The sequence below is a fragment of the Hypanus sabinus genome, chromosome X2 (genome assembly GCF_030144855.1).
Source record: "Hypanus sabinus isolate sHypSab1 chromosome X2, sHypSab1.hap1, whole genome shotgun sequence".
Lineage (NCBI taxonomy): Eukaryota > Metazoa > Chordata > Chondrichthyes > Myliobatiformes > Dasyatidae > Hypanus > Hypanus sabinus.
In genome coordinates, this window is record NC_082739.1 from 36,767,033 (window position 1) to 37,841,384 (window position 1,074,352).

Consider the following 1,074,352-nt stretch of genomic DNA (forward strand, 5'->3'; position numbering starts at 1 on the left):
ACCTGGATGTTGTCTGTCACCCTTGCCTGACCACAGCTTCTACACTATATCGTGGTGGAGGTAGAGAAGTCTTCAGACCCACACTGAGTGCTTAGGACCAGCTCCTTCCCACCCGCCATCCTATTTTTGAATAGTCCATGAGCTACCTCACAACTCCTCTTTTGCACTAATTAAATGTTAATTTATGTATTCATTTTTATGCCTTGCACTGTACTGCTGCTGCAAAACACCAGATCTCAAGTCACGTCAGTGATAATAATTTTGATTCATTGTAATATATGCATGTATCTAAGAAACCAATAACGTATTTTCATTCAATAAAATTTTCTAATTAATGGATTAACTTCAAAATATAAACAATTGGAATTTCTTGGCTGTATTTTAATTTCGCGACTGAAGCACATTTATTTATTAGCAACAACCAATCACTGCCTTAAGCACGGGGAACTAAGGAGAAAGATTTTTGTTGCAGCGAAACTCCACCCATCCTGAATTTGCACGGGTGGCTTTCATTGGCTCCTCGCTCCTCTTGCGTCAGCTGCAGCTGGGTCACATGGCCGTGGTGGCCGCTGATGACTCGCCCTGTCCAGAAACGGCATGTGATTAATCCATCTCAATGTTCACCTGATTAGTGCCGGAAACCGTGCTGTGTGAATTCGCCGTCGCGGTTGACTGTAATTATGCATTGTTTCTGTGTAATCTGTCACATAACCGGCACTGTATGGACACAGTATTATTTGTAAACCAGACTTGACTTCAATCACGGATACTGTGCCGGGGTGGAATTGTGACGAAAAGCCCGGAAAGCGCTTATTTTGGTGTGGGTTATTGTTGCCGAGTGTACCATGAGATCTACACTGCCTCCAGGGATCCGTTGTGTTCAGGCATTCAGCAGAGACAGCTGGTAAGCATCGTTTTATATGATCGGGTACCCTGGTGTCAGTATTCGGTTGGAAGATGTCGTGCTCTTTACCCCTCGCTTCCCGATGAAAACATAATCTACCCTTCGAGGGCAAGACGAAGTGGAGACTCCAGTCTTGCGGGTGTTGTCCTCGGCCTCTTTCTGGCTGTGATCCGTCTGCATCTAACCAGAGAGTTGTTTCTACGGCCTCCGCAGCGCAGCTGAGACGATCAAACAATGTTTTTCAATTTCGAACTGGTGGAGTTTCAAATATTTTGTACTTTGATCAACCTACTTCTAGATTCTTAACCGACGGTTTCTAGTCCTGCTTCCCATTTGACACTGTAGGAGGAAGCTCTGGAGTAACACCAGGACTAATAGTCCACTTTTCTTGCCGCTGGAAGTAACTGGCTTTGAACTTGCTGTTCTGTTACTTTAGTAACGAAAGCATTCAAGGTTCGGCATCGTGGAGTCAAGGCTGCTGACAATGTTGGAGGAGGCCTTGCGTGGCCCCTTTCCCACTCTCCTCCTCTCTTGTCTGCCTTGGCATAGAGATTTTTAAAAAATCATTAGATAAGCTCAGAATATTTTTTTATCTCAAGCTATTAAATGGAGGTGATTCATATTCCAACTGAACTGGGGTACAGAATGAAAAGGGGATTTGTGGGATCTATTCCAATAACAACTTGATGACTTGGTTATCAAATCTGGATAGAAACCAGTTAAAGATGGGACTGAGGCTCTACGAATAGGGAGATAATTTTTATTTAGTGTGGTGCCCCATTAAAAATGAGAGTAAGGAAAACAACCAGTATGGCCTGAAAGAAGGACTTGGGCATTTTAATAGATAATATGGCAAAACATTTCACTTTAGGTAGGTAGAAAAATGTTGTGCAAGAGTTCAAACTTGATGGGGATGTTATCTTGTCACTTTTCTTTCTGAACACCCTTTGATGTCCTTGATGAACACCCCGTCCTCTACCTCTTGGTTTCTCAACCATCCCTTCACCATCCCTACGTCCTCTTCACACTGGACTTCGAGGATAATTTTCCATTTTCCCTGTTGCTGAAAATAGACAAAAAGAGTGAAATTGGTGAACTACCTGATTAGTGTTCTGGGCTGAAATGTCTACTGAACTCGTTTCCATAGGGGCTGCCTAGTCCTGAGTTCCTCCAGCATTTTGTGTATGTTACTCAAGTTGTGGTCTACCACTTTTGTAGCTAATGTGTCTGCTGTCATAGAATCTGAACTGGCAGGCATTGGCCCATGCCTGTCCTGGCTATAGTTCAGAAGAATATGTAATCAATCCCAGTGTCTGTGCACTGCTGGTATCTCAACTGCTTAACCACTTCCTTTATGAAATGCTGTGGTATCCCGTCAACTCTTTTTGGTGGTGCGCACTGCATTTCACTTCTGATATTCCGATATAAGTTGCTGAATGTTCAGTGATGGGACATGAGTCCCTGTCGCAATCACAATTAGCTTCCTGTCGCTGTTAAATTGGCATTGGTATAAATCGGGGTTTAAGGTTGGAAATAAACCCTACCACACAGTTTGCCTCCTCTTGCTTTGCTGCAGTCAGGTGAGACCATGGTTCCAGATCCTGGTCTCAGAGGGAACTAAAGTCACCTGCCATAAATGTGTCCTAGGTTGCACCCCTGCTGTAGCTTCTGATTGGGGAATAGGTGAACCGCTGTTATTAGTCATTATGTAAAAGAGCTGAAACTGCAGTTATCACTGTATCACTTCTTACAAAAATAGAGTATTGTGCAAAAGTTTCAGGCGTGCATATACAGTATGGGGAACCCAAGACTTTTTTTTTGGCACAGTACTCTATTTGTCAATGTGGAGCAGAGAGTGAGTTTGTAAATCTGGCGGGAACAAAGGATGCTGGGAATGGCGAGGGAGGGCTGTGGGACTGGTGGCGGAGAAGGAGTGCCGGAGTCCAGAATAGAGACTTGTATCAGAATCATTGGGTTGTCACTTTGCTAATAACATCTTTGGCTTGTAAGCTAGTATTTATGGACAATGCAGCATCCTTAGTAGTAAACTAAGATGCAGAGTATCACTGGTTTTAAGGTTCCAGTAATCTGCCTTTGCCCCTTCTCCTGTCAGTAGAAATGGTTCCACTGGGCTTCGTAGCTAAGCCATATGAAGGCCAAGAGCCGGACTTGGTTGTCAGAGGCTATTTGAGGCACACACCATTGGGAGCATTTAATAGGTGGTGGGAGCTTGTCCCCACTACCCTCCCTCCCCAAATGTGGTTTCCCTTTGATAAACCCAAATTGATGCTGCTCAATTTATTAGTTTCTAATTTTATTAATATCACATCTTTCATCATAGACGACAGTGTTTTCTGAGCTTCTGTTGTCCAGCTGATGTGGACCTGGGATAGGCCAGCAAGATTGCCAGAGCTGCGTGTGCTCTGGTAGTGTCAAAATTCCTGAGATTTACACGTTTCTTTTGTGTTGAACAACATGGATTGATCTTAACTCTTCAGTTAGCTCTTTCTTTTCAGAAGGTCCTGAAGATTTGTATCGCTTTTCACAACTCTCTGCATCCCAGAGTATATTTCGTTGAAATACGTACTCATTTGTTGCATTCAGATTACTTTTTTGCACGCACATTGAAGCATGCAGTGAAATGTGTTTGCGTTATCAATCCGCACCGATCGAAGGATGTGCTGGGGGCAGCCTGCAAGTGTCATCACACACTCTGGTGTCAATGTAGCATGCCCACAATGTTCATCAGAGCAACACAAGCCCCAACAGCAACAGCTGAACAAGCCCCTTTTGTCCCTCTGTGACACACAGCCAGGTCTCCAATCCCAAGACAGGCTACCTCCAGTCCTTGGCCTAGACTTTCAGACTTAGGGCATCTGACCATGAGTGAAGTAATATAGAACTGTTCCAAGAATTAATAAACATTTGCATAGAGATGGGACGTTCAGTTCTTTGTGTCTCCTACCAATTATATGTTCTTCCTCACAGGCATTTGCAAATCGGGGAGTCAGTTAATGGGAGGGGATTGTGAAATCATGTCAGACAGTTGTAAGGAGTGTTTTGAAGATGATTGTAGCATAAGAAAGGGATTTAAGGAAAGAACTGTGTGTGTGGGTCTCTGTCTGTCTGTCTGTAGAGGCTGTCGGTCCCATTACCAGCAGTAGGAAGGATCGCTCAGAGCAGAGACAGAATTGTGAGCCCATTGAGTGTTTTTTTTTTAAACTTTGTGGAATTTACCTGCTTTTGATGAATTTTCTGTAAAAAAAAAATTATAAAAACTAAATTCAGTAGGAGAGGGCCTAACTCTGGTACTAAACCAAGTTCCCTTCATGTAACTTTGAAACAGTGCAGTTCCAGACTGGCTTCAACTTTGGGTCACCAGCACTGGCCAAAGGTTTTTAATCTGAAAGTTCAGTGTCAGTGAAATACAGAACACTACATTAGCACGTGGAGGGCGTCTCATCCTCTCCTAACTCTTCACATTCTTCCTACACTACATCTAAGATCTGAAAGAAAACATTAATTATATATATTTTGTACTTCAGTATATAATTAACAGGCTTGGAGCTGCATACCATATCTAAAAGACAATAATTACAATCAAATGTTTTTATTTAAAATATTGAGTAGCATTTAAAAAACCCTGCATGTCACAAATGGTAACCAGTTGTTAACTTTCTTGTTATGAAACAAAGTAATTTAATTGCCAAAGTATGTGTATGTCACCATATACAACCCTGAGATTCATTTTCTTGTGGGCATTCAAAGTAGAATGTAGAAATATAGCTGAATCCTTGACAAATCACACAGAAAGACTGACAAGCAACCAATGTACAAAAACAAATGAAGGAAATCAAAATAAATAGTATGAAATTGTAGAGCCCTTGAAAGAGAATCCATAGTTCGGTGTTGTGAGTGAGTGTAACCATGCTGGTTCAGGAGCCTGATGATTGAAAGGTAATCAGTGTTTCTAAACTTGGTGGCATGGGGCTTGTGGCTCCTGTACCTCCTTCCCAGAGGTAGCAAGCAGCAAGAAGAGAGCCTGGCCTGGATGGTGGGGGTCCTTGACAATGGATGCTGCTTTCCTGTGGCAGCACTCCTTGTAAATGTGCTCAATGGTGGGACGGGCTTTTCCTGGGCTGGGCTATATCCACTGAAGCAGTCACAGAAAAGACCAAAACAGTTACTGTAGAAAACTGCAGGTGCTTCATGTAGAGAATTAAAATGATCATGGGCCAGGCAGCATTTGTGGTGAGAGAAACAGGTGGTTGACACCACATGAGAACTGCAAAGAGTTAGAACAAAAACCCAGGTTTAAAGCTGCAGAGCTGATAACAGACTAAGTAAGAAATACAAGATTGGAATGGATGATCATTTAAAATTGTTGAATTCAGGATTGAATCTTAAAGGCTGTACTGTGGTTGGTTGAAGCTGAGCTGCTGTTCCTCCTGCTTCTTTTGAACTTCGGAATAGTACAGAAAGTCAGAGATGGAGGTCTCAGAAAGACAGCACTGAAGTATCTGAGAACGCAAAGCAATACTTGTTAGCTGAATGCAGGTGGTGCAAGAAATCTTCACCCTATCTGTTTATTTTCTTCATAATGGTGGAGGCATCTTCCTGAGCACCAAGTGCAGTGTATCAACAGGAGAGAAGCAATTGCATTACTGCCTCACTTGGATCCCTTAACAAGAGAAGGGAGGAAACATGCTGAGCTGCTGTATTTGGGAGAGGGGCACCTGTGCTGTGTTACATTCCTGCAGGAAAATTGTATTGAAATATTAACAAATTATGTTTTTAAGGTTTGGCCTGCTGACCTTTTAAACTTAGAAACATAGAAAACATACAGCACAATACAGGCCCTTCAGCCCACAAAGCTGTGCTGAACACGCCCCTACCTTAGAACTACCTAGGCTTACCCATTGCTCTCTATTTTTCTAAGCTCCATGTAGCCATCCAGGATCCTCTTAAAAGACCCTATCATTTCTGTCTCCACTGCTGCCGGCAGCCCATTCCACACATTCGCCACTCTGCGTGTTTTTTTAAAAAAAACACAACAACAAACAAACAACAACAACTTACCCCTGCCATCTCCTCTGTACCTACTTCCAAGCACCTTAAAACTATGCCCCCTCGTGCTAGCCATTTCAGCCCTGGGGAAAAGCCTCTGACTATCCACACGATCAATGCCTCTCATCATCTTATACACCTCTATCAGGTCACCTCTCATCCTCCGTCACTCCAAAAGAAAAGGCTGAGTTCATTCAACCTATTCTCATAAGGCATGCTCCCCAATCCAGGCAGCATCCTTGTAAATCTCCTCTGCACCCTTTCTATGGTTTCCATGTCCTTCCTATAGTAAGGCGACCAGAATTGAGCACAGTTACTCCAAGTGGGGCCTGACCAGGGGCCTATATTGCTGCAACATTACTTCTTGGCTCTTAAACTCAATCCCACGATTGATGAAGGCCAATACACCGTATGCTTTCTTAATCAGAGTCAACCTGCGTAGCAGCTTTGAGTATTGTATGGACTCTTAACCCAAGATCCCTCTGGTCCTCCACACTGCCAAGAGTCTTACCATTAATACTATATTCTGCTATCATATTTGACCTACCAAAATGAACCACCTCACACTTGTCTGGGTTGAACTCCATCTGCCACTTCTCAGCCCACTTTTGCATCCTATCAATGCCCCGCTGTAACTTCTGACTGCCCTCCACACTATCCACAACTCCTCCAACCTTTGTGTCATCAGCAAATTTACAAACCCATCCCTCCACTTCCTCATTCAGGTCATTTATAAAAATCTCAAAGAGAAAGGGTCCCAGAACAGATCCTTGAGGTCACTGGCCTCCATGCAGAATATGACCCATCTACAGCAACTCTTTGCCTTGTGTGGGCAAGCCAGTTCTAGATTCACAAAGCAATGTCCGCTTGGATCCCATGCCTACTTACTTTTGCAATAAGCCTTGCATGGGGTACCTTATCAAAAGCCTGGCTAAAATCCATATACACTACATCTACAGCTCTACCTTCATTAATGTGTTTAGTCACATCCTCAAAAAATTCAATCAGGCTTGTAAGGCACGGCCTGCCTTTGACAAAGCCATGCTGACTATTCCTAATCATATTATGCCTCTCCAAATGTTCATAAATCCTGCCTCTCAGGATTTTCTCCATCAACTTACCAACCACTGAAGTAAGACTGACTGGCCTATAATTTCCTGGGCTATCTCTACTCTCGTTCTTGAATAAGGTGACAACATCCACAACCTTCCAGTCCTCCAGAACCTCTCCCATCCTCAATGATGATGCAAAGATCATTGCCAGAGGCTCAGGAGTCTCCTTCCTCGCCTCCCACAGTAACCTGGGGTACATCCCGTCCGGTCCTGGTGACTTATCCAACTTGATGCTTTCCAAAAGCTCCAGCACATCCTCTTTCTTAATATCTACATTCTCAAGATTTTCAGTCCACTGCATGTCATCTCTACAATCGCCAAGATAATTTTCCATAATGAAAACATTGCTTCAGTATTCACTATGTACCTCCACTATTTCCTCCGGTTCTATACACACTTTTCCACTGTCACACTTGATAGGTCCTATTCTTTCACGTCTTATCTTCTTGCTCTTCACATACTTGTAGAATGCCTTGGGGTTTTCCTTAATCCTGCTCGCCAAGGCCTTCTCATGGCCCTTTCTGGCTCTCCTAATTTCATTCTTAAGCTCCTTCCTGCTAGCCTTATAATCTTCTAGATTCACATCATTGCCTAGTTTTTTTGAATATTGCGTAAGCTCTTTTTTTTTTGACTAGATCTACAACAGCCTCTGTCCTCCAAGGATTCTTGTACCCTACCATCATTTCCATGTCTCACTGGAATGTATCTACTCCGAACCCTATGCAAATATCCCATGAACATCTGCCACATTTCTTCAGTACGTTTCCCTGAGAACATCTGTTCCCAATTTATGCTTCCAAGTTCCTGCCTGATAGCCACATAGTTCCCCTTACTCCAATTAAACACTTCCCTAACTTGTCTGTTCCTATCCCTCTCCAATGCTTTGGTAAAGGAGACAAAATTGTTATCACTATCTCCAAAATGCTCTCCCATTGAGAGACCTGACACCTGACCAGATTCATTTCCCAATACCAGATCAAGTACAGCCTCTCTTCTTGTAGGCTGTCAAGAAACCTTCCTGAACACACCTAACAAACTCCACCCCATCTAAACCCCTCACTCTAAGAAGATACCAATCAATATTTGGGAAATTAAAATCTCCCATCACAACAACCCTGTTATTATTACTCCTTTCCAGAATCTGTCTCCCTGTCTGCTCCTCGATGTCCCTGTTATTGGGTGGTCTATAAAAACACCCAGTAGAGTTATTGACCCCCATCCCGTTCCTAACTTCCACCCACAGAGACTCCGTAGACAACCCCTCCATGACTTCCTCCTTTTCTGCAGCCATGACACTATCTCTGATCGACAGTGCCACACCCCCACCTCTTTTGCCTCCCTCCCTATCCTTTCTGAAACATCTAAAGCCTGGCAGTTGAAGTAGCCATTCCTGCCCCTGCACCATCCAAGTCTCTGTAATGGTCACAACATCGTAGCTCCAAGTGCTGATCCACGTTCTAAACTCATCTGCTTTATTCATAATACTCCTCACATTAAAATAGACACATCTCAAACCATCGGTCTGAGTGCGTCCCTTCTCTATCACCTGCCTATCCTCCCTTTTGCACTGTTTCCAAACTTTCTCTATTTGTGAGCCAACCTCCCTTTTTCCTCCATGTTGAGTTCCCACGCAGTCTTGCTGTGTCCAGCTGCACTTTGAACTGCATTTGGGTATTCTGCCTCTTGGAAAAAAAATCCTTGGAACTGAGTGCAGCATGTAGAGCAGTGGGAAGTGGGCCCCATTGTACATCTGCTAATTGCCACCTTAACAAATGTGAGTTTCTTTGGAAGGTCAATGATAGCACCTTCTGGAATAGCCAAAAGGTTGTGGATTCAACTTCTCCAGAAAATCTGGATTTCCCTTCAGGCATGCGAGTAGTACAAAAAGCTCTCTATATTATTCTTTTGAATAATGATTAAGAACTAAAATTTATAAAGAACACTTTTGCAGCAAGCAAGGACAAAGCTTGGTGTTGGATTTGAATCTTAAAGCTTCTTCAAATTATGGATGGTAGCAATTGCAACAAGGGTGTAGGGGAATGCTCCAGTTGCCTCAGTTTATATAATTTACCTTGGATGATGTTGGAACAATTTTCATTTATAGAGAACTATTATTCTATTATTTGGATAATAGAATGAGAGAGTTAAAGCACAGATCTGGCTGAACATAAAATCAAAAGTTTAAAATTAGACCATCACATACTTAGATAATATCCAGAAAGTTTTGGCTCTAAAACAGCCCTCGTACTTGAGTCAGAATGGTGTGAATACACTGTCCCACTCAATACATTAACTCAAGGTTAAATACAGCACCAGACTGAAGGAGTGCTGTATGCTGTCCTCCTAGTATCCCGGCCAAAATTTATCCTGCAACCAACATCATTGAAACACGCACTGTCACTTTTGTGTACAAGTGGGCCCCTGTGTAAACCATGAGATGAGCTGAAGGGCCAGGACATTTCAGAACACTGCACCGGATACTTTCCTAAGCAGAAGATAAAAATATGATAGTGTGATGCAAACTCTTTAATGACTAAATAAAATAAAAACTAATAAATACAACTAAAATCAAAGCTAGATTTTGTTGCTGTAATAGTCTGACGACGGGGAAGCACAGCGGAAGAGAATAAGCCACAGGCTAAGCCCACAAAACAAACCTGCCAAAACAAAAACACATAGCAGACATGTAGCCTGCATGCTGTGAACTGGGAGATTTCAAAACTTATGTGTGCATCCCAAAGCCAACACCATTTCAGCGATATTGTCCTTCAGCCTCAGACTTGGGGAACTGAGAATTAACACTTGAAATTAACAGTGCTGGGGAAGTGCAATTCTGTAAATTCTCTGTGGGATGGAGCAGGAAGAGCATTTACAGTTTCCTTTCTTATTCATTCCTCCAACATATTCTTACTCCTTTCTCTTATCTCAATTCCCACCTTCAATAGATTCTATTCTCTCTGCAAAAGTATCATCACTTCTCTTGCCAAACTTTAAAAGCATCCTTATAGATATTCGCATAGCAGGGGAATTAAGAATTACGGGGAAACAGCAGGTAGATGCAGCTGTATCCATAGCCAGATCAGCTGTGATCTTATTAAATGGTGGAACAGGCTCAATGGGCCAAATGGCCTACTCTTGTCCCTATTTCTTATGTTCTTATGTTTTCTTCAACACCAATATAGATCTTCACCCACATCAATTCTGCTTCCTTCCTGATGCTCGTAATGAGAAGAAGCTATGTCCCGAAATGTGAAGGTCTATAATGATGGGTGTTGCCTTTTTGAGGGTGTTGCCTTTTTGAGGCTGCTGCTTGAAGATGTCCTCAAAGGTGAAGAGAATTGTGTGTTTGATGGAACCGGCTGAGTCTACTACCCTCTAGCCTCTTGTGACTCTGTGCATTGGAGTCTCCATATGAGTCTGTGATGTAACCAGTCAGAATGCCCTTCACCATATACAATTTACGGGAGCTTTTGGTGCATACCATACCAAATCTCCTCAAATTCATTCGGAGTACAGCCATTGGCATGTCTTATTTGTGAGTGCATTGATGTATTGGGGCCAGAACAGATCCTTTGAGATGTTGACACCAGGAACTTAAAGCTGCTCACACATTCCACCTCCGACACTCTCAGTGAGGACTGGTGTGTATGTTCTCCTGACTTCTCCTTCCTGAAGTCCACAATCATTTCCTTAGTCTTGTGATGTTGAGTGTGAGGTCGCTGAGACACCACTCAACTAGCCGATAACTCTCTCTTTCCTGTATGCCTCCTTGAGGTTTTGAGTTCTGTATGTTCTATATTCCAAATCATAACGTTAATTTTCTTGTGTTCTTGTAGACGTGGGTATTTTTTAATTTTAGGGATAGTGCGATAACAGGCCCTTCTGGCTCAAAAAGGCTGCACTGCCCATTTATGCCTAGGTTGTCCAATTAACCTACAAAGCTGTATGTCTTTGGAATATGGGAGGGAACTAGAACACCCAGAGGACGTCCATGTGGTCCTGGGGAGAATGTACAAACTTCTTACAGACAGCGGCGGAATTGAACCTGGGCTGTGGGGCTGTAAGAGCATTACATTAACCACTGGGCTACCGTGGGTAGGTCAGTCGGTCAGTCATGATCACTTTGAAAGCTGAGGCAGATTTGATGGCTGCCTACTGCTTCTACGTTCTTGTGTTTGCAGTTGCAGTCCTTTTAAGGAAATGAGTACGTGCAGGGATTGGCCACACTTTCTCAAAGCCACTCTGCCTCTGCACAACTCCAGTGATGGAGGTTCAAACCTGACCCATCGGTGCTGTCTGCTTGGAGTTTACGTGTCCTCTCTGTGACCGTGTTGGTTTCTCCCACATTTTAAAGGCATGCAGTTTGGCAAATGAAGCACTGTAAGTTACCCATACAAGCAGGAAGATCAAGGGTGTGTGAGAATTGGTTGCAGGGATGTGAATGGGGAAGAAGTGAGGGCTGCCATAGAATTGATAGGCCGTGTGGCCTCTGTCAAATGAAGAACGTGTGATGCTGTTGTACTGTTAAACACCATCATAATTCTTGGAATAAATTCTTTTTCTGGTTGGTTGCCAGTGACTAATGGCGTTCTGTAGGGTCGGTGTTGGGAACACTTCACGTTATATTTCAATAATTTGGATGACAATTGATGACTTCATGGCCAAGTTTGCAGATATGGAGACGGGAGGAAGGGCAGGTAGTGCTGAAGAAGCAGGGAATCCGTAGAAGGACTTAGATTGGGATAATGGGCAAAGAAGTGGCAGATGGAATACAGTGTAGGGAAGTGTGTGGTCACACACTGTGGTAGAAGGAATAAAGGTGTAGATCATTTTCTAAATAGGGAGAAAATTCAAAAATCAGAGGTGCAAAGGGACTCGAGAGCCCTCATGCAGGATTCCCTAAAAGTTAACTTGCAGGTTGAGACGGTGGTGAGGAAGGCTTTTGCAGTGTTAACATTCACTTCGAGAGGATTAGAAGACAGGAACAAGGCTGTAATGCTGAGGCTTTGTAAGGTATTGGTCAGACAGCAGTTGGAGGATTCTGAGTAGTTTTGTGCCCCTTATTTAGAAAAGGTGTGCTGACATTGGACAGGGTCCAGAGGAAGTACACCACAATAATTCTGGGAATGAAAGGGTTAGCATACAAGGAGTGTTTGATGGCCCTGGGCCTGTACTCACACAAAGGCCTTGCTAGAGTGGATGTGGGGAGGATATTTCCTATAGTGGGTGAGGCTAGGACCAGAGGACACACTGTCCGATTCGAGGAACATCCATTTAGAACAGAGATGCAGAGGAATTTCTTTAGCTGGAGGATGGTGAATCTGTGAAATCCATTGCCGCAGATTGATGACAAGTCATTGGGTATGTTTAAAGTGGAGGTTGATCGATTCTTGATTAGTAAGGGCATCAAAGGTTACAGGGAGAAGGCAGGCGAATGGGGTTGAGGGGGATAATAAATCAGCCATGATAGAATAGCACAGCAGACTTGATGGGCTGAATGGCCTAATTCTGCTCCTATGTCTGATGCAAATTATATACTTGTTCTCCCTACCACCAGCCTTTCTGCATTTGCTCTGGGTGCATTTGTCCAGGTGTTCTGGGCCTGATCCAAAAGGTGCAGTGGTGTATTCCGAGGCCCCAAACATCCTTCTAGTCTTAGACAACTTTCTGCTGTATGAAAGTCTCCAGAAATGAATAGTTTATTTTTATTCAAATTGATTTAGTCAAATTAGTTGCTGTTGTTATGAAGGATGAACAACTCTGATGGGCAGAAGGGTGCAGAGTGGCCCATGCCCCCCCTTTTTTTTGGAGAATCGCAAATTGCTACTATTTCGATACTGCTAACAAGGAAGTAAGAGAGACAAAAGGAAATCTGCCAGGGCAGTTGTTATTGATAACAGCTCATGAAAGAGAATGAGAGAGAGCGACACAGCTATAAGGTACACAAGGTGGAACTCTCCTACTGACAAAAGAGAAGCTTTACTGCTATTGTCTTTTGGAGAAGGATTGTTTACTTGGTACTGTTCTATTCATTGAAACCCCTCAGGGGACAGCCAGAGTGGGCTGGTTTGATGGGTTAAGTCATTCATACCTGATTGACACCTGAGACCCTGTGAGTGGGGATAAAATTGAGGTCTGGGGTGAACCCCCTCAGACACACCAGGAGAAACACTAGTGAGCAGCGGAAACCCACGAGACAGTGTGGGACATCGGAGACCGAACGAAGGGTCGGTAAATTTTAACTCAGTGTTTATAGCGAGACTGGTGGGGGTGTGTGTGTGTGTCCACCCTTGCCTGGGTGACGAGTCCACCAGGGAAGAACGGCCTAGCTAAAGGGCGGAGGGGTCACACTTGAATGGCCACAACAACGACACATTGACGGTTCGAAATCGTAAAGGAAGGTTGGCAAAGACCATAGCTGTTACTGTTTGCACGCTGTCTTTCTCTAGTCTCTCTCTCTCCCCAACAATTGCAACACATCGACCGACAACTACCGCAGCCTGCATGAACTGAACTGAACTTTCTCTTTCCATCTGACAATTCATTATCCCCTAGACAACGATAGAGCTTGTTTTATTATTGATTATTATCATACCTGCACTTTTAGGTTTAGTATTGCTAACATGTATTATCTGTATATTTGCATTGATATTGATTTGTATATTTTTACTAATAAACACTGTTGAAAATAGTATCACCAGACTCCAACGGACACTTCTATCTTTGCTGGTAAGATACCCAGTTACGGGGTACATAACACTGTTTAGCATTAAATAAAAATATTTCATACTAATTTATATCGTAACATCTTTATTTATAAAGTAACTCAGCCACAATTTTGCACATACAAGCATAGCTATCCTATTTAAATAAATGAGATCATTGTTAATGTGTGCCCCTCCCTAACATTGAGCCCATAGACAGTTTGCACCTGGCCTCTCTCCACTACGTTGGTGCTTTGCTATTTGGTTGAATTGCCAAAATGAGGATCGGATGAGTCAGCATCTGACCTTGGGGCTGTCTTCATCCCACGCACATTGGGCACAAATTGATCTGGAGCCAACAGTTGTCTGCTGAGCTGCTGCCCTGGTAGGCTTGATTGGGCGCATAAATTCTTTTGGCCAAGATGGAATGGCCTTTGGCATATGAAAATTCAAGGAAAATGGAGATTGGCAAGATTGCTTCCCTGCTCTGTTTTATTGTCTTATATTTCAAGGAGTTTCAGTTTACCTGCACCTTATCACTTGAGGATATATCTAGTCTTGCAGCTGAAACATATCCTACTGTAAAGGCCTCCCATGGTTCAATTTCAGTTTTCCTTGTCAAGTTTTTCTTCCACTTTGTGGTGAAAGCTGTCTCATAACTTTGAAACTGATCTTTCTCCAATTGACGTTTAACCTGGTAGCCGTGTGTATTCTTTTCCTGTGCTGTTTTAAAACCTTTAAGATAGTATGATTGCAGTTTTCTAAACATTTCCCTTACTGATGATGCTTGCTGTTCATGACCTAGCCGATCAAGAAAGTTTTCCTGATCACAGATCCAACACCTCTCCTCCTCTTTGGCCCATAGGTTATTGCTATTCCAGCCAATATTTGTGTTGTGGAAGTTCCCCATTATCACCAATCCCCACACTCTGACATTTGCACATTTTATTTGCAAATTTGCACCTTGATATCTTTCCCACAAGTTGGTACCCCGAAGGACAGTCCTAGTAGTGAAACTGTACCTCTGTGCATGTCATTCTCAACGATTAGCAATTGAACTCCAGGTGAAGACTCCCCCACAGTTTGTTCATCGTTGTGTAAATGCTTAGCTGTCTGCTATGCTCATGATATTATGCCATCTGAATAAAGTAGTTTTAAGTTCATTGCTTGGCATTTTGAATCTAGACCCTTTTCTATTGCTTTGTTCCCTTTCTATCTTGCCAATCTGTTTTCATTTTTTTCCCTCTCTTGATATGACAGTACAGGGCCAAACTAGATGCATTTCCTCTTGGTGGTGGTAAGATTCTCTTGTTTAATAACTGCAAGGTGATTTTTCTGTTTTTTACTTACAAAATCCTCATTTATCATAATGCAAATAGTTTTTTTATTGAATTAGAGTTTTTTTCATGTGTATTTGCATAGATGGGGGGGGGGGGTCAGATGCAATTGCAACTCTTATTGGCTTCAGGAGTAGAGATGCTATGCATTGTGCTGATTCTATATGACCTGTAAGTACTTTTGACAGGAGTACAGAATGAAGCCAGTTTAGCATGTGAAGGAGGAGCAAATGATTTAGAAGGTGTTTGACGATCACCGATGAGTTCTATTTGCAGGATGTACTTATAAGGAATATTCAAGAAATTTTTTTGTGGACATCTATTTTCCTCCCCGCATTCTCCCCCCACCACCCAGGTAGCTGCTGCTTTTTTTTAAAAAGAGGAAAAAGTCAATATCTTTATTAATTGATGGTAGAAAATCGCTGCTTTTATTTTTGTCTAATACTACTAAGAAACAAAAATCCTGCCACAGATTGGTCTGAAGATTGTAGGGGATGCTGGGATCAGTCCCACTCTTGCCTTTTACGTTTTAGGTGGTGGCTGTACTAGGACTCTTCAGTAAGGCAGTCCATAAGATATAGGAGCAGAAGTAGGCCATTTGGCCCATCAAGTCTGCTCTGCCATTCAGTCATGGGCTGATCCAATTCTTCCAGTCATCCCCACTTCCCTGCTTTTACCCCATACCCTTTGATGCCCTGGCTAATCAAGAACCTATCTATCTCTGCCTTAAATGCACCCAATGACTTGGCCTCCACAGTCGCTCATGGCAACAAATTCCACAGATTTACCACCCTCTGACTAAGGTAATTTCTCAGCATCTCAGTTCTAAATGGATATCCTTCAATCCTGAAGTTGTGTCCTCTTGTCCTAGAATCCCCCACCATGGGAAGTCAGGTTTTGAAATCATGGAGAGATGCAACTTCCTGCCTCAGCAGTGTAGCCAAGCCAATATCTGAAAGTATATTATGATCAGAGGATCTCTCATGACATGGTTATTGTACTGGCTTAGTTTGTGTGTACTTGCGAGTTAAGTCCTGCATCACTCAAGGTTAAATAGCAGGGGGAAAAATAAACAAGAATCTATAAATCTATCTGTGTCATGTGAAGAAATAAAATCTTTAAGAGGCAATGTCAACAAGATGGAGGTGGGTGGATGTAAGCTGTGTTTGCTTCTACCGAGGTGTGGTATGCTTCTAGTCATCAGTTGCTGCCTGTGATCTTGTTCTTGGTCAGTGGAGTCATCGGACTGATTGTCGTGCGGTGTGACGTAGTTTGTGCTGAATTTCAAACAGAAACAATGACCGTCTGCCCATCTACTTTAACAGAAGGCTTTGCTAATATTTCACATACTATGAAAGGCACGTTTTACAGTGCGTTCATTGTAGGAAACATGAAATTATAATGTGAATGCTTAGTAAGAGCAGTACAAAGGCCCTAATAGTACGTGCAACTTCCAGCTCTCCATTGATACCCTTTGCATACACTTGGAGAGGTCGTCATCTAAATTTAGCACCTCTGATTTCTGGAATTAAGCTTGCAGCTTCTGACTCCAAGGCAAGGCTCCTAACACTCAAGTCATGGCCAGTGCAATTTTATAAAGGTATGATCTTCCCATGGTCTGAGTGTGGGTGACACCTGGCATGATGGTGGCTGTCAACTTGGTATGGAGGTGGTTTGGTCCTGTTCTGAGAGGGAGCAATGGGGTGGTGGAGGGCTTACCTGGTTCAGCTGGTTGTTCTGTGATGGAATTGTTGGAGTGGCCATTGTGTGAGTGGATCGTCTTAGAGTAGCCAGGCTTTATCTCAACAGGCACGGATGCAAACTTAGGTTTGAGAAGTTGGAGGCATAACAAGTGTAGGCAAGATGCTAGATCAGGTAGTGGAATGCTCCTTCTGTGAGATGTGGAATTTCAGGGTACCTGAAAAATGGTCTCCCTGATGACCATACCTGCAGCGAGCTTCAACTCCTGACTGATAAGGTCAAGGAAATGGAGCAGCTGGGATGCTGAAAGCTTCATCGATGACAATTTACTGAGGTGGTCACACCCAGAGTGCAGGCTTCAGATGTAGTAGATGGGTGCCCACCAGGGGAAGTGATCAGTCGGTGCAGGGTTCCCCTGTGGCCATTCCCCTCAGCAACAAGTATACCCCTTTGGATACTTCTGAGGGGGGTGGTGAGAGAGGGTGTTGGGGAAATGACCTATTGGCATAGCAGAAGCCAGGTGGTTGCACTGTGACCGGTTCTGAGGCTCAGCAGGGAAAGGCAAAGTCAGATCATTAGGGTTCAAATTCCACACTAATCACAAGAGTCCAAAACAAACCTTTGTTGCTAGAGCTGTGAGGTGGCAGTGCTAATTGTTGCGTCACTCTGCTGCCTTTTAGTAAGAAATTTTATTGATGGTTACCTATTGAAAAACAAAAGGGGAGTTGAGGGGAAGATAAGTTGGCCATGATTGAATGGCAGGGCAAACTATGGGCTGAATGCCTAATGATCTTATACTCACATTTTCTTTCAGGCAAAATACAGACATCCCCTCATTCTTCAAATTATCTTCCTTTCTAATTCTACCAATTAGTTTGTTAATTTTTTAAATCCTTTATTTATTTGATCCCTCCATAATGGGTGGAAAGGAAGGGTACTCCCTCCCCTCCCTCTACACCCCCTCCCAATTAGGCCTCTTGTAACTTCCCTGCATTTCACTTTAAGGCTTCCTTCTGCTATCTCTGTTCCAAAGGAAATTTAGAACCATAGAACATTACAGCACAGAAACAGGCCTTTTGGCCCTTCTTGGCTGTGCCGAACCATTTTTCTGCCTAGTCCCACCGACCTGCACCTGGCCCGGATCCCTCCATACACCTCTCATCCATGTACCTGTCCAAGTTTTTCAGTCTCATCCTGTTTCATCATGTCTGTGAGAATCATAAAAAGGCATGCAGAAATTGCTAGAAACACTCAGCAGGCTATGCATCATCTGCGAGGGAAAAGGCAGAATTATCCTTGACTGTTGTGATAAAAAGTCTTAATGGTGAAATATTACCCCATTTAATTCTAATTGTTTTTTATTTTCTATATTTGCACATCTTCTTTCCCTCAACTTGCACTAAAGTTGTTAATTTTATTTTGTCATACCAGTTTTGTAGCCTGGTGAGGGGGGGGGGGGGGAGAAAAAAAAACACACGCAGGACAATATACTTTTTTTGGGTCTTTAATTCGTTTATATATTTTAGATGTTTAATACAGAAAGAGGGTGTCAAAATAAAATGAATTTAAAAGAAACAGTTCCTGCTGTTACAATCTGTTTAATTTCAGTCCACACCCTTGTGTAGCAACAAGTTACGTATGCAGTATGAAAAATATAGAAAACCGATGTAGAGGCAATTCTATAAAAACATTACAAACAACATTAGAATCCCACCAACCTTGTACACATCAAAAATATGAATAAGTACATCACATCTTAACAAAGAGATACTCACTTTGGCACACGTGCTTAATTTCCAAACAATTATAGGCTAGACCCTGAAACGAGTTCTCCTTGCTCATGATACGCAAACAGAGATTAACACATTCGGTCGTCAATTCATGAGAAAACAGATCTCTACAAAGTGATTCAGATTACAAGTATGAAACAATAATTGTTTGCATAATTACTCACCTCCTTCAAGTCAGTATTTGGTAGATGCACCTTTGGCAGCAATTACAGCCTTGAGTCTGTGTGGATAGGTCTCTATCAGCTTTGCACATCTGGACAATGCAATTTTCCCCCTTTCTTCACAAAAGTGCTCGTTCTGTCAAATTGCATGTTCATGAGTGAACAGCCCTTTTCAAGTCCAACTACAAATTCTCAATTGGATTGAGGTCTGGACTCTGACTTGGCCACTCCAGGACATTAACTTCGTTGCTTTTAAGCCATTCCTGTGTAGCTTTGGCTTTATGCTTGGGGTCATGTCTTGCTGGAAAACAAATCTTCTCCCAAGTTACAGACTACATCATGCTTTCCTCCAGGATATCCCTGTATGTGTTTTTGATGATGTGTGGTGTTTGGCTTATGCCAAACATAGCTTTGTGACCATCAGAATAAATGTTCAATTTTGGTTTCATCAGACCATAGAACCTTCTTCAAGATGACATCATTGTCTCCGACATGCCTTCTGGCAAACTCTAGCTGAGATTTCATGTGAGTTTTTTGCAACAGTGGTTTTCTCTTTGCCACTCTCCCAGGAAGCTGTGACTGGTGAAGCACCCGGGGCAACAGTTGTTGTATGCGTGGTCTCTCCCATCTCAGCCACTGAAGCTTGTAACTCCTCCAGAGTTGTCATAGGTCTCTTGGTGGCCTCCCTCACTCATCCCCTTTTTACAGTCACTCAGTTTTTGAGGACAGCCTGCACTAAGCAGATTTACAGCTGTGCCATATCCTTTCTGTTTCTTGATGATTGAATTAACTGTAGTCCAAGGGATATTCAGTGACTTGGAAACTTTCTTGGATGTATCTCCTGACTTGTGCTTTTCAGTAACCTTTTCATGGAGTTCTTTTGTCTTCACGGTGTAGTTTTTGCCAGGAAACTGACTCACCAAAAGTTGGATCTTCCAGAAACAGGTGTATTTTCACTACAACCGTGATCTGCATTTAACTAATTATGTGACTTCTGAAATCAATTGGCTGCACCAGTGATGATTTGGTGTGTCATATTAAAGGGGGTGAGTATTTATGCAATCAATTATTTTGTGTTTTATATTTGTAATTAATTTAGATCACTTTGTGGAGATCACTTTGACATGTAAGAGTCTTTTTCTGCTGCTCAGAGTTAAAGCTAAATTTTGATTACTTTTTATAAAAGCATTGTAGATTATGTCCCATGTATAACTCGGGAATGCACATTAACTTGTAGTGCCAATGACTGGATTGGGATCTAGAAATGACTTGTAATCTCTCTTCTGGATAAACTGGCAGAATTTGGGGGTTTGTTCACATTTTTTATCTTTACTGAATTTAAACTAGACAACTTCTGTGATTTCCAGGAGACCAGATTGTACTCTGATAATGTAAAACAGTTCATTTACATTTAACACTGGCTTTCACCAATCTGGTTGTCCCTTTTTTTTCTTTTGCTGTTGTGGTTAATGTCACAATTGATTAGGTTGCATTAATTACTCCAAATACTTTCATAATGATTTCCTATTTACCAGGCGAGGCTGTCTCCTTCCTCTTTTTTTTGTCTGTTACAGTAAATTCCAAAATGTTGCTGACTTGAAATTAATATGACATCTGAATTGCACTGTATAAGGAACACTGATTATTTGTGCAAATTATTCCCATGACTCCCTTGTTTTATAGTGGAATTTTCATCAATGCCCTTTTGACGTTTTCAAGGGGGCATTTAAAAAAACCCTGTAATTGATGCGTTATTCACCGATTTGCCCTAACCTCAGGCAGTGTCTGTTCAGCAATAAGAAGTCTGCATCAGTGCTATCCTTGTGATCACAATTTTGCCTACACTTGTTATTCAGAGAGCAGAGGAACTGAAATTGAGAAGTGCCTCATTACAGCTGTCTGTACTGTTCTGGCTCTGGGAGCGTTGTCTTTATACGCAACATGGCAGCTGAGTTGCACATGTGGTTGAGGGTATCTGTTGTCTCCAGGGCCATATTCTGACTGTGACTATGAACTATTCAACATGTTCATCGTTCTTTATCATTTCAGACTTGGTCACAAACTTTTGTGGCTCTGTGCACAGCTGTACCAGGTCCTGGTGCTCTTCCAATCAATTATGATGTAACTTGCTTTCTGGTTCTGATTTTCGCAAATCCCTTTTTAATTTAAAAACTTTTTTGTAATTGATAAATGATCTCCCTTGAGTACTGTTTGTAGTGTTTTAAGAAGCTGATCTTAAAAAGACTTCCTAAAGCATGCAAGATAATAGTTAATTATCAACTCTTTGTGTTCCATTAACTTTTATCTATGAAGGTAGTTAAAACTGCCCAGTGCATTACTGGCACCAGCCATCAAGGACAATAGACAATAGGTGCAGGAGTAAGCCATTCAGCCCTTCTACCAGCACCGCCATTCACTGTGATCATGGCTGATCATACACAATCAGTACCCCGTTCCTGCCCTCTCCCCATATCCCTTGACCCCGCTATCTATAAGCGCTCTATCTAACTTTCTCTTGAATGCATCCAGAGACTTGGCCTCCACTGCCTTCTGAGGCAGAGCATTCCACATCCACCACTCTCTGGGTGAAAAAGTTTTTCCGCATCTCTGTTCTAAATGGCCTACCCCTTATTCTTACACTGTGGCCTCTAGTTCTGGACTCACCCATCAGTGGGAACATGCTTCCTGCCTCCAGCGTGTCCAATCCCTTAATAATCTTATATGTTTCAATCAGATCCCCTCTCATCCTTCTAAATTCCAGTGTATACAAGCTCAGTCGCTCCAATCTTTCAACATATGACAGTCCTGCCATTCCGGGAATTAACCTTGTGAACCTACGCTGCACTCACTCAATAGCAAGAATGTCCTTCCTCAAATTTGGATACCAAAACTGCACACAGTACTCCAGGTGGGGTCTCACCAGGGCCCTGTACAGCTGCAGAAGGACCTCTTTACTCCTATACTCAATTCCCCTTGTTATAAAAGCCAGCATGCCATTAGCTTTCTTCACTGCCTGCTGTACCCGCATGCTTGCTTTCATTGACTGATGTACAAGAACACCTAGATCTCGTTGTACTTCCCCTTTTCCTAACTTGACTCCATTTAGATAGTAATCTGCCTTCCTGTTCTTGCCACCAAAGTGGATAACCTCACATTTATCCACATTAAACTGTATCTGCCATACATTTGCCCACTCACCCAACCTGTCCAAGTCACCCTGCATTCTCATAACATCCTCCTGACATTTCACTGCCACCCAGCTTTGTGTCATCAGCAAATTTGCTAATGTTACTTTTAATCCCTTCATCTAAATCATTAATGTATATTGTAAACAGCTGCTGTCCCAGCACCAAACCTTGCGGTACCCCACTGGTCACAGCCTGCCATTCCAAAAGGGACCCGTTAATCACTACTCTTTGTTTCCTGTCAGTCAGCCAATTTTCAATCCATGTCAGTACATTGAACAGGTACGGGTACAGAATGCTAACATGAACAGGTACTTTGGATCTGTCTTCACTAGGAAGACACAAACAATCTCCCAGATGTAATAGTGGCCAAAAGAACTAGGGTAAAGGATGAACTGAAGGAAATTTATATTAGGCAAGAAACGGTGTTGGATAGACTAATAAGTCCCCGGGACCTGATCGTCTGCATCCCAGGGTTCTTAAAGAGGTGGCTCTAGAAATTGTGGACGCACTGGTAATCATTTTCCAATGTTCTATAGATTCAGGAACAGTCCCTGCTGGTTGGAGGGTGGCTAATGTTGTCCCACTTTTCAAGAAAGAAGGGAGAGAGAAAACAGGGAATTATAGACTGGTTAGCCTGATGTCAGTGGTGGGAAAGATGCTGAAGTCAATTATAAAAGAAGAAATTACGACGCGTTTGGATAGCAGTAGAAGGATCAGTCCGAGTCAGCATGGATTTATGAAGGGAAAATCATGCTTGATTAATCTTCTGGAGTTTTTTGAGGATGTAACTATGAAAATGGATAAGGGAGAGCCAGTGGATGTAGTGTACCTGGACTTCCAGAAAGCTTTTGATAAAGTCCCACAGAGGAGATTAGTGGGCAAAATTAGAGCACATGGTATTGGGGGCAGAGTACTGACATGGATTGGAAAAAAAAATCAAGGACATACAATTGCAAGAAAAATGCTTATGATCCATTGCAATTACCTGGTTTTCTGCATTGATTATTCATTGTTTGTCTATTATAGTGACTGAGATAAACATCAGACCATATTTTTGAGTAATTCATGCAGAAAACCAAGTAATTGCAGCTGGTTTACAAATTTTCTCTTGCAGCTGTGTGTATATATAGGGTAAGGTGCTGGAAAAAGGTCAGCAATATATGTTCATCTAATTCCTGTGCCACTGTGTTAAGACCATAGCCATAAGATGTAGGAGCAGAATTAGGCCATTTGGCCCATCCTCTCCACGTCCACTCTGTCCAGGCCTTTCAATATTCAGTGGGTTTCAATGAGATTCCACCCCTCCTCCCCCCATTCTTCTAACTCCAGTGAGTACAGGACCAGAGTCATCAAATGCTTCCCACATGTTAATCCTTTTGTTCCTGGAATCATTTTAGTGAACCTCCTCTGGACTCTCAGCAATATCAGCACATCCTTTCTAGGACGAGGGACCCAAAACTGCTCTCAGTACTCCAAGTGTGATCTGACCAATGCCTTATTGCCTTATACAGCCTTAGCATTACATCCTTGTTTTTTTTTATTCTAGTCCTCTCGAAATGAACGCTAACACTGCATTTGCCTTCCTTGCCATCAGCTCAACCTGCAAGTTAACCTGTAGTGAATCCTGCACAAGGACTCCCATGTCCCTTGGCACCTCTGGGTTTTGAATTTTCTACCCACTTAGAAAATAGTTTAAGCCTTTATTCCTTCTATCAACGCGCATGACCATACACTTTCCTACACTATATTTCATTTGCCACTTCTTTGCCCTTTCTCCCAATCTGTCCAAGTGCTTCTTTAGACTCCCTAAATCCTCAACACTACCTGCCCCTCCACCTATCTTTGTATCATCTGCAAACTTGGCCACAAAGCCATCAATTCTGTCAGCCAAATCATTGACATATATAAAAGAATTGGTCCCAACACTGACCCCCTTTATTCCCACTCTGCCTCCTGCTAGTCAGCAAAACTTCTATCTATGCAAGTATCTTTCTTGTAATATCTTGGGCTTTTATCTTGATAAGTAGCCTCATATGTGGCACCTTGTCAAATGCCTTCTGAAAATCCAAGTAAACAACATCTACTGACTCCTTTTTTCTATCTTATTATTTCCTCAAAGAACTCCCAACAAATTAGTCAGGCAAGATTTCTCCTTGAAGTAACTGTACCAACTCTGGCCTATTTTATCATGTGCCTTCAAATACCCCAGATGCTCATCCTCAATAATGGACTCCGACATCTTCCCAACCACTGAAGTTAGGCTAACTGGCCGATAATTTCCTTCCTTCTGTCCTCCTTTCCTTCTTAAAGTGTGGAGTGACATTTGCAATTATCCAGTCCTCTGGAACCATTCTGGAATCTATTGATTCTTGAAAGATCATTACCAATGCCTCCACAATCACTTCAGCCACCTCTTAGAGTACTCTGCAGTGTAGTCCACGAACTTCATATCTACCTTCAGACCTTTCAGCTTCCCAGACATCTCCTTAGTAAGAGCAACTGCACTCATTTCTGTAGGCTGATGCTCTAATTCTTGACATGCTGCTTGTGTCTTCTGCCGTGAAAACTGATGCAAAAACTTAAGTTCTTCTGCTGTTTCCTTGTCCCCCATTAGTACCTCTCTAGCATCATTTTCCAGTGGTTCAATATCCATTCTTTCCTCTCTTTTACTCTTTATATATGTGAAAAATCTTTTGATATCCTCTTTGATGTTATTAGCTAGTTACCTTCATATTGCATCTTTTCCTTCTTCATGGATATTTTTAGTTGCATTTTATTGGTTTTTAAAAGCTACCCAATCCTTCAACTTCCCACTGATTTGTGCTCTATTATACTTGCTTACTGCCTGCTACACCACTGGTGTTCAGGGGAGTAATAATGAACGCCCTCCATTTTCAGAAAACAGTCTAGGTCTTGGCAGTGTTCAGGGCTCCCTTCATCATGCTAGTAGCTTCCTCTTGGTTTTCACAACTGTTAGCCATGCAAATCCCGGGTGGAGACTCGAGAATACCGTCATGCATGGATGTAGAAGGATTCTTCATTGCTGTTTCTGTAACAGTTTTGTTTGTTCAGTCAGGATTGTTAATCCTGACCTGACCCCTGAACCTGCAGGGCCAGTGGATCACTTGGCCTCTACCCTTTGACCTGTTTGCCACAGATGACCCTACTAAGAGCCAAAGCATAAAGCTGTGACTCCAGCCAGCAGAGCTCTCTGGGTCATTGAGGCACATAAGCCTCCAAGCCATGAAAAAGTTCTGGTCCTCTAGGAGGTGCCATATTATATGCCTTCTCTTTTGTTTTTATGCTATCTTTGACTTCCCGTGTTAGCCATGTTGCCTCACCATCCCTTCAGTATACTCCTTCATCTTTAGAATGTATCTATCCTGTATCTTCTGGCTTGCCCACAGAAGTTCCAGCCATTGCCATTCTGTCACCCTTGCTAGTGTCACCTTCCAATCTACTTTGGCCAGCTCCTCTCTCGTGTCTCTGTAATTCCCTTTACTCCATTTGGAATGCTGATATATCTGACTTTATCTTCTCTCCCCCAAACTGCAAAGTGAATTCTATCGCATTATGATCACTGTATCCTCAGGATTCCTTTACCTTAAGCTCTCTAATCTGGTTCATTACACAACACTAAATCCAGAATTGCCTTTCGCCTGGTGGACTCGGCCACAAGCTGCTCTAAAAAGCCATCTCATAGGCATTCTACAGATTGCTTCACATGGAATCCTATACCATCCTGATTTTCCCCATCTACCTGCATATTAAAATCCCCCATGACTAACATGCCATTGCCCTTTTTACGTGCCATTTCTGTCTCCTGTTGTAACTTGTATCCCACATCCTGGTTACTGTTTGGAGGCTTGTATACACCTCCCATTTTATCTTTGCAGTTTCTTAGCTCTATCCAGAAGGATTCAACGTCTTCTGATCCTATGTCATCTCTCTCAAAGGGTTTGATTTCATTTTTTTTTACCAACTGAGCTACCCCACCCCCTCTACCTACCTGCCTGTCCTTTCGATATAATGTTCAGCCTTGGATGTTAAGCTCCCAACTGTGACTGTCTTTCTGCCATGACTCACTGATGCCCACAATGTCATACCTGTGAATCCCTAACTGTACTGAAAAATCACTTGCCTTATTCCTACCACTATCACGCTACTTGACTTTACCCTTCCCTGCTGAGCCTTAGAGCTCATCACAGTGCCACCAACCTGGCTGCTGCTGTTGTGCCCTGATAATTTCTCCCCCCCCCACCCAGCAGTATCCAAAGGGGTGTACTTGTCACTGAGGGGAATGACCTCAGGGGAGCCCTGCTCTGACAGATCATTCCCCTTACTTCTCCTGGTGGTCACCCATTTATGATCTGAAGCCTACACTCTGGGTGTGATCACCTCAGTAGAAGTCTCGTCTATGGGGTTTCCAGCCTCCTGGACGGTCCTGAGTGCATCCAGCTCCATCCTTGACCTTGCCAGTCAGGAGCTGAAGTTGGGTGCACTTACAACAGATATAACCGTCAGGGAGATTTGCGCCTTGGAAGGTTTCCAGGGCGCAGGCCTGGGCAGGGTTGTATGGGAGACCGGCAGTTGCCCATGCTGCAAGCCTTCCCCTCTCCACGCCACTGATGTTGTCCAAGGGAAGGGCGCTAGGACCCAAGTAGCTTGGCACTGGTTTTGTTGCAGAGCAATGTGTGGTTAAGTGCACAACACGCTGCCTCAGCTGAGGCTTGAACCAGTGACCTTCGGATCACTAGACTGGTGTCTTATCCACTAGGCCACGCGCCAGAAGCTTTAAGGGAGACTGTTAGGTACCCTGCAATCCCACATCTCATAGTAGGAGCATTTCTCTTCCTTAATTATCATCCTGCCTACATTCATTATACCTTTTGACTCTAACTTCTTCAGCTTAAGCTCTACAGTTAACCAAATGACCTCAAAAGACTCAGCACCTTTGGCCCCCACCTGCCAAGCCAAAGCCTGACCACTCTTAACACTGTTCTAGGTCCATTGAAGCAGTTCTCAAGGGAATTGGTTGTCACTTCCATCCAGTACCAGACCTCTGAAGGGTTTTGCGCAAATTTATAAAGGATGTGAATTTATAGGTTTGGAGCAAAACTTGGTTTTTCAGCCTTACCTTTCATGACAAAGTTGGTGAAAAAGACTAACATTGTATCCCTTGGAGCAAAGCTGAGACTTAAATGGAATTAACATTAGTTTTATACCTAAGGGTATTTAGTGGTAAGTTAATGTACCTGACTGTTGTTGTTTGACATAACAATGTGGAGTATGAGTTACTTGATGCAGCGTTTTCGGTTCCTATGTTGTTATGTTCTCTATTTATTTGTGGTTGCTAATGTCTAGACTTTCCCTAAATGAAGCCTGCAGTGGTGATTACTTGAGTGTAGGTGGTTGCATTTGTTTAAAGTTTTCTCCTCCATTTGCTTAGCAGTCAAATTCTGCCAAGTTATAAGTGAGAGATATTCTTCACTCTTTATCTCAGCTGACTCGTTTAGTTGGGTAGTTGGGGAGTTGGAGGCCGATGTGTGGTGTTATGAGGAATCAGACAGCTGCTGTGATTTGCTCCTTCCTGTGGATAAGATGGAATGCTTTATGCTTCTTAGCAAATTGAAACGGGGAGAAACTCAAAACATATCTCTGGATGTTTATCCAGTTTCTTTGAGAACAGTTTTACTGGATCTAAGATAAATGGAGACATGAGACCGCAGATGCTGGAATCACCTGAAGCAACAATAAGCTGCTGGAAAAGCGTGATGGGTCAGGCTGGATCTGAAAGAGGTGGTTGCTCTGCATCAGAAACCAGTATCTACAATCCCTTGTGTCTCTGGTAAATAGAGAAATGGAGCTCTGTCTTTAGGTGTGTATTTGGGTCATCCACTGAGCATTACACTAAGTTATAGATATAAGTATGCCGTTTCTAGGCTTATTACCCTTTGCTCTCCTTGCACCAATGTGTACCTATTTCAATGGAACTCCCAAAAACAGTGATCAAATATGGCACATGTTAATATGTTTGGATTTGGACACTGTAGCAGTACCCACCCCATCAGTCAGTGGTCAGTGGGCTTTGTCATTGCTCTGAGTCTGGGCGCCACGCATAGTCTTTTTGAATCTAATTTAAAAGCAGCCTTATCTCTTTCCAGGTACCGTGGCTTCATTCTGGTGCTGACCTTCCTATTTTATGCCAGTTACCACTTGTCTCGCAAGCCCATCAGCATAGTCAAGGTATGTAAATGATAAGGTGAGGGAAGAGGGCTATGAAAGAAATTGGGAGAAACACTTTGCCCATCAACAAAGCTTTGGACATTCAATAAAGCCACAACCAGTATAGAGACTGTGTAGCCTGTCCTTCTAGAATTAAGTCATGGTTTCCAGATACAGGGCCATTTAGTGCCCATGGTTGTACAGAGGAATAGTGGTTGAATTACTGGCTGAAGATCTGGAATTTTGATCTGAAGGTGAACAAGCCATACATCTGGGAAATATAAAATAATTATTCTACGAGGTGACCATGGAACTACTGATCTCCTTCAGGAGACCTATCATCCTTATGCAGTCAGGTCTATATCTCACTCCAGACCTTAAGCAATGTGGTTGACTTTTAACTGTCCTCTGAAGAAACCGAGTGAACTACTCTATTCAGGAGCAATCAGGAATGAACAATAAATGAAGGCCCAGCTAGTGATGAACATATTGCCTAAACGAGCATAAGAAAATATATGTTCTTTTACTCAAAATTGACAACCTTTGGAATTCTTGGAGGACAGTGGTTGCTTAAGGTAGGAATCAGATTTTTATGTGAATGTGCAAATTCTGATTTTCTCCAGCACTGTTTGATCCCATCTTGACTTCCTATATTTAAGTGTTTAATTCCCTTTTGCTTTAGTTGTTTTTTGAGTTATTTCCTAAATGAGATAATTACTTAATGAGCAGCTTGTTTGTGTTTCTTGGTTAATGCATAATGTGTGGCTGTCCTGTAGATTTGGGGATCACCACGGGTGATGTTGCAATGACTGAAGCCAGCCTTCAGTAAAAGGGCCTGTCACCAACAGTGAACTCCCATCATGAGTAGCTTATCCAGGGACAAGGCCTATCCACTTGAATGGGTTATTACAGCTGGTCCAAATGGAGCTGAACACCTGGGTTCACTGCTCTCAGGATGTGACCTCTGACCTTCTGGGCTGCAAAGCCATGAGTGTGAAGTTGAATAATAATGGCACATTCTTGAGTCCATGACCCACTGCGGAAACCACTTCCGGGGGTCATTTTTAGAATGAGACACTGGGCCCGCTTAGAGCAACATGATAAAAAGGTGGAGGAGCTTAGTAGGTCAGGCAGCATCTATGGAGGGAAATAGAGAGTCAATGTTTTGACTTGAGGTCTTTTATCAGGCCTGGACTTGGAGGCGTTCTTGAAGTTAGTTTTGAAAAAGGGGAGATCTTCAGGTGCCCTGGCCACAGTTTAACCTACAACCAATAATGACAAAGCAATCTATTTCAATGTTTTTGGGATAAAGGAGGTCTCTGTGTTGTAAGTACGAGATATTAATGAAGTAAAATCCTTGACTAACTCTCATAAGAAAATCCCAAAAGCATCAAATGATGTTGGACATATTGTCATTGTTGTTTGGCCTACTGATGGCTCTCAGACCATTCCCATCAATTCCAATTCTTCCCATCCCACCTTCTGCCAATTTCCTTTTACTCTACTCTCTCCTTCACACACTCCTTTCCCATTGTCCTGCTAATACAGATGGCCCATTAACCAATTTCAATAGGTTTCGATAGGTACACTTAATGTCAGAGAAACATATACAATATACATCCTGAAATTCTTTTTCTTTAGAACCCCAAAGACCCTCCCAATTCCCCCCTCCCCCACTGGCAAAAAGCATTGTCACCACCCCACCCAGCACGCAAGCACAGCAAAGCATCAGTAAAGACACAGACTTGCAGTACCCCAAAGGCTACTCGTTCACCCAGTAATTCGACATACCCCAGGCTCTCTCTCTCTCGCCCTAATAAGGGAAAAAGAGGTGTCCCCGTTTCACAGTGAGAGGGGAGACATAACAAACAACTCACTGATTTACAAAGTTAAAAGTCTGTTGCATCGTTTTTTCCGAGCTCTGCGCCCAGAGAGTCGGCACCATAAAGGCACAGCTCTCCGGACACACAACCCCCGGCAGCTAACCCACTGCTCCCGATGTTCCGTGTTCTCCCACGACACTTCAGTCAGGGGCACCGGCCTGAATCAGCCCATTTCCAGAGCCACGAAAATCCGGAACCCTGAAGGTGCACTCGCCATCCAGGCCGCGTCCTTGGGATATCAAAAAGCGGCCGGTCGTGAGGCCCTGAGAGCGGGTCCCATCCCCGTAAAGAAGTGAAACTCCAGATCAGGGTCTTCAAAAGAACCTTAACAAAGAGATATCAAAGATAGAAATAGAGCTGTTTCCAAAGATGCAAGCAAAGGAGTCACTGTTTAGCGCCATCTTGAATTTACTCCACCTCTCGAAATTATAAAGCCTTTAGGGAAATGGAAGGAAGCCAGAGCACCTAAGGGAAAGCTCAACACACGGTCACAGAGAGAACATGCAAATTCCACACAGAGAGCACCAGAGTCATAGTCATAGAAAAGTGCAGCACAGAAACTGGCCCTTCAGCCCATCGAACCATTTAAACTGCCTACTTCCATCGACCTGCACCCGACCATTGCCCTCCACACCTCTCCCATCTACAATATGCACCTATCTAAACTTCTCTTAAATGGTGGAATCGAGGATCACTTGCACTGGCAGCTCACTCCACACTCTCGAATCTCAGCGAAGAAGCTTCCCCTCATGTTCCCCTTAAATATTTCACCTTTCAGGAGGTCAGGGTTGAACCCAGATCTACTTGCTGTATCACTGGTGCCACCTCAAGCTTGTAAGCCACTAAGTGTATATAAATGGTCAGTGTTTTTCAGGTGATTCTGAGGGAGGGAGATAGGTCCACATGTTTTTGGTGAAGAAGAGTCTTTAGTTCCAGTGGGGTGTGTCTCCCCTCAGTCTTGATACATTTATCCTTGTGCATCCATTGAATAGATCTGGAAGCGCTTGATTCTTGGGGAGGTACAATTTCATTTAGAAGACATTTGGATAGGTACACAAATAGGAAATGTTTAGAAAGATGTGGGAAAATGGGACCAGCTCAGATGGGCATCTTGTTTGGCATGGACAAGTTGGGCTGAAGGGCCAGTTTCTGCGTTATGCCACTTTGACTCCATGAGCTGGATGTAATATCATCTCCTGCAGCATTCCCATATTTCAGTAACTGTATGCTGCCTGTCAGTTCCTCTGTGGTAATGAGTGGGATTGGTCTATGAATAATCTATGATGGCTTCCTTAATAAATGAGTAATAGCACATGTGGAGATTCATCAGTAAAGGAACAATGTGAGTGTGACAGCCAGGACAGATTCTGTAAGATATCTTCAACCAAGCTGGTGCTGAGTACTGTTGAATAATTGAGGTTGTCAGTACCACACAGTAAATACTGAGACTTTGTCTACTGAAAGAGATGTCAAATGGAGACCCAGGGTTCTCTCCCTCACTCAACACATAATCATTCCCCAACATTTAAGTTTTCTTTTTCTAGTTAAATATTCTGCTTATTGTCTCTTTTGTTGGTCGGCTTGTCCATGGAACTCTGGACATCCTTTGGCATTGAGGAGATCTGTGAGAAGTTGCCCTTCCGCACCACGTGTTTGCTTCGTGTGTAGATAGCCGACTCTGCAGCTCCCTTTGTCTCTTTCCGGACGCGGCAATAGAGTTTGATGGGTTGACAATTCACCGCTAACCTTGGTCTGCTGAGTCCTCCAAAGGCAGAGGAGGTGGAGTATGCTTTATGAATAACTCCCACCTCAAGCCAGTGTAAAACAGACTGGACAATCAGAGTGACGTAATCAACAGGCATGAAACAGCGTGTCCTGACACCTTCCCCATCATTTTGGGGGATTTTAACTAGGCCAGCTTGAAAAAAGTCTCTAAATAATTATTACCAACAAATTACTTGTGGTACCAGAGGAACCAACACACTGGAGCAGTCTTACACCACCATCAAGATCGCTTTCCATGCTATTCCATGCTCACGCTTCGGGAAGTCTGATCACCTGGCTGTACTACTCCCTGAGTATAGGCACAGACTGAAGACTGTAGTGCCAGTAGTGAGGACCAAGAAGGTATGGACAAGGGAGGTGCTGGAACACTTACAGGACTGCTTTGAATTGGTGGACTGGACTACATTCGGGGATTCGTCCTCAAGTCTGAATGAGTACACCACAGCTTTCATTGACATCATGAAAAAGCTGTGGGGATGAGTGTGTGCCCATGAGAGTATACCGTACGTACCCAAATCAAAAGCCAGGGCTGAACCAGGAGGCTCATAGTGTGCTGAGGGCTAGATCTGTGGCATTTAAGTCTGGTGACCCAGGACTATACAAGACCAGGAATGATTTACAGAGGGCTACCGCAAGAGCAAAGGAACAACATAGAATGAGGTTGGAGGCAGAATTGGATGCACATCATTTCTGGCAGGGTTTGCAGGCCGTTACTTCCTACAAAGTGAAACCGAACATCATGAATGGCCGTGATGCTTCACTCCCAGATAAGCTCAATACCTGTGCTCACTTTTTAAAGAAAAATAAAACTACAGCGACAGGGATCCCTGCAACTCTGCGATCTCTGTCTCGAAGGCTGACGTCAGACTGTCTTTCAAGAAGATGAATCCTCGCAATGCGACAGGCCTGATGAAGTACCTGGTAAGGCTCTGAAAACTTGTGCCAACCATTGGGGGTGCTCAAAGACATTTTCAATCTCTCATTGTTACAGTCAGAAATTCCCGCCAGTGCCCAAGAAGAGCAGAGTGACTGTCATCCAGTAAAACTCACATCTACGGTGATGAAGTGCTTTGAGAGGTTGGTTATGGCTAGAACCAACTCCTGTCTCAGCAAGAACCTGGACCCACTGCAGGTTGTCTATTGCCACAATAGGATACAGCGGATGTGACCCCATTGCATTGCATCTTCATGCAACTTTGGGTCACCTGGACAATACAAACACCTATGTCAGGATACTATTTATTGACTAAAGCTCAGTATTTAACCCAATCATTCCAACAGTTCTGATCAAAGAGCTCCAAAACCTGGTCCTCTATACCCCTCTCTGCAACTAGATTCTTGACTTCCTAACCGGGAGACCACAATCTGTGTGGACTGGAAACATCTCCACCTCACTGACAATCAACACTGACTCACCTCAGGGATGTGTGCTTAGCCAACTGCTCTACTCTGTGTACACTCATGATTGTGTGGCTAGGCACAGCTTAAATCCCATCTTTAAATTTGCTGATGACACAACTGTTAGAATCATAGAGAAGTACAGCACAGAAACAGGCCCTTCGGCCCATCTAGTCCATGCCAAAACCATTTAAGCAGCCTACTCCCATCGAGTAGGACCACAGCCCTCCATATCCCTACTATCCATGTACCTACCCAAACTTCTCTTCAATGTTGAAACTGAGCTCGCATGCATCACTTGTGCTGGCAGCTCATCCATACTCTCACCACCCTCTGAGTGAAGAAAATTTCCCTCAGTCTCCTTAAATTTCTTGCCTTTCATCCTTAAGCCATGCTTGTGGTTATAGTCCCACTCAACTTCATTGGGAAAAAGCATGCTTGCATTTACCCTATCTATACCCCTCATAATTTTGTATGCCTCTATCAAATCTCCCTTCAATCTTCTACGTTCTAAAGAATACCTTCCTAACCTATTCAATCTTTCCTTATAACTCAAGTCCTCCAGTCCTGGCAACATCCTTGTAAATTTTCATTGCGCTCTTTCAACCTTATTTATGTCTTCCCTGTAGGCAAGTGACCAAAATGGCACACAGTACTTCAAATTTGGCCTCACCAACATCAATTTCAATATAGGACCCCATCTCTTGTATGCAAGACATTAATTTCTGAAGGCCGATATGCCAGAAGCTTTCTTTACGATCCCATCTACCTGTGACGCTACTTTCAACAAATCCTGTACTTGTATTCCCAGATCCCTTTGCTCTACCACACTCCTTACCATTCACTGTGTATGACCTACTGAGTGCAGAGCCTCACTCTTGTCTGCATTAAATTCCATTTGCCTTGTTTCAAGCTGAAGCAGAACCCTCTGCAAGCCATGATAGCCTTCCTCACTGTCCACTGCACCCCCAAATCTGCTAATCTAGTTAACCACATTATCATCCAGGTCATTGATATAGATGACAAACAACAATGGACCCAGCACCGATCCCTGCGGCACTCCACCAGTCCACAGGCCTCCAGTCAGAGAGGCAGCCCTCTACAATCACTCTCTGGACTGGACATTGGCTTTGTGGAAGAAGCCAATTTACTGCCTCGTCTTGAATGCCGAGCGACTGAACCTCTTTGAGCAGCCTCCCATGTGGGACCTTGTCAACTACCTTGCCAAAGTCCTTGTAGACAACATCCACTGCCCTGCCTTTATCCACTTCCCTGGCAGTTTTCAGATGATGGCAAGAGGGCATGCAGGAGCATGATATGTCAGCTAGTTGAGTGGTGTCGCAGCAACGTCAGTAAGACCAAAGAACTGATTGTGGACTTCAGAAAGGGTAAGATGAGGGAACACATGCCAGTCCTCGGGGATCAGCAGTGGAAAGAGTGAGCAACTACAAGCTCTTGGGTGTCAACATCTCTGAAGATCTATCCTGAGCCCAACATATCGATGCAGCTACAAAGAAGGAAACAACAGCAGCTATATTTCACTAGGAGTTTGACGAGACTTGGTATGTCTTCAAAAACTCTCGTAAATTTCTACAGATGTATCTGTAGATACATTTAACATTTAACTGGCTGCATCACCATCTGGTATGGAGGGTGACTACTGCACAGGATCAAAAGAAGCTACAGAAAGTCGTGAACTCAGTCAACTATCATGGACACTGGCCTCTGGAGCATCTAGGACAACTTCACGGAGCGATTCCTCAAAAAGGTGACATCATTGTTTAGGACCCGCCCCCATACTCGGGACATGCCCTCTTTTCATTGCAGCTGTCAGGGAGGAGGTACAGGAGCCTGAAGGCACACACTCAGTGATTCAGGAACAGCTTCTTCCTCTCTGTCATCCGATTCCTAAATGGACATTAAACCCATGAACACTATCTCATTTTTTGGTTTTTTTTGTTCACTACTTATTTAATTTAACTTTTTATATACATTTACTCTAATTATTTTTTCTATCATTTTTCTGCTAACACATTTCACAACAAATACCAGTGATATTAAATCTGATTCTAACTATAATCTGAAGACTGACTCCTTTACTGCTAACTCCTTCCTCTTGTCTCTCTCATCTTTATTAGTGCTCTTACTGACACCTGCTGTTGCAACATCAGTGCTGCAGCTAAGCATCTGGTCGTATTAAATGATTTTTAGTATCTTGTACAGAACAGTAACCCACAGCAGGAGTGATTATAAAATTTTACACATATCTGTTTCCATGCGTTTTCCCACCTTGTGTTCCAAACAGAAATAAGCTGCTCTTTCATTAATACAATGATGAGGGGGGAATTTCATTGAAACCAATCAAGTATTGAAGGGTGTAGATCAGTGGTTCCCAATGTGGGGCAATTCGAGAATGAGTTATTAACAGTGAATTTTTTCTAGTAAGTCTGTGTGAGTATGAGTGTATGTGCGAGTTAATACATATGTGTATATACAGTATGCATACATAAAAATACTTGTGTGTATGTACATGTGTAATTGCGTATGTACTGTATACATAGTGTATCACCATCATTACAACCATCAAATGGCTTTCATAATTAAATTAACGAATTGACTGATGTAGGAAGGAACGAATGAACAAGTCCAAACGCGTAAGAAACTCGTCCGAGGTCACGCCAATGCTGCTTTTTGCAGTAGCTCTCGGTTCTTGGTGGTGTGAAGGTGTGTACATTGCGTCATCTCTTTTAAATGGTGTATCTGTCTTTGTATGCTGTAGAAACGAATCGGCATTGTTTTATTTATTTATTACTATTATTTTAATATCACAATTTTTTTTTACAATTTCTTAGTAATTTCTTCCTCTGATCTTTAACAGTCCTTTGGTTCTTTTATTTTTCTCTTTCATGAATGCCATGTTCTTTGGAAGCTTGTTTAAAACAAGCTAATGGTCTTTTAGGCTTCCTCCAGGTGAATAGGAGTTCACTTTTTGAATAATAAGTATTATATATCACCACAGGGGGCATCAGGATTTTAGAGGTGATTAGGTGGGGCATGGCCAAAATAAGGTTGGAAACCACTGGTGTAGATAGAGTGGACATGGAGATGATGTTTCGTATAGTAGGGAAGTGTAGGACTCGAGGACCCCAGCTCAGAATACAAGGGTGTCCCATTAGACCAGAGATGAGGAGGAATTTCTTTAGCAAAAGGGTGGTGAATATGTGGAATTCATTGCCACAGATAGCTGTGGAGGCCATTTCTTTGGGTACATTTAAAGTGGAGGTTGATAGTTTCTTGATTAGCAAGGGTGTCAACGGTAATAGGGAGAAAGCAGGAGAATGGTGTTGAGAGGGTTAATTAGCCTGATGTAATGGCAGAGTAGACTCGATGGGCTGAATGGCCCAATTTGCTCCTATGACTTCTGATCTAACAGGCTCTTATGCAGTCTTTGCAGCAGAGGTATTTACCAGGTCAGATGTCTTTTTGTTGATAGACTGACAAAGGAAGAGAATTAGGCCATTCAAATTCAAAGAATTTGTTCTTTCATTCAATCATAGACATTTTTTTTACCAATCCAATTGTCCTGCCTTATCCCATAACCCCTAACTTTCTTAACAATCAAGAACATATCAATCTCTACCTTATAGATTCCACTCCCCCCCCCCCCATCCCTGAAAAATTTAGGTTTCTATTGGGTAATTTCGACTGAGTAATGATGTAAAAGTGTCTAGACCCGCAATGAAGTGTGGAGTGGCGCAAAGTTGGTGTTATCCTCGTTATAGGACGTACTGAATGTTGTCAGAAGGATTATTATCCATTATCCTTGATCTTTCTTTTGCAAATCCTTTTTAAACTGCAGTAACCTGTAAGTGCTCATCAACGAATGGACAATTCAAAAGCTGGTAATGCTGTAAGAACTCAGCTGGTGGAGCAGTTCTGAGGAAAGTTCCAGCAAACAATTGGCTGGAGGATTTCAGCAGGCTGAGCAGCATCCGTGAAGGGTGGAGGAACTTGATGTCTCAGGTTGAAACCCTACACCGGGATGCTGTTGCTCAATCTGTTGAGTTCCGCCAGCAGATCTTGTTGCTCCAGATTCCAACATCTACAGGCTCTTGTGTCTCTCTGAGGAAGGGTTGCTTTCCACAGATGCTGCTTGACTGACTGAGTTCTTCCCGCATTTTGTGCTTTTGTTTCAGATTCCAGCTTTCGGTGTTGTGTCTTTTGTTTTAAATTCATGGAGAACTCTACCTGTCACTGATTTGGACATACTGAGCTTGGGCGGAGAAGCAATGCACGGGCAACCCTCTCTGATTCATATTCTTAGCACTAACAAAAATGTTGAATTGTTTTCCAGAGTGAACTCCACAAAAATTGTTCTACAATCGATGGCCATGGTAACAAAAGTCATCTCGACAACGATACATGGTGTGACTGGGCTCCATTTGGTGAGAGTCTCTTCATAAGGATTATGTGTCAGCAGGAACTATTTTATGTCATGGCATGATCTGAACTTCTGAGCACAACCACTATACTCTGGTTCTTGGCTGGATTTGTGCATCTGAATATCACTTTAGTGAAGTGCAAGTTGTTACTACTGAACTGTCAGGGTCTTTTCCACCCTTTCGATTACATAGTCATATTTGTCTTGGACTCTTGGGGACAAAGATGTCTCACCTTAATCTGTAGTGAACAGTAAATCTAGTTCAGAGTTTGGGGATGCGATGTGACTTGAACCTTCGGCTGGGAGTATGAATGCTGCTGCAGTTGGTGAGGGAGAGTCCTCACTGCTAAGGCCATGGCTGTGTTTGTGGTGGCAGTGCAGCAGATGCAGCTCTTGCCTGACTGAGTCACCTCTGGGAACTGAGCCAGGAAAGTGTTGCAACACTTACTGTGAATGTTTTGTAACCTATATTCTGCATCGCCCATTTTCTTTTAAAAAAAAAGGCCTGTTTGGAGTCAACGTATTGTGCTGACTTGCTCCTAGGAAATCGGCAGATGCTGGAAATTCAAGCATCACACACAAATTGCTGGTGGAACGCAGCGGGCCAGGCAGCATCTATAAGGAGAAGCACTGTCGACGTTTCGGGCCTGCCGCGTTCCACCAGCATTTTGTGCGTGTTTTTTGGGTTATGGTAATGGCTTTCATCTAAACATAACCTGATGTATAGTGCACTATATTGTGTAGAAGTGGGAAATCCAGCTAATTGTAATTATTGGTATGATTATTATTGTTCCAACAGAGGGGAGCTTTTTAGTCCATCTGGTCCCAATAAAGCAAACACTCCTGGACCAGTCCTCCTCATTTCCTCCAGTGTATCAACCCATTCTCTCCCTCGCACATCAACTCTACTCTTGATTCTTTTTGTCACTTATCTTCACTAAGGGATCATTTACCGCACATCATTGAAATGTGGGAGGAAGCCAAGCACCCCGAGGTACGGTGGGGGAACACATCCGTTCACGGAGAATGTGTTGGTTCTGCACAATCAATGGCAGAGGTGGGGATCGAACCCAGGTCTCTGGAACATCACTAACTGCTATGCAACTGTGACCCACCACTCCCCTGCCGAATATTGTTTTTTCCACAGCATCATGGAAAATTGTAGACCTCATGGTCCTATGTGATGAGGATCAGCCTAGAAACATAACATGGTTAATATTAAATGATTAATAAGTAGTACAGTCGATGCCTTGAAAGTTTGGGATTGGGCCAGAGGTGGTGATAGTTTTTTTCTCTCTCTCCCCCCCCACACACACACACAATCTATATGCTATCTTCAACCTTCTTGGTGATTAAGATGTTGTGTTTGGAAGGCAATAACTTGAAGCCTCATTATACCCATGGATGTTCATTTACTTCACATCTCTGTAACTATCTGCATGTTGTTTTTCAGATAAACCCAATTACAAGATGCTGTTTGGTGCACTGGATAACTCCTTCCTAATATCTTATGCCATTGGAATGTTTTTCAGGTGAGTGCGATAGAATTTCAAGCCAGTGTGTAATTATATGGTTTGGAGTGTAGCTCAATGGATTCCCCCCTCCCCACCCCCCAAAGGGAGGGCAGAGCAAAGCTTCCTCTGACTATTCTTCAGTCACGAAACTAACCTAATATTAAGCAACTCTGTAATGAACGAGACGAGTAGTTTATCATCCTCTTTTCCAGCCATCTTCCAACTGTCACTGAACAATGAGGCATTTTTGCCCTACGATACTGGCAAAATTATATTCTCTCCAAATAATTTTTGAGAAGTATAAATCATCCAAACCTAGTTTTTAATTAATATGAAAGTCCAGGAGGAAAGATTTGAACAATAAATGTGGAAGTTGTGTTGGCACAAGTGACGGAATCTGGGCAATTATGTTGGTCTATGACAGTATGATCATCACTGTTCATGTGACCCTGGTGATGGCGCATGCCCACTGCAAGCCATGGCTGATAATCTTGGCTCAAGGTTGACTGTTGCTTCCATAACTTCACCTGCTCAAGTGATGCTGGAATCCCACCCCAAGTCATCTTCACTGATGCATTCACTCAGAGTACCTGGCCAGGCCCTAAGGGCCCTTTAATTCTCCAATCATCATAATTTGTGATTTTTATTAATGGTTTAAAATCTAAGAAAACGTGGAAAAGAAAGCCATTAGTGGCGTTTATTTGAATAAAAATTTCAATCGCCAGTTCCATGTAGCTGAACTTTTATTTAATTACACCAACTAAATGATGCCCCATGTCCAGTAGCTGTACTTTATACACTGACGGGGTGTTACTTCTGCATTCTCCCCACACTCAAGGCAGATTTCTCTCTTTGCAGTGGTATGTTTGGGGAGCGTCTGCCTCTGCGCTATTACCTCACCGTTGGGATGTTGCTCAGTGGATTGTTCACTGCTCTCTTTGGATGTGGATTTTACTGGCAAATCCACAGCATCTGGTTCTACGTGTTTATGCAGGTCAGTGCAACTGTGTCGCCAGGAGCCTACTGACCAGCAAGGGCTCTCTCCGAGGACAGTGTAGACTGCAGATCCCCCAAGCATATGACCCTCGTTTTTTTTTTCCATCCTGCCCTGATATTTCCATTTAGTCAGCCATTTCAGATGCATGTTAAAATTATGACGGGCATATTTTACTTTGCAGAAGTTAGCATGCTGAATCAGTTGCTTGGTCAATTGCTTTTGAGTAGCAGGTTCCTATTTTGCTTGATGCAGTACCAACCAGATGGAACTTGTAACAAGTGCAATCACTCTGTACAGCTTGTTGAAGCAATCAGTACGTTGCCCTGCTGATGTACACAGTGAGGACTTAATTCCACCCAGTATTCGCCTTGCTTGTTTCCATTTGCACTTGAAGAATGCAGGGACACTCAGCCAGCGGGTCAGTTATTGGTAACCCAAGCAACGGGTCAAAAGTGGAGCAGACTCGATAGGCCAGAGTGGCCTGATTCTCCTCCTGTGGCTTGTAGTCGAAAGGGCGGGAGCTGAAAGGTCAGTTAGAAAAGAACTAGGTTCATAACTCTTCACAAACATCACAAAGCAGATCACCAGCTTTGGGGCTGTAGAGGTGAGGGAGGAATGAACTAGATGAGATGCTTCACTGCTTTCAAGTGTCGTCATAAAGCATGGAAATGAGCCATTCAGCCCACCATGTCCCTGCCAGCCAGTGAGCGCCAGTCTCCATTAATCTCCACTTGCCTCACAGTCATTACAACTTAAGTACCTTGTCTAGATACTTAAACACTTACCTGCTTCCTCCGCCCTTTCCAGCATACATTCTAGGTACCTCTCCATTCTCAGGCTGCATCACTGTCTGATGTGGGGGCTATTGCACAGGACCGAAATAAGTTCCAGAAAGTTGTAAACTTATTCAGTTTCATCATGGGTACGAGCCTCCATTGTATCCAGGACACTTCAGGGAGCGGTGCCTCAGAAAGGCGGCATCCATCATTAAGGACCTCCAGCACCCAGGACATGCCCTTTCCTCACTGTTACCATCAGGGAGGAGGTACAGGAGCCTGAAGGCACACACTCAGCGATTCAGGAACAGCTTCTTCCCCTCTGCCGTCTGATCCCTAAATGAACACTGAACCCATGAACACTACCTCACTTTTTTATATTATTTCTGTTTTTGCACTATTTTTAATTTAACTATTTAATATATATACTTGCTATAATTCATTTACAAACATTTGTATTTTTATATACTTGTCATGTAATGTACTGTTGCCGCTAAACTAACAAATTTCACGACATATGCCAGTTTTATTAATTCTGATTCTAAAAGATCCCTTGAGATCCACTCTAAATTACTTTCCTCCTTTCCATAAGTATGTCCTCTAGTTCTATGGAGGGCAAAGATCCCTGCATTTTCCCCTATTGTATATCTCTCATTACTTTATAATGCCCCTCAGTTAGGTCCTTCTTGGCCTCCTCTGCTCCCTGGAAGCAGATCCAGCCCCTCCAATGAACTGAAATGCTCATCTCCTCCCCACTCTGTCCAGTGCTACCACATCCTTTACGTTTGTTACAAGGAGCAACGAGAGCAAGTCACCTGTCCTGTTGGTATCCAGGAGTTGGTGCCTGATTTTTGGGAGAAATTTTACAAGAACATGAATGTGAAAGAGAAAACTGGGATAAAGTAGACTATTACACATGGCTGCTTGACCAAATATTCTAATGTTAGTGGCAGTGGAGTTTGTCTTTCAATGCGAGCTGTTTTTCTCCTCCTCCTTTATTCCCTCTTCTTCACACAAAGACAAGTGGCAACTTGGAGCTCTTGTTCCCAAAAGCCTGAGGTCAGTTTCAAGGCTGTTAGATGAGGACGTTGAGGGATACACGAGTTGGAACTGCTGTGATCGAAGTGTAGGCCTCAAGGCTGACTCTTACTGCCCTGTTCCCATTGGTCATCCTTTCACTGCTGGAACATCAGCCTGTAGAGTGCAGAATGAGCCGGCTGAAGGGCCTGTTTCTATGCTTGTATGACCAAACTTTCCTGACAACGTGTACAGACAGGTCAGCTCGCTGCCTCTGCCAGGAGCTGAACATGTTCAGTGCTGCAACTATTACCCCAGCTGCTAATTTTTTTTATATCAGTTTAAGTCTTAGGTGTGAGTCTCTTATTTCACTCATGTGCACCGTTCATTCATTTTTTCCACAGATTGCAAATGGCTTGGTACAGACCACAGGGTGGCCAGCTGTTGTCGCTTGCGTGGGTAACTGGTTTGGAAAAGGGAAGTACGTATTGTGTTTTGCTGACTCTCCACCCAAAAAAAACTTGCATGCTCGGGACTTTAATGTAAGAGGCCATTGACACAGTGTCATGTGTCAAGCTATCTTGTCACGTGAATTGGTTTTGTCAATAGATAATCCCCTTGAAAGAAGAAATGAAACATCTTTCTTGTGGTGAGTCAGCCCCTCGTCTTCCTGGGTCTTGTCCTTGTTACTTTAGGGTTGCTAAGGCCCAAATATATTTATTTCTATTCTTAGTAAATGTGCGTATTTGCTGGTAGCTTTGGAATTTACTAATTACCCCCATGACTTTGAGAAGTGCCAGTGAAACTTCTCCAGTATGGCCTCATGATTATTACAGAGACAGCGTAATCAGTTACATAACAATAGGCATGAGGTGAATATAGACCTATGAACAGCAAGCTTTTTCCACTAAAGTAAATGAATAAACCAGTGCCTTTCGAGAATAACCCTTTCAGTGCACTTACATGACCAACTTTTTAAAAACAACAAGCAAACCTGAACTGAAACTCTTAAATTACTATTGGTTTCTGACATCCCATTTTGCCAAACTGGAGGCATAATGGAAACTTTAAATTTAAAAAAAAATCAAAACTAAAACCCTGTGGATACTGGACATATAACATAAAATGCTGGGAAGACTCTGCAGGTAAGGCGGGATCTGTGGAAAGAGAATTGATGCTTCAGGTTGTGAGTTGTGACTGGTCAGGAAAGGTGGTGTGATGTAATGCATTCCAGCACAATCGTTAAAGAAAATAATTGGAATTTGGTGTGTTATTGTCTCACGTACCGAGGTGCAGTGAAAAGCTTGTCTTGCACGCCGTTCGTACAGATCAAATCGTTACTCACTGCATTGATCACTGATACACAATAAGGCATTAACAATGCAGAATAAAGTGCAACAGATATGGAGAAAATATATTGCCAGTAAACAATGAGCTGCAAGTTCATAATGACACTGTAGATTGTGAGATCAAGAGTCTTAACTTGCCGCACTAGGGAACAATTTAATCACCTTATAACAGTAGGTTAGAAGCTGTCCGTGAGTTGTGGTACGTGGTTTCAGGCTTTTGTGTCATCTGCCTGATGGAAGAGGGGAGAACAGAGGCTGTCTAAGATGAGTGGGCTCTTCGATTATACTGGCTGTGTTCCTGATGCAGCGAGAAGTATGGACAGAGTCCGTGGAGGGGAGGCTGTAATGCGCTGAACTGTGTCCGCAAATCTCTGCAATTCCTTGTGGTCACTTGCACGCTCTTCAAAAGCGAGATTTGCTGATCAATAGTGTTGCTGCTGCACAGCTTTCAGTCCAGACCACTGGTGCTATCTGTGTGGAGTTTGCACGTTCTCCCTGGGATTATATGTTCAGGCTTCCTGCTACATCCCAAAGACGTGCTGATTAATTGGTTACTATAAAGTACACCTAATGCAGGTGGAGGAGAATTGGGCAGGATTTGATGGGCATTTGGGAGAGAATAGATTACATTGGGGAATAGGATTGATGGCAGTGCTCCGAGCTGGCATAGACTTGATGAAGCAAAAGTCTTGCTTTCATGTCATAACAAACTGTGAGAAAATAAAATATGGGAAAGTGCAAGGAAGTGAGGCTAATTGACTCCTTCTGAAGAGATGACACATAAAGTGGGCTGAATGGCCTTCTCTACTGTGTAGAGTGCAAATAGTACAGTCTTAGTTTTGCTGTGAAACATGCATTATTTCAAATAATGTAATTGTAATTTTGCAAGAAAAATCACTCGAAGGAGCTGAAATTAATATGCTTTTCCTGACCATGTCACTTTTTCTTGGTTGAAAGACTTACTTGATTCATATCGTGGTCAAGCTTCCCAGAAATGGTCCCAGGTTTGATGCCGAGTGTTGCCTTGTTTCAGCAGTAATGGGTTCAAGGTTCAAAGTACATTTATTGTCAAAGTATGTATGCTGTATACAATCTTCTCCAGACAGTGACGAAACAAAGAGAACCATTCAAAAGGAAAATATCAACACCGCCACCCGTGCACAAAAAAAGCATGCAAACAGCAACAAGAACATCAAACCCCCCCACATGCAAAAAAAAATCACGCAAATGGCAATGAGAACATCGATTTCCCCCCCCCATGGACGGAAAACAAATCACACAAATGGCAATGAGACCATCGATATCCTCCCCATGCACAGAAAATAAATTGCACAAATGGCAATGAGAATATCAATTCCCCCCATGCGCAGAAAACAAATCGCACAATTGGCAATGAGAATATCAATTCCCCCCATGCGCAGAAAACAAATCGTGCAGATGGCAATGAGAATATCAATTCCCCCCCCCCCCATGCGCAGAAAACAAATCGTGCAAATGGCAATGAGAATATCAATTCCCCCCCCATGCGCAGAAAACAAATCGGGCAAGTGGCAATGAGAATATCAATTCCCCCCCCCCATGCGCAGAAAACAAATCGGGCAAGTGGCAATGAGAATATCAATTCCCCCCCCATGCGCAGAAAACAAATCGCACAAATGGCAATGAGAATATCAATTCCCCCCCATGCACAGAAAACAAATCGTGCAAATGGCAATGAGAATATCAATTCCCCCCCCATGCGCAGAAAACAAATCGCACAAATGGCAATGAGAATATCAATTCCCCCCCCCATGCGCAGAAAACAAATTGCACAAATGGCAATGAGAATATCAATTCCCCCCCCATGCGCAGAAAACAAATCGGGCAAGTGGCAATGAGAATATCAATTCCCCCCCCATGCGCAGAAAACAAATCGCACAAATGGCAATGAGAATATCAATTCCCCCCCATGCACAGAAAACAAATCGCACAATTGGCAATGAGAATATCAATTCCCCCCCATGCGCAGAAAACAAATCGCACAAATGGCAATGAGAATATCAATTCCCCCCCCATGCACAGAAAACAAATCGTGCAAATGGCAATGAGAATATCAATCCCCCCCCCATGCGCAGAAAACAAATCGCACAAATGGCAATGAGAATATCAATTCCCCCCCATGCACAGAAAACAAATCGCACAATTGGCAATGAGAATATCAATTCCCCCCCATGCGCAGAAAACAAATCGCACAAATGGCAATGAGAATATCAATTCCCCCCCCATGCGCAGAAAACAAATCGGGCAAGTGGCAATGAGAATATCAATTCCCCCCCCATGCGCAGAAAACAAATCGGGCAAGTGGCAATGAGAATATCAATTCCCCCCCCATGCGCAGAAAACAAATCGCACAAATGGCAATGAGAATATCAATTCCCCCCCATGCACAGAAAACAAATCGCACAATTGGCAATGAGAATATCAATTCCCCCCCATGCGCAGAAAACAAATCGCACAAATGGCAATGAGAATATCAATTCCCCCCCCATGCACAGAAAACAAATCGTGCAAATGGCAATGAGAATATCAATCCCCCCCCCCATGCGCAGAAAACAAATCGCACAAATGGCAACAAGAAAGAATGGGTGAAAACACAGACGATAAAAAGAAAATTGAAAGAGTCCAATTAAACTACTGTCCAATCCATAAGCTGCAGACACAGAACTTCAGTATCATCCTCTGACAGCATCGAAGGACAGAGAGAGAGAGCATTCGAATGCAGGGGCCTTCCCTCGAGAGCAGCAAGTGAGAGACGCACACACAGACTCCTTCCTCCGGCAACAGCAAGCAAGAGGCTGGTAGATGGTGCTGAACACTCGCTCGCTTCAGTGTTTCAACCTTCCTCGACTCTTTAATTGGCGAGATCAGCAAGAAATGGAGTTGATCATGGGCTTGTGCCCCATCTCGGAGCTTCTTGACCTCGAGGCTGCTTGCCCCCCGGAATCTTCTTGGAGACCGTAAAGCACCAGCTCTCTAAATTGGCCTGAGAACACACCACCAAACTGGAGATCACATGCTCTAATAGTACCAGAACCACATTGAAAGGAAAAAGACAAAAGAAGTGAAAGAAACAGTTTCGTGCACTGTCTGGAAGATGTTGTCCAAGGTCTCATTGTTCGCTGGCGCCATCTTGACCAGAAGATGGGGCCATTAAAGGTCTCTTTAATATCCAGTAAGGGAAGCAATTGGGCAAATTTTCCTACTGCTACTTTGAACTTGGCTGATCTTAGGAAAGTTTGTGAAGGTTTATCTATAAAATTGAGATTGGACTGGGACACCTTCCTGGAGGTTGTGCCACCTGTATGTGGGAGGCAGGAGGATCTGGATAAATGAACTCTGGCTGATTTATCCTCCCTCGGGTGAACATGGGGGTCTAGGTACCTTAACATCCAAATGTTGAATCTGTCACTCGGTGCGAAAAGAGATCAAGTTCTCACTTCAGGAAGCACGTCTCTTGGATCTGAGCAAACAAATCGCCCCTCGAAGCTCAATGAAATGACTTCACCTGGAGAGACGAGAGACTGCAGATGCTGAACTCAGCGGGGCAGGCTTTACCTGCCTGGTTCCATGTCTCTAGCAAATACCATCATCTCCTTTCAAGATTGTTCAACTGTCCTTGAATGCAGTAGCTTGTCTTTAGTAAGATGGGAAGAAAGTTGTCCAGCAAATAATTCCAGGCACAGCTTGCAATACTCAGTCAATAAAGGCAGGTAGATTCTGAACAAATCCACTCTCTGTTCAGGGTCTTGAGACAACAATCTGTCAGCATCTTTGTTAAATCCATTCTCATGATTTTACGAGTGTAATGTTATTTTTGCTTCCATTTAACTTGACAGGAGAGGTTTCATTATGGGAATCTGGAACTCTCACACATCAGTCGGTAATATTCTTGGCTCTTTGATTGCTGGAACCTTCGTGTCTTCTGCCTGGGGTTTATCATTCATAGTGCCTGGTGCCATTATTGCAGGAATGGGAATAATCTGCTTCCTCTTTCTTGTAGAGTGTAAGTATTGTGTTGATTTTGTACATCAAAGTAAATTTATTATTAAAGTATGTATATGTTACCATAAACAACCCTGAGATTTATTTTCTTGTGGGAAGACTCAATAAATCCAATGACTGTAATAGAAATAATGACAGACTGCACCAACAGTTTGGGCAACCATTGTGCAAAAGACAACAAACTGCAAGTACTAAAATAAAGGAAAAAAATAGATAAATAAGCAATAAATGTCATGAACATGAGATGAAGAGTCCTTGAAAGTGAGTCCGTGGGTTGTGGGAACATTTCAGTGATGGTGCAAGTGAAGTTATCTCCTGTGGCTCAGGAGCTTGATGGTTGAGCGGTGATAACTGTCCCCTAATCTGGTGGTGTGGGTCCACAGGTTCTGGTACCACCTTCCTGATGGCAGCAGCGAGCGGAGAGCATGGCCTGGATGGCGTTGGTCCCTGATGATGGGCACTGCTTTCCTGCGACAACACTTCAAACAACAAAAACAACTTTCTTTCATTTTAACTGCTTCACTTTCTTCATTCACACTTAGTTCACACCAGGCTGCCATTTTCTTACCCAACCACCCATGTGGGCATGCCCATAACTGGGAAAGTGAACATCCCAACTCATATATATCAAACAGTATATGTCCATTGGTTTAGATGCAATACTTTTACCTCTAGTTGCTGGGTCTAATAAATTTCTTAAAGATATCCTATACTCTCATCTGGTGCTTCCAGAGTACTAAAAAAAATATATATATATAGCAACTCAAATGTCCTTTAGGATATGGGAATTAGTTCTAACCAGTGATGTTAATACAGTTAAGGCACCAAATGCCTTCACTAAGTGCCTTCAGCAGAACAAGAGCTGGAGCCCCCCTTCTTTGTGAGACGGTCAATTGGTTATTCTTTGTTGTTGATCATAGAATGTGATGAATCTTCTGTGCTTGGACAAGTTCCTTGGTGCTGCTTATCTCTAGTCGAAGCCTCTTCTCTGTAACTGACTTGATGGATTTGATGGCATCTACCAAAGACTATTTTGTCTGTGACACAAATTATTTGTAGATAGTCCTCCTTTGGATCAGGGAAAAACTGAGAATAGAGAGTGGACAGAAAAAAACAGCATTGTCAATTCCTTCAGACATTGAGGGTTTCTTCTGCCAGCATACAACTCTTTGGATCCTTTTTGGTTGCCAGTAGAGAGGTGGAAATCTTCCCTCTTCTCCCATCGGTACAATAAAATGTCCCCCTTGTGTATCCCCATCAGGAAGGTTTCCAAGTGAGGCATCACTGAAGACAACTGGCCTCAGTGAGCCACCTTTTCCAAGCTGTCGGAACTTTGACTACTTTTTCTGACTGGATTTTGAGCACTATCTTGTTTGCCTCGTGTAAAATTTGTATTGTGGCACTTTTAGTGCTGGATGCCAAGTTGCAGGCAAATACTCTGATCAAGTACTCCACTCTGATCACATGACATTCTGAATCATGCCAGTAAGAAATGGCTGTATCCACTTGTGATGTCTTTCTACCTGTTTATGTTTTCCTTGACTCTTATACCAGTAGAGTGATGCATCTGCTAGACCATACACAAACTTTTTGAGTTGCCACAGTTTTCCTTCACTTTTGGCTTCAGGCAGGGGTTGAATGTAAATGTCACATGACAACTCCATTTCCTGTAAAAATGCTGATTTTTATGTCCATAAAATGCTTTTGACATATCACTGTGAGAAGTAGTTGGGGAGACTCTGATGCACAGGTTGGTGAGTCTTTTGGAGTTCTTTTGTGTTCAGTTCTTTGACAAACAGCACATTTCAATCTCTTGTAGAACTTGTTCAGTGGGTTTGTGCCAGGAAATGGCGCCCTCGCCTGGTCATTCTGGGTACTACGCTTGCCGTTCTTCGTTTCTGCTCAGTGAAATATGCCATTTCCTGACTTAAAATAAAGTATGGCTGTCTAGCTGTCTATCCTTTATGTCTAGACACACAGCATCCAACAATTTAAAAACTAATAGTTTTCAGGAAGTTCCATTTTGTATTTACACATGCAACTGTAGTTTTGTCCAAAATCAATAATATCAGCCATACTTATAGTACTCGTACAACAAGCTGGAGGAACTCAGCAGGTCGGACAGCATCCATGGAAATGAGCAGTCAACGTTTCAGGCTGAGCCCCTTCGTCAGGGCTGAAGAGGCCGGGGGCAGGGGCCCTATAAAGAAGGTGGGGGGAGGGTGGGAAGAAGGCTGGTGGGTGTCAGGTGAAAAACCAATCAGAGGAAAGATCACGAGGTGGGGGAGGGGAAGCAGGGAGGGGATAGGCTGGAAAGGTGAAGAAGGAATGTAAAAGGAAAGTACTATGGGTAGTAGAAGGAGGCAGAGTCATGAGAGAGGTGATAGGCAGCTGGAAGAGGAGGCAGAGTGAAAGTAGGATGGGGGAAGGGAGAGGGAGGGAATTACCGGAAGTTGGAGAATTTGATGTTCATACCAAGGGGCTGGAGGCTACCCAGACAGTATATGAGGTGTTGCTCCTCCAACCTGAGTTTGGCCTCATCATGGCAGTAGAGGAGGCCATGTATGGACATATCCGAATGGGAATGTGAAGCAGAGTTGAAGTGAGTGGCAACCAGGAGATCCTGTCTGTTGTGGCAAATGGAGCAGAGGTGCTCGACGAAGCGGTCGCCCAATCTGCGTCCCAGTTTCACTCTGCCTCCTCCTCCAGCTGCCTATCACCTCTCTCATGATTCGGTTTACTTCTACTACCCACAATGCTTTCCCCTTAGATTCCTTCTTCACCTCTCCAGCCTATCCCCTCCCTGCTTCCCCTCCCCCACCCCTTGATCTTTCCTCTGACTGGTTTTCCACCCTCCCCCCACCTTCTTTATAGGGCCCCTGCCCCTCCCTCTTCAGCCCTGACAAGGGGTCTCGGCCAGAATTGTTGACCGCTCGTTTCCACGGATGCTGCCCGACCTGCTGAGTTCCTCCAGCGTGTTGTACACGTTGCTTTGACCCCAGCATCTGCAGACTATCTTGTATTTATAGAACTATCTGAAAATTTTGTCAAAGTCTGAATATGCCTCATAAATCCAATTCTTTTTCCTTCAGGAAAAACTGAGTCAAGTGCATTTATTAGTGCATTCATATCATCTTCTTCGTTCAAGTCTTACACCAAAATTCTCATCGCAGTCTTGCTTGTTCTTCCTGAAAGTGATAGCACAACTGCAATGGCTTGCTTCTTCTCAAGCTCAGTAACCTGCCCATATTTCAATTCCATTTTTCCAGCTTTCGTAAGGCTTGCTCTTGCTGAATGTCAGCGAGATCCTATAATTGGAAACCATCCTCTGCTACCACAGATAACATTCAAACAACAAAAACAAGATTTTCTTTTCATTCTAACATCTTTACTTTATTCGTTCATATTTGGTACACCAAGCTGCCACTTTCTTACCCAACATTCCCCCAACTACCCTAGTGCACATGCCCATAACAAGGAAGTGAACATCCCAACTAAATGCTTGTGTAGCCCAAATGAACAGAACTCAATGCGTGTAGATGTGCTCAACGGTGGGGAGGGCTTTACCCCTGATGAACTGGGCTGTATCCACTATGTTTTGTTGGAATTTCTGTTCAAGGGCATTGCTGTTTATATACCAGGCTGCGATGCAGCCAGTCAATACACTTTCTACCACACATCTATAGAAGTTTGTCAAAGTTTCAGATGTCATGACAACTTTTTGCAAACTTCTAAGGAAGTAGAAGCACTCCTGTGCTTTGTTTGTAACTCCACTTACGTGCTGGGTCTAGGACAGGCCCTCCGAAATAACTACACCGAGGAATTTAAAGTTGCTGACCCTCTCCACCTCTGAACTGCCGATGAAGACTGGGTCATGGATCTCTGGTTTCCTCCTCAAAAGCAGAGCTTGCCTGCTTTGAATGGTATGCAGTGTTGGGGCCAAGAGATGCACATGGTGGGCACTTTGTGTCCAATAATTACCAGTGTTATGTGTATGCAGTGTCAATGATGTGTTATGGAATGATTATAGGCTTGTGCATAAAACTCTCCTTTCGCATCCCTGAGTCATTTGCCATTCTCTGGAGATGGGATTGGAGGGCTGGGGAATCAGAGCTTTATATGGTGTGGACTGTGTGCATCCAACTGGGTGGATCTGAATTGGTCCTGATAGTTGGGGTGCAGATAAATTTTCTTTGGGATGGTCGGGTAATTGTGGGATTGTCTCCCACCCTCCCTCCCCTCAACGTGTAAGTTGTGGGAAATGGTACGGCGAATCAGTGACAGCTCCCGTGCACTTTAGACGCGACCTGTTTGTGGCAGCTGTTATCGACACTCTTGGCATCTGCCTGGTAGAATTAGTTTGTTCAATTGCTGTTGTTGGGATGTGCCTGTTTGTTAAGTAAGAACATCAGAGTTGAAGGGCTTGAATCTGATAGGTGATGTTTAGTGTTTCTGAATTTAAGAAACTCTTAGATAGCATGTGGATGTAAGAAAGATGGAGGGTTATGTAGGAGGAGAGGGTTAGATTAATTTTAGAATAGGTTAAAAGGTTGACACAACAGCATAGACTGAAGGATCTTTCCTGTGCTGTACTGTTACATGTTCTTAACCTTGTTGTCTTCTTTACAGACCCTGAAGATGTGGGCTGCACTTCACCTCAACACCATGTAAGCAGATTGACCACCCTTAACAATTCTGAATTAACAAGCTAATGAAAATGGCTCACCCCCCCCCCCCCCCCACTGTACAATTCTGCCAGCGCCGCCATCACCTCCGCGGTGCAGCTCGTTCAGTTCGGGTGCTTTCTGTGCTGGAGAGGACAAGCATTACAACAACATGGGTTGGGAGTTAATTTTGGAGAAAGAGGGAAGTGTTTTTGCAGGATCCACGTGATCTCGGAGAATGTGCAAACTCCACACAGACAGGGACAGAGATGGGGGCGAGAGCTGTGTGTGAGGCAGCAACTCCTTTAATTGAGCTACTTGTGCTGCTCTAGAGATCTGAGACCCTGGGAATAAAGTCTGTATACACGCAGCAACGATTGAAACTTGGTAGCATTGCAGCAGGCATTGAACTGTCCACCACCACCTGTCCTGGGAGCTAATGTAAGGCAGCATTGGAGGGTCTAGAAGAACAAACTGCATTTTTGCCCCCTTGACCTGCATAAAAGCTAAAACCTTGCTGTACATCACAGGATCAGAGGGAGCAGGAGCCGTTGTTACGCCATGATAGCATGGATGAGATTTTCGCCAATCCCGCCAACGACGAGGGAAGTATCAATACCAGTGGCTCCACCACACAGCCCTCAGCAATCAGCTTCTTGGGAGCACTCAGAATACCTGTGAGTAACAAAGGCCCGGGTCGTCCTCAAATGTAATCACTTCCTGTCTTTAAGTGATGCTCGGAGCTGGAAGTAATGACACTTGTAGAATTGGCAAACTTTGGCTGAACAGTTATATCGAATCCAACAATTTTGACTGGCTCACTTCCTCTGTATTTTCTTGAATTCATCTGGTTGTGCACTGTTGCTCGATGTTTCTCTCTCCATCCCTTGATCTACTGGACGTTTGCTATGGCCCTGTATTTTTCACATCTTCACACTCCTTTTTATATTCTTGCTCCTTAACTGCCCCAGTAACCTGTGACCTGGACAGCTTGTCCCCACTGCAAACCTAGCTTCAGACGATCAGAAATAATCCCCATCCTGTCTTTCACTTTGTCCACCTTTGTGACAACTTGTTTCATTTTCTCCCAGTTCTGATAAAGGGTTTTTGAGCTGAAACGTTAACTGTTTCTCTTTTTAAGGATGTGATGTGTTTACATTTTATGTTCTTGTGAACCAGAACCATATTTATAACTAACTTCAATGTTAATTTGAAATCATTCAAGAATAGGAGTTAAATCACGTGAAGCAAAGGGAAAATTTAGTTCTTAAAGCATCTGTATTATGTAATTTTTTGAATTAATACGTAGATTGTTTCCCCCCAAAATGTAATTTTCTTGCGTAATTGAAGCTGCTTTTCCTGTTTGTACAGGGAGTGGTGGAGTTTTCACTTTGTTTACTCTTTGCCAAACTTGTCAGCTACACATTCCTCTTCTGGTTGCCACTCTATATATCATCTGTGGGTGAGTAGCTCCTGGCCTTTGTTTCGAGAAGTTTCCACAATGCTTACCAATGCAGAAATACAAAAGTGTTCCTGTAAGAAAGGGTAGAAATGGAAGGCCAAAAAATTTGGCAAATGTTAGAATTGCTGGTTGTTGTTGATGATTGGGGGTTGTAACAGCCACTGTCCCGGATGGTGGGCCATTTCCTACTCTTGGGTACAGTGATGGATTAGAGCCTGCTGACTGCAGACTCTTGGGTCTGTAGACAGCCACCAGTGAGCTGATGCACATTGTGGACCTGTGTGTTTCCACTGTGGAAGTTAGGAATGCATTGGAAGTGAGATGTGAAAGCATCTTACACGGTGACATCATGAGCACCTTACACACAACTACCAGGATCTTTCCTGCAAAAATTGGAGCACTGCTCCCACTTTCCCAGACTCTCTTCCAACTATTTCCTGATGTGAGCCATGGCTTCTCCATATCACTTTCCCAGCACTGTCAGGTTAAAGGTGAATGGGGCAAAGGCTGGACCAGCTGCTAAAGAAACACTCACTCTTGCTATTCTGTCCAGTGAGGCCAATTCAGACTTGGTCACAGGCACTCGTCATTCTGCAGAGCGACGGTGGATCCAAGCTGAAGACAATGGGAAGGCGTGTTGTTGAGAGTTGTTGTCACTCCTTGTATGTCTGCATCCTGCCTTGTCCAGCTCTAAATTTGATCAGGATATTTCCCATTTCCTAACCATCCCCTTATACTGCACTACTAATGGTGTGTGTAGAACATCTGTATCCAAATGTGGATTCTTTCTCCCACTGCATTTTGGAGCACACTTTCATTAAACATGTGCGATGTTCTGCCAAAGGGCTTCTGGTTCAAGCTGGCTTGGCAAGAGTCCATACTCTGTTCCACATGGAGGTGATTGAACGTACTACAGTAATCTCACTTGTCAGTTGGGTCTATCACCTTTCACAGCCTCTGGCTATCCTAGGCCTTTAAAGAATGCTGGCAGTTGAGGAAATGAGCAGATTGTAAAATAATGTAATTTTAGTTGTGGGATAAATGTTGGCCAAGACACAAGGAGAACTTCAAAGCAAAAAAATGTCAATTGTTTTTACACCTGTCTGTAAGTGCAAGAAAGCACTTTCTTTGCATCTCCTTGGAAAGAAAGTACTTCCATCCACACAGTGGCAATACCCTAGATCAGGGGTTCCCACACTTTTTTATGCCATGGACCCCTACCATTAACCAAGAGGTCTGCAGACCCTAGTTTGGGGACCCCTACCGTGGATTTTGAGCTTGTCTTCCTAGAGTAGGACATATTCTGTGAAGTGTCTGGTTGGTGAGGATGTAACCAACTGAGTCACTGCTCTCACTTCAGTCGGGTAGGAACGTGAGTGGAAGTTCTTGCTTTTATGCTTGCTGGGACTTTTACAGTCAGAGTTAATAAACATGCCTAATTATTTTCTTCATCTTTCAGCTCATTTGAATCCCAAAGCTGCTGGTGATCTCTCGACACTCTTTGATGTTGGTGGTATTATTGGTACGTTTGTAGACATGGATAATTTAAAACGAGGGATTTATTGACAATGTTGCATCAGCCAATGAGTTGCAAGTTGAGCCTGGTCTCTTAACTCTGCATAGCAACAGAGACAAGTTTACTTCAGATACAGACTATTGTGGACAAGAATCCATTCAAACATTTGGTTTGACAAAGTCATTGAAGATGAGAAGCAGGTGTACAGTGAAAGGCTTGTCTGAAAGTTTAGACAAGTGGGGATCAATGGGGCGGGACAAATGGACAAGGGAGTCGCGTAGGGAGCGATCCCTGTGGAAAGCAGAAAGGGCTATTTGGTGGTTGCCCCTCCCCACTCATCTCCCTCCTGACACTTATCTTACACCTCCTCCCTCACTACTATCCAGGGCCCTAAACAGTCCTTCCAAATGAGGCGACACTTCACCTGTGAGTCTGTGGATGTCATGTACTGTGTTCAGTGCTCCCAGTGTGGCCTCCTGTATATCAGTGAGACTGTTTCGCTGAACACCTACGCTCGGTCCGCCAGAACAAGCAGCATCTCCCAGTGGCCACACATTTTAATTCCATGTCCCATCCCCATTCTGATACGTCCATCCACGGCCTCCTCCACTGTTGTGATGCAGCCACACTTAGGTTGGAGGAACAACACCTTGTATTATGTCTGGGTAGCCTCCAACCTGATGGCACGAACATCGATTTCTCAAACTTTCAGTAATGTCCTTCTCCTCCGCCCCAACCATTCCCCATCCCCTTTTCCCTCTCTCACCTTATCTCCTTGCCTGCTCTTCACCTCCCTCTGGTGCTCCTCCCCGCTTTTCTTTCTTCCATGGCCTTCTGTCCTCACCTATTAGATTCCCCCTTCTCCAGCTCTGTATCTCTTGCCCCAATCAACTTCACAGCTTTTTACTTCATCCCTCCCCCTCCTGGTTTCACCTTTCACCTTGTGTTTCTCTTACCCCCGCCCCCCACCTTCTTACTCTGAATCTTCATCTTTTGTTTTCCTCCAGTCCTGCTGAAGGGTTTCGGCCCGAAACATCGACTGTCTTCCTTTTCCATGGATGCTGCCTGGCCTGCTGAGTTCCTCCAACATTTTGTGTGTGTTGCCAAGAGTACTTCGGGGCCAGATACAGAGAGAATTTGGGCAGATTAGGACTTTATTGCTTGGAGTGTAGGGGACTGATCTTATAGAAGTGTATAAAGTCGCGAGGGACGTAGATAAGGTCTTTTCCTGAGGAAATGGGAATCCAATTCTAGAAGACATAGAGTAGGTTTGAGTCTGAAGGATGTCCAGCTGTTTAGTCCTGAAGGGGGGAGGGATGCTGGTTGTTTACCTGTGCCTCTCATAATGTTATAAACTTCTATCGGATCTCCCCTCAGCCTCTGCTGCTCCAAAGAAAACAACCCAAGTTTGTCCAACCTCATAGTTCATGCCCTCGAATTCAGCAGTATCCTGGTAAATCTCTTCAACACCATCTCCAAAGCTGCCACATCCTTTCTATGAAGGGACAGCCAGAATTGAAAACAATACTCCAGATGCAGCCTTACCAGAGTTCCATAAAGCTGTAATATAACTTCCTGACTCTTGCCTCGATGCCTCAGTTTAAGAAAGGCAAGAATGTCGTACGCCTCCCTATCAACCTGTGCAGCCGTTTTCAGGAAGCTATGGACTCGGATTCCAAGCTCATTCTGCATATCATCACTGTGCACTGTCACCTTTACGATGGATCTCCCAAAGTGCAACACCTCACACTAGCCCAGATTAAACTCTATCTGCTGTTACTCTACTATCTGCAACCAATCTACATTCTGCATCCTTTTGCAATCTTCTACACTACCTATGATGCCACCAATGTCTGTATCATTAATGAACTCTCTAAATCGCCCATCCATATTTTCATCTTTGACATTTTTATGCATCACAAATAGCAGAGGTCCCAGTGTGGTTCCCTCCAGCCAGAATAAGTCCTATTGACCACTGCCTCTGTCTGCTATGGACAAGCAAATTCTGAATCCAGGTGATGGTCAAGTCACTGTGGATCCTACAAATTTACTCTACTGGATGAGACTACCACGAGAGACCTTGTCAAATGTCTTACTAGCATTTATGTAGACAACATCAATCACTTTTGTCATCTTGAAATAAAATGTGACTTGTCCCACTGTTTCTAATGAAGTTTCTAAAGAAGCCGTGCTTTTCACTAATCACTTCACCCTACGTGTTCTTACAAGTATTTATTTATTTATTGAGATGCAGTGCTGATGGAATCGGCCCCTTTGAGCCAAGGCGCCCAGCAACCCCTGTTTTAACCCTAGCCTGGTCACGGGACAATTTACAGTGACCAATTAACCTACTGGTACATCATTGGACTGTGGGAGAAAACTGGAGGAACTGGAGAAAACCCATGCATTCCACGTGGAGGTCGTACAGACTCCTTGCAGATGACATTGGAATTGAACTCTGACCTCCAACGCCCTGAGCTGTAATGGTGGTGTGAAACTGCTACGCTACTGTGGCGTCTAAAGTATCCCATATTCTCCCTCAAACGCAGGAACTTGGTAGTTTCTTTAGTATATTTCCAGAGCAGAGAGGATTGGACAATGTGTCCCTGGTGCTAATATCTCTACTTGTTAATGTGAAGCTTGCTCACTGTCTATCTCTGTCCATGAAGGTGGAATTCTGGCTGGAATCAGCTCCGATTACACTGGCGGGCGGGCCACTACGTGCTGGGTGATGTTGATCGTGGCTGCTCCTATGGTAAGACCAGATTTTGTTAGGAGGTCAGGAAGAAAGGGTAGAAAGTTTGTCAAAGCAGCCACTCTGCAAGAAATCCATTCTCTCCTACTTCTGTCCTTGACTGTGATTTGGAACCCACAACAATCTACCAAAGGCATTGCAAAAGTGCTTGTCCAATGTGTACGGAATTCAGGGTCATGGCAATAGATTTATGTCACTCGAAAGAAATTGGACCAATGTATCAAATGTGAGGTTATCTGAGGGAGGTGGCAAATAACATTGAATTCTCCTGAACCATGCTCTTTGGAGAAAGAAGTAGGTTAGGTTACGATCATTGTAAAAATAATCTGTGCTTGATGGTCTCATGAAGTTGTTGGGTCCATAGGCATGTGTCTATGTATCTTTCTGATTCACTGGAAAGGTTTTTGGTGAACTAGTTAAGTAATTATGAAGCCATCTTCATCTAGAAGAGGGTAGAGCAATGGCCCAACCCCTGAGGAAAGCCACAATAGCCTTGAATGTTCAAGATCAGATTTTTCAAAGTATGAACCAAACCATCAAATAAAGTTCTTTCTTTAATTGGCTGTGATGTCACAGTGCAAGTTTTAAAAAAAAACGCAATCAATAATTGAAATGCCAGGTACATTGTTCGTGTCCTGACCCTCAAGACTCCAAGTTGGTTTTGTAATTCGGGTCAATTCCTAATGTGGGAAGAGGACTAATCTAGAGTATCCACCCACCAGTGTCCCATCCTTGTCAATGGTAGTAGATTGTGTCAACAGCATAGCATTGGCTGCTGCTTAGGAGAAGGTTCTTCCCAAACATGGAAGCTTCAGTACTTAAGATTGTTTCAAAGCAGCCTAAAATATATACTGCAAATTTCCCAGTTGTCAAACTGTTGTTTTATTTTATACCAACAATATCAAAAGTGAGGAAGGCTATTATAAATGCACATTGAGGTAAATACTGAGTCAGAACAATTTTGCTGGTGGCATACGAATGGTAGAGTGCTGAAGTTAGTGTGGTCACCTCAGGGAGATTGAGGTCATAGAGGTTGTAGGGGTGAGGATTTTGGTGGTGGGCAGTGGGAGAGGTGAAGTTCTTCTGTCTTTATGCCCCTGGAAAGTACTGTTAACGTGCTGTTAAGCAAATCATAGAACTCAAGGATGTTTTGCATTCATTATAATGATTAAGGAGCAAGTTTGATATGTGCAGTGTCCTGGTGAATCCAAGAGTTTCAATTTCGATCCTGTCATCCTATGATTAAAAATACTTACTGATCAAGCAATCTCTTTACAGTGATGGTACTGATGTCTTTGTCTCCTTTCAGCTCTTCGTGTATAACTACATTGGGAAAAATGGACTTTCAATAATTATCGGTAAGTTAGCGGATAGGAAGAGCAAATTTTGGATCATATGATTTTCTTTTTTATTCTTTTGAGATTTGGTAATTTCCAAGAAATAAAGGCCCAGAAATTTGTGATGTCTAATCTAACTTCTATTTTATTCGGAGTTGACTATTGTGAAATTGGACCACAGTGCTGTTTGCTGCTCAGTGATGGTGAGGCATCTGTGTTGTAGAATTCTGTTGTGCCATGACCTACAACTTTTCAATTTGGTCATCGTGTGCACTTACTGATGTGTATAAAATGAGGCCACCTGAAACCATTATTGTGCCTAAAATTTCCTTCATACTTGTGGGACTCCACTCCAGGCTTTGTGTCCAGTGTAGCACCTGCCTGTGTATTTTCCTAAAACCAACAGCGTCTTACACAGTGTAAACTGCTTTACTCTTTTGTTTACTGACCATCACCAGAGGCCATCTATAAAAGATGATATTAAGGTACTGGGCAACATCTCTTTCCCAGCCCTCACACACTGTTTCCTTCCAATCCTTTCAAAGTAGCTTATTGATTGTGATGAATATCAGTGCTGACAGCACTGAGCTCAAGTCACACTGCAGAGCTCGGAGACTGAAACCTGTTGCTCTGCAAGAATGATCTGACTGTACCAAAATGATGTTGGTTGGTACGTTCCAAACTGCTGGCGCACATGGTGAGGGAGAGTGGTCCAGCTCCTGTGGACAGCAGCAGTTGTAAGAACCTGTTGCCAGGGCACACTGAGGGGCTGGCAGCCATTTATAAAGTCTTCTGACATTGATCGAGGGAAGAAAACCTGGTGTTGTGGTGATCTAATGTCAATCTTCTAAGCAAATTGAATGAGATGTCTTGTACTGCAAATGGTGCTGCTCCAGCTGATAACCCACTGCTGCCCTTCAATGATATTCTTTGAGACAGATGTTAAACTGGATCCCTGCCTTTAACATTAAATATATCATAACTTTTATTACTCCAGTATTTTCCCAATGTCCCACTTTGGATAAATGCAAGTTCGTCTGGTCTGTGCCACTATACCACAATGCTGCTTTACCTTGTACTGTTCGTGGCATTTCCAGCGTACACAAATTTGTGTGCTGCCATTTCTACACTACAAAGAGACACCAGTTCATTGGCTGTGAAGTGCATTTGGTTTGCCCAATGAAGATGCAACAATGCTCCTTACCTGTTTCACTTTTGTTTCTAAATTAAGTGATTATTTTCTCTCCCCAACAGGAATGCTGATCCTGTGTGGAGCTCTAGTGAACGGACCATACGCACTGATCACAACTGCAGTGGCAGCCGATCTGGTGAGGAGACCTTGTGAGATGCAGGGCTTGGGGAAGAGAGAGGGTCGCTGGTTTTTAATTTATTTTTATTATTTAGAGATATGGCATGACAACAGGCCCTTCCGTTGGAAGTAGTTGTGTACGAACAAAGTGATTATCGTAATATGTTGAACTGTGGTTGTGACCTTGTCTCTAGGGAACTCACAAATGTCTAAAAGGGAACGCTAAAGCATTATCGACTGTGACTGCAATCATCGATGGAACAGGCTCAATTGGTAAGTCAGTTGTTTCAATAGGTTTCAATAGGTATATTTAATGTCAGAGAAATGTATACAATATACATCCTGAAATTCTTTTTCTTCACAAACATCCACAAAAACAGAGGAGTGCCCCAAAGAATGAATGAGTTAAATGTTAGAACCCCAAAGCCCCCCCAGCTCCCCCTCCCACACATAAGCATCAGCAAGGCAACAATTCCCCCACCAGCAAAAAAAGCATCGTGCCCTCCCCCACCAAGCACTCAAGCATGCAGCAAAGCATCAATAAAGACACAGACTTGCAGTACCCCAAAAACTACTCGTTCACCTGGTAATTCGACATACCCCAGGCTCTCTCTCTCCCCCTAATAAGGGAAAAAGAGGTGTCCCTGTTTCACAGTGAGAGGGGACACATAACAAACAACTCACTGACTTAACGATGTTAAAAGTCTGTTGCACCACTTTTTCCAAGCTCTGCGCACAGAGAGTCGGCACCAAAAAGGTACAGCTCTCCGGACACACAACCCCCATCAGCTAACTCGCTGCTCCCGATGTTCCGAGTTCTCCTGCGATGCCTCAGTCGGGGGCACCGGCCTGGAATCAGCCCGTCTCCGGAGCCACGAAAATCCAGAACCCCGAAAGTGTGCTCGCCTTCCAGGCCGCGTCCTTGGGGTATCAAAAAGCGGCCGGTCGTGAGGCCCGGAGAGCGGGTCCCATTCGCACAAAGAACCAAAGTCAGAATGTAAATCCAGGTCAAGGTCTTCAACATAACCTTGAAAAGGAAAAAAGTGAATTATCAAAGATTGAAATAGAGCTGTTTCCAAAGATGCAAACAAAGGAGTCGCCGTTTAGTTGTTCACTAGTAATGGGGTTTACTTTTGTCCATCAGCATAATGAAGGACAACATTTTTGTTAATTACATAAACTAATTATTCCCTACAAGCCTTTAGACAGCTCTTGTTGACTGAGGGCACTTGCATTATCTCTCATGGTCAGAGATGTAGAAACAGATGGAGCATATTGAGATTAAGTTTTACATTTTATTTAAGCACATTTAGTGTGTAAATTGGTGGGAATTATTAATACTAAAAATGGAGAAAAAAAATCACTATCTACTTACCACTTACTGAAGGTGGATGAACCCATTCAAGGTGCTGTGTAAGCCATGTACGTCTGGTTCCTAATGCCTGTATGCCACCCTGACCCTGATTCCATGTGGTTAACATTACTAGGTCTGTGACAATAAACTGCCCAAGTCCTGTGAGCATCTGATTTGATAAGAAGTCCTGTCTGCTCTGACTGTTCATTCTTGCACTTGTCTTTTTTCCCTCAGGTGCTGCCTTGGGACCCCTGTTGGCAGGACTTCTCACTAACTGGAACAGTGTATTTTATATGTTGATTGCGTCTGATATCTTAGCCTGTCTGGTATGTCTATTTATTCAATCAAAATAAAGTTTACTTTGTCATTAAAGACAGAATACTGGACATTCTGCAGGTGAGACAGCATCTGGAGAGAGAAGCAGAGTTACTTTCTGATAAAGGATCTTTGATCCAAAGCATTAACTCTGTTCTCCTTTGCACAGATGCTACCTGGCCTAATTTTTAGCTTTTATTTCAGATTTCCAGCATCCTACAAGTTTTTTTGACTTTTTGTGTTGACACTATTAATAAATTGAGTGCGAACGCAAATTTATGTGGAGAGTCTGCAGAGCGATTTCAATAGGTTGAGTGGGTGAGGATGATCAACTTTGGAAGGGAAACTAGAAGATCAGGTTATTTAAATAGTGAAAGATCACAGCATGCTGTTGAGCAGAGGGATTTGGGAGTGCTCGTGTATGAGTCACAGAAGGTTGGTTTGCAGGTGCAACATGGTATCGATTAGGCAAATGCATTGTTGACTTCCATTGCTGGAGGGACTCAACTATACAGGGTATCAGTGTGGCCACACCCAGGGCACTGTTTGCAGTTCTGGTTTCCTTGCTTGAGGAAAGACGTACTGGCGTTAGAGGCTGTCGAGAAGGTTTGTCAGGTTGATTCCAGAGATGAGGGTGGTTAACCTATGAGGAGAGATTGAATAGCCTGGGACTATTTGCTGGAATTCAGAAGAATAAGAGGGGGTCTTATAAAAAGATTATAAAATTATGAAAGGGTTAAATAGGTTAGAGGCAGGGAAAGTTGTTTACACTGATAAGTGAGATAAGAACTAGGAGAGACAGCTGAAGATTTGGGGGAATGTATTGAGATGTGGAGAAAAGGCTTTTCCCAGAGAGTAATGTATCTGGAATTCTCTGCTTGGAAGCAGTAGAGGCTGCATCATTAAATATATTTAAAGCACAGTTCGGGAGATTTTTGCACTGTAGGAATTAAGAGTTATGGGGAAAGGCAGGTAGATGGAGACGAGTCCACGGCCAGATCAGCCATGATCTTATTGAATGATGGAGCAGACTCGATGGGCCAGATGGCCTACTCCTGCCCCTATTTCTTATGTTCTTATGTGTTTTTTTGCCGTACATACCTGAGTACGGCAATAGTTTATAGTGCCATTGATTGTGGCAGAACCTAGATATTGAATCATGGGGCATCGCAGAGGTTAAAGGTAGTAGTTGGGGCCTTATTCTGCTCAAAATTTGAGCAAACCACTTTATTAATCTGTCTGTTCAACTTTTTCTTTTCAGTTATTGACCAGATTAGTCTTCAAGGAGATTCGGGGCTGGTGTGGACATCTGCCAAGACCAAGAGGGTAAGAGAATGATGATACTAATTTAATTCTTATTGACCTTTGTGGTGAATTATAATGTGCATGTAATTTCATTGTACCTTGTGCAGTTTTATGTGATCGATTGCACTGTCTTCACGATCATAGACATTTCAAAGCATCAGTGCATTGAGTTAGAACAAGGGAAAAGCCACAACAGAATGCAGAATGATGTGTTACAGTTACAGAGAACAGTGCAATGCAAGCAGACAATTAATGTCCAAAAGCCGTAATGAAGTAGATTGAGAGATCGAGTTCAACTTTACCATACAAGAGGTCTGTTCAAGAGTCTTATAACAGTGGGATCGAAGCAGTCCTTGGTTATGAATAAAATGTATTCTGGGGGTGAATTCTGACCTCCAGTGTACTCTACCCTCTGTGTTGCAGTGCTTGGGTACCATGTCTTAAAGCCCCCTGAGGTGCAGAGCACGGCAGTCTGTGGTAGCTTCCAGAGAGCCGTCAGTGCGTTGCAGACCCTTGTCTCTAGCTCCCCCTGATGGCAGCAAGTGATACTGCTTCACTGGCATTTTTTTTTAAAGAGATCAGCACGGTAACGAGCCCTTTCGGCCTAACAAGCCTGTGCCACCCAAATACACACATGACCATTTAACCTACTAACCCATATGCCTTTGGAATGTGGCAGGAAACCCACGCGGTCACGGGTAGAACGCACAAACTCCTTTCAAAGAATGGCTGAATTGGACCCGGGTCAGTGGCATTGTAATAATGCTGCACTACCATGCCGCCCTGTAATCTGTGACAATAATAAAACAAGAAAAATAAAATATAAAAACAAAAACTAATAGAACTCATTACCACAGTGCAAGCTATTTTGCACCTCAACTCTTTTTCATCACTTAGCTTGATTAATATCTCAATACATTTACTCCTTGTTTGGGAAAATAAACCATCAAAGCTTGTCTGTATTTCACATCCACATCCCCTGTAGTACTTCACATGGAGACTCTGTGATACTTCAACCCTTGATGGCCTGTCTTTAATTATGGCCTCTTGTTTTACCACTCTTTTTTGCCCTGATCAAATAATTTTATGAATTAGCTCAATCTGTACAAATCATTAAAAATTTTTTTTAGCCCAATGCTCAGTCTATAAGCCATATACCCGAATAGTTGGATCCAATTCTCTTTTTAAAAGATGTTAATCTTTCTTCATTTTAGAAGTGGGCTGTAAGATTCTTTGTCCTTTAACCCTCTTTAGGGTTTCAGTTAAGGAAAACTTTAACACTGTAAGGTCAAGTATGCAACAAAGCAATATTAATAATGGTATTGGGGAAACAATATCTGGAGTTTAAGACGAGATCTTACCTGTAAACAATCTCATCAGCATAATTATTTCAGAAGTGCAGCTTTATTAAAAAAAAATTAAGATTGTGATTTTTTTTAATGGTAGCACACTATTTGATGGGTTCAGCTATTTGAGATTACTGCTTCTTTCTGGGAGATCTTTGGGTACACAGTGCCCTTTTACCCAGGCACGTAGGTGGTAAAACCCATTCTGTCGCGGTCTGCACACAGATTTGTGTTGGAATGTCTTCCTGCATATTTCCAGGCTAGCAAGATGCCAGAGACTTTGTGTACTGTATCCTAGGAAAGGTCAGCATTTTCCAGAGGGGATGGGAGAAGTGCTTTTAGAGAGGTTTTTTTTTAAAAGAAAAGGCGCGGCTTTGTGGGAAAGAGGAGAGATGTATACTTTCATCCAAAACTGCTGTACATTTGCCACTAATTCCTCACGAGTTTCATCCTCCTTTTGTGTTCCAGATTGAAAGAGATTTAACAGAGAAGATCATAAAAGAAACCTAGGAAATTCAAAGTGTCAATTAATTCTGGTTTTGGCTTCAAAGCTCGGTACCTGCTCTGTCAGTGTGTGGGAGTAAAGTATGAAGAAAGAGAAGAATAATAAGGTCTTTTTAATGTACTGTTTCCTTCAGAAAGACTGACAAAACGGTTTAAACTCAGACCTGTCTTTTATGAAACTGTCAGCTAAATTTTAACCACTTACTTTGATGATAGCCCTACTAATTTATGGTAAAACAGTTTTGGTTAAGGGAATTTTGGGAGCAGAGGTGGGTCTAATGTACTGTCTTTTAATAAAGTATCTGTACACTATTTGTATAATTTTGTTTCCAAGTGGAATATTTCTTTAAAAATTTGACTTAAAAAATCAAACATCAAGCATTTTTCCTTCCGTTTAGTTTTATCCATATTTATTTGGTTCTGTGTCTTGATCCTATTTAGTTGGATCTTGGGTAGCTGTCAAAAGGCACTTTACTTCATCTGTCTTCCTGTGTCTGTGTGTGTGGGATGCACAGGAGAAGGTGAAGGTCAGGTTATGAAAAGGCAGTGCAGTCACTCACTGTGCCATCTCCTGGTGGTTTATTTAAAAGTGTTTATTTAAAAGTGGGGGGGGGGGTGTGGGAAGGATCCTTCCGGGCTTCACTGTGGTGAAACAATTAATACTTCAATGTTCGTGCTGTGGACTTGGCATCCCTAGCCTGCCTTCAGCAATACCAGCAATATTTTTCTAATATTGGTCAACATGTGGTTTTTAAGAAGGTAACAAGCCTTGGAAGGGTCAATAAAAAAGCGGTTTTGAACCTTCCAATGCTGTGACGTGCTCACAAAGACCTTACAGTATTCTCGTAGTTTGATTTGAAACTTGGAGAGTCAAAACAGAACTCTGTCACATAGAGCAAGAAAACCCCAGGTCTGGGCTAATTTAGTTTGATCAGAATGGTTAATAGATTCATAGTGAATGGAAGGGGAGTGTCTGCAATGCTGCACGGGTTTACAGGAAAACCTTACTCCAGTAATACTGAGACATGGTGTTACCGCATCTGGAAGATTGTCTGCCACTTGTGTGATAGACAGAGTATGACAAAGATTCACCAGTTTGATTCCTGCGCTGCATGGTGTGGCTTGGAGATGAGAGGCTGAGGGGTTACTTTATAGAGGTATGTAACATAGGGGATTTAGAGAAGGTGGATGGTCTTTTTTTCAATCCCCAGGGTAGGAACATCTAAACTTCGGGAGAACAGGCTTGGGTTTAAAGTGAGAAGAGTGTCATTCAAGGTTTTAAGAAGCTTTGAAGTAGGCCATTTAGTTTGAATTGTTGATTATCTGATTAAACTTGGTAACTCTAAATTCTAGCTTTAAGTCAGTGTGGTATTTGCATTCAGATGTATCATTCCTCTGTGCGTTATTCTGACACACGGAAAACTCGCGCTCCAGTCTTGTTTTCTTTCAGAAGAGATCATTTTTACACAATTACTATTGTGGCCAATGGAAAGCAATAACCTTTTGTATTTCTTGTTTAAACATCTCAACCTCTGTAAACACAGTGTGCATCCCTGCTTAGGATCCAGTACAGAAACGGGCCCTTTGGCCCACTGAATCCAGACGGAATGTCATCAGCCCTTCTTGTAATAAACTAACCTTGATCAATGTTATCCTCGGCACATTTCCATCAACTTCCCCAGATTCTGCCCTTGAGTTCCTAAGGGATGTGGTAAGAATCAGGAGTAGCTGGAGCCACAGGGAAAACTTGCAAACTTCACACTGACAGCACCGAAGATCAGCATTGAACTTGGGTCACTGGGGCTGAAGAATTGGCTCTACTCGCTGCACCACTGCGCTGCTACAAACCTCTCGTTATCTACCCAGGCTGGTACACATAAACGTACGTTAGGAAGAAGACTAGGCCGTTCCAAAGACAGACCCCTCCTGAGTGAAAAACCTCCTACTTAAGTGGGTGCCCCTTTATTTGCAAGCAGTGACTCCTGGTTCCAGATACCTCCGGACATCACCCTGTCCTTTATCCTGCTCCTTGGAACAGATAAGTGCTCGCTGTGTTTATGGAGGCTGACTGTGTAAAATGCAATAAGAAGGCTTGGCTTTGGAGCCCGTCTGAATGCAGCAATTGACTGGTGCCCGCATCTCTAAATGTAAAGTATTAAACTAAAGCTTTCTGCCCTTTATGAAAACTTCAGTTGTGCAATTTCTCCCTTCCTTGGGGATGGAAAGAATGGATTTCTTTCACATTCTTTAGGTCTCTGTTTCACATTCTCAAAAGTAGCTCAGTGAGTTCTGGTAGGTTGAATCCAGCGGGTTTGATTTTTTGTCTTTGTGAGATGGCAGGGCGTTTTGTGAATTGACGCAGCACTGTGTGGTTTAAATGGTTTGGCATGGGTTAGGTGGGCTGAAGGGCTTGTTTCAGTGCTGTACTTTTTTGAGACTCTAAGTGTTAAGAACTTTGTCACCAACACTGATCCTTCACACTTTGCATCCTGTTCTTGATAACCTAGTGCTTGTTCTTCCATTCACATGTTTGGGGCCTGACAGGGTTCCTCTCTGCCTCTGACTCTCCAATTTTGTACTCCGTTCCATTCTTGCAGATGTGTGGTGGAGGGTGGAATGATTGACCAGGTGGTTGGCTTTTGCTAATAACCTTTAAAGATTGGATACAATTTCAAATTTTGTTTGAATGCTGGTTACCAACTCTGGTAGTCCTGTAGACTTTTCGGTCCCTCTCTCTTCAGCTACTCCTTAAAACTGCTTTCTCAGCAAACTGCCTTTTCCCCCTCTTCTAATCCCCTGCTGTCGGTATACTTCATAATGCATCTATCAAGTGCATTGGGACTCTAGCAACATGGCAACTTGCATATATAGTAAAGTACACCAAGTTTTTATTTGTTGAGGAGGTACTTGTCTGCAAGAACCACCTGCAATATACAGATGATGCTCTTTGTTCTCCAGCTTTCTTTCATAACCCGGCTGAATGCTCTCAGCATCACCATTATTAAATATAGCATAATGGTCTGTGAGCTACACAATGGCTGCATGGTGAAGGGCACTCGAAGTACAAAAGGGCAAGAAACACATAGTCAGCTGGAAGCAAAGCACAATCAAGGGGAATGCGCTCTGGCCAGGCCTTCTGTAATCTAGAATTTTCTATTTTACACCTGAAGTGAAGGGAAATGCGGTGTCTGAAAGGAAATCAAAGCCACAATGAGTGTTGTGTGGGAGGAGGCAGAATAACTTCACAATGGTTCACTGTGTTAAAATCGTGCTGTCCTGTTTCACATAATGGTGACAAGTTTGCGCCCAGCAAACTCATGTACACTTCCGTCCCCCATCAGGAATGCCTTGGGGCTCTCTGTTTCTTAAACAGATCTAATCACTTCCCCTCTTTCACCTGGTGGAACTTGTGCTTACCCAAATAAACTTCTCTTTTGATTCCTCCCACTTTTTACATATCAGAGTTGTGGCCATGGGCTCCAGATGCAACAGACTTTTCTTTAGCTATGCGGAGCAGTCTTTGTTCTGGACCTACCTTTGAAACCCGTCCACCTCTTTCTTCACTACTCGATGACTGCATTACCATGCAGAACTTGATAGCTTCATCAGCTACAAACTTCGTTCCCTGCTGTCATACCCAAACATCGCTCTCCCCTTTTTTGACCTGTCTCCATTTTGGCAGACAAACTATTCATTGACCCTTGCTACAAATCCAGTGACTCCCACAGCTATGTAGATCACACTTCCTCTGACCCCATCTCTTGTAAGGATACCGTCCTTTTCCACTACTTTGCCTCCACTGCATGTGTTCTTGAGATGGAATCTTCCACCCCAGGATGTCTGAGATGGCCTCCATTTTTTCCAGCAAAATAGATTCTGCCATCACTGTGGTCAATAGGACCCTCACCCTCATCTCTATTTCCTGCCCTTCTGTTCCCACCCGATAGTGCTTGCTTTTCACCCTGGTAGCCTTTACATCCGGCACACCATTCCTCTGCTTTTCAGCCAGCTACAGCGTGACCTCATCACCAGAGTTATCTTCCCCTTTCCATTCTGTTCTGCTTTCCACAGCGACCACACTCTGACTCCCACGTTTGTCCATCCCTCCCCTGTGCAGCACCTACCTCTCCATCTCCCCCCTTTGCCCACATCTAGAGATAATACTGTCCAGAGGTTTTACAAATCTCAAGAATGAGGTGCAAGACCTTGTGGTTATAGCTATTTTCTTGTATTTCATCATGGTCTGAGTCGGTAAACAAAAGGCAGAGAAGTTACAAACTACAGCAAGCTGTAACTGCAGCTGAAGAATCACAACGGACGTTTTCAGAACATTGGTCCCCTTCACCACCAGATTTCTGAATGGTCCATGAGCACAACCTCATTATTTGACTTTGGAACTCTATTATTTGCTTTGTAACTTATAGCAACTCTTTTGTGCTGCACTGCCACCACAAAGCAACAAATTGCCCAAATGTAACTCAGTGGCCACTTTATTAGATACCTCCAAATCAACTCGTGGTTATTTGAGTTATCATTCCACTGTCAAAGTCACATTTCTTCCCCATTCTGATGTTTGGTCTGAACAACAACTGAACCTCTTGGCCATGTCTGCATGCTTTTATGCATTGAGTTGCTGCCACATGATTGGCTGATTAGATATTTGTATTAATGAGTAGGTTTACCTAATAAAGTGGCCTCTGAGTGCATGCCAGTGATGATAAACCTGATTCAGATTCTGTACCTGGTTGTAACAAAGGGAAGTGAGCACATTTTCCATTCATGCTGCAAAGCGGTTTAGATCAGAAGCCAGTTTAGCAGGTACTGAGTGAATCATGCTTTAGCTTGGCAGACAACAAAACTACAGAAGTACAGAACCAAGTGTACTACAACTTGCTAAACAAGCAGTGATGATACAAACATGTATGTAAGCAAGCATAAAGAGGGCTAAATCTACAAGGAAAAATAGAATTAAAAACAATCTGGACCCTAATCCAATGGGACTTAAGTGGCCCTCCCAGGTGAGGCAGAGGCTCATGTGCATCTCCTCCAACCCTGTCTATCGCATTTGATGCTGCCTCCATTACATCTGAGACCAGTGCGGACAAGGTGACTGTCTTTCCAAGCACCGCTATGGTCACCTGAAGCTCCTGATTTTCAGCCATTTTAATTCTCTTTCTCATTCCCACAAAGTTCTTTATGTCCTCAGCTGCCAACACTGCCAAGATGAGGCCCAATACACCAAGAGGAACAGTATCTCAAATTCTGCCTGTTCTACAAGCCGAACAATGTATTCTCCATTTTGGGGTAAACCCCTCTTCATCTGTCCCTTTTATTCCTTCCTTATCTACTCAGCCCCCTTCACACATTTCTTTCTCTCCAAACCACTCAACAGCCCTCCATCTTCTAGTTTCTTTGCCCAACCAACCTCCTTTATTTGGTTCCTCTTTACCTTCCTCTCCTCTCAGTTTCCATCATCTGCAGCCCTTTGTTGCCTCCACCTATCTCCTCCCAGTCTCTATCTCCATTTCCACCTTTCCCTCTCCCACTTGACTCCATCTGCCAATTACCCCTTCCTCATTTGGATCCACCAGCACTTGCCTCCCCCCACCTTTATACTGACTATCACGCCTCTTTCAGTCCAAATGATAGGTCTCAACCTGAGATGTTGACAGCCCACTTCCTTTACAGATGCTGCCTGACCCGCTGAGTTCCCCCAGCAGTTCGTGTGAGGCTTCAGATTCCAGCATTTGCAGTCTCTTGTATCTCCTTGATAAAGCTTCATAACTGTTCAGTTGCATTAATGGGGAAAAAATATTAGCCAAAACATCAACGTGAATGCTCCTGTTGTGTGAAAAATCCAGATGAGTAATCTGTTGCTGTGTTGATCAAGGTTTTATCTTTTTTGTACATCTGGAGCAATTCACTACTGTTAGGAGCTGCAGAATGACAGGTGCCAATCCTAAAAGAGAGTGACATAATGCCAACATCTTTGAGGACTGGAGTGCTTTAATGTTATTTGACTTTTTGATGGGAGTGGTTTGCTTTGAAGAATTCTTTTTTCAGAAATCATTCTGCTTTGATCTCATCTGCACTCTGATGTCTTTTCCCAAATCCTGTTAGATTATTACGGCTTCAAAGAACAGGGACAGAAGTGGGCGAGTCAGCACATCTGCCGATTTGATTGATCAATTATATTAGGGCTGACCTGTACGTCAAATCCACTTAAAAACTTTAAATTCATGTCCTCTGACACCTTTATCCATAACATGGTGTAATACAGCATGGAAACAGGTCATTCAGCTTACTGACCAGTCGGCATCTATCTGCATTGATCCCATTTTTCAGCACTTTGCTTTGGGCCAATGTCTGCATATTGCAGGGTGCCCTAACATTGCCGACTCCTTCACATCCCTCTGCTAGCATTATCAGAAAATCATACAGCATCTTATTACTCTTATCCAAGTATTCTGATCTTTAAAAAGAATACATAGTTGTAATTTGTGCTTTCATGTGATAGGTACTCGCTGCTGACCTGAATGATAACACTCCAGAAACAGGCCATCCAAACTATTCAGATTGACAGCTTATCTTAACTATTCATTCTTCCCATGACTGACACACCATGGTTGGAAGTCTGACCCATCTGCAAGATGCATGCAGCAGCTTTCTGTTCTTTTCGCCACAGTGACACAGAGGTACAGCAAGTAGAGATGCTGGCTCTACCAGACCTGGGTTCAGTGCTGATCTTCAGTGTGTCTATGTGGCATTGTCACCTTCTCCTTGTTTTCTCCAGGTGCTCCGGTTTCCTCCCACATCCCAACAATGTGTGGATTGGTAGGTTAATTGGTCACTGTAAATTGCCCCTTTTAAAGGTGAGTGGTGGAATCTGGGCAAGTTGGTGGGAACGCAGAGAGAATAACAGTGGCTGGAATGCAGATGTTCAGGGTAGACTCTGTAGGCTGATGATTAAGCACTTACCTAAGAAGGAAAAGGACTACAAGCACATTGGAATACCTCAGCTCCAAGGCATGGCATCCTGAAATGGTAAAGTATTTTCCCATTTCTTCATAAAGGCTGAATCAAAATTCTGACATCTTACTTACAGGTACCTTTTCTCCTGACTACAGGGTGCAGTGCCTTGTGTAAGATCTACCAGGCCAATTTTCATATACTTCAATGCTCTTGAGTTGTAGAGCCTCCCGATGTTACCAGAGCAAATATTGATCTTCAGAGCACAGATCCCTCAATCTCACTTTGATATTCTCCCAGACCACAGGGAACACCACAGAATGTTGCATAATTTGATAGTTACATCAGATGGAAAATTACTATTAGGGGTCAGAAATTAGAGAATAACTTAACACTTATCCAGCAGTCAACGGATGCTGCCCGACCTGCTGAGTTCATCCAGCTTGTTTGTACGTCTTGATTTGACCACAGCATCTGCAGTGTACTTTGTGTTAACACTTATCCAGCCTTCCATTCCACGGTATTCTTGTACATCATAACGATTCTCCAATAATCCAACATCCTTGGGACATTGTGGTGCCAGACTGACAGATTTTCAACACTATTGGATATTACTCTTATTAATATCCAAATGCACTTACTTTTTTAAACATGTTACGAAGTAGTATATTCTCCAAAACTTCCTTAGATGTACCATGAAGAGCATTCTGACAGACTGCATCTCTGGTATGGGGGGATTACTGTACAGGACCGAAAGAAGCTGCAGAGGATTGTAAATCTAGTCAGCTCCATCTTGGGTACTAGCCTACAAAGTACCCAGGACATCTTCAGAGAGCGGTGTCTCAGAAAGGCAGCATCCGTTATTAAGGACCTCCAGCACCCAGGGCATGCCCTTTTCTCACTGTTACCATCAGGTAGGAGGTACAGATGCCTGAAGGCACACACTCAGTGATTCAGGAACAGCTTCTTCCCCTCTGCCATCTGATTCCTAAATGGACATTGAACCCGTGAACACTACCTCACTTTTAAAAAAATACATTATTTCTGTTTTTTTGCATGATTTTAATCTATTCAATATACCTGTACATATACTGTAAATTGATTTACTTATTTATTATTTCATTTTTCTCCTACGTTATGTATTGCGTAAGTTAACAAATTTCACGACACATGCCAGAGATAATAAACCTGATTCTGATCCTAAATTTTCCAATGAACCTGGTGAGTTAGAGAGTGGAAAATAATGCAAGTACTCCAGATCACAGGCATGAAAACCTCAATGATTGAGAAGCGTTTGATATCTCAGGACCTGTACTTGCTGGAGCCCAAAAGGATGAGTGGTCACCCCTCTGATATTGAAACCCTGGATAGAGTGGATGTAGGAGAGGATGGTTCCATTTGTAGCAGAGTCCAGGCTCTGAGTACAGCCTCAGAATAGAGAGCATACCTTTAAAACCGAGATGAGGAGGAATTTCCTCAGCCAGAGGGGAAGGCATCTATAGAATACGCTGCCATAGAAGAGAGTGAAGGCCAAGTCATTACATGTATTTAAGGTAGATATTGATTGGTAATGGAGTTATAGGTTACAGAGGTAATGGGATTGGAATTTACAAAAAAGTCATAATTGAATGGCAAAAGCTCAATTTGCCAAATGGCCTAATTATGCTCCTATATCATATGGTTTTGAACTCCTCTGATGTTCTGTCACCCAACCAGCTCAAATTTCAAGTTCAAGTTTAATTATCATTCAATCATGCATGAATACAGCCAAACGAAACAGTGTTCCTTCAGGGCTAAGGTGCAAAGCACAGTACCAACAGTCATATAGAACACAAGGGATATGTAGCACACATAATTATAATAGCAGTAAGCATACAGTCTCAGAAAGTATATGATATAGCCCCCTAAAGGCTTGGAGGTTGATGGTGACTGGGATGTTACTAGCACGAACAAGCCCGCAGCAGTCCGATCATTGTGCTGGTGTAGCCACAGATGGACGCAATCCAGCTCATCTTACACCAAGCAAGCATTGGAGGACAGCAAGGATAGCTGGTTCCAGCCCCCAGCCCTGGATGGACGGCTGGGTCCAGCCCCCACCCCAGGGTGGACACCCCTGCGCCACACTGCCTCCAGCGTCTCTTCCCCTGGGTGGCTGCAACAGCAACACCTTGGCACGAGGGCCTGGTCTGCGCAGCTCTCCCGCCATCGGTCTCGCCAATGAACCAGTGAACCAGACTTGCGGTATTCTACATTACCAATGTCCAAGATAATCTTTTGCACCCTACGTCACCTCTGATGCCTTCCTGTAGCAGGCAGCAATACAATCTGCTGCAAGTCCAGCTCCTCCACTATCAAGGAACTCGCTAGTGGAATAATATCCAGCAGTGTAGTGAAATCATAAAAAAACATAAAGGACGAACAATTACAGTACGCTCTTCATTGGACTCAGAGAGGCCGCCATCTTACTGGAACAATCACAATCTAGATTAACGGTAGAGACAAACGCTGATCTTTTGGGATTTCTGAACAATGAGATTTCAAATGACCAGAGTTCTAAGTGAACAAAGTAATTCTATAATTTGCTGCTGAAATGCATAATGGATGATGGATCATTAGTTTGAGGATTTGTCTACTTTACAGCATTTTGTTCTATAATCCAGTGAGTAATAGGTAGTGAGTAATATTCACTGAAACTAATCTCCTGACAAAGTCAAAGGCCAAATCAAAATTCTTGGGTTGAAAGCAGACTCTGTTTATACGTAGAACTTGTGCACAGAGACAACACTTGCCATTTATTTAGATCGCATGTTCATAGCAAAAGATGGGATGATAAACATGTCATTCTTTCTGTAATGCCGCAGATTCCCAAGTGGATTAATTAACAAGGCCAAGTAAGGAAATTTGCTGCAGTTAATTAAAATATCTATTTAAATGTGTTGCACCTCTGTGCTTAAGATCTCACGCAGGAAGGAACTCACAGTTCCATTAGACCATGGGGAAAATATCTGAATATATAAGCCATTCATTCAGCATTAAAACTGTGAATTGGCATTAGTTTCCGTGGAGATCAACATGTCAAAACACAGAATGCATCATAATCTAAATATAGAAAAATTCCATCTTCATCACTGAAAGTATTGGCTGGAGTGCTAGATGCCGACTCTTTCAATGTGACCTCAATAGATGAAGGACATTCAGAAATTAAATTGGATAATAATCAGCTGAATTTTTTCAGGCGTCTCTTCATGTTGCATTATGAAAACCAAGGTCACACGGATGTCGTATCAATAGGCTTACATTTCCTTGTTTTGCTCATTGAATCTGGAATGAGGTGACTGCAGAGGTAGTTTTTGGGAGTGGTGTGGGATCTTCCTTTGTTTCCAATTCAGACCCAGTACCTTGTTAGTAAATGTGCAGGAGTTTTCAGACAGCTGCCTGGTTGATTTCTTTGTCGACCATGGTCAAGGTGCCCAGGCGATTTAAAAAAAATATTTAGTCCTGCCATATGAGTGAGTATGTGGGCAAAATGCAAATCCCTCACAGAAGGTGGAGAGATCATTAAATGCTTCATGGATGCTGCCTGAACTATAGAATATTTCAGATTTACAGCATCTGCTTTTCAATTGCAGATCATTAGAATTTGGAGGAGCTTATGATCTTGCTAAACCTCGATACAACTCCATGGGCATCTTGCTATTACAATCCCAGTATGGAATTTTCTGATGGAATTGCGAGATTTCTGTCGAGAGCAGTGTTGTTCATCCTTCTCTTCCCAATCTAAGTAGCGAGATGCCTTGTAGCATTTATACAGGTCTATACTTCTCACTGCCTCAGTGAAGCAACCAGCATCATCGAAGACTTCACCCACCCCAGTTGTTCTCTCTTCTCTCCTCTTCCATCAGGCAAAATATACAAAATCTTGAAATCATGTACCACCAGGCTCAAGGACAGCTTCTATCCCGCTGTTACTAGACTAGTCCATAGTTCCCTCGTATGATAGTTTGTATTCTTGAAATCATAATCTCCCTCATCGTGATTTTGCATCTTATTGTTTACCTGCACTGCACTTTCTGTGTAGTTGTTACACTTTATTCTGCATTCTGTTATTGTTTTAACTTGTTCCACTTGAATACACTGTAATGATCTGATCTTCATGACTAGGCAAACAATAATAAACCAATTCCACTTCCTATTCCAACCAAAGTAGAGTTCAATGCCCACAAAATCACTTAACCAGAAAGATATTAGGATACACAAACCAGTGGGATGAACCCAATTGATGTCCCATGGGTACCACATGTTGAAGGTGAATTTTCACAAAATGTCAGTGAGTCTCAATATTGAGTATTACATTATATGTGGATTTTATCCTCTATCACAGAAAATACATCACAACCATGGTGGTTATCCAGCATTAATTCACAGGGTAGATGCGTAGGATGACCTGGAGGGAACTATAGCAGGAAGAGAGATGTGAGATCCAACAATTATTTCCACAAGTAAAGAAAAAATAAGAATGCAAAAGGAACACAAGAAAGAGTTTCGGGCCGAAATGTCGTCACTGCCTCCTCCCATAGATGCTGTCTGGCGTGCTGAGTTCTGCCAGCATTTTGTGTTTTTTTTTACAAGAAAATAGGAGCAGGATTAGGCCTCCAGGCCCTTCAAGCCTGATGGTCATCTTGTAATATTGCTCCTGGTTCAAGACCATGGATAGGTTATACATACTTTGATAGTAAGTATACTTGGAACTTGAAGACTCCCATACCAATGATATTGTCTCAGCAGTTACCATTCAGATTCAGATTATTGTCATTTAGAAACCACCAATGCAATGCAGTTAAAAAATGAGACAATGTTCCTCCAGAATGATATCACAAAAGCACATGACAAAACAGACTACGCCAGAAAATCCACATAACGTTTGGCAATCCCCAATCCAGAGTCTGGAGAGGCTGCTGTGTATTAATATCGCGCTACTGTCTTAGCGCGTTCCCCAGAAAGGAGCTCTAAATCCACCAGACAAACAAGACCAAAAACTAAAGCTACAAGACCTGCACAAAACCACTTAGTTACAACAGTGCAAACAATAGCATAATTGATAAAAGAACAGACTATGGGCACAGTAAAAATATTCCAAAGATGTTAAAGGACTATAAGTTCAAAAGAAATCACCGCACAGTTTCCACAAGTCCCCAGGGTCCCGACAGACTCGCCATCCCACGCTGGCGGCAGAAGGGAATACCCCTGCTATGGACTTTCACGGCGCCACCCGATTCAGCCTCGTAGACGCAGCACACAATGAAAGCTCCGTCGAATCCAGCCTCGCAGACGCAGCACACACCGAAAGTGAACTGACCGCAGCAGACTCCGAGTCCGTCAAACCTCCGAGCTGACGACCATCCCCTCTGGCACAGCTTCTCTGAGCACCATCCTCTGCCGAGCATATTGAGACGGCCCTGCCAATGGCCATCAGCAACCTGACCCCGAGGACTGGGGGCCTGTTCTTCCCAGCAGAGTCCCAGACCTCTCAGCAGCAGCAGCAATGAAGAAGGTCTTCCTGGAGATTTCCCAATGTTCCTCCGTGCTCCCACGTCCGTTTTCAATCGATTACGATTGTGCACGGCACCCTGCTTAACAAATAACAGATAATCAGCTCTGGAGTGGCCGCTGCAAGCTGCATCGTGCCGCCATGTTGGAAATCTTGCCTAGCCTTTTCAGAATTTTATATCTTTGAATAAGTTCGCCCCTCTTGAGTGGCAGGTGCCAGCCTCCATTAAGCCTACTCTACTGTGGTGGCATCTGTCGGTCTCAAGAGACCGTGGATCTGCGCCTGGAGTTTCCAGGGTGCAGGCCTGGGCAGGGTTGTATGGGAGACCGGCAGTTGCCCAAGCTGCAGGCTTTCTCCTCTCCACGCCACCGATGATGTCCAAGGGAAGGGCACTAGGACCCATGCAGCTTGGCACCGGTGTCATCGCAGAGCAATGTGTTGTTAAGTGCCTTGCTCAAGGACACAAACATGCTGCCTCAGCTGAGGCTCGAACCAATGACCTTCAGATCACTAGTCTGATGCCTTGCCCACTAGGCCTACACAATGATGGAACCACTATGACTAGATAATGCCTCCATCTACTTTCTTCAGCCCTACACTCTGAGTCATGGAAACAGGTTCTTCGTCCCATGATATCCATGCTGACCATCTGTCTGGTTCCACTTACAAACATTTGGTCTAGAGCAGGGCTTGCCAACAATTTTTATGCCATGGATCAATACCATTAAGCAAGGGGTCCATGGACCCCATGTTTGGAACCCCTGGTCTATGTGCTGGTGATTCCAGTGTTCATACTGATGCTTTTTGTATGTCTCTAAGGCTGTGCATTCCACGTTCCAACCACTCTCTGGGTGGAAAGATTTTTCCTCAGGTTGCCTCTAAATCCTTACCTCTTACCTTAAACCTATCTCTCCCAGTTTTACATACCTTTACTGTAGGGAAACATTTCCTATACTCTACGATTCCCTCCTCAGCCCTCTCCACTACAAGGAAAACAACCCAACCTATCAGGTATCTCCTCATAACTGAAAGGCTTCATCTCTAGGCAACATCATAGTGAATCACCTCTACATCCTCACCAATGCAATCATGTCCTTTCATAACGTGACTTTCTCCTGTTTGTAATCATGGATGTTTATGGCATTGGAACCCATCTGATAGTTCAAATCTATGCCAGCACCTAGAGCACTTCTTACAATCTCCTTCTCTGCATCACTGATCAGAGGGAAAAGTCTCTTTTCAACCTCCTATCTGTGGTAACAAAGTCAAGGATAATGTTAAAATTGAGAAGTAGGACATACAAGGCGGCAAGTGACCATACATGGGAGGCTGGTGGTAGCATTGCTGTGAAAGACTAAAACCCTCATAAGAAGTAAGACATTTGATTTTGAGATAACACTGGTGTGTAATATTAAAACAAGCTGTAAGGGTAAATAGGAAGGACACAGCTAAGGCAAGTGTGGGACATCTAGAGAACAAGGCTAGCGAATTACATTTGTAATATAAAAAATGCAATGGCAGGTGTGTTACATCAATTTTTTCCATCAGTTTTCATTGTGGAGGACACCACAAATATCCCACAGATAATAGATGGACAAATTTCAACTAAATTGGAGGAAGATACATGCCCTCTTCTCATTACTCCCTACTGGGAGGAGGTACAGGAGCCTGAAGACCCACACTCAACACTTTAGCAACAGCTTCTTCCCAGGCTCAGGGCCCTGGCCTCAGGCCTCGAGTTCTGGACTCCGAACTCCAGGCCTCACCAATGATGGACCCTAAGCACTCAGCTTCGCTGACTCATGTGGGTCACTAGCCCTCATGCCTCCTGCTGGCACGGAACCCCAATCCCCAAGTCTGCTGGTAACTCACTAATTGGCGGGCGGAGGTCACCAGCCGTCACCCTTGCTTGTCCATTGGTTCAACATCCAACCTTCATCCATGTCCATGTTGCTGGACTTTGAATACAGAGGGGAGGTTTAGACGATGACATGATCTCTAATTCCCCTCTCTGTCTCCAAAACCGTCCCTATGAACCTAAAAAAAAAGTCTGAAGCAACACACACAAAATGCAGAGAAACTCAGCAGGCCAGGCAGCATCTATGGAAATAAATAAGCAGTCGACATTTTGGACGAGACCTTTCTTCCTGAAAGATAGGCTGTTTATTCATTTCCGTTGATGCTGCCTGACCTACTGAGTTCCTCCAGCATTTTGTGTGTGTTGCTTTGGATTTCCGACATCTGCAGACTTTCTTGTGTTCATAATTTAAGTCTCAGTCACGGCCTTGACAGAGACTTCAGCCCGGCGCCATCTTGAAGTTGTTTCATGACATACATCAATGACAATAAATCTGATTCTGATTCATTGGATAAGCTATTAGATAACTTGCAAGGCTAAAGGCAGATAAACCTCCTGGACCAGATGACCCACACCTGTGGATTTTAACAGAAGTGGTTGCAGAGACCCATTGGTTAAAATTTTTCAAAACTAGTTAAAATCCAGGAGAGTATCTGATGATTGTGGACAGACAATCTGACTCACTTATTCAAAAATAGAAGGCAAAGTGCTACAGGCCAGATGGATCTATTACTGGCACCACTCTAGAATCAATTTTCAAAAAGGAAAAACTAATCCATTAGGAGAGCTGAATTTAATCATAGTCAAGGGTGTTTTATGAAAGGCATGTCATGTTTAACAAAATGTGCTCCAATTCTTTGAGGATGTGGCAGGGAGGGTTGGTCAAGGGGATCCTGTAGATGTACAATATTGAGATTAATGTTCCACATAAGAGGCTGGTGCACAAGAGCCCAAGTATTGGAGGAAGTAAGTTAGAATGGATGGCAAACTGGCTGACATGACAAAAACTGCGAGTTGGAAACAATACTTCCTTTTCTAACTGGGAGAATGTAACTAGTGGAGTAGCCCATGGATAGATTCTTGCCCTCATTTGTTTACTGTTGACACTAATGAACTGGAGGAGGGATCAAGGCACAGCACACAATTCCAAGTTTGTGAATGGTAAGGATATAGGTGGAAGGGCATATTGTGATGTAAACTTTGTGATTCTGAAACAGGATGGAGATTGAGTGACTGGGTGAAAACTTGGCAAATGCAGTTTAATGTGGGGAGGTGCGAGGTCATGGACTTTGGTCAAACGAATCAAAAGGCAGAATAATATGTAAATAAGTCTTCCAATGAGTGAAGTTTAGAGGGATCTGTGCGTTCTCGTGCATGAATTCTGTGAAAGTTAGCAGGCAGGTCCAACAAATAGTTAAGAAGTGAGACAGCATGTGGCCTTTATTTCAAAGGGATTAGAGTTATGAAATAGGGAGGATTTGTCACAATGGCACATGGTGTTGGTGAGGCACAGCTGGAAGTGTGCAGTTTTAATTCCCTCACTTAAATAAACTATAGCAGCATTGGAGGCTATCCAAAGAAGATTCACCAGGCTAATTCCTGAGATTAGTAGGTTGTCATACAACAGAGACCAGCAGTTTGGGTTTGTATTCCTTGGAGTTTAGAAGATGTCATCTTATTCAAAAATATAATCTCCTTTAAAGAGGCTTGACAGGATAGATGTTGGGATGTTTTTGCTGGAGAGACTGGTGTGAACTAAGGATGTATAACTACAAGATAAATGGCAGATAATGTTAAAATCAAGGTGTATAGAAATTTCTCCTCACAGATTGTTGAATCTCTGGAATTTTCTGCCCCAGGGGTGATGTAAGCCAGATCGTTTGATATATTTAAGGCAGAGATAGATAAGTAATATTTGAAAGATGGAAGGATAAGGGACCAATCAGAGAAGAGGGCTTGAAGATCAGTCATAATTATATTGAATGGCGGGACAGGTTCAAGAGGGCTAGTGACCTACTCCTGCTCGTATTTTCTACCATTTTATCTTCTCTTGTGAAAGTAATTGTTACACCTTACATCTCCCTTCATGCTATTGTTTCCTTCTCGACATCCTCTGGATCTACCCAGTGAACTGATGCTGAATAACCACAGTGGCGTTTATGTCCTTCCTGTAATCGGGAATACAAAGTACATTTAGCACTCATTACGGTGGAGTTAGAAAATCATTCAAAAGATCAAGGAATAAAGTGTTGTTGGGAACTGGTACTGAAGAGAAGTTAAGGCCAGCACAGATCAGCTATAATCATGTCGAATGATAGGGCAGGCTTGAGAGGTGCAGTTGCCTACGTCTGGGCCTACTTTCATATGTTCTCATGCTTGAGCAGACAGAAGTGACATTCAGACATAAATCTTCTAAATAGGTGTTTCTGTTGCCCAAAATTTGGAAGAGATATTGAGCACAGTGGCACATCTGGCTGTGCTGAAGCCGAATTTCTGACTGCTGGAAATGGACTGTCATGTTTTCCACTGCAGGGGCTCAAAAAACTTTTCAAGTGGTATGGAACTTATTACATCCTCCCTATTCTAAAATGTGGCATCTTCAACACTGCAACATCCCCTTTACACAGTGGATTGTGTGCTCTGCAGATTGAATTGAATCAACTTTTGATTCTGAGATGAAAGTGTTACCACAAGCCCCAGCTGATTCCATGGCCCTGCTGATAGTAAAATATTGTTTCATCTTTGTTGGTTTTCTTGCAGCAAAAATTACTCACATGGGTGGATGGCAAGTGTGAGGTAACAGAAATGTGAAATGTCCCACAGTTGAGTAACGTGTACACACAAGCTCGCAGGTACTGAATGGACATTCAAGGAGAAACTAACACAGAACAAATCACTAATTTAAACATCGGACAGAGGCAGAATAAAATCATCAAGAAAAGATCACATCAGAGGCTCAGTCCGTACTTTGTCATTAAACCCTTTGGCTTCAGAAATCCAGCTCCATTACCTCTTCTTCATAAAGTCCACCAATTTAGATAAGAATAGAACAAATCACTTCAGTCAAATAATGAGTGAGAAACTGCCCAAAATATCCTCTTAATTCCCTTCTAATTTAAATCAGCGTCTTTTGGATGACATTTCTTAATTTGGTTGTGTCTTAATGAGGCAAGTAATTAACTGAACCCCTGGTGATAGGAATTTCAAGATATGGTTAATGACTGTTTATGTAATCAGTTGGAATCACCTGGTTTGCCAAGGCAACAACACCCCGCTGGAGACAGATTGGTTAGTAGTGGACAAACATCTTCAGATCCCAGCTTTTCAGCCTTCTGCATTTCAGTCGCACCTGCTTGAGTTTCCTAGGTCACAGGAGGAGCTCTGATAGCTGAGAATCGCAGTCCCTGTCCCATTTCTGCCTCCTGTGTGGTACACTTTACATTATTAACCCGAGTCAACAGGAAATGGGATCAGCTTCCTCCTCTGCCTATGTACCAAAGATTATCTACTTGGAGAAAGACAATGTTTCACGGAAGGTAATATCTTCATTCTGTAACTTGTTATCTTTTCCTGCCCTCTTTTGAGAGTGATAATTGATACTGAGGCACAGTTCATTTACTTGTGATTTGCACTTGAGATTTGTTGAGGAGTGATTTCATACTGAGGGGTGATTTTATGTTAGAACATGATGCATATTTTTGTTAGATTCACAGTTAGGTGGTTTATATCAAGAACTAATTTGCACCGAGACATGAATCCCTAGTTTTGTTAAGACATGATTCACATTGTAAATATTGTGTACAATAATTGGACTGTTTTGTTTAGTGAATCTGCAAATTGTGCATGATATCACACAAATTATACCCACTTTTGACAATAAGTTGTAAATTTAATAATAAAAGATAAAGTATAATTTTAAGTAAACAGACAGGAATATGTTTTCTTGATTGAGGACTAATATGTGGGCAGTCCTGAGAACTCAAGGATGTTTTGTGTGTCTTGGATATTTCTGTCTCTGACTGTCTAAGTTCCAGTCCTGGGGACCCCATGCTGCAAGGGGGGTCATCTTTTAAGTGCTAGAAACAACATAGTCACAGTTTAAGATCAAAGCAGATGGCCCTCAGCAAGGTAGAAAGAAGCAGATAGTGAGGGATTCTCTGTGTGTGTATGAAAAAATTAGCTTTTAGTTTGGGCAGCTGTGATTTGGTTAGTGATGGGCCATGTAGACTTGAGCATTCTGTGGTACAGAAACTCAAAATGTTTCCTTCGATTTAAAAGTCAAGGGACTGACAGCTGTTTCTGCAGTTACTGACATGAATCTTGTGTGGTGTGCTGCCTCTGGTGCAAGGGTAAACGGTGTCCCCAACAGGTGCAAATGACAGGAATCAGCCAAAAGCCTAAAATAAACCAAAAGTGGTCCTGCAGCTGGAATTTCTGTAAGTAGGAGGAAGGTTCAAAGCAGGATTTCAGAGTTGGCCGTCTCTGGATTGTTCCCAGCATCACATGCTGGTTGGTTATGTGGGAGAGCATCGAATCAGGGAACTGCAGTATTGGTGAGCGCTCCACGTTCTCAACATTGAGAGTTGCTCTCGGGTAGATTCACTTCTTGGAAAGTGAACTGCAGCCAGATAGGGCTGAGATTCAGAGAAGAGGTTGTCAGAAGGTAGCAAAAAGCCCCATTAGAATGAAGGATATTCCAAGTGAGGGAAAAGTGCAGAGTAGACTCAGGTTCATTTGAACTCATATGCATTCGTAAATGAGGATGCAGATACTAGTTCTAACTGGGGGTTAAGATAAAATGAAAATAACAAAACCATAAAATGTAATGAAGGTATGAGTGGGAATTTGCTTTTAGTAGTGTAATCACAGACACTCTTACAGGTCTTGGAAAGGGCTGAAGGCACCAGTGGTTTGAATGGAGTTATGGACCAGAGGAAGAGCTATACTTAACTAAGTGATTATTGCTGATCATGGGATAAAAATAAAGGAATAAATCAAGTTATTTAGAAAGTAGAGATAGCCCAGGAAATTATAGACCAGTGGTTGGTAAGTTGATGGAGAAGATCCTGAGAGGCAGGATTTATGAACATTCGGAGAGGTATAATATGATTAGGAATAGTCAGCATGGCTTTGTCAAAGGCAGGTCATGCCTTACAAGCCTGATTGAATTTTTTGAGGACATTGATGAAGGTAGAGCTGTAGATGTAGTGTATATGGATTTTAGCCAGGCATTTGATAAGGTACCCCATGCCAGGCTTATTGAGAAAGTAAGGAGGCATGGGATCCAAGGGGACATTGCTTTGTGGATCCAGAACTGGCTTGCCCACAGAAGGCAAAGCGTGTTACAGACAGGTCATATTCTGCATGGTGGTCGGTCACCAGTGGAGTGCCTCAGGGATCTGTTCTGGGACCCCTACTCTTTGTGAATTTTATAAATGACCTGGATGATGGAGTGGAGGGATGGGTTAGTAAATTTGCTGATGACACTAAGGTTGGAGGTGTTGTGGATAGTGTGAAGGGCTGTCAGAGGTTACAGCGGGACATTGATAGAATGCAAAATTGGGCTGAGAAGTGGCAGATGGAGTTCAACCCAGATAAGTGTGAGGCGGTTCATTTTGGTAGGTCAAATATGATGACAGAATATAGTATTGATGGTAAGACTCTTGGCAGTGTGGAGGATCAGAGGGATCTTGGGGTCCAAGTCCATAGTACACTCAAAGCTGTGGCGCAGGTTGACTCTGTGGTTAAGAAAGCATACGGTGTGTTGGCCTTCATCAATCGTGGGATTGAGTTTAAGAGCTGAGAGGTAATGTTGCAGCAATATAGGCCCCTGGTCAGACACCACTTGGAGTACTGTGCTCAGTTCTGGTTGCCTCACTACAGGAAGGATGTGGAAACCATAGAAAGGGTGCAGAGGAGATTTACAAGGATGTTGCCTGGATTGGAGAGTGTGCCTTATGAGAATAGGTTGAGTGAACTCGGCCTTTTCTCCTTGGGGCAACGGAGGATGAGGGGTGATCTGACAGAGGTGTACAAGATGATGAGAGGCATTGATCGTGTGGATAGTCAGCGGCTTTTTCCCAGGGCTGAAATGGCTAACACGAGAGGGCACAGTTTTAAGGTGCTTGGAAGTAGGTACAGAGGAGATGTCAGGGGTAAATTTTTTATGCAGCGAGTGGTGAGTGCGTAGAGTAGGCTGCAACAATGGTGGTGGAGGCGGATACGATAGGGTCTTTTAAGAGACTCTTGGACAGGTACATGGAGCTCAGAAAAATAGAGGGCTCTGGGTAACCCCAGGTAATTTCTAAGGTAGGGACATGTTCGGCACAGCTTTGTGGACCAAGTGCCTGTATTGTGCTGTTGGTTTTCTATGTTTCTATATTATGCCAACAACAGTAATGGGAAATTCTGATATAAGACAAGAAGTGAGTGAAATTGCTGAAATACAGGACAACTTTCTTAATCAAAATATTATCAATCAAGCAAGAAAGGAGGCAGTGCTGGAGAATGTGGAACATACATTTCACTATTTGGGAAATAGTGATCAAAATATAATTTAGGTTCATAGCAGTTACAAAAAAGTCAAAGGCCAATTAAAGGTAACGGTAAGAGATAAATGATGTTGAATTGAAAATGTATTTGGTGCTACTGAAATAGAAGTAAATTCTCAGAGGTGTAAATGATTGATAAAAGATTCTTGTGGAGAAAATATTTAAGGCACAGATTAAACACATATACAATATAGACAATAGGTGCAGAAGTAGACCATTCGGCCCCTCGAGTCTGCATTCCAGAATATGTTCTAGAATTTTCCATATCAATTTTCTATTTAAGAAGAAACTTTGAAAGTGATGGACATGAAGAGAGCATCTATGGAATGTACAGTTATAGAGACATATGGCAGAAAACAGATCCACTCTGGCCCCTCGAGTCCATACTGACTAGCAGCTACCAATTACATTAATCCCCACATTCTCATCAACAACCCCAGATTTATCACCAACCTGCACGTCTTTGGAAAGTGGGATCTAATTGGAGCCATTAGAAAGAATGCACAAATTCCATAGACACTATCTGTGGTCAGGGTCTCTGGTCAGGCAGTGGTTCTTCTTGCTGTCCCATTAAATAGGAGTAAGAGTGAATCAAAGAACTAAGAGAGCAGTAGCTGAGTGGGTAGCAAATCAGTTAAGCAACAGAAAGTTGATAGACTGGGGAACAATTGGGGGCACGAGTAACCCACATCCTCTCACTCCACAACCAAGATCAGTGGCTTGTTTTTATTAATGCCTTTGATTTGGGGTATACAATGTATAATTTCCGGGTTTAAAAGTTGATATGAAGTTTATCAATGTAATATCATGTGAGGGATAGCCGCAGAGTTGGGAAGGTCGTAGACTGGTGAGGAGTGGCACGACGGACGGAATTCCACACAGAGCAGCTCTATGATAACTTTCAATATTTTCAGGTAATGTGACATGTGGAGATAAACTAACAGACATGTAGGATTTAGAACCAGGGTTCCCAACCTTTTTTGTGCCATGGACCAATACCCTTAAGCAAGGGGTCTGTGGACCTCAGGATATGTACCCCTGATTTAGACACTGCCAAAGTGGACGATGATAGTCATTGCAGGAAAGCATGATCTGTTGCATGTTCAAAGTTTAAAGTAAATTTATTATCAAAGTACATATTACAACCCTGAGATTCAGTTTCTTGCAGCACACTCAATAAGTCCATAATAGAAGAAAACACATAAGAGTCAATGAAAGACCCCACCAACTTGGGCATTCAACTAGTGGGCAAAAGGCAACTAACTATGCAAATACAAAATGAAAGAAATAATAAATAAATAAGCAATAAATATTGAGGACCTGAGATAAAGAGTCCTTAAAAGTGAGTCCATAGGTTGTGGGAAAATGTCAATGATGGGGCAAGTGCAGTTATCCCCTTCGGTTCAAAAGCCTGATGGCTGAGGGGTAATAACTGTTCCTGAACCTGGTGGTGTGAGTCCTGAGGCTCTATTTTGGAAGGGAGGTGGTGGAAACTAAATGGAACAATTTCTAAGGGATTCGGAGAGATGTGAGCTTTATCCAGATAACTAAAGGACAGCACAGCTGGGTAGCTAGTAAAGCCACCTCCTCTCAGTGTCAGCAACACATGTTCAATCCTGACCTCTGGTACTCTCTGCATGTGGGTTGTTTGTTCTCTGTGTGGCCACATGGGTTTTCCTGAGGTTCTCTGGTTTCCTCCCACAACCTAAAGACATACGGACTGGAACATAAATTGGCCAAAATACTGTAAATTGCTTTCGGAGTACATGTGAGTGCTAGATATTGGGTGGACTTGAGGGAAAAAATGGAGAGAATAAAATGCAATTAATGCTTGATGGTCTGTGGAACCTCAATGGGCTGAAGGGCCTATTTCGGTGTTATATGACTCTAATTCATGAAAGCATAAGGAATCTGAGTATAAAAGCAAGAAGCATCTGCTAAACCTTTACAAACCTCTGCTAGTTATGTTCATTCCCTGCCTATATAACTTAGGGAGTATATTCCAGTAGATTCAGAGGAAATTTATTGGAATGGCACCTGAGAAAAGGAACTCTAGAGGTGGGGGAAAAAAACACAGAAACTGGAATTTTCTCCATGAAGCAGAGATATATGATCAGAAGTTCCACAGATACGTTTAAAAGTATATGAAGAATTCAAAAAATAGGGGCAAACGGATTCCACTAGTAGGAGGGTCTATGAAGACAAGACATAAACTTAAGATACTTGCCTTAAGAACCAATATGGCAGATGAAGAGATTTTTTTAAAACAGTAAATTTGGACTTGCCAAAAATGGGCTGTAAGTAAATTGGGTAGATATAAAACACTTGGAAAAAAATTTACAGGGCCTCATGAATACTTATTCTGTTGGTCTTCTAGAACTAGAATGATGAAACATTTAGCTTTTTAAGCTGTATGATTCCATGATTGATTCTGAGTCATGAGTCATGTTAACATATAAGTCACCTAGAGGCAGGGTTCCATGAAGAGTTGTCCTCTAGTTGTTTGCCTGAGCGGATGTACTTTGAAAACTGCAGACAGGCAAAACTTCTAACATCTCTAACCTTGCAGCAGAATATAATTGAGAATGGTCCCACCTTCATCCAATGTCATTTCTGGAATGCGATCAAACAGCAGCCAATAGAAAGATGCAAGGAGGCATAGAACTAATTGTAGCATTATTCCTTTTGCCAATGTTTTAGTTGGCAAGGCCAAAGAATCAAACGGGGTCTCCTAAACCAGGGCTAAAAACATTAGTTTAACTCATAACCGTCAGGAGCCACTCAGTGTAAGACTGGCTTGGTATCAACTTAGTCAAAAAATTTGAGACTTATAATTAACTAATTTCCGGTAAATGAAAATTGAAAATACGCAAATGCTGGAAACTTGACACAAAAACAAAAAAGAAATTACCAGGAACACTCAAACACTCAACAGGTCAGATAGCACCCATGGAAATAGAATCCTCTGAAGGGTCTTCAACCTGAAACGTTAACTCTTTCTCTTTCCACAGGTGCTGCCCTGACCTGTTGAGCACTTCATTTTCTGTTTTTGTATTAAATATTAAATTCTACATTAAAATACGGAAAGGGATTTTATATATATATATACATACACACACATATACACTCTTTTACTTAAGAAAGAAAACAGAACATTCAGGGTAAGACTTGGTTAGGAGACTTAATGGTGATGACAACAGAATCTTGATTGATCTTTTCACTTTAATCATATCTTTAATAGGCTTTAAAAGGTTTATGCTGGACCATGTATTGATTTCTTTAAAGAATTAATATAAATATTTAATTCCTTCAGATTGATTTAATAAGATGTTGCGTAATATCATATTAAAGGCCAGACGTGGAGTCAGTGGGCAACAGCGACATGGATGGGAAACTCATTAAAAGGTACAAAATCAGGATTAGAGACAGCAATGAAAGAAACTAGGTTTCCACAAGAATCTGCGATGGGAACACGATTCACGTAGCTGTGTTAAACACAAGAATTTGAAATCAATATCAAAATCAGATGACATCAAACTGAGAACTAACAACAATGCGGAGGAGCTCTGGCAAAATACAAATGATGTATGAAAACTTTCAGATTGGATATGTAAATATTAGGTACATTTTGTACAAGGAATAGCTTACACACTGGAAAAACAGGAATCTACATGAGGTGGGGAGGGGTCAAAGGAATTCTGGGATATAGGTTCATCATTAAAACAAATTAGTGAGCTTTAAAATCCGCAAGCAAAGCACTAAGATACAAATCAGAGAAGATTTTTACCTGGTGTACAGCATTGATTGGCCCACGCTTACCTGCACTCAGTTCTTGTCTGCATGTTATAAAATTAATATATTTGCAAAATGGAATTCTCTGGACTCTGAATGAGACAGAGTGGTAGGTCTTTAAAATAATCTGAGGGAGCTTAATAGGGTTGGTATTGGGAAAAGTTGTACCCTCTTGTAGGGAACTCAGAGTAAAAGCCATGACTATAAAGTGGCCACATATGCAAGTAGAAGTCAGGGGAATCTTTTTATCTCAGTGTTCAGAATATGAAGTTTGCCATTGTGGGTAAATAAAAAGATATACAAAGCTACTGTAGCCATGGACTATTTAAAGTGCGGCAGGGTGGAGAGAGGTCCATATTGGGATGAATGATTACTTTCTGTCCTGTTATTAATGCTATGGAAGGGGTTAAAAATTTTAGCCACAAAGAGTTCGGTGATCCCCAGTGGAAGGTTCAAAGGTGAGCCATCTAATAATGAGGGAAGAGCTGCTCTCAGTCTCTGTATAGATCTCTCAGTTGTGCTTATGTTTATAGTGTGTTTCACCTACAGCAGTTTAACATCTTGCTTTGTTGATGAGTCTTATTGCGGATCACAAGCACAAGGTGCAGATGGCTGTATTTTTGCTTTAGTTTACCCATTTCTAGGAGAACTGGGTATTGCTGGCAAGAGCACATATTTTGCCCTTGAACGTGGTAGTGAGCTGGCACCTTGAACATTACCATCCTTCTGGTGATCCTTTGGTTCTGTGGATGTAAGTGTCCAGGGTTTTGATCTTGTGGCTATAAAATACCAGTGATATAATTGAAAGTCAGGAAACCTGCAGGTAGACTTGTTCCAATTGCACGTGCAATTCTTGCCCTTCCTAATGATAGAGGTCATGGGTTTGTGAGGTGCTGTTGAACTAGCCTAAGTGAGTGAATGTCGCGTGACATTTTGAAGATGGCACACACTGCAGCTGCCGTGTGGAAGGGACAAGTAATCAGGGTTGTTCATGCTGGGCCTATCTTGAGAAATACTTGATTCTCAATGCTCCTACCACCACACCCAGCAGTGCTTGCTATACTCCACCCATGGTGGTGATGGAGGCTGCTACAACAGGGACATTAAAGCGACACTTGGATAAGATGTAAGAGAAATGGAGGGTTATGGCTGTGTAGGAGGGAAAGGTGAGTGGAGTAGGGTTATATAGCTCAGCACAACAACATGGGCAGAAGGGCCACACTGTGCTGTACTGGTCCATGTTCAGTTGTGCCAAGATTCCTGAGTTTTTGGAGCTCTCATCCAGCTAAATAGAGCATGTTCCACCACACACTTTTAGTTGTCGGAAAGACTTTGGGGTGTCTCCAATGCCTGACCCGATCCCATACCCATGGTACTTGTGGTTGGTTCAGTGAAGATTCTGGTCAATGTGATTCCAGGGAGCTATCTCAATAACTGCATCTACTTTGTGCACCACGTGATGAAGCCAATGACTTGGCTGTTAACTGACTAGGTCAGATTTATTCAGGAGATTTGCTCCTACAGTGAAGATTATCGTTTGCTTTACTGACCAATATTAAATGGAATTAACTGAAACAGAGTGTCAGGATTAATCATCTGTGTGCAGAGTTAGCCAATTGCAATCATCTGTTGTGGAGTTTCTACAACTATCCTCATCTGCTGAGTTTAGAGTGTTGGGAAATCACTGGAGGCCAAGCCAGACATGCAAGCTTTCCTACATAAAGAGCAATACAGCACAAAAGCAGGCCATTTAGCCCGTGAAGTTCATGCTGACCATGATACCAAATTAAATTAACCCTATCTGCCTGCACAAGGTCTGTAATACTTCCATTCCATGTATATTCATGTGTTTGTCTAAATACCACTAGAATGCCTGATTCGACCACCAAACTGGGCAGCACATTCCAGGCACTTACCACTCTGTGTAAAATAGCTACATCCACACATTTACTTTCACCCTCTCACCTTAAATACCTGTCTTTAACATTAATATGCTGAGCAACAGATTCTGGCCATCCACCCTCTCAATCACATTCCAATTTTATAAACTATCAGGTATCAATTCAGATAAGACAATTCAAGTTTGCTCAACCTCTAGTTAGCTAGTCATCTCTAATCTATGCAGCATCCTGTTAAACCTCTTCTGCACCCTCTCCAAAGCCTCCACATCCTTCCTGTAATGGGGTGACCAGAGATTCACACAATATTCCAAATGCGACCTCAGCAAAGTTTTGTACAACTACAACATGACTTCTTGAATCCTGTACTCAATACCCCGACCGATGAAGGCACACTACCCTATCTGCTTGTGTCGTTGCTCTCAGAGAGCAGAGAACATGGATATCAAGACCCCTGCTGAGGCTTTTACTGCTTAGTTCCACAGATAACCACAAGTAGGAAGAAATATAATTACCCTTTGTCTCCAGGTTAAATTATGGAGTGAGTAGGAATAATATGGTTTTAGATTTGCTTCCCCCTAGCAACATAAGAACATAAGAACTTGCAGCGGGAGTTGGCCATCTGGCCCATTGAGCCTGCTCCACCACTCAATAAGATCATGGCTGATCTGGCTGTGGACTCATCTCCACCTACCTGCCTTTTCCCATAACCCTTAATTCCTGAGGAATGATCTGATGCACTTCTTTAAAATACTTACAAGGTTTTCTAATTTATCTGCAGAGATCTAGTCCTCTGCTGTGTAAATCAAGATTAAGATCTTTCTGCTTAACAAGATAACATCCTATGGTGTTATTGGAAAGATACTGGCATGGATAGCAAAGGGTAGCAGTGAATGGGTGTTTCTCAGACTGGCTGGAGGTGACTAGTGGGGTACCACAGGGCTCTGTATTGGGACCACAGCTCTTTACGATTTATGTCAATGATTTAGATGAGGGCATTGAAAACTATATCAGCAAGTTTGCTGACGATACTAAACTGGGTGGCAGTGTGACGTGCGAAGAGGACGTTAGGAGAATACAGGGAGACTTGGATAGGCTGAGTGAGTGGGCAGATACTTGGCAGATGTCATTCAATGTGAATAAATGTGAAGTTATCCACTTTGGAAGCTGGAACAAGAGGGCAGAGTATTGTCTGAACGGTGTCGAGTTAGGTAAGGGAGAAATGCAAAGAGACCTAGGAATCCTAGTTCACCAGTCAATGAAGGTGAATGAGCAAGTGCAACAGGCAGTGAAGAGGGCAAATGGAATGTTGGTCTTTATTACAAGGGGAATTGAATACAAGAGCAAGGATGTTCTTTTGCATTTGTACAGGGCCCTGGTGAGACCACACCTGGAATATTGTGTACAGTTTTGGTCTCCAGGTTTAAGGAAGGACATTCTGAGAATTGAGGAAGTGCAGCGTAGATTCACTAGGTTGATTCCTGGTTTGGCAGGGCTGTCTTACGCAGAGAGATTGGAGAGATTGGGCTTGTACACGCTGGAATTGAGGAGATTGAGAGGGGATCTGATTGAAACGTTTAAGATAATTAAAGGATTTGATAGGATTGAGGCAGGAAATATGTTCCAGATGTTGGGAGAGTCCAGTACCAGAGGGCATGGATTGAGAATAAGAGGTCAGTTATTTAAAACAGAGTTGAGGAAGAGCTTCTTCTCCCAGAGAGTTGTGGAGGTGTGGAATGCACTGCCTCGGAAGACGGTGGAGGCCAATTCTCTGGATGCTTTCAAGAAGGAGCTGGATAGATATCTGATGGATAGGGGAATCAAGGGATATGGGGACAAGGCAGGGACTGGGTATTGATAGTGAATGATCAGCCATGATCTCAGAATGGCGGTGCAGACTCGAGGGGCCGAATGGTCTACTTCTGCACCTATTGTCTATTGTCTATTGTCCATTGTCTATGGATAGAGGACTGGCTGACAGGCAGGAGGCAGTGAGTGGGAATAAAGGGGGGTCTTTTCTGGTTGGCTGTCAGTGACTAGTGGTGTTCCTCAGGGATCAGGATTGGGACCGCTACTTTTCACATTGTTTGTCAATGATTTGGATGATGGAATTGATGGCTTTGTGGCAAAGGTTGTGGATGATTTGAAGATAGGTGGAGGGGTAAGTAGTGCTGTGGAAGCAAAGTGATTATAGCAGGACTTAAACAAATTTGAAGAATGGGCAAAAAGTAGCAGGTGGAGTACAGTGTTGGGAAATGTATGATAATGTATTTTGGTAAAAGGAACAATAGTGCAGACTATTCTCTAAATGGAGAGAAAATTCAAACATCAGAGGTGCAGAGGGACTTAGGAGTCCTCGTGCAAGACTCCCAGAAGGTTTATTCACAAGTTAAGTCTATGGTAAAGAACGGAAATGCAATGTTGGCACATATTTCAAGGGGAATAGAATATAAAAATAAGGAGATAATGCTGAGGCTTTGTAAGACACTAGTCAGGCTGCACTTGGAGTGCAACAGATTTGGGCCCCATTTCTCAGAAAGGATGCGTTGTCATTGGAGAGAGTCCAGAGGAGGTTCATGAGGATGATTCCGGGAATGCAGAGGTTAACATATGAGGAGCGTTTGGCAGCTTTGAGCCTGTACTCACTGGAATTTAGAAGAATGCGGGGCAATATCATTGAAACCTACTGAGTGTGGAAAGGACTAAATAAGGTGGATGTGGAGAGGATGTTTCCTCCGGTGGGGGTGTCCAGAACCAGAGGGCACAGCCTCAACATTGAGGGGTGACCTTTTAGAACAGAAGTAAGGAGGATTTTTTTTTGAGCCAGAGAGTCGTGAATCTGTGGAATGCTCTGCCACAGACTGCGGTGGAGGCCAAGTCTGTGGGTATTTTAAGGTTTCCTGATCTGTCAGCGCATCAAAGGATATAGTGAGAGGGCAGGTGTATGGGGTTGAGTGGGACCCAGGATTAGCCATGATGAAAAGGAGGAATGGACTTAATGGGTTGAATCCTAATTCTGCTCCTATGTCTTATGGTCTAAGAAAAAAGTAAAATAAAATTAAAGCCAAGGCATGCAGGGGTGGAGTCTGGAAATCCCTACTCCTAAACATTGTGTATGGTTGGGCATTCGGAGCTTTGGAAGCCTAGATTATCGGTAGGCAAGATTATTGGGAATATGAACTAAATTAAGAAAATTTTACTGAAATAAGGAACAATCATGATCTACTTAAATAGCAAACAGATTCCAGTGGGTGAGCTATTTTTAATCATCCTATTCCAAGACACATAAAGCACCTAATCTTTCATAGATGCTGAAATTGCCAACTCAGCATGAACCTGTTCTCTTTTTCCATGTGATATCACACCGGGTGTGGTATTTACCTTTGAACCACATTGCCCATATTTTGTTTGAAAACTTACTTCATCCAGGACTGGGAGGGAGCTGATATTTTTCATCCTCATGAGCCCCTTGGTATTATTACTCAAAACCACAACTCCTTATGCAACATTGATGATATTCATATCTACTATACCACACCTCACACACAAAATGCTGGTGGAACGCAGCAGGCCAGGCAGCATCTATAGGGAGAAGCGCTGTCGACGTTTCGGGCTGAGACCCTTCGTCAGGACTAACTGAAAGGAAAGATAGTACGAGATTTGAAAGTAGGAGGGGGAGGGGAAAATGCGAAATGATAGAAGACCGGAGGGGGTGGGGTGAAGATGAGAGCCAGAAAGGTGATTGGCAAAAGGGATACAGAGCTGAAGAAGGGAAAGGATCATGGGACGGGAGGCCTAGGGAGAAAGAAAGGGGGAGCACCAGAGGGAGATGGAGAACAGGCAGAGTCATTGACTTCTCTAACTTCCGTTAATGCCCCTCCTCTTCTTACCCCATCCCTGATATATTTAGTTTTTTTCCCTTCTTTTTTTCTCTCCTTCTGCCCATCACTCTGCCTGTTCTCCATCTCCCTCTGGTGATTCCTCCCCCTTTCTTTCTCCTGAGGCCTCCCGTCCCATGATCCTTTCCCTTCTCCAGCTCTGTATCCCTTTTGCCAATCACTTTTCCGGCTCTCAGCGTCATCCCACCCCCTCCGGTCTTCTCATATCATTTTGCATTTCCCCCTCCCCCTCCTACTTTCAAATCTCTTACTATCTTTCCTTTCAGTTAGTCCTGACGAAGGGTCTCGGCCCAAAACATCGACAGTACTTCTTATAGATGCTGCCTGGCCTGCTGCGTTCCACCAGCATTTTGTGTGTTGTTTGAATTTCCAGCATCTGCAGATTTCCTCGTGTTTACTATACCACGATCGTTCTTTCAAATTTCCATTACCTATAAACTGTCTGCTTCCTCATCCAGCATCCAGTATCAGATGAAGAAAAATTTTATACTCCTAAACTACTACAAGTTCAAGTTTATTGTCATTTAACCATGTACAAGTATGTCTCCAAATGAAGTCACATCCTCCAGACCAAGGTGCACAACACACAGACAACACAAATATTACCACAAACAAATAAACAAATTTTAAGGTACACTTACAACACAAGCCAAAAAATAAACAGTATAACTCTACTGACGCTTCATATGTGATGAGATCTGGGTGGTGGCAGGGAGTTCAGTAGTCTTACTGCCCTGGGGGAAGAAGCTGGTTCCCATCCTAACCGTCCTTGTCCTAATGTTATGATACTGTTACCTGATGGTAGCAGGTCAAAGCGATTGTTGGAGGGATCATTGACAATGCTAAGGGCACAGCATATGCAGCGGTCCTGATAAATGTCTCTGTTCTTGGGGACCATGGCCCTAGTTTCCAGGGTGCAGGCCTGGGCAGGGTTGTATGGAAGACCGGCAGTTGTCCATGCTGCACGTTTCCCCTCTCCACGCCACAGATGTTGTCCAAGGGAAGGGCATTAGGACCCATACAGGTTGGCACTGGTGTCGTCACAGAGCAACGTGTGGTTAAGTGCCTTGCTCAAGGACACAACATACTGCCTTAGCTGAGGCTCGAACTACTGACCTTTAGATCACTAGACCAATGCCTTAACCACTTGGTTAAGTGGTTAATGCGCCAACACAATATATGATATTAAAGTTTGTATGGTATCAGTTTTGTGATACACCTTGGAATGTTTTGTTATATCAATGATATTTTATAAGTTCAATGATGATGAGGTGCAAAATACTTTTAATGTCCTGTGCTCTCTCATTTATTCTGTGACACTAACCCCACTATAATTCTACCCCTTGTTTGCAGGTGATGTTCAGCAGACACTGCAGGCCCAGTGACATTAAGGAGCTGCTGTGCACAACTGTTGGGTACACCAGGTTAGAGAAAAAGAAATCAACTATATTCTTTTTTTGGGAGAGAAATGTTTGCTTTACTATTTCTTAATTCATTTAAATGAAATTCTATTGTAATGAGAGCAGTATATGATTTAATTCTAAACAGGAGCCATTAATTAAATTTAATCTTCATAACTAAAATTTCTCAGTGAAAATTTAGCATTATCATGTTCCACACTTATAAGATGCAGTGAAACACTTTAGATCTTGAGTTAACTGGGATCCTGTACGTAAAGAGGAATTAATTTTCTTTTATGCAAAGCTTTCCCAACCTGTGGACATCCCCAATTGTTTTGTGCTGATGGAGTTTTCATGCGGCCACGGGAACCCCTCCAGAGGCTCGGGTTTCCTCTTGTATCCCAAAAGTGCACTGGGTGTTACATTAATTGTCTGCTCTGAATTGTTCCTGGCAAATGGGAGAACTCGAAAGTGTCAGAGGGGATGTAGGAAAACAAAATGGGTCAGAGTAAGATGGTTGGAATGATGGGTGCTTCATGGTTGGCATGAAGCTGATGGGCTGAAGGTCCTGTTTCTATGAGGCATATGTCTATGACTTTATTAAGTAGTTTTGAAGTGTCGCTACTGTTATAGAATTTTACCCTCCAGGTGCCTTTATCACTGACTAAAGCAAGATTTTATTTGCCTGTATGGTCAGGGTGGGGTGGAGACAGGAATGGCCCGTCCTATCCAATGGTCATTATGCATGGAGAGGATGCTTCATGAAAATTTTCATGTTTAACACATCCTTTGAAAAGTGACCAAGTTTAAGTTCCTACACATGATCCTATATACTGAAAATTCTTAATTTATGTGAAATCTGTTGAAGTTCACTGATCCGATTGAATGTGTGGAATCAAAGCAACAGGTTGGCCAGCCTGTACGTGGTCTGTTCATGAAGGCCTTGTCTTTCTTTATTCCATCTTCAGGGACACCTTGATTATGCTCATGGATCAAGATGATGCAATTATATCCATTGACCCAACTATGCCATCGAACACACCAAGGTATGATTTGCTTGGGTATGAACAGTTTAACACAGAGCGATACTGAAGCGGAGGAGTATCACATGGTAAAACTAGTACAGAGCAATTAATACTAGTACATTGATGGTCACTTGAATACAAAGGAACTCAACTACTGAGTTAATCTGAAACCTCACTCATTGATAGCAATTCCATATATGTCCAGAAATATGCAGCATGATTTTCAATGAAAGGAGGATATAGTGTAAGGATCTATGCATCTTTATGCAATCTCGTTTCCTTGAAGCAAGTGATGCCTTTATGTTGGAATAGTATCAAATACTTCAGAAGCATGGTAATTACAAAAAATGTACCAAATGTGTTCTAAATGTGAAAGCGTTTTATTAAAAATACTGTCTTTATATCAGCACCTACAACTGTACAGTGGAGAGTGAAACATTGGTTTCAAATCAATTCCTTTTTGTCAGATCTGGGTTAACTGTTTCCCCAAAATACAGCGTGACCTGATGATTATTTCCAGCATGTACTGTTTTTATTTCTAGCATCTACTTTTTTTTTTGCCTTCCAGCAGTGTTCTCTGAGCATTAAGCAGTCAGCTGTGTTGAGAGGATTGTGGGGGTTGTAAGAATTTTTTGACATTTCAGTTCAAAACCCTGCTTAATGTTTCTTGAACACTCATGGAGCAGTAAGTAAGAAGCCCAAGTAACGACAACTAAGCCAATCTAATAGATTTTACAGAGTCAAAATGGAGAAGAACCTTTTGCTGAAGAGTTTTTTTGAGAGTGCATTTAGAGAGCATATTCTGTACTTGAGGTCAATAATTATAGTAAGTAGCTCAGTTCTTGCTATAGATCTTTGTGCAATATTCTGACCACTTCCAGTTTCATTCCTCCTCTTTACTACTGCCTAACAAGGTCAATAATTTGCCTTCAATTCCAGAGTGAATTCTCTCATGAAACTTGGATTGCTATACATGACATTAATAGATATTTCCCTGTCTACTATTTTAATTACTTCGTTTGAGCTCAATTTGTTCTGTTAAATATGATGAAACCTTTAGATATTCATGTTGACTTTCCATAATCAGCAGATTTCTTTAAATGCTCGGTCATTCGTTTTTAATTAAACTTTCTAATAACCTTTTCACAGCAGGTGTCTATAATTCCCCCCTTCTCTATTTATCTACCTTCCATCACTTTTCTTAAAATACTGCATTTGCCATTTTATATTCTAATAAAAAGGAATAGTCCTTATGTCAGGAGCTTTAAAAGATTATGGCTAACTCATTTGCAATTTCCCTACCAAGTCCTTCTAAAGCCCTTGTGTATTTGTCAGTCTTAATTGCTAATATTTTTTTAACTAATATTGTTTGCTTATTTAGGTTAACTATTTAGTGAGGTCCAACTCTTGATTCAGGCATGTCAAGTACATTATCCTTTCTCTTCACAATGAAGACTTTTTATAGAAAAAAAACACGTCTCTTTTTAAATTATCTATATTATCTTTGACTGTCTTCAAATATAATTGTTTTTTCAAAAATCCTATTCCATTAACTTTGATTAACTCTTGCAAATTTGTGAGACAATAAATAAGTAGATGATTGATAAATCAGAAGTAGCCAGGGACAAAGTTGAATATGTTAATAAAAATGATCAAAAATGTACTTAATTTGAGTTAGTAGATTTTGGCATTCCTTTCCTTTCCTGAAGGGTCTGATGTGCTGAAGCATGGTCCTTAAGTGCCACCCTCTATTGGATACATCTGCTCACGCTCTGCACAGCAGGCTATTCAATCATAAGGGCAAATGCTGCAGGACACAATTGTAGTTCTGCTTGATATTTGTGCCTGTTCTTGCTAGTAGCAGGCTCCTGGCAATACTTTATCACAATGTCCAGGGTGGCAGATATTAAATGTTTGAATAAAATAGAGCTCAACATTCAGATCAACACATTGCAAAGGTTTTTAGATAAGCAGCCTAGAGTATATTTATTAGATAGCTTTAATATGAATCTTGGGCAGAATGAAGCGCAGTACAAGGTTGTTCTCTTAAGTTTAGAAGAAAGGATTATCCCTGACAGAGTTATACTTTATATCATGTACATTGATTTTTCTCTACATAAGAAATGTGAGTGTTTTATATTCTGGACTTCATCGTAGTGGCACTAATTTTCTGACAATTTATAGTAGTTTGTTTAGAGATTTGCTTATTATGGTCAGTTATTGGCTTACAGCAGCACTGTTTGAAGAAGGTGTGCACTGGTACTTTGCTTATCCCTCAGCAAGTGTTCCCAGGAATAAAAGCACTGATATACTCAGCATTTAAAATTGGTCTTTGTAGCAATATATACAGAGAGATGCATTACTGACAATACTGGTGGCCTGTGTACTGTGTTATGTTAGTTCTTGATAAAAGCCAAACCTAGTGTGGGTAAAACTAACATACATTGATTTACAGAACACCTCAATCATGGCTCCATGTGTGTGACCAGTTTGGGAATGTCACTTCAGGTTCTGGGTGAACCACCAGCATTGCACAATGAAAGAGCAGTCCTTTATTATGTACACACATAATAACACATCTTCGTCCTTCAAAGAAAAACCAAACACAAACCTATGTCCTTATAAACCTGCAAGGAACAATAAAGCTTTCCAACACAGATACTTACATTAGCTTCAATTATAATGAGTGAATTTAGTCCCTGATTCACTCATGAACTCTCAGTCAGTCTCTGAGGTTTGATGATCTGCTTTTGTTCTATTTGTTTCCATAGGTGCATTGCTTTCCTTTGCTGCATTAACTTATTATTATTTAATTATTGTTTTATATTGCTATATTTCTTCACTATTCTTGGTTGGTGCGGCTGTAATGAAACCCAATTTACCTCGGGATCAATAAAGTATGTCTGTCTGTCATTAATATCAGTGTCTTTCTGAGAACTCTGATCTATGTGTTCATTTCGTTCACCTCCTTGTGGCAAGATCCTATCTGTTTGTATCTGTTCTTGTTCTTGTTGTGTGACAGTAATTTGTTCCACATGCCTCATAATGGAGCCCTAGACTACATCCATGTGATTAGTGAGTCCTTGCCCAAATTCCAACTGAGTCTGCCTCAATTCACAGAGCTCCTTCTGAGAGTTGCATATCATAGTTAGCAACTTCTTCTGTTGGTTTGTGTTGAACTGTTGTTGTTGTTCTGATCTTTGGGTCTGTGTGGTCTCCCCATCTTCCTTGTTATTTTTCCTCTTCAACATTGGAGAGGATCATGGAGGTGGAAATATTTTTGATTTCCAGTCTTTAACTGGAAGTTGATCCGAGACAGATTTTGAACCAAAGCTGCATGATGTGGAAGCAAGACCGGCGACTTCTTCATCGTGATCTCTCCGTTCAGCCCTGGCGTCCAGACTGTCATGCTAGTCTGGATGACTATATGGTATGGATGTCTATGGAAGCAGGAGTTCTTGTGCTTTACTTACATAACCTCTTTGGAGCTCTCATGGATGCTGTTACAAGTTTTTCGAGTTAATCAGTTAAACATCCAAGCTCCTCGAAGACATCAGCGTACTCTTCCATGAGTGTTGTGTGGTCCTGTTTGGTCTGTGAAGCCACTGAAAACTTTTTCCACTAGTTGAGCTTTTTGCATGCACTCAGACCTAATATTGACTGTACTCTCTTATCTACAATCAGTAGCTGTACCTTTAGGTGCTGGTGCTGCCCCTGGTGCTTGAAAGTCACTATACAGTTTCCTTTTATTGAAACATACTCTCCAGTTTAGACCTCACATCAACTTCTAGCACTGTGTTTAAATGTTTGTTCTTGATAAAAGACAAACTTAGAGTGGGTAAAAGCAACACATATTTATTTACAGAATGCTCCAGCTCCACACAAGCAAGTGTGGCGAGTTCATCAATGTCACTTCCAGTTCCGGGTGAACAGCTATGCACACTGGGAGCTCTATTCTGTACACACATAATAACACTCCCTGCCCTCCTGTTGTTGCCTGCAGCCTGGTCTGAATCCAGCTGCAAATCATCCTATGGTTTAACCGCTGAGAGTTGGTGGTGGGTGAGCATCCCATCAGCCTCCCCCAGATTCTCCCACTCGGGCCAATCGACAGTGGCCAATTAACCCGAATTTCGGAGGACCCAAAGGAAACTCACATAGTCACAGGGTGAATGTGCATACTCCACATAAACAAGGCCTGAGGTTCCGATTTGAATTGAGCCTCTGGCGTTGTGAAGCAGTGGCTCCACTCGCTGTGCCACTGTTTCTCCCTCTCTATGTGAGCAAGCTCTCTGTCCCTGGGGGTGGAGGGGGGAGACTGCAGCTCCCAGCAAGTCCAACAGGAAGATGGGAAGCAGTGCAGAGCGTGGAGCAGGCACTGTTGGTCCCCTAGCGGTGCACGCGCTCCAGGGTATAGTCGTCATCCCCTCAACCTGGTGTTGAGTTTCTGCACTGCTCACCCTACACTAGCTCTGCTGGGATAGTTCATTGCTGGTGGAATGTAGAGCAACACGCAGCCCCAGCAAAGATCTTCTGTAAAGTGCAGTGTGAACATCCCTGTGAGGCTTGGACTGGAGGGCATGGAGTGCAATACCAAATCAGAGCCCTGCAGTGTAGCACTGATTCTGTACTGCAAAGACAGCACAGGTTAAATGTTCTATCTTCAATCTTTTTCCCTGATATTGGAAGCAATTACTATGTTGGTGTTTGTATTAGAATTGTCACATGTAAAGGGATAAAGTGAAAAGTATTTCTTGCATACTGTCCATATGTGTCTTTCAGACAATCACAACCCACCGCAATTCACCTACTGCCAAAATAGGTCAACAGCATATGGTCCTCCATGGTCCTACATTCATTTCAGGAGCATCTGGATAGTCAAGGCACCTAGATCAGACTATTGTCCTGTGATCAATGCTATAATTCCATGCAAACTTTATGAGTTTGTAACTTTATAAGTTATGAGTGACAACAGCTCACATGCTCTAAGCATCAGCAACCATGCCAGTTAGGAAACAATCAGTAGCACGTTACTCTCTAAAAAGAACAGAAAAATCCTTCCTATTCCAAACACGGGGAAGTCTAGAGATGCTGGAAATCCAAAGCAGCCCAGTTAAAACGCTGGAGGAACTCAGCAAGTCAGGCAGCATCAATGGAAAAGAATAGATAGTTGATGCTTCGGGCTGAGAAGGAAGGGGGAAAGATGCCTGAATAAAAAAAGTAGGGGGAAGGGAAACAGGCTAGCTGGAAGGTGATAGGTGAAGCCAGGTGGATGACAAACGTCAAAGGCTGGAGAGGAAGGAATCTGACAGGAGAGGAGAGTGGACCATAGGAAAAGGGAAGGAGGAGGGGTCCCATGAGGAGGTGATAGGCAGGAGAGAAGTGAAAGGTCAGAGTGGGGAATAGAGGAAGGGGAGGGTGGGGATGCGGGGTAGGAATGTGTTACCGGAAAGAGAAATTGATATTCATGCCATCAGGTTGAAAGGTACCCAAGTGGAATATCAGGTGTTGCTCCTCCATGCTGAGGGTGGCCTCATCTTGGCACAAGAGGAGGCCATCGACTGAAACATCGGAATAGAAATCGGAATTAAAATGCTTGGCCACCAGGAGTCCTGCTTGTGGCGGATGGTGTGGAGATGCTCGACGAAGCAAGTACCAGTTTACAATGGGTCTCACCAATGTCGAGGAGACCACTTCGGGAGCACTGGATACAGTAGATGACCCCAACAGATTCGCAGGTGAGGTGTTGCCTCACCTGGAAGGGCTATTTTGGGCCCTGAATGGAGATGAGGCCAGGTGCAGCACATAGGCCGCTTGCATGGATAAGTACCTGGAGGGAGATTACTGGGGAGGGACAAATGGACAAGGGAATCACGGAGAGAGCGACCCCTGTGGAAAACAGAGTTGAGAGGGGAAGGTAAAGTTATGTTTAGGGGTGGGATCCCTTTGGAGATGGCAGAAGTTATGGAGGCTAATGTGTTGGATACGGAGGCTGATGGGGTGGTAGGTAAGGACAAGAGGGACTCTATCACCATTACACAGTGTGACGATGGGGTGAGTGTGGATGTATTGGAAATACGAGTGAGAACAGCATCAATAGTCGAGGAAGGGAAATCCTGTTACTTAAAGAAGAACAACATTTCTGATGTCCTGAAATGAAAAGCTGCATTCTGGGAAGAGATGCAGTGGAGGCAAAGAAACTGAGAAAAAGGAATGGCATTTATACAGGAGATAGGGTGAGAAGATAGGTTGAGATAAGTATGAGAATAGGAATCCTTCTGATACCTTTTGGCTCCTGTCATTAGACTTTTAAAAAGTTATATTTTGATTACAGTACATGTTGGCTACTACAAACCTCATTTGTTCAAAGTTCATACTAAATTTATAATCAAAGTACATATACATCACCAAATAAAACTCTCCGATTCATATTCTTGTGGGCATACTCAATAAATATACAGAATAATAGCCATAACAGAATCAATGAAAGACCGCACAAACTTGAGCATTCAACCATAGTGCAGAAGACAACAAACTGTGCAAATACAAAAAGAAAGAAATAATAATAACAAATAAACAAGCAACTGATATTGAGAACATGAGGTGAAGAATCCTTGAAAGTGAGTTCATTGTTTGTGGGAACATTTCAATGATGGGCAAGTGAAGCAGTGTGTAGGTTATCAGGAGCTTGATGGTTGAGGTGCAATAACTGTTCCTGAAGCTGGTGGTGTGAGTCATGAGGCTCCTGTGCCGCCTTCCTGGTGGTAGCAGTGAGAAGTGAGCATGGCCTGGGTGGTGGCGGGGGGGGGGGGTGTTCCTGATGATGGATGCTGCTTTCCTGTGACAGCATTTCATGTAGATGTGCTCAGTGGTGAGGAGGGCTTTACCCATGATGGACTGGGCCGTATCCACTACATTTTGTAGGATTTCTGTTCCAGGGGATTGGTGTTTCCAGACCAGATGGTGATGCAACCTTCATAATTGTACTTGCATGCTGAGCCCACAACAGGTCCTCCAAAATGATAGCACTGAGGAATTTCAAGTTGCTAACTCTTTCCACCTCTGATGAGGATTGGCTCATGGAAACATAGAAAACGTACAGCATAATACATGCCCTTAGGCCCACAAAGCTGTGCCAAACATGTACTTTAGAAATTACCGAGGGTTACCTATAGCTCTCCAGTTTTTCTAAGCTTCATGTACCTATCCAGAAGTCTCTTAAAAGACCTCCACCACAGTCACCAGCAGCCCATTCCACACACTCTCAGCTCTCTGCATTTAAAAAAAAAATTACCCCTGATGTCCCCTCCGTACTTGCTTCCAAGCACCTTAAAATTGTGCCCTCTCATGTTAGCCATTCCAGCCCTGGGAAAAAGCCTCTGACTATCCACACAATTAATGCCTCTCATCATCTTATACACCTCTATCAGGTCACCTCTCATCCTACGTCACTCCAAGGAGAAAAGGCCAAGTTAATTTAACCTATTCTCATAAGACAATCCAGTCTAGTCAACATCCTTGTAAATCTTCTCTGCACTCTTTCTATAGTTTCCACATCCTTCCTGCAGTGAGGTGAACAGAACTGAGCACAGTACTCCAAGTGGGGTCTGACCAGGGTCCTATACAGCTGTAACATTACCTCTCAGCTCTTGAACTCAAACACCATATGCCTTTTTAACCACACTGTCAACATGTGTGGCAGCTTTGAGTGTTCTTTGGACACGGATCCCAAGATCCCTCTGATCCTCCACACTGCCAAGAGTCTTACCATTAATACTAAATTCTGTCATCATATTTGACCTACCAAAATGAACCACTTCATTCTTATCTGGGTTGAACTCCATCTGCCACTTCTCAGCCCAGTTTTGCATCCTATCATTGCCCTGCTGTAACCTCTGACAGCCCTCCACACTATCCACAACACCCCCAACCTTTGTGCCATCATCAAATTTACTAACCCATCCCTCCACTTCCTCAACCAGGTCATTCATAAAAATCACAAAGAGTAGGCATCCCAGAACAGATCCCTGAGGCACACCACTGGTCACCGACCTCCATGCAGAATATGACCCATCTACAACCACTCTTTGCCTTCTGTGGGCAAGCCAATTCTGGATCCAGAAAGCAATGTCCTCTTGGATCCCATGCTTCCTTACTTTCTCAATAAGCCTTGCATGGTGTATCTTATCAAATGCCTTGCTGAAATCCATATACACAAGACAAGTCACTTTTATTGTCATTTTGATCATAACTGCTGGTTATAACTGCTGCATAGTAAAAATGAGACATTTTTCAGGACCATGGTGTTACATGACACAATACAAAAAACTAAACAGAACTACGTAATAAAAACAACAACAACACAGAGAAAGCTACACTAGACTATAGACCTACACAGGACTGCATAAAGTGCACAAAAACAGAGCAGGCATTACAATAAATAATAAACAGGACAATAGGGCAAGGTGTCAGTCCAGGCTTCGGGTATTGAGGAGTCTGATAGCTTGGGGGAAGAAACTGTTACGTAGTCTGGTCGTGAGAGCCCGAATGCTTCGGAGTCTTTTCCCAGACGGCAGGAGGGAGATGAGATTGTATGAGTGGTGCGTGGGGTCCTTCATAACGCTGTTTGCTTTGTGGATGCAGTGTGTAGTGTAAATGTCCGTGATGGCAGGAAAAGAGACCCCGATGATCTTCTCAGCTGACCTCACTATCCGTTGCAGGGTCTTGTGATCCGAGATGGTGCAATTTCCGAACCGGGCAGTGATGCAGCTGCTCAGGATACTCTCAATACATTACATCTACTACTCTACCTTCATCAATGTGTTTAGTCACATCCTCAGAAAATTCAATCAGGCTTGTAAGGCACGGCCTACCTTTGACAAAACGATGCTGTCTATTCCTAATCATATTATGCCTTTCCAAATGTTCATAAATCCTGTTTCTCAGGATCTTCTCCATCGTGAGAAGATGGCGGTGTGACAGCAGGGCACAGTGGCCACTCCAGGAATGAATATCTGTTATCTGTAAGAAGGGGCCATGCACAATCCTGATTTGATGGAGATGGACGTGTGAAGCACGAAGGGACATCTGGTGGAACTTTTGAAATCCCTGTTTCGCTGCCGCTGCTACTGTGCAATTGGAAAATCTCCGGAGAGGAAGGCCCCGAATCCTCGGCTTTGCCTGTTGTTGGCGGCCGGGGCCGGGGTCGAAGCGCTCGGCAGAGATGGTGCTCGGTGCTCGGTGTCGGAGGGCTGGTCGGAGGCTCGAAGTTTTCGGATGAACTCGGAGTTGGCTGACGTCGGGTGCTTCCAGAGGCTGCATCGGGAAGTTTTGCCGCGTTGGAGGTTCATGGCAGGAAGGGTTTTTCTTCCTTCCGCCGTCTGTGTGAAATGATGGGCTATCGGAGACTTTGAGACTTTTTTTTACCGTGCCCATGGACTGCTCTTTATCAGATTACGGTATTGCTTTGCACTGTTGTAACCGTATGTTATAATTATGTGGTTTTTGTCGGTTAGTCTTGGTCTGTCTTGTGTTTGTGATATCATACTGGAGGAACATTGTATCATTTCTTAATGCATGCATTACTAAATGACAATAAACGAGGACTGAGTGTCCTCCTAATCTAATCTAATCTAATCAATTTACCAACCGCTGAAGTAAGACTCACTGGTCTATAATTTCCAGGGCTATCTCTACTCCCTTTCTTGAATAAGGGAACAACATTCTGCAACCCTCTAATCCTCTGGAACCTCTCCCGTCCCTATTGATGATGCAAAGATCATTGCCAGAGGCTCAACAATTGCCTCCCACAGTAGCCTGGGGTATATCTAGCCCGGTCCCGGTGACTTATCCAACTTGATGTGATGCACCATCAATAACTCACTCTGAGACGTAAGGCGAGATATCGGCTTTTATTGACTGAAGAAGGAACCAGCAGTGAGTGACCATCATATTACATCCTGGAGAATGAGGCAGAGGATCAGACCTCGATCGCCTTTATACAGGGGCCTGTGGGAGGAGCCACAGGAGCAGTCAGAAGGGGGCGTGTTCAGACAGGCACATAGTTCACCACATGATGCTTACCAAAAGCTCCAGCACATCCTCTTTCTTAATGTCTATATTCTCAAGCTTTTCAACCCACTGTAAGTCATCCCTACAATCGCCAAGATCCTTTTCCATAATGAATACTGAAGCAAAATATTCGAGTACCTTTGCTATTTCCTCCAGTTCCATACACACTTTTCCACTGTCACACTTGATTGGTTCTATTTTCTCATGTCTTGTTCTCTTGCTCTTCACATACTTGTAGAATGCCTTGGGGTTTTCCATAATCCTACTTGCCAAGGCCTTCTCATGGCCCCTTCTGGCTCTCCTAATTTCATTCTTAAGCTCCTTCCTGCTAGCCTTATAATTCCCTACATCTCTATCATTACCTCGCTTTTCAAACCTTTCGTAAGCTTTTCTTTTCTTCTGGTCTAGATTTTCAACAGCCTTTGTACACCAAACCAGGGGCTCATGGACCTCTGGTTTCCTCCTCCTGTAGCCAATAATAATCAGCTCCTTGGTCTTGCTGACTTTTTGTAAGAGGTTGTTGCTGAGCGACCAATCAAACAGATTTTGAATCTAACTGTTGGATATTAAGGGTGATTGCCTGTTTTGATGCAGTAAAGCACTTGTCATCAATATGAAATATTTTCATATTTCCTTTACAGTTCCAAATTCTTTACTTATAATGCTACCTCCCTATGTAAACATAACAGCTGTTTTTACCCACCCTCTAATGCTGTGTCACCATGGCAGTTTCAAGTTTGCATATACAACTTGAATCATAAATATTGCTCTGGGAATTTTAATGGAAGTTTTCAAATAGTTTATGACTTACACACAGTGGCCACTTTATTTGTTAGAGAAGGTACCTAATAAACTGGTCACTGAGTGTATGTTTGTGGTCTTCTACTACTGTAACCCATCCACTTCAAGGTTCGATCTGTTGTGCATTCAGAGACGCTCTTCCGCACATCATTATTGTAACCTGTGGTTATTTGATTCACAGTCACCTTCCTGTCAGCTTGAACCAGTCTGGCCATTCTCCTCTGACCGCTCTCATTTACAAGGCATTTTTGCTCACAGAACTGCTGCTCTCTGGATCTTTCTTGCTTTTTGCACCATTCTCTGTGAACTCTAGAGACTGTCATGTGGGAAAACCCCAGGAGCTCAGCAGTCTCTGAGATTCTCTGACCACCCCAACTGGCACCAACAATCATTCCACAGTCAAAGTCACTTAAACCAGATTTCTTCCCCGTTCTGATGCTTGGTCTGAACAACAACTGAACCTCTTGACCATGTCTGCGTGCTTTTATGCATTGAGTGCTGCCACACGATTGGCTGATTAGTTATTTGTATTAATGACCAGGTGTACAGATGTACCCAATAAAGTGGCCACTGAGTGTAGATTGGGGATCTGAATTTTGTTTGTATGATTTAATAAAATTCTCTGTATAATCCCTCAAGGAATTTAATCAGTTACTGTGAATTCATTTCGTAGTCATGTTAATGTTAAACTGGACAAGGATATTCAGCTGGTATTTATTCATTTAATTTATGTAAATTATGTCAGAGTTCTCTCAGTCTGATGCAAATTCATTGCTATCTCAGATTTTACTTATCTCTCTTTCTTTCTAGCTCTCCTTACAGAGTGGTTCCTCTCAGTGCTGGACAGCTTACAGGTATTGATCTTTAGCTGTGTTAATTGAAACCCCTGTTGGATAATGGAGCAGCTGATGGCAAGAAACAAGATTTATACATGTTCACCAGATCGGTTGTTAGATGAATTTGTTGCTGAATGAGGAGAGATTCAAGTGCCGAAACCAATTGTCTGTGGCCTTTAGAAGATCAAGGGGTCTTTTTGTTCCAATTAGACTGTATAAATGTTGTATCCTTCCTGTTACCTCATAGCTGAGGAGAATTTTCTTCAGGGGATTGCAAATCTTTGTAATTTTCCATTTTACAGAGGATGTGGGTACACTGTCGAAACTGAGTCTGACTGAATTGCATACCACATTCAAAAAAATAGGGATGAAGTGAATGAGTTTGAAGATGGAGCAGACTTGTGATTCAGAAAATATAATTTATTTGTGTATTATTGTGTTCTGTTCTTTCAAAGTATCAGTATGTTTCTTCATTACAATTATAAAGTAATCATATGTCTTGCTTTGAGGTAGGGCTTCCTTTTGTCTCTATCTAATCATGGGTTTGCAATTTATAAACATAAAATGGAGAGGAGTTGGTGTCCGTTGGCAGAGATTGTGGAATCTGGGGAAGCAGGAGCATCCTGTCGTCTTTAACACATCCTTTTATTTAAAAAAAAATATGTTCCAAAAATTTCCTCCAATTCAATTTGAGCAATGCCATGAGAACAGCTAATTTAGCAGGAAGTAAGGAAGTTATCTGATCCACAGGCCATTCACTTTGTAGACTGAACAGCTGGCGTGCTCTATGGCATGGTAGCTCGTCATTATAAGAGTAGTCAGTTCAGTCTCGGCTCAAACCTAAAAGAATGCGATTGTACAATCCCTGATCTGTCTGACAGTTTGTTGCACTTGGACTGTTTTCAAACTGTGCATATTTTTGGTCTCTTGACCTAAATACAAATCGGGTAGCACTGGAAGCGGTCTAAAAGAGATTCACCCAGCTACTTCATGGGATGAGAGGGTTGTCCTGTCGAGAGGCTAAACAGTTTGGATCTGGATTTGTTGGAGTTTAGAAGAAGGAGAGGTGCTCTTAATCAAACATAAACTTTAAGGAGGCTTGACAGGCTAGATGTTTTCAATAGTGGGACACTCCCAAACAAGCGGACATAGTTTAAATGACCCATCCCTTCTCTTGCAGTTGAAGTGTGTCAGAATTTCTTATATCAAAAGGTGGTGAATTTCAGATGTTCTCTGCTTTTGAGGGTAGTGGAGGCCAGATCATTAGATATATTTAAGTTGGAGATAGTTGAATAATTGAAAGATTGTGGAATTGCGGTTTGTAGGAAACTGAGATGAAAGACGAGCTGAGTCCTGAGGTAGATCAGCTATGATCGTATTTAATGGTGGAGCAGGCTTGAACAGCCTAATAGCTTACTCCTGCTCCTATATCCTTGTATTTTTCTAATTTTTAAACTAAGAGTTGGAAACGGGAAACCTTCCCACCAGCAGAGCATATATTTAAATTAAAAGCTCATTGCTTTACTTCGAGACAATGGATAATCATGCATGTTGTACAGGTGCTCTTTCAACATGAGGTTCAGTTTTTATTCAAACCTCAATGCTCAAAACCGCAGTGAGCAAAGCATTTCTAAATGGTTCTACTGCTTATTCCTTGCCAACTGTCAGTGACAAAAATCATTGCTTTTTGAACAAACACACGCAACTGGTGCTATTTAAAAGCTGTTTGATCTAAGCAAGGTGCACGCAACTGACACTGTCCCAAATAAACAAAGGGAATCTAGGCAGTTTTCTCCATTCAATTTTGTTCTTTAAGAGTTGTCCCAAATAAGTGGCTGCCCTGTTTAACTGATGGCCCAGTTAACCAGAATTCACCATATATGGTGAAGGAAAATCACTGTAGAGAAAGGACTGGGTGGATGGAGGCTGGAACTTGTTAGTTACTCTGGTTAAGAGCTAGCATGGACATACTGGGCCAAATGGTTTCCTTTGGTGTTGTAACCATTCAGTGATACCATGACTCAACTTATTTTCTGGAGTGTATTTGAACATTTTAGAAAGCCTGGCCGTTTATCCAGATTTGAAGAGTAATTGATCATAAGTTGATACTGACATGACAGCAGGTCTCAGGTGATGGTCATCTTCAGGCAGAGATAATTCCAGGATGAACCATTACTGAACAAGATCCCTCTACCAACAACCACACTCCAGTTCCATTGTTCATAATCTTCATTGTGAGACAAACTCAGGAACCCTTGGAAAGCAGATGTCACTAAAGATTTGACGGTGTTTCATGGCTTCTGGCTTATATCATTACTTTCTTTCTGCCTCTAGAAGAAGAAGACTTGCTACAGAATGTTCTGACCCAAGTTGCTGACCAGTTTTCAAGGTAATCTTTAAAATTTCAACTGCCTTCTCACGCTGCAGTTGCTGATTAATTCATATGGTTTCACTGACACTGATAGCCCTAGTGAATCTCACCTCAGAATCTCACCTGCTGAAGGATTTTGGCCCAAAATACCCTTTTCCCAGAGATGCTGCCTGGCCTTTTGAGTTCCTCCAGCATTTTGTGTGTGTTACTTGGATTTCCAGCATCTACAGATTTTCTCTTGTTTGTGAGTGACCATTCATGTATGAGCTGCAGAGTGATACTAGAAATCTATTCAACTGCAATGAAGCCTCTTCTTGCCCTTATGATGTCCAAGTTCATATTCAGCCAGGGTCAGTAAATGGAAATGGCTGTATGATTTCCCTTTCCATCCTAGTTTAAGGAACACTAAGGTTATGTAATGCATTTTATTGCACATCCACCATGTGTCTCCCAATCCATTCAGTGATCCATGTTAAAAGAAGAGACAAGACCCTCCACATAAAAAGTCACAACACCTTTCCCACTTGCAAATCCAAAATACAAGAGGAGTTTTGTGTGATGCACTGGAGCACCAGTGTTCTTTGTTGTGTTCTGTACACGTACACGTACCGTGGGTTACTCATAAAGACACATATTCTGGAAGAACATAACTAGGACTTTTATTTAACAGCAAACAGCAACCACGTTTAATGTACAAGCTTCTCGATCATTCTGTCCATTCTGCGCATGCTCTGAACTCTATCACATGACACATGATATCACCACATCTTCATTTCCTTAAAGAAAAACAATTATCAATATTAATCAAAACAAATGCATAATTTAATATGTCTCTATCAGTCTCTCTGGGGGTTTATGAACATGAGTAGACCTTCTAAGTGGTTCACACAGTTCTTGTGTTTCGTTGTTATTTTCATGTTTCATCTGGTTTGCATCAGTTAACTGAAACTCTGAAGTTGGCTCTTTCTTGAGGTCTTTGCGATTTCTTCTTAACACTGCTCCTTCTTCTGTTGGGACCATGTATGATCTCGGTTGTAGTTCTTCAGGTACTGTAGCTTTCATTCTGTCTTGTATCCTCACTTCATCTCCTTGGTGAGGTTCAGGTAATGGACAAGAACATCTGTCAAAGTATGTTTTCTGCTTTGCTTTGTGTTCATCTTTCCATCTTTTCATTTGTTCACCTTCCTCTGTTCTCAGGAGGCTCTCATCTATTGGCAGATTGGATCTCAAACGGCCTCCCATCAAGAGCTGAGCAGATGAAAATCCACATTCAAGTGGAGTACTGCGATAGGCTAACAAAGCTTTATAAAAAAACACCTCCTCTATCTTTTGCTTTGTGCATCAGTTTCTTGATAATTCCTACCGAATTCTCAACTAATCCATTGGACTGAGGGGAAAATGGACTTTTTGTTGTAAGAACAAAGCCCCATTCCTGAGCAAAATGTCTCATGCATTCATCATTGAATTGTGGACCATTGTCTGTGAAAACTTCATCAGGTACACCATGTCTGGAAAAAACTGATTTCATGCATGTAATTACATTCTCTGCTGTTGTTCTGCCCAAACCACACACTTCAGGGTACAAGGAGTAGTAATCTGTTATTAATAGATAATCTTTGTTGTTAGTTACATAAAGATCAACACCTACCTCTGATAGGGTCTCTGAGGACTAGGATGTGGATGAAGGGGCTCCTTAGGGTTGTTAGTTTGGTATTTAAGGAATATTTGACAAGAAGCCAGCAATTCTGCAATTTCTTGATTCATCCTGGCCAAAACATCACTTCCCGCGCCCTTCTCTTACATTGTTCAATACCTAGGTGGCCTTCATGAATTTTCCCAAGCACTTCTTTTCGGAGACTTTTAGGAGTCACAATTCTGCTACCTTTGTACAATATCCCATCCACAACAGAAAGTTCTGATCTGTGGTTCCAATATTCTTGTATTTCTAAGGTCCAGTCATGCTTATTATCTGGCCATCCATCCATCACCGCTTGTATTCCCTGACTGAGAATTCTGTCCTTCTCTGTCTCAAGACACAGCAGTTCCAACGTTTTGGGAGCAACAGGCAGAGTTTCTATGACCATATCAATAAATACCTGAACATCAATAACGTCCCTGTGACTGCCTTTTGTTATTGGATCCACAGCTCTAGAAAGTGTGTCAGCCGTGTACATGAATTTTCCAGGTGTGTATGACACATTCAATGCATATCTTTGCAATTTGATCATCATTTGCTGAATTTGCAAAGGACAGTCGCTTAAAGGTTTATTAAACAATGCAATCAAAGGCTTATAATTGGTTTCAACATCAATAGATAGCCCTGTCACAAACTGATGAAATTTCTCACAAGCAAATATAATACTGAGCAATTCTTTTTCCATTTGGGCATACCTTGGATCAGATAATGCAGGAGATGAATATGCCACTGGTAGCCATTCCTGATCATGTTTTTGGAGTAATACTGCCCCTAAGCCTGCTTGAGATGCATCACATGAGATTTTGATGGATCTCTCAGCATCATAGAATTTCAACACAGGTTCTTTGGTGAGCACTTTCTTGAGATTTTGCCATGGCTTCTCCTGTTCATGATTCCAGCTCCATTCATTTTTCTTTTCTGTTAGCTGCCTCAATGGAGCAAGCTGTTCTGAAAGATTGGGTATGAATTTTCCCATGTAGTTGACCATTCCCATGAACCTTTGAACATCCTTTTTACATTGTGGTCTTGGCATGTTCTCAATAGCAGAAACCTTCAATGGATCAGGACGCACACCCTCATTGCTGATGATATCACCCACAAAGTTAAGTTCAGTCAGTCCTAGCTGACATTTGTCATTATTCAACTTCAGATTTGCCTTGCGTGTTGCCTCTAAGAGTTGTCTAAGTCTGCTCTTGTTTAGATGATCCCCAAACAGTAATATCGTCCATGGAAGTATCCACACAATCAATGTGCTCATACAGCATGTGAATGGTTTGATGGAACACTTCAGGAGCTGATGCAATTCCAAATGGAAGCCTAAGAAAATGGTATCTGGCAAAACGAGTGTTAAAGGTACACAACATTGAACTTGGTTCATCTAGTTTAAGTTGCCAGAATCCAGAGGATGCATCTAATTTACTAAAGTACTTTGCATTAGCAAACTGTGACATAATTTCTTTATGAGTAAGCAATTTGAAATGCTCTCTTTTAATGGCTTTATTCAAGGCTCTCGGATCTAAAGAAATCCTCAGTTTTCCATTTTTCTTATCAACAATAACAAGCGAATTGACCCATTCAGTCAGTTCATCAATTTTTTGTATGACTCCTAACTGTTCCATTCTGTCAAGCTCTGTTTTCAGTTGATCACATAATGCAAAAGGTACTTTTCTACATGGATCTACCACGGGTGGCACTGTGTTGTCAATTTTAGTCGTGTGTTCTCCTGGAAGACAATCAAGCCCTTTGAACAAGTCCTCATACTCTTTCATCAAGTCACTGTATTCTGACTCTGTGTCACTATCCAAGACAAAAACTCTTTCACCAAATTCGGTCTGTCACAGGCAGATAGACCCAGTATTGACTGTACATTTTTTTGGCATGACCACAAATGAAAGCATGTGCACGATATTTTTGTGTGATACTTTTGCCACACATGTTCCTTTAACTGGAATGTCTGCACCTGAATACCCAGTCACTTGTATATTTGTCTGATGTAACTTTGGTCTTGGCTTTAATGTATTAAACTCAGATTCTGCAAGAACATTTACTTGTGTTCCAGTATCCAATTTAAACAGAATATTGTTTTGTTCACTTGCAATGGCATAGTCCAGTCATTCTTACTTTGTTTGTTTTCACAAAGCACATCTATGTAAAACTCCCCACGTTCATTTTCAAGCACTGCATTTACGTGTTTTATTTCCTTTCTACTTCTGCAACAGCGTGAAAAATGATTAATTTTACCACAGCTGTTGCACAGTTTCTGATACGCTGGGCACATTTTAGGTCAGTGCTGCCGCCCACAGCGATCACAAAGTTTTTTTTCTTTCAGATGACGTCTTGCTCTCTGTTGCTTTCATTGCCACTTCATTATTTTTTCTAATAGGTTTGCGCTTTACAGCTTCTACGCAGCTCTCAATAAAAAGCTCTTTAGCCTGTGACTTCACGGTTTGCAAAGCTTTGCAGAGAATCAAAGTTTTTCCCAAATTTACGTGACACGTGATATCACCACACAGGAGGCTCTCATAATTTACCATAGTTACTAATTGCTTTCTCTCTTACAGAATTTTCAAAGTCAATGACCTGAAAACTGAAATCTCAAGTAGACTGGCAGCTTTGGAGAAGAGAGTTGAATGTAAGATTCCACATATTTCTGAATAGAAAATGAAATGGTGGTGATAATGATGAACGTTATGGCAAAAAAATACTGTTCAATGTAAAGATTGGCACATACTTACAGCAGAAAAATTAGTGGTAGTCCAAAATTGTTAATATTTCCCTAGTCAGCCTATGGTATTGAAGTTAATTAACAAGCCACTTTTGCCATCCTGGATGAGGTCAGGACTACACATGTTTCATTAGAAAATTTCTTGAAGTTGGTCATGTAGCTGAGAAGGGCAAGAAGGACCAAATTGGTAATTGTTATATTGTTATATGTATTGAGATACAGTGGAAAAACTTTGTTTTGCACGCCATCTTTACAGATGATTCCAAAACTTTAGTACATTCAAATAGCGAAAGGGGAGAAGCAATAACATAATAGAGTGTTACAGTTACAGAAATAAGTGCAATGCAGTTGAATAGGCAAGGTAGAAAGGAATGATAAGCTAGATTGTGAAGCCCAAAGTTCATCTTTATTGTACAAAAGTCCCAATTCAATAGTCTTACAACAGTGGGGATAGGTGTTCTTGTGTTCTCAAGCTTTTGCATCATCTGCCAAAGGAAGGTGTGAGAGGAGAGAATGACCAGTGTGGGAGGGGTCTTGGTTTTGTCTGCTTTTCTGAGGCAGTGGGAAACTTTGATAAAGTTCAAGGAGGAAAGATTATATTTTGCAATGGACTGACCTGCGTCCACAGATGTTTGGAGATTCCCCATTTTAGGAAAAATAATGCTATATCAAACAGCCCAATTCGTGCTTGGGGAAACAGAATGATAGTTCAGAGAGCCTTGAAAAGGAGGGGTCAACTGTCAGCCTTGATTGGGATGCACTTGTAACACCTTCTATTTGCTGGACTCTGAACATCCTGAGGAACTCCATCTTCTTTTTCTAGGATTTTGCCTCAGTGAGGAATGTGCCATTCCATGGTGTTGCAGTGTGCAGTGTTGTGGATTTAGATTCAATGTTGAATGGTGAAGTAGACTACCAGCACATTACTGAATCATGCAGAGGAAGATCTTAGCTTTAATCCCTAGTCTATGAAGAATTAATTCATTTCTACTTCAGTATCTTAAAAGTGCTCCCTATGCCTATATCTCATTGTTGCATTTTGACCTGAGTATGAATGGAATTGCAGAAAGTACTTTGGCTGAAAAGTTCAGAATGTGTGGCACAGTGGAATAACTGGTAAAGCTGCTGCCTTTCAGCTTCAGTGACCCTGCTTCAAGATTGATAAATCCCCAGGGCCGGATATGATATACCCCAGGTTGTTGTGGGAATTGAGAGAAGAGATCGCTGGAGCATTAGCTATGACCTTTGAATCCTCTTTGCCTACAGGGGAGGTGCCGGAGGACTGGAAAATGGCAAATGTAGTTCCCTTGTTTAAAAAAGGTAATAGGGAGAAACCTGGGAATTATAGACCAGTGATTCTTACATCGGTGGTCTGCAAACTACTAGAAAGGATTCTTATGGAAGGATCTACAAGCATTTGGAGGAGTACAGTCTACTCATGGATAGTCAACATGGCTTTGTGAAGGGAAGATCGTGCCTCACGAGCCTGATTGAGTTTTTTGAAGAGGTAACAAAAGAAGTTGATGAGGGTAGGGCAGTGGATGTGGTCTACATGGACTTTAGCAAGGCATTTGACAAGGTCCCTCATGAGAGACTCATCCAGAAAGACATGAGGCATGGGATAAGTGGAACGTTGGCTGTTTGGATAAAAAATTGGCTTAAAGGAAGAAAGCAGAGGGTAGTTGTGGAAGGAAAGTATTCTGCCTGGAGGTAGGTGAAAAGTGGAGTGCTGCAGGGATCTGTCCTGGGACCCCTGCTATTTCTGATTTTTATAAATGACCTGGATGTAGAGGTGGAAGGATGGGTGAGTGAGTTTGCGGATGACACAAAGATTGGAGGAGTTGTGGATGGAACTGCAGGTTGTCGAAGGTTACAAGAGGATATAGACAGGCTGCAGAGCTGGGCATAAAAATGGCAGATGGAGTTCAATCCGGTTAAGTGTGAGGTGATGTATTTTGGAAGGACAAACCAGAAGACTGAGGACAGGATTAATGGTCAGTTACTAAAGAGTGTGGATAAACAAAGGGACCTTCGGGTTCAAATCCATATGTCCCTCAAGGTCACTGCACAAGTTGATAGGGTAGTTAAGAAGGCCTATAGGATGCTAGGCTTCATTAACAGGGGGATTGAGTTCAAGAGTAGAGAGGTCATGTTGCAACTCTACAAATCTCTGGTGAGACCGCACTTAGAGTATTGTGTTCAGTTCTGGTCACCTCATTATAGGAATGATGTGGACGCTATGGAGAGGGTGCAGAGGAGATTTATCAGGATGTTGCCTGGTTTGGAGATCAAGTCATATGAAGCAAGGTTAACAGAGCTGGGACTTTTCTCTTTGGAGTGTAGAAGAATGAGAGGGGACTTGATCGGGGTCTACAAGATTATGAGAGGCATAGATAGGGTGGATAGTCAGTACCTGTTTCCCAGGGCACCAATAGCAAACACTAGAGGGCATATGTACAAAATTAAGGGAGGGAAGTTTAGGTGAGTTTTTTTTTTACACAGAGGGTTGTGAGTGCCTAGAATGACTTGCCAGGGATGGTGGTGGAGGCTAAAACATTAAGGGTATTTAAGAGCCTCTTGGACAGGCACATGGATGAAAGAAAAATAGAGGGTTATGGGGTAGTGTGGGTTTAGTACTTTTTTAAGGATTATATGGGTTGGCACAACATGGAGGGCTGAAGGGCCTGTACTGTGCTGTAGTGTTCTATGGTTCTATGGTTCACTCCTGATCCTGGGTGCTGTCTGTGTGGAGTTTGCATGTTCCTGCTGTGACTAAGTGGGTTTTTTCCCCACTTCCTAAAAGTAAGCAGGTTGGTAATTTACTTGTCCATGATAAATTATTCTTGGTGTGGAAGGAAAAGTACAGGCATTGATAACTGACTGGCAGAAGGCAAAGAGTAGGAATAAAGGGGCCTTCTCTAATTGGCTGCTGGCGACTAGTGATGTTCTCCAGTGTGTGATGGGCATTCACTGTCCAGGGCCACGGGGTAGTTTTTTTTTTGCCAAGCTCAGCTTTCCAACACAGCAGTTGAAACTTCTAAAGATCAAAGAGCTGTTTTTGAGTAAGTTAAACTTCCAACCAAGATTCTTTGTTCATCTTCTTGTTGGAAACAGGAGCTGGTCTTCTGTTTTTACTGTAAATGGCAAGCAATAATCAGTCTGAAGTTAAAAGAACAGCTTTGGGCCCAGCAGTAGTGTAGCAGTTAGTGCAATGCTATTTGGGAGACAATAAAGGGGCCTGTTCTGGTTGGCTGCCAGTGACTAGTGGTGTTCTGCAGAGATCGGTATTGGGACCGCTTCTTTTCACATTACGTGTCAATAATTTGGATGATGGAATTGATGGCTTTGTGGCCAAGTTTGCAGATGATGCAAGATAGGTGGAGGGCAGGTAGAATTGTGGAAGCAGAGATTCAGCAGAAGTACCTAGACAGATTGGGAGAATGGGGAAAGAAGCGGCAGATGGAATATATTGTAGGGAGGTGTATAGTCATGCACTTTGGTAGAAGGAATAAAGGTGTAGACTATTTTCTCAACTGGGAGAAAATTCAAAAAATCTAAGTACAAGGGGACTTGAGAGTCCTTGTGCAGGATTCCCTGGAGGTTAATTTGCAGGTTGAGTCAGTGGTAAGAAACAGAGGATGATAGGTTCTTAATTAGTAAGTACATCAAAGGTTATGGGAAAAGGCTGGAAAATGGGGTTGAGAGGGATAATAAATCAGCCATGATGGAATGGCAGAGCAGACTCAATGGGTTGAATGGCCTGATTCTGTTCCTATGTCTTATGGTCTTATGGATTATAGTTGAAATCTGCAGCCATGGAAAGGTGGCATTCCCATTAGGCAGGTAATTGAGATCAATGTGCCCTGAAGGCCAGAATTAGGGCTGTGGTAAGAAGAAACTGGTGGGAGGTTGGTCTGCTGTGACCTCCTAGAATAACAATCTCCACTCATTTAAGCAATGTAGAAATAAATTTCATTTCCTCATAAGATGTGGCAGAGTGAGCTGCACACCAATATCAGGTTATAGGGAGGTTATAGCTGTCTTTCAATCGGGATTAATTTGTGGTTGTTATCAACAGTAGAAATGGCTTCATGTCGCAAGCTTGTGCAACATAGAACATGCAAGATGTCTCCCCATGTGCTGACTGTATTCCAAAGATTACATCCCTCAGCCCCCAACTACCATCTCCACCCAGTTGGTACTTGCAAGGCAGCAGAAATGTAGTTCTATAAGACCTCTGCCATTTTCCTCAAACATTCTGGTGCTTGTATGTTTTTTTTTTCAACTGCAGTGGTGTTCAGTGGCTGGGGTAGAGCAGAGCTGTGACCAGATGTAAGAGGCCAGGGAGTTAGGGCAACCCATGGCCTTCAGGATCCATCCCTCCAGCTGACCAAGCTATCTGGAAGTTTGGTGTCCTGAGAATGTTTGTCACAAATGTTGCTTGGAGATGTGGCATTTGATAGTGTTATTGCTGACTTCCCAAACATGTCTGGTGCTCATGCGTCCATAAAGGACCACCTTAATGGGAGCCCTTGTGAATACATGTGCACCAAGCATGCGTGGGAAGCCAGCCATGCTGGCAAATCCCACTGAATTCTCTGCGTCAACACTGAGGGGTGTGGCAGAAATCTGCTTCTGCTGACTGGAAAGATCCTGAGGTGAAGGTATTGAGTCAAGGTGGTCTTGACCACTGGCATGGAAATGTGATAGAAGGAGCATATTCTGTACCTCAGTGATAGCATCATTAATAAACCCAAGCATTGCTCTTTGAAAGGTTCCATAAAATGTGGTGTCTGAAGATACTAAGGGCAGACTGTCTGTCGATGGGCATATATCTGCCTCCTCAGCTGAGGCTCTTGACCCACCTTGCTGTGGCCAGTCATTGCTGTAACAATGCTTTCAGTAACTGTTCAGTGTGCTGTGACCCAGTTGAATGAGTAACTCAGCAGCTAAATGCTAGCTGTAATCACACACTCTGTAGACTTTGTAGAGTACTTGAACATCCTACAGTGAGTTCTGATGCTTCAAAGTTCCTTTAAGTAACAGAAAATGCAGCAAAGTAGTTGTAGTTGTACCATGATGGTAAATGAAGGTTGTAGGTAGGACCCAAAGGGTCCATTTCATACCAGTAAGGGCAGAACAAGGTGTCAAGTTCAATGTACATATGTCACCATTTACCACCCTAAGATTCATTCTCTTGCAGGTATTCACAGTATAAAGAAGCACTATTGATTCAATGAAAAACTGAAGAAAACAAAAATAACCAATGTGCAAAAGAGAGCAAATCCTGCAAATTCAAAAAGGGAGGAAAAAATAATAATTAATAAATACTGAGAATATGAGTTGTAGAATTCTTGAGAGCTTGCAGGATCAATTCAGTTTTGGAATGAGTGAAGTTCTCCACTCTGGTTCATGAGCCTGGTGGTTGAGGGGTAATACCTGTTCCTGAAGCTGATGGCATGTGACTTAAGGCTTCAGTACCTCCTTCCCAATGGCAAGAGAAGAGAAGAGAAGAGAGTATGTACTGGATGGTGAGGATCCTTGATGATGGATGCTGTTTTCATGCAACAGCACTCCTTGTAGATGTGCTCAATGGTGGAGAGACTTTACCTGTGATGTGCTGTGCTGTATCCACTACCTTTTGTAGGCTTTTCTGTTCAAGGGCATTGGTGTTTCCATACCAGGCTGTGATTCAATCAGTCAGTGTGCTCTGTACCGTGTATTTACAGAAGTTTGTTAAAGTTTTAGGTGGCATGTCATACCTTCACAAACTTCTAAGAATGTAGAGGCACCACGTGCCTTCGTTGTCATGGCACTTGCGTGCGCCCCGACAGATCGTCTGAAATGATAATACTGAGGAATTTAAAGTTATGGACCCTCTCCCCCTCTGATCTCCTGATGAGGACTGGCTCCTGGAGCTCCAGTTTCCTCCTCCTGTAGTCAATAATCAGCTCTTTGGTCTTTCTGACGCTGAGTGAGAGGTTGTTGTGGCACCACTCAGCTAGGTATTCATTCCCCTCCATTATGCTGACTCAGCACCACCTTTGATTTGGCCAACAACAGTGGTGTTCAGCAAATTTAAGTATGGCATTGGAGCTGAGCTTAGCCTCACAGTCATAAGTATAAAGCAGGTCGAGCAGGGGGCTAAGCACACACCCTTGTGGTGCACCTGTGCTGACGGTGATTGTGAAGATGTTGCTGCCAATCCAAACTGACTGGGGTCTGCAAGTGAGTGACATCGAGTGACCAGGGTTGTCATTAGACACACATCTGAACACTAATATCCACAAAATTGCCTGGTCCACTTTCCTGAATGGGCTTTATTTCATGTAGGAAAAATGATTAATGAAGTATTGGACCCATAGGCTTTATAAATAGAGAGTGCAAGAACAAGGCAGTCATGACAAACCTTTGTGATAGAAACATTAGATTGGCCACAAATGGAAGATCTTATCTGGGCACTGCACTTTGGAAAATAAGTGAAGGCTTTGAAAATAGCAAGATGAAAATCTAATTTTTTACAAATAGATTTATTTAGAACCTGGAATGTATTGCAGGTAATAGTGAAGGCAGATTCAATTGTGACATTCAAGAGAGCTGTGTAATTATCTTTTGGGAAAGAATCTGCAGGGTCTTGACGAGAGGGACAAGCTAGATCACTCTTGCATATGGTCACAACAGATTCAATGGGCTGAATAGTTTCCAGGGTTGTAACCATTCTATGAAACAATAACCAAGGTGATGTAACCTGGGAAAAATTGTTCAATTGCCTTTGAAATAAACAAGTGCTAAGGTAACCGATTTCTAGCCATGAGAGTGAAAGCTTTTTTTAGCAGGCTTTTCTCTCAATCTAAGACAGGCTGTGAAATTGTGACGCTGATCTGCATTAGCCAAATATAGTGGCCTGCTTGGTTGCTGTGGTTATCATAGTTGTTGGCCAAGCTATAATTTGCATCAAAATCCACAGGGCTACAAACAAAATGTAATTGCGCCAAACACTGCAACCACAGCTGTTTCATAAAACTCCTGCTTACATTGCTGCCAGATGGGAGAGTCACAAGAGTTTCGACTCAACTCAATAACATCCCTCTAAAGCATTTAGAAATCAGGTTAAGTAGAAAGGAAATCAAATCCAACTGTTGCATTCTGTCAATCACAGTCCTTTACTAGAAAGCTGGCTCTGGGTACATATTCTGCTTGTCCTCTTGACCCTGGCTCACATTCCAGACTAATGGTTGAGCCATGTACCAGACAACTGGATACTGGATTATTGGAGTTTACAGTAGATTATCTGTAATTACTCCTACCCACAGGGAGACTGGAGGTTGCTTGAGTCCAAAACAAGATACAATGTTGCTTCTGGATCTCCAAGGTTTTTCCACCTCCTCTGATGTCTTGCCTGCTAATTAAATTTGTATAAATACAGTACTGTTGTCTATACTCACAGTGCAAGGAAGATCTTTCCACTTGAAAATCAGAAAGACTGCAAACACTAGAAATCTGAAATAAAAACAGAAAATGCTGGAGAAACACAGCAGGTCATGCAGCATCAGTGGAGGGAGAAGCAATCTGAGACACCTCATCAGATTAATTGACTTACTTAACAGATTAACATTATATCAGCAGGACATAAACTTTTCCTTTAATCAAACAATCCATCGGTTTGTTCATGTAGTGGTGGTAATGCCCTATGTGTAACCTTTCTCCGCAGAATCATTGTAACTACTGCACCAACCTCACCACACCTGTTGGCATATAACCCTGAATCTTAGCAGGTCACTTTTAAGATATTCCATCGTGGACAGTCCCTTGATCTTGAAGACTAAGTTTTGGGCAGATCAGAAGATGTTTCAGTTTTCACTAGCCTTCTATAAAACCATAAAATATAGGAGCAGAACTGGGCCATCCACCCCATCAAGTCTGCTCCACCATTCCATCATGGCTGATTTATGATCCCTCTCAACCCCATTCTTCTACCTTCCCCTGTAACCTTTGACACCCTTACTAACCAAGAACCTATCAACCTCCGCTTTTAAGTACACCCAGTAATTTGACCCCCACAGCCACCTGTAGCAATGCATTACACAGATTCACCACCCTCTGACTAACGAAATTTCTCTGCTTTTCTGTTCTAAAAGGATGTCCTTGTAGCTGTGCCCTCTGGTCCTAGACTTCCCCATTAAAGGAACCCTCCTCTCCACATCCACCCCAGCTAGGCTTTTCAATATTCCATAGGTTTCACTGAGATCCCCAACAATGGTCAACGTCTGACTTTTTGTGCTTGTTTGGAACTCCCCACAAAGCACAGTACAAGGAACACAGTAGTTTGGGATGAGCCATGACAAATACCATTGTAACTCTTTACAGGTCATCTTAGAAATATTCCAATAGAGTTCATTGACAGTGTGAGACCCTTGACTGTGCATGAAGGATCAACAACAGTGAAGCAAGGTGTTGTTGCTTGTTTCTAAGTCCTGTTAATGAGGCATTCCATCTAATGATTTTACAGTCTGTTTGTATGGGAATCATCATTCTCATTATCTTTTGGGGCCTGGAGGACATGCCTTGTTGACCATTGGCTTGTGGTCAAAGGTGTTTCTCTGTACAAATCTTTCTACAAGAGACAGCTGTTATGACCAGGTTCAAGTGAATGGAACATTTTATGGCAATATTGCCAGGTCCATCCCTCAACACCAGTACAACACTCCAGTTGGTAGTGACACTTGATGCTTGCATATCCAGAGTCAATATGCACCTAGATCCAGCCACACATAGGATAAATCATGATGGGTGCAGTTTTCCCATCTTCCTCTGGAGGTTCATGAATGCTTCTACAAGTGTGAACCAGCTTTGGTCTCCAGTACATTGCAGGATCTAGGTATGGCCCCACATGCATCTCATGGAGTAACAACTAAAGCACCTCACTCCTGATGATCAGGGTCTTTCTTGCAATCGATAGGTAGCGCTGGTCCCACAATCTCAGATTCTGCTTCTCTTTGGCTATATTTGCCACCCAGTTCTCAGTGAAATCACTGGCCCTTCTGAACTCTATTCCTAGCACCTTTAGATGATCTAACATGATGGTGGAGACCAGCTGCCAAATAACAAGGCCTCACTTTCATTGTGATCCACTCTGGCCCCTGAGGGCATTTAAGATTGGTCAGAGGCGCACATCAGTCTGTGGGCAGATTTTGCGTCTGAGGAGGAGGCAACTACATCATCAATACATACTTCCCATTACATTGCTGGCATTTAGGAAGTCCTCCATCTCTGGCGGAGTTCAGGGCTTCCTTTCAGTAGCTTCCTCTCAGTTTTCACTACTGTCAGTCATTCAAGTCCTGGGTGGAGACTCAGGAATACCATTGCACTCAGATGCAGAAGGGTTCTTCACTGCTGTCTCTGCAATAATTTTGTTTTACCGTTCAGAGTTGTTAGCCCTGAGGTGAATCCCCAAACCTAGAGGACTGCTGGACCACTCTTACTCTGGCCTCTATCCTTTGACCTTTTTGACATGAGTGACCCTACTAAGAGCCAAAGCATAAAGCCCTGACAACAAGGTTGTGGTCCTCTTGGAAGATGTCATCAATAAACAGGATAAATTTGACCTGTGAGTCTCCATTTCCTGGAATTACTTCAAATGCCTGCATCCTTTCTGCTGAATTTGGCAAATGTGTTGATACTACATGTAACCAGGGCTTAGAAGAGAGAGCAGCCTCGCCTAATCAGATTTGAAAATATAAATTATATAATTACCACCCATTAATTAGGACTGTGCCACTAATATTTGCAGAGAACAATCAATTCTAATTGCAGATTTCCATCTCAGACCCCATTATGTGCAAATGGGATAGTTCATCAAAAACCATCTCATGGTCCAAGCCAATTAATAAAGTCTCCAACCCAATCCCCACTTGCCTACAAATCTACGCATAATTAACCATATCCCAAGCAGTGCAAGGCGATCAGAAACCTTCTCCACCTAGTATGGGACTAATCTGATCTGGGATCACCAGCTCCAGAGTACGTTTGACTCGCCAGTAATGTCCTTCTACCAAATTTTATAATCCACATTAAACAGAGAGACGACTTCTTCTTCCACTTCTCCTTTTAGGTGAGGGTAAAGATGCCTTTCCACCCATGGATTCTGGAGCACTGCCAGTTAGAAGTTTAGCTGTAGGTTCCTCAAGAAAGTTATGACATAGCTTAATTCAAAGATTCAAAGTACACTTATTATCAAAGTATCTATGCAGTTTACAACCATGAGGTTTGTCTTTCCGCAGACAGCCACAAAACTGAAAAAGAAAACCATGGAACCCATTCAAAGAAAAACATTGAACCCACAATGCGCAAAAAAAAGAACAAATTGCGCAAATGGCAAAAAAATGAGTGAAAAACACAGAATAGAAAACTCCAAACCACAAATTATTGAACCAGTCCAGGTATATTCAGCTCTGCTCAGTTCAATCTAGCACTGTGTTGTTCGCTAACTTTAGGCTGCAGAGCCAGTCTGCCCTGATCAAAATTGCACAAAATAGCAACAAAAAGGAGTGACCAGAAACCAGAAGCGCATCAAAACATGAATGAACTACAGAGTCCAATTGACAAACTGCATTGATTGAACTTTTCCCAAGACCCAGAACTGCGGCAGCATTGAGCAAGAGGGAGAGAGGGACCATTCAAGCTCAAGGACTTTCCTCTGGGTGCAGTGGATGAGAGGGAGAGAGAGAGAGAGAGACCATCACACACAGACTCCTTCCTCCAGCAGTAGTGAGCAGGAGGCTGAACACTCACTCGCCTTGATGAATTCAATCTTCCTCGATGGTTTAATCAGTGAGATCTGTGAGAAATGGAGTTGATCATAGGCTCACACCCCATCTCCAGGCTTCTTGGCTTCCAGGCCGCACACTTCGCTCGAAGCCTCACCAAACTCACTTGGAGATAGCAAAGTGCCAGATTGCTCAGTCGGCCTGAAAACACAGCAACAAAATGTAGATTAAAGGCTCCAAGTGCAGCAGAACCACATTTGAAAGAAAAAGAAGTGAAAGAAGTAATTTTGTGAACCATCTGAAGGATGTCGTTTTGTGTGCTGGCACCATCTTCTCCAGAAATAATCTGGAAAAATGTTTGGGTTCAAATATTTTGGCTGCACCTTTTAATATGCTAATTTTTACTTTCTTTTCGTTTCCAGTGGAAGGATTAAAGGTGGTAGAGATAGAGAAGTGTAAGAATGATTTGAAGACACTTAAGGATGAATTGTCTTTGGGAAACAGGTGAGAGACATCAATGATTGCATTCCAATTTATTCATCATCAGATTTCTGAATGGTCCATGAACATTGCCTCACTATTTTGCTGTCTTTTCGCGCTATTTATTTGTTTATTTATGTTTTTTATTGGGACTTAATTTTGAAGTATTGTACTGCACTGCTGCTGCAAAACAACATATTTAATGATATATGTCAATGATAATAAACCTAATTCTGATTCTGATTCTGAATGATTATTGGGGGGGGTGCAAAAACTAATTGCAGCAATGCTACAAAATGTGACAATGGGCTACAAATTAAACTTGCTCCAGAGAACTCCACAAACCATCTTCAGACACTGATGTGAGACCTTGCACATCCACCAATGAAATCCAAAGGATGAAACCCACACCAGTGCCGTGCTCCCACAGTACGATGTAGGAGTCTCAGTCTACAAGTTTCTGGAATGGGATTTGAATCTATAAACTCTGACTTGGAAAGAAGGATGCTTCCATCGAGCCAGAGTTAACAACACACTGTGGACCACAGCTGAGGTTTTCTAATTCTATTAAATTTTATTTCTGCCAGGTCAAACACACCTTGTAAGCATACATTCATGGAGGATCCTATAAAGTTGACACCACAACGAGATGTTCCAAGATATCCCAAGGTAATTGCCCAAATATAGTAAATCTACTGGGATTCTGCAGGCACAATATGATGAGACTGCTTGTAATGAATGCTACCCACTGAAACTATCGCTGTTAACCTTGGCTGATCAGAAGGAGAAGTGTAGCAAGAAATTTAAGAATGGACAGAAAAGACCGAATATAGGCACAAGAGGGTAGACGACAGAGTGGATTTACAGCGGGGAAAGAGGGAGCAAAGTGTATGAATCATTTTCTATGGAATGTGAAAGAGTGCATATCAGTCTTCTGTGTGGTTAATGCTTGTCTGCTTAGCTTGTTGACTTTCAGACTGCACAATATCGAAAACCTTTATCTCTGGGATACCAGTCCCCATCTCTACCCCTTCACTGAAGTTGACATTAGTTGAAACATGCTGAATTACCTATGTAGCTGGAACTTAACCAGCATAAGCCCCACAAGCTAAGGGTGCAACATTCTAAGGGGTTGCCCTATTTATGGGGCACAACGGCAGTGTAGCAGTTAGTGCAACGCTGTTGCAGCTCAGGCCCTTCTGGAGTTCGGAGTTCGGAGCTCAATTCCGGTGCCGTTCTGTAAGGACATCCTCCCCGTGGAATGCGTGGGTTTTCTCCGGATCCTCCCATTTCCTCCCACAGTCCAAATATGTACCAGGTAGGTTAATTGGCCCATTCTAAGTTGCCCCATAATTAGGCTAGGGTTAATCAGGATTTGTCAGGGTCACTGGGGTGGCATGATGCAAAGGGCTAGAAGTGCCTACTCTGCAATATATCACGAAATAAATAAATATTTCCAGAATTAAGTGGGAAGAATCCTACTGAGGAAATTGGGATTATTCCTTTGCAGTCGACGTAACCATCTTAGTGGTGTAGGAACTCATCGAAAGTCTATGGAGACTGCACTTTCAGGATGAGGAAGATGCATTAAAGAGGTCACATAAGGATGATTCATGGCAGGATATCATTATCTGCTTTTATTCCAGTGAGGAAGCTTTGAGCAGTGGCATTTGCTGGAATCACTGGCTTCCCACAAATGCTGACAGCCATCTGTTGTACTCGTGTGCTCGTGAGAGATCCACTTACTCTTTTGTCAGAACAAAACTTCAAGCTAATCAACATGCTAGACCATCAGCTGTTCATCATTGTCAATTCAATGGTTCCAGGCAGTACCCTTGATGCATTCATTCTTGGGTAGAGGTTGCTGCTGTACAGAGAGATAGACCCTAAGGAATGAGTTACCCTCTCTTCCCTGGCTTCTCCACTCTCACCACTACAAAGTCCTTCTACAATGGAAGTCACACGTACCAGAATGGTAATGGGGAATGTTGTTGGCAAGTTCGCTGTACAATTCTGAGATCTCCATCAGTCAGTGTCCACTCCTGTGTAACCCAAACAGGTGTGCAGATTTCAGCATTGCATGTTAACTGTGGCACAGACCAGCTAAATGCAGGAAGCATCATTTTATGGCACTGAGGCTCTCTCCTCAAGACCTGTGGAGAGAGTAGGGGGATGAGGAAGAGGGACACAGGAGGAGGAAGCCCTAAATGAGGACTCCTGGACCACCTGCCCCCAGGGGGACGCAGGAAGGCAACCAATGCAATAATGAAAATGGTGCACAAAGAGGCCTCTCAATGCTAGACTGAGAAGTAAGTCTCTATGTGGAGTGGGACAGTAACTTTAAATTCCTTGGCATTATCATATCAGAGGATCTGTCCTGGGACAAGTTTGTATGTGTCATCACAAAGAAGGCACAACAATGCCTCTACTTTCTTAAAAGTTTGTGTAGATTTGGCATGTCATCTAAAACATTGACAAACTTCTATAGATACACAGTGGACAGTATCCTAACTGGTTGCATCATAGGCTGGTATGGAAACACCAATGCTCAGGAATGGAAAATTCTACAGAAGGTGATGGATACAGCCCAGTCCATCACAGGCAAAGCCCTCACCATCCTTGAGCACATTTACAAGAAACACTGTCACAAAAAAACAGCATCAATCATCAATGACCCCCGCCATCCAGGCCATGCTCTCTTCTTGCAACTATTGGGCAAGAGGTACAGGAGCCTTGGGTCACACACCAAAGGTTCAGGAAGAGCTATTACCCTACAACCATCAGGCTCCTGAACCTATGTGGATAACATCATTTATCTCAATTCTGAACTGATTCCACAGTCAGTTCAAGAACCCAGCAACTCATGTTCTCAGTATGACCTATTATTTTATAATTATACAACTTGTCTTCTTTTGCGCATTTGGTTATTTGTCCGTCTTTATTCATGTCTAACTTTCATAAGTCCTATTGTATTTTTTCCTGTGAATGCCTGCAAGAAAATTAATCTCAACGTAGTATTTGGTGACATATGCGTACTTTGATAATAAATTTACTTTGACTTTGAATTTCAGTCTTAGTAACTCACCAAGATAAAGGAATTCCATACAATAAAAATACTTCCACAAGCACCTTTCTGCCAAATCAGTTAAAGTAATCACCCTCCCTCATCCTCCTTTTCCACCATTATGTACCAATCACGGAAGGACTGCATTATCCACTTACTGCAAAAGCTTTTGCAGAACCAGTTCCCTATAGACTAGAACCTAACAAATAGAGCAGGATGCTCCACAAAATTCTCCCTGACTGTTCCTCATTCCATGTCTATTCATTGTTTTATCTTTTAAGTTCATTGTACTGCTGGTCAACATTGATGTTTGGTAGGAAAAAGAGACCCATAAATGAATGAGGACATCCTGAAAAAGTTCACATTTTCAGTTACAGTACACAAGTCTCTTAATCAGCAATAAGATCAAACTTACTTGATTCCATTCATGGGTAATCTAAATCCAGGGATTAAGATGGATGTCGCCAGGACTTGAGTTATAGAGAGAGGTTGGGCAGGCTAGGTCTTTATTTCCTGGTGTGTAGAAGATGGGAGGAAATCTTATAGAGGTGTATAAAATCAAGAGGGGTACAGATAGTGGGAATGCAGGGTTGGGGAATCAAGAACTAGAGGGTATAGGTTTGAGGTGAGAGGGGCAAGATTTAATAGCAACTTGAGGGTCAACAATTTTTACACAAGGGGTGGTATGTATGTTGAATGATTTGCCAGAGGAGGTACAATAAAACTTTTAAAAGAGTTGGATAAGAAAGATTTTGAAAGAAGTGGCAATTCTGGGAGAATTAGTGGTAGGTCAAATGAATGGGAGCAATTTGGAAGCCAGCAAATGAGGATAAAGAGGAAAAATATTAAGGATTATACGAACAATAAACATAAAACCAGAAAAAGCTCCTTCAAGCATATAAAGAGAAACAGAGCAGGTGAGGTAAATATTGGTCTCTCATGAGGATGAGAATAGGGAATTAATATTGACAAATAAGGAACAGCAATGACATTAAACAAACAGCTTGTATTTTCCATCATATTAGAAAATACTAAAATAATTTTAATAATGGTAATAAATCAAGAAGGGATGGCAAAAGGGGAAAAATATTTACCAGAGAAGGAAAAAAATGGTCGGAAGGCTGACAAATAGCACAAGGCTGGACCTGGTGACTTGTATAATTTCACTTAACAGAATCAGTTGCAGAAGAGATGCATGCTTTGGCTGTGTGTGGAAAGTAAGGATTCTTGGATTTGTAGGAATCAGGTTGTAACTAGAGAGGAGCTGGCACTGTGGAGATTAGCAATCTATGCAGTGGTCAATTTATTAGGTACACCTGTACATCTGCTTATTAATGCAAATAACTAATCAGCCAATCATGTACCAGCAATTCAATGCATAAAAGCATGCAAACTTGGTCAAGAGTTGTTGTTCAGACCAAACATCAGAATGGTGAAGGAATGTGATCTAATTGACTTTGACTGTGGAATGATTGTTGGTGCCAGACGGGGTGGTTTGAGTATTTCAGAAACTGCTGATCTCCTGGGATTTTCATGCACAACAGTCTCTAGAGTTCACAGAGAATGGTGTGAAAAACAAAAAAAAAACACATCCAGCGAACAGCAGTTCCTGCCGCTGTCTGTAAGGAGTTTGTATGTTCTCCCCGTGACCATGTGGGTTTCCTCTGAATGCTCTGGTTTCTCCTACAGTCCAAAGGCATACTCATGGGTAGATTAGTTGGTCAATGGAAATTGTCCTGTGATTAGGCTAGGGTTAAATCAGGATTTGGTGGTGCGGCTTGAAGAGACTGTTCCAAGCTGTTAATTAATCAATCAATCAGTAAATAAATAAGTTCTGTGGGTGAAAATGCCTTGTTAATGAGAGACATCAAAGGAGAATGTTCAGACTGGTTCAAGCTGACAGGAAGGTGAAGGTCACTCAATTAACCACGCGTTACAACAGTGGTGTGCAGAAGAACATCTCTGAACGCACAACACATCGAACCTTGAAATGGATGGACTACCACAGCAGAAGACCATAAACGTACAGAAATATATTCAGTGACCACTTCACCTGATAACCGTCAAGTGTATATTAATAGCTTAGATGAAACAGCCAAGGGCATTGTGGTAAGATTTGGTGATCATACAAAAGTAGATGGGGAAACAAACTAAGGAAATAAAACTCCTCGGTCTGTGAACGAGGCAGATGGAATATCATACGGGGAAACATGAAATGACCACCTATGGTACGAAGATTGATAAAACATGAGAGAATGCAGAAATCCTTGGTACTGAAAGATCAGGGTGTCTTCATGCACAAAACATAAAGTTAGCATGTTGGTATAACAAATATTTAGGAAGACAAACAGATGTTTGCCACCATTGCAAAGAGAATGGAGTATCAAAGGAAAGAATACAACTGTACAAGATATGGTGTGATTGCACCTGAAGCACTGTGCACAGTTTTGCTACTTGCATTAGAAGTGGATTATTTTATTTTATTTATTTATTTAGCGATACACCACAGAGGAGGCCCTTCCGTCCCTTCGAGCTGCACCACCCCAGCAACCCCAATTTAACCTTAACCTATCATGGGGCAATTTACAATGGCCATTTAGCCTACCCGCTAGGTCTTTGGACTATGGGAGGAAACCTGAGCATCTGGGGAAAACCCAAGCATTCCATGGGGAGAACATAAAGAGACTCCTTACAGAGGACACCAGAACTGAACTCCAACCTTTGACGCCCGAGCTGTAATAGTTGAACTTAAGTTGAAGATGTTGCATTAGAAGTGGCTTGGAGAAATTTCACAGGGCTGATTTCTGAGGTGAAGGGGTTAGTTTAAAGGAATTCATTTGAGTTGAGAAGTATGAGGGGTGATCTTATAGAAACATTCAAGATTCTGAAGAGGCTTGATAAGGTAAATGTTTTCCCTTATAGGGGAATCTGGAACTAGAGGGCATGGCTCAAGATTAGGGACATGAATAAGGATGAATTCCTTCTCTGAGAGTCAGGAATCTTTGGAATTCTCTGCCAAGAGAACTGTTAATGCCAAATCATTGAATATATTATACAGGCTGAAACGGGCAACTTGTAAAAGAGATGAGGGCTGTGAGAAAAAGGCAGGAATTGAAGCTGAAACAAGACTGGATAATGTTGAATGATTATTTTGGACATGGTGGGAGAGAACTCTGCTCACAATAAAGTGACGTGTGTGGAGGCTGCATGTATCTGTCCCTGCTTGCGAAGGATAATCTCCCACACACCCTGTATCACTGATGTCTCATGGGCTTCTCCCTCTTGCTGGGCAGCAAGCTATTGGTGTGCTATGTGATGCACCATCAATAACTCACACTGAGACGTAAGGCGAGATATCGGCTTTTATTGACTGGAAGAAGGAACCAGGAGTGAGTGTCCATCATACTATGTCCTGGAGACTGAGGCCGAGCGTCAGGCCTCAGATCGCCTTTATACAGGGGCCTGTGGGAGGAGCCACAGGAGCAGTCAGCAAGGGGCATGTCCAGGCAGGCACATAGTTCACCACATTCACCCCCCCCTTAGTTTAAAAGAGTCCCCATGTGGCGAAGTTTCTTACAAGTCAAGTCTATCAGGTGGTCGAATCTGTCGCTGCGATCTACGTAGCACCGGCTGTGATGGCATGGATGCCGGCGACATTGGTGATTGCACAGGAGACGGAGGTTGCGCTTGTTCCTGTCCACTAGGCGCCGGTGATCCCTCGCGCATGTGCGAGGCGCCTGGTATAAATGCGTACGAAACGCCCGGTATACAAGTGTCGTGAGGAGTCTGTGTAGGGCCTGGTGAGCACGGTGTCACCTCAGGTGCAGGGTTCATAGTTACCGGAGAGCCTTCAGGGTAGTGGTCTGCTGCACCTGCGGGTGCCAGGTCGCGGATGGAGACCGTGTCCTCCCGCCCATCAGGCAAGACCACGTAAGCATACTGGGAGTTCGCATGTAGAAGGTGAACCCTCTCAACCAGCGGGGAGTATTTATTGCTCCTCTCATGTTTCCGGAGCAGCACTGGCCCCGGGGACGTCAGCCAAACTGGTAGGGTGGTCCCAGTGACAGACCTCCTGGGAAAAGAGAATAGGCGTTCGTGAGGGGTGGCATTGGTGGACGTACATAACAGAGAGCGGATAGAGTGCAGTGCCTCAGGGAGGACCTCCTGCCATCGAGAGACCGGCAACCCTTTTGACTTGAGGGCTAAAAGTGTGGTCTTCCACACTGTGGCATTCTCCCGCTCCACCTGGCCATTACCCAGGGGATTATAACTCGTGGACCGACTAGTAGCAATGCCCCTAGCTAGCAGGTACTGGTGCAGCTCGTCACTCATAAAGGAGGACCCTCTATCGCTGTGGATATAGCAGGGATACCCGAACAGAGTGAAGAGCTGGCGCAGGGCTTTTATGACAGACGTGGCAGTGGTGTCGGGGCAGGGGATGGCAAAGGGGAACCGTGAGTACTCGTCGATAACACTGAGAAAATAGACATTGCGGTCAGTGGAGGGAAGGGGGCCCTTAAAGTCAACACTCAGTCGTTCAAAAGGGCGGGTGGCCTTGACAAGTTGTGCCGTGTCAGGATGGTAGAAGTGCGGTTTGCACTCAGCGCAAATTTGGCAGTCCCTGGTCATCGTCCTGATGTCCTCCAGGGAGTATGGCAGGTTCCGAGCTTTCACAAAATGGTAAAATCGGGTGACCCCCGGATGGCAAAGTTGTGCATGAAGGGTGTACAGCTGGTCGAGCTGTGTGCTAGCACATGTTCCCCGGGATAGGGCATCAGGGGGCTCATTGAGTCTGCCAGGCCGGTACAGGATATCATAGGTGTAGGTGGAGAGTTCTATTCTCCACCGCAAAATCTTATCATTTTTGATCTTGCCCCGCTGTTGGTTGCTGAACAGGAACGCAACCGAGCGCTGGTCGGTCAGCAAGGTGAACCTTTTGCCAGCAAGATAGTGCCTCCAGTGCCTAACAGCCTCCACTATGGCCTGGGCTTCTTTCTCCACCGCGGAGTGCTGAATTTCGGAGCCTTGGAGGGTGCGAGAAAAGAATGCTACTGGTCTGCCTTCCTGATTGAGAGTAGCAGCCAGAGCAAAATCGGAGGCGTCACACTCCACTTGGAAGGGAGCGGTCTCGTCCACCGCATGCATCGTAGCTTTGGCAATGTCCTCTTTAATGCAGCTGAAGGCCGCGCAGGCCTCAGCAGAGAGGGGAAACGAGGTAGACTTGACCAGGGGGCGCGCCTTGTCTGTGTAATGGGGGACCCATTGGGCGTAATAGGGAAAAAAACCCAGGCACCGTCTGAGGGCTTTGAGGTTGGTGGGAAGAGGAAGTTCTAACAGGGGGCGCATACGGTCGGGATCAGGGCCAATAACCCCGTTTTCCACGACATAACCAAGTATAGCAAGGCGGGTGGTTCCAAACACACACTTGTCCCTGTTATAAGTAAGGTTCAGAGCTGCGGCCACTTGGAGAAATCGTTGGAGGTTGGCATTGTGATCTGGCCAGTCGTGACCACAGATGGTGATGTTATCCAGATAGGGAAATGTGGCCTTCAGTTGGTACTGGTCCACCATCCGGTCCATTTCCCTCTGGAAGACAGAGACACCATTCGTGACAGCGAAAGGGATGAGCAGGAAATGATAGAGCCGGCCGCCCGCCTCGAAGGTGGTGTAGGGGCGGTCCTCTGGGCAGATGGGGAGCTGGTGATAAGCGGATTTCAGATCTATTGTCGAGTACACCTTGTACTGAGCTATCTGGTTGACCATATCCGCGATGAGGGGTAGGGGGTACGCGTCAAGCTGAGTGAACCTATTAATGGTTTGACTATAGTCCACCACCATCCTATTTTTCTGCCCAGTCCGAACAACAACCACCTGGGCCCTCCAAGGGCTTGTGCTTGGCTCAATGATCCCCTCCCTGAGCAGCCGCTGCACCTCTGACTGAATGAAGGCCCTGTCCCCCGCGCTGTACCTCCTGCTTTTAGTTGCCACGGGCTTACAGTCAGGGGTCAGGTTGGCAAACAGCGGTGGGGGAGGGACCTTGAGAGTGGAGAGGCTGCAAGTGGTGTCAGTAGCACAGCTGGCGGCATGGTTCTGGATGGGATGTGTGTGCCCGTGTGTGTGTGTGGTCAGTAGCGGGGTATGTGAAGAAGTCCCACAAAACTGAGGATTCCTGACAGTGAGTGGTGGGAGGGGCCCGTCATATACCATAGTCACACTTTCGAGATGGCTCTGGAAGTCCAGCCCCAATAGCACAGGTGCGCACAGATTAGGCATGACCAACAGCTCAAAGTCCCGATATTCTGTGCCTTGCACCACCAAAGTCGCTACACAACCCGCCCGGATGTCTGCGGACTGCGACCCAGAAGCCAAATGGAACCTTCGACTTACCGGCCGCGTTGCAAGTCCGCAGCGTCGCACTGTGTCTGGGTGAATAAAACTCCCAGTGCTGCCCGTGTCAAACAGGCATCTCGTCCTGTGCCCCTCCACCCGGATGTCCATCATGGACCTTGCAAGCTGGTGTGGGGCGCTTTGATCGAGGGTTACAGTGGCCAGAGTTGAATCGCCGTCGGGGTACCCGGTCAGCATCGGAGGGTCGGGGGCGGGGCATGCTGACGTTGACAAAGATGGCCGCTCACATCCGGAGTACCCGGTAAGCATCGGAGGGTCGGGGGCGGGGCATGCTGACGTTGACAAAGATGGCCGCTCACATCCGGAGTACCCGGTAAGCATCGGAGGGTCGGGGGCGGGGCATGCTGACGTTGACAAAGATGGCCGCTCACAAACGGGGTACCCGGTCAGCATCAGAGGGTCGGGGGCGGGGCGAGCTGACGCCAACAAAGATGGCCGCCCACATCCGGGCATGCAAGATGGCGGCCCCCATGTTTCACCCGCAGCGCTGCACTCCGCTCGAGGTTGAGACTTACAGACCTTGGCGAAATGGCCCCGCTTTCCGCAGCTGGAGCAGGTCGCTTCTCGCGCTGGACAGCGTTGTCGAGGGTGCTTTTGTGGCCACAGAAATAACAAAGCACAGGCTTCCGACGGGCTGCCGCTGTGGTCGGGTTCGGGGAGCTCGTGGAATCGCGACTGGCAGCGGCATTGGCGAATTCGCTCCCGGGAGCCGGCGGTGGGGTCTGAGGTGTCCACGGAACCGGTGGGGAATCACGCGACTGGACAGCGTCAGCGTAGTGCAAAGCAGCTTCCAGAGCGTTGGCCGTCTCGATCGCCGAGCGTAAGGTAAGGTTGGCATTTTCCAGCAGTCGCTGGCGCATGTACACTGACCTCAGTCCTGTCACAAAAGCGTCTCGCACCAGCAGCTCCGCATGCTGTTCCGCCGTGAGCGTCTTGCAGTCACAAGCTCGGACGAGTGTCTGTAGTGCTCGGAGAAACTCAGCGCACGATTCTCCAGGCCGCTGTCGCCGGGTAGCTAAACGATGTCTTGCGTAGACGGTGTTCACCGGCCGCAGGTACTGTCTTTTGAGGGCGTCCAGTGCCCCATCGTAGGTCGGCAGGTCCCGGATAACGGAGTAAACTTTGGGGGTGACCCTCGAAAGTAGAATTTTGTGCATAACGGCAGGTTCAGTTGCACGAACCTCCTCCAAGTACGATTGGAAGCATGCAAACCAGTGTTCAAAAGCGAGAGCTGTGTCAAGGTCTTGAGGGTCCAAATCCAACCGTTCCGGACGCAAAACGGTTTCCATGTTTTAAAACTTCCAGTCAATAAAATTGATGCACCATCAATAACTCACACTGAGACGTAAGGCGAGATATCGGCTTTTATTGACTGGAAGAAGGAACCAGGAGAGAGTGTCCATCATACAATGTCCTGGAGACTGAGGCCGAGCGTCAGGCCTCAGATCGCCTTTATACAGGGGCCTGTGGGAGGAGCCACAGGAGCAGTCAGCAGGGGCATGTCCAGACAGGCAGTTCACCACACTATGTCTGTTTGTGTGGAATAGTGAGCTGCCCACATGCAGCATCCATTCGCTCCTGAAGCGGGGACGATCTGCTCATGAGCCGTATCCCTGTGGCCAGAGAAATCAAACCGTTGCTCCCTAAGAATCGCAGTCTGACACAGGGCATCCCTCTGCTTTGGACTACCTTGCAGCACCTCTCTGCTCTGTTAGAGAACAAAGTTGCACTGCTATAGAGCAACGATCAGATATCGAGCTGCATCAGGCAACAAACATTTGTCCTCAGAAAGTGTGACCTCTGTATCTGGCTTCAGTAAGCAGAGTGAGGAGGCTCCACACGACCTGTTGTACAAGCACAGAGGTGGATGCCTACATTCCTTGCTATCTCCTGCATTCCGTCCAACCTGGTTGACAGTGTACTTACCGTCTCCATTTGCATGTGTGTCTTGCTAAGATGGCACCTAATACTGACTCTCATGATTCATCCAAGCGAGTACGGATAGTTAGACTCTCCCTGTGGCAAACCACCACACGTGATTTCTAGTTGCCTGCCAGGCTGTCACCCACTGGTGATTGGTCAACCACCATGTGACCTGCCACTCTCCATAGTAACACCTTGGTCCTTCCTGTTTCCATCCCCTCAGCAGGAGGTGTGGGGCATCAGGCAAGGCAGCACAGGGATGGAGCAGCTGCCTCACAGTCCCAGCGAGCCAGTTTCAATCCTGACCTCCAGTGCTGAATGCATGGAGCATTCGTCATGGAACTATTTTGGGGTTTCTTCAGGTACTCGTTTCCTCCCAAGTATAGCTTAGCAGTGATTGGTAACTGTCCACAGTAAATTGCTTTCAGGTTGCAGGAGAGTGGTAGACCTGAGGAGGAAATTGATTGGAAAGAATAAAATGGGTTAGAACATAGAACAATACAGGCCATTCAGCCCACAATGTTGTGCCGACCCTTAAACCCTGCCTCCATATATCTGTCTAGTCACTCTTAAACTTCACTAGCGTATCTGCCTCCACCACTGACTCAGGCAGTGCATTCCACACACCAACCACTCTCTGAGTAAAAAACCTTCCTCTAATATCCCCCTTGAACTTCCCTCCCCTTACCTTAAAGCCATGTCCTCTTGTATTGAGCAGTGGTGCCCTGGGGAAGAGGCTCTGGCTGTCCACTCTATCTATTCCTCTTAATATCTTGTATACCTCTATCATGTCTCCTCTCCTCCTCCTTCTCTCCAGAGAGTAAAGCCCTAGCTCCCTTAATCTCTGATCATAATGCATACTCTCGAAACCTTAGAGCACAGTCAGTTTAAAAACAGCTCGTTGATGGTCACACTTGCTGGGCTGAAGAGCTCCATTTTGTATCTTTCTATAATAATGGCACTGACTTTCACTTTTCTCCTGCTTCTCCTTGTCTTTTCCCTTTCCTCTGGTCTTCACTCCTTCCACTCCAGAGTCCCCATTTATTCCTCACCTCCCTCCAGCATCCCCTCTGGCTCCTCCTGCCACATTTGCTTCGCCTTCACTACGTAGGAGGTTGTCTCCCTCCTCCAAAAATATTGTGCAAAGACAAAATCAAGGATATATATTGATGCACCAAATGTGCTAATGTCCAACTTCTAAGCATCAATCTCATGTTATTCTAAGGACATCAAATGTAATTGTGAAATGATATTCTTAGCAGATGAACATTCAAACCAATTTAAATTCAAGTTTCATCTTGGCAGCTCCTTCTATAAGATTATAAGAGGCAAAGATAGAGAAGACAACCAGCACTCTTTTCCCAGTGGTGAATGGAGGAAAGTGTAGGGGAGATGTTCAAGGTAGAGCAGTTGTGTTTGGAATGCAGAGTTTGTGTTTGTGCTGGCAGAGGCTAATGCATTAGGTACTTTTAAGAAATAGGCACTTGGATGAAAGAAAACTGGAGGGTTATGGTTTTATATAGGAGGGAAGGTTAGATTGATAGTGGAGTAGGTTAAAAAGTTGGCCCAACTTACTGGGGCAAAGGGGAGGGCAAATAAGCCTTGGAGATGAGGATGAGAGCTTCAGTGTTGTGAAGTTTCCACTTCAGGAAGAATAGAAAAGCAGATGATTATTTATAAGGGTTGAGTTTCTGAATGTGAGTGTTCACACAAATCTGGGTGTCCTTGTACGAAATGTACAGAAAGTTAATGTGTGGATATGGCAAATAAGTCGAAAGGCAAATGGGACATTGGCATTTATTACAAGGAGAATGAAATACAAATAGAGTTAGATTTTACTGTTATTGTACAGGGCCTTAGTCACACCATACCTAAGGTACCCTGCATCCAGCTTTAATATTCATATATTTAGCCTGAAAGGTTGAATAAGCTTGTTGTTGTTCTCTCGACAATATAGGAGGTTACAGGGAGACCTGATAGAGGTTTTTTAAATTATGTGATGCATAGCTAGGTTAGACAGTCAAAATCTTTTCTCAGGGGTAGAAATGTCAAACACCAAAAGACATGGTTTTATGACTAGAGGGGGAAGGTGTGGTAGGTGCCTGGAATAAGTTACTGGGAGAGTGGTGGAAGCAGGCAGTTTGGTGGAGATTAAAAAGCAAATATAGATAGACACATTGAAGGGAATAGAGGCATATGGATGATACAAGGAAAGATATTCAGTATAAAAAATTGGCATCAAGTTCTGTACGGTGTCATACCCCAAATGATCTGTCCATTGCTATACTATGCTATGTTCTAAATTTGAAACCAGCACTGAGATGGTTCAGTGAATTGATTCCAATGAGAAGGTTATCCTATGGTAGGTAGATAGTCAGATACAACAATATAAGGGCTTGACACAATCGATGCTGAGTGGATGCATCCTCTTGTGGGAGAGGGATGCAGATAGAACATGGTGAATAGTCTCCAGATAAGGAGATTGCCCCTTTTGGATTGAGATGAAAATAAATCAAATTTCTCAAAAGTTTGTGAAACATTTAATTTTCAATGCCATCTGTGAACATTGCATCACAAAGCAAACTTAATGCTGAGACAGAGTCTTAGAATTGAAGAATATAGGGATCAGGCAGGAAGGCAGAGATGTTGATTAGACTGAATGGTGGAGTAGACTTGTATGCCCTTCACTTGCTCCTATTTGGTTAGTTCTTAATGTTTCATTGATATCCCGCTGCCAATAGTTGTCAACTTCCTTGACAGCATTGTAGAAGTTAGAAATTTCTTTATCGTTCATTATACTGTTGGTGTATATTTGTGTGTTCTGACTTTCACAGTGACCTACTGCACAGAGTCATGAAGATCTGATGTTTTACTCAACTTCTTCAGCTCACTTAGCAATTGTGTTTAACCTGCATCCTCAGTTTTAGATTGGCCATGCAGTCTGGGATGACATAGAGTTGTAGAGCACTATAGCACAGAAACAAGCCATTTAGCCTAACTAGTCCTTGCAGAATTGTTATCCTGTCCAGTCCCATTGACCCACACTTGGACCATAGCCCTCCATACCCCTCCTATTCATGTACTTGCCCTCTTAAATGTTGCAATCAAACCCACATTCATCAATTCCCAAGGCAGCTTGTTCCATAGTCATACCACCCTCTTTCAATCTTTTTTACATCTTTCCTGTAGGTAGGTGACTAAAACTGCACACAATGTTCCAAATCTGGCTTCACAAAATGTCTTGTACATCTTCAACATAACATCCCAACCCCTGTACTCAATACTCTGATCTATGAAGGCCAATGTACCAAAAGCTCTCTTTATGACCCTATCTACCTGTGATACTACTTTCAAGGGACTATTGATCTATATTCCAAGATCCCTTTGTTTTACTGCACTCCTCAGTGCCCTACACTTTACTGTGTAAGACCTACCCTGGTTTGTCCTCCCAAAGTGCAGCACCTCACACTTGTCTGCATTAAATTCCATCTGCCATTTTTCAGCTCTTGCTTCCAGCTGGTCCAGGTCCCACCGCAAGATTTGATAGCCTTCCTCGCTGTTCACCACACCCCCAATATTAGTGTCATCCACTAATTTGTTGATCCAGTTTACCACATCATCATCCAGATCATTGATATAGATGACAAACAACAATGGACCCAGCACCGATCCCTGTGGCATTCCACTAGTCACAGGCCTCCAGTCAGACAGACAACCATCTACTACCACTCTCTGGCTTCTCCCACAAAGCCAATGTCTAATCCAATTTACTACCTCATCCTGAATGCCAAGTGAATGAACCTTGGGGCTTTGTCAAAGGCCTTGACAAGATCCACTACCTTGCCTTCATCAACTTTCCTGATAATCTTTTTGAAAAACCCTATAAGGTTGGTTCAACATGACCTAACATGCACAAAGCCATGTTGACTATCCCTGTCTATCCAAATACTTATATATCCTGTCCCTTAGAATACTTTCCAATAATTTACACACCAGTGACACCAGGCTCACCGGCCTATAATTTCCTGGATTATTCTTGAATAATAGAACAACAGTAGCTATCCTCCAGTCCTCTGGCACCTCACCTGTGGTTAAGAACATTTTAAATACCTCTGCCAGAGTCCCAGCAATTTCTGCACCAGCCTCCCACAAGGTTCGTGGGAATACCTTGTCAGGCGCTGGGGACTTACCCACCTTAATTTGCCTCAGGACAGCAAGCACGTCCTCTTCTGTAATCTGGATACCATCCATGACCTCACTACTGTTTTACCTTCGTTCTATAGACTCTCTGTACATTTCCCGAGTAAATACAGATACAAAAAAAATCTATTTAAGATTTCCTCCATTTCTTTTGGCTCTATGCATAGATGACCACACTGATCTTCAAGTGGACTAACTCTGTAATTTGCTATCTTTTTGCTCTTCATATATTTGTAGATGCCCTTGGATTTCCCTTCACCTTATCTGCTAGAGCCTTCTTTTAGCCCTCCTGATTTCCCTCGTGTTCTTTTACTCCCCAAGTGCTGCATTTATACCTTGCTGCCTATACCCATCATGTACCTTCTTCTTCTTAACCAGGGCTTCAATAACCCTTGAAAACCAAGGTTCCCTAAACCTGTTATCCTTGCCTTTTATTCTAACAGGAACATACAACCTCTGTATTCTCAATGTTTTACTTTTGAAGACTTACCGCTTACCCCAAGCATGCCTTTGCCAGAAAATGACTTTTTCCAGTTCACACCTGCCAGACTCCTTCAAATGCCATCAAAATTGGCCTTTCTCCAATTTGGAATGTCAACCCATGGACCTGTCCTATCCTTCTCCATAATTATCTTGAAATTAACGGCATTATGATTACTAAATCCAAAGTATTTCCTTACACACACTTCTGTCACCTGCCCTATCTTGTTCCTGAATAGGAGATGCCGTACCATACTCTTTCTGGTTGGGACCTCTATATATTGATTAAGGAAACTTTCCTGAACACGTGTGACTAGGGAGTCCCAGTCAACATGTGGTAAGTTAAAATAGCCTAATATCAGAACCTTATTTTTATTGCAACTGTCTGCTACCTTCCTATAAATTTGTTCCTCTAAATCCCACAAACTATTGGGTGGTCTATAATATAATCCCATTAACATGCTTATCCCTCAGTTCCACCCATCAAGCCTCAGTAGACAAGCTCTCCAGTTTGTCCTGACGGACCACCGCCATAACATTTTCCCTGACTAGTAATGCCACCCCCTCCATCTTTGATACCTCCCCCCCTCCATCATAAAACAACGGAACCCTGGAACCCTGAGTTGCCAGTCCTGCCTCTCCTGCAACCAAGTCTCATTAATGGTGACTAATGTCATAATTCCACGTGCTAATCCATGCTCTAAGCTCATCCGCCTTACAGTACATTACTCCTTCCATTAAGATAGATACAGCTCAAGGCATTATTCTTCCCATGCTCAACCTTTTGGTTCCTGTCTTTGTATGTGGTCTTAACATCATCTTTCCCCACAACCACTCCACTTTCTGCCCTGGCACTCCATTTCTCATCCCCTGCAACTCTAGTTTAACCCTCACCCCCTGGAGCAGCACTAGCAAACCTTCCCACAAGAATATTGATCCCCTGCAGTTCAGATGCGAACTGTCCCATCTGTACAGCTCCCACCTTCCCTGGAAGAGAGCCCAGTGATCTAAAAATCTGAAGCTCTCCCTCCTGCACCATCTCCTTAGTCATCTGTTAAACTGTGTTGTGTTCCTAAGAAAGGTATAAGAAAATATACTTGGAAACTACGTTCCCTCTAAGTTGCGCTCACATGCGTACGCACGTGTTTTTTAACCAGCGCACAAAAGGTTAGTTACCTAAAATAATGTAGTAATTAATAATTATACTTATTGAAAATAATCTTTTAGCTAAATGTTTCTGTTAACTAGTTAGTTGATTTTTCAAATACCAGAATGCACGTCACTAATTTACATCACCTCACCTTTCCTGTTCCGGTTTGTACAGCTGCATCACGGCGGCAGCCATCTTTGGGAGACGGTGTTCATATCATAAAGTTTACAAAGATCTGTTTCAAATCCTGTAGTTAGCTTACTAAGTTTTTTTTTTGAAGCGTCATTTGGCAAGTAAATTGCATTTGGACGGCAATAATAAAAAATTATGAAGCACTGATCACATACTTTGAAGAAGATCAGTCTAGACCCTGTGGCTAAATACTGTCACAAGAAATTGATAAACATCACATAAAAAGCAGTTTTGCAGGTTTTAAGTGATGTCTTTGATGAACTGGCTGCACTGTGCAAGATTCAGCAAAAGAGTGGCCAGACACCGATTCACTCACTTCATTTTGCGCGAGACAAGATAAGAAACCAGTATCTGGGAGATAATGTTTCGTGAAGTGACAAAGTTTAAGTTTTGCTAAGCCAACAACGTGAAGAAAACATCACAGTAGATACAAGTTCGCTGTTGACTTTTAAAAATAGTCTTTGTGTTCACTTAGAAGAAAGGTTTCCTGAAGATGAGGTACAAGAATGGTCAGCTTTAAATTTCTCCGCAATTGCAGATTGTGACTTCACATTTGGCAATAAACAAGTTAATGCCTTATGTCTAAAATATCATGATTTTCTAGCTGAAAATACTGTAATAGTTAGGCAGTTTAATGATTTCAAATTTTCCGTGCAAGAAAAAGTTAAATACAAACTGATTTCAAACTTTGCTCAAATAGTGGCATTTGTACTTCAAAATGAACAGTTTTGCGACCTTGCACAGTTGATGGACATTGAGGGAACCTTTCTTGCGTCTAGTGCGGACTGTGAGCGAGGTTTATGAATCAACTCAAAAACAAGCTGAGAAACTGTTAAGGTGAATGTCATTTGGATATGTTAATGAGAATCAAAAGCTATCAATTGGATGGAAGTTCTATTAGTCAAGATAGAGTTTACAAAGAATGGGTAAATGCCAAAGACAGGGGAGAGAAAAAATAACTGTGTGACTTAAATATGTATGATATTTTGTTGTTATTCTGTGCAGTTTTATGTCAAATATTTTGTAAACCTTCATAAACTGTGCCATGTGTGCATTCAGTGCGCACATACTTTTGTCACAGGAAAAAAATTTGCACAACATAAGGTTTTTGCATACACTGACTATTAAAAATTAGAGGGAACATTGCTCGGAAACTAAGAATTTTCTTGGGTTTTATATCAGCTTCAGGCAAAATTGCATGTTTTGTAGACAGGTGATTGAACAAACACCCAGATATCTACAGATTAATGTTAAGAGGGAATATTCAGAGAAGGGGAAAAGGTCATTAAATGGTGCAATGTCCAATCGACAGCCTGCATCATGGAAAATGTACTCCTTAAGTATGAATGTAATTTACTGTTTCCTCTTCATTTGTTCAATGATCCTTTCTTAGAAAAGTTTTTAACGTTTCTTATTCATTTGTGAACACATCTTACTAAAATTTATTTTTGATAATAATAACTTATTTATAGAGCACTTGTTATAGTTGAAATTGTTTTACAATCGGATAAAGTGTGAACATGAAAATAAAAAGACAACACGATATCAGTTAAGAGCAAGGTTAAATAATTAGGTATTAGGCTGTCAACTGAGTCTGCATCCCTTACAGTTTTAGCTACTGAATTTCACAGCTTAACAGCATATGGCTGACCTGCCAATTATCTTTTGTTTGAGATTGTTTAAATTTAAGAGACTGGCAGAAGAAGACCTGAGAACTCAAACAGTAATTATAAAATGAAAGCAATAATGAAGAAGTAAATTCTAATTGATATACTGATGGTGAACAGCTCAATTAAAGAGTAGAATTATTGCCACCCACTTTATTTGTGGTTTAGATTAAGGAGGTTTTTATTTATAGATCTGAAGAATGCTTATTGAGATGGTTATTATGTTAAAACCACATTGAAAATCAAATGCAAACAGTGTGTCATTCTGAATTGAAATTCAGCTTTTAATTGAATTCTGCATCTTTGTTAATACTTTGTCCAATAGAGCCATGGCTGCAGGAACATCTTTGTAAACTCTATGGCACAATAGAAGAGTTTATAATTGGAAAAAGGTCTGTAGGTGTCAAACATGGCAAAAGTCTCAATTGCACCTTCAGAATAAATGATCCAATCATTCTTTTATCAGAAAAGAAGATTGTTTGAAAAATTACTGTCCACATGATGGTATCAGTAAATCAGTCCGCCAATTTATGATTGTGTTCGTCTTTGACTAATTTTTTGTAGTTCATTTTGTGGTTTCTAAAGGAACAGAATAGTTGTAGTCTTTCAATTTTCACTATAATTTCTTCCTTTATTTGTAGACTTAAAAGTAATAACATCCTTAGCACCAGTTGGCCAGAATAGGATGCAGTATACTGGATAGGGAATTTGATGAATTCCCTATACAACAATAATGCAACCACCTTAGTCTCTATGTTTTTGTCTTTACTGTAAACCTCTGCTGATACTTCAAAGCCATTGATTTTGAATTATCTGGTAATTTTGTTTTAATATTAACCAACCCTTTGTTGTTTAATTCAAACTATTGAATAATTCTGTTCTTTAAATGCAAAAACATAATTCATTACTTTGTAGTTTGATCTAACACTTTACATACCTCTGACTGCAATCATCATTCGAAGTGTTCTGGCCAAGCAGTCCTCCTGACCATTCCTCTTTTCTCCCATCCCCCTACTCTCTACAGAATCAGAATCAGAATCAGACTTAAATCGCCAAGTACCTGTACACATACAAGGAATTTACTTCCGGCAGATGTTGTCTCTCTGCTCATAACAATAATAATGATAAATATAAATGAAAATATAGATTATACATACAAGTAGTGCAATCCAAGTAATAGTTAGCCAACAGTTAACCTGCAGTTAACTGTTCAGCAAAGTGACCGCAGTAGGGAAAAAACTTCTCCAGTGCCTATTAGTCTTAGTCTGGAGGGATCTGAAGTGCTTACAATACTCTTCTCACCCTGTCTCTTGGCTCCAGCGTAAAAAAAACACAGTTCTCCTCTGATGTGTCTGCAGTCGCTTTAATAACACTTGTGTTGCAGAAAGATCATGAAGAACATTTCATTGTTGCTGTACTTGTTACACTGAATCTTCACATTGCTTCCAATTTTATCTCCACTTACACAAAATCAGGGAAAGTGCCTTAGTGACATTTGTTTTTTGTTTGATTTTCCCCTACTTATTTTATCTAGTGAAGCAAAGTAGCCGAACACCAGAGTGAAGCTGCATTTGAGGAAGACAGGCCATAAAATGGACCAGTATCTAAGTTTCTGCCCTCCCATCATCTTCCTTTAGATAAGCACAATGTACTGAAGTTCTTCGCAAGCGTGCTGCTTTTGTTTAGAAAAAATTAGTCTCCAGTTTAGAACCAGCATAGAAGGAAACATATTGTGACGCTCTGGTGGGGGGGTGGTGGGGGTGACTGTGGTTGACACTCCTGCATTTCTAATGACCAACACTGTTTATCGTTCTTGTGTTAAAATGCTTTTGTGGGATTATGTTCATTTATCATTACATTTTAGCTTGGGTTATACAGTTATTCACTTGTGTATTTGTGGGTCACCCTGACTGTAACCAGGGTGTGTGATGGTCACCTCCCCCGTCTGATGAGACTGGTTGGGTTCTCTCTCTGGGTCATGGCACCCTCTCTGTTTTGGAGTTTATCACAATAAAACTGTTGTTAGTTTAAAGAGCGTCTTCATCTGTCATTATGGACCAAATGCTAGCCACAATATCTTTGTCTTCAGAGGTAACTGAGCTGCAAAAGTCTGAAAGCCGCAAGAGAAAATAGGATTATTTTTCTTTTATAGGATTTGTTTTCATGCTAGTTATTGTTTGGATCTAAATCATCTAATCCATCAGGCTTTGTATTGTTTCTCACACACCCTTCGTACAAAATAAGATGGAGACCCTGGCAACACACACAAAATGCTGGTGGAACGCAGCAGGCCAGACAGCATCTATAGGGAGAAGTACTGTCGATGTTTTGGGCCGAGACCCATTGTCAGGACTAACTGAAAGGAGAGATAGTAAGAGATTTGAAAGTAGCAGGGGGAGAGGAAAATGCAAAATGATAGGAGAAGACCAGAGGGGATGGGGTGAAGCTGAGAGCTGGAAAGGTGATTGGCAAAAGTGATACAGAGCTGGAGAAGGGCAAGGATCATGGGACAGGAGGCCTAGGGAGAAAGAAAGTGGGAGGAAGCACCAGAGGGAGATGGAAAACAGGCAAAGAGTGATGGGCAGAGAGAGACAAAAAAGGGAGGGGGGAAATAAATAAATCAAGGATGGGGTGTCCATTAGTAGGTAAATGGATGCACTGAGACTAATGAGAATTAAACTGAAGCTAGTTTTGCCTTTATGAGGGGTGATTGATAAGTTTGTGGCCTAGGGTAGAAGGAGTCAATTTTAGAAAACCTAGCACATTTATTTTTCCTACATTTATGCACAGTCCAGTGGTCGTGGAGCATACGGATCCCTTCTTTGTAGAAGTCGGTGTCTTGGACCTCCAGAAGTGGTCCACAGCGTGAGGTGATTGATAAGTTCGTGGCCTAAGGTAGAAGAAGATGAGTTATTAACTTCAAACATTCTGCATAACCACTCGAAGAGTTGACCTGCACGGACATGTAACGGTAGCTGTATAACTCATCTCCTTCTACAGTTTGTACTTTAGGCCACAAACTTTTCAATTACCCCTGCTGTGGACCACTTCTACAAAGAAGGGATCCATATGCTCCACGACTGCTAGACTAAGTGTGTACATGTAGGAAGGGACTATGTTGAAAAGTAAATGTGCTAGATTTTCTAAAATTGACTCCTTCTACTTTAGGCCATGAACTTATCAATCACCCCGCGTATAAAACTCTGCTTTTTCACTCTGTACCTGCCCTTCCCTCTGATTGAAACATGGCTCTTTGTGTGCTTGGTACCACACTTAGGTGTCCATCTGTAGACTTAGACACTGACTATCAGCAAGTTATTTTCAGCAGGCAAAAAGACGGTAAAAAGTCAACTTTAGTTTAATTCCTTGTCAGTCATTTATTTTGCTTGAAGGAAGTACCAACTGGCACTAATAGTTCACACCTAGAGCAACACAGAAGAGGTTAAATGAAGTATTTTAGAAATATTGACAAACTTGCAAGGTTAAGAAAGGATGAGATTACATAAGATTTCTCATACATTTTCACTGCAAACCTCTTTTTGATAATTCTGTTTCACCAAGGAGTTTAAGTAGAGGCCAGTGCTGTTTATAGTGGAAAACCAAAGTATTCAGCATTACATGCTTCCAGAGGATCAACCTAAATCAACAGCAATCAAACACTCTTCAATAATGGACTGCAATGCCCGACCCATCACCAGCATTTACAGCTAAAAGGTCAGAAAGTGCTCAGATCAGCAGAGTCTTCTGTCAAATTAGAATGGGAACCTAGTCTGCTAACTTCTTTGCAGGACATCATCTCACTCAGACTCACGAGCATGCTAAATTTAGTCTGACTTTCAAGTACAAGTGAGAGAATGGGAGGTGCCCTCTTTCAGCTATGATGTTAAGCAAAAGCCCTATATGCCCTCCGAGGTGGTTGTATAAACTTATAAAACACTATTTCGTGAGAAAAGCAAATATCTGCGGCATTTTGAGTCAAGTTTTTCCATCATATACTCATTATCAAACTGTTTTTGTGGGATCTTGAGTAACACACACGAAATGCTGAAGAAACTCAGCAGGTCAGGCCGTATTATGGAGAGGAATAAACAGTTAACATTTCAGGCCAAAATTCTTCATCAGGACCGGAAAGGAAGTGGGAAGAACTTTTGTGGGATTTTGAGGCTGTCATGTATTCTTCCATAAAGACCATGGCAGCACTTAAAAAGCACAGATAGGCTGCAAACAATTTGTATTTCCTGAAATGAGTGTAAAAGGTGCTAGATAAATCTATCATTATTTCTATCCCACACATAGCCAATATTTCTGATCTGCAAGACCACTAGCAAAGATTTCATGTTGCCCAGTGTAACAAAAACCACCACATCACAGATTCACTGTCAAATCACTTGCTTTGTCTTTTGAACAGTCACTGTTCATACTGCGACCAACCCATGGATTCTGATCACAAGCACCACTTAATTCAAATTGAAAATGGTTTGGCAAAATGTTAAGAGAAAGAAAGTTAAAGGCTCCCTTCACTGTAATTATTGCGGCTGTACTAAATCTTCAGCAGAACTTGTTATTCAGTTGCATTCTACTCTCTTTCCAAAGATCTGTATATTTTTCTTTCAAATATTTATGTGATTACATTTTGAATACAGGTTCTTAACTTGGACAAGAATATCTGTAGATGCTGGAAATCCAAGCAACACACACAAAACACTGAAGCATTTTGTGTGTGCTGTCTCAATTTACTTTCTCCACCCTTCTTAGCAAACACCATTATGTATTTAAAAAGTTATCCTCTTCAGTTAATCACCTTAAATCTGTATCCACTCTGGCTGCTGGCTATTCTGCCATGCATACATAGTCTCTTCTCTGTTTCAACATCTTCTTAGTGTTCTCTCTGAGATGCAGTGAACAAGCTGTTGAGATACAGACTTCCCATTTACTTAATGGGGAAGACCCAAACAGTGGATTTTAATCCAGAAAGCCAGTGTCATTTTCCAGACCGTCACTGCACATTTGAAATTGGGAGTCCATCTCAAATACTAGTATCTGAAACACAACACTGATCTGCCACCTTCAGCATGCTTGGCTGCACATCACACCGCACAGAATAGAGGCTTCTTTTGGCAGTGTGATATTTTATAAAAGAGTTACTCTGGAAGTGTACTGCACCTGGACAACACAAACACCTCGTTCATCGACTATAGCTCAGCATTTAATACCATTATTCCCACAATCTAGATTGAGAAGTTGCAGAACCTGGGCCTCTGTACCTCTCTCTGCAATTGGATCCTCGACTTCCTAACCGGAAGACCACAGTCTGTGCGGATTGGTGTTAATACATCTTCCTCCCTGATGATCAACACTAGCGCGCCTCAGGGTGTATGCTTAGCCCATACTCTACTCTCTATATACCCATGACTGTGTGGCTAGGCATAGCTCAAATACCATCTATAAATTTGCTGATGATACAACCATTGTTGGTAGAATCTCAGGTGGTGATGAGAGGGTGTACAGGAGTGAGATATGCCAACTAGTAGAGTGGTATCGCAGCAACGACCTGGCACTCAACGTCAGTAAAACAAAAGAGTTGATTGTGGACTTCAGGAAGTGTCAGACGAAGGAACACATACCAATCCTCATAGAGGGATCAGAAGTGGAGAGAGTGAGCAGCTTCAAGTTCCTGGGTGTCAAGATCTCTGAGGATCTAACCTGGTCCCAACATATCGATGCAGTTGTAAAGAAGGCAAGACAGTGGCTATACTTTATTAGGAGTTTGAAGAGATTTGGCATGTCAACAAATACACTCAAAAAACTTCTATAGTTGTACCGTGGAGAGCATTCTGACAGGCTGCATCAATGTGTGGTATGGGAGGGTGGGGGGGGGGGGGGGGTTGCTACTGCACAGGACCAAAAGAAGCTGCAGAAGGTTGTAAATCTAGTCAGCTCCATCTTGGGTACTGGCCTACAAAGTACCCAGGACATCTTTAGGGAGTGGCGTCTCAGAAAGGCAGCGTCCATCATTCAGGACCTCCAGCACCCAGGGCATGCCCTTTTCTCACTGTTACCATCAGGTAGGAGGTACAGAAGCCTGAAGGCACACACTCCTAAATGGACATTTAACCCTTGGACACTGCCTCACTTTTTTTTAATATACAATATTTCTGTTTTTTGCACATTTTTTATTCATTATACATATACAGTAATCGATTTATTTATTTAATTTTAAAAAATTTTATTTATTTTATTTTTCTTTCTTTTCTAGATTATGTATTGCATTGAACTGCTGCTGCTTAAGTTAACAGATTTCACGTCACACGCCAGTGATAATAAACCTGATTCTGATTCTGATGTGCTTATTTCACGAAGTGAGCTTCCTTCTACCTTGTAAGGCTGTGGAATGCTTATTCTGTACCTCAATTGCTTCTGAAAATGTTAAGTCCTAATTCATGCTAAACCCTGTATCCATTGATCTAATTTACTTCCCAGTTCTCCATTACATCAATTTCAACATTCTCAACATGATTTTCACACTCTTTTTCCCTGCTCGACTATTCTCCAAAAGCACAGCGTATTTAACAAATTAAAATGTTCCATGAAATTTCACAGCACTACAAGTTAAAACTTGACATAGGTCTTCAGAAGAAAATCTTATGAGCATGAGGTTTTTTGGGAGCATTTTCAAGAGGAGAGTGAGGTGGAGAGATTTAGGGAAGGAATTCAAGAACTTGGGCCTAGGTTGTTGTCGAGGAAAATAAAGGATGGTAAGAGGCCACATTCTGGTTTGCCAGCCTTGATATAGTTAGTGATTCACCATAAGATGTACCTCAGTTACTATTTTAACACCTGGACGTTCCATTCATAAGTTGGGCACACTGTATAATGCAATAGTTCTGTGTAATGTGGTGAATCATAGGTTGCGGGAGAAAGTGATTGCTGACCAAATATTGTTATAATGTCTGTTCTCTGTTTTGCCAGTATACGCTATCCCAGGAGACCATCGAAGCACTGAAGAAACCAACATTTGATGTCTGGCACTGGGAGTACAATGAGGTACCTTGAAGATAACTTACTGGCACAACCAGCCACCAATACGTAGCGGCAGATCACTGAGTTAAAATGAAACTTTTCAAAACTTTAGTTAGGTCACAGTAGGAGTATTGTTTGCAGTTCCAGTCATCACATTACAGGAGGGAGGTGGAAAGGGTGCAGAAGTGCTTATAAGGATGTTGCATGGATTAAAGAGCATTAGCTATAAAGAAAGATTGGACAAACTTAGATTGTGTCCTTTGGAGCATAAAAGGCTGAGGAGATCCTGATTGAAGTATATAAAATTGTGAGAGGTATAGATAGGTTAGACAGAGTATTTCTCCCAGGGTGGAAGTCATAAATACAAGAGGACATAACTTCAAGCAGAGAGGAGGCAAGTTTAAAGAACTTTTATAAAGCAAGCTTTCGTACACAGGTGTGGTAGGTGCCAGGAACACACTGACAGGAGAGATGTTGGAAGCAGGTCATGCAGCAGTGGCACATGAGTGGGCATGGAACGGAGGGGTATAAACCACAAGCACATAGAAAGGATTAGTTTAAATTTGGCATCATGGTTGGCAAGGAGATCATGGCCCACATTGTCTATTCTTGTTCTGATCACTTTATTGCCAAGACTGTTATCCCAAAGAAAAGACAGGTAAGAGAAGATTAAAAGCTGACGAATAATATTTTCTGGAGAATTTTCAGATACCATGTTTATATTGGGGAACAAAAATAATGCCAGCTTCTCGTGTTAAATTGCCCATTTTCTACAACAATTCAGTGATAATGATCATACTGATCAATGTATTTATATGTCATGAAGGTTATCTGGCCTAGTTAACCACATCTGTCCAGAATAACCACCTAGTTTCCTGACAGCTTCTTGCCTAATTCCACGGCATTCATTGCAAACTCTCTGCCTGGAATCATGCAATTGATAAGCTTATGTAACAAACAATCTGCTGAAGGAGCTGTATTTAACAGGTCAAGTAACATCAGAATGGGGTGGAGGGATGAGGGTTAGAGGGAAGAGAGGAACTGTCAATGTTTTGGGTTGAAACCCTGCATCAGGAACTGGAGTGGAGAGGGAAGATAGCCAATATAAAGAAAAAAGGGGGAGTGGAGAGACAGGGGCAGTGGGTGATTGATAATGGGTAAAGGATACAGGCAGATCAAGGAAAGGAGGAAGAGAGGTGACGTTGGGGGGCAGAGGTAGGAGGCTGATAGATGGAGGTGGATGAAAAAAGCCAGATGGAGCTGGGTAAATGTCGATAGTTCCTCTCCCGCCATAGATGCTGCTTGACCTGCAGAGTTCCTCCAGCAGAGTGTTTGTTGCTCCAGATTCCAGCAGCTGTAGTTTCTTGTTCCTCAACTGATACACTTATCTTTCACTTGCACCCAGTTGTCCTTCACATTTTGTTATTCTAAAGTCATTCTAAGCATTAAAATGGTCCATGATATTTGTAGTCTTGAAACTGTAATATGATATTTCAGATTGAAAAGCTCAAACCTATGTCATTTTATCATGAGCCTGGCAAATCTTATGAAGCTATGTGCTGCAGCATTGCTCTTTGTTACATTTTTCACTGCGATCATGGTACAAGGAAAGTTACTGCATAGAATAATAATAGAAACCATGGTAAATACACAGCAGGTCAGCAAGAACCTGTGGTGAGTGAAACAGAGTTAATTGTTCATATTGGTGATCTGTACGTAACTCTAATGGGTAAACAGTGTAGATGCTGGACATCTAAAATAACAACAGAAAATGCTGGAAATTTTCAACAGGCCCAGCTGCATCTGTGGGAAGAGTAACGGGGTGTTACATTTTCATGTCGAAAATAAACCGTGAAGTTCATCGAAATCGAAGTTCTGATTAAGAGTCTTCAATCCAAAATATCAACTCTAATGTGGACTGACCTATTGGGTATTTCCAATGTTTTCTGTAACTATACTAGGTCAGTCCTGACATCAGCGTGTCCACACTTGCCCTTTCAAAATGAAATGGAAAATAGCCAATAGTCAATAGCATTGACTGAGGAAATCAATTTTATTCCCTGGGCCAACTTTATTGCAACTAATCAGCAAAAAATGTTTAAAAGAAAGGAATTGAAACTTCTTTAATTGACACTTTGATTCTGGGTTGCCTGTATCAGCATCCTTGAGTGAAGATTGGTCCTTAAATTCTTGAAGTGCCAGAGCATGCTTGGAAGGTTGGCTACTCTGTTAGCGGTGAATGTCATCTCCATTACAACCTCTGCAACAGCACTGTCAGTCAGCTTCAGGGAACAAAGGTGGCTTTTCATGTTCCCATAGTTCTCCAGTAATAGAAGATGACCTCCAATAGCACCATTACTATTAGTAATGGTAAAGGATTGTTGGAGATATTGTAAATCACTTTTACATGATACTCCTTTGCTGGTTTAACCTTATTTTGAACGTCCCAGATGAAATATTAGGTTTGGGAATCCATATACACAGATATAACACATTACATGGGTCGCTCAGGTGTGTAGTAACTGTATTTCATGATCATTGGCAGATGCTCAGCTGTCTTGAGTATATGTACCATGACCTTGGACTGGTGGAAGAGTTCAACATGAATCCCATCATACTAAAACGTTGGCTGGTAAGTTTGCTGCTGTTAAGGCAGGGTTACTATTTATTGGTGCTTTTACAACATTACAGGTTTGGACAGACATGGAGCCAGAGATACATAAAGGCATCAGCATATCACAGATAAGCACTGTCTGCTTTAATTGCTATTTCCTGATGATGGAATGATGTAAGCAGGGCATGAGATTGTGCAGTTCATCTGGTCTGCCAGGAAGAAACTGATGGAGGAGATTCATACAGTTTGATGAAGATACAGTGCAGAACAAGCCTCTCCGGCCCTTCGAGCTGTGCTGTCTAGCAACTCCCCAATTAACCCTAGCCTAATTACAGGACAATTTACAATAACCAATTAACCTACTAAGCAGGATGGTTTTGGACTGTGGGAGGAAACTGCAGCTTCCAGAGTAAATCCACGCATTCCATGGGGAGGACATAAAGACTCCTCACTGATGATGTCAGAATTGAACTCTGAACTCCGATGCCCCGAGCTATGTTACCATCGTGCCCCTAACAGGTTTCAAATGGCACAACCCTCAACTGCATTGGGAAGAGCAGAAGGGAAAGGTGGAAAAAACTGAAAGCTTACCTAATGGAAATTCATTTTTTTTCCATAGCTTGGGTTAAATTCCATTCCAAACATTCAGCTGTCAGTATTGCATTGGCTTAGGTAAATGAAAGTATTGGAGTTAAAGCAGGTTCTGCCTACTGCAGAAAACACACCATCGTGCATGTTACAGAACACAGCATATAATTGGGGCAGCCTCTAACTACCCATCTGCAGAAGCTATTGCATTGAATCAGAATGAGACTCTGAATTGGGTTTATTATTAAATATGTTATTTGCAGTAGCACTGCAGTGCAAGGGAATAAAATTACTATCAACTACAAAATAAATAGTGTAAAAAAGGTAATAGTGAGGTAGAGTTCATGGACCACTGAGAAATCTGATGGGATGTGCCATACTAAAGGTTCTGTATGTGTAGACTCAACTGGAAGTAGTCAGCAGAGCAGTCAACACTTGTGGAGATAGAGATTAAAAAGATTCATGTTTTAAGCAATGACTTCATCAGGCTCCGAAAAAGTTAGAAATCTCATATGTTTTAAATTAAGGAGAAACAGAAGTCTTTAAGTGTTATGTTGGTTTATTTGATTGTAATATTTTGTTTCCTCCAATGTTGGACGTTTGTTGAGTCATTATCTTTGAGGAACTCTAAGACTCTATCCTTTAAGTTATTTAGGTATTCCATAATGTTCTATTACTGTAGCACAAGGAATGGCTTTCCTCCCCTCACATGAAATTGAGTTCAATAGCTCTGTATATAAACTTTAATTGTAGCCATTTCCACTTCAGTGAACATTTTCACCTACCTCCTGATTCCATTGGTTAACAAGAAACAAATCACACACAATTTATCAGTGTAGATATGGGTCAACTAAAGAGCTAATCAGGGGTCCATTATAGATCAGACATTGTTGGAGATAAAGAGTTCACATGAAGTTTATTACAGTCCATTACTTGACTGAGGATATTGATTAATCCTGCAGATTTTTCAAGGTTGCTGCCTTCATTGCTTCTTGCACATTTCATTACAGCTTCAAAGCCAATCTGTTGAAAAGCCCTGAATGTTACAAACAATTGCTCTTGTTGCGGAAGGAGACTCATAAACATAAGTGCAATGACAGACTGGATCATACCTTTATTTATAGGATGTATCTCAGAGAGCTCTCCTGAAGAAACTCATCCGACATTGATTTTATTTGTGGGTCACCTTGCATAGGTGGTCTACGTTTGAGTGGTCATGAGCAGAATTTGAATGCCTGCACACAGTTCGAGAATTTTCTCCAACCACAGGAGATACAACACCCGTCCCTTCACATCTTCCCTTCCCACCAAGAAAGTAATTAGACTTTCCAGCTGAAGCACTGTTTCACTTGCATTCTTCCAAACTAGTGGACTGCATTTACTGTTCACAATGTGGTCTCCTCTACGTTGCAGAAACCAAATTTTAAGAGTCACCCTAAGGTTTAAGTAATTCACTCTTTTTTCCCTCTACCAGAACCTGTCATCCATCTGTGATTTTGACTCATTTTTCTCTCTGTTAGTATAATCTGGCCTGCTGGGCACATTCCAAGTTGATATTAGCTATTCATAACCATGAGTTTATCTTTTACATTAACTCTAGTAGAGATTTTCTTTTTGTTCTATCTATTGCTCCCTGCTACTGCAAATAACTTTCTCTCTTTCCCTCTCAGACTTGAAACATTAATGCTCTTTCTCCTTCCTCCGATGCTTCCCAAACTGCGGAGTGTTTCCAGTATTTTTGGTTTTAAGTGGGCATGTGCAGATTTGATTTTCAAGGATGCCTCTGTAATGGCATAGCTGCATTGTTTCAGCTTTTGCTGAGTGACACCATGGAGTTTTAAGGAGATGTGGTCAGGAGCACTTCAGATGTCTGGGTGTGATGGAAGCACTGTCCCTTGTTTCCATGGCAGCAAATATGCATGAGATGTGTGTGGTGAACTACATAAACCTGTCTGGACATGCCCCTCTGCTGACTGCTCCTGTGGCTCCTCCCACAAACCCCTGTATAAAGGCGATTGGAGGCACTGCTCCTCCCTCAGTCTCCAGGATGTTGTGTGGTGGTCTCTTGCTGCTAATCGTGGTCTCTTACAGCTAATAAAAGCCTATCGTTCGCCTCCCGTCTCCGAGAGTTATTGATGGTGCATCAATTTTATTAGCTGCAATTTTAAAACATGGAGAGCATTTTACGACCAGATAAATTGGACTTGGATCCTCAATCTCCCGAAGCAGCCATTGCCTTTGAACTCTGGCTTGCATGCTTCCAATTGTACCTGGAATAGATTTGCGTGACTGAGCCTGCTATCATGCACAGAGTTCTCCTCTCCAGGGTCAGTCCGAGGGTATACTCCCTAATCGGGGACCTGCCGACCTATCAAGGGGCACTGGACGCCCTCAAAAGACAGTACCTGTGGCCGGTGAACACCGTCTATGCAAGATACCGCTTAGCGACGCGGCAACAGCGGGCCGGAGAGTCGAGCGGGGAGTTTGTCCGAGCCCTACAGACACTCGTGTGGGCCTGCAACTGCAGGGGACTGATGACAGAACAACATGCTGAGCTGCTGGTACGAGACACCTTCGTTACGGGGATCAGGTCAGTGTACGTGCGCCAGCGGCTGCTGGAAAACACCGATCTTACCTTACGCTCGGCGATCGAGCTGGCCGACACGCTGGAGGCTGCTCTGCACAATGCTGACGCTGTCCAGCTGCGCGATCTCCCGCCGGTCCCATGGACGCTGCAGACCCTGCCACCCGCCGGTGAATCGACCACAGCTGCTGCCACTCGCAAGTCTGTGAACTCCCCGCAACCCACCAGCGAATTGACCACGGTTGCTGCCAGTCGCAAGTCCGTGCAGTGTTACTTCTGCGGACTCGAAAAGCAACCCCGAAAACGCTGCCCGGCCCGAGAAGCTACCTGCTCCAGCTGTGGAAAGAAGGGCCACTTCGCCAAGGCCTGTAAGTCTAAACCACGAGCGGGGTTGAACAGTGCCGCGTGCAAGGCATGGGGGTCATCATCTTGGTCGCCACCACCTTGCTTGCCCGCCGCGTGCGAGGCATGAGGGCGGCCATCTTTGTTGGCGTCACCTCGCCCCGCCTCCGACCCACGGGTGCTTACCAGGCACCAAGACGGTGATTCAACTCTGGCCTCCGTAACCCTCGACCAAAGCGCCCCACACCAGCTTGCAAGGTCAATGATGGACATCCTGGTGGAGGGGCACAGGACTAGCTGCCTGTTTGACACGGGCAGCACTGAGAGTTTTATTGACCCGGACACGGTGCAACGCTGCGGACTCGAGACACGGCCGGTAAGCCAGAGGGTCACCATGGCTTCTGGATCGCATTCCACAGACATCCGGGTGGGTTGTGTAGCGACATTGGTGGTGCAGGGCACAGAATATCAGAACTTTGCGCTACTGCTCATGCCTCAACTATGTGCGCCTGTGCTATTGGGGCTGGACTTCCAGAGCCACCTGAAAAGTGTGACAATGGAGTATGACAGGCCCTTCCCACCAATCACTATCAGAAATCCTCAGTTTTGTGGGACTTCGCCATATACCCCACTACTGACCACACACACACACACCAACCCCCACATCCCACCCGGCACCATGCCAATAGCCGTGCTACTGACACCACTTGCAGCCTCTCCACCCTCAAGATCCCTCCCCCACTGCTGTTCACCAACCTGACCCCTGACTGTAAGCCTGTGGCAACTAAAAGCAGGAGGTACAGCGCGGGGGACAGGGCCTTCATTCAGTCAGAGGTGCAGTGGCTGCTCAGGGAGGGGATCATTGAGCCAAGCACAAGTCCTTGAAGGGCCCAGGTGGTTGTTGTTTGGACCGGGCAGAAAAATAGGATGGTCGTGGACTATAGCCAGACCAACAATAGGTTCATGCAGCTAGACGTGTACCCCCTACCCCGCATCGCGGATATGGTCAACCAGATAGCTCAGTACAAGGTGTACTCGACCATAGATCTGAAATCCGCTCCCCATCCGCCCGGAGGACCGCCCCAATGCATGTGGACGAGACCATTCCCTTCCAAGTAGAGAGTGACGACTCCGACTTCGCGCTGGCTGCTACCCTCAATCAGGCAGGCAGGCCAGTAGCATTCTTTTCTCGTACCCTTCAAGGCTCTGAAATTCGGCACTCCGCGGTGGAGAAAGAAGCCCAGGCCATAGTGGAAGCTATTACGCACTGGAGGAACTATCCCGCCGGCAAAAGGTTCACCTTGCTGACCGAGCAGCGCTCAGTTGCGTTCATGTTCAGCAACCAACAGCGGGGCAAAATCAAAAATGATAAAATTTTACGGTGGAGAATGGAACTTTCCATCTACAACTATGATATCCTGTACCGGCCTGGAAGGCTCAATGAGCCCCCTGATGCCCTATCCCGGGGAGCGTGTGCCAGCGCACAGCTCGACCAGCTATATGCCCACCATGCAGATCTTTGCCACCCAGGGGTCACCCGACTTTACCATTTCGTGAAAGCCCGGAACCTGCCTTACTCCCTTGAGGACATCAGGACGATGACCAGGGACTGCCAAGTCTGCGCTGAGTGCAAACCGCACTTCTACCATCCTGAAAAAGCACAACTTATCAAGGCCACCCGCCCCTTTGAGCGACTGAGTGTCGACTTTAAGGGCCCCCTTCCCTCCACCGACCGTAATATCTACTTTCTCAACATAATCGACGAGTACTCGCGGTTCCCCTTTGCTATCCCCTGCCCCGATACCACTGCCACGTCCGTCATAAAAGCCCTGCGCCAGCTCTTCACTCTGTTCGGATATCCCTGCTATATCCACGGTGATAGAGGGTCCTCGTTTATGAGTGACGAGCTGCGCCAGTACCTGCTGGCTAGGGGCATTGCTACTAGTAGGACCATGAGCTATAATCCCCGGAGGAATGGACAGGTGGAGAGGGAGAATGCCACTGTGTGGAAGGCCACACTCTTAGCCCTTAGGAAAAAAGGGATTGCCGGTCTCTCGCTGGCCAGAGGTCCTCCCCGAGGCACACCACTCCATCCGCTCCCTGTTATGCACGTCCACCAATGCCACCCCTCATGAGCGACTCTTTTCTTTTCCCAGGAAGTCTGCCACTGGGACCACCCTACCGGCTTGGCTGACGTCCCCGGGGCCAGTGCTGCTCTGGAAACATGTGAGGAGCAATAAATACTCCCCGCTGGTCGAGAGGGTTCACCTACTACATGCGAACCCCCAGTATGCCTATGTGGTCTTACCTGATGGGCGGGAGGACACGGTCTCCGTCCGCGACCTGGCGCCCACAGGAGCACCAGACCCCTACCCCGAACACTCCACGGTGACTATGAACCCCGTACCCACCAAGGTGTATACCCATAAGACACCGCGCACACCAAGCCCTACACAGACTCCTCACGACACTCCCATACCGGGCACCTCGCACACGCATGAGGGTTCCCTGACGCCTAGTGGGCTGACACCCCAAGTCAGGCCGGAACCAGCACAACCACCGTCACCTGTGCAATCACATCCGGTGCTACGTAGATCGCAGCGACTGATTCAACCGCCTGATAGACTTAACCTGTAAATATACTTGTAAGAAACTTCGCCCCATGGGGACTCTCTTTTAAAACAAGGGGCGGGGGGGGGAGGTGAATGTGGTGAACTACATATACCTGTCTGGACACGCCCCCCCCTCCCGCTGACTGCTCCTGGGGCTCCTCCCACAGACCCCTGTATAAAGGCGATTGGAGGCACTGCTCCCCCTTCAGTCTCCAGGATGTTGTGTGGTGGTCTCTTGCAGCTAATAAAAGCCTATCATTCGCCTCCTGTCTCTGAGAGTTATTGATGGTGCATCAATGTGTGAATTATTATATTTGTGCTGGCTCTCAGGTGTGCTCTGACAGTATGTACAGGAAGGGTTTCCCTTCCATAACATGGGGTGTAGTCCTTGTTAGAGTGTTTTTTGGGTTTAGGATACATACAGTTGAAGTCAGAAGTTTACATACACCTTAGCCAAAAACATTTAAACTCAGTTTTTCACAATTCCTGACATTTAATCTTAGAAAACATTCCCTGTCTTAGGTCAGTTAGGATCACTACTTTATTTTAAGAATGTGAAATGTCAGAATAATAATAGAAAGAATGATTTATTTCAGTTTTTATTTCTTTCAACACATTCCCAAAGGGTTAGAAGTTTACATACACTTTTGTTAGTATTTGGTAGCATTGCCTTTAAATTGTTTAACTTGGGTCAAATGTTTTGGGTAGCCTTCCACAAGCTTCTCACAATAAGTTGCTGGAATTTTATTCCATTCCTCCTGGTGTAACTGAGTCAGGTTTGTAGGCCTCCTTGCTTGAACACGCTTTTTCGGGTCTGCCCACAAATTTTCTATCGGATTGAGGTCAGGGCTTTGTAATGGCCACTTCAATACCTTGACTTTGTTGTCCTTAAGCAATTTTGCCACAACTTTGGAGGTATGCTTGGGGTCATTGTCCATTTGGAAGACCCATTTGCGACTGAGCTTTAACTTCCTGGCTGATGTCTTGAGATGTTGCTTCAATATATCCACATAATTTTCCTTCCTCATGATGCCATCTATTTTGTGAAGTGCACCAGTCGCTCCTGCAGCAAAGCACCCCCACAACATGATGCTGCCACCCCCATGCTTCATGGTTGGGATGGTGTTCTTCGGCTTGCAAGCTTCACCCTTTTTCCTCCAAACATAACAATGGTCATTATGGCCAAACAGTTCAATTTTTGTTTCATCGGACCAGGGGACATTTCTCCAAAAAGTAAGATCTTTGTTCCCATGTTCACTTGCAAACTGTAGTCTGGCTTTTTTATGGCGGTTTTGGAACAGTGGCTTCTTCCTTGCTGAGCAGCCTTTCAGGTTATGTCGATATAGGACTCGTTTTACTGTGGATATAGATACTTGTCTACCTGTTTCCTCCAGCATCTTCACAAGGTCCTTTGCTGTTGTTCTGGGATTGATTTGCACTTTCTGTGTCAAAGTACGTTCATCTCTAGGAGGCAGAATGCGCCTCCTTCCTGAGTGGTATGACGGCTGTGTGGTCCCATGGTGTTTATACTTGCGTACTATTGTTTGTACAGATGGGCGTGGTACCTTCAGGTGTTTGGAAATTGCTCCCAAGGATGAACCAGACTTGTGGAGGTCCACAATTTTTTTTTCTGAGGTCTTTTTTTTGTTTGATTTTGTTTGTAAACTTCTGACCCACTGGAATTGTGATATAGTCAATTAAAAGTGAAATAATCTGTCTGTAAACAATTGTTGGAAAAATTACTCATGTCATGCACAAAGTAGATGTCCTCAATGTCTTGCCAAAACTATAGTTTGCTAATACAAAATCTGTGGAGTGGTTAAACAAAGAGTCTTAATGATTTCAACCTAAGTGTATGTAAACTTCTGACCTCAACTGTACATTTAGCAATTGACTTTGACTACCAGTCTTCACATCTGAAAATGTATTGTGGATTTAATTTGGAGTGCAGCTCTGAACAATGGGTTCCTAAAAGCTGTGAATCCCAGTCCAGACAATGCTGGTTATAATTCATATGAATGTCTGTGGTGTGAAGGTTGTATGTAGCTTCAAAGAAAGCATTGTCCATACATTGTAAATACGGAGATGTCTTTTGATGTTTGACACATAAAGTATAGAGCCTCACGTTGGGTCAGCAGACCTTTCCACCAAAAGCATCTCCATGTGATGCCTGCCGTACCTTGTTTTGTCGAATAAAAAAACTGCTCTGTATCTACCAGTTATTTTCTCCAGTGACTTCATCCATGCAACAACAGTCCTCCTCCAGTACGCCCATTATTCCTCTCCTCCTCCTGCTGATATTCTGGTTCCCATTGCTCCTCTAGCTGGAGTCCCTTGAGCAAGGGTTCTGCTCTGAGTTGTGTTGGGGGCAGAAAGTGATCGAGGATAAAAAGCCAAGCAAATGGTACATGCTGGAAATCTGAAGTAAAAAAAAACAGAAAATACTGGGACTAGCAGATCAGGGATTTGAACAAAATACTGATAAAAATATGAAAGAACATTTTAAGGTGGCAAAGTGGCACAGATAGAAGAGTGGCTATATTATAGTGCGAGAGACTTGGGTTCTGTGAGGAGCTTGCACGTTCTCCTAGTAACTGTATGGTTTCCCCTGTGTGGTCCAGTTTCTTTCCACATTTGAGTGGCAGGTGAGTTGGTGGCTTGACTGGCTGTTGTAAATTAATTGCCCCTAGTATAGAGATGGGTGGAAGAATTGGGGGTGGGGAGGAGTGAATTTTTTAAAATGGGATGAATGTCTCTTTAGCTTAAATGGGTGTTTGATAATCAGTGTGGTCTTGGGCTGAAGGAGCTGTTTCCAAGCTGCATGACTTGATGGCTTGAGTGAGTACTAGAGGATGCGGTTGACTGCTGCAGGCAGTGCAATCTTATCTTCTATGCTAATGGCATCATGTGCGTGGCCTAAATTGTAGAGTTACTTGCTGCAACGCTAGATCACGGTTAATTATAGTTCCCCCAAGATACCCTTATAGGACTGTGGCACTCCTGAGAGATGATAAGTAAGATTAATTGCCTAAGAATGAAGGAGGTGTGTGAACTTCTTGGATAGCTGCCATTGGTCTCAAGAAAGATTTACTCATGGTAAACAATATCCTGTTAAAGGAGTTAAAGCTCTTCTGAATCACAAAGAGCTTCAATTCTGAAGGGGATATCCAAAATGTTAAATATGTGCATCAGGGATGGCCAACCTATGGCGCATTGGATGATTAGAAGTGGCGCAATGAACAGTGGGAAAATGAGTTCTTATTTATAGTGGGTCCATCGGGAAAACCGTTGTGCATTGTTCGTGAAAACACTTTCTCACATATTAGATGACATGATCTTAACAGACACTATAAAACACAACATCAGACTGAAATAGAAGGAAAACTGAAGCTAGTGCTTGGGTCTGAGTTACGGAAAGAATATGTGATTAAGAAAAAGGAAGAAATCAAAAGAAGACAAAATATATTTGTTAAAAGTCTCATTGCGGTAAGTAATGTTTATCTTGTTTTTATATTAAATCAATATATCATGTAAAATGCTAAATATGTCTATATTAACATATTTTTACAAGAATTGAATGGGGGTACAAGAGTTGTATGGCGCATCTGAACTCGTGCGTGAAAAAATTGATGCATGGAATGTAAAAGGTTGGCCACCCCTGTTATAGACCATGTGAAACTTCTGGAAGCCTGTAGAATAGAAGGAGCCACACAACTAGTCAGGATCATCATCTGTGCTGAAGGAAAATTGGAAGAAGCAAGCTGGAATGATGCAAACAGTAGGGAATTGAGTGTGACACTGACCTTGACCGACAGTTCATAGCATAGTGTGAATTGGAGGATTGTCCAAGGTGGATGTCTATATTCATGATAATTGCTTTAGTAAGCAACGTTTGGAGACGTTGCTCCTCAGAGGGGTTGAAGCAGGACGGTGTGTGGGATTCAGGATTGTGAATGTCAATATTTCCACACTTCTTCCCTCAGGGTTTCCAGCCTAGTCAGCAGCATCTCCAATACTTACCCTGCTGCCCAAAATCTTCCAGCTGAAGTGAAAGGAGCCTCAAGGTAGCACCTTGGAAAAGGTGTCTCAACTGCTTAAGTGCTAGTGTAGCTCAGTAGAATTACAGTATCTGTGCATAATAGGAGCAGGTTCCAGACTGAGTACTCAACTGCAGAGAATTCTGCTATGGACCGCATAAGATGGTAAGAATGGCTCTTTAAGTGATGAAGCTACAGACCGAGCTCACAGGCAGAGTGTGTTGAGTGTCCAACAACTAATGTTGCTCAGAATAATGTGACTATTTCACTTGAAAAGACCTAAATGAGAAATTACGTCATTAGCTGCGCTACCAAAACAAATGTAAAGTGTGATTTCCGAGAGGAAGAGCCCAGATGAATTCCTGGTGTGAAGTGAAATGACCCAGAAAATGCTGTTATTCCGTTGACTCTATTAACCATCGATTGGCATTCACAGAGTGCTAAAAGGAACAGTTGAGCAATTGAATTTCTTGGACATAATATTTTGAACAAGTGTACTTTTAGAATCATACTGTTTAAAATTCAGCCACTGTGCTTCTGTCTATTCTTTGTAAGAGCTCCCCTTTTAACCCTACCTCCTCATAGCTGATGATATAATCATAAGAAATAGGAATGGAAGAAGGCCATTCAAGAAGCCTATGCCACCATTTTGAATAAGATCATGGTTAATCCTACTTTCCTCGTCCATGTCCCATCCTCAATCCCCATTAACTTTAATTTCCTGACTCATTAAACACCTATCTTCCTCACTTGTGAATATATTCAAGGTTTTAACTTCCACAGCTTTCTCGGATAAGCAGGTCCAACAACCTAATAATCTTGTAAAGGAAGAAGTTCTTCCTCATGTCAGAATCAGAATCAGACTTAATATCACTGACATATGTCATGAAATATGTTGTTTTGCAGCAGCAGTACATTGCAATACATAATAAAAACTATAAATTACAATAAGATAATATAATATCATATAATATATAATTTAATTAAATTAAATAAGTAGTGCAACAAGAGAGCAAAAAAGAAACAAAAATAGTGAGGTAGTGTAATTGGTTTTGTTGTCCATTCAAAAACCTGATCGCAGAGGGGAAGAAGCTATTCCTAAAATGTTGAGTGTGTGTCTTCAAGCTCCTGTACCTCCTCCTTCATGGTAGCAATGAGAAGAGGGCTTTCCTGGGTGATGGAGGTCCTTAATGATGGATGCCATCTTTCTGAGGCATCGTCCTTTGAAAATGTCCTCAATGCTGGGGAGGCTAGTGCCCGTGATGGAGCTGGCTGAGTTTACAACACTCTGCAGCATTTTCCGATCCTGCGCAGTGGCCCCTCCATACCAGACGGTGATGCAACCAGTTAGAATGCTCTCCACCGTACATCTGTTTTCATGCTCAGAGTCTGCCCTCTGATCACAGCCCTGACAATCTTCCCTCTATTTCTGTCCTATTACCCTTGAAAAGTTCTGATTTGTTTATGACTCTCATTTGTAGTAATTGGGCCTATTGTGTGTTCTATATCCAGCTCAGCATTCAGGAGAACTACCGAAACAATCCATTCCACAACTTCCGGCATTGCTTCTGTGTAACGCAGATGATGTACGGTATGGTCCACCTGTGCGAGCTGCAGGTGAGTAGAGATCGACAACTAGTCTGCACTCTGGCATAACCACATCCACCATCTGAAATTTCTTCTTTATGGTCACATGCTGGAAAGAATAGATCTACAGCACTTTACATGTCTGCTTCAGATGTAAAGGAGAGATTTAGACCTACAGTAACTCGTGATACATCCCACTTCCTATTAAGAGGTTCAAATGGAGTACTGGAGCATGGTGAAATAAAACAAAAATAAGTTACAGACGCTAATAAACGCAATAAGAAATTCATAAAATCCTATTTACTCAATGAATGATTACAATGTGGAACTTGCTGCTTTAAGGAGTGGTTGAAAGGAATTCAAATTCATTTGGGGGGGGGGAATGGAAAACACGGTAATAGGAAGTAATGACAAGAAGGCTATTTTAGATTGGGTGTTGTGTAACAACCTAGATCTTATTAGGGAGCTTAACATAAAGGAACCCTTCAGAGACAGTGATCATAATATGATTGAATTCAAACTGCAGTTTGAGAGGGAGAAGGATACGTCACATGTATCTGTATTGCAATGGAGTACAGGGAATTACAGAGGCATGAGAGAGGAACTTGCCCAGGTGGATTGGAGGAGGATAGTGGCGAAGATGACGACAGAGCAGGAGGTGATTGAAGTTTCTGAGAATAGTTCACAAGGTGCAGGATAGATATATCCCACAGAAGAAGAATTTCTCACATGGCAGGGGTAGGCAACCATGGCTGACAAGGGAAATTAAGGACTGCGTAAAAGCCAAGGAAAGGTCATATAAGGTAGCAAAAGTGAGTGGGAAATTAGATGATTGGGCAGCTTTTAAAATCCAACAAAAGGCAACTAAAAGTGCTATAAGAAGAGAAAAGATTAAGTATGAGGGCAAACTAGCCAATAATATAAAGCAGGATACTAAAAGTTTTTTCAGTTATATAAAGAGTAAGAGGGAGGTGAGAGTTGATTTTGGACCACTGGAAAATGATGCCAGTGAGGTAGTAATGGGGGGCCGAGAAATGGCAGATGAACTTAATGGGTACTTTGTATCATTCTTCACTGTGGAAGATACCAACAGTGTGCCAGAGATCCGTGAGAGTCAAGGAGCAGAGGTGAGTGCCATTGCTATTACAAAGTGCTAGGCAAACTCAAAGGTCACCTGGACCAGATGGATTACATCCCAGAGTCCTGAGAGAGGTTGCTGAAGAGATAACAGATGCATTGGTCATGATCTTTCAAGAATCACTTGATTCTGGCATGGCCCAGGAGGACAGGATGATTGCAAATGTCACTCCACGCTTTAAGAAGGGAGGAAGGCAAAATAAAGGAAATTATAGGCCAGTTAGCCTAACCTCAGTGGTTGGAAATGTGTTGGAGTCTATTATTAAGGATGAGGTTTCAGAGTACTTGGAAACTAATGATAAAGTAAGTCAAAGTCAGCATGGTTTCTGTAAAGGGAAATCTTGCCGAACAAATCTGTTAGAGTTCTTTGAGGAAGCAACAAGCAGGATGGACAAAGGAGAGGCAGTGGATGTTATCTACTTGGATTTTTAGAAGGCATCTGATAAGGTGCCACACATGAGGCTACCTAACAAGATTAAATCCTATGGTGTTATTGGAAAGATACTGGCATGGATAGAGGAATGGCTGATAGGCATGAGGCAGTGAGTGGGAATAAAGGGGACCTTTCCTGGTTGGCTGCCAGTGACTAGTGGTGTTCCTCAGGGATCAGGATTGGGACCGCTACTTTTCACATTGTTTGTCAATGATTTAGATCATGGAGTTGATGGCTTTCTGGCAAAGTCTGCAGATGATACAAAGATAGGTGGAGGGGTAGGTAATACTGAGAAAGCAATGTGATTGCAGCAGGACTCACACAAATTGGTAGAATGGGCAAAAAGGTGGGAAATGTATGAAATTGCATTTTGGTAAAAGGAGCAATAGTGCAGACTATTATCTAAATGGGGAGAAAATTCAAACATTAGAGATGCAGAGGGACTTAGGAATCTTTGTGCAAACCCCCCAGAAGGTTAATTTACAGGTTGAGTCTGTGGTAACGAAGGCAAATGCAACATTGGCATTTATTTCAAGGGGAATAGAATATAAAAGCAAGGAGGTAATGCTGAGGCTTTATAGGACACTAGTCAGGCCACACTTGGAGTATAGTCAGGTTTTGGGCCCCATATCTCAAAAAGGATGTGTTGTCATTGGAGAGAGTCCAGAGGAGGCTCACAAGGATGATTTCTGAAATGGAGGGGTTAGAATATGAGGAGCGGTTGGCAGCTTTGGGCCTGTACTCACTGGAATTTAGAAGAATGTTGGGGGGGGGGGGGATCTCATTAGAACCTGCCATATGTTGAAAGGACTAGATAAGGTGGATGTGGAGAGGATGTTTCCTTTGGTAGGGGTATCCAGAACTGGAAGGCACAGCCTCAAAACTGAGGGGCGACCTTTCAGAACAGAGGGAATTTTTTTAGCCAGAGAGTAGTGAATCTGTGGAATGCACTGCCACACACTGAGCTGGAGGCCAAGTCCATGGGTATATCTAAGGGGAAAGTTGATAGTTTCCTGATTGGTCAGGGTGTCGAAGGATGTGGCAAGAAGGCTGGTGTATGGGGTTGACTGGGATCTGAGATCAGCCATGATGGAATGTTGAAGCAGACTCAATGGTCTTATGCTCTCAAGAAGGACCTATTGATAGATAGGTTAGATGCAGGAGGTTGGGAGATGGTTTGTGTGAGCCTTAAACTCCAACACATACCATTTCCTACAGAATTTGGAGTACTGCCTCAGCATTAAAGTTACCTACAAAAAAATAAATAATAAAATTCACGTGCACTATTTGAGCCAAACTTGTTTCTTCAATCTGATTCAACATTCCTTCAGTGAGAAGCAATGTCGCAACTTCTAGAAAATTGGGAGGAAAGGTTGCAAATTGTAGAAGTGGGAAAATTGGTATACAAAAACTGAAAATGACAGAACTTCTCAGCTGGTCAGTGAGCATCTCTGATAAGAGAAACAAAATTAAATCATAAACAAAAGAAAGTGTGCAGATGCTGGAAATCCAAAGCAACACACACAAGATGCTGGAGAAACTCAGCAGGTCAGTCAGCATCTATGGAAATGAATAAACAGTTGATGTTTCTGGCCGAGACCCTTCGTCAGGACAAAGTTAAATGTTACAGACATCGCTACAGACACTCTCCTGACTTGAAAGGGTTCCTGTATTTTCTCTTCTTATTCATAAGCTATAGAAACAGAAACAGCTAAACAGCCCAATGAGTCTGCATTGCAGCACAACCATGGCTGATTTATTTTCTCTCTCAACCCCATTCTCCCTGCCTTTTCCCCATTACCTTTGATGTGCTTACTAATCAAAAACCTATCAGCCTCCTCTTTAATTATACCCAATGACTTAGCCTCTGCAGACATTTGTGGCAATGAATACCGTGGAGTCTCCACCCTCTGGCTAAAGAAGTTCAGGACAAAGAGGATTACAGTGACATGTAAACTTTGGACTGTATCAATACTCAATTGGAAATGATAGCACTATGTAGTGGCCATCTTCATTTTTGGACAAAAGTTGAATTGGTATACTTATTCAGCCAGATCTATATTTTTGGAACCATATATTAATCTAATAACAAAGTATTGACTCATACATCATGAAGTGCTCTTTCAAACAAAATATTATTTTAATCCTTGTGTACCTTTCAAACAACAAAGTCTGATATTATGTTTTCCTGAGTCAATTATAGGTCTAACCAGTTGAAAATGATATTTATTTTTTTCCAGTTTATTTTTATAATGTATCAGACATAATGCATTTTGTTCTGACCGTAGAAAATCCATAGCCTGTCTGACCAGGCTTGACTATAGTGATACAAAGGGATTTTAACAGATATTAAAGGGAATTGCATTCAGAAACCCAATCATGGATGGAGCTTTTGATTTGCTATGCAGCTATGCCCACATGCATGGTGGCATGTTTACTCAATGGACTGTGCTTCCAAAGGTGCACTACTTCCATTACATTCATATTATCAGTGTTCTGAATGGACCTGCAATATAAATAACTCCATCTGTTTGTGGCATTTATTCTGCTGCCCTACTGAGTTTGGATAGAAGGTATCATCAGTCCCTGTGCCTTGCTGGAGCTGAATCTTGACTGCTGAAGGTTTCCTCAAGGGGAAATCTTGCCTGACAAATCTGTTAGAATTATTTGAGGAAATTACAAGCAGGATAGACAAAAGAGAGTCAGTAGATGTTGTTGACCAGGCTGCTTAACAAGATAAGAATCTATGGTATTACAGGAAAGATACTAGCATGGATAGAAGACTGGCTGACTGGCAGGAAGTAAGGAGTGGGAATAAAGGGGGCCTTTTCTGGTTGACTGCCTGTGGCTAATGGTGTTCCACATGGGTTGGTGTTGGGAGTGCTTCTTTTTATGTTATATGTCAATGATTTGGATGACAGAATTGATGGCTTTGTGGTTAAGTTTGTGAATGATATGAAAATAGGTGGAGGGGCAGGTAACGTTGAGGATGCAGGGAGTCTGCAGAAGGACTTGGGCAGTTTGAGAGAATGGGCATAGAAGTGGCAAATGGAATATAGTGTAGGGAAGTGTATAGTTAAACACTAACCTAGGAGAAAATACAGAAAACAGAGGTGCACAGGAAATTGGGAGTCCTCATAGGGGATTCCCTAAAGGTTAACTTGCAAGTTTAGTCAGTGGTAAGGAATGTATATGCAATGTTAACATTCATTTTGAGAGGACTAGAATATAAAAGCAAGGATGTAATGCTAAGGCTTTATTAGCTATTGGTCAAACCACACGTGTAGTATTGTGAGCAGTTTTGGGACCCTTATTTCAGAAAGGTTGTGCTGGCATTGGAGAAGGTCCAGAGGAAGTTCATGAGAATGATCCCAACAATGAAAGGGTTTATGCATCAGGAGAATTTGATGGCTCTGGGCTTGTACTCACTGGAGTTTATGGGGGGGGGGGTGGTCTCATTGAAACCTATTGAATATTGGAAGACCTAAATAAAGTGGATGTGGAAAGGATGTTTCCTGTAGTGGGGGAGTTCAGGACCAGAGGGGACAGCCTCAGAACAGAAGGATGGCCCCTTACAACAGAGATGAGAAGGAATGTCTTTAGCTAGAGGGTGGTGAATTTGTTGAACATTGTTACAGATGGCTGTGAAAGCCAAATCATTGGGTATATTTAAAGCAGAGGCTGACTGGTTATTGATCAATTAAGGCTAGGTTCTTGATCAGCAAGGACATCAATGGTTACAGGGAGCAGGCAGGAGAATGGGGTTTAGAGTGATAATAAATCAGCCGTGATGTAATGCTGGAGCAGACATGATGGGCCAAATGGCCTAATTCTGTTCCTACGTCATGTGGTCTTCCAATTTCCTATACTATCCAGTAACTGTGTTAACTTTGTTTTCACCACATGTGAACAGGAGAGGCTTACTCCGATAGATCTGGTGATTTTAATGACTGGAGCTATTTGTCATGACTTGGATCACCCTGGATATAACAATGCGTAAGTTTGAATGTCTTATGATTGTAAAATAACTATCTGTATCTACTGTTAAGCTGAATCATTAGGAATTTACTAAAGTAGAGGTATTAAACAACATAAATATTAGAAATGGAAGCAGATGGTTAGACAGCTCTTTGAATCTACTCCACCATTTGATAATATTGGAGTTAACTTTCTCACCTAATTCACAAAACCTTGTTTTTCTTCAAGCCCCAAAATCCATCAAACTCAGCCCTGAATATTCTGAATAACTGAGTACCCAGAGATGATTGGGGTACAGAATTCCAGGTTTACAATCCTTTGTTACAGGAGATGTCTCCCCATCTTAGCCTCAGGTCCTTAACCTTGATATTTTCATAGTCCTAGGCTTTACATGCTGAGAAAGCAGCCTCTCAGAATCTACCTTCTTAAGTTTCTAACTTTTAATACAAACTTTAATATCTTTATCCAAATTCCATGAATGTATGTCGATGTCTCTGCTCATAATTCAGCTTTCTCATCCCAGGAATCTGTTTCATGAACATTTATTCAAATTCTTCCAGCACAAATATATCCTTCCCTGGGTACAGACATTACTCCAATTGTGCCCATATCAAACTCTACATAACTGGTATGAGAAATCCTGCACAACTTTCAATCCCCTTTCAAAAAAGGTAAACATTGCATTGACCTTCTGTGATCAATGTATGACATGCTTAAATTCCTCTGTACCACAAAACTTAGTGTGTCACCTTTGAAGAAGTGTTCTACGCATACTGAAGTGAATAATCTTGCACATATTCACATTATTTTTCAGTTTTCACTTTCTTACCCAATCACTTATTTGGTCCAGATTTCTTAGTTGATGCAATCTTCTCATCTCTTTTTTTTTCGAGATAAAAGCATCATGATCAAACTTGGAAACTTTGGATATAGACATATAGTGTAATGACTGAGACCTGAGCATTGTTCACTACAGTATTAAACACTGCCTTCCTAACAATAAGACCATCACTCCTAGATTTTTTATCTTTAAATTAATTCTCAAGCAATGCCAAAATTACATACAATTTGATCTGTAACAACTTATCTTGTGGTAACTTATTGAATGCTTTCTGAAAATCTGCATGTACGACATGCAATCTGCATGTATACAATGCTAGTTATATCTTCAGATACCTCCAAAGGATCTGTCACATAGAGCATGTTCATTTTCTGTGAACAAGCAAATTCTATGAAAACGAACGTATCATATTATGATTTTACACATAAACAACTCTTTATATCACAGTTGCTGTGTGCTAAACAATGTCAAGCAATGAAATTACATTTAATTCCCAATGCATATACAACTGAGGAACAAAATTACTGCCAACAAAATATATAATATGGTCAAGTGGATACTAAAGTTACTATTAGATTAGAAGGCTTATAATATGGCTAAAAGAACAGTAAGCACAAGGAATGAAGGGTTTTAAATTTCATCAAAGAATGAGAAGTATATTAAGAAGAAAATAAAATGTGAGTAAACTAGCAATATAAGAACATTGTGAAAGCTTTCAATAACAGTAAAAAGGAGAAGATTATTAAAGTGTAGGTTGGTAGATTCAGAGGTAAGAAAAAATATTTAGTGAGGAAAAAGAAAATTAGAAGGAAGAAGATTGAATATTTAATGCTTTTCTTAACAATAAAAGGTGGAAAACATATTGGAAAGTTGACACACTATCAATAACTCCAAAAGACTGGAAGTAGAGTAAATACTGAAAGGCTTTTATTAGCAGTAAAATGGATCCGTGTCCATGCTGGATGACCGTCCTGGACTGTGGGAGGAGCAGTGACACCATCACCTTTATACAGGGGTCTGTGGGAGGAGCCACAGGAGCAGTCAGCAGAGGGGCGTGTCCAGACAGATATACATGGTGTACCACAAAAGTGAAATAAATTAAAATAATTTATATTACTAAAATATATACAGGGGAAGTATTAAAATTCAATACTTCCCTTGGATCTTGCAGAATATTTTTGTTTTAAAAGGGCAAATACAAACTACTTGAAGAACTTGTTGGCTGAAGCAGCATCTGTGGAGGGGATATGATACTCTATGTTTCTGGTTAAGATCCTGCATATGGATCTACAGTATGTCAGAAAATGTGAGAAATAGACACCTGAAGCAGGGTCTCGACCCAAAATGTCAACTCTCCCTCTGCCTCCATGGACGCTGCTTGACCTGCTGATTACCTCCAGCAGTTAGTTAATTAGTTAGTTAGTTAGTTACCTGTCTGTTTATTTACTTATTTAGCGATATAGCATGGAGCAGGCCCTTCCAGCCCTTCAAACAACACTAACCGGCAACCCCCAACAAACCTGATTAACCCTAACCTAATCATAGGACAATTTACAATGACCAGTTATCCTACCTGGTACGTCTTTGGAAACCAGAGGACCTGGAGAAAAACTTACGCATTCTACAGGGAGGACATACAGAGACTCCTAACATAATAGTGCCAGAATTGAACTTCGAACTCCGAAACGGCTGAGCTACAATTAATGACGAAACCTTGAGTGAGGTTGCTGTTTGTTTTCCAAATACTGTTTAGGTATCAGATCAATGCACGCACTGAGCTTGCAGTCCGATACAATGACATTTCCCCACTGGAGAATCATCACTGTGCCGTCGCCTTCCAGATTCTCGCTCAGCCAGAATGTAACATCTTCGCCAATGTGGATCCAGATGTCTTTAAACAGATCAGACAGGTATGTGGTCACAGTATTTAGGGATATATTGTAAATCCACTGCAGGATTGCAAGTGAATAAAGACAGAGGGTCACTTCTTCCAGATCTTTCTCATCAACTACAAGCTTTTAGATTTTGCTCTATGTGCACCAAATCCATTTTTTCCATAATGTCAATTATTCAGTCTGTTTCTCAGCATCATGACCTCTCCACTATAATACTCCACACATTCATTGTCTTTTAATCTAAGTTTATTTTCAGCAAAGTCTCAATAAGCATTCTAGTGGCCATTGGGATGGTTTAACATGCTGCTCTATTCTATTCCAGATTAAACCCAAGTCTGCTTTCATTTACTTTTGCAGTTACATCAATAACTTTTTCTATGATAGTTCAGCATAGTAACTCCACTTTTTTCAACAAGTATACTCTGCTTCAAAGCATTACTCAATTATTGTTGAAAAGTCAGCATGATTGTAATTTACAGTCTTCATGATTGTACATCAACATCAGTCTGTGTTGACCATTTACAACACTCCCATTTTTAAAATTTCCCCACATTCACATCACCTCCCTCAAGCTCCATCCATGATCCAAGCTCTCAAAAGGAGCAATTTACAGTGATCAATTACTCTATCACATGTCTTTGGGATGTGGGAGGAAACTGGAGCACCCGAGAAAGGCCATTTGGTCTGAGAAAGAATATACAGACACCATCTATTCAGCACGAGATTGAACTCAGACTAGCCTGACAGTATATTCAGCACCAGACTGTACCCAGACTAACTCTACTATGTATTCAGCACCAGACTGAACCCAGACTGGCCCTACTATATATTCAGCACCAGATTGATCCCGAACTAGCCCTACTAGCTGTACCAGTGTGCAGCTCGTCATTTTTCCTGGAGCGTCCTCATCTGCACAATGCATTATTCAGTTTCAGATCCAGTGTGATATGCTACAATGTGGTGTCATGGTCAGTTACTCTAGAATATGGTGTGCATTGAAGACTGGTAAAATGCAATATACCTTGGATGCATGTTACAAATCAGGTTGATATTAAACGGAAAAAATAGAGATTTACTTTACGATATCAATGAATCATAGAACAATACAGACCCTTTGGCCTACAATGTTGTGCTGACCTTTTAACCTCCTAGGATCCACCTAACCTCTCCCTCCCACATAGGTCTCCATTTCCCATACCATCACCCTTGGCAGGGAGTTCCATGCACCCGTCACTCTCTATGGTGAAAACACTACCTCTGACACCTCCCCATTCTTTCCTCCAATCTCTTAAAATTATGCCCCCTTTTATTTGCCATTTCTGTCCTGGGAAAAAGTCTCTGGCTGTCCATTCAATCTATGCCTCTTATCATCTTGTACTCTCACACTTCTTCGCTTTGAAAAGAAAAACCCTAGCTCGCTTTCTAACCCAGGCAGCATCCTAGTAAATCTCCTCTGCACCCTTTCTAGAGCTTCCACATCCTTCTTATAAAGAGATGATCAGAACTGAACACAATAATCCAAGTGTGGTCTAACCAGTTTTATACTGTTGAGCTGCAATATTACCTCATGGCTCTTGAATTCAATCCCCTGACTAATGAAGGTCAACAAACCATACGCCTTCCAAACCACCCCATCATCTTGCACAGCAACTTTGAGGAATCTGTGAACATGGACCTCAAGATCCCTTCGTTCCTCTACACTGCTAAGAAAAGGAAGGATCAAATCAGTTTATAGCCAGTGCGTGACTTTTGAAATGTAAGCATATTTTTAACAAATAGGGCAACTAACTTTCCACTTCAGGACCAGTGGATGAAGTGTTATTTTTAATGATGTTTATTTGTTACTTGTGGGTTCAATATTGATGAAGATTTTAAGAAGAACCTGAAATTTTCTTTAAAAAGACTTTCTCTTTAGTTGACTAGCCAACGGCACAGGACTTACTTTGGCATGTCTAAACAATCTTCTAGGGTTTTCGAGGAGGTTACCTGGAAAGCTCATGAAGGAAAGGCAATTGACGTTGTTTACATGGAATTTAGCAAGGTCTTTGACAAAGTCCATATGGGAGGTTTGTCAAGAAGGTTCATTCGCTTGGCATTCAAGATGAGGTAGTAAATTGAATAAGAAATTGGCTACGTGAGAGAAGCCAGAGAGTGTTAGGCGATGGTTGCCTCTCTGACTGGAGGCCTGTGACTGGTGGAGTGCCGCAGGGATTGGTGCTGGGTTCATTGTTGTTTGTCATATATATCAACAATCTGGGCTTGAGGACCTGAATTACAGGGAAAGGTTGAATATGTTAGGACTTTATTCCCTGGAGTGTAGGAAGATGAGGGTTGTTGCTATATGTTTTAGAAAGAAACAATCTGGTGGAGGAACACAATGGGTTATGCAGCATCCGTAGGAGGAAATGTCGATGTTTCAGATCAAAATCCTGCAGCAGGATCTGCAGAAGTATGAGAATAAGAAGGAACAGGTAAGCAAGCTCCATCAACCACAGCCACACTTCCTGAAAAAGGACAATTCAGAGGTCCAGGGATTGAAAGCTCCATTGATAATTCCTTTCCCTCCACAATCATTGCTTGATCTGTTGAGCTCCTCCAGCGAGTTGTTTGTTGCTCCAGATTACAGCATCTGCAGTCTCTTGTGTATCTCATTATATTTTTTGTTGAATTTAAAAGTGAATGAAGAAGCACTTTTTTTTCACACCCAAAACAGAAAAGTATAGAATTTATTACCTCAAAGTGATTTAGTTAATTGCATTAATTGCATATGTCAAGTTTATATAAATTGGCAAGATATTCTACTATCTCAAATGGACATATTAGATGGCCATAATAGTGACTATTTCAATTGTATATTTCACAGCACAGCAAATTTTAGAAGCACCCAAGGCTTTGCTAGTGAAAGATGCTGCATTTATCTGCAATCCAAAATATATCAACTGGGCCTCAGGGTTGGCTGGGGAGAGGGGCAGCGATGAGGACAGTAACTGGAGTACAAGGATATGGGCCTGAGGTCTGGTGCTAAGGAAGTGGTAAGGAGATGAATTCAGAAAGCATTAAGGATGAGATCACAGGCTGCAGGAGAGTGGCAGTGTGGGAAGAAGGAAGAGGAGTCAGAGGTAACACTAATGTGGTTGGATCTTCTCCTAGGAGAGAATAGAAATTCCAAGGATGATAGCAGGATTTCAGGAGCCAGGAGAGAGATCCTCACTGAAAATCCAGGCTGTGAAGATGTTTTCACTGAAGATTTAAGCCAGGAATGCTATTGCGTCTTGGGGCATTTGTCGGATCAGTGCCATAGGCCAGTTGGAGGGCAGAAGATGATATTAGTAGATTGGAGAGTTATCAAAGAGAAGCAGGACCACTGAAGAACACAGAATCTGGGGCTAGAACTCACAAAGTCAGAAGTGAGATTTGGGATGTAGGGATGGGAGTTGTCTCTCCTGGAACAACTTTGTCAAAATTGCAATGCTTTAAAAGGAAAGAATGAGTAGAATAACAGCATCCGTGTGTTACTGACCTGTAACTTAAGTCAGCTGTCTAAGTGGGCCTTATGTTGGGAAGAACTCAATCACCTTTCCTAACTTTATTGTGTTTCACTTTAAGACAGTCAATTTTCAATTGCATAATATAATAATAAAAGTAGTAATATATGAATGAATTTCTAGATTATGGAGCAACAAATAAATTGGAGGAGGAAGTCAGTAGCTTGACCTAATGGGTTCCTCCAGTAGACCGTTTGTTACTCCAGAGTTCAGCGTCTGCAGTCTATTATGTCTCCATTTTAATCAGTACTTTTTTCTTTGATCAGTTTATTGATGGATATGGATCAAAATCAGATATATTTGTGTGTACATGTGTAAACTGAGCTGTGATGCAGAATAGAATTATTCTAATTAAATGGCTGAACAGATTCAAGATATTGAGCATTTTATGTTCTTTCACACTGCTTCAAGGAATAGAATCTACTATAACAAATCTTTGATCACATGACCATAGATGAGGACGTTCATATTACTGTCTTCTAATATTCCCTGTTTATTCTTCTGTCATCCTTAAAGGGAATTATTACACTTATTCTAGCCACTGACATGGCTCGACATGGAGAGATACTGGACTCATTCAAACCAAAGGTTGATAATTTTGACTTCACAAATGAAGAACATAAAATGAGTGTAAGTAAACAATCATCAGAGTAAAGATTAGTCTTTTTAGCTTGTAATGTAGGCATTACTGGTGTAGAAATTTCTTCTTTTTACTGGTGCTAAAACAGTATGAGAGGCCACAACTTAAGGAAACCTCAATTGCGAACTTCTCAAATAAAGGCAAAGTGTGGTCACTTTCACCATGTACTTTTTATTCACCTGCTGCAAGGTCTCACTGAATTAATTGAGGATGTATTTTTAATTAGAAATTCTGTATCTCTGATGTGTGAAAAATAGTGGTCTAGAGAGAGTTGAATGTTGCGTTGAGGAGAAGACAACTGAAATCAAAGCTATATACAATACCAAATGTACAATTAAACTCATAGAAAACACGTCTTCTTTTCCCCAGCTGAAAATGCTCCTTATCAAATGCTGCGATATTTCCAATGAAGTGCGACCTACAGAGGTAGCAGATCCTTGGGTTGACTGTTTGCTTGAAGAGTACTTTACACAGGTGAAAGATGGAAAGTAACTGTTATCCTTTTGCAAAATGTGGAATTGTTTTCTTTTATTGAGAAATGGTTAACAGGTTCACAATGATGTAGAGGCGTGTTTGGCTAACAAGAGTGTGGTTATGGAGAAGGGAGCTGTATTCCCTACATAATCGCATTTTCAAAGCCCATTAAATTGTGTTTCAAGGAGGAAGCCCTCCATAACAGTCACAGGGCATCTGTTAATAGGCAAGGCGAAGGAGAACCCACTCACCTCAGTGAACTTCATCCTTTTAGTAGCTATCTCTTTTATTATAGTGTCTAGTTTCGTTTCAGCTTCCATGTTTTATTCTTTGCTACCACATCTGGCATATTGCTCCAAACACTTATCATGCTTCAAATACATTGGTTTATCTAATCAACAGTTTCTTAATTAATTTTACAGCATTGGCTATGTTGACTCAGTACCGCCTTGTAGCAAGTTCAAGGCCTAGCACTTGTGTTAAGTAGTAGTCTTATCATTTTCATTCAAATATTTTAGACATCTTTGCTGTTGGTAAAGCTAAAGACCATTTATTCTATAACTTTGTAAATTACATTCAGCTATCATCTTTGGGATATCTCTGGGATGGCACAACTTTTTGCAGTCTAACCTGCAGACTATTTTTCTGACACATATAATTTATAGAAAAAGGTGAAGCTTTTCTGATGTTTATCATCCATCCTAATCTCTTCATATGCTCCCTTTTCTAACGATGTTTCAATGTACCTTAACAACTTAAACAATGTTCTTCCTCTGTCACTGTTTTGGTGTAATGAGTTCCAATTACACAATTTCTCTATGTCTCCTCTAGGAATGTACTTTAGGCATCTTTCTCCAAAAATTGGTCAAAACATGTTTGTATTTTTTGAGTATTTTGAGATTTGGATTGGAGTATACAAAACTGCTATTTTGTGTTTGGTTTAAGTTCAGATTTGGCTCTGAATCCCAAATGCAGCTGGAATGAAGAGATGCGTCATCCTTATATTAATTTTATATCCTAAACTAAGATTCAAATTGTTTCATATTGAGATTGAAATTGAGGTTATGGGTTGAAACTTTTTTTGTTAAGATCATGATAAATCAAGGTTTAGTTGGTTCGAGGGTAGACACTTATAGCTTCATATTTAAAATGAACTACTTTAAAGCTTGTCTTGAGAATATGTTTCCTTAAGCAAAACTTAAATTCTTTCTAAAAGCTTATCTATAATATTGTTACTGATGGTCAATTGCAGAGTGACAGGGAGAAATCTGAAGGCCTCCCAGTAGCCCCATTCATGGACCGGGACAAGGTTACCAAGCCCACAGCCCAGATTGGTTTTATAAAGTTTGTTCTCATTCCAACATTTGAAACACTAATGAAGGTAAGTTAATTTGGCAAAAGGTTCCCCTAAATTGGCAATAGTAATCACAGGAAACATGGTCTAGAAATTAAATCAAATAGCTCAGTTTATTTCAGTGCTAAGTGATTGAAAATACACTTAATGTGAATTAAACCCAATAATACCCATTTCTGAGCTATTTTGCTTCACGCCAGAATTTGGCTGGCATTTCTTGTGCATCTGATACAGATACATCAAACTACATTGTTCCTATCACTGGCCGTTCCTGAGATAACTATGCTGTTGTAGCACTCTTCCTGTATTAGATATTCCCACCAAGGTTGGCATTTCACACATTGACTAAGAAATGCCCAGTAAGAATTTCTAGATATCATGATGGATCAACGGGGCAACTGTGTTCTAGATCAGCAGGTCAGATTAAAGCCTTGCTCCAGTCACAACCAAATAATCTATGGAGATACTGTATTTCAGATGTGATATTAAACAATAGTCATATTTATCCATATGGGGAGACATGGAAGATCACATATTCTTTTGCTACTTTGTCCTGTGTCAATCACCATGGACTCTTGCTGGGCCCTTTCTGTGCAAAGATGTCTGCTATGTTTGTTGGACGCAAACACGTGGAAACATGAAAATCAAAAACATAAACACGAGGAAATCAAAAACATGGCAGGTACTAGAAATCTAAAATATTAAAAAAAACAGAAAATGCTGGAAATAATCAGAAATGACAAAGGATTTTTGACTTAAACCATTAATTCTATTTCTCTTTCCACAAATGTGGCCTAACTTGCTGGATGTTTTCAGCATATTCTGTTTTTATTATACATAGGAAAATGCTGAATTTCTTTATAAATCTGAGTTTGTTTCCTTGCATGGTGGGGTGGAAGGTAAATTGCACTGTAGGAGCCATGCCTGCTTATAATTAGATTTGCTGCATATTTAGAGATGGCAATTACAAGCGTGTAACATAAGAGGGAAGCAAGAATACTTTCAAAAAGATATTTCTTTGGAAGTCAATAACTTAAATGTCTTTGTAATCATTAGTTGAAAATAACTGTGCAACCATGTTTGGTTATTACTGGGCCACCATACACACTTGTAATGTGAATTACAGTACAATACACTAATCGTTGTATATTTGCTGTTAGTTATTTCCACAAATTGAAGAAGCCACAGTACAACCACTGAGAGATTCCAGGGATCGCTATGAAGAGCTGAAGCAGATCGATGATGCCATGAATGAGGTAAATGGAATCAGGCAGCCAACTACAGTTAATGAAATACATTGCAATTTAAACTCCACCACTGACTTTTTCTTTATATTTCACTTGGGTAGTCTACCACCCAATGGCATGGACATTGTATTTCCCAATTTTAGGTAAAGCTCACCTCCTGTACCCCCTCCTTCCAATCCACCTCCTTTCTTTTTCTTTTTCTCTTTCCCCCACACCCCCTTCAGCCCCTATCGCCCATTTTCATCGCCCTCTCCCTCCTGGTTCCAAACAACCACTGTGTCCCCTCCCTCATCTGGTTTCATGTGCCCTTCATCTTTCCCTTAATGGTTCCCATTATCACTTTCTTCATGTATCAGATTCCAGCACTTGTAACCTCCTCACTCATCATTATCCAACCTCTGTCTCCACCTTCACCAATGCCCCCCCCCACCTGACTCCTTCTGCCTATTTTCTCCCCTTGTCAGCTTCCAGCTATCACAAACCAGCCTCTGTCTCCCAACTCCACCCATCTTCCTTTGCAGCCTGGCTCCTTCTTCTTAGAAAGAAATCAGGAGGGCTAAAAGAAGGAATGAGGTTGCTCTAGCAGACAGATAAGTCTTAAGAGCTTCTACAGATATGTTAAGAGCAAAAGGATTGCAAGGTCCACTGGAAGATCAGAATGGTAATCTATGCGTGGAGCCAAATGAGATGGGGAAGATATTAAATGGATTTTTTTCTCTGTATTTACTCAGGAGATGGACATACAGTCTATAGAAGTGAGACAAAGCAGCAGTGAGGTCATGCACCCTATACAGATTACAGAGGAGGAGATGTTTGCTACCTTGAGGCAAATTATAGAAATATAGAAAACATGCAGCACAATACATGCCAAACATGTCCCTACCTTAGAACTACCTAGGCTTTATCCATAGCCCTCTATTTTTCTAAGCTCCATGTACCTATCCAGGAGTCTCTTAAAAGACCCTATCGTTTCCGCTTCCACCACCACCACTCTCTGCGTAAAAAAACTTACCCCTGACATCTCCTCTGTACCTACTTCTGAGCACCTTAAAACTATGCCCTCTCGTGCTAGCGATTTCAGCCTTGGGGAAAAGCCTCTGACTATCCACACGATCGATGCCTCTCATTATCTTGTACACCTTTGTCAAGTCACCTCTCATCCTCTGTTGCTCCAATGAGAAAAGGCCAAGTTCACTCAACCTATTCTCATAAGGCATGCTCCCCATTCCAGGCAACATCCTTTTAAATTATGGTGGATGAATCCCCGGGGCCTGACAAGGGGTTCCCTTGGACACTATGGGAGGCAAGAACAGAAATTTCAGGGGCCCTAGCAGAGATATTTAAATCATCCTGAGCAGCAGGTGAGGCATTGGAGGAGAAGCTAATGTTGTTCCGCTGTTTAAGAAAGGTTCTAAGAATAAACCAGGAAATTATAGGCTAGTGAGTCTGACATCAGTAGTGGGAAAGTTATTGGAAGGTACTCTAAGGAACAGGGCATATGAGTATTTAGATAGGAGACTGATTAGGGTTAGTCAGCATGGCTTTGTGCATGGTAGATAATGTCTAACCAATCTTATAGAGTTTTTCGAAGAAGTTATCAGGAAAGTTGATGAAGACAAATCAGTGGATGTTGTCTACGTAGACTTTAGCAAGGTATTTGACAAGATCCCGCATGGGAGGCTGGTCAAAAAGGTTCAGTTGCTTTGCATTCAAGATGAGATAGTAAATTGGATTGGACATTGGCTTTGTGGGGAGAAGCCAGAAAGCGGTTGGCTCTTTGACTGGAGACCTTTGACTAGTGGAGTGTCGCAGGGATTGATGCTGGGTCCATTGTTATTTAACATCTATATCAATGATCTGGATGATAATGTGGTTAACTGGATCAGCAAATTTGCAGATGACACCAAGACTGGGGGTGTAGTGGACAGTGAGGAAAGCAATCAAAGCTTGCAGTGGGATCTAGACCAGCTGAGCTGGAAAAATGGCAGATGAAATTTAATGCAGACGAGTGTGAGGTGTTGCATTTTGGGAGGACCTACCAGGGTAGGTCTTACACAGAGAGAGGTAGGGCACCGAGGAGTGGTAGAACGAAGGGATCTGGGAATACATGTTTATCATTCATTGAAAGTGGCATCACTGGTAGATAGGGTTGTAAAGAAAGCTTTTGCAACACTACCTTTCATAGATCAAAATATTGAGTACAGGAGTTGGGATGTTATGTTGAAGTTGTATAAGATATTGGTGAGGCCTAGTTTGGAGCGTTGTGTCTAGTTTTGGTCAACTACCTATAGAAAAGCTGTAGATAAGGTTGAAAGAGTACTGAGAAAATTTACAAGGATGTTGCCGGGACTGGAGGACCTGAGTCATAAGGAAAGATTGAATAGGTTAGAACTATTCCCTAGAACGTAGAAGATTTAAAGGAGGTATACAAGATTATGAGGGATATGGATAGGGTAAGTGCAAGCAGGCATTTCCCACTGAGGTTGGGTGAGACTCCAACTAGAGGTCATGGGTTAGGGGTGAAAGGTGAAATGTTTAAGGGGAACATGAGGGAAAACTGAGGGTGGTGAGAGTGTGGAACAAGCTGCCAGCATAAGTGGTAGATGCAAATTCGATTTCAACATTTAAGAGAAGTTTTGTGTAGGTACATGGATGTTTCTATGCTGTAGTTTTCTATGACTCTATAAGAACAAAACAAAAATCTATTTAGCCACACCAGTTTGTTACATTTGGGTAGTACAGTGGCGCATCTGGGAGAGCTGCTGTGTCTTAGCTCCTTAGCTTCTGAGTTCAGTCCTGACCTCTCGTGTTGTCCTTGTGGAGTTTGCATGTTCTCTCTGTGACTGTATGGGTATCCTCACAGTGCTCCAGATTCCTCCCACATCCTAATCATTTATAGGTTGATAGGTTAGTTAATTGACCTCTGTAAATAGCCCCTTGTGTGTAGGTGAGTGGTAGAATGGGGTAAAGGAAAAGAAGGTGATTGCTGCAATTGTGGGAACAATTGATCTGAATGAAATTAGTGTAAGATTACAGTCAATGAATGTGTGATGGTTGCCATAAACTTGGTAGGCTGAAGGACCTGTTTCTATATTGTATTACTTTATGACTCTGATCTGTGACATAAAACCGTTAATACTGAAGGTTAGCAAAATCTATCAATTTTAAACTTAAACCAGCATCAATGGTTGTTTGCAGAGAAAGTTCCATATCAGCCTTTGCTAGCTCCTCACTCCACTTCGGAAAAAAAGAGCTCTCATTTTTGCATTGCATCCTCTTGTGTAAAGTACACCACAAAACAGAATTTGTATAATCTCTCCTTGTAATTTAGAGTTCAGGCATTAGAAACTTTATAGTAAATCTAAACTGCACTTCCTCCAAAGTGCCATATGACCTTCCTGGTGTGGGAATTCAAAAAAGCTCACAGGACTGCAGGTGTGAATTAACCAAACTGCTATTTGGCTGCAGCATATCTTTTACCTTTGTGTATTCTTGACTTTTAGATATTATTACAGTAGCTTTTTTGGTTATTTCCCCTACATATCCATGACATATGTTCATGTAAACTTAGGTGTCTGAAACTCCAGCTTCTAGGTTTTCACAATTTAAAAGATGCTCTGATCCAATCATTTTAGGTCCAAAGTGAATGAATTCATAGCGGTGTGCAGTAAAATTGATTTGTCATACTTTTGCTCATTATGTTAGTCCATTAGCGCCTGTTGCTAATTCCATTAATTACCTATACTGGTGCCTGCCTTGGTGTTAAACGTATTCAGAACTACCCTGCATTCACTGTCTAAGTTATTAATATGTCTATAATTGATACCACAAACTCAGATTCTACAGCATACCAGTAGCCACATCCGTGACTATTAGCTCATTAGCATATTTCAGGTTTTCACCCATTAGCCAGTTTTCTAACCAGCTTAATACTGTGCTTTTCATTCTGAAATTCAACTTCAGCCAACATTTTCTGGTGAGAGATTTCAGCAAATAACTTCCGGAAGTCTACAAAATAATATTCTATAAAGTCCCATCTCCCATTCCATTTGCTGCCACTTCAGAATGTTCACTTGGGTTTATCATGACCTCCTCTTCATGAATCCATAATAGCTTTCAGAAAATTTTAATGGTCAGCATCCCTAACCATAAATGCAAATAATGGTAAGTTCCTGGCTGCAGAATTATGGCTAAATTGTGTATAAGAACCTGTTCTTTCTCTCTCTCTCACTCACACACACGCGCACACACACACACGCGCACACACACACACGCGCACACACACACACGCGCACACACACACACACGCACACACACACACACGCACACACACACACACGCACACACACACACACGCACACACACACACACACACACACACACACACATACACCGCCTTCCTAAATAGAAAAGTGAGCTCCACTTTTCAAGTGAAAGGGAATAGTTTCAAATCAAGTCAAGTTGGGATGTTTCTAATCAGAGCATCTGAAACATTCTCATCTACTTCCTTTACAACCTTGGGACTTGGGTGATGTTATTTGCTTCAGTACTGATACATTACCTAAAACAATTCCATTATGTCCCTATCCTTGATTCAGTATCCAGTCTCCTGGGGTTTCCAGAAGTTTATCATTTTCCTTTGTTTAACTATTTATTACAATGTTTTAATGTTCAGTTTATTACATTCAAGTATTTGCATGCTAAATACTACAATAACTTATTAAAATTTAACCTTACAAGTTGCGGAAGAAAACAGAAAACATCCCTCTTGGCTGGAAGAAGAACTAATTTTCACAGTAAGTAGGTTTACTGTGTAGTCCTGCAGCAATAAAGAAAAACATGAGATGATATTAGTTTAAATGTTTCTGTTTCATTGTGGCAAATGAAACTATATTTGGCATCTACAATTGTTATAGAGCAGTCTCTAACAATTAATGGTATCATGGAACCAAGTAAGATGGATGAAGGATGAGTTCAGAAATAGTTGGTTAAATTGATTAGCACTACTGATGAGGGGTGAGATATAAACATAAGGAGAAATGGCTTGAGAAGTAAAAGTGTGAATTATTATTAATACCAACAAGATAATGAGCAGGATCACGTGGGGAGGTCAGATGGGTGGAATATCTGACCTTGTAATCTGCAGCTGGATTCAGGACTGGATTCACTGGTTGTTCCTAATTCTATTGAGATGAGGGGCCAGATACAATTTATAGTGTTAATATTTTAATAGAGCTATCCAATTATCCCCATATTTTGTAAATGGTGCTCTGGAGTGTACAGCCAACTTCACAAGTGTACAGTACACTTCACAAGTGTACAGCCAACTCCCTTAGGAAACTAGGAAAGGTACATATGTTTCATAAGGACTATCAGAGCAAGTACAACATCTTCCCATGACTCAGTTACTAAGTTTACAAAATGCACTTACTTCTAGTGTGATTTTGTGTAGTCAGGAAGGTTTTTGGTTCAATGTCCTGTTACTTAATCTTGCTTAGAATGTTGATAGTGAGTGCTACAATTGGCTTTAGTGTTCCTGCAGGGTGACAATAAATACATTAGCCTGAAGTCCTGATCAGGAACCAATTACTCTGCCGGGCATACTTGTTTTGAAGAATTGTTGGCCAGATTTGGCTATGACGCTCGCACAGATGAGTACTGAATGAGTACAGTGCTGAATTTACTGTGTGGAACCACAATTGGGACTAATCTATAGGCAACTTGCAGAAGCTGATCAGCACCCAGTGAACCAAGAAAAGAAAAATAATTCAGGTCCCTCAGCACAGGAAATTGTGGAGGGGGGGCATGGTAATTAAATGGAACTAATGGGCTTAATATTTGTTTCAATTATTGAAAACTAAATAGTATTTTTAAACTCTCTTTATTACAGGTTTACAACATATAATTACTGCTGTGGATCTAACAATTGACTTGACAACGTTGACTGCTGATAGTGTAACATCTATCATGTGAAGTGAATTCACACCAATCTGCCTTCAGCCTTCATAAACAGGCATTCAGAGATGAGTTCATCAGAGAGTTACTGATTTCAAATTCTTCCAGCAAACTGTCATTTATGTTTTCACTCTTTCAGACAAAAGTAAATATTTTGCACTGAATATTTTAGAGCTCTCGGCTTTGTAACCCTGCTGACTCTTCAGAGTCTGTTGCTCAATTTTTTTCTATCTTTTAACAATGATTTATGAAATTCATATTTATTAGTCATTTAAATTCAATGCCTTTGGAACAGTTTAATTTTAACACTGGTGCACAGGCCTTAAATGTTGGAGAAACCCAAATCAGCTTCTCCAGAAACTCCTGAATTAAATGTTTATAAGAAACATAGAATCTACTTGTTCCAGTCCCTTTTCCCAAATTCAACAAAGAACAACAGCATTATTCAAACTTCAGGTATATTCTTTTTGGTATCATATGGTAAACTTCCATTATATTTGCAAAGACACCCTTCTCATTTCTGAGACAGAATTATGGCGCAGTAAGTAATGAGTTTATTTTCTTTACCATTTGCATTGAAAACATCACACAGTAAAACTAATTGCTCAACTTCTAAACATTGCACTCACTAAACTAATTCTTTATTTACTGATAGTGCTCATAGTTTAAAGATTTATCACTATAAATTAAATTACTGATGATACATTTGGATCTGTTTTTATTTTACACATGACTGACAATTATTTACAAGACATAGTAATAACAGCTAATTCAATAAATTTGATGTAATTTTATTAAGTCTCTTGTTCTGAACACGGAGATCACTGTAACCCACACTGCACTTTCTGTTATAATCTACAATCTCAGTGTAATCAATTCTGTGCTGATACAAGATAACTATGACTAGCCTCTGTGTAGAGATGGAGACAGTAACAGCTATTCCACTCTATCACAACCAATTTTCTGTTCTATGTACAAATGTCAAGTGAGCATTGAGTTTAACTCAACTCATCTCCTGCTCCATTGGTCAAATTAAAAAATGGCACCATGAAATATCCATTAAAATGATGGCTTGATAAATGTCAGCCTCTTCAGAAGCTGAAGATAAATTGGGATTAAAGATATAATTAAGATGAGAGCTGGAATTTATCTAATGCAGTATGTTGAATAAGAAAGAATTTGAAGAAAGTGCCTCCTAATTTTAATATTCAATGTTTCAGATTAAAAACAGTGAAACCTGTAGAGTAACCCCAAAAATGTCAGCCTGATCTGGCATGGTTTTGCTTAATGCAGATTGGAGAGAGATTTTCACAATACAGAAAACTGGAAGCACCATAAGTTTGGCTCTCTGCCCTGGTTTCTGATCTGCACTCAGATCAGACTGTACATCATGAACAGAGATTTGTAATCCCAAATTTCCTGCTGTCCTTTTGCATTCTTTTACAATGTTTTTTTAACTGTTGATGATATTTTATTACAAAACACAGCCTTTTGAAATACTTTTCTTGAGGAAGGAACCTCTTCAATACACAATGGCTCCGAAAAGGCATAATGCTATAATTGTTCACAGTTACCAAGGAGATAGGTGTGATATACCTCAGCAATGATCAAACCAGATTTTCTGATTTAAACCTGCTGCAGGAAATCACAGAACCTCTACTCAGGAGGTCAAATATCCAGCCTTGAGAAACTCCAATTCTTGTTTGCTAATCTTTCTTTCTTTTTAAATCTTTTTATTAATTTTTAAACAAACATAAATGAAACATGCAGAGAGTTTGAGTAATTAATAGGTTAAGTATACATTCAGATAGATGATAATCCATATATAATAACCTCCCAAACTCATAGTAATTGCAAAAAAAGGAGTAAGTAAGAAAAAAAAATCCCCAAAAAAGAAAAGAAAAAAAAAACCTAACCAACATGGGCCATTGCATTATGTCAAATATACACAGTAGCATCAATAACTCCGAACCTCCATCCAAATAATTAAGGATAATAGAAGCAGGGTTTAGGAAAAGTCAGTTTAACTCATATGAAAATGTTGGATAAATGGTCTGCAAGTTTGTTCAAATTTAACTGAAGAATCTTCAGTTAACTTCTAATTTTTTCTAAGCTCAAACAAGAGATAGTTTGAGAAAACCACTGAAATATAGTTGGAGGATTAATTTCTTTCCAGTTCAATAGGATAGATCTTCTAGCCATTAATGTAACAAATGCAATCATCCGCCGAGCTGAGGGGGATAAACAAATATTATCCACCATTGGTAAACCAAAAATTGTAGTAATAGGATGCGGTTGCAATTTGATATTCAGAACTGTTGAAATAATACCAAAAATATCTTTCCAATAATTTTGCAAACAAGGACAAGACCAAAACATGTGGGTCAATGAAGCAACTTCAGAATGACATCTGTCACAGGTTGGATTAACATAAGAATAAAATCGAGCAAGTTTATCCTTGGACATGTGAGCCTTATGTACAACCTTAAATTGTATTAGGGCATGTTTGGCACAAATAGAAGAAGAATTGACTAATTGTAAAATTTTCTCCCACTGCTCAGTGAGTATAAGACAATGAAGTTCTTTTTCCCATTCCTTCTTAATTTTTTCTGATACCCCTGGCTGTATTTTCATGATCATGTTATAAATGGTGGCTACTAAACCCTTCTGGCAAGGATTCAGAGCTAAAATTTTTTCCGTAATGTCCATTGGACATAATTTCAGAAAAGACTGTAACATATTATTTAAGAAATTTCTAACTTGCAAATATCTAAAAAAATGAGTTTTAGGTAAATTATATTTATTAGATAGCTGTTCAAAGGACATAAAACTATTATCTAAAAATAGATTACGAAAACATATTTTACCCTTTGTTTTCCATAATACAAAGGCTTGACCCATAAAAGAGGGCCAAAAAAAAAGTTAGATATAATAGGGCTTGATAAGATAAACTTATTCAAGCCAAAACATTTATGAAATTGAAACCATATTCGCAATGTATGTTTAACTATAGGATTAGTTATTTGTTTATTCAATTTAGATAAAGAAAAAGGAAGAAGTGAAGATCCTAAAATTGAAAACAATGAGAAGTCTTGTACAGATTTACATTTCAAATTTACCCATTGTGGTATATTGCTATAATCGATTCTTGTGTCCAAAATATTAAATATCGTACATTAACTGCCCAATAGTAAAATCTCAGGTTTGGCAAAGCCAAACCACCCTCCTTCTTAGGCTTCTGTAAATATTTTTTGCTTAGTCGAGGATTTTTATTCTGCCACACATACGAAGATATTTTAGAGTCAATAATATCAACAAAAGATTTAGGAATAAAAATTAGTAATGCTTGGAATAAATATAAAATTTTGGGTAACACTATCATCTTAATAGCATTAATTCGACCAACCAATGACAAAGATAATGGGGACCACCTGGTAACAAGTTGCTTAATTTGGTCAATTAAAGGTAAAAAATTAACTTTAAGTAAATCCTTATGTTTCTTGGTCATTTTAATACCCAAATAAGTAAAATGATCTGTGACAACCTTTAATGGTAAGTGTTTATAAATTGGAACTTGCATATTTAATGAAAATAATTCACTCTTATTAAAATTCAGTTTGTAACCAGAAAAGCTACTAAACTGAGCAAGCAAGGAAGAAATAGCAGGAATAGATCTCTTAGGGTCAGATATGTATAGTAACAAATCATCAGCATATAATGATAACTTATAAGCCCCTTCCCCACCTAATACCTAAAATATTAGGTGATTCACAAATGGCAATAGCTAAAGGTTCCAGAACAATGCCAAATAGTAAAAGACTTAAAGGACAGCTTTGCCTCATACCACGGAATAACTGAAAAAAAGGAGAACTTTGATTATTGGTAAGAACCGAAGCCAAAGGTTTATAATATATTAATTTAATCCATGATATAAATTTCAAACTAAAATTAAAATTCTGCAAAGTATTAAATAAGTATGGCCATTCAACTCTATCAAATGCTTTTTCAGCATCTAAAGAAATGACACATTCTGGTATTTTGGATGAAGGAGTATAAATAATATTAATTAATTTTCTGATGTTAAAAGATGAATAACGATTTTAATAAATCCAGTCTGATCTTCAGAGATAATTCAAGATAATATATTTTCTAATCTAATGGCCAAAATTTTACTAAAAATCTTAAAGTCCATATTCAGCAAGGATATAGGCCAATAGGATGCACATTCAGTGGGGTCTTTACCTTTTTTAAGAATTAAAGAAATAGAGGCATCATAAAAAGATTGTGGCAATTTACCTACAGTTAACACATCTTTAAAAATTTTACAAAGCCAAGGAGAGAGCACAGAGGAAAAGGATTTTAAAAATTCTGCAGTATAACCATCCGGACCAGGGGCTTTACCTGAATTCATTGAAAAAATTGTCTCTTTTATTTCGGTTTCCATAATAGGTGCGTCTAGAAGTATACTATCTTCTGTTGTTAATTTTGGGATATTCAATTTTCTTAAAAGTTCATCCATTATAGAAGAATCCTCAACAAATTCTGATTGATATAAAGAATTATAAAAATCTTGAAAGGCTTTATTTATCTCTTTATGATCAATCGTCAAAGTGCCATCTCGTTTACGAATCTTAGTAATTTGTCGTTTAACCGAAGCAGTTTTCAATTGATTAGCCAATAATTTGCCAGATTTATCTCCATGTACATAAAACTGGGTTCTAGATTTAACTAACTGATTTTCAATTGAAGAGGAGAATAACAAACTATGCTCCATTTGAAGTTCAACTCTTTCTTTATAAAGTTCTTTGCTGGGGGTCACTGAATAAGTCTTATCAATTGCTTTAATTTTATCAACCAATGTTAATATTTCAGAATTTGTTTGTTTCCTAACTCCAGCAGAGTACAAAATAATCTGTCCACGAATAAATGCTTTAAAAGTGTCCCATAATGTTTCACTAGAGATCTGTTCTGTAAAATTTGTTGAGAAAAACAAATCAATTTGTTGTTTAATAAAATTAAGAAAGTCTGAGTCTTGCAATAAAATAGAGTTGAATCTCCAAGATTTAGCATTAGAAGATGAATCCATTGTCTTAATAGATAGCTTCAAAGGTGCATGATCAGAAATGGTAATGGAATCATATTTACAATCAATAACATCTGTAAGTAAACAATGATCAATAAAGAAGTAGTCAATTCTTGAATAATTATGATAAACATGAGAAAAGTATGAAAATTCTTTGTCATAGGGGTGTAAAAAACGCCAAATTTTGGGTTGTTTGCTAATCTTAGTTAAGTGCAAAGACTGGTGATGTGTTGGAGAAAATAGGACTGAACTAACTGATTGTTTCTGTTATTGCTCTAAAAATTCTTGCTGCCAGAAACTAGTTTCAATAAATTAGTAAACCAATTTGAAAAAACAGCATTTTTCTTGTCCATGGTCTTATTAAAAATATGCCATTATCAATTCTGTAGAAAGAAAGAAATATCATAAAGACACATAAGAGATTCTGCAGATGCTGAAATCCAGAACACACACAAAATGCTGGAGGAACTCAGCAAGTCAGGCAGCATCTATGGAAATGAATAGTCAACATTTTGGACTGAGACCCTTCTTTTTTGCTCCAAAAAGTAATATTGTACTCTTAAAATAATAATATCAAAAAGACTATCTTTATTTGTTGCATATACAGTTGAAGTCAGAAATTTACATACACAGGGTGAAGTTATTAAAACTCATTGTTTAACCACTCCACAGATTTCGTATGAGCAAACTATAGTTTTGGCAAGACGTTGAGGACATCTACTTTGTGCATGACACAAGTAGTTTTTCCAACAATTGTTTACAGACAGATTATTTCACTTTTAATTGACTATATCACAATTCCAGTGGGTCAGAGGTTTACAAACAAAATCAAAAGAATTCAGCCAAGATCTCAGAAAAAAAAATTGTGGATCTCCACAAGTCTGGTTCATCCTTGGGAGCAATTTCCAAATGCCTGAAGGTACCATGTTCATCTGTACAAACAGTAGAACACAAGTATAAACACCATGGGAACACGCAGCCGTTATACCGCTCAGGAAGAAGATGCATTCTGCCTCCTAGAGATGAACGTACTTTGGCGCAGAAAGTGCAAATCAATCCCAGAACAACAGGCAAAGGACCTTGTGAAGATGCTGGAGGAAACAGGTAGACAAGTATCTATATCCACAGTAAAACGAGTCCTATATCGACATAATCTGAAAGGCTGCTCAGCAAGGAAGAAGCCACTGTTCCAAAACCGCCATAAGAAGCCAGACTACAGTTTGCAAGTGCACATGGAGACAAAGATCTTACTTTTTGGAGAAATGTCCTCTGGTCCGATGAAACAAAAATTGAACTGTTTGGCCATAATGACCATTGTTATGTTTGGAGGAAAAAGGGTGAGGCTTGCAAGCCGAAGAACACCATCCCAACCATGAAGCATGGGGGTGGCAGCAACATGTTGTGGGGGTGCTTTGCTGCAGGAGCGACTGGTGCACTTCACAAAATAGATGGCATCATGAGGAAGGAAAATTATGTGGATATATTGAAGCAAAATCTCAAGACATCAGCCAGGAAGTTAAAGCTCAGTCGCAAATGGGTCCTCCAAATGGACAATGACCCCAAGCATACCTCCAAAGTTGTGGCAAAATTGCTTAAGGACAACAAAGTCAAGGTATTGGAGTGGCCATCACAAAGCCCTGACCTCAATCCGATAGAAAATTTGTGGGCAGACCCGAAAAAGCATGTGCAGGCAAGGAGGCCTACAAACCTGACTCAGTTACACCAGTTCTGTCTGGAGGAATGGAACAAAATTCCAGCAACTTATTGTGAGAAGCTTGTGGAAGGCTACCCAAAATGTTTGACCCAAGTTAAACAATTTAAAGGCAATGCTACCAACTACTAACAAAGTGTGTGTAAATTTCTAACCCACTGGGAATGTGATGAAAGAAATAAAAGCTGAAATAAATCATTCTTTCTACTATTATTCCAACATTTCACATTCTTAAAATAAAGTAGTGATCCTAACTGACCTAAGACAGGGAATGTTTTCTAGAATTAAATGTCAAGAATTGTGAAAAACTGAGTTTAAATGTATTTGGCTAAGGTGTATGTAAATTTCTGACTTCAACTGTACATTGAAACATACAGTGAAATGGGTTGTTTGATGGTGCTGGGCAGCCTGCAAGTGTGGCCACTGTTCCGATGCTAACAAAGAATGCCCACAACTCACTAACCCTAACTATACATCTTTGGAATGTGGGAGGAAACCTACTTGACCATGGAGAAAATGTACAAAGCTTTTTCAGACAGTGGTGGAATTGAACTCCAAATTTGCAGATGATGTTGTAAAGCGTTGTACTAACTACAATGCTACCATGCTGCCTCAAGTGGTAGGGGAGAAGGATATGAAATTGAATATAGCACTCTGTTAAATTTTGTGCTTCTGGGTATAAGGAATATTAAGATTTCAAAGCAGCATCATAATTGTGCCAAAAGGGAATGCTCTTAAAATGACAATTGGTACCTCATTCCATGATTCTGGATTTTGATTTCATTCCACTTGAGCATTTCCTAATAAAATAGTTAGAGTTGTTTAATAGATTGAACTTCTTGTTGATCAATAGTCTACCTTTTAAGTGTATGTCATTGTCTCTATCCTTAAGAACGTAAGAAATGAGAGTGGCAGTAGGCCACACTGCCCTGTCTTCATTGTTTGTTGTTCATAAAACCAGGCCTTAGTTTGGTCTCAGCTCAACTTTAATGCTGAACCTGTAACACTTAGATCACCGCAGTCAGAAAACCTCTACTTCTCAGCCTTGCATTTAATGGATCAGCATCTACAGTCATTGTGGATAAAAATTTCCAAATATTCACACAGTCTGAAATTGCCCATTTCAGACTTGTTGCTGAAACTCAGGCCTTAGTCCTAGATCCTTCACCAAATTAAACATCTTCACACCACCCCTCTACCTCCACAAGTGCTGCTTGACCTACTGAAGGAAGAGACAGAGACAAAACTCAGTTTAAGGCAGAGATACTTCATCAGGACTGAGAGCATAGAGAGAAGATAGCCAACATAAAGAGGTGAGGGGAAGGAGCTGAGGCAGGGGCTGACAGATTGAACCAGGTGAAGATGGAGATGATGGGCAAATGGAGACATTGTTAATCCATTTTATTTATCCTGAAATTTTGGAATCTATTTACTTTTTCTTTCAAAAACATTAAGAAGCCTGTTGAAAGCCAAAACAAATCAATTGCTGGAAATCTCAAATAAAAATGGTAAGTACGAGAATTACTGAGTGGATCAGGCAGAGAATTGATGTTTAAGGTTAATCACAACTGGGAAAAAAAGAAATTGAAGATGTTCTAAGTTACTGAGAAGGGCAAGGGACAGGGAAAACAAGGGGAATATCTGTGATGGGGTGGAGACAAGAAAGACAAGAATGATATGGTGCAGACTAAAGTGGGGTGAAGGGTTGATAACCACAGCTGATTGATGTACAGGGATGTAAGTAGAAGGTGGAGACATAAGAGAATGCAGATGCAGAGACTGGAGCAAAAACAAATTGTTGAAGGAACTCAATGGGTTCAGCAGCATTTGTCCTGGGACAAGAATTGTCGAGTCTTCTGGTCAAGACCTTACACCAGGACAAAGAGTGGAGAGGAAAGGTAGCCTGTATAAAGAGAGGAGGAAGACGGGTCACAAAGGGGCTCGTAGGTGATTGCTTGACTGAGGAGATGTAAAGAATGACAGACAGATGAAACCAGGTGGGAGGGTTAAATATTAAGAAGTCTTCTGAAAGGTAAGAAGAAACACAGACTGGAGATGTTAAATGATAGGAAATTCTAGAACTATCTATCCAATTTGAGAGAGAAAAATATTATAGATCAATTACCTTATATCAGAACTGGCCTGTTGTGACACAGAGAGGAAAGGCCTGTTTAATTCAGGGTTGATACCTAAGGGCTATAACATGTCTAGTTGGAAAATAAGATGCTATTCCTTGAGCTTATGTAGGGATTCAATGGAAGAGTGTAGGAGGCCAGTAACAGAGAAGTCAATATCGAAGCATAATGGGGAACTAAAATAATGAAGTTCAGGGTCGTACTTGTGAACTGAAAGAAAGTGATCATCCAATAAGCATTTGAGTTCTGCAGTTCAGCAGCAGATAATGCAGTACACTAAACTGAAATAAATGAATCACTGCTTTATCTTGGAGAAGTGCTTAGATCCCTAGATGATGGTAAAAATAACAGGTGAAAGGGCAGGTATTGGTTCTCTGGCACTTGAAAAAGATGGTGGCAGTTGCTGAAGATGAAAGAATGAACCAGGAAGACACAATCTCTTCATAGAGGTGAAGGGGAAGATGAGTATCATGATGGCATCATGTTACAGAGAATGATCCACTGAAATTGGAAACCAGTGGGGAGGATGGTGAAACTAATGATAACAGTGTTTGTTGTCTGGATGGGAGGAGGAGAGAGAACTAGAGCAGAGGTGCCAAAGACAAAACAGATACTGTTGAGAGCCCTGGTGAGTATTGTGAAGGAGAAAGGAAGACATCTTCCAGGTATTGGTGTAGACACTAGAACAGATGTGAGTGAGGCAGGAAAAATAAAACAGTGTTCTTCTGGAAAGTAGGATGGGAGGAGTTATCTGGAAAAGTCTGGTTACCAAGCTGTCTTCAAAATGGAAATAGAGATGTGAGGAAAGGAAAGGATGAACCACATTGAAGTGAGAAAGAATAAAAATTGGCAGCAGAAGGTGATAAAACTTTTGTATTCTGTACAAGTGAGGATGAAATGCTGACAGAGCCATCAATATAGATTGTAGTCCCAGGCTTTCCATATGCATAGAGGCAAAGAGCACAAAAGCAAGAAAATTATGGTAAACTTTTATAAACACTGGCTCAGCCACCTTTGGTATCTTGATCTAGGGACCACATTTCAGGAAAGGTGTAAAGGCATTAGGGAGGTGTTAGATTTTAATATTTTCCAAAAGTCACAGGTTACCTAAAAGGTCAATGAATAGAGTGATTTATTAGTTCACAAAGAAATGGTATTGCTGTAATTATCGCAGTATAATAATAGAAAACAGATGTATGAGCCCTACAGATGTTACAATTCTTTCACGGTGGATTGGTTAAGTAAGGAATAACAGTGTGGAATCTCAGCATCAGTCGAGGGTAAATAATACTCTTGTTCTTAGTCTCAATCTTAAACTAAACAAAGCACAGCCAAAACATGGCAAGGCTAACTTCAATTCCAGCTCAAAAAGCTGTGATAACTATCTTATTTTTGCCCCTTTTGCATTTAAAAAAACCCTATTTCAAGAGATTGGCTGATACTCTCAGTCCAATGTTATTTGAACCATCTCAGCCCATTTATGATCCAATCACAAACAGGATAGGTAATATTCTGATGTTACCTATCAAAGAGGTAATATAGTTTTGACTCTTCCTTATGATAAGTAGTCTTTATATATCCTATATAAACAACTTTCTCCTAATTCCACTCTAATGTCATCAATTCAATTAACTGCTCAAACTTCAACACAAAATACTTTCTCTTCTACTTACTTGCCTTCCACTGAATATGGGTATTTATATGATTTCTCCAGAAGAAGTGTACAAGGACAATCTGTACCTTTAGAGCTAACATTCAAGAATCCTTTCATCATCACTCTGCTTTTCTCCTCCTGTAATTTTATTATTGCATAATATATTAAATATTTTCCATCAACCTTTTTGAGTATACTGATAGCAATAAATCTATAAACTGACTGTCATCATACTCCAGGTGTTACCTTCAAAACCTAATACAGGGTGCAGAGATTTACTCAAATGATTCTGGGATGAGGGACATTAATTCTGTAGATAAATTGGAGAAGCTGGAATTGTTTGCCTTGAAGCAGGGAAGTAAGCGAGGGACCTCTGCAAATCATCTTCTACCCATTTGAAATGTCAGCTGAGACTGCAGTCGATATACACTCAGTGGCCATGTTATTAAGTACAGGAGGTACCTAATAAAATGGCCACTGAGTGTATGTTCGTGGTCTTCTGCTGCTGTAGCCCATCCACTTCAAGTTTCGACTTGTTGTGCGTTCAGAGATGCTCTGCTGCACACCACTGTTGTAACTCATGGTTATTTGAGTTACTGTCGCCTTCTTGTCAGCCTGAATCAATCTGATCATTCTTCACTGACTTCTCTCATTAACAAGGTGTTTTGCCCACAGAGCTGCCACTCACTGGATGTTTTCCCCACCATTCTCTGTAAACTTTTGAGACTGTAGTTTCTGAAAATCCCAGGGCATCAGCAGTTTCTAAGATACTCAAACCACCCCAGCTGGCACCAACAATAAATCCACAACCAACAACCAATCCACAATAAAAGTCACTTAATCACATTTCTTCCCCATTCTGATGTTTGGTCTGAACAACAACTGAACCTCTTGACCACATCTGTATGTTTTTATGCATTGAGTTTGCACAGGATTGACTTAGTTGCATTAATATTTGCATTGATGATCAAGTGTACAGGTGTACCTAATAAAGTGGCCACTGAGTGTATGTCCTCTGCCTATATTCTAAGTCCAGACTTTAAAACAGAAAGCCACAAAATCCTTCTAAATTTATATTGGAATAAAATCCAAATCAGCTGGTGTTACTTGTCTGTATAAACTGTAACTCATCTCTCTTAGGTGCCCAAACCCTGGATCAAAACATGGTTGAAAATAGACCACTGAACAGAAACAAAATCATTGGTCAATGACTTACCTAAAGACTCAGAATCTCATTTTCTTATCCAAGAAGTTACTCAATAAATAATTACATGTTGCAAAACAAGAATATGCCTTTAATTAGCACTATTTACAACCCAAGGATGTGTCAGTGCTTTACAGAACTATTGAAATGTCAGACAGTAGAGAAACACATTGACTAATTTGCATGCAATAAGATTCCATGACCCATAAGGTACAAAGCATCAAATAATTGTTTCTCTGAGTCACTTGAGAATTAATGACAGCAGTGTTTTCCTTAAAGTATTGCTATGGATTTAATGACTCACCAGGAAGTCAATACTTTCAGCAGGGCAGAATTATTCCCTCAGCAGTACATTGGAGAGTCTTCTCAGACTGAATTATTCAATTTGCAGTTCAGGACTCAAAATCATAAATCCTAGTCTCAAAGAAGAGAACATCACCATTATTTTAAGGTACCAAGTAACTAAGCATTCACTCAAACGCAGCCCAACATCCACCTACCTGTCCACCCCATTCACTCCAAATTTAAACATTCCTTCCATCTTGGATAGCTCATTCAATACCTCAACCTTTTTAGCAGTACCTTATCATTCCATGAATCACTCATCTGGTAAGACCATAAGATATAGGAGCAGAATTAGGCCATTAGGCCCTTCGAGTCGACTGTGCCATTTCATCATGGCTGATCTAATTTCCCTCTCAGCTCCAATCTCTTGTCTTCCCCCGTATCCCTTCATGCCTTGACTAATCAAGAATTTATCAACCTATGCCTTAAATATACCCAATGACTTGGCATCCACAGCCACCTGTGACAACAAATTCCATAGATTCACCACTCTCTGGTTAAAGAGATACCTCCTCATCTCCATTCTAAATGAATGTTCCTCTATTGTGAGGCTGTATACTCTGGTCTTAGACTCCCCTGTCATAGGAAAAATCCTCTTCACATCCACTGTATAAAGGACTTTCAACAATTGATATATTGTAATTCGGTCACCCCCTCATTCTTCTGAATTCCAGTGAGTACAGGCCCAGAGCTATCAAACACACATCATATGACAAGCATTTCAGTCCCAGAATCATTGTTGTGAACTTCCTTTGAACCCTCTCCAATGTCAACACACCCTTTCTTAGATAAAGGGCCCAAAAATATTCAGAATATTCCAAGTGAGGCCTCACCAGTACTTTATAAAATCTCAAAATTACATCCTTGCTTATATATTCTAGTCCTCTTGAAATGAATGCTAACATCGCATCTGCCTTCCTCGCCACCAATTCAACCTCCAAATTAACCTTTAGGGAATTCTGCACAAAGATTCCAAAGTCCCTTTGCACCTCAAATTCTTGAATTTTCACTCTATTTAGAAAATTGTCTAACCTTTTATTTCTTCTACCAGGATCCAGAATGCTTGGCCATACACTTCCTGACACTGTATTCCATCTGCCACTTCTTTGCCCATTCTCCTCTTCTGTCTAAGTCCTTCTGTAGCCTCTCTACTTCATCAAAACTACCTGCCCCACCACCTATCTTTGTATCATCTGTAACCTTTGCCACAGCCATTGATTCCATCATCTAAGTCTTTGACATATAACATAAAAAGATTTAGTCCCAACACAGACCCCTGTGGAACACTACTAGTCACTGACAGACAACCAGAAAAAGCTCCCTTTATTCTCATTCTTTGCTTCCTTCCAATCAGCTACTGCTTTATCCATGCTAGATTCTTTCCTGTAATACCATGGGCTCAGAGCTTGTTAAGCAGCCTCACGTGTACCATTTTGTCAAAGGCCTTCTAAAAATCCAAGTACACAACATCCACCGATTTTCCTTTGTCTATCTTACTTGCTGTTTCTTCAGAGAATTCCGACAGATTTGTCAGGCAAGATTTTTTCTTGAGGAAACCATGCAGACTACAGCCTATTTTATCATGTGCCTCCAAGTCCCGAAACCACATCCTTAACAATTGGCTCCAACATCTTCTCAACTACTGAGGTCAGGCTAACTGGCCTATAATTTCCTTTCTTCTGTCTCTCTCCCTTGTTGAAGAGTGTAGTGACATTTGCAATTTTCCAGTCCTCCAGAACCATGCCAGAATCAATGGATTCTTGAAAGAGCATTACTAATGCCTCCACAATCTCTTCAGCCACCTCTTACAGAACCCTGGGGTGTAGACCATTTGGCCCAGGTGAAGTATCTACCTTCAGAACTTTCACTTTCCCAAGAACCTTCATTCTAGTAATAGCAACTTCTGCCCCGACAGTCTCGAACTTCTGGCATACTGCTAGTGTCTTCCACAGTGAAGACTGATGCACAGTATTCCTTGTCCCCCATTACTACTTCTCCAGCATCTTTTTCCAGTGGTCTGATATGCACTCTCGCCTCTCTTTTACACTTTATGTATCTGAAGAAGCTTTTGGTATCCTCTTTAATATTATTGGCTAGCTTACCTTCGTATTCCATCTTTTCCTTCTTAATGACTTTTTTTTAAGTTGCCTGCTGTTGGTTTTTAAAAGCTTCCCAATCCTCTAACATCCCAATAATTTTTGCTCTATTTTATGCTCTCTCTTTGGCTTTTATGTTGGCTTTGACTTCTCTTGATAGCCACGGTTGTGTCATCTTGCCTTTAAAATCCTTCTTCTTTTTTGGGATGTATCTTATCTGTTTGCTTCCAGAAATTCCAGCCATTGCTGCTGTCTTGTCATCCCTGCCAATGTTCTTTTCCAATCATATTTTGGCTAACTCCTCTCTCAAGCCCCTTTACTTCACTGTAATACTGATACATCTTCTCAAATTGCAGTGTGAGTTCTATATTATGATCACTTACCCCTAAGGGTTCCTTTACCTTAAACTCTCTAACCAATTCTGGTTCAATGCACAACGCCCAGTCCAGAGTAGCTGATTCCCTAGTGAGCTCAACCGTGAGCTGCTCTAAAAAGCCATCTCGTAAGCATTCTGGAAATTACCCTTCTTGGGATCCAGCACCACCCTGATTTTCCCAATCTACCTGCATATTGAAATCCCCAAGACTATTGCAACATTGCCATTTTCTATTTCCCAGTGTAATTTGTAGACCACATCCTTTCTACCATTTGGGAGTCTGTATATAAATCCCATCAGGTTCTTTTCACCCTTGCGGTTCCTTAACTCAACCTACAACGATTCAACACCTTCCAACCCCTTGTCACCTCTTTGTAAGGATTTGATTTCAATTTTTACCAACAGAGCCATATCTGTCCTTTTGATTTAAAGTGTATGGTTGGATGTTAAGCTCCAAGCTATGATCTTCTTTCGGCCATGATTTAGTGATGCCCACAACATCATACATACCAATCTGTAACTGTGCTACAAATTCATCTACCGTATTCCTTATACTGTGTGCATTCAAATATAACACCTTCAGTCCATATTTATCCTCTTCAATTTTTGCAACTCATCCTGGTGATTGCAATTTTGCCCTATCATCAGCTTCTCCTTGCTAGCGGTCTCACTACACACTACCTCTGTTTGTAAACCAACTAACTCATCCTCAGCACTGTTACTCCGATTCCCATCCCCCTGCCAAATTAGTATAAACCCTCCCAAACAACTCTAGCAAACTTTCCCACGAGGATATTGGTTCCCCTCGGGTTCAGATGTAGCCCGTCCCTTTTGTACAGGTCGTACCTTCCCCAGTAGGTCTAAATGGTCCATAGATCTAAGCCCCTGCTCCAGTTCCACAGCCATGTATTTACCTGCCAAATCATCCTATTGTTACCTTCACTGGTGCGTGGTACAGGTAGCGCTCCAGAGATTACTACTCTGGAGGACCTGTTTCTCAGCTTTCTACCTAGCTCCCTAAAATCTCTCTTCAAGACTGCCTTACCTTTCTACCTATGTCATTGGTGCCAATATGTACCAAGACTTCTGATTGCTCGCTCTTCCCCCTTTAGAATGCCATGGACCTGATCTGAGACATCCCTGACCCTGGCACCTGGGAGGCAACATACGCATCCACAGAATCTCATCTCTGTTCCCCTGACTAAGGAATCCGTTATCACCACTGCATTCCTCTTCACCTCGCTTCTCTTCTGAGCCGCAGCACCAGACTCAGTGCCGGGTACCCAGTCACTGCAGCTCCCCTCCTGGTAGGTTGTCCCTCTCAAGAGTGGTATACTTAAATAGGTAAGCCTTACTCAGTCAGATGCTGGAATCTGGAGCAAAAGAACAAACCACTGGAGGAATTCAGGAGTAAAGTAGAATCTGTAGAGGCAATAGGATGATTGAGGATTTGGGTAGAGACCCTGCTTTAGGACTATGTTCTGACTTAATTTCTTAGTACCACAACCTAGCAACCACTCACCACAATTAAAAGATAATTACTTGTTCATTTAATCATTCATTTGACCACTTTCTACAGGACTACAGGAGGAATGGAGACAGACTAACCCCTACTGACATCAATGGATCTGGGGTTGAGAGGGTGAACAGCTTCGAGTTCCTCAGTATACACATCACCAAGGAAATCACGTGGTCCATACGTACCAGCTATGTGGTGAAAAAAAGCAAAACAGCCTCTTTCACCTCAGACGGTTGAAGAAGTTTGGTATGGGCCCCCAAATCCTAAGAACTTTCGACAGGGGCACAATTGAGAGCATCCTGACTGGCTGCATCACTGCCTGGTATGGGAACTGTACTTCCCTCAATCGCAGGATTCTGCAGAGAGTGGTGCGGACAGCCTAGCATGTCTGTGGATGTGAACTTCCCACTATTCAGAATCATTTGGGATCGAAGTCACCCCAACCACAAACTGATCCTGCTGCTACCATCCGGGAAATGGTTCCACAGCATAAAAACCAGGAACAACAGGCTCCAGGACAGCTTCTTCCACCAGGCCATCAGACTGATGAATTCATGATGATACAATTGTATTCCTATGTTATACTGACTGTCCTTTTGTACATACTATTTATTACCAATTACTATAAATTGCACATTGACGTAGACATAACATAAAGATTTTTTACTCCTCATGAAGGTGAAGGATGTAAGTAATAAAGTCAATTCAATTCAATTTCTTGTTGTCTCTCTTATACTATTAATTAGACACTGAACCTCTGTTGTAAAAGGTTTTATCCTTTGCCACTCCCCCACCCCATTTTATTTCACTTAAAAGTATTGACTTTTGCTGTAATAGAGTTCACCTTCTTTAGCTAGCCCAGTTTTGATAATATATGCCTTGCCATAACCATGTATTCAGGCCTTGAAATGTTGATGTAGAATTGGACTGCTGAAAGCATCGCAGCTAAACTGAACTTGTCATCACCGAATGCCCACACAAGCATAGTTTCAGCAGGGGTCTCTGATTAGTAATTTGGCACAGGAATTTCATACTGCTCAGAAGTACCAATGGCCATCCTGGTGCCCCAATTGCTCCCCTAGCTCTGTTCATTTTGGAATATTTCCTTTAAAGTTTCAAGTAAAACAGGCAATAACTCTAATCATGTTGTTTCTAAATTACCTGCATCCGGGAGCGATTTGCTTATTTTCCGCAGTAATATCACTAAAACGGTTAATGATGTGCAAGGAACACTACTGGGACATCTGTGGTAAATTACAGAATTATAGTTTCACTGGTCTTTTTCCATGGTACTTCATTCATAATGTGAAATCTCTTTGTCGGTGTAATAACTCTGAAAACATAATGGAATCGGAAATAAGGTAATCAAAGTGTTACCCTGTATACTATCCAGAGCTTAATTTGGAATAAAGTGGAAGATTTTTCAATGATGTTGACATTGAAGTGGATTAGATATAAAACTGAGGTTGAGCTCTAACATTTCTCTGCAGTATGATGAAATCAAAGTCCAATATCTCTGTAGACAAACTAGACAACTGACTTCTCATGTAAACACAATCCTTTCTTTGAAATGTGCTTTTATGTTACTAAGATTAATGAGATTTCCCAAACATCATGCTGGGAATTTTACATTCTATAGATGCATTTTCCAAATTGGCTTTCAGCCTCAGGTCTGGCCTGTAGAACTCCAGCATGTGACATTTTCAAATCTGCTTTTCCAAAGAAATAAATTTTATGGCAATCAGTTTCTTCATTCAGTGACTGCAAATGTAGAATAAAACCATAAGACATCGGAGCAAAATTAGTCCATTCAGCCCATCAAGTCTGCTCCACCATTTTATCGTGGCTGATCCATTTCCCTCTCAACCCCAAACGAATTGAGAACCTATCAAACCCCTCCTTAAATATACCCAATAACTTAACAATGAATTCCACAGATTTACCACTCCCTGGCTAAAGAAATTCCTCCTCTTATCCATTCTAAATGGATGTCCTTCTATTCTGAGGCTGTGCCCTCTGGGTCTAGACTACCCTACCATTGTGTCCTCTCCACAACCATTCTATTTAGACCTTTTAACATTCCACAGAGTTCAATGAGATAACCCCTCATTCTTCTAAATTCCAAGTACAGGCCCAGAACTATCAATCGCTCCTCATACGATAGCATTTTCATTCCCAGAATAAATTTTGTGAACCTCCTCTGAACCCTTCCCAATATCAACACATCCTTTCTTAAATAATACTCACAATACTCTAAGTGAAGCCTCACCAATGCCATATAAAGCCTCAGCATTACATCCTTGCTTTCATATTCAAGTCCTCACAAAATGAATCCTAACTTTGCATCTGCCTTCCTCACCACCAACTCAATCTGCAAATTAACCTTTAGGGAATCTTGCACACAAATGCCCAAGCCCCTTTGCACCTCAGAGTTTTGGATTTTTATCCTGTTTAGAAAATAGTCAATGCTTTTATTTCTTCTACCAAAGCATATGACTATACACTTCCGGACACAGTATTCCATCTGTCACAGCTATGCCCATTCTCCTAATTTGTCAAAATCCTTCTGCAGCCTGTCTTCTTACTCAACACTACCTGCCCCTCCCCCCACTTATCTTCGTATTGTCCACAAACATGACCGCAAAGCCAACATCCAAATCATTGACATACAATGTAAAAAGAAGCAGTCCCAACATAGACATCTGTGGAACACCACTGGTCACCGGCAGCTCACCAGAAAAGAAAGGCTCCCTTTATTCTCACTCTGACTCCTGCCAATCAGCCAATGCACTATCTATGTTGGTACCTTTCTTGTAATATCATGGGCTCTTATCTTGTTAAGCAATCTCATGTGCAGCACTTTGTCAAAAGCCTTCTGAAAATCCAAGTATACAACATCCACCGATTCTCCTTTGTATACCCTGCTTGTTATTTCCTCAAAGAATTCTAACAGATTTGTCAGGCAAGATTTTCCCTTAAGGAAACCATGCTGACTTTGTGTCAGGGCACTGGAGCAGGGATCCAATCACAGACCCAGTACTGTGCACACAGCGATATTAATTGAGTAACAAATCCCGAGGGGCAAACAAAGTTCACATCAAAGTTCAGGCAGAGATCAAAACATCCAGAGAAATCCAAAAACCAGAATCGGGAAACAGGCAGAGTCGATATTCAGATGGACAGAGTACAGACATGAATACTGGAAAGGCTCAGGAAAATTCACTGACACGATCTGGCAACAAACAGGTGAAAACACAGGACTGAAATACACTGAGCAATAAACAGAGAGGCAGGTGACAGGTGGAGCACAATGAGACAGAAGTGGCAGCAAAACAGGTAATAATGAGAAACAGGTGAGAGGCGGAGTACTCAGTAATACAGGGGCCGGAGTAGAGCAGGAGCGGGGACAGGACCACATGGGGCATGAAAACAAACAAGAACACATGGCAATACAAAACCACAGACTGACGGCTAGGGGGAAACACACAAAAAGACAAAGTTCAACTGGAGGTACTGACACTTTGGCCTATTTTATCATGTGCCTCCAAGTACCCCAAAATCACATCATTAACAATCAACTCCAACACCTTCCCAGCCACTGAAGTCAGGCTAACTGCCCTATAATTTCCGTTCTTCTCCCTTACTGAAGAGTGGAGTGGCATTTGCAATTTTCCTCCAGAACCATGCCAGAAACTTGTGATTCTTGAAAGATCATTACTAATGCTTCCACAATCTCTTCAGCCACTTCTTTCAGAACCCTGGTGCATAGTCCATCTTGTCCAAATGACATATCTACCTTCAGACCTTTCAGTTTCCCAAGCACCTTCTCACTTGTAATAGAAACTACACTCACTTCTGCCCCCTATGACTTTTGAACTCCTGGCATAATGCTAATGTCTTCCACAATGAAGACTGGTGCAAAATACATAAATTATTTGTCTGTCATTTCTTTGTCCCCCATTTCTACATTTTCCAGCAATCCAATATCCACTCTCGCCTCTCTTTTACTCTTTATACATCTGAAAGAACTTTTGAAATCCTCTTTGATAATTGTTGGTTATCTTAACTTCATATTTCATCTTTTTTCCCCTTTTAGCTTTTTCAGTTGCCTTCTGTTGGTTTCAAAAGTTTATGAATCCTCTAACCCTAATTTTTGCTATATTATATACCCTCTCTTTTGCTTTAATTTTGGCTTTGTCTTCCCTTGTCAGCCACAGTTGTGTCAGCCTGTCTTTAGAATACTTCTTCTTTGTGATGTATCTATCCTCTACCTTCTGAATTGCTCCTAGAAACTCCAGCCATTGCTGCTCTGCCATCATCCCTACTAGTGTCCCCTTTCAATCAACTTTGGCCAGCTCCTCTCTCATGCCTCCGTAATTCACTTAACTGCACTATAATACTGATACATCTGACTTTAGCTTCTCCCTCTCAAATTCCATGGTGTATTCTATCATATTATGATCACTGCCTCCTAAGGCTGCTCTCCCTCATCAAATCCAGTTCATTACACAACACCCAATGCTGACTAGCTGATCACCTGCTGCACTCAAACACAAGCCACTCTAAAAAGCAATCTTGTAGGCATTCTACAAATTCTCCCTTTTGGGATCAAGCACCAGCCTGATTTTCCCAATCTACCTACATATTGAAATCAAGCATGCCCTTTTGACATGCCTTTTCTATCTCCCATTGTAATTTGTAGCCCATATCCTGGCTATTGATTGGAGACTTGTATATGACTCCTGTCAGGGTCTTTTTACCCTTGCTGTTTCTTAGCTCCACCCACAAGGATTCTACATTTTCGTATCCTATGCCACCTCTTTCCAAGGATTTGATTTAATTTTTTTACCAACAGAGCCACCCCACCTTTTCGGCCTACTTGCTTGTTCTTTTGATACAATATGCATCCTTGGATGTTAAGCTCCCAACTATAATCTTCTTTCTGCCACGACTCAGTGATACCCACAAAGTCATACCTGCAGACTCTAACTGTGCTACAAGATCATCTAATTTATTCTTTACACTGCATGCATTCAACCATTCAACACCTTCAGTTCTGTATACAAGGATCTGAGCCAGCACGAAAAGAAAAGATTTGTTTTGTCAGTCTTTATAATTAACCAATTTGAAAATCTTATTACCTACTTTGAATTCCCATCAGGTTGTGGAGTAGAATATAAAAGCAAGGATGTAATGCGGAAACCTTATAAGGCATGAGTCTGACCACATTTGGAGTACTGTGAGCAGTTTTGGTCCGATATCTAGGAAATGATGTGCTGGCATTAAAGAGAGTCCAAAAGAGTGCAATGGGAATGATCCCAGCAATAAAAGCAGAATCAAGCATTTGATGGCTCTGGGCCTGCACTCACTGAAGTTTAGAAGCATCGGGGGAGGGAGTAATCTCATTGAAAACTAGCAAATATTGAAAGGCCTTGATAGAGTGGACATGGAGAGGATGTTGACAGTAGTGAGAGAATATAGGACCAGAGAGCACATACTCAGAATAGAAGGACGTCCCTTTAGAACAGAGAAGAAGAAGGAATGTCTTTAGCCAGAGAGTGTTAAATCTGTGGAATGCACTGCTACAGACGACTGTGGAGAACAAATCATTAGGTATAATGCAGAGGTTGATAGGCTCTTGATTAGGAAAGACATCAAAGTTTACAGGGAGAAGACAGGAGAGTGGGGTAAAGAGGGAAATTGATCAGCCATGATTGTATAGGGGAACAGACTTGATGGGCCAAATAGTACAATTGTGCTCCTACGTGTCTTATTGTGTTATGGTAATTAACGTACTTTGATGACAGACAGGTGGCTTCCCTATGGTAGAGAAAACAAATGCATCAAGTATTTTACAAAAATCAAAAGAGTTATCCAGTTATGATGGTCACAACACAGCAGTGCAAGGCATTCATATTCAAATGTTGAAGTTAGATACTGGTAATTCACATACCGAATAGAATGTACTAACTAGCTGTCATCATTAACTGCTCATTAATATACCAGCATTATCCCACAGCATCTTCTCCCAAATCAGGAAAAACGATTGACTGATAACATCTGCCCCTATTGCTGCAGGCATTTACTTAACAACTGACGTGCAAATTTGTGCTTAAAACAGAATATATCACAATTACAGTACTTAACAAAATCCCACAAATTATTATGTCGCATTTATTATTCCCTTCCCCGAGTGTTTTCTTTAACTGCACAATAGAAAAAAATACGTTTGAACAAAAGATGAAAAGTAATGCCTTTTTAATTGATGAATCCTACAATTATTTAGCAACCCTTGTTTCAGATTAGCTAGTTTATTTAAAACATAATGCTTGAAGCGAAATAGGACAAAGCTCTGCAGCAATTTTAGAATGAAGATGTAGTTTTGGAAAGCAGAGACCTTTGAGGATCTAGGACATGGGGTGTCGGTCTGGTTTGTAGCTTAGAGGTATAACATAAGGGTTCAGTCAGCAATTTAGTTCAAATGAGTTGCATTTGCTGGAGGATGAAAGCTGGATAGTTTATTAAAACAACAGTGAGAAAATAACAATGTCACCAGTAGTAGAATTGTAGGTGATATTAGATAGTGATGAACCAAAGAGGAGAGAATTGGTTAATGTTTCAGCCAATGGTGAAGGGTCAACAGTCGTCACTGATACCAAAGAAACCTGCTCACAGAGTCTCAGAGGTTCTGTGATGTGGAATTCCCTTTCCTTGACAGAATGTTTTACATTTGTATCTCATTCCTAAAATTTAAGTACAAAGGTTCAGTTGACTTTTCAGTACAGACATTTTGATTTGAAGAAAATCAAGTGAAATGACATTAGTGCAGGAAAGTGGTTCTAAAATAAAAGATCAGCTGTGATCTTGCTGAATGGTGAAGCAGATGGAAGGAACAAGTGGCCTACGCCTGCTTCTAACATTGCAGTGTAGAAATGAGTAAGTACCATATTGTTTCTGCTGTCCTCATAGATGGATACAAATAATCCCATGACAGTAGTTTGAGGATCATAATCAATATTTGTCCTTCAGTCAATATTATTGGAAATAAGTTACCTGTTAAGTTTTTGATTTGTTTCTAATCTTCCGGCTGATAACTATTCAGTTCCTAATTACAGAGTCATGTGCTTATTTGTGTTTTAATATTATCTTCCACCACCCCCAACACTCTACCGGTAGCCATCATCAGCCCTGCTCCAACCCCTTTCTCCCAACATACACATGAAATAATAACCAAAAGTTATTTCCAGTAACTGTAAGAGGAGGTCCCAGATCCCGGTCAATTTCTTTCCATATCTAAGCATTGGAAAGTTCAGTATGGCAGATTTGCTTGTTTCGCCTTCGGATAGTTTCTCACTTAATTACATATTGCTGCACTGTTGGCTGAAATGAGGAACTCAGGTCAGTTTTTGTGCTTTATTCAAAATTTAACTTTTCTCTATGAGCCTTTTTCACCATATGACGTGGAAAGGTTGCACGAACTTTGATCGATGTATTGTGGTTATAAATCATAAGCATACCAAACTAAAAAAAAATGCATTCAGCTTTGAAGAAGAACCCTCGACTTTAACTCTCTTTCTCCTTCCAATGTTGCTTGCTAACCTGCTGTTTCCAGCATTTTCTGCTCTTGTTTTGCATTCAGGCTAACTGTTCTGCATTGCGAATTATGTTTCATGTGATCCAGTTTCTTCTGCATTTCACCTCACTGTATCAGCATAACCTTCTGCTTTCTCCCCTTGTGTTTATTTAATTACCCTTTCTATCTTGCCATATATCATACAATGGTATGTTCTCAAAGTACATCACATCCAATAATTTACCTGATGTAGCTCGTTGTGGCAGCCAATTTGCTTTAATTAACCAATGTCATCACAGTTGCAAGCCGTCCTGAAAAGTAGTTCTTACATTAGATAGATCACCTATCACTTCTGAGTGTTCTGAACAGATTGTAACCTCAGCTAAAATAACACACTTTACTGAAAAAGAGATTTGTAATTGCATAATGCTTTCACATCCCAAATGCAGTCAGTGATACTTTTGAAATACGATCAAGGTTGAAGTGAAAGAAGCAAATAGGAGGTCAGGAAGCTATGACAGTACTGAGTAGGAAACTGGAAACATTGTGATGGAATCAAGATCAAATATTTTTTGTCTTTCAAGGGAATGGAGGTAGAGAACAAAGTAAGCTGGTTTGGGAAAGATGCAACTAAAGGGAGGATGGTAGGGGGGCATGGGGAATAGGAGTATGGTGTGTTTGAAAGCAAGAAATGATGGGGGACAGAGCTCCAAACATTAAAGACTAAAGGTGAATGAAAGATCATTGTGGAGTGGAGTAAATGAGAGGAACAGAGTTGAACACTTGATAATGTACATCCAAAGCAAATATAAACCCCTTTCAGCATATAATATTCCACAAGTTGCTCTGTTAAACAATCTGAGACACTGCCTTAAGGCTATACAAAGGAGCAGTGGCATTTTTAATGAGAGGTGATTCCCATAATGATACGATAAATCAGAACGAAAACTGTGTCTGTGAAAACTTCACAGCAGTACAAAGCTGATCCTTGCCCTCTTAGTGGCTTATAAAATATCTAACATACCCAATTAATGAAAACAGGAATTTTGAACAAATCTGAGAGACTGGGGACTAGAGGTTTATCACTCTAAAGCTACATTTAGAGCTCAGCAGAATCTTTTTATGTATTTTGCAGCTAATAACTGTACTACCTTGCCCAGAAGCAGGCAATCTAGCAAGTGGACACCATGGTTTCCAAGACCAAGACACCTTTCATATACAATACTGTTTTCTTTGTTTAGTAAAACTGTAATTTTCAAAAAAAATGTCTAATATCCATGTGCTTCAGCTGAAGTAAATGTAAATTATGTCATTGGGGTTTTGCCTTTAACCCAGATGGTGGTCCCATTGTAGTTCACAAGAATGAAAATACTTCATGAGTTGGAGGATAATAAACCTGCCAAAGGCAAAACTAAATGAGGTATGTTTCGAGAAAGCGCTTAAAAGTTGGGTTTAATTAGTAATAAGGAACGACGGACATTGACAGACCAACAGGAATTAAGATACTGAAAGTTCTGTCATCAGTTATGGAATAGAGAGAATGGGTGAAGAGTACAGACATTGAAAATCTGAAATAAAAACACAGGATGCTGGAAATTCTCAACAGGACAGGCATTATTTGTGGAAAGAAAAATAAAGTGACCTAGAGAAAATGGAGGTGCACAGAAGGCCAGAGCTCAAACAATTATGGGCATCAGAGGAGGGAGTCTTGGTAGCAAGGTGAGCAGGATTATCAGGTAATTAGTAGAAAAAGGACTTTAAAAATCAGAAAAATTAAATCAACAGTCAGTAAACAAAATAATGGGTAAAAGATACAGGATATGAAAATGTAAGGCTGAAAAGAAGGGTTCAATCTCACGTTGATGGGGCAATAGAATCACATCTACCAAAGGTTGTGCAGGTGCTGCTTAACTCGAGAATCTCTGTGGGATCAAGTCTGGTCAGTAGTTTCTTCCCCCAAAATACAGAGTTATAGCTTTAAGAGTAGCTAGCAATGATGCATGTTTTCTCTTGTAGTGAAAGCAAGAAGACAGGATCTGGAAAATTTAAAAGGAGTTAGGGATCTTGCACTTTTAAGGGAAATGGTTGCAGATAATTTGTGCAGCTTTGGCTCGGTTAAGTGTAGTCTAAATAGGTCTTATGGGATGGTCTGATGCTGCAGCAAAAGGAGGTGAGCACGGGGAACATGTCACGAGGAATTATTGAACTCTATTAATTAATCTTAAAGGAGAGGGGAATTGAACTGTCCTGACGAAGGGTCTCGGCCCGAAACGTCGACAGTGCTTCTTCTATAGATGCTGCCTGGCCTGCTGTGTTCCACCAGCATTTTGTGTGTGTTGTTGCAAGATCTCAAAGTCAGGATAGAACCCAGGTCTCTGATACTGCCATGGATCTGGTGTGCTCGATCTCTAGGCACTGGCTCTTCCAGCTGTGCCACAGTGCCACTTCTCCTGGCCCTTGCAAAGACCTTCAAGAAGGCATCAGAGAATCAGGGAAAATTACTTTCTTCTATTTCTACCACTTCACAGACATTCTAGTGTCTATATCTATATACACACAGTGGCCACGTTATTAGGTACGCTTATCTAAGCTAGTCATATTTGCCTGACGTTGACCCATTGATGCACCATCAATAACTCACTCTGAGACATAAAGGCAAGACATCAGCTTTTATTGACTGGAAGAAGGAACAAGCAGTGAGTGACCACCATACTACATCCTGGAGACTGAGAGGCCGGGCTCAGGCCTCAATCGCCTTTATACAGGGGTCTGTGGGAGGAGCCACAGGAGCAGTCAGCGGGGGGCGCGTCCAGACAGGTATATGTAGTTCACCACACCCATATCCTTCTAAACCTTTCCTACCCTTGCACCTGTCCAAGCATATTTTTAATACTGTAACCGTTCCTGCCTCTACCCGTTTCTCTGGCATCTCATTTATTTATTTATTTATTTATTTATTTATTTAATAAGGCACAGTGTGAAATAGGCCCTTTGATCCATGCTGCCCAGCAACCGTCAGTTTAACTCCAGCCTAATCATGGGACAATTTACAATGACCAATTAACCTCCTAACCAGTACATTTTTGGACTACAGGAGGAAACCACAGTGAGGACATATAGATGCTTTACAGATGATGTTGGAATTGAACTTCAAGCTGTAATACTGTCACGCTAACTGCTATGCTACCATAGCTTATTCCACATAGCAACCACCCTGCATGAAAAATTTGTCCATTTAAGTCTTTATGCTCTCAGTTTAAATCTACACCCTCCAGTTTTAGAGTCCTCTTTCTGGGGAAAGGCAGTGGCTATCTATTGCATTTATGCCTTTCATGATTTTACTTATATTTATAAGGTTACTTTCCAGCCTCCTTTGCTCCAGGGAAAACAGTTCCAGGCAATCAAATCTCTCCTTATAACTCAAGCCCTCCACACCAAGAAAGATCTTTGTGCAACACACACAAAATGCTAGAAGAACTTTGTAGGTCAGGCAGCATTTATGGAACTGAATAAACAGTCAATGTTTCAGGCCAAGACCCTATTTAACACATCTTTGTGCTTCTTTTCTGTATCTTCTCTAGCTTAAATGCATCGTCCTGTAGTATGGTCACCAGAACTGCACACAATACTCCAAGTGTGGGCAAACTAATATTCTGTACAACTGCAGCATGACGTCCCAGCTCTTTTACTCAATGCCACAGACAATCCTTATTCACCACCTTGTCTACCTGCATTGTCACTTTCAAAAAACTGTACACATGTACCCCTATGTGTCTCTGTTCAACAACATTCCCCAGGGCCTGCCATTTACCATGCATATCCTGCCCTGGTTTATCTTCAAAAAATGCGTCACCAGACTTGTCTGAATTAAATTCCATCTGCCATTCCTTCGTCCATTTAATTAATCTATATCCCATAAATTAGATTCTTCTAATGGCATGGCACTACCATTTTTGGAGTCATCTGCAAAGAGATGGGCTGAAAGGGCTTGGATCAATGCTGTATAGTTTGACAATTTTTAAAATTTTGTATCTATACTAAGCCACTGTTTATTTACCTGAAAGTTATGGGGAAATGGCATAATTAATATAAAGAATACCAATTCAACCACAGAATGAGCAGTGAGAGAGAAAAGGGCGCTTTGTTTCTCTTTCACTGGCATATAGAACCACAGAACATTACAGCACAGAAACAGGCCTTTTGGCCCTTCTTAGCTGTGCCAAACCATTTTCCTGCCTAGTCCCACTGACCTGCACCTGGCCCATATCCCTCCATACACCTCTCATCCATGTACCTGTCCAAGTTTTTCTTAAGTGTTAAAGTGAGCCTGCATTCACCACTTCAACTGGCAGCTCATTCCACACTCCCACTACTCTCTGTGTGAAGAAGCTCCCCCTAATGTTCCCTTTAATCTTTTCCCTTTTCACCCTTAACCCATGTCCTCTGATTTTTTTTCTCTCCTAGTCTCAGTGGAAAAAGCCTGCTTGCATTCACTCTATCTATACCCATCATCATTTTATATACCTCTATCAAATCTCCCCACATTCTTCTACGCTCCAGGGAATAAAGTCCTAACCTATTCAACCTTTCTCTGTAACTCAGTTTCTCAAGTCCCGGCAACATCCTTGTAAACCTTCTCTGCACTCTTTCAACCTTATTAATATCCTTCCTGTAATTAGGTGACCAAAACTGCACACAATACTCCAAATTCAGCCTCACCAATGTCTTATACAACCTCACCATAACATTTCAACACTTACACTCAATACTTTAATTTATAAAGGCCATTGTGCCAAAAGTTGTCTTTATGACCCTATCTACCTATGACGCTACTTTTAGGGAATTATATGTCATGAGATTTGTTGTTTTGTAGTAGCAGTATAGTGCAATACATAACAATTTATAAATTACAACAAGAAATATATATATATAAAATTAAGTAAAATAAGTAGTGCAAAATGAGGGGTAAAAATAATGAGAGAGTGGTCATTGGTTGGTTCATTGTCCATTCAGAAATCTGATGGCAGAGGAGAAGAAGCTGTTCCTAAAACATTGAGTGTGTGGCTTCAGGCTCCTATACCTCCTCCCTGATGGTAGCAATGAAAAGAGGGCATGCTCTGGGTGATGGGGGTCCTTAATGATGGATGCCACCTTTTTGAGGCATTGCCTTTTGAAGACATCCTCGATGCTGAGGAGGCTAGCGTTCATGATGGAGCTGACTAAGTTTGCAACTTCCTGCAACTTTTTCCGATCCTGCGCAGTGGCCCATCCATACCAGACGGTGGTGTAACCAGTTAGAATGCTCTCCATAGTACATCTGTAGAAATTTGCTGGAGTCTTTGGTGACATACCAAATGTCCTCAAACTCCTAATGAGATATAGCCCCTGTCATAGCTTCTTTGTAATTGTAACAGTATGTTGAGCCCAGGATAGATCTTCAGAAACATTGACACCCAGGAACTTGAAACTGCTCATCTTTTCCATTTCTGATCCCCCAATGAGGACTGGTGTGTGTTCCCTCAACTTCCCCTTCCTGAAGTCCACAATCAACTCTTTGCTCTTACTGACGTTGGGTTAAGGTTGTTGTTGTGACACCACTCATCTAGCTGATCTCACACCTGCACACCTCCTCATCACCATCTGTGATTCTGCCATCAAGAGTTGTATCAGTGCCAAACTTATATATGTCTTTTGAGCTATGCCTAGCTAGAAAGTTGAGAGTGTAAGAGAGGTTAGAGCAGTGGGCTATGCACGCAGCCACTAGGTGCACCAGGTGTTGATTGCCAGTGAGGAGGAGGTGTTATTTCCGATCTGCACTGACTGTGGTCATTCTATGAGAAAGTCAAAGATCCAATGCAGAGGGAGGTACAGAGGCCCAGGTTTTGAAGTTTGTTAATTAGTATTGGGGGTGTGATGGCGTTGAATGCTGAGCAGTAATGAATGAACAGCAGCCTGATGTAGGTATTGCTGTCGTCCAGGTAGTACAAGGCTGAGTAAAGAGCCAATGAGACTACATCCACTGCAGAACTATTGTGGCAGTAGGCAAATTGCAGTTGGTCCAGGAACTTGCCCAGGCAAGAGTTAATCCGAACCATGACCAACCTTTCAAAGCACTTCATCACTGTAGATGTGAGGATGATGGTCATAGAGGCAGCTCTCCCTGCTCTTCTTGTGCACTGGTATTATAACATTTTTGAAGCAGGTGGGAACCTCCAACTGCAGCAGTGAAATATTGGAGATGTCTTTGAGCACTTTCGCCAGAGTTCATCCTCTTGAAAGATGATCTGACTTTGGCCTCCAAAACAGAGATCGCAGGGCCACCAGATGCTTCAGGTATTTGCACAGTTGTAGTTTTATTCACCCTTTCAAAGCATGCATAGGTGTTCAGCTCATCTGGGAGTGAAGCTTAACAGACATTCATGATATCAAGTTTTGCCTTGTAGGAAGTAATGGCCTGAAAACCCTACCACAGCTGACTTGCATCTGATTTCATCCCTAACTTCAATCAGAATTGCTGTTTTGCCCTTAAAATAGCCTTCTGTAGGTCGTACCTGGACTTCCTGTATAGTTCTCATCACCAGCCTTGAGCGCCACTGATTTAGCACTCTACAGACTGAGAATTTCACAGTTCATCCACAGCTTTTGGTTTATGTACGTCCAGTATATTCTTGAAGGCACACATTCATCAACCAGGTCTTGATGAAGTCAATGACAACTGTGGCGTATTCATTCAGATTCAAAGATGAATCCCTGAATTTGTCCAGTCCACCAATTCAAAGCGGTCCTTTAAGCACTCCTATATCATTTAAAAGGCATTTTTGCCCACAGAACAGCTGCCCAATAAACACCTTTTGTTTTTTGCACCATCCTCTGTAAACTCCAGAGACTGTTGTGCATAAAATCCTAGGAGATCAGCAGTTTCTGAGATATTCAAATTGCCCTGTCTGGCACCAACAATTATTCCACAGTCTAAGTAATTCAGATCACATTTCTTCCCCATTCTGATGTTTAATCTGAATAACAACTGAACCCTTGACTATGCTTTTATGTTGTGAGTTGCTGTCACATGATTGGCTGATTAGATATTTGTATTAGCAAACAGGTGTACAGGAGTACCTAATAAAATGGCCACTGAGTGTATTTTAAGTATCAAAATCTAGTCTCTCAGGTGAGATACCAAACCAACATCCTGCTTGCTATGTCCAATGGATAAAGGATCCCATGGATGATATCAAAGAGCAAGCAAGATATCCATATTGTTCTGGTCAATATTTATTCTTCAACGAATATCACTAACAAAACTGTCATGAAAGCACTGCTATGTGGGGGAGCTTGCTGTGCACAAATTGACTACATAGCATGAGTTGGGACAACCAGTCATTGCCATAGGTGGCATATAATGCAAGCTTTATTTTTTTTTATTTACAAAACAGCTGCAATAGTATGCCATGACGTCTTGACCCTGTATTACCATTCAGTGCTCACAGATGACATTCTATCTCCTCAGTTTTCCTGCACTAACCCCTATATATAATGTCAGATCTCATTTACTTCCAGATAAAAAAAAGGTCAAGGATATTTAATGATGACATTTTAAATTAGATTGTGTTTGATCGTGTGAATCAAACTATGTCTTCTGGTTGGAGAATCAATAACTGGAGAGTATTAATTTAAAGGTGGCACTAAATGAGTGAGGAAAGGTTAGTACAGCTTTCTTTCTGCATAGTAGTCAGGAGCATGAAAACCTTGTCATGGGTACTAGTTGAGACAGAGAATATTGCATCTTTAAAAGGGAAAGTGTATAAATATTTAAAGCAATCCATAATAGAAGCTCAATGAAGAGACTGCTGGGCAGCAGAATTATATTTGGATTATTTAAACTAAGATTGACATAGATATGATGGGTTGAATGTCTTCATAAATGTTTCAGCAGATCATTTTTTATGATTTATCTTGAAATGTGATGCTTGTTGTTACACAGGCCAGAAGTTGCAACAGACATTCTGCAAACAAAATAATGCAAACAGGAATGTGATCACTGAATAGTATGCCTAGTTTTAATTACTCTCTCCACAGATACTGCCTGACACTTTAAGGATTTTCATCATTTTGTATTATATTTCAGATTTCTAATGTCTGCATTATTTGCTTTCAGTTTTATTGTACTGGATGCAGAAGTAACGTTGCCCATGACGTCATGAAAACATATTGTGCCTTGAAAAGTGTAAATGGCTTCCAGTTGATATCTCAGTAGATCAATGCACTTGATCTCTCATCTAAAGGATAGCACCAATGCTATATTTACTCAGATACCTTTGAGCATCAGCTTGAATGATAAAGTCTGGGCTTTTCTGACTCAAAACAGCCCTAAACACCAAGCAGAAGTGAAGAACCACAAGAAAGTAGGTGCAGGAGCAGGCCACCAGTCAGTACTTCTATGGCTGATGTGCTTCAGGCTTCAACTCTTCTTCAGTGACATTTCTATAGTGCCCATAAAAAAATATTCCCCCCCCCCACCCAGAAGTTTTCATGTTTTATTGTTCTACAACATTGAATCATGGTAGATTTAATTTGGCTTTTTTTGACACTGATCAATAGAAAAAGACGCTTTCGTGTTGAAGTAAAAACAGATGCAGTGAAGCATCCCCAGCATAATGCAGCCACCACCATACTTCATGGTACGGATGGTGTGCTTTCGATTATGTGCAGTGTTTGGCTTACACCAAACATAGCATTTAGTCTGACGGCCAAAAAGCTCAATTTTGGTTTCATCAGACCATAGAACCTTCTTCCAGCTGACTTCAGAGTCTCCCACATGCCTTCTGGCAAACTCTAGCTGAGATTTCATGTGAGTTTTTTGCAACAGTGGCTTTCTCTTTGCCACTCTCCCATAAAGCTGCGACTCATAAAGCACCCGGTCAACGGTTGTTTTATGTGCAGTCTCTTCCATCTCACCCACTGAAGTTTGTAACTGCTCCGAGTTGTCTCTCTCACTAGTCCCCTTAATCCACAGTCACTCAGTTTTTGAGGATGGCCTGTTTTAGGCAGATTTACAGCTATGTCATATTCTTTCCATTTCTTGATGATTGACTTAACCGTATTCCAAGGGATATTCAGTGACCTAGAAATTTTCTTGTATCCATCTCCTGACTTGTGCATTTCAATAACCTTTTTGTGAGGTTGCTTGGAGTGTTCTTTTGTCTTCATGGTGTCGTTTTTATCAGGATACTGACTCACCAAAAGTTGGATCTTCCAGAAACAGGTGTATCGATTGAGACACTTTGACTGCACACAGGTCTCCAAAACAGATCTCCATTTAACTAATTATGGGACTTCTAAAACCAATTGGCTACACCAGTGATGATTTGGTGTGTCATATCAAAGGGGGTGAATACTTAAGCAATCAATTATTTTGTGTTTTATATTTATAATTAATTTAGATCACTTTATCAAGATTGTACTTTGACACAAAAGTCTTTTCTGTAGATCAGTGTCAAAAAAGCCAAATTAAATCCACTATGAATCAATGTCGTAAAATAATAAAACATGAAAACTTCCAAAGGGGTGAATATTTTTTTACAGGCACTACTCCATCACCTCAATTCTCCACTTTCAAAAATTTATATACCTCCTTTTTATATATCTCCATTGATTTAGCCACCAGTCCTTCAGTCCACAGAATTCCAGAGAAGAAATTTTTATGTATCTCAAATTTAAATGGCTGCCTCCTTATCGTCTAATAATTACCCTTCCTTTGAGGCTTTCCACTGATGGAAACATCACAACATCTTCCTTGTCATGCCCCCTTAAGATCTTCTGTTTCAATGTCACCCTTTGTTCTAAACTGCAAAGAATATAGATCAAACCTTATATTTTGGTCATTGGTGATGGGACAACCCTCTCAACCTAGGAATTAGCCCAGTGTATCTTTTCTGGACTCCTCCAATCTAATACATTCTCTATGGGCAGCACAATGGCTCAGCAGAGCTTCTGCCTGACAGCTCTGACAATCCAGGCTCAATGCTGATCTCCAATGCTGTCTGTGTGGAGTATTCAGGTTTCCTTCAGGTGCTCCAGTTTCTTCCCACATCCCAAAGATGTCAATTAAGCTGCCAACATGCACAACTCTAAATTAATTGCTCCCCAGTGTGTGGGTGAGGGGTAGAATCTGGGGGGAGATGATGGAAATGTGAGGAGAATAAAATAAATGGGACTGTAGAATTGGTTTGAATGGATGGCTTATTGTTGGTGTGGATTACATGGGCAAAGGGCCTGTTTTCATGTTGTATTAGTTTATAAATAAGAGACCAGAACTGCAGTTTTCCAATTTTAGCTTCACCAACACTTGTTACAACTGAAAGATTATTTGTCTATTTTAAAACTCAAATCCCCTTGCAATAAAGGACTCATTTGTCTTCTTAATCACTTGCTGTACCTTAATCTTAACTTCTTATGTTTACTTGCACAAATTACTCCACTAATTTGCAACCTCTCTCCAGATAATAGTCTACCTTTTGATTCCTCGTATGAAAATGCATGGCCTTATACATTCTTATATGAAACTCCATTCAGTGCTTATTTTGCCTACTGTTGTAGAGTCCAAATATTCTCATCACAGCATTCCCTCCCACCTATTTCTGTGCTATCAGCTATCTTACACTCGGTGAGATTCACTCCTTCAATCCATTTAATTAGATCAGGGTTCATCTGTACTTTATTTCCATTTACACCTCTATTAATGTGTCAAAAAGGGGAAAATCTTGAAAATCTGAATTATGCACAGGAAACTTAGGCACTTTATTATGCATTTTAAAAGAAAACCTTAGAGACCAAGCAATATGTACATTATATTTAACATTGTGGGTTTTGATTGTTCCCTGTGTGCTTTAAGTTAGTTTGCTGTGCTCTGCAGAACATGAGGGAAAAGACATATCAGAGAAGAAAATTAATCATATAGGAAGAATACCTAATCACATATGGCAAAATAATTCTGTCCCATTTAGATTAAATTTAACTATAACTATTAAACAGAACTGCTATTGCGTGTGACATCACAACATATGCATTATATTTCTTTACCTTGATTTATCTTTATTCTTTCATGCTCCATTTACTTTATGGTTTTCATTTAGAAATTTGTTTCCATTCTTCCCATTTTTAGCTACAACTGCAAAATATTTTCTTGATAGTTCTTAATTTTGGTCTCTAGGTGGCATTGCAATGCCACCTAGTGTCACATTCTTCATCAAACATCAATGGGCTTACAGGGAATGGGAGCAGCAAATTCCTTGGAATTCAGGGGTGAGTGTCAGGCTCAGATGTGGAAGTTTAAACATTTTTTTATTTAAAAACTTCAAAATGCACTGATTTGTATGTGTTTTAATTTTTTTAACAAATATGTGTAAAGCTGTATGGAAAACAAATTCAATGCAGGTACTCAAATCCAAAACAAAAACAGAAATGCTGATAAAACTCAACCAGTCAAGCAGAATCTACAGAATCTATGGAAAGAAAAACTCAGAGTAGTTAAGGGTCATTGACCCAAAACATTAACTGATTTCTTTCCACACATGCTGCTTGGCTGCCTGAGTCCTTCTAGCATTTCTGCTTTGGCTACATAAAAGTGTACATTTACCAGAAAATGATCATTTATAGTAACTACAAAATAATATGCTTAAAATCTGAAAAAATATCAATGTATCCAAAATCATGTTAAATAATTAGCTGTGAAAAATCTTTTAAGATTGGGATGATTGGTGGGTTCCACAATGTTGTTGAACCAATCATTTCTTGCACAGCCCCCTTCGTTCATGGGAAACAACGTCCAGTAAAGCTACACATCTCGGCCCGAAACGTTGACTGCTCCTTTCAATGGATGCTGCCTGACCTGCTGAGTTCATCCAGCTTGTTTGTACATGTTGATTTGACCACAGCATCTGCAGTGTACTTGGTGTTTATTATCCAGTAAAGCTAGTTTGCTTCTCCCCATAGAAAGCAGAAATGAATTTTGTTTTTAATAGAATATGGAACAAGGCTGTTCATCCCAATCAGTTCACATGAGCCATTCCAATCCACTTGCATTTTCTACTTCATAGAATTCATGGTAACACGCCAATTGGCTCAATTCATCCATGCCAACCATTGGGAACCTTTCTGTATTAATTCCTACCACCAATCACTCTGCCCATAGTTCTCCATGCCTAAGCAATTCATGTGTTCATCTATATACTTAACTATTTTCAGCAACCCAACTCTCAAATGTTACAACAACCTGTGCTTCAATCAGACTCATAGAATCCCAACAGCGTAGATCTCCATTTTGTCTCTCAAAATTTATCTACCCCTAGTGCAACACCCTGATCTTAACATTCTAATCCGTGTTTTCAAGTAATTCCAGGCCTAATGCAATTTTGTCTATGTAATCTCTAATTCTACAACCATTTGTGGTATCTTGTTCTTGAATGGCAATAATTTTAACTATTCCGTCAGTAGCAGCCATGTCTTCAAGTTTATGAGTTCACTCATTAAACTTCTCTACCTCTTTACTTGTCTCTATGGTGCTTGTGAAATCTACCTCTAACCAAGCTTCTGGTCAATTACCACATGTTTTGGTGTCAATTGATTTTATTAACATATACCTGCAGAGCCTTGGGATATTTTACTATGTTAAGGACACCATTTAAAAGTACATAGCTCCTCTAGTGAAAAGAGTCTACTTCTGTTTAATCTGGTATGTTCAATTGTTATTTTAAACTAGCAGATAGCCCTTAACTATTATTTTACACAATTTTTTATTTTGTAGTTTATAATAATTTTATGTCTTAGCACTGTACTGCTGCCACAGACCACTACCTCTACTTAGGTACCAGTTGGCAAACAGAGAAAATCTGCCTTGTCTGCTCTATTGCCTCTGCATCAAGAGCTGTAGAAGCCAAAATTGCAAAATTTCTGTGGTTTTATATAGAAGCACTAAATTCAACCCTTAGGTAGACTTTCATAAGTAAATAAGAATCCAGCTGTGAGAAGGCAAGATGAGACACGAATATCTGTTTAATCTATCTCATATGTTCTGATATTTTATATGCAACTCCACATCTGTTTTGACCTACATATTAGGAATTAGTAGTGAAGGAAACAAAATATATCCCTCATTTCTCCAATATTCTTAAAGACTGAACAGAATGGTTTCTAGTCTGGTCTTCTGGTTCACCATTCCAGAGCTAAAAGAAAAATCTGCTAGAACGGCAACATCAGATCACTATTCACTGGCACTGGTTGAAAATGTATGTTAACCTTGGATAAAGTAAATGAGATTTGTCTATTTTACCCAAATACAGTTAGCAAGGATTGTTCAGAATCAAGTGTTTCAAGTGACCACTTGGTATGGAAGGACAATGACCACTCAGACTCTCCATGGATTTACAGAAGACAAAGAGGGGCAAAACTGATCATAAAATGTTTGTATATCCCAAAAATTACCTTATTTTGTGGTGACATTTCTATGAATTTATAGTTATTTTCTCCTAATTGATACATGTCTTCAATACTAATCCTTCTTTTACTGAAATGTTGCTCAATTCAATGAAAATCTTTTCACTTCCATTCGAACATAACAACAGACCCCTGGGAAATGGCAGAAAAATAAAAACAGGCAATTCATTTAGATTTTTTTTTGTTTAAAGAGGAGAATTTGACCTTTAAATTAATACTTATCTATTATTCCTCAGCAAATATTTCAATATCCACTCCATAGTTTTCATGGAAAGAAACTTCTAGTTAAGTTACAATACTTTCACGGATAGAGTTCAGGGACCTTCTGGATTGCTTGTCAGAAGCTTCGAAAGGGTTTTGAATCTCTCTGTTCCACAATGTAATGAGGAAATAGTAGAACCAAGCCCGCCAGAAATGCTACAATCAATAAACACAAGAGACAGTAGCGACCAATGAAGAAATTGTCGAAAATCTGCAAGATAAATGAAAAATAGTTACAACTTCTAGTAATTTCTCCCTCCAACTGAACAAGCAAGCAATTTGCTTATACTTTTAATGTAAAACAATTAAAGAGGAATAAGAGAATAGCCTTGGCAACTTCTTTGCCTCTCTTTCTGGGAAAACCTCAGCTACAACTAAGTGCCTCCCTCTATTAAGACCTATAGATTAGGAACTGAGCTTATGAACAAAATCAGATCTTGAATATAACATCTAATAATGCTCATTTGCATCAAACAATAAATAAATGCTGTAATAATATGAAGCCAAATACGAACTTTTCTTCAGATCATCAAGTATGTGATACAGCATGGTTCTGAGGTACTAAGAACAAAAGGCCAAGGTTTTGATTATCAGTCTATGCTGAGTTAGTTTATCTGAATTAAGATGAGTGAAGCATCAGTACAAACGGACTCAGTGCCCTAAACTAAAAACATAAGGATATCTTCAGATGCTGGAAATCTAAAGCAACACACACAAAATGCTGGAGGAACTCAGCAGACCAGGCAACATCAATGGAATAAAGAAAAACAGTTGACGTTTTGGGCCGAGACCATTCTTTAGGACAGGATCCTGATGAAGGGTCTCAGCCCAAAACGTCGACGATTTACTCTTTTCCATAGATGCTGCTTGGCCTCCTGAGTTCCTCCAGCAATTTGTGTGGTGCCCTAAACTAAAGATGGGAAAAAACACAGGACTCCCAGTCTTGAATGCTATCTGGTGATATCCTACTTTGCAGATGAAAAAAGGTGCCTGAAGTAATTTTATGCTGAGAAGAAACTATACCATAAGTGTAAAAAAAAGGGCATTTAATTAGGTTTCCACATTCCTGACAGTTAGAAAAGGACAGAATAACTTTCAGTGTCTTCATGATATAACAAAATTATGGACAGTCTTCAGACTACCTCGATACGGCATGGTTTTGTAAATTCCCTCCCCACTGAGTAGAAAGGAGAAAAATTATTTTAAGATCTATTGCACCTGAAGAAATCTTTTAATAGTAAATCTGACAGCAGCAAAATTAATAGGCACCCAATTAAAATAAATGTGTCAATACAGCTTAGTTATTTGGGTGCTGATATGCTTCTTATATGATATACAATAGATGTCTAATAAAGGTATTCTGCCCCCCAACCCTTTGTTCACATAAATGAGCATTACAACCAAGGATTTTGATCAATCTGAGAACTTTTATTTGCGAATCACATGTTGCTTTTATTTCCACAGTAGAGCCCAAAAATTCAGGGGAAATTGTAAAGCATAAAAAACAAAAAATTCAAAATCTAAGATGTCAGCAGTTCAAAAGTATTCATCCCCCATTACTCAGTACTTAGTTGAAACAACTCTCATCACTTTTACAGCCAGTAGTCTTTTAGAATAAGTCTCTATTAGCTTTGCACAATGTGATGGAGCAAAATTTGCCAGGTTAGTTGAAAAGTGGTGGTAGACAGCAATCTTGAAGTCTTGCCAGGGTCGTGTTAAGGTCAGGACTCTGACTGAGTCACTCTGGGACATCAATTTTCTTCATTTGAAGCCACTCTGGTGGTATGGTTTGGGTTGCTGTCCTGCTGAAAGACCAACTTCCTCCCCAGTTTAAGCTTTCGGGCAGAGGGTAGCAGGTTTTTAACCAGGAGATCTCTGCATTTAGCAATATTCACCTTCTCATCAATTCTGACCAGATTTCCAGTCCCTGCTACTGAAAAGCATCCCATAGCATGATGTTCCCTCTACCAAGCTTTACAGTAGGGATGGTGTTACCTGGCTGATGCACGGTGTTAGATTTACTCCACACGTACCGCTTGGTGTTAAAGCCAAAATTTCCAATTTAGTCTCATCCGACCACCAGACTTTCCACATCTTTACAGCATCTTCTAAGTGATGATTTGCAAAGTCATTACAGGCAAGGATATACTTCTTGCTTTAGCCAGGGCTTCTTCCTTGCCACTCTTCAAGATTGTGAAGTCATGAACCTCATCTCTAGCTGCAGCTCACTCAGAGTGGCCACTGGCTTCACAGTAGCCTCTCTTACAAATACCATTCTTCTCCAGTGACTAGGTTGGAGGGGTAGCCTGACGTAGGCAGTGTGGCTATGATTTCATATTTTTTTCCAATTTTTCATGATGGACTGCACTGAGCTCCAAGGTATGTTCAGTGCCTTTGAAATTATCTTGACCCTCCTCCAGATTTGTGCTTTTCTATTAGCAATTCCCTGATTTGCCTTGAATACTCTTTTGTCTTCATGTTGGTTTGGTCTGTTGAAAAACTACCATACTGTTGGACCTTACAGAGAGGGGGTATTTATTCTTATGAATTTATTGACAGCAGGTGATCCTCCAATTTTCTATATCAACAGATTGGGTGACTTAGTACTGTAATATACAGCATTGCACCTGAGGAAAGGTAGTGTAGAAATTACAAAGGGGATGAACACCTTTTCAGCCTCAGAATTTTGATTTTTAAATCTTAGTAAATTGTTGACAGGTTTTGGAATTTTTCTTTTGATTTGACATGATGCATATTGTTATGTACAGCAGCTCAAAAAATCTTTATTTTCAATTTAGAAAATGAATCAGTAAAATGTGAAAATAGTTCTGGGGGCTGAATACTCTTTAAGGCACTGTATATCCAAACATTTTTGCTAAGTCATCAAGTTGGAAAGATGTAACCTGGTTAATAATAATGTCTGCTCTAAGTAAGCAAAGCAAACCGCTTATGTACCAGTCTGCTATGTTGATTCGGTGCACACAAGTACTGTATCAGGAGCTCAAGCTTTATGCAATAACCATTCAAGGGTCCTTTAGTTGCCTTTTTGCTAGAAGTGCCACACGACAGAAAGAACGAGCTAGAACTACTACACGAATGACTATGAGGAGGAGAAGGGTTCTCAGAGGGAGGCAATATCCACCCAGGGTCTTCAAGGAGAATTCCTGCTTAACTGAGCAGGTGCTTATGTTTCAGTGAGGTTAATTCATTGAGAACTACCAAATACTTCAGCTGCAATTTTGATTGTAATCATGCGAACATTGGATTATAATGATTGTGATACCTCCCAGGTACAAGCAGAAGATAACTGCAGAACATGCCAGCCTGCAGTATCCTATTGCTTATTGTATAAGGGATGGGGGGGGGGGGGAGGGGACAGTGGGAAGGGTTTGATGGTCACACACATTTGTGTTCCAAGGAATCTAAATGCATGTCATTCACTATCCAGGCACTCACAGATGAAGGAAAGAAATAGTTCTGTTACAATCAGTGGGTTCCCCATAGTGCAGGGAGCTATTAATTGCAGTAAATGTCAGTATAGAGTTATATTACAATCAAAAGGAAGAGTACCCGCTCGCTGGGAAAATGGAGACGCCCCTTCTCTCTTTCCCTTATTAGGGAAAGAAAGAATGTGTGGTGAATCGAATGCTGGGTGAAATGCAAAGTCTTTGGGGTAACTGCAAGTCTGTGCCTTTGCTACTGCTTTGCTCAAGCTGAGTACTCGATGGCGGTGCTGATGCTTGCATTTTTTGCTGGTGGAGAGAGGGTGGATTGTTGCTCGTTGTCACTTATGTGCGGGAAGGAGGGGAGCTGGGGTCACTTTGGGGTTCTTACATTTACCTGTCATTCATTCTTTAGGGCACTTCTCTGTTTTCGTGGATGTTTGCGAAGAAAAAGCATTCAGGATGTACATTGAACATTATTCTCTCTGACATTAAATTGGGCCATTAAACCTCTGAACTCCTTCTATGACCAGATGGTATATGACCATATGAAGGGAAACATGCAGTTATTGCTCACTATTCTTGCAGCTGTCAGGATACCTTCATACTGTGGCAGTCTACATAGCACTCATTTACATGTGCATGTAGAGTCTGACCCTTACACTAAATAGCTGGAAAACATGTGTTCTCTGTACCTTGTCTCCACTACACAACACTTCCCAAAATATCAAATCCACGGTGAAACTAAAGAAAACATGGATCACATTCCACATTTCAGGAGCAACTGACCAGTGAAGATAAAGATCAATAACAAAGTTTCATCAATTATCATCTCCAGTAACCCAACACATTTGGCTAATGAAGGAAAATAGTATTTGAAGAACTCAAGGCAAAAGCTCACTGTCTACTAAACAGCAGGGATTTCTGCCCTTTTATAAGCTTCAAGGACATGTACTGACAACAACTTTAAGCATTACAGAAGTAACATACATGCTGCCTCTGCAAAATCTTCCAAATCCATTGGCAAAATGTCAATGTCAGTTTCTTTCCTCAGATTGATATCCCCAGCATCAAGGCCTTATTCATGCTTCGTAAGCTTGGGACTGGAACACATTGCCACATGCCAACACTGAATTCCTGAAACAACAGTCTAGCTCCATCACAACAAGAGGTTTCTTGGAGGACAGAGAAAGCTTTAAGAACATTGTTAAAGCCTCCTTGAAGCAGCCCTACTGACTCATGGGGAAACCCTGACCTACATCCACTTAAATGGACATGAGCATCCACGAAGCCACTAATCAATTTGAGACTATGGCATGAACAGTCAGATGTCATGCTTTAAAAAAAGACACCCCTACCTATTCACCAACCCTCCCCATCAAACACCAGCTGCATTACCAGTAGTTGTATTTGCACCTCCCTAAGGGCTCTTTCCCGAATTCAGAACCAAAAAACTGGGAGTTTATATAGAATTTAAAGAGGCTATAGGGTGATCAGGACTATCTTCGCACTATATAGCATTTGACTGTGCTGTTTAATTCACACAGACAAAAAAAAACAGATGTTACAATGATGCCATGTGCAATATGACAGAATGAACCATCAGTATGCTCTGCTGTGAAGGAACTGTGCAGTAATCAATAGATCAGGACTCTAGATTATTGACAGTGTGTTGTGCACACAACAAGTTAGCAACCATGAAGATTCTATCCTTGTCATCAGCTTAATGACAAGCTGCTTGCAAAGCCGGAAGAGGAGGATACATTCTGGATAGTCTTTGCCATCTTCTTGCTGCTGCCACCTGGCAGGAGATACAAAAGCTTGAAGTCCAACACAGCAAGTTCAAGAACAGCGGCCTTCCTTCAATCATCAGTTCTTGAACCAACCAGCACAATCCTAATCACTACTATTTTTAGCAATACCGTGACCACTTTGACCACCTGGCACTAAAATGAACTTTGCTTTTTTCCATAATAATTCGATTCTTTCTTGAAAAAGTTGTTTATAATTTACAAACTCCATTTCCAGAAAAGTTGGGATATTTTCCAAAATGCAATAAAAACTAAAATCTGTGATATGTTAATTCACGTGAACTTTTATTTAACTGACAAAAGTACAAAGAAAAGATTTTCAATAGTTTTACTGATCAACTTAATTGTATTTTGTAAATATACACAAATTTAGAATTTGATGGCTGCAACACACTCAACAAAAGTTGGGACAGAGGCATGTTTACCATTGGGTTACATCACCTTTCCTTTTAATAACACTTTTTAATCGTTTTGGAACTGAGGATACTAATTGTAGTAGATCTGCAATTGGAAATTTTGTCCATTCTTGCTTGATATAAGACTTCAGCTGCTCAAGTCCATGGTCTCCGTTGTCTGATTCTCCTCTTCATGATGCGCCATACATTTTCAATAGGAGATAGATCTGGACTGGCAGCAGGCCTGTCAAGCACACGCACTCTGTGTTTACAAAGCCACGCTGTTGTAGCTCGTGCAGAATGTGGTCTGGCATTGTCCTGCCGAAATAAGCGTGGACGTCCCGGGAAGAGACGTCGCCTTGATGGCAACATATGTCTCTCTAAAATCAAAAAATATGGCTCAGAGTCAATGGTACCTTCACATACATGCAACTCACCCATGCCGTGGGCACTGATACATCCCCATACCATCACGGATGCTGGCTTTTGCACCTTTCACTGATAACAATCAGGATGGTCGTTTTCATCTTTGGCACGGAGAACATGACGCCCATTTTTTCCGAAAACTAGCTGAAATGTGGACTCATCTGACCACAGCACATGGTTCCACAGTCTTTCGGTCCATCTGAGATGAGCTTGGGCCCAGATAACTCGCCAGCATTTCTGCATAGAATTGATGTATGGCTTCCTCCTTGCATAATACAGTTTCAAGTTGCATTTCTGGATGCAGCGACGGACTGTGTTAAGTGACAATGGTTTTCTGAAGTACTCCTGAGCTCTGGTGGCTATAATTGTCACAGTATCATCACGGTTTCTTAGGCAGTGCCACCTGAGGGGGCTTGAAGATCACGCACATTCAACAGTGGTTTCCGACCTTGCCCTTTACGCACTGAGATGTCTCTGAATTCTCTGAATCTTTTCACAATGTTATGTACTGTAGATGTTGAAAGACCTAAATTCTCTGCAATCTTGCTTTGGGAAATGTTCCTTTTGAACTAACAATTCTCTCACGAATTTTGGCACAAAGGGGTGAGCCATGACCCATCCTTGCTTGCAAAGACTGAGCCTTTGATGGACGCTACTTTTATACCCAGTCATGATACCTCACCTGCTACCAATTAGCCTGCTTAATGTGGAGTCTTCCAAACCACTGTTACTTGAACATTCTGTGCACTTCTCAATCTTAATTTAACTCTGTCCCAACTTTTGTTGAGTGTGTTGCAGCCATCAAATTCTAAATTTGTGTATATTTACAAAATACAATTAAGTTGGTCAGTAAAACTATTGAAAATCTTTTCTTTGTACTTTTGTTAGTTAAATAAAGGTTCACGTGAATTAACATATCACAGATTTTTGTTTTTATTGTATTTTGGAAAATATCCCAACTTTTCTGGAAATGGGATTTGTACATTTTTCTTGTGAATACTGTTTTGATGATGCTACGTACCTGTGATGCTACTGCAAGTAGGTTTTAATTAAACGTGTATACATGCAGTTGTGCATTTCACAATAAACTTGACTTTGACATTGTAATCAAGGTGTCTAAGGAAACTTTAAAAGATTTGTGTTATAAATAAACACAACTCTTTTTCTCCATTAATCAAGTCTCTATCATACCTTTCTCTAATTCCAGCTGTCATAGGTTGACAACAGTGCCAAATGCCAAACTAAATGTTGATCTAAATTTGATATACCAAATCAAGTTTATAAATCAAAGCACAATATGTACCACACAAATTTCCACTTATTGCCAGGCCGATGCAATTTTGAAAAATACTATCTTCACAAATTATACTGAAATTGATTAATGTAACTAGGCCTGCTGAAGGGTCTCGGCCTGAAACGTCGACTGTACTCTTTTCCATAGATGCTGCCTGGCCTGCTGAGTTCCTCCAGCATTTTGTGTGTGTTCCTTGAATTTCCAGCATCTCCAGAGTTACTCTTGAATGTAACTTAGCCAACAGCTTTAGACTTGCTTCTTTTGGGTGGTAGGTGGAATGAGCATACTCATTTGTTTACATCTATGAGCTACAGAATGGGCTCACATGTTGTAATCTGTTGGAACAATTTCCCTAACTTCAATGTTTCATTGTCAGGCACAATACTAGAGGACTACAATCAATCTGCTTACACTACGACAAAAAGACTAAGGAAGACCATAAACCCTTGTGTATTATAACCAGCAGTATAGAGAATGAAGGATCTTGGCCTGAAACGTTAACTGTTTATTCCTCTCCTGGTTTGCTGAATTCGTCCACCATTTTGTGTGTGTAGTACAGTAGTGCAGTTAGCACAGCCACTGAGTTCCAATAGTTCCAGCAAACTGGGTCAATTCTGAACTCTGGTTTCAATGGTGTAGAGTTTGCACTTCTTCCTGGGATCATGTGGATTTCCCCCGGGTGCTCTTGTCTTCCACAAACCAAAATTATACCGGTTAGGAGGCAAATTGGCCATTGTAAAAATGTCTGCAGTGTGTAGGTTAGTGGTTGAATCTGGAGGGAATTGAAGGAAATGTAGGAAATAGATTATAGAGAAAATTAATTGGGGAATAGGAATGGAAAGGCTTGTCAGACCAACTTGTCCTCCTCCTATGTCTTAAGAAAATATGGTAAAACATCACTTAAGGTGTGTAAAAACAGAGAATGAACATCTGCTGGAACAGACTGTGCAGATAGATGGTTGAGAGCAGGACGTGGCCTTCTTTAAAATGGAATAATGAATCTATATTTCAGAACAATGAGAACGAATAAGTGGATGAGCCTCAGTTATTCAGAAATATGACCAAATAGCAGTGAATTTACTTATCAGCATTTATATTTTGTGATACAAATTTACATACATCCTAAAAAACTTAACTGAATTTTATAAGAAATCATCAGCACCGAAGTGCCTGTACCATTTTGATCATATATCTTTCATATGATTGACAAGCACAGATTTCCATCAGCATTTACATGTGACTTAACAAAGTAAAATTAGTGCTATGCTTGCAATCTGATTTTAAAGAATGCTTTATCTGAAATTTCTAAGTAATGTTAACATGCAAATCTGCAGCTTCATGTGCGGTCTAAAATATTAATTAGATTTGAGAGCAAAACAGCCAAAAAGAGGCAGAGACAGAATGCTAACGAATGGTAATCATTGCCCCTCCAGGAGAGATTGGCTGTGTACTTTAGTGCAGCAATACAAGGAACTTGATTCACTACAAAGATGCTGAGAAAGAATAAACTCCACCTCAGCGGCAGAACAAAATCTCCTGTGGACTAGCAGGGTGCTCGTTTAACACACCTCATTCTTTAATGAGCCAATTAGTGGGGCCTGGTACTGTGAGCAGTACACAGAGCTTGGTCTATGTAATATTAATAGCTCATTGGTTCGTGAGCAGAGGTCTTGCCCTGTGCCCTGCTAATTGGTATCCTGGTAGTTATTATTTGATCATAGGTGGAAGTTAGCTGACGCTCACTGCAACATAGTTCCGTTTTAATGTCAGGTTTGTAAAATCTCACATCTGATCAGTTGGGGGTGGTGTTGCAGTCAGCTAGTGAACTGCATTAGCAAAACTAAATTATTCCCAAATTAGGGAGCTATTATTTTTAAGATCTTGTCTATCTATGTATGTCACACTGTCCATAACTCATTGCTTTTATTGGTGAACACAAATACCAAACAGGAACAATCAATGAGCAAAGAAAGCATGCACATTAGCTACAGCTAGCCCTAGGTGATGTATATATCTACATATTGCATTGTTGAAATCATCAATACCAATAACATGTCAGAAGATAGGTTTCAGTGCCTCCTCTGGGAAACAAACTACTAGTAATGTTTGTGAACTGAAACCACTGTAAGTACTAACTACAAAATAACTTTCAAAGCTGAAGTAACATAAATCTTTTGAAAAAAAAAGTCATTTTCAATTAATCCTCTACATTCTGGTTCTAAAGAACCACTAGCTAAAAATTATGACAAAAATACTTCAAGTAGTGGAGATTTACCCGCATGTAGCCTGGATTGAAGGACTTCTCTGGGGAGAGATTGGATAGGCTGGGCTTGCTTTCCCTAGAGCAAAGGAAGCTAAGGAGTGTCTTGATATAGAAGTACAGTGGACTCCCGTTAATTGGGCCATTGGTTGATTGGTGCAGCCACTTATTTGAGACAACTCTTAAAGAACAAAAACAAATTGAGGAAACAGTCGGGATTCCCTTCATTTATTTAGGATATTATACCGCTTAATTAGGGCAGGAGACTGTTGTCGAACATTTTCTAACTAGTGTCAATCACCCACACATTGTGTGGCCATGAGACATTACACCGAGCTTAGAGCAAACAGTTTTTAAATAGCACCACTTACATATTTGTGTTCAAAAAGCATTGATTTTTGTCACTGATAGTTGGAGAGTAATAAACAGGAAGATAATTTAAGAACTGTTTTTCCCACTGCAGTTTCAAGCATTCAGGCTTGGAGATGCCAGAAATGGCCAGGAGTGAAAATGAAGTGATTTCACTGCTTCAACAAGCTAAGAACTATGAAGAATTTGAAGGTATTGACAATCATCTTGAATGTTACAATGAAAATAAAGATTTGGAGGATGCAATAATCAAAAGCATTGTTACAAAGGTAGTCCATTATCTGCATTAGGTGTCTGTACTGAATCTGTCCATTTACGGTCAATCACAAGAACACATCAGCATACACTGAATGATTTCCTTTATCAATGACTATACATAGTTTTATAGTCCTGTATTGGTCGTGTTCTAACTTGTTCCGCACTTCATTTAAATACATAATTTGTTGCTCAGTTTGTCTTTGTTACATCTTTTTAATTATTTCCAAGAAACTTCGGCTAATTGGGGCAACCACTTAATTGGCCCAAAATGTACTAGTCCTGATGTGTTCCAATTAACCAAAATCCACTGTATATAAGATTATGATGGGCAATGATAGGGTAAATAGTTAAAATCTTTTTCCCATGGTGCGGGTATCAAAAACAAGAGGGCATGCAGTGGTTATAGGGAAAGTGGCAGAAATTTTAAAGAGGGTTAAGTTCTTTTTTACAGAGAGTGGTTGATATCTGGAACACACTACCAGAGGATGTAGTAGAGTCAGATACAATTACTATGCTTATGAGACATTCAGACAAGCACTTAAATAGGGAAGGCAAAGAATACAAACTTAATGTATGGAAATAGAATTAGAGTGGATGGACAAAAAGGTCAGCATGATGCAAGTCGTCAAAGGGCCTGTTTTTGTTCTTTACAATTGTGTCTCTGTGGCAGAGTTCCCAAAAAGTGAGAGCAGAAGCATAAATAAATAGAGATTGATTTGAATCTCCAAGGCAACTAGCTTTGTATTGGATTACAGAAATATGACTACCAAAAAGGTTTTTGGTACAACCACATTATTAGTCACATTCTGCATTTTTTAAAACACTCCTGGAAATGTGCCCACAAAAACTTGTTGATTCCACTGTCATCAACTTGAACAACTCTGGTGTTTCCCACCATAGCCTACGTAATTCTAAGATATCTTAGCTAGATTTCCTTTCAAAGGACAAGTGAACAAGTGGCATTTAGCTGACCATACTAGGTCAGATTTTTTCCAGGCTCTGTCACTCTGTTCCTTTTCAACACCAATGAACTCTACTCATCATGCAATCTAATCTTATGTTTCTAATTCTACCTTAGGTTTGTTAACCTCTTTGAAACCATACATCATCCTCATTCCTCTTCAGTGCAATTACAAATTCTTTGTAGTTAAATATTTAATCTTTGAATTAAACAAGTAAGTAACTTAATGGTTTAAGAAAACTCTAGATTCCTTCAGTTTCCTTATCTCTAGCATAATAACCACAACCTCTTAACTTCGATTTCTCAACCCTCATACTGGCTTTGGAGATGGTACAGAGGAGGTTCACCAGGTTGATTGCAGAGATGAGGGGTTAGCCTATGAAGACAGATTGAGTCACCTGGGATTATACTCTCTGGAATTGAAGAATGAGAGGGGATCTTATAGAAACATACAAAATTTTGAAAGGGATAGATAAGATAGAGGCAGGAAAGTTGTTTACACTAGTGAGTGATACCAGAACTAGTGGATGTAGGCCTCATGATTTGGGGGAATAGATTTAGGATAGAAATGAGGAGAAAATGCTTCTCCCAGAGAGTAGTGAATCTGTAAAATATTCTGCCCAGAGAAACACTACTTCTAGAAATATTACTCCTAAACTTTAAATACTTTATGTCCTGCTTTTCTGAATCTTAGGTATTTTGGAACCTTATATTTCCTACCATTTGTTTTTCTTCCCATGATATATTAAAAAAACAAGTGCGACATGACTTAAACTCTGCCTTTTCCCTTCTCTTTTTCATCTTTCTTTTATTGTGGCATTGGATTGGCCTAAGTTTCACTATTTTAGAAACTGAAAATCATCAGGGAAAAATACGGGACAATAAAATTCTGATCCTAATATGAAGCTCTAATATGCTGACATAATTTATAAATCAAAGATTAAAGGTCATATCAGCTCAGGTGACCTCAATAAGAGAGCCTTGATCCTTTGGCCAGAGGACTACATGGGGGCCAGAAACATCTCTCTGTAATTAAATGGATTGAGCGAAGGAGTGATATAGTGAAGGGAATTTATTTTACTGCTGGGGTTTATTTTGTTTTTTACTTTAAACCTTTGACTTATTCTTTTGGGAGTTTTCCTGGATTTATGCTGTAGGTACAGTACTTCATCTTTCACTGAAATCAATATATTGTGCACTGCATATGTGAAAAATGAGATTGCCTGAGGCTTGATAAAGTTCTGTTGCCTGCACACAGTTCATTGTTTTTAATAAAAGCACAGAGGAAGGTTATAAAACTACAGATACAAACACTGTTCTTACCACTTCGTCAGTCACTGGTTCAGGTGTTTCCTTGGCTCGAGGAAAAAAGATGAGGATCATGGTGATTATCAGTGCCAGGAAGAAAACCAATACAATCGAAAGCCAGCTGCGTAAAATAACATACAAGATACTTCTATTGATTCCATATTGCAGTACAGATGATATTGCAGAACACCTTATTTCAGAGGTTTCTCAACTACCTAGGAATGCAAGGTGCGTGGAAAACCAAAATTATTGAGCTGAAGATACATTTACTTCAAAGGTGGTCCTATGTTGATGTACTGAATCTTGATCATTGATGGAAATTTATCTATTTTAATCAAGTCAAGCTTATGTGTGTTTAGTTTTATTTTGTATGATTTCATGGTCCGTTCTCTAAAATCCTTCCAAACTCAGGCCTACTCTTGCTCAGTCTAGATGTTCATTATGCAGAAGCCCAATCCCTGCCCTGTTTTGTATGTTCTTTCTACTGCCTTGACTTACGCCATTCTGCTCTCACTGTGTTTCTTTAAAAGAAACTCAACTGCACTCGTATTCGCTACACACAATGATCAATGGTTTAACCCACTCCGATACATAAAGCACCATAATTAGATATAGCTAGATGTACCTAACAATTTATTATTAGTAAATAACAAAGCCTCATTTATACCATATATTAATACTTTATGCAATTATTGCTCCATTTGTATGGCAAAAATCTGTGTGTGTGTGTGTGTGTGTGTGTGTGTGTGTGTGTGTGTGTGTGTGTGTGTGTGTGTGTGTGTGTGTGTGTGTCTGTGTGTGTTCATACATGAAATAACAGATTAAAATAAAAGATTATTGTGAGCAATTTACCTCTTGAATACTGAATAGTGGTAAATGAATGAAATACAAGTACTTTAAAAGTACTCAGAGAGTATATTAAGGAGCTTTTAAATGAAATTAGCACAAACAGCCAAAACAGTGCTGTGTAGCCATGTTTAGTGCTAGTTAGCAACATTTAATGGCATGATCTATTATCTCCCATTCTCTATTTGTAATCTGTGGCCTGAATTCTCTCATCTTTACTATGCTCCTTGTTCAATGATGTGGTCTATTTACTCCCACTCTCTCTGCCCATTGTTCCATGACTAGATCCATTCACTTTTGCTTGCTGATTGTAACCTAAACACCTTTCAAGACCCTTTCACAAAAGAAAAATGAAAAAGAGATATCTGACTGAAGGAGAAATGATATTCTGTTTTCCTTTATGTTTCTATACAAGTTTAAAACAGAAATTTAAAACAAATGAGATTCAAGGTGATAAAAAATGATAGTCATTGGTCATTTAGAATGAAACTAGTTCAGTGTAAAATTTGGGACTTAGTCCATAGCCTCAGACTCCAACAGAAAAATTGTTTCAGGCATTCATCTCAAAAAATGAGTGGACTAAGTTTGATGCAATTGCACTCACCTGAGGGCAAGGTTCTAGAGTAATTATCCTGAGAAGGACAACACTTTAAATGAGTAATATCTTAGTTACCTGAAAGGTTTAAGTAGTGTACAGTGCCTTACCTGACCATGCCTCCTGACCGAGATAGCAGTTTACATATCAGAAAAGACAAAGCCCAAATAAAAGCAAGGATAATAATCCCTGGTCCTATCCCCATCTTGGCATCAGTTGTTGTAAAGATTGCTGCAAGTAGAGGAAATAGCATTAGCTTCAGAAAGAATTCAAAAATGGCAGTTGATAAGATTACAGCCCAGCATCACTATAATATTTATCCATCTTTTCAGAGGCTTCCTTTTTCCCCTCCATTATGTTTTAATTAAATAATCTCTCTCTTTTCCTCAAATTACTTTATGCAATTCACTATTACTTAACTAACACAGATCTAACAAACAATGTTGAGAAGGCTAGTGAGTGGTGTGCCAAACTAGCCAGGTATGTCTCCTCATCTTCCAGATGCTGTAAACAAACAGTTCACTCTGAAGGAAAATGTCTACAATAAGAATAAATTTGGCTACAAGGTTTTTACAGAAAATATATCTTGATCCTCATAAAAAAAACATGTATAATAAAATACTGATAATTCTGTACCCTTGATGGTGCCAGGCTAATATACTTTTTGGATTATTGAATATTAATATTAAAATTATTTATTTTTGAGATGCTCTACAGTGGTATAAATTTTCAAGTGAAACAGGTGACATTAAAAGGACGGTATTAAACAGAGCCCTGCTGAGTTTAACAAAAGTGTAGGAACTGGGCCCCAGTGGCTTTAGAAGGTACAAGAGAAACAGGTCTGCAGTGTGTTTAAAGGGAGCACAAGAGCTAAGACCTGAGTATGTTCAAATAAAGTACTGGAACCAAGGCCCCAGTGTGTTTAATGAGAGCATGTGACAGGACCCCAGGATGAATTTAAAGGGAGTGCAAGAAAGAGCACCCGATGAGCCAATTGCTGAATCATCAGTATTTCCAAACAAGATAACTGATTATTGGAGTTTTCCTGTACTTATAACCTGAAAAGTATTTGATTGTGTAAGTCTGCAAATGCAAGAGAAAAAAGTTTGATAGAAGAAATTACTACTTTGAAAATATGTAATTCAGTTTGACACATACAAGGCAGCAAAAATATAGAAACTTCAATCAAGAGACACTTTATGTTTGCAGAATAATTTCTGGCCTACTTACAAATTAATTAATTTAATGTGTTAGAAATTTTAAAAGCTTTTATTTGATACACTAATTCAATAAATTCTTCAACATGATAGAGAATGCATGAGTTGTTAATTGTAGAATCTTACAGCACAAGGTCATTCAACCCAATGCATTCACACTAATTAATCAGTCCTGTACTCATTTCCACATTTTATATGCTAAAGCTGCAAAATAATTCCATCCCACCCATTGCTATTAAGTAGGTTGAGACACTCAAAGCAGGAGATAAATGCATTTTCCAATCACCTGGCTGGGGTGTTTTGAACTAGGAGTTACAATCTCAAACTCAAATTAGCCATTTTGATGAGAAGAAATTGCTTCACCAAAAGGGGGGTGATTCTTTGGAATTCACTACCCAAACCAACTGTGGAGACTTAGTTGTTGAACATATTCAAAACAGAGACTAATTGATTTTTGGATAATAAGGAAATCAGAGGATATGGAATTAGTGAAGTAAAGTAGTAATGAGATGAAAGGTTGGACATAACCTTATTGAATGGTTATTATTATTACTGTCACATGTATCAAGGTACAGTGAAATCCTACACAGTGCACTGAACTAGAATCAGGTAAAACAGTAACAATGCAGAATAAAGTATAAAGGCTACCAAAAAATGTGCAGTCCAAGAAAACAATAAAATGCAAGATAAAACTCAAGGTAAACTGCAGGGCCAAGAGCCCATTTTATTCAAGAAATCCATTCAAGAATCTGAAAACAGTGCAGTCCTTGAGCTTAGTGAAACCTGCTTTCATGCGTTAACTACCTGATGGGAGAGTGGAGAAAAGTGAGTGTCTGGAATTGGTGGGGTCTTTCAAGCTAGCTGCTTTACTAAGGCGGCAAGAAGTAAAGACAAAGTCCATAGACAGCAGGCTGGTTCCGGTGAGCTGAACTGTTTCCACAACTCTCTTTTTCTAGCAGTCATGTGCAGAGTAGTTGCCATACCAAGCTGTGAGGTAGACAGACAGAATGCTTTCTATGGTGCATCAATAAAATTGGGAAGGGTCAACAGGGGCATGCCAAATTTTTTAGCATTCTTTAGTAGAGGCATTGGTGAACTTTCTTGGCTGTGACATCAATGTGATGCAATTTGAGAAGGAGAAGCTAAAGACAGATGCATTATAATTATGGTGGAGTAAAAGGAATTACAGAGGCATGAGAGAGGAGTTGGCCAAAATTGACTGAAAGGGGACACCTGCAGGGATGACGTCAACACAGCAATAGCTGGAGTTTCTGGAAGCAACTCAGAAGGCACGGGATAGATACATCCCAAAGAAGTAGTATTCTAAAGGCAGGGTGATGCAACCATGGCTGACAAGGGAAATCAAAGGCAACATAAAAGCCAAAGAGAAGACATATAATAAAGCAAAAATTACTGGGAAGTTGGAGGAATTGGAAACTTTTAAAAACCAACAGAAGGTAACTAAAAGATTATAAAGAAGGAAAAGATGGAATATGAAGCTAAGGTAACCAATAATATTAAAGAGATACCAAAAGTTTCCTTGGATAAATAAAGTGTAAAAGAGAGGCAAGAGCAGATAACAGAGTGCTGGAAAGTGATGCTGGATAAGTAGTAATGAGAGATAAGGAAATGGCAGAAGAACTGAATTAGTAGTTTGCATCAGTCTTCATTATGGAAGACACTAGCAGTATGCCAGAAGTTTGAGAGTGACAGGGGGCAGAATTAAGTAAAGTTACTATTACTAGGGAGAAGGAAACTTGGGAAACTGAAAGGTCTGAAGGTAGATAAGTCACTTGGGCCAAATGGTGTACACCCCGGAGTTCTGTAAGAGGTGGCTGAAGAGATTGTGGGGGCATTAGTGATGCTCTTTCAAGAATTAATTGATTCTAGCATGGTTCTGGAGGACTGGAAAATTGCAAATGTCACTGCAGTCTTCAAGAAGGGAGAGGGACAGAAAGAAAGGAAATTACAGGCCAGTTAGTCTGACCTGCGGCAGGGAAGATGTTGGCGTTGATTGTAAGGATGTGGTTTCAGGGTATTTGGAGGTACATGATAAATTAGGCCGGAGTCAGCATGGTTTCCTCATGGGAAAATCTTGCCTGACAAATCTTTTGGAATTCTTTGAAGAAACAGCAAGCAGGATAGACAAAGGAGAACCAGTGGATGTTGTGTATTTGGATTTTCAGAAGGCCTTTGACACATGAGGCCGCTTAATAAGCTATGAGCCCGTGGTATTACAGGAAAGATTCTAGCGTGGATAAAGCAGTGACTGATTGGCAGGAGGCAAAGAGTGGGAATAAAGGGAGCCTTTTCTGGCTGGCTGCCAGTGACTAGTGGTGTTCCACAGGGGTCTGTGTTGGGACTAAATCTTTTTACCTATATGCCAATAACTTGGATGACTTTGTGACAAAGTTTGCAGATGATACCAAGATAAGTGGAGGGGTAGGTCGTTTTGAGGAAGTACAGTGGCTACAGAAGGACTTAGACAGAATAGGAGAACGGACAAAGAAGTGGCTAGTGGAATACAGTGTCAGGAAGTGTATGGCCATGCATTCTGGTAGAAGAAATAAAAAGGCAGACTATTTTCTAAATGGAGAGAAAATTCAAAAATCTGAGGTGCAAAGGGACTTTTAAGTCCTTATGCAGGATTCTCTAAAGGTTATTTTTGCAGGTTGAGTTAGTGGTGAGGAAGGAAATGCAATGTTAGCATTCATTTTGAGAGGACTAGAATGTAAGGAAGTAATGTTGAGATTTTATAAGGCCCTGGTGAGGCCTCACTTGGAATATTATGAGCAGTTTTGTCCCTATGTCTAAGAAAGGATGTTCTAACATTGGAGAGGGTTCAAAGGAAGTTCACGAACATGATTCCGGGACTGAAAGGCTTATCATATGATGAGCTTTTGATGGCTCTGGGCCTCTTCTCACTGGAATTCAGAAGAATGGGGGGGGGGGGGGGGGGGTGACCAAATTGAAATCTATTGAATGTCGAAAGGCCTCAGTAGAGTGGATGTGGAGAGGATGTTTCTTATGGTGGGTGAGTCTAAGACCAGAGGACACAGCTTCAGAAGAGGAATGTCCATTTAGAATGGAGATGACGAGGAATTTCTTTAGCTTGTAGAACAGAATTTGGCCACATAGTCATGAGTGCACCGGGAGTAGAGTAGGGGGCTGAGGATGTAACCTTGTGGAACACCGGTGTTTAGAATAATCAGAAGTGTAATAAGATTCAGTACCAACACAGACCCCTGTGGAACACCACTAGTCACTGGCAACCAACCAGAAAAGGCTCCCTTTATTCCCACTCGTGCCTCCTGCCAATCAGCCACTGCTTTATCCATGCTAGAATCTTTCCTGTAATACCAAGGGCTCCTTACTGATGGCAGTCTATTGGTTAAGAAGTCAAGGATCCAGTTGCAGAGGGAAGCATTAACTCCCAAGAGTCCTGAGTTGCTGATGAATAGCAGAGCAGACAGAATTTATGTTCTTACATTTATTTTCTTAATTAGACGATATTTTGTAAGCCTTTTAAAGAGTAAATGTCTTTAAAATAAATGTCCTGGAGAGAGTAAAATGAATTATTTTACATAGTAATATCAAATGAAGTGAATGTGATGTATTTTGAAGTAATTTCTTATTTCACTTAAGTAAACAATGCTAGAACATAGGGGAAGACCCCATCTTTAAGATTCAGACTGTCATGACAATAATTTTTCTGTTTTAACTTTGTTTTATTTGATAAAGCTCTGTTTTATCACTCACTCAACTTAATTCTTAATTTTAACCTACCCACTTAATTCTTACCTAGCTACATCCTCGTCTCAATCTTCAGGAAAGTATATTTAGCCCCAATCATCTGCTTATTCTTGAAGATGCATAATACAATTTTAATGTGTTAAATTAACTGCAGTGAACAATCTGTCAGTTATGTACTCTACAGGCTTTCTTTAGGTACAAATAAGAAATAGCTGACCTGGTATTGCCTAATTACCATGTTTGAATTCCATCCCTAATAGCTTTCTCAAATCAATTCACCTTTTGGTTAGACAGCAAACTGCTACACTTATAGAAACAAGCTACTCTTGCCTTTTGGTATTTTAATTATATTTAATTATATTATTAAATATAATTAATATTATATTTTAATTCTAGGATTTATTCATAATTTTATTGTATTTACAATGGCTCCCTCAATATTTTTTCTTTCTCTTATCCTTAACTACAGAATTGTATTCATTAAGTTTAAAATTTTGATCCATCCCTTACATAGCTCAGGGTATCTCCTCTTTTAATTCACTGTCACGGTTTGACTCTTCAGTTACTACATATGCAATAGCTCAAAACTGCATTGGTTTTAATATTCGCATTTCAAGTTTCTCCGCCACCACTGAATCGGTTCTGCTCATATCAACATTATTTTATTATCGTTCTATTAGCTGCAATTCTCCTCACGGCTCCATCTCAGCCCCACAAGCTTCGCCAATTTATTTTGCATCACCAAATCTATTCTGAAGCTTTCCTATATGTCGGAGATGTAATACCATATTTTCGACAGACACAAGATAATGCAGGTACTGGAATCCGGAGCAATACATAAAATGCTGGAGGCAGTCACCAGGTCAGGCAGCATTTATGAAAGGAAATGGACAGTCGACATTTCGGGTCTATAGATGCTGCCTGAGCTGCTGAGTTCCTCCAGCGTTTTGTCAGATATAATATTTCAGGTCGATGATCCTTAATATATGGTACAGTAGTTTCTTTAAATTCTCCCACGCTCGTAGGAGCCAATATCAATAATACAGACGTGCCAGACTTGAACTACACACTGACATTCTCTCATTCCTCAATCCCTTCCAACGGGTCTGCTCACCTTTCCGTGAGGGAGAATGATGGCCCAGCGCCTCAGCCCTAGCAACGCGCTGCCGCACTTGTAAGTAAGCACTGCTACTATTGGTCAGGCCGGCACTACAAGCAATAGCAATCGCCGATACTGACGAGTTAAGGAAGCTCTTAGTAACGGTAGGAGTCTGAGCAACAGGAAAGGGAGCAGAAAGCTGATTGGGTTTGGAGCAAAGGATTGTGTCTGCTGTTGGAAGTTTTCTCTCAGGCGGGAAGCAGGATAGAAATGGCAGGTAGCGACGGAGGTGGTAGTGGGGGGGATAGTTCTATGGAGGAAGGCGAATGGAAGGTTTTTGGGAAACGGAAAAATAGTGGCTGATTGAGGATTGTAGTGGATTATCGTCCAGTGATAGAGGCAGTAGACATGATTTAAATTAAGGAAAAAAGAATTTAAGGTTTTGTTGACCTTTGAATTGTACTGTTTCTATCTAAATTTTAAGATGCAAGATTATGTTGATATAAGTCACAATTAGAAAATGGGTAATAGAGGAGGAGTGACTACTGTCAAAAATAGGATAGCACATAGAGTTTTGAAGTTTGGGGTTCTTTGAGTCAATTGTGGTTGAAATTTGGGAAAAGAACAGTATAGTACAGAATACATTTTTATAACCCTTTTGAAAGATTAACACTGGATACATTGGAAAGTGTGGGTGGAATTGGGGGAAAAATAAGATTGTGTGGGGATTTTAATGCTCATAGTACTATGTTGGGTTGTAGTGACACAAATATGAATGGGAGAGTAGAAGACTTTCTGAAAGAAAAAATGTGCTTGAATGATGGTAGGAATAACAGGATAGATATATTTAACATCACTATTTCTGCTATGGACCTTATGCTGTATCTGAGGATATAGCAAGTGTGTCTAACTGAGAAGTGTATAATGGTACACACAGTGGGGAGTGATCATTTCCCCATTATCTGTACAATGGGAGTAGGTGTGTATCAGAGGAAAGGTTCTCATGTCCCCTGATGGAATTTTTAAAAGGTAAATCGAGGATTTATGTGAAAGTAGATTTCCTGATCATTTGGTTTTGGAGGATATGGAGTTGAGTAATAATACTTTGTGCTCTGTTCTCAACTCAATAACTAAGGAATCAATTCCCCCAGATTGTTTGGAGATAATAAAAGGAAAACTGTACCCTACTGGACAGATGGTTTGTTAGAGAGCTGTGAAGGAGCAGAATAAAGCTTTTAGGAAAGTTAAGCAGTGTTACTCTAATTCATTTTTCATACAATATAAATGAGCTCAAGCTATAGTTAGAAAAGTAGTGAGAAGGGCAATGTAAATGTATTGGAGAACATACTGTGACAGCATTAGGAAAGAGATCCAGGTAAGGAAAGATTGGGGTATGACACAGAAAATAGAGGGAGTTAGAAAACTTGATGTATTACCATTTTTATATGGTGGGGAGAACGGTACAGTTACTGACTCTGAAAAGGCATATGACAGTGTACATAGTTCAGCCAATTTAAGTAAAGAAGAAAGGTCTTGCAGAGAAACAGTTCTGACAAGCAAACCTCAGATTGTTGAGAAAAAAATACACCCAGTTCCTGCTTGGATGTTGAATTTAGATTGAACTTAAAAAGCCTATTAATGCTGCTGGTCATATATCACCTGGGAAAGATGATATTTGTTATAATACATTTACACGGTTATCAGATTTGAAACTTGTGCTGGTTTTGAAATTCCTTAATACAGTATGGGTTGAAGGGTGACTTCCTGCTTCCTGGAAATTAGCAGTTGTTATCCCTATATTGAAACCTGATAAGGATCAATCAGATCCTTCCAGTTACAGACCTATATTGTTAACTTCTCCTGTATGTAAGATAATGCAATGAATGATTATAGCAAGGCGTTCTTATGTTGTGGAAAATTTGCTGTATACCAATCTGGATTTCACAGAGGGGTAATGTTAAGTTTGGAATTGGATATTTGTAAAGCTCAAGTTAATAAAGAATCAGCGGTAGCAGGTTTTTTTTGATGAAGAGAAAGCTTATGATATGTTATGGACACAAGGATTGCTGCTTAAACTGGAAAAGATGGGAATAGGTAGAATGTTCAATTGGATTCAAGATTTTTCTGTGATAGGAAGATACAAGTTAGAGTGGGAACAACATTCGTTGAGGAGTATGAGATAGAGAATGGGCCCACAGAGAAGTGTATGTAGCCTACTTCTGTTAAATATTAATGATATTTTCTTAAACGTTGGCTCAGTCATTTCCAAATCATTATATGCCGATGATAGTGCAGTGTGGAAGAGAGGCAGGAATATAAATAGGAAAATGCAGGCAGCTATTAATAGAGGAATGGGGACGTCAGTGTGGGTTTAAATTTTCTGTTGCAAAGACTCAAGTTATTTGCTTTTCTGAAAGGAATATTACGTCCACAGTTGATCTCAGGTTATATGGTAAAGCTCTTAAACAAGGGTCGGTGGTAAGGTTTCTAGGTATGTTGATGGACACAAGGCTAACATGGAGGTGCATGTGAATAAAATGCTAGAGAAGTGTAAAAATGCCCTTGGGGTTAGGGTCAGGTGCTGAGTTGGCACAGGAAGGTCAGCAATATATGCAAGGCAGATATAATGGCTTCTTACATATCTACACAGATGGTTCGAAGCTTCAGTGACAGGTCATTCAGGTTTTCCAAAGTTTCAGATGACTATTAGGAAAAGATTATCAAAGTATCAGTATTCACGTCTGAACTGGTTGCTATCATTTTAGCCTTGGCATGGGTTGAAGAAGTACTTTGGTGCTCTGAATTGTTCTCAGGTTTGACATCTAGTAAAACAGGTATTTCAAATTATAGACCTGACATTCTTCTTGAGGTTGGGCAACACCTGTTGAGGCTGCCGGGCCTCGCCGTGTGTCTGCATTTCATAGGGGTTCTTGCCCATTTTGGGGTTGAGGGAAACCAGGTGGCAGATATTCTTGCCAAGAGATCACTTAAAATTAAGGATATAAATGTAGTGCTGCCTTTGCATAATGGGGAGATGAAAGCCATCATTAAGAAGTCTGTTCAATCACTGTTACAACAAAGTTGGGATAAGGAAAAGAAAGGATGGTGTATATATATATATATATAATTCAGAGGATGATGGAAACTCAACTGGGAGATGGGCATAAAAGGAGGGAAGAAATTATACTTACACATTTATGTATTGGATATAGTATGTTGAATAATCCCTTGTTCAGAATTAATATGTATGATTTGGACATTTGTAGAGAGTGCACTTGTCATGAAATGATGCAGCATATATTGTTTGATTGTAATTCCTATGAGGTACAAAGGAAACATCTAATTGCTAAACTGAGATTTTTGGGACAGACCAGTTTAACATGGAAAGTTTGTTAGGATATCACTGTCATCATGATGTTTATAAATGCATATTTGACTTTCTGAAAAGCGTTAGACTTCCTGATATTATTTGAGCTGTTTTTTGGGATGAGGGCATTTAGTGGGTATACTTTATGCCTCTGCTCCACACTCCAACTCAGTAGGTGGCAGTAACATACGTTATGTTGGTCTGCAAACCACCATTAAAGTTTACAAGCAGAAAAAGAACAAGAGAGATGGCAGCAAAATGATGAATTGCTGAGTTCAATAGAATGACCTAACATGCAGTATATTCTCAGCTAATATCTATAATAATGTGATATGTCATGAATTAATATGTAGCAACTTAATTTTTAAACAGAAGCTTGGGCTCCAGGATGAATTGCTTCCATTTTTGAAGAATTTTGATTTGAAATGTCGACTTCAGATGTTCTGTCTCTACAGATGTTACCTGCCCCACTGAGTCACTCCAGCTGTTCTTTTTCTGCTCCACATTCTAGCATCTGCAGTGTCTTGTGTTTTCCTCTTATTTACAAACATGTAAGTTTAGAACTGATGGAGGGGTTAATGTGGGAATGGCAGACTCAGCCACAGTTGGACAGGGGGTACTAGGGGATGGGATAGACTGGTGGTGGATGGGTATGTAGTTAGTGAGTTGGTTGCTCCTTTTGACTTTCATGCTGGTCTGCACTTCCCAACACACATGGAGTGGAGGTCTGCAGATTCTTCACAAAAGCATTGAGTGGTCATTGGCCAGAGTTTCTCTGAGGAGAATAGAAATGCTGTATTGGATATGGAATCTTTTCCTTTGACTGCCTGCCAGTCTCTTCCCATTATGGAAGTTGGAATAGAATTTTTTTTCAGGATTCTGTTGTAAACATCCAAATGATATAGCCTTTCCACCAGTATCAACTAATGATAATAAGAGGGTTCTGTAATATTGGTGGTATCTTTGTCCTGCCTCCAAGTGCCTACTGCAGGTTATCCAAATCTCAACAACATAGGATCACTAATAGCATGATAGAACTTGAGTATTGAGGTAGCTTGAGGTCTCATTCTTCTATTATTTCCTTCCTCAGTCTTTAAAAGGCTATGCTGGTGTATTAAAGGTAAACCTCATCATCAGCACTTAGTTCGCAAAGAATGGCTCCTGAGATATACTATGTTGCAGAAAAGTTTCAAGGAAACATTTTAAGAAATAGAGTGAATAAGTATTTGGATAAATCTATAAGTAGATACATAATAAATTTTTGCAGTGTCTCATTTATTGTTGTCGGCAGTGTTGTACAACAGGGCAGGTTCATAAAGGCTATTGGCCCTGAGTGTAGTACTCAGGTGAGCATGCTTTATTGAAAAACCCAACACTGTATTGGAGACCAACGATGAACATGGGTAAATGCAAGCTACAATCATGCACTACAGTTCACTAGGCTTCTCTTGAACTGCTTTCTCCCAGTAGACGTTCCTCGTTAAATCTCAGGGTGGCTTCTGTCCACAGAGAGAGATGGGTGATTATGTTTGCACTGTGCAATAGGCTGCAAGAGAAATTCAAAGAAACACAAGTTTATTATCACTGACATATGTCATAAAATTTTGTCATTTTGTAGCAGTACTACATTGTAAGACAAAAATTGTTATAAGTTACAATATAAAAATAAATAGAGCAAATGAGGGATTGCAAGGTAGTATTCATGGGTTCATGGAATGTTCAGAAATCTGATGACAGAAGGAAAGAAGAGTTAAAATGTTGAGTATGCAACTTCAGGCTCCTGTCCTTCCTCCCTAATGAGAAGAGGCCATGTCCTGGATTGTGAGCGTCCTTTATAATGGATGATACCTTATTGAGGCACTGCTTTTTGAAGACGTCTTCAATAATGAGGAGACTAGCGTCTACATCAGGAGTTCCCAAATCTTTTTTTATGCCATGGACTGATACCATTAAGCAAGGGGTCTCTCTGGTCTGGTCTGGTCTGCAACCTTCTGCAGCCTCTTTCAGTCCTGGGCATTAGAGCCAGTCAGAATGCTCTCTGTGGTACATCTGTAGAAATTTACTAGTCTTTGGTTACATACCAAATTTCCTCAAATTCCTATGAAGTATAGCTACTGGTGTGACTTCTTTGTGATTGCATGAATGTGTTTGGCCCAGAATAGATTTTCTGAGATGTTGATGGCTAGGAACTTGTAACTGATCATCCTTTCTACCACTGACCCCTCAGTGAGGAATTGTGTGTTCTCCTGTCCTCCTCTTCCTGAAGTCTACAATCAAGTCCTTGGTCTTGCTGATATTGAGTGTAAGACTTAACCCACTGATCTATCTGTATTTTCCTCATCATCACTATCTGAGATTCTGACAACGGTCAGCAGCAACAGTGTTTCAGCTGTGCCTAACCATGCATCTTAAGTGCGGAGAGTAGAGCGCACATTCTTAAGATGCGGCTGATTTGTTTGTCGGTAAAGACCAGAATCAACTATCGTGCAAGGCCACCTTTGACCTTGCTGCTGACTTTGACTGGTTACCAGGAGAGAATGTAGAGCACCTTCCTCAGATTCTTCTGCTCACCAAAATTAAACATCACCTTCTGTTTGTTTCATGATGCCAAAAAAGTTACGGTCCTCAGCGTGGGTTCACAACACAGCCAATCTCAATGGATGACCTGGTATACAAACTGGATGCAAATACAGAATGTTCTAGTAATCAAACTGACATACATATCCAAAAACTGTATGCCAAACAATGTGAGCTGATATATAAACTCATGTTGTATAGGAAGAGACAATATAAAGAGCAATGGAGTATGTAGACTACGTACAAGCTTACGTAATTTTTAATATGGCCATTTCTAGCCATAGATTATAGCAAGTGACTTATGTACTGCATAAGCTTAAGGTGAAGTAATACATCAACTTAATATTACAGGATAACATATTCATGTTATTTAATACTGTCTATATCTACAGTGTATAGTAAAAATGTACAAGCAAACATTACTACAAACTTAAAATATATAGGGTGGCATATAGTGATAACATACAGTAAATTAATATACAGAATTATAATGTTTCTAAATGTGAAAATGCATTAAAATCCAAAGTTATTTACTACTGCATGTTGTAGAGAAGTTACTAGGAAACATTTTTTAAAAAGTGAAGCCACAGAAAATCTGGAGCAGAAAACAAACTGCTGGAGGAATTCAATGCAGCATTAAGTAGAATGAATGAGTACTTAGATAAGTAACAACTGGTTAGTGTGAGCTATCTTTTAAAGGGCAAGGGGATAGAAGAGAATGCAGATGCAGGAATCTGGAGCGACAAATAATCTTCAAAGTTCAAGTTCAAAGTAAATTTATTATCGAAGTTTGTATTTGTCACCATATACTACCTTGACATTCATTTTGTTGTAGGCTTCACAGTAAAACAAAGAAATGCTATAGAATCATTGAAAAATTACGCACAAAGACTGACAAACCAATGTGCAAAAGAAGGCAAGCTGACCCAATACAGAATAATAATAATAATAATATTGGTAGATAAATAATACTAAGAACATGAATTGTAGCGTCCTTGGAGGAACTCAGCAAATAGAGCAAAATCTGCGAGGGAAAGGAATTATCAACATTTTGAGTCAAAACCTAATGCCAGATTTTGACCTGAAATATTGACAATTCCTTTCCTCCGACAGATGCAGTTCATCCAGCTGAGTTCCTCAAGAAGATTGTCTGTTGCTGTTTAAATGGTAGGTCATGTGTGACTAAGCTAGCTGAGTATTCAGTGGAGGTAACTATACAAGTAGAAAAGATGTTACAAATATGGACTTCTAGAAGATATTTGATAAAATCCCATGCAAGATACTTAATTAAAATGAACGAACATTTAATTGGAAGTAATCTCTAATGAATAAGAAATTGTTTAGGAGGCTGAAGAGAGACAAAAAGGATATGTGCCTTATTTACAGGATTGACAAATTGTATCCCTCATGGGTCTATACTGGTGTTATTATAACTTTCGTATTATGTTTACAAATGATTTGGACAATAAAAAACTGTATTTCTAACTATTGTCATCTAGAAACTGGAATAGCGTAATTTGGATGTGTAAATCCAGAAATCATTAAAGAAAGCAAGTTGCCAGGTTAAAAACAAGGTTACTATTTATGTTACAGTCATTGGCATGCAAAGGTGTAGGAATAATATATGACAAAAAATACTTGATTTCTGTTTTTCTGCATGTTTGGAAGATCATAATGGTGTTGGAAGAAATGATTCATTAAAATTATACCAGATTTAAAAGAGCTAACTGATGAGGACAGGCTCCATAGACTATTCTTGTATTCCCCAGAGCATGAAAGGTTAGTGGGTGATCTAATTGAATTGAAATGATTAAACACATTGTATGAATAGACAGAAATTATTTTACCTTGTAAGTCAGTCCTGAATAATGTGCTATGGCCTTAAAATTAAAACAGGGCTAATCAGACATTATATATGGAAACTGTTCTTTAAACAATGGGTAGTAGATGTCTGGATAGCTCTTTCCCTCAGAGCTGTTGATGCTAAACCAATTGACAATTTTAAAAGTGAAATTAATGTTTTATTGGGTCCCTTTTTCCCATGATTAGTTAAATTATGCTGGAGACAGCCAATGATTCCCTTATGTTCCTATGTACAGTGTACTAAGACAAGCAGTGCCATAATAGATAACTGACACTAATGCATACATGCGAGGGGTGATTGATAAGTTCGTGGCCTAGGTTGAAGGAGTCAGTTTTAGAAAACCTAGCTCATTTACTTTTCAACATAGTCCCCTCCTACATTTACACATTTAGTCCAGCAGTTGTGGAGCATACGGATCTTGGACCTCCAGAAAGCGTCCACAGCGGGGCTGATTGATAAGTTCATGGCCTATGGAGATGAGTTATACAGCTCTCGTTACATGCACATGCAGTTCAACTCTTTGAGTGATTATGCAGAAAGTTTGAAGTTAATAACTCATCGGGGTGATTGATAAGTTCGTGGCCTAAGATTGAAGGAGATGAGTTATTCAAACTTTCTGCATAATTGCTCAAAGAGTTGAGCTGCATATACGTGTAACGAGAGCTGTATAACTCACCTTCTTCTACCTTAGGCCACGAACTTATCAATCACCCATCTGCAGACACTTTCTGGAGGTCCAAGATCCATATGCTCCACGACCGCTGGACTAAGTGTGTAAATGTAGGAGGGGACTTTGTTGAAAAATAAATGTGCTAGGTTTTCTAAAATTGTCTCCTTCTACCTTAGACCACAAACTTATTAATCACCCCTCGTATATACATGATGCACTAATTCTATAATCCTAATTTAGCTGCAAGATACTAATGTACAAAGTGACCTGATATACTCTATATGTAATGCTTTGTATATTTAAATTAGTAACCAAGTGTATACAATATTTCAAGGTAGTTGTAATAACATACTATGTTAAACTGCCAGTCACACCACGGTTTAAATGAACATTGGTTTTAATATTGTTGGAAAAAATGTAGTGTGCAATCCAAACATGATTTAACTAAATGCAAGTTGGATTGTTCATCATTTTGGGTGAAATTGCACCAATCACAAAATTGGGCAAGGAACTTCTCATCATCATCCATGTTATTTCAGTGGTAGGCAAATTATTGGAGAAGATTCTTAGAGGCAAGATTTATGAACATTTAGAGAAGCATAGTCTGATAAGGGATAGTCAGCATGACTTTGTGAGGGGTAGGTTGTGCCTCATGAGCCCGACTGAATTCTTTGAGAATGTGACAAAGCACATTGATGAAGGGAAAACAGTGTATGTGAATATGTATTTTGTAAGGTATTTGATAAGATTCCCCATGGTAGGCTCATTCAGAAAGTCAGGAGGCATGGAAAATCTCGCTCTGTGGATTCAGAATTAGCTTGCCCTTAGAAGACAGAGAATGGTTGTAGATGATGCATTTTCGGCTGGGAGGCTGGTGACCAGTGCTGTTCTGTGGGGATCTGTTCTGAGAACCCTGATCTTTATGATTTTGATAAATGACTTGGAAAAGGAAGTGGAAAGGTAATTAGTAAGTTTGCAGAAGGTATGAGGGTTGATGGAGTTCTGGATCATATAGGAGGTTGTTGTAGGTTACAAACAGATTTTGAAAAGACACAGACCTGAGCTGAGGAGTGGCAGACAGTTCAACTTGGTAAAGTGTGAAGTGATTAACTTTAGATGGTCAAATTTGAGGGCAAAATGCAGGGTTAATGGCAGGATTCTTAGCAGTGTGGAAGAACAGAGTGATTTTCTTGGTGTTTTCATTTCTCAAAGTTGCCATGCAAGTTGGTAGGGTTGTTAAAAAGGCATATGGTATGTTGGCTTTCATTGGTTGGGGGATTGATCAAGAGCCATGAGAAAATGTTGCAACTCTACTAAACCCTGGTTAGACCACACTTAGAGTAATATGCTCAGTTCTAGTAGCCTCATTATAGGAAAGAAACTGGAAGCTTTAGAGTGGATGCAGAGGAGATTTACCACGATACTGCCTAGATTAGAGAGCATGTCTTATGAGGATGGGTTAAGCGAGTAAGGGCTTTTCTCTTTGGAAGGAAGGAGGACGAGAGGTGATTGATGGAGGTCCACAAGATAACAAGAAGCATAGATTGAGTGAATCAAAAGAGATTATTTTCCCCAGGGGACAAATGGCTAATATGAAGGGGCAATATTTTAAAGAGATTGAAGGAAAGTATAAGGGGGATGTCAGAGGTAATTTGCTTACACATAGAGTAGTGGGTGTGTGGAAGGCCCTTCCATAGGTGGGGGTAGAGGCTGGTACATTAGGGACATTTAAGGAACTTAGATAGGCACTTTGATAATACAGAAATGAATGGCTATGTAGGAAGGAAGGGTTAGATTGATCTTGGAGTAGGTTAAACAGTTGGCACAACATCGTGGGTCGAAGGGCCAGTGCTGTAGTGTTCTACACTATCCAATCTGCACCTAATGACATGAATCAATGTGCAACGTATGGTTCAATACTTCCAGGTATAAGCTGGAGTTCCCACCCCACTTATAATAGTTACAATAAATCAAGAGCACAATGCCCCTCTTTCTTAATTTAGGATCCATTTTAAGGGTTATTCTACTTGCATCAGAACACTTCACAAAGCAGGTCCAAAGCTAAACACAGACTGTCCATATACTTATTTGCACAACCACTTTCTTCAGTTATAACACATCAGGAAATCAATCTCTGCTCCTTTTACTTAAATATCTTACTTCAGGCCAAGAGTGTATCGAAGCGCCAGGGCCAGGTCCTAGAGTGAGGAATGACCTGATGTTTTGATTATGTAAATGCTGAGCCGGATGGATTGAAAAGGTAGGGTGTCAGGAACTGAGGTGGGGGTGGGGGATACTGCTGGCTGCTCCACGATGTTTACTGTGCTCTGCACTGAGCTGAGGCTGTGGCCTGCTCTGGGCTTTGTCTCTGGGCTCCACTATGTTTATTCAGCTCTGTGCTGCAAAAGTTAGGGAAGTACACAGAAGAATTTTCAGTTCATGCCAATGAAGTGCACTCACAATCAGCCAAGAGTAAACTCATACGGAGTTTTGTGATATAGTTGAAGCCATTGAACCAACAGACTATTTTGAGATACACATTGTTGAAGTCTCCAGGGAAGAATGATGTTTAACTCTATTGAGGCCAGTCTGGTATGATCGTTCTATTTTCCTGCTTGAAAAATCACTTCCGAATGAGGCAAAATTTTTTGCTCAGGTTACTCTTAAACCTGGGCACAAGTGACGTTCTTAGATTAGGGGCAACATTGAGCGAGTTCTATTGTTCTGGTCATATGCTTTAACCTATCATAGGATTTTCTTTTTCACATTGTACCATTAAAATTCTCTGAAAAATCTCACCAAATAAGAGAGAATTCCTTGAAAACAATCAGTTGTGAATCAGAGATCATTCTGATGAAGATTTGATGAGCATTCATTCAAGACACAAGATTCAAAGATGAGAAAATCTGCATATGCTGGGCAATCCAAGCAACATGCACAAAATTCAAGATTGTTTAATGTCCTGATGAAGGTTCTTGGCCCAAAACATCAATGGTACTCCTTTTCTACAGATGCTGCCTGGCCTGCTGAGTTCCTCCAGCATTTTGTGTGTGTTGCTTGGATTTCCTGCATCTGTAGATTTTCTCTTGTTTGCTTAATGTAATTTCCTGTACATAAGTGTAAAGGAGAACAAAATAATTATTACTCTGGATCTGATGCAGCACAAAAAAAATACAAAAAACAATAATATTAAAGCATAGTAAATACATATGAATACATAGGATAGCTTATATGCATAGATTGATTGTCCATTAAGTGGCGCTAGGCACAAGAGTGTCTGTACATAAGGTGATTGACAGGAAATGATAAAGTAGTGGTGGTTGAGGCCGTAGAGGGATGGATTAGTAGGTGGAAGTGTTGATCAGCCTTACCGCTTGGGGAAAGTAACTGTTTGAGTCTGGTGGTCCTGGTGTGGATGCTATGCTATGCTATGCCTTCTCCCTGATGGGAGTGGGACAAACAGTCCATAAGCAATGTGGATGGGATCCCTCATGATATTATTGTCCCTTTTCTAACACCTTTCTATATATATGTCCTTGATGATGGATAGGCTGCTGCTGGTAATGCATTGAGCAGTTTTGACTACCTGTTGTAAAGCCTTCCAGTCCACTGCAGTGCACTTTCCATACCATACAGTAATTCAGCCTGTTAGGATGCTCTCTCCTGCACATCTGTAGAATGATGTGAGTATAGATGTGTATAATCCAGCTCTCTTCAGCCTCCTCAGAAAGTAGAGGTGTTGGTGAGCTTTCCTGACTGTGTAGGATGTGTTCTGAGACCATGAGAGGTTGTGAGATGTGCACTCCCAGAAGTTTGAAACTGCTCACAGTTTCTACTGCTGTGCTGCTGATGTAAAGTGGAGTGTGATTTCTGAAGTCGATGACCATCTCCTTTGTCTTGTTGACGTTGAGGAAGAGATTATTTACCTCGAGTTCTTCCACCTCCTCTCTGTAGGGCATCTCATCGTTGGTGATGAGCCCCACTACTGCCATGTCATTGGCGAACTTGACAATGTGACTACTCAGGTGTTTGGCTATGTAGTCATGTGAGAATGGAGTGTACAGCGATAGGTTCAGCACACAGCCTGGGGGGCACCCATGTTATGGATGATGGGAAGGGAGGAGAGGTTGTGCATCCTGACTATCTAAGGTCTTGACTAGGAAGTCCAACACAACGTTGCACAGTGGTGTATTTAGACCAAGGTGTAAGAGTTTGTTCACCAATGTCTGTAGGATAATAGTGTTAAATGCTGAACTGCAAACTGAAACAGCATTCTAACACATGTCCTTGCTCTCTAGGTGTGTCAGGGTTAATTTCATGACAAATATAGCATCAGCCTTACTTATTCATGACTGTGTAGTAGTATGGCAATCATTATTTGAGAACCATCTGTAAGCATCCAACTGGTTGACCTATAATGGCATAATCAGTACCTCTATTAAGCTACATTTTATTAGATAAGCAGCAATGCCAGCAGCTGCTAGACCATTGTGTCTTCTTTCTACACACTGGAAAAACCTATGGGATCAAAATGAAAACAAAGTTAAATTTTGGTTTTGCATTGAAAATTATTGATTATAAATTGGAATTGAATACATTTGTCTTTCTAGCATAGTTCCATTTTGATGGCCTTGTTATGTTGTGTTAGCATTCTGTTAAATGGAAGCTGTTCTTTTTTTCCTGTTGGGTGAAAGCATTCTGTTAAATGGAAATGGCTCTCTTTTCCTTTGAATCCACTCAGAATTCTTGATCAATGTGAAGGTTGCTCCAGATCAGGGGTTCCCAACCTGGGATCCATGGATGCTTGCTTAATGGTATTGGTCTATGGCATAAAAAAGGTTGGGAACCCCTGCTCTAGACAGTCTGATGTTATGCTGCTGCTCAGAGTTAATTAAAGGAGCTGTCTGGGTTGAATCAAAGTGAATCATGGTAAGAACATTGCCAGAGAGGGTGTGGTATGAAGTGAATTTGCTAGCTTTATGAGGGGGTGATAACTATATCCTGACCCTGCTCTCCAGGACTAGATAAACAACAAATTTCATAACATATGTCAGTGATAATAAACCTGATTCTGATGCTGGTGCATAGAGCTTTCAGACTAAACTGCATTACTATTGTTTCAATCTCTGGATTCAAAGCTAAGTCAGCTGATGGATCCTAAGTCATAAGCATTTTATTTCTGCCGTGTTCACTCCTCAGAATCAGATCTCTGTTCATTCAAAGGAGTACTCTGTTCACAGTGCATGGTCTGGAGGAGGTAGAGGGGAAGGTGTTGATGACTGAACTGGTTGTGTATCCCACCATTATACTCATCTAGTGTAGGAAAATCTGTTCATGTGAGCTGGTTGAAATGACAATAAAAGCGACTTGACTTGACTAGTTACTGGAAGATAGCAAAAAGTGAAGACAATTTGAAGGAGTAAATTAGAAGCTACAAAAATATTATGACAAATGGAGGTCTAAGGGCTAGATACACAAGTTTCTGTAGGAGAAACTAGAAATGAGTTGAGAATCTTTTCTAGGGATCTGCACAGATGGAGAAAAAGCTGGTATACTGGAGTGGGTGGATAGAATAGGTGGCAGAATGGGAATATGGGTGGAGAATAAGCAAATTATGGCTTTATCTATGATTGACATGGTGGCAGTGAGAGAATGGAGATGAATATAGTTTGGAGAGTTTATGTAGAAAGAGGGATTAAGAGTAAAGGGGCAGAAAATAGAGGAGAAGAGGCACTGAATTGAAATAGGGACTAAAATACGAAGATGAAAAATGAAGTTACTTCAAGCTTTGAGTTTATTACATGTACATCAAAGCATACTGTGAAATGTGTCATATGTTTAACATCATCTTAGTGATGCACCATCAATAACTCACACTGAGACGTAGGCGAGATATCGGCTTTTATTGACTGGAAGAAGGAACCAGGAGTGAGTGTCTATCATACAAGGTCTTGGAGACTGAGGCCGAGCTTCAGGCTGCAGGTCTCCTTTATACAGGGGCCTGTGGGAGGAGCCACAGGAGCAGTCAGCAGGGGCGTGTCCCGACAGGCACATAGTTCACCACATTCACCCCCCCTTCGTTTGAAAAAGTCCTCATGTAGCGAAGGTTCTTACAAGTCAAGCCGATCAGGCGGTCGAATCTGTCGCTGCGATCTACGTAGCACCGGCTGTGACCGCATAGGTGCCGGCAACATTGGCGATTGCACAGGGGATGGGGGTTGCGCGTGTTCTTGCCCACTAGGCGCCGGTGATCCCTCATGCATGTGCGAGGCGCCTGGTATAAATGCGTACGAAACGCCCGGTATACAAGTGTCGTGAGGAGTCTGTGTAGGGCCTGGTGAGCACAGTGTCAACTCTGGTGCAGGGTTCATAGTTACCGGAGAGCCTTCAGGGTAGTGGTCTGCTGCACCTGCGGGTGCCAGGTCGCGGATGGAGACCGTGTCCTCCCGCCCATCAGGCAAGACCACGTAAGCATATTGGGGGTTCGCATGGAGAAGGTGAACCCTCTCCACCAGCGGGGAGTATTTATTGCTCCTCACATGTTTCCGGAGCAGCACTGGCCCCGGGGACGTCAGCCAAACTGGTAGGGTGGTCCCAGTGACAGACTTCCTGGGAAAAGAGAATAGGCGTTCGTGAGGGGTGGCATTGGTGGACGTACATAACAGAGAGCGGATAGAGTGCAGTGCCTCAGGGAGGACCTCCTGCCATCGAGAGACTGGCAACCCTTTTGACTTGAGGGCTAAAAGTGTGGCCTTCCACACTGTGGCATTCTCCCGCTCCACCTGGCCATTACTCCGGGGATTATAACTCGTGGTCCGACTGGTAGCAATGCCCCTAGCTAGCAAGTACTGGCGCAGCTCCTCACTCATAAAGGAGGACCCTCTATCACTGTCGATATAGCAGGGATACCCGAACAGAGTGAAGAGCTGGCGCAGGGCTTTTATGACGGACGTGGCAGTGGTGTCGGGGCAGGGGATGGCAAAGGGGAACCGTGAGAACTCGTCAATAACACTGAGAAAATAGACATTGCGGTCAGTGGAGGGAAGGGGGCCCTTAAAGTCAACACTCAGGCGTTCAAAAGGGCGGGTGGCCTTGACAAGTTGTGCCGTGTCAGGACAGTAGAAGTGCGGTTTGCACTCGGCGCAAATTTGGCAGTCCCTGGTCATCGTCCTGATGTCCTCCAGGGAGTACGGCAGGTTCCGAGCTTTCACAAAATGGTAAAATCGGGTGACCCCCGGATGGCAAAGTTGTGCATGAAGGGCGTACAGCTGGTCGAGCTGTGTGCTAGCACATGTTCCCCGGGATAGGGCATCAGGGGGCTCATTGAGTCTGCCAGGCCGGTACAGGATATCATAGGTGTAGGTGGAGAGTTCTATCCTCCACCGCAAAATCTTATCATTTTTGATCTTGCCCCGCTGTTGGTTGCTGAACAGGAACGCAACCGAGCGCTGGTCGGTCAGCACGGTGAATCTTTTGCCAGCAAGATAGTGCCTCCAGTGCCTAACAGCCTCCACTATGGCCTGGGCTTCTTTCTCCACCGCGGAGTGCCGAATTTCAGAGCCTTGGAGGGTGCGAGAAAAGAATGCTACTGGTCTGCCTTCCTGATTAAGGGTAGCAGCCAGAGCGAAATCGGAGGCATCACACTCCACTTGGAAGGGAGCGGTCTCGTCCACTGCATGCATCGTAGCTTTGGCAATGTCCGCTTTAATGCAGTTGAAGGCCGCACAGGCCTCAGCAGAGAGGGGAAACGAGGTAGACTTGACCAGGGGGCGAGCCTTGTCTGCGTAATGGGGGACCCATTGGGCGTAATAGGAAAAAAAACCCAGGCACCGTCTGAGGGCCTTGAGAGTGGTGGGAAGAGGGAGCTCTAACAGGGGGCGCATACGTTCGGGATCAGGCCCAATAACCCCGTTTTCCACGACATACCCAAGTATAGCAAGGCGGGTGGTACCAAAAACACACTTGTCCCTGTTATAAGTAAGGTTCAGAGCTGCGGCCACTTGGAGAAACCGTTGGAGGTTGGCGTCGTGATCTGGCCTGTCGTGACCACAGATGGTGATGTTATCCAGATAGGGAAATGTGGCCTGCAGTTGGTACTGGTCCACCATCCGGTCCATTTCCCTCTGGAAGACAGAGACACCATTCGTGACACCGAAAGGGACGCGCAGGAAGTGATAGAGCCGGCCGCCCGCCTCGAAGGTGGTGTAGGGGCGGTCCTCTGGGCAGATGGGGAGCTGGTGATAAGCGGATTTCAGATCTATTGTCGAGTACACCTTGTACTGAGCTATCTGGTTGACCATACCCGCGATGCGGGGTAGGGGGTATGCGTCAAGCTGCGTAAACCTATTGATGGTTTGACTATAGTCCACCACCATCCTATCTTTCTGCCCAGTCCGAACAACAACTACCTGGGCCCTCCAAGGGCTTGTGCTCGGCTCAATGATCCCCTCCCTGAGCAGCCGCTGCACCTCCGACTGAATGAAGGCCCGGTCCCCCGCGCTGTACCTCCTGCTTTTGGTTGCCACAGGTTTACAGTCGGGGGTCAGGTTGGCGAACAGCGGTGGGGGAGGGATCTTGAGAGTGGAGAGGCTGCAAGTGTCAGTAGCGCCGCTGTCGGCCTGGTTCTGGATGGGATGTGTGTGCCCGCGTGTGTGTGTGTGGTCAGTAGCGGGGTATGTGAAGAAGTCCCACAAAACTGGTCATCTTAGATTTTATAATTACTTGCTGAGTAGAAAAATATCTTGGAAAGAGTATGAGGACTTTTCACGAGAGCTAAAAGGACTGAAAAAAATGTTAAATGCTTAAAGAAGCAGAAAGTGCCAGAGGAGCAAAGAAGTCAGCCGACTATGACTGGATGACAAGTGCAAAATGCACCTGAAGTGCACCGAATAATTATTCAGAATAAGCTCTCAATTTACTTATGAATGGGCAAACAGATGTGAGGTGGTCATAGGTCACCTAATGGCAGAATCCATGCAATAGGAAATGAGTCAGGTGAGACAAATTTGAGTGTAAACACAAGGAAATCTGCAGATGCTGGAAATTCAAGCAACACACACAAAACGTTGGTGGAATGCAGCAGGCCAGGCAGCATCTATAGGGAGAAGCACTGTCGAGGTTTCGGGCTGAGACCCTTCGTCAGGACGAAGGGTTGATTGTAAACTTGGTATCCTGTTTATTCTACGCTGTGGTTCCAAACTCTTATTTCAATACTAAATAATTGGCTACTTCCATCTCTGTAATAGTGATTACCCCAGTTCGACTGCTCCTTGGTCATTTCTAGACTCAACAGATTCCATTACCTTCTTGGCTGACTCCTGTTTACCAACCTCAACTTCAGCCAATTCAAAGTCCTTTATCATTATTCTTCAACAAGTTTCATTTGCCATTCATATTTAATCTTGATGACCTTCATTCATGTTTGCATTCAAAACATATTTAAAATTCTCAAGCTTGTTTTAAGCTCTTTGTGTTTTTACCACACATTATATCCTTTATATCAATTATATCCATTGCTATATTAACATACTGATTCCACTAATATTATGCATTGATAGATGTGTGGACATGTTATAGTACTTATTGCAGTACTGCAAGACATTGCCAAGGCCAGAAGCTAATCGAATTCATAAGAATGCCTGCTGCCAAAATATTGGCTGCATGAATAAACAGATGTAAATACACACAAGCATAATTATATACAAATGATATTGATACTAATATGATACAAATTATTGGCTGTGCTGATAATCTGGCTGTTCTGACAACATGGATTGTACAAATAATATGCCCACTACACTGACATTATAACTAAACTTACACTGATTTCTCTGACCCAGGTAACATCACCTAGAACAATGAGTCAAACTTTCTTATGTTCTTCAATGACAACCATTTTCCCTTCGCCAATGTTTGTAAGTCTGGTACTGTCAAAATCCTGGATTAACATTACCTTCCAATGCTTCAACAAGACTGAAAATTACTGTTAGTTCACAGCAGTATGTGTACTCCAGCTCCTGCTTCCCCACATAGTTGCTCAGTGCAACTGAACCCAACTATGCAGAACCATGCAGTTATGAGTTTCCAATGCCACATTTGATGCACCACTAAAACTGCTAATGTCTCCTTCCACAAATCTGCCAATCAATACCAATTCATAACCGCTTTGATCCTCATCTATGCCTTCCCTTTTAATTGATATGTAGTTGTGCACAGACACAACATCAATCCTTAAGTTCCTCACTGCACTGACTGCATTATATTCTGAAAGCATCAAAATGCTGATAATGGACAGATTGATTCTCCAGCTCCATTGATACATGAATAATGTGCAAGTAACTAATAAGACAAATTGGCGCTTTAATAAATGCTGATAAATTGATTTGCTGACTTTAAACTGGCTACATTAGTCTACTGTAATACAATAACTTACTAACCACATCATTACATTAGTAATATCCTAACCTTATTAACTGCTTCATCCATCATGGAAATGTGGGCCTTGATGGAGACATCAACATTTGCTGCCTATCCTTATTTGCCCTTGAGAAGATGGTAGTGATGCTAAGGTTCTTTCTTGAACAGTTACTGTCAGTTAGTTTGGGGCTGATCCAGCAGCAATGAAGGAAAGGCAATAAATTTCAAATCAGAATGATGTGTAAATTTGAAAGTCTTCTCATGTACATACCACACTTGTCATTCTTGGATATAGTTTCCAGGCTTAAAAATTACATTTAACAAAGGTTTGGGTGGTTACTGTTCTGTCTTGTGTGTGTGGTATTTGCTACAGTGGATGTTAAGTGCAGATGATGAAGTAGCAAACATCAGGGCTATTTCATTCTGGTGTTATTAAATTTCTTGAATGGTCTACTACTCTCACAGTGTATCTCTACACAGCTATGTCGCGAGTTAAACACCTTCTCAAAAATCGCCTGAGATGGAAGCTTTCTTCAGGGTTTGTAATGAGATCTTCCTTGTGAAACTGCAGAAAGTTAGGTTACATACATATTAGATTCAATACAGAATTGACATGCCCCTGAATATACTAATGCTGTCAATAATCTTCACAACCGGTGTTAACCAAAGTAATTCACAAATGCAACACTCCATAACTATGCCATGGAAATAAAAGCAAACTTGAAGCACAACAGTAAACTTTGACTTAACACTTCCTTCAAAAAAAAATCTATTATTTATAAATAAAGTGGATTCCAGTTAATTGGGCATCAATTAATCATGCAGCTGTTTATTTGAGACAACCCTTAAAGAACAAAAACTAATCAAGCAAAGAGCCGGGATTTCCTTCGTTTGTTTGGGACAGCTTTGCCACTTAATTGGGACAGGCAACAGTTGCTGAACAGTTTCTAACAAGCATTAGTCAAGTGCATTTACTTAGCGTGAACAATTTTTAAATAGCATCAATTGTATGTGTTTCTGTTCAATAAACAAGCGATTTTGTCACTTGGTGAGAAAGAAGCAGTAAGACAATTCACAACTGTTTTGCTCACTGTGGTTTCAAGCATTGAGGCTTAGAGATGTTGGAAATGACAGAGTGAAAAAGTAAACAACTTCACTACTTCAACAAGTTAGGAACTACAAATAATTTTAAGGTATCAACAATAATCTTGAATGTTACAATGAAAATGAAGATTTGGAGGATGTCATTGACAAAAGTATGAAGGCAGTCCATTATCTACACTAAGTGTCTGTGCTGAATTTGTTTATTTACAGTCAATCAAAAGAACATGGCAGCATACACTGGATGGATTCATCCATTGTTAACTATTAGGATCTAACACATAGCTTTATCATACTGTCGCATTATTGGTAGTGTTCTAATATGTTCTGTATTTAATTGAAATACATATTTTATTTACTCAGTTGAATGGTAGTTTGTCTTTTTATATCTCTTTAACTATTTCCATGAAACTTAAGGTAATTGGGGCAGCCTCTTAATTGGCCCAAAATGTACTGGTCCTGATGTGTTCCAATAAACCGCCATCCACTGTATTACCAAAAACTTAAGACTCACAGATATTGCTGCTTCAAGGGCTAATAAAGAGTAGATGAAGATGAATGTCTTCCCATCATGTGCTTCAAATCAAATCAAAATTAACTTGTGCAGGGAATGATATAAAAAGCACCTTTTGTATGAGAAGTGACATTCATACAAAATGTCAAACTTAGCTACTAAAACTAAAAGTCAAATAATTATTTCATTAAGTTTTTGGTAAAAGAAGGATAGTCTCAGAAACTGGTCTTGGAAACAGTCTTATTCTACAGTCTTTGACTGTTTTCACTTTGAAAATGCCGTCCTTGATGATATTTCTGGTGGAGTTTAGGAAGAAATGATGAGCTGGTTAACCATGAGGAGAGGATAAGCTGATCAGCTTGGAGCCCTCTTGTGGCATGATCAGCCAGGTTGAGGTCAGGAACATACTGTAGTTCCATTGGCTCTTCTGGGTTGATCGCCTGAAATGTTGGATCCTATTATGTACATAAGCATAGTTTCTCTTTGTTTCATTAAATATATAACTGAGCATAATCTTGCTGTTGATATGAACTTGATATCATCTAGTTCTTTGGTTATCATCTCTGCCATCTCAACTGCTAGAATAGCTGCACCAAGTTCAAGCCTTGGTATGATGAGTTCTGGTTTGCGAGCAAGCTTTACCTTGCCCAGGATGAATCCAGCTTCAATATATATCCAGCAGCATCTGTGACCTTCAGGTATACAACAGCAGCAATGGCTTTAGTTTTTGCATCACAATAGATGCGGACCTCTTTCTTTTGAGCTGTAGATAGTGGAATTGTTGTGTAAGTTCTTGGAAGCTTCAAGTCTTTAAGATCCTGAAGAGAATACCACTATGGCCACTGTTAATGTTTCTCTTTAGGGAATGGGACATCCCATCCATAAGTGTCTGAGTTCAACTCTCTTAGCATGAAGTGTCCTTCGATGCTGACAGGAGTAGCAAATCCAAGAAGGTCAAATGGGCTGTTGATAGTCAACAGCATGCCACGACACATAAAAGGTATTTCGGTATCAGTGACCTGGAAAATAGAGTGGCAGTTAATTAGCTCCATCCAAGGCCCAGACAGCACTGCATAGGAGGGTGGTCCTGACGAGGATCCAGATTCTGTAGACCTTTGGTCAGATCTTCAGATGGGAAATGTTGCATGTCCTCAGTACTGTTGGATGCGATCTTATGCAGTCTGTGATTAGACTACACCACCATGTAGTGTGCTGCTTTCAGTATGCTGACTGCTTCTTCTGCACGAAAAAATGATTTAAGATCATCGTCAACATAGAAAATGCTGATATTTGTGCAGTGTGAAATTACTTTTGCAACTCAAAAAAAAATGTAGCAGTCAAATCTGTATAGGACCAAGACAACTGTGAAAATATATCTGTAACCCTGAAGTCTATGAATTTGTAACTTTTGTAAAATATAATGGAGTCTATAAAATCTCAAGGTGCTTTTCAGGTATACGGGGAAAACTTACACAAGTCTATGCATTTTATGGGAGGAAGCTTTTTTATGACAAGCGATTTGTGGCTGGATGGGATGTTTTGATAACAGAGGAAACAGGATAGAGCTTCTAAAAGAACAAATGTGAGAACGAGGTAATGGAGCAATGTAATGTTATGGAACAGAGCAACTTAATTACTGTTCTGTTGTTAAAAGATATACAAAGTGCTTTGGTTGAAACATAAGATCAAAACTATTTTTCCAGACAAAACTTGACTGGAAATATACCTTCCCTTGCAAGTAAAATAATGAACACATTAATAATATGATCCACTCTGAATTTGTTGCAGTTAGTTTCTGTATAGTAAAAGGCCTAGCTGAATGGTACACAACACAACATTCAGACATGGGTTTATGTGAGAATTAGTATTGGGACCACTAAACAGCCATCTTCAATGAGAGAGAATCTATACACCATGACATTCAAGAGTTTCAGACATATGGGGACACAACCACCTGCAGGTTCCTTTCCAAGTTGTACAACATGCTGACTTGAAAAATAAACAGCTTGTTCTTTAGAAATGCCTTTGTCCAAATCCTTAAAGGTACTTGTGAATTCCATTGTGGAATACCTTCACCAGAAGGATTGCAACAGTTCAAGAAGGGGACTTAACTAAATCCTTTCAGGAACAATTAAGAATGGGCGATAAATGGTGTTCTTGACCAAGAAAGCTAATTCCTAAAAGAAAGAAAGTGTTTGTAGAGTTGGCAAAATTACATTACAATGTTTTCAATGCATGCCATTGTTTACAGAGCAATTTCGGAATATCTTAAGTACTATAAAAGTGTAAGTTCTTTCTATTTTTTAAAGATCTAGTAATCAGATAGTTGAAAGTTCAAACATTTTCAAAATTTCAGCTAATTAATTTAAACTGGTTTCCAGTGGCTTACTCTGTCTTAAATATTAAAACCCTTCACCATTATTACAATGAAGTTGCAATATATACCACCTAGAATATCTACCATGGAAACTTATCAAGTTAGCTGGCTCAACAATAATCAGAACCATGCACTTCTTGGGATTAGTCCTGCAGCCATTCCTGACCTTCACTAGTTGCCTACTGCTATCTCCATTGGTGTTCCATCTTCCTGCAAGAGAGAGGCAATATCTCTATAAGTGCTATGCAATTTGTATGAAGTGACAGCTCTAGTGGAATAGCTGACTGTATGCAAGCTGTGAGATTTGGGTGTGCAGCCTGTGACAATGCTAAATTTCTGAATGTAAGATGTACCTATAAATACAAGTGGACGTCAGCCAGTTAAAACAGCGAGAAGAGTTTAAAAGGAGACAATTATTCCTTCAGCAGTTTGATCAAGGCACGACTGCACAAACACGTGGATGTCAGACAGTTAGAACAGTGAGCAGAGTTTAAAAGGAGACAGCTTTATAGAGCGGCCGAAGAGTAGAAGGAGACAGTAGGAGGGCTTTGGCGATAATGCGTCCAGGCGAGATAAGTTGCCTCTATAGAATACAGACAGGAAGTATGTGTATGAGGCCAGTGTTCTGTGCTCAGTGTAAGATGTGGGAAGTCCTGAAGACTCCCGGCCTCCCGGACGGCCACATCTGCGCCAGGTGCGTTGAGCTGCAGCCTCTTAGGGACTGCATTAGGGAACTGGAGATGCAGCTTGATGACCTTTGTCTGGTCAGGGAGAGTGAGGAGGTGATAGAGAGGAGCTATAGGCAGGTAGTCATACCAGGGCCTCGGGAGACAGATAAGTCAGGAGAGGGAAGGGCAAGAGTCAGTTGCTAGAGAATACCCCTGTGGCTGTTCCCCTTAACAATAAGTACTCCTGTTTGAGTACTGTTGGGGGGACGGCATACCTGGGGGAAGCAACAGTAGCCACGCCTCATGCACAAAGTCTGGCCCTTTGGCTCAAAAGGGTAGAGAAAGGAAGATGATGGCAGCAGTGATAGGGGACTCTATAGTCAGGGGTCAGACAGGCGATTCTGTGGTTGCAGGAAAGGAACACAACTGGTTTTTACTCCTCATGTATATGAAGGATGTAAGTAATAAATTCAATTCAATTCATTCTCTTATCCTAGTCTATCTGGATTAAGTAGTCAAGATGACTGGAGATAGGTCAGGATGCAGTAGATGACCAGGGCAATCTATGAGTCTTGCTGTGCTCTTCACACTTCACAGTGCATGCTGGGAAATGCCTTCCTGCATGTTGAACCAGCTGGTGGTTCCCTCCATGCAGTCTGCCGAATCCAGTCTTCACATGCTTTGGGTAGACAAGCCTGAAGTTACCAAGGGTTCAAGAAAACCCTGACTGCTACTCTCACCTGGTTTGGCTGACCTGTCAAAGCCATTGCCCACAGTGTGGCCACTGTCACATGCAAACAGCTTACTTGGAGCCACAGGTGAGAGTTGAGTGCCAGGTGAGGACCAAAGGTGTAGCACCTACCTAGAAGGTACGACAAGTCTTAACACCAGAGGTGCTACCCCTCTCTGACACCCCATACACCCTGGATTGTGGCTAGGTATGTGATGAAGATGTCTTTGAACAGCCTTTGAAGGTATTGGTACTGTTGATAGGATGTGGCACTTGAAGGTGCATTCATTGTCCCTGATTATTGCCTGTGCAGTCACTAAACACTTACGCATGGTGTCCATTCTTAAGCAACACACAGCTGGAGGAACTTAGCTGGTCAAGCAGCATCTAAGGAGGGAAATAGATAGTTGTTATTCTGGGTCAAAATGCTTCCTCAGGACTGGAAAGAAAGAGAGGAGATAGCTGATATGAAAGGCTGGTGAGAGGGGGGTTGAGTGAGACCTGGTAGGTGATAGGTGAATCTGGGTGAAAGGGGGGGAAGGGAGAGAGGTGGGGGAGTGGGAGATTGGGAATGACATAATAAACTGGAAGCTGATTGGTGAATATGACAAAGGACTGAAGAAGATGAAATCCAATAGGAAAGGGCGGTGGAATGAAGGAGGTGAGGGGAATGTTACGGAAGACCGTGTGAGTAATGGGCAGATCAAAAGGATGTGGGAGGGAAAGAGAAGGGGTGCTTGGGCTAGTGGGATAAGGGAAAATAAAGGGGGGACAGAGGGCTTTGGTTACCAGAAGCTAGAGAAATTGATTTTCATACCATCAGTTTGGAGACTACCAAGTAGAATAGAAGGTGCTTGCAGGAGGGTGTGGCAGTGTGTGAATGGGAATTGGAGTTAAAATGGCTGGCAACTAGGAGATCCTGGCTGTTATAGCAAATGGAGCAAATGTGCTTGACAAACCTCTGTTGCATCTCATTGACGTAGGAGAGGCCACACTGGGAGCACCAGATGCAGTAAGTGACTCTGATGGATTCACAAGTGAAGAACTGCCTCACCTGGAAGGGGCCTTAGGACCCTGAATGGTGGTGAGAGAGGAAGTGTCATGGTGGTTGCGGTTGTGCATCCAATTCTTAACAGTTTCTGCCTTTGGCATTAGGCAATACAGCTATCTGGTCCCATTGCCCAGGGGTTTTTCTTGGCTCCCTGCGGAAAGAGCACTTTTTCCTTTTACTAATGCTTCCTACGTTATCTCATGTAAAATGGTACCTCTGAAAGTACAGAACTCCCTTGGTGCCATACTGATATATCTGTTTGCCTGGATTATGTACTTATGCCTTTGGATTCATAATCTTCTGATTGACATACATACGTGCTTTTGTTGAAGCATGGTAACACCTAAAGAAGGCATTTATCATTTAAGAAGTGCGAAAGTTGGCAGTTTTTTTATTGTACAATGAAGTGTTACTCAGGGAGTTGTATCTATTTTGAGTTCAGCACATTTTTTCAAACCTGCTTCTTTCAGGGAGAGACAACTTTGTCCATGATGTCCAAATAATCCTACATTTATTGTTTTTATACCAACCCACATTAACTGAACCATTTGGAAGGAAATTACCCAGGTCACTCAACAATTTCAGCTACTCTATGTCAACTGTTCTGGGATTAGTGATCCAGCAATGTAAACAAAGAATAGTTGCTTATTGTTCTTTAGGTTTTTACTGGGAACAAAGTAGTAGAATCAGGAAACGGAATGAATCTTAACCTCACAAATATCACAGAATGACAACAAATAGATCTGAAGAAATGTACACTTATCAGCGGCTCGTTAAAATAAATGTCAGAATTTCAACAATGTTTGTATTTCACAGGGAATAAATAGTTTTCAATGATGTCAAAATTTGTTGGGATCAAACAAGATTAATAAAATTACCACCTGTCAGTAATAATAAAATTAATTGGAACAGATGGGATAGAAAATTATAAGAAGCAACAAATGAATGAAATTTTATATTTCTGTGCCATTGGGTACATATTAATGTGACAGTGAGCTTTGACATCTGTTGATGCCATACATATACACATATGTACTGTATATGTAAATTTACATATTTATTTATTTATTTATTTATTCATTAAAATCGTTAATTCATCCATCCATCTATTTATTTGTTTATTTATGTATGTATTTCTTATTTGCCTAATTATCTACTTATTTATTGAAAAATTGCATATCTACAAGTCAGTCAGATGTCACAAATGGGTCCAATCTCCTAAGGGAGGATCCCACTGGGATTTTAATGGGACTGGGCAGTCAAGGAGATTCTGATCTGCTGTGACCCAGACTACACAACTACTCTAGGAGACCAGTGCTATTTGTACAATCAAGTCACACAAGGCAGCTGTCTGTTCCCCAAACACCGTAGTTAATTTTTGGAAGTCGGTTCCCTAGTATGCCAAGAACAGCAATGTTCTCCCAGTGGAGAGTAATTGTTTCCCAGCTGGTACCTTGGGTATTCTTTCAAATCTGCAGTATATTCCAGGGCAGTAGCACTGCTTTAATGGGATCAGCCTGAATCTCTACAGAAAAACAAAAGCTTTGAATAACTTCTATCTGTGCCTTCTTGGAAGCTGCAACAGGCTGGAAGTACAGTATAGCTGTGCAGTGTGTGCGTGGAGGCTGGGATAGTGGTGAATGCATGTGTGGGAGAAAGAATATGTTAACGGGTGAGAAAACAACTGAAAAACAAGTACATCTTTTTGAGCTTTCACCTTGACATTTTGTGAGTTTATGATACATCATTGCTGCTTTTGGCATTGGTCAATGCTCCTGGAGATTATGTATCTTGTGTGCCTCCTCCTTTCATCCCTTTCCAACTAATGTCCTTAAAAGTCCCATGGAATAAAGAGGGCCTTCCTCCAGTAATGAATTGAAATTGTTAATATTTCAAATAAATGGATAACCAAGAGTCTGTTCTGGATCTCCATCCTTTCTTTCCACCACCCCCTCAGAAACTTGGTGTACTGTGATAGGATTTTGTGCCAGCTGAGATTTTAAGTCCTGCACAGCAAATTTTGGCAGCTAAAAGAAATTAGTTTGGTCACAGTGATTGTAAATACAGCTTTCCTTATTGGATAGTGCTACCTCATGAAGAATTATGCACATTGTTACACCAGGGTCATGATTGAAAATTGCAGTCCTCATGCTACAAACTTGAAACAGCATAATGAACTTTTAGGCTGACATTATTTATTGGAAAGGCCAATAATGAAGGAAAAAACTTAAACCCAGCAAAGGCAAAATTCAATTTTTGAAACAAATGGTAGTGGGAATTTGCAATCTTCTTCTTGATAACTCCATGAACATAGTGAATATAGAGGTTGTGATTAAATTTGTGCATAAGTGATAAAAGGCATATTTGCTTGCATTCTTTGAAGATATACAGGGAAAGATGATCAAGGGGAACCTATAGATGTAATGTATTTAGAATTTCAAAAGGCATTTGACATAACAAGGGGCCACATAGGAGACTGCTGCATAAATTAAAACTGTATATCAGAAGTGTGTTAGCATGGACTGAAAACTGATTGTCACATTGAAAACAGAGATGGAATAAATGATTCTTTGCAAATTGTTTAGATGGAGGTTACTAGTGGAGTACAGTAGAAATTAGTTCTTGGTCTGTAATTGTTTACCATTTGCATCAAACAACTGGAGAAAAGAACAGTATGTAAGATTTTCAAAATTGCTCATTATACAAAAATAGGTAGAAGGGCAAGCTGTGACAAGGATAGAGATAGATTGAGTGTGCGAGCAAAAGACTGTCAAAAGTAATTTAGAGAGTAATTTAGGTCATGCAATTCTGAGAAATCAAAAGGAAGATTATTATCCAAATGGAAAGATTGAACTACAGAGGAATTTAGCTGTTCTCGTGCATAAATCGGAGAAAGCTAGAAGGCAGATCCAAAAAATAGTTAAGAAGGGAAATGTCATGTTGGCCTTGATTGCAAAGGGGTTGAAGTATAAATTATGGAGGTTTTGGTGCGTCTATATAGGATAGAGTAACATTAGAGGCAGTACAAAGTACAGACCAGATTATTTCCTGCTATGAGAAGATCCTCCTATTGAGAGAGACTAAACTGTTTGAGCCCGTTGGAGTTTAGAAGATTGAGGATTATATATATGCCTGACCTCATTCAAGCATATATGATGCTAAAAGGGTTTGACAGAATAGATATTAGGATAGTTTCATCAGCATTAAAGTTACAAATAAGGTGATGTAGCAACAAGTTAAGAACCTGGTTATTCAAAGTTGAGGTATATAAAAATTTGTTCCATCAGAGGGTGGTGAATCTCTGGAATTTTCTGCCCAGTCAGAATCAGGTTTAATATCACATACATATGTCATGAAATTTGTTGATTTGCGACAGCAGTACAGTGCAATATATAAAAAACTATAAATTAGAATAAGAAATATACTGTATGTGTAAAAATTATATTAAGCAGTTAGTGCAACAAGTGAGAAAACAGAATGAGGTAGTCTTCATGGGCTGGTTCATTGCCCTTCAGAAATCTGAAGGCAAAGAAGAAGAAGCTGCTCCTAAAATATTGAGTGTGTGTCTTCAGACTCATATACCTCCTCCCTGATGGTAGCAATGAGGAAAGGGCATGTCCTGGGTGATGAGAATCCTTAGTGGTGGAAGTCGCACTTTTGAGGCATCACCTTTTCAAGATGTCCTTGATGCTGGAAAGGCTAGTGCCCTTGCACTAACCCCTCCAGCAGAGATGCTGTCCATAGTACATCTGTAGAAATTTGCTAGAGTCTTTCATAACATACCAAATCTCCTCAAAATCCTAATGATATACAGCCCCTGCTATGCCTTCTTTGTAATTGCATGAACGTATTGGGCTCAGGATAGATCTTCAGAGACGTTGGCACCCAGGAACTTGAAACTGCTCACTGCTGATACCTTGATGAGGGCTAGTGTGTGTTCCCTTGACTTGCCCTTCTTGAAGTACACAATCAATGCCTTGGCTTTACTGATGTTGAGGTGGGTACTGAAAGCTGGGTAATTAGAAGCATTTAAAATGGAAGTGGGTAAATCTTCGATAGACCAAGGAATAGAGTCGTATGCAGAAATAGCATAGAGGAGTAACCATATTCTTATTAAATAGTGGGGCAGGAATGAAGGGACTGATGGCCTACTCCTGCTCCTGTTTTCTTGTGTGTTTTTGTGTAAAGGCAGGTTGATAGATTTGAGTTGCAGGGTTGATAGAATTGAGGTACAGTGAGGTGTTTAACTGGGTGGCAAACAAAGATTTAGAGGCTGAAAGGCCTATCTGTTCATGGTCCTGTCATCTGACTGCAACAGGCCACTTGGCATCTCTCTGAGATGGCCCAACTAGCTGTTCTATGGTAACCTAACAATCTTATTTGTGTAACTAAAGATGAGTAAAGAGTCCTGGCCTTGCTTGCAATCTTCACAAGTTGAGAATGAGCAATTTTTTGTGCACTTATGACATGGATTTTTTTTGCTAGCCAGCAGAAATTAGGGGCAGAGTTGAAATATATGCAACAGAATTGTCAAAATCCACAAATGTGGCACTTGGTATGAATAAGAGCCCATGGTATTACAAGAAAGATACGAGCATGGACAGAAGATTGACTGACTGGCAGAAGGCAAAGAGTAGGAATAAAAGGGGCATTTTCTGGTTGGTTGCCACAGGCTAGTAGTATTCTGCAGGAGTCAGTATTGGGGCAGCTATTTTTCACGTTCTATGTTAATGATCTGAATGATGGTATTGATGGCTTTGTGGCCAAGTTTGCAGATGGTGGTGCAGGTAGTGTTGAGGAAACAGGAAGTCTGCAGAATGACTTAGACAGATTTAAAAAGTGGGCAAAGAAGTGGCAGATGGAATATGGTGTAGAGAAGTTTATGGTCATGCACTTTGGAAGAAGGAATAAAAATATCAACAATTTTCTAAACAGAGTAAATTCAGAAATCAGAAATGTAAAGGGACTTGAGAATTCTAGTGCAGGAATCACTAAATATTAACTTGCAGGTTGAGTCAGTGGTAATATTAGCAGTCATTTTGTGAGGACTAGTGTATAAAGGCAAGGATATAGTGCTGAGACTTGATAAGGCATCGGTTCAACCACATTTGGGGTATTGTGAGCAGTTTTGGACCCGTATCTAAGAAAAGATGTGCAGGAATTGGAGAGGGTTCAGAGAGATATGGAGGGATTTCTTTCGCCAGAGGGTTGTGAATCTGTGGAATTCATTGCCACAGACGTTATGTACATCATTGGGTATATTTAAGGTGGAGGCTGATAGGTTCTTGATTAGTAAAGGTGACAAAGGTATGCGGAGAAGGCAGGAGGATGGGGTTGAGAGGGATAATAAATCAGCCATGATCAAATGGCAGAGCAAACTTGATGGGGCAAATGTTCTAATTCTGCTCCTATGTCTTATGTCTTAATCAGTAAGAGCGCAATAAGAATTACTCCTTCACCTATTTCTGTAATTTCATATTGATCATATTGCATAATATTTATCTTCCAGTTCAAGAATAAAAATTTTACGTGTTAAAAGTGCAATGGAAATTAAAAATTACAGGTTACTTGTTTATTACTATTTGTTTTTAATAAGCATTTATTATAATAACAGTGGAATATTGGACCAATATGGTGGATGTTTGTCATCTGTAACTGCTAAGTGATAGAAACATAGAACATGGAACATAGAAAGTGACAGCACGGTTGAGCCCCTTTGCCCCATGAAATTATGCTGATCTTTTAGTCTGCTATAAGATCAATATAACCCTTTGCTCCTGCATAAACCTCCCTTTTTCTATCATCCATGTGCCATGAGTCCAAGAGTTCCTTAAATGCCCTCATGTATCTGCCTCTGCCACCATTCTTGACCGAGCTTTCCATGCATCCACCACTCACTGTGTAAAGTGTTACCTCTGACATCCCCGCTATACTTTCCTCCAATCACCTTAAAATTATGCTCCCTTGTATTATCCATTTCTACCCTGGGGAAAATGTCTCTGGCTTACTCTACTTAATGCCTCTTATCACTTTGTACATCTCCATCAAGTCACCTCTTATCCTCCTTTGCTCATTTTAACATTTTAAAAAAATGTTTACAGTGCCCAGCAAATTGATTATTTTCTGAAGGGGGGGGGGGGGGTGGCAAAAGTTTGGTTATTAATCAAGACAGTTTCAAAAGATTGATTTCAATTATATTGACATTGTTTTTCTGAAAAAGCTGAACAGTAAATGTCCATTTTTAAGATTGCATTAGCTCTCAATTTTGCTATCCCTTGGCAATTTCTGGCCTTTCTTAGTTCTGGGGCAGGAGCTGATGCAATAATAAACCACAGTGGGTAAACACAGCCCAGTCCATCCCAGACTCATTACTTCCTTCTATTCAGTCAATATTCATGGTATGTTGCTTCAGGAAGTCTAATAGTATCATCAAGGATACTTGCTACCTTGGCCATTCCTTTTTTTTTCCTCTTCTACCTTCTGGGAGAAGATACAGGAGTTTGAAAGCCCAGATGTCCAGACTGAAGAATAGCTTCTTCCCACTGTTGTCAGGCCTCTGAAATAATCACCCCTTTCACATTCTCCTCCAGTTGGTGCTGCCATGATGTCAGTCCCTAATAATCTCTCTCAGTTATTGTCACTTTAGCATTTCTTTTGTACTTCTGCAGATTGTACAACTATTTTTGCAGAATTTTTCTGTATTTTGCACCGTTCTGTTATTGGTCTGTGTATTTATTATTACCATATATACTGTTTACTCTGCAAGCTTTACACAAGCAAGAAATTTCATTGCACCCCAGTGCATTTAACAATAAACTAAATGAAACTGAACATTTTGCCCTGTCAGAATTATTACATTAAATTGTAGAGCTTGCAACTAAGATGTGATATGCTTTTTTAATGAAGGGAATTTTATTTGTAAATTACCTACTTTTGGTTTGGTTTCCACAATAGCTGAAATTTTTTGATCAGAACTTTTGTCCTCTTGAACCCTAATACCGTATCTCCTCAAACTGTGACCTCTACCACCAAGAGCAGCAGATACATAAGAACACCAGCCAGCATTAGCAAGTTTCCCATCCAGTCATATGCCACTCAGACACACATTGCTACTCCATCACTGACACTAGGTCTAAATCTTGGAGGTCCCAACCTAGTACAAGTGAGAGTACCAACAGCAAAGGGACTGCACTATTTCATAACTGCAGCTCACCCCACCTTCTCAGAGACAATTAGGGATGGATAATGTATCCTTGCCTTATCAGAAACACAGGCATCCTAAACAAAAAGGAAAATAGACTACTTTTTTTTAAAAAACGTTATAATAAATTTCAAATTGGTAAAAATGTACCAAGTATATCATTAAAAATAAAAACTTTTAGAAGTAATGGTCTTCAGAGGCCAAAAAAAACTTATACCTACAGGATTCACTCCGCCCATCAATATATTCGAAATCAATCTTTGCAACACACACTAGCTCTTCTCAAAATCATAAAAGTGATGGATTGGTGAATACGTCTATAATTGGTTGATAGCCATCTCACACCTCTCTGTACTTAAAAACTAACTTTGTCTTCATTTATATAATCGGACTGTAACTCAGTTTTCAGTTTGATTGCTGTGCCAGATTTTTTTTTCTTGTAAGTTACTGATTATCTTTTGTTGATTCTCTACACTAACACATATGGAAGACTCGGCATCACAGCCATCTGTCTCAAAACTATGTCTAAACTAAGCCATCATGTTCCCAGATGTGCTGTTATTTTCAGTGGCTCAAAGTCAACAAATTCACTTAAGTTCCTGGAGAAATTTAGCGGCAACTTTCACAGATCAGTTCTTTGGCAGGTTGTTACAGAGCATCCACACCTGGTCTGCTGTAACTTTCCACTAAATGACAGACATCAAGTGCTAGGCTGGATTAACGTGTTGTGATCTGCAGTGGACACAGTGAATTTTTCCCATTTGTTGCATCTGAAATATTGGAAGGCAGCAGCACTGAACTGGAATTTAGAATTTAAAACCCTGGCAAAGTTCTGCTTGACAGGTAAAATGAACTGTGATTTTCCAGGTATATACACTACCCGATACAGGAATCATACTGGTCTAAATGAGCTGGATAAGTAACAGCAGTTTAATAGCCATATTGGGACTGGCGTGCAGACAATATGTAGTGATGAAAACATATCACACGAGTTGCGAATTGCAACAAGTTGCCAGATGATTTGCACTGCTCTGGAAAGAGAAAAGGCTGGAAACATTTAACAGATTTAGCAGTATCCATGAAAAGAGAAGCCAAATTAACATTTTAGATAGATGGCCATGCAGATGTGCCACTTTGCTGTTCGCCTTGCGAGAATGTGATTTTTCTATCAGCTGCCTCTGATGTTGAAGAAATTGCTGCATATGTGCTATTAAAGCAAATTAAGCTTACTTAATTAAGCTTGCTGTACAAAGTAATTGCTGATATTTAATAATATATGAATTATTTTAATGATGAGATTTATGTTGCTGCAATGCTACTTAATCTTGCAGTCCCAGAAAAATGAAACATTGAAAGTGTGGATTCTCAGTTTGTATGGTTGGAGATTCTTACTTGATGTTTTCAATTCCCTTTCTTCTTTCAATCCTATTACATCCTCTTCATGTTATTTGTTGTTCTATTACTAACTTCACTCTGACTCTATAATTCTCCATTGTTCTGTTTCTTTTTTCTCAAGTGTTAGAATGACTATAAACAAGACCAAATTTTACTTTGATTCCTGATGGACCTGAAGCTGAAGTTGTAGAGTCACACAGCATGGAACCAGGCCCTTCGGTCAACTCATCCATGCTAGCCAAGATTCCCATCTGCACTGTTCCGATTTGCCCAACTTTGGCCCATAACATTCCAAACCATTCCTACCTATGTACCTGCCATGTGCACGAGAAAATCTGCAGATGCTGGAAATCCAAGCAACACCCACAAAATGATGGAGGAACTCAGCAGGCTAGGCAGCGTCTATGGAAAAGAATAAACAGTCGATGTTTCAGGCCGAGACCCTTCATCAGGACTGGAAATATAGATGCAAAGTCAGCGTAAGAAGGTGGGGGGAAGGGGAGGTAGAAGTATAAGGTGGTAGGCAATAGGTGAAATTGGGAAAGTGGGGGAAGAGCTGGGACGTTAATTGGTGAAAGAGATAAAGGGCTGGAGAGGGCGGAATCTGTTAGGAGAGGACATTAGGCCATGAAAGAGAGGGCAGGGGGAGGAGCACCAGAGGGAGGTGATTGACAGGTAAAGAGAAAGATGAGAGGGGGAAGTGGGAATGGTGAAGGAGAGTGGGGATCGGGGGCAATTACCGGAAGTTCGAGAAATTGATGTTCATGCTATCAGGCTGGAGGCTGCCCAGATGGAATATAAAGTGTTGCTCCTCCAACCTGAGTGTAGCCTCATTGAGGCAGTAGAGGAGGCCATGGACTGACATGTCAGGATGGGAATGGGAAGGTGAAGTGAAATGGGTGGCCACCAGGAGGTCCCGCTTTTTCTGGCAGATGGTAGCTGTCCACCAGTAAAAGGTACCTGTCCACATACCTTTAATTGTTAATGTACACATCTTAAACACTTCATGTGACAGCTTATTCCATATGTTGGCTACTATTTGGCCCCTCAAGATCTAGTTAAATCTCACCTTGAATATATGCCATCTCCTTTTGATTCCTCAACCTTCTGAAAAAAGACTGTATGCATTGATGTTTTTCAGTGTTGTTCATGCTTTTGGACACCTCTATAAGATGACCCCTCATTTTTCAGTGCTGCAATGAAAAAAAGTTCCAAGTTGTCAACTTGTCACCATAAGTCTGTCCCTCGAGTCCTGGCAACATCTTCGTAAATCTTAGTTACAATGTTTCCAGCTTAGTTGCATCTTTCCTATGGAAGGATGATCAAAACTGAACATCATAATCATACTGCAGTCTCACCGATGTCTTGTGCAAGTGCAACATCCCAACCTCTGTACTTAGTGCTCTAAATGATGAAAGGCAGTGTGCCAGAAGCCTCCTTCACCATCTACAAGTTCTTTCAGAAAAGAAAGCTTCTTGAAGAAGGAGTTCTTCTTGCTCTAATACTTGGCATTTTAAACATTTTGTCAACTAACAATATGAGTTCTTCGATGACTGAAACACTTTCATGGCCTGTAAATAATTTTGGCAACAAACAAAATTCACAGGAAGTTGTCAAAGTCAGTAAGTCTACCTGGAAACCAATCAGCAGTTGTGTTAAATGAGTGCCCCATTTAGGAGCGTGAGTACGACGGTCAAGGAATCTTTTGGGGGAGTTCTGTATAAAATGTGAATCTCTTCAAGAAATTCTGAAATATTAAAAACATCAAACTGGATGTATCAATACCCTGCAAAAGTAGAAAATAAGATGAATGGTAGTGTCTTTATGTAGGTGTAATCCTATGTTGTTGCTTCACCAGGAGATGTCTAGCTCAAAGGTAAGAACATCTGAATATGCTTACATAATGCATATCTTGAGAGAGTAAAATATTATTATGAATAATCTACATTCACTACTTATTAATTCTGAAAGTTTCCCACTCCCCATACTCTGGCAATTAAAATCACTGATTTCATGAATTTCATTGGAGAGAGCTTTTTTCAGATAAATGCCAGCTGGATTGTGGTGCTTGGTACCTTCAGCCTCATTACTCTATTGTTATTAGTGGTGGACAATTAAGCAGCTAATGGGTGGAGGGAGCTCCACAAAAATCTCCACCCTCAGAGATGACAGGACATGCGAATGTTTATGATGAGGCTGGGTCCTTGAAACCAAGTTCAGCCCGAAGTGCTGGGTGGATGATTATTCCTGACTTCCTCCTGAGCCTGTCTTCAGGCAATTCAATTTACCCCGTGTGTGCTAAAGGAACTGCTGAGAGTACTTGATACAGCAAAGTCCTACAATGTTATTGTTTTATCTTATTCTACCTCAATGCTCTGTGTAATGATTTTATCCGTATAAACAGTATGTAAGACAAGCTTTTCACTCTATCATGATACATGTGACAATAATATACGTACCAGTACCAATGGCCATGAGACCAGACAAATCCTGGCTGTAGAGCCAAAGAATTAATTGGTATCACCTCTACATTTGTTTCCTGAACCAAAGCCTCGTGGCTACATTACATACCATTTCCGTAGGTACTGTAGTTATCCACTGAGTTTGCTCACAAATGAGTGGCCCCTATCACAAGAGCAATTCCATCACTTGCATGTTCCCTTTCAAGTCACACACCTCCCTGATTTAGAAGTTCATGCATTGCATCTGGATCTAAATCCTGGAACCTTCTATCCAATAGCATTTGAGAGAGGACCTTCGCCTGAAAGACATCAGGGGTTCAAGACCGTGATTTATCACCACCTTTCAAAAACAATTAAGGATGGGCGATAAATTCAAGTCATATCTCAGAAGAAGAACATTCTAGTACATTAAAGGCTGTAAAATGTACTCAGAAGCATTAGAGTTCTGAAGCAGGGTCTCATCCTGATGCATCAACAATCCCTCTTCCCCCTATAAATGTTGCTCATCCTGCTGAGTTCTTCAAATAGTTTGTTTTTTTTTGCTATTAAATGTACTCACAGCTGTAGAGTAGAGCAAAATGGCAAGATATTTTCACACCAGAGTAGCTCAAAACTGTAATCAAATAAATTGCTATATTTAAATATTAGTAGAAATAGATATGACAAAATATACTGTAACATACAATTGAAATAGATGCATAGGCATTGACCATTTATGATCTGGTGATAAGGCTGTAGGATAGATAAATATACAGGAACTCTGGTTGATTATCCTGTTGCCATCTCTGTCTTTCAGATATAATTCCTATTTCAGGTGCTCAAGGGTTAGCTTCAGGGAAGTCAGCTGGAACTGGTTTGCATTTCTGATATGCAAGGCAATAAATGAATGATGGCACAACCTGTATGAATATGAGCAGCCTGCAATATATCAGCAAGACTCAATAATATTTTATTCAGTATACATGTCAATGTGAACCAGAAACATTACAGAGTATTAATATAAGTGTTGAAACTACTGCCTAAGCTTTCATCCCATCATCAGGAAACTTCTAAGAAGCTGCATGTTTTCCCTTGCTGATCAAATACTCCATAGGCATTGGAATTCTTTTGCTTTTATATGAATATTATTTTCACAAATTTGAAAGGTAATCCATGTTTCTGTTTTATGTGATGTGCCTCAGATTGTAGTCCATTATCGTTTCACATTCACACTTTTAAAAGGTTAGTCTGTAGTATGGTTAGATTATACAGTTGCTGAGAATGTTTAGTTCCTTGAGGTAACCTATATCTGTAACAAGTCATAGGAAAGCTATTATTGCCTTCTGTACTTCCTTACCTACCTGCCATCAGAAAACAAGTCAAAAAAATAAGAATAAGATAATTGAGGTTCCATTATTTTTAATTGACCTTGACCCTTCTTAATATGTTTAAATATTGTCTTGAGGTAAAATGGTGAGTTTTATTGAACTAGGAAAGGAAAGGTACTCCTATGATATTACACTTATATGCACTTAGTGGCCACTTTGTTAGGTACACTTGTGCATCTGGTCATTAATGCAAATATCTAATCAGCCAATCATATGGCAGCAACTCAATGTATAAAAGCATGCAGACATGATCAAGAGGTTCAGTTGTTCAGACCAAACACCAGAATGGTGAAGAAATGTGATCTAAGTGACTTCAACTGTGGAATGATTGCTGGTGCCAGACAGGGTGGTTTGAGTATTTCAGAAACTGCTGATCTCCTGGGACTTTCACCCACAACAGTCTCTAGAATTTACAGAGAATGGTGCGAGAAACAAAAACCAAACAGGGAGCAGCAGTTTCTGTGGGCAAAAAAATGCCCTATTAATGAGAGAAGTCAGAGGAGAATGCGCAGATTGCTTCAGGCTGACAGGAAAGAGACAGTAACTCAAATAACCATGCGTTACAACAGTGGTGTGCAGAAGAACATTTCTGAATGCATGATACATCACACTTTGAAGTGGATGGGTGACGGCAGCAGAAGACCACAAACATACGCTCAGTGTGGACAGTGTAAATATTTTTCTTGAGCTTTTTCTATGAATACAATAATCAACATTGAGAAACACCAAGCTTACTTCATTACAGTATGTTTCAGGTGCTTTTGGTGTACTTTTAAAGGGAATGCAAAGTGACTCGGCAAAGTTAACAACCGAATTGGCTATTATTTGTACATTAGCTGCTGGAGAAATACTGACAGGACACTGGGAAGAGCTCTCTGCTGTTATTTTAATTTGTGCCCTGGGATCTTTAACTCTACCTGTGAGGGTAGGTATGGCCTGTGGTGAACTACATAAACCTGTCTGGACATGCCCCTGTGCTGACTGCTCCTGTGGCTCCTCCCACAGACCCCTGTATAAAGGCGATTGGAGGCACTGCTCCTCCCTCAGTCTCCGGGATATTGTGTGGTGGTCTCTTGCTGCTAATTGTGGTCTTTTGCAGCTAATAAAAGCCTATCGTTCGCCTCCCGTCTCCGAGAGTTATTGATGGTGCATCATGGCCTTAGTTTAACTTCTCATTCAGAAGATTCCATTACTGCAGCTGGAATGCCAAACGGGAATTTAGAGCTCAAGTCTTTGGAGATTAGATTGGTTGACTCAAAGGCAACAATGAACCAAGACTATATGTACTGTATGCTTCAATATCGTGCCTTCAATTTCTGAGTCAAAATTATTTAGGAGTATTTAATTTTATTTTTATTTAGAGATACCGTGTGAAACAGGCCCTTCCAGCCCATGCAGCAACCCATCTATTTTAACCCTAACCCAATCACTGGACAATTTACAATGACCAATTAACCTACTAACCAGTACGTCTTTGGACTGTGGGAGGAAACCTGAGCACCTGGAGGAATCTCATGCATACACAGGAAGGAACATACAAACTTGCTTACAGAGGACATTGGAATTGAACTCTGAACTCCGACACCCTGCTGTAATAGAGTCATGATAATGACTATGTTACTGTGGTGTCCAAATGGAAAGTATCAGATATACTTTAATTCCCATCCTATATTTACATTCAAAGGTTCAATTTAATGTCAGAGAAATATAAACAATTAACATCCTGAAATGCTTTTTCTTCACAGCCATCCACATACTGCTGTTCAGGAGGCTTTAAACTAATGTGGCAGGGGGATGGGAACAAGTGCAGAGAGACAGAGGGGTGTAAAATGAGGGTAGAAGCAAAAAGTAGTAAGGTGAAAAGTAAAAGTGGCAGGCAGGCAAATCCAGGGAAAAAAGCAAAAAGGGCCACTTTTCAACATAATTGTATAAGGGCTAAGAGTGTTGTGAAAACAAGCCTGAAGGCTTTGTGTGTCAATGCGAGGAGCATTCATAACAAGGTGGATGAACTGAATGTCCAGATAGTTATTAATGAATATGTTATAGTTGGGATCACAGAGACATGGCTCCAGGGTGACCAAGGATGGGAGCTCAACATCCAGGGATATTCAATATTCAGGAGGGATAGACAGGAAAGAAAAGGAGGTGGGGTAGCATTGCTGGTTAGAGAGGAGATTAATGCAATAGAAAGGAAGGACATTAGCCTGGAGGATGTGGAATCGATATGGGTAGAGCTGCATAACACTAAGGGGCAGAAAACGCTGGTGGGAGTTGTGTACAGGCCACCTAACAGTAGTAGTGAGGTTGGGGATGGCATTAAACAGGAAATTAGAAATGCGTGCAATAAAGGAACAGTAGTTATAATGGGTGACTTCAATCTACATATAGATTGGGTGAACCAAATTGGTAAGGGTACTGAGGAAGAGGATTTCTTGGAATGTATGCGGGATGGTTTTCTGAACCAACATGTCGAGGAACCAACTAGAGAGCTGGACATTTTAGATTGAGTATTGAGCAATGAGGAAGGGTTAGTTAGCAATCTTGTCGTGCGAGGCCCCTTGGGTAAGAGTGACCATAATATGGAGGAATTCTTCATTAAGATGGAGAGTGACATATGTAATTCAGAAACAAAGGTTCTGAACTTAAAGAAGGGTAACTTTGAAGGTATGAGACGTGAATTAGCTAAGACAGACTGGCAAATGATGCTTAAAGGGTTGACGGTGGATATGCAATGGCAAGCATTTAAAGATCGCATGGATGAACTACAACAATTGTTCATCCCAGTTTGGCAAAAGAATAAACCAGGGAAGGTAGTGCACCCATGGCTGACAAGGGAAATTAGGGATAGTATCAAGTCCAAAGAAGAAACATATAAATTAGCAAAAAAAAGCAGCACACCTGAGTACTGGGAGAAATTCAGAGACCAGCAGAGGAGGACAAAGGGCTTAATTAGGAAAGGGAAAAAAGATTATGAGAGAAAGCTGGCAGGGAACATGAAAACTGACTGTAAAAGCTTTTATAGATACGTGAAAAGAAAAAGATTGGTCAAGACAAAAGTAGGTCCCTTACAGTCAGAAACAGGTGAATTGATCATAGGGAACAAAGACATGACAGACCAATTGAATAACTACTTTGGTTCTGTCTTCACTAAGGAGGACATAAATAATCTTCCAGAAATAGTAAGGGACCGAGGGTCTAGTGAGATGGAGGAACTGAGGGAAATATATGTTAGTAGGGAAGTGGTGTTAGGTAAATTGAAGGGATTAAAGGCAGATAAATCCCCAGGGCCAGATGGTCTGCATCCCAGAGTGCTTAAGGAAGTAGCCCAAGAAATAGAGGATGCATTAGCGATAATTTTTCAAAACTCCTTAGATTTTGGATTAGTTCCTGAGGATTGGAGGGTGGCTAATGTAACCCCACTTTTTAAAAAAGGAGGGAGAGAGAAACCGGGGAAGTCTGACATCGGTGGTGGGAAAAATGCGAGAGTCGGTTATCAAAGATGTGATAATAGCACATTTGGAAAGAGGTGAAATCATTGGACAAAGTCAGCATGGATTTGTGAAAGGAAAATCATGTCTGACGAATCTTATAGAATTTTTTGAAGATGTAACTAGTAGAGTGGATAGGGGAGAGCCAGTGGATGTGGTATAATTAGATTTTCAAAAGGCTTTTGACAAGATCCCACACAGGAGATTAGTGTGCAGACTTAAAGCACATGGTATTGGGGGTATTGATGTGGATAGAGAATTGGTTGGCAGACAGGAAGCAAAGAGTGGGAGTAAATGGGACCTTTTCAGAATGGCAGGCAGTGACTAGTGGGGTACCACAAGGCTCAGTGCTGGGACCCCAGTTGTTTACAATATATATTAATGATTTAGATGAGGGAATTAAATGCATCATCTCCTAGTTTGCAGATGACACGAAGCTGGGCGGCGGTATTAGCTGTGAGAAGGATGCTAAGAGGATGCAGGTTGACTTGGATAGGTTAGGTGAATGGGCAAATTCATGGCAGGTGCAATTTAATGTGGATAAATGTGAGGTTATCCACTTTGGTTGCAAGAACAGGAAAACAGATTATTATCTGAACGGTGGCCAATTAGGAAAAGGGGAGATGCAACGAGACCTGGGTGTCATTGTACACCAGTCATTGAAGGTGGGCATGCAGGTACAGCAGGCGGTGGAAAAGGCAAATGGTATGTTGGCATTCATGGCAAAAGGATTTGAGTACAGGAGCAGGGAGGTTCTACTGCAGTTGTACAAGGCCTTGGTGAGACCACACCTAGAGTATTGTGTGCAGTTTTGGTCCCCTAATCTGAGGAAAGACATTCTTGCCATAGAGGGAGTACAGAGAAGGTTCACCAGATTGATTCCTGGGATGGCAGGACTTTCATATGAAGAAAGACTGGATTGACTAGGCTTATACTCACTGGAATTTAGAAGATTGAGGGGGTATCTTATTGAAACATATAAAATTCTAAAGGGATTGGACAGGCTAGATGCAGGAAGATTGTTTCCGATGTTGGGGAAGTCCAGAATGAGGGGTCACAGTTTAAGGATAAAGGGGAAGCCTTTTAGGACCGAGATGAGGAAAAACTTCTTCACACAGAGAGTGGTGAATCTGTGGAATTCTCTGCCACAGGAAACAGTTGAGGCTGGTTCATTGGCTATATTTAAGAGGTAGTTAGATATGGCCCTTGTGGCTAAAGGGATCAGGGGTATGGAGAGAGAGCAGGTACAGGGTTCTGAGTTGGATGATCAGCCATGATCATACTGAATGGCAGTGCAGGCTTGAAGGGCCAAAGGGCCTACTCCTGCACCTATTTTCTATGTTTCTATGTTTCTACAAACAGAGGAGTGCCTCAAAGAATGAACGACAGTTAAATGTTAGAACACCGAAGATCCCCCCGCTCCTCTCCCTCCCACACGTAAGCAGCAACAAGTAACAATCCCCCCTCTCCCCACCAGCAATAAAAAGCATCGGTACCCGCCACCAAGCACTCAAGCATGAGCAAAGCAATAGCAAAGACACAGATGTGCAGTTACCCCAAAGACTTCACATTTCACCTGGTATGCGACATACCACAAGCTTTCTCTCTCTCTCTCTCCCTCTCCCTTTCCCTCTCCCTCCCTCATAAGGGAGAAGGAGGTGTCTCTATTTTCCCAGCGAGTGGGGAGACATAACAAACAACTCGCTGGTTTACAATGTTAAAAGTCTGTTATGTTGCTTTTTTCAAGCTCTGTCCTGAAGATCTCAAAGTTCTCGGGTCTCCAGGCACAGAGCCATAGATATTTTGACTCCCACGACGACACACAGGTCTCCTGTCGAGACACCGACGCTCGATCCGCCCGTCTCCAGAGCCCTGAGATCCTAGGCTTCCAGATCCGAGCCGGACTCTTAGGCTGAGCCCTTGGCGTGCCAAATAACGGCCAATTATGAAACCCCATAAGTGGGTCCCATTCCCACAAAGAACCAAAGTCAGCGTGTAACTCCAGGTCAGGGTCTTAAAAAGAACCCTGAAAGGGAAAAATAGAGATACAAAAGATGGAATTAGAGCTGTTTCCGAAGATGCAAGCAAAGGAGTTGCCGTTTAGCACCATCATTACTCTGCTCCACCTCCAGAAGGATCTGATATCATCAACTGATATCCATTATCAAACCATTCTACCATCTGGGATTTGAACCTCTGTGCTCTGATCTCTGATGTGGGGGTCTTATGCCTCATCCTGTCAAAGGCCTTATATTGATACTGCCTTAAAAATAAGAATTAAATATATTTTATTTTCCTTGCGGTAAGGAAGATGGTTTGCACAATTAATTCCATTGAAGAGAGATTGTGATTACTGCTTCTTGCACTGAATACATTGTGACCAAAACAGGAATTACCATGTTCCAATTCATCTATGGCTGTTGTAGCCAAATTCCCATGAGTAGCTGTAAAGAATCAAATTGCTAAGTATAAATAGTTTGAAGCAAAATGTGTAAATGTATGCACAACCAGACTGACACTGAACCATTTTTTGGTCTATAATGATCTGATGGTACAAATTTTGGTAGTGCACCATATATACTAAAATGTTCCATGATAATTGGTCACCAAATTACAGGAAGGATATTAAAAAGGTTGAAAGAGTGCAGAGAAGGTTTACAAGGATGTTGCCGGGACTTGAGAAACTGAGTTACAGAGCAAGGTTGAATAGGTTAGGACTTTATTCCCTGGAGCGTAGAAGAATGTGGGGAGATTTGATAGAGGTATATAAAATTATGATGGGTGTAGATAGAGTGAATGCAAGTAGGCTTTTTCCACTGAGGTTAGGGGAGAAAAAAACCAGAGGACATGAGTTAAGGGTGAAGGGGAAAAGTTTAAAGGGAACATTGGGGGGGGGCTTCTTCACACAGAGAGTGGTGGGAGTGTGGAATGAGCTGCCAGATGAGGTGGTAAATGCGGGCTCACTTTTAACATTTAAGAAAACCTTGGACAGGTACATGGATGAGAGGTGTATGGAGGGATATGGTCCAGGTGCACGTCAGTGGGACTAGGTAGAAAAATGGTTCAGCAGAGCCAAGAAGGGCCAAAAGGCCAGTTTCTGTGTTGTAATGATCTCTGGTTCTATAACTTGCTAAAAATAACATAATGTGAACCAGAAGTATTGAAAATCCGAAGCTGAATCCGTTGTTGCCTGATGATTTGGATAATCTCAGTCAGGCTAAAAGAAGAAGTGGTATAGTTGGTTTCAGTCATTATGAGCTAGACAGGAGTCTGGGTACAGTTCTGATATCTAATTGCCATCCAGTGGCTCCTATAGATTTCAGGTGAGGATAAGAGCAAAATATTTTAATGACACATCCCCACCCCATGAAATATCTCCAAGTGATCAGCAATCTTAGCAAAGAAAGAGAGAAAAGAGAACATTTTTCTAATTTAAAACTTACTGATTTTATTTTACCTTTGCGCACCCTCATACTGGGAGAGTATTGCAGTAACAATGATGAAGTCTCTTGGATGAGGAATTCAGCCATGACTGTCTGCCCTCTTAAACACATAGCTGCTGTCTTATCACCATTGGCTCTTTAAGCAAATTACCTTGTTGGTATATTAACTGTTCTGCACTTCAGAAATATCATTGTAAATTTCTTTCTGATATTCCATGTGACAGGTGCAATATAAAGGCAAGTTTTTTTTTTCCGTTACAGTTGAGCTGTAACAAATAAATGGAAGAATTATACCATAAAAATGGGCAAACAACCAATTTTACAGAGCATTTGGAATAATGACGAATGAGCAAACAATAACAAGCATTACTTCTTCATCAGTTTACACACTGAGAGTTATTTTTAATGTTTACTGAGTGTTGATTGGACCACCTATGAAGTATTGCGTACAGCTCTAGCGCCCATGCTACATAAATGATATTGACAGACAAGAATGTTATCGGAACTGGAAAGAAATCAACGTTGGGTAAGATGAAGCAGACTGGGCTGCTCTCACTTACTGATCTGATGATAGTCCTTAAAATTATGAAAGGGTTCAACAGGTTGCTCACAGTGAAATTGTTTTCATTTGTGTTCTTGGGAGCTGAACAGAAGATAGCAACAAACAGATCAACAAAAAAAAAGTTTACACAGATGATTTCTGTAAATGGAGAGTGGTTAGACTGTGGAACCCAGTAAATTTGAATCAGAATCAGTGTTACTACCATTGACATATGTCGTGAAATTTGTTGTTCTGCAGCAGCAATGCAGTATAATATATATAACTTTAATATATGTGAATTACAATCAGAAATTTTTTTAAAAAGTGAAAAAACCATGAGTTCATGATCCATTCAGAAATCTGATGGTAGATGGGAAGAAGCTGTTCCTAAAACATTGAGTGTGGTTCTTCATGCTCCTGTACCTGCTCCCCGATGGTCGTAATGAGAAGAGGACACGTCCTGGATGGTGAGGGTACTTAATGATGGATATCTTATTGAGTCTTCAGCTTTTGAAGATATCCATAATACTGGGGAGGCTAGTGCCCATGATGGCGCTGGCCAAGTCTACAATCCTCTGCAGTTTTTCCAATCCTGTGCATTGGAGCCATCATACCACAGGAGGTATCATTGGCATTAAAAATAATTAGTGCAAATAGCAAGAATATTTAAAGGGGAAGATTGAGAAGAGGTAATTTGAGTGGGCATGACTGATAGTGCCTCTGCCTCAGTCCCTGGTTCCACCCAGACTCTGGGTACTATCTGTGCAGTGTTATCATGTTCTTCCTGTATCCGTGTGGGATTCTTGCAGATGTCCAGGCTTCCTTCACATGCTAAAGATGTATGTGTTAATAGGTCAAATGGCCACTGTAAATTGCCCCTACTCTGTAGATAATGACTGGTTGAACTCAGGCAACGGGACCATGCTGTATCTGTATATGGCTCTATGACTTCAGCTCATGTGGAGAATAGTACCAACAAAGCTGTGCTCTGTACTGTAAATCTGATAGCAGAGGGAAAGAAGACCACTCCCGCCACCTTCCTGGCCATACACTATTCTTATTGCTGCCATTAGGAAGGACCCACACCAACAGGTTCAGGATTTGTAATTACCCCTCAGACATCAGGATCTTGAACCAGAGGGGATAACTTATCTCAACATTGCACTGTTCCCACAACCTATGGACTCGCTTTCAAGGACTCTTCATCTCATGTTTATCCATTTATTATTATTATTTTGCTTGATTTTTTTTTGTTTGTATTTTCTGTGGATGCCCACTAGAAAATGAATCTGGTGGTTCTATATGGTGACATGTATGTACCCCGACCACTGTAGAAGGCATTTAGAGGAAAGTCAACAAGCACCTGCAGAGGTGGCTGGGAACCCCCCCCCCCCCCCCAAGTTTTTCTTCAGTGGGTCTTTACATAAGATCAGGCCAACTATAGCTCCAGTTGTCATCAGTAGTGGAGGAGTTTAAGGTGGCAAAATGTACAGTTGTGTAACACTGAGGGGCTCCGATGACAAGCTAATACAACAAGCAGGAGTCACAACAAGATGGGGCCGCAAGTGGGCTGCCAACTCAGCCATAGACCAGGCAGTGAGCTCCCTGCAATTGAGAGACATCATTGGCAACCCATGCCTTGACTTTGCACACTTCCAGTGATGGAAAGTGCATTTGCAAGAGATAGGCATGACATGGTCCAGGCAGAGGTATGGAATCATGAGGACGAAAGCTGGCTATCGAAGGCAGTGGAGTTGGGGGTCACAGGTCATTTGGATGAAATGGGATCTTCCCAAGGCCAAGATCACATGGGCAGAGCTTTGGAGACTGGAGCCCTTCCGTACTTCTTTCCTCCTGCGGTCCATGTACGGCATTCTCCCTACACCAACACACCCCGCACACATGGGAGCTGAGAGAGGACCCTAAATGCAAGCTTTGTGGTCAGCAGAGTTCACTGGCACACATACTATCAGGATGCAAAACAGCTTTAACACAAGGATGGTATAGGTGGCACCACGACAAGGTCCTGTTGCCCCTTGCTGAGACACTGGAGTGGGAGAGGGGTAAAAAGAGACCAGCTGGCAGAGAGGAAACAGGCCAGTCATTTCCATCAAGGAGAGGGGCCATGTCAGTCATATCAAAGAGGCCTAAATCCATTCTGGTGCAAACTCCAAACCATGGGAGACGAGGGTGGATGTGGGGAGGAAGCTGCAGTTCTCAGAGGTGGTGCAAACCCACACTTTGACCAAACTGTGGTCCACCAAAGACAAGAAAATCATCCTGGTGCAGCTCACAGTACCATGGGAGGAAGGAAGGATGCGGGGAGGCTCACAAGAGGAAGCCCCTGAGGTGCCAGTTCTTGGTCTAGGAGTGCAGGGAGAAATTACGGCAGACGTGGCTATTCCCCGTGGGGATGGACTGTAGAGAATTCCTGGCAAGGTCAGCATGGAGGTTACTGTCTGCACTGGGCCTTTGATGAAAAGAGCAGGAACCAAGCAGCTCACGGGGGTGGGGTGGGGGTGGGGGTTGGTGGGGAGGAAGCAGAAAGAGCCTCTTACTGGATATGGATCGGGTGAGAGGAGTTGAGCTGGAAGTCAGGAGCAGATGGGCAGTGACCTGGCCACCATTGCTGACCCAGCGACTGGAGAGTGTAGTGGTTAACAATCAAAACACTCTATGAAGGTTGGGCACCACCTGACAATATCTGCTCCTGGCCAAAGTTACTTCATCAGGTAACTGAAGAGAGCACCCCAGTGTATGATGCAAACTTAGAACAGTAAAGCTGTTTCTAAAATGTTGAGTGTGTGGCTTCACGCTCCTGTACCTTCTCCGTGATGGTAGCAATGAGAAGGGGGCATGTCCTGGGTAATGTGGGTTGTTAATAATGGATGCCACCATTTTGAGGCTTTGCCTTTTGAAAGTGTCCTGGAGGCTGAGGAGGTTAGTGCCCGTGATGGAGATGGCTGAGTTTGCAACCTTCTGCAGCTTTTTTTCCAATTCTGTGTGGTGGCCCCTCCATAAGTGATGGTGAAGCAACGGGAGTTAGAATGCTCTCCACAGTACATCAGTAGAAATTTGAAAGTGCCTTTGCTAACAAACCAAATGTCCCCAAACGCATAATAAATGTTAGCCTTCTTTGTAACAACATCAATATGTTGGGCTCAGAATAGATATTCAGAGATGTTGACACCAAGGAACTTGAAACTGCTCACCTTTTCCACTGCTAATTCCGCAATGAGGCTAGGTGTGTCTTCCCTTGACTTCCCCTTCCTGAAGTCCACAATCCATTCCTTTATCTTACTGACATTGAGTACAAGGTTGTTGTTGCAACACCGCTCAACCAGCGGATCTACCTTGCTCCTGTACGCCTTCTCGTCACCATCTGAGATTCTGCCAACAAAAGTTGTACCATCAACAAATTTATAGATGGCATTTGAGCTGTGCCTTGGTGCATAGTCAGAGAGTGTAGAGCAGTGGGGTAATCATACATCGTTGAGGTGCATCTGTTGAACTTGCCAGTAATGTCCAGATTCAGGAAAAAAATTATTAATTCAAATCGATTGGCGCAAGCAACATATGCTACATTTAGATAGACTTACACATAATTCACAGTATAAAAGCAGACCTAAGGTTTATGAAATTAAATAAAATATGATTGTAATTAGATAAAATTAAAGCTCATTTATGGTAATCAAATATTTAAACTAATTGAATGTATTAGCTTAAAACTGTGCAGGCCAAAAAATGTAAAATATTCATAACTGTCTGAAATGTGTGTATAACAGTTTAAAATTCAAAAACCAGTAATTATGATATCCTTATGATGGATGTAAGAGCTTAGCATTAGAATTAAGGAGTTTTCTTGACTTTTTCTCCTTATTTAGAAGCTTGTCTTAATGGTCAATATTGATATCCCCTCAGTTCTGATTATGTGATTTTTTTCTGCACTTTCTTCTCAAGGTTGCTTATAAAGTGCCTGGTCTCTCTCCAAAAGCTCACCAGGGTGGGAAGATGGTCATCAGGGGAGAATGTTCGTGATGGGATAAATACAAAGAGACTGGATGCACGTTCAGACTAAGAAAGGATGTGTTACTCATATCTGTTCTGTCCGTAGAGCTTATCAATTGAAGGAAATGATTGGAAACTGAAAAGGAGAGAGAAAGATTAACGGAAAGTTCTACAACAATCCGATACATAATAATACAGATGCTGGAAACCTGAAATAAGATAGAGGATGCAAGAAATATTTATCAGTTAGGCAGGAGCTGTGGACAGCAAACAGGAAGAAATAATATTACAAGTTGATGATCTTCCCTTAAAAGTGGCCAGTTCTTTCTAAGTTTTTAAGGTAGTCTGTTAATCATAAGTTGGAACAATTTGATACATACTGAGAAAAATGGTTTAACTACATAACTCCTCATAGGCTTGATTTTATTCTCACAAATCAATGAATATGTTGTAAAAAAAGATCACTCCCTACTTTTACATAGTTTTCTCCTTTCACTTGTTCTTTCTTTCCTCTCTTTTCTATAAGTGTATACCTCAGATAAATATTATGTGGAGATTTGTGGCATATATGACTATATGATATATATGTACAATATCTGAAATACATCTTATGGAAATGTTTGTTTGATGATGAACTTTAATAAAAAATAAATACAAAAGAAGGTAGTAAAATCCGATGTAACCTTGAGAAACAGTACCTCACCCTCTAATGCAGGGAAAGGCTGAATTCAACAATTTCACAAAACTAGACTTTCCAGATTATATCAGAACCAATCAGTTCCAGTTGAAGGTCATAATTTTTAATGGTAGCTTTGTTTTACACCTTGCCAGATGCTGTTTGGCCTGCTGAGTATTTAAAGCAGTCTCTTTAATTTCAGTTTTCCAGCATTTGCAATGGTTTTGGATTTACAACTGTGTCATTCTTCTCTTCTCCTTCACTTACCTGTTTTCATTACTTTCTTTGATTGTCGCCTCCTCATTCAGATCAGTCATCATTAACAAGTTTCACTATCCTTTTTCAACCAAAATCATTAACAATTTGTCATTACGTGTCTCGTCTCCTACCTTTCCCTGACATTCTCTTTGCTGACCCCATCCCTCTTCCTTCAATATAAGATATATTTGAATTCTAACTTCTCGTGGTTCTTGTGTTTTGCATGTCACAGATGTTGTTGCTTTGTTCAACATTCATATCATGTTTTTATTTCAGATTTCCAGCATGTTCTGATTTTGCTGAGGGACAGCTCAAGCTGGATATATTAAGAATCTCATGAACATTTTGACCAGCATTGTAGGGATGCAAAATCCTCTTTAATAGGCTGTTATCCTTCCTAGCATATGGAGAATGACTCTTGAGTTTGCCTACATCATTAGAAATTTGGTAGATTTGTTGGCAGTTAGGTCCAAGTCAGAAATTGTTCAACAGATGGAAATTTACTGGGGGGATTCCTAGAACTGACGCTTATAAAACAAAATAATCTGAAATATCTAATTGATTTTCTATACTTTCAGGCAGGTTTAAATTAAAAAATATATCCTTTCATTCCCGTTCGTGAAAGCTGGGGCCCTAAGTGCATTAACATGTCACAAATTCTTCAAAATTTCACAGTTATGAATATTAATTATTTAGAACGGAAGCTCTTGTGTGATGATTGAGTGACAGAGCTGTTACCCAATCATAGTAGATACCTGAGGAGGTGGGGTTAATTTGAACCAAAGGGTAGCCCGAGTGGCTGCACTGTGGGAAGCGGTGGGCTAGACGACATAATTGACCGTCCCCTTTCTCTGTCTCTTGGACACACCTCCTTCCACTGGAGGCGGTGCAAACCCCAAGACCGTCCAATCACCGTGCGACATTTCCTTCCCGCTCGTATTGGATGCTGAGCAGGTCGCCAATGAAGACAAAGAGGCGGGTTGAGGGGGAGAGTCCGGGGCGTGTTGACGTCATTAGGATGTATCGATGTGAGCGCGTGGCGGCGCCGCGGTGGTGTCAGTCTGATGAAGATTGGCATGAAGGTAAGCTGTCATTCACAGGGAGACAGAGTAACCGCGGTGCAACAGTGTATCACGGGGCAATACAGTGTAATCAGCGGCGCACACGGATACATTGCACACTGTGGCTGCAAATGCTGCTGCAGCCGCTTCGTTCAGTCAGTCATTGTCCCAACCGGAAGAAAAGACGCACGTTTAGATTGCTGTGTGTTTTGCTTCTCCCCTCTGCATTTTCCACCTCTCTTCTCTCCACCTCTTTTCCTTCCTCTCTCTCTCTTAGATTTTACAGCTGATGGGGGGTGGTTGTGGCGGAGAAAGTAGCTGCATTGTTAAGCGATGAGCGGGTAGCCGTTCTGTTTGCTTATGGAATCCCGTAGTTTTCCACATAGCTGTCTGACAATTGCATCGTCCTGGGCACTCAAATCTCAACTTCTAAACATTTTCTACTTTTTTTTGTAAACAGGGCAACTAATGGATGATATATTTTAAGGAATTTTCTGAGTGTATTTTGTAATGTTTTGATATAACTCGTTTTGTTTTGTAAGTCTTTCATAACAAATGCACTTTCTAGATGTTAAAAGCGAGGAGATTCATTTCCGCAACGAAGGAATAAGCTTCGATTTAGCCTCTGTTCGGTTTATTTCTTTACCGCCACCTCGACTCCTTTTTTTCTTTGATACAACTATTGACCTGATGTACTTTTCGTGTTTCTCCCACACCCCTCCCCCTCTTGTATCACGAAGAGCCTGGTACTAATTAAAAGGGACACTTGCTCAGTTACAGTTCATTTAATTTGTTATTGTCAGCGCTTAAAGTTCAGCTTTGCAAAATATTCTTTTCAAATGTAGTGTTCTAAGTACTTCTTAACAGACTTTGAGGCTGTGATATTTTGAACTATGCCGACAGTCCTCAGGTTTTGTATTCCTGGATTTTAAATGTTACCCTTTTTTTGTTTGTTGTGCTGGTAGATCAAGGGGGAAATTTAGTACATGCTACTTTTCGGCTATTTCATTTGTCTTTGGTGTTTCATTCAATCCATTAGTATAGTACGAATGTTGCGACGTTTTTTATGATCTCATATTTACTCCATTGTAATATTACTGAGGAAATCGAGAAGGAAAGGAAACATTTGGTTTCTCAGATATTTTGCATTATGGATAAAAGGAATGGTTTATTTTGGCTTGTATTCTATCGTTAAATTCATTTTAATTTGATGCACGGACTACATTTAAACCATCAATTGAGAGGCAAGAAACCCGATTTCGATCTTCTCGCGATTCTATGTACAAACCCCTTCGCAATTCGGTTTCCAAAATGTGCTCGTATCTTTAACACAGGCTTTTTTTTGGAGGAAAAAAACGTGCAGCCCTTTGCAATCAAGCGTATACTTTAATTTGCCAGAACGAGCTCCGGTTGTTGACTTAGATTCTTAACAATGTCTTCCCTTTAAGAATACAGCATATATCCTGTCACAGATGTGCTTCCAGGATCGCGTCTCCGATCAGTAGGGTTATGGAATTAACCGGCCAGTTGCGGCTGTGTCCACTACAGGCCAGTCCCAACAAATGCAGAACTAATTTCTTAAGAATTTTTATGTTGCTGTCAGGGTTATGCTGGGATTGCAATGATATCTATGGAATGGGAGTAAACGGGAGCGCCGTAGTGGAATTCTGTACAGGAATCAGGTATGGATTTGGGCAATTAAACTGTGTTCGGTTGATATTTAAAACAGAAGTACACGCTTTTTTCTTGCTCCTCTCGTGAGTTGTAAATTAAAATCCTGTCAGTGTGTTTGCGTTCCATTGAAGCAAGTTTGCTGTGCAATTCCACTTCTGTGTTTTGATGTTGCTAGGCATGTTTGTGCGATAATTCCAGCTGTGCTTCTGTCTGCCACTCTGATCCTGGGTCATCCCATGGCTCGGAATTTTTTTACGCGTAGGAATTAAGGAACTACAATCAAGAAAGAATGTATATTTCTACAAACGTTAACTCGGCACCGGCGATTAAATTAACTCAATTTATATTGAAACATCACCTAGAAGGAATTTGAGGGAATCAGTATTGCATTTAGATAAGGTGAATTAAAATTTCAACTTTGGCTTACAATTTTTTTTTGTTGTACAGTGAGACGCTTGTTCAGTTGGAATGCAAATCACTCTTTCTCATTTTGTCTGTCGATGTTTTGCGTCATTTTTTTAACGAACAATTTGTAATCAATTTTTCCCAGTGCGCTGGCCAGGACATCGTCAAGTTTGCAACTACTTCAAATCTGAAGAGCTTCTATATAAACTTCATGTTCTAATTTCTTCTCTATATTTTGTTTTGTGTTTATAGAAATTTGAGTGTTAAACCACCAGCTGAATTATTGAACTGTTTTAAATAAATATTAGGGGTAACGAAAGATGCACAACGTGAGAAAAATGTTATGTTTTGTCAGCCACTATCTTGAAAAGGATTTTAGCAATGAAAAGTAGAAATGGCGTGGCAAACGCCAAAAGGATGATTTAAAAAAAACAGAAGTTGCCTTTAAATATGTTTCATTTTGTTTTAAACGGCGTGGGAAGATTTTGAGTCTGGTTGTGAGGTAGGAGTGGATCTTTAAGAGAAGTTAATTAACCTAAAACATTGGAATGAATTGCAGAATCATTCTGTTAGTGTCCAATCCCATAATTCCTGTGCAGCTTATTCATGCCTTGACTGGAATAAATCTTTTCCACGTTTTGGAGATAATTGGAGCTTGTTTACTTCGTTTTTAAAAACAACACATTCTGAAGTAGTGAATGTTAATTGCACGATGCATTTAAGGAGAAACTGGATTAGAGTAAAAGGAAAATCATAGAACAGTGGGGTGAGGATGCTTCAAGGGAACGTAAACAGCAACTTCGACTTCTGTTTACATAGGCAGGACACCAGTACATGTTTTGCCCTGTGTGTAGCTCAGACTGACATGTTCTCTGCAGCTTTTTTTAAAACATGATAATTCAGTGATCATTTTCAATGGTAGTCGTTCAGGAGCTGTGACTAAGCTCTTTGATTGGCTGGATGATTTTCAATTTTGTATACTTTTTCAGGGAGAATGTTGTTGAAGTATCCGAGCACAAAGAACAGTGCAGGTCAAGCTGATGGTGCCTTATTTTTGAAGAGTTGGCGTGTACTGTGGTAGGGTTGAAAGCCTACCTGGGTTGAATTGCTCTTAGCTTTCAACGTGAACTAGATGAATATGGGGATACAGAGAGCATTCTGTGGTATTCCAAAGGTTATTTATTTAGAGATACAATACGGAACAGGCTCTTCCGGCCCAGTGACCCACATTGCCCAGCAACCCACCTATTTAACCCTAGTCTAATCACAGGAGAATTTACATTGACCAATTAACCTACCAACTGGCACATTTTTGGGAGCAACCAGAGGGAATCTGCGCGGTTGTGGGGAGACCATACCAACTGTGCAGGAATTGATCTCTGAACTCCGATGCCCTGAACTGTAATACACTACCGTGGCGCCTGTTATGCCTGAGGGTCCTGCTTAACGCCAGCTGTTCAGCAAAGTGCTGCTAGATATTTCTTAGTTTGCATACAACTTTTTCTCTTGTATCTTCCAAAGCGACATTTCAAAAAAGTCTTTTTATTTTTGTTCTGTATGGCATAATTTTTAAAAAAGCTAAGTTGCTGTACATCAGAAACTTTTTGAATTGTTAATTGTTTGTGAAGTTTTGGGGCTTGTTGGTAAATTTTGGCTTGGAGATTATGCTATATTTAACAAAAAGGTTCCATTTTCATTTTATTTCATACTATGGCTCCATTGTCTGTATTGACATATAATTCAGCTGGTTCCTGTCTCTCATCCATTCTCCCCTCTTCCCATGCCAAATCTTGTCTGGATAAATTTCAGCTCCCTTTTTATCCATCTTCCCTCTAAATCTTACGTATTATTGAATCTTCACTACTTGTCCTTGGGAATGCACTCCAGACCTTCATTGCTCACTGTGTAACATAATTTTTCCTCAAGTCACTTTTTTTTTTGGGTTGCTTGCCGTCTGCCTTCATTCAGTGCCCCTGCTTTTTGATCAGTGTGCCAAAGGAAAGAGTTTTTTAAATCTACCTTTTTCGTGTGCTTCATGATTTTCAATATCTCTTCTGAAGATATCAACCTGATGTTTGAAGTGCTGGTAAATACTTTGTCTCCATTCTTATCTATCACAGTGTTGTCACATAACTCAGTTCCTTCATCCCTCCAATCATTTTAGTAAATCTCTTTTACACTACCTCTTAAGACTTTATATCTTTCATCAAATGTGGCATCCAGACTGTGGACTATGCTGTGGACTCCATCCATGGCTATACTAAAGTTTCAAGGTTCAAGGTACACTTATTCTCGAAGTACGTATGCAGTATACAACTCTGAGATTCGTCTTCTCCAGATAGCCATGAAAAAAGACCATGGAAGCTGTTCAAATGAAAAGCATCAAGCCCCCATGCACAAGGAAAAAACAAATTGCGCAAATGGCAGCAAGAACATCAACCTCCCCACCATGTGCAAAAAAAATCGCACAAGCGGCAACAAGGACATAACATTCCCCCCCCCCCCCCCACCCCAGCGCAAAAAACAAATTGAGCATTTGGCAACAAGTTCATCAGAACTTTTTTGCTCTTGTATTTCTAAATCCCAGGTTCCCAAATGTTTTTTTGAACTGGCTGCTCTGGCTCTTTAATTGAACCATGATCTTTCTGTTCTTGTATCTTTTCAATATGTGACCTCCAACTTCTATTTCCTCTTATTCTTTACACCAAATATAACACCATGTATCCTGGCATTACATTTCATCTGCCTCTTATCTGCCCATTCCATCAGCCCGAGTACATCTTCTTTAAGTCTGTTACTATTCTCCACCTAATCCCTCGTGGCTCCAGGAGTGGGCCAACTGCAGATCTGGAGATTGTGTGCTGTAATCCAAATCCAAGTCATTAATATATGTGGAGACAAGCTGTGGTTCTGGTACCGATCCCCAATGGACGCTACATTCTTCTGTCCAAAGTAACTAAAACAACCTTTTTCTGCTACTATTATCAACTTCTTTGCCAAATTTCTATGACGTTTTGTGTTCATTGTAACTTGCTGCAGAGACTGGTTGTTCAGCCATGACTGATCTAGATACTGAGGCCATCATGTTAAATCAAAGAATTGCAGGTGTTGGATATTTGAAGTAAAAGTGTTCACAATGTTCAGCATAATCGTTAGGCCAGGCTGTGACTTTTAGAGAGGAAAAGGCAGTTAACATTTTTGATTCATCGGAATTGTACTTAACCCAATAAAGACCTGGACAATATAAAGAACAAGCCTTTTGTTTTTGTTCTGAAAATCCATTTAAGATGAAAAGGCACTTTCTGTGATAACCTATTCAAATCAGTTTTCTTTTAGAACATAAAAAGGGAATTTCCAGCTCAGAACATAAAAATTGTTCTGAGGTGGGAAATATGGACTAAAACAAATCCTGGAAATGCTCAGTAAGCCAGGCAGCATCTGTGGCTAGAGATATAGAATTAATATTTCAGGTTGATGACCTTTCATCAGTCTTGAAGCATTGTCTTTGGCACTTTCTCTTTCCACAGGTATGACCTGCCAAGTTGAGTGCTCATTGTTCTCTGTTTAATTATGTGAACTTGTAAACTTCACTGTTCTCCAGTATTCCTTTCCTTCTCTTTTCCAACCTCCTGCCCCCAAGCCTCTCCTACTCCTTGCAAATTTGTATTGAAACTGGGGTCTCTGTGCATCTGAAAAGCATTGTAAATTCATAATATGTTTAATATCATAGTTTGGGGAAGTAGAAAAAGATTGGAACACCTTAATTATCTGTATTTGTTATTTAAATAAACCAATAACACCTGATGTGGTTTCCAAATTCAAATTTGAGACAGTGCCACAGTTACACATTTTCAGAGAGCTGTGAACTTGCACCCCAGGGTCCCTGTGGACATACAGTTAGAGAGCAACACAGTGTGGAAACAGGCTCTCCAGCCCAACCTGTCAGTGCTGATGAAAGTGCTCACCAAGCGAGTCCCATTTACCTGTGTTTGGCCCACAACGCCCTAAATCTTTCCTATCCTTGGACCTGCCCAAAACACTTTAAAATATTTTTATTGTACTTCCTCTGGTAGCTTATTCCATATATACCCCTCAGGTCCATTTTTACATCTTCACCCATCCCACTTTAATCTAATTTTTGATTTGCTTTCTTCTGGGGAAGAAGAATATGTGGATTTGCCCTATCTCTGCCCGTTATGATTTTATACACCTCTTTGAGGTCACCACTCAGTCTCCTATACTGAAAGGGATAAAGTATTAGCCTGCCCAACCTCCCCCTTAAACTCAGGCTCTCAAACATCAAAGCTCCTAAGACTCCTGCTGTTTCCTGTATCCGCCTGGCCAGTACAGTATTAGACAATTGAAGCCCACACTCATCTCGATTAAATTCCACCTGCTGTCGCTCTGTGCAACTTTCCAGTTGTTCTACAGTACTGTGCAGAAGTCTTAGGCACATATCTATATTTAGGGTGCCTAAGACTTTTGCACATTACTATAGTAATTTTATATATTTCACTGTAGTGTTGACACAAGAAAAAAATTCTTGATGCGTGAGTGATGATAAACCTGATTCTGATATGGGTCTCTGTTGTTGTCTGAGATTGGGAAGGGGACAAGGAGAGGGGAATTATGGATGGGGGAAGGGAATGGGAAGCACCAGACAGACATTCTGTGATGATCAATAAACCTATTATTTGGAATCAAATGACCTTGCCTGGTATCTCAGGGCTGGGTGTGTCTGCACCCCTGCTGCTCTCATCCCTGGCTCTCCTCTGACACCTATCCCACACCTCTCTTGCAGTGCTACACCCTCGCCATTCCCAACATCCTTTGCTCCCACCAGATTTACACAGCTCGCTCTCTGCTCCATGTTGACAAGTACAGTACTGTGCGCATATATATATACTGTATATGCCTGTGCCTATACTTTTGCAGGGTACTGTATGTCACTCTGTATCCTTGGGCAAAATCCTCACTATCTCCACCAATCATGGTAGCATCAGCAATATATTCTGATGTTTCAGTTAACTGCATAAATATCCAGTATGTGAGAGCACCTTGGGATAACCATCCCATCCCTGTGTTCACCTCTCCAATGTCTTGCTCTGGTAGCTAGTCTTTATTTGAGCTTTGCTCTAGCGCATACTCTTAGAAAGCTGCACATTCAAATTCAGTCTTGTATTAATACCTTAATACCCTACCAAATGATGACACTGAAATAAAAAAAAATAGCAGAAATCACGCTAAATATTTCTCCATCCTTCCCAGAAGAAAGTTGACGACTTGTTTGTCTGTTCATGGTTCTGGGGGTCATCCTTGCATCACCTAGCTCACCCAGAACTGTTGCTAAACCTGAGCTCCCAGGTAGTCAGTGCTGTTAGCTTACATGATCCTATCTTTTACTTGTGTCTATAAACACTTATGGGAACTCCATTTGACTGAAGTGAGCTTGCTAATTTTTAAACATAGATCAGTATTCTTGTCTTAGTCTATTGCTCTACTCAAACTGAGGCTTAGTACATGTTCAACTGCCACAAGTTTGGTTCAACATCCAAAATAAATCAGAATGGGATCTGCATTTTGTGGTGAATGGAATCATAGAAATCGACAACATATTACAGGCCCCTCAGCCCACAATATTGTGCCCACCATGTCCTTTCCATTTCATTCAATTGACTGCAAGGTTTGGCACAAAATGGAACTTGCTCCACACCACCCCACCACACTCATCCCTCAAGATGCTTCCTTATAGTGTCAATTTTCTATTTTCTCTACCAAGACACCAGAGAAGATTTTCCCCTGGTAAGTAACAATCCGTAGTGGTCTAAAATTTGTTAAATTGTCATGAGGGAGAACACTTTTCAACTTGCATGATAACTGAATGCAGATAGCCAGAGAAACAATCCTCCCCATTAGTGTGGTAGACAGTTACAAAAAAAAGGAAATATTTCATAAAAGAGATAATTTCGGGATGAAATCTTCAGACAGAACATAACCCAATTTCTATATGCTAAATGTGATGCAGCATTTTTTTTTGGAGAAGTAAGTCGGAGGATCGGAATGGGAGTGTGGCGGGAGCCATTTTGATTTTTTCTTACTCTCATCGGAGTTAAGAGATGCGGGACTGCACAGGCGTGTGACGTCAGGCAGTGAAGCAGGGAAGATTTAAAAAGGACACAGCCTTATACAGCGGGCAGTGTCATTTGCGGTCAGCAGAGTGTAGGCTTAAGGGCTTTGGCTCAACGGGCCTAGGAGGAAGCAGGCGAGACAAGGTAGGTTTAGGTTTCAGTTTTTCCTGTTATTTGAGGAAAGGGGAAGTATGAGTGTGAGGGCAGCTTGTTGTTCTTGGTGTCGGATGTGGGAGGTCCTAGAGTCTCCTAGCCTCCCGGACATCCACATCTGCGCCAGGTGTGCCGAGCTGCAGATACCCTGAAGTGGGAGGGTGAGGAGTCAGAGGTCATGGTACATATAGGTACCAATGACATAGGTTGGAAAAGGGAAGAGGTCCTGAAAGGAGAATATAGGGAGTTAGGAAGGCAGTTGAGAAGAAGGACCACTAAGGTAGTAATCTTAGGATTACTGCCTGTGCCACGTGACAGTGAGAGTAGGAATGGAATGAGGTGGAGGATAAATGCATGGCTGAGGGATTGGAGCAGGGGGCAGGGGTTCAAGTTTCTGGATCATTGAGACCTCTTTTGGGGCAGGTGTGACCTGTACAAAAAGGATGGGTTATACTTGAATCCTAGGGGGACCAATATCCTGGCAGGAAGGTTTAATAGAGCTGTTAGGGAGGGTTTAAACTAATTTGACAGGGGGATGGGAACCAGAATGATGGAGTGGAGGAGAGGGAAAACAGAAATAGATCTAAAGGTAGTGAGCAGTAAGGATGTCAGGAAGGACAGGCAGGTGATGGAGCAAATTTTCAACCATTGGGATCAGTTGCAGTACAATCAATGCAAAAAGTACCAAATACTGGACTTAAGGTGTTATACTTAAATGCACGTAGCGTAAGGAATAAGGTGGATGATCTTGTTGTACAGTTACAGATTGGCAGGTATGATATTGTAGCCATCACTGAGACGTGGCTAAGTGATGCATGTCTCTGGGAGCTGAACGTCCAAGGATACACGGTGTATCGGAAGGATAGGCAGGTAGGTAGAGGGTGTGGCATGGCTTTATTGGTAAATGATATTAAATCATTAGAAAGAGTTGACATAGGATCGGAAGGTACAGAATCTTTATGGGTTGAGCTAAGAAATCGCAGGGGTAAAAGGACCCTGATGGCAGTTATCTACAGGCCTCCAAACAGCTGCAGTGATGTGGACTACAAATTACAACAGGAAATAGAAAAGGCTTGCGAGAAGGGCAGTGTTACGATAATTATAGGGGATTGTAGCATGTGAGTGGATTGGGAAAATCAGGTTGGCACTGGATCTCAAGAGAGAGAATTTGTAGAATGTCTACGAGATGGTTTTTTAGAACAGCTTGTTGTTGAGCCCATTGGGGGATTGGCTGTACTGGATTGGGTATTGCGTAATGAACCAGAGGTGATTAGAGAGATTGAGGTGAAGGAACCCTTAGGAGGCAGTGATCACAACATGATTGAGTTCACTGTGAAATTTGAGAAAGAGAAGCCAAAATCTGATGTGTCGGTATCTCAGTGGAGTAAAGGAAACTACAGTGGCATGAGAGAGGAACTGGCCAAGGTTGACTGGAAAGGGACACTAGCGGGAATGATGGCAGAGCAGCAGTGGCTGGAGTTTATGCGAGAAGTGAGGAAGGTGCAAGACAGATATATTCCAAAGAAGATGTTTTCAAATGGAAAAAGGATGCAACCGTGGCTGACAAGAGCAGTCAAAGCCAAAGTAAAAGCAAAGCAGAGGGCATACAAGGAAGCAAAAACTAGTGGGAAGACAGAGCATTTGGAAGTTTTTAAAAACTTACAAAAGGAAACTAAGATGGTCATTAAGAGGGAAAAGATGAACTATGAAAGGAAGCTAGCAAATAATATCAAAGGGGATACTAAAAGCTTTTTCAAGTATATAAAGAGTAAAAGACAGATGAGAGTAGATATAGGACTGATAGAAAATGATGCTGGAGAAATTGTAATGGGAGATAAGGAGATGGCGGAGGAACTGAATGAGTATTTTGCATCAGTCTTCACTGAGGAAGACATCAGCAATATACTGGACATTCAAGGGTGTCAGGGAAGAGAAATATGCGCAGTCACAATTACGCCAGAGAAACTACTCAGGAAGCTGAATAGTCTAAGGGTAGATAAATCTCCCGGACCAGATGGAATGCACCCTTGTGTTCTGAAGGAAGTAGCAGTGGAGATTGCAGAGGCATTAGCAATGATCTTTCAAAAGTTGATAGATTCTGGCCTGGTTCCGGAGGACTGGAAGATTGCAAATGTCACTCCACTATTTAAGAAGGGGGCAAGGAAGCAAAAAGGAAATTATAGACCTGTTAGCTTGACATTGGTGGTTGGGAAGTTGTTGGAGTCGATTGTCAAGGATGAGGTTACGGAGTACCTGGAGGCATATGACAAGATAGGCAGAACTCAGCATAGTTTCCTTAAAGGAAAATCCTGCCTGACAAACCAAGTGCAATTTTTTGAGGAAATTACAAGTAGGCCAGACAAGGGAGATGCAGTGGATGTTGTGTATTTGAATTTTCAGAAGGCTTTTGACAATGTGCCGCACATGAGGCTGCTAAACAAGATAAGAGCCCATGGAATTACGGGAAAGTTACATACGTGGATAGAGCATTGGTTGATAGGCAGGAAACCGAGAGTGGGAATAAAGGGATCCCATTCTGATTGGCTGCCGGTTACCAGTGGTGTTCCACAGGGGTCCGTGTTGGGGCCGCTTCTTCTTACGTTCTATATCAACTATTTGGATAATGGAATAGATGGCTTTGTGGCTAAGTTTGCTGATGATACAAAGATAGGTGGAGGGGCCGGTAGTGCTGAGAAAACAGAGAGTCTGCAGAAAGACTTGGATAGATTGGGGGAATGGGCAAAGAAGTGGCAAATGAATTACAATGTTGGAAAGTGTACGGTCATACACTTTGGTAGAAGAAATAAACGGGCAGACTATTATATAAATGGGGAGGGAATTCAAAGTTCTGAGATGCAACGGGACTTGGGAGTCCTCGTGCAGGATACCCTTAAGGTTAACCTCCAGTTTGTGTCAGTGGTGAAGAAGGCGAATGCAATGTTGGCATTCATTTCTAGAGGAATAGAGTATAGGAGCAGGGATGTGATGTTGAGGCTCTATAAGGCACTGGCAAGACATCACTTGGAATACTGTGTGCAGTTTTGGGCTCCTTATTTAAGAAAGGATGTGCTGACATTGGAGAGGGTTCAGAGAAGATTCACTAGAATGATTCCGGGAATGAGAGGGTTAACATATGAGGAATGTTTGACCGCTCTTGGACTGTACTCCTTGGAGTTTAGAAGAATGAGGGGGGACCTCATAGAAACATTCCGAATATTGAAAGGCATGGACAGAGTGGATGTGGCAAAGTTGTTTCCCATGGTGGGGGAGTCTAGTACGAGAGGACACGACTTGAGGATTGCAGGGCACCAATTCAGAACAGAGATGCGAAAAACAATTTTTAGCCAGAGGGTGGTGAATCTATGGAATTTGTTGCCACGAGCGGCAGTGGAGGCCAAGTCATTGGGTGTATTTAAGGCAGAGATTGATAGGTATCTGAGTAGTCAGGGCATCAAAGGTTATGGTGAGAAGGCGGGGGAATGGGACTAAAGGGGAGAATGGATCAGCTCATGATGAAATGGCAGAGCAGACTCAGTGGGCCGAGTGGCCGACTTCTGCTCCTTTGTCTTATGGCCTTACGTTTTAAAATTGTTTTTTGTTTGAATTTTTGTTTTCATTCCAATTTTCTACAATAATTTAATCTTTCCTGGCCTTCAATCCATATTAATCGGATGTTGCAGAATATTTTGTATTGCTTATGACATGTTGGTCTGTCTTTATGATAATATTATACTTTTATTATAATTACACTTTCATTTTTATGTTGCATTTTACAATGAAAACATTTCACAGCTTAATCAGGCAAAACTTGACACTGACCAAAGTTAGGATAGATGATCGGCTAGCTTTAAGCTGCATTCTAAGCGAAAGAGATTAAGTGCATCAAGAAATGAAATTCAGTTTGGGGCATGGGCAGCTAAAAGTGTGACTGTTCCTGTTGATGTGAGGCTGGGAGGTGGCATTGGCTGCTGTTGAAAGAATGATTCTTGATTATATGGTTGAAGGAGATTGCAGAAATGGGATTTATCATTATCTTAGTCTCAAAATTCAATGTAAATTTATTATTAAAGTGCATATGCTGTTTGTCACCATATACTACCCTGAGATTCCTTTTCTTGCAGGCTCTCACAGTAGAACAAAGAAAAACTATAGAATCAATGAAAACCTACACAAAACCAAAGACTGACAAACAACCAACCTGCAAAAGAAGACAAACTGCAAATGCAAAAAAAAACAAATACATAAATAAACAACAGTGAGAACAGGAGTTATAAAGTCAAGTCACTTTTATTGTCATTTCGACCATAACTGCTGGTACAGTACATAGTAAAAATGAGACAACGTTTTTCAGGACCATGGTGTTACATGACACAGTACAAAAACTAGACTGAGCTACGTAAAAAAAACTACACTAGACTACAGACCTACCCAGGACTGCATAAAGTGCACAAAACAGTGCAGGCATTACAATAAATGATAAACAAGACAATAAGGTAGCAAGGTGTCAGTCCAGGCTCTGGGAATTGAGGAGCCTGATAGCTTGGAGGAAGAAACTGTTACATAGTCTGGTCATGAGAACCCGAATTCTCCGGTGCCTTTTCCCAAACGGCAGGAGGGAGAAGAGTTTGTGTGAGGGGTGCGTGGGGTCTTTCATAATGCTGTTTCCTTTGCAGATGCAGCGTGTAGTGTAAATGTCAATGATGGCAGGAAGAGAGATCCCGATGATCTTCTTAGCTGACCTCATTATCCGCTGCAGGGTCTTGCGATCCAAGACGGTGCAATTCCCGAACCAGGCAGTGATGCAGCTGCTCAGGATGGTCTCAATACAACCCCTGTAGAATGTGATGAGGATGGGGGGTGGGAGATGGACTTTCCTCAGCCTTTGCAGAAAGTAGAGATGCTGCTGGGCTTTCTTTGCTGTGGAGCTGGTGTTGAGGGACCAGGTGAGATTCTCTGCTAGGTGAAAACCAAGAAATTTGGTGCTCTTAACGATCTCTACCGAGGAGCCGTCGATTTCAAGCCGTCCTTGAAAGTGAATCCATAGGTTGTTGAATCAGGTCAGTGAAGATATCCATACTGGTTCAGGTGTTAGATAGTTGAATGTTAATAACTGTTCCTGAACCTGGTGGTGTGGGACCTGAGGCTCCTGTACCTCCTTCCCGATGGCAGCAGTGAGAAAAGAGCACGGCCTGGCTGGTGGCGGTCCTTGATGATGGATGCTGCTTTCTTGTGGCATTGCACCTGCAGATGTGCTCAGTGGTGGGGTGTATCCAACACTTTTTGTAGTCTTTTCCGTTCTTAAGCATTGGTGTTTCCATACCAGTACATGATGCAACCAGTCACTGTGTATCTATAGAAGTTTGTCAAGGTTTTAGTTGACATGCTGATCTGTGCAAACTTCTGAGAATGTAGAGGTGCTGCTGTGCCTACTTTTCAGTAACATATACAGCATGTGCAGGTCCCATGACATATCTTGTGATAATGCCAAGGAATTTAAAGTTACTAACTCACTCCACTTCGGATCCTCTAATGACTCAAGGTTTCTTCCTTCTGTAGTCAATAATCACCTCTGGTTTTGCTGGTGTTGAGTGAGAAGTTGTTGTCGTGGCGCAATTCAACCACAATTTCTATGTGCCGATTTGTCATCACCTTTGATTTGGCCAACAACGGTGTCGTCAGCAAACTTACATTTGGCAGCGGAGCTGTGCTTAGCTGCTCAGTCAGAGGTATAAAGCTAATAGGGTAAGGTGCTAAGCATACAGCCCTGTGGTGCACCTGTGCTGACGGTGGTTAAGGAGGAGACGTTGCCAATCAGAACTGACTGGGAGATATCAAGTCTAGGTCTTGGGGCTTACTGATTAGAAAGGATGATAATATTAATTGCAGAGCTGTAGTCACTGAAGAGCATCCTGATGCACATATGCAGCTTTATTGTCCTGAGCTGAGCAAACAACCAATGAAATGGCATCTTGCTGTTGACCTGTTATGATGGTTTGCAAATTGGAGTGGATCCAAGTCACTCATTGGGCAGGAGTTGATGTGCTCCATAACCAACCTCTGAAAGCACTTCATCACAGTGGGTGTAAATGCTACTGGAAGATAGACATTGACGCAGTTTACCACACTCTTCTTGGGTACTATTATGAATGAAGCCTGCTCGAAGCAGGTACCTCTAATGCTGAAGCATGAGGTTAACAATATCACTAAACATTGCAGCCAGTTGATTAGCACAGGTCTTGGCCAGACACTTTCCATGGGTTCAACGAAGGATGCTCTTACGTCAACCTCAGAGACTGAAATCACAGGATAGTGAGAGGCTATGGGAGCTCATGGAGTTAGAAGTTTTCAAGTTCATATGCAATACTTCCCCCAATCTTTATTACTTTCAAGCCAATAAGAAATTACCTTTTGTTTTGTGGGAAAAAAGTTCATTGGAAAAATATTACCTATTTATTTTTCCTCTTTCCTTTTTCAGCTTTCGAGCCATAGAAAAACACAGCACAGAAACAGGCCCCTTTGGCCCATCTAGCTATGCTGAACCATTTAAACTACCTACTCCCATCGACCTGCACCGGGACCATAACCCTCCGTACCCTACCATCCATCTACCTGTCCAAACTTCTCTTGAGCATTGAAATTGAGCTCACATGCACCACTTGTGCAGGTAGCTCGTTCCACACTCTCACCACCCTCTTGAGTGAAGAGGTTTCCCCTCATATTCCCCTTAAACTTCTCACCTTTCACCCTTAACCCATGACATCTGGTTGTAGTCCCACCCAACTGCAGTGGAAAAAGCCTGCTTACATTTACCATATCTCGATCCCTCATAGTTTTGTATACCTCTATCAAATCTCTTCTCAATCTTTTACATTCTCAGGAATATAGTCCTAACCCTGTCTTTCCTTATAACTCAGATCCTCCAGACCTGGCAAGGTTAATTATTCCTTTTTAAGACCAAAGTTGTTTCTATCTCTCCAGCTGGAAGGAGAGGTCTCTGGGGGGACTTGAAAAATGTGGCAGCAGTTTCCAAACTTGACATTTCACTAAGAAACGGGGAATATAGGGTCCCTTCATGTTATTTGTGACCTTACTTGTAGAAATTGCAAACATATTTCAAAAACATTTTTCATAATAGTTATCAGAATAACAAAATGTTTCATGGTATTATTGATGAGATATACAGTATATTCCATTAAGTTAATTGTGGGTAACGCTGGGGAGAATATTTGAAGAAATGAAAGGATTATAGTCTGTAGAGCTATAGGAAAAACATCTCTGACTTGCAGACAAATCATCTTACAATTCTCAGGAATGGAACCCTTATGTAACCCAAGGACTGCCCGTACTGTCTCAATGGTGAGCAGCTGTGGAGCAGTAGGAGTTGAGTTTTCTTTTTGGGATGAATAGCAGTTCAGAATATTGAATGCAATTTTTGTTTTTGCCTAATAATATTTTTGGTTGGCATGCCTTCAAAGTATTTTCTCTTTGAGACTGATCTGTACTTTCAGCTGATTTATTACATGACATGTTCACATCAAGGCAGTCTTTCAGCCCACTCGGCTGAAGTATGTGCTGAGATCCCACAGCTTTTCCCCCATCACCTCATCTAATCTTTTCTATAAAGTGTTTATTGCTTTCACAACCTTCCTGTAAATCCATTCCCTTTGATGAGATATTTACAGATCCTCCTAACACTGGATTTTAAATTTACCTTTTTACCAGTTGAATCATTTGTCATGCCGTCATACAAGAAAGATTCCGTATCATTTGTTTTCTTTTGTTTTCCACATTGGTTTTACAGTCATTTTCTTTTAAGGAGGTAAGCTGAGATGTCTCCAGTGTTCACCCTGTTCAATCTTTTAAAACATTTTGAAGTAATAAGGTTAGTCTTAACTAACTGGAAAGTAAAGCTCTCTTGACACTTGCCTTATTGAGTGTAAGTTGTTCAAGATTAAAGCTTCAACATTGCTTCCGGTTCAGATACTAAAAAAAATTGTAAGATGAAGTTTTATATGGGTATTACCCACATAAATTCAGCCTTGATAGAGGACCTGTGATCATCAGTGTCCTTGTTCCACTTAGTACAGTAGCGATCTTTGTTGCCTGTCTGCTTGAGACTGTGAACTTCCTATTGTGAAGTGTATAGTTTTGCCTTATGGACCAGTAACGAGAATGCAATTATTTGAACCTTTTTTATGGGAGTTTTCATCCGTTCAGCTCGACCTGAGTTCTGTAGAGATCCCAGAGATGGAAGCGCCATCTTGAACCCACTTCACTCAGCAAAATAGTCATAATGCAAATATCGTACATGAATTAAAGACGTTTCTTTGTGCAGCGAGTTGGGAGTATAGTGGAAATACAATATGTATACTGTTTCGCAGTAAAACAAACGGAAGTGTACGGTATGCAGGCCATCCTTGGGTTAAGAACACTCTACTTTTAGACAGCGATGAGCTCCCACCATATTAAATTCAGAATTCTGACAGGCTTGCATATATTTGTTCTTCTGAATGGCAGAGCTAGTTTCTTCCCTCTCTCCACCTTTTGTAATTGTTCTTTATCATCAAACCTGTGTGGTTTTGACATCATTCAGTTCAATATTGTGGAGTTAAGGTGACCAAATCAAGTGATTTTGGTTTTGGGCCAACTCAAAACGGAACCTATTCATTATCTTGGACAGGCCAGTGTATGAATGCTGAAATAAAAGCCCTGGTTGTATTGGGGATCAAGTGCCATTTTTCAAGCACTTTTATTAAGTTTGAAGGAAAATAATTTGTTAAACGTGCACTGTCCTCTAGCACTGGGAGTTTTGCACTTGTTAGCAGTGCTCTCAGTGGCTGGGATATATCAGTCACGCCGCAAGTGTGAGGACTTGGTGTACTTCATGTCAAATAATGTGACCGGGCAACATGTACCCGTTCACTTACTCTCATTAAAACAGATAATTTTGCTGGTCCCATTTTGATTTGTTCATTTTTACTGTTAGTGTCTTGCATTGCAGCAGATTTCGGTTCCAAATTGTTGTCATCAGCTTTGGGCTATCCAGAGGTTCTGAAAAGCAGTGGGGAAATGCAAATTCCTTTTCTCTTTTTTTTGTATATAATGTATCATTGTGAAATGTTTTATTTGGGCAACGTCAATACTGACTGAGTGGCTTCAAGCACAGTGTGAGTTGTCAAACTTGAACAGAGATTGCGTACTGTAGATTTTGACCATTTGTAGATCTTTGTAAAATTGCTCTTCTGTTTCCTACATATGTACGTGTGTATTCTAACTTAATGCCAGGATTTAGTATTTTCAGCTATTGTTGGAATAAATTTATACTGTGTCTACATTATTTTGTTCAACTTATAAGCAGTACGTTTCTAGAGCTGAATTCATATCTGAATGTTGACTTTTGCTCCTCTTTCCTTCCCTTTAGCTGGCTTGGAAACAGCCTAGGAGGCCCGACCGAAATGTGTTTCATAATTTGTGTCCCGTTCATCTTTGTTTGCCACACTGGACATGGTGATCGATCATAGATGAGCAGCCTTTATAACCATATAACAATTACAGCACGGAAACAGGCCATCTTGGCCCTTCTAGTCCGTGCTGAACACTTACTCTCACCTAGTCCCACCGGCCCGCACTCAGCCACAACCCTCCATTCCTTTCCTGTCCATAAACCTATCCAATTTTACTTTAAATGACAATACCTAGCCTGCCTCTACCACTTCTACTGGAAGGTCGTTCCACACAGCTACCACTCTCTGAGTAAAGAAGTTCCCCCTCGTGTTACCCCTAAACTTTTGCCCCTTAACTCTCAGCTCATGTCCTCTTGTTTGAATCTCCCCTACTCTCAATGGAAAAGGCCTACCCATGTCAACTCTATCTATCCCCCTCATAATTTTAAATACCTCCATCAAGTCCCCCCTCAACCTCTACACTCCAAAGAATAAAGACCTAACTTGTTCAATCTTTCTCTGTAACTTAGGTGCTGAAACCCAAGTAACATTCTAGTAAATCTTCTCTGAACTCTCTCTATTTTGTTGACATCTTTCCTCTAATTCGGTGACCGGAACTGTACACAATACTCTAAATTCGGCCTTAGCAATGCTTTGTACAATTTTTACATTACATCCCAACTCCTATACTCAATGTTCTGATTTATAAAGGCTAGCATACCAAAAGCTTTCTTCACCACCCTATCCACATGAGATTCCACCTTCAGGGAACTATGCACCATTATTCCTAGATCACTCTGTTCTACTGCTTTCTTCAATGCCCTACCATTTACCATGTATGTCCTCTTCAGATTATTCCTACCAAAATATATCACCTCACACTTATCAGCATTAAACTCCATCTGCCATCATTCAGCCCACTCTTCTAACTGGCCTAAATCTCTCTGCAAGCTTTGAAAACCTACTGCATTATCCACAACGTCACCTACTTTGGGAGGCCTTTCATCCACTTGTTCCACATTTAATCATCATCTCCCTTGTTTTCAACGCAATGTGTGGCCATAGGTCCTTGGACACAAAGACAGGCTTGATCAGGAATGCTGAGTAATGGCTTTGACTTGAAAACAAGGTCTGCCATATTCCACAGAGCATGAGCCATGAGATGCCAGCAACAGTCCTTGCACATTTCTTTCACATACTTCCACAGTTCCTATAGAGTGGGCCACATAGCAGCTGGTGTGACTGAGAGAATGACAGGCAAATGGATTAATGCTGTGGGTATCTAAACTCTGGCTCATTACTATCATGTTTACTCGGTAAGCTTCATGCAGGCAAGGAATTTTGTTGTACCCTAGTGTATAAGACAATAACCAAATTTGAATCTGAATCTGCTCACCAACAATGGAAAGTTAAATAAGTCACCTATACAGAAGGAGCCAGATGCCTTCAATGCTGGGGAGATTTATAGGTAATACAGAGAAGAATGCCCTAATTTTCCAGTTAAAACCTGCTTCAGTGTTTGAGGCCTGCGCCTGTCCAGGGTTTTATAAATGCAATCAGATTTCCCAAGTGATATTTTTTTTAATGGTGTATGTGCTCAGTGGGTTCAGAATTTGGTACATTGAAGTAGCACTCTACAGGATCTGTACATTGAAGTGGCAGCAAGAATTTTGACCACAGTCTTTTGCTTCAGCTTGAGCATGGTTTAAATCCCAGTATTTGGGCAGCCTTGTTTCTGGGCTGACACTCAAGGAGTACTTCCTGATGGTAGTGACGCCTGCTCTAAGCCATCAATGCTGGCATTCAATTTGACTCTCTCAGATATCAAATGTGAGCTAATCCTTTCCTTGCCCTCACTCAGAAGCAAAGGCTTTCTGATGAGATTTTTCAAAAAGTCTGTTTTCCTTTCAATGCAGGTGATAGACGGAATTGCAAGACTTTTCTTTCTTTGCAAGTATCAGTTACTTTGTCCCAAGGAACTTTTTTTTTATTAGATGTTTGGAAATCTGTTCTTGAGGACTATCATTTACTGGCAAAATAGCACTGGGGAGTCAGTTCATCCTTCTGACTGCGTCTGAAATCTGTTGGAATTCAGTGCAGAGATGGACGGTCTTAGTTTTGTATTGATATGTTTTTTTGGCAAGCGTCTGCATTCCCCCAGATAAATATAGAATCTGATCCCAAGGCGAGTGCTTTAAACTCTGGGTTACTGACATACTGTATACTCTTATATTGTCTCCTCTTCTGAGTTACAGTTCAAAACTTTATTTGTCTTACTGAAATTACTGCAGATGGAAATGTTAAAAGTTACATCTGCTAATTATAATGCTTAAACAGTAGTGACAATTTTGGGGAAAAAAAATCAATTGTTTCTGCTTAAAAGAGGAAGGAGTTGCAAATTAATTAAAGCATGCAAAAATCAACGACCCCAACGTGAAATGCCATTTGCCACCACCACTCCTCCAGAATGCACCAAGTTCAATAAATCCGATATTTTTACATTTGGTTATTCTTTTATCTGCCTCGACAGGGCCATATACTGTCCAGGATGTTTTCTATCTGTTCCATTGTTGAAGGCTCATATCATTGTGTGTCAATCTGGATAATTTAGTTGCTACCCATCCTACAGAAATAATTCCTTGTAAGGTTGGTTCAATACATTCTCTAAAGTTTCAGTGCAGCTTTAATGTACGATGAAGGGAAGGTCCCGTAGTCTAAAGTAAAACTGATAGGTTATCTGTCGTATCTGCTATGATGACAGACTTGTGCAGTTCTTATGTGAACTACACAAAGAAATCTGTGCAAGTGAGTTTTTCAAAGTGGAAAAGCTGTTGCACTAGGGCATTTCCACTCTCTTGACCTCTGAAATCTGGGTTCATAAGAGTAGTCATCGCAACCGGAGTCTTTCTTGGTTGCAGTGGACAACCATAACTTCTGTGCCCTGTCATGCCTTTCCTAACCATGGAGCGTTACAGGACCGCCTTCCTTGCTGTTGGATATCACTGTTGACCTTGTCCATCCAGTCTGCTGGAGATGACTTTGCGTGCTAGGGTACAAGGCCTGCCAGTTACCCTAGCACGCAAGGTGTTTTAGGTCACCTGTCGAAGCGTTGCACTGGGGTGTGACCGCTGTCACATACAAGCAGCTACTTGGAGCCACGGGTGAGAGCTGAGTGTCTGGTGGGGACCAAAGGAGAGTGAGCTGCCCCAGAATGGACATGACAACACCTGCACCAGAGGTGCTACCACTCCCTGGATACCCCATATAAAAATGGTGGCTGATTAACTTGGTTGATCTTGACTGTGGTAGAGCTGATTTTCCACTGAAGGAACAGTCGAAATGTATAGGATATTTACTTCCAAATTTTGCTTGTTTTTGTGGGTGTGTGTGCGCGCGCATTATATACATATTTTGTTCCGTTGAAAAGAGATCAGCTTGGAGGAGAAGTGGAAGCTGGATTTGTTCAAGGTTATGTCTTTATCCAATCTTTCTTTAAATTTTCTAACTTCCATAAACTGTGCACAGGAGCTGCAGTAACTGAAGCCAGGCATTGACTACACATTTTTATCTCCTGACAGTGTTGTTTTCTTTAATAGTTGTGTGCTATGGGAGCTGGTTGGAACAGCAAAAGAATTGTGCTGTTTCCAGACTCAGCACGGCAAACCTAGACTTCTAACAGCTTGGAGGCACTGCTGGAGATGGAGAATGTTTGCTGGAATATCCACTGTCAAATTATTGATCCATGTGATGTGCAGATGTTCACCTTAAAGGTGTAACATTTAACAGTTTTCTACTCAGCAAGTCTTGATACAAAGCTTTTTTTTTGTTTGAGTATATCATATCAATTCTATTGCCTAAACACTTTATTTTTACAGAAAATCCACTTTCTCTTCTTTAAGGGCTGTTGAACATTATCTTTGTTAGGAGTTTGAGGAGATTTGCTATGTCACCAAAGACTCCAGCAAATTTCTATAGATGTACTGTGGAGGAGAACATTCTGACTAGTTGCATCACCATCTGGTTTGGGGGTGTGGGGGCCTACTATGCTGGATCAAAAATAAGCTGCAGGGAGTTGTAAAATTAGTCAGCCCCATCATGGGTACTAGCCTCTGTAGAATCCAGGACATCTTCAAAGAGCAATGCCTCAAAAAGGCAAAGTCCATCATTAAGGATCCCCATCACTCAGGACATGCCCTGTTCTCATTGCTACCATCAGGGAGGAGGTACAGAAGCCTGAAGGCACACACTCAACTATTCAAGAACAGCTTCTTTCCCTCTGCCATCCAATTTCTGAATGGACGCTGAAACCATGAACACTACTTCACTACTTTTTTAATTTCTAATTTTTGCACTACATATTTAATTTAACTTACACTTACTGTAATTTACAGTTTATTATGGATTGCAATGTACTGCTGCCGCATAAGAACAAATTTCATGACATATGCTGGTGATATTAAACCTGATTCTGATTCTAATTGTGATTTATTATCATATTTTACACAGTTTTCTGTATAAGATCTTTGTGGAGGGTGTTGTAACAATCAGTCAGGGATTCCTAAAGTGATTTGGAAGCCTTTTGAGAGAATAATTTTCAGGGCAATGGGTAAAGGGCAGGAAATGTGACAAGAATTGCTTCTGCTAGGGTCTGGTGTGCTCTAGATGGGCCAAGTAGTTCCTTCCTTTGTCTTAATTTTGTGAGAAGCCATACTATGGTAGCTAGTGACAATTGGATAACTTTTTTTCAGCCAGATCACCTGCTGGCTATATAAAATGGGTTTTCATTGACTCACTAGGATACCACTTGTTATTCTGCCACAAATTCAATAGCTTTCCTTCTTAAAACTGAAATAATATAAGCACATTGTTGAATGGCTATCATCTTTTCCAATGCATTCACCCTCATGCGTGAATCTCTTTAATTGGGTTTCTTTTCTTGTCACAACACTATCACGGATCACTGCATCAGTTTTCTTTTTCATCTGACCTGTTCACCATTTCTTAGAAGGGCTCCCTGTTCAAAGTTCAAAGTCAAGTTATTGTCAAAGAACATATATACACCATACACAACCCTGAGATTCATTTTCTTGTGGGCATACTCAATAAATCTTATCATAGAATAATAACCATAATAGAATCAATGAAAGACTGCACCAACTTCGGTGTTCGACCAGCGTGCAAAAGACAACAAACTGTAAATACAAAAAAGAAAGAAATACATAATAATACACAAATAAGCAATAAATATTGAGAACATGAAATGAAGAATTCTTGCAAGTGAGTCCATAGGTTGTGGGAACATTTAATGAAGGGGCAAGTGAAGCTGAGTGAAATTAGCCCTTTGGTTCAAGAACCTGATAGTTGAGGGGTAATAACTGAACCTAGTGGTGTGAGACTTGCGGCTTCTGTACCTTCTTCCTGATGGCAGTAGCACGAAGAGTGAATGACCCTGATGATGGATGCTGCTTTCCTGCGACAACGCTTCACCTGGACGTGCTCAGTAGTGGGGAAGGCTTTACCTGTGATGGACTGGGCCATATCCCTACTTTTCTGTAAGATTTTATGTTCAAGGACATTGGTGTTTCCATACCAGGCTGCAATGCAGCCAGTCAATATACTCTCCACCACACATCTATAGGAGTTTGTTAAAGTTTTAGATGTCATGCTGAATCTTCACAAACTCTTAAGAAAGTAGAGGTGCTGCTGTGCTTTCTTCATAATTGCGTTTACGTGCTGGGCCCAGGACAGGTCCTCCGAAATAATAACACTGAGGAGCTTAAAGTTGCTGACCCTCTCCACCTCTGATCCTCCGATGAGGACTGGCTCATGGACCTCCAATTTCTCCTCCTGAAGTCAATAATCAACTGCTTGGTCTTGCATTGAGTAAGAATTTGTTGTTATGGCACCACTCATCCAGATTTTCAATGTCCCTCCGACATGCTGGTTCATCACCACCTTTGATTTGGCCTATGACAGTGGTGTCATCAGCAAACTGGAATATGGCATTGGAGCTGTGCTTAGCCTTACAGTGATAAGTATAAAGCGAGTAGAGCAGGGGGCTAAGCACACAGCCTAGTGGTACACCTGTGCTGATGGTGATTGTGGAGGAGATGTTGCGAATCCAAACTGACTGGGGTCTGCAAGTGAAGAAATTGAGGATCCAATTGCACAAGGAGGTATTGAGGCCAATGCCTTGAAGCTATTGATTAGTTTTAAGGGGACGATGGTGTAGAATGCTGAGCTGCAGTCAATTAAAAGCATCCTGATGCATGCATGTTTGTTGAGCAGATGTTCCAGGGTTGAGTGAAGAGCCAATGAGATAACATCTGCTGAGGTCTTTTTGCTCTGGTAAGCAAATTAGAGTGGATCCAAATCGCTTCTCAGGCTAGAGATGATATGTTTCATCACCAGCCTCTCAATGTTGACTCCCACCCTGTGGTGCTTTCTCCATCAATAGTGCCTCTATATTCTTGTTGAATTAAAGCCAGATTCTAATGTTCCTCATGTGAAAAAGACCTGTGCTTTTTATAATCCCCAGGGTAGCAATGGCTAATATGAGAGGGCATAATTTTAAGGTGATTGGAGGAAAGTATCGGGTGCATGTCAGAGGCAGGTTTTTTGCACAGAGTGGTGGGTGTGTGGAACACATCGCCAGGGGTGCTAGTAGAGGCAGATACATCAAGGGCATGCAGGAAAAATCAAGGGCCAAGTGAGAGGGAAGTGTTGGATTGATGTTAACATAGAAACATAGAAAACTTATAGCACAATACAGGCCCTTTGGCCCATAACGCTGTGCCGAAAATGTACTTACTTTAGAAATTACCCAGGGTTACCCATAGCCCTATATTTTTCTAAGTTTCATGTACCTATCCAGGATTCTCTTAAAAGACCCTATTGTATCCACCTTCACCACCGTCACCGGCAGCCCATTCCATGCACTCACCACTCTGTGCTTAAAAATATTTACCCCGACATCTCTTCTGTACCTACTTCCAAGCACCATAAAACTGCCCTCTCGTGTTAGCCATTTCAGCCTTGGAAAAAAACCTCTGGCTATCCACACGATCAATGCCTCTCATCATCTTGTATACCTCTATTGGGTCACCATGCATCCTCCATCGGTCCAAGGAGAAAAGGCCGAGTTCACTCAACCTAATCTCATAAGGCGTGCTCCCCAATCCAGGCAACATCCTTGTAAATCTCCTCTGCACCCTTTCTATGGGTTAAAGTAGGTTTAAAAAAAAGTCAGCACAACATCATGGGCTGAAGGCCCCGGACTGTGTTGTATATTATGCATATCATTGCTTGCACTGCTTGTTCAGATTTTCTACAGAAATGGGTCAGGTTGGGTCAATGGGTCTTAGCATGCAACCTCTGTAAGTCCTTCTGAACCTTTGTTGCATGTTGAAGCAGATACTTCTGGGCTGAATATTCTTGATGAGATCCTCTATTCTGTTCCTTCTCTTGAAAGATATTTGCAGGCTGTTCTTCTCCCCTCCCCCGGCCCAAAGTAAAAACATGTTACATATGTACAGACGCTCATGAGTGAATTTTTGTCTGTAAATTGGAAACTACACAAAAAGTCACTCAGTATGGCACCATACCTCTGGAGAGGGATTTCCAACTTTTTTATGCCATGGGCCAATGGCATAAGCAAAGGGTCCGTGAACCCCAGGTTGGGAACTCCTGCTCTATAGTATTGCAATGAATGGCATCAAACTCCCAAGTAAAAACAATTTCTGAAAGCGATGGGAGAGAGAAATCTACTGGTACGGCTCACAGGAATAAGCATATATACGTCTGCTGGATTCTTGAATTTCATAATATACTGGGAGCTCGTTCGTATGTCAGCCGTTGGTAACCCATGAAGTCACTCATCCTTCATGCTCTAAACATCAGCCCTTCCAAATCCTTGTGTATGCACCTGCTGTACCATGTGGCTTGCACAACTGTCTGTGACGTTATCTGATGCCAAGGTTTTCATGATTTTGCTGTTCTTTTAATCCCTTATAATCTATAACCTTAACTAGCTCAAGAACATCTCTTGAATCCTTTGTCTACTAAGTAATTGTTCCTCTGGCTGTTCTGTTGTGCAACATCTCTCTTCCTACTTTGCTGTCTAGCATTAAGCTAGACCCAAAATCCTTCCACCTTTCAACTCTAAGTAACAAGCACAAACTGGAGGAACTAATCAGGCTAGGCAGCACCTGTGGAAAAGAGTACAATTGATGTTTCAAGTCGAGACCCGTCAGCTGCACCCACTTTGATTTACTTGGATTTCCAGCAGCTGCAGATTTTCTTATTTCTGATTGGTTCACCTTTCAACTTTGCCCACTTATTTTAAGCCCCTTCGATTTTGCTTCTAAATGGCATCTGCAAAGTCCTTTTGGACTTCTTTTTGTTTCCAGTGCAGTCACATAAATTAGCTAATGTAGGTCCATCCATTTTTTTTTCATTCAAATTGTCCCAATCAGCGATTACCCAGTTATTTCTGGAAGTTGAGTTGACTCTGGTTTTGTATCAACATGAACTGAAACACAGTTTTTCGCAGGCTGGTAGATCACACAAAATACCCTAAATTCCAAGTAGCCATTGTTCACATGTACCAAGTCTCAAAGGCAGTCTATTGCAGGAGAGACGGCAACTCAGTGTTACTTCTCCTTTCTAAGTGTACTTAAGCCACGTTCCCTGATGGTGCTTTCAGTACAGATTTAAATTCACAGGTTAAAGCCAGGCCAATGTCTCCCGTGTTTGGTGCAATTAAATTGCTTGAGTGGAGGGTAATTTCACTGGGAGAAGTTTTGTTTTCTCTGCTTTGGTTCAATTGGTTGGTGTATGGATTGCAAACAAAGGATTGTAGGTGTGAGCCCCATTCTAGAGATTTGCATCCATTAATCCAGTTTATCAGATAACTTACAGCTGCATAAAATTGTTGCTTTGTGGATAACTTGGGGAGCATTGCACTGTTGATGGTGTCATCTTTTGGACAAGGTTTTAAACTTACGGCTGTCCGAAGTAATTCTGAGTACTACTGCAAATAAAAGCAGGGATTTCTCTCTCATCCTGCACAAATCCCTCAATGTCTTAAAGAAGTAACCATTTGTTTGCTTCTGTTCTGGTTATGTACAAATTGATCTCAGAGTTTCTTGCATTATTACCATGAATATAGTTCTAAAGAACTTCACGACCTTTTTGGACATCTTGAGATTACAAAAGGTGCTGTATATAGTACTAGTATATGCAAGTTCCTTACTACAAGGTTGACCTATTCATGGTCCTTCAATTGAAGCAGGTGGGAATTTGTCATCTCTCTTGGGCATGCACACCTCTGCCTGCCCAAATTTCCTGCATTTCTGTGCTTAGGAGCCAAAGCCCAATGTTCAAGGGCAATTAAACTATCCAATGTTCATTCTAAGTGGATGTTGATAGTCAATGAGTTGCCATTTTCTGCCCCCTCATCTGTTGATGGATTATGTTTGCAGTTTTAAATTTTCATAGGTGGCCTCTGAGGAAGAAGTACAGGGTTTGAGGACCACACTCATTTATATGGTAAGACCATCAAATCTCCATGTGACGTCTTTGAAGATGATTATGGATGGCCCCTTAACCAGTTCAATCAAACAAGCCTTGGTCTTATTTATGGATTTCCCTCATTCAAAGTGTCAGCCTGATATGTTAACTTTTAAGCTCGGACTTGACTGCTGATTACCCCCTCGAGTCAGCCGTGGATTGATGTATGTAATGAATGCAGTCTGAAATTGTTAACCCATAAATCCATGAGTTCATAAGAACAGTCCTGTCAGTTACCTGATGAATTTGTGGAGAAAGATTTTTTTTGAACTGCAAATAAACTTTATATTTCTGAGAGAGCCTCTTCAGTGCTGTCCAGTCTGCTTTTATATATTCTTGGAGGTTTCATTCTGTGACCTTCCTGTAATGACCCCATCTAATCACGGAGACTTGCCCATCCACAGTACCCTGATAGCTGATGAACAAGTGTGGGGAAACATAATGATAATTAATACTATTAAAATGCCACTGTGATTCCTGATCGATTTGATCATACAGTCCTATGCAAAAGTCTTAGGCACATATGTAGCTGGAGTGCCTCAGACTCTTGCACAGTGCTTTAGTAATTTTATGTATCGCTCTCTACTGCTGCCACAAAAATAACAGATTTCATGACATATGTGAGTGATGATAAACCTGATTCTGATATGGGTCTGTATTGTGGACAGAGTGGGAAGGGGGCAGGGAGAGGGGAATCGTGGTTGGGAAAAGGGGAAGGAAGAGGGAAGCACCAGAGAGATATTCTGTAATGATCAATAAACCAATTGTTTGGAATCAAATGACCTTGCCTGGTGTCTCGGGACTAGGTGTGTCTACACCTGCGCCACCCTTCCCCCACCCTGGCACTCCTTCTCTGCTATCTGTCCCACACCCCTCATCATTCTCAACAGCCTTTGCTCCCACCAGATTTAAAAAACTCGCTCTCCCATCCATGTTGACAAATACCGTAGTCTGCAAAAGTCTTGGGCACTCTAGCTATATATATGTGTCTCAGACTTTTGCATAGTACTGTAGTAGTGCACTGCAGGCCAGTCTTTTATTCTGAGGGATCTTGTGACAATTCTGCAGACTTTAGAATTATCTGGATAATCTTGGGGGGTTGCCAATTTTCTTCTTCTCCCAACAAGATGCACCAACCCACATCGACGTTTGAAATTCCACATCAGGAAATGGAAGCTGCCACCTTTCCTCCAAAATTTGTGACCACAGATAAAATTGTGGGAATACACCAATCTGAATGAATGGGTTTCTGAAAAAGGCATTTTGTTAGCACATGGAAAGCGTTAAGTCTTTGCTGGTGTTTTTGCACAAAGGAACTCCAGTTCAAGAAACTTCAGACTTAGGCTCTTGTCTGTAATGATTTGAAGAGAGAAAGAGAAGGGAGAATTCTTCAGAGCATAGTGCATTTCTTTTCCTGAAGAGTGATGGTGAATGGCTGCTGGTTAAAAATAAAGTTGGCATTTAACTGATGTTCCAGATGATTAACAAGTGACATTGGCAAATAGGAAGGTGCATCATTTGGACATCATGCTGGAACACCAACTTCCAGTTCAGAAATGTGCAGTGAATTCTGTATTTCTACAGTAGTGATTGAAATATCATTTCATGGAATTATAACTCTGTCCCTTATTTATTGAGAGAAAAATAATTGTGTGAAACACTCTGTTTTTTGTTCTTCCTCCTTGTGTCTCTGAAACTTTCATATTTTTACCTGTGAGCTTATGTTTTTTTTTACCAGTTTGGTTATCCTAAAATGCAGTCCATTTTATCCATGGTTAACTAATGCTCTAAATATGGATGTAAGAACCTTGAGTTCACTTCGCCTGGTTTCTAAGACAATAGATGCTGAATTTTATAATGGCAACGATATTGTTTTGAATGCTTATTAAGGATTGGCTAAATATCTTTCTTGAAACATTGCCCAGTCTTCATATAAGTAACTGCAGTTCCCATTCTGTGCTTTAGAGGAGATCCCAAGGGAGTTAATCTACGCTATGTATTGGTGTTCCTTAGACTTGTAGAAAAGAATAAGCTTGCATTAATAAAAATATTCCAAACAGTCACTGTTGAGCTATTGGAAATGCATCAGCCAGTTTAACCACAAATGTGCTGATAATTAAATAATCTATTTTAGTTCTGTTGCTTGAGGGAGAATTATTGCCAGGAGACTCATTCTCTTCCTCGAGTTGAGCCCCGGGATGTTCTGCATCCACCTGAGGCAATCGATGTCCCTTCTGAAATACAGCACCTAACTCCATATCGTTATCTCTCATGCCACATTGGAATGCCAGCCTAGAACTTGGGCTCTCATCTCAAGCGAAGCTTGAAATCCTGACCTGCTGACTGGAAGGTAAAAGTGAGCTGCAACTGAAACTGCTCCTCAGGGTTACGCGCTGAACTTTTAAAAGTGCAATGAGGTTGCTGAAGGAAAAAAATCCATCTTTGAGATTCGTTAGTGATTGTTTCAGCAGGTGTGTGTGGGAGTAGATGGGAGAAGGATTAATATTTTCCCTTAGTCCCACTAGGTAAGAAATGCCATATTAGTTAGCGTTCAAATTCACATTTATTGTCATATCATACATGAGGTAGAAATGCCATGAGAATCTTATTATAGAAAACTTTTACAATATATACAGTAAATATATTGTAGTTTTGCACCCTTGGAAATTTCATGGCACTAAACACATGGTAAGTCTGTGATACAATCGTTTGTGCTGAGCTAGATAGTCTCTGCTGAGTTCATTGTTCTCTACCTTAAAACAGGACTCGTGTAAATAGTGGTTTGTCTAATGCCTTCCGTATTGGAGTAGCTCCTAGATGCTACAATAAGGGTGACACGGTGCTGGAATTCAGTTAGGACCTGTGGGGCCTTTTCCAGAGAGAGGGCTAGAGAAGCAAAAGACCAGAGAAAATAGGAGAGGGGTGTGAATACCACAATTGAGCACATCTACAGGGAACACTCAAAGGAAAGCAGCGTCCATCATCAAGTATCCTCACCACCCAGGTCATGCTCTCTTCTTGCTGAAGAAGCTATAGAAGCCTCAGGAGCCAGACCACCAGGTTCAGGAACAGTTATTACCCATCAACCATTAGGGTCTTAAACCAGAGGGGATAAGTTCACTCAACTTCACTTGCCTCATCACTGAAGTGTTCCCAAAACCTATGGACTCACTTTCGAGGACTCTTCATAATTATAGCTTATCTATTTATTATTATGATCATTATTTTTTTTCTTTTTGTATTTGCACAATTTATTGTCTTTTGCACGTTGGTTGTTTGTCCTGTTGGGTGCGGTCTTTTATTGATTCTGTTGTGTTTCTTGCATTTACTGTGAATGCCTGAAAGAAAATGAATCACAGGGTTGTATATGGCGACATATATGTACTTTGATATTAAGTTTACTTTGAACTTTGAATAACTGTCTGATTTTTGTGGTTGAAACTTTTGAAACATGCTAGATTTCATTGTTGTGGATTTAACATGATGCAACAAAGTTTTTTCACTGTTTGACTATCATAAACTACTTACCAATTTTGTTTTTGTCTTGCTTAAATCTCAGCATTTTGATGTCACTGAAGGTTTAACTTGAGCATGGCTGGAGCAGTTGTTGCCGTTTTTCATGAGCAAGTGTGTACGAAGGTTGCTTGGCCTCTCACAGACGAGGGGACTCGGGACAGTAAGTGAAGGGAGTGTAACTTTGATCACCAAGGGAAGTATCTTCAATATAGCTGCAACTGTTTGCCCTTGTTAAGTGTGCCTGTGGAAAGCTTGACAGGAATTTCAAGAGCTTTAGGTTAAACACTGTTAAAATTCGTGTGCTTTGTTTTAGAAAACTGGGAACGAACAACGACCTCTGGAGAAGGTCTTCAGTAACAGAAAATAACTCTCAATTGACCTCGGAATGTCTCAATTAACCTGTAATTGATCGTGGTATTAGTGGCTCTGGATGTTGTAGAATACGGCTATGTTTCACGTAACTGCATCGTTAGTAATAGGATAATGGAATGTGTTCTTCTTGATGATACACTATGATATAAAGTACCTATCTTTATTTTCCTACCAAGGCCAAGGAGATCTAGTATTACATTTACAAAGAACACTTCTATTTCTGGTACTGGAAGGAAATCAGCCCTCTGCAGTACTGCTCATGTTTCCACGCTAGGCAAAGAACCAGAAGAGAAATTCCCTTCTCCTCTACCTATTAGACTGCTTTAAATTGGATATCCATATCGACTCTCAAGAGTCCTCTCTTTAATATATAATTTAATTGACTTTCATTTTTCTGTCTTGCCTTGGCACACCTGTGCAATGCAAATTTTTCTATATATGTAATTTTAAATTCATAAACAATACCAATCGTAGTTGAGCAGACAAGGGAATTGCTAATGAGAAGTGGTCAAGATTCTAAGGCGATCACCAATGAAAATCCAGCACAAACATAATGAAAGCACTCGCTGAAACAGGTTTACTTCAGTAGATTTAATAAATGAAGAACAACGTTTTCCTATTTCAGGAGCCATTCAGAAATCATCGCTGTCTCTGAGCGTTTATTTTTCAAATGTTTTCTCTTCCAGATACTTTTAATAAAAATGCACAGATGAAGAACATTTTTCTAAAACAGGAAAAATAAATTAGTCCTTTTTAATTTTGCATGCTCCAACCCCAAGCCAAATCAGTTACCCATCTGAACATCAAACAGTTTAATGCTGATTGATGTTGTTTATTTAATAATTGTATTTTGCGGTCTTGATGGGATATTGTTCCACTTTAATTGCTGTATAATAGGTTCGACTTTACCTGGTGTAACTTCTCTATTCTTGTGTTCTTTGACTTGCAAACAGAAAATTGCCTCATCTTTGTTGTAGAGAGGCATTATGGGTTGTCCTCCGTACTTTCCCAAGGACCCACTTGCAATGTGAAACTGGGAAGATTTGATGTTTCATTCCTTTCTTTATTTGCGTAGAATGGGGTCTGGGCAGTGGACTTTATTGTCATATCGTGCCTTGTGTAACAACAATTCTCCCTCAAACAACATTCTAAAATACCTCATAATCATGTCCATGCTTTAGAAAACTTGCTCTGAGCAAATTGATGAACATATTTCCTACATTACAACGTTGTAACCTTTATTTTAGGAAGAAAGCTTATTGCTTTGGCTGCAAAGATCGCTGGAATATGCTGAGATTGCAAAAAGCCAGCAAAGTAAATGCAAAGATTGCTTGCTTATTTACTCCTTCTTTTGCCTCTTTTCAATTGGAATGAAAATTCATCATATTGTCCTCTGCTACATTCTCTCATGATCTATGAAGTGTTTTTGGGAGGAGGTAAAACAGTAGCTGCTGCATGTGAGAAGCATTTTTGGAAATAAATGGATTCTATTTCTGTTAAAACTTATGCATGGAAGTTACATAAGGGTTCCAGTCTATATTTTTACAAAGTAATAACAAAAACTTAACTACTGAGTTTGTAAATGAAGCATGGCAAATTAGCTTTGTGAAAAATATTCTTCAAAACAAAGTAATCAGGAGGATAATGCTTAAACGTTTTAGTCAAATTGGTTCATGTCTAAAGGGGTCCTTGGTTGCTTCGAGATGCAAAATTGATGTTTTCAGCCAGATTTCTGTTTTATTAAATTTGCAGATTATGGATTGGCCATTAAGGTAGAGATTAGGATCATTGACAGTGCGACAGAGACTACCGAGCAATCAGCAGGAGATAGAGGAATAGGTATGTAGGCAAATAGCAAAGTGATGCGATTAAAATAGAGTATCAGGGGAATTTCAGTCTCCCGAATAGTAACAGGGATTGCCTTAGTGTAAAAGGCTCAGAGGGGATGGAATTCAAGCTGTAGAAAGGCGTAGTATGTCGGTAGACCAATGAGGGAAGGAATGTCACTGAACCTTGTCTTGATGAATGTTGCTGGTCTGGTGGAGGGAGCGAGAGTACTTTGGAGATAGTGACTACAACTCTGTGCATTTCAAATCAGCTATAGTAATAGACAGAGTTAAACCAGAAATAAAGATCTCAAATCGGGGGAAGTGCAGACTGACGATATCTATCTGCAGCTGCACAATGAGAAGCATTTAATGGGTGAAAGCTAAGGGCAACAAGTACAGCATTCCCTAGATGTTGAGAACTGTTGAGGACTAAATAAAGATCGAAAAAAGAAGCAGTAACATGTATAGATAACTGGAGACAAGGGAGGCACCTCAGGAGTATATGAGGTCTCCCACATGGGAGCCTGGTCCAAAGGGTTAAGCACCATATGATCTAATACAATTGAAGAATTGAATTATTGGCTGACTGGTGGTGTTCCACAGTGACTGTTGCTGAGACCCTGACTGTAATGTATGAATGATTTGGAGGCAGGAGATATGATCAGTAAGTTTGCAGATGAGACTTGGGTTGGTGGAGTTATTGACAGAGTGGAGGGTCATCTTATGATGACATGGATGTGTTGGTGAGTGGGCTGAAAAACAGCAGATGGAGTTGAATATGAGGTGATGCATTTTGAGAGTATTAATGAGATTAAGGCGTACATCATGTATGATGATGTTATTGGGAATGTTGAGAAACAGGGACCTTGGCTTGTAAGTCTGACGATCCCGAATCAAAGAGCAAGGAGGTTGTGCTCCAAATTTATAAATCATTTCTCAGACTTCAGATGGACAATTTAAGCAATTTTGGTCACCACTATAGGAAAAATGTGATAGCTGTGGAGGGTGCCAAGAAAGTTCACCAAAATGTTGCTTAGGTTGGAACTTTTCAGTTATGAGGAGGACTGAAGGAACTAGGTCAATTCTCCATGAAGTAGAAGAGGCTATGTGGGAGTATAACTGAGGTATCAAAGGTTACAAAGAGAATGAGTAGTGTGGATTGAGGCAAATCATCCCCATTAGAGGTGAACAAAACTAGAGGACATAGATTTTGGATAAGGGGTAGAGACTTAGAGGAGAACTGAGGGGACCTCCTTGCACCAGGAAGTGGTAGGTGCCTGAAATGTGCTGTGAGAGCAATTGGCGGAAGCAGAATTACTGACAGCACTTAAGAAGGCTACTGGCTACGTTCTGCAAGTTGGATTTAATATGGACAGGTGCCCATCAGTTGGCATGGATGTGATGGACTGAATGGCCTGTTTCCATACTGTGTAACTCTATGATTCTAATTTAAGGTTGGTATTTGAGTGTGTATACATGTTTGGTTGGCATTTGAGTGGAAGCTTTTACTAAATGTTTTATTGTAAGATATACATTCAGTGGCCTTTTTATTCGGTACAGGAGTGGAACCCAGTGTGGCCGTTTGCTGCTGTAGCCCATCCAGTTTACGTTTCGATGTGTTGTGCGTTCAGAGATGCTCTTCTGCACGCCATTGTTGTAACTTGTGACTATTTGAGTTACTGTCACCTTCCTGTCAGCTTGAACATGTCTAGCCATTTTCCTCTGACCTCTCCCATTAACAAGGCATGTTTGCCCACAATCTGCTCACTGGATTTTTTTTGTTTTTCACACCATTCTCTATAAACTTTAGAGCAGGGGTTGGCAACGTTTACCACTGAAAGAGCCAATATGGACCCATTTCCCACAGAAAAGAAAACACTGGGAGCCACAAAACCCGTTTGACATTTAAAATGAAATAACACTGCATACAACGGTTTTTTTTTGCCTTTATGCTATGTATAAACAAACTTTTGAAATTGATGAACTCCTGCAGAGAAAACGAAATTACATTTCTGCATGCAACAAAAACATTTTGAACTCCGAAAAAAAGACGTTGGGTTGAAGGTTACTCCATAGTTAGCCTACCTTGGATCGAAGAATTAAAAGAAAGCGCGCACTGGCGGGTGTCAGGCATTGGCAGTGGTGATGTATATTAATAGCGATAAAAAACACGTTGTAGCGGTGTAGCGCTACACGCAGCGCTAAAATAAAGACACTGCAGTCAAAGGTAACTTTATTCGAACTAAACAGCCTTGATTTAAAGCCTCCCTCAATCCGTCCCCATGGGCGCGGATGCTCCAAAAGACACGTACTCACAAACCCCCGTAGGCTATCTCCCTTAGCCGGAACGGTGGCTAATTGTGAGCCGGTTCGGATGTGCCAGGAAATGGGGTCTCCACAACGTTTTTAGATTGTACAAGATCACCATAATCTTCAAATTTCGAATTACATTTCAAAAACTAACAAACCACGGGGAGCCGCATCACAGAGATGAAAGGAGTCGCATGCGGCTCCGGAGCCGCGGGTTGCCGACCCCTGCTCTAGAGAGTGTTATGCGTGAAAATCCCAGGAGATGAACAGTTTCTGAGATACTCAGACCGCCCCATCTGGCACCAACATTCATTCCACAGTCAAAATCACTTAGATCACATTTCTTATCCATCGTGATATTTGATCTGAACAACTGAACCTCTTGACCATGCCTGCATGCTTTAATATATCGAGTTGCTACCACATGATTGGCTGATTAATTATTTGCATTAATGAGCAGGTGTACCGAATAAAGTGGCCACTGAATATTTTGTGTGTTCCTAGATACTACTAAAAGTCTCATGCTCTGTCTGTCTGTTTGTTTGTGACCTCCAATCAGCGCAAACAATGCAGTAGAGCGGCACTTTTTTTGTCTAAATCGACTTAAAATGCGCTAACTTACAGAATGCAGGCAAAGTTTCAGGGTTATATATTCATATAAAATTGCTCATTCGCCAAAATCAAAAGCCCCGCTTTCACCCGAGAGCCGATCTGCCATCATGGAATTCGGGACATGACACCACGACACATGAGCACGGCCAGCCTCAGCAGTGACACCAAGTGGAGCAAAAGGGCAGGGCAGGGCAGCTCTATTTCAGTTCTCTCAAAGGGTGCCCCAACGGGTCACCCCGTCGTCTAGTGTTAAATAAATATGTTATTTATATATGTATATTTATATACATATATACACTTTGCTTCATGTGTTGGATTTCACTTAAACTTCATTTTCTTTTGAATTGTAGCTTGGGTTGAGGGATAAAGCAGGGATTGAATAAGCAGTTGGCCTCTTGTGTGAAACAACTGATGAAAGGGTGATGTTTTCTATTCTGTACAGGATACCTCTCAAGTCTCTGATTGGAGGATACGCGCCCGGTCCTGTTCTGAACATATATATCCTTTAGTAACATCTGTATAACTACATTAGATTGACCATTATTGCATTAATATCCAAGTTTCAGTGTGCTGGTTATCGTAAGTTTGCTTGTTCTTTGTGAAGTAGTGTCATTCGGTGCACAGGTGCTGCATTTCTAGTGGATGTACTGCCGTTTGCAACCATATAGTTTCCTCTTGTGAGAAGATCTGAAAACTAGTGGACACTATTTTAAAATAAGGGATCATCCATTTAAAATGGAGGAGGTGAGTTAGATAACTTTTCCTGAAAGGATAGTGGAGGAAGACTAAATATTTGTTTAGAGATATTTGGCAAAGAAGGATATAAAATATTGCCATTGGTGGATAGAAAATAAAGTTGAGGTTACAGTCAAAGATTATTCAAAGGCAGAACAAGCTAGAGAGGTTGTGGCCTACTACTTTTAATATGTATGTTCGACTAAAAGTTACTGCTTTGGTGATTGTCTGATCATATGACGGAGGTAAAAGAACAAGAAAACACTAATGTTAGAAAATACTGTGATAAGGAAGCCAGGGAAGAAATTGCTGGAGCCCTGGCAGAGATTTTCTTGCCTTCCTTAGCCATGGGTGATGTACCACAGGACTGGAGGATGGCTGTTCTTGTGGTTTTATTTAAAAGGGGCTGCAAGCACAACCCAAGAACTACAGGGCAATGAGTCTTGTGTGAATGGTGGGAAAGTTACTGGAGGGGATTCTGAAAGACAGGTTAAGTTTGGAAAGGCGAGAACTGGTTAGAGATGGTTAGCACAGCTTTGTGCGTGGGGAATCATCTCATGAATTTGATTCAGCTTCTTTGAAGTGATGATCAAGAGGATTGATAAGGGCAGATTAGTAGATGCTATCTACGTAGACTTTAGCCAGGCTTTTAACAAGATCCCGTGTGGTAGCCTGGTCAGGAAGAACGTATGGGATCCAGGGTGATTTTCCTGATTAAAGGCCTGTGACCAGTCATAAGCCGTAGGGATCAGTGCTTGATCCTTTGGTGTTTGTCCCAAATTAATAATTTCAATAAGAATATAGGTGGTGTGGTTCATAAGGTTGCAGATGACACCAAAATTGGTGGTGGGGTGGACAGTGAGGAAAGCTGTCTAACGTTACAACAGGATATTAATCATTTGGAAAAATGGGTGGAAGAATGCCAGATGAAATTTACTCAGACAAGTGTGAAGTAAACAATACACAATGAATGACAGGGCCCTGGGAGTGTTATTGAACAACAGGGAAGAAGGTGTGTATGCCATGCTTGCCCTCTTTGCTGTGACACTGAGAATGAGAGTTGGGATGTCATGTTACTGTTGTACAAGACATTGGCTAGGCTTGGAGTATTGTGTGCTGTTCTGGTTGCCTAGCTAGAGGAAGGAAGTCATTAAGCTGGAAAGGGTGCAAAAAGATTCATAAGGATGTCACTGTGACTGGAGGATTGAGTTATGAGCAGAGACTGGATGGATTTGGACTGTTTTCTCTGGAGCAAAAGTGGCTGAGGGGTGGCCTCACAGAGACTTATAAAATCATGAGTGACATAGATAGAGCAGGTAGTCAGTCTTTTCCCCAGGGTAGGGGAATCTAAAACTAGAGGACATAGGAGAGGGAAAGGATTTAGAAGGGATCTGAGGGAAAATGTTTCCACATAGTGTGGTGGGTATACGTAATGAGCTGTCGGAGGAAGTGCCAAAGGCAGGTACAATTACAGTGCTTAAGACTTCAACTCAAACAAATAACAAAAGTCACAGCACATAATTGCTTCAGAAGTCCCCGCAATTCAGGAAATAAACATGGAAGCTATTTGTCTTGAAGGCATCAATTACAGCTTGTGTTGCAAGAACATAGCTCTCTGTTTCTGAGGTGGTTGCAGGGCTATAAAAGGATAAATTGAGCAAGGTAGTCACCATTGACTGGATCATTTCCAAAAGTTCCCTGACAGGACCAGATCCTGCTCCTGTTCATATACAGAATTTTACCAGGTGTCATGCAAAGTTCATTTCCATTCTTGAATTTGGGAAGCCAGCAGAAGACACAGCTTTGGACTAATATCCCACTTGTGCCCCGCATATAAACTAAACGAGGGAGTGCTGCATGAGAGACCAGAGTGCATGAACAAACTAGCTTCTGAAGCAGAAGGTCAAGAGTTTCCAATATTGAAGCAGGTTTCCTGCTAAGATATACAACAGCAGCAACTTTCATGGATCCCGCAGCCTACATCACTGTGGCAAGGAGGCATGAGAAAGCTTCAAGAAGTCAATTTAATGTGTAGGCTGACAGTGTGTTGACAAAGTGGTCTTCCTCCAGTGCTATGTTTGCTCTTTTTATTTATGCAGTTGACATGCCATCAATCGTAACTGAAAAATTAGCCTCTACTTTCTACCTTTGCCCTAATGTCAGAACACTTCATAAAAACAGTGTGACCTCCAGGCCACACTGAAAGCCAAGGAAGTGTGGTGAGCCAGGCCAAAGTAGCAGCTATCATTGAAACTAAGGATCAAATGGATGAGAAGAACAAATGCAAGATCCTGAAAACTTACATTTTTTGCCATTCCAATGGAATTGCAGGTGATTTACTTCCACTGCACTTCAGGTGATGAAGCCAATGTGGGAGCCACTAACACTTTGACAGATGGGGAAGATGGTGACTGAACAGGTAAGCATGTGGGCAGTTTGTGAGGTGGTCCACTTTTTCTGATGGTTCTGCATGGCTGTTGTGTTCTCCCAGACTGAGAACTCCGGGACTCAAGACCGTTCAAGTACTCCATGTTCAGGCCCGAGATTCTCAGGAGTCGGTGGGGGAGATGCATTCCTTAAAGGAAACTTTGAGCATGTCCGTTGATCTTCTGTCAGCCTATAGGCATCTTAATCAGAGCTCTGTGTGAAGGATATGACCTGCCTTGTGCAGCAGATGAAGTGTAATAATGGCTGAAGGACTGTGTTAGCTTGGGAGAGGACATCAACATTGGCACTCTTGCTCTTCCGCTGAATTTGCAGGATTTTGCGAGACAGTGTTGGAGACACTTAAAAGTGATGAGATAAAAGTAGAAGCTTTCAGTTGAAAGAATAGATAGAGATAGATAGATACTTTATTCATCCCCAAGGGGAAATTCAACATTTTTCCAGTGTCCCATACACTTATTGTAGCAAAACTAATTACATACAGTATTTAACTCAGTATAAATATGATATGCATCTAAAATCACCCTCCCAAAAAGCATTAATAAATAGCTTTTAAAAAGTTCTTAAATAGTTTACTGAAGTGCATTGAGTGGTAACGTAAGCTCAGTCCTAACCCCGGCACTTTAACATGTCTTACCCCTGGTGGTCGAATTGTAGAGCCGAATGGCATTGGGGAGTAATGATCTCTTCATCCTGTCTGAGGAGCATTGCATTGACAGCAACCTGCCGCTGAAGCTGCTTCTCTGTCTCTGGATGGTGCTGTGCAGAGGATGTTCAGGGTTTTCCATGATTGACCGTAGCCTACTCAGCGCCCTCCTCTCTGCCACCGATGTCATACACTCCAGTTCTGTGCCCACGACAGAGCCCGCCTTCCTTACCAGCTTATTAAGATGTGAGGCGTCCCTCTTCTTAATGCTGCCTCCCCAGCACGCCACCACAAAGAAGAGGGCGCTCTCCACAACTGACCGATAGAACATCTTCAGCATCTCACAACAAACATTGAATGACGCCAGCCTTCTGAGGAAGTACAGTCGACTCTGTGCTTTCCTGCACAGGGCATCTGTGTTGGCAGTCCAGTCTAGCTTCTCGTCTAACTGCACTCCCAGATACTTGTAGGTCTTAACCTGCTCCACACATTCTCCATTAATGATCACTGGCTCCATATGAGGCTTAGGTCTCCTAAAGTCCACCACCATCTCCTTGGTCTTGGTGATATTGAGACGCAGGTAGTTTGAGTTGCACCATATCACAAAGTCCTGTATCAGTTTCCTATACTCTTCCTCCTGACCATTCCTGACACACCCCACTATGGCCGTGTCATCAGCGAACTTCTGCAAATGGCAGGACTCCGAGTTACATTGGAAGTCTGATGTGTACAGGGTGAACAGGACCGGAGAGAGCACGGTCCCCTGCGGCGAGAAACTACAGTGAGAAACTACTAAAGGTTGGCGTATAGAGACAACATATCAGAAGGGTACACATGCACATTTTGTACGGATGAGATTGATATTGTTGTTGTCACGAAGAAAATCTAAATAGGGTTGGAAAATGGTCCAGGCAGAGGATCAGGCATGATCATTCTGACATGCAAAGCATGCTTAATTACCAATTAAACTATTTAACTTTCTTGTGCTTCTAGTTCTTACGTCCCTGAATATAATTAACCAGCAAGACTAAAATCAAAGTAATTTGCAGGCTCTGTGCAAAAAATGATTTGGGTAGTGATTGAAAGAAAGGGATGTATTAAAGCATTGGCACAAATCTTGCCAAAATGGACGCCCCCAATTTTGGAGATTGCAAGGGGCTTGGCTTTTTATTTAATCAGTATGACAGGAGCAGGAGAATCATATTATCCAGTGAGACAGAAATATTTCCATGATAAGCTTCTGTTATGATGTATTGGAGTTACATTGGATTGCAGTCTCTCTTAAACAACATCTGAGGAATGAAAAAAAAACCTTATAAGCCAAAACAGAATGGATCAGCTAGTTGGCATCAACTGGGGATGTGATGCCAGAGTAAGCACAGAGACTCTCAAACTTATGAATTCAGCAACTGAGGACTGTGTGTCAATTTTAGCTCGATGTTCTTGTAAGCATGTTCTATACCCAGCTAAGTGATGCTTTGCAGGTAATCAGTGCTGGTCCATAAATGAGCAGTTCTACCATGACCTTCACTACGAATGAGACAAGAAGGTGTAATTCTTGGGAAATGTGACAGATTTTGAGCCAAATCTACCCCTGCCTTTGCCATTAGAGCTCGTTTCAGGTGGGCTCATCTTGGTACTGTTCACAGGTTGTTGACCAGAAGCCTTGGGCTGACAGACGTGGATGAGTAGTTGGAGAGAGACATCTATGAAAATGTTCAGTCACCAATCTGATGACAGAGCCTTTAGGTTTCATTCTCCTGCGGAGGGTTAGGTTACCATTAGCACGCTGGGATAATCCATGAAGATCCAACAGTTATGCATCTGTCGAAGTTGATGAGCAACACTAACTGCAAATGCAAAGCCATTCAAATAATCAATAGGCTTCAATAAGCACATTTAATGTCAGAGAAATGTGTACAATATATATCCTGAAATTCTTTTTCTTCACAGATATCCACAAAAACAGGGGTGCCCCAAAGAATGGATGACAGTTAAATGTTAGAACCCCAAAGCAAAACCCCAAAGTTAGAACCCCAAAGTTAGCAGCAGCAAAAGCAATGACCCCCCAACAGCAAAAAAACAATGGCATCCCCACCGAGCACTCGAGCATGCAGCAAAGCATCAATAAAAATACAGACTTGCAGTACTCCAAAGACTACTTGTTCGCCCGGTAATTCGACATACCACAGGGTCTCTCTCTCCCTAATAAGGGAAAAAGGGGTGTCCCCGTTTCACAGTGAGAGGGGGGACATAACAAAGCAACTCACTGATTTATGGTGTTAGAAGTCTGTTGCGTCGCTTTTTCCGAGCTCTGTGCCCAAAGAACTCAGGTCTCTGGGGGCACAGTCAGCAGCTAGCTCGCTTACGATCTTCCATGTATTCCCATGACACATCAGGCAGCAACACTGGCCTCGAATCAGCCCGTTCCCAGAGCCACAAAAATCCGGCACCCTGAAGGTGCGCTAGTCTTCCAGGCGGCGTCCTTGGCCGGTCGTGAGACCCTTAGAGCAGGTCCCATTTCTGCAAAGAACCGAAGTCAGTTTGTAACTCCAGGCCATGGTCTTCAAAAGAACCTTGAAAAGGGAAAAAAGAGACATCAAAGATGGAAATGGAGCTTTTTCTCAAGATGCAAGCAAATGAGTCGCCATTAGGCGCTATCGTCCTAAGCACTACACAATGGATAATTTCTATATTTGCTCTTAAATAGGAGATAACTTTTAAGAGTCGCTTGAGCTTCACTGTAGATGGGCTCTTAGCAGAAGAATTTGGATTGTTGGGTCTTTATGGATCAAGCAAATCATTGGATTTTCCTCAGGGCTTAGACACCTTGGCAGATCTGACTCACAAGCACTGCTGGGTTTGAAGTACTAACATTGACTAAGCAGGAACCATGTGGTAGCATAGAAATGGAAAAAGAGTGAGATGTGAGTCCTTGAGAACTGATCCCATTTCCCCCTGGAACGCTGCAGACATTTCATTGGTGATGGTTTTTGTTGTAGAAGCTAAGTTTATAATGCGGCTATTTGGGAACAGTGCTGAAAGAAACATTGGTGGCATGGACAAATGAGCTAAAAGGTATGTTTATTTACTCTATGACTCGAGGTGTATCGTTTGTAAAGTTGATTTTACTGCGAGTTGGTTTACGAACTCCTTGATCTGCAATGTTTTAATCTGCTCTGTTCAGTAGCCGTGTTTGAGAATTATTCAATGTGAGAGGAAAATAATTTAAAATGTTAATTCCACATTTTGTCTACTGGTTTAGGGTGGTTTCTACATTTGATGTGTGGTGCACGGTTCATGCCTATGGCTTAACTAGTTGTGTATGGTCCTCTAATTGTTAATAAGGTTGGCCAACTGCTCATTGATGCTTCTCAGCTTAATGTAATCATGGCAATGTCTGATACATCCAATTCAATAGAAGCTTAGAAATTGGATTTTTCCAACACTTTTTTTTGCACTAAATGGGTTTGCTGACACCAATCAAGTCTCAAATAAATGTACTCAATTTGTTGAAGGGAGGAAGTTCCGATCATTCCAGTTTTCTCCTATTTTCATGTTAGAAACCATGTCATGTGTTCGTGGAGAGCAGCTGCAGCCTGAGCTCATATGTCACTCTTTTTCTCCCCAGCATCCACTCAGGCGTGACATAGTCAGTGGAGTGGGGGGCATAGAGCACTGAGAAATAGAGGGAATTGGCGTGGGGCAGAGCAGAAGTGAGAGTGGGGGATGGAGAAAATCAAGGAAGGGAATGGTTTGGTAATAGGCTCCCCCTTCCCACATAATAGGGCCGCCTCAATGGACCCCGTGTTGTTGATAAGTCTGAAGTTTATGTTTCTTGCTTTGATGATGTTATCATGTGTGCAAAATATGACAGAAAAGAACATAATTATTAGTGCAAATAGCAACAGGAAGTGATTATTACAGTTTCCTGATGGCCCAGGAAATGGGCACAAACATCAAAACATGCTCCAAACCATTTTTATTCATAACCTATCCATAAAAATGGCACAAAATCTCATTAACTAATCCAGTTTCTTGTATGGTTTTCATTGCTTTCTTGAGCAGTGTTACGACTCGAGATGGTGCATGTTTTCCTTCAGTGCGGTGTTAATCTACGTTTCTATGTTAACTTGCACTGCACTCTCTCAAAGCTCACTTATTCAGCAAGCTGTGCAAAAGCTCTCAACGTACAGCTAATGCACTGCAGAGACTGTGTTTCTGAGAACTTGGCAAGAAAGAACACAAGGAATTTTTAGAATAGACATTTGGTTCGCATGTCATGAGCACTTAATGATTACATTCCATTGTTTTGCTTGTAAATAAATCGATACTGTGAATTTAATCTTTTTGAAGCAGTTTAACACTTTCCTCCATTCACATTGATGCACTGTGTTAGTGTGCATCCCACATGCTCCAGTAAGCAATTTTTGATGGTGGCTATATGTTAGACTGCAGGGATATTGATTTGGATGCAGCAGAGATTAACAGTTACAGTTATGTCACTTGTTGAAAACTTTCTGTAGTGACTATGGTTCAAGGAGGGACGCTGTTTATATCCTAATAAATTAGCAAATGCTCTGACCATACGGAGTGAAGAAGTAAGTTTTCAAATCCATCTTTGTCATGGTTTTTAGGCTACCAAATCAGTTTGTTGGGATTTTTCTCAGACCCAAGTGAGAAGCTGCAGTATTTCAAGGCAAATATTTGGATGGTTGTGTTCCTGCACTTCCAAATGTATTTCAGTGTTGTGACCCCAAAAGTATTGACCATTACCACCTGCTCTGATTAAAACGGGGACAACAAAAACATGCTTACTGCCTTATGTGAAGATTTAAAATTTCTGAATTCTTGCATTTTTGGATTTCGAAATCACTCAGATCTCCCTGTAAACTCCAAAACTCTTGGGGACGTCCATTTTGCTAAGATTTGTGTTAATACTTTGTGGCATCCCCCTGTTTGTGTCCATTATAACTGGACTTGTGTTTTGTAAGCTGTCTGGATTTTCATCTTCCAGGTCAGTTCTGTTGAGGAACACCAGAACTAGAGGCTGAGTGGTAATATTGTCAATAGGATGCTGACTCCTATCCTCTGCCTGGCCCATGTTCCCACCCTATCTCCATGTTTCTTGAAACCCCACCACTCTCATCCTTACAACTGAGCCTCCACACCCCTCTGATATGTTGCACTCCAGATACCTCTGTATCCCAGCATTAGCTGGTTTTCCACTATACTGTATTCAGAGTGGAGCAGCACAGCATGGGAATGGAGTCTGTGTTGATCATAGGGTAGTCCAAACTAATCCTATCTGCCTACAAATGGGCTATGCCTGTCATTCCCTACCTCTTCATGTGTTGAACTAAATGTCCCTTAAACATTGCTGTCATATCGTCTTCCATTACTTCCCCCGGCTACATATTCCAGGCATCTGCCACATTGTATGTGTGTGTAAAACAATAAATAAAATTATTTGTAAATCTCCTTTCTGCCTTAACCCCTCTTGCCTTTAACCTGGGACCTCTAGTAATTGAAATTTCCATCCTAGGAAAAACACTATTTAACCTGACTGCCACAAGAAAGCAACATCCATCAGCAACAAGCCCCGCCATCTTGGCCATGCTGCCTTTTCAGCTATTATCATCTGGCAGGAGGTTCAGAAGCCTTGGATCTCATACTACATGGTTCAGGAACAGTTATTACCCGACAACTAACTGTGTCCTAACCAAATTTTATACAACTGAAAAATAACTTATTGCTGTTTATGTTGCATGTTTATGATGTAAAGCTCACTGACCAATAATTTCCTGGTTTGTGTCCTAACGATTTTCTAAAACAGCAGAACAACATTGGCTATTCTCTGAAATTGAGTTCTTGTCTGTGGCTAAGGAGCCTACAAAGATCTCTGTCAAAGCCCCAGCATTCTTCTTTCTTACCTCTCAATAATATATTCCTATTAAACCATGGGGATTTATCCATCTTATTGTTCTTCAAGAGCCCTGACACCAACATCTTGATAGAAATGTACCCTAGAATACCAGCATACCCCTGTCTCACTATCCTCCATGTCCTTCTCGTTGCTGAGTACCAATTTGAGGTCCTCGTTTACCTCGCCCGTTCTGGTTCCAGGCGAAAGTTCCTTCCTTTTCACTTTAGTGGCGGCACCCTCTTCTGAGTCACCCACTTCTTTTCAATGTATGTATAACACACACGGGATTCTCCTTAATCATATTTGCCATATATATTTTATATTCTAGATCTTTTGATTTCCTGTTCATGTTTGTTCATACTTTCTTTATATTCCTGAGAGGCTCTGTTCAATTTCAACTTTCTAACCATGTATATACTTCCTTTTTTTTCCTTTTGACTACATTTGCAAGATCTCACATCATCTAAGGTTTCCAAACCTTGGCATCCTTTGTCTTTCTTCCTCACAAGAACACGTTGGTCCTGAATTCCGAGCAGCTGCCTGTTAAACAATTTCCACACACAATATCAGATAGGGTCTTCTCAGCTCTTGCCTGATAATAGCTTTTCTCCAATTTAGCATATTACCCCAAAGTCTAATGTAGTTCTATGTCCTTAACTATCTTAGAAATTGCAGAGTTAGGAACACTATTCCCAAAATGTTCTTCCACTGAACTACCAGTTACCTGATCGGGCTCATTTCTCAATATGAAGTCAAGAAACCCCCTTGGATGGACCTTACAAACTCTTATCTCATTTAAGCTTATTGCACTAAGGGAGATGCACTCAATATTGGGGATTTAAAAAAAAAACCCACTATAAACCCAGTCAAGAACAAACAAAAGAAAATCTGCAGATGCTGGAAATCTGAGCAACACACACAAAATGCTGGAGGAACTCTGCAGGTCAGGCAGCATCTATGGAAAAGAGAAAACAGTCAGCGTTTTGGGCTGAGACCCTTCAACAGGACTGGGGAAAAAAAAGATGAAGAGTAGATTTAAAAGGTGGGGGAGGTGAGAGAGAAACACAAGGTGATAGATGAAACCAGGATGGGGAGGGGTGAAGTAAAGAGCTGGGAAGTTGATTGGTGAAAGAGATACAGGGCTGGAGAAGGGGGAGTCTGATAGAAGAGGACAGAAGGCCATGGAAGAAAGGAAAGAGGGGGAGGAGCACCAGAGGGAGGTGAAGAGCAGGCAAGGAGATAAGGTGAGAGAGGGAAAAGGGGATGGGGAATGGTGAGGGGGGCATTACTGGAAGTTTGAGAAATTGATGTTTATGCCATCAGGTGGAATAAAAGGTGTTGTTCCTCCAACCTGAGTGTGGCCTCATCACGATAGTAGAGGAGGCCATGAATTAACATCGCAGAATGGGAAGTGGAATTAAAATATATACCCTGTTGCTTTTTATGTTTTTTTTCATAATCTGCTTACATATGTATTCCTTTATCTCTCACTGCCTATTAAGAGGTCTGTAGTATAATCCCATTACTGTGATTGCTCCTTTCATATTCTTGAGCTCCACCCATATTGCCTCACCGGATGAGCCCTCCAGGATGTCCAAAGTACCAATGACATTCTCTCTGATCAGTGGTACAGGCCCCCCTCCCCCTGCCACAGTTCTTGCATGTCCCTTTCAATCACATCTGTTTCACCTGAACCTCGGAATGTTGAGCTATCAGTTCTGCCCTTCTCATAACCAGATCTCTGTAATAGCTGTTTCCAATCAAAAGCTTTCATTTCTTCATATGCCTTCTTTTTATGAACTCACTTAATCTGCCTATTTCCCCCTCTACATTGCTCCCATGCTCCTCCCAGCCTGCTTCACCACCAATCTTTGCACTTGCCAGCAAACCTGAATATGTTTGTGGTTTTTCATCTATGTCATTAAATTGTGATTAGCTGGGGGCCCAATGCCAATACCTATGACACCCCACTAGTAAAGGTTTGCCAACTGGAAAATTGCTACAGCCCTCTCTGTTTCTACCCTTTAATTATTCCTCTCTCCATGGTAATATATTACCACGGGAGCTCCTGTGTGACATTTTTGTGGGTGCATTTTTAGAAGTCCAGATGTTGTGTATTCACTGGTTATCTGCCTGTGTTTCTTGCTGGCCACATCACTAAAAAATGTAGATTTATCAGACGTGATTTCATTTCATTGATCCATATTGACCTAAGGTCCTTGTCACCAGCATTTTCTGATAATGAACTGGTTTGTGGTTTAGTTTTTTTCTTGATCGGTGGTGTTCCAATTGACAGCTGCAAATCCATTGAGACTCTTGTTACACTCAGGAAATTTTGGAAGATCATCATTAATGCATTCGGCCTCCAAATCCATTTCTTTGAGAGGCTTGTGATGTCAACCTTCATGTTAAGGTGATTTGTATTTAGTTTCTTGAGTATGCTTTATCATTATCGATTACTTTTTAAGTTCATCATTTTCAGTCAACCCTTACTTGCTCCCAATTTCCAGAACAACCTGTGCCATGAAGAAAGATTTAAAAAAATGCTTAGCATCTCAAACTTTCATTCCTCACAATTGCTTCTGCCATTTGAAGACCAATATCTATCTTTACTGCTCCTTTTTATGTCAAACTGCCTTTCATCCATCTATCTTATAAGCCGTTTTGCATTCAGATAAAGCCATTTAATGTAATTTTACCTCGATTGACATTGTTTGCTGCAGCACAGTGTTAATTTAGTTTCCCCTCTTTATTTATCATTGTCCAAATTTCAAAAACAGCTTTTTAGTTTTTGTGCAGTTCAGCCACTTCTATTTACATCGATTCCACTCTTTAGTTCTCCAGGTGGACAACTCCTTTTATATTTTTTCTATTGTCCTAGTTAAATTTGCCATGGTTTAAGCCTCTTCATCATGCTCTCTTTGATCTGGTTTTAATTCTGTCACTCCTTCATATAAACCTCTCCTTTTTTTTAATCAAGCTCTTGACTCATGCTGTTTGCCCCAATTTCATGGACTGATGCATTTATCCCTGGCCCTTGTTCTCTGCTCTAAACATCTGAACTTGATTTTTTTTCAAATTGGTTGTGAAAATTTTTGATTAGAGATGTACTTTAAATACTTCTCTTTGCTTCCTTCACTACATAAATACACCTTTGCAGAATAATTGAGATTTTTTTATTTTGCTTAATTTTGCACACTTGATATTGAAGGATGTTCATTCACCATGCCAATTTGCTGTCAGTTTGCAAATTTGCTGCATGTAAATGAATGCCAAATTATCATAGAACAACAAGCAGCAGATTTTTTTGCTGTAAGTCGAATCGTTACTGAATTACTTAGATTGCAGTTGAAGAATACAGGCCCTTCTCAGGTTATGGCAATGTTCTGTTTCTGTGAACTGTCTGCAACCCACAACCCATCATTCTCAAGTCTTATGCATTCTGTAAGAAATTCTTGAGGAAGTGTCGATAAGTGGCATTATCGAGCTGTTTGCTAGCTGGAAACGTGGCCATCATCCAAGTGTCCCCACGGCAGAAGATGCCTGCAGCCCCACTGCAGATGGCAAATCCATCGAGTTGGTCTCCAAAGTGCTCATTCGCATGTAGTGTGCTGCACTTTGGGCATTGATTTGCTGGGGAGGACCTGTAACTGTTATTTTTGATAAGACTAAACCTGGTATTATGACCATGAAAGAAGCTTATCACCCACAGTGCCAGGGCTAAGTTTGAGCCACAAAGAGTCTATTCTGGTGAATCCTTTCATCACACGGGATATAATTGTCTCATGAAACTTCTGCAAAACTGGACGATAAGTTCAGAATTAGATGAGACATTGTTTCTTCTCTGCATATGTAAATGAATGCAAAATTATTCTGGAACAATATGCAACACTTATTTATTGCTGTAAGGCTAGTAGTTCCTTAAATACTTTTATTGCCATTTGAGGGGTTCAGGTCCTCCATTCCCGTGAGCCCTTCTTCACCTGAGGGCAGAGTTTGCATTTGATGCCATCACTAACCCTCTGAGGAGCAGGTGGAGCCTTAAAGAACTTGTTCTCCCTTGGCCACTTATCGACACTTCCTCAAGAATTTCTTACAGAATGCATAAGACTTGAGAATGATGGAGGGAAAGACGGGAAGAAATGCAGAAAGCTATTTTTGTGATTTAATAGAACAAGAACAGAAATTGCCAGAAATGCTGTGGAGGCAGGCAATGCTGCTGCAGAGAGAACCAGTCAATGTTTCAGGTTAATGATCTTGTATCGGAACTGGACTAGTGAGAAAGCAAGAGTGTTGTAAGTTGCAGAGAGAGGGGAGGTGTGAGGAGAATAAAGGAATGTCCATGGTAGGATGGAGATTAAGGTCATCCAGGTAATGAAATTGCTTCAGTGCTAGCAGTCAGAGAGGGAAATTGAAACAAAAGAATCTTTCTGGAAATCTGAAACAAAAAAGAAGCTGGAAGTACCCATCGTATCAGGAAGCTTCTCTGGAGAGTGGGGAAAATCGATGTTAATGTTGCAATTACTGGTGGTGCTGATATGAACAAGAACGGCTGGTGGAATTGTTAATTCAGTATCAAATTCCAGATGCTGTAGTGTTCCTGGATAGAAGGTGAGATGCTGGTCCCAGATTTGATACTGAAACCAAAGCCACAGAGGTCGATGTGGGACTGGAATAGAGAATTTAATTGAAAAGGAACTGGGGTGGTTGGAGTGTGAACTGAACAGAGTTACTCTGCAAAGTATTCACTGTGATAAATCAAGTAGAGCTGGTTTTCTATTACATTTTTATATGTTTTAATACTACATCCGTAAGTGGCTTGCTTTATTCACTCAACATTGCTGTTTTAGAGAAATTCGAATTTTCTTGAAGCGATGCCTCAAGAAGGTAGCCTCCATCATGAAAGGCCCTCCCATCGAGGACATGCCCTCATCTCATTACTGCCACCATTGAGGAGGTACAGGAGCCTTCAACATTTCAGAAACAGCTTCTTTAAGGACTAAGGTCCTTTAACATCTGCTGGACGATGCTGAGGATGTTCTATGAGGCTGTGGTGGCCAGTGCTATCATGTTTGCTGTTGTGTGCCGGGACATCAGGCTGAGGGTAGCAGACACCAACAGAATCAACTCATTGGTAAGGCCAGTGATGTTGTGGGGGGTGGAACTGGACTCGCTGATGGTGGTGTCTGAAAAGAGGATGCTGTCCAAGTTGCATGCCACCTTGGACAATGTCTCCCATCCACTCCATAATGTACTGGTTAGGCACAGGAGTACATTCAGCCAGAGACTCATTCCACCGAGCTGTAACACTGAGCGTCATAGGAAGTCATTCATGCCTGTGGCCATCAAACTTTACAACTCCTCCCTCAGAGTGTCAGACACCCTGAGCCAATAGGCTGGTCCTGGACTTATTTCCACTGGGAATGATTAGCTTATTATTATTTAATTATTTATTGTTTTATATTGCTATATTTCTTCACTATTCTTGGTTGGTGCGGCTGTAACGAAACCCAATTTCCCTCGGGATCGATAAAGTACGTCTGTCTGTCACCCTTTGCTGTCAGATTTCCAAACAATCTATGAACCCATGGGCACTACCTTTATTATTTTATTTTCTTTTTGCGCTACTCATTTTTAATATATTCTTATCATAATTTAAAGTACTTTTTATTTATTGCACTGTACTGCCGCTGCAAAACAACAAATTTCATGACATGCGTTCAAACCAACACGCACATAATCGTAGCGTAGTGGTTCGCACACACTTTCCGGTACCAGCGACCTGACTTCAGTTCCCATGGCTGCCTGTAAGGAGTTTGTATGTTCATCCCGTGATATAATTTGAGATAGTTTCTACATTATGTCCATGTAGACAATACTGCCTTGGCTGATACATGTTTCTAGATGGTTCAAAGTACTTTAGCATCCCCATATCTGTTATTAGCTGAATACATGGGGCCACGAAACAGGGAGCAGAGTACTTTTGATTCTGTTATATTATAACTGTGGCTTTTGGGAATTTACTTCATTTTGATGAAATAACTTAGGAAGTGGCTTTGGCTGGAACAAGTGCATATTTCCTGTTAATATTACTTTATTTGCCATCTGTTGACTATTCCCAGCTCTGGGTATATGGGAATATAAGAAGTTAATTTCTTTGATTTCATTGATGTGTCATAATGACTATTTCTAATAATCACTGATGATTAAATAATAATAACGTATATGCAAAGAGTCCTCTTGTCCGTCCCTTCGGAAGAAGATACAGAATTATGTGAACATGTACCATCAGGCTCGAGAACAGCTTTTGTCCCACTACTGGATGTACCTCTTGTGTGATAAGGCAGATTCTTGACCTCACAATCTACCTCATCATGGTCTTTGCTCATTATTGTACAGCTCCTAACTGTCCCACTTACCTTGAGTTCTATCAACACTAAAAAATCTGCAGATGCTGGAAATGCAGAACAACACACACACACACACAGAGCTCAGCAGCTCAGGCGGCGTCTATGGAAATGAATAAACAGTCAACGTTTCAGGATGAGACCCTTCTTCATGTTTGTCATGAAGAAGGGTCTTGGCCCGAAATGTCGACAGCGTTTTGTGTGTGTTTCTTCTGAATTTTATTATTCCTTTTCCCTTTACTACACCAATGTACTGATGTGACACAATGATCTGTTGTCTGTTTGGCATGCAACACCAAGTTTTTCATTGTACCTTGGTACAATAATAAACCAGTTGCCCGTAACTAAAATGACTTGTAAACCACTTTAAGTTGAAGCTGTATTTGGTCCAACACCTTGTTTTGTGATCACTTCCCAACCCCTAAGGATCTGGTTCAGCTTTTGCATCATTCCATCTGGGAACATCTTGCTTATCAGAAGAGGTAGTTGCAGTATCTATATTGGTTTTTGTTGATCAGGTGGAGATGCACAATTCTTCTGTAAAAGCAAAACAAGAAATAAGCTTAAGAATGTGTTTTGATAACTAGAGGGGTGACTGGCAGTGAACCACTGATTTTACAGGCAAAGCTGAGCTCACAATCTGGCCTGACCTACTGAGTATTTCCAGCATTTTGTTATTATTTTGCACTGACAAAGTTCCTAGTTAAATACTTGGAACACATTCAATTAGCAGATTCCAGCCTTTTGGCACTAGGTGTGTGCATTTGGCTTTAATGTCTATAGATCAGGAAGATTAAGCTCAAATCAAGTTTTCTTTTTGAAAAGCATCCAATAATCCCAGTGAAATATGCCTTTGAGGATAATTGGGGGAGTTGTCTAGTTTGTGATGCTATTCCCACAGTCAAATAGTTCTGATGCACACTTTATTGGAAACGGCTCGTGTGATGAGAGGACTGGGACAATTGTGCGACCATGTTTTATGATAGTCAAGGTCTGTCAGGAAGGAGGAGTTAGGAACAGTGACAGAATGCCTCAAATTCTTGATTTTGGTGTTAATCTCCATTGTCTGATGAAGTATCTCTTGTCTGGGGGGTAGTCCTAATATACAGTAACTCCTGGCAGCTGTACAGAAGGGACGAATGGATTTTTCTTGGGAAAGCTTCGTGCTTTATCAGCACAGTGCAGTCAGCAGAGCTGCTGGTCCGCCACCCCAGGGAACAAGGTTCAGTAGTGATCTCAGGGTCTGTCTGTATGAACTTTGATCCTATGGTGTTCCTCAGGTGTTCTGGTTTCTTCACTCATGCTGAAGATATGCAAGTTGTTGGGTTCACTGGCCACTGTAATGTACCCCTGGTATGCAGATGTATAAGTAGAAAGAACAGAAACACGGGATGAGTATAAATGGGTCCTTGATAATTATCTGGATTCAGTGGACGAAACAGCCTAATTTCGTGCTGCCTCATTCTGACTCATTGATTTAAAAACCTGAAATTGCATGATCTCCCAGTCGCGGATACTGCAGTTCTTGACTGTTCAATGTGAATTGTCTTGTGACATCTTCAAAGCCGGTCAACAACCAAACAAGTATTTGTGTACAAACTGTAATCCATAAGTTTTTTTTTAAAACACAGAGAATAGTAGGTGCCTGGAACGGGTTGCCGAGGCGAGTGAAAGGAGCAGAGATAGTGATTGCATTTAAGAGTCTGATAAATAGATCCATGAATATGCGGGGATGAATCATGCACAGGCTGAAGAAATTTAGTTTAATTTGGCATCGTGTTCAGTGCAAACTTTGTTGGCTAAAGGGGTCTGTTTCTTGTGCTGCTGTATTTTTTTTTTAAAAAATCATCACATTTGCAAGAGTTAATGTCTTATCCTAGGAATGAGTTGCCTATTAAAGTAGATCTGGTGTACCTCAGATTATAGCGTTATCAATTATCCTGCCTCAGGTTATAGTTTAAAGATACACCGACAATTGATAGCAGAAAACCCAACATACACTGATTCAGCCAAACTTAAATATGTAACAGTTGGGATTATTCAATTGATCATTCTACGGGGTATGTAAAAGTCAATTGTCTTGGCAGCAGAGCTGTGGTATTGGAAAGGATGGAGAGAGTTTGACTAGGATATAGTTGCACCTGTAGTTCCTGGCACATTCAGGAATACTGAAAACAAAAGAAAACTTGTAAAAGAACAAGAATAGCACATGCATGTAATTGGCTGTTCAATATTGTGTTTACCATGATTTCCTATTTTAGAAGAATACTGTCAAGTGTAAAGATACTTTTCTCATCTCTACCTCCCGGGTGCCAATTTTTTTTTACAAGATTTCTTGCACATTATTCAAACTTCAGCATCCCATGCGCAGAATATTTCCTCATGCATTTCCTCGCGGTTTCTTCCCTGCATTGCGTCCTACAGTTCTTTGCATCTGAACAAACCCGGCTCAAATGTTAACTGCTGCTTTCCCACAATAGCTATTTTGTGCTTTTTAAATACAGATTGTGTCAGGCTTTTGAGAGTGAGGAGACTGATGTTACTTTAGCTTTTTTCCCCCCCATCTTGCAGAGGATGTGGAATAGCAGGTAGGACAGTGTGGGTTAGTACTGAGTTGCAGCACACTGAATCATCTGTGACACTTTTACAATCTATAATTCTCTCATCTTTCTGCAGCGATTGCAAGGTCCATGAGTACCCACAAAGGGTATTCTTTTCTGATCATGAAGTTCCAGCAGGTTTTCATTCCAGTTTCCTCTTCTTGATGAGCTAGGATTCTTCCTTAATGGCTTCACCTCAGATACTATCTTGGCATTGAAGGAGAGGCTTGAGGGTTATCTGCCTTTTGCAGAAAAATAAAACAAGATCTTGTACACCATCTTGCTATTCAGGTAGAACACTGATTTGATAGATTTTGCTGACTGGACTAGTGCAAGTTGGATAGTAATTTTCCAATCAATGTGTGTCATTTTGAACCTTCTATTAACTTTCAGTGGCATTGATACTTCCTTCAGCAGTGTAGTATTGACAGAACCTCTTTAACCTAGTGTGTTGCATGTTGCGTACAGGTCAAGTTTTCAGATGGCAGTTTGTTACACTGGGTTATCTTTACTCAGTTGCCAAATTTTGTGGTTCTTTTGTTCGCACTTTGGAGAGAGAAGGAAATAAAACCTCAGTAGTGCAGTATTGTTGTGAGCAAGTTACTAGATTATTACTAGGGATAGGATGATCACACATTTCTAGGACAAGGATCTGGACCAAGAGATCAGCTTGGGTACAACATTAAGACTCCATATAAGCCTAAGGATTGTAAATCTATTTTTATGCTGCCAGACTCAATCCTTACCAAGAATCGACTCCTGGCCTTCGAATACAACACATGCCCAACTATCCAAATGCAAATATCCTCATCCTTTATGTCTCTGTCTCCAGTTTTTAAAACTTTGCCCCCAGCTCTTAAGTGTGAGCCTGTTGATTGATGCAGTGCTGGCAGCTGTGGGGCTAGTCTGGCATAACATGATACAATGCGAATCCATGGGCCTACAGTTTTGCTTTTGAAAAGCTGGCTCATAAAGTTGGATCACTTCAAACTCATAGCAGGTAATTAGGCACCACTACATAGATTTGTAGAGCAGGTCATGGCTAAAGAATCTAACTGGATTTTTTTAACTTAGTACTGAATGTGATGGACAAAGGAGTATATATAGATTTTAATTTTTGACTCCAAGAAGTGTTTAATAGGATGCCATATGAGACATTACGAAAATAAGGGTTTTTGTAATTGGAGGCCAAAAATGGTTTTGATCGGAATAGTTACGAGTTAAAAGATGGGATTTAATACTAAAGATGGATTCTGCTTTTGGCAGGATGTTTTCAGTTTTCTCTCTAATTATAAATTGGTTGAAGGAAAAGGCATCACAGTTGGCATGAGTAACTTGGGTCGTAACTTGTGCCACATAACTCTAAAACTAAATAAATACATGGGAACACAAAGTTGCCAAACAAATTAATATATCAAGTGCTTGAGCAAGACTGTAGCAAATTTCGATGCATGAAAATGTGAGAGTTTTCTTTTGTGTCTGAGAAGGACAGATTGGAATATTATTTAAATAGAAGGAACTAGAACGTAGAACTGTACAGCACATTACAGGCCATTCGGCCCACAATGTTTTGCCAACCCTCAAACCCTGTCTCCCATATAACCCCCCCACCTTAAATTCCTCCATATACCTGTCTAGTAGTCTCTTAAACTTCACTGGTGTGTCTGCCTCCACCACTGACTCAGGCAGTGCATTCCACGCACCAACAACTCTTGGAGTGAAAAACTTTCCTCTAATATCCCCCTTGAACTTCCCTCCCCTTACTTTAAAGCCATGTCCTCTTGTACTGAACAGTGGTGCCCTGGGGAAGAGGCGCTGGCTGTCCACTCTGTCCATTCCTCTTAATATCTTGTACACCTCTATCATGTCTCCTCTCATCCTCCTTCTCTCCAAAGAGTAAAGCCCTAACTCCCTTAATCTCTGATCATAATCCATACTCTCTAAACCAGGCAGCATCCTGGTAAATCTCCTCTGTACCCTTTCCAATGCTTCCACATCCTTCCTATAGTAAGGCGGCCAGAACTGGACACAGTACTCCAAGTGTGGCCTAACTAGAGTTTTATAGAGCTGCATCATTACATCGCGTCTCTTAAACTCTGTCCCTCGACTTATGAAAGCTAACACCCCATGAGCTTTCTTAACTACCCTATCTACCTGTGAGGCAACTTTCAGAGATCTGTGGACATGTATCCCCAGATCCCTCTGCTCCTCCACACTATCAAGTATTCTGCCATTTATTTCGTACTCTTGCCTTGGAGTTTGTCCTTCTAAAGTGTACCACCTCACACTTCTCCAGGTTGAACTCCATCTGCCACTTCTCAGCCCACTTCTGCATCCTATCAATGTCTCTCTGCAATCTTTGACAATCCTCTATACCATCTACAACACCACCAACCTTTGTGTCGTCTGCAAACTTGCCAACCCACCCTTCTACCCCCACATTCAGGTCGTTAATAAAAATCACAAAAAGTAGAGGTCCTAGAACCAATCCTTGTGGGACACCACTAGTCACAACCCTCCAATCTGAATGTACTCCCTCCACCACAACCCTCTGCTTTCTGCAGGCAAGCCAATTCTGAATCCACCTGGCCAAACTTCCCTGGATCCCATGCCTTCTGACTTTCTGAATAAGCTTACCGTGTGGAACCTTGTGAAATGCCTTACTAAAATCCATGTAGATCACTTCCACTGCACTACCCTCATCTATATGCCTGGTCACCTCCTCAAAGAACTCTATCAGGCTTGTTAGGCACGATCTGCCCTTCACAAAGCCATGCTGACTGTCCTTGATCAGACCATGATTCTCTAAATGCCCATAGATCTTGTCTCTAAGAATCTTTTCCAACAGCTTTCACACCACAGACGTAAGGCTCACTGGTCTGTAATTACCCAGACTATCCCTACTACCTTTTTTGAACAAAGGGACAACATTCACCTCCCTCCAATCCTCCGGTAACATTCCTGTGGACAACAAGGACATAAAGACATAAAGATGCTCTAACTAGTCAGGGGAAACTAGATTCACCAAATGCTGTTGGATGGGTAGTAAAATACTTAATGGAAAAATTAGCCTTCATTCTGAGAGGTTTAATGCAAAAGGATGGAAGTTTTCAAATTTGTATCAGTGATTCACTAATAGGCTCCATTTCTATTTTTGGTTTTTCACTTCTGGAAGAATATGTTGTTTGCTGAGGGGATGTGGAGATGATTTGCCAAAATGAAACAATGAAAAGGGATAATCAGAAGATCACAAAATGAGAAGATGAACATAGGATGGTTAGATGGTCACCTACTCTGCTGTTCAATAACATCATGGATTATATTTAGCAAAGCTATATGTTCCTGCACTTACCAATATCCCTGCACTTCCTTACTATCCAAAGATTAGCTTTATTTGTCAAATGTACATCAAAATTTTGAAACACATAGTGAAATGCATCATTTACGTCAATGACCAACACAGTCTGAGGATGCGCTGGGGGCAGACTGCAAGTGTCACCGTGCTTCCAGTGCCAACGTTACATGCACACAGCTTAGTAACCCTAACCTGTACATTTTTGAAATGACTGGGATCACTGGCACTAAACTGTTACACTAACCATTATGCTGTTATGCCACATACTAAAATGCTATTCAGCTCTGTTTTAAGTACAACAACGTCCACAGTCCTCTTGTGCAGAGAATTTAACAGAATTATTACCTCTTGAGAGAAGAAGTTTCTCCTCATCTCTATCTCATCTCATTTATGGCTGACTCCATATGTTGACATTGTGAAACCTGGTTCTAGCCACCCCAGCCTGGCGAAATGTCAGTTTTGCTATAACAGTGTCAGTGGCTCGTGTTCAATCCTGCTTCTATCTGTAGGGAGCTTGTATGTTCTTTCCATGACCGTGTGGGTTTCCTCTGGGTGCTCCAGTTACTGCCCACATCCAAAGATGTTCTGGTTAATTGTTCACAATGGAGTAATTGGCCAGATTGGATTTGTTGGTCCGTAAGGGTCTGGTTCTGTGCTGTAGCTCTAATAAATAAACCTTATATCAGCTGAGTCTGCTTAATCTCTCTTTATAGGACAAATCTACCTTTGAATCACTCTGATGGATCATTACTGCATTTCCTAACACAAGCATATCCTTTTTTTTAGGTAGCGAAACCAGACAATATTGCAAATTTGATCTCAGCAGGGCACTATATAATTGGAGCAAGATGCTTTTACTCTATTACTGCGAATTGGTTTGCCCAGTCTTTACATAGATTAAAATGCCCTGTGATTATTGTATTACCTTGATATACGTTCCTCTAATATCCTATTCCCTAAATCAGCATTACTGCTTGAGGCAGAGAGACAAATTCTTCCAATGTTTTCTGCACTTTGGCATTTCTTAGCTCCACCTAATCTAATTTTTATTACTTGTTTTTCTGAACTCCGATCAACTGCCTTTATTCCACTCATTGCCACCCTGCCGCATCTTCCATTTTGAATATCTTTCTGAAAATTAATTGCAGTGGAATATTTAATTTCCAACCCCGAGGGACAGCATATTAGCACAAACAATCTATTTGCCCTTCATAACTCTGGTGGTGTTTGAATGATATATCTAGTTACTAGGAGAACAGAGTGGCTTTCATTTGCTTAAATATGGAATTGAGATGTTTACAAAGATTATGAGGTTCTTTAAGACTTGAAGAGCTGATTGGGAATGCAGATTAAAGGCTTTACGAGATTGTCGGAAAACACTTCTTGACACAGAGGAGAGAACAACTTTGATTTGCTCCCTGATCGTTCTCTGTGGCAAAGTCTGTCAAAAGAGGATCCAGTTATAGGTAGATGTTGTATTTATGCGGTATTAAGGGCAAACCAGGTTAACGGATCACTCATAATCTGCTGCATGGCAGTGCAGGTGTAGGATTTCTTGCAAAATTGCCCAGTGTATCCACACTTTGACTGCAGTGGACAGAAAGTTTGGAAGCAAAAACTGGGCAATACATCATTTAAAACACACTACTGAGCCTGGAGCAGTTTGATGGACTATGCTTTTAATTGTATATTTAAAGTCATGCCTATTAGTCACATGCAAGGTGATACTTGTCTCAATCAAAATGGATTAATTTATTTTCTCCCTACCAATCGTGATCTACAGTTGTGAGAACTTAACAATGTGAAACTCTTGGCTCAGATTCTTGAATCAAATTAAATTATTCCACAATCAACACTGCTGGCAGTCACCTCTAATTTGTTCAGTTCATTAAGACTTTATTCTTGAGAGGACTTGGCTTAAATGTTGATATCTTGGTAGATGAGGAAGAGAGGTGATGCTTTTGTGGAATGCATGGAAGTATATAAAATGAGAAAGACACATTGATGTTTGGCCAATTGCGAATAAACTTTGATTATGAATATTATGAATTCCAAGTCCCCCTCTGCTATCAGATATAATATATGTGTGTGTGTCAGCGACTCGGGTTCAATTCCCACCAGGGGTTGTAAGGAGTTTGTACGTTCTCTCCATGACTGCATGTGTTTCCTCCAGGTGCTCTGACAGTCCAAAGATGTACCGGTTGGTAGGTTAATTGATCATTGTAAATTGTGCTGTGATTGGACTAGGGTTAAATTGGGGGTTGCTGAGTGGCTCGGCTCAAAGGGCTGAAAGGGCCTGTTCTGCACTGTATTTCAATAAATATAAATAACATATGTACGCATATGCTTGTATATGCATTTATTTGTGTATGTGTATATAAACATTATACGTAATGTGTATTGTAATTTACAATTTTTATTATTATGTATTGCAATGTACTGTTGCCGCAAAACAACAAATTTCTTGACATGCCGGCGATAATAAACCTGATTCTAATGACTACCTGAAGGGATCCAGCATTGAATATCTTTAATAGGCAGTCCTGTACAAAATAAAACCAATTTGGCTGTATTTGCCAGTTACTTAGGATTGATGGCAAAGTCAAGTTTATTGCCATGTGCACAAGTTCGTGTGCGCACAGCATTAATGAAGAACTTAGTTGCAGCATCATATAAGCAGCATTCATGAGGAAGACATAAATGAAACATACATTAAAGAAATGTTTGCAAGAGCACAATTGGAACAAAAGATAATAAAGTCTATTTTAGTGCAAGGTGATCAAAGAAGTTATAGTTAGAGTTCCTGAACTCTGTGCTGTGCCTGTTGGTGCAAAACTGAATGGTTGAATGAAGTTGCTGTTCGTGAGCAACACACACAGAACGCAGAGGAATTCAGCGAGTTAGACAGTATCTATTACTTACTTACTCCTGCTGCATTTAGGGCAGCAACGAAGGTTCTCCATCCCTGATGGTGTTCAGGGCTTCTTTCATCATGTCAGTAGCTTCCTCTCAGTTTTCACTACTGTCAGCCATGCAAGTACCTGGTTGGAGTCTCAGGAATACTGTCACACTTAGATGTAGAAGAACAGTCAGGGTTGTTAGCCCTGAGCTGAACCCCCGAACCTGGAGGATCGACTGTTAGTCGGGCCTCTGTTTGACATGAGTAATGCTTCCAAGAGCCAAAGCATAAGGCCTTGACTCCTGCCAACATAGCTCTCTGGGTCATTGGGGCACACAAGCCTCCAAACCACAAGGTTATCGTCCTCTTGGAGGAGACGGTATCTATGGAGGGGATTAAATTGTCGACATTTCAGGCCTATTGGGACTTCAGGCTTCTGTACCTCTTGCCCAATGGTAGATGCAAGAAGATAGCATGGTCCAGACAGTGAGGGTCTTTAATAATGGACGTTACCTTCTTGAGGCAGTGCCTCCTATCGGTACTACTGATGATGGGGGGAAGGATGTGTCTGTGATATATTGGATTGACTTTAACAAGGGAAATAAACCTTGTTCTCCCAAAGTTGAAATTGCACTGTTGGTCTAGAGTGGTAGATACTTTCATCTTCATTTAACCATGGTATTTAGCACACATGATTCATATTGTACCCTGGGTCCCTCTCGGCAGAATGGCCACCCTGAATGATGTCCTACTCCTCCTGTTCTCTTTAGGGAACAGTATATAAGAAAAGGATGGGCAAAAAATATGAAGTATATCAAGGTTACCCTCTTCCAAAGGCATTGCAGTCTGTATCCTTGGACCCCCCCCCCCATCCCCCAGCCATAATACTGGGAGTAATCTGGAGATAAAATGTCCACTCCCATGTTCATTGCTTCACTTCTTCTGTGTGGTACAAGTCTAGACCTTGGCCCTAAGTGGCCATGGGCTAGTCTTCTCTTACTGTATGGTTCAAATGAGGGATGCCTGAAGTTACAAGTAGTAATCTATTTGAATAGTCTGGTGAAGTCAAACTAATTTTTCAGGTTTCTGGTCTGATATAAAATTAATCAAAAAGAAGTAAAAGAGAAAATGCCAGACATACTCAGCAGATTAGGCAGCATCCATGAAGAGAGAAACAGAGTAAATATTTATGTTTGTTGTGGATCTCTTCTTGTGGAAAAACCTTTCTGCTCTGTGTTGTCGATGTGCTTTGCCTTCCAAGGGTGCATGAATTTTATTACAACAAGCAAATAATTGTGATGTTCTGTAATTCCAAATTTCAAGGCCAAGAACAAAAATGTCGACTCCCCATCACCTACATATGTTTGCATAAGATGATTAAAAGACAAACAGATAGCAGAGATTCTGAAAACAAATGTATTTTGGAGTTCCAAATTTTGCACTCAAGTTGTCTGTGAAACAGTTGCTCATTATTAGAAGCATTTGTGATGTGGTGCCCAGAGTAATCAGCAGTAGTTGTGATATAATTCTTCACCAATACAGCTGGTGCTGAGGGAAAAGTTTTGAGATCTGTCAGCTTGCATCTGCGCCAAGAATCCCTTTTTTTTAAATCAGCCTCATCTATGCAGAAATTGTTCCCTGGACTATCATTCCCTAAAGAGAGTGTCTTTTGTCTTTTGGAAGTGCCTGTGGGGAAGAGGGTGTCTGATGTCCAAAGCAGTGCATCTAATGGACATCTGTGGGGTGTGTGAAATTACAGGAAACAGCAAAGCTGCCGATTTATAAGGGTATCATTTTTAGGAAGCAGTAAACATATGTAGGTCGATCCTTATAGTACAATAGTTAAATCTTGTTCATGTGCAAGATTGGAGTGGCAGAGTTTGGGCTTTTCCTACTTCGCTGCCTTAAAGAGCAAAGAACTGATCCTTAACGCAAGCTCAGTATACAACTTCTGCCCCTTTCCCCACCTTGAAGGTCTTGACTGAGAGCAGTGCTTCATGAAGCAAAGCCAGTTCCCTTTTCAAAAAGAACATGATAAATTAAGCCGCTGAACTTCAATCTCTTGTGTGGGCAATGGATGTGGTTAAGCATCATTCGCAAAAGATGAAATGCCCCTGCACTGCCTGATGTGTCACCCTGTGCAGTGAAAAGCAGAGTTGGAACTACCAAGAAGGTCATAACTCAATGGTTATTAACGGTAAATGTCAAAAAGATGCAGAGGAGAGATGAGATTTATATGGGCATGGAACTGATCTGGAATGGATCATCCAAAAAGCTGGTGGAAGTTAAATAGCAGTTTTCAAAAAAGAGCTGAAGATGTAATTTAAAAGAAAACATTGATTAAGCTATGGAGAAAGTAGAGGAGTTAATTAAATAGCATTTGAAGAACGTTTGTGTCTCCAGTGCTGTATGAATTGAATTCACTCAGGTGGCAGTGACCAGAAATAAGTGGTAATGTCAGAAGCCTCAAGTACCATTGTGGATTTTGAATTAAAGTAGAAAACAAAACTGAATATGTTGGAAACCTGTGAAACAAAATACTGTGAACACTCATCAAGCCAGGCAGCATCTGTGGAGGGAGAAAGAATTAATATTTTGGATCGAAGACTGGCACTTATCTCAACTATAGTAACTCCCTGTCAGTAATGATTTAATTTCATTCTCTCAATTCCTTCATCTCTGTTATATTTGTTCTAGTGATGAGACTTTCCACAAGGGTGCCTTTGAGATCTTCCCCATCCTGAACCACAGCTTTCACATTATCATGGTTCACAGAGTTGCTGACTGCATCTCAATTATTTCCTGTGTTTCCTCTCCCATTTTCTCTTCTCCCGTGCAGACCAAGAATGCCATTCATCTGGTCTTCACCTTCCATTCACTGAGTCTGCATGTTCAGTGGGTCATGTTTGTTTTTACTCTCAGCTTCAACCAGTTAAACATTCCCCTCTTAGCACTTTGGAGGGGCCATTGCAATGTGCTGGTTGATTTTCTTCTGTCAAGCACAGCTGTCAGACATAGACTGTTTTGTCGAAAGATTTTGAGCACAGTGTGGTCGTGGTGCCTGTTCAGCAACTCCTGCATGTGAAGGTAACTGTGTGCCATTAAATGGAAGATGCACACTGACACAATAGGACTTATTTCCTCGCATAAGCCCCAGGTGAGTAGCAGACTGCTGCTGTTCTGTTGCTCATGACATCGAAGAGGCTATTTGGTCCCATTACCTCAGTCTCATTCCCCTACCTATTTCCCTTCAAATGCACATAAATTCCACTCCGACCCTTCTTTTACCCACCTATGTTTGGGGTTAACCTGCCAACCAGCATGTCTTTGGGATGTGGGATGAAATCCAAGGGAAATGGTGGAGGGAGCGGATGCAGTTGATGGAAGAATGTATAGATGGGACTGGAGATCAAGAATGAACCCAGCCTACTGGAACTATGAGGCAGCAATACTACCTGCTGCTTTTCTATCCCTGTCCTAAACTGTTAAATGAACATCAAATTGAACAGTTTAGGACAGGGATAGAAATGCAGCTCTTTGGGAGTTGTGGTCATTTGTATGAAATATGTCTGTTGCCTGCCTGGTCATTTATTGCTCTTGGGAAGTTGTAGAATTGCTGCAGTCTTTGTAATGAAGGTACTTTCCTCTGCTTTAGGTTTAAGGGCATTGGTGTTTCCATAGCGTGTTATGGAAACACTCATGCTCTTGAACAGAAAATCCTTCAAAAAGTAGTGAATACGGCCCAGTCCATCACAGGTAAAGCCCTCCGCACCTATTAAACACATTTACGTCATGCGTTGTCGCAGGAAAGCAGCATCCATCATCAGGGACCCCCACCACCCAGGTCGTGCTCTCTTCTCACTGCTGCCATCAGGAAGAAGGTACAGGAGCCTCAGGAATAACACCATTATATTCAGGAATAGTTATTATCCCTCTACCATCAGGCTCTTGAACCAAAGTGGATAGCTTCACTCGATTTCACTTGCAGCCTTCATTGAAATGTTCCCACAACCTCTGGATTCACTTTCAAGAACACTTCATCTCATGTACTTGATATTTATTGCTTATTTATTTATTATTATTATTTCTTTCTTTCTGTGTTTGTCGTTTGTATACTGATTGAACACCCATATTAGTGCGGTCTTTCATTCTGTTATGATTATTATTCAATCATGGATTTATTATGCCTACAAGAAACTAAATCTCAGGGTTGTATATGGTGACATATATTCTTTGAAATAAATTTATTTTGAACCTTACTTTGAATTTTGAAAGTATTTTATTTCAAAGAAACATTCTTGGAATTAAACCTGGAGAAGAAGAGTCTACAGTCATTATATCAATTTCCTTTCTTGGCAATGAATTAGCTCACATGTAGCCTCCTTGAGAAATGTTCTGAGTTGGGTTTCAAAAAGAGGCCTACATGTGACAGGATGTTTTTTGGATATGGACCATGTCTTCGTCCTCATGGCTGCTAAAATTGCATTTATATGTTTCTATTAAAATACGCAGATATCACAAGACCACGTCAGTGAAACATAATGAGGTAAAGCTTGTATTGCAGGAATGATGAGAGTCAGGGACCTTTTAAAGGAGTTCGTTCAGGGAAGAGGAAGATGCAAGGCTCATTAAGTTATGAAGGATGAGCTGATAGTTCTGATGTATGTAATACAGATTTTTAGTTGAACCAAAATTTACCCAGAGGGTTGTAAAGATGGAGAGTATTATTGATGTGAGGAGGATCCCTCCAGGAATTAAAAGGTGTAAATGTAATTGCTTTGGGGAACATAATACCATACAAACAGTTAATGAATGCAGTACATTAGCAGAAGTTTGTAGAAGATGGAGGTGCAGAGCCAGCCAGGAAAACTTTGGGAATGTGCCATTGCTCTGTCCAATCTGATTTTTGTTTTCTTCCTCAGCAAGGAATTTGGACTTGATTATTTAACCTCCCTTGTCCACATAGCCCAATTTCAAACTGGTATTACTAACTAATTCATGGAAAGATTTGTGTGTTTTGATTTGAATGTCGACTATTACAAGTGACTGTTTTGAGTTCTTTATTTGTTTTCTTTTTGGGATCTAGGTATTAGTGACAAGGCCCATATTTATTGTCCTCCCTATTTCCCCTTAAGGAAGGTGGTGATGCTCCTCATTCTTGAACTGGTGCATCCCTTCTGATGAAGGTATCCCACAACGTCAAGTAGTGAGTTTTAGAATTGAGACCCAACAGTGAAGGAATGGCATTGTACACCTAAGTCAGAATCGTGTGTTGTTTGGGGAGGAATCTGCTAGTGGTGGTGTTCCCATTGGCTGTTGTCCTTTCTATTCATTCTGATAGAGGTGACTGGTTTGGGCGATGTTCTTCAGGATAAATAGTTGCACTTCGTTTTGTAGATGGTACACTCTGTAGCCATAACAATGCAGTGGTAAGGGGAATTAATGTTTAATTTGTGGAGTAGGGTGTTGATCAAGTGAGCTACTATGTCCTGGATAGAGAGTGAACTCCACACTGATCCAGGCAAGTGGAGATGATAATGCCAGCACCTTTCTGACTTGAGTCCTGCCAGTTGTGCAAAAGCTTTGGAGTATCAGGAGCTGAATCAGACTCTGCAGACATCCAGTCACTGACCTCTTCTTGTACCATTTCGGTAACGACTTCAGTTGATTCTCTGGTCAATGATGGTGTCTAGGATCTCAGTGATGAATATCAAGGATAGATGGTTAGATTATCTCTTGTTGCAAATGACCCTTCACTTAGTATTTTTTTGGTACGACATTGCATGGTGGTTGCTACTCCATATGGGCTGGAATAGAAGGGCTCATTTTCTGAGGAATCCTGAAAGGAATTAACATTTTTTCCAATCAGAGTAAATACCTCCATTTCGGACATAATCTAAGGGCATTAATAAAGCTGCTGTAGAAAGTTACATCTAGGGCACTGTTCTGAGGAAGCCCTGGAATGCTCTCAATTGACCACAACCACCTTCCTTTCTGCAATGTATTGTTACAGTGTGTTTTAAGACTATGTTGTGCAGCAATGTCCACAAGCATTTTGTGTGTTAATGGCTCATGAAGTAGAAGATCTTAAGGCAACTGTTCTGATGTTCTATAATCAGTATACTCTTTGACCAATTCTGACCCACAGTCCCGCTAGTGAACCCAAATTCAGAACAAGTTTCCACCAATCAGAAACATTGATCTATAAGCTCCTGTTAACCAATCTTTATGTATCATTTCTCTCTGTAGACGTAAGATGCAAAAGAGGAACAATATTAGAGATATCCTAAAATTAGTTGCCTTTTAGCTCTTGAGCTTGTGATCATGTTGCTCTATGTTTCAACGTATACAATATACTGAACTGTTTGTTGCTTTTCACATGTATGTCAAACCAATACTGTTAAGTGGACATTTAAAGGATGAAAGAATGGCAGTGCAGAATGGAGCATTCTCAACATTATTAGGTGTTATTTTAACAATGGATTATAGTAATACTTACATTTTCCCTTTACTGATCTTCTCAAGAACTATGAACACTTGCAAAGATTTTATTTTAGGCATGTGCAGAAAGAGCACTTTGGCCTGTGCAATACAAGACTGGTGTGCAGGAAGTTAGAAGTTTGTTATTGCAGGTAGTGGTGCGAGCAATACAAGGCACCACCTAGTCACAAAATATATAGTATTGAATATCTTCCTGCATTTAAGTGGTAAGTCAAACCGTGGCCTTCCCCTACACTGTTTTGCCTCACTTAAACTCATCCACGCCCAGACTCCCATCATCTACTCAGCGCTCATCATCCCGATAAAGGGTCTCAACCAAAAAAGGCAACTCTTAATTTCCCACCATGGATGCTTCCTAACCTCTGCTGAGTTCCCTATTTTACGTGCGTTGCTCAAGATTTCCAGTTCTGCAGAACCTCTTGTGTCCTATCATTTACTTGCTCAGTTGGTTTTGTCGTTCTCTTATCAATATGCCTGGTATGGGTTTTCTTGCTGTCATTGGACTGATGGTGGGTACCATCTTAGTTAAACTGTAAAATGGCACCTTTGACAATGCTGCTGTCCATTGGTACCGCTCTTATATTTTTGACTCTGTTGTGTTGCTATCTGAGGCGAGTCTGCTGGTGAAGAGAGAACCATATATAATCCTAAACACATGGGCCTAGATGTTCTCACCATTATTCTCTAGGTCAGGGATTCCCAACATTTTTATACCAAGGACCCCCTACCATTGACCAAGGGGTCCGTGGACCCCAGGTTGAGACCCACTCTATCTCTTTAATGCAATTTCAAAATCGACTTCAAAAGAATTGTGACTTTAGTTTGGGTTAGTTTCAAAATAGCCCGTAGGCTCCTCTTAATGGTACTCTGGTTTGGTAACAGCTGGTGTTAGGAGTCATATTTCCTATCAAAATCTTTCTTCACGGCGCTGACCTTAAGTATATCCTAATGGGCTACACACCAGTATTGTCAGCACTCTTTAAGCCACTGGGGAGTTTTGATAAAGAATGAGCACACTCCATAGAGGAAGTAGGAAAGCATTTTTGAGCAGTATGTGGAGGAAGGGTGCTGCTGCTTGCAAGGGATTGCTAAGGAGGAGTTTTGACAGCGTAAGTGCCCTTCATGGATGCCTCCATTTTTGGGAGACCTGCAGAGAAGCAAAATCCTCCATCTGACATAGAACAGTACAGCACAGGAACAGGACTTTCAGTGTGAAAGAACCATTGACCAGAAGATGACAGTGCCATTTTGATTATTTTTACTATTGCAACTCAGCTGTGATCAGCAGAGATGTGGTAGCGTATAATCAGCAAGATCCTACAAATAGGTTGGCTGTGAGGTTTACCCTGACTTTAACTCTGAGAGCATGCAGGCACCTATGAATTGTAGAGGCAATTGAAAATTATTACAATGAGCAATGGATGGGCACTGACCCCCCCCCCCCCATAGAACTTGAGTGAGATATTTTTCAAAGTAAATTCATTATCATCGTATCTATATGCCACCATATTCTACCTCGAAATTCATTTTCTTGCAGGCATTCACAGTAGGATAAAGGAATACAATAGAATCAAAGAAGAACTACACACAAAGACAAACAGCCAACGGGCAAAAGAAGACAAACTATGCAAATACGATAATAAATGCAGTAAATAATACTGAGAACACTGAGCATCCTTGAAAGTTAGTCCATAGGATGTGGAGTATAAGTTCAGAGCTGAGCTGAGTGAAGCTATCCACTCTACATTCTTCTTGTTGTCGCCTCTTTTGTCAGATACCTTTCAAATACTTTCATTCTTTTCTGATCTGATGCTCTCATAGGGAATTTGTTGATGCTACCTGTGTCTGTGGTGATTGGGGTCCCAGCTTGGGTTGGTCTACTTGAGAGTAGTTTTGCAGGGGGTAGAGAGGACCCCGACTGCAAGGGGGCAATCACTCTTGCCCTCTAATGCCAAAAGCTCAAAGTGAAACATTATTAAAAGTTGGTTCTTCTGGGAGTGAATAACTTCAGCTATTCAGACCATGGTGGTGTAAAATGATGCCAGAAATTAACTTTGGACATTACTACGCTATCTATGTCACCTGAGTGTCCTGAAAGCAAGAAAAAATTGCTGGGGGCATTCAGATCTTGCGCTATGTCCAGACGCCATTGTAATTGAGGTTCATTCATCCAAAAACTGTTAGTAATATGATTTTATCTACATATTGCTGCTTATTTTCCTGTTGTTGTGACAACAAATTTCCTGACCAAACACTGGGGCATCACTGCTCCTCCGGAGCTCCAGCAACTTGGGTTCAGTCCTGACCTTGGAAAGCAATCTATCTCTGGAGCTTGTATTTTCTGTCTGTGGGTTGAGGTTTCCATTTCCTCCAAGGTAGCAAAGATAAGTAAATTGGATACTGTAAGTTACCCCTAGTGCAATAGGGTGTCAGGAAAATCAGGAATTGGAAGTGGGAATTGATGTGAACATGCAAGAGAATGGGTTAAAGGGAAGTCGGTGGGTGAATGGGACTCCTCAAAGAGCTGGTTTAATGGTCTCCTCCTTTGCTGTAAGAAATTACAAGCATCTGCATTGGTTGCACAGTGATCATGTTTCTGTACCACTCTCTAGAGGCCTGGACTATTTATCCAGAGTAAAGTTTAAGTCTAATACAAAAGGGAATTTGAGTCAAAGACACTGCAGATTTTTTCAGGATTTTATTTAATGGTGACCATGAAAGTATTGAATTTCTGTAAAAACTGCTCTGGTTCAGTAATATGCCTTGGGAAAGTAAATCTGCTGTGTTACTTTGGCCTCCCTGTGACTGCAGAGCCACCAATACTCTGAGTTACCCTCTAAAATAGTGCCTAGGTGTGGGGGAGGTGTGGTCCGTTATGAATGGTGTAGTTCACATCCCATGAATGAAAAAGAAGGGTGATCTGAATGTACAGAATTCGATAAAATATGTCAATGTTTTGTGAATTTCATGTCTTGAACATGAACAAAGTCACTGGGTTAATCAAGAGAGAAGCTGGGGAATATTTCTCTCAAAATCCAGAAGAGCTGGAGGTTACTTTCGTTCTCACACTCTCACACCATTTTTTTGGAATTATAATTTAAATTTCCCAGTGTGGAGACAAGATGCCACAGAGCCAAGGTTCATATGGGACTGAGTTGAAATCCTCTCTCTGGGTCTCTGTCATGGATTCGTGCTCATGCCTTAGAGGATAAAATGTCAATTGAAAATGATACTTAATGACCTGGCATGTCTTTTTGAAATGTCAGATCTCTATCTCTCTATTCAGGTGAATCATGGCATAATACAAGGGAGAGCATGGAGTTCTTGTGTGTTGGGCAATATTGCTCACCCAACAACTGCAGCTGAGTTCCTTTCCTAGTCATGAGAGAAGAGGAGATCTTCTATTGTGCATTTTGGCTGCTTATTCCCAGAGAGCATGGTGTTTAACTTTATTCTGTCCCTTCAGAACAACTTGCCTAAATTTTCTGATGTAATATGGTCCTCAAATTCATGTGTGAAAAACAAAACAATGGTATCTTAACTTTGAAGGTCACGCTTCCTTTCACGCTTCTGACTTGTATATTACTTACCCCTTCAGGGCACTGAATAAGGTAATTTCAGACAAAATGTCTGCCTCTTCTGATTACACTTCCTTTACCATCTATCTTAGATTATGAACTAAAGTGGGGAATTATGGACAGTGGAAAATCAAACTTTCCAGTGTGTCGATGAAGAAGAAGAAATGTATAGTGGTTAGCGTAATGCTTTCATAGTGGCAGTGACCTGGGTTCAATTCACCACTGTCGGTAAGGAGTTTGCATATTCTCCACATGCTGCATGGGCTTCCAAAGACATACAGGTTAGCTGGTTAATTGATCACATGGGTGCAATTGGGCAGCACAGGCTCATTGGGGCAGAAGGGCCTGTCACCATGCTATATCTCTAAATAAAAATAAATAAGTAAGTGTCCCCAACCTCTCATCAGAACAAGAAAATGCATCAAGGCTTGGAGAGAAGGATGAAAGACCAGAACAGTAACAATAATCTGCGATTGAACTGACTGAAAGGAACAATTAGATGATTTAAAGGATGAAGTTACAAAGTGAATGGAGCCATGGGGTGCCATGGTTGCTTAGCGGGTTAGTGTGACGGTATTACGGCTTGGGGTGTTGAGGAGCTCAGAGTTCAATTCTGGTACTGTCTGTAAGGACTTTGTATGTTATTCCTGTGACCGCATGGGTTTCCTCCCACGGTCCAAAGATGTTCTAGTTAGTAGGTTGATTGATCATTGTAAATTGTCCTGTGATCTGCGTTGCTCTGGGTTGCTGCGTTGTGTGCTCATTGGGCCGGAAGGGCCCACTCCACACTGTATCTCTCAGTAAATAGATCTTATCGGAGCAAAAAGGGAGGTTTGAAAAGAGCAACAAAACCATTATCTGAAATTGTTGGAAGTCTGAGTCCACAGTCAAGAGTTGAGGAAATGTTCCTCAAACTCAAGTTTCCTAGCAACAGTGCAGGAGGACACAAAATAGAGTTGCACAGTTAATGAAAATATAATGAACCATAAACGCTAGAGATCCTGTAGATGCTGGAAATCTTGAGTAACACACACAAAACGCTGGAGGAACTCAGCAGGTCAGGCAACATGGAGACCTTTCATCAGGGTCTCAGTCCAAAATGTTGACTGTGATGGAGTGGAGCCTTGAGGACAGAGTCAGATTTGAAGACTGGGTGGAGGTGTTCTGTAAAACTGTCTCTTAATCTGTCTGCCTTCCTCAATGCACTAAATGGAAGAAAATGAAGGGAAATTGTTTCACCCAGATCAGGTTTGGGACCCTGGATGATGAGAAGGAGGTAAAAAGGTAGGTGCTGTCAGTCTATCCCAGGGCAAACCAAATTGTACACTCAGTGGCCACTTTAAAAGGTACACCTGTACACTGTTTTAGGTTACCTATCTCGATGACTATCGTCCAGTAGCACTTACATCCACAGTGATGAAGCATTTTGAGAGGTTGGTGATGAAACACATCAACTCCTGCCTGAGAATCGACTTGGATCTACTCCAATATGCCTGCTGGCACAACCCATCCACACCAGATGCCATTTCATTGTCTCTTCACTCCACCTGGAACATCTGCTCAGCAAAGATGCACACATCAAGATGCTCTTTATTGACATATCGACGTAGCATTCAATGACATCATCCCTTCAAAACTAATCAATGAGCTTCAAGACCTTGGCCTCAATACCTTCTTGTGCAATTGGATCCTGGATTTCTTCACTTGTCAGTTCGGATTGATAACGGCATCTCCTCCATGTGATATCAATTAGCATAGGTGCACCCCAAGGGTGTGTGCTTAGCCACTTGTTTTAGTCACTACACCTATGACTGTGTGGCTACGTATAGTTCCAATGCGCATGGCCAAGTGGTTAAAGTGTCAGTCTGGTGATCTGAAGGTCGCTAGTTCGAGCCTCAGCTGAGGCAGTGTGTTGTGTCCTTGAGCAAGGCACTTAACCACACGTTGCTCTGCGATGGCACCGGTGCCAAGTTGTATGGGTCCTAATTCCCTTCCCTTGGACAACATCGGTGGCGTGGAGAGGGGAGACTTGCAGCATAGGCAACTGCCGGTCTCCCATACAACCCTGCCCAGGCCTCAGTCATCATCGAAAATCGATGGACAGACGAAGCAGATAGTTCCAATGCCATATTCAAATTTGTTGATGATGTCACTGTCATAGGCCGAGTCAAAGGTGGTGACGAATCAGTGTACAGGAGAGAGATTGAGACTGAGTGCTGCCCTAACTACTCAATGTCAGCAAGACCAAGGAGCTGGTTATTGACTTCAGGAGAGGGAAACCAGAAGTCCATGATCCAGTCCTCATTGGAGGATCAGAGCTGCAGAGGGTCAGCAAATTCCTCAGTGTTACCATCTTGGAGGACCTGTCCTGGGCCCGGCACCTAAATGCAATTACGAAGGAAGCATGACAGCGCCTCTACTTTCTTAGAAGTTTATGAAGCTTTGGCATGACATCTAAAACTTTGACAAACTTTATAAGTGTGTGGTGGAGAGTATATTGACTGGCTACATCACAGCTTGGTATGGAAACATTAATGCCCAGTGGATGGAGTCCAGTCCATTACGGGTAAAGCACTCCCCACCATTAAGTTAATCTACAGGGAATGTTGTTGCAGAAAAGCAGCATCCAGTATCAGGGACCCCCACCACTCAGGTCATGCTCTCTTCTCGCTGCTGCCACCAGGAAGAAGATACAGGAGTCTCAGAACTTACACTGCCAGGTTCAGGAATAGTTATTACCCCTCAACCATCAGGCTGTTGAATCAGAGAGAATATCTTCGTTCAACTTTTCCCATCACTGAACCTAGGGACTCACTTTCAAGGACTCTTCATCTCATGTCCTCGATGTTTATTGCTTATTTATTTTTTATTATTATTATTATTTTTTTATTTTGTATTTGCAATTTGTTGTGTTTTGCACACTAGTTGTCTGCCCTGTTGGTGCAGTCTTACTTTGACTCTGTTATGGTTATTGAATTTCGAGTATGCCTGCAAGAAAACTCATCTCAGGGTTGCATATGGTGACATATGTGCTTTGATAATAAACTTACTTTGAACGTTGAACAGCTTGTTAATACAAATATCAATCAGCCAATCATGTGACAGCAACTCAATGCATGAAAACATACAGACAGGGTCAAGAGGTTCAGTTGTTGTTCAGACCAAACATCAGAATGGGAAGAAATGTGATCTAAGTGACCTTGACCATGGAATGGTCATTGGTGCCAGATGGAGTGATTTGATTATCGAAACATCCAACAAGTGGCAGTTTGTGAGTGAAAACAGCTTGTTAATGAGAGAGGTCAGAGGAGAATGGCCAGGCTTGATTCAAGTTGACAGGAAGGTGACAGTAACTCAAATAACCCCATGTTACAACAGTGGTGTGGTGAAGAGCATCTCTGAACGCACAACACATCAAACCTTGAAGTGGGTGGGCTACAGCAGCAGAAAACAGTGAACATACACTCAGTGGCCACTTATTAGGTACAGGAGGTACCTAATAAAGTGCCATTATTTGATTCAACTTTTCTCTTTAGAAACTACTGCTTTTGCCTTAGCCTGTGCAGTTGCAACCCATTTATGTCCCCAGAATTGCCTGCTCGAGTAATTTTCTGTCTGTCCATTCTTTCTGTATCCTCCATAGACTGGCTCATCCAAAACCATTCTACCAATAACTGTTTGCCTATCATTTTGTTGAATAATATTAAATTCCAGACTCCATAGGTCAATTTCAATGGTAGCCATATAACATCCCAGCCACTCTGTTCCTCTTACTTTGTTATTGAAACTCCCTCTCTTTCTCTTCCCACCATTAGTAATGTCGAACACTGCTGGCACTAAGTCTCCCTTCCAAATCTCACCTCCTTGACAAAGCTTTCAGTCCCCGTTCCCAAGATACCCCTGTTGTTCCCTTGTTCTTGGAAAATGAAATGCCAGTTGAGAGCAGAGTAGTTGAGAAATGCTGGCAGCCCATCGTCATATTTTTAGTTACTGCTATCATAACAGTGTCTTCAAATAACGATAGAGTGAATGAGAAGACATGGCAATATTTCTGTAGTGGGCCTTTCTCGGTACGTACATCTTTCTGAAGTTTGAACTCTGAACCTTGAGGGGTGAGATGGAAGTCTTTTAATCAATTTCTGATGGTTCAAATCATATTGGAGATGTGAATTATTTCTAAAATCTTGAACAAGACAGTGGTGAATCTGTATAATTCGTTGCCACAGACGGCTGTGGAAGCTAAGTCATTGGGTATATTTAAATCAGAGATTGATAGGTTCTTGATTAGTAAGGGGGACAAAGGTTATGGGGAGAAGGCACGAGTATGGGATTGAGAAGGATAATAAATAGTCATGATGGAACAGCGGAGCTGACACTATGGGCTGAATCGCCTAATTCTGCTCCTGTGACTTATGGTCTTGTTCTTAAAAACATTAAAGCACCAGTTAAAAATATAACCTGTGTAACTCTCTCACTGGGCTCATTTACAATCTCGGCCCATTAACTAACTCTGCTAACAGCCACATGACTCAGCGGTGAAGAGGCCACCTTTCATAAACAACATATGTCTAGGGTCGGTATGATTTGGGGTTCAACCAAACAGGAATGTCATGATGTTCTGACTAAAGAAACCTTGATTTGAGTGAATGCTGTGTAAATAGTGCCCATACTCAATTATTGTTCAGCAAGAAATAACAGATCATAAAATCATAAAGTATATTTATCAATCTCAGCTTCATGAAACAGTTATTAAGAGAAAGAAAAGAAAGAAGAATAAAAAAGCAAAGGGCCCATTACAATTAAACCAGTCCAATGTGCACATAATCACTGGAGCTCATACTGGAGTATTTGGGGGTATATCTCTTGCTCACATGCTGGACCCATAGCACCTACCACATTCTGAACTTCCCTTCACGACCATCTTGAACAAACTGGCTCTCTCTCAGGAGGATTGGCCCTTCCTCCTTGGAGCCATTCATCTGCACAAGGCGCTTCTTCCATCGGGGACTCTCCTTCCAATGGCATTCTGCCGCTCTGCAGCTCCCGGCAAAAGACCCCAAACCAGACTGCTGTCCTTCAGAAAACTCTTCCCCCCACAGCGCACTAGAATGTTCTCTCACATCCCACAATCCTGATTGGTTGACTCACATTCCTTAGTTGGACAACATGGGTCCTTAGCTGAAGCCAAAACACACTTTCCAGCATGGTACGCTGCTTTTACAGAAAACTGCTAATACAAGCTGCTTCAGTCTTAACCAGGGCTTTGCAGTTACAATAAGCAGTATAAAGTGTACTGGTAAAACTTTGGCATTTCATTGTATGCAAATCTATTTTTAAGTGCCTCTCATAAGAATGAAAGGACAACATAATTAATAAATGGAATGGGATTGGGTGTCCAGTGAGGCTCCTTGGGATGTGTATATATCATTGAAATTCTGGAGGCAGTACCAGAGGGTAATCAAGAAATCTAATGGACTCCTGGTCTTCATATTTGGAAGGCTGGAGTACGTTATGTTGTATTCCAAACCCTGATTAAACCACATATGATGTGATATGGGTGCTATGAATAGCTCATTGGCACTTGCTAAATTGTGATTGGAACTCAGGTGATGAAAAATCTATTGCTACTGATGACTCTGGCCCCCACCTTTCCAACTGAACAGTCTGCCAACACTTGCACTTGAAAAATGACTCATTCAAACATACATAACTTCCTTTGGAAATAGTAATTTCTTTCACCTATGATAAACCTGCAGAGTAAAAAAAAACATTAATTCTTTTCTGTAGCCTGTTTTCAAGCAATAAAGGAAACCTGGTTTGCCTTTTGAGTCAAGTAGCAACAGTAAGACAGAACATTTGATTTACCTGAAGTGTTTTTAATTCCTTGCAATGACTATGCTGTAATCTGGAATGAGTAACACATTTCTAACATCATTAATCCTAGTCAGAAGCTAGGTTTTCAGGGAAACAGAATAGATAATTACCTGTGAATTCCCTTAATTGGTGCTTTATGAATATATTTTAAATTTTAGAAATGCAGGCGGAAGCTAATTGTAGTGAGAAAGACAATGAGTATACTCTGCAGTTTGGTTTTAGCCTGATATTGTTTTTGAAAGATACTCTGAATCCACCTCTGTCTGTTCTCTTTATGTTTAGTAAATGCATTTTAGCTATTATCAAATAAGGTTTTCAGCCTTGAGTTATGAGGTGAAGCTCTACTCCAGGCTCCCACATTTGTGTCTTCATTAACACAGCACATTTTCATTACTACATTGCAATGGATTCTGCCCCCCCCCCCCCCAGGTGATTCTTGGCATCTACATCTACCATGGTTGCTCTGAGAGTCTCGTGATGGCTTGCATAAACTCCCAGGCAACATTAGCCCACTCCAATTTTGCCTACCATCCAAATAGATCTACAATAGGTGCCATCTTCCTGGTTCTGCAATCATCCATGAAGCATCTGGACAGTAGAGACACCTACGTTAGGCTGTTGTTTAATGACTATAGCCCCGCCTTCAAGCAAACTCATCTCCAAGCTCCTGGAGCTGAGACTCAACAGCTCTCTTCCACCAGCATTTTGTGTGTGTTGTTTGGATTTCCAGCATCTGCAGATTTCCTCGTGTTAGCTCTCTTTGTGGCTGGATCCTTGGCTTCCTGACCAACAGACTGCAATCAGTGAGGGTAGTCAGCAATGCCTCCACTACGATCATTCTCAACACTGGTGCCTCAATAGGTTGCATTCTTAGCCCTCTCCCCTACCTTCTCTACACTCAGAATTGTGACCAGGTTTTCCTCTAACTCCATCTACAAGTTTGCAGATAATAGATAATAGTTTGTAGTGGGACGCATCACAGCTTGGTATGGCCGCTGCTCCGCCCATGGCTGCAAGAAGCTCCTCTCCACACATTCAGTGTACACTTCTCACTGCCTCAGTAAAGCAGCCAACACAATCATAGAGCCTCCATCCTAGGAATTCTTTCTTCTCCTTCCATCGAGCAGACGATACAAAAGCCTGAAAGTACATAGCACAGGCTCAAGGACAGCTTCTGTCCTGCTATTATAAGACTATTGAACAGTTCTCTGGTACGACAAAATGGACTCTTGACCTCACAATCTACCTCATTATGACTGTGTGCCTTAGATTTACAGGTACAGAGAAAGTGCACGCTGTACGACCTCAAAGCAAGTTGTATTGAATTGATCTGTATGGAAGGAATGCAAGACAGGTTTTTCACTGAATCTCAGGACAGTAACAATAATGAAACAATTTACCTCTTTTTGTGATGCACTGGTTTCTTAGGCAATGTATATCACATGCAGTGATGTAATCTCAGATTGTAAGATCATATCTCACATTGATTTAAGTTGCAAGTCGTATTTGATTACTTACTGTTCTGCTAAAAGTGACCATTGAGTGGGAGCAACTCAGTCAATGAGAACTCTTTTAGAACTCATTCACATGTTATTTGGTGCTATTTATGACAACGCTATTAATTTGATTCCGTAATAAAGTACAGGAATATAGAGCATCTCCTTGTTCTTTCCTCACTATATCTCAAGTTCGTCTATGTTTCCAACACATATTTTAATGTTTGTACACGTTTAATGCATTAGCAAGAGTTTTAATCTCAGAGAAAGGGGCAAATGGTTTACCCCAACCAAGATGTAGCAATCATAGATTTGAAATCTGGTTGCAACAACATTTTGGATTGAATGTTCGATATTTCCATTAGCCATTGCAGAAGTCCTTTCTGACCTTGCTATAATTTTATGGCTTACCTCTTTGGAAGAAAGTCTTTTCTACGATAGTATGCTTTAGCTTCTTAAACTTTGAAGAGGAAAAAGTTCACGGGGTGCCATGGTAGTGTGAAGCTATTGTAGCTTGGGGCATCAGACGTAGGAGTTCAATTCTGATGTCATCTGTAAGGAGTCTATATATCCTTCCCGTGGAGTGCATGGGTTTTCTCTGGGTCCTCAGGTTTCTTCCCACAGTCCAAAGGCGTTAGTAGGTTAATTGGTCATTGTAAATTGTCCCGTAATTAATTTAGGGTTAAATCGGGGGTTGCAGCTCGAAGGACCAGAGAGGCCTGTTCTGCACTATATTTCTAAATAAATAAATAACAATCTCACTTCTATTACCTTTTGATTCATCTTCATTTGCGCACAGTCAGTCCATATATTACGTCTAATCCAAAGATGGGTTACTGTGCACAGTTCTGCTCCATCACCAGTGCTCCTAATTTCACTTCTTTAACTGATTTCGACAAGTCAGCTTGAATCCTAAAATGCTTTCTCTAGAACATGTTACCTTCATGACATTACAATATTTCCTAGGTGGCCTGTACCTTAAATAAACTTGACATCACAAAAATTTTGGCTGGTTCCAAATCTATATGTTGTCATTTCCAAAATCAGAGTTATAATTAGGTTTATTATTGCTGATATGTTGTGAAATTTGTTGTTTTGTGGTGACAGTGCAGTACAAGACAAAAATTACTGTAAGTTACAATAAACAAATAATGCAAAAGAGGAATAGCGAGGTAGTATTTGTAGACCATTCAGAAATCTAATGTCAGAGGGAAAAAAGTTGTCCATAAAACCTGGAGTCCAGATCTTCAAGCTCCAATGCCATTTCCCTGATGACAGTAATGAGAAGACCATAAGACATAGGAGCAGAATTAAGCCATTCAGCCCATTGAGTCTGCTCCGCCATTCAACTGTGGTTGATTTATTTTCCCTCTCAACTCCATTCTCCTGCCTTCTCCCCATAACCTTCAATACCCTTGGTAATCAAGAATTTATCAGCCTTCTCTTTAAATACACCCAATGTCTTGGCCTCTACAGCCATCTGTGGCAACAAATTCCACAGAGTCATCATGCTACGGCTAAAGGAATTCCTCCTCATCTCTGTTCTAGAAGAGGGCATGTCCCAGATGGTGAGGGCTCTTGATGATGAATGTTGCCTTCTTGAGGCACTACTTTTTGAAGATGCCATCAATGGTGGGTAAGTTTCCACCTGTGATGGAGCTCGCTGAGTCTACAACCCTCTATAGTCTGTTTCAATCCTGCGCATTGCACTTCCATACGAGGAGGCGTCAAATCTCATTGGCAGTTGCTTTATTGTGCTTTAACGCGAGTATCACAGACTTACACTATCTGTTTCTTCATTACTTGATCTCCATTTGTAAATGCTGCTCTATTTAAATGACAAATCAAGGTTCTGGTTAGCCTTCTGAGGTTTAGATTTCATTTAGAGTCATTGAACACTGCAGCACAGAAGCAGGGCCTTCGGCCTATCTCGCCCATGCTGGGCTACTTATCTGCCTCGTCCTGGACCATAGCCCTCCATACCCTTCCCATTCATGTACCTATCCAAATGTCCCTAAAATATTGAAATTGAACTCACTTTCACCACTGGTAGCTCATTCCACACTCACCATCCTCTGAGTGAAGAAATTCCCCCTCGTGTTTCTTTTAGCATTTCACCATTCACAGTTAACCCAGTTACTAAATAGCTCTAGTATTTTCCAACCTCAGTGGTTCTTGCATTACCCTAAAGAAAAGCACTTCAGGATGTATATTGTATACATTTCTCTGATATTAAATTGTACCTTTGAACCCCTTATTATTTTGTATCCCTCTGTCAAATCTCCCCTCATTCTTCTATGCTCTAGGGAATAAAGTCCTAACCTATTCAACCTTTCCCTATGACTTGGGTACTCAAGTCCTGGCAACATCCTTGTAAATTTTCTTTGAACTCTTTTAATCTTTACCTATTTTTAAGAATTTACCTAAGAATACTTTGTTTTACTTCCCTGTCCGTTCCATTTGTCCCGTTGTTCATGGTTCTCTGCTCATGCATGCACTCATGAACACCTCCCTATCTAATTTGTATTAATGCAAAAGCACGTGGATATTCCTCCTGAATGACTATATTGTTTATATGCTGCATGGTTGCCTACTCAATAGGATGTTATAGGGGCAAGATGAAGGCATGTAAGAATCCAAGAACATAAGAAATAGATCTGGAGTAGTCCAGATAGGCACAGAAGTCTATTCATTAAGATCATTTACCTCAACATAGTTTTTCTGTAATATCCTGGCATCCCTTGAGTCTCTTAATAACTAGAAATCAACAAAGCTCTGTTTTGAATAAGCTGAATGATCAAGATACTACAATCCTCTGCAGTAAGCAATTCCAAAACTTTTCAAAAGCTCTCTCATTTTCCAAAACTTCCTAGAATACCAACTGAGTCAACTCAGTCTCTGATGCCAGCACGTGCAGTTTCTTGTGTCTTAACCCCATCTCTGATCTTTGGCTGTTTGGCCACAGCATTTCACTACCCAGTCCAGAGATCTGTCAACCTATGTCAGTTTTAGTTCAGTCATAATTGTATAACCATTGGTATTTGGGGAAGTTTTGGGGTTTCTTGCCAAGAATTCAAGCTTGACAGAGTTGGTTGAACTAGAAGTTATTTGGAAATAACACCCTAACTTTTCCGTCAGGTATTGTTTGGTATACGCGCACTTCACTGATTTCTATTGGCTCTTGATTAGCGACACCTTATGTTTATGGGTCCTGTGTTGGCTTTAACATCTATTGGTGGTCTTTCCATCCCTTATCTCTACATCTTCCTCCAATTTCATCCCTCCTATCTAATATTTCCCTGTCTGGCTTGGAGCCAATTTCCTTTTACCTATTTAGAGCTCTTTGAAGCCTTTAGTTACATTGCAGATATAAGTTGTATTTCTGCTGTTAGCAACTCTCATGAGCAACTGGTTAACTTGACCACCATGATACCTTGTATTTCCACAGATGTGTCAGCGGGGCGTTTGAAATTTTCCTGAAGACCTTACTTCACGGAGAAATCGCCATTGTAAGTAATGTTGAAAGTCTTGTGACACTTTGCTAGCGAGATGACTCCAGAAGCTTTGAAACATGTTGACTAAATGCAGAATTGTCAAGAGTATAGTTGCTAATTCTGGTTGGACTTGTACTTCAATGTTTTGGTACTTGACCTTCAGTCACTCTTGTGTTATTGGTTGCCTGGCATGTCCATCATCACAGTGCATGCCTTCCACTTTTATTTTCTTCCCTTGTTAATGTTTTCATAATTAAGGAACAAAATTCTTTAAGGAAGATGATGAAACACTTTTTAAAAGAAAATATTCTTTGATTCTAACTTGTTAATCTTTAATTCCTGGATACTATAGTACAGATACAGAGTGTTGGCAACCCTAGTTAGAGCTGAACATAGTTGAAGGTGATATTGGTAAAACCTGATTGACAGTGTGATTTGAATGAAAAAAAGACCAGTACAGGTATGTTGGATTTGGACATTCTCAACTGCCATTGTTTTCTTATTAATCATATTCATATGACCTAATTCTGATTTGTGTGAGGAGGATTACTAAGATCTTGCACCATTTGGATAGCCCGTTGAAAGCTTGTAATGAAATTGATTCTAGTGCATATTGCATGTCCTGGAGATGGCTGAGAATTTTTTCGAGGTTGGTGTATGATGTAGGCAAAGAAAATTAGTTCCTGCACTGATGGTGTGAGGCACTTGGTCAGTAGCTAGTTACCTGCACACGATTGGAGGGGAGCAGTCCAAGTGATTGTAACAATCAAAGTTCCCTCTAAATTTAATTTAGAGTGGCATGCACTGATCATTGCACTGAACAGGAAATTTTTACACAGCCTGAGAACTGCGCGGTAATTAAAATTTTTTTTTGTAATATGCACATCAAACAAACAAACCACGTTTCATGACACAATTAAATGATGTCAGGTAGTCAAAACAACTGACAAGCATAATGGCAAAAGTAAGATATTTTGACCGGATGGCTTCGGCGTTCAGTGGGCTGGTATCAGTGGAAGTGTACCAGTTCATAGAAATGGAGGGAGTTCGGATGGAAAAGCTTCATAAGATATTTTATTACACCCTCTCAGAAATCCCATTATGATAGTAACCTCCCTGTTTGCTGGAGAAATTGTGGATATTGAAATGCAAACCATTATCATATCTTCTGGGAATGCCCCGATATCAAAGGCTATTGGAGTGGGATACACAATGCCCTACAAGACATCTTTAAATGTGAAATACCCTTAGAAAGTAAGACCATATATTTTGGGTATATACCTCAAGAATGGTTGAAAAGAGATAAATATTTAATGAATATACTGGTTGCTGGTAAAAAGACTCTTACTAGGAAATGGTTATCACAGGAGAGCCCAACCTTAAATGCATGGATGGAAATTACAATGGAAATTTACAAAATGGAGAAGATAACAGCATCTGTTAATCATAAGTTGGAACAATTTGATTCATACTGGGAAAAGTGGTTTAACTACATAACACCTCATAGGCCTGATTTTATTCTCACAAATTAATAAGATCACTCCCTACTTGTACATAGTTTTCTCCTTTCGCTTGTTCTTTCTTTCCTCTCTTTTCTCTAAGTGTATACCTCAGATAAATATTATGTGGAGATTTGTGGCATATATGACTATATGATATATATGTACAATGTCTGAAATACATCTTATGGAAATGTTTCATGATGAACTTCAATAAAAAATAAATTACAAAAAAAAAGAGCTACCAATGTCCATTCTGTGTTTATTGTTACAATTCGTAACAAATGTTGTAACTTGCAACATTGACAATGTAAATAGGTTGATGCTCTAAATGTTTCAAAATAAAGGCTGTGGTATGTTTATCATTTAGAAAATTTATGGATTATATTTATTAACACATAATTACAGGGTATTTCACAATTATATTAACATAGCTTTTAAATTTATGTTAGCATAATTTCAAAGTTATATTAAGCATGATTTCAAAATTATTAGCATAATTTCAAAAATATATTAACATAATTTCAAAATTATATTAACATTATATAAAAGTAAATTCCAGTTGTGCAGCAACAAAGGCTATGTGTGCGGGAGTATTTCAGTTACTGCACGGTCATGCAGGTTAGAGGGAACACTGGTTACAACTGGGAAAAAAATAGATTTTGTATTTATGAAACAAGGCTACTTATCACAAGGATGATCTTCCTACTTTTTGGTTATAAGAAATGCTATAGCTGGACTTCTTTATTCAAAAGAAAAGCATATAATTACTTTTTTAGCAACACACAAAACGCTGGAGGAACCCAGCAGGCCAGGCAACATTGATGGAAAAAAGTACAGTCGACGCTCCAGGCCAAAACCCCCCCAGCAGGGCTCGAAGCGTCAACTGTACTTTTCTCCATGGGTGCTGCCTGGCTTGATGAGTTCCTCCAGCCTTTTGTGTGTGTTGGTTAGATTTCCAGCATCTGCAGATTTTCTCTTTGTTTGTGATTTAATTATTTTTTTAATTCCTTAAGCCAGTTTGAGGATCCTTGAAGTGTAATATTTCCAATGAAGCAACAGAAAGACATGACAATGCAAATAATCAGCAGGTAACTATAACTGAATCTGTTGGGACCAATACAACTGAGATACTGCTGTGAGGATAATTTATCAAAGTAAGGTCAAGCACTGCAGATGATAAGCACCTTTGCTTCAGTGGTAATTGGAGAAGTAATTGATATGAGACTGCTGTCAACAGAGAAGCTTTGGCCAATCAGTTTTGGTACCAGGCAGAAGACCAGAAGCAGTACAAGTGCCGATAATCGCCATTACTTGGAGTGACAGGTTAGCTGTAGGTATGGTCAGGGTCAGTTCAGCAGTCAGCAAGTGTATTACTACTTCCTGAGTAACCATCACAGGATCATGGCATTACTGCTGTATTACAGACATAGCAAAGGCAAGAAGTCAAAGAAATAGGATTGGGAGTTCTTGGGTTAGGTAGCAGGGTCTGCTGACTCTGAGTCAGAAAGTTAAACACTCCAATTTCTGCTCAGTGACATTGAAATACAATGTAGTACTAGATCATGCTCATTCAAGAAGTGTTGTCTGTAAGAATATAAGATGTAGGTGCAGAATTAGGCCATTTGTCCCATCACTTCAGCTCTGCAGTTCAGTAATGGTTGATTTATTTTCCCTCTCAACCCCATTCTCTTGCCTTCTCGGTAACCTATGACACCCTTACTAATCAGAAATCTATCAACCCACTAACTTAACCGCCACAGTTGTCTGTGAAAATGCATTCCACAGATTCATTGTCCTTTGGCTAAAGAACTTCCTCCTCATCTCTGGTCCTAAACTTTCCCATGATTGGAAGTATCCACTCCACGTCCACTCTATCCAGGCCTTTCGATATTTGATAGGTTTCAATGAGAACCCCCTCATTCTTTTAAACTCCAGTGAGTACAGGCCCAGAGCCAACAAATGCGCCTCATATGTTAACTCTTTCATTGCCAACTCATTCTTGTAAACCTCCCCTGGACCCTCTCCAATGTTGGCATATCCTTGTCTTCAAAAATGACCATATGATTTTGATAACACGAGTGAATCTGCAGATACTGGAAATAAATAAAAGCACAAAAGCACAAAAAACCCTTCATCAAGGGTTTCGGCCCGAAACGTCGTCACTACCTCCTCCCATAGATGCTGTCTGGCCTGCTGAGTTCTGCCAGCATTTTGTGTTTTTATATGATTTTGTTATACCAGTTAATATTTATTACAAAAGCTAATTCTCTGGTAGATGTCATACCACTGTGTACAGGTTGACCATTGGCCTATATTACTAGACCAGCCTGATTCTGATTTAGAATCAACCTGATTCCGATTCTGAAAGTCATAGGAAGCTTGTTTTGTTGCTGGATACAGGAATCAGGCATGAAACTCTTCATATGCAACAATGCAACAAGTGTGATACAGGATTCTCGAGAGGGAGGAACTCTTTATCACCATCACTGAGGTTTGCTGACTGGTGTGGTTTGCAGTTTAAAAAAAACAGGAGAGCAGCAGGTCAGATGTTTATTGATTAACATGTGTATCAGGATGACAGAAAGCTGTAAATGGAGTTCTAGAAGTGCAGTTTTGTTTCCTGTGAATTCATCTCCCTGCCTGAACCTGCTTTCATGGGTAAGTGGGACAAGACAATCCTGCAGCAAAAAATCCACCAAGTGCCAACCAGGGAGCATAAGTATAAATGGTAAATGTTTTTAGAAGGGCATAATGAAGAATACTGAAAAATATTAGGTGTAAACGGCAAAGTAAAACATCATCCAAAAAATTATGAGGTTTCAAAATATAGTGTGCGATTTAATGAATGAGTTGGGTAATTTAGCTCATCCAAGCTTGGCCTTGATCCTTCAGTTTCTTAACTGAAACAAAATTGCTTGTTTATTGGGGTTGGGGCTGTGTCACAGACCTCCTCTACCTCCTTTGATAAATATGTATCAGGGTGCTAATGCAGGTCTTTAAATCAGTGTAGTAACAGAGAGAATTCTGGATAGTTGGTCTGGAGATATGTGTTTGAGTTCCAACATAGCAACTCGGAAATTTAAATTGAAATAATTAAATAAGTCGGGAATGAAACAAAGGCTAATTTTGGTAAAATCAATTATGAAAGTGCAGTCATGGTTAAAAGCTCACCTGGTTCATTACTCTTGTAAGATTCTCGTAAATATTTACAGATATATTGTGAAGAACATTCTAACTGGTTGCATCACCGTCTGGTATGGAGGGGCCACTGCGCAGGATCGGAAAAAGCTGCAGAAGTTTATGAACTCAGCCAGCCCCATCTTGGGTTCTAACCTCCCCAGCATCCAGGACAGTTTCAAAAGGCGATGCTCAAAAAGGCAGCATCTGCCATAAAGGACCCCCATCGTCCAGAACATGCCCTCTTCTCATTGCTGCCATAAAGGGGATGGTACAGGACACACACTTAATATTTTAGGAACAGCTTCTTCCCCTCTTCCATTAGATTTCTGAATGGGCAATCAACTCATGATCACTACCTTACTATTTTATTCTCTTTTTGCACTACTTATTTAAGTTACTATATATATTTAGTTATTTTTATTATGTATTGCACTGTACTGATGCCACAAAACAGCAAGTTTCATGATGTACAGTATGCCAGTGATGTTAAAACTGATTCTGAAACTATTCTTCAAGGAAGGAAAACTCCAGACTTCAGAGCCACTGGTGTGGCTCACGCTCTGAACTGAGAATACAGATAGTGATGGACACTAAATTCTGGCATTGCCCATGAGTTCCAGGTCCAGTGAATGAAAGAAATGTAAATGGAGATACAGCTAATAATACCCTTGGAGCTAATTAGCTTCTTCACCTTTTGTAATTTAGCACACAACTGTGTGGTATCGGGGTCTAAACAGAGGAAGATTTAACTCTGCATTAATTTTCTTGAAAATGAGAAAAATATTTTAAAATGGATTTTCAATGTTCTTTTGTACTGGCTTTCTTTTAACTGTATGTTCTATCAAGCTCTGTCCAATTACCCTATCTAATTTATGCTGTGCACTAGTTGCTATTTTTTGCAGTTCTCTCATAGGGGAAGTGCTGTGCACACCCCCCCCCCCTCAGAAACCTTTAACTTAATAACAAAATTGTCACTACTGAGTTGAAAGGTTGATCTTGATCATTTCACTGAGTACTATTTGTGCTGGCAATTCACTGAGGACCCAGGTTATTGTTAAACTACCTTTCAGCCGGGGCGTTAAATTGAGGCCCCATTCTTCCTGTACATATATGGCTATATATATATATATATAAACAAGAAGAATGAATCTTATACTATATGTAAGATTCTGCAGCACTGTTACAGCAGAGCTCTCCCTGTTGTCCTGGCAAAAGTTTATTGTGCACCCTCCATCGTCAGGCCATCTGTTTCTTTGTAGAATGTGGGAACCAGCATTTCATGCATTACATCAGTGGATACATTTCAAAATGCTCTTCGCTCTCTGGGATGGTTCATTATTGCCTCTTCTCCAAATGAGTTGCTATTGAAGCCTTTCTTCCATAAGTGTGAAGCAGTGACATGAGCCCTGACATCCTATTCTGTATTTTGAGTTCTTCAAGTTGCGGGATGGTGTTACTAAATAATGGAACACATAACAGCCATGCAATTATCAAACCTTCACAGGCTTGACCGGTAACACCAATTGCTGTGATATTTTGTCCCTATAGCAATTGTCTCTGGGTAAAAATAAGAATAGGATGGTGTCCTGTCCAGTCCTGATGAAGGGTCTCAGCCTGAAACATAGACTGTGTATTTCCCTCCAGTCCCAGCCTGGCCCACTGAGCTTCTCCAGCATTTTGTGTGTTTTGCTCAGATTTCCAGCATCTGCAGAATCTTGTGTCTGGGATTATAATATTTCCAGGTTTTCCTTGTTGAGCAAAGGGCCATGATGTCTGGAACACAATCCCAGGAATTTGCACAAACCCTTTCAACCCATTTAGATGGTTCAAGTGAATGTCTTGCTTTGATATATGGACTAAAAGTGAAACGTTTTAACTTGCTTCACTCTCTGCTGTGGTGCTGGACTTTGGATATTCCTCTGTGCAGTTTTTGGGGTGACAATTTTCAGAAAGTAGAACAAAATAGAGACAACTCTATAGTACAACCTCTTCCATTTCCCCATTGGGCAGAAAGGTGTAGAATGGAGAAGTTAAATTTAAATAATATGCATGGCTCCAATTAGCTTTGTACATACCAAATGCAATAAATGTACAGGAAAGACAGAATTTTTTATTAAAATATTTTAGCCCAACTCCCTCAATGAAGCCACGGGTTTGATTTAAATTTAGTAGTTTTTGCACTTGGTTCCCTAACAGCTTCCCACTAGAAGCATCTGGTTCTAGCCTTGGAGTATTGCTTGTAGGAGCTAAATTATTATGAGATTAGTCATTTATTTCTGCTCTGATTTACATGGATTAACTCAGCCTCGGTACAGCAATCCCATGATCCCAAGTCTAATGCAGCAGTCTCTTGTGTTCCCCCATATCAAATTCTCCTGGCGAATCCAAAAACAACCGTCAGTTTTCCTTCATATTTTTCATTCGAGATGCAGGTTTTATGGAAATGGGTCACAAAGTTGCAGGGTTTAAAACCATTTAAAAAAAAATTATCCTCCCAGCCCCAAGTCCAAGGATGGTTGATGTCTTTGCGAAACCAAGTACCTCAGGCACAGAAATTTCGAATTGAAAATGTTGTAATTAGGCTAGGTAGCTAAAGTGGAATAAGCAAAACAATGAATATTTCAATTAAAAGCCCATTTGGCAAAGGCAATGTACATTGGGGAAGGGATGATGTGGAAGAGAAGGCCTGTGATTATGTAGGAGCAATTAAAAAGATGCTGGTACGTTGATGTGGAGCTAGTATTGTGATAGGTAAAGATACAAGACAATACAGACAATACAGGAGGAGCTGTAAATAGTAACATGGATTAATTACCAGCACCTGTTGCCCAAAGAAATGAGAATAGCGGCTAATGACAAACTCAGGATTGAGTCTAAAAGACTGAAGTGCCTAATATTAATATTCTGTTTGCATATTGATTTCAAAAATAGCTTTGTATCAAATACATTCCACAGAATAAATATTTTGGGCTTCATCATTGGTCTTCATTTCAGTGGTTTGCTTGAAGATTCAGGATTTAACAAGTACACTATTCACTTCAAAGCCGTGTACGTTATATTTAAGAATTATGAGACACAACAGCTTTCTAAAGGAATTATTAATTTCCAAGGAGCTGAAGTTGACTGGTTCATTTGTTTTGATTGAATTCTATAATTCTGGTTCATGTATTCTACCTTTTGCCTATGGCTGTTGCTTTGATGTATGAGTTCTTTAAACAAACCGTTCAGCTTGCACAAAGTGTTTAACTATTCAAATGAAATGGGATGCGTGTGGATCATCATTTGCCAGTGAAGTGACTTGCCTCAATGGATCATTTGTTAGACCTGGTCGACAATAATGCTAGTGCTACTGTTGATGAATTCCATCTCCACCAGTGCCACTGGGTCCTGCTGCTCTTCCTCCACTGCACCCCACCTTTCGCTTGCCTCTCATGCCAACCCCCATCTCTCGTCCTCCTCTTACTCTTCTGAACCCTCATTTTCCCATCTCCTCACCTCCACGAGCCTTCTGCTCTACTGTACTCCTTTGATCCTACACGAGAACCCAGCTCTAACCCTGGCAGTGTCGTCACCATTCCTTCTCTTGAGGCAGTACAGTCTGACGTCCGCATATGCTTCACCTTAGTCCCTGCACCCTCACCTCAGTATGTTCCAAGCCTGCCAAGGTGTTGACTCTTTGATGCAGTAAGTAAAATCTAGCTCAGATTCTAATGAGATGTTCCTCAAAGAGTATGATTCCTTGGTTTAATTTGGTTAATTCAGGCAATGGACAAAGACTCCTTGAATAGTCTATCTGGGGAGAAAATTGGGCATAAGAGAATGACATGGTCGTTTCTTCATTCTGTTAATCAACTATTTAGTAGCCTCCAAAGAAAATATCTCTGGAGACAAGTCTTGCCACTTTTATATGGACATTGGAAATTTTCCAGTGTGTTGCTGCTGGAGTTTTTTTTTGTTTGCCTGAATAAACAGAAACAGAAGCTTGCAGTCGAAGTCCAACTGACACTCAGTCTTCCCAAATGGATTTGGCTCGAATTTTTTGCAGATCAAATATTTCTAGTTTTACAATCAATGCAAATCATAAAGCAATAAATGCTGATAATTTGAAATAAAAGAGCAAGTGCTGTAAAAACTCAGTAGGTCAGACAACGTCGATGGAAATTAAATTTGCGTTCATGTTTCAGGTCCTATAAGAACCTTTTTTGTTACATTTGGAATGGCTGTTTTTCTTTATTTTTGTTCATTTTTGACCCCACGTTCCTGATAAAGGGAAGATATGGGACAGTAATCTATCTCTCTTCAGGAATGGAGTATTTGGACATCTGATCATCAGTCATATAAAGGCTCTGATATGGAGAATGGTTCCATGCTTGCGGACTGTCTATTAAAAGGATTTGTTTCCTATGTTACTGCAGTAAAAGTGATCATTGTTTTGAATGTGTAGGATTAGCTGTTTAACATTAACTACAGAACATTTTTAAGAAGATTTTTAAAAACTCTTAATAGTCTTATGTTAGATGTAGCATTTGCACGGGCAGTGACCACCTTCAACAAAAGAGTGTCTAACCACCAGTCCCTGACATTCAGTAACATTACCATTCCTTGCAGCCTCATCCACAATATTCTCAGACTCACTGTTGACCTGTGATCTCTTGCAGGAAGAAGGGCAAAGCTGTTTTTGTAGAATACTTCTGACCCATTTTCAAAGATTCAATATTACACACCGGGTGTGGAAAAATCAAACAAGGCACCAGGTGTTAGAGAACCCTACTACTGACAGCTTCTCCAAGCTGCTCACCATCCTGAGTTTTAAATATATTGCCAGCCCTTAATTGAGTTTAATTTAAATGGTGGATCTCTCTGAAATACTGAAATAGTAACCTTCATCAGAAGGACATGAGTGTGGCTCACAATGATAGATGATAAATCCTGGCCTTGTGGGTATCTGCAGGTGTCTAAAAGTGAAAAACTTGTTAAAATAATGCATTAGTCCTCTCTCCTGCAATGGCTCACACAACATGGTCACCACTGCCTTGACGACACTTCCTAGATTTTTGGGATTTCTGGAAGAATGTCTTGCATACAAAGATGGATTATAGAACTACTGGAATGAAAATACTGTGAGTAAAGAAATGATGGAAAAAACCCATTCAAAGAAAATAATTATTAACAACTGTGATGCTGCTAACTGGATTGTAGGGATATCTCATAGGGATTTATGGATGAACCTTCGGTCAATACTTTCAGTGTTAATGATACAGATCTTCTTTCGTTTGGTAGTAATTCTGTTAAGTGCCTTAGAACATTTTATTAATAGTTCCATACAAAGGCAAATTTTTTTTGTTGATAAATATGTTGGGGTGATGAGCACGGATTTGATTCATGTTCCTGTTTGGACTCTATATTCAAACAGCTGAAAGCAATCTTCATGTGTTAGTTAGGGGCCAAATATTTCTTGAAGACTTTTAGCTTCTGAGAACTGTATTTAGGGCAAGACCAATATTAAGCATCTTAACACCTTACAATGAGCAGAAATGAAGCCTGTGGTGAGAAAGGATGGTGATTAATGTCTTAGTCTACATCCCTCAGGGTTCATAGCAAGGTCACAAAGCTGTAGCCAATTCAAATGGATCTAGGCTGCTATCACAAGATTATTCATTCCAACAGGAAGTGTGCCACTTTGTAGTTGCTGAGCCCTCATTGTAGACTATTCAGTTTTCCATACTTGGTTTGTAGTATTGAATCTTTGAAAGTGGGTTAGAAGTGTTCGACAAAAATAATTTTAGTTCCGAATATTTCTGCAACTCAGATTATGGTTTAAAAGTTAGCTTTATTTGTCACATAGAACTTAGAACATTATAGCTCAAGTCATACCCTTTGGCCTGTGATGTTGTGCTGATCTTTTAACCTATTCCACGATCAATCTAACCTTTCTCTCCTGATTTTTCTATCATCCATGTACCGTCCATTGAGATATCAAACCATCCCGTGAAATGTGTTGGTTTAGCATCAAATCGGCGAGGATTGTGCTGGGCAGCCCACAAATATCACCATGCTTCTGGCACCAACATAGCATGCCCACAACTTACTAACCCTTTGAAACGTGAGAGGGGACCGGAGCGCCCGAAGGAAGCCCACATGGTCACGAAGAGAATGTACAAGCTCCTTGCAGGCAGCAGCTGGAATTAAATCATGACCGATGATTGCTGGTGCTGTAAAGTAATGTGCTAACCACTACATTACCATGCCACCCCTTAACCTGAACACCTTAAAAGATTTCAGTTTTTACTTAAGCCTCAAGTAATTTGATTAAAGTCTAAAATTTTAAAAGGCTGACAAGCTTAGATGAGGTCTAACTACTATATACTCAGCATCGTCTCAGAATAGCAGTTCTCCTGATTGGCAACTATTGTATCACCATAAACATTCACTCTTCCACCAACAATACGCCTTGTCTACAATGTGTACCATCGATTAAACGTATTGCAGTTAATCACCAAGGCTATCCTGATAGAGCCATCTCACTCTCAAAACTGATCTCAAAACATGATCTCATCACAAATGGCAGGTTCCCCTACAAGTCCAAAGCTTTGGGGAAAAGTATTGCCATTTCTGCTTTAAATCCAAGAATTCCCTACTTTCAGTCTTCGCCAGAAAGACTGCAGTATATTAATGTGATGGCTACCAAATACCTTCTCAAAGGTAGGTGAGAATGGACAAGAAATCCTGAGCTTGCCAGCATTTCCTCCATTCTAAATTGAGTAATGAAAGAAAATATTAGACCATTCTGAGATCTCAATGCCATGATCTACCAAATGACCATGAGGTATTTTGTGTACTTGCCTGTGACCAGAATATTGAAATGCTATACATAATCTGTTACATTGGCGTGTAGCTCTTTTGTCTTTGAAGCATGAGCTTGAATCTGTGCTGTGAAAGAAATTTGATGCAGTCTGGGCCTCATTCCCAGTGGATGTGATGACAGCAAGAAGCTATCTAGAGTTCAATATAATATTGGCACTTCGTGGTTGCCATGGCCACAAAGATGGGAGGTGTGGGAAATGGAATTGTCACTTCAATAAAAGGTGTTGTGAACTTGGAACAGAAATGAAGCTTTACCGTGCATATAAACTGCAATATCCAACCAAGTATATCATTTAAAAACAGCATTGCATGCAAGTATGCATGGTGCCTTGGGATATAAACGTTAAAAATAATCTGCAATAACCAAGTTTCTGTGTAAAAGCCAACATTTTGGAAACTGCTTGAACAGGTGGGAGACTGTTGCTTTGGCAGAGCTATCCACACATTTGCAATAATGTATTGTTGAAAATGGACACAAATATTTGGAGGTCATGCAGTGTTTTTAATACTACCTGAAAGCAACTTAATGTCTACCTCCTCTTCTTGCCTGTTGCCCTCTGTAGACTTGCTTGTCAGTTCACATCTCCATTGTGTGAGATTCCACCAGAGCATATCCAGTCACAGTTGAAAATTAAGAAACGAGGGCATCAGAAGGAATTATTAAGGTCACAGATTGTCTTTCCTTCCAGCTTCCAGAGGAACAGTATCTGGCATCCATTTGGCTTTTGCATGTGATGACATGGTTGAAAACTTGCTCACTCAAAAGTATTGGCTAAAATGAATCCTCCCTTTTAGCTATTGGCTGACCACACCAAAATCTATTCATGTTAAGTTTGGAAAATGGTCTTCCTCTCCTGTTGCTGGATTAGTTGTCATCTGATTGGTTTAAGGAGGCATCTGAGACATTAGAGAATGAACAGATTGTGATCAGGGTGGCTGGTGTATTTTGGACAGGGGGGTTGGGGAGGCTGACATCATTATTTTTTTTGAAGGACATTATGCCAACCAGCTGAAGGTATAAAGGGTTTGCTTCTCAGACCTCGTGGTGTCTTCATTAACTATGGACTTGCCATTTCGGAGCTGGCCTGGATGGAAGTTTGAGAGACCATGTCATGTGAGGAGTTGGTACAGGAAAAATTGATATGTTTGGACAGGAAACAAGAAAGGCAGGTTGGAAAGGGTTCTGTAAGGTGATGGACATACTGAAGAATGAATCTGTGTACATATGGTTTACCATTTGTCCATTCAGTTTTTGCAAGTAATGGAGCTTGTTAAATTGCTTGTACTGCTAGCTTTAGAGCAGAAACTGTGCAGTATATCAGGATTGTATATTGAATTTTTAAAAGAAATTTTGAATCTATCTAACACCTTACAAAACCTCTTGACTTGCTAAAGTGTCTGTATTATTTTTAATTATAGCCGTGCAACAAGGACTGTAATAAACAGTGGGAATAACCAAGGCCTACAAGCAGCAATGCCAGTGGTGTAGGGGCATCAGCACTGGACTTTTAAGGCGAATGGTCCCGGGTTCAGATCTGGCTTTCCATCCATGCTGGGTTGAGTGTCGAGCTCATAACCTGACTTTGTAAAAAACAGACAAATGCTATGGAAATGGCAAAGACTGCTGCCCAATGCACCGCAAGGCATGGAAAGGAACAACACCAACATAATTTCTTGGGCAACGCCAATGGGACCTTGTTTAACACCATTGTATAGCAATTCTAGTGTACCTTGGAGAGGCACAAAAGTGTGGGAAAACAATTGTCATTGTCATTGTTTCAACAACTCAAAGTTCATTGTCACTCAGTAAAGGTTAGTGGGGCCCTTGCAAACATTGGATAAGTACATTATTAAGCAGAGGATGTTATGGAGGCCCTAACATCAGTATTTTAATCCACTCCATCTGTAGCAGGGGTGGGTGGGGAGCAGACGGTGAGGGTCAGGATCTGGTGGCGTTTTGGAAGGTGATGTAGTGGGGCTTTGTGTGGCGACCCAAGAAATCAGACAGAAATTGTTTCTCACTCGTAGAGTCAAACATTTTTCAATTGCAAGGTGGAGGAAAAGAGAGTATTCTGCCATCAAATGTCCAAGTCTGCAAAATGGATTAAACAGCTTTCAACAGCATTGTTTAATGAAGATATCTCCATACTGACTGGCAGTCTGTGTCTCGGTTTAAACTGAAGATGTATAATACCTGGGGGAAAAGAGCGATCATCCCAGACCATAAAGTTCACTATCATGGGTATACATGTTTAACATTTGTAAATTCTAGAGCTTTGTGTTATTTCTGCTGAAGAATTTGGTTCAAAACTACTCAAAGTTGTACCACTCCTCAAGACATTGAGGAATGGTACAACTTGGGAGACAACACTGTGAATAGGGATTTCTGATTATTACTGTGATGTTATGATGTCCACAAATGAGGCTTTTATATGTGAGTTTCAGGCACTTTACAAGGAAAGAAATGGGCTTCCTTTTAACATTCAGCACTGTTACTATGACCAAATTCTAGATAAGGAATTCAACTGGACTAGCTGTAGTTGTTCTGAGTGTTACCATGACAATGCACAAGTCCGTGTTGGGATAGATCAATCCCAGTTTGCCTTGTTGGGTGCAACTACTCAAGGATTTCAACAGTCTGCCTGATTGACACTCCATTCACCAAGCTGCCTCTAAAGGTCTGCTAACTTCTAGCATCAAAACCTCATTTCCATCTATAATTTTGGGAACTTTGCTCGTATTTGCATCCACAATTTGGGCAGCTGCTTTTGTATGAATTGGCTGTCATTTGAAATGTCAATAAATGAGCAAGGAAACCACATGAATAAGTTTAGTGAGTTCTGACACTGAAGTCTTAATTTAGAGTTTATGTTAATACAGTGGATTTCGGTTAATTGGGACACATCGGAACCAGTACATTTTGGCTCAGTTAAGCGGTTGCCCCAATTAGCTGAAGTTTCATGGAAATAGTTAAAAAGGTATAAAAAAGACAAGCTACCGTTTAACAAGGAGTCCTCATGAAGAGTGTCAGCCTGAAATGTCAACTGTTTTCTATAGATACTGCCTGCCCTCTGAGCTCCGCCAGCTTTTGGAGTGTGGCGCTTTGGAATTCCAACACCTGCAGATATTCTCATGTTTGTGAAACTACCATTTAACTGAGTAACAAATTGTGCATTTAAATGAAATACAGAACAAATTAGAATGCTATCAACATTACTACAGTACTTTACAACTGTGAATTAATTCCTAATAGTTATCAACACGGAAATACATCCTGTGTATGCGGGAGCTGGAGTGTTCTTTTGATTAACTGTAAATGAACAAAATCAGCGCAGACACCCATTGTAGATAATGGACTAACTTCATACAATGGTATCGATGATTTCATCCTCCAAATCTTCATTTTCATTGTAACATTCAAGATGATTGTTGATACCTTCAAATTCCTAACTTGTTGATACCTTCAAATTCCTAACTTGTTGAAGTAGTGAAATTGTTTTATTTTCACTCCTGGTCATTTCTTGCATCTCCAAGCCTGAATGCTTGAAACTGCAGTGAACAAAACAATTCTGAATTGTCTTATGGCTTATTTATCAGTGACAAAAATCACTGCTTTTTGAACACAAGCACACACAACAAATGCTGTTTAAAAACTGTTCACTGTAAACAGGTGGTGATGTGGATACTATAGAGAGAGTGCAGAGGAGATTTACAAGGATGTTGCCTGGATTGGAGGGTGTATCTTATGAGAATAGGTTGAGTGTACTTGGCCTCTTCTCCTTGGAGTGATGGAGGATGAGCGGTGACTTGATCGAAGTGTATAAGATGATGATAGGCATTGATCGTGTGGATAGCCAGAGACTTTTTCCCAGGGTTGAAATGGCTGAAACGAAAGGGCATAATTTTAAGGTGCTTGGAAATAGGTACTGAGGGGATGTCAGGGGTAAGTGGCGGGTGCGTGGAATGCATTGCTGGCGGCAGTGGTGGAAGCGGATACAAGAGGGTCTTTTGAGAGCCTCTTAGATAGGTACGTGGAGCTTAGAAAAATAGAGGGCTATGCGCTGGGGAAATTCTAGGCAGTTTCTAGAGTAGGTTACATGGTCAGCACAACACTGTGGGCCAAAGGGCCTGTAATATGCAGTAAATTTCTATGTTCTATATTCTATGTTCTAAACATGGTGTAGTGCTTAACTACCACACAAATGCACGTGACCAACACTAGTTAGAAAATCTTCAGCAACAGTCTCCTGCCCCAGTTAGGTGGTATAGTGTCCCAAATAAACAAAGGGAATCCTGGCTAGTTTCTGGATTTGTTTTTGTTCTTTAAGGGATGGTTGTAGAAGCATCGAACACTACAGCACAGAAACAAGCCCTTTGGTCCAACTGGCCCATGCCAAACCATTAATTTACCCAGTACCATTGACCTACACCCATAAAATCATAATTGTCCCAAATAAGTGGCTGATCCGATTAACCTATGGCCCAATTAACTGGAATCCACTGTATTTCCCACTTTGAGTCTGTCTGAATGGGCTGTATCAAGTCTTGATCTTCATACCCTTTGTTTAAAAAATTCACTGGGTATCAATGTATTTTGTTCCAATGGCTTTGTCCGTGGGCCTTCACCAAATTGAAGTAATTTTGGATAATATTCTGCTCTCTGCTGCTATATTTCAGTTGGAACTCTTGAGTATTCATTTTAATGTATGGACTGCACAATGACATATACCTTGGTACTATCAGCTATTGATTCTTACAGTGCATTAAACTAGATAAACATTGACCAAACTGAAATGTAAACACTTAATGATGTGAGCATTTCCCAGTCTAAAGCATGAATTGTAGATTCAGCTATTACATCTTGGTTTTTCCTTTGTTCTCAGTAGAAAATGATACAGGTATTCATCATGTTAGGCAGCACCTGTATAGCAACAAGCAGAAATAATTTGTCAAGTCAATGACACTTGGCCTTGTGTAATCTTTATAATGCAGAAACAGTGCACGGGCATACTTATTTAGGTTGAGATGGCAAGTTACCCACTTTCAAGCATATCCATGAGCCAGTCATTCTAATATTCTCGCTGTTTCATGCACATCTCTCCAACAAATTTTAAAATTACATTTTCAGATATGGAATAATCTTTATACACCTTTGGAATTGGTTACTGCTGTCAGGAAATGTAGAGGAGGCTTTACCCAAGAGCAGGGTGGGGGAGACAATTTAGCAGTAAAACCATATTAATGAACTGCAAAATAACAAACCATGGGAGGTCACAAAACAAAAGAGAACAGATACTTAACCTGACAAGACAGCAAGGTAACTGAAGGCTAGGGTCAACTGATTGAGGCTGGCTGGTATGATGAACAAACAAGGGTTGTGGATGAGAGCTGGGTTGAAATAGGCTGCAGATGATGAGTTGGAAATGAGTGGCAGGTGGCTCCTCTTAGCTGGGTGGAGACTGGAAGGTGTCTGCCTATGCCAGCCTAACAGGACACCCCTTAGTGTTTCTCATCAGCTGAGGTCTCCATTCCTCCAAGGCCCATTTGATAGCAAGAAGCCCCTGTCTCTGCGGTAGAGGTTGGAGAAGCCCCTGAAGCGCAGTGGCTGTTAGAGGGAGCATAATCGGGGCCGGTCAATAACGGCCCACCCTTTCTCTGGGTCCATGGTTATGCCTTGGGTAAAAGGACGTAACCTAGAAAGGAAATGACTGGGGTGTGGAACTGGCATTTTTCTCACTTGCAGTACAGTTGGTTTTTAAGGAAACGCTGAAGAAATGAACAGATAACCAGATGTGTTCTTGAGGGTCCTTGGAGGAGATGAGGATGTCGTTGAGACAAATGAACACATACCTGTGTAGCATATCTCAGAAGATCTCGTTGATGAAGGCTTGGAAAATGGCTGGACTGTTGGAAAGTCTGAAAGGCATCACTATGTATTCATAGTGGCCAGAGGGTGTTATGAATGAATGTCGTCTTCCACTCATACCCCTGGCAATGAGGATCAGGCTGTACGTGCTCTGTAGATCCAGTTTGGTGCAGATTAGAGTGTTTTGAACACACTCTTCATCAAGGGGATGGAGTAGCAGTTTTTAATGGTGATTTTGTTAAGTCCATGGTGGTCAAAGCAGGGACCGACATTCTCATCTTTCCTTTTGACAAAGAACCCTGCAGTGGCTTGACTAAGATAGTCAAATGAAGCTGTGCTGTATCGCTTTGGCAATGTAGTTGTTCATGGCTTTGCTCTCAGGAGAGGGGAGGAGAACAGATGGCCTTGGAGAGGGTTAGTGCCCAGGAGGAGGTGGATCACACAGTGGTGTGGTCTGGGAGGCAGTAGAGTGCTGGCTTCTCTTTTGCTGAAATCAGTGGCTAAGTCATGGTATTCCTGTGATAGTTTGGTGAGGTCGAGGGTTTCCTCCATCGCCACGGATCTCTGGTGTGAAGCCAGCTGAGGTTTTAGGCAGGTAGTCCGGCAGGTGGGTCCCCAACTCAGCAGTAAACTGGATGACCAGGTGAAGTGAGGGTCGTGAGTGGAGAGCCAGGGGTGACCCAAGATGAGAGGAGTGTTGGGTGAGTCGATCAGGAGGAATTGGATGGACACGCGGTGGTCTCAGATGCTCATGTGCACAGGCTCTGTGTGCCCTCTAACCAACCCAGACCCCAGTGAACATCTGTCAATGGCCACGATGCAGTAGGGATGAGAAGTAGGCTCAGTATGGAGTCCAAGTTACACACACTAAGTCTGGTCCAGAAAGTTGCCTTTCTACAGGATCTTCCTGTGTGTGTAGAGCCATCAGGGTGTGGGGAGGTCAGAGACAGTGAGTGAATCTCTGGTGCTGGGAAGGGCTTACCAGACAGATGGCTTCTCGTCTCTACTGGGTGGTGCCGTTTCCTGGAAGGAGTGGGCATTTGTTGTGTGGATGATCAGTGACTCTGCAGAAAGTGCAAAAGTTGCCTCTCCACCAACACTCACACTCTTGGAGCGGGGATTAAGGGAGCTTCCCCTACCTGTATGAGTTCTGGACGTGTTAATGATGGGGTGCTGCATCCTGAAGTGGTTCTGGGAATGGAACTGGGGTTCTGGCTGAAGATCTGGAGGGCTGTTCCATGAGACAGTTGTCAATTCAGAAGTCTAAAGTGATGGGGCTTCTCCTGGGTAGACAACTCGGCTTTCAAGCACTCCAAGAGGTCATTCCAGCTGCACTCTACCACGAGGGTCCTGAATTCCACGGTGTAATCCAACACTCAGTATGAGCCTTGACGCAGGCGAACTGTCCCCATTCCACTTGCCAAATGGTCAAAAACTGGCGCATCTCAGGGGTGAATTCCTCATATTTATTGTAGATGGTGGTTTCAGTAGAGCTCAACCAGTCAGGAGAGAGATGAGGAGGGTGATCTTGGCTTGATCTGCAGAATACAGAGATGGCTGGAGCTCAAAGTGTAAGACGAACTAGGAGAGAAACTTAGGACATTCTGGCTGGAGATCTGTTGAAGCATTCCGACACGGGAATCTGGGACTCTGAGGGAGGAGGTTCACTGGCATGGGGTTGCTGTATCAAGACGGAGAGCTGGTTGAGAGTGTCGAACAGAGACCAATGATTTCCTGCTGCTTCAGGATCGTGTGCTGCTGTCAATGGATGCCATCCTATAGGCGAGTGTACTCTGCTGGGTCAGTCGTTGGTTCACTCATCCTGTCAGATAACGTTGGAGGAGGCTTAACCCAAAAGCAGAGCGGCGACGATTTAGCAGTAAACGACATTTTACTAATAAACTGCAAAATAACAATCCAGGAGTTGTTTTGCACAGAAAGAAAAACAGTAGAAGCAGATAGAGTAGAAATGCTTGAAAAGCATATACACAGATGCAAGAACAGGCAGCGAGTAGGATATGACCCTGGTGCAGGCATGTGGCTTCCATTGGCATCGTGGTCAGCACAGACATTGTGGGCTGAAGAGTCTATTCCTGTGGTGTTCTGTTCTATGTGCCAAGTGCTAAATAAATTTGCATTTGCCTAATGACTGAGATCAGTTAACTCGGTGCAGATAAGAAAAAATGTTCACTGTATAATTCATCTTGCCAGTTTTTTGTGCCTTTTCTGAAAATATACTGGGGAAGGATAAAATTACATTTTCTGCATTTCTGAAGCTGATTTATTTAAGGAGACATTTAACATTTTAAAAATGCAGTCACTTGTAGTCAGACTTCATATGTAAAACCTAAATGAGACTTGCTAAACAGCAAGAAAAGCTCTCTTGGGTACTCGTGACCCTAATCAGTTGCCGGATCAACTTTTTAATATCTTTTGAATGAAGTCATCAAATCCAGTTTTCATTAAAATTAGATGTTTCTGTGTGAATATTCCATCTGCAGGCTTGACTACTCCTATTTAAATGAATGCTAATATTGGGGGAAGTGACCCACTTTGTATTTATTGTTATTTTGTATTACAATAAAGTACTTGATTGTAAAGTTATAATTTTAAAGTCTGAAGTTTCATACTTGCTAATAACTGCCAGGATCTAATTAATGCAGGGTTCAGGGTTTTAGTACAGTTAATATGGAAATGAGAACTGTTTCAAATGTATAAAATTCTTACAGGGCGTCCGTCAGGAGAGCTGCAGAGTTGTTTTTTTGACACGTCTAGAACCAGTGGTCACAGTTTCAAAATAGGAGCCAGTTAATCGGGATAGAAATGAGAAGCAATTTCTTAATCTAGATGGTGGAATCCTTCGATTTTCATTGAAGCCGTAGTCACTAAATTTATTCAAGACAAAAACTGACAAATTTTCATACAAGAGACATTTTTCGGCATGGCATGAGAGCAGAAAAATGATGCTGAGGTGAAAGATCTGCATGATCTTATGGAATGGAGGTCTAGTAGAAGGGTCCAAATAAGTACAAGAAGTAGGAGACATAAGAAATTCTGCAAATACTGGAAATCTTTAGCAATGCTCTCTCTCCCTCTCCCTCTCCCTCTCCCTCTCCCTCTCCCTCTCCCTCTCCCTCTCCCTCTCCCTCTCCCTCTCCCTCTCCCTCTCCCTCTCCCTCTCCCTCTCCCTCTCCCTCTCCCTCCCCCTCTCCCTCTCCCTCTCCCTCCCCCTCCCCCTCCCCCTCCCCCTCCCCCTCCCCCTCTCCCCCCCTCCCCCTCCCCCTCTCCCTCTCCCTCTCCCTCTCCCTCCGTAGGTCATGCAGCATCAATGGAGGGGTATAGACAGTTGACGTTTCAGGCCGAGAGCCTTCATTTGGGACTCATTAAAGCTGGAGGGTATCAGCCCGAAACATCGACTGTTTATTTCCCCCCTTTGATGCTGTCTAGCCAGTTAAGTTCTTCCTGCATTTTGTGTGTGTTGCTATAAGAAACAGGACTCAGCCATTTGTCTGCAGGGTCATGAATGGTTTGTTACATTAACCCCACTTGCATTTAATCCCTAAAGTATTTCCTGAATTCTTCCACCTTTTTTGACTCTTCAGGCAACATTTAAACTGCCTTTGTGAACTTTCAACACCAACCTAGTTTCTGCCTTTTTTCCTGCATTTGTGAAGACCATGCTAAATCAGATACTAAGTAAAATCTACTACATGCTGTTTGTGTCATTGTTATCAAAGTTAGACTGAAGAAGAAGCTAAAACAGGCATTAAATTCAGCTGTTTCCTGTCTCTGTTTAGAAAAGAATAGATAACTAGATCACAGATGGAAAATCTTCCTATTTAGTAAATCTGAGAGTCTGCTCCCACACAATAGCCAATGAAAAGGATTTGATATGATGAGAGGATATTTATTCTTTGAATAATTTAATTTGGTGCTTTTTTTCCCCCCAAATTATATTTCACCAAGTCAATAATCCTCCTCATGAGGGAGTTTACTTCCAGATTTGGCACTTGAGCAGCAAGAGTACTGACTGAAGTGCTGGCCTTTGACCCTGGCCTGTACTAGCTTTATGGTCCCAGCCAGCAATGACACTTAGGATGATATCAATATTTTCAGTTATTTGGGAGGTTTGAGTGTGAGGGCAGCTTGTTGTTCTCGGTGTCGGATGTGGGAGATCCTGGAGTCTCCGAGCCTCCCGGACGTCCACATCTGCGCCAGGTGCGCCGAACTGCAGATCCTGAGGGACCGAGTTAGGGAACTGGAGCTGCAGCTCGATGACCTTCGCCTGGTCAGGGAGAGTGAGGAGATGATAGAGAGGAGTTACAGGCAGGTGGTCACTCTGGGACCACGGGAGGCAGATAGGTGGGTTACAGTCAGGAAGGGGAAGAGGCAGGTACTAGAGAGTACCCCAGTGGCTGTACCCCTTGACAATAAGTACTCATGTTTGAGTACTGTTGGGGGGGGACAGCCTACCTGGTGGGAGTGACAGTGGCCGAGCCTCCGGCACAGAGGACGGCCCTGTAGCTCAGAAGGGTAGGGTTAGAAGAAAGAGGTCCATAGTAATAGGGGACTCAATAGTCAGGGGCTCAGACAGGCGTTTCTGTGGAGGTGACCGGGAGTCCCGGATGGTAATTTGCCTCCCTGGTGCCAGGGTTCGGGACGTTTCTGATCGCGTCCAAGATATCCTGAAGTGGGAGGGTGAAGAGCCAGAGGTTGTGGTACATGTAGGTACCAATGACATAGGAAGGAAAGGGGAAGAGGTCCTGAAACGAGAGTATAGGGAGTTAGGAAGGCAGTTAAGAAGAAGGACCGCAAAGGTAGTAATCTCGGGATTACTGCCTGTGCCACGCGACAGTGAGAGTAGGAATAGAATTAGGTGGAGGATGAATGCGTGGCTGTGGGATTGGAGCAGGGGGCAGGGATTCAAGTTTCTGGATCATTGGGACCTCTTCTGGGGCAGGAGTGACCTGTTCAAGAAGGACGGGTTACACTTGAATCGTGGGGGGACCAATATCCTAGCGGGGAGGTTTGCTAGGGCTACAGGGCGGACTTTAAACTAGTAAGATGGGGGGGGGCGGGAGACTATTTGAGGAGACTATGGGAGAGGAGGTTAGTTCACCAGTGGAGCAAGTAAATAGACAGTGTGTGAGGGAGGAAAGGCAGGTGATGGAGAAGGGATGCGCTCAGCCCGAAGATGTAGGGGAGAAGAAAGAAAAGGATAATAAATTTGAATGCATTGTTAGGGATGGAAAGAGAGGAGGAGATGGAGAGTATCTTAAATGTATCTATTTTAATGCTAGGAGCATTGTGAGAAAGGTGGATGAGCTTAAAGCGTGGATTGATACCTGGAATTATGATGTTGTAGCTATTAGTGAAACATGGTTGCAGGAAGGGTGTGTTTGGCAACTAAATATTCCTGGATTTAGTTGCTTCAGGTGTGATAGAGTAGGAGGGGCCAGAGGAGGAGGTGTTGCATTGCTTGTCCGAGAAAATCTTACGGCGGTGCTTTGGAAGGATAGATTAGAGAGCTCCTCTGGGGAGGCCATTTGGGTGGAATTGAAGAATGGGAAAGGTGCAGTAACACTGATAGGAGTGTATTATAGGCCACCTAATGGGGCGCGTGAGTTGGAAGAGCAAATGTGTAAGGAGATAGCAGATATTTGTAGTAAACACAAGGTGGTGATTGTGGGAGATTTTAATTTTCCACATGTAGACTGGGAAGCTCATTCTGTAAAGGGGCTGGATGGTTTAGAGTTTGTGAAATGTGTGCAGGATAGTTTTTTGCAACAATACATAGAAGTACCGACTAGAGATGGGGCAGTGTTGGATCTCCTGTTAGGGAATGCGATAGGTCAGCTGACAGATGTATGTGTTGGGGAGCACTTCGGGTCCAGTGATCACAATACATTAGCTTCAATATAATTATGGAGAAGGACAGGACTGGACCTAGAGTTGAGATTTTTGATTGGAGAAAGGCTAACTTTGAGGGGATGCGAAGGGATTTAGAGAGAGTGGATTGGGTCAAGTTGTTTTATGGGAAGGATTTAATAGAGAAATGGAGGTCATTTAAGGGTGAAATTATGAGGGTACAGAATCTTTATGTTCCTGTTAGGATGAAAGGAAAGGTTAAAGGTTTGAGAGCACCATAGTTTTCAAGGGATATTAGAAATTTGGTTCAGAAAAAGAGGGATGTCTACAATAGATATTGGCAGCATGGAGTAAAGGAATTGCTCGAGGAATATAAAGAATGTAAAAGGAATCTTAAGAAAGAGATTAGAAAAGCTAAAAGAAGATACGAGGTTGGTTTGGCAAATAAGGTGAAAGTAAATCCGAAAGGTTTCTACAGTTATATTAAAAGCAAGAGGATAGTGAGGGATAAAATTGGCCCCTTAGAGAATCAGAGTGGTCAGCTATGTGTGGAACCGAAGGAGATGGGAGAGATTTTGAATGATTTCTTCTCTTCGGTATTCACTAAGGAGAAGGATATTGAATTGTCTAAGGTGTGGGGAAACAAGTAAGGAAGTTATGGAACCTATGACAATTAAAGAGGTGGAGGTACTGGCGCTTTTAAGAAATTTAAAAGTGGGTAAATCTCCGGGTCCTGACAGGATATTCCCCAGGACCTTGAGGGAAGTTTGTGTAGAAATAGCAGGAGCTCTGACGGAGATCTTTAATATGTCATTAGAAACGGGGATTGTGCCGGAGGATTGGCGTATTGCTCATGTGGTTCCATTGTTTAAAAAGGGTTCTAGAAGGAAGCCTAGCAATTATAGACCTGTCAGTTTGACATCAGTGGTGGGTAAATTAATGGAAAGTATTTTTAGAGATAGTATTTATAATTATCTGGATAGACGGGATCTGATTAGAAGTAGCCAGCATGGATTTGTGCGTGGAAGGTCATGTTTGACAAACCTTATTGAATTTTTTGAAGAAGTTACGAGGAATGTTGACGAGGGTAAGGCAGTGGATGTAGTCTATATGGACTTCAGCAAAGCCTTTGACAAAGTTCCACATGGAAGGTTGGTTAAGAAGGTTCAGTCGTTAGGTATTAATGCTGGAGTAATAAAATGGATTCAACAGTGGCTAGATGGGAGATGCCAGAGAGTAGTGGTGGATAATTGTTTATCGGGATGGAGGCCGGTGACTAGCGGGGTGCCTCAGGGATCTGTTTTGGGCCCAATGTTGTTTGTAATATGCATAAATGATCTGGATGATGGGGTGGTAAATTGGATTAGTAAGTATGCCGATGATACTAAGGTAGGAGGTGTTGTGGATAATGAGATGGATTTTCAAAGCTTGCAGGGAGATTTATGCCGGTTAGAAGAATGGGCTGAACGTTGGCAGATGGAGTTTAATGCTGAGAAGTGTGAGGTTCTACATTTTGGCAGGAATAATCCAAATAGAACATACAGAGTAAATGGTAGGGCATTGAGGAATGCAGAGGAACAGAGAGATCTAGGAATAACTGTGCATAGTTCCCTGAAAGTGGAGTCTCATGTAGATAGGGTGGTGAAGAGGGCTTTTGGAACGCTGGCCTTTATAAATCAAAGCATTGAGTACAGAAGTTGGGATGTAATGCTAAAGTTGTACAAGGCATTGGTAAGGCCAAATTTGGAATATTGTGTGCAGTTCTGGTCACCGAATTATAGGAAAGATATCAATAAATTAGAGAGAGTGCAGAGACGATTTACTAGGATGTTACCTGGGTTTCAGCAATTAAGTTACAGAGAAAGGTTGAACAAGTTAGGTCTCTATTCATTGGAGCGTAGAAGGTTGAGGGGGGATTTGATCGATGTATTTAAAATTTTGAGAGGGATAGATAGAGTTGACGTGAACAGGCTGTTTCCATTGAGAGTAGGGGAGATTCAAACTAGAGGACATGATTTGAGAGTTAGGGGGCAGAAGTTTAAGGGAAACACGAGGGGGTATTTCTTTACTCAAAGAGTGATAGCTGTGTGGAATGAGCTTCCTGTAGAAGTAGTAGAGGCCAGTTCAGTTGTGTCATTTAAGGTAAAATTGGATAGGTATATGGACAGGAAAGGAGTGGAGGGTTATGGGCTGAGTGCGGGTAGGTGGGACTAGGTCAGATTAAGGGTTCGGCACGGACTAGGAGGGCCAAGATGGCCTGTTTCCGTGCTGTGATTGTTATATGGTTATATGGTTAATACACTACACATACTGGAGAAACTATGGAAAGAGAAATAGTTAAAGTTTTTGGTCTGGGGCCCTTCATATAGCATTTGGCATAACCTCTTAATTGCTCTCTAGTGAGCCCTGGATGGAGTTCAGGGCAATCTAGAAATTGGACGTGACCTTCATCACAAGGAATAACTTGCCATCGCTGCTCAGTAACTTGGGTGTGAGAGGTTATTGGAGGACAGATCACCCCTTGAAAATCTGATACAGCTGCAATCTCCACCTCCAGCAGAAGCAAAATCTTTATGTCATTAGTTGCTGTGTTAAGTAGAAACTGAGCATAAAATGGAATGGGTAAACCGTAGCACAATTTCAGCACTTATTGTCACTTTATAGACACACATCCTTTTCTATATAGAAACAACTGGTGTACTGATCAGATATGAAGCATACAATCTCTGCTGGTTAAGAGCACTGAGATTGTGAGGTATGAGAGTCAAGGAAGTGTGTGTTTAATCCCTGCCGATTGGTTCCCAATTTTGTTTAGATTTACTAAGCCTCCCATCTGTGCTCAGTCCCTGAATACGTCTCTCTTTTTGACCCTAAAGGGATCGTCGAGTGAAAGCCAGATGTTGTTGAGTAATTGACGTTGCTGTCTGCCACTAACTCGATGGCTATTGGGTTTCTGACCACCTGTTGTATGTCTTCAGCTGTTGGCTTAAGCCGGCACTGACTGAGTTGGAACAAGAGACAGAGCTCTTGCATTAAAATGAAAACATTTGAATCTTGCTTCATTACATGTCCTTTTCTAAGTTGTGAGTTAATTAGATGGAGCCAGGGAATTCTGCCACGTGACACTTCAGGGATAAGCTTGTAAGCATTTTATTTGAAAAACTTTTAATTAACTTTCAGAACTTCAAACTAGTTTTTATTGGCTCATTTTGGTGAATTATTATTTACCCGGTTTATGTTTGGGACCCCCCCACCCCCAAGAAAAAAAAAATTGTTTTTAATTGTATAGTCACATCTTCATGTTTCTCTGTACAGAATAATTTCTTTTCTGGCTGTTCTGTCAGGGAGAGAAGCTCAAGGTAGGTGCGAGGTGTTTGTGTGAAGAAAGAAATAATAAAGGTGGTCACATCACGCCCCGGGATTATCATCAGGCATCCTGTTTAGGATCTTACCAGAATGGGCACTTTATTATAGAAGTGTTCAGAGTGCAGATAGAGGGGTGGACACAGACCAACAGTTCAAGGGATCTCCTCTTTCCTTATATGTACAAGGCTTCTTGGAACCAGGATTTCTAGCCAAGAAGAACTGTTAAGAGATCTAAAGGTTGGGGGTTGAGAGGAAACAGTTGATGATGTGGAGGCAGTGTTGGTAGGCAAACTAAATTTGAATATGTGGTGCAACAGATATTGGCTGATGTTAGTTTGAATCCAACCTGGAAGGATGAGAAGAAAATTGCCTCTACTGAAAGGATTCCTTGTGAAATATATTCTATTGGATTATCGATGTGGGAACTCCATCTAAAACCTCCTCATTCACAGCTCACCAGCAGTCTCACTGACAGCGTAGGAGATAGGAGAAAACGCCAGGGTTGGTCCTCCTGAAGTTAGTGCTGAGGTATCTGTTGAGAAGCATTCCATCCTTTGGATGTCTTCGGCAGGTTCTCGTGTTGTACGATAGAATTTGTGTTGATATTGCATCAATGTGCTCAAGGGATGTGGGTGCCAATGGCAAAGCCAGCATTCATTCTCCGCTCTGATTGTTTGTGAACCTGAGTCTTTGGCTAGTTTAGAGTTCTCACTGAGTACTTGAGCAACAGTGCAGCCGAGACCCAGGTTATGAACCTGACCTGTGGTGCTATCTGTGCAAAGTTTACATGCTCGCCCTGTGTCCGTGCATTTTTTCCTCTGGTTTCCTCCCACCTTGTAAAGATGTGTAGGTTGGCAGGTTATTTGGCTGCTGTAAACTGCCAAAGTGTGTAGTTGAGCGGTAGAATCTGAAGGGTGTTCGTGAAAATATGGGGAGAATACTCATGGGATTAATGTAGGATTTGTGTGAATTTGAGCGTGATTGATAGTGTAGACTTGATGGGCTGAAGGGCTTGCTTCCATGATGTTTGATTCTATTTTGTGGACGTTTGAGTTCACCATCTTTGTCGTCTGAAGGCACATAGACCAGGTTGAGTAACAACAGCAGTTTTCTTTCCCTAGCTAGGTTTTAAATAGCAATTCAGTAGTTTCATTGTCACTGTGACTAAAATTTCATTCTAGTCTATACAAGTAAGAACTAGTGGTTTTACTGCCTAATATACCTAATTAATTTTAAGTCAAGAGATCAACAGTACCTGCTTTTGCAGAGCATCAGACTTGCAGTAACCAATGGGATTTGATCTAAAAATCATACCACTTGGATGGTCCCAAAATCACAACAGGCATAGCACCAGCTTATGAAATAATAAAGCTCCAGCTCGGAAGGTCTGTGTATGTGGCATGCTCCTTCCTCCCTGTATTGCCACAATGTTGAAATGAAGCCTTACCTCAATGATTATGATTTTAATAAATTTTCCAGAATTTCAAAACTCCTACATTCCATTATTTTTCTGTGTTCCCATATTTGGATGGTTTATTGGCCTTTAAAGACAATATTTCATGCTCCTTCGCCATCATTTCTTGTTTCATTTAGGCCTCTGTTAGTCAATTTTCAATATTGACGCGTTGTACCATAAGATCTTATCCATCAATTAACTTTGACACCTTGAACATTCTGATTAAGTGAAGTCTCTTGCACAATGGACTGCAAGTTTGTAACATGTCATAAATAAATCTGTCGAAATTGTAGTGAATGTCATTTTGATTTTTACAATCTTTATTCCTTGGTTGTTTAATTTGGAAGTTGACTGTGGACTGTTGTGAATTTATAGATCTCCTGAACTGCATAAATACTGAAGTGGAGTGGTATGGTGAAATGGTAGCTTCAGAGACGTACAACCTTTACAGTTGTCTCTTTTATGGTGAGAATTGGGGAAGTTTTTTTTATATATTTAGCAAAATCCTGCATTTTTCCTTTTTATTTTTCTGATGGAGCTTAATTCTAATTATGTTGATTTGTTTTTTGTCCCTGTTTGAAATTTATTAAGCTGAATATTTTTTATTTATTGCCATTTTTGCTGGCTCTTGCCAGCTTTTCCAATTACTGCAGTATCTCCTTGTAATTGCTTCTGGTAATAGCTGTGAACAATTGCGCAAAATGAGCTGCCTGGATGGCTTGTGTGATTCACTTCATTAAAAGCTAATGTATTCTAACTTAAGCAGTCTGTGCTAGTCATGAGAAAAAGAACAAGTAAATGTTTTCTCCTTTAGCGTTTTGGTTTAAAATTAATTTTAATTCAGATTCTGATTTTTTTTGACACTACTGTGTTCTGTTTGAAACAGAGTAAGTATGGCCAAAATTATTTTTTAATCATAAATAGCACAATTAGGATTAAAACGTGGGAACCAGTTGTTATTGTACGACTTTACAGGATTATTTTTGTTGGATGCTCTCAGAGTGCCTCAGCTGTGAACCATGCCAGAGAGAAGAGGAAAGTCAACTGTAGGGTTTTGCCAATGGAATGATAAACCCTACCACTAGGGAGTGCATGGTTCTAGCCCCTTGACTGATCCTTGGATTCTCTCCTTCCCTCTTGAGTTGTGTATGAGTTGGGAAGCCAGTGGTACGGTGCAAGTGTCCACCTTTGGTCACCTAACACATCTGCAAATCATCCACTAAGTTGCCATGTTGCCAACTATTTGTGGTCTTATGCTGTAGTTAATTTGTACAAAACAGGTTTCGGGTCAACCATGAAATCTGATTAAAATCAGTACAGTGTCTGGCAGCTTGCATCCTATATGTTATCTATCTTTTAAAAAAATCTATAACCAGAACAAACCCTAGGACATATATCCAGCACACGCATTTTTGTCACCCAAGTTGCTTGCATATTTTGAAATATCATGAATTTGGATTTTGTGTTTCTAGAACTTCTGGGATAAACCCACATATGGCAGCTCCTTCATTTTAATGAATTGCTATAATGTCAGTTCTTTTGCTTCCTGGTTCCGAAAAACATTGTTTCATTTCTATATAAATTATATGGTTATATACAGTACGTTATATGCTGTATATAGTTAAATGACAATAAACTTGACTTGAGTACTGTAGTTTGAATCATTGTGTGTGTGTGTAATATAACTAAATAATTTTATTATTTTATTACAGTGATTGCAAATAAAGAAAATATATTTTTCGCCAACTCAAAAGCATTTGTTGGAAATGTACAGGAAGTTATATGATTGAGTGACAACGTCTTCAATTGCCTGGAACCTGTAAAGTACCCAAGTGTTTCTACACTCTGTTGCAAGGTCAGGCTGTCCTTTGAAAAGACTAGTAAACTTTATTTTCTTTTTTTCTCTCATACTCAATTGTGCCATAAGTGATATATCTTGAGTTTAGAATATTGACAAAAGCATCTCATCATACAGACAGGGAGGAATACCACTATTCCTGTACAAATCCTGTCAGGTAGCATTCCAGTTAGTTCCACGCTGCTGCTATTTCTTGTAGACTTCCAAGCTTGTCCTCTTCAGATATTTGACAGTATTTGAAAATTACCATTGTATCTTCTTACAATACCCTTTCTGGCAATAAATTCAATTGTATTTTATTGAATTCATTTCAACTTAAAGTTCTCATTTTTCTGCAATCTTTGTCAAAGCCCTTGTTGTCCCTGGAGCAGATATGATTGATCCCTACTTACCTAATTTCTGCAGGTAACTGGTCCCCCATCCATATTATAATTTCTAGTAATTCTCTTTTGTGCTCTTTCAAATGCCTTGATATCTTTCCTACAGTGTAGAGTTCAGAACTGAGTGCTCATTTGGGGTCTAACCTGTGAATTAATGAAGTTGCACAGCATTATTTTACCTTTGTACTCTTGATACTCCAGTATAATAATCCCAAGTAGTATCTTCAGCTTGTTCTAAAGTATATCTGAGCTACCAGGTCTCTTGAATTTTGCAGCCACTTAAAATTCTTTTTCTTCATTCTTCCCCCTTTATGCCTACTCTCCATTATGCCTTGTTAGTCATGAATCAGCCCTATTTTTGCAGAGCTTTATTCATCCATTTGCTATATTCTCAAATCTGTCTCTTCTGTAAATTTCAAAAGTATATCCTTTATATACAGAATCAGGACATTGGGCTATATCATATGAACAGTGATCTTTGCACCAGTGTCTGGGAAATCTACTTCTTTCTCCATTGCCCTACTTTCTTTTCCTTACCCATTTTTGTCTCAATTCTGCTGATCCTTCAATTCATCAGGTGTTGGATTTGCTAGTGTGTCAGTTACGTGGCACTTCACCAGAACACCATCTGAGAGTCAAGGTCGGCAGCCCGTGCAATAATGGGAGGAATTTGCAACTGAATTCTCTCCTGGTGTCATCCGACATCCTCGCCTCCAGAACGGGGAAAATGGACTCTGTAATTGGAAGTATGCCAGTTGTCTCTTTAACACAGCGGCAAGAGAACTGGGGCCGGTGAATGCAGGGCAAAGGACAGCCCAGCATGGTGCATGTCCAGTGGTGTGCATTCCTTCTCCATCCTTGTGGCATCTCATAACAATGTAGAGTTCCAGGGACAGTTGTCAAAGTTGAATATCCTTTCATTTGTGAGCGCTCTAAATGAATAAAGGTGAGTTTATGCCCCATCCAATTGGTGCCTTCGACAGAGGGAACTAATAGAGTCGGGGGGTGTAACCCTTGCTGATTCCTTTCATATCTGGTGAATCTGTCTTACCCCTACCACCATCTCAATGGTGTTAAGCCTGCTTGGAACGGGCTATAGCTTCAATTTGGGAGGACCTATAATAGTTTGATATCCTAACCCACCAAAATTCTATGCCAGATTAATTTCCTAAAAGGGCAGATTCATGGAAGTGAATCGACAAAAACAGAAGTTGGTTAGAACCTCTTCAAAATTATTATTCTCTGTGTTTGAGCTTATATGGTGAAGGTAAGCTTTTTCAATCTGGGAACCGTCAGCACTCACTGAGCCTGATCTTCTTGCCCTGTGGCAAAAATGACCGTAAGAATTATTATATGTTGATTTTGCTGTGGCGAGACTTGAAATTTTTAACATCCTGGAACACTGGAGTTAACTATGCTGTGGAACAGGAGAGTTGTGGCGGGTTCTTTCACGTCTGGTGCTACGTTTCAGTTAATTCTGTCCTGGAACTTAAAAGTGTTTCTGTTTCTTTGGGTTTGTTAAATAGTGATTGTGCGTTGTGCCAGGTGGCTGATGTGTTGTCCACAGAACTTGGTTGTAGAGGTGAAGGTGGCCAGCCCAGTGAATTATTCTGAGGCACGCTGTCGTCTCAGGAAACAGTCCATTTGCTATCCGCAATAGCGTCCTTCTGCACGCAGAAATATTAATAACTGCACTGGTATTTGCAAGATCTGTTTATATTCTTTTTTTTCTATCCCAACATTCACAGCAGTCCAGACTAGAAATTCAGCAGTGTACAACCAGCTGTTTAAACACTTAACTGGCCTCGTATTACTGTGGAGAAGTGTATTACCCATCATATTGGATTCAAGATGAATTGGCAGCAAAGGCACGTGTGTAACATTTAAAACCCAGAATAATTTGTGCAAGTTATGCCCGAGCATATCTTGTAGGTCCAGTTTTCAATGTCTCAGTCTTCTCATCTCACTGCAGGCTGAACTCACACAGCAGGCATGAAGGCATCTGAGCCTCCCTGATTAATAGGGCAACAGTGCAGTTCTGATGAAGGGCTCCATGCATATTATGCTTGATTTTCTCCCTCTTTCCCCTCACCTATGTAAGGTAAAGTGACGCCTTTGAGAAATCCACAGGGGATGTAGCTGCTGCACGGCGATAGAGCTTGGTGTGGTCAAGAGTAGAAACAAGAATGATATTTAGATGAGAAACTATATTCCTTCTTCAGTAATTCTGGACGTCCTTGTGCCACAGAAGGGAAAAAGCATGCATTTATGTAGTCATAAACTGCTGGAGGAACTTAGCAGGTCAGGCAGCAGCTATTTGTCAGGATGAGTCCTGATGAGGGGTCTTGGCCTGAAATATTGACTGCTTATTTCCCTCCATAGATACTGCCTGACCTACTGAGTTTCTCCAGCATTTTGTGTGTGTTGTTCAAGATCTCCAGCATCTGCAGAAACTCTTTTGTCTGCCTTCATATAGTGTATATATGTCTCTTTAAGGATATTCTATTATGGGTTAGTGACAATATAGGAAACAGCAACAAGCACCGTATGTCACAAGGCAATAGGTCTAACTCCATCTGCAAGCTTGCAAATGATACCACTGTGGTGAGACGTAAAATATGATGAGTGAGTCAGGAAGGAGATAGAGAGCTTAGTGACACAGTGTCAGGACAACAACATTTCCCTCAATGTCAGCAAAACAAGAGAGCTGGTCATTGACTTTAGGAAAGGGGGCAGTTTACAAACTCCTGTTTACGTTAATGGTGCAGAGGTCAAAGCGGTTGAGAGCTTCAAGTTCCCCTGACTGAACATCATCAATAGCCTGTCCTTGTCCAACCACGTTAACGCTGTGGCCACGAAAGCTCACCAATGTCTCTACTTCCTCAGGAGGTGACATGACCCTTTTGACTGACACCATATTTTTTAATCGATGCACAGAAAGTATCCATCACAGCTTGGTATGGCAACTGCTGGGCAAGAAATCGCAGCTCACCACATCACAGAAAGCAGCCTCCCCTCTGTAGGTTCAGTGTAAACTTCTCGCTGCCTCAGTGAAGCAGCCAGTGTAATCAAAGACCCCATTTACCCTGGACATTCATTCTTCTGTCCCTACCCCGCACCATTGGGTAGAAGATACAAAAGCCTGAAAGGACATACCACGAGGCTCAGGGACAGCTTCTGTCCTGCTGTTGAGCAGTTTCCTGGAATGATAAGATGGACTTTTGACTTCATAATCTGCCTTGTTGTGACCCCTGGCCGAGATTTATGTACAGTATATGAAATGAGCTGCCAGAGAGAGTGGCTGAGGCAGATACAGTATTTAACAGCATTCCAACGACATTTGGATAAGTACATAGTAACACACAAAATGCTGGAGGAAAACAGCAGGTCAGGCAGTATCGATATAAAGAATATGCAGGAATAAAGAATGGATGTTTCGGGCTGAGGCCCATCATGGTCCGCAGATGTTGTCCGACTTGCTGAATTCCTCTAGAATTTTGTGTGTAATTCTCTGGATTTCCAGCATCCGTAGAATCTCTTGTGTTTACGGGTTGTTATGATCCCAGCCCCCTCCTTTGTGAGAATCGCAAGAGCACCCGTCGAAAGGGGGGGGGGGTCAGTAGACCCAGTAGGAGAGAGAGAGAGAGAAATGTGCCAAATTGCAGGTCCCACCCGGGATACAGAATAAGATGCCAGCGACTATTGTCTCATGCAGACCACGTGAAAAGCCTTTGGGCAAGGTGGGCTGGTTGAGAGAGAGATTGCATCATCACAACCTGATTGACACCTGCGACCCCATGAGGAAGTATAAAGGAGAGTCTCAGGGGGACAGCCCCCTCAGACGCACCAAGAAGACACGAGAGAGTGATCCCGCAGCAGCGGGAAGCCATTCTGAAGGAAGCCACGTGCGTCAGATTCCGGGATTGGAATCTGTGGCTGGAATCATAGAAAACCGCTTTTAACTAACATCGGGGAGAGGAAACCAACGCTCCCCCGATTTCACGGAAGGTTCATCGAGACTCGGCAAGTTTTTTCTCTTCTCCCCCAATCTCTCTCTCTCGGTCGCCCCACGCAAAACCCAGCGATTTTCAAAGGGCTGAGGCCTGCAGACTTTCTGAGTGACTTTTATATTTCCAACGGACAATCTATTAACCCCTAGACACCAGCAAAGCTCACTTCTTAATGATGATTATTACTATACCCGTGCTTTAGATTGAGTGTTGACGATGTGCACTATCTGAATGTTTGTATTAACCCTACTTTTGTGTCCCTTTATCAATAAAAACGTTTGAAAATAGTGACATCAGACTTCAACGGACCTCTCCATCTTTGCTGGTAAGTTCTCCAGTTATGGGATACGTAACAGGGTAAATACAGAAATAGGAGGGGAAAAGGGCTGAACATGGGCAAATGAGGTGAGCTCAGCTATGCACATTGGTTGACATGGATGAATTGATCTGAAGGGCCTGTTTCCAAGGTGTGACTCTATCACTGAGTCCCCGGTTTGGTTTGAAGTGAGGCTTTTGATTCTGAGGCAAGAATATGGGCAGCAGTTAAAACTGGCTGCAGTGGGCAAACATCCCTCCCCCATCCCACCTCGGAAAGTAAACTTTAACCGGAAGCATGTTTTCTTTGTTATTGAAGGTTTAAAGTAGTGGGTGGGGTGTGCGAATAGTGATGCAATCATTCCAGTTCATGTTTTGGGGAGTGGAGCTGCAGTGTTGTGATAATATCTGGTACAATAACACTCGTCACACAGCCATTTACACAGTCAGATTAAATCCAAGCCGAGGAGGTAATTTCCATCAGATCAGAATTAAATGGCTCTGTGTAAACAGGTCTTTAGAGAGGCTGGGAGCTGTGTTGATTTGATAATGATTCTATTAAAAAGAGATGCTGTGGGCACTGGCAGTGGCACCTCACTGCTTTGCTATCCGAATGTAAACTTTTAAAGCGATTGGGAGGCTGCGGGAGGCAAAGATAATTGGCCAGGCATTTGATTGGGTGATTAGGCCTAGGCTATGGTGGTGATTCAATTTGCATTATTTATTCATATAGTGTCAAATCACTGCTTTTAGACACTATGCATTTTACATTAGTCGTATAATGAAGTGAAATTAAATGAAATGTATGCGTATATTTGAAATGTGTTAACATTTGAAGCATGAACACCATAATTACCAGTAGCATTTGTGCCTATGGAAAGCACATCTACTCATAATTCTGTCCTACAGGCACCCTTGGGGGTGGGTGTGGAGGTGGTTGGGGGAAGCAGTAGAGTTGATGTCAGGGAAGTGGGTGACAATGATGCTCTGGTACTAATCATTCTCCTCCTAACGGGGTGTCAACGGGTAGCAGTCTTGTCAAAGACACCCAGAATTTAAGCTTGCTTCTTGACCACTTTCTGTCCGCAAAGCAACACACAAAGGACTGGAGGACTTCAGCAGGTTAGGCAGATCTATGGGGGGAAATGAACAGTCGATATTTCAGGTCAAGGCCTTTCATTAGGACTGGAAAGAAGGAGGGAAGATAGCTGGTAGAAAAAGGGTGTGGGAGCAGGGGAAGTGGCAGAGCAAGGGCTGGTGGGTAATAGGTGGATTCAGGTGAGGTGGTTGATAGACAGTGACCATAGAATGAAGGGAAGGAGGTTACTGAGGAACCTGTGGGAGGAGTGTGTGGGTGACAATCAGATGGGGGGAAATAAAGGAAGGGAAAATAATGGGGATGCTGAGGGCCAGTGGGATCAGGGGGAAAGGGGAAGTAACAGAGGGGAATGGTTACTGAAAAGCAGAGAAATTAAAGTTCATGCCATCAGACTGGAGACTACCAGGGTGGAATATGAAGTGCTGTTTCCATAATCTTGACTTGGCAATAGAGGAGGCTGTGGGCAGACATGATGGTGTGGGAATGGGAAATGGAATTATGATGGCTGGCCACTGGATGATTCTGGCTGCTACTGTGGATGAAGGAAAGGTGCTTGACAAAGTAGTCCTCCAATTCTAAAAAAGTCTTGTATTCTCGGAGTTACTATACCTCGGGCATGACACAAAATGTACTTTCTGATTAGCTTGCTTGGGTAGGTGTTAAAGATCCAAATAAGATTATGGAGAGAAAAGAACTGCTGGCTTCCTGAAACTGCTAGTAGCCATTTAAATGTTCCTGTGTAATAAGGCAGCCACATTTCCTTGTACAACCTCCTGCTTTGACTACGTGGCAATTCTTATGTAAACACCAATATTATTTTTGACTTTAGGTCTTCCACATTACCTGGTTCTAGTTGGGTGGAGGATGGGAAGATGCATGGTAGATTGCTTTAAAATAGCATTGGCAAACTGCTTGTGTCCTGAGGAAGTGAAATGATGAGGTAGGGAAATATTGGCAGCTTGTCCATCTGAACTGTGAATTAGCAACAACCATTCTCCAGGAGGAATTCAGTAGGCAGAGCAGTATCTGTGGTGTGTGTGTGTGGGGGGGGGGGGGGGGTGAAGTGTTTACTGATGCTTTGACTCAAAACGGTAACAATTCCTCTTCTCCTCCCCCCCCCCCCCCCCCCCACACACTTCATGTCTGGCATGTCTGCTGGCTTTGTCCTATTCCATGTGTGACCACAGCTCAAGGGGGAATGTAGAAAGAGTAAAGTAAGAGGTGAGTGATAATATTCCTGTTTGGCTCCAATCTCTTTAAGATTGAACTCTGCTTTAGCCATTCCCAGCAAATGGAAAACGGAATCAAGAATCTCAGTTTCTGAATATTACACTGACATCGAGATCATAAGAATCCCAGTAGGAACACTGATGGTTGGGATCAAGACGACCAGTTCGGAATACTTTGCACACCGGCGCAACACTGGGAAGTGGTTGGATGTGGTAACTAACCCCAGCTGTGTGAAGAAGATGGGTACCATGGAAGATCCAGCTCAGCTTATCTCTTAAAATGAATCTTTAACCAGACTATAGTGGGGACTAGAGGCTAAAAGGATCAGAATAGTGTTCATGAGCAACGGTGGTGGTGGGGGGGGGGGTGCGCAGGTGTGTGTGTGTGCGCATGCAGCAGAACAGCCCCAGCAGATCTTGGTTTCTAATTACCTTGGACCATCTTGGCATTGGAGATGTTGCTCTGTCAAGACTACGTGGTAGCTGATATGTGATGACCACCCATTTTGATAGAAATTCTTGCATCATTACTCAGTAATGGAGAGTCACCCACAGCCCTGACGGTCTGCCAGAGAAGGGGGAGGTAATGAAGAGAGGAAACTTGGCTCAGAATTTTCCAACTGCGTGATAACTGTTTCTTATGAGGAAGAAGTGTTCTGTGATGGATGGAACATTGTGTCACCCAGCTGTGGAACAGGTAGCTTTCAGCTTGTGTCATTGTGACCTGTTCATCAGTGGCAGAGTTAAGAATGAAGCCTTACTCAGTATTCAGACTTGAGTCAGTCTTCTTGTTTGTTGTGGCCTGAAGAGTACACAAGACATCTGCTCCCCTCATTAGGTAAAAGACAACAGCATCAAAAAGACAAAGGAACACAGTGGGAATTACTACCTGCTGTAGGACAATTAACAGACTTGAAGGCCAGAATTTGTGAACATCTCAAGTAAGAATATTGTCCAGAAATCCATCTCTGGTTGAAAATGCTACTTTCTCCGTGTCATGTGACTGAGCTGCACTCCCTCGTTCTAAATTGAAGTATTTGGAAGGACATTTGACATGTCAATATGGTATTTGGCATCACTGGAGTGAATGGGGATAAATTTCAAACCATGGGAGGTAAAAGGACACAGGTTAGAAATACAAGAAAGTAAATTTTGATTGACACCATATAGCTACTGTACTCAAAAACAGTTATAGAGTTGTTGGGTACTACAGCACAGAAACAGGCCCTTTGGCCCATCAAGTCCATGCTGACCTGATCTTCTGCACAGTCCCATCTACTTCCACCTGGAAATTATTGGTTCAAACATCCATGTACCTATCCAAACTTCGCTTAAATGTTACATTTGAACCCACATTTACCACTTCCACTGTCAGCTTGTTTCACTCATACCATCCTGTGAGTGAAGAAGTTCCCCCTTAGATTCCCCTTAATATTTCACCTTTCACCTTAAACCTATGACCTCAATTCCAGTCTCACAGAATCTGAGGGGGGGCAGGGGAAGCCTGCATGTATCCATCCTATATATACCTCTCATTCTCGTGCACTCTGAGAAACAAAGTCCTAACCTATTCAATCATCTCTGCACTCTGCTTATTGATATCATTCCTGTGGGTAGTTGACCAGAATTGCACACAGTACTGCATATTTAGCCTCACCAATGTCTTGTAAAACTTCAACTCAACATTCCAGCTCCTGTACCTAATGCCCTGATTTATGAAGGCCAATGTACCTTAAGCTCTCTTCACGACTCCTTGTAATACCACTTACAAGGAATTATGGGTCTGTATTCGCAGGTCCCTTTTTCTACCACACACCTCAGAGCTCTATCAGTTTTAAGTACATTTGTAATCTGGGTAGTTTAATGGAAGGAAAATGCCCCCCATTTAAGCTTTGGGAGGCAATTATATTTACCATTCAAGTAAATTGCTAGTTTGGAGGGATGATGGCTAAGTGTTTTGTGAAATACTGTACACAGTTATTGGTCTTTTTATTTTAGGAAGAATATTAATGATTTGGAAGCAGTTCGGAGAGGATTTGCCAGATCAGTACCTGGAATGAGAAGTGTTGGAAGTGTTGGGGTGGTGACTGGATTGAAACATACAAGATCCCAAGAGGATCACGGAGGGTGAATGGTGAAACTAGGTTTTTCTTGTTACAATGTTCAACTATATCAATAACTTGAATTATATTTCACCTTTAAACTCAAAAAATGATTGCAAATTCTTTAAGTGAATATAGCTAATCAAGATTTAGCATGGAAATAAATAGCAGTGAGATGATGAAAGTACCCTAATGATTATTAAAATTCAGAGACATGGAAAGCATAGAGGTAGAACTGCTTAGGGAGAGAATTCTAGGTTGTGCTTTGGCAGCTGAAGTGGCAAAATGTTGGTCATTTGTGAAACGTGAAGAAGATACAGATGGTTTTGAAAGCTAAGAAGAGGTATTGTCACACACACAAAATGCTGAAGGAACTCAGCAGGCCAGGCAGCAACTAAGGAAAAGAGTAAACAGCTGACGTTTTGGGCTGAGGCCCTTCATCCTGATTCCAACTGATATTTAATATCAGTCAGGGAACTTCAGGAAGATTGCACTAAATTAAGTTTATTTAAGAACAATACTTGCAAGTCAATGTCCTGTGGGACAATTTCAGAGCTATCATGTTTACAGTTAGAAGTTTTGAGGGGGTGGAACCCAGTCATAACTATGTTGAAATAAGTTTAGGCCTTGCTGTGAAGGCCTCTGGGTGAGTGTGTTACATGTGTCAGTTGAAATAGCACAGTAACCTGATGTGTTAGATTGTATAAAACAAACTCGCTAAAACCTGATTAGTCATTTCAGTACTTTATGGAGGTGATTATGTTAATTGCAAATTGGCACCCGTTTTCCATGCTGTTTTTGGGAAAGCTGGAGGCTGCTTCCTGAAAACAGTGAATATGAAGAAGTTCAATGTTTACTAAGTACAATGGATTTTCAATCCCAGCTATTTTCCTCAAGTTTTGAAAAGAGCTAGAAAATGAAGATTTGAAGGCAAGATCTGTGATACCACTATCTCTCTTTGAAGTTGCACTCAGCTCCAGCTTACAGCCTGATATAAAATAAAGTGGATTCTGGTTAATTGGGCCATCGGTTAACTGGGCAGCCACTATTTGGGAAAACTCTTAAAGAACAAAAACTAAATTGAGAAAATAGCCGGGATTCCCTTTGTTTATTTGGGACACTATGCCACTTAGCTGGGGCAGGAGACTGTTGCCAAGCAGTTTTGAACCAGCTTCAATCATGTGCACTTTGTGTGGTCATTAGACACTACACTGTGCATAGAGTGAACGGTTTTTAAGTAGCATCAGTTCTTTGTGTTTGTGTTCAAAAAGCCGTGATTTTTGTCACTGATAGTTTGAGAGAAATAAGCAGTAAGAGAACTGTTTTGCTCACTGTGGGTTCAAGCATTCAACAAGTTGGGAAATACAAGGAATTGGAAGGTATCTGCAATCAACTTGAATGTTACAATGAAAATAAAGATTTGGAGGGCGCAATGTCGAAAGCCAGTCCATTATCTTCGCTGATTTTGTTCATTTATAGTTGTAACACTTACCCAACAGGGTGGTATATGTCTAGGGGAAAAGGAGATCCAGCCACACACCAACCCCACCTCCCGTACACACAGGTGCTGTGAGAATTGAGTTTATGCCTCGCACCCGCCCACAGTATCAAACCCACAACAAATACCGTTATGAAATACACTTTAAAGAGTTTACTAAAATTAAAAGAGTATTAGGCAATACAATATATATGCAAGGGAAAAAAACAAAAAGGTGCCAACTTATCAAAGTTCAGTCAGTTTAGTGCACATCGTTGGAGCTCAAACATCGAACCATTCGACCCATCGTCGCTTGCCTCCGACCTCCATGTCTTCGCTCCTAGGACCACGCCCGGTGGTCTTCCGAGCAGTGCAGTGCACGTCTTCCTCCCGCTCTCTCCCAAAAGCCCGCGAAAAACCCCTCCCCCAAGTTCCCAGCCTCACAAGACAAAATAACATTCCCCATTGGTTAACAAATGAATGCAATTACCATATCAACAAGTATAAAGCAAAACAACTGCGAGAGAAACACTTATCAAAGAAGCATTCCTACTCTTAACAAACCAAAAAAACCCTTTTTTGAGTAACATACACAGGACATTGTACACAGTCAATCAAGAGAACACGGCAGTGTACACTGGATGGATTCCACCTGTCCCTGCATGGAATCGTGTCTGCGGTTTCTGCCTAGCCATCTGAAATGAAGACTATTAATCCTGCTGTCCCAAAGCACCTTTGGACTCCAGCAGCGTGCCAATTGTAAGAGCAGCCATTATTGGAGTGGGGGACTGAGGCTTTGAGTCTCAAGTGAGAAGAGATAGAGGCCAAGGTCCACAATGCCATTTTGGACCAGCCAAAGGGTGTGAGTGGATTAGTTGAGGAGTCTTAAATTCTGAGGATTTGGCTCAAGAGGTTTTGGCAATGAAGCACAGTGAATAACAGGTAAGAAGGGCTAAGTTTTTTTTCATTTAGGAATTAGAAATTAACTAAAACTACACCAAGTTGCACTCAGACCCTGCTTAACACTGAGGATGCGTTTCTTGGAGGTGGAGAGCTATGCAGGGTCATTATAACGTAATGTAAATGGACATATGTGCCTGATTTTTAAAAAAATGAAACCTATATATGATATATTGTTTTATATATATACACACAGTAATTTGTGAAGTAACGAACACACAAATAGGCCTAACTTGTACATCAGTGGAGCAGCAACACATCACAGCAGCGGAGGGTAGCGGGTAGTGATTACATCTTAGAGGAGGGATCAGGCTGTGGGTCCTCCTCTAAATTTGACTTCTTCTTCGAGTAGGCATCAAGATTTGATTGCCTTTTCTTTAGTTTCCTCTCTTGGTACCAGTTCTTGGTAGCAGGAAATTATGCCGAGAACACATCTCTTTGTCTTATTGCTTTGCTCCCAGTCAGGCTCAATATCGATGAACTTGTCCATGATTTGTGTGATCATGGTGATGCTAGTGCTGAGGAATTTTGTGGTGAGGTTTCTTGCTCGTGTTTCCTCTTCTCTATCCGTGTCCACAGATTCACCCAGGATGCATTGCTCTGTCGATTCTTGAAGCTCTTCGTTATTAAGGCTCTTGCTGTCTGCATTAGCCATTTCACCCGAGATATGTATGCTCTGGAGGTTACTGGGCTGATAAATCTGTCAAACCAACCTCTGCTGGCTGTGAATGTTACCAACTTATCTTCTTCTTCTTGAATATGATTGAAGATGCTTCTTGTCTTTTCCATTATTATCAGCTGGCTTACATGTTTCGCTGTGTTTGGCCATCCACCCAAATATTTAGTCTATTTTCCATTTTTTCAAGCAATTGGCTCCTTGAACGAGTCACCTTCATTAATGATAACTTTGAGGAGCTTTTATCTTGTCTGCATTTTTGCTTATAATTGTTCTGATCGTCGATGTGGCCAATTTCAAAGAGATGCCAACATCAACCTGATGCTCAGCAGCTTCCAAATGCCGTATCACTTGCAGTCTCACATCCATGCTTTTCCTCGACATCTTAGATGTACTCCCTTCACTGGAAGTTTTCCAGACATTATGGATGAAAAAAATTGGAATAAATTGGCGAGGGAGCAAGAACGTTTACACACAAGGGTGAGCCAGAGCATGCAATAATACATGATTGGCTGTAAGTGGCTCAGAGCATATGTAAAGTGCTCTCATTGGCTGACAGAATGTTTACAGTAATGTTTATGCTCTTGAGAAGCTTTAAATGTTGTTTAGAATGAATTTTTCTCATTTAAAAACATTTCAATAAAAAAATTGAATAACCACATTGAAAGGAATCAGCACTATGAGGGGTGGTGTTATGTGGGGTCTGAGTGTACAACAAATAAAATAGTGATTCAGGATGAGGTGATGTGTTGTCACTGCATGATGTGGGAGCTGGTGGACGCATTGTGGTTCCTAGTAACCACATCTGCAGTAAGTGTCGGCTGCTCGAAGAACTAGGGATGAGAGTGGGGTCTGTGGGCAGCAACCAGACTGTGGCACTGTGGTTCAGGGAGCCATTCAAGAGGCGGGAGAGGGAGGTTCTAGGCATCTCATCTGATCAGCAGAGGAATTTGGAGCAGGCGGGGAAGGGTCCACTTATCTTGATCCATGTGGGTACCAACGGCAGAGGAAGAACAAGGAAAGATCTGCTGAGGGCTCTCTGCTGAGCTGAACGGCCTAATTCTACTCCTGTGTCTTATGGTCTTGTGGAATTGGAGCAGTTAGGGACTAAATTTAAACACAGAACCAAGAAGGTAATTGTTACCTGAGGAACATGCAAATTGGAACAGGGTTAATAAGATCAGAGAGTTAAATGCGTAGCTCAAAGGTTGTATGGGAGAATTGGTTTGTATTTGTGGAACAATGGCACCAGTTCTGAAGAAGGAGGGAGCGGCTCTGATGGGACAGGCTCCACCAAGGCCCTTAAAAATTAAATAACTAGAGCTGTGGATTGTCTTTAATAGTAGGGGTTGGTTCAACAGCTTGGAAAAGTATGAGTAAAGGAAAAGATAGTGCAAGAGAGTTTAAAGAAATCTCAAGAATAAAAAATACATGAATGCTAGAAAGGGATAAGAATTTAAGTTAGTGTAACAGGGAAACAAAATCGAAAAGGGTGGTGAATACAGGACTGAAGGTATTATATTTGAATGTGCACAGTATATGGAATAAGGTAGATGGTCTTGCAGCACAGTTAGAGATTACAGGCATGATATTGTGGGGATCACTGAATTGTGGCTGAAAGAAGATCATAGTTGGGAGCTTAACATCCAAGGATACACATTGTATTGAAAGGACAGGTAGTTAGGCAGAGGGGTGGGGTGGCTCTGTTGGCAAAAAGTGAAATCAAATCTTTAGAAAGAAGTGACGTAGGATATAGAATCCTTGTGGGTAGAGTTAAGAAATTGCAAGGGGCAAAATGCGCTGATGGGAGTTATTTATAAGCCTTTGAACAGTAGCCAGAATGTGTGGTACAAATTACGAGAGGCAGAAAGGGCAACGTTACAATAGTCATGGGGGATTTCAATATGTAGGGAGATTGGGAAATTCAGGTTGGTGCTGGATCCCAAGAGGGTGAATTTGTGGAATGCCTACAAGATGGTGTTTAAAACAGCTTGTGGTCGAGCCCACTTGGGAAAAGGCAATTCTGGATTGGGTGTTGTGTAATGAACCAGATTTGATTAGGGAGCTTTAATTTAAGGGAGCCCTTAGGAGGCAGTGATCTTAATATGATAGAATTTAACCTGCGAGGAAATTTGAGAAGGAGAAGTTAAAGTCAGATGTATTGGTATTACATTGCTGCAGAGGCATGAGAGAGAGGAGTTGTCCAAAGGTGATTGAAAGGGGGCACTAGTGGGGAAGCTGGCAGAGGCAATGGCTGGAGTTTCTGGAAGTAATTCGGAAAACACAGGATTGGTTCATCCCGAAGAAGAAGAGCATTCTAAAGGGAGGATGAGGCAACCATGGCTGACAGGTGTTACGAACCCCGTAACTGGGTCACTTACCAGCAAAGATCGAGAGGTCGGTTGAAGTCTGATGGTACTATTTTTTAAAAGTCTTTATTTATAAAGGGGCACAAAAATAAGATTAATACAGACATTCAGATAATATACGTTGTCAATACTCAATCTAAAAATGCAGGTATAATAATAATCATCAATTAAGCAATAGCTCTATCGTTTGTCTAGGGGATATTGTATTGTCCGATGGAAAGATAAAAGTCACTGTCCTTTCAAGCTGCAGCTCTTTGGGTTTAAGAGAGACGGTTTTAAACTTGCCCAGGACTTTTATGAGGCCAATCCATTGTGTGGGGGGAGTGGGTTCCCAGTTGTTAGTTCCAAGTCATTTTCCGTGTTACCAGCCACCAGCCCCCAGGCAAGGGAACCGAACGCACGTGGCTTCCTTCAAATGGCTTCCCGCTATTACGGGATCGCTAGCCTTTCTTCTGGTGCGTCTGAGGGGCTGTCCCTACAGCCCCTCTTTTATCTTAACTTGCAGGGTAGTAGATGTCAATCAGGTTGGGGTGATGCAATCTCTCTCTCAACCAGCCCACTTTGCATGAGGGCTTGCACGTAGCCTAGTCCCCAATTCACAAACGTGGTCTCCAGGAGACAATGGCCATGTCTCTCTCTCATTTCCTGGGTCTTCTGACTCAACCCAATAATGCTCTTGCTATTCTCCCAAAGGAGGGGGCTACCCCGCACCCTTCGGCCCCTCAGAGCTGTGGTACATTCATAACACAGGGAAGTCAAGGACAGCATAACTTTGAAAGACAAAACATAAAATATTGCAAAAATCAGTGGGAAGTTAGAAGATTGGGAAGCTTTTAAAAACCAACAGAAGGCAACTAAAAAGCAAGAAGGAGAGAAAAGATTAAATATGAAGGTTAAGCAAGCCAATAATATAAAAGAGGAAACTAGAAGTATTTTCACATATGTAATGAGTAAAAGAGAGGCAAGAGTGGATATCAGACCACTGAAAAGTGATGCTGGAGAGGTAGTAATGGGGGACAAAGAAATGATGAACAAATCGAATAAGCACTTTGCATTATTCTTCACTGTGGGAGACACTGGCAGTATGCCAGAAATTTGAGAGTTTCATGGGGCAGAAGTGAGTGTAGTCCCTACTGCTAAGGAGAAAGTGCTTGGGAGGCTGAGTGGTCTGAAGGACCAGAGGGACTACACCCCTCTGATGTAGCTGAACAGATTGTGGAGGCATTAGTAGTGATCTTTCAAGAATCACTAGATTCTGGAATGTTTCCAGAGGACTGGAAAATTGTAAATGTCACACCACCCTTTAAGAAGGGTGATTAAGAAGGAAATTATAGGCCTGTTAGCCTGACTTCAGTGGTTGGTAAGGTGTCCACTATTAACGATGAGGCCTTGCGATACTTGGATGCACATTATAAAGTACACCAAAGTCAGCATAGTTCCTTAAGGGGAAAATCTTGCCTGACAAATCTGTTGGAATTATTTAAGGAAGTAACAGGTAGGATAGACAAAGCAGAGTCAGTGGATGGTATTTACTTAGATTTTCAGAAGGTTTTTGACAAGGTTGCTCACAAGAGGCTGCTTAACAAGATAATGGTATTATGGGAAAGGTACTAGCATGGACAGAAGATTGGCCAGTGGGCCAGGTTCAATTCCTGCTCTGTTTGTAAGGAATTTGTATGTTCTCCCTGTGTCTGTGTGTGTTTTTTCCAGGTGCTCCGGTTTCCATCCACATTCCAAAGATGTACGGGATAGTAGCTTAACTGGTCACGTGGGTGTAGTTGGGTGGCACAGGCTCGTTGGGCTGGAAGGGCCTGTTACTGTGTTGTACCGCTAAAAATTAAAAGGGTTAACGAATGAAGGGCGTTTGATAGCTTTGGACCTGTGCTCACTGCTGTTTAGAAGAATGGGGGAATGGGAGGGCAGGGGGATCTCACTGAAACCTACCAAATATCGAAAGCCTAGAAAAAGTGGACATTGGGAATATGTTTTCAATAATGTGAGAGTCTCGGACCAGAGATGAGGTGAAATTTTTTTAATTTGAGAGTGATGAATCTGGAATTTATTGCCACAGATGGCTGTGGAGTCCAGATCATTGAACATATTTAAAGCAGAGGCTGATAGGTCCTTGATTAATCAGGACGTCATAGGTTACGGGGAGAAGGCAGGATGATGGGGTTAAAAGAGAATAAATCAGCCATGATAAAATGGCGGAAAGACTCGATGGGAAGATTGGCCTAATTCTGCTCCTTTCTTATGGTTTAAGTAGTTTGAAGACCAACTTGTAATCTTTAAAAAGTAAATAAAAAGTTATGCATGTTAAATTGAAGTGAAACAATAAACTTAACTTGCCTTTCCCCATTGCCTCTTTTATTGAGCCAATAAAATAAATAGGGTCTAACCTCAGCCAGGTAATTGTGAACTTTTGGATTTATTTGGCTCAGAGAACATTATTTTTATTTAACTCTCTCCAATATTTGATTGCTGCCAAAAGTGGGTTCTGCTTAATTTAAAAATGCAGTGAAAAGCGTTTCTGTTTGAATTTTCTTCTGACAAAGATCATTCTGGGGAGTTTTAAGGCTTGCTCAGTTATGCAGTTTATTCCCAACCAGAGTAACTCAAAGTAAATCCCTCACTTCAACGCCCTCGGGTCTAATGGAAACGTAAGTACAACAAACAGAACAAAACACATTCAATTTGCTCATGCAGTTTCTTCTTAAAGAAGTGCATATTCTGCAGTTATAGCGGCAGTAATTTCTTCTTGATGACTTGTTTTGATTGGATGTAAGAAAGAAAGTTGCTTTCAGATAGCTTGAACCAGGATTTGTTATAAATAATTATTGAATCAACAGCATGAACTGCAGTACATGCTCTATTTTGTGCAATATATCACAAAGGAGATCTGTGAGATTTTGTAAGCCCTGGGCATATTGTAGTTTGCACTGGAAGAGTGATTTGCATTTCTACATGCTAAATCCCACTTCTCTTGGGAAATTGCACTGCCAAAAACAGTGGCCTGGAATTGCTCTTGATAGGGAAGCTGTGCATGGTACCACAACTAATTTTGCGCATTGTATTGGTTGCCCCAAGCATCATGCAAGGCGGAACAGGCCCAACACCATGAACTTTGGGCTTTCCTCTGCAATTTGCTGATATTGTGGAAGGTGTAAACACAGAGAAATAACTGGCTGTGGGGAGTGTATGTCACAGGGATTGGGTGAGAAGAGGGGAGGAGGGCACAGGCACTAAGAGCAATTGCTGCACAAAGAACTTACCTGGATGGCGAGGGACCCTGGCAGTTGCCCAGGAAGTCCAGGTGCTCTTTTAAAATGCTAATGCAGACCTCTAACTTAGCACGCTGTGAGGCCCATGTCTGGTTGCAAGGCACAGGTTTGCTCTAGTATTGTTAAATGAGTGCTTTGTTCCCTTTTGACATCTCCATCTTTTGCTTCCTTCATCTAATTTCAGATATGTGCTGCCAGCACAGTCACCCAATCACACTGCACCTTTAACCTCCTCCCATTAAACTGACTGTTGCTTGTATTTCATTGGTCACTCAGGCTCTGTCAGTGATGGTTCTTAAAGGATTTGGGAAGATTCAAGATGGTTTGTTGTCATTCTTCAGTACACGAGTGTAAAGGAGAACAAAATAATTGTTACTGTGGATCTGAGGCAACGTTAAAAAACACAATACGCATAAAAATGCAAGAAATACAGAGGTAAAAGCAATCCTATAACACACAATGAACAAGTAACGATTGAGTGTGTCTGTACGTCCATAAGATTAGCTTATTTACAAGACTGATTGTCGGTACATTAAGTGACGCTACATGCAGGACTATCTAAGTATCTCTGACAGGAAATGATAAAGTGGCTGATGCGGATACTGGGGTGGTGGGGTGGGTTAATGGGTGGAGGTGTTGACCCAGCCTGATGGTTTGGGGGAAGTAACCGTTTTTGAGTCCGGTGATCCCGCTGTGGATGTTGCGTAGCCTGTTCCCTGATGGGAATGGGAAAAACACTCCACGAGCAGGGTGGGTGGGATCTTTCATGACATTACTGGCTTTTTTCCCTGACATCTTTCTGTATATCTGTCCTTGATGGGGGGATTGGCTGGCTAAAATCCTTCCTGCCCACCACAGTGCAGTCTCCATTGGCAGGTAAGTTTTGTTATCTGCCAATTTGCTGTTTCTTGCTCATTGTCTCCCAGTTTCCACCGTTAATAGAGAGCATAAATCAGGTTCCTCAATCTGGTGAGTAGTTTCCATGTTCACCAGATGCTGGGATTAGTAAGCGAGCAGTTGCCGTTTGCTTCCATTTATAACATATCTGATGGGAGCCAACAGCTACTAGATCTCCTGTTGTGCAGTACAGAATGAATTCCCCATCTGGCCTTTTTACCTGCAATGAGCAGTCACCTGGAATTCACTCTAATGTTTTTAAAGACTTGTTGAAATGTATCAATTGCCAGTAACTCCATCCATCATGCAGAGGTTACAGGTATTGTGTGTCAGTGGTGCTGTGCAAGAGTTCCAGATTTTCTGCACACTTTGAGCAGAAAGATTTTAATCTGTACTAGCTGACCTCCATTTTAAGACTCCATCCTTCCATTCTTTCATTCTCTGGTGGAGGAGATACACTGAGTGGTCTTATACTCAGTGTACCTCATTAACCTACGCATTAATGCAAGTATCTAATCAGTCCATCATGTGGCAGCAACTCAATGCATAAACGCATACAGACTTGTTCGAGAGTTCCAGTCGTTGCTCAGACCAAACATCAGAATGGGAGAGATATGTGATCTAAGTGATTCTGGCCGTGGAACGATTGTTGAAGTTCAAGTTTAATTGTCATTCAGCCATACATGAATACCCATGAATAAAGCCAAATGAAACAGCGTTCCTCCAGGGCCAAGGTGCAAGGTCGGCTGGTGGTGCAGTGAGATCAGCGCCGGGCTCCAGTGACAGGCCGCTCCTGAGCGCGCTCTCCATCCGTGCCGGGTTGATGTCGAGCTCGCAACTCAACCTCGTAAACAAAAACACTGCCACCTCCAGTTTAAATTCCCACGTGGAATATTGTGGAGGATCAAATACCCAAACACAGCACAGTGCCAACGGTCATACAGAGCACAAGGCACGTATAGCACATGCAAGATAGCAGTAAAATACAGTCACACAGAAAAATATATGCTCCAAGTCCCTGAGTCCATGGATGCTGCAGCACTGCCTCACCTCTCTGCCTCTGGCACCTCTCTCTTGGGCTGCTGCAAACAGGCAACAGTGCAGCTTGAAGCTAGTCCTTGCTATGACAGAGGCCACATAACTCCCCTGCCATCCCTCCCTGCCGTTCTCCATTAAAGCAGTGAATCAGACTTGTAGCATTCCTCATGATCAATGTCCAGTAGGGTCCTGCGATCGCAAGAAAAGCGACTAAGTCAATCACGGACTGTTGGACTGCACACTGCCTTCATGCATCGATTCCAGTGCAGCAACACATTCCACACGAAGTCCAGCTCCTTCTCCACCAACTGAAGTGACCAGCAATCGTAAAAAAATAAGTTTTTAAAAAAATACAATAACACCTTTTGTAGAAGCCACTGTGTTCGAGCAAGCTGACGTCTTACTGGATGCAAGTTGGGTGGTGTGAGTGATCTCCTGAGATTTTCATGCACAACTGTCCCTAGGGTTTACAGAGAATGGTGCAAAAAACAAAAAGCATCCAGTAAGTGGCAGTTCTGTGGGCAAAAATACCATGTTAATGAGAGAGGTCAGAGGAGAATGGCCAGACTGGTTCGAGCTGACAGGAAGGCAACAGTAACTCAAATATCCACACATTACAACAGTGGTGCGCGGAAAAGCATCCCTGAATGCACAACGCGTCGAAACTTGAAGTGGATGGGCTACAGCAGCAGAAGACCATGAACATACACTCAGTGGCCACTTTATTAGGTACAGGAGATACCTAATAAAGTGGCTACTGAGTGTAGTTTCTCTCAAAATACTCTTGCCAATTCATTCAGTGTTTTATGAAGGGGATTTTTCAAATTAGGTTAATTGTGAATAAAGCATCCAAGTAATGGGTGGGTAAAAAAAATATAATGGTCCATACCATCAATTCTCTTAGCATAGATTAAAGTATCAGAGTTGAATGTAACCTCTGCCAAGTTGCTGAATGTAATTTTTTGAAGAATTGACCATTGCCATCCCTGTGCAGTTTTGGTCGTTTTGCAATGTTTCTGTGGGAGTTACTTGTGCAAATGGTGAGACTCTTGACAGTGTGGAAGATCGGAGAGATCTTGGGGTCCATGTCTGTAGGACACTCAAAGCTGCTGCACAGGTTGACAGTGTTGTTAAGAAGGCATATGGTGTGTTGGCATCCATCAACTGTGGGATTGAGTTTAAGAGCCAAGAGGAAATGTTACAGCTAAAAAGACCTTGGTCAGATCTCCCTTGGAGTATTGTGTTCAGTTCTGGTCACCTCACTGCAGGAAGGATGTGGAAACTATAGAGAGAGTACAGAGGAAATTTACAAGGAATTTGCCTGGATTGGAGAGCATGCCTTATGAGAATAGGTTGAGTGAACTCAGCCTTTTCTCCTTGGAGCGACAGAGGATCAGAGGTGACCTGATAGAGGTGTATAAGATGGTGAGAGGCATTGATCGTGTGGATAGCCAGAGGCTTTTTCCCAGGGCTGAAATGGCGAACACGAGGGACTTAGTTTTAAGGTGCTTGGAAGTAGGTACAGAGGAGATGTCAGAGTTAAGTTTTTCACACAGAGAGTGATGGATGCGTGGAATGGGCTGCCGGCAACAGTGGTGGAGGTGGATACAATAGGGTCTTTTAAGAGTCTCTTCGATAGGTACATGGAGCTCAAAAAAAAAGAGGGAATTTTACGCAGTTTCTGGAGTAGGCTACATGGTCAGCACAACATTGTGGGTTGAAGGGCCTGTAATGTGCTATAGATTTCCATGTTTCTATGTTCTAAATTTGATGCCATGCCGATGTATGAAAGAGAGAATTTTATTCTTCTATAGCACCTACGGCTTTAGTATGGTCTTAAGTGTTTTTACAATCAGTTAAATGCTTTTGAAGTACAATAATTTTAGTAGTTTAGAAAATAAGATAGCCAATTGTGCATAGCCAGGTCCCATAAGCAGCAATGCGATTATGAGCAGATTATTTGCTTAATGATGATGTAAGGATAAACATTGGCTGGGACATTATTCTCGGAACGATGTCTTGGATTTTAAAAAAATATACAAAGCAGAAAAGGCTTTGGTCCTATATCACACATTAACTGGCAACTCTATAATAATTCAGCAAAATATTGTGATGTACCAGTAGCCTCGGTCTTCAGTTGAAGCCCCCCAGATTAAAAGATGATTCTTCTAATGTTCTAACTAAAGCTGATAGCTGTTGCATTCCATGGTGTTGTAGGTGATTCACTTTCTGTCTGTATCTTCTGGGGGTGGTGGGGGAAGAAATTGGTCTGAATTTCTGTTTCTACCTTCTGAGTATTAGCACACAATATGGATGTGTACAAAATGTACGCTTACTGGGAAGATCATTAAATTCTCGACCCCACCTTTTTAGTCAAGAAAGCACCACAGTGTCTCCACTTCCTGAGGAGATTGAGATAAGTGAGGCTCCCATCCTCCCACCTTCCCCCCCCCCCCACCCCCCCTCCATTCTGGCCAAGTTTTACAGGAACACATTCGAGAGTGTCCTGACCAGCTACATCACTGTCTGGTACCCGAACTGCAAGGCATCTGATTGCAAGACCCTGCAAAGGATTGTGAGGACTGCTGAGAGGATCATCAGGGTCTCTCTTCCATCCATCCAAGATATTTATCAGGAGTGTTGTAGGCTCTTGGCATTTTCAATGATCTCTCCCATCCATCCAACAATCTCTTTGATCCCCTACCATCAGGCAGGAGGTACCATCGCATTCAAACAAGGACTTTTAGGATGGGAAACAGCTTCTTCTCCAGGCTGTAAAACTACTGAACTCCCTGCCACCACCCAGGTCTCAAAACATATGAAGCTCCAGTAGCATATACTGTTTACTTTCCAAGTTGTATATGTACCTTATTATTTGTTAATTTATTTGTGGTAATATTACTTTACATGTTATGTATGTAAGTTACAGTATATGTACTGTGTGGTGCACCTTGTTCCAGAGGAATGTTGTCTCATTTGGTGGTTATACATATGTACAGTTAAATGGCAATAAACTGAACTTGAACTTGAACTTCTATCCTCGCACTTGCTCCAATCTACACCACCATCTCCTAAAGTCCAATCTTTTAACAGCCCACCCCATCCTTAGCATTTGGCTCTGATCTGACTAATTGTCCTCTCTCCCCAAGAACCTCTCACCTTACCAAAAGTGTGCCTGTCCCTTTATAATGGAATAGTATGGAAAATGGGCTGATTATGATCCAGTGACATGCCAGTGCCTTCTGCACTTCTGACTCTCTGAGCTTTTAAGCAGTGGGGTCATCCTCAAAACAGTTGTTGGCATGTCATGATGGATTTACTTGCCCTTGTAGGTGGTGAGGAATTTTTAGGCCACTGTATGTACAATAATGCCAAATAGTCCAGGTGTTAGGGAACTGAAGGAAAGAGTTGAGATGAAATTTCAGGTGGAGTGCTTGGGTTGTGTCTGCTATTGTAAAATTTCGATAATTCTAGAATAAATTACTTAATTCCAGGCTCTGGTTCTGATGTGATTCTGTTTATTGTATCAAGTGAGTATTTTCATTTTTAAAGAAAAAGAGTCTATTTATTAACAACATGGACCATTTTGAATTTGTAACTTTAAGCATTCTTTATTGGATGTCAGAATTGTGAACTACTGGACAACATGAGCCATTTTGAGTTCTGTAACTTTAAGTATTCTTTCATTGGACGTCAGAATTGTGAACTACTGTGCTGGACTAGGTCTGACTCTCATGGTTTTACTCACAGCTGTTCCCTTAAATTGGAGTAGCAGTTTACGAGGTTCTCACTTTAACAACTGCTGCATGGACCTCTGCAAACATTTGATATTCGGTGCAATTTGCTGTGTAGCAGCAGGTGCGAATAGCATAAGAAATATTGTGCTTGAGGTTATTTGCTGCTTCAGTAATGCCTGAAAAAGTCAATGTGATACCAGGAGTCCTTAGACCTCCCTCATCTCTTCAATCTCTGAACTGTGAAAGTTTTCCACTTCTGTTGTGTTTCAGTATAAACTACATCTTACCAAATCCAAACTTGGCACTTTTAGATTCCTATGTCTTAATATCATCTCCTTTCCCGCAGCTTTCACTTTTATTACTTTCTTACCAGATTTTTCATAATTTACTGTCAAATGGAAAATTTTCATTGTTCAGAGGCATGGCCGTACATTCACAATGCCCCACAAACAGCTTAGTAACCAAAACAGCAGACACAAAATGCTGGCGAAACTTAGCAGGTCTGGCAGCGTCTATGGAGATGAATAAACAGTTGACGTCTCGGGCCGAGACACTTCTTCAGGACTGGAAAGGAAGAGGGAAGAAGCTAGGGTGCAGAATTAATTCCAGTATGTGGGAAGACCCTTCCTTCCTAGTCCTGATGAAGGGTCTTGGCCTGAAACTTTGACTGTTTATTCATTTCCATAGACACTGCCTGATCTGCTGAGCTCTGAGAGAACTTTGTGTGTGTTGCTGTGGATTTCCAAAATCTTCAGAATCTCTTGTGTTTAATAACCAAGACCTGTTTTTGTTTGCTGGTTGAGAAAAAGACATTGGGATTAGGCTTCCTTTTCTTCCTCAATGTTGTCATGGTGGCTTTTAGATCCATCTAGAGTTAGAGAGTTCTTCAGCATAGAAACAGGCCCTTTGGCCCATTGTCTCTATGCTGACCATCATGCCTATCTATACTAATCCCACTTACCTGAATTAATTCTGCATCCTTCTATGCATTGCTTATCCAGTTGCTTGTCCAGATGCCACTTAAATGTTCTTGCTGTTACCTCAGCTCTTTAAAGACATAAGCTACTCTTTGTGTGGAAAAACTTACCCTTCAGAGTCCCTTTAAATCTTCTCCCTCTCACCCGTGCCTTCTAGTTTTAGATGCTCCTACCATGGAAGACAGATCTTTGCAATCTAACCTGTCTGTGCCTCTTGTAATTTTATATACCACTGTCATGTAACCTCTGTCTCTTTTGTTCTAGGGAAAACAGACCTTGCCTATCAAATCTCTCATTATAACTCAAAACCTCCGACCAAGGCAGGGCTCTTGTGATTCTTTTCTCCACCCTCTCCAGCGTAGTCACCTCTTTCCTGTTGTGTGGTGAACTGAACTGCGCACAGCACTTCAAATGAAGCCTAATCAATGCTTTGTATAAACAACATGACATTCTAAATCATCCTTCCAGCTATCCTTCTTTCCCTCCCTCCACCTTTTTATTCAGGCATCTTCCCCCTTCCTTTCCAGTCTTGATGAAGGGTCTTGGCCCAAAAGGTTGACTGTTCATTTCCTTGGATGCCCACTGACCTGCTGAATTCCTCTAGCATTTTGTGTGTGTTGCTCTGGATTTCCAGCATCTACAGATTTTCTTGTGTTTATTGTAAATTGTGTACTCAGTGCTTTGGCCAGTGAAGATAAATATGCCACATACTTTCTTCACCATCCTGTCAACCGGTGTTACTGCTTATATCTAAAAGGCCCTGCCATTCATTGTGCACGTCGTGCCTGGTTTAACTTCTCAAAGTTAACTCTATTGCACTTGCCTGAGTTAAATTCCATCTGCCATTGCGCTGCCCATGTTCCAAATTAATTTTAGACACCCCTCACTGTCCACCATGCCACTAATTTAGGTGCTATCTACAAACATGCCAACCATGCGACCTACACTCTTGCCTCAGTCAGTGATAGACATGGCGAACTACAGAGGACTCATTACTGATCTCAGTGGCACACGCCTGGTCACAGGCCACCAATCTGAAAGACAATCCTCCCCTACTAAGCTCTGCTTCCTACCACCAAGCCAATGTTGTATCCGTTTGGTTAGGTTGCCTGGGATTAGGTGTTCTAACCTTACAGGTCACTGTCAAAGACTTGGTCAAAGGCCTTGCTAAAATTCATGTACATAGACAATGTGAACCAGCCTACCCTTATGAATGTTCTTGGTCACCTCTTCAAAAAATAACTCGCCCAAATCCATAAGCCATGTTGGTTACCCCTAATCAGTCTTTCTAATTTCAAATAAATCTTGTTTCTCAGTTATGTTCCATCAAGCTATTGTAACTGTCTTCCAGTAACTTTCCCACCAATGATATAAGGCTCACTGGATTTTAGTTTCTCGGCTTATTCCTACCGCCTTCCTTAAACAAAGGCACAACTATCCCGTTGAATACCTCAGCAGCTTAAGTGTTGATCCTGTCTAAAGATATTGCAATGCATCTCAGATCTTGCTTTGGTTTGATGGGCCATGTTCTTCATTGATCTCAAATAAATTTAAACTGGTGACATTGTGTGACATCATTACATGTACCTGCCGGCCTCTGGTTTGGTAAACTGCGTATGGATGAGGAACCTAGATTGAATTTCTGGAACTGTGCTCTACCTGTAAAAAGATCCCAATTTTGTTCAGTGATTGGGCTTTAAATAAAATTCACTCATGTAGCACAAAAAAATTGCACAATTACAGGAGATAGTCTGCCTCATGATGCCTCAGTGATTTGAGTAGCACCAGTGAAACCTCATTCGAACAAGTGCACTTTGAGCAACACCAAATGTCTCACAGAAAGCAGGTAGCTCTAGGGCCGTGGTTCCCAACGGTCTTTATGCCTTGGGCTAATACCATTAAGCAAAGGGTCCATGGACCCCAGGTTGGGAAGCCCCGTACTAGAGGCAGAGCAGAGCCCTTGTCATTATCAAAAAGTGCACGACAAATACGTTGGAAAGTTTTGCCACCCTTATCCATAATTCCTGTCCAAACATTAAAGGGTTAATTTCAGAGCTGTGAGCAACCTGAGGACACAGGGTGGGGCTGGAGGAGGGAGCTGAAGGGAGTTTTCTAACATATTGCTTTCTGAATTTATCAGAATGTTGAGGACGGAAGGTGGTGTTTGACTGGAAGTGCAAAGCCCAACCAGAGTTGGCAAGAGTCAAAGCTGGGGCTGTCACTGTATGTGTTGGTGCTCTGTTTACATTGATTTAACTAGGTGGGATGTTTATAGCCAGTTTGAAGTTATTTGCTGCTCTGATTATTCGGATCTCAGTGTGCAGTTAGACTTAATGAAAGCTACATTCAGCCCACACACAGTACCCTTTAACCCCGTCTCATTTACAGGATCCTGGCGACAAGATTAAAATTGATTGACTAATGCGCTACCTTTTCAATAGCTGAAATTTAATTTCAGCTTCAATACCCAACCATAATTCATGGTTGATGGTCTCAGATTGAGATCACTAATTTACAATAAGTTATAACGAAGAGAACAGCCTTTAAAAGTGGAGACGTGAGAGACTGCAGATGTTGGAATCTGGAACCTTGAAAATTGTGTGGACTGTCGTCACAGGTTGCTTGGATGCTTAGGTCAGAGCCAAAACATTCAGAAGATGCTAGCCTTTTTAGAAAAAAATATATGCGTAAGAAATTCAAAGTAAAATCACTACCATTTCAGTTTGGTCCCAATGTGCATGCATGGATGGCAGTGCTTTATTACTTGATTGTTAAACACTATTTTTTTTAAATATAAGCCAATAAGTGAAGATGAAGCTAGTAGTCTAGAATGTGCATCTGAAGAAGATGGTGCCAGTGAACAATGTGACCAAAGGCAACGTCCTTCAGACTGTTCACAAAACTGCTTCTTTTACTTCTCCTTCTTTCAAATTTGATTCTGCTACCATTGGAACCTGTGATCTACATTTTGGTAGTGTGTTTTTGGGAAGATTGAGCGATCTGGCGCTTTGCTGTCTCTGAGGGAGTTCAATGAGCTCAAATATTCTCATTCATCTTCATTCTAATTACTGAGGAAATGCAAGCAACCTGCATTTTTCCTCCCTTCCATTGCAAGTATTCAAGGTATCTCCTGATCTCCTTGTGGGTTCAACCTACTGATTGCTTTATGTCTATGTTGATGGATAGAGACCACTGAAACAAAAAAAATTGAATCCCCTTCCGCCACAAAATCTCCACACAGATGGGAAATGGAAATCAGCCAAGCTTCTGCACAACTGCAAGTAGCTGTGTTTTTTAGAAAAGCTGTGGAGGAGTAGAAGTTTGGCCTGATCAGAATGGGTGGACTTGACTGATGCAGGATACTTAAAATATTGCAAAGAGAAGATGGTCCTTCATTAATATTGACATAGATGTTCAGCGACTATGAATGTAGATCATCTGCTCTTCAATGTCCCTGCCACAATTGTGAGGTGGCCTATAGAATACTTCCAGCAGAGTGATTGCTCCCTTCCTGTTTCTGACCTTCACCCACACTGACTCAGCAGGTGATCCCTCCATGACATGCTCCCTTTCTGCAGCAGTAATGCCACTTCAAAGTTCAAAGTAAATGCATTATCAAAGTACATATATGTCTCCATATGCAGTACTATCGTAGGATTCAATTTTTTGCAGACATTACAATAGTCAGTGAAAAACTATAAACAAAAAAAAGACTGACAAACTGCTACTGTGCAAAAGAAGACAGACTGCAAATAAAGATTGAAAGAAAGAAAGAGAACCTGAGTTGTAGAGTACTTGAAAGTGTGTCCATATGTGATGGAATCAGTTCAGAGTTGAGGTGAGTGAAGTTAACCACACTGGTTCAGGAGCCTGATGATTAAGAGGTAATAACTGATCCTAAACCAGGTGGTGTGGGCCCTGAGGCTCCTGTACCTTCTTCTCAATGGCAGCAGCAAGGAAGCATAGCCCGGATGGTGGGGGTCCTCGATGATGGATGCTACTTTCCTGTGACAGCGCTCCTTGTAAATGCGCTCGTGGCAGCAATTCCCAGGACAGCAGTGGCTGATATCAGAGGACATCCTATCAAAGTGGGCGGAGAAAAGTTTTAATGGAGGCATCAGAGGTAGGTTATTTTTACACAGAGTGGTGGGTGCTTGTTCACCACTGTTGAAATGGTGGTAGAGCCTGATACATCAGGGATATTTAAGAAAGGTAGACCCATGAATGTAAGAAAAATGGAGGGTTATAGACTGTGTAGGAGAGAAGGGTGAGATTGATCATGGAGTAAGTTTATAGAGGTCGACACAACATTGTGGGCTGAAGAGCCTGTGGCGTGCGATACTGTTCAATACAGCACAATACGGGCCCTTTGGCCCAGAATGTTGTGCCAACCTCTATAAATCCACTCTATGATCAATCTGATGTCTTCTTCCTGCCTATAGGCCTCCATTATTCTTACAACCTTTGAGTAGGAAGAACAATTTGCTTCAAAAATTGGATAGTGATAATGCCTTATACTTTTGTGTAACTTGATCAAGTAGTTTAATCAAGGATGATGTCGTACAAGTGCTTTGGCACCCAGTGAAAGCTGCTCATGTGCCTGGACTGCACTCTCTGTTGCACACTTCCACAGCAGCTAACTCCCTGACATCCCTGTCCATCCACACATCTTCACCAAGTGCATCCCTTTGCTTGAGCCAGGAGCCCCTCATCCTGCTCACTGATCTGTTGTTCTACCTCTGGCCCCACTCCCAACTGTGATAGTTCTGACTCCATGTTGTTGATCACTGTACTCCTCCCAGCCATCAATATCTCTTCCTTATTTACAAGCTTCACTTTCTTTCCACTGATCTTCGCCTCCCTCCAATGCCCATGGATTCTACCCCACTGACACCTAATCTTGACGAAGGGTCTCGGCCCGAAATGTTGACTGCTCGTTTCCACTGATGCTGCCCGACCTGCTGAGTTCCTCCACCTTGTAGTACGTGTTGCTTTGGCCCCAGCATCTGCAGTGTACTTTGTGTTTAATCTTAACATTGTTCCCTGTTTCTCTTTAACTTTCTCTTAAATACATGCATCTCTCCCCTGTGACTCAGTGACCCTGGATTAAACCAGATTACTTGCCTTGCCATTGTCATTGAGAACATTGTATGGATGCTTGTCCCATTGTAGAAAGAACAAAGGAATTCTTTTTAATTTTATACTAATTTGTTGAGTAGTTCACTACACTATAGGCTTTGTGTTCCACTGAATTTCCCACCTGTAGGCTCTCAAATAAAATGTTTATTGGCTAGCTGACAATGAACTGCTTAATGCTTTACAAGGCACTGACTGCTTTCTGTGGAATATGCAAAGTGCATACATAAAATGATGATGGGTTGGGGTGTAGAAGCGGTCTGCAATCAAATGTACTGTCTATAGTTGTTTAGGTGCCTGTTTATGTTGAGGGTGGGGGTGGGGGAGGGAATGCACTCCATATGGGAGTCTTGGCACTCGCCAGATGTGGCTGGAGAAAGGGGAAATGGTAATAAATGATTTAATTTAGGGAAAAAAGGGTTCTGAAAACAAGCCATTCTTCAGTCTAGTAAATGTTTAACTTGATTGATACAGATGTGCCAATAGAGGCATATTAAAGGGCTTCTGTATGATGATGGCAGACTTCCAGCTGCGTCGTTGAAGAAATGCTTCCCTTTTTGCATCATTGTGAAACAGAGCTTTGCATTTAAAATAATGGAGTGAGGAGCTAATTTTGGACTAATAACCCTGAAAAGATGCAAGTAAATCTGGAGTATATACCTGCAGTGTGAAAAGACCACCCTAAAATGGGCAAGGGTGGGAACTCTGCAATGGGAACTCAAGAATCGGATACACATAGAAAAATAGAAAACCTACAGCACAATACAGGCCCTTCGGCCCACAATGCTGGGCTGAACATGTACTTACACATGCTGGAAATGTACAGAGTGGCCTGCTAAAAGCAATAAACATATTAGTTTTTCAGGTATCAGCAATCTTTAGGAGTTCTGAAATAGGGCTTTGGTAGGAAATACTGCCAGTCCCTTTGTGGTGTTATTTGCATTAGTATTTTTTATTTCCTTGTTCACTGTTCCCCACCTAATCACATTCAAGAAATTCTTCCCCATGCCTTGTTTGGTGCATCGGGCGGCGACCTTGCCGTTTCTTTAGTGTTTGTCTGTTTTACAAGGTCCAGTTGCCAGCTCAATCCTCAACTCAACGTGCAAGGAGCCAGCCAAATTCAAACCCAGGACCTCCCGCTCCGAAGTCCAGTGTGGATGTCACTACACCACTGGCTAATCACAGTCAAAGAAACCGGGTTTAATACATGTTCTGCTGAATGAAGGTATGTGGCTGATTGAAACATGTGCATGTGCTGATGTCCTCAGTGCCCATCATCAAAATCCTCACCTTGGGACATCCTGTCAATTTAAAGAACAGAGCCAGTGCTAATGGAGATCTTCAGTAATAAACAGCTCCAGCAGGAGATGGGAAGTTCTGTGCATTTCTGTGCAATGTTAGCATGGAACATGCTTAATTTGAAAATCAGTTCAGATACTTAAGAAGTTTGTTTGTGCAGTATTTATGTTGTATTTGCAATCTGAGGCTGAATTTAGAAGCATATCAGTTATCATTTCTGCGTACTCAAGTGATCCAATGATACCAGTGCACTATTTTGAAGAAGAGGGTTCAGAACCAGAATCAGGTTTATTATCACTGGCATATGTTGTCAAATTTGTTGTTTTGTGGTCGCAGGGCAGTGCAAGACATTTAAAATTACTATACGTTACAAATATAAATACACAGTTCAAGAGGGGAATAACAAGTTTGTGTTCATGGGTTCACAGACTGTTCAGAGTTCTGATGGCAGATGAGGGGAAAAGCTCTTTCTAAATCGTTGAGTGTGGATCTTCAGGCTCCTGTGCCTTGTGACCCCAATGGTAGTCACGAGAAAAGGGCATGTCCTTTGGTGAGGGTCCTTGGTGATTGACGCTGCCTCTTGGAGTGCCGCTTCTTGGAGATGTCCTCAATGGTGGGGAGGGTTATGCCCATGATGGAATTGGCTGAGTCTACAGCCCTCTGTAGCCTCTTTTGATTCTGCGCATCGGAGCTTACATAACAGGCTGAAATTCAACCAGTCAGAATCTTCTCCACCATACATCTATAGAAACTTGAAAGAGTCTTTGGCGACTTACCAAATCTACTCAGACTCCTAATGAAGTCAAGCCACTAGCATGCCTACTTTGTGAATGCATTAGTGTATTGAGCACAAGTTAGATTAGTGCCCAAGAGCTTGATACTGCTCACCCTTTCCACTGCTCTCCCAACTTCCCCTTCTTGTAATCCACAATCAATTCCTTAGTCTTGCTGACATTGAATGAGAGGTTGTTGTTGCGACACCATTCAATCAGCTGAACTTTCTCACTCTCGTATGCCTCCCGTTGCCATCTGAGATTCTGTCAAGACAGAGGTGCCATCGGCAAGTTTATGGGTGCCATTTGAACTGTACCTCACCACACAGTCCTTTATCTTCCAGGCAGTAGTGCAGAAGGTATCGGGTCATACTTGCATTGTGCATGGTTGCTGTGTGTGAATTAGCTGGCTTGTTCCTTGCACTATAGCTAAGCACACCTTTAGGGCTTCTTACATTTCAGAAGTACAAGTTCTTTCTTTGGTCATCTAATTTGAAAACAGCAAGGCCAACTTGACAGCTTCCAGATGTCCATCTATATAATGTCTGTAGGTAATCTCCATTCACTAATATAGGCATCAGTTCAAAAAATTCAAACCAGATTTAAAGTATGCCTTGCTTTTGTGAAGTCTGTACTGGATCCCCACGATCAGCTGAAAATATTTAGGGATTCCATCACTTCAGTTCCAGGAATTTAACCCACTGTAAGTGTGTTACCGTCAATGGTTTCTGAGTTTGCCCTTTCCACCATTCTTAATCTATTGAGTGACATCTAAGGGAATGTTTTTGAATCAGAAGCATGGAATGTTACAGGGTATCCACAAATTCTTTCTAGATTTTTTTTTACCACATTTTATGCATGGAAATCATCTATTTCTGGGAGTTTATCATTCTTTCAGCTGTTATTTATTTCATTTCCATTGTGTCAAATTCTTCCTTGATTTGGTGTAAACCTCCTTGCAATGTTATCTTCTGCTCCAGGTGCTGACAGAGTAATCCTTCAACATGCCTCTCACCTGTTTTCCATTTGTAATATCACCATGGTTGTTTACAAGAGGTTCATCTTCCATCTTCCTCTTCTTAATATGTACCTGTGTCCACCTTCCTCTTCTTAATAGCCAATGTGGTATGTTGCTTTCCTTAACTTTCTTATCTCCTTTTTAATACCTCTTAGCATCTTTATTTATCACCATTTACTGTTTTTTTTTGTGTCTATCAGATACCAGGATTTATGCTAGTCTTTGCCTTTAGTTCTTCATCTGGTTTCTAGTTCTAAATTCATTCCATTTTCCTTATTTCTTGTTAATTTTGTGGTCAAAGTAGTTTCAACCTTGTCCCTGATGGCTGCTCTTCCTTCACAATTTGCTCTATATTTCCTCTAGTCAAAATAACCGGGTGGATTTAATTTCCAGGCCTGATAATCTTGCATGTCTCAGTGAGATCTACCAGGTTGAATAATCCCCTGCGATTCATTTAATTTGACCCTTATGCTCTGTGGTTGTATTTGTATTGGGAGTTATTTGGATTTCATGTGTTTCTCTAAGGTTTAATGCTCAACTATCTTAGTTTATTTTTAATTTTTGGGGGGATCTGAATATCACTGGCCAGACCAACATTTATTTGCCATTCCTGATTGCCCTCGGAAAGATGGTGGTTGGTGAACAATTTGACTGACTGCTGTCTTTCTGTGAAGGTACACCTACCTTACTGTTGGGTAGAGAGTTACAGGGTAACAGGATATAGTGGTGGAGTGGTTAAATTAGTGGTCTAGAGTGACATGGGTTTGAATCCCACCATGACAGCTGTGGAATTTAAATTTGGATAACTAAATAAATCGGGAATTAATGCCGGTCTCAGTAGTGTTAAGCTTGAAGCTCCTGCATTTTAATGAAAGCCCACCTGCCTCAATACTGTTTCTCCGGGAATGAAATCTGCCATCTTTGCTCATTTAGACTATACATGACTTCACACCCAACAATATAATCGATTTTGACCGTTTCCTCAGTTCAGGTGCATTTAGGGCTGGGCAATAAATAAATACCAGTATTGCCGGTGAGGTCCACATCTCATGAGGGAACAAGTATAAAAGTTATATGGTTATTTTAATACAGAATGTGTCTGGATGAATATTGGTAAGCTGTGGTGAGTGTGGCAGCAGTGATCTTGCCTTGTGTGTCTCCTGCAAGGGCCCAAGTTGGTTGGATTTATAAATTTTGCAGAAGTGGTCTAATGTGAGCTCTTCCTTTCCCTAACCCATTGGCGATGTGGGAAACCAGTATCCTCCTGTTGTCCTGATCCAGAAGTTTAATTAAAAATCTTTAATCAGACCCAAAGTTTCAGGAGAACCACTAGCCAACAAGTTTTATCTGTGGCAGGGAACAGGAATCAATAATGCAGAAAGAATTGCCGGTTCTGTTTGCCAATTAGTGACTTTGATCTTTCCAGTACCTTCCCATCCAGAAGTCGGTCTTTTTGTGTAAAATGCCACAAAGTTGGCGATCCTTTCCAAAGTGGCAGCTAGAAATCCCTTTCAAGGTCTCTGAGTTTGAGTTTAAAATATTTAGTTTTTAAATATTCACCTAAAGTCAATTATTATTTTAAGGGAATATCTGAACTTGTGTGAAACTGAATCCTAAGTTAATTCTTTCATTGATTCACCTGAAAATTTTTGGAAGGCGTATTTTTTTTTCGATCAGTTGAATTATTCAGAGTTTCATTTATTGCTTGAAGCCCCTTGGGTGGATGTAGCCTGGTTGTGTGAAAGTTGCATAGCTACCCTACTCATGAGAGTCAAAATAATAATATAAAGGATATTTCTGTGGGGCATGCCTATCTCTGGAGAGTTTCAGGTTTAAAATCAGGTTTAAAAGCGCACCACTGGCAAGAACTAATCTCCTTGAGGCAATAATATTTTTCTTTAAACGTTTTCTTGCAAACAATCAAATACCAACATCCTGTTTTTGTGACATCCTAACCCTGGCGTTTTAAAACTAAGTGAGGATTAGCAGTCTGTGTGAACTTGGTTTACTATTTATTTTACAGTTGAATTTTGTTTAGCTGCCGGTACTTTGGTAGTGGGTAGGGTGGGAGAGAGCGGGGCATTTTGGGAGCTGGAATGATACAACAGCTGCAGAGCAGCTGCGAAGAATCCCTGCTGGGACAGAACGTAACCCTCCTCTGGGGTCAGAGTTATGGTATGTCTGTCGCCGCGGCAACCAACCAGAGGTCTGCATTCTCAGAACAATTCTGCCTCAGAGCTGCAGGCCAGTGTGTTCAGCAGAAGGGAATGTAGTGTGTGCTCTAAAAGAGAATAAGGGTAGTCTGTCCAAAAGAGATGTGGGCCCAACAAGAAAGTATTTGTGGCTATAACATTCCCTGGTCTGGGGCCTCAAATATATAAGGGTTTTTTCTTTCTTCCAAAACGTCCACCATTGGTTACTTCTTCATAGAAAAGACAGCTTGCTTTGTGTTTTTTGTTCAGTCCTTCCTCCCTTCTTTACTCCTTTAGTTTTCATGCTCTCTTTCTCTCATCACCTTGAACTTTGTCTTGGCTTTCTCAGTAGTGGTGGGTTGATGGGTGGGGGCAAGCAGGAGAGTTTTGTAACCAGTTGAATCACAAAAGTAAAAGTCACCGTTATGTATTCCTTGCTTGATGCTCCCGTGGTGTCTGTAGAATGACTGATAAACTTTCTGCGGAGAGATTGTAGATGAGAGGACAACCCCAGGTTACCGTGGGCCGAGGAGGCCCATCTTTAGCACAAACATGAGTCTTCACCAGCTCAACAAACAATCTGCTGGAGAAACTCAATGGGTGAGAGGAGAGGAATTGTCACTGTTTTGTTAAAACACTGCGCCAGGACTCTAGCAGATTGTGTGTTGCTCCAGATTCCAGCATCTGCAGTCTCTCATGTTTCCTTTCTTTACTGCTTGAGTGACTGACACCAAGAACACTGGTGGAGTGACAGCGGTGTCAGCCAGAACGATAACAGACTTGTGCTTTGTGACTCGATTGGCTGCGACGCTCCAGGATGTCATCAGCTACCAGAGTAATTTAAATTGTAGGACTGCTGTTATATTCTCCAAGTCTTTTGAACATTTAATCCACAGCCATGAACCAAAAGATGATATTTCATTCTTGCAGTCTTGGTCAGTCCATGAGAGATTGCCGACTAACCGATCTGATGTTGTGACATCAGATACAGAAGTGTTCAGATGGAGCTGGCCACCTTTTCCAGCTTCGAAAAAGCTGGCTCGCCTGCTCTGCATGAAGTTCTGGTGAAGTTGGTTCCAGATTTTTCCACATTCTTCAACTCGGTCCCCTTTTTGACTGTCACCATCATGTATTTAATTGTGTTCGCCTATCAGACTCCAACTCTAGACAATCTTATCAAAGTCTTGATTTGAATCTTCTAATAGATTGTGTGTCATCCCCTTCCTCTAGTCAGCTACTGTGTGTGGTATATTCTCCCTGGCTTGTTTGACGGCCATTTCACTCAGTGCCTTGGTCACAACCTCTAAGCTGATGCCAAGGTCAAATCAGGCACTGTTGCATCATTCCCGTCTTCTATACTACTTTCTTGCGTACGATACTTCGCTACTGAGGTAACTAAAAGGAGAAAGATGAGAGAGCAAGGTTGCAGTGAGGGGAAGGTGGGGGGGGATTAATAGCACCTGAATATTTTTGCAGGCTGTAGCTTGTTTGTGAGAGGAGATGCAAGAAACTGCAGGTTTTGGAAGCTGGAGTTAAGAGCTCAGGGGGTAAGTGGGCACTGCTCATCAGGTCAGCATGGAGAGGGAAGATGGCCAGAGAAGACGGATGGGGAGAGAGAGAATGGTAGGTGATAAGTGCAACCACATAAGAGGTGGTGTTGATGGACAGCTGGAGCCAGGTGGGGGGGCGGGATTATTGAGATGGAGGCTGCTGGGTGATGGGAGGAATGAGATAAAGGAGAGGTGGGTGGAACCAGGTGGGGATAGAGAAAGAACCAGGCGAGAAACGCAGGTGGATAGATATGTGGTTGACGTGTTGATGGAATCAGGTTAGGGAGTCGGGATGGGGGTGGGGGGAGGTGTCAAGACAGGACAGGAATATAAAAGGTAAACAAAAAGCAAGAACCTGGGAAGACGAGAGGGAGTCAAAAAGGAACACCAGGGTAGGACTTACTGGAAATTGGAAGATTTACTGTTTGTGCCGTAAGGTACCCAAGTGGAATATGAAGTGCAGTTCTTCTAGTTTGATTTTGGCCTCTCCCTGGTAGTAGAGAAGGCCGAGGACAGACAGGTTGGTGTGGGAGAGGAAAAGGGGAGTTGAAATGTCATACTGCCATTGAAATGAAGCTCAAGACTGCCTCTGTGGACAGAACACCATGTGAGAAGAGGAAGTGGGATGTGAGGGCATTTGGTATGAGGATATTGTTACTCTTAATGGTTTCAGGCACCTTAATCACCAACTATACTGCTGGCAATAAAATCAGGCTTCGTTCATATCCAGGTTGGGAGTTGGGGCATTCTGATATGTCTGTATAGCCCTTGCTGCCACTGTCTGGTGCTACAAGAGGGAGCAACGTGAATTAGCATTGTAGCTGTCATAATTGAAAACTGGCACGTGTGCAAGTAAAGGGAGTTGGCCATAAGCACATGAGGATGAGGGAAGTGTACAGCTGGGATGTCGAGGTAGCGTAGCGGTTAGCGCAATGCTTTACAGCAGCCAGCTGTAAGATTGGGGTTCAATTCCTGCTGCTGTCTGTAAGGAGTGTGTATGTTCTCCCTGTGATTGAGTGGGTTTGTCATGAGGTTTTGCAAATGACTTTACTGACCTTCACCTGAGTAAAGTTGACGAAATTGTGACGTTTCATAAACGTGGATGAAATTGTGCATGGGTGGGTTAATAACCTTGCAGATGAGATGAAGATTTGGGGGTGGGGGGCGTTGTGGCTCGTATTGGAAGACTGCTAAAGGACACAGTGGGATATTGATTAGTTGCAGATATGGGTAGAAAAATGGCAGATGAAGTTTAGTTCATCTAAAGTATGAGGAGATCACACGTTGAGGGAAAGTACAGAGGGATCTTCGGAACAAAGGCCATAGCTCACTGAAAGTGGCGGCACAAGCCATTAGGGTGCTAAAGAATCATATGGCATTCTGGCCTTTATTAGTTGTGGCATTGACTTCGAGTCAGGAAATTGTGTTGCAAGTTAATAAAACTCAAATTAGGCTGCATCTGAATTGCATTTAATTCTGGTCCCCACATTATAGGATGTGGAAGCTTTGGAGAGGGTGCAGAAGGGGTTTACCAGAATGCTGCCTTGATTGGAGGACATCTTCTATAAGGAGAGGTTGGATAAACTTGAGTTGTTTCCCCTGGAGCGGCAGAGGCTGACGAGGGATCTGAAAGAGGTTTATACGATTACGAAAAACATAGATGAAGTAGACAGTCAGTATCTTCCTCCCAGAGTTGATATGTCTAATACTAGAGGGCATGCATTTAAGGTGAGAGGTCGAAAGTTCAAATGAGATGTATGGAACAAGTTCTTAATTCAGAGTGGTGTGTGTCTGGAATGCACAGCCTGGGGTGGTAGTGGAGACAGATACGACGGCAGCATTTAATAGACTTTCAGATGGGTACATGAGTATGCTGAGAATAGAGTGACATAGGCTGTGTGCAGGCAGAAGGGATTAGGTGTCATTATCTCAATTAGTGTGACACAGCATTGTGGGCTGAAGGGGTCTGTTCCTGTGCTGTGTTCTATGTTCTGTTTGATGCAAAGCCACAGATTCTGGCATTTAATCTAAAACTGGGTCAAGAGGTAGGAGTCAAGGAGCATTAATAAAGAAGAAATAGAAATGAAATGGTAATGTTTTAAGGTTCTGGTTGGTTGGCAGATTAGGTGCAATTCCAGAGCTTGTATATTCTTACAGAGTAGGTAAATTTTCAGTCACCGCTGACATTTAGAGTTGTCAGCTCTGGTTAGGTGCCTTCCTGGAGGCAGCTTCACATGATCCCCCATTTTCAGCATACCTGCTCAGTAAAACAGCCTCTGCAAAGACTATTAAGTGAAAAGGTCTTAACAGGAAAATAATCGTGATTTTTAGTGTGTCTGTGATCTTTCGTTTTTTCAATCTTTACGATTTTTTTCCGATTAGCCTTCAATTTTGGGAATGCCTCCAGGGAAATGCCCTGTCAGTGGTGTTTGTGCCGCTTTTAAGCCATGTAGGCCACAGGTCCCAAGTGTCCCTCTAGAACAGGGCAGACAGGCATAGGGCTGCTGAATGTGTATTGCTAGTTTGATGTATTACTGTTACCAAGTGCTATTACCACAGACTTTTGCCTGTTTCCCATGCTCTAATGTGTTTTGCTATAATTGTCACATTGGTTCTTTTTATTCTAATACACCAAGTTGGCATTTGGTGCTAACTGAGGTGGTGGTTGCTTAGAGAAAGAAAATATGGTCATATATTGTGCTTAACCAATGACAAAATATCCTAAAGCTCCAGAGTGTTACAGACTTGAAGTGTATGTTCTGTGGTACACCATATCCCAGTTATATGCGGCTTCAGACAATGCGGATTCGCAGTTATACGTCGGACCTTTTTCTACCAACTTCTCCCTATATGCATCCAAAACTCACAGTTATGCGAGGCTGTTGGGACGAGAAGCACCGCTTTCCCGCCAATACAAGTCATGTGTGTATGCCTTATAGTCTCACTCCCGCCAGTCTCGCATTGGTTTTGGCAGTGTGTGGATGTGCAATCTTGTGCTCTTAAACTTTTGTTGTTATTACCTACGGTGCACTGATTTTGTGCTTGAAATATTTAACTATGCCTCCTAAGCATCCTATGTCAAGTCCTGGGCCATCAGCCAAGCAGCAGAGAACCGCTTTAACGCTTGAAAAAAAGCTGGAAATTATAAACAGGGCCGCGTCAGGTGAAGGTCGCACAGCTCTGGGACGCTACTTCCGCCTGGGTGTGTCCACGATCAGGAACATAAAGAAAAACGATTCATCACAAGTTTCATCAAAGATTGTTACCAAAGTGCGTAACCTGATTATGACAAAAATGGAGAAAATGTTGAGTTTGTACATTGAGCATGAAACAAAGAAAAAAACCAACACGCAGTTCCGATCATCTTCGTGTGAAAGCTTTGGAAATTTATGGTCGCCTTTGTTCACTGGCTAGTGAGGAAGTGTCGAGTGATATTGTTAGCTTTAATTCAAATGGGGGTGGTTTTCTAAGTTTGTTAATCGTCACAGGCTTCACAACTTAGCGTGTGTGGTGAGCAAGTTAGTGCTGACATGAAGCTGCTGAACGCCACCCTGTGCAGTTGCGGGCTATGATCGCTGAGTTAGGCATCGCACCAAAGCAGGTTTTTAATGCAGGCAAGACTGGACTTTCTTGGAAGCTTATGCCGAAACGCACTTACGTAAGTAAGGATGAAAAAACTGCGTCAGGTTTCAAGACAGCAAAGGATACCTCATCCATGTAAAGCTGCCCGACACCACTGCACAACCATTCATCTCCCGGAGCCAACACACCTGCCACTGTTGGTGAGTACTGTACACCCTAGTATGTTAACTTTCTATGATTTATTACATTGAATATTACCTTAAATTGATGAAATATAATACAAATATTGCCTTGTTGTACTGCTTTTGTGTAGTATTGGTATGAAAATGTGAATAAATTACATATTTAGGAAGCCCGCCAGGTAATTATTCACATTATGTGTTTTGCATACTATGCGTCAACTGCGAGAAATGTATCCCCTGCATATAACAAGGATAGGGTGTATTGTGGGAAATGCTGAAACAAGTATGGTTTATGAAAAGAGATACAGCAATGCTTTAGGTTTGCAATCCTTTGGCAAAGCAGGGAAAGGGAGAGATGCAAGTTAGGTTACAGTGGGAAAGAAAATGGGGAGGGGTATTTAGGGGTATCTGTGGTACGATGAGTCAAAACAGCTTGCACTATTAGAAGCATCAGAGTTTAGCTTATCTCAAAGATAGCTCTACCAGTACGGCATTAATATCTGTATAATGTCGAATAAACTCTTCTTGGGCTTCCAGCTGGGTACAGGTATCAATTATAACCTATGTTTCAATGACAAACTCTGCCACCCTCATTAGGGATGATGCCTGGGCATGTCTAGTCCAGTGGCATTTATACCCGCACTGCCCCCCCACAGTCCATCCCTCAGGATTCGATGACTAACCAGTCAGGTTTCTGCTCTCCCATCTTGTTTATAATCTAATTCCAGTTTTTACTTAGAGCGGGACCTCAATCTTTCTTAAAATTCTTTTCCTCTAGTTTTATTTCAATGGCTTCCTTTACCAGGCGGTCCCAAAAGCCAGTAGTTTTGTGCTGTCGAAGTCAATCCTATGGCCATTGTGAATTCTGTGTTTTGCTACTGCTAATTTTCTGGGTAACCCAAACGGGTACACCTCCTGTGCTCCTGTCTGCAATATGAGTTCAAATCCCTGAAACGTAAATGTGCACCCTTGTCTGCTGGAGATGTAATGGGAACCTGGGTGTGTTATTGTTCCCATGTATTTACGTGTGCTCTTTGTCTTAATTCAAAATGCAGTCTTGAGGGGCTTTCAGTGTACTTAGGTTGGACTATACTGTGTGATTTATGCTGTAGGGTGTAGAAAGTGGAGGAGTGAGAGGTTGAGTTGTGAGAAACTACTATTGGTTAGTAGATTTTGGACTGTACGTCTAGCCCAGAACTTCCTTGCCTTCTTTTTCTGAGTGAGGACCCCATTTGTACATGTGTAGCATACCGATGCTTGATGACATTTCGGGGCATTACATGGAGATGTGTTCAGGATCCCAGAAGATTGCTCATAGCCCAGCAACTCATATTTATTCTTTAGTAGATTTTTGGTGAATTTCCACATTTTATGGAATGCTCTTCAGTGTTTCACTTGCCATGTCACCAACCCCTTGGGGATGGATGCACACCCTGTTGGGATGGTCTAGCCCGATGAGTCTTGGAACCTTGAGGAATGCTCTCCAGAAGTCGTAAGAAAATCAACAATGGAGTATCTTGTACATGAAGATAGGCACAAGGAGCATGCAGTGCAAACTGAAACAGAGACTAAAACACCAACACAGGAATGCGGAATGCAAAGAAAGAGTGAAATGTCTTGCAGACTTGAAAGGGATGATTTAAGAATAGTGAAGAGGGTTAAATGAATGGGTAGTTGGAAGCAAGTTGTTTTGAGCAGTTTCAGAGTCACAGTACATATATTATCAAAAAATGTATAAATTATACAACCTTAAGGTTTGTTTGCTTACTGGTAGCCACAAAGCAAGAACCCAAATTAAAAAATTAAAAATAAAAGACAAACACCCAATGGGCAAGAGAAAGGGACAATAAAACACAAATCATACAAACAATTGAAGCAAACAACAACCATTGAACCAAACTGAGACTTCAGCTCCAAACCCCAGAGTAGGCCAAAAGCCTCACTTATCAGTTCATCATGTTAGCAGGCACAGAGCATGGTAGCTGTGGCAGTCTTCATAGCCTCAGCATTATGGAGAGAGGAATGACTATCGTAGAGAGTGAGCGAAACTGGCTCTCACCTTGGATCCTGATGCCCTGTCTTTTCAGTCTGTCTGGTCTGGTGTTTATATTGACCGAACAACGGAACAGCAAAATGCTCCAGCACCCTGGAGAGAGGAGTGAACATTGTGGAGAGCGAGTGAAATCAGCTCTTGCCTCCTATCTGGGCTGCGTATACATTGTCTAAACATCATATCATGCTACAAAGGGCTCGAGATGGAGGCCATGCTGCCCAGCAACTCACTTCAGGCCCAGATTTCGCCGTCTAGTCTGAGTCACTCTCAAGCTCGGACCCCAGAGCGATCCAACCAATTGTACGGGTATCAGAACTCCTCTGCCTTGGCCCCGACTTCTCCTCTCCGAACGGCTCAGTCCATCTGTATCAATTCTGCAGCATACCGTCTCGGCTCATCCCCTAGAACTAGTCTTGCCATTGCTCACCCCCTCACTGTTTACAGCAATAATTTAACACAATTTACCTCAGAAAATGTGTTTTTAGTGATGCTTTTAGTCAGATTTCTCAACTTTTTAACTACCAGTGAACTGTTGTATGCATTTGGTCATGCTATCTTAACTGGATGTTTCAACTGGAAATTAAGAGGTCACAGAGCTGAATTAAATGATTGATTTATTCACAAGTTGTTAACATTAAAAACTGTATAGGTTATGGAAATCAAAGACATAACAAGACACAGCAATACAATAGAGAAATGTAGTTAGATATATTTATGTATATGTAGTGTAAGCAGACATCCCACCCTGCAAAAACTCATTTCAGGGAGGTGGCACCACCACCTCTGCCCCCCGCAACCCCATATCCCCCCCTCCCAGTCAAACCCCAAGGGTGTATGTATACAGGACATCTGATTATAAAAGAGCACGATAATTTATTTGATCACATTTTGAAACTATTTGTGCGCATGCGCGCGCACACACACACACACACACACACACACACACACACACACACACACACACACACACACATTCCTTGTTGAGTATTTTGTTGGCAGTCTCGATGCTTATTGCTAAATGCTAATGCAAATAGCTTTTCTATTTCTTTTGCAAACTTTCCTTGTATTGTGACATGGCTTGCTTGACAGATTTGGGCATTTTGCTGGATGTATCAACCTCATAGCAGTCTGTGTCAATGAAAATTTGTTAAATTTTGCAAGACATCAGATTCACAATTGTTTTGTGAGACAGCTGACTTCTGAATTTTGTCTTGATGTGACGCACCATGCTGAATGCCCTTTCTACATCACAATCAGAATTTGACAGCACCAAAAGCAACTTCATCAACTGGCAGAGCTCTTTGAATCTCAACTGCCCTGTGCTCACAGATTTTACTTTGGACAGCTTCCCCCCAGAACTCATCAACTGGTAAACTTTTGTAGTTTGACACCAGTCCTTCAAGTATAGTTGAGATATAATCCAAGACTTCCATGTGGAGCTGTTCTCTTGCGTTTGCCTTGATCACATTTGGAAATCTCTCTGCCAAAGTCAAAATCTGCTCTTGATTCACCTCACCTTGGCTCTCTGTATTGACCACTGACAGATTTTTCAAGATTTGGTCTCTCATTGGGAACTTTTTGAAGATTTTTTGAAAGCATCTGACAGTGAATGCTCTGGCATCTTTGAAGAACTGCTTTGTCTTGTAAGGAGGGATATCTTGTGCTTCCTCGCTGAGCAACCGTCTCCTTGCCAGGTACCTAGTAAAAAGCTCTTCATCTGGGCGGTGAATTTCAGGGTTGCTCACATCGATCTCCTGAACGTTCTGTTCTCTTGATACCTTTGGCTCAATAAATCTGCTTGCTCTGTCATGCAGGAGCTCTTCTACACTCTGATCCAACTTGAAGAAGATAGGTACCTTGTTTCGAAAAATCAAATTGAAATTGTCAAAACATTGTGTGACGTTATGGAGAAAGCCTTTTAAACTCACCCCAGCATGTCTTTTACAGTCATTTAACCCACAATGGGCAATAGAAGAGTCACTGTTGCAAACAGTGCAGTGAGCAACACTGTCATTATTTATTACCTCTATTAGGCAGGGGTACACTTTAGTGTAGTCTGAGGTGAAGTATGTTTTATATTTTCTTTTTTCGGAACACTCTGCCATGGCCCTGCAGGACACTAAACTGAACTGATGGACAATGAAAGAGAGAGAGAGGTCGACTGTAAAGCCCGCCCACAGAGAAAACTGATAGGTCTACTTTGCACAAAGAGAGACCAATCAGGATGTTCGTTTTCTCTTTCTTTCTCTCTCTCTCTCTCTCTCTCCCCCTCTCTCCCCCTCTCTCCCCTCTCTCCTCTCTCTCCCCTCTCTCCCTTCTCTTCCCCTCTCTCCCCTCTCCCCCTCTCCCCCTCTCCCCCTCTCCCCCCTCTCCCCCCCTCTCCCCCCTCTCCCCCTCTCTCCCCCTCTCTCCCCCTCTCCCCCCTCTCCCCCCCTCTCCCCCTCTCCCCCCTCTCCCCCCCTCTCCCCCCCTCTCCCCCCCTCTCCCCCTCTCTCCCCCTCTCTCTCCCTCTCTCTCCCTCCCTCTCAAACAAAATCAATTTCCAGGATTTTGTATATAATTTGCAGGCGCCAGGGAGCCTCGCAACTTCCGGGAGAGGTGGGATGTCTGTGTAAGTGCCAGTGGATATGATGAGATCGAATGTTCCTAAAAGCAATGTTAACCCAAATTTAGCTCTATGCCTTTGGGACAATTTTTTTTGTCAGAGGTTTAATATTTATGAAAAACCACCAGCATACATTGTATCTCTGAGTCAGTCTGTTGACAAATGTGTACCTAGAGGCATTCTTGGCAGACCTATGGTTTAAGGATCTTTATAAATGTGCATGTGGGTATTGTCAGATCTTAAACAGCTAATGCTGCACAGTTATTAAGCCAAAGCCCCAGTAAGTCTCCTAATGTTTGTCCAGGTGGAGATGTCCCATTTATTGGAGTAGTTTTTGGCATGGACATCTGGAGCAAAGAGGGAGGAATCCTAATATCCAGCTACAATTAATCTGCTAGGTGTAATCAGCACTGCCCTAAGAATGTTTATCTTACTTTTCAACAGAAGGTTGACTTGGCTCCTAATATCCACAACCATCTTGGAATTGCTGCAACCCTCTTACACATTTGGCTTGAATTTGCTTCTTGTGATATATGGACTGATGTGAATGACGTTTGTACAATAGCACTATCAGAATGGTAAAAACACACATGCTTGCATTGCAGAAAAAGCTAATCAGTCAACACTCTCTTTTCTACAGTTATGTCTTTCCAGTTGAATTCTAATTTCTTCAAACACGATTGGATGTGTTTTGCTGTGTGTGTACTGGGTGTTGATGGTGCTCATTTTACAGAATTTTTTTGTGGGCTTGGATATACCACTCGTCTCTGCTGCATTACTGGTTATCAGAAACTGTGCACTGATTTTCTGAGGGCAGTCCAGTGAAAGTTTCATTCGAGGGAGGTTTAACAAAAACAGTGAATTGATAATGGAAATAAATCTAAGCCAAGCACTACAGTTCACAATAAACCAATTAACAGTTCAAAAAGGAAAAGACAAGTGAATTTTTAAAAATTGCAAGTCCATCATTGACAGTGTGAGTGAGCATAACAGGAAGAATGTGGTGTTTAGCTAAACTTTTGGTTTTGAAACCACCATTCATTTTCAGGAGACTATGACCTACATACCCTGTGATCCTGTGTTCTATTGCTGCTCATTGTCTGAACCTTTGGCACCATACTTCCCTAGGGAAAAGACAGGTGAAAATGAACATCTTGTGCCCCCAAGCTATTCACTCCTAACAACTTGCCTTTAATGTGCTACAACCATAACTGAGGAATCAAAATCAAGTTTAAGATCACTGGCATATGTCATGAAATTTGTTGTTTTCCGGCAGCAGTACATTGCAATACACAATAATAAAAATATAAATTACAATAAGAAGTCTACATAAAAAAAATTAAATTAAATAAGTCATGTAAAAAAGAGGGGGAAATAGTGAGGTTGCATTCATTAGTTCATTGTCCATTCAGAAATCTGATGGCGGAGAGGAAGACTCTGTTCCTGAAATGCCTTCAAGCTCCTGTTCCTCTTCCCTGATGGTAGCCATGAGAAGAGGGCATGTCCTGGGTGATGGGAGTCTTTAATAATCTGTGTTTTTGAGGCATCGCCTTTTGAAAATGTCCTTAGTGCTGGGGACGATAGTGCCCAACATGGAGTTGGCTGAGTTTACAACTTTCTGCAGTTTTTCCCTGTCCTGTGCAGTGGCCTCTCTGTACCAGACAGTGATGCAACCAGTACATTTGTAGAAATTTGTAAGTGTCATTCTCCTCAGACTCCTAATGAAATATAGCCACTGTTGTGCTTTTTTTGTAATTGCATCAATATGTTGGGCCCAAGATAGATCTTCAGAGATGTTGACATCAGGAACTTGAAACTGCTCACCCTTTCCACTGCTGATCCCTCGATGAGGACTGGTGTGTGTTCCCATGACATCCTCTTCCTGAAGTCTACGATCGATTCCTTGGTCTTATTGCCATTGAGTGCAAGCTTGTTTCTATGATAACACTTTAACCAGCTGATCTATCTTGCTCCTGCATGGCTCCTCGTCGTCACTCGAAGTTCTGCCAATGATAGTTGTGAAATCGACAAATTTATAAATGGCATTCGAGCTGTGCCTAGCCACACAATTGTCGGTGTGGAGAGAGTAGAACAGTGGGCTAAGCACACAACCTTAGCTGTGTCAGTGACGAGGAGATATTATTTCTGATCTGCACAGACTGGTCTTCCACTGAGGAGGTAAAGGATCCAGTTGCAGATGGAGTTACAGAGGCCCAGGGTTTGGAGTTCGTTGATTAGAAATGATGGGATGATTATGCTGAATGCTGAGCTGTAGTCAATAAACATAGGTATTGCTGTTGCCCAGGTGATACAAGATCGAATGGAGAGCCAGTGAGATTACATTCACTGTAAGCCTTTTGTGGTGATAGGCAAATTGCAGTACTTCCAGTTCCTTGCTTAGGCAGAAGTTGATTGTAGCCATGAGTAACCCCTCAAAGCATTTCATTTCATCACAATAGATGTGATTGCCACTTGGCGTGACATCAAATTTGACCTAACAAAATCACACAATAACTCTGTTACCCAAAATCTTCAGTGTTCTGACTATAAAAACAAAAAAAATGCAGTAAGTACTCAGGTTACTGTGGCATTTGTAATAGTGGTTGCAAAATAATGAAGGCTTTTGCAATTTAGATCTAGCTCACTGTTCATCGATAGTTTCAGAGGCCATATATAAAGGTCCCATGAAGGAACTATACACATTCTGTGTACTCTGTTGTGGATTTGGTTAGGCATCAAGAACCCACTGAGTACAAACTCTTTAAAGTTGGGGAGACGACAAAAGGTTAATATTTCAGGTCAAATGCCTTTCACTAAAACAGGAAAAATCAATGGGTAAGAAACAGTTTTTAAGCATTTACAAAGTCTGTGAACATGAGAAAAGAAAACCTGCTGAAGCCTGTGAGGTTGCATGTTGAAAGGAATAATTGTGCAAGGTAACAGGAGAAGCAAAAATAAGATTGGTCTGGTCGAGGTGTAAATGGGATTTAGTGGACTCAGTAAAAACAGCTGCTGCCTAAAAATATGGGGACTGTGCTTATGATTTTCAATAGCTGCTCCTCTTATTATGGTGTCATGGGGCCTGTTATGTTTGTTTGAATGGACTGATGTGACTTTAGTGTAACCTCTCATTCAAAATATGGCTTACGTCCAGCGATGTGGCATTTTCTTTGTATTGTATTGAAAGATTAAGCTAGATTATGGGTTAATTTATTTTATTTAGAGATACAGTGCAGAACAGGCCCTTTCAGCCCTTTGAGCCATGCTGCCCGGCAACCCATCTATTTAATCCTAACCTAATCACAGGACAATTTACAATGACCAATTAACCGACTAACTGATACAACTTTGGGAATATGGGAGGAAACCAGAGCATCTGGAGGAAGCCCATGTGCTCATGGGAAGGAATGTACAAACCTGCTTACAGAGAACACCGGAATTGAACTCTGCACTCCGACGCCCCGTGCTGTAATACCGTCACGCTAATTGCTGTGCTACTATGGTGTCCCAGTGGAGAAGTTTTAACCAATGATGTTTCTGATAATATTCTTTTTTGTTTTGGTCGCTTTTGAATGCCTTGCCTCCATTACATTCCTGAAAATGTTGCTCATGTGCTGTCTCAAAGGTACTGATATTTCTCCCTAGCAATTGTTTGTGTTGTGTAACTTTAGACAGTAAAGGACAAATTATGTTTACTTAAAAAGGGTCAAATTGTTTCCCTGAAAAGAAGCTCCAAGGTACAACTTAGAACTGTCTGTGCCATAATCTTAGCTGTAACAAATGTAATGTAAGACCATCCCATCTAATCCTTCATGCCAGCTTTGCCATTCAATAAATGAAAGTTGATCCTATGCTGAGTATATTTACCTATTCAATCCTTATCCGCTAGCTCATTCATTATACAAATAACTGTCACTCTTAGCTTTCAATAGCCTCAACATCTGAGCAACCCCCCATGAGGTAAATTGTATTTTTTGCGAAGTAATTTCCTGTCATTTCACTTAAGTGGTCAGCTCTTAAGATTGTCTCCTAGTTGTAGATTCTTCAAAGCTAGAAGAACCTATCTCTCAGCATCTATTATATCAAACCCTACTGAGTGTTACACATTTAATAAGATCATCTTTCAATTTTTTAAAGATCCATTTAGCAAAGGACACATCTCTGATTACAGAGAGCTCCTTCATTCCAGGAATCAACCTGATTCTACACTGACTCCATGCAAGTATGTTTTTCTTTAGTAATGGTGATCTCAGTGACAGACAATGTTGTAAATGGGCTTTCACCAGAGCCCTGTATAATCTCAGTAAGACATGGCTTCCAATACTGTTATCAAAAATACCAGTGTACCATTTACCTTCCTAAATAATTGTTATATATGCTTATATTCTTTGCACAAGCACATCAAAATCTCTTTGGATATGAATGGTCTTGAAGGCATGTCTGCAGTCTAATGACCAACTACCATGAAGCATAGATTTTTTTTCTTTAATCATTCCATTCCTTGTGGCATCAGATGGAAGCTGTGTTCATCTTGGTCCTGCAGGCTTGCACTAATGCATGGTGACCTGCAGCGAAATGGCTCCTGATTTCCACCTTTCAGCTTGGGGCATCAGGGCACCTTTATGGCCATCCCTCTAGCTGAGATCGAATATCTCTGCAGAATGGAACCTACAGATCCGGGCATAATGAAACACTGATGTGTAGCTGTTAGCTTTTTGTTGGGAAGAACCGGATGCTTTCAAAAGATTGACTGTCTGATTACAGATTTCTAGGCAGTGTCTTCAGAAACATCTGTTCATGGTGTTGGCTCCTGAAGTGTTGCTAGGACTCCTGAGAGTTTACGGTTAAGAGATTTCAAACTCTTATGACTATGGGAGGCCTGGGGACATTGATTTAATATGACTCATTGCCTTGATATTTGAGTGGGGTCTCCTGGGGATCCCCACTATAATTTGACTGGATTTGTAGGCTTTTTGAGACTTTGAAGCATTGTGCTACAGCAGAGGGCTTCAGCTCATTTAGGAAAATAACAATATCCTGGGGTACAGCTGGCCCAAAACATTTGCTTTACGATGTGTGGTGATGAGGATTCACAGAAATGTAACGAACCGGATACTGAAACAGAGGCCAGTTTATGGCGCCTGTTCCCTTTTCTCTCTTCTCATAGCCCTGGTGTATTTCTTGTTGTATGCTGTTTATACAGTCTTAGTGAGTGACTTTGTATGTGGTGGGTTTATATGTTGTTTGAATGTATACAGGTAAAAGATGGTCTACATTTTAACACTTGTGTATTGGTTTCTGTAAGTTCATGTATGAGGTGAGTGTGTTGTGTATGTATTGGAAATCATTTGCCTGTGGGTGCATTTATGTGAGATTGTGTATGTTTGGTTATCATGTTGTGCTAGTATGTGTACTAGACTGCGGAATAGTATATATTTGGGGTGATTTATGGGGCGTGTTTAAGTCTTGACTTAGATACTAAGCCTGGTGGAACCATTTCTACTGACTGGAGAAGGGGCAAAGGCGGGTTACTGGTACCTTAAAACCAGTCGCTTCGGGCAGATGGGGCACGTCAGCAGAGGTTGGCAGCTCATCTAGAAGGAAAACTCTGATCTCAAACTGCTGCCTTGCGGCTGTACTGAAGGCTTTGGGAGTAGACTCTGAGGGAAAAGTCCAGAGCTGGAGTCCCTCAGGCAGACCAACATTGAGTTCAATGCTGATTGCCAACTCCTGCGATGCTGCTGGTATCAAACTGTCTCGGGCTCTGCTGTTCCTTTGGGTTCATAAGTTGTGTGGAGAGGGGGAGCTTGCTACATGGGTAACAGCTTGTGCTCCATATCGTACTGCCCTGGCTTGCGTATCTCGGCAGCTAGGACGCAACATCCATAGTCAACTGTGAACAACGGAGGCTTCAGGTACTCAGGAAGGTTTAAGTCTTGCTTTTTGGAAGAGTTTTGATTTTGTGTCAGCTTGCGAACGTGTGCAGTGTGATATCTTTTGCATTTGGCTGTGTGTTATCTGCATGGTTCAGCAGTATATGCTCATACAGCCTTTCACGTAATTTGATATTTGCATAAGAAATGTTTTAATTATAATCGAGCAGACCCATCACATGGTGCTCTCGTTCAAACCAAAATGAACTCTGAAACTTTAGGTAGGTTTCTGTAAATTTTCCATTTTGACAGATATCGATTCCTGTGTGTGCTTTTGCACATCTGAAGTGTCATTTGAACTTTGAGCTATTGGGCTTGTCACAGTCTGGTTGTGCGAATAACCTTTCTTTGCTGTGCCTCTGAAACCTTCAGTTGTGAGGCCTGCTCCCCCAACCCCTCCCTAGTGTGTTCTGACATAAACTTGGCAGTAACTTTCTGTTAGATTGGACTTGTGTTAAACTTTCTTATTGAAGAAAATTATGGGCGCCATGGTAGCACGATGCTATTACAGCTCAGGGCGTCGGAGTTCGGAGTTCAATTCCAACGTCATCAATAAGGAGTCTTTACGTCCTCCCCATGGAATGCTTGGGTTTTCTCCAGGATCTCCAGGTTCCTCCAGAAGTCCAAAGATGTACCAGTTAGTAGGTTAATTGGTCATTGTAAATTGTCCCGTGATTATGCCAGGGTTAAATCGTGGGTCGCTGGGCGGTGCAGCTCGAAGGACCTATTCCACACTACATCTCAATAAATAATATATTTTAGGGTATCTGATCGCAAGTCCCGAGAAAAGCTTGCAAGGACTGCTAACAGGTTCGTCAGGGTCTAGCTTCCTTCTGTTAGAGATGTGTATCAGGAGCGTCGCTTGTGCAGGGCCCTAGGCATTGTCAATGATCCCTCCCATCGGTCCAACAATCTCTTTGACCCCCCCCCCCCCCCCCCCCCAGCATCAGGCAGGAGGTACCGTAGCATTTGGACAAGAACAGTTAGGATGGGAAACAGCTTCTTTCCCCAGGCCATAAGACGACTGAACTCCTTGCCAACACAAGATCTCATCACGTATGAGGCCCCAGTAGCGTTATACTGTTTGCTTTTTAGCTTAGATCATGTATGCACCCTATTATTTGTTAATTCATTTGTGGCAATATTACTTTGAGTTATGGGTGTGAGTTATATGTACTGTGTTGTGCACCTGAGTCCAGAAAACGTTGTTTCGTTTTGCTGTATAAATGGTTACAGTTGATTGGCAATAAACTGAACTTGAACTTGACATCCCACCTCTGATGCCCCAGGACACAAGTTCACAATCCCACTTGGTGTTGTACTGACTCGTACGGAGCAACGTTGGGCAAGGTTCAACCACTGGTATTTACTGGTCTCACCTGAGATGGATGTGACACAGTGATGGGCATTCCTCTCTCTGTCTGGACTAGAAAAAGGGAAGTTACTCTCAATGCCTGATGATTGCTTGCTTATGGTAGGTGACATTGAGTGAGCCATCTTTCTCACTTCTAATTCCTGCTCCAGCCATCCAATTCTACTGAACAAATTAGCTCCATGACCAATGTATCCTAGAGACTCATAGACAAATACAGACAAATTCAGTCCACTGAGTCTGTGTCAAGTGTTAACCACTCATTTACACTCATCCTATACCACTCACTTTTCAAACTTCTCATCAACTCCTCTGATTGTACCATTCATCTACACACACTAGGGCAATTCTATGTTGGGTAGCTTTAGGTTGCCAATTAACATCCCAACCCACTTGCCTAAGACATATGGGAGGATATGGGAGCACTCTCCAAAGTAAGCCCACATGGTCGCAGGAGAACCTGCGAGCTCCAAAAGGACGGCATCTGAGGTTAAGATTGACCAACCCCCACCCGGGTCCCTAATGCCATGAGGCAGCGGCTGTACTAGCTGCCCCCATCCCTGAGCTGCCCAGAGGGAAACACAATAAAATAAAAAACAAGATCTAACCTTGCAAATCATGGCTGTTTATAACTACCCCATCATATCCCCATTCTGGGTCTAATTCTAGAATATTCCGTGATCTGCATGTTCAGTTTTTTCCTACGACTACTGTAAGCCCTGAGGGGTGTGGGGGTCTGTCAGGATAAGGAGGGGAGTGGCTAGTGAATGTTCCACATCAGAATCACAGCCACAACAACAAGACTTCTGGCATGATTATTTCCTTTCCATAGTGTAAAATAAGAGTTAAAGTCGAATACTACTTTTACATTGAGTCATGGAAATCTATACATAGATATAAATAGAGAACATCTGATCTGTCTTACTCGTGCTAGTGAAGGAATCATATAGGCTCTTTAGTCTAACCGATCTGTGCTGACCAAGATGTCTATCCGAGTCAGTCCCATTTACCTGCATTTGGCCCATATCCATGTACGTGACGTTTAAACATTGGAATTGTACCTCACCTCTGCAACTTCCTCTGGCAGCTTGTTCCATGTATCCATCACCCTCTGTGTGGCAAAAGTTGCCCTTGGAGCGCTTTTTTAAAAAAAATCTAAATGAGAGCCAGAAGAGAAGAACCCTCACTATAGCAGAAAATGTTGGAAACATTCAGCAGATGTCTCATGTCTCAGACCTTTAGTTAAAATGCAATCTCAGCCCTAAATTTTCTTTTCATAGGCATCTCTGTGTGATTCTGGCACCTTTTTTTTGTTTTATTCATTGCTCGTTTTCCATGATATTCACTCCTCTCTCTCCATGGCGCTGAGGTTATGAAGATTACCCATGCCTGCTAACATAATGAACTGATAATGGAGGCTTTGGGCCTACTCCAGGCTGCTCCGGAGTTCAGATCTGAGGACTCATTTTTGGTTCAGAAGGTTGTTGTTCGCAACGATTGTTTGCGTGACTTGTATTTTTCCCCCTTTCTTGATTTTTTTTCTTTAATTGGGTTCTTTTGGGTTTCTTGCTTTGTGAGCAAACAAATCTCAAGGTTGTATAATTTATACATTCTTTGACAACAAATGTTCTTGGAATCTTTTTGAATCTTTGATGGAGCGGTGAGGTTGTTAAAATACTATCCCACAGCATTTGCTGGGTTATTCCTTGTCAGAATTGTTAAGTATAACCAATGCTACGAAAAGAAGGAGGAGGCCAACATGAGAATAGAATTGTGTAATGCAGCAGACAGTGAGTTATTCAGTGTGTCCCAGGGTATCAGTTGCTTTATGGGAGCCGTACATGGTTTGATGGTTTGGCATTTGAGATCCTTGTTCTAGTTGGGCTTATAGTAAACTGGTCACACTTGAATTTACTTTACCCTGCTGTAAATGAAAACTGATGCAGCTTCCAGCATTGTGAATTTTGACAGAAAATTATGTACAGACTGTGACCGATTTTCTAGAGTTGATTGATTGGCCCTGGAATTGCATCCTTAAATGTCTGGCCTCTCTCCTCTCACTTAGACTTCTCTCCTTTCCAAGTTATTTTAGTTTTTTACCTTTCTTTGGCTCGGTATCAACTTTTGTCTGATAATGCTTCTGTAAAACGCCTTGTGATATTTTTACTCAATTAAGCAGCCCTCGTAAAAGCTTGCTATTGCTGTGAGATTTGGCCTGTCCCTCCTCACGTCTACTCATTCCCTCCCCCCCTCCCCCCGTATTGGCAGCCCTAATGGAATGGAGCATTAAACATTAAGGGAGTTAGCAGATCTCCAGTATTTCGTCCAATTGCCTCATCTTTATACATGAGTCTAGACCTGCTTCAGAGTGTGGCATACTAGTGGGAGCATGAATCGCCATCCTCGTTTGGAATGAAGATGGAGGTCCTACAGGCTTGACGTTGGGAATGCAAATCCTGCAGGCATTAATGTTACTGGCACAAGAGAGGTGAGTTGGTAGGTAAAGTGGCTACTGTAAATCGCCCCTAGTGTGAAAGTGAATGGTAGAATCTGGGGTTGGGGGAGAGTTGATGGGAATGTGGAGAGAATAAAAAATTGTAGGATTAACATAAATGGATACTCGATGTTTTGGACAGGCTTGGTGGGCTGAAGGGCCCATTTCTGTACTTTGGCTATGAACTTAGCACCATGTATTCTTCTAAGTAGCTAGGAATGACACAATGCATTGCAGATACTCTTTGAGCTTTGAATGAATTCTGCTTTCTAGCATTTCAGTGTTACAGTGATTACCCTAAAAATACTTAATTAGCTGTGACATACATTGGGATGTTCTAAGGTCAGGAATTGTACTGTGTGAATTGAAGTCCTTATCTTTAGTTATCAGTTTGTATCATTGCTATGCTGATGAACAGTTAATAATGTTAACGTCAGTCCCCTGAGGGCAGAGGACAACTTGTACTCCTGTGGGTTCTGAGCTTGTTGACTGCTGTTGTCGTTCACTTCAATTCTTTGCATGTTTTTTTAAATTTATTTTTCTTTCTGTTGCACATCGAGTGTTGGTCTTTTTTTCTTATTTGTATTCTTTTTTTTAAAATTGGGTTCTTTCGGGTTTCTTGCTTTGTGGCTACCTGTGAGCAAGCAAATCTCGAGGTCATATACTTTACATGCTCTTTAATAATAAATGAATTTTGACTAATGAGACCTTGCCGTAGGTGAGGCGAGAAAAAGGTTGGCAGGACTGGCTTGCCTAAGCACCTGAACTGGGCTTATGTGCTTCATATGTTTAGATTCAAAGTTCTCAATAAAATCCCAAATGTTGCTCCTCCACTTTGAGTGGTCATTGATCAAGATTCCTAAAAGTGGGTGGAAATGTTAAACTCTTGCACATACTGTATGTTTTATCAGAATCCTTGACTCTTCTCCTCTTTCTGCTTGGTAACCTCTCGACGTAGTGGAGCTCAGAATCAAATCTGTTTTGGGACTTGTGTCATGCATGTAAGCATCATGTCATTCCCAATGGCACTGATTGAGTGTAATTAGGACATCAAATTAGAACCTCATTGTTGGCCCGGGGAAGTCACTGCTGTTGGCTTGCTTATTCTGTGAGAATCTGGAGGATTTTGCAGGAGGTAGCACAGTTGAAGCCACTGTACTTTGAGGTGCCTGCTGTAGGTAGCTTGTGTTTCTGAAGGGATGAGAGCACTGCCAACCTTTAACTTTGTGCAGCGTTTGCGACCTTGATGTTTTTCTCGTCAGACAACGGCTTTGCTGATGCAACCTCTCACTCAGCGTCAGCAAAACCAAAGAGCTGATTATCAACTACAGGACAAAGAAACCGGAGGTCCGTGTCCCAGTCCTCGTTAGGGGATTGGAGGTGGAGAGGGTCAGTAACTGTAACTTCCTTGGTGTTGTGCTGCTTGATGGATAGAATCTACACCACAATTCAAGATGCAGCCTTCCAGCCTCTATTCCTTGAGATAATGCATCCTGTGGAAGACAACACAAAACTCCTCTGTAGTTGCCACAATCAGATTTGTCACTTTTCCCGAAGATGGTCACAATTAAAGCATATCTGAGATCTCCGGGACAGAAATTGAGGTTCTGAATTTAAGACCTTTGTGTCAAATTTGAGAACACCTCCTCCTAAGGGCTTCAGCTGGCTTTATTGACTTCTGGATTTCTGGGCTTTAGACCTGGGGCATTTCATTGGAGAATAGTGTATAAAGGGTGAGGGATTCTTCACAATTTTCCTTTTAATGGATGCTGAAATGTCTCTGTTCTTAGTAAGTTAATTTACAGACCCCTTATGATGTAGTTTCTTGGGTAGTTGGCCTTCATAATGCTGAATAATCCACATACACCAAGATTCTCACCAAGTTGCTGGATATCTGCTTTTTGACATACACTAAGATGCATTTCAGCCTGGAAAAGTTCATTATTCGATTCCATGGGTAACTCTTCTGATCCGTAAATATATATTATGTGGAACTGAGCCATTCCAGAAACATTCTAGATTGGACGTCTTGTTGGTCTCAGTTAACTGATACTTTTAACGAGCTGGAACGGAGAATATTTGTCACCTCAAAAGTACGTGCATTTTGGGTGAGGATGGGATTTGGTGTGACTGCTGTGCTTTATTTGGTTGAGTAGTTTCCTGCTTGCATGCTCATGAGCCATGAGCCAAGGCACCAAAGGTCATCCTGCAAGGAGGCGATGAATGAACAAAGAGAAATGATTGATTTTTGTATGTTCGCCTGGGAAATAATCCAACTTTAGGCATAGGCTGTAGATTTTCATTTATTGTAAAATGGTCAGAATGTTATCGAGCCATAGAAGCAAGCTCTTCTGCTCAGCTTGTCTATGCCTACTATTCATTTGCCTATGTTTGGCCCACATCTATCCTAACTGTTCCTATCCTGGTACTTATCTAAATGCCTTTTAAATATTATTATCGTACATTCCTCAACCATTTCCTCTGGCAGCTTATTCCATATGTGCATCACCCATGGTGTCTGCCTCTCGGGTCACTTTAAATCTATCATCTTGGGGTTAAACAGGCGGGTTGCTTGGTGATGTGGCTCGTTGGGTTAGAAGGGCCTTTAATGTGCCATATCGCTAAGCAAATAAATAAATCAATCACTCCTATGTCCTTCAGTTCTTTGTTCCCCTTCCCTGGGAAAGAGATTGTGTGTTCACCCTATCTCTGGCCTTCATTATATACCTCTGTAAGTCACCACTCAATCTCTTGCATTCCGAGAAATAAAATTTGTGCCTGCCTTACCTTTCTCTATAACTCAGGTTGAACACTTTTACTACAATCGATGATGGAAGTAGTGTCTTAATTGCTTGAATCATGCTGCATAGATGTGCTAAAGTAATTGTGGCTTAGGCTTCCCAAGAGCTGGTAGGATGATTTTGACCCATTGACGTGTCTGAGATGATCACTCAAGGCAGTTCACTGACAGTTTCATGTTTATTCTTTTATAGTGAGCCCCTTTTTTGGCTGCCTCTAACATTAGTTGTGCATTTCTCTCCCACTGTGAGAGTAGAATAGGAGTGAAATGCCAGACTCTGTGTGCATTTTGAATCCCGGTTATTTAAAAAAAACTATATGCCCTATAGAATTTCTTATTTTCATTTTCCAGTCTCTGGTGATTAAACCTTGTTTTCTCACATTTGGATTTTTTTTCCCATTGAATAATTTCCAACAACTTGCATCAAAGTTCTTTTCAGTAAGATTATTCTTCAGTTGAATGGACTGGCAACAGACTAATTTCTTATCAAACTTGCTTTGAGTAGTGGTGTGCAATACTGATTAATGGAGTCCAGAATGCCTGTTAGTGCCTGTCCAGAGGAGATACACGGGAATCCCAGGAATGAAAGGGTTTATGTATGAGGAGCGTTTGATGGCTCTGGGCCTGTACCCGCTGGAGTTCAGAAGAATTCGGGGGGGGGGGGGCGGGGGCGGGAAATCTCATTGAAACCTACTGAATATTGAAAGCCCTGGATAGAGTGGACGTGCAGCAGATTTTTCCAATAGTGTGAGAGTCTAGGACCAGAGAGCACATCCTCAGAATAAAAGGACATCCCCTTAGAACAGAGTTGAGGATGAATTTCTTTATCCAGAGGGTGGTGAATCTGTGGAATTCATTGCCACAGCTGACTGTGGAGGCCAAGTGACTGGGTATATTTAAAGCCGAGGTTGATAATTTCTTGATTAGTAAGGACGTCAAAGGTTCTGGGGTGATTGCAGGAGAATGGGGTTGAGAGGGATATTAAATCAGCCGTGACAGAATAGCAGAGAAGACTCAATGGGCTGAATGATCTAATTCTGCTCCTGTGTCTTATGGTCTTAATTGCAGGACCATGACATTTTACTAACATTCATCAAGTTATGTATACAAGAAGATGAGACTGAAGTGGTCTTGATTCTGGATGGAGATGACACGTTGAACATATCCTGGTCATCCTACTGGGGGCATATGTGCTTGACCCCAGTGGGGTTAGGTCTCAAATGGGTCTGTGGTAATGGTTTCGGTGTTCATCCCAGAGATGTGTAACTGAGAATGCCATTATGCTGCCAGCCTTACATAAATCCCTACCTCTCCCATTGCTGTGTACACCTGTGCTCGCCCAAAGGTTGGTGTAGAGAAGCCACTAGTAAGTCCACTGTTTGCAGTGTTGCAGCCACTGAGTGCTGAAATGCAGGTTCAGCGTCGTGGTGGTGTGCATGGACCTCCGGTGTGCTTTCTGACCACTCAAATCCTGCAGTCTCTCACCCTTCTTTGCGCTCAGCAGTCGTCTCAGTCATTTTGTCCCATGCGATGCCAGGCAGCCCCTCTGCTCTGAGCTGTGGCTGGTCCATTGCTGTGACAATGTCGGACGAAGGCAAGGATTCAGGGCATGTTTCCAATGAAGCACTGTGCAGCAGCAGGGAGGGCATCCTTGCACAGTAGAGCATGTCTGAACAGTTGTGTCTTTAGCCATGTACAGTTTGAGTGGAGGACCAGGCGCTCTAGAATAAATCATGCTCTTTTGGACACCATTCAGCAGGGTACTGGTCAACTTGTTCAGGTGCTGAACCACTCTCAATTAAGTAACTCTTTATGAAGAATAAACAAAATATCTTCTGTGCAGCCTGTTTGATGAGTCTTAGTCTATCTTCCAGTAGCCTTTACATCATTTCTGTTATTGATTATCCTTTCCATTGCCCTGAGCTGTAGTTGAATGTTTGCATTCTTGAAGTTGGTCACAACCGTGTCATCTCTGAAGTTTCCTTGTTCACTTTTGTCTTCCTGGTCAAGGGATCAAAGGTAGTGAGATGGCCTGGAAGAGCTTCTTTGACTTGTATTAGAAGTTTATCGACGATTGAATGGCCTTTTCAGTTCCTTGATATTCCTAGAGAAGTCCCAAGATTGTACTGGGATGGTGTTGTCAGGAACACATGTCAAAACTAATGTCTCAATTGAGGAGATCTTCAGAGTACTCTTTCCAGCAGTGCACTTTGCATGCGTGCACAAATGGATACTGCTGTCGTCACTGACTTTAACGCTGAAGTATATGAATGCTTGGGCCTTAAACCATTCTTCCTCCATTACATGTACTTTGCAGGCTGCAATGCAGTGGATTACTTTGAACATAGTTCTGGATCCACTCTCAGTGAAGGTAACACTTTAATGATAATATTCACCTTTGCACAGTATTTCATGAACTGATGAAAAGCATATAAAGATCAAGACCTCAAACCTGGCTCTAAGCTCATGGTCTACCAATCCTTGCTTTTCTGTATAAGAACTACCAGCCTCAAGTTGCCTAAAACATGAGGTTGCCTCCCAAAATCCAGCAAAGGGATTGGCAGGGTTGTTGAGCCAATGTCATTGTGCTTCCTCAAGCAAACTTGCAAAATCTTGATTCTGTCAACCTATTTTGCTGTCTCTCCCACATGAACTGTATGTCTGATGCCACACTTCCAAATTGCCATCACACTCCAAGTCTTTCCATAGGTAGAGATTTGTAGGAGGACAGAATACATGCTTCAGGGACTTTAAAAGTCCTTCTTAAAAAAAGTAACATTCCTGTCAGTTTGTGGGGAGTCATGGACTGTGACCATTCAGAATGACGAAGGAACATTTAGGCAGGTAGAGAGCATGCGGGGCCTATTTGCAGACAGTGAATAACCAGGCCCATGTCATTGGCTCCTCTCAGGTCAAACCCCTCCAACCACTCCATTAGCACTATGCCCTACTTGTGCCAAAGACTATAGATCTCACAAAGGACATTTCGGCCACCCTGGAGCCCACAGAACTGGACTGGATGCAAATCATTTTAATCCTGATGAAACAGTTGAGAAGATTTTTCCTTTTACTTGTCTACTGTCAAATATCAGGGTAGTGTTGGATTCCCTTAGCTCCAAATATCATGATTGGGACAGGTGTTTTAACTGGGCTACTGACAGTTTTGTCAGTATTGTTCAGCTGGAGATTGTTCACTTTTTTACATTAGTGTTTAGTACTAACTCAGTTATTTAAAACTTATTCAACTTCCATTTTCTGTGCAGTGATACTAAATTAAATGGCTAAAAATGATAATTGCAGACTGTTACTCATAGTTCATATCCTCCAGCACTTTTCTCCACCATAACGCCATGGGCCGACATGCCCCAAAGACACATCAGACTGGTCAGATTTTGGTAAGCGTATTTGGAATGGCGTGCAATAGCTTTAAAACAAAATTAATGCAAATTTTGCCTGGTTGAAGTTCATTGCCAGTACGCTTTTATTGTTGATAAAAATACACCCCTTCTCCTTGGATGTCTGAGCGGTCTTTAGTTAAAATAAAAAATTCAAGTCCTTGCATTTGCAGTAAACTGTTCCTTTTGTTTTCCATGTCATTTTTCCCACTTGCTTTTCAGTATTTCACTGATTTGCATACCAATGTGACTATGTTACAGATATTTTTAATCTCAAAATGTCCAGTTTAAGAGGAATAGTTTATTGTTGCAATAAAGTATTAAGATTGATGAAACAAGTTGGTCAAGATTATGTCTTGACAGTATGATAAATACAATGAATGTTCAAAGATTAGTACAATATAACTTTTTACATCAAATATATATTACACCACAAAAAATAAATAGATTAAACTCAAATTTATTTGATCAATGTTTTCGATGTAATCAAGAAATTGATACTTTTTTACACTCTACTTGGTCTTGTTTTAAAATTCAACCTTTTTGGACAAATTTAAGAGTTTTACTGGAACAAATTACTAGAATACAACTTCCACATAATCCAACATTATTTTTACTAGGCGATATTGAAGGGATAAAATTGAAATCCAAATTGAATAAATATCAGAAAGAATTCATAAAAATTACATTAGCAGTAGCCAAAAAGGCTGTTGCAGTTACTTGGAAATCGGATTCATACTTAAGTATAGATCGTTGGAAGAATGAAATTTTTAGCTGCATTCCACTTGAAAAAATTACTTATAATTTAAGAGATAAATATGAAATATTTCTGAAAATTTGGTGCCCTTATTTACAAAAAATAGGATTAAATATATAGGTGCTCCAAAGATAAATTATTGGTTATCTGGGGAAAGAAATAAATATACATATTAAAGCTATTATGAACTCCATGGAGCATGTGGGGATCTTCCGCTATCCAGGCACTCTTTCTTTCTTTCTTTTTTCTTCTCTTTTTTTTTCTATAGGGATATGTTAGGGGGAGGGGGTTAAGGGGAGGGGGGAAGAGTTGATAATTTTTTTTTCTTTCTGTAACCTATTTGAAAATTCAATTAAAAATTTTAAAAAAATAAAGTATTAAGGAAACGCATTTCACATTACCAGTCTTTCTCATTTTGATATTTAAAATGATACTGCATTTATTTAGAACTTGTGAAAACTCAATCAGGAAGATTTGAGGAATATAAATCTGATATTTCTCGACAAGCTCCCTGGTTGTATTATCACTTCCTGGTTGAGCAAATCAACTTTTTATACTTTTCTAAATAGTCTGATTTCTTTATTATGTTGGTAGTAATGCATTAAATGATTCAGACTTTCCTGGCTGCAATATAGGGCAGGAGAAGCTGGCTTTTCTTGTTATAGCCTCCCTAAAAATCACCTTCAATTGTAAGAACAGCTGAAGCCTGGTAACCGTGGGGTTTGTGATGGGGGGGTGTTTATGACTTTTACTGTGATTCCGAGCTGTATTTTTTCCTTTGGTCCTCTTCCATCAGGCTGACCTTTTCAAGCTATAAATATCACTGTGCATACCAGTAGCCAAAGAGAAAATAACGTCTGTCGTCAGCAACAAGAGGTCAAATAATTATTCAACAGTTGCAACCCAACTTCTGGACGCACTTGTCTCTGATTTTCCAGCTTTAATAAAGACTCACTCCGCCTTTGCTGACTTGAGCAAAGGTTCAAAGGCACCCTGTCAATATTGTCACATAATGTTTCATCTCATGCCCCTTGACAAATCGATGGATGCCCTCTTCATTATTTCATCACTCTTGTTTCAGGCAGAAGACGGAGGTGGGATTAATCTACCTGCTCACCTGGAAGTCAAAGGCAAACTAAGCCTCTGCCTCCTTTTTTTTACAAAACTATAAAAGTTTATGTACACAAAAATTACATAAAGTACAAACATTAAGTATTTACAAGACAGTGAGTAAATTCAAATTAAAGTATAATTACTAATGTTTGTAAAACAGTCAATTCCCTGGGGGGCCCACCACTTCCGGAAATCCCCCACTGTAACCGCAAGCTCCCTCTCCAAGGACAGCTGGCCATGATCGTATCCTTGGAAAAGGGTTAGGCAGAGCCCTCGACTTTCCATCACCTAGGTCCGTGAATGGCCATCTTGGCCAGGCCCAGGAGCAAGCCCACCTGGTGATCCTCCCCGTGACCCACCCCCTTCCGTACTGGGTGCCCGTGCATATGGGGCGTGGGGCAGAAGTGCACCAGAACCTGAGCAGCAGCCCCTTCAGACACTCAAACAGGGGCTGCAACCTCTCACGCTCCATTGAAGGGTGGCACACTGACTCCTCCTGGCCACAGAATGGTCAGGCTGCAGGGAAATGCCTGATGCAACCCCTTCCACCCCAGGTCGCCAGTGTACAGGGGAAAGAGATCTCCACTGAGCACCTCCTCTGCTGCCGGATGGTGAAACAGACGAGTCTGGTCAACAGGCGAAGGCAAGGAAGTGAACGGTGTGCGGGAGCAGCCTGTGCTCAACCCCCCCACTCTGGCGTATGGTGTTTTGCCATACACTCCCAATGTTAGATTGCAATGAAATTGTAGATGTAGAGAATTCTGATATCAGCTGACATATATAATAATGAGGATATCAATATAGACCAATATAAATCAGTCAAGCCATGTTACCTGTTTTCTCATTCTGCTTTATGAATCCTTTTTTTGTTCCCAGAGCCTCGTATGCAAGATATCAACCATGCACCAAGGGTTTATTTCTGAGTGGAGCCCATTCGCTTTGTTCCTATGAACTGCTTTAATCCTGACTGCAGGGGAGCACCTCTAATGACTATTGTGACATTTCTACTTCCCACATCATCCTTACGGAGCAATATTATCTTTTTTTGTGTATGGGTTCAGTAATACCGGGAGAACTCCCTTGGTTTCTAGTAGTGCTGTGGTCTATCCCATATCCCTCTGAGAGGGCAGAAGGGGCCTTTGGTTTAATGATGCATAGAAGGCTGACTTCCTCAGTGATATGTTGAACTTTAGACCTTGTTTGTTTCAGTCTGGAAATGGTCTTTTCTGTGTTTAGAGATGAAAGTACTGCTCCCAAGCCGCAGGTGAAACCTTTATTGAACTTGTTTTTGCTGAGATTTCTGTTATACTGTTAACTTGCTTTCTATTTAAAGGCATAAACTTTAAGGAGAAGATTTTGCTCTGTGTCCTGAAAGTTGCATGGTGATGTGCTTGAGTAATTTGTAGACGAAGAGGTGCCTTTTTCACTCCTCTTGCCCTTCTTCTAAGGCTTGTGTGCCATTAAAATGAATGATGAACACTGCTGATCATTGAGTAATAGTCATTCAGCACAGAAAGAGGTCTTTCAGCCCACTCATCTCCATTCATTCTTTTTTTTCATTTTTCTCACAGTACCATCACTTCTCCCTGAAATTCTACCACTGATACTGAGATATATCCTGGACACATCAGCGATGTAACCCGGAGTTATCAGGTGCTTTAAGTTTTTCAACGTCAGACACTGTCACCTAGGCGATCCAGCCAGGGTTGATAAGGCCCTGGCTTGTGTCCCAGCAGAACTGGTCCATGGGTCACACCTCTCGATCTGCAGCCATCTGGAGGCTCGCTCAGCAGCCTTTGTGATGGTCCTGGTGGCTCTTCTCTTTGCAGCCCCCGTAATGCCAAGGACAGAGTCGGTTCTGTACAGTGAGCAGCCAGCAAAATCACTACACTGCACCTCTATAGGCATGCATCATGCCCTTCACCCCTGTCTCTGGCACTGCTCTTCCTGCTCCTGGTATTTAGCCTTCTTGCGTTCAAACGCCTCCTCAGTCGGGTCTTCCCAAGGCGCTGTCAGTTCTGCCATGACCATCTGCTTTGAGGTTTTTGACAGAATGACCATGTCACGCCTCAGGGATGATGATGTGATGAAGTCAGGGAACTTTAATTAACACGTACAAAAGCTGGATGAACTCAGCAAGTCGGGCAGCATCCGTTGAAACGAGCAGTCAACGTTTCGGACCAAGACCCTTTGTCAGGACTGAAGAAGGAGGGGGCAGGGGCCCTATAAAGAAGGTGGGGGGGAGGGTGGAAAACCAATCAGAGGAAAGATCAAGGGGTGGTGGAGGGGAAGCAGGGAGGGGATAGGCAGGAGAGGTGAAGAAGGAATCTAAGGGGAAAGCACTATGGGTAGTAGAAGAAGGCAAAATCATGAGAGAGGTGATAGGCAGCTGGAAGAGGAGACAGAGTGAAAGTGGGATGGTGAAAGGGAGAGGGAGGGAATTACCGGAAGTTGGAGAATTCGATGTTCATACCAAGGGGCTGGAGACTACCCAGACGGTATATGAGGTGTTGCTCCTCCAACCTGCATTTGGCCTCATCATGGCAGTAGAGGAGGCCATGTATGGACATATCCGAATGGGAATGTGAGGCAGAGTTGAAGTGAGTGGCAACCGGGAGATCCTGTCTGTTGTGGCAGACGGAGCAGAGGTGCTCGACGAAGCGGTCCCCCAATCTGTGTCGGGTCTCGCCGAAGTGGAGGAGGCCGCACCGGGAGCACCGGATGCAATAGATGAGCCCAACAGACTCACGAGTGAAGTGTTGCCTCACCTGGAAGGACTGTTTGAGGCCCTGAATGGTGGTAAGAGAGGAGGTGTAGGGACAGGTGTAGCACTTGCGCTTGCAGGGATAAGTACCAGGTGGGAGATCTGTGGGGAGGGACGTGTGGACCAGGCAGTCATGGAGGGAACTTTATTTGCTTGTCAAGATCAACTTTGAGTTGCCGGCCTGAGTTAAGGGGAAAGGTTGAATAGGTTAAGACTTTATTCCCTGGAGTGTAGAAGATTGAGGGGACATTTGAAGTTATGATGATTATAGATGGGGTCATGACCTACAGGTAAAAGGTGAAATGTTTAAGGAAAACATGAGGGGGAATTTCTTCAATTAGAAGGTGGTAAATGTGTGGAACAAGCTGCCAGCGCAAGTAGTGGATTCAGGTTCAATTTCAATATTTAAAAGGAATTTGGATAGATACATGGATGGGAGGGGTATGGAGGGCTATGGCTGGGTACAGGTCAATGAGACTAGGCAGATAAATAGTTTGGTATGGACTAGATAGGTCTGTTTCTGTGCCATAGTGTTCTATGACTCAGACTTGTTCATATTGACAAGGAGGCGACAGTATCTCAAATAACCCCATGTTACAACAGTGGTGTGGGGAGGAGCATCTCTGAACACAAAGCACATTGAACCTTGAAGTGGATGGGCTACAGCAGCAGAAGACCACGAACATACACTCAGCGGCCACTTGCTTAGCTACATAAGGTACCTAAAAAAAAGTAGCCACTGAACATAAATGGTCATTGTGCTTTTCTTTTGTTCTGGTTCCTTGCTGTGCACACGTTGGCGGCTATGTTCCTGTTCACTGTTGCAGCAGTAATTTGGATCTCCACCTAACATGGGAATGACCTATCCACCATTGTGATGTATATTCAGCGTTGTGGCGGTGTGCTACACGCAGCGCTAAAATTACGACACGGAGTCGGTAACTGTAGTCGAAGGAAAAAACTTTATTTGAAATCCTCAGCCTCACTTTTAAGCCTCCCTCAACCGGCCCCCCGTGGCGCAGAGGCTCCAAAGCTCTGTGCTCGCAAACCCCTGTTAGGCTATCTAATTGTGAGCCGGTTTGGATGTGCCAGGAAATGGGTCGCCACATAACCCCCCCCCCCCAGAACCGGCGATACACCCCCCAATGTCCACAGTCTGGGCCAGAACCTGCTTGGGAGGTCGGCCTCTGCGCCGAGGTGCCGGAAACTCGGCCGGTTGCGCCAGGTCCACATGGGCCGGTTTGAGGCGGTCCACCGTGAAAACCTCCTCTTTCCCCCCAACGTCCAGCACGAACGTGGACCCGTTGTTCCGGAGCACCACAAACGGCCCCTCGTATGGCCGCTGCAGCGGTGGCCGATGCCCGCCCCTTCATACAAACACAAACTTACAGTTCTGCAGGTCTTTGGGTACGCAGGTCGGGTTCCGCCCGTGCTGTGAAGTGGGTATGGGGGCCAGGTTACCGAGCTTCTCGCGTAGACTGCCCAGGACTGCTGCGGGATCCTCCTCTTGCCCCCGTGGGGCTGGTAGGAACTCCCCGGGGACGACCAGGGGCGCGCCGTATACCAACTCGGCCGACGAGGCGTGCAGGTCGTCCTTGGGCGCTGTGCAGATGCCAAGTAGGACCCAGGGAAGCTCGTCCGCCCAGTTGGCTCCTCGCAGGCGGGCCATGAGGGCCGACTTCAGGTGACGGTGGAAACGCTCCACTAGCCCGTTCGACTGTGGGTGGTAGGCAGTTGTGTGGTGCAGCTGAGTCCCCAAAAGGCAGGCCATAGCTGACCACAGGCTGGAGGTGAACTGGGCGCCTCTGTCGGAGGTAATGTGGGCCGGTACACCAAAGCGAGATATCCAGGTGGTGATCAGGGCTCGGGGGCAAGATTCGGAGGTGGTGTCGGTGAGCGGGACCGCATCTGGTCATCTTGTGAACCGGTCCACGATAGTCAGGAGGTGCCGCGCTCCGCGCGACACTGGCAGGGGGCCCACGATATCCACATGAATGTGGTCGAAACGCCGGTGGGCGGGATGGAACTGCTGCGGTGGGGCTTTGGTGTGCCGCTGCACCTTGGCCGTCTGGCAGTGCATGCACGTTTTGGCCCATTCACTGACCTGTTTGCGGAGTCCGTGCCAAACGAACCTGCTGGAAACCATCCGGACAGTTGTCCGGATGGAGGGATGCGCCAAGTTATGAATGGAGTCGAAAACACGGCGCCGCCAGGCTGTCGGGACGACGGGACGGGGCTGGCCGGTGGCGACGTCACAGAGTAGGGTCCTCTCACCCGGGCCCACGGGGAGGTCCTGGAGCTGCAAACCGGAGACTGTGGTTCTGTAACTCGGAATCTCCTCATCTGCCTGCTGCGCCTCTGCCAGTGCCTCAAAGTCTACCCCTTGGGAAAGGGCATGAACGGTAGGGCGAGAGAGCATATCCGCCACGACATTGTCCTTACCCAAGACGTGCCGGACATCCGTCGTGTATTCAGAGATGTAGGACAGGTGGCGTTGCTGGCGGGACGACCAGGGGTCGGACGCTTTCGTAAACGCAAAGGTAAGCAGTTTGTGGTCCGTGAACGCGGTGAAGGGTCGACCTTCTAGGAAGTACCTGAAATTCAGGATTGCCAGGTAGAGCGCCAACAGTTCCTGGTCGAAAGCACTGTGCTTGAGCTCGGGTGGCCGCAGGTGTTTGCTGGAAAACGCCAGGGGTTGCCAGCGACCTGCGATGAGTTGCTCCAGCACCCCACTGATTGCCGTGTTAGATGCGTCCACTGTGAGGGCGGTAGGGGCGTCCATTCTGGGATGTACTAGCATTGCGGTGTTCGCCAAAGCTTCCTTCGTTTGAACGAAAGCGGCGGCGGACTCCTCGTCCCAGGTAATGTCCTTGCTCGGACCCAACATCAGGGCGAACAGGGGGCGCATGATCCGGGCAGCTGAAGGGAGGAAGCGGTGGTAGAAATTGACCATACCTACGAATTCCTGAAGGCCTTTGATCGTGGTGGGTCGGGGGAAGTGGCGGACCGCATCTACCTTAGCGGGCAGAGGGGTTGCCCCGTCTTTAGTAATCCTGTGGCCCAGGAAGTCAATGGTATCGAGTCCAAACTGGCATTAGGCGGGGTTGATTGTAAGACCGTACTCACTCAGTCGGGCGCAGAGTTGACGGAGGTGGGACAGATGCTCCTGACGACTGCTGCTGGCTATGAGGATGTCGTCCAAATAGATGAACGCGAAGTCTAGGTCCCGTCCCACCACGTCCATTAACCGCTGGAACGTCTGTGCGGCATTCTTCAGGCCGAACAGCATGCGGAGGAACTCGAAAAGGCCAAACGGGGTGATGAGAGCCGTTTTGGGGACGTCGTCAGGATGCATCAGGATTTGATGGTACCCTCGGACGAGGTCTACCTTGGAGAAGATCCGTGCGCCGTGCAGGTTTGCTGCAAAGTCCTGAATATGCGGCACAGGGTAGCGGTCCGGTGTGGTAGCCTCGTTCAGCCTGCAGTAGTCGCCGCACGGTCTCCAGCCTCCCGTCGCTTTGGGCACCATGTGCAGGGGGGAGGCCCATGGGCTGTCAGACCGCCGGATGATCCCCAATTCCTCCGTCCTCTGGAACTCCTACTTCGCCAGTCGGAGCTTGTCCGGGGGAAGCCGCCGAGCGCGGGCGTGGAGGGATGGTCCCTGGGTCGGGATGTGGTGCTGTACGCCGTGTTGGGGCATGGCCGCTGTGAACTGCGGTGCCAGAACCGATGGGAAATCCGCCAGGACCCTGGTGAAGTCGTTGTCGGACAGCGTGATGGAGCCGAGGTGAGGGGCTGGCAACTGGGCTGCACCCAGGGAGAACGTCTGAAAGGTCTCGGCGTGTACCAGTCTCTTCCTGGGCAGGTCGACCAGTAGGCTGTGAGCCCGCAAAAAATCCGCACCCAGAAGCGGTTGGGCTACGGCGGCCAGTGTAAAGTCCCACGTGAACTGGCTGGAGCCGAACTGTAGCTGCACCTGACGGGTGCCATAGGTCCTTACTGTGCTGCCGTTCACGGCCCTCAGGGGGGGACCCGGTGCCCTGCTGCGGGTGTCGTAACTCATCGGAGGTAAAACGCTGATCTCGGCCCCAGTATCGACCAAAAACCGGCGTCCCGACCTTCTATCCCACACATACAGGAGGCTATCCCGATGGCCAGCCGCCATAGCCATCAGCGGCGGCTGGGCCTGGCGTTTCCCGGGAACTTGCAGGGCGGGCGACAACGGCGGGCTTCTGCACCCCACCGCTGGTGGTAGAAGCACCAGTGTTCCTTGGGCCGGGGGTTGGCGGGCTCTGCGGCCGGGCCTGGACTGGTTTGCTGCTGGAAGCGTGGCTGGGAGATCCGTGCGATGGACGCCCCGCTCACCTTTTTGGCGTTCCACAGCAAGTCCGCCCGGGCTGCCACCTTCCGGGGGTCACTGAAATCCGCGTCGGACAGCAGCAGGCGTATGTGCTCGGGCAGCTGCTCCAGGAATGCCTGCTCAAACATGAGGGAGGGTGTGTGTCCGTCGGCTAGAGACAACATCTCATTCATTAAAGCCGATGGAGGTCTGTCGCCCAAGCCATCCAGGTGCAGTAAACGGGCAGCCCGCTCGCGCCGTGAGAGTCCGAAAGTCCTGAGGAGCAGGGCTTTGAATTCCGTGTACTTGCCGTCTGCCAGGGGCGACTGTACGAACTCCGCGACCTGGGCCGCTGTGTCCTGGTCAAGGGAGCTCACCACGTAGTAGTAGCGGGTGTCTTCTGAGGTGATCTGGCGAACATGGAATTGGGCTCCGGCTTGCTGGAACCATAGGTTCTGTCGCTGTGTCCAGAAACCCGGCAGTTTCAACGAAACCGCATGAACAGAGGCGGCATCGGTCATTTCTGGTCCAAAAATCGTTTGGACCGTCGGGGTCACCAATTGTAGCGGCGTGCTACACGCAGCGCTAAAATTACGACACGGAGTCGGTAACTGCAGTCGAAGGAAAAAAACTTCATTCGAAATCCTCAGCCTCACTTTTAAACCTCCCTTAACCTGCCCCCCGTGGCGCAGAGGCTCCAAAGCTCTGTGCTCGCAAACCCCCGTAGGCTATCTAATTGTGAGCCGGTTCGGATGTGCCAGGAAATGGGTCGCCACAGCGTGTCGCAAATAAACCTTTTGCATCCCTTCTGATAAGTAACCTTAGCAGGCAGGGAGGAGATTAAGATTTTAAGATAAGATTAGCTTTATTTGTCACAGGTATGAAATGTCCAGTGAAATGAATAATTTGCATCAAATCAAATCAGCGAGGATTGTGCTGGGCAGCCCACAAGAGTTGCTGTGCTTCTGGCGCCAACATAGCAGGCCCATTAATCAGAATAACACTGAGTTCCAAATGCGTTGAGCCTCATTATTTAATAAATCTTATTGAACACATCCAGATTTTCGGTTTAATTTATATATGTATATGATGACATATATGTACTTTGATAATGAATTTACTTTGAACTTTGAGTTAACTTGGTGGGTTTGTTGAGAAATATTTTGTGCAATTTCCCCCTTGAATACTTCCTGAGGCTCACGCATACTGGTTCTCTGCAAAGGTGAAGAGGAGTATTTTGTTTAGCAGACTATGCTTGTGACTCCCTCCCTGCCAGTTGCTTTTTTTTGCTTACGGACATCATAACTGTCTCTGTTAGCAGAGAATTGGATAAATATCCAATTTGCTATGCCCAGCAGTTTACAAGGATTGTCTGTAATACTTGTATGTATATACAGATTCAAAAGAAATTTCAAGTTTTCATTTTTGCATCTTTATGAACTGTGTAAGGAATACTGAGAAGCAAAAATTAGTATTAATTTGTATTCTCTGCTGCTGGTGGAAAAATTTCCAAGCTCAGCAAACTCTCACCATTTAAATAACGCACATACTTTTCATCGTTCTTGTCAGTGAATAATTTCTTATTTTCCACGTCTTTGTTCTAAGTGCTGACATCATTTGCAAAAGCAATACTGTACAGTTTTTAAATATAAAGTAACGCAGCAAGTAAACGTTGAAAGCATTCTCAGACCAGGGAGTAAAGCTCATGTTACTTGTCCAAGGGGCTGAAATTTAACCATGTATCCTGAAAACTGAAACTTCTCAAATCTGAAACACAAGATCGTGGACATAATGCAGCACTGGAAGTTGTTCCCAAGACCAGTCATTTAGTTTTATCTGTCTCCAGCATTAACTATATGCAGCTACATTTCAGCTGTCTGTGTGCTGGTTCCTGATGTCGCCATGCCTCACGCGGTTAGATTTTCGTGTGTAGAGCTTGTTTCTGAAGCTGCTGTCTTCATTTGACTTGGAGTTGTACCACAGGAAACAAAATGAGGGATTTCTTGAACTACATTGTAAAGCCAGTCAAGAACTGTCCCTTAGGGGTTAATAGAACTCATGGGACAAATTGCTGTAGATCTTGCTTTGGTGGGTATAATATAAAGTGATGAATTAAGAAAATAAATAGGATGTTTATAGAATGTTGCTTGCTGTCCAAGCACCACACAGTGAAGTCCTTCGTAGCTTGCGAGATTTCACATTGAATGTGTAGACGAGAGGATCTTGAAGATTATGCCCATATATTTTTAATGCTTCACTAGATACCTCCTTTATCTAATCACTCTGCTGCCTTTTTCTTCAAGCTGTATTTGTAATAAAATTCTGAACATCATGGCTTTACTTGAGTTTTTTTTTCAAGACTTTATCTCTCTTACTGAATTTAAATTATTGGTTATGCCTCCTTGTACCTCCAGTTTCTTTGTTTTCTATTTTTATCGTTTGATTTTTTCCAATGTCTGTTGTATTTTGTTTTCTGGATCAACTTCACCTTCTCTGCTCCTTACTGCCTCTGAGAATATCTTCTTTCACTTTGAGTCATATTTCACGACTTCAGGTCCTTGCAGATTCAGATATTACATTTGCTGATTTCTATCCTGGGTCACAGAGCACAAAGTATTCTGAGAGATAAGGGGAGCTAGATTAGCACTAGTTAGAAATGCTGAACAAGATTTAGAAGGACAAACACGCAATCAGTAGAATATTGATGTGGTTAAAAGGTGTCTATGGAAATGAAGCATGGACACAGAAAGGAGAAACATTGTAGATGTTTTGAGATACGGGGTCTGCAGATAAATTCTTCTGGCTTGCACTTTATTTCTTTCTTTAATTTTGGTTATCGCCTGCATTGAAATATGCGTTGACAAATACATTCTACAGGACTTGGACACAGCTAGTACAGAATGATAAGGAAAAAAGGGAATATAGGGATCTGTTTCTGTGCATCGATGCTTGTTGCATAGATTTGAATGGGGACCCAGGTCTGAAATCCTCTACGTCTTCAATTTTCTTCTCCAGAAAAAGGAGGGATAATAATTGAAGGAGGAGTTTGTCGAAGTGCAACACTTGCTCTGGATTGATTGATATGAAGATGCATCATTTAATCACTGACTTGATTAATATTCTGTAGTAATGACGAAGGGGCCATATTGATGCTTCATAATCTTTATTTATACATTGGCAGCACAGAAGTAACCATTATTTTCCCCTGGGACAATCTGACAAGAATTCTCATATCCTCCTCCTGTTTTCCTTGCTCATCAAAAACCTATCAACCTCCTCTTTAAATATACCCATCAAAGGTTATGGAGAGAAGGCAGAAGAATGGGTTGTATGACATGGGTGATCAGGGTCTTGACCATGATTGTTCTTCGACAGGACTGGCGAAGGGTCTGGGCCTGCAGCGTCGACTGTACTTTTTTCCATAGATGCTGCCTGGACCACTGAGTTCCTCTAGCACTATGTGTGTGTTCGACAGTCCTCTTGACCAGGGAATTCCAAGGAGTCATTGCCCACTAGATGAAGAGATTTCTCAAACCGGATTGGCTCCCATGCATTCAAGGGACCCCTGGTTCTAGACACACCAGCTGGGGAAATATCTTCCCTGTACATAACTCAAGCTTTGTTAGAATTTTGCATATTTTAGTGAGATTCTTCTAAACTCTAGAGAATAGATCAGTCTCTTTATAGGCCAGGGGTTCCCAACCTGGGGCCCACAGCCCCCTTGCTTAATGGTACTGGTCCATGGCATAAAAAAGTTTGGGAACCCCTGCTATAGGCCAGTGTGATAGGCCATAGTGATGAAAGTGATGACCCATTGTTGTACTTCTATTACAAGTACACTCAGTGACCAATTTATTAGCTCCGTACCAAATAAAGTGGCCACTGAGTATATTTTTGCATGTTCATGATCTTCTGCTGCTGTAGCCCATCCTCTTCAAGATTTGACATGTGAGTTCAGAGATGCTCTTCTGCACACCACTGTTGTAATGCGTGGTTATTTGAGTTCCTGTCACCTTCCTGTCAGCCTGTACCAGTCTGTTCATTCTCCTCTGACCTCGCTCATTAACAAGGCGTTTTTGCCCACTCACTGGATGTTTTTGTTTCTCGCACCATTCTCCGTAAACTCTTAGAGACTGTTGTGTGTGAAAATCACAGAAGTTCACAGTTTCTGAGATACTCAAACCACCTGCCTGGCACCAACAATCATTCCATGGTCAAAGTCACTTAGATCACATTTCTTCCCCGTTCTGATGTTTGGTCTGAACAACAACTGAACCTCTTGACCATGTCTGCATGCTTTTATGCATTGAGTTACTGCCACGTGATTGACTGATTAGATATTTGCATTAATGAGCATGTGTATCTAATAAACTGGCCACTGAGTGCATATCCTTCCTTAGAAATAGAGATCAGACCTACACACAATATTTCATGTGCAATTGCACTATTCCTAATGCCAGTAAGACATTTCTAATCATGTTTTCAAATCCTATTGCAATAAAGGCCAATTTTCCATTAATTGCATGCTGTACTTGCTTGTTAACTTTCAGTAATTCATGTACAAGGATACCCAGGTCCCTCTAAACACTAATACCTAACAACCTCGAGTGAAATGAGTTGGCAGCAGCTATCAACTATCCTGGTATTCTGTACTTTCAAGCTGGGTTGATACTGAGGAGCCATGGGTTGGAGAAGGGGTTAAACTTAGCATTTTATCATTTAAAAAAATCTTTTGTAATTTTGACTATTTCTTTAAATATGGTCATAACAAAGATGTTGTCATGGTTGTAGATTCTCTCAGGCTGTCCCACCCAATAAAAGCATTAAGAAGAGCAAATCAGAATCATACGGATTTATGGGGATTTAGCAGATCTTTTAAAATTAAAATGTAAAACGCAGGGAGATTGGGAGCTACTACCTATACTGTGCAATGAAATAGCTACTAAGAGAGATAGACTCAATATGGACCAAGGCGATATCTGGAGTAGCCAATTTTTTTCCCTCTCTGAAGTTTGTTTGATTAAGCTGTTGTCTGTTTTGACAGCATGGAGAGACGAGATAACACAATGTGTTTTGATGGCCCATGGATCCCTGATGACTATTGCATTTCTGAATCTCAGAGGAGTGGATTATCCATGTAGTGTGTTACCGTGCTAATGACCTTTCCCAGTGTATGCAGCTCTACATGACAAACTGTCTTGTCGGCAAGTAACTACTGCAAGGAAGCCTGCACATTTGTTCCCTCAGCAGGCCAACGTTCAAACGGGCCAGGTCCAGTCTCTCTCACTGAACTGATCTCCACTGAGGTGTCTCTGGCAGGGCTACCAAAACTAGTTTGTGTCTTTGTGGGATGTAGTAGCATCATGGTTAAGTCACATGATTAGCAGCTTCAGAATTTGATTTAATATCGCCGGCATATGTTGTGAACTTTACGGCAGCAGTACAATGCAATACGTGATAAATAAATATAGAGAAAACAAACTCTGGGTTACATTAAGTGTATTTATATATCTATTAAATAGTTATGTTAAAATGAGGTGCAAAAATCAGAAATAAAAAATGTAGTGAGGTAGTGTTGATGGGTTCAATGCTCATTTAGGAATCGGATGGCAGAGGGGAAGAAGCTATTCCTGAATCACTGAGTGTGTGTCTTCAGGCTCCTGTACCTCCTTACCGAGGATAATGAGGGTCCTTCCTGAGGCACCGCTCCTTGAAGATGCCTTAGATACTACGGAGGCTAGTACCCATGGAGCTGACTAGTTTAAGATTTCTGCGATTTACTTTGATCTTGTGCAGTAGGCCCCCCCTCCCCATACCAGACAGTGATGCAACCAGTCAGAATGCTCTCCGTGGTACATTTGTAGAAGTTTGAGTGCTTTAATTGACAAACCAAATCTCCTCGAACTCCTATTGAAATCTAGTCACTGTCTTGCCTTTGTATCTGTATCAATATGTTGCGTCCAGGTTAAGTCCTCAGAGATAGTGACACCCAGGAACTTGAAATTGCTCAGCAGCCAGAATTAAGGACTGCTGACCCAGTGACGGGAGTTTGAATCTCTCGTCATTATGGCATGTGAATATAAATACAACTAATTAAATAAACTTGACATTTAAGTAGGAAATGCTCATAATGCAAACTGAGTAAGTGCAATTATGAAATGACTGGGCTGTCATAAAATAAAAAGCATTTTGTTCACTAACTGCTTCAGGGAAGGAAACCTGGCTCTCTTATTTGGACTGTGATTCCATTTCCACTCACTGTATCTGCCTGTTCAGTGCAGGGATGATTAAAGATGGATAATAAATGCTGCCCATGCCAGCAATATGCACACACTGTGGACAAATAAATATTTATTCAGCCTTCTACCTCCCTGCCTGTGTTCCTCTGCTCTGTCAGTGCCCAGCCTTGCAGTGATTCTTGACTGCAGTTAAACATGCTTTCGAACCGGTCTTCAATATTTCATAAGTTGGAAAGAAATGTGATGGAGTAAGTGAAAAACTAAAATCCCCACTCGGCCTGTTTACCCAAGATCTTTGATTTCTGGACAAACCTGAGAGTTTGCAGTGTTAGGCTTCGAAGTGAGAATGGGTGTAGGAGAGAGAAGCTGGGAAATGGAGTGTGGGGGGAGGGAGTGTGGGATATGAGATCGGGAGAAGTGGCATCCTGGAGTGGTGACTTAGGGGAAATGAGGTAAATTTGGAAAAGGTGATGGAGAGAGGTGAGCTGGAAGTGTTCATTCCAGGAAAATTGGGCTAAATGGGGGTTGTGAAGAAGGATGATTGAGGTAGTGGAAGAGTGGGTGGTTCAGGATGGGATGTACATGTTGGGGACAAGTCTGTCATTACTAGTAAGATTTTTGATTCACTTGGGGAAAGTTGTGGTCTTCCTCAAAGCAAAATCACCAGAATGTGCTGTTCTAGGAATTTGACTTGGTGGCAAGGAAGGAATGATGGTTCTCCTGTGAAGGAATGAAGGCTCCCAGGCAACGCAGGAATGGGGAGAGGGGGTAGAGATGTGTTGTGGAGTTAGGTGGTCTTGTGCCTAGCATCTCCAATAAAGGTAGGAACAACAGGAAGTTGATGAGAGAGAATGATCTTTTGAATGGAGCAGTCAATAGAAGTGTGAAAGAAATTGGAGACATGGTTTTGGTAAATAATAATAGATTGTACCTAGTAATGGGCAAGTAGGAAACTAGAATAAAGGGCATAAAACATAGGAGCAAAATTAGGCCATTCAGCCCATCGAGTCTGTTCCACCATCATCTCTGCTGTCTCCCAATAAACTTTGACACCCTTACTAATCAAGAACCTATTGACCTCCTTGTAAAAATACCCAGTGACTTGATCTCCTCAGCTGCCTGTGGCAATGAATTTTACAGATTCACCGTCCTCTGGCTGAAGAAATTTCTCCTCGCCTCTATTCTAAAAGGACATTCTTCTATTCTGAGAATGTGATTGATCCTAGACTCCCCCACTATAGGAAACACTCTCTCCACATCTGCTCTATCTAGGCCTCTCAACATTCGATTGGTTTCAGTGAGGTTTGCGATTTTAAATTTATTTGTTCAAGTTATTGTATTCAACTTCTCCATTGTCTTGTGTGGATTACTCTCTGTGGTTCTTCCTGTTCCTCAACTTACCTCTGGGCCTGTGGATGTCACTTGATCTAGTGTCATTTGTTCTGTTATCAACTGATAAAATGTCTATATTAACAGCCACCTCTTGGGAGACAAAGTGTGTGTGGAACCTGGGAAGCAGAGTGAGTACAGGCCTTTAATGAGAATAGGGGCCACTACAATGGGTCTTAAAATAGAAAAGGGAGGTTATGTTTCCGATAAACATTGCAAATTGCTATCTATTATAATCTTTACTGTTCTCTGTTGCCATTTATAAATCGTTATATTTAGTGCTTGGACACAGAATTGTTCAGCAAACCTCAGGGAACCAGTGCTGAATCTCTTGTTTTACTTGATCAGGGTTTGGAAAACATTACGTTCTTATGGTTGTAGTTTCCTTCATGCTATAGCGACACACATCCCATCTGAAGAGCATATTGTGGGGTATGATGAAGAATGTAGTCTGCCTCATCTGGTTTCAGAGCGCAGACTTTTCTGCAGTTGTCCCAAAAATCTTTAAATTATGATTTAAGTAGCAGTACTTGAAAGAATGCATAAATATGAGCATTTCACCAAAGTCGGTGGGCCAGGTTTTCCCTTGATTTGTTTTTTGAGCATGTTTCTTCCCAAATTTAAAGGCCCATGATAGGTATAGTTCCATAATTCTGTTATTATTCAAAGTGGCTCTGCTTCATGCAGGTCCAGTCAATAAATGTCAAACCCTGTCACTAAACGGCTCACGTTTCAGAGGTGATGCTTAATCTCTGAGCTTCACTTAGAGGTCCCATTGGAAGGACTTCACTTGTGCCATTCCACAGGCCAGCATTCACTGTGCCTCCCAGTGTGCTCAGCAACACATATCCATCAACAGACATCCCTAAAACAGATTATGTGGTCATTAACTCATTGTGGAATCAATTATCTACAAATTAACTACGTTTCCTAAAGCACAACAACAATAATATTTTTAAAATATATATATTTTAGTACCTTTAAGATCTTTGCAGGTTGCTAAATTGTCACTTTGTATAAGATGTTTCAAATAGGACTTGCTCTGTTGGCACTGGAATGTGTGCCAACACTTGCGGGCTGCCCCCGGCACATCTTTGGGTGTGTTGGGTGTTATCGCAAATGGCACATTGCTCTGTGACTTTCCGTGTATGCATGATAAATAAATCTAAGTCCGAATCTGCGTCTGAACTTCTGACAATATTTTCTGAAAGTTCATTGTTGGGATGTGGGTCTCGGCCAGCAATTGAAATTCATCTCGAGTTGACCTTGGGAAGTTTGTGGTGGGCCACCTTATTGACCTGATATTGTGTTTGTTACAGTACTCTTGACACGGTTATTGGGTAAAATAACTTTGAACTTCAACAATGAATTAATGGTAATGTGTTTTTAATTCTGTTTGGTTTGTGACTTGAAAAGTTGTTTAGTGTTGGTTGTATTCCTGTGTGCACAGTGGTTTTGATAGCACAGGTTTAAGAAATGGTGTTGAAGAAATAAACAGGCTTTAGTACTAGTCTTTGGCAGATTTTTTTGCTTTCTCCCTCAAGAATATTTAGCATGCAGTGCCCCATGTTTCCTTTGGCAATTCCCTGCCACAAGATGGAACAGCATTAAGTTAATGGAAAACCTTGCAAATTGTCACATGTTTACCTTCTATCCTGTACTGCTTTAACTAGACTTGTAATAAAGGAGATAGCAAGTCAGCAAGGAGGAGTGTGAATTTAATTAGGAGCATAAAAGGAATTTATGTCAGGATCTGCTCAACTGTTTAGGTGTGTACATTTGTATGGGTCTGTTGTCGAGGCTTGTTACTCTGTTGTTGTAGAAAAATTAGATGACAAACAGAAGCTCAAGAATAAGGAGGAAAACGATTTGAAGCTAATATTACATTGAAAATACTCATCCGGCATTTGCCTCCACATTTCCTTCAGAATCACATTAAGATGAGTGAATATTTCAGAATTTAGTTTGATTACATCCAAGGAAAATTTTCTCCAGAGATTAGAATAATGGGTAAAATCTTTTATTGGAGACTCAAGGCACTATGCATGCTGGAATCTGGAGCCACAATCTGCTAGAGGAACTCAGACGGTGAACGGTATCTGTGAAGGGGAGAAGGATAGTTGACGTTTCATGTTGAAACTCTGCATCAGGACAGGATTTGTTCTGTCGACAATTCCTTCCCTCCCTCAGATGTGATGCACCCTGCTGAGTTCCTCCAGCAGATGTCTGTTGTTCTTTCTTATTATTTTCTTGATTTTTTTTGGCTTTAATTTTTTTTTAATTATTTTACACAGTGCTTTAAGCTTTGGAGCTCCTAATCTTCTAAGAGATATTCTCAGTTTTTTTTAAAGAAGTGGATATGTGGCATTCTTTGAACATAGAACATAACACAGTACAGCATTGGACAGGCATTTTGACCCATTATATTGTGCCAATCATGATGCCAATTTTTAATTAAATATCCTTTTCCTGTGTATCATCCATATCCCCCCATTTATTCATATGCCTATCTAAAAGTCTCTTAAATTCCACCAACCTGCCTGCTTCCGCTATTACCCCTGCTAATCCACTCCAAGCACCTACCACTTCTGAAAAATCTGCCCCTCATGTCGCCTCCTCCCCCCCCCCCCCACCCCAACCCCAGTTGAGGAAGATTAGCACATATCGTGTTCTGCTCTCTTCCATCTTGGCAGTGTCCTTCTCTACAATCCTCAGCAGATAAATCAAGACAAACAAATATAAATATATTTCAAATAAGCCACTTAGCTGGATGAGGTTCTTGTTTCTCATATTTTGAGCAAAACTGTTTCTATCTTAACTGGCTGATCAGTTGTCATTTCCTTTGAAGGCTGGGACTTATCTTCTTCCACTCTTTGCTGATCATTTTTGCAGTGTTTGAACTGCTTTTAACAAACGAGCGAAATTGTTTTCTGACTTATTTCCCCTTGACATTTGGAGAGCTATTTTGAATAAAATATGTAGCTGATATGCAAAAAGCGGGACGCTATTTTAAAAATAACTTGAACAGCACAGTATTATATGCTTAATATTTAATAGATCTTTGGTCTTTAAGATACAGTTATTCCTCGGAAGTGTGATGCCAGTATTTACAGTACACTCCTTGGATTCACAGCTGCACATGGTTCGATTTCTGTGTGAGAATCTTGTGTTGGAATTAGCGCCACCTTCTGCAGCATGTGAAATCTTATTTGATTTGAGCTCGAAAGGGAATTGGTGGCAGAGGGCGAGTTTGTAAATGCCAACTGCCAGCTGTTTGGAAAAAACACCCAGCAGCTAAAGGTAGGCAGGTCATGGCTAAAATGGCACTGCGTTTCACTGCAAAGTACTTTGGAGCTCCAGCCAAGAGAAAAGGGCAGGTGAGAGTGAGTTTTAAAGTAAGACTTTGGACGTGGCTTTTGTGTTTGAAGTTCAAAGTGACATTCACAACTAGAACCTGCCCATCAGCAGTAATGCTGAGTGCTGCCTCTGACGTGCACTTTTCCGTCCTCGTTGCCAGTGTATGTTTCTGGTGTAAAGGCATTGAGTGGAGATGGTTTGAGAACAGGATCTGTGGATGCAGACTGAATACAAGGTTGCACTATATCCCTTGTGAAATGGTGCACAGCAAGGAGTACTTCTGTTCCTAATCCTCTGTGGCCCTTTTCTTTATTACCTGCAATCTTGATTTTATTATAAACTTAATATTGAATCTATTTGTGTGTTAAATGTCAAACTGAGAAACTGTCAGATGAAAGTTACAGAGCACAGATAAGGTTGACTCTGTACCTAATGATGTGCCTCATTGTGGCCATGTGCCTTGTTGTCTGCCTGCACTGCACTTCCTCCGTCACTGTAGCACTCTATCTGAATCAGGTTTATTGTCGTTGACAAAAGTCACAAAATTTGTTGTTCTGTGGCAGCAGTACAGTGCAGGATGTTAGATATACTAATTTTTTATCACAAATCAATAGTGCAAAAGAGGAATAGAGTGGTAACATTCATGGACCATTCAAAATTCTGATGGCGAGGGGTTCCTGGTCCTGGACTTATTTCCACTTAAAATAATTTACTTATTATTATTTAATTATTTATGGTTTTATATTTGTATATTTCTACACTATTCTTGGTTGGTGCGACTGTAACGAAACCCAATTTCCCTTGGGATCAATAAGGTATGTCTGTCTGCCTGTCTGAAACTGTTCCTAAATTGTTGAGTATAGGACTTCAGGCTCCTGTGCCACCTCCCTGATGGTGGTAATGAGAAGAGAACGTGTCCTGGATGGTGAGGGTACTGCTTCTTGAGGCACCACCGTTAGAGAGTGTCCTCAGTATTGGGTAGGCTTGTGCTATGATGAAGCTGGCTGAGTGTACAACCCTTTGAAGTCTCTTCCAGGCCTGTGCATTGGTGCCTCCCTACCAAGTCAGTGATGCAATTAGTCAGAATGCATCTACAGAACTTTGCTTGTCTTTGATGACGTAACAAACCTCCTAATAAAGTATAGCCGCTGGTATGTCTTCATCATGATTGCGTCAATATGTTGGACCCAGGATGGATCCTCTGAGATGTTGACACCCAGGAGCTTGAAACTGCCCACCCTTTCCACTGCTGCCCCCTCAGCGAGGATTGACGTGTGTCCTCCCGACTTCCCCTTCTTGAAGTCTATAATCAATTCTTTGGCCTTGCTGACATTGACAGCAAGATTATTATTATGACCCCACTTAACCAGTTGATCTGTTTCGCTTCTGTATTCCTTGTCGCCATCTGAGATTCTGCCAACAACAGTGGTTTCCTCAGTGAATTTACAGGTGGCATTTGAGCTGTCCCGAGCTGCATGGCCATGAGCGCAGAGAGAGTAGAGCTGTGGGCTAAGGATCAAGGGTCAGTTTTATTCCCCTACATTTACATTTATTAGGTGTTTGGCATGGCTTGAAACAAATGACAACATTCAACAATTATAAATTATTAACAATGATAAAGAATTAAATAATGTTAGAGGTTAAAGGAATAAAATGTGCATCAATGCATAAAGATCAGCATGTATTTCCAATATAAACAGCAATATAAAATTGTTTTAAAGAGCTTACAGCACAGTGACTGAGGTAATAGATAGAGGGGATGGGGGAGGGGTTAACTAAGCACACACCCTTGAGGTATGCCTGTGTTGACTGTCAGTGAGGAGGGTACTGTGCAATCTGTTATTGCCTTTCCCTTGTACTACCTTGATGTATTGACGTCATGAAATGATCTGTATAGATGGCATGCAAAAAAAAGGTTTTTGAGGTGCCTTGGTACACGTGACAGTTATGAACCAATTTACCGGAGTTTGAAGAAACTGGGAAATGTTTCCTCATGTTGGGTTAGCATTTGTTCTTCAACACACATCAGTAAGTCACTAGAGAGGGAGACAAGACCGCAGGTGTTGGAACCTAGCACAACAACCAATTTGCTGGAAGAGCTCAGAGCGTCAAGCAGCATCTGTGGGAAGAAAGGAATTGCCAATGTTTTGGGTCATAACCCCTACATCAGGACCTGGAGCAGAGTTTTGACCCAATATGATGAGAATTCCTTTCATCCATAGATGCTGCACAATGTGCGGAGTTTCTCCAACAGATTGTTGTTTATTAAGTCACATTCCTGCTTATGAACTTTGCTATGTGCAAATTCACTACCATATTTCCAAACTGACTGCACTTCCGTGTGGATATTGAGCACATCCTGACATAAGCTGTTCTTGGGCTTTATTCATCATATACACTGGGAAACCACTACATCCTTGTATCCTAACATCTTAAGACTGTAAAATTCTCATAAAGTCAGGAGACTATTCAGCCCATTGAGCCTGCTCTTAGGGCAATCCCACTCCCCCATTTTTCCTACGACATATTCTCCTTCACATGCCTAGTAATACTCCTTGGTTCTCCAACCACCCAGCTACGTCAGAGGGAATTTACAGTAGCTAATTACCCTAGCAACCGGCATGTCTTTGGGATGTGGGATGAACACACAGGGCAATCCCATGTGATCACAGAGGGGATGTGCAAACTCCACATAGGTAATGGAATTAATAAATATTTTATTAATGCTGGTAAATTTATTGGCAAGCATTTACATTGAGGGAAGATCACATGAAACTGAACCTTATTATTCATTAGAACATGGAGAAAATCAGATAATGATTGCTGCTGTTTATGAATGGTTTTTACTGTGTGAGCTTACCTTCAGTTTGGCACTCCGTCACACTGGTCTCATATTAAACTCCTTTTGTTTCACTGCCATGTCTTCAAGCCTCATTTCATGCTTTTGATTTTCTTTCTGCCCAATCTACTTAATCTATTGTTAACTTTTGTTTTGTAGCCTACTGTATATGCTGTCATTTATTGATTGAAAGGGAGAATAAAAGATATGCACCCATTCTACCTCATTGCAACATAGCCCTTGTGTGTCAATGGAGACTTCACTGTGATTATTATAACCTTTCTAAACTGGAGGAGGTTTTCAAACATTTGAAGGTGACTAATCAAACACAAGTCGTGGAGTTTAGTGTTTGTTGGAAATAAAAATATTTAGTCCATGTTACAGGTTGAAACATTCTGTGATACAGCATGTTTTGATTCTGTAGTACAGATTTATTCTAATTAACTAATTTTTACTGAGATCTAACTAAGGTGTAAATTTAATTATGATCTGTACTGATCTATAGTTAATTAAACTACCAGTCCTCCGTTTGCTATCTCAGTCAATGGCATTCTGATGAACAGAAATTTTCAATTGCAGACTGTTCTTGGAGCCCGGATGTGACCCAGGAAGTTCTTCTGCTCACAGGAAGATGACTGGAGCAATTTATTTAGCCTGCATTTTCCGTGGTCTGCTGTTAGCCAGGTACCAAGGGTGCTGGACTAGAGAGTTTCAACCTACAGTGGATTTGGGGTAATAGGGGAGCAATTTTAAATATCTTAAAGATAGCAGAGTCAAGGGATATGGGGAGAAGGCAGGAACGGGGTACTGATTGTGGATGATCAGCCATGATCACAGTGAATGGTGGTCCTGGCTCGAAGGGCCGAATGGCCTACTCCTGCACCTATTGTCTGTAAATATATAGAATCAGGAGGGAAAAGTTGCATCTATTTTCCTTAGTATTACAGAGTTTGACTGTGGTCACTTTTGTAGGTACTGGTCGCCTGCTAGCTTAGCTAAATAGTTTCGTGATACCCAAGCTATGGAAATTAGTATATTGTGAAGCTGTTTGAGAGAACAACCTTAGGGCCAAGTCAACTCCCCAGAACTACATGTATGCATTTCTGAAGGGGGCTGCAAATAAGCAAGCAAAACACATCAAAAGCTCTGTCTAATATTTTTTCTAGGTGCATGGAATCTAATTGTCACTGCAACAGTCTTTCAAAGTTCAAAGTAAACTTATCATCAAAGTGTGTGTACAGGTCACTAAATGCTACTGTGAGATTCATTTTTGCAGGCATTCACAGTTGAACAAATAAGCACAACAGAATCAATGAAAAATTACGCACAAACTCTGACAAGGAGCCAATGTGCAAGAGATACAAAACTAGCAAATAATATCAATAAATAAATAATACTGAGAACATGAGCTGTAGTGTCCTTGAAAGCAGGTTGTGTTCAACGTTGTTCAGTGTTGTGGTGAGTGAAGGGGTCCAGGTTGGTTCAGGAGCCTGGTGGTTGAAGGGTAATAACTGTTCCTGAACCTGCTGGCATTGGACCTAATCGTTTTCTACCTTCTTCCTGATGGTGGCAGCGAGAAGAGAGCATATCCTGGATGGTAGGGTCCTTGACGATGGATGCTGCTTTCTTGTCGCAGTGCCCTTTGTGGATTTTCTCGATCACAGGAGCGTTTTTCCTGTGATGAACTGGGCTGTACCCGTCACTTTTTCCAGGCGTTTCCATTCCTGGGCACTGGTGTTTCCATATCTGGCTATCTGGCTGCTTAAGCAGTGATTAGGTAAGCGATGTAGTGCAGGGATGTCACTTGAACATTCTGGATGAGGCCTTATTTAATTAACTAGCTGTCAGCTTCCGATAGACATTGCATAGAATAGAGACAAAATAATCAGTGTATATTTGGATTTTGAAAAAAAATTGAATAGATTCCAAATTAGTAATTAAATTGGATAAAAAGGAAGGGTAACTATGATGATACGTAATTGTTTGGTTCAGAATGAGAAATGATGTAGATTCTATTCTAGACATCTGTTTATCTGTGCTCTTAGTACCGTTGATGCTTAAAAATTGCAGATGATCAAGGATATTTCCAGATGGTATGAAGAGGAAAGAAAGGGAATTGTGCAAAAATAATTGCAAGGCTTTTTATATGTTAGGTCAACAGATGGCAAATCCTGTTTGATTTTTGTAAATATATGTTCCATGGGAGAAAGAAGCAAAAAGTCCAGATGAAAGATCTCCACCTAAAATGGCAGTTGTACTTCTCCCTCCACAGATGCTGCCTGACCTGCTGAGCATCTCCAGCAGCTCGTTTATTATTCCAAAAATAATGTTTAGTTTATTTTGAGGAACAGCTCTATAGTTTATTACAAGGAACGCCATCTTTAAATAGTGGAAAATGTTGCAAATGCCTTGTGCGTAAAAAAAATCCTCTCCTACAAGGACCATATGAAATGCTTTTCCCAAGGCTGTTTGAAGATAAATACAAGTGAAGACTCAGAAAAGCGTTATGAATCTTGTACAAGCGCCCGAGAAGCCTAAGAAGGTAGGCCACTGAAAGAATCAAAGTGGTGAGAAACAGTGATCACTTGCCTGCCCGACTGTTGGCACACTTTCAAGCACAAGTGGAAATCTCTGTAGGAATTTGTCATTATTTATATAGGTGAGTATGCAGGAGCTTTAAACTGGTACATTGAAGAAATTTAAAAAATTTGATAAGGAGATTCAGACCCAAAACATCGGCAGTTCCTTTCCACTACAGATGTCTGACTCACTGAGTTTCTCCAGCAGATTATTTTTTGCTGCGGATTCCAGTACCTGCAGCCTCCTGGGTTTCTTCTGATAAGGTGGTCCTTCATCTAAATAAGTTAGCAGTTAAAAACATTCAAATTTGTGCCAGGTGCTTTATCTTCTGTGCCATTGAAAGACTAGCAATTAGTTTGTGCATTGTTTCTTTAGATCAGAATAGAATTACGTAGTAGCATATGTTAAATTTTAGGTTTAACTTTTATATTGTGTACTTAATGAAAACTGGTGGTGGATCGCCGTAAAAATTGAATTGGTTTACGTAAATCAGAATCCCTGTCAGTGGAACTTTCTGCCTTAGTAGCCCAGTAAGGAGCATTTCCCTCTGTAGATGCTGCTTCAGCTTATATGCAGGGCTGATGGCTATACAAAATATATATATATATTTGTGAGAAGGTATGTTTACTGCTATCTTATATGTGCCTTGAGCTGTATATGACTGTTGGAACTGCGATGAGCACCTTGGTCCCAGAGGAACGCTATTTTGTTTGGCTGTGTTTCTGTATAGTTGAATGATAATTAAACTTAAACGTGAACTTATTTAAATATAATGTTTGGCTCTTTTTCTTGTGGGCTCTAAGGCTGAAACCCAGCCTAAAAAAGTAAATGAAACTCTTGTTTGTCTGTAAGAGAAATGTATAGTTAGAGTATATTTTAGTCCTGTGGAAAAGGAAGCATGCCTCATTTGAAGCAAGATTGGAATTTATCAGAATGGGGTATTGTCATTATCACTATTCTGAAGTTACCTTTATCTGTTCTTGAGTGTTAATATCTCTGGGAATCTATCTTGGGCCCTACATATCGATGCAGTTACAAAGAAGTTATATTTTGTTGGGAATTTGATGTCTGTCATCAAAGACACTTGCAAATTTCTACAGATATACCTTGGAGAGTATCACCATCTGGTATGGGGCGAGAGTGGGGCGGCTACTGCTCAGGATTGAAAGAAGCTACAGCAAGTTGTAAAATTAGTCAGCTCCATCTTGGGCACTAGCCTCCATAGTGTATTACACATCTTGAAAGAGCAGTGCCTCAAAAAGGTGGCATCCATTATTAAGGACCCCCGTCACTGAGGACATGCTCCCTTCTCATTGATACTATCAGGCAGGAGGGACACAGGCAACGATTCAGGAGCAGCTTCTCCCCCTCTGCTGTCTGATTTCTGAATGAAAGTTGAGCCCACAAACACTGCCTCACCACATTTTTTTTCTTTTTTGCACTACTTATTTAACTTTTAAAGAAACAGTGTGTGTGTGTGTGTGTGTATGTATGTATATATATATATAGAAACATAGAAAACCTACAGCACAATACAGGCCCTTCGGCCCACATAGTTGTGCCATACATGTCCCTACCTTAGAAATGACCAGGCTTACCTATAGCCCTCTATTTTTCTAAGCTCCATGTACCTATCTAAAAGTCTCTTAAAAGACCCTATCGTATCCGCCTCCACCACCGTTGCCGGCAGCCCATTCCACGCACTCACCACTCTCTGAATAAAGACTTACCCCTGACATCTCCTCTGTACCTACTTCCAAGCACCATAAAACTGTGCCCTCTCCTGTTACTCATTTCAGTCCTGGGAAAAAGCCTCTAACTATCCACACAATCAATGCCTCTCATCATCTTGTACACCTCTATCAGGTCACCTCTCATCCGCCGTCGCTCCAAGGAGAAAAGGCCGAGTTCAATCAAACTATTCTCCTAAGGCATGCTCCCCAATCCAGGCAACATCCTTGTAAATCTCCTTACTGTAATTTACAGTTATTATGTATTGCAATGTACTGCTGCCTCATAACATCAAATTTCATGACATCTGTCAGTGATGTTAAACCTGATTCTGATCTGACTTGGGGGTGCCTGCTGACAACAATAAACACCACTAAAGGCATGGCTTTCTGTAGCACAAACACTTCCACACAGGAAAATAAATTACGATTTAGTATACATTATAAGATTTGGGTAAAGTTATTGTATGGGTGCCACTTGCTCATGTGAAATGATGTAAACCAAAATCATCTGAAATTCTTAAAACTGAGTGTTATCCTTTGAACTTCGTAAAATTAAACTCTGCTATAATGGAACTTCAAATTAGCTCTTACTTTTTTCTGAATTGGAGTTGTAATCATAGAGCGAATTAAGAAAGCTTCCAAAAGGCGAAGAATTACTGTATTTGGGATGATTTTACGATGGCTTGACAGGTGCATATCACTTTAAGGCACAAACACCTAGCATTAAATGTGTTGCAGCCATTGCAGAGATTAAGTAAGGTACTGAAACAGATTGTAAAAGCTCTTGCAGTTGCGTAAAAAAAAATAGGAAAAAATTACAAAATGAAACAGGGGAACTTATATTGTTAAGAAAGGAAATAATAGAAAAATTAAGCAAACATGTTGTCTGTCTTTAGGGAAGGGGTCATGAAGGTCTCAGAAACAGTGTAAAACAATAGGTTGCAAGAAAAATATTGAAGAAATGTAAAGAAGGGAAAGCCAATGACTCCCCAGATACCTGGGATCTAGTGACCTTCATGATGATATTTTTATAAAAGTGGCCTTGGAGAGAATAGGTGTACTGGTGGTTGTTTTCCAAAATTTGATAGATCATTAAGTGGTTCCTAGTGAATGGAACTTAAGCAATTGTAATCCAACTATTCCAGGAAAGCATGGGAAATGGTGAACCAGTTAGCATGATATCATCTGCAGGGAAAATGTTGGAATCTATTAAGGGATTGGCAATAAAGCACTTGGAAATTAATAACAGGATCAGACAGATTCAGCATGGATTTATGAAAGGGAAATCATGTTTGAGAAATTGTTAGACTTTTTAAATGTTTTAAATTGCAGACCAGGTGAGTGTGAATCAATGAGTGTGTACTTGGATCTTCAGAAGGTGCCATTCAAGAGTTTATTAGATGACATGCCGAATCTACGTGTGACTCTCGCTTTGGCTAGCGGCTTAATATAGGGGGTGATAGCCCCTGGCCCGGACAAACTTAAGAAATCTCGTTAGGGTGGATGCTGTGCGATGTGTCCCCCGTTACAAATCAGTACCCCGAAATAACAGACAGTACACAATATGCGATTAAACAATTGAGCTTTATAATTCTTACTGTGACTATATGGTTAGTAAAGAAAACTTAAAAAAAAGATAAAAGGGCCCATTCTCATGAAACAGTCTAATGCGCAATGTTGGAGCTCACTGATAAGGCTGTTCGTCCACCATTGACCTCCTCCGATTGTCGCTGACCTTCGGACCCTCGCTCCAAGTCCACTCTGTCCGGCGGTCTACCAATTCTCTCCACTCGCGTCTTCTCTCCTCATCTCTACCCGGCAAAAGACCCACGAATTCCCGGCTCCCAGACACAGAAGAAAGAACAACGTCCCGTTCATTGGCTAGCATGTCCCGTTATCTCTAGACATAACCCAAAGATTGCGGCCATTACATTAGCAGTGAAACCTTAACAGCGTGTTACATACATAAACATCTAAGAAAGTAGAGGTGCTGCTGTGCTTTCTTCAGAATGGCACTTAGGTGCTGAACCCTGGACAGATCCTCTGAAAAGATAACACTGAGGAATTTAAAGTTGCTGACTCTCTCCACCTCTGATCTCCCAGTGAGGACTGGCTCATTGACCTCTGCTTTCCTGCTCCTGTAGTTAATAATCAGCTCCTTGGTCTTGCTGACTTTGAGCGAGAGGTTGTTGTTGTGGCACCACTCAGCCAGATTTTCAGTCTCCCTCCTATACACTGATTCGTCCCCACCCTTGGTTCGGCTAACAATAGTGGTGTTGTTGTCAAACTTAAGTATGGCATTGGAGCCGTGCTCAGCCTCACAATCACGTGTAAACCGAGTAGAGCAGGGGGCGAAGCACACAGCCTTGTGGTGCACCTGTGCTGATGGAGATTGTGGAGGAGATGTTGTTGCTAATCTGAAATGACTGGGGTCTGCTGGTGAGGAAATCAAGGATCCAATTGCATGAAGAGGTGCTGGAGAGGGAGGGGGAGTGCATGTGAGAGTGGCATTGAGGCCAAGATCTTGAAGCTTATTTATTAGTCTTGAGGGCATGATAGTATTGAATGCCAAGCTGTAGTTGATAGAAAACATCCTGATGCATGCAACTTTGCTGTCCAGATGTTCCAGGGTTAAGTAAAGAGCCAATGAATTGGCATCTGCTGTGGACATGTTGTGCTGGTGGGCTAATTGGAGCAGATCTAAGTGGTTTCTCAGGCAGGAGTTGATATGTTTCATCACCAACCTCTCAAAGCCCTTCATTACAGTGGATCTAAGTGCTACTTGATGATAGTCATCGAGGCAGGTTACCACATTCTTCTTAGGCAGTGGTATAATTGAAGCCTGCTCGAAGCAGGTGAGCACTTCAGACCGCAGAAGTGAGAGATTAAAGATATCGGTGAACCTGTTGATCGACACAGGTCTTTAGTACTTGGCCAGGCATCCCATCTGGGCTGGATGCTTTCCGTGGGTTCACCCTCCTGAGCGACGCTCTCACATTGATCTCAAAGACTGAAATCACAGGGTCATCGGAGGCTGTGGGAATTCGTGAAGGTGCCTGTTTTTTTTGTCTGTGAAAGCGTGCATAGAAGGCACTAACCTCATCTGGGAGCAAAGCCTTGTTGTCATCTCTGTTGCTTGGTTTCATTTTGTAAGAGGTGATAGCATTCAAGCCTTGTCACAGCTGTCAAGCGTCCCCCAGTGATTCAAGTTTGGTCTGGAATTGCTACTTCACCTGTGAGACAGCTTTCCGGGGATCGTACCGTGAACACCAGACCTGAACGCCACTGATCTGTTCCTCAGTGAGTTGTGGATCTCATGGTTCATCCGGGGCTTCTGGTTGGGGAAGACTCTGAATGATTTTGTGGGGACAATCTCGTCCATGACTATCTTTTAGCCTCTGCCTGTATCCAGGTAGGTGAAGGACAGCCAAGTGATCAGATTCCCTGAAATGTGTTCTGAGCATGGAATGGTTCTGAGCATTTCTTATCAGCAGTGGTCTCTGGTGTTGCAGGTTATCTGCTGATGATAATTGGGCAGAGATTTCTTCAAACAAGCCTGATTAAAGTCTCCAACTATGATCTTAAATGCATCAGGATGAACTGATTAACGTCAGCTTTTGGTGGTATGTAAACAAAAATTGTGAGGGAACGCAGAGAGATTTAAAAATTTATGGACAGGCTAAATGAATGGATGCTGATGAGTTAGATGGAATATATTGTGGGAAACATGATGGTACTTACTTTGATAGAAAAAGATGGAAAAGATGTGAGTTTGATGTGTGTTAGTGTTTAGAGGGAGCCTGGTGTCCTTGCACAGGGATCACTGAAAGTTAATGTGAGGATGTAGAAGCAATTAGGAAGGTAAACATTATTTTTGCTTTTATTGCAAAGAGATTCTAGTATGAGAATGAAAAGGTTGTATGGAGTACTGGTGGGATCACACCTGGAATATTGTGTGCACAGCCATTCTCTCTAACATGGGGGATCTACTTTAAATGGACAGAATTCACTGGTGCATCAGTTTGAACCTGGGCCTGTATGATTTTTCAATGCAGAGGGATCAAGCACACTGGGTCTAAGCACTTCTGCATTTAGAAGTATCTGGGGTGATCTCAAACGGACAAACACAAAACTCTTACAGACTTGACAGAGTAGGTGCAGAGATGATGTTTCCTCGGCTGGATTCTCTCAAACCAGGTGTCCACTACTCAGAACTGAGATGGAAAGAAATTTAATCACCCTGGTGATAGTGAATCGGTGGAATTCTCAAACAGAGATTTTGTTGCAAAGTGCATTACGGAGATCAGTAATGTTTTAGATATTTAGGGAATTGAGGTATTTGGTGTAAGTACAAGAGATGGCACTGAGAAGAAAGATCAACCATGATCTTATTTATTGATGGAGCAGAAATGAAGGGCTAAAAGACCAACTACAGCTTCCTAATGCCCTCATGCTCAGAACTTTTTCTGTAGAGCAGGATTCAACCTCATGAGTGGAAGGTTATTGTGTATCCAGACTGTTCCACACCACTTCTTGTAAGTGACCAGAATGCCATGTTAATTATAATACTGTATTAGTAATCCAGAGACCAGATTTATTACACGTGGATTAAAATTCTGCCATGGAAGTCTTGAGAATTTGGTATTTTTTAATATGGAAATAAAAGTAATGATGTCATTACATCAACCTGACTTTTTCAAAGCTATTTTTAAAAACACAGCTGGTTCCCTTTAGGGCTGAGGATGTGCCATGCTTCACTGGTCTAGGCAGTGTAGATTCCAGTTCCATATCAATGTGATTCACTCTCTGTGGTCTAGTGAGCCAATCTGCAGTATTTCAGAAGCCCAAAACATAAGGGGCATCTATAGGATGGGCTGGAGGTGTCAATCTCAACAGTGATACACAGAAGTAGAAAATAAATATGGTGAAGGATATTCCAAACACAAGGAGTTTTTCTGGAAAAAAAAATCATGATATTAGTAGAGAAAAAGTTATGTTCATGACACTGTGCTTCATTTCAATGTTACACCAGGACATCTTCACAAAATTACTAAAATATCTATAAATCTGATTTTATTCATCTTTTTTTCCTGTTGGTGTTTAACATTATCCTTGGAGAAGTCTTGTTGGCTGATTTAAAAAAAAAATTACATTTGCACTTTTATCTGAAATGTAAATGTCATAATACGAGACAGAGGATGAGCAGAGTCCATTTCTAATGTTCAGTCTGTTGCTCCAAGGGCCAATTTAAGCTCATTTCACCTTACTTTCCTAGATAATCCCTCAGTTGGTGATTTTTGTTTTGTCTAGGTAAAGACAGTTCTCCATACTGGATGAATCTATTTTAGCCTATACTGCATGTTGCAATATCCCAGTGCGATAAACATTCCAAAACCTCTTGAAGTGAAGCTGTTAGGGAAGTATGTTTTATTTTCACACACTGTAAGAAACAACTCAAAATTTAGTAACTACCTGATCTCAGCCCTGCCAGCACCAGTCATGTAAGTAGAACAGAATATTTGCAGTTCCATTCTCCTGAATACAATAATCCTCAGTGCTCAAGTCCCCATGGAGGAAAACCATTGTGGGAGTTTCTGTAGTTTATTTTCTTCTGCACAAACACCTTTTCAGAAAAATACTGTTAAGCTCACTCCAGCTAGATGAGAAGGGATTTGGAAAGGAAAATTCAGCACAAATTTTCCTCGCCTAATAATTTTTTTTCCCTGCATTTTCTTTCACAAGGGCACAATGCACAGAAACAGGCCCTTTGGCCCATCTAGTCTGTGCCAAACTGTTATTGCGCAAGTCCCTTTGACCTACACCTGGGCCATAGCCCTCTGTACCCCTCCTTCCCACTTACTCATCCAAACGTCTCTTAAATGTTGAAATTGAATCCATATCTATGACTTCCTGTGGCAGCTTGTTCCACACTTAACACCACGCGAGTAAATGCCCCTTAAATATTTCACCTTTCACCTTTAACCTATCGCCCTTAGTGGGAAAAGTCTGCTTGCATTAATCCTATCAAATCTCTCATTTTCCTCCCCACTTGCATCATCTTTCCTTACCTCACTAATGAGGCCACTCTTTTAAAAAACAGTTATTGGAGCATTTTTTGTAACCTCAGAGGCGGTTGAACATAAAAGAGAGGAAGTAATGACCTAATAAAAATATTGAGACTGTAATAAAGATTCAACAGAATGAAACCAGGGCTTAGAACGTCAGCTGAAGAGGACTGGAGGCAATGGAATACGTTGCATTTCTCTGATTTGAGATGGTCTTATGATCCAGGTCTGTAAAATGCTAAAATAATTTACGAGAAGTGGTACTGCAATGCCATTCACTCTGCTCATGGGAACAAGACTGAAGGGATGTAATTGGAGTTAGAATATTCCAGAATCAAGTTTGTTGTCACTGACATATGTCATGAAATCTGTTGTTGTGTGGTAGCAGTACAGTGCAAGATATAAAGCTTACAAAAGAGGAATAGCGAGTTGTGTTCATGGACTGTTTAGAAGCTGATGGCCGAAGGGAAGAAGTGTGGACCTTCAGGCTCCTGTACCTCCTCCATAATGATGATAATAAAAAGAGGGCATGTTCCAGATGGTGAGGCTCATTAATGATGGATGCCGCCTTTTTGAGGCACTGTTTTTTAAAGATTTCCTCGATGGAGTAGGGGCTTGTACCCATGACAGAACTGGCCAAGTCTACAACCCTGTGCATCTTCTTGTGATCCTGTGCATTCGAGCCTCCATACCAGACAATGATGCAAACAGTCAGAATGCTCTCCATGGCACATCTGTAGAAATCTTCTAACGTCTTTGGTGACATGCTGAATCTCCTTAGTCTCTTCATGAAGTATAGCCACTGGTGTGCCGCCTATGTGATTGCTTCAATATTTTGGGCCCAGAATAGATTCTCTGAGATGTTGATGGAGTGGAACTTGAAGCTGCTCAACCTTTCCTCTGCTGACCCCTTGATGTTATATTTCTCCCAAGTTCTCCCAAGATCCTCCTCCTGAAGTCCACAATCAATTCTTTGGTCTTAATGATATTGCGTGCAAGGTTGTTGCGACACTGCTCAACCAGGCGGTTTGTCTCACTCGTGTATGCCTCCTCGTTGCCATCTGATACTCAGCCAACAACAGTGGTGTCGGCGAATTTATAGAAGATGTTTTTGAGGTGCCTAGCCGCACAATCATAATTGTAGAGAGAGTAGAGCACTGGGCTAAGCACGCATCCTTCAGATGCCCTGGTGTTGATTGTCAGCAAGGAGGAGATGAATTCAAGAGACAATAAATGTCAAGATGACAATTAGGAATTACTTTAAGATGTGGTAGAAATTTGGAATTCTCATATGGTAGAGTGTCATTGGGTCATTTATAGCTCTGGAGACTGAGCTCAATAGATTTATTGGCTGGAAAGAGAAGAATCAGGTCAGTAGAATGGTATTAAAGTACAGATCGACCATGATCTGAATGAATAACTGGACATGTGTGAGGGGTTGAATGCTCTCCTGCTCTGGTGCTTTTTTCTGAAGGTCCTGCATTTTGGGATGCCAGGGACACTATGTATTCAGCAGTAACTCTCTGCAAAGAGCATTCTTTAGGGATTTGACCATTGTTTGTTGGTAGACTCTCGTTCTACTATGTGTTGTCCTGACTGTCATGGTGTCTTCCCTCCCACCCACCCCCCCCCATCCCTTTCCTGACATTTACCCCTATGTTCATACTGGCAGACATCAGAGTAGGGTGCTCGGCAGTAGAAACTCTCTCAGGCTTTTTCCTTTTCCAACTAAAGAACAGCTTCTGTTGTTTCTAAAGATGCTCCAGCTAGGCTAAGCTAATTTAACACAAATAGTAAGTGCAATTCGGCGCTTCCAGATGTTTTACGAACTAAACCATGCCAACTTAGTTGAAAAACAACAGTACATTAATAATGAAAAAAATGTCAAGATTTCACTTGTGTTTTTTTTCTCAAAGATCCTGACGCAAATGTTGTTGTCTTGTTTACTTTAGCTTTATCCTTACTTGAAGAATGTTAAAGGCTAGAGTTCTTGTAGTTTTCAATACAAAAAAAAGGGTGAAGTCAGAGTTTGGTTGTTGAAAACCTGATTGCTGCTAATGATGCTATCAAAGTTGAGCCGGGTTGGCTGTTTTATAGGGTGCTATTGGTTGCAAGAATGAATTATGGCTTCTTTGTCTGCATTTCAAAAGTGATGAAGTGTTTCTATTTCTTTCCTTCCCAAGACTTTTGGATGCACATGCAATAGGACCCTTGTTTGTCATTGGGGAAATTGTCCACTGTGAGTCCCTCAGGATGTGCTCTGCAGAGGAGTGAGTGGAAGTGTGGTGCTGTGTAAATGCATGGGATTGGAAAATGGTCAGAGTGGTCCAATGTGCATAATAAATATAACAACATAAGCTAGTTTAATTTTCACTTACTTCAGACACCAACCGGGCAGAGAACCAGGTAGCTAACTTTTATTTTATAGAGACACAAGGGGCCGCAGATGCTGAAACCTGCAACCACGTTAGGTGATGGAGGAACTCAGCAGATCAGGCAGCATCTGTGGAGGGAAATGGACAGGTAACATTTTGATAGTCTTTTTTTGTTGTTTTGTTTTCAATCTTCTTATTAAATCATTGTCACTTGCTGCCTCTGAATGACCCTGTCTTTATTTTATTCAGTAATTTAAAATAATAGTCCAGATGAAGGGCCTCAGTCTGAAATGTTAGCTCTCCAATTCCCTCTATAGATGCTGTCTGACTTGCTGGATTTTGCGAGCACTGAGTTGCCCCAGGTTCCAGCATCTGAAGTCTCTAATCAAGGAAAACAGACCTCTTTTAATGCTCTTTGAGTTTTCTTTCCGAGGGTTGCTTGCAGCACTGTGCAGAATATTAATTGACCTTTCTTGGAAACTCCAGGACAATGCTGGATGTCTGCCTACCTCACAAAAGAGCTGTTAATAAACATCAAATTCTCTGGCAACTTGGGGTAAGCCTGATGTTGCTATACAGTCAAGTCCAGGAATGGGAGGGAGTGTCACATCTATGATCACTTGCATTTCAATTTCATCTTTACAGACACCACTACCCACAGTCCTTTGCAAGCATCTCTTCCTGCAATTAATTTTCATTCCAATTTAGCAATCATAAAATATAAAAAAAATCCTTTATATTAAAAGCAAAGGCTGATAGCACAAATCTCTGTTAAAACCTTAAACTGATTCCCTGAAAGGCTAATCTCATTTGCAGTGTATGTTTGTAATGGTGCAGTTTGAGTTAAGTTTGTGAATCCTAAATGACTAATCGACCTTTTCATTAACCCCCCACTGATGTCCTCAAACAGATTTTGTGAAGCAGAAAACTAAAATCTATGCATTACAATTGATGCATAATTAAGCCCACTGCCTTTTATTCTCACGGGTCCTGCGTTCTTTTTTTAAAACAAACTCTGCTGGCAGTGAGGCTGTGAGCAGGGTATTTTGATGCTATATATTAACATGAGAAAGAAAGTCAACTAACCACATCAGGAATCATTCATTTCTTTTGGAAATAATGATATAACGATTCCTCTAGATATTCTTCTGTTGGGGTGGTATCTCTGTTATCTGGTGGCTGTTCAGATATATTTCTATTTTATCTTCCTGTTTTCTGGTCTTTGTCTTGTGGTGATCTGTGTTTTTATTTTCTTGTCAGTAGACAAGATTAAAATCAGATTCCAGCCACCCCCCCCACCCCAACACGTTTTTCCACTTCTGTTATCTCAATAATGAACAGTACTGGTTGAAATAAAATGTATGATCTGAAGGGAATATACAGTACTTGCTTAAGTATGTTCAATTTTTTTTAATATTAAAAGAAGTCAACTCTTATTACTGAGTCCTGCCAAGTCAGGCCCCAACTGGACCTGGCTGCCTGGTGGAAGATGTGTGAATGGTAAACTGGAACCATCTGACCTCGTAGGAAGCTAATACGTGAGAGACCTTGCAAATGCAGTAACGAGCACGTCTTGTTCTGGAGTTGACTGTGTTGCTTAGCAGTGTATCTCTCCAGTGAGCTGCTTTTTAATATTGTTGAAGCGCTTTTTTTAAAAAAATGGATCTTTAGGGCGAGCTTCACGAGGCAAAGCCCCGCGAGCCTCCAGCTCTGTGTTTTCCCAAAACCGCCTCCCTATTTTCCATTGGATTCATATTGGCAGATCTTCTTTCAGTTAGCAATCCCAATATTTCTGAATCTCTCCCTGAGTCTTTCCATTTTTGTCTTTTTTAAAATGGTGATTAAGAATAATCTTTAGTGGTTGAGGCTTTGGTCATCTGATGTGAAGTTCTGATTAATAATGCTTCATTGAAAGGCTATGAAAATTGTTACTGATATTAGCTATTCTCTATAAACAAATAGTGTTTTGTTGAGACTATGCATGGAGAGCTACGTTATCCCTCAGTGTAGGTCACTTAAAAACACATAAATCATGTTGTGCTCTGAGCTGTCGCTGGGACTTACACCTGCACTTCTAATGATTGTATTGTAATAAAGTCACTTTGTTCAGTTGTATAAGGGTTTGGTATTCAGTCCCAGTATTTTCATTGAACACGATACAGATAGTTCAATTCATTAATTTATATTTGGCTACAAATGACACTGCTACATTTCATCACAATTCACTCTATCAATGACAAAATAGCTGTTGGAACCGGGGTGGTGAAATCCTTATATCCAGTCCTCCCAACAGAGCCTCCTCTACACTAGTGAAACCCAACGTAAATTGGGGAACCACTTTGTCAAGCACCTCAACGCCACCCGCCAAAAGCGGAATTTCCCAGTGGCTAACCATTTTAATTTTCTCCCCATTCCCACTCCAACATGTTGGTCCATGGCCTCCTCATCTGCCACGATGAGGGCAATCTCAGGGTGAAGGAGCATCACCTCATATTCCATCTGGATAACCTCCAACCTGAGGCATAAACGGCGATTTCTCCTTCCAGTTAAAAAAAATTCCCTCTCCCTTCCCTCTTCTTCTATTCTTCACTCTGGCACCTTACCTCTTCTCATCTGCCTAACACCTCCCCCTTGTGCCCTTCCTTCCCTTTCTCTTATGTTCACTCTTCTTTCAGATTCCTTCTTCTCCAGCCCTTTACCTTTCCTACCCACCTGGCTTCACCTATCACCTTCTAGCTATCTTCCTTCCCCTCCCCCTGACTTTTTATTCTGGCATCTTCCCCTTGTAGCAATGTGCTACACACAGAGCTAGAGATGACACGCAGTTGGTAAGTTGTTTCGAGACTAGTTTATTCAAACTTCACGGCGCTGGCATTTAATCCCTAGCATCCGCCCTCTCCGGGTTGAAATGACGTCAGAGGTGCATTACCAAAGTCTCTCCCCGCGCGCGGGCTATTTGTGAGCCGGTTCGCTGCACAGAAAGTGGGTCGCCACATAACCCCCCCAGAACCGGCAATACACCCCCCAATGTCCACAGTCTGGATCAGCCTCTGTTTGGGAGGTCTGCCTCTGCGCCGCGGTGCCTGAACCTCCACCGGCAGCGCCAAGTCCACATGGGCTGGTTTGAGTCGGTCCACCGTGAAAACCTCCTCTTTCCCCCCAATGTCCAGAACGTACGTGGACCCGTTGTTGATCACCTTGAACGGCCCCTCGTACGGCCACTGTAGCGGTGCCCGGTGTCCGCCCCCTCGTACAAACACAAACTTACAGCTCTGCAGGTCTTTGGGTACATGGGTCGGGGTCCGTCCGTGCTGTGAAGTTGGTACGGGGGCCAGGTTGCCGAGCCTTTCGCGTAGTCTGTCCAGGACTGCTGCGGGTTCTTCCTCTTGCCCCCTTGGGGCTGGTATGAACTCTCCTGGGATGGCCAGGGGTGCGCCATACACCGACTCGGCCGACGAGGTGTGCAGATCCTCTTTGGGCGCTGTGCGAATTCCAAGCAGGATCCAGGGAAGCTCGTCCACCCAGTTAGGTCCTCTCAGGCGGGCCATGAGAGCCAACTTCAAGTGACGGTGGAAGCGTTCCACCAGTCCGTTCGACTGTGGGTGGTGTGTAGCTGCATTCCCAACAGACTGGCCACAGCTGACCACAGGCTGGAGGTGAACTGGGCGCCTCTGTCGGAGGTAATGTGGGCCGGTACCCTGAAACGTGCTACCCAGGTTGCGATCAGTGCTCGGGCGCAGGAATCGGCAGATGTGTCGGTGAGCGGGACTGCCTCTGGCCACCTTGTGAACTGGTCTACCATAGTTAGGAGGTACCGCACTCCTCGGGACACTGGTAGGGGGCCCACGATATCCACATGAATGTGGTCGAACCTCCGGTGGGTGGGTTCGAACTGCTGCGGCGGGGCTTTAGTGTGCCGCTGCACCTTGGCTGTTTGGCACTGCGCGCATATTCTGGCCCATTCACTGACCTGCTTGCGAATTCCTGCCACACGAACTTTATGGAGACCAGCCGGGTGGTTGTCCTGATAGATGGGTGCACCAAATCGTGTTTGGAGTCGAAAACTTGCTGCCTCCAGGCTGCCGGGACGATGGGGCGAGGTTGGCCGGTAGCCACATCGCACCGGAGGGTCCTATCACCTGGGCCTACGAGAAAGTCCTGCAGCTGCAAACCCGAGACTGTGATCCTGTAGCTGGGCATCTTGTCGTCTGCCTGCTGCGCCTCTGCCAGTGCTGCATAGTCCACCCCCAGGGACAGGGCCTGGGCAGCTGGTCTGGAGAGTGCGTCCACCATGACGTTGTCCTTTCCCGAGACATGCTGGATGTCCGTCGTGTACTCGGAGATGTAGGACAGATGTCGCTGCTGGCGAGCCGACCAGGGATCGGACACCTTCGTGGACGTGAAGGTCAACGGTTTGTGGTCCGTGAATGCGGTGAATACTTCTAAGAAGTACCTGAAATGCCGGATTGCCAGATACAGTGCCAACAGCTCCTGGTCGAAAGCACTGTACTTGAGTTCATGTGGTCGTAGGTGCTAGCTGAAGAATGCCAGGGGTTGCCAGCACCCCTCTATGAGCTGCTCCAGCACCCCACCAACTGCTGTGTCGGATGTGTCCACCGTGAGGGCGGTCGAAACGTCCGTTCTGGGGTGCACCAGCATCGCGGCATCTGCCAAGACCGAACTGGCATTTGGCCGGGTTAATCATGAGGCCGAAATCACTCAGGCGGGAATAGAGCTGGCGGAGGTGGGACAGATGTTCCTGGTGACTACTGCTGGCTATAAGGATGTCATCCAAATAGATGAACGCAAAGTCCAGGTCGCGTCCCACCACATCCATTAGCCGCTGGAACGTCTGTGCGACATTCTTCAGGCCGAACGGCATTCGGTGGAACTCAAACAGGCCGAACGGGGTGATGAGTGCTGTTTTGGGGATGTCTTCAGGATGCACCGGGATTTGATGGTATCCCCGGACAAAGTCTACCTTGGAAAAGATTCTTGCTCCGTGCAGGTTTGCTGCAAAGTCCTGCTTGTGCGGCACGGGGTAGCGGTCTGGAGTTGTAGCCTCGTTCAGTCTGCAGTAGTCTCCGCATGGTCTCCAACCCCCAGCTGCTTTGGGCACCATATGCAGGGGGGGAGGCCCATGGGCTGTCGGACCTCCGTACAATCCCCAATTCCTCCATCCTCTTGAACTCCTCCTTCGCCAGGCGGAACTTTTCCGGGAGGAGCCTTCATGCACGGGCGTGGAGGGGTGGTCCCTGGGTCGGAATGTGGTGCTGAACCCTGTGTCTAGGCATGGCTGCCGTGAACTGCGGTGCCAGAATCGATGGAAAGTCCGCGAGGATTCTGGTGAATTCGTTGTCCGACAGCATGATTGAGTCCAGGTGTGGGGCCGGCAACTTGGCTTCACCCAGGGAGAACGTCTGGAAAGTCTTGGCATGTACCAGTCTTTTCCCTTGCAAGTCGACCAACAGGCTGTGAGCTCACAAGAAGTCCGCCCCCTGGAGTGGTTGGGCCATGGCGGCCAGTGTGAAGTCCCACGTGAACCGGCTGGCGCAGAACTGCAGCTGCACTGTGCGGGTGCCGTAAGTCCGTATCGTGCTGCCATTTGCGGCCCTTATGGTGGGTCCTGGCTTCCTGTTGCGGGTGTCCTACCCCGTTGGGGGCAAGACGCTGATTTCTGCTCCGGTGTCAACCAAGAAGCGGCATCCTGACTGTTTGTCCCAGATGTACAAGAGGCTGTCCTGGTGGCCAGCCGCCATAGTCATTAGCGGCTGCTGGCCCTGGCCCTGGCCCTTGCAGGGCGGGCAACAACGGCAGGCTTCTGTGCCCCACCACTTGTGGTAGAAACACCACTGTTCACTGTCCTCCTCACTCCTGCCTCTGTGTTGTGTGCGCCCCCCTGCGGGCCTGGTCTGGTCTGCTGTTGGGCGCGTGGCCTGGTAATCTGACCGACGGACGCCACACTCTCCCTCTTGGCTTTCCACAGCACATCTGCCTGGACTGCCACTTCTGGGGGTTGCTGAAATCTGTGTCGGCCAGCAGCAGATGTATGTCCTCGGGCAGTTGCTCTAGGAACGCTTGCTCGGACATGAGGCAGGGCTTGTGTCCATCAGCCAGGGCCAGCATCTCGTTCATCAATGCTGAGGGCAGACTGCCTCCCAAACCGTCCAGGTGAAGCAGGCGGGCACCCCGCTCACGCCGTGAGAGGCCAAAGGTCCCAATGAGCAGCGCTTTGAATGCTTCATATTTGCCTTCTTCTGGGGGTGACTGTATGAAATCTGCAACCTGGGTGGCCGTCTCCTGGTCGAGGGCGCTCACCACGTGGTAGTAACGCGTGGAATCAGAGGATATCTGCTGAATCTGGAACTGGGCTTCTGCTTGGCTAAACCACACGCGTGGTCGCAGCATCCAGAAAGTCAGCAGTTTTAGTGAAATTGTGTGAACAGATGAAGAGTCGGTCATCTTTGGTCCAAATCCCGTTTGGACCTTCGGGGTCACCAATGTAGCGATGTACTACATACAGAGCTAGAGACGACACACAGTCGGTAAGTCGTTTTGAGACTAGTTTATTCAAACTTCGCGGTGCTGGCATTTAATCCCTAGCGCCCACCCTCTCCGGGCGGATATGATATCAGAGGTGCATTACCAAAGTCTCCCCCCGTGCGCTGGCTATTTGTGAGCCGGTTCGCCTGCGCAGAAAGTGGGTCGCCACACCCTTTCCTTTCCAGTCCTGAAAAAGGATCCCAGCCCGAAACATCGACTATTTTTTCATTTCCATAGACGCTGCCTGACCTGCTGAGTTTTGTGTGTGTTGTCATTGGAATATGATTTGCTCTGTCCGCAGCAAGCGGGATTTCCCGCTGGCCAGATATTTTAATTCCAATCCCCGTTCCCATTCTGACATGCCTGTCCATGGCCTTCTCTACTGCCATGATGATGCCACTTTGGAGGAGCAAAACCTCATATTCCATCTGGGTAGCCTTCAACCTAATAGCATGAAGGTCAATTTTTCTAACTTCCAGTAACTTTTCCCCTCCCCCTTCTTTTATCCCCCACTCTGGCTCCCTTCTTACCTCTTCTCTTCTCCTCACCTGCCCATCACCTCCCACTGGTGCCCCTCCTGCTCTCATTTCTCCACAGTTCACTCTCCTGTCCTGCCAGATTCCCTCTTCTTCGGCCCTTTACCTTTCTGAACCATCTCCTCCCAGCTTCACACTTCATCCCGCCTCCTCCACTCACTTACCGTAGATTCCGGGCTACAGAGCGCACCTGATTAAAAGCCGCACGCTCTAATTTTAGAAAGAAAATCAATTTTGTACTTGTACAGGCCGCACCGGATTTTAAGCCGCAGGTGTCCCACGTTGTAATATGAGATATTTACACAGAAAGATATTACACGTGAGGATTTTTTAACTTTTAATTAAATCCGTATGGTAACATAAACAAATACATATTGCAAATGCTTTTTTTCGAACCGTGCCTGTAACACAGCTACTTTTAAATATACATACATATCGGTAACACACAAATTACGTTGCGTATACTTTTTTACTGAACAGTGCACGAACAACATTCCAATATCTCCTAACGACTGGTAAAAAAAATATATATACTGCAGCCTACCAGGAAAAGTTATTGATCGCCTTCTTCATCTTCCTCCTGCGCACTAAAACCATCAAAGTCCTTCAGTGTCTCGAATTGAACAACCTCAGGATCTCGTCACTCACTTCAGTCTCTTCGTTGTCGCTCTCACTTGAGCGCACGCGGTCCTCTTCATCACGCGCAGTCCAGCCTTTCGAAACCCGTTGGTGATGGTGGATGTTGTGACACGGCTCCACGCATTTAGGATCCACTGGCAGACTTAAGTTAAAGATGCTCTTCGCATGCGTCCTGTTTCGGTAAAGGATTTCTCGCCGCTCGTCATCCAAGCCTCCCACTCAACGCGCAGCGCCACTTTAAATGCCCGGTTCACGCTGATGTCCAGTGGCTGCAAATACTTTGTGGTGGCCCCAGGAATCACAGCTGGAATTGAGTTTGTACTCTTGATGGCAGCTTTCACTGAACTTTCATTGTCAGCCGCTTAAAAATCACCATCAGTGGAAGCTTTAGTCCGGATGCTGTGCAGCTCAGAACACAAGTAAAATGCGTTCTCTCATGGCCACTTGTTTTCAGTGTGATGGACGAGTCACCTTTTTTTATTAACAGTCCGAGTGAGAGGCAGGTCAAACGTCAAAGGTACTTCATCCATATTTATGATATCATCTGGCCTGATGGAATTCTCCGCTATCTTTGTTTGAGTGAATGTGCGGAAGTTAGCAAGTTTTTCCTCGTGGTCGGGAGGGAGCTGCTGACACAGAGTCGTGCGTACCCTGACGGACAGGCCTTTTCGTCTCATAAATCTAAAACACCACGATGGCCCACCTCTAAAGTCTTCGATTTCCATTTTGGTGGCGATTGCTTTAGCCTTCAGTCTGATCTGCACGGTGGAAACACCGCGGCCGCCTGCTCTCTGTGTGTTAACCCAGTCTTCAAGAAAGTTTTCAAGTTCGGGCCATCTGCTATGATTACCTCTGAAAGCTTTTGTCGTCTTTTTGCATTGACTCAGTTCTTCACGCTGGCGTCTCCACCGTCTCACCATCGATTCATTTATGCCAAGATTATGTGCAGCAGCTCGATTTCCTTCTTCAACCGCCAGATTGATCGCCTTTAACTTAAAAGCTGCATCATATGCTTTTCTTCGAGTGTTTTCCATGTTGATGAGGGTGAGTACAAATGACTGATTTACAATAATTTAATTGTGAAAGTGCGCTTGATTTATCGTACAATTTCATTGGACCTCTGTGAACTACTCATCAATTTTATTGGTCTACTGTTACGAGGCAAAATGTTTTTGGCGGCATGAAAAAAAAAACATGCATTAGCCGCACCGTAGTATAGGCCGCAGTGTTGCCGCAGTGTTCAAAGCGTGGGGAAAAAGTAGCGGCTTATAGTCCGGAATTTACGGTACCTTTCTCCTCACGTATCACCTTCTAGCTGGTACTCCTTCCCCTTTTTCGGCCTGAAACATCAACTGTTTATTCCTCTCCATAGATGTTGCCTGACCTGCTGAGTTCCTCCAGCATCTTGTGTGTGTTACGTTGGAACATGCTGAAATTCTTTGGAGTTGTGAATTCTGCATTGTAGAAGTGATTTAAACCTTGATCATCGGGTGTTAGAAACTTGTGTGTATTTGCTATTATTCGCTGGCTAGCCTTGGTAGGTTCCTACTTGTACAGATACCAAGTCAATTTTTTTTACCCATTCCCATAGGCCAAGACAAGATAAATATAGTAACATTGGTACTCTGTGACATGTCCTTTTCTGATTTGGTTTGACATGGATTTCATGCGGTGCCTGTGCTGTAACCAAAGCAGCTGGATCAGCCTACCAAAGTTTGGTTATGGTGTGGAGCCATATCTGGGAGATTTCTGGTATGTCTGTTCTTTGTAAAAGATGTGCAATGGCATAATAAGGTGGAAAAAAGACGTAGAATGTTAAAACATAATTAAATATGCCTTTTAGAAAAGAGTGTTCGGCACTCTTAAAGAAGGATAGAGAAAGGCAAAATAAATTGGATCCCAGAGTAGGATTGAGTTCATGGTGTGTTTAGATTTAATTCCATACGTCAATAAACACTGATTACTTTTTCCTTTTGTGGTAATCAATTCATCATTCACTCTTCTACCCTCCTGTTAGATAAAGCATTCTCTGTTGAATTTAATAAAATAACAAAGTGATAAACGGGCTTCTGAATGTTGCTGCATAATTTCTGTGAACTCCAAAAACAGTGATGAAATCATTGCATGTATGTGTGGCACTGAGTCTGGACCCAGACATCATTGCTGGTGAAATAATATCTCTTATTCTATCCCCATGGTCTTGCAAACCTTCTTTTAAGTCTGGATCACTTTGCACATTAATGGCTGGATTCAACCTGCTGCTTCTGCCACTCTTTAAAATAATTCTATTTAGACTTAATTTTAAAAATGAATTATGATTCTGCACCAAATTTGTTGCTAGTATATGTAGCCCATCCAATTCAAGGTTCAATGTATCGTGCATTTAGGGATGCTCCTCTACGCACCACTCTTGTGATAGAAACATAGAAAACCTACAGCACAATACAGGCCCTTCGGCCCACAAAGTTGTGCTGAACATTTCCCTACCTTAGAAATTACTAGGCTTACCTGTAGCCCTCTATTTTTCTACGTTCCATGTACCTATCCAAAAGTCTCTTAAAAGACCCTATCATATCCGCCTCCACCACCGTTGCTGGCAGCCCATTCCACGCACTCACCACACCGAGTAAAAAACTTATCCCTGACATCTCCTCTGTACCTATTCCCCAGCACCTTAAACCTGTGTCCTCTTGTGGCAACCATTTCAGCCCTGGGAAAAAGCCTCTGACTATCCACACGATCAATGCCTCTCATCATCTTATATACCTCTATCAGGTCACCTCTCATGTGACGTGATGACGTATGCCATTCACGTACTTTTACATATAACTAATAATGAATTATGGAAACAAAGTATGCTTAATCAAACAACATATTTACAATATTAGTCAAATATTATGGAAATATTAAACACACAACACTCCTCCCTGCTTAGCTATAAACTCTAACTCAATACAGAATGCATCTCAACTACACACATATACATGTATACTGTGTATACAGTATACTATATAATATGACTACTATATAGCCATCTATAGTGTAGTAAATTTTAAATTGTCCCATTCAGGCCTAAAGATTTCTCATCCATGATTGCCTAAAAGATAACTGGATATTGTATAGTGAGTGAATTGAACTGTATTTTGAAGCAAATAAAATAGCTAATGTGAAATGAGTGACAGTTTTGCTGAGTGTACTAGGTGGAAGAGTATACAGTTTGCTTAGAAGTTTGACTGGTCCAGCCAAACGAACCAAGATCAACTTTGCTAATATTGTGAAAGTAATGCAGGAACATTTAGAACCAAAACACTTGTTGACTGTAGAACATTTTCGGTTTTATAAACAGAATCAAAATGAAGGGGAGTCCTTCATCAGGTCATCATGTCAGATACATGCACCTCACTAAAAGAAAAAACAAAGTTTACATTCATCTCTCAGGCTCCCTTGTTTTTCTTTCAATTAGCTTTATGTTTTGGAGTTACAAAATATAACATTCTTTTGTCTTTATTTTGTGCTGACATTATTTCCTTACAGTGAAGTAAGTTTTTTTTAAAATTTGAAAGCAGCATGGCATTTAAATTCGTTTTGGGTTATGCCCCCAGTGGTAATGATTGTGGTTCTGCAGCTTTGTGAGGAGCTCTGTGACTGAGTATTGTTTGGAACAACGAACACAAGTAACAATTGCTTAGACATTTGGAGATGGTGGATCATCCTATGAGAAGCATTGTCAGTTATATGAGTAAATGCTGAAATTACCCACTAAATTCCAGGCTCATAAATCTCCGCACAAAACTGCCATTGGATGGGAAACTCATAAAATGAGTTGAAGTGCCATAGCTACTTTCACATTAAAAATACAATATTTAAATTATCAATGTAATGTACTTTCAGCAGAACAGAAAAGGAATTTCTTTCAGTGCAGTCACCAGCAAGTAGGTGACACTTTGGAGTGAGAGTACAAGAAGCAGAAACAGAAGTTCACATCTTCATTCCATGAAACCATGCCCCATCATGTACGTACCTTGTCCACGCTCCCAGCCAATCCCCATGTCTGAACTTGTCACTATCAGAGTTCCCCACCAGGTACTGGAACAGTTGTTACCCTTCAACCATCAGAGTCCTGAACCAGCATCACTCTCTTCAACATTGAACGGCTTCTGTTTTTGAATTTGTTCAATTTGCCTTTTGCACATTGGCTGTTTGTCAGTCTTTGTGTGCTTTTTCCATTGATTACATTGTATTACTTTGTTCTACTGTGAATGCCTGCAAGAAAATGAATCTCATGGTAGTATATGGTGGCATACACATATTTCGATAATTAATTTACTTTCAGCTTTGAATGCCCTGTTAAAATTATACATGTCAGCCTTGAGATTCCCCAGTGACTGAGCATTCACGACCTCCTGGGCAAAGATTTCCAATGGTTTGCAATCATCTGAGTATAAAGAGTACTCTTTTCCTGAGAGTATACCCCCTGATTCTGGATAGGGTTGCTGCAGAGAGGAGGGCACCCATCAATCCCTTCTAAGAATCATATTTGTTTTAATGGGATCATTTTACATTCTTCTAAAAATTTGTGAGTATGGATCACTGGCACTACAATCCCTCAATATTGGAATCAATCCCATGAACATATGTCACCTTGCCAGAAAGGTATATATTTTCTTGGGCATTGAGCATTACACATAGTATCTGCAGATCTGGTCTGAACAAGTTCTGTACGTTTGGGACACCAATATGGCTTGATATCATAGAATACTAAAATAAGTGACTGTTTCTGCTATGCCTATGATGTAGAATATTTGTTGGTGTTCTTTACATACTCATGTACTTTGTTACTGAATGTTACTTACTTTAGATTCCCTTCTCTTATTTGGTCATTGATCATCTGCTACCTTGGATATTTTCTTACATTTTCTGCAGAGCAATCAGTTTAAAAATATTTATTTAATGTGCTGCAATTCTCCTAACTGAAATAGTTTTGAGTTTTTTTCCTTTTTAGAAGGTTTTATGCAAAATTTCAGCACGTCTATCGGGTCAGGGATCTTCAACCCAAAATATTAACTCCGCTTCTCTCTCCACAGATGCTGTCTGGGTGTTTCCAGCTTTTCTGTTTTAGATTCAGACTTCCAGCCTCGACAAAATTTCGATTTTTATCGACAGAAACTCTTTCAGCTTTATTCTTACCCTGTTTTTTTCTCCATATCATTTTTTATTGGCATTCATTAATGGCACCTGAAACCTTCTCTATCTTCAGGTCTACAGTTTTTGGCATGGTTAAGTCACTTCCTTCAGTTGAATGTTATCTTTTAACCCTTTTATTAGTCATGAAAGAATCACATTTCCTGTGGAAATTTTCTCAAAGTGGATGTATTCATTGAAAATTATTCAATTATTTAGTGTTCCCCATGTTCACCTACTGAGAAATCTGTTAATTTAATTTTGTAATGTCGGCTACTTTGACATTACAGTTAGCTTTATTTAAGTTCAGAAACCTTGCTTCCAACTAAATTGTCTCAAAAATAAAATTCCATTAAGTCGTAATCCTGCATCTTGAGCGTATTCGCCTTGAGTCACAATTGTGTTGCTCTGGATGAGGCCAAGATAAGCAGTGAAATTGAAGGTTTTCTCTCATAGGTATTTGTCTAGGATTCAACAGAGATTGATGAGGAAAACTGTTCCATTTTACTTTCTTCACTGTCAATGAGTCCAGATTCCACAGTCATATGCTAGAGAGCTAAGTATGCCACTGTTGCATGTGGATGACTTTTGTCAATAGAATGAGCACTCAGTTTATTGCATTTCATTTCAGCCGCTCGGGCAAGATTTTGTGAGCTGGTGCAGTGTAAAGAGAGAAATTATTTAACTAAGCTCGCTTCGCCTATACTAATTATGCATTCTGTTTTTTTTTCCCCTGAACTTCTCCATTTGCTCTTATTTCATCTTTTATTCTCAAGGCTGCCATGCCTCCTTTACTCATCTTTTCTGAACCTCATGCATAATGATGAGAGGCATTGATCATGTGTTCCCAGGGCTGAAATGATTGCCACAAGAGGACACAGGTTTAAGGTGCTGGGGAGTAGGTACAGAGGAGATGTCAGGGGTAAGTTTTTTTACACAGAGAGTGGTGAGTGCGTAGAATGGGCTGCTGGCAACGGTGGTGGAGATGGATATGATAGGGTCTTTTAAGAGACTTGTGGATAGGTACATGGAGCTCAGAAAAATAGACGGCTATGGGTAAGCCTAGTAATTTCTAAGGTAGGGACATGTTCAGCACAACTTTATGGGCCGATGGGCCTGTATTGTACTGTATGTTTTCTATGTTACTATAGAAGATTCAGACTCTTGCACTGTACAACCATGTCCCTATTATGGCTACTGGATCAAACCCATTTCTTCTAAGGAACAACATATTCACCCTCATCACCACATTATAATACTGGCTAAAATTGCACCTTAAACAGCTGGTTTCTCACTCCAAGGTGAAGGTGTAAGCAGTTGAACCAAACTTGTAGTTCAAGGACAGATATTATGGCAGAAGACTTACAATGCTGTTTCAAAGTAAATTTATTATCAAAGTACATCTATGTCACCTTATGCTACCCTGAGATTCATTTTCTTGCAGGCATTCACAGTAAGTGCACAGAGAAACGTAATTGAATCAATGAAAAACTGCACACAACAGAGATGGGCAAACAACTGATGTGCAGATGCAACATGAAGGGAAAAAAAGAACTAAATATCAAGAACATGAGTTGTAGTGTCCTTGAAAGTGAGCACATAGGTTGTGGAAATTATCCCCTCTGGTTAAAGAGCCTGATGGTTGAGGGGTAATAACTGTTTGCTGAGATGCACCCTGCAAAGTGCATTATGGTGGACCTAGGCGCTGTGTCGTCAGGTTGAGACTGACAGCAAGATAGCAAAGTTAATTGGTGCAAAGTTTATGTCAGAAATGTTATAGACCAAAAGCATGACGGCAGGCTTGCATTTTTGGATTATCCAAATCACGAAGCTCCTGATTTTCAGCAAGGCCAGTGATAACAGTGAAGACCAGATGTTCATTAAGCTTGTGAAGAATGTTTAACTTGTGGACTGATTAAAACATTCCAGTTGCATGGATTGGGACAGGCTGCCCTCTACATTTTCCTTAGTACATCAGGCTGAATCTTTGGGAAGAGAAACAGCATTAACATGACCATAAAATCTTGTTAAGTTTATCTCCATGGTCACTCTGGTTTTACCATCAGAGACATCCCCTGGTGGTAAATAAATAAATCCCCAAATTTATTGTTTTGCAGCGGCAGTACCGTGCATAGACGTAAAATTACTGCAAATGACCAAATTATATAGAGCAAAACTAAAGGAGTACAGGTGTCCCCCCCTTTACAAAGGTAGAGCATTCCTATGAAGCTTTTCTTAAGCCGAAATGGCGTAAAGTGAAGAACCATTAACTTATAATGGGAAAATTTTTCATAAAAGCGAAAGTCCTCTTTGTAATGAGAAAACACGTTACTAATGTAGGTCTTTTGTAAAAGCGAAGCGACGTAAAGCGAACATTCGTAAAGCGGGGGACACCTGTAATGAGTTTTCATTGGTTCGTGGACCATTCAGAAATGCGCTGAAGAGGAAGAACCTATTCCCAAATCGTTGAGAATGGGTCTTCAAGCTCTTGTATCTCCTCCCCGATGGTAGAAACAAGAAGAGGGCATGTCTCAGATGACCCATTTTGACAGAAATCTTTGGCCTGAAATGTTAACGCTGTTTCTCATGCCACAGATGAGGCCTGACCTGTTGATTGCTCCTAATTTTCTTCTTTATATATATATTAATATTGATTTATTTTAGACTTCCTGCATTTGCATTTTTATGATTTTCACTTTTTATTTTCCTCTCGTTTCTTTACCATCACTCTCGTTTTCCTTCGTATTTATTCTCGTACCCTATCTTCTCTTCAGCCCCTGGCCACATTGCCTTCACACTTTTCCCACCAGGAATGCTGCCCAACCTGCTGTGCTCTTCTGCAGACTGCTTGTTACTTACTTTCTCCGTCTATATGCTTCCTCTCTTCGCCATCTCATTTCCCCCTTCTATGGCGTCCTGTGTGAGAGTGTTTCCTTTTGGCATTGACACCCTTTCTGAAATCAGCAGAATTGGGAAATTGGCTAATCAGTGTATGAAGATTAAAGTGAAAGTCAATTTAGAGTTAAAACAGTAAGAATGATTCCATAATGTGTATTGAAGAACTTGCCGACCATAAACACCATAAACACTTTGTTTGCTGAGTGCAGTCCTATCACTCAGTTCTCTTTATTTTGTAGCATGCTGTTGGCTAGTTTATCTGTACTGATAGCCTCTGTGGCTCTCTGATAAATGTTTCAAGCTGTTTGTTCAGGCAATTGATGTAATGTGATTGTCGTCTTCACACAAAGGTGTTTGATTTGGCCATGAGCCACAATCATGTGGTAAGCTAAAGATAAGCCCGTGCGGTGAGACAGGCTCGCACTGTTGGTTTATAGGTTTACTTGTGTACGTGCAGTCTTTGCTGACTGTTCCGGAAAATTGTTTTGCCCTGTCATTAGCTTTCTGGTATGTTGAGGCATTGAGTTCGGGAATCAGGAAATTACGTTGCAGCTTTATAAGACTCTAGTTTGGCTGCATCTGAAGCATTCAGTTCTGGTGGTCCCATTATAGGAAGTTTGTGGGGGCTTTGGAGAGGATGCAGAAGAGGTTCACCAGGATGTTGCCAGGATTAGCGGGCATGTGTTATAAGGAGAGGTTGGACAAATTTGGGTTGTTTTCTCTAGAGTGGCAGAGGCTGAGGGGAGATCTGATGGAGGTTTATAAGATTATGAGAGGCATAGATAGAGTAGGCCCCAAGGCCCCTTTCTCCCCAGGGTTCAGATGTCTAATACTAGAGGGCATGCATTTAAGGTGAGAAGAACAAAGTTTAAAGGAGATGTGTGGTGCAATTTTTTTACACAGAGAATGGTGGGAGCCTGAAACACACTACCAGGGATAAATGCAATTGTGTAGACAGAGGGGATTAGTTTAATTAGACATTTAATTGGTTTGGAACAACATTATGGGCCAAAGGGCCTGATGCCATGCTGTTACTATTCTGTGTTCCATGTTCTGCTTTTTGGAATCTGCCCTTCACTGTTTCACTAGAAAAGACTGGCTCGGTTTAACTGATAATCAAGGAAGTTCAGGTGCTGGAATCTAAACTAAAAACTGAAAATATTAAAATTACTCAACAGGTTAGAGTCTTCCTATGCACGTGAAATGGTTAGCGTACCAGGCCAAAAATCTTTTGTCAATTCCATGTTTCCAGCAGCTACTGTGTTGACAACTGATCATTGGGTTGTCAATATTTAGCACTGGGGTGTCAGTAAGGTGTTTCGGGTGTTAGGTGTTCCTGTCCCAAATTTATTTCTCCAGTGGAAGCTTTATTTGGTGACTGTTGCATTGTTGTCTGAAGGAGCATGCCCTATGAAAATTGGTTGTAGAGCACCTTGGGATATTCTGCGAAATTCATATTCTATGAATGCAGAACTTTGTTTCTTTTTTGCCTGGTTGTAGAGGAATGGTTATGCATAAAAATACAAAGTTGGGTGTCACAAATTCACGTAGCATCCCACAAAGCTATTGGCACGGGATGAGTACACAGTTTAAGAGCACTGCATCGTCAGAGATGTTAAACCGATGTGCATTCTGACCTCTGCCGTGGTCACAAAAGGACACTATTTAAAGAGAGAAGAGCTCTTCCCACTGCCCTGATCAATGTTTATCGTTCAAATAATATTATCTGCCCATTCCTCTCATTTATGTGCACAAATTAGCTGCCTTGTTTTACAACTGGACAGTACCATTGATTATTGGATAAACCAGGGGGCATCTGATCAGTCTTACAAATGCAAATTTGTTTTTTTCCTTTGCTCCTTTTTTATTAAAATAGAAATCACACCTTGTGGCAATATTTCTGTTAAACTCCTCCCCTCTCCCTGGTCCACAGCAATGTTCCCGTGTCATAAATCACAACAAGAGAGCCTGAATGCTTTCATTGCGTTCCCTCACAACCTGCTCAGGAGTGATCATTATCACGAGTTCCAAAAGAGTTTCGGCCTGGTTGCGGTTGAGTAAGAATAGCCGCCTGCATGTCTGCAGCCCAGAGTTGTGAATTTGCTGACTGAGGTCATGCTGGACACAAGCAGTAAATTCCTACTGGATCAGTCCCTTCCATCGAACGCTTCTAAGCTCTGCAAGTCTCAGAAAGCAGCCAAACTTCTTCAGGTCTTCTCCGTGTTCCTGAAATTTCTAAACTATTAACAATGAAATAAACAATCATGCTGGAGTAATTTTTGGAAGAAAAAAAATCACCAAACAACTCTTTAAATAATTAGAAAAATACTGGGCACATAACTTTAAAAAATTAACTTATTTAGCCTTCCTTGAAGTTGTAGAATCACCACTCAGATGAATCAGCATGCTGATTCTGGCACAAGATCTGAGGGCAGATTTCTTAGTTCAAATACAGAGTTATTCCAGCATGCTGGAACACAGCCAAGCAATCACCTGCAGTGCTCAACCAGTCTGGTTGGAACATTGCCGATCCTGTTGGAATTCCAATCACTCTGGCAGTTAGAAGCATAAGTGTGCTGAGAAGTTGCTAACGAAGCATCTGGGCTGTTGTTTCAGTGAGGAATGAAATGGATGCCTTCTTTGAAGAAAGGAACAAGTTGTATTCATCAAGTACCTTATCTTGCCTTTCAAGTTCTCAAAACAATTCATGTACATTAATCACCTTGATCTGCAGTTGCTCTTATTTCGGCAAGTTGCATGGAATAGTATACATCAAAGACCTTATGCTATAACTGAAATGAGAGGAAGTCAGTATAATATTTCTTATTGGTTGAGTTGTTGCTTCATGGATTTCAGGACTTCATTAACAAGCAATAAGATGTGACGTATTAGATTTTGAAAGTCATTATTGGTACTTGCTGGTGGTTTCACAATTGATTCCTTGAGTGGATCTGGTGCCATATAATCTTCAGTAGGTAATTAAGTAATCTGGTATAAAAAGCCTGCAGAATGACTAATGACCATGGCAGCACCAGATGGTCCATTTAGTTCACTAAAACTCAGACAGCCCGACTCTTAATTCTTCAGCAAGGGAGATGATTGCTGAGGCTATAACAGAGATCAATAGCCACAGATAGAAGTCCTAAAAGACTGGAGATAGCTCATGCTATTCCTTTGTTGAAGGCAGCAGGGATAATCCAGGAAATTATAGACCAGTGAGCCTTACATCAATGGTAGGGACATTATAGCTGAAGCTTCTTAGGGCAGGACCCACTTGCATTTGGATAAACAAGGCTTTGTGCTCAGGAGGTTGTGTCTCAGAAATCTGAGGTGGTGACAAAAATGATTGATGAGGGTAGAGCAGCCGTTGTTGTGTCCATGGGCTCTTCTAAAGCATTTGACAAGACCCTTTATGGGAGCCTAGTTCAGGAGTTTAAGCCGGAATCCACGGTGAATTGATAAATTGGCTTGGTCATTGGAGGCAAAGGGTAATAGTGGAGGAGTGTTTCACCAACTGGGGTCTGTGAACAGTGGTGTTCCACAAGGATTTGTGCTGGGGGTCTCTGTTTGTAATACAGGACAATGAAACTATAGGCAATCTGCTCAGTATGTATGCAGACAACATGAAAATTGATGGAGTTGTGGAAAGCTGTCAAAGGATACAGCAGGATATAAACAAGTTGGCAATCTGAGCGGAGTAGTGGCAGATTGAGTTTAATTCGGACGAATGTAAGGTGCTGCACGTTTGGAGGTCAAATTGCAGGGCCCTTAAGAAAACTGATGTACAGAGAAATCTTGGAGTGCAAGACCATAATACCCTGGAAGTGGGTAAAGATGACTTTCATGGTTGGGGCATTGAGCATAAAAGCTGGGAAGTCAGAATGCTGTTTTATAAATTGTTGTTTGGGCTATATTTGGAGCATTGTGTGCAGTTCTGGTTACCATACTACAGAAATGATGTGGAGACTTTTGAGATGGTGGAGAAAAGGTTTACTAGAATGTTGCCTGGATTGGAGAGAGTTAGCTATAAGGAGAAGTTGAACAAACTTGGATTTTCTTTTCTCTGGAGAGTCAAATACTGAGGGGTGACCAGTTAGAAGTACATAAAATGATGAGAACCAGAGATAGCCAGAGTCTTTTTTTCCCAGGCCGGAAAAGTCAAATACGAGAGGTTATCGGTCTAAGATGAGAGGGAGAAAGTTTAAATGAGATGTGTGAGGCAAGTGTTTTTACTGCACGGAAAATTGTACTGCCAGGAGAGGTGGTGGATGCAGATACAGTAGGGGAGCATTGTTTAAGAGCCATTGTTATGAGCACATGAGCGGAGTATGGAGTCAAAAAGACCACGTGAAGGCAGACGGAATTAGAGTTGGCACATACATCGTGGGTCAAAGGGCCTGCTCTTGTGCTGTACTATTAAATAGACTAGGAATGACAATGAGTTTTGTCAGAGTTATACAAGAAGATGATTAGAATAATTAAAACAATTGGAATAAAACAAGATGGACTTTGCGACATTGACCTCAAACACCACAAAAGCCAGCATAGCTATGAAGAAACAGCTCCTATGTAGCCATACTCACCAAATCGTACATTCCAGTCAGTGCATCAAACCAATCAATATAATCTTTGGGTATGTCCTTTCCAATCAATAGATCAGTCCCTCCAGTGTTGACAGATCAGTGGGGGCAGGTAGAGGCAGTAAATGTGGAAGTCTGCAGCATTGATTCTAGACCCCATGAAGTCTCATGACATTACTTCAACTACAGACAAAGAATCAATCATGCAGATTGCCACCTGCCTTCCCTTCTCAGTTGATACTTATTAAGTTTGGTAGAAGGATTAGAGAAAAAAATGAGGATTACCTTGGCCTAGAGGGTGTTAGGGGCCTGAAATTCTTGGAATGTTAAAGGCAGAAATACTCAATCATATTCAAACAGAACTTGAAAAGTGCACTTGGAGAACTATAACCTACAGGGCCACAGACTGAATACTGGAATGTGGGATTAGGGTGGGTTGGCTTTTCTTCAATGAACACAGGTATAATGCCTTCTGATGTCATAGTTTTTTTCTGTGGGATGAGAAAGTATTCATCCATTTGAATAATTCTGAACAGAAGTGTTGGATATGGGAACGGGATGGGATGTATTCTGCGTGGGAGACTTCAAAGCCTGTTGCTCCGTGCTCCAGGCAGATACACAGAGTTCCCTGCTCTTGTGCTAAAGCCTGTGTTCCAGAACTACCTGCACATTTAGCTAAGATTCTGTAGTATTTTGTATTATCAAAAACCTGGTGTCTATCCAACATAGTGGAAGACTGCACTCAAGCATCTTGTGGACAAAAAGTAAGGTGAACCACCTGTCTGTTATCACCTAAAGTTATGGGAGGTGCTGTTGACTGTGCCAGAAAGGGGTCCTGGTTACTGAATCTCACTTTATAGTCTATTAACACTCAGACTTCATTGCAGCCTTTGCGCAGTAAAGGAAAAAGGAGCAAGATTTCAGAGATGAGAATGGTGACCCTTGACATTAGCATTTGGCCAAGTACACAGTAAAGGAGCTCCAGTAAAACTGAAGTCACAATGCATTAAGGGGAAAGCTCTCCACTGATAGAACCAAACTGTTTATGTGTTTAGGAAGACTATCGTCCCACCCTAGTTGTTCTTCAGAGCAGTTAAATTCTAGCCTGATTTCTGGGCCGTTCAGGTTGTTGCTGAATATGAGTTGTATGATTGGAAATATAAAGAGCCCCTTGGATGTAGTTGTTGGAAAACACATTTGAAAATAATTGCACAAGGTACCTTGAATCTTAGGTGCAATGGCTGCCTAATTTGACAATTTTAATTTGCGTCATTTTGTTGCGTTCAAGTGATGTTGCTTTCCTGTACGTCAGTATAAGGTTTACTGAGGTATTTCATTTAAGCTAATTTTAGTAATCTTTTGTGCAAAGGAAAATACTAAAACCACTGAGGTGCACTATAGATGCTTTAATTTGCCGTGTAATCAAAGCAGGACTCTTCATCCCAGTGTTTTAGCCGACATATTCTCTTTATATCAATGCTATTTTCTGCCAGCACACACAAAATGCTGGTGGAACTCAGCAGGCCAGGCGGTATCTATGGGAAAGAGTACAGTCGACATTTCGGGCTGAGACCCTTCAGCAGGATTTATGCCATTGCTTCTGTAATCTCTTTGACAGAATTATGTTGACTGCTGGAAAACTAAAAATGAGAAATGATCCTTTTACGTTAAATAATTTCACTCTAGACTTCACTTGCCCTAAATTACAGATTGTTGCTAATAGGAAATGATGGGTAACCTTGTGAGACAAGGAATGAAATCCTTAGAAGGTATATCATTACATTGTAAGGCAGGGAGTGAATTATCCTATTATGGGAGTACTTACACCAAGGAGAGATTGGATTAAAGAAGATGGATCACTGTCACCTATTAGAGGGTATTTAGGGATGGACGATAAACACTAGTTCTGTCAGTGATGCCAAGAATGGGTTTATAGAGAATGTAAATTTTCCAATTTACTGATGGATGAGGAAAGTACACTGAGTGTTTCCAATTAGGACTTGGTGACCAGCAGAGGGTTAGTAAAATCAGCCATGATGGAATGGCAGAGCGAACTTAAGCTGTTTCAAACTCTGCATCCACTGAAACACGTTCACTATTATAATTATGGAAACAATTTCTCAAGTGAACATCATTCAGGTTTACTTCACCTTCCTTGCTTGATTTCCAAGTGGTATAATTTCTGTGAACACTGCTCCTCTCCCCATCTTACAGTTCTAATGAACAAAAAACTACTATCAACAATGATCAAAATCTGACACAGGCAGAACAATCCATGTGGGTGCTGGGAGCATTGGACGTACCTCTAGAATTGCTCCTTCCTCAATTATGAATTAATGTTAAGAATTTGATGGGACAGATATCAAACGTTTCTAACAATATGATGTTGCAATATTGGTTTGCATTTCTAATTTAAGGAGCAAATACCATTAAGTATGGCCCCTCTGAAATAATAGTATGCCATGCTTGTGAAGCAATATGTTAAAGGGCAAGGAAATGGAGGATTCCAAATGGGTAATTTAGTCAGAATTGGGTTTTTATTTTGAAACAACATTCTGCTGGAGGAACTCAGCTGTTTGAACAGCATCTGTCCAGGGGAAAGAATTGCCATTTTATTTTGAATGCTGTTCTGACTGATGAGAAGTAGCAAATAAACTTGTGAAATAGGATTAAGCTTCGCTGTAGAGTTGGGGAAAACACTGGAAGGGAAATGGTGAGGGAACGACTGTTCAAGTTAACCAAAGCAGGCAAAGCTGCACGTTTCATTTTCACTGATCCGCAAATTAAAATTAACTAGCAATTTACTGTTCCATTTACAAATTTTGGTTCTATGATAATATACAGCACAGTCATTAGAAGTTCAGTGTACTCATATTGCAATTTTGCTTCTACCATTATTTCACCGTTTCTCTCCTGTCATCTAAATTATTAATTGAACACTGCAATGATTTTTTAAAGTATTTATATAAAATGTAATTGAATTTTGAGATAACATAGTCATAAAGATACCACAGAGAAAGATTAAAACTTATAAAATCTTCATGATTTTATTGAATGGGTTGTCATAACAATAGTCCACTAAAATGTTCTGAAGTTGCAGTCAGCTGTTTCCTGTACTTTACCCAAACAAGCTCTGATATTGGACTCCACTCAGAGATCAATGGTGGGGCACGATTATGTTGCAGTTCTCGAACACCGAAGACACAAGTTAATGTTAGTTCCCTCAACCCTGTTTTTCGAAATAATAAAAAAAAAGCGCTGGAGAAATTCAGCAGATCAGGCAGTAACTGTGGAAAGAGTAACAGTTAATGCTTCAGGTCAGAACTGAGAAAAGGTGAAAACAAATTAATGGCAAAAGTGGGGGATGTGATTGGTGGCACAAATGGAATGTCTGTAGTATTGGTGGAATGATGCCAAGTAATTGAATGGACAGTTGAGCTTCTTTGGCTGTGTAATGCTGCCAATATTGTGAAGTCTGTTTAATGTTGTACAGTCTGATCAACTGGGATGTACTGAGCAGACCAGTATATGCAAAGAGAGATAAAAAAGGGGCCCAGGTGACCAAGGAGAGATGGCAACCACAAGCAATCTGTCCTGATACAAACAGAAAGAAAGCAAGTTATCTGAAGTTAGAGAATTCCATACTGGTCTTGCCCAATAGCCCCAGATGAAAAATGAGGTGTTAATCCTTGAGTTTACACTGGATCCCAGAGCTGTGATAGGGTCTGCAGACCGGCATCTTAGTGAGTGGTGAATAAAATGGCAGGCAACTGCAAACTCGGGGGTCAGCCCACAGACTGAGTGCAGGTGCTTCACAAAGTGAGTATTTTGTATCTTGACTCCGGCTAGAGGTAGGTGTGGGGGGTGGGTGGTGTGCGTGTGTGTGTGAGAGTGAGCGAGAAAGGGGCTTGTTTTGCTGTTGTTGTTTAGTTGCCTGTTGCTTTATCATTGCTGCTGCTTGTGTTGTTCTGCTGAGCATTGTGGGCTTGCTTTGTTGACACTGGAATATGTGGTGACACTGCAGGCTGCCCCCTTGGGTTGTGCTGGTTGTTAACACAAACAATGCATTTCAATGTATGTTTCATGGACTTGTGACAAATAAAGCTAATCTTTCTCTTTACCTGGAAAGTCAAAGTGGGAAGGGAAGGGATGAAAGGATAGGGTGGTGTACTTCCTACGGTTGCATGGGAAAGTATCCTGCGATGGGGAGAGACAGGTGGGGATGGAAGAGCGATCTAGGGAGTCATGAAGGTAACAATTCCTTTGAAACACTGCAATGTTGGTGAATTTGCCTGATTTATCCAGTGCAGGAACATTGTCTTTATTCATTGAAATGGAGATAAAAAACTCCAAGAGAAAAGATAGATTTACTTTAGTTTATTAAATTAGTTTCTTTGTTTGTTCTTACACTTCAGTGCACATTGAAATTTTTTTTTATTGTTTGGTTCAATATTCTTGAGCCCAAAGCTGAAAGTATACTGCCTAGCCCTCCCAAAGATGGACATAGCATTTGTTAGTGGGGAGGGCTTGAAGCAGGATTGGGGAAGGACTTGCATTGTGCTTAGATGTTGGGTAAAGGGCAGTAACCTTGACGTTAGGGAAGTGAGATATCAAAAGTTTGTGAAGGGGTTTTGGGTGGCGAATCCACCAGTTTGTCTTGGGGGAAATCAGAAATGGATAGCGGAAAGATCCGAACCGCAATGAGTGTCCACTGGAGAGGTGAGGAGAGACAGTTGTGGTTAGGCTATATGGATATAATTATGGATATAATGTGAAAAGAAGTGGTTCCAATAGCAACCCCTGCGGAGCACTACTTGTCACCAGCAGCCAACCAGAAAAGGATCCCTTTATTCTGACACTTTGCCCCCTGCCATTCAGCTGGTGTTCTATCCATGCTAGTATTTTTCCTGTAATGCCATGGACTGTTAACTTGTTAAGCAGCCTCATGTGTGGCACCTTGTCAGAGACCTTCTGAAAATCCAAGTAAACAACATCCGCTGACTCTCCTTTGTCTATCCTGCCTGTTATTTCCTCAAAGAATTTCAACAGATTTGTCATACAAAATTTCCCCTTCAGGAAACCCATGCTGACTTTGGCATATTTTATCATGTGCCTCCTAGTACCCCATCCTTAATAACGGACTTCAGCATCTTCACAACCACTGAAGTCAGGCTAACTGGCCTATAATTTTTTGTTTCCTCTGCCTCCCTCCCTTCTTAAAGAGTGAAGTGACATTTGCAATTTTCCAGTCCTCCGGAACCATTCCAGAGTATAGTGATTTGTGAAAGATTATTACTCATGCCTCCATAATCTCTTCAGCTACCTCTTTCCGAAGCCTGGGATGTAGTCCATCTGGTCCCGGTGACTTATTCACCTTTAGACATTTCACCTTTCCAAGCACCTTCTCCTGAGTAATGGCAAACACACTTACTTCTGCTCCCTAACAGTCTTGAACTTTTGGCATACTGCTAGTGTCTTCCACAATGAAGACTGACACAAAATACTTACTAAATTTGTCAGCCTGTGGCGAACCACTTTCTGTGCAGGCGAACCGGCTCACAAATAGCCAGCGTGCGGGGGGAGACTTTGGTAATGCACCTCCAACGTCAGTTCTGTCCGGAGAGGGCGGGCGCTAAGGATTAAATGCCAGCGCCACAAGTTTGAATAAACTAGTCTCAAAACGGCTTACTGACTGTGTGTCGTCTCTAGCTCTGTATGTAGTACATCGCTACATTGGTGACCCCGAAGGTCCAAACGGGATTTGGACCAAAGATGACCGACTCTTCATCTGTTCACGCAGTTTTGCTAAAACTGCTGACTTTCTGGACACTGCGACCACGCGTGTGGTTTAGCCGAGCAGAAGCCCAGTTCCAGATTCGGCAGATATCCTCTGATTCCACACGTTACTACCACGTGGTGAGCGCCCTTGACCAGGAGACGGCCGCCCAGGTTGCAGATTTCATACAGTCACCCCCGGAAGAAGGCAAATATAAAGCATTCAAAGCGCTGCTCATTGGGACCTTTGGCCTCTCACGGCGTGAGCGGGGTGCCTGCCTGCTTCACCTGGACAGTTTGGGAGACAGACTGCCGTCAGCATTGACGAACGAGATGCTGGCCCTGGCTGACGGACACAAGCCCTGCTTCATGTTCGAGTAAACGTTCCTGGAGCAACTGCCCGAGGACATACATCTGCTGCTGGCCGACGTAGATTTCAGCGACCCCCGGAAGGTGGCGGCCCGGGCAGACATGCTGTGGAAAGCCAAGAGGGAGAGCGTGGCGTCCGTCGGTCAGATTACCAGGCCACGCGCCCAACAGCCGACCAGACCAGGCCCGGCAGGGGAGCGCACACAACACAGAGGCAGGAGTGACGAGGCCAGTGAACAGTGGTGTTTCTACCACCAGCAGTGGGGCACAAAAGCCCGCCGTTGTCACCTGCCCTGCAAGGGCCAGGGCCAGCTGCTGCTAATGACTATGGCGGCAGGCCACCAGGACAGCCTCTTGTACGTCTGGGACAAACAGTCGGGACGCTGCTTCTTGGTCGACACTGGAGCAGAAATCAGTGTCTTGCCCCCCAATGGGGTACGACACCCGCAACAGGAAGCCGGGACCCACCCTGAAGGCCGCAAACGGCAGCACGATACGGACCTACGGCACCCGCACAGTGCAGCTGCAGTTCGACGCCAGCCGGTTCACGTGGGACTTCACACTGGCCGCGGTGGCCCAACCACTCCTGGGGGCGAACTTCTTGCGAGCTCACAGCCTGCTGGTCGACTTGCAAGGGAAAAGACTGGTACATGCCGAGACTTTCCAGACGTTCTCCCTGGGTAAAGCCAAGTTGCCGGCCCCACACCTGGACTCCATCACGCTGTCGAACAACGAATTCACCATAATCCTGGCGGACTTTCCATCGATTCTGGCACCGCAGTTCACGGCAGCCATGCCCAGACACGGGGTTCAGCACCACATCCTGACCCAGGGACCACCCCTCAATGCCCGCACATGAAGGCTCCCCCCGGAAAAGCTCCACCTGACGAAGGAGGAGTTCAAGAGGATGGAGGAATTGGGGATCGTACGGAGGTCCGACAGCCCATGGGCCTCGCCCCTGCACATGGTGCCCAAAACAGCCGGGGGTTGGAGACCATGCGGCGACCACTGCATACTGAACGAGGCTACAACTCCAGACCGCTACCCCGTGCCGCACAAGCAGGACTTTGCAGCAAACCTGCACGGAGCAAGAATCTTTTCCAAGGTAGACTTTGTCCGGGGATGCCATCAAATCCCGGTGCATCCTGAAGACATCCCCAAAACGGCACTCATCACCCCGTTCGGCCTTTTCGATTTCCTCCGAATGCCGTTCGGCCTGAAGAATGCTGCACAGACGTTCCAGCGGCTAATGGAAGCGGTGGGACGTGAGCTGGACTTTGCATTTATCTATTTGGACGACATCCTTATAGCCAGCGGTAGTTGTCAGGAGCATCTGTCCCATCTCTGCCAGCTTTACTCCCGCCTGAGTGATTTCGGCCTCACGGTCAACCTGGCCAAATGCCAGTTCGGTCTCGATACCATTGACTTCCTGGGCCACAGGATTACAAAAGATGGGGCAACACCTCTGCCCGCCAAGGTAGATGCGATCCGCCACTTTGCCCGGCCCAACATGGTCAAAGGTCTGCAGGAGTTCGTTGGTATGGTGAACTTCTACCATCGTTTCCTCCCCTCAGCAGCCCGTATCATGCGCCCTTTGTACACCCTGATGTCAGGTAAAGGCAAGGACATTACTTGGGATGAGGAGGCCGCGGCCACTTTTGTTAAAGCCAAGGAAGCCTTCGCAGATGCCGCGATGCTGGTGCACCCCAGAACGGACGTTCTGACCGCACTCACGGTGGACACATCCGACACAGCAGTCGGTGGGGTGCTGCAGCAGCTCATCGAGGGGCGCTGGCAACCCCTGGCGTTTTTCAGCAAGCACCTACGACCACCCGAACTCAAGTACAGTGCCTTCGACCAGGAGCTGTTGGCACTGTGTCTGGTAATCCGGCATTTCAGGTACTTCTTAGAAGGCAGGCCGTTCACCGCATTCACAAACCACAAACCATTGACCTTCACGTTCACGAAGGTGTCCGATCCCTGGTCAGCTCGCCAGCAGCGACATCTGTCCTACATCTCTGAGTACACGACGGACATCCAGCATGTCTCAGGAAAGGACAACGTCGTGGCGGACGCACTCTCCAGACCAGCTGTCCAGGCCCTGTCCCTGGGGGTGGACTATGCAGCACTGGCGGAGGCAGCAGGCAGACGACGAGATGCCCAGCTACAGGACCGCAGTCTCGGGTTTGCAGCTGCAGGACTTTCTCGAAGGCCCAGGTGAGAGGACCCTCCTGTGTGATGTGACTATCAGCCAACCTCGCCCCATTGTTCCAGCAGCCTGGAGGCGGCGAGTTTTCGACTCCATACACAGTTTGGCGCACCCATCTATCAGGACAACTGTCCGGCTAGTCTCCAGCAAGTTCGCGTGGCACGGACTTCGCAAGCAGGTCAGTGAATGGGCCAGAATGTGCGCGCAGTGCCAAACAGCCAAGGTGCAGCGGCACACTAAAGCCCCGCCGCAGCAGTTCAAACCCACCCACTGGAGGTTCGACCACATTCATGTGGATATCGTGGGCCCCCTACCAGTCCCGAGGAGTGCAGTACCTCCTAACTATGGTAGACTGGTTCACGAGGTGGACACATCTGCTGATTCCTGCGCCCGAGCACTGATTGCAACCTGGGTAGCACGTTTCAGGGTACCGGCCCACATTACCTCCGACAGAGGCGCCCAGTTCACCTCCAGTCTGTTGGGAATGCAGCTACACCACACAACTGCCTACCACCCACAGTCGAATGGACTAGTGGAACGCTTCCACCGTCACTTGAAGTCGGCTCTCATGGCCCGCCTGAGAGGACCTAACTGGGTGGACGAGATTCCGTGTCCTGCTTGGAATTCGCACAGCGCCCAAAGAGGATTTGCACACCTCGTCGGCCGAGTCGGTGTATGGCGCACCCCTGGCCATCCCAGGAGAGTTCATACCAGCCCCAAGGGGGCAAGAGGAAGAACCCACAGCAATCCTGGACAGACTACGCGAAAGGCTCGGCAACCGGGCCCCCGTGCCGACTTCACAGCACGGACGGACCCCGACCCATTTACCCAAAGACCCGCAGGACTGTAAGTTTGTGTTTGTACGAGGGGGCGGACACCGGGCACCGCTGCAGTGGCCGTACGAGGGGCCATTCAAGGTGATCAACAACAACGGGTCCACGTACGTTCTGGACATTGGGGGGAAAGAGGAGGTTTCCACGGTGGACCGACTCAAACCAGCCCATGTTGACTTGGCGCTGCCGGTCGAGGTTCAGACACCGCGGCACAGAGGCAGACAGCCAAACAGAGGCTGATCCAGACTGTGGACATTGGGGGGTGTATTGCTGGTTCTGGGGGGGGTGGGGTTATGTGGCGACCCACTTTCTGCGCAGGCGAACCAGCTCAAAAATAGCCAGTGCGCAGGGGGAGACTTTGGTAATGCACCTCTGATGTCATTTCCGCCCGGAGAGGGCGGGCGCTTGGGATTACATGCCAGCGCTGCGAAGCTTGAATAAACTAGACTCGAAACGGCTTACCGACTGCGTGTTGTCTCTAGCTCTGTATGTAGTACATCGCTACAAGCCATTTCTTTGTCCCCCATTACTACTTCTCAGGTGCCATTTTTCAGTGGTTCACTATTTACTCTCAACTCTCTTTTATCTTTATATATCTGAAAAATCTTTTGGTATCCTCTTTTATATTATTGGCTAGCTTACCTTTATATTTTATGGTAAGCTGGCTAAAACTTGAAGTTGAAGTGTTTGGGTGTTCAGAGAATCTTGGAAACAAACCACGAGAAGTTAAAACATGAGTAGGTCAAGTAATTAAAGTGACAAGCAGCATGTCAATGCAATTCAGTACGAGAGTAAAAATGTCTTTCTGGAAATTTTATAGGGCCCTGGTGAGGGAGTACCTAAAATTTATGTACAGGCATAGGGAAAGGGTATAGAGAGATTAATCAGGTGTATTTGTTTATTTGGAGATACAGCACAGTATTGGCCCATCTTACCCTTTGAGCTGTGCCACCTCAGCATTCCCTGACAACCCCTATGTAACCCTAACCTCATCACAGGACACTTTGATTCCTGGGATTAGGCATTTGCACAATGCAGACAGATGAATTTAACAAGGTCTTTGCTTTCAAGGGTTTAGGGGAATATGTACTAATTTTATAAGAACAAGAAATAGCTCTTATGTTTTGACAGGGTAGATGCAGGGGTGAAGTTTCCAGTTGTGTCTCAACCATTGTCAAGGTGAGGGATTGGCTATTCAGGAGAGAAATAATAAGAAAATGTCTTCATCTCGGGAAGCAGTGAATCTTGGAATCTTGGAATTTACTACCTAAGACAGGGGTTCCCAACCTTTTTTTATGCCATGGACCAATGCCACTAAGCAAGGGGTCTGTGCCCCCAGGTTGGGAACCCCTGACCTAAGAGGAAAACAGAGCTGAGTAGATCTTTGGTTATTTTTGCGATCGAGGGATACGGAGCTGGTACAGGAAAGCAGCACTGGGGCAAAAGCTCAACCATTCTATTAGATGGAATGAAGGACTACCCCTGTTATTTCTAGTATTCTCATTTAGTGGAGTCATTCAAACACACCCAAACCTCCCACAAGCATGTCGACTTTCATCAGCTAAATCCATGTTTACAATATCTCAAAATAACTTGAAACAAAAAGACTTTGGCTAACGTATTCAGATTTGCATTCATGTGTACACAAATTGCTTATTCTACATCTGGTTCACTTTGGGCAGGCTCCAATTATTATACTCATGTCTAATTCTTAACATTTGCTTTGAATCATTGACATTTCCCGCTCATTTCCCAGCTGCAGCAGGTGGCTGCTCCAGATGTAATTTGAAATATACTTAATTATACCTGACCATAAGGATATAAGAATGTAAGAAACAGAAGTATGGTAAAACCATTTATTCACCTCATTCCTGCTTCATCATTCGCTAGGTTTTTTGGTGAACTTCTACCTTAGTTGCACGGTCCTACACTAACCAAATCCCCTGATCCAAAAGTGTTTTGGTCTGTGAACCTCTCCAACCTTCCTGGTTGGAGAATTCTAAGATTGACTAGGCTTCTGAGTGAAGATTCCTATTCTTTTGAGATTTTAAACCCTGGTTCTGGTCGAGGCAGTGAGGGGAATCGTCCCAGTATCTACCCTTGGAAGTCCCATTTGAATATTTGGTGAGACAATCTACCAACCCAGTAATCAATGACATGTACTCTTGCATTTAACTACCTTCCTAATTGCTTTCTTTATCTGCTTCTTTGAGATTCTTGTCCAAAGTCTCCCTATAAAGCCAACATGAAGGCAGAGAGCTTTCCGTAGACTTCATTAAGGCTTTTGACCATGGCACATGGCGGACTGGTCCAGACAGTCACAGTCAAGGCACTCAATGCACAATGGCAAACTGGTTCTAAGATTGGCTTGGTGATAGGAGGCAGAGGATAGTGCTGGATGTATGTTTACTGGTTGGAACCTGTAACAAGTGCTGCACTGCAGGGATCAATGTTGGGAATTTTGTTAGGTGTAACATGTATAGACGTGGATGAAAATGTAGGTGGTCTCATTAGTAAATTTGTAGACAATATGAAATTGGTGAGTCATAGATAGTGAAGAAAGTTGTGTAAGGATATGGAGGGACATAGATCAGATGTAAACTTAGGCCGAATAGTGCAGATGAAATATAATCCATTCAAGTATGAAGAAATGCACTTCAGGTAGTCAAATTCTGGTATGGCATGGAGAGTAAATGGCAGGGACCTTGGGAGTGTTGACATACAGAAGGTCATAAAGGTGCAACCCATAGTTTGCTGAAAGTAGCAACACAGGTGGGTAGGGTAGTGAAAAGGACATTTTTATGCTTGACTTCATAGGTCGAGGTATTGAGACTAAGAGTTAGGATGCCATTTTGGAGCTGTACAAAAGGCACAGGTAGAATTGATGATTAGAGCCTTTTTCCCAGGGCAGTGGAGTATAGAAATAGGCTGAGAGAGGAGAATCTGAGGGGTAAGTTTTTCCACACAGAGGGTGGTGACTGTTCGGAAGGAGCTGCCAGAGGAATGTTAGAGGCAGAAAAAGGTACAATATTTAAAGGGAATTTGAATAGGTATGTGAGTAGGAAAGGTATAGGGAGATATGGGCCCCATGCAGGCAAATCTGATTAGCAGAGATAGATTGTGTTCAGCATGCATGAGGTGGGCGGAAAGGGCCTATTTTTGTGCTGTATGATCCTATCCCCTATCTATTTCCAATCATTTAAAAACTCATTTGCCTTCCTCTTTTTTTTCCCACCAAAGTAAATAGCATCACACTTTTCCATATTATGTTCCATCTGAGTTTACCTTTCACCAGTCTGTATCACCTGAGGTCTTTCTGTGCCTTCCTCACAGACCGTCATGTCGCCTATCATCCGCACCCTGATTGTGAGTATCTGAGCATCCTAAAAGCTGTAATGCATAACTAATCAGAGCCTTTCCACCCAAAATGGTTCATTTAACTCTACAATATAATTTCTGACCATTAACCTCTTCACAGTCCACACCAGTATATTATCCCCATCACCTGCAAACTAATTATTCTCCATCATCTCTTCTGCAGCACTTTGTTGCAAGTCCTTCAGGATATCTAAATCCAGTTCATCAACTAGTTGACTTTGATCTAGTCTACAAGTTCCAACCTCAAAAATAACCTTTGTAGTTTTGTTAAACATGTTTTTCCTTTCATAAATCCATGATGACTCTGCCCAATTCTGTTATTAGTATCTCGGAGTCCTGTTTCTAATGCCTTAAGGATAGATTATAACAGTTTCTTTGCTATTGATTGTCGGGCTAAGTATATAGGTTTTGGGTTTCCTCTCTTCCTCCCTTCTCAAGTAGTTGGTCCACCATTTGTACCATCTCTTCCAAAATCTGTGTAAATTTGGACGATGACAGCCACTGTATTTACACCTGTATTTAAACCTTAGAATGCAAGTAATCAAGTTTTGTCTATTTTCTATCTTCCTGCTGATTAATTTCTCCAATACTAGTTTTTACCGATGCAAATATCTTTGTGTTCCTCTTTTGGTGTAGACCAGTATTTCTAATCAGGTTCCAGAAGTTTTCCATGTCTCGTTCAGTGAAAACATACAAATTTTGTATTTTTCCCCTCTGCTGTTTTTTTATTGAGTGATAATTTTCCCTGCCTCATCCAGTATGGGACCCACATTAACCTTTGCTGGTCTTTTTTTTACCTATGTGAAGAAGTTTTCACAGTATGAATATGAACCGTGTTCATGTATACACAGACATCATTGTGAAGACCCCAAGTTAATAATCTTTCTCAGTCCATAATCAGATTTATTAAACATAATTGCTGCCAGTTTCAGGAGAGGGATGACTGAATTCCATTATTGTTTTAGTGACAAGTTGCAGTTGTTTGCCTCAAATGAATGCCCTTGTGTTTTATTTAATTAGACAGAAGTGTAAATATCATTCATTTCAGTCCTTTGATAAGATGCAATTGGACTTGTCATGTGGTATTCATGCTGAAGTTTGTGGCTAGTTTCAAATTGTACTGATAATTGACTGTAACTGCGTAGGAATGTGCTGTTTTTCTGCTGCATTAGTTAATTTGTTCGTTTGCTTCTAATGTAATACAATTTTGTCATAACAACCATGATTTCAATATATTTAGAATAACACATGGGTCAGAATGTTAATGGTTATAATGCTTAAAATGCTGTACTGGCTAGAGTCATATAAGCTTTACATCATCCAAGGTGAAACCGACACCTGATTGCTATTCCAAGCTCCACCCTAAACACCTTTCCTAATAATATCACACCACAATTGCACTGAGATCTACTGCATCGTTTTTTCTGTCTAATCTCTGACTGTAATCCTTAAAAAAAGATTGGTCAGTGGGAGAATGGAAAAGCTGCCACCCACAAACCTTCCTCTTAGTGATGTACCATCTTGATTTGGAAATGTATTATTGCCCTTTGTCATGGCTGAGTTTCCATCCTGGAATCCTGCTAACAACTCGACATTCACCAAATGCACTGAAGAAGTTCAAGAATGCAGCTTGCTCCCACCTTCTTGCGGGCAATCAGAGAAAGGCAGCAAATGCTGACTCCATATCCTGGTTATATTTAAAAAAAATGATGGGCACATGTCATTTCAGAACAGTGTGTAGTGAATATCGCATGAACCCAAGATTGAATGCTTGCTGCATATTCATATCTAGCTGTCAATGTTCTGCCATCTTTTTCAATGTAACACAGGATGTGAAGATTAACCATTGCTAGTGTTTGTTGTCCCCAAAGGTAATTCCACAATGCCTGAGTCATTTGGCATTGGTAGTGTAATACTTTTTTTAATGTAATCATCTTGTTTGTTTGATTTGCCATTTCCAAATAATTACATGGCTGAAAAAAGGATCTGGTGCTTTCCCAGCATATATGACGAATAAACTCTTCTTGGGCTTCCAGCCAGGTAAAAATATCAATTATAACCGATGTTTCGATGACAAACTGCCATCTTCATCGGGGATGATGCCTGGGTTTGTCTAGTCCGGAGGTATTTATACCCCCGTAGTCTGTCCCTCCTGGTTGGTTAGTTCTCATCCAATCAGGTGTCTGCTCTCCCACTTTGATTAGATGCGGACTTACCAATATGGAGGGACAGACTATGGGGGTAAAAATACCACAAGACTAGACATGCCCAGGCATCATCCCTAACGAATTTGGCAGAGTTTGAAATTGAAATATCAGTTATAATCGATATCCGTACCCGACTGGAAGCCTGAGAAGAGTTTATTCACACATAGCTGAAGTTTGCAGAAGTCACGTTTGGTGATCTGAATTGTCTAGTGCTTTTCCATTGTCAATTGCTACAATACCAATTGTAGCATGTAACCCCTGATAATGCAGCTAATGGTAGTTTTAAAACACCCTGGGTTTATACATTTAAATTTGTTCATATTATCCAGGGCTTTTCGTTGAGCTATAATTTGTGCTCTTGAAGATATATTCCATCTGAATGATATGTCTGAATCTTGACATTTATTTTTTCCATAGCCTTAGGATGTGAATCAATGGCTGACTCTGATTTAAAAAAAAAGTGTTTTGATGAGGTAAAATGAAAGACTGATGAAGGGAATGCAGTCTGTATGGATTTTCAGAAGATTTTTAGTCAAGACCTAAGTCAAAGCTGGTTAATAAAACTGAGGCAGTGCAGCTCAGGTAAAAGAATATACACACAAAAAATTGGCTTAAGGCAGAGAAGAGTCATAGTAAATAGTTATTTTTCAGACTTGAGGTGACTGAATTAAAACGTATGCTGATTAGTAGGGATTGTTGCTGGAACATTTCCTTGATATTTGGTATATTCTAAATTTGGATATGGGGATAGAAAGACTCTAAGCTTGGAGGTATGAAACACTGTGTGGAGGATAAAGACCGACTGCAAGAGGACATGGGTAACCTAATAGGATGGCAGGCAAACCCTTCTTCCCTCTTCCTTTCCAGTCCTAATTTTCCCCCTTCCTTTCCAGACCTGGTTCTTCCTTCTTTTCCAGTCCTGAAGAAGGATTTCAGCCTGAAATGTTGACTTTGAATTCCTTTCCATAGATGCTGCCTGACCTGCTGAGTTCCTCCAGCATTTTGCATATGTTGAAATGGTAGATAAATATGGTAGGGAGAACCTTTGAATTAAAAAGGCATATGAGGGTGCCACTTGACCCTCGCTGTCTCTTTGTAATCAAATTACTCCCAATCTGAAAGATTTTGAAACTGAATTCATATTCTGAAACTCATTTGGTGAACTTGATCTCTCATTGTCTGGATTATTAGTCCAAGCCTCTCACCCCTTGTTAACCAACTTTTATACAGAATGTGGACCAAAAACCTCGTGTGAATCAATGCAGACTGCAGTTCCTTCATCAATCTTTATGGTTTATCTCCTCGAAGCATTTTATCAGTTTCAGCCACTTGTTTACAAACCAAGTCAATGGAGAGAAATAAATCTAAGATTGATGTGGATCATTCAGATCACTGGTTTCACTAATGTAACCATTATACTATCTCATTTCATCTCATCCTAATGCCATCCAATTCAATACGCTTAAATACTATTTTTCTCACTCACCAACCCCACTCTGTCGATTTCAATTGCTCCATGTATTTGTCCTCAAGGAAACTTTGCTTTAGAGATTTTAAATGATACATTTTGCCAGAAAGAGTGAGGAGCAAAAAATTGCACTAAATAGCACATTTGTAATATGTGCTGGAGCAGCGAGACCTTGGTGTATATGTGCATAAATCTTTGAAAGTTGTAGGATGTGTTTGGAGAGTAATTAGTAAACCACACAGGATGCATTGGGTTCATACATAGGGTCGTGGTATAAAAAACCAGAGAGTTTACATTGAACCTTTGTGAAGTACTGTCTAGACTACACTGTCTATGTTTTGCTCACCATGCTATAGCAGGGTTTGAAAGTTCTAGACACACTGCAGGAGAAATGGATTAGAATGCTTTCAGGAATGACTGATTTTACTTACAAAATTAAATTGGGGAATCTTGGAACAAAGAAGGCTGAGGGGACATTGGATAGAGGTGCACGACGTTGTGCTCGGTCTAGAGAGATAAATCATGTGTGTTAACAGACAGATTAAAAATAATAAGATCAGCGCAATAGGAAAATTAGAGAATGGGTTATATTCTGAATCTCCGTAGAGGTGGATGGAGATAGATTCAAATTTGGGTTTTCAAAAGAAAGTTGGATAGGCTCAAAGGAAAATGGCATGTAGGCCAGAAAGAGAGAGTGTGAAGGATTGGGAATGATTTGATTGCCCTATGGCAAACTGGCATAGGCACAAGAAGATGCATATCAGTCTTATGTTGTGGCAGTTCTATGATTATGCCCAAAGCTGGTACCTTGGCTGTGCTGGCACATGGTAATTAGAATAGATATCCCGATGAATGTCTTAATTAAATTGTAAGTAATATTTGTAATAATCTGCCAAATGGCATTGTGGAGGCTGAACTGGCAATTATAAATGCAGCTTTACATAACGAGACAATTAGTGTATCTGGGGAATGAGTTGAGATGGGCTGAAGTGGTCTTTGAAACTTGAATCAATTTATTAATTCCATTCAACAGTATTACCATCCATAATCTGATTCAGGTGCTTCCTTTTGATTTTTTGCAAATCTCTACTTTAAGTATCAACATGTTGAAGGGCAGTTTTTGCTATTTAATTCCATCAAATGTCAGCACATCTATTTTAAACAAATCTTGCAAGCTTAGTTGCAAGGTCAGTCTCCATGGCTACAACCTTACAGTTAATTTCTAGGTAGTGTTTGCAGACTGGAGCAAAAACCTGGAAGGGGAAGGAGCCAGGATGGGGGTGGCTGAAAGAAAAAGAGGAAATGTTGCCAGATCAGAATTATAGCTGAAAGAGTTGGCATTAGTTAAAAGGTTATGTGGAGAATGGGGCTGTGTGATTGCTCTTTCAGGCAATACAGGTGCCATGTCCAAACAGCTTTCTTTTGTGCTTTAAAATTGTACGAACGTAGAGCAAAATCAAGAGTAATTAACTGAAGGACTTTTAAACCATGGTCTTCAGTCCTCTTTCCAACCAGAAGAACCAACCTTTTGTCTGTGTATTTTTATTTCCCTCAGACCAATGGAGGCTCATATTCATTTTCTTTCTAGACTATTGTGTTTATGTATCTGTGGTAAAGTTCTTCCATATGGTTATTATGGAGTGTGTAATTCAGTCACTGTGATGTTAAATCATCGATCATGCAATCCTCTGTACTAATAATGTTCCATGGATAGTTGGTACTCCTGAGGTGCACAGAAGAAATTAATTTGCAGTTGTACAGCTTCTTTAATTTTTGTAAAATTTTTCCAAGGCACTTCCTGGGAATAATGTCAGACATAATGCTGTTGATACTCAACCACTTAAGGAGATGTTATGACGAGGAAAGAGGAGACTGTAATAATACATAGTGACAGAAAGGTAGAGTACGTAACTTGCACTTTGTGTTGTGTTTTACAGAGTCTGCAGTTGCGTGAAGCTGAGAATTGCATCTTAATTACCAGTCTGGAACTTCAAAGGGATCTGGAGATACTGGGCTGCCAACCTTCGGTATGTGAAAGATTTCACTGTAACCCCCTACCCTTTCCCCTCTACATCTTCCCTTCCCTATAAGCAGAAGTCAAAATCCAATAAGAACAATGAATTAAGGCACAAAGGTAGATTTGAAGCCTTAACTGAGTTGCTTTGGGTAAGATTGTGGAAAGATTGATGTTAGCCCAACGGTTATGGTGATGGGGAAATGCTGTTGTGCATGCTTGGCTGTGCTGGCTTTGTAGGTTGTATTGACTTACTACATGGGCAGCCACCTGCAACGGGGATGAGAAATGCCAGATGTGTAAAACTTGAAATTTTAGCACACCAAATGGGTTTGATAGAGGAGTGCTACAGATAGCCACCCACCCCAAATGCACTAACAATTGTGCTTATCTAGAGTTTGGGACCAAGGGTGAGTACAGTTGGCCCTCCTTATCCGCGAATTACACACGCGCGAATTCAACCAACCACGAATCGCGAAAACCCGGAAGTGCTCTTCTAGCACTTGTTGCTCAAGCATGTACAGATTTTTTTTCTTGTCATTATTCCCTAAACAATGCAGTATAACAAGTACTTTACATAGCATTTACAATGTATTAGGTATTATAAGTAATCGAGGGATAATTTAAAGTATACGGGAGGATGTGCATGGGTTATCGTGGATTGGGATTGAAAAAAATTGTAAGTTCTCTTACTGAGTAAGTTGGAACAGGTACATCCGGTATTATTTAGCGTCAATGAGTCAAATGTTTGTCTTAGTATATAGTATATATTTTACCTTTCTATGCACATAAGACACTTAAGAACGTATGTTTCAGCGCCGGGCTCGGTTCCTGAGTTCAATCCAGTGACAGACTGCTATCGAGTGCGCTCTCCACCGTGCCGGGTTGATGTGGAGGATCAAAAACCCAAAACTCAGTAATTAAACCACTGTGTTGCTTAGTAATAATTGTAGCTTTCATCGGGGCTGGGCCTTTCTCACTTTATTCTTTAAAATTTTTCCAATCATTGAACGACTATAGCGTAATGCTTTTCCAATGACCAATGGCGTTTTACCTCTTTCCGATCGCTTTATTATTTCCATTTTATTTTCAATTATGATCATGATTATTTTCGTGAACAGAAACACTGCGGATTCAGAGCTCGGTCACCCGACCCTAATGTCCACCGTACTGAGACAGGTTAAATAAGGGACTTGAGCATCCATGTTTTTTTGGTATCCGTGAGGGGTCCCAGAACCGATCGCTCGCGGATAAGGAGGGCCGACTGTACATGCCTATAATGGACAAACCAAGTGCAGACTGGTTGACTACTTTGCACAGTACATGTGGGGTGGCTGTATTATGGTCTGGCGTAGCATTTCAGGTGCACAGGAATGTAAGAACATAGAACAGTACAGCACATTACAGGCCCATTGGTCCACAATGTTGTGCCGACCCTCAAACCCTGCCTCCCATATAAACCCCGACCTTAAATTCCTCCATATACCTGTCTAGTAGTCTCTTAAACTTCACGAGTGTATCTGCCTCCACCACTGACTCAGGCAGTGCATTCCACGCACCAACCACTCTCTGAGTGAAAACCCTTCCTCTAATATCCCCCTTGAACTTCCTTCCCCTTACCTGAAAGCCATGTCCTCTTGTACTGAGCAGTGGTACCCTGGAGAAGAGGCGCTGGCTGTCCACTCTGTCTATTCCTCTTAATATCTTGTACAACTCTGTCATGTCTCCTCTCATCCTCCTTCTCTCCAAAGAGTAAAGCCCTAGCTTCCTTAATCTCTGATCATAATGCATACTCTCTAAGCCGGACAACATCCTGGTAAATCTCCTCTGTACCCTTTCCAATGCTTCCACATCCTTCCTTTAGTGAGGTGACCAGAACTGGACACAGTACTCCAAGTGTGGCCTAACCAGAGTTTTATAGAGCTGCATCATTACTTCGCGTCTCTTAAACTCTATCCCTCGACTTATGAAAGCTAACACCCCATAAGCTTTCTTAACTACCCTATCTACCTGTGAGGCAACTTTCAGGGATCTGTGGACATGTACCCCCAGATCCCTCTGCTCCTCCACACTATCAAGTATCCTGCCATTTATTTCGTACTCTTGCCTTGGAGTTTGTCCTTCCAAAGTGTACCACCTCACACTTCTCCGGGTTGAACTCCATCTGCCTCTTCTCAGCCCACTTCTGCATCCTATCAATGTCTCTCTGCAATCTTCGACAATCCTCTACACTATCTACAACACCACCAACCTTTGTGTCGTCTGCAAACTTGCCAACCCACCCTTCTACCCCCACATTCGGGTCGTTAATAAAAATCACAAAAACTAGAGATCCCAGAACAGATCCTTGTGGGACACCACTAGTCACAACCCTCCAATCTGAATGTACTCCCTCCACCATGACCCTCTGCCTTCTGCAGGCAAGCCAATTCTGAATCCACCTGGCCAAACTTCCCTGGATCCCATGCCTTCTGATCTTCTGAATAAGCCTACAGTGTGGAACCTTGTCAAATGCCTTACTAAAATCCATGTAGATCACTTCCACTGCACTACCCTCATCTATATGCCTGGTCACCTCCTCAAAGAACTCTATCAGGCTTGTTAGGCACGATCTGCCCTTCACAAAGCGATGCTGACTGTCCCTGATCAGACCATGATTCTCCACATGCCCATAGATCCTATCTCTAAGAATCTTTTCCAACAGTTTTCCCACCACAGATGTAAGGCTCACTGGTCTATAATTACCCTGACTAACCCTACTACCTTTTTTGAACAAGGGGACAACATTCGCCTCCCTCCAATCCTCCAGTACCATTCCCGTGGACAACGAGGACATAAAGATCCTAGCCAGAGGCTCAGCAATCTCTTCTCTCGCCTCGTGCAGCAGCCTGGGGAATATTCCATCAGGCTCTGGGGACTTATCCGTCCTAATGTATTTAAGAAGCTGCAGAGAGTAGTGGGCCCAGCCCAATACATCACGGGTACATCTAACCCCACCATTAATAGCATCCACATCAGGGGCTGTCTCAAGAAGGTGACATCAAAGGTCCCCATCATCTAGGCCATGCCATCTTCTCGCGGCTACCATCAGGGAGGAGGTACAGAAGCCTGAAGTCCCATATAAGCAGATTCAGGAACAGTTACTTCCCTTTAAGCATTCCCTTGAATCTCCCTGTACAACCCTAATCACCACCTCAGTATAATAACATTAAAACATTTTGACCACTTTGCATTACAGTTAACTTGACTTTTGTTTTAATTGTTTTATCTTTTGTAAAAATTGTGTATACTTTATGTTTTTCTTGTGAATATTGTAGTTATGATGTTATCACTGTGGCTGAGGAAATGGTGCAGAGGGCAAGGTTTCAGATTTGTAGATCACTGGGATCTCTTCTCGGAAGATATGACCTGCACAGAAAGGATGGGTTACACCTGAACTTGAGAGGGAGCAATATCCTTGTAGACAGGTTTGATAAAGCTGTTTGGGTCAGTTTAAACTAGTTTGGCCAGTTGGTATACAGGTAGACACAGTGTGTAGAGACACTGAGGAAGGATAGGCAGTTGGTACAGCAGAATTATAGTCAGTGGAATGGGTGGAAGTATGTAGGAACAAGGGTGATGAATGTAGAGCATGGGTCAGTACGATGTCGTGGCCATTAACTTGGCTTGGCTGTCACAAGGGTAAGAATGGCTGTTGGATGTTCTGAGGTTTAGATGATTCAAAAGGGACAGGGAGAGGGGTAAAAGAGATGGGGAATTGCATTACTAATCAAGGGTAGTATCATTGCAGAAAGGGAGGATGTCATGGAGCGATTGTCTATTGAGTGAATGTGGGTGGAAGTTGTTATCAAGAAGGGAGCAATCACTCTATCGGCAGTATTCCACTGACCTCCCAATAACAACAGAGACACCAAGGAACAGATCAGCAGGCAATTTGGAAAGTGCTAAACTAACAGGGTTGTTGTCATGGGTGACTCTAATATTGATTGGCATCTCCTTAATGTAAAAGGTTGGGACAGAATGTGTTGGGAGTGTCTAGGAAGGATTCCTGGCACAATATACAGAAGAGAGGCCACACTTGATCTGGTGCTAGGCAATACAGTAGGTCAGGTGTTAGATTTCTCAGTGGGTGAGCACTTCGAAGACAGTGACCACAACTCTCTGACTTTACCATAGTGTTAGAGGGGGATAGGAGCAGATGGTATGGGAAAGTAATTGGAAGAGGGGAATTGTGCTGCTATTAGGCAGGAACTTGAACATAAGTTGGGACTGGATGCACTCAGAGAAATGCAAAATGGAAATGTGGAGGATTTGCATGGGACCACTTGCATGGAGTCCTGGATAAGCTTATCCCACTGAGACAGGGAAAAGAACCATGGTTAACAAGGGATGTGGGACATTCAGTCAAGAGGAAGAAAGAAATTTTCACAGATTTAGGAAGGTAATATCAAACAGGACTCCAGAGAGTTATGAGGTAGCCACGAAGGAGCTTAAGAATGGAGAACCAGAAGGGGCTATGAGAAGGCTTTGGTAAGTACGATTAAGGAAAACCCCAGGCATTATACATGTATGTGAAGAACAGTAGGATGACTAGAGTGAGGGTAAGACTGATCAGGGGTAGAAGAGAAAGTGTTGGAGGAAGCCCTTAATGAATACCTTATTTCAGTATTCACAATTGAGAGGGACATTGATATTTGTGGGGACAGCGTAAACTGGGCTGATATGGTAGAGTATGTTGACGTTAAGAAAGGATGTGCTGGAAAATTTTAAAAAACATTCTGATGAATATGTTCCCAGGGCCTGATGAGATATACCCCAGGTTATTACAGAAAGTGAGGGATGGAGATTGAGAGATTGTTGCACCTTTGGTGATGACTTTGCATCCACACTGGCCAACATAGTACCAGATGACTGGAGGGTGACAAGTGTTATTCCTTTGTTCAAGAGAGGGAGAGGAGTAAACCTGGGAATTATAGACCAGTGAGTCTTGCTTCAGTCGTGGGCAAATTATTGGAAAAGATTCTTAGGGTCAGGATTTACGAACATTTGGAGAAGCATAGCATGGCTTTGTGAGGGGCATGTCATCCCTCACGAGCCTGATTGAATTCACTGAGGATGTGACAAAGCACATTGAAAGTAGAGCTGTCGATGTAGTGTGTATGGATTTTAGTAAGGCATTTGATAAGATTCCCATGGTAAGCTCATTCAGAAAGTCGGAAGGCATGGTTGATGGAACATATTCTGCCTGGAGCTCGGTGATGAGTGGTGTTCTGCAGGGCTCTGTTCTAACCTCCAGACAGAGTATATTCCATCTACTACAACCCTCGGCCTTCTATGGGCAAGTCAATTCTGAATCCACACGGCCAAGCTTCCTAGACTCCCATGCCTCTTGAGTAGGTTGAACTGTGCTGCCTTGTTCTATGTTCTGTGCCAGCAACGCTGCTGCATTGCACTTGTATTGTGCATATGGCAATGTGCTTAACTTTGACTTTAAGCTCCCTCTTGACTTCCACTTTAATTCTCCTTTCCCACTCTGATCACAACCTCTTGCTCTATTATAATGAGGCTTTAACTAAGCCTGAAGAACAGTTCCTCTTGTTCTGCCTGGGCTTGTTGCAGTTTTACATACTTAGTATCAGACTAACGTAACTTGCTTTCTTTGCCCGTATCAGAATTGTTCACTTCTACTTTTAAGTCATCCTTTGAGGGACTCATTCAACATTAGATGCTCAGTTTTCTTGTATGCTGGGCAGTCTGACACCCTATATTCCTCAGACTTAACTATTCTTTGTTCTGTTCTCATTCCCCAACTGCCCCCTTTCATGCCCTTTATTCATACTTCTTTTCTCTTTCTAGTTTGTGTTAATCTATTGACTGCATGACCTCCACAGCTTATCTCCTTGGCAATCCTGTCCTTGCTCTACCAAATTCTACCAGATCTGATTCTACCCTTTGTCCTAATTGTCTTTCCTTCATCTTCTTTGCAACATAAGTCTAAGTTGTTTTCTCTTTCCCAGTTCTGATGAAGTGTCTCCTGCCCAGAAAGTTAACTCTGTTTCTCTCTCTACAAACGCTGTCTGACTTGCAGTGGGTGCGAGGGTTGGTGCTTGTAGGAGGTGTGAGTGATGAATCCACAGTCCTTCAGTTATTGAAGGTATTGAAGCTTGGAAGCTGCAAGTCTCTTTGAAGGTGCACATATGACCAATTCATAGCTTCATGTGACAGCCGTCCATTCAAGACATTATCTATGTTTGGCTAAGTGCTAAGCCTCGCTTCTTTCAGTGCGACAGGATCAAGGTGGAACACCAAGATCTGTGAGCAAGGATTGATAATGTTTCAGAGAGGGTGTCCCAGAATCACAACAGGGAACTGGCACGGAAATGATGTCGTTGGTGGCAGGACTGCGCTGTGTTCAAGGGATGGTGTTGGGAAATTTCTTAGGCTTGGACCAGTTGCTGATCCGTACCTTAACATACTGAAAGTTGGCAACTTGGAAAACTGGAGGTAGAGGAGAATGCCCAAGGTTATGACGAAGGATTGTTGGGGTTATACATCAATAGTACAAGTGGCAGGTGTATTGTTGAAAGGCTTGGATGAATTGAAGGCTCAGAGAGTCAGAGTGTGGATCAGGGGCATCAAATGTGAACAGGATTGATGATTTGAGTCTGTATTGGGGTCCAAAGCATGGCAATGGTCCTGGGTCAACATTGCTTTGGAAAGACATATTTGCCCTGGAAATGGCTGGAGCTCTTTCATAATGCTCTGAAGGGATGTTGCATGTGGAATTATGTCATCCCAAACACCCCTGGGTCAATGATTGAATTAAGGGTGCAAGGGCCAGTTAAATTTCTAGAGTGAAGAGGCATGGCGCAGAAATAATTGTGTCACATCACTCTAGAAATTGAACATGGCATACACTAGAAATTACTTTTTGTTTCCCAACTCCACCCTCATGTTTCTCTCTGGAGGAATAAAAATTATTTTTTCTCAAGGATAATTTGGAAATAAAAGGTGTGATCGAATTCATGGATTAAACTGCTTGACGGTTCTGCCAAAGAATTTGGGGTTTGGAGGCTGTAGCTCACAGCTAATTGACAGGCGTATCATGAAGAAGATCATTTGATTAGTGATTATAGTGATGCCCTTCTTTGTATGTCTGTTTTATCATTTACCTATTTACTAACTTTTGTCCTTAACTCTGATCGTAAAGTTTCTTCAGGAGGGAGAGAAGCATTCAACCCACAATGAAATAAACCATTTTTAATAATGCACTTTTTGTCCAACCGAACAAGAGATTGCACTTAATCTTTTGATTACTTTTACTTTTTGGGTCTGTTTAAATGGATTTGCATGCAGAACATTTAACATTGAAGCTGGTTCATCCTGTTTCATCATTCACCAGCAGTCATTCAAAGTTCAAAGTAATTTTTTTTTATCAGACTACATACATGTCACCACATACAACCCTGAGATTCTTTTCCTGCAGGCATACTTAGCAAATCTATAGAACAGTAACTGTAAACAGCATCAATGGACAAACTGTGCAAATGTGGATGTAAATAAATAATGAGCATAAAATAAAAATATAACTGAGTGTAGCTATCCCCTTTTGTTTAAGAGTCTGATGGTTGAGGGGTAGTAACTGTTCTTGAACATGGTGGTGTAAGTCCTAAGGTACCTGAACCTTCTACCTGATGGCAGCAGCGAGAAAAGAGCAGGGCTCTTGTCCTGCCGAAAGATCTGTTCACTCTATGCAATGATTACTGCATCATAAAAATAATTGGCAAGTGGAGCTGGGGAAGTGGGAGGAAAAATGAGTTAAATAAAATAAACATTAACTTTTTTTTAACAGTGACTTTTCAGATCATTTGTCTCATTCAAGTTTATAGGATCTGACTGTGCACAAGTAGCTATCATTCATCGTCTACAGTATGCTTGATGAGATTTTTGAGAGATGCATAGGGTGCCACATTAATATCACTTTAGTTAAAGGACGAATATACAGGCTTGTTAAAAGTATTATGCATTCCTTCTATCTTCACTTTGCAACCTCATCTCAGCAAAGCCACAATAGTGCTTTGCAGTTATACAGTATAATGGCCTAAGCATTAAACCAGTCCGACTCCTTTCATTGTGAGCCGAATATTGTCTCCTGAGCCTCCAGTATAACAGCAAGGGGTACATGCTCATTACAAGATGGGTGTGGGTCTCACCATATTGGTAAAGGCCAATAAAGGCCCAGCATGATGTGCTTAAGCAAGGAAAGGGCATCAATCTTTCTGAAAATGTAAATAAGGAAGCAAGTTGTCCACGTGGCCCCCAATGCATGGTTAGTTTGGGCAGGTGTATCTAGTAATGAGCTTCATTTTCCTGATTGGTTCCTTAAGGAATCTTAACTAGAATAAATATTACTTAAAAATGCCTGCTATTGCTGAGACTGATTTTACACCACACCTCCCCTCTAATTTTCACACTCCTCCAGACAGCAGTGTCTCGTGGCACAGTGACCCGATCTTCGATTGTACTTTGCTAAAGTGCTGTCTATTCCCGGCTGCAGCTCAGAGGAAACGAGCATTATTTACAAAGCTGCATGCAGTCTGACAGTTTGCTCCAAACTGCGGGAGACTGTAAATTCCAACACAGCTCAATGAAAACATTTTTGCATGCATGTATGCGCGCATAAAAAAGCACACACACACCCACACACCCCTCCCCAACCTTTGTCTGGCTAGGATGAATTTGTGTGTGTGCCATTTGGCACTCCACGTGCACTATTAGTTAACCTTGAGCAATATGCTATATTTGGACCCTTATTATAGAATTACATGAAACAAAAGCTAAGATAAAAGTTTCTTGTTAATCTCTGTAGTATATGAAACAACATTAAGAACCAATGTGCAACTTCTAAAAAGAAATGATTTGAAATTCATCATTTGCTGATTTCTAATGAGATCCACTGTGGGAACATAGAACAGTAAATCATTGAGTTCAGTGGTACTTTGGTTTTAGCGCTGTGGAACATGAATCCAGTGGAAATAAACTTGAAATACTGCAGGTACTAGTTGGTACATTCAAGTTATCATCCTGTCTAAACTGATGGAAACAGGATTTGCCTTATTATGTCTTCTAGAATCCAGTATGGCGCATTTATGTGCAGTATTATGTTGGCTGATTACTCTTGACAGATGACTCTCCCACAGTTAACGTGTTGGCTCTACTGATCTCTGTCCTTGATGAGCATCATTGCTTCATTCCTGACCATTTTCACTCCTCTCCAAGCCTTTTCTTTCCTCTCATTTTTCTTGATGTAGTGATAATAGATTGTGATAACATTGAATCAGTGGATATTTTAAGATTATGGATTGATTTGTGTGTGAATCTTTGTTGGGAAATAAGCTAAGACGTGTCCCAGATTGTTGTCTGAAGACTCCTCTTGAAAATATGCACAACTTAATAACAAGTGGGACCATGTTTGCAGTTTTTCAGTTATTCAGTTATTTTCTCTTCCTCATTCTCTGTCAAGTCATTGTTAAAGATTAGGTAACACATCTTGACTACTTAAATGGCCTGTTGGAGTCTGCCTGTTAAATGTGACATTTTAATGCATGAAGAGATCATATAAGCTTTATTATGGAGTCATCGAAATATACAACATTGAAACAGGCCATTTGGCCCAGAGTCTGTGCTGTCAACCATCCATTTTACACTAATCTAGACTCGACCCACTTTTTGTTCTCCCAACAGTAATTCCACCCTTCCTTGCAGATTCTATAACGCACCAGAGGCAATCTGCAGAATAGCCAGTTAACTTTCTGACCCTCAGGTTTTTGGAACCTGGACGGAAGCTGGACCTCTCAGAGAAAACTGAGGTAGCTGCAGGGAGAAAGTGCAGAACCTGAGATCAGGATTGAACTGGGTCTGTGGTGATATCAGGCTGTGCTGCAGTATACAGTGAATGGAACCACTTTTGTTTTCCTTTTTTGGAAAATAGTCCTGGTCATGAAGTATTTCTGAAACTTTTTTTGACCTGAGAAAGTGAAGTCCTATAAGACAGGGTTGGAAAGAAGGGAAAATAAATTTCAAGATAGAAAATAATAAATTAGATAATATTTTATAAACACAAAGGTTGTAGGAGGAAGGAAAATCCTGGGGGAGAAGCAGTTGTGGGAGACGTAAGAGAGTTCATTTGTTTATGGATGTTAATCCATAAAGTATAGGAGCAGAATTAGGTATTCAGTGCATTGAATCTGCTCCACCTTTCAGTCATAATTCATTTTTCAACCCCATTCTGTCTTCTCCCCTTAATCCTTAACCCCCTGACCGATTAAGAAGCTATTGACCACAGTTATATCTTTATAGTAGACAACGAATTTAGAACCAGACCAAGATGTCAAACTTCTTTCCTCTTTCTATCCATGCTGAAGGTGGTTTCTTGCTGCCTTACAGATGATATGAGCTTAGACCTGTATTATTGGTGGTTGATAGACGCATTCCCAACAAAAACTATTGACATCGTGCATGAGCCCCAGATTGCTTCCAACATCACCCAGTTGTTTTGTACTCAGTTCAGCAGTGAATTGTGAAAAGATTGAGGTGAGGCAGTTTTCCCTTTAACTTTGAAACCTGTAATCTGATGCAGAGCTGGCTCAGGTCCCAGATCCTTTGGATGAAGCAACTATTCATCATAGGTGAGAATTAATTCCAGAGTGTGCAAAACACAAAACAAAGCAACTGTAATTGCTACCGGGTGCGAGTTAAATGTGCATCCACGGCCAGCACAAGCAAGTCTGCCAAATGATGCAATAATATAGTGAGCGAGGCAACAGGAATGAGCTGTACCTAAAACTCACAGCAATCATCCTGAGATTACTGAGCAACTATTGTGGAATGTCACAACTGCTTTGAATCCAAACATCTCTAAGAGCAGGAGTTAAAGTCATATAGCATGAAAACAGGCCATTCAGCCCTCTTGATTTCTGCCAACCATCAGGCATTCACTTACTCTAATACAGGGTAAATGGTAGGGCATTGAGGAATGCTGAGGAACAGAGAGATCTAGGAATAACAGTGTATAGTTCCCTGAAGGTGGAGTCTCATGTAGATAGGGTGGTGAAGAAGGCTTTTGGAATGCTGGCCTTTATAAATCAGAGCATTGAGTACAGAAGTTGGGATGTAATGTTAAAATTGTACAAGGCATTGGTAAGGCCAAATTTGGAATATTGTGTGCAGTTCTGGTCACTGAATTATAGGAAAGATATCAATAAATTAGAGAGAGTGCAGAGACGATTTACTAGGATGTTATCTGGGTTTCAGCACTTAAGTTACAGAGAAAGGTTGAACAAATTAGGTCTCTATTCATTGGAGCGTAGAAGGTTGAGGGGATTTGATCGAGGTATTTAAAAATTTTGAGAGGGATAGATAGAGTTGACGTGAATAGGCTGTTTCCATTGAGAGTAGGGGAGATTCAAACGAGAGGACATGATTTGAGAGTTAGGGGGCAAAAGTTTAAGGGAAACACGAGGGGGTATTTCTTTACTCAAAGAGTGATAGCTGTGTGGAATGAGCTTCCTGTAGAAGTAGTTGAGGCCAGTTCAGTTGTGTCATTTAAGGTATATGGACAGGAAAGGAGTGGAGGGTTATGGGCTGAGTGCGGGTAGGTGGGACTAGGTGAGATTAAGGGTTCGGCACTGACTAGGAGGGCCAAGATGGCCTGTTTCCGTGCTGTGATTGTTATATGGTTATATGGTTATAATCCCATTTTATTCTACCTCATCCCAGAATCTAACATGCGTCTACCATGGAGGATAATTTGCAGTGGCAAATGGTACCAAGCGTCACTTTTTTTGGGATTTTGGAGGAATCCTTAATTCAAAATGATCCTACCCTGTTTAGTTACTCATTTTTGTGTATCTGAGTATTGCTGTAATTTATTGCATATGAGGAAGTTGTGGCAAGCTGTTGCAGTTCTTCTGATGAAGATACAGGAGCTAGTCTCAAAAGCAGTGATGCACTTCCCAGTCTGTATATTGTGTGACACTGTGGAGGGAGGCAGGAATGTGCAGATCATGATCAACTCTTGCACCCGAAACCTATATCCTCCTTGGTGCTAGAAGTTGTTGCTGGAGTAGCCTTGATGCGGGCACTGGCCAGTGGAACTCTGGCAGAGGCGTTCCGGGGCTGGCGCTATTGAATGCCAGCAACAACGATCTCCACTTTCACCTTTGTTGTTCGTAATAGATATAAAGTAAGTTTACTGACCACACAAAAATTGGTGGGGTTGTAGACAGCAAAGAAAGTTGTCTAAAAGTGTAACGGTACGTAGGTCAACTGGAAAACATTGAGGAGCAGTGGCGCATGGAACTTAATCCATAGACCCTGAAAGTTGAATACAGATGGATAGTGTAGTGGATTTTTAAAAAAAATCATTTGCTTGCCCTCATAGGCTGAGGCACTGAGTATAAGAGCTAGGACTTTGTGTTGCTGTTGAACAAATCATCCGTTAACATACACGGAGAGTATTGTGGACATTTCTAGTCAGCCCAATATGGGAAGGATGTGGTAACATTCAACAACACAGAAGTAATTCACCAGGATATTTGCTGAAATGAAAGACTGCAGTTACAGGGGATTCTGGTTAATTGGGACACATTGGGACCAGTGCATTTTGGCCCAATTAAGCAGCTGCCAGAATTAGTTGAAGTTTCATGGAAATAGTTAAAAAGGTATAAAAAAGACAAACTGTCATTTAACTGAATTACAAATTGTGTATTTAAATGAAATACAGAACAAATTAGAACACGACCAATACTACGACAGCACTTTTAAACTGTGTTTTTGTTCCTAATAGTTATCAGTGGAGGATTTCATCCAGTGTACAGTGCCATGTTCTGTTGGTTGACTGTAAATGAGCAAAATTAGTGCAGACATCTCGTGGAGATAAATGGGCTGCTTTCATACAATGCTTTCAATGATTGCATCCTCAAAATTTTCATTGTAACACAAGATGATTTTTGATACCTTCAAATTCTTCACAGTTCCGAACTTGAAGTAGTGAAAATGCTTCATTTTTACTCCCGGCCGTTTTCAGCATCTCCAAGCTTGAATGCTTGAAACTGCGGTGAGCAAAATGGTTCAGAGTTGTCATATTGCTTATTTCTTGCCAACGAAAAGTGTCACAAATCACTGCTCTTTAAGCAACTGATACTATTTAAAAAATATTTTCCCTAGGTACAGTGTAGTGTCTACCGGCCACACAATTGCATGTGTTAGAAAGCTGTTTGGCAGCAGTCTCCTGTCTCAATTAAATGGCATAGTGCCTCAAATAAAGGGAATCCCAGCCATTTTCTCAATTAGTTTTTGTTCTTTAAGGGTTGCCCCAAATAAGCTAACTGGAATATAGAAGGCTGAGAAGTACCCTTATATGAAATTATAAAGGACATGTTTAAGATAGATATTTGGAATATTTCTCCCCAGGGCAGTTGAGTCTAAAATTAGATGGCACAGAATTAAGGTAAGAAGGAGAAATTTAAAGGACATCAAAGAAGTAAGTTTTTCCTCATAGAGGGTAGTGTATATCTGGGACGGGAGGTGATTACAATATTTAAAAGACATTTGGAAAGGTAGTTGGATATGAAAGGTATAGAGGGGTAAGGGCTTAATGTGGGCAAGTGGAATTGGTGTGGAGCATCATTGTCAGCATGGATGAGGCAGGCTGGAGAGGCCATTTTTATTCCATGAATTGGAATGTTTTCCCCTTGATGCCTTTTGATCAGGGATTCATAACTCAGGCCTTTGAATGCGAGTCAGCTCCCAAATCCAAAATCAGCTTCCCCATACTTGCATAGCCTCCCATCATGTTTTGATTTCCATTTAAGTGTGTTAATCCAGATCTCACTGTCTGTATGCTAACTCATACCAAACAGCACTGAACTAGCTCACGTACATTGCCTCCCAGTCCACCAAAGCCACAGTTATAAAATTCTCATCCTTAAAGCCCACCATTTCCTTCTGTAATCCCCTCTAACCCACTGAGATTGCTCTGCTTTTTCAGTTCCAAGACTAGAATCACCTCAATACTGGTAGATGTGTCTTCTGCTGTCAAGACCTGAACTCTGTTATTCCCTTATAAAATTTCTGCCACATTTTTGGCTAAGGCTCAATGCTAGATTTTGATTGATTGTACTTCTGAGGACTGTCTTAGATGTTTCAGTTACTTTAAAGGGGCTATATCAGGGGTTCCCAACCTTTTGTATGCAGTGGACCAATACCATTAAGCAAGGGGTCTGTGGACCTCAGGTTATACAGCCACTATATAAATGATGACGATTGTTTTTATTAAGCAGGCATTGTCAGCAATGGCTGAAAGAAGTTAAAACTTGTCGATTGAAACTGAGCTGTCTCGAGGATGTGTAATTGGGAGGAAGTAAATGAGGACTGGGAAGAGAAACAAAAACATCACTAGAGCAGTGAGGTACAGAACACTGCAGATGTAGTGAACCCAAGCTGAAAGAGAACCCTGGAATAATTCATTCTCTCTTATTCTCCATCCAGTTTGCACATTTTCCCTTTAGTTCTCTCCACCCCCATCCCTTCTCTTCAACTTAAAACATCTTGGATTTCTATCTTTTGCTAGTTCTAATGAAAGGTTCTCAGTTTGAATTGTTTACTCTCTTCATCAATGCTGCCTGACCTGTTGAGTATATTCTCATTTTCTTCCGTGACATAATCATTGGATATGAGGGCATGTTCACTCATGTCCTATGTAGCATTATAACACCACCAATAACAATTTGCATTAGCTTGTATTGGAGCCAACACCAATGCCTACAGTGGTTCCTGTCACTGCTATTGATAGCTGGAGACAACAATGCCTTGTTAATCACCTTGTGGCATTCTGGGACAGAGGTAACATTAAGGCATAGACTACCGCATGGGTGTGTGTATATTGCTGTTGGTATATTGAGGGGGATCTCTCTTCGTAATGAAGGATTTGAATGATTTTAACTTCATTGAACTTGCAGTTCCCTTCAGCAAGAAAGAAGCCTATAACATAATCGGCTTACAGAAGCAGGATCACAGACATTCCAGTGTTCATGACTTTTAATCCTAAAGAGGCTGCAAATGCCCACTTCACTGCCTTTGTGGAATCTCATGGATCAGTTTTCCTTTAACATTCATGACTCATTATTGGGAGCTCCACTAAACAACATGAACGTCAGACCTGTTAAAGGACTTTAGAACATCTTACCATGGGTTTTGAGGTTTTGCACACATTATTTTATTTAAATTAGGTCATCCTATGTGCACTTCTGATATGTGACCCGCCCAGTCCCAATGTAGATTCAATTGATTCTTCTTTCTTCCCAGAAAAACGATTCCCCTAATGAGAATTGAGAAGAAAGTAAGTCCAGCTGGTTGCAGCTGTTGGGTCAGAGATCATGAAGTCACCGAATTGATTTAGACAGGAAGCAGTTAGAGCCATGGTGGGACAAAGAAGAGAAGTATGATTGTTGCATTGCAAATTAGTTTAGTGCTAAGGTAATATTCAGTATAAATCCACACTGAGAGGAGTAGCAGAAAGGTATCGCATCTACTAGTTTTACAGGACATGTACAGAAGCACAGTGTGTTTTCCTCCGTTAAATAGTTTTATTTGGAATAATTAAGGGAATTGAGAAAGTCAGCATGAATTTCTGGAAAAGTGGTCACATTTGGCACTTTCTTTAGGTTGTAACTAACAAGGTAGATGAGTGAACTTGTAGATATGGTATGTTTGGGCTTTCAGAATGAAAGGTCAATAAAGTCACAAAAGAGATTATTAAACAAGACGAGGCATTGAGGATAAAATGAATGGGAGTGAATTGGTTAATGAACAGAAAAGAGAGAAGAGGGATGATTTGTGAGGTTGCAACTGGTAAGGTGCTGTAGGGATTGGTAATGGGGGTTCCAGCCATTCACAATCAGTGACGTTGACTTGATGAGGATGCTAATGTGTATATATATTCCAGTTTACTGACGACACAAAGGAGGGTGTCAGTATGTGCTGTGTAAATGAGCAGAGGTGTGGTAAATGGAAGAGTAGTAAAGCCATCCAGAAAGTGTAGAAAAGGAAGTACAGGGGCTCCCTGGATTACAGATGACCTGATTTACAGAATTCTCCCACCCACTTCAAAATTACTTTTTCAATCTAGTAGTGATAATAATAATTGTTTCATGGTATCCATTAATGACTGGATACAGTATATATTCCATTAGTTTAGTGTAACGTAAGGCTGATTATTCAATGAAGTTAAAGAATTATCACAAGTAGATGTACAGTAGAGTAATATGGTATGGATTACTATAGAATTTTGAAATTTCTGACATGTGAAGGAATCGGCTTATGGGCAATTCTTGGCAACGGAGCCCTGACATTATCCAGAAACCTTCTGTATTCCTTAAATGATGAAATTTATTTACTTAGGGATATAGGGCAGAACAGGTCTTTCCAGCCCAATGAGCCACACCACCCAGCAACCCACTGATTTAACTGATTATGAATTACAGTGGACTGAAAAGCTTGAGCATGTAGGCAATAAGAAAGAGGATGTGCTGGAGCTTTTGGAAAGCATCAAGTTGGATAAGTCACTGGGACTGAATGAGATATACCCCAGGCTACTATGGGAGGCGAGGGAGGGGATTGCTGAGCCTTTGGCAATGATCTTTCCATCATCAGTGGGGACGGGAGAGGTTCCGAAGGATTGGACGGTTGCGGATGTTGTTCCTTTATTCAAGAAAGGGAGTAGAGATAGCCCAGGAAATTATAGACTAGTGAGTCTTACTTCAGTGGCTGGTAAGTTGATGAAGGTCCTGAGAGGCAGGATTTATGAACATTTGCAGAGGTATAATATGATTGGGAATAGTCAGCATGGCTTTGTCAAAGGCAGGTCATGCCTTACAAGCCTGGTTGAATTTTTTGAGGATGTGACTAAGCACATTGATGAAGTTAGAGCAGTAGATGTAGTGTATATGGATTTCAGCAAGGCATTTGATAAGGTACCCCATGCAAAGCTTATTGAGAAAGTAAAGAGGCATGGGATCCAAGGAGACATTGCTTTGTGGATCAAGAATTGGCTTGCCCACAGAAGGCAAAGAGTGGTTGTAGACAGGTCATATTCTGCATGAGGGTTGGCAACCAGTGGTGTGCCTCAGGGATCTGATCTGGGACCCTTACTCTTTGTGATTTTTATAAATGACCTGGATGAGGAAGTGGAGGGATGGGTTAGTAAATTTGCTGATGACACAAAGGTTGGAGGTGTTGTGGATAGTATGGAGGGCTGTCAGAGGTTACAGTAGGACATAGATAGGATGCAAAACTGGGCTGAGAAGTGACAAATGGAATTCAACCCAGATAAGTGTAAGGTGGTTCATTTTGGTAGGTCAAATATGATGGCAGAATACGAAGAGTGACTGATAAGTTTGTGGCCCAAGTTAGAAGGAGTTAATTTTAGAAAACCTAGCACATTTATTTTTCAACATAGTCCCCTCCTACATTTACACACTTAGTCCAGCGGTCATGGACCATACGGATCTTGGACCTCCAGAAAGTGTCCACAACAGGGGTGATGGATAAGTTCGTGGCCTACGGTAGAAGGAGATAAGTTATACAGCTCTCGTTACATGCACATGCAGTTCAACTCTTTGAGTGATTATGCAGAAGGTTTGAAGTTAATAACTCATCTCCTTCTACCTTAGGCCACAACTTATCAATCACCCCTTGTATAGTATTGATGGTATGACTTTTGGCAGTGTGGAAGATCAGAGGGATCTTGGGGTCCATGTCCATGTCCATAGGACACTTAAAGCTGCTGCGCAGGTTGACTCTGTGGTTAAGAAGGCATGTGGTGTATTGGCTTTCATCAACCGTGGGATTGAGTTTAGGAGCCGAGAGGTAATGTTGCAGCTACGTAGGACCCTGGTCAGACCCCACTTGGAGTACTGTGCTCAGTTCTGGTCGCCTCACTACAGGAAGGAAGTGGAACCTATAGATAGGGTGTAGAGAAGACTTCCAAGGATGTTTCCTGGATTGGGGAGCATGCCTTATCAGAATAGGTTGAGTGAAGTCAGCCTTTTCTCTTTGGAGAGATGGAGGATGAGAGGTGAGGTGATAGAGGTGTATAAGATGATGAGAGGCATTGATTGTGTGGATAGTCAGAGGCTTTTTCCCAGTGCTGAAATGGCTAACACGAGAGGGCACAGGTTTAAGGTGCTTGGAAGTAGGTACAGAGGAGATGTCAGGGGTAAGTTTGTTACTCAGAAAGTGGTGAGTGCGTGGAATGAACTGCCAGCAACTGTGGTGGAGGCGGATATGATAGGGTCTTTTAAGAGACTCCTGGATAAGTACATGGAGCTTAGAAAAATAGAGGGCTATGGGTAACATAGGTAATTTCTAAAGTAAGCACATGATCGGCACAGCATTGTGGGCTGAAGGGTCTGTATTGTGCTGTAGGTTTTCTATGTTTAACTGTAGCCTTATCACGAGACAATTTACAATGATCAATTAACCTACTAGCTGGTACGTTTTTGAAATGTGGGAGGAAACCAGAGGCAGTGAAGGAGACCCACACATAGTACTGGTGTGTTCATACACATACATAACCCTCAGAAATTCAGCAGCTACAGTAAACGGTTATAAGGACAAACTTTTTGTTTGTTGGCCTTTAGAGATTTGTGATACTGCCATTTGTATTATGAGAGCCACCTGTGTTCAGGTCTGGTGTCCTGACTCCAGCAAGGAGATAACATTGACAGAAGATCTACATGGAAGATTCACCAGATTGACTTGTGAGATGCAGTGGGGAGAGCGGTTGGGGAGTGAAGGGTGGATGGCATTATCATATGAGAGTTTAAACAGATGAGCGGGTGTAGATGACGGTGAAGTATAGGGACTGGACAATGAGTCGATTGGGACCAGGCCACTTCCACCCCCCATCGGGAGGGCCTTAAAAGCTCTTCGTTTCTTTCTGGACAACAGACCCAACTAGTTCCCTCCTACCACCGCTCCTCCATCTGGTGGAACTGGTCCTCGCTCTCAATAATTTCTCCTTCATCTCCTCCCACTTCCTTTAAGCCAAAGGTGTAGCCATGGGCTCTTGCATTGGTTCCAGCTATGCCTGCCTTTCTGTTGGCTATGTGGAAGAGTCATGATACACCGGTATCGCTCCGTAACTCTTCCTGCACTACATCGACGTTTCTGCACCCATGCAGAGTGCATCAACTTAATCAAATTTGCCTTCAACTTCTACCCTGCCCTTATATTTACCTAGTCCATTTCTGACACCTCCCTCCCCTTTCTTAATCTCTCTGTTTCCATTTCTGGAGACAGCTTATCTACTGATTGATTCTCACAGCTACCTGGACTGTACCTCTTTCCACCCTGTCACTTGTAAAAGTGCCACTCCCTTCTCTCTGTTCCTCCATCTCCAATGCATCTGCTCTCAGGATGAGGCTTTTCATTTCAAAACTACAGAGATACGCTCCTTTTTCAAAGAAAACGACTTCCCTTCCTCCGCCATCAATGTTGCCCTCTCCTGCATTGCTTCTATTTCACGTATGTTTGCCCTCTCCCCATCCTCCCACTGCCGTACCAGGAATAGGGCTCCTCTTGTCCTCACCTACTACCCGACTAGACTCAACGTACAGCACACCTCCATAACTTCCTTCATCTCCAACAGGATCCCATCAACAAACACATCTTTCCCACCCCCACCCCACTTTCCGCCTTCCGCTGGGATCACTCCCTATGCGACTCTCTTCCCCATTGATCTCCCTCCTGGCATTTATCCTTGCAAGCGGAACAAGTGCTACACCTTTCCCTACACTTCCTCCCTCATTACCATTCAGGGCCCCAAAAAATCCTTCCAGTTGAGGCAATGCTTCACCCGTGAGTCTGTTGGGGTCATATACTATGTCTGGTGCTCCTGGTGTGGCCTCCTGTATATCGGTGAGTCCCGACGTAGATTGGGAGACTGCTTCACCGAGCACCTATGCTCTATCCGCCAGAAAAAGTGGGATCTCCTGGTGGCCACCCATTTCAGTTCTACTTCTCATTTCCATTCTGCCATGTCAGTCCATGCCCCCCCCACTTAATGCCGTGATGAGGCCATACTCAAGGTGGAGGAACAACACCTTACATTCTGTCTGGGTAGCCTCCAACCTGATGCATGAACATCGATTTCTCTAACTTCTGGTAATTTCCCCCTCCTCTTCTCCATTCCCCATTCCCATTTCCCTCTCTACGTTATCTCCTTACCTGCCCATCACGTTCCTCTGGTGCTCCTCCACCTTGCCTTTCTTCCATGGCCGTCTGCTCTCTCCTATTAGATTCCCCCTTCTCCAGCCTTGTATCTCTTCCACCAATCAACTTCCCAGCTCTTTACCTCCCCGCCCCCAGTTTTACTTCTCATCTATTTTTCCAGTCCCGATGAAGGGTCTCGGCCCGAAATGTCGACTGTACACTTTTTCATTGATGCTACCTGGCATGCTGAGTTCCGCCAGCATTTTGTATGTGTTGCTGAGCGAGTTGGAGCCAGAGTGTTGAAGAATGATAGGTGATCTCTTTGAAACTTGCAGAACTCAAACATGGCTGGTTGCAGGGAAATGTTTCCTGGATTGTTATGCTCTAGGAATTGTTATTACATTCTTAAAGTATGGGTCTGAAGTTCAGGTCGGAGATGTAAAGAAATTGTTTTTATCTAGAGGGGGTGAGTCTCTGAATTCTCTGCACAAGACTGTGGAAACTCAGTTGTGTAGGATGTTTAAGATACTCACTGGTAGATTGGTAGTTTTTTTACACATGAAGAGCATCAAAGGATACAAGGTTAGGCGAGAGGACGAACTATCAGCCACAATCTTATTTAATCAGGTGTGAGGGGCCAAGAGGTTTACTCACGCTTGATAATATCAAATATGCCATTCTAATCGGTGATTGAGCCGGCACATAAGCTCCTGCACATCATGTACCAGCACCTAGATTACTGTGCAACAAAATGTTCTTGCCATTCAGAAAATATAACCTGGAAATGTATTTTTATTGCCCTTATATATTTCCAAATTGCAAATCCAGCGCAATAACACACATTTTTTTCACCAACATATTTTCTGTTATGAGAAGTGTCACAGTTTGATGAAAGCTTTCCACTATTCATTGCTACAGCTGGGAACCCAGCAACCCAGATCTTAAAGGGACTTGAACTACCTACATAGAACTTTGCTGCAAATGGCATGAGGGAGGAGGAGGTTTTCCACGTCTCAGTGGAGAAGATCGCCAGCAAGAGAGGAGGAAGCGGGTATCCTGCTCCGGTGGTGAGTTCAGAGAGCCATCAGCCCAATAAACGTAGCTACCTGGCAAGAGGTAGCATCAGAGCTGAGCATCTTGGCTAAAGGTGCGTATGAACCTTGGCTACGGCTGGCATGTTTCCTTGCCTTTGTTGTATCCAGTACTCTCATTCACTTCCTGATATCAGTGTGCAGTGAACAGAATTTGCTGATCTTAGGAGGAAGCTGAGCTGGAACATCCTTTTGGCACTTTTGATTGAATAAGGTTGTAAATACTTCAACCTTGTCTTTACCACACTTGTGCTTGCGCTGTTAAGGTGGAGATATTTTGGCAGAGCTGGCAAGATGGGCTGAATGGCCTAATTCTCCTCCTATGTCTTCGGGTCAGGACTCCAGGGCCTTAATATGATCACTCGGTTGTGAGATTGCTTACTCTATTCACTCCTTGTTAGGGCATCTGTTCTATGGTGCAGCTGAACCAGTTTGGCCAATTGTGTTTTGGTGTACTGCATCTTTTGCACTTCTCTTTGAACCAGGCTTTCTCACCAACTGTATAGTAACAAGAAAGACGAATATGCCATTGGTATGGTCACAGATTATGGTGGTATTGCGGCGACCCACTTCCTAGCGCACTCGAACCGGCTCACAAATAGCCAGCGCGCCAGCACAAAGGCCAGTCCCAAAAGGGCGCCAGGTCTGCTTCACTAACAAAGGGAAAACCCCGCGTGGGACTGTGAATATGTGCCCCCTACAGCATCCGTGTGTGGGATAGGATTGTGAATACGTGCCCCCTACAGCATCCGCACCCAGGGAGGGCGGGATCAGGGAGGCTTTAAAGCGAGGCCGCGAAGTTCGAATAAAATCTTTTTTAACTGCAGTTTACCAACTCCGTGTCGTGATTTCAGCGCTGCGTGTAGCTCACCACTACAGTATACAATTTTTTTTTGCTAATAATGATGGATGCCCAGTTTTGAACTGTCCTATTTGTAAGAGTTCATCCCATTTGTAAGATATATCCCATGTAAAGATGGAACTTGATCTCCACTAAGTGAGTGAGGTCATGGACAATTGTTTGTCAGAGGTTGTTTGGAGAAGACGAGGATTTGTACTTCACAATCGTGCCCTCACAAACTGAATCTGGTACTATGTTCTTCTGGAGTATCCAAAAGACCAGTGGTCATATTCCCAGCTCAGACTTGCAATGGGCATTGAAATCTCCTACCCAGAGTATGTGCTTAGCTTCTTCCAAATGCTATTCCCTGTGGAAAAGAGCTGATTCATCAACTGAAGGAGGGCAATAGGTGGTATTCAAGAGTGGGTTTCCTTACCTACGTTTGACCTGATGCTATGAGATCTCATCAGTTCTCTAGTCAGTTTTGAAGATTCCAAGAGCTACTTCCTTTTGACTTTCAACTACTTCACTTTAGCAACACACGCAAAATGCTGGCAGAACTCAGCAAGTCAGGCAGTGTCTATGGAGGGGAATAAACAGTTGATGTTTTGGGCCAAGGCCCTTCATCAGGTCTGGAAAGGAAGGGAGATGAAGCCAGAATAAGGGGTTGGAAGGAGAGGAAGGAGTACAAACTGTCAGACGAGTGGGTTAAAAGGTCAGCACAGCATTGTGGACCGAAGTGCCTGTATTGTGTTGTTGTGTTTTATGCTCTAATTGCAAGTCTAATAATCTGACACTGCTGTGTATTGGGAAAATAGCTGCTTGGATTTCTAGAGCAGCGTTGCCACAATTATCTGTTTTGCATTGAAGTAAATGACTCCAGAGATCGACTTTATGTGTCTCTGACCCATTGCAATCTCTTTGCTTCCTCTTTGCAGCTCTTTTCTACCTAGCTTGGTATCGCCAGTGAATTTGGATATTTGACACACTCTCAGAGAAACACAGAAATCTACAGCACATTACAGGCCTTTCGGCCCACAACGTTGTGCCAACCATGTAACCTACTTGAGAAACTGCCTAGAATTTCCTTAGTCAATAGCCCTCTGTTTTCTAAGTTCCATGTACCTATGTAAGAGACTTTTAAAAGACCCTATTGTATCTGCTTCTACCACTGCCGTTGGCAGTGTATTCCCTGCCCCCACCACTCTCTGTGTGGAAAAACTCCCTGACGTCCCCTCTGTACCTACTTCCAAGCACCTTAAAACTATGCCCCATCTTGTTAGCCATTTCAGCCCTGGGAAAAAGCCTCTAGCTATCCACACAATCAATGTGCATCATCATCTTATACACCTCTATCAGGTCACCTCTTATCCTCCATCGTTCCAAGGAGAAAAGGCCAAGTTCACTTAACCTATGCATGCCCCCCCTCCCCAATCCAGGCAACATCCTTGTAAATCTCCTCTGCACTCTTTCTATAGTTTCCATGTCCTTCCTGTAATGAGGTGACCAGAACTGAACACATTACCCCAAGTGAGGTCTGCCCAAGGTCTTATATAGCTGTAACATTACCTCGCGGCTCTTGAACTCAATCCCATGGTTGATGAATGCCAATACACCATACGTCTTCTTAACAACACTGTCAACATGTGCAGCAGCTTTTTTTTAAATTAGTTTTTTTATACATTTTACAAATTAAAAAAAACCCAAATCAGAATGAGGAACATTAATACAGTGCAAAATTAAGCATACAATGACAATATGATACAAAGAAAGAGAATTTAAAAAAAAGCATGTGCAGCAGCTTTGAGTGTCCTATGGACTCGGACCCCAAGATCTCGCTGATCCTCCATACTACCAAGAGTCTTACCATTAAAATTATATTCTGTCTTCAAATTTGACTTACCAAAATGAACTATTTCACACTTATCCGGGTTAAACTCCATCTGCCACTTCTCAGCCCAGTTCTATGTCATATCAATGTCACACTGTAACCTCTAACTAATGCTCATAAATCTTGCCTCTCAGGATCTTCTCCAACAACTTGCCCACCACTGAAGTAAGATTTGCTAGTCTATAATTTCCTGGGTTATCTGTACTCCCTTTCTTGAACAGGTGAACAATGTTTGCAACCTTCCAATCCTCTGGCACTTCTCCCATCCCTATTGGTGATGCAAGGATCATCGCCAGAGGCTCAGCAATCTCCTCCCTTGCTTCCCACAGTAGCCTGGTGTACATCTTGTCCAGTCCTGGTGACTTATCCAACTTATACCTTTCAAAAGCTCCAGCACATCCTCTTTCTTAATGTCTATATGTTCAAGCGTTTCAGTCTGCTGTAAGTCATCCCCACAATTGCCAAAGTTCTTTTCACTCCTTTTTCTATTGTACAAAGTATGTGGGAATTCATTTCCTTTGTACTTTTGAAGGTCATAAATTCTCATCTCTTCTTTCTACAGTTATAACAGCCACATATTGTCATTTAGTGGATGATTTGGACAAGTTAGTTTTCATTCAGCACCACTTATGGTTGTCATCTTTATTTTATTTTGCAAGCTGCCCATGTTGATTCCAGACATTTAAACAAAGCTTGGATGAACAGTTTTGATTTGAATGGAAGATTATTTTTTTCCCCAAACCTGCAAATATAACAGATACAAAATGCTGCTGCTCTATTAAAACAATGGAGAGATAGCATCAAAAGAAAAAAATGAAGCTGTGGTTCTCTGGAAGCCTTCTTGACCACACATCTGTAACAGGGCTTCAGACCCAATGAATTGGCGTTAAAGTGTTGTTATTAGACCCTAACCATAGCAGCAGAATTAGGCTATTTGTCTCTGCCATTTCATCATGGCTGATCCAATTTTCCTCTCAGCCCCAATCTCCTGCCTTCTCAATGTATTCCTCATGCCCTGACCAATCAAGAATCTATCAACCTCTGTCTTAAATATTCATAAGGACTTGGCCTCCACAGCTGCTTGTGGCAATGAATTCCACAGATTCACCACTCATTGGCTAAAGAAATTCCTCCTAATCTCCATACTAAAAGGACACCCCTGTATTCTGAGGCTGTGTCCTCTGGCCCTAGTCTCTCCCACCACAGGAAATTTTCTCTCCCCATCCACTCTATCAAGGCTTTTCACCATTTGATAGATTTTAATGAGGTCGCCCCTCATTCTTCTGAATTCTAGTGAATCCAGGCCAAGAGCCATCAAATGCTCTTCATAGGAGCATTTCAATCCTGGAATCATTTCTGTGAACCTCCTTTGAACCCTCTCCAGTTTCAGCACATCCTTTCAAGATAAGGGGCCCAAACTGCTCACAATACTCCAAGTGAGGCCTCACCAGTATTTTATAAAGCCTCAACATTACATTATTGTTTTTATATTCTAGTCCTCTTGAAATGAATGCTAACATTGAATTTGCCTTCCTCACCACAGACTCAACCTGTAAATTAACTTTTAGGGAATCCTGCACTAGGACACCCAAGTCCCTTTGCGCCTCAGATTTTTGTATTTTCTTTCCAGTTAGAAAATAGTCTACACTTTTATTTCTTTTACCGAGGTGCATGACCATAGATTTCCCAACACTGTATTCCATCTGCCACTTCTTTGTCCATTTTCCTAACCTAATTCCTTCTGTAGCCTCCTAACTTCCTCAGAACTACCCGACCCTCCACCTATCTTCGTATCAACTGCAAACTTTGCAACAAAGCATTCAATTCTGTCATCCAAATCATTGACATATAACGTAAACACAATCCGTCCCAACACAGGCCCCTGTGGAACACCACTAGTCACCAGCAGCCAACCAGAAAAGGCTCTTTTTTTTCCTACCCTTTGCCTCCTACCAATCAACCACTGCTTTATCCATGCCAGAATCTTTCCTGTAATACCATGGGCTGGTAGCTTGTTAAGCAGCCTCATGGGTGACATCTTGTCAAAAGCCTTCTGAAAATTCAGGTACATGTCAACCGATTCACCTTTGTCTATCCTGCTTGTTATTTCTTCAAAGAATTCCAACAGATTTGTAAGGTAAAATTTTTCCTCGAGGAAACCACACCAATTATAGCCTATTTTATCATGTGCCTCCAAGTTCCCTGATATCACATCCTTAACAATCGATTCCAACATCTTCCCAGCCACTGAGGTCCGAGTAACTGGCCTGTAACTTCCTTTCTTCTCTCTTCCTTCTTGAAGAGTGGAGTGATGTTTGCAATTTTCCAGTCCTCCAGAACCGTTATGGAATCTAGTGATTCTTGAAAGATCATTGCTAATGCCTCCACAATCTCTTCAGCCACCCCTTTCAGAACCCTGGGGTGTACACCATCTGGTCCAGGTGACTTAACTACATTCAGTCCTCTCAGTTTCCCAATTTTGGACAACTCTTCTCTTATGCCTCTGAAATTCCTTTTCCTCCACTGTAATGTGGATACATCTGACTTTAGCTTCTCCTTCTTAAATTTCAGGGTGAATTTGATCATATTATGATCACTTGCCCCTCAGGGTTTTTTTACCTTAAGCTGTCTAATCAATTCCGGTTCATTGCACAACACCCAATCCAGAATAGCTGATCCCCTCGTGGGCTCAACCATGAGCTGCCATCGCGTAGACATTCTTGAAATTTACCCTCTTGGGATCCAGCACCAAACTGATTTTCCCAATCTACCTGCATATTGAAGATCCCTATGACTACTGTAACATTGTCCTGAAAGCATGCGTTTTCTCTCTCCTGTTGTAATTTGTAGACCACATCCTTACTACTGTTTTGGGGGGGGGGGGGGTTCTGTATACAACTGCCATCGGGGTCTTTTTACCTTTGCAGTTCCTTAGCTCTATCCACAACGATTCAACATCTTCCAACCCTATGTCACCTCTTTCTAATGATTTGATTTCATTTTTTACCAACAGAGCCACGCCACCCCTCTCTGCCTACCTTCCTGTCATAGAAATATTGAAAACCTACAGCACAACACAGGCCCTTCAGCCCACAATGCTGTGCCGAGCATGTACTCACTTTAGACATTACCTAGGGTCACCCATAGCCCTCTATTTTTCTGAGCTCCGTGTACCTGTCCGGGAGTCTCTATCATTTCCTCCTCCACCACCGTCGCCGGCAGCCAATTCCACGCACTCACCACTCTGAGTAAAAAACTTACCCCTGACATCTCCTCTGTACCTACTTCCAAGCACCTTAAAACTGTGCCTTCTCATGTTAGCCATTTCAGCCCTGGGAAAAAGCGTCTGACTATCCTCACGATCAATGCCTGTCATCATCTTGTACACCTCCATCAGGTCACCTCTCATCCTCCATCGCTCCAAGGAGAAAAGGCCGAGTTCAATCAAACTATTCTCCTAAGGCATGCTCCCCAATCCAGGCAACATCCTTGTAAATCTCCTCTGCACCCTCTCTATGGTTTCCACGTCCTTTCTGTAGTGAGGTGACCAGAACTGAGCACAGTACTCCAAGTGGGGTCTGACCAGGGTTCTATATAGCTGTAACATTACCTCTCGGCTCTTAAACTCGATCCCACGTTGCTGAAGGCCAATACACCGTATGCTTTCTTAACCACAGAGTCAACCTGCGTAGCAGCTTTGAGTGTCCTATGGACTCTGACCCCAAGATCCCTCTGATCCTCCACACTGCCAAGAGTCTTACCATTAATGCTATATTCTGCCATCATATTTGACCTACCAAAATGAACCACCTCACACTTATCTGGGTTGAATTCCATCTGCCACTTCTCAGTCCAGTTTTGCATCCTATCAATGTCCTGCTGTGACCTCTGACAGCCCTCCACACTATCCACAACACCTCCAACCTTTGTGTCATCAGCAAATTTACTAACACATCCCTCCACTTCCTCATACAGGTCATTTATAAAAATCACAAGGATTAGGGGTTCCAGAACAGATCCTTGAGTCACACCACTAGTCACTGACCTCCATGCAGAATATAATCCGCCTACAACCACTCTTTGCCTTCTGTGGCCAAGCCAATTCTGGATCCACAAAGCAATGTCCCCTTGGATCCCATGCCTACTTACTTTCTCAATAAGCCTTGCACGGGGTACCTTATCAAATGCCTTGCTGAAATCCATATACACTACATCTACTGCTCTAACTTCATCAATGCATTTAGTCACATCCTCAGAAAAATCAGTCAGGTTTGAAAGGCACAACGTGCCTTTGACAAAGCCATGCTGACTATTCCCAATCATATTATGCCTCTCCAAATGTTCATAAATCCTGCCTCTTGGGATCTTTTCCATTAACGTATCAACCTTTCAAAACAACGTGTATTTTTGAATGTTAAGCTCCCAGCTACAATCATCTCTCAGCCATGATTCAGTGATGACTACAACGTCGTACCTGCCAATCTGGAGCTGTTCTGCAAGTTCATTTACCTTTATTCCTTGTACTGCGTGCATTCAAATATAACACCTTCAGTCCTGTATTCACCCTTTTCAATTTTGCCTGCCTTTACTGTCATAACTCATCCTTTTGATTGCAATTTTGCCCTGTCATCAGCCTCTATGTGCTCAGAGTCTCACTACACATCGCCTTTGTGTGTAAACCAACTACCCCATCCTCAGCACTATCACTCTGGTTCCCAGCACCCTGCCAAATGAGTGTAAACCCACCCGAACAACTCTAGCAACTCTTATTGTTGCAGTATGTGACAGGGGTCACCAACATTTTTTGCACTGCGGAATGGTTTAATATGACAATATTCGTGCGGACCGGCTGACGAGGGGTGGGGGGGGGGGGAGTGTTAATCACGACCAGAATATAGGTGATAAGTCAACTATAAGTCACTTATAAGTGGCTAATACACTCAATTTTGTTTCTAAAAGGGTTTTTATCTAACAAATTTAATATTAAACACACAGCGTATCTTTTCCTCGCATGAATATAGTGATAAGTCAATTATAACTCACTTATAAGTCAATAGCATCATAACATTTTAAGTAACGTTTAGATATTAAACACACAGCACATATTTTCCTCTTAGGAATATATGAAATCATTGCAACACACCAGTGAGAGGACAAGGTAAGGGCTGGAGGTTCCCGTACCGAGGCTGCGGCGGTCGCAGTCTGGAGAGAGCGGCCGACAAAAGTTTGGCTCGAGGGATGACTTTCAGTAGATCGCAGCGAGGTAGCTGCTCTGCTACTTACGAAACCCTGAGCCCGAATTAGGTCGTCTGCAAAAATTTTGGCACCGAGTTCCCCATGAACATTTGGTGTGCTAAACAGGTTCAGAGGCAGCGCCCATCAGTCCGCGCTCCAGGCCGGTAGCAACGGCACTTCTCACTGGCCGTGCGAGGCGGCCGGTTACCCGAGGCCAACCAGTGACCCCTGGCGCGAGGGTATCACTGTGTTTAGGCGACTGATGACCTCACATGGGTAAGGACTTCGCGTGCATAATGACCTTGCACACGTTCAAGTTCAACAGTGGGCATGACAGGGAATGAGGAAAGGTGCAGCTGACTCATATTGTTTCATATCGCCAAATCATATCATTTCCTCGCAGCCCAGTAGCCCATGCTTTGCGGCCCGGTGGTTGTGGACCACTGGTATATGAGACCGTGATTTAGAAAAGCAAAATTTGGCGAATAATCCCACTGGGCATTCATAGGATGGATGGGAAATGTCCACAGTACAAACAACTGCCTTTGGTGAGAATGCATTGCTTGAAATCCTGGGTTTTTCGGTCATGACCCTTGTCCCATGTCTAAGATAAGATGGATGCCTTTGCCATTTTATTTCATGTTCCTTAATCCTTGCCACCTAAGTGAAACCTCATGAGATGTTTCTGTTCAGTGATTCATTCCTCCTGAACTCCATCTCCACTTATCATGATTGTTCGTTCAAAAATAATCTAAAATTAATATAAACCAGAGGATGTTGTTCTGCTTTGAACATGTTCTGTGATGCTAAATAAATCTGGGTTGATTTTCCTTGCTTGTTTTGCTCTGGTATGCATTTGGCTTCTCTCTTGCCCTTGCTCTCCATATTTGCCTTGTGCATTTAACCCCTACCCCGCACCCATCTCCTCACCTGCTCCCCACTTTCAAAGAGCCCAAAAGTAAAGTAATTGTGGTTGCATGTAATACATCTGGTTTTGCACCTAATGGCATTTAATATTTCACCTTAGTAGTTCTCCGAGACGGTTTTGGAGGTGATATGCCCTGTGTTTCAGAGGAGCTGAGTGGGTTAGTGCACCGAGAATCAGAATCAGCTTTATTACCACTGACCTATGTCATGAAATTTGTTGTTTTGTGGCAGCAGTATAGTGCAAGGCATAAAAATTGCTGTAAGTTAAAACAATAAAGAAATAGTGCAAAAGATGAATAGTAAGGGGCCATGGACCATTCAGAAATCTGATGACAGAGGGGAAGAAGCAGTTCTTAAAACATAGGGAGCTCCTATCCCTCCTCCCTAATGGCAATCATGAGAAAAGGTCATGCTCTGGATGGTGAGGATCTGTAATGATGAATGCCACCTCCTTGAGGTACCGCCTCTTGAAGATGGCCTCGATAACAGGGAGAGTTGTGCCCATGATGGAGATGGTTGAGTCTCTGGCCCTCTGCTGCCTCTTGTGACCCTGTGCATTAGAGGCTCTCAGCATACATACATCTGCAGAAATTTGTACAATCTCTACTCGGAACACTAAAATAAAGTGATGATGGAATGAGTTAACCTGCTTCTTTTCGCAGCATTAGAGGAAAACTGTATGCGAAAGCTTTTCTTCTTTGCATCATGATCTCTTTCTGAATAACTTGATGGAGTTCCTGTTCTTGCACTGGGACTCATCAGTCTGTCAACTCTGCTGAAGAAATTTCCACATGTTGAACAGAAGTAGGCCTCCATTGTTAATTGTGCACACTGATGGCCAAAAAATGTGAATTTGTGTGGTTGTAAAGGGATTGGACCTCGGGAGAGTAGTGTGTTTGTATCTTCTGGCTGTCTGCTAAAGAGTAGACTTTCATGAATGAGAGCAGACATTTTCTGTCTTAGAGCTTTTAGGAGGAATGACCCCTGGTTCATTCCTTCATTTCTGCATGTCAGCAGAATGGACTGACAATATGTCTTGCAAGCAGCTAATGAAAAATGGAGCTACTTTTCCCCCCATTAAGTCCCTTTGGTGCATTGGCAGAAAGCTTGTAAAAGATTAATTAGCAGCACTGTGGGAAAAGTGCAAGCAAGTAGAAATGTTTGCCCAGCTCCCTCACTTCCTGGCAGGGCTAAACGGTCTCCTGTGCTGGGTGATTCCTTCAAACAGTGTAGCTTAAAAATGGTGATTCTGGTTTATGAATTGGGGAAGTCTGATTTGTCTTTCACCTTGCTTATGGCATACTGGCACTTCACTAAGTGCCAGTTGAGTGGTTAGCCTCCTCCATACCAGTGAATGTAGCTGCAAAAATAATAGTATGAGTAGATTTGGGATAAACGTGCATTGAATTGCCAAGATGTAGAAGTCTATGGCCCAATGTGAGGGAGTGCAATGGTTAATGGTCTGTACAATGACTGGCATGGATATGATTGACTGAAATGACTCTTTCCCTGCTTTATGAGTCTGTGATCCTCTTGCATGGAGGGAAGCCTCCACACAGTCCTCTACAGTGTCTCTGCAGAAATGGGAAGTGTGAGATCCACAAGCTTGCATTAATAGAATTGTTACCTCACAGAAAGCAGCCACCTGGTTATCAATTCTATCTTGATCCTGAGGTAGCTTGTGAGCTTTTGGAGCAACACGCAGAAAACGATGGAGGTCAGGCAGGGGAGGGGAAGAAAGCAGTTGTTGTTTCGGGCTGAAACCCTTCATCAGGAGTGGTAAGTGGGAGGAGCTCGCAGATGATAGTTGAGGGGGAAGGTGGGAGGACGAAGTGAGAAGCTGGGAGATGACAGGTGGAAAAGGTAAAGGGCTTAAGAAGAAGGAATCTGATAGGAGAGGAGAGTGGACTATGGGAGAATGGGGCACCAGAGGGAGGTGACACGTGAGGAGAAGAGAAGGGGTAAGGGGGGGGGGGCAGAATGGAGGATTGAAAAAGAGAGAAGGGGAATATCCTATCCAGGATAGCCTGGATGGGTCGGAGAGGAATTTTCCAGATTTTTTCTCCTCAATTGGCAAATCGTTTTTTTTTCCCCCGGGTGATCACATGGGTTTGGGTGGGATGAATAATAAAATAAAATGAGCGGCATGGTGCCCTGTTGGTTGGCACTGTTGCCTTGTGGGATTCGGTGAAAACTAGAGTTAAGATTGGATCAGCCATGATCTTGTTGAATGGCGGAGCAGGCTTGAGGGGCCGATTGGCCTACTCCTGCTCCTATCTCTTATGTTCTTATGAAAGGGGGTTGAAATTACCATAATTTAGAGAAATTCATATTCATGCAAAGGTTTGAAGGCTACTCAGACAGAATATGAGGTGTTGCCCCTCCAACCTGAGGGTGGCCTTGCACTGTCAACAATAAAAGAAGGAAGCAATGACTCAATATACAAATTAAATTAGGAGCAAATTATTATTGTGGTAATACTTTGTGGCTAGTAGGATGATATGCTGCAAGAATTTAAAATCATAAAGCAGTGGACCAGGCCCTATTCATTGTGTTCATGCTTACCTTTCTCACTAATTTCACTTTCCTGCATTCTGTTTGTATCCTTCTCTGCCTTACCTATTCAATTGCTTGTTTCATTACCTCTCAAATATAGCAATTGTGTCTGATTTGGCACTCCTTTGCAACATGTTCCATTTATCAACTGCGCCATCTGTTTTTAAAAATAACTCTCCTTCAAATCCTTTTAAAACCTATTCCTTTCAACTTAGAGCTGTGCCATTTTGCTTTTGTATTCCTTCACAGGTGGCTTCAACTTTATGTGAGGGCCACCATACTACGCCAGTATTAGTTCAGCACAGCCACTAAATTAACCTTGCCACCCAAGGGAAACCTGAAGGCAAGGAAACCATGGTAGCAGTTCCCCATACAAGGCACATGAGTGGATCAGATCAGAAATCCTTTGGGGGCGGGGAGAATCTTGACTTAAGACAGGCCCTCAGATTTGCCATCTGTTGAAGCACTCCAAGTTTTGCCGTTAGAGTCATGCAACAGGCCCTGTAGATCAACATTTCCACAGCAGCCTAGATGCCCCATTTGTCCATGTTTGATACATATTTCTCTAAACCAGGGGTTCCAAATTGGGGGCCATGGAACCCTTGGTTAATGGTAGGGGTCTGTGGCATAAAAAAGGTTGGGAACACCTGCTCTAAACCTTCTCTATGTACCATGTACCAATGTTTGATTTAAAAATTAAATGACCTCTTAAAACTTAAATATTATTTAAATTAGCAACATATAAATACTGCTTTGTAACAATTAAAATTGAAAATATCACTGTTAGGAAAGAAACTTTTTCAGCATAACATTCTTGCTTCCCTTGTCATGGTAAAAATCCCAATTTAAGTGAATGAGCAAATGAATCCTGCACCAGGTTTGTAAATAGTGGGGGACCTCAGTAAGCTCACACTTTGTTGTTCGACTCCATACAGAGTCCAACAGTAGAAGCAGTCTGGAGTTGAACCAATAAGCTTAGGACCTCACCTCTGCTCATGACACACTTGCTGTCACTTACTGGGTTAAGTTTCAGGAGGTGTGTCCAGAACCGTTGACAAAGCCCAGACTGACATTTCAGATACCAGCAGGTGTTGTCAGAAGCATTGCTGAGATTCATAATTCCAATCCTGGTAATAATCAAGCATTTCTCCAGGAGACCTATGGGTTTACCTAATCCAAGCATCATGTCATTTTCTGGACCATTGTAAGTTGAAATGCATGTGCTTTTGATTGGGAATCATTGCTTCAGAAGTACAGCTGATTGCAATGATCACAAACACATATTCCTTGAGGGCTTTCCCTGATTTGTGCTTTGTGTGTCTTTTAGTCTTTCTGCTGTAGTTCCATTTTCTGTTCAAGTGTATTTATGATGTCCAGTATGATTGCCCCCAATTCCTCCCCACAAAAATGCCTCATCAAATTTGGAACACCCCTTGGACACCTATGAGGGAAGGTGAATGTCAAGCAAAAGTTTAAAAAAAATGATTTGGTCACAGTCCTGCACCTAACATGCCTGTGTGAACTTTCACCAATTGGTTTGATGCTTTTGCAGTAAGACATAGAAATACAGAGGTCCTAAAGTTAATAGTTGTTGCCTTGGCTGAAGTTAACTGTTTGAATCAAAGTATTTCTGGTCTGAATTTCACTCACTCAGCCCGATCACTGCCTAAGATGTTTTCTTTCTGTTTACTGTGGTTATCTACAGTTTAATACTTTAAAAATCCACTCTCAATTGCTTTTACCTGGTTGCAGTTGCTAACTCAGCCCACATCACATCATCTATGGAACTATTATACCCTACTATTTCCAGTTCATTGGAGAGTTTTGAGTATTACAAAGGGGGATGGGACCATTTTAAGACCAAAACAAATCCTTACAATAGTGGGTGATGCTTTACTTTGGTGGGGGTTTTTTTGCCGGCTGGGGCTGAGTTGCCCCGAGCATCTTCAGGTGCTCATAGATTAATGGTTATCTGTTATCTATCCCGTGCCCTGAAAGAATGCAGGTCAAATTTTTTGCACTGAGATGTTACAGAAAAGCAGACAGTTCATATTGCAGAAAGTAAGTGAATGGGAGCTTTCGCACAGTTTAACTGCATGCCCTTTTTGTCCAATCCTGGTACCTATAGCACATTGAGAAGCATTGACCAATGAGGCTTAACACCATTAATATCATAATGAAGATGGGCCATTTGCTAATGTTGTTCTGCAGCCACAATCAATTTGGTCAGCAGTATGAGCAGTAAGTAACACTTAAGGTAGCCCTTGCTGCAGATATCTACACCCACACAAGGTAACTAGCACTGGCGCCTGGGAAGAAATTTGCTAGTATGTGTGATTAGCTGAAGTTGTCTTCTTAAAACAATGATTCAATTAGCTAAAGAACTCAAGACGGATTAGCTCCTAATAGCCAACGCACTGTGAAAGGCTTCCATTCCTTCAGTATGCAGATTGTGTCCAAAATCTCTACATGCATGGATGCACAGATATGCACACTGACACAAAGTACCTCAAATGAAATCATTATTTCACAACGTGACTGAATTGTTTGAAGAGGCTGATCTGATGGAAGCCAGCACCTTGAAGATCAGTGATAACTGTTGCTCCTGAACAACAGACCGTTCAGAGGTGGTTGTAACATTACCAACTCGGGTTCTTTGAGTTAGAAAGGAGCAGATGTGGTCAGAGATGAACACTGGCAGCTCACTGTTAGCTTTGGAAGAAAAGAAAATAAACTTGTCTCAGGTATTCCACAGTAAGGACTTGAGGAAATGACTGTATTCAGCTTCCTGTCACTGATACCGAGGCTCACTGGTGCTTCCTTCGAGTTTGCATCAGATGGTTATGGGTCCTAATTGGACTCCTCCAAAACTGGGTTTTTAGCTCATAGGTAAAGATGATACCTCAATATAATACTCCTGTCTTTCTGCTAAAACGTTCATCCACAAAAGAGACAGTGGCACTATTTTAGTGAGAATAAATCACTGTTGTGGTAGTTAATCTTTATGTGTCAATTAAACCAAGCAAAAATAGCTTATCTGGTTATTTTATTTTTTTCCCAAAGAACTTGTACAGTTGACATCTAGTTGCTATTTTTGGCTGTCATCATCCCAAGTGCATTTGGTTGCTCTGTTCCCAATGACTTGACTTCATAAGTCCTTTATTGACTCTGTAGTGTTGAGAATGGTTTCTATAAATTTATTATTTCTACCTGCTCAAGAAATGTACTGTTATGTACAGTTTGTTGTGAAGGTGCCGATATGTCAACTCTGCTATGTGAGCACTGTTGCCAGACTTTTAAACCTGGCTTCACAGCTGCGTGTAATTTTGCCCTTGCAGAGCTCATGTGGATACTTCTAGCTGGGGTCGTTGTGTTACTTTCCCATTCCCATCCAAATATCTGGGTACTGCCCCCACCCAGGCTGTGATTAGCCAGTGCAAAAGAGCAACTGATCCTGGGATCTCCCTGATCCGTTTTGGTTCAATGTGATGCCATGCAGTATATCAGAGAACAATAAGGGCTACTCAGCTCATTTGTTTGACATTTTTATTGTTTCTTTTCAGTAATGGGAGCTATAAACTGCACAAAATTTTATAAAGTATGTGTCAAGCTTGCCATGTGATGTGATGAATGGTTCCACTGATAAGGATGAATAGGTAGCTGAAGAGGGACGTAGGCAATGAACATTTTTTTGGTGAGCTTCGTAACTGTTAAGTGGCATTTTTTGCACCTGCCTCTGATCCTTTCCCAAATGGTTTAAAAGGGCAATTATTTGAAACAGTTTACTGTACCTCTGTTGTTAAAAGGTACAAGGTACCGATCAGAAGCAATGTTTTCAGTGTATGTTGCCTGGTTCTGAGTGCAAAGTACGCTGGAGGCTCTTCTGGTGATAAATTATGTTAAACTTGACAGTCAATTTGTGTATGGCAAGCTCTAACAAATCTTCAGGTAATGAGCGGATCTTTCTGTTTAGTACTGGGAGAGTGAGAAATATTGGCCTTGCTACTAGGAGAATTCTGCTGCACTGTTTCAAAATTGAGACAGGATCTTGAAGTTTGTGTGAGACATTGAGTGTTTCAGTTTGAGGTAATTTCTGGAAAAAAAATAATGATAGCTGCTCAGCAGAACAGTACACTAAAGCATGTGTAAATCTTGATTAACTTTCAAACTTGAGGAGTAAACATGCCTAACCAGTAAGTGGACTTGCCACTCTTTTTCAGCATTCATGAGGAAACTAGATACAACAGTCAAATGTCAAAGTAAATGTATTATCAAAGTATATATATGTCATCATATACCACTTTGAGGTTCTTTTTTCTCACAGGCATTTACAATAGAACAGAGAAATACAATAGAATTAGTGGAAAAACTACACACAAACAAACAAACTAACTGCTAAACCACAACCAATGTGCAAAAGTCCTGAGAGCTTTAGACTTTCTATCTTGGATTGTGTTGAGATTGTGTTTAAGAAGATGAGAAAATTGTGTTTTCTTTCTGACTTGTATAAGGATCCTTTGGGAAATGTGTATGGGTGGTCATAATCCTGTTCCCAAAGGGCACAGGCTTGTAAGCAAACAGCTCACAATATTCAGCATCGAATAGCAACTGACCTTTCAAGCTGTTGATGTGTAGAATAGAAGAGCATCCTTTCCACATCCACCCAATCTAGGCCTTTCAACATTCTGTAGAATTCAATACGATCCCCCATCATTCTTATAAACTGCAGCAAGTACAGGCCCAGAGCCATCAACTTTCCTCATACATTAACTCTTTCATTTCCAGGATAATTCTTGTTAACCTCCTTGAAACCCTCTCCAATCCCAGCACATCCTTTCTTAGATATGGGGCCCAAAACTGCTCACAATACTTCAAACTGGTCTGACGAATGCCTTCTGAAGCCTCAGCATTAAATCCTTACATTGATTCTCATCAGCATTTCTGAATGTCATTCTGCTTTCAATCCAAAGGATCTCACTAATGCCAGTGGCACTAAAGGTAAGTTTTTGACTTCTTGCCATATGTGCAGCTGATGATTAGAGGACTGCCAAGTACTTAAGCGGGAGCTTGTGCATGAGAAAAACACAGAACACTTCATGTCAGATTTTCAAAAATTGCGAGGCTTAGCTCAGTTTCCATTTCCTATCACGAGGCTTTTGAATTGATAATTCCAGAAGAAATCCTGAAGAAGATGAATGTTTTGGGACAACAGATTAAGCAGTTGGTTTTAACTCTTACCCCTTGTAGGACAAATTTGAGATTTAAAAAGGCATATTCTGATTTCTAAGATTGATAAATGGTGTTTGAAAGAACTTGCCCTGAGATCTCGCTTTTTCATCAAATTTGTTAATGATGCGAATGAAAGATTAAGGTTGCTTATATGAATTTAAAGTTGATGCTGTGCAGATAGCATCAGGAAATTGAAGAAACATAGCCAGATAGTAAAACTCTTCCAGACAGAGTTCTATGTGTGGAAGTGTCCTGTAATCCACAGATCCAGAAGACGAATCGAATGTACACACATCATAAAAAAAAAAGTCCCAAATTACAGTAAAGTTGCATTCCAGAGAGCAAATGGAATGTTGGTTCTTCTCTCCATGGAGATTTAATATAAAATAAGGAAATTAAATGTGTTTCCCAGAGCCATGGTCAGATTCCAGCTGGTACTTTCCTGCTCTGTGTCTTGTTTCTTGGATTATGCTCACGGTTTTCCGATGCTTTGGAACTTTTCCGGAATCCAGGTAGATGACAACTAACACATTTGCTTCCTTCATGGCATGAGGATGTGGCCCATCAGGTACAGCAGGCCTACGTCAGCAATGGTCCAAGTCACCCTGTGTATCAGTCCTGTGTTGTGATATGTTCTCCTTAAACGGGATACTATAGAGCTTCATCAGAGCACTGGTAATCAGTGCTAAAGTTCCCATTTTGTTGTGTTTCCTTATTACACGGATGGAGGCCATTCTGTCTCACAAGACTATCCAGCTCACAAAGCAATCCAGCTTCCCCACTGCTCTTATCCTTGACACCTTTCCATGAACTCCCTGCAGATTCCACAATCCTCTTGCACTTGGGGGCCATTTACAGCTGCCACCCCATCCAAACAAGCTTTGGTCCGTTGGAAGAAGCCAGAGCAACTGGAGGAAGTCTACTCCAGAGGAGCATCTAAACTCCACATAGACAGCTGAGGATACAAGTGGAAGGATTGAACCCAGGCTGCTGGAGCTTTGAGGCAGCGGCTAAAGCCGCAGTGATCTCGTGGCATCCACTTCCCCATATTCTTCAATATCTATCTGTGGAGAATTGAATTGAATTGACTTTATCACTTGCATCCTTAATATACATGAGGAGTAAAAGTCTGTTACGTCTCTGTCCAAATGTGCAATTTATAGCAATTTATAATATTATGTACAACAGGATAGTCAATATGACATAGAAATACAGTTGTGTCAGCATGAATTAATCAGTTTGATAGCCTGGTGGAAGAAGCTGTCCCGGAGCCTGCTGGTCCTGGCTTTTATGCTGCGGTACCATTTCCCAGATGGTAGCAGCTGGAACAGTTTGTGGTTGGGGTAACTCAGGTCCCAAATGATCCTTCGGGCCCTTTTTACACACTTGTCTCTGTAAATGTCCTGAATAGCGGGAAGTTCACATCTACAGATGCACTGGGCTGTCCACACCACTCTCTGCAGAGTCCTGCGATTGAGGGAGGTACAGTTCCCATACCAGGCAGTGATGCAGCCAGTCAGGATGCTCTCAATTGTGCCCCTGTAGAAAGGTCTTGGCATTTAGGGACCCATACCAAACTTCCTCAATCGTCTGAGGCGAAAGAGGTGAGAGAGAAATGCTGTTTCCTTTGGTGAGTAAATCCAAACCAAGGTAAAGTTGTAGGCACGAGGTTGCTGATGCCGGCATCTGGTACAGGATCTTGAAAGCATCAACAATTCCTTCAACCCCCCCCCCCCCCGACTCTCCTATTCCTACAGATAATAAAGTTAGATTTCAACCACTTTGGAAAAAATCCTCAACACAGTAATGGAGAATGTACATCTTGGGACAGTTGAGAACTTCTAGACAAGGTGATAGATTATTGTTTGGTCACAAGTATTCACTCCCTTTTGGGGCGAAATTAAGTGGGAATGTTGGGGCTGATCAGCTTTAAAGTGACATGCCTGTGACAACAGTTTGTAACTAATCCTCTGCATCTGGCTCAGGAGACCTGGTAATGGTTGGCCAAATAACCAGACTTAATAAAGGAGACCTGACAGTGAAAACAATGCAATTCTGTGTCCTGATAAAGAGCATGGATCTGGTTGCAAACATGTGGGATGCTTGCCAATGTGTGCTGCTTAAAGCTCCATGGCTTTCACTGGATTAAAATCAAACATGAACACTACCCGCTCAAGGGGTCCTTTAACCCTTGCTTTTTTGTTAACGCTTATTCCTTACATTACTGGACTGGTTCAAGGGACTGCGTGGAGAAGGGAGTACAAAGAACCAGAATGTAGGAAGTCACTACAGAAGGAAGAAAATTAGAGAAGGCCAAACAATTGGAATTGTTACTGATGTTCTCCACAATGATGAACTTGGAGGTGTTGATTAACTGGGCTCTTATGCAAAGTATAGCCATCTGACCCAAGGTTGGCTGGCACAAATGGAAGCCATGAGGCTCCGGCATTGTACAGGTTTATCATTGTATTGAGTTGTTACCATCAAGATAGATCACAAAGACGTCCCTTTGATGAGGAGGAATTTCTTTAGCAAGAGGGTGGTGGATCTGTGGGATTCATAGCTGCCACAGATGACTGCGGAGGCCAAGTTATTGGCTATATTTCAAGCAGAAGTTGATAGATGCTTGATTAATAAGGGCATCACAGGAAAGGGGTAGGAAAATGGGGCTGATAAATCAGCAATGATCAAATGACAGAAGAGACTTGATGGGCCAAATGGCCTAATTCTGCTCCTAAATCTTGTGGCTGTATGGTCTTACGCAGTGAAAAATCTGTCTTGCATGCTGTTCATAGAGGTTAACAGTGCATTGAGGTAGAATAACATAAAACAATAACAAAGGAGAATAAAGCACAGGAGTTACAGAGAAAGTGCAGTGCAGGTAAATGATAAAGCGCAAGATCATAACGAGGTAGATTGGCAGTCAAGAGTCATCTTATTATACAAGATGTCTATTCAAGGATCTGATAACTAGGACAGAGTTTGTCCTTGAACCTGGTGGTGCATCTTTTCTACCTGATGGGAGGGGGAGAAGAGAGAATACATCATTCACGAATTAGAGGAAAAATAAGCAAAAACTGAGTGCAGTATTTACATTTTCAAAATTCGAAGTTCAAAGTAAATTTTATTATCTGAGTACATACATGTCACCACATACAGCCCTGAGATTCTTTTCCTGCAGGCATACTCAGCAAATCTATAGAATAGTAACTTTAATAGGGTCATTGACTGTTCCTCAATGTAATGTAAATAGAAAATCCTGGAAATATGCAGCAGGTCAGAATTGAAGGGTCTTTAATGTAAGACATTGACAGTTTCTGTTTCCTCAGATGCTGCCTGAACCATCAGTATAGCCATAATTTTCTGCTGTTATTTCAGATTTCCTGCATCTGGAATTTTTTTGGTTCTCATTTTCTGTTAATCAGAGGTTGTGAAGTTCTTTGCCCTCTATCATGAAGCCATGAAAATCAATTTTATTTTCGTTACCTCATTTTCCTGGAAATGATTCTCATTGGACTCGTGCATCTTGGGACTTGTTAAATGTTTTCAGTTGTGAGCAGTGAGTGAGCTTTGCCAGTGGCAATTGCCTTGGCAATTGGGCACAGAAGGTTTCAGGCCTAATTTAGAATCTTTCCAAATTATTAATTTTAGTGAAATGAATATTGAAAGGGGTGAACTGCCCTGAGTGTCTGATTTATCATCCTGTCAAATGACACTCTATATTTGGACCAAATTACTGATAAGGCCTGTGTTTATTGTCCATCCCTCACTGCTCCTTGAAATGAGTGGTTTGGCTAACTCTAAGGTTGAATCTTATTGGTGGGTCTGGAGTTGACTCTAGACTGGACCAGGAAAGGATGTTAGTTTTCCTTACCTGGAAAATATTATTGAACCTGGTGGGCTTTAATAACAATCTCGTAGTTTGACTTTGTACTTCAAAACTATTAACTTACCTTGCATTTAATTACCCCAGCTGCTGTGGTAGGGTTCATTCTCACATATTAGGATCAATAATTCTGCCTTGGATTACTGCTGAAGTAACTAGCCACTGTTCACGTATATTTCTTAACAATAAGCCTTTGGGCAAGTCACTAACAACTTGATTCCTTTATTTGATAAAAGTCCTCCATGTTGCTACCGTTGAACATTGCCATCATCGTCCTGGTTTTAAACTCTTGATTTTTTTCACTCCAGTTCAAAAATGCTGCTTCTCCCATAATCCTTCTTGACCCTCAGCATTTGAGATTTCCATGACTGATATTGATAGATTACAGGGGGCAAAGGTTTTACAAGCAAGCATAGTGTGGTAAATAATATTAAAATGCATATTAACCTTGATTGAACAGAATTGCAGACTTGCTCAAGAAACTTCTCTTATACCATTTTTAATCTTATTGTTTATCAGCCTTCTTCCTTTCATTATGTGCTTTTAGAATGCAAATTAATGATTAACAATTCCCATTTCTGAATTGTTAAATCATTTTATAGGCATATACAGTCAGTGGCCATTTTATTAGATATCTCCTGTACCTAATAAAGTGGCACTGAGTGTATACTTGTGGTCTTCTGCTTCAGTAGTCATTCACTTCAAGGTTTGGTGTGCTCTTCTACACACCACTGCTGTAACACATGGATTTTGAGTTACTGTCACCGTCCTGTCAGTTTGAATCAGTCTGGCCATTCTCCTCTGACCTCTCATTAAGGTACTTTTGCTCGAGTAACTGCTGCTCACTGGATGTTTATTATTTTTTGCACCATTCTCTGTAAACTCCAGAGACTTGTGTGTGAAAGCACCAGGAGCTCAGTTTCTGAGATACTCAAACTACCCCATCTGGCACCAACAATGATTCCACAGTCACTTAGTTCACATTTCTTTCCCCTTTCTGATGTTTGGTCTGAACAACAGCTGAACCTGTCTTGTTCTACAGCGGTTGGCACCCAGTTTAGTGGTGTATTACCGCCACCTTCTGCTCCGGAGTGTGCGATAGACTCACATTCTAAATCCCTTCACCCAATCACACCACACACACACCTTCTCCCCCCCCCCCCCCCCATCTTTGGTCATTCTAGTACCCTATTCCTGTTTATCCATCATATCCTACAAAAAAACCTGTACTCCTTAAGAAAGCTAAAAATACCCTACCCTGTGCTCACTCACCCATGCCCAGCAACCTTTTTAATGTGAATTCCTGCACCCCCAATTCCCTTAGATTAATTCTCAACATCTCTCTCTGTATCCCATACTTCCTGCAACTCAGAACTACATGTTCTACTGACTCCTCTTCCTGACATTTCTCACACAGTCCTGTCTAGTGTTTCCCTATCAATTTCAATGTTTGGTTTAGTGCACAGTGCCCCAGTCTTGACCTAGTGCACACAATCTCCTCTCTTCTGTATCTACTACCTACCCTAGTACCTGCAACTTTTGTATTTGATATGAATGCCTCCCTTTCCCCTCCCTGTCCCATCTTTCCTGCCACATTTAGTTGATTTTCCACCCCCCCCCCAGATTACACACGTAACCTCTGCTTTACTGATACTAATGTGCATTTCTATATTTTCTTTAACACCCTCTGCCAACTCATCCACCTTCATTCCCCTTCACCCCTACATGAGCTGGAACCCATAGAAATTTAACCTGACCTCCCTGATTTGCAACTCTTGTGACTGACTGAAGGACTTCATGAAATACATCTTGCTGACTGTTTGAGTGAAAAGACCTTAAACTTGCTAGAACAGAGGATGAATCAGACAATATTAATGCTTTGACTTGTCTAGCTTTCTCCACCCAATGCAACCAACATTGCCAGCATCTCCACTGTATACTCTGCTAACTTATCAGATGTTCTTCTGCTGATTGCAATTGCTTTTGCTGGTATAGCCACCCCAAACCCTGTCACTCCTGTTTCAGGTTCCTTAGCACCATCTGTATAAATCTGATATTTTTCTGATACATAAATCTGATATATTTGCCCCTGCAAATTAGCCCAGTAGTTCGCCATCAATTGCATCCTCCTCAATTCCAAATAGGTCTCCCATTTCTACCTGCAGGGCAGATACTGGTAATGTTTTAAAAGCCCCACTGCACACTCTCAAAACCTGAGCCTAAATCACATCCAGTTTCCTTATAAGAGACCTAGCTGCTGATCCATATGCTATACTTCCATAATCCAACACAGATCTTACTAAAGCCACATACATTCTCTTCAATGCTGAACAACTTGCTCCCCATTCCCTACCAGTCAAACATCTCATCACGTTTATTACATTTCTCCTCAACTTTCCTGATATGGTCTGCCCATGTTAATCATGAATCAAATATAACTCCCAGAAATTTAAATGATCCAGCCATTTCTAATTCAATCCCATATATCCTTAACTTCTTCCCTACCTCAATTCCTTTCCTGGTGAAAAAATACAGTTTGAGTTTTTTTTCTACTGAAAATCTACATCCCAATAATAACCCCACTCTACCACTTCATCAATTGCTCTTTGTAGTTTCCTGATTATATGCTCCATATTCCTGCCTCTTTTCCACAAGGCCCCATCATCCACAACCAGTGACCTACCTATATCCACTGGTACCTTTGTGAAGGCATCATCAATCATAATGATGAAAAGTAACTGGCTAATCACACTACTCTGAGGTGTTCCATTTCCCACTATGTACTGTTTAGATAATTCTGATCAAATCCAAATTTGAATTTTTCTACTAAACAAAAAATCTTTAAACAAGCTCTCCCCCCAACCCCCATCTTGTAGAAACATAGAAAATAGGTGCAGGAGTAGGCCATTCAGCTCTTCGAGCCTGCACCACCATTCAGTATGATCATGGCTGATCATCCAACTCCAAACCCTGTACCTGCTTTCTCTCCTTACCCCCTGATCCCTTTAGCCACAAGGGCCATATCTAACTTCCTCTTGAATATAGCCAGTGAACTGGCCTCAACTGTTTCCTGTGGCAGAGAATTCCACAGATTCACCACTTTCTGTGTGAAGAAGTTTTTCCTAATCTCAGTCCTAAAAGACTTCCCTTTTGTCCTTAAACTGTGACCCCTCATTTTGGACTTCCCCAACATCAGAAACAATCTTCCTGCATCTAGCCTGTGCAGTTTAATTGATAATCCTTCCTTCCACATCATATCATAGGCTTTTTCAATGTCAAAAAACACTGCAACTACTGATTCTTTATTTGCCTGGGCCTTTCTTATTTCAGTCTCTAACCTTATCACTGAGTCCATAGAATTCCTTCCTAAAACCACTCTAATAGCTAACTGAACCTCTTGATCATCTCTGCATGCTTTAATGTATTGAGTCGCTGCCACATGATTGGCTAATAAGATATTTGCATTAACAAGCAATTAGATACAGGTGTACCTAATAAAGTAGTCACTGAGTGTGGATAATCCTTAAATTTTAGCCCCATAGTACTCATAACAGAATAGATTATATGGTTCCATTGCAAAAAAAAAGCTACTTCTGAAATAATTTTTGCAAACATGATTGTGTGCAACAATCATGAATAATAATTCAAGGAGGCAAGTAGCGTATGTTTATTAGTGACCTTGCCTAGAGGCTTATTTTAAGGAATACTGTTGCATAGTGGTTAGTTACTGGATAGCAACTCAAAGTTGCTGTATTGATCAAGATGCATGAATATGAATCCAGCTGGAATAATTAAGTTCAGGTAAATTTGGAATAAAATGTTAATATTAGTGAAACCATCAGTTTACCGTAAAGGAGACATGAGACAACATATGCTGGAACCTGGAGCAACAAGAGTGCTGGAGGAACGCAGACAGCGAGTATGGAGGGAAATGGACAGCCGACGTTTTTGGTTGAAATCCTTCACTTCAACTGAAATAAAGTGAGGAGATAACCAGTATTGAAAAGGTGGAAGGAAGGGATGGAACAAAAGCGAGCAGGTGGTAGGTAGATCCAAATGAAGAGGGTGGAAGACCAATGGGGAAGGGTGGAGAACAGGAAGCTAGAATGATGTCAGGAGTTGGGTAGTGATAGGTGTAAGTGACATATGGTTGAAGATGATGGAATTTGTTAGAAGATGGGGCATGAATTGTCAAAAAGTCCATTTGGTACAATAATATCCTATATGTGACTCCAGACCCATCAGCTAGGCTGTGTTTTAATGAGATGGCTAACCATTCATTTTTTGGAGCAATTTCAGCCAAATTATAAATGCTGGCCCCGTGAAGTCAGTGAGGTCGACAGACTCCAGACTTTTTTTTCAGAAGTGTGATAGTTGAGGACTGTTTCCTGGCCACGATTTGGTTTACGTTAGTCTTCTCCTGCTGTCGTGGCCAGATCTGTCAATGAGGAGAAGCTGCAAGAGCACAAAAACAGTCCAACAACAAGTTGTATTTTAATTATGCAAATCTGATCTACACTTGATGTTAGATAAATGGAGAAAATGGGGGAAAAAAGGTTTGTGACCAGCATTGAACTTTGGGTCGCCTTGCAGGAAGTGTGCCTGTGATTTACTGCAGTTTTTTTGACATTATTTATGTACTTATTAGTCTTCATTGACTTCTCCTTCCTGACAAATTATTTTGGTGACCATTGGACAATTATGTTTTTAAAGTGGTGCTGATGAGGGGAGGAGAGGGAGACTGGTGTTGATCCCTTCCTCCCCTTCACCCTCCTTTCTTTCTCATTCCCTCTCTGCTTTACCTTGCCCCACTCCCACTTGCCTTTCCCTATACTTCACTCTAGTGTCATCTCCCTTCCACCTCACTATGGCCCATTTGGATCAGAACCAAGGGCACATTGCACTCACCTGAGGTTCTGCTGCTCTGATTCCCCTTCCCCCTATTTCCACTTAATACCAGTCTATAATTTTAGTAAATCAGAAACGGCCTGCCAGTTTCTTCACTCTTCTGAAAGGCATATTAACGTGGCTTTGTAAGCTACATAAGTGATCTAGTTGTTATTGCCAATTCTGAATGCCCTTGTAATGGTAAACTAAGGTAAGTCATACTACTTGTTCAATTTTCTCTTAGAATTGGAGCTTCAATGCCATTAATTGGGTAAGCATATGTTTTTCTTCTGAACAGTCATGTCTATATAATCAGCAGCTGTACAAACCGTTTTTATTTATTGTTTCCATAGGTTCTAGATGTGAAGCAATCCCATGATGCAACATGCATCCCCTGCATCATCGCTAACCATGATGGCAACCCAAAGTGTGCCCCCTCCAACGTACCAAGAAAGCCAACAGGTGGGTCTGAAGTAAATGAAGATCGACTGTGCAGTCTGTAAGATTTCACCTTGAGAATTCTTTATGGAATTCTGAGAATGAAATCCCTGAAATTAATTTTAAAATTGGATCTCATCCACATACTTTTTTAGTATTATCATACGGATGTGGGAGAACAGTGGAAAAGTTTGCTGGTTTCATGCTGTATAGTTTGCAGTGTAAGTAGCCATAGAACTTCCAAAGTACTTCTTTGTTCGCTGTTTAGTGACATTTTTGTTTTTTTAAAAAGCACTTTCGTAAGATACTCCACGGCTTTGTTAACAATTCAGAGCCCTTTCTCTCATCTCCACTTTTTTTTTGTAAATTGCACTGTGGATAATGGAAGGACATTCAATATGTAAAACTCTTCAAGTATTGAAAACATAAGAGATCCTCCTGATGTAGAAGCATATACAGTAAATAGACAATGGATCTACAGTCTATTTATCTTTCCTTCTCCCCCCCCCCCACAAAAGAGAACAAGTATGTTCTTCTGACTCCTCGCTATAAACCAGATTTTATCAAATAATTTCTTTCAAAAAGTCATCATGGAAGAGTCTTGTAAGATTCCTTTGTTTATATTTGATCCCTTAAATAAGGTACTGGTCAGATTACACTCGAAATATTGTGAGCAATTTTGGGCCCCATATCAAGGGAAGGATGTGCTGGCATTGGAGAGGGTCACAAGAATGATCCCGGGAATGAAATAGTTAACATGTGAGGCAGAATTGATAGCTCTGAGCCTATACTCCCTGGCGTTCTGTAGAAGGAGGGAAGATCTCATTGAAGCTACCCAAATATTAAAAGGCCTTGATAGAGTGGGTGTGGAGAGGATGTTTCCAGTAGTGGGAGAGTGTAGGACTAGATGGCACAGCCTCAGAATACAAGGATGTCCATTTAGAACAGAGGTGAGGAGGAATTTATTGAGCCAGAGGGTGGTGAAACTGTGGAATTCATTGCTATAGATAGCTGTGGAGGCCGTCATTGGGCATATTTATTTAAAACAGAGTTTCTTGATTAGTATGGGCGTCAAAGATTACGGGAAGAAGGCAGGAGAATGGGTTTGAGTGGGAAAATAAATTAGCCTTGATCAAATGTAGAGCAGATTTGATGGGCCAAATGGCCTAAATCTATTCTTGGGTCTTGCAGTCTAAATGCCTCCTCTTTTCCTATTCTACCGACATCAAACTATTTGCATCCTGTGCATTCTTGAAAATCTGGTTTTTTACCTTCTTTTAAATTTAAGAATTGGTGAATATTTTATACCCGAATGTGGGATTTTGTGTCTAGGAAATAGGTTAATAAGCTTGTGTAGAATTGAATGAATGGGACAAGGTTTGTTTAATTGGAGTAAATGGACACGAGTTAGGATAGTTGGGTGTTCGGGCTGAATCAATATGAGTGAGGGAGATGGACTGCATTACTGGTTCAGTCTATTAGTTTGCATACAGGGAGACACAGTGAATTGCAATGTCTTCTAAATGGAGAAAGAAGGTTCAGTTAGCTGCATGGACCTTAAATATTGTAGCTATAGATATTAATAGAATGAATATGCTACAAGTTGCAGATGAAATAACATTAATTTGACACAAACTTTAAAACCATGTTTGTGGTAATTTGCTCCTAAAATGACTTAATCATTAATATATTGGTAAAAAAATGATTTTATTTCCTTTAATTTTCATGTTTGCAAAAAAGCAATGATAAATTATCAGTTCCTATTTGCAATGTTTAAGTTTGTGAGAGTCTAGGTAATTACTTCAGGAACCTTGAGTCATTCATTATTATCAGGGATCCAAACCAAGATCTAGAGAAAAGGCATCTCTGATTATCGCAATCAAATGTTTGTGCTCCTCTAAACTCTTCTAGATGGCCGCACTTGACTGGTAAGTGTGAAAGTGCCTGCATCATCAACCACTTAATCCACGTTGCAATGGTTTTCATTTTGTTTGTGACACACCTTGAACAATCCAAAGAGTTTGAAGGAAGATGTTGTGTCTACTTGTAGTTGAAAGCTCTTTAGAAACGCCAATTCCTTTTGGCAATGTGGTGGGTATTGTCCCATGCACCATGATACAGTGATAAAACCTTTGTTTGCAAACCACCCAAACAGATCATTCCATACATAAATACATCAATGTAGTACGAAATGAAAACAAAACAAAATGCAAAATATAGTGTTTGAGTTATAGAGAAAATGCAGTGCAAGTAGACCAGATTGTAGACGTACTAAAAAGCTGAATGAACTCAGCAGGTCGGGCAGCATCCGTTGAAATGAGCAGTCAACGTTTCGAGTTGAGACCCTTCGTCAGGACTTCCGACGGGAGACCAGATTGTATGTTGCTCAATTAGTTATTATCTGATGAGTGGTATGTAAGAACAGGTTTGCAATGTGAATCGTGCAGTTTCTCATATGGGGATGGACATCAGCTGGTCAAGGGCTAATTCCTATATAATTACCCAAAATTGGAGGTAATCGGTATGGAATGCTTTATTTGATGTCATCATTTCTCACAGCTAGTGTCTTCTTATAGTAGGAGCTCCTTGCATGTAAGATTTTGCCAGTTGCTGCTTTGGCAGATTGACAGTTTAGTGTTTTCCAGAGATCTCTGAGGTTGCTAAGGTCTATGGTGAGTATTATGCCAGATGCTGAAAGAAATTGTCTTGACTTCAAAGTCTCTGTAGTAGCGATTACTCCCAGTGAGGGTGATTATTTGGTTTTCTCCATGAAGAGCAGTATGATAAAGACCAAAGCAGTGGACAAATGGCCAGTATAAGCTCCTACAAGGATGAGGAGGAGCTGGGGGTAAGAAGGGCTCTTCGTTGTGGACCATGTTCATACAGCCTCTCCACAGTGCAATTTTCCAAGTAAGGCTCATCAAAGCTATTCATGCTTAATAAGGATGTCATGCTGCAGGTTTGTGACAGAGTAATGTGAGGACTGCCGTGTTTGTGGCTGTCAGTGTGGTCTAATATTTTTATGTGGCAAACACGAGAAAATCCGCAGATGCTGGAAATTCAAGCAACACGCATAAAATGCTGGTGGAACACAGCAGGCCAGGCAGCATCTGTAGGGAGAAGCGCTGTCGACGTTTCGGGCTGAGACCCTTCGTCAGGACTAACTGAAAGGAAAGATAGAAAGAGATTTGAAAGTAGGAGGGGGAGGGGAAAATGCGAAATGATAGGCTGCTGGATCTTTGCTGCATTGGCGATTGTCTTCCATTGTGCAGTGACTAACTGCTCCAATGCAGTAAAGTAATTTCAGTCTGTTTTGTCAGAGAGCAGCAGGCAGAGTGAAGCAAGATGAGGGGTGCCTTTCATTACATACATGTTTATCTGCAGATACCAAATACCAAAGATACAGCATACTGCAACTGGAAGTGATTCATCTTCCTCACATTCCAGCTGATATGACTGCTTAATGCATCTTGCACGTCACTGCTAATCTGGGGTCTGATGGGTGATGTATGTTTCTCTGCCATACACGGATAAATTTATGAGAAGTGTTTGATGGCTCTGGGCCTGTACTTGATGAATTTCCAAAGGATGAGGAGGGATCTCGCTGAAATCCACCAAATGCTGAAAGGCCTGGATAGATTGGACATAGATAAGATGTTTCCATTGGTATGGGATTCTAGGATCCCATTTCATCTCAGGTTTAAAGGGGCCATCTCTTTAAAACTGAAGTAAGGAGGAATTTCTTCAGCCAAAATGTGGTGAGCCTATGGAATACAGTGCCACAGAGTGCTGTGGAAGCCAAGTCATTGTGTGTATTTAAGACAGAGATTGATAGCTTCTTGACTGGTAAAAGGGTTATAGGTTCGAGGAGAAGGCAGGAAAATGGACCCCCACCTTCTTACTCTGACTCCTCATCTTTTTTTCTCCAGTCCTGATGAAGGGTCTTGGCCCAACATGTCGAATGTACTCTTTTTCCATAGATGCAGCCTGGCCTGCTGAGTTCCTCCAGCATTTTGTGTGTGTTGCTTGGATTTCCAGCATCTGCAAATTTTCTCTTGTTTGGGGAAAAATCAGCTAAGATTGAATGGCAGAGCACGACTCAGTGGGATGAATAGCCTAATTTTGCTTCTATATCTTATGGTCTTATGGTAAAATAGCAGGTTCAGCTGCCTGGATAATTGTGGAGGAGCTTGGCAGAATTAGTCTTAATGGTAATCTGCTCTATACTGCATCACGCACCATTGAGAGAACTTGCCGTCACCTGCATATTGGGTGAAACGAATGGCAGAAAGAAGGAGGAGGGAGCGAACTGGCTGATTGGAGAATGATGCAGTTTTAATCCATGCACCTAATGGATACTATACTTCCCTTGGAGCCATTGGGGTATAGGTTAAATAGGTTCATTCCTGTGATGGAGAAGTTGTTCAAGGAGAAGAGATTGGAGAAGTCTGGCCTATTCTTACTTTAAAAAAAATGCAGTAATTTCATAGAGAAGGTGGGGATAAATTAGCAAGATAAATGCAACTAAAAGTATTTCCATTAGAGTTAATGGAAATACTAGAATGGAATGGAAGTAACGGAAATAATAAAGTCTAGAGTTAGCATCGTTCTCAGGATAAGGGGATAACCAACATAAGGATGACCAGATAAGGACGCATTTCATATCATTGAGTTGTGGTTAAGACTGAGATTTACAGAACGAGACACAGGAAGTATTACAGGACATGAGGATCATACAGAAGCAAATAGACAACATTTTGAGCCAACCATCACAACCCTTTGATCTTTTGCTTCTCTTTTTTTTCTCTGTTTATAATGTGTGAATTGCTTTAAATCTGCGACACCAAAGTTATAGAGCTCTATTCTAAGATAAATGTATCCTTCCTGTTCACTCTAGACATCTAATTTTATGCATCAAAATTAGCTCTTCTGCTATTGCAAGAACAGAACACTTTCTGGAGTAAATAACTTTCATGACACTGTGCCCGCGTGAGCATTCCATTGTTGGGATTCAGTGGTGTGGTGCCAAATCCCTTTATCTCATGTGGTATGGAAAAACAATTCATATTCTGATATCCAGTCTGCTGCTTCAGCAAATGGCCTCCTAAGGTGCCAAGTAGAAACACAAAATGCTTCCTCCAAGTTGATTTGTTCTGTTCCATGTTAGAGTAACCTGAGTGAGTAACTAAAGTGCACCTTGTATATTGCACACCAAGTCACTGCACTAGTGATGCAGGGAATGATTATTATTGGTTTATTATTACCATGTTGCCGAGATACAGTGAAGAGTTTTAATGTTGCATTCCATTCAATCAGATCATGCCATACATAATTAAATTAGGGTAGTAAAATAAAAGCATAATGCAGAATAGTTACAGGGAAAGGGCAGAGCAAGTAAAAGTAAAGTACAAGGCCTCTGGTGAGCTTGGTTGGTTGATGAGGCATCAGTCATAAAAGCTACTTGTCTTGGACACCTTTGGGCCTCTTGATAGTTGTTGGAGCCACTCCCCTCCAAGCTATTGGAAGATATTCCATTGCAATCCTAACTTCTGATTTAGGAATGGCAGAAAGGCTTTCGGACGTTAGGGAGGTGTGTCTTTTTCCATGGAATGCCAGTCTCTGACCTAACCTTGAGGCCACAATGTTTATGGAGCTGGTCCTGTTTCACCCTTAGTCACTGGTGATTCACCAGGATATTGATTGGGCTGGGGGGGGGGGGTGCTTGATGACGATTGGTCGTTTACTGGGACTTCATTGCTTGCATGATGTGTAAAATATTCTGCACGTGGGCAGAGTTGGCTTGCTTTGCTGAGGAGATGAGGGTGAGTTGTCAGTAGGTGTCCCCACATCTAACCTTGTGATGGAAGGAAGGTCCTTGGTTTAACAGATGAAGAGGGTGGTTGACCTCTAATGTCTATGGTCATTTTCCTTGGCTTCAGATTTGCCCATTGTCTTTAATTTTCAGAACACCTTGATAGCACGCTCAGCCTCTCGCATTCAAATTTAGATTAATTTATCACCTGTACATCAAGACATCTAGTGAAATTTGATGTTTTCATTAACAGTCAACGCAACCCAAGAACGTGCTGGGATAGCCCACAAGTGTCATGACGAATTCTGGCACCAACATAACAAGCCCACAATGCTCAGCAGAACAACCAGAATACAACAAGCAACAAAACAACAACAGCAAAACCAGCCCCTTTTCTCCCTCCCACCTACATAAACAGTCCTGCAGCCACAGGACAGGACTCCAGGTCTCCAGCAGGCTTGTGGACAATGGGCCTCTGAGTTCCCCAGTGAACTTCAGGCACATATATCCAGAGCTTTGACCATCAGACCTCAACCTCCAGACTTCTGAACGATCTTTGTGCCTCGATTTTTCACTGTCAACCCCAGAACATTCAGTTCTTTTCCCAGCAAATTCAGCTCCTTGGGCCTTGTTTGGGCCAAAGTTGTGATTAAAATCTGGAGATGAATGGTCCTGGCAAAACTCACCATGGGCATCAGTAAGTGGGTTATCGGTGAGGATGTGCTGCTTGATGGCACTGTTGATGACAGCTCCCATCATTTGGTTGAAAGTAGACTAATAGGATGGCAATTAGCCAGATTGCAGTTGACTTATGTTTTCCACATCGCCTTGTGGAAATAGTCTGCGCTATCCCACTGGTGGGCCATTGAGAATGAATGATTTGAGTAGCATTGGGAGGAGCACGTGTCTTTGATTTTCAGTTGCTAAATAGGGTTATTATTGTCACATATATTGTGGAAAACCTTCATTTTGCATTCCATCCGCACAAATAATTTCCTTAACAGCAGTGCACTGAGGCAGTATAAGGTAGTATAATAGCGCGATGCAGAATCAAGTGTTATAGAGAATCTTAATGCGTCCAAGCTATCCTTCCAGGGCAGAGCATTAGCCAGACTAGCAATGTGATAAAGGGTAACCTACTGGAAGTGCAGGGACACCCTCAAAGCCCTTGGCAATGATAAGAGTCTGGAGCCAAGATGCCAGCAAGTTGAGGTGGCATGGCTGAGGTCAGAACACTGTTGGTTATCACTGCTGCTGAAATGATCCTGATCGCTACTCCCCTATTAAAGGATCCAGCTTGTGTTCTCAGTGAAGAAGTGCACAAAATCAGTGTTTTGCTGCTCAGGCCTCTGGCCACCCAAACATCAGCTTTGATGCACGTTGGACAAATCCCTAAGTAGGTTCACGTTCATCAACTTCATTCAGTGTTCCATCGACTCTGAGAACTGCTGCACACACTACCCCTCTAGAGCGCTGGTTGGCACCATCCCTTCACCTAGGCTGCTCTCCACTCAGGACTGGTAACTCACCACTGCAAGTACTACTTCTCATCTACTCTATTGTGTTTGTGAAGTGCCCGCATTTGAGAGTGTAGATCCAGTGAATTTGACTCTTTCTAATTAAGCATATAACAATTACAGCACGGAAACAGGCCATCTCAGCCCTTCTAGTCCGTGCCGAACGCTTACTCTCACCTAGTCCCACTGACCCGCACTCAGCCCATAACCCTCCATTCCTGTCCATATACCTATCCAATTTTACTTTAAATGGCAATATTGAGCCTGCCTCTACCACTTCTACTGGAAGCTCGTTCCACACTGCTACCACTCTCTGAATAAAGAAATTCCCCCTCGTGTTACCCTTAAACGTTTGCCTCCTAACTCTCAACTCATGTCCTCTGACAGCTCCTGGAAGTTTCTAGGTTCTCTGAAAAGAGAAAGGTACGGTCAAGGAAGGGAAGGCATGAAAGATCTGTACTAAAACCACTGGAAGAGATAGTTGGATGAGGGGAAAGTGGTTTGTGATTATGGGAATAAACATACTATCAGCACTGATCTTTCATCCTGTTAGGAGTTTGTATGTTCTCCCCATAACCACATGGATTTCCTCTGGGTGCTCTGGTTTTCTCCCACATCCCAGAGTCCTGCAGTTAGGGTTGGTGAGTTGTGGGCACTAGAAACATAACGACGTCTTGCGGGCTGGCCAGCACAATCCTCGCTGATCTGATTTGATGCAAATGATACATTTCACTGTATGTTTCGATGTACAAGCCAATCTAGTCCTGATGAAGGGACTCGGCCCGAAATGCCGACTGTTTATTCTTTTCCACAGGTTCTTCCTGGCCTGCTGGAGTGCTCCAGCATTTTGTGTGTGTTGCTTTAGATTTCCAGCATCTGCAGATGTTCCCGTGTTTCTAATTTTTATCTTTAGTCTGTTTGGAATTTAGAAGAATGAGTAGTAATCTCATTGATACATACAAAAGGGTTTCATGGGGGTTGATGCCAAATTGATGCTTCTTCTGACTGCTAGGTTCAAGGCCTCAAAGAAGGAGATCAGCCATTTAGGGCATAGGTGAAAAGCACTGAGAGACTACTGAATCATTTGTATGCTCTGTCCATGACAGGACTGGAGATTCAGTCCCTGAGTATATTCAAGCCAAATCTTTGAATATTGAGGGATATGGAAAGAAGGGCTGAGATAAAAGATCAGTCAATATACACAGAATGTCTCGCTTGGTGGTGCAATAATATCAGCGCCGGACTCCGGAGCGAAGGTTCCTGAGTTCGAATCCAAGTCGGGTTGAGCATCGAGCTAGCAACTCGGCCTCGTAAAAATAATAATAGCTTGCTACGGAAACACCGTCAAAAGACAATAATTCCACTGCAGAATTAAGGGCTATTCTTCTTCTAATATACACAGAAAGGAAGAGCAGGCTCCTTCTACTTCTGTTTTATGTTGAGAATCAGCTGGAGAAGAGGGGCCTGGAAATAAAGTGTTATATCTCTGTAATCCTCGGGTTTGGCCAGCATGCGTTTGTCTAGGGGAAGGCAGCCTCTGGCCCTGCCAAACTGAGAAATCTCGTTTGTGTGGATGCTGCGTAATGTGTTGCCCAGAGACAAATCCAAACCTCAAAATATCAGACTGGACACCATATGCAACTTAACAATTGAACTTTACAAATCTGAATCTGACTATAGGGTTAGTAAAGAAAATAAAAAGTAAAAGGGCCCATTTTAATGAAACGGCCTAACATGCATGTTGGAGCTCACGGGTTTGTCCATTTGTCCCCCATCGACCTCCTCCAAGCGTCACTGACTGTCAGTCCCTCGCTTTAAGTCCACTCCGTCCACCGGTCCACCAACTCGTTCCATTCGCATCTTCTCACTTCATCTCTCGCCAACAAAAGACCGCAAAATCCCACAAGAAAGACCCACAAGAAAGAACAACATGCCTCTCATTGGCTAGCGGAAATTCCAAAGCCCCCGTTATCTCTAGTCATAACCCAAACATTGCTGCTACAGAGAAACCATTACCTTAGCAATGAAACATTACAGAGAGGCCATTACATTCACAGTGAAACCTTGCAGCATGTAACACATCCGTGGGGCAAGAACTGCAACAGTGTGATGAAATGCTTTTTTTTCCTGAGTCACGCTACTAACACTACACAGTGTGCAGCCTATAGTGTGGGAGCTATGTATGAACTGAGCCTACCAAGAGGAAAAAACAAGCTCCAAAAGGGAGTGTCTCCCGTATGTAGGAGGCCCAATTGACTCACCGCGCGATCCGTCGGCCACATGCGCACTCGCCACGTTCTCAGAATTGATTTGATGCAGTACAGCCTCTTAGCGGACAATAGTGGGAATTGAACCCTGTTCTTACAGCTGGTGCTGTAAAGAATCTCTACGCTATCATGCTCCCCCCAGGAATCCAAACTTATAATGCCTGTAATGTGCAGTCTCTCCAGATGAAATACTCAGGAATCGATGTGTGATCTTTTGCTGTAGTCCTCTATCACATATATTCTTCCTTAGATAGGGTCTGCACCCAGTATGCCAGATGCAGTATAGTCAGGACCCTATATAATTGGAACAAGGTGACATGACTCTTGTACACACATCCAAATACTATCGTTGTACCTAAATGTTCAGTGACTCATGAACACCACCCAGGTCCTGCAAACACCTCGGGAATGCAGGAGGCCACACCAGATCCCTTGATTTGTATGCGAATGACTTACTGAAAGGTGTGTTACGGTGAGTGTTGCAGTTTGGTTGTTGTTTTCTGGGATTTAATAACATTTCCACTGACCTTAATCAGATGCATGATATTAATAAACTTTTTCCAGGATTGAGATCACATTTTGAATTCCCCTTTCTAGCCACTGCATTTTGATGGCTTCCCTATCCACTTATGTTGTGATCTCCTCCACCGAGTGTCAACCTCTTTAGCTTAATGTCCAGTGAGGTGCAGTACCCACTCTGAGGTAGGTCACTGCTCCCCCCAGCCCAATGACTTACAACAATGGCCAAACTCTGCGCAAGTTAGAGGTCCAAAACAAGAATAGAAAATGATGGAAATAATCATCAGGTCAGGCAGCATCTGTGGTGAGACAAACAGACTTAACATTTCAGGTTCATGACCTTTCGCCAGAAGTAGGCAAAGTTAGAAACAAGCATGTTTTCGGTTGCAGAGAAGAGGAGGGGTGGAGAGAATGAAGGGAATGTCAGTGAAAGGGTGGAGACCAAGAGAAAAGCTGACAAAATGTTTTAAAAGCCATTTAGGCAGGGGAGTTAATAGAACAGGTTCAATAGGATATGCGCCAAATGCAGGGAAATGGGAGTAGCTCAGATAGGTATTGTGGTCAGCATGGACGTGTTGGATCAAAGGATCTGTTTCCATGCTCTATGGCTCGAAATTAGTGGTTCTCGAACTTTTTTGGGTTATTGCCTCGTTGGCTCCCAGACCACATCCCCAGTGCCCTCCTCTCCCTTTCTGTCCATTATATAAAAACTATAAAGAATTTTGATTTATGATGCACAGTGAAAGAAAATAGGAACTGCAAATTCAAAGCAGTGTCAAATAATTGCAAAAAGATTCAAATCTATTTAAAGCTACAGTACAAATAAAGCTATTTATTTCACTACAATAAAAACAATTCTCATCAACTGTTTTAGAACGTACATTAGTAGTTCAACTATTCACTACTTCATTGCTTTTTCACCTTTCAGTGAGATGCATGGGTTGGTGCAGTGATATCAGCAGAGAGAGAGGGAGAGAGAGAAATGAAAGCAAACATTTCTGGAATTGAGGTGCAGACCTGTAAATATCCAGCAGGTCAGGCAGCGTCTGTAAAGTTGGAAGAGCAACATTAACCTCATTCAATTCCCCTTCAGAAGGTGGTAGTGAGCTATCTTCACCAACTTCTGCAGGCAAGTGACAGGGGTCAGTGGAAAGTGAAGGGAATCAACTTTATTATCACATGGAATTTGTTGTCTTGTGGCAGCAGTATAGTTTAAGACATAATTACCGTAAGTTATAAAAATAAATAAAAATAGTGCAAAAGAATAATAAGATGGTGTTTGCTACATAGACCATGTAGAAATTAAATAGTGGAAGGGAAGAAAATGTTCCTAAAATGTCTTCATGCTCCTGTACCACCTCTAATGGAAGTCACGAGAAGAGGAAATGTCTCAGGTGGTGGGAGTCCTTAAAAATGGATTCCACCTTCTTGAAGCATTACTTCTTGAAGATCTCCTTGATAGTGAGGAGCATCATGCCCATGATGGAGCTGGCTGAGCCTACAACTGACTGCATATTGAAATCTCCATATCAAACTGTGATCCAACCAGCCAGGAAAAGCTCTCCACGGTACACCTGTGGCAATTTGAAAGACTCTTTAGTGATAGGTCGGGAGGGATATTCCAAGAGCTATTGCAGCTTATGATATTGGAAAGGAAGAAAAAATGTTATCTGCTGGAGCACGGAACGTGTTAGAGAATAAAGTGGAACTGTGGACCATGAGGTCGAGTGAGTCAGTATTGTTGCAGAGGTTGTCAGGGGCACTGGAGCATAATGTAAAACATGGATCTTGGAAAGTGATGAGAATGTTGCCTGAAAAACACTCCATGGTTGAAGACTCTGGGTGAGTCCAAATTATGAAGGACAGAAATTAAGTAGAAATCCAAATAGGACGACTTGGAGCTAGAGATATTTGCTCAGGAAAAAAAAATGTGGCTGTGGAAGCAAGTCTTGATCAATACCTAATTAAAGACCTGAGAGGAAGGAAAAACCACTGAAGGAGGAACAAGGCAAAATGGATAGGAGAGAATCTTTCTGGAGAGCAGAGAAGAACTTTTAGGTGGCACCCCTCAAAAAGAACTGGCAGTGAATTTAGCAGGAAATAAAAAAAATTTAAATGAACTGTTGGTACCAGCCTTCATGAATACAAGAACAGGGAGGTTATACCCCAAGTTTATACGATGTTGGTCAGACCTCAGCTGGAATACTACGTGGCTGCATTTCTGGAAAGGTGTCAGCCAGAAGTTGCCTGGGATGGATTATTTCAAGTAAGAGGAGAGACTAAAGAAGCTAGAGACACAAGAGATTCTGCAGATAGACACACAAAATGCTGGAACAGCATGGCAGATCAGGCAGCCTGAAACATCAACTGTTTATTTCCCTCCATAGATGCTGCCTGACCTGCTGAGTTCAGCCTGCTACACCAGGCTGCAGTTTATTGATTACAGCTCAGCGTTCAGCATGATCATACCCTCAGTTCTAATCAACAAGCTCCAAAACCTGGGCCTCTGTACCTCCCTCTGCAACTGGACCCTTAACTTCCTCACCAGGAAAGCTCAGTCAGCGTTCTTCCTCTCATTTTATAATATCACCAAGTTTTGTATCTGCAAACTTGGAAATGACTGTATACTCCGTACATTTGGGTGCAAATCATTAACATAAAGCAAAAGAGTTCAAAGTAAATTTATTATCAAAGTACATATATGTCATCATAAACAACCCTGAGATTCAGTTTTTTGCAGGCATACTCAATAAGTTCACAATAGAATAATGACCATAATAGAATCAATGAAAGACAGTACCAATTTGGGCGTTCAGCCAGTATGCAAAAAACTCTGAAAATTCAAAAGGAAAGAAATAATAAATAAATAAGCAATAAACATTGAGAACATGAGATGAGGAGTCCTTGAAGGTGAGTCTGTAGGTTGGGGGAATAGTTCAGTGATGGGGCAAGTGTGATGCAGCCAGTCAGTATACTCTCCACCACCCACCTATAGAAGTTTGTCACAGTTTGAGATGTCACGTCAAATCTTTGGTACCTTCTAAGAAAGTAGAGGCATTACCGTGCTTTCTTTGTAACTGCATTTATGTGCTGGGCCCAGGGCAGGTCCTCTGAAATGATAACACCAAAAAGTTTAAATTTGCTGACCCTCTCCACTTCTGATCCCCTAATGAGAACTGGCTCATAGACCTTCTCAATCTCCCACCGAAATGCTGATTGGTCACCACCTTTAATTTGGCCTACAACAGTGATGTTGTTAACTAACTTAAATATTGCATTGGAGCTGTGCTTAGCCTCACAGTCATAAGTGTAAGGTGAGTAGAGCAGGGGGGGGCTAAGCACACAGCCTTGTGGTGCATCTGTGCTGATGAAGATTGTGGAGGAACAACACACAGAAAATGCTGGAGGAACTCAGCAGGCCAGGCAGAATCTATGGAAAAAAGAGTACAGTCGATGTTTCCTGGCCTGCTGAGTTCCTCTAGCATTTTATGTGTGTTGCTTGGATTTCTAGCTTAGACAGATTTTTTCTTGTTTGAAATTGTAGAGGAGATATTGATGCCAATCTGAACTGACAGAGGTCTGCAGTGAGGAAATCAAAGATCGAATTGTACAAGGAGGTATTGGGGCAAGGTCTTGAATCTTATTGAATAGTTTTGAGGGGATGTTAGTATTGAATACTGAGCTGCAGCAAACAAAGAGCATCCTGATGTACAGTGCCTAAAAAAAGTATTCACCCCCTCCCCACGGAAGTTTTCAAGTTTTATTGCCTTACAACACTGAATCACAGTGGATTTAATTTGGCTTTTTTTGGACACTAATCAACAGAAAAAGACAGTTTTGTGTCAAAGCGAAAACAGATCTTTACAGAGTGATCTAAATTAATAACAAATATAAAGCACAAAATAATTGATTGCATAATTATCAACCCCCTTCAAGTCAGTATTTAGTAAATGCACCTTTGGCAGCAATTACAGCCTTGAGTCTGTGTGGATAGGTCTCTATCCGCTTTGCACATCAGGACACTGCACATTTTCCCTGTTCGGCTTTACAAAACTGCTCAAACTCCGTCAGATTGCATGGGGATCGTGAGTGAACAGCCCTTTTCAAGTCCAGCCACAAATTCTCAATTCAGTTAAGGTCTGGGCTCTGACTTGGCCACTCCAGGAAATTAACCTAGTTGTTTTTAAGCCATTGCTGTGTAGCTTTGGGTTTATATTTGGGGTCATTGGCTTGCTGGAAAACATATCTTCCCTCAAGTCGCAGCCCTCTTGCAGACTGCATCAGGTTTTCCTCCAGGATTTCCCTGTATTTTACCCTCTACTTTCACAGGCCTTCCACAGCATCCCCACAGCATAATGCAGCCACCACCATGCTTCATACACTGTGGGGAACTTTTCCCTATATTAGAGGTAGGCTAATCTACAGAACCTAGATTTGGAATAAGGTGTTAGCAATTTAGAGATCAGAGTGGTGGTATCACAGTCACTGAGCATTTACGAAGTATGTAGACAAGCACTTGAATTGCTTAGGTATAGAAAGCAATGGTGAAGTGCTAAAAGATAGTAGTACAGATGGGTGCCCACTGGTCAGTATAGACATGGAGAGCTGAATGGCCTCGTTCCCTGATTCTCGAATTCTGTGATTCTATCAGGGATTGAAACTCGATTGGCATTATGCCTTATTACGGCGCTGGACATTGAATCGGTTACCTGAAATGCCTAGGGAGCTGGCACATGTACATACTATAACACAGGGTGCTGATTTATCTTGTCAGAGCTCTGTGGTACATATTGAGACAAATAGACTCATCAAGCACCCACTCATTAACAATCTGCTGCCGCTCCGATTTGCCCAGTGATCAGGAGAATGAAAATAAATTGGAATGTCTTAAATTAAGCTTCTTTGTTCTTTGCGCATAAATTCTGTCCTTGAGGATTTGTGGCGGAGGGATTTATTGCAGACAGTGGCTGTCAGTCATTTCCACAGGCTTGATAGCACAACGACTAAGCTTCTATAGAGGTCTCTGGGGAGACTGGTATCTGTAGTAGGTGAGCGTGAGACGACCAAATAAAACTTAAAAACCTGTGGAGATTTAAGAGCTGGAAGTACAAAGGAATGTAGAATGGGGTTAGTTGAGTGTGAAGAGCCCAATTTAATTCACACTGAAGCAGGGATTAAGAATTTATGGCTTTTGAAAGAGCTGATAATGAACCAAGCAACCTTATCCTTGTCACTCCCTTGAGAAACAAATTGACTGTTTAATAAAATGGGATTGAGATCAAAATCCAGAAAGAGTTCCCTAGGGGAGGGAATGGGAGGGGGAAGGAGAGAAGCTTTTCCCTTGTGTCAGGTAGCACAACAGCTCTCCTTTTCATTGCCCACCAAATCATCTGTACCAAGTGCCTGTTCTGTCAAGCGCACTATTTGTTGGATGACAGTTTCTCAACTTCCCCACCCCCGGCTGCCTCAGCATGCAAGGAAATTGGCTGGAGAGGAAAGGTGGCCTCATGGTGTTTAGAATGGGAAAGAATTTGAATGGAGCAGGTTCCCTGTTCATAGAGCAGCCTGGGATGGAATGGAGCAGAGTATCTCTTTTGGACTGAAAGGCTTTGATTGCATGTGAGCATCCAGCTTTGAGGCCAAAGCTGCTGGGTTGTATTGGTTTCTGGTTAAGGGACTGCGGCATCAGGATTTGGGCAGTTTCTGATGTTGTTACTGGAGGAGTACTGGTTGAATTTGTGGAAGATTGCATGTTTTTAGGGAAAGTGGAGCAGGATTGGAGCTCTCTCTGGTGGAAGGTCTGAGGCAGGATTGGAGCAGAAGTTGTAACATCCCTAGCATTACTGTCATATGTGAAGGTGGCCCATTTCAGAGCAAGTGTTACAGTTTCCTCAATAATATTAGCTGTTAACTAGTATTTCAGGGCCAATGCTGTTTTACATATCGATGTAGTCATAAAGAAGGCAAGATAGTGGCTATACTTCATTAGGAGTTTGAAGCTATTTGGCATGTCAACAAATATGCTCAAAAACCTCTATAGTTGTACCGCGGAGAGCATTCTGACAGGCTGCATCACTGTCTGGTATGGAGGGGTTACTGCACAGGACCGAAAGAGGCTGCAGAAGATTGTAAATCTAGTCAGTTCCATCTTGGGCACTAGCCTACAAGTACCCAGGATATCTTTAGGAAGCGGTGTCTCAGGCAGCGTCCATTATTAAAGACCTCTAGCACCCCAGGGCATGCCCTTTTCTCACTGTCACCATCAGGTAGCAGATACAGAAGCCTGAAGGCACACACTCAGTGATTCAGGAACAGCTTCTTCCCCTCTGCCATCTGATTCCTAAATGGACATTGAAGCTTTGGACACTACCTCACTTTTTTAATATACAGTGTTTCTGTTTTTGCACTTCTTTAATAATCTATTCAATATACATAATTGATTTACTTTATTTGTTATTATGATTTATTTTATTTATTATTTTCTCTTTCTTTCTCTCTCTCTCTCTCTGCTAGATTATGTATTGCACTGAACTGCTGCTGCTAAATTAACAAATTTCATGTCACATGCTGGTGATAATAAATCTGATTCTGATATGGATGTGGGGCTGTTCAAGATCAGCTCTTTTCCATTTCTATTACTTGCTGTGTTGGGTCAATAACTGGAAGTGCAGTTTAGTACTTTTATTTTTGTTCCCCAATAAGAATTGGAGACCCAGCAGATACAGTAGTTAACTGGCCATGGCCTCATAGCATATCACACTAAGAAAAGTAGTGGTATTAAAACAATTGCCTGATCTAACAGACACAAGAGATTCTGCAGATGCTGGTAATCTTGAGCAACGCACACAAAATGCTGGAGGAACTCAGCAGGTCAGGCAGCATCTATGAGAAAACTAATAAACAATAGACATTTCAGGCTAAAACCTTTCAATCTGGAACCTTCATGTGATCTAATGGTTGGAGTCTGCATCTGGTTACAGTCATATAGCTGTATAGTACAGAAACAGGCCCTTAGGCCTAACTCTTCGTTGCCAATCAAATAGCTACCTGCACCCATCCCATTGTTAATGTATTAGACCTGCATTGGTCCAATATCCCCTTACACCTTCCCTATCCTAGTAGCTATTCAAATGCCCTCTAAGCATTGTAATTTCTTCTGCCTCTACCACCTTCTCTGGTAGTTCATTCCAAATCACTGCCACCCTGACTTTCCCCTCAGATCTCCTTTACATTTCTCCCTGTCACCTTAAACCTGCTCCCTCGAGTTTAGATTCTCTGACACTGGGAGCAAGACTCTGTCCATCTATCAGAATCAACTTCACTGTTTTACATAAGGTGAAATCTGTAGTTTTCCAGCAGCAATACAGCACAAATACATCAAGTCAACATAGATTACATAATAAATAGATCATGCGAAATAAAAGGAATAAAAATGGAGTGGCCATGAGTTCAGAAATCTGACAGTAGAGGAGGAAAAGCTGTTTCTGTTGAATGTGTGTCTTCTCACTCAGGTACCTCCTCTCTGATGCTCTGAAGAGGGCATGTCCTGAATGGTGAGGGTCCTTAGTGATGGATACCATATTCCTGAAATACTGCCTCTTAAAGATAACTTTACTGGGGCAAGTGTTGTGCCTGAGATGGAACTGGCCGAGTTCACAACCCTTTGCAGCCACTTGTGATCCTCCAGACCAGGCAAGAATGTAACCAGTCAAAATGCTGTCTTCTGTACTTCTATAGAAACCCTATCATCTATCCTACCTAGAACCCTCCACATAATTGTATAAGGGCTAAGAATGTTGTAAAAACAAACCTGAAGGCTTTGTGTGTCAATGTGAGGAGCATTCGTAACAAGGTGGATGAATTGAATGTGCAGATAGTTATTAATGAATATGATATAGTTGGGATCACAGAGACATGGCTCCAGGGTGACCAAGGATGGGAGCTCAACATCCAGGGATATTCAGTATTCAGGAGGGATAGACAGGAAAGAAAAGGAGGTGGGGTAGCATTGCTGGTTAGAGAGGAGATTAACGCAATAGAAAGGAAGGACATTAGCCTGGAGGATGTGGAATCGATATGGGTGGAGCTGCATAACACTAAGGGGGAGAAAACGCTGGTGGGAGTTGTGTACAGGCCACCTAACAGTAGTAGTGAGGTTGGGGATGGCATTAAACAGGAAATTAGAAATGCGTGCAATAAAGGAACAGTAGTTATAATGGGTGACTTCAATCTACATATAGATTGGGTGAACCAAATTGGGAAGGGTGCTGAGGAAGAGGATTTCTTGGAATGTTTGCAGAATGGTTTTCTGAACCAACATGTCGAGGAACCAACTAGAGAGCAGGCCATTCTAGATTGGGTATTGAGCAATGAGGAAGGGTTAGTTAGCAATCTTGTCGTGCGAGGCCCCTTGGGTAAGAGTGACCATAATCTGGTGGAATTCTTCATTAAGATGGAGAGTGACATAGTTAATTCAGAAACAAAGGCACTGAACTTAAATAAGAGTAACTTTGAAGGTATGAGATGTGAATTAGCTAAGACAGACTGGCAAATGATACTTAAAGGGTTGACGGTGGACATGCAATGGCAAGCATTTAAAGATCGCATGGATGAACTACAACAATTGTTCATCCCAGTTTGGCAAAAGAATAAACCAGGGAAGGTAGTGCACCTGTGGCTGACAAGGGAAATTAGGGATAGTATCAAGTCCAAAGAAGAAACATATAAATTAGCAAAAAAAAATGGGACACCTGAGGACTGGGAGAAATTCAGAAATCAGCAGAGGAGGACAAAGGGCTTAATTAGGAAAAGGAAAAACGATTATGAGAGAAAGCTGGCAGGGAATGTAAAAACTGACTGTAAAAGCTTTTATAGATACGTGAAAAGAAAAAGATTGGTCAAGACATATGTAGGTCCTTTACAGTCAGAAACAGGTGAATTGATCATAGGAACAAAGGCATGGCAGACCAATTGAATAACTACTTTGGTTCTGTCTTCAGTAAGGAGGACATAAATAATCTTCCGGAAATAGTAAGTGACCGAGGGTCTAGTGAGATGGAGGAACTGAGGGAAATACATGTTAGTAGGGAAGTGGTGTTAGGTAAATTGAAGGGATTAAAGGCAGATAAATCCCCAGGGCCAGATGGTCTGCATCCCAGAGTGCTTAAGGAAGTAGCCCAAGAAATAGTGGATGCATTAGTGATAATTTTTCAAAACTCCCTAGATTCTGGATTAGTTCCTGAGGATTTAGGGTGGCTAATGTAACCCCCACTTTTTAAAAAAGGAGGGAGAGAGAAACCGGGGAATTATTGACCGGTTAGTCTGACATCGGTGGTGGGGAAAATGCTAGAGTCAGTTATCAAAGATGTGATAACAGCACATTTGGAAAGAGGTGAAATCATCGGACAAAGTCAGCATGGATTTGTGAAAGGAAAATCATGTCTGACGAATCTTATAGAATTTTTTGAAGATTTAACTAATAGAGTGGATAGGGGAGAGCCAGTGGATGTGGTATATTTAGATTTTCAAAAGGCTTTTGACAAGGTCCCACACAGGAGATTAGTGTGCAAACTTAAAGCACACAGTATTGGGGGTATAGTATTGATGTGGATAGAGAATTGGTTGGCAGACAGGAAGCAAAGAGTGGGAGTAAACGGGACCTTTTCAGAATGGCAAGCAGTGACTGGTGGGGATCCGCAAGGCTCAGTGCTGGGACCCCAGTTGTTTACAATATATATTAATGATTTAGACGAGGGAATTAAATGCAGCATCTCCAAGTTTACGGATGACACGAAGCTGGGCGGCGGTGTTAGCTGTGAGGAGGATGCTAAGAGGATGCAGGGTGACTTGGATAGGTTAGGTGAGTGGGCAAATTCATGGCAGATGCAATTTAATGTGGATAAATGTGAGGTTATCCACTTTGGTTGCAAGAACAGGGAAACAGATTATTATCTGAACAGTGGCCAATTAGGAAAAGGGGAGATGCAATGAGACCTGGGTGTCATTGTACACCAGTTATTGAAGGTGGGCATGCAGGTATAGCAGGTGGTGAAAAAGGCAAATGGTATGTTGGCATTCATAGCAAAAGGATTTGAGTACAGGAGCAGGGAGGTTCTACTGCAGTTGTACAAGGCCTTGGTGAGACCACACCTAGAGTATTGTGTGCAGTTTTGGTCCCCTAATCTGAGGAAAGACATTCTTGCCATAGAGGGAGTACAAAGAAGGTTCACCAGATTGATTCCTGGGATGGCAGGACTTTCATATGAAGAAAGATTGGATCGACTAGGTTTATACTCACTGGAATTTAGAAGATTGAGGGGGGATCTTATTGAAACGTATAAAATTCTAAAGGGATTGGACAGGCTAGATGCAGGAAGATTGTTCCCGATGTTGGGGAAGTCCAGAACGAGGGGTCACAGTTTACGGATAAAAGGGAAGTCTTTTAGGACCGAGATGAGGAAAAACTTCTTCACACAGAGAGTGGTGAATCTGTGGAATTCTCTGGCACAGGAAACAGTTGAGGCCGGTTCATTGGCTATATTTAAGAGGTAGTTAGATATGGCCCTTGTGGCTAAAGGGATCAGTGGGTATGGAGAGAAAGCAAGTACATGGTTCTGAGTTGGATGATCAGCCATGATCATACTGAATGGCGGTGCAGGCTCAAAGGGCTGAATGGCCTACTCCTGCACCTATTTTCTATGTTTCTATAATTGTATGAATTTCTATAAAAGACACCCCTCGGTCTCCTTACACTCCAGTGAGAACATACCTGGCTGATCCACTCTCCCTTTGTAATGAATCCTCTTGAATCTCTTCTGCACTCTTTGTGATTCTACCTCATCCTTCCCGTAGTGAGGTGACCAGGACTCTATGTGGTGCTGATGACAGGACAACCAGATCCATGCCACAGGTCGTCCCAAAGGCAGATCCAGAGACATATAAAAGCAAAAGCTCCCTCGGTGATGGTAGATTTGGCAAGCTACTGTTGGAACTGCTCTGGCGTTCAGACACACTGAATTGTCAGTCCCTTCCCAGGGATCTTTTGAGGTGTCAGTAAATGAATTGAAACCCATTTAGCTCATTTGTGTTAAATACCACAGGGTGCAGAGGAAGTAATAAGATTAATGGAGGGACTTTGTAAAGTGAGATTGGGCCTTAAACATTTAATGAAAGATTTTACGACTGGATGGGCTGCAGTTCAGCCCTTTAATCATTGCTGCTTTGTTCTGACACGAATTAAAATCCTTAGATGTCTATTCAGTTATAGTTTCTAAGCTGCCATTGGTTATCTCCTTTGATTGACTGCTGTTTTCAATGCGAACTGACAGCTAGCAACAACAATGCGAAGTTGTAACATTCAGGGATGTGCATTTCATTCAATTAATTATTGTCTCCTTCCAAAAATGAACCGAGTAAAGGCGCTGTACCCATGGTATTAACCCATTCACGTTAGAAGCTCTTGTTCGACTTTTATGTGGGGCTATAGTCATACTAACTCAGCAATAACTTCTTGTGGTTAGATGCAGTATATAAGGAGCCTGATTAAATTTTTAATGATTTCACCCACTCACACTGCTGTCTTTAATAATTGATGTACCTACTCACGTACAGCTCTCTGCTGTTTAAAATCTTGTTTCTTCCTGACATCGTTCTTCCAGACTATGCATCGTCCCAACTATGTAGTAGTCCAGTCTCTTATATTTTCACCAGAACTTGGGATACTTTGATTGCTTCCTCTTACTTCCCAAATCCAATTTATTGATATTTAATGTAAATAACGGTGACTTAACATTGAAAGCTAAGGGGCGCCTCTCACCATAGCCTTTTGTTCACTCCTTCCTACTCTACTCTACTCTACTCAGTCGATCGCATTATCCAGAGCAAAAAGTGCAGAGTTCCCCACCTCACTGATATCCAAAACTTGATGCATCTTGGACGCCTGGTACATTAGACCCTGGCACAGTGCAAGATGTAGACTTATCTGGACTCTCATATGAAGATAGAACAGCCCATTCTGGCTCCTGATTCAATGACATCTTCAGACTTTTGTGCAAAAGAAGTTGTGTCACCTTGTTTTTTTATTAACCAAGCCAACTTATTATTCCCAGAATCATTTTGGGAATCTAAATCAATGTTATATTTCTTTATCCATCTGCGCATGCTGCTTTACTCCTTTAGAGCCAGTCTCATTTATGACTATATTCAGAACTCTTGGATTTTACTGCTGAAGCCAGTGGTTTGGAATGGATAGTCTTTAGCAACACACGCAAAATGCTGCAGGTCTGGCAGCATCTATGGAAATGAGTAAACAGTTGATGTTTCGGGTCGAGACCCGTCAGGACTGTGAAGGAAGGTGGAAGATGCTAGAATAAGAAGGTGGGATGAGGGGAAGGTTATCGGTGAAGCCAGGCGGATAGGAAGGATAAAGGGCTGGAGAAGAAAGGAATCTGAAGGGAGAGGAGAGTGAGCCATAGAAGAAAGGGATGGAGGAGGTGCATCAGGGGAAAGAAGAGGTGAGGCTAGAGTGGGAAATGGAAGAAGAGGGGAGGGGGAGGGAATTTTTTTTCCCCAGCAGAAGGAAAAATCAGGTTGGAGGCTACCCAGATGGAATATAAATTGTTTCTCCTCCACCCTGAGGGTGGCTTTATCATGGCACAAGAGTAGGCCATGGACAGACATGTCAGAATGGGAATGGGAATTAAAATAGTTGACTACTGGGATAGTCTTTAGCTTGACCACTGCATTTTGGGGATTTTCTTTTACTAGCCAGTCATAGCAAGAGTTTATCTACTAACAATCTCAATCCATTATTGTGTTGTAAAGCCTGTCTTAGGAACACCTATAGAAACTACCCGGCCCTCATAATATTCTACCATTATTCTCTCATAATGGAACTAGTTTTCACCTTCTTTCTCTCCACTTTTCGTAATTACTCCTTCTTATAGTCTTTTGTGCTTTTGATGCCATTTATTAGAGTACCCTGCAGGAATGATTACCAGATCAGTGATTTTTGTCCAAAAGACGGAAAATACACAAAATCGACCAATGAATGCCTTTAAAAACAGAACCTATTTGTTAGTTAGGGACAGCCCGTGTTACCTGCCATTTTGAAGAATTATGAAATATATCCCATACCATCCTTAGCTAAAGAATTTCAGTCTCTCTGTAGTGTGAAGAAGAGGGAGAGCATAAGGTACTTTGATCTAACAAGCTCCTCAAATTAGTTCTGAGACGAAGCATCGCTTTAAAGCTTTGTTATCTTTCATCCTGTGTAGATGACGGCCACGGCACAGCAGACTACCAAGGCGCAGCCAGTGCATATTCCAGCATCCTCCACAGCTGCTACTCCTGTAGCCACCGTACCACTTGATCCTCAAGCACAGCTGGAGTCTGACAAACGAGCAGTGTACAGGTATGTATACATATAAATACCATGCAGAGCAGTGTTTGGATGTGGAGAATATACAGTATGACATACAAGTATAAAAGGGATAATTATACAGATATGAAAACATGGTCAAAGCGAAGGTCAGTGATGAAAAGGCATGCAGAGTAGAGGCATGACCAGCTTATACCGTGCTGGATGGTGGTACAGAATTCATTTATTACATAATGTAGAGTTTTGAAAAGTGCAGACATGAACAGGGCAGAGGTAATAAAATATGCCCACCAGTTTACAAGTATGAAAGGGAATGCATGGAGATGTTTGCAAGTGCAACTATCCACAGAGCAGTATAAAGGTGTAAGAAGGAAATCTGAGTGCTGTTAAGGTTGAACAGAAATACTCACGAAGGACTTGGATGTGTTTTTAAGCACTCTATGTTCCTATGCAAATGAGAGAAGACACAATATAATCCTAAAGTTAAACTGCACAAGTCAGTATCCTTCAGTTTACTCTTTGACCAGTCCTATTTACTAACTCATTTGAGTTGTTACATTTTATACTAAAGGTTTATCAGTAGTTCCTCCCTGTTAAGTTTCCAGTGAATGGATGTACAGATATATTTCCCTGTCAATGAGAGTCATATGCAATGCATGCTTCACTGTGTTCAATGCTTCATGAACTGATGACACCAGATTGTGGAGTTATCTTCAAACATACCACCATACTTTTCCAACAAAGTTCCATGGCTTTGATTACCTTTTCACTATCTGCTTCTGGAGTATAAATGGGATATAGACAGACTGAATGGACGAAGACTTGACAAATGGCTTATAACGTGATTAAGTGTGAAGTCATCCTCCTTAGTAGCAACAAGAGAGAAACAGATTATTATTTAAATTGTGACATTTCTTAAATTGCATTGGTGCTCAGAAGGACATAGGACTCCATTTACAGGAATCAGAGAAACCTATTAGACAGAAACAGCATGGTATTGGGAAGGCAAATGGTGTGTTAGCCTTTATTGTGAGAGAATCTGGATGCGAGGGTGAAGATGTGATACTGCAATTACGTTCTGTCTTGAGACTATTTCTGGAATATTTTGTTCCCTCTACTCTCCTTGCCTAAGGAAGAATATACATAATAAATAGGAAAGTGGGATAACTTCTGGGGTTCGGTGGGGTTGCCTTAGGAGGAGAAGTTGAACTGATTGGCCTTGCGCTTTAGGTTTTGGAAGAATGGGAGGTGATCTCATTGAAACATGCAAACATTTCTAGCTTTTACATAGTGGTTGCAGGAACAGTAGTTCCTCTTGCTAGAACCAAGAGCCACCTTCTCAAAATAAGGAGACACAAGATGCTGGAATCTGGAGCATAAAAACAAACTGCTGGAGGAATTCAGCAAGTCAGGCAACATCTGCGAAAGGAAAAGAATCGTTGATACTTAAGGTTGGGACCCAGCATTTTGACTGAGGTTGGAGAGGAGGGAGGCTGGAACTGGTAGGTGATAGATGGACCAAAGAATGGTGAAGAGTGATGGGCAGATGGAACCAAGTGGGGGAATAAGTAAAGATTTGGTCATTCAGCATATCATGCACTTAGTTTCTTTAATATAGCTTTCGACTGCTGAGGCCGCTTGACTGATCCCTGCATCACTCCACTAATCAGTCTTCCAACCCAGAATGACCTACTAACTCCTACCTGCTTTTCTCTCCATTAACCAGTCACCAGTCCAGGACAATTTAATATCCCCAATGAAACCTGCTCTAATAGTGTTTAACAGATCTCTTGCATGGCACCTTATCAAAGGCCTTCTGAAATTTCAGACATACTATGCCTTTTGGTTTATCGTTACCTATACTCCTGGATATAATCTCCAAAAAAAACATGATTTGACTTGTGAAAATTTACATTGACTCTGCCAAAGCTATCTGTAGCTACCACTTCTGCTGTTTCATTCTGTGAATAATCCACATAAAATTTGCTGAATCAGTGGATTCTGATTAATTGGGGCAGACTCTTATTTGGGAGAACTCTTAAAGAGCAAAAACTGGTCGAGAAATTAGCCATTATTCTCTTCATTCGCCTTGGACACTATGCTGCTTGATCGGGACAGGAAACTGCTGCCAAACAGTTTGTAACTAGCGTAATTCGTGTAAACTTGTGTGGCCATTAGGCACTATACTGTGTTTAGAGCAAACAGTATTTAAATAGCGTCAGTTGGGCATGTATCTGTTCAAAAAGCAGTGATTTTTGTCAGTGATAGTTGGTGAGAACTAAGCAGTAAGAGGATTTAGAATTGTTTTGCTCACCGCGGTTTCAAGCATTCAGGCTTGGAGATGTGGCCGGGAGTGAAAATGAAACTATTTCAGCACATCAACAAGTTAGGAACTTTGAAGAATTTGGAAGCATCAACTATCATCTTGAATGTTACAATGAAAATAAAGATTTGGAGGATGCATTTGTCAAAATTATCTACACGAGGTATCTGCTAATTTTGTTAAATTGCAGTCGATCAAAAGAACACAGCAGTGTGTTGTTTGTCTGTCATATCCGACAATGACAGTGAAACTTGTGGAAAGAGTTTTTAAAGTGGAAAATCCATTGCACAGGGGCAGTTCCACTCTTGTGACCTCAGAAGACCAGGTCCAGTGGTACGATTAGTCGTGACAAACTGGGGTCTTGCTTGGTTGCAGTGGAAAGCTATGACTTCTTCTTTGCCTCATCATGCCCTTCACTCTCCACAACACATTGCAGAACCACCTTCTTAGCCAGTGGATCTCACTGTTGATCTCACCCGCCCAGTCTGCCGGAACTGACATCACATGCTAGGACAGGCATGTCCCTATTTCACTGGGATATGAAGCCCGCCGACTACCCGCACCTGCTTTAGCCTGCTTGTCGAAGGGGTGTGCTGGGGTGTGGCCGCTGTGGCATGCAAACTGCTACTTTGAGTCAAAGGTGAAAGCTGAGTGCCCGGTGGGGACCAAAAGTGAGTGAGCTGTTCCTGAATGGATATGACAAGCCCCTTCACCAGAAACTCTACCCCCTCCATAAACGGCAGTGTACACTGAATGAATTCCTCCATAGATAAACATTAGGAACTAATACACAGTTTTATAGTACTGTAGTAGCATTGGTAGTGTTTTAATTTGTTCTGTATTTCACTTAAATACATAATTTTAAACAGTAACTTGCTTTTTTATACCTTTTTAACTGTTTCCATGAAACTTCAGCTAAATGGGGCAGCCACTTAATTGGGCCAAATCAGTTGGTCCCTATGTGTCCCAATTAACCAGGATCCACTGTATTTTCCTTTGCACAATATATGAGGGGTGATTGATAAGTTCGTGGCCTAAGGTAGAAGGAGTCAGTTTTAGAAAACCTAGTACATTTATTTTTCACTCTCCCCTGGTGTTGACACTATGTCCTTGTGGACCTCCTTGGGTGATAGGCCCTTGGGACTGAGGTAGCGGATGACAGTACGAAGGCCGATGTTGTTCATTTTCTCAGACAGTGCTTACTTGCATTTTTCAATTATCTGAAACAGAAATACCACATGTTATTAACTTCAAACTTTCTGCATAATCACTCAAAGAGTTGAACTGCATGTGCATGTAACGAGAGCTGTATAACTCATCTCCTTCTACCTTAGGCCATGAACTTATCACTCACCCCTGCTGTGGACACTTTCTGGAGGTCCAAGATGCCAACTTCTACAAAGAAAGGATCCGTATGCTCCACAACCGCTGGACTAAGTGTGTAAAGGGGACTATGTTGGAAAATAAATATGCTAGGTTTTCTAAAATAGACTCCTTCTACAAACTTATCAATCACCCCTTGTATACCAACAGAAGCCTGGTTTATATGTTCTTCACTGGATTACTCTTCTGTGAGCTTTTCCTCTTTTTCTTGGTTCTACTCTGCAGAATTCTGAATTTTCCTTTGATCTAATGGTATCTTTAACTTATTAGCCATGGTTGGACCACTTTTCTTGTTGGGTTTGTATGTCTGAAAGCCACATATATTTGCTGAAAGCTGCATATTAATTCTTTAAATCTTAGCCTTTGCTTGAGTATTACCAAACATTTTCTTATAGTTTCCTAGTCCACCATAACCAACTCACACTTCACACCTGTTTATTATTGAAGTACATTTATTATCAGAGTAGATATGTAGTATACAACCCTGAGATTTGTCCTCCCCACAGACAGCCACAAAACAAAAAAACACCATGGAACCCATTCAAAGAAAAACATCAAATCACCTCCCATGTGCAGAAGAAAAAACAGATCGCACAAACGGCAGCAAAACAGAGTGAAAAACACAGAATATAAAACACAAAATCGAAGAGAGAGACGAAACATATTTAGTTCAGCTCAGTGTTCTTTATCTGCAGACCACCCCAATTCAAAGTTGCCCAAAATAGTAACAAAAACTATAGAATCCAATCCATAAACTGCATTGATAAAACTTTGCTCATTGTTGTTAGTGTTGAAGTATCTAAATTGTGGCAGCCAATCCTTGCAAAAGGAGGTACAAAAATGACAATCAGTTAATCACATTTTTTTTGCTGCTGACCAAGAGAGAAATATTGGCCAGAAATGTGGAGAGATCATCTATGATTATCTTCACGTGTTGTCAAAGGTTCTATTATGCCCTCTTGCAAGGGCAGGTAATGTCTCACCCAAAAGAAATCTGAAAAATGACTTCCTCTAACAGTACTGTGGTGGCTGCAGATAGATGTTGAAGTGTCTGAACTGGGACCTTTTTAAATAAGGACTCAAGTGAAAAGTTGTCCACTGAGTTAAGAGAGGCATATTGCGTCGTGTAAATTCAAGGAATAACTTGAGAATACTTTGTCTCAGAATTCAACAACACCTTTGTCCATGGTGAAAACTGATGAAATACTCATCTTTGATGCCTCAGAATTTCCCTTTGCCTCCATGTATATATTTTCCTTATGGAATCTCTCCATTTTCACTATCTTTCACTCTGTTCTTTCAACATGGCTAAAAGAAATAATTCTTGGGTTCCCTTTTCTGCTTACTTGCCAATCTTTTCTCTTGCTTACTGCCTCTTATTTCCATTTTTTACCTTTCTGTGATCAGTCAAGTTTTGACTTGCATTAGCATATGTCATAACCTTTCTCCTTTTCCATACTATTTCACATTCTACCTTTCAGTCACACATAGAGCTCTGGTTTTAATTTCCTCACCTTCTCCCTATGGGAACGTACTTAGAACCTAGCAAAGACATCTCTCATTAAAAGCCTCCCATTGTTCAATTACAGTTTTGCCTGCCAACCTTTGATTCCAGTTTACTGAACCAGATGTGTTTTATACCCAGTGAAACTGGCTTTTCTCCAATTGATGATTTTGACCATGAATGGTCAAAATCCTTTCCCATAATTTTTTTAAACATTATGTTCTAATCACTGCTGTTTCTTCCCCTACTGAGTGTTCTCCTGTTTGCTCGTTCATTTCCTGAAGCCATGGCCAGCTATGCTGCCTTCCTCATTGAGCAAACATCATGCTTGAGAAAGTTCTCTTCAGAGACTTCACTTTCCCCTTGCCCCATAAGGCCTACCTTCGGATATACCTATGGATATTTCATTTCTCTCCAATGTGTCTGCAAACTTGCTCTTCGATATATTTTCCATTAACTGGCGGTTTACAGCAGAGTCTCAACAGCATTATCACATCCGTGTTTAATTCTAAACAGATGCCTTCTTTGAATCTTTCTGTTGTGCCTGTGATCAAATTCACTGGAGAGACACTGAAGCTGGTGATACAGAAGTCTTTCTCCATCGTGACAGACAATACTAGAGGCACTCTCGGTAAATCACATTTGTGTACCCTTACGGTCAAAGGTAACAGTAGGTGATACAACACACTTTCAATAATTAACAGCGTCATTTACTTTAATATTTGGGTTGGCAATGCTTCTTTTGAATAATATATCTACAATGGGAGACACCTCTGAATGTTCAAACACCCCTGCTGGTACAAACTAATGACACAGATATTCTTTAAAACTTCTGAAGACAAAGAGCCAGACACCCAAGATTAGTGTCTGTGTGAGCTGATTTCTGAGTGCACAACAATTCAGAGATTGAATGAAACTATAGTTATGACCATGTTTGATATGCTAAGTGAGAACATGAGCCTGGTCTGCCAGCTTGAACTCAAGTTACAATGGTGCAAATTACTTAAACCAATAGTTGCCTGGATTGCAGGCCAATTAACACAACCCCGTTGCCTTAATGTTTGACTGTTGCATATGCAATCTCGTGCTTTGTGGGCCAGTTTAACTTCAATTTACTGCTTGCAATTTACAATAAAACTGAAGACCGGTGCTTGCTTGAATTATTATCTGCTATATTCACATAACTTGAGAATACTCCCTAACACACCCTCCTGGATGGAAATCTGTCCCAGGAGGCCAAACTTTAAGGAGCATCTAATTAAGTAAGGCAGCAAAAATGCCCTTTATTTCCAACCCCTTCCTCAATTACTAACCTGTCATGTCCCTATATGTACCTATATCTTCACTGTCTAGCATCCCTAACTTGCTATCTACAAGACTGAGCTGTGATGGCAATAAAATATTCCAGATATTTGAACACATCCACTTCTTGGATACTTTATCCTCTCAATGTCAATCAGTCTTTAAAATGTAGCTTTGTTATTCATGTGCTTGTTGCTCCCTTCCCTGTTGGCTCATTGCAGTTTAATCATATCCTTATCTTTACCCCTTCAGTCTCTGATAGTTGAAGCTCAGCAATGGCCATCAATAGTTACTCTGCGTGCGGGGCACCAGCAAGGTAATTGTGTCAGGTAACTGTGCAGCAGTTCACATTCCATGCCATGACAGTGGATTGTCCAAATAATCTGACAAGTCTCTCAGCCCCTTTGATCAATCTACAGGAGGGCTTGGGGTGGTCTCTATTAGAATAGCTGATAGGACTTCACCACAGTGGCACTCCCACCCAGATTGTCCTTTTGATCACTGAAAGAACTCAGCTCATTTGTGTCCACTCCCATTCCAGGTTGGTGCCATTGCTCTCAGGTGCTGTGTGAAATTTCTTCTTTTTCTCAATCCGCCTTTCCATCAAGGTTGTGGAACTTGATCTCTGTCATAACTTGAATCCCTTCTCATCTATTTTCCCAATATATCTCTATCCTGATCTATATAAATGACCATCTACCTCCCGGAACCAGCCTTCCTTACAAAGTATAGTTACCATTGTTCTTTACACTTTTTTCATAGTTTGGTGACACTCTCTCTGTACCTCCTGCGTTCGTGTTCCCATTCTCCTTCATCCGCAGGTCTTCTCCCATTACAAGTGGATGTGAAGCAGCAGGCTGGTATTCGTCACTCAGGTTTTCTGTAATGACACTGTTACTGGGTAGACTGAAAGACTCGGTCACCCCACTGTGGGAGGATTGTTCTGTTGTTCACTCTCTCACTCATCGGCATTATGCTGCTGCTTTTTTGCTCAGTCTGGTTACTGTGGTCCTTCACATCTCCATAGAATCTTACTGAATTGAATCCGGTAGTTTCTTCCTCCATACTTGCCGTGTGTTTATTTTCTCTGTTTGCCCGGGGATCTGCAAACTCATTCCCTTTCTGTTTCATACTCTCCCCTTTCTAGTGAGCCTTTACTTTAGTTGCTGCTACCTCTGCAGGCAGCTGCACTGATTTTAACACTTCTTGACTGTCTTTAATCTTTGGGACCTCCAGACATGATTCATTCACAGTGTCCTGTCTCTCATCCCTGGATGGGGCTGCTGTCTCTTTGTGGCCTATGTTGTCAGCTCTGGGAATCATTCAATCTTGCTCTCCCTGTCTTGTCCATGTGATTTCTCCCTTTCTTGAACCGATGCCTTACTCAATATGTCTACCCCCAGGACAGTGCCCTCTTTGTTTGGGCACACCCAAAACTCTGCAGGAAGCTGCACTCCTTCTTTCTCAAGAATCTGAGGCTCACTTCTCACTGCCCTCATTGGTTCACCCCCTGTACCGGTAATGTAAACCACCTCTCCATTTACTGGAAAGGGTAAATCAGTTAATGACGCTGATGACCCACTAATGTCCACTAATATATGTTACTGTGCAAAAGTCTTAAGCATATATATCTCTAAGGTGTCGAAACCTTTTGCACAGTACAGTAATAATTTTATGTATTGCACTGTGCTGCTGTTGCAAAAAAAATCAAATTTTATAACATGTGAGTGATGATAAACCATATTCTGATATGGGTCTCTATTGTGGATTGAGAGTGGGAAGGGGACAGGGAGAGGGGAATCATGTTTGGGAAAAGGGGAAGGGAGAAGGGAGTGAGTGGGAAACACCAGATAGATATTCTGAAATGATCAATAAACCGATTGTTTGGAATCAAATGACCTTGCCTGGTGTCTCAGGTCTAGGAGTGTCTGCATCCGCGTGACCCCACCCTGCCACCTGTCCCACACCCCTCTCGCGGGACTCCACCCTCACGACCTCCTTTGTTTTGCCAGGTTAACAAACTCGCCCTCTGCTCCACATTGAAAAAATGCAGTACTATGCAAAAGTTTTAGGCATCCTAGCCTACATATATGTGCCCAAGATTTTTTAACATATCACATTGCCAGCCCCATAATAAACCCATTGTGTATACCCACGGGTGACTAGTACTGGCAATGGAGGCTACTGCCAGCCATTTCTCTGACCTGGATGCTACCGTCACCAGCTCTCTGATCTGGTCAGCAGTCAAATTGGACAGATAGGGCGCTGCTGTCATCTTTGCCTGTGTTGCTGAGTGACTCTCACACCTTCCTCTCCTTTTAGGACATTGCCTCTGAAGATGGCCCGGAAATCCACAGCTGTAACATCTGGTATTTCTGTGTCTATTCCAGCAGTTTCTTTTTTGGTATCCCAGTTGCTGGCATACAAAACAAGTTCTCTGCGCCTTCATGGTAGCGATATTTACTATAACCGTTTTATGATTTTCCCTCCCCCTCCTCTGGTTCATCTCCCTGGCCCATGATACTATCACAGAGTAGGTTGATCCCACCACTATCCCTAAATCTAAAACTTCCTGATGGACTGAGCTCTGGCCTTGCTTCAGCATTTTCAGGAAGACTGGATCGTCCCTCGCTGGGTTATCTAACCCTGAATACTCCCCATACGCTCAAAGTTTACATTCTGCTTAACCCACGCAGGTTCATTAGCTCTCTGAACTACTGACACCATTGTTTCCCAGTTACTCACACCTCCTCCCAGTTGCTGTCTCACTTACCCTTTAAAGCAACGATGGCTCTCCTTATTCTTGGTATTCCCATGAGTTGTCCAATTACCATCCCGCATTCTCTGGGCCATTCTCTCCCACATACTCCTTGGACATTTAGCTTTCACCAGCATATGTATGTTATCTAGATGAATCTGGTGAATTTCAATCATTTCTTCCAGCTTATACTGGAATTCTGAATTCCCACTTCAAGTGAGGGCAGTTCTGACAAAATGCTCTGCTTCTCCACAGGAGCAAAGAGTCTGTAAATGGTGCTACTCGGTGTTAAGGGCTGCCTGGGGTCATCTTTTCTTGCTATCGTCTGATCTCATAGGTGCCATCCTGACAGAAATACCTGACATCTCCCTCAAATATCTCATCACTAATTCCCACACTATGCAAAATATAAACGATGGATAAAAATTAAACAGTACATACTTACAGCCACAGAGTATCTACTCTGCCATCTGCCACTTATGTGTCTGATGTATTAATTTCCATATAAATTATGTTACACTTAAGGTTTCAAACTTGTATTTAAAATACACACACATACTACACATACACACATACAAGTTAGGTCTCTATTCATTGGAGCGTAGAAGGTTGAAGGGGGGTTTGATCGAGGTATTTAAAATTTTGAGAGGGGTAGATAGAGTTGACGTGAATAGGCTGTTTCCATTGAGAGTAGGGGAGATTCAACGAGAGGACATGATTTGAGAGTTAGGGGGCAGAAGTTTAAGGGAAACATGAGGGGGTATTTCTTTACTCAGAGAGTGATAGCTGTGTGGAATGAGCTTCCTGTAGAAGTAGTAGAGGCCAGTTCAGTTGTGTCATTTAGGGTAAAATTGGATAGGTATATGGACAGGAAAGGAGTGGAGGGTTATGCACTGAGTGCGGGTAGGTGGGACTAGGTGAGATTAAGAGTTTGTCACGGACTAGGAGGGCCGAGATGGCCTGTTTCCATGCTGTGATTGTTATATGGTTATATGGTTACTCCTACTCACAAGTATACTGCTATACAGTCTCCCAAATTAGTGCACACGCATCTCTGTGGCATTTTGAATGTCAGTAACCATCTTTCACAACTGATGTCCCTGTCTCATCAAGCTACCCAAAACTGTCTGATAGCTAGTCCCTCACACTAACACACACAGCACGTTGTTTTATATCTACCAGTTCAGCTGTCTTCGTGTTCTTTGATACTTTATGATCCCGTGGTCATTGACCTGAACAGATATACATGTGGGTGCTACTCTTAAAAGATACTCACCTGCTTTGACTGCTTCAGGCTGTTGGCCATACAGTGGGTCACAGACATATCCAAATGTTGTGACTGTGATCAAAGTCACCAGAGAGACACTGAAGCTGGTTATATAAAAGCCTTTAGTCATCATGGCAAACCGGCATTCTTCCGGAGACACTCTTGGTAGAATATCACAAATTCAAAAGTACATGGCATTTGTATACCCTTAAAATCAAAAGTGACAGTAGGTTATACAGTACAATTTCTATAGTTAGAATGACATCATTTACTTCAATATTTTGGGTTGACAGCATTTCCTTAGAACAACTTATCTGCAATGGGAGACACCTCAATGTTCAAAAACCCCTGCTGGGACAAAGTTATCAGACAGTTATTCTAAAAACTTCTGAAGACAGAGAGCCAGATGCCCAAGATTAGTGTCTCTGTAAGCTGACTTGCTGACACAGCAGTTCAGAGCTCGATTGCATCTATAGATATCACTGTGTTTGATATGCTAAGTGAGAACATTAGCCTGGTCTCCCAGCTTGAACTCAAGTCACAAGGGTGCAAGTTAACTTAAACCCATAGTTACCTGCGTTGCAGGCCAATTAACACAACCCCATTGTTTGGGTTTGGCTGATACAGTACATATGCAATTTTTTAGTCTATCAACCAGCCTGTATTTTTAACTTTAATTTGCTGCTTGCAAATTAAGATAAGAACTGAAGACTGGTTCTTGCTTGACTTAATATCTGTTATATTCACATAATTCCAGAATATTCCCCTCACAGTTTCTCACACATTCTCTTTCTGACAATATTCTCAATCAATACTACCACAGTCCCCACCTTTCCTGAACACTGAATGGCAGAAAGGTGCAGTTTGTGGAGCTGCTGCCTTGCACTCTAGTGACTCAGGTTCAATCCTGACCTCTGAGGTTCTAAGAAATTAGAAGAACTTCACGCTCTGGTAAGTAGAATCCAAGGATAGAGGAAATCCAGAAGATCCCAGCCATTCCAGTGGAAGTAAAAGACAGAAATGGATTAGCACCACAGAAGTTTCAATCTTCCACAGTTAAAAGAAGTAAATATCCTTACTGCCATTCAGAATGTGTAAAAGATCCAGGACAATGAGCACAAAATCCAAGGCTTAATCATTGGTCAAATTCCGATGCATAACTCAACAATGTGCAGATCAGTATTTGCAGTACAACTGTTCCATTACTGTCATCAAACTAAATACTCATAAGGGCAAATAACAGAAATACACAATGATTACAACATGGAAGCAGGCTGTCTAGCCTACCCAATCCTACGTTGTGGTGCCAGACACTTGGGCTCCCTCCTGACCTCTGGTGCTGTCTGTGTAGTGTCTGTATGTTTTTCACTGTGTGGGTTTTCTCCAGCTTTTCTGGTTTCCTCACACAACCCAAAGGCCTGTAGATTGGTAGGTTAACTGGTCACTATAAGTTACCCCTAATGCAGATGACTAAATCTGGGGTGAGCTGATAGAAATGTGGGAAGGATAAAGATGGGAAAAAAGTGTGCTTCTTGGTTGATGTGGACTTGGTGGGTCAAAGGTCCTATTTCCACACGGTATGACTCCATGACCTAGTACACAAAAATATTTGGAATCCAATGCTGACCTTTGAGTTGGATCTGTGTTATTGTTACAACATTGGTAGCCTACATTTTAATTGCATATAACTCAACAACTTGCTAAATACCTTTTATAACATAAAGTGCATGTATATATGTAAATACATCTTGGGCTTTATTGCACATGCTCTTCGTCTGGGATTGTGTAAAAGATTTGTTCTGGTGTTTATCTCTCCTCATCCTTTTTGCATTTCTTTTTCTCATTTCCGCTGATGAACTTCTTTGCTCAAAAGAGGGCCAAATTCGTTTAAACTGCACCCTTCTATGATCAACTCTGTGGAGGTGCAATCTGTTCGCCTGTTCTGGTATCATCTCTATTATTACCTACCCCCTGAATCTGAGGCTATCCTGTCTATACATTTATCTGTCCAGATCTCTTAATTCTGTTCTCACTGCCATATGGCAAGGGAGAAATCCAGAAATTACCACCATTGGGCTCCTGCTTAATGTCTTTCCTAACCCCTTAAAATCTGCCTGTAAGACCTCATCCCCTTTCTAATCCTGTAGCATTGTTTCCATTAAGGACCACACCTTTTGGGTGTTCACCCTCTCACTTAAGACTTCACTGCGACTACTCAGTGATATCCTAAACCATACCATGAGAGAGGCAACATGAAATCCTGAAATCACTTCCATTAGCTCCACTATTGAATCCACTTTAAGTCTTGCTGCCTTGATCTTTTTCCTCTCTCCTTGCACATGATGCTGTGGTCTTGGTTCTGCCTGTATTCCCAGGAGAAACTGCTCTTAATATTCAAACCTGAATAGCAACCCATTTTTGGAGGAACTCAGCAAGTCGAGCAGTATCTGTGGGGTGAATGGAGTAGTCTATATTTATGCTCAAAACCCTGCATCAGGATGCAAAAAAAACTTAGCTGTTTCATTCCCCCCACACAGATACTGCTAGCTTCCTTTGGTTATCACTGCAATTTTTGGTATACCAATTGAGGATGGTAGTCGATTTTCCCCTCCAATTAGACGAATGATCGCCTTTGCAACTCTAATGGCTAGAAGGTCTATATTACAAAATTGGAAAGAAGTAAATCCTCCTACCACGTTTCAGTGGTTCTCTCAAACTATTTCTTGTTTGAGCTTAGAAAAAATTAGAAGTACTATTTTTGACTCATCAATTAAATTTGAAGAAACTTGGGGACCGTTTATTCGACATTTTCATGTGAGTTAATTTGACCTCTTCCGGATCTTTTCTCTTTTTATCCTTGTTCTGGTATGGAGTTCCAGAGTTCTTGACGCTATCATGTATGTATAAACTATTATTATTGCCCATGTTAGTTTAGGTTTATTATTTTATTTCAATATATATTTCTTTTTGTTTTTTTCTCTCTTTTTGTGATTATCCTTTTTTATATACAATTAATACAGGTTTGATTGATTATTTTATGATGTTTCTTGCTGATATCTCAATAAGATATTGATATCTTATTACTAATTGAACTTCAAGCCTAGTGTATTTATAATCTACTCAATATTATGTTATGTTATTTTTTTTTATATATGAAACTTAATAAAAAGATTGAAAAAGAAAAGAAAGCTTCCTTTAGTAGATTGTTTTGTTAGTCCAGCTCCCGGCATCAGTATTCCCTTGTGTTCCCTCACAGCTGAATACTGGTTAGGCAGCAAGGTGTCCTTAATGCTCTCCTGGCCTACCGACCGTGCAAGTCTGCTTGAATTCTCTTGAGCTGCAAAGTGACCAGCTGAGGTGCCATCCACAAAGCACACCAACCTACTGATGAACTTGCAGCTTCTGTCTCTACAGCATCTACAGTTACCTAGCCCTCAAGTTCCCGATGAGCACAGGATATTCACACATTCCACCGGTTTCTGCTGCCCTGCCGTATTTCTACTTATTTGATTAATTTGACTAACAGAAAGAATATACTTATAATACTAATACTATTAGATTACTAACTGTTTCACTTGCCCTGAAGGAACTTCTTTAATTCCCCAGCTCTTTGTTTAATACAAATGCTTGTTTAATCTCAATATGACTGTGTTTCCCACACTAAGTATAAAATCACCAGGGCTCTTTTAAAAGCTCTTTTAATCTGTTTTTAAAGTCTTGCTGCTTTATTTCCTCTTCATCAATTTACTGAGCATTGTTCGATTTTGATTCCTGGGTGACCATGCTTCTACTTTTCTTTTTTTTTTCTTTTTCAATCTTTTTATTAAATTTCATATATAAAAAAAAACAACACAAAATAATGAATAGATTACAGATTCAATAAACTTGAGATTACATTAGTAATAGGATAATAATATCCTATTAAAACATCCATCAACAAAAGGTACATAAATCAATCAAGTCTATATAAATATATATAAAAAAAACAAAAATAATCGTCGAAAAAAGAAGAAAAAAAAATTGAAATTATATATGAGAAAAAATATATTGAAAAAAAATACTAAACTAAAACTAACATGGGCAATAATAGCACTTTATAAATATATAAAGGTGTCAAGAAAAGAACTCCAGAACTCCATACCTGAACAAGTATAAGTAGAGAAAAGGATCTGAAATAAGCCAAATTAATTCATATGAAAGTGTCGAATAAATGGTCCCCAGGTTTCTTCAAATTTAATTGAAGAATCAAAGATAGTGCTTCTGATTTTTTCCAAACTCAAATAAGAAATAGTTTGGGAGAACCACTGAAATGTAGTAGGAGGATTTACTTCTTTCCAGTTTTGTAATATAGACCTTCTGGCAATTAATGTTACAAAGGCAATCATTCGTCTGATTGAAGGGGAAAGCTGATTGCCATCTTCATTTGGTATACCGAAAATTGCAGTAATAAAATGGGGTTGTAAATCGATATTCCATACTGAGGAAATGACATCAAAAATGTCCTTCCAATAGTTATGTAAAGTGGGACATGTCCAAAACATGTGAGTCAATGAAGCCACTTCTAAGTGACATCTGTCACATTGAGGATTAATATGCGAATAAAATCGGGCAAGTTTATCTTTAGACATATAAGCTCTATGTACAATTTTAAATTGTATTAAAGCATGTTTAGCACAAATAGAGGAGGAATTAACCATTTGTAAAATTTTTTCCCATTTATCTGTTGATATATTACATCGAAGTTCTTTTTCCCATTCTTGTCTAATTCTATCCGATATTTCTGGCTGTATCTTCATAATCATGTTATAAATAAAAGCTACTAATCCCTTCTGACAAGGATTAAAAGTAAAAATCAAATCTGAAAAATCCGATGGAGTTGAGTTAGGAAAAGATGGAAGAATTTTATGTAAGAAATTTCTAATTTGTAAGTATCTAAAAAAATTAGATTTAGATAATTCAAATTTGTTGGATGGTTGATCAAAAGACATCAAAGTACCTTCAAAAAAAAGATCACGAAAACATTTTATACCTTTCCTTTTCCATATACTAAAAGCTTGATCTGTCAATGAAGGTTTAAAAAAAAAATTACATAAAATAGGGCTGTCCAGAGCAAAGTTTTTCAGATTAAAGAATTTGCGAAATTGAAACCAAATTCGTAGTGTATGTTTAACAACAGGGTTAGATATCTGTTTATTGAATTTGGCTAAATCAATAGGAAGAAAAGAACCAAGAACGGAAAATATAGAATATCCCTTAACCTCACTACATTCCAAATTTACCCACTGTGGGCACACAGGTGAATCCAAATCTAGTTTCCAGTACATTAGGTTACGAATATTATTCGCCCAATAATAAAATCTAAAGTTAGGTAAAGCTAGACCACCATCTTTTTTAGACTTTTGTAATTGCCTTTTGCTTAACCTAGGATTTTTATTTTGCCACACAAATGAGGAAATTTTTGAATCAATATTATCAAAAAAAGATTTAGGAATAAAAATTGGTAAAGCTTGGAATAAATATAAAAATTTCGGTAAAATCATCATTTTAATAGCATTAATCCGACCAACTAATGATAAAAATAAGGGAGACCATCTAGTAGTAAGTTGCTGAATTTGATGAAACATAGGTAAAAAATTCAGTCCAAATAAATCTTTATATTTCTTGGTGATTTTTATACCTAAATAGATAAAGTTATCAGTAACAACTTTAAATGGCATCCTATCACTCAATAAAGTTTGCGCGTTTAAAGGGAATAACTCACTCTTATCTAAGTTTAACTTATAACCAGAAAAGCTACCAAATTGAGCCAACAAGGATAAAATAGCAGGAATAGACCTACTAGGATTAGAAATATATAACAACAAATCATCAGCATAAAGCGATAATTTGTATAACTTCTCATTACGGGTAATACCAAAAATATTAGGAGACTCACGAATAGCAATAGCTAAAGGTTCTAATGCAATATTAAATAATAAAGGACTTAAAGGACAACCTTGTCTCGTACCACGAGATAATTGAAAAAAAGAGGATCTATAATTATTTGTAAGAACAGAAGCAACAGGTTTATAATATATTAATTTAATCCATGATATAAAATTAGGACTAAAATTAAAGTTTCTCAATGCATTAAATAAATATGTCCATTCAACTCTATCAAAGGCTTTTTCAGCATCTAATGAGATAACACATTCTGGGGTTGTAGGTGATGAAGTATAAATTATGTTAATCAATTTTCTAATATTAAAAAAGGAATATCGATTCCTAATAAAACCAGTTTGATCTTCTGAAATAATCTGTGGTAATACCTTTTCTAATCTAATGGCTAAAATTTTTGTAAGAATCTTAGAGTCTACATTTAATAATGATATAGGGCGATAAGATGCACATAAGGTAGGATCTTTATCTTTTTTAAGAATTAAAGAGATAGTAGCTTCATAAAACGATTGAGGTAGTCTCTTCTTAACAAACGCATCATTAAAGATTTCACATAGCCAAGGAGAAAGCAATAAAGAAAAAGTTTTAAAAAATTCTACAATAAAACCATCAGGACCAGGAGCTTTCCCTGAATTCATTGATGAGATAGCCTCTCTTATTTCATCCATAGAAATAGGAGCATCAAGCAAGCTACAATCTTCATCTATCAGTTTAGGAATATTCAAATTATTAAAAAAATTATCCATCGTAAACCGGTCACCATCAAATTCTGATTGATATAAAGATTTATAAAAATCTTGAAAAGTGTTATTGATTTCTTTATAATCAGTAGTTAAATTACCGTCTTGTTTACGACATGCTTCTACTTTTTTGATAACATTTGTAAGTTTTTTTAAAAAATCCTTGACATCTTTTATTAGCCTTTTTTGTTTCATATTTCTAGTGGAATTTTCAGACCCCAAGCTAATGCTATTCTTTTGAAAATATTTCTTTAATGTTTGCAATTGCTTATCTACTATCACATCCTTTAATTTACTAAACTACATCTGGCAACTCGACTCAGATACCTCCTATAATTCTCTATTTCAATTTTAAGATCATACTGATTCTATCTTAAATCTTAGGAGCAAGTCCTTTCAGCATCTTCAACTCATTCTTTTATTCACAAGACCACCAATCCTTTTTGTGTTTTTCTTTACTAAAAATCACAATTTAACTCTCAACCTTGGTTTTCAAGCTTCCATTCATAACCACTAGTGAGACAGTTATTTCTAGTTGTGTGATTGACATTTTTATTGTTATGGCTTTTTTTTTGCTGAGGCCTTAAAACCATTATTAAGCTATTTGACAATCCTAGTTGACTTTATCCAAACGCTGTTCTACAGACTTGGCTTTGCTCTTGAGGTTTATAAGTAGGCCATCTATGGTATCCGGTGCCCTCTGTTCAGCCTCCTCGACATCAGTGAAACCACACTGATTGGGGGACCGCTTCGTCGAGCATGTTCTCTCTGATGCATAAGGTACAATCTCCCTGTGGCTTCCCATTTCCATTCCAACATGTCTGTCCAAAGCCTCCTCTACTGGTATTTATAGGCCAGGCTCAGACTGGAGGAGCAACACCTTAGACTCCGTCTGGATAGCTTCAAACCTGATGGATTGAAAATCAATTTCTCTAGCTTACAGTCATTTCTGCCCCCTCCCCCTTCTATCTTTTTCCATTCCTCATTCTGGTTTCCTTCTCACCCTTTCTCTTCACCTCACCTGCCCTTCACTTCCATCTGGTTTGCCTTCTCCTTCCCTTTATTCCATGGTCCACTGTTCCCTCCTATTAGATTCCTTCTTCTTCAGCCCTTTACCTCTTCAATCTACCAGCTCCCAGCTTTGGTATGCCGCTTACCTTGGTATCATCAACTTCAGCTCCAGTGCAATTGGTCCCTTCATCTGAATCATAAATCAAATTTAAAATAGTTGAGGCCTCAGCACTGATCTCTCCAGCAGCCCAACAGTTACTTATTTACCAATTTGGAAATGACCCATTTATCATAACACCCAGTATTCTGTTTATTAACCATTTCCTGGTCCATGATATTGTGGGGTGGGGGGGGGGGGGTGTTGTTTTTGAGAAGTTTCTTTGGCGTTGGAGTAGGCAGGAGTAGAGAGGCCAAGAATGTTTCACTTGCTGTGTGGAGCTCCAGATTGGCATTTGTCAACAGCAGGGTTCAAGTTCCTGTGCAGTGCTACACCACAGTAATGTTGGATGGGGAATGAAGAATTGGTGCCCTGTGGTCCACTCTGTAAGTACTTGTCTCAAATATGGAGTGTGCTCCTTCACCTTAGTGTGGTCTCTGACTGGTTCCATGCCCGGTGAATTCAGTTACTGTCGCAGGCACAGCATAGTGCTGCAGCCTCACACCTCCAGAGAGCAGGATTCAATCCTGATTCTCTGTGTTGACCGTGTGAAGTCTGCATGTTCTCCCTGTGATCAGGTGCTCCAGTTTCCTCCTACAATCCTAAAGGCATGTATAGCGGGTAGGCTAGTTGTCCTTGGTGCGTTGCGACTGGTGAATCTGAGTGGAGGATGAGAAAGGGAGGAGAAGACAATTAAAATAGGGTGGATGTAGGATTGCAGTAAGTGTGTGGTTGATGATCAGTACAGTCTAGGAATTCTGAAGGGCCTGTTTCCATGCTGTATCTCTTCATGACGGGAATTTTCTCACCCAAATAGTGCTCCCTTTTTCATCGTCAGTGTTATAGGATGATAAGACATAAGATAAGAATTAGGTCATTCAGCCAGTTGAGTCTGTTCCACCATTCCATCATGGCTGATTTATTTTCCCCCTCAACTCCATTCTCCTGCCTTCTCCATGTAACCTTTGACACCCTTGCTATCCTCCTCAATAAATATACCCAGTGACTTGTCCCCCACAGCCGTCTGTGGCAATGAATTCCACAGATTCACCGCCCTCCGGCTGAAAAAGTTTCTCCTCACCTCCGTTCTAAATGGATGACCTTCTGTTCTGAGGCTGTGCCCTCTGCTCTGAGATGCCCGACTATAGGAAACATCCTCTCCATGTCCACTCTATCTAAGCCTATCTTTCAGTGATTAGATTGGTAAATTGGTTTGTTATTGATGCGTGTACAGTGAAAACCTTTGCTTGTTTATTTATTTATTAGGATGTAACACAGAATAAACCCTTCCGACCCTTCGAGCTGTGCCATCCGGCAACCCCTTATACCAGCCAAGTCACGGGACAATTTACAATGACCAATTAACCTATCAACCGGTACGTCGTCTTTGGACAGTAGGAGGAAACCCATGTGGTTACAGGGAGAGTTTACAAACTCCTTACAGACAGCGACGGGAATTGAACCCCGGTGCTGTAAAGTATTGTGCTAACCATGACGCTACAGTCCCGCCATTTTTCATGCCATCCATACTGATTATTTCACTACAGCAGTGCTCTGAGGTAGGACAAGGGAAAAGCAATAACAGAATACAAAATAAAGTGTTCCAGTTACAGAGAAAGTGCAGTGGAGGCAAACAATAAGATGCAAGGGCCACAGTGAGGTAGATTGTGAGGTCAAGAGTCCATCTTATTGCAGAAGTTGTACATGTTGCTCATAAGCAGTTCTCATTGTGAAGTTGGCTTTGCTGTGGCTGACTAATGATTGATATTTGAGAGCAACCACTGAGCAGCTACGTGAAAGAGCTTTGTGGGTGGGATAAGTGTTGATGGGCCTGTGCTCACAGGGCTCTGTGATCCCAGTGGTCCTTTGAAATTGATTGCAGGTACAGCAATAAATCACAGTCTTCCTCTTGGGGATGGATGACATATGGGGTTGCTATTCCCCAGTGCGTGCAGTAAATCAAACTTAATGGGGGTCATTTTAACCTTGCAAGTCCATTGGGAAGCTGATTGGCTACAGCACCAGTTTTACAGTTCTTCCAGTTATTTGTTTTATTCATTGTTGAAGTCACTAGAAAGTAATAATGGGTGATAAAACTGGCTTCTAACATAACCCAGAGGTTCTCTGTGAGCTTAGTTAAGATTATTCCTGATCATCCGGTTCTTTTAACACAAGCAAGGGAATAAACTGGGACAAAATTATACTCCTGCATTATCCCTCAACAACGTGGACAGAGAGTTGAAAGGCCCGTGTTGCATCTCTCCATGATTCTAAAAGTAGCATATAATCTTTCTCATATCAGTTACAAGAACCTGTATTTAGGACAGAAATTGTGTTCTGTCTCAACAGCATTTGTAAATAAAGCAAATCTGGGTCGTCTAACTTGTTGAGAATCTGATTTTGCAGTATTAGCCACACAGATTGGTCAATGAATTTGCTTTAAATAAGTGGTGAAGATCAAACTAACTGCAAATGCTGTCAATTCAAAATAAAAATGAAATATACTCCGCGGGTCAGGCCATGTCTGTGGGAAGGAAAACATAGTTAACATTTCAGATCAGAAAGCCTACCTCTCTCTCACAACTCCCATTTACCCGTTGGCCAGGTAACCTCATTTACAACTCATCCTCATGCACACCCCAGTTTTACCCCTTCCCCCACCAACCCTGGTGCCCTTCTTTTGCGACGAGCCTGTAAGACAGCCCTGGTGAGGCAAGTTTCACCAGGCTCATTGCAAAAGAAGGGCACCAGGGTTGGTGAGGGAAGGGGTAAAACGGGGGTGTGCATGAGGATGAGTTGTAAATGAGGTTAGCTGGCCAATGGGTAAATGGGAGTTGTTAGGGAGCGAGAAGATGGGCAGCAGAATGTAGGAGTTGTGAAATGCAGAGCAGAAAGATGTGCCCGGCTGGACACATCCTTCGTCGCAGAGAAAGGAGAAAAAGAGTTAAGGGGGGAAAGCAAACGAGCTGAGCCAATATCAAAGATGGGCAACTTGACCTAAACAGAGAAGTAAGATTAGTAACCTAAGAGACTGTGTCTACAGGTGGAAGGTGGAGGAATAAGCAACCTCTACATGAACCTAGTGGGTGAAGCTGCATCTGTGGTGGTGGGGGGGGGGGGGGGATGGAAGGAACAGTCATCATTTTGGGTCAAAACCCCAACATCAGGATAGAGAAGTTGCAGAATTCAGCATCAAGTCCAGGAACTGTGACTTGCCCAGATGGAAGAGGCATTTTGTTCCTCAAGCTAGTATGAGCCTCATATGACAGTACAGGAGGCTACGTATTGATAAGTCAGAGGGGTAGAGTGATAGAGAACTAAAGTGACAAGTAATGGTCACCCCTGCAAACTGAACACAGGTGCTCTGCATGATGATCACCCAATTTGTGTAGGATTTCACCAGGTGGAGGAGAACATAGAACATACCGTAGAACACTATAGCACAATACGGGCCATTCAGCCCAGAATCTTGCGCTGAATTTTTAACCTATTTCAAGATCAATATAACCCTTCCTTCCTACATAGCCCTCCATTTTTCTATTATCCACAAACAAAATTGCAAACATCAAATGTATTTCACTGGACTGGTACAAATGAATTGCTGGTCCACCTGGAAAGGCTGTTTTGGGCCCCAAGAAGGTGGGAAGGGAAGAGATGAAAAGACAATTGGTGCGTCACCTGTAGTTGCATGGAAAAGAAGAAGTTGGTGGGAACAGAAGAATGAACCAGGGAGTCAAGAAGGGGGTGGTCCCTGCAAAATGCTGAAAAAGGAGGAGAGGTCAAGATGTGTCTCTTTGAGCATTGCTAGAAATTGTGCAGAATGATGTATTCAAAGAGGATGCTGATGGGGTAGAAGGCAAGGACTAGGGCTCTCTATCCTTGTTCTGTTCTGGAGGGGGGTCGGGGGGGGGGGGGGAAGAGCAGAAAAGTGGGAAATGGATGAGATATAGTCCAGAGCTTTTTTGGCAGTGGGAGAGAGGAAGCCATCGTTCAGGAAAAATGATAGCAGTTGAGTAAGCAGAGTTGTTTCGAAAAGGTGGAACACTAAAAGAATAGCTTGAGTAAGTGCTAGATCCCTAAATAAGGAAACTATCATATCTACTGCTCAGTTATATGTATTTGAATTAAGAAAAGGAATACAACTCCCATTCCCTCTTGAACATTCTTTGTACTTTTTTGTTAGATCATTGTAGTTTGAATGGATTTTAAAGAATGCAATGCTTTTTTATTTCATGTGATTTGAATAATCAATTTTTGAGGCTTAGCAATGTCTTAAGCTGAAGGGAACTTTGCCAGTTCCGAAACATCCTGGAAGTGCTATGCTTCTTTGCGATCCTCTCTCTTCACTCAACTGAGCTCAATCTGTCGGGATAATATGGGGAAAAAGTTGGAAGGAATATTTGAAAGCAGCAAGTAAAAGTTAGTTTTAGCTATTGGCATAATCTCAGTTGTACAGTTTATTTAAGATTTATTTGTATTTGTAATTCACTCATCTCTGTCATGGGGCCAATTAATGACCGTAGAGAATTATTGCAGATCAAAATAAACCATTATTTAGCCCAGAGCCTATGTGTTTTGTCTTGTTTTCTTTGTGAGAAGACTGAGTAGTGTGCTGTAGCTAAATATCAGACAGCCCCAGAGGCACTTAAACATTTTCCCTTTGACCTTGTCTGGTCCCCTTGTCTTCTGAGAATGCAGGTTTCTCTGACTAAGGCAGTTGCTTGCTGTTGGTATGTTCCCTCGTGGACTTGAGTGTTATGTTGCTGATGTTCCCAGGAACATACTAATACTCAATTCATGTTCTTTATATAATCTCCCGTCCCACGGGTTATGTAACTGTGACTGAAGCCTGAAGGGGATCAGGGAAATGATGCACAGTTTCAAAATAGATGTATATATTTTCCTCTTTCCTGATGGTATGTTGTTATGCATGGGATCAAAAAGTTCTCTGAAATTTGTATCTGTGGAGAGTTTGTTGGGAGATTTAAAAAATCTCACCAAGTTTGTAAAAGCGATCTCAGTAATACTGGTTTTCATTTTGAAAGAGTACTAGTTTTACATGATATTTTGTGTGGGCAGCTTCTTACAGCAATGGAACACATGAAATAAAATTGATTGCCATAAGCAATGAATGACTGATGACTGGTTTTAACAAACAATGTCTCGGGCAGGGTTTATCATTATGTGAAGAGGCTGAAGAAACAGGGATTATTCTCCTTGATATAGGTAGATTATGTGAGACTTAATTGAGATGTTAAAATCATGGGGAGGGAGGTGTTGGTATACTTGAGTAGAAACAACTTCCACTGATGTGGAGAATAAAAGTTTTAGATGACTGGGAAAAGAAAAGGTAACTGAGGAAAATTTCCATTCCTTGTTAACCATGATCTGGAAAGCTGAAAAGGGTAGTTAAAGAGGTTCAGTAGTAACTTTCAAATGGAAATTGAATAAATTTTTGAAAGGAGGAGATTGGAATGCAGGGCTCTGTGGAAAACTGGAATAATCTGATAGATCCTTCAAAGAACCAGCAGGGGTTCACTGCACTGAATAACCTTTTCATGCTGTATAATTTTTGCCTTTTGTTCCTTAGTCTGGACCCTTAGTCTTATGCTAAAGTAAAATTCTGTAAACACCAATATATAACCAATACTTCATGCCAATATTTATATTACAAATTGACTGAGCTGATGTGCATTAGCTGGCTATCAAAATGCAACGGGGTTATTAGTGTTGCTGGTGTTTCCCAGTATATGTACTGTACTTAGATTAGAAATCTGGATAGAAACTAATTGTCTAACTTTCCAGGACATCAGAGATGTCCTTCTCCTTCAAAGAACTGGGTTTCCCTTCCCTTCCTCCAACATTGATGCTGCCCTCACCCGCATCTCCTCCATTTCCCAGACATCCGTGCTTTCCCATCTCCCCATCACTTTAACAGGGATAGAGTTCCTCTCGTCCTCACCTACCACTCCATGAGCCTCTGCATCCAACACATCATTTTCTGCAACTTCTACCGTCTTCAATGGGATCCTACCAGTAAACACACCATTACCTCCCTCCCGCTCTTTGCTTTCCACAGGAATAGCTTCCTCCACGATTGCCTTGCCCATTTGCCCCTCCCCACTAATCTCCCTCCTGGCATATATCCCTGAAGTGACAGAAATGCTCCAGTTGCCCACTTACCTCCTCCCTCACCTCCATTCAGAGCCCCAAACAGTCCCTCCAGGAGAGGCAGCACTTCACCCACAAATCTGTGGAGGTCGATGCTCCCAATCCAGTGAGACCCGATGTAAATTGGGCGACTGCTTTGTTGAGCACCACTGCTCTGTCCGCCAACAGCAGAATTTCCCAGTAGCCAACCATTTTAATTCCTATTCCTGTTGCCATTTTGACATGTTGGTTCATGGTCTTCTCTTTTGCCATGATGAGGCCAATCTCAGGGTAGAAGAGCAAAACCTCATATTCTGTCTAGGTAACCTCCAACCTGATGGCATGAGCATTGATTTCTCCTTCTTGTAATTGTTTTGTTCCCTCCTTCTTCCCTCTTCTTCTATTCTCCACTCTGGCCTCTTACCTCTTCTTCTCATCTACCTATCATCTCCCCTGGTGCTCCTCATTCTTCCCTTTCTTCTATGGTCCATTCTCCTCGCCTATCAGATTCCTTCTTCTCAGCCTTTGACCTTTCCCACCCAATTGGCCTTACCTACCACCTTTTAGCTAGACCTTCTTCCCCTCCCCTCACCATTATACTCTGGTGTCTTCCACCTTCCTTTCCAGTACTGAAGAAGGGTCTCGGCACGAAACGTCAACCGTTTACTCGTTTCCATAGATGCTGCCTGACCTGCTGAGTTCCTCTGGCATTTTGTGGGTGTGTTGCTCTGCATCTCCAGCATCTGCAGACTCTCTTGTGTTTAGAAATTAAATTTTGCAGATTGGCCCTATATAGTGCGCTGAAGCTAATTGTATTTCCTTTAATCAGTACTTGGAGCATGATTAAATCTGGCACCTACCAACCTGTGTGAATTAGTACCATTCAACACCCAAACAAAGTGGCGCATTAAATGGGTTTTCAGTATGCTAAAAGCCCTGCATTTCAGTTCCATTTCAAAGGTTGAAAGGTTCATTTTATTGTCAAAGTATGCATGTACAATACAACTCTGATACTTGTCTTCTCCAGATAGCCATGAAATACATGAAAGACCATGGGTGTTGATGAAAGGAAGGACATAATCTCCCCCCAACACAAAAAGAAACAAAACCCGCAGACCCTAAAACTCCTCCCTTCGCTGCAGAAAAAACATCACCATTTACAGTCCCTGACCCCATCACTTGCAGAGAAGAAACAGCGACAGTAACAATCTCCGACTCCTTTAACTATTCCTGACCCCCTCACTCACAGAAAAGGAACAGCCACAGTAACGATCTCTCCACACTTAACATACTTCATCGTGGAGTGCCCAGGAATGTAGAGGGCAGAGAGAAAAAAGAAGTAGTTTCTCAGGTTGGTTGTATTAAATTGAGAGCAGACATTAGTAGTTCAGCCCCGTCACTTGTATGCTGTGGAACGTGGTCATCTTTGGCTGGGCCAGTGTTTATTGCCCATTCCTCATTACCTTTGAACAGAGTGGCTTACCAGAACACTGGGACTTAACAGTGTTGCTGTGGTTCAGGGGTCACAGCAGTGAACTAGACGTGTTTTTGCAAAAATTCATGCTCACTATTTTATGTACTAGTTTTTTTATATGATATTTAGAGTATGAACTCAAGCTTGTTCTGCCATTCAGCAGCATCATAGCTGATCAATTGCTTATGTTTGTGTGCCTGCCTTGTTTCCAGACCTTTGGTGCTCTTGCCAAACAAAAATCTCTCCATATCAGATTAAACATTTTCAATTCATCACACCTCGGCAGTTTTAAGGAGTGAAAATTACATATTTGCAGCACCCTTTGTGTGAACAAGTGATTCTTCCCATAATTTTTGTCTGCATTTTATTGGCTTGGTCTAGTACTAACGTGCATCAGCCAGGTTGTGTGCAAGTGTCAGGACTGTGCATCTTAATCACGAATCTCATTACTCAAGTGGCACCAGAGGATCTGCAAGAAACTCTTCTGTTTGTGAGTAAACTGAGGAGGATTGTGGCTGCCAATATTTTAGCAGGGTTAGCAGCAACTGAGTGATAAGCCAAGACCACTTCGGCCTGTAAAAGGTAAGCCACCTGGATAACCGACTGGCGCGGTTTGGCGAACCTCCCTGAATAACTTGGAAAGAGTGAGAAGCTTCAAGACCAGGAACAATGGGCAGAGTGTAAACAAGTGCGGCGCATTTAATGAAGTCAATAGAACGCACTATATTGTCTTTCTAATTGTTTAATAGTGAATGCGCACTCTCTGCAGGTTCGCTGTAACTGTTAATTTCAAAATCCTTGTATGTGAATCATTAGGGAATGCATCATTATTATTCACTCTGACCCTAGGTGTCTTGAATTCTTTGCTGCAAAAGCTGGTACTTCTAGCAACTTTAAATTTGCAAGGGACAACTCCAACAGCTGGCCGAAACTGTTGGGGCCTTCTTACGGGAACATCTGGCCTATTAAAAGAAAATTAATGTTAAATATTTTAAATTTTCTTATTTTTCCTGTGAGCCTCTTACTCTCGGCGAATCTTCTCCACTTAATATTCCTCGTTCAAATTTGATCATTATTGAATTCATTTCTTTAATCCATTCTGCTCCTTCGCCCTGCTGCTGTTTATTTCGCAGTCCTTAAATCTCATTAAGGAAATACCCTCTTCATTGGGGTCTCAGATGCCCAATTTCCCTTGCTACACCATTATCTGCTCGCACTTGGAATTCAGGAACACACAGTTAAATCTCTAGCTCTGATGTACTGTGCAATTTCAGGTCAGCTTCCTGAACCTTCCCTATTAACATGGAGGCTGCTCATTTGGAACAAATCACGGGGAACATCTGGTTTGGGGTTAAAGAGCACCATGTAAAGGAGCAGATTCAGTCCATTTGGGAGTGAATGAGACTGAAGCAATGAGTTGTTAAGTGGAAAACTGTCGGAGTAGTAGCCTCTCTGTATTCCTGCCTGTGCTCTCTGCTGCCTCAGCTAGCTAGCAGAACAGTGCTGAATGTGCTAAATTAGCCCATTACATGAATTCATTTGCCTTTATTACGCAATGTCAAATCCTTTTTTTTATTATTAGAGGCAGCAAACGACCTCTCAGTTGCAGTAAATGTCACAGCAGTTTAGCTGCATATTTGTATAGACTCATTGAAGATCAATCTGTTCTTCTCACCCTTCCCCCACACACATTCGCTATGCTGGTCAGCCAATTAATTTCCCAAAATATTTTTTTCATCACCCTCACCCTCTGTGTTCAGTTTAAAGCATTTAAATTCACTTTGTAGAAGAACTACATGAGTTAATGTGTGTGTATGTGCGTGCGTGTATGTATGGTAAATGGAGGTCGTTGTGGACCAGAAATACTCAAAACTCTTGACACTTGACCCTCACATTAATTCCAACTGATTTGGTACCCATGTATGGCTAATTTTAGCCTTCCTGTTATAATTGATCTTGAGGCAGGTAAATGGCACGAAGAGGCAACTGCTGACCACGAGGTTTCATAGGTGCAGAAATTTCATAATACTAATACTTGCTGGAATTTGCCTTTCATATATTGCTAGCAGTCCCTCTGAGAGGAGCAGATTGACATGAGTGTGCTATTTCCTTTTATTCCACATGAATCACAGGTTTATATTAAAGTGGGATCAGACAGATCATTTCATAACACAGAACACCATCTCACCAAAAAGCAGAGCTTTCAATTCAGCTTTGTCAGGAACCCAAACATTTAAGTAGTAATTTTCTTTTTAATTAACAATAAAGATCCCACAAGCTTAGCACTTCTGTCTGACTGACCGTGTACTGCATTGAGTAAAAGGTTAATATAAGAAGTAATTGTAGAGCAGTTAAATTAGGGTGCTGAACTATTCTGTTAAGACACTTCCAATGATCAGTTTCTGTTGGAGTGAAACATGCATTGTTTTTAAAACAAATTGATTCAGAGATTGGTGGCAAATTTAGGGTGCAAATTGTTTAACTGATAAGAGAAGGATAACTTTCAATCTCCCATTTTATACTACATGTGATCAAGCTAAAACCAAAATGACAGCCCTTATGACAAAACATTTGGATTAGATGGTAGCACACACAAATTGCTGGAGGAACTCAGCAGGCCGGGCAGCATCTGTGGAAAAGAGTACAGTTGATGTTTCGAGGTCTTTGCCTAAAACATCAACTGTACTCTTTTCCATAGATGCTGCCTGGTTTGCTGAGTCCCTCCAGCATTTTATGTGTGTTACTTGGTGTTAACTAGATGAGCATAGTCATTTATTACATTCTGGTGGCCCTTTACTTGGGAATAAAGGAGATTGAGGAAGAACGTCTGTGCAACTGAAGTTTGGTCTGGCTAATATAGATTAAACTATTATTTATCAATATCCAGGGAATGTGAGCTGTGAGACAGGTATTGTCAATGCTTGAAACTGATGCATAACATATCTAAACAACTGGAGTTGCATTTATTATGCACCAAGTAGGTCAGATTATAAAATGTAAGTGGATTATTGATACACCTTTATGATGGAAATCTTGTTTTGTTTTAATTTACACTCAGTGACCACTTGTATTAAATATACCTGCTCGTTAATGCAAATATATAATCAGCCAATCATGTGACAGCAACTTGATGCATAAAAGCATGCAGGCATGGTCAGGAGGTTCATCTGTTGTTCAGACAAAATATCAGAGTGGTGAAGAAATATGATCTAAGTGACTTACACCATGAAATGGTTGTTGATGTCAGACAGGAAGGTTTGAGTATCTCAGAAACTGCTGGCTGCAAGCAGAACAGTCTCTAGAGTTTACAGAGAATGGTGTGGAAAAACAAAAAATATCCAGAGAGCGGCGTTGTCAAGCTGACAGGAAAGTGACTGTAACTCAAAATAAACAGACATTACAACAGCGGTGTGCAGAAGAGCATCTCTGAACGTACAACATGTTGAACCATGAAGAGGATGGGCTACAGCAGCAGAAAGCCAAGCAACACACAAAATGCTGGAAGAACTCATCAGGCCAGGCAGCATCTATGGAAAAAAGTACAGTTAACTCTTCGGGCTGAGACCCTTCTGCAATACTAGAGGAGAAGACCATGGTGGGTTTCTGCTCCTGTGCCTAATAAAGTGACCACTGATTATATGGAGGTCTATGATTGTTTTTATATTGATTGATAATAAAGATATTCAAAGCAAGAGTGGAGAAAATTTTATGGAGGGGTCACTAACTTGAGAGGGAGTCTTTGCGTGATGAGAGGAAGTAGATAAAACGTTCTCATTATCTGAAATTTAACAAATGTTTAGGGAGAGGTTGTGGCTAACTTTAGGGTGCAATGTGCTTTAAAAATCATGGTATAGATGTTTTCTGATACAACATATTGGACTGCATGATATGGACACAAATTGAGCAATTATATTGTCATTGACATCTGGCGTAACTGCATGAGGGTAATGAAAGTCTGGAATCAGCAGGGATAGAAAGGCAGTCTTTGAAATAATATTGGAAAAATGATGTCACACATTCCCCTTCCCAAATTATGTGTGAGAGGCTTTGATGTTCTTTCTCTCCAACCGCACCCCCCTCGGTTCACCTGGTCTTGGAGCTCAGTGTACTCATGGTGGACAGTGCAGACTGCCAACTCTCCAAAATGTTGTTTATTTTGCTTTCTCTCTGAAGAAAGAAACGTCTTTGAAGAAGGGGAAAGTAAAAAGGAATTTGCATTTCTATAATGCCTATCATTTCCTTATGACATCTTAATGCACTTTTACCACAAAGATTATTTTTGAAGTACATTTAATGCAGTTGGCATTTATTTAGTGTTATTAACATGCTTAAGAATCCCAGGACTATACAGGGTGGTTATCCAATAAATTTTGACACAAAGCAACTTCAGGAGAAATCAGTACAAATGCCCATTGGCTTTGTCAGAATGATTGATGCAATATCAGAAGGACCTTATACCTCTAGCAATGTAGAGGAGGCAATTCTACCTTTTGAGTCCTTTTTAGCTCTGAAGGAAGCTATTGAATTCATTTCACTTCCCCGTACTGTCGCAAATTCTTCTCATACAAGGCCCATCACCTCTCCTTTGATTCCAAGGGGTAATGCACAACAGCCTGTTAATCAAGGATCACCATTTTAAAATGTGTTGCTGGCTGTTGACTCAGCCTGTCAATTCCAGTTGGGTGAATGGGACCTACTGTTTACAGTATAAAGAGATGAATTTTGCAGTATCTTGTTCAAAGCAGGACATTGACTGTGGGAACATTAGGATAATCAAAAAGCTAGATCTATCAAAGTCATGGCTGAGGATTTCAACTAGACATAAACTGACAGCAGTAGAGAAAGACAGTTATATGGTAATAGCATGGAAAGTATGTGACAGTGTAAGAAATTTGTCCCCATTCTCCACCACAGAGTGAATACTGGAACAGGTTGTTGGTGCAAATCTTCCTTGCTGCTCTATTGCCCCTCACCTTCAGTGAGAAGCTTGCTGGAGTTGGGATAATCTACAGCACCAGAAGGGACCTATGTTGCTTCCACCTGCTGCTCTAACATTGGTTATCAAGGTGCAGGATGTGGAAAATGTGCACATGCAAATTCGGAGGTGGGGTCATTGGAAACTTGTTTACCAAAGTGTATCACTGAATGAGCCTTGACGAGAGAAAATTCCTGCAGTATGAAGTTCTACCACGCAAACACCTGGCCATAATAGTTCAAGACAAGACTCCAAAAAATATGGATTACTTTCCATATTCAGGAGCCAACTTCTAGAGAATATTCAGATTTATTTATTTATCACATGTACATCAAAACATGCAATGAAATGCATCATTTGCATTCGCAACCAACATGACCCAAGGATGTGTTGCCAACACAGCATGCCCACAATGCTTAGCAGAACAACACAGAACACAGCAAGAAACAAAACAACAACAGGAAAACTCCCACCTATACACCCACTGACACAAACAGACAGTGTTCTAACCCCAGTACAGGCCTGCTGGCCTCCAGTGGACTGTTGGGCTCAAAGGCGATGGACCTCCAACTTTCCCAATGGACTTCAGACTTGTGTGTTACATATGCGGAGGAGCAAGGTCACCATCAGAATAGTAGGATTAAATGTTTCCACTGAGTCATGTTAGTTAGTGTACACACTGGACAACTTACAGTGCAGGAGTGACTAACCGGGCCTGCCAAAATGAAAAACATTTGCAATAGAAAGCCTGCACATATAGAAGACCCAATCAATTCACTGCACGATCAATTAGACACAAGCACACTTGCTACATTCTCGCAATCAATTCAATATGGTGCATCATAAATCCAAGGCTTTGACTTCTGGACTTCTGATCAGTCTTTGAACTAGCCGATAATGGGACCCTGAATTCCAGGCCTCGAACTCTGGACTCGCTGACTTGCATACACCTAGGGTATCACTGGCCCTCATGCCTGCTGCTTGAACGGACAGCTGATCCCAGGACCCACCAACATGGCCCAGTGGGCCTCTAGCCCTTGTCCTCACTGGTCCTTGTCCACGTCACTGGCCTTCTGATGCACCATCAATAACTCACTCTGAGATGTAAAGGCGAGATATCGGCTTTTATTGACTGGAAGAAGGAACAAGCAGTGAGTGACCACCATACTGCATCCTGGAGACTGAGAGGCCGGGCTCAGGTCTTGATCGCCTTTGTACAGGGGTCTGTGGGAGGAGCCACAGGAGCAGTCAGCAGGGGGCGTGTCCAGACAGGTATATGTAGTTCACCACACCTTCAAGCGCAGAGGATTAGGCTCTGATGTCCTTAATCCCATACCCACATTGCAGGCCTTTGAGTGTGGAGTGAAGGCCTAGACTCCAGATATCCTTTGTCACACATCTACTCCAGTAGATATCAGTGATTAAATTCACAATCACTTCCAGTCCTCCAGCAGAGACTTTGACTGTTTGAGGAAAAATATGTTTCAGGATTGAGACCTCAAGGTAAGTACGAGGCTCTTGGTTTACTGAGCAGCATACCTCTCTTTTCTTTTCTTTTTCAATCTTTTTATTGATTTTCACATATATACAAAAAAAAGCATACCTCTCTGTCCTTATATCCAACTGGAGTTTGATCATCTTCACCCCAGTGCACTGGACCATCAGTGAATCTGTGAGCAGGATAAATCAGCCAACATCAGTATCTTATTCCAAGCCACCATTCCCAGTATCAGGGCTCTATTACGTTTGGCCAGTTTCTATGGGATAGTCACATGGTTTGTGTTTCTGTCAGCATACTCCTGAAACAGGCATCCAGTAAGATGGCGGCGTGCTCGGTCACTGCGGCCTCCCTAGTTTCAAACAAAGGTGTAATTGTTCACCCTTTGAATCTTGTGCAGTCGCAAGAAACTGCTGGATATTGAGAACATCAAGTGCTACAGGTCTGACCCACTGGCGAGTTGCTCGATGGCGATGGAGCTGGACTTACTATTTACCGTGTAGCGGTGCTCTAGTCACCCAATGAGGAAAGCATGAGAGGCAGTGTGCATTCTAACAAGTGGTGCAAATAACTGTCTTGGGTGTTTTTCTTGATCACAAAACCCTGTTGGACGTTGGTAATGCAGAATACTGCGAGTCCAGTCCATTGGATTACTGGTGAGATCGATGGCACGTAAACTGCGTGACCTCGGTTGTTGCACGGACTATGCTCTCGTGCCGTGGGGTCGCCTGTTGCAACCGCCCAGGAAGGAGACACTGGAACCGGTATGGAAGAGAGAGAAGTCTGTGTTGGGTTGGGGGCTGGCCACCCCCCTTGGTGCTGCCCTCCAGCATTTGCTCGGTGGAAGACAAGTTGGATTGTGTTCGTCTGTGGCTGCACTCGCGTGTGATGAGGACATTGCACCATTAATCTGTAGCCCATAAGACTCAGGGTCTTGGGTTTTATATATTATAAAACTATATATAGTTTGTGATTGTAGGTTTTTCTGCTAAAATAAATATATGTGCTATGTGCTGTGTGTGACTGTACAGTGTTTTGTACCTTGGTGCTGGAGAAATGCTGTTTAATTTGGCTGTATTCATGTGTATGGTTGAATGACAATTGAACTTGAAGCTGATAATAACAATAGAATACAAGGGGAAGAGAGTAAACACTGTAAAAAGGTTCTTAAGCCTTCTTACCATAGAATATCCCACAGCCACTCAAAATGGGACAAGAGTTTCAGTGATGATACTGAGAACTTTGAGTCTCTTTGGTAACTTGTTCAACCTTTCCCTGTAACTTCGATGCTGAAACCCAGGTAACATTCTAATAAAACTCCTCTGTACTCTCTCTATTTTGTTGACATCTTTCCTATAGTTCGGTGACCAGAACTGTACACAATACTCCAAATTTGGCCTTACCAATGCCTTGTACAATTTTAACATTACATCCCAACTCCTATGCTCAATGCTCTGATTTATAAAGGCCAGCATACCAAAAGCTTTCTTCACCACCCTATCCACATGAGATTCCACCTTCAGGGAACTATGCACCATTATTCCTTGATCACTCTGTTCTACTGCATTCTTCAATGCCCTACCATTTACCATGTATGTCCTATTTTGATTAGTCCTACCAAAATGTAGCTCCTCACACTTATCAGCATTAAACTCCATCTGCCATCTTTCAGCCCACTCTTCTAACTGGCCTAAATCTCTCTGCAAGCTTTGAAAACCCACCTCATTATCCACAACACCTCCTACCTTAGTATCATCTGCATACTTACTAATCCAATTTGCCACCCCATCATCCAGATCATTAATGTATATGACAAACAACATTGGACCCAGTACAGATTCCTGAGGCACACAAGGGGAAACCCAAGCAGGGGAAACCCAATATGTGCAAGCTTCATATTGATAGCACACAGGATAAAACCCAAGCTGCAGGAGGTATGAGGCAATGGCTCTACTTGTACCACTGTGCTGCCCCACCATTCCAGTTTTGTCCAAATGATCTCCAACCAAAAGGCACAAGACACTCATTCATCCATCCTTTTACCCCTTTGTTAACAATCATACATCCCAAATCATCCATCCAATTTGTCGTACCTCTGTTTCCTCCTAGAAAGGGATATACAGTTGGCTGCTCAAGAAACTGCAGATATTGGAATCGAGCAAATATCAAACTGCTAGAGAACCTCAGCTGGTCGAGCAACATCTATGGAGAAGGAGGACTGTTGATGCGGGATCCTGACCCGAAAGGTCGGCAATCCCTCGCCTCCCATAAATGCTGTTTGGCACGCTGAATTCTTCGAGCACTGTTTATTGACACAATTGGCCCTACGTCCCTGCTCTTTCCCTGTGGTCCTGGAAATGAACAAGATGGTACAAGTTACTTTTGCGATCGTTAGCTAATAATATGGGCCCATTATATTAAGGTCAATAAACCGAAGAGAGTTTTGGTCAAATATGTGATTTGTTTTTTGCTTTGTATCACATGGCATGTTTTCTCACTGAACAGTTCCAATTTGTAGTACAATTATTTTGGATTAACATTTTTTGTTGATTTGATAAATTAAAATTGACTAATCCAATTCTTCCTTTTTCCTCCTCTATAATCCCACTTCCACCCAGGCATCCGCTCTTTCCACTCCTCGCTCTCCTGTTCGAGAAGTGTGAACAGGCTACGCAGGGATCAGAGTGCATTACCTCAGCGAGCTTCGATGTTGACATTGAAAACTTTGTTCACCAGCAAGAGCAAGAGCACAAACCCTTCTTCAGCGATGATCCAGAAATAGACAGCCTGGTATGTTATTCTTTGATAAATATTGATAGATAAAAATAAAAATGTGTCACCCATGTAAATGAGAAGCTAAGTAAGAATGTAATGGGTACTATAATGTTCACTTATATTTCTTTTTATGTGGGTCACAGCTTCGCTAATACTTTTTTAATCACTAAAATTAATCACCAGCTAGATGTTCTATTTTAAATGGATTTAAGACCTTTGAATGGAAGCTTTCCTTTCACCTCCCACTACTGAAGGTTGAGGGGATGTCAGCCACTGACAGGGCATTGAATTCAGATTAAGAGTTCCTTCCTTCCAACTGCTGTAATGTTATCCCTGCACACCAGCCTAGAAATTCCTTCTTTTTTAAAAAAAAAAGGGACTGTGCAGCTGAAAACTGATTTAACCTTGAACAATATTCCACAATTTTTTGGGTACTGCAGTGCAATAAAAATTCAGTTCTCGACTTTTGTTTGCTGAAGTACTTTCTCTTTGGCATAGAGGTCCCTCGAATGATGTCAACAACAGTGCAATGGCCAAAATTCATTGTCTCGTGTGTGACTTTCAAACTCACTGATCTTATTCACAACGTGTTCTTGGATCACTTTGCTCTTTAAAGCCAAGGCTATGATACCCTTAGCTTTCTAGCCCCAGGAATTTTCCAGGCTTTTGTGTGCTGTTCTGCCTCCTCTCATAGTGTATGCATCAAAGTTCAAACCAAATTTATTATCAAAGTACATATATGTCACCATATGTAACCCTGAGATTCATTTTCCTGTGGGGATACTCAATAAATCCAACAACCATAATAGAATCATGAAAGTCCAAACCAACCAGTGTGCAAAAGACAACGAACTGTGCAAATACAAAATAAGGAAAAAAAGAAATAATAATAAATATAAAGCAATAAACATCAAGAATATGAGATGAGGAGTCCTTGAAATTGAGTCTGTAGTTTGGGGGAAACAGTTCAGTGATGGGGCAAGTGAAGTTGAGTGAAGTTGTGGTTGACAGGTAATAACTGTTCCTGAACCTTGTGGTGTGAGTTCTGAGGCTCCTGTACCTTCTTCGATGGCAGCAACGAGAAGAGAGCATGACATGAGTGATGGGGGTCCCTGATGATGGATGCTGCTTTCCTGTGACCACACTCCGTGTAGGTGTGATCGATGGTGGGGAGGGCTTTACAAGTGATGGACTGGGCCATATCCATTACTTTTTATAGGGTTTTCCATTCAAGGGCATTGGTGTTTCCATGCAGCCAGTCAATATACTCTCCACTACACACGTATAAAAGTTTGTCAGAATTTTAGATGTCTTACCAAATCTTTGCAACCTCCTAAGAAAGTAGAGGTACTGCCATGCTTTCTTTGTAATTGCTCTTGCGTGCTGGGCCTGGGACAGGTCCTATGACATAATAACACTGAGGAATTTAAATTTGCCGACCCTCTCCACCTCTGATCCTCCAATGAGAACTGGCTTGTGACCTATTTCCTCCTGCTGAAGTCAATAATCAACTCCTTGGTCTTGCTAACATTGCTTGAGTAAGAGGCTGTTATTGTGGAACCACTGAGCCAGATTTTCAATCTCCTTATATACTGATTTTTATATACCGATAGTGATTCAGCCAGAAACAGTGGTGTTGTCAGCAAACTTAAGTATGACATTGGAGCTGCACTTAGCCTCAGAGTCATAAGTGTAAAGCGAGTAGAGCAGGGATCATTGTGGGAACTTAGCCTGACTGGGGAGGGAAAACATTGGCAGTTTGCTTCATTCTAAAGGACCAGGTAGACTGAACATGGAGGCTGCAGGCTTTTCAAAGTGCAAGCATTGATGGACTGCACTCCTTTCACTAAACTCCTTGGCAACTTCCTGTACGGAGCACTTGGTTGCAGCTCTACAGTGTCTCTTTGTCCCCACACCTACTTATAACCAGACCATTCTGTCCATGGGCAGATTTCCTTACGAGATCCAGCAGGAATGTTGGGAGTGCTCTCTCATCCCTCCTCATTATGAATATTTAAAAAATGGGTTTCATGATGGATTAGCATAAACGGGTGGGCAGATGGTGTGAACTTAGAGGGCCGGAGAACCTATTTTCTATGTTGTATTTCTTTGTGAAGCCAAACTCCTCCGCATCATTGACCCTTTTACTAAAGTATTCAGGATGAGGGGCCATGGGCTTAATATCTTCAAGACAAGTGCCCTCTATCAATCTACCATTCTGTTATGGTGCTCTCTGACAATAGAAGTCTAAGATGAGATTCACAAACCATCACCACTTCCCATTACCACAGGGGCCAACTCTCAACAGACAGATATTAATGAAAGTCAACCTCACCCAAGCACCTTTGGCTTTCTCATGGTCTACTTGGCAACACTGATCCTCTCCTGCAAAGGTAATGGAGAAGCTTCAGCCCCATGTTGGCAGCCAGGCAGGAGAGACTGACTAAGTGTTGCCTGTTTTGATGTGGAGTCAGATCTACGTCCACTTATTTTTCTCCTGAAAATTAAGATGTCACCATGCTCAGTACTAAGCTGAACAGTAATCTCTTGCCCTTCCCTGACTGAACACCAGGTTTTTACTGAGTTACGTTTTCTATAATCGGACTCGTTTCAGAGGGAATAGAGATAGTGAATGATTGCAAGCTACTCATCCAAGGAAATAGTGCATGCATCAAAATGTTCTTACAACTGTATCTTTCTATATTGGTGCATTTTTTCCATAGAGATTGGTATTGCTGAATTAAACCTGGCCCCTGTGCAATTTCTTTATTAAACTTGGTAGGCAATGTACCACAATGGCCACGCTGCTGCAGGCAATGCAAATTCTAAGGAAGTGATTTTAACAATAGAGTGTTTTTGGAAAAGCTACTGTGAGAGTTTATGGAGTGAAATTCACTTCAGTCAATGCATCCAAACACTTTCAGGAAATTGGTACCAACTTACTCATTTACAAAGGCATGGAGAAGTTGAACATAACCTGATCCTTGTACACAAAATATTTGCATATTGGTGGATGGAGATTTTGTTTATTTCTGTTGATGCAGTGTTTCAACCACATTGTCCATGAAACGGGGCAATTAAACATCATTAGCTCCCTTGAATGGTTGCTCAATGATGGGGAGACCTCCCCTTCCACGTTTTGAGTATTTTTTTCTCACAGCTCTGCAGCTGAGAGGAGTAAAAATCAAAGCTGATGAGCTCTGAGTACCGAGCACTTGGGCTCAAGGCTGGAACTTGTAGGTCATGGATTTCTGCACATTGACAGTGACACGAATGATTGTCCACTTCTGCTGGATTATTAGCTGTGATCCCAGAGTGTTAACTGTGGATTATTACACAAATGATAAGCCGAGAGTATGATTGGCAGCTTTTTTTATTGGAAAACGTTTTTTAGGTTGTGACCACAAGTGTACACTTTAAGCTGTCTTTAAATTGGAGATTTCCTAAATAGGTGTTTCTGCAGTCATTGGCTGACACTGCTGCTTAGCACTAATACTGTTTGCTTGATGAATATTCATGAGACCCAAAGCATTGATGTAACATTTAATTATCTGTTAGCTGCTTTCCAAAAGAAAGCATGGCAATGTGCAAGAAATTTTGCTTCTGGCATTATCAGTCCTGTGTTGTGTGTGCATGTGTTTGAGAGAGAGGGAGAGGACAGCAGGGATGGGTGACGTTTGATTAGAGGTGGTGAGGGGGTTTGAACGGACAACAGAGTTCCCCATGCTGTTGCAAAAAAAAATTCAAATTGCTTTTCTGTGCAAGTCACCATGTCCCAAATTTATTCTTAAATGAGGGAATGTTGTTTCTCTCTGAGGATCACCTTTTCCATTCAGCTGAATTCGTCCCTTCATTGCTGGAGCAGACCCCAACAGCTATCTCATCTGTGTTTGCTGCTCCTTTTGGTTACAGCAGCCTCTGCAATCCGGGGCTGGAATGGGTGACCGAATAGTGGGAATACTTCGAGGAAATGTTGGAAGTGCTGCTAAATGCAGCCTCCAATTTTCTTGACCGATTTGCTCACGGATGATGGGCGTTTTAATTACCCTCCTCGTTTCCCACAACGACCTGTCTGCCTCCAAAGCCAGGGCAAGCGTAAAACAAACTAGAGGAAGAATACACCGTATTCTACTTCGTAGGTATTCTTCAAACTGAGGGCATGAATATTGAACTTGCTCCCCACCCACCCCCCGTCCCTTTGCTTCTACCCAATTACGTAGTCAAGCAAACTTCCCCAGTTCCTGATCACCAAATTTCTTCCACCCATTCTATCTACCCTTCACTCACACCTTCCCCCACTGAGACCCCTCCTCCTACTGTTGCCATCTGCCTTCCCCACCTCACCTATTTAGTTCTATGCCAACATCTGCATCCCCTTTTTGCTTCCTCACAATCTTGCACTTCGTTGAATATCTGCACTGTGCTTTCTCTGTAGCCTTTACACTTGTTCTGCATCGTTTGTTAACCTTGTTCTACCCCATTGCACCGTGTAATGATTTGATCTGTACGAACGATATGCAAGGCATGCTTTCCACTGCATCTTGCTACCTTAAGCCAATAAGCCTCCCAGGTTATGCACTATTTCCACTCTCCTCTCCATCTGTCACTTCAGTCCTTCTCACCTGGATCACTTGTCTTTTCTTCCATCACCTCTTTATACTGGCCATCTTCTCCCATTTTTCAGTCAGGATGGTCAATCTCCATCCAAAACATCAACTGTCCACTTCCCTCTACAAAGGTTGCCTGATCCGTTGAGTTCCTCCTGCAGTTTGTTCTTTTTGCTTGTAGGTCCTATTTCATTTCCTGCCCTTCAGCTGGTCAGATTGAGGATGTTGGGAAGGTGTCCATTGCTGGAAGGCCCATGACACAGGAGGGAGGGGGAATGGGAATGATTGCCAACATGGAAGGCAAGGGATTGAACAAGAGCAAGCGATCACTTGCAGAAAATGGTATGTTCTAGTGTTGGGTTTGCAAGGTTGGGGTTAAGATCAGATTGCAGAGTATTAAGCAACTGCAGAGAGGGAGACAGAAGGCAAGTTTCAATGGACATGGGGAAGTAAATTTCTTCCATCTGTCCCTTGATTGAGAAGTCCGCATCTATTCATAAACGAAAAGACAGAATGCTAGAAGCAGTCAGCAAGATCAGGCAACATGTGTGGAACGAGATGTGACACTGCTATGAAACGTTACCTCTGTTTCACTTTCCACTTATACTGCCTGACCTTCTGAGTGCTCCCAGCATTTTCTGTTTAAGTTTCAGATTTCATGCGTCTGCTTTTATTTTTCTAATCCTCATCTCTTCATCCTGCCAGCAGTGTTTAATTTGTCATTGGATTCAACATCTATCTTGCATTTGCTTTTAGGATTAAACAGTTCCAAAATTAAGGCAAAGTTCTGGAGAGGGAGAGAGTAAGTGCTTGGTATCATGCTGGAACGAAAGGGAAGCGATAGCGGTAATATTTGTGGTAGTTGGGACTGGCTGTCATATTTCATAAGTGTTGAGCTTTCCATGGGGCTGTACGTTCACAGAGTAATTAGAAAAGGTCAGAATTCATCATTATCCGCCAAATCAGCCAAAGCGCTGTGAAGTCAATTAATTTTGCATCTGTATTTTTTATGATCCGTTCAATTTTTACATCTGACTGTAAGTCTTTATCAGGACAGATATACTGCAGCAGGGCAGTAAATGAGAATCTTTTGCACAAATGAGCTGCAGTAATTGGCATATTTATTAACTGCTTCCTCCCCACCCCCCCATGCCCTTGCACAATGACTTAAACAACAACCTCTTCTCTGAGGTTGTAGCTGTGGAGCTACGTTTAATCCCCAGTTTACCGGAGAAGGAACTTGATCCAAGGCTCCCTGCTCGGGCTTGCTTGCCCATTTGCCTATGGTGGAGATTGAATGTGAGGGTTTTATCCCAGGAATGCACAGATATCATATCTGGAGTCTGACTCAGGATTATCCCCAGACTGAGCTTTTCTACATAATTATCATATTAAAATCCTATGGTACAGCTGAACAGAAATGGCTTACTCATGTCAGGAGCTTAATGTGATTTGTGGTTCAAATACAGTTGCATATGAACTCTGTATAAAGGTGTCGGAAAGGGCTCAATTGATAGCAAATTCAAATCTGGGGGTGATGAGCTCAGTTTTCACTTCAGAAACTGGAAGGCAGCGTCCAGTCTAACGTTGCTCTAGAACGCTAAACTGTTAGAGGTGTTCAACTTTTGGTGAGATATTAAGCTGATTAGTCTGCATAGATGAAAAGAATACGGTGCGATTTGGAGGTAGAGTAAGGATGTTCTCCCTGCTGCTTTGGCTAGTATTGATTCATCAGCAGACAACACTGAAATGGTCATTATCATATTGCTATTTGTAGAAGCTTGTTCTGTATGAATTGAGTAGCTGTTTTTCTGTATTATAACAATGGCTACCATTTTATTATCACTTCAGATTTACCTCATTAGCTGTACAAATTTACTTCATTAGCTGTGAAATGCTTTGTAATACAGTATGTTCATGAATATGATTATATAAAGGTATAAAATCTCCCTGTGATTTTCTGAATGCCTCACTTGTTTTGAGTTCAGAAACTTGCATTTAGTTTCACATTCAGGATGGTGGCGTACAGTAATTCAGTATTTTTGGCACTGGATCCTAGCTTGATTCCAGTCAAAAATCAAAAGTTATCATTTATGGGTAAGGTATCAAGAATAAAGTGACCATGAAAGATTCCTGGCTTTTAAGGAGGATTCAGCAAGGGTATCACCAAAAGAAGATTTTGAATGGGCTAATAATTGATTGGGAGGAGGAGAAAAAGGTTAAAAGTCTTAAAGTAGAAAAGTCACCTGAGCAAGGTGGGATGCATCCTGGGTTACTGAGGAATATGAGGAAGGAAGATAGTTGCAGATAATCTTGCACACATTTGTAGATTCAGGAATATGGTACCTGACAACTAAATGATTGTATGTATTACAGCCTTGCTCATAAGAGGGAAAAAGGGATAACCCTGTAGCAACAAACTAGTCAGGTTAACCATGGTAGAAGGGAATGTTCTAAAAATACTAATCAAGGAAAGGTAACAATTAATAAACAGGATTGAATAGAGAAAGCTGGAATTGACTTGTTACGAAAAAAGTTGATATTATTTATTTAGTAGATATTTTAAACCATAAGACATATGAGCAGAATTAGGCCACTTGGCCCAACAAGTTAGTTCTGCCATCATTGTGGATGACTTATTATCCTGCTCAATCCCATTCTTCTGCCTTCTCCCTGTAAATATTGACGCCCTGACTAACCAAGAACCTATCAACCTCTGCTTTAAGTATACTCAATGACTTAGTCTCCACATCTGTGGCAATAAATTCTACAGATTCACCAGTCTCTGGCTAAATTCTTTCTCATCTCTGTTTTAAATGAACATCCCTCTATTGTGAGGCTGTGTCCTCTGGTCCTAGACTCACCCACTATAGGAAACAGCCTCTCCACATGCACCCTGTTGAGGCCTTGCAATACTCGATGAGTTTCAATGAGATCCCCCATCATTCTTCTAAACTCCAATGAGTACAGGCCTAGATCTATCTAACACTCCTCGTACATTAAGCTTTTCATTCCTGGATCTCGCTGGACCCTCTCCAATGCCAGCACATCCTTTCTTAGATAAGGGGCCCAAAATAGATCACAATACTCCAGATTTGTTCTGATCAAGGCCTTATAAAGCTTTAGCATCACATCCTTGCTCTTATATTCTAGACTTCTTGAAATGAATGCTAACATTTCATTTGCCTTCTTTACCACTGACTCAACCTGCAAATTAACCTTTAGGGAATCCTGCATGAGGACTCCTACCAAGTTCTTTTGCAATTCTGATTTTTGAATTTTCTCCCCATTTTAAAAAAGTTTACACCTTTATTCCTTCTGCCAAAGTGCACAGCCATATACTTCCCTCCACAATATTCCATCTGCCACTTCTTTTCCCACTCTTCCAATCTATCCAAGTCCTTCTTCAGACTCCCTGCTTCCTCAACACTACCACCCCCTACCTATCTTTGTATTGTTTACAAACTTGGCCACAAAGCCATCAATTCCGTCATTCAAGTCATTGACATAAAACGTGAAAAGAAGGGACCCGAACACTGACCTTGCGGAACACCACTTGCCAACGTCAGCCAACCAGAATAGGTCCCCTTTTTTCCGCTCTTTGCCAATCAGCCAATCTTCTATCCATGCTACTATCTTTCCTGTAATACCATGGGCTCTTATCTTGTTAAGCAGCCTCATGTGTGGCACCTTGTCAACATCCAAGTAAACAACATCCACTGACTCTCCTTTGTCTATCCTGCCTGTTATTTCCTCAAAGAATTCCAACTGATTTGTCAAGCAAGGTTTCCACTTAAGGAATCCATGCTGACTTTGGACTCTATTATGCACCTCTAAGTATCCTAAAACTTCGTCCTTAATAATGGACTCCAGCATCGCCCCTACTACTGAAGTCAGGCTAACTGGCCTGTAATTTCATTTCTTCTGCCTCCCTCCTTTCTTAAAGGATGGAGTGACATTGCAATTTTCCAGTCTTCTGGAACCATTCCAGAATAGCAATTCTTGAAAGATCGCAATCTCTTCAGCTACCTCTTTCAGAATCCTGGGACATAGTCCATCTGGTCCAGGTGATTTATCTACCTTCAGACTTTTAAGATTCCCAAGCACCTTCTCCTTAGTAATAGCAACCAGACTCATTTCTGCCCCCTGACACTCTCGCATTTCTGGCATACTACTAGTGTCTTCTGCAGTGAAGACTGACACAAAAGTTCATCCGTCATTTCTTTGTCCCCCATTACTACCTCTCTAGCATCATTTTCTGTCCAATATTCACTCTCTTCTCTCTTTTACACTTTATATGTCTGAAAAAACCTTTGGTATCCTTTTTGATATTTTTGGCTAGCTTACCTTCATATTTCACCTTTTCTCTCCTTATGTTGCCTCCTGTTGGTTTTTAAAAGCTTCCCAATCCTCTAACTTCCCACTAATTTTGTTCTATTATATGCCCTCTTGTTTTATGGCGTCTTTGACTTCCCTTGTCACCCACTGTTTCCTCATTCTCCCTTTAGAATATTTCTTCTTTGGGATGTATCTATCATGCAGCTTCCAAATTCCCCCTGGAAACTCCAGCCATTACCATTCTGCTGTCATCCCTGCTAATGTCTCCTTTGGCCAGCTCCTCTCTCATGCCTCTGTTATTCTCCGTACTCCACTGTAATACTGATACATCTGAGACTTTATCTTCTGTCCCTCATACTGCAGGATGCATTCTATAGTATCATGATCACTGTCTCCCAAGGGTTCCTTTACCTTAAACTCCCTAATCTAATCTGGTTCGTTACACAACCACCAATCAAGAATTGCCTTTCCTGTGGTGGGCTCAACCAAGCTGCTCTTAAAAACCATCTCAAAGGCATCTCAAATTCCCTCTTTTGAGATCCAGCATAAACTTGATTTTCCCAATCAACCTGCGTATTGAAATCCCCCATGGCTATCATAACATTGCCCTTATTACATGCCTTTTCTATTTCCCATTGAAATTTGTATTCCATACTCTTCTATAACTTCCATTAGGGTGTTTTTACCCTTGCATTTTCTGGATGGATGCAAGGATTCTACATCTTTCAATCCTATGTCACCTCTTTCTCAGGAATTTATTTTGCTTTTTACCCACAGAGCCACCCCACCCCTCTACCTGTCCTTTTGATAACAATATTTTTGATGAAGTAAAAGAGGATGGAAAAAGGAAATGCAGTTATTGTATATTTGAAATTCCAAAAGGCATTTGAACATTTATAGCATCAAAAGCTTGTTATCATGGTTCAAGGTGTGGAATAAATGTAGCTAACTAACAGAAAGTAGTGTGAAGGTTGTTTTTCAGAATGGAGAAAAACATAGCCCAGGAGTCACAACCAGGATACCTCTATCCGATGAATTTCAAATGATAGTCGGGGGCTTCAACCAGGCTTGTTTGAAGAAAACCCTGTCCGATTACCATCAGCATATTACCTGCAGCACAAGAGGTCCCAACACACCAGACCGCTGCTATACTAATATAAGGAATGTCTGTCATTCCATACGTAGACTGCGTTTCAGTAAATCTGGTTGTCCTGATTGTCCAGAAGGACTTGGCTGTCCTTCTCCTACCTGCATACAAGCAGAGCCTAAAAAGTAAAGCTCCAGAGATAAGGGCAATAAAGAGGTGGTTGTGGGAGGCAGAAGAGCAACATGAGATTGCTTCAAGTCAGTGGACTGGGCGTGTTCAAAGATCTGAATGAATACACCTTGCTTGTCAAGGATTTCATTAAAACAGTTGCAGATGAAATGATTCGGAGTCCTCCCCGACCAGAAGTCCTGGATGAACCATGAGGTCCGCAATCTGCTGAGAGCCAGATCAGAGGTGTTCAAGTCCAGAAAACAAGCAAGTTACAAGGGGTCCAGGTACAATCTTCAGAAAGCCATCTTACGGGCGAAGTGGCAATTCCAGTTTAAACTTGAATTTAAGAAGGATGTTGTGGCAGGGCTGGAATGCTATTAACTCTTATAAAGTAAAATCAAGTGACATAAGCAACAACAGGACTTCACTTTCAGATGAGTTCAATTTCAATGCCTTCTCTACTCGCTTTGACCATCAAAACATGGAGGAACCATCACAAACTCCCACAGCACCTGATGATCCTGTGGTCTCAGTCTCTGAGGGAGATGTGCAAGTAGCCTTCAAGAGGGTGAATCCATGGAAAGCATCCAGACCAAATGTGGTACCTGGCCAAGGACTAGAGACCTGTGCTGATCAACTGGCTGGAGTGTTCACTGAGATCTTTAAACTCCTGCTCTGGCAGACTGAGGTACCTGGCTTCACTTATACCGGTGCCTTTGAAGAATATGGTAACCTGCCTCAATGACTATTATCCAGTAGCACTTACAGCCACTGTGATGAAGTGTTTTGAGAGGCTGTTGATGAAACTTATCAGCTCCCGCCTGAGAAGCAACGTGGATCTGCACCAATTTGCCTACCGACACAACAGGTCCACACCAGATGCCATTCAATTGGCTCTTCTCTCAACCCTGGAACATCTGGACAGCAAAGGTGCATACATCAGGATGCTATTCATCAACTGCTGCTCGGCTTTCAATGCCATCATCCCCTCAAGACTAATCAAATTTCAAGACCTAGGCCATAATACCGCCTTGTGCAATTGTATCCTCTATTTCCTCACTTGCAGATTCCAGTCAGTTCAGATTGGCAACGTCTCCTCCGCACTTACTATCAGCACAGGTGCACCATAAGGCTGTGTGCTTAGCCCCCTAATCTACTCGCTTTACACATATGACTGTGAGGCTAAGCACAGCTACAATGGCATATTCAAGTTTGCTGATGACATCACTGCCATAGGCCAAATCAAAGGTGGTGACAATTCAGAATATAGGAGGGAGATTGAAAATCTAGCTGAGTGGTGCCACAGCAACAACCTCTTACTCACTATCAACAAGACCAAGGAGTTGATTATTGACTTATAAGGAGGAAAGCAGAGGTCCATGAGCCAGTTGTCATCAGAGGATCATAGCTTCAGAGGGTCAGCAACTTTAAATTCCCTGGTGTCACCATTTTGGAGGACCTGTCCTGGGTCCAGCAGGTGTGCAATTGTGAAGAGAAATCAGCACCTCTACTTCCTTAGGAGTTTGCAAAGATTCAGTGTGACATCTAAAACTTAGACAAACTTCTGTAGATGTGTGGTTGAGAGTATATTGATTGGCTGCAACTAGCCTGGTATGGAAACACCAATGCCCTGAATGAGAAAATCCTACAAAAAGCAGCAGATATGGCCTAGTCCATCATGGAGCCTGATGAGCACAATTACACAAAGTGCTGTCAGAGGAAAGTAGCGTCCATCATCAGAGAATGCCACCACCCAGGTCTCTTCTTGAAGCTGGCATCAGGAAGAAGGTACAGGAGTCTCAGTACTCACTCCACCAGGATCAGTAGTTATTACCCCTCAACCATCAGGCTCTTGAACCAAAGAGGATAACTTCACTCAATTTCACTTGCCACATCATTGAAATGTTCCCAAAACCTATGAGCTCACTTTCTAGGATTCTTCATCTCATGTTCTCGATATTTATTGGTTATTTATTACTACCATTTCTTTCTTTATGTATTTGCACATTTTGTTGTGTTTTGCACACTGGTTGAATGCCCAAATTGGTGCAGTCTTTCATTGGTTCTATTATGGTTATTGGATTTATTGAGTATGCCTGCAAGAAAATGAATCTCAGGGGTATATGGTGACACATATGCACTTTGATAATAAATTAACTTTGAACTCTTTTGCTTTATATTAATGACTTGCACCTGAATGTATGGAATACTGTATGCAGTAATTTCCAAGTCTACAGATAAAAAACTTGGTGACATTATAAAGTGAGAAGAAGATCGTCAGAGACTAGTGGAGATATGAACATATTGGTAAATGAACAGACAGGTGGCACATGAAATGTAATCATCAGAACTATGACATGTTACATTTTGGCAGGAGGAATGAGAACTGGAAATCTGAAATGGAAGGTACAATTCTAAAAGGGAATACAAAAAAAGAGAAATCTTGGAGTGCTTATGAACATACGCGAGGTGGTATTAAGCTGAGAAAGTGGGTTAAAGGCATAGAGATGGGAGGTTTTACAGTACAAGAGCAAGAGATTGATGGATTATTGTGTTCAGGTCTACAAGCTGCACCTGCAGAAAACGTGAAGGCTTTAGAAAGGGTGCATGGACGGGAGAAAGTAGAGTTGACCTCCTTGAATGAAGAAATACTCAAGGGATCTGATAGAACTTAGGCAGAAGGAAGACCATGACGGTAATCTGACAAATTAAAGTGATTAACTAATTTCATAACATTCTCATAATACATTATGTACATAATGTGAATTGCAGTTCCTTTGTAGAGATCTGTTTTCACTTTGACACAGAAGATTCTTCTTCTGTTGATTAGTGTCCAAAAAAGCCAAATTAATCACACTGTAATTCAATGTTGTAAAACAATAAAACATGAAAACTTCTAAAGGGAGTGAATACTTTTTACAGGCACTGTAAAATGCATTGGATACAGTGTGAGCATACTTTTTTTAAGAAGCTGGTCAGTTCCTGGCATTGATTTAGTTCTCAGTTGAAGAACGGGGTGGGGATTAATTTTATTCCCTTTCTTCACCTAATTGCTGAAACTCTTCAGTAACTCATCTGAGATTAACCATTGGTTGTGTAGGTGCACAGAGGTACATATACTGTACAAGTGTATACAAGTATCTGTATATATTTGTGTGTGCATCTTCACACTGTCTTCCTGTGGTTGATGTTGGATAACACCCAAGGACAGAAAAGACAGATTGTTGAATCTAATGTTAAAGCCCTATCCAGGACACAGTATGTGCAATTTTAACCCTGATCTGTGTGAATAAAGCCAAATATTATGGCTACTCAAAATAAAAATCAGAACAAAAAACTGATGAAAATATTCAGTAAATCAGGTCTGTGTGAAGAGAGAAATGGTCGGTATATTAGGTCAGTGACATTTCATTAGAGCTGATTGTTAAAATTGTGGAGGACGACCTGGTCCCTCAATGTTTGTCTGAACAATGGACTGGGAAATGCTGAGAAATAAATAGAACAATGAATGGGATTTCCTCTTGAGGCAGGAACTGTCAGTAGTCATGCAGCAAACTTTGTGAGAAGCAGCAAATCACAATAACGCCATCATGTCACAAATTTGTTACAGGCAGGTGTTGTGGAAAAAAAATGAGTGACTCCTTATCTGAAGAAGGTCCTTAGTGAGTTGGCTTTTAAATGATCTATGTGAAATGGATGGTTTCTCAGTGAGAAGGATTGAGTGTATTAGATCTGTTGGGTTTGATAGCCTTTCTATTTTGTTTCAGATGGTTAAAGCCATTCAGGTTCTGCGAATCCATCTGCTCGAGCTGGAGAAAGTCAATGAACTTTGCAAAGACTTCTGCAACCGCTACATAACTTGTCTTAAGACGAAGATGCACAGTGACAACCTACTTCGCAATGACCTAGGAGGCCCATACTCCCCAACAGCTGTGACACACACTCTCCCAGCACAGGTAGGATCACAGAACAAGTTCTGGGGTTGCTTTATTCAAGGAGGGCTTTCAGAGAAGGTGGATCAGGTTAGCCCAGCCATGTGGCGTTCTCAAATTTAAAGTATTTTTTGTCTTTATGTAATTATTTTTTCCATTTATTAACTATAATGACCACCATGTCTGAATTATTTTACTTCACCCTTGCAGTGCTGACATGACATTTACCAATGCATAGGATGATGTCATTCACCATGCAACTCTCCTCTTGGAGATCAGAACTTGGACCACCTTTTACTAGACTCTCCTTGAAGAACTTAATCCCATATGCACAGAGCAGATTGGAGTAACTACAAGTAAAGTCCTGACCTGGACCTTGCCCACTCATTAAATGCGACAGCACAGTGTCAAAGCTAATAAACATTTGGCTTGACAGCTCCAATGATACAGTTGCAATCCTGACCTCCGACACTGTCCATGTGGAGTTTGCATGTTCTCACTTTAACTTTGTGGGATCCAGTTTGCTTCCACATCCCAGATTGATAGGTTAGCTCACTTTTGTAAATTCCTCTTGGTGTGTAGGTGAGCTTAGATGGGAGTGTAATGAGAATAGATTAAAGGGAAAAATAGTCATGGAAAAGCTCTGTTTTCTGAGCTGGCTTTGATGCAATAAGTCAAGATGACCCCCTTATCTCCTCATTATATCTTATTTTCCCCACCTCATGCAAACAAACACCTATCCCACTCTTTCCTTCACCCCTTGATCTCCCACCCCAACATCCCAAACAAGAGATGATTTTAAAAAGCATCTCGTGCTTTCTTGGCATATAGGATGAATAAACTCTTCTCAGGTTTCCAGCCGGGTACAGGTATCGATCTTATCCAATGTTTCGATGACAAACTCTGCCACCTTCATCAGGGATGATTCCTGGGCATGTCTAGTACAGTAATATTTATACCCCCCTTGTCCATCCCTCCTGATTCGTTAGTCCAAAATGTTTTCATCACCGCAGATTAAAGAACACACCCACTTCTAGCCAGAGGTTCAATTCTAGCCTTCAGAGTGAAGAACTGGGCAATGCATTTTCAAGTGCAAAAATATCCATTACCCTGTGTCTTTAGATCACAATCACACAGTCACAACCAACTTTTGATGCAGAAGGATAATGACAGAATGTCCACATCGTTCCAGCATTCTTGGGGTGTGTTATCATTGTTTGCGACTTCCCATATACAGTGGATTCTGGTTAATTGGGCCTTTGGTTTATTGAGGCAACCGCCTATTTGGGACATATCTTAAAGAACAAAAATGAGTTGAGAAAATAGCCAGGATTCCTTTATTTATTTGGGATACTATGCTGCTTAATTGAGACAGGTTGCCAAGGTTTCTAGCAGGCATCAGTCATATGTATTTGTGTGGCCGTTACACACTTCACCGTGCTTAGAGCGAACAGTTTTTAAATAGCGTCAATTGTGTATGCTTGTGTTCAAAAAAGCAGTGATTTTTGTCACCGATAATTAGTGAGAAATAAACAGTAAGACAAGTTGGAACTGTTTTGCTCACTGCAGTTTCAAGTATTCAGGTTTGGAGATGCCAGAAGCAGCCAGGATTAAAAATGAAACAATTTCTCTACTTCAACAAGTTAGGAACCATGAAGAATTTGAAGGTATTGACAATTGTCTTGAATGTTACAATGGAAATGAGGATTTGGAGGATGCATTCATCAAAAGCATTTTATGATGGCAGCCCATTATCTGCAATCACTGCTTGTGCTGATTTTGATCTTGTCAATCACAAGAACACAGCAGCGTTCATTTAAATGCATAATTTGTGATTCAGTTAAATGATAGTTTTCTTTTTTTGTATACTTTTTCTCTATCTCCATGAATCTTCAACTAATTGGGGCAGCCGATAAATTGGGCCAAAATTGTCTGATCGTGACGTGTTCTAATTAACTGGAATCCACTATATATTGACTGAAACCTTCCCAGTTCCAACTCAATGTTCATTAAATACAATAGAGATACTTTTGTACTGTGGAGGGCGTATTCTGTAGCTTGATTTAACACCAACTTCTTCCTCTCCACCATCACATTTCTGGTGGGTCCACGAACCTCTGAACTCTACCTCATTATTCCTCTTTTGCACTATTTATTTATTTTGTAATTTATAGTACTTTGTTTTATCTCTTGCACTGTTTTGCTGCAAAACAACAACTTTCACAATGTCCGTCAGTGATAACAAACCAAATGCTGATTTTAGTGGCAACTTAATCATTGGATACAAGCCATGAGGAAATCCTGACTACCAACGTTCATATTAAGTATTCTGGCTCGGATCTCTGTCCAAGCCTACAGGTATAACTTCCTGGGTGTTATCCAGCAAAGGCAATTTCAGCAGCAGAAGGTTACTGCCGGAGAATTGCACGAAGGGTCTCCAGTAGTCAGCGAGAGGCTACAGGCATTGGTCCAGAGATGAATGCATTAGGATAGGAGGAGGCTTCCCATTGTACATGAGGCCCAAGATTCACCAGAGATGCCAGGGGAATATTCTCCTGTCAATCAAAAAAATATTGTCTAAGAAAGATTTTATCTCTCTGCACCTCAGTCCAGCTCCCAGAAATGTTGGCTTGGTGGAGAGCTCTATCACTCAGTCTTAGCATATTGGATTCCAATAACCTCATCATAGTTGCCTCATTTGTTAAAGCCCCCGCTGACTAGAGGCAAGTGTCCTTGATGCTATTTAAAGCTGAAATCAGTCATATCATATCACAGTTGCAAAGGGTTTGTTGTCCAGCATTCTGTCATGGGGACCTTTGGGCATTTTTTTTTAATCAAGAGTGAGGAGTGAGTGGATTAAAATCAAGGCCTGCCTGCAAGGAAGCCAGCTGCATTATGTGTATTGGCAGAATATTACAAATCATAGATTGATAAAGTACTATGCTGGATTCAGAAGCCAAGGCCTAAGATTAGCCAACAGATAGAAGGCCAGGAGAAAATATGGATCTCACAGACTAGCAAGTTTATACCTGACAATAGCACTTCTCATGTCAAACCACTCTTAGAGTTGAAAGGCCAGTTACATTGAGGAAGTAATATTAGGGTCATTTTAAGATGAAGCTTAATGGATTTTTAATCAATGCAGCCAACAAAGTAGGCACTCATTTCACTGGCTGGCTGCACAGCCTTGCCCTGTGCTGGCCTGTTGCTGCTTGTTCCTAAGAAACAGAAGTTACTCTATTTTAAATAAAATCATGTTAGGGGAATGCTTTGGAAAAAATTTAGAGCATTGGTAATGTGTTATGAAAAGGCTGATAAATCTTCCTTTCTTCCTTCCTGCACTGTAACAACAGGAACTGATTATTGAGGTTTAAGTAAATATTGTTGTGTGAGTATGAATATTAACTTGCGCTTTGCAATATTGAGTAGAATCTGACTGTTTGCATTATAAATGTTTGTGCATCATTAATAAGTTATGTGCAGGTTTCGTGTCTCTTCTCCCTACCTATTTCCTTCCCTGGTGCCGTCTTATGGCACTGTGCCCACATGCACTCAGTATCCCAAAGAACTGGCTAAAAGTAGTAAGGAATATTAAAAACGTTAGTACCAAGGGATAATTTCTCACAGATGCAGTGAAATAAGTCTTGCCAGCAATAATTTGATGAACATTTTAATTAAAGGCCCTCCACTCAGCATCATTCCTGGATTATTATAGATGCTGGTGGTTAAACACAGCAATCTACACTGAGTGGCCACTCTATTAGGTACCTCATATACCCAATAAAGTGGCAACTGGGTGTATGTTTGTGGTATTCTGCTGCTGTAGTCCATCTACTTCAAGGTTTGAAGTGTTGTGCATTCAGAGATGCTCTTCTGCACCTCACAGTTGCAACACACAGTTATTTGGGTTACTCCGCCTTTCTGTCAGCTTGAACTAGTTTGGCCATTCTCCGTTGACCACTCTCATTAGCTTGTATAGTATGCCACTCTTACCCCTTGTTCACTGTTGAAAATCACCGGAGATCAACAGTTTCTGAGATACTCAAACTACCCTGTCTGGCACCAACAATCATTCCAACATCAAAGTCACTTAGATCACATTTCTTCCCCATTCTGATGTTTGGTCTGAACAACAACTGATCCTCTTGACCATGTCTGCATGCTTTTATGTATTGACTTGCTGCCACATGATTGGCTGATTATATATTTGAATTGATGAGCAGGTGTACCTACACTATGTGTACTGTGGGGTTTGGGGTGAGCTGATATGAATTCCAACTGTTAAAGGATTATTAATGCAGTGGAAAATTGTCCAGCCTATGAAAACAGACCAAAGCCAATCTTGCCAAGTGTCATTCATTAGTACTCTCTCTCTCATCTTTTGTCTGATTGAAGTGATTGCTAGTAGTGCTATCAAGTGCCTCATACTCACTGATATTTATTTTGGGTTTTGCTTTGGCTATGTGGTATTATTATAGCTTTAGTCCAAAACCATTTAAAAGATCTGCGTTCCAGTGGCAAGGTGAGAGTGATGTCTATATATCAAGCCAACTTTTGATCAAATGTGGCATCACGCAGCCCCAAGTGAGGATGAATGAGCTGAATGCAAAGAAAATCAAAGGAAACAACTCGGACTGTCACCAAAGAATGATGGCTGTGGTTCTTGAAGGCCAGTCACACCGTTCCTAGGGAATAGTTGCAACAGGATAATGTCCTAGGTCTGGCTGTCATCATTTACTTCCTCATTAATCTTCCCCCAACATATGTCCAGAACTGAGTTTGTCCATGCAGATTATGATGCTCTAGTTCGTATTCTGATAATGATGCAGTTCTTCCCACGTGCAACAAGACCTGGACAACTTTTGTGCAACTTTAAACAAACGGCAAGTAACAATCATGCAACAACTTGTATGATAAGGTGGGATCTTGACTTCACTATTTATTTTGCACCTCATTGTCTGCCTGCACTGCCCTTTCTCTGTACCTGTGCCACTTTATTCTGCACTCTGTTACTGCCTTTCTCTAGTATGACATCATTGTACTGATGTGATGAAATGATCTGTATAAATGACATGCAGCAAAGCAGTTTTATGCTGAACCTCAGTAAACCAATTTACAAGTGCTTTGCGATGACCATTTCCAATTATCTAATCCCCAAGTACCCCGAACCCAAACTTTCAATGTCCTGGTAACTTCTGTCCTGCACTTGTAGTCACACAAATATAGGTGCAGGTCAGAACTAGGCACTCTACAGAGAGTGACTCACCTCTTGACTCCCCAAAGTAAGGCACATCAGTGTGATTTCCAATCTCCTCTAACTTGAGTGAGTACGGTTCCAACTTCATACTTCAGTGCTTTGCACCAAGTTGGATTAGTGCTCAATTTGCCCATCTTAAATATTTATTCTACCATCGTGTGCATAGTGAAAAAAATCATATTGCATGAAAGAAGAAAGTGAATAGAGATTCTGCCCCTTCGGCTTCCTTATCAGCAACACTGGAAAGCCTTGATCTCCTTTAGTCTGAAGAACAGTGACACCAAATACTGAGAAATGCCTCCACAAGATTTTACCTCGTCTTGGCGATGAGTCATCTCTAGGCCTAAAAGCCTAGAATTCTTGACCTAACAGTAATTTATAAGTAATTCCCTTGCAAGGAATGTACAGTTCAAAATAGACTTGCCACTATCTTAAAAATTGCTAATAATGAATGGTAGCCTTGTCTTGGCATCTATATTTTCAAGTAATCAAGACCTGTGTTCTCTTCCACGGGATAAGCATTGAATGAGCCAGTTGGTCATAACAATTAGAGAGGATCAGTTGGGTTTCTGAGAGGTAGTATAATTGACTCTGTACTTCAAGTGTTGAATCAGCCAGGGTTTCTGATCCCGTTTGCTATTCAAGTAGTGTTGGTAAAATGCGTGCAAGGAAGGGTGTCATGAATGTAATGAAACTCTGCTGTGGTTGCTAAAATAATTTGAAAATTATTTTTAGATAATCTATGTTCCAGGACTCCAGATTATAATCCACTTTCTCAGGCACTAATTGTTATGTTCTGAGTTCAAAATTTCTGGTGAGTTTTCAAGTTTGTGAGCATTTAATGCTCAGTGATTTTATTTTTAAGGTATTGTGTATGCAGGCTAGTTTAAACTAATGATAGTGCTAAGCTGTAATGGAGCTGTCTCCACTGACTGTCAGTCACGTTTGGGCTGAGCTTAATTTAACGCTAGGTGTTGGATAATTGATCAAATTTCCTTTTGCCAGTGTAAGCCATGTATTTTGATATTTACTTATGAAATATTTCCTATGTGCTGCCTTTTTTGTATGTTGCATGGAAGAATTTAATATAAAGCCTTATTGCTAAGCATGCAAATTTGCAAAATTTATCCCCAGTCCTTTGTGTGTCTAGGCACCCAGGCACATGTAATGATGTCACATGGCATAGGTTTTGTCATCACTGATGCAAAATTCAAGATCTACCAGTGGTAAAGGCCACTCAATCTCAATAAATCCTGTCAAGGCAATTGAGGTCTGCTTCTGCATTACTTAAAGGTGACCAGCAGCCCCTTGTCCATTGAGCTGGAAGAGACATCAACCTTCTCTTGGACAGATCCTTCTCCAAAAATACTCAGATCAGATGAAGAGTCTTAACATGACATGTCTATCATCCATTTCCCTCCATAGATATTGCCTGACCCACTGAGTTCCTCCAAAAGTTTGTGTTTAATTTTGCTCCAGATTCCAGCATCTGCAATCTCTGATGTCTCCTGTTATTCTATTAGCTCTCCCGATTTTCACTGCTGATGTAGTTTGGTTGCCTAATGGGACCTGAGGTCACTGTTTTAATCATGCCTCCAACATTTGCTCATAACCCAATTCCGCCTTCAACCTCCAATTCCTCAAAACTGGTTGCTCGAACAAATGTCTCTTCCCTGCCAGCATGCAATCTGCACCAGGGGTTTCCAAAGAATCTTATGCTGCGGAGCCCTGCCATTAACTGAGGGGCCCGTGGACCCCAGGTTGGGAACCCCTGCAATATGCACGTATCTCTCAAGTGTTGCCTCAACCTTTGTGCTTTCTCAACCCTTCTGCCCCATGACCTCTTGGTTGTGGGAATGATGGGATAAACTGGGCACAAAACTAGCTAATCCTTGGAGGGCTGATTGACCCTCTCTTTCTTTGCATCTGGGAATTTCTCACCTTCCCCTTTCCTTATCCTTCCCTTGCTCCATCCATATATGCCTCGGTTGTTAATTCCTAGGCAACAACAAAAGCTTGGCCATTGACCATAGTTCAGATTGATGCTGTCTGATGTATCCATCCTTCTCTTGGCCTTTACATTGTTTTTTTTCCCCTTCAATAGCAGGTGAATGTCTGTGAGCGTGAAAGGGGTTGTGGTCCATACAACCCTATTTACTTGATCTTTAATACCGTGGGACCACTGTAGTGCAGCAGTTAGTGTGATGCTGTTACAGCTCGGGGTGCTGGAGTTCGGAGTTCAATTCTGGTGCCATCTGTAAGGAGTTTGTATGTTCTCCCCATGACATTGTGGGTTTCCTCCAGGAGCTCTAGTTTCCTCCCACAGTCCAAAGATGTACCGGTTAGTAAGTTAATTGGTTGTAGTAAATTGCCTTGTGATTCTGCTGGGGTTAAATCTGGGGTTACTGGGTAGTGTGGCTCATTGGGTTGGAGGGGCCTGTCCCATGCTAAATACGTTCACATATACAGTGCCTTGTAAAAGTATTCAGCCCCCAACCCTTAGTTCACATATATGAGTATTACAACTAGGGATTTTGATCAATTTAACTGAGACTTTTTTCACAGAAGAGCCAAAAAAAACACGGAAAATTGTAAAGCCTGAAAAGCTAAAAAATCAGAAACTGAAATGTCAGCAGTTCAAAAGTATTCATCCCCCTTTGTTCAGTACTTGGTTGAACCACCTGTCGCAGCAATTACAGCCAGAAATCTTATTGGACGAGTCTCTTGTTAGCTTTACACAATGTGATGGAGCAAGATTTGCCCATTCTTCCTTGCAAAGTTGCTCAAGCTGTGCTAGGTTAGTTGAAAAGTGGTGGTAGACAGCAATCTTGAAGTCTTGCCAGGGTCGTGTTAAGGTCAGGACTCTGACTGAGTCACTCTGGGACATCAATTTTCTTCATTTGAAGCCACTCTGGTGGTATGCTTTGGGTTGCTGTCCTGCTGAAAGACCAACTTCCTCCCCAGTTTAAGCTTTCGGGCAGATGCTAGTGGATTTTTATCCAGGATCTTTCTGTATTTAGCAGCATTCACTTTCCCATCAATTCTGACCAGATTTCCATTCCCTGCTGCTAAAAAGCATCCGCATACTTCATGCTACTTCCACCATACTTTACAATAGGATGGTCTTACCTGGCTGATGTGCAGTATTATTTGATTTACACCACATGTATTGGTTAGTGTTGAGGCCAAAGAGTTCCACTTTAATCTCATCCAACCACAAGATCTTCTTCCATATCTTTACGGTATCTTCTAAGTGACACTTCACGGGCAAACATATGCTTTTATTTTTTAGCCAGGGCTTCTTCCTTGCCACTCTTCCATAAATACCTGTTTTATGCAAGGCCTTTCGTGATTGTGGAGTCATGAACCTCATCTCTAGTTGCTGCCACTGACACCTGCAGCTCACTCAGAGTGACCACTGCCTTCACAGTAGCCTCTCTTACAAATACCATTCTTCTCCAGTGACTAAGTTTGGAGGGGTAGCCTGATGTAGGCAGTGTGGCTATGGTTTCATATTTTTTTCCACTTTTTCATGATGGATTACACTGAGCTCTGAGGCATGTTCAATGCCTTTGAAATGATCTTGTACCCTCCGCCAGATTTGGGCTTCTCTATTATCATTTCCCTGACTTGCCTTGAATGCTCTTTTGTCTTTGTGTTAATTTGGTCTGCTGAAAATCTACCATATTGTTGGACTTTACGGAGAGAGGGGGTATGTATTCATATGAATTTATTGAAAACAGGTGATCCTCCAATTTTCTAAATCAACAAATTCAGTGAGTTGGTACTGTAATATACAGGATTGCACCTAAGGAAAGGTAATGTAGGAATTACACGGGGATGAATACTTTTTCAGCCTCACAATTTTGGTTTTCAAATTTTAGTAAATTGTTGACAGGTTTTGTAATTTTTCTTTTGGTTTGACATGATGCACAATGTTTTGTAGATTAGCTCAAAGATCCTACTTCAAAATATTTTCAGTTTGGAAAATGAGACGGTAAAATGTGAAAATAGTTGTGGGGGCTGAGTACTTTCTCAAGACACTGTATACTTCTATTTCAGTTTCTTCTACTGGGAGAGAAAGTGTCAATTCTCCCTGTTATAATGTTAGCAGCTAATATTGCAGCTGGAACACTGATGCCATAAACACAACAGGTTCTGCAGATGCTGGAACTCTTCAGCAAGACACACAAAGTGCTGAAGGAACTTAGCAAGCCAGGCGGTATCTGTGGAGGGAATGAACAGTAAACGTATAAACCCTTTTCGGGTTTCCAACTGGGTATGGGTATCAATTATAACTGACATTTCAATGACAGACTCTGCCATCTTCATCAGAGATTATGCTTGGGCATGTTTAATCTGATGGTATTTGTACCCCTGTAGTCCATCCCTCCTGATTGGTTAGTCCACATCCAATCAGGTATCTGCTCTCCCACCTTGTTTACAATCGAATTCTACTTCTTACTTAGAGCGAGGCATTCGTCTTTATTAAAATTCTTTTCCTCTAGTTTTATTTCAATGTCTTTCTTTACCAGGTGGTCCCAAAAGCCATTGGTATGGCACAGTAGTTCTGTGCCATCAAAGTCAATCCTATGGCCATTGTGAATGCAATGTTCTGCATTTGTAACGGCCGTAGGATTGACTTTGACAGCACAAAACTATTGTGCCACGCCAATGGCTTTTAGGTACTTTGTTCACTTTTGGCTGCCCCATGACCACCATTGACTATGGCTGGGTAGTCCAGGAGTGCCCTCCCGTTTTTTAACCATTCAATCAGATTTTAACTACCAAGGTTCAGCCGTGGCCCAGTAGTCCTGCCCTCACCTCTGGATCAGTATGCTTCAGCTGCTAGCCCTACTCCAAAGACTTGTTGTGCATAGAATGTTGGGTGATACTCCAATGGTGAATGACATAGTTTCAAAAATGATGGTTCTGTTCACACTTATACCTCAAACGTGAGTAAAGGAAGTTATCCACACATTGTTCCATAGCTGCTGTGTCTTGTGAGCTCACTGTGTTCACTACTTTACAAGTGCAACCTGAAAAAATAATAATTATTAAAGCATTTTTGAACATCTTCAGGTTTTGAGAAACATTGCCATGGAGAAATAAAATGAAAGAGTGTAACGAGGAACTTTTGCCCTCTGAGCTCCACATTACTGCTCTAGAAACTCTGAACATTGTCTGATTGAAACACTGTGATGTGCTGGCCTGGCTGAAGGCTTTTAAACTATATTATGTCCAGAGATGAGTTGAGTATCTTGACTTTGCCTGAGCTGGGATCTGGATGAATGGCCTGATTGGAGAATCATGATAAACACCATGATGTAATAATTAATGCACCTATCTTCTGTTCCATAATGCAGCTGCTGATGATTAGAATAGAATCACGGAACACAAAGTGAAATCTTTGGCTCATTGTGCCTGGACTATTTTAATTAGTCCCACACCCCTGCTGCTTCCCCATGGGCCTGTGATTATTTACTATGTATTAATAGACTATTTATAGAACACTAAGAAAAGAGTAACAATGCAGAAACACAATTGTGGTCTTAAAAATACTGTTTTGGGAAAAGCCTGTCTAGGTTGCACAAACAAAAGATTTCTGTTGGCATTAATGCAACACCTTGTAGACCCTGACAACTTTGTAATAAGTACCATGCTGAGGGCTACTTCTTACCGTTCCTTAGCTTTTATTGGCTGTGAAGAAATAGCCCAGTGCAACCATGTCCTGCACATTGGAACTGAAATATAGAAACAAGCTGTAGCACTTCCAAATCACTGGGGTACTTTAGGTGTGAACCTAAGGACTTCCTTACAGTTCTTTTCACTATACACCCTCTAACATTATAGCTGCTGGGAAGTCCAGGTTAATTAATTAGAGTCCTCCTACTTGAACTCAGGAATTTCTATTAGGTGCAAGAAAACATCAGTAATAACCGGTAACATATGACATAACAGCAATTGTAAAATAAAGTCTAAGCCATTGCAAGGATTCATTATCAAGCAAAATCCTTAACATTCAGCTACAAATGGAGATATTAGAGAGGGTGGCTCACGGGTTGGTCCAATCAGCAGATATTAAAGATCATAAAGGAATTGTTTCAGGAGGAATTCCAAGTTCTGGTTGAAGACAGAACTACCAGTGGAGGAACAGTAAAATTTGGGATGATCAGGAGTCGAGGGTTTTCTTGGACGGTTATAGGGTTGGAAGAAGATTGCAGAGTTAGCAAGAAGACAATCATGGTAGGATTAAAAAACAAGTATAATAACAGTACAATTGAGGGATCTCTGATAAAGGAGCTAGCGGAAGTCAGCTAATGTAGGATATGGGACATTAAGGGTATAAATAAGGATGACCACTCAGGAAGATATGAGGGCTGTCATCTAGAAGTTTATATTAAATGTTTGTTTCAGAGGCTGAGACGCTTGTCAGGTCAGGTGATATTACAAGGGTGGAAGTAGACAATCTCAGTGAGCATGGATGTGTAAAGTTAGAAACTAAAGCTGTGAACAGTTTCAGTATTGATGCAGGTTGAGCCAATAGCTAGTAATGAAGCTTATGAAGGTAACACTATCAATTCGTGTTATTCTTTGTGAGCCTATTCTGTATGCTGGTTAAAGAAAGGGTTAATAGTATGCATGTGAGGGTGGGAGAGAATTTTATCCTGTATTTAATTTGTAGTTGGTATAAAATAGTGCCAAACTCACTATAAATGTTTGCATCCGTTTTTGCAAGGAAAGTTTGCCTGAATTAATTACCTCGCCTCCAATGTGAATCTTCTCAAAATGGAGAATGCAGATGGCAAGACGAGCTGATTGTCGTTGGGTTCATGTTTTTTAATTTGCACAGTTTGAGCTGGGGGTGTGCATGGTGCTTGGCACCTAAGCTGCTGAATATTATAATGTGCAATAGTAGCAGTGCAGGTTTTATAAGTTGGAAAAAAATGCTAATAGTTCGACTACTTTCAGCAGAATGAGGAGACCGACACATCTTGAATAGAATGCTGTGGTGGAGAGTTACTGCAAGCAGCATACTATTCGATTTTTTTGTTTCTAATATTGCATGGCATAAGCACAGCTCATTATTATCCAGAATAACGAGAGGTGCAGAGCTATGTTCAGTGAGCTGTGGGAAGCTCAATACTAAATTTACTACTACAGGCATGTTAATGGGCACCAGACTGTCATGGCTGGCAGGAGGAAAGGCCCCTATTTAGTTGTCCTCAATGCTATCCAGAAAAATGTATGTCCCCTGGTTGTAATAAAGTAGTTAGGCCAGGCGGTCAATCTTACATTTACATGGTGCCTTATCTTGTCTGTCAGAAGCAACTCCATATTTCATTTATAATGAATTACTTTGAGGTGCAGTCAGTGTTGCAAGATAAGTAAATGATAAGTAAATGCAACAGCCTTCAGGATTATCCTGGGGCCTCTATGAATTATAGATTTATCTCCAGGATGCTATTGCAAGCAGTAACCAGAAGGAGAAAAAAAATAGATGAGCATTTACATAATTTTGTTTTATTTCTCTTTTCTTTGAATGCTTTTGTTTTTCCAGTGATACTTCTGCTTCACTGGTGATAAAAATAGACTGGAGATAGGAAAAGACCATTTAAACCCATTTGAGTTGTTTGAGTCCAAAGAGGATTGTGGCTTCATCCAAATCTCATGCACATAACATAGGTTCAATCAGGGTAATTCGCTGTTAACAAAATGAAACGAGGGTCGCTCTTAGGGAGGGTGATGGGTACTTGATGAATAAGCAATAGGAGTCAGGTGGGGAAGTGGGTAAGCTGCTCCAATGTTACAGAAGCATCAATTCAAGCTTAAAGTTGCAGTGATCTTGGCTTGTTTGGAATCAGGAAAATTGAAATAACAGTGTAAGTTAATAATATTTCTCATTTGCTTCAAGGTTGTTGCTGTGCTGGTGAGGTCAGCTCCGTGAACCAATGGAAATTCTTACTGGGGTTGGGTTTAACTAACATTGTGTGCACAAGTAATCTGTGGAGGTCTTGTGGCTAGAGGGTTTGCTTTTTATGAATGAGAAATAAAGATAAATGTCTTAACAATAGCTGAGGTCTGCCAACTTCTAAATAATATATGTCTTTCCTCTGCTGTTGTTTCTGCGCTAATAACATTGCTATCTTTTCCTGAGTGTGAAACTGCCCAAGGGCAGGAAAGTAGTTTGATATGGGCTCAGACAGGATATGACTTCTGAATGCTTGTTTGCACCTGTCGAAAAGTTGATTAAATTCTTAATAACCAAGGACTCCATTTCAAGAGCTGCCGAAGTGAAATGAGACAACTGCCACAAAATAGATGCATTCTGCTTCATAGTAGAGATGCAGACTGAGCCTTTAGAACATTTTTAATCCACTTCAACATCAAATGAAGCAGTGCTGTATGTGAAACTGTGGGAGACATCTCCGTGAAATAGAGCAACTCCCTTGGTAATTCCTGACATTGCCAAAGATCTCACCGAGTGGGAGTTTAGAACCTAGCTCCTATTACACTGTGTTAAGAGGGCCAGGTCAATGATCACACTTATTTCTACTCTGCTTAATGCAAACTGACCCACTTAGGTTCACGTGGCAGGTAGAAGCATTGAGTTCTTTATGATGTTAATGCTCTCTGGCCTCATCCAATAGAACCCTCCTTGGATCCAATCTGATAAGATTGTTTGATAGCACAATGCATTAGTGTGTCATGTTGTACTGTGAAAAGGCTTTGATTTCCTTTTCAACTCTGAGGTTGTGGCCTTAACCAGAGGTGCTTTGTTGCAGCAAGGACTAAAAGTTTTCCTGGAGAAACTGAAGATTTAATATGCATTGCTCAAGTCTGGTATTAATCACTCAATATTGCTGGACAAAAAAAAAGTCCCAACATTGTTTGAGTGATAGCTAGGGGAGGTGGATTTGCAGATCCTAGTTTTGTGGAACCGTCATACTGATTATGCCACTGCACAAGGTTACGCAGGCTTTCCATCAGATAAAGTTCTGTTTAAAAAAAAATACCCCAAGTGCTTGTATTTTTTCAGGACCTTTCAAACCTCAGATGAACCCAAATTATCTCACGCCCAATTAACTATATTGGAATATCGACACTTTCTTAATATAGGAAATGTCTGGTAGCCAATTTCTGCATCAATGATTATGAAAGCCTTTTAATGGGTGAATACAGCACCAGTTTGAGATTGAACTGTACAGATCAGGAATCCTTTGGGACTGCATCTATTTCATTTTCTTTTACTGGAATGAGTTTTGTTGACACAACATTTCCATGATAAACTCCTACTTCAGAGAGATGCATTTGGAAGATGGGAAGATGGGTGCCACCAATACCAGGTCCACCATGGGATTATAAATGTTGAAGAACTCTCAAAGAGTACTGGACAATCACCTTAGATGTGATTTCAAACTGGAAAAAGATTTTATCACTGTATACAGCTGCCATGCTGCCAACCACCTCTGGTAGGATAACAATGTCCTAATAATCTTTTCAAGAGAGACTGGTGCTAACAGCACTGACATCTGCTCACATGCCTGTTCAGTCAAACATAATAACATATGACACAAGGGACGACAGAACTCTTAAGCAACATGCACAATATGCCGGAAGAACTCAGTCAGTCAGGCAGCTTCAATGGAGGAAAATAAACAGGCGACGTTTTGGGCCAAGATTCTTCATTTGTGTCTGTCACCAAACATAGTAACATTAACCCATGATATGTCTGTATAATCCAGCAAAGCCAACCAGGGCCTGTCTTAAATATTCTTAAATGGGGGAGGGGGTGGCAGAAGTAAACATCTGACATTTCTGTGCTTGTTGGTCATCAAATCTGACAGGAATCTCTTCACTCTTCTGCAATAAGGTTTCACTAATGGGTAAGAGGGTGGGTGGAGGGGAGGGATGAATATAGAATCCACCTCCAAGATGTCGTGACCTCCCTTATGCCCCCTTGTTCCCTGGGGCCCTCCCTCCAGTCCTCTCATTTAATAGTGCCTTTCCCAAACCGTTTGTTGTCTTTGTATTTCAGAAATCTTGATTAGCAGTGCGATACATTTAATTATGGGTGCCAAAACTGCATTTAAATTAAAACAACACAAAATGCTTAACCATAATAAATCTGATAATGAGAGGATGCCAGCCTGTGAAAGATCAGTCTTGTAGTTCTTACTGCTGAGGTGAAAGTAAACAATGCTCACTGACAAAGAATCACTAAGGTAATAAAACCCATGAATAATTGGAGAACATTTGTACTCTGGTAAGTCTACACAGATGTTAATGGGTCAATATTTATTTTGATTGATTTTTATATTGCTTTTTTTCCGTAATGAAAATGTTGCATCTTTCAGTGAGCAGATCTGGAGACCTGCTATCTGAGTCTCATCAATGTTGTATTAGTGCCCAAGCTTTTTTATGTCGTGGATCCTTATGATTAACCGAGGGGTCCATGGACTCCAGCTTGGGAACCCCTGCATTAGAGGAGCCAGAGGAGATTCACAAGGATGATCCCAGGAATGAGAAGGTTAATGCACGAGGAACATTTGATGGCTCTGGGCCTGTACTCACTGGAGATTAGAAGAATAGAGTGGAGGATTTCATTGGAACCTATTGAATATTGAAAGGCCTAAACAGAGTGGATATGGAGAGGAGGTTTCCTATACTGGGAGAGTCTAAGACCAGGAGGCACAGCCTTAGAATACAAGAATGTCCATTTAGAACAGAGATGAGGAGGAATTTCTTTGGCTAGAGAATAGCGAATATGTGAAATTCACCAACTTCTATGGAGGCCAAGTTATTAGGTAAATTTAAAGTGGAGGTTGATGGTTTCTTGATTAAGAAGATCATCAAAGATTATGGGGAGAAGGCAGGAGAATGAGGTTGGGAGACTTAATAAATCAGCCATGATGGAATGGTGGAGCAGACTAAATGGGCTGAATGATCTAATTCTGCTCCGATTGTTTTATGGTCTTATTATTTTTTAATAATAGGTGTCAGTTATTTGGGCCTCTTCAGTGGGAAGTACAGACTTCCCACCTCTCCCGGAAGTTCAGGGAGTCTCCCAAGTATTGATACCGGCTCCCTGATGCCCGCAAATTATATGCAATATCCCGGAAGTCGATTTTTTTGAGAGCGAGTGACAGCACGAGAGAGAGAGAGAGAGAGAGAGAGAGAGCGAGCGCATGAGAGAGAGAGAGAGAGAGGGAGAGAGAGAGAATGTGAGAGCGAGAGAGAAAGAGAAAGAGCGCGCGCTGCACTGTTTGCAACAGTGACTTTTCTATTGCCCATGGTGGGTTAAATGACTGTAAAAGACATGTTGAGGTGAGTTTAACAGTTGGCATTTGTTTATTAGCATAGCTAACGTTATTTAAACTAGCTGGCTAGCTGCTAAGGAGCTACTCTATTGCAGGCATGCCACCTTTCCCAGAAGTTCCGGGAATCTCCTGCAAATTGATGGTGCTACCTCCCTGAAATAAGTTTTTGCAGGGTGGGATGTCTGGAAGTACCTGGTGGACACTTAGTAACTTACTAGTTCCATTCCCCACATAATGAGTTGTCACCTCTACCTTTTGTCACCAAACACAAAAGGGTCAATCCTGCTGAAGGGTTTCGGCCCAAAACATCGACTGTACTCTTTTTTTCCATAGATGCTGCCTGACCTGCTGAGTTCCTCCAGCAGTTTGTGTGTGTTGCTCGGATTTCCAGCATCTGCAGATTTTCTCTTGTTTACAATAGGGTGAGAAGTTTAATCAGTTAGAATTTGGTTCAGTATGTGTGATTCCTTATGAATTCCATGGAGTGTGAGTAAAAGGAACGATATCAACAAAATAGAGAGAGTACAGACAAGATTTACTAGAATGTTACCTGGGTTTCAGCACCTAAGTTACAGAGAAAGTTTGAACGAGTTAGGTCTTTATTCTTTGGAGCATAGAAGGTTGAGGGGGGACTTGATAGAGGTATTTAAAATTATGGGGGGGATAGATCGAGTTGACGTGGATAGGCTTTTTCCATTGAGAGTAGGGGAGATTCAAACAAGAGGACATGAGTTGAGAGTTAGGGGGCAAAAGTTTAAGGGTAACACAAGGGGGAATTTCTTTACTCAGAGGGTGGTAGCTGTGTGGAATGAGCTTCCAGTAGAAGTGGTAGAGGCAGGTTCGGTATTGTCACTTAAAGTAAAATTGGGTAAGTATATGGAGAGGAAAGGAATGGAGGGTTATGGGCTGAGTACGGGTCAGTGGGACTAGGTGAGTGTAAGTGTTCCGCACGGACTAGAAGGGCCGAGATGGCCTGTTTCCGTGCTGTAATTGTTATATGGTTATATAGTTAGGTTGATTGGAACAGAATGGAAAGGAACACTCAGACATAAGAATATATCTTCAATTAGAGAATGGAGGGAAAAAATGTAAAGAGGCAAATTTGAAAGGTCCTTATCTGAATGCACATAATCTTCTCAGTAAATGGAAATCAGGGAGTACTGTCTAATAACCACCCCAGTGACTTGGTTGTAAATGGACAACGGTAGAAAATTAAATCTTCCAGGATCCTTAATATTTAGAAGGGAGACACTAAACTTAAAAAAAAGAGAATAGGTACTGCTGAAAATATACAATGGGATGAAGCTGAGTGAGAAAAGGGATGGGTAAAATCCATTTGGAGACAGGCTAGAAACACCAAGGGGAAGAGAACTGTTATTTCTCTTAGACAGCTAACTGGTGGATCTGTTGGGTATAGTATAAATCAGGAAATTTGTGGCTTGTATAACAAGGGTAGTGGAGAAATCATGAGTGACTTTAATCTGCACATGGACTGGATAAACTGAATTAGTAGTAATTGTGTGAAGGATGAGTTCATGACATGTTTACAAGATGGTTGTTCTAAAGCAAAACAAGTAGGGACTAGTTGGAGAATAGACTATGATAGATCGAGCATTGTGCAATGAGAAAACGTTAGTTAGTAAGTTTCTAGTCAAGGGACCATAGGGAAGAATGCTCATAATAGGATAGAATTTTCCAGTTATGCGCTCACCAAAGCTCTACTTTCTGAGGAGATTGAAGATAGCTGGACTTAGCACATCTATACTCACATCATTCTACAGCTGAGCAGTGGAGAGCATCCTAACAGGCTGCATCACTGCTTGGTATGGAAACTGCACAGCAGTGGACGAAAGGCTCTACAATGGGTAGTCAAAACTGCCCAATGCATCACCAGCACCAGCCTACCCACTATCTAGGACATATACACAGAAAGGTGCTGGAAAAAGGCCAGTAACTCCATGAAAGGTCCCACCCACCTTGCTCATGGACTGTTTGTCCCAGTCCCATCTGGGAGGAGGCTACATAGCATCCACACCAGGACCACCAGACTCCAAAACAGTTACTTTCCCCAAACAGTAAGGATGATCAACACCTCCACCCACTAATTCCACCACTACTTTATTATTTCCCATCGGTCGCCTTATGTACAGACTAGTGTCAGTTTATGGACATGCAGTCAATCTATGTCTATAAGCTATCTTATTTGTTTTTTTGTTATTATTGTGTTCTTTATCTTTTGTGGGGTTTTTTGCGCTGCATCAGATCCGGAGTAACAATTATTTTGTTCTCCTTACACTTTGTGTCAAGGAGATGATATTAAACAATCTTGAATCTTGAATTAAACAACTTTGAATATAAAAATTGGATGTGATTTAGTTTAATGTGTCTAACCAAGGTAAACAGAAAGGAATGAAGCATAATTTAGCTATAGTAGATTAAGAAACTCTTGTTTTTAAATGACAATAACCAATTAAAGACTAATCTTTATATGTTGTCCCTTTAAAGCAGGGACATTTTTCCCAGCGTTTCTCATGCCATGGAGCCCTAGCATTAATCGAGGGGTCCGTGGACCCTCAGTTGGGAGCCCTTGCTTTAAAGGATAAAATGCAGATAACCTGGTCCAGCTGCAGCTAAGAAGAGAAGTTAAAAATAGTATTTGATCAATAGAAAATGCCTACAGTGTGTCAGAAAGAACAGTCGAGCTGAACTTCGAGAAATATTTTGGAATTCAGTAAGCAGGAAAAAGTATAGATCAGACAAAAGAGTAAGAGTATGGGAGTGGACAAATGAGAAGTATGTACGTATATAAAGTGGCTCCAGCTTTTATAGATGCATAATCAAGAAAAGATGAATAAATGTCAATCCCTTACAGACATGGGAAAAATATTGAGATTTACAAAATGGCAGAAAAGAAATATTTTGTACCTGCTCTTACAGAAAAATTCCTGAATGCTGTGAAGCATAATTGGTGCAGAACGGATATAGATTTGAAAGTAATGAGAATTGGTAAAACAAACTGATACTGGAGGAAATAATGAGACGGAAAGCTAAAAATCCACAGAATCTGATCACCTACATCCTGCATTTTTGAAAGAGTGGCAATAAAAATACATTGGGTTGTCATCTTACAAAAATCTAGATGGCTCTCACATTCTAGAGGGTCAGAGATAATTCCACTATTTTAAAAAAGAGAGCTGCAGGTAAATTAGACTGACACCATAAGTAGGAAAACTGCTATAGGTTAAGTAGTACAGGGCACAGAAAACAACCATAGGATTAGCAGAGTTGGGATAGATTTATAAAGCTAATGTTAGAAATTTTGAATTACAATCTATAGTGCTTTGGGACTTTCAGAAGGCATGTAAGAGATTATTAAGCAACATTTGAGCATGGTGGAGGGAAGTCTGCAAGTAATATGCTTGGTTGGGCTAAGAATTGGAAAAGGCAACCAGTAAAGTTCCACAGTGATCGGCGCTGGGGTCCCAGCTGTTCACAATAGATATCAAGATGGTGTACATAGTTAAGGTGAATAGCTGATGGAATATAATTGGATTAGAATTGAGTTGCCCACATAACTCAGAGGGTGGTAATAGGATGGAGCGTATCTACCTGGAGGTCAGTAACCAGTATTGTTCTACAGGGATCTCTTCTGGAACTCCTGCTCTTAGTAATTTCTTATAAATGATTTGGAGGAGGAAGTGGAAGGGTGGGTTGGTCAGTTGGCAGATGACACAAAGATTGGCAGTGTTGTGGATAGTGTAGAAGGTTGTTATAGGTTACAATAGGAAATTGACAGGATGAAGAGCTGGGCTGAGAAGTGGCAGATGGAGTTCAACCTGGAAAAGTGTGAAGCGATTCACTTTGGAAGATCAAACATGAAGTCAAACAAACATGTTTAATAGGAGGATTCTTAACAGTTTGGAGGAACAGAGAGATCTTGGGGTTCACATCCATCGATCCCACAAAATTGCCATGCAAGTTCATAGGGTTGTTAAGAAGGTGCGTGGTGTGTTGGCCTCCATTAGTCAGGCGATTGAATTCAAGAACCACAAGGTAATGTTCCAGCTCTATAAAACTCTGGTTAGATGATCTTTGAATAATGTGTTCAGTCCTGGTTGCCTCATTACAGGATGGTTGTGGAAGCTTTATAGAGGATGCAAAGGACATTTACCAGAATGATGTCAGGAATTGAATGCAGCTGTTATGAGGAAAGGTTGAGCGAGTTAGGGCTTTTTCTTTGGAGCGAAGGAGGATGACAGGTGACTTGATGGAGGTGTACAAAATGATAAGAGGCACAGACCGAGTGGATAGCCAGAGACATTTTCCCAGGGCAGGAAAGGCAAAGACAAGAGGGCATAATTTTAAGGTGTTGGGTGGAAAGTACAGGGGGTGGGGGGATGTCAGAAGCAGTTATTTTACACAGGGTGGTAGGTGCATGGAACACACTGACAAGGATTGTGGGGGCAGGGACATTGAAGAGATTCTGAGGAACATGGATGAAAGAAAATGGAGGGAATGAAAGAAAAGGGTCAGATTGATCTTGGAGAAGATTAAAGGGTTAGCACAACATCATGGGCCAAAGGACCTGAATTGTGCTGTAGTGTTCTGTTTTATGATATGGAGAAACTGTGAGGTTGGTAGGAAAAAATGAGCTGAGTTTGGTTATCTTTAAATGCTGAGTGATTGGAAGTGTTGGTGTTCAGAGGGATACAAATCACAGAAATATAACATCCAAGGACAGTAGGCAATTAGAAGGCAAATGATATGTTGTTTTTTATTTGAAGGGGATTCAAGTACAAAAGCAAAGAGTAAATTACTGTAATCAGAGAGCCCTACTGAGTCCAAGAATACAAGTGTATAATTGTGAAGGAAGCAATGCCATAAAGATTCAAATAATTGATTCTTTGGTGGTGAGTTAGTCTAATAAGGTGTATCTATACTATAGTTTAGAAGATTGCTAGGACATGACATTGAAACACAAAATCTGTGGAATGCATGGCAGAGTGCATGTCAAATTAATGTTTCCCTTGTCTGGGGTATCAAGAACCAGTGTCACAGTCTTGCCTTAAAGGACCAGTCATTCGACATTGAGATGAGAAGAAATTTCTTCATCCAGATCACAGTGAATCTTTGGAATTGTTTCTCCACGAGGTTTGTGGAGGTACAATTGCTGAATGTATTAAGGAAGTCGAGGGATAAAGAGCTGGTGAAGGAAGGTGATACTAAGCAAAAGGTTCAGGCAGAATGGCAGCATGGACTAAAGGGCCCACATCACCTTCTACTGTTTCTATGTCCTTTGTTCTTATCTAATGGAAAAGCAAAAGGAAAGAATTTATGAATTTGAAATTTGTGTAGCAGGAATGAAGGAGAAGTTTGTGGGCATAACAATGGCCTCAGCTTTAAAATGCTCCTCATTTTCAAATCCCTTCCCTCCTTCCTCTCTGTGATGTCCTTCAACCTCATATCCATCTGAAAACAGGGCTTCTCTAATTCTGACGTCTTGTTCATCCATGAATTTAATAACTCCGCAAGTAACTGTTGCACCTTCAGCTTTCAAGGCTCTGAACTTCAGAGTTTCTTACCCATGTCTCCAGTTCACTTACATTCCTTCCCTCACATTAGACTAACTTTGACCAAGCTTCTTTGACGTGGTATCAAATATTTGCTATCACTTCCGTGAAATGCCTTTGACCTTTTCAAATGCATGATATACATAAAGTTACTGATGCATTAGAAAATTCATTTGTTGGTATGGAAGGAGTTTAATCCGTTAGAAAACTGTACAGTGAGAGGCAATGAGAAGGGATTGATCTACCCAAAACTATACAATTTATTTCTCTGGATTTAAGCCTACTAACATCTACAGACTTTAATTGATGCAAAGAAGCATGACTTAAAGCATTGCTTGACATGTAAATCTGTCTTGCCCCTTCATGTAGCTTTTTGGAATTAATATCTTATTTTTATTCGCTATCATTCAACATGTTAATTCCTCTCTCCCTATCCCAATTAAGTAAAATCTCTTCATAAAAAACCCATAGTATTTTTGTGTTGCAGTTAGCTTTGTGAGGTAAATTAGCAGTAAATCTGCATATACAGATTGATAATTGTGAGACTGGTGTCTCGATTGTAATTTATTAGTTTCTATTATTGCGGGTTACCATGACAACGACTCGCAGCCAGGGCGACGAGAGAGATGTTAGATATACGATGATGAAGCTTCTAGCCCCAACAAATTGAGATGCACATTTTTATCAGCAATTTTCTGAAATAATAAGTAGGAATTTAATGAGATGTAAATCTGTCCTATGGCTGCTACAGCTTGTGTTTTTTCACTCTCCAATTTTTTTTTTTGCCTTTTTTGCAGCGATCTAATTAGAATGAGTTGTACAGGAAAGTAATGGGGATTAAGTTAATCAGTAAGATATGAGGATAAAGTCAAAAATGCCTTGAGTGTACAGAAAGGAAGGGGGGAGGGGTAGAATTAAGCAAGTGGAATGGTTACCTCATAGATAAGAGTCAGACAGAAAAACCTTGTTGGATGTGAATGTTTTTTGCATGCAATGCCACTGGTTCCTCAGATACAAACATATGAGAACTGATGGATAATGAAAGACCCAGTGACCGATCCAGTCTCTGATGTATTTTGTTTCAGTCAGATCACACACTCCTGGCCCACAAGTGGCACAGCACTGGGTAAAAACATCTAGCCAAAAGATCAGTAACTTGAGACGAAGTCCAAGAGTTAACTGTTATTCCTTTTTCCTATCAATCTATATGTACTCTATTATCTCTCTTAGTTACATCTCTGTGTGTGCCTCTAACTATATCTGATTTTTCCACCTCTCTCTCTGCTGGTTTGGCCATATGTTCCCATGGGGTTGCTTCTTTGAACTTCCTCTTCCCTCTGTTGCACTGATTTAACCCTGCTGTGCACTAGCCTTCTGCACATGAGCTTGCCTTGTCATTCCACATCAGAAGGCTTGGATCACTCAGCTGGAAGAACAGGCAGGTGATGCAGATGCACATCTCCCTGCCATCTCAGAAACCTCTCAGACAACCAAACCTGTTCTGCTGTAGAGAGCATCACACTTCCAGCCATTGGGCAGGGCTGAGACCATAAGACATAGGTCTAGAATTAGGCCATTCAGCTTATCAAGTCTGCTCTGCAATTCCATTATGGCTGACTTATTATCCCTCTCAATCCTATTCTCCTACCTTATTAACGTACCATTTGACACCCTTACTAATCAAGAACCTATCAACCTCCACTTTAATTATACTCAATGACTTGGCCTCCACAGCTGTCTGTGGCAATGAACTCCACAGATTCACCAACCCTGTGGCTAGAGAATTTCCTCCTCATCTCTGTTCTAAAGGGACATCTTTGTATTCTGAGGCTGTGCCCTTTGGTCCTAGACCTCCCCCACTACATGTCCACTCTTATTTTGGCTTTTCAATATTTGATAGGTTTCAATGAGATCTTGCTTCATTCTTCTGAATTCCAGTGAGCACAGGCCCAGAGCCATTAAATGCTGAGGAACACACAGAAATTTTTGTCTTCCCTGCAGGCAGGGCTGGTTTCATTTCAGTCCTAAATACCTTCAGCTAACTCAGCAGTAAGCAGCGAATGCACGTTGTCTGCAGCCTGTACTGAAAAAAATTGAATAATGTGATTTCAGAAATTAGAAGTTTATTTTAGAAATGCTGACTGAAGAAATTTTGATGATTTGGTGCAGCTGTGTTAACTACTGTATGAGCAGAATCATGAGATGTTTACACACATGCCCACAAAGGCAAGTATCCCCTGAGTTTCACTTCTCATCAGGAGGAAGACACTTGTAAAATCCGTGCAACACTTAAGTATTCTGTGCTCAAGTTCACAAATGAGGACCTCAAGCCTATGCTTCTGACTAAAAGAGTCAATGAAGCTACCTCCTTCACCATGAAAGATTTAGATCATTTAAAACCTTGCCCCCTTAGTTAATTTACTGAATTTATTGTTTCTTTGTTAGAAATACAACAGACTCCATTGTTTCATTACAGTTTGCCTTTTAAAACAAAGCATTTTAACATTGTGTTGCTTATAATATTGATTATTATCAGTCTTCTCTCAATAAGTGGTTGTGCTCTAAGTTTGATTTTTTTTGTGCGATTTCTTTAATGCTGTCAGGGTAATTTTTGCAAGTTGAAATATATTTGGTGAATTATAGGCCTCTTATTCTATTTGCTACTAAAAGACCAGTGTTTGGCAAAGTGCCAGCTAAGCACATTCACTCGAACTACAACGTGCTTTCTACCACTAGGTTTGTTTCCCAAACTTGAGCTTTCAGTCATTCATAATGTTGAGTGATTGCAGGGCTGACTACTTGGCTGGCACTAACTATCAAATAAGTAGAGGAAAAATTAGAACTTGCAGTATGTCCAATTTCATAAGTAGTACGAGATGTGCTACCAAATTAATTTGAAATTGAAAAATGAATTTCTGATCACCGTGTAATATTTAATCTCCTGCTGTAATCTCTCTCCTGAGACCACTTCTTCTATATCAGCTCAAAGATCCCAATGCCATTAATTGTTTAATAGTAAACTCATGACCTTTGGTGCTGATTTGAAGTTATCATACATATTATGTGCATCACTGAGGATATGAAGTTTTCTATCATTATCAAGTGTCATCTTGCTGCATAGTGCCACTTGTTTGCTCTTGGGATATGAAAGAAGTTTCTAAGGCAGTATTTTTGATGAACTAATTGTCTTTTGTATAGTTGTGCTGTGAAAAGAGTGGCAGGTATAAGCCACAAATTGATCAGAAATTATAAATTTGTAAAGGACATTTCAGCACATTTTGTTTGTCATTTTGTGTATAAATTTAACCTCTTTACTTCAGTTTCCCACAGCACCCTGAAATGAAATTCTCCCATTCCCTATTTTAATAATTTATGCTCCTGTCCTGGAACCCCTCAACCACTCGAAGTGGGAATTACTTGGAAACTTAATCATTTAGCACCATTGCTTACACCTGGGTCTTGGCCTCCCTTCCCTCAGTAATTATCCTCAGCCCAAACACCAACTGTTCTTCTATTAAATCCCCCCAAGCACTGAACCCTTCAACAGCTACAGCTCTAACTCCCAAATTTTCCAGCTGAAAATTTCCTCTATTCCATTATAATTTAGGAGAGTGGGCAAAGAAATGGCAGTGTCAGGAGGTGTACGGTAATGCACTTTGATAGAAGAAATAAAAGGGTTGACTATTTTCTAAATAGAAAGAAAATACAAAAAATCTGAGGTGCCAAGGAATTTGGGAGTCCTTGTGCAGGATTCTCTAATGGTTAATTTGCAGGTTGCATCTGTGGTGAGGAAGGCAAATGCAATGTTAGTATTCATTTCCAGAGGACTAGAACATAAATGCAAGGATGTAATGATGAGTTTATAAAGCACTGGTGAGGCCTCACTTGGAGTATTGTGAGCAGTTTTGGACCACTTATCTGAGAAAGCATAAGACATAGGAGCAGAATTAGGCCATTTGGCCCATCGAGTCTGCTCCACTATTCAATCATGGCTGATCCTTTTTTCCTCTCCTCCTTAACCCCAGTTCCTGACCTTCTCCCCATAACCTTTGATGCCATGTCCAATCAAAAACCTGTCAATCTCTGCCTTAAGAACACCCAACAACCTGGCCTCCACAGCTGCCTGCGGCAAGTAATTCCACAAATTCACCACCCTTTGGCTAAAGAGATTTCTCCACATCTCTGTTTTGAAAGGCCGCCCCTCTATCCTGAGGCTGTGCCCTCTTGTCCTAGACTCTCCCACCATGGGAAACATCCTTTCCACGTCCACCCCGTCCAGTCCCCTCAACACTCGAAAGGCTTCAATGCAATCCCCCCTCATCCTTCTAAACGCCAATGAGTACAGACCCAGAGCCATCAAACATTCATCGAATGATAACCCTTTCATTCCTGGAATAATCATTGTGAATCTCCTCTGGACCTTCTCCAATGCCAGCACATCTCTTCTAAGATGAGGATCCCCAAATTGTGTAGAATACTCAAGATAAACCTCTATCAGATCTCCCCTCGGCCTCCGCCATGCCAAAGAGAACAGTCCAAGTTTACCCAGGCTCTCATGATAGCACACGCCCTCTAAACCAGACGACATCCTGGTGAACCGCTTCTGCTCTCTCTCCAAAGCCTCAACATCCTTCCTCTAGTGAGGCGACCAGAACTATATGAAATACTCCAGATGTAGTGTATTGCACCTTGGTAAGGTAAATGGAATTGAAGTCATCAGGGAAACAGAAACAGTTTTGTGCTGAATAGCAGAGCAAATACAAAGCAATATATTATAGAGAGGCAGAGCATGTAAACAAGCCCTCCTCCCCTCATCAACCATCCAACTCTCATCCACATTCATTCCGTCTTATCCTCTCTGCCAGTTATCGGTGAAGCTAGAGGGTTCTGCCAATGGTTTAAATATAGCATAAGGAAATTACACACGAATCAAATCAGATAGGTTGCGCCGGGGACAGCCTGCAAATGTTGTCACGCCTCCAGCGTCAACATACCAGGCTGGATTTTCGGGCCAGCGCCAAGATAACATGAGCCCGAAAGTTCGCCAGATTGTCCTTCACAAGAGGGAGTTTGTCACCTTGGCTGAAGCCACGCGAGCCTCCCGTTGAAAGAAGAGACCCAATGGGTCTTGTGGGATGGTCAAAATCATTTAGCAGAATGTTTCACCGCCGGAAATCAGTTTGGCTGGTAGTGAGAGGAGCTCCCTGCCAGACCCTCCCTGCACCGACGGCGCCACGCCTGCAGATGACGCCATGCTTGAGCTGGCCATGATGGATATGAGATGACCCTTCACCTCTTTGTGCACATTGCTTTTGCAAAGAAGGTCTGGAAGAAGGCAATAACAATATTAAAAGACTCTCACCACCCGGGCCGGGTCATCTTTTCGCAGCTGCCACTGCCGGGTTCAATAACAGCTCCTTCCCTTAAACCAGTCGGTTCCTGGATGCTCTCCGCCAGAAGACTGTTAGATTCCTTGATGATCCCTAACTCAATGTGCTGAGTCTGGAGAGGGTTCAAAGGAGGTTCACGAAAATGATTGTCATATGAAGAGTATTTTTGATAGCTCTGGGCCTGTATTCACTAGAATTCAGAAGAATGAGGGGCAACCTCACTGAAACCTATTGAATGGTGAAAGGCCTTGATAGAGTGGATGTGGGGAGGATGTTTCCTTTGGTTGAAGAGTCTAAGACCAGAGGACATAGCCTCAGAATAGAGGTGTGTCCTCTTAGAATGGAGATTTAGCCAGACAGTGGTGAATCTGTAGAATTCTTTGCCACAGGCAACTGTGGAGACCAAGTTTTTTTTATCTATATTTAAGACAGAGGTTTATAGATTCTTGATTGGTCAGGGCATGAAGGGATCAGGGAGAAGCCAGGTAATAGGGGCTGTGAGGAAAATTGGATCAGCCATGATGAAATGACAGAGCAGACATAATGGGCCGAATGGCCTAATTCTGCTCCTATATCTTATGGTCCTATTAGGCAGTTTTCCATATGCTGCACTCAATTTCCTCAATAAAGTTCTGAGTTGTTCTGATCCCTGCTGAGCACATCACAGGCCTTCATGGAATCTACAGCTGCTGACTACCCCTCTCCTAAATACTCCAATCTTACCCTGGGTTCATTTTCAGAGAAAAAAAAAAGTGCACTAAATCTTGCAGCAGGGTACTCAAATGTAAAGCCTTCCTTGAAGCTATCTCTTGTTTCTTGACATCATGAATTTAGAAACCTCCAACAATTTACTCCTTAACCTTCTTTATTCTGACAGAACAGGTCCCAATTCTTCGAAAAACCAACTGCTGGAGAAACTCCACAGGAAAGAAATGGTAGACATTATCGACCAAGATCCTGCATCCAATCCTGATGCAGGGTCTCATTAATATTTTCCCTCCAACAGATGCTGCTCAATCCACTGAGTTCCTCCAGCATATTTTTAATTGCTCCAGATTCAAGCACCTGCAGTCTTGAGTATCCAATGTTCAAGTCTTCTATTATAGTGAAATATTTTTCCAAAAAAAAAAATTAACATCGAATATATGCTGTACCCTACTCCTTTAGCATCTTTATGACAGTTATCATTTACGAGATCTGGGTATCGCCAGCTAAGCCAACATTTATTGCCCATCCCTAGTTGCCCTTGAAAAGGTGGTGATGAGCTGCCTTCTTGAACCGCTGCAGTCCCTGAGGTGTAGGTACACCCACACTGCTGTTACAGTGGGAATTCCATGATTTTGACCCTGCGACAATGACAGAATGGCGATATGTTTCCAAGTCAGGATGGTGAGTGACTTGGAGGGGGATTTCCAAGTGGTGGTGTTCCCAGGTATCTGCTGTTCTCGTCCTTCTAGATGGTCGTGGTCGTGGGTCTGGAAGGTGCTGCCTTGGGTACTTCGGTGTGTTGTTGTAGTGCATCGTGTAGACAGTACACACTGCTGAGTACACACTTGTTTGTCGATGGTGGAGGGATTGGATGCTTGTGGAAGTGGTACTAATCAAGTGGGCTGCCTTGTACTGGATGGTGCCAAGCTTCTTGAGTGTTGATGGAGCTGCACTCATCCAGGCGAGTGCCGAGTGTTCCATTACACTCCTGACCTGAGCCTTGTATATGGTGGACAGGCTTTGGGGAGTCAGTGGTGAGTTACATCCCACAGGATTCCTAGCCTTTGACCTGCTCTGGTAGCCATAGTGTTTATATGGCGAGACCAGTTCGCCAGTGGTAGCCCTCAGGATGTTGATAGTAGGGGATTCAGTGACGGTGATGCCACTGAATGTCAAGGGATGATGTTTAGATCCTCTGTTATTGGAGATATATGTGTGGGTTTATGGAAAACCAGTCTAATAGTGGACATATGAGCACTTTTTTAGATTCAGCATCATATTTCTACCTTTGCATTCTGCAGAAAGCGCCTCAGAGCAGCAAGGATCTAATTGAAAATGTGTTGACAGGGCACTCGGAGCCACCACCTCCAAACAGAACTTGCTATTCAAGCACTGGGGATGAATAATTTCCTACACTCTCATCTTCCAACCAGAACTTAACACAAAATTGACTTATCAACTTTTCCTACATTGCTATAAGTAAGGCTCATGACCATTTATACACAAATCAAGTTTTTCAACAAACTCATTCAAACTACTTATAAAGATACAAAGATACTTATAAGACAGGCATGAGTCATATAAACTTCTGGACACGTTGTATTTGAAGGTCAAAGTAAATTTATTATCAAAGTACATATATAACACCATCTATTACCTTCAGATTAATTTTCTTGCAGGCAATCACAGTGGAGCAAAGAAGTACAATAGAATAACCAATGTGCAAAAGAAGACAAACTGTGAAAATTCAAAAAAAAGTGTTAAATAATACTGAGAACATGAATTGTAGAGTCCTTGAAAGTGAGTCTGAGGGTTGTGGAATCACTTCCATGCTGATTTGGGTGCCTGATGGTTGAAGGGAAATAACTGCTCTTGAACCTGGTGCTGTGGGGCCTGAGGCTCCTACAGCTCCTTCCCAATGGCAGCAGTGAGAAGAGAGCATGGTCTGGACAGTTCACATTTTTCAAAAACTGCTGACTCAATGTTTGGTTGAGCAGCTGGGTATTTTGGTCAACCTTATAAATGATCAGAGATATTTAGTGAAGAAATTCTTGTGTTGGTGTTATCAGTTGGTGTGATTTTTAAAAATGTTTTAAACAGGAATATATCTGGAATATTGGCCTAGTTTCCTGCATGAAGCTGTAGATCCAGACGTTGCTTATCAATTCCTTTCATACTTTTCTTATCATTTGCTGTTTTTGTTGCAGAGCTCTCCATCCTCTCTGACAGCGATAACCAATTCTGTCAACTCCCAGGGGATTGTGGTACCGACCTCTGCACTACAACAAGGGAATGCTGCCATGCCAACACAAGTGGTAACAGGTAAGGGCTACCAACGTGTGCTGAGAAGGGCTGGTTGGTTTTATATTTTATCTTCTCCTTCCTGCAGCTTGCATTCCCTCTATCCTTGAAACCAACACCACTTTTCTACTTCCATAGCAACTGACACATTAATCACTAAAGAATACTTGTTTCTTTTCATCAAGAAGCAAAGGAGGATGGTGACGCATTCATAGTTAGAAATGTGTTACGTGTTGTTATGAGTAGGCAACTTACAATCATATTTGTATTGGTTAACTGTTGACGCATTCATCAAGATACATGCCATCTTGATGACACCATGCATAATGATATCGAGGTAATAGAAAAGAAACAGTGCAGAATATGGTGTTACAGTGAAAGTATGGTGCAGATTGAAAAGTAAAGTGGAAGGGCAACAATGAAGTAGATTTGGAGATCAAAAGTTCAAGGGTATCTTCAATAAAAACAGAAAATACTCAAACATTGATCAGGTCAGGCAGTATCTCTGGAGCGAGAAACAGAGTTGACATTTCAATTGTAAGAAATTTCTTCAGAACTGAGAAAGGCAGTAGCTGTTTTCCTCAGCACTAAAAATGCTTCGAGCAGTTACCATCCATGTTACTGACCTGGATCAGCAACCTCCAACAAACTTTGATCAATCTTCCTGGATATTTTTAATCTTGTAAACCCCAACTTTCCAAAATGGAATACGAGTTTTCCTGTCAACTTGATATTTCATTTTTTGGTCTAGTATAAAATAAACATTTCCTAGACTCGTCCCCTTAAGGACTGAACAATATTCCATTCTGTGGCTGGAATGAGATTGATGTGAGCTTCACTCGTGAACCTCTGGACAGAGCCTAAGTAAGGGAAGGATGCAGATTTGCAGTCAGATACTCTAGCAATTGGTCAGCAATATGGGATGGAACCTCACCAGGCATTTATCCTTCCCCTTGGATATGTAGGGTTTTGTTCTCTTTGCTCAATCATATTTTAATTAATTCTTGGGATGTGGACTTTGCTGATGTAGGTACATTTATGGATAAGGTGGCAATTTACATGAGCATCATGCTAGGCTATTTCAGAGCTTTTAGATAAAAGAACGGAGTTGCATCAGTACTAGATCAGTTAAAGATGGCCCATTTCCTTGTCAAGAGTACCTTGCTGAACTGCTATGTTAGCATAGACTACAAGTGCCATGGTCACATTTACTGATGCCAGCTGCTTATTTCCAAATTTCCTTGCAATATCACTACCTTTTTTATCCTCAGAGAATAGAGACCATACTTACAGATCACAGAGATACACATGTTTATTAGTTATTTCAAACCTACGTTCCAACTTTTAAGGACTTGGTGTTGCTCTGAGCAGAAATTTTGTCAACAAACAGGATATAACGAATAGCTTCATGTAATGAAAGGAAATGAACTGGAAGAGATTCCGATTTATTTATCGCTAATGTACGTCAAAACACAGTGACATGCATCGTTTGCATTAACAACCAACACACCCAAAGATGTGCTGAGGGCAGCCCGCAAGTGTTGCGCACTTTCCGGCGGCAACATAGCTTGTCCGCCATGCGCGGCCGAACAACACAACCGAACAGCAAGCCCTATTGCCTCCCTCCCTCCCACCCACCCACGCACATACACAGTCCACCAACCCCAGCCGAGGTCGTTTTCTTCAGCCTCCAGCCTCGAGGAATTGCAGACATTGGGCCTTTGACTTCCCCAGAGGACTCACAGAGGGGAAAAACGCTGGCATGAACTACATGAATTAGAATCATAAATCCATATGACACAGAAAAAAAAGGCCCTTGAGCCCATTGAAACAGTTCCAACCACCTATTTACACTAACCCTACATTAATTTCATTTCATTCACATCGATCCTACCACTCACCTACACACTAGTTGATCTTAACCATTTAACTGTCCAACCTACATGTCTTTGGGATATGGGAGGAGACTCACATGGTCATGTGGAGATCATGCAAGCTCCCAGCTAGCTGGCACTGAAGGTCAGACTTGTACCTGGGCCTCTGGCACTGTGAGGCAGTGGCTCTCATTGTCTCAGTATGCTGGATTAGGTGGGTGAAACAGCCTGTTTCTGTATTGTAATCATAGTGTATTTCTGTGATTTGTCTTTATAGTTTGCAGACTGTAATAGAACAGTTGTACTGCAAATCTCTACGTTGTTGAAATATGTATCAGAATCTGACCGAGGGTATGTGGGTGTGGCATCCGTTAGTCTCATGAGACCATGGATCTGTGCCCTCTCCAGGGCAAGGTTGTATGGGAGACCAGCAATTGCCCATGCAGCGAGTCTCCCCTCTCCACGATACAGCCTGGCACTGGTGTCGTCGCAGGAGTTGCCAGAACGAGTATACCATGGATTTTGTGCTCGTTGTTCTGCATCTTTTACACTTTCCTAAAGGAGTGGAGCTATTTACTTCTATAACCATGGGGAAGCTTAGAACCTCTGTGCAGTTAATGACTGTAATCTGGATTTAGTCCGGCCCTGGACTCGACATGACAGAGCATGAACTTCCCCAAATTTCTCAGCACCTCAGCCGAGAAAGCTGCCACTGAGCCTGCAGCAGGTCAGGGTTGAACTTATTCTCAGCGAGAAAAGTAAAGGGGTGGTTAAGTACAACTTGATTTTAGATTTTCTTTTGATTTATTGAGTGGGGCTAAAGTATTTGTTATTGAATAGGATTTTCAGGTTTTTATGGAGATACAAGAGACTGCCGTTACTGGAATCTGGAACAACAAGCCAAGTGCTGGAGGAACTCAGCAGCTTCAGGCAGCATCTAGATGAATGGTCTTAACCTGAAAGCTGATTTTCAATTTCTCTGCATACATGCTGCTTGACCTGAAAGTGTCCCTCCAACATCTTGTGCTCCCTCCCCTCCCTCCCAGTTTTTAAGCTTGGAGGGCTGTAAGACTTGTGCTGCATGTCAAAGCTAATTCTGGGCTGGGCTTTCCATGTGTTCAGACTGGCCCTGCATCAGGGCTGTGGAACTTTGTACCAGGAAATCTCTCCATGTAAGATTGAGCAGCACAGTATGGGAACAGACCTTATGGCCCACTGTATCCACACCAACCTGTTTTTTAAAAAAAATATACTACCAACCCTAACCCATTATAGTCACCCTACATTCCTATCAGCTCCCCTCAGCTTCTGTCGTCGCAGCTTATAGTGACTAACTAATCTACCAATCCAGTCACGGAAAATCTAGAAAAAAGCATGCAGATGCTGTTGAAAACTATGTCACGGGAGCGTAAGGCAGAGGCTCTACAGTCGATCCTGGTTATTGAGCCACTGATGGGATATTGAATGCTTTCCATTTTGGGCACCTAATATCTTTACCAAGCACTGACATCAGTTTATTATTGCTACTGGAAAAATGTTGAGGTTTTAGAGTGGGTGCCTGGTAGTTTAGCTGAGATAAAGTGAGTAAAAGTGTTATCAGTATACAAATTCTTGTAGGAAGGTGTCACAAACTGGGCAGTTTTGACTGGAATCACATTTCTCCAAAGATTTGTTGGTCCATCAATGCCTTATATAGCAGAACTATGAACTTGGGTGATACTTTGAAATTTTATAACATCAAGGAATTAGACTATAGGTATTGGTCTAGTTATTTTCTAGTTTTTAATTATAGAGAAAAAAAACTATGCTATGATTTATGCTCCGCACTGGCTTCCCCCGATCTTCTCCACGAGTTTCTTCTATTTATTAATTTATTTCTCGGAAAATAGTCATTGCTGCTCAGCCCAGCATTGTTTGCTGATCTATCAAGGATATCTTCAAGATGTGGTGCCACAAGAAGACCCTCACTATCCTTGACATGCACTCTTGTCATTACTACATCTGGGGAGGAGGTGCAGAGCTTGAAGACCCACGTTCAACAATGTAGGAACAACTTCTTCTCCTCCACCATCAGATTTCTGAACTGTCCATGAACTCATGACCACTACCTCATTATTCCCTGTTTTTATTGCATTATTTATTTATTTTGTGATTCATTTTAATTGTCTTCCTCTGAACTGTCCTGCTGCTGCAAAATAACATTTCATGTTATATGTCAGCGATAATAAACCTGATTCTGGTCCCCTAGATGCCCCAGAAGATGGCGGAAAGCCATCATCTTGAACTGTTGCAGTCTTTCTGAAGAATGAGCTCCCTCATTGCATGTGGGAGGTTACACCAGGATTTACACCTTGCAACAGCAAAGAGCTGCTTCAACTTTTCACCTGCGGCATCTGTCGGGACAGATTCATTCTGGATCTGGAGGGCTGAGCGAGCTAACAGGCATGTGGCGGGGTGGACTGGGTCCTGGGTGATGACCTGTGCTTGGAATTCCTTGAGCATTTCAAAGCTTTCCATCTGTCAAAAGACTGTAAACTGATGGAGAAATACAAAGCTATTTAAATGGATTGAAATTGAAATAAAACGATTTAAAAGATTCAAATACAAGGTATTTAAAACAAAGAATTAAATAACATAAAATGAAATAAGTTATCTTTTCCCATTGGTGCCCCCTCCATATTCACGAGCCTTCCTTGACATAAAGACCATAAGATACAAAAGCGTTATTAGTCCAATCAGTCAACTGACTCTGCTCTGCCATTCAATCATGGATGATTTTCTTTTAACTCCCATTCTCCCCGTAACCCTTACCAATCAAGAACAAGTAAAGACAAGTTTTTGTTGCTCCACTATTCTGCCTGATAATGCATCCTCAGATGCAGTAGCACCCAACCTTCAGCATGTCTCAAACTTCGACCTTTGACCCGCCATCTGCCAAAGGCCAAGGTATGTTTACAACTGATAGGCAGCTGAATCTTTTGGACCTGCCTGCTATTTGTCAGCATGATATAGGTTATTGTCTCACAGACATATCAAAATTAATTTGCCAATAAAATACTTACTTTGCGAGTTCATTATTAGTGCAGCTCTTGCTGGCTGCAGTTAACAGTTCTGATCAGAACAGCTGACTTTCACCAGCTGAAATTTCAGTTGGACCCAGACTCACACACCTGTACTGTTAAAAGTGGAAATCTGAGATGTTGTAAAGGAGTCATGGCACCATGCATGCCTAAACACAAAGAAGTCTACAGGTACTGGAAATCCCAAACAACGCATGCAAAATGCTGGAGGAACTCAGCAGGTCGGGCAGAATTTATGGAAATTAATAGATAGCTGACATTTTGGGCTGAGCCCCTTCAGGACTGAGAAGGAAGGGGGAAGATACCAGAATAAATAGGTGTGGGGAGGGGAAGGAGGTGAGCTGGAAGGTGAGAGGTGAAGCCAGCTGGGTGGGGATGGTCAAGGGCTGGAGAAGAAGGAATCAGATCAGGGAGGCGAGTGAACCATAGGAGAAAGGGAAGGAGGGGCACTGGGGGAGGTGATAGGCAGGTGAGAAGAGATGAAAGTTAGTGAGGAATAAGGGGGGGAGGTTAAATTTGATTACCAGAAGGAGAAATCAATATTCATGAAGTTGAAGACCACCCAATAGGAATATAAGATGTTGCTACTCCACCCTGAGGGTGGCCTCATCTTGGCACAAGAGGAGGCGATGGATCGCCACATCAGAATGGGAATGGAAAGTCCCCCACTTGTGGCAGATGGTGCAGAGATGCTTGAAGAAGTGGTCCCCCAATTTACGACGGGTCTCCCTGATGTAAGGGAGACCTCATCGGGAACACCAGACACAATAGACAACCCCAGAAGGGTCACAGGTGAAGTGTTGCCTCACCTGAAACAACTACCTGGGGCAGTACATAAGGGAATGCAGATTAGGAGCAGGAGTTGGCTCCTCCGCCTGCTCTGATATAAAGTAAGTTCATGGCTGATCCAATTACAGTCTCAGCCTGACATTCTTATCTACCTATGGTTGTCAGGAAATGTAGAGGAGGCTTATCCCAAGCACGGGTCAGCAGAGATAATTTAGCGGTGAGTGTCAAACTACAAAATAGCAAGCCATGAGGGGCTACAAAACAAGAGAGACTAGTTACTTAACACAACAAGGTAACCGAAGGCTAGGAGCAACTGGTTGAAGCTGGTCAGTTCAAATGAGGGCTGGATTTAATTAGACTGTAGGTGATAAGTTGGAAATGAGTGGCAGGTGACTCCTGTAAACTGGGTGGAGATTGGGAGGTACTGGCTTGTGCAGGCCTGGCAGTTGTATCTTTCATCTCCTTGCTTTTTTGTAATTCAGATCCTGCACAGGTCTAACCTGTCTTAGGGTACAAGAACAAACTGATTTCGTTTGGGATTCTAGTCCTAATTGTATAGGGCAAAGAGAATGCTAAACAATTCTTTTTATTTTAGTTCAATATTTTTAGATTATCTCCAAATGCTTATGTGTTTGTAATTAAAATCTTAGGAATTTTTAGATAACTAGTTTCAGAATTCATAGCTCTAAATTGCACCTGAATGCCAGAGGTGTTTAAAACCTTTTAGAATTCCTATAAATTTGACAATGGGCAAAGCCCCACCTCCATCTCCACCTTCTGTCAAAGTCTTTTGGCAATATTCCAGGTGTGTTGTTTCTGCCTGAGAGCTTGTCACTGCTGTGGTAACATCTCCCAATTCAAAGTTCCAGAGGACTAGCTAACTTAACCCTCAGAATTCAACCCTGGTGTATTGGGCTTGAGTAGTGGGTTGTATCCAGCAGGATCCAGCTCTGCATGCTTCGATATTTGTGCATGGTCTCCTTTCTTTCTTCAAAATTTTGAGTGTACTCATTGAGTGCCAGTGGCGTGAAGTTTCACAAATGACATCTTCGTGAGAGAAGCAAGCATGTTTTATTAGTGGCAGTAAGTGGCTGGTTGGTTGTTACCGAGGATGGGAATGCAAGAAGAATAATTTGTCATCAATCATATGATGGCACTCTTCTCTCCTTTCTCAAAGCATTTTTTTCTCAACTCATTTTTAGAAAGGAGTTGTTCTTGGGATAGCGGTTGACATTGTCAAGGAACTATTTATTACCCAACCTTGGTTGAACTCGGGGCATTGAATCAATTATGCAATGCAGAGCTAGAGTTTCACGTAGGCCATTACTTTACCCAAGGACATTAATTTTCATAATAATTGGCAACTTTTTTTTCTGATAATGCGTCACATACAAGATTTATTGAATTTCTTTTCACAATTTGCTATTTTATGAAGTGCACTGTAAAACCTTGGGGTTGTCAGTCCTATAACATAACCACTAGCCAATTAAACGCATTTTTTTAAAACAAGATTTTCTATCACTATGCTTAGTCCTTCTTTCCTTGGTTCAGTATATCTTTCCCATTTGCCCTGTCCATGGCAAGCTGAAAACATTTTTGTACCACTTTGTTGGTTTATTATTGTCACGTGTACCAAAGTACATGTGAGAAACATTGGTTTTCATGCCCGCGATACAGTTTGTTTCATCACACCAGTACTTTGAGGTTATACAGGAGAAAGCAAAAACAGAATGCAGAATAAAGTGCTACAATTACAGGGCGAGTGCAGGGTGGGCAGACAGCAAGGTGGAAGGCCATGATGAGGTAGATTATCAGCTTAAAAGTCCATTTTGTAGTACTAGCAGGTCATTCAATAGATAGAAGCTCAAGGATAGAAGCTGTCCTTGAGTATTGTGAGGTTGTGTTGGTTTATTGGTTAAAAAGATAAATATTGTGTGGCAGCTCTGAATAAATTTATCACTTTTGTTATTCATTACATTTTAATTTTCTTTTCCTGTAAAATGTCTAAAAACTTGACATTACGTAAGGTGAGGAGAAATAAGCCAACTTTTAGATAACTTATCTAATATCAGTTGCCAGACGCAGCTGTGGTTTTGGAAACGTGTATCCATTAGTGGTGTATCAGCTTCTGAGAATCATATCATTTTGAAATTTTATTCCAGTTGTGTAAAATCTAACCTGCAATGTGACGGTTATCAGGATGTAAACTTTTGTCCTGTGTTATTAAATGATTATAAGCAAGTGTGTGGAACCTGATTACAAATGGCCCAGAGACCTGACTTGTGTTTAGAGGGTGGGAGGGGGAGAAAGAGTAGTGCCATTCACATTTAGGCCCTTGCCATCCAGTGTAGCAACTGAAAAGCCAGATTGTTATAAAACAGCAGAGCAATTTTGGATATTTCCTGTACAACTAACAAAATACGGTTAACAGAGTTTAAAGAGTTAAGGATTTTACCTTTCTGAAATTCTTGGCCCTTGATTACCGTTCTCAATAGCTGAGAAATAGATGCGTCATAAAATCTCATTTGCAGATAATATTTTGTCTGCCTTAGTTGCATTATTGGATTGCTTTTCCTATATTATTTTGTCTGCTTTTACCTGCATTATTTTGTTTGCCCTTTCTGTATTGTCTTGCCCCATTTGACTCTGGAATAATAAAACTGTACCACATGAATGCAGATTAATTTATGATATTGAGATTCTTAAAAGGGAAATGAAAATATTTCCATATTATCTTTGTGCTGTGTTCTTGCACAGGTGGAACAATTTACCAGCCAGTAACTATGGTAACCTCTCAGGGTCAAGTGGTGACCCAGGCCATTCCGCAGGGTACAATACAGATCCAGAATACACAGGTAAGAGATATAGACAATTTTTGTCACCCTATGTATTTAGCCTTTGAGATCAAAGCATTAGCATCACTATGTCTAATCTCTGAATTTTCCTGATTGAATTACCCTAACATCAGACACAAAGAGCTTCCATAAATCAGACTGAAAATTGAACAGGTTCAGCTGAGTGCCTGACTCAGGAATCTGCCCCTCCCCAAGAAAACCAGTACAAATCATGAGGGCACGTGAGCCACAGTCAGAGTACTGATTATTTCCCAATCAAAATATTATTAATGCAGGTTGCTGACTTAACTACTTTGAGATGATAGTGTATATGTGGAAGAATGGATAAAGATAAATTGAGTCAGGACCTGTTGTGGCCCAGTAAATATATTTCTGAACAGTACACCTCATGACATCTGATTTTTCACTTCACTGTTTATGGAATCTTGCTGTGCACATTGGTCAATGTAACAATATTAATTCCTTTTTAAAAAGTAATTTACTGATTGGACCACCTTCAGGTTATGTAAATCTCCATTAGAAATACTTCCACAATGAGGCCACTCTCAGGGTGGAGGAGCAACACTTCATATTCCATCTAGGTAGCCTCCAACCTGATAGCAGGAACACTGATTTTTCCCTCCAGTAATTCTTCCCTCCCTCTTCCCTCTTCTTCTAATCCTTACTTTGGCCTCTTACAACTTCTCACCTGCCTATCACCACCCCCTGCTGCCACTCCTTCTCACCTTTCCTACCTATCCTATCAGATTTCTTCTCAGTCCTTTGCCTTTTCCACCTATCGCCTCCCAGCTTCCAAAGTCACCCCCTCCCCCATCCACCTGGCTTCACCTATCACCTTCTAGCTTGTCCTCCTTCTAGCTTGTCCTCCTTCCCCTCCTCACAGCTTTTTACTCTGGCATCTTCCTCCTTCCTGGCGTTCTGATGAAGGGTCTCAGCCCAAAACGTCAACTGTTCATTCAGTTCCATAGATACTGCCTAAGTTGCTGAGTTCCTCCAGCATTTTGTGTGTACTCCTCTAGATTTCTAGCATCTGCAGATCTCTTCTGTTTATCATTAGAAATACTTGCCTGTTTTTGTGTTCACCAACATGTGGGGATTGGATGCTACAATGAATTAGACACTTATGATTTGAAAATAATTTCAAATTGATTGGCATGACTATCTGCTGGCCTTAAGCATACTGTTTAAATGAAATCAGAATTCATCTCCTTCAAGGTTTCAAAGGTACATTTAATGTCAGAGAAATGTCTCGAATATACATCCTGAAATGCTTTTTCTTTGCAAACATCCACAAAAAACAGAGGAGTGCCCCAACGAATGAATGCCAGTTAAATGTTAGAACCCCAAAGTACGCCCACCAGCTCCCCTTCCTCCCTCCCATGTGTAAGTGGCAGCAAGTAACGATCCTTCCCTCCCCCCACCAGTTTAAAAAAAAAGCATCGGCACCCACCACCGAGCACTCAAGCATGAGCAAAGCAACAGCAAAGACACAGACTTGAGGTACTCCAAAGACTACTCGTTCACCTGGTATTTGATATACCGCGGTGTGTGTGTGTCTCTCTCTCTCTCTCTCTCTCTCGCGGGAGAAAGAGATGTCTCTGTTTCACATTGAGAGGGAAGACATAACACACAACTCGCTGGTTTACGATGTTAAAGTCCGGTGCATCATTTTTTCCGAGTTCTGTGCCCAAAGATCTCGGGTCTTTGGGTACACAGCCTTAGATTTTCCATCTCCCACAACGCAGCGATCTCCTGCCTGGACACTGACCTTCATCCGCCCGTCTCCAGAGCCACGAGATCTCGGCCCTCCGAAGGTGAGCGAAGCTCTTTGGCCGCGCCTTTGGCATGCCGAATAATGGCCAGTTGTGAAACCTCGAGAGCAGGTCCCATTTCTGCAAAGAACCTTTAGTCAGCGTGTAACTCCAGGTCAGGGTCTTCAAAAGAACCTGAAAGGGAAAAATAGAGATTTTAAAGATAGAAATAGAGCGGTTTCCGAAGATGCAGGCAAAGGAGTCGCCGTTAGGTGCCATTAATTCTCCTAAGCTCCTCCTTTAAGAGGACAAGATCCATCAGGACTGATGGATGCACAGCACTGATTGATGCTAAAGTTTAGATGGTCAAAGTTGCATCAGAAATCCAGTGGCCTCTTGCAGACACTGGAGTTGGGATACTTATGTGAACTATGCACAGCAACGGGACAGAATGCAAAGAGTTTTGTTGTTTCTGCTTCTAAAGAGGTTGAGACTGAATGAGAGAGTTTGTTGCCTCCCATCTTAAGCATAATTTTGATCAAAAGATGTTAGTAACACTGAAGAGGCAGAAGTTTGTGGCAGCAATGGAATCAATGTAGAAATTGAATGTACTCATTACATTTTTATATGCAAGTCACATGTGAGGTATTGATTCAAATAGGTGGACTCTAATATCCAAATGTCACCCTCCCTTTCTGCCAGTCTCAATGTTCAGTAGTCAGGGTAATGGAATCTCTATCTGCAGTGATGTCTTCTCCATTCTTGTGTTTTGTACCGGCTAAGTCCATGATGTGAGTCACACTCACAAGCCCCTGTATCAACTCACACCTCACAGCTCAGTGGAGCCATTCTCACTAATTGGGCCACACTATCACAGAAGGTAAATGAATCTCACCTCCTGCCTTCACTGCCATGTTCCTCACCTTCATGGTTGTCTTTTAGGTAGCTGCTATGCAGAGATGCTTTTAAATTCTTATTCACTTTCAGTTAATCAGTAAATACAAAACACTTACGAGCTCTGATTGCAGTTGTTAAAGACGTCAGTCCATAAGGCATAGGAGCAGAATTAGGCATTTCATCCCATCATGTTTACTCTGTCATTCACTTACTTACTTGGGCCCTTAGCTCCCAGTGGAGGATAGGCCATTGACGACCCCCTGTGTCCATCATCCTCTGAAGTCGATGATATGGTTGTTCATCAACACTTCTGCAATCCATTCCATCCACTGTTATCACTGCAATACCATTAAATACTGGTCACACCAATTAAAATTTATTATACCAATTAAAAGAACATTAATCACACCTAGGAAAGGCGTTGGCCTACACAGGTTCACCAGAGCCCTGTTGACCCGGCCTTATCCATTTCCACCTCTCATGACAGGGACATAGGGTTGGAATTTGAGAGGCTCTGTCATTCAATCATGGCTGATTAACTTTCGGTCCCAATCACCAGCCTTCACTGTTCTTCCCTTAACCTTTAAACCCTTTTCCAATCAAGATCTACCATTTTTCCCTAAATACACCCAGTGACTTAACCTCCACTGCCATCTGGCAAAGGATTCCACAGATTCACCATCCCTGGCTGAAGAAATTCTTTGTTACCTCAGTTTCAAAGGGCATCCTCTCATTCTGAGGTTTGACCTCAGATCCTAGATCCTCCTACGATTGGAAAATCCTCTCCACGTTCACTTTATCCAGCTCTTTCAGTATTCAGTAGAAAACCCTCCCTTGTCCTTCTGAGCCGTGTTAGGCCCAGAGCTATATATTTTGCTTATAAGTGTTTTCTTCCAGGGTTCCATTTAGTGGAAAGAATGCCATTGCACTACTTATGTGATATCCTTGCCCAATTTTTGAATCTGTTGAGAGATTTCAAATGGGCGATAGCTCTATACACAGCACATGTTGGCAACAAAAGAGGGTGATATCCAATTTCTGGACATCTGTTTAAATAGGGTGTGCATAATAAAGTTATTTGGTTGGATATCCTGTATGGGATAATATCCCAATTTATTTCAATGTGTGAACAGTGACAAGAGTCTGACAATAAATGTAATTACTGCAATACCATTAAATACTGTGTAGCTTGATCACACCAATTAAAAGAACATTAATCACACCAAGGTTGACCTGCATTTATTTTCAGGCCTGAAGTTCAGAGAATGTGCTAGTTGTCAAATCAGAAGGAAAATGATTATTTCTCATTGACTTTCACCAAATGATGCTGCATAGACACCTCATTATTTTTTTTGATTAAGTAGAATTCTGACAGAAATCTTTATAAGTGCAACAATTCATTAGCACTCGCTGTGAGGCAGTCGCTGCAAGATACCAAAAAAAATTACCTTCTATAATGATACAGTGCCTTAAACTGGTCTTAATGATTGCAATTTTAACAGCAATTCTACTATATGAAATATTCTTATTGCATTGTTTGTGTAAGGAATTGGGCCAAATAGTTGGAGAGACAAACCATGTGTTGGACCTTCAATGAAGGTTCATCGCAGAGCCACCTCACACCTATCTCCCACTTCTCTCCATACATAAAATGGGAACAAGTTATTTAACCCTCAAACATATTTCTCCAGAGCAAGGTCTTGATTGACCTCACTTTAATCCCAATTACCCCTTCTCACCCCGCTTTGCTCAGATCCCTTGACAACCACGTGTGATAAACAAGCTAAAGATCATAATCGTGGAATTTCAAATAATTGCTCAGCATCCACAACTTTTTGACACAGATAATTCAAGATTTCTATTAGAGTCTGATGTATAAATGTTCTGGCTCTAATTTTCAGCTTATTTTCTTTGTTTCTTTTTGGTAACAAGTTTTTCTCTTCATCTGTCCTATTGAATTCTTTCAATATTACAATCTGATCATATCAGTCTAGTAAAGTGAAAGGAGTGCTAGTGAACCTAGAATTTTAATCCAAGTGGCAGGGCCGTTCTGAATTTTCTACCCACCTGTAACTATCAGTTTTTATCATACAAGGGCTGTTCAAATCACTCTTCCCATTTCTAATAGCCCTAGAGAAGAAGCTAAATGAGTTGCTTGCTGAACCTTTGCAGTCTGTATGATGGAGGCATTTTTCTGGCGCTATTGCATCAATAGTTCCAGTATCTTGGCCCACCAACTTTGAGAAAATACTGTCTATTCTAAGGCATGATGAACATAAGAAACCAGAGTTGGAGTAGACTTATCTCCACAGCTCTCTCAGATAGGATATTTCCAAAGATACATGACCCTGTAAGAGAAAAAATACATCTTTGGCTCCATCCAAAATGGAAGACAACTTATTGTGAAACATTTCTCCTGGTTTGAAATACTCTTAGTGGGAGAATCGAATTGGCAGCATCCTTCCTGTCAACCCCCTTCAGAATCTTCTTTCAATAAGATCACCTCTTGTTTCTTCAAACCACTGAGATTTGGCCCAACCTCTCAACCTTTCTTCATAGATCAATGCCTTCATGCCAGGAATCAAACTAATGCACCTTTCCTGAATTGCCTCTAAAACAAATAGATCCTTCCTTAAAAAGGAGAACAAAGCTGTACCCAATTCTCCAGGTAAACATCCCTAATGTTGCATTTCATGCCTTTTACAATAAAGAAAATATTCCACTAGTCTTGGTAATAACTTGGCGTATTTGCCTACCTGCCTATCTGCCTGATAATATTCTGTGCTTCATGTTCCAGGATCATACTGTTTAAACAACTTGCTTGTTGATTCTTCCTTCAAAAGTGGATAATCTCACATTTATACTTGTTCTGCCGGTTTCTTTACCATTCATTGAACCTATATACATCCCTTTGCGGGGGATCCCTTCATATCCATTACACAACTTGATATCTCACTCATAGATGTATCATTGGCAACTTGACTAATGGTATATTCAGTTTCTTCAGTCAAGTCATTGATATAAGTCATTGAGGCCACAGCACCAGTCCCTGTGGCATTGAGTAATTGCCAGTCAGAAAAAAGACTCATTTATCCTGGCTCTGTTTGCTATTAGCCACACCCTATTCATGCCAATGTACCATCCCCAATCTTGTACATTCTACCTTGTGTGTAATCTTACCAAGTGGTGCGCAGCTAAGTGTCCAACTCATACAGCTGGTTAACTTTGCCCTTTCTTGTCACAGATGTTTGGGAAGTGTTGCTGGAGTAGTCTTGGTACACAATGTGCACCATTGGTGAGTGAAGTTAACTTTGAAAGTGGTGGATTTGATGGATGCCAGTCAGCCAGGCCTTGTTTTGGATGGTTTTGACTATCTTGAGAATTCTTCGTGCTGCTTTGACCCAGACAAATGAAGAAAATTCTATTATAATCTTGGTTTGCACCTTGTGTTTAGTAGAAAGACCTTACAGAATCGGGAGGTGAGCCACACACCACAGAGTGACCTGGCCTCTGTAACCAACGTGCTTGCATTACTGGTGACATGACTTTAAATGCTCCACATCGGAATTAAATCCCCCTTTGGCTTCCTCTGTTCTCAAGAAAATGCCCCCAGCCTGTCCATGCTTTCCTCCATGACTATAATTTTCCAGTCTTGGCAACATTCTTGCAAGTCTCCTCTGCACCCTTTCCAATCCAGTCACATCTTTAGGATGATGTGAAGGTTACTTGCTACTTGTATTGGACGACTGGGCTTCAACAACGGCATTTGTCTTACTTTGTGTTGATTGCTGTGACTTGTTTCCACCTCAACGCTAACGTTAGATTTGCTTGAATTCCTTGATGTCACATCCTGTCATGTTCTACCTTGGTATCAAGGGGATCCTTAGCCCCTCACTGCTGAAATTCAGTTCATTTTGTCCATATATGGACTGAGGTTGTAATGAAGTCTGAATCAGAGTGGTCTTGGCAAAACCAAAACTGCCATCTGTGAGCAAGCCATTGATCAGTAAGTATTTTTTGGTAAATCTAAGTTGATAACATTACACCCAGGATTTTGATGCTGCACAAATTTTCCGCTTCTTAGAAAATACCATTGTTGTAGTTGTACCGGAGTCAAGTCAAGTCACTTTTTATTGTCATTTTGACCATAACTGCTGGCACAGTACACAGTAAAAACGAGACACCATTTTTCAGACAGACAGACAGACATACTTTATTGATCTCGAGGAAAATTGGGTGCTACCATGGTGCTACATGAAACAGTACAAACACTACACTGAACTACGTAAGACAACACAAAAACTACACTAGACTACAGACATACCCAGGACTACATAAAGTGCACAAAACAGTGCAGGCATTACAATAAATAATAAACAAGACAATAGGCACAGTAGAGGGCAGTAAGTTGGTGTCAGTCCAGGCTCTGGGTATTGAGAAGTCTGATGGCTTGGGGGAAGAAACTGTTACATAGTCTGGTCGTGAGAGCCCGAATGCTTCAGTGCCTTTTCCCAGATGGCAGGAGGGAGAAGAGTTTGTATGAGGGGTGCGTGGGGTCCTTCATAATGCTGTTTGCTTTGTGGATGCAGCGTGTAGGGTAAATGTCTGTAATGGCGAGAGGAGAGACCCTGATGATCTTCTTAGCTGACCTCACTATCCGCTGCAGGGTCTTGCGATCCGAGATGGTGCAATTTCCGAACCAGGCAGTGATGCAGCTGCTCAGGATGCTCTCGATAAAACCCCTGTAGAATGTGATGAGGATGGGGGGTGGGAGATGGACTTTCTTCAGCCTTCACAGAAAGTAGAGACGCTGCTGGGCTTTCTTTGCTATGGAGAAGGTGAGGGACCAGGTGAGATTCTCCACCAGGTGAACACTAAGAAATTTGGTATTTAGCAGAACAGCTGGATCAAGAGTGGAAATGCTCAGCAGTGCAGCTGAGATTCTGTTCAACAATATTGTAGTGTCTATGGTGTCTATTTGATTATGGCTAAAGTTATAACCAAAATCTGAATTTGCTACACACACGCTCTTCTTCAAAGTAAACTGGATAGAAATCTTGATAAAGACGAGAAAATCTGAAGATGCTGGAAATCTGAGCAACACACATGAAATGATGGAGGAACTCTGCAGGCCAGGCAACATCTATGGAAAAGAGTAAACTGTCAGCATTTTGGGCCGAGACCTACAGAATTTTCCTCTTTCTATCCAGCCCAGTGTCACTGAAAACAGTTACAATGTGACAACATAGAAGAAGGCTATGTGGCCCATTTTGTTGATATTATTCAAGAAAGAACTGTCAGCCTAATCCAACTTTGCAGCACAAAGCCATAGAACATAGACATAGAACAGTTTGGCACAGTACAACCCCTTTAACTCTGTTAATCTACTCTAAAATCAATTTAACCCTTCTCTCTGCATGACCCCCCCCCCCATTTTTCTTTCATCCATGTGTCTATCTAGGAGTCTCTTAAATGTACCACTGTGCCTCTCATAATTTTAGTAATGTATCAGGTTTTCCTTTAGCCATTGGTACTCCAGGAAAAACAATCTGAGCTTGTCCAAGTTCTCCTTATAGCTAATGCCCTCTCATTCAGACAGCATCCAAGTAAACATCTTGTGAACCAAATTCTCCACATCCTCCTTGCAATGGGGTGATCAGAACTACACACAATACTGCAATACAACTGCAACATATTCTGTTAAATGTGTTCTCCTAACTCCTGCAATATAACTGCATCTTTTCTATAGGCACAGTGGTCAGAACTAGACGCAGTAATTTGAACTCAGCTAGTCTACAGTTTTACCTGAAAAGTTTTTTTTCCTCTTTCAACAGATGCAGCCTGACCTGCTGAATGTTTCCAGCAATTTTTATTTTTATTTCAGATTTCCAATGTTTGTAGTTTTTTTTTAAATTTTAAGCTGGATTTACTTTGCTTTTGTATTCTATCCCTTTGCTAATAAGGGTATCCAATAAGTCTTTTTAACCATCTTTTGATCTCTGAATCTCCAAACCCTCCTCATCTCTCGGTCTAAATTATTAGAATACATTGCAAGAAGCTAAGGATTGTGTATTGAAGTCTTTTGAAACTCACGGTAATGGCCTTTCAGTTACTGTCGACAATTTCTCTTTGCTTCCCATCACTGATACTGTTGAGGATCCATTTGTCATTTTGCCTGGATCCCACATACTTTTACCTTTTTGTTAGGTGGCCTATTTAGGACCCTGTCTAAGGCCATGCTAAAACTGCAGTGGACTACCTCTAATACATTGCTCCCCTCAACCCTTCTCGTTAGGGCAGGAACAAATTGATTACTATTAGTAAGGTGCAACCTTAACATATCAGTGCTGACTTCTTTGAGTGAACTCTGCCTTTTAAATGAAGGCTTTTATTGTCCTTCAGAACTGCTCCCCAATCATTTGCCCACTATCAAACCCAACTGGCCTGTCGCTGGTTGTTTTCTCCTTTCCTTTGTAAACAACAGTACAAAATAGTAGTCCTCCAGCCCTTTGACTAATCCTGTAGACAGGAAAGACTGAAAAATGAAAGTCAAAGCCTTCGCAGTAATCTGGGCTTGGTGATTTATCCACTTTAATAGGTGTTCAACTCTTTTTGTTTTCTTTCTTATTGTGTTTGTCCATTGAATATTTCACATTCTTCCTCTGTAACTATGATGTTGTCTTTATCTATTGTCACCCCAAAGTTTCTGAATCCCTGTAAATAAAATCAGCTACTTCAACAAATAGATTATTTTCTAGCCTATCTGGCTTAAAGAATTTATAGTAATTCTCTTGTGGTTAGGTAAAGATAATAGAATTTTTAGAAACTTATGTAACTGGAAATGTTACTTGGCAACTATGAGTATAGATTAATCCTTTTTTTCCCCCAAAAATGCAATTTTTTAGCCCTGTAGGATATCACCCTTCAAGTACTCATCCCATAATCTTTTAAATGTATTAAGGTTTCTGTCTCCAAAACCCCTGCAGGTATTGAGTTCCAGCCCTAATATTCTTTGGGACAAGAATATTTTCTTCAGCTTCTCTCTAATTTTCTACCAATTTATTTAACCTTAGCCTTTTGGCGAACAACCACTCCACCAAGGAAATGGGTCCTTCTTCTTCACTCAATCTAGGACCAATAACAAACAAGAGAAAGTGTGCAAATGCTGGAAATCCAAACAACACACACAAAATGCTGGAGGGACTCAGCAGGCCAGGCAGCATCTATGGAAAAGACTACAGTTGACATTTCCTCTAGCATTTTGTGTGTGTTGCTAGGATCAATAATTTTGCATTCTTCAGATCAATATCCCCTCAGACTCCAGTCTAGACAAACTTTCATCGTTCCAAGAGTACCTCCTTTTGTATCTCCTCTGCTAGATATATGTGGTGAATTGCTGATAAACTGCCTGAAATAGCACGTTGTCAGGTGTTTCATAAGCCAGGTATGATTATTGAGCTGGAAAGGAGGCAGGAGGGAAAGAGATTAAAAAGATTAGAAGCCTTTTGAAGCTTGGTAATAACTTCCTTCTTTTATGTCAAAGGAGCCAATTTCTTCTTAAATTTTCTTCTCCCAGACTAGCAATTGTGTTGATCAAGTTGGTTGTCATCTACTTCAGATAGTACATTGTCAATAATTTTTTTCATGAACTTTCATTCCTTGGCTCTCAGTGAGATGTAAATGCAGGAGATTCTGCAGATGCTGGAAATCTAGCGCAACACACACAGAATGTTGGAGGGACTCAGCAGGTCAGGCAGCATCTGTGGAAACGAATAAACATATAAATGGATGTTCTGATTTGATGAATGTTGACTGTTTATTCATTTCCATAGAAGATCTCTGAGCTATGCTTGAGACAGTAAGCGACGTTACTGACTCCTTTGATATTTTGCCCAGGCAAGCACTGAAACTGTGATGACCAGAAACAGCTGTTTGAATGAGACAGGAGAGGAAACAAACACATCCCTTGTTTAAATGTTTAAAAACATGAGAGCCTCTATGTATATATAGATAGACAGATAGTGGCTGTCTTGTGCTTTGGCCTTCCTTCCAAAGTTACATGATTCATTGGATTACAATGGGGCAGTGTCAAAATACCTTCTACCACTTCTGTGTTCAGTCCTAATTCATTGTTCCTGACTAAATAGGTGAAGGTTGAATGTGGAAGTGGCAGAAGATTTTAGCTAAGCAACACTACCCACAAACAAACACTACCCACAAAGCAAAACACCTTTTCCAGAAGCTCCTTTCTGGAAAGCAGTCTAGGGCTATTAAAACAAAAAAAACTTCACACCATCTTAAAAGTTTCTTCCCCCGTGATCAACTGTTCTAGTTAGCCCCAACCTCCCCACCTGCCATCTTTTACCTCAGTCACTGCACTGCGCTGTAAACACTCAAACCACTGTTTATAATGCTGTTTACATTATAAATACATGCTGATATTTAAGTATTTATGCACATTTTATTCCATATATGTACTACTAATGGTATTTTTATATTATAATTCTTTACTCTTTACAATTGTTGAATTTTTTTTGTTGCATGTCACACAAAACACACAAAAGCAAATTCCTGATATGTGTAAATGTAGTACATGGTGAATTAAGTTGATCCTTGATAACATTGATCCTTACACTAAATTCTCTTGAGAACTTCTACACACAAGTCAAATCGTAGAATCACATGGCAAAGAAAGAGCCATCTTTGCCTGTTAGTCCTTTGAAGAAACATCTGCCCAGCTGTTGCCATTGCCCTTCTCTTTTCGTAGGTCTGGACTTTGACTTTTTAAGATATTTCCTTCAATATTGAATGCACATCCACCATGCCTTCAGGCAGTACATTCCACATCAAAATACCTCGCAGAATAGAAAATATTGCACCGTCATTTACCCTTTAGTTCACTTCCAGTTTTAAGCCATGATGCCAGCCCTTGTGTGGTGTGCAGCTTGGGCCCACCTAAAAATGCGATGCCAGTATAATTCAGGATATGCCAAACAGCAGGGTGTGTATGAAAGAATAAAGCTAAAGCTGCTTGACCTTGCCTGGAGGTTGATTGCTTTGTGGAGGGTTAGAAATTCCTGAGGAAATGAATGCCTCACGTAAATGGTCTCCAAGATTTTTCATTTTCAGACATCACTTTGAACATTCTCAATGAGGCGGCAGTCTATTTCCCAAGGCTTTGACACTCCTACTTCCAGTTTCAAGGAGATTCTTGATTTCCAATTAACACTCCAAGGCAAGGGAAGTGGATGCAAATGGTTATGGAAAAGTTCAGCACGGTTGTCAGGAAAAACGTAGGGTGATTTATATCTGTAGCGGTCTCCAAGGGAAAGTAAAAAAGGCAAACGTTCTTGAATTATACACTGAAATGCAGTGTTGCGTAATAATAAGTTTTAAGTGAAACTATGAGCTGTGAAAAACAAATGGCTTTCTGGACCTTTGAATCTTTGTGACACTTATTAAGTGTAGCACATCATGTGGTACATCTACAAGAGGTCACTGGCTGAAATGATATACTTCTGGTTTAATGTGTGCTTTATTTGTTACACAGTTTGTATGATTTTCACATTTGAAAATACCAAACCATTAATTTTTTTCTCTATGATTTTATTTCTATGCATCTCCCCCTAAGAGATGATTTAGCTCATTAATGGCTTTTCCTAAAATTGAGGCCTGAGGCTGTAGTTATTATGAAAATAAAATGAGCTCTCGCTTATAACTTAAGCAGTTGCTCTGGTGTTACTTGCACCTTTCATACTAAATTTTGCCTATCATCTAATCCTTTAATCTTTAACATATTTATTGTGTGCCTATCTTTTGCCCTTTATCTCTTTTGATTCCCAACCATTGTGGCCTCTACCACCACTGCCTCTCTGTCTGGTTTGGTGGAAGGCCAAGGTAAGTAAACAAAAAAAATGGGATGAGACAGGTTTATAAGGCCATCAGAAACAAACCAAACATTGGTTCATTTTAGAAAAGTAGAATTGAAAATGTAGGAAATTGAGGGGAGACTTGATAGTAGCATACACAATTATGAGGGGTATAGATAGGTTAAATGCAAACAGGCTTTTTCCACTGTGGTTGGGTAAGACTAGAGGTCATGGGTTAAGGGTTTAAGGGGAACATCAGGGGGAATTTCTTCACTCAGGGTGGAATGGGCTGCCATGGAAGTGGTGGATGCAGATTCGATTTCAATATTTAAGGGAAATTTGGATGTATGTGGATGGGAGGGGTATGGAGGGATATGGTCTAAGTGCAGGTCAATGGGACTAGGCAGATTAATAGTGCTGTAGTGTTCTGTAACTTTAAAAAAAGAATTAAAGCAGATTATGATTTGCACAGTCCAGTGAGGGGAAAAAAAGCACAGTGAGAAATGAGGGAATAGACACATAGATAGTGTTATATGAATAATGCTTAGGGATTGGTGGGCAAAGACCAGTTGGGTCAAATGGCTCATTTCTCTTCTTTACATACTATGTAATTAAGGGAATTATAGAATCATTATGATACAGTAAGAAGCAATGTTGCCCATCGAGTATTTGAGAAGATTTTTTTTTGTAAAGTGATCTAATCAGGCCCAATTCTCACTCTTACCCTGTCTCATTTTCGCTTAAGTATCTGTCCAATTTCCTGAAATTGAGTCTCTTCCATGAGCCTTGCGGGCAGGAAGTTGTAAATGTTAGCCACTCTTCACATGATAGATTTTCTTCACATTGTCCCCTATCTTTTTCCAATCACAGATTTGTTTTTCTAGGTTTTTAAACTACCTACTGATTGGAATAGCTTCTGTCCTATCCTATTTAAAGGCACCTTTAGAAATGTGCCATTTGTACGCTGTCCCTATATGAAACATATAACTTTGTAGTTCCCTATAATCTATCTGCTACTTATTGTGCCGGCCTACTTGTAAACCCTTGCAGTCTGTTACCATCCTTCTTGATGTCTGCCAAGTTCAGTGTCATTTGCATATTTGGAAATGTTACCTTGCATATACAATTTGAAGTCATGAAATAATGGTTCCCATACTGATGCCTATGCAACACCACTGTCTACGTCCCTCCAACTGGATTAATGACCATTTGTCAAGTCCCTTCATTTTATACAAAGGAAACGGTTTCTCATCCACGCTGTCACTCTTTCTTTTATTCCATGAGCCTCCATTTTGTTAGCTAGCCTTTTTAGTGGAGCATAGACTGAAATTCCACATTGACAAATCTACAGAATTCCCTTTGTCAGCCTTTGAGCAATGATGGGTCATCTGGTCAATCGATCCTATCCTACCATCAAATGTGTTCATTACTGATCTGCCGCAGGCTTCAACTCATCTTCTGAGCCAGATCTCCATAGCCCTCAGTTCCCTAATCCTTCAATAATGTATCTAACTTCCCTTTAAATACCTCCAGTGGTTATGCCAGGGATTCACACTCTCTGCAAAAAGAAAATTTGACATATCTCAGTTTTAATTGATTATTCGCTTATCTTGGAATCTTGCCCCTTGGGCTTATGTAAGTTCCAATAAAATCACTTCCATTCTTTTAAACTCCGAATGCAGGTCTAACTTTTAAACATTCACGACAGGATGACCCTCTCATTGCAGGAATTAGGCTACGTCCACACTACACCGGATACATCTGTAACCAAGCTTTTTCTCTTCGTTTTGCCCTTCCGTCCACACTGAAAAAGTGTTTTCCTCCCCCCAAAACGGAGCTTTTCTAAAACGCCCTCCAGAGTGTGTAAATTTGAAAATGACGATTGGGCAGAGTAGTGTGGACGGGGTAACCGAAGATTTCTAAAAATGCTGTCATGACATGCCGGAACAGATGGCCGTATTTCATTGTTTTCTTCAACAAACCCCCCCCCCCCCCCCCACACACACAACCTAACAATTTCAGAACAGACGGCAACAAGACTGAAGCCAGAAGAGTTAGAAATGTACTCACCACATACTTTGACCCATGATTTACTGAATTAATAAGCATTCTCACTTTGCCCTGTTTTCTGTCCTTGCTCATATGAAGTTGGTTTACCTATTTATGCAAGTACTTCTCTGACAATAGATGTGTAACCGCCTGATGTAACATTGCATGGAAATACAAGATAACACTGATGCAGACATGTTTTATACATTTAACAAGGTGCAACATAGTTGGTCAGTTTTTCAATGTTTGACGTCAGCCGGGTCATACTGTCTGTGAACTCCCTGTCAGTTGCCTCCATATGCTCTAGTATTTGTTTCTTTTTTAGTTTTAAGTTCTCCTGCGCGAGAGCCAACAGCTGTCTGTCGTTTGGCAATTTCCTTTTAATTTTTTTAGTCTGTAACTGCGCAAACACGCACTTTCACAGTGAGATTCGACCCAAATTTGTTGCTTGTTTTCTGTAGATGTGTCCTGAGCATGCCCAGTAGAGGAGGTTCACCCAAATATCTGTTTTAATGTGGATGGAGGTATTTTTGAAAATGCTTGGTGTGGACACCTATCGTTATTATGCGAAACCGTCATTTTCAAAATTATCCAGTCTAGTGTGGACATAGCCTTGGCCTTGTGTATCTCTTCTATACTGCTGTCAATGACTTTACTTAAATGAGGGAACCAAAGCTGCACAGTTCTTCATGTGAAACCTAGCTAACACATCATTGATATATTAGTCAGGGAAGCCAAACACAATTTGCTTTCAACAAGTCTTCTCTGGCTGTGCCTTTTCATTTTTCCCTGATTTACAAATTTCCCCATCACCAAAATCAAATTAATCAATCTGTATTACCTGGGCCTGTTCTTGGGGTCCTCATCCAAGGCATTCAAGGCACTCCTCTTAGCAAGTTAATATTTCATCTGTAACTCGTGACATTACTTTAAGTACTCTCGGACTTTCTAGAATCTCCAGTTCTTCAGGTTCCAACCCATCTCTACACCTACTGAAGTGTTGAAGCATTTTACTCCTTGCTTCAACTGATACAAAGTACCCACCCAAAAGTATGTAACAATGTACTGTAGCCGTGCCTTTTCTCTCAATATATTATTACGAACCCCGTAACTGGGTCACTTATGAGCAAAGATAGAGAGGTCCGTTGAAGTCTGATGGTACTTTTTTTAACAGTAAAAATACACAAAAATAATATCAATGCAAACATACATATAATATACGTTGTCAATACTAAATCTAAAAGTGCGGGTATAATAATAATCAATAAGAAATAGCTCTATTGTCTAGGGGATAATGTATTGTCCGATGGAAATATAAAGTTTGTTTCAGTTCACACAGGCTTCAGCCTTTGGAGACCGCTGGGTTTTGCAATTGTTGGAGAGAGAGAGATTTTTGAGAAAAGAAACTTGCCAGCTTTCCTTTATCCGATCTTGATCCGTATTCGTCCTTTAGCGAGGCCATTCCGTGGAGGACTTGTCATCCGGGCAAGGATGGACACACACACAAGTCCCCACCGGTCTCATACATTTCTCCTGGTGTGTCTAAAGGGGTTGTTCCCCAGACCCTCTTTTATCCTTACCCACAGGGTCTCAGATGTCAATCAGGTTGGGATGATGCAATCCCTCAACCAGCCCACTCTGGTCATCCCCTGAGGGTGTCAATGAATAGTACAGTACTCAATACACAATTCCATCTCCAAGAGACAATAGCCGTTGTCAATGATTCCGTCTTGCTGAGGCCAAGACACATTCCAAATCCTTGTGGATTCTGCATGTCTCTCTCATTTCCTGGGTCCCAGACCCGAATTAATAGCAATCTTGTGATTCTCAAAAAGGAGGGGGCTACTTTGTACCCTTCGGCCCCTCAGAGTTGTGGCACATTCGTAACAATATAAATAGCCGTCTTGGTCCTCCCTCAGCTTATTACATCCAGCCTTGAGCTCAGTTACTGAGTGGTGGACATTTACATGGATTATCTAGGAGCAGTTATTGGTGCCACATCACATTTTATAATAGATTGCCATTCGCTATAATGTACAAACAAAATCAATGTGTATCTGATGTGACATTGTTCATCTGTCTTGGACAAAGTGTAACTGAGAAAATAGTTCAGATGCAGACAGGCTTTTCAGTACTTTATACACACATTATTCAGTTAATTCAGTTATCTTTACTCTGAAGTTCATAGAGCCATAGAGCACAGAGCTAGCCCTTCAACCCAAATGGCTGTGTTGTTATCAATTACCCACTATACCAATCCCATTTGCCATGCTTCATCCACAGCCTTTTATTCATGTGCTGGGCTAGGTACTTGCTGAATGTTGCAAGAGTATCTGTTTCCACACCCAGTTCCAAGTTCTCACTACAAAACTATTTAAATGATATTTAATAGGAATTGATTGTGTGTGTGTGTGTGTGTGTGTGTGTGTGTGTTCTCTCCACAGAATCATGGTAAAATTGATATTATGGTGGAATATTGGAAGAGCCTCTTGGCTTAATTTCTGAAGCTGATTGTATTTGACATTTGCCCTGGGATTTCTCCAGCACTTTAACACGTTGATGGGATATCTTATAGCGTATTGTCATCATACTTGTTGAACTGGTGTGGGCATAATCAGAATCAGATTTTATATCACTGGCATATGTTTGTGAAATTTGTTAACTTTACAGCAGCAGTACATTGCAATACATGATAATTAAATATAGAGAAAACAAACTGAGTTACATTATATACTCACATATATATGTCTATTAAACCGTTAGATTAAAATAAGTAGTACAAAATAACAGAAATTTTCAAAAGTAGTGAGGTAGTGTTCAAGGATTCAATATCCATTTAGGACTTGTATAGCAGAGGGGAAGAAGCTGTTCCTGAATCACTGAGTGTGTGCCTTCAGGCTTCTGTACCTCCTACCTGATGGTTACAGTGTGAAGATGGCATGTCCTGGGTGGTGGGGATCGTAAATAATGGACCTGTCTTCCTAAGGCACGGCTCCTGGGATACTACGGAGGCTGGTGCCAGTGATAGAGCTGACTAATTTTACAAGTTTCTGCAACTTACTTCGATCTTATGCAGTAACCCCCGCCCCCATACCAGGTGGTGATGCAGCCAGTCAGAATGCTCTCCACCATACATTCACAGAAGTTTTCAAGTATTTTAGCTGACAAACCAAATCTCCTCAAACTCCTGATGTAGTACAGCTGCTGTCTTGCTTTCTTTATAGCTGCATTGATATGTTGGGACCAGGTTAGATCCTCAGAGATATTGACACCCAGAAATTTGAAATTGCTCACTATCTCCACTTCTGATCCTTCTATGAGGATTGATTTGTGTTCCCTCTTCTTACCCTTTACAATCAGCTCTTTAGTCTTGCTGACATTGAGTGCAAGTTTGTTGCTGTGACACCACTCAACTGGTATATCGGGCTCCTGTACGACCTCTCGTCACCATCTGAAATTCTGCCAACAATGGTTCATCAGCAAATTTACAGATGCTTAGCCACATGGTCATGGGTGTAGAGAGAGTAGAGCAGTGGGCTAAGCACACATCCCTGTGGAGCGCCACTGTTACTTGTCAGCAAGGTGGAGATATTAATTAAACAAATAGCAGACTAGACTATTTTGTAGGTAATAGTTAGGGGAGAAATGTTGACTGTAAAATTAGGCATATCTTCTCCTTAAAGTGTGTTGTTAATTACTTTGGATCTCTCTAAAAATTAAGATGGGGTTTGACTTTAGGATCTCAATTAATATCTGTCCTGTCTTTAGCATTTACACCAGTAATGTTGCAGTGAGACAACAAGAGACTGTGTGCTTCAACTAAGTTTCTAAACTGTAAATATACTTTAAAAAGACAAAGGCAAATTGACCCTTGAATGTATTATTTTATAACAAAAGTGATGTTGCTGCACATGCATCCATTGATAATCATGATACAGATCAAAATCAGGTTTATTATTACTGACATACTGTAGTAATGAGAGGCTGGTGAGGGTCCTTGATAATGGATGTACCAGCTTTTGAAGATGTCCTTGATGGTGGGGAGGCTCATGCCTATAATGGAATTGCTTAGTCTATAACACCTTGAAGCCTCTTATGATCCTATGCAGTGGCTCCTCCATACGAGACAGTGATTTGAACAGTCAGAATGGCCTCCACTGTACATCTGTAGATTATGAGAGAACAGCAAGAAGATAATTTTGATTCTTCTAAGCAGTGCAGTGATGCATTGAACAGTAGAGACCACCTAATCCGCATTGGCTCAGTTGAAAATTATGTTCTTATGAAGTATGATTGATTCAAATGTGTTAGAACTGTCGATGCTTTTTTGATTGTTTCCACATTCAGTGGAAGAGTTGGCTAATCTAAACTTTGATGCTCAAAGGTAACAACAGGGATTTGTATCCTGCCGTTAGTCAGCATTTTGGAAAACAGAAAGAAATACATTGAGGAAAAGGCAGAGGAATAATGGCAGGAAAGCGTGATTCGAAGGAAAGTTCCTGTCTGTGTTTCATACGATGGACAGATGCAATGTTACCCACTTACTGAAAATTCACCTTTTTTTTTGGACCTAAGTGAGACAAGGCAATTGAGAAGGCAATGTTTAATAAATTGTCCTCTCCTGAAGGTGCTTACATTGCTCAGATCAGTTCAATGATTAGCCCAAGTATGAAGTGAGATGTATGAAGCTGAAGATGTTACACTGAACATTTACAGGAAAATATAACCCTCAACATGCATTAAACCACTCATTCATGATCTGTAATTACAATCTAACACCCACACTCCCATTAAAAAGAGATGTTTGAATGCCTGTTGGTGAACTTCTTACCACTTTCAAGACCTCCATTGTCCAAGCATCCATCCCCTCTATATCCATGGTACCTCCATTACTCCATTCTTGTCTACGTACCAACAGTTGGCAGCTCCTCAAATTGTTTGGCTTCTCCTGGGATGTGAATTGAAAACAGTTAAATCAGATGCCACAATTAAAAGCAGCAGAATTTCCAGTGAGCTCTTTCTTCTGGATTCTCCCATTTATGTAATCTCTCCCACCATGTTTCCTTTGTGCCTCACAGATATTAGGGCTGCAGTTTCAGCAGGAAAGGTCACCATGCAATTCTTTTTCCATTTGACCTTTGACATCTGCATGGCATTTTAATGTAATATTATCACTGGCTGAAAATGCCAACTCAGGCAGACAAGGGATAGACCCTGGGACCTTCACATTCTGTAGCTCTGTATTTGCAGTATTCATACCTCACTCATTGAAGGAACTATTTTCATTATTTTTAATTCACACAGATGAATCTGGAGTGACAATGAAGGTTTTTATTATAAATTATTGTGATGGTTGAATGGATCTTTTCAATGCAACACAGAGCTCTGCTGCTGTGTTCCTGTTCCAGTAAAATCAAACAGCTTCCAAGGAATTTTCCTCTGGCTTCAGGTGGTGCAGCCAATAGGCCTGTTTCCCTATCCCCATGGTAACTGTCATGCCTCTGTTGCTTCTAACAACCCTTTTTCTTCAGGAAGTTGGAGTCATGGTGTCAGAAAAGATTAAAATTGCCCACATGTACATTATTAGAAACGATGTTTTAAATTTTGTCCTTGTACAATCACTGTGCGACTTTAAGATTTCATCTCATTGTAGCAAGTATGTGTGAGGTACACTGATTTGTATGATTGTGTGAAGCTGTGTTTCATAGCTGGTGATATTTATCGCACACAGGTTACTGTTTGTTTATATTTCTTGTGAATTTCATGCCTACCGTGCACGGAATGTTAGCCGGAGGAAACTGAATCCTTTCCCATTTCCAGCTCCCATTGTCAGTATCAGGCACTGGCAGGTCTGGCATAATACAGTTGACTACAGCATAACCTTCTTGTCCTTCCTCAGAGGAACACTAGGCCCTATTCCAATGTATTTCACAGGGGATCTACAAGGCTGCCAACACTTTTTGGACATATCCAGGCTGCAGAACTCTTCCCCCGAACTCTAAACACTGCATCCTCAGCCATCTGACAAACCCATCTTAGCAGTCCTTAAAGCAAATGGAAGTTAATGGTGTGACAATAGCACAAGATGCTGGAAACACTCAGCAGGTCCGGCCGTATCAGTGGAAAGACAAGCAGCTAATGGTTCAGATCAAAGATCCTGCGTCAGAACTGATTGCCCTTGAGGAAGTGGTCATGAATTGTTGCCTCGTTCCTGCAGGGGAAGGAGTTGCAGCATTTAGACCCAGTGATGATGAAGGGATAGCCACATGATCCCAAATTAAGATGGCATTTGACTTGGGGAGAAACCAGCAGGCAATAGGTAAACCTGCAGGCAGTTTGCACATTCTCGCTGTGACTGCGTGGGTTTCCTCTGACATGCGGGGTAGGGTTGCACATGCAGAATGCTGAAGGAACTCTGTATTTCCAGCATCTACAAAAATCTCTTGTGTTTCAGGTTAGGGTTAATAAATTGTGTTCGAGCCAGAAGCATGGGGATACTTGTGGGCTGCCCCCAGCATAATCCTCAGACTATATTGATCATCGATGCAAAACAAGCGCAATTCACTGTATGTTCGATGTACATGTTTCTAATAAAGCTAATCTTCAAAGATTAGAATGGCTTGTCTTTATGCTTGCTGCCTTGGACTACTTGGTGTAGTTTGTGGGTTTGTTAGAGGCTTTAGAGTAGCTGCTGGAAAGGTATTTGTAGATGGGACACACCAGCAACTGTGTGTCAGCAGCAGAGGGAATGAGTGTTTCGGATCGTGTGGGATATCAATTAAACAGAGTGCTTTATCAATGATGTTCAGCTTCCTGAGAGCTGTTGGAGCTACACTCATCCAGGCAATCTAGAGACAAAACTGGGCATGAAACTGGTAACTTTGGGTGGAAGGGTCAAAGCCTATAGTCTTAACACTTGCCAGACCTGACCTAGCTGCTGATGCAAAATAGGAGGACGATCAAATTCAATGCTGGATGAGCTCAACTGAGAAAGGAGTGGCATTTGTGAAAGAAGCATTTCCTCAACAGAACCTTTGTGTTCTCTCTGTAAAACTAGGTGAACCTGGAGCTGACCTCTCTCCTACAGGATGGGGAAGACAAGAAGTCAAAGAGTAAACGTGGAGTCCTGCCCAAACATGCCACAAACATCATGCGGTCCTGGCTTTTCCAGCATCTTGTGGTGAGTCAGCAAAGTTGCTGTTGGGTGAGGGTGGCCACAGTCCTCATATCATCAATGACAGTGCTCAATTTGGATTATTATATTTGTGACTTGCCTGATTAGAATTATAGAGTTTCACAGCACAGAAGTGAGGTCTTCATCACACCACAACCATACCAAACTTTTGCCCGTTTACACCCGTCTCATTTGCCTGCGTCAGGCCTTTCTATGCATGGTCTATTCAAGCCCCTGTTTAAATATCTCCTAAATGTAATTATTGTGCCCGATTCCACCATCTCCTCTGGCAGCAAGATCCATAATACCCACAATGCACATGTAGTGGAAAAACCAAACCATTGCTGCTGCTTGCGACCGTATGACACGCCCCCAGCCTTTATAAGCGACTAGCAAACATACAATCTTGAAGCAATGAAACTTCAGTGTACCCAAGGGTAGGCTAAATGTTATTGATTAGTGAGAAAAAATACGACATCTGCCAGTCCCCCAGCTACAAACTGCAATGAACAAAGCATGAATACGTGGATTATTCCCTTCATCTTTACCACGTCCCTACTCATGTGACTAGTTACCATAAACATTATAAATCTGCAACACAGAATACAAAGCAGATAGAGAACAGATACATGGCTCGTACATTCCAGCCCCCTAATTATTAGACTAGAATACTTACAACTACATGCTACCAAGATGCAGAAAACATGGAATCTCAACATTTACACAAAACGTCCTCTTTTGGTAAGCAGTCTATCCTGGATTGTCACAAACACAAGAAAGTCTGCAGATGCTGGAAATCCAAAGCAACACACACAGACTGTTGGAGGAACTCAGCCGGTCAGGCAGCATCAATGGAAAAGAGTAAACAGTCGACGTTTCAGGCTGAGACCCTTCACCAGTCCTGATGAAGGGTTTCGGCCCAAAATGTCGACTGTCTATTCTTTTCCATAGATGCTGCCTGGCCTGCTGAGTTCCTCCAGCATTTTGTGTGTACTGTCCTGAATTGTGATCTTCTCTTGACAAACCAGGTTATCCCTCTTGACTGCATTCAGGAAAACCTGTGCTGATTTGCTGCTGCCAAAGCTCATCTGAGTTCAAAACTGAAGTCTTGTTAATTGTCCAGCTCTGGCCGAGTGTGATCTCTTCCACCACCATGGTCTCCTTCATCATCCATTAACAGTCCAACCCAGCATTGTTCTGATTGCATAAGGTTCATCATTAACACTGTGAATCGCTTGTAGCGATTAACTTAAGCATATTTGCCTCTATCAACAGCTCAATTTCTATCAAATGAATATGCTTTAGGTGAGATCATTCTGAGGAGGAATGTTCCCTTTGTGGACAGGCATACATTCCTGTGTATACATGTTAAGTAGTTCACAATAGTTTTCACTATCTATGCTAGTCATTTCCAATCCTGAAACAACAAAGCTACTCACAGCTTTCTCTTGACCCGTGGTGCGTAGGAGAATGTGTGTTCCTTTTCCTGTCAGTTTAAGCTTATTCAAGAGGCTCACTGTACAGACCATTTGTATTTCCTTGATCTAGGAAAACATAAGTAATCACAGTCTTGTTACTCTTCTTTGATGTCACCTGAACTGAAGTTGTAGGAGGTTTACAATCGTGGTCACCCACCCGTGTAAGGCCATTAGGTACCAAGGCAATACTCGTTGATGTGTTTGCTTCATTCACGGCTTGTTTGGTATCTACACTCTCTTCATCAGTTCCAGGCTCAATTGCAGCTTCACTTTCCACAGTAGTGGCAAAGCTGCTCCCTTTAGCTTGAGAATGGATTTGTGGCTTAGTTTTATTTACACCTTTGCTTACTGCCAGCGATGTAGCATACGTTCCCAAACACTGGGTGTGTAGCCAGCTTTACTCACCTTTCAATAAAATCAACAATGTCAGTAAAAATAATCTTACGGTTGTAGCTTTCTTGCAGTTTATCTCCACTTTTGCTGATCTCCACTTTTTCCTCAGGCAATTTGTTTACGACAATCCTCATATTAGCAGGCATGTCCAACTCACGCATGTCTTGCACATATTCCAGGGCATTGCAACAGACTTCAAGAAAAAGACTGTAATCTAGAAGAGCTTTCATGTCTTCTGATTTGATATGTGGCCAAGAAAGAGCTTTTTCCATGTGGGCTGTAGGAATTTTGTACTCATCACTGAAATGTTCCTGTAGTAAAGCTTGGGCCTTTGGATATCCTTTTTCCACGGGCAAGCTCTCTAGGGTAATCTTCAGAAAAGAGAGAAAAGAGAGACGGTCACCATAATCATTAGTCTTGCTATTCTTGAAAACCCTCATAAATGAATGAAACTGCAATGGAGCACCATTGAAGATTTGAATCTCTCTTTTAGGCAGAGATACAAAGCTTTGTTGTTGCATCACAAAGCTTGTTATTTCCTTCTGTGCCTTTATGGCCTCCAGCACAGCATTTCGACCTTTATCATCTGAAACTCGAGTGTCATCATACTGTAAATCAGTGTCCTCAGAAACTCCTTGTGCTATTGGTGATGGCATAGACTGCAAATAAACTACACCTTAGGGTTCAAACTTGTGGCTTATAGACATATGTTTCTCAAGTGTATCCACATTGACATTAGGTATGCTGGATTTTCTCTGTGCCATGTCAAAATAGGAACTCTCACCATGGAACTGCCCTGCTGGAGCACATTTAGCACTCGCAGCACTTGCAGCCCTTAACACTTAAACTCTGGCCATCTTGGCTGCAATTTCCTGCAATTTAGGCTGCTTCATCTTCCTTCAAAGTTGCTCTTCCATCTGTTCCTGTTTTTCTCAGAGCTCTTCCTGGCTTCTTCGAAGCTGTTCCATCTTTTCTTCCTGGTTTCTTTGAAGCTGTTCTTCATCTCTTCAAAGCTGTTCTGCCTGTTCTTCCAATGCACGTGTATCCCTCAACACCTGTTGTCTTGTGTATAACTCAGCTCCATCCTACTGTGTACTAATGAGGTACTAGATGCACAGAACACTCTTCTGGTAAAAGAATGTGCTACATGCACATTAGACGCACATTTATACTTAGTCACAGTCTGTTCTGTAGCTTTATAAATATTTTCAATTCCTCCCGCAATCTGACCTTCAATATTGCATATTTGTTTAATTTATCTGAGTCCTGATTTCAAGGTCACTGCTTCCAGCTTGACTCGTATTGTTTTCCAAGTGCACTAACCAGACAAAGCAACGGCAGATTCAATTAAACTGTTCACAGTGGAAGTATTTCAATTCAGCATTTCAACAGAACCAAGGGTTGAATTACTCAAGCAAGCACCACCATACAGCTTTTGGTTCCCAATTGGACTGGCAGCGCTGACTGTTTGAAACTCTGTTTCAAACTCAAACACACAGCATGAACCAACAATATGTCATTGCTTGCTGCAAGCTGCTCCAGGCTTTGCTGCTCTAAATTCCATGGACATGTTCGAATGTTGATACTCGTTTCGTGTACCTGTTGAAAACATTTGCTGACAGAACGTAGCGGCCAAACCAAACCAAACCAAAGCAATTGCAGCTGCCTGGCACCCTACAGATTTGTTATACTAGCATGACATGCCCCCAGCTGCAATGATTGCTCCAAAAGTCAAATCTTTTATTCGATCCTTTATTAGCAATTAGCAAACATACAATCTCGAAGCGATGAAACTTAAGCATTCTCAAGGGAGGAAAAGAAACAACATTCGCTGGTCCCAAGCTACAAACTGCAATGAACAAAGAGTGAATACATGACTTATTCTGGTTTTTACCATGCCCCCACCCATGTGACTAGTTACCAAAATAAACAAAACAAATGCAGAACACAAAGCAGATAGAGAACAGGTGCATGGCTCCTACAGCACACAACTGCAGTCTAACTAGTCTTTTATAAAACTACAACAGAACATTCCAGCTTTTACTGTATATTCCATGCCCAGGAAACTTGCTCCTCCTCTCTGTGTGAGGAGAAAATAAAACGTCTCCTCAAATTCAATGTACCTTGACCTCACAATCTACCTCTTGCAGTATTTTCTTCCTTGTTCTAGCTTGGTACACTGTGTAATAATTTGATCTGTATAAACGGTTTGCTATTCACTGAATCTTGGTAGGTGTGACAATAGTCAACCAATTCCAGTTTCAGTACCACTAGCAATTTATAATTCCTTCCTCTCACCTGAAACCCATGTCCTCTTGTTTTTCTTCTACCATGGGAGAAAGATTCTGACTATCTGATCTATGCCTCTTGATTTTATATACTGTAAGTCTGTCAGTCTTGTCACTCCATGGAAAACAAGCCTGTCCTGTGCATTTTTTGCCCATAGCTAAAGCACTTTATGCAAACATTTTTATTTTACAGTCACAACTTTCTAACCCCTGGCCTTGTTCGTACAAATTGCTAGGATGTAGCACTTTTCTGTCTATATCTACTTATTCTGAAAATTATTATTACTATGAGTGGGAAGTGGATTAGTATTCTATGTTAAACTTTTTTATTACCTTTATTAGAAGTAATTAATAATGAACTATTTCCATACCAACCAACAAAATGAATATTGTACTTTGGGTCAAACCTGATGTTCTAGAGTTCAACAAAATGAGTTATTTTCTGTATGATTATGCAGAAATGAATAGCTTAGGGATTCACACTGTTAGCTAGTGAAGGGACTGTATTATCTCCCAACTACAACCTTGCAAATGAAGAGTTACAAAATCATTCTACATAACTCTAATATGCTGGATTTCACCTACTTTAACTGGCAGACTCTGGGAGCACCTGAACATAGCTGGTCAGTTGCCACTGGCTTTATGTTAGATATCTGTAGATTCCCCAGCAAGATTGGGAAATGTTGTCTATTGAGCCAGTTCAGGGTTAACCAGGCCTATTGCTTTTACAGAAAGAAACTGCCACAGGGAAAACTGTAAGAAGTTAATTTCATTTTCATTTTATCGAGTTGAGTTGATTTAAATTAATTGTTTTAATGCCTTTCGTTGATAGTTCACTGTTTAAAATGCTTTATGCATTTTATTTTTTAATTATTCTGTGACATACAGTACACAAACATCCAGTTTAAATGATAGCTTTGACAATTGCCATAGTCAAAGAAAGCGAGAGTGGAAAATGTCATTTGTGCTGTGCTGGAGCTCCTGATCAACTGGAAGCCAGTTTCCCTGCAGGAGACTGTATGCTGGAACCCACTACAAGAAAGAATAGGCTCCAAGGCAGACGGCAACTGAGAAGTACTTTGCAGCTCAGTCTGCAAAAAAATGTTCCTCCCTTTCTAACGATACAATGAATTATTCAGGAAGTTCCATAACCCTTTATAAATATATTAAATAAATGAGATTTTGCTTGCATTATTTGTAAGTAGTTTATTGCTGTGTTGGATGTGAGACATCTCTCTGCTAGCTTGTAAACCAAGCTGGGCACCACATAGTTATAAATATTGATTTGGTACAGATACACTGATAACTTTTCCTCATTCACCTCATACTGTGAAGTTTCAACACAAACATGTGATCATATTGAGCACCAGTGTGTAACATATGTTGACTTTGTTTGGAACTTTAAGAGCAAGGAACTGATCAGAAAACTATTGAGAGGAAGGTTAAAGAAAGTATTTCGTGCACAGAAGATGACGGGAGTGTGAACGATTTTGCAGATGTACTGAGCTGGTTGATAAATGGAAATATTGAGAATTAACAAGGCACTATTGCCAACCTTTGTGAGCACTAAATGGTCCATGTGTGGAATTTTGGGCTAAGGTGGCTGTTTTTACAGTTGGAGCATTCTGTTCATATGATTTGCAGAGGTACACATACCAAATGTACCCATTTGAGTCATATGAATTAGTTATTTACTAATGCAGTTCAAAATTCTGGGTTTCAGTCCACTCAGAGACCTAAAAATATGTAGATTTCTTGGAGGATGTAACCAGTTTGGGTTTTAGAATGACTGCAAAGTACAGAGCAAACAGCTTCATTCAAGATGTTGACAGTTTCCCTTAATCTGACTCATCAACATCTAAAAAGTCCACATTAAAATTCCATTGATGCTTCCACCTAATGTCACGATGCACAATATAGGGCTTGTGGACTGAATCCAGCCCATGGCCTATTTCTGTCTGGCCCACCCTGGTGAACAGCAGGCTGCTGTCATTCACTGACCCCTTACCTGTACTGACCTGTCCTACCTTCTGGATGGGCTGCAACACGATTGGCTGGCATTGCTCTTTGTGATAGGGGAAGACCAAGGGTAACCCGCCAGCCGGTCTGTGAAGCTGGATTTAATCAGGGACGCTCTATGGAGCTGGTTCAGGCATGCCCTCAGGCAGACACGTTTGATAGCAAATCTTTGAGTCTCTGGGAGCATTGCTGATGTCCACAAATACAGGAAAACTGTATAAAATCCATTTAAAATAAATTTCAGGAGTTAAATGTTTAATAATAAACAACAACAGATTTCTTTAGTTTCAACTCAATTCAAAAATTGTGAGCATCCATAGAGTGGACTCTCAGCACTGGGTCTGACCGTGTGTATGTTTAGCATGAAAAATATTCCCTGGAGGAAGTTCCCACTCGTATCACTGCAGTCCATAGGGAATCCCACATTGGAACATAGCATGCGTGGCAGTGGGCAAGGACCTCGCAGCGAATTCATGACTTTGCCATTCTTGTGAGTGCCATTCAACGGAGTTTAAAATTGTTAATCAGGTTCGGGACACACAAAATCTGCGCGTCTCTAGTCTAATGAATATTTAATCATTGGTTAAAGGATAGTTGTTCCGCTGCAGCTTGTGTGATCACTGTTTTGCGTCATTTTATTATGCTCTCTTTTCAAGGGACAGTGTTGAAGATACATCACAATTTGTTCCCCGCTGATAAAATTTCATGCCTGCAAGTGGTTATTTCCCTGCATCATGGCGCGTATGAGCAGTACTTTTATCCCAAAATAGCGGAAAACATAGCTGCCTTGAAATTCTTCTCTGGTTGTATACTGTATTCTGCCTGCAGTTTCAATGGAGTTGACAGTGTCACTGCATGATGGTATATATGGTGTTGCCAACCTAAGAAATACCTGTTAATTAGCATCTCTGAAAAGTTGATTGTGTTACAGTGTAAAATTAAAAATCAGCATTTTAACTCCTTTGGTTTTTCTTCCTCTGGCTGAGTTCTCTTCCAGGACATAAAATTACTTAATTAGAAACTGGTACAACACAGAAAAAGCTCAATCAGCCTATTGTGTCTCCATAAGCTTTTCTGCACGTCAATTGTGATCGAGTGAGCCACAGACAAACTGGAGCTGCAGATACAGAAGTCTTTGTTCAGTACATGTAGGGATTCAGGAGCAGACCTGGTAGAAGACTCCCTCCTGGGAGAATACCTCAATAGAAACTCTGAGCTCAAAGTATATGGAGTTTTTATGGTCCTCAAGCACAAAAATAACAGCAGGCAATTAAATAAAGTTTCTATAGTTGCAATTGCATAACGAAGGCTACGTCCACACTACGCCAGATAAATCCGTAACCGAAGCTTCTTCTCTTCGTTTTTACCCTCCGTCCACACTGAAATGGCGTTTTCGTCTCCTGAAACCGGAGCTTTTCAGAAATGCTTTCCAGGGTGGGTATTTTTGAAAACGCCGCTCGGGCAGATCAGTGTGGACGGGGTAACCGGAGAAATCTGAAAACGCTGTCAGACGGCAGTGCGCCATTTCATTGTTTTCCTGAACGCAACCTAACAAATTCAGAGCAGACGGCAACGAGACTGAAGCCAAAAGAGTTACAAATGTACTCACCAAATACTTTGACCCATAACTTACTGAATAAATAAGTATACTCACTTTGCCCTGTTTTCTGTCCTTGCTCATATGAAGGTGGTTTACCTATTTATGCAAGTACTTCTCTGACAATAGATGTGTAACAGCCTAATGTAACATTGCATGGAAATACAAGATAACACTGATGCAGACATACTTTACACATTTAACAAGGTGCTTTATTATTGCAACAGTTAGTCAGTTTTTCAATGTTCGTTGTCAGCCAAGTCATACTGTCCGTGAACTCCCTGTCAGTTGCCGCCGTACACTCCAGTATTTGTTCTTTTTTACTTCTAAGTTCTCCTGCGCGAAAGCCAACAGCTGTCCGTCGTTTTAAGTTTTTCTAGTCTGTAACTACACAAACGCGCGAGATTCACAGCGAGATTCGACATCAAACATGTCGCTTGTTTTCAGTAGATGTGTCCTGCGCATGCGCAGGAGGAGGAGATTCGCCGAAATCTCCGTTTCAATGTGGATAGAGATATTTTCAAAAACGCATAGTGTGGACGCCTATCGTTTTTACGCGAAACCGGCATTTTCAAAATTATCCGGTCCAGTGTGGATGTAGCCTTAGTTTAACATGGCTACACAGCTGACTATTTACATTGGGAGGATCTCTCAATTGACAAGAACATGCCTGCATATTCGAGTACTTTTGTTGGGAATCCAGACACCCAGAATAACCTTTTATCATTGCACTGAGAGAAGGGCTCTCTCTGCAGACAATGTGTGTATTCATGCAGCTTGTGTTGTCCTTGATTGAAGATTGGTTTCTCATTTGTATTAATGGCTGCTATCCACATAACTCCTGATTAAAATTGACATTCAACCTCTCACAAGCCCGTAGCCTGATATTGCCCTTTCTAATATTTCCCGTAATTCCTTTAATGGTCGAAATCAAGCTGACTGACAGCTGGCATTTCGATATGGGACTGCCTGCTTTTACTTGGCTCTGTTGAATTTGGGCTTGTTACTTTAGCAAACCGAAACTTGGAAATTAGATGCCAGAGATTCTGACCTACATCTCCACCTGTGGACTTGCCACTGAGCCCTGCTGCAGAGCAGTGACATGCTGAACGGAGGGGCTGGATGCATTTGCATCTACACCCTCAGTCTAATAGAGGCAAGAAGGATGTTAGGAAAGGTTATTGTGTTAGGCATTTCATCACTTTAAAATTTATATCTCTAAACTCTATATCTGGTTGTAAAAGATATTTAAAAGCAATTAAAACATCAAGGGAGAATCTGATTTGACTTGGAAGGAATTCTTAACAACATTTCCAATATTTTTTTTGTGTAAAGACTTCCCATTTTTCCTACTGCATACTTCTTTCGTTCTTTGCTGAGGAGAAAATTTAATGGGATATTGGCTACCTATGCACTGTGTCCACTGATGGTGTATTCCATAAGTTAACGACGGAGTGGGAAGAAGTTGCAGCATTCATTTGTTTTCAAGATTCCTCAGTTTATCATAGGCTAAAATGTATTCTGTACAGAGAATTCAAGATATTTGATAAATAAACTGCTATAGACATAAATGGTAAACAAGGGGATATCTTAGTTGTTGGTCATACATTATTATGATCAGTCTCAGAACATGAGTGCTTCTAATTTATGTGAACTTGGAAATTTACATATCATGGTACAGAGAGGGTGGTTAACAGGCAGACTGCAATGTAGAAATCTAAGATTGGCCAAATAGCCTTTCCTATTCACATAATTTTGTGAATTATGGAGGAATATAGGGAATTCCCTGTTTATCATTAACTAATGTCATTCTTCTACACTCTTTTTGATCCTCTTAATTGTTCTTTGAACTGCGAGATAGATTGAGATGTTTGTGGAGAGTACTTGTCAGAGATTCATCGCTGTGGTGCAACACTCTAGCTGTGGCCTCTGATACCATCAAGTCTGTGAAGTGCAGGCTAAATATTTCCTTAATATTGGCAACATCAGGGATATTCAGTACACTATCTGTTAAAGATAGATGGTGGAAAAGCCGTTTATTATTAGATGAGGATCATAGATTGAAATAGACTTGGAAATTGTATACATTGAATGTATTCTGGTATTATATACATTCAATATAGTTAGGTATTGGAATTCTTCAGTTAAGTACGGTATTCAGTTTTCTTTTCCCATTAATTCTCTCACTCTGATACCATGAGCTACTGTTTTAATCTACTCTGCACAGCTGCAGTAAAGACACCAGCTGGTACACTTCCAGTGCATAAAACTACAGGAAAAGCAAACAGCAAAGATTGTCTGCAGCAGAAGTCATTTTGCTTCTGAGTGATCTCATCCATGACCATTTTTGCTGCAGGCTTCTCTTCTGGATACTTCAAGAGATATTTCCCTTTCCCCACATAGGGTTGCAATGTTGCTGTGTTCCTTCCTGGCACTGAAATAGTAAAAAGACCAAGACTTTGCTTTGTTCAACCTTGAACTTGATGCTTTTCCCTCTTGCGGTGTGACTTTGCCACCAAACATTCAACTTTATACTGGTGCTTCTGATTCCTCTAGAGATGCTTGCCTCCCTTTTGCATAAATAAATTCCTGTTGGTATTTGATCCAAACTTGTTTATGACATGGATCACACAATCCTGTTTATTTCAACATACTTTAATTTGTTGTAGTTTATGAACAACGAGCAAATCAACAGAAAAGCTTAGAAGTGAATAAACTGAAGATTTAATGATGAAATCGTATTGCATTGTGATTTTTAAAAAGTGATTACATACCAGTGTTTAAAATGACAATGAGAAATTAATCTATTGTATTAGTTTGGTGGTTGAGAAGATCTCTCAAACACAGCAAATTGATTTGTTTATTTTTTTATCATTGACCTCGAGAACAATTTCCTATTGTCACCCAATAACCATCAATCCCCTTCTGATAAGCTGAAACATATCTCTTAGGTTTTTGAGCCTTTTTGTGCTGCCACCATTAATTGTCTATCTTTAAAGTTATTCCATCCCCATTAACTACTGCATGAAATAGTAATAATTGCCCTTCCTAATAACGCTAGATTTTCTTAATTTCAGAGGAAATTTATCATCATAGTACAAATATGTCACCATATACAACAATGGGATTTATTTTCTTGTGGACATATTCAATACATCCATAATACATTAATAACCATAACAGAATCAATGAATGACCGCACCAACTTGGGCATTCAACCAGTGTGCAAAGGACAACAAACTGCGCAAATACCAAAAGAAAGAAATAATAATAATAGATAAATAATCACTAAATATTGAGAGCATAAGATGAAGAGTCTTTGAAAGTGAGTCCATAGGTTGTGAGAACAGTTCAATAACGGAGCAAGTGAGGTTGAGTGAATGTTCAGTCCTATACTACGTGTGCTAATTGTTGGAGTAATAACTGTCATTCTTTCATCCTTTTACATTTATTCTTCTCTGAAAGCTATGTCAGTAACCAAATTATGAGTGCCATGGTATTACAATTTGAGGTGTTTTGGAGTGAGGAATTCAATTCCGGCATCATCTGTCAAGAGTTTGTACATTCTCCCTGTGAACTATGTGGGTTTCCTCTCACAGTCCAAAGTTGTACAAATTAGTAGGTTACTTGGTTATTTTAAATTGTCCTGACAATATTGCAAGTGCATGCCGTCAGAGGTGCTTTTTCCATTGACACACTGATAAACTTTCCTGAAACACTTGCATTCTTAAGGTATGTCACCCAAGTGCCAATAACTGAGTCCCCATCTCCCTCAAACCTTATAACCTAAATCTGTGTGAGCACGGTGCTGAACCTGGTTCGTCCTAACCTACAGAACAATGCACTTAGAAAGAGGGATTGAATAGCTGGTACAAACTCTTATGTAGTTCATATGATCAAGGAAAACTTGCCTTCACTCTTGTTCTTAGATAGCTGATGGGTCCAATGTGGGATCCACAAATTACTGTTGGTGGGGCAGAAAATGGTTGACAGGGTGAGTAGCTGAGTAATATGGGAAGCAGTTCACTCCTGCTTTTTCCCCTGGGTTTCTACGTGTTTCCGATGAAGAGACTCCAGGTTCTCAATGCTATTTCAGATGTGGCTCCTCCATTTTGATTAGCTACAGGTGGGGGATTCCCAAGAATTGGTGAGGATGTTACATTTGTCTCATGAAAGCTTGAAGAATATCTTTGAATTGTTTTTTCTGTCCTAGTAATCACACACAGAGCTCAGTGTAGTGTGTTTGATGTGGGAACAGGACATGGGGCAAGTGAAAGTTTACTGTCTTAGGCTTGGAGAAATACCATGAAAATGAACTTTTGCAATAGCAGCATCATACATTAGAAACATGACAAACATAAGTTAACATAAACTTAAATTAATATAAATTATATGCTCACACATCTTTAGTTTACATCTAGACAAGGTCTGATGGATATGCAACTTAAATGACCAAATGAGCATAAGGACACTAGTGCAATGAAATATGAGAGAGAAGAGAGAAAAGAGTCTGAGGTGTGTTAGGGACTTACAATTTGTTTGAAGAATGTGATGGCAGTGGTGAAGAAGCTTTGAGGTTCTGGCCTAATGGCAGCTTTGAGAAGATGGCATGGCCCTGATGATGGACGTTGCCTTTCCGAGAGATTGATTCTTGTAGGTGTTCCTGATGGTGGGAAGAGCTGCACCCATAATGGAGCTGGGTGAGTATGAGAACTGCTTTAATGCAGGAGATATTGGCTGGGAGTGGACCCCAAAGTGGTTTACTTTTCCTGGAAAATTTGTGGAGACCACATTGGTGATACTTCTCCAAGGCTGATCTAAGCCTCTGAAGTGCTTACAAGGGTGGAGATCACTGCTCTGAGTAGACCGTGGACCTTGTCCCACATCTGTGGTCTGATCTTAAGAGTGTCAAAGATTGTGCTGGTGAGGTACCATTCATAACTCAGCCATTTTGCCACCATACCCCTCTACAGGGAACGCAGTCTTAGGCCAGCCAGTTGTTTTACCCTTGTCTATCTTGTGCCTTCAGAAACTGGTATGTCACCTGCCTGCAACTTCCAGCTTGGCTGTGATCAACTAATTAAAGCCAGTTCGTGTACAGCAGAATTTTCTTGTGGGTCATCAAATCAGTGTGGAGGCATTGGGAATACTGTGCCATAATGTGCGAATATCAAACCCCACATACAAGCATGTGTAATTTTATTGAAAGGTGTAATAATTTTCCATTAATGTAGCATTCAATTTGACATTCTTGCTAAGTAACAGCTGCTGTCATTGCTGCAAAGCCTGGCATACCTAACTCCAAAAGGTTGCTGATGTCATGTGAATATGGTCAACACACAACCACGATCGTGGCTGAATATCAAATAATGCTCTCCCTTTTAAAAATTGTGGTTTGACTATAGAATGTTCAAGTATTTGGACTCCTGCCACAGCTGGCAAGTTGTCCTGGCAACAGTCACTTTTAGCCCCAAAGTGTTATCTTGTAATTCTTGCCTTTTGCTGCTCTTACAATGCTTACCCTTGTATCTTCTGTGGGTGGAGCTGCTGATAGTGATCATTACTAAGGACTGTGCAGAGGTCGACTTGACCAACGTCACAGAATTTTATTTTGCAGACAATTCATTAGGCAAGGAGGGAGCCAGTGTTTCATTCCTTTCCTCAGCTGGGCAAAGAGATGGAGGTGGCTGCTCTCTTTCTCCCCCTGCTCTACAGTTTCCATATCACATCACCCAGCCTCTTCCTCGAGCAGTGGCAGCCCATCTTTTTATTGGCAAGGCGCGTGCTGCATGCAACAGACTGCACTGAGACCTCCATATCTATCTGGAGCTTATTCTAAGATGGTTGTGGAGTCTAGATCTTTGGGACTATTAAAAGTGAAGGTGGATATATTTTTGAAAGATCAAGGAATCTTTGGAAACTAGCACAGAAAAGTTGATGAGGCCTGGGGCACATCAAACATGACCTTATCGATTGATGGGATAGGTTTATTATTGCAACATATATTGAAGTACAAAGAAAAGGTCTGCATTCCATCCAGGCAGATCATTCCATACATAAGTACATTGACAAAGTACAAAACGAAAGGCAATAACAGAAATCAGAATATCATGTTACAGTTTTAGAAAAAGTGTAGCACCAGTACTCAGATAAGATGTATGGGCCATGATGAGGTAGATTGAGAGAGCAGAAGTCATTTATTGTTTTATAGATCTGTTCAAGAGTCTGAGTGGCCTCCTACTTCTCGTATTTTCATATGTTCCCAGGTAACAGTTCTGATCACGGGAGGGCTGGGTGAGAGCAGGGGAAATATAATGAGTCTCAAGCACCATCCCTTAATGCAAGGGTCATCAATGAGCAATCCCCTCTAAAACAAAAGATGCAGCTTTGCAAAGAAGGACATTGCTTCATCTGTGGGGTTTAACTTCGATAGAATTCATGTTTCCTTTTCTCTGTTTAAAACAACACCTGGGCCCTGTTTCCTGTACTCCTTTTCTCACCTGACTGCACTCCGTTTAAGTTCACCTAATTCACTAGAAGCCTCCGTGTTCTATTGTCTAACATCTTTTTTTAGAAAATCTGATTTTAATATGTATTGGTATACTGATCGGAGCAATATCCAATAGTCTGCCATCAAAGTGTGAGGGTGCCAGATTATCAGAACAGAATTATAATGGCAGATTAATCATTTTATGCATGTTGTGAAAGTTGTGAATGTGGATCTCCTTGCCCTAAATGCCTATGGTTTCCAATCATGACCGCGGTAACAATGTACATTTGCGCCACAACCACTTCCATCGATACCAATCTGCACAGCCCCCAAGAATTACTATTTGGATTTAATGCGTGTTCCAGAACTTTCTGGCATTAATCCATGCCAGCGTACTAGCAAAGGCACTACAGAGCCACAACTGGTATGATTTTGGTAACTAAGCGAGAATAACTGAGAGGAAGGGAGCCTGTGATTCATTAACCATGACCTTGTGAATGGTGGTGGAGCAGAGGAGGAGCATTCCTGAACCAAGAGGACACTTAAGACAAAGATCAAAATGACAAGGCAGATGAACTCTGCACATGAAGATCCATCTCACGCTTGGAGCAGTACGAAAAGTAAATTGCATAACTGGACAAGAGGTATTGAGGAGGGTGTAAAGAAAAACTTATCTTGGTGGACTCACAGAGGAGGTCTGCTGGTCAGCTCTTCTTGCCCTTAGTTCTTCTCCCCACATTGTAGAGGAATACCGTCTGGCTACAGGAGAGGAAGTGACTGTATAATCATATATAATACTACAGCAGCCCATCACTATGCTACATAAGAGTGCATGCTATTAGGCCAGAGGTAATGGGCCAACTCTGAGAGAGAGCTTGCATATTAATTCTGTCTCAGAGGAACTGGATGAGTACTGTGACTGAGGAGCACGATGGAAAGACTGTATATGCCTGCACTCCAAAATGCTGGGTGCTTTGGCCAGTCTGACAGAATATAAGAGATATCAAATGACATGGAGGAGGCCATGCAGCAGGATAGTTAAAGTTACTGGATTATTATACAGAGTCTTGGACTCCTGGTGCAGTACCCTGAATTTGCGACCATGATACCTGGGAAATTTCAGTAAATAAGGAATTAAAACATTAGCATCAGTAATGAATTGTCATAAACACCTATCTGCTTCACTTCAGGAAAAGAAATCTATCTTTTTTCGGACTGTGTAATTCCAGATCCTCCAATGTTTCAGACCTAACTGAGATTTAGGGTGAGCATTCAATATTAGGCATCTGTTGCTGTCCGCAGCCCAGTCTCCAAAACCCCTGTGAGGATTTATGTAGAGCTAGGAGCATGTCATTTCTACCTGGAAGGTGTGCACAGTTCTGTACCAACTAGTGCGGGCATCTCAAAGTTGATGAAGCTGACTTGGTGCCACAGATGTAGGGGCCATCCACACTTTTCATATGTGACTGGAGTCTGATCACTTTTGAGACTCGATTGCTGTAACAACTGAGACATTCCTCCAGGAACAAACTGCTGTCCTTCGAGAACTGAGCGCTGATAATAGGCGCATACTCTTGCCATCGGGTGCAGGCTGCCAGTATGCGGAAACTACTTATCTGAATTGGCTCGAGTTGAGGTTCTTTGACAGCTGCCGTGTGCTCTGGGCTTTGCAGATAAGCAGGCCTTTGTCTGCCAGGATCCCTTCAGTGGATGCCAGGCAACATGCTCACCTGCTTCTCCACAATCCAAACCACAACTCTTCATCCTGAGATATCCCCGTCACAATCAGGCCCTCCATACAGGCTCTAGTCATGGTCATCCATCAAGAATGTCAGCAGTTATATATTAGGCAAAGAAAAAAAACACTCTGTGAAATGGTGTTGTCCGTCGTGGTGGGTGATGCTTGGAGGCCAAAATATTGTTGAGCATTCTCAGAAGGTATTATAAAATATCAAGTAATTATTCTCTGTTGATGCAGAGTAAATTTTTCTTGGTGGTATTGTTTACTCTTAGCAATGAATGAAGATATTGTGGCGGCTCTTTTCCTAGCGTATGCGAACCGACTCACAATTAGATAGCCTACGGGGGTTTGCGAGCACAGAGCTTTGGAGCCTCTTCGCCATGGGGGGCCGGTTGACAGAGGCTTAAAAGTGAGGCTGAAGTTTTCGAATAAAGTTTTTCCTTCGACTGCAGTTACCGACTCCGTGTCGTAATTTTAGCGCTGTTTGTAGCACACCGCTACAATTGGTGACCCCGACGGTCCAAACGATTTTTGGACCAGAAATGACCGACGCCGCCTCTGTTCATGCGGTTTCGTTGAAACTGCCGGGTTTCTGGACACAGCGCCCGGACCTATGGTTCCAGCAAGCCGAAGCCCAATTCCACGTTCGCCGGATCACCTCAGAAGACACCCGCTACTACTACGTGGTGGGCTCCCTCGACCAGGACACAGCTGCCCAGGTCGCGGAGTTCGTACAGTCGCCCCCGACAGAGGGCAAGTACACGGAATTCAAAGCCCTGCTCCTCAGGATTTTCGGACTCTCACGGCGCGAGCGGGCTGCCCGTTTACTGCACCTGGATGGCTTGGGCGACAGACCTCCATCGGCTTTAATGAATGAGATGTTGTCTCTGGCCGAGGGACACACAGGCCTCATGTTTGAGCAGGCATTCCTGGAGCAGCTGCCCGAGGACATACGCCTGCTGCTGTCCGACGCGGATTTCAGTGACCCCCGGAAGGTGGCAGCCCGGGCGGACTTGCTGTGGAACGCCAAAAAGGTGAGCGGGGCGTCCATCGCACAGATCACCCAGCCACGCTCCCGGCAGCAAACCAGTCCAGGCCCGGCCGCAGAGCCCACTAACCCCCGGCCCAATGACCACTGGTGCTTCTACCACCAGCGGTGGGGCGCAGAAGCCCGCCGTTGCCGCCCGCCCTGCAAGTTCCCGGGAAACGCCAGGGCCAGCCGCCGCTGATGGCTACGGCGGCTGGCCATCGGGATAGCCTCCTGTATGTGTGGGATAGCAGGTCGGGACGCCGCTTTTTGGTCGATACTGGGGCTGAGGTCAGCGTTTTACCTCCGACAAGTTACGACACTCGCAGCAGGGCACCGGGTCCCCCCCTGAGGGCCGTGAATGGCAGCACAGTAAGGACCTATGGCACCCGTCAGGTGCAGCTACAGTTCGGCCCCAGCCAGTTCACGTGGGACTTCACACTGGCCGCCGTAGCCCAACCGCTTCTGGGTGCGGATTTTTTGCGAGCTCACAGCCTGCTGGTTGACCTGCCCAGGAAGAGACTGGTACACGCCGAGACCTTTCAGACGTTCTCCCTGGGCGCGGCCCAGTTGCCAGCCCCTCACCTCGGCTCCATCACGCTGTCCGACAACGACTTCACCAGGGTCCTGGCGGAGTTCCCATCGGTTCTGGCACCGCAGTTCACAGCAGCCATGCCCAGGCACGGCGTACAGCACCACATCCCGACACAGGGACCACCCCTCCATGCCCGTGCTCGGCGGCTTCCCCCGGACAAGCTCCGACTGGCGAAGGAGGAGTTCCAGAGAATGGAGGAATTGGGGATCATCCGGCGGTCCGACAGCCCCTGGGCTTCCCCCCTGCACATGGTGCCCAAAGCGACGGGGGGCTGGAGACCGTGCGGCGACTACCGCAGGCTGAACGAGGCTACCACACCGGACCGCTACCCTGTGCCGCACATTCAGGACTTTGCGGCAAACCTGCACGGCGCCCGGATCTTCTCCAAGGTCGACCTTGTCCGAGGGTACCATCAAATCCCGATGCATCCTGACGACGTCCCCAAGACGGCTCTCATCACCCCGTTTGGCCTCTTCGAGTTCCTCCGCATGCCGTTCGGCCTGAAGAATGCCGCACAGACGTTCCAGCGGTTAATGGACGCGGTGGGACGGGACCTGGACTTCGCGTTCATCTATTTGGATGACATCCTCATAGCCAGCAGCAGTCGTCAGGAGCATCTGTCCCACCTCCGTCAACTCTGCGCCCGACTGAGTGAGTACGGTCTTACAATCAACCCTGCCAAATGCCAGTTCGGACTTGATACCATTGACTTCCTGGGCCACAGGATTACTAAAGACGGGGCAACCCCTCTGCCCGCTAAGGTAGATGCGGTCCGCCACTTCCCCCGACCCACCACGGTCAAAGGCCTTCAGGAATTCGTAGGTATGGTCAATTTCTACCGCCGCTTCCTCCCTTCAGCTGCCCGGATCATGCGCCCCCTGTTCGCCCTGATGTCGGGTCCGAGCAAGGACATTACCTGGGACGAGGAGTCCGCCGCCGCTTTCGTTCAAACGAAGGAAGCTTTGGCTGACGCCGCAATGCTAGTACATCCCAGAATGGACACCCCTACCGCCCTCACAGTGGACGCATCAAACACGGCAGTCGGTGGGGTGCTGGAGCAGCTCATCGCAGGTCGCTGGCAACCCCTGGCGTTTTTCAGCAAACACCTGCGGCCACCCGAGCTCAAGTACAGTGCTTTTGACCGGGAACTGTTGGCGCTCTACCTGGCAATCCGGCATTTCAGGTACTTCCTAGAAGGTCGGCCCTTCACCGCGTTCACGGACCACAAACCGCTTACCTTTGCGTTTACGAAGGCATCCGACCCCTGGTCATCCCGCCAGCAACGCCACCTGTCCTACATCTCTGAATACACAACGGATGTCCGGCACGTCTCGGGTAAGGACAATGTCGTGGCGGATGCGCTCTCTCGCCCTACCGTTCATGCCCTTTCCCAAGGGGTAGACTTTGAGGCACTGGCAGAGGCACAGCAGGTAGATGAGGAGATTCCGAGTTACAGGACTGCAGTCTCTGGTTTGCAGCTCCAGGACTTCCCCGTGGGCCCAGGTGAGAGGACCCTACTCTGTGACGTCGCCACCAACCAGCCCCGTCCGGTCGTCCCCGCAGCCTGGCGGCGACGTGTTTTCGACTCCATTCATAACTTGGCGCATCCCTCCATCCGGACAACTGTCCGGATGGTTTCCAGCAGGTTCGTTTGGCACGGACTCCGCAAACAGGTCAGTGAATGGGCCAGGACGTGCATGCACTGCCAGATGGCCAAGGTTCAGCGGCACACCAAAGCCCCACCGCAGCAGTTCCATCCCGCCCACCGGCGTTTCGACCACATTCATGTGGATATCGTGGGCCCCCTGCCAGTGTCGCGCGGAGCGCGTTACCTCCTGACTATCGTGGACCGGTTCACAAGATGGCCAGAGGCGGTCCCGCTCACCGACACCACCTCCGAATCTTGCGCCCGAGCCCTGATCGCCACCTGGATATCCCGCTTTGGTGTACCAGCCCACATTACCTCCGACAGAGGCGCCCAGTTCACCTCCAGCCTGTGGTCAGCTATGGCCAGCCTTTTGGGGACTCAGCTGCACCACACCACTGCCTACCACCCACAGTCGAACGGGCTAGTGGAGCGTTTCCACCGTCACCTGAAGTCGGCCCTCATGGCCCGCCTGCGAGGAGCCAACTGGGCGGACGAGCTTCCCTGGGTCCTTCTCGGCATCCGCACAGCGCCCAAGGACGACCTGCACGCCTCGTCGGCCGAGTTGGTATACGGCGCGCCCCTGGCCGTCCCCGGGGAGTTCCTACCAGCCCCGAGGGGGCAAGAGGAAGAACCCGCTGCAGTCCTGGGCAGACTTCGCGAGAAGCTCGGTAACCTGGCCCCCATACCCACTTCACAGCATGGGCGGCACCCGACCTGCGTACCCAAAGACCTACGGAACTGTAAGTTTGTGTTTGTACGAAGGGGCGGGCATCGGCCACCGCTGCAGCGGCCATACGAGGGGCCGTTTACGGTGCTCCGGAACAACGGGTCCACGTTCGTGCTGGACGTTGGGGGGAAGGAGGAGGTTTTCACGGTGGACCGCCTCAAGCCGGCCCATGTGGACCTGGCGCAACCGGCCGAGTTTCCGGCGCCTCGGCGCAGAGGCCGACCTCCCAAGCAGGTTCTGGCCCTGGCTGTGGACATTGGGGGGTGTATCGCCGGTTCTGGGGGGGGGTTATGTGGCGGCTCTTTTCCTAGCGTATGCGAACCGACTCACAATTAGATAGCCTACGGGGGTTTGCGAGCACAGAGCTTTGGAGCCTCTTCGCCATGGGGGGCCGGTTGACAGAGGCTTAAAAGTGAGGCTGAAGTTTTCGAATAAAGTTTTTCCTTCGACTGCAGTTACCGACTCCGTGTCGTAATTTTAGCGCTGTTTGTAGCACACCGCTACAATATTTCATTTCAGTTATTCAGTTATCACGACTGTGGAGTGTGTACATGGACAGAAGAAACTGATGAAGGATGGGACAGTTCATGCTGCAGTGGGACTTTAATTGCTCCTTGTTGAGTGTTTTTGAAAGCAGACTTATTTCCGCCAAATTGCCAAGGTACCTCCCCATCGTTATAAGGCTAGCTTAGGATGAAGGTATTGTAGAGTATCCATAAACCATGTTCTTGGGCCTATAAATTTCTGTAATATTATTGAAACATGGACCATTGTCCATATTTTCCATAGTTTGTGAGAGGACTGTTAATGTTAACAATTGCCCCATCTGTCTCTGACATGCTTCAGTCAAGAGGTCTGCCTAGTTGGTCTCATCTTCAAGCTTTTGTCATGTCATGTTGTATATTTTGGCTCCTTGAATCTCTGCTGACTTGCAAAGTAATCACTGATTTCCCCAGTAACTTCTCTCCATATTCCCATGAATCTCCCCCCAGATTCTATCACACACATGCCCGTGAGGAACAAGTTAGAATGGCCAATTAATCCACCGGTATGCACATCTTTGTGATGTGGCAAGAATACAAAAGACCTGGTGGAAAACCATGTGATCACAGGGAGAATATGCAGACTCCACACACAGACAGCAGAGGTCAGGATCGAACCATTATCACGAGAGCACCACTGTGCTGCTCATCATTCTTCTATTAAATACCTGCATTTATGAAGGCACATAATTGCTGTTTGCACTGGTTTTTGTCTCCAGTTTGGTACGGTTCTATGGCTTTGTATTAGCAACCTTGACTTCTGAAGGTCTCTATTTTACAAAAGATCTCTTAGCTTCCTGGTTCCTCAGATAAACACACACAAAATGCTGGAGAAACTCGGCAAGTCAGCCAACATCTGTGGAGGGGAATAAACGGTCAACGTTTCAGGCTGAGACCCTTCATTAGAACTGGAAATAAAGAGAACAGAAGCAAGAATAAGGTGGGGTTGAGAGGGGGAAGGAGTACAAGCTGGCAGGTGATAGGTGAGACCAGGTGAGAGGGAAGGTGGGTGGGGGAGGGGGGATGAAGTAAGAAGCTGGGGGGGTGGGGAAGGTAAAGGGTTGAAGAAAAAGACCTCATAGGAGAGGATAGTGGACCATGGATGACAGGAAAGGAGGGGAACCAGAGGGAAGTGAGGGGCAGACCATGTGAGAAAGTGAACCATGAAAGATATTCGCCTCCATCGGTGCTACCTGGCTTGCTGAGTTCCTCTGGCATCTTGAGTGCGTTGCTCAAGATTTCTGGCATCTGCAGAATGTTTTTTGTTCTTCATATAACCGATTTTTTCTTTTCAGGATTCACGTCTGCCTCCCAGGAGGTATTTCCATAGAGTCTCTGCCCAGCCATGCTATTGGTTGTGGTGTTGAACATTACATGTTACAGAGATCATGAGCAGGTTATTGCCAGCTGGGGTCCATGGACCCCTTACTTAATTATATTTGTCCATGGCATAAAGAACATTGGGAACGCCTGATTGCCAGTTACATTGATGGTTTGGATTCCTGAGGTGTTTAAACTTCAATCATGGCATTTGTCTGCAAGTATCTTTACTGAATCCACTCAATTGGATTGAATGACTCTTCTTTAGCTCCTGAGGGATCAGCCTAAACACAGCTGTTAATGATGAAGCAATATCCAAGGCGCACAATGAACCATTGCCATCTTTAACTATTAAAGGTAGCAGTTCCATAGTTAAGAAGTCCCCTTTTCTTCAAGGTGAGATGTGCTGCAGCTGAATGACCTCTCCCAGTAGGACCTTGAGTTCCAAAGTCTGGTTAAAAGCAGGCGTTGTCCCAGCGTACAGACTCTTTGCTTGCTCGCAGAGTGCATGAACTCGAGACATTCTGCAAGCGATCAAATTAATTGTAATCGGGGCCAAGTTGGGTTGCTATTACCTGGCTCCTCCTTTGGTGCCTGCTGTAATTCCATTCACCACTGTGCCCACATGTGCCATATCACCTTCCCCTTCACCTGCTGGTGTGTTTCAGGCAAAGGCTAGACCCAACACAGAATCAGCTTTGGGTTTAATATCACTGACATATGTCATGAAATTTGTTGTTTTTGCGGCATCACTACAGTGCAAGACATATTAATAAAAATATACTAAAAATTACAATAAGATGTACATAATACATATATATTTAGCGATACAGCATAGGGTAGGCCCTTTAGGCCTTTTGAGCCACACCACCCAGCAACCCCACCACCCTGATTTTGACCTAACCTAATCATGGGACAATTTACAGTTAACCTTCCTGGTACATCTTTGGATTATGGGAGGAAACCGGAGCACCTGGAGAAAATTACCGGGAGAACTTACAAGACAGCGCTGGAATTGAAATCCAAACTCTGAAATGTCCCGAGCTGTAATAGCATTGTGCTAACCACTACACTACCGTGGCGCCCTTTTTGCACTATATTATCAAAAAAAATGCAAAAATAGTGTGATAGTGGTAATGGTTTGGTTCATTGTCCGTTCAGTAATCTGATGGCAGAGGGGAAAAAGCTGCTGCTAAAACATTGAATGTGTACCTCCTCTCTGATGGTAGCAATGAGAAGAGGGCATGTCCTGGGTGGTGAGGGGACAAGGCAGGAACCGGGTATTGATAGTAGATGATCAGCCATGATCTCAAAATGGCGGTGCAGGCTCGAGGGGCCGAATGGTTCTGCACCTATTGTCTATAATGATAAATGTCACCATTCGAAGCATCGCCTTTTGAAGATGTGTCTTCGATGGTTGGGAGGCAAGTGCCCATGATGGAGCTGACTGAGTTTACAACATTCTGTAGCTTTTACTGATCCTGTGCGTTGGCCTCTCGGTTCCAGATGGTGATGCAACCAGTTAGAATGCTTTCCACAGTACATCTGTAGAAATTTGCAGGAGTCTTTGGTGACATACTAAATAATCTCATGGTTCATGAAGTTGAAGGCCCCGCAAGGATGAAATGTAGCCACTGCTGTGCCGTCTTCATAACTGCATTAATATTTTAGGCCCTGGATAGATCTTCAATGATGTTGACACCCAGGAACTTGAAACTGCTCACCCTTTCCACCGCCAATTGATGGTTGAGTCATGCAGGAGACAGCAAATGATGAAAAAACATGAAGCCCTCCCATCCTGGAGTGTTCCAGACACTTAAATCAAAGGATTACTCTGATGGCATTATCTGCTCCTGTTAGTCCCATGGCCATTATAATGGTGGATTTCAGCTGCCTTGGCTGGAGTCGAGATGGGTATTGGAAGTGAAGGGGGGAGCAAACATTAATCCTTGGGGTGCTCCAGGTGAAGTTTGAGGACACTGAGAAATTTCTTCTTCTATTTGACATGTTCATGTCATGAACATGTTTGTGATTCTTGTAGAATGTCACTGTACATTGTGTTCTAATATGTATGTTTTTAGGAAGTGTTGTTTCAGGGAGACGACCGCATTGAAAGCATGGTCCAGAGAGACTGACCACCAAGTAGTGTACTGGAAAAAGATACAACTTACTGGTCACTCCGACTGGACCTGGAAACACTCTCAACATCACTGCATGATGATTGACCTCACATATGGGCAAAAATGTAGCATTTCCCTGTGCGCGTAATGATCCAGTTCCCCAAAGTGTGCGATTCTCAAATTATATTTTTGTGATTTACTCCAAAATCAGTTTTCCATTGTTACAGCCTATTATGATAAAAGTTCTAAGTAAGATTTTCTCTGGTCCTGAAAGTGAGGGATACACAGGTCAAGTATGGGAAAGCATTGATTGTACAGCCAGCCTAACCAGGGAGGGAAGAAGAAAACAAATGTTCCTCAGCAGTTTAAGTCTGCTCCAGTACTTCCAACAGGAGGCTGGAGGGAAAGCCTTTCATCCCCCCATGGTTCATGAAGTTGAAGGCATTTGCGAGGATGAGAAAGGGAAAAAGACTGCAGGGATTGGAGTGCTTGTTGGCTGGTGAAAATAGGCATAATGTCATGAATAATTGAAATTAACCCATTTGAGCTGTGCATGAGCTTTTCGCTGTGTCTCTCTGTCCCTCCTCTCACAGGATTCTTGTGAGGTGTAAACTGGTTATGCAGGTTTTAATCATTCTCTTTAAAAACATCTTAAACTGACAAGTATACTATTAGAACAATTGTCAGGGGCAAGTATTGAAAAAAAATAAACAACGATGGCAGCATCCAGTTTTCTAAAATTAGTATGCCTTTCAATTTTGAAAGGTTGAAGTTTAAGGCTTGAAGCTCTGATGCCGAATGATAGACGAGGTTAGAGAGCTGCTTGACAGATTCTCCTATACATTACTTCAGGCCCCAATTACCACTGATTCATGCAATTAGAAGACTTCATGGGCTTGTGGGCCAGGCTTGGCTGCACATCCTAATGAGGCCCTGAAGGGGGTTAATGATGATCTTGTCCGTGGACTATTGAAAGCAAGAGCCTAAGCAATTTGTACTCTTTTTAACACTCTTATTTCTTGTGGTATTTGTCTGGTTATGACAGCAAACTGATCAGGGACTGCACTTCCCTCAGTGATTGTGGAAGATACCTGCTAATAATTTGATCCTTACTACAAATTAATTTTTAATTTGATTAAAAATCATTAAAATTTTGCAGTCCTTATTGTACGGTGGGTGTACCCTTAAGATTTCACTAAAGGACACACAGCAAACAAATTGAAAACAGCCTGGAAAGATTGGCTACATTGCACACCTCTTGCCATTGCATTGCAGTATCTTCAGAATTGTGATACATTTTGGAAAAAGCTTAAAAAAGAAGAAACAAAGTTATTCATGTCTTTCATCTCTGTTATTTGCACAAGTTAACACATCTCAAGGTTTGGCTATTGAAAAACAACCCCATTGGGCATTTGGACATCTCAGAATGTTGTTCTCTGTTCTGAAAGGACCTGCTCTCTGGTCCTAAACTCCCTGACTCTCCATGTCCACTCTATCTAAGCCTTTCAATATTCGATGAGATACCCCACTCATTCTTCTAAACTCTGGCAAGTACAGGCCCCAAACCATCAAATGCTCCTCATAAGTTAACCCTTTAAAAGGTATCAGTGCCACCTGATAAAAGGTATCAGTGCCACCTGATAAAAGGTATCAGTGAACCTGGATTAATTCCAACTGGATATGAAGGTGATACAGTGGTTAAATTACGAGAAGAGTCACTCAGGCTAACAATCGAGAGATGTGATCAAATCTCACCAAAGCAGCTTGGAATTTAAATTCAGTTTAGAGTGGAACAATCTGGAATTAAAATTCAAAGCAACCAACATTAATAATCATGATGATCATGAATTTACAGATTCTGGTAAAACACATCTGGTTCACGGATGTCCTTCAAGGGAGGTAATTGCTTTCCCTACACAGCCTGGCCTCTGTGTGAATTGTGTAGTGGTATAGTTGACTCTTAACTGTCCTTAGTGAAAGTAGCCCAGCAAACCATTCTGTTACATTGTTGCTTCTTCATACAAGCAATAAAACAATACAGTAAGAAGGATATACCATACTATGCAAAAGTCTTAGGCACATATATATAGTATATAGCTAGGGGTCTAAGACTTTTACACACTACTGCAGTAATTTTATGTATTGCACTGTACTGCTCCCAAAAAAGAACAAATTTCATGACGTGAGAGCAATGATAAACCTGATTCTGATATGGGTCTCTTTTGTGGACTGAGAGTGGGAAGGGGACAGGAAGAGGGGAATCATAGTTGGGAAAAGGGGAGGGAGCAGGAAACGCCAGAGAGACATTCTGTAATAGTCAATAAACCAATTGTTTAGAATCAAATGACCTTCCCTGGTGTCTTAGGGCTGTGTTGTCTACACTGGCGCCTCCCTCTGCCCCTGGCACTCCTTCTCTGCCGCCTATTCCTCACCCCTCCGCGGTGCTCCACCCTCCAAAATCCTTTGCTCTCAGCAGATTCCCCGTCCACGCCACGTTGACAAATACAGTACTCTGCAAAAGTCTTAGGCACTCAAGCTAAAGATATGGGTATGTGTCTCAGACTTTTGTACAGCATTGTACCTCCACACTGACTTTGGACACAGAAAAGTCGTTCTCAGTCTTGCTGATGTCCATGCAGTCGGGATATCTGTCCCATGGACTAGTCAATGAACAGTGTACTACTGTTATATTCACAGAACCATATCCTGAGGACAATGTCTCAGTCATTATCATCATGATCCCTGGATATACCCTTTCCCCACTACATGGCAGCAGCATATTTTAGAGGCAACAAGAATAGCCCTGGGGATCAACCAAGGATGCAGGCTAATAATTATTAACAGTTGGATCCTGGCATGGAAAAGCCCTTCAAGTTGCATTCAATCTTGACTTGAAAATATTTACTGCTCCATCAGTTTATTTCCTGGAACTCGCTACTCTAAAGCTCTTCACCAGAAAGATGGCAATGGTTCAAAAAGGTGGCAACTACCTCCTGCTCAAAGACAGTTATAGGGATGGGCAATAAATGCCAGCTCGGCCTAGACCCCAAAAAATGAATGTGGGGAATAATGGTCTTTGGTATTTGTTGAGTTTACGTTGATATAGCAGATTTCTTAAAACCCCATTTTGTGCACCAGTGCCTCAGTTTATCCCCCAATGCCTAATTTATAGGAGTTGGCAAAAGAACATATGTTTTCCATTTGCACCGATGCGCAAAATGTTGGGATTTTAATTGTTTGTTTGTGATCTGTAGTACTTCCTGGCATGTGTTTTCCTTGGCTCATGGAGTCTTGGGTTCAAGCTCCACTCCGGAGTCAGAGTCATACGGCACAGAAATAGGCCCTTCAGCCCAATTGGTCCCTGCTGACCAAGATGCCCCATCAAATCTAGTCCCATTTGCCAGCATTTGGCCCATATCCTTCTAAACTTTTCCAATTCATTCACCTGTCTGACTGTCTTTTAAGTTACTGTTATACCTGCCTCAGCCACATCCGCTGGCAGCTGATTCCACATGGATATCACCTTTGAAATATAAAAAAAAACAGGTTCATCTTAAATCTTTCCCCTCTCACCTTAAACCTCTAATTCTTGATTCCAGGTAAAAAGGCTGACTATATTCACCCTAACTATGCCCCTTATGATTTTTTTATACCTTTATAAGATCACCTCTCAGTCTCCTATGTCTTTTGTCTGTTCAACCTCAGTCCTGGCAGCAGAGATTTGAATGTAACCTTGGCTGAGAAGGAATATTAATGCAATGTTAAACCTTAGATGAATGTAAAAATAGTACAACTTAATAGATTATTTGGTCAATAGAATATTCAAGAAAGGGGTTGTTACAGAGTTAGATAAGAGAAAGACTACCAAGTGGGTTAAACATAATTATTTTAAATTTGAACACTAAATTCAACTACAGGAATACCCACTAAAGGTAATCTAATCAAAAGAGGTAAGCAGATGCCTCCAACCACCTAAAAGTCTATCAACACTGTAATGAAGTGTTGGTCCACATTATGAGCTCAAGGCACTGTACATTGTTTCATCCACAGTCTGACTCTGCAGTGAGAGTACTACCGGTTGCTCAATTGTTAATGAGGAGATTGTGATGCTTCACATATTTTTAACATCATCAGATCAGAATCAGGTTTAATATCACCAGCATATGTTGTGAAACTTGTTAACTTAGCAGCAGTAGCACAATGCAAAACATGATAAATATAGAGAAAAATAAATAAGCAATTGAATTACAGCGTGTGAGTATATATTAAATAGTTAAATTTAAAATAGTGCAAAAACAGAAATAATAAAAAAGTCAGGTAGTGTTTATGGGTTCAATATCCATTTAAGAATGGGATGGTAGTGAGTGTACCTCCATTCAGGAGACCATTGTCATTCAAAGATGATTAGAGAGAAAGCTACGACACAGGAGGGCTCAAATCATACAACCTGATCGGCCAGTTAGTAGTTGTAAGACATCAGTTATATGCCTCCTTGCCTCTTTTGCACAACAAACAATTGAAAAGTTGCAAAGCAATAAGTGTCGTGAGGGGAACAGGGCATCTGACGCCTCAGCAAAGAAAACAAGCAAGTTTGCAATTCTTAATCTAATCCAATTGAAGGACTGTGAAACGAGTAAAGCAAAGAGAGGACTGGGGGAATTCAGTAGCAGTTCAAATGTGGACAAAGAAACTGGCGACAAAAGATTGAATTAAAGAACAAAAAGAAAATTCTTACGCTTTTCAAGATCTCCATATTGTAAGGCTGATTGGAAATAATTAATACTTGGCACACCTTTTAAGAGGGTAGTATTTACTGCATCAGACTGTCAAACGAATAGTTAGAATTCAAATGGCAATTTGGGATTTCACATTGGGTTTAACTCGCCTCCTTCACAGATGTACTAAATCAATGACTGAAAAAACATCAGGCGGTGGTAGAACAGTGCAATGATGACAGTAAAGTTCAGATTATTGTCTGTAATGACGCCTGGTTGCTGTAATATTTTCACATAACAGCATTGCCTTGAGTCTCGCTGATATTTTAACATCAAAAGCTTGATGAATATTCCTCGTGAACAATTTATGCTGTATACATGTTCAAGCGTTCCTTATCTCGTACAGTTTGTTCCTCATACCAGGGCGTGGTGTTCTGTTGCTGAAATGTGGATTGATCCATAAAATTACTTTTTATGAAGGATATTAGCAAATTATTTGTACATGAACAAAATGAACTCAATTATTGCTTGTCATGTGGTTATTTTTGGCTTAATTTTGTTGTAAAAAAAAGACATCATGTGACATGCTTTTGCTGGAGGACTTTGAAATTTTATACAGAAAAATTGATTTCTGAAATTATAGCTCAATTATGGAACAAAGCAAACAATATCCAGGGTCTTTGTGAAGTAAGGTAACAGTTAACTTCTTAAAAGATGATTGAAAAAGAAATGGAGGAAGGAAAATGAACAAGAATTGAGGAATGAATTGTAAATGAAGAATAGAAAGTGAAATAAAGTGCAATAATTATTAGATGAAGGGAAGGAGAAAAATGGAGAATGCAAAATAAGAAAATAACATGTTTATAGAAACTTTATGAAACTCATGGGAAGATTAAGACTTGACGCCATTTTGTCGTGCATTTAATATTTCAATAATATTTAAATAATATTGTAAATATTTTGATCAAGTTTTCTTTGTTTTTACATAATGCATTGCGGGTTATATGTAGAAGTATGTAAATGGCATATGTCATTATGCTGCCACATCATATGCATGCGCCTCAGTAAAAGTAAAAATGAAACTAACATACATGAGTTATCCTGGCTCCATGTTTTTCTTTTAATTAGCTTGATGTTTAATAGTTAAAAAACCTAGCAGTGGTGACAAGGAAGGTTTTAAAGAAACCTGAGACAAATACTTACCTATTAAAGGGCAGTGAGATGTTTGAGTTTAAATAAAAAAGGAGAAGATGTTCGAGTTTTTAAAAAGGCAGAAAATGGATGAAATTCATAGGTTCCTAAATGGTGAGTACTGGGTGATAATAACATAATTAAAAAAAACAAATGGCTGGCTACATTGGAAAGATTGCACACCAGGTGTCTGGATTTTGTACACTGAGCAAATTGAAGCAAATGAAATAACCAATGAGAAGGGAGTGCCAATTTGCTCTGTTTAAAGGCACACAGTTTGTTAAGCAACAAACACAAAATGCTGGAGGAATTCAGCAAGCCAGGCAGCATCTAGGAAAAGAGTACAGTTGACGTTTCAGGCTGAAACCCTTATATTTTGTTTGCGTAGCCTCCAACCTGAGGAGGAAAGCAGTAGGGATCACAGAGGGGGAGCAGTGAGAGAGGGTTTCACTGAACTCCCATTAAAGGAAAAACTTTTTTTTAGGGTAGGCATCCCTGGAAGAGACTTTGCCGTGTAGTAATCCAATCACAAGCAAGCATCTGCAGATTTACTCTTGTTTGACTACTCCAAACAATCTGGCAGAAATTAGCTTTGCCAATGTCATGAAAGTAATGTAGGAGACGGTAGGAGGCACAATTGAGTTGCAGTCAGGGATGAAAGTGAGTGTGAACAAAATTGCGGCATGGGCAAACAAATTGTGTTACTGTTGTGGCAGGGGCTCACATACACCAGACCAATGTAGACTCAAAGGTGAAACGTGCAGAAAACGCAAGGTCATGTAGGTCATATGCAAAGAGCATGTCGGACAGACAAAAAGAAGAGGACTGCACAGCAAAGAAAAAAAGATTAAATGTCAAGTTGCAGTTTCATCTGCATGCTGTTGATGGAAAATCTGATAAAGATGAGAGTGACACAGGACTGACTAGCCTTTAGATTTAAATGTGAAAACTAACAGCAAACAAACAATATTGCTTACACCAGAAGTGTACGCCAAATTAATTAAAATGGAATTGGACATTGGTTCAACTGTTTCAGTCATTCCACAAAATGTATTTGAACAGCATTTCAAAGATACTGATATCCAACTGAGAACTTATACTGGAGAAAAGATAGCTCCTGTGGGAATGACATTAGTAACAACCAATAAGCCACACCGGGCTTGTATGTGGTTAAAAACAGGAGGACCTGCCTTGTGGGGTCATGAGTGGCTGAGACAACTACAACTTGATCAGAGATCCATCTACCATTTGCATGCCTCATACACTGCAATGGAGTTAACTGAAAGCAAATTAAAAAAGGTACTGGATGATGCCACAGTAGTGTTCAAGGATGGCACTGGTAAACTCAAACATATCAAGGGTAAAATAGTGTTGAATAAAAACGCAACTCCCAAGTTTTACAAAGCTCATTTGATTCCTTATACCATCTGCGATAAAGTAACCAGTGAGCTAGATCGTATGGAGGCTGAAAGAATTCTGTCCAAGGTTGAGTGGAGCCCATGGGCAATGCCAGTAGGCCCAGTAGCCAAGATGAATGTGTCTGTCAGGATCCGTGGTTATTTTAAGGTCACCATCAACCTGGTACAGAAAATAGATCAATACCCTTTGTTGAGAATAGTGGATATCTTTGCAAACCTTTCTGGAGGAAAACACTTAAGCAAAGTGGACTTAGCTGAGGCCTACCTGCAGATGGAGATGGAAGAAGGGTCCAAAATATTTCTCTGCATAAAGACGCACGAAGAGCTTTATCACTATAATATGCCTATCTTTGGAGTAACATCTGCCCCTGCATCTGGCAGAAAGCTATGGACCAGGTGCTGCAAGGCTGCCCAGGCACTCAGTGTTACCAGGATGACATCATTGTTAATGGTAAGGATGACAAGGGACATCTCCAGAATCTCAAGGCAGTGTTAAAATGATTAGATGATTATGGGTTCAGAGCACAATGTAACAGGTGTAAATTCTTTTAGCCAAGCATCACTATCACCATCGATGCACAAGGATTACAGAACTGTGCTGAGAAGATTCAAGCAGCCAAAGACCAAAAGAATTGTCACAGTTATGGTCCATTTTAGGATTTGTCAATTACTATAATCTGTTCTTGCCAAACCTGGCTACAGTGCTCCACTCCTTGAACTGATTCCTACAGGTCGGGAAGAAATGGCAATGGACAAAGCGGTTTGAGGTGGCTTTCCAAAAGTTAAAGAAAATAGTGACGACAGACACTGTACTCACAAATTATGATGCACATTATCCGGTGAAGCTTGCCATGCACTGTTCAGGATGCCAACATGTACAGAAGAAAGGTGGAACCACTTCCTACAGTCCCAGAGTTAACTCCTACAACCACCACAGAGGACTCGCCGGAACCTGAGATTGTTTCATAGCCACAAGTCTCACCTACCAAGCAGAGTGAATCCTTCCCTCCTCATCCCCCGAGTAAAGATGGACATTATCCCCAAGAGTAAGATATCCACCTAGTGATTAAATCTTAAATATTTAGGCCTGAATGGGACAATTTAAAATTTACTATGCTGTGGATGTGTATATAGAAGTTGTGTTGCATAGTATACTGTGTATGTTTTGATATATAATCTCTGACCAGAGAGCACGCGTTACATATTTGAGTTGAGTTGCTTTCTGTATTAAGTTGGAGTTTATTGATAAGCAGGGAGGAATATTTCAGTAAAATTTGAATAATATTGTAAATATATTGCTTGATTAAGCATTCTTTGTTGTTTACATAATGCATGGGGGTTAAATGTAAAAGTATGTGAAGGGCATACGTCATTAATGCCATCATATCATATGCACGCTTCACTAAGTGTAAACATGTAATGAATGTACACGAGCTATCATGGCTCCATGTTATTCTTTTAATTAGTTTAATGTCTTGGAATTACAAAGCATAATACCCTTTCCATGAAATTAATAATGAGTTTAGCCACCACCCAGTTATTCATTATGATTTACAATTCACAGAGCAAGTCTTTCTTCTCATGTTGGTAACTTGGTGTACATCATTGTGTAACAATCTGTACTGCAGCTTTTCTTTCCTTTCCTCTCTCTTCCATCTCTCTTTCTCTCCCACTTGGTTATCTAAGAGTGCTGAATTCAAGCTGCATTAGTGTCCTCGCTCCACTGATTAGAGAGATCATATCTCAAGATGTGCTTATCTGATAACAAATTTGTTGCGTTACTTGCAAAGTTTAAAGAGTCCTCAACCCCTTCAGGGACTTAGGAGTGTAAGCCGGAGCCAGTCTGAGTAATGCCCCCCCACCAGTGCAGAATGGGGCAGCTGTACCTTCTCTATGATGAGCTTTACTGTGAGAACTGGCAACTGCTGGGCCCATAAACTGGTGCAGCTGTTCTAACAGCACTGTTGTTTTTCCCTTCAGCATCCTTACCCGACAGAGGACGAGAAGAGGCAGATTGCTGGCCAAACGAACCTCACACTCTTACAGGTCAACAACTGGTAAGAGCTCTGAAACGTATGCATGGATGAGGACAGATCGATAAAGCACATTGTTTTATTTCCATAATTTAATGAGCCTGTGTCATCCTTGGGGAAGAACAGACTGACAATAGAATAATGAGGTCTGGGAGTTCAGGGGTTACAAATCCTTGCTTCAGGCCTCCAAGTTAGGTAATCTGATGGAATAAATTCCCACTGACCCAGCTGAGGTCAGCTCATTCTGTACACAGATACACACTCTGGTTGAGAACCTTCCCTTTACATTTTGATTTCACCAATTAAAGAATTTAAATCCTAGTTTTAAAGAATTCCAGTTGATTGACCCTGAAAGTAACAAGGTTATAATGCAGAGCTTATTGAGTAACACAGCTACAGATAACTTGGTTTACAAGGAAATCCAGGGATTTTAGTGGGATTATTATATGGTCCTCTGCTCCCTTTTCTCCGATTGATATACTCCCTGTCTCTTCCAGACCTTTGGCCGTGTAAGATTAATATATCAGAAATACTGTTTAATGTGATAATTAGGGATGCACCAAGTGTATACTGAGCAGGGAAAATTCCTCATCTGCTGTTCTTAAGAGAAGTATAATATTAATTAAAATTTACAAGCTTGGTTTAATTTTACAGTGTTTCCTTAGTAACAGTGGGTGAAGTGTTCCTGGGAATTTACGGCTAATCTTCATCTTCTGACATCATGACAGAATGCGTGTTAAGATATCAGGCACGGAGGATGTTGTGGCCATATATAATACTCCCAGTCTCCAACTGGTTAAATTAAACTTCTTTCCCCTAATTCTGCAATTCTTTCCTTTTTAAATATCATATCCAAATCTCTTATGAAAATTGTTATTCAGTCTGCACCTTTTGGACTCGGTATGTTATTTCTTGCTACATTAAAAACATTTCCCTCATCAACCCAACCCCACCCACACCTCGCAAGTTCTTTTCTGATTGACTAAACTTTAAGTTCTCACTGGCCCTTCTCCTATTGGAAAAAAGTTTTTCATTTATTCTTTGAAAACAATTTATAGTTGTCAACACTTCTACTTAATGTTCTGTTGACTTTCTCTGCTATGAGAAAAACCATTCTAGCCTTTCAAGTTTCCACAGATCTATGTTTCAGAAGGAAACATATTTTATAATACAGTTTAGAATAAAAGAGTATAAGGTATAATATCCAGAAATGTGATTGTGTGGCGCTGTTTATTTCAGTGCTAATTGATTGAAAATTAATGGAAAAATTCAACAATAACCATTTCTAGGTCATTTCAAATCCCTCTGGGCCCTTCCATGTGCATCACACAGGGTTTTGACATCAAATGACATCATTTCCTGTGCAAAGCTCTTCTGCTGTGTGGTTGAAGAAGTTAATCCTTTTTGTCATGGGAATAATCATTGACAGTCACTCCAAGGATGATAGTGTTTCCACAGAACAGTACCAATTAAGACTCCAACAAGGAAAGGCCCTTACTTACATCCTGTCAGCCCACTTACCCTGTGTAATTAACTGATTGGTTCAGGATCCCTGTCCCCAGACCCCAAATTTACTCACAATAGTGAAACTGACTTCTTATCCTATCCTCAACCCCACAATGAATTGTTTATCCCCATGATCTTTGACTATTTCCAAGCCACCCCCATTTCCAACTGACCTCCATTTTCTAGGTCCCAATCGTACCAAACACCATTGGCCATGTCTCATATCTTGAACTCAACCTCACACATGGGTGACGTATTTTTGTTCCACTCAGGCAGTGACCTCCAACCAAAATATTGCTACAGTTTATGAACCAGAGCCTTTGAGATTATCATTTTGAATCTTCTCTGTTTCTTGCATTTTAAAAATGCTTTGACTTGAGTTTTCCAGCCTGCATAAGGCAAATGCAGCTGCTTGTTCATTCAAAGTCTGAGTATCTACATACATTGATAAATGTGGAAAGCATATCCCAAAGTAACAGGGAGCTTAGAAAACAAATTCTCTCATAAAGAAGAGTGCAGGAGAAATCTGATGGTCTGTAGAAATCATTAAGCAGGTAAAATGCACGTCGAATCACCACCACACCACGTCTGTCTTATTTGAGGCTGCAGTGAGGCAGTATTCCAGTATGCATGATGTGCAATGCATTGTGTAAGTTAGTCATGAATCTCAATGCTTTTTGCATGTAATCATGCAGGTACTTTATGTTCCAGGTAAACACGGGAGGAATGTGACCTTTAACAGGAGCTCTTATCTCCACTTCCAATATTGCGGCTGATTTCTGCAGATTTAGCCAAGGAGTATTGGAAACAGGCACTATTTGTCTCTGACAGAGGGGAAAGAATAATGGGATCTAAACAACATTTGCAAGTGTAGGTGGGAGAGATGGGTGGATGAAGTGACCTGACCAGTTCAGCTGAAGCCAGGGATTGACATGTGTAATGTGGCACTGAGCAGCAAACACACAGGGGATCTACAGCATAAAACCACAGATCAACCACAGGTGTAACTCGATATTCAGAGACAGAGAAGTGTACCATCTCTATGCTTTATCAGTGGGAGACTGCATTTGGCCTGAACTGGAAACTTGCCCTTCTAACTGTCAAAGGGTCTTTGTTATCAGCTTGAGTCAAATAAAAATGAAATGTTTGATTTGGTTAGAGGTAAGCAGGCTATTGATATAACAGTTTGGACATTATGTTGCAGTTGTACAAGATTTTGGTTCGGCCAAATATGGAATATTGTGTAGTGTGGTGTTATCAGAACTGCACACAATACTCCCAAGTTTTTAATTATATTTATTATTGTTGTAATTTTATTTTTTCTTAGCTCAAGATGGTAAAACCTAAGGTACGGGCTTAGCCAAGCACACTCATTTCTCAATTGCTAGGACCTTTCTGACTGTTCTAGTAGTGTTTAGTATTGTTTTCTAGAGATCTACATAGATATGGCTGGGTAGGCCTAATTGTTTAATCCTATTGTGTAGTGATGATTCCAGTTGTAGATATTACTATTGGGACCAGGTATATCATGTTCCCTAGTCTCTCAATTTCCTCTTTTGATTCAGTGTATTTCTGGTGCTTTTCACATATTGATTTCTGTAAGTTACGTGTGTTTGGAATGGCTATATTTATTAAGTAAGTAGTTCTTGCTTGTTTATCCTGTATTATTATATCCTGATGGTTATTATGTATTGTTCTATCTCTAATAATGGATTGGTCGTAATATAATTTGTAGGACTCCGACTCTAAAACTGGACCAGGTTTGTATTTATAGTAAGGTATGGTGTCTTTTATGAGTTTGTCTTTTAAAACAAGATTTTGTTGAATTATGTTTGCTACTTGATTCTGCCTATGTAAGGAATCAGATTGAGTTAAACTGCTGCAGGATCCTGTTGGATTGTTTCAGGTTTCTCTCAGCACTTTCTGCATTTATCATCTTGAATTTGTTGGTCTTCTATTATGTATTTTTGATAATTATTTTTGTGTTAACCACCTGGTCCTGTATTGCCACAAGGAACCCTCTGTATCTGGGAAGAGGTCTCCAACTCTGAGGCAGGTGTTCAACGCTTCCTTGTCAACATCTGGTCTGCTCAGATCGTCAGGATGTCTTCCATGGAGGGTCATGCTCTTCCATTGATTAACCTTTTCTTTTGTAGTGATAATTTTTTCATTTATCATTATTTTAAAAATATTTTTTCTTAGCTCAACTGGTAAAACCTGAGGAATGGACAAGGGCAAGCACACTCATTTCTCAATTGCTAGGACATTGCAGACTATTCTAGTGGTGTTTAGTATTGTGGCTTTCTGGAGATTTACATAGATATTGCTGTGTAGCCCTAATTGTTTAATGCTATTGTGTAGTGCAATATTACTATTGGGACAATGTATAGCATGTTCATGTTCCATAGTCTTTCAATTTCCTCTTAAATTCAGTGTATTTCTGGTGTTTTTCACTTACTGATCTCTGTATGTTATGTGTGTTTGAAATGGCTATATCTATTAAGTATCTATCTCTATTATTATTGTTATTATTATTATTATTATGTGGTTGTACTAGAAAGAGTGCAGAAGAGATTCACCAGGATTTTACCTGAGTTTGAGGCTACAGTTACAAGGAGACATTGGATAGATGGAGATTGTTTTCACTGGATTACAGGGGGACTGAGAAGTGACTTTATGGAGGTTTATAAAATTATGAGTGGTACATATAGGATAGATGGTCATCGTTTTTCTAAGGGTAGGAGAATCTAAAATTAGAAGACATAGTTGTAAGGTGAGAGTGAAGTTATTTGAAGAGATTTGAGGGGCATTTTTCATACAAGGTGGTGGGCATACAGAACAAACTGCTAGAGGAGGCAGGTGGTAGAGGTGAATATAATCAGAGCATTTGAGAAGTATTTAGACAGATAAATAGATAGGAAAGGAGTAGAGGGATATGAGCCGAATGCAACAAAGTGGGATTAGCATAGAGGCATCTCAATGGGTAAGAATGAGTTGGGCTGAAGGACCCATACTGGTGCTGTGCAAGTCTATGATAAAATTGGGAGCATTTTATTCATTAAATGAGTAATAGAAATCTGGAATACTCGCCATTAGGTGTGTGTTACAGCTTTGAAGGTGAGATTAGTGGATTTTTTTTTGGCTAAGGATATAATGGGATGGAGCAAACATGCAAACATAGATTGTAGTTTTCTTGAGGGGGAGAGATGGGATTCCTTGCGTTGGTGAACTAGGGGCTTAGTGTCAGGATAAGGGAGCAACCATTCAGGACAGATGAGAAAGAATTATTTTATACAAAAGTTGTATATCTTTGGAACTTTCTGCTTCTGGGCTGTGGATGCTCTGTTGATACCAATAGATTTATGGGGGGAATTGGAGGATCTGAGAAAAAGAAAGTGATGACAGCAATCTCACTGAATTATATAGAGGGCTTCAAGGGCTGTATGAATGACTCCTGTTTCTATTTCCTCAGCTGTGTTCTGATGGGATGACAGAGCATACCGAAGAGTCTGGTCCTGTTACTATGGTGGGAAATCAAAGACTGTTCCCCAGAATTGTACATACAGTCGGCCCGGCAGCGTCCACACCTCACTGGAATGTGAAGACTAAAGTTATCATGTCCAGTGAAATAGTTTCCTTGCACTTTGGTCCCAGTCCATTCTTAGAATCTTCCTCGGGCCCGTACGGGCCAGGTTCTCAGCATCAACATGTCGAGGTCCGCAGAGCGTTGTTGCCCTGGTTTGTATTTGTGATGGTGCTTATCATCAGTCACACCCCTTCAGCTGAGGCTGCAGCACAACCATGCACTCAGAGCGACAGAAAGAGTTAAAAGCCACTCTGCCTGCAGCAGATTGTGAACAGTTTTGACAGAAAGCTTATTGAACGTGCTTCTGCCAACCTGGCTTCGGGCATCCTTCCAACACCGCCTGGGGTTAACAGGCGAGCGACAGACAAAGCAAGCCTTGTGTAAGGACCTGCAGCAGTTCAGCTGTTCCCCATGCAGAGAGTCAGAGACACAGCAGGTCCTATCTCCTCTGAAGAATTCATCCATTATGTGTGCTTTTAGCCGTAGCATTATGGTGAAGTGGAACAGATAGACTTAGGGAGGTAGAAGGGAGGCAGAAACAAAGGGACACTTTACAGGCAGATTAAACAGCACTGTGGTTAGCTTCTACCCACACACTGCACTGAAAACGGCTGGTGTAGCAAAGGACTAAAGAGGAAATGCTTTCAGATATCTTTTACGCAAAAAAAAACTTTGTTCCGAATGTTCTGGATACTTGGGTTGTCCAAGCCTCAGGCATTTCTGAAACTTGCACTCCGGACATTAGTAGCCTCAGATGTCAAATTGACCACTGCAGACAGTGATTGTGTAGTAATCCCAACCTGAGGCTTATTGCATGCTGACAGTGTCCATGGTCAATGGCCTTTGTCTCCTTGATATGGACTTTTTTTTTGAGAAATATATCTGGGGGCAGGGACAGAAGGTGGTGTGGGGGGGGGGCAGCGCTGAACATAGTGTCATAAAAAAAGGAAACAGGTCCTTCAGCCCAATTGATCAATGCCAACCAAGATTCCAGTCTAAACTGCAAACACAAGAGATTCTGCAGACGCTGGAAATCTAGAGCACCACACACAAAATGCTGGAGGAACTCAGCAAATCAGGTAGTATCTATCGAGGGAAATAAATAGTCACCATTTTGGTCCTGATGTGTTTTGGCCCGAAACGTCAACTGTTTATTCCTCTCCATAGATGTAGTCTGATTTGTTGAGTTCCTCCAGTATTTTGCAAGTGTTGTCCCTTCTAAGCTGGTCCCATTTGCCCACATCTGGTCCATAATCCTCAAAACCTTTCTTATCCACATACCTGTCCAAGCATATCTTTAAATATCTTTAATCTACCTGCCTCAACAAGACTGATACTAAAGCTGGTAAATGTCAAAATTGGGATGAGCGTTGAAGGGATGGTGACCCTCCAGTATTCCTCCTTGATACTTACTGCACTTGTCCTTTATCGCACCAAACTGGCTCATTCCCCATCCTCCATTCTTTATCTCCTCCAACCCTTATGTCCCTCCCACCCTTCTGTTCTCCAACTCCCTTACCACTTCTCAGTCACTTTCCCACCAAATCAAGCTGTTTCCCTCTTCTACCCTTATTCCCTCATCAGCTCCCACTGTCCGTCTCTGGCCCCTCCCAATGCAGCTCCCAAATCTTGGCCAGAAACAACTCTCTATGCCTTCTCCCATTTCTGCTCTTTCATCCACACCCTTCCTTTTAACCCCTCCTGTTTCCTCTGACCACATCAAGCCCCCCTCACCCATACTCTACCCAACTCTTGTACTTACTCAGCAACTTGGAGCGCTTTTCAACCAATTATGGCTATAATCAGACTTGTGATATATAGTTAATGCACACAACAAGATCCCACACCAGTGCAATTTTGTATCTAACCAATTGATGTATTTTAGTGCTGTTCTTTCAGGGATAAGTATTGACCAGGGCAGTGGAGAGAGCTTCTTCAACTGGCAATTCATTTTATTTGGACCCATGTGATAATGCAGATGGGTGTTCAGCTGTTGAACCACTGGAAGTCAGGTGGGCAGGCATTGCCTGACAGAATTGCTCCATGTCCATCACCTCAATGTCTCCCTCAGGTCAGGCATGGCCAACTCTTTAATCAGCTTCTTCCGTTCCAACTGCCCACATCGTCTGTTCACATGGGAGCAGAATTGGGCCAGTCGACCCATCGAGTCTGCTCCACCATTCTGTCATGGCTGATTTATTATTCCTCACTGCCACTCTCTTACCTTCTCCCCATAACCTTTGACGCCCTGACTAATCAAGAACCTACCAACCTTACTCTTCTGGTGTCTGACCTTAAGCTCACGATGCTGAAATTCCTTGACTTCTATGTTCTATCTTCTGTTTTGAATATTGTTTGCTATGTTCTCATTCAGAATTTTGCAGAAATTTAGGGATATGAAAGACTGTAATACCTTAAATATTCATGTCTCCCTTTCCCTCACCTCTTCACCAATATTTGGTGAAGATCAGTAAAACTTTAATTGTTGGTTCACATTGGTGATTCCTTCTCGCTTTTTCACAGCATTAGCATGGAATGGAGCCATTTTTCACCAAGGTTCAGATGGATTATTGGTGATTCAATTCTTTCACCTATTTAGCATATTCATTTTTATCAGTTGGATGTATACCCAAATTTATGAGCCTCTTTGACACTCCCACCCTCCTGTCCCTCAACTCCCTTACCCTTCTACCCACTCCTTTCCCCACCAAAGAATGTTTTTGTCAAATTGCTCAACAAATTCTGTTGCCCAGTTTATGATGAACTATCTTTTCTCCAATGCAATCAAAGTGAAACCTAGTCCCAACCCAATTAAGTCAAAGCTCTCCCTATGCATTAGCTTTGGAGGTTTTAGGTGAACCCCGTTGAATGGCTGTAACCCAGTTCATGACATTGAAAAGATCACAGAGCAGAACCTTAGAATTCTACATTTGGATGGAAAAATGAATTGAAAGCACCTTCCCCTCATTTGTAATTGTCTTAATGAACGTGCTACACAGCAGGGTACAGCAGAAGGAAAGAAAGCTGGGTGTTTGCACAGATCTTGCTGGGCCTCACTGTAAAAGAAAATTATTTGGCTCAGAGTTCTGTCTGGTATAATGTTGCTGCATACTTACTTCTCACTTTGGAAACTTAATAATGATAGTAATCTGACACTAACTGTAATTACCTCAGTGCCAGTGGTTTGTACCATTAAACACAATGCTGTGTGATTACACCAATTAAATCAATTTGCTTTTAAAATAGAACATGTACAGTATTGAAATCACACAACGGACTCAGAATACAGAATCCTAGGGATATTGCAAAGGATTTTGTATTCAAAATGCCCTAGTAATTTTTAATATTTTGCAAGGCATAGTGTCTGTGATATAGTAATCCTAGAAATATTTTATAATGTAGCCAGTGGCTCTATTAAAAGTCTTGGGTTTTTTTTCCTGACTTCCCAATTATTATCTCTATTGATAATCATTAAGTGTTTTTATACTTTTTGCAAACTGAAATGTTTCTGAGAACCTTTCCTGGAAAATTTCTGTAACACCCTTGCGTCCGTGGGGTGTGACTAAGCCCGTGTGGCACGTGGTCGGACATGGGCCAGCTGATGTTGCAGTCCAATGCTGCCATCTCCAGGAAGGAAATGGTACACCCAATGTTAGTTTCATTGGCCAGACGTGAACATGGGAGACCAGTTGTTGGGCCGCTGACTCAGCTGTTATTTGCTTTTGACCACTTTAGTCATTCTTCCCCTGTGTGAATGTAATCTTTTTTTTGTCAGTAATTGTACTGCCCTTAATGTAATGGTCCATTTTAATTCATTGTTGGTTTATTACTGTCAGATGTGGCTCAGTGAAGCCCAGAACCACTCAGGTCTGGCATGGTACACCCTTTTCACAGAAAAGGAGACCCTAGAGACCGCAGATGCTGCAATTGGGAGCGGCAAACAAGATGCTGGAGGAGCTCAGTGCGTCAGGCAATGCCTGTGGAGGGATATTCTCCACAGATGCTGCCTAACAAGCTGAGTTCCTCCCACATCTTGTTTCTTGCACCAAATTCTAGCATCTGTGGTCTCTTGTCTGTATCTCCTTGATCAGCTTCTCCTTTTCCAGTTCCTGACTTCCTTTATTGCTATTTATCTCCCAGTACCTGACCTTAAACTCAATTAAATTGCATTGTATTTTTTCTCTGCCTTTACTTTGGAATTATGATTCCCATGGTTATCTCAACTATGCCGATTCCCACCCTGTCTCCTATAAAAAATCCCATTCTTTTTCCTCAGTTTTGTCACCTCCTCTGTTTCCAGGATTTAGCTTTCTGTTCTGGGACATCAGAGATGTCCCCCTTCTTTAGAGAATGGTGTTTCTCTCCCTCTACTATTGATGCTACCCTCACCTGCATCTCCACCATTTCACAAACATCTGTGCTCACCCATGTCTTCATGCCACATTAACAGAGATAGATTCCCTCTGGTCCTTACCTACCAGCCCATCAGCCTCCACATCCAACACATCATCCTCTGCAACTTCTGCCATCTCCAAAGGGACCCTACCATTAAACATATCTTTATTTCCCCCTCTCCCCTTTCTGCAGGGATCGCTTCCTCCGCAATCCCCTTCTCCATTCATCCCTTCTCACTAATCTCCCTCCCAGCACTTATCCCTGCAAGCGGCCTAAGTGCTACACTCGTGCATGCACCTCCCCCCTCACCTCAGGGCTCCAGGCCGTCCTTCAAGGTGAGGCAACACCTGTGTATCTGCTGGGATCCTCTATTGTGTCCAGTGCAGCCTCCTCTGCATTGGTGAGAGCTTCATCAAACACCTCCGCTCCAAACTCCAAAAGCAGAACTTCCCCGTGGCCAAATATTTTCATTCCAATTCCCATTCCCACTCCGACATGTGCCAAGATGAGGCCATCTTCAGGGTGGAGTTGCAACACCTTATATCCTGTTTGAGTAGTCTCCAACCTGAAGGCACAAGTATCGATTTCTCCTTCTGATGACCTGTTTTACCCCTCCCCCTTGCCTCTTCCTCTATTCCCCACTCTGGCCTTCTACCTCTTCTCACCTGCCGATCACTTCCCCTGGGACCCGTCCTGCTTTTCTCTCTTTTTGTTTATTCCCCTTCATAGATGCTGCCTGACCTGCTGAGTTCTACCAGCATTTTGTGTGTGTTTGCTTTGGACTTCCAGCATCTGCAGAATCTCTTGTGTTTATAATTTGCTGCTCCAATGCAAAGTCTCTTCAAAAGATGCCTTCCTTGAAGTTTAAATCTTCTCCTCGATGGGAGTTCAGAGAAACCCTGTCTGACTGCTCCTTCTCAGTGATCTGTGCTGCCCTCCAACTCTGACAATGTGCTCAGCCAAACCTGCTACCACAGCCATGTATCCTTTTTGGGAGCTTGTTTTTGCCGCCATCTTGTTCCACATGACCTCCAGATCCATTTTCAGGTCTCTCACCCTGGACTCACCAAGGATCCCAGGTACTCATGTTCAGTTGATTGCTTCTTCCTCCATATTTTACATGCCACCCTTTCTGCCCCGTCTCAGTCTCTGCCACAGCTGCTGGCCTTTCTCTCCTCTGCCTGTCACGGACCTCTCCAACATTTCGCTCTCCACCGGATCCACACCTTCAACTGTCGGTTCTTTGCCTTCCTCGCTTCCATTAAGGATCGGAAGATCGCCCGTTTCCAGGCCACGGATGCTGACACCCCTGGACGCCTCCTGACCACAATCCCAGCTGCCTCCTGCTCAGATCTCGATTCCATCTGACGGCTTCAGATCACTGACCTCGCGGACTGTATTCCTGGACCTGATGGCTCTGGACGTCTCTGGGCTGGTAATGCTATTATCGCTAACACCAGTTCCAACGACCCTGAGCAGACCCAGAACTCGGATTCCACCACTGCCAATGCCGGTTCCTATGACCCCAGACACCTTCAGACTGCTAATTACATGGCCTCTAGCTCTGGCTCCAGCCTGGACTTCGACCACCAGCACCTCTAGGCTGAGACTTTACTTGCTGTTGCTGGATCTCCAGGCTCCCCTTCCCCCCACCAAGGCCCTACTGTCACCTCTTGGGTCCTCAGAACCTCCATCTTCCTCCCACCCCACTTTCCCAATACACCCCAACACTCCTCTCTCCACTGACACTACCAGCTCTCTTCCCACATCTGATCCCAGCTCTAATCCTTGCTGTGTCCTCACCATTCCCTCTGACCTTCCCCTCTCTGAGGCAGGACATTCTGTTCTTAGCAAGCACCTGACCTTTGTCCCGCTTCACATGCACCTCAGTGAGTTCCGCATCTGCCACGACATTGTGCTCTTCTTCCGTCACCTCTATCTCCGAGCCCACTTCTTTGACAAGAACTCCACACCCCACACTGATGACCCTTTTTCCCATCCTCAGCACTCCTCTTCTTGCACATCCCCCTCCGGTTCTTTGCTTGCTCTGGATCTTTTCATCTTGAATTGCCTACGAGATATCAACCATCTCAACTTCAGCACTTCGCTCTCCTCCTGAAACCTTGCCCCCTCTGATCGCACTGCCCTCCACTCTCTCTGCACCGGTCCCAACCTTGTCATCAATCCCACAGATGAAGGGGGTGCTGTTGTAGAGGGGCACACTGACCTCTACTTTGCTGAGGCCAAGGAGCTACTCTCAAATACTTCCTCACACTTCCTTCAAGAGGGCTCCACTCCGGACTATCAGAAAACTGTCACCAACACTTTCACTGACCTCAAAAACTCATCATGGATGCTCTCTCCCCCATCATGAAGGCCTCAAAGCTACTTCTCTCTTCACATAAGAACCAGCCAATTCCCCTCCACCACACTCCTCCGTCTGGCAGAACTGGTCCTCACTCTCAACAATTTTTCCTTTGGCTCCTACTTTCTCCAAGCCCAAGGGGTAGCCATGGGCACACCATGGGCTTCAGCAATGCCTTTTGTTGGCTGCATAGAACAGTCCATGTTCCAATCTTTTCCCCATAATGCTCCCCAACTCTTCCTCTGCTACATTGATGACTACATTGGGATGGGGTTTCCCTCCCTTCACTATTGATACTGCCATCACTCACATTTCCTCCATTTCCTGAACACCTGCGCTCACCCCATCTTTCCGTTAACTTAACAGTGATAGTGTTCCTGTTGTCCTTACCTACCATCCCATCAGCCTCTGTATCCAACACATCATCCTCCCCAACTTCCACCATCTCCAAAGGGACCCTACCATTAAACATATCTTTACCTCTATTTTCCACAGGGACACCCTCTCCGCAATTTTTTTGTCCATTTTTTGTCCCCACTGATCTCCCTCCTGACACTTATCCCTGCAAGCTACTTAAATACTACTCCTGTCCATACACCTCCTCCCTCACTTCCACTCAGGGCCCCAAACAGTCCTTCCAGATGAGGCAACACTTCACCTGCGAATCTCCTGTGGTCACCTTTTCTGTCTGGTGCTCCCGATGTGGCCTCCTCTACATTAGTGAGATCCTTTGTAAATTGGGAGATGGCTTCATCAAGCGCCTTCGCTCCGTCCACCAAAAGCGGATCTTTCTGGTGGTCAATCATGAGGCCATCTTCAGGGTGGAGGAGCAACACCTTATATTCTGAATGGTCTTGGCCCAAAACGTTCATTTCCATAGATACTGCCCGACCTGCTGAGTTCTTCCGATATTTTGTGTGTGTTGTTTTATGCTTACTGTTTCCTATTCCTTGAGTATTCTCCTTAAGTTTTAGGGTTCTTTGAAGGACCTTTATTTTTATTTTAATTTCCATTCATGGTCTTGGATTTGATAAATGTAGCAACACCTTCTCCTGTCCTTGCCCCATTGTCATGTTTCCCTATCCGGTGGTCCGGTGACGGTGTGATTCAGGAAGCAGCTATTCAGCCAATGGGGGAAGCACATTGGATTTTATTTCCTACAAATATATTTTTGAAATCTCACTATGTGCTTTCTGTTGAAGCTCAATTCTTTCATATCATAATCCCCCATCTTGTATTCAAAATATTTTTTGAAGAAAAACTTCATTGCTTAAAATGTTCTATTTTTGCTTGTTAAGCTGCTTCAACAGCTGAATTCCACAGAAGCAGATTGTTAATATAATGACAACCAGCTATTAAAATAGACAAACCAAATTCTTTGGTTACAGTACGTGCCCCAGACCACCAAGTCCACACATCGGCTGAAAACCAGCAAGGCCTCTAAAGAAACAATATCCCTGGTGAAGTTTCAAAACTTGGCAGAGAGGAATATTAAACGCATATTGAGGGCCTTATCTCCCGCATGTGGGGAGAGGACCATGTGCTATGAGATGGCAGAGATGCAATACTTGTGATTACTTTCAAGAAAGGAGGCAAATCTGATTCTGATCACAAGGCTCCTTCTTATCTGCTTCCTCCATTGGCTGAGTAGCTGCTTCCTGAATCACGCTGTGGGATCTGTCATCAAGAGGCACAATAGACTTAATTTTGAGCACACTACAGCTCCATTGAAAATGCAGAAACTGCATGTCAGCACGCAAGTTGTAGAAACAACTTTGGCTCAAGTCATGGATGACAATCAAGATGCCCGCCTAAACTAGTCCCATTTGTCAGCATTTGGCCCATATCGTTCTAAAACTTTCCCATTCTTAATCGGTACTGATAACTTCACTCAGACATACCTGGATACAAATTTTGGATTTTTATTGGATTACGTCCATTATCAGATGAGATGTGGAAAATTTTCAATTATGACATTTTTTTAAATGGGAACTTTATCATATTCTAAAATGGAACCTATATTATGATCTAATTAACAAGTCCACTTCCAGTATAGGAAGGAACAAGGAAGAATAGTACAAGAGTCAAAGAAGACTGTGTCATTACTCCAACACTTTTCCTACTGTAGGATTACTCTTCACCCCACAACAGGCTTCTCGCATTGGAGTGGAGCTGATTTATTGGACAAATGGGAAACTATTCTACCCAAGTTGCCCACTCTAGACCAAGGTCACTCCAGCCTCAATCCCAAGCTGCAGTACGCAGATGATGTCATCAGTGACTTGCTCACTGAAGCATGCAGTGGAGTGGGCTTTCCTCTGCAAGACTTCTCCGTCATCGTGCTCCTGTTGTACAATAGTGACTCACCAGTCATCCAGATCCAGATTCACGTTCATTTATTGATCACAAGTACATAAAAACAACCAACAAAACCTAAGGATGTGCTGGGGGCAGCCCGCAAGTGTCGCTACACATTCCAGCACCAACTTAGCTTGCCCACAATTCTTGGCCGAACAACACAGAACACAAGAAGCAACAAAAGAACAACAGCAAAGCAATCCCCGTTCCTACCTATGACATACCCACCCGCGCACGCACAGTCCTCCAACCCCAGGACGGATTGTCTCTGGACTGCAGCCTCCAGTGCTGACTTCCTCAGTGGACTCAGGGCTGCGGCCATCGGACCTTGACTTCTGGACTCCTGATCAGCCTTTGGGCTCCAATCTTTATAACGACCCCAGGATTTTCCAATGGTAACGAACGAGGATCCTGGATGACGGCTCCAAGCACTAGGCCTCAAATGCAGAACTCTCCGATGATAAGAACCCTGAACACTAGGCCACAAATGACAGACTCACCGGTGACCAGGACCCCAAACTCTACAATGTCCGGGTCCCCGAACACAGAGTCTCCGATGACCAGGACCCCGAATACTAGGCCTCGAATTTCATCTCGCCAATCTGAGTACGTAGGGGGTCACTGTGACTTGTGCCACTCACCCACATGGAACTCTGATTCCAGAATCAACTAAGAGCTCACTGACTAACAGCCCTCATCCTTACTGGCATGCTGGGGAGGCTGTATCTTGGCAAACGCAGACATCGATGATGAAGTTCACTGTTGCCTTCAGAGTGCTAGTTCAGCCTTTTGGCCATCAAAGAGAAAGAGTATTTACAATAACTCTACTTGTCCCATTGTTGCCTCATCTGCCACCTCATGATGCAGTGAACTGGAATGGAAGCAAGTTATCCTTCATGTTGAGGGGCTGCTTGAGGGGAAGTGTAGCTGCAGAGCCGAGGGTCAATTCAATTCTTTCCACTGCCGCTCTGTTCAAACCTTGATTGCCAGTATTTGTCAGCATTCCTGGCATCTTTGAGGGTTTTTTTCCTGTCACCTGATTGAGAACAGTCTGAGACATGACTCCTGTCCTACAGCGAAGCCTAATTTATGGGCAAATTAAACAAGTCCCATAATAACACCAAAGACTTCAGATTTCTATTTTCATTATCACTGTGTCATATGATGTGAAATTTGATTTTTTTTTGCAGCAACAGTGCAGAGAAAGCTCTAAGTTGCCATAAATTACAAAAATAACTAAACAGTGTGAAAAGAAGGAACAACAAGGTGTTCATGGACCGTTCAGAAAGCTGATGGCAGAGTGGAAGGAGCAGTTTCTGGATCATTGACTGTGGTTAATCAGGTTCCTGTAGCTCTTCCCCAGTGTGAATGGCGAGAAGAGATGATGAGGGTACAGCGATGGATGCTGCCTTTGTGAGGTACCATCTCTTGAAGATGTCCTCGATGGTCGAGAGACTTGCGCCTGTGATGGAGCTGGGCTGAATCTACAAACCCCTCCAGCCTCTTTTGATTCTGTGCATTGGAGCCTCCTGATCAGGGTGATGCACCCAGACAGAATGATCTCCACCATACATCTATAGAAATTTATACAAGTCTTTGGTGATATACCAAATCTCCTCAAAAAAGAACCTCTGTTCTGATGTTGTCCCAGTGCTTGATCTGTAAATACCTTGTGTGACCTGGCTTTGAAGCACACAGTCTAAGATGTCTTGGATTAAATCCCATACTCTCAGAATGAGGAATATGAGATGCCCTTAACCAGGCTGAACCAAGAACTGAGTTTCCCTTCCTCTATCGTCGATGCTGCCCTCATCCATATCTCCTCCATTTCCCTAACATCCACCCGCACAACTTCTTCCCCTCCATAACAGAGATGGGGTTCCCCTTGTTCTTACCCACCATGCCACGAGCCTCTGCATCCTGCGCATCTTTCCATAATGACTGCCATCTTCAACAGGATCTGGCCCTCCCCCCCACCACCTCATTCTCCACTTTCCACAGGGATCGCTCTCTCTATGACTCCCATGCCTATTTGTCCCTCCCGACTGACCTCCCTCTTGGCACTTATCCCTGCAAGCAGAACAAGTATTGCACCTACGCATTCCCCTCCTCCCTCACTACTATTCAGAGGGCCTTCCAGGTGAGGCCAACTTCACCCGAGAGTCTGCAGAGGTCATCTACTGTATCTGGTCCTACCAGTGTGGCCGCTGAGTGTGTAAATTAGACGAGTGCTTTGTCAAGCACCTTAGCTCCATCTACCACAACAGGTGGGACTTCCTCGTGGCCACCCATTTTAACTCTACTTCCCAATGCAATGTGTTGATCCACAGCCTCCTTTACTGCCGCGATGAGGCCACTCTCAGGTTGTAGGAGCAATATCTCATATTCTATCTGAGTAGGCTCCAACCTGCTGCAAAGAACATGGATTTCTCTAATTTCTGGTAATTTCTCCTCTCTTCCCCATTCTCTCTATTTCAATTTTGCATTCGGGCTCCCCTCTTACCCTTCTCTTCCCTTCATCTGTGCATAACCTCCCTCTGCTGGGAGGTGAAACCTGAGGTAGATTGGGCACCTTCACTGAGCACCTTCTGGTAAAAAAGGTAGTATTTCCCAGTGGCCACCCATTTTAATTCTACTTCCCATTCCCGTGGAAGTCCATGGCCTCCTCTACTGCCATGATGAGATTACTCTCAGGTTGGAGGAGCAATACCTCGTATTCTGTCTGGGTAGCCTCCAACTTAATGGCATGAACATTGATTTCTCTAACTTCCAGTATAATCTTCCCTCCCCCTTCTCTCATTTTCCATTCCCTATTCTAGCAACCCTCTTACCCCTTCTGTTCCCTGCCCATCACCTCCCTTTGGTGCCCCTCTTCTTCCTATTTCTCCCATGGTCCATTGTCCTCTCCAATAAGATTCCATCTTCTTTAGCCCTTTACCCCTTCCACCTATCACCTCCTAGCTTTTCGCTTCATGACCCTCCCTCTCCCAACCTACCAACCCGCCTACCCCATCACCAGGTCTCACCTGCCAGCTTGTACTCCCTCCCCTCCCCTTCTTATTCTGGCTTTTTCGCCTTTCCTGTCCAGTCCTGATTAAAGGTCACTGCCTGAAACATTGACTGTTTATTCCTCTCCATAGGTGCTGCCTGACCTTCTAAGTTCCTCCAGCATTTTGTGTGTGCTGCTCTGGATTTCCAGCATCTGCTGAATCTCTTGTGAAAGTGATTGGCCAGAATATTGACAACATGTAGGCTCAATTCTCACTTCAACAGGATCACAGGGCACAGATCCACCTGTATGGCTGCATAATAGGCGAAGTTTACTTTTTATTTTAATTATTTAGAAATTCTACACAGAACAGGCCTTTCCGGCCTGATAAACTGTACTGCCCAACAACCCACATATTTAGCACTAGCCTAATTCACAATGACCAATTAACCTACTAACCAGGATCTCTTTGGAATTTGGGGGGAAGCACGCATATTCACGGGGAGGATGTACAAACTCCTCATACACTGTGCGGGAATTGACCTCCGAACTTCGACGCCCCAAGCTGCAATAGTATTGCGTTGACTACTACGCTACTGTGGCTCCCATTCCAATTGGTTCCCTGGCTGTTCCATTAAGAGTTATTTCTTTGTGTTCTCCTTATTCTTTCCCCGACAGCTGATGATCTCATTGCCAGGGATCAAGTCTCCACCCCAGTCTGTGATCAACCGCAAACAGCAGCAGGCCATCTGGTGCAGATTGTATGAAAGCAAGGCATGTCTACAACCTGCATTGAGATCACAGTGATCCCCAGTAGATGGAAAATAACACAATGGACATCACCAGATCGCCCCAGGCCTGACCCTAAATCAATTTGCAGTCTTCTACTGGCTGAGCTAAGGAACACAATGCTGGCCATTGTCACTTGAGGGAAAAATGAGTTGAACTCAATAGGTCAATCAGTATCTGTGGAAGGAAATAAAGTGTTGACTCTCTAACCTGGTTCAGTTCCTCCAGCATCTTGTGTGTTGATCCAGATTCTAGTATCTGCATTCCCTTGTGTCTTTGCCAAGTGCTCTTCCCTATTTTACCACAACCACCTGTACAGCACTTCCTCCACCATCTTCCCATTTCAAGGAGGGAAAACCCTCAGAGTAAGAGAAGCAACACCTACCCACCTCTTCCAGCACTACATCAGACTTTGTGATAATGACGCTAGACCTTCTGAGAAATTTGACAGAAGTAATTTTTTTTATTGAGATATAGCATGGAATAGGCCCTTCTGGCACTTTGAGCCACACTGCCCTGCATTTCCTTGACTTAATACTAACCTAATCACGGGACAATTTACAATGACCAATTAACCTACCAACCAGTACGTGTTTGGACTGTGGGAGGAAACCCACGCGGTCATGGGAAGAACATACAAACTCCTTACAGGCAGCAGTGGCAATTGAACCCATGTCGCCTGTGCTGTAAAACGTTCTGCTAGCCACTACACTACTGTGCCACCCCAATTATCATCATGTAATCTTCCACCATCAGAGTGCTCAAAAGGAGCACCGCTCTCAAACGTACTGTGTCTCAGAAAATTGTGGTTGAATTCTGCAGTGTTTCCAAGCCCTGGATAGACCAACTCATCTCTCAAGCTCCTTGGACAGAAATTATATTTGCAGAGCAGGTTCTCAATTTCAGCATCAAGGGGGGGAAATGTAGTTCTCAGCTGTAGTTTGAGCTTTGTACCAATGCCATTCTGTCTCACTCCAGGTTTCTCAGTGCCAGCCAGCATACCCTTTGGCCAGTGCTCAATGCCAGCTGGATGGATTGGCAAGGTCACATAAATTGCCTATCGCATATTTCTGAGCAGATGATGGGCTGCCTTCACAAGGCTGCTCCTTCTGTTCAATCTTGCGATATAGTCATCACTGGCAATGCTAGCAATTTGTCACCCCTCCCTGGTGCACTAAAAACATGATGATAGTCTACTTGCTCCACTTTCCCACTGAGCAAAAAGAAGTCATCCCACGATAGAAAGGATGTCAGCAGGCCAGGCAGTGTCTATAGGGAGAAGCACTGTCGACATTTTGGGCCGAGACCCTTTCTCAGGACTGACGAAGGGTCTCACCCCGAAACATCGACAGTGCTTCTCCCTATAGATGCTGCCTGGCCTGCTGCGTTCCACCAGCATTTTGTGTGTGTTGCTTGAATTTCTAGCATCTGCAGATTTCCTCGTGTTTGCATAGAAAGGATGTTGAGGCTTTGGAGAGGGCGCAGAAAGGGTTCACCAGAATGCTGCCTGGTTTAGAGGGGATGTGCTGTCATGAGATGCCGGATAAACTTGGGTTGTTTTCTCTGGAGTGCCGGAGGCTGAGGGGAGATCTGATAAAGGTTCACAAGATTACGAGAGGCATAGATAGAGTAGACAGGGAACATCTGTTTGCTAGGGTTGAGATGTCTAATATCAGAGGGAATGCATTGAAGGTGAGAGAGGTTTGGTTCAAGGGGGATGTGAGGAGTAAGTTCTTTACTCAGAGAGTGATAGATGCCTGGAATGTGCTGCCTGGTCCACGGTGGTAGAGGCAAGCACATTAGAGGCTTTTAAGAGAAGTTTAGATAGGCACATGAATGTGAGGCAGATGGAGGAATATGGACATTGTGTAGGTAGGAGGGATTAGTGTTTGGGTGTTTTTTGATTTGCTTTTTAGCTGCTTCGGCACAACATTGTGGGCTGAAGGGCCTGTTCCTGTGCTGTACTGTTCGATGTCCTAAGTTTGAGTAAATTTTGTGCTCACTTCAGAGGGCAGTTACACTCATCAACCATAGCACAGATTTCGAGTCACGTGTAGACCAAAGTTGATTAGGAAATGTTGCTGATTGAATGGCAATCCTATAAGCTTCATTTCGTATTTGTAGGTGCTACTCTTTCCACAGTGGCTGTGAGTTGAGAATTCCAAGATGGTGATATGATGACAATGAAAAATATCCTTTAGGTGGAGTATCACTGAGAAGAGAACATTAAACTTAGAGCATTCCCATAAAATTCTTGCTCTTTTACTAAAGCAAGTCTTATGTTCATGTGCACAGATTTTATGCTGTGTAATTGTTATCTTGAGGTAAACTGTTGACTGTGAGGAGTGATATCCTCCTCCCTTGGATGGAATTTGAGATTCACACTAACACTGTTGTGTCTCTCTCCAGGTTTATCAATGCCAGGCGGCGTATCCTGCAGCCAATGCTTGACGCCAGTAATCCTGACCCAGCTCCTAAAGCTAAGAAAATCAAATCCCAGCACCGGCCAACTCAGCGTTTCTGGCCTGACTCAATTGCAGCGGGTGTCCTACAGCAGCAAGGAGGGAATCCCAGCAATCCAGACAGTAAGCATGAAGCTGGCACTCACCTAACCTGGCACACAGTGAGAATTTCATTCCCTGCTGTGTTGCAGCCTTCTCTCTATTCCCTGAAATGCAAACAGCCTGTGCTTCCTTTCCTGGTTTTCCCTCTCCCAAGAGCCTCTCTCTCTCTGCCTCTTCTCTTTCTCTCTCTTGCTCTCTATCCCACACTCCCTCCCCCCCCTCCTTCTTTCTCCCTCTTTCTTTCTCCTTCACCTTCCCACCCCTCTCTCTCCCTCACTTCCCCTTCCCTCCCTCTGTCTTACCCTTAAATACAGGTGCTCGGGAAACTTAGAAGCACAACGCTCTACAGCAAGCTGCAGAGGCCCACAGGGCTCATAACTTCCCTCTGAGGGCCCATGGAGCTCTGATGCTCTCGAGACTGGGCCAGAAAACTCAGAAAAGACCTGATGTTCTCAAGACAGGTCTGGAAAACGCAAGAACAATGTGCATATAACTCAGGAACAATGCATTGCGCATATAGCTCGGAAACAGTACATTGCACATATAGCTCAGAAACATAGCATTGTATATATATCTTGGAAACATTGCATTGCGCTTACTCAGAAGCATTGCTTTGCACATATAGCTCAGAAACATTGCATTGTGCGTATTAATCGTAAAAGTCGCATTGCGCGTGTAGCTCATAAATTGCGCATATAGCTCAGAAACATTGCATTGCTCTTACTCAGAAGCATTGCATTGTGCATATTAATCATAAACATTGCATTGCGCATATAGCTCATAAATATTTCATTGGGTGTATTGATCGTAAAAATTGCATTGCGCACATAGCTCTGGTGCGTATCGATCATAAAAATTGCATTGTGCATATAGCTCTGGTGCGTATTGATTGTAAACACTGCATTGCTCATAGCTTGGAAAAATTGGATTGCGCATTCTTAGAAACATAGCATTGTATAGAGTTTGGAAAAATTGCATTGCACATTGCTCAGAAAGAATGTGTTACGTATAGCTGGGAAACATTACATTGCGCAAAGCTTGGAAAAACTGGATTGCGCATTCCTGGAAACATTGCATTGCGCATATAGCTCAGAAACATTGCAATGTGTGTATTGATTGGAAACATTGCATTCTGAATATAACTTGGAAGCTTTGCGCATATAACTCAGAAACTTTGTGCGCATCACTTGGAAACTTTGCCATTATAACTTGGAAACTTTGCGCATATAATTCAGAAACTTTGTGCAAATTACTGGGAAACTTTGCGGCTATAACTCAGAAACTGTGCCTATAACTCGGAAATTTTGTGAATATAATTCAAAAACTTTATTCATATAACTTGGAAACATGGCATATAACTCGGAAACTTTGCGCATATAACTCGGAGACATGGCATATAACTCGGAAACTTTGCACATATAACTTGGAAACATGGCATATAACTCGGAAACTTTGCACATATAACTTGGAAACATGGCATATAACTGGGAAATTTTGCACATGTAGCTCGGAAACAAGGTGCTGGCAACCCTGGAGCAGAGGAACAGCAGACTCTATCATGGTGAGTGCCGGCAATGACTCAAACCATGAGCAGAGGAATGACAGACTCCCATGCAGAGAAGGAAATGAGGTTAGACACAGGAATACCAACAGAGCATTGGAAGCACAACCGAGCAACACCACAAGGCAAACCATTCTCCACAAACACACAAGGACTCTGCAACAATGCTAAACAAGAGTCCCCTTAAATAATCATAGAATGTGGAAAACCCGAGCCAGTCACAATTAACTTGACAAGGTTAAACAGAAAGCTCTAGTTAACGTAACAATTAATAAATACAGATGCTCGAGAGGTCTAGAAGCCCAACACCCTACAGCAAGCTGCAAGAGGCCAGCACGGCTCATGACAGGTAAGGGTGCCAAAGGTTATGTGATGAAGGCACCAGGGTGAATGGGGTTGAGAGGGATAATAAATCAACCATAATGGAATGGCGGAGCAGACTCAATGAGCCAAAGGACCTCATTTGGCTCTTATGTCTTATAGTTTCTTCTCCAACAAGCTTTCCCAGTCATACTCTTTTGAACTTTCCTCTCCCATTCCTTCCACTCCCCTTCCTTCCTTCCCATTCTATTCCCTCTCTTTCTTGGATCGCCACTACAAACACTAACAGGTTTCCTCCCTTCAGGTACTATGACCACAGCCATGGACAGTCTGCAGACACTCTCCTCCGACACTGCCACCCTTGCCATGCAACAGGCTATGATGGCCGGCCATGCGGGCGATGACTCATTGGATGGAACGGATGAGGAGGAGGAGATTGAAGAGGAAGATGATGAGGAAGATGAAGACAATGGGGAACTGCAGACGACCAATGTAAATGACCTGGGCCTGGATAATAGTGACTCACTCGACTAACAGCACTGCGTGCACACAAGGAGGCAAAGAGAGTAAAGTTTCACCAGTGTGCGGACTGATTTTTTTTAAATTAAAGACTCTTCTCCAGGAACAGGTCACAATGATGTGACAGTCATAAGAATGAAGGCCCCTGTGTCTAAAATCTATTTTGTGATTAATTCTGTATTAATGAATGTTATTGTGAATGTATCCTTCATTTTTTTTTCAACATTTGTTTTGCATTTGTATTTTTTACTTGGCTGCTGTGGTCACTTCCACAGCCCCTCACTGCCCTAGCTTTCCACTCAGACTGAAGCTTTTCTTAACACTGGGGAGGGAGGGTGGAGCGAAATGGCAAGAATATTTCCCTCAGGCTCTCGCCCCCTCTTTCCCGCTGAAATAAATGATGTTTGAAAAAAGGGTAGAAATTGGTTGTTGCACTTTCACTTTTGCCCTCCTTCTCTCCAGATTGCTATAGATGGCCCTGGCAAGTCTGTTCTCCAAATGTTAGAATCTGCCCGAGGTGACTTGGGTCTCCAACAACTCTCTCCCATCAGACAACCTTTTGATGCCCATCTTGTGTACTTTTATAAATAGTAAATAAAAGCATTCAAAGAAAAGTTAAAAAAAATAGTCTTATGACTTTTCTCCTGGCGATTATTCTTAATAGAGTCCAGGAGATTAACGTTTCATTCATGGGGGCTGCAGACTAGATAATGCTGTTCCTGGAATATGAGGAATTTGGATCTAATTTTTCATTTGAGGAGAATTTGTTATTGTCCTTCTATAGACTCATGACAACAAACATCTATTTGTTCTTTGAGTTACTACAAGTTAGATTTTGAACCAGATACACAGATCTGATCAGCTGTCTAGATATTTTTCTTAATATTTCAATTACTAAAAATCAGTTTCTTGAAATGTAAAAATTGTTTATCAGAGGGAATGTTCCATATCTTTGTAGATCTGAGAGAAGTGTTGTTTTGTAACTGCCCAGAGACTTTTCCTGAGTTGTATCAAGTTCAAGTTTCACCCAACTGCTTGTGTCTGGTCTTTCCTAAGGAATTGAATGGACTGGATTAGATTTTAGGGCCTCATCTCCTTCCACCTGGACTATTAATTCCAACCATAAGAGAAATCAGGCCCAATCTTTTGCCAGAGGCAAGAGGTATAGTGAGCACCACTCATATCAGTATTCACTTTAACAGGAACATTGTAACAGGAATAGTTGTGATAGCTACATAGGTTTGGAGACATGGGAGACTACAATCTGGAATCTGAAGCAACACATAATATGCAGCAGGAACTCAGAAGGTCATGCAGCATGTTAACTGTCCATTCTCCTCCGAGATGTTGCATGACCCTCAGAATTCATCCTGCAATCTTGTGTGTTACTACAAAAGGTTTGCCCTGCCTCTGAATTAGAATGTCGTTAAACTGTACCAAGTTGTTTATCAACCTCTGTTCTACTGTATATACACCTGGACTTAGTCCTAGAAAAACTCCGGAATTAGGTTGTCCAGAACAGAAAGGGTTTACTGATGATCATCAGTTGCTAATGTTGCACTCTGCAGATGTATGGTGTCTTCACTTCGGATGCTGGATGATTTCTGCTCCAAACGAAGACATAAAGAGACCCTGTCTCTATATTCCTTCATAAAATAAAATGTAACCTTTGGACATCATGGCAATGAACAAGAAAGGAAATCTAGAAATGCCCTATTTGACAGCTTAGCTCCCCTTCAGTAGTGAATCCCTGACTTTGTTCTTCCATGTTGTTTTTGTATAGGAATTGCACTGTCCTAAATACATTTGCATGCGATGTCAGCTCTGTATTACCTTCACGTTTGATTTAAATTGATTTTACAAATGTATCAATAACTTGTCCCTTGTGACTAATTTCATAGGAACAGGAAAAGTCTATCAGTCCCTAGCATGCTCTGCCAATTTTTGTTACATCATAGCTGATCTGCCTCTCAGCACTATTTACTACCATCTCTTGATAGCTCAGATAAAAATCTAAATTGGATTTAAATGTTTCAGTTCCACTCCCCCCCCCCCCACAACACACACACACACACACACACACACACACAGATTTTTTGTTGAAGGATTACAGAATTTCACCTTTCTTTGTGAGAAGTGTTTCTTTAATTTATAGAAGGTCTAGTCCCTATACTACCCTCTGTTTTATATTTCTCATGCACATCAATTCCTGAAAATGTGATAATTGAGCAAGATATGCAGCCCCTTCTCACATGGATCCGGGTATCCAAAGGCATTTCATTACACAGCTATGCATCTCATTATGTCCCTGGCAATTTGTTATGTAAATATACATCTCCTTGTGCGTAGTAATAGTGCGATCACTCAAAGTCAAGTCTGATGTTCTTCCTTAGGGGTTGTCTGTTGGTGGGTCCTCAGGTGTCTGTAGAGGCCGATCCAGGATCCACATATTCTGGTGCAGTGTGGGTAAGAGTAAGTGGTGGCTGTGATTAGTAGTTAAGTCTTTTGGTTGTTCAGCCTCTCCTTTCACGGCTGCCGCTGGTTCTCTGCGGCACAACAGAGGTCGCTCTCATGTAGTACAACTCCCTCTTGAACAGATTTCCTCCAGATATATCTATTGAATGTGTAGTAGGATGTTCCAAAGCATGGCCCTGGCCAGTTATTATCCTGAAGTGCTGTTGGCAGCAACCAAACTGTCCATATCAGGGTTTTGTGGGTTACATTAATCGGATATGTGGTCACTTTAGTTTTCCCCTGCTGTTGTTTAACTTGGTTATCAGTGGTACAATAATATTTATTCTGCTTGGCCATGACAGGTTCAATTCTAAAAACACACAAAGAACTATATTTATTAAATTCAATTTCACATTTTGCAGCCAGGGGATTTTTTGTTAGTGTGTTGAATTCATGAACTTTGATGACTATTCCATCATCTTCAACCACACTAAGAATATTCCTTCTGTCCTTCAAAATGGCATCAATGGTTTTTTATAGCATCTATGTGCATGGATTGTCTCAACTAAAAACAGACTCATACTGTGTGGCACTCAATGCTGTCCCTGTGTCAGCAAGCTTTTTGTATTCAAATCTTGAGCTGGCAACATTGAATGAGGGGTCAGAATTGTATGAACTGAACCAACTAATGATTGGGCGCAAAAGTCTGATAAACAAAGAAATGTGGATAACTAAATAGATGGTTGGCTTTTATCTCTGAATTACCAGCTTACCAGGCAACAGCCAGGGCTTTTTACGGTCATTCCAACTGTTTCACATCTGCATCTATTGTTTCTCTCAATCTATTTTAAGTTACAAAATTTAAAAAATCCCCACGTACAGCAAGACTGCCCATTGATCTTTGGCTGATCATCATGGTGAAAGGTGTGACACAATCCACCTCCAGATTCTTATTGCCAAATCTGTCTTAGTGAAGCCAAATCAGTTGATAGGGGAATAGGTACCAGTTGATCACTTAGACAATTACTAACATCGAATTTTATGTTCTCATCACTTAGTCTTCTCACCTTGCATTAGCATTCTGCTACTGGGAACTTTGGCACAGCTGGCTGCCTCTCTGCATCCTAAATTATGGCAATTTATTTTGCCAACTTGGCTTACTGGGAATTATTTCCATTAGTTTTTATCCCAGACCTCAAAAGCAATTTGAAAGATGTTCTACTTAGGTTTGGTTGCAGGTTTTGAATGGAAAAGTCCTGTGCCTGTCCAAGATGTCCAATTCCAGCCACGCTCCAGGCTTCATTCAGGCCCGCCTTCTGCAAAATGTATCCTCATGAGGCCAACAGCCTCTTAAGGTCGATACCAGGCTCTGGATTGATAAAGGCTGTCCCTGTCCTCCTCTTCTCATAAAATAATCTTGAAGCCAGACCCTGATTCTGAGACAAACCACTGAGATCACACACTGCAAGACCAATCATTCCATATCATGAAAGAGAACCTTGCATTAGTGGAGGGTGACGTTTATCTTAAAACAAATGTTCCCCCTCATTTTCTGCTCTCTGCAGCTGAAATTTGTCATTTCTCAAGAACGCCTAAAGAAAATTTGTAAGATGAGCTCTTCAGTATTGAACAAGCCATGGACTGAAAGGACACCAACAACCTTGAAATTGGAATAATTAGCTCTGGCTTTTAAGTATGTCAGATGTCAGAAGTATGTCAGGCTATCAACTCCACAGATTTCCTGTGTTAGAAAAATGACTGCCATATGACAGTGACACAAAAGAAGCGTGCAGGTTGCCGAGCTGCCGGATGAGACACGAATTAGACTTCACTGTGACTTTGATGTTTTGATCACAACATCTGGTTGTTTCACATTCCAAAAGTCAATTAATTTTTGCAGTCACTTTTCCTTGCCTGATCAATGGTTACCACTTTTTAATTTTAAGCACTGCAATGCATCATGCTACAGTACCTACACACTGACTATCCCATGCCCTGGTGTAGCAAAGGCCATGGAGCAAGGTTTCCCGAGCAAATGGCTACACTGTAGCCAGCTGGTGGCGTAGTGGCCTCAACGCCAGATTTCGGAGCGAAGGCTCTCGAGTTTGAATCCAGCCGGCTCCCTTGCACGCTTTCCATCTGTGCTGGGTTGAGCGTCATGCTAGCAACCTGGCCTCGTGAAAACAAGAAAGCATTTTTTGAAGCTTCCTTGTGGCAAAGCCCTGTGCACAGCTCCTTAGATTCGCCAGTCTCAGAAGCTCCTGTAGTAAAACTGGTGTTTAAAATCTTTCTTTAGCTAATTTCACAACCTTTTGCAAGTAACCCAAATCAGCAGTGGCGCTAAATACAACAGCATATTGATCAATATAGATGAAATTCAAACTCTAGTCATACCTTCTTTTAAAATTGACATTTTTTGACTTCTATCAAAGCAGTGGTGTATTTTATATACATCATATTGTATCATTAGAAATTATATCATTGTTAACATTTCATAGATAAAGACTGCTTTTATTAACAGAACAATCAATGGTTTTATTAAAAGGATTTTTGCCAAGGGGAACCATGTTCAAGGGAGGGTGGGGAGGCAGATTTGGGTGAATTTATATGCTGTTTGCTACAATGCCATTCTCACTTAGATTAGAAACAGGGTAAATGCTGGTACAGTGTGCCAACACTCGTCATCCTCTAAACCTCCAGTACAGTTCCAGTTCCTAACCAAGCCATACTCAAACCTTGTGAACTCAGAACCTGTAGTTGCCACCTCTGAGTTCATATGATTCACAGCCAGCATAGTCAGAGGCTTTATCTAAAGACCATCTGTGGCACGTGCTCTGAACTCTGAGGTAGCGCTTGAACCAATCACTAACTGTTACAACGAAACACTGCACCAGCAATTTGTTTTCCAAAAAAGCGACCAAATCCCAAGATGCCTGGGTCAATTGATCCACAGGTCAATATTTAATGTTAGCATGGCACTGTAACACTTTCAACCTCTAACATGAAAAAACCAATGCTGTTCCTGGATTTATTTAGTGCGCTATTTATTGAGATACAGTTGTTCAAGACAATGTAATTTTCAATTCGCAGTGTGGTAAATGAGAATCTGCATTAGAGTCCTCCACAGGCCAACATCCCTCCTTTGAGGCCCTGATGACTCTCAGTTGGCTCTGTTGGGTAGGTCACGAACTTTCCATGCTTGATACCAAATTTCTGAAGCAGTCATACTGTTCTGAGCTCTAACATGGGAAGAGATTATCACCCAGACAGATTTAAGGATATTCTCAAAGCCCTGATGACTCTTGGAAGTCCTTGGTCCATGACCGCTCAATGTGAAGAACGCTTTTGGCACGCAGGCCTTCAAAGGCCTTGAATATAGAATCGGGATGTTATTTTATAATTGTACAAGACGTTGCTGAAGACAAATTTGAAATCTGCGACAGGATCCTACAAGCAAACACATCTTTACCTCCTCACTCTCTCCACTTCCTGTGGGGATTGCTCCCTCCGTGTCCATTCATCCCTCCCAACCAATCTCCCTCCTGGCACATACCCTTGCAAGTAACAGAAATGCTACACCTGCCCATTCACCTCCTCCCTCACCTCCATTTGGGGCACCAAATGGTCCTTCCAGGTGAGGCAACACTTCACCTGTGAATCTATTGGGGTTGTCTACTGTATCCAGTGCTCCCTATACAGCATCCTCTACCGTAGCAAGACTCATTGTAAACTGGGGGACCAATTTGTTGAGTACCTCCGCTACACCTGCAAAAAGCATAATTTCCCGGGGGCCAACCGTTTAAATTCCTGTCCCCGTTCCCATTCCGACACATCGATCCATGGCCTCCTCATCTGCTACAATGAAGCTGAACTCAAGTTAGAGGAGCAACACCTCATATTCCATCTGGGTAGCCTCCAATCTGATGGCATGAACACTGATTTCTCCTTCCAGAAGCTTTCTTCCCTATTCTTCTATTCCACATTCTGGTCTCTTACCTCTTCTCCTCACCTGCCTTTCACCTCTCCCTGGTGCCCCTCCTCCTTCCCTTTCTCCCACCCCTATCAGATTCCTCCTTCTCCAGCCCTTTACCTTTTCCACCTGAAACCTCACAGTTTTTTTCTGCTTATCCCCTCCCCAACCCCCACCCTTTGGTTTCACCCATCATTTTCTAGCTTCTCTTCCTTTCCCTCCCCCCACTGTTTTATTCTGGCATCTTCCCCCTTCCTTTCCAGTCCCGATAAAGGGGCTCAGCCCAACACATCCATAGATGCTGCCTGACCTACTGAATTCTTCCAGCATGTGTTGCTTTGGAATATTGTATTCATTTATGATGACCCTGCTATAGGATAGATGCCATTAAGCTGGAAAGAGTGCAGAGGAGATTTGTAAGAATGTTTCTGGAACTTCAAGGCCTGAGTTGTAAAGAGAGGTTGAGCAGGTTTGGACTTTTTCATAGGAAGATAGGAGAATAAGGGTTGATCGTATAGAGGCATATAAAATTTTGAATTGAGGGGCTCAGATAGGGTGAATGCATGCAGTCTTTCCTGGGGGTTAGGAAATCAAGAATTAGAGGGAATAGGGTTGAGGCGAGAGGGCAGAGATTTAATAGGAAGCTGAGGGACATCTTTTTTGCAGTGAATGGTCAGTGGACCAGAAAAAGTGGTTGAACTGGACAACATTTACATAAAAAAGAATTGGACAGGTACGTGGATAGGAAAGGTTTAGAGGGATGCTGGCCAAATGGGACAACTTACAGTAGAAGACAATCTTGGTCAGCATGGCCCAGCTGGGCCTGTTTTCATTCTGTATCACTTTATGACACCGTGACTATTTGGAACCTTGAGTCTGTGCATCAGGACCATGCAGAGTCCCAGCAGAAAAGACAGAGGAAACAGACCTCCTCGCAAACACAGGCTTTTAAATCTCAAGGAATAGAAGCTAAACTTGTTCCAAGTTAAACCTAATGTCATTCTTGTGAACTTGCACTTCATCCATCCCAGACCAATAAATCCTTCCTGAGGAACTGCCCCTATGCCTGGATTACAAGATACTGAAAGCCAGGTTGTATGAGGGGTCAATGGAGCTGCAGAATGTACACCCCAGTAAGTGCAGCACTCACCACACTGATCTGTCAGAAGGCTCCAATCTGGAGTGCTGTTGTATCAAGTGCCTCAGACTACACGCTCCCAGCACTGAAGACCACTCTCAACCACCAGCTCATTACCCCTCTGTTAACGGCCTCTGAATGCCCTTGTACGACATACACAAATTCAGCAGAATGATAATCTACAATTGCTGTTGACGTTGAGTGATTTTACCGCTGTACCGGGTTGAAATAGGAGGATTTGTCAACAAGGTCAATGATGTTCTGCTCCCTGCTGCCTCTCCAGCTCACTAACTGCTCTTTTTTCAATTGCCTTTTACTGATGGGCAAGAGGCTGTTCACACACCCAAGTGAACAATTTCCACAGATAATGAGGGGTTTTCACCCGAAATTTGGCAGGAAGGAAAGTAATTCTCCCCACCCCCCCCCCCCCCCCCCCCCCATCCTGTGCTCACGCAGAAAATCTGGAAATGCAGTTTCCAGCAGGAATCAAGAATAAAGGGATGAGAGGATCCCAGATACATTATTTCATCTTCCCCCTTACGGACTGCCAACATCAACTAATAGCAATGGACAGAGTAATTGCTCATGTAGCAAAACACACATCCAAAATGTTACAGGAACCCCACAGCTCAGGCAGCATCTATGGAAAGGGATAAACAGTTGATGTTTTGGGCCGAGACCCTTCATCAGGACTGGGAAGAAGTGACAATAAGAAGGTGGGTGAAGCTAAGGAGTCCAAGCTAGAAGGCGATTGGTGGATTGGGGGAGGTCTTGCTCATGTCTTGTTGCTACTCCTGAGCACTGCTATACAAAGGGTCATGTGTGGGGGCTGGTTTGTCTTGTCTTGTCTTGTCAGTATCCCCATGGAGCAACCTGCTGGTGGAAGACGAGAGCAGCATTTTGTGATCTCTAGGCCTGGTTGGAGGACCACTGCTTCATGGAGCCTTGTTGCCTCCAGTCGGAGCCGTCATCGGAGTATGGATTTGGCTGTTTCCCGGGCCAGCTGAGTGGCTGTCTGCCACTCAGAGCTAGATACGGATTCGGCTGTTTCCATATCCAGTTAAGGATACTGGCCGACCTGAGATAGATATGGATTCGGCTGTTTCCATATCCAGTTAAGGATACTGGCCGACCTGAGATAGATATGGATTCGGCTGTTTCCGCTAAGGATACTGGCCGACCTGAGATAGATATGGGTTTGGCTGTTTCCATATCCAGTTAAGGATACTGGCTGACCTGAGATAGATATGGATTCAGCTGTTTCCATATCCAGTTAAGGATACTGGCCGACCTGAGATAAATATGGATTCGGCTGTTTCCATATCCAGTTAAGGATACTGGCCGACCTGAGATAGATATGGGTTTGGCTGTTTCCATATTCAGTTAAGGATACTGGCTGACCTGAGATAGATATGGGTTTGGCTGTTTCCATATCCAGTTAAGGATACTGGCCGACCTGAGATAGATATGGATTCGGCTGTTTCCATATCCAGTTAAGGGTACTGGCCGACCTGAGATAGATATGGATTCGGCTGTTTCCATATCCAGTTAAGGATACTGGCTGACCTGAGATAGATATGGGTTTGGCTGTTTCCGTAGCCAGCCAAGGATGCTGACCACCCCGAGACTCGGAGCCACCCCGGATTGAGCTCCCTTCCTGACCTTGCCTCCGTGTGGTACGTCAGGCCATCTTTGCCATTACCCGAGACTGGTCTGTTCCCTTCCCCTCTCCCTGACAGTTTCCTCAGTGGTTTATCTCAGCAGTCATCCTGCTCCCGCATCCTCGTAAACATCCCGGCCCTGTGTCCTAGAAATGGTCCTTGCCCTGCTTTCCATGAAGGAGTACCTCATCCTGCTCAGGAAAGCCTCAAAGAATCCAAGCCTCATCCAGTCCTGTAGCCCATCATGCCTTTGCCTAGTTCTGGAGTCTGAGACCGAGTCAAGACCCAGGTTCTGGGTCCTTGTCCAGACTCTGGCTGGGAGTCCCTACCCTAGCCTCGGCATGTCCTCGCCTAGTTCCGGGCTCCAAGACCGAGTCAAAACCCAGATTCTGGGTCCTTGTCCAGACTCTGGCTGGGAGTCCAAGCCCAGACTCCCAGTTCCTTGTCCTGGTCCCTCTTTCCTAGCCCAAGTCTGTGTTCCAGTCCCAGCTCCTAGTCTGTGTCCAGTCCCGGCCCTAACTCTAGTCCAGTCCAGTTCCCAGTTCTTCAGTGTCCGTGTCTTGCATGTGGGTACTTTCTCAACGCCTCCCATATGACAGAAGTAGTGTTCATGGATTCAATGCCCATTCAGAAATCTGATGGCAGAGGGGAAGCAACTATTCCTGAATCATTGAGTGTGTGCCTTTCGGCTCCTGTACCTTCTCCCTGATGGTAACCATGAAAAGAGGGCATGTCCTGGGTGATGGGGGGTTCTTAATGATGGATGCTGCCTTTTTGAGGCATCGCTTCTTGAATCGACAACTTTCTGCAGCTTGTTTTGATCCTTACCTGATGGTGATGCAACCAGTTAGAATGCTCTCCACGGTACATCTGTGGAAATTTGTGAGTGTTTTTGGCGACATGCAAAATCTCTTCAAACTCCTAATGAAATATAGCCGCTGTCGTGCCTTCTTTGTAACTGCATCGATATGGAGGGCCCAGGACCGAGCACAGGTACTTGAATTTGCTCACCCTTTTCACTTCCGATCCCTCTACGAGGACTGGTGTGTGTTCCCTTGTCTTACCCTTTCTGAAATCCACAATCAATTCTTTGGCCTTACTGATGTTGAGTGCAAAGTTTTTCTTGCGACACCTGAACTAGCTGATCTGTCTCTTATGAAGTTGTACCCTTACCTCCCTTGCTATTGGAGCTCACCTTTGATAAAGCTCACCTAAATAAATGCGAAGGACGTGTGAGTAGGTGGTGACTTAAATCTAATGTCTTCAAATAAGGAATTGGCCATTGAGGACTGAAGAATGTTTTTCACCCCAAAAATCACAGATCTTTGGTATATTCTAATCAAGCCAGCCAAGGGGCTCAGTCACTGCCTGCGTTCAAGACAGATATTGATTGATATTTGGATATTAAAAGAAGTAAGGGCTACATGATGGTACGGGATAAAAGAGCAGTTGTGGTGTAGTCAGTTATAAAACCATAAGGTAACAGAGCATGCAAACAAGCCCTTCATCTCTACTTGTCCATGCTTGCCATGCTCGTCCCATTTGCCCCTTTATACTTTTCCTACCCATGTACTTTCAGTGCCTATAAAAAGTATTCTCTCACCCCCCACCCCTGGAAGTTTTCATGTTTTATTGTTTTACAACATTGAATCACAGTGGATTTAATTTGGCTTTTTTTGACACTGATCAGCAGAAAAAGACTCTTTCATGTCAAAGTGAAAACAGATCGCCACAACTTGATCGAAATTAAAAATATAATGAAGAAAATAATTGATTGCAAACTATTCATCTCCAAGTCAGAATTTCATAGATACACCTTTGGGAGTAATTACAGCCTTGAGTCTGTGTGGATAGGTCTCTATCAGCTTTGTACATCTGGACACTGCAATTTTTCCCCATTCTTCTTTACAAAACTGCTCAAGCTCTGTCAGATTCCAAGTGGATCGTGAATGAACAGCCATTTTCAAGTCCAGACACAAATTCTCAATTAGATTGAGGTCTGGACTCTGACTTGGCCACTCCAGGACATTAACTTTGTGGTTTTTAAGCCATCCCTGTGTAGCTTTAACTTTGCACTTGGGGGCAATGTCTTGCTGGAAAAAATTCTTCTCCCAAGTTGCAGTTCTCTTGCAGACTGTATGAGTTTTTTCCCTCCAGGAGTTGCTTGTATTTTGCTGCATTCATTTTACCCTCTACCTTCACAAGCTGTTGAGAAGCATCCCCACAGAATGATGCAGTCACCACCATGCTTCATGGTATGAATGGTGTGATTTTGATGATGTGCAGTGTTTATCTGACTCCAATCATGTTTAGTTTGACGGCCAAAAAGCTCAATTTTGGTTTCATCAAACCATAGAACCTTTTTCCAGCTGATGTCAGAATCCCCCACATGACTTCTTTGAACCTCTAGCTGAGATTTCATGGGTTTTCTCAACAGTGGTTTTCTCTTTGCCACTCTCCCAGGAAGCTGTGACTGGTGAAGCACCCGGGCAACAGTTGTTGTATGCGTGGTCTCTCCCATCTCAGCCACTGAAGCTTGTAACTCCTCCAGAGTTGTCACAGGTCTCTTGGTGGCCTCCCTCACTAGTCCCCTTCTTGCACAGTCACTCAGTTTTTGAGGACAGCCTGCTCTGGGCAGATTTACAGCTGTGCCATATCCTTTCCATTTCTTGATTATTGAATTAACTGTAGTCCAAGGGATATTCAGCGACTTGGAAACTTTCTTGGATGTATCTCCTGACTTGTGCTTTTCAGTAACCTTTTCATGGAGTTCTTTTGTCTTCACGGTGTAGTTTTTGCCAGGAAACTGACTCACCAAAAGTTGGATCTTCCAGAAACAGGTGTATTTTCACTACAACCGTGATCTGCATTTAACTAATTATGTGACTTCTGAAATCAATTTGGCTGCACCAGTGATGATTTGATGTGTCATATTAAAGGGGGTGAGTATTTATGCAATCAATTATTTTGTGTTTTATATTTGTAATTAATTTAGATCACTTTGTGGAGATCTGTTTTCACTTTGACATGAAAGAGTCTTTGTGTTGATCAGTGTCAAAAAAGCCAAATTAAATTCACTGTGATTCAATGTTGTAAAACAATAAAACATGAAAACTTTCGAACTTTCGGGGGGGGGGGGGGTGGTTCTGAATACTTTTTATAGGCACTGTATCTAAATATCTTTTAATGTTATGAATGATCATCTCCTTCTTCTGTTTCTTATATTTTTATTTCCTGAAGTTCTAATGAGAATGAATTCAGCATCACCAGACACATCCATTGTGATCCATATGATTTTCTGATCTACTTCAGTAATACTATGCAGTCCTGGGCATGCCAGCTCACCTTTGTCATACTCTGTGTTGTGCGATTCTGTTTCACATTCAGTCACTTTATCCATTTGTTTAGTTGCTAGGAGTGTTCTTTTGTCTGAATGGTTTAGTTTTTGCCAGGATACCAACTCTTTGCCTGCAGACCATACTCAGTCAGCCTAGTAAGCAGTTTACTAAGGTTCTGGAGGTGCACTGCATCATTCTTGTCAGTAACATCAAGGTATCATTGTGTTCCTGGAATATCTTGGATCATTTGGTCCATTGCTCTTTGCCAAATTGCTGGAGCTGATGCCACCCTGGATAGAGCTCCTTTCCCGTCCTTGCCTCCATGGGGTAAGTCAGGCCACCCTTGCCATTACCCTGCAGTTGGATCTGACCATTCCTGTCCTTGCCTCCGTGGGGTAAGTCAGGCTGTTTTAAACCTCAGAGAACCCTAGCATCATCATGTCCTCGCCTAGTTGTGTGGTCCCAGTCCGAGTCAAGACCCAGTTTTTTGGTCCTTGTCCAGTCTCTGGCTCGGAGTCCAAGCCCAGGCTCCTTGTTCCCAGTTCCTTATCCTGGTCCCGCTTTCCTAGCCCACGTCTGTGTTCCTGTCCCAGTGCCTAGTCTGTGTCAAGTCCTGGCCCTAACTCTAGTCCAGTCCAGTTCCCAGTTCCTCAGTGTCTGTGTCTTGCATTTGAGTCTGCCTTCAATGTCCACTGTATGACACAGAAGCCTCTGAGCTCTGCAGTTCAGCATCCATTTTAGGACGTGGTGCGTAAGGCACTGGATGCACTTTATGGAATTTTGGTGTTGCTGCTTCATGACGTTTAATTCTGGTCTTCATGCCTTTGAGTTTACCAATCCCCTTCTCAGACACCTTCTCATTAGCATTAGGCAGCTATGCCAGTCTCTAGTTAATACTACCGTTTGGGCTACAGTTGCCTGTTGATGATACATTGAGACCTTTGATTATGTGCCAGTCCAGTTGAATTTTTCTCAATCATTCACGTCCAAAGAGAGAAGGCCCTCCACTTTTCAATGCATAAAACTCTTACCTGCTGTGTTTTGCCTGCAGACATCACATTTACTTTCAGTCTGCATTTGGAGTCACTTTTTCACCTATGTACATCTTTAGCACCACCAAGGACATTTCTAATGGTAGCTCAGAAAACAATCTGTTGTCGTCAACCTCTGAAATCGTAGACAAAGCTGATCCTGTGTCCAGCTCCATTTTTAGTTTTACACCAGACTCATCCATTGTGATCCATATGATTTTCTGATCTACTTCAGTAATACTATGCAGCCCTGGGCATGCCAGCTCACCTTTGTCATACTCTGTGTTGTGCGATTCTGTTTCACGTTCAGTCACTTTATCCATTTGTTTAGTTTTGTATTTGTAACTTCTCATTGTGTCGTCTTTTCTTTGGTTGTGTTTTTTTTTTGTCTCACTTGCCCACTTGCTCTTCTTGTGACCTTATTTGTGACCCATCCTGCAAACTTTTTCTTTGAACCAACAGTCGCTTGTATCATGGGAGGATGTGCCACATTGATAACACTTTTTGGCTTTTTGCACCATTCAGGGGTTCAAAGGTCCAATTTAATATCAGGGAAATGTATACAATATACTTCCTGAAGTGAGTGCTGCATAAGCATCAGCGAGTAACAATCCCCCCCTCCTCCCATCAGTAAAAAAAAGCAAACATCGGTACCTCCACCGAGCACTCAGCTTGAGCAAAGCAATAGCAAAGACACAGTCTTGCAGTTACCCCAAAGACTTCACGTTTCTTCCGGCATATGACATATCGCGCATTCTCTCTCTCTCTCTCTCTCTAATAAGGGAGAAAAAGGTATTTCCGTCTTTCATTAGCGAGCTGGGAGATATAACAACCCACTTGCTGGTTTATGATGTTAAAGGTTCGTTATGTCACTGTTTCTGAACTCCGTGCCCGGAGATCGCAAAGATCTTAGGTCTCTGGGCCAGAGCAGATATCGCAACTCCCCCGATAATACACGGATACCCTGCTGTGATACCCACCCTTGATTCACCTGTCTGCAAAGCCCCGAGATCTTGGGATTTCGAATTCAAGCCAGACTCTCCGCCGGAACCCTTGGTGTGCGGAACAACAGCCAGTCCTGAAACCCCGAGAAAGGGTCCCATTCCCACAAAGAACAGAAGTTAATGTGTAACTCCAGGTCAGGGTCTTCAAAAGAACCATGAAAGGGGAAAATAAAGATATTAAAGATGGAAATAGAGCTGTTTCCGAAGATGCAAACAAAGGACTTGCCATTTAGCGCCATCTTAACTTCACTCCACCTCCCATTCTAAACACCTTTTCTGTAGTTCTGCTGCATCCTTTGGTGCCGTCTCTAACGATATTGCAATGGTCAATGCCCGTTCTAAGGTAAGGTCTCTTTTGGACAGTAGCCTCTTTGGAGTGCTTTGACTATGCATGCCACATACAAGCCTGTCCCTCAGTGCATCAGAAACTCCATCTCTAAAGTCACAGTACTGCGAAAGTTTGTGCAGTGCTACAGTGTATTCAGAAATACTTTCATCCTTTGGTTCTTTTTAGCTAAATCTAAATCACATTGCAGAGAGAGGGAGAGGGGGAGAGAGAGAGAATGCATAGACAACAGATCAATGTGCATCGGTTAGTTATCAGTCCATACGTAGTGCTTAGGGGAAGCGTTGCTCTAATAGAAAGAGATCCATACATTACAGGGACAGATGCTGTTAAGACTTCGGACAGTAAAAGTCTGATCATGGTGGGACTAATATTCAGAGTTGCATATATTTCAATGCAGGAAGTATTGTAGGAAAGACAGGTGAGCTCAGAGAACGGACCAACACGTGGAATTATGACATTGTAGCCATTAATGAGACTTGGTTGCAGGAGGGACAGGAATGGTGCCTCAATATTCTAGGGTTCCATTGTTTTGGACACAACAGAGCAAGAGGGATTAAGATGCCATTACTAGCCAGGCAAAATGTCACAGCAGCACTCAGTCAGGACAGACTGGAGAACTCATTGAGTGAGGCGTTGTGGGTGGAACTGAGGACATAGAAATGGGTGACCATATTAATGGGGCTATATTATAGTCCGCGGGATTTAGAGGAATAAATTTGTAGAGGTTGCAGACTGTTGCAAGAAACGCAAGGTTGTGTTAGTAGGTGATTTTAACTTACCACATATTAATTTGGACTCCCATACTGTAAAAGGACTAGATGGGGTAAAGCTTGTCTAATGTGTTTAGGAAAATTTCCTGAATCAGTATATAGAATTCCCAAAAGGAGAGTGTCCAATACTTGATCTGCTATTTGAGAATGAGACAGGGCAGGTGACAGAAGTTTTGTAGGGGAGCACTTTGCATCCAGTGATCATAATACCATTAGTTTCATAGTAATTGTGGAAATGGACAGGTCTGGTCGCTAGGTTGAGATTTTGGCAAGTGTGGATTGGGACAGGCTGTTTCCTGCTAAAGGGTACTTGGTGAATGGGAGGCCTTCTAAAGTGAAATTGAGAGTACTAAGCTTGTATGTGCCTGTCAGGATACAAGACAAGGAGGACAGGTTTAAGGAACCTTGGTTTTCGAGAGGTATTGAGGCCCTGGTTAAGAGAAAAAAGGAGGTGCAGAGTAGGCATATGTAGTTAGGAACAAATGAGGTGTTTATGGAGTATATGGAAAGCAAGAGCACACATCAGGAAGAAATCAGGAGGGCGAAAAGAAGGCATGAGTTTGTCCTTGCAGACCAGGGACTCTATAGATATGTTCAGAGCAAAATGATTGCAAAGGACAAAATTGGCCCTCTGGAAGGTCAGAGTGGTATTATAATCTGTGTGTGGAGCAAAACAGGTGGGGAAGATCTTAAATGGATTTTTGCATCTGTATTTACAGGGGAGACAGACACAGAGTATACAGAAGTGAGGCAAAACTGCAGTAAGATCATGAGCCCCATACAGATTATGGAGGAGGAGGTCTTTGCTGCATTGGGACAAATCAGTGTGGACAAATCCCCAGGCCTGAGAAGATGTTCTCTTGGACCCTTTGGGAAGCAAGTTCAGAAATGCAGGGGCCCAAGCAGAGATATTTCAGTCATCATTCAAGACAGATGAGATACCAGAGTATTTGAGGATAGCTTATGTTGTTCCATTGTTTAAGAGAGGCTCAAATAAAAAACTATGAAATTGTAGGCTGACAGTGGGAAGGTCATTGTAAGGTATTGTTAGAAATTGGATATATGAGTATTTCGATCGGCAAGGATTGATTAGGGATAGTTAGCACGGCTTTGTGCCTTGTGTTTAACCAATCTAATAGAGTTTTTTGAGGATGTTACACTGAGGAAAAGGGTGTTGGCTGTCCACTGTATTTATGCTTCTCGTAACCTTAAACAGATTTATCAATTTGCCTCTCATAATTCTTTGCTCCAAAGAGAAAAGCCCCAGTTCGCTCAAACTTTCCTGATAAAACATGCTCTCTAATCCAGGCAACACACTGATAAGTCTCTTCTGCATCCTCTCTAAAGCTTCCAGATCTTTTGTATAATGAGGCGACCAGAACCTAACATAATAATCCAAGGGTATTCTGACTAGACTTTTATAGAACTGCAATGTTACCTTATGGTCTTCAAATCATGAAGGCCAGCACGCCATATGCCCTTTTAATTCCCCCATCAATTCTCTGTCTAAAATTCTGCAAAGAATAGGCCTTGCTTAGTAACAAATAGGTTCCAATTTCACAGACATTCCTATGTCGATTTTGTCCCTAATTTGGAACATACACAAAAATCATCAGTTTAGTAACTGCACCTCCACAGCAATGCAACGCAAGGCACCAAAAGCACATGAGAACGATAAAGAAAGCTAGAGAGAGGGAGGAAAATAGTTCTGCTATTTGTAGGAACAAATAGTATCTGTACGTTGGACTTTTGAATTTAGTAATGGTAACTCGTTCATATGTAGGAATGTTCATAAGCTGGGCATTCAGAACCTGGCGATAGCCTGTAATTAGTAAATTTAAACCGAGGAGCTGCAGCAAATTCGGCATTAAACAATGTTGCAGCTGCAGAGAGGGCAGCTCACGAGACAGTGGACAGGATTGAAAAAGGCTGCCAATGGCTGTAGACTCAGCCAGCTCGATCATGGTCATAACCCTCCCCACCACCAACAACATCTTTAAAAGGTAGAGCTTCAAAAGGCGGCATCCATCATAATTCTGTTCCTATGTCTTATGGTCTGATGTCCATATTCCCATCTCCATTAAGGGCCCTCCTCATCTGAGGCATGCCCTCTTCTCATTGCTGCCATCAGAGAGGAGGTGCAAGAGCCTGAAGACCACCAGTCAACAATCCAGAAACAGCTTCTTCCTCTCCACCACCAGATGTCTGAATGGTTCATGAACCCATGAACACTGCTTCTTAAACTTAAACTTCTTAAACTTTTTAAACTTCTTAAAATAGGTAGGCCTATTATCTGCCTGCTCCTGCCTCACTGAAATACCTCAATTCTATTCTATACCCCTTGATTCAGTACCTTCCATCTATATCAGCAACACTTCTCGTGCTCCCAATCTCTTCAGTAATTTTCAATCCCCTGGCCCTGACCACCTCATTTTCACCATGGTTGTTCAGTCCTTATACACCTCTATCACCCATCAGGAAGGCCTCAAAGCTCTGTGCTTCTTTCTTGACAAAAGAACTAACCAATTCCCCTCCACCACGACCCTCCTCCGTCTGGCAGAATTGGTCCTCACACTCAACAATAGCCTCACCTCAGCTCCTCCCTCTTACTAGAAACTTGTGGGGTAGCCGTAGGTACCCCCATGGACCCTAGCTATGCCTGCGTCTTTGTTGGCTGTGTAGAATAGTCCATGTTCCAAGTTTTTTCCGGTAATGTTCCACTCCACTTCCTGTGCTACATTGATGACTGCCTTAGGGCTCCCCATTCTGAGCTCGTTAATTCCATCAAATTTGCCTCGAACTTCCACCCTGCCTTTGAATTCACTTGTTCCATCTGACACCTTGCTCCCCTTTCTTCATCTCCCTGTCTCCATTTCCAGAGACAACCTGTTAATTGACATCTTTTATAAACCTACCGACTCCCATGGTTATCTTGACTATATCTCTTTCCACCGACTTCTGTGAAAATGCTATTTCCTTTTCTCATTTCCTTCGCCTCTGTTCCAGGATAACAGAGCTGAGCTCCTTCTTTAAAGAATGTGGTTTCCCTTCCTCCACCATTGATGCTGCCTTCACCCACATCTCCTCCATTTCCCATTCATCTGCATTCACTCCATCTTCTCCCTGCCTTATGTGATAGTTACTCTTGTCTATACCTACCACCATGAGCCTCCATATCCAACGCATCATCCTTGCAACTTCCACCATCTCCAGAGGTGTCTGCAGAATCTCTCGTCTTTATGACTTGCTACCTGACTCTTTCTATTTTGCACTTTTTTTTTGTTATATTGAACCTTATAGTAATTTTTAATATATTGCAGTGTACTCCCGCCACAACACATTTTGCAAAATATATCAGTGATAATAATCCTGATTCTGATTCTGACACAGTTCTTAAGGTGTTATAATTCCAAAGATAACGCAAGGATGGAATTTTAAGTTTGAACTTTTGAAGGGCATGAAACCCAAATAATTTGTGCACGGGGTGATGGGATTTTGCTATACAGAAAACAATAATATAACTTAATAACCTAAAATTAATTTAGTTAGCTGTAAAGTGAGGAGGGTCAATATATCTGCTCATGACGTCACTGGCAAACGTTAGGAGTTTGTTAATGGGATACCCGATGAGCTCAGTTTGTCTACATTGGGATGTTGCTCAAGTGAGCCCTAGAGTAGATGTATCTGCAAGCAAGATATGACTGTGATTCAGACTTGCTCATCATCGTATACACCAGGGCGCAATGAAATTCATTGCTCCCGTGAAGGTCGCGTCAGAGTAATGTGGATACATCTGGAGGTTTCAACAATAGATATGGAGGTTTCAAGACAGATGGTGAATGGGAACGTCACAGTGATTCAGGATTGTACAAAGTACAACTAAACAAATCGACATTATGTCTGTGTTCTTACTGGTAGCCCCAGCATTTCATTACTTTGCCCTTAGAACGGTTTATTTAAACAATTGAATGATGGAGGACAGCATGTGTATAAATGTCTCTCTCCAGCAGTCCGCATCATGACTCCAGTATTTCTATTATTCTTTAATAGTCTTTAATTGTACAGATGACTTTTTGTGTTCTATCGCTGAGCAGCAGTGAACCATCTGATTGGCCTATCGGAGCTCTCTTTGGGAACTCATTGACTTGGTCATCATTTCTGATCTGCCTATTGTTCACGATTGCACTTAATGAAAAAACAATGGCAGTATTCCTGTCCAATAATATGAGCTTCATGCGCTATCTAGTGCTGAATTCTAGTATTACAGGTGAATAATATTTTTAAAGCTGGAAGGGATATTGATAGAAATCCTTCTGCTTTCTCAGTGTTTTTTAAAGCACTTCTTTTAGAATTGAGAAGAAATTTGACCTAATCTCACTGTTAAATTTAATTTGTCTATGGAAGATAGTTAATATTTTTGCAAATTGCTTCCAAAATGTATTTTGTGAATCTCGGAATGGGCATGTGTGCAGATAAATTGCTGTTATGAACTCTCAGCTGGTGACGTTTTCTACTGCTAGTGTTCTGTACGATAAGGTAATTCCCAACTTCAGAACTTTAGTCAAGTTCTATAAACTAACTGATCAATTGCAATTTGTTACTTTGATATTTGTCTAGGAGTTCCTCAAGTCAATCCCAACTACATCTTTTACAATTTATCCCTTGATGCAATGTACAATATGGTCGCGTAGTGGTTGGCATAATGCTTTACAGTGCGAGTGACCTGGGTTCAATTCCTACTGCTCTCTGTAAGGAGTTTGTACATTCTCCCCGTGACCACGTGAGTTTCCTCCGGGTGCTCCTGTTTCCTCCCACATTGCAAAGACAGATTAGTAAGAGGTGGGCATGCTATGTTGGCGCCAGAAGCAGGGTGACACTTGCCGGCTGCCCCCAGGCCATATTCGGACTGTGTTGGTCATTGATGCCAGCACCATATTCCACTGTGTGTTTTGATGGACGTGTGACAAATAAAGCTAATCTTTGAATCATGAGTACTGTACTTCTGATTATTATTACCCATTACTTGAGAACTAATCTTCATTCTTCATCCTAGATCATCTTATTCAACCCAGAATGTATGCTGGCACAGGGTAGTGGTCAGTAGGTGGATGATACTGTCAGTGCAAAAGTATTAAATATTAGAAATTCAAATATCAGTAAATAATTTAAGTTACTTTCATCCCTGCTTGAGAATTAAGCAAAGCAGAAGCCATTGACTAATCAATATTTATTTTATTTTCATCATATCCATGTAGGATGTGATTCATTATTGAATATTAAATGAAAAGAGGCAACATGGACCCAACAGTCTTGCTTCCCTTATTTCAGAAGATGTTCATTCTCAGTTGGTAAGCCAGTTTGATCAAACTTATTTACTTCCGGTGGCACAGCTTTAGGGAAAGACTTGTTTCCATGGTTTCTTAGCTCCTGGCATTCGCCTCATCCAAAGTGTGATATTGATTGGTGGAAAAGAGATTGGAGGGTAGTGCTGACCTACGGAAGAACGTTGTCTTCAGGACTTTTCTACGTGGGTTTCTACTGGGACCAAAACAGCGGGGAGGGTAGTTTGATTCACCAGTGTAGATCTTGCCCTTTGTAAAGGTTTTGATGTTGACATCTCTTTTGTTTCTCCCTTTAAAATCATGGTCTTTTTGTTGCACACCCTGTGATTTATTGCTCTTTGTCAAATTGGGACGCTTGTTACGTAGGTGGTTATGGAATTTCACAGAATATTTCTGCTGCTGCTTTGGCTGATTCAGATTGTTCTCCTCCTGGTCTTTCCCGTTGAAACTGGTCTCACATGTAGTATGTTTGCATGGTGACATGTGCAGTCTGACATGACCTGTTGTACAACTGCTGCAGATAGGCATCTGACGGGGAGCAAAGGTTCTCTCTTTCAACTCGTCCACAATGTTCATTTCTTCATCACAGCTGTGAGAAACAAGTTGGCAAATACTCAGTACAAGCATAGAACTTCTGATTCCAAGTCCTCCATTATTGGCTATGCATCAATGATCAAATAAAAGAGGAGACAATGCATATTCACCTATATTGATGTCGCTAGGTTTGCTAACACACATCGGAGCAGGAAGCTGGAAAGAGATGGCGATAAAGAAAATAGGAATGACGTGTGGGGTCATCTACCTTGTGGGTAAAAGGGATGGAAGAACACTTTCTGAAAAGGGTCCATGGACAGACACAAAATATCCTCACTATCTCCCTGTATCTCCCCTCAAAGAGCCCCTCAGCCTTCCCAAGTGATTTGGAGTTCATCCAGTTCCCTAACGCGGTCTGTTTTAAAAAAAAAGCTGCAGCTGGATACAATTCTTGCATGTGTAGTTGAAGGGAGACTGGAGATCTCCCTGCATTCCCACATCAGTGTTCTACTGTCCAGCCTGGCATTTCCACAGCTTTAGTTGTGAAATAAGAAAGAAAGAAACTTACCCTAGCTAAAATAGTTCTAGCCTACCCAACCTCTCCCTCTAGTAAATCAGGCCCTCAAGTCCGGGCAACATTCTTGTGAATGTATCGTAAATCTTCTTTGCAATCTTTCCATTTCAATGAAGTCTTTCCTAGAACAGAGTAACCAAAGCTAGACACAATACCCTAGGTGCAGCCTTGTACAACTGCAACTCTGATTGTCGTTGCCCTGATGATCAGGTCATCTTCACCATCCTATCTACCTGTGATGCTACTTTCAAGAAACTAAAAACTTGTGCTCCCAGGTCGCTCTGTTCTACAATATTCCCCAGGGTCCTCGTACTCATTGTGAAAGTCCTGAAAAGATACTAAGGTTTTCTCAAATATGATGAAGACAGAATTCTGTGAGATATATTATTTGCTACTTCAAGTGACAATAATGTCAGCATGGTAGCGTAGCGATCAGCATAACTCTTTACAGCGCCAGCGAGCTTGGTTTGATTTCCGCTGCTGTCCATCTGTAAGGAGCTTCTACGTTGGTCATAAACTCTCTCTGGTGTGGCAGTCAGTGGCAAAAGGAACCAAAGGGGAATTGGTCGGCATACAGCGAAAGAGAGAAAGGAAAGGGGTCAGATGGGACTATTCAGCTCGGAGCTAACTCAGACTGAAAGGGGATGAATGGTTTTTCTGTGCCAAAGCAAGGTTGCTTTCAGGTCAAAATGAGAACAATTTTACATTTCTAACACTCACTCGTCTCCAGTTTCGCTTTTTGGCAAATGGCAGATCTTCAAGATAAAGAAGAGTACCCTCCTGAACAGGTTGTTATTCTTCAACTGTCTCTCCTTCGGAGGCATTTTGATGGAATATTTAAATGAATATGACTTGCAGATCACTTCCAGCGGCAATAACTTCCTCCTCGTGTTTCACCCTCCCCTAAATGACCAAGCCCGTTCCCAGGGTAATGTGCTACTATTGCATCATGTTGCCATAGAAACGTAAGATTTAGATTGTTGGGGGATTTTAAATAAAAGATAGTAACTGTTACCTTTCTAGATTGAATAAAAGCACACAAATATTCTTATGTATTAGTGGCTTTGACAAAAGTAAATAGCTTTACAGTCATTTATTGTCATTTTGACCAGAAACTGCTGGCACAGTACACAGTAAAAATGAAACGACGTTTCTTCAGGACCCTGGTGCTACACGAAACACAAAATGACACCAGACAGCACAAAGCCACACTAGACTACTTAAAACCATAAAAAAACTGTACTAGACGGCAGACCTGCACAGGACTACATAAAGTGCACAGAACAGTGCAGGGTAGTACAATAGTTATATAAACAAGACAACAGACACAGTAGAGGATAAATTACAATATAATAATAAATGGTGTAGATGTCAGTCTGGTCTCTGAGTACTGAGGAGTCTGATGGCTGTGAGGAAGAAGTTGTTGCACAGTTTGGTCGTGAGAGCCTGAATGCTTTTTTTCCTGTCCTGAGTTGGAAGGGTATTCCTTCATTGTTTAGGCTCCAATTCCTGAAATCCGGAGTGGTGCAGATAATTGAGCCATTGCTTCAGAGATCTAGGGTCATCCCAAAGTGGTGCAGATTGGTGGGTTAATTTGCCACTGTGTAACTTGCCCCTGTCGAACCTGGAGGAAGCTGATGGGAGTATAGGGAAAGTACAAATGGGTTTAGAGTAAGATTGCTTGATGTCTGAATGGGCCAGAGGCCCTGCTTCTGTGCTGTGTGACACCATGGCCTACCCGATAACACTATGGAACTACCAAGTTTATTGTTGTTCAATCATATTCATGTATACCACCAAATGAAACAATGTTCCTCTGGACCAAAATGCACAACACAGTACATATAACTCAAACTCATACCACATAAAGATACATTACCACAAATAAATTAAGAAATGATCAGGTGCATTGATGACACCAGTTAAAAGGTAAACAGTATAACACTACTGGTGCTTCATGCATGATGAGACCCGGCTGGTGGCAGGGAGTTCAGTAGTCTCCCAGCCTGGGGGAAGAAGCTATTTCCTGCCCTTGTCCTAATGCCTCCTGCCTGATGGTAGGGGTTCAAAGTGAGTATTAGACAGATGGGACAGCAGTAAGAGCCCAGCAAACACAGCACTCCTGATGTGGATGGGTGTGACCCTGATGCTCCTCCTAGCAGTCCTCACAATCCTTTCCAGGGTCCTGTAGGAACCATCAGAATGGCGGTAGATGGTTCAAAAATAGCAATGGATAGAGTAATTGCTCATGTAGCAAATGCACCGCTGTCTGGTTTCCCCTGAGCTCCCTCTGTTCCAAGGAAAACGAACCCAATCTCTTCTTCTAACTGAAAAGCTCCCCCAGTGGCAACATCCCAACGAATCTCCTTTGTATCCTCTCCAGAGCAATTACATCCTTCCCACCGTCTAGTAATCCAAATTGCACAACAATCTTCAGCTGAGTTTTATCAGAATCAATTTCAAAAACGATGTTATAGTAAGTGTGTGTGTGTGCTAAATTAAACGTAGTGCAAAAAGGGAAAAAAAGTAGTGAGGTTGTTATGGTCTGGTCTGTGAGAGCCGCATTCCGGTTCACGGTCCGGTCCGTGGACTCCAGACTCCGGGTCTTCCGGCTGTCCGTTGTTTCAGTTGGCTTTAATCACGGGCACCTGATGCTCGTCTTGTTGCTGGGAAATAAATGGCCCTGGGGTCATGTGTGGGGGCTGGTTTGTCTTGTCAGTATCCCCTTGGAGCAACCTGCTGGTGGAAGACTAGAGCAGCATTTTGTGATCTCTAGGCCTGGTTGGAGGACCACTACTTCATGGAGCCTTGTTGCCTCCAGTCGGAGCCGTCATCGGAGTATGGATTTGGCTGTTTCCACTAAGGATACTGGTTGATTCAGCTAAGGATACTGGCCGACCTGAGATAGATATGGATTCGGCTGTTTCCATATCCAGTTAAGGATACTGGCAGACCTGAGATAGATATGGATTCGGCTGTTTCCATACCCAGTTAAGGATACTGGCTGACCTGAGATAGATATGGATTCGGCTGTTTCCCGGGCCAGCTGAGTGGCTGTCTGGCCGACCTGAGATAGATATGGATTCGGCTGTTTCCATATCCAATTAAGGATACTGGCCGACCTGAGATAGATATGGATTCGGCTGTTTCCATGTCCAGTTAAGGATACTGGCCGACCTGAGATAGATACGGATTCGGCTGTTTCCATATCCAGTTAAGGATACTGGCCGACCTGAGATAGATATGGATTCGGCTGTTTCCATATCCAGTTAAGGATACTGGCCGACCGGAGATAGATATGGATTCGGCTGTTTCCATATCCAGTTAAGGATACTGGCCGACCGGAGATAGATATGGATTCGGCTGTTTCCATATCCAGCCAAGGATACTGGCCGACCTGAGATAGATATGGATTCGGCTGTTTCCACATCCATTTAAGGATACTGGCCGACCTGAGATAGATATGGATTCGGCTGTTTCCATATCCAGTTAAGGATACTGGCCGACCTGAGATAGATATGGATTCGGCTGTTTCCCGGGCCAGCTGAGTGGCTGTCTGGCCGACCTGAGATAGATATGGATTCGGCTGTTTCCATATCCAATTAAGGATACTGGCCGACCTGAGATAGATATGCATTCGGCTGTTTCCATGTCCAGTTAAGGATACTGGCCGACCTGAGATAGATACGGATTCGGCTGTTTCCATATCCAGTTAAGGATACTGGCCGACCTGAGATAGATATGGATTCGGCTGTTTCCATATCCAGTTAAGGATACTGGCCGACCTGAGATAGATACGGATTCGGCTGTTTCCATATCCAGCTAAGGATATTGGCCGACCTGAGATAGATATGGATTCGGCTGTTTCCATATCCAGTTAAGGATACTGGCCGACCTGAGATAGATATGGATTCGGCTGTTTCCATATCCAGTTAAGGATACTGGCCGACCTGAGATAGATACGGATTCGGCTGTTTCCATATCCAGCTAAGGATATTGGCCGACCTGAGATAGATATGGATTCGGCTGTTTCCATATCCAGTTAAGGATACTGGCCGACCAGAGATAGATATGGATTCTGCTGTTTCCATGTCCAGCCAAGGATACTGGCCGACCTGAGATAGATATGGATTCGGCTGTGTCCATATCCAGTTAAGGATACTGGCCGACCTGAGATAGATATGGATTCGGCTGTTTCCATATCCAGTTAAGGATACTGGCCGACCTGAGATAGATATGGATTCGGCTGTTTCCATATCCAGTTAAGGATACTGGCCGACCTGAGATAGATATGGATTCGGCTGTTTCCATATCCAGTTAAGGATACTGGCCGACCTGAGATAGATATGGATTCGGTTGTTTCCATATCCAGTTAAGGATACTGGCTGACCTGAGATAGATATGGATTCGGCTGTTTCCATATCCAGTTAAGGATACTGGCCGACCTGAGATAGATATGGATTCGGCTGTTTCCATATCCAGCTAAGGATACTGGCCGACCTGAGATAGATATGGATTCGGCTGTTTCCATATCCAGTTAAGGATACTGGCCGACCTGAGATAGATATGGATTCGGCTGTTTCCATATCCATTTAAGGATACTGGCCGACCTGAGATAGATATGGATTCGGCTGTTTCCATATCCAGTTAAGGATACTGGCCGATCTGAGATAGATATGGATTCGGCTGTTTCCATATCCAGTTAAGGATACTGGCCGACCTGAGATGGATATGGATTCGGCTGTTTCCACATCCAGTTAAGGATACTGGCCGACCTGAGATAGATATGGATTCGGCTGTTTCCATATCCAGTTAAGGATACTGGCCAACCTGAGATAGATACGGATTCGGCTGTTTCCATATCCAGTTAAGGATACTGGCCGACCTGAGACAGATATGGATTCGGCTGTTTCCATATCCAGTTAAGGATACTGGCCGACCTGAGATAGATATGGATTCGGCTGTTTCCATATCCAGTTAAGGATACTGGCCGACCTGAGATAGATACGGATTCGGCTGTTTCCATATCCAGTTAAGGATACTGGCCGACCTGAGATAGATATGGATTCGGCTGTTTCCATATCAAGTTAAGGATACTGGCCGATCTGAGATCGATATGGATTCGGCTGTTTCCATATCCAGTTAAGGATACTGGCCGACCGGAGATAGATATGGATTCGGCTGTTTCCATATCCAGTTAAGGATACTGGCCGACCTGAGATAGATATGGATTCGGCTGTTTCCACATCCATTTAAGGATACTGGCCGACCTGAGATAGATATGGATTCGGCTGTTTCCATATCCAGTTAAGGATACTGGCCGACCTGAGATAGATATGGATTCGGCTGTTTCCATATCCAGCTAAGGATACTGGCCGACCTGAGATAGATATGGATTCGGCTGTTTCCATATCCAGTTAAGGATACTGGCCGACCTGAGATAGATATGGATTCGGCTGTTTCCATATCCAGTTAAGGATACTGGCCGACCTGAGATAGATATGGATTCGGCTGTTTCCATATCCAGTTAAGGATACTGGCCGACCTGAGATAGATACGGATTCGGCTGTTTCCATATCCAGCTAAGGATATTGGCCGACCTGAGATAGATATGGATTCGGCTGTTTCCATATCCAGTTAAGGATACTGGCCGACCTGAGATAGATATGGATTCTGCTGTTTCCATATCCAGCCAAGGATACTGGCCGACCTGAGATAGATATGGATTCGGCTGTTTCCATATCCAGTTAAGGATACTGGCCGACCTGAGATAGATATGGATTCGGCTGTTTCCATATCCAGTTAAGGATACTGGCCGACCTGAAATAGATATGAATTCGGCTGTTTTCATATCCAGTTAAGGATACTGGCCGACCTGAGATAGATATGGATTCGGCTGTTTCCATATCCAGTTAAGGATACTGGCCGACCTGAGATAGATATGGATTCGGCTGTTTCCATTTCCGGCTCAGGATACTGGCCGACCTGAGATAGATATGGATTCGGCTGTTTCCACATCCATTTAAGGATACTGGCCGACCTGAGATAGATATGGATTCGGCTGTTTCCATATCCTGTTAAGGATACTGGCCGACCTGAGATAGATATGGATTCGGCTGTTTCCATATCCAGTTAATGATACTGGCCGACCTGAGATAGATACGGATTCGGCTGTTTCCATATCCAGCTAAGGATATTGGCCGACCTGAGATAGATATGGATTTGGCTGTTTCCATATCCAGTTAAGGATACTGGCCGACCTGAGATAGATACGGATTCAGCTGTTTCCATATCCAGTTAAGGATACTGGCCGACCTGAGATAGATATGGATTCGGCTGTTTCCATATCCAGTTAAGGATACTGGCCGACCTGTGATAGATACGGATTCGGCTGTTTCCATATCCAGCTAAGGATACTGGCCGACCTGAGACAGATACGGATTCGGCTGTTTCCATATCCAGTTAAGGATACTGGCCGACCTGAGATGGATGTGGATTCGGCTGTTTCCATATCCAGTTAAGGATACTGGCCGACCTGAGATAGATATGGATTCGGCTGTTTCCATATCCAGTTAAGGATACTGGCCGACCTGAGATAGATACGGATTCGGCTGTTTCCATATCCAGTTAAGGATACTGGCCGACCTGAGATAGATACGGATTCGGCTGTTTCCATATCCAGTTAAGGATACTGGCCGACCTGAGATAGATACGGATTCGGCTGTTTCCATATCCAGTTAAGGATACTGGCCGACCTGAGACAGATACGGATTCGGCTGTTTCCATATCCAGTTAAGGATACTGGCCGACCTGAGATAGATATGGATTCGGCTGTTTCCACATCCAGTTAAGGATACTGGCCGACCTGAGATAGATATGGATTCGGCTGTTTCCATATCCAGTTAAGGATACTGGCCGACCTGAGATAGATATGGATTTGGCTGTTTCCATATCCAGTTAAGGATACTGGCCGACCTGAGATAGATACGGATTCGGCTGTTTCCATATCCAGTTAAGGATACTGGCCGACCTGAGATAGATACGGATTCGGCTGTTTCCATATCCAGTTAAGGATACTGGCTGACCTGAGATAGATACGGATTCGGCTGTTTCCATATCCAGCTAAGGATACTGGCCGACCTGAGACAGATACGGATTCGGCTGTTTCCATATCCAGTTAAGGATACTGGCCGACCTGAGATAGATACGGATTCGGCTGTTTCCATATCCAGTTAAGGATACTGGCCGACCTGAGATAGATACGGATTCGGCTGTTTCCATATCCAGTTAAGGATACTGGCCGACCTGAGACAGATACGGATTCGGCTGTTTCCATATCCAGTTAAGGATACTGGCCGACCTGAGATAGATATGGATTCGGCTGTTTCCACATCCAGTTAAGGATACTGGCCGACCTGGGATAGATATGGATTCGGCTGTTTCCATATCCAGTTAAGGATACTGGCCGACCTGAGATAGATATGGGTTTGGCTGTTTCCATATCCAGTTAAGGATACTGGCCGACCTGAGATAGATATGGATTCGGCTGTTTCCATATCCAGTTAATGATACTGGCCGACATGAGATAGATATGGATTCGGCTGTTTCCATATCCAGCTAAGGATACTGGCCGACCTGAGATAGATATGGGTTTGGCTGTTTCCGTAACCAGCCAAGGATGCTGGCCACCCCGAGACTCGGAGCCACCCCGGATTGAGCTCCCTTCCTGACCTTGCCTCCGTGTGGTACGTCAGGCCATCTTTGCCATTACCCGAGACTGGTCTGTTCCCTTCCCCTCTCCCTGACAGTTTCCTCAGTGGTTTATCTCAGCAGTCATCCCGGTCCCGCATCCTCGTAAACATCCCGGCCCTGTGTCCTAGAAATGGTCCTGGCCCTGCTTTCCATGAAGGAGTACCTCATCCTGCTCAGGAAAGCCTCAAAGAATCCAAGCCTCATCCAGTCCTGTAGCCCATCATGCCTTTGCCTAGTTCTGGAGTCTGAGACCGAGTCAAGACCCAGGTTCTGGGTCCTTGTCCAGACTCTGGCTGGGAGTCCCTACCCTAGCCTCGGCATGTCCTCGCCTAGTTCCGGGCTCCAAGACCGAGTCAAAACCCAGATTCTGGGTCCTTGTCCAGACTCTGGCTGGGAGTCCAAGCCCAGACTCCCAGTTCCTTGTCCTGGTCCCTCTTTCCTAGCCCAAGTCTGTGTTCCAGTCCCAGCTCCTAGTCTGTGTCCAGTCCCGGCCCTAACTCTAGTCCAGTCCAGTTCCCAGTTCTTCAGTGTCTGTGTCTTGCATGTGGGTACGTTCTCAACGCCTCCCATATGACAGAGGTAGTGTTCATGGGTTCAATGCCCATTCAGAAATCTGATGGCAGAGGGGAAGCAAATATTCCTGAATCATTGAGTGTGTGCCTTTCGGCTCCTGTACCTTCTCCCTGATGGTAACCATGAAAAGAGGGCATGTCCTGGGTGATGGGGGGTTCTTAATGATGGATGCTGCCTTTTTGAGGCATCGCTTCTTGAATCGACAACTTTCTGCAGCTTGTTTTGATCCTTACCTGATGGTGATGCAACCAGTTAGAATGCTCTCCACGGTACATCTGTGGAAATTTGTGAGTGTCTTTGGCGACATGCAAAATCTCTTCAAACTCCTAATGAAATATAGCCGCTGTCAAGCCTTCTTTGTAACTGCATCGATATGGAGGGCCCAGGACCGAGCACAGGTTCTTGAATTTGCTCACCCTTTCCACTTCCGATCCCTCTATGAGGACTGGTGTGTGTTCCCTTGTCTTACCCTTCATGAAATCCAGAATCAATTCTTCGGTAGTTACATTCTGCATTCGTCAATGATCTTGAAGCAAGTGCAATCGGGCGTTCAGATCCATCTTTCATAATGTGTATCAAAACGATACCAATTCCTTAAAGGGATGCATCTCATGCCAGTCTGATGAGCAGGGATGGATCGCAATATGGGTGAGCAGTTCACCTAATGTTATTAGTCTCTTTGTTTCCTTGAATGCTCTTTCACATCTTTCTGACTATTTCCACTTTGCTCCTGTCTGCAACAGTGCGTTCAATGGGTGGAGCACTGTAGCAAGATTTGGGAGAAACTGGTGGTAGTAGTTTACCAGGCCCAAGTATGACCTGCGTCGTGACATGTTTTTCAGTTTGGGTACCTGCAGCACTACTTCAATCTTCTCTCGGGACAATCTTCTCTGCTTGTCAATGGCATTCCTGCAATATGAGATTTCATTCTTGAAAAACTCGCGTTTCCCTCTCTTTGCCTGCAGACCATACTCAGTCAGCCGAGTAAGCAGTTTACTAAGGTTCTGGAGGTGCACTGCATCATTCTTGTCAGTAACATCAAGGTAACATTGTGTTCCTGGGATATCTTGGATCATCTGGTCCGTTGCTCTTTGCCAAATTGCTGGAGCTGATACAACACCAAAGACAAGACGATTGTACTAGAACAGTCCCTTGTGAGTATTGATTGTGAGGAACTTCTTGCTTAACTACTCAATCTCCATTTGCAGATAGGCTTGCAACAAGTCAATTTTTGAAAATCTCTCCCCATTTACCAAAGATGTCTTCTATTTGTGGCAAGGGATAGTGCATAGTACGCAGCACGCGGTTGGTGCTGACGTTGAAGTTCCCACATATGCGAACAGTCCAGCCTTCCCGATCTTGATCACTGGGACAATGGGCATGGCCCAATCACTCCAGTCAAATTTTGAGAAAAAATGCCAGAAGCTTCTGAGCTCTGCAGTTCAGCATCCATTTTAGGACGTAGTGCGTAAGGCACTGGACAGACTTTATCGAATTTTGGTGTTGCTGCTTCATGAGGTTTAATTCTGGTCTTCATGCCTTTGAGTTTACCAATCCCCTTCTCAGATACCTTCTCATTAGCATTAGGCAGCTATGCCAGTCTCTAGTTAATACTACCGTTTAGGCTACAGTTGCCTGTTGATGATACATTGAGACCTTTGATTATGTGCCAGTCCAGTTGAATTTTTCTCAATCATTCACGTCCAAAGAGAGAAGGCCCTCCACTTTTCAATGCTTAAAACTCTTACCTGCTGTGTTTTGCCTGCAGACATCACATTTACTTTCAGTCTGCATTTGGAGACACTTTTTCACCTATGTACATCTTTAGCACCACCGAGGACATTTCTAATGGTAGCTCAGAAAACAATCTGTTGTAGTCAGCCTCTGAAATTGTAGACAAAGCTGATCCTGTGTCCAGCTCCATTTTCAATTTTACACCAGACACATCCATTGTGATCCATATGATTTTCTGATCTACTTCAGTAATACTATGCAGCCCTGGGCATGCCAGCTCACCTTTGTCATACTCTGTGTTGTGCGATTCTGTTTCACATTCAGTCACTTTATCCATTTGTTTAGTTTTGTATTTGTAACTTCTCATTGTGTCGTCTTTTCTTTGGTTGTGTTTTTTTTTGTCTCACTTGCCCACTTGCTCTTGTTGAGACCTTATTTGTGACACTTCCTGCAAACTTTTTCTTTGTACCAACAGTCATTTGTATCATGGGAGGATGTGCCACATTGATAACACTTTTTGGCTTTTTGCACCATTCAGGGGTTCAAAGGTCCAATTTAATGTCAGGGAAATGTATACAATATACATCCTGAAGTGAGTGCTGCATAAGCATCAGTGAGTAACAATCCCCCCCTCCTCCCATCAGCAAAAAAAAGCAAACATCGGTACCTCCACCGAGCACTCAGCTTGAGCAAAGCAATAGCAAAGACACAGTCTTGCAGTTACCCCAAAGACTTCACGTTTCTTCCGGCATATGACATATCGCACATTCTCTCTCTCTCCCTGATAAGGGAGAAAAAGGTATTTCCGTTTTTCATTAGCGAGCTGGGAGATATAACAACCCACTTGCTGGTTTATGATGTTAAAGGTTCGTTACGTCACTATTTCTGAACTCTGTGCCCGGAGATCACAAAGATCTTAGGTCTCTGGGCCAGAGCAGATATCCCAACTCCCCCGATAATACACGGATACCCTGCTGTGATACCCACCCTTGATTCACCTGTCTGCAAAGCCCCGAGATCTTGGGATTTCGAATTCAAGACAGACTCTCCGCCTGAACCCTTGGTGTGCGGAACAACAGCCAGTCCTGAAACCCCGAGAAAGGGTCCCATTCCCACAAAGAACAGAAGTTAATGTGTAACTCCAGGTCAGGGTCTTCAAAAGAACCATGAAAGGGGAAAATAAAGATATTAAAGATGGAAATAGAGCTGTTTCCGAAGATGCAAACAAAGGACTCGCCGTTTCGCGCCATCTTAACTTCACTCCACCTCCCATTCTAAACACCTTTTCTGTAGTTCTGCTGCATCCTTTGCTGCAGTCTCTAACGATATTGCAATGGTCAATGCCCGTTCTAAGGTAAGGTCTCTTTTGGACTGTAGCCGCTTTGGAGTGCTTTGACTATGCATGCCACATACAAGCCTGTCCCTCAGTGCATCAGAAAGTCCTCTCTAAAGTCACAGTACTGCGAAGCTTAGTGCAGTTCTGCAGTGTATTCAGAAATACTTCCATCCTTTGCTTCTTTTTTGCTAAATCTAAATCTTTCAGTTATTACCAGCAGTTCAGGGCTCAAGTGGTTTTGTGAAATTGCAACAATTTTGTTGACCGTCTTCCTTACTGACTTTTCAGGAGCTCGCAAGTTACATAAAAGCATGTGCGCTTTAGCACCCATTAAACTAAGAAGCCTGAATAGAATCTTTTCTCATCCGCATTGTTTACACTACAGTACAGTTCAATCCTCTCGATATAGAATTCCCAGTCCTCTTTGTTAATTGTGCATCTTTCAATGTACAATATGCAGTTACTCATGCATCCCTTCATTAGGATCCATGACTGCCTTCTCTGTAATGTTTAAGTCTTTCCTCTTGCTGTGTCTTCCTCCAAATCCTGTCGTCTGTAACTGTCAGTGCCATTGCTGATATCTGCTGACTTTCAGGTTAGTACTCGTCAAGCAATTTGTTGTGTCTGTGTGACTACAGAACTATTTAAATAAAAGCACACACATGGGAGGTGGCTTCAAATGGTGTATTCACATTGCAGTGAGAGAGAGAGAGAGAGAGAGAGCACAGATCAACGTGCATGCATAGACAACAGATCAATGTGCATCGGTCAGTTATCAGTCCATACGTAGTGCTTCGGGGAAGTGTTGCTCTAATAGAAAGAGATCCATACATTACAGGGACAGATGCTGTTAAGACTTCAGACAGTAAAAGTCTGATCATGGTGGGACTAATATTCTGAGTTGCATATATTTCAATGCAGGAAGTATTGTAGGAAAGACAGGTGAGCTCAGAGAACGGACCAACACGTGGAATTATGACATTGTAGCCATTAATGAGACTTGGTTGCAGGAGGGACAGGAATGGTGCCTCAATATTCCAGGGTTCCATTGTTTTGGACACAACAGAGCAGGAGGGATTAAGATGCCATTACTAGCCAGGCAAAACGTCACAGCAGCGTTCAGTCAGGACAGACTGGAGAACTCATTGAGTGAGGCGTTGTGGGATGAACTGAGGGCATAGAAGTGGATGACCATGTTAATGGGGCTATATTATAGTCCGCGGGATTTAGAGGAATCAACTTGTAGACTGTTTCAAGAAACGCAAGTTTGTGTTTGTAGGTGATTTTAACTTACCACATATTAATTTGGACTCCCATACTGTAAAAGGACCAGATGGGGTAAAGCTTGTCTAATGTGTTTAGGAAAATTTCCTGAATCAGTGTATAGAATTCCCAAAAGGAGAGTGTCCAATACTTGATCGGCTATTTGAGAATGAGACAGGGCAGGTGACAGAAGTTTTGTAGGGGAGCACTTTGCATCCAGTGATCATAATACCATTAGTTTCATAGTAATTGTGGAAATGGACAGGTCTGGTCCCTAGGTTGAGATTTTGGCAAGTGTGGATTGGGACAGGCTGTTTCCTGCTAAAGGGTACTTGGTGAATGGGAGGCCTTCTAAAGTGAAATTGAGAGTACTAAGCTTGTATGTGCCTGTCAGGATAAAAGACAAGGAGGACAGGTTTAAGGAACCTTGGTTTTCGAGAGGTATTGAGGCCCTGGTTAAGAGAAAAAAGGAGGTGCAGAGTAGGCATATGTAGGTAGGAACAAATGAGGTGTTTATGGAGTATATGGAAAGCAAGAGCACACATCAGGAAGAAATCAGGAGGGCTAAAAGAAGGCATGAGTTTGTCCTTGCAGACCAGGGACTCTATAGATATGTTCAGAGCAAAACGATTGCAAAGGACAAAATTGGCACTCTGGAAGGTCAGAGTGGTATTATAATTGATTAGGGATGGTTAGCACGGCTTTGTGCCTTGGGTTTAACCAATCTAATAGAGTTTTTTGAGGATGTTACCAGGATAGTTGATGAAAGGAAGGCAGTGGGTGTTGAGAACTTTACGAAGGCATTTGACAAGGTCCCGCTGGGGAGTTTGGTGAAGAAGCAATCAGTCACTTGACATTCAGAGTGAATTAGTAAATTGGACTGGACATTGGCTTCGTGGGAGAAGCCAGAGAGTGGTAGCAGATGGTTGCCTCTCTGACTGGAGGCCTGTGACTAGTGGAGTGCCACAGGGATTGGTGCTGGGTCCATTGTTGTTTGTCATCTATATCAACAATCTGGATGATAATGTGGTTAAGGTAGCCCCTCCTTTGGGAGAATTGCAAGATCACTATTGACTTCGTTCAGGAGACCCAGGAAATGAGAGAAAGACATGCAGAATTCACAAAGGTTGGAATGTGACCTGGCCTCCGAGAAAACGGACCCATTGATACCGGCTATTGTCTCTTGGAGACGGACTTGTGTATTGCATCCTGCATGATGCATCGAAGCCACAGGCAATGAACCGAGGGGGCGGTTGGTGGAGAGATTGCATCATGTCAACCTGATTGACATCTGAGACCCTGTGAATTAGGTTAAAAGAGGGTCTGTGGGAACAGCCCCTCAGATGCACCAGAAGAAACACTAGCGATCCCATAATAGCGGATGCCGGTGGGGGAGGCCACGTGCGTTCAGTTCCATTTGCCCCGGAACCGGTGTCCTTTACCACGGAAGAACGGCTTTTAGCTAACAACGGGGAAACCAACTCCCAACGACTCTCGAAGGATTGACATCATAAAAGGACTGGGCAAGTTTTAACAGTGACTTTGATATTTCCATCAGACAATACATTATCACCTAGACAACGATAGAGCAATTTCTTATTGATTATTATTATACCCGTGCTTTTAGATTTAGTATTGACGACGTATATTATCTGTATGTTTGCAGTGATATTATTTTTGTGTATTTTTATCAATAAATACTGTTAGAAGTAGTACCATCAGACTTCAACGGACCTCTGTATCTTTGCTGGTAAGTGACCCAGTTACAGGGTTCATAACAACTTGGGATTCTCGTCTTGGGATTTGACACCAAATTGGAGGGCCAGTGAATCGGGCTTGTAATTCCGAACTTGGATCTGGTTACGCGGGTAGCCAGACGGGAAACCAGCAAAGATGGACGTGGGTGAATTTATAGAAAACCCGACTCTGGAGGCGCTAGGGGCGGCCACCAAATCAGACGATAGATTTGGTGAAGGGGTTTAACCTCGCAGCGGTGAGGTTGTCAATGAAAAAGCGGGAGGTGCGAAGGGCAATAACTCAGTATTATATCGGGAAGAATGTGTTTACAGCTGAGGTATTGGAAAATATCCCTGAAAAGGTACCAGCTAGTGGGACAGCTCAGTTAGAGTTGGAGAAATTAAGGTTTGGAACATGCAATTAAGGTAAAGCAGCAGGAAAGAGCTGAGAGGGAGAAAGAAACTGACAGACACTGTGACATCCTACATCAGTTTTTGTGAGGATGCATGTGTACCCACAAAAACTTTCCGGACCTTCGCCAACAATGAGCCATGGTTTACCCCCAAACTCAGACATCTTCGCCAAGCTAAGGAGGCCGCCCACAGGAGTGGGAATAGGGCCCTGTACAGGCTGGCCAGAAATGCACTGACCAGAGAAATCAGAGTGTCCAAGCGGCTCTACTCCGAAAAGTTGAGGAATAATTTCTCAGCTAACGACTCATTGTCGGTGTGGAGAGTCCTGCAGGAGGTCACTGCCGTTAACTGGAGCCGCACTGCCCCCCCTGCTGAGGTTAACAAAGCTTTGGCTGACGACCTTAATACCTTTTACTGTAGATTTGAGAGGGCCCATCTTACACCTGTCCCTCCCCCCTCTTCGGTCTCTCTTCCTGCCTTCCCTCGACCATCACTCACTGGCACTCATCCCCCAGTCACTGCAATCACCTCCCCACCATCTCTGCCCAGCCCCCCTAGATCACAGCTTAGAATCAGCGAAGGAGAAGTACGTCGACTGTTCCAGCGACTTAAGACCCGAAAATCTCCAGGCCCAGATGGGGTCTCCCCCTCCTGTCTACGAGCCTGTGCTGATCAGCTGGCTCCCATCTTCACTCAGCTCTTTAATAGATCTCTGGAGCTGAGTGAGGTTCCAACTTGCTTCAAGCGCTCTACCATCATCCCGGTCCCCAAGAAACCCACCATCACAGGACTGAACGACTACAGACCTGTCGCACTGACATCTGTGGTCATGAAATCCTTTGAACGCTTGGTGTTAAACCACCTGAAGACCCTCACCAGCAGCCTGCTGGATTCCCTGCAGTTTGCCTACCGGGCAAACAGGTCAGTAGACGATGCAGTCAACCTGGGACTGCACTATATCCTGCAACATCTGGATCGTCCTGGGACCTATGCTCGGATGCTGTTTGTGGATTTCAGTTTGGCGTTTAACACCATCATCCCTCATACCCTCTGCTCCAAATTGTCTCACCTCACTGTGCCACCTGACCTCTGCGATTGGATTTACAGCTTCCTGACCAACAGAAGTCAGCAGGTAAGGATGGGACAGGTCACCTCGGATACTCGAATCACCAACACCGGTGCCCCCCAGGGGTGTGTCCTCTCTCCACTGCTGTTCTCCCTCTACACCAATGACTGCACCTCCTCCAACCCCTATGTGAAGCTTTTGAAGTTTGCAGATGACACCACCGTCATCGGACTCATCCAGAACAGTGATGAGTCTGCATATCGACAGCAGGTGGACCAACTGGCGCTCTGGTGTCACAGGTACTTGGCGATTAAAGTCTGATTCTGATTCTGATTCTGATTTTGAAAGGGAGCATGAAATTCATTTAAAACAGCTGGAAGCAGCCGAGAAAGAAAGAGAGAGAGCCGAGAAGGAGAGAGAGTATGGGGAGGCAGAGAAACAAAAGAAACATGACTTGGAGATGGAGAAGTTAAGGCAAGGGCAAAGAGATCAAGGGTCAGACCCAGAGGAGCGGTTTAATGTCAGTCGAGAGTTGAGGTTAGTACTGTCATGGTTTTTCGTGCCTCACAAATGACCAGGAGACGCCGAAGATTCTTCAAGAAGGGTTAAACTTTAATTTGCAAATCAAAGCTGAGACAGTCAGTGAGCTGGTCGCTGATTGCCCACCAATCCTTGAACATAGCATTTTTTATAGCAATCTCCTGGTTTAGTTGCATTAGCATATCCAATCGGTCTATAGGTGCATATCACAAGTACATCCGCCACTATTGTTTCTACCTATTGACTTAATCATGTTCTAGTCTACATCTCTTAGCTACCTCTCATTAACACACCATCGTCTTCTACATTCTTAAGATTTCATTCTCCTACTAAATTGGGTACATGCATAGCAAATATCAAGTTCAAACTACATAATCTACATCAAGGCTGACTACATAGTTTTGGTTACACAGCAAACAAGTTCAAAGCAAAACATTTCTTAGCTGCCTCTCATTACCACACCATTGTCTTCTACATTCAATTGGATACATGCATAGCAAATAGCAATCTTCAAAGCTGACTTCAAAGCTGACTACATCTCTTAGCTACCTCTCATTAACATGTATTAACACACCATTGTCTTCTACATTCCTAGCATTTCACATAGTTTTGGGTAGATAGCAGATAATACAAGTTTTATACTCCATAATATTTTTATACTCCAATCGTACCTCCGTTCGAGGAGACGGATGTTGATAGTTATTTCTTACTTTTTGAAAAGGTGGCAGTGAATCAGAAGTGGCCCAGAGATCAGTGGGTGGCGCTGTTACAATGTGTGTTAAAGGGGAAGGCACAGCGGGCATATACTGCGTTGTCCATGGAGGAGGAAGAGGAGGAGGGTTATGACAAAGTGAAGGCGGCCATTCTCCGGAGTTATGAGTTAGTACCTGAAGCATATAGAAAAAGTTCAGAACTTTAAAGAAAGGGTGGAATCAGACGTATACCAAGTTTGCCTATGAGAAGGGTGTGCTCTTGCACCGTTGGTGCACAGCAGAGATAGTGCAGGAGGATTATTGGCGTCTCAGGGAGTTAATTCTGATTGAGGAATTTAAAGGTTGTGTTTCGGAGGATATCCGGATGTATTTGAATGAGAAGCCGAATAAGTCCGTCTCAGAATTTGCTAGGTTCGCAGATGAATATGCCCTAACCCACAAGTCAAAGTTTTCCTCGAATAAAAGTTCCCAGAGAGATCATGGGAATGATCCAGAAAGCCCGCCGGCGGAGGCAGAGGTCCCACCGGGAGCTAGTGGTAAGGTTGAGGGGGAAAGACCAGACGGCCAGAGATTTCCGGGCTTGACCTGTTTTAATTGTGGAAAGGAGGGGCATATTGCATCTAGGTGCTTTGCTCCGAGGAAAGAGACAGGAAAAGGGAAAGCAGCAGTCCCTATCGGATGTGCCGTAGTAATCAGTAAATCGACAAGAGAGCCCTGGGTAGACAGAGTATGAGAAGGGTCTGAGACTTGTCTGTCAAACGGAACTGTGTCTGTGAGGGATGGAGACACACCAGTTCCAGTACGGATCTGGAGAGACACGGGGGCTGAGCTATCGTTGATCAGCAGTAAGGTACTAAATTTTGGTCGCAAGACGGGAATGGTAGCTGTGAAAGGAATAGGGAAAGGGACGGAAATGGTGCCCTTGCATAGGGTCATTATGAATTGTGAGCTAGTCTCTGGACCAGTTGAAATGGGAGTGCGATCAGAATTCCTGAGAACTGACGTGGACGTCCTTCTGGGTAATGATTTAGCTGGTGGTAAGGTTTGGGCAGCAATGAAACTGATGAGACAGCCGGTGGAGGTCCTGCCCCTAGATTCCAAGATCTATCCCACATGCGCGATCACTCGCAGCATGTCGAGAAAGGCAGCTGAGACAGAGAGCAGTTTAAATCAGGCCAGTATAGATTTGGCCGAGACGTTCTTACCGACCCTGTACCACGAGGATTTAGAGGGTGGTAAAACGAAGAGTAGTAAAGTGAAAGAGAGTAAGGGAGAGGAGGTAGACCTGCCCTTAGTGAGGAGAGAAGTTCTAGAGGCAGAAGATAAAGATGAGAAACAGATAGAGCTGTTAAAAGGTCCAGAGTTGGACATGGACGATCCGTCTGGTTTGGCAGAACTGTTTGAAGAAGATGAAAATTCTAGAGGTGTTCCTGATAATGAAATGAGGGCATTCCTAGATAAAAAGGGTGCCCTTACCTTGAAGAAGTCTGCTGGGTTGGCAGATGAGGTTGTTTCAGTCTGCGAGGTTGAGTTTACTCCGGAAGGGAGTTGCCCAGAGAGCAGCTGGGAGAATCAGGGGAATTTAGAATTTGGACCGGGTAGGGTATTGAAAGCCTGAAAGAGGCAAATGTCCCGTTTGAGTGTGTCCAAGATGTGGATGCACGTGGTACTCAACCTAGTAATGGAGCTCAGAAAAAGTCTGAGGTATTTGATTCAGTTGAAAAGGAAGTCCATCCTTGTGGGTCAGATAGACTTGGTTCAGTGAAGAAAGGGTTAACCTTGGTAATAGTGGGTAGTGAGAGTTCCCAGGTGTTTGTGTTCGAAGGTGTGTTAAAAGTTAATGCGGAGATCAAAAGTGGGGAGATGAATATTATTATTGAAGGAAACGGGAAATGTAGTTCCCAAATCGAATGAAGAAAATTTAAAGCCTGCGGATCGCTTACAGATTGAGCTGGAAGATGACGGGGCCCCCCAGGCTCTTGTTATTCCAGAGTGTGGTGTGAAAAGGCAGAATTTGAAATGCTGCTTGAACAAAGAGTTCGAACTGAAAACTAATAGCCTGAGAGGTCCTGAAGAGAAAGCTAGCAACTTGTGTAAAATTAAAGAATTGGGTGGAAATTCAGAAGATGATCTAAGTTTGGGACACGGTGTTGATAAAATAACTCATACGAAAGAAGCGGGTGAAAGCCTATTTTGCCAGGGTACCCAAGCTCCCCACGTGGGAAATAACCGGAAAAGAGGCGAGGTTAATGGGACACCATTTTTAAATAGCAAAAGCCGGTTTTACGGGATTTCGACAAAGCATGTGTATAATAAAGACAACCCCATGGAAGCCTGCCTGTTAAGTTTGAAAGCAACAGAAAGGTTAGTATTTGCATGAACTTCTGTAGTATACACGTAAGCTAAGATCACAACTCTTTAGTTTTTTTTTGCTGAAGGAAAGACATAAAAATAGGTGGTTATTAAATTGAAGTCTGATGCTACAAGACTTTAGTAAGGTACAAGATGTTAGGATATTAAAGGAAGTGACACTGTAATCGTTAACTGTTTAGATGCTGAATTGAATGTATAACTGTATTACTCTGTAGTGAAAAGGAAAAGCTTTTGTATTGTTAGATTCTAAAATCCTGTAAGACTCTGTACCACTTCGTTTTCACCGCTGGTGAAACGCTTTGAAGAAAGGGGGTGTTATGAATGTAACACAGCTCTGAGGGGCCGAAGGGTGCGGGGTAGCCCCCTCCTTTGGGAGAATTGCAAGATCACTATTGAGTCCATTCAGGAGACCCAGGAAATGAGAGAGAGTCATGCAGAATTCACAAAGATTGGAATGTGACCTGGCCTCTGAGAAGGCGGACCCATTGATACCAGCTATTGTCTCTTGGAGACGGACTTGTGTGGACTTGTATGTTGCATCCTGTACATGCATCGAAGCCCCAGGCAATGAACCGAGGGGGAGGTTGGTGAAGAGATTGCATCATGTCAACCTGATTGACATCTGAGACCCTGTGAGTCAGGATAAAAGAGAGTCTGTGGGAACAGCCCCTCAGACGCACCAGAAGAAACGCTAGCGATCCCGTAATAGCGGAAGCCGGTGTGGGAGGCCACGAGCATTAGGTTCCATTTGCCCCGGAACCGGTGTCCTTTACCACGGAAGAACGGCTTTTAGCTAACAATGGGGAAACCAACTCCCAACGACTCTCGAAGGATTGACATCATAAAAGGACTGGGCAAGTTTTAACCCGTCTTTCTCTCAAACCAAAACGCTGCAGCTTGAACGAACTAACAGTGACTTTGATATTTCCATCAGACAATACATTATCCCCTAGATAACGATAGAGCAATTTCTTATTGATCATTATTATACCCGTGCTTTTAGATTTAGTATTGACGACGAGTATTAGCTGTATGTTTGCATTGATATCAGAACTTTATTCCCTAGAATGTAGAGGATTGAGAGCAGATTTGATAGAGGTATTCAAAAATTAGAGGGCTGTAGATAGCTTATATATTGAGGTTTATCACTGCGGTTCTGTGGAACTACAATTATAGGTAATTGGTTTAGGGTGAAAGATGAGAAGTTTCAGGGGATCTTCTTCACTCAGAGGGTGGTGAGAGTGTGGAATGAGCTGCCAGGGCAAGTGATGGATGCGATTTCGATTTCAACTTAAGGAAAAGTTTTGATAGGTACATAGATGGGAAGGGTATGGAGCTCTATGGTCACGATACAGGTCGATGGGACTAAGCAGCTTCAATGATTCTGCATGGACTAGATGGGCTGAAAGGCCTGTTTCTGTGCTGTAGTTGTCTATGACTCACCTTAAATGGATGCCCTCTGGTATTAGCCATTGTCACACTGAGGAAAAGGGTGTTGGCTGTCCACTGTATTTATGCTTCTCGTAACCTTAAACACATTTATCAATTTGCCTCTCATAATTCTTTGCTCCAAAGAGAAAAGCCCCAGTTCGCTCAAACTTTCCTGATAAAACATGCTCTCTAATCCAGGCAACACCCTGATAAATCTCTTCTGCATCCTCTCTAAAGCTTCCAGATCTTTTCTATAATGATGCGACCAGAACCTAACTTAATAATCCAAGGGTATTCTGACTAGACTTTTATAGAACTGCAATGTTACCTCATGGTCTTCAACTCATGAAGGCCAGCACGCCATATGCCCTCTTAATTCCCCCATCAATTCTCTGTCTAAAATTCTGCAAAGAATATGCCTTGCTTAGTAACAAATAGGTTCCAATTTCACAGACATTCCTATGTCGATTTTGTCCCTAATTTGGAACATACACAAAAATCATCAGTTTGGTAACTGCACCTCCACAGCAATGCAACGCAAGGCACCAAAAGCACAAGAGAACGATAAAGAAAGCTGGAGAGAGGGAGGAAAATAGTTCTGCTATTTGTAGGAACAAATAGTATCTGTACGTTGGACTTTTGAATTTAGTAATGGTAACTCGTTCATATGTAGGAATGTTCATAAGCTGGGCATTCAGAACCTGGCGATAGCCTGTAATTAGTAAATTTAAACCGAGGAGCTGCAGCAAATTCGGCATTAAGCAATGTTGCAGCTGCAGAGAGGGCAGCTCACGAGACAGTGGACAGGATTGAAAAAGGCTGCCAATGGCTGTAGACTCAGCCAGCTCGATCATGGTCATAACCCTCCCCACCACCAACAACATCTTTAAAAGGTAGTGCTTCAAAAGGCGGCATCCATCATAATTCTGTTCCTTTGTCTTATGGTCTGATGTCCGTATTCTCATCTCCATTAAGGGCCCTCATCATCTGAGGCATGCCCTCTTCTCATTAATTTTATCAACTTTGCCCCTAACTTCCACCCTGCCTTTGAATTCACTTGTTCCATCTGACACCTCCCTCCCCTTTCTTGATCTCCCTGTCTCCATTTCTAGAGACAAACTGTTAGTTGACATCTTTTATAAACCTACCGATTCCCATGGTTATCTTGACTCTTTCCACCGACTTCCGATTTCCTTTTCTCAGTTCCTTCGCCTCTGTTCCAGGATAACAGAGCTGAGCTCCTTCTTTAAAGAATGTGGTTTCCCTTCCTCCACCATTGATGCTGCCTTCACCCACATCTCCTCCATTTCCCGTTCATCTGCACTCACTCCATCTTCTTGCTGCCTTATCAGTGATAGTTACTCTTGTCTTTACCTACCACCATGAGCCTCCATATCCAACGCATCATCCTTGCAACTTCCGCCATCTCCAAAGGGACCCTACCATTAAATATATCTTTACCTTCCCCCACCCCACTGCGTTTTCCACAGGGATCACTCCCTCAATAATTCCCATGTCCATTCGTCCCTCCCAACCAATCTCCCTTCTGGCAGTTATCCATGCAAGTTGTCAAAGTGCTACGCCTGACCATTCACCTCCTCCCTCACGTCCATTCAGACCCCAAATAGTCATTCCAGGTGAGGCAACCTGAATCTGCTTGGGTTATCTATTGTGTCTGGTGCTCCAGGTGCAGCCTCCTCTACACCGGTGAGACCTGTCACTGGGAGAACCGCTGTGTCAAGCACCTCCGCAGTATCCACCACAAGCCGGACTTCTGGGTGGCCATACGTTTGTATTCCCATTCCCATTCCCACTGTGACATGTCAGTCCATGTCCTCCTCTTGTGCCACGATAAGGACAACCTCAGGGTGGAGGAGGAATACCTTATATTCTGTCTAGGTAGCCTCCAACCTGATGGCATGAACATTGATTTCTCCTTCTGGTAATATTTTTTCCCTCTTCCTTTCCTCTTCCTTTATTCCACACTCTGGCCTTTTACCTCTCCTCACCTGCCTATCACTTCTCCCTGGGTCTCCTACATCCCATTCTCCTATTCTCTCCACTCTCCTATTAGATTCCTTCCTCTCCAGCCCTTGACCTATCCTACCCACCTGGCTTCACCTGTCATCTAACTATCCTCCCTCCCCTACACCCGTCCTTTTTATTCTGGAATCTTCCCCCTTCCTTTCCAGTCCTAAGGAGGGGTCTCAGCTGAAAATGTTGACTGTTTATTCATTTCCCTGGGTGCTGCCTGACCTGCTGAGTTCCTCGAGCTTTGTTTTGTGTGTTGTTTTGGATTTCCCGTGTCTGTAGAATCTCTCGTCTTTATCACTTGCTACCTGACGCTTTCTATTTTGCACTATTTATTTGTTATATTGAACCTTATAGTAATTTTTAATATATTGCAGTGTACTCCTGCCACAACACATTTTGAAAAATATATCAGTGATAATAATCCTGATTCTGACTCTGACACAGTTCTTAAGGTGTTATAATTCCAAAGATAACGCAAGGATGGAATTTTAAATTTGAACTTTTGAAGGGCATGAAGCCCAAATAATTTGTGCACAGGGGTGATGGGATTTTGCTATACAGAAAACAATAATATAACTTAATAACCTAAAATTAATTTAATTGGCTGTAAGGTGACGAGGGTCAATATATTTGCTCATGATGTCACTGGCAAACGTTAGGAGTTTGTTAATGGGATACCGGATGTGCTCAGTTTGTCTACATTGGGATGTTGCTCAAGTGAGCTCTGGAGTAGATGTATCTGAAAGCAAGATATGACTGCGATTCAGACTTGGTCATCGTCGTATACACCAGGGCGCAATGAAATTCATTGCTCCCGTGAAGGTCGCGTCAGAGTAATATGGATACATCTGGAGGTTTCAACAATAGATATGGAGGTTTCAAGACAGATGGTGAATGGGAACGTCACAGTGATTCAGGATTGTACAAAGTACAACTAAACAAATCGACATTATGTCTGTGTTCTTACTGGTAGCCCCAGCATTTCATTACTTTGCCCTTAGAACGGTTTATTTAAACAATTGAATTATGGAGGAGAGCATGTGTATAAATGTCTCTCTCCAGCAGACCTCATCATGACTCCAGTATTTCTATTATTCTTTAATAGTCTTTAATTGTTCAGATGACTTTTTGTGTTCTATCGCTGAGCAGCAGTGAGCCATCTGATTGGCCTATCGGAGCTCTCTTTGGGAACTCATTGACTTGATCATCATTTCTGATCTGGCTATTGTTCACGATTGCACTTAATGAAAAAACAATGGCAGTATTCCTGTCCAATAATATGAGCTTCATGCGCTATCTAGTGCTGAATTCTAGTATTACAGGTGAATAATATTTTTAAAGCTGGAAGGGATATTGTTATAAATCCTTCTGCTTTATCAATGTTTTTAAAAGTGCTTCTTTTAGAATTGAGAAGAAATTTGACCTAATCTCACTGTTAAATTTAATTTGTCTATGTAAGATAGTTAATTTGTTTGCAAATTGCTTCCAAAACGTACTTTGAGAATCTGGGAATGGGCATGTGTGCAGATAAATTGCTGTTATGAACTCTCATCTGGTGACGTTTTCTACTGCCAGTGTTCTGTACGATAAGGTAATTCCCAACTTCAGAACTTTAGTCAAGTTCTATAAACTAACTGAACAATTGCAATTCGTTACTTTGATATTTGTTTAGGAGTTCCTCAAGTCAATCCCAACTACATCTTTTACAATTTATCCCTTGATGCAATGTACAATATGGTCGCGTAGTGGTTAGCATAATGCTTTACAGTGCGAGTGACCTGGGTTCAATTCCTACTGCTCTCTGTAACGAGTTTGTACATTCTCCCCGTGACCATGTGAGTTTCCTCCGGGCGCTCCAGTTTCCTCCCACATTGCAAAGATGAACCAATTAGTAAGAGGTGGGCATGCTATGTTGGCGCCAGAAGCAGGGTGACACTTGCCGGCTGCCCCCAGGCCATATTTGGACTGTGTTGGTCATTGATGCCAGCACCATATTTCACTGTGTGTTTTGATGGACGTGTGACAAATAAAGCTAATCTTTGAATCATGAGTACTGTACTTCTGATTATTATTACCCATTACTTGAGAACTAATCTTCATTCTTCATCCTAGATCATCTTATTCAACCCAGAATGTATGCTGGCACAGGGTAGTGGTCAGTAGGTGGATGATACTGTCAGTGCAAAAGTATTAAATATTAGTAATTCAAACATCAGTAAATAATTTAAGTTACTTTCATCCCTGCTTGAGAACTAAGCAAAGCAGAAGCCATTGACTAATCAATATTTATTTTATTTTCATCATATCCATGTAGGATGTGATTCATTATTGATTATTAACTGAAAAGAGGCAACATGGACCCAACAGTCTTGCTTCCCTTATTTCAGAAGATGTTCATTCCCAGTTGGTAAGCCAGTTTGATCAAACTTATTTACTTCCGGTGGCACAGCTTTAGGGAAAGACTTGTTTCCATGGTTTCTTAGCTCCTGGCATTCACCTCATCCAAAGTGTGATATTGATTGGTGGAAAAGAGATTGGAGGGTAGTGCTGGCCTACGGAAGAACGTTGTCTTCAGGACTTTTCTACGTGGGTTTCTACTGGGACCAAAACAGCGGGGAGGGTAGTTTGATTCACCAGTGTAGATCTTGCCCTTTGTGAAGGTTTTGATGTTGACATCTCTTTTGTTTCTCCGTTTAAAATCATGGTCTTTTTGTTGCACACCCTGTGATTTATTGCTCTTTGCCAAATTGGGACGCTTGTTACGTAGGTGGTTATGGAATTTCACAGAATATTTCTGCTGCTGCTTTGGCTGATTCAGATTGTTCTCCTCCTGGTCTTTCCCGTTGAAACTGGTCTCACATGTAGTATGTTTGCATGGTGACATGTGCAGTCTGACATGACCTGTTGTACAACTGCTGCAGATAGGCATCTGACGGGGCGCAAAGGTTCTCTCTTTCAACTCGTCCACAATGTTCATTTCTTCATCACAGCTGTGAGAAACAAGTTGGCAAATACTCAGTACAAGCATAGAACTTCTGATTCCACGTCCTCCATTATTGGCTATGCATCAATGATCAAATAAAAGAGGAGACAATGCATATTCATCTATACTGATGTCGCTAGGTTTGCTAACACACATCGGAGCAGGAAGCTGGAAAGAGATGGTGATAAAGAAAATAGGAATGAAGTGTGGGGTCATCTACCTTGTGGGTAAAAGGGATGGAAGAACACTTTCTGAAAAGGGTCCATGGACAGACACAAAATATCCTCACTATCTCCCTGTATCTCCCCTCAAAAAGCCCCTCAGCCTTCCCAAGTGATCTGGAGTTCATCCAGTTCCCTAACGCGGTCTGTTTTAGATAAAAAAGCTGCAGCTGGATACAATTCTTGCATGTGTAGTTGAAGGGAGACTGGAGATCTCCCTGCATTCCCACATCTCACAAGAGGGGTGTTCTACTGTCCTGCCTGGCATTTCCACAGTTTTAAGTGTGAAATAAGAAAGAAAGAAACTTACCCTAGCTAAAATAGTTCTAGCCTGCCCAACCTCTCCCTGTAGTAAATCAGGCCCTCAAGTCCGGGAAACATTCTTGTGAATGTATCGTAAATCTTCTTTGCAATCTTTCCATTTCAATGAAGTCTTTCCTAGAACAGAGTAACCAAAGCTAGACACAATACCCTAGGTGCAGCCTTGTACAACTGCAACTCTGATTGTCGTTGCCCCGATGATAAGGTCATCTTCACCATCCTATCTACCTGTGATGCTACTTTCAAGAAACTAAAAACTTGTGCTCCCAGGTCGCTCTGTTCTACAATGTTCCCCAGGGTCCTAGTACTCATTGTGAAAGTCCTGAAAAGATACTAAGGTTTTCTCAAATACGATGAAGACAGAATTCTGTGAGATATATTATTTGCTACTTCAAGTAACAATAATGTCAGCATGGTATCGTAGCGATCAGCATAACTCTTTACAGTGCCAGCGAGCTTGGTTTGATTTCCGCTGCTGTCCGTCTGTAAGGAGCTTCTACGTTGGTCATAAACTCTCTCTGGTGTGGCAGTCAGTGGCAAAAGGAACCAAAGGGGAATTGGTCGGCATACAGCGAAAGAGAGAAAGGAAAGGGGTCAGATGGGACTGTTCAGCTAGGAGCTAACTCAGACTGAAAGGGGATGAATGGTTTTTCTGTGCCAAAGCAAGGTTGCTTTCAGGTCAAAATGAGAACAATTTTACATTTCTAACACTCACTCGTCTCCAGTTTCGCTTTTTGGCAAATGGCAGATCTTCAAGATAAAGAAGAGTACCCTCCTGAACAGGTTGTTATTCTTCAACTGTCTCTCCTTCGGAGGCATTTTGATGGAATATTTAAATGAATATGACTTGCAGATCACTTCCAGCGGCAATAACTTCCTCCTCGTGTTTCACCCTCCCCAAAATGACCAAGCCCGTTCCCAGGGTAATGTGCTACTGTTGCATCATGTTGCCATAGAAACGTAAGATTTAGATTGTTGGGGGATTTTAAATAAAAGATAGTAACTGTTACCTTTCTAGATTGAATAAAAGCACACAAATATACTTATGTATTAGTGGCTTTGACAAAAGTAAATAGCTTTACAGTCATTTATTGTCATTTTGACCAGAAACTGCTGGCACAGTACACAGTAAAAATGAAACGACGTTTCTTCAGGACCCTGGTGCTACATGAAACACAAAACTACACCAGACAGCACAAAGCCACACTAGACTACTTAAAACCATAAAAAAACTGTACTAGACGGCAGACCTGCACAGGACTACATAAAGTGCACAGAACAGTGCAGGGTAGTACAATAGTTATATAAACAAGACAACAGACACAGTAGAGGATAAATTACAATATAATAATAAATGGTGTAGATGTCAGTCTGGTCTCTGAGTACTGAGGAGTCTGATGGCTGTGAGGAAGAAGCTGTTGCACAGTTTGGTCGTGAGAGCCTGAATGCTTTTTTTCCTGTCCTGAGTTGGAAGGGTATTCCTTCATTGTTTAGGCTCCAATTCCTGAAATCCGGAGTGGTGCAGATAATTGAGCCATTGCTTCAGAGATCTAGGGTCATCCCAAAGTGGTGCAGATTGGTGGGTTAATTTGCCACTGTGTAACTTGCCCCTGTCGAACCTGGAGGAAGCTGATGGGAGTATAGGGAAAGTACAAATGGGTTTAAAGTAAGATTGCTTGATGTCTGAATGGGCCAGAGGCCCAGCTTCTGTGCTGTGTGACACCATGGCCTACCCGATAACACTATGGAACTACCAAGTTTATTGTTGTTCAATCATATTCATGTATACCACCAAATGAAACAATGTTCCTCTGGACCAAAATGCACAACACAGTACATATAACTCAAACTCATACCACATAAAGATACATTACCACAAATAAATTAAGAAATGATCAAGTGCATTGATGACACCAGTTAAAAGGTAAACAGTATAACACTACTGGTGCTTCATGCATGATGAGACCCGGCTGGTGGCAGGGAGTTCAGTAGTCTCCCAGCCTGGGGGAAGAAGCTATTTCCTGCCCTTGTCCTAATGCCTCCTGCCTGCTGGTAGGGGTTCAAAGTGAGTATTAGACAGATGGGACAGCAGTAAGAGCCCAGCAAACACAGCACTCCTGCTGTGGATGGGTGTGACCCTGATGCTCCTCTTAGCAGTCCTCACAATCCTTTCCAGGGTCCTGTCGGAACCATCAGAATGGCGGTAGATGGTTCAAGAAAGCAGCTTATCATAGCAATTGGGAATTACTAATAAATGAACTTAAAGAAAACCCATATCTCTGTATCCCACCCTTGAAAAGTCCAATTTTCAATTGCCTTTTACTGATGGGCAAGAGGCTGTTCACACACCCAAGTGAACAATTTCCACAGATAATGAGGGGTTTTCACCCGAAAATTGGCAGGAAGGAAAGTAATTCTCCCCCCCCCACCCCCCCCCCATCCTGTGCACATGCAGAAAACCTGGAAATGCAGTTTCCAGCAGGAATCAAGAATAAAGGGATGAGAGGATCCCAGATACATTATTTCATCTTCCCCCTTACGGACTGCCAACATCAACTAATAGCAATGGATAGAGTAATTGCTCATGTAGCAAAACACACATCCAAAATGTTACAGGAACCCCACAGCTCAGGCAGCATCTATGGAAAGGGATAAACAGTTGATGTTTTGGGCCGAGACCCTTCATCAGGACTGGGAAGAAGTGACAATCAGAAGGTGGGTGAAGCTAAGGAGTCCAAGCTGGAAGGCGATTGGTGGATTTGGGGAGGTCTTTCTCATGTCTTGTTGCTACTCGTGAGCACTGCTATACAAAGATTAGCTGCAACTTTTCACACAATACAGTAATGAATTATTTGACTGTTGTGCTGAGGAACGTCATAATTGACCATGGTGACTTTGAATTAAGAAAGGGGAAAGACTCAGCCAGAATTCCTTCCAGCACAAATATGCATAAATGCTGTCATGAAGTGCAGAAATGATTGAGCTAAACTGTTTTATAGTGTGATACGGGCTCTACGCTCTTGCAGCACAAATAGTCATACGGCACAGAAACAGGCCCTTCAGACCACCAGGTCTGTACTGACCACCATAACCATTTATCATAACCCTGTTTACCAACATTTTTTTATGTAGCCTTCTATATCCCAGCTTTTCAAGTGCTTGTCTGGATACATTTTAAAAAGTCTCTGCTTCCACCATGTTCTCAGGCAGTTTGTTCCAATTTTCAGTTCTTCTTTCAATGAAAAAATCCCCCTCATATCCTTTAGAAACCCCTTATCCCCCACCCTAAACAATGCCTCTACTATTGGACACCTCTGTTGTGCGGGGTGGAGGATGCTTCCAATTTTCCACCTTATCCATGCTTCTTGTTGCACCGCTATCTGGTTTCCCCTGAGCTCCCTCTGTTCCAAAGAAAACGAACCCAATCTCTTCTTCTAACTGAAAAGCTCCCCCAGTGGCAACATCCCGACGAATCTCCTTTGTATCCTCTCCAGAGCAATTACATCCTTCCCACCGTCTAGTAATCCAAATTGCACAACAATCTTCAGCTGAGTTTTATCAGAATCAATTTAAAAACGATGTTATAGTAAGTGTGTGTGTGTGTTAAATTAAACGTAGTGCAAAAAGGGAAAAAAAGTAGTGAGGTTGTTATGGTCCGGTCCGTGAGAGCCGCATTCCGGTTCACGGTCTGATCCGTGGACTCCTGACTCCGGGTCTTCCGGCTGTCCGTTGTTTCAGTTGGCTTTAATCACGGGCACCTGATGCTCGTCTTGTTGCTGGGAAATAAATGGCCCTGGGGTCATGTGTGGGGGCTGGTTTGTCTTGTCAGTATCCCCTTGGAGCAACCTGCTGGTGGAAGACTAGAGCAGCATTTTGTGATCTCTAGGCCTGGTTGGAGGACCACTGCTTCATGGAGCCTTGTTGCCTCCAGTCGGAGCCGCCATCAGAGTATGGATTCGGCTGTTTCCGCTAAGGATACTGGTTGATTCAGCTAAGGATACTGGCCGACCTGAGATAGATATGGATTCGGCTGTTTCCATATCCAGCTAAGGATACTGGCCAACCTGAGATAGATATGGGTTTGGCTGTTTCCATATCCAGTTAAGGATACTGGCCGACCTGAGATAAATACGGATTCGGCTGTTTCCATATCCAGCTAAGGATACTGGCCGACCTGAGATAGATAAGGATTCGGCTGTTTCCATATCCAGTTAAGGATACTGGCCGACCTGAGATAGATATGGATTCGGCTGTTTCCATATCCAGTTAAGGATACTGGCCGACCTGAGATAGATACGGATTCAGCTGTTTCCATATCCAGCTAAGGATACTGGCCGACCTGAGATAGATATGGATTCGGCTGTTTCCATATCCAGTTAAGGATACTGGCCGAACTGAGATAGATATGGATTCGGCTGTTTCCATATCCAGCTAAGGATACTGGCCGACCTGAGATAGATATGGATTCGGCTGTTTCCATATCCAGCTAAGGATACTGTCCAACCTGAGATAAATACGGATTCGGCTGTTTCCATATCCAGCTAAGGATACTGGCCGACCTGAGATAGATACGGATTCGGCTGTTTCCATATCCAGTTAAGGATACTGGCTGACCTGAGATAGATATGGATTCGGCTGTTTCCATATCCAGTTAAGGATACTGGCCGACCTGAGATAGATACGGATTCGGCTGTTTCCATATCCAGTTAAGTATACTGGCCGACCTGAGATAGATATGGATTCGGCTGTTTCCATATCCAGCTAAGGATACTGGCCGACCTGAGATAGATATGGATTCGGCTGTTTCCATATCCAGTTAAGGATACTGGCTGACCTGAGATAGATATGGATTCGGCTGTTTCCATATCCAGTTAAGGATACTGGCCGACCTGAGATAGATACGGATTCGGCTGTTTCCATATCCAGTTAAGTATACTGGCCGACCTGAGATAGATATGGATTCGGCTGTTTCCATATCCAGCTAAGTATACTGGCCGATCTGAGATAGATGTCCTGGGTGATGGGGGGTTCTTAATGATGGATGCTGCCTTTTTGAGGCATCACTTCTTGAATTGACAACTTTCTGCAGCTTGTTTTGATCCTTACCTGATGGTGATACAACCGGTTAGAATGCTCTCCAAAGTACATCTGTGGAAACTTGTGAGTGTTTTTGGCGACATGCAAAATCTCTTCAAACTCCTAATGAAATATAGCCGCTGTCGTGCCTTCTTTGTAACTGCATCGATATGGAGGGCCCAGGACCGAGCACAGGTACTTGAATTTGCTCACCCTTTTCACTTCCGATCCCTCTACGAGGACTGGTGTGTGTTCCCTTGTCTTACCCTTTCTGAAGTCCACAATCAATTCTTTGGCCTTACTGATGTTGAGTGCAAAGTTTTTCTTGCGACACCTGAACTAGCTGATCTGTCTCTTATGAAGTTGTACCCTTACCTCCCTTGCTATTGGAGCTCACCTTTGATAAAGCTCACCTAAATAAATGCGAAGGACGTGTGAGTAGGTGGTGACTTAAATCTAATGTCTTCAAATAAGGAATTGGCCATTGAGGACTGAAGAATGTTTTTCACCCCAAAAATCACAGATCTTTGGTATATTCTAATCAAGCCAGCCAAGGGGCTCAGTCACTGCCTGCACTCAAGACAGATACTGATTGATATTTGGATATTAAAAGAAGTAAGGGCTACATGATGGTACGGGATAAAAGAGCAGTTGTGGTGTAGTCAGTTATAAAACCATAAGGTAACAGAGCATGCAAACAAGCCCTTCATCTCTACTTGTCCATGCCTGCCATGCTCGTCCCATTTGCCCCTTTATACTTTTCCTACCCATGTATTTTCAGTGCCTATAAAAAGTATTCTGTCACCCCCCACTCCTGGAAGTTTTCATGTTTTATTGTTTTACAACATTGAATCACATTGGATTTAATTTTGCTTTTTTTGACACCGATCAGCAGAAAAAGACTCTTTCATGTCAAAGTGAAAACAGATCACCACAACGTGAACTAAATTAATTAAGAATATAAAGCAGAAAATAATTGATTGCATAGCATTCACCTCCTTCAAGTCAGAATTTCTTAGATACACCTTTGGGGGTAATTACAGCCTTGACTCTGTGTGGATAGGTCTCTATCAGCTTTGTACATCTGGACACTGCAATTTTCCCCATTCTTCTTTACAAAACTGCTCAAGCTCTGTCAGATTCCATGTGGATCGTGAGTGAACAGCCATTTTCAAGACCAGCCACAAATTTTCTATTCAATTGAGGTCTGGACTCTGACTTGGCCACTCCAGGACATTAACTTTGTGGTTTTTAAGCCATCCCTGTGTAGCTTTAACTTTGCGCTTGGGGGCATTGTCTTGCTGGAAAAAAATTCTTCTCCCAAGTTGCAGTTCTCTTGCAGACTGTATGAGTTTTTTTCCACCAGGAGTTCCTTGTATTTTGCTGCATTCATTTTACCCTCTACCTTCTCAAGCTGTTGTGAAGCATCCCCACAGAATGATGCAGTCACCACCATGCTTCACGGTATGAATGGTGTGATTTTGATGATGTGCAGTGTTTATCTGACTCCAATCATGTTTAGTTTGACGGCCAAAAAGCTCAATTTTGGTTTCATCAAACCATAGAACCTTTTTCCAGCTGATGTCAGAATCCCCCACATGCCTTCTTTGAACCTCTAGCTGAGATTTCATGGGTTTTTTCAACAGTGGTTTTCTCTCTGCCACTCTCCCAGGAAGCTGTGACTGGTGAAGCACCCGGGCAACAGTTGTTGTATGTGTGGTCTCTCCCATCTCAGCCACTGAAGCTTGTAACTCCTCCAGAGTTGTCACAGGTCTCTTGGTGGCCTCCCTCACTAGTCCCCTTCTTGCACAGTCACTCAGTTTTTGAGGACAGCCTGCTCTGGGCAGATTTACAGCTGTGCCATATCCTTTCCATTTCTTGATTATTGAATTAACTGTAGTCCAAGGGATATTCAGTGACTTAGAAATGTTCTCGTACCTATTTCCTGACTTGTGCTTTTCAATAACCTTTTCACAGAGTTGCTAGGAGTGTTCTTTTGTCTTAATGGTGTAGTTTTTGCCAGGATACCAAGTCTCCAACAGTTGGACCTTCCAGTACAGGTGGAATATCTTTTAATGTTGTGAATGATCATCTCCTTCTTCTGTTTCTTATATTCTTATTTCCTGAAGTTCTAATGAGAATGAATTCAGCATTGACCTACAGCATTTACATGTCTAGGAGCCAGTCAACTGTTTTCGTTTCACCAGGATATCCATCATTTTGTTTCCTTGTTATCTCCCACTTCCTCCCTTTGCAGAGGAACTACTAGTTCCTGGAGCCCTCTTCATCCACCAAGCACATCTTTCCCTTCAGCCCACTTCCTGCTTTCTGCTGGGATCGCTCCCGACATGATGCCTTGTCCACTCGTCCTTCCCCACTGATCTCCCTCCTGGTATTTAACATTGCAAGTGGAACAAGTGCCTCTCCTGCCCCTAGACCTCCTCCCTCACTACCATTCAGGTCCCCAAACAGTCCTTCCAGGTGAGGTGACACTTCACCTGTGGGTCTGTTGGGGTCATCCGTTGTATCCAGTGCTCCTGGTGTGGCCTCCTGTGTATCGGTGAGACCTGATGTAGATTGAGAGACTGCTTCACTCATGCCAGAAAAAGCGGGATCTCCCCGTGGCCACTCACTTCAATTCCACTTCCCATGTCAGGCCATGACCTCCTCACTGTCAAGATGAAGCCACACTTCAGGTTGGAGGCACAACACCTTATATTCTGTCTGGGTAGCATCGAACCTGATGGCATGAACATTGATTTCTCGAAATTCTAGTAATTGCCCCTCCCTCCACCTCCTTACTCTGACTTCTCATCTTTTATCTCCAGTCCTGATGAAGGGTCTCAGCCTGAAACGTCGACTGTTTACTTTCTTTCACAGAAGTGGTCTGGCCTGCAGAGTTCTTTCATCATTTTCCATGTGTTGCTTTGATTCCTGGCATCTGCAGACTTTCTCTAGTTTGTGATTGAACTTCCTGAGGAATGGTTTGCTTTACAGGTTTTTCTATTGTGCGCTGGTAACTCACCGGAACCTGCAAGCATCCAATGTAGGCTTAGTCACTGTGCCCGTGTTAGTTATAAACAATAATCCACAAACAATGTTCTGCACAGCTGAGCCCATCGTCTCCCTCCTCAGCCCCTGCTTCACCCTTCCTTCTCACCTCTTCCTATTGGCCATCTCTCCTCTGCCCTCTCAGTCTCAACCCTGAGCCTTGACCATTCCTTTGCTTCCACAGATGTTGTACAACCCAGCGACATCCTCAAGCGGTTGATTTGTTGTTCCAGATTCCAACATCTGCCATCTCTTGTGTCTGGCACTGATCAATTCCTTGCTTTTCCCTTAGGTTCTGAAGCACTTCCTTGACTAGTCAATTGAAGTTGGTCAAAGTCCATCATTGGTTGTTTGCCAATCTTTGTTTGTGTAAAGTTTTTCATCAATTCTATTGTATCTCTCTATTTCTCTGTAAACACCTGCATGAGAAGGAACCTCAAGGTAGTATACAGCAACATATATGTACTTTGTTCATGAATTTTACTTAGAACATAGAACACAGGGATTTGGGAGAAACTGGTGGTAGTAGTTTACCAGGCCCAAGTGTGACCTGCGTCGTGACATGTTTTTCAGTTTGGGTACCTGCAGCACTACTTCAATCTTCTCTCAGGACTTATGCAAGTCTTGCTTGTCAATGGCATTCCTGCAATATGAGATTTCATTCTTGAAAAACTCGCGTTTCCCTCTCTTTGCCTGCAGACCATACTCAGTCAGCCTAGCAAGCAGTTTACCAAGGTTCTGGAGGTTCACTTCATCATTCTTGTCAGTAACATCAAGGTATCATTGTGTTCCTGGAATATCTTGGATCATTTGGTCCATTGCTCTTTGCCAAATTGCTGGAGCTGATGCCACCTTGGATAGAGCTCCCTTCCCGTCCTTGCCTCCATGGGGTAAGTCAGGCCACCCTTGCCATTACCCTGCAGTTGGATCTGACCATTCCTGTCCTTGCCTCCGTGGGGTAAGTCAGGCTGTTTTAAACCTCAGAGAACCCTAGCCTCATCATGTCCTCGCCTAGCTGTGTGGTCCCAGTCCGAGTCAAGACCCAGTTTTTTGGTCCTTGTCCAGTCTCTGGCTCGGAGTCCAAGCCCAGGCTCCTTGTTCCCAGTTCCTTATCCTGGTCCCACTTCCCTAGCCCACGTCTGTGTTCCTGTCCCAGCGCCGAGTCTGTGTCAAGTCCTGGCCCTAACTCTAGTCCAGTCCAGTTCCCAGTTCCTCAGTGTCTGTGTCTTGCATTTGAGTCTGCCTTCAATGTCCACTGTATGACACAGAAGCCTCTGAGCTCTGCAGTTCAGCATCCATTTTAGGACGTAGTGCGTAAGGCACTGGATACACTTTATGGAATTTTGGTGTTGCTGCTTCATGAGGTTTAATTCTGGTCTTCATGCCTTTGAGTTTACCAATCCCCTTCTCAGACACCTTCTCATTAGCATTAGGCAGGTATGCCAGTCTCTAGTTAATACTACCGTTTAGGCTACAGTTGCCTGTTGATGAGACATTGAGACCTTTGATTATGTGCCAGTCCAGTTGAATTTTTCTCAATCATTCACGTCCAAAGAGAGAAGGCCCTCCACTTTTCAATGCATAAAACTCTTACCTGCTGTGTTTTGCCAGACATCACATTTACTTTCAGTCTGCGTTTGGAGACACTTTTTCACCTATGTACATCTTTAGCACCACCAAGGACATTTCTAATGGTAGCTCAGAAAACAATCTGTTGTAGTCAGTCTCTGAAATTGTAGACAAAGCTGATCCTGTGTCCAGCTCCATTTTCAGTTTTACACCAGACTCATCCATTGTGATCCATATGATTTTCTGATCTACTTCAGTAATACTATGCAGCCCTGGGCATGCCAGCTCACCTTTGTCATACTCTGTGTTGCGCGATTCTGTTTCACGTTCAGTCACTTTATCCATTTGTTTAGTTTTGTATTTGTAACTTCTCATTGTGTCGTCTTTTCTTTGGTTGTACTTTTTTTTGTCTCACTTGCCCACTTGCTCATGTTGTGACCTTATTTGTGACACTTCCTGCAAACTTTTTCTTTGAACCAACAGTAATTTGTATCATGGGAGGATGTGCCACATTGATAACACTTTTTGGCTTTTTGCACCATTCAGGGGTTCAAAGGTCCAATTTAATGTCAGGGAAATGTATACAATATACTTCCTGAAGTGAGTGCTGCATAAGCATCAGTGAGTAACAATCCCCCCCTCCTCCCATCAGCAAAAAAAGGCAAACATCGGTACCTCCACCGAGCACTCAGCTTGAGCAAAGCAATAGCAAAGACACAGTCTTGCAGTTACCCCAAAGACTTCACGTTTCTTCCGGCATATGACATATCGCACATTCTCTCTCTCTCCCTGATAAGGGAGAAAAAGGTATTTCCGTCTTTCATTAGCGAGCGGGAAGATATAACAACCCACTTGCTGGTTTATGATGTTAAAGGTTCGTTATGTCACTATTTCTGAACTCTGTGCCCGGAGATCGCAAAGATCTTAGGTCTCTGGGCCAGAGCAGATATCCCAACTCCCCCGATAATACACGGATACCCTGCTGTGATACCCACCCTTGATTCACCTGACTGCAAAGCCCCGAGATCTTGGAATTTCGAATTCAAGACAGACTCTCCGCCCGAACCCTTGGTGTGCGGAACAACAGCCAGTCCTGAAACCCCGAGAAAGGGTCCCATTCCCACAAAGAACAGAAGTTAATGTGTAACTCCAGGTCAGGGTCTTCAAAAGAACCATGAAAGGGGAAAATAAAGATATTAAAGATGGAAATAGAGCTGTTTCCGAAGATGCAAACAAAGGACTCGCCGTTTCGCGCCATCTTAACTTCACTCCACCTCCCATTCTAAACACCTTTTCTGTAGTTCTGCTGCATCCTATGGTGCCGTCTCTAACGATATTGCAATGGTCAATGCCCGTTCTAAGGTAAGGTCTCTTTTGGACAGTAGCCTCTTTGGAGTGCTTTGACTATGCATGCCACATACAAGCCTGTCCCTCAGTGCATCAGAAACTCCATCTCTAAAGTCACAGTACTGCGAAACTTTGTGCAGTTCTGCAGTGTATTCAGAAATACTTTCATCCTTTGGTTATTTTTTGCTAAATCTAAATCTTTCAGTTATTACCAGCAGTTCAGGGCTCAAGTGGGTTTGTGAAATTGCAACAATTTTGTTGACTGTCTTCCTTACTGACTTTTCAGGAGCTCGCAAGTTACATAAAAGCATGTGCGCTTTAGCACCCATTAAACTAAGAAGCCTGAATAGAATCTTTTCTCATCCGCGTTGTTTACACTACAGTACAGTTCAATCCTCTCGATATAGAATTCCCAGTCCTCATTGGCGCTATCAAATTCATCAACATTCCCAACTAAGGTCATCGTCACGTTACTTTCACTTTAACTTTGTTAATTGTGCATCTTTCAATGTACAATATGCAGTTACTCATGCATCCCTTCTTTAGGATCCATGACTGCCTTCTCTGGAATGTTTAAGTCTTTCCTCTTGCTGTGTCTTCCTGCAAATCCTGTCGTCTGTAACTGTCAGTGCCATTGCTGATATCTGCTGACTTTCAGGTTAGTACTCGTCAGCAATTTGTTGTGTCCGTGCAACTACATATCTATTTAAATAAAAGCACACACATGGGAGGTGGCTTCTACTGTTGTATTCACATTGCAGTGAGAGAGAGAGAGAGAGCACAGATCAACGTGCATGCATAGACAACAGATCCATGTGCATCGGTCAGTTATCAGTCCATACGTAGTGCTTCGGGGAAGCGTTGCTCTAATAGAAAGAGATCCATCCATACAGGGACAGATGCTGTTAAGACTTCAGACAGTAAAAGTCTGATCATGGTGGGACTAATATTCGGAGTTGCATATATTTCAATGCAGGAAGTATTGTAGGAAAGACAGGTGAGCTCAGAGAACGGACCAACACGTGGAATTATGACATTGTAGCCATTAATGAGACTTGGTTGCAGGAGGGACAGGAATGGTGCCTCAATATTCCAGGGTTCCATTGTTTTGGACACAACAGAGCAGGAGGGATTAAGATGCCATTACTAGCCAGGCAAAACGTCACAGCAGCGTTCAGTCAGGACAGACTGGAGAACTCATTGAGTGAGGCGTTGTGGGTGGAACTGAGGGCATAGAAGTGGATGACCATGTTAATGGGGCTATATTATAGTCCGCGGGATTTAGAGGAATCAACTTGTAGACTGTTTCAAGAAACGCAAGTTTGTGTTTGTAGGTGATTTTAACTTACCACATATTAATTTGGACTCCCATACTGTAAAAGGACCAGATGGGGTAAAGCTTGTCTAATGTGTTTAGGAAAATTTCCTGAATCAGTATATAGAATTCCCAAAAGGAGAGTGTCCAATACTTGATCGGCTATTTGAGAATGAGACAGGGCAGGTGACAGAAGTTTTGTAGGGGAGCACTTTGCATCCAGTGATCATAATACCATTAGTTTCATAGTAATTGTGGAAATGGACAGGTCTGGTCGCTAGGTTGAGATTTTGGCAAGTGTGGATTGGGACAGGCTGTTTCCTGCTAAAGGGTACTTGGTGAATGGGAGGCCTTCTAAAGTGAAATTGAGAGTACTAAGCTTGTATGTGCCTGTCAGGATAAAAGACAAGGAGGACAGGTTTAAGGAACCTTGGTTTTCGAGAGGTATTGAGGCCCTGGTTAAGAGAAAAAAGGAGGTGCAGAGTAGGCATATGTAGGTAGGAACAAATGAGGTGTTTATGGAGTATATGGAAAGCAAGAGCACACATCAGGAAGAAATCAGGAGGGCTAAAAGAAGGCATGAGTTTGTCCTTGTAGACCAGGGACTCTATAGATATGTTCAGAGCAAAATGATTGCAAAGGACAAAATTGGCCCTCTGGAAGGTCAGAGTGGTATTATAATCTGTGTGTGGAGCAAAACAGGTGGGGAAGATCTTAAATGGATTTTTGCATCTGTATTTACAGGGGAGACAGACACAGAGTATACAGAAGTGAGGCAAAACTGCAGTAAGATCATGAGCCCCATACAGATTATGGAGGAGGAGGTCTTTGCTGCATTGGGACAAATCAGTGTGGACAAATCCCCAGGCCTGAGAAGATGTTCTCTTGGACCCTTTGGGAGGCATGTTCAGAAATGCCGGGGCCCAAGCAGAGATATTTCAGTCGTCATTCAAGAAAGATGAGGTACCAGAGTATTTGAGGATAGCTTATGTTGTTCCATTGTTTCAATGATTCTGCATGGACTAGATGGGCTGAAGGGCCTGTTTCTGTGCTGTAGTTGTCTATGACTCACCTTAACTGGATGCCCTCTGGTATTAGCCATTGTCACACTGGGGAAAAATGTGTTGGCTGTCCACTGTATTTATACTTCTCGTAACCTTAAACACACTTATCAAGTTGCCTCTCATAATTCAGAGTAGGAAGGCTTTGTCTCGAGAGGCTTCAGCCAGCAGAGGCTGAGGATGAGCTTCACTCCAAGTGAGGTAAGGCCGGGTAAGTTCCTTTAAAAGGAGAACATTTCAGATGTTGAGGGAAGTATTGGGTAGGTCATGGCAGCTGAGATTGGTCCCGTGGTTTGTTCATCCTGCAGCATGTGGGAAATCAGGGATACTTCCAGCGTCTCTGTCGACTATGTGTGCAGGAAGTGTGTCCAGCTGCAGCTTCTGGCAGACCGCATTGAGCATCTGGAGCTGCGATTGGATTCATTCTGGAGCATCCGCGATGCTGAGAAAGTCATGAATAGCACGTTCAGTGAGCTGGCCACACCACAGGTAAAGGCTACACAGGCAGAAAGGAAAGGGGTGGCCACTAGACAGCGTAGCGGTAGGCAGGTAGTGCAGGAGTCCCCTGAGGTCATCTCCCTCCTAAACAGATATACTGTTTTGGATACTGTTGGGGGAGATGTCTCATCGGGGAAGGCAGCAGCAGCTGAGTTCATGGCACCATGGGTGGCTCTGCGGCACAGGAGGGAAGGTAGAGGAGTGGGAGAGTTACAATGATGGGGGATTCGATTGTAAGGGAATAGATAGGCATTTCTGCAGCCGCAAATGAGACTCCAGGATGGTATGTTGCCTCCCTGGTGCAAGGGTCAAGGATGTCTCTGAGCGGCTGCAGGACATTCTGGAATGGGAGGGTGAACAGCCAGTGGTCGTGGTGCACATAGGTACCAACGATATAGGTAAAAAATGGAATGAGGTCCTACAAGGTGAATTTAGGGAGTTAGGAGATAAACTAAAAAGTAGGACCACAAAGGTAATAATCTCTGGATTACTACCAGTGCCATGTGCTAGTCAGAGTAGAAATAGGAGGATATTTCAGTTGAATATGTGGCTTGAAAAATGGTGCAAGGGGGAGGGATTCAAATTTCTGGGGCATTGGAACCAGTTCTGGGGGAGGTGGGACCGGTATAAACATGATGATCTGTACCTGGGCTGGACTGGAAACATTGTCCTAGGGGGAGCGTTTGCTACTGCTGTTCAGGAGGATTTAAACTAATGTGGCAGGGGGATGGGAACAAGTGCAGAGAGACAGAGGGGTGTAAAATGAGGGTAGAAGCAATAAGTAGTAAGGTGAAAAGTAAAAGTGGCAGACAGGCAAATCCAGGGCAAAAAGCAAAAAGGGCCACTTTTCAACATAATTGTCTAAGGGCTAAGAGTGTTGTGAAAACAAGCCTGAAGGCTTTATGTGCCAATGAGAGGAGCATTTGTAACAAGGTGGATGAACTGAATGTGCAGATAGTTATTAATGAATATGATATAGTTGGGATCACAGAGACATGGCTCCAGGGTGACCAAGCATGGGAGCTCAACATCCAGGGATATTCAGTATTCAGGAGGGATAGACAGGAAAGAAAAGGAGGTGGGGTAGCATTGCTGGTTAGAGAGGAGATTAATGCAATAGAAAGGAAGGACATTAGCCTGGAGGATGTGGAATCGATATGGGTAGAGATGCATAACACTAAGGGGCAGAAAACGCTGGTGGGAGTTGTGTACAGGCCACCTAACAGTAGTAGTGAGGTTGGGGATGGCATTAAACAGGAAATTAGAAATGCGTGCAATAAAGGAACAGTAGTTATAATGGGTGACTTCAATCTACATATAGATTGGGTGAACCAAATTGGTAAGGGTGCTGAGGAAGAGGATTTCTTGGAATGTATGCAGGATGGTTTTCTGAACCAACATGTCGAGGAACCAACTAGAGAGCAGGCCATTCTAGATTGGGTATTGAGCAATGAGGAAGGGTTAGTTAGCAATCTTGTGCAAGGCCCCTTGGGTAAGAGTGACCATAATATGGTGGAATTCTTCATTAAGATGGAGAGTGACATAGTTAATTCAGAAACGAAGGTTCTGAACTTAAAGAAGGGTAACTTTGAAGGTATGAGACGTGAATTAGCTAAGATAGACTGGCAAATGATACTTAAAGGGTTGACGGTGGATATGCAATGGCAAGCATTTAAAGATCGCATGGATGAACTACAACAATTGTTCATCCCAGTTTGGCAAAAGAATAAACCAGGGAAGGTAGTGCACCTGTGGCTGACAAGGGAAATTAGGGATAGTATCAAGTCCAAAGAAGAAACATATAAATTAGCAAAAAAAAGCGGCACACCTGAGGACTGGGAGAAATTCAGAGACCAGCAGAGGAGGGAGGACAAAGGGCTTAATTAGGAAAGGGAAAAAAGATTATGAGAGAAAGCTGGCAGGGAACATAAAAACTGATTGTAAAAGCTTTTATAGTTGTTATGTATCCCATAACTGGATAACTCACCAGCAAAGATAGAGAGGTCCGTTGGAGTCTGATGGCACTATTTTCGAATGGTTTTATTCATAAAGGGGGGCACAAAAGTAAGGTTAATACAAAACACTCAGAACAAATACATCGGCAAAACTCAATCTAAAGCGCTGGTATAGCAATAATCATCATTAAGAAATAATCTCGACTGTTGTCTAGGGGATAATATATTGTCCGTTGGAAATATAAAAGTCACTCAGAAGTCTGCAGGCGTCAGTCTTTTTTTGGGGAATCACTGGGTTTCACGTGTTTCAGAGAGAGTGAGGAGAAACGACAAAACTTGCCCGGGTCTTTGACGAAGCAACTCCATTGAATCAGGGGAGCGTTGTTTCCCTGTTATTAGTTCGAAGTCCTTCTCAGTATCATCAGCCACCCGCTCCCCAGGCAGAGAAGTTACGGAGCGCACGTGGCTTTTGACTGGCTTCCAGCTATCACGGGAGCGTTGAGCGATCGAGTCTTTCTGGTGCGTCTCTCTCTGGGGTACTGCCTTCTGCAATTCCCTTTTACCTTGACTTGCAGAATTGTAAATGTCCATCAAAGTAGGGTGATGCAATCCCCACCCCCACATTGCCCGAGGGTGTCCATATCCGTGGTAGCTGTCACGTAGCTGGGTCATGCCCTTCGCACAGGTGTCTCTAAGAGCCCTGGCCAAAACCGTTATATTGTCTCTCATTTGCCTGGGTCCGAGACCCGAATTAATAGTGCTCTATTAAGTACAAAGAAGGTGCACCAGACTGATTCCTGGGATGGCAGGACTTTCATATGAAGAAAGACTGGATCGACTAGGCTTATGCTCACTGGAATTTAGAAGATTGAGGGGAAATCTTATTGAAACGTATAAAATTCTAAAGGGATTGGACAGGCTAGATGCAGGAAGATTGTTTCCAATGTTGGGGAAGTCCAGAACGAGGGGTCACAGTTTAAGGTTAAATGGGAAGCCTTTTAGGACCGAGATGAGGAAAAACTTCTTCAAAAAGAGAGAGGTGCATCTGTGGAATTCTCTGCCGCAGGAAACAGTTGAGGACAGTTCATTGGCTATATTTAAGAGGAAGTTAGATATGGCCCTTGTGGCTAAAGGGATCGGGGGTATGGAGAGAAAGCAGGTACAGGGTTTTGAGTTGGATGATCAGCCATGATCATACTGAATGACGGTGCAGGCTCGAAGGGCTGAATAGCCTGCTCCTGCACCTATTTTCTATGTTAGTATATTTCTATGGTCTTCAACTCATGAAGGCCAGCTCGCCATATGCCCTCTTAATTCCCCCCATCAATTCTCTGTCTAAAATTCTGCAAAGAATAGGCCTTGGTTAGTAACAAATAGGTTCCAATTTCACAGACATTCCTATGTCGATTTTGTCCCTAATTTGGAACATACACAAAAATCATCAGTTTGGTAACTGCACCTCCACAGCAATGAAACACAAGGTACCAAAAGCACATGAGAACGATAAAGAAAGCTAGAGTGAGGGAGGAAAATAGTTCTGCTATTTGTAGGAACAAATAGTATCTGTACGTTGGACTTTTGAATTTAGTAATGGTAACTCGTTCATATGCAGGAATGTTCATAAGCTGGGCATTCAGAACCTGGCGATGAAGACCACCAGTCAACAATCCAGAAACAGCTTCTTCCCCTCCACCACCAGATGTCTGAATGGCTCATGAACCCATGAACACTGCTTCTCAAACTGGACTGTCCAGGTAGGCCTATTGTCTCTGCCTGCCCCTGCCCCACTGAAATACCTCAGTTCTATTTTATACCAGATTCAGTATCTTCCATCTACATCAGCAACACTTCTCATGCTCCCAATCTCTTCAGTAATTTTCAATCCCCTGGCCCTGACCACCTCATTTTCACCATGGTTGTTCAGTCCTTATACACCTCTATCACCCATCAAGAAGGCCTCAAAGCGGGAATGTCATGTGATGACGTAGGATCGAGACGCTGGAACCCAGCTCTCCCGTAAAAAATCAATAAATTAATGTTTAAGTGAAGAAAAGTTAGTCAATACTTTCTAAAAGTTACTTATAAACTACTCCAGATTGTTTTAAGCTATGTCTCAAAAACAGAAGATGAAGAAAACCACTACCGGGAAGACAACGCAACTTGGAGCAGAACCAAGGCCCACTTCTACCAAAGAACCGCGGACTCAGGTGCATTATACCACCAGCGATACAGAACAGGAAACTGCGGCAACATCGGACATTCCTAAAGGAAAAGACCAACGAGAACTACGCAAGCGTGAAGGAAAGAGGATGCGCAAACGGGAGCAACCAGAACTACAAAGCCCAGTTACGACTGCAACTGAAAGTGATAGTGAATCTGAGGGAGAGTCAGATTCTCTGGAAAGATCAGACGGAGATGGAGATAAAAGTTCTTCTGGAAATATAGAAGAGACTTTGAGGCAAATAATGTGTAAATTAGGCACATTAAAAGTAATTAAATGTAATCAAAAATAAATCAACGAAAAAATGATAAATATGGAGATTATGTTTGATAAAATGACAAAGAGACAGGAAAAAATGGAAAAGAGAATTATAGACTTGGAAACTACAATGGAAGACATGGTTGAAAGAATGAACAAAATGGAAGATGAGACTACTGCTTGGACATCAGAAAGAAAACAATTTATGGAAAAAATTGATAAGCTTGAAAATTTTAGTAGATGAAACAATATTAAAATTGTTGGACTTAAAGAAGGTGATGATCCAATAAGTTTTTTGTGTTTGCACAAGAACTTCCATCTCGTGGCTAATTATACATAGAAACTTCCAAACGTAATGGATTAAAGATGAAGATAGAGACTGTGAACAGAAGTGATGGACATTTAAGGATAATACAGGGGAGAAAAGCAAAATTTTAGAAACACTAATTGAGAATAGTATTTTTTTCGTCTTATGTATATACTTTTTTATGTTGCGGGGGGTGGGGGGGCTGGGGAGCTTTGGACCGGTTTCTGCGGGATTCACGTGTGTAATCATGGCAATCGCTATGACCCGTACAACAGAGGGGGGTAATGTTGTGTTTTTTTTTCACAACATTAGTAGGGGGGTATTTTGATTTTTTTCTTTATATTCTATTTTTCTATAGGGATGCTAGGGGGGAGGGGTTAAGGGGAGGGGGATGGGTAATATACTTTTTCATACTTTTATTTTGTAACTACTTGAAATACAATTAAAAAAAGTTTTAAAAAAAAGAAGGCCTCAAAGCTCTGTGCTTCTTTCTTGACAAAACATCTCACCAATTCCCCTCCACCACAACCCTCCTCCGTCTGGCAGAATTGGTCCTCACACTCAACAATAGCCTCAGCTCAGCTCCTCCCTCTTACTAGAAACTTGTGGGGTAGCCGTAGGTACCCCCATGGACCCTAGCTATGCCTGCGTCTTTGTTGGCTATGTAGAATAGTCCATGTTCCACGTTTTCTCCGGTAATGTTCCACTCCTCTTCCTGTGGTACATTGATGACTGCCTTAGGGCTACCCATTCTGAGCTCGTTAATTTCATCAACTTTGCCCCTAACTTCCAGCCTGCCTTTGAATTCACTTGTTCCATCTGACACCTCCCTCCCCTTTCTTGATCTCCCTGTCTCCATTTCTAGAGACAAGCTGTTAATAGACATCTTTTATAAACCCACCGATTCCCATGGTTATTGCCACAGGGTGGAAGGCCACACTTTTAGCCCTCAAGTCAAAAGGGTTGCCGGTCTCTCGATGGCAGGAGGTCCTCCCTGAGACACTCCACTCCATCCGCTCTCTGTTATGCACGTCCACCAATGCCACCCCTGACGAACGCCTATTCTCTTTTCCCAGGAAGTCTGCCACTGGGACCACCCTACCAGCTTGGCTGACGTCCCCAGGGCCGGTGCTGCTCCGGAAACATGTGAGGAGTAATAAATACTCCCCGCTGGTCGAGAGGGTTCACCTTCTACATGCGAACCCCCAGTATGCTTACGTGGTCTTACCTGATGGGCGGGAGGACACGGTCTCTGTCCGCAACCTGGCGCCTGCAGGAGCACCAGACCACTACCCCGAACACTCCACGGTGACTATGAACCCTGTACCCGAGGTGACACCGCGCACACCAGGCCCAACACAGACTCCTCATGACACTCATATACCGGGCGTTTCGTATGCGTATTGTTACGTATCCCGGAACTGGATAACTCACCAGCAAAGATAGAGAGGTCCGTTGGAGTCTGATGGCACTATTTTCAAACGGTTTTATTCATAAAGGGGGCACAAAATTAAGGTTAAACCAAACATTCAGAACATATACATCGGCAAAACTCAATCTAAAGCGCGGGTATAGCAATAATCATCATTAAGAAATAATCTCGACTGTTGTCTAGGGGATAATACATTGTCCGTTGGAAATATAAAAGTCACTCAGAAGTCTGCAGGCTTCGGTCTTTTTGGGGAATCACTGGGTTTCACGTGTTTCAGAGAGAGTGAGGAGAAACGAGAAAAACCTGCCCGGGTCTTTGACGAAGCAACTCCGTTGAATCAGGGGAGCATTGTTTCCCTGTTATTAGTTCGAAGTCCTTCTCGGTATCATCAGCCACCCGCTCCCCAGGCAGAGAAGTTACGGAGCGCACGTGGCTTTTGACTGGCTTCCAGCTATCACGGGAGCGTTGAGCGATGGAGTCTTTCTGGTGCGTCTCTCTCTGGGGTACTGCCTCCTGCAATCCCCTTTTATCTTGACTTGCAGAGTTGTAGATGTCCATCAAAGTAGGGTGATGCAATCCCCACCCCCACATTGCCCGAGGGTGTCCATATCCGTGGTAGCTGTCACGTAGCTGGGTCATGCCCTCAGCACAGGTGTCTCTAAGAGCCCTGGCCAAAACCGTTATATTGTCTCTCATTTGCCTGGGTCCGAGACCCGAATTAATAGTGCTCTTGCGATTCTCCGGAAGGAGGGGGCTGCTCCCGCCCCTTCGGCCCCTCAGAGCTGTGGTACATTCATAATAGTATATACCAGGCGCCTCGCACATGCGTGAGGGATCACTGACGCCTAGTGGGCTGACACCTCCAGTTAGGCTGGAACCAGCACAACCACCGTCTCCTGAGCAATCACCACCACCGGCTCCTGTGCAATCACCACCACCGGCTCCTGTGCAATCGCCAACACCGGCTCCTGTGTAATCACCACCACCGGCATCTGTGCAATCACCACCACCGGCATCTGTGCAATCACCACCACCGGCATCTGTGCAATCGCCACCACCGGCTCCTGTGCAATCGCCACCACCAGCACCTGTGCAATCGCCACCACCAGCACCTGTGCAATCACCACCACCGGCTCCTGTGCAATCACCACCACCGGCATCTGTGTAATCACCACCACCGGCACCTGTGCAATCACCACCACCGGCATCTGTGCAATCACCACCACCGGCACATGTGCAATCACCACCACCGGCATCTGTGCAATCACCAACACCGGCATCTGTGCAATCACCACCACCGGCTCCTGTGCAATCACCACCATCGGCATCTGTGCAATCACCACCACCGGCATCTGTGTAATCACCACTGGCACCTGTGCAATCACCACCACCGGCATCTGTGCAATCACCACCATCAGCTCCTGTGCAATCACCACCACCGGCACCTGTGCAATCACCACCACCGGCATCTGTGTAATCACCACCGGCACCTGTGCAATCACCACCACCGGCATCTGTGTAATCACCACCATCGGCATCTGTGCAATCACCACCACCGGCTCCTGTGTAATCACCACCACCGGCATCTGTGTAATCACCACCGGCACCTGTGCAATCACCACCATTGGCATCTGTGCAATCACCACCACCGGCATCTGTGCAATCACCACCATCGGCACCTGTGCAATCACCACCATCAGCTCCTGTGCAATCACCACCATCAGCTCCTGTGCAATCACCACCATCAGCTCCTGTGTAATCACCACCAGCGGCATCTGTGTAATCACCACCGGCACCTGTGCAATCACCACCACTGGCATCTGTGCAATCACCACCAGCGGCATCTGTGCAATCACCACCACCGGCACCTGTGCAATCACCACCATCGGCATCTGTGCAATCACCACCATCGGCATCTGTGCAATCACCACCACCGGCACCTGTGCAATCACCACCACCGGCATCTGTGTAATCACCACCACCGGCTCCTGTGCAATCACCACCACCGGCATCTGTGCAATCACCAACACTGGCACCTGTGTAATCACCACCATCGGCTCCTGTGCAATCACCACCATCGGCATCTGTGTAATCACCACCATCGGCACCTGTGTAATCACCACCATCAGCTCCTGTGCAATCACCACCATTGGCATCTGTGCAATCACCACCATCGGCATCTGTGCAATCACCACCACCGGCACCTGTGTAATCACCACCATCGGCACCTGTGTAATCACCACCATCAGCTCCTGTGCAATCACCACCATTGGCATCTGTGCAATCACCACCACTGGCATCTGTGCAATCGCCACCACCGGCATCTGTGTAATCACCACCACCAGCATCTGTGTAATCACCACCACCGGCACCTGTGTAATCACCACCACTGGCATCTGTGCAATCACCACCATCGGCATCTGTGTAATCACCACCACCGGCATCTGTGTAATCACCACCACCGGCATCTGTGCAATCACCACCACCGGCATCTGTGCAATCACCACCACCGGCACCTGTGCAATCACCACCACCGGCACCTGTGTAATCACCACCATCGGCACCTGTGTAATCACCACCATCAGCTCCTGTGCAATCACCACCACCGGCTCCTGTGCAATCACCACCACTGGCATCTGTGCAATCGCCACCACTGGCACCTGTGCAATCACCACCATCAGCTCCTGTGCAATCACCACCACTGGCATCTGTGCAATCACCACCACCGGCATCTGTGTAATCACCACCATCGGCATCTGTGCAATCGCCACCACCGGCATCTGTGTAATCACCACCACTGGCATCTGTGCAATCACCACCACCGGCACCTGTGCAATCACCACCACTGGCATCTGTGCAATCACCACCACCAGCATCTGTGAAATCACCACCACTGGCATCTGTGTAATCACCACCACTGGAATCTGTGCAATCACCACCACCGGCTCCTGTGCAATCACCACCACCGGCATCTGTGCTATCACCACCACCGGCACCTGTGCAATCACCACCACTGGCTCCTGTGCAATCACCACCACCGGCATCTGTGCTATCACCACCACCGGCACCTGTGCAATCACCACCACTGGCTCCTGTGAAATCACCACCACCGGCATCTGTGCAATCACCACCACCGGCACCTGTGCAATCACCACCATCGGCATCTGTGAAATCACCACCACCGGCTCCTGTGCAATCACCACCACCGGCACCTGTGCAATCACCACCACCAGCATCTGTGAAATCACCACCACCGGCTCCTGTGCAATCACCACCACCGGCTCCTTTGCAATCACCACCACTGGCACCTGTGCAATCCCCACCACCGGCTCCTGTGCAATCACCACCACCGGCACCTGTGCAATCACCACCACTGGCACCTGTGCAATCACCACCACCGGCTCCTGTGCAATCACCACCACCGGCATCTGTGCAATCACCACCACCGGCACCTGTGCAATCACCACCACCGGCTCCTGTGCAATCACCAACACCGGCTCCTGTGCAATCACCACCACCGGCTCCTGTGCAATCACCAACACCGGCTCCTGTGCAATCGCCACCACCGGCTCCTGTGCAATCGCCACCACTGGCACCTGTGCAATCACCACCACCGGCATCTGTGCAATCGCCACCACCGGCTCCTGTGCAATCGCCACCACCGGCATCTGTGCAATCACCACCACCGGCTCCTGTACAATCACCACCACCGGCATCTGTACAATCACCACCACCGGCATCTGTACAATCACCACCACCGGCATCTGTGCAATCACCACCACCGGCATCTGTACAATCACCACCACCGGCATCTGTACAATCACCACCACCGGCATCTGTGTAATCATCACCATCGGCATCTGTGCAATCACCAGCACCGGCTCCTGTGCAATCACCACCACCGGCATCTGTGCAATCACCAGCACCGGCTCCTGTGCAATCACCACCACCGGCACCTGTGCAATCACCACCATCGGCATCTGTGCAATCACCACCACCGGCTCCTGTGCAATCGCCACCACCGGCATCTGTGCAATCACCACCACCGGCTCCTGTGTAATCACCACCACCGGCATCTGTGCAATCACCACCACCGGCATCTGTGCAATCGCCACCACCGGCTCCTGTGTAATCACCACCACCGGCATCTGTGCAATCACCACCACCGGCATCTGTGCAATCACCACCACCGGCATCTGTGCAATCACCACCACCGGCACCTGTGCAATCACCACCACCAGCATCTGTGCAATCACCACCATCGGCATCTGTGCAATCGCCACCACCGGCACCTGTGCAATCGCCACCACCGGCACCTGTGCAATCCCCACCACCGGTACCTGTGTAATCACCATCGGCATCTGTGCAATCGCCACCACCGGCTCCTGTGTAATCACCACCACCGGCATCTGTGCAATCACCACCACCGGCATCTGTGCAATCACCACCACCGGCATCTGTGCAATCACCACCACCGGCACCTGTGCAATCACCACCACCGGCTCCTGTGTAATCACCACCACCGGCATCTGTGCAATCACCACCACCGGCTCCTGTGTAATCACCACCACCGGCATCTGTGCAATCGCCACCACCGGCATCTGTGTAATCACCACCACCGGCATCTGTGTAATCACCACCACCGGCTCCTGTGTAATCACCACCACCGGCATCTGTGCAATCACCACCACCGGCATCTGTGCAATCACCACCACCGGCCCCTGTGCAATCACCACCACCGGCACCTGTGCAATCGCCACCACCGGCTCCTGTGCAATCACCACCACCGGCATCTGTGCAATCACCACCACCGGCATCTGTGCAATCACCACCATCGGCATCTGTGCAATCACCACCACTGGCACCTGTGCAATCCCCACCACCGGCATCTGTGCAATCATCACCACCGGCATCTGTGCAATCATCACAACCAGCACCTGTGCAATCACCACCACCGGCACCTGTGCAATCACCACCACTGGCACCTGTGCAATCACCACCACCGGCACCTGTGCAATCACCAACACCGGCACCTGTGTAATCACCACCACCGGCATCTGTGCAATCACCAACACCGGCTCCTGTGCAATCACCACCATCGGCATCTGTGCAATCACCAACACCGGCACCTGTGTAATCACCACCACCGGCTCCTGTGCAATCACCACCACCGGCATCTGTGCAATCACCACCACCGGCACCTGTGCAATCACCACCACCGGCTCCTGTGCAATCACCACCATCGGCATCTGTGCAATCACCACCACCGGCATCTGTGCAATCACCACCACCGGCACCTGTGCAATCACCACCACCGGCATCTGTGCAATCACCACCACCGGCACCTGTGCAATCGCCACCACCGGCTCCTGTGCAACCTGAATCTGCTTGGGTTATCTATTGTGTCTGGTGCTCCAGGTGCAGCCTCCTCTACACCGGTGAGACCCGTCACTGGGAGAACCGCTGTGTCAAACACCTCCGCAGTATCCACCACAAGCCGGAATTCCGGGTGGCCAAGCATTTGTATTCCCATTCCCATTCCCACTGTGACATATCAGTCCATGTCCACCTCTTGTGCCATGATCAGGACAACCTCAGGGTGGAGGAGCAATACCTTATATTCTGTCTAGGTAGCCTCCAACCTGACGGCATGAACATTGATTTCTCCTTCTGGTAATATTTTTTCCCTCTTCCTTTATTCCACACCCTGGCCTTTTACCTCTCCTCACCTGCCTATCACTTCTCCCTGGGTCTCCTACTTCCCTTTCTCCTATTCTCTCCACTCTCCTATTAGATTCCTTCCTCTCCAGCCCTTGGCCTATCCTACCCACCTGGCTTCACCTGTCATCTAACTATCCTCCCTCCCCTACCCCGTCCTTTTTATTCTGGAATCTTCCCCCTTCCTTTCCAGTCCTAAGGAGGGGTCTCAGCTGAAAATGTTGACTGTTTATTCATTTCCCTGGGTGCTGCTTGACCTGCTGAGTTCCTCGAGCTTTGTTTTGTGTGTTCTTTTGGATTTCCCGTGTCTGTAGAATCTCTCGTCTTTATCACTTGCTACCTGACTCTTTCTATTTTGCGCTATTTATTTGTTATTTTGAACCTTATAGTAATTTTTAATATATTGCAGTGTACTCCTGCCACAACACATTTTGCAAAATACATCAGTGATAATAAACCTGATTCTGACACTGACACAGTTAGGAGTTTGTTAATGGGATACCTGATGAGCTCAGTTTGTCTACATTGGGATGTTGCTCAAGTGAGCCCTGGAGTAGATGTATCTGAAAGCAAGATATGACTGTGATTCAGACTTGCTCATCATCGTATACACCAGGGTGCAATGAAATTCATTGCTCCCGTGAAGGTCGCGTCAGAGTAATGTGGATACATCTGGAGGTTTCAACAATAGATATGGAGGTTTCAAGACAGATGGTGAATGGGAACGTCACAGTGATTCAGGATTGTACAAAGTACAACTAAACAAATCGACATTATGTCTGTGTTCTTACTGGTAGCCCCAGCATTTCATTACTTTGCCCTTAGAACGGTTTATTTAAACAATTGAATTATGGAGGACAGCATGTGTATAAATGTCTCTCTCCAGCAGACCTCATCATGACTCCTGTATTTCTATTATTCTTTAATAGTCTTTAATTGTACAGATGACTTTTTGTGTTCTATCGCTGAGCAGCAGTGAACCATCTGATTGGCCTATTGGAGCTCTCTTTGGGAACTCATTGACTTGATCAGCATTTCTGATCTGGCTATTGTTCACGATTGCACTTAATGAAAAAACAATGGCAGTATTCCTGTCATGGGCTATGTGGGCATCATGCGCTATCTAGTGATGTATTATGATCTAGTGTATTTTAGTATTACAGCTAAAGCTGGAAGGGATATTGATAGAAATCCTTCTGCTTTTTCAGTGTTTTTTAAAGTACTTCTTTTAGAATTGAGAAGAAATTTGACCTAATCTCATTGTTAAATTTAATTTGTCTATGTAAGATAGTTAATTTGTTTGCACATTGGTCCAAAACATATTTTGAGAATCTGGGAATGGGCATGTGTGCAGATAAATTGCTGTTATGAACTCTCAGCTGGTGACATTTTCTACTGCTACTGTTCTATAAGATAAGGTAATTCCCAGCTTCAGAACTTTAGTCAAGTTCTATAAACTAACTGATCAATTGCAATTTGTTACTTTGATATTTGTCTAAGAATTCCTCAAGATAATCCCAACTACATCTTTTACAATTTATCCCTTGATGCAATGTACAATATGGTCGCGTAGTGGTTAGCATAATGATTTACAGTGCGAGTGACCTGGGTTCAATTCCTACTGCTCTCTGTAAGGAGTTTGTACATTCTCCCCGTGACCATGTGAGTTTCCTCCGGGCGCTCCAGTTTCCTCCCACATTCCAAAGACGAACCAATTAGTAAGAGGTGGGCATGCTATGTTGGCGCCAGAAGCAGGGTGACACTTGCCGGCTGCCCCCAGGCCATATTCGGACTGTGTTGGTCATTGATGCCAACACCATATTTCACTGTGTGTTTTGATGGACGTGTGACAAATAAAGCTAATCTTTGAATCATGAGTACTGTACTTCTGATTATTATTACCCATTACTTGAGAACTAATCTTCATGCTTCAACGTAGATCATCTTATTCAACCCAGAATGTATGCTGACACAGAGTAGTGGTTAGTAAGTGGATGATACTGTCAGTGCAAAAGTACTAAATATTAGTAATTCAAACATCAGTAAATAATTTAAGTTACTTTCATCCCTGCTTGAGAACTAAGCAAAGCAGAAGCCATTGACTTATCAATGTTTATTTTATTTTCATCATATCCATGTAGGATGTGATTCATTATTGAATATTAAATGAAAAGAGGCAACATGGACCCAACAGTCTTGCTTCCCTTATTTCAGAAGATGTTCATTCCCAGTTGGTAAGCCAGTTTGATCAAACTTATTTACTTCCGGTGGCACAGCTTTAGGGAAAGACTAGTTTCCATGGTTTCTTAGCTCCTGGCATTCACCTCATCCAAAGTGTGATATTGATTGGTGGAAAAGAGATTGGAGGGTAGTGCTGGCCTACGGAAGAACGTTGTCTTCAGGACTTTTCTACGTGGGTTTCTACTGGGACCAAAACAGCGGGGAGGGTAGTTTGATTCACCAGTGTAGATCTTGCCCTTTGTGAAGGTTTTGATGTTGACATCTCTTTTGTTTCTCCCTTTAAAATCACGGTCTTTTTGTTGCACACCCTGTGATTTATTGCTCTTTGCCAAATTGGGACGCTTGTTACGTAGGTGGTTATGGAATTTCACAGAATATTTCTGCCGCTGCTTTGGCTGATTCAGATTGTTCTCCTCCTGGTCTTTCCCGTTGAAACTGGTCTCACATGTATGTTTGCATGGTGACATGTGCAGTCTGACATGACCTGTTGTACAACTGCTGCAGATAGGCATCTGACGGGGCGCAAAAGTTCTCTCTTTCAACTCGTCCACAATGTTCATTTCTTCATCACAGCTGTGAGAAACAAATTGGCAAATACTCAGTACAAGCATAGAACTTCTGATTCCAAGTCCTCCATTATTGGCTATGCATCAATGATCAAATAAAAGAGGAGACAATGCATATTCACCTATATTGATGTCGCTAGGTTAGGTAACACACATCGGAGCAGGAAGCTGGAAAGAGATGGTGATAAAGAAAATAGGAATGAAGTGTGGGGTCATCTACCTTGTGGGTAAAAGGGATGGAAGAACACTTTCTGAAAAGGGTCCATGGACAGACACAAAATATCCTCACTATCTCCCTCTATCTCCCCTCAAAGAGCCCCTCAGCCTTCCCAAGTGATCTGGAGTTCATCCAGTTCCCTAACGTGGTCTGTTTTAGATAAAAAAGCTGCAGCTGGATACAATTCTTGCATGTGTAGTTGAAGGGAGACTGGAGATCTCCCTGCATTCCCACATCTCACAAGAGGGGTGTTCTACTGTCCTGCCTGGCATTTCCACAGCTTTAAGTGTGAAATAAGAAAGAAAGAAACTTACCCTAGCTAAAATAGTTCTAGCCTGCCCAACCTCTTCCTGTACTATATCAGGCCCTCAAGTCTGAGCAACATTCTTGTGAATGTATCGTAAATCTTCTTTGCAATCTTTCCATTTCAATGAAGTCTTTCCTAGAACAGAGTAACCAAAGCTAGACACAATACCCTAGGTGCAGCCTTGTACAACTGCAACTCTGATTGTCGTTGCCCTGATGATCAGGTCATCTTCACCATCCTATCTACCTGTGATGCTACTTTCAAGAAACTAAAAACTTGTGCTCCCAGGTCGCTCTGTTCTACAATATTCCCCAGGGTCCTCGTACTCATTGTGAAAGTCCTGAAAAGATACTAAGGTTTTCTCAAATATGATGAAGACAGAATTCTGTGAGATATATTATTTGCTACTTCAAGTGACAATAATGTCAGCATGGTAGCGTAGCGATCAGCATAACTCTTTACAGCGCCAGCGAGCTTGGTTTGATTTCCGCTGCTGTCAGTCTGTAAGGAGCTTCTACGTTGGTCATAAACTCTCTCTGGTGTGGCAGTCAGTGGCAAAAGGAACCAAAGGGGAATTGGTCGGCATACAGCGAAAGAGAGAAAGGAAAGGGGTCAGATGGGACTATTCAGCTAGGAGCTAACTCAGACTGAAAGGGGATGAATGGTTTTCCTGTGCCAAAGCAAGGTTGCTTTCAGGTCAAAATGAGAACAATTTTACATTTCTAACACTCACTCGTCTCCAGTTTCGCTTTTTGGCAAATGGCAGATCTTCAAGATAAAGAAGAGTACCCTCCTGAACAGGTTGTTATTCTTCAACTGTCTCTCCTTCGGAGGCATTTTGATGGAATATTTAAATGAATATGACTTGCAGATCACTTCCAGCGGCAATAACTTACTCCTCGTGTTTCACCCTCCCCAAAATGACCAAGCCCGTTCCCAGGGTAATGTGCTACTGTTGCATCATGTTGCCATAGAAACGTAAGATTTAGATTGTTGGGGGATTTTAAATAAAAGATGGTAACTGTTACCTTTCTAGATTGAATAAAAGCACACAAATATACTTATGTATTAGTGGCTTTGACAAAAGTAAATAGCTTTACAGTCATTTATTGTCATTTTGACCAGAAACTGCTGGCACAGTACACAGTAAAAATGAAACGACGTTTCTTCAGGACCCTGGTGCTACATGAAACACAAAACTACACCAGACAGCACAAAGCCACACTAGACTACTTAAAACCATAAAAAAAAAACTGCACTAGACGGCAGACCTGTACAGGACTACATAAAGTGCACAGAACAGTGCAGGGTAGTACAATAGTTATATAAACAAGACAACAGACACAGTAGAGGATAAATTACAATATAATAATAAATGGTGTAGATGTCAGTCTGGTCTCTGAGTACTGAGGAGTCTGATGGCTGTGAGGAAGAAGCTGTTGCACAGTTTGTTCGTGAGAGCCTGAATGCTTTTTTTCCTGTCCTGAGTTGGAAGGGTATTCCTTCATTGTTTAGGCTCCAATTCCTGAAATCCGGATTGGTGCAGATAATTGAGCCGTTGCTTCAGAGATCTAGGGTCATCCCAAAGTGGTGCAGATTGGTGGGTTAATTTGCCACTGTGTAACTTGCCCCTGTCGAACCTGGAGGAAGCTGATGGGAGTATAGGGAAAGTACAAGTGGGTTTAGAGTAAGATTGCTTGATGTCTGAATGGGCCAGAGGCCCAGCTTCTGTGCTGTGTGACACCATGGCCTACCCGATAACACTATGGAACTACCAAGTTTATTGTCATTCAATCATATTCGTGTTTACCACCAAATGAAACAATGTTCCTCTGGACCAAAATGCACAACACAGTACATATAACTCAAACACATACCACAAATAAATTAAGAAATGATCAGGTGCATTGATGACACCAGTTAAAAGGTAAACAGTATAACACTACTGGTGCTTCATGCATGATGAGACCCGGCTGGTGGCAGGGAGTTCAGTAGTCTCCCAGCCTGGGGGAAGAAGCTATTTCCTGCCCTTGTCCTAATGCCTCCTGCCTGCTGGTAGGGGTTCAAAGTGAGTATTAGACAGATGGGACAGCAGTAAGAGCCCAGCAAACACAGCACTCCTGCTGTGGATGGGTGTGACCCTGATGCTCCTCCTAGCAGTCCTCACAATCCTTTCCAGGGTCCTGTCGGAACCATCAGAATGGCGGTAGATGGTTCAAGAAAGCAGCTTATCATAGCAATTAGGAATTGCTAATAAATGAACTTAAAGAAAACCCATATCTCTGTATCCCACCCTTGAAAAGTCCGATTTTCAATTGCCTTTTACTGATGGGCAAGAGGCTGTTCACACACCCAAGTGAACATTTTCCACAGGTAATGAAGGGTGTTCACCCGAAAATTGGCAGGAAGGAAAGTAATTCTCCCCACCCCCCCACCATCCTGTGCTCATGCAGAAAACCTGGAAATGCAGTTTCCAGCAGGAATCAAGAATAAAGGGATGAGAGGATCCCAGATACATTATTTCATCTTCCCCCTTACGGACTGCCAACATCAACTAATAGCAATGGATAGAGTAATTGCTCATGTAGCAAAACACACATCCAAAATGTTACAGGAACCCCACAGCTCAGGCAGCATCTATGGAAAGGGATAAACAGTTGATGTTTTGGGCCGAGACCCTTCATCAGGACTGGGAAGAAGTGACAATCAGAAGGTGGGTGAAGCTAAGGAGTCCAAGCTGGAAGGCGATTGGTGGATTGGGGGAGGTCTTTCTCATGTCTTGTTGCTACTCGTGAGCACTGCTATACAAAGATTAGCTGCCACTTTTCACACAATACAGTAATGAATTATTTGACTGTTGTGCTGAGGAACATCATAATTGACCATGGTGACTTTGAATTAAGAAAGGGGAAAGACTCAGCCAGAATTCCTTCCAGCACAAATATGCATAAATGCTGTCATGAAGTGCAGAAATGATTGAGCTAAACTGTTTTATAGTGTGATATGGGCTCTACGCTCTTGCAGCACAAAGAGTCATACGGCACAGAAACAGGCCCTTCAGACCACCAGGTCTGTACTGACCACCATAACCATTTATCATAACCCTGTTTACCAACATTTTTTTATGTAGCCTTCTATATCCCAGCTTTTCAAGTGCTTGTCTGGATACATTTTAAAAAGTCTCTGCTTCCACCATGTTCTCAGGCAGTTTGTTCCAATTTTCAGTTCTTCTTTCAATGAAAAAATCCCCCTCATATCCTTTAGAAACCCCTTATCCCCCACCCTAAACAATGCCTCTACTATTGGACACCTCTGTTGTGCGGGGTGGAGGATGCTTCCAATTTTCCACCTTATCCATGCTTCTTGTTGCACCGCTATCTGGTTTCCCCTGAGCTCCCTCTGTTCCAAAGAAAACGAACCCAATCTCTTCTTCTAACTGAAAAGCTCCCCCAGTGGCAACATCCCGACGAATCTCCTTTGTATCCTCTCAAGAGCAATTACATCCTTCCCACCGTCTAGTAATCCAAATTGCACAACAATCTTCAGCTGAGTTTTATCAGAATCAATTTAAAAACGATGTTATAGTAAGTGTGTGTGTGTGTTAAATTAAACGTAGTGCAAAAAGGGAAAAAAAGTAGTGAGGTTGTTATGGTCCGGTCCGTGAGAGCCGCATTCTGGTTCACGGTCTGATCCGTGGACTCCTGACTCCGGGTCTTCCGGCTGTCCGTTGTTTCAGTTGGCTTTAATCACGGGCACCTGATGCTCGTCTTGTTGCTGGGAAATAAATGGCCCTGGGGTCATGTGTGGGGGCTGGTTTGTCTTGTCAGTATCCCCTTGGAGCAGCCTGCTGGTGGAAGACTAGAGCAGCATTTTGTGATCTCTAGGCCTGGTTGGAGGACCACTGCTTCATGGAGCCTTGTTGCCTCCAGTCGGAGCCGTCATCAGAGTATGGATTCGGCTGTTTCCGCTCAGGATACTGGTTGATTCAGCTAAGGATACTGGCCGACCTGAGATAGATATAGATTCGGCTGTTTCCATATCCAGTTAAGGATACTGGCCGACCTGAGATAGATATGGATTCGCCTGTTTCCATATACAGTTAAGGATACTGGCCGACCTGAGATAGATATGGATTCGGCTGTTTCCATATCCAGTTAAGGATGCTGGCCGACCTGAGATAGATATGGATTCGGCTGTTTCCATATCCAGTTAAGGATACTGGCCGACCTGAGATAGATATGGATTCGGCTGTTTCCATATCCAGTTAAGGATACTGGCCGACCTGAGATAACTATGGATTTGGCTGTTTCCATATCCAGCTAAGGATACTGGCCGACCTGAGATAGATATGGGTTTGGCTGTTTCCATATCCAGTTAAGGATACTGGCCGACCTGAGATAGATATGGATTCGGCTGTTTCCCTATCCAGTTAAGGATACTGGCCGACCTGAGATAGATATAGATTCGGCTGTTTCCATATCCAGTTAAGGATACTGGCCGACCTGAGATAGATTTGGGTTTGGCTGTTTCCATATCCAGTTAAGGATACTGGCCGACCTGAGATAGATATGGATTCGGCTGTTTCCATATCCAGTTAAGGATACTGGCCGACCTGAGATAGATATGGGTTTGGCTGTTTCCATATCCAGTTAAGGATACTGGCCGACCTGAGATAGATATGGATTCGGCTGTTTCCATATCCAGTTAAGGATACTGGCCGACGTGAGATAGATATGGATTCGGCTGTTTCCATATCCAGTTAAGGATACTGGCCGACCTGAGATAGATATGGATTCGGCTGTTTCCATATCCAGTTAAGGATACTGGCCGACCTGAGATAGATATGGATTCGGCTGTTTCCATATCCAGTTAAGGATACTGGCCGACCTGAGATAGATATGGGTTTGGCTGTTTCCGTAACCAGCCAAGGATGCTGGCCACCCCGAGACTCGGAGCCACCCCGGATTGAGCTCCCTTCCTGACCTTACATCCGTGGGGTAAGTCAGGCCATCTTTGCCATTACTCTGAGACTGGTCTGTTCCCTTCCCCTCTCCCTGACAGTTTCCTCAGTGGTTTATCTCAGCAGTCATCCCGGTCCCGCATCCTCATAAACATCCCGGCCCTGTGTCCTAGAAATGGTCCTGGCCCTGCTTTCCATGAAGGAGTACCTCATCCTGCTCAGGAAAGCCTCAAAGAATCCAAGCCTCATCCAGTCCTGTAGCCCATCATGCCTTTGCCTAGTTCTGGAGTCTGAGACCGAGTCAAGACCCAGGTTCTGGGTTCTTGTCCAGACTCTGGCTGGGAGTCCAAGCCGAGACTCCCAGTTCCTTGTCCTGGTCCCTCTTTCCTAGCCCAAGTTTGTGTCCAGTCCTGGCCCTAACTCTAGTCCAGTCCAGTTCCCAGTTCTTCAGTGTCTGTGTCTTGCATGTGGGTACGTTCTCAACGCCTCCCATATGACAGAGGTAGTGTTCAAGGGTTCAATGCCCATTCAGAAATCTGATGGCAGAGGGGAAGCATCTATTCCTGAATCATTGAGTGTGTGCCTTTCGGCTCCTGTACCTTCTCCCTGATGGTAACCATGAAAAGAGGGCATGTCCTGGGTGATGGGGGGTTCTTAATGATGGATGCTGCCTTTTTGAGGCATCGCTTCTTGAATCGACAACTTTCTGCAGCTTGTTTTGATCCTTACCTGATGGTGATACAACCAGTTAGAATGCTCTCCAAAGTACATCTGTGGAAATTTGTGAGTGTCTTTGGCGACATGCAAAATCTCTTCAAACTCCTAATGAAATATAGCCATTGTCGTGCCTTCTTTGTAACTGCATCGATATGGAGGGCCCAGGACCGAGCACAGGTACTTGAATTTGCTCACCCTTTTCACTTCCGATCCCTCTACGAGGACTGGTGTGTGTTCCCTTGTCTTACCCTTTCTGAAATCCACAATCAATTCTTTGGTCTTGTTGATGTTGAGTGCAAAGTTTTTCTTGCGACACCTGAACTAGCTGATCTGTCTCTTATGAAGTTGTACCCTTACCTCCCTTGCTATTGGAGCTCACCTTTGATAAAGCTCACCTAAATAAATGCGAAGGACGTGTGAGTAGGTGGTGACTTAAATCTAATGTCTTCAAATAAGGAATTGGCCATTGAGGACTGAAGAATGTTTTTCACCCCAAAAATCACAGATCTTTGGTATATTCTAATCAAGCCAGCCAAGGGGCTCAGTCACTGCCTGCGTTCAAGACAGATACTGATTGATATTTGGATATTAAAAGAAGTAAGGGCTACATGATGGTACGGGATAAAAGCGCAGTTGTGGTGTAGTCAGTTATAAAACCATAAAGTAATAGAGCATGCAAACAAGCCCTTCATCTCTACTTGTCCATGCTCGTCCCATTTGCCCCTTTATACTTTTCCTACCCATGTATTTTCAGTGCCTATAAAAAGTATTCTCTCACCCCCCACCCCTGGAAGTTTTCATGTTTTATTGTTTTACAACATTGAATCACAGTGGATTTTATTTTGCTTTATTTGACACTGATCAGCAGAAAAAGACTCTTTCATGTCAAAGTGAAAACAGATCGCCACAATGTGATCTAAATTAATTAATAATATAAAGCAGATAATAATTGATTGCATAGCATTCACCTCCTTCAAGTCAGAATTTCATAGATACACCTTTGGGAGTAATTACAGCCTTGAGTCTGTGTGGATAGGTCTCTATCAGCTTTGTACATCTGGACACTGCAATTTTCCCCATTCTTCTTTACAAAACTGCTCAAGCTCTGTCAGATTCCATGTGGATCGTGAGTGAACAGCCATTTTCAAGACCAGCCACAAAGTTTCTATTCAATTGAGGTCTGGACTCTGACTTGGCCACCCCAGGACATTTACTTTGTGGTTTTTAAGCCATCCCTGTGTAGCTTTAACTTTGCGCTTGGGGGCATTGTCTTGCTGGAAAAAAAATTCTTCTCCCGAGTTGCAGTTCTCTTGCAGACTGTGTGAGTTTTTTCCCTCCAGGAGTTCCTTGTATTTTGCTGCATTCATTTTACCCTCTGTTACAACAAGCTGTTGTGAAGCATCCCCACAGAATGATGCAGTCACCACCTGCTCTGGGCAGATTTACAGCTGAGCAATATCCTTTCCATTTCTTGATTATTGAATTAACTGTACTCCAAGGGATATTCAGTGACCTAGAAATATTCTAGTATCTATTTCCTGACTTGTGTTTTTCAATAACCTTTTGACGGAGTTGCTAGGAGTGTTCTTTTGTCTTAATGGTGTAGTTTTTGCCAGGATACCAAGTCTCCAACAGTTTGACCTTCCAATACAGGTTTATTTTTACTACGATGAATTGAAACACCGTGACTACACACAGGTCTCCAAAACCAGATCTCCATTAACTAATTATGTGAGTTCTGAAACCAATTGGCTGCACCAGTGATGATTTGAAGTGTCATATAAAAGCGGACAAATACTTATGCAATCAATTATTTTGTGCTTTATACTTATAATAAATTTGGATCACTTTATAGAGATCTGTTTTCACTTTGACATGAAAGAGTCTTTGTGTTGATCAGTGTCAAAAAAGCCAAATTAAATCCATTGTGATTCAATGTTGTAAAACAATAAAACATGAAAACTTTCGGGGGGTGGGGGCTGAATACTTTTTATAGGCACTGTGTCTAAATATCTTTTAATGTTCTGAATGATCATCTCCTTCTTCTGTTTCTTATATTCTTATTTCCTGAAGTTCTAATGAGAATGAATTCAGCATTGACCTACAGCATTTACATGTCTAGGAGCCAGTCAACTGTTTTCGTTTCACCAGGATATCCATCATTTTGTTTCCTTGTTATCTCCCACTTCCTCCCTTTGCAGAGGAACTACTAGTTCCTGGAGCCCTCTTCATCCACCAAGCACATCTTTCCCTTCACCCCACTTCCTGCTTTCTGCAGGGATTGCTCCCGACATGATGCCTTGTCCACTCGTCCCTCCCCACTGAGCCCATCGTCTCCCTCCTCAGCCCCTGCTTCACCCTTCCTTCTCACCTCTTCCTATTGGCCATCTCTCCTCTGCCCTCTCAGTCTCAACCCTGAGCCTTGACCATTCCTTTGCTTCCACAGATGTTGTACAACCCAGCGACATCCTCAAGCGGTTGATTTGTTGTTCCAGATTCCAACATCTGCCATCTCTTGTGTCTGGCACTGATCAATTCCTTGCTTTTCCCTTAGGTTCTGAAGCACTTCCTTGACTAGTCAATTGAAGTTGGTCAAAGTCCATCATTGGTTGTTTGCCAGTCTTTGTTTGTGTAAAGTTTTTCATCAATTCTATTGTATCTCTCTATTTCTCTGTAAACACCTGCATGAGAAGGAACCTCAAGGTAGTATACAGCAACATATATGTACTTTGTTCATGAATTTTACTTAGAACATAGAACACAGGATGTTGCAGCACAGTCCAGGTCCTTTGATCCACAATTTTGTGCCAGCCTTTGAACTTTTCCAAGATCAATTCAGCCATTGCCTCCCACATAACCCTCACCTAATACCTAAGGAATTAGGTATTATATAATACCTAACTTCACTAAACTAAAGATTCAGTCTTTAGGGCAGTACTGTGTTTCTTTCAGGATTATACGTTTGGACCTGTGGGATGGCATCCGGTTTGGCAGATGTCTTGTCAAAGCAAGATGTCTTGCAGGTGTCAGTTGCTGTTGGTGAGATGATCATCACTGAGAGGTAAATCCAATGGCTGTAAAGTGTCCATTTTGTTAGATGTAGTCAACTCAGGTGTGTTCTGTTAATGAGCATCCAGTATCTGGTCGACATGATGTCTCCATGTCTGATCTCCAACATCTACTATGTACGGCAGTGGTCCAGTTCTTGTAGCTATCCTACTGGGTGTCTGTGCACTTGTCTTCTCGGTAATCACGCCCTAGGACTTCCTGTCCAATCTCAAAGCTCCTTGCTAATTTACTTGGCAACTGGGTGTACTGTTTATTCTGCACTTCCCTCTGTAGATCTGTTTCAGGAGGTCTATGTTATTCAAACGAGAGGACATAATTTGAGAGTTAGGGGGCAGAAGTTCAAGGGAAACACGAGGGGGTATTTCTTTACTCAGAGAGTGATAGCTGTGTGGAATGAGCTTCCTGTAGAAGTAGTAGAGGCCAGTTCAGTTGTGTCATTTAAGGTAAAATTGGATAGGTATATGGACAGAAAAGGAGTGGAGGGTTATGGGCTGAGTGCGGGTAGGTGGGACTAGGTGAGATTAAGAGTTCGGCACGGACTAGGAGGGCCGAGATGGCCTGTTTCTGTGCTGTGATTGTTATATGGTTATATGTTATGTGGTTATGTGAGATCTCAGTTTCCTGCTCACGAACAGCATTGCAGGTGTTGGTCAATGTATCAACAAAGTACCAAAAGATAAAAAGGGTATTGTCCCCCTTGTGCTGAAGAGAAATGCCCATAACTTCAACGGATTTCTTGAAGGCTTGGATAAGGCTTTCAGCTAACCCATTCAGTGAGGAGGTGACTTGAAATATTTGATCCATTTCTCTTCATGAATAGTCTGAACTCTTCTGACGTGTATTGTGGTCCGTTGTCACTCAGTTTGTTCAGGTAAACCATTTCTGGCAAAGATAGTCCTCAGAGTGGAAACAGTCTTTTCTGAGGTGGTTGACTTCATTGTTATGACCTCTGGTCACTTTGAATAAGCATCCACAGCAATCAGAAACATGGAGTCCATGAATGGCCCAGCAATGTCAATATGCGCTCTTTGCCATGATAAAGACAGCCACACCCATGGGAGTGACAGTGCCTCTGGGGGTGCATTTTGAACTTTGTGGCCTCCTGGACAGCTTTTGTGCAAGTCTTCAATCTGTCTATCTATACCCGCCACCACATGAAGTTCCAGGCGAGACTCTTCATCTTGACTGTCTCGAGTGTCCATCATGCAGACTTTCTAACACTCTTGTGCACGGTTCAAAGGGAATCACAACACAAGATCCACACATTCAGCATTCTTTGGTATACAGACAGTTGGTCTCGTCTCACTGAGAACTCTGGAAACATAGGATTATTCCTTGTTTCTCTTTGCTTTGTTGTTTGGTACCCTTGAACTCTGTCATCAGAGTGGGTTCCTAAGAAAAGTGCTCAACATTGTAACTGGGTGCCCAACATTGTGACCAACAGCCCCTTGTGTCTGGGTAGCAGTCATCACTGGGATATCTTTCTTGGGATTGAAAATGAACACAAGGGGCTGTTGATCTGTCACTAGAGTAAACTTTTTTCCATAGAAGTAGTGGTGGAACTTCTTTATTCCCCATACTGGATTGAGGGCCTCTTGGTCAAACTGTGATTAGTTGCATTCTGCATTCGTCAGTGATCTTGAAGCAAGTGCAATCGGGCGTTCAGATCCATTTTTCATAATGTGTGTCAAAACAATACCAATTCCTTAAAGGGATGCATCTCATGCCAGTCTGATGAGCAGGGATGGATCGCGATATGGGTGAGCAGTTCACCTAATGTTATTAGTATCTTTGTTTCCTTGAATGCTCTTTCACATCTTTCTGACTATTTCCACTTTGCTCCTGTCTGCAACAGTGCGTTCAATGGGTGGAGCACTGTCGCAAGATTTGGGAGAAACTGGTGGTAGTAGTTTACCAGGCCCAAGTATGACCTGTGTCGTGACATGTTTTTCAGTTTGGGTACCTGCAGCACTACTTCAATCTTCTCTCGGGACTTATGTAAGCCCTGCTTGTCAATGGCATTCCTGCAATATGAGATTTCATTCTTGAAAAACTCGCGTTTCCCTCTCTTTGCCTGCAGACCATACTCAGTCAGCCTAGCAAGCAGTTTACCAAGGTTCTGGAGGTTCACTTCATCATTCTTGTCAGTAACATCAAGGTAACATTGTGTTCCTGGGATATCTTGGATCATCTGGTCCGTTGCTCTTTGCCAAATTGCTGGAGCTGATACAACACCAAAGACAAGACGATTGTACTAGAACAGTCCCTTGTGAGTATTGGTTGTGAGGAACTTCTTGCTTAACTACTCAATCTCCATTTGCAGATAGGCTTGCAACAAGTCAATTTTTGAAAATCTCTCCCCATTTACCAAAGATGTCTTCTATTTGTGGCAAGGGATAGTGCATAGTACGTAGCACACGGTTGGTGCTGATGTTGAAGTTCCCACATATGCGAACAGTCCAGCCTTCCCTATCTTGATCACCGGGACAATGGGCATGGCCCAATCACTCCAGTCAAACTTTGGGAAAAAATGCCAGAAGCCTCTGAGCTCTGCAGTTCAGCATCCATTTTAGGACGTTGTGCGTAAGGCACTGGACAGACTTTATGGAATTTTGGTGTTGCTGCTTCATGAGGTTTAATTCTGGTCTTCATGCCTTTGAGTTTACCAATCCCCTTCTCAGATACCTTCTCATCAGCATTAGGCAGGTATGCCAGTCTCTAGTTAATACTACCGTTTGGGCTACAGTTGCCTGTTGATGAGACATTGAGACCTTTGATTATGTGCCAGTCCAATTGAATTTTTCTCAATCATTCACGTCCAAAGAGAGAAGGCCCTCCACTTTTCAATGCATAAAACTCTTACCTGCTGTGTTTTGCCTGCAGACATCACATTTACTTTCAGTCTGCGTTTGGAGTCACTTTTTCACCTATGTACATCTTTAGCACCACCGAGGACATTTCTAATGGTAGCTCAGAAAACAATCTGTTGTAGTCAGCCTCTGAAATTGTAGACAAAGCTGATCCTGTGTCCAGCTCCATTTTCAGTTTTACACCAGCCACATCCATTGTGATCCATATGATTTTCTGATCTACTTCAGTAATACTATGCAGCCCTGGGCATGCCAGCTCACCTTTGCCAGACTCTGTGTTGTGCGATTCTGTTTCACGTTCAGTCACTTTATCCATTTGTTTAGTTTTGTATTTGTAACTTCTCATTGTGTCGTCTTTTCTTTGGTTGTGCTTTTTTTTGTCTCACTTCCCCACTTGCTCTTGTTGTGACCTTATTTGTGACACTTCCTGCAAACTTTTTCTTTGAACCAACAGTCATTTGTATCATGGGAGGATGTGCCACATTGATAACATTTTTTGGCTTTTTGCACCATTCAGGGGTTCAAAGGTCCAATTTAATGTCAGGGAAATGTATACAATATACATCCTGAAGTGAGTGCTGCATAAGCATCAGTGAGTAACAATCCCCCCCTCCTCCCATCAGTAAAAAAATGCAAACATCGGTATCTCCACCGAGCACTCAGCTTGAGCAAAGCAATAGCAAAGACACAGTCTTGCAGTTACCCCAAAGACTTCACGTTTCTTCCGGCATATGACATATCGCACATTCTCTCTCTCTCTCTCTCTCTCTAATAAGGGAGAAAAAGGTATTTCCGTCTTTCATTAGCGAGCTGGGAGATATAACAACCCACTTGCTGGTTTATGACGTTAAAGGTTCGTTACGTCACTATTTCTGAACTCTGTGCCTGGAGATCGCAAGGATCTTAGGTCTCTGGGCCAGAGCAGATATCCCAACTCCCCCGATAATACACGGATACCCTGCTGGGTTACCCACCCTTGATTCACTCTGAAAGGGGAAAATAACGATATTAAAGATGGAAATAGAGCTGTTTCCGAAGATGCGAGCAAAGGAGTTGCCATTTATCGCTGTCTTAACTTCACTCCACCTCCCATTCTAAACACCTTTTCTGTAGTTCTGCTGCATCCTTTGGTGCCGTCTCTAACGATATTGCAATGGTCAATGCCCGTTCTAAGGCAAGGTCTCTTTTGGACAGTAGCCTCTTTGGAGTGCTTTGACTATGCATGCCACATACAAACCTGTCCCTCAGTGCATCAGAAACTCCATCTCTAAAGTCACAGTACTGCGAAGCTTAGTGCAGTTCTGCAGTGTATTCAGAAATACTTTCATCCTTTGGTTCTTTTTTGCTAAATGTAAATCTTTTAGTTATTACCAGCAGTTCAGGGCTCAAGTGGTTTTGTGAAATTGCAACAATTTTGTTGACCATTTACCTTACTGACTTTTCAGGAGCTCGCAAGTTGCATAAAAGCTTGTGCGCTTTAGCACCCATTAAACTAAGAAGCTTGAATAGAATCTTTTCTCATCCGCGTTGGTTACACTACAGTACAGTTCAATCCTCTCGATATAGAATTCCCAGTCCTCACTGGCGCTATCAAATTCATCAACATTCCCAACTAAGGTCATCGTCATGTTACTTTCACTTTAACTTTGTTAATTGTGCATCTTTCAATGTACAATATGCAGTTACTCATGCATCCCTTCGTTAGGATCCATGACTGCCCTCTCTGTAATGTTTAAGTCTTTCCTCTTGCTGTGTCTTCCTCCAAATTCTGTCGTCTGTAACTGTCAGTGCCATTGCTGATATCTGCTGACTTTCAGGTTAGTACTCGTCAGCAATTTGTTGTGTCCGTGCAACTACATATCTATTTAAATAAAAGCACACACATGGGAGGTGGCTTCAACTGGTGTTGAACTGCAGAAGGCGGTACCCCAGAGAGAGACGCACCAGAAAGACTCGATCGCTCAACGCTCCAGTAATAGCTGGAAGCCAGTCAAAAGCCACGTGCGCTCCGTAACTTCTCTGCCTGGGGAGCGGGTGGCTGATAATACCGAGAAGGACATCGAACTAATAACAGGGAAACAATGCTCCCCTGATTCAACGGAGTTGCTTCGTCAAAGACTCGGGCAAGTTCTGTCGTTTCTCCTCACTCTCTCTGAAACACATGAAACCCAGCGATTCCCCAAAAAGACCGAAGCCTGCAGACTTCTGAGTGACTTTTATATTCCCAATGGACAATATATTATCCCCTAGACAACAGTCGAGATTATTTCTTAATGATGATTATTGCTATACCCGCGCTTTAGATTGAGTTTTGCCGATGTATTTGTTCTGAGTGTTTTGTATTAACCTTACTTTTGTGCCCCCCCTTTATGAATAAAACGTTTGAAAATAGTGCCATCAGACTCCAACGGACCTCTCTATCTTTGCTGGTGAGTTATCCAGTTACGGGATACGTAACAACTTGGGGTTTCTCGTCTCGGGATTTGACACCAAATTGGGAGGCCAGTGAATCGGGCTTGTAGTCAAAAACCTGAATCTGGTTACGCGGGTAGCCAGATGGGAAACCAGCAAAGATGGACGTGGGTGAATTTATAGAAAACCTGACTCTGGAGGCGCTAGAGGCGGCCACCAAATCAGACGATAGATTTGGTGAAGGGGTTTAACCTCGCAGCGGTGAGGTTGTCAATGAAAAAGCGGGAGGTGCGAAGGGCAATAACTCAGTATTATATTGGGAAGAATGTGTTTGCAGCTGAGGTGTTGGAAAATATCCCTGAAAAGGTACCAGCTAGTGGGGCGGCTCAGTTAGAGTTGCAAAAATTAAGGTTGAAACATGCAATTCGGTTAAAGCAGCAGGAAAGAGCTGAGAGGGAGAAAGAGAGGGAGCATGAAATTCAGTTAAAACAGATGGAAGCAGCTGAGAAAGAGAGAGAGAGAGCCAAGAAGGAGAGAGAGTATGGGGAGGCAGAAAAACAAAGGAAACATGACTTCGAGATGGAGAATTTAAGGCAAGGGCAAAGAGATCAAGGGTCAGACTGAGAGGAGCGGTTTAATGTCAGTCGGGAGTTGAGGTTAGTACCTCTGTTCGAGGGGACGGATGTTGATAGTTATTTCTTGCTTTTTGAAAAGGTGGCAGTGAATCAGAAGTGGCCCAGAGATCAGTGGGTGGCGCTGTTACAATGTGTGTTAAAGGGGAAGGCACAGCGGGCATATACTGCGTTGTCCATGGAGGAGGAAGAGGAGGAGGGTTATGACAAAGTAAAGGTGGCCATTCTCCGGAGTTATGAGTTAGTACCTGAAGCATATAGAAAAAGTTCAGAACTTTAAAGAAAGGGTGGAATCAGACGTATACCGAGTTTGCCTATGAGAAGGGTGTGCTCTTGGACCGTTGGTGCACAGCAGAGATAGTGGGAGAGGATTATTGGCGTCTCAGGGAGTTAATTCTGATTGAGGAATTTAAAGGTTGTGTTTCGGAGGATATCCGGATGTATTTGAATGAGAAGCCGAATAAGTCCATCTCAGAATTTGCTAGGTTCGCAGATGAATATGCCCTAACCCACAAGTCAAAGTTTTCCTCGAATAAAAGTTCCCAGAGAGACCGTGGGAATGATAGAGAAAGCCAACCGGCTGAGGCAGAGGTCCCACCGGGAGCTAGTGGTAAGGTTGAGGGAGAAAGGCCAGATGGCCAGAGATTTCCGGGCTTGACCAGTTTTAATTGTGGAAAAGGGGGTATATTGCATCTCGGTGCTTTGCTCCGAGGAAAGAGACAGGAAAAGGGAAAGCAGCAGTCCCTATCGGATGTGCCGTAGTAATCAGTAAGTCAACAAGAGAGCCCTGGGTAGACAGAGTATGAGAAGGGTCTGAGACTTGTCTGTCAAACGGAACCGTGTCTGTGAGGGAGGGAGACACATCAGTTCCAGTACGGATCTGGAGAGACACGGGGACTGAGCTATCGTTGATTAGCAGTAAGGTAATAGATTTTGGTCGCAAGATGGGAATGGTAGCTGTGAAAGGAATAGGGAAAGGGAAGGAAATGGTGCCCTTGCATAGGGTCATTATGAATTGTGAGCTAGTCTCTGGACCAGTTGAAATGGGAGTGCGATCAGAATTCCTGAGAACTGACGCGGACGTCCTTCTGGGTAATGATTTAGCCGGTGGTAAGGTTTGGGCAGCAATGAAGCTGATGAGACAGCCGGTGGAGGTCCCGCCCCTAGATTCCAAGAACTATCCTGCATGCGCGATCACTCGCAGCATGTCGAGAAAGGCAGCTGAGACAGAGAGCAGTTTAAATCAGGCCAGTATAGATTTGGCCGAGACGTTCCCGATAATGAAATGAGGGCAGTCCTAGATGAAAAGGGTGCCCTTACCTGGAAAAAGTCTGCTGGGTTGGCAGATGAGGTTGTTTCAGCCCGCGGGGTTGAGTTTACTCTGGAAGGGAGTTGCCCAGAGAGTAGCTGGGAGAATCAGGGGAATTTAGAATTTGGACCGGGTACGGGTATTGAAAGCCTGAAAGAGGCAAATGTCCCGTTTGTGTGTGTCCAAGGTGTGGATGCACGTGGTACTCAACCTAGTAATGGAGCTCAGAAAAAGTCTGAGGTATTTGATTCAGATGAAAAGGAAGGCCGTCCTTGTGAGTCAGATAGACTTGGTTCAGTGAAGAAAGGGTTAACCTTGGTAATAGTGGGTAGTGAGAGTTCCCAGGCGTTTGTGCTCGAAGGTGTGTTAAAATTTAATGCGGAGATCAAAAGTGGGGAGATGAATATTATTATTGAAGGAAACGGGAAATGTAGTTCCCAAATCGAATGAAGAAAATTTAAAGCCTGCGGATCGCTTACAGATTGAGCTGGAAGATGACGGGGCCCCCCAGGCTCTTGTTATTCCAGAGTGTGGTGTGAAAAGGCAGAATTTGAAATGCTGCTTGAACAAAGAGTTCGAACTGAAAACTAATAGCCTGAGAGGTCCTGAAGAGAAAGCTAGCAACTTGTGTAAAATTAAAGAATTGGGTGGAAATTCAGAAGATGGTCTAAGTTTGGGACATGGTGTTGATAAAATAACTCCTACGAAAGAAACGGGCGAAAGCCTATTTTGCCAGGGTACCCAAGCTCCCCACGTAGGAATTAACCGGAAAAGAGGCGAGGGTTAATGGGGACGCCATTTTTAAATAGCAAAGCCGCTTTTTTCGGGATTTCAACAAAGCATGTGTATAATAAAGACAACCCCATGGAAGCCTGCCTGTTAAGTTTGAAAGCAACAGAAAGATTAGTATTTGCATGAAGTTTTGTAGTATACACGTAAGCTAAGATCACAACTCTTTAGTTTTTTTTTGCTGAAGGAAAGACATAAAAATAGGTGGTTATTAAATTGAAGTCTGATGCTACAAGACTTTAGTAAGGTAAAGGATGTTGGGATATTAAAGGAAGTGACACTGTAATTGTTAACTGGTTAGATGCTGAATTGAATGTATAACTGTATTACACTGTAGTGAAAAGGAAAAACTTTTGTATTGTGTTAGATTCTAAAATCCTGTAAGACTCTGTACCACTTTGTTTTCACCGCTGGTGAAAACGCTTTGAAGAAAGGGGGTGTTACAAATGTACCACAGCTCTGAGGGGCCAAAGGGTGCGGGGTAGCCCCCTCTTTGGTGAGAATCACAAGATCACTATTGAGACCGTTCAAGAGATCCAGGAAATGAGAGAAAGACATGCAGAATTCACAAAAATTGGAATGTGACCTGGCCTCCGAGAAGTCGGACCCTTTGATACTGGCTGTTGTCTCTTGGAGACGGACTTGTGTATTGCATCCTGTATGATGCATCGAAGCCCCAGGCAATGAACCGAGGGGGAGGTTGGTGGAGAGATTGCATCATGTCAACCTGATTGACATCTGAGACCCTGTGAATTAGGATAAAAGAGGGTCTGTGGGAACAGCCCCTCAGACGCACCAGAAGAAACGCTAGCGATCCCGTAATAGCGGAAGCCGGTAGGGGAGGCCACGAGCGTTAGGTTCCATTTGCCCTGGCACCGGTGTCCTTTACCACAGAAGAACGGCTGAACATTGATTTCTCCTTCTAGTAATATTTTTTTCCCTCTTCCTTTCCTCTTCCTTTATTCCACACCCTGGCCTTTTACCTCTCCTCACCTGCCTATCACTTCTCCCTGGGTCTCCTACTTCCCTTTCTCCTATTCTCTCCACTCTCCTATTAGATTCCTTCCTCTCCAGCCCTTGACCTATCCTACCCACCTGGCTTCACCTGTCATCTTCTAACTATCCTCCCTCACCTACCCCGTCCTTTTTATTCTGGAATCTTCCCCCTTCCTTTCCAGTCCTAAGGAGGGGTCTCAGCTGAAAATGTTAACTGTTTATTCATTTCCCTGGGTGCTGCCTGACCTGCTGAGTTCCTCGAGCTTTGTTTTGTGTGTTGTTTTGGATTTCCCGTGTCTGTAGAATCTCTCGTCTTTATCACTTGCTACCTGACGCTTTCTATTTTGCACTACTTATTTGTTATTTTGAACCTTATAGTAATTTTTAATATATTGCAGTGTACTCCTGCCACAACACATTTTGCAAAATACATCAGTGATAATAAACCTGATTCTGACTCTGACACAGTTAGGAGTTTGTTAATGGGATACCGGATGAGCTCAGTTTGTCTACATTGGGATGTTGCTCAAGTGAGCCCTGGAGTAGATGTATCTGAAAGCAAGATATGACTGTGATTCAGACTTGCTCGTCATCGTATACACCAGGGTGCAATGAAGTTTATTGCTCCCGTGAAGGTCGCGTCAGAGTAATGTGGATACATCTGGAGGTTTCAACAATAGATATGGAGGTTTCAAGACAGATGGTGAATGGGAACGTCACAGTGATTCAGGATTGTACAAAGTACAACTAAACAAATCGACATTATGTCTGTGTTCTTACTGGTAGCCCCAGCATTTCATTACTTTGCCCTTAGAACGGTTTATTTAAACAATTGAATTATGGAGGACAGCATGTGTATAAATGTCTCTCTCCAGCAGTCCGCATCATGAATCCAGTATTTCTATTATTCTTTAATAGTCTTTAATTGTACAGTTGACTTTTTGTGTTCTATCGCTGAGCAGCAGTGAACCATCTGATTGGCCTATCGGAGCTCTCTTTGGGAACTCATTGACTTGATCAGCATTTCTGATCTGGCTATTGTTCACGATTGCACTTAATGAAAAAACAATGGCAGTATTCCTGTCCAATAATATGAGCTTCATGCGCTATCTAGTGCTGAATTCTAGGATTACAGGTGAATAATATTTTTAAAGCTGGAAGGGATATTGATATAAATCCTTCTGCTTTCTCAGTGTTTTTTAAAGCACTTCTTTTAAAATTGAGAAGAAATTTGACCTAATCTCACTGTTAAATTTAATTTGTCTATGTAAGATAGTTAATTTGTTTGCAAATTGCTTCCAAAACGTATTTTGAGAATCTGGGAATGGGCATGTGTGCAGATAAATTGCTGTTATGAACTCTCGGCTGGTGCCGTTTTCTACCGCTAGTGTTCTGTATGATAAGGTAATTCCCAACTTCAGAACTTCAGTCAAGTTCTATAAACTAACTGATCAATTGCAATTTGTTACTTTGATATTTGTCTAGGAGTTCCTCAAGTTAATCCCAACTACATCTTTTACAATTTATCCCTTGATGCAATGTACAATATGGTCGCGTAGTGGTTGGCATAATGCTTTACAGTGCGAGTGACCTGGGTTCAATTCCTACTGCTCTCTGTAAGGAGTTTGTACATTCTCCCCGTGACCATGTGAGTTTCCTCCGGGCGCTCCAGTTTCCTCCCACATTCCAAAGACGAACCAATTAGTAAGAGGTGGGCATGCTATGTTGGCGCCAGAAGCAGGGTGACACTTGCCGGCTGCCCCCAGGCCATATTCGGACTGTGTTGGTCATTGATGCCAACACCATATTCCACTGTGTGTTTTGATGGATGTGTGACAAATAAAGCTAATCTTTTAATCATGAGTACTGTACTTCTGATTATTATTACCCATTACTTGAGAACTAATCTTCATGATTCATTCTATATCATCTTATTCAACCCAGAATGTATGCTGGCACAGGGTAGTGGTCAGTAGGTGGATGATACTGTCAGTGCAAAAGTATTAAATATTAGTAATTCAAACATCAGTAAATAATTTAAGTTACTTTCATCCCTGCTTGAGAACTAAGCAAAGCAGAAGCCATTGACTAATCAATATTTATTTTATTTTCATCATATCCATGTAGGATGTGATTCATTATTGAATATTAAATGAAAAGAGGCAACATGGACCCAACAGTCTTGCTTCCCTTATTTCAGAAGATGTTCATTCTCAGTTGGTAAGCCAGTTTGATCAAACTTATTTACTTCCGGTGGCACAGCTTCAGGGAAAGACTTGTTTCCATGGTTTCTTAGCTCCTGGCATTCGCCTCATCCAAAGTGTGATATTGATTGGTGGAAAAGAGATTGGAGGGTAGTGCTGACCTACGGAAGAACGTTGTCTTCAGGACTTTTCTACGTGGGTTTCTACTGGGACCAAAACAGCGGGGAGGGTAGTTTGATTCACCAGTGTAGATCTTGCCCTTTGTGAAGGTTTTGATGTTGACATCTCTTTTGTTTCTCCCTTTAAAATCACGGTCTTTTTGTTGCACACCCTGTGATTTATTGCTCTTTGCCAAATTGGGACGCTTGTTACGTAGGTGGTTATGGAATTTCACAGAATATTTCTGCTGCTGCTTTGGCTGATTCAGATTGTTCTCCTCCTGGTCTTTCCCGTTGAAACTGGTCTCACATGTAGTATGTTTGCATGGTGGCATGTGCAGTCTGACATGACCTGTTGTACAACTGCTGCAGATAGGCATCTGATGGGGAGCAAAGGTTCTCTCTTTCAACTCGTCCACAATGTTCATTTCTTCATCACAGCTGTGAGAAACAAGTTGGCAAATACTCAGTACAAGCATAGAACTTCTGATTCCACGTCCTCCATTATTGGCTATGCATCAATGATCAAATAAAAGAGGAGACAATGCATATTCACCTATACTGATGTCGCTAGGTTGGGTAACACACATGGGTGTAGGAAGCTGGAAAGAGATGGCGATAAAGAAAATAGGAATGAAGTGTGGGGTCATCTACCTTGTGGGTAAAAGGGATGGAAGAACACTTTCTGAAAAGGGTCCATGGACAGACACAAAATATCCTCACTATCTCCCTGTATCTCCCCTCAAAGAGCCCCTCAGCCTTCCCAAGCATACAGCAAAAGAGAGAAAGGAAAGGGGTCAGATGGGACTGTTCAGCTAGGAGCTAACTCAGACTGAAAGGGGATGAATGGTTTTTCTGTGCCAAAGCAAGGTTGCTTTCAGGTCAAAATGAGAACAATTTTACATTTCTAACACTCACTCGTCTCCAGTTTCGCTTTTTGGCAAATGGCAGATCTTCAAGATAAAGAAGAGTACCCTCCTGAACAGGTTGTTATTCTTCAACTGTCTCTCCTTCGGAGGCATTTTGATGAAATATTTAAATGAATATGACTTGCTGATCACTTCCAGCGGCAATAACTTCCTCCTCGTGTTTCACCCTCCCCTAAATGACCAAGCCCGTTCCCAGGGTAATGTGCTACTGTTGCATCATGTTGCCATAGAAACGTAAGATTTAGATTGTTGGGGGATTTTAAATAAAAGATGGTAACTGTTACCTTTCTAGATTGAATAAAAGCACACAAATATTCTTATGTATTAGTGGCTTTGACAAAAGTAAATAGCTTTACAGTCATTTATTGTCATTTTGACCAGAAACTGCTGGCACAGTACACAGTAAAAATGAAACGACGTTTCTTCAGGACTCTGGTGCGACATGAAACACAAAACTACACCACAGCACAAAGCCACACTAGACTACTTAAAACCATAAAAAAAACTGCACTAGACTGCAGACCTGCACAGGACTACATAAAGTGCACAGAACAGTGCAGGGTAGTACAATAGTTATATAAACAAGACAACAGACACAGTAGAGGATAAATTACAATATAATAATAAATGGTGTAGATGTCAGTCTGGTCTCTGAGTACTGAGGAGTCTGATGGCTGTGAGGAAGAAGCTGTTGCACAGTCTGGTCGTGTGAGCCTGAATGCTTCAGTGCCTTTTGGCAGATGGCAGGAGGGAGAAGAGTCAGTATGAAGGGTGTGTGGGGTCCTTCACAATGCTGCTAGCAATGAGAGACGCACCAGAAGGACTCGATCGCTCAACGCTCCAGTAACAGCTGGAAGCCAGTCAAAAGCCACGTGTGCTCTGTAACTTCTCTGCCTGGGGAGCGGGTGGCTGATAATACCGAGAAGGACTTCGAACTAATAACAGGGAAACAACGCTCCCCTGATTCAACGGAGTTGCTTCGTCAAAGACCCGGGCAAGTTTTGTCGTTTCTCCTCACTCTCTCTGAAACACGTGAAACCCAGCGATTCCCCAAAAAGACCGAAGCCTGCAGACTTCTGAGTGACTTTTATATTCCCAACGGACAATATATTATCCCCTAGACAACAGTCGAGATTATTTCTTGATGATTATTGCTATACCCGTGCTTTAGATTGAGTTTTGCCGATGTATATGTTCTGAGTGTTTGTATTGACCTTACTTTTGTGCCCCTCCCTTTATGAATAAAACCATTCAAAAATAGTGCCATCAGACTCCAACGGACCTCTCTATCTTTGCTGGTGAGTTATCCAGTTACGGGATACTTAACAGTAGAGACACTACTGAGTTTTCTCGGCAAAGGATCTGATATTGAGGGACCAGGTGAGATTCTCCACCAGGTGAACACCAAGAAATCTGGTGCTCTTAATGATCTCAACAGACGAGCCGTCAATGCTCAGCGGAGAATGGTTGCTCCATGCACGCCGCTACAATACCGGCTCTACGCTCTTGCAGCACAAAGAGTCATACGGCACAGAAACAGGCCCTTCAGACCACCAGGTCTGTACTGACCACCATAACCATTCATCATAACCCTGTTTACCAACATTTTTTTATATAGCCTTCTATATCCCAGCTTTTCAAGTGCTTGTCTGGATACATTTTAAAATGTCTCTGCTTCCACCATGTTCTCAGGCAGTTTGTTCCAATTTTCAGTTCTTCTTTCAATGAAAAAATCCCCCTCATATCCTTTACAAACCCCTTATCCCCCACCCTAAACAATGCCTCTACTTTTGGACACCTCTGTTGTGCGGGGTGAGGGATGTTTCCAATTTTCCACCTTATCCATGCTTCTTGTTGCACCACTATCTGATTTCCCCTGAGCTCCCTCTGTTCCAAGGAAAACGAACCCAATCTCTTCTTCTAACTGAAAAGCTCCCCCAGTGGCAACATCCCGACGAATCTCCTTTGTATCCTCTCCAGAGCAATTACATCCTTCCAACCGTCTAGTAATCCGACCTGAGATAGATATGGATTTGGCTGTTTCCATATCCAGTTAAGGATACTGGCCGACCTGAGATAAATATGGGTTTGGCTGTTTCCATATCCAGTTAAGGATACTGGCCGACCTGAGATAGATACGGATTCGGCTGTTTCCATATCCAGTTAAGGATACTGGCCGACCTGAGATAGATACAGATTCGGCTGTTTCCATATCCAGTTAAGGATACTGGCCGACCTGAGATAGATATGGATTCAGCTGTTTCCATGTCCAGTTAAGAATACTGGCCGACCTGAGATAGATACGGATTCGGCTGTTTCCATATCCAGTTAAGGATACTGGCTGACCTGAGATAGATATGGATTCGGCTGTTTCCATATCCAGTTAAGGATACTGGCTGACCTGAGATAGATATGGATTCGGCTGTTTCCATATCCAGTTAAGGATACTGGCCGACCTGAGATAGATATGGATTCGGCTGTTTCCATATCCAGTTAAGGATACTGGCCGACCTGAGATAGATATGGATTCAGCTGTTTCCATATCCAGTTAAGGATACTGGCCGACCTGAGATAGATACGGATTCGGCTGTTTCCATATCCAGTTAAGGATACTGGCCGACCTGAGATAGATATGGATTCGGCTGTTTCCATATCCAGTTAAGGATACTGGCTGACCTGAGATAGATATGGATTCGGCTGTTTCCATATCCAGTTAAGGATACTGGCCGACCTGAGATAGATATGGATTCGGCTGTTTCCATATCCAGTTAAGGATACTGGCCGACCTGAGATAGATATGGATTCGGCTGTTTCCATATCCAGTTAAGGATACTGGCCGACCTGAGATAGATATGGATTCGGCTGTTTCCATATCCAGTTAAGGATACTGGCCGACCTGAGATAGATACGGATTCGGCTGTTTCCATATCCAGTTAAGGATACTGGCCGACCTGAGATAGATATGGATTCGGCTGTTTCCATATCCAGTTAAGGATACTGGCCGACCTGAGATAGATATGGATTCGGCTGTTTCCATATCCAGTTAAGGATACTGGCCGACCTGAGATAGATACGGATTCGGCTGTTTCCATATCCAGTTAAGGATACTGGCCGACCTGAGATAGATACGGATTCGGCTGTTTCCATATCCAGTTAAGGATACTGGCTGACCTGAGATAGATATGGATTCGGCTGTTTCCATATCCAGTTAAGGATACTGGCCGACCTGAGATAGATATGGATTCGGCTGTTTCCATATCCAGTTAAGGATACTGGCCGACCTGAGATAGATACGGATTCGGCTGTTTCCATATCCAGTTAAGGATACTGGCCGACCTGAGATAGATACAGATTCGGCTGTTTCCATATCCAGTTAAGGATACTGGCCGACCTGAGATAGATATGGATTCAGCTGTTTCCATGTCCAGTTAAGAATACTGGCCGACCTGAGATAGATACGGATTCGGCTGTTTCCATATCCAGTTAAGGATACTGGCTGACCTGAGATAGATATGGATTCGGCTGTTTCCATATCCAGTTAAGGATACTGGCTGACCTGAGATAGATATGGATTCGGCTGTTTCCATATCCAGTTAAGGATACTGGCCGACCTGAGATAGATATGGATTCGGCTGTTTCCATATCCAGTTAAGGATACTGGCCGACCTGAGATAGATATGGATTCAGCTGTTTCCATATCCAGTTAAGGATACTGGCCGACCTGAGATAGATACGGATTCGGCTGTTTCCATATCCAGTTAAGGATACTGGCCGACCTGAGATAGATATGGATTCGGCTGTTTCCATATCCAGTTAAGGATACTGGCTGACCTGAGATAGATATGGATTCGGCTGTTTCCATATCCAGTTAAGGATACTGGCCGACCTGAGATAGATATGGATTCGGCTGTTTCCATATCCAGTTAAGGATACTGGCCGACCTGAGATAGATATGGATTCGGCTGTTTCCATATCCAGTTAAGGATACTGGCCGACCTGAGATAGATATGGATTCGGCTGTTTCCATATCCAGTTAAGGATACTGGCCGACCTGAGATAGATACGGATTCGGCTGTTTCCATATCCAGTTAAGGATACTGGCCGACCTGAGATAGATATGGATTCGGCTGTTTCCATATCCAGTTAAGGATACTGGCCGACCTGAGATAGATATGGATTCGGCTGTTTCCATATCCAGTTAAGGATACTGGCCGACCTGAGATAGATACGGATTCGGCTGTTTCCATATCCAGTTAAGGATACTGGCCGACCTGAGATAGATACGGATTTGGCTGTTTCCATATCCAGTTAAGGATACTGGCCGACCTGAGATAGATATGGATTCGGCTGTTTCCATATCCAGTTAAGGATACTGGCCGACCTGAGATAGATATGGATTCGGCTGTTTCCATATCCAGTTAAGGATACTGGCCGACCTGAGATAGATACGGATTCGGCTGTTTCCATATCCAGTTAAGGATACTGGCCGACCTGAGATAGATATGGATTCGGCTGTTTCCATATCCAGTTAAGGATACTGGCCGACCTGAGATAGATATGGATTCGGCTGTTTCCATATCCAGTTAAGGATACTGGCCGACCTGAGATAGATACGGATTCGGCTGTTTCCATATCCAGTTAAGGATACTGGCCGACCTGAGATAGATACGGATTCGGCTGTTTCCATATCCAGTTAAGGATACTAGCCGACCTGAGATAGATATGGATTCGGCTGTTTCCATATCCAGTTAAGGATAATGGCCGACCTGAGATAGATACGGATTCGGCTGTTTCCATATCCAGTTAAGGATACTAGCCGACCTGAGATAGATATGGATTCGGCTGTTTCCATATCCAGTTAAGGATACTGGCCGACCTGAGATAGATACGGATTCGGCTGTTTCCATATCCAGTTAAGGATACTGGCCGACCTGAGATAGATATGGATTCGGCTGTTTCCATATCCAGTTAAGGATACTGGCCGACCTGAGATAGATATGGATTCGGCTGTTTCCATATCCAGTTAAGGATACTGGCCGACCTGAGATAGATATGGATTCGGCTGTTTCCATATCCAGTTAAGGATACTGGCCGACCTGAGATAGATACGGATTCGGCTGTTTCCATATCCAGTTAAGGATACTGGCCGACCTGAGATAGATATGGATTCGGCTGTTTCCATATCCAGTTAAGGATACTGGCCGACCTGAGATAGATATGGATTCGGCTGTTTCCATATCCAGTTAAGGATACTGGCCGACCTGAGATAGATACGGATTCGGCTGTTTCCATATCCAGTTAAGGATACTGGCCGACCTGAGATAGATACGGATTCGGCTGTTTCCATATCCAGTTAAGGATACTAGCCGACCTGAGATAGATATGGATTCGGCTGTTTCCATATCCAGTTAAGGATAATGGCCGACCTGAGATAGATACGGATTCGGCTGTTTCCATATCCAGTTAAGGATACTAGCCGACCTGAGATAGATATGGATTCGGCTGTTTCCATATCCAGTTAAGGATACTGGCCGACCTGAGATAGATACGGATTCGGCTGTTTCCATATCCAGTTAAGGATACTGGCCGACCTGAGATAGATATGGATTCGGCTGTTTCCATATCCAGTTAAGGATACTGGCCGACCTGAGATAGATACGGATTCGGCTGTTTCCATATCCAGTTAAGGATACTGGCCGACCTGAGATAGATATGGATTCGGCTGTTTCCATATCCAGTTAAGGATACTGGCCGACCTGAGATAGATATGGATTCGGCTGTTTCCATATCCAGTTAAGGATACTGGCCGACCTGAGATAGATACGGATTCGGCTGTTTCCATATCCAGTTAAGGATACTGGCCGACCTGAGATAGATACGGATTCGGCTGTTTCCATATCCAGTTAAGGATACTGGCCGACCTGAGATAGATATGGATTCGGCTGTTTCCATATCCAGTTAAGGATAATGGCCGACCTGAGATAGATACGGATTCGGCTGTTTCCATATCCAGTTAAGGATACTAGCCGACCTGAGATAGATATGGATTCGGCTGTTTCCATATCCAGTTAAGGATACTGGCCGACCTGAGATAGATACGGATTCGGCTGTTTCCATATCCAGTTAAGGATACTGGCCGACCTGAGATAGATATGGATTCGGCTGTTTCCATATCCAGTTAAGGATACTGGCCGACCTGAGATAGATATGGATTCGGCTGTTTCCGTAGCCAGCCAAGGATGCTGGCCGCCCCGAGACTCGGAGCCACCCCGGATTGAGCTCCCTTCCTGACCTTGCCTCCGTGTGGTACGTCAGGCCATCTTTGCCATTACTCTGAGACTGGTCTGTTCCCTTCCCCTCTCCCTGACAGTTTCCTCAGTGGTTTATCTCAGCAGTCATCCTGCTCCCGCATCCTCGTAAACATCCCGGCCCTGTGTCCTAGAAATGGTCCTTGCCCTGCTTTCCATGAAGGAGTACCTCATCCTGCTCAGGAAAGCCTCAAAGAATCCAAGCCTCATCCAGTCCTGTAGCCCATCATGCCTTTGCCTAGTTCTGGAGTCTGAGACCGAGTCAAGACCCAGGTTCTGGGTCCTTGTCCAGACTCTGGCTGTGAGTCCAAGCCGAGACTCCCAGTTCCTTGTCCTGGTCCCTCTTTCCTAGCCCAAGTCTGTGTCCAGTCCTGGCCCTAACTCTAGTCCAGTCCAGTTCCCAGTTCTTCAGTGTCTGTGTCTTGCATGTGGGTACGTTCTCAACGCCTCCCATATGACAGAGGTAGTGTTCATGGGTTCAATGCCCATTCAGAAATCTGATGGCAGAGGGGAAGCATCTATTCCTGAATCATTGAGTGTGTGCCTTTCGGCTCCTGTACCTTCTCCCTGATGGTAACCATGAAAAGAGGGCATGTCCTGGGTGATGGGGGGTTCTTAATGATGGATGCTGCCTTTTTGAGGCATCGCTTCTTGAATCGACAACTTTCTGCAGCTTGTTTTGATCCTTACCTGATGGTGATGCAACCAGTTAGAATGCTCTCCACGGTACATCTGTGGAAATTTGTGAGTGTCTTTGGCAACATGCAAAATCTCTTCAAACTCCTAATGAAATATAGCCACTGTCGTGCCTTCTTTAAGTATTCTCTCACCCCCCCACCCCTGGAAGTTTTCATGTTTTATTGTTTTACAACATTGAATCACAGTGGATTTAATTTTGCTTTTTTGACACCGATCAGCAGAAGAAGACTCTTTCATGTCAAAGTGAAAACAGATCACCACAACGTGATCTAAATTAATTAAAAATATAAAGCAGATAATAATTGATTGCATAGCATTCACCTCCTTCAAGTCAGAATTTAATAGATACACCTTTGGGAGTAATTACAGCCTTGACTCTGTGTGGATAGGTCTCTATCAGCTTTGTCCATCTGGACATTGCAATTTTTCCCCATTCTTCTTTACAATACTGCTCAAGCTCTGACAGATTCCATGTTGATTGAGGTCTCGACTCTGACTTGGCCACTCCAGGACATTAACTTTGTGGTTTTTAAGCCGTCCCTGTGTAGCTTTAACTTTGCACTTGGGGGCAATGTCTTGCTGGAAAAAATTCTTCTCCTGAGTTGCAGTTCTCTTGCAGACTGTATGAGTTTTTTTCCCTCCAGGAGTTCCTTGTATTTTGCTGCATTCATTTTTCCCTCTACCTTCACAAGCTGTTGTGAAGCATCCCCACAGAATGATGCAGTCACCACCATGCTTCACGGTATGAATGGTGTGATTTTGATGATGTGCAGTGTTTATCTGACTCCAATCATGTTTAGTTTGACGACCAAAAAGCTCAATTTTGGTTTCATCAAACCATAGAACCTTTTTCCAGCTGACTTCAGAATCCCCCACATGCCTTCTTTGAACCTCTAGCTGAGATTTCATGGGTTTTCTCAACAGTGGTTTTCTCTTTGCCACTCTCCCAGGAAGCTGTGACTGGTGAAGCACCCGGGCAACAGTTGTTGTATGCGTGGTCTCTCCCATCTCAGCCACTGAAGCTTGTAACTCCTCCAGAGTTGTCACAGGTCTCTTGGTGGCCTCCCTCACTAGACCCCTTCTTGCACAGTCACTCAGTTTTTGAGGACGGCCTGCTCTGGGCAGATTTACAGCTGTGCCATATCCTTTCCATTTCTTGATTATTGAATTAACTGTAGTCCAAGGGATATTCAGTGACTTAGAAATATTCTAGTATCTATTTCCTGACTTGTGTTTTTCAATAACCTTTTCACAGAGTTGCTAGGAGTGTTCTTTTGTCTTAATGGTGTAGTTTTTGCCAGGATACCAAGTCTCCAACAGTTTGACCTTCCAGTACAGGTGTATTTTTACTACGATCCATTGAAACACCGTGACTGCACACAGGTCTCCAAAACCAGATCTCCATTAACTAATTATGTGACTTCTGAAACCAATTGGCTGCACCAGTGATGATTTGATGTGTCATATAAAAGGGGACAAATACTTATGCAATCAATTATTTTGTACTTTATATTTGTAATAAACTTGGATCACTTTATAGAGATCTGTTTTCACTTTGACATGAAAGAGTCTTTTTCTGTTGATCAGTGTCAAAAAAGCCAAATTAAATCCATTGTGATTCAATATTGTAAAACAATAAAACATGAAAACTTTCGGGGGGGGGGGGGCTGAATACTTTTTATAGGCACTGTGTCTAAATATCTTTGAATGTTGTGAATGATCATCTCCTTCTTCTGTTTCTTATATTCTTATTTCCTGAAGTTCTAATGAGAATGAATTCAGCATTGACCTACAGCATTTACATGTCTTGGAGCCAGTCAATTGTCTTCGTTTCACCAGGATTTCCATCATTTTGTTTCCTCGTTATCTCCCACTTCCTCCCTTTGCAGAGGAACTACTAGTTCCTGGAGCCCTCTTCATCCACCAAGCACATCTTTCCCTTCACCCCACTTCCTGTTTTCTGCAGGGATCGCTCCCGACATGATGCCTTGTCCACTCGTCTCTCCCCACTGAGCCCATCGTCTCCCTTCTCAGCCCCTGCTTCACCCTTCCTTCTCACCTCTTCCTATTGGCCATCTCTCCTCTGCCCTTTCAGTCTCAACCCTGAGCCTTGACCATTCCTTTGCTTCCACAGATGTTGTACAACCCAGCGAGATCCTCAAGCGGTTGATTTGTTGTTCCAGATTCCAACATCTGCCATCTCTTGTGTCTGGCACTGATCAATTCCTTGCTTTTCCCTTAGGTTCTGAAGCACTTCCTTGACTAGTCAATTGAAGTTGGTCAAAGTCCATCATTGGTTGTTTGCCAGTCTTTGTTTGTGTAAAGTTTTTCATCAATTCTATTGTATCTCTCTATTTCTCTGTAAACACCTGCATGAGAAGGAACCTCAAGGTACTATACAGCAACATATATGTACTTTGTTCATGAATTTTACTTAGAACATAGAACACAGGATGTTGCAGCACAGTCCAGGTCCTTTGGTCCATTGCTCTATGCCAAATTGCTGGAGCTGATGCCACCTTGGATAGAGCTCCCTTCCCGTCCTTGCCTCCATGGGGTAAGTCAGGCCACCCTTGCCATTACCCTGCAGTTGGATCTGACCATTCCTGTCCTTGCCTCTATGGGGTAAGTCAGGCTGTTTTAAACCTCAGAGAACCCTAGCCTCGTCATGTCCTCGCCTAGTTGTGTGGTCCCAGTCCGAGTCAAGACCCAGTTTTGGGGGTCCTTGTCCAGTCTCTGGCTCGGAGTCCAAGCCCAGGCTCCTTGTTCCCAGTTCCTTATCCTGGTCCCGCTTCCCTAGCCCACGTCTGTGTTCCTGTCCCAGCTCCTAGTCTGTGTCAAGTCCTGGCCCTAACTCTAGTCCAGTCCAGTTCCCAGTTCCTCAGTGTCTGTGTCTTGCATTTGAGTCTGCCTTCAATGTCCACTGTATGACACAGAAGCCTCTGAGCTCCGCAGTTCAGCATCCATTTTAGGACGTGGTGCGTAAGGCACTGGACAGACTTTATGGAATTTTGGTGTTGCTGCTTCATGAGGTTTAATTCTGGTCTTCATGCCTTTGAGTTTACCAATCTCCTTCTCAGACACCTTCTCATTAGCATTAGGCAGCTATGCCAGTCTCTAGTTAATACTACCGTTTGGGCTACAGTTGCCTGTTGATGATACATTGAGACCTTTGATTATGTGCCAGTCCAGTTGAATTTTTCTCAATCATTCACGTCCAAAGAGAGAAGGCCCTCCACTTTTCAATGCATAAAACTCTTACCTGCTGTGTTTTGCCTGCAGACATCACATTTACTTTCAGTCTGCGTTTGGAGACACTTTTTCACCTATGTACATCTTTCGCACCACCGAGGACATTTCTAATGGTAGCTCAGAAAACAATCTGTTGTAGTCAGCCTCTGAAATTGTAGACAAAGCTGATCCTGTGTCCAGCTCCATTTTCAATTTTACACCAGACACATCCATTGTGATCCATATGATTTTCTGATCTACTTCAGTAATACTATGCAGCCCTGGGCAGGCCAGCTCACCTTTGCCAGACTCTGTGTTGTGCGATTCTGTTTCACGTTCAGTCACTTTATCCATTTGTTTAGTTTTGTATTTGTAACTTCTCATTGTGTCGTCTTTTCTTTGGTTGTGCTTTTTTTTGTCTCACTTGCCCACTTGCTCTTGTTGTGACCTTATTTGTGACACTTCCTGCAAACTTTTTCTTTGTACCAACAGTCATTTGTATCATGGGAGGATGTGCCACATTGATAACACTTTTTGGCTTTTTGCACCATTCAGGGGTTCAAAGGTCCAATTTAATGTCAGGGAAATGTATACAATATACATCCTGAAGTGAGTGCTGCATAAGCCTCAGTGAGTAACAATCCCCCCCTCCTCCCATCAGTAAAAAAAAGCAAACATCGGTACCTCCACCGAGCACTCAGCTTGAGCAAAGCAATAGCAAAGACACAGTCTTGCAGTTACCCCAAAGACTTCACGTTTCTTCCGGCATATGACATATCGCACATTCTCTCTCTCTCCCTGATAAGGGAGAAAAAGGTATTTCCGTCTTTCATTAGCGAGCTGGGAGATATAACAACCCACTTGCTGGTTTATGACGTTAAAGGTTCGTTACGTCACTATTTCTGAACTCTGTGCCCGGAGATCGCAAAGATCTTAGGTCTCTGGGCCAGAGCAGATATCCCAACTCCCCCAATAATACACGGGTACCCTGCTGTGTTACCCACCCTTGATTCACCTGTCTGCAAAGCCCCGAGATCTTGGGCTTTCGAATTCAAGCCAGACTCTCCGCCTGAACCCTTGGTGTGCGGAACAACAGCCAGTCCTGAAACCCCGAGAAAGGGTCCCATTCCCACAAAGAACAGAAATTAATGTGTAACTCCAGGTCAGGGTCTTCAAAAGAACCATGAAAGGGGAAAATAAAGATATTAAAGATGGAAATAGAGCTGTTTCCGAAGATGCAAACAAAGGACTTGCCATTTAGCGCCATCTTAACTTCACTCCACCTCCCATTCTAAACACCTTTTCTGTAGTTCTGCTGCATCCTTTGGTGCAGTCTCTAACGATATTGCAATGGTCAATGCCCGTTCTAAGGTAAGGTCTCTTTTGGACAGTAGCCTCTTTGGAGTGCTTTGACTATGCATGCCACAGACAAGCCTGTCCCTCAGTGCATCAGAAACTCCATCTCTAAAGTCACAGTACTGCGAAACTTAGTGCAGTTCTGCAGTGTATTCAGAAATACTTTCATCCTTTGCTTCTTTTTTGCTAAATCTAAATCTTTCAGTTATTACCAGCAGTTCAGGGCTCAAGTGGTTTTGTGAAATTGCAACAATTTTGTTGACCGTCTTCCTTACTGACTTTTCAGGAGCTCGCAAGTTACATAAAAGCAAGTCTGGTCCCTAGGTTGAGATTTTGGCCAGTGTGGATTGGGACAGGCTGTTTCCTGGTAAAGGGTACTTGGTGAATGGGAGGCCTTCTAAAGTGAAATTGAGAGTACTAAGCTTGTATGTGCCTGTCAGGATAAAAGACAAGGAACCTTGGTTTTCGAGAGGTATTGAGGCCCTGGTTAAGAGGAAAAAGGAGGTGCAGAGTAGGCATATGTAGGTAGGAACAAATGAGGTGTTTATGGAGTATATGGAAAGCAAGAGCACACATCAGGAAGAAATCAGGAGGGCTAAAAGAAGGCATGAGTTTGTCCTTGCAGACCAGGGACTCTATAGATATGTTCAGAGCAAAATGATTGCAAAGGACAAAATTGGCACTCTGGAAGGTCAGAGTGGTATTATAATTGATTAGGGATGGTTAGCACAGCTTTGTGCCTTGTGTTTAACCAATCTAATAGAGTTTTTTGAGGATGTTACCAGGATAGTTGATGAAAGGAAGGCAGTGGGTGTTGAGAACTTTACGAAGGCATTTGACAAGGTCCCGCTGGGGAGGTTGGTGAAGAAGCGATCAGTCACTTGACATTCAGAATGAAGTAGTAAATTGGATTAGACATTGGCTTCGTGGGAGAAGCCAGAGAGTGGTAGCAGATGGTTGCCTCTCTGACTGGAGGCCTGTGACTAGTGGAGTGCCACAGGGATTGGTGCTGGGTCCATTGTTGTTTGTCATCTATATCAACAATCTGGATGATAATGTGGTTAAGCTAGCCCCTCCTTTGGGAGAATTGCAAGATCACTATTGACTTCGTTCAGGAGACCCAGGAAATGAGCGAAAGACATGCAGAATTCACAAAGGTTGGAATGTGACCTGGCCTCCGAGAAAGCGGACCCATTGATACCGGCTATTGTCTCTTGGAGACGGACTTGTGTATTGCATCCTGTATGATGCATCGAAGCCCCAGGCAATGAACCGAGGGGGAGGTTGGTGGAGAGATTGCATCATCTCAACCTGATTGACATCTGAGATCCTGTGAGTCAGGATAAAAAAGGGTCTGTGGGAACAGCCCCTCAGATGCACCAGAAGAAACGCTAGCGATCCCTCACAATCCTCGGCAGCACTGTGTCCACTGTGGAGAACTTCAGGTTCCTGGGAACCACCATCTCTCAGGATCTGAAGTGGGAGCAGAACATCAGCTCCATCCTGAAGAAGGCCCAGCAGCGGATGTACTTCCTGTGGCTCTTGAGGAAATATGGTCTGCCTCAGGAATTGCTGCTGCAGTTCTACACTGCAGTCATTGAGTCTGTCCTGTGCACCTCCATCACTGTGTGATTTGGAGCCGCCACTAAGCAGGATAGAACCAGACTACAGCGCACTGTGAGGACTGCCGAGCGCATCATTGGAGCCTCCCTGCCCTCTATTGTGGACCTGTACTCTTCCAGGTTGAAGAAGAGGGCGGGGAACATCATAAACATAGAAACATAGAAAATAGGTGCAGGAGTAGGCCATTCAGCCCTTCAAGCCTACACCACCATTTAGTATGATCATGGCTGATCATCCAACTCAGAACCCTATACCTGCTTTCCCTCCATACCCCCTGATCCCTTTAGCCACTAGGGCCATATCTAACTTCCAGGACTCCTTCCATCCTGCGCACGGACTGTTTGAACTACTTCCGTCTGGTAGGCGCTTCAGATCCCTCCAGACTAAGACTAATAGGCACTGGAGGAGTTTTTTCCCTACTGCGGTCACTTTGCTGAACAGTTAACTGCCGGTTAGCTGTCGGCTAACTATTACTTGAATCGCACTACCTGTATGTATAATCTATATTTTCATTTATATTTATCATTATTATTGTTATGTGCAGAGAGACAACATCTGCCGGAAGTAAATTCCTTGTATGTGCACAGGTACTTGGCGATTAAAGTCTGATTCTGATTCTGATTCTGAAAGGGAGCATGAAATTCATTTAAAACAGCTGGAAGCAGCCGAGAAAGAGAGAGAGAGCCGAGAAGGAGAGAGAGTATGGGGAGGCAGAGAAACAAAAGAAATATGACTTGGAGATGGAGAATTTAAGGCAAGGGCAAAGAGATCAAGGGTCAGACCCAGAGGAGCGGTTTGATGTCAGTCAAGAGTTGAGGTTAGTACCTCCGTTCCAGGAGACGGATGTTGATAGTTATTTCTTGCTTTTTGAAAAGGTGGCAGTGAATCAGAAGTGGCCCAGAGATCAGTGGGTGGCGCTGTTACAATGTGTGATAAAGGGGAAGGCACAGCGGGCATATACGGTGTTGTCCATGGAGGAGGAAGAGGAGGGGAGTTATGACAAAGTGAAGGCGGCCATTCTCCGGAGTTATGAGTTAGTACCTGAAGCATATAGAAAAAGTTCAGAACTTTAAAGAAAGGGTGGAATCAGACGTATACCAAGTTTGCCTATGAGAAGGGTGTGCTCTTGCACTGTTGGTGCACAGCAGAGATAGTGCAGGAGGATTATTGGCGTCTCAGGGAGTTAATTCTGATTGAGGAATTTAAAGGTTGTGTTTTGGAGGATATCCGGATGTATTTGAATGAGAAGCCGAATAAGTCCATCTCAGAATTTGCTAGGTTCGCAGATTAATATGCCCTAACCCACAAGTCAAAGTTTTCCTCGAATAAAAGTTCCCAGAGAGATCATGGGAATGATCAAGAAAGCCCGCCAGCTGAGGCAGAGGTCCTGCCGGGAGCTTGTGGTAAGGTTGAGGGTGAAAGGCCAGACGGCCAGGTATTTCTGGGCTTGACCTGTTTTAATTGTGGAAAGGGGGGTATATTGCATCTCGGTGCTTTGCTCCGAGGAAAGAGACAGGAAAAGGGAAAGCAGCAGTCCCTATCGGATGTGCTGTGGTAATCAGTAAATCAACAAGAGAGCCCCGGGTAGACAGAGTACGAGAAGGGTCTGAGACTTGTATGTCAAACGGAACCGTGTCTGTGAGGGAGGGAGACACACCAGTTCCAGTACGGATCTGGAGAGACACGGGGGCTGAGCTATCGTTGATCAGCAGTAAGGTACTAGATTTTGGTCGCAAGACGGGAATGGTAGCTGTGAAAGGAATAGGCAAAGGGACGGAAATGGTGCCCTTGCATAGGATCATTATGAATTGTGAGCTAGTCTCTGGACCAGTTGAAATGGCCAGCGTATCAAAGTCTGGATTTAGTTTTGTTGTGGCGATTCTCAGGATGGATCTGAGGTGTTGGTCAGTTAACTTTGATCTGTGGCTGGCTTTGTTGATGTTCATGACGCTGAACGCCTGTTCACACAAATAGGTCGAGCCGAACAAAGAGTAAAGTGCAAATGTGGAGTAATACGCTGCACCTCAACAAAGGTCAATGTATATAGAGTGTGTCATCTATTGGGAAAACGCCAGAATTGCGGGGGAAAAAAAGTTAACAAGGTTTATTGATATAATTTCATCAAGTTCTGCGGGCTGGATTAAAAAGCTTAACGGGCCGCATATGGCCCGCGGGCCGTAGTTTGCCCATGCCTGGTTTAGAAGGTGGTAAAACGAAGAGTAGTAAAGTGAAAGTGAGTAAGGGAGAGGAGGTAGACCTGCCCTTAGTGAGGAGAGAAGTTCTAGAGGCAGGAGATAAAGATGAGAAACAGATAGAGCTGTTAAAAGGTCCAGAGTTGGACATGGATGATCTGTCTGGTTTGGCAGAACTGTTTGAAGAAGTTGAAAATTCTAAAGGTGTTCCCAATAATGAAATGAGGGCAGTCCTAGATGAAAAGGGTGCCCTTACCTGGAAGAAGTCTGCTGGGTTGGTAGATGAGGTTGTTTCAGTCCGCGGGGTTGAGTTTACTCTGGAAGGGAGTTGCCCAGAGAGTAGCTGGGAGAATCAGGGGAATTTAGAATTTGGACCGGGTAGGGTATTGAAAGCCTGAAAGAGGCAAATGTTCCGTTTGAGTGTGTCCAAGATGTGGATGCACGTGGTACTCAACCTAGTAATGGAGCTCAGAAAAAGTCTGAGGTATTTGATTCAGTTGAAAAGGAAGTCCATCCTTGTGGGTCAGATAGACTTGGTTCAGTGAAGAAAGGGTTAACCTTGGTAATAGTGGGTAGTGAGAGTTCCCAGGCGTTTGTGCTCGACGGTGTGTTAAAAGTTAATGCGGAGATCAAAAGTGGGGAGATGAATATTATTATTGAAGGAAACGGGAAATGTAGTTCCCAAATCGAATGAAGAAAATTTAAAGCCTGCGGATCACTTACAGATTGAGCTGGAAGATAACGGGGCCCCCCAGGCTCTTGTTATTCCAGAGTGTGGTGTGAAAAGGCAGAATTTGAAATGCTGCTTGAACAAAGAGTTCGAACTGAAAACTAATAGCCTGAGCGGTCCTGAAGAGAAAGCTAGCAACTTGTGTAAAATTAAAGAATTGGGTGGAAATTCAGAAGATGATCTAAGTTTGGGACACGGTGTTGATAAAATAACTCCTACGAAAGAAGCGGGTGAAAGCCTATTTTGCCAGGGTACCCAAGCTCCCCACGTGGGAAATAACCGGAAAAGAGGCGAGGTTAATGGGACTCCATTTTTAAATAGCAAAAGCCGGTTTTACGGGATTTCAACAAAGCACGTGAATAATAAAGACAACCCCATGGAAGCCTGCCTGTTAAGTTTGAAAGCAACAGAAAGGTTAGTATTTGCATGAAGTTTTGTAGTATACACGTAAGCTAAGATCACAACTCTTTAGTTTTTGTTTGCTGAAGGAAAGAAATAAAAATAGGTGGTTATTAAATTGAAGTCTGATGCTACAAGACTTTAGTAAGGTACAAGATGTTAGGATATTAAAGGAAGTGACACTGTAATCGTTAACTGTTTAGATGCTGAATTGAATGTATAACTGTATTACTCTGTAGTGAAAAGGAAAAACTTTTGTATTGTTAGATTCTAAAATCCTGTAAGACTCTGTACCACTTCGTTTTCACCACTGGGTGAAATGCTTTGAAGAAAGGGGGTGTTATGAATGTACCACAGCTCTGAGGGGCCGAAGGGTGCGGGGTAGCCCCCTCCTTTGGGAGAATTGCAAGATCACTATTGAGTCCATTCAGGAGACCCAGGAAATGAGAGAAAGACATGCAGAATTCACAAGGATTGGAATGTGACCTGCCTGCGAGAAGTCGGACCCTTTGATACTGGCTGTTGTCTCTTGGAGACGGACTTGTGTATTGCATCCTGTATGATGCATCGAAGCCCCAGGCAATGAACCGAGGGGGAGGTTGGTGGAGAGATTGCATCATGTCAACCTGATTGACATCTGAGACCCTGTGAGTCAGGATAAAAGAGGGTCTGTGGGAACAGCCCCTCAGACGCAGCAGAAGAAACGATAGCGATCCCGTAATAGCGGAAGCCAGTACAGGAGGCCGCGTGCGTTCAGTTCCATTTGTCCCGGAACCGGTGTCCTTTACCACAGAAGAACGGCTTTTAGCTAACAACGGGGAAACCAACTCCCAACGACTCTCGAAGGATTGACATCATAAAAGGACTGGGCAAGTTTTAACCCGTCTTTCTCTCAAACCAAAAAGCTGCAGCTTGAACGAACTAACAGTGACTTTTATATTTCCATCAGACAATACATTAACCCCTAGACAACGATAGAACTATTTCCTATTGATTATTATTATACCCGTGCTTTTAGATTTAGTATTGACGGCATATATTAGCCGTATGTTTGCATTGATATTATTTTGTGTATTTTTTATCAATAAATACTGTTAAAATAGTACCATCAGACTTCAATGGACCTCTCTATCTTTGCTGGTAAGTGACCCAGTTACGGGGTTCGTAACAGGTGACACCAAGACTGGGGGTGTAGTGGACAGTGAGGAAGGCTGTCAGAGCGCACAGCCGGATCTGGACCGGCTGCTAAAATAAGCTGAAAAATGGCAGATGGAATTTAATGCAAACAAATGCTAAGTGTTGCACTTCTGTGGGACCGACCGTGGTCAGTCTTATACACTGTGCAGTAGGGCCCTGAGGAGTGTGGTAGAACATCTGGAAATACAGGTCCATAATTAATTGAAATTGATGTCACAGGTAGATAGAGTTGTTTAATAAAAAGCCCATTGGCCTCTATAGATCAAAGTTTTGAGTATATCAGTTGGGATGTTATGTTGAAGTTGTGTGAGACGTTGGTGAGGCCTAATTTGGAGTATTGTGTGCAGTTTTGGTCACCTACCTCAATGAAAGATGCAATTAAAACTGAAAGAGCACTGAGAAAATTTACAAGGATGTTGCTGGGGCTGGAAGACTTGGGTTACAAGGAAAAATTGAACAGTTCAGAACTTTATTCCCTAGAATGTAGAGGATTGAGAGCAGATTTGATAGAGGTATTCAAAAATTAGAGGGCTGTAGATAGCTTATATATTGAGGTTTATCACTGCGGTTCTGCGGAACTACAATTATAGGTAATTGGTTTAGGGTGAAAGATGAGAAGTTTCAGGGGATTTTCTTCACTCAGAGGGTGGTGAGTGTGTGGAATGAGCTGCCAGGGCAAGCGATGGATGTGATTTCGACTTCAACTTAAGGAGAAGTTTTGACAGGTACATGGATGGGAAGGGTATGGAGCTCAATGGTCACGATACAGGTCGATGGGACTAAGCAGCTTCAATGATTCTGCATGGACTAGATGGGCTGAAGGGCCTGTTTCTGTGCTGTAGTTGTCTATGACTCACCTTAAATGGATGTCCTCTGGTATTAGCCATTGTCACACTGAGGAAAAGGGTGTTGGCTGTCCACTGTATTTATACTTCTCGTAACCTTAAATACATTTATCAAGTTGCCTCTCATAATTCTTTGCTCCAAAGAGAAAAGCACCAGTTTGCTCAAACTTTCCTCATAAAACATGCTCTCTAATCCAGGCAGCACCCTGATAAATCTCTTCTGCATCCTCTCTAAAGCTTCCAGATCTTTTCTATAATGATGCGACCAGAACCTAACATAATAATCCAAGGGTATTCTGACTAGACTTTTATAGAACTGCAATGTTACCTCATGGTCTTCAACTCATGAAGGCCAGCACGCCATGTGCCCTCTTAATTCCCCCATCAATTCTCTGTCTAAAATTCTGCAAAGAATAGGCCTTGCTTAGTAACAAATAGGTTCCAATTTCACAGACATTCCTATGTCGATTTTGTCCCTAATTTGGAACATACACAAAAATCATCAGTTTAGTAACTGCACCTCCACAGCAATGCAACGCAAGGCACCAAAAGCACATGAGAACGATAAAGAAAGCTAGAGAGAGGGAGGAAAATAGTTCTGCTATTTGTAGGAACAAATAGTATCTGTACGTTGGACTTTTGAATTTAGTAATGGTAACTCGTTCATATGTAGGAATGTTCATAAGCTGGGCATTCAGAACCTGGCGATAGCCTGTAGTTAGTAAATTTAAACCGAGGAGCTGCAGCAAATTCGGCATTAAACAATGTTGCAGCTGCAGAGAGGGCAGCTCACGAGACAGTGGACATGATTGAAAAAGGCTGCCAATGGTTGTAGACTCAGCCAGCTCGATCATGGTCATAACCCTCCCCACCACCAACAACATCTTTAAAAGGTAGTGCTTCAAAAGGCGGCATCCATCATAATTCTGTTCCTATGTCATATGGTCTGATGTCCATATTCCCATCTCCATTAAGGGCCCTCCTCATCTGAGGCATGCCCTCTTCTCATTGCTGCCATCAGAGAGGAGATGCAAGAGCCTGAAGACCACCAGTCAACAATCCAGAAACAGCTTCTTCCCCTCCACCACCAGATGTCTGAATGGTTCATGAACCCATGAACACTGCTTCTTAAACTGGACTGTCCAGGTAGGCCTATTGTCTCTGCCTGCTCCTGCCCCACTGAAATAACTCAGTTCTATTTTATACCCCTTGATTCAGTACCTTCCATCTATATCAGCGACACTTCTCATGCTCCCAATCTCTTCAGTAACTTTCAATCCCCTGGGCCTGACCACCTCATGGTTGTTCAGTCCCTATACACCTCTATCACCCATCAAGAAGGCCTCAAAGCTCTGTGCTTCTTTCTTGACAAAAGAACTAACCAATTCCCCTCCACCACGACCCTCCTCCGTCTGGCAGAATTGGTCCTCACACTCAACAATAGCCTCACCTCAGCTCCTCCCTCTTACTAGAAACTTGAGGGGTAGCCGTAGGTACCCCCATGGACCCTAGCTATGCCTATGTCTTTGTTGGCTGTGTAGAATAGTCCATGTTCCAAGTTTTCTCCGGTAATGTTCCACTCCTCTTCCTGTGGTACATTGATGACTGCCTTGGGGCTCCCCATTCTGAGCTTGTTAATTTTATTAACTTTGCCTAGAACTTCCACCCTGCCTTTGAATTCACTTGTTCGATCTGACACCTTGCTCCCCTTTCCTGATCTCCCTGTCTCCATTTCTAGAGACAAACTGTTAATTGACATCTTTTATAAACATACCGATTCCCATGGTTATCTTGACTATATCTCTTTCCACCGACTTCTGTGAAAATGCTATTTCCTTTTCTCAGTTCCTTCACCTCTGTTCCAGGGTAACAGAGCTGAGCTCCTTCTTTAAAGAATGTGGTTTCCCTTCCTCCACCATTGGTGCTGCCTTCACCCACATCTCCTCCATTTCCCGTTCATCTGCACTCACTCCATCTTCTTGCTGCCTTATCAGTGATAGTTACTCTTGTCTTTACCTACCACCATGAGCCTCCATATCCACTGTATCGAGCACCTCTGCAGTATCCACCACAAGCCGGACTTCTGGGTGGCCAAGCATTTGTATTCCCATTCCCATTCCCACTGTGACATATCAGTTCATGTCCTCCTCTTGTGCCACGATAAGGACAACCTCAGGGTGGAGGAGCAATACCTTATATTATGTCTGGGTAGCCTCCAACCTGACGGAATGAACATTGATTTCTCCTTCTAGTAATATTTTTTTCCCTCTTCCTTTCCTCTTCCTTTATTCCACACCCTGGCCTTTTACCTCTCCACACCTGCCTATCACTTCTCCCTGGGTCTCCTACTTCCCTTTCTCCTATACTCTCCACTCTCCTATTAGATTCCTTCCTCTCCAGCCCTTGACCTATCCTACCCACCTGGCTTCACCTGTCATCTTCTAACTATCCTCCCTCCCCTACACCCGTCCTTTTTATTCTGGAATCTTCCCCCTTCCTTTCCAGTCCTAAGGAGTGGTCTCAGCTGAAAATGTTGACTGTTTATTCATTTCCCTGGGTGCTGCCTGACCTGCTGAGTTCCTCGAGCTTTGTTTTGTGTGTTGTTTTGGATTTCCCGTGTCTGTAGAATCTCTCGTCTTTATCACTTGCTACCTGACGCTTTCTATTTTGCGCTTTTTATTTGTTATATTGAACCTTATAGTAATTTTTAATATATTGCAGTGTATTCCCACCACAACACATTTTGCAAAATATATCAGTGATAATAAACCTGATTCTGACACTGACACAGTTAGGAGTTTGTTAATGGGATACCGGATGAGCTCAGTTTGTCTACATTGGGATGTTGCTCAAGTGAGCCCTGGAGTAGATGTATCTGAAAGCAAGATATGACTGTGATTCAGACTTGGTCATCGTCGTATACACCAGGGCGCAATGAAGTTTATTGCTCCCGTGAAGGTCGCGTCAGAGTAATGTGGATACATCTGGAGGTTTCAACAATAGATATGGAGGTTTCAAGACAGATGGTGAATAGGAACGTCACAGTGATTCAGGATTGTACAAAGTACAACTAAACAAATCGACATTATGTCTGTGTTCTTACTGGTAGCCCCAGCATTTCATTACTTTGCCCTTAGAACGGTTTATTTAAACAATTGAATTATGGAGGACAGCATGTGTATAAATGTCTCTCTCCAGCAGTCCGCATCATGACTCCAGTATTTCTATTATTCTTTAATAGTCTTTAATTGTACAGATGACTTTTTGTGTTCTATCGCTGAGCAGCAGTGAACCATCTGATTGGCCTATCGGAGCTCTCTTTGGGAACTCATTGACTTGATCAGCATTTCTGATCTGGCTATTGTTCACGATTGCACTTAATGAAAAAACAATGGCAGTATTCCTGTCCAATAATATGAGCTTCATGCGCTATCTAGTGCTGAATTCTAGTATTACAGGTGAATAATATTTTTAAAGCTGGAAGGGATATTGATATAAATCCTTCTGCTTTCTCAGTGTTTTTTAAAGCACTTCTTTTAGAATTGAGAAGAAATTTGACCTAATCTCACTGTTAAATTTAATTTGTCTATGTAAGATAGTTAATTTGTTTGCAAATTGCTTCCAAAACGTATTTTGAGAATCTGGGAATGGGCATGTGTGCAGATAAATTGCTGTTATGAACTCTCGGCTGGTGCCGTTTTCTACCGCTAGTGTTCTGTATGATAAGGTAATTCCCAACTTCAGTTAGTTTATAGAATTTGACTGAAGTTCTGAACAATTGCAATTTGTTACTTTGATATTTGTCTAGGAGTTCCTCAAGTCAATCCCAACTACATCTTTTACAATTTATCCCTTGATGCAATGTACAATATGGTCGCGTAGTGGTTGGCATAATGCTTTACAGTGCGAGTGACCTGGGTTCAATTCCTACTGCTCTCTGTAAGGAGTTTGTACATTCTCCCCGTGACCATGTGAGTTTCCTCCGGGCGCTCCAGTTTCCTCCCACATTGCAAAGACGAACCAATTAGTAAGAGGTGGGCATGCTATGTTGGCGCCAGAAGCATGGCGCCACTTGCCGGCTGCCCCCAGGCCATATTTGGACTGTGTTGGTCATTGATGCCAACACCATATTTCACTGTGTGTTTTGATGGATGTGTGACAAATAAAGCTAATCTTTTAATCATGAGTACTGTACTTCTGATTATTATTACCCATTACTTGAGAACTAATCTTCATGATTCATTCTATATCATCTTATTCAACCCAGAATGTATGCTGGCACAGGGTAGTGGTCAGTAGGTGGATGATACTGTCAGTGCAAAAGTATTAAATATTAGTAATTCAAACATCAGTAAATAATTTAAGTTACTTTCATCCCTGCTTGAGAACTAAGCAAAGCAGAAGCCATTGACTAATCAATATTTATTTTATTTTCATCATATCCATGTAGGATGTGATTCATTATTGATTATTAACTGAAAAGAGGCAACATGGACCCAACAGTCTTGCTTCCCTTACTTCAGAAGATGTTCATTCCCAGTTGGTAAGCCAGTTTGATCAAACTTATTTACTTCCGGTGGCACAGCTTTAGGGAAAGACTAGTTTCCATGGTTTCTTAGCTCCTGGCATTCGCCTCATCCAAAGAGTGATATTGATTGGTGGAAAAGAGATTGGAGGGTAGTGCTGACCTACGGAAGAACGTTGTCTTCAGGACTTTTCTACGTGGGTTTCTACTGGGACCAAAACAGCGGGGAGGGTAGTTTGATTCACCAGTGTAGATCTTGCCCTTTGTGAAGGTTTTGATGTTGACATCTCTTTTATTTCTCCGTTTAAAATCACGGTCTTTTTGTTGCACACCCTGTGATTTATTGCTCTTTGCCAAATTGGGACGCTTGTTACGTAGGTGGTTATGGAATTTCACAGAATATTTCTGCTGCTGCTTTGGCTGATTCAGATTGTTCTCCTCCTGGTCTTTCCCGTTGAAACTGGTCTCACATGTAATATGTTTGCATGGTGACATGTGCAGTCTGACATGACCTGTTGTACAACTGCTGCAGATAGGCATCTGATGGGGAGCAAAGGTTCTCTCTTTCAACTCGTCCACAATGTTCATTTCTTCATCACAGCTGTGAGAAACAAATTGGCAAATACTCAGTACAAGCATAGAACTTTTGATTCCAAGTCCTCCATTATTGGCTATGCATCAATGATCAAATAAAAGAGGAGACAATGCATATTCACCTATATTGATGTCGCTAGGTTAGGTAACACACATCGGAGCAGGAAGCTGGAAAGAGATGGTGATAAAGAAAATAGGAATGAAGTGTGGGGTCATCTACCTTGTGGGTAAAAGGGATGGAAGAACACTTTCTGAAAAGGGTCCATGGACAGACACAAAATATCCTCACTATCTCCCTGTATCTCCCCTCAAAGAGCCCCTCAGCCTTCCCAAGCATACAGCGAAAGAGAGAAAGGAAAGGGGTGAGATGGGACTGTTCAGCTAGGAGCTAACTCAGACTGAAAGGGGATGAATGGTTTTTCTGTGCCAAAGCAAGGTTGCTTTCAGGTCAAAATGAGAACAATTTTACATTTCTAACACTCACTCGTCTCCAGTTTCGCTTTTTGGCAAATGGCAGATCTTCAAGATAAAGAAGAGTACCCTCCTGAACAGGTTGTTATTCTTCAACTGTCTCTCCTTCGGAGGCATTTTGATGAAATATTTAAATGAATATGACTTGCTGATCACTTCCAGCGGCAATAACTTCCTCCTCGTGTTTCACCCTCCCCAAAATGACCAAGCCCGTTCCCAGGGTAATGTGCTACTGTTGCATCATGTTGCCATAGAAACGTAAGATTTAGATTGTTGGGGGATTTTAAATAAAAGATGGTAACTGTTACCTTTCTAGATTGAATAAAAGCATACAAATATTCTTATGTATTAGTGGCTTTGACAAAAGTAAATAGCTTTACTGTCATTTACTGTCATTTTGACCAGAAACTGCTGGCACAGTACACAGTAAAAATGAAACGACGTTTCTTCAGGACTCTGTTGCTACATGAAACACAAAACTACACCAGACAGCACAAAGCCCCACTAGACTACTTAAAACCATAAAAAAAACTGTACTATACTGCAGACCTGCACAGGACTACATAAAGTGCACAGAACAGTGCAGGGTAGTACAATAGTTATATAAACAAGACAACAGACACAGTAGAGGATAAATTACAATATAATAATAAATGGTGTAGATGTCAGTCTGGTCTCTGAGTACTGAGGAGTCTGATGGCTGTGAGGAAGAAGCTGTTGCACAGTTTGGTCGTGAGAGCCTGAATGCTTCGGTGCCTTTTGCCAGATGGCAGGAGGGAGAAGAGTTTGTATGAGGGGTGTGTGGGGTCCTTCACAATGCTGCTAGCTTTGCGGGTGCAGCATGTGATGTAAATGTCTGTAATAGCGGGAAGAGAGACCCCGATGATCTTCTCAGCTGACCTCACTATCCACTGCAGGGTCTTGCGATCTGAGACAGTGTAATTCCCGAACCAGGCAGTGATGCAGCTGCTCAGGATGCTCTCGATAAAACCCCTGTAGAATGTGGTGAGGATGGGGGGTGGGAGATGGACTTTTCTCAGCCTTTGCAGAAAGTAGTGTTATGAATGTACCACAGCTCTGAGGGGCCGAAGGGGCGGGAGCAGCCCCCTCCTTCCGGAGAATCACAAGATCACTATTAATTCGGGTCTCGGACCCAGGCAAATGAGAGACAATATAACGGTTTTGGCCAGGGCTCTTAGAGACACCTGTGCTGAGGGCATGACCCAGCTACATGACAGCTACCACGGATATGGACACCCTCGGGCAATGTGGGGGTGGGGATTGCATCACCCTACTTTGATGGACATCTACAACTCTGCAAGTCAAGATAAAAGGGGATTTCCATATCCAGTTAAGGATACTGGCCGACCTGAGATAGATATGGATTCGGCTGTTTCCATATCCAGTTAAGGATACTGGCCGACCTGAGATAGATATGGATTCGGCTGTTTCCATATCCAGTTAAGGATACTGGCCGACCTGAGATAGATATGGATTTGGCTGTTTCCATACCCAGTTAAGGATACTGGCCGACCTGAGATAGATATGGATTCGGCTGTTTCCATATCCAGTTAAGGATACTGGCCGACCTGAGATAGATACGGATTCGGCTGTTTCCATATCCAGTTAAGGATACTGGCCGACCTGAGATAGATATGGATTCGGCTGTTTCCAGATCCAGTTAAGGATACTGATCGACCTGAGATAGATATGGATTCGGCTGTTTCCACATCCAGTTAAGGATACTGGCCGACCTGAGATAGATATGGATTCGGCTGTTTCCAGATCCAGTTAAGGATACTGGCCGACCTGAGATAGATACGGATTCGGCTGTTTCCATATCCAGTTAAGGATACTGGCCGACCTGAGATAGATATGGATTCGGCTGTTTCCATACCCAGTTAAGGATACTGGCCGACCTGAGATAGATATGGATTCTGCTGTTTCCATATCCAGTTAAGGATACTGGCCGACGTGAGATAGATATGGATTCGGCTGTTTCCATATCCAGTTAAGGATACTGGCTGACCTGAGATAAATATGGATTTGGTATTCTCTCACCCCCCCACCCCTGGAAGTTTTTATGTTTTATTGTTTTACAACATTGAATCACAGTGGATTTAATTTTGTCACAATGTGATCTAAATTAATTAAAAATATAAAGCAGATAATAATTGATTGCATAGCATTCACCTCCTTCAAGTCAGAATTTAATAGATACACCTTTGGGAGTAATTACAGCCTTGACTCTGTGTGGATAGGTCTCTATCAGCTTTGTACATCTGGACACTGCAATTTTTCCCCATTCTTCTTTACAAAACTGCTCAAGCTCTGTCAGATTCCAAGTGGATCGTGAGTGAACAGCCATTTTCAAGTCCAGACACAAATTCTCAATTAGATTGAGGTCTGGACTCTGACTTGGCCACTCCAGGACATTAACTTTGTGGTTTTTAAGCCATACCTGTGTAGCTTTAACTTTGCACTTGGGGGCATTGTCTTGCTGGAAAAAATTCTTCTCCCAAGTTGCAGTTCTCTTGCAGACTGTATGAGTTTTTTCCCTCCAGGAGTTCCTTGTATTTTGCTGCATTCATTTTACCCTCTACCTTCACAAGCTGTTGAGAAGCATCCCCACAGAATGATGCAGTCACCACCATGCTTCACGGTATGAATGGTGTGATTTTGATGATGTGCAGTGTTTATCTGACTCCAATCATGTTTAGTTTGACGGCCAAAAAGCTCAATTTTGGTTTCATCAAACCATAGAACCTTTTTCCAGCTGATGTCAGAATCCCCCACATGCCTTCTTTGAACCTCTAGCTGAGATTTCATGGGTTTTTTCAACAGTGGTTTTCTCTCTGCCACTCTCCCAGGAAGCTGTGACTGGTGAAGCACCCGGGCAACAGTTGTTGTATGTGTGGTCTCTCCCATCTCAGCCACTGAAGCTTGTAACTCCTCCAGAGTTGTCACAGGTCTCTTGTTGGCCTCCCTCACTAGACCCCTTCTTGCACAGTCACTCAGTTTTTGAGGACGGCCTGCTCTGGGCAGATTTACAGCCGTGCCATATTCTTTCCATTTCTTGATTATTGAATTAACTGTAGTCCAAGGGATATTCAGTGACTTAGAAATGTTCTCGTACCTATTTCCTGACTTGTGCTTTTCAATAACCTTTTCACAGAGTTGCTAGGAGTGTTCTTTTGTCTTAATGGTGTAGTTTTTGCCAGGATACCAAGTCTCCAACAGTTTGACCTTCCAATACAGGTGTATTTTTACTATGATCAATTGAAACACCGTGACTGCACACAGGTCTCCAAAACCAGATCTCCATTAACTAATTATGTGACTTCTGAAACCAATTGGCTGCACCAGTGATGATTTGATGTGTCATATAAAAGCGGACAAATACTTATGCAATCAATTATTTTGTTCTTTATACTTGTAATAAATTTGGATCACTTTATAGAGATCTGTTTTCACTTTGACATGAAAGAGTCTTTGTGTTGATCAGTGTCAAAAAAGCCAAATTAAATCCATTGTGATTCAATGTTGTAAAACAATAAAACATGAAAACTTTCGGGGGGGGTGAATACTTTTTATAGGCACTGTGTCTAAATATCTTTGAATGTTATGAATGATCATCTCCTTCTTCTGTTTCTTATATTCTTATTTCCTGAAGTTCTAATGAGAATGAATTCAGCATCACCAGACACATCCATTGTGATCCATATGATTTTCTGATCTACTTCAGTAATACTATGCAGCCCTGGGCATGCCAGCTCACCTTTGTCATACTCTGTGTTGTGCGATTCTGTTTCACATTCAGTCACTTTATCCATTTGTTTAGCTTTGTATTTGTAACTTCTCATTGTGTCGTCTTTTCTTTGGTTGTGTTTTTTTTTTGTATCACTTGCCCACTTGCTCTTCTTGTGACCTTATTTGTGACCCATCCTGCAAACTTTTTCTTTGAACCAACAGTAATTTGTATCATGGGAGGATGTGCCACATTGATAACACTTTTTGGCTTTTTGCACCATTCAGGGGTTCACAGGTCCAATTTAATGTCAGGGAAATGTATACAATATACATCCTGAAGTGAGTGCTGCATAAGCATCAGTGAGTAACAATCCCCCCCTCCTCCCATCAGCAAAGAAAAGCAAACATCGGTATCTCCACCGAGCACTCAGCTTGAGCAAAGCAATAGCAAAGACACAGTCTTGCAGTTACCCCAAAGACTTCACGTTTCTTCCGGCATATGACATATCGCACATTCTCTCTCTCTCTCTCTCTCTCTAATAAGGGAGAAAAAGGTATTTCCGTCTTTCATTAGCGAGCGGGAAGATGTAACAACCCACTTGCTGGTTTATGACGTTAAAGGTTCGTTACGTCACTATTTCTGAACTCTGTGCCCGGAGATCGCAAAGATCTTAGGTCTCTGGGCCAGAGCAGATATCCCAACTCCCCCGATAATACACGGATACCCTGCTGTGATACCCACCCTTGATTCACCTGTCTGCAAAGCCCCGAGATCTTGGGATTTCGAATTCAAGACAGACTCTCCGCCTGAACCCTTGGTGTGCGGAACAACAGCCAGTCCTGAAACCCCGAGAATGGGTCCCATTCCCACAAAGAACAGAAGTTAATGTGTAACTCCAGGTCAGGGTCTTCAAAAGAACCATGAAAGGGGAAAATAAAGATATTAAAGATGGAAATAGAGCTGTTTCCGAAGATGCAAACAAAGGACTCGCCATTTAGCGCCATCTTAACTTCACTCCACCTCCCATTCTAAACACCTTTTCTGTAGTTCTGCTGCATCCTTTGGTGCAGTCTCTAACGATATTGCAATGGTCAATGCCCGTTCTAAGGTAAGGTCTCTTTTGGACTGTAGCCTCTTTGGAGTGCTTTGACTATGCATGCCACATACAAGCCTGTCCCTCAGTGCATCAGAAACTCCATCTCTAAAGTCACAGTACTGCGAAACTTTGTGCAGTTCTGCAGTGTATTCAGAAATACTTTCATCCTTTGCTTCTTTTTTGCTAAATCTAAATCTTTCAGTTATTACCAGCAGTTCAGGGCTCAAGTGGTTTTGTGAAATTGCAACAATTTTGTTGACCGTCTTCCTTACTGACTTTTCAGGAGCTCGCAAGTTACATAAAAGCTTGTGCGCTTTAGCACCCATTAAACTAAGAAGCCTGAATAGAATCTTTTCTCATCCGCGTTGTTTACACTACAGTACAGTTCAATCCTCTCGATATAGAATTCCCAGTCCTCTTTGGCGCTATCAAATTCATCAACATTCCCAACTAAGGTCATTGTCACGTTACTTTCACTTTAACTTTGTTAATTGTGCATCTTTCAATGTACAATATGCAGTTACTCATGCATCCCTTCGTTAGGATCCATGACTGCCTTCTCTGTAATGTTTAAGTCTTTCCTCTTGCTGTGTCTTCCTCCAAATCCTGTCGTCTGTAACTGTCAGTGCCATTGCTGATATCTGCTGACTTTCAGGTTAGTACTCGTCAAGCAATTTGTTGTGTCTGTGTGACTACAGAACTATTTAAATAAAAGCACACACATGGGAGGTGGCTTCAAATGGTGTATTCACATTGCAGTGAGAGAGAGAGAGAGAGAGAGAGAGAGAGAGAGAGAGAGCACAGATCAATGTGCATGCATAGACAACAGATCAATGTGCATCGGTCAGTTATCAGTCCATACGTAGTGCTTCGGGGAAGCGTTGCTCTAATAGAAAGAGATCCATACATTACAGGGACAGATGCTGTTATGACTTCAGACAGTAAAAGTCTGATCATGGTGGGACTAATATTCTGAGTTGCATATATTTCAATGCAGGAAGTATTGTAGGAAAGACAGGTGAGCTCAGAGAACGGACCAACACGTGGAATTATGACATTGTAGCCATTAATGAGACTTGGTTGCAGGAGGGACAGGAATGGTGCCTCAATATTCCAGGGTTCCATTGTTTTGGACACAACAGAGCAGGAGGGATTAAGATGCCATTACTAGCCAGGCAAAAAGTCACAGCAGCGTTCAGTCAGGACAGACTGGAGAACTCATTGAGTGAGGCGTTGTGGGTGGAACTGAGGACATAGAAATGGGTGACCATGTTAATGGGGCTATATTATAGTCCGCGGGATTTAGAGGAATCAACTTGTAGACTGTTTCAAGAAACGCAAGTTTGTGTTTGTAGGTGATTTTAACTTACCACATATTAATTTGGACTCCCATACTGTAAAAGGACCAGATGGGGTAAAGCTTGTCTAATGTGTTTAGGAAAATTTCCTGAATCAGTATATAGAATTCCCAAAAGGAGAGTGTCCAATACTTGATCTGCTATTTGAGAATGAGACAGGGCAGGTGACAGAAGTTTTGTAGGGGAGCACTTTGCATCCAGTGATCATAATACCATTAGTTTCATAGTAATTGTGGAAATGGACAGGTCTGGTCGCTAGGTTGAGATTTTGGCAAGTGTGGATTGGAACAGGCTGTTTCCTGCTAAAGGGTACTTGGTGAATGGGAGGCCTTCTAAAGTGAAATTGAGAGTACTAAGCTTGTATGTGCCTGTCAGGATAAAAGACAAGGAGGACAGGTTTAAGGAACCTTGGTTTTCGAGAGGTATTGAGGCCCTGGTTAAGAGAAAAAAGGAGGTGCAGAGTAGGCATATGTAGGTAGGAACAAATGAGGTGTTTATGGAGTATATGGAAAGCAAGAGCACACATCAGGAAGAAATCAGGAGGGCTAAAAGAAGGCATGAGTTTGTCCTTGCAGACCAGGGACTCTATAGATATGTTCAGAGCAAAATGATTGCAAAGGACAAAATTGGCCCTCTGGAAGGTCAGAGTGGTATTATAATCTGTGTGTGGAGCAAAACAGGTGGGGAAGATCTTAAATGGATTTTTGCATCTGTATTTACAGGGGAGACAGACACAGAGTATACAGAAGTAAGGCAAAACTGCAGTAAGATCATGAGCCCCATACAGATTATGGAGGAGGAGGTCTTTGTTGCATTGGGACAAATCAGTGTGGACAAATCCCCAGGCCTGAGAAGATGTTCTCTTGGACCCTTTGGGAGGCAAGTTCAGAAATGCAGGGGCCCAAGCAGAGATATTTCAGTCATCATTCAAGACAGATGAGATACCAGAGTATTTGAGGATAGCTTATGTTGTTCCATTGCTTCAGAGAGGCTCAAATAACAAACCAAAAAATTGTAGGCTGGTAGTGGGAAAGTCATTGTAAGGTATTGTTAGAAATTGGATATATGAGTATTTCGATCGGCAAGGATTGATTAGGGATAGTTAGCACGGCTTTGTGCGTTGTGTTTAACCAATCTTAGAGTTTTTTGAGGATGTTACCAGGATAGTTGATGAAAGGAAGGCAGTGGGTGTTGAGAACTTTACGAAGGCATTTGACAAGGTCCCGCTGGGGAGGTTGGTGAAGAAGCGATCAGTCACTTGACATTCAGAGTGAAGTAGTAAATTGGAGTGGACATTGGCTTCGTGGGAGAAGCCAGAGAGTGGTAGCAGATGGTTGCCTCTCTGACTGGAGGCCTGTGACTAGTGGAGTGCCGCAGGGATCGGTGCTGGGTCCATTGTTGTTTGTCATCTATATCAACAATCTGGATGATAATGTGATTAACTGGATCAGCAAATTTGCAGGTGTGTTATGAATGTACCACAGCTCTGAGGGGCCGAAGGGTGCGGGGTACGCCCCTCCTTTGGGAGAATTGCAAGATCACTATTGACTCCGTTCAGGAGACCCAGGAAATGAGAGAAAGACATGCAGAATTCACAAAGGTTGGAATGTGACCTGGCCTCCGAGAAAGCGGACCCATTGATACCGGCTAGTGTCTCTTGGAGACGGACTTGTGTATTGCATTCTGTACGATGCATCGAAGCCCCAGGCAATGAACTGAGGGGGAGGTTGGTGGAGAGATTGCATCATCTCAACCTGATTGACATCTGAGACCCTGTGAGTCAGGTTAAAAAAGGGTCTGTGGGAACAGCCCCTCAGATGCACCAGAAGAAACGCTAGCGATCCCTCACAGTCCTTGGCAGCCCTGTGTCCACCGTGGAGAACTTCAGTTTCCTGGGAACCACCATCTCTCAGGATCTGAAGTGGGAGCAGAACATCAGCTCCATCCTGAAGAAGGCCCAGCAGCGGATGTACTTCCTGCGGCTCTTGAGGAAATATGGTCTGCCTCAGGAATTGCTGCTGCAGTTCTACACTGCAGTCATTGAGTCTGTCCTGTGCACCTCCATCACTGTGTGGTTTGGAGCCGCCACTAAGCAGGATAGAACCAGACTACAGCGCACAGTGAGGACTGCCGAGCGCATCATTGGAGCCTCCCTGCCCTCTATTGTGGACCTGTACTCTTCCAGGTTGAAGAAGAGGGCGGGGAACATCATAAACATAGAAACATAGAAAATAGGTGCAGGAGTAGGCCATTCAGCCCTTCAAGCCTACACCACCATTTAGTATAATCATGGCTGATCATCCAACTCAGAACCCTATACCTGCTTTCCCTCCATACCCCCTGATCCCTTTAGCCACTAGGGCCATATCTAACTTCCAGGACTCCTTCCATCCTGCGCACGGACTGCTTCCGTCTGGTAGGCGCTTCAGATCCCTCCAGACTAAGACTAATAGGCACTGGAGAAGTTTTTTCCCTACTGCGGTCACTTTGCTGAACAGTTAACTGTCGGTTAGCTGTCGGCTAACTATTACTTGGATTGCACTACCTGTATGTATAATCTATATTTTCATTTATATTTATCATTATTATTGTTATGAGCAGAGAGACAACATCTGCCGGAAGTAAATTCCTTGTATGTGCACAGGTACTTGGCGATTAAAGTCTGATTCTGATTCTGATTCTGAAAGGGAGCATGAAATTCATTTAAAACAGCTGGAAGCAGCCGAGAAAGAGAGAGAGAGAGAGCCGAGAAGGAGAGAGAGTATGGGGAGGCAGAGAAACAAAGGAAACATGACTTGGAGATGGAGAAGTTAAGGCAAGGGCAAAGAGATCAAGGGTCAGACGGAGAGGAGCGGTTTAATGTCAGTCAAGAGTTGAGTTTAGTACCTCCGTTCCAGGAGACGGATGTTGATAGTTATTTCTTGCTTTTTGAAAAGGTGGCAGTGAATCAGAAGTGGCCCAGAGATCAGTGGGTGGCGCTGTTACAATGTGTGATAAAGGGGAAGGCACAGCGGGCATATACGGTGTTGTCCATGGAGGAGGAAGAGGAGGGGAGTTATGACAAAGTGAAGGCGGCCATTCTCCGGAGTTATGAGTTAGTACCTGAAGCATATAGAAAAAGTTCAGAACTTTAAAGAAAGGGTGGAATCAGACGTATACCAAGTTTGCCTATGAGAAGGGTGTGCTCTTGCACTGTTGGTGCACAGCAGAGATAGTGCAGGAGGATTATTGGCGTCTCAGGGAGTTAATTCTGATTGAGGAATTTAAAGGTTGTGTTTTGGAGGATATCCGGATGTATTTGAATGAGAAGCCGAATAAGTCCGTCTCAGAATTTGCTAGGTTCGCAGATTAATATGCCCTAACCCACAAGTCAAAGTTTTCCTCGAATAAAAGTTCCCAGAGAGATCATGGGAATGATCAAGAAAGCCCGCCAGCTGAGGCAGAGGTCCTGCCGGGAGCTTGTGGTAAGGTTGAGGGTGAAAGGCCAGACGGCCAGGTATTTCTGGGCTTGACCTGTTTTAATTGTGGAAAGGGGGGTATATTGCATCTCGGTGCTTTGCTCCGAGGAAAGAGACAGGAAAAGGGAAAGCAGCAGTCCCTATCGGATGTGCTGTGGTAATCAGTAAATCAACAAGAGAGCCCCGGGTAGACAGAGTACGAGAAGGGTCTGAGACTTGTATGTCAAACGGAACCGTGTCTGTGAGGGAGGGAGACACACCAGTTCCAGTACGGATCTGGAGAGACACGGGGGCTGAGCTATCGTTGATCAGCAGTAAGGTACTAGATTTTGGTCGCAAGACGGGAATGGTAGCTGTGAAAGGAATAGGCAAAGGGACGGAAATGGTGCCCTTGCATAGGATCATTATGAATTGTGAGCTAGTCTCTGGACCAGTTGAAATGGCCAGCGTATCAAAGTCTGGATTTAGTTTTGTTGTGGCGATTCTCAGGATGGATCTGAGGTGTTGGTCAGTTAACTTTGATCTGTGGCTGGCTTTGTTGATGTTCATGACGCTGAACGCCTGTTCACACAAATAGGTCGAGCCGAACAAAGAGTAAAGTGCAAATGTGGAGTAATACGCTGCACCTCAACAAAGGTCAATGTATATAGAGTGTGTCATCTATTGGGAAAACGCCAGAATTGCGGGGGAAAAAAAGTTAACAAGGTTTATTGATATAATTTCATCAAGTTCTGCGGGCTGGATTAAAAAGCTTAACGGGCCGCATATGGCCCGCGGGCCGTAGTTTGCCCATGCCAGGTTTAGAAGGTGGTAAAACGAAGAGTAGTAAAGTGAAAGTGAGTAAGGGAGAGGAGGTAGACCTGCCCTTAGTGAGGAGAGAAGTTCTAGAGGCAGGAGATAAAGATGAGAAACAGATAGAGCTGTTAAAAGGTCCAGAGTTGGACATGGATGATCTGTCTGGTTTGGCAGAACTGTTTGAAGAAGTTGAAAATTCTAAAGGTGTTCCCAATAATGAAATGAGGGCAGTCCTAGATGAAAAGGGTGCCCTTACCTGGAAGAAGTCTGCTGGGTTGGTAGATGAGGTTGCTTCAGTCCGCGGGGTTGAGTTTACTCTGGAAGGGAGTTGCCCAGAGAGTAGCTGGGAGAATCAGGGGAATTTAGAATTTGGACCGGGTAGGGTATTGAAAGCCTGAAAGAGGCAAATGTTCCGTTTGAGTGTGTCCAAGATGTGGATGCACGTGGTACTCAACCTAGTAATGGAGCTCAGAAAAAGTCTGAGGTATTTGATTCAGTTGAAAAGGAAGTCCATCCTTGTGGGTCAGATAGACTTGGTTCAGTGAAGAAAGGGTTAACCTTGGTAATAGTGGGTAGTGAGAGTTCCCAGGCGTTTGTGCTCGACGGTGTGTTAAAAGTTAATGCGGAGATCAAAAGTGGGGAGATGAATATTATTATTGAAGGAAACGGGAAATGTAGTTCCCAAATCGAATGAAGAAAATTTAAAGCCTGCGGATCGCTTACAGATTGAGTTGGAAGATGACGGGGCCCCCCAGGCTCTTGTTATTCCAGAGTGTGGTGTGAAAAGGCAGAATTTGAAATGCTGCTTGAACAAAGAGTTCGAACTGAAAACTAATAGCCTGAGCGGTCCTGAAGAGAAAGCTAGCAACTTGTGTAAAATTAAAGAATTGGGTGGAAATTCAGAAGATGATCTAAGTTTGGGACACGGTGTTGATAAAATAACTCCTACGAAAGAAGCGGGTGAAAGCCTATTTTGCCAGGGTACCCAAGCTCCCCACGTGGGAATTAACCGGAAAAGAGGCGAGGTTAATGGGACTCCATTTTTAAATAGCAAAAGCCGGTTTTACGGGATTTCGACAAAGCACGTGAATAATAAAGACAACCCCATGGAAGCCTGCCTGTTAAGTTTGAAAGCAACAGAAAGATTAGTATTTGCATGAAGTTTTGTAGTATACACGTAAGCTAAGATCACAACTCTTTAGTTTTTGTTTGCTGAAGGAAAGAAATAAAAATAGGTGGTTATTAAATTGAAGTCTGATGCTACAAGACTTTAGTAAGGTACAAGATGTTAGGATATTAAAGAAAGTGACGCTGTAATCGTTAACTGTTTAGATGCTGAATTGAATGTTTAACTGTATTACTCTGTGGTGAAAAGGAAAAGCTTTTGTATTGTTAGATTCTAAAATCCTGTAAGACTCTGTACTACTTCGTTTTCACCACTGGGTGAAATGCTTTGAAGAAAGGGGGTGTTATGAATGTACCACAGCTCTGAGGGGCCGAAGGGTGCGGGGTAGCCCCCTCCTTTGGGAGAATTGCAAGATCACTATTGAGTCCATTCAGGAGACCCAGGAAATGAGAGAAAGACATGCAGAATTCACAAAGATTGGAATGTGACCTGCCTGCGAGAAGTTGGACCCATTGATACCGGCTATTGTTTTTTGGAGACGGACTTGTGTATTGCATCCTGTATGATGCATCGAAGCCCTAGGCAATGAACCGAGGGGGAGGTTGGTGAAGAGATTGCATCATGTCAACCTGATTGACATCTGAGACCCTGTGAGTCAGGTTAAAAGAGAGTCTGTGGGAACAGCCCCTCAGACGCAGCAGAAGAAATGCTAGCGATCCCATAATAGCGGAAGCCAGTAGGGGAGGCCGCGTGCGTTCAGTTCCATTTGTCCCGGAACCGGTGTCCTTTACCACAGAAGAACGGCTTTTAGCTAACAACGGGGAAACCAACTCCCAACGACTCTCGAAGGATTGACATCATAAAAGGACTGGGCAAGTTTTAACCCGTCTTTCTCTCAAACCAAAAAGCTGCAGCTTGAACGAACTAACAGTGACTTTTATATTTCCATCAGACAATACATTAACCCCTAGACAATGATAGAACTATTTCCTATTGATTATTATTATACCCGTGCTTTTAGATTTAGTATTGACGGCATATATTAGCCGTATGTTTGCATTGATATTATTTTGTGTATTTTTTATCAATAAATACTGTTAAAATAGTACCATCAGACTTCAATGGACCTCTCTATCTTTGCTGGTAAGTGACCCAGTTACGGGGTTCGTAACAGGTGACACCAAGACTGGGGGTGTAGTGGACAGTGAGGAAGGCTGTCAGAGCGCACAGCCGGATCTGGACCGGCTGCTAAAATAAGCTGAAAAATGGCAGATGGAATTTAATGCAAACAAATGCTAAGTGTTGCACTTCTGTGGGACCGACCGTGGTCAGTCTTATACACTGTGCAGTAGGGCCCTGAGGAGTGTGGTAGAACATCTGGAAATACAGGTCCATAATTAATTGAAATTGATGTCACAGGTAGATAGAGTTGTTTTAAAAAAAAGCCCATTGGCCTCTATAGATCAAAGTTTTGAGTATATCAGTTGGGATGTTATGTTGAAGTTGTGTGAGACGTTGGTGAGGCCTAATTTGGAGTATTGTGTGCAGTTTTGGTCACCTACCTCAATGAAAGATGCAATTAAAACTGAAAGAGCACTGAGAAAATTTACAAGGATGTTGCTGGGGCTGGAAGACTTGGGTTACAAGGAAAAATTGAACAGTTCAGAACTTTATTCCCTAGAATGTAGAGGATTGAGAGCAGATTTGATAGAGGTATTCAAAAATTAGAGGGCTGTAGATAGCTTATATATTGAGGTTTATCACTGCGGTTCTGCGGAACTACAATTATAGGTAATTGGTTTAGGGTGAAAGATGAGAAGTTTCAGGGGATTTTCTTCACTCAGAGGGTGGTGAGTGTGTGGAATGAGCTGCCAGGGCAAGCGATGGATGTGATTTCGACTTCAACTTAAGGAGAAGTTTTGACAGGTACATGGATGGGAAGGGTATGGAGCTCAATGGTCACGATACAGGTCGATGGGACTAAGCAGCTTCAATGATTCTGCATGGACTAGATGGGCTGAAGGGCCTGTTTCTGTGCTGTAGTTGTCTATGACTCACCTTAAATGGATGTCCTCTGGTATTAGCCATTGTCACACTGAGGAAAAGGGTGTTGGCTGTCCACTGTATTTATACATCTCGTAACCTTAAACACATTTATCAAGTTGCCTCTCATAATTCTTTGCTCCAAAGAGAAAAGCACCAGTTTGCTCAAACTTTCCTCATAAAACATGCTCTCTAATCCAGGCAGCACCCTGATAAATCTCTTCTGCATCCTCTCTAAAGCTTCCAGATCTTTTCTATAATGATGCGACCAGAACCTAACATAATAATCCAAGGGTATTCTGACTAGACTTTTATAGAACTGCAATGTTACCTCATGGTCTTCAACTCATGAAGGCCAGCACGCCATGTGCCCTCTTAATTCCCCCATCAATTCTCTGTCTAAAATTCTGCAAAGAATAGGCCTTGCTTAGTAACAAATAGGTTCCAATTTCACAGACATTCCTATGTCGATTTTGTCCCTAATTTGGAACATACACAAAAATCATCAGTTTAGTAACTGCACCTCCACAGCAATGCAACGCAAGGCACCAAAAGCACATGAGAACGATAAAGAAAGCTAGAGAGAGGGAGGAAAATAGTTCTGCTATTTGTAGGAACAAATAGTATCTGTACGTTGGACTTTTGAATTTAGTAATGGTAACTCGTTCATATGTAGGAATGTTCATAAGCTGGGCATTCAGAACCTGGCGATAGCCTGTAATTAGTAAATTTAAACCGAGGAGCTGCAGCAAATTCGGCATTAAACAATGTTGCAGCTGCAGAGAGGGCAGCTCACGAGACAGTGGACATGATTGAAAAAGGCTGCCAATGGTTGTAGACTCAGCCAGCTCGATCATGGTCATAACCCTCCCCACCACCAACAACATCTTTAAAAGGTAGTGCTTCAAAAGGCGGCATCCATCATAATTCTGTTCCTATGTCATATGGTCTGATGTCCATATTCCCATCTCCATTAAGGGCCCTCCTCATCTGAGGCATGCCCTCTTCTCATTGCTGCCATCAGAGAGGAGATGCAAGAGCCTGAAGACCACCAGTCAACAATCCAGAAACAGCTTCTTCCCCTCCACCACCAGATGTCTGAATGGTTCATGAACCCATGAACACTGCTTCTTAAACTGGACTGTCCAGGTAGGCCTATTGTCTCTGCCTGCTCCTGCCCCACTGAAATAACTCAGTTCTATTTTATACCCCTTGATTCAGTACCTTCCATCTATATCAGCGACACTTCTCATGCTCCCAATCTCTTCAGTAACTTTCAATCCCCTGGGCCTGACCACCTCATGGTTGTTCAGTCCCTATACACCTCTATCACCCATCAAGAAGGCCTCAAAGCTCTGTGCTTCTTTCTTGACAAAAGAACTAACCAATTCCCCTCCACCACGACCCTCCTCCGTCTGGCAGAATTGGTCCTCACACTCAACAATAGCCTCACCTCAGCTCCTCCCTCTTACTAGAAACTTGAGGGGTAGCCGTAGGTACCCCCATGGACCCTAGCTATGCCTACGTCTTTGTTGGCTGTGTAGAATAGTCCATGTTCCAAGTTTTCTCCGGTAATGTTCCACTCCTCTTCCTGTGGTACATTGATGACTGCCTTAGGGCTCCCCATTCTGAGCTTGTTAATTTTATTAACTTTGCCTAGAACTTCCACCCTGCCTTTGAATTCACTTGTTCGATCTGACACCTTGCTCCCCTTTCCTGATCTCCCTGTCTCCATTTCTAGAGACAAACTGTTAATTGACATCTTTTATAAACATACCGATTCCCATGGTTATCTTGACTATATCTCTTTCCACCGACTTCTGTGAAAATGCTATTTCCTTTTCTCAGTTCCTTCGCCTCTGTTCCAGGGTAACAGAGCTGAGCTCCTTCTTTAAAGAATGTGGTTTCCCTTCCTCCACCATTGGTGCTGCCTTCACCCACATCTCCTCCATTTCCCGTTCATCTGCACTCACTCCATCTTCTTGCTGCCTTATCAGTGATAGTTACTCTTGTCTTTACCTACCACCATGAGCCTCCATATCCACTGTATCGAGCACCTCTGCAGTATCCACCACAAGCCGGACTTCTGGGTGGCCAAGCATTTGTATTCCCATTCCCATTCCCACTGTGACATATCAGTTCATGTCCTCCTCTTGTGCCACGATAAGGACAACCTCAGGGTGGAGGAGCAATAACTTATATTATGTCTGGGTAGCCTCCAACCTGACGGAATGAACATTGATTTCTCCTTCTAGTAATATTTTTTTCCCTCTTCCTTTCCTCTTCCTTTATTCCACACCCTGGCCTTTTACCTCTCCACACCCTGGCCTTTTACCTCTCCACACCTGCCTATCACTTCTCCCTGGGTCTCCTACTTCCCTTTCTCCTATACTCTCCACTCTCCTATTAGATTCCTTCCTCTCCAGCCCTTGACCTATCCTACCCACCTGGCTTCACCTGTCATCTTCTAACTATCCTCCCTCCCCTACACCCGTCCTTTTTATTCTGGAATCTTCCCCCTTCCTTTCCAGTCCTAAGGAGTGGTCTCAGCTGAAAATGTTGACTGTTTATTCATTTCCCTGGGTGCTGCCTGACCTGCTGAGTTCCTCGAGCTTTGTTTTGTGTGTTGTTTTGGATTTCCCGTGTCTGTAGAATCTCTCGTCTTTATCACTTGCTACCTGACGCTTTCTATTTTGCGCTTTTTATTTGTTATATTGAACCTTATAGTAATTTTTAATATATTGCAGTGTATTCCCACCACAACACATTTTGCAAAATATATCAGTGATAATAAACCTGATTCTGACACTGACACAGTTAGGAGTTTGTTAATGGGATACCGGATGAGCTCAGTTTGTCTACATTGGGATGTTGCTCAAGTGAGCCCTGGAGTAGATGTATCTGAAAGCAAGATATGACTGTGATTCAGACTTGGTCATCGTCGTATACACCAGGGCGCAATGAAGTTTATTGCTCCCGTGAAGGTCGCGTCAGAGTAATGTGGATACATCTGGAGGTTTCAACAATAGATATGGAGGTTTCAAGACAGATGGTGAATAGGAACGTCACAGTGATTCAGGATTGTACAAAGTACAACTAAACAAATCGACATTATGTCTGTGTTCTTACTGGTAGCCCCAGCATTTCATTACTTTGCCCTTAGAACGGTTTATTTAAACAATTGAATTATGGAGGACAGCATGTGTATAAATGTCTCTCTCCAGCAGTCCGCATCATGACTCCAGTATTTCTATTATTCTTTAATAGTCTTTAATTGTACAGATGACTTTTTGTGTTCTATCGCTGAGCAGCAGTGAACCATCTGATTGGCCTATCGGAGCTCTCTTTGGGAACTCATTGACTTGATCAGCATTTCTGATCTGGCTATTGTTCACGATTGCACTTAATGAAAAAACAATGGCAGTATTCCTGTCCAATAATATGAGCTTCATGCGCTATCTAGTGCTGAATTCTAGTATTACAGGTGAATAATATTTTTAAAGCTGGAAGGGATATTGTTATAAATCCTTCTGCTTTCTCAGTGTTTTTTAAAGCACTTCTTTTAGAATTGAGAAGAAATTTGACCTAATCTCACTGTTAAATTTAATTTGTCTATGTAAGATAGTTAATTTGTTTGCAAATTGCTTCCAAAACGTATTTTGAGAATCTGGGAATGGGCATGTGTGCAGATAAATTGCTGTTATGAACTCTCGGCTGGTGCCGTTTTCTACCGCTAGTGTTCTGTATGATAAGGTAATTCCCAACTTCAGTTAGTTTATAGAATTTGACTGAAGTTCTGAACAATTGCAATTTGTTACTTTGATATTTGTCTAGGAGTTCCTCAAGTCAATCCCAACTACATCTTTTACAATTTATCCCTTGATGCAATGTACAATATGGTCGCGTAGTGGTTGGCATAATGCTTTACAGTGCGAGTGACCTGGGTTCAATTCCTACTGCTCTCTGTAAGGAGTTTGTACATTCTCCCCGTGACCATGTGAGTTTCCTCCGGGCGCTCCAGTTTCCTCCCACATTCCAAAGACGAACCAATTAGTAAGAGGTGGGCATGCTATGTTGGCGCCAGAAGCAGGGTGACACTTGCCGGCTGCCCCCAGGCCATATTCGGACTGTGTTGGTCATTGATGCCAACACCATATTTCACTGTGTGTTTTGATGGATGTGTGACAAATAAAGCTAATCTTTTAATCATGAGTACTGTACTTCTGATTATTATTACCCATTACTTGAGAACTAATCTTCATGATTCATTCTATATCATCTTATTCAACCCAGAATGTATGCTGGCACAGGGTAGTGGTCAGTAGGTGGATGATACTGTCAGTGCAAAAGTATTAAATATTAGTAATTCAAACATCAGTAAATAATTTAAGTTACTTTCATCCCTGCTTGAGAACTAAGCAAAGCAGAAGCCATTGACTAATCAATATTTATTTTATTTTCATCATATCCATGTAGGATGTGATTCATTATTGATTATTAACTGAAAAGAGGCAACATGGACCCAATTCTTGCTTCCCTTACTTCAGAAGATGTTCATTCCCAGTTGGTAAGCCAGTTTGATCAAACTTATTTACTTCCGGTGGCACAGCTTTAGGGAAAGACTAGTTTCCATGGTTTCTTAGCTCCTGGCATTCGCCTCATCCAAAGAGTGATATTGATTGGTGGAAAAGAGATTGGAGGGTAGTGCTGACCTACGGAAGAACGTTGTCTTCAGGACTTTTCTACGTGGGTTTCTACTGGGACCAAAACAGCGGGGAGGGTAGTTTGATTCACCAGTGTAGATCTTGCCCTTTGTGAAGGTTTTGATGTTGACATCTCTTTTATTTCTCCGTTTAAAATCACGGTCTTTTTGTTGCACACCCTGTGATTTATTGCTCTTTGCCAAATTGGGACGCTTGTTACGTAGGTGGTTATGGAATTTCACAGAATATTTCTGCTGCTGCTTTGGCTGATTCAGATTGTTCTCCTCCTGGTCTTTCCCGTTGAAACTGGTCTCACATGTAATATGTTTGCATGGTGACATGTGCAGTCTGACATGACCTGTTGTACAACTGCTGCAGATAGGCATCTGATGGGGAGCAAAGGTTCTCTCTTTCAACTCGTCCACAATGTTCATTTCTTCATCACAGCTGTGAGAAACAAATTGGCAAATACTCAGTACAAGCATAGAACTTCTGATTCCAAGTCCTCCATTATTGGCTATGCATCAATGATCAAATAAAAGAGGAGACAATGCATATTCACCTATATTGATGTCGCTAGGTTAGGTAACACACATCGGAGCAGGAAGCTGGAAAGAGATGGTGATAAAGAAAATAGGAATGAAGTGTGGGGTCATCTACCTTGTGGGTAAAAGGGATGGAAGAACACTTTCTGAAAAGGGTCCATGGACAGACACAAAATATCCTCACTATCTCCCTGTATCTCCCCTCAAAGAGCCCCTCAGCCTTCCCAAGCATACAGCGAAAGAGAGAAAGGAAAGGGGTGAGATGGGACTGTTCAGCTAGGAGCTAACTCAGACTGAAAGGGGATGAATGGTTTTTCTGTGCCAAAGCAAGGTTGCTTTCAGGTCAAAATGAGAACAATTTTACATTTCTAACACTCACTCGTCTCCAGTTTCGCTTTTTGGCAAATGGCAGATCTTCAAGATAAAGAAGAGTACCCTCCTGAACAGGTTGTTATTCTTCAACTGTCTCTCCTTCGGAGGCATTTTGATGAAATATTTAAATGAATATGACTTGCTGATCACTTCCAGCGGCAATAACTTCCTCCTCGTGTTTCACCCTCCCCAAAATGACCAAGCCCGTTCCCAGGGTAATGTGCTACTGTTGCATCATGTTGCCATAGAAACGTAAGATTTAGATTGTTGGGGGATTTTAAATAAAAGATGGTAACTGTTACCTTTCTAGATTGAATAAAAGCATACAAATATTCTTATGTATTAGTGGCTTTGACAAAAGTAAATAGCTTTACTGTCATTTACTGTCATTTTGACCAGAAACTGCTGGCACAGTACACAGTAAAAATGAAACGACGTTTCTTCAGGACTCTGTTGCGACATGAAACACAAAACTACACCAGACAGCACAAAGCCACACTAGACTACTTAAAACCATAAAAAAAACTGTACTATACTGCAGACCTGCACAGGACTACATAAAGTGCACAGAACAGTGCAGGGTAGTACAATAGTTATATAAACAAGACAACAGACACAGTAGAGGATAAATTACAATATAATAATAAATGGTGTAGATGTCAGTCTGGTCTCTGAGTACTGAGGAGTCTGATGGCTGTGAGGAAGAAGCTGTTGCACAGTTTGGTCGTGAGAGCCTGAATGCTTCGGTGCCTTTTGCCAGATGGCAGGAGGGAGAAGAGTTTGTATGAGGGGTGTGTGGGGTCCTTCACAATGCTGCTAGCTTTGCGGGTGCAGCATGTGATGTAAATGTCTGTAATAGCGGGAAGAGAGACCCCGATGATCTTCTCAGCTGACCTCACTATCCACTGCAGGGTCTTGCGATCTGAGACAGTGTAATTCCCGAACCAGGCAGTGATGCAGCTGCTCAGGATGCTCTCGATAAAACCCCTGTAGAATGTGGTGAGGATGGGGGGTGGGAGATGGACTTTTCTCAGCCTTTGCAGAAAGTAGTGTTATGAATGTACCACAGCTCTGAGGGGCCGAAGGGGCGGGAGCAGCCCCCTCCTTCCGGAGAATCACAAGATCACTATTAATTTGGGTCTCGGACCCAGGCAAATGAGAGACAATATAACGGTTTTGGCCAGGGCTCTTAGAGACACCTGTGCTGAGGGCATGACCCAGCTACATGACAGCTACCACGGATATGGACACCCTCGGGCAATGTGGGGGTGGGGATTGCATCACCCTACCTTGATGGACATCTACAACTCTGCAAGTCAAGATAAAAGGGGATTTCCATATCCAGTTAAGGATACTGGCCGACCTGAGATAGATATGGATTCGGCTGTTTCCATATCCAGTTAAGGATACTGGCCGACCTGAGATAGATATGGATTCGGCTGTTTCCATATCCAGTTAAGGATACTGGCCGACCTGAGATAGATATGGATTTGGCTGTTTCCATACCCAGTTAAGGATACTGGCCGACCTGAGATAGATATGGATTCGGCTGTTTCCATATCCAGTTAAGGATACTGGCCGACCTGAGATAGATACGGATTCGGCTGTTTCCATATCCAGTTAAGGATACTGGCCGACCTGAGATAGATATGGATTCGGCTGTTTCCATATCCAGTTAAGGATACTGACCGACCTGAGATAGATATGGATTCGGCTGTTTCCACATCCAGTTAAGGATACTGGCCGACCTGAGATAGATATGGATTCGGCTGTTTCCAGATCCAGTTAAGGATACTGGCCGACCTGAGATAGATACGGATTCGGCTGTTTCCATATCCAGTTAAGGATACTGGCCGACCTGAGATAGATATGGATTCGGCTGTTTCCATACCCAGTTAAGGATACTGGCCGACCTGAGATAGATATGGATTCTGCTGTTTCCATATCCAGTTAAGGATACTGGCCGACCTGAGATAGATATGGGTTTGGCTGTTTCCATATCCAGTTAAGGATACTGGCCGACCTGAGATAGATATGGATTCGGCTGTTTCCATATCCAGTTAAGGATACTGGCCGACGTGAGATAGATATGGATTCGGCTGTTTCCATATCCAGTTAAGGATACTGGCTGACCTGAGATAAATATGGATTTGGTATTCTCTCACCCCCCCACCCCTGGAAGTTTTTATGTTTTATTGTTTTACAACATTGAATCACAGTGGATTTAATTTTGTCACAATGTGATCTAAATTAATTAAAAATATAAAGCAGATAATAATTGATTGCATAGCATTCACCTCCTTCAAGTCAGAATTTCATAGATACACCTTTGGGAGTAATTACAGCCTTGACTCTGTGTGGATAGGTCTCTATCAGCTTTGTACATCTGGACACTGCAATTTTTCCCCATTCTTCTTTACAAAACTGCTCAAGCTCTGTCAGATTCCAAGTGGATCGTGAGTGAACAGCCATTTTCAAGTCCAGACACAAATTCTCAATTAGATTGAGGTCTGGACTCTGACTTGGCCACTCCAGGACATTAACTTTGTGGTTTTTAAGCCATACCTGTGTAGCTTTAACTTTGCACTTGGGGGCATTGTCTTGCTGGAAAAAATTCTTCTCCCAAGTTGCAGTTCTCTTGCAGACTGTATGAGTTTTTTCCCTCCAGGAGTTCCTTGTATTTTGCTGCATTCATTTTACCCTCTACCTTCACAAGCTGTTGAGAAGCATCCCCACAGAATGATGCAGTCACCACCATGCTTCACGGTATGAATGGTGTGATTTTGATGATGTGCAGTGTTTATCTGACTCCAATCATGTTTAGTTTGACGGCCAAAAATCTCAATTTTGGTTTCATCAAACCATAGAACCTTTTTCCAGCTGACTTCAGAATCCCCCACATGCCTTCTTTGAACCTCTAGCTGAGATTTCATGGGTTTTTTCAACAGTGGTTTTCTCTTTGCCACTCTCCCAGGAAGCTGTGACTGGTGAAGCACCCGGGCAACAGTTGTTGTATGTGTGGTCTCTCCCATCTCAGCCACTGAAGCTTGTAACTCCTCCAGAGTTGTCACAGGTCTCTTGGTGGCCTCCCTCACTAGACCCCTTCTTGCACAGTCACTCAGTTTTTGAGGATAGCCTGCTCTGGGCAGATTTACAGCTGTGCCATATTCTTTCCATTTCTTGATTATTGAATTAACTGTAGTCCAAGGGATATTCAGTGACTTAGAAATGTTCTCGTACCTATTTCCTGACTTGTGCTTTTCAATAACCTTTTCACAGAGTTGCTAGGAGTGTTCTTTTGTCTTAATGGTGTAGTTTTTGCCAGGATACCAAGTCTCCAACAGTTTGACCTTCCAATACAGGTGTATTTTTACTATGATCAATTGAAACACCGTGACTACACACAGGTCTCCAAAACCAGATCTCCATTAACTAATTATGTGACTTCTGAAACCAATTGGCTGCACCAGTGATGATTTGATGTGTCATATTAAAGGGGACAAATACTTATGCAATCAATTATTTTGTTCTTTATACTTGTAATAAATTTGGATCACTTTATAGAGATCTGTTTTCACTTTGACATGAAAGAGTCTTTGTGTTGATCAGTGTCAAAAAAGCCAAATTAAATCCATTGTGATTCAATGTTGTAAAACAATAAAACATGAAAACTTTCGGGGGGGGTGAATACTTTTTATAGGCACTGTGTCTAAATATCTTTGAATGTTATGAATGATCATCTCCTTCTTCTGTTTCTTATATTCTTATTTCCTGAAGTTCTAATGAGAATGAATTCAGCATTGACCTACAGCATTTACATGTCTAGGAGCCAGTCAACTGTTTTCGTTTCACCAGGATATCCATCATTTTGTTTCCTTGTTATCTCCCACTTCCTCCCTTTGCAGAGGAACTACTAGTTCCTGGAGCCCTCTTCATCCACCAAGCACATCTTTCCCTTCACCCCACTTCACTGTGATTCAATGTTGTAAAACAATAAAACATGAAAACTTTCGGGGGAGGGGGTTCTGAATACTTTTTATAGGCACTGTATCTAAATATCTTTTAATGTTATGAATGATCATCTCCTTCTTCTGTTTCTTATATTTTTATTTCCTGAAGTTCTAATGAGAATGAATTCAGCATCACCAGACACATCCATTGTGATCCATATGATTTTCTGATCTACTTCAGTAATACTATGCAGCCCTGGGCATGCCAGCTCACCTTTGTCATACTCTGTGTTGTGCGATTCTGTTTCACATTCAGTCACTTTATCCATTTGTTTAGCTTTGTATTTGTAACTTCTCATTGTGTCGTCTTTTCTTTGGTTGTGTTTTTTTTTTGTATCACTTGCCCACTTGCTCTTCTTGTGACCTTATTTGTGACCCATCCTGCAAACTTTTTCTTTGAACCAACAGTAATTTGTATCATGGGAGGATGTGCCACATTGATAACACTTTTTGGCTTTTTGCACCATTCAGGGGTTCACAGGTCCAATTTAATGTCAGGGAAATGTATACAATATACATCCTGAAGTGAGTGCTGCATAAGCATCAGTGAGTAACAATCCCCCCCTCCTCCCATCAGCAAAGAAAAGCAAACATCGGTATCTCCACCGAGCACTCAGCTTGAGCAAAGCAATAGCAAAGACACAGTCTTGCAGTTACCCCAAAGACTTCACGTTTCTTCCGGCATATGACATATCGCACATTCTCTCTCTCTCTCTCTCTCTCTAATAAGGGAGAAAAAGGTATTTCCGTCTTTCATTAGCGAGCGGGAAGATGTAACAACCCACTTGCTGGTTTATGACGTTAAAGGTTCGTTACGTCACTATTTCTGAACTCTGTGCCCGGAGATCGCAAAGATCTTAGGTCTCTGGGCCAGAGCAGATATCCCAACTCCCCCGATAATACACGGATACCCTGCTGTGATACCCACCCTTGATTCACCTGTCTGCAAAGCCCCGAGATCTTGGGATTTCGAATTCAAGACAGACTCTCCGCCTGAACCCTTGGTGTGCGGAACAACAGCCAGTCCTGAAACCCCGAGAATGGGTCCCATTCCCACAAAGAACAGAAGTTAATGTGTAACTCCAGGTCAGGGTCTTCAAAAGAACCATGAAAGGGGAAAATAAAGATATTAAAGATGGAAATAGAGCTGTTTCCGAAGATGCAAACAAAGGACTCGCCATTTAGCGCCATCTTAACTTCACTCCACCTCCCATTCTAAACACCTTTTCTGTAGTTCTGCTGCATCCTTTGGTGCAGTCTCTAACGATATTGCAATGGTCAATGCCCGTTCTAAGGTAAGGTCTCTTTTGGACTGTAGCCTCTTTGGAGTGCTTTGACTATGCATGCCACATACAAGCCTGTCCCTCAGTGCATCAGAAACTCCATCTCTAAAGTCACAGTGCTGCGAAACTTTGTGCAGTTCTGCAGTGTATTCAGAAATACTTTCATCCTTTGCTTCTTTTTTGCTAAATCTAAATCTTTCAGTTATTACCAGCAGTTCAGGGCTCAAGTGGTTTTGTGAAATTGCAACAATTTTGTTGACCGTCTTCCTTACTGACTTTTCAGGAGCTCGCAAGTTACATAAAAGCCTGTGCGCTTTAGCACCCATTAAACTAAGAAGCCTGAATAGAATCTTTTCTCATCCGCGTTGTTTACTCTACAGTACAGTTCAATCCTCTCGATATAGAATTCCCAGTCCTCATTGGCGCTATCAAATTCATCAACATTCCCAACTAAGGTCATTGTCACGTTACTTTCACTTTAACTTTGTTAATTGTGCATCTTTCAATGTACAATATGCAGTTACTCATGCATCCCTTCGTTAGGATCCATGACTGCCTTCTCTGTAATGTTTAAGTCTTTCCTCTTGCTGTGTCTTCCTCCAAATCCTGTCGTCTGTAACTGTCAGTGCCATTGCTGATATCTGCTGACTTTCAGGTTAGTACTCGTCAAGCAATTTGTTGTGTCTGTGTGACTACAGAACTATTTAAATAAAAGCACACACATGGGAGGTGGCTTCAAATGGTGTATTCACATTGCAGTGAGAGAGAGAGAGAGAGAGAGAGAGAGAGCACAGATCAATGTGCATGCATAGACAACAGATCCATGTGCATCGGTCAGTTATCAGTCCATACGTAGTGCTTCGGGGAAGCGTTGCTCTAATAGAAAGAGATCCATACATTACAGGGACAGATGCTGTTAAGACTTCAGACAGTAAAAGTCTGATCATGGTGGGACTAATATTCTGAGTTGCATATATTTCAATGCAGGAAGTATTGTAGGAAAGACAGGTGAGCTCAGAGAACGGACCAACACGTGGAATTATGACATTGTAGCCATTAATGAGACTTGGTTGCAGGAGGGACAGGAATGCTGCCTCAATATTCCAGGGTTCCATTGTTTTGGACACAACAGAGCAGGAGGGATTAAGATGCCATTACTAGCCAGGCAAAAAGTCACAGCAGCACTCAGTCAGGACAGACTGGAGAACTCATTGAGTGAGGCGTTGTGGGTGGAACTGAGGACATAGAAATGGGTGACCATGTTAATGGGGCTATATTATAGTCCGCGGGATTTAGAGGAATAAACTTGTAGAGGTTGCAGACTGTTGCAAGAAACGCAAGGTTGTGTTAGTAGGTGATTTTAACTTACCACATATTAATTTGGACTCCCATACTGTAAAAGGACCAGATGGGGTAAAGCTTGTCTAATGTGTTTAGGAAAATTTCCTGAATCAGTATATAGAATTCCCAAAAGGAGAGTGTCCAATACTTGATCTGCTATTTGAGAATGAGACAGGGCAGGTGACAGAAGTTTTGTAGGGGAGCACTTTGCATCCAGTGATCATAATACCATTAGTTTCATAGTAATTGTGGAAATGGACAGGTCTGGTCGCTAGGTTGAGATTTTGGCAAGTGTGGATTGGAACAGGCTGTTTCCTGCTAAAGGGTACTTGGTGAATGGGAGGCCTTCTAAAGTGAAATTGAGAGTACTAAGCTTGTATGTGCCTGTCAGGATAAAAGACAAGGAGGACAGGTTTAAGGAACCTTGGTTTTCGAGAGGTATTGAGGCCCTGGTTAAGAGAAAAAAGGAGGTGCAGAGTAGGCATATGTAGGTAGGAACAAATGAGGTGTTTATGGAGTATATGGAAAGCAAGAGCACACATCAGGAAGAAATCAGGAGGGCTAAAAGAAGGCATGAGTTTGTCCTTGCAGACCAGGGACTCTATAGATATGTTCAGAGCAAAATGATTGCAAAGGACAAAATTGGCCCTCTGGAAGGTCAGAGTGGTATTATAATCTGTGTGTGGAGCAAAACAGGTGGGGAAGATCTTAAATGGATTTTTGCATCTGTATTTACAGGGGAGACAGACACAGAGTATACAGAAGTAAGGCAAAACTGCAGTAAGATCATGAGCCCCATACAGATTATGGAGGAGGAGGTCTTTGTTGCATTGGGACAAATCAGTGTGGACAAATCCCCAGGCCTGAGAAGATGTTCTCTTGGACCCTTTGGGAGGCAAGTTCAGAAATGCAGGGGCCCAAGCAGAGATATTTCAGTCATCATTCAAGACAGATGAGATACCAGAGTATTTGAGGATAGCTTATGTTGTTCCATTGCTTCAGAGAGGCTCAAATAACAAACCAAAAAATTGTAGGCTGGTAGTGGGAAAGTCATTGTAAGGTATTGTTAGAAATTGGATATATGAGTATTTCGATCGGCAAGGATTGATTAGGGATAGTTAGCACGGCTTTGTGCGTTGTGTTTAACCAATCTTAGAGTTTTTTGAGGATGTTACCAGGATAGTTGATGAAAGGAAGGCAGTGGGTGTTGAGAACTTTACGAAGGCATTTGACAAGGTCCCGCTGGGGAGGTTGGTGAAGAAGCGATCAGTCACTTGACATTCAGAGTGAAGTAGTAAATTGGAGTGGACATTGGCTTCGTGGGAGAAGCCAGAGAGTGGTAGCAGATGGTTGCCTCTCTGACTGGAGGCCTGTGACTAGTGGAGTGCCGCAGGGATCGGTGCTGGGTCCATTGTTGTTTGTCATCTATATCAACAATCTGGATGATAATGTGATTAACTGGATCAGCAAATTTGCAGGTGTGTTATGAATGTACCACAGCTCTGAGGGGCCGAAGGGTGCGGGGTACGCCCCTCCTTTGGGAGAATTGCAAGATCACTATTGACTCCGTTCAGGAGACCCAGGAAATGAGAGAAAGACATGCAGAATTCACAAAGGTTGGAATGTGACCTGGCCTCCGAGAAAGCGGACCCATTGATACCGGCTAGTGTCTCTTGGAGACGGACTTGTGTATTGCATTCTGTACGATGCATCGAAGCCCCAGGCAATGAACTGAGGGGGAGGTTGGTGGAGAGATTGCATCATCTCAACCTGATTGACATCTGAGACCCTGTGAGTCAGGTTAAAAAAGGGTCTGTGGGAACAGCCCCTCAGATGCACCAGAAGAAACGCTAGCGATCCCTCACAGTCCTTGGCAGCCCTGTGTCCACCGTGGAGAACTTCAGTTTCCTGGGAACCACCATCTCTCAGGATCTGAAGTGGGAGCAGAACATCAGCTCCATCCTGAAGAAGGCCCAGCAGCGGATGTACTTCCTGCGGTTCTTGAGGAAATATGGTCTGCCTCAGGAATTGCTGCTGCAGTTCTACACTGCAGTCATTGAGTCTGTCCTGTGCACCTCCATCACTGTGTGGTTTGGAGCCGCCACCAAGCAGGATAGAACCAGACTACAGCGCACAGTGAGGACTGCCGAGCGCATCATTGGAGCCTCCCTGCCCTCTATTGTGGACCTGTACTCTTCCAGGTTGAAGAAGAGGGCGGGGAACATCATAAACATAGAAACATAGAAAATAGGTGCAGGAGTAGGCCATTCAGCCCTTCAAGCCTACACCACCATTTAGTATAATCATGGCTGATCATCCAACTCAGAACCCTATACCTGCTTTCCCTCCATACCCCCTGATCCCTTTAGCCACTAGGGCCATATCTAACTTCCAGGACTCCTTCCATCCTGCGCACGGACTGTTTGAACTGCTTCCGTCTGGTAGGCGCTTCAGATCCCTCCAGACTAAGACTAATAGGCACTGGAGAAGTTTTTTCCCTACTGCGGTCACATTGCTGAACAGTTAACTGCTGGTTAACTGTCGGCTAACTATTACTTGGATTGCACTACCTGTATGTATAATCTATATTTTCATTTATATTTATCATTATTATTGTTATGAGCAGAGAGACAACATCTGCCGGAAGTAAATTCCTTGTATGTGCACAGGTACTTGGCGATTAAAGTCTGATTCTGATTCTGATTCTGAAAGGGAGCATGAAATTCATTTAAAACAGCTGGAAGCAGCCGAGAAAGAGAGAGAGAGAGCCGAGAAGGAGAGAGAGTATGGGGAGGCAGAGAAACAAAGGAAACATGACTTGGAGATGGAGAAGTTAAGGCAAGGGCAAAGAGATCAAGGGTCAGACGGAGAGGAGCGGTTTAATGTCAGTCAAGAGTTGAGTTTAGTACCTCCGTTCCAGGAGACGGATGTTGATAGTTATTTCTTGCTTTTTGAAAAGGTGGCAATGAATCAGAAGTGGCCCAGAGATCAGTGGGTGGCGCTGTTACAATGTGTGTTAAAGGGGAAGGCACAGCGGGCATATACGGCGTTGTCCATGGAGGAGGAAGAGGAGGGGAGTTATGACAAAGTGAAGGCGGCCATTCTCCGGAGTTATGAGTTAGTACCTGAAGCATATAGACAAAAGTTCAGAACTTTAAAGAAAGGGTGGAATCAGACGTATACCAAGTTTGCCTATGAGAAGGGTGTGCTCTTGCACCGTTGGTGCACAGCAGAGATAGTGCAGGAGGATTATTGGCGTCTCAGGGAGTTAATTCTGATTGAGGAATTTAAAGGTTGTGTTTCGGAGGATATCCGGATGTATTTGAATGAGAAGCCGAATAAGTCCATCTCAGAATTTGCTAGGTTCGCAGATGAATATGCCCTAACCCACAAGTCAAAGTTTTCCTCGAATAAAAGTTCCCAGAGAGATCATGGGAATGATCAAGAAAGCCCGCCAGCTGAGGCAGAGGTCCCACCGGGAGCTAGTGGTAAGGTTGAGGGTGAAAGGCCAGACGGCCAGATATTTCTGGGCTTGACCTGTTTTAATTGTGGAAAGGGGGGTATATTGCATCTAGGTGCTTTGCTCCGAGGAGAGAGATAGGAAAAGGGAAAGCAGCAGTCCCTATCGGATGTGCTGTGGTAATCAGTAAATCAACAAGAGAGCCCCGGGTAGACAGAGTATGAGAAGGGTCTGAGAATTGTATGTCAAACGGAACCGTGTCTGTGAGGGAGGGAGACACACCAGTTCCAGTACGGATCTGGAGAGACACGGGGGCTGAGCTATTGTTGATTAGCAGTAAGGTACTAGATTTTGGTCGCAAGACGGGAATGGTAGCTGTGAAAGGAATAGGGAAAGGGACGGAAATGGTGCCCTTGCATAGGATCATTATGAATTGTGAGCTAGTCTCTGGACCAGTTGAAATGGGAGTGCGATCAGAATTCCCGAGAACTGACGCGGACGTCCTTCTGGGTAATGATTTAGCTGGTGGTAAGGTTTGGGCAGCAATGAAGCTGATGAGACAGCCGGTGGAGGTCCCGCCCCTAGATTCCAAGATCTATCCCGCATGAGCAATCACTCGCAGCATGTCGAGAAAGGCAGCTGAGACAGAGAACAGTTTAAATCAGGCCAGTATCGATTTGGCCGAGACGTTCTTACCGACCCTGTACCACGAGGGTTTAGAACAGGGGTGGGCAAACTTTTTGATTTGTGGGCCACAAAGGGTTCTAAAATTTGACAGGGGGGCCGGACCAGGAGCAGATGTACAGAGTGTTTTGGTAATACACCTCATAAGAGAAAATAAAATATCATGGGATATGTAGAAAACATGTGCTTTAATTTCAATTGAAAATGAACAAATGCATTACAACAAAATATCTGTCTTTGAAGTCCCATGGTATTTAGCTATTTATTGAAATGACTTTTAAAACACTGAAAATTAAATGAATAAAATACAGCTTTTTTTAATAGTAACAGTTATTATTTTAAAGCACTAAAAATTCTGTTATCCTTCAAGATATTATCATCATCACTCTCCTCCTGACTGTCTTTATTTCAAAAACGGTAGGAGATGTAGGTCTACTTGTCCTGCTCCTTCTTATTCAATTGTCACCTGTGCCAAAACTCAACAATGACCAGCACAAAGACAGAACAGTGACAGCGCGCCAGTATGCGGAGCGCGTTATTTGATCTGGAGCGCATTTATTATTTTGAGAACGTACGTGCACCTGCGCACTTCTCATGTCCATCACTTAACAGAAATGACATGTATCATGTAAGGCTTCTTGAAAAAATATTTTCAAATGCATTTTTTACATAACACAACGAAGAAACTTATTTTTAATTTCAGTGGGAACAGTGTTGTTGGTCTCCCTTTTTAGCCAGCGCATCAAAGTCTGGATTTAGTTTTGTTGTGGCGATTCTCAGGATGGATCTGAGGTGTTGGTGAGTTAACTTGGATCTGTGGCTGGCTTTGTTGATGTTCATGACGCTGAACGCCTGTTCACACAAATAGGTCGAGCCGAACAAAGAGTAAAGCGCAAATGTGGAGTAATAAGCTGCACTTCAACAAAGGTCAATGTATATAGAGTGCGTCATCTATTGGGAAAACGCCAGAATTGTGGGGGAAAAACGTTAACAAGGTTTATTAATATAATTTCATCAAGTTCTGCGAGCCGGATTAAAAAGCTTAACGGGCCCGCGGGCCGTAGTTTGCCCATGCCTGGTTTAGAAGGTGGTAAAACGAAGAGTAGTAAAGTGAAAGTGAGTAAGGGAGAGGAGGTAGACCTGCCCTTAGTGAGGAGAGAAGTTCTAGAGGCAGGAGATAAAGATGAGAAACAGATAGAGCTGTTAAAAGGTCCAGGGTTGGACATGGATGATCTGTCTGGTTTGGCAGAACTGTTTGAGGAAGTTGAAAATTCTAAAGGTGTTCCCGATAATGAAATGAGGGCAGTCCTAGATGAAAAGGGTGCCCTTACCTGGAAGAAGTCTGCTGGGTTGGCAGATGAGGTTGTTTCAGTCCGCGGGGTTGAGTTTACTCCGGAAGGGAGTTGCCCAGAGAGTAGCTGGGAGAATCAGGGGAATTTAGAATTTGGACCGGGTAGGGTATTGAAAGCCTGAAAGAGGCAAATGTTCAGTTTGTGTGTGTCCAAGATGTGGATGCACGTGGTACTCAACCTAGTAATGGAGCTCAGAAAAAGTCTGAGGTATTTGATTCAGTTGAAAAGGAAGGCCGTCCTTGTGGGTCAGATAGACTTGGTTCAGTGAAGAAAGGGTTAACCTTGGTAATAGTGGGTAGTGAGAGTTCCCAGGCATTTGTGCTCGACGGTGTGTTAAAAGTTAATGCGGAGATCAAAAGTGGGGAGATGAATATTATTATTGAAGGAAACGGGAAATGTAGTTCCCAAATCGAATGAAGAAAATTTAAAGCCTGCGGATCACTTACAGATTGAGCTGGAAGATAACGGGGCCCCCCAGGCTCTTGTTATTCCAGAGTGTGGTGTGAAAAGGCAGAATTTGAAATGCTGCTTGAACAAAGAGTTCGAACTGAAAACTAATAGCCTGAGCGGTCCTGAAGAGAAAGCTAGCAACTTGTGTAAAATTAAAGAATTGGGTGGAAATTCAGAAGATGATCTAAATTTGGGACACGGTGTTGATAAAATAACTCATACGAAAGAAGCGGGTGAAAGCCTATTTTGCCAGGGTACCCAAGCTCCCCACGTGGGAAATAACCGGAAAAGAGGCGAGGTTAATGGGACACCATTTTTAAATAGCAAAAGCCGGTTTTACGGGATTTCAACAAAGCATGTGAATAATAAAGACAACCCCATGGAAGCCTGCCTGTTAAGTTTGAAAGCAACAGAAAGGTTAGTATTTGCATGAAGTTTTGTAGTATACACGTAAGCTAAGATCACAACTCTTTAGTTTTTGTTTGCTGAAGGAAAGAAATAAAAATAGGTGGTTATTAAATTGAAGTCTGATGCTACAAGACTTTAGTAAGGTACAAGATGTTAGGATATTAAAGGAAGTGACACTGTAATCGTTAACTGTTTAGATGCTGAATTGAATGTTTAACTGTATTACTCTGTAGTGAAAAGGAAAAGCTTTTGTATTGTTAGATTCTAAAATCCTGTAAGACTCTGTACTACTTCGTTTTCACCGCTGGTGAAACGCTTTGAAGAAAGGGGGTGTTATGAATGTACCACAGCTCTGAGGGGCCGAAGGGTACGGGGTAGTCCCCTCCTTTGGGAGAATTGCAAGATCACTATTGAGTCCATTCAGGAGACCCAGGAAATGAGAGAAAGACATGCAGAATTCACAAGGATTGGAATGTGACCTGCCTGCGAGAAGTCGGACCCTTTGATACTGGCTGTTGTCTCTTGGAGACGGACTTGTGTATTGCATCCTGTATGATGCATCGAAGCCCCAGGCAATGAACCGAGGGGGAGGTTGGTGGAGAGATTGCATCATGTCAACCTGATTGACATCTGAGACCCTGTGAGTCAGGATAAAAGAGGGTCTGTGGGAACAGCCCCTCAGACGCAGCAGAAGAAACGATAGCGATCCCGTAATAGCGGAAGCCAGTACAGGAGGCCGCGTGCGTTCAGTTCCATTTGCCCCGGAACCGGTGTCCTTTACCATGGAAGAACGGCTTTTAGCTAACAACGGGGAAACCAACTCCCAACGACTCTCGAAGGATTGACATCATAAAAGGACTGGGCAAGTTTTAACCCGTCTTTCTCTCAAACCAAAACGCTGCAGCTTGAACGAACTAACAGTGACTTTGATATTTCCATCAGACAATACATTATCACCTAGACAACGTTAGAGCAATTTCTTATTGATTATTATTATACCCGTGCTTTTAGATTTAGTATTGATCTTTTCAATCTTTTTATTGATTTTCACATATACACAAAAAAAACATAACATAATAATGAGTAAATTATGAATACAATAGACTTGAAATCACGTTGATAATAAGATAACAATATCCTATTAAACATCAACAGAGGAAAATACCTTAATCAATCAAGTCCATATGATTATATATGAAAAAAAACCAAAAATAACCATTAAAAAAGAAAAAAAAATTGAAAATATGTGAAAAAAAAGTATATATTAAGAAAAATAAAACTCTAAACTAAACTAACATGGGCAACAATAATAGTTTACAAGTATATGATAGTGTCAACAAACTCCAGAACTCCATACCTGAACATGAATAAGCAGAAAGAAGGTCTGGAAAGGGCCAAATTAATTCATATGAAAATGTCGAATAAACGGTCTCCAAGTTTCTTCAAATTTAATTGATGAGTCAAAAATAGTGCTTCTAATTTTTTCCAGGCTCAAATAAGAAATAGTTTGAGAAAGCCATTGAAACGTGGTAGGAGGATTTACTTCTTTCCAATTTTGTAATATAGACCTTCTGGCCATTAATGTTACAAAAGCAATCATTCGTCTGATTGAGGGGGAAAACTGATTACCATCTTCATTTGGTATGCCAAAAATTGCAGTAATAAAATGAGGTTGTAAATCTATATTCCAAATTGAGGAAATAGTAGTAAATATGTCCTTCCAGTAATTATGTAAAGTGGGACATGACCAAAACATATGGGTCAATGAGGCCACTTCTGAATGACATCTGTCACATTGAGGGTTAATATGAGAATAGAATCGAGCAAGTTTATCTTTAGACATATGAGCTCTATGTACAATTTTAAATTGTACTAAAGCATGTTTAGCACATATAGAAGAAGAATTAACCATTTGCAAAATTTTTTCCCATTTATCTGTTGATATATTATATCGAAGTTCTTTTTCCCTTTCTTGTTTAATTCTAACTGATATTTCTGGTTGTATCTTCATAATCATATTATAAATAAAAGCTACTAATCCCTTCTGACAAGGATTTAAGGTAAAAATCAAATCTGTAAAGTCCACCAAAGTTGAATTAGGAAAAGATGGTAAAACTTTATGTAAGAAATTTCTAATTTGTAAATATCTGAAAAAATTAGATTTAGGTAATTCAAATTTGTTGGAAAGTTGGTCAAATGACATCAAAGTATCTTCAAAAAAGAGATCACGAAAACATTTTATACCTTTCCTTTTCCATATGTTAAAAGCTTGATCTGTCCAAGAGGGTTTGAAAAAGAAATTAAGTAAGATAGGGCTATCAAGAACAAAGTTTTTCAAAGTAAAAAACTTACGAAATTGAAACCAAATTCGTAATGTATGTTTAATAACAGGATTAGATATTTGTTTATTAAATTTAACTAAATCAGCAGGAAGACAAGAACCAAGAACAGAGAATAGAGAATATCCCTTTACCTCATTACATTCCAAATTTACCCACTGTGGGCATAATGGTGAATCCAAATCTAGTTTCCAATACATTAAATTACGAATATTATTTGCCCAATAATAAAATCTAAAATTGGGTAAAGCTAAACCACCATCTTTTTTAGATTTTTGTAATTGCTTTTTACTTAACCTAGGGTTTTTATTTTGCCACACAAATGAGGAAATTTTTGAATCAATGTTATCAAAAAAAGATTTAGAAATAAAAACTGGTAGGGCTTGAAATAAGTATAAAAATTTCGGTAAAATCATCATTTTAATAGCATTAATCCGACCAATTAATGATAAAAACAAAGGAGACCATCTTGTAGTAAGTTGATGAATTTGATGAAGCATAGGTAAAAAATTCAGTCTAAATAAATCTTTATATTTCTTGGTAATTTTTATACCTAAATAGGTAAAGTTATCAGTAACAACTTTAAATGGTATCCTATCACTCAATAAAGTTTGTGCATTTAAAGGAAATAATTCACTCTTATCTAAATTTAGTTTATAACCCGAAAAAGTACCAAATTGAACCAACAAGGATAAAATAGCGGGAATAGACCTATCAGGGTCAGAAATATATAACAGCAAATCATCAGCATAAAGTGATAATTTGTATAACTTCTCATTACGGGTAATACCAAAAATATTAGGAGATTCATGAATAGCAATAGCTAAAGGTTCTAATGCAATATTAAATAATAAAGGACTTAAGGGACAGCCTTGCCTCGTACCACGAGATAATTGAAAAAAAGAGGATCTATAGTTATTTGTAAGAACAGAAGCAACAGGTTTATGATATATTAATTTAATCCATGATATAAAGTTAGGACTAAAATTAAAATTTCTCAATGTATTAAATAAATATATCCATTCAACTCTATCAAAAGCTTTTTCAGCATCTAATGAAATAACACATTCTGGGATTGTGGGTGATGAAGTATGAATTATATTAATCAATTTTCTAACATTAAAAAAGGAATACCGATTCCTCATAAAACCAGTTTGATCTTCTGAAATAATCTGTGATAGTACTTTTTCTAATCTAATAGCTAAAATTTTTGTAAGAATCTTAGAATCTACATTTAATAGTGATATAGGGCGATAAGATGTACATAAAGTAGGATCTTTATCTTTTTTAAGAATTAGAGAGATATTAGCTTCATAAAAAGATTGAGGTAATCTCTTCTTAGCAAACGCATCATTAAAAATTTCACATAACCAAGGAGAGAGCAAAGAAGAAAAAGTTTTAAAAAATTCTACTATATAACCATCAGGACCAGGAGCTTTCCCTGAATTCATTGATGAGATAGCCTCTCCTATTTCCACCATAGAAATAGGAGCATCTAACAGGCTATGGTCTTCATCAATCAGTTTAGGAATATTCAAATTGTTAAAAAAATTATCTATCATGGACTGATCACCATCAAATTCTGATTGATATAAAGATTTATAAAAATCTTGAAAGGTATTATTAATTTCTTTATGATCAGTAGTTAAATTACCGTCTTGTTTGCGAATTTTAATAATTTGTCGCTTAGTCGAGATAGCCTTTAATTGATTAGCTAACAGTTTACCAGTACGATCACTATGAATATAAAATTGAGCCCTGGTCCTAATTAATTGATTTTCAATTGAAGAAGATAATAGTAAACTATGTTCCATTTGAAGCTCAACTCTCTTCTTATAAAGTTCTTTGGTAGGAGTCACAGAATAAATCTTATCAATTTCCTTGATTTTATCCACTAATAAAGCAATATCTAAATATCTTTGTTTTCTTTTACCAGCAGAATATGAGATAATTTGTCCACGAATAAAAGCCTTAAAAGAGTCCCAAAGTATTCCTCTGTCGATTTCTTCAGTACAGTTTGTTGAGAAGAACAAGTCAATTTGCTGTTTTATATAAGTGATAAATTCTGGGTCTTGAAGCAAAGTAGCGTTAAGCCTCCAAGATCTGATATTATTGGAATAGTCCGAAATCTTAATAGATAACTTCAAAGGTGCATGATCCGAAATAGTAATAGAATCATATTTACAATCAATAACATCCGTTAATAACCGATGATCAATAAGAAAATAGTCAATTCTAGAATAGCTATGATATACATGTGAAAAAAATGAAAATTCTTTATCTTTAGGGTTCAAAAACCGCCATATTTCTGTAATTCCCGAGTCAACCATAAATGAATTAATAAGTAGGGCTGATCTGTTCAGAAGAGTACGAATAGGTTTAGATCTATCCATCGAAGGATTCAAGCAACAATTAAAATCTCCACCCATTATCAACATATATTCATTTAGAGTATTGATGGCGTATATTAGCTGTATGTTTGCATTGATATTATTTTGTGTATTTTTATCAATAAATACTGTTAAAATAGTACCATCAGACTTCAATGGACCTCTCTATCTTTGCTGGTAAGTGACCCAGTTACGGGGTTCGTAACAGGTGACACCAAGACTGGGGGTGTAGTGGACAGTGAGGAAGGCTGTCAGAGCGCACAGCCGGATCTGGACCGGCTGCTAAAATAAGCTGAAAAATGGCAGATGGAATTTAATGCAAACAAATGCTAAGTGTTGAACTTCTGTGGGACCGACCATGGTCAGTCTTATACACTGTGCAGTAGGGCCCTGAGGAGTGTGGTAGAACATCTGGAAATACAGGTCCATAATTAATTGAAATTGATGTCACAGGTAGATAGAGTTGTTTTAAAAAAAAGCCCATTGGCCTCTATAGATCAAAGTTTTGAGTATATCAGTTGGGATGTTATGTTGAAGTTGTGTGAGACGTTGGTGAGGCCTAATTTGGAGTATTGTGTGCAGTTTTGGTCACCTACCTCGATGAAAGATGCAATTAAAACTGAAAGAGCACTGAGAAAATTTACAAGGATGTTGCTGGGGCTGGAAGACTTGGGTTACAAGGAAAAATTGAACAGTTCAGGACTTTATTCCCTAGAATGTAGAGGATTGAGAGCAGATTTGATAGAGGTATTCAAAAATTAGAGGGCTGTAGATAGCTTATATATTGAGGTTTATCACTGCGGTTCTGTGGAACTACAATTATAGGTAATTGGTTTAGGGTGAAAGATGAGAAGTTTCAGGGGATCTTCTTCACTCAGAGGGTGGTGAGAGTGTGGAATGAGCTGCCAGGGCAAGTGATGGATGTGATTTCGACTTCAACTTAAGGAGAAGTTTTGACAGGTACATGGATGGGAAGGGTATGGAGCTCAATGGTCACGATACAGGTCGATGGGACTAAGCAGCTTCAATGATTCTGCATGGACTAGATGGGCTGAAGGGCCTGTTTCTGTGCTGTAGTTGTCTATGACTCACCTTAAATGGATGTCCTCTGGTATTAGCCATTGTCACACTGAGGAAAAGGGTGTTGGCTGTCCACTGTATTTATACATCTCGTAACCTTAAACACATTTATCAAGTTGCCTCTCATAATTCTTTGCTCCAAAGAGAAAAGCCCCAGTTCGTTCAAACTTTCCTGATAAAACATGCTCTCTAACCCAGGCAGCACCCTGATAAATCTCTTCTGCATCCTCTCTAAAGCTTCCAGATCTTTTCTATAATGATGCAACCAGAACCTAACATAATAATCCAAGGGTATTCTGACTAGACTTTTATAGAACTGCAATGTTACCTCATGGTCTTCAACTCATGAAGGCCAGCATGCCATGTGCCCTCTTAATTCCCCCAACAATTCTCTGTCTAAAATTCTGCAAAGAATAGGCCTTGCTTAGTAACAAATAGGTTCCAATTTCACAGACATTCCTATGTCGATTTTGTCCCTAATTTGGAACATGCACAAAAATCATCAGTTTAGTAACTGCACCTCCACAGCAATGCAACGCAAGGCACCAAAAGCACATGAGAACGATAAAGAAAGCTAGAGAGAGGGAGGAAAATAGTTCTGCTATTTGTAGGAACAAATAGTATCTGTACGTTGGACTTTTGAATTTAGTAATGGTAACTCGTTCATATGTAGGAATGTTCATAAGCTGGGCATTCAGAACCTGGCGATAGCCTGTAATTAGTAAATTTAAACCGAGGAGCTGCAGCAAATTCGGCATTAAACAATGTTGCAGCTGCAGGGAGGGCAGCTCACGAGACACAGTGGACAGGATTGAAAAAGGCTGCCGATGGTTGTAGATTCAGCCAGCTCGATCATGGTCATAACCCTCCCCACCATCAACAACATCTTTAAAAGGTAGTGCTTCAAAAGGCAGCATCCATCATAATTCTGTTCCTATGTCTTATGGTCTGATGTCCATATTCCCATCTCCATTAAGGGCCCTCCTCATCTGAGGCATGCCCTCTTCTCATTGCTGCCGTCAGAGAGGAGATGCAAGAGCCTGAAGACCACCAGTCAACAATCCAGAAACAGCTTCTTCCCCTCCACCACCAGATGTCTGAATGGTTCATGAACCCATGAACACTGCTTCTTAAACTTAAACTTCTTAAACTTTTTAAACTTCTTAAAATAGGTAGGCCTATTGTCTGCCTGCTCCTGCCCCACTGAAATACCTCAATTCTATTTTATACCCCTTGATTCAGTACCTTCCATCTATATCAGCAACACTTCTCGTGCTCCCAATCTCTTAAGTAATTTTCAATCCCCTGGGCCTGACCACCTCATTTTCACCCTGGTTGTTCAGTCCCTATACACCTCTATCACCCATCAAGAAGGCCTCAAAGCTCTGTGCTTCTTTCTTGACAAAAGAACTAACCAATTCCCCTCCACCACGACCCTCCTCCGTCTGGCAGAATTGGTCCTCACACTCAACAATAGCCTCACCTCAGCTCCTCCCTCTTACTAGAAACTTGAGGGGTAGCCGTAGGTGCCCCCATGGACCCTAGCTATGCCTGCGTCTTTGTTGGCTGTGTAGAATAGTCCACGTTCCAAGTTTTTTCCGGTAATGTTCCACTCCTCTTCCTGTGGTACATTGATGACTGCCTTAGGGCTCCCCATTCTGAGCTTGTTAATTTCATTAACTTTGCCTAGAACTTCCACCCTGCCTTTGAATTCACTTGTTCGATCTGACACCTTGCTCCCCTTTCCTGATCTCCCTGTCTCCATTTCTAGAGACAAACTGTTAATTGACATCTTTTATAAACATACCGATTCCCATGGTTATCTTGACTATATCTCTTTCCACCGACTTCTGTGAAAATGCTATTTCCTTTTCTCAGTTCCTTCGCCTCTGTTCCAGGGTAACAGAGCTGAGCTCCTTCTTTAAAGAATGTGGTTTCCCTTCCTCCACCATTGGTGCTGCCTTCACCCACATCTCCTCCATTTCCCGTTCATCTGCACTCACTCCATCTTCTTGCTACCTTATCAGTGATAGTTACTCTTGTCTTTACCTACCACCATGAGCCTCCATATCCACTGTATCGAGCACCTCTGCAGTATCCACCACAAGCCGGACTTCTGGGTGGCCAAGCATTTGTATTCCCATTCCCATTTCCACTGTGACATATCAGTTCATGTTCTCCTCTTGTGCCACGATCAGGACAACCTCAGGGTGGAGGAGCAATACCTTATATTATGTCTAGGTAGCCTCCAACCTGACGGAATGAACATTGATTTCTCCTTCTAGTAATATTTTTTTCCCTCTTCCTTTCCTCTTCCTTTATTCCACACCCTGGCCTTTTACCTCTCCTCACCTGCCTATCACTTCTCCCTGGGTCTCCCACTTCCCTTTCTCCTATTCTCTCCACTCTCCTATTAGATTCCTTCCTCTCCGGCCCTTGACCTATCCTACCCACCTGGCTTCACCTGTCATCTTCTAACAATCCTCCCTCCCCTACACCCGTCCTTTTTATTCTGGAATCTTCCCCCTTCCTTTCCAGTCTGAAGGAGGGGTCTCAGCTGAAAATGTTAACTGTTTATTCATTTCCCTGGGTGCTGCCTGACCTGCTGAGTTCCTCGAGCTTTGTTTTGTGTGTTGTTTTGGATTTCCCGTGTCTGTAGAATCTCTCGTCTTTATCACTTGCTACCTGACGCTTTCTATTTTGCACTATTTGTTATATTGAACCTTATAGTAATTTTTAATATATTGCAGTGTACTCCTGCCACAACACATTTTGCAAAATATATCAGTGATAATAAACCTGATTCTGACTCTGACACAGTTAGGAGTTTGTTAATGGGATACCGGATGAGCTCAGTTTGTCTACATTGGGATGTTGCTCAAGTGAGCCCTGGAGTAGATGTATCTGAAAGCAAGATATGACTGTGATTCAGACTTGCTCATCATCGTATACACCAGGGCGCAATGAAATTCATTGCTCCCGTGAAGGTCGCGTCAGAGTAATGTGGATACATCTGGAGGTTTCAACAATAGATATGGAGGTTTCAAGACAGATGGTGAATAGGAACGTCACAGTGATTCAGGATTGTACAAAGTACAACTAAACAAATCGACATTATGTCTGTGTTCTTACTGGTAGCCCCAGCATTTCATTACTTTGCCCTTAGAATGGTTTATTTAAACAATTGAATTATGGAGGACAGCATGTGTATAAATGTCTCTCTCCAGCAGTCCGCATCATGACTCCAGTGTTTCTATTATTCTTTAATAGTCTTTAATTGTTCAGATGACTTTTTGTGTTCTATCGCTGAGCAGCAGTGAACCATCTGATTGGCCTATCGGAGCTCTCTTTGGGAACTCATTGACTTGATCAGCATTTCTGATCTGGCTATTGTTCACGATTGCACTTAATGAAAAAACAATGGCAGTATTCCTGTCCAATAATATGAGCTTCATGCGCTATCTAGTGCTGAATTCTAGGATTACAGGTGAATAATATTTTTAAAGCTGGAAGGGATATTGATATAAATCCTTCTGCTTTCTCAGTGTTTTTTAAAGCACTTCTTTTAGAATTGAGAAGAAATTTGACCGAACCTCACTGTTAAATTTAATTTGTCTATGTAAGATAGCTAATTTGTTTGCAAATTGCTTCCAAAACGTATTTTGAGAATCTGGGAATGGACATGTGTGCAGATAAATTGCTGTTATGAACTCTCGGCTGGTGCCGTTTTCTACCGCTAGTGTTCTGTATGATAAGGTAATTCCCAACTTCAGTTAGTTTATAGAATTTGACTGAAGTTCTGAACAATTGCAATTTGTTACTTTGATATTTGTCTAGGAGTTCCTCAAGTCAATCCCAACTACATCTTTTACAATTTATCCCTTGATGCAATGTACAATATGGTCGCGTAGTGGTTGGCATAATGCTTTACAGTGCGAGTGACCTGGGTTCAATTCCTACTGCTCTCTGTAAGGAGTTTGTACATTCTCCCCGTGACCACGTGAGTTTCCTCCGGGCGCTCCTGTTTCCTCCCACATTCCAAAGACGAACCAATTAGTAAGAGGTGGGCATGCTATGTTGGCGCCAGAAGCAGGGTGACACTTGCCGGCTGCCCCCAGGCCATATTCGGACTGTGTTGGTCATTGATGCCAGCACCATATTCCACTGTGTGTTTTGATGGATGTGTGACAAATAAAGCTAATCTTTGAATCATGAGTACTGTACTTCTGATTATTATTACCCATTACTTGAGAACTAATCTTCATGATTCATTCTATATCATCTTATTCAACCCAGAATGTATGCTGGCACAGGGTAGTGGTCAGTAGGTGGATGATACTGTCAGTGCAAAAGTATTAAATATTAGTAATTCAAACATCAGTAAATAATTTAAGTTACTTTCATCCCTGCTTGAGAACTAAGCAAAGCAGAAGCCATTGACTAATCAATATTTATTTTATTTTCATCATATCCATGTAGGATGTGATTCATTATTGATTATTAACTGAAAAGAGGCAACATGGACCCAACAGTCTTGCTTCCCTTACTTCAGAAGATGTTCATTCCCAGTTGGTAAGCCAGTTTGATCAAACTTATTTACTTCCGGTGGCACAGCTTTAGGGAAAGACTAGTTTCCATGGTTTCTTAGCTCCTGGCATTCGCCTCATCCAAAGTGTGATATTGATTGGTGGAAAAGAGATTGGAGGGTAGTGCTGACCTACGGAAGAACGTTGTCTTCAGGACTTTTCTACGTGGGTTTCTACTGGGACCAAAACAGCGGGGAGGGTAGTTTGATTCACCAGTGTAGATCTTGCCCTTTGTGAAGGTTTTGATGTTGACATCTCTTTTGTTTCTCCCTTTAAAATCACGGTCTTTTTGTTGCACACCCTGTGATTTATTGCTCTTTGCCAAATTGGGACGCTTGTTACGTAGGTGGTTATGGAATTTCACAGAATATTTCTGCTGCTGCTTTGGCTGATTCAGATTGTTCTCCTCCTGGTCTTTCCCGTTGAAACTGGTCTCACATGTAATATGTTTGCATGGTGACATGTGCAGTCTGACATGACCTGTTGTACAAATGCTGCAGATAGGCATCTGACGGGGAGCAAAGGTTCTCTCTTTCAACTCGTCCACAATGTTCATTTCTTCATCACAGCTGTGAGAAACAAATTGGCAAATACTCAGTACAAGCATAGAACTTCTGATTCCAAGTCCTCCATTATTGGCTATGCATCAATGATCAAATAAAAGAGGAGACAATGCATATTCACCTATATTGATGTCGCTAGGTTAGGTAACACACATCGGAGCAGGAAGCTGGAAAGAGATGGCGATAAAGAAAATAGGAATGAAGTGTGGGGTCATCTACCTTGTGGGTAAAAGGGATGGAAGAACACTTTCTGAAAAGGGTCCATGGACAGACACAAAATATCCTCACTATCTCCCTGTATCTCCCCTCAAAGAGCCCCTCAGCCTTCCCAAGCATACAGCGAAAGAGAGAAAGGAAAGGGGTCAGATGGGACTATTCAGCTAGGAGCTAACTCAGACTGAAAGGGGATGAATGGTTTTTCTGTGCCAAAGCAAGGTTGCTTTCAGGTCAAAATGAGAACAATTTTACATTTCTAACACTCACTCGTCTCCAGTTTCGCTTTTTGGCAAATGGCAGATCTTCAAGATAAAGAAGAGTACCCTCCTGAACAGGTTGTTATTCTTCAACTGTCTCTCCTTCGGAGGCATTTTGATGAAATATTTAAATGAATATGACTTGCAGATCACTTCCAGCGGCAATAACTTACTCCTCGTGTTTCACCCTCCCCAAAATGACCAAGCCCGTTCCCAGGGTAATGTGCTACTGTTGCATCATGTTGCCATAGAAACGTAAGATTTAGATTGTTGGGGGATTTTAAATAAAAGATGGTAACTGTTACCTTTCTAGATTGAATAAAAGCATACAAATATACTTATGTATTAGTGGCTTTGACAAAAGTAAATAGCTTTACAGTCATTTATTGTCATTTTGACCAGAAACTGCTGGTACAGTACACAGTAAAAATGAAACGACGTTTCTTCAGGACTCTGGTGCTACATGAAACACAAAACTACACCAGACAGCACAAAGCCCCACTAGACTACTTAAAACCATAAAAAAAACTGCACTAGACTGCAGACCTGCACAGGACTACATAAAGTGCACAGAACAGTGCAGGGTAGTACAATAGTTATATAAACAAGACAACAGACACAGTAGAGGATAAATTACAATATAATAATAAATGGTGTAGATGTCAGTCTGGTCTCTGAGTACTGAGGAGTCTGATGGCTGTGAGGAAGAAGCTGTTGCACAGTTTGGTCGTGAGAGCCCAAATGCTTTTTTTCCTGTCCTGAGTTGAAAGGCTATTCCTTCATTGTTTAGGCTCCAATTCCTGAAATCCGGAGTGGTGCAGATAATTGAGCCATTGCTTCAGAGATCTAGGGACCGTCTTCAATCCGAAATCAAGGTGTTTCCTATGTGGAGTTTGCGCATGCTCCTTGTGACTGTGTGGGGTTCCTCTGTGTGCTCTGGGTTCCTCCCACAGCCCAAAGTGGTGCAGATTGGTGGGTTAATTGGCCACTGTATAACTTGCCCCTGTCGAACCTGGAGGAAGCTGATGGGAGTATAGGGAAAGTATAACTCTACTGGTGCTTTATGCATGATGAGACCCGGCTGGTGGCAGGGAGTTCAGTAGTCTCCCAGCCTGGGGGAAGAAGCTATTTCCTGCCCTTGTCCTAATGCCTCCTGCCTGATGGTAGGGGTTCAAAGTGAGTATTAGACAGATGGGACAGCAGTAAGAGCCCAGCAAACACAGCACTCCTGCTGTGGATGGGTGTGACCCTGATTCTCCTCCTAGCAGTCCTCACAATCCTTTCCAGGGTCCTGTAGGAACCATCAGAATGGCGGTAGATGGTTCAAGAATAGCAATGGATAGAGTAATTACTCATGTAGCAAATGTTATGAATGGACCACTGCTCTGAGGGGCCAAAGGGGCGGGAGCAGCCCCCTCCTTCCGGAGAATCGCAAGATCACTATTAATTCGGGTCTCGGACCCAGGCAAATGAGAGACAATATAACGGTTTTGGTCAGGGCTCTTAGAGACACCTGTGCTGAGGGCATGTCCCAGCTATGTGACAGCTACCACGGATATGGACACCCTCGGGCAATATGGGGGTGGGGATTGCATCACCCTACCTTGATGGACATCTACAACTCTGCAAGTCAAGATAAAAGGGGATTTCCATATCCAGTTAAGGATACTGGCCGACCTGAGATAGATATGGATTCGGCTGTTTCCATATCCAGTTAAGGATACTGGCCGACCTGAGATAGATATGGATTCGGCTGTTTCCATATCCAGCTAAAGATACTGGCCGATCTGAGATAGATATGGATTCGGCTGTTTCCATATCCAGTTAAGGATACTCGCCGACCTGAGATAGATATGGATTCGGCTGTTTCCATATCCAGCTAAGGATACTGGCCGACCTGAGATAGATATGGATTCGGCTGTTTCCATATCCAGTTAAGGATACTGGCCGACCTCAGATAGATATGGATTCGGCTGTTTCCATATCCAGTTAAGGATACTGGCCGACCTGAGATAGATATGGATTCTGCTGTTTCCATATCCAGTTAAGGATACTGGCCGACCTGAGATAGATACGGATTCGGCTGTTTCCATATCCAGTTAAGGATACTGGCCGACCTGAGACAGATACGGATTCGGCTGTTTCCATATCCAGTTAAGGATACTGGCCGACCTGAGATAGATATGGATTCGGCTGTTTCCATATCCAGTTAAGGATACTGGCCGACCTGAGATAGATACATCCCGGCCCTGTGTCAAGTCCTGGCCCTAACTCTAGTCCAGTCCAGTTCCCAGTTCCTCAGTGTCTGTGTCTTGCATGTGGGTACGTTCTCAACGCCTCCCATATGACAGAGGTAGTGTTCATGGGTTCAATGCTCATGTTGAGTGCAAAGTTTTTCTTGCGACACCTGAACTAGCTGATCTGTCTCTTATGAAGTTGTACCCTTACCTCCCTTGCTATTGGAGCTCACCTTTGATAAAGCTCACCTAAATAAATGCGAAGGACGTGTGAGTAGGTGGTGACTTAAATCTAATGTCTTCAAATAAGGAATTGGCCATTGAGGACTGAAGAATGTTTTTCACCCCAAAAATCACAGATCTTTGGTATATTCTAATCAAGCCAGCCAAGGGGCTCAGTCACTGCCTGCGTTCAAGACAGATATTGATTGATATTTGGATATTAAAAGAAGTAAGGGCTACATGATGGTACGGGATAAAAGAGCAGTTGTGGTGTAGTCAGTTATAAAACCATAAGGTAACAGAGCATGCAAACAAGCCCTTCATCTCTACTTGTCCATGCCTGCCATGCTCGTCCCATTTGCCCCTTTATACTTTTCCTACCCATGTACTTTCAGTGCCTATAAAAAGTATTCAACCACCTCGCACCCCTGGAAGTTTTCATGTTTTATTGTTTTACAACATTGAATCACAGTGGATTTAATTTGGCTTTTTTGACACCGATCAGCAGAAAAAGACTCTTTCATGTCAAAGTGAAAACAGATCTCCACAACGTGATCTAAATTAATTAAAAATATAAAGCAGAAAATAATTGATTGCATAGCATTCACCTCCTTCAAGTCAGAATTTAATAGATACACCTTTGGGAGTAATTACAGCCTTGACTCTGTGTGGATAGGTCTCTATCAGCTTTGTACATCTGGACACTGCAATTTTTCCCCATTCTTCTTTACAAAACTGCTCAAGCTCTGTCAGATTCCAAGTGGATCGTGAGTGAACAGCCCTTTTCAAGACCAGCCACAAAAAGCTCAATTTTGGTTTCATCAAACCATAGAACCTTTTTCCAGCTGATGTCAGAATCCCCCACATGCCTTCTTTGAACCTCTAGCTGAGATTTCATGGGTTTTTTCAACAGTGGTTTTCTCTTTGCCACTCTCCCAGGAAGCTGTGACTGGTGAAGCACCCGGGCAACAGTTGTTGTATGCGTGGTCTCTCCCATCTCAGCCACTGAAGCTTGTAACTCCTCCAGAGTTGTCACAGGTCTCTTGGTGGCCTCCCTCACTAGACCCCTTCTTGCACAGTCACTCAGTTTTTGAGGACGGCCTGCTCTGGGCAGATTTACAGCTGTGCCATATCCTTTCCATTTCTTGATTATTGAATTAACTGTACTGCAAGGGATATTCAGTGACTTAGAAATGTTCTCGTACCTATTTCCTGCCTTGTGCTTTTCAATAACCTTTTCACAGAGTTGCTAGGAGTGTTCTTTTGTCTTAATGGTGTAGTTTTTGCCAGGATACCAAGTCTCCAACAGTTTGACCTTTCAGTACAGGTGTATTTTTACTACGATCAATTGAAACACCGTGACTGCACACAGGTCTCCAAAACCAGATCTCCATTAACTAATTATGTGACTTCTGAAACCAATTGGCTGCACCAGTGATGATTTGAAGTGTCATATAAAAGGGGACAAATACTTATGCAATCAATTATTTTGTACTTTATATTTGTAATAAACTTGGATCACTTTATAGAGATCTGTTTTCACTTTGACATGAAAGAGTCTTTTTCTGTTGATCAGTATCAAAAAAGCCAAATTAAATCCATTGTGATTCAATGTTGTAAAACAATAAAACATGAAAACTTTCGGTGGGGGGGGGGGGTGCTGAATACTTTTTATAGGCACTGTGTCTAAATATCTTTTAATGTTGTGAATGATCATCTCCTTCTTCTGTTTCTTATGTTCTTATTTCCTGAAGTTCTAATGAGAATGAATTCAGCATTGACCTACAGCATTTACATTTCTAGGAGCCAGTCAACTGTTTTCGTTTCACCAGGATATCCATCATTTTGTTTCCTTGTTATCTCCCACTTCCTCCCTTTGCAGAGGAACTACTAGTTCCTGGAGCCCTCTTCATCCACCAAGCACATCTTTCCCTTCACCCCACTTCCTGCTTTCTGCAGGGATTGCTCCCGACATGATGCCTTGTCCACTCGTCCCTCCCCACTGAGCCCATCGTCTCCCTCCTCAGCCCCTGCTTCACCCTTCCTTCTCACCTCTTCCTATTGGCCATCTCTCCTCTGCCCTCTCAGTCTCAACCCTGAGCCTTGACCATTCCTTTGCTTCCACATATGTTGTACAACCCAGCGAGATCCTCAAGCGGTTGATTTGTTGTTCCAGATTCCAACATCTGCCATCTCTTGTGTCTGGCACTGATCAATTTCTTGCTTTTCCCTTAGGTTCTGAAGCACTTCCTTGACTAGTCAATTGAAGTTGGTCAAAGTCCATCATTGGTTGTTTGCCAGTCTTTGTTTGTGTAAAGTTTTTCATCAATTCTATTGTATCTGTCTATTTCTCTGTAAACACCTGCATGAGAAGGAACCTCAAGGTAGTATACAGCAACATATATGTACTTTGTTCATGAATTTTACTTAGAACATAGAACACAGGGATTTGGGAGAAACTGGTGGTAGTAGTTTACCAGGCCCAAGTGTGACCTGCGTCGTGACATGTTTTTCAGTTTGGGTACCTGCAGCACTACTTCAATCTTCTCTCAGGACTTATGCAAGTCTTGCTTGTCAATGGCATTCCTGCATTATGTGATTTCATTCTTGAAAAACTCGCGTTTCCCTCTCTTTGCCTACGGACCATACTCAGTCAGCCTAGTAAGCAGTTTACCAAGGTTCTGGAGGTTCACTTCATCATTCTTGTCAGTAACATCAAGGTATCATTGTGTTCCTGGAATATCTTGGATCATCTGGTCCATTGCTCTTTGCCAAATTGCTGGAGCTGATGCCACCTTGGATAGAGCTCCCTTCCCGTCCTTGCCTCCATGGGGTAAGTCAGGCCACCCTTGCCATTACCCTGCAGTTGGATCTGACCATTCCTGTCCTTGCCTCCATGGGGTAAGTCAGGCTGTTTTAAACCTCAGAGAACCCTAGCCTCGTCATGTCCTCGCCTAGCTGTGTGGTCCCAGTCCGAGTCAAGACCCAATTTTTTGGTCCTTGTCCAGTCTCTGGCTCGGAGTCCAAGCCCAGGCTCCTTGTTCCCAGTTCCTTATCCTGGTCCCACTTCCCTAGCCCACGTCTGTGTTCCTGTCCCAGCTCCTAGTCTGTGTCAAGTCCTGGCCCTAACTCTAGTCCAGTCCAGTTCCTCAGTGTCTGTGTCTTGCATTTGAGTCCAGCCTTCCCTATCTTGATCACCGGGACAATGGGCATGGCCCAATCACTCCAGTCAACCTTTGGGAAAAAATGCCAGAAGCCTCTGAGCTCCGCAGTTCAGCATCCATTTTAGGACGTAGTGCGTAAGGCACTGGACAGACTTTATGGAATTTTGGTGTTGCTGCTTCATGAGGTTTAATTCTGGTCTTCATGCCTTTGAGTTTACCAATCCCCTTCTCAGACACCTTCTCATCAGCATTAGGCAGCTATGCCAGTCTCTAGTTAATACTACCATTTGGGCTACAGTTGCCTGTTGATGATACATTGAGACCTTTGATTATGTGCCAGTCCAGTTGAATTTTTCTCAATCATTCACGTCCAAAGAGAGAAGGCCCTCCACTTTTTAATGCATAAAACTCTTACCTGCTGTGTATTGCCTGCAGACATCACATTTACTTTCACCTATGTACATCTTTAGCACCACCGAGGACATTTCTAATGGTAGCTCAGAAAACAATCTGTTGTAGTCAACCTCTGAAATTGTAGACAAAGCTGATCCTGTGTCCAGCTCCATTTTCAGTTTTACACCAGACTCATCCATTGTGATCCATATGATTTTCTGATCTACTTCAGTAATACTATGCAGCCCTGGGCATGCCAGCTCACCTTTGTCATACTCTGTGTTGTGCGATTCTGTTTCACATTCAGTCACTTTATCCATTTGTTTAGTTTTGTATTTGTAACTTCTCATTGTGTCGTCTTTTCTTTGGTTGTGCTTTTTTTTTGTCTCACTTGCCCACTTGCTCTTGTTGTGACCTTATTTGTGACACTTCCTGCAAACTTTTTCTTTGAACCAACAGTCATTTGTATCATGGGAGGATGTGCTACATTGATAACTTTTTTTGGCGTTTTGCACCATTCAGTGGTTCAACCGTTCAAAGGTCCAATTTAATATCAGGGAAATGTATACAATATACATCCTGAAGTGAGTGCTGCATAAGCATCAGTGAGTAACAATCCCCCCCTCCTCCCATCAGCAAAAAAAAGCAAACATCGGTACCTCCACCGAGCACTCAGCTTGAGCAAAGCAATAGCAAAGACACAGTCTTGCAGTTACCCCAAAGACTTCACGTTTCTTCCGGCATATGACATATCGCACATTCTCTCTCTCCCTGATAAGGGAGAAAAAGGTATTTCCGTCTTTCATTAGCGAGCGGGAAGATATAACAACCCATTTGCTGGTTTATGATGTTAAAGGTTCGTTACGTCACTGTTTCTGAACTCTGTGCCCGGAGATCGCAAAGATCTTAGGTCTCTGGGCCAGAGCAGATATCCCAACTCCCCCGATAATACACGGGTACCCTGCTGTGATACCCACCCTTGATTCACCTGTCTGCAAAGCCCCGAGATCTTGGAATTTCGAATTCAAGACAGACTCTCCGCCTGAACCCTTGGTGTGCGGAACAACAGCCAGTCCTGAAACTCCGAGAAAGGGTCCCATTCCCACAAAGAACAGAAGTTAATGTGTAACTCCAGGTCAGGGTCTTCAAAAGAACCATGGAAGGGGAAAATAAAGATATTAAGGATGGAAATAGAGCTGTTTCCGAAGATGCAAACAAAGGACTCGCCGTTTCGCGCCATCTTAACTTCACTCCACCTCCCATTCTAAACACCTTTTCTGTAGTTCTGCTGCATCCTTTGGTGCCGTCTCTAACGATATTGCAATGGTCAATGCCCGTTCTAAGGTAAGGTCTCTTTTGGACAGTAGCCGCTTTGGAGTGCTTTGACTATGCATGCCACAGACAAGCCTGTCCCTCAGTGCATCAGAAACTCCATCTCTAAAGTCACAGTACTGCGAAAGTTTGTGCAGTTCTGCAGTGTATTCAGAAATACTTTCATCCTTTGCTTCTTTTTTGCTAAATCTAAATCTTTCAGTTATTACCAGCAGTTCAGGGCTCAAGTGGTTTTGTGAAATTGCAACAATTTTGTTGACTGTCTTCCTTACTGACTTTTCAGGAGCTAGCAAGTTGCATAAAAGCTTGTGCGCTTTAGCACCCATTAAACTAAGAAGCCTGAATAGAATCTTTTCTCATCCGCGTTGGTTACACTACAGTACAGTTCAATCCTCTCGATATAGAATTCCCAGTCCTCATTGGCGCTATCAAATTCATCAACATTCTCAACTAAGGTCATCGTCACGTTATTAAATACATATGTATTTAAATAAAAGCACACACATGGGAGGTGGCTTCAACTGGTGTATTCACATTGCAGTGAGAGAGAGAGAGAGAGAGAGAGCACAGATCAATGTGCATGCTTAGACAACAGATCCATGTGCATCGGTCAGTTATCAGTCCATACGTAGTGCTTCGGGGAAGCGTTGCTCTAATAGAAAGAGATCCATACATTACAGGGACAGATGCTGTTAAGACTTCAGACAGTAAAAGTCTGATCATGGTGGGACTAATATTCTGAGTTGCATATATTTCAATGCAGGAAGTATTGTAGGAAAGACAGGTGAGCTCAGAGAATGGACCAACACGTGGAATTATGACATTGTAGCCATTAATGAGACTTGGTTGCAGGAGGGACAGGAATGCTGCCTCAATATTCCAGGGTTCCATTGTTTTGGACACAACAGAGCAGGAGGGATTAAGATGCCATTACTAGCCAGGCAAAATGTCACAGCAGCGTTCAGTCAGGACAGACTGGAGAACTCATTGAGTGAGGCGTTGTGGGTGGAACTGAGGACATAGAAATGGGTGACCATGTTAATGGGGCTATATTATAGTCCGCGGGATTTAGAGGAATAAATTTGTAGAGGTTGCAGACTGTTGCAAGAAACGCAAGGTTGTGTTAGTAGGTGATTTTAACTTACCACATATTAATTTGGACTCCCATACTGTAAAAGGACCAGATGGGGTAAAGCTTGTCTAATGTGTTTAGGAAAATTTCCTGAATCAGTGTATAGAATTCCCAAAAGGAGAGTGTCCAATACTTGATCTGCTATTTGAGAATGAGACAGGGCAGGTGACAGAAGTTTTGTAGGGGAGCACTTTGCATCCAGTGATCATAATACCATTAGTTTCATAGTAATTGTGGAAATGGACAGTTCTGGTCCGTAGGTTGAGATTTTGGCAAGTGTGGATTGGAACAGGCTGTTTCCTGCTAAAGGGTACTTGGTGAATGGGAGGCCTTCTAAAGTGAAATTGAGAGTACTAAGCTTGTATGTGCCTGTCAGAATAAAAGACAAGGAGGACAGGTTTAAGGAACCTTGGTTTTCGAGAGGTAATGAGGCCCTGGTTAAGAGAAAAAAGGAGGTGCAGAGTAGGCATATGTAGTTAGGAACAAATGAGGTGTTTATGGAGTATATGGAAAGCAAGAGCACACATCAGGAAGAAATCAGGAGGGCTAAAAGAAGGCATGAGTTTGTCCTTGCAGACCAGGGACTCTATAGATATGTTCAGAGCAAAATGATTGCAAAGGACAAAATTGGCCCTCTGGAAGGTCAGAGTGGTATTATAATCTGTGTGTGGAGCAAAACAGGTGGGGAAGATCTTAAATGGATTTTTGCATCTGTATTTACAGGGGAGACAGACACAGAGTATACAGAAGTGAGGCAAAACTGCAGTAAGATCATGAGCCCCATACAGATTATGGAGGAGGAGGTCTTTGCTGCATTGGGACAAATCAGTGTGGACAAATCCCCAGGCCTGAGAAGATGTTCTCTTGGACCCTTTGGGAAGCAAGTTCAGAAATGCAGGGGCCCAAGCAGAGATATTTCAGTCATCATTCAAGACAGATGAGGTACCAGAGTATTTGAGGATAGCTTATGTTGTTCCATTGCTTCAGAGAGGCTCAAATAACAAACCAAGAAATTGTAGGCTGGTAGTGGGAAAGTCATTGTAAGGTATTGTTAGAAATTGGATATATGAGTATTTGGATCGGCAGGAATTGATTAGGGATAGTTAGCATGGCTTTGTGCCTTGTGTTTTACTAATCATATAGAATTTTTTGAGGATGTTACCAGGATAGTTGATAAAGGGAAGACAGTGGGTGTTGAGAACTTTACGAAGGCATTTGACAAGGTCCTGCAGGGGAGGTTGGTGAAGAAATGATTAGTCACTTGTGTTACATATCCCGTAACTGGGTCACTTATCAGCAAAGATAGAGAGGTCCATTGAAGTCTGATGGTACTATTTTTAACAGTATTTATTGATAAGAATACACAAAAATAATATCAACGCAAACATACAGCTAATATACGTCGTCAATACTATATCTAAAAGCGTGGGTATAATAATAATCAATAAGAAATAGCTCTATCGTTGTCTAGGGGATAATTTATTGTCCGATGGAAATATAAAAGTCACTTTAGTTCATTCAGGCTGCAGCCTTTGCTTGGAGTCAAGAGAGACAGATGTTTTAAACTTGCCAGCTTTTCCTTTTTATGGTGTCGATTCTTCGAGTGTTCCGTTTGTGTAGTCGGTCCTTTTAGCTAAGCCGTTCTGTGGAAAACTCGTCATCCGGATAAGGATGGACACACACACGCGTCACCACTGGCTGTGGATATTAAAGGCTGTCACAGGATTTCTATCGTTTCTCCTGGTGTGTCTGAAGGGTTTGTTCCCCAGACCCTCTTTTATCCTCACTCACGGGGTCTCAGATGTCAATCAGGTTGGGAGGTTGCCATCCCCCAACCAGCCCACTCTGGTCATCCCCTGAGGGCTTCAATGAATAGTACAGTACTCAATACACAATTCCGTCTCCAAGAGACAATGGCCGTTTCCCGTAGCTTTGTTTCGCTGAGGAGCCAGGGCATTCCAAACACCTTTGTGGATTCTGCGCATCTTTCTCTCATTTCCTGGGTCTCCTGACCTGAGTTAATAGCGATCTTGTGATTCTCAAAAAGGAGGTGTCTACTTTGTACCCTTCGGCCCCTTGGAGTTGGGGCACAGACACAACACTTGACATTCAGGGTGAAGTAGTAAATTGGAGTGGACATTGGCTTTGTGGGAGAAGCCAGAGAGTGGTAGCAGATGGTTGCCTCTCTGACTGGGGGCCTGTGACTAGTGGAATGCCACAGGGATCAGTGCTGGGTCCATTGTTGTTTGTCATCTATATCAACGATCTGGATGATAATGTGGTTAACTAGATCAGCAAATTTGCAGGTGACACCAAGACTGGGGGTGTAGTGGACAGTGAGGAAGGCTGTCAGAGCGCACAGCCGGATCTGGACTGGCTGCTAAAATAAGCTGAAAAATGGCAGATGGAATTTAATGCAAACAAATGCTAAGTGTTGCACTTCTGTGGGACCGACCGTGGTCAGTCTTATACACTGTGCAGTAGGGCCCTGAGGAGTGTGGTAGAACATCTGGAAATAGAGGTCCATAATTAATTGACATTGATGTCACAGGTAGATAGAGTTGTTTAATAAAAAGCCCATTGGCCTCTATAGATCAAAGTTTTTAGAATATCAGTTGGGATGTTATGTTGAAGTTGTGTTACAAGTGATGGATGCGATTTCGACTTCAACTTAAGGAGAAGTTTTGACAGGTACATGGATGGGAAGGGTATGGAGCTCAATGGTCACGATACAGGTCGATGGGACTAAGCAGCTTCAATGATTCTGCATGGACTAGATGGGCTGAAGGGCCTGTTTCTGTGCTGTAGTTGTCTATGACTCACCTTAACTGGATGCCCTCTGGTATTAGCCATTGTCACACTGGGGAAAAAGGTGTTGGCTGTCCACTGTATTTATACTTCTCGTAACCTTAAATACATTTATCAAGTTGCCTCTCATAATTCTTTGCTCCAAAGAGAAAAGCCCTAGTTCGCTCAAACTTTCCTCATAAAACATGCTCTCTAATCCAGGCAGCACCCTAATAAATCTCTTCTGCATCCTCTCTAAAGCTTCCAGATCTTTTCTATAATGAGGCGAACAGAACCTAACATAATAATCCAATTGTAGTCTAACTGGATTTTTATAGAGTTGCAATGTTGCCTCATTTTCTTCGGCAGTTTAACGGGGGCATGACTGAGTAAGCAAGTGGAAGTCGGACCGTGAGACAGCAGGAGTATTTAAAGAGATCAGTTAGATGGAGCGGGCGACGTTGTAGTGGGTGTCGGAGTAGAGGGAGACAGAGTAGGAAGGCTTTGTCTCGAGAGGCTTCGGCGAGCAGAGGTTGAGGATGAGCTTCACTCCAAGTGAGGTAAGGCCAGGTAAGTTCCTTTAAAAGGAGAGCGTTTCAGATGTTGAGGGAAGTAGGTCATGGTAGCTGAGATCGACCCTGTGGTTTGTTCATCCTGCAGCATGTGGGAAATCAGGGATACTTCCAGTGTCTCTGTCGACTATGTGTGCAGGAAGCGTGTCCAGCTGCAGCTTCTGGCAGACCGCATTGAGCGTCTGGAGCTGCGATTGGATTCATACTAGAGCATCCGCAATGCTGAGAAAGTCGTGAATAGCATGTTCAGTGAGTTGGCCACACCACAGGTAAAGGCTACACAGGCAGAAAGGGAAGAGGTGGCCACTAGGCAGCGTAGCAGTAGGCAGGTAGTGCAGGAGTCCCCTGAGGTCACCTCCCTCCTAAACAGATATACTGTTTTGGATACTGTTGGGGGAGATGTCTCATCGGGGAAGGCAGCAGCAGCCGAGTTCATTGCACCATGGGTGGCTCTGCGGCACAGGAGGGAAGGAAAAGGAGTGGGAGAGTTACAATGATGGGGGATTCGATTGTAAGGGAATAGATAGGCATTTCTGTGGCCGCAAACGAGACTCCAGGATGGTATGTTGCCTCCCTGGTGCAAGGGTCAAGGATGTCTCTGAGCGGCTGCAGGACATTCTGGAATGGGAGGGTGAACAGCCAGTGGTCGTGGTGCACATAGGTACCATCGATATAGGTAAAAAATGGGATGAGGTCCTACAAGGTGAATTTAGGGAGTTAGGAGATAAACTAAAAAGTAGGACCACAAAGGTAATAATCCCTGGATTACTACCAGTGCCATGTGCTAGTCAGAGTAGAAATAGGAGGATATTTCAGATGAATATGTGGCTTGAAAAATGGTGCAAGGGGGAGGGATTCAAATTTCTGGGGCATTGGAACCAGTTCTGGGGCAGGTGGCACCGGTATAAACAGGACGGTCTGCACCTGGGCTGGACTGGAACCATTGTCCTAGGGGGAGCGTCTGCTACTGCTGTTCAGGAGGATTTAAACTAATGTGGCAGGGGTGTAGTGTTCTTGCTCGGGTGTAACGGAACGCCGAGCTAAACACCGAGTTAAACCTTTGTCAATGACGACAGGATCACAGTAAGATTAACCGTTTACTGTTCACTCTTCCACATTGACGTATGGTGAAAACTGTTGATAAAATAATACAAGATTTGTACAGCATTTGTTTCCTTCTTGATATTACAATTACATCGTAAATACTTGCAAAAGTAAAACTACTACTACATTACATTAAAGTGCAGCATACAGTCAGAATCTACCTACGCCATTGACTGCTTTAAATACACTTCAACGCAAACTATCCGCAACTCTTTAACTAACCAAAGCATAAACATTATCGACCGTCATTACTTTTAACAGGATCGGCGTTAACATTTTAATTCAACATATCGATGATCTCATAACTCACAGCGTTGCTTTCACAATGTTCCTGGTGCGTAGAGAGAAAACTTTGCTGCTTGCTGGCGCTCGCACATGTCTCAACCCCCCCACCTTCCCGTTTCTCCAAACCGGTATTTTCCCACAGGACGCAGCGAAACCGGATGTGACGTCATCGCATGCCGTGATCTCTCACAGACAACCCCAAACAATCCTAACTTTAACTAGAATGCTAACAAACGAATTACTACGTGAAAATAGTATAAACTAAGTAACTGCCATAAAGGCAGCCCACTCCCCGCTTGACCTTCGTAAGGTCACAATGAACATAATACAAAACTTTAGTCTCTAATCAGTCCTTAGGTAGAAGTAGAATGACTTCTGTAACAGGCCTTTGGTATATTTTCACACCACCTTGGTCGGTAGTTTTCAGCTCAACCTTCCTGACATGTCCGTCCCTGCTAGGGAATGTAGTGAGACCAGGACCAATTTGCCAGAGCCTGGACCTGTCTCCACTGCTTTAAGTACAAATCCTTATCAGAGAAGTCCCCTGGTGGAGGGGGAGCTCCTGCCTCCTGCGTAAGGAGCATTGATGGCGAGAGTATGAAGGGATTTTCTGGGTCAGAAGACATGGGTAGGAGTGGTCGTGCATTTATAATGGCTGTGACCTCTGCCATTAGTGTGCACAGTACCTCGTGGGTCAATCAGGTGCGTTGCTGCATCTCAGGTTTCCTTTTCAGGGTTTTTTGCAAGGGCGTGAACAGCTTGACTGCCTGCTCTTTGTTGTTTGGCAAGCGCTGGCGTGGTTCTCTGAAAGGCAATGGGGCGACTCCATTATTTGCTTCATCTCTGAAGACCTTGGTGTCCTTTGTTTTTAAGAAATTGGCATCTTGAGCTGATTGAGCAAGTTTATTATCATGCTCAGTTTGAGCGAAGACTGACTGACCCAGCGTCTCGTCAGTTACTTTACGTTTGTTAAAGCCTTGTCGAGCTTCCTCAATACACATGACACTTGTGCAGGGTTGAAAAATTGAATGGCGGCCACTCTAGCACATTGGTCTTGAGTGTGCTAACCGTCGGTTTGTGTACATTGCCAGGGCACACCTCTCCTATCACCACCCAGCCTAGATCCAGGCGTTGTGCAAAGGGGGCGTCGTGTGGTCCATTGACCTGCTGCCTAACCTTGTGTACCTGGATAACATCTCTTCCTAATAGCAGGAGTATTTCTGCTTTTGGATCCAGTTCTGGGATGTGTTTGGCGAAGTGGTGGAGATGTGGCTGGTGTAGCACCGCACTTGGCATCGGGATCTCAATGCGGTTATTCAAAATTTCATTGCACTCTAAGAGCGGAGGGAGACAGATGACGACTTTACCATCCAGGGACTCGATCTGGATGCCTTCTGCCTTCCTTCCTTGGGTTTCCATGTTGCCTGAGCAAGTTTTGAGGTAGTATGGGAACTGCTCACTCTCAATGTTGAACAATTTAAAGAACTCTGGACTGACTAGTGAGCGATTGCTCTGATCATCCAGAATCACATAGGTTTTGATGGCCTTGTCTTTGGCTCCTTTAGGGTACACCTTAGTGAGGCAGATCTTGGAACAAGAACGGCTTGACTGAGCTTGACCGCAAACCTCTGTACAGTTCGTGCTGACAACTGTTGTCCTGCAGTGAGCCTCTCCCTCCCCGCCGTCCTGTTGTGGGGGTGAAGGAGCGCCGTCGGTTTGCGGTGACAGGCCGGGATGCATGGCCCCATCGTGATTAGTGCTATCACATTCCGGACACTTCACGGCGATCATACACTCTCTGGCGAGGTGAGAGGTTGAGGAACAGCCTCTAAAACATATTCTTTTCTCCTTGAGAAGGGCCGTCCTCTCTTCAAGGGGTTTTTCCCTAAACGTTCTGCATTTTCTGAGGGGGTGGGGTTTGTTATGTAATGGGCAATTCTGGCTAGGGTCGTGGTTAGTTGTAAAGACTTCAGACTTAAGCACTGAGACGGGTTTATTAATGTTGAAATTATTCAAAGAGGATTTCTCTGGCTTGGTGTAAACTGTACTGCTTCCTTGACCCATGAGGCTAGGGTCATTTCTCTTCTTCGCCTCCCTGCACACAAACCTAGTGAAATACTCGAAGGGAGGAAATCGACCATTGTTGTCTTCTTTGTACTCTGAGGCAACAGACACCCACCTGTCCTGCAGCCCAAATGGAAGTTTGTCCACGATTTGTCTAACCCCGGATGGAGTATCTAGGTATACTAGACCAGTTGAGTAGCCATCTTCTTTGGCGCCTTGAATCTCCATGAGTAAATCTCCGAGCTCCCTTAACTTAATGTGATCTTTGGCTGACACCTTAGGAAAGTTTTCCAGATGTCGGTATAGCGCTGCTTCAATAATTTCGGGGGCCGCATAGCCCTCCCGAAGTCTCTCCCATACTTTGCTTAAGGCTAGGTCGGGTTTGTTGATGTACACTGAACGTATGCGTCTCACCTGTTCACATGATTCTTTTCCCACCCATTTCGCCATAAGATCCAACTCTTGGGTTGCTCTGAGCTGGACTCTGTCGATAGCGTTAGTGAATGTGGAGTACCATGCACGGTAATTTTCAGGTTTGTCATCGAACTGGTACAGTTCTGAAGTGATGAGATCTTGTCGTGCTAAATTCTGTACCAGGGGTTCAACTGCAAGTGGCCTGCGGCCTGGGGAAGTATGTCGGTGGGTATATGACCGAGGGCGTACCTCTGTTATGGACTTTGCTGTTCTGAATTCAGCCTTTGCCTCTCTTCTCGCCAAATCTGGTAAGTTTGGTGTCGAGAAGTATTTGTCATCAGCCCTTTCATTCTTGACTTCATCGCGGAGTTGCAAGGGTAAATTGTCTTCCTCAGATGGATGTGGTGGAATTGGGTCTCTCTGAGACTCCTCATGACGTGGGGCATTATCGTATAAATATGCAGTGGAAGAACAAATCTTCCAGACTGCGTGAGATTGGACATAGTCGATTGTGCGTTCCAATCTGGTCCTTTCTGAAGTAGATTTTGCGTCAACCAGATCATGCATTTCTTCAGCATCTTCTATGAACTCTGCTTCCACCCTGGCAGCTTCTGCTTCTCGTTCCAGTTTCAGCATTTCTAACCCTGACGCTATTCTTGACCTTTCCAACTGGTTTTCGGCTTCTCTGGCAGCCGCTTCCATTTTCAAATCTGCTTCTTGTTTGGCGTAGTGCAGTCACAACCTGGCGGCTTCTGCCTTAGCTCTTGCATGGCTGAACTTACTTGATGATGTCCTACTGCCCCCCTCGCTGGGTGGCAATGACTTGACGCTGGATCGAGATGTCATTGCAGCACTTGAAACACCTGATAATGCTGCTTTTTCACTGTAGTGTTCTCGCTCGGGTGTAACGGAGCTAAACACCGAGTTAAACCTTTGTCAATAACGACAGGATCACAGTAAGATTAACCGTTTACTGTTCACTCTTCCACATTGACGTATGGTGAAAACTGTTGATAAAACAATACAAGATTTGTACAGCATTTGTTTCCTTCTTGATAGTACAATTACATCGTAAATACTTGCAAAAGTAAAACTACAACTACTACGTTCCATTAAAATGCAGCATACAGTCAGAATCTACCTACGCCATTGATTGCTTTAAATACACTTCAACGCAAACTATCCGCAACTCTTTAACTAACCAAAACATAAACATTATCGACCGTCGTTACTTTTAACAGGATCGGCTTAACACTTTAATTCAACATATCGATTGTCTCATAACTCACAGCGTTGCTTTCACAATGTTCCTGGTGCGTAGAGAGAAAACTTTGCTGCTTGCTGGCGCTCGCACATGTCTCGACCCCCCACCTTCCCGTTTCTCCAAACCGGTATTTTCCCACAGGATGCAGCGAAACCGGATGTGACGTCATCGCATGCCGCGATATCTCACAGACAACTTTAAACAATCCTAACTTTAACTAGAATGCTAACAAACGAATTACTAAGCGAAAATATTATAAACTAAACTAAATAACTGCCATAAAGGCAGCACAAGGGGGATGGGAACAAGTGTAGAGAGAGAGGGTTGTAAAATGAGGGTAGAAGCAATAAGTAGTAAGGTAAAAAGTAAAAGTGGCAGGCAGGCAAATCCAGGGCAAAAAGCAAAAAGGGCCACTTTTCAACATAATTGTATAAGGGCTAAGGGTGTTGTGAAAACAAGCCTGAAGGCTTTGTGTGTCAGTGCGAGGAGCATTCATAACAAGGTGGATGAACTGAATGTGCAGATAGTTATTAATGAATATGATATAGTTGGGATCACAGAGACATGGCTCCAGGGTGACCAAGGATGGGAGCTCAACATCCAGGGATATTCAGTATTCAGGAGGGATAGACAGGAAAGAAAAGGAGGTGGGGTAGCATTGCTGGTTAGAGAGGAGATTAATGCAATAGAAAGGAAGGACATTAGCCTGGAGGATGTGGAATCGATATGGGTAGAGATGCATAACACTAAGGGGCAGAAAAAGCTGGTGGGAGTTGTGTACAGGCCACCTAACAGTAGTAGTGAGGTTGGGGATGGCATTAAACAGGAAATTAGAAATGCGTGCAATAAAAGAACAGTAGTTATAATGGGTGACTTCAATCTGCATATAGATTGGGTGAACCAAATTGGTAAGGGTGCTGAGGAAGAGGATTTCTTGGAATGTATGCGGGATGGTTTTCTGAACCAACATGTCGAGGAACCAACTAGAGAGCAGGCCATTCTAGATTGGGTTTTGAGCAATGAGGAAGGGTTAGTTAGCAATCTTGTGCGAGGCCCCTTGGGTAAGAGTGACCATAATATGGTGGAATTCTTCATTAAGATGGAGAGTGACATAGTTAATTCAGAAACAAAGTTTCTGAACTTAAAGAAGGATAACTTTGAAGATATGAGACGTGAATTAGCTAAGATAGACTGGCAAATGATACTTAAAGGGTTGACGGTGGATATGCAATGGCAAGCATTTAAAGATCGCATGGATGAACTACAACAATTGTTCATCCCCGTTTGGCAAAAGAATAAACCAGGGAAGGTAGTTCACCCGTGGCTGACAAGGGAAATTAGGGATAGTATCAAGTCCAAAGAAGAAACATATAAATTAGCAAAAAAAAAGCGGCACACCTGAGGACTGGGAGAAATTCAGAGACCAGCAGAGGAGGACAAAGGGCTTAATTAGGAAAGGGGAAAAAGATTATGAGAGAAAGCTGGCAGGGAACATAAAAACTGACTGTAAAAGCTTTTATAGATACGTGAAAAGAAAAAGATTGGCCAAGACAAATGTAGGTCCTTTACAGTCAGAAACAGGTGAATTGATCATAAGAACAAGGACATGGTAGACCAATTGAATAACTACTTTGGTTCTGTCTTCACTAAGGAGGACATAAATAATCTTTCAGAAATAGTAAGGGACCGAGGGTCTAGTGAGATGGAGGAACTGAGGGAAATACATGTTAGTAGGGAAGTGGTGTTAGGTAAATTGAAGGGATTAAAGGCAGATAAATCCCCAGGGCCAGATGGTCTGTATCCCAGAGTGCTTAAGGAAGTAGCCAAAGAAATAAAGGATGCATTAGTGATAATTTTTCAAAACTCCTTAGATTCTGGATTAGTTCCTGAGGATTGGAGGGTGGCTAATGTAACCCCACTTTTTAAAATAGGAGGGAGAGAAAAACCAGGGAATTATAGACCGGTTAGTCTGACATCGGTGGTGGGGAAAATGCTAGTCGGTTATCAAAGATGTGATAACAGCACATTTGGAAAGAGGTGAAATCATCGGACAAAGACAGCATTGGCTTGTGAAAGGAAAGTCATGTCTGACGAATCTTATAGAATTTTTTGAAGATGTAACTAGTAGAGTGGATAGGGGAGAGCCAGTGGATGTGGTATATTTAGATTTTCAAAAGGCTTTTGACAAAGTCCCACACAGGAGAGCAGTGCACAGTATTGGGGGTATGGTATTGTTGTGAATAAAGAATTGGTTGGCAGACAGGAAGCAAAGAGTGGGAGTAAACGGGATCTTTTCAGAATTGCAGTCAGTGACTAGTGGGGTACCACAAGGCTCAGTGCTGGGACTCCAGTTGTTTACAATATATATTAATGATTTAGACGAGGGAATTAAATGCAGCATCTCCAAGTTTGCGGATGACATGAAGCTGGGCGGCGGTGTTAGCTGTGAGGAGGATGCTAAGAGGATGCAGGGTGACTTGGATAGGTTAGGTGACTGGGCAAATTCATGGCAGATGCAATTTAATGTGGATAAATGTGAGGTTATCCACTTTGGTTGCGAGAACAGGAAAACAGATTATTATCTGAACGGTGGCCAATTAGGAAAAGGGGAGGTGCAACGAGACCTGGGTGTCATTGTACACCAGTCATTGAAAGTAGGCATGCAGGTACAGCAGGCGGTGAAAAAGGCAAATGGTATGTTGGCATTCATAGCAAAAGGATTTGAGTACAGGAGCAGGGAGGTTCTACTGCAGTTGTACAGGGCCTTGATGAGACCACACCTAGAGTATTGTGTGCAGTTTTGGTCCCCTAATCTGAGGAAAGACATTCTCGCCATAGAGGGAGTAAAAAGAAGGTTCACCAGACTGATTCCTGGGATGGCAGGACTTTCATATGAAGAAAGACTGGATCGATTAGGCTTATACTCACTGGAATTTAGAAGACTGAGGGGGGATCTTATTGAAATGTATAAAATTCTAAAGGGATCGGACAGGCGAGATGTAGGAAGATTGTTTCCGATGTTGGGGAAGTCCAGAACGAGGGGTCACAGTTTAAGGTTAAATGGGAAGCCTTTTAGGACCGAGATGAGGAAAAACTTCTTCAAAAAGAGAGAGGTGCATCTGTGGAATTCTCTGCCGCAGGAAACAGTTGAGGCCAGTTCATTGGCTATATTTAAGAGGAAGTTAGATATGGCCCTTGTGGCTAAAGGGATCAGTGGGTATGGAGAGAAAGCAGGTACAGGGTTCTGAGTTGGATGGTCAGCCATGATGATACTGAATGGCGGTGCAGGCTCGATGGGCCGAATGGCCTACTCCTGCACCTATTTTCTATGTTAGTATGTTTCTATGGTCTTCAACTCATGAAGGCCAGCAAGCCATATGCCCTCTTAATTCCCCCCATCAATTCTCTGTCTAAAATTCTACAAAGAATAGGCCTTGGTTAGTAACAAATAGGTTCCAATTTCACAGACATTCCTATGTCGATTTTGTCCCTAATTTGGAACATACACAAAAATCATCAGTTTGGTAACTGCACCTCCACAGCAATGCAACGCAAGGCACCAAAAGCACATGAGAACGATAAAGAAAGCTAGTGAGAGGGAGGAAAATAGTTCTGCTATTTGTAGGAACAAATAGTATCTGTACGTTGGACTTTTGAATTTAGTAATGGTAACTCGTTCATATGTAGGAATGTTCATAAGCTGGGCATTCAGAACCTGGCGATAGCCTGTAATTAGTAAATTTAAACCGAGGAGCTGCAGCAAATTCGGCATTAAACAATGTTGCAGCTGCAGAGAGGGCAGCTCACGAGACAGTGGACAGGATTGAAAAAGGCTGCCAAAGGTTGTAGACTCAGCCAGCTCGATCATGGTCATAACCCTCCCCACCACCAACAACATCTTTAAAAGGTAGTGCTTCAAAAGGCGGCATCCATCATAATTCTGTTCCTATGTCTTATGGTCTGATGTCCATATTCCCATCTCCATTAAGGGCCCTCCTCATCTGAGGCATGCCCTCTCCTCATTGCTGCCATCAGAGAGGAGGTGCAAGAGCCTGAAGACCACCAGTCAACAATCCAGAAACAGCTTCTTCCTCTCCACCACCAGATGTCTGAATGGTTCATGAACCCATGAACACTGCTTCTCAAACTTAAACTTCTTAAAATAGGTAGGCCTATTGTCTGCCTGCTCCTGCCCCACTGAAATAACTCAGTTCTATTTTATACCCCTTGATTCAGTACCTTCCATCTACATCAGCAACACTTCTCATGCTCCCAATCTCTTCAGTAATTTTCAATCCCCTGGGCCTGACCACCTCATTTTCACCATGGTTGTTCAGTCCCTATACACCTCTATCACCCATCAAGAAGGCCTCAAAGCTCTGCTTCTTTCTTGACAAAAGAACTAACCAATTCCCCTCCACCACGATCCTCCTCCGTCTGGCAGAATTGGTCCTCACACTCAACAATAGCCTCAGCTCAGCTCCTCCCTCTTACTAGAAACTTGAGGGGTAGCCGTAGGTACCCTCATGGACCCTAGCTATGCCTGCCTCTTTGTTGGCTGTGTAGAATAGTCTACGTTCCAAGTTTTCTCCGGTAATGTTCCACTCCTCTTCCTGTGGTACATTGATGACTGCCTTAGGGCTACCCATTCTGAGCTCATTAATTTCATCAACTTTGCCCCTAACTTCCAGCCTGCCTTTGAATTCACTTGTTCTATCTGACACCTCCCTCCCCTTTCTTGATCTCCCTGTCTCCATTTCTAGAGACAAGCTGTTAATAGACATCTTTTATAAACCCACCGATTCCCATGGTTATTGCCACAGGGTGGAAGACCACACTTTTAGCCCTCAAGTCAAAAGGGTTGCCGGTCTCTCGATGGCAGGAGGTCCTCCCTGAGGCACTCCACTCTATCCGCTCTCTGTTATGCACGTCCACCAATGCCACCCCTGACGAACGCCTATTCTCTTTTCCCAGGAAGTCTGCCACTGGGACCACCCTACCAGTTTGGTTGACGTCCCCAGGGCCGGTGCTGCTCCGGAAACATGTGAAGAGTAATAAATACTCCCTGCTGGTCGAGAGGGTTCACCTTCTACATGCGAACCCCCAGTATGCTTACATAGTCTTACCTGATGGGCGGGAGGACACGGTCTCCGTCCGCGACCTGGCACCTGCAGGAGCACCAGACCACTACCCCGAACACTCCTCGGTAACTATGAACCCTGTACCCGAGGTGACACCACGCACACCAAGCCCAACACAGACTCCTCATGACACTCATATACTGGGCGTTTTGTATGTGTATATACCAGGCGCCTCGCACATGCGTTAGGCCTCCAGTTAGGCCGGAACCAGCACCACCACCGTCTCCGGTGCAAGCACCACCGGCATCTGTGCAATCACCACCACCGGCTCCTGTGCAATCACCACCACCGGCACCTGTGCAATCACCACCACCGGCACCTGTGCAATCACCACCACCGGCATCTGTGCAATCACCACCGGCATCTGTGCAATCGCCACCACCGGCACCTGTGTAATCACCACCACCGGCATCTGTGCAATCACCACCACCGGCATCTGTGCAATCACCACCACCGGCACCTGTGCAATCGCCACCACCGGCACCTGTGCAATCGCCACCACCGGCACCTGTGCAATCACCACCACCGGCACCTGTGTAATCACCACCACCGGCACCTGTGCAATCACCACCACCGGCCCCTGTGCAATCACCACCACCGGCACCTGTGTAATCACCACCACCGGTACCTGTGCAATCACCACCACCGGCACCTGTGCAATCACCACCACCGGCATCTATGCAATCACCACCACCGGCACCTGTGTAATCACCACCACCGGCTCCTGTGCAATCACCACCACCGGCATCTGTGCAATCACCACCACCGGCATCTGTGTAATCACCACCACCAGCATCTGTGCAATCACCAACACCGGCTCCTGTGCAATCACCACCATCGGCACCTGTGCAATCACCACCACCGGCTCCTGTGTAATCACCACCACCGGCACCTGTGCAATCGCCACCACCGGCTCCTGTGCAATCACCACCGGCTCCTGTGCAATCACCACCACCGGCATCTATGCAATCACAGCCGGTGCTACGTAGGTCGCAGCGACAGATTCGACCACCTGATAGACTTAACCTGTAAGAAACTTCGCCACATGGGGACTCTTAAAACAAAGGGGGGGGGTGAATGTGGTGAACTACATATACCTGTCTGGACACGCCCCCTGCTGACTGCTCCTGTGGCTCCTCCCACAGACCCCTGTATAAAGGCGATCGAGGCCTGAGCCCGGCCTCTCAGTCTCCAGGATGTAGTATGGTGGTCACTCACTGCTTGTTCCTTCTTCCAGTCAATAAAAGCCAATATCTCGCCTTACATCTCAGAATGAGTTATTGATGGTGCATCAGTTATCTTGACTATATCTCTTCCCACCATCTTCTGTGAAAATGCTATTCCCTTTTCTCATTTCCTTCACCTCTGCTCCAGGATAACAGAGCTGAGCTCCTTCTTTAAAGAATGTGGTTTCCCTTCCTCCACCATTGATGCTGCCTTCACCCACATCTCCTCCATTTCCCGTTCATCTGCACTCACTCCATCTTCTTGCTGCCTTATCAGTGATAGTTACTCTTGTCTTTACCTACCACCATGAGCCTCCATATACAACGCATCATCCTTGCAACTTCCGTCATCTCCAAAGGGACCCTACCCCAACCGTTAAATATATCTTTTACCTTCCCCCACTCCACTGCGCTTTCCACAGGGATCGCTCCCTCCATAATTCCCATGTCCATTCGTCCCTCCCAACCAATCTCCCTTCTGGCAGTTATCCATGCAAGTTGTCAAAGTGCTACGCCTGACCATTCACCTCCTCCCTCACCTCTATTCAGACCCCAAATAGTCATTCCAGGTGAGGCAACCTGAATCTGCTTGGGTTATCTATTGTGTCTGGTGCTCCAGGTGCAGCCTCCTCTACACCGTTGAGACCCGTCACTGGGAGAACCGCTGTGTCGAGCACCTCCGCAGTATCCACCACAAGCCGGACTTCCGAGTGGCCAAGCATTTGTATTCCCATTCCCATTCCCACTGTGACATATCAGTCCATGTCCTCCTCTTGTGCCACGATAAGGACAACCTCAGGGTGGAGGAGCAATACCTTATATTCTGTCTAGGTAGCCTCCAACCTGACGGCATGAACACTGATTTCTCCTTCTGGTAATATTTTTTTCCCTCTTCCTTTCCTCTTCCTTTATTCCACACCCTGGCCTTTTACCTCTCCTCACCTGCCTATCACTTCTCCCTGGTTCTCCTACTTCCCTTTCTCCTATTCTCTCCACTCTCCTATTAGATTCCTTCCTCTCCAGCCCTTGACCTATCCTACCCACCTGGCTTCACCTGTCATCTTCTAACTATCCTCCCTCCCCTACACCCGTCCTTTTTATTCTGGAATCTTCCCCCTTCCTTTCCAGTCCTAAGGAGGGGTCTCAGCTGAAAATGTTAACTGTTTATTCATTTCCCTGGGTGCTGCCTGACCTGCTGAGTTCCTCGAGCTTTGTTTTGTGTGTTCTTTTGGATTTCCCGTGTCTGCAGAATCTCTCGTCTTTATCACTTGCTACCTGACTCTTTCTATTTTGCACTATTTATTTGTTATATTGAACCTTATAGTAATTTTTAATATATTGCAGTGTACTCCCGCCACAACACATTTTGCAAAATATATCAGTGATAATAAACCTGATTCTGACTCTGACACAGTTAGGAGTTTGTTAATGGGATACCGGATGAGCTCAGTTTGTCTACATTGGGATGTTGCTCAAGTGAGCCCTGGAGTAGATGTATCTGAAAGCAAGATATGACTGCGATTCAGACTTGCTCATCATCGTATACACCAGGGCGCAAAGAAATTCATTGCTCCCGTGAAGGTCGCGTCAGAGTAATGTGGATACATCTGGAGGTTTCAACAATAGATATGGAGGTTTCAAGACAGATGGTGAATGGGAACGTCACAGTGATTCAGGATTGTACAAAGTACAACTAAACAAATCGACATTATGTCTGTGTTCTTACTGGTAGCCCCAGCATTTCATTACTTTGCCCTTAGAACGGTTTATTTAAACAATTGAATTATGGAGGTCAGCATGTGTATAAATGTCTCTCTCCAGCAGTCCGCATCATGAATCCAGTATTTCTATTATTCTTTAATAGTCTTTAATTGTACAGATGACTTTTTGTGTTCTATCGCTGAGCAGCAGTGAACCATCTGATTGGCCTATCGGAGCTCTCTTTGGGAACTCATTGACTTGATCAGCATTTCTGATCTGGCTATTGTTCACGATTGCACTTAATGAAAAACCAATGGCAGTATTCCTGTCCAATAATATGAGCTTCATGCACTATCCAGTGATGAATTTTCGTATTACATGTGAATAAAATTTTTAAAGCTGGAAGGGATATTGATACAAATCCTTCTGCTTTCTCAATGTTTTTTAAAGCACTTCTTTTAGAATTGAGAAGAAATTTGACCTAATCTCACTGTTAAATTTAATTTGTCTATGTAAGTTAGTTATTTTGTTTGCAAATTGCTTCCAAAACGTATTTTGAGAATCTGGGAATGGGCATGTGTGCAGATAAATTGCTGTTATTCCCAACTTCAGTTAGTTTATAGAATTTGACTAAAGTTCTGAGCAATTGCAATTTGTTTCTTTGATATTTGTTTAGGAGTTCCTCAAGTCAATCCCAACTACATCTTTTACAATTTATCCCTTGATGCAATGTACAATATGGTCGCGTAGTGGTTAGCATAATGCTTTACAGTGCAAGTGACCTGGGTTCAATTCCTACTGCTCTCTGTAAGGAGTTTGTACATTCTCCCCGTGACCATGTGAGTTTCCTCCGGGCGCTCCTGTTTCCTCCCACATTGCAAAGTCAAACCAATTAGTAAGAGGTGGGCATGCTATGTTGGCACCAGAAGCATGGCGCCACTTGCCGGCTGCCCCCAGGCCATATTCGGACTGTGTTGGTCATTGATGCCAGCACCATATTCCACTGTGTGTTTTGATGGACGTGTGACAAATAAAGCTAATCTTTGAATCATGAGTACTGTACTTCTGATTATTATTACCCATTACTTGAGAACTAATCTTCATTCTTCATCCTAGATCATCTTATTCAACCCAGAATGTATGCTGGCACAGGGTAGTGGTCAGTAGGTGGATGATACTGTCAGTGCAAAAGTATTAAATATTAGTAATTCAAACATCAGTAAATAATTTAAGTTACTTTCATCCCTGCTTGAGAATTAAGCAAAGCAGAAGCCATTGACTAATCAATATTTATTTTATTTTCATCATATCCATGTAGGATGAGATTCATTATTGAATATTAAATGAAAAGAGGCAACATGGACCCAACAGTCTTGCTTCCCTTATTTCAGAAGATGTTCATTCCCAGTTGGTAAGCCAGTTTGATCAAACTTATTTACTTCCGGTGGCACAGCTTTAGGGAAAGACTTGTTTCCATGGTTTCTTAGCTCCTGGCATTCGCCTCATCCAAAGTGTGATATTGATTGGTGGAAAAGAGATTGGAGGGTAGTGCTGACCTACGGAAGAACGTTGTCTTCAGGACTTTTCTACGTGGGTTTCTACTGGGACCAAAACAGCGGGGAGGGTAGTTTGATTCACCAGTGTAGATCTTGCCCTTTGTGAAGGTTTTGATGTTGGCAATATCTCTTTTGTTTCTCCCTTTAAAATCACGGTCTTTTTGTTGCACACCCTGTGATTTATTGCTCTTTGCCAAATTGGGACGCTTGTTACGTAGGTGGTTATGGAATTTCACAGAATATTTCTGCTGCTGCTTTGGCTGATTCAGATTGTTCTCCTCCTGGTCTTTCCCGTTGAAACTGGTCTCACATGTAGTATGTTTGCATGGTGACATGTGCAGTCTGACATGACCTGTTGTACAACTGCTGCAGATAGGCATCTGATGGGGAGCAAAGGTTCTCTCTTTCAACTCGTCCACAATGTTCATTTCTTCATCACAGCTGTGAGAAACAAGTTGGCAAATACTCAGTACAAGCATAGAACTTTTGATTCCAAGTCCTCCATTATTGGCTATGCATCAATGATCAAATAAAAGAGGAGACAATGCATATTCACCTATATTGATGTCGCTAGGTTGGGTAACACACATCGGAGCAGGAAGCTGGAAAGAGATGGCGATAAAGAAAATAGGAATGACGTGTGGGGTCATCTACCTTGTGGGTAAAAGGGATGGAAGAACACTTTCTGAAAAGGGTCCATGGACAGACACAAAATATCCTCACTATCTCCCTGTATCTCCCCTCAAAGAGCCCCTCAGCCTTCCCAAGTGATCTGGAGTTCATCCAGTTCCCTAACACGGTCTGTTTTAAAAAAAAAGCTGCAGCTGGATACAATTCTTGTATGTGTAGTTGAAGGGAGACTGGAGATCTCCCTGCATTCCCACATCTCACAAGAGGGGTGTTCTACTGTCCTGCCTGGCATTTCCACAGCTTTAAGTGTGAAATAAGAAAGAAAGAAACTTACCCTAGCTAAAATAGTTCTAGCCTGCTCAACCTCTCCCTGTAGTAAATCAGGCCCTCAAGTCCGGGCAACATTCTTGTGAATGTATCGTAAATCTTCTTTGCAATCTTTCCATTTCAATGAAGTCTTTCCTAGAACAGAGTAACCAAAGCTAGACACAATACCCTAGGTGCAGCCTTGTACAACTGCAACTCTGATTGTCGTTGCCCTGATGATCAGGTCATCTTCACCATCCTATCTACCTGTGATGCTACTTTCAAGAAACTAAAAACTTGTGCTCCCAGGACGCTCTGTTCTACAATGTTCCCCAGGGTCCTCGTACTCATTGTGAAAGTCCTGAAAAGATACTAAGGTTTTCTCAAATATGATGAAGACAGAATTCTGTGAGATATATTATTTGCTACTTCAAGTGACAATAATGTCAGCATGGTAGCGTAGCGATCAGCATAACTCTTTACAGCGCCAGCGAGCTTGGTTTGATTTCCGCTGCTGTCCGTCTGTAAGGAGCTTCTACGTTGGTCATAAACTCTCTCTGGTGTGGCAGTCAGTGGCAAAAGGAACCAAAGGGGAATTGGTCGGCATACAGCGAAAGAGAGAAAGGAAAGGGGTCAGATGGGACTATTCAGCTAGGAGCTAACTCAGACTGAAAGGGGATGAATGGTTTATCTGTGCCAAAGCAAGGTTGCTTTCAGGTCAAAATGAGAACAATTTTACATTTCTAACACTCACTCGTCTCCAGTTTCGCTTTTTGGCAAATGGCAGATCTTCAAGATAAAGAAGAGTACCCTCCTGAACAGGTTGTTATTCTTCAACTGTCTCTCCTTCGGAGGCATTTTGATGGAATATTTAAATGAATATGACTTGCAGATCACTTCCAGCGGCAATAACTTCCTCCTCGTGTTTCACCCTCCCCAAAATGACCAAGCCCGTTCCCAGGGTAATGTGCTACTGTTGCATCATGTTGCCATAGGAACGTAAGATTTAGATTGTTGGGGGATTTTAAATAAAAGATGGTAACTGTTACCTTTCTAGATTGAATAAAAGCACACAAATATACTTATGTATTAGTGGCTTTGAGAAAAGTAAATAGCTTTACAGTCATTTATTGTCATTTTGACCAGAAACTGCTGGCACAGTACACAGTAAAAATGAAACGACGTTTCTTCAGGACTCTGGTGCGACATGAAACACAAAACTACACCAGACAGCACAAAGCCACACTAGACTACTTAAAACCATAAAAAAACTGCACTAGACGGCAGACCTGCACAGGACTACATAAAGTGCACAGAACAGTGCAGGGTAGTACAATAGTTATATAAACAAGACAACAGACACAGTAGAGGATAAATTACAATATAATAATAAATGGTGTAGATGTCAGTCTGGTCTCTGAGTACTGAGGAGTCTGATGGCTGTGAGGAAGAAGCTGTTGCACAGTTTGGTCGTGAGAGCCCAAATGCTTTTTTTCCTGTCCTGACTTGGAAGGCTATTCCTTCATTGTTTAGGCTCCAATTCCTGAAATCCGGAGTGGTGCAGATAATTGAGCCATTGCTTCAGAGATCTAGGGACCGTCTTTAATCCGAAATCAAGGTGTTTCCTATGTGGAGTTTGCGCATGCTCCTTGTGACTGTGTGGGGTTCCTCTGTGTGCTCTGGGTTCCTCCCACAGCCCAAAGTGGTGCAGATTGGTGGGTTAATTTGCCACTGTATAACTTGCCCCTGTCGAACCTGGAGGAAGCTGATGGGAGTATAGGGAAAGTATAACACTACTGGTGCTTCATGCATGATGAGACCCGGCTGGTGGCAGGGAGTTCAGTAGTCTCCCAGCCTGGGGGAAGAAGCTATTTCCTGCCCTTGTCCTAATGCCTCCTGCCTGGTGGTAGGGGTTCAAAGTGAGTATTAGACAGATGGGACAGCAGTAAGAGCCCAGCAAACACAGCACTCCTGCTGTGGATGGGTGTGACCCTGATGCTCCTCCTAGCAGTCCTCACAATCCTTTCCAGGGTCCTGTAGGAACCATCAGAATGGTGGTAGATGGTTCAAGAATAGCAATGGACAGAGTAATTGCTCATGTAGCAAAACACACATCCAAAATGTTACAGGAACCCCACAGCTCAGGCAGCATCTATGGAAAGGGATAAACAGTTGATGTTTTGGGCCGAGACCCTTCATCAGGACTGGGAAGAAGTGACAATCAGAAGGTGGGTGAAGCTAAGGAGTCCAAGCTGGAAGGCGATCGGTGGATTGGGGGAGGTCTTTCTCATGTCTTGTTGCTACTCGTGAGCACTGCTATACAAAGATTAGCTGCCACTTTTCACACAATACAGTAATGAATTATTTGACTGTTGTGCTGAGGAACATCATAATTGACCATGGTGACTTTGAATTAAGAAAGGGGAAAGACTCAGCCAGAATTCCTTCCAGCACAAATATGCATAAATGCTGTCCTAAGTGCAGAAATGAATGAGCTAAACTGTTTTATAGTGTGATACCGGCTCTACGCTCTTGCAGCACAAAGAGTCATACGGCACAGAAACAGGCCCTTCAGACCACCAGGTCTGTACTGACCACCATAACCATTCCTCATAACCCTGTTTAACAACATTTGTTAAGCAGCCTTCTATATCCCAGCTTTTCAAGTGCTTGTCTGGATACATTTTAAAATGATATGAAAGTCTCTGCTTCCACCATGTTCTCAGGCAGTTTGTTCCAATTTTCAGTTCTTCTTTCAATAAAAAAATCCCCCTCATATCCTTTAGAAACCCCTTATCCCCCACCCTAAACAATGCCTCTACTATTGGACACCTCTGTTGTGCGGGGTGGAGGATGTTTCCAATTTTCCACCTTATCCATGCTTCTTGTTGCACCGCTATCTGGTTTCCCCTGAGCTCCCTCTGTTCCAAGGAAAACGAACCCAATCTCTTCTAACTGAAAAGCTCCCCCAGTGGCAACATCCCGACGAATCTCCTTTGTATCCTCTCCAGAGCAACTACATCCTTCCCACCATCTAGTAATCCAAATTGCACAACAATCTTCAGCTGAGTTTTATCAGAATCAATTTCAAAAACGATGTTATAGTAAGTGTGTGTGTGTGTTAAATTAAACGTAGTGCAAAAAGGGAAAAAAAGTAATGAGGTTGTTATGGTCCGGTCCGTGAGAGCCGCATTCCGGTTCACGGTCTGATCCGTGGACTCCTGACTCCGGGTCTTCCGGCTGTCCGTTGTTTCAGTTGGCTTTAATCACGGGCACCTGATGCTCGTCTTGTTGCTGGGAAATAAATGGCCCTGGGGTCATGTGTGGGGGCTGGTTTGCCTTGTCAGTATCCCCATGGAGCAACCTGCTGGTGGAAGATGAGAGCAGCATTTTGTGATCTCTAGGCCTGGTTGGAGGACCACTGCTTCATGGAGCCTTGTTGCCTCCAGTCGGAACCGTCATCGGAGTATGGATTCGGCTGTTTCCCGGGCCAGCTGAGTGGCTGTCTGGCCGACCTGAGATAGATATGGATTCGGCTGTTTCCATATCCAGTTAAGGATACTGGCCGACCTGAGATAGATACGGATTCATATCCAGTTAAGGATACTGGCCGACATGAGATAGATATGAATTCGGCTGTTTCCATATCCAGTTAAGGATGCTGGCCGCCCCGAGACTCGGAGCCACCCCGGATTGAACTCCCTTCCTGACCTTACATTCGTGGGGTAAGTCAGGCCATCTTTGCCATTACTCTGAGACTGGTCTGTTCCCTTCCCCTCTCCCTGACAGTTTCCTCAGTGGTTTATCTCAGCAGTCATCCCGGTCCCGCATCCTCGTAAACATCCCAGCCCTGTGTCAAGTCCTGGCCCTTGACTCTGTGTCTCTATCAGCTTTGTACATCTGGACACTGCAATTTTTCCCCATTCTTCTTTACAAAACTGCTCAAGCTCTGTCAGATTCCAAGTGGATCGTGAGTGAACAGCCATTTTCAAGTCCAGACACAAATTCTCAATTAGATTGAGGTCTGGACTCTGACTTGGCCACTCCAGGACATTAACTTTGTGGTTTTTAAGCCACCCCTGTGTAGCTTTAACTTTGCACTTGGGGGCAATGTCTTGCTGGAAAAAATTCTTCTCCCAAGTTGTAGTTCTCTTGCAGACTGTATGAGTTTTTTCCCTCCAGGAGCTGCTTGTATTTTGCTGCATTCATTTTACCCTCTACCTTCACAAGCTGTTGTGAAGCATCCCCACAGAATGATGCAGTCACCACCATGCTTCACGGTATGAATGGTGTGATTTTGATGATGTGCAGTGTTTATCTGACTCCAATCATGTTTAGTTTGACGGCCAAAAAGCTCAATTTTGGTTTCATCAAACCATAGAACCTTTTTCCAGCTGACTTCAGAATCCCCCACATGCCTTCTTTGAACCTCTAGCTGAGATTTCATGGGTTTTCTCAACAGTGGTTTTCTCTTTGCCACTCTCCCAGGAAGCTGTGACTGGTGAAGCACCCGGGCAACAGTTGTTGTATGCGTGGTCTCTCCCATCTCAGCCACTGAAGCTTGTAACTCCTCCAGAGTTGTCACAGGTCTCTTGGTGGCCTCCCTCACTAGACCCCTTCTTGCACAGTCACTCAGTTTTTGAGGACAGCCTGCTCTGGGCAGATTTACAGCTGTGCCATATCCTTTCCATTTCTTGATTATTGAATTAACTGTAGTCCAAGGGATATTCAGCGACTTGGAAACTTTCTTGGATGTATCTCCTGACTTGTGCTTTTCAGTAACCTTTTCATGGAGTTCTTTTGTCTTCACGGTGTAGTTTTTGCCAGGAAACTGACTCACCAAAAGTTGGATCTTCCAGAAACAGGTGTATTTTCACTACAACCGTGATCTGCATTTAACTAATTATGTGACTTCTGAAATCAATTGGCTGCACCAGTGATGATTTGATGTGTCATATTAAAGGGGGTGAGTATTTATGCAATCAATTATTTTGTGTTTTATATTTGTAATTAATTTAGATTACTTTGTGGAGATCTGTTTTCACTTTGACATGAAAGAGTCTTTGTGTTGATCAGTGTCAGAAAAGCCAAATTAAATTCACTGTGATTCAATGTTGTAAAACAATAAAACATGAAAACTTTCGGGGGGGGGGGGGGGTTCTGAATACTTTTTATAGGCACTGTATCTAAATATCTTTTAATGTTATGAATGATCATCTCCTTCTTCTGTTTCTTATATTTTTATTTCCTGAAGTTCTAATGAGAATGAATTCAGCATCACCAGACACATCCATTGTGATCCATATGATTTTCTGATCTACTTCAGTAATACTATGCAGTCCTGGGCATGCCAGCTCACCTTTGTCATACTCTGTGTTGTGCGATTCTGTTTCACATTCAGTCACTTTATCCATTTGTTTAGTTGCTAGGAGTGTTCTTTTGTCTTAATGGTTTAGTTTTTGCCAGGATACCAACTCTTTGCCTGCAGACCATACTCAGTCAGCCTAGCAAGCAGTTTACCAAGGTTCTGGAGGTTCACTTCATCATTCTTGTCAGTAACATCAAGGTATCATTGTGTTCCTGGAATATCTTGGATCATTTGGTCCATTGCTCTTTGCCAAATTGCTGGAGCTGATGCCACCTTGGATAGAGCTCCCTTCCCGTCCTTGCCTCCATGGGGTAAGTCAGGCCACCCTTGCCATTACCCTGCAGTTGGATCTGACCATTCCTGTCCTTGCCTCCGTGGGGTAAGTCAGGCTGTCTTTGCCATTACTCTGAGACTGGTCTGTTCCCTTCCCCTCTCCCTGACAGTTTCCTCAGTGGTTTATCTCAGCAGTCATCCCGGTCCCGCATCCTCGTAAACATCCCGGCCCTGTGTCCTAGAAATGGTCCTTGCCCTGCTTTCCATGAAGGAGTACCTCATCCTGCTCAGGAAAGCCTCAAAGAATCCAAGCCTCATCCAGTCCTGTAGCCCATCATGCCTTTGCCTAGTTCTGGAGTCTGAGACCGAGTCAAGACCCAGGTTCTGGGTCCTTGTCCAGACTCTGGCTGGGAGTCCAAGCCGAGACTCCCAGTTCCTTGTCCTGGTCCCTCTTTCCTAGCCCAAGTTTGTGTCCAGTCCTGGCCCTAACTCTAGTCCAGTCCAGTTCCCAGTTCTTCAGTGTCTGTGTCTTGCATGTGGGTACGTTCCCAATGGGGGGCATTGTGTTCAATGTAGTGTTCAAGGGTTCAATGCCCATTCAGAAATCTGATGGCAGAGGGGAAGCAACTATCCCTGAATCATTGAGTGTGTGCCTTTCGGCTCCTGTACCTTCTCCCTGATGGTAACCATGAAAAGAGGGCATGTCCTGGGTGATGGGGGGTTCTTAATGATGGATGCTGCCTTTTTGAGGCATCGCTCCTTGAATTGACAACTTTCTGCAGCTTGTTTTGATCCTTACCTGATGGTGATGCAACCAGTTAGAATGCTCTCCACGGTACATCTGTGGAAATTTGTGAGTGTCTTTGGCGACATGCAAAATCTCTTCAAACTCCTAATGAAATATAGCCGCTGTCGTGCCTTCTTTGTAACTGCATCGATATGGAGGGCCCAGGACCGAGCACAGGTACTTGAATTTGCTCACCCTTTTCACTTCCGATCCCTCTACGAGGACTGGTGTGTGTTCCCTTGTCTTACCCTTTCTGAAGCCCACAATCAATTCTTTGGCCTTACTGATGTTGAGTGCAAAGTTTTTCTTGCGACACCTGAACTAGCTGATCTGTCTCTTATGAAGTTGTACCCTTACCTCCCTTGCTATTGGAGCTCACCTTTGATAAAGCTCACCTAAATAAATGCGAAGGACGTGTGAGTAGGTGGTGACTTAAATCTAATGTCTTCAAATAAGGAATTGGCCATTGAGGACTGAAGAATGTTTTTCACCCCAAAAATCACAGATCTTTGGTATATTCTAATCAAGCCAGCCAAGGGGCTCAGTCATTGCCTGCGTTCAAGACAGATATTGATTGATATTTGGATATTAAAAGAAGTAAGGGCAACATGATGGTACGGGATAAAAGCGCAGTCGTGGTGTAGTCAGTTATAAAACCATAAGGTAACAGAGCATGCAAACAAGCCCTTCATCTCTACTTGTCCATGCTTGCCATGCTCGTCCCATTTGCCCCTTTATACATTTCCTACCCAGGTACTTTCAGTGCCTATAAAAAGTATTCACCCACCTCCCAATTGAAACACCTTAACTGCACACAAGTCTCCAAAACCAGATCTCCATTAACTTATTATGTGACTTCTAAAACCAATTGGCTGCACCAGTGATGATTTGATGTGTCATATTAAAGGGGACAAATACTTATGCAATCAATTATTTTGTACTTTATACTTGTAATAAATTTGGATCACTTTAAAGAGATCTGTTTTCACTTTGACATAAAGAGTCTTTTTGTGTTGATCAGTGTCAAAAAAGCCAAATTAAATCCATTGTGATTCAATGTTGTAAAACAATAAAACATGAAAACTTTCGGTGGGGGGGGGGGGGGGGGCTGAATACTTTTTATAGGCACTGTGTCTAAATATCTTTTAATGTTGTGAATGATCATCTCCTTCTTCTGTTTCTTATATTCTTATTTCCTGAAGTTCTAATGAGAATGAATTCAGCATTGACCTACAGCATTTACATTTCTAGGAGCCAGTCAACTGTTTTCGTTTCACCAGGATATCCATCATTTTGTTTCCTTGTTATCTCCCACTTCCTCCCTTTGCAGAGGAACTACTAGTTCCTGGAGCCCTCTTCATCCACCAAGCACATCTTTCCCTTCACCCCACTTCCTGCTTTCTGCAGGGATTGCTCCCGACATGATGCCTTGTCCACTCGTCCCTCCCCACTGAGCCCATCGTCTCCCTCCTCAGCCCCTGCTTCACCCTTCCTTCTCACCTCTTCCTATTGGCCATCTCTCCTCTGCCCTCTCAGTCTCAACCCTGAGCCTTGACCATTCCTTTGCTTCCACAGATGAAAGGGGAAAATAAAGATATTAAAGATGGAAATAGAGCTGTTTCCAAAGATGCAAGGAAAGGAGTTGCCATTTATCACTGTCTTATCTTCACTCCCCCTCCCACTCTAAACACTTTTTCTGTAGTTCTGCTGCATCCTTTGCTGCAGTCTCTAACGATATTGCAATGGTCAATGCCCGTTCTAAGGTAAGGTCTCTTTTGGACAGTAGCCTCTTTGGAGTGCTTTGACTATGCATGCCACAGACAAGCCTGTCCCTCAGTGCATCAGAACGTCCATCTCTAAAGTCACAGTACTGCGAAACTTTGTGCAGTTCTGCAGTGTATTCAGAAATACTTTCATCCTTTGCTTCTTTTTTGCTAAATCTAAATCTTTCAGTTATTACCAGCAGTTCAGGGCTCAAGTGGCTTTGTGAAACTGCAACAATTTTGTTGACCATTTACCTTACTGACTTTTCAGGAGCTCGCAAGTTGCATAAAAGCATGTGTGCTTTAGCACCCATTAAACTAAGAAGCCTGAATAGAATCTTTTCTCATCCGCGTTGTTTACACTACAGTACAGTTCAATCCTCTCGATATAGAATTCCCAGTCCTCACTGGCGCTATCAAATTCATCAACATTCCCAACTAAGGTCATCGTCATGTTACTTTCACTTTAACTTTGTTAATTGTGCATCTTTCAATGTACAATATGCAGTTACTCATGCATCCCTTCGTTAGGATCCATGACTGCCCTCTCTGGAATGTTTAAGTCTTTCCTCTTGCTGTGTCTTCCTGCAAATTCTGTCGTCTGTAACTGTCAGTGCCATTGCTGATATCTGCTGACTTTCAGGTTAGTACTCGTCAAGCAATTTGTTGTGTCTGTGTGACTACAGATCTATTTAAATAAAAGCACACACATGGGAGGTGGCTTCAACTGGTGTATTCACATTGCAGTGAGAGAGAGAGAGAGAGAGAGAGAGAGAGCACAGATCAGCGTGCATGCATAGACAACAGATCAATGTGCATCGGTCAGTTATCAGTCCATACGTAGTGCTTAGGGGAAGCATTGCTCTAATAGAAAGAGATTTATACATTACAGGGACAGATGCTGTTAAGACTTCGGACAGTAAAAGTCTGATCATGGTGGGACTAATATTCTGAGTTGCATATATTTCAATGCAGGAAGTATTGTAGGAAAGACAGGTGAGCTCAGAGAACGGACCAACACGTGGAATTATGACATTGTAGCCATTAATGAGACTTGGTTGCAGGAGGGACAGGAATGGTGCCTCAATATTCCAGGGTTCCATTGTTTTGGACACAACAGAGCAGGAGGGATTAAGATGCCATTACTAGCCAGGCAAAATGTCACAGCAGCACTCAGTCAGGACAGACTGGAGAACTCATCGAGTGAGGCGTTGTGGGTGGAACTGAGGACATAGAAATGGATGACCATGTTAATGGGGCTATATTATAGTCCGCGGGATTTAGAGGAATAAACTTGTAGAGGTTGCAGACTGTTGCAAGAAACGCAAGGTTGTGTTAGTAGGTGATTTTAACTTACCACATATTAATTTGGACTCCCATACTGTAAAAGGACCAGATGGGGTAAAGCTTGTCTAATGTGTTTAGGAAAATTTCCTGAATCAGTATATAGAATTCCCAAAAGGAGAGTGTCCAATACTTGATCTGCTATTTGAGAATGAGACAGGGCAGGTGACAGAAGTTTTGTAGGGGAGCACTTTGCATCCAGTGATCATAATACCATTAGTTTCAAAGTAATTGTGGAAATGGACAGGTCTGGTCGCTAGGTTGAGATTTTGGCAAGTGTGGATTGGAACAGGCTGTTTCCTGCTAAAGGGTACTTGGTGAATGGGACGGCTTCTAAAGTGAAATTGAGAGTACTAAGCTTGTATGTGCCTGTCAGGATACAAGACAAGGAGGACAGGTTTAAGGAACCTTGGTTTTCGAGAGGTATTGAGGCCCTGGTTAAGAGAAAAAAGGAGGTGCAGAGTAGGCATATGTAGGTAGGAACAAATGAGGTGTTTATGGAGTATATGGAAAGCAAGAGCACACATCAGGAAGAAATCAGGAGGGCGAAAAGAAGGCATGAGTTTGTCCTTGCAGACCAGGGACTCTATAGATATGTTCAGAGCAAAATGATTGCAAAGGACAAAATTGGCCCTCTGGAAGGTCAGAGTGGTATTATAATCTGTGTGTGGAGCAAAACAGGTGGGGAAGATCTTAAATGGATTTTTGCATCTGCGTTTACAGGGGAGACAGACACAGAGTATACAGAAGTGAGGCAAAACTGCAGTAAGATCATGAGCCCCATACAGATTATGGAGGAGGAGGTCTTTGCTGCATTGGGACAAATCAGAGTGGACAAATCCCCAGGCCTGAGAAGATGTTCTCTTGGACCCTTTGGGAGGCAAGTTCAGAAATGCAGGGGCCCAAGCAGAGATATTTCAGTCATCATTCAAGACAGATGAGATACCAGAGTATTTGAGGATAGCTTATGTTGTTCCATTGCTTCAGAGAGGCTCAAATAACAAACCAAGAAATTGTAGGCTGGTAGTGGGAAAGTCATTGTAAGGTATTGTTAGAAATTGGATATATGAGTATTTGGATCGGCAAGAATTGATTAGGGATAGTTAGCATGGCTTTGTGCCTTGTGTTTAACCAATCTAATAGAGTTTTTTGAGGATGTTACCAGGATAGTTGATGAAAGGAAGGCAGTGGGTGTTGAGAACTTTACGAAGGCATTTGTCAAGGTCCCGCTGGGGAGGTTGGTGAAGAAGCAATCAGTCACTTGACATTCAGAATGAAGTAGTAAATTGGAGTGGACATTGGCTTCGTGGGAGAAGCCAGAGAGTGGTAGCAGATGGTTGCCTCTCTGACTGGAGGCCTGTGACTAGTGGAGTGCCACAGGGATCGGTGCTGGGTCCATTGTTGTTTGTCATCTATATCAACGATCTGGATGATAATGTGGTTAACTGGATCAGCAAATTTGCAGGTGACACCAAGACTGGGGGTGTAGTGGACAGTGAGGAAGGCTGTCAGAGCGCACAGCCGGATCTGGACCGGCTGCTAAAATAAGCTGAAAAATGGCAGATGGAATTTAATACAAACAAATGCTAAGTGTTGCACTTCTGTGGGACTGACCGTGGTCAGTCTTATACACTGAGCAGTAGGGCCCTGAGGAGTCATCCCAGGTGAGGCAACCTGAATCTGCTTGGGTTATCTATTGTGTCTGGTGCTCCAGGTGCAGCCTCCTCTACACCGGTGAGACCCGTCACTGGGAGAACCGCTGTGTCGAGCACCTCTGCAGTATCCACCACAAGCCGGACTTCCGGGAGGCCAAACATTTGTATTCCCATTCCCATTCCCACTGTGACATGTCAGTCCATGTCCTCCTCTTGTGCCACGATCAGGACAACCTCAGGGTGGAGGAGCAATACCTTATATTCTGTCTAGGTAGCCTCCAACCTGACGGCATGAACATTGATTTCTCCTTCTTGTAATATTTTTTCCTCTTCCTTTATTCCACACTCTGGCCTTTTACCTCTCCTCACCTGCCTATCACTTCTCCCTGGGTCTCCTACATCCCTTTCTCCTATTCTCTCCACTCTCCTATTAGATTCCTTCCTCTCCGGCCCTTGACCTATCCTACCCACCTGGCTTCACCTGTCATCTTCTAACTATCCTACCTCCCCTACCCCCTCCTTTTTATTCTGGAATCTTCCCCCTTCCTTTCCAGTCCGAAGGAGGGGTCTTAGCTGAAAATGTTGACTGTTTATTCATTTCCCTGGGTGCTGCCTGACCTGCTGAGTTCCTCGAGCTTTGTTTTGTGTGTTCTTTTGGATTTCCCGTGTCTGTAGAATCTCTCGTCTTTATCACTTGCTACCTGACGCTTTCTATTTTGCACTATTTATTTGTTATATTGAACCTTATAGTAATTTTTAATATATTGCAGTGTACTCCTGCCACAACACATTTTGCAAAATATATCAGTGATAATAATCCTGATTTTGATTCTGACACAGTTCTTAAGGTGTTATAATTCCAAAGATAATGCAAGGATGGAATATTAAATTTGAACTTTTGAAGGGCACGGAGCCCAAATAATTTGTGCATAGGGGTGATGGGATTTTGACCTGGGTTCAGTTCCTACTGCTCTCTGTAAGGAGTTTGTACATTCTCCCCGTGACCATGTGAGTTTCCTCCGGGGGCTCCTGTTTCCTCCCACATTGCAAAGACGAACCAATTAGTAAGAGGTGGGCATGCTATGTTGGCACCAGAAGCAGGGTGACACTTGCCGGCTGCCCCCAGGCCATATTCGGTCTGTGTTGGTCATTGATGCCAGCACCATATTCCACTGTGTGTTTTGATGGATGTGTGACAAATAAAGCTAATCTTTGAATCATGAGTACTGTACTTCTGATTATTATTACCCATTACTTGAGAACTAATCTTCATTCTTCATCCTAGATCATCTTATTCAACCCAGAATGTATGCTGACACAGAGTAGTGGTTAGTAAGTGGATGATACTGTCAGTGCAAAAGTATTAAATATTAGTAATTCAAACATCAGTAAATAATTTAAGTTACTTTCATCCCTGCTTGAGAATTAAGCAAAGCAGAAGCTATTGACTAATCAATATTTATTTTATTTTCATCATATCCATGTAGGATGAGATTCATTATTGAATATTAAATGAAAAGAGGCAACATGGACCCAACAGTCTTGCTTCCCTTACTTCAGCAGATGTTCATTCTCAGTTGGTAAGCCAGTTTGTTCAAACTTATTTACTTCCGGTGGCACAGCTTTAGGGAAAGACTTGTTTCCATGGTTTCTTAGCTCCTGGCATTCGCCTCATCCAAAGTGTGATATTGATTGGTGGAAAAGAGATTGGAGGGTAGTGCTGACCTACGGAAGAACGTTGTCTTCAGGACTTTTCTACGTGGGTTTCTACTGGGACCAAAACAGCGGGGAGGGTAGTTTGATTCACCAGTGTAGATCTTGCCCTTTGTGAAGGTTTTGATGTTGACATCTCTTTTGTTTCTCCCTTTAAAATCACGGTCTTTTTGTTGCACACCCTGTGATTTATTGCTCTTTGCCAAATTGGGACACTTGTTGCATAGGTGGTTATGGAATTTCACAGAATATTTCTGCCGCTGCTTTGGCTGATTCAGATTGTTCTCCTCCTGGTCTTTCCCGTTGAAACTGGTCTCACATGTAGTATGTTTGCATGGTGACATGTGCAGTCTGACATGACCTGTTGCACAACTGCTGCAGATAGGCATCTGATGGGGAGCAAAGGTTCTCTCTTTCAACTCGTCCACAATGTTCATTTCTTCATCACAGCTGTGAGAAACAAGTTGGCAAATACTCAGTACAAGCATAGAACTTCTGATTCCACGTCCTCCATTATTGGCTATGCATCAATGATCAAATAAAAGAGGAGACAATGCATATTCATCTATACTGATGTCGCTAGGTTGGGTAACACACATGGGAGCAGGAAGCTGGGAAGAGATGGCGATAAAGAAAATAGGAATGAAGTGTGGGGTCATCTACCTTGTGGGTAAAAGGAATGGAAGAACATTTTCTGAAAAGGGTCCATGGACAGACACAAAATATCCTCACTATCTCCCTCTATCTCCCCTCAAAGAGCCCCTCAGCCTTCCCAAGTGATCTGGAGTTCATCCAGTTCCCTAATGCGGTCTATTTTTTAAATAAAAGCTGCAGCTGGATACAATTCTTGCACGTGCAGTTGAAGAGAGACGGGAGATCTCCCTGCATTCCCACATCTCACAAGAGGGGTGTTCTACTGTCCTGCCTGGCATTTCCACAGCTTTAAGTGTGAAATAAGAAAGAAAGAAACTTACCCTAGCTAAAATAGTTCTAGCCTGCCCAACCTCTCCCTGTAGTAAATCAGGCCCTCAAGTCTGAGCAACATTCTTGTGAATGTATCATAAATCTTCTTTGCAATCTTTCCATTTCAATGAAGTCTTTCCTATAACAGAGTAACCAAAGCTAGAAACAATACCCTAGGTGCAGCCTTGTACAACTGCAACTCTGATTGTCGTTGCCCCGATGATCAGGTCATCTTCACCATCCTATCTACCTGTGATGCTACTTTCAAGAAACTAAAAACTTGTGCTCCCAGGTCGCTCTGTTCTACAATGTTCCCCAGGGTCCTCGTACTCATTGTGAAAGTCCTGAAAAGATACTAAGGTTTTCTCAAATATGATGAAGACAGAATTCTGTGAGATATATTATTTGCTACTTCAAGCGACAATAATGTCAGCATGGTAGCGTAGCGATCAGCATAACTCTTTACAGCGCCAGCGAGCTTGGTTTGATTTCCGCTGCTGTCCGTCTGTAAGGAGCTTCTACGTTGGTCATAAACTCTCTCTGGTGTGGCAGTCAGTGGCAAAAGGAACCAAAGGGGAATTGGTCGGCATACAGCAAAAGAGAGAAAGGAAAGGGGTCAGATGGGACTGTTCAGCTAGGAGCTAACTCAGACTGAAAGGGGATGAATGGTTTTTCTGTGCCAAAGCAAGGTTGCTTTCAGGTCAAAATGAGAACAATTTTACATTTCTAACACTCACTCGTCTCCAGTTTCGCTTTTTGGCAAATGGCAGATCTTCAAGATAAAGAAGAGTACCCTCCTGAACAGGTTGTTATTCTTCAACTGTCTCTCCTTCGGAGGCATTTTGATGGAATATTTAAATGAATATGACTTGCAGATCACTTCCAGCAGCAATAACTTCCTCCTCGTGTTTCACCCTCCCCAAAATGACCAAGCCTGTTCCCAGGGTAATGTGCTACTACTGCATCATGTTGCCATAGAAACATAAGATTTAGGTTGTTGAGGGATTTTAAATAAAACATGGTAACTGTTACCTTTCTAGATTGAATAAAAGCACACAAATATACTTATGTATTAGTGGCTTTGACAAAATTAAGTAGCTTTACTTTATTTGATTTTAATGGACACTTCATTGTTGAAAACTGAGAAGCCAATCTGGTCCTGAACGTCCTCAGTTCGTATTCAGTTCTGAGCTCATCACTCCTTTAAAAAGGCCTGGAAGGTGTTAATAAACACTCCATCTTCAAATGTATTAACAATAATGAAAACAAAGATTTTTTTATTCATAGAAGAATATTTAATCTTTATTTACATGTACTATTGTAGAAGTTTGTGGCAGTTCCTCAACACTCAGGATGCTCGTTAAGTTTCCTAGGAGATAAGTGGGAGGTCACAGGATATCACAATGTCACAACTGACCAATCAGCTAATGTAATGAGATCTGAGTTACCATCAGAACTGAGATAGGTACAGGAAAAGCACCTGCACTTTAAATGTTAATTTGGCTCCTGATGTTACATGGGAAAATTTGTGTTTGAAGTTAGGGAATAAATTTAATTTAACACTCAAAGTGAAGCAGATGAGATAAATTATTCACCTGCTCTGCTCTTCACAAACATGAGACCTGCTTCACTGGCTGTCAAATTTTTCTCCATATTAAGGCTGTTCTCCTGACAGTTGTCAGTTCATCACACACTTAAAACCCTTTGTTTAGTGTTCACATTATTCAACCTTATACTGTAAATTGTAGTAGTTGACAAAGATTTTGTAAAAGTACAGGAAGTCTTCTGCAATATCCAAGCCACTATTTAAGCTTTTCACACCATTCCCAACCACCCCTCACCCCACCTTTCCTTCCCCTCTCACCTGCATTCACCTATGCCATCAAGTGTTCCTGCCCCTTCCCCCACCCTTTTATTCTGGATTCTGCCCTCGTTCTTTCCAGTCCTGATGAAGGGTCTCAGCTTGAAATGTCGACAGCTCATTCCTCACCATGCATGTTGCATTCCTCCAGCATTTTGTATGCGTGTTGTTAATAGGCTGACCCCTATTGACATCGATGGATCTGGGGTTGAGACCATAAACAGCTTTAAGTTCCTCGGCATCCGCATCACTGAGGATCTCACGTGGTCTGTACACACCAGCTGTGTGGTGAAAAAGGCACAACAAGTGCCTCTTTCACCTCAGACAGTTGAGGAAGTTTGGTATGGGCCCCCAAATCCTAAGAACTTTCTACAGGGGCACAATTGAGAGCATCCTGACTGGTTGCATCGCTGTACCTCCCTTAATCGCAGGATTCTGCAGAGAGTGGTGCTGACAGCCCAGCGCATCTGTAGTTGTGAACTTCCCATGATTCAGGACATTTAGAAGGGCAGGTGTATAAAATGGGCCCGAAGGATCATTGGGGACCCGAGTCATCCCAACCACAATCTATTCCAGGTGCCACCATCCGGGAAATGGTACCATAGTATAAAAGCCGGGACCAACAGGCTGTGGGACAGCTCCTTCCACCAGGCCATCAGACTGATGAACATAGGTTCAATAGAATATGATCTGCCTAGATTTCTCATTCAACCACTTTCCAGCAGGTGGCGGTCTAAGCACATAGATTGCTCTCAAACTGTGTGAGAGACAAGAGATCTTGCAGGGTAATGCACATAAAACATTGGCGGAATGCCGACTGTCTATTCACTTCCATAGACGCTGCCTGACCTGCTGAGTTCCTGCACCATTTTGTGTCTGTTTATTATAGATCCTTGTGAATAAGAATTATTGGAATAGCTGACTATTCTTTGCTTCATATATTAATAATATTGTATTTTTTGTTGAAGTGCGTGTTCTTTTTTATTTCTCACAGCTTTTTTTTCATGCTGTTGACAGCATATTTTCTTTCATGATGATTCCATTTATATTGAATTAACAAACACCAGTTTGATTCCATATACTGTATACCTCATCAGGCCAATTTCCCTCATTGGGCTTGTCTGTTCATAAGTAGCTACCAAGCTAGTTGGATAAAATTTGTTGGCTTTGTCATGCTTATCCAAGTATCTCCCTGATTATTGTTTCTGGAATGTCCCTATCACTAGTTTGTATTTACTAGATTGACCTTATACTCATTTTTTGATTCCAGCTTACCCAGACCATATCTGTTTGCATCCCATTGATAATGTCTCCTCTTCTATTATAATCACTTTGGAGTGTTTTACACCCCTTTCTAAATCTTAAGATATTATGATTAGTGTCTCATAGATGCTGTTCCACTTGGGCTTATGTCACAATGTAGGGTCAGAAATATACTAATTCAGAAAGTTCTTCAAAACACACTTTACAATGTTCTCATTGCTGCCTATATTATTGCTAGCTCAGTCTATTTTTTGAATAGTTGAAATCCCCCATTATTAGTAAACTGCATTTTTTGACATCTCTGGAAATTTCAGAGGTTTCAAAGGTACATTTAATGTCAGGGAAATGTTTACAATACACATCCTGAAATATTTTTTCTTCACAATCATCCACGAAAACAAAGAATGAACTACAGTTAAACGTTAGAACCCCAAAGTCTCCCTCCACCTCCCCTCCCTCCTGCATGAAGGCAAAAAAAATTGCCACCCGCCTCTGAGCACTCAAGTGTGCAGTAAAGCAACAGCAAAGACGCAGACTTGCAGTACCCCAAAGACTTCACATTTCACCCGGTATTCAACATACCACAGGCTCTCTCTCTCTCTCTCTCTCCCTAATAAAGAAGAAAGAGGTGTCTCCGTTTCACAGCAAGAGGGGAGACATAACAAACAACTTGCTGGTTTACTATGCTAAAAGTCCATTGCGTCACTTTTTCTGAGCTCTGTGCCCAAAGATCTCAGGTGTCTGGGCACACAGCCAAAGATATTTTGACTCCCACGACACGCCAATCTCCTGTGGGACACTGACCTCCGATCCACCTGTCTCCGGAGGCAGGAGCTCGTGGACCTCTAAAGGTGAGCTGAGCTCTTAGGCTGCATCCTTGGCATGTCAAACAACGGCCAGTCCTGAAACCCCGAGAGCAGGTCCCATTCCCTCAAAGGCAGCGTGTAACTCCAGCTCAGGGTCTTCAAAAAAACCCTGAAAGGGAAAAATAGAGATTTTAAAGGTAGAGATAGAACTGTTTCCGAAAATTCCCAGAGAATTCTCTCATCGTCCTTCTGCCCAGTTATTGGTTGATGGAATTAGTTCAAGTTCAATGTATTCTCATTCAACTATATACCTGTATACCTCCAGACCAAGGTGTACAATACAGTATATATAACTCACACACACCACACATAGAGTAATATTAACCACAAATAAATTAACCCCAGAATAGTCCCAGTAGTGATATCGCACCCCTGTTTTACCTTAACTCTTGACACATCCCATCCATGATAATTCCAGGCCATTCTCTCTCTCTGATCTGCTATCGTCTCAGAGTGGTCTCTCTTCCTCCTTTCTTCTTTGTCTCATGAAACATATAGATATGTTGAAAGTTTCTGCTGTAGGCAGTCAGATTTAGTATGAGTCTCCTCTGGTACTCCAGCGCACTTTGTAATGAAATGCTTGCCACTTTACTTCTCACTCTTCTCCTCTAGAGATTAGTGCTCAGTGGTTGAAAGAGAAAAAGATTAATGAAGTCAAGTGTGAGCTCATGGAATTTGCTAAAAGGAATCAAAAAGCAGATTATAATCTAAATGGGGATCAATGTGTGAAGTCCAGAGGGATCAAGGTGCCCTAGTGTATAAATCACAAAAATAGAATAAGTCCAACACATAGTTTAGAAGGCCCATGGCAGTTTAGCCCATTTTGCAGTGGGGTTGGACTTCAAGAATAAGGTAGTTTTACGACAGTTGTACAGTCTCGATGAGACCATATCGGGAATGCTGTGCACAGTTTTGGTCTGGTTACCTATTAATGATATAGTAGCATTAGAGGCAATTGAAAGGAGGTTCACTAGGCGAATTCCTTGGATGAGAAGGTTGTCCTATCAAAAGTGTCTGGACAGGTTAGGTGCATAGTTCTTAAATTTTGTAAAATCCTAAGGGGGCTTCATGAGGGAATATGGTTACAAGATAAGGCAGTGGTCATTTAGATAGTGCATAAAATGTCCACTCTCGGAGGGTAGTGAACTTCTGGAATTCTCTGCCCTGAGGGTGGTAGAGAATAGACCAGTTGATATATTTTAGGTAAATTGGAAATACAAAGTTCAGGGAACTAGTGGTATGGGACACTAGCACAGAAGGCAAGCTGAGGCAAGCTAAAGCATTGATGAACCATGATCATAATGAGTGGTGGAGCAGGCCTGGTGGCCTACCTCTGCTCCCTATAGTCTTGTGTTACATGACGATTAAATAGTTCTCTAGAAGGATAAGCTTGACTGGACCTCACAATCTAAAACATTGACAAATTTCTATTGCTGTGTAGTGGAAAGTTTATTGACTAATTACATTACGGCCTGGTATGGAAGCAGCAAAGCCTTTGATCAGAAACTCCTACAAAAGGTAGTGAATTTGGTCCAGTACATCACAGGTAAAGCCCTCCCCACCTTTCAGCACATCTACATGAAACACCATTGTCAGAAAGTAGTATCCATCATCAATGATCTCCATCACCCAGGCCATGCTCCTTTCTCGCTGCTGCCATCAGATAGAAGGTACAAGAGCCTCAGGACTCGCACCACCAGGTTCAAGGACAGATACTACCCCTCAACCATCAGGCTCTTGAACACAAGGGAATAACTACACTCACTTGTCCATCCATTGAAATGTTCCCCCAACAAATGATCTCACTTTAAGGACTCTTTACCTTGCTTTCTCATGTTCTCATTATTTATTGCTATTTATTTATATTTGCATTTGCACAGTTTGTTGTTTTCTGCACTCTGGTTGATCCTGTTATAGTTACTATTCTATAGATTTGCTGAGTATGCCCACAGGACAATGAATCTCAGGGCTGTGGAGACTATATGTACTTTGATAATAAAAAATTACTTTGAACTTTACTTTGATCAATCTACTTCGTTATATCCTACACCTCATGGTTTACCAGCATTGAACTTTTTCTGTAGCTGTTATATTGTATTATTGTTACTAACTTACCTTTTTCAACTTCAATAAGCAGTATGCATGCCAAGCTTTTCACTCCAGCTTGGTGCATGTGGAAATAATAAATTTCTTTCAATTCCAGTTCCAGTGCTCAGTGAGGGGTCAATGCTGAATGTGGAGGGTGAGTACTTTTAGAGAGAGGGTGACTGGTCACCGGGCCAAAGATTTGTGGTGTGCTGTAACTCACATATCAGTTAGTTAATAAATATATTGCTATTTGATGAAAAATTGACAATTTGATCAATATTTTGCGCAAGATTTCTCCTGCCGACTGGTCTCCATTTCACTGGTGTGTACTTTGGCAACAAATTATTCTACATCTAAGAGTTGTTGAAAACACTCCCACTTCAATCCTTTCAGTCACTTCTGCAGTCCGACCATTCCGTGGATATTTTTAACGATCTTCATGCCACACCCACACTGCAAGAAGCTGGACTTAGCTCTCTATCTATTGTCCTATCTACAGCCCTTTGCTATATCCAGAGCAATCCAGAGCCTGATTCTCATTCTGTCCACTCAGAAAAGTCATCCATTTCTATGATATTTATATCTGCATGTGTCCTCAGAGTCCACCTGCATTTTTGTTGTTCTTACCCTGCCCGGGGTGATCTTTTGATAACTCTGTCCTCTTGATGAATAGAACCATATTTTGCCGGTGTGTCTTTTGGATTTTGGGCCAGCTCCCTCTATAACAAACTATTCTGAATGCCTCAGGCTCCACATAATGTATTATATGCCCCAGGCACCTTTATTCTTGTCAGATTCACCAATCTCAAACTCAGGAAACTTCTTCCTAATGTTGAGGTTAAGCACTTTCCTTATAGTTTTCTGTTATCATGTTCTGTCATTTTGTGTTCGCCTGGGATTAATTTGTCCTGTGTGTTCTTTTCTTGTTACGTATCTCTACGTTTAGCTTAAGTGAATCTTACTGTTTTCTCTAGGGTTGTTTCCTATTTTGCCTTACAGCACAAACTGACAGTAGAATGCACACCTTGGAACATGACAATGTAGAAATAAAGTGAATTAAATTGAATGAAAATAATTTGCATATTATAATGATGGGCAACGGACAAGAAGAACAATGAATTTTAAATTTATTTGCTAGTTTTCCAGGCTTCAGGCACATTGGTTTGCCATATAGGAAGGCTTTTTCTGAGTACTCACTGATATTGTCTACTGCAGCCAACTGAAATCAATCTGCTTTATGACCTTGGAATAAATGCTACAACATAAGATCCTTAAACATGAACACTTGTGTTTAAATGTTTTTGTAATCTGTCTTATTTTTGGTGGCTCTGCATTTCACATCCAACAGGTTAGTGACTTGGAACCTCTGAAGAGAAGAGACTCACTGCCATACCGATTGTACTCTGACTGACTGTAGACCCCATCCTATGACACCTCATCACTACGCTGCTTATTGCTGCTCCCTCTCGGGTGACGTACTCTGATTCCTATCGATTTATATTCATTTTTGAGTCATTATCATGAGTGGAGGCAGAGGGTACTAAACCCTTCCTTCCGCTATGTCGATATTCAGTTTGTTTGTTATGTGCTGTGTCGTATGATAGAGGTGATCACGGTCTTTCCATGACCATGATTGTTCTTGGCAAAAGTTTCTACAGAAGTGGTTTGCCATTGGCTTCTTCTAGGCTGTGTCTTTGCAAGCTGGGTGACCCCCCTCCCAGCCATTATCAATACTCTTCAGAGACTGTTTGCTTGGCGTCAGTGGTCACATAACCAGGACTTGTGATATGCACCAGCTGCTCGTACCACCATGCACCACCTGTTCCCTTGGCTTCACGTGATCCTGATTGGTGGAGGGGGGGACTAAGCCGGTGCTACACCTTGCCCAAGGGTGACCTGCAGGCTAGTGGTGGGAAGGAGCACCTTACACCTCCTTTGGTAGAGACGTATCTCTGCCCTGCTACATTCAGTACCTCCAAAGAAAACAACTCACCTGAGCTAGACTTTGGGGAAAAAAAATCAAAGCTAGTTAATTACGGATGAGTTACCAATTGGAATTTCCCGAAGTACTTCATTGATACTGGAATGCGGCGGCTTTGGAGAGGATGCAAAAGTAGTTTAACAGGATTGGAGGGCATGTGTTTCAAGAACAGGCTGAATGAACTTGAATTGGAGGGTATGTGCTGCAAGGAGACGTTGGATAAACTTAAGTTGTTTTCCCTGGATCAAAGGAGGCTGAGGGGAGATTTGATAGAAGTTTATCAGACTGCGGAGACATAGAAAGAGTAGACAGTTGGTATCTTTCTCCCGGGGTTGAAATATCTAATATTAGAGGAGACTCATTTAAATGAGAGAGGGTATGTTCAAAAGAGATGTGTGGGGTAGGTTTTTCCACACAGAGAGTTGTGGGTGCTCTATTGGGCTGCCAGGGGTGGTAGTGGAGGAAAATACAAAAGAATTGATTAAGAGACTCTTAGACATGTACACAAATGTACAAGGAATGAAGGGATATGACCTTTGTGGAGGGATTAGATTAGTTAGGAGTTTAATTAGTTCAGCACATTATCATGCACTGAAGGGCCATTTCCTGTGCTGTATCGGTCTATGTTCTGTGGCATTCTCCCATCACTTTGCCTGGGCAGTGTTGTAAAAAATCTGGAGCCTCCTCCCGATAACAAATAAATTGGCCAGGAATATCCTATTGCTCTATCACAGTGTCAATGATTCGTGCAACAGAGAAACAAACGAGTCAGTTCATGTCATCTGTGCCAACACATTACAAGTCTTACAGTAATTTCCATTCCTCTGTCTTACTCACATAATTTCTTAAGACCAGAAGATATAGGAATGGAATTAGGCCATTTGGCCCCACAAGTCTGCTCTGCCATTTGAAAATAGCTGAAACATTTGCCTCTCAACCCCATTCTCCTGTCTTCTCCCTGTAACTTTTCACCCCGACTTATCAAGAATCTATCAACCTTCGCTTAAACACACCCAATGACATGGCCTCCACACAGGCTTCTGGCAACAAATTCCACAGATTCACCACCCTCTGGTTTAAGAAATTCCTCCTCATCTCCATTCTAAATAGACGTCCCTCTATTCTGAAGTTGTCCCCTCTGGTCCAAGGCTTCCCCACTTTAGGAAACATCCTCTCCACATCCATTCTATCTAGGCCTTTTACCATTCAACAGGTTTCAATGAGATCCCCCCTCATTCATCTAAATTCCAGTGAGTACAGGCCCAGAGTCATCAAATAATCCCATTATGATAAGCCTTTCATTCCTGGAATCATTCTTGTGAACCTCCTTTGGATCCTCTTCAACGTCAGCACATTCTTTCTTAGATCAAGTTGTCTACAAATACTCCAAGAGAGGCTTCACAAAGCCTCAGCATTACATCCTTGCTTTTATATTCTAGTCCAATGGAAATGAATGCTAACATTGCATTTGCCTTCCTCACCGCCAACTCAACTTGCAAATTAATCTTTAGGGAATCTTGCACGAGGACTCCCAATCCCTTTGCACCTCAGATTTTGGAATTTTTTCCCCATTTAGAAAATAGCCCATTTTTTATTATTTCTACCAAAGTGCATGACCATATACTTCCTGACACTGTATTCCATCTGTCATTTCTTTGCTTATTTTCTTTACCTAAGTCCTTCTCCAGTTTCCCTGCTTCCTCAACACTATCTGCCCCCTACCTATCTTTGTATTGTCTGTAAACTTGGCCACAAAGCCACCAAATCTGTAATCCAGATTATTGACATACAGTGCCTATAAAAAGTATTCACCCCCCCCCCCAGAGTTATCATGTTTTATTGTTTTACAGCATTGAAGCACAGTGGATTTAATTTGTTTTATTTTGACACTGATCAACAGAAAAAGACTCTTGTGTCAAAGTGAAAACAGATCTCAATACAGTGATCTAAATTAATTACAAATATTAAACGCTAAATAATTCATTGCATAATTATTCACCCCCTTTAATATGACACACCAAATCATCACTGGTGTGGCCAATTGGTTTCAGAAGTCACATAATTATTTAAATGGAGATCTGTTTTTGGAGACCTGTGTGCAGTCACGGTGTTTCATCTGATTGTAGTGAAGATCTGCTCACCAGACCTGGAATATCTAGCAGTAAAGTGCCGACCTTTTTACCTGCCACGGGAGTTCTCCAGGGTCATTTTGGTAGCAGTTTACATTCCACCTCAGGCCAATGTCAATCAGGCTTTAGATGATCTGAGTAATGGGATCAACATGCACGAAACAGCGCACCCTAATGCATTCACCATTGTTTTGGGAGATTTTAACCAGGCCACTCTGAAAAAATCACTAAGCAACTATCATCAACCGATCATTTGCAATACCAGAGGAACGAACACACTGGACCATTGCTACACCACCATCAAGAATGCCTACTGTGCTATTCCACGCCTTCACTTCGGGAAGTCTGATCACCTGGCTGTACTTCTACTCCCTGAGTACAGGCAGAGACTGAAGACTGCAGCACCAGTACTGAGGACCAAGAAGGTTCGGACAAGGGAAGTACAAGAGCGCTTACAGGACTGCTTTAAATTGGTGGACTGGACTGTATTCAGGGATTCATCTTCAAACCTGGACAAGTATGCTGCAGTTGTTACCGACTTCATTAAAACCTGTGTGGATGAGTGTGTGCCTACAAAGACTTGCTGTACATTCCCAAACCAAAAGCCGTGGATGAACCAGGAGATACGTCATCTGCTGAAGGCTAGATCTGTGGCATTCAAGTCTGGCAACCCAGGCCTGTACCAGAAAACCAGGTATGATTTGCAGAGGGGTATTTCAAGGGAGAAGAGACAATTTCGAACAAGGTTGGAGGCGACATTAGATGCACGGCAACTCTGGCAGGGTCTGCAAGACATTACTTCCTAAAAAGTGAAACCCAATAGCATGAATGGCATCGATGCTTCACTACCAGATGAACTCAACGCCTTCTATACACGCATTGAAAGTGAGAACACAACTACAGCTGTGAAGATCCCGGCTGCACCTGATGACCCTGTGATCTCTGTCTCTGAGGCCGATGTTGGGCTGTCTTTAAAGAGAGTGAACCCTCGCAAGGCGGAAGGTCCCGATGGAGTACCTGGTAAGGCTCTGAAAACCTGTGCCAACCAACTAGCAGGAGTATTCATGGATATTTTCAACTTCTCACTGATACGGGCAGAAGTTTCCACTTGCTTCAAAAAGGCAACAATTATACCAGTGCCTAAGAAGAATAACGTGGGCTACCTTAACAACTATCGCCTAGTAGCACTCACATCGACAGTGATGAAATGCTTTGAGAGGTTGGTCATGACTAGACTGAACTCCTGTCTCAGCAAGGACCTGGACCCATTGCAATTTGCCCATCACCACAATAGGTCAAAGGTAAATGCAATCTCAATAGCTCTCCACACAGCGTTAGACCACCTGGACAACACAAACACCTACGTCAGGATGCTGTTCATCGACTATAGCTCAGCATTTAATACCATCATTCCCACAATCATGATTGAGAAGTTGCAGAACCTGGGCCTCTGCAATTAGATCCTCGACTTCCCAACTGAAAGACCACAATGTGTGTGGATTGGTGATAACACATCCTCCTCACTGGCATACCTCAGGGTGTGTGCTTAGCCCACTGCTCTACTCTCTTTATACACATGACTGTGTGGCTAGGCTTAGCTCAAATACCATCTATAAATTTGCTGATGATACAACCATTGTTGGTAGAATCTCAGGTGGTGACGAGAGGGCGTACAGGAGTAAGGTATGCCAACTAGTGGAGTGGTGTCGCAGCAACAACCTGGCACTCAACGTCAGTAAGACGAAAGAGCTGATTGTGGACTTCAGGAAGGGTAAGATGAAGGAACACATACCAATCCTCATAGAGGGATCAGAAGTGGAGAGAGTGAGCAGCTTCAAGTTCCTGGGTGGCAAGATCTCTGAGAATCTAACCTGGTCCCAACATTTCAATGTAGTTATAAAGAAGGCAAGACAGTGGCTATACTTCATTAGGAGTTTGAAGCAATTTGGTATGTCAACAACTACACTCAAAAACTTCCATAGTTGTACCATGAAGAGCATTCTGACAGGCTGCATCACTGTCTGGTATGGAGGGGCTACTGCACAGGACCAAAAGAAGCTGCAGAATGTTGTAAATCTAGTCAGCTCCATCTTGGGCACTAGCCTACAGCGTACTCAGGTCGAATGGGGAAAACGTGCAGTGTCCAGATGTGCAAAGCGGATAGAGACCTATCCACACAGACTTAAGACTGTAATTGCTGCCAAAGGTGCATCTACTAAATACTTAATTGAGGAGGGGGGTGAATAATTATGCAATCAATTATTTTCTATTTTATATTTGTAATTAATTTAGGTCACTTTTAGAGATTTGTTTTCACTTTGACATGAAAGAGTCTTTTTCTGTTGATCAGTGTCAAAAAAGCCAAATTAAGTCCACTGTGATTCAATGTTGAAAAACAATAAAACGTGAAAACTTCCAAGGGTGTGAATACTTTTTATAGGCACCTAATGTGAAAATAAGCAGTCCCAAAACTGACCCCCTGCAGAACACCACTAGTCACCGACACCAGTCCGAAAAGGCTCCCTTTATTCCCAATCAGCTAAAGCTCTATCCATGCTAGAATCTTTCCTGTAATGCCATTGAGTCTTACCTTGTTAAGCAGCCTCATGTGCGGCACCTTGTTGAATGCCTTCTGAAAATCTAAGGACACGACATCAACAGATTCTCTTTTGTTGATCTACTTGTAATTTCCTTAAAGAATTCCAATAAATTTGTCAGACAAGATTTTCCATTAAAGATACCAAACTGACTTTGTACTATTTTTACTATATTTGTACTATATTGTACAAGTGCCTCCAAGTACCCTGAAGCCTCATCTTTAATAATCAATTCCAACATCTTCCCAATTACTGGGTTCAGGACAACTGGCCTATAGTTTTCTTTCTTCTGCTGCTTACTTTCTTGAAGAGTGGGGTGACATTTGCAATTTTCCATTCCATGTCAGCATCTAGTGATTCTTGAAAGATCATCGCTGATGCCTCCACAATCTTTCTGAACCCTGGTGTGTAGTCTATCTGGTCCAGGTGACTTATCTATCTTTCGACCTTGCAGCTTCCCAAGCACCTTCTCCTTAGTATAGCAATTACACTTACTTCTGCCCCCTGACACTCTCGAATTTCTGGCTTACTGCTTGTCTCTTCTTCGGTGAAGACTGGTGCAAAATACTTATTCAGTTCATCTGTCATTTCCCTATCCCCCATTACTACCTCTCCAGCATCATTTTCCAGCACTCTAATATCCACTCTCATCTCTCTTTTACTCTTTATATATCTGAAAAATCTTTTTGATATTATTGGCTAGCTTACCTTCATCCTTTCCATCTTTATGGCTTTCTTGGTTGCCTCTGTTGGTTTTTAAATTCTTTTTTTTGTATGTTCTCTTGGATCTATTTCCTATGACCCCGTTTCCTTCTATTAAGTTCCACATTACACAGCAGGCTGCATTAAAATCGGATGGTAGAGTGGTGCAGCTGGAAGGACCATTACCTCTTTGCATCAATGACCCTGGTTCAATCCTGAGCTCTGGCACTTGTCTGTGTGGAATCTGTACTTTCTCCTTGTGACTGTGTAGCCTTCTGCCAGGTGCTGCAGCTTCCTCCCATATCCCAAAGACATCAATTTGGTAGGATATTTGGCTCAAGTTCAAGTTTATTGTCATTGAACACATGTATACCATCAAACAAAACAACACTTCTCTGGACCAAGGTACACAACACTACATATAACTCTTGCATACAACGCATAAAGTAATTTTGCCGCAATTAAATTAACAAATAATAAGGTGCATTTATGACACAAGTGAAACATAAACCATATAATGCTACTGGTGCTTCATACATGATGAGACCTGAGACCTGAGTGGCAGCAGGGAGTTCAGTAGTCTCGTAGTTTGGCAGAAGAAGCAGTTTCCCATCATAACAGTCCTTGTCCCAATGGTGCGGTACCCCCTGCCTGACCGTAGGGGGCTCAGAGAGATTGTTGGACAGATGGGAGGGAATGTTCACATTGCTAAGGGCCAGTGTATGCAGGCTCTGGATAAATATCTCCAATGGGTGGAAGAGAGACCCTGATGATCCTCTCAGCAGTCCTCACAATCCTTTGCAGGGTCTTGCAATCAGATGCCTTGCAGTTCGGGTACCAGACAGTGATGTAGCTGGTCAGGACACTCTTGATGATGCTTCTGTAAAAATTGATTAGAATGAGATTAGAATCGATTTGAGTGTGTAGTGATAGGGGGAGGTAGATGAGAGAATAATGTGGTATTGTGCAGGATTAGTGTAAATGGTTGGTGCAGCCTTGGTGGGTGAATGGTCTATTTCCATTGTCATATTTCTCTGGGAACACTCATTCTTTTCACCACTGCCACTGACTTCTTCCCCGACACTCCCAATGACACTCGCTTCCTTTACCAACTGCATTTAGCGGCCATTTTATTAGGCACCTCCTGGCCACTGTGTGCATGCTTGTGGCCTTCTGCTACTGTAGCCCATCCACCAAGGTTCAGAGTTGCTCTTCTGCCCACCACTGTTGTAATGTGTGCTTATTTGAGTTACTGTTGCCTTTCTGTCAGCTTGAACCAGTCTGGCCATTCTCCTCTGACCTCGTCATTAACAAGGTGTTTTTGCTCACAGAACTGTTATGCTGATAAGTGTGCGGTGCTACATCTTGGTAGGAATAATCCAAATAGAACATACATGGTAAATGGTAGGGCATTGAAGAATGCAGTAGAACAGAGTGATCTAGGAATAATGGTGTATAGTTCCCTGAAGGTGAAATCTCATGTGGGTAGGGTGGTGAAGAAAGCTTTTGGTATGCTGACCTTTATAAATCAGAGCATTGAGTATAGGAGTTGACATGTACTGTTAAAATTATACAAGGCATTGGTGAGGCCAAACTTGGAGTATTGTGTACAGTTCTGGTAACTGAATTATGGAAAAGATGTCAACAAAATAGAGAGAGTACAGAGGAGATTTACTAGAATGTTACCTGGGTTTCAGCACCTAAGTTACAGAGAAAGGTTGAACAAATTAGGTCTTTATTCTTTGGAGCGTAGAAGGTTGAGGGGCGATTTGATAGAGGTATTTAAAATTATGAGGGGATAGATAGAGTTGACGTGGATAGGCTTTTTCCATTGGAAGTAGGGGAGATTGAAACAAGAGGACATGAGTTGAGAGTTAAGGGGCAAAAGTTTAGGGGTAACATGAGAGGGATCTTCTTTACTCAGAGAGTGGTAGCTGTGTGGAACGAGCTTCCAGTAGAAGTGGTAAAGGAAGGTTCGATTTTGTCAATAAAAAAAAAATTGGATAGGTATATGGACAGGAAAGGAGTGGAGGGTTATGGGCTAAGTGCAGGTCGGTGGGACTAGGTGAGAGTAAGCGTTCAGCATGGACTAGAAGGACCGAGATGGCCTGTTTCTGTGCTGTAATTGTTACTTGGGTTATTTTTTTTTTTCTGGAGCATGGAGGCTGAGGCGAGATCTGATAGACGATTATAAGATTATGAAAGGCATAGATAGAGCAGATCGTGTCTTTTTCCCCGGGTAGAAATATCTAATACCAGAGGACACATGGTTATTCACTGCCACTCACTGGATGTTTCTTGTTTGCTTTGTGCACCATTCGCTGTAACCTCTAGAGACTGAAAATCACAGGAGATCCCCATAGTCAAACCACCCTGTCTGGCACCAGCAATCATTCCACAGTCAAAGTCATTTAGATCACATTTCTTCACCATTCTGATGTTTGGTCTGAACAACTGAACCTCTTGACTATGTCTGCATGTTTTTATGCATCAAGTTTTTATGCTGCCATGTGATTGGCTGATTATTAAAGAGCAGGTGTACAGGTGTAACAAATAAAGTGGCCACTGAGTATATTTTACTTGTGGTTAATTTACTTCTATTTTATTTTTATTAATTTATTTTACTGGTTAGTAATTTGAGTGTGGATGAACACATTTTATCTTCATTTTATCAAAACACTCTCAGAATTATGACCAACATGCAATGTGCTGAAGGAATGCAATGGGTCATGTAGCATCTGCGGGAAGAAAGAAATTGTCAATGGTTTGGGTCAAAACCCTTCATTGTTGGAACTCTCTGACATGCTGATAGTTTCTTTCCTCGCAAAGATGCTCCCTGACACATTGAGTTCCTTGTTTGTTGCTCCATTCCCAGCATCTGCAGTCTCTTCTGCCTCCGGAATTTTGACCATTTCAATTTAATTTTCTCTACTCTATGACCAACAGTCCAATTTTAGTCTCTCATCCCATCTAGTAATCCTTTGCTGTGCCATTTGCTTGCTACTCTTTCTAAAGAGCTGCATAAGAATCGAACACAATCCCTTTTATGGTATTTGCAATGATTTGGAAACACATAGTACAATTTCTATGTGAGTATTTTTGTGACAGGTTCTTCATCTTGTCCGACCAGTGTATGTACAACATGTGAATTTCCAGGCCCCACCCTCCCACCAGCAACCTGGTGCCTTTCACCCCTTCGTAGATTGTGAAGCTGACACTGACATTGTGCTGCTTAAATGCTGCCATTGATAAAGGCAATGGGCAACCAGACCAGACAGCGGAATTCACAGTGCTGAACTTGAAAATGCATAGGCTGCAGCAGAGTCAGAGCGTAGAACTCAGTTCTGCACATATTACCATAGAGGGGATCTTTCAGAGATGGAACGGCGTGAAAATTCACTAAATGTACCAGGAAATAGGAAGTTAAAATTGCCACGAAGGAGTTGAAGATTTTTATTTATTTATTAAGATACAGAGTGGAATTGGCCCTGCTGGCCCTTTGAGCCGTGTCATCCAGAAATCCTTGGATTTAATCACGGGACAATTTATAGTGACCAATTATTCTACCAATCGTAATATCTTTGGACTGTGGGAGGAAATGAGCACCTGCAGGAAACCCACATGGCCGTGAGGAGAATGTACAAACTCCTTACAGGCAGTGGTGGGAAGGTCCTTCATTAGGGTGGAGAGGATTAAGAGAGAATCCGATAGAGATTTGTAGGATTCTAAAATGTTCCTAAAATTCAAAAGTGACAGAGTATGCCTGCCGCTTGCTGAATTGTTATGAACGGGGCATGAAAGACAGACTGACACAGGGAACTCAGAGCCTTGTGAAAATAATGCTGGAGCAGATTCAGCTGTAATAATGCAGGATTCTAGAATTTACACCCAGATGGAAGAGCACTGAAGAAACCCAAGAGGACCAAATACTCCATAGTTACTTTTATGCATATTCATAGACCACTCCTGTGGGCCATGCTGGTGTTCTGTGCTCGGTGTCAGATGTGGAAAGTCCTGGAGACTCCCAGTCTCCCAGACGGCCACATCTGCACCACGTGCGTCGAGCTGCAGCTCCTTCGGGACCAAGTTAGGGAACTGGAGATACAGCTCGATGACCTTCGTCTGGTCAGGGAGAGCGAGGAGCTGATAGAGAGGAGCTATAGGCAGGTAGTCATACCAGGGCCTGGGGAGACAGATAAGTGGGTAACAGTCAGGAGAGGGAAGGGCAGGATTCAGAGGCTAGAGAGCACTCTTGTGGCTGTACCCCTTGACAATCAGTGCTCCTGCTTATCAATTGGAATGTCCATAGCGCGAGGGGTTTAGATAGGGTAGAGTTCATTAGGTGTGTTCAAGAAGGTTTTTTGATACAATATATAGATAAGCCAACAAGAGGAGAGACTGTACTTGATCTGGTATTGGGAAGTGAACCTGGTCAGGTGTCAGATCTCTCAATGGGTGAGCATTTTGGAGATAATGATCACAATTCTATCTACTTTACCATAGCATTGGAGAGGGATAGGAACAGGCAAATTAGGAAAGTGTTTAATTGGAGTAAGGAGAAATATGAAGCTATCAGGCAGGAACTTGGAAGCAAAAATTAGAAACAGATGTTCTCAAGGAAATGTGCAGAAGTGTGGCAAATGTTCAGGGGATATTTGCGTGGAGTTCTGCACAGGTACATTCCAATGAGACAAGGAAAGGATGGTAAGGTACAGGAACCATGGTGTACAAAGGCTGTTGTAAATCCAGTCAAGAAGAGTTTACGAAAGGTTCAAAAAACTACGTAATGATAGAGATCTAGAAGATTATAAGGTTAGCTAGAAGGAGCTTAAGAAATAAATTAGGAGAGCCAGAAGGGGCCATGAGAAGGCCTTGGTGGACAGGATTAAGGAAAACCCCAAGGCATTCTACAAGTATGTGAAGAGCAAGAGGATAAGATGTGAGTGAATAGGACCAATCAAGTGCGACAGTGGAAAAGTGTTTATGGAGCTGGAGGAAAGAGCAGAGGTACTTAATGAATACTTTGCTTCAGTATTCACTACGGAAAAGGATCTTGGCGATTGTAGGGATGACTTGCAGTGGACTGGAAAGCTTGAGCATGTAGGCATTAAGAAAGAGGATGTGCTGGAGCTTTTGGAAAGCATCAAGTTGGATAAGTCACCAGGAATGGATGAGATGTACCCCAGGCTACTGTGGGAGGTGAGGGAGGAGATTTCTGAGCCCTTGGCGATGATCTTTGCATCATCAATGAGGACGGGAGAGGTTCCGGAGGATTGGACGGTTGCGGATGTTGTTCCCTTATTCAGGACAGGGAGTAAGGATAGCTCAGGAAATTATAGACCAGTGAGTCTTACTTCAGTGGTTGGTAAGTTGATGGAGAAGATCCTGAGAGGCAGGATTTATGAACATTTGGAGAGGCATAATATGATTAGGAATAGTCAGCATGGCTTTGTCAAAGGCAGGTCATGTCTTACAAGCCTGATTGAATTTTTTGAGGATGTGACTAAACACATTGATGAAGGTAGAGCAGTAGATGTAGTGTATATGGATTTCAGCAAGGCATTTGACAAGGCTTATTGAGAAAGTAAGGAAGCATGGGATCCAAGGGGATATTGCAATGTGGATCCAGAATTGTCTTGCCCACAGAAGGCAAAGAGTGGTTGTAGATGGTTCATATTCTGCATGGAGGTCGGTCACCAGTGGTGTGCCTCAGGGATCTGTTCTGGGTCCCCTACTCCGTGATTTTTATAAATGATCTGGATGAGAAAGTGGAGGGATGTGTTAGTAAATTTGCTGATGACACAAAGATTAGGTGTGTTGTAGATAGTGTGGAGGGCTGCCAGAGGTTACAGCGGGACATTGATAGGATGCAAAAGTGGGCTGAGAAGTGGCAGATGGAGTTCAACCCAGATAAGAGTGAAGTGGTTGTTTTGGTAGGTCAAATATGATGGCAGAATATAGTATTAATGGTAAGATTCTTGGCAGTGTGGAGGATCAGAGGGATCTTGGGGTCCGTGTCCATAGGACACTCAAAGCTGCTGCGCAAGTTGACTCTCTGGTTAAGAAAACATATGGTGCATTGGCCTTCATCAATCATGGGATTGAGTTTAAGAGCTGAGAGGAAATGTTGCAGCTATAGACGACCCTGGTCAGACCCCACTTGGAGTATTGTGTTCAGTTCTGGTTGCCTCTCTACAGGAAGGATGTGGAAACCTTAGAAAGTGTGCAGAGGAGATTTACAAGGATGTTGCCTGGATTGGGAAGCATGTCTTATGAGAATAGGTTAAGTGAACTCAGCCTTTTTTCCTTGGAGCGACGGAGGATGAGAGGTGACCTGATAGAGGTGTATAAGATGAAGAGAGGCATTGATCGTGTGGATAGTCAGAGGCTTTTTCCCAGGGCTGGAATGGCTAGCACAAGAGGGCACAGGTTTAAGGTGCTGGGGAGTAGGTACAGAGGAGATGTCAGCGGGAAGTTTTTTTTACACAGAGAGTGGTGAGTTCGTGGAATGGGCTGCCGGCGGTGGTAATGGAGGCGGATACGATAGGGTCTTTAAGAGACTCCTGGACAGGTACATGGAGCTCAGAAAAATAAAGGGCTATGGGTGACCCTAGGTAATTTCTAAAGTAGGGACATGCTCGGCACAGCTTCGTGGGTCAAAGGGCCTGTATTGTGCTGTAGGTTTTCTGTGTTTGTATTCCTGTCTCCATTTCCTTTCTCTGTTTCTCATTTCAGAAAGATCAGATTTTAAAATTAGTTCCAGACAGTTGCAATTAATGGGAGGGAACTCCATTTGGTTGGATTTTCAGTGGAATATTTACCTCTGGTGGATTTTGTGTTTCCTTGTTATCATGGGGAGTGCCCCCCCTTCCTTATGGGACTTATTGCCCCCATTGCTTGGTGTAGCCCAGTCATGGAAGTTCTATTGATGTCAAGATTTGTCAGACTGTTAACCAGCTCATGAATACACATTGAATTCACATTGTCATTGTTAGGCATAAATATGCAAAATGAAAACAGCATCATTGCTATAACCTCAGACAGTTAATCACCCTGGGAGCATTCCTGCTACTTCGGGAGGCTGAGGATACATCTATCACCACTGAAGAGAACAGGCTTGTTTCAATGGAGAATAAGATTGAAGTACTCTGGTTTTAGCAATGCAAGTTGGCACAAAACTCGGGAAATTTGCAAGGGTTAGGCCTGAATCAATGAGCAGGATCAAGATGGAAAGTATGACTCCTGGACAGAAGGGCTGCAGGATCTGAACGAAAAATTCTGAATCATTTGTGCAAATATGTCTCACAGCCCCCACAGCCCAATTGCCCTGCACCCATCCCTTCCTGAGAGGTTTCTGCAGAAACATTAGCTCATAGCGTTCCTTAATCCGTGATAAATGTTGGGAAAAGTCCCTGTACGTGTGGTGAAAGGACAACCAGTCTGGGTAAAAAGGACTTAATGAGTCAGAGCCAATCCCATTAGTTCCGGGCTGTGTGCCTGCATAGGAACGTAACCAGGTTTTAAAAGAGCAATTTGAATGACAGGCCTTGGAAGCTGGGCTCTCACAGCTGGACCATGTAACTCCACCATTTTTACTTGTTTCCTCCTGCAAATTTTGAAGAAAGAAAGATTCCCTTGAATCTGCCCTCCCCATCTCGCCTCCTCCTCATCTCCTCACTGCACTTTTCTGCGGGAGGGTTCTCCCTATTCTACTCCCCCTTTCTCTGCCGACTGAAATTTCTGCTTTTTTACCTCAGAGGCTACTTATGATCTTATTACCACAACTGTGGCTGAAAATCATGACCCAGGATTGAATTAAGTTCCAATTTAGAAGTCCAGCTGAGGATGACACTGGGATTGGATTTTCAAAACCTTGCACAGAGGCAAGGTCATCAAGGCAGGGGAAACAGTCCGATGAGGTGACTGCCCGTGAGCCTGTGGCACGGGTCTGGAGGGGCCATTTGGAGTTACCACCGCTGATTAAGGAAAGTAGGAGGAGCCTCACCAGCAATGCATTCTGATGGGCTAATTCAGGCATGCCAAGTTGGGCAAGGTATCTTATGTCTTTCTTTCACCTGACCTGCTGAGTATTCTCTGCGATTTCTGAGCTTATTCCAGATTTCAACCATTTGCAGCTATTCTTTAACTGATTTTCACAACCTTGTGTTCTTTCCTCTACTCTCAGTATAAATCAGATGACTCCTAGTAAAGGTATTTGAGTGATGCTGCGGGATTGAGAGTGGACCACGGGGTTACAATAAATTCCTCACCTTCTAGTCCCTCTACTCAAATGTTTCTTGGAATTCTATACCAATGATTACCTGATTGTAAATAGCCTACAGGCACTAACATGAGGCCTGCATGTTGCACATACAACTGCTGAAAAGGGGGAATATCGGTGTAGTGTTGCTTATGGTCAGAATACTCATGCTTCTAGTGGAGGTATGGAGGGGAAAACGCCCACAGCCTCTCAGTAGCACCACTGAAAGCCCTGCCGAAAGAGGAATATTCCCTATCGAGTGTGAAAGGAAGTTACAGGAACAGCTTCGGTGCTGGATATGGGAAGAGATCAATGAGGAGGTCACTGAGTATGGAACTACCCATTTGGTTGTCATATTCTTGGCTGTTAATTCTCCATTCCATATATGCAGTTCCATTAAGGAGGTCTTGTCCATTACTAATATGGCATCTGCTAAAAGACCTTAACCTGGTGAGATCTTCTTTTCCCCACTGAGATTTGAGGATATTGCATGCTAACCATTGACTGATTGCACCATGGTGAAACATGTTCTACAAGACATGGATGATGCAGTTTCCTCCAGGTATAAGGAAAGCTCTGCTACAAGGTGACCAATCCGTCCACTGTACCACCAGAGGCAGCTGGGACCTCAGTGTGGCATTTGTCAGTGATGTACCACACATCCAAGCCATAGGCAGAGGAAACCAGCTGGAAATGTGTACGTGTCTCTGGGAACACAAACCAATTTCAAAATGGCTCAGATGGTGTGACCCTCCCTTCACTCTAGTGTTACACTGACTGTCATAGCTGATATCCTCCTCAGCTTTGTGATAGATACAGCACAAAAATAGGCCCTTCAGCACAACTAGTCTGTGCCAAGTATGATTCTCATCTAATTTAGTTCCATTTGTCCGAGTTTGGCCCATGTTCTTCTGAACTCTTCTCAACTAGAACAATCAACTGAACATGATAAATACCGATTGCTGAAAACTCACCTTTTACAGACTTTTGGACTATCAGAGTCAGAGCACGCCAAACAGTTGCTCTCCTTGCCCGGCCTTGGCGATGTTAGGCCTTTGTAGCTAACGGACCACATGCTGTCTCTGCTGTGAAATCACCATCCTTGTTTTATTTTTAAAGAACTCTTCATGCAGAAAGTGCCTGATCAAGTTCACAAAGCCCTCACTAATGCACCTGAGAAGGACTATAGGGAGCTTTCTAAAATGGCTGACAGTCTACACTCAGCCAGACAGTTCCAAAAGAGGACCTGCTGTCATCCATGGCAGAGTTGGTATACGGGCAGCTGTTACGAGTGCCAGGTGATTTTATTCCCCGACCACTTGCTCCGCCTCTTATCAGTGTTCCACCCTCCTCAGTAAATTCAATTCCTTTTTGCCTATTCCTACCTCCCAACATGGCGTACAGGACTCTTGGGTTCCTGTTGACATTCATTCTGCCTCATTTGTTTTTCATCTGCCATGATGCACCCCGACATCCCCTTAGGTTCGTTTGGAATGGAGAGAAAAGACTTACATCATAGATAAGGGGGGTAAACCTGAATGTGTTTTGGTTGATCGCCTGAAACTGGCCCACTAAGATTTGGAGGTTTCTGCTACCATGCCCCTGCCATCACAACATGACCATGAGTGTGTCAACGCATCTCTGGATGAACCAGAGGCACCTGCTATTCCTCCACCCATGGAGCACAGGTCCCGAGCTGGGCGGCTCATCTGAGCTCCAGTCAGGCTCCCAATGCTGGCTTTAGTGAATTCAGGTGGGGGGGGAGGCAGTGTGCTGTGTGGGGTAACGTAATTGGCAGCAACCTACATAATTCACAATCCAACATTGAATTGGGGTTCACTTTAAGAGGCTCGTCGGAGCGTGATGACGTAATTACATGAAATTCCTTTACCACACGTTTTGAGGTTAGTGTTTGGAGTACTATAAATGAGTTGTTTCAGTTTTTCTTAAGCAGGAAAAATGCCTCACACTGTTTTATTTGTGAAAACCTACAACACAATATATGAGAGCCACCAGGACCATCACAGAGGCTGCTGAGCGAGCCTCCAGATGGATGAAGAGATGTGACCCATGGACCAATTCTGCTGGGACACAAGCCAGGGCCTAATCCACCCTGGCTGGGTTGCCTGGGTGAGAGACCTGAACATCCGATGATCCCGGGTTGCATCACTCATGATGTCTCTCAGCGCATCCTAGGATGCAGCTCAGCATCATGCAATGACCCTCCCCTCAGTCAGATATACTGTGACCCTCTTCAGTGACCTTAACCTACAGCCATATATTATGTGACCCTGCTCACTCACCACAACCCCTCCCACAGTTAGTGACCCTCCCCACTGTTGTTTCCTCGAGTATCCCATCCGCCCTCCACTCCAGTCATCCAGGTCAATTATGCTGATATTCTTTTACAGTTTCCCACATCAGACTAAATCTCATGTCGTTCTTCTTTTGTCCGGATTGTTGCTGAAACAAACCATGATGAGTTCTTGCCAGTTGTGTTTGCAGCAGAGAGGGGAGCTAATGGAATGGGGCTCCTGCTCCACAGCCTTGTCTTCCTGAGACACACAGTCACAGCCTTAAGGTGGTTACAGTCGCCCTTCGCTCGCTGTGATAGATGTGTAGGGTACTTGGGAACATAAATCTGTTAAAACTTGCACAAAAGATCCGAAGGTAATCAGTTCTACACTAAATAAAGGGAGAAACTCACCATAACAAAATGTTAGCATGACATAGCATCACAGCTAAAGCTCCCGTCCATAAAAAAGAGCTTTCAGAAGAGGACAATGGTGCTAACCATCAACTCAATTTCATTTTGCACGGGTCTTAATTATCTTGACGAGCTAAAGCGTCAATGTCTCATTAATCGGAGCAGATCGAGTTTACAGAATGAAAAGCCTGTTCACGTTACAGAAGTTTTGAACTGACACCCTGGGGTTCAACAGAAGATTTCGGTTCTTGAGGCAGCAAAATGCTATCAACATGGACAAGAGTGCTCAGCAGGAGAATCCTAGTGAGCCTCACTGGGAGGTAGGGAGCTCAGAGCCTACTCTGCCATAAGCTTGCTTAAAAGGTTTCACCGAGTAACACATTAAATGGATATGTGCAAAATTTCAAAGGAAAAATAATCAATTGAGCATCATTAGTGGCCTGTTGCCATGGCAACACTGTGTTTATAATCTCAATGTTTTCCCTAATATCTACACCTCTCTGTGGAGTTCATTCCCTGGGGTTTAGAAAGAAGCTTCAGGTTAGAAAGTAGAAAATATTGGCCAATGAATCCCAGCATCCCTCCAGTATCTCTCTACTTAAGCTAAGTTAGTCAATCAGATCGTAGGTTCGATTTCTTAAATGTTCTTATGATCTTATTGAAGAAAGGAGTACATGAACACAGAGGCAGAAGAAAATAGGAGTAGTAGCAGGCCATGGAGTCCCTCAAGTCAGCCTTGCCATCCAAAATGACTAAGACTGGCCTAATCTAGGCCTCAACTCCTTCTCTGTGCCAGATCCCTATAGCCTTCAATTCCCCAATCTTTCAGTGGGCACGATGGGCTGAATGGAGGACTTGCTGTGTCTATTCTTATGTTCTTATGTTTGTATGGGAGGTAGTCTTATGGTGCCCTAAATCCCCAGTTGCTTCCTCCTCCCCTGGCCCAATCTAGGAGAGAACTTTCTGCTTGGTTTTAGATGCTGGATGGGAATGCGAAAGGGAACTGGGAATGTGATCCGCTGTGATGGCTTCTGTTTGCAAATGTCTTGTTGACACCAACAGGATTGGAAATTGAGGTCAAGATAAGGCTGGCTGGAAAACTCAATCCACTATTCAAACTCTTCTGGCATGCCTCGGAGGCTACATGAGGCTAAGGTGAGATGAATGAAGAACAGCTCCTAGAGTCTGAAGGTTAAGAGCCCAGACAGTCAATTCAGGAAGTGTTGTACTGCTTGATATGTTTTGTAACTCCAAAACATAAAACTAATTGAAAGGAAACACAGAGCCAGGAATATGTGTCTTAGTTTTGTGTTTGCTTTAAGTGAGGCGAGCATGTAAGATGTATGCCATTCATGTACTTTTACACATAACCTATAATGTATTACTTAAATAAACAATCAAATGATATATTTACAATATTACTGAAATAGTAAATACACAATACTCCTTGCTGCTTAGCTATAAACTCCAACCCCTTGGGCAAAGGCGTAATTTCTACTATTCGTGTTAAATTTATGACTCTCAGACGAACCCCTTGTGATAAAATTAAAACTGCTTGGGAGCACGACTTAGGTTTTACTTTGTCCAACAAGGTTTGGGATTCAATTCTTAAATCCATCAGTTCAATCTCTTTATGTGCTCGTCATTGTCTCCTGCAGCTTAAAGTCGTCCACAGGGCTCATATGTCCAAAACCAAATTAGCGAAGTTCTATCCTGATATTAGTTCCTGGTGTGACAAATGCAAAGGAGGTGAGGCCTCCCTTTTCCATTTGTATTGGGCCTGTGCTACTCTGGAAAAATTTTGGAAAGATTTTTTTTAACTTTATCTTCTATATTAAATTGTCATTTGGAACCTGATCCTTTGATCGCTCTTTTTGGTGTTCTTCGAGACCCTGACAAGCATTTGACCCTGGCTAATCAACGAACATTGTCTTTTGCCTCTCTCCTAGCCAGACGAGCAGTACTCCTTAAATGGAGAGATGTAGTTCCCCCTACCCATGCTAAATGGCTTAGGGATATTATGTCTTGTTTAGATCTCGAAAAGATTCACTACTCACTTTCTAATTCGGACATAAAGTTCCATAGGGTGTGGGGATCTTTTCTCGAATATTTTCATAACTCTCACCTAGGTTGACCGGTGTTTGTTCTTTTGTCCCTTGATAATCAGACCCTACATTTCCAGCTTTTTTTTAACTTTTGTTTTTTTTCTGATTGGGTAGCAGGCTGCCCCCCCCCTTTTTTTATTACAATATGTAGTTCTGGGGTAATAAAAGTGTATCTTATATAATGGTTGACTTGGAGTTGGATAGGTGATGGACTGGGTGCTTTTCTTTCTTTTTCTCTTTTTTTCCTTTTTTACTATGGGTGACTTGCTCATTTGTTAAGTCATGTATTATTGTTATTTTTGTTTATATGGCAATGATCCTTCTATTTAATTGATTTTCTTTTCTTTGTTGTAGTTTGTAGAAAATTATAAATAAAATATTTAAAAAAAAACTCCAACTCAATATAGAATGCATCTCAACATATATATATGTTGAGATACATATTTAATTTCATGACATATGTGAGTTAATGATAAACCTGTTTCTGATATGGGTCTCTGTTGTGGACTGAGAGTGGGAAGGGGGCAAGGAGAGGGGAATCATGGTTGGGAAAAGGGGAAGGGAGAGGGAAGCACCAGAGAGACATTCTGCAATGATCAATAAACCATTTGTTTGGACTTAACTGACTTTGCCTGGTGTCTCAAGAGTGTGTCTGCAACCAGTTTCATCTTTTAAATAAGCTGTCAACCCATGGCATTCACTGCCCTCATAGATGGATGTTAAAAGACCCATAAATAAAATAGGAAGAGAACATTTTTCCTGATGCCCTGACTGGTATTAATCTTTAAACTGACACTGGCAGGTGTATGTTGCTGTGGGACTTGCACAAGATGGCCACCGCTCTTCTAACATAGCACAACAGTGACTGCACCTCATAAAAATATACGCGAAAGCTGCTATAAAAAGGCCATTCCTTTTTAAATGCGTCAGCAATAGTCATTTGGGCGAGGTATTGAGTTTGCTAAGATTTAGGGAGCTGTATCTCTATATGAAAGGATAGGTCTTCAGAGAAAGAAGGAGGAAAATATTCTTAAATGTTCCCTATCCCCCCCCCCCCTTCCCTAGTCTATGGGAACAAACTTATAATAATGATTAAAATACTGTTAACATTACATTCACAGCATTTCATTCTGCACAAAATGTTTTAAGTTGAACAGACAACTTGTGTCTTTGCTCCCACACTCTATTTAGTAAAACTGATCGCAGTCTTGTGCCCCGGGAGTCATGGGGGCTAAGTGCGATGGTTGAAGAACAGGGTTCAAATAGGAGTGGAAAGATGAAGCAAGATGTGGGGGAGTGAGTCTCAGAGAATGGAGGAGACTGAAGGCTGTGGGGGTGGGGTGGAGTGTAACAGTGAAGGAGGGGGAGGTTGGTAGTGTAACAAAGGCAGCCATTGAAGCTGTTCATTGGGGCTGGAGAAGGGTGTTGGGACAGGAAGAGTTGAGGCTGTAGAGGGATTTACAATCCAGGCTGGGGATTTTGAATTTAATGCATTGTGGGAATAGGGAACCATTATTTATACCTTTCACATTTTAATGAATGGAACCATGTCTCTTTACAATCTTTTCTCTCCATTGAAAACAAAGTTGTTTCAAAGAGTTTTGATAATTTGGAGTTGTAAATCCTAGAATTTTCTTGTCATTTAGATGAACCCTTCTCTTGTGTGCTGACATTCCTTTCAGTGTATAATATCCCACATTATTGCAATGTGGAGCCATTAAACACATTCCTATTGCCTCACTGAACTCATACTACATGTACCTGAGCATTATGGACAGGGTTTGGTCCAGTGCGAGTGTGCATGTGTGTGTCTGTCTGAGTGAATTTGTGAGTGTGATTTTGTGCATGCATGTGTGTGTGTGTGTGTGTGAATGCACAGTAGAGTCTTGTTAGTATTACTGGACAAAAAATCCAGCAGACTAGATTAGAAATCCAGGGTGGACAAGCTCAAACTTCATTACCATCATTTCAGCATTTGAATTATAGGTAGTCACTAGAAGCCTCAAAATACTAATCCCCTTGAGCAGCCGACCATCCATTTTGTGTCACAAACTGCGCCATGATACCAGTATGGAAGCTTTCAGTAACCAGTGAATAAATGTGAGCTAATTTCTCCTCGTTTCCCCAGGAGGGTTATGCAGGTTGTGTATGTTGAGGATCATTTACATGTAATATGAAGGTGTTTACATATTAACATATGTGAGGTAGAGCATGAACGTGCTGCTGATGTAAAAGGTCATCCATGGTCTGGTTAACAATGGGCCGAATGGTCTGTTCCTTCTTTTATTATGTTCACATGCTCTCCTTCAGAGGACTCCCTTCGGGTTGAGCCTGTCTGAGTTCCACTCCAAAATTCTAGAGAATTGAGATGCTGTGTGGTGCCTTTTAAAACTGGCAGCTGCAAGGATTTGACAGCGAGGTTGCAGTCTGCTGGCAATGGCTTCCAAATGACTGGAAAATCTGCTGTGGCCACAGGGTACTCTTGAACACACACTCACTCTCATACACACGCGCATGGACACACACTCACACACACTGTATACACACATTCACACACACAGTTAGAGGTACTCACACACACAAAGATTGACAGGCACAAAAACACTTCCATGTGCACTCACACACACAGATAGAGTCTCTGATACTCAAAAGCACAGGTTCACACACCTATACTGACATTTACACACACAAGCACACAAATACTGAGAAAGAGGATGAGATGAGCTCGAGTGTCTCTCTCTCTCTCTCTCTCACACACACACACACACACACACACACACACACACATACACCTATGCACTAATACAGACACAAAGATGGACAGGCACTCTTTAACCATAAGCAGATGCACTCCAACAACAGGCAAAGCACTCACACTTGTGCCCATCTCATCCTTTTTCTCCGTTCCCTTCTCTCAACCCTCTGTCCTATTCCTTCCATCCAGTCTCGCCTTTCGCTAATCTCCCGTCCCTCAGCTCCCTCCCATAACGTCTGCCAACCTCCCTCAGTCCCACCGTCTTCTCAATCACATTTGCCCTTCAGACCTCCCTTTACCATTAATAGATATTCTGCAAGTTCAGTGCTAACCTTTGAGGAATTGTGGTCTGTCTTATCTTTTGGATGTTCTCTGAGGATGGTGTTAGGAACATCCCACTTTATCTGGCCTTTAATATACAAATGAGTGAAGAAATCCACCCCAGATCTATCATGTCTTAGTGTGGCATCCCGTCAGTCACTCCTGCACACCTTTGCTAAGTGCTGCATTTCCGTGACACACACACGACCAGTCACCAAATTTGACAAATATTCTGAGAGCAAATTCAACAAGAGACTTGTAGTTTTGGGAATTCTTGCACCTTACCATATGTCTCAAAAGGATCCAGTGCCTTTGCAAACATTGTGGTCAGTTGTTGATATATGGTCGATGTGTATTTTAACAAGACATTGTGTTTCGTTTCATGTCCTGCCTCTAACACAATAGAGTTCAATCTGGCTTTAAATGTGTAAATCAGTTTTGTGGAATCAAAGATTCTTCTTGTGGATATCACACAGAGTACTGTTTACAGTAAACACTATGAGGGATTTGTAAACAGGCGGTTGGTGATGACAATGCGCCTTCAGAATGCTGTCACTTGCTGTGATAGGTCACTTGTTCTGCAATGTCATTGATACTCAGAGACTGAACACATTGGCATGCTATTTCGACAGTACCCATGCCTCACACTACAGCAGACACTTTCTGAATTGGCAGCAAGACAAAGTCCAGCTTTGTAGTGGCCAATTATTAAATTAAATGAAACATTAAACAACTGGCAGCTAAGTAGCCAAGCTATCCATTATTCATTTCAAGTAAGATTTATAAGATTTGGGTGAATTACTTCACTTTAAAAAAAAGGCTTTATTAAGCTATGTTACGAGGCCTCCATTGGACAAGGTGGAGCGTGGATGTTGCCTCCTATCTCAGAACGCAAGCCAGGGCAGTACGATATGGAGAGCAGCCTGTTGCCCGCGTAGCAGGCTCCCCCTCTCCATGCAGCTGATGAATCAGACTGAAAGTCTGGCTGAGCCACCCTCACTCAATGTCAGCAAGACCAAGGAACTGATTATAGACTTCAGGAGAGGGAAACCAGAGGTCCATGAGCCAGTTCTTGTTAGAGGATCAGAGACAGAGAGGGTTAGCAGCTTTAAATTCCTCAGCGTTACTATTTCAGAGGACCTGTCCTGGACCCAGCAAGTAAGTGCAATTGTGAAGAAAACAAGGTAGTGCCTCTATTTCCTCAGGAGTTTGCAGAGATTCGGCATGACATCTAAAACTTTGACGAACTTCTGTAAGTGTGTAGTGGAGAGTATAATGACTAGCTGCATCACAGTCTGGTATGGAAACTTTGATCGGAAAATCCTACAAAAAGTCATGGATTCGGCCCAGTTCATCCTGGGTAAAGCCCTCCCAACCATTGAGCAAATTTACATGAAATGTTGTCATAGGAAATCAGCATCTATAATCAGAGATCCCCATCACACAGGTCATACTCTCTTCTCACTGCTGCCATCAGGTAGAAGGTACAAGAGCTTCCGGACTCGCACCACCAACTTCAAGAACAGTTACTACCCCTCGACCATCAGGCTCTTGAATAAAAGGGGATAACTACACTCAACTTCACTTGCCCCATCATTGAAATGTTCCTACAACCATTGATCTCACTTTGAGGACTCTTTATCTAATGTTCTGATTACTTATTGCTATTTATTTATAATTACATTTGCACAGTTTGTTGTCTTCTGCATGCTGGTTGATTTTTCATTGACCCTGTTATAGTTGCTATTCCATAGATTTGCTGAGTATGCAGGGTTTTATATGGTGACATATATGTACTTTGATAATAAAATTTACTTTGAACTTTGAACTTTCCAACCTGCAAGAGACTGGCTGGAGTTTCTGGGAGCAATTCAGAAGGTGCAGGACAGAAGAAGAATATAAAAACAAGGATGTGATGTTGAAGCTTTATAAGACACTGCTGAGGCCTCACTTGGAGTATTGTGAACAGTTTTGGGCCCCACATCTAAGAAAGGATGTGCTGACATTGGAGAATGTTCAAGGGAGATTCACGAGAATGACTCTGAGGAAAGTTTGATGGCTCTGGGCCTGTACTTCTTGGAATTTAGAAGAATTGAATTGACTTTATTTCTAATATCCTTCACATACATGAGAAGTAAAAATCTTTATGTTGCCTCTCCATCTGAATGTGCAATATGCAAATTATGGTAATATGTAATAAATAGTATGTACAGTAAGGTATACAACACAACAGTCAATATAGCATAGAAATACAATTGTGTCAGCATGAATTGATCAGTCTGATGGCCTGGTGCAAGAAGCTGTCCCAGAGCCTGTTGGTCCTGGCTTTTATGCTGCAGTTCTGTTTCCCAGATGGTAGCAGTTGGAACAGTTTGTGGATGGGGGTGACTCAGGTCCCCAATAATCCTTCAGGCCTTTTTTTACACACCTGTCTTTGTAAATGTCCTGAATAGTGGGAAATTCACATCTACAGATGTGCTGGGCTGTCTGCACCACTCTCTGCAGAGTCCTGTGATTGAGGTAAGTACAGTTCCCATACCAGGCAGTGATGCAGCCAGTCAGGATGCTCTCAATTGTGCCCTATAGAAAGTCCTTGGGATTTGGGAACTCATGCCAACCTTCTTCAACCGTCTGAGGTGAAAGAGGTGCTGTTGTGCTTTTTTCACCAGACCACGTGAGGTCCTTGGTGATGTGTACAGTATGTCAAGGAACTTGAAGCTGTCAATAGGGGTGACCCTGTCTCTGTTCCTCCTGTAGTCCACAACCAGCTCCTTTGCTTTTGTGACATTGAGGGAGAGGTTGTTTTCTTGACACCACTGTGTCAGGGTGATGACTTCTTCTCTGTAGGCTGCTTCATTATTATTTGAGATTAGGCCAATCAGTGTCGTGTCATCTTCAAATTTAATTAGCAGATTGGAGCTGTGGGTGGCGACACAATCATGGGTATACAGAGAGTAAAGGAGGGGGCTTAGGATACAGCCCTGAGGGGGCACCTGTGTGGAGGGTAAGAGGGGCAGAGGCAAGGGAGCCCACTCATACCACCTGCTGGTGATCTGACAGGAAGTCCAGGATCCAGCTGCACAAGGCAGGGTCAAGGCTGAGAGGTCTTTGAGCTTCTTGTCGAGCCTGGATGGAATTATGATGTTGAATGCTGAACTGTAGTCCAAGAACAACATTCTAACATATGCATCCCTCCCCTCCAGTGTGTAAGGACTGTGTGTAGACCTGTGGCTGTTGCGTCATCTGTCAATTGGTTGTGTCTGAAAGTGAATTGTAGGGGGTCCAGTTGTGTCTGAATCTTGTCCCTGTACATCATTTCACTGCCCAGATGACTTTGCATAGATTGCAGCTGCATTTCTTGAGTTCCTGGTGGTTACCGGCGGTGAAAGCTCCGTCTTGCGTGGTGAAGGAGGGATCGCAATGAAACTTCTTGAATGTTGAAATACCTCAGTAGAGTGGATGTGGAGGGGATGTTTCCTATAGTGGTGAGTCTAGGACCAGAGCCTCAGAGTAGAGGGACATCCATTTAGAATGGAGATGAAGAGGAATTTCTTCAGCTAGAGGATGTTGAATCTGTGGAATTTGTTGCCACAGGCCACTATGGAGGCCAGGTTACTGGATGTATTTAAGGCAGATGTTAATAGTTTTTTTAATTAGTCAGGGCATGAAAGGCTATGGGGAGAAGGTAGGAGGATGATGTTGTGAGGGAAAATGGATCCGCCATGATCAACTGGTGGAGCAGAGTCAATGGACCAAATAGATTAAGTCTGATCCTATATTTGATGGTCTTACTCTGAGAAGACTTGGAATGGAGTTCTGAACTTAAACTCAGAGCATAGATTTAAAGCGAGAAGGGAGAGATTTAATAGTAACTTGATGGCAACTTTATTTTACAGAGATGGGAGAGATATGGAATCAGCTGTCAGAGGAAATGGTTGAGGCAGGTACAATAATGACAGTCAGACACATATATGGATAGAAAAGTTTAGAAGATTATCAGTGAAATGCAGGCAAATCAGACAGGCTTGAGTGGGCATCATGGTTGGCATGTACCAGTTGGGCAGAAGGGCATGTTTCTATTCTATATGATTCTGTAATACAGAATTGTGCCATCATTGCACACCCTCTGGGTCAAAGATTTTGCCATATGCAACAGCTTGGGATTTTTATGCATTCCGACTGACGACAGACCAAATCGAGGAATAAGATTTACAGAGTGAGAAAGAAACAGAGCAACAATAAAGGGGAGAGCAGCATATACTGGAGTGAGTCAGACATATAGAAAAATAATTTTAAAAGGGCAACAAATTTTCAGGAGAAATAAAAGAGACAGAGAGCAAAAGTAAGAAGAGAAATTTAAAACTTATGCCTAGAAATGGGATCCCACCTGTTTCTGGAGTTTGGTGTGTGTGGCCTGAGAGCAAAATTGGGTTCGCTGCCAAACTGATCACAAAAAAAAAGTTAAAAATGATGTGCAGCAGTGGTGGTTCCCACCACATAAGGTCATGGTGAGAGAAGCAACAGCATAGCACAGTAATGAAAGTGAGCACCAGTCCTTGAAAATACAATCTCCTGGGGCTGTCAGGAAGTTGTAGATCAGTTTTCTGGGGACAGCACCTTTGCACTTCTGCCTTTTTGTGCCCAATCCCAAATTTGGCTATCCACCTGGAGTTAGCTTCCACATCCTGCCTTGCACTTTATTACCCCAAATCAGCAGGGCACTGAAGAAGTCCATCCTGATTGGCAAATCTCAATCTACTCCATTCATGCACGTGAACTGTCTGAATCTTAGCCTCTTCTCATTTCTTTGATGGATTTGCATATTAATCGCTTGTTATGCTTTCTGCGGGAAGTTTGGTGATTAGTGGCGTAAGTACTGTTTTAATGACATGATCATTGTTAATATAATTGCAGTCGAGCTCTTCAGTCTGGAATTGGAATTGTTGTAGCTGTGAATTAAATTTTTTCATCTGAGGACTTATTCCCAGAGTTCTACAAAAAAAATATCCTAATGCCTAGAAGCTGGATGCTCACGATTGATCCAAGTATTCTTTCTTCATAAGTTGTGTTGTCCAAAATGATCAGTTTAAGCATATAGAAAGATATAAAATTGTCAAACTTCTTGACAGACTAGACTCAGGAAGATGTTTCCTCTGGTTGATCGATCTAGGACCAGGGAGGCCAGCTTAAGAATGAGGGCTAAGCTATTTATGATTAAAATGAGGAGCAAATTCTCTACTCCAGAGGGCTGAAGAGGCTAACTTGTGAGTTCACCTAGAATAGAGAGTGATAGAGCTCTGAGTATTAAGGGAATTAAGTTACACAGGATAGTGCTAGGAATTGGCACTGAGGGTAAAAAAAATCAGATGTGAGCTCTGGCTTCTGTTTCTTATGTTCTTTTGAACACTTTTGAATGTCTGTGCTGCCACTGTTCACTGTTTTTCAAAGACAGCAGAGATGTTGCTTTACATTTTAAGTAAGTACATTCATTCGTTGAGTACAAGCTGTGCCATATGAGGTAAGTGATCATGGTCTTTCTAAGCCCATGATTGTTTCTTGGCAAATGTTTCTACAGAAGTGGTTTGCCATTGCCTTCTTCTGGGCGGTGTCTTTACAAGCCGGGTGACTCCCAGCCGTTACCAATACTCTTCAGAGATTGTCAGCGGTCGCATAACCAGGACTTGTGATATGCACCAGCTACTCGTACGACCGTCCACCACCTGTTCCCATGGCCTCACGTGACCCTGATCAGCGAGCTAAGCAGGTGCTACCTCACCCTAGGGTGATCTGCAGGCTAGCGGAGCGAAGGAGCGCCTTACACCTCCTTTGGTCAAGACGTATCTCCACCCCACCACCCAACCAAGTACATAGTCAAGTGCATTCCAGGGTGTTCACTGAGTGGAGTGTGGCTGGAACTTACTAAATCCACAGCTGAAACCAAGAGACACACCTGACATTAGTCTTGCTGGCAGAAATCATGGTCTGAGGTGCTTTGTCCTACTTTGCAGTCGGCACAATCTCATAGTCATAAGCACACATCACAAGAACGAGTCTTGTGGCCCACCAAGTCCTCCCTGACCATTTTTACTAATCCTATTTTAGCACTTGGCCTTCTGTGTCGAAAGGATTCAAGTGCTCATCTAAATTTTTAAATGCATTAAGAGTGGTTGCGTTCACCACCCTTTCAGCAGGGCATTCTGGATTCCAATTACCATCGGTCTTAAAAATTTCTTCCTCAGATTCTCTCTAAATCCCCTACCCCTTACCGTAAATTTATGCCGATTGGTCTTATGCACCTCTGCTGTGGCTAAAACATTCTTAGAGTGGGACAAGCAGTCCATGAGCAATGTGTGTGGGATACTTCTCGATGTTACTGGCCTTTTCCAGCAGCTTTTTGTATACGTATCCTTGGTGACAGGTAGGCTGGCACTGGTGATGCCTTTGGCAATTTTAACCACCCGTTGTAGAGCCTTCCCGTCGGCCGCAGCACAGCCTCCATACCGAGCAGTGATGCAGCCTGTTAGGATGCTCTCTACTGCGCACCTAAAGAATGACGTGAGTATAGTTGTGCAAAGTCCAGCTCTCTTCAGCCTCCTCAGAAAGCAGAGGTCTTGAATGTGTAGGATGTGTTCTGGGGCCATGAGAGGCTGTCTGTGATGTGCACTCCCAGGAGTTTGACACTGCTCACAGTTTCCACTGCTGTGCCACTGATGTAAAGGAGGGTGTGAGTGTTGTGAGCTCTCCAGAAGTTGATAACCATCTTCTTGTGTGTAACCATCGCACGCTGGTTTTTTAAAATCACCTATATTTTTTTACTTCAATTCAGAATTCAAGTCAATTAAAACATTGCCCACAACGTAAGCTGAAAGGTTTTCTATCTTGCCCGGAGGTGTCCAGGCATGCTTAGTCAGGGTGGATGCTGCATGGCAGGACTGGTTTTAGTAAGGCTGTTAAAGCATCATGCATTGTGTTTACATGTATTGCGTTCTGTGCGTTGCATTTACATGTATTATCGGTTTGCGATCACATTAATGCGCATGCTTAGCGCGCGTAGCATATTGTGCGTAATCATTATAATAAATAAATTGCATTTTCAGGAGTATTTGTGACAGCAAAATGTCTTGCCAATACTGCAACAGCTGCGGCACTTCCTGTTATATTTGTGGCGAGTATATGCTGAAATCTCAAAGACAGAGCATGACACCTCTTATTGAGAAAGCCTATGAGCTCTACTTTGGGTGTAAAATTGGCGACCAAGGCAAAGCCAGCGCTGCTCACATTTGTTGCACAACATACGCAGTCGATCTTAGAACTTGGCTCAGAGGTTCTCGTAAGTCAATGCCGTTCACTGCCCCAATGACATGGTGAGAGCAGAAGGATCATGAGACAGACTGCTATTTCTATCTGTCAGTGTGCCTGGTTTCTCTGCTAAAAACAAGAAATCTATCGAATCCCACAATCTCCCTTCAGTCTTGAGACCTGTGTCACATGATGATGGTCTTCCAGTACTGAGCCACGCAGAGACATGGAGTCCAGAGGAGGCAGACGAAGATGCCATGATACATGAGTCAGGAATGGAAAACAACACTGATACTGATACGATTTTGTACTCTTTATGTTGAGTGAGCCTCATCTGATAACTCAATCTGAGTTAAATGACCTGGTCAGAGACTTGGGTTTGTCAAAGGCAAAAGCAGAATTACTGGGTTCAAGACTGCAAGCTCAAAGATCATCAGGCTCAAAGATTTCTTTGAAGGATTTTGATATTTGAGACAGATGTTTCCCCAGAATGACTGACGCCAAAATCGCACGGAAGAGTTTTCTTGGCAACTACAGAGCACCAAACTATGTGCAACATGTTGCTAAAAATTAATTTTCTGCATTCCTATTTAGACTTCTTCCCTGCAAATCTTGGCACTGTCAGTGACAAGCATGGTGAAAGGTTTCACAAGGACATTGCGGTCATGGAGAAACGATATCAGGGCAACTGGAATCCATCAGCGCTGGCTGATTATTGTTCGACACTTAAGTGAAAAGCCTCAGACACTGAGTACAAACAAAAATCAGCAACATAACATTTTTAATTTAGTTGAACTATTACAAAGTGTCAGCAAATAAACACATTATATTCAATAAAATTTAATTTCTTGTTTCTCCACAGTCCTATGTGATACAAGTAGTCTGATGTTATATTTGTGTTCAGCTTGAAATGGTCTATCATAACCACCAAAATTACTAGGGAAGCATCGCATTCAAAAAAAATTTGTTGTCCAGTGTTATTTGCTGACCATGCTTCAAGTTCTTCCAACTCCTCTCTGTAGGCCATCTCATCATTGTTGGTGATGAGTCCCACCAATGGGTGTTTCCTTTTTCTCCACCACATCTATTCCCTCCTTATTCTAAGAAAGGGGTTTCCTCCCCCATTGATGCTGTCCTAACCCGTATCTCCTCCATTTCCCAGATGTCCATGCTCACCCCATCTTCCTGCCACCTTAACGGGGATAGAGTTCCTCTTGTCCTCACTTACCACCCCATGAATCTACACGTCCAACATATCATTCTCTGCAATTTCCACAATCTTCAATGGGACCCTATCACCAAACACATATTTACCTCCCCACCACTCTCCACCTTTGTCTACATTGGTGAGACCCAACGCAGATTGGGGGACCGCTTTGTCAAGCACTTCAGTCCATCCACAAAAAGCGGAAGGCAATTGGCTTCCGAACCCAATCCGGCATCTCCGGTGGCCCAATGGCTGAACTGGAATCCCTCAGACTGACAGCCCGGCCCAACTCACCTTCTTTGAACCGCCAGCTGGCTCTTACGACACCCTGGCCAGCTACCCTGGCCTGTCCATGGCCTCCTCTTCTGCCACCATGAGGCCACTCTCAGGTTGGAGGAGCAAAAACTCATACTCCATCTGGGTAGCCTCCAACCTGACGGCATGAACATTGATTTCTTCAATTTCTGGTAATTATTTCCCTCCCACTTCACTCTTCTTCATTGACCCACTCTGACCCCTTACCTCTTCTCCTCACCTGCTGTTACCTCCCCCTGGTGCCCTTCCTCCTCCCCTTTCTTCCATTATTCAATCTCTTCTCCTATCAGATTCCTTCTTCTCTAGCCCTTTGCCTTTTTCACCTATCACCTCTCAGTTTCTTCCTTCATCCCCCCCTTCCCCAACACACCTGGCTTCACCTATCACCTTCTAGCTTGTCCTCCTCCCTCTCCCCCCACCTTCTTATTCTGGCTTCTTCCCTCTTCCTTTCTAGTCCTGATGAAGGGTCTCCACCTGATTCATCGACTGTATACTCATTTTTATAGGTGCTGCCTGATCTGCTGATTTCCTCCAGCATTTTGTGTGTGTTACCCTGGTTTCCAGCATCTGCAGAATCTCTTCTGTTTACTATCCAGTGTCTCCTCAGAACTGAAATACTCCATCCCAGGCAACATCCTGCTGAATTTCTGTCGAACCTTCTCTGGTGAAGTCATATTTGTTTCACACCCAAATGATTAACATTTGCTCTTGGTGAAAACAAGTTTGGATCACATAATGCCGAAAAGAACTACACAATCCAATTTCTCAGCTGTGTTTTTTCATAGATCTTAGGAAGCAGTTCTTCAACTGAACATATCTAATTCCATAATTCTGGATTTTCAGCATCTGCAGAATGCCTTATGTTTAATTCCACAGTTACAACCATTTCAATTCCAAACTGAAGAGATTGACTGCAATTGTATTAACAATTATCATGTCATTAAAAAGGTACTTGCTCTGCTAATTACCAAATTTAACTTCCTGCAGGAAGTATAACAAGCGATTAATATGCAAATCCATCAGACTTCTTAGAAATAGAAAAAGAGGCTAAAGTTCAGATATTTTATGTGCAAAGTAAACGATGGAAGGGCATGAATGGAATAAATTCCGATTTGCCAATCAGTGTCTCCTTCTTCAATGTCTAACCCTGCTAAGTGATTTGCACGTTAAAAGCAGCAAGTGTTGTCAGCAAGCTGTTATTTTCCCAGCCAGATCTCCCCCAACAGCAGTAAAACCCCAAGACCAATTGTTAATTACATGTACAGTCTTTCCGTGGGTAGCTGTTATGGAAATTACAGCATAGCACCCTCTACTGGGCATCTGTAATCTTATTAACAACCTTAAACAGTCAGATTCAATGTCCTGTATTGAAATATGTAGAGCACAAAATTGGGTTTAATGATGCTTGTTGGATGTTAAAAATGCAATTTGGTGTCCACAGTGGCACAGCTAGTAGATGGACTGCCTCACATCCCCTTTCACCGCCCAACTTCTCAACCTCATCCCAATACCCACCCACGAACCTCCCCCCTCACCTGGTCTCACCTATTACCTACCAGCTTGTCCACCTCATCTTCCCTTACCTTCTTACTCTCGCTTCTGCCATCTCCAGTCCTGAGAAAGGGTCTCGGCCCAAAATATGAACTGTTTATTTCCCTCCTTGCATATTCAGACGGAGACAGCACGTAAAGATTTTTACTCCTCATGTATGTGAAGGATGTAAAAAATAAAGTCAAATCAATTCAATTCAATTTTGTGTGTGTTGTTGAGAACTTACCTCTGGTGCTGTCTACATGGAGTTTGCAAGTCCTCCTCTTGACTAAGTGGGCTTCTGTCAGTACATTCTGTACATTTTCACATCCCAAAGACGTGCAGGTTGGGAGGTTAATCAGTCGCAGTATATTTCCCTGAGTGTGTAAATGAGTGGTGGTGGTGGGGGGGCGCGGGACACAACAGTGACTTGGCATGGACTTCATGGGCTCAAATAACCTCCTGTTAAATGTGTTGGATGCATCACAGAGAAGGCATCTACACCAATTCTGCCAGAAATTGCCACATAAATCCTGCATCTAATATCTGCCAGGAGCACACAGAGCAGATGGATCCTGGCATAACAACACCATTTTTGAGCTTCATTGTCTTAAAGTTGCAACTGAGCCATTTGCTAAACAGCAGCAAGGGAGCCCCAAGCGTTCTTTAAAGCAATCAACAACTTTGTGTAAGTTAGCTTCTGGCTGGCAATGAAAAAACTGGATATACTGGAAATCTGAAATAAGAACAGAACATTCAAAAAATATTCAGCAGGTTTGGAAACATCTGTGAAAAGTAATAGAATTAACGTGTCTCATTAATGATGTCTTATTAAAACTGGGAAGCAGACTAAACAAGTTAATTTTAAGTTGTGGAGAAAGTGATGTGGTGGGGTGCATCGAACAAAGGAAGTATTTCTGAAAAGGTGAAGTCAAGGTTGCTGTAGAGGTAAGTTGTAGAGGTCATCTGGTCAATGGGGCAGTTCAAGGGTGCCAATATGAATAAAGGAGCACCAAGTCTTGAAAAGCAAGGATCTAAGACTTTCAAGTACACCAGCTTGTGCTAATGGAGAAAATAAACCTAAGCCAGTATCGATACATGACTTACAGTAGAAATAGCCAATTCTGACAGAGAAAGGGATGAAGTTGGAGAATTCAGTATTGGGTCTGAAAGGTTGCAATGTGCCCAGATGGAAGATTAACTTTGCTCTCAAGCTTATGTTAATCTTATTTATAACAATGAAGGAGGTCATGGACAGACAGGTCAACGTCGGAGCAGGTAGCTCAACTTCACCCCAATGGACTGAACTGTTTTGCTGCACCAAGCAATCTGGTTTGTCTGATGTACAGGAGACCAGGTTGGGAACACCAAATGAAGTGTACCAAATTGAATTTTGTATGACTAAACCACGCATAAGCCTCTGCTGAAATGAAAAGGTGAAAGGACAGCTTTGCATGGAAAAGAGCCATGAGAAGAAGAGTGGTTGGTGGGGATGGAAGAGAACACCAAGGAGTTACAAAGCAATCTCCGGTGTCGATTTAGCTAACCAAGCTGAACACCCAGGTGAAACTCTTGTGATCAGCAGGAGAACATGCAAACTCCATGCAGAGAGTATGGCAGGTCACGATTGGAAACTTGTTGCTGGAGATGTGAGGCAGCAGATTTACAAGTACCACCTTAGTGGGGCCAAACTTTCACACCTCCATGGAAGCCGTGTGATGGTCTACTTTTGGCCATCAGACCATAAGACCATAAAACATAAGAGCAGAATTAGGCCATTCAGCCCATTGAGTCTGCTCCACTGTTCCATCATGGCTGATATATTACCCCTCTCAACCACATTCTCCTGATTTCAACCCATAACCTTTAATGCCCTATCTGATCAAGAACCTATCAACATCTATTTTAAATATCCCCAACAACTTGGCCTCCACAGCCTCTGTGGCAATGAATTCCACAGATTCACCACCCTCTGACTACTCTCTTTGTTCGATGCACCCCACCACATCACCTTCTCTACAACTTAAAATTAATTTTTTTAGTCTGGTTCCCAGTTTTAAAAATACATCATTAATGAGATGTGTTAGTTCTACTAGCAGCACACACAAAATGCTGGTGGAACACAGCAGGCCAGGCAGCATCTATAGGGAGAAGCGCTGTCAACGTTTCGGTCCGAGACCCTTTGTCAGGCCCGAAACGTCGACAGTGCTTCTCCCTGTAGATGCTGCCTGGCCTGCTGTGTTCCACCAGCATTTTGTGTGTGTCATTGTTTGAATTTCCAGCATCTGCAGATTTCCTCGTGTTTGTTAGTTCTATTAATCTTTTCATCTTTGTTTTAGAGGGACATACCTCTATTCTAAGGCCATGCCCTCAGGTCTTAGACTCCCCCACTATAAGAAACATCCTCTCCACATTCATTCTATCTAGGCCTTTCATTATCCAATGAAATCCCCACTCATTTTTCTAAACTCCAGCGAGCATAGAACTAAGGCATTCAATCCTGCATGAGAACTCCTAAGTCCCTATGCAGCTCTGATTTTTGAATTTTCTCCCCATTTAGAAAATGGTCTGCACCTTTGTTCCTTCTACCAAAGTATCTGATAAAACAATTCCTGACATTGTATTCCATCAGCCACTACTTTGCCCATTCTCCTAATCTGTCGAAGTCTTTCTGCAGCCTCTCTGCTTCGTCCACACTACCCACCCCTTCACCTATTTTCGTATCATCCATAAACTTGGCAACAAGGCAATCAACTCCATCGTCCAAATCATTGACATATAATGTGGAAAGAAACAGTCCCAACACTGGCCCCCGCAGAACACCGCTAGTCACCGGCAGCCAACCAGAAAAGGCCCCCTTTATTCCCACTCTTTGCCTTCAGCCAATCAGCCAATCTTCTAGCCATGTTAGTATCTTTTCTGTAATACTTCCAGGTGATCTGTTAGTAATCCCACCTGCTGCATGATGGAAAATCCATATTAGGCTGTGCAGTCTTTCTTGTCTACTTCAGTGAACTCCACCCTTCATAATTCTTTGGAACATCTCAGCCAGCTTCAGTCTTGTTGTACGTCAACAGCACTTGACATGCTAGAATTGACCTCAAGAGTGATGGCTCACATGTTGCTCAAAAATCATACTGAAGTGCTGCTTGTTGCTCTTGCATCAACATCTTGGTCTTAACACACCTAAGAGGTGATCATTTCCCAGAACTGACCATTCTGGTACATGGTGTTCCCTCAGCACCCTGCATCTGACCCTACCTCTGTCTCAGCATATTTCAGCTCAGCCATTTTGATCTCCACTTCTTTGAACACTGTCTGTCGAAATGATTTTCCAATCCACATGATACGCACAGTTCTTGTCAAACGCAATGCACTTCATTTTCACCCGCCGATGTCTCCTTCCAAGGTGTTTGCATCATTTAGGCTACCTTGACGGTACTTTCCTTGTCCTGCGTTTTGACTTGTGCTTCACTGCTTGAGCTTGTTTCTGCCAGGTGTCTGATATCCTGGTTTCGTACGTCTGCATTCAGTTTTCCAGGACTAACTTTGTTTAACGGAGGAACCACTTCCGAGAGTGGTCGTAGATTTGACAGGCCATCCGACATCTGAAAAATATGTCCTTCAAATCTGCAAAACAGCAGTTATCTGTTCAAGGTCATAACTTGAGTAAATTGTTTTAATGTGAGTGAAGAGCTCGTAATGTTCAACTGTCTCAATTCTGTGTGCTTGTCATTCAGCAAATGCATTCTCCAGGCTTTCATTTGAACGCCTTATGCTCTTGTGGGTCTGCTTGCATTGTCTCTGGTTTACCTTGCACATTGTGTTCAACGAATAGTGTAACTTGTTTTTTTCACTGTCTTCGTTCTTCTCTGGATCTGGTGTCTTTATTTGGTGCAGTATCTCGCAGCTCGCTGTCTCTCGATGAATGTCCCATCAACTATCTTAATCAGCATGCGATCCACATAGAACATACACTCAGTGGCTATGTTATTAGGTTCACCAGCACACCTACACATTAATGCAAATATTTAATCAGCCAATCATGTGGCAGCAACTCAATACATAAAAGCATGCAGACATGGTCAAGAGGTTCAGTTGTTGTTCAGGCCAAACATCAGAATGGGAAGGAAATGTGATCTAAGTGACTTTGACTGTGGAATGATTGTTGGTGCCAGATGGGATGGCTTGAGTATCTCAGAAGCTGCTGATCTCCTGGGATTTTCAAACACAACTATCTCTAGAGTTTAAAAGCATCCAGAGACTGACACCTCTGTGGCTGAAAATGCCTTTAATGGGAGAGGTCAGAGGAGAATGGCCAGACTGGTTCAAGCTGACAGGAAGGCAACAGTAACTCGGATAACCATGCATTACAAGAGTGGTGTGCAGAAGAGTATCTCTGAATGCACATCATGTCAAATCATGAAGAGGATGGGCTACAGAAGCAGAAAACCACAAACATACACTCAGTGGCCACTTTATTAGGTACAAGAGGAACATAGAATGGCACGGTACAGGAAAAGGAACTTCGGCCCAAGGAACTGCAGCAAACATGACACTGAATTAAACTCCAGCATGCATATTCATGCATCTAACAGCTTTTAAATGCCACTGCGGTTTAGAAACATAGAAACATAGAAAATAGGTGCAGGAGTAGGCCATTCGGCTCTTTGAGCCTACACCGCCATTCAGTATGATCATGGATGATCATCCAACTCAGAACCCAGTACCTGCTTTCTCTCCGTACCCCCGATCCCTTTCGCAAGGTAACTTCCACCACCACTCCTGAGAGCTAGTTCCCAGCATCCACTACTCACTCTTACCCCACACAACTCCTTTAAAGTTTTCCCCTCTCACCTTAAGCGCATAGCATGTACTTGACATTCTGACTATCCACTTCTGTCTCAATACTGCATTATAAAATTCTCTCATTAGACTATAAGACATAGGAGTAGAATTAGGCTATTCAACCCAGCGAGTCTGCTCTGCCATTTCATCATGGCTGATCCCTGATGTCTCCTCTCATCTACTGCTGGTCCAGGAAAACATTTCATAATTTATTTAACAAGCATTTCTGACACCATTCTCTCAAAAACGCTGGGTACTGAAATACCAGAGTACACAAATACAAAGTGCTTATGAAACCAAAGAGATTTTGTCTTCTCTCTGTGCTTACCCACAGGTGAGCAACTGAGGGCTTGAGCCACTTAAATGCTACCAGCTAGGTACAGTTCCGAAAGGGTATGAATCCTACAGCACGGAAACAACTAAGGGGACATTGGGAACCTGTAAGAAGAAGGAAGAAAGAGCAAGACAGAAAGAGACAGAGTAGACAGACACAGGGAGAGTGAGAGACAGCCAGACAGACAGACAGAGGGGGAGAGAGAGAGAGAGAGAGACACACACACATAGTGACAGAGAAAGACAGAGAAAGAGAGAGAGACATGCACACACACACAGAGATACAGAGAGAGACAGACGGGGAGACAGAGAGAGTCGCACACACACACAGAGACAGAGAGAGACACACACACAAGCCCACAGACAGACAGAGAGGTACAGAGAGACAGAAACTGAGAAAGACAGAAAGGAGTCAGAAAGACAGAGATGGAAAAAGAGGCAGGGAGACAGAGACAGCGACAGAGAGAAACACAGAGAGAGACAGAGGTAAAGAGGGACGGACGGAGAGACAGAGGGAGAGAGAGAAAGAGAGTAACAGAGAGAGACAAAAAAAGATAGAGACAGAGAGACAGAGGGAGAGAGAGACAAAGAGAGATGCAGAGAAAGAGAGACAGAGGGAGAGAGAGACAAAGAGAGATGCAGAGAAAGAGAGACAGAGTGAGACTTAGAGAGACAAAGAAAGAGAGAGATATACAAAGAAAAAGAGAGAAACAGATGGACAGAGATACAGTGAGAGACACAGAGACAGAGAGAGATGGAGAGACAGATAGACAGTGACACACACACACACACAGAGATACAGAGAGACAAAGACAGAGAGAGTGAGGCAAAGAGAGACAGAAGGAGAGGGAGAGAGACAGAGGTAGAGGTAGAGATAGAGAGAAAAAGAGACACAGAAAAAGAGAGAGAGAGATATACAGTGAAAGAAAGACAGACAGAAAGAGAGAGACAGAGACAGAGAAAATGGGAGACAGAGAGACAGAGTAAGAAGTTGTAAGATAGTGTATAAAATGTGACAAAATGAAATGCAGAAAACAGCAGTAAACAAACTTGTTTTACAATGACTGTGTTTCTCTCTTATTTGGTTACATGCATTGAAGCTCTTGATAAGGTACCTTTAATTTTGAAATATTTCACATTTATGTTGCTAAACACTGAGCTAATTATGTTGTTTGATTGGTCTATCAGCTCTTCCAATATGTAAAGGATGATGTGGCTTATTTGGATGACCTACTCTGAATTGTTAATTAGAACAAGGCCACTCAAGTTCAATTTCAACTTTATTGTCATTCAACTGAACACATGTATACAGCTAAATGAAAGGAACGTTCCTCTGGGATCAAGGTTCAAAACACAGTACATATATTCAATGCAGCACATACAACAGCAGTAACACAATAATATTGACATATAACAAAAAATATTTTGTAGATGTCCCCTTCTTCTTCTTGGCCTCCGTTGGTCAGAGTTCACCATGGATATTGAGTCCTAGCTGTCTAGATACACAAGCTAGGGCAGTACAATATGGAGAGCAAGCTGTTGCCCAAGTAGCAAGTCACCCCTCTCCTCCTTCTGATGGACTCAAAGGAATGGCCTGCTGAAGGGTCTCGACCCAAAATGTCGAATGTACTCTTTTCCATAGATGCTGCCTGGCCTGTTGAGTTCTTCCAGTACTTTGTGTGTGTTGTTTGGCAGAGACCGATGCAGTTTGGTACGAGAAGCATCACAGGAATTGCCACTCAACATTGAACTCAACGTAAGACTGCCTTAGAGACTCCAGCTCTGGATTTTTCCCTCAGAGTTTACTCCCAAAGCCTTCCCCATGAGTGGGTATAGCCACAAGGCAGCTGAGGTTTGAGATCAGAGTCTTCCTTCTCCTAGTTGAACCGCCAACCACGGCTGACGAGCCCCATCTGCCCGAAGCGACTAGTTTTACGGCCGCAGTAATGGGCCTTTGTCTCTTCTCCTGTCAGTAGAAATGGTTCCATTGGGCTTAGTAGCTAAGACACACGGGAAGGTCGGGAGCTGGTCTTGGTTGTCAGAGGCTATTTGAAGCGCAAGCCATTGGAAGCACTTAATAGGTAGTGGGAGCTTATCCCCATTTCCACCCCCGGTTATAACAACTTTCAGGAAACTCTGTAGGTGTACACGTTGACCTAAAGTGCAATAATGCTATTGGCGCGGTCATCAACAATTCTACAGGGTGGTAGCAGGGTGCTTAGGTGTCTCAATGCCTGGGGAAGAAGCTGTTACCCAGCCTAAGAGCTCTGATCTTATACTGCGGTACCTTCTGCCTGACAGGTGACTCTACCACCCAATTAGAGTCATAGTGTCCACCAAGCTCTCATTTGCTTTAAACAGATGTTCATCCCATTTTATTCTCCTGACACGTTGTCAACGTCGGCTAGATTCTACCAATCACTAGGGCAACTTACTTGGCCAAATAGTCCGTTCATCCTCGTGTTTTCAGAAGTGGAAGGAAAATGGAGCAGTCAAGGAAAGCCCTGAAGGTAAATATACAAACTCCACACTGACAGCATCAAAGGTCAGATCGAACGGTGAGACATTGGCCCTACTAGCTGTGCCACAGTACATTCAGCCACGGCTCGTCTATTTCCATTGGCCTGTGATGTTTCCAAACCTCTAATGTCCTCAGCCAAATGAAAATCTCCCCATCTCACTTTCAAAGTTTTCAGCTGAACCCTAGCCTCATGAAGTTTTTGTGAGAAGCTTTTAATTTCCTCTGACTCTTCTGTGGAAAATACCAGTCACTACTTACACAACCAAATCTATTCATGAAACTAACTGTGGTCATTATCATTATGCACAATTTATTATTTGCTATTTACTATATTAAAAGTTATTTTAGTGGGCTGAAAATAAGATTTTGCTTCTGATTTTACTATGATTGCAGTGTAATTGTGAATTATATTATATCATGAGTCCAGGCTGCTAAATATTTTGAGCTGAATTTGTAGCTGAAGTCTCTTTGGAGAGTAGATTGGCAGGGGAGAAGGTTGTTTCATTTTGGTCGGGTTCAGTTGCAATAATATTTCATTAAGGATTTGTTTAAGTGGCATTGACTTGTGCTAATTTGGTGAAATCATTCCTGCGTTCAAGCATGAATGGGAGGCTGTCCGTCAGCACAGACTGTCTGTGTTGAAACTATCGTAGCTGGCACATGCCCAGAATCCACAACACATAAACTATCCCCCAACCAACACCCCACCCCCTGACAATAACCACTTTTTTTCTTCACACATCACACGCTTCTGAGTGATCCTGGCTAATCAAGGCCTCTCTTCCCTCTGAGCAGCTACTTTCTCCCATAGTGGGAAAATAATTGAAACAAAGCCACATTTCAATGGCATGTCATTTCACATCGAGAGCCGCCTCTTTGTTGACAACCAGCTGGACCCGGTCTGGATGGAGAGAGCAGCCCTTGGCTGGGGCCACCTCCATTGAGCTCCAGTCAAGCAGAAGTCCATCATTGCCCTGCAGCTCTTTGTCCGAGCACAAAAAACACTTTCAGGCCCTCACATTTCCAATGTGCCTCCTTTTCTCTGCGGCCCGTCGGAGTAGGATGTACTTTGAAATTAACTAACTCGCAGAGACATCCAGGGACTCCATTTTCAATTCAGCTGCAAAAGCAGAGCAATCTGGGGGTAGGACACCGGCACCTTGGAATTCGGAGGGGAGGTCGTGTGTGGTCCGGAGCTCAGATCGCTCACCTGCCGAGAGCCAGCACAAAGGTTCGCTTCTGGGGCCTCTGCCTCACTCCATTTCACGCAGTGTCTGAGCGCAGCCTGTCAGGCTCTGTGTTGGATTGGTGGAGTCCCGTGGCTCGGGAAAATGGCATCCTATAAGCAAGGGGGATTGCAGAGTGCTGTTCCCCTACAGGGATGATTAGGGTCCAATTTAAAGGTCAAATTGGGAGAAAATGAGCCCCTGCAGCTTAGATCAGCTCCTGAACTACCTGACAGAAAGAACAGAGTGTGACAATACTTCCCCTGCAGCGTTTAAGCCTGCAGGTGAAGGATCACACCAACCTAGGGAAAGCCTCCATAGTTCAAAGTTTCAATATTTAAAGTAAATTTATTATCAAACTACATGCTGTATTTGTCGCCATATACTACCAAGAGATACATTTTCTTTCAGGGATTCACAGTAACTAGAAAGAAGCACAACGGAGTCGATGAAAGACTGCACACAACAAAAACGGACAAACAACAAATGTGCAAAAGATAGCAAACTGTGCAAATACAAAAAAAGAAGAAAACAAAAACAATAATAAATAAATAAGCAAGAAATATTAAGAATGTGAGCTGCAGAGTCCTTGGAAGTGAATCCATAAATTGTGAAAACATTTCATTGTTGGGGTGAGCGAAGTTATCCACTCTGGTTCAAGAGCCTGATGGTTGAGGGGTAATAACTGTCCCTGAACCTGGTCACATAGGTCCTGAGGCTCTCATACCTTTTTTCCTGATGGCAGAAGTGAGAAGAGACCATGGCCTGATTGATTATCCTTGAGAATGGATGCTGCTTTCCTGAAAAAGCATTCCGTATACAGTAGATGTGCTCAGTGGTGGGGAGGGCTTGACTTGTGATGGACCACTACTTTTTGTAGGCTTTTCCATTTAAGGGCATTGGAGTGCTTCCATACCAGGCTATGGCTTTAGGCGGCATTTCCGTTGGGTCAACTGGATAGCTGAGTGATCTCCACTGGGACCCAGTGGAGACTAGCAGGCAGCGCAACAGCTAACCGGTCAGAACAATCAGTTGGACAGAAGCAACGCTGATGACATCATCTCGACTGGCATTGAAACATTTGCAACCGCACCTCCAGGCTCGGCAAAGAACCCTACAAACAACTTTGTAGGTGTGTTAATAAGTTGTGGAACCATTTCTTCTGTAAAAAACTTACCCCACATATCTCCTTGAAATTTCTCCCCCTAACCTCCCCCCCCATGCACATACCTCAAATCTATGCCCTCTGTTATTTGCCATTTCTACCCTGGAAAAAAGATGCTGCCTCTCATAAGTTTATAAACTTATGATCCTCTATCAGGTCTACAATCTGGCTTTACTATGTAACTGTAAATCATTCACTATTGCTGAGATAACAGCTCTTCCTGAGGAGACTGAAGTCCTTTAACAACTGCTGGATGATGCTGAGGATGTTCTACGAGTCTGTGGTGGCCAGTGCTATCATGTTTGCTGTTGTGTGCTGGGGCAGCAGGCTGAGAGTAGCAGACACCAACAGAATCAACAAACTCATTGGTAAGGCCAGTGATGTAGTGGGGGTGGAACCGGACTCTCTGACAGTGGTATCTGAAAAGAGGATGCTGTCCAAGTTGCATGCCATCTTGGACAATGTCTCCCATCCACTCCATAATGTACTGGTTAGGCACAGGAGTACATTCAGCCAGAGACTCATTCCACTGAGATGTAACACTGAGCGTCATAGGAAGTCATTCCTGCCTGTGGCCATCAAACTTTACAACTCCTCCCTCAGAGTGTCAGACACCCTGAGCCAATAGGCTGGTCCTGGACTTATTTCCACTTGGAACAATTTACTTATTATTATTTAATTATTTATGGTTTTATATTGCTATATTCTGTACTATTCTTGGTTGGTGCAGCTGTAACGAAACCCAATTTCCCTCGGGATCAATAAAGTATGTCTGTCTGTCAGTCTGTTCCTGAAGAATTTACATCCACTTTATTTATTTGGGAAGATATATTTCATCATAGAGTAAGAGTGCACAGCGACAGACCCAGCTTAGGCCCATCATCTCCATGCCAACCATTAAGCACCCATTTATATTAACCCTCTTTACCAGCAGTTGGTCTCCATACATTGGCAATTGAAGAGCTTGTCCAGATATATAGTAAATATTGTGAGGGTCCCTGCTTTCACCACACCCCTGGCATTTGTGATCCAAATTCCATCTACTGTTGGGGTGAAAAGATGCATCCTCAGAACACCTACTGTTCTGAGGCATCCTGTTTCTTACCTTAAACTTTGGATTGAGACACTTCTGTGATGGGGAACGATTTCCTGTTATTTATCCTAATTCCCTGTCTGTGAGATGATAAGCTCAGTTCTTTCTGACGTGTAAATCTATTGGACATATATCAAAGTACATGCAGTACACTACATGTCACCATATACTACCTTGAGATTCATTATCTTGCAGGCATTTGCAGTAGAAGAAAGAAATACATTAGAAACAATGAAAAACTGCACACGAAGACTGACAACCAATGTGCAAATAAAATAATAAATAAATAAGTAAATAAGCACTGAGATAATACTGAGAACATGAATTGTAGAATCCTTGAAAGTGAGTCCTTAGGTTGTAGAATCAATTCAATATTGCGGTGAGTGAGAGATGCTTCTTTCTTGTGGCATGCTCAAAATAATTTATTTATATAAGGGTTCTGCATGGCCTTAGAGAGTGGCAAGTCACTTTGCAACTAATGAAATGATTATTTGAAATTCAGTCAATGCTACGATGCAAAGACTGTGTTAGCCGCATAGCAAGAGCTCACAAATAGTAATGCCATCATGACCAGATTTTATGGTTAAGAGTTTAGCCAGGACAATGGGGGAGCCTCCCCCCGCTGCTCTTTGTGATGTTGCTGCAGCATTTTTCACATCCATTCTACCCAGCGAACAGAACCTCAGTTTAATATTTCATTTAATTCAGCACCTGCCGTGCTCCCCCTGTGTGGTCTGGATTGATGTAGATGACCTTGGAATTACAGGACGTAAATCCTCCTATCTTCTGTGTGCGATCAAATGCAGAAGCAACGCCTGAATTTTCTCCTGGGTTACTGGACGCAATTTTCCACAAGAGATAGGACCGGAGAGTTTGTTGCTTGTATGGTTCAGTATCAAGTAACATATTCACTGATGGTGGCTGCCCAATGAATGGACTCTGATATTTCTTTGCCCATTCTCCAAATCTGTCTGTTGAAGTACAGGTTCTTCTTGTATAGACATTTTAGGAGGATGATTCTGGAGAAAATGCCATTACTGTTGGATTAATATTCAGCAGTGTCTGTGCTCCAAGCTCATATGGAACTCTGAAAGATATAATCATAAATTACCATGAACTGCCAGCCTTAGAACCCATACCCCAGGGCTTGTACTTTAAAGGAACCAACCTTTTAAAAAATATATTCTGGAGGTGGGGAGTTGTGTGCTTTGTTGGCAAGGCCAGCCTAATTCTTCTAGTCAAGATGGTGTTGAGCTGTGCTCTCCATTGAGGTTTTAGTTGTTTCTTTTTATGTTGGTAGAGATGGTTTGGGGACAGTGAGGGCAGTTAGAGGTCAGGTTAGGGTTCAGAGAGAGGGGTGATGAGGAGCTATAAGTCAGAATGGCGCCCAGGCTACTGCGCCATGCTCCGCCGCCGAAGACCAGCGACGTGGACGGTATGACAAAGGTCATTTGGAGCTTAGCCCTCAACTCCATGCTTGAAGGTCAGCAATAGGAACATGGAACAAAGGACATCCGGAGTCTAACACCCTATTCTGCACACGGAAGCCAGTGACATAGACATTTGACGAAGGACGTCTGTGGATGTAGGGCTGCCAATCATTGTGGATGAGGATGGGCGAGGATGAGGGCTGGTGGTCAACCAAAAGTTGATTGGAAGTCCAGAAGTCGAAGCTGGAGCCTTGGGCCTATGAGTCAGAAGTCCACTGGGGAAGCAGGAGGCCCATTGTCCACAAGTCTACTGAAGGCTTAATGGCCTGTCCTAGGGTTGGAGGTCTGTGTGGATGGGTGGGTGGGTGGGGGGAGTATAGGACCTCAATTTGCTCTTGTTGGTTTGTTGCTTGTTGTGTTCTGTATTGTTCTGCTAAACATCTTGGGCGTGCAATGTTGGTGCCAAAATGAGTGGTGAATCTTTCAGGCTGCCCCCTGAACTTCCTTAGGTTGTGCTGGTTGTTAACACAAACAACACATTTCACTTTATATTTCAACGTACATCTAATAAATAAAGGAATCTGAATCTGAAAGTGAAATTTTTCCTTGTCTTTTGGAAGGTAATGATGAGTGTTGTCTTGGATTACTACAGTTGCTGTGGTGTAACTATTGTTCAATAGAGAGGGCCATGAATTGTCCCAGTTCCATTGACACATGCATAGGTGAGCATGCCTTGTATATCATAATCATAGAATCATAGACCAGTGCAGCACAGATACAGGCCCTATGGCCTAACGAGTCCATGCTAACCACATTTCTCACCCATGCAGTACCAATTCCTGTGTTCAGCCCATGTCACTCTAAGCCCTGCCCTTCCTGCCCAAGAGCTTCTGAAACGATACTATAGTGCTTGCCTCATCTACTTCTTCTAGCAGCTCATTCCATATACTCATCATCCTCTGTGTAAAAGTTGGCACTCAGGTCCCTTTTAAATCTTTCCCTCTCATCCTACATCTCTGCCCTTTAGTTTTGATCTCCCTGATCCTGGGGAACCCGAAGGAAGTGGCATTCTTGAGCTTCTTCTGCCCTCCTTCAAAGATTGTGCATGAAATGGATGGCTGAGGTGGTGGGTAATCTGTCAATCAGGTGAACCCGTTTGCTTTGGGCAGTGTTGAGGACGAATACTGCTGTATGTATTACATCACACACCTTATTGTATCCTGTATGTGGGGCAGAGGCTCTCGTCAGTCAATTGGGAGGTGAGGCATCAGAAAAGTCACCTTCTCTAAAGCATTTTAGCAGCTGGTCTGAGTTGAGTTGATGGTGATCTGTCACTCTGGTAATACCAGGGTTATATAGATTCTCTTTTGCTGGAGAAAGTCATTGTTTGACATTTGCGTAATGTACCGGCTTGGCTATTTGCCAACTCATGAAATCCACCATATGGAACTATAACACATTGAAAGAGACAGGCTTCTCATACATATCAGCATGACTGCTTCTCTGTATAGCCTGAAGTACCTTTTGAGATTACTGTTGATCTTGAAAACTGTTAAGGGAATAACTGTGGAACACTGAGAACAAAAGCTCCTTATCTCGTACCTACTACCCTTGTTCTACAAGCTTTAATATAAAACCATAAGACCATAAGAGATAGGAACAGAGTTATGCCATTCAGCTCATTGAGTCTGCTCCATCATTCCTTCATGAATGATTCATTTTCCCTCTCAACCCCATTCTCCTGTCTTCTCCCTGTAACTTTTCACGCCCTGACTTATCAAGAACCTATTAACCTCCGCCTGAAATGCACCCAATGACTTGGCCTCCACAGCCACCTGTGGCAACAAATTCCACAGATTCACCACTCTCTGGCTGAAGAAATTCCTCATCATCTCCATTCTAAATGGGCGCCCCTCTATTCTGAATTTGTGCCCTCTGGTCCCAGACTCCCCCACTATAGGAAGCATTCTATCCACATCCACTCTAACTAGGCTTTTCAACGTTTCCAGGAGAAAATCTGCAGATGCTGGAAATCCAAGCAACAAACACAAAATGCTGGAGGAACTCAGCAGGTCGGGCATCATCACTGGAAAAGAGTAAACAGCTGACATTTCAGGCTGAGACCCTTATTCAGGACTGGAAAATAAAAGATAGGTTCTTGATTAGTCAAATAGGTTACAGGGAGAAGACAGGAGAATGGGGTTGAGAGGGAAATGGATCAGCCATGATGAAATGGGAGAGCAGGCTCGATGGAGTCCTGATGAAGGGTGTCAGCCCGAAAGGTAGACTGTTTACATTTTTCCATAGATGCTGCCTGGCCTGCTGAGTTCCTCGGGCCTTTGGTGTGTGCACTTTCAACATTTGATAGGTTTCAATGTGATGCCCACCTTCCCTCATCCTTCTGAATTCCAGCGAGTACAGGCCCAGGAGCCATTAAACACTCCTCATATGATAAGCCTTTCATTCTTGGAGTCATTCTTGTGAACATCCTCTGGACCCTCTCCAATGTCAGCACATCCTTTCTTAGATAAGGGGCCCAAAACTGCTCACAGTACTCCAAGTGAGGCCTCACCAGTGCCTTAAAAAGTCTCAACATTACATCCTTGCTTTTATATTCTAGTCCTCTTGAAATGAATGCTAACATTAGCATCCACTTGAAGTTTCGACATGTTGTGAGTTCAAAGATGCTCTTCTGCACACTACTGTTGTAACACGTGGTTACTTGAGTCACTGTTGCCTTCCTGTCAGCTTGAACCAGTATATGGCCATTCTCCTTTGATGTCTCTCATTCACAAAACTTTTGCTCACTGGATGTTTTTTTTTGAGTTTTGCACCATTCTTTGTAAATTCTGGAGACTGTTGTGCATGAAAGTCCCAAGAGATCAGCAGTTTCTGAGATACTCAAACCACCCCATCTGGCACCAACAATCATTCCACAGTCAAAATTACTTAGCTCGCATTTATTCCCCATTCTGAACAACAACTGAACCTCTTGACCATGTCTGCATTCTTTGATGCATTGAGTTGCTGCCACATGATTGGCTGATTGGATATTTGCTTTAGCAAGCAGGTGTACAGCTATACCTAATAAAGTGGCCTCTGAGTGTTTTTTGAATAGCTTTTAAGTAACTGGAGATGTTTGTAACTGCTGATTGTTTGGAGCTAATTCAGAATGAAAGAAGGATGACTGCCAATCACTGAGCTGACAGTGCTTATGTGCTGACCAAAGCAAATATTGATAACTGGGGATTTTATTCTACAAGCATTGAGAGAGAGGAACTGTAGGCATGTGAGAACTAATTGACAGCTTTATGCTAAACTGTAGGAAGGAAAGAGAGGAAGGAAGGAAAGAAGTGCAGACACCAAGTTTTGAGACATTGATGGAATGAGCAGAATACTATTGAATACTTATCACCAAAATAAGATAGTCAGATAGGGGAAAGGGACATGAATTGAGATATGGGTGGATAGAGAAACTGAATGTGCGGAAGACATTCAAGAACGGAAGATGGACAGAAGGCACAAAATGAAAGGTGGGGAATGAGACAGAGTAGGGAAAGCAGGTTGGCAGAGAAACAAAGATAAGGAGGGGCGGCAGGTAAATCAGTACGGTGTGGGACAAGTTTTTTTACACAAGGAGTAGTAGGTGTCTGGAACAGGTGGCTAGGGGTAAAGCTGGAGGCAGATATAGTAGTGATACTTAAGAGGTTTTTTAGATAAGCGGATGAATATGCAGGGGAGGGTGAGACATGGATCATGCACAGGCAGGAGAGATTTAATTTAATTTGGCATTGTGTTTGGCGCCAGCAAAATGGGCCGACGGGTCTGTTCCCGTCTAGTACAGAACTGTGTTCCATGTTCTGTAGAATCCTAGAGCACTCCCCTGTCCTTGGAAACACTACAGGACAGCTTAGGGTCAGTAGATTGGACCATGTTGAAGGACTAATCAGAGGACCTGAATGAAAATGCCATGGTTGTCACAAACTTTACAAAGATGCCCCAAGACAAGTGTGTTCCCACAAAATCATTCAGCATTTTCTCTTAACCAAGAGATCCATAATCTGCTGAGGACTAGATCAATGGCTTTTAGGGCTGGCAACGCAGGAAAATACAAGGATTCCATGTATGACCTTTGGAAAGCCATCTCATGCGCAAAGTTTCAATTCTGGATCCATCTTGAAACAGAAGAATGCTCGGCAGCTGAGGCAGGTCTTGAATGCTATCACCTCCTGCAAAGCAAAGCCAAGCAACGTAAATGACAGCAAGGTTTCACTCCCAGATGAGTTCAATGCTTTCTGTGCTCACTTTGACTGACAGAACATGGAGGCATCTTCATAAACTCCCACAGTCGCTGACGACCCTGTGATTTCAGTCTCTGAAGCTGACAAGAGAGCATCCTTCAGGAGGGTGAACCCACAGAAAGTATCTTGCCTAAATGGTGTACTAAAGACCTGTGCTACTGAGCTAGCTGGAGTGTTGCAGTCAGCTTCAACCTCTCAAGTCGGCACTCTCAGGTACTCACCTGCTTCAAGCAGGCTTCAATCATACTGGTGCCCAAGAAGAGTGTGGTGATCTGCTTCAATGACTATCATTCAGTAGCAATTACATCCACAGTGATGAAGTGTTTTGAGAGGTTCATTATGAAGCATAACAAACCCCTGACTGAAGAGTGGCTTGGGTCTGCTCCAATCTGACTACCATCACAGCAGGTCCACATCAGATGCCATCTCATCGGCTCTTCACTCAGCTCTGGAACATCTGGACAGTGAGGAAGCTCTTCACTGACTGCAGCTCAGCATTCAATACCATCATCCCCTCAAATTTAATCAACAAGCCCCAAGACCTAGGCCTCACTTTCTTCACTTCTAGACTCCAGACAGTTCGAGACCTTGAGGTGAAGTGTACTTGAAAGTGAGTTCATAGCTTGTGAGAACAGTTCAGTGATGGGAACAAGAGGCAACAAATTCTCCTCCACAATCACCATCAGCACAGGTGAACCACAGGTGCTCTACTTGCTTTACACTTATGACCGTGTGGCTAAGTACAGCTCCAATTACATATTTAAGTTTCCTGACAACACCACTGTCATAGGCTGAATGACAAATCAGCTTATAGGAGGGAGATTGAAAATCTGGCTGAGTGGTGCCACAACAACAAGCTCTTACTCAATGTCAGCAAGACCAAGAAGCTGATTGTTGGTTTCAGGAGAGGCAAACTGGAGGTCCATGAGCCAGTCCTCATTGGAGGATCAGAGGTGGAGAGAGTCAGCAACTTTAAATTCCTCGGTGTTATTAGTTCAGAAGACCTGTCCTGAGCCCAGCACATAAGCGCAATTTCAAAGAAAGCATGGCAGCACCTCCACATCCTTAGAAGTTTTGCGAAGGTTTGACATAACATCTATAACTTTAACAAACTTCTATAGATGTGTGGTGGAGAGTATATTGATTGGCTGCATCACAGCCAGGAATGGAAATACCAATGATCTTGAATGGAAAATCCTATAAAAAGTAGTGCATATGGCCCAGTTCATCACGGGTAAAACCCACCTCATCACATCTACATGGAGCATTGTCGCAGGAAAGCAGCATCCATCATCAGGAACCCCAACCACCCAGGTCTGTTCTCGCTGTTGCCATCAGAAAGAAGATACAAAAGCCTCTGGACTCACATAGCCAGGTAGAGGAACAGTTACAGTTATTACCCCTCAACCATCCGGCTCTTGAACCAGAGGAGATAACTTCACTCAACTTCACTTGCCCCATCACTGAACTGTTCCCACAACCTATGGACTCACTTTCAAGGACTCTTCATCTCATATTCTTGATATTTATTGCTTATTGATTAATTATTTTTTTCTCGCTCTTTTTGTATGTGCACAGTTTGTTGTCTTTTGTACACTGGTTGTCCGCCCTGTTGGTGTGGTCTTTCATTGATTCTATTATGATTATTGCACTCACTGAGTATACCTGAAAGAAAATGAATCTTAGGATTGTATATGTTGACACATATCCACTTTGATAATAAATGCAAGCAGGCTTTTTCCACTGAGAAAAAAACAGAGGACATGGGTTAAGGGTGAAGGGGGAAAAGTTTAAAGGGAACATTGGAGGGGGCTTCTTCACACAGGGAGTGGTGGGAGTGTGGAATGAGCTGCCAGATGAAGTGGTAAATGTGGGCTCACTTTTAACATTTAAGAAAACCTTGGACAGGTACATGGATGAGAGGTGTATTGAGGGATATGGTCCAGGTGCAGGTCAGTGGGACTAGGCAGAAAAATGGTTCGGCACAGCTAAGAAGGGCCAAAAGGCCTGTTTCTGTGCTGTAATGTTCTATGGTTCTAAATTTACTTTGCACTTTGAACTTTGGAATGACCTGGTATAGACAAGAATTGAAAAGCCTGCAAAAAAGTGGTGAATACAGCCCAGTCCATCACAGGCAAAGCCCTCCCTTCTTTGAACACATTTACAAAGAATGCTGCCACAAGAAAGCAGCATCCATCATCCAGGCCATGCTCTCTTCTTGCCACTACCATCGGGACGGAGCTGCCCATACCACCAGGTTCAGGAACAGTTATTCCCCATCTGGCACCTGAACTTCGCCTCAATACTGACCTGATTCCAGAACCGATGGACTCACTTGCAAGGACTTTACAACTTATGGGCTCAGCATTATTTACTTATTGGTTTTAATTTGCACAGTTTGTTTTCTTTTGCACATTAGTTACTTGTGAGTCTTTGTGTGTAGCTTTCATTTACTCTATAGTATTTCTTTGTTTTCCTGTGAATGCCTGCAAGAAAATGAATCTCAAGGTAGTATATGGTGATGTACAGTAGGCACAATTTGCTAACAAAATACTTTGATTATGCGAGGGGATAGTTTGCGGAAAATAAATGGGGTGATGGATTTGATGGTATTGCTCCAAGAGATGGCATTCAGTCAGGCACATGAGCATGCAGGGCATGGACAGATATGGATCATGTGCAGACAAGTGAGAGTTAGCTTAATTTGACAATAGGAAGGGTCAGTTCCTGTGCTTTACTGTTCTCTGTCCTATTGATTTGTTGGACTGAATAGCATTCTATGTCATATGCTGAAATGGGCTTGCTACTTAGTGTCCAGATGCTGTCAGCGGTGAGAAAATCAACCAGTAAATCCCACCATTCCTGAAAAAGTGGTGTTATATGAGGGAGAAAGACACCAACACCCCAGTTTTTTTTTTCATCCAGAGCCATTTTGTGACATTGTAAGATCATTTAAAAGTGCATCAAGGATGTTTTAGAGCGATTTTAATGGCCCAGATAGGATATAGATAATTGTTGATGTCACTTTGGTATAACAATGGTCACTGGTGCAAGATTACTGGAGTTAACAGTGATTGGAAGTAAATGGGAGTGCTGCAGAGAAACTTCCATTTAATAAAATCGCAAAAAAAATTGAATGCACAATATATTTTTACCAACAAATCTGTAACCTTGTCTCATACTAGATTGCTAGTTTAATAACTTTGCTCTCAGTAGCACCTGGATGCAGAGGTGAGCATCAGTTTGGTCAGAATACGCCAGCATCCCCTTTGGGGCAGGGTTTTGCTTAACGGTGAACGTGACAGGCACCATTCCTGCAGCACAGGTTTGTTAGGATTGGCTTTACATTGAAGCTAATAATCAGTAAAGGGCAAACCAATGTTCAGAATGCAGATTCAAATTCTGATTAGCTTATTGTCATATACTGCATATAAGGCATCAATGAAATTCTTTGCTGGTGTGGAGCTCACAGAGTGAACAGTTTAGATGAGAATAATAAATGCGTGCAAAAACAGAATGGTGCAAAGTAGCGACAACGTGTTGAAGTGACAATAATGGAAGAGGTAGATTAAAGGGTCCAAGGACTCGACAGCACTGCTGGAAGTCTGACAGAAATGGGGTAGAAGCTGTTCTGAAGTCTGGCCATTTGGAGTGTCAAGCTCCTGTATCTTCTCCCAGAGGTAGAAGACGGGAAAGGGAATGGCCAGGCAGTTAATTCCTTTCCACAGACGCCGCCTGGCTGCTGAGCTCCTCCAGCAATTCTGTGAGTGTTGCAGCGTTTACCGCTCCCGGCTCTTCCATGCTGCACAGCAGAGCAGCTGCCACACCTGGTTGTCAGGATACTTTCTACAGCGTACCTGTTGAAGTTCAGGAGAACCGTTATGGATAAGCGGACTCCTAAGAACACGGATGTGATCGTAAACCGTGCTGATGTATATATCTCAGCAGCACAAGTAAATGGAGAATACAACATTTACAATTGGAGATAGGATTCTTGTCACATTTTGACTCTCTCACGCCCCAGAATGGAAGAGCTCAGTTGTATGATGTAGCAGGGGCGTGAAATTCGTCCTAGGCGGCATCACAGGCTCGTTACATGCCCCAGTCTCTATCCCTTTCGTTGACCTCAGTGACGTCAACAGCATTGAATAGCAAGTGAAGCCACCGCTTCCTCACCGAAGGTCAACTGAAACTAGTCAGGACTAATTTGTATTCCATTTAAATCCGAATGCAAACTGGCTTACTCCCAGAGCTAAAACAAGGGAATGCTAAGCACATTTCGAACCATAATTGGGGGCAGCTTAATTGGGCACGGTTAGCGCTGTGCATCGGAACAAAGCTACAAATCTCATTGAAAAGCAAACATTGGTTCGGAGTTCTAAGTGATTTTTATGCATGGTGAAATACCTAATAATATATATTAGAAAAAATGTGTTTTATCTGAATTTGGAACTGCAATTTGTTTGGTTAGTTGAGGAACCATTGTCTATTGCTACTGTTTTAGAATCCCTTTGCAAACTGTTGCTCTTGCTTCCCAACACTCCGAACTGAACAGAAACCTCACAAAAGCAGCGCAGACAGGCGGTGAAATCTATCACAGGATAGTCAATACTGTTTGAAAACAGAATTTCTAAAGGGCTGACATCCTTTATGTGACAATCTTTCAAGGATGGCAAACTTATACCTCCCTGATCCTGAGAGGGAGAAACCAACTCATCTGGGCAGAAATCTGTATCTTTTTGCTGATATATTACAGAATTAATAAAAAACAAGATGCAGAGTATGCCCTTGTGTTTGGGAAGTTTCTTTCTGACAGTGTAGTTTTGAGTTAGTTAAAAAGGGATCTTGTTTTCTCTTCTTCCCCCTCTCTGGATTCCACAGATGTTGCAGTCAGCCCCGATCCTCGGCTCAGCCCTCGTCTCAGCATGGTGCCATCAAGCTTTTGTTCAACAACTTAGAAAAAGAAGGGGAAAAACACAAAAGCAGTTGCAAACATGCATGATAACAAATTCCAATAATTTACGAAGGGGCTTGAATCAGACAGGCATCAGACTAAGTCGGTGCTGCTGATGCTGGCGGGGTTACTAGCCAGGGGAGCAACTCTCCCCAGCCCATTTCCCATATGATGCCTTCCTTTGCTTCGCTTCTGCTTTATCTTTCCCTTTTTGCCGGGGCAGAGAGCTCCAAATTGTGCCGGTGTCAATGTACCTGTCCGCCGGACAGGCATCTGAGAGGAACAAGACATCTACACTCCTTCAAGCCCAGCTACAGATCTCGAAGTAAGTACCAAAACTTCACACAGACCCTTTATAATTACGTTTCTTCGACAATCAAGATTGGTATAAGAAGACTCTCCAAGCATCTTTCTTTCTCTCTCATTCTGTCCTCAAATAAACACTTTTTGCTTCGATACAATAGGGCTGATTACAAATTTTAATGACCTTTTTGATATGCAATTCCGCCTTTTCTCTCTTGACTCGAGTTAACTGCGCCTCTTTTTCTCTTAAAGAAATATGTAAAACTAGTTAAGTGTCTCTTTGTTGAGTCACTGGAGCATCCTGTATAGAGATAACACTCGGGCGAGTCTCTTTATATCAATTTACCATTGAAATGTGGGCACGGGTCAAAACTCGGAAGGAAAACAAACAGAATTTTAATTAGCTTTATCTGAACGGCAGTAACTTTTTTATACAGTGGAAATTATTACTTGCAAATTTAACCGAAACAGAATAGGAAGTGAGGGAAAATATGATCATTTCTTTAAAAAATGCTTTAGCTTAAAATTTGCATTGTGCTTTTGATCAATAACAAACGTTTAAAACAAGACAACTTTCTTTAAAAAAAATCCTGCAAATGTTCCCAGCAACATTGCCAATCGCCGAAATATTCTGTCATTCATGCCTAACTGATTAAATTATAGTTCCCGTAGATTTTCGTAAAACTAGTTCAATTTCCCTCCAATAATATCACAGACCGTCAAACCATATAAAATAAACCAAAGATTTCAGATTTTAACTACTACAAAGTGGCTGAACGACAAAAGCTCCTTTATTAAGAGCTTGGAGCTAAGAGAAATAAACTTATGAACACTAACAACAGCGGGAGCGAACAGGAATTTATTCATACCGAGTATAACATTGGGCAGTTTTATCAATCCAGCCTAAGGTCGCAGAGGGTTTATACTGCCTGTATGTAGATACTTGATGCTTCCTTAAAAGTTAGTGTCTATATGATTATATTAAATTTTCCTCTAAAAATATATTTGAAGCATTAAAGGCTGAATGAATAAAGGCAATCTCAGGAATCAAATGATATTTTCTTGTAGGCAGTAATAGTCATAGGTGATTTCAACATCAAATCGATTAGTTGAACAACAGAAATAAGTCCTGCCTTTAACCACGCACATAATTACCAAAATATGTCAATGACCCACTGGGGGAAGCCTTCTTCCAGAAACTCTCTCCAAATAGGTGCTGATTGATGTTCCTTCCCTAATTATGTTTCACCTCAAGAAAAATATACAAATTTGCTTTCTCTTCAATGAATTTTAGCTCAATTACCAGGTCTTTAGTTCACAGTCTATTTTTTAAAATAAGAACACTGAGTCAGACCACTGAATATAGTATCTGCAGGTTAGCAAATAGTTAATGAAGATCCAAATACTCAGTAAAGGAAACAGAATAAGTTCTCTGTAAAATCAATTGTTTTGAGGAGTTGGATAGCTGCATCAGCAGAAATTGCTTTTCAATGTTAATTTTGTCAATATCTGAAATAGTTTTGCCATGAATAATGACCTGTTCATGCAAATTTCTTTGGATTGTGACTATTTTGTATTAAATTCCCAGTTCAATTGACCATGTCCCTTTCATGGTATTCCCACTGGATAACTGGTCTTTCACATCAAATTTCACTGGATTGTTTTGTGTGAAAACTCCATTGCACACACCTTGAATTGGATTCTATCTATTCTATGATTGTTTCTCTGACAAAGCATTGCTTTCCTTGCATTGCCTGGCCTATACATGACTTCATTCTCTAACTCACTCTGAACTGTCCTCCGAAGCGGTCGGGTCAGCAACACAATTACAGCAAACAGGGCTGGGACTACACAATAAATGCTGATTTTGCCAACAATACCCACTTCCTGAGATTATCCTTTTTAAAACTTGCTTTGTTAGTGCATTGATTTGTGAATCCTTTTACAGTTATAAGATATTTTACCACAGTTGCCGATACTGTTTAAAAATTGTGTTGAAATACTGTGTGAAGGAATCACTAAAAGCAAAGAACTTCAATTACTTTTTCAAACTTTTCCTGAGTAAAAGTCTAAATGCACCAATGCTGAAACCAGTAGATTTGATAATGTTATTTAATAATATATTGCAGTCTTGGTATTGTATGACTGTCTGGAAACAATGTAACTGATACTATTGGCTCATGAATCAATTCATTCTGCTTAATACAACTACTCATAGCACCCATTATTCAAAGTTGATTAATTTAACTTATTGCATTATTCATAAATTCTGCTGTGATTGAAAATAATTTTGAATTTCAGAAGAAAATTCTTTAGAAATTTGAACAAAAGCATCTATTGGAATTCATTTCTGCTGTTGCTCATTGATATAAGAAACGACAAAGAAAAAATTGAAAAAATCAAAATTGAAAATATACCTAATCCTCGAAAACCTCCATTAGAAAAAGTGTACTGCTTCATTACCAAGGTCTACTATTACACAGTCATTGCTGGATTCACAAAAGGAATGCACTCAGAGAAAACATTTGTGAAGCAAAGTTTCATAAAGGAGATTTTGGTAAAACCTGCTTGTGTGAATGGAGAATGGTGTTGCTTTGATTGCAGTAAAAGTAGATATTTAATTTGAAGACGTCTATCACAAAAAGCCAATAGCAACATTTTAAAAATCCATAAATCAAACATTCATAAATCAAAGAATACCTGCATTTACGTTAACACAGTTCATCTAAGAAGACAAATCAGAGAACAAATAAATTCCCTGCAAAGATCCCGAGTGTTGATTTACCTTCTTTGGACCTGTGAAATCAAACTCAAAATGAAGGGACTTCAGAGAACTTTGAAGATCAGAACCCTGTGCTCCCTACACGCTTATGATTTTGTGGCAGAACTATGACTTTCAACCTGTCTATTAAATTAGAATTTGAGTAACTACCACTGAATTTATGCCAGACAAACAAAACCCCCTGCTACCTGAAATTTAACAAAAATTTGAAATTGCAGATGTTGAAATTGTTGTGTAAGTCTGAATTTCTACAGTTGCTGAAAATAATTTTGAATTTAAGAAGTACCCTTAGATATATGAAAAAATATCAACTGATTTTTTTTTGTTGGCAGTTGATATAAGTAGGATTTTGATTTTAGATGTTCTTTATCAAAAACGGAAACATGTGTCTAATCCTAGAAGTGGTTCACTCCCTCATTGCCACATTCACTTTTGTACAGCCATTGCCTGATTTACAGAGGGAATGCATTCATATTGAGAGGACTGGGTGAAATACACTATGGCAATTCTGACACAATGTGTTCTTGTGCATAAACAGCGTTGCAAAGTAAAAAGACACTGAATTGCACTGAGAGTCAATAGTGACATATTAAAAAAAAATATATAAAGAGGAAATGATGCAAACACTTAACAGCCTCTGTAGAAATAGGGAAAAAAAGAGTTAATGTTTCAGCTTGGAGCCCCTTCATCAGAACTGAGGTGGAAAAAAAGAATAACAAATGAGAAATTGGTCATCTTGTATTAAAGTTAAAGTGTATATAACCTGTATGACACACAGCATGAGAGTGGATGTGCTCAAAATGAATTTAGATCCACATCTAGCAAATATTCATGCCTGGGGTGCGATGAGCTGAGCATAAATCATAGGGATGAAAGGTGAGATAATCAGTATAAGGGGCAGGTTTCTCTCCCACAATGATTATGATCCAGTGTTGGAAGGCTGGGGGCAAACTTAGCCTCCCTGACCACACAGAATAAGAAAAATGAATGAATGTAAAATGAAGCGAAGAATACCATTTGCCCATAATTCCTTAGTATTTCCAAAAAAGATAAATGGTGACTTGGGCGTTGAAACGGATGCTTTAATTCCTTTGAATTGCAACCAATAAGTTTCTCATTTCTCTTAATTGGCTAATTAGCCAGTCAATTAATTCAAAATTAATCAAATTCATTTTTCTGTAATGTAAAAAAATTGTTCTGCTTGACAAAACTTGCTTGAAATGGGTTGTTTGTGGCAGTGTGCAGTATTGAGACATAGAGAGGCACATGCCGAATGGTTTTAGCAGCGGCTCTGTATCAGCCCAGTTCTAATGTCAATGAATTTGAAACCCAGTATCAGGGACTTGAGAACATAATTCACCTGACATGCCAGTGCCATACTGAAGGAATGCAACACTGAAAAAGGTGCTGTCCTTCACCAAGGCTCTGTTTGTCCTACTGGGTGAATCTAATGGTTGCTATGGAAATACTTCAAAGAAAATTGGCCCTGATCAATATTGAGCAGATTTTCTGCCCTACCACTAGTGCTATTGTTGGAACCTGTCCGTGCATCCCTGCAGAAATCCCACAGTATTGTAATGACATTGGTCTAATTTGGAAGGACTATTTTTCAGCCTGATGACCATGCTGCCGTTTGCCCCTGTGCTGCTCTGACTGACACTGCTGCGGTCCAGAACTTCCACATAGTTTCCAGTTGGCCAGCTGGGAATCTTGTCCCTGAACCTGCCTGCTTTAAAGTTAGGAAACCATGCCAGTTCCCATTAAAATGACAGAGGAGACCCTGTGTCCCAGGAGAAAAGAAAGCATTTTAAATAATTAAATTAACTTCAATATTAACTTTAATGTACATTTAAATTAATTTTAATGATTATAATCATTTCTTTAGCTCTACTAGTGTGCTTTCTAAATGTAAAAAATGAATATTTTCTGAATGTTGGTGTATGTGGAAGTTAATGACCCTGACAACACCGACAGGTACAGCTACCTGTGAGCCAGGGAATGGGGCCTTCCCAGCTGCCAAATATATTCTGTGAAGACAGCACACTGCCTGCAGTGAGACATCCCCTGTCCTGTTGAAGGGCAGGGAGCAAGACTTCCCCTGGGAGGTTGGAACAGGCAGTGTGGAACATGGTCACCAGTGTTTTCTGTGCAAGGGAAGATCTCCATTAATTCCTCAGCAACTACCACTAAATAGGTTACAGTTGAACTCTGATAAACTGGCATGCTGGACTGGCAGATATTCCAGATTATTACTCATATTATTAATAAATTCAACACTCCTTTAGTTTTCTTTTAGTTGTAACACAGAATTAGAATAAATTTTGCAGTGAACCAGGAAAGTTTATAAGGTACAAAAACAAACAGCTGAAGGAGCTCAAAAGGTCAAGGATCAGTGGATCCAGATGTAAAATCCCCCAATGCTGCCTGACCTACTGCATTATTCCAGCTGTTACTTTTTTTGCTGCAGCTTCCAGTATCTACTCTTCGTGGTGTTTTAAGTTGATAAGGAGTGTGGGCATGGGACCTGAGTTTAGGAGTTTGGGAACGGGTGATGGTCAATTTAAAAGGAATGTGAAAATGATGGCCCTGGTGAGATTAAAGAGATCAATGGAAAAGTGTGTATGGAACTGGAGGAGATAACAGAGGTACTTAATGAATACTCTGCTGCAGTTCTACAGAAAAAGGATCTTGGCGATTGTAGGGATGACTTACAGTGGACTGAAAAGCTTGAGCATGCAGATATTAAGAAAGAAGATGTACTGGAGCTTTTGGAAAGCATCAAGTTGGATAAGTCACTGGGACTGGACGAGATGTACCCCAGGATACTGTGTAAGGGAGGAGATTGCTGAGCCTCTGGCGATGATCTTTGCATCATCAATGGGGACGGGAGAGGTTTCAGAGGATTGGAGAGTTGCGGATGTTGTTCTCTTATTCAAGAAAGGGAGTGGAGATAGCTCAGGAAATTATAGACCAGTGAGTCTTACTTCAGTGGTTGGTAAGTTGATGGAGAAGATCCTGAGAGGCAGGATTTATGAACATTTGGAGAGGCATAATATGATTAGGAATAGTCAGCATGGCTTTGTCAAAGGCGGGTCATGCCTTACGAGCCTGATTGAATTTTTTGTGAATGTGACTAAAAACATTGATGAAGGTAGAGCAGTAAATGTAGTGTGAATGGATTTCAGCAAGGCATCTGACAAGGTACACCATGCAAGGCTTATTGATATAGTAAGGAGGCATGGGATCCAAGGGGACATTACTTTGTGGGTTTAGAACTGGTTTGCCCACAGAAGGCAAAGAATGGTTATAGATAGGTCATATTCTACATGGAGGCCGGTGACCAGTGGATTGCCTCGGGGATCTGTTCTAGGACCCCTGCTCTTCGTGATTTTTATGAATGACCTGGATGAGGAAGTGGAGGGATGGGTTAGTAAATTTGACGATGACACAGGTTGGGGGTGTTGTAGATAGTGTGGAGGGCTGTTGGAGGTTTCAGCGGGACATTGATAGGTTGCAAAATTAGGCTGGGAAGCGGCAGATGGAGTTCAACCCAGATAAGTGTGAAGTGGTTCATTTTGGTAGGTCAATTATGATGGCAGAATATACTATTAATGGTAAGATTCTTGGCAGTGTGGAGGATCAGAGGGATCTTGGGGTCCGAGTCCATAGGACACTCAAAGCTGCTGCGCAGGTTGACTCTGTGGTTAAGAAAGCATACAGTGCATTGGCCTTTATCAATCATGGGATTGACTTTAGGAGTGCGTGGAATGGGCTGCCAGCAACAGTGGTGGAGGCCGAAACGATAGGGTCTTTTAAGAGACTCCTGGACAGGTACATGGTACTTAGTAAAATAGAGGGCTATGGGTAACATGTCTAAGGTAAGGACATGTTTGGCACAACTTCGTGGGCCGAAGAGCCTGTATTGTGCTGTAGGTTTTCTATGTTTCTATGTTGGGAATGGAGCCCAGGTGAGTTTAAAGAGGGTGTGTAAAGCTGAACCAGGTGAACCAGATGCCAAACCACTGGTATTTCTGAATGGATAGAGGATTATCAGTGTCTTCTGTGGCATTGTTTTACTGTCTGTGAAGATTTGTTGTCCTTATGTTGGCTCTCATGATTCTTCCATTTCAGTTATGCACCTTGAGATATCATAGGTCAGCACCCACATTTGCTTAAATATTACAAATCATGCTGTAAGCGGTAACAGTGTATTATATAGCCCAAATGAAGATGATTAGAGTATTCCCCTGAAATTCATTTCTCATCATTCCTAACTCTAACATCTAACAGCCCAATTTTAACAGTTAACAATCCAAACATCTTAAAATATCTTAAACGCACTATGGGAAGAAGATTTGGGTCATATTGTCATGTCCTAGTAGATTTTTTAAATGACCACAGACTGAAGTTATAAACAGCTTAATGCCTGTTACATACAGTCCAATCCCAAAGGTGTGTCCTTTTTACTTTCTCTTGCTTTTGAAGCTTCTTTGAGTTAATTCCACCAACGTTACTGTGGTAATTCTTCAGAGCATGATAGTCAGCTGATATTGAACTGCCTATCTGAATGAAAGCTGATCCCTGTCTCCACATGTGCACTTCCAGTTTGGGATCACTGGATGTCAGTCAACTGTTAGGTTTCATCTCTTCCCTGTTGCAGTTCATTAAAGCCTGCAACCTTTGTGTTTCCCATGATCCTTGCATCGTTTAGCCATTACATAATCGGCAAAGACCCAAATCAACAAAGTTCCAACAGTACACATTAGTGTTAAATATTTACTGCCTGGGATTTGATGGGCTGAAGGGCCTGTGCCCATGCTGTGTGTGTGACAATGATTCCATTGCTATGGAGAAGAGTTTTTCTTGGAGCAGATTCATGCACAGAGTGGGACAGTGAGGATTCAAACAGCAAAGACAAAAAGTCCTCAACAAGCATCTGCCTCTACATATATTACAAAATCTCAATAGGTTCCTAGGTCATGAATTTAGAAAGGTGGTGGTGGCGTCCGTCAGTCTCGAGAGACTGCGAGTTTCCAGGGCGCAGGCCTGGGCAGGGTTGTATGGGAGACCGGCAGTTGCCCAGTGCTCAAGTGTAAAGGAGAGCGAAATAATTGTCACTCCCGATCCAATGCAGTACAAAAAGGCACAATCAATTAAGAAACACAATAAAAATGTAAAAAACACAATAAATATAAATACATAAGAGGTTGGGAAACAGAAAAAGAGTACTTAGCTTTGGATTAGCTCAGTAGTAGTAAGTGTTATTTGATAGCTGGAAGACATAATATACAGTACTGTGCAAAAGTCATAGGCACCCTTGCTATATATATGTGCCTAAGACTTTTACGCAGTAATGTATAGTCTGAGGTAGTTTTAGGAAAACTTCCTCACAAACATCTAGGGTGTGTTCCATGAACAAGCATAGTCATTCTCTCAAAGCACTGGATTCCTTCATTACATTCCTACCTGTGGACACAGGAGACCACCAGAGTGAGTGCCTCAGTGGTCTACAGCCGGGAAACACTTCTGGTGGTATATAGGTGGGAGTCCTCAACATTTACTCCACACCCCATGAACGTCTATGCCAATAGATCACCCAACCTCCATCCCTCCTCCCTCAGCTGATGAAGAAGTTTTCCTATGTGTTAAAAGGAATTTGGAAGCAGCATGGAGACTGGCAAGAGCCCAGATTGTTCTCTGGATGGGGGGCAGGGGGTCTTTAAGAGCGACTTGACAGGATCACTGTTTGAGCTAGCCAAGTCCTGAAAGACAAAGTTGTCAGATTTCGTCTGCAGCAAGTCGTAAGTGAACCAACAGGTGTACCTGGTCCTGTCTCCATCATTTTGCTAATGGAAATGTCCTCCGTATTGTGCTTGAGAAGGCATTTCAATTTCAGCAGCAGTTATGTGACAAATGTTGGGCAAGACTCTCAAACAGCAACCTCTGATCTACCGCTGCCACCTGAAACTCTTGCAAGGGATTGCACTTATGAAATATTAAGATCCGATCAGCTTTATTTGTCACATGTACATCAAAACATTGTAATATACAGTGAAGTGCTTCGGTTTTGCTTTATCGTTTGCAATTGCTGGGGGATTTCTGTAAGTGTCGCCATGCTGCCAGCACCACCATAGCATGCCCACAACTCGCTAACCCTAATCCATACATCTTTCTGGAATGTGGGAAAAAATGGAGCACCCAGTGGAAACCCACGCAGTCACAGGAAGAACATCCAAACTTTGTATAGACAGTGGCGGGAATTGAACCCTGATCTTCCAGACGCTGGTGCTGTAAAGCGTTATACCAGCAGCTACACTACCATTCCTTCAATTCTCTTGAACAGGCCTTGAATTCATTATCATCTGAATAAGAGTCCCAGCTTCCACCAGTGAACTGAGTTGAGAATTACCCACTAGCAGAGCATTGTGGAATGTATAAGGGGGAAACCATATTGCATTTATAAAAACTTTGAATGATATAAAACATCCAAATGTATCACACAGGGCCTGGCAGGTAAATTGTACAACACAACCACAGGATGAGAAATCTAAAATTTATGACTAAGTATTCAGTGAAAGTTGTAAGCTTTACGGAGAACCATAAGGGAGCAAAGAGACTTAAACAGAGAGAGTTTCTAGGGGGAATTCCAAAACTTAGCTTCAACAAAAGGACCGGGCCCAGTAGTTCCTGCACACAATTTAAAGCATACAATATCTGTGGAGGGTAAAGAACAGTCAATATTTCAGATCAAGACCCTTCATCTCTTCTAGATGAAGCATCTCAACTTGGAACATCATCTCCCTTGGTACATACTGCATGTCAGGATATTCCCTTTGTTGATTTCAGTACTGCCTTCAAAACCATCACTGCTGAGCTTCTGCAAGCGGAACTCTCCCAACTTAATTTGGCAGGCTGCATCTGCAGGTGGATCACAAACTTGCCCTCTGACAGGATGCACAGTATGTAAGACAAGGCACATCTCCACTTAGTGAGCACTTGTGCACCAAAAGGGTGACTTCTCTCCCCTCTCCTATTCACTCTGTACACCGATGACTGTGTCTCCAGTTACTCATCTGTTAAACTGATAAAGTTTGCGGATGATGCCACTGTCATTGGACTAATCACCAGAGATGACAAATCCAGGTATGGCCAAGAAGCAAACAAGCCAGTGTCCTGGTGCAATCACTACAGCTTGGACCTGAATGCCCTCAAAATTGTGGAGATGCATATTGACTTCAGGAGAAATATCTCTCCACATCATCAACAACTCTACAGTTAGCACTGGTTCAACACTTCTTGCAACAGTTGGTAAAATTCCATCTTCCCCAAAACATACTGGTGCAGTTCTACCAACATAGAGAGCATCCTCACATCAACCACTACTGTCTGGTTTGCTGTAGAATCCATACAACCATAAGGCAGGAGCAGGATTAGGCCATTCAGCCCATCAAATCTACTGTTTGTCATTTCATCATTGCTGATCCCTCTCAACCTCATTCTCCTGCCTTCCCTGCATAAACTTTGACAGCCTTACAATTTAGGAACCTATCAACCTCCACTTTAACGATACTCAATGATTTGGCCTCTACAGTCATCTGTGGCAATGAACTTACAGATTCACCACTCTCTAAAGAAATTTTTCCTCATCTCTGTTCTAAAGGGATATCCTTCTATTCTGAAGCTTTGCCCCCTGGTCCTAGACACCCCCACCATAGGAAGCATCCTCCCACATCCACTTTATCTAGGCCTTTCTATATTCAATAGATTTCATTGAGATTCCCCCCCCCCCCCTTCATTCTTCTAAACTGCAGGGAATACCAGAGTCATCAAAGCTTCCTCATGTATTATCCTTGTAAGTCTTTGGAACATTCTCGTGAACTTCCTCTGGACCCTCTCCAATGCCAGCACCTCTTTTCTTAGATGAGGGGTCCAAAACTGCTCATAATATTCCAAATGTAGTCTGAACAATATCTCATAAAGCCTCAGCATTACTGAAAATCCTTGCTCTTGTAGTCTAGTCCTCTCGAAATGAATGCAAATATTGCATTTTCCTTCCTTACCTCTAACTCAACCTACAAGTTAGCATTTAGGGAATCATGGACAAGGACTCCCAAATCCCTCTGCACCTCTGTTTTATGACTTTTCTCCACATTTATAAAATAGTCTATGTCTTTATTCTTGCTACTAAAGTGCATGACCATACACTTCCCGACACTATATCTATTCCATCTGCCACTTCTTTGCTCTTTCTCCTAAGCTGATAAGTCCTTCTGCAGACTCCCTGTTTCCTCAACACTACCGGCCCCTCCACCTATCTTTGCATCATCTGCAAACCTGGCGACAAAACCGTCAATTCTGTCATCCTCTCATAATATACAAAAACTATAGTGAACTGTCAGGTCAGCAGAAAAGGTCTACCATCATTGCAGGACTTGTATATGTCCAGGCAGGAAAAATCATTGTGGTCAGTACCAACCCCGCAAACTGCTTTTTCTGAAACCTCCTTTTAGGGCTATTAAAATGAAAAAAAAACTTCATACCATGTTAAAAATTTGTTTCCCCAGGCAGTTAATCTGATCAACCATTCTAGTGTGCCGATGCCCCCCTCTATCTATTACTCCCATCACTGCACCGCATTGTAAATACTTTAAACCATTTTTAAAATGCTGTTTACATTGTAAATACATGCTAGTATTTATGTATTTATGCATTTTCTGTACTTTAACCTCTAACTTTATTTTTATATAAATCTTGATTATTCTATATAATTGTTGAATGTTGTTTTTTTATTGCATGTCGCACCAACACATCACAGCAAATTCCTTATACACTTAAACGCATATGATGAATAAAGTTGGTCCTTGGTTTATTTTCCTCCACTGATGCTGACTGTGTTAATCTAGCAGTTTATTTTGTCTCCAGACTCCAGTATCTGCAGTCTCCTGTGTCCCTAATATACAGAGCTGTGCAGTTGAAAAAAGGCCTTGCACTTATTTCTCTGTGCCCTAGTATCCATTGGCAAAGTTTTGATAAGATTTTCATTTGCCCTATTATCTTTTTTCTTGCATGATACTCTTGCAAACGATACCAGCAGATACGAGGCCTAAAATTCATCCCCAGCTTTTGCTCTCTTTCAGCATGAATTAGTCTCCAATGGTCTAAATAATGACAGTGCGGATTTACCTCAAGGACAGTCACATTTTGTTAAATCTTTTCCCCACTTAAACCATGCTATTTAAACTTCATTCTTTATCCCTGCTACAGCTTAATATCCTTGGCTATGCAGGTCAGATCCATGGTCTTTCCAGCTCTTCCAAATCTCATATTCCGCTTGCTGCCTCTGATCTCTGCCATATTCTCATTTTGCTGTCATTCGTGCACTAGGAAAGTCTCCCAAGCTCCATACTCATTTACTTTCCATTCAGTGCACAGGAGCAGGCGCTGAGGACATGGCCATTTGTTTGTGCAACAGCCTTCCCCTAGGTCCAAGGGTGAACCGTTGGAGTATTACAGAAACATCTCATGGTCCTCCTGCCTGGTTCACACAGCTAGTGGCCCTGCAAGATCTCCATGCCTCACAAACACAGAGGAGATTGCTCGTGTGGACACCATGCTTCATTGCAAATCTTTGGCCAGCAGGGAGCAGCCTCCCAACCCTTCCCATCAATGCAGCATCCATTTATTCACTTGTAACTCTCCTCTCCATCTCTTGGATTCTGGAGTGTAAGAGTTGGCTGCCATGCACACTACTGCAAGACTAACTGACAGCGGCTGTGAGAATTCACTATAAACCAAAAATTACTGTGTACTTACATTGACAATGGTAGTGTTATACAAGGATACTTGTGTATGTTGTGAGCTTTCGAGCTGATGATCTTAACCTGCGTGAGACTTTCACAGAGTAAGGCTGACCCACAATGTTGTTTAATAGCACTAAAAGTCTATTGCAGCTATGTAGGACCCTGGCCAGACTCCACTTGAGTACTGTGCTCAATTCTGGTCAACTCACTACAGGAAGGACATGGAAACCATAGAAAGGGTGTGGAGGAGATTTACAAGGATGTTGTCTGGATTGGGGAGCATGCTTTATGAGAACAGGTTGAGTGAACTCGGCCTCTTCTCCTTAGAAAGACGGAGGATGAGGGGTGACCTGATAGAGGTGTATAAGATGATGAGAGGCACTCATTGTGTGGATAGTCAGAGGCTTTTTCCCCAGGGCTGAAATGGCTAGCAGAAGAGGACATATTTTTAAGGTGCTTGGAAGTAGGTACAGAGGAGATGTCAGGGGTAAGTTTTTACAGAGAGAGTTGTGATTGCGTGGAATGGGCTGCTGGTGGCAGTGGTGGAGGTGAGAACGATAGGGTCTTTTAAGAGACTCCTGGATGGATACATGGAGCTTAGAAAAATAGAGGGCAATGGGTAAGCCTAGATAGTTCTAAGGTAAGGACATATTCGGCACAGCTTTGTGGGCCGAGGGCCTGTATTGTGCTTCAGGTTTTCTATGTTTCTATGTTTCTAAAAGTTATTAAAGCAGTTTCTGGGTCTCCAGCAATGAATGACTAATATTAGAGATGCTCAAGAGGCCAAAGTTGGAGCCATTACCTCAATGTGCTTGAGGAAATTACAGTGATAGAATAGGATGAGGTGATGGGGTGATTTAAAAACATGTATGAACATTTCAGAGCAGGGGTTCACAACCTTTGTCATGCTAAGGACCCATACCATTAAGCAGAGGTCCATGGTCCCCAGGTTGGGAACCCCTGTACTAGAGTTAAAGTTGTACATGAGCAAGTGGTGATTGGAACTCTACAGGTTTGCCTTGGATACCAAGCTTTGGACGCCTTCAAGTTAACAGTGGTTGGAACTTGAGAGGTTGGTATAAATGTGTTGGAATAATTATGTTACCGAGGAAAGGATCAGGGTTTCAGCAGCAGATGAGGTGAAGAAGGGGAGGAGTCATATGAGTTACAGAGAAGGGAGTTGGTGAGATTCATCTTGTGTCAATCATAACACCAAGATGCAAAACAAAGGCTTGATCTCCAAAGCTTAGATGGAGAAAACTCTCCTCAGGAAGCATGACAAATCATACAGTCAGAGGAAGGTGGTCATGAGAGTGTCCTATATATCTTCAGCTAGCAGATGGAACCCAATATTCTGGCTCAGAAGGATTGATCGTGGGCTTCTTCATTGGTAACAGTGTGAGCGGAAAGTTAAGACATTATGGATGTTTTCTGAACTGTAATTGGACAGATTTTAATGGAAGGCTGGATTATAGCTGCCTTAATGTAGTGAATTCAAATGAAGGTGCTCCAAATTGAAGGTGCAAATCCAATATCTACCTGATAGAATCATCACTCTCTGAACTTACAGCATTGTTTGTTTCGATATGTCAGCCCTTCCATATTCACAGTGCCATTGACTGAGCACTGCCTTTGGTGTTCACATTGAAGTGCTTTAACATGCTGAAGCTGGCGTGCCTATTTCCTTGGGACTAAATATTGCAACCAATATTAGTGAACCATGTTTTTAGTTCTTGCAGCACACTTCTTGGGAATGTGAGTGTCCCCTTTAAGAACTTTCATGAGCATAGCTCCTCTTAGTTGTCTCACAGTGCCTCAAAGCTAATAAATTATCTTGAAAGGACTTTGCAGGCAAGCATAGCAGCTGATTTGCAAAAGTAAGATCTAATGCACAGATGAATATTAGCTAATCTATTTTTGTGATGTATGGTATGTTGAGAGAAATGTTGAGCAATGCACAGAACCTACAGTGTTTTTGGAAGACCATAAGGTTCTTTTACCTTAAGCCCTCTAATTGATCCCAGTTCATTGCAGAACACCCAAACCAGTATAGCTGATCCCCTCGTGGACTTAACCACGAGATCTCAAAAGCCATCTTGTCAGCATTCTGGAAATTCTCCTTCTTGGGATCCAGCACCAACCTGATTTTCTCAATCCACCTGCGTATTGAAATCCCGCGTAACTATCATGACGTTGTCCTTTTGACATGCATTTCCTATCTCCCATTGCAATTTGTAGACCACTTCTTTACCACGATTTGGGCATCTGTATATAACAACTATCAGGGTCTTTTTACCCTTGTGGTTTCTTAGCTCTACTCATAACAATTCAACATCTTCCGATCCTATGTCACCTCCTTCTAATGATTTGGTTTCATTTTCACCAGTAGCGTCACCCCACCCCCTCTGCCTATCTGCCTGTCCTTTTGATACAACGTGTATCCTTGGATGTTAAGCTCCCAGCTATAATCTTCTTTCAGCCACGATTCAGTGATGCCCACAATATCATACTTGCCAATCTGTAACTGTGCTGCAAGTTCATCTACCTTATTCTGTATACTGTGCGTATTCAAATATAACACCTTCAGTCCTATATTCACCCTTTTTGATTATGTCCACCTTTTATATTGCAACTCATCCTGTTGATTGCATTTTTACCCTATCATCATCCTTTCCTTGTTAGGAGTCTCACTACACAATGCCTCTGTTTGTAAACCAACTACCTCATCTTCAGCACTATTTCTCTGGCTCTCATTCCCCTGCCAAATTAGTTTAAACCCTCACGAACAGCAAGAGCAAACCTGTCTACAAGGATATTGGTCCCTCTTGGATTCAGGTCTAAACTGTCGTACTTTCCCCAGAAGATATCCTAATGATCCATAAATCTGAACCCCTGCCCCCTGCACCAGTTCCTCAGCCATGCATTCATCTGTTAAATCATCCTATTCTTACCCTCACTGCATGTGGCAAGGGCAGCAATCCAGAGATTACTACCCTGGAGGTCCTGTTTCTCAGCTTTCTACATAGCTCCCTAAAATCTCTCTTCAGGACCTCCTCACCTTTCCTACCTGTGTCATTGGTGCCAACATGTACCAAGACTTCTGGCTGCTCACCCTCTCCCAAGGTGCCCATGGTTCTTAAGGCTCACCCACACCTGCCAGTACAGTCTCCTTTCAAACCCTCATTTATACTCCAAACTCCTAACAATTTAGCACTCCTGTTGTAATCCACTTCACATTGGCCTTGATTATTTGCCCAGTTCTGGAGTCTGCTATTCTTCATTGAAGAGCTTAATCAGTGTTCTCTTTAGCCTGAATGTAAGAAGATGTATTAATTTTGAGTACACCTCATTATAAAGTTATACCACACAGAAACAGGCCTTCAAACCCAAGTCATCCATGCCAGCCAAGGTATCTTCTTGAGCTGGTCCCAATTTGCCTGCATTTGGCTGATCTCCTTCTAAACCTTTCCTATCCATGTGCATGTAAGTTCCATTCATTCTCCACCCCGCTCCCACTCTGACATACTGTATCTATCAGAGGTCTCCTGTACATTATTATAATAAAGTCTGGAGCAAGCTTTAGGAACTTCACCTCACATTCTATTTCGGAGCATTGCCAGTTTTTCCACCCTCTGGTAACTTGCTTTCACTGTCTGTTTCAGAGCTGGCCTTGTCTGCTGTGAGCAAGCCATCTATAACATTGACCCAGTTTTCCTCTCTTTATTAGCACAGCCTGACCTTCTAGGCACATCCCACAGATAGTTATTAGTAATACATTGATCTTTCTTGTCTTCTCTATAATTGCCCCTATTAATCTGTTTCAACTGGAGGATACTTACATCTCACCCTTACACAGATCTTCCTTTCACTCCTACCTTCTATGCAACTTATGATTGCATTTTTAAAATTCTCTTCTCAGTTCTGTTGAAGGATTTATTTATTTTTAAACTTTTTTAAAGATACAGCATGGAACAGACCCTTCCGGCCCAGTGAGCCTCACTGCCCAGCTACCCACTAGTCCAATCACAGGACAATTTATAATGACCAATTAATCTACTAACCGGTCTGTCATTGGACTGTGGGAGGAAACCAGAGTACCTGGAGGAAACCCACATGTTTACAGGGCAATGTACAAACTCATTACAGATGGCACAAAGTTGAACTCTGAGCTCCGGAACACCCCGTGCTGTAATAACAATGCACCAACCACTATGTCATGGTGGCACCCATCTTGAACCTTAAGTGTTAATCCTTGTTTTTCTTTCCACAGATGCCGCCTGACCTGCTGGGCATTGCCAGCACTTCCCATTTTTATTTTAGATTTGAGCATCTGCATTTTATTGACAGAGTTTGATTATTTCACATCCTTTTTGGTTCTCACAAATTGTTATACTATCTCTAAGGTACCTGCAATACTTCTGCCTGTCATCCTCTGCACTGAGTGATTCCTCAGCCTCCACCTCATTTTGACATGCTCTCACTCTTCTGCGATTATTATTCCCAATTCCCTTCATTCCTTCTCCATTTAAATCCCCAACATTATCACTGATACTCATTTTTTTTTTCCCTTTTGGCTCTCACAAGTTGTGAGAAATCCAGCAGCAGGTGTTGGTCACATTGCTGACTCACAACTGCATTGTCAGATCCAGCTCAACCTATGTCATCAGGTTCATTGACGATACAACAGTGGCTGTCCTCATCAGCAACGATGATGAGTTGCCATACAGAGAGGAGGTGGGGAGTTTGGCAAACAGTGTGAGAACAACCTGAGTCTCAATGTGAACACAGTAAAAGAGATGACTGTAGACTTCAGGAAGGCACAGGTTGACTACTCTTCATTGCACATCAAAGGCTCTGCCGTGGAGAGAGTGAAGAGTACAAGGTTTCTTGGTGTACACGTAACAGATGATCTAACCTGAACCCACAATACCTCCTCATTAGTCAGGAAGGCCCAGCAGGATCTCCACTTCCTGAGCAGATTGAGGCATGCAGGTCTGCCTGCCCCCACTCTAACAAATTTCTACAGGAGCACCATTGAGAGTGTTCTGTCTGGCTGTATCATTGTGCTTCAAGGCATTGGACCGCAAGATCCTACAGAGGATAATGAATCACTGGGGTCTCCCTCTTCACTATTTGTGACATTTACTGAGAGTGCTGTATACGAAGGGCCTGAAGATTTGCTGAGGATCTCAACTAACCATCCCACAATCTCTTTGACCCGCAACCATCAGGAAGGAGACACAGGAGCATTAGGACGAGGACTGCCAGATTGTGTCACAGCTTCTTCCCTCAGGCTGTGAGACTAATGACTATCCTGCCACCACTGAGGTCTCATCACCAGGACAGCGAGCTGTTTACTGTTTACTGCATTGTTTATTATTTACCTTGCTGCACACTACATTCACTTTGAATGATATATTTTAACCTTTTTGTGATAATATTTAGTTTTATGTTCTGGGTATGATATACATTTTGTGGGTCTGCAGAAATGCTGATATATATTGAGGCAATCAGAAATGAACACAATATTCAACGTTTGGTGTAATCGAGGTTTTATGGTTGTATATGCATACAGTCAGATGGCAATAAACCTGAACTTGATGTGGATAATGTTATGGTGGTGAAAAGAGGCATGTCATCCTATGGTGTCATTCCACAAATCATCTCAATCACATGAAGGAGCAGATTCCAGGAGGCTTGTATCACTCATCTCCTCCATGTTATTTAGTTCTTTTTCTGCTCCTAGAGATTGCTCTCTGACAATCTGCTACAATCTTATCCACCCATTCATTCATTCTCCAAGACATTTCTGTATCCATCTCTTCAATATACCTTTGTCCATTATTCTTGCCATAGTCCCCACTGAGACATTTGCTCATAGACAGTGGTCACTTCTGCTGATAGAACCTTTTTGCTCTGCTGAATCCAAATGATACAGATTGGCAGAGATGAAAATTAAGAATACACAAGAGGCTGAAACTTTATTTTCTAACTATTGGTCCCATCCATCTGCCAAATAATTGTCTAAAGCTATTTGACATTTGCAAATAGGGTGTCCTATTTGACGCCAAGATGTGTCCTTGATCATTTACCCAGGCCCTGGTTGAAACTGCCTTTTTTTTCCACCATCATAACATTATCTACCTTCAGCTGTGGTTCAGATCTGTTTCTGGAATTCTCATAAGAAGATAAGAAGTAGAAATAGAAACAGGCCACAACTGGTGTTTTACTAGAGTATTGCATACAGTTCTGGTCGGCCCACTATCGGAAGGATGCTGAAGCTTTGGAGAGGGTGCAGAAGGGGTTTACCGGTATACTGCCTGGTTTAGAGGGTATGTGCTATCACGAGCGGCTGGACAAATTTGGGTTGTTTCATTGGGGGTGCCAGGCTGTTGGGAGATCTATTAGAGGTTTCTAAGATTATGAGAAGCATTGATTGAGAAGACAGACAGTATCTGTTTCTCAGGGTAGAAATGTCCAATACCAGAGGGTCTAATACATCCATTGAACATGACAGGGAGTAGGTTCAAAGGGGCATGTGAAGGGTAAGTTTTTACTCAGAGAGAGGTGGATGCCTGGAATTCATTGCCCGGTATGGTGGTAGAGGCAAATACATTGGAGGCTTTTAAGAGACATTTGGATAGGTGGATGTGAGGAAGATGGAGGGGATACGGAAATTGTGTAGGTAGGAGGGATTAGTTTTTGGGGATTTTTGATTTACCTTTTAGCTGGTTCGGCATAACATTGTGGGCCAAAAGCCCTGTTCCTGAGCTGTACTGTTTGATGTTATGCTAACACTTTGCTGCACTAACCCTATATGCTTTTAAAAATGAGTAAGTGGGAGGGTGGGTTAATAAGTTTTGCAGATGACCGATGAAGGCTGGTGGCGTTGTGGATAGTGTAGAAGGCTGTCGTAGATTGCAACAGGACATTGATAGGACGCAGAGCTGGGCTGAGAAATGACAGATGAAATTTAACCTGGAAAAGTGAGAAGGTTGAACTTGAAGGCAAAGTACAGGGTTAATGTCAGGATTTTTAGCAGTGTGGAGGAAAAGAGGGATCTTGGGGGCCATGTCTATAGATCTCTCAAAATTGCCACACAAGTTGATAGGGTAGTTAAGAAGGTGTGTTGACCTTCACCATCTGGGGGATTGAGTTTAAGAGCCATGAGGTAGTGTTGCAGCTCTATTAAACCCTGATTAGACCAAGCGTTGAATATTGTGTTCATTTCTGATCACCTCATTATAGGAAGGATGTGAGAGCTTCAGAAGAAATTTACCAGGATAATGCTTGGATTAGAAAGCATGTCTTGTGAGGATAGACTGAGTGAAGTAGGGGTTTTCACTTTGGAATGAAGGAGGATGAGAAGTGACTTGATGGAAGTTTACAAGGTGATAGGAGTCATAGATAGAGTAGACAGTCAGAGATTCCCCCCACCCTCCCAGGATGGCTAATACAAGGGGATTAGCTTTTTGGTATTTAGGGCAAAGTATGAGGGGGATGTTAGAGGTAGGATTTTTACAGAGAGGGTGCTGGGTGAGTGGAATGCCCTGTCAGGGGTGGTGGTAGAGGCTGATCCATCAGGCACATTTAAGAGACTCTTATCTAGGCGCACGGATGAAAGAAAAGTGGAGGACTATGTGTGAGGGAAGGGTTATATTGATCTTGAAGGGTTGGCACAACTTTATGGGCTGAAGGGCTTGTACTTGGCTGTACTGTTCAGTGTTATATGTTCTTGAATATACTCAGCAAGCAAGCTTAGTCACCTCTCCTGGGTAGAGAATTCTAAAGATTTTCTATCCTCTGGATGAAGGGATTTCTCCTCATTTCATTTCAGAATTTCTGACTACTTAATTGGAGACTGGGACTGGATGTATGACTGTCGAGGGGAAAACCACCACTGCAGATACCCTTTCAAGTCTCACTTCAATACTGTCTCCTTGAATGAGATCACCTCTCACTCTTCTAACTCTTGAGTAAGGGCTCATCCGTTTAATCTCTCCTCAGAGTACAAACCAGCATGCCAGGGATCATAAACACGAGAAGGTCTGCAGATGCTGGAAATCCAGAGCAACACACACAAAATGGCGGGGGAACTCAGTAGGCCAGGCAGAATTTATGGAAATTAATAGCTAGTCGACGTTTTGGGCCAAGACACTTCTTCAGGATGGAGAAGAAAGAAAGAATACACCAGAATAAAAAAGGTGGGGGGAGGGGAAGGAGGTGAGCTGGAAGGTGATAGGTGAAGCCAGCTGGGTGGGGAAGTTCAAGGGCTGGAGTAAAAGGAATCTATTAGGAGAGGAGAGAGGACCATGGCAGAAAGAAAAGAAGGAGGGACACAAAGGGAAGGTGATGGGCAGGAGAGAAGAGATAAAAACTCAGATGGGGAACCTCTTTGCACTCAAACATATCCTCTGTTCTTATTTATCAAAATAAGATCTGAATTTCTTCCACATACCCTTGTCAGTTAATTTTATAACTGCAGAATGAACCCACCTGATCCTTTTCCTTATATAAATGCTACCCCCCTCAGGTGCTGGGGTGGCGATTCATCT

General features: G+C 42.3%; 4 protein-coding genes and 1 long non-coding RNA gene across 8 annotated transcripts; 3 read left to right on the forward strand and 2 right to left on the reverse strand.

Moving 5' to 3' along the window:
• The first annotated feature begins 513 nt into the window (after positions 1–513).
• Positions 514–65,583, forward strand: slc37a2 (solute carrier family 37 member 2). 2 transcript variants are annotated; one of them, XM_059957265.1, is made up of 18 exons: positions 514–904; positions 28,129–28,210; positions 37,610–37,700; positions 39,150–39,228; positions 40,069–40,204; positions 42,405–42,481; positions 47,225–47,391; positions 52,020–52,057; positions 52,585–52,731; positions 53,426–53,516; positions 54,976–55,038; positions 57,702–57,787; positions 59,097–59,145; positions 60,379–60,452; positions 60,628–60,706; positions 62,022–62,113; positions 63,364–63,428; positions 65,222–65,582. In XM_059957265.1, the coding sequence occupies exons 1-18, from the start codon at positions 846–848 to the stop codon at positions 65,235–65,237; spliced, it is 1,491 nt and encodes a 496-aa protein (XP_059813248.1). In that variant the 5' UTR covers positions 514–845; the 3' UTR covers positions 65,238–65,582. The 2 variants fall into 2 exon arrangements, with proteins under 2 accessions (XP_059813248.1, XP_059813249.1); XM_059957266.1 differs by lacking the exons at positions 514–904; positions 28,129–28,210 and adding an exon at positions 28,279–28,764 and having other exon boundaries at positions 65,222–65,583.
• A 32,570-nt stretch (positions 65,584–98,153) lies between these two features.
• pde9ab (phosphodiesterase 9ab) lies at positions 98,154–190,526 on the forward strand. Its single transcript, XM_059957268.1, has 17 exons — positions 98,154–98,218; positions 109,880–109,923; positions 112,240–112,294; positions 116,534–116,604; positions 127,886–127,967; positions 128,531–128,612; positions 153,997–154,071; positions 156,593–156,679; positions 168,337–168,441; positions 173,895–173,977; positions 176,554–176,710; positions 180,757–180,870; positions 181,250–181,354; positions 182,607–182,735; positions 183,869–183,964; positions 188,696–188,751; positions 189,846–190,526. The coding sequence occupies exons 1-16, from the start codon at positions 98,154–98,156 to the stop codon at positions 188,741–188,743; spliced, it is 1,398 nt and encodes a 465-aa protein (XP_059813251.1). The 3' UTR covers positions 188,744–188,751; positions 189,846–190,526.
• On the reverse strand, positions 188,600–204,498 carry LOC132385255 (uncharacterized). The gene is made up of 3 exons (XR_009509125.1): positions 202,002–204,498; positions 189,387–189,491; positions 188,600–188,774 (listed from the first exon to the last, which is right to left on the reverse strand). It is a non-coding gene; the product is annotated as an uncharacterized LOC132385255 (long non-coding RNA).
• A 20,429-nt stretch (positions 204,499–224,927) lies between these two features.
• tmem218 (transmembrane protein 218) lies at positions 224,928–247,491 on the reverse strand. Its single transcript, XM_059957267.1, has 4 exons — positions 247,409–247,491; positions 241,435–241,555; positions 239,899–240,004; positions 224,928–227,569 (listed from the first exon to the last, which is right to left on the reverse strand). Exons 2-4 carry the CDS (start codon positions 241,527–241,529, stop codon positions 227,435–227,437), a joined length of 336 nt encoding a protein of 111 aa, XP_059813250.1. The 5' UTR covers positions 241,530–241,555; positions 247,409–247,491; the 3' UTR covers positions 224,928–227,434.
• Positions 247,492–298,588: 51,097 nt separating this feature from the next.
• On the forward strand, positions 298,589–787,869 carry pknox2 (pbx/knotted 1 homeobox 2). Of its 3 annotated transcripts, none has more exons than XM_059957270.1 (13): positions 298,589–298,649; positions 380,551–380,611; positions 545,591–545,680; positions 592,838–592,946; positions 616,312–616,448; positions 651,513–651,684; positions 665,640–665,828; positions 696,258–696,372; positions 704,852–704,949; positions 726,573–726,695; positions 759,979–760,055; positions 780,429–780,604; positions 782,770–787,869. In XM_059957270.1, exons 4-13 carry the CDS (start codon positions 592,860–592,862, stop codon positions 782,997–782,999), a joined length of 1,404 nt encoding a protein of 467 aa, XP_059813253.1. In that variant the 5' UTR covers positions 298,589–298,649; positions 380,551–380,611; positions 545,591–545,680; positions 592,838–592,859; the 3' UTR covers positions 783,000–787,869. The 3 variants fall into 3 exon arrangements, with proteins under 3 accessions (XP_059813253.1, XP_059813252.1, XP_059813254.1); XM_059957269.1 differs by lacking the exon at positions 298,589–298,649 and adding an exon at positions 300,275–300,310; XM_059957271.1 differs by lacking the exons at positions 298,589–298,649; positions 380,551–380,611 and adding an exon at positions 491,448–491,465.
• The last annotated feature ends 286,483 nt before the right edge of the window (positions 787,870–1,074,352 follow it).

What these genes read in the sequence shown, in the direction of transcription:
- tmem218 (XM_059957267.1), bottom strand. Translation starts at nt 241,529, where the DNA reads ATGGGGATAGGACCAGGGATTATTATCCTTGCTTTTATTTGGGCTTTG. An exon ending in CGGTCAGGAGGCATGGTCAG is followed by an intron (nt 240,005 to 241,434) that starts GTAAGGCACTGT and finishes TATTTTACGCAG; the next exon opens with CTGGCTTTCGATTGTATTGG. An exon ending in AACCAGTGACTGACGAAGTG is followed by an intron (nt 227,570 to 239,898) that starts GTAAGAACAGTG and finishes TTTATCTTGCAG; the next exon opens with ATTTTCGACAATTTCTTCAT.
- slc37a2 (XM_059957265.1), top strand. Translation starts at nt 846, where the DNA reads ATGAGATCTACACTGCCTCCAGGGATCCGTTGTGTTCAGGCATTCAGC. An exon ending in TGATCGTGGCTGCTCCTATG is followed by an intron (nt 57,788 to 59,096) that starts GTAAGACCAGAT and finishes GTCTCCTTTCAG; the next exon opens with CTCTTCGTGTATAACTACAT. An exon ending in TGGACTTTCAATAATTATCG is followed by an intron (nt 59,146 to 60,378) that starts GTAAGTTAGCGG and finishes TCTCCCCAACAG; the next exon opens with GAATGCTGATCCTGTGTGGA.
- pde9ab (XM_059957268.1), top strand. Translation starts at nt 98,154, where the DNA reads ATGCTCATGGATCAAGATGATGCAATTATATCCATTGACCCAACTATG. An exon ending in ATGCCATCGAACACACCAAG is followed by an intron (nt 98,219 to 109,879) that starts GTATGATTTGCT and finishes CTTTCTTTCTAG; the next exon opens with CTCTCCTTACAGAGTGGTTC. An exon ending in CAGTGCTGGACAGCTTACAG is followed by an intron (nt 109,924 to 112,239) that starts GTATTGATCTTT and finishes TTCTGCCTCTAG; the next exon opens with AAGAAGAAGACTTGCTACAG.
- pknox2 (XM_059957270.1), top strand. Translation starts at nt 592,860, where the DNA reads ATGATGCAACATGCATCCCCTGCATCATCGCTAACCATGATGGCAACC. An exon ending in GACAAACGAGCAGTGTACAG is followed by an intron (nt 616,449 to 651,512) that starts GTATGTATACAT and finishes ACTTCCACCCAG; the next exon opens with GCATCCGCTCTTTCCACTCC. An exon ending in CTCTTACAGGTCAACAACTG is followed by an intron (nt 760,056 to 780,428) that starts GTAAGAGCTCTG and finishes GTCTCTCTCCAG; the next exon opens with GTTTATCAATGCCAGGCGGC.